The sequence below is a fragment of the Carcharodon carcharias genome, chromosome 7 (genome assembly GCF_017639515.1).
Source record: "Carcharodon carcharias isolate sCarCar2 chromosome 7, sCarCar2.pri, whole genome shotgun sequence".
In the NCBI taxonomy this organism is placed as follows: Eukaryota; Metazoa; Chordata; class Chondrichthyes; order Lamniformes; family Lamnidae; genus Carcharodon; species Carcharodon carcharias.
In genome coordinates, this window is record NC_054473.1 from 98,273,270 (window position 1) to 99,426,702 (window position 1,153,433).

At 44.8% G+C, this 1,153,433-nt stretch overlaps 1 protein-coding gene across 2 annotated transcripts; it reads right to left on the reverse strand.

The window, feature by feature from the left end:
• Positions 1 to 70,214: 70,214 nt before the first annotated feature.
• On the reverse strand, positions 70,215 to 725,600 carry ccdc102a (coiled-coil domain containing 102A). Of its 2 annotated transcripts, none has more exons than XM_041191511.1 (9): positions 725,525 to 725,600; positions 644,962 to 645,631; positions 639,638 to 639,855; positions 624,586 to 624,694; positions 316,854 to 316,970; positions 290,123 to 290,332; positions 158,320 to 158,490; positions 78,591 to 78,694; positions 70,215 to 70,611 (listed from the first exon to the last, which is right to left on the reverse strand). In XM_041191511.1, exons 2-9 carry the CDS (start codon positions 645,553 to 645,555, stop codon positions 70,485 to 70,487), a joined length of 1,650 nt encoding a protein of 549 aa, XP_041047445.1. In that variant the 5' UTR covers positions 645,556 to 645,631; positions 725,525 to 725,600; the 3' UTR covers positions 70,215 to 70,484. The 2 variants fall into 2 exon arrangements, with proteins under 2 accessions (XP_041047445.1, XP_041047444.1); XM_041191510.1 differs by lacking the exon at positions 725,525 to 725,600 and adding an exon at positions 645,768 to 645,859.
• Positions 725,601 to 1,153,433: the final 427,833 nt, after the last annotated feature.

Below are 1,153,433 nucleotides of genomic sequence, written 5' to 3' on the forward strand. Positions count from 1 at the left end.
GGGGGGGGGGGGGGGGGGGGGGGGGGGGGGGGGGGGGGGGGGGGGGGGGGGGGGGGGGGGGGGGGGGGGGGGGGGGGGGGGGGGGGGGGGGGGGGGGGGGGGGGGGGGGGGGGGGGGGGGGGGGGGGGGGGGGGGGGGGGGGGGGGGGGGGGGGGGGGGGGGGGGGGGGGGGGGGGGGGGGGGGGGGGGGGGGGGGGGGGGGGGGGGGGGGGGGGGGGGGGGGGGGGGGGGGGGGGGGGGGGGGGGGGGGGGGGGGGGGGGGGGGGGGGGGGGGGGGGGGGGGGGGGGGGGGGGGGGGGGTGGGGGGGGGGGGGGGGGGGGGGGGGGGGGGGGGGGGGGGGGGGGGGGGGGGGGGGGGGGGGGGGGGGGGGGGGGGGGGGGGGGGGGGGGGGGGGGGGGTGGGGGGGGGGGGGGGGGGGGGGGGGGGGGGGGGGGGGGGGGGGGGGGGGGGGGGGGGGGGGGGGGGGGGGGGGGGGGGGGGGGGGGGGGGGGGGGGGGGGGGGGGGGGGGGGGGGGGGGGGGGGGGGGGGGGGGGGGGGGGGGGGGGGGGGGGGGGGGGGGGGGGGGGGGGGGGGGGGGGGGGGGGGGGGGGGGGGGGGGGGGGGGGGGGGGGGGGGGGGGGGGGGGGGGGGGGGGGGGGGGGGGGGGGGGGGGGGGGGGGGGGGGGGGGGGGGGGGGGGGGGGGGGGGGGGGGGGGGGGGGGGGGGGGGGGGGGGGGGGGGGGGGGGGGGGGGGGGGGGGGGGGGGGGGGGGGGGGGGGGGGGGGGGGGGGGGGGGGGGGGGGGGGGGGGGGGGGGGGGGGGGGGGGGGGGGGGGGGGGGGGGGGGGGGGGGGGGGGGGGGGGGGGGGGGGGGGGGGGGGGGGGGGGGGGGGGGGGGGGGGGGGGGGGGGGGGGGGGGGGGGGGGGGGGGGGGGGGGGGGGGGGGGGGGGGGGGGGGGGGGGGGGGGGGGGGGGGGGGGGGGGGGGGGGGGGGGGGGGGGGGGGGGGGGGGGGGGGGGGGGGGGGGGGGGGGGGGGGGGGGGGGGGGGGGGGGGGGGGGGGGGGGGGGGGGGGGGGGGGGGGGGGGGGGGGGGGGGGGGGGGGGGGGGGGGGGGGGGGGGGGGGGGGGGGGGGGGGGGGGGGGGGGGGGGGGGGGGGGGGGGGGGGGGGGGGGGGGGGGGGGGGGGGGGGGGGGGGGGGGGGGGGGGGGGGGGGGGGGGGGGGGGGGGGGGGGGGGGGGGGGGGGGGGGGGGGGGGGGGGGGGGGGGGGGGGGGGGGGGGGGGGGGGGGGGGGGGGGGGGGGGGGGGGGGGGGGGGGGGGGGGGGGGGGGGGGGGGGGGGGGGGGGGGGGGGGGGGGGGGGGGGGGGGGGGGGGGGGGGGGGGGGGGGGGGGGGGGGGGGGGGGGGGGGGGGGGGGGGGGGGGGGGGGGGGGGGGGGGGGGGGGGGGGGGGGGGGGGGGGGGGGGGGGGGGGGGGGGGGGGGGGGGGGGGGGGGGGGGGGGGGGGGGGGGGGGGGGGGGGGGGGGGGGGGGGGGGGGGGGGGGGGGGGGGGGGGGGGGGGGGGGGGGGGGGGGGGGGGGGGGGGGGGGGGGGGGGGGGGGGGGGGGGGGGGGGGGGGGGGGGGGGGGGGGGGGGGGGGGGGGGGGGGGGGGGGGGGGGGGGGGGGGGGGGGGGGGGGGGGGGGGGGGGGGGGGGGGGGGGGGGGGGGGGGGGGGGGGGGGGGGGGGGGGGGGGGGGGGGGGGGGGGGGGGGGGGGGGGGGGGGGGGGGGGGGGGGGGGGGGGGGGGGGGGGGGGGGGGGGGGGGGGGGGGGGGGGGGGGGGGGGGGGGGGGGGGGGGGGGGGGGGGGGGGGGGGGGGGGGGGGGGGGGGGGGGGGGGGGGGGGGGGGGGGGGGGGGGGGGGGGGGGGGGGGGGGGGGGGGGGGGGGGGGGGGGGGGGGGGGGGGGGGGTGGGGGGGGGGGGGGGGGGGGGGGGGGGGGGGGGGGGGGGGGGGGGGGGGGGGGGGGGGGGGGGGGGGGGGGGGGGGGGGGGGGGGGGGGGGGGGGGGGGGGGGGGGGGGGGGGGGGGGGGGGGGGGGGGGGGGGGGGGGGGGGGGGGGGGGGGGGGGGGGGGGGGGGGGGGGGGGGGGGGGGGGGGGGGGGGGGGGGGGGGGGGGGGGGGGGGGGGGGGGGGGGGGGGGGGGGGGGGGGGGGGGGGGGGGGGGGGGGGGGGGGGGGGGGGGGGGGGGGGGGGGGGGGGGGGGGGGGGGGGGGGGGGGGGGGGGGGGGGGGGGGGGGGGGGGGGGGGGGGGGGGGGGGGGGTGGGGGGGGGGGGGGGGGGGGGGGGGGGGGGGGGGGGGGGGGGGGGGGGGGGGGGGGGGGGGGGGGGGGGGGGGGGGGGGGGGGGGGGGGGGGGGGGGGGGGGGGGGGGGGGGGGGGGGGGGGGGGGGGGGGGGGGGGGGGGGGGGGGGGGGGGGGGGGGGGGGGGGGGGGGGGGGGGGGGGGGGGGGGGGGGGGGGGGGGGGGGGGGGGGGGGGGGGGGGGGGGGGGGGTGGGGGGGGGGGGGGGGGGGGGGGGGGGGGGGGGGGGGGGGGGGGGGGGGGGGGGGGGGGGGGGGGGGGGGGGGGGGGGGGGGGGGGGGGGGGGGGGGGGGGGGGGGGGGGGGGGGGGGGGGGGGGGGGGGGGGGGGGGGGGGGGGGGGGGGGGGGGGGGGGGGGGGGGGGGGGGGGGGGGGGGGGGGGGGGGGGGGGGGGGGGGGGGGGGGGGGGGGGGGGGGGGGGGGGGGGGGGGGGGGGGGGGGGGGGGGGGGGTGGGGGGGGGGGGGGGGGGGGGGGGGGGGGGGGGGGGGGGGGGGGGGGGGGGGGGGGGGGGGGGGGGGGGGGGGGGGGGGGGGGGGGGGGGGGGGGGGGGGGGGGGGGGGGGGGGGGGGGGGGGGGGGGGGGGGGGGGGGGGGGGGGGGGGGGGGGGGGGGGGGGGGGGGGGGGGGGGGGGGGGGGGGGGGGGGGGGGGGGGGGGGGGGGGGGGGGGGGGGGGGGGGGGGGGGGGGGGGGGGGGGGGGGGGGGGGGGGGGGGGGGGGGGGGGGGGGGGGGGGGGGGGGGGGGGGTGGGGGGGGGGGGGGGGGGGGGGGGGGGGGGGGGGGGGGGGGGGGGGGGGGGGGGGGGGGGGGGGGGGGGGGGGGGGGGGGGGGGGGGGGGGGGGGGGGGGGGGGGGGGGGGGTGGGGGGGGGGGGGGGGGGGGGGGGGGGGGGGGGGGGGGGGGGGGGGGGGGGGGGGGGGGGGGGGGGGGGGGGGGGGGGGGGGGGGGGGGGGGGGGGGGGGGGGGGGGGGGGGGGGGGGGGGGGGGGGGGGGGGGGGGGGGGGGGGGGGGGGGGGGGGGGGGGGGGGGGGGGGGGGGGGGGGGGGGGGGGGTGGGGGGGGGGGGGGGGGGGGGGGGGGGGGGGGGGGGGGGGGGGGGGGGGGGGGGGGGGGGGGGGGGGGGGGGGGGGGGGGGGGGGGGGGGGGGGGGGGGGGGGGGGGGGGGGGGGGGGGGTGGGGGGGGGGGGGGGGGGGGGGGGGGGGGGGGGGGGGGGGGGGGGGGGGGGGGGGGGGGGGGGGGGGGGGGGGGGGGGGGGGGGGGGGGGGGGGGGGGGGGGGGTGGGGGGGGGGGGGGGGGGGGGGGGGGGGGGGGGGGGGGGGGGGGGGGGGGGGGGGGGGGGGGGGGGGGGGGGGGGGGGGGGGGGGGGGGGGGGGGGGGGGGGGGGGGGGGGGGGGGGGGGGGGGGGGGGGGGGGGGGGGGTGGGGGGGGGGGGGGGGGGGGGGGGGGGGGGGGGGGGGGGGGGGGGGGGGGGGGGGGGGGGGGGGGGGGGGGGGGGGGGGGGGGTGGGGGGGGGGGGGGGGGGGGGGGGGTGGGGGGGGGGGGGGGGGGGGGGGGGGGGGGGGGGGGGGGGGGGGGGGGGGGGGGGGGGGGGGGGGGGGGGGGGGGGTGGGGGGGGGGGGGGGGGGGGGGGGGGGGGGGGGGGGGGGGGGGGGGGGGGGGTGGGGGGGGGGGGGGGGGGGGGGTGGGGGGGGGGGGGGGGGGGGGGGGGGGGGGGGGGGGGGGGGGGGTGGGGGGGGGGGGGGGGGGGGGGGGGGGGGGGGGGGGGGGGGGGGGGGGGGGGGGGGGGGGGGGGGGGGGGGGGGGGGGGGGGGGGGGGGGGGGGGGGGGGGGGGGGGGGGGGGGGGGGGGGGGGGGGGGGGGGGGGGGGGGGGGGGGGGGGGGGGGGGGGTGGGGGGGGGGGGGGGGGGGGGGGGGGGGGGGGGGGGGGGGTGGGGGGGGGGGGGGGGGGGGGGGGGGGGGTGGGGGGGGGGGGGGGGGTGGGGGGGGGGGGGGGGGGGGGGGGGGGGGGTGGGGGGGGGGGGGGGGGGGGGGGGGGGGGGGGGGGGGTGGGGGGGGGGGGGTGGGGGGGGGGGGGGGGGGTGGGGGGGGGGGGGGGGGGGGGGGGGGGGGGGGGGTGGGGGGGGGGGGGGGGGGGGGGGGGGGGGGGGGGGGGGGGGGGGGGGGGGGGGGGGGGGGGGGGGGGGGGGGGGGGGGGGGGGGGGGGGGGGGGGGGGGGGTGGGGGGGGGGGGGGGGGGGGGGGGGGGGGGGGGGGGGGGGGGGGGGGGGGGGGGGGGGGGGGGGGGGGGGGGGGGGTGGGGGGGGGGGGGGGGGGGGGGGGGGGGGGGGGGGGGGGGGGGGGGGGGGGGGGGGGGGGGGGGGGGGGGGGGGGGGGGGGGGGGGGGGGGGGGGGGGGGGGGGGGGGGGGGGGGGGGGGGGGGGGGGGGGGGGGGGGGGGGGGGGGGGGGGGGGGGGGGGTGGGGGGGGGGGGGGGGGGTGGGGGGGGGGGGGGGGGGGGGGGGGGGGGGGGGGGGGGGGGGGGGGGGGGGGGGGGGGGGGGGTGGGGGGGTTGTGGGGTGGGGGGGGGGGGGGGGGGGGGGGGGGGGGGGGTGGGGGGGGGGGGGGGGGGGGTGGGGGGGGGGGGGGGGGGGGGGGGGGGTTGGGGGGGGGGGGGGGGGGGGGTGGGGGGGGGGGGGGGGGGGGGGGGGGGGGGGGGGGGGGGGGGGGGGGGGGGGGGGGGGGGGGGGGGGTGGGGGGGGTTGGGGGGGGGGGGGGGGGGGGGGGGGGGGGGGGGGGGGGGGGGGGGGGGGGGGGGGGGGGATTGGGGGGGGTTGGGGGGGGGGGGGGGGGTAGGGATTGGGGGGGGTTGGGATAGGGGGGGCTGTAGGAGCTGGGGGAAGTTCCACAGATAGGGAGGGTTGTAGGGGCTGGAGGAAGTTACACAGATAGGGAGGGTTGTAGGGGCTGGAGGAAGTTACACAGATAGGGAGGGTTGTAGGGGCTGGAGGAAGTTACACAGATAGGGAGTGCTGTAGAGATTGAAGGAAGTTACACAGATAGGGAGTGCTGTAGAGATTGAAGGAAGTTACACAGATAGGGAGGGCTGTAGGAGCTGGGGAAGTTCCACAGATAGGGAGGGTTGTAGGGGCTGGAGGAAGTTACACAGATAGGGAGGGTTGTAGGGGCTGGAGGAAGTTACACAGATAGGGAGTGCTGTAGAGATTGAAGGAAGTTACACAGATAGGGAGTGCTGTAGAGATTGAAGGAAGTTACACAGATAGGGAGGGCTGTAGGAGCTGGGGGAAGTTCCACAGATAGGGAGGGCTGTAGGACTGGAGGAAGTTACTCAGATAGGGAGGGCTGTGGGGACTGGAGGAACTTACACAGCTTGGGAGGGCTGTAGGAGCTGGACGATGTTACACAGACAGGGAGGGTTGTAGGGGCTGGAGGAATTTACACAGATAGGGTGGGCTGCAGAGTCTGGAGGAAGTTACACTGATAGGGAGGGCTGTAGGGGCTGGAGGAAGTTACACAGATAGGGAGGGTTGTAGGGGCTGGAGGAAGTTACACAGATAGGGTGGGCTGTAGGGTCTGGAGGACGTTCCACAGATAGGGAGGGTTGGAGGGACTGGCGGAAGTTACACAGATAGGGAGGGCTGTAGTGGCTATGGGAAGTTACACAGAAAGGGAGGGCTTTAGGCGCTGGGGGAAGTTCCACAGATAGGGAGGGCTGTAGGGGCAGGAGGAAGTTACACAGATCGGGAGGGCTGTAGGTGCTGTGGGAATTTACACAGATAGGGAGGGCTGTAGGAGCTGGAGGAAGTTACATAGATAGGGAGGGCTGTAAGAGCTGGAGGAAGTTACACAGATAGGGAGGGCTGTAGGAGCTGGAGGAAGTCACACAGATAGGGAGATTTGCAGTGGCTGGAGAATGTTACACAGATAGTGAGGTTTGTAGGGACTGGAGGAAGTTACACAAATAGGGAGTGATGTTGGGGCTGGAGGAGGTTATACAGATGATGAATATTGTAGGTGATGGAGGATATTACACTATAGGGAGGGCTGCAGGGTCTGGTGGAAGTTACACAGAAAGGGAGGGTTGTAGGGGCTGGCGGATTTTAAACAGATAGGGAGGTATGTAGGGGCTAGAGGAGGTTACACAGATAGGGAGGTCTGCAGGGACTGGAGAAAGTTACACAGATAGGGAGAGTTACATGGGCTGGAGGAAGTAACATAAAAAGGAAGGGCTGTAGGGGCTGCGGGAAGTTACAGAGAAAGTGAGGGCTGTAGGTGCTGGAGGATGTTACACAGATAGGGAGGGCTGTAGGGGCTGCGGGAAGTTACAAAGAAAGGGAGGGCTGTAGGTGCTGGGGGAAGTTATAGAGACAAGGAGGGCTGGTTGGTCTGGACGAAGTTACACAGATAGGGAGAATTGTAGGGCTGGATGAGTTTACATAAATAGGGAGGGTTGTAGGGGCTGGAGAATATTACACAGATTGGTAGGGTTGTAGGGGCTGGGGGAAGTTACACAAATTGGGACGGTTGTGGGAAGTTACACAGATAGGGAGTATTGTAGGGGCTCGGGGTAGTTACACAGATAGGGAGTATTGTAGGGGCTGGGGGTAGTTACACAGATAGGGAGTATTGTAGGGGCTGGGGGTAGTTACACAGATAGGGAGAGCTGTATGGGCTGGGAAAAGTTACACAGATAGGTAGTATTGTAGGGGCTGGAAGAAGTTACACAGATAGGGATGGCTGCAGAATTATGGAGGAAGTTACACAGATAGGGATAATTATGGGGCTGGAGGAAGTTACACAAATATGGAGGGCTGTTGGTTCTGGAGGAAGTAACAGTTGGGAGGGTTGCAGGGGTGGAGAATGTTACACAGATAGGGAGGGTTGTAGGGGCTGAAGGAATTTACACGGATAGGGAGGGCTGTAGGGGCTGGATGAATTTACACGGATAGGGAGGGCTGTAGGGGCTGGAGGAGCTTACACAGATAGGGAGGGTTGTAGGGTTGGAGGAAGTTACACAGATAGGGAAGGTTGTAGGGATTGGAGGAAGTTACACAGCTAGGGAGGGCTGTAAGGGCTGGAGCAGCTTACACAGATAGGGAGGGTTGTAGGGGTTGGAGGAAGTTACACAGATAGGGAGGGCTGTAGGGGCTGGAGGAAGTTACACAGATTAGGAGGGTTGTAGGTGTTGGAGGAAGTTACACAGATAGGAAGGGCTGTAGGGGCTGGAGGAGCTTACACAGATAGGGAGGGTTGTAGGGGTTGGAGGAAGTTACACAGATAGGAGGGCTGTAGGTGCTGGAGGAAGTTACACAGATAGGGAGGGCTGTAGGGGCTGGAGGAAGTTACACAGATAGGGTGGGCTGTAGGTGTTGGAGGAAGTTACACAGATAGGGAGAGTTGTAGGGGCTGGAGGAAGTTACACAGATAGGGAGGGTTGTAGGGGCTGGAGGAAGTTACACAGATAGGGAGGGTTGTAGGGGCTGGAGGAAGTTACACAGATAGGGAAGTTTGCAGGGGCTGGAGGAACTTGCACAGAAAGGGCGGGCTGTAGGAGCTGGGGGAAGATACACAGATTGGGTGGGCTGTAGGGGCTGAAGGAAGTTACACAGATAGGTATGGTTGTAGGGACTGGAGGGAGTTACACAGATAGGGAGGGCTGTAGGGGCTGTGGGAAGTTACACAGATAGGGAGAATTGTAGGGGCTGGAGCACGTTACACAGATAGGGACGTCTGTAGGGTCTGGGGGAAGTCACACAGATAGGGTGGGCTGTAGGTTCTGGAGGAAGTAACACAGATAGGGAGTGTTACAGGGGCTGGCGTAAGTTACACAGATAGTGAGGGTTGTAGGGGCTGGAGGAAGTTACACAGATAGGGAGGGTTGTAGGGGTTGGGGGAAGTTACACAGATAGGGAGTGCTGTAGAGATTGAAGGAAGTTACACAGATAGGGAGTGCTGTAGAGATTGAAGGAAGTTACACAGATAGGGAGGGTTGTAGGGGCTGGAGGAAGTTACACAGAGAGGGAAGGTTGCAGGGGCTGGAGGAACTTGCACAGAAAGGGCGGGCTGTAGGAGCTGGGGGAAGATACACAGATTGGGTGGGCTGTAGGGGCTGAAGGAAGTTACACAGATAGGTATGGTTGTAGGGGCTGGAGGAGTTTACATAGATAGGGAGGGTTGTAGGGGCTGGAGGAAATTACACAGATTGGTAGGGTTGTAGGGGCTGGGGGAAGTTACACAGATTGGGACGGTTGTGGGAATTTACACAGATAGGGAGTATTGTAGGGGCTGGGGGTAGTTACACAAATAGGGAATATTGTAGGGGCTGGAGGAAGTTACACAGATAGGGATGGCTGCAGAATTATGGAGGAAGTTACACAGATAGGGATAATTATGGGGCTGGAGGAAGTTACACAATTAGGGAGGGCTGTTGGTTCTGGAGGAAGTAACAGTTGGGCGTGTTGCAGGGGTGGAGAAAGTTACACAGATAGGGAAGGTTGAAGGGGCTGGGGAAGTTACACAGATTGGGAGAATTTTAGGGGCTGGAGGAAGTTGCACAGATAGGAAGGGCTGTAGGGGCTGGAGAAAGTTACACAGATAGGGATGTCTTTAGTGGCTGGAGGAATTTACAAAGATAGGGACAGCTGTAGGGGCTGGAGGAGCTTACACAGATAGGGAGGGTTGTAGGGGTTGGAGGAAGTTACACAGATAGTGGGGGTTGTAGGGGCTGGAGAAAGTTACACAGATAGGGATGTCTTTTGTGGCTGGAGGAACTTACAAAGATAGGGACAGCTGTAGGGGCTGGAGGAGCTTACACAGATAGGGAGGGTTGTAGGGGTTGGAGGAAGTTACACAGATAGGGAGGGCTGTAGGGGCAGGAGGAAGTTACACAGATAGGGAGGGCTGTAGGGGCTGGTGGAGCTTACACAGATAGGGAGGCTTGTAGGGGTTGGAGGAAGTTACACAGATAGGGAGTGTTGTAGGGGCTGGAGGAAGTTATACAGATAGGGTGTGTTGTAGGGGCTGGGGGAAGTTACACAAATAGGGAGGATTGTAGGGGCTGGAGGAAGTTACACAGATAGGCAGGGTTGTAGTGGTTGGAGGAAGTTACACAGATAGTGAGGGCTGCAGAGTCTGGAGGAAGGTGCACAGATAGGGAGAATTTTAGGGGCTGAAGGAAGTTACACAAATAGGGAGGGTTGAAAGGGCTGGGGGAAGTTACACTGATAGGGAGGGCTGTAGGGGCTGCGGGAAGTTACAAAGAAAGGGAGGGCTGTAGGTGCTGGGGGAAGTTATAGAGACAAGGAGGGCTGGTTGGTCTGGACGAAGTTACACAGATAGGGAGAATTGTAGGGGCTGGAGGAGTTTACATAGATAGGGAGGGTTGTAGGGGCTGGAGAATATTACACAGATTGGTAGGGTTGTAGGGGCTGGGGGAAGTTACACAAATTGGGACGGTTGTGGGAAGTTACACAGATAGGGAGTATTGTAGGGGCTGGGGGTAGTTACACAGATAGGGAGTATTGTAGGGGCTGGGGGTAGTTACACAGAATGGGAGTATTGTAGGGGCTGGGGGTAGTTACACAGATAGGGAGAGCTGTATGGGCTGGGAAAAGTTACACAGATAGGTAGTATTGTAGGGGCTGGAAGAAGTTACACAGATAGGGATGGCTGCAGAATTATGGAGGAAGTTACACAGATAGGGATGGCTGCAGAATTATGGAGGAAGTTACACAGATAGGGATAATTATGGGGCTGGAGGAAGTTACACAAATATGGAGGGCTGTTGGTTCTGGAGGAAGTAACAGTTGGGAGGGTTGCAGGGGTGGAGAATGTTACACAGATAGGGAGGGTAGTAGGGGCTGGAGGAAGTTACACAGATAGGGAGGGTTGTAGGGGCTGGAGAATGTTACAGTGATGTGGAGTGTTGTAGGAATTTACACAGATAGGGAGTACTGTAGGGGCTGGGGGAAGTTCCACAGATAGGAAGGCTGTAGATTCTGGAGGAAGTAACACCGATAGTGAGGGTTGCAGTGGCTGGAGAAAGTTACACATATAGGGAGGTTTGTAGGGCTGGACCAATTTACACGGATAGGGAGGGCTGTAGGGGCTGGAGGAGCTTACACAAATAGCGAGGGTTGTAGGGGTTGGAGGAAGTTACACAGATAGGGAGGGTTGTAGGGGTTGGAGGAAGTTACACAGATAGGGAGGGTTGTAGGGGCTGGAGGAAGTTACACAGATAGGGAGGGTTGTAAGGGCTGGAGGAAATTACACAGATAGGGAGGGCTGTAAGAGCTGGAGGAAGTTACACAGATAGGGAGGGCTGTAAGAGCTGGAGGAAGTTACACAGATAGGGAGGGCTGTAAGCGCTGGAGGAAGTTACACAGATAGGGAGGGTTGTAGGGGCTGGAGGAAGTTACACAGATAGGGAGGGTTGTAGGGGTTGGGGGAAGTTACACAGATAGGGAGGGTTGTAGGGGGTGGGGGAAGTTACACAGATAGGGAGGGTTGTAGGGGCTGGAGGAAGTTACACAGATAGGGAGGGCTGTAGGGGCTGGAGGAAGTTACACAGATAGGGAGGGTTGTAGGGGTTGGGGGAAGTTACACAGATAGGGAGAGTTGTAGGGGTTGGGGGAAGTTACACAGATAGGGAGGGTTGTAGGGGCTGGAGGAAGTTACACAGATAGGGAGGGTTGTAGAGGTAGAAGGAAGTTACACAGATAGGGAGGGCTGTAGGGGCTGTGGGAAGTTACACAGATAGAGAGGGCTGTAGAGATTGAAGGAAGTTACACAGATAGGGAGTGCTGTAGAGATTGAAGGAAGTTACACAGATAGGGAGTGCTGTAGAGATTGAAGGAAGTTACACAGATAGGGAGGGCTGTAGGAGCTGGGGGAAGTTCCACAGATAGGGAGGGCTGTAGGGACTGGAGGAAGTTACTCAGATAGGGAGGGCTGTGGGGACTGGAGGAACTTACACAGCTTGGGCGGGCTGTAGGAGCTGGACGATGTTACACAGACAGGGAGGGTTGTAGGGGCTGGAGGAATTTACACAGATAGGGAGGGCTGCAGAGTCTGGAGGAAGTTACACTGATAGGGAGGGCTGTAGGGGCTGGAGGAAGTTACACAGATAGGGAGGGTTGTAGGGGCTGGAGGAAGTTACACAGATAGGGTGGGCTGTAGGGTCTGGAGGACGTTCCACAGATAGGGAGGGTTGGAGGGACTGGCGGAAGTTACACAGATAGGGAGGGCTGTAGTGGCTATGGGAAGTTACACAGAAAGGGAGGGCTTTAGGCGCTGGGGGAAGTTCCACAGATAGGGAGGGCTGTAGGAGCTGGAGGAAGTTACACAGATAGGGAGGGCTGTAAGAGCTGGAGGAAGTTACACAGATAGGGAGGGCTGTCGGAGCTGGAGGAAGTTACACAGATAGGGAGGGCTGTAGAGGCTATGGGAAGTTACACAGAAAGGGAGGGCTGTTGGCGCTGGGGGAGGTTCCACAGATAGGGAGGGCTCTAGGGGCTGGAGGAAGTTACACAGATCGGGAGGGCTGTAGGTGCTGTGGGAATTTACACAGATAGGGAGGGCTGTAGGAGCTGGAGGAAGTTACACAGATAGGGAGGGCTGTAAGAGCTGGAGGAAGTTACACAGATAGGGAGGGCTGTAAGAGCTGGAGGAAGTTACACAGATAGGGAGGGCTGTAGGAGCTGGAGGAAGTTACACAGATAGGGAGATTTGCAGTGGCTGGAGAATGTTACACAGATAGGGAGTGTTGTAGGGACTGGAGGAAGTTACACAAATAGGGAGTGATGTTGGGGCTGGAGGAGGTTATACAGATGATGAATATTGTAGGTGATGGAGGATATTACACTATAGGGAGGGCTGCAGGGTCTGGTGGAAGTTACACAGAAAGGGAGGGTTGTAGGGGCTGGCGGATTTTAAACAGATAGGGAGGTATGTAGGGGCTAGAGGAGGTTACACAGATAGGGAGGTCTGCAAGGACTGGAGAAAGTTACACAGATAGGGAGAGTTACATGGGCTGGAGGAAGTTACATAAAAAGGGAGGGCTGTAGGGGCTGCGGGAAGTTACAGAGAAAGTGAGGGTTGTAGGGGCTGGAGGAAGTTACACAGATAGAGAGGGTTGTAGGGGCTGGAGGAAGTTACACAGATAGAGAGGGTTGTAGGGGCTGGAGGAAGTTACACAGATAGGGAGGATTGTAGGGGCTGGAGGAAGTTACACAGATAGGGAGGATTGTAGGGGCTGGAGGAAGTTACACAGATAGAGAGGGTTGTAGGGGCTGGAGGAAGTTACACAGATAGAGAGGGTTGTAGGGGCTGGAGGAAGTTACACAGATAGGGAGGATTGTAGGGGCTGGAGGAAGTTACACAGATAGGGAGGATTGTAGGGGCTGGAGGAAGTTACACAGATAGGGAGGGTTGCAGGGGCTGGAGGAAGTTGCGCAGGTAGGGCGGGCTGTAGGAGCTGGGGGAAGATACACAGATTGGGTGGGCTGTAGGGGCTGAAGGAAGTTACACAGATAGGGATGATTGTAGGGACTGGCGGAAGTTACACAGATAGGGAGGGCTGTAGGGGCTGTGGGAAGTTACACAGATAGGGAGAATTGTAGGGGCTGGAGCACGTTACACAGATAGGGATGTCTGTAGGGTCTGGGGGAAGTCACACAGATAGGGTGGGCTGTAGGTTCTGGAGGAAGTAACACAGATAGGGAGTGTTACAGGGGCTGGCGTAAGTTACACAGATAGTGAGGGTTGTAGGTGCTGGAGGAAGTTACACAGATAGGGAGGGTTGTAGGGGTTGGGGGAAGTTACACAGATAGGGAGGGTTGTAGGGGCTGGAGGAAGTTACACAGATAGGGAGTGCTGTAGAGATTGAAGGAAGTTACACAGATAGGGAGGGCTGTAGGGGCTGTGGGAAGTTACACAGATAGGGAGGGCTGTAGGAGCTGGGGGAAGTTACACAGATAGGGAGTGCTGTAGAGATTGAAGGAAGTTACACAGATAGGGAGTGCTGTAGAGATTGAAGGAAGTTACACAGATAGGGAGGGCTGTAGGAGCTGGGGGAAGTTCCACAGATAGGGAGGGTTGTAGGGGCTGGAGGAAGTTACACAGATAGGGAGGGTTGTAGGGGCTGGAGGAAGTTACACAGATAGGGAGGGTTGTAGGGGCTGGAGGAAGTTACACAGATAGGGAGTGCTGTAGAGATTGAAGGAAGTTACACAGATAGGGAGTGCTGTAGAGATTGAAGGAAGTTACACAGATAGGGAGGGCTGTAGGAGCTGGGGGAAGTTCCACAGATAGGGAGGGTTGTAGGGGCTGGAGGAAGTTACACAGATAGGGAGGGTTGTAGGGGCTGGAGGAAGTTACACAGATAGGGAGTGCTGTAGAGATTGAAGGAAGTTACACAGATAGGGAGTGCTGTAGAGATTGAAGGAAGTTACACAGATAGGGAGGGCTGTAGGAGCTGGGGGAAGTTCCACAGATAGGGAGGGCTGTAGGGACTGGAGGAAGTTACTCAGATAGGGAGGGCTGTGGGGACTGGAGGAACTTACACAGCTTGGGAGGCCTGTAGGAGCTGGACGATGTTACACAGACAGGGAGGGTTGTAGGGGCTGGAGGAATTTACACAGATAGGGAGGGCTGCAGAGTCTGGAGGAAGTTACACTGATAGGGAGGGCTGTAGGGGCTGGAGGAAGTTACACAGATAGGGAGGGTTGTAGGGGCTGGAGGAAGTTACACAGATAGGGTGGGCTGTAGGGTCTGGAGGACGTTCCACAGATAGGGAGGGTTGGAGGGACTGGCGGAAGTTACACAGATAGGGAGGGCTGTAGTGGCTATGGGAAGTTACACAGAAAGGGAGGGCTTTAGGCGCTGGGGGAAGTTCCACAGATAGGGAGGGCTGTAGGGGCTGGAGGAAGTTACACAGATCGGGAGGGCTGTAGGTGCTGTGGGAATTTACACAGATAGGGAGGGCTGTAGGAGCTGGAGGAAGTTACATAGATAGGGAGGGCTGTAAGAGCTGGAGGAAGTTACACAGATAGGGAGGGCTGTAGGAGCTGGAGGAAGTCACACAGATAGGGAGATTTGCAGTGGCTGGAGAATGTTACACAGATAGGGAGGGTTGTAGGGACTGGAGGAAGTTACACAAATAGGGAGTGATGTTGGGGCTGGAGGAGGTTATACAGATGATGAATATTGTAGGTGATGGAGGATATTACACTATAGGGAGGGCTGCAGGGTCTGGTGGAAGTTACACAGAAAGGGAGGGTTGTAGGGGCTGGCGGATTTTAAACAGATAGGGAGGTATGTAGGGGCTAGAGGAGGTTACACAGATAGGGAGGTCTGCAGGGACTGGAGAAAGTTACACAGATAGGGAGAGTTACATGGGCTGGAGGAAGTTACATAAAAAGGAAGGGCTGTAGGGGCTGCGGGAAGTTACAGAGAAAGTGAGGGCTGTAGGTGCTGGAGGATGTTACACAGATAGGGAGGGCTGTAGGGGCTGCGGGAAGTTACAAAGAAAGGGAGGGCTGTAGGTGCTGGGGGAAGTTATAGAGACAAGGAGGGCTGGTTGGTCTGGACGAAGTTACACAGATAGGGAGAATTGTAGGGGCTGGATGAGTTTACATAAATAGGGAGGGTTGTAGGGGCTGGAGAATATTACACAGATTGGTAGGGTTGTAGGGGCTGGGGGAAGTTACACAAATTGGGACGGTTGTGGGAAGTTACACAGATAGGGAGTATTGTAGGGGCTCGGGGTAGTTACACAGATAGGGAGTATTGTAGGGGCTGGGGGTAGTTACACAGATAGGGAGTATTGTAGGGGCTGGGGGTAGTTACACAGATAGGGAGAGCTGTATGGGCTGGGAAAAGTTACACAGATAGGTAGTATTGTAGGGGCTGGAAGAAGTTACACAGATAGGGATGGCTGCAGAATTATGGAGGAAGTTACACAGATAGGGATAATTATGGGGCTGGAGGAAGTTACACAAATATGGAGGGCTGTTGGTTCTGGAGGAAGTAACAGTTGGGAGGGTTGCAGGGGTGGAGAATGTTACACAGAAAGGGAGGGTTGTAGGGGCTGAAGGAATTTACACGGATAGGGAGGGCTGTAGGGGCTGGATGAATTTACACGGATAGGGAGGGCTGTAGGGGCTGGAGGAGCTTACACAGATAGGGAGGGTTGTAGGGGTTGGAGGAAGTTACACAGATAGGGAAGGTTGTAGGGATTGGAGGAAGTTACACAGCTAGGGAGGGCTGTAAGGGCTGGAGCAGCTTACACAGATAGGGAGGGTTGTAGGGGTTGGAGGAAGTTACACAGATAGGGAGGGCTGTAGGGGCTGGAGGAAGTTACACAGATTAGGAGGGTTGTAGGTGTTGGAGGAAGTTACACAGATAGGAAGGGCTGTAGGGGCTGGAGGAGCTTACACAGATAGGGAGGGTTGTAGGGGTTGGAGGAAGTTACACAGATAGGAGGGCTGTAGGTGCTGGAGGAAGTTACACAGATAGGGAGGGCTGTAGGGGCTGGAGGAAGTTACACAGATAGGGTGGGCTGTAGGTGTTGGAGGAAGTTACACAGATAGGGAGAGTTGTAGGGGCTGGAGGAAGTTACACAGATAGGGAGGGTTGTAGGGGCTGGAGGAAGTTACACAGATAGGGAGGGTTGCAGGGGCTGGAGGAACTTGCACAGAAAGGGCGGGCTGTAGGAGCTGGGGGAAGATACACAGATTGGGTGGGCTGTAGGGGCTGAAGGAAGTTACACAGATAGGTATGGTTGTAGGGACTGGAGGGAGTTACACAGATAGGGAGGGCTGTAGGGGCTGTGGGAAGTTACACAGATAGGGAGAATTGTAGGGGCTGGAGCACGTTACACAGATAGGGACGTCTGTAGGGTCTGGGGGAAGTCACACAGATAGGGTGGGCTGTAGGTTCTGGAGGAAGTAACACAGATAGGGAGTGTTACAGGGGCTGGCGTAAGTTACACAGATAGTGAGGGTTGTAGGGGCTGGAGGAAGTTACACAGATAGGGAGGGTTGTAGGGGTTGGGGGAAGTTACACAGATAGGGAGTGCTGTAGAGATTGAAGGAAGTTACACAGATAGGGAGTGCTGTAGAGATTGAAGGAAGTTACACAGATAGGGAGGGTTGTAGGGGCTGGAGGAAGTTACACAGAGAGGGAAGGTTGCAGGGGCTGGAGGAACTTGCACAGAAAGGGCGGGCTGTAGGAGCTGGGGGAAGATACACAGATTGGGTGGGCTGTAGGGGCTGAAGGAAGTTACACAGATAGGTATGGTTGTAGGGGCTGGAGGAGTTTACATAGATAGGGAGGGTTGTAGGGGCTGGAGGAAATTACACAGATTGGTAGGGTTGTAGGGGCTGGGGGAAGTTACACAGATTGGGACGGTTGTGGGAATTTACACAGATAGGGAGTATTGTAGGGGCTGGGGGTAGTTACACAAATAGGGAATATTGTAGGGGCTGGAGGAAGTTACACAGATAGGGATGGCTGCAGAATTATGGAGGAAGTTACACAGATAGGGATAATTATGGGGCTGGAGGAAGTTACACAATTAGGGAGGGCTGTTGGTTCTGGAGGAAGTAACAGTTGGGCGTGTTGCAGGGGTGGAGAAAGTTACACAGATAGGGAAGGTTGAAGGGGCTGGGGAAGTTACACAGATTGGGAGAATTTTAGGGGCTGGAGGAAGTTGCACAGATAGGAAGGGCTGTAGGGGCTGGAGAAAGTTACACAGATAGGGATGTCTTTAGTGGCTGGAGGAATTTACAAAGATAGGGACAGCTGTAGGGGCTGGAGGAGCTTACACAGATAGGGAGGGTTGTAGGGGTTGGAGGAAGTTACACAGATAGTGGGGGTTGTAGGGGCTGGAGAAAGTTACACAGATAGGGATGTCTTTTGTGGCTGGAGGAATTTACAAAGATAGGGACAGCTGTAGGGGCTGGAGGAGCTTACACAGATAGGGAGGGTTGTAGGGGTTGGAGGAAGTTACACAGATAGGGAGGGCTGTAGGGGCAGGAGGAAGTTACACAGATAGGGAGGGCTGTAGGGGCTGGTGGAGCTTACACAGATAGGGAGGCTTGTAGGGGTTGGAGGAAGTTACACAGATAGGGAGTGTTGTAGGGGCTGGAGGAAGTTATACAGATAGGGTGTGTTGTAGGGGCTGGGGGAAGTTACACAAATAGGGAGGATTGTAGGGGCTGGAGGAAGTTACACAGATAGGCAGGGTTGTAGTGGTTGGAGGAAGTTACACAGATAGTGAGGGCTGCAGAGTCTGGAGGAAGGTGCACAGATAGGGAGAATTTTAGGGGCTGAAGGAAGTTACACAAATAGGGAGGGTTGAAAGGGCTGGGGGAAGTTACACTGATAGGGAGGGCTGTAGGGGCTGCGGGAAGTTACAAAGAAAGGGAGGGCTGTAGGTGCTGGGGGAAGTTATAGAGACAAGGAGGGCTGGTTGGTCTGGACGAAGTTACACAGATAGGGAGAATTGTAGGGGCTGGAGGAGTTTACATAGATAGGGAGGGTTGTAGGGGCTGGAGAATATTACACAGATTGGTAGGGTTGTAGGGGCTGGGGGAAGTTACACAAATTGGGACGGTTGTGGGAAGTTACACAGATAGGGAGTATTGTAGGGGCTGGGGGTAGTTACACAGATAGGGAGTATTGTAGGGGCTGGGGGTAGTTACACAGAATGGGAGTATTGTAGGGGCTGGGGGTAGTTACACAGATAGGGAGAGCTGTATGGGCTGGGAAAAGTTACACAGATAGGTAGTATTGTAGGGGCTGGAAGAAGTTACACAGATAGGGATGGCTGCAGAATTATGGAGGAAGTTACACAGATAGGGATGGCTGCAGAATTATGGAGGAAGTTACACAGATAGGGATAATTATGGGGCTGGAGGAAGTTACACAAATATGGAGGGCTGTTGGTTCTGGAGGAAGTAACAGTTGGGAGGGTTGCAGGGGTGGAGAATGTTACACAGATAGGGAGGGTTGTAGGGGCTGGAGGAAGTTACACAGATAGGGAGGGTTGTAGGGGCTGGAGAATGTTACAGTGATGTGGAGTGTTGTAGGAATTTACACAGATAGGGAGTACTGTAGGGGCTGGGGGAAGTTCCACAGATAGGAAGGCTGTAGATTCTGGAGGAAGTAACACCGATAGTGAGGGTTGCAGTGGCTGGAGAAAGTTACACATATAGGGAGGTTTGTAGGGCTGGACCAATTTACACGGATAGGGAGGGCTGTAGGGGCTGGAGGAGCTTACACAAATAGCGAGGGTTGTAGGGGTTGGAGGAAGTTACACAGATAGGGAGGGTTGTAGGGGTTGGAGGAAGTTACACAGATAGGGAGGGTTGTAGGGGCTGGAGGAAGTTACACAGATAGGGAGGGTTGTAAGGGCTGGAGGAAATTACACAGATAGGGAGGGCTGTAAGAGCTGGAGGAAGTTACACAGATAGGGAGGGCTGTAAGAGCTGGAGGAAGTTACACAGATAGGGAGGGCTGTAAGCGCTGGAGGAAGTTACACAGATAGGGAGGGTTGTAGGGGCTGGAGGAAGTTACACAGATAGGGAGGGTTGTAGGGGTTGGGGGAAGTTACACAGATAGGGAGGGTTGTAGGGGGTGGGGGAAGTTACACAGATAGGGAGGGTTGTAGGGGCTGGAGGAAGTTACACAGATAGGGAGGGCTGTAGGGGCTGGAGGAAGTTACACAGATAGGGAGGGTTGTAGGGGTTGGGGGAAGTTACACAGATAGGGAGAGTTGTAGGGGTTGGGGGAAGTTACACAGATAGGGAGGGTTGTAGGGGCTGGAGGAAGTTACACAGATAGGGAGGGTTGTAGAGGTAGAAGGAAGTTACACAGATAGGGAGGGCTGTAGGGGCTGTGGGAAGTTACACAGATAGAGAGGGCTGTAGAGATTGAAGGAAGTTACACAGATAGGGAGTGCTGTAGAGATTGAAGGAAGTTACACAGATAGGGAGTGCTGTAGAGATTGAAGGAAGTTACACAGCTTGGGAGGGCTGTAGGAGCTGTGGGAAGTTACACAGATAGGGAGAATTGTAGGGGCTGGAGCACGTTACACAGATAGGGACGTCTGTAGGGTCTGGGGGAAGTCACACAGATAGGGTGGGCTGTAGGTTCTGGAGGAAGTAACACAGATAGGGAGTGTTACAGGGGCTGGCGTAAGTTACACAGATAGTGAGGGTTGTAGGGGCTGGAGGAAGTTACACAGATAGGGAGGGTTGTAGGGGTTGGGGGAAGTTACACAGATAGGGAGTGCTGTAGAGATTGAAGGAAGTTACACAGATAGGGAGTGCTGTAGAGATTGAAGGAAGTTACACAGATAGGGAGGGTTGTAGGGGCTGGAGGAAGTTACACAGAGAGGGAAGGTTGCAGGGGCTGGAGGAACTTGCACAGAAAGGGCGGGCTGTAGGAGCTGGGGGAAGATACACAGATTGGGTGGGCTGTAGGGGCTGAAGGAAGTTACACAGATAGGTATGGTTGTAGGGGCTGGAGGAGTTTACATAGATAGGGAGGGTTGTAGGGGCTGGAGGAAATTACACAGATTGGTAGGGTTGTAGGGGCTGGGGGAAGTTACACAGATTGGGACGGTTGTGGGAATTTACACAGATAGGGAGTATTGTAGGGGCTGGGGGTAGTTACACAAATAGGGAATATTGTAGGGGCTGGAGGAAGTTACACAGATAGGGATGGCTGCAGAATTATGGAGGAAGTTACACAGATAGGGATAATTATGGGGCTGGAGGAAGTTACACAATTAGGGAGGGCTGTTGGTTCTGGAGGAAGTAACAGTTGGGCGTGTTGCAGGGGTGGAGAAAGTTACACAGATAGGGAAGGTTGAAGGGGCTGGGGAAGTTACACAGATTGGGAGAATTTTAGGGGCTGGAGGAAGTTGCACAGATAGGAAGGGCTGTAGGGGCTGGAGAAAGTTACACAGATAGGGATGTCTTTAGTGGCTGGAGGAATTTACAAAGATAGGGACAGCTGTAGGGGCTGGAGGAGCTTACACAGATAGGGAGGGTTGTAGGGGTTGGAGGAAGTTACACAGATAGTGGGGGTTGTAGGGGCTGGAGAAAGTTACACAGATAGGGATGTCTTTTGTGGCTGGAGGAATTTACAAAGATAGGGACAGCTGTAGGGGCTGGAGGAGCTTACACAGATAGGGAGGGTTGTAGGGGTTGGAGGAAGTTACACAGATAGGGAGGGCTGTAGGGGCAGGAGGAAGTTACACAGATAGGGAGGGCTGTAGGGGCTGGTGGAGCTTACACAGATAGGGAGGCTTGTAGGGGTTGGAGGAAGTTACACAGATAGGGAGTGTTGTAGGGGCTGGAGGAAGTTATACAGATAGGGTGTGTTGTAGGGGCTGGGGGAAGTTACACAAATAGGGAGGATTGTAGGGGCTGGAGGAAGTTACACAGATAGGCAGGGTTGTAGTGGTTGGAGGAAGTTACACAGATAGTGAGGGCTGCAGAGTCTGGAGGAAGGTGCACAGATAGGGAGAATTTTAGGGGCTGAAGGAAGTTACACAAATAGGGAGGGTTGAAAGGGCTGGGGGAAGTTACACTGATAGGGAGGGCTGTAGGGGCTGCGGGAAGTTACAAAGAAAGGGAGGGCTGTAGGTGCTGGGGGAAGTTATAGAGACAAGGAGGGCTGGTTGGTCTGGACGAAGTTACACAGATAGGGAGAATTGTAGGGGCTGGAGGAGTTTACATAGATAGGGAGGGTTGTAGGGGCTGGAGAATATTACACAGATTGGTAGGGTTGTAGGGGCTGGGGGAAGTTACACAAATTGGGACGGTTGTGGGAAGTTACACAGATAGGGAGTATTGTAGGGGCTGGGGGTAGTTACACAGATAGGGAGTATTGTAGGGGCTGGGGGTAGTTACACAGAATGGGAGTATTGTAGGGGCTGGGGGTAGTTACACAGATAGGGAGAGCTGTATGGGCTGGGAAAAGTTACACAGATAGGTAGTATTGTAGGGGCTGGAAGAAGTTACACAGATAGGGATGGCTGCAGAATTATGGAGGAAGTTACACAGATAGGGATGGCTGCAGAATTATGGAGGAAGTTACACAGATAGGGATAATTATGGGGCTGGAGGAAGTTACACAAATATGGAGGGCTGTTGGTTCTGGAGGAAGTAACAGTTGGGAGGGTTGCAGGGGTGGAGAATGTTACACAGATAGGGAGGGTTGTAGGGGCTGGAGGAAGTTACACAGATAGGGAGGGTTGTAGGGGCTGGAGAATGTTACAGTGATGTGGAGTGTTGTAGGAATTTACACAGATAGGGAGTACTGTAGGGGCTGGGGGAAGTTCCACAGATAGGAAGGCTGTAGATTCTGGAGGAAGTAACACCGATAGTGAGGGTTGCAGTGGCTGGAGAAAGTTACACATATAGGGAGGTTTGTAGGGCTGGACCAATTTACACGGATAGGGAGGGCTGTAGGGGCTGGAGGAGCTTACACAAATAGCGAGGGTTGTAGGGGTTGGAGGAAGTTACACAGATAGGGAGGGTTGTAGGGGTTGGAGGAAGTTACACAGATAGGGAGGGTTGTAGGGGCTGGAGGAAGTTACACAGATAGGGAGGGTTGTAAGGGCTGGAGGAAATTACACAGATAGGGAGGGCTGTAAGAGCTGGAGGAAGTTACACAGATAGGGAGGGCTGTAAGAGCTGGAGGAAGTTACACAGATAGGGAGGGCTGTAAGCGCTGGAGGAAGTTACACAGATAGGGAGGGTTGTAGGGGCTGGAGGAAGTTACACAGATAGGGAGGGTTGTAGGGGTTGGGGGAAGTTACACAGATAGGGAGGGTTGTAGGGGGTGGGGGAAGTTACACAGATAGGGAGGGTTGTAGGGGCTGGAGGAAGTTACACAGATAGGGAGGGCTGTAGGGGCTGGAGGAAGTTACACAGATAGGGAGGGTTGTAGGGGTTGGGGGAAGTTACACAGATAGGGAGAGTTGTAGGGGTTGGGGGAAGTTACACAGATAGGGAGGGTTGTAGGGGCTGGAGGAAGTTACACAGATAGGGAGGGTTGTAGAGGTAGAAGGAAGTTACACAGATAGGGAGGGCTGTAGGGGCTGTGGGAAGTTACACAGATAGAGAGGGCTGTAGAGATTGAAGGAAGTTACACAGATAGGGAGTGCTGTAGAGATTGAAGGAAGTTACACAGATAGGGAGTGCTGTAGAGATTGAAGGAAGTTACACAGATAGGGAGGGCTGTAGGAGCTGGGGGAAGTTCCACAGATAGGGAGGGCTGTAGGGACTGGAGGAAGTTACTCAGATAGGGAGGGCTGTGGGGACTGGAGGAACTTACACAGCTTGGGCGGGCTGTAGGAGCTGGACGATGTTACACAGACAGGGAGGGTTGTAGGGGCTGGAGGAATTTACACAGATAGGGAGGGCTGCAGAGTCTGGAGGAAGTTACACTGATAGGGAGGGCTGTAGGGGCTGGAGGAAGTTACACAGATAGGGAGGGTTGTAGGGGCTGGAGGAAGTTACACAGATAGGGTGGGCTGTAGGGTCTGGAGGACGTTCCACAGATAGGGAGGGTTGGAGGGACTGGCGGAAGTTACACAGATAGGGAGGGCTGTAGTGGCTATGGGAAGTTACACAGAAAGGGAGGGCTTTAGGCGCTGGGGGAAGTTCCACAGATAGGGAGGGCTGTAGGAGCTGGAGGAAGTTACACAGATAGGGAGGGCTGTAAGAGCTGGAGGAAGTTACACAGATAGGGAGGGCTGTCGGAGCTGGAGGAAGTTACACAGATAGGGAGGGCTGTAGAGGCTATGGGAAGTTACACAGAAAGGGAGGGCTGTTGGCGCTGGGGGAGGTTCCACAGATAGGGAGGGCTCTAGGGGCTGGAGGAAGTTACACAGATCGGGAGGGCTGTAGGTGCTGTGGGAATTTACACAAATAGGGAGGGCTGTAGGAGCTGGAGGAAGTTACACAGATAGGGAGGGCTGTAAGAGCTGGAGGAAGTTACACAGATAGGGAGGGCTGTAGGAGCTGGAGGAAGTTACACAGATAGGGAGATTTGCAGTGGCTGGAGAATGTTACACAGATAGGGAGTGTTGTAGGGACTGGAGGAAGTTACACAAATAGGGAGTGATGTTGGGGCTGGAGGAGGTTATACAGATGATGAATATTGTAGGTGATGGAGGATATTACACTATAGGGAGGGCTGCAGGGTCTGGTGGAAGTTACACAGAAAGGGAGGGTTGTAGGGGCTGGCGGATTTTAAACAGATAGGGAGGTATGTAGGGGCTAGAGGAGGTTACACAGATAGGGAGGTCTGCAAGGACTGGAGAAAGTTACACAGATAGGGAGAGTTACATGGGCTGGAGGAAGTTACATAAAAAGGGAGGGCTGTAGGGGCTGCGGGAAGTTACAGAGAAAGTGAGGGTTGTAGGGGCTGGAGGAAGTTACACAGATAGAGAGGGTTGTAGGGGCTGGAGGAAGTTACACAGATAGAGAGGGTTGTAGGGGCTGGAGGAAGTTACACAGATAGGGAGGATTGTAGGGGCTGGAGGAAGTTACACAGATAGGGAGGATTGTAGGGGCTGGAGGAAGTTACACAGATAGAGAGGGTTGTAGGGGCTGGAGGAAGTTACACAGATAGAGAGGGTTGTAGGGGCTGGAGGAAGTTACACAGATAGGGAGGATTGTAGGGGCTGGAGGAAGTTACACAGATAGGGAGGATTGTAGGGGCTGGAGGAAGTTACACAGATAGGGAGGGTTGCAGGGGCTGGAGGAAGTTGCGCAGGTAGGGCGGGCTGTAGGAGCTGGGGGAAGATACACAGATTGGGTGGGCTGTAGGGGCTGAAGGAAGTTACACAGATAGGGATGATTGTAGGGACTGGCGGAAGTTACACAGATAGGGAGGGCTGTAGGGGCTGTGGGAAGTTACACAGATAGGGAGAATTGTAGGGGCTGGAGCACGTTACACAGATAGGGATGTCTGTAGGGTCTGGGGGAAGTCACACAGATAGGGTGGGCTGTAGGTTCTGGAGGAAGTAACACAGATAGGGAGTGTTACAGGGGCTGGCGTAAGTTACACAGATAGTGAGGGTTGTAGGTGCTGGAGGAAGTTACACAGATAGGGAGGGTTGTAGGGGTTGGGGGAAGTTACACAGATAGGGAGGGTTGTAGGGGCTGGAGGAAGTTACACAGATAGGGAGTGCTGTAGAGATTGAAGGAAGTTACACAGATAGGGAGGGCTGTAGGGGCTGTGGGAAGTTACACAGATAGGGAGGGCTGTAGGAGCTGGGGGAAGTTACACAGATAGGGAGTGCTGTAGAGATTGAAGGAAGTTACACAGATAGGGAGTGCTGTAGAGATTGAAGGAAGTTACACAGATAGGGAGGGCTGTAGGAGCTGGGGGAAGTTCCACAGATAGGGAGGGTTGTAGGGGCTGGAGGAAGTTACACAGATAGGGAGGGTTGTAGGGGCTGGAGGAAGTTACACAGATAGGGAGGGTTGTAGGGGCTGGAGGAAGTTACACAGATAGGGAGTGCTGTAGAGATTGAAGGAAGTTACACAGATAGGGAGTGCTGTAGAGATTGAAGGAAGTTACACAGATAGGGAGGGCTGTAGGAGCTGGGGGAAGTTCCACAGATAGGGAGGGTTGTAGGGGCTGGAGGAAGTTACACAGATAGGGAGGGTTGTAGGGGCTGGAGGAAGTTACACAGATAGGGAGTGCTGTAGAGATTGAAGGAAGTTACACAGATAGGGAGTGCTGTAGAGATTGAAGGAAGTTACACAGATAGGGAGGGCTGTAGGAGCTGGGGGAAGTTCCACAGATAGGGAGGGCTGTAGGGACTGGAGGAAGTTACTCAGATAGGGAGGGCTGTGGGGACTGGAGGAACTTACACAGCTTGGGAGGCCTGTAGGAGCTGGACGATGTTACACAGACAGGGAGGGTTGTAGGGGCTGGAGGAATTTACACAGATAGGGAGGGCTGCAGAGTCTGGAGGAAGTTACACTGATAGGGAGGGCTGTAGGGGCTGGAGGAAGTTACACAGATAGGGAGGGTTGTAGGGGCTGGAGGAAGTTACACAGATAGGGTGGGCTGTAGGGTCTGGAGGACGTTCCACAGATAGGGAGGGTTGGAGGGACTGGCGGAAGTTACACAGATAGGGAGGGCTGTAGTGGCTATGGGAAGTTACACAGAAAGGGAGGGCTTTAGGCGCTGGGGGAAGTTCCACAGATAGGGAGGGCTGTAGGGGCTGGAGGAAGTTACACAGATCGGGAGGGCTGTAGGTGCTGTGGGAATTTACACAGATAGGGAGGGCTGTAGGAGCTGGAGGAAGTTACATAGATAGGGAGGGCTGTAAGAGCTGGAGGAAGTTACACAGATAGGGAGGGCTGTAGGAGCTGGAGGAAGTCACACAGATAGGGAGATTTGCAGTGGCTGGAGAATGTTACACAGATAGGGAGGGTTGTAGGGACTGGAGGAAGTTACACAAATAGGGAGTGATGTTGGGGCTGGAGGAGGTTATACAGATGATGAATATTGTAGGTGATGGAGGATATTACACTATAGGGAGGGCTGCAGGGTCTGGTGGAAGTTACACAGAAAGGGAGGGTTGTAGGGGCTGGCGGATTTTAAACAGATAGGGAGGTATGTAGGGGCTAGAGGAGGTTACACAGATAGGGAGGTCTGCAGGGACTGGAGAAAGTTACACAGATAGGGAGAGTTACATGGGCTGGAGGAAGTTACATAAAAAGGAAGGGCTGTAGGGGCTGCGGGAAGTTACAGAGAAAGTGAGGGCTGTAGGTGCTGGAGGATGTTACACAGATAGGGAGGGCTGTAGGGGCTGCGGGAAGTTACAAAGAAAGGGAGGGCTGTAGGTGCTGGGGGAAGTTATAGAGACAAGGAGGGCTGGTTGGTCTGGACGAAGTTACACAGATAGGGAGAATTGTAGGGGCTGGATGAGTTTACATAAATAGGGAGGGTTGTAGGGGCTGGAGAATATTACACAGATTGGTAGGGTTGTAGGGGCTGGGGGAAGTTACACAAATTGGGACGGTTGTGGGAAGTTACACAGATAGGGAGTATTGTAGGGGCTCGGGGTAGTTACACAGATAGGGAGTATTGTAGGGGCTGGGGGTAGTTACACAGATAGGGAGTATTGTAGGGGCTGGGGGTAGTTACACAGATAGGGAGAGCTGTATGGGCTGGGAAAAGTTACACAGATAGGTAGTATTGTAGGGGCTGGAAGAAGTTACACAGATAGGGATGGCTGCAGAATTATGGAGGAAGTTACACAGATAGGGATAATTATGGGGCTGGAGGAAGTTACACAAATATGGAGGGCTGTTGGTTCTGGAGGAAGTAACAGTTGGGAGGGTTGCAGGGGTGGAGAATGTTACACAGATAGGGAGGGTTGTAGGGGCTGAAGGAATTTACACGGATAGGGAGGGCTGTAGGGGCTGGATGAATTTACACGGATAGGGAGGGCTGTAGGGGCTGGAGGAGCTTACACAGATAGGGAGGGTTGTAGGGGTTGGAGGAAGTTACACAGATAGGGAAGGTTGTAGGGATTGGAGGAAGTTACACAGCTAGGGAGGGCTGTAAGGGCTGGAGCAGCTTACACAGATAGGGAGGGTTGTAGGGGTTGGAGGAAGTTACACAGATAGGGAGGGCTGTAGGGGCTGGAGGAAGTTACACAGATTAGGAGGGTTGTAGGTGTTGGAGGAAGTTACACAGATAGGAAGGGCTGTAGGGGCTGGAGGAGCTTACACAGATAGGGAGGGTTGTAGGGGTTGGAGGAAGTTACACAGATAGGAGGGCTGTAGGTGCTGGAGGAAGTTACACAGATAGGGAGGGCTGTAGGGGCTGGAGGAAGTTACACAGATAGGGTGGGCTGTAGGTGTTGGAGGAAGTTACACAGATAGGGAGAGTTGTAGGGGCTGGAGGAAGTTACACAGATAGGGAGGGTTGTAGGGGCTGGAGGAAGTTACACAGATAGGGAGGGTTGTAGGGGCTGGAGGAAGTTACACAGATAGGGAAGTTTGCAGGGGCTGGAGGAACTTGCACAGAAAGGGCGGGCTGTAGGAGCTGGGGGAAGATACACAGATTGGGTGGGCTGTAGGGGCTGAAGGAAGTTACACAGATAGGTATGGTTGTAGGGACTGGAGGGAGTTACACAGATAGGGAGGGCTGTAGGGGCTGTGGGAAGTTACACAGATAGGGAGAATTGTAGGGGCTGGAGCACGTTACACAGATAGGGACGTCTGTAGGGTCTGGGGGAAGTCACACAGATAGGGTGGGCTGTAGGTTCTGGAGGAAGTAACACAGATAGGGAGTGTTACAGGGGCTGGCGTAAGTTACACAGATAGTGAGGGTTGTAGGGGCTGGAGGAAGTTACACAGATAGGGAGGGTTGTAGGGGTTGGGGGAAGTTACACAGATAGGGAGTGCTGTAGAGATTGAAGGAAGTTACACAGATAGGGAGTGCTGTAGAGATTGAAGGAAGTTACACAGATAGGGAGGGTTGTAGGGGCTGGAGGAAGTTACACAGAGAGGGAAGGTTGCAGGGGCTGGAGGAACTTGCACAGAAAGGGCGGGCTGTAGGAGCTGGGGGAAGATACACAGATTGGGTGGGCTGTAGGGGCTGAAGGAAGTTACACAGATAGGTATGGTTGTAGGGGCTGGAGGAGTTTACATAGATAGGGAGGGTTGTAGGGGCTGGAGGAAATTACACAGATTGGTAGGGTTGTAGGGGCTGGGGGAAGTTACACAGATTGGGACGGTTGTGGGAATTTACACAGATAGGGAGTATTGTAGGGGCTGGGGGTAGTTACACAAATAGGGAATATTGTAGGGGCTGGAGGAAGTTACACAGATAGGGATGGCTGCAGAATTATGGAGGAAGTTACACAGATAGGGATAATTATGGGGCTGGAGGAAGTTACACAATTAGGGAGGGCTGTTGGTTCTGGAGGAAGTAACAGTTGGGCGTGTTGCAGGGGTGGAGAAAGTTACACAGATAGGGAAGGTTGAAGGGGCTGGGGAAGTTACACAGATTGGGAGAATTTTAGGGGCTGGAGGAAGTTGCACAGATAGGAAGGGCTGTAGGGGCTGGAGAAAGTTACACAGATAGGGATGTCTTTAGTGGCTGGAGGAATTTACAAAGATAGGGACAGCTGTAGGGGCTGGAGGAGCTTACACAGATAGGGAGGGTTGTAGGGGTTGGAGGAAGTTACACAGATAGTGGGGGTTGTAGGGGCTGGAGAAAGTTACACAGATAGGGATGTCTTTTGTGGCTGGAGGAATTTACAAAGATAGGGACAGCTGTAGGGGCTGGAGGAGCTTACACAGATAGGGAGGGTTGTAGGGGTTGGAGGAAGTTACACAGATAGGGAGGGCTGTAGGGGCAGGAGGAAGTTACACAGATAGGGAGGGCTGTAGGGGCTGGTGGAGCTTACACAGATAGGGAGGCTTGTAGGGGTTGGAGGAAGTTACACAGATAGGGAGTGTTGTAGGGGCTGGAGGAAGTTATACAGATAGGGTGTGTTGTAGGGGCTGGGGGAAGTTACACAAATAGGGAGGATTGTAGGGGCTGGAGGAAGTTACACAGATAGGCAGGGTTGTAGTGGTTGGAGGAAGTTACACAGATAGTGAGGGCTGCAGAGTCTGGAGGAAGGTGCACAGATAGGGAGAATTTTAGGGGCTGAAGGAAGTTACACAAATAGGGAGGGTTGAAAGGGCTGGGGGAAGTTACACTGATAGGGAGGGCTGTAGGGGCTGCGGGAAGTTACAAAGAAAGGGAGGGCTGTAGGTGCTGGGGGAAGTTATAGAGACAAGGAGGGCTGGTTGGTCTGGACGAAGTTACACAGATAGGGAGAATTGTAGGGGCTGGAGGAGTTTACATAGATAGGGAGGGTTGTAGGGGCTGGAGAATATTACACAGATTGGTAGGGTTGTAGGGGCTGGGGGAAGTTACACAAATTGGGACGGTTGTGGGAAGTTACACAGATAGGGAGTATTGTAGGGGCTGGGGGTAGTTACACAGATAGGGAGTATTGTAGGGGCTGGGGGTAGTTACACAGAATGGGAGTATTGTAGGGGCTGGGGGTAGTTACACAGATAGGGAGAGCTGTATGGGCTGGGAAAAGTTACACAGATAGGTAGTATTGTAGGGGCTGGAAGAAGTTACACAGATAGGGATGGCTGCAGAATTATGGAGGAAGTTACACAGATAGGGATGGCTGCAGAATTATGGAGGAAGTTACACAGATAGGGATAATTATGGGGCTGGAGGAAGTTACACAAATATGGAGGGCTGTTGGTTCTGGAGGAAGTAACAGTTGGGAGGGTTGCAGGGGTGGAGAATGTTACACAGATAGGGAGGGTTGTAGGGGCTGGAGGAAGTTACACAGATAGGGAGGGTTGTAGGGGCTGGAGAATGTTACAGTGATGTGGAGTGTTGTAGGAATTTACACAGATAGGGAGTACTGTAGGGGCTGGGGGAAGTTCCACAGATAGGAAGGCTGTAGATTCTGGAGGAAGTAACACCGATAGTGAGGGTTGCAGTGGCTGGAGAAAGTTACACATATAGGGAGGTTTGTAGGGCTGGACCAATTTACACGGATAGGGAGGGCTGTAGGGGCTGGAGGAGCTTACACAAATAGCGAGGGTTGTAGGGGTTGGAGGAAGTTACACAGATAGGGAGGGTTGTAGGGGTTGGAGGAAGTTACACAGATAGGGAGGGTTGTAGGGGCTGGAGGAAGTTACACAGATAGGGAGGGTTGTAAGGGCTGGAGGAAATTACACAGATAGGGAGGGCTGTAAGAGCTGGAGGAAGTTACACAGATAGGGAGGGCTGTAAGAGCTGGAGGAAGTTACACAGATAGGGAGGGCTGTAAGCGCTGGAGGAAGTTACACAGATAGGGAGGGTTGTAGGGGCTGGAGGAAGTTACACAGATAGGGAGGGTTGTAGGGGTTGGGGGAAGTTACACAGATAGGGAGGGTTGTAGGGGGTGGGGGAAGTTACACAGATAGGGAGGGTTGTAGGGGCTGGAGGAAGTTACACAGATAGGGAGGGCTGTAGGGGCTGGAGGAAGTTACACAGATAGGGAGGGTTGTAGGGGTTGGGGGAAGTTACACAGATAGGGAGAGTTGTAGGGGTTGGGGGAAGTTACACAGATAGGGAGGGTTGTAGGGGCTGGAGGAAGTTACACAGATAGGGAGGGTTGTAGAGGTAGAAGGAAGTTACACAGATAGGGAGGGATGTAGGGGCTGTGGGAAGTTACACAGATAGAGAGGGCTGTAGAGATTGAAGGAAGTTACACAGATAGGGAGTGCTGTAGAGATTGAAGGAAGTTACACAGATAGGGAGTGCTGTAGAGATTGAAGGAAGTTACACAGATAGGGAGGGCTGTAGGAGCTGGGGGAAGTTCCACAGATAGGGAGGGCTGTAGGGACTGGAGGAAGTTACTCAGATAGGGAGGGCTGTGGGGACTGGAGGAACTTACACAGCTTGGGCGGGCTGTAGGAGCTGGACGATGTTACACAGACAGGGAGGGTTGTAGGGGCTGGAGGAATTTACACAGATAGGGAGGGCTGCAGAGTCTGGAGGAAGTTACACTGATAGGGAGGGCTGTAGGGGCTGGAGGAAGTTACACAGATAGGGAGGGTTGTAGGGGCTGGAGGAAGTTACACAGATAGGGTGGGCTGTAGGGTCTGGAGGACGTTCCACAGATAGGGAGGGTTGGAGGGACTGGCGGAAGTTACACAGATAGGGAGGGCTGTAGTGGCTATGGGAAGTTACACAGAAAGGGAGGGCTTTAGGCGCTGGGGGAAGTTCCACAGATAGGGAGGGCTGTAGGAGCTGGAGGAAGTTACACAGATAGGGAGGGCTGTAAGAGCTGGAGGAAGTTACACAGATAGGGAGGGCTGTCGGAGCTGGAGGAAGTTACACAGATAGGGAGGGCTGTAGAGGCTATGGGAAGTTACACAGAAAGGGAGGGCTGTTGGCGCTGGGGGAGGTTCCACAGATAGGGAGGGCTCTAGGGGCTGGAGGAAGTTACACAGATCGGGAGGGCTGTAGGTGCTGTGGGAATTTACACAGATAGGGAGGGCTGTAGGAGCTGGAGGAAGTTACACAGATAGGGAGGGCTGTAAGAGCTGGAGGAAGTTACACAGATAGGGAGGGCTGTAGGAGCTGGAGGAAGTTACACAGATAGGGAGATTTGCAGTGGCTGGAGAATGTTACACAGATAGGGAGTGTTGTAGGGACTGGAGGAAGTTACACAAATAGGGAGTGATGTTGGGGCTGGAGGAGGTTATACAGATGATGAATATTGTAGGTGATGGAGGATATTACACTATAGGGAGGGCTGCAGGGTCTGGTGGAAGTTACACAGAAAGGGAGGGTTGTAGGGGCTGGCGGATTTTAAACAGATAGGGAGGTATGTAGGGGCTAGAGGAGGTTACACAGATAGGGAGGTCTGCAAGGACTGGAGAAAGTTACACAGATAGGGAGAGTTACATGGGCTGGAGGAAGTTACATAAAAAGGGAGGGCTGTAGGGGCTGCGGGAAGTTACAGAGAAAGTGAGGGTTGTAGGGGCTGGAGGAAGTTACACAGATAGAGAGGGTTGTAGGGGCTGGAGGAAGTTACACAGATAGAGAGGGTTGTAGGGGCTGGAGGAAGTTACACAGATAGGGAGGATTGTAGGGGCTGGAGGAAGTTACACAGATAGGGAGGATTGTAGGGGCTGGAGGAAGTTACACAGATAGAGAGGGTTGTAGGGGCTGGAGGAAGTTACACAGATAGAGAGGGTTGTAGGGGCTGGAGGAAGTTACACAGATAGGGAGGATTGTAGGGGCTGGAGGAAGTTACACAGATAGGGAGGATTGTAGGGGCTGGAGGAAGTTACACAGATAGGGAGGGTTGCAGGGGCTGGAGGAAGTTGCGCAGGTAGGGCGGGCTGTAGGAGCTGGGGGAAGATACACAGATTGGGTGGGCTGTAGGGGCTGAAGGAAGTTACACAGATAGGGATGATTGTAGGGACTGGCGGAAGTTACACAGATAGGGAGGGCTGTAGGGGCTGTGGGAAGTTACACAGATAGGGAGAATTGTAGGGGCTGGAGCACGTTACACAGATAGGGATGTCTGTAGGGTCTGGGGGAAGTCACACAGATAGGGTGGGCTGTAGGTTCTGGAGGAAGTAACACAGATAGGGAGTGTTACAGGGGCTGGCGTAAGTTACACAGATAGTGAGGGTTGTAGGTGCTGGAGGAAGTTACACAGATAGGGAGGGTTGTAGGGGTTGGGGGAAGTTACACAGATAGGGAGGGTTGTAGGGGCTGGAGGAAGTTACACAGATAGGGAGTGCTGTAGAGATTGAAGGAAGTTACACAGATAGGGAGGGCTGTAGGGGCTGTGGGAAGTTACACAGATAGGGAGGGCTGTAGGAGCTGGGGGAAGTTACACAGATAGGGAGTGCTGTAGAGATTGAAGGAAGTTACACAGATAGGGAGTGCTGTAGAGATTGAAGGAAGTTACACAGATAGGGAGGGCTGTAGGAGCTGGGGGAAGTTCCACAGATAGGGAGGGTTGTAGGGGCTGGAGGAAGTTACACAGATAGGGAGGGTTGTAGGGGCTGGAGGAAGTTACACAGATAGGGAGGGTTGTAGGGGCTGGAGGAAGTTACACAGATAGGGAGTGCTGTAGAGATTGAAGGAAGTTACACAGATAGGGAGTGCTGTAGAGATTGAAGGAAGTTACACAGATAGGGAGGGCTGTAGGAGCTGGGGGAAGTCCCACAGATAGGGAGGGTTGTAGGGGCTGGAGGAAGTTACACAGATAGGGAGGGTTGTAGGGGCTGGAGGAAGTTACACAGATAGGGAGTGCTGTAGAGATTGAAGGAAGTTACACAGATAGGGAGTGCTGTAGAGATTGAAGGAAGTTACACAGATAGGGAGGGCTGTAGGAGCTGGGGGAAGTTCCACAGATAGGGAGGGCTGTAGGGACTGGAGGAAGTTACTCAGATGGGGAGGGCTGTGGGGACTGGAGGAACTTACACAGCTTGGGAGGCCTGTAGGAGCTGGACGATGTTACACAGACAGGGAGGGTTGTAGGGGCTGGAGGAATTTACACAGATAGGGAGGGCTGCAGAGTCTGGAGGAAGTTACACTGATAGGGAGGGCTGTAGGGGCTGGAGGAAGTTACACAGATAGGGAGGGTTGTAGGGGCTGGAGGAAGTTACACAGATAGGGTGGGCTGTAGGGTCTGGAGGACGTTCCACAGATAGGGAGGGTTGGAGGGACTGGCGGAAGTTACACAGATAGAGAGGGCTGTAGTGGCTATGGGAAGTTACACAGAAAGGGAGGGCTTTAGGCGCTGGGGGAAGTTCCACAGATAGGGAGGGCTGTAGGGGCTGGAGGAAGTTACACAGATCGGGAGGGCTGTAGGTGCTGTGGGAATTTACACAGATAGGGAGGGCTGTAGGAGCTGGAGGAAGTTACATAGATAGGGAGGGCTGTAAGAGCTGGAGGAAGTTACACAGATAGGGAGGGCTGTAGGAGCTGGAGGAAGTCACACAGATAGGGAGATTTGCAGTGGCTGGAGAATGTTACACAGATAGGGAGGGTTGTAGGGACTGGAGGAAGTTACACAAATAGGGAGTGATGTTGGGGCTGGAGGAGGTTATACAGATGATGAATATTGTAGGTGATGGAGGATATTACACTATAGGGAGGGCTGCAGGGTCTGGTGGAAGTTACACAGAAAGGGAGGGTTGTAGGGGCTGGCGGATTTTAAACAGATAGGGAGGTATGTAGGGGCTAGAGGAGGTTACACAGATAGGGAGGTCTGCAGGGACTGGAGAAAGTTACACAGATAGGGAGAGTTACATGGGCTGGAGGAAGTTACATAAAAAGGAAGGGCTGTAGGGGCTGCGGGAAGTTACAGAGAAAGTGAGGGCTGTAGGTGCTGGAGGATGTTACACAGATAGGGAGGGCTGTAGGGGCTGCGGGAAGTTACAAAGAAAGGGAGGGCTGTAGGTGCTGGGGGAAGTTATAGAGACAAGGAGGGCTGGTTGGTCTGGACGAAGTTACACAGATAGGGAGAATTGTAGGGGCTGGATGAGTTTACATAAATAGGGAGGGTTGTAGGGGCTGGAGAATATTACACAGATTGGTAGGGTTGTAGGGGCTGGGGGAAGTTACACAAATTGGGACGGTTGTGGGAAGTTACACAGATAGGGAGTATTGTAGGGGCTCGGGGTAGTTACACAGATAGGGAGTATTGTAGGGGCTGGGGGTAGTTACACAGATAGGGAGTATTGTAGGGGCTGGGGGTAGTTACACAGATAGGGAGAGCTGTATGGGCTGGGAAAAGTTACACAGATAGGTAGTATTGTAGGGGCTGGAAGAAGTTACACAGATAGGGATGGCTGCAGAATTATGGAGGAAGTTACACAGATAGGGATAATTATGGGGCTGGAGGAAGTTACACAAATATGGAGGGCTGTTGGTTCTGGAGGAAGTAACAGTTGGGAGGGTTGCAGGGGTGGAGAATGTTACACAGAAAGGGAGGGTTGTAGGGGCTGAAGGAATTTACACGGATAGGGAGGGCTGTAGGGGCTGGATGAATTTACACGGATAGGGAGGGCTGTAGGGGCTGGAGGAGCTTACACAGATAGGGAGGGTTGTAGGGGTTGGAGGAAGTTACACAGATAGGGAAGGTTGTAGGGATTGGAGGAAGTTACACAGCTAGGGAGGGCTGTAAGGGCTGGAGCAGCTTACACAGATAGGGAGGGTTGTAGGGGTTGGAGGAAGTTACACAGATAGGGAGGGCTGTAGGGGCTGGAGGAAGTTACACAGATTAGGAGGGTTGTAGGTGTTGGAGGAAGTTACACAGATAGGAAGGGCTGTAGGGGCTGGAGGAGCTTACACAGATAGGGAGGGTTGTAGGGGTTGGAGGAAGTTACACAGATAGGAGGGCTGTAGGTGCTGGAGGAAGTTACACAGATAGGGAGGGCTGTAGGGGCTGGAGGAAGTTACACAGATAGGGTGGGCTGTAGGTGTTGGAGGAAGTTACACAGATAGGGAGAGTTGTAGGGGCTGGAGGAAGTTACACAGATAGGGAGGGTTGTAGGGGCTGGAGGAAGTTACACAGATAGGGAGGGTTGTAGGGGCTGGAGGAAGTTACACAGATAGGGAAGTTTGCAGGGGCTGGAGGAACTTGCACAGAAAGGGCGGGCTGTAGGAGCTGGGGGAAGATACACAGATTGGGTGGGCTGTAGGGGCTGAAGGAAGTTACACAGATAGGTATGGTTGTAGGGACTGGAGGGAGTTACACAGATAGGGAGGGCTGTAGGGGCTGTGGGAAGTTACACAGATAGGGAGAATTGTAGGGGCTGGAGCACGTTACACAGATAGGGACGTCTGTAGGGTCTGGGGGAAGTCACACAGATAGGGTGGGCTGTAGGTTCTGGAGGAAGTAACACAGATAGGGAGTGTTACAGGGGCTGGCGTAAGTTACACAGATAGTGAGGGTTGTAGGGGCTGGAGGAAGTTACACAGATAGGGAGGGTTGTAGGGGTTGGGGGAAGTTACACAGATAGGGAGTGCTGTAGAGATTGAAGGAAGTTACACAGATAGGGAGTGCTGTAGAGATTGAAGGAAGTTACACAGATAGGGAGGGTTGTAGGGGCTGGAGGAAGTTACACAGAGAGGGAAGGTTGCAGGGGCTGGAGGAACTTGCACAGAAAGGGCGGGCTGTAGGAGCTGGGGGAAGATACACAGATTGGGTGGGCTGTAGGGGCTGAAGGAAGTTACACAGATAGGTATGGTTGTAGGGGCTGGAGGAGTTTACATAGATAGGGAGGGTTGTAGGGGCTGGAGGAAATTACACAGATTGGTAGGGTTGTAGGGGCTGGGGGAAGTTACACAGATTGGGACGGTTGTGGGAATTTACACAGATAGGGAGTATTGTAGGGGCTGGGGGTAGTTACACAAATAGGGAATATTGTAGGGGCTGGAGGAAGTTACACAGATAGGGATGGCTGCAGAATTATGGAGGAAGTTACACAGATAGGGATAATTATGGGGCTGGAGGAAGTTACACAATTAGGGAGGGCTGTTGGTTCTGGAGGAAGTAACAGTTGGGCGTGTTGCAGGGGTGGAGAAAGTTACACAGATAGGGAAGGTTGAAGGGGCTGGGGAAGTTACACAGATTGGGAGAATTTTAGGGGCTGGAGGAAGTTGCACAGATAGGAAGGGCTGTAGGGGCTGGAGAAAGTTACACAGATAGGGATGTCTTTAGTGGCTGGAGGAATTTACAAAGATAGGGACAGCTGTAGGGGCTGGAGGAGCTTACACAGATAGGGAGGGTTGTAGGGGTTGGAGGAAGTTACACAGATAGTGGGGGTTGTAGGGGCTGGAGAAAGTTACACAGATAGGGATGTCTTTTGTGGCTGGAGGAATTTACAAAGATAGGGACAGCTGTAGGGGCTGGAGGAGCTTACACAGATAGGGAGGGTTGTAGGGGTTGGAGGAAGTTACACAGATAGGGAGGGCTGTAGGGGCAGGAGGAAGTTACACAGATAGGGAGGGCTGTAGGGGCTGGTGGAGCTTACACAGATAGGGAGGCTTGTAGGGGTTGGAGGAAGTTACACAGATAGGGAGTGTTGTAGGGGCTGGAGGAAGTTATACAGATAGGGTGTGTTGTAGGGGCTGGGGGAAGTTACACAAATAGGGAGGATTGTAGGGGCTGGAGGAAGTTACACAGATAGGCAGGGTTGTAGTGGTTGGAGGAAGTTACACAGATAGTGAGGGCTGCAGAGTCTGGAGGAAGGTGCACAGATAGGGAGAATTTTAGGGGCTGAAGGAAGTTACACAAATAGGGAGGGTTGAAAGGGCTGGGGGAAGTTACACTGATAGGGAGGGCTGTAGGGGCTGCGGGAAGTTACAAAGAAAGGGAGGGCTGTAGGTGCTGGGGGAAGTTATAGAGACAAGGAGGGCTGGTTGGTCTGGACGAAGTTACACAGATAGGGAGAATTGTAGGGGCTGGAGGAGTTTACATAGATAGGGAGGGTTGTAGGGGCTGGAGAATATTACACAGATTGGTAGGGTTGTAGGGGCTGGGGGAAGTTACACAAATTGGGACGGTTGTGGGAAGTTACACAGATAGGGAGTATTGTAGGGGCTGGGGGTAGTTACACAGATAGGGAGTATTGTAGGGGCTGGGGGTAGTTACACAGAATGGGAGTATTGTAGGGGCTGGGGGTAGTTACACAGATAGGGAGAGCTGTATGGGCTGGGAAAAGTTACACAGATAGGTAGTATTGTAGGGGCTGGAAGAAGTTACACAGATAGGGATGGCTGCAGAATTATGGAGGAAGTTACACAGATAGGGATGGCTGCAGAATTATGGAGGAAGTTACACAGATAGGGATAATTATGGGGCTGGAGGAAGTTACACAAATATGGAGGGCTGTTGGTTCTGGAGGAAGTAACAGTTGGGAGGGTTGCAGGGGTGGAGAATGTTACACAGATAGGGAGGGTTGTAGGGGCTGGAGGAAGTTACACAGATAGGGAGGGTTGTAGGGGCTGGAGAATGTTACAGTGATGTGGAGTGTTGTAGGAATTTACACAGATAGGGAGTACTGTAGGGGCTGGGGGAAGTTCCACAGATAGGAAGGCTGTAGATTCTGGAGGAAGTAACACCGATAGTGAGGGTTGCAGTGGCTGGAGAAAGTTACACATATAGGGAGGTTTGTAGGGCTGGACCAATTTACACGGATAGGGAGGGCTGTAGGGGCTGGAGGAGCTTACACAAATAGCGAGGGTTGTAGGGGTTGGAGGAAGTTACACAGATAGGGAGGGTTGTAGGGGTTGGAGGAAGTTACACAGATAGGGAGGGTTGTAGGGGCTGGAGGAAGTTACACAGATAGGGAGGGTTGTAAGGGCTGGAGGAAATTACACAGATAGGGAGGGCTGTAAGAGCTGGAGGAAGTTACACAGATAGGGAGGGCTGTAAGAGCTGGAGGAAGTTACACAGATAGGGAGGGCTGTAAGAGCTGGAGGAAGTTACACAGATAGGGAGGGTTGTAGGGGCTGGAGGAAGTTACACAGATAGGGAGGGTTGTAGGGGTTGGGGGAAGTTACACAGATAGGGAGGGTTGTAGGGGTTGGGGGAAGTTACACAGATAGGGAGGGTTGTAGGGGCTGGAGGAAGTTACACAGATAGGGAGGGCTGTAGGGGCTGGAGGAAGTTACACAGATAGGGAGGGTTGTAGGGGTTGGGGGAAGTTACACAGATAGGGAGAGTTGTAGGGGTTGGGGGAAGTTACACAGATAGGGAGGGTTGTAGGGGCTGGAGGAAGTTACACAGATAGGGAGGGTTGTAGAGATAGAAGGAAGTTACACAGATAGGGAGGGATGTAGGGGCTGTGGGAAGTTACACAGATAGAGAGGGCTGTAGAGATTGAAGGAAGTTACACAGATAGGGAGTGCTGTAGAGATTGAAGGAAGTTACACAGATAGGGAGTGCTGTAGAGATTGAAGGAAGTTACACAGATAGGGAGGGCTGTAGGAGCTGGGGGAAGTTCCACAGATAGGGAGGGCTGTAGGGACTGGAGGAAGTTACTCAGATAGGGAGGGCTGTGGGGACTGGAGGAACTTACACAGCTTGGGAGGGCTGTAGGAGCTGGACGATGTTACACAGACAGGGAGGGTTGTAGGGGCTGGAGGAATTTACACAGATAGGGAGGGCTGCAGAGTCTGGAGGAAGTTACACTGATAGGGAGGGCTGTAGGGGCTGGAGGAAGTTACACAGATAGGGAGGGTTGTAGGGGCTGGAGGAAGTTACACAGATAGGGTGGGCTGTAGGGTCTGGAGGACGTTCCACAGATAGGGAGGGTTGGAGGGACTGGCGGAAGTTACACAGATAGGGAGGGCTGTAGTGGCTATGGGAAGTTACACAGAAAGGGAGGGCTTTAGGCGCTGGGGGAAGTTCCACAGATAGGGAGGGCTGTAGGAGCTGGAGGAAGTTACACAGATAGGGAGGGCTGTAAGAGCTGGAGGAAGTTACACAGATAGGGAGGGCTGTCGGAGCTGGAGGAAGTTACACAGATAGGGAGGGCTGTAGAGGCTATGGGAAGTTACACAGAAAGGGAGGGCTGTTGGCGCTGGGGGAGGTTCCACAGATAGGGAGGGCTCTAGGGGCTGGAGGAAGTTACACAGATCGGGAGGGCTGTAGGTGCTGTGGGAATTTACACAGATAGGGAGGGCTGTAGGAGCTGGAGGAAGTTACACAGATAGGGAGGGCTGTAAGAGCTGGAGGAAGTTACACAGATAGGGAGGGCTGTAGGAGCTGGAGGAAGTTACACAGATAGGGAGATTTGCAGTGGCTGGAGAATGTTACACAGATAGGGAGTGTTGTAGGGACTGGAGGAAGTTACACAAATAGGGAGTGATGTTGGGGCTGGAGGAGGTTATACAGATGATGAATATTGTAGGTGATGGAGGATATTACACTATAGGGAGGGCTGCAGGGTCTGGTGGAAGTTACACAGAAAGGGAGGGTTGTAGGGGCTGGCGGATTTTAAACAGATAGGGAGGTATGTAGGGGCTAGAGGAGGTTACACAGATAGGGAGGTCTGCAAGGACTGGAGAAAGTTACACAGATAGGGAGAGTTACATGGGCTGGAGGAAGTTACATAAAAAGGGAGGGCTGTAGGGGCTGCGGGAAGTTACAGAGAAAGTGAGGGTTGTAGGGGCTGGAGGAAGTTACACAGATAGAGAGGGTTGTAGGGGCTGGAGGAAGTTACACAGATAGAGAGGGTTGTAGGGGCTGGAGGAAGTTACACAGATAGGGAGGATTGTAGGGGCTGGAGGAAGTTACACAGATAGGGAGGATTGTAGGGGCTGGAGGAAGTTACACAGATAGAGAGGGTTGTAGGGGCTGGAGGAAGTTACACAGATAGAGAGGGTTGTAGGGGCTGGAGGAAGTTACACAGATAGGGAGGATTGTAGGGGCTGGAGGAAGTTACACAGATAGGGAGGATTGTAGGGGCTGGAGGAAGTTACACAGATAGGGAGGGTTGCAGGGGCTGGAGGAAGTTGCGCAGGTAGGGCGGGCTGTAGGAGCTGGGGGAAGATACACAGATTGGGTGGGCTGTAGGGGCTGAAGGAAGTTACACAGATAGGGATGATTGTAGGGACTGGCGGAAGTTACACAGATAGGGAGGGCTGTAGGGGCTGTGGGAAGTTACACAGATAGGGAGAATTGTAGGGGCTGGAGCACGTTACACAGATAGGGATGTCTGTAGGGTCTGGGGGAAGTCACACAGATAGGGTGGGCTGTAGGTTCTGGAGGAAGTAACACAGATAGGGAGTGTTACAGGGGCTGGCGTAAGTTACACAGATAGTGAGGGTTGTAGGTGCTGGAGGAAGTTACACAGATAGGGAGGGTTGTAGGGGTTGGGGGAAGTTACACAGATAGGGAGGGTTGTAGGGGCTGGAGGAAGTTACACAGATAGGGAGTGCTGTAGAGATTGAAGGAAGTTACACAGATAGGGAGGGCTGTAGGGGCTGTGGGAAGTTACACAGATAGGGAGGGCTGTAGGAGCTGGGGGAAGTTACACAGATAGGGAGTGCTGTAGAGATTGAAGGAAGTTACACAGATAGGGAGTGCTGTAGAGATTGAAGGAAGTTACACAGATAGGGAGGGCTGTAGGAGCTGGGGGAAGTTCCACAGATAGGGAGGGTTGTAGGGGCTGGAGGAAGTTACACAGATAGGGAGGGTTGTAGGGGCTGGAGGAAGTTACACAGATAGGGAGGGTTGTAGGGGCTGGAGGAAGTTACACAGATAGGGAGTGCTGTAGAGATTGAAGGAAGTTACACAGATAGGGAGTGCTGTAGAGATTGAAGGAAGTTACACAGATAGGGAGGGCTGTAGGAGCTGGGGGAAGTTCCACAGATAGGGAGGGTTGTAGGGGCTGGAGGAAGTTACACAGATAGGGAGGGTTGTAGGGGCTGGAGGAAGTTACACAGATAGGGAGTGCTGTAGAGATTGAAGGAAGTTACACAGATAGGGAGTGCTGTAGAGATTGAAGGAAGTTACACAGATAGGGAGGGCTGTAGGAGCTGGGGGAAGTTCCACAGATAGGGAGGGCTGTAGGGACTGGAGGAAGTTACTCAGATAGGGAGGGCTGTGGGGACTGGAGGAACTTACACAGCTTGGGAGGCCTGTAGGAGCTGGACGATGTTACACAGACAGGGAGGGTTGTAGGGGCTGGAGGAATTTACACAGATAGGGAGGGCTGCAGAGTCTGGAGGAAGTTACACTGATAGGGAGGGCTGTAGGGGCTGGAGGAAGTTACACAGATAGGGAGGGTTGTAGGGGCTGGAGGAAGTTACACAGATAGGGTGGGCTGTAGGGTCTGGAGGACGTTCCACAGATAGGGAGGGTTGGAGGGACTGGCGGAAGTTACACAGATAGGGAGGGCTGTAGTGGCTATGGGAAGTTACACAGAAAGGGAGGGCTTTAGGCGCTGGGGGAAGTTCCACAGATAGGGAGGGCTGTAGGGGCTGGAGGAAGTTACACAGATCGGGAGGGCTGTAGGTGCTGTGGGAATTTACACAGATAGGGAGGGCTGTAGGAGCTGGAGGAAGTTACATAGATAGGGAGGGCTGTAAGAGCTGGAGGAAGTTACACAGATAGGGAGGGCTGTAGGAGCTGGAGGAAGTCACACAGATAGGGAGATTTGCAGTGGCTGGAGAATGTTACACAGATAGGGAGGGTTGTAGGGACTGGAGGAAGTTACACAAATAGGGAGTGATGTTGGGGCTGGAGGAGGTTATACAGATGATGAATATTGTAGGTGATGGAGGATATTACACTATAGGGAGGGCTGCAGGGTCTGGTGGAAGTTACACAGAAAGGGAGGGTTGTAGGGGCTGGCGGATTTTAAACAGATAGGGAGGTATGTAGGGGCTAGAGGAGGTTACACAGATAGGGAGGTCTGCAGGGACTGGAGAAAGTTACACAGATAGGGAGAGTTACATGGGCTGGAGGAAGTTACATAAAAAGGAAGGGCTGTAGGGGCTGCGGGAAGTTACAGAGAAAGTGAGGGCTGTAGGTGCTGGAGGATGTTACACAGATAGGGAGGGCTGTAGGGGCTGCGGGAAGTTACAAAGAAAGGGAGGGCTGTAGGTGCTGGGGGAAGTTATAGAGACAAGGAGGGCTGGTTGGTCTGGACGAAGTTACACAGATAGGGAGAATTGTAGGGGCTGGATGAGTTTACATAAATAGGGAGGGTTGTAGGGGCTGGAGAATATTACACAGATTGGTAGGGTTGTAGGGGCTGGGGGAAGTTACACAAATTGGGACGGTTGTGGGAAGTTACACAGATAGGGAGTATTGTAGGGGCTCGGGGTAGTTACACAGATAGGGAGTATTGTAGGGGCTGGGGGTAGTTACACAGATAGGGAGTATTGTAGGGGCTGGGGGTAGTTACACAGATAGGGAGAGCTGTATGGGCTGGGAAAAGTTACACAGATAGGTAGTATTGTAGGGGCTGGAAGAAGTTACACAGATAGGGATGGCTGCAGAATTATGGAGGAAGTTACACAGATAGGGATAATTATGGGGCTGGAGGAAGTTACACAAATATGGAGGGCTGTTGGTTCTGGAGGAAGTAACAGTTGGGAGGGTTGCAGGGGTGGAGAATGTTACACAGAAAGGGAGGGTTGTAGGGGCTGAAGGAATTTACACGGATAGGGAGGGCTGTAGGGGCTGGATGAATTTACACGGATAGGGAGGGCTGTAGGGGCTGGAGGAGCTTACACAGATAGGGAGGGTTGTAGGGGTTGGAGGAAGTTACACAGATAGGGAAGGTTGTAGGGATTGGAGGAAGTTACACAGCTAGGGAGGGCTGTAAGGGCTGGAGCAGCTTACACAGATAGGGAGGGTTGTAGGGGTTGGAGGAAGTTACACAGATAGGGAGGGCTGTAGGGGCTGGAGGAAGTTACACAGATTAGGAGGGTTGTAGGTGTTGGAGGAAGTTACACAGATAGGAAGGGCTGTAGGGGCTGGAGGAGCTTACACAGATAGGGAGGGTTGTAGGGGTTGGAGGAAGTTACACAGATAGGAGGGCTGTAGGTGCTGGAGGAAGTTACACAGATAGGGAGGGCTGTAGGGGCTGGAGGAAGTTACACAGATAGGGTGGGCTGTAGGTGTTGGAGGAAGTTACACAGATAGGGAGAGTTGTAGGGGCTGGAGGAAGTTACACAGATAGGGAGGGTTGTAGGGGCTGGAGGAAGTTACACAGATAGGGAGGGTTGCAGGGGCTGGAGGAACTTGCACAGAAAGGGCGGGCTGTAGGAGCTGGGGGAAGATACACAGATTGGGTGGGCTGTAGGGGCTGAAGGAAGTTACACAGATAGGTATGGTTGTAGGGACTGGAGGGAGTTACACAGATAGGGAGGGCTGTAGGGGCTGTGGGAAGTTACACAGATAGGGAGAATTGTAGGGGCTGGAGCACGTTACACAGATAGGGACGTCTGTAGGGTCTGGGGGAAGTCACACAGATAGGGTGGGCTGTAGGTTCTGGAGGAAGTAACACAGATAGGGAGTGTTACAGGGGCTGGCGTAAGTTACACAGATAGTGAGGGTTGTAGGGGCTGGAGGAAGTTACACAGATAGGGAGGGTTGTAGGGGTTGGGGGAAGTTACACAGATAGGGAGTGCTGTAGAGATTGAAGGAAGTTACACAGATAGGGAGTGCTGTAGAGATTGAAGGAAGTTACACAGATAGGGAGGGTTGTAGGGGCTGGAGGAAGTTACACAGAGAGGGAAGGTTGCAGGGGCTGGAGGAACTTGCACAGAAAGGGCGGGCTGTAGGAGCTGGGGGAAGATACACAGATTGGGTGGGCTGTAGGGGCTGAAGGAAGTTACACAGATAGGTATGGTTGTAGGGGCTGGAGGAGTTTACATAGATAGGGAGGGTTGTAGGGGCTGGAGGAAATTACACAGATTGGTAGGGTTGTAGGGGCTGGGGGAAGTTACACAGATTGGGACGGTTGTGGGAATTTACACAGATAGGGAGTATTGTAGGGGCTGGGGGTAGTTACACAAATAGGGAATATTGTAGGGGCTGGAGGAAGTTACACAGATAGGGATGGCTGCAGAATTATGGAGGAAGTTACACAGATAGGGATAATTATGGGGCTGGAGGAAGTTACACAATTAGGGAGGGCTGTTGGTTCTGGAGGAAGTAACAGTTGGGCGTGTTGCAGGGGTGGAGAAAGTTACACAGATAGGGAAGGTTGAAGGGGCTGGGGAAGTTACACAGATTGGGAGAATTTTAGGGGCTGGAGGAAGTTGCACAGATAGGAAGGGCTGTAGGGGCTGGAGAAAGTTACACAGATAGGGATGTCTTTAGTGGCTGGAGGAATTTACAAAGATAGGGACAGCTGTAGGGGCTGGAGGAGCTTACACAGATAGGGAGGGTTGTAGGGGTTGGAGGAAGTTACACAGATAGTGGGGGTTGTAGGGGCTGGAGAAAGTTACACAGATAGGGATGTCTTTTGTGGCTGGAGGAATTTACAAAGATAGGGACAGCTGTAGGGGCTGGAGGAGCTTACACAGATAGGGAGGGTTGTAGGGGTTGGAGGAAGTTACACAGATAGGGAGGGCTGTAGGGGCAGGAGGAAGTTACACAGATAGGGAGGGCTGTAGGGGCTGGTGGAGCTTACACAGATAGGGAGGCTTGTAGGGGTTGGAGGAAGTTACACAGATAGGGAGTGTTGTAGGGGCTGGAGGAAGTTATACAGATAGGGTGTGTTGTAGGGGCTGGGGGAAGTTACACAAATAGGGAGGATTGTAGGGGCTGGAGGAAGTTACACAGATAGGCAGGGTTGTAGTGGTTGGAGGAAGTTACACAGATAGTGAGGGCTGCAGAGTCTGGAGGAAGGTGCACAGATAGGGAGAATTTTAGGGGCTGAAGGAAGTTACACAAATAGGGAGGGTTGAAAGGGCTGGGGGAAGTTACACTGATAGGGAGGGCTGTAGGGGCTGCGGGAAGTTACAAAGAAAGGGAGGGCTGTAGGTGCTGGGGGAAGTTATAGAGACAAGGAGGGCTGGTTGGTCTGGACGAAGTTACACAGATAGGGAGAATTGTAGGGGCTGGAGGAGTTTACATAGATAGGGAGGGTTGTAGGGGCTGGAGAATATTACACAGATTGGTAGGGTTGTAGGGGCTGGGGGAAGTTACACAAATTGGGACGGTTGTGGGAAGTTACACAGATAGGGAGTATTGTAGGGGCTGGGGGTAGTTACACAGATAGGGAGTATTGTAGGGGCTGGGGGTAGTTACACAGAATGGGAGTATTGTAGGGGCTGGGGGTAGTTACACAGATAGGGAGAGCTGTATGGGCTGGGAAAAGTTACACAGATAGGTAGTATTGTAGGGGCTGGAAGAAGTTACACAGATAGGGATGGCTGCAGAATTATGGAGGAAGTTACACAGATAGGGATGGCTGCAGAATTATGGAGGAAGTTACACAGATAGGGATAATTATGGGGCTGGAGGAAGTTACACAAATATGGAGGGCTGTTGGTTCTGGAGGAAGTAACAGTTGGGAGGGTTGCAGGGGTGGAGAATGTTACACAGATAGGGAGGGTTGTAGGGGCTGGAGGAAGTTACACAGATAGGGAGGGTTGTAGGGGCTGGAGAATGTTACAGTGATGTGGAGTGTTGTAGGAATTTACACAGATAGGGAGTACTGTAGGGGCTGGGGGAAGTTCCACAGATAGGAAGGCTGTAGATTCTGGAGGAAGTAACACCGATAGTGAGGGTTGCAGTGGCTGGAGAAAGTTACACATATAGGGAGGTTTGTAGGGCTGGACCAATTTACACGGATAGGGAGGGCTGTAGGGGCTGGAGGAGCTTACACAAATAGCGAGGGTTGTAGGGGTTGGAGGAAGTTACACAGATAGGGAGGGTTGTAGGGGTTGGAGGAAGTTACACAGATAGGGAGGGTTGTAGGGGCTGGAGGAAGTTACACAGATAGGGAGGGTTGTAAGGGCTGGAGGAAATTACACAGATAGGGAGGGCTGTAAGAGCTGGAGGAAGTTACACAGATAGGGAGGGCTGTAAGAGCTGGAGGAAGTTACACAGATAGGGAGGGCTGTAAGAGCTGGAGGAAGTTACACAGATAGGGAGGGTTGTAGGGGCTGGAGGAAGTTACACAGATAGGGAGGGTTGTAGGGGTTGGGGGAAGTTACACAGATAGGGAGGGTTGTAGGGGTTGGGGGAAGTTACACAGATAGGGAGGGTTGTAGGGGCTGGAGGAAGTTACACAGATAGGGAGGGCTGTAGGGGCTGGAGGAAGTTACACAGATAGGGAGGGTTGTAGGGGTTGGGGGAAGTTACACAGATAGGGAGAGTTGTAGGGGTTGGGGGAAGTTACACAGATAGGGAGGGTTGTAGGGGCTGGAGGAAGTTACACAGATAGGGAGGGTTGTAGAGATAGAAGGAAGTTACACAGATAGGGAGGGATGTAGGGGCTGTGGGAAGTTACACAGATAGAGAGGGCTGTAGAGATTGAAGGAAGTTACACAGATAGGGAGTGCTGTAGAGATTGAAGGAAGTTACACAGATAGGGAGTGCTGTAGAGATTGAAGGAAGTTACACAGATAGGGAGGGCTGTAGGAGCTGGGGGAAGTTCCACAGATAGGGAGGGCTGTAGGGACTGGAGGAAGTTACTCAGATAGGGAGGGCTGTGGGGACTGGAGGAACTTACACAGCTTGGGAGGGCTGTAGGAGCTGGACGATGTTACACAGACAGGGAGGGTTGTAGGGGCTGGAGGAATTTACACAGATAGGGAGGGCTGCAGAGTCTGGAGGAAGTTACACTGATAGGGAGGGCTGTAGGGGCTGGAGGAAGTTACACAGATAGGGAGGGTTGTAGGGGCTGGAGGAAGTTACACAGATAGGGTGGGCTGTAGGGTCTGGAGGACGTTCCACAGATAGGGAGGGTTGGAGGGACTGGCGGAAGTTACACAGATAGGGAGGGCTGTAGTGGCTATGGGAAGTTACACAGAAAGGGAGGGCTTTAGGCGCTGGGGGAAGTTCCACAGATAGGGAGGGCTGTAGGAGCTGGAGGAAGTTACACAGATAGGGAGGGCTGTAAGAGCTGGAGGAAGTTACACAGATAGGGAGGGCTGTCGGAGCTGGAGGAAGTTACACAGATAGGGAGGGCTGTAGAGGCTATGGGAAGTTACACAGAAAGGGAGGGCTGTTGGCGCTGGGGGAGGTTCCACAGATAGGGAGGGCTCTAGGGGCTGGAGGAAGTTACACAGATCGGGAGGGCTGTAGGTGCTGTGGGAATTTACACAGATAGGGAGGGCTGTAGGAGCTGGAGGAAGTTACACAGATAGGGAGGGCTGTAAGAGCTGGAGGAAGTTACACAGATAGGGAGGGCTGTAGGAGCTGGAGGAAGTTACACAGATAGGGAGATTTGCAGTGGCTGGAGAATGTTACACAGATAGGGAGTGTTGTAGGGACTGGAGGAAGTTACACAAATAGGGAGTGATGTTGGGGCTGGAGGAGGTTATACAGATGATGAATATTGTAGGTGATGGAGGATATTACACTATAGGGAGGGCTGCAGGGTCTGGTGGAAGTTACACAGAAAGGGAGGGTTGTAGGGGCTGGCGGATTTTAAACAGATAGGGAGGTATGTAGGGGCTAGAGGAGGTTACACAGATAGGGAGGTCTGCAAGGACTGGAGAAAGTTACACAGATAGGGAGAGTTACATGGGCTGGAGGAAGTTACATAAAAAGGGAGGTCTGTAGGGGCTGCGGGAAGTTACAGAGAAAGTGAGGGTTGTAGGGGCTGGAGGAAGTTACACAGATAGAGAGGGTTGTAGGGGCTGGAGGAAGTTACACAGATAGAGAGGGTTGTAGGGGCTGGAGGAAGTTACACAGATAGGGAGGATTGTAGGGGCTGGAGGAAGTTACACAGATAGGGAGGATTGTAGGGGCTGGAGGAAGTTACACAGATAGAGAGGGTTGTAGGGGCTGGAGGAAGTTACACAGATAGAGAGGGTTGTAGGGGCTGGAGGAAGTTACACAGATAGGGAGGATTGTAGGGGCTGGAGGAAGTTACACAGATAGGGAGGATTGTAGGGGCTGGAGGAAGTTACACAGATAGGGAGGGTTGCAGGGGCTGGAGGAAGTTGCGCAGGTAGGGCGGGCTGTAGGAGCTGGGGGAAGATACACAGATTGGGTGGGCTGTAGGGGCTGAAGGAAGTTACACAGATAGGGATGATTGTAGGGACTGGCGGAAGTTACACAGATAGGGAGGGCTGTAGGGGCTGTGGGAAGTTACACAGATAGGGAGAATTGTAGGGGCTGGAGCACGTTACACAGATAGGGATGTCTGTAGGGTCTGGGGGAAGTCACACAGATAGGGTGGGCTGTAGGTTCTGGAGGAAGTAACACAGATAGGGAGTGTTACAGGGGCTGGCGTAAGTTACACAGATAGTGAGGGTTGTAGGTGCTGGAGGAAGTTACACAGATAGGGAGGGTTGTAGGGGTTGGGGGAAGTTACACAGATAGGGAGGGTTGTAGGGGCTGGAGGAAGTTACACAGATAGGGAGTGCTGTAGAGATTGAAGGAAGTTACACAGATAGGGAGGGCTGTAGGGGCTGTGGGAAGTTACACAGATAGGGAGGGCTGTAGGAGCTGGGGGAAGTTACACAGATAGGGAGTGCTGTAGAGATTGAAGGAAGTTACACAGATAGGGAGTGCTGTAGAGATTGAAGGAAGTTACACAGATAGGGAGGGCTGTAGGAGCTGGGGGAAGTTCCACAGATAGGGAGGGTTGTAGGGGCTGGAGGAAGTTACACAGATAGGGAGGGTTGTAGGGGCTGGAGGAAGTTACACAGATAGGGAGGGTTGTAGGGGCTGGAGGAAGTTACACAGATAGGGAGTGCTGTAGAGATTGAAGGAAGTTACACAGATAGGGAGTGCTGTAGAGATTGAAGGAAGTTACACAGATAGGGAGGGCTGTAGGAGCTGGGGGAAGTTCCACAGATAGGGAGGGTTGTAGGGGCTGGAGGAAGTTACACAGATAGGGAGGGTTGTAGGGGCTGGAGGAAGTTACACAGATAGGGAGTGCTGTAGAGATTGAAGGAAGTTACACAGATAGGGAGTGCTGTAGAGATTGAAGGAAGTTACACAGATAGGGAGGGCTGTAGGAGCTGGGGGAAGTTCCACAGATAGGGAGGGCTGTAGGGACTGGAGGAAGTTACTCAGATAGGGAGGGCTGTGGGGACTGGAGGAACTTACACAGCTTGGGAGGCCTGTAGGAGCTGGACGATGTTACACAGACAGGGAGGGTTGTAGGGGCTGGAGGAATTTACACAGATAGGGAGGGCTGCAGAGTCTGGAGGAAGTTACACTGATAGGGAGGGCTGTAGGGGCTGGAGGAAGTTACACAGATAGGGAGGGTTGTAGGGGCTGGAGGAAGTTACACAGATAGGGTGGGCTGTAGGGTCTGGAGGACGTTCCACAGATAGGGAGGGTTGGAGGGACTGGCGGAAGTTACACAGATAGGGAGGGCTGTAGTGGCTATGGGAAGTTACACAGAAAGGGAGGGCTTTAGGCGCTGGGGGAAGTTCCACAGATAGGGAGGGCTGTAGGGGCTGGAGGAAGTTACACAGATCGGGAGGGCTGTAGGTGCTGTGGGAATTTACACAGATAGGGAGGGCTGTAGGAGCTGGAGGAAGTTACATAGATAGGGAGGGCTGTAAGAGCTGGAGGAAGTTACACAGATAGGGAGGGCTGTAGGAGCTGGAGGAAGTCACACAGATAGGGAGATTTGCAGTGGCTGGAGAATGTTACACAGATAGGGAGGGTTGTAGGGACTGGAGGAAGTTACACAAATAGGGAGTGATGTTGGGGCTGGAGGAGGTTATACAGATGATGAATATTGTAGGTGATGGAGGATATTACACTATAGGGAGGGCTGCAGGGTCTGGTGGAAGTTACACAGAAAGGGAGGGTTGTAGGGGCTGGCGGATTTTAAACAGATAGGGAGGTATGTAGGGGCTAGAGGAGGTTACACAGATAGGGAGGTCTGCAGGGACTGGAGAAAGTTACACAGATAGGGAGAGTTACATGGGCTGGAGGAAGTTACATAAAAAGGAAGGGCTGTAGGGGCTGCGGGAAGTTACAGAGAAAGTGAGGGCTGTAGGTGCTGGAGGATGTTACACAGATAGGGAGGGCTGTAGGGGCTGCGGGAAGTTACAAAGAAAGGGAGGGCTGTAGGTGCTGGGGGAAGTTATAGAGACAAGGAGGGCTGGTTGGTCTGGACGAAGTTACACAGATAGGGAGAATTGTAGGGGCTGGATGAGTTTACATAAATAGGGAGGGTTGTAGGGGCTGGAGAATATTACACAGATTGGTAGGGTTGTAGGGGCTGGGGGAAGTTACACAAATTGGGACGGTTGTGGGAAGTTACACAGATAGGGAGTATTGTAGGGGCTCGGGGTAGTTACACAGATAGGGAGTATTGTAGGGGCTGGGGGTAGTTACACAGATAGGGAGTATTGTAGGGGCTGGGGGTAGTTACACAGATAGGGAGAGCTGTATGGGCTGGGAAAAGTTACACAGATAGGTAGTATTGTAGGGGCTGGAAGAAGTTACACAGATAGGGATGGCTGCAGAATTATGGAGGAAGTTACACAGATAGGGATAATTATGGGGCTGGAGGAAGTTACACAAATATGGAGGGCTGTTGGTTCTGGAGGAAGTAACAGTTGGGAGGGTTGCAGGGGTGGAGAATGTTACACAGAAAGGGAGGGTTGTAGGGGCTGAAGGAATTTACACGGATAGGGAGGGCTGTAGGGGCTGGATGAATTTACACGGATAGGGAGGGCTGTAGGGGCTGGAGGAGCTTACACAGATAGGGAGGGTTGTAGGGGTTGGAGGAAGTTACACAGATAGGGAAGGTTGTAGGGATTGGAGGAAGTTACACAGCTAGGGAGGGCTGTAAGGGCTGGAGCAGCTTACACAGATAGGGAGGGTTGTAGGGGTTGGAGGAAGTTACACAGATAGGGAGGGCTGTAGGGGCTGGAGGAAGTTACACAGATTAGGAGGGTTGTAGGTGTTGGAGGAAGTTACACAGATAGGAAGGGCTGTAGGGGCTGGAGGAGCTTACACAGATAGGGAGGGTTGTAGGGGTTGGAGGAAGTTACACAGATAGGAGGGCTGTAGGTGCTGGAGGAAGTTACACAGATAGGGAGGGCTGTAGGGGCTGGAGGAAGTTACACAGATAGGGTGGGCTGTAGGTGTTGGAGGAAGTTACACAGATAGGGAGAGTTGTAGGGGCTGGAGGAAGTTACACAGATAGGGAGGGTTGTAGGGGCTGGAGGAAGTTACACAGATAGGGAGGGTTGTAGGGGCTGGAGGAAGTTACACAGATAGGGAAGTTTGCAGGGGCTGGAGGAACTTGCACAGAAAGGGCGGGCTGTAGGAGCTGGGGGAAGATACACAGATTGGGTGGGCTGTAGGGGCTGAAGGAAGTTACACAGATAGGTATGGTTGTAGGGACTGGAGGGAGTTACACAGATAGGGAGGGCTGTAGGGGCTGTGGGAAGTTACACAGATAGGGAGAATTGTAGGGGCTGGAGCACGTTACACAGATAGGGACGTCTGTAGGGTCTGGGGGAAGTCACACAGATAGGGTGGGCTGTAGGTTCTGGAGGAAGTAACACAGATAGGGAGTGTTACAGGGGCTGGCGTAAGTTACACAGATAGTGAGGGTTGTAGGGGCTGGAGGAAGTTACACAGATAGGGAGGGTTGTAGGGGTTGGGGGAAGTTACACAGATAGGGAGTGCTGTAGAGATTGAAGGAAGTTACACAGATAGGGAGTGCTGTAGAGATTGAAGGAAGTTACACAGATAGGGAGGGTTGTAGGGGCTGGAGGAAGTTACACAGAGAGGGAAGGTTGCAGGGGCTGGAGGAACTTGCACAGAAAGGGCGGGCTGTAGGAGCTGGGGGAAGATACACAGATTGGGTGGGCTGTAGGGGCTGAAGGAAGTTACACAGATAGGTATGGTTGTAGGGGCTGGAGGAGTTTACATAGATAGGGAGGGTTGTAGGGGCTGGAGGAAATTACACAGATTGGTAGGGTTGTAGGGGCTGGGGGAAGTTACACAGATTGGGACGGTTGTGGGAATTTACACAGATAGGGAGTATTGTAGGGGCTGGGGGTAGTTACACAAATAGGGAATATTGTAGGGGCTGGAGGAAGTTACACAGATAGGGATGGCTGCAGAATTATGGAGGAAGTTACACAGATAGGGATAATTATGGGGCTGGAGGAAGTTACACAATTAGGGAGGGCTGTTGGTTCTGGAGGAAGTAACAGTTGGGCGTGTTGCAGGGGTGGAGAAAGTTACACAGATAGGGAAGGTTGAAGGGGCTGGGGAAGTTACACAGATTGGGAGAATTTTAGGGGCTGGAGGAAGTTGCACAGATAGGAAGGGCTGTAGGGGCTGGAGAAAGTTACACAGATAGGGATGTCTTTAGTGGCTGGAGGAATTTACAAAGATAGGGACAGCTGTAGGGGCTGGAGGAGCTTACACAGATAGGGAGGGTTGTAGGGGTTGGAGGAAGTTACACAGATAGTGGGGGTTGTAGGGGCTGGAGAAAGTTACACAGATAGGGATGTCTTTTGTGGCTGGAGGAATTTACAAAGATAGGGACAGCTGTAGGGGCTGGAGGAGCTTACACAGATAGGGAGGGTTGTAGGGGTTGGAGGAAGTTACACAGATAGGGAGGGCTGTAGGGGCAGGAGGAAGTTACACAGATAGGGAGGGCTGTAGGGGCTGGTGGAGCTTACACAGATAGGGAGGCTTGTAGGGGTTGGAGGAAGTTACACAGATAGGGAGTGTTGTAGGGGCTGGAGGAAGTTATACAGATAGGGTGTGTTGTAGGGGCTGGGGGAAGTTACACAAATAGGGAGGATTGTAGGGGCTGGAGGAAGTTACACAGATAGGCAGGGTTGTAGTGGTTGGAGGAAGTTACACAGATAGTGAGGGCTGCAGAGTCTGGAGGAAGGTGCACAGATAGGGAGAATTTTAGGGGCTGAAGGAAGTTACACAAATAGGGAGGGTTGAAAGGGCTGGGGGAAGTTACACTGATAGGGAGGGCTGTAGGGGCTGCGGGAAGTTACAAAGAAAGGGAGGGCTGTAGGTGCTGGGGGAAGTTATAGAGACAAGGAGGGCTGGTTGGTCTGGACGAAGTTACACAGATAGGGAGAATTGTAGGGGCTGGAGGAGTTTACATAGATAGGGAGGGTTGTAGGGGCTGGAGAATATTACACAGATTGGTAGGGTTGTAGGGGCTGGGGGAAGTTACACAAATTGGGACGGTTGTGGGAAGTTACACAGATAGGGAGTATTGTAGGGGCTGGGGGTAGTTACACAGATAGGGAGTATTGTAGGGGCTGGGGGTAGTTACACAGAATGGGAGTATTGTAGGGGCTGGGGGTAGTTACACAGATAGGGAGAGCTGTATGGGCTGGGAAAAGTTACACAGATAGGTAGTATTGTAGGGGCTGGAAGAAGTTACACAGATAGGGATGGCTGCAGAATTATGGAGGAAGTTACACAGATAGGGATGGCTGCAGAATTATGGAGGAAGTTACACAGATAGGGATAATTATGGGGCTGGAGGAAGTTACACAAATATGGAGGGCTGTTGGTTCTGGAGGAAGTAACAGTTGGGAGGGTTGCAGGGGTGGAGAATGTTACACAGATAGGGAGGGTTGTAGGGGCTGGAGGAAGTTACACAGATAGGGAGGGTTGTAGGGGCTGGAGAATGTTACAGTGATGTGGAGTGTTGTAGGAATTTACACAGATAGGGAGTACTGTAGGGGCTGGGGGAAGTTCCACAGATAGGAAGGCTGTAGATTCTGGAGGAAGTAACACCGATAGTGAGGGTTGCAGTGGCTGGAGAAAGTTACACATATAGGGAGGTTTGTAGGGCTGGACCAATTTACACGGATAGGGAGGGCTGTAAGAGCTGGAGGAAGTTACACAGATAGGGAGGGCTGTAAGAGCTGGAGGAAGTTACACAGATAGGGAGGGCTGTAAGAGCTGGAGGAAGTTACACAGATAGGGAGGGTTGTAGGGGCTGGAGGAAGTTACACAGATAGGGAGGGTTGTAGGGGTTGGGGGAAGTTACACAGATAGGGAGGGTTGTAGGGGTTGGGGGAAGTTACACAGATAGGGAGGGTTGTAGGGGCTGGAGGAAGTTACACAGATAGGGAGGGCTGTAGGGGCTGGAGGAAGTTACACAGATAGGGAGGGTTGTAGTGGTTGGGGGAAGTTACACAGATAGGGAGAGTTGTAGGGGTTGGGGGAAGTTACACAGATAGGGAGGGTTGTAGGGGCTGGAGGAAGTTACACAGATAGGGAGGGTTGTAGAGATAGAAGGAAGTTACACAGATAGGGAGGGCTGTAGGGGCTGTGGGAAGTTACACAGATAGAGAGGGCTGTAGAGATTGAAGGAAGTTACACAGATAGGGAGTGCTGTAGAGATTGAAGGAAGTTACACAGATAGGGAGTGCTGTAGAGATTGAAGGAAGTTACACAGATAGGGAGGGCTGTAGGAGCTGGGGGAAGTTCCACAGATAGGGAGGGCTGTAGGGACTGGAGGAAGTTACTCAGATAGGGAGGGCTGTGGGGACTGGAGGAACTTACACAGCTTGGGAGGGCTGTAGGAGCTGGACGATGTTACACAGACAGGGAGGGTTGTAGGGGCTGGAGGAATTTACACAGATAGGGAGGGCTGCAGAGTCTGGAGGAAGTTACACTGATAGGGAGGGCTGTAGGGGCTGGAGGAAGTTACACAGATAGGGAGGGTTGTAGGGGCTGGAGGAAGTTACACAGATAGGGTGGGCTGTAGGGTCTGGAGGACGTTCCACAGATAGGGAGGGTTGGAGGGACTGGCGGAAGTTACACAGATAGGGAGGGCTGTAGTGGCTATGGGAAGTTACACAGAAAGGGAGGGCTTTAGGCGCTGGGGGAAGTTCCACAGATAGGGAGGGCTGTAGGAGCTGGAGGAAGTTACACAGATAGGGAGGGCTGTAAGAGCTGGAGGAAGTTACACAGATAGGGAGGGCTGTCGGAGCTGGAGGAAGTTACACAGATAGGGAGGGCTGTAGAGGCTATGGGAAGTTACACAGAAAGGGAGGGCTGTTGGCGCTGGGGGAGGTTCCACAGATAGGGAGGGCTCTAGGGGCTGGAGGAAGTTACACAGATCGGGAGGGCTGTAGGTGCTGTGGGAATTTACACAGATAGGGAGGGCTGTAGGAGCTGGAGGAAGTCACACAGATAGGGAGATTTGCAGTGGCTGGAGAATGTTACACAGATAGGGAGGGTTGTAGGGACTGGAGGAAGTTACACAAATAGGGAGTGATGTTGGGGCTGGAGGAGGTTATACAGATGATGAATATTGTAGGTGATGGAGGATATTACACTATAGGGAGGGCTGCAGGGTCTGGTGGAAGTTACACAGAAAGGGAGGGTTGTAGGGGCTGGCGGATTTTAAACAGATAGGGAGGTATGTAGGGGCTAGAGGAGGTTACACAGATAGGGAGGTCTGCAGGGACTGGAGAAAGTTACACAGATAGGGAGAGTTACATGGGCTGGAGGAAGTTACATAAAAAGGAAGGGCTGTAGGGGCTGCGGGAAGTTACAGAGAAAGTGAGGGCTGTAGGTGCTGGAGGATGTTACACAGATAGGGAGGGCTGTAGGGGCTGCGGGAAGTTACAAAGAAAGGGAGGGCTGTAGGTGCTGGGGGAAGTTATAGAGACAAGGAGGGCTGGTTGGTCTGGACGAAGTTACACAGATAGGGAGAATTGTAGGGGCTGGATGAGTTTACATAAATAGGGAGGGTTGTAGGGGCTGGAGAATATTACACAGATTGGTAGGGTTGTAGGGGCTGGGGGAAGTTACACAAATTGGGACGGTTGTGGGAAGTTACACAGATAGGGAGTATTGTAGGGGCTCGGGGTAGTTACACAGATAGGGAGTATTGTAGGGGCTGGGGGTAGTTACACAGATAGGGAGTATTGTAGGGGCTGGGGGTAGTTACACAGATAGGGAGAGCTGTATGGGCTGGGAAAAGTTACACAGATAGGTAGTATTGTAGGGGCTGGAAGAAGTTACACAGATAGGGATGGCTGCAGAATTATGGAGGAAGTTACACAGATAGGGATAATTATGGGGCTGGAGGAAGTTACACAAATATGGAGGGCTGTTGGTTCTGGAGGAAGTAACAGTTGGGAGGGTTGCAGGGGTGGAGAATGTTACACAGAAAGGGAGGGTTGTAGGGGCTGAAGGAATTTACACGGATAGGGAGGGCTGTAGGGGCTGGATGAATTTACACGGATAGGGAGGGCTGTAGGGGCTGGAGGAGCTTACACAGATAGGGAGGGTTGTAGGGGTTGGAGGAAGTTACACAGATAGGGAAGGTTGTAGGGATTGGAGGAAGTTACACAGCTAGGGAGGGCTGTAAGGGCTGGAGCAGCTTACACAGATAGGGAGGGTTGTAGGGGTTGGAGGAAGTTACACAGATAGGGAGGGCTGTAGGGGCTGGAGGAAGTTACACAGATTAGGAGGGTTGTAGGTGTTGGAGGAAGTTACACAGATAGGAAGGGCTGTAGGGGCTGGAGGAGCTTACACAGATAGGGAGGGTTGTAGGGGTTGGAGGAAGTTACACAGATAGGAGGGCTGTAGGTGCTGGAGGAAGTTACACAGATAGGGAGGGTTGTAGGGGTTGGGGGAAGTTACACAGATAGGGAGGGTTGTAGGGGTTGGGGGAAGTTACACAGATAGGGAGGGTTGTAGGGGCTGGAGGAAGTTACACAGATAGGGAGGGCTGTAGGGGCTGGAGGAAGTTACACAGATAGGGAGGGTTGTAGGGGTTGGGGGAAGTTACACAGATAGGGAGAGTTGTAGGGGTTGGGGGAAGTTACACAGATAGGGAGGGTTGTAGGGGCTGGAGGAAGTTACACAGATAGGGAGGGTTGTAGAGATAGAAGGAAGTTACACAGATAGGGAGGGCTGTAGGGGCTGTGGGAAGTTACACAGATAGAGAGGGCTGTAGAGATTGAAGGAAGTTACACAGATAGGGAGTGCTGTAGAGATTGAAGGAAGTTACACAGATAGGGAGTGCTGTAGAGATTGAAGGAAGTTACACAGATAGGGAGGGCTGTAGGAGCTGGGGGAAGTTCCACAGATAGGGAGGGCTGTAGGGACTGGAGGAAGTTACTCAGATAGGGAGGGCTGTGGGGACTGGAGGAACTTACACAGCTTGGGAGGGCTGTAGGAGCTGGACGATGTTACACAGACAGGGAGGGTTGTAGGGGCTGGAGGAATTTACACAGATAGGGAGGGCTGCAGAGTCTGGAGGAAGTTACACTGATAGGGAGGGCTGTAGGGGCTGGAGGAAGTTACACAGATAGGGAGGGCTGTAGGGGCTGGAGGAAGTTACACAGATAGGGAGGGTTGTAGGGGTTGGGGGAAGTTACACAGATAGGGAGAGTTGTAGGGGTTGGGGGAAGTTACACAGATAGGGAGGGTTGTAGGGGCTGGAGGAAGTTACACAGATAGGGAGGGTTGTAGAGATAGAAGGAAGTTACACAGATAGGGAGGGATGTAGGGGCTGTGGGAAGTTACACAGATAGAGAGGGCTGTAGAGATTGAAGGAAGTTACACAGATAGGGAGTGCTGTAGAGATTGAAGGAAGTTACACAGATAGGGAGTGCTGTAGAGATTGAAGGAAGTTACACAGATAGGGAGGGCTGTAGGAGCTGGGGGAAGTTCCACAGATAGGGAGGGCTGTAGGGACTGGAGGAAGTTACTCAGATAGGGAGGGCTGTGGGGACTGGAGGAACTTACACAGCTTGGGAGGGCTGTAGGAGCTGGACGATGTTACACAGACAGGGAGGGTTGTAGGGGCTGGAGGAATTTACACAGATAGGGAGGGCTGCAGAGTCTGGAGGAAGTTACACTGATAGGGAGGGCTGTAGGGGCTGGAGGAAGTTACACAGATAGGGAGGGTTGTAGGGGCTGGAGGAAGTTACACAGATAGGGTGGGCTGTAGGGTCTGGAGGACGTTCCACAGATAGGGAGGGTTGGAGGGACTGGCGGAAGTTACACAGATAGGGAGGGCTGTAGTGGCTATGGGAAGTTACACAGAAAGGGAGGGCTTTAGGCGCTGGGGGAAGTTCCACAGATAGGGAGGGCTGTAGGAGCTGGAGGAAGTTACACAGATAGGGAGGGCTGTAAGAGCTGGAGGAAGTTACACAGATAGGGAGGGCTGTCGGAGCTGGAGGAAGTTACACAGATAGGGAGGGCTGTAGAGGCTATGGGAAGTTACACAGAAAGGGAGGGCTGTTGGCGCTGGGGGAGGTTCCACAGATAGGGAGGGCTCTAGGGGCTGGAGGAAGTTACACAGATCGGGAGGGCTGTAGGTGCTGTGGGAATTTACACAGATAGGGAGGGCTGTAGGAGCTGGAGGAAGTCACACAGATAGGGAGATTTGCAGTGGCTGGAGAATGTTACACAGATAGGGAGGGTTGTAGGGACTGGAGGAAGTTACACAAATAGGGAGTGATGTTGGGGCTGGAGGAGGTTATACAGATGATGAATATTGTAGGTGATGGAGGATATTACACTATAGGGAGGGCTGCAGGGTCTGGTGGAAGTTACACAGAAAGGGAGGGTTGTAGGGGCTGGCGGATTTTAAACAGATAGGGAGGTATGTAGGGGCTAGAGGAGGTTACACAGATAGGGAGGTCTGCAGGGACTGGAGAAAGTTACACAGATAGGGAGAGTTACATGGGCTGGAGGAAGTTACATAAAAAGGAAGGGCTGTAGGGGCTGCGGGAAGTTACAGAGAAAGTGAGGGCTGTAGGTGCTGGAGGATGTTACACAGATAGGGAGGGCTGTAGGGGCTGCGGGAAGTTACAAAGAAAGGGAGGGCTGTAGGTGCTGGGGGAAGTTATAGAGACAAGGAGGGCTGGTTGGTCTGGACGAAGTTACACAGATAGGGAGAATTGTAGGGGCTGGATGAGTTTACATAAATAGGGAGGGTTGTAGGGGCTGGAGAATATTACACAGATTGGTAGGGTTGTAGGGGCTGGGGGAAGTTACACAAATTGGGACGGTTGTGGGAAGTTACACAGATAGGGAGTATTGTAGGGGCTCGGGGTAGTTACACAGATAGGGAGTATTGTAGGGGCTGGGGGTAGTTACACAGATAGGGAGTATTGTAGGGGCTGGGGGTAGTTACACAGATAGGGAGAGCTGTATGGGCTGGGAAAAGTTACACAGATAGGTAGTATTGTAGGGGCTGGAAGAAGTTACACAGATAGGGATGGCTGCAGAATTATGGAGGAAGTTACACAGATAGGGATAATTATGGGGCTGGAGGAAGTTACACAAATATGGAGGGCTGTTGGTTCTGGAGGAAGTAACAGTTGGGAGGGTTGCAGGGGTGGAGAATGTTACACAGAAAGGGAGGGTTGTAGGGGCTGAAGGAATTTACACGGATAGGGAGGGCTGTAGGGGCTGGATGAATTTACACGGATAGGGAGGGCTGTAGGGGCTGGAGGAGCTTACACAGATAGGGAGGGTTGTAGGGGTTGGAGGAAGTTACACAGATAGGGAAGGTTGTAGGGATTGGAGGAAGTTACACAGCTAGGGAGGGCTGTAAGGGCTGGAGCAGCTTACACAGATAGGGAGGGTTGTAGGGGTTGGAGGAAGTTACACAGATAGGGAGGGCTGTAGGGGCTGGAGGAAGTTACACAGATTAGGAGGGTTGTAGGTGTTGGAGGAAGTTACACAGATAGGAAGGGCTGTAGGGGCTGGAGGAGCTTACACAGATAGGGAGGGTTGTAGGGGTTGGAGGAAGTTACACAGATAGGAGGGCTGTAGGTGCTGGAGGAAGTTACACAGATAGGGAGGGCTGTAGGGGCTGGAGGAAGTTACACAGATAGGGTGGGCTGTAGGTGTTGGAGGAAGTTACACAGATAGGGAGAGTTGTAGGGGCTGGAGGAAGTTACACAGATAGGGAGGGTTGTAGGGGCTGGAGGAAGTTACACAGATAGGGAGGGTTGTAGGGGCTGGAGGAAGTTACACAGATAGGGAAGTTTGCAGGGGCTGGAGGAACTTGCACAGAAAGGGCGGGCTGTAGGAGCTGGGGGAAGATACACAGATTGGGTGGGCTGTAGGGGCTGAAGGAAGTTACACAGATAGGTATGGTTGTAGGGACTGGAGGGAGTTACACAGATAGGGAGGGCTGTAGGGGCTGTGGGAAGTTACACAGATAGGGAGAATTGTAGGGGCTGGAGCACGTTACACAGATAGGGACGTCTGTAGGGTCTGGGGGAAGTCACACAGATAGGGTGGGCTGTAGGTTCTGGAGGAAGTAACACAGATAGGGAGTGTTACAGGGGCTGGCGTAAGTTACACAGATAGTGAGGGTTGTAGGGGCTGGAGGAAGTTACACAGATAGGGAGGGTTGTAGGGGTTGGGGGAAGTTACACAGATAGGGAGTGCTGTAGAGATTGAAGGAAGTTACACAGATAGGGAGTGCTGTAGAGATTGAAGGAAGTTACACAGATAGGGAGGGTTGTAGGGGCTGGAGGAAGTTACACAGAGAGGGAAGGTTGCAGGGGCTGGAGGAACTTGCACAGAAAGGGCGGGCTGTAGGAGCTGGGGGAAGATACACAGATTGGGTGGGCTGTAGGGGCTGAAGGAAGTTACACAGATAGGTATGGTTGTAGGGGCTGGAGGAGTTTACATAGATAGGGAGGGTTGTAGGGGCTGGAGGAAATTACACAGATTGGTAGGGTTGTAGGGGCTGGGGGAAGTTACACAGATTGGGACGGTTGTGGGAATTTACACAGATAGGGAGTATTGTAGGGGCTGGGGGTAGTTACACAAATAGGGAATATTGTAGGGGCTGGAGGAAGTTACACAGATAGGGATGGCTGCAGAATTATGGAGGAAGTTACACAGATAGGGATAATTATGGGGCTGGAGGAAGTTACACAATTAGGGAGGGCTGTTGGTTCTGGAGGAAGTAACAGTTGGGCGTGTTGCAGGGGTGGAGAAAGTTACACAGATAGGGAAGGTTGAAGGGGCTGGGGAAGTTACACAGATTGGGAGAATTTTAGGGGCTGGAGGAAGTTGCACAGATAGGAAGGGCTGTAGGGGCTGGAGAAAGTTACACAGATAGGGATGTCTTTAGTGGCTGGAGGAATTTACAAAGATAGGGACAGCTGTAGGGGCTGGAGGAGCTTACACAGATAGGGAGGGTTGTAGGGGTTGGAGGAAGTTACACAGATAGTGGGGGTTGTAGGGGCTGGAGAAAGTTACACAGATAGGGATGTCTTTTGTGGCTGGAGGAATTTACAAAGATAGGGACAGCTGTAGGGGCTGGAGGAGCTTACACAGATAGGGAGGGTTGTAGGGGTTGGAGGAAGTTACACAGATAGGGAGGGCTGTAGGGGCAGGAGGAAGTTACACAGATAGGGAGGGCTGTAGGGGCTGGTGGAGCTTACACAGATAGGGAGGCTTGTAGGGGTTGGAGGAAGTTACACAGATAGGGAGTGTTGTAGGGGCTGGAGGAAGTTATACAGATAGGGTGTGTTGTAGGGGCTGGGGGAAGTTACACAAATAGGGAGGATTGTAGGGGCTGGAGGAAGTTACACAGATAGGCAGGGTTGTAGTGGTTGGAGGAAGTTACACAGATAGTGAGGGCTGCAGAGTCTGGAGGAAGGTGCACAGATAGGGAGAATTTTAGGGGCTGAAGGAAGTTACACAAATAGGGAGGGTTGAAAGGGCTGGGGGAAGTTACACTGATAGGGAGGGCTGTAGGGGCTGCGGGAAGTTACAAAGAAAGGGAGGGCTGTAGGTGCTGGGGGAAGTTATAGAGACAAGGAGGGCTGGTTGGTCTGGACGAAGTTACACAGATAGGGAGAATTGTAGGGGCTGGAGGAGTTTACATAGATAGGGAGGGTTGTAGGGGCTGGAGAATATTACACAGATTGGTAGGGTTGTAGGGGCTGGGGGAAGTTACACAAATTGGGACGGTTGTGGGAAGTTACACAGATAGGGAGTATTGTAGGGGCTGGGGGTAGTTACACAGATAGGGAGTATTGTAGGGGCTGGGGGTAGTTACACAGAATGGGAGTATTGTAGGGGCTGGGGGTAGTTACACAGATAGGGAGAGCTGTATGGGCTGGGAAAAGTTACACAGATAGGTAGTATTGTAGGGGCTGGAAGAAGTTACACAGATAGGGATGGCTGCAGAATTATGGAGGAAGTTACACAGATAGGGATGGCTGCAGAATTATGGAGGAAGTTACACAGATAGGGATAATTATGGGGCTGGAGGAAGTTACACAAATATGGAGGGCTGTTGGTTCTGGAGGAAGTAACAGTTGGGAGGGTTGCAGGGGTGGAGAATGTTACACAGATAGGGAGGGTTGTAGGGGCTGGAGGAAGTTACACAGATAGGGAGGGTTGTAGGGGCTGGAGAATGTTACAGTGATGTGGAGTGTTGTAGGAATTTACACAGATAGGGAGTACTGTAGGGGCTGGGGGAAGTTCCACAGATAGGAAGGCTGTAGATTCTGGAGGAAGTAACACCGATAGTGAGGGTTGCAGTGGCTGGAGAAAGTTACACATATAGGGAGGTTTGTAGGGCTGGACCAATTTACACGGATAGGGAGGGCTGTAAGAGCTGGAGGAAGTTACACAGATAGGGAGGGCTGTAAGAGCTGGAGGAAGTTACACAGATAGGGAGGGCTGTAAGAGCTGGAGGAAGTTACACAGATAGGGAGGGCTGTAAGAGCTGGAGGAAGTTACACAGATAGGGAGGGCTGTAAGAGCTGGAGGAAGTTACACAGATAGGGAGGGTTGTAGGGGCTGGAGGAAGTTACACAGATAGGGAGGGTTGTAGGGGTTGGGGGAAGTTACACAGATAGGGAGGGTTGTAGGGGTTGGGGGAAGTTACACAGATAGGGAGGGTTGTAGGGGCTGGAGGAAGTTACACAGATAGGGAGGGCTGTAGGGGCTGGAGGAAGTTACACAGATAGGGAGGGTTGTAGGGGTTGGGGGAAGTTACACAGATAGGGAGAGTTGTAGGGGTTGGGGGAAGTTACACAGATAGGGAGGGTTGTAGGGGCTGGAGGAAGTTACACAGATAGGGAGGGTTGTAGAGATAGAAGGAAGTTACACAGATAGGGAGGGCTGTAGGGGCTGTGGGAAGTTACACAGATAGAGAGGGCTGTAGAGATTGAAGGAAGTTACACAGATAGGGAGTGCTGTAGAGATTGAAGGAAGTTACACAGATAGGGAGTGCTGTAGAGATTGAAGGAAGTTACACAGATAGGGAGGGCTGTAGGAGCTGGGGGAAGTTCCACAGATAGGGAGGGCTGTAGGGACTGGAGGAAGTTACTCAGATAGGGAGGGCTGTGGGGACTGGAGGAACTTACACAGCTTGGGAGGGCTGTAGGAGCTGGACGATGTTACACAGACAGGGAGGGTTGTAGGGGCTGGAGGAATTTACACAGATAGGGAGGGCTGCAGAGTCTGGAGGAAGTTACACTGATAGGGAGGGCTGTAGGGGCTGGAGGAAGTTACACAGATAGGGAGGGTTGTAGGGGCTGGAGGAAGTTACACAGATAGGGTGGGCTGTAGGGTCTGGAGGACGTTCCACAGATAGGGAGGGTTGGAGGGACTGGCGGAAGTTACACAGATAGGGAGGGCTGTAGTGGCTATGGGAAGTTACACAGAAAGGGAGGGCTTTAGGCGCTGGGGGAAGTTCCACAGATAGGGAGGGCTGTAGGAGCTGGAGGAAGTTACACAGATAGGGAGGGCTGTAAGAGCTGGAGGAAGTTACACAGATAGGGAGGGCTGTCGGAGCTGGAGGAAGTTACACAGATAGGGAGGGCTGTAGAGGCTATGGGAAGTTACACAGAAAGGGAGGGCTGTTGGCGCTGGGGGAGGTTCCACAGATAGGGAGGGCTCTAGGGGCTGGAGGAAGTTACACAGATCGGGAGGGCTGTAGGTGCTGTGGGAATTTACACAGATAGGGAGGGCTGTAGGAGCTGGAGGAAGTTACACAGATAGGGAGGGCTGTAAGAGCTGGAGGAAGTTACACAGATAGGGCGGGCTGTAGGAGCTGGAGGAAGTTACACAGATAGGGAGATTTGCAGTGGCTGGAGAATGTTACACAGATAGGGAGTGTTGTAGGGACTGGAGGAAGTTACACAAATAGGGAGTGATGTTGGGGCTGGAGGAGGTTATACAGATGATGAATATTGTAGGTGATGGAGGATATTACACTATAGGGAGGGCTGCAGGTTCTGGTGGAAGTTACACAGAAAGGGAGGGTTGTAGGGGCTGGCGGATTTTAAACAGATAGGGAGGTATGTAGGGGCTAGAGGAGGTTACACAGATAGGGAGGTCTGCAAGGACTGGAGAAAGTTACACAGATAGGGAGAGTTACATGGGCTGGAGGAAGTTACATAAAAAGGGAGGGCTGTAGGGGCTGCGGGAAGTTACAGAGAAAGTGAGGGTTGTAGGGGCTGGAGGAAGTTACACAGATAGAGAGGGTTGTAGGGGCTGGAGGAAGTTACACAGATAGAGAGGGTTGTAGGGGCTGGAGGAAGTTACACAGATAGGGAGGATTGTAGGGGCTGGAGGAAGTTACACAGATAGGGAGGATTGTAGGGGCTGGAGGAAGTTACACAGATAGAGAGGGTTGTAGGGGCTGGAGGAAGTTACACAGATAGAGAGGGTTGTAGGGGCTGGAGGAAGTTACACAGATAGGGAGGATTGTAGGGGCTGGAGGAAGTTACACAGATAGGGAGGATTGTAGGGGCTGGAGGAAGTTACACAGATAGGGAGAATTGTAGGGGCTGGAGGAGTTTACATAGATAGGGAGGGTTGCAGGGGCTGGAGAATATTACACAGATTGGTAGGGTTGTAGGGGCTGGGGGAAGTTACACAAATTGGGACGGTTGTGGTAAGTTACACAGATAGGGAGTATTGTAGGGGCTCGGTGTAGTTACACAGATAGGGAGTATTGTAGGGGCTGGGGGTAGTTACACAGATAGGGAGTATTGTAGGGGCTGGGGGTAGTTACACAGATAGGGAGAGCTGTATGGGCTGGGAAAAGTTACACAGATAGGTAGTATTGTAGGGGCTGGAAGAAGTTACACAGATAGGGATGGCTGCAGAATTATGGAGGAAGTTACACAGATAGGGATAATTATGGGGCTGGAGGAAGTTACACAAATATGGAGGGCTGTTGGTTCTGGAGGAAGTAACAGTTGGGAGGGTTGCAGGGGTGGAGAATGTTACACAGATAGGGAGGGTTGTAGGGGCTGGAGGAATTTACACGGATATGGAGGGCTGTAGGGGCTGGAGGAATTTACACGGATAGGGAGGGCTGTAGGGGCTGGAGGAGCTTACACAGATAGGGAGGGTTGTAGGGGTTGGAGGAAGTTACACAGATAGGGAAGGTTGTAGGGATTGGAGGAAGTTACACAGCTAGGGAGGGCTGTAAGGGCTGGAGCAGCTTACACAGATAGGGAGGGTTGTAGGGGTTGGAGGAAGTTACACAGATAGGGAGGGCTGTAGGGGCTGGAGGAAGTTACACAGATTAGGAGGGTTGTAGGTGTTGGAGGAAGTTACACAGATAGGAAGGGCTGTAGGGGCTGGAGGAGCTTACACAGATAGGGAGGGTTGTAGGGGTTGGAGGAAGTTACACAGATAGGAGGGCTGTAGGGGCTGGAGGAGCTTACACAGATAGGGAGGGTTGTAGGGACTGGAGGGAGTTACACAGATAGGGAGGGCTGTAGGGGCTGGAGGAGCTTACACAGATAGGGAGAATTGTAGGGGCTGGAGCACGTTACACAGATAGGGATGTCTGTAGGGTCTGGGGGAAGTCACACAGATAGGGTGGGCTGTAGGGTCTGGAGGAAGTAACACAGATAGGGTGTGTTACAGGGGCTGGCGTAAGTTACACAGATAGTGAGGGTTGTAGGGGCTGGAGGAAGTTACACAGATAGGGAGGGTTGTAGGGGCTGGAGGAGTTTACATAGATAGGGAGGGTTGTAGGGGCTGGAGGAAATTACACAGATTGGTAGGGTTGTAGGGGCTGGGGGAAGTTACACAGATTGGGACGGTTGTGGGAATTTACACAGATAGGGAGTATTGTAGGGGCTGGGGGTAGTTACACAAATAGGGAATATTGTAGGGGCTGGAGGAAGTTACACAGATAGGGATGGCTGCAGAATTATGGAGGAAGTTACACAGATAGGGATAATTATGGGGCTGGAGGAAGTTACACAATTAGGGAGGGCTGTTGGTTCTGGAGAAAGTAATAGTTGGGAGCGTTGCAGGGGTGGAGAAAGTTACACAGATAGGGAGGGTTGTAGGGGCTGGAGGAGGTTACACAGATAGGGAGGGTTGTAGGGGCTGGAGGAGGTTACACAGATAGGGAGGGCTGTGGGAGCTGGAGGAAGTTACACAGATAGGGATAATTATGGGGCTGGAGGAAGTTACACAATGAGGGAGGGCTGTTGGTTCTGGAGGAAGTAACAGTTGGGAGTGTTGCAGGGGTGGAGAAAGTTACACAGATAGGGAGGGTTGAAGGGGCTGGGGAAGTTACACAGATTGGGAGAATTTTAGGGGCTGGAGGCAGTTGCACAGATAGGAAGGGCTGTAGGGGCTGGAGAAAGTTACACAGATAGGGATGTCTTTAGTGGCTGGAGGAATTTACAAAGATAGGGACAGCTGTAGGGGCTGGAGTAGCTTACACAGATAGGGAGGGTTGTAGGGGTTGGAGGAAGTTACACAGATAGTGGGGGTTGTAGGGGCTGGAGAAAGTTACACAGATAGGGATGTCTTTAGTGGCTGGAGGAATTTACAAAGATAGGGACAGCTGTAGGGGCTGGAGGAGCTTACACAGATAGGGAGGGTTGTAGGGGTTGGAGGAAGTTACACAGATAGGGAGGGCTGTAGGGGCAGGAGGAAGTTACACAGATAGGGAGGGCTGTAGGGGCTGGTGGAGCTTACACAGATAGGGAGGCTTGTAGGGGTTGGAGGAAGTTACACAGATAGGGAGTGTTTTAGGGGCTGGAGGAAGTTATACAGATAGGGTGTGTTGTAGGGGCTGGAGGAAGTTACACAAATAGGGAGGATTGTAGGGGCTGGAGGAAGTTACACAGATAGGCAGGGTTGTAGTGGTTGGAGGAAGTTACACAGATAGTGAGGGCTGCAGAGTCTGGAGGAAGGTGCACAGATAGGGAGAATTTTAGGGGCTGAAGGAAGTTACACAAATAGGGAGGGTTGAAAGGGCTGGGGGAAGTTACACTGATAGTTAGGGCTGTAGGTTCTGGAGGAATTAACAGTTAGTGAGGGTTGTAGGGGCTGGAGAATGTTACACCGATAGGGAGGGTTGTAGGGGCTGGAGGAATTTGCGCAGGTAGGGAGGGCTGTAGGAACTGGAAGAAGTTACTCAAATAGTGAGGGCTACAGAGTCTGGAGGAAGTTACACAGATTGGTAGGGTTGTAGGGGCTGGGGGAAGTTACACAGATTGGGACGCTTGTGGGAAGTTACACAGATAGGGAGTATTGTAGGGGCTGGAGGAAGTTACACAGATAGGGAGGGCTGTAGAGGCTGGGGGAAGTTACACAGATAGGGAGGGTTGTAGGGGTTGGTGGAAGTTACACAGATAGGGAGGGCTGTAGGAGCTGGAGGAAGTTACACAGATAGAGAGGGCTGTAGGGGCTGGAGGAAATTACACAGATTGGGAGGGTTGTAGGGCTGGATGAAGTTACACAGGTTGGGGATCTTGTAGTGGCTGGAGGAAGTTACAGATAGGGAGGGCTGTAGGGGCTGGCGGAAGTTACACAGATAGAGAGGGTTGTAGGGGCTGGGGGAAAGTTACACAGATTAGGAGGGTCGTAAGGCTGGATGAAGTTACACAGATAGGGAGGGTTGTCGGGGCTGGAGGAAGTTACACAGATAGAGAGGGTTGTAGTGGCGAAGTTACACAGATAGGGAGGGCTGTAGGAGCTGGAGGAAGTTACACAGATAGAGAGGGTTGTAGGGGCTGGAGGAAATTACACAGATTGGGAGGGTTGCAGGGCTGGATGAAGTTACACAGACTGGGGATGTTGTAGTGGCTGGAGGAAGTAACACAGATAGGGAGGGCTGTAGGAAGTTACACAGATAGGGAGGGCTGTAGGGGCTGGCGGAATTTACACAGATAGGGAGGGCTGTAGGGGCTGGCGGAAGTTACAGATAGAGAGGGTTGTAGGGGCTGGAGGAAGTTACGCAGATAGGGAGGGCTGTAGGGGCTGGAGGAAGTTACACAGATAGGGAGGGCTGTAGGGGCTGGCAGAAGTTACACAGATAGAGAGGGTTGTAGGGGCTGGGGGAAAGTTACACAGATTAGGAGGGTAGTAGGGGCTGGAGGAGGTTACAGAAATAGGGAGGATTGTAGGGGCTGGAGGAGGTTTGAGCAGTCTGGGCAGGTAGAGGGACAGAGTCCAGCCATTTTCCACAACATCCAGGCCCAGTCCCAGCTAAAGGAAGCAAAAAATTGTGCTGAAAGCCTAAGGAGGCCGGTCCAGCTTCCAGTGACCTGAAATGGACCTGCCACAGTAAGCAGGACCTAGAGTAGCTAAGGCTGAACATTAGATGAATTGTGGGCTAGACACTGTGCAGTTCACCTCAAACTAAGTGATTTACTAGCATTTTATTTCACTGCTCTGCAGCATTTATCTGAGAGTTCTGGATAAGGCATAAGCAGCATAGAAGACTGATATCCAGAGTGGACAGACCTGAAATGAAAAAACAAAAACAGAATTACCTGGAAAAACTCAGCAGGTCTGGCAGCATCGGCGGAGAAGAAAAGAGTTGACGTTTTGAGTCCTCATGACCCTTCGACAGAACTTGACTCGAAACGTCAACTCTTTTCTTCTCCGCCGATGCTGCCAGACCTGCTGAGTTTTTCCAGGTAATTCTGTTTTTTTTTTGGATTTCCAGCATCCGCAGTTTTTTTGTTTTTAGGCCTGAAATGAAGCCTATTCTGCTGACAATGTACTGCAAATATAAAGAGTGCACTGGGATGGCACTACACTTAATGGGCCTCTCAAAGTTTGCAACAGACCTCGATTGAAAGATATGGCAAGGAGCCCCCCAAGCTGCCCAGCCATCTGATGTACTGCTGCAGAGTAGTGTCGACTGTGTTTGATAATAGCCCTGTGGAATGAAAAGGGCTTATATCTCTAATCAGTAATGAACACACAAGCCAGGACAGGGATTCTAGTGTCAGTCTGAATCTTGTCTTTCCTGTAGTTCCCTATAAACCCTGAAATTAATTCCCAGATTCCATTTGAATGTTAGAATGCAATCCGCTTCCAACGCCTTTCACCCAGTGCAATGTGGTTCAGAACACCTGTGTGGGAGCAAGAATCCTCTTCCGATCCCCTCTGGTTCCGTTTCCGATTTCCCCTAACCGCGTGTCCCTCTGGTTCCTCACCTTCTTGTCACTGGAAACAATTTCTCCTTCCTTACCCTATCAAAACCCTTCATGATTTTCAACAACTCTATTAAATCTCTTGAAGAGCCCTCATGAGACGCTGGCTGCTCCGGTTTATAGATTACGGACATCTGAATGGAGAACACGGATGCTGCTCCTGTTGGTCTATTCCTGAAGCTTGCAATGAAATCTGGAGCTGGTGATACAGCAGCTGAAATACTTCCAAAAACTCACAAACGCACCCGATCATTCTCTAAATACACAGGTTTATAATAGGAAATTCATGTAAATATATAGTTTACAATGATCTGTTAAAATGTACACATATCTTATAAAGCATAAAGCATTTGTTAGTGACAACTGTTTTAAGAGAATCATGTTTTGAAGACGGGAGTCACTGAAGACTCTGTATTTCCACACACTATTCAAAGCTTTCCCTCCATAACCAGTTCTAACGGCCATATCCCAACCAGCACCCTGGTACATTGAGAGGCTGACCATCCGGACAAACTCTTCGTCCAGTTATGGAACCTGCAGCTGCAACTCTTCAGCATCGTCATCAAAATCACTTCCAGTCTCACTGGGGTCATCCGGACCAAAGCGACTGCTCCTTTTCCCAAACAGCACCGGGTTCTGCTGTCTCTTCAGTCTGAGTGACACAGGAGACAATTTTTAGGATTGAAAAGATTATAACAGATTACACAAACAAATAATCTACTGGCCTTCAGTGAGAACCAGGACCAGTGCACAGGGCAGACAGAGTACCACAGCAATACCAATGCATCTCCCCTGGGTTGTGGGGACTTTACCTGCACCTTGCAATTGCTCAAATGTTCACTGAAGCCAAGAAATAGAAAAAAGTTCTCAAAATTAAATACCTTTAATAAGATTAGAGCCAGCATTTCAACATTCAACACAGCTACATGGAAATATAAGAGTTACAGCACAGAGGCGGCCCATTCAGTACATCTGAACTATACTCTCCAGCCCAATCTCACTTTACAGCTCTTGGTTCAGAGCTCTGTGGGTTACTGCACCTCAAGTGCATATTCAAATTTTTTTTTTAATGTGATGAGGGTTTCTGTCTTTCCCATCCTTTCAGAAAGTGAGTTCCCATAATCATTCCACCAATTACTTTAATCTCTGCCCCATGATCGCTGGCCTCTCTGTCCTTCCCAGTCACTCTAACCAAGCCCTTCATCATTTTATAAACCTCCATAAAATCTCCCCTCAGACTACTCTGTTCCCAAGAAAACAACCCTGGTTATCATCCTGAAACATTAGGCTGGATTTTCATGGAGTTGGGGAGACTCCATGGAGGAGTGAAAATGGTGGCTGGGATCCGATTCTGGATTCCTGAACCCATTCCTGGGCTTCTGATTTTAAGGGTGCTGGCTGGTTCGGGTAGTGAGCCCACACCCTGCACTCCCGACCTGGCCAGTTCCCTTCACCCCTCCTGGTGGCATTCCGTAGGGATCGTTCCCTCCGGGACACCCTGGTCCACTCCTCCATCATCCCCTACTCCTTAACCCCTACCTATGGCACCTCCCCATGCCCACGCAAAAGATGTAACACCTGCCCCTTCACTTCCTCTCTCCTCACCGTCCAAGGGCCCAAACACTCCTTTCAAGTGAAGCAGCATTTCACTTGCATTTCCCCCAACTTAGTCTACTGCAAAGTTGTTCCCAATGGGGTCTCCTCTACATTAGAGAGACCAAACGTAAACTGGGCAACTGCTTTGCAGAACACCTGCGGTCTGCCCACAAGAAAGACCCAAACCTCCCTGTCGCTTGCCATTTTAACACTCCACCCTGCTCTCTTGCCCACATGTCTGTCCTTGGCTTGCTGCATTGTTCCAGTGAAGCCCAACGCAAACTGGAGGAACAACACCTCATCTTCCGACTAGGCACTTTACAGCCTTCCGGACTGAATATTGAATTCAACAACTTTAGATCTTGAACTCTCTCCCCACTGCCTTTCCGTTTCTTCCCCCTTTTTGTTTTTTCCAATAATTTATATAGATTTTTCTTTTCCCACCTATTTCCATTATTTTTAAATCTTTTATGCCCTGCTAGTCTTTCCACCCCACCCCCACTGGAGCTGTATCTTGAGTGCCCTGCCATCTATTCTTAATTAGCATATTCGTTTAGATAATATCACCACCTTCAACACCTCTTTGTTCTTTTGTCTGTGACATCTTTTGATTATCTGCTCCTATCACTGCTTGCTTGTCCCTACAACCACACCACCCCGCCCCACTTCTTTCCCCCCCGCACCCCCAACCTTAAACCAGCTTATATTTCACCCCTCTCCTAATATTCACTCAGTTCTGTTGAAGGGTCATGAGGACTCGAAACGTCAACTCTTTTCTTCTCCACCGATGCTGCCAGACCTGCTGAGTTTTTCCAGGTAATTCTGTTTTTGTTATGTTTAATATCACTGGTTATGCAGATTAATTCTGTGTAATGGGTTCATTCGACGATGGGAAAAGAGATACAAGCTGTAAAAGCATGAGTATTTTCATTTAGCAGTGAAACAGAGTGCTGGGTTTATTCAGAAGGTTTGTGATTTGCTTTGGAGAGGGTAGTGAGCCAGATCTGTGCAATGCCACATTTTTATTTGACTTGTTTTAGTCAATCGTCTGAACTTGCCTGGCCTTTATTTGTGTAAACTCTCTGGATGATGTGCTGCAGATTGGTCGTGGGGAACAAGTCACAACTTGGTACCCAAACAGTTCTGGATTCACCGTGGGCTTCGCCTGCTGTAATAATTATAGTTTTGATAAATGTAGGACTGCAGCTTTAAGAATAATCTTGTGTTGTAAGATCAAATGATCTGTGTAGTTAGCAGCACAGGGAACCTCTAGGAGAGAGTTCTTCTTTAAGAGTTAGGTGCACATGTGTACCTGCTGCTGCTGTCTTGTAAATAAAGCCAAATGTGTCCTCCAAGAAAAGTTGCCAAGAAAATGAACTCTATTACAAACTGGCAACGAGGATACATCAGACCAGGTGGGGTACCTCGCCCAACAATTATGAATATCTAAGTTCATTCAAAAGAAAGGAAGATATACTCATCCGAATTGCCACAGTTTCATGGAATCGATTTCTTTGAACCAACCACATATGACTGGTCTCAATATATAGAATGCCTTGCATTCTTTTTTCAAGCCAACAAAATCACGGGATAGGAAAAGAGGAGAGCGATTCTCTTGAGAATTTGTGGGAGAGCTGTCAAGCTTTGAATTAACAGTTAATTCAAAGCTTGACAGCTTTCCCCCAAGTGCCCCAGATTCGAAGACTTTCAGTGAATTTGTAGACCTCATTAAGGGACATTCTCACCCAAGTCCTCAGTCACAATGCAGAGTTTCAAGATTAATTCATGTAATAGAACCCCAGGAGAGACCATTACTACCTACATGGCAAAATTAAAACAACTAACGGGATATTATGATTTCAGTAAAACCCTGAAAAATATACTCAGGGATCGTTTGGTATATGGCATGCAGGAGGATGTTATTCAGTGAAGATTGCTGGCTGAAGTGGATCCTGATTTTAAAAAAGCATTAGAAATAGCACTTGCGATGGAAAGCACTGTAAGGGATTCTTAAGCAATTCAAATGGCGTAAATGGCGCCGTTCTCCTAGTCGGGCAGGAACAAGCAGCCAAAAGTAATGCAAAAAGCCAGGACTCCGCTGCCCCCGCTAACCAAAAACTTAGAGGAAACAGCTTAGCAACAAAGTCAGAAACTAATTTTTATCAACGTGAAAACAATCATACACCGAGCGATTGGCAATTTTAAAAAGTAGTGTTATTTTTGTCACAGAAGTGAACACATAATGAAACATAGCAAAACGAGATTTAAACGGGCTTCCAGACAACAATCGAAGTCCAATGAAGTCTATAATGTAGAAGAGCCAGAAACAACCAATTTTGATATTAATTCATTATTCAACAGGAAAGCTGGGAAGGCAGAGCCAATTGTCACATTGCAAGTGAATGGTAAACCATTAAAAATGGAAGTAGACACGGGTGCTTCTCCCACTGTAATCAGAGAACACGTATTCAGATATTTAAATAAAGATGTTCAACATTTAAATTTGCAACAAACATCTGCCAAGCTGAAAACATACACAGGTGAAGAAATCCAGGTAAATGGTATCACCAGAGCAATTGTTCCTTATAGACACCAATCAGCACAATGACTGGTGAAGGTATTAGAGGGCAGAGGACCAAGTCTCCTAGGTCAAAATTGGTTGAGGAAAATTAACCTTGATTGGCCAGTGAGATTTCAAAAGGAAACAAAAAGAGTTCCTGAGTTGGAAAAGGAACAAGGCAAGGTACTTCAGAGAGAGCCTGGAGAGCCCAAGGACCGCAACTGGTTGAAAAAGGAGTGTGTAGCCATTCAGCAAACTGAGGAATTGAAGACTGTCTTAAACAACGACATGGGAGAACAGTAGAGGAAACTCAAGGAGACTCTGCTGAATTACAGGATTCAAGATGAAGCGAGTGAGCTTTGCAAAGAAAAGGAAAACCTGTTGAGACACCTTCAAACACTACAAGGATCCCTCTGGTCAAAGTTTGTACCTCTGGAAATTAATGAAGAGAAACAGGAAGAATTGAACGTCACTCTGAACAAACTGAAGAACCAGAATCACAGAATCACAGTGCAGAAGAGGCCCTTCGGCCCATCAAGTCTGCATTGACAAATGAGAAACACCTGACCTACCTACCTAATCCCATTATCCAGCACTTGGCCCATAGCCTTGAATGTTATGATGCGCCAAATGCTCATCCAGGTATTTTTTAAAGGACGTGAGGCAACCCGCCTCCACCACCCTCCCGGGCAGTGCATTCCAGACAGTCACCACCCTCTGGGATAAAAAGTTTTTCCTCACATCCCCTCTAAACCTCCTGCCCCTCACCTTGAACTTATGCCCCCTTGTGACTAACCCTTCAACTAAGGGGAACAGCTGCTCCCTATCCACCTTGTCCATGCCCCTCTTAATCTTGTGCATCTCGATCAAGTCGCCCCTCAGTCTTCTCTGCTCCAACAGAAACAACCCAAGTCTATTCAACCTCTCTTCATAACTTAAATGTTTCATCCCAGGCAACATCCTGGTGAATCTCCTCTGCACCCCCTCCAGTGCAATCACATCCTTCCTATAATGTGGCGACCAGAACTGCACACAGTACTCCAGCTGTGGCCTCACTAAAGTTCTATACAACTTCAACATGACCTCCCTACTTTTGTAATCTATGCATCGATTGATAAAGACAAGTTTCCCATATGCCTTTATCACCACCCCACTTACATGCCAGTCCTACTTCAGAGATCTATGGACACACATGCCAAGGTCCTTTTGTTCCTCAGAACTTCCTAGTGTCATGCCGTTCATTGAATACTTCCTTGTCAAATTATTCCTTCCAAAGTGTATCACCTCACACTTTTCAGGGTTAAATTCCATCTGCCACTTATCTGCCTATTTGACCATCCCGTCTATATCTTCCTGCAGCCCAAGACACTCAACCTCACTGTTAACCACCCGACCAATCTTTGTGTCATCCGCAAACTTACTAATCCTACCCCGACATAGTCATCTATGTCGTTTATATAAATAACAAATAATAGGGGACCCAGCACAGATCCCTGTGGTACGCCACTGGACACGGGCTTCCAGTCACTAAAGCATCCTTCTGTCATCACTCTCTGTCTCTTACAACTAAGCCAATTTTGAATCCACCTTATCAAATTACCCTGTATCCCATGTGCATTTGCCTTCTTTATAAGTTTCCCATGTGGGATCTTGTCAAAGGCTTTGCTGAAATCCATATAAACTACATCAACTGCAGTACCCTCATCAACACACCTGGTCATCTCCTCAAAAAATTCAATCAAATTTGTTAGGCATGACATTCCTCTGACAAAGGCGTGCTGACTATTCCTGATAGGGGGCAGTGGTGGGGAAAAAGGATGGAAAACAGGATAAAAAAAAGGGGGTGAAACAATGAATAAATGAATAAAATGAAAATAAGTGGTAAAAAATATTTTTTTAAAAAAAGGGATTAAAAAAGAGGTGAAGTTAGAGGAGATAGTTCATCTTTGTCAATTTCTCCTTTGTCCCTGCCTAAAAGTGGCCTTCTATCCAGCTTCACCTGCTCCACTTCTCTTTAGCTCTGCAGAAGAGTCACACAGGCTCGAAATGTTAACTCTGATTCTCTCTCCACAGATGCTGTCAGACCTGCTGAGTATTTTCTGTTTTTATTGCAGCAATGTTCAAGTTTCCAGGAGGAAGCCAACAGATACAAGAAGGAGCCAGAAGAGCCGAAGAATCAGCTGAATGAAGCTAAAGAGGCTTTGAAAGCAAAAGTCATAGAACGTTCCAAGATGCGAGTGGATAATTAAATCATGTGTAGTTCAGTTATTGAACTAAGACCAGGTGGAATTTCACCTGAGAAAAGTTTGGCCAACAGTGAGGTCAAAAAGAAGGCCGAGACTAAATTCTGCGGTAAAAAGATGAAAAAGAGGATGCAGAATTACTGATAAGGCATCGACTTTTCAAAAAAATCATACTGTGCTGGATTCAGATTTCTCACAATTCCCAGTAACATGCTGCCACTGCTGAGAATATACTAGCACAACAACAAATAGCCAGAATACCTAATGATGGATTAAGTAATTGTAGAGGCCCTGACCATCTTAATCAAAACCAGCCTGTTTTATACAATGTAAGCAATAGCCAAAGTGATTCACCAAAATTTAAAAGACGTGTGATCCCCTACAGTGTACTTGAAGTGAATGGTCTGGAAGTACCAGAACCTTGCATTCAGGCTTCAGGTATCGTTGAGCCACAGCAAGGGCTGATATTAGTAAAGTTAATGGAGGTGTTGCTGGATCAATCCAAGCCCCAAGGAGGACAGCTGAGAACATCAGAATTTTCAGGGGAGCTTTGAAACACTCAATGCTTTCCACAACCTTGACAAAACATACCAAAACTTTGACGGATCAAGGCAGATTGTGTGCTTCATCAGGAGGTATTCAGATTCAACAAGAACATTTGGAAGAATTGCAGCAGCCGCTGTATAGACAGAGGGAGGATCTTGTTGCAACACGCAGGTTACTAAAAGGAATTCATCCATAGGCAAAGCTGCCTGAAAGAACTGATGCAACAACAGTGCAAAACCCTGGAGAGGAATTTTACTGAAAAATCAGGCTGCATAAAAAATCAATGGAAGAAATCAGGAAGCAATTAGAGGAGTATCAGTGAAAAAAGGATGGTCCCCTGTTTCTACTTAACAAAACACTTATCTGAGCAGCACTTGGTACCCCTGATGAGCCATTATGATAAATATGCTGGACCTGAACTCAAGGTTAATGCATCCATTAATAAGCCTGAACAGACTTTTGTCCCATTTGCTCAATATCCTGATTTTGTGAATCATTCTAGAACTCTGCATCAGAGGCAAACCTGTGACTCTGCCATTTGTTCACTTGCAGCGACCTGAATTACCATACACGAACACTAGACAATCACAAGTCAACCCAGTAATACAAGTACCAGTTCGCACCATTTACTTACCCAGGAGTTCCGAAAATGCCTCTATTTTTTTACCAAGGCAACATCTTCGGACAAGACTAAGCCTAATACTTCCTAATTTGGAGGGGAAAGTGGAGGAAGGTCAAGGGAACCAAAAAGCGACTCATGATTTGCATAGTCGTGAGTGACAATTTCCTGCTGGAGAAGCAGGAGCTGTAAGGGATTTTGGTGGAGGACCGAAGTGGTTACCTGGTAAAGTAAACTCTGTGACCGGACCATTGTCATACCATGTGGATGTGGAGGGCCGGTTCACCCGTAAGCATGTAGATCATTTAAGAAGAAGGGAGATACCCCAACAAAATGATGTTCCACCTGTAACCATTGCTGAATCTGTGGTTCATGTTGAAGTTGCTCAACCAAGTTCAGACATGCCTGATGTCTCTGTCAGAGTGGAACTGCCTGTGCCTACTGAGGTACCTGATGTTAATACAGTTCCAGAAAACGTGGTTCCTGTCAAAGAACCTGAAGTCATGGAGATGCGACGTTCCACACGGATCAGGAAACCACCTGAAACACTGAACTTCTAATTTGATGAACTGTGTAAATATTGTAATGTCATGATATAAATATCCTTGTAAATAAAAATGTCCAGAAAAGTTAAACAGGCTGGAACATACTAATTACAGCTTTGATAAACTTAGGACTATAGCTTTAAGAATACACTTGTGTTCTAAGATCACATGATCTGTGTAAACCACTGAGTTAGCAGCACGGGGAATCTCCAGGGGAGAGTTCTTCTTTAGTTATGGAGTTTGATGGACACATATAGCTGCTGCTGCTGTCTTGCAAATAAAGTTCAATGTGTCCACTAAGAAAAGTTGCCTGGAAAATCAGCTCTACAACACCTGCCACCTGCTTGATGTACCCCACATCTCATAGATGTACCTGGAGTTGCAGGTCTCAGTGAAAGATGCCATTGTCGAGGTGCCCTAGCAGATATGATAGCTCCATTGTTTAGAACCTGGACAAAGGCAGAGGACTCAGTATAAAAGCTACAGCTATCATCATAGCACTAGTTCCTCTGCTCCACATACCTGGTCTGTAGGTGCTCCAGCTGGACCTGCAGGTTCTCTGACTGCTCTGTCTGTTCATCCAGTGACCTCTGCAACCTCCGGGCCTGGTTGTGAGCTTCATCCAGCTGGAAGACAGAAGCAACCAGCGGGTTAACCTGGCCTCTCACAACTCAAACATAATTTCACAGAATGGGCACAAAGACATGTAACATTCAAGTAGAGATTCCTAACTCAGTGCAATGTGCAGCTAATCGAAGGCAGAGATACGATGTTCAGAAAAAGCAGAAAACAAAGTGGGGAATGACGCCTTTTTACCCCATTCTCGTTCCTTTTTTCTCCACCACTGCACCCTCCCCACCCCACTCCCACAAGGGCTATCTATTACTTGTTCATGTTATTCTTTTCAGACTGCTCATCCTTGCACTGCTTTTGTCACATTTTGTTTTCTTACCTTTGCCACTATCAGAACCCTTTTTTAGCCCTTACCACAACCATTAACACCCCCTTTTGTCCTGCTGTTGATGACACCTTTGTCAATCTCTCCTTTGTCCCCATCAATTGCTGACCTTCTATCCAACTTCACCTGCTCCACCCACTTAAACAGTATAAATTTCATCACATTTCTATTTCTCCTTAACTCTGAAGAAGAGTCATCTGTACTCGACACATCAACTCTGTTGCTCTCACCACAGATGCTGTCAGCCCTGCTGAGTTTATCCAGCATTTCCTGTTTTTGTTTCAGATTTCCAGCATCCGCAGTATTTTGCTGTTATCCCAAGCAATGATTAATGGGTCTGGAAAAGACATCTTGGATCAAGAGAAGTGGATTTTAGTTTACATATCAGTGCATTTGCAAAAGCACTCGGAGCCATTGTAATTCTTAAAATCACACAGCAGGTGATTCAGGCCATCTTAATAACATAAAAGCAGAAAATGCTGGAAAAATCAAGCAGGTCCAGCAGCATCTGTGGGGAGAGAAACAGAGTTAAGGTTTGGAATCCGTATGATCCTTCTTCAGGCCATCCTACCTATGCCGACACCTTAAAAGAGCTTACCACAAAGAGTCCCAGCTTCTCCATTTATTTTCCAACTGATTGAGGGGTCTAGAAAGAATAAGCATGTGGGAATAATGTACAACAGTGAGTGTACAGGACAGGGAAACCTTGTGAGAATAATATATAACAGTGAGTGTATTGGACAGGAGAACGATGTGGGAATAATAATAACACTGAGGGTACTGGACACAGGAAGCATGTGAGAATATTATATAACAGTGAATGTACTGGACAGGGGGAACAATGTGAGAATAATATATGACACTGAGAGCACATGACAGGCGAAGCTTGTAAGAATCATATATTTCATTCAGAGTATGGGACAGGAGGACCATGTCAGAATAATATAAAACAGAGTGTACAGGGCGGGGAAACCATGTGAGAATGATATATAACAGAGAGTGTACTGGACAGGGGGAGCATGTGAGAATAACTGATAACAGAGAGTGTACTGGACAGGGGAGAATGTGAGATTATATAACAGGGAGTGTACTGGTGAAGGAACCATGTGAGAATAATATTTAACAGTGAGTGTACTGAATAATGGGAAGCATGTGAGAATAATATTGAACAGTGAGTTTAGTGAACAAGGGGAAGCATGTGAGAATAATGTATATCAGTCAGGTTAGGGGACAGGAAGACCATGTGAGAATAATATACAACAGTGAGTGTACTGGGCAGGGGGAGCAGGTCAGAATAATATATAACAGTGAGTGTACTGGACAGGGGGAGCATGAGGGAATAGCATATAGCGGTGAGTGCACTGGACGGCGGAAGCATGTGAAAATAATAATTAACAAAGAATGTACTGGGCAGGGGGAGCACGTGAGAATAATATACAACAGTGAGCATACTGGATAATGGGAAGCATGTGAGAATAATATTTAACAGTGAGTGTACTGGATAATTGCAAGCATATCAGAATAATATTTAACAGTGAGTGTACTGGACAAGGGGAGCATGTGAGCCATGTGAGAAGAATATACAACAGTGAGTATACAGGACAGGAGGAGAATGTGAGAATAATATATTACAGAATGTGTACTGGGCGAGGGGATCATGTGAGAATAATATATCACAGTGAGTGTACTGGACAGGAGGAGCATGTGAGAATAATATATTACAGTGAGTGTACTGGACAGGAGAAGAATGTGAGAATAATACATTACAGTGAGTGTACTAGGTGAGGGGAGCATGTGAGAATAATATATCACAGTAAGTTTGCCAGACAAGGGGAGCATGTGAGAATTAATATACAACAGTGAGTGTACTGGACGGGGGGGGAGCATGTGAGAATAATATATAACAGTGACTGTAGTGGAGAGGGGGAGCATTTGAGAATAATATATAACAGTGAGTACAATGGACAGGGGGAGCATCTCAGAATAATATATAACAGTGAGTGTACTGGGCGAGGGGAGCATGTGAGAATAATTTATCACATTAAGTGTGCTCAGCGGGAGCATGTGAGAATAATATACAACAGTGAGTGTACTGGACAGGGGAAGCATGTGAGAATAATATATAACGGTGAGTCTACTGGGCGGAGGAGCACGTGAGAATATTATATAACAGTGAGTGTGCCGGACAAGGGAAGCATGAGAGAATAATATATCACATTGAGTGAGCTGGACAGGGGGAGCATGTGAGAATAATATACATCTGTGAGTGTACTGGACAGGGGGAGCATATGAGAATAATATATTACAGTAAGTGTACTGGGCGGTGGGAGCATGTGAGAATAATATATCACAGTGAGTGTGCTGGACAGGGGAAGCATGAGAGAATCATATATAACAGTGAGTGTACTCGACAGGGGGAGTGTGTGAGAATAATTTATTACAGTGAGTGTACAGTGCAGGATGTGCAAGTGAGAATAACCGATAACAGTGAGTGTACTGGGCAGGGGGAGCATGTGAGCATAATACTTAACAGTGAGTGTACTGCATGATGGGAAGCATGTGAGAATAATATTGAACAGTGAGTTTAGTGGACAAGGGGAAGCATGTGAGAATAATGTATATCAGTCAGGGTAGGGGACAGGAAGACCATGTGAGAATAATATACAACAGTGAGTGTACTGGACAGGGGAAGCATGTGAGAATAATATATAACAGTGAATGTACTGGACAGGGTGAGCATGTGAGAATAATATACAACAGTGATTGTACTGGACAGGAGGAGAATGTGAGAATAATATATTACAGTGATTGTACTGGGCAAGGGGAGCAGGTGAGAATAATATATCACATTGAGTGTGCCGGACAGTGGGAGCATGTGAGAATAATATACAACAGTGATTGTACTGGACAGGAGGAGAATGTGAGAATAATATATTACAGTGATTGTACTGGGCAAGGGGAGCAGGTGAGAATAATATATCACATTGAGTGAGCTGGACAAGGGGAGAATGTGAGAATAATGTACAACAGTGAGTGTACTGGACAGGGGGAGCATCTAAGAATAATATATAACAATGAGTGTACTGGACAGGGGGAGCATCTAAGAATAATCTATAACAATGAGTGTACTGGACAGGGGGAGCATGTGAGAATAATATATCACAGAGAGTGTACAGGACAGGGGGAGCATGTGAGAATGATATGTAACAGTGAGTGTACTGGAAAGGGGGAGCATATGAGAATAATATATAACAGTGAGTGTACAGGACAGGGGGTGCATGTGAGAATAATATATAACAGTGAGGGTACTGGGCGGAGGGAGCATGTGAGATTAATATATAACAGTGAATGTATTGGGCGAGGGGAGCATGTTAGTATAATATATCACATTGAGTGTTCCGGACAGCGGGAGCAAATGAGCATAAAATACAACAGTGATTGTACTGGACAGGAGGAGAATGTGAGAATAATATATTACAGTGATTGTACTGGGCAAGGGGAGCAGGTGAGAATAATATATCACATTGAGTGTGCCGGACAGCGGGAGCATGTGAGAATAATATACAACAGTGATTGTACTGGACAGGAAGACCATGTGAAAATAATATACAACAGTGAGTGTACTGGGCAGGGGGAGCAGGTCAGAATAATATATAACAGTGAGTGTACTGGGCAGAGGGAGCATGAGGGAATAACATATAGCGGTGAGTGTACTGGATGGTGGAGGAATGTGAAAATAATACTTAACAGTGAGTGTACTGGGCAGCGGGAGCACTTGAGAATAATGTATTACAGTGAGTGTACTGGATAATGGGAAGCATGTGAAAATAATATTTAACAGTGAGTGTACTGGGCGAGGGGAGCATGTGAGAATAATAGTTAACAGTGAGTGTACTGGACAAGGGGAGCATGTGAGAATAATATATCACGGTGAGTGTGCCAGGCAAAGGGACCATGTGAGAATAATAAACAACAGTGAGTATCCAGGAGAGGAGGAGAATGTGAGAATAATATATTACAGTATGTGAACTGGGCGATGGGAGCATGTGAGAATAATATACCACAGTGAGTGTACTGGACAGGAGGAGCATGTGAGAATAATGTATTACAGTGAGTGTACTGGACAGGAGAAGAATGTGAGTATAATACATTACAGTGAGTGTACTAGGCGAGGGGAGCATGTGAGAATAATACATCACAGTGAGTGTGCCAGACAAGGGGAGCATGTGAGAATAATATACAACAGTGAGTGTACTGGACAGGAGGAGCATGTGAGAATAATATATAACAGTGAGTGTAGTAGACAGGGGGAAAGGTGAGAAGAATATATAACAGTGAGTGTACTGGACAGGGAGAGCATGTGAGAATAATATATTACACTGGGTGCACTGGGCAGGGTGAGCACATGAGAATAATATATAACAGTGTGTGTACTGGACAGGGGGAGCATGTGAGAATAATATACAACAGTGAATGTACTGGACAGGAGGAGCATGTGAGAATAATATAACACAGTGAGTGTGCTGGACAGGGGAAGCATGTGAGAATAACATGTAACAGTGAGTGTACTGGAAAGGGGAGCATGTGAGAATAATATATAACAGTGAGTGTACAGGACGGGGGAGAATGTGAGAATCACATATAACATTGATTATACTGGACGGGGGAGCATCTGAGAATAATATATAACAATTTGTGTACTGGACGGGGGGAGCATGTGATAAATATATATAACAGTGTGAGAACTGGGCGGAGGGAGCGTGTGAGAATAACATATAACAGTGAGTGTAATGGGCAGGGGGAGCATCAGGGAATAATATATAACAGTGAATGTACTGGACAGGGGCAGCATGTGAGAATAATATATAACAGTGGGTGTACTGGGCAGGGGAGCATGTGAGAATAATATATAACGGTGAGTGTCTTGGGCGAGTCAGCATGTGAGAATAATATATCACACTGTGTGTGCCGGACAGCAGGAGCATGTGAGAATAATATACAACAGTGATTATACTTGATGGGAGGAGAATGTGAGAATAATATATTACAGTAAGTGTACTGGACAGGAGGCGCATGTGAGAAGAATATATAACAGTGAGTGTACTGGGCAGGGGGAGCATGTGAGAATAATATATAACAGTGAGTGTGGCGGACAAGGAGAGCATGTGAGAATAATATACAACAGTGAGTGTACTGGACAGGGGCAGCATGTGAGAATAATATATCACAGGTAGTGTACTGGCGAGGGGATCATGTGAGAATACTATATCACAGTTAGTGTGCCGGACAAGGGGAGCATGTGAGAATAAGATACAACAGTGAGTCTACTAGGCGGAGGGAGCACATGAGAATAATATATAAGAGTGAATGTACTGGACAGGGGGAGCATGTGAGAATAATTTATTACAGTGAGTGTACGGGGCAGGGGGAGCATCTGAGAATAATATATAACAGTGAATGTACTGCACGGGGGAGCATGTGCGAATAAGAATATATCACAGTGAATGTACTGCAAAGGGGGAGCATGTCAGACGAATGTATAACAGTGAGTGTACTGGATAGAGGGAGCATATGAGAATAATATATCACAGTTAGTGTGCCAGACAAGGGGAGTATGTGAGAATAACATACAACATTCAGTGTACTGGACAGCGTGAGCACCTCAGAGTAATATATAACAGTGAGTATACTGGACAAGGGGAGCATGTGAGAATAATATATAACAGTGAATGTACTGGACAGGGGGAGCATATGAAAATAATATATAACGGTGAAAGTACTGGACCAGGGAGCATGTGAGAATAATATATTCCAGTGATTGTACTGGGCGAGGGGAGCATGTCAGAATAATATACAAGAGTGAGTATACTGGACAGGAGGAGCATTGTGAGAATAATATATGACAGTGAGTGTACTGGACAGGGGGAGCATGTGAGAATAATATATAACAGTGAGTCTACTGGACAGGGGGAGCATGTGAGAATAATATAGAACAATGAGTGTACTGGACAGGTGGAGTACGTGAGAATAACATATAACAGTGAGTGTACTGGGCAGGGGGAGCATGTGAGAAAAATATATTACAGTCATTGTACTGGGCGAGGGGAGCATGTGAGAATAAGAGACAAGAGTGAGTGTACTGGACAGGAGGAGCATCTGAGAATAATATATAACAGTGAGTGTACTGGACAGGGGGAGCATGTGAGAATAATGTATTATAGTTAGTGTACTGGGCAGGGTGAGCACATGAGAATAACATATAACAGTGAGTGTACTGGACGGGGGAGCATGTGTGAATAATATATAACCTTGAGTGTACTGGATAGAGGGAGCATGTGAGAATAACATATAACAGTGAGTGTACTGGGCAGGGGGAGCAACTGAGAATGATATAGAACCGTGGGTGTACTGAACGGAGAGAGCATGTGAGAATTATATACAACAGTGAGTGTGCCGGACAGGGGGAGCATGTGAGAATAATATACAACAGTGAACAAACTGGAAAGGAGGAGAATATGAAAATAATACATTACGGTGGGTGTACTGGGCGAGGGGAGCATGTGTGAATAAAATATAACAGTGAGTGTGCCGGGCAAGGGGAGCGTGAAGGGAATAATATATCACATTGAGTGTGGCGGACGAGGGAAGCTGGAGAGAATAATATACAACAGTGAGTGTACTGGACAGGGGGAGCATCTGAGAATAATATATGACAGTGAGTGTACTTGACAGGGGGAGCACGTGAGAATAATATACATCTGTGAGTGTACTGGAAAGGGGGAGCATGTGAAAATAATATATAACAATGAGTGTACTGTACAGGGGGAGCATGTGAAAATAATATATATCTGTGAGTGTACGGACAGGGGGAGCATGTGAGAATAATATATAAAAATGAGTGTACTGGACAGGGGGAGGATGTGAAAATAATATATTACAGTGGGAGTACTGGGTGGAGGGAGCATCTGAGAATAATATATCAGAGTGAATGTGCTGGACAGGGGGAGAATGTGAGAATAATATATCACAGTGAGTGTACTGGACAGGGGGAGCATGTGAGAATAATATATAACAGTGAGTGTATTGGACAGGGGGAGCATGTGAGAATAATATATAATATTGAGTGTACTGGACAGGGGGAGCATGTGTGGGTAATATATAAGCGGGAGTGTACAGGACAGGAGGAGAATGTGAGGACAATATATTACAGTGAGTGTACTGCGCAAGGGGAGCATGTGAGAATAATGTATAACAGTGAATGTACAGTGCAGGAGGAGCATGTGAGAATAATATATAACAGAGAGTGTGCCGGACAAGGGGAGCATGTTAGAATAATATATATCATTGAGTGTACTGGACAGGGGGAGCATGTCAGAATAATATATTACAGTGAGTGTACTGGACAGGGGGGGCATGTGAGAATAATATATCACAGGTAGTGTACTGGCGAGGGGATCATGTGAGAATACTATATCACAGTTAGTGTGCCGGACAAGGGGAGCATGTGAGAATAAGATACAACAGTGAGTCTACTAGGTGGAGGGAGCACATGAGAATAATATATAAGAGTGAATGTACTGGACAGGGGGAGCATGTGAGAATAACTTATTACAGTGAGGGTACGGGGCAGGGGGAGCATCTGAGAATAATATATAACAGTGAATGTACTGCACGGGGGAGCATGTGCGAATAATAATATATCACATTGAGTGTACTGCAAAGGGGGAGCATGTCAGACGAATGTATAACAGTGAGTGTACTGGATAGAGGGAGCATATGAGAATAATATATCACAGTTAGTGTGCCGGACAAGGGGAGTATGTGAGAATAAGATACAACATTCAGTGTACTGGACAGCGTGAGCATCTCAGAGTAATATATAACAGTGAGTATACTGGATAAGGGGAGCATGTGAGAATAATATATAACAGTGAATGTACTGGACCGGGGAGCATGTGAGAATAATATATTACAGTGATTGTACTGGGCGAGGGGAGCATGTCAGAATAATATACAAGAGTGAGTGTACTGGACAGGAGGAGCATCTGAGAATAATATATAACAGTGAGTGTACTGGACAGGGGGAGCATGTGAGAATAATATATAACAGTGAGTCTACTGGACAGGGGGAGCATGTGAGAATAATATAGAACAATGAGTGTACTGGACAGGTGGAGTACGTGAGAAGAATAAATAACAGTGTGTGTACTGGACAGGGGGAGCATGTGAGAATAACATATAACAGTGAGTGTACTGGGCAGGGGGAGCATGTGAGAATAACATATAACAGTGAGTGTACTGGGCAGGGGGAGCATGTGAGAAAAATATATAACAGTGAATGTAGAGGACAGGGGGACCATGTGTGAATAATATATAAAAGTGAATGGACTGGACAGGGGAAGCAGGTGAGAAGAATATATAAAAGTGAGTGGACTGGACAGGGGAAGCAGGTGAGAAGAATATATAAAAGTGAGTGGACTGGACAGGGGAAGCAGGTGAGAAGAATATATAACAGTGTGTGTACTGGACAGGGGGAGCATGTGAGAATAACATATAACAGTGAATGTACTGGACAGGGGGAGCATGTGAGAATAACATATAAAAGTGAGTGGACTGGACAGGGGCAGCAGGTGAGAAGAATATATAACAGTGAGTGTACTGGACATGGGGAGCAGGTGAGAAGAATATATAAAAGTGAGTGTACTGGGCAGGGTGAGCAGGTGAGAATAACATATAACAATGAGTGTACTGGACGGGGGAGCATGTGTGAATAATATATAATCTTGAGTGTACTGGATAGAGGGAGCACGTGAGAATAACATATAACAGTGAGTGTACTGGGCAGGGGGAGCAACTGAGAATGATATAGAACCACGGGTGTACTGAACGGAGAGAGCATGTGAGAATTATATACAACAGTGAGTGTGCCGGACAGGGGGAGCATGTGAGAATAATATACGACAGTGAATAAACTGGAAAGGAGGAGAATATGAAAATAATACATGACAGTGGGTGTACTGGGCGAGGGGAGCATGTGTGAATAAAATATCACAGTGAGTGTGCCGGGCAAGGGGAGCATGAAGAGAATAATATATCACATTGAGTGTGGCGGACGAGGGAAGCTGGAGAGAATAATATACAACAGTGAGTGTACTGGACAGGGGGAGCACGTGAGAATAATATACATCTGTGAGTGTACTGGAAAGGGGGAGCATGTGAGAATAATATATAACAATGAGTGTACTGGACAGGGGGAGCATGTGAAAATAATATACATCTGTGAGTGTACTGGACAGGGGGAGCATGTGAGAACAATATATAAAAATGAGTGTACTGGACAGGGGGAGAATGTGAGAATAATATATCACAGTGAGTGTACTGGACAGGGGGAGCATGTGAGAATAATATATAACAGTGAGTGTATTGGACAGGGGGAGCATGTGAGAATAATATATAACAGTGAGTGTACTGGACAGGGGGAGCATGTGTGGGTAATATATAACCGGGATTGTACAGGACAGGAGGAGAATGTGAGGACAAAATATTACAGTGAGTGTACTAGGCAAGGGGAGCATGTGAGAATAATGTATTACAGTGAATGTACAGGACAACGAGAGCATGTGAGAATAATATAGAACAGAGAGTGTGCCGGACAAGGGGAGCACGTTAGAATAATATATATCATTGAGTGTGCCGGACAAGGAGAGCATGTGAGAATAATATATAACGGGGGTGTAAAGGACAGGGGGAGCATCTGAGAATAATATATCACAGTGAGTGTACTGGACAGGGGGAGCATGAGAGAATAATATACATCAGTGAGTGTACTGGACAGTGGGAGCATGTGAGAAGAATATATAACATTGAGTGTACTGGACAGGGGGAGCATATGAGAATAATATAGATCATTGAGTGTACTGGACAGGGGGACCATGTCAGAATACTATATTACAGTGAGTGTACTGGGCGAGGGGAGCATGTGAGAATAATACATCACAGTTAGTGCGCCGGAAAAGTAGAGCATGTGAGAATAAATTACAACTGGGAGTGTACCGGACAGGGGGAACATTTGAGAATAATATATAACAGTGAGTGAACTGGTCAGGGGGAGCATTATGGAAGAATATGTAACAGTGAGTGTACTGAACAGGAGGAGCATCTGAGAATAATATATTACAGTGAGTGTACTGGGCAAGGGGAGCATGTGAGAATAATGTATAACAGAGAGTGTGCCGGACAAGGGGAGCATGTTAGAATAATATATATCATTGAGTGTACTGGACAGGGGGAGCATGTCAGAATAATATATTACAGTGAGTGTACTGGACAGGGGGGGCATGTGAGAATGATATATAACAGTGAGTGTACAGGACAGTGGGAGCATGTAAGAAGAATATATAACATTGAGTGTACTGGACAGGGGGAGCATATGAGAATAATATAGATCATTGAGTGTACTGAACAGGGGGACCATGTCAGGATAATATATTACAGTGATTGTACTGGGCAGGAGGAGAATATGAGAATAAAATATTACAGTGAGTGTGCCAGAAAAGTAGAGCATGTGAGAATAAATTACAACTGTGAGTGTACTGGACAGGGGGAGCATTTGAGAATAATATATAACAGTGAGTGAACTGGTCAGGGGGAGCATGTGAGAATAATATAGAACAATGAGTGTACTGGACAGGGGGAGCATGTGGGAAGAATATATAACAGTGAGGGTACTGGACAGGAGGAGCATCTGAGAATAATATATAACAGTGAGTGCACTGGACAGGGGGAGCAAGCGAGAGTAATATATAACAGGGAGTGTACAGGACAGGAGGAGAATGTGAGGACAATATATTACAGTGAGTGTACTGGGCAAGGGGAGCATGTGAGAATAATATACAACAGGGGGTATACTGGACAGAGGGAGCATCTGAGAATAATATATAACAGTGAGGGTACTGGACAGGGGGAGCATATGAGAATAATATAGATCATTCAGTGTACTGGACAGGGGGAGCATGTCAGAATAATATATTACAGTGAGTGTACTGGACAGGGGGGGCATGTGAGAATGATATATAACAGTGAGTGTACAGGACAGGGGGAGCATTTGAGAAGAATATATTACAGTGAGTCTACTGGGCAGGGTGAGCATGTGAGAATGATATATATCAGTGAGTGTACTGGACAGGAGGAGAATGTGAGAATAATATATTACAGTGATTGTACTGGGCGAGGGGATCATGTGAGAATAATATACAAGAGTGAGTGTATTGGACATGAGGAGCATCTGAGAATAATATATAACAGTGAGTGTACTGGACAGGGGGAGCATGTGAGAATGATATATAACAGTGAGTCTACTGGGCGGAGGGAGCACGTGAGAACAATATGTAACAGTGAATGTACGGGACGGGGGAGCATGTGAGAATAATATAGAACAAAGAGTGTACTGGACAGGGGAAGCATGAGAGAATAATATATAACAAAAGTGTACTGGACGGAGGGAGCATTTGAGAATTATATACAACTGTGAGTGTGCAGGACAGGGTGAGCATGTGAGAATAATATACAACAGTGTATCGAATGGAAAGGAGTAGAATGTGAAAATAATACATTACAGTGAGTGAACTGGCTGAGGGGAGCATGTGTGAATAAAATATCACAGTGAGTATGCCGGACAAGGGGAGCATGTGAGGATAATATACAACAGTGAATGTACTGAAGAGGGGGAACATGTGAGGATAATATATAACAGTGAGTGTACTGGACAGGGGGAGCACGTGAGAATAATATACAACAGTGAATGTACTGAAGAGGGGGAGCATGTGAGATTAATATATAACAGTGAGTATACTGAACAGGGGGAGCATGTGAAAATAATATATAACAGTGAGTGTACGGGACAGGGGGAGCATGTGAGAATAATATTTCACAGTGAGCGTACTGGACAGGGGGAGAATGTGAGAAGAATATATAACAGTGAGTGTACAGGGCAAGGGTAGCATGTGAGAATAATATATCACAGTGAGTGTGCCGGAGAAAGGGATATGTGAGAATAATATACAACAGTAAGTGTACTGGACAGGGGGAGCATGTGAGAATAATATATAACAGTGCGTTTACTAGGCAGGGTGAGCACGCGAGAAGAATATATATAACATTGAGTGTACTGGACGGGGGAGCATGTGAAAATAATATACATATGTGAGCATACTGGACAGTGGGAGCATGTAAGAAGAATATATAACATTGAGTGTACTGGACAGGGGGAGCATAAGAGAATAATACATATCATTGAGTGTACTGGACAGGGGGACCATGTCAGAATAATATATTACAGTGAGTGTACTGGGCAGGAGGAGAATATGAGAATAATATATTTCAGTGAGTGTACTGGGTGAGGGGAGCATGTGAGAATAATATATCACAGTTAGTGTGCCTGGAAAGCAGAGCACGTGAGAATAATATACAACAGTGAGTGTACTGAACAGGGGGAGCATGAGAGAATAAAATAGAACAATGAGTGTACTGGACAGGGGGAGCATGTGGGAAGAAAATATAACAGTGAGTGAACTGGACAGGAGGAGCATCTGAGAATAATGTATTACAGTGAGTGTACTGGGCAGGGTGAGCACGCGAGAAGAATATATGACATTGAGTGTACTGGAAAGGGGGAGCATGTGAAAATAATTTATCACAGTGAGTGTACTGGGCCGAGGGAGCATGTGAGAATAATATACAAAAGTGAGTATACAGGACAAGAGGAGAATGTGAGAGTAATATATAACAGTGAGTGTTCTGGGCGAGGGGAGCATGAGAATAATAGATCACAGTGGGTGTGCCGGATAGGGGGAGCATGTGAGAATAATATACAACAGTGAATGTACTGCACAGGAGGAGAATGTGAAAATAATAAATTACAGTGAGTGTACTGGGCGAGGGGAGCATGTGTTAATAATATATCACAGTGAGTGTGCCGGACAAGGGGAGCATGAAGAGAATAATGTATCACATTGAGTGTGCCGGAGAGGGAAGCTTGAGAGAATAATATACAACAGTGAGTGTACTGGACAGCAGGAGCAGGTGAGAATAATATAGATCATTGAGTGTACTGGACAGGGGGACCATGTCAGAATAATATATTACAGTGAGTGTACCGGGCAGGAGGAGAATATGAGAATAATATATTACAGTGAGTGTACTGGGTGAGGGGAGCATGTGAGAATAATATATCACAGTTAGTGTGCCGGAAAAATAGAGCATGTGAGAATAATATACAACTGTGAGTGTATTGGACAGGGGGAGCATTTGAGAATAATATATAACAGTGAGTGAACTGGTCAGGGGGAGCATGTGAGAATAATATACAACTGTGAGTGTATTGGACAGGGGGAGCATTTGAGAATAATATATAACAGTGAGTGAACTTGTCAGGGGGAGCATGTGAGAATAATATACAACAATGAGTGTACTGGACAGGGGGAAGCATGTGGGAAGAATATATAACAGTGAGTGTACTGGACAGGAGGAGTATCAGAGAATAATATATTACTGTGAGCGTACTGGGCAGGGTGAGCACGCGAGAAGAATATATAACATTGAGTGTACTGGACAGGGGGCGCATGTGAAAATAATTTATCACAGTGAGTGTACTGGGCCGAGGGAGCATGTGAGAATAATATACAAAAGTGAGTGTACAGGACAAGAGGAGAATGTGAGAGTAAAATATAACAGTGAGTGTACTGCACAGGAGGAGAATGTGAAAATAATAAATTACAGTGAGTGTACTGGGCGAGGGGAGCATGTGTTAATAATATATCACAGTGAGTGTGCCGGACAAGGGGAGCATGAAGAGAATCATGTATCACATTGAGTGTGCCGGACGAGGGAAGCTTGAGAGAATAATATACAACAGTGAGTGTACTGGACAGGGGGAGCATCTGAGAATAATATATCACAGTGAGTGTAGTGGACAGGGGTGCATTTGAGAATGATATATAACAGTGAGTGTACTGGAAAGGAGGAGAATGTGAGAATAATATACAAGATTGAGTGTACTGGACAGGGGGAGCATGTGAAAATAATATATTACAGGGACAGTACTGGGTGGAGGGAGCATCTGAGAATAATATATAACAGTGAGTGAACTGGTCAGGGGGAGCATGTGAGAATAATATACAACAATGAGTGTACTGGACAGGGGGAAGCATGTGGGAAGAATATATAACAGTGAGTGTACTGGACAGGAGGAGTATCTGAGAATAATATATTACTGTGAGCGTACTGGGCAGGGTGAGCACGCGAGAAGAATATATAACATTGAGTGTTTTGGACAGGGGGCGCATGTGAAAATAATTTATCACAGTGAGTGTACTGGGCCGAGGGAGCATGTGAGAATAATATACAAAAGTGAGTGTACAGGACAAGAGGAGAATGTGAGAGTAATATATAACAGTGAGTGTACTGGGCGAGGGGAGCATGAGAATAATATATCACAGTGAGTGTGCCGGACAGGGGGAGCTTGTGAGAATAATATACAACAGTGAATGTACTGCACAGGAGGAGAATGTGAAAATAATAAATTACAGTGAGTGTACTGGGCGAGGGGAGCATGTGTTAATAATATATCACAGTGAGTGTGCCGGACAAGGGGAGCATGAAGAGAATCATATATCACATTGAGTGTGCCGGACGAGGGAAGCTTGAGAGAATAATATACAACAGTGAGTGTACTGGACAGGGGGAGCATCTGAGAATAATATATCACAGTGAGTGTAGTGGACAGGGGTAGCATGCAACAATAATATACATCTGTGAGTGTACTGCACAGGGGGAGCAGCTGAGAATAATATATAACCATGAGTGTACTGGACAGGGGGAGCATGTGAAAATAATATATAACAGTGAGTGTACGAGACAAGGGGAGCATGTGAGAATAATATATCACAGTGAGCGTACTGGACAGGGGGAGAATGTGAGAATAATATATAACAGTGAGGGTACCGGGCAAGGGTAGCATGTGAGAATAATATATCACACTGAGTGTACTGGGCAGGGTAAGCACGTGAGAAGAATATATATAACATTGAGTGTACTGGACAGGGGGAGCATGTGAAAATAATATACATCTGTGAGTGTACTGGACAGTGGGAGCATGTAAGAAGAATATATAACATTGAGTGCACTTGTCAGGGGGAGCATATGAGAATAATATAGATCATTGAGTGTACGGGACAGGGGGACCATGTCAGAATAATATATTACAGTGAGTGTACCGGGCAGGAGGAGAATATGAGAATAATATATTACAGTGAGTGTACTGGGTGAGGGGAGCACGTGAGAATAATATATCACAGTTAGTGTGCCGGAAAAGTAGAGCATGTGAGAATAATATACAACTGTGAGTGTATTGGACAGGGGGAGCATTTGAGAATAATATATAACAGTGAGTGAACTGGTCAGGGGGAGCATGTGAGAATAATATACAACGAGTGTACTGGACAGGGGGAGCACGTGAGAATAATATACATCTGTGAGTGTACTGGAAAGGGGGAGCATGTGAGAACAATATATAACAATGAGTGTACTGGACAGGGGGAGGATGTGAAAATAATATATTACAGTGGGAGTACTGGGTGGAGGGAGCATCTGAGAATAATATATCAGAGTGAGTGTACTGGACAGGGGGAGCATGTGAGAATAATATATAACAGTGAGTGTACTGGACAGGGGGAGCATGTGAGAATAATATATAACAGTGAGTGTACTGGACAGGGGGAGCATGTGTGGGTAATATATAACCGGGAGTGTACAGGACAGGAGGAGAATGTGAGGACAAAATATTACAGTGAGTGTACTGGGCAAGGGGAGCATGTGAGAATAATGTATTACAGTGAATGTACAGGACAACGAGAGCATGTGAGAATAATATAGAACAGAGAGTGTGCCGGACAAGGGGAGCACGTTAGAATAATATATATCATTGAGTGTGCCGGACAAGGAGAGCATGTGAGAATAATATATAACGGGGGTGTAAAGGACAGGGGGAGCATCTGAGAATAATATATCACAGTGAGTGTACTGGACAGGGGGAGCATGAGAGAATAATATACATCAGTCAGTGTACTGGACAGTGGGAGCATGTGAGAAGAATATATAACATTGAGTGTACTGGACAGGGGGAGCATATGAGAATAATATAGATCATTGAGTGTACTGGACAGGGGGACCATGTCACAATACTATATTACAGTGAGTGTACTGGGCGAGGGGAGCATGTGAGAATAATACATCACAGTTAGTGCGCCGGAAAAGTAGAGCATGTGAGAATAAATTACAACTGTGAGTGTACCGGACAGGGGGAGCTTTTGAGAATAATATATAACAGTGAGTGAACTGGTCAGGGGGAGCATTATGGAAGAATATGTAACAGTGAGTGTACTGAACAGGAGGAGCATCTGAGAATAATATATTACAGTGAGTGTACTGGGCAAGGGGAGCATGTGAGAATAATGTATAACAGAGAGTGTGCCGGACAAGGGGAGCATGTTAGAATAATATATATCATTGAGTGTACTGGACAGGGGGAGCATGTCAGAATAATATATTACAGTGAGTGTACTGGACAGGGGGGGCATGTGAGAATGATATATAACAGTGAGTGTACAGGACAGGGGGAGCATGTGAGAAGAATATATTACAGTGAGTGTACTGGGCAGGGTGAGCATGTGAGAATAATTTATAACAGTGAGCGTACTGGACAGGAGGAGAATGTGAGAATAATATATTATAGTGATTGTACTGGGCGAGGGGAGCATGTGAGAATAATTTACAGGAGTGAGTGTACTGGACAGGAGGCGCATCTGAGAATAATACATCACAGTTAGTGCGCCGGAAAAGTAGAGCATGTGATAATAAATTACAACTGTGAGTGTACCGGACAGGGGGAGCATTTGAGAATAATATATAACAGTGAGTGAACTGCTCAGGGGGAGCATTATGGAAGAATATGTAACAGTGAGTGTACTGAACAGGAGGAGCATCTGAGAATAATATATTACAGTGAGTGTACTGGGCAAGGGGAGCATGTGAGAATAATGTATAACAGTGAACGTACAGGACAGGAGGAGCATGTGAGAATAATATATAACAGAGAGTGTGCCGGACAAGGGGAGCATGTTGGAATAATATATATCATTGAGTGTACTGGACAGGGGGAGCATGTCAGAATAATATATTACAGTGAGTGTACTGGACAGGGGGGGCATGTGAAAATGATAAATAACAGTGAGTGTACAGGACAGGGGGAGCATGTGAGAAGAATATATTACAGTGAGTGTACTGGGCAGGGTGAGCATGTGAGAATAATATATAACAGTGAGTGTACTGGACTGGGGAAGCATGAGAGAATAACATATAACAATGAGTGTACTGGGCAAGGGGAGCATCTGAGAATAATATATAATAGTGAGTGTACTGGACGGAGGGAGCATGTGAGAATAATATACAACAATGAGTGTACTGGACAGGGGGAGTAGGTGAGAATAATTTATTAGAGTGAGGGTACTGGGCAGGGTGATCATGTGAGAATAATATATAACAGTGAGTGTACTGGACAGGGGGAGCATGTGGGAAGAATATATAACAGTGAGTGTACTGGGCAGGGTGAGCATGAAAGAAGAATATATAACATTGAGTGTACTGGACAGGGGGCGCATGTGAAAATAATTTATCACAGTGAGTGTACTGGGCCGAGGCAGCATGTGAGAATAATATACAAAAGTGAGTGTACGGGACAAGAGGAGAATGTGAGAGTAATATATAACAGTGAGTGTACTGGGCGAGGGGAGCATGAGAATAATATATCACAGTGAGTGTGCCGGACAGGGGGAGCATGTGAGAACAATATACAACAGTGAATGTACTGCACAGGAGGAGAATGTGAAAATAATAAATTACAGTGAGAGTACTGGGCGAGGGGAGCACGTGTGAATAAAATATCACAGTGAGTGTACCGGACAAGGGGAGCAAGAAGAGAATAATATATCACATTGAGTGTGCTGGATGAGGGAAGCTTGAGAGAATAATATACAACAGTGAGTTTACTGGACAGGGGGAGCACATGAGAATAATATACATCTGTGAGTGTACTGCACAGGGGGAGCATGTGAGAATAATATATTACAGTGGGAGTACTGGGCGGAGGGAGCATCTGAGAATAATATACAACAGTGTATCGACTGGAAAGGAGGAGAATGTGAAAATAACACATTACAGTGAGTGTACTGGGCGAGGGGAGCATGTGTGAATAAAATATCACAGTATTCCGGACAAGGGGAGCAGGTGAGAATAATATACAAAAGTGAATGTACTGGAGAGGGGGAGCATGTGAGAATAATATATCACAGTGAGCGTACTGGACAGGGGGAGAATGTGAGAATAATATATAACAGTGAGTGTACCGGGCAAAGGTAGCATGCGAGAATAATATATCACAGTGAGTGTGCCGGAGAAGGGGAGCATGTGAGAATAATATACAACAGTAAGTATACTGGACAGGGGGAGCATGTGAGAATAATATATAACAGTGAGTGTACTGGGCAGGGTGAGCACACGAGAAGAATATATAACATTGAGTGTGCTGGGAGGGGGAGCATGTGAAAATAATATACATCTGTGAGTGTACTAGACAGTGGGAGCATGTAAGAAGAATATATAACATTGAGTGTACTGGACAGGGGGAGCATATGAGAATAATATAGATCATTGAGTGTACTGAACAGGGGGACCATGTCAGGATAATATATTACAGTGATTGTACTGGGCAGGAGGAGAATATGAGAATAATATATTACAGTGAGTGTGCCGGAAAAGTAGAGCATGTGAGAATAAATTACAACTGTGAGTGTACTGGACAGGGGGAGCATTTGAGAATAATATATAACAGTGAGTGAACTGGTCAGGGGGAGCATGTGAGAATAATATAGAACAATGAGTGTACTGGACAGGGGGAGCATGTGGGAAGAATATATAACAGTGAGGGTACTGGACAGGAGGAGCATCTGAGAATAATATATAACAGTGAGTGCACTGGACAGGGGGAGCAAGCGAGAGTAATATATAACAGGGAGTGTACAGGACAGGAGGAGAATGTGAGGACAATATATTACAGTGAGTGTACTGGGCAAGGGGAGCATGTGAGAATAATATACAACAGGGGGTATACTGGACAGAGGGAGCATCTGAGAATAATATATAACAGTGAGGGTACTGGACAGGGGGAGCATATGAGAATAATATAGATCATTCAGTGTACTGGACAGGGGGAGCATGTCAGAATAATATATTACAGTGATTGTACTGGACAGGGGGGGCATGTGAGAATGATATATAACAGTGAGTGCACAGGACAGGTGGAGCATTTGAGAAGAATATATTACAGTGAGTCTACTGGGCAGGGTGAGCATGTGAGAATGATATATATCAGTGAGTGTACTGGACAGGAGGAGAATGTGAGAATAATATATTACAGTGATTGTACTGGGCGAGGGGAGCATGTGAGAATAATATACAAGAGTGAGTGTATTGGACATGAGGAGCATCTGAGAATAATATATAACAGTGAGTGTACTGGACAGGGGGAGCATGTGAGAATAATATATAACAGTGAAGTCTACTGGGCGGAGGGAGCACGTGAGAACAATATGTAACAGTGAATGTACGGGACGGGGGAGCATGTGAGAATAATATAGAACAAAGAGTGTACTGGACAGGGGAAGCATGAGAGAATAATATATAACAAAAGTGTACTGGACGGAGGGAGCATTTGAGAATTATATACAACTGTGAGTGTGCAGGACAGGGTGAGCATGTGAGAATAATATACAACAGTGTATCGAATGGAAAGGAGTAGAATGTGAAAATAATACATTGCAGTGAGTGAACTGGCTGAGGGGAGCATGTGTGAATAAAATATCACAGTGAGTATGCCGGACAAGGGGAGCATGTGAGGATAATATACAACAGTGAATGTACTGAAGAGGGGGAACATGTGAGAATAATACATAACAGTGAGTGTACTGGACAGGGGGAGCACGTGAGAATAATATACAACAGTGAATGTACTGAAGAGGGGGAGCATGTGAGAATAATATATAACAGTGAGTGTACTGGACAGGGGGAGCATGTGAAAATAATATATTACAGGGAGAGTACTGGGCGGATGGAGCATCTGAGAATAATATATCACAGTGAATGTGCTGGACAGGGGGAGCATGTGAGAATAATATATAACAGTGAGTGCACTGGAGAGGGGGAGCATGTGAGAATAATATACATCTATGAGTGTACTGCACAGGGGGAGCAGGTGAGAATAATATATAACAATGAGTGTACTGGACAGGGGGAGCATGTGGGAAGAATATATAACAGTGAGGGTACTGGACAGGAGGAGCATCTGAGAATAATATATAACAGTGAGTGCACTGGACAGGGGGAGCAAGCGAGAGTAATATATAACAGGGAATGTACAGGACAGGAGGAGAATGTGAGGACAATATATTACAGTGAGTGTACTGGGCAAGGGGCGCATGTGAGAATAATATACAACAGGGGGTATACTGGACAGAGGGAGCATCTGAGAATAATATATAACAGTGAGGGTACTGGACAGGGGGAGCATATGAGAATAATATAGATCATTCAGTGTACTGGACAGGGGGAGCATGTCAGAATAATATATTACAGTGAGTGTACTGGACAGGGGGGGCATGTGAGAATGATATATAACAGTGAGTGTACAGGACAGGGGGAGCATTTGAGAAGAATATATTACAGTGAGTCTACTGGGCAGGGTGAGCATGTGAGAATGATATATATCAGTGAGTGTACTGGACAGGAGGAGAATGTGAGAATAATATATTACAGTGATTGTACTGGGCGAGGGGAGCATGTGAGAATAATATACAAGAGTGAGTGTATTGGACACGAGGAGCATCTGAGAATAATATATAACAGTGAGTGTACTGGACAGGGGGAGCATGTGAGAATAATATATAACAGTGAGTCTACTGGGCGGAGGGAGCACGTGAGAACAATATGTAACAGTGAATGTACGGGACAGGGGGAGCATGTGAGAATAATATAGAACAAAGAGTGTACTGGACAGGGGAAGCATGAGAGAATAATATATAACAAAAGTGTACTGGACGGAGGGAGCATTTGAGAATTATATACAACTGTGAGTGTGCAGGACAGGGTGAGCATGTGAGAATAATATACACCAGTGTATCGAATGGAAAGGAGTAGAATGTGAAAATAATACATTACAGTGAGTGAACTGGCCGAGGGGAGCATGTGTGAATAAAATATCACAGTGAGTATGCCGGACAAGGGGAGCATGTGAGGATAATATACAACAGTGAATGTACTGAAGAGGGGGAACATGTGAGAATAATACATAACAGTGAGTGTACTGGACTGGGGGAGCACGTGAGAATAATATACAACAGTGAATGTACTGAAGAGGGGGAACATGTGAGAATAATATATAACAGTGAGTGTACTGGACAGGGGGAGCACGTGAGAATAATATACAACAGTGAATGTACTGAAGAGGGGGAGTATGTGAGAATAATATATAACAGTGAGTGTACTGGACAGGGGGAGCATGTGAAAATAATATATTACAGGGAGAGTACTGGGCGGAGGGAGCATCTGAGAATAATATATCACAGTGAATGTGCTGGACAGGGGGAGCATGTGAGAATAATATGTAACAGTGAGTGCACTGGAGAGGGGGAGCATGTGAGAATAATATACATCTATGAGTGTACTGCACAGGGGGAGCAGGTGAGAATAATATATAACAATGATTGTACTGGACAGGGGGAGCATGTGAAAATAATATATAACAGTGAGTGTACTGGAAAGGGGGAGCATGTGAGAATAATATATCAGTGAGCGTACTGGACAGGGGAAGAATGTGAGAATAATATATAACAGTGAGTGTAGCGGGCAAGGGTAGCATGTGAGAATAATATATCACAGCTAGTGTGCCGGAAAAGTAGAGCATGTGAGAATAATATACAACAGTAAGTGTACTGGACAGGGGGAGCATGTGAGGATAACATATAACAGTGTGTGTACTGAGCAGGGTGAGCACACGAGAAGAATATATAACATTGAGTGTGGACAGGGAAGCATGTGAAAATAATATACATCTGTGAGTGTACTGGACAGTGGGAGCATGTAAGAAGAATATATAACATTGAGTGTACTGGACAGGGGGAGCATCTGAGAATAATATAGATCATTGAGTGTACTAGACAGGGGGACCTTTTCAGAACAATATACTACAGTGAGTGTACTGAGCAGGAGGAGAATATGAGAATAATATATTACAGTGAGTGTACTGGGTGAGGGGGGCATGTGAGAATAATATATCACAGTTAGTGTGCCGGAAAAGTAGAGCATGTGAGAATAATATACAACTGTGAGTGTACTGGACAGGGGGAGCATTTGAGAATAATATATAACAGTGAGTGAACGGTCAGGGGGAGCATGTGAGAATAATATAGAACAATGAGTGTACAGGACAGGGGGAGCATGTGGGAAGAATATATAACAGTGAGTGTACTGGACAGGAGGAGTATCAGAGAATAATATATTACAGTGAGTGTACTGGGCAGGGTGAGCACGCAAGAAGAATATATAACATTGAGTGTACTGGACAGGGGGCGCATGTGAAAATAATTTATCACAGTGAGTGTACTGGGCCGAGGGAGCATGTGAGAATAATATACAAAAGTGAGTGTACAGGACAAGAGGAGAATGTGAGAGTAAGATATAACAGTGAGTGTAGTGGGCGAGGGGAGCATGTGTGAATAAAATATCACAGAGTGCCGGACAAGGGGAGCAAGAAGAGAATAATATATCACATTGAGTGTGCTGGACAAGGGAAGCTTGAGAGAATAATGTACAACAGTGAGTTTACTGGACAGCGGGAGCACATGAGAATAATATACATCTGTGAGTGTACTGCACAGGGGGAGCATGTGAGAATACTATATCGCAATGAGTGTCCTGGACAGGGGAAGCATGTGAAAATAACATATTACAGTGGGAGTACTGGGCGGAGGGAGCATCTGAAAATAATATATCACAATGAATGTGCTGGACAGGGGGAGCATGTGAGAATAATATATCACAGTGAGTGTACTGGACATAGGGAGCATGTGAGAATAATATACATATGTGAGTGTACTGCACAGGGGGAGCAGGTGAGAATAATATATAACTATGAGTATACTGGACAGGGGGAGCATGTGAAAATAATATATAACAGTGAGTGTACTGGACAGGGGGAACACGTGAGAATAATATATAACAGTGAGTGTACGGGACAGGGGGAGCATGTGAGAATAATATATCACAGTGAATGTGCTAGATAGGAAGAGCCTGTGAGAATAATATATCACAGTGAGTGTGCTGGACAGGGGAAGCATGTGAGATTAATATATAACATTAGTTTTACTGGACAGGGGGAGCATGTGAAAGTAATATACATCTGTGAGTGTACTGGACAGTGGGAGCACGTAAGAAGAATATATAACATTGAGTGTACTGGAAAGGGGGACCATGTCAGAATAATATATTACAGTGAGTGTACCGGGCAGGGGGAGAATATGAGAATAATGTATTACAGTGAGTGTACTGAGTGAGGGGAGCATGTGAGAATAATATATCACAGTTAGTGTGCCGGAAAAGTAGAGCATGTGAGAATAATATACAACTGTGAGTGTATTGGACAGGGGGAGCATTTGAGAATAATATACAACAATGAGTGTACTGGACAGGGGGAGCATGTGGGAAGAATATATAACAGTGAGTGTTCTGGACAGGAGGAGTATCAGAGAATAATATATTACAGTGAGTGTACTGGGCAGGGTGAGAACGCGAGAAGAATATATAACATTGAGTGTACTGGACAGGGGGCGCATGTGAAAATAATTTATCACAGTACTGGGCCGAGGGAGCACGTGAGAATAATATACAAAAGTGAGTGTACAGGACAAGAGGAGAATGTGAGAGTAATATATAACAGTGAGTGTACTGGGCGAGGGGAGCATGAGAATAATATATCACAGTGAGTGTGCCGGACAGGGGGAGCTTGTGAGAATAATATACAACAGTGAATGTACTGGACAGTGGGAGCATGTAAGAAGAATATATAACATTGAGTGTACCGGGCAGGAGGAGAATATGAGAATAATATATTACAGTGAGTGTACTGGGTGAGGGGAGCATGTGAGAATAATATATCACAGTTAGTGTGCCGGAAAAGTAGAGCATGTGAGAATAATATACAACTGTGAGTGTATTGGACAGGGGGAGCATTTGAGAATAATATATAACAGTGAGTGAACTGGTCAGGGGGAGCATGTGAGAATAATATACAACTGTGAGTGTATTGGACAGGGGGAGCATTTGAGAATAATATATAACAGTGAGTGAACTGGTCAGGGGGAGCATGTGAGAATAATATACAACAATGAGTGTACTGGACAGGGGGACCATGTGGGAAGAATATATAACAGTGAGTGTACTGGACAGGAGGAGTATCAGAGAATAATATATTACAGTGAGTGTACTGGGCAGGGTGAGCACGCGAGAAGAATATATAACATTGAGTGTACTGGACAGGGGGCGCATGTGAAAATAATTTATCACAGTGAGTGTACTGGGCCGAGGGAGCATGTGAGAATAATATACAAAAGTGAGTGTACAGGACAAGAGGAGAATGTGAGAGTAATATATAACAGTGAGTGTACTGGGCGAGGGGAGCATGAGAATAATATATCACAGTGAGTATGCCGGATAGGGGGAGCTTGTGAGAATAATATACAACAGTGAATGTACTGCACAGGAGGAGAATGTGAAAATAATAAATTACAGTGAGTGTACTGGGCGAGGGGAGCATGTGTTAATAATATATCACAGTGAGTGTGCCGGACAAGGGGAGCATGAAGAGCATAATATATCACATTGAGTGTGCCGGACGAGGGAAGCTTGAGAGAATAATATACAACAGTGAGTGTACTGGACAGGGGGAGCATCTGAGAATAATATATCACAGTGAGTGTAGTGGACAGGGGTAGCATGTAACAATAATATACATCTGTGAGTGTACTGCACAGGGGGAGCAGCTGAGAATAATATATAACCATGAGTGTACTGGACAGGGGGAGCATGTGAAAATAATATATAACAGTGAGTGTACGAGACATGGGGGGCATGTGAGAATAATATATCACAGAGAGCGTACTGGACAGGGGGAGAATGTGAGAATAATATATAACAGTGAGGGTACCGGGCAAGGGTAGCATGTGAGAATAATATATCACACTGAGTGTACTGGGCAGGGTAAGCACGTGAGAAGAATATATATAACATTGAGTGTACTGGACAGGGGGAGCATGTGAAAATAATATACATCTGTGAGTGTACTGGACAGTGGGAGCATGTAAGAAGAATATATAACATTGAGTGCACTTGTCAGGGGGAGCATATGAGAATAATATAGATCATTGAGTGTACTGGACAGGGGGACCATGTCAAAATAATATATTACAGTGAGTGTACTGGGTGAGGGGAGCATGTGAGAATAATATATCACAGTTAGTGTGCCGGAAAAGTAGAGCATGTGAGAATAATATACAACTGTGAGTGTATTGGACAGGGGGAGCATTTGAGAATAATATATAACAGTGAGTGAACTGGTCAGGTGGAGCATGTGAGAATAATATACAACGAGTGTACTGGACAGGGGGAGCATGTGGGAAGAATATATAACAGTGAGTGTACTGGACAGGAGGAGCATCTGAGAATAATATATTACAGTGAGTGTACTGGGCAGGGTGAGCACGCGAGAAGAATATCTAACATTGAGTGTACTGGACAGGGGGCGCATGTGAAAATAATTTATCACGGTGAGTGTACTAGGCCGAGGGAGCATGTGAGAATAATATACAAAAGTGAGTGTACAGGACAAGAGTAGAATGTGAGAGTAATATATAGCAGTGAGTGTACTGGGCGAGGGGAGCATGAGAATAATATATCACAGTGAGTGTGCCGGACAGGGGGTGCTTGTGAGAAAAATATACAACAGTGAATGTACTGCACAGGAGGAGAATGTGAAAAGAATACATTACAGTGATTGTGCTGGGTGAGGGGAACACGTGTGAGTAAAATATCACAGTGAGTGTACTGGGCAAGGGGAGCTTGTGAGAATAATATATAACAGTGAATGTATAGGACAGGAGGAGCATGTGAGAATAATGTATAACAGTGAATGTGCTAGACAGGAGGAGCCTGCGAGAATAATATATCACAGTGAGTGGATTGGACAGGGCGAGCATGTGAGATTAATATATAACAGTGAGTGTACTGGACAGGGGGAGCATATGAGAATAATATATAACAGTGAGTGGATTGGACAGGGGGAGCATGTGAGATTAATATATAACAGTGAGTATACTGAACAGGGGGAGCATGTGAAAATAATATATAACAGTGAGTGTACGGGACAGGGGGAGCATGTGAGAATAATATTTCACAGTGAGCGTACTGGACAGGGGGAGAATGTGAGAAGAATATATAACAGTGAGTGTACAGGGCAAGGGTAGCATGTGAGAATAATATATCACAGTGAGTGTGCCGGAGAAAGGGATATGTGAGAATAATATACAACAGTAAGTGTACTGGACAGGGGGAGCATGTGAGAATAATATATAACAGTGAGTTTACTAGGCAGGGTGAGCACGCGAGAAGAATATATATAACATTGAGTGTACTGGACGGGGGAGCATGTGAAAATAATATACATATGTGAGCATACTGGACAGTGGGAGCATGTAAGAAGAATATATAACATTGAGTGTACTGGACAGGGGGAGCATAAGAGAATAATACATATCATTGAGTGTACTGGACAGGGGGACCATGTCAGAATAATATATTACAGTGAGTGTACTGGGCAGGAGGAGAATATGAGAATAATATATTTCAGTGAGTGTACTGGGTGAGGGGAGCATGTGAGAATAATATATCACAGTGAGTGTGCTGGACAGGGGAAGCATGTGAGATTAATATATAACATTAGTTTTACTGGACAGGGGGAGCATGTGAAAGTAATATACATCTGTGAGTGTACTGGACAGTGGGAGCACGTAAGAAGAATATATAACATTGAGTGTACTGGAAAGGGGGACCATGTCAGAATAATATATTACAGTGAGTGTACCGGGCAGGGGGAGAATATGAGAATAATGTATTACAGTGAGTGTACTGAGTGAGGGGAGCATGTGAGAATAATATATCACAGTTAGTGTGCCGGAAAAGTAGAGCATGTGAGAATAATATACAACTGTGAGTGTATTGGACAGGGGGAGCATTTGAGAATAATATACAACAATGAGTGTACTGGACAGGGGGAGCATGTGGGAAGAATATATAACAGTGAGTGTTCTGGACAGGAGGAGTATCAGAGAATAATATATTACAGTGAGTGTACTGGGCAGCGTGAGAACGCGAGAAGAATATATAACATTGAGTGTACTGGACAGGGGGCGCATGTGAAAATAATTTATCACAGTACTGGGCCGAGGGAGCACGTGAGAATAATATACAAAAGTGAGTGTACAGGACAAGAGGAGAATGTGAGAGTAATATATAACAGTGAGTGTACTGGGCGAGGGGAGCATGAGAATAATATATCACAGTGAGTGTGCCGGACAGGGGGAGCTTGTGAGAATAATATACAACAGTGAATGTACTGGACAGTGGGAGCATGTAAGAAGAATATATAACATTGAGTGTACCGGGCAGGAGGAGAATATGAGAATAATATATTACAGTGAGTGTACTGGGTGAGGGGAGCATGTGAGAATAATATATCACAGTTAGTGTGCCGGAAAAGTAGAGCATGTGAGAATAATATACAACTGTGAGTGTATTGGACAGGGGGAGCATTTGAGAATAATATATAACAGTGAGTGAACTGGTCAGGGGGAGCATGTGAGAATAATATACAACTGTGAGTGTATTGGACAGGGGGAGCATTTGAGAATAATATATAACAGTGAGTGAACTGGTCAGGGGGAGCATGTGAGAATAATATACAACAATGAGTGTACTGGACAGGGGGAGCAAGTGGGAAGAATATATAACAGTGAGTGTACTGGACAGGAGGAGTATCAGAGAATAATATATTACAGTGAGTGTACTGGGCAGGGTGAGCACGCGAGAAGAATATATAACATTGAGTGTACTGGACAGGGGGCGCATGTGAAAATAATTTATCACAGTGAGTGAACTGGTCAGGGGGAGCATGTGAGAATAATATACAACAATGAGTGTACTGGACAGGGGGAGCATGTGGGAAGAATATATGACATTGAGTGTACTGGACAGGGGGAGCATGTGAAAATAATTTATCACAGTGAGTGTACTGGGCCGAGGGAGCATGTGAGAATAATATACAAAAGTGAGTGTACAGGACAAGAGGAGAATGTGAGAGTAATATATAACAGTGAGTGTACTGGGCGAGGGGAGCATGAGAATAATATATCACAGTGAGTATGCCGGATAGGGGGAGCTTGTGAGAATAATATACAACAGTGAATGTACTGCACAGGAGGAGAATGTGAAAATAATAAATTACAGTGAGTGTACTGGGCGAGGGGAGCATGTGTTAATAATATATCACAGTGAGTGTGCCGGACAAGGGGAGCATGAAGAGCATAATATATCACATTGAGTGTGCCGGACGAGGGAAGCTTGAGAGAATAATATACAACAGTGAGTGTACTGGACAGGGGGAGCATCTGAGAATAATATATCACAGTGAGTGTAGTGGACAGGGGTAGCATGTAACAATAATATACATCTGTGAGTGTACTGCACAGGGGGAGCAGCTGAGAATAATATATAACCATGAGTGTACTGGACAGGGGGAGCATGTGAAAATAATATATAACAGTGAGTGTACGAGACATGGGGGGCATGTGAGAATAATATATCACAGAGAGCGTACTGGACAGGGGGAGAATGTGAGAATAATATATAACAGTGAGGGTACCGGGCAAGGGTAGCATGTGAGAATAATATATCACACTGAGTGTACTGGGCAGGGTAAGCACGTGAGAAGAATATGTATAACATTGAGTGTACTGGACAGGGGGAGCATGTGAAAATAATATACATCTGTGAGTGTACTGGACAGTGGGAGCATGTAAGAAGAATATATAACATTGAGTGCACTTGTCAGGGGGAGCATATGAGAATAATATAGATCATTGAGTGTACTGGACAGGGGGACCATGTCAAAATAATATATTACAGTGAGTGTACTGGGTGAGGGGAGCATGTGAGAATAATATATCACAGTTAGTGTGCTGGAAAAGTAGAGCATGTGAGAATAATATACAACTGTGAGTGTATTGGACAGGGGGAGCATTTGAGAATAATATATAACAGTGAGTGAACTGGTCAGGGGGAGCATGTGAGAATAATATACAACGAGTGTACTGGACAGGGGGAGCATGTGGGAAGAATATATAACAGTGAGTGTACTGGACAGGAGGAGCATCTGAGAATAATATATTACAGTGAGTGTACTGGGCAGGGTGAGCACGCGAGAAGAATATCTAACATTGAGTGTACTGGACAGGGGGCGCATGTGAAAATAATTTATCACGGTGAGTGTACTAGGCCGAGGGAGCATGTGAGAATAATATACAAAAGTGAGTGTACAGGACAAGAGTAGAATGTGAGAGTAATATATAGCAGTGAGTGTACTGGGCGAGGGGAGCATGAGAATAATATATCACAGTGAGTGTGCCGGACAGGGGGTGCTTGTGAGAAAAATATACAACAGTGAATGTACTGCACAGGAGGAGAATGTGAAAAGAATACATTACAGTGATTGTGCTGGGTGAGGGGAACACGTGTGAGTAAAATATCACAGTGAGTGTACTGGGCAAGGGGAGCTTGTGAGAATAATATATAACAGTGAATGTATAGGACAGGAGGAGCATGTGAGAATAATGTATAACAGTGAATGTGCTAGACAGGAGGAGCCTGCGAGAATAATATATCACAGTGAGTGGATTGGACAGGGCGAGCATGTGAGATTAATATATAACAGTGAGTGTACTGGACAGGGGGAGCATATGAGAATAATATATAACAGTGAGTGGATTGGACAGGGGGAGCATGTGAGATTAATATATAACAGTGAGTATACTGAACAGGGGGAGCATGTGAAAATAATATATAACAGTGAGTGTACGGGACAGGGGGAGCATGTGAGAATAATATTTCACAGTGAGCGTACTGGACAGGGGGAGAATGTGAGAAGAATATATAACAGTGAGTGTACAGGGCAAGGGTAGCATGTGAGAATAATATATCACAGTGAGTGTGCCGGAGAAAGGGATATGTGAGAATAATATACAACAGTAAGTGTACTGGACAGGGGGAGCATGTGAGAATAATATATAACAGTGAGTTTACTAGGCAGGGTGAGCACGCGAGAAGAATATATATAACATTGAGTGTACTGGACGGGGGAGCATGTGAAAATAATATACATATGTGAGCATACTGGACAGTGGGAGCATGTAAGAAGAATATATAACATTGAGTGTACTGGACAGGGGGAGCATAAGAGAATAATACATATCATTGAGTGTACTGGACAGGGGGACCATGTCAGAATAATATATTACAGTGAGTGTACTGGGCAGGAGGAGAATATGAGAATAATATATTTCAGTGAGTGTACTGGGTGAGGGGAGCATGTGAGAATAATATATCACAGTTAGTGTGCCTGGAAAGCAGAGCACGTGAGAATAATATACAACAGTGAGTGTACTGAACAGGGGGAGCATGAGAGAATAAAATAGAACAATGAGTGTACTGGACAGGGGGAGCATGTGGGAAGAAAATATAACAGTGAGTGAACTGGACAGGAGGAGCATCTGAGAATAATGTATTACAGTGAGTGTACTGGGCAGGGTGAGCACGCGAGAAGAATATATGACATTGAGTGTACTGGAAAGGGGGAGCATGTGAAAATAATTTATCACAGTGAGTGTACTGGGCCGAGGGAGCATGTGAGAATAATATACAAAAGTGAGTATACAGGACAAGAGGAGAATGTGAGAGTAATATATAACAGTGAGTGTTCTGGGCGAGGGGAGCATGAGAATAATAGATCACAGTGGGTGTGCCGGATAGGGGGAGCATGTGAGAATAATATACAACAGTGAATGTACTGCACAGGAGGAGAATGTGAAAATAATAAATTACAGTGAGTGTACTGGGCGAGGGGAGCATGTGTTAATAATATATCACAGTGAGTGTGCCGGACAAGGGGAGCATGAAGAGAATAATGTATCACATTGAGTGTGCCGGAGAGGGAAGCTTGAGAGAATAATATACAACAGTGAGTGTACTGGACAGCAGGAGCAGGTGAGAATAATATAGATCATTGAGTGTACTGGACAGGGGGACCATGTCAGAATAATATATTACAGTGAGTGTACCGGGCAGGAGGAGAATATGAGAATAATATATTACAGTGAGTGTACTGGGTGAGGGGAGCATGTGAGAATAATATATCACAGTTAGTGTGCCGGAAAAATAGAGCATGTGAGAATAATATACAACTGTGAGTGTATTGGACAGGGGGAGCATTTGAGAATAATATATAACAGTGAGTGAACTGGTCAGGGGGAGCATGTGAGAATAATATACAACTGTGAGTGTATTGGACAGGGGGAGCATTTGAGAATAATATATAACAGTGAGTGAACTTGTCAGGGGGAGCATGTGAGAATAATATACAACAATGAGTGTACTGGACAGGGGGAAGCATGTGGGAAGAATATATAACAGTGAGTGTACTGGACAGGAGGAGTATCAGAGAATAATATATTACTGTGAGCGTACTGGGCAGGGTGAGCACGCGAGAAGAATATATAACATTGAGTGTACTGGACAGGGGGCGCATGTGAAAATAATTTATCACAGTGAGTGTACTGGGCCGAGGGAGCATGTGAGAATAATATACAAAAGTGAGTGTACAGGACAAGAGGAGAATGTGAGAGTAAAATATAACAGTGAGTGTACTGCACAGGAGGAGAATGTGAAAATAATAAATTACAGTGAGTGTACTGGGCGAGGGGAGCATGTGTTAATAATATATCACAGTGAGTGTGCCGGACAAGGGGAGCATGAAGAGAATCATGTATCACATTGAGTGTGCCGGACGAGGGAAGCTTGAGAGAATAATATACAACAGTGAGTGTACTGGACAGGGGGAGCATCTGAGAATAATATATCACAGTGAGTGTAGTGGACAGGGGTGCATTTGAGAATGATATATAACAGTGAGTGTACTGGAAAGGAGGAGAATGTGAGAATAATATACAAGATTGAGTGTACTGGACAGGGGGAGCATGTGAAAATAATATATTACAGGGACAGTACTGGGTGGAGGGAGCATCTGAGAATAATATATAACAGTGAGTGAACTGGTCAGGGGGAGCATGTGAGAATAATATACAACAATGAGTGTACTGGACAGGGGGAAGCATGTGGGAAGAATATATAACAGTGAGTGTACTGGACAGGAGGAGTATCTGAGAATAATATATTACTGTGAGCGTACTGGGCAGGGTGAGCACGCGAGAAGAATATATAACATTGAGTGTTTTGGACAGGGGGCGCATGTGAAAATAATTTATCACAGTGAGTGTACTGGGCCGAGGGAGCATGTGAGAATAATATACAAAAGTGAGTGTACAGGACAAGAGGAGAATGTGAGAGTAATATATAACAGTGAGTGTACTGGGCGAGGGGAGCATGAGAATAATATATCACAGTGAGTGTGCCGGACAGGGGGAGCTTGTGAGAATAATATACAACAGTGAATGTACTGCACAGGAGGAGAATGTGAAAATAATAAATTACAGTGAGTGTACTGGGCGAGGGGAGCATGTGTTAATAATATATCACAGTGAGTGTGCCGGACAAGGGGAGCATGAAGAGAATCATATATCACATTGAGTGTGCCGGACGAGGGAAGCTTGAGAGAATAATATACAACAGTGAGTGTACTGGACAGGGGGAGCATCTGAGAATAATATATCACAGTGAGTGTAGTGGACAGGGGTAGCATGCAACAATAATATACATCTGTGAGTGTACTGCACAGGGGGAGCAGCTGAGAATAATATATAACCATGAGTGTACTGGACAGGGGGAGCATGTGAAAATAATATATAACAGTGAGTGTACGAGACAAGGGGAGCATGTGAGAATAATATATCACAGTGAGCGTACTGGACAGGGGGAGAATGTGAGAATAATATATAACAGTGAGGGTACCGGGCAAGGGTAGCATGTGAGAATAATATATCACACTGAGTGTACTGGGCAGGGTAAGCACGTGAGAAGAATATATATAACATTGAGTGTACTGGACAGGGGGAGCATGTGAAAATAATATACATCTGTGAGTGTACTGGACAGTGGGAGCATGTAAGAAGAATATATAACATTGAGTGCACTTGTCAGGGGGAGCATATGAGAATAATATAGATCATTGAGTGTACGGGACAGGGGGACCATGTCAGAATAATATATTACAGTGAGTGTACCGGGCAGGAGGAGAATATGAGAATAATATATTACAGTGAGTGTACTGGGTGAGGGGAGCACGTGAGAATAATATATCACAGTTAGTGTGCCGGAAAAGTAGAGCATGTGAGAATAATATACAACTGTGAGTGTATTGGACAGGGGGAGCATTTGAGAATAATATATAACAGTGAGTGAACTGGTCAGGGGGAGCATGTGAGAATAATATACAACGAGTGTACTGGACAGGGGGAGCACGTGAGAATAATATACATCTGTGAGTGTACTGGAAAGGGGGAGCATGTGAGAACAATATATAACAATGAGTGTACTGGACAGGGGGAGGATGTGAAAATAATATATTACAGTGGGAGTACTGGGTGGAGGGAGCATCTGAGAATAATATATCAGAGTGAGTGTACTGGACAGGGGGAGCATGTGAGAATAATATATAACAGTGAGTGTACTGGACAGGGGGAGCATGTGAGAATAATATATAACAGTGAGTGTACTGGACAGGGGGAGCATGTGTGGGTAATATATAACCGGGAGTGTACAGGACAGGAGGAGAATGTGAGGACAAAATATTACAGTGAGTGTACTGGGCAAGGGGAGCATGTGAGAATAATGTATTACAGTGAATGTACAGGACAACGAGAGCATGTGAGAATAATATAGAACAGAGAGTGTGCCGGACAAGGGGAGCACGTTAGAATAATATATATCATTGAGTGTGCCGGACAAGGAGAGCATGTGAGAATAATATATAACGGGGGTGTAAAGGACAGGGGGAGCATCTGAGAATAATATATCACAGTGAGTGTACTGGACAGGGGGAGCATGAGAGAATAATATACATCAGTCAGTGTACTGGACAGTGGGAGCATGTGAGAAGAATATATAACATTGAGTGTACTGGACAGGGGGAGCATATGAGAATAATATAGATCATTGAGTGTACTGGACAGGGGGACCATGTCACAATACTATATTACAGTGAGTGTACTGGGCGAGGGGAGCATGTGAGAATAATACATCACAGTTAGTGCGCCGGAAAAGTAGAGCATGTGAGAATAAATTACAACTGTGAGTGTACCGGACAGGGGGAGCTTTTGAGAATAATATATAACAGTGAGTGAACTGGTCAGGGGGAGCATTATGGAAGAATATGTAACAGTGAGTGTACTGAACAGGAGGAGCATCTGAGAATAATATATTACAGTGAGTGTACTGGGCAAGGGGAGCATGTGAGAATAATGTATAACAGAGAGTGTGCCGGACAAGGGGAGCATGTTAGAATAATATATATCATTGAGTGTACTGGACAGGGGGAGCATGTCAGAATAATATATTACAGTGAGTGTACTGGACAGGGGGGGCATGTGAGAATGATATATAACAGTGAGTGTACAGGACAGGGGGAGCATGTGAGAAGAATATATTACAGTGAGTGTACTGGGCAGGGTGAGCATGTGAGAATAATTTATAACAGTGAGCGTACTGGACAGGAGGAGAATGTGAGAATAATATATTATAGTGATTGTACTGGGCGAGGGGAGCATGTGAGAATAATTTACAGGAGTGAGTGTACTGGACAGGAGGCGCATCTGAGAATAATACATCACAGTTAGTGCGCCGGAAAAGTAGAGCATGTGATAATAAATTACAACTGTGAGTGTACCGGACAGGGGGAGCATTTGAGAATAATATATAACAGTGAGTGAACTGCTCAGGGGGAGCATTATGGAAGAATATGTAACAGTGAGTGTACTGAACAGGAGGAGCATCTGAGAATAATATATTACAGTGAGTGTACTGGGCAAGGGGAGCATGTGAGAATAATGTATAACAGTGAACGTACAGGACAGGAGGAGCATGTGAGAATAATATATAACAGAGAGTGTGCCGGACAAGGGGAGCATGTTGGAATAATATATATCATTGAGTGTACTGGACAGGGGGAGCATGTCAGAATAATATATTACAGTGAGTGTACTGGACAGGGGGGGCATGTGAAAATGATAAATAACAGTGAGTGTACAGGACAGGGGGAGCATGTGAGAAGAATATATTACAGTGAGTGTACTGGGCAGGGTGAGCATGTGAGAATAATATATAACAGTGAGTGTACTGGACTGGGGAAGCATGAGAGAATAACATATAACAATGAGTGTACTGGGCAAGGGGAGCATCTGAGAATAATATATAATAGTGAGTGTACTGGACGGAGGGAGCATGTGAGAATAATATACAACAATGAGTGTACTGGACAGGGGGAGTAGGTGAGAATAATTTATTAGAGTGAGGGTACTGGGCAGGGTGATCATGTGAGAATAATATATAACAGTGAGTGTACTGGACAGGGGGAGCATGTGGGAAGAATATATAACAGTGAGTGTACTGGGCAGGGTGAGCATGAAAGAAGAATATATAACATTGAGTGTACTGGACAGGGGGCGCATGTGAAAATAATTTATCACAGTGAGTGTACTGGGCCGAGGCAGCATGTGAGAATAATATACAAAAGTGAGTGTACGGGACAAGAGGAGAATGTGAGAGTAATATATAACAGTGAGTGTACTGGGCGAGGGGAGCATGAGAATAATATATCACAGTGAGTGTGCCGGACAGGGGGAGCATGTGAGAACAATATACAACAGTGAATGTACTGCACAGGAGGAGAATGTGAAAATAATAAATTACAGTGAGAGTACTGGGCGAGGGGAGCACGTGTGAATAAAATATCACAGTGAGTGTACCGGACAAGGGGAGCAAGAAGAGAATAATATATCACATTGAGTGTGCTGGATGAGGGAAGCTTGAGAGAATAATATACAACAGTGAGTTTACTGGACAGGGGGAGCACATGAGAATAATATACATCTGTGAGTGTACTGCACAGGGGGAGCATGTGAGAATAATATATTACAGTGGGAGTACTGGGCGGAGGGAGCATCTGAGAATAATATACAACAGTGTATCGACTGGAAAGGAGGAGAATGTGAAAATAACACATTACAGTGAGTGTACTGGGCGAGGGGAGCATGTGTGAATAAAATATCACAGTATTCCGGACAAGGGGAGCAGGTGAGAATAATATACAAAAGTGAATGTACTGGAGAGGGGGAGCATGTGAGAATAATATATCACAGTGAGCGTACTGGACAGGGGGAGAATGTGAGAATAATATATAACAGTGAGTGTACCGGGCAAAGGTAGCATGCGAGAATAATATATCACAGTGAGTGTGCCGGAGAAGGGGAGCATGTGAGAATAATATACAACAGTAAGTATACTGGACAGGGGGAGCATGTGAGAATAATATATAACAGTGAGTGTACTGGGCAGGGTGAGCACACGAGAAGAATATATAACATTGAGTGTGCTGGGAGGGGGAGCATGTGAAAATAATATACATCTGTGAGTGTACTAGACAGTGGGAGCATGTAAGAAGAATATATAACATTGAGTGTACTGGACAGGGGGAGCATATGAGAATAATATAGATCATTGAGTGTACTGAACAGGGGGACCATGTCAGGATAATATATTACAGTGATTGTACTGGGCAGGAGGAGAATATGAGAATAATATATTACAGTGAGTGTGCCGGAAAAGTAGAGCATGTGAGAATAAATTACAACTGTGAGTGTACTGGACAGGGGGAGCATTTGAGAATAATATATAACAGTGAGTGAACTGGTCAGGGGGAGCATGTGAGAATAATATAGAACAATGAGTGTACTGGACAGGGGGAGCATGTGGGAAGAATATATAACAGTGAGGGTACTGGACAGGAGGAGCATCTGAGAATAATATATAACAGTGAGTGCACTGGACAGGGGGAGCAAGCGAGAGTAATATATAACAGGGAGTGTACAGGACAGGAGGAGAATGTGAGGACAATATATTACAGTGAGTGTACTGGGCAAGGGGAGCATGTGAGAATAATATACAACAGGGGGTATACTGGACAGAGGGAGCATCTGAGAATAATATATAACAGTGAGGGTACTGGACAGGGGGAGCATATGAGAATAATATAGATCATTCAGTGTACTGGACAGGGGGAGCATGTCAGAATAATATATTACAGTGATTGTACTGGACAGGGGGGGCATGTGAGAATGATATATAACAGTGAGTGCACAGGACAGGTGGAGCATTTGAGAAGAATATATTACAGTGAGTCTACTGGGCAGGGTGAGCATGTGAGAATGATATATATCAGTGAGTGTACTGGACAGGAGGAGAATGTGAGAATAATATATTACAGTGATTGTACTGGGCGAGGGGAGCATGTGAGAATAATATACAAGAGTGAGTGTATTGGACATGAGGAGCATCTGAGAATAATATATAACAGTGAGTGTACTGGACAGGGGGAGCATGTGAGAATAATATATAACAGTGAAGTCTACTGGGCGGAGGGAGCACGTGAGAACAATATGTAACAGTGAATGTACGGGACGGGGGAGCATGTGAGAATAATATAGAACAAAGAGTGTACTGGACAGGGGAAGCATGAGAGAATAATATATAACAAAAGTGTACTGGACGGAGGGAGCATTTGAGAATTATATACAACTGTGAGTGTGCAGGACAGGGTGAGCATGTGAGAATAATATACAACAGTGTATCGAATGGAAAGGAGTAGAATGTGAAAATAATACATTGCAGTGAGTGAACTGGCTGAGGGGAGCATGTGTGAATAAAATATCACAGTGAGTATGCCGGACAAGGGGAGCATGTGAGGATAATATACAACAGTGAATGTACTGAAGAGGGGGAACATGTGAGAATAATACATAACAGTGAGTGTACTGGACAGGGGGAGCACGTGAGAATAATATACAACAGTGAATGTACTGAAGAGGGGGAGCATGTGAGAATAATATATAACAGTGAGTGTACTGGACAGGGGGAGCATGTGAAAATAATATATTACAGGGAGAGTACTGGGCGGATGGAGCATCTGAGAATAATATATCACAGTGAATGTGCTGGACAGGGGGAGCATGTGAGAATAATATATAACAGTGAGTGCACTGGAGAGGGGGAGCATGTGAGAATAATATACATCTATGAGTGTACTGCACAGGGGGAGCAGGTGAGAATAATATATAACAATGAGTGTACTGGACAGGGGGAGCATGTGGGAAGAATATATAACAGTGAGGGTACTGGACAGGAGGAGCATCTGAGAATAATATATAACAGTGAGTGCACTGGACAGGGGGAGCAAGCGAGAGTAATATATAACAGGGAATGTACAGGACAGGAGGAGAATGTGAGGACAATATATTACAGTGAGTGTACTGGGCAAGGGGCGCATGTGAGAATAATATACAACAGGGGGTATACTGGACAGAGGGAGCATCTGAGAATAATATATAACAGTGAGGGTACTGGACAGGGGGAGCATATGAGAATAATATAGATCATTCAGTGTACTGGACAGGGGGAGCATGTCAGAATAATATATTACAGTGAGTGTACTGGACAGGGGGGGCATGTGAGAATGATATATAACAGTGAGTGTACAGGACAGGGGGAGCATTTGAGAAGAATATATTACAGTGAGTCTACTGGGCAGGGTGAGCATGTGAGAATGATATATATCAGTGAGTGTACTGGACAGGAGGAGAATGTGAGAATAATATATTACAGTGATTGTACTGGGCGAGGGGAGCATGTGAGAATAATATACAAGAGTGAGTGTATTGGACACGAGGAGCATCTGAGAATAATATATAACAGTGAGTGTACTGGACAGGGGGAGCATGTGAGAATAATATATAACAGTGAGTCTACTGGGCGGAGGGAGCACGTGAGAACAATATGTAACAGTGAATGTACGGGACAGGGGGAGCATGTGAGAATAATATAGAACAAAGAGTGTACTGGACAGGGGAAGCATGAGAGAATAATATATAACAAAAGTGTACTGGACGGAGGGAGCATTTGAGAATTATATACAACTGTGAGTGTGCAGGACAGGGTGAGCATGTGAGAATAATATACACCAGTGTATCGAATGGAAAGGAGTAGAATGTGAAAATAATACATTACAGTGAGTGAACTGGCCGAGGGGAGCATGTGTGAATAAAATATCACAGTGAGTATGCCGGACAAGGGGAGCATGTGAGGATAATATACAACAGTGAATGTACTGAAGAGGGGGAACATGTGAGAATAATACATAACAGTGAGTGTACTGGACTGGGGGAGCACGTGAGAATAATATACAACAGTGAATGTACTGAAGAGGGGGAACATGTGAGAATAATATATAACAGTGAGTGTACTGGACAGGGGGAGCACGTGAGAATAATATACAACAGTGAATGTACTGAAGAGGGGGAGTATGTGAGAATAATATATAACAGTGAGTGTACTGGACAGGGGGAGCATGTGAAAATAATATATTACAGGGAGAGTACTGGGCGGAGGGAGCATCTGAGAATAATATATCACAGTGAATGTGCTGGACAGGGGGAGCATGTGAGAATAATATGTAACAGTGAGTGCACTGGAGAGGGGGAGCATGTGAGAATAATATACATCTATGAGTGTACTGCACAGGGGGAGCAGGTGAGAATAATATATAACAATGATTGTACTGGACAGGGGGAGCATGTGAAAATAATATATAACAGTGAGTGTACTGGAAAGGGGGAGCATGTGAGAATAATATATCAGTGAGCGTACTGGACAGGGGGAGAATGTGAGAATAATATATAACAGTGAGTGTAGCGGGCAAGGGTAGCATGTGAGAATAATATATCACAGCTAGTGTGCCGGAAAAGTAGAGCATGTGAGAATAATATACAACAGTAAGTGTACTGGACAGGGGGAGCATGTGAGGATAACATATAACAGTGTGTGTACTGAGCAGGGTGAGCACACGAGAAGAATATATAACATTGAGTGTGGACAGGGAAGCATGTGAAAATAATATACATCTGTGAGTGTACTGGACAGTGGGAGCATGTAAGAAGAATATATAACATTGAGTGTACTGGACAGGGGGAGCATCTGAGAATAATATAGATCATTGAGTGTACTAGACAGGGGGACCTTTTCAGAACAATATACTACAGTGAGTGTACTGAGCAGGAGGAGAATATGAGAATAATATATTACAGTGAGTGTACTGGGTGAGGGGGGCATGTGAGAATAATATATCACAGTTAGTGTGCCGGAAAAGTAGAGCATGTGAGAATAATATACAACTGTGAGTGTACTGGACAGGGGGAGCATTTGAGAATAATATATAACAGTGAGTGAACGGTCAGGGGGAGCATGTGAGAATAATATAGAACAATGAGTGCACAGGACAGGGGGAGCATGTGGGAAGAATATATAACAGTGAGTGTACTGGACAGGAGGAGTATCAGAGAATAATATATTACAGTGAGTGTACTGGGCAGGGTGAGCACGCAAGAAGAATATATAACATTGAGTGTACTGGACAGGGGGCGCATGTGAAAATAATTTATCACAGTGAGTGTACTGGGCCGAGGGAGCATGTGAGAATAATATACAAAAGTGAGTGTACAGGACAAGAGGAGAATGTGAGAGTAAGATATAACAGTGAGTGTAGTGGGCGAGGGGAGCATGTGTGAATAAAATATCACAGAGTGCCGGACAAGGGGAGCAAGAAGAGAATAATATATCACATTGAGTGTGCTGGACAAGGGAAGCTTGAGAGAATAATGTACAACAGTGAGTTTACTGGACAGCGGGAGCACATGAGAATAATATACATCTGTGAGTGTACTGCACAGGGGGAGCATGTGAGAATACTATATCACAATGAGTGTCCTGGACAGGGGAAGCATGTGAAAATAACATATTACAGTGGGAGTACTGGGCGGAGGGAGCATCTGAAAATAATATATCACAATGAATGTGCTGGACAGGGGGAGCATGTGAGAATAATATATCACAGTGAGTGTACTGGACATAGGGAGCATGTGAGAATAATATACATATGTGAGTGTACTGCACAGGGGGAGCAGGTGAGAATAATATATAACTATGAGTATACTGGACAGGGGGAGCATGTGAAAATAATATATAACAGTGAGTGTACTGGACAGGGGGAACAAGTGAGAATAATATATAACAGTGAGTGTACGGGACAGGGGGAGCATGTGAGAATAATATATCACAGTGAATGTGCTAGATAGGAAGAGCCTGTGAGAATAATATATCACAGTGAGTGTGCCGGAAAAGTAGAGCATGTGAGAATAATATACAACTGTGAGTGTATTGGACAGGGGGAGCATTTGAGAATAATATATAACAGTGAGTGAACTGGTCAGGGGGAGCATGTGAGAATAATATACAACGAGTGTACTGGACAGGGGGAGCATGTGGGAAGAATATATAACAGTGAGTGTACTGGACAGGAGGAGCATCTGAGAATAATATATTACAGTGAGTGTACTGGGCAGGGTGAGCACGCGAGAAGAATATCTAACATTGAGTGTACTGGACAGGGGGCGCATGTGAAAATAATTTATCACGGTGAGTGTACTAGGCCGAGGGAGCATGTGAGAATAATATACAAAAGTGAGTGTACAGGACAAGAGGAGAATGTGAGAGTAATATATAGCAGTGAGTGTACTGGGCGAGGGGAGCATGAGAATAATATATCACAGTGAGTGTGCCGGACAGGGGGTGCTTGTGAGAAAAATATACAACAGTGAATGTACTGCACAGGAGGAGAATGTGAAAAGAATACATTACAGTGATTGTGCTGGGTGAGGGGAACACGTGTGAGTAAAATATCACAGTGAGTGTACTGGGCAAGGGGAGCTTGTGAGAATAATATATAACAGTGAATGTATAGGACAGGAGGAGCATGTGAGAATAATGTATAACAGTGAATGTGCTAGACAGGAGGAGCCTGCGAGAATAATATATCACAGTGAGTGGATTGGACAGGGCGAGCATGTGAGATTAATATATAACAGTGAGTGTACTGGACAGGGGGAGCATATGAGAATAATATATAACAGTGAGTGGATTGGACAGGGGGAGCATGTGAGATTAATATATAACAGTGAGTATACTGAACAGGGGGAGCATGTGAAAATAATATATAACAGTGAGTGTACGGGACAGGGGGAGCATGTGAGAATAATATTTCACAGTGAGCGTACTGGACAGGGGGAGAATGTGAGAAGAATATATAACAGTGAGTGTACAGGGCAAGGGTAGCATGTGAGAATAATATATCACAGTGAGTGTGCCGGAGAAAGGGATATGTGAGAATAATATACAACAGTAAGTGTACTGGACAGGGGGAGCATGTGAGAATAATATATAACAGTGAGTTTACTAGGCAGGGTGAGCACGCGAGAAGAATATATATAACATTGAGTGTACTGGACGGGGGAGCATGTGAAAATAATATACATATGTGAGCATACTGGACAGTGGGAGCATGTAAGAAGAATATATAACATTGAGTGTACTGGACAGGGGGAGCATAAGAGAATAATACATATCATTGAGTGTACTGGACAGGGGGACCATGTCAGAATAATATATTACAGTGAGTGTACTGGGCAGGAGGAGAATATGAGAATAATATATTTCAGTGAGTGTACTGGGTGAGGGGAGCATGTGAGAATAATATATCACAGTGAGTGTGCTGGACAGGGGAAGCATGTGAGATTAATATATAACATTAGTTTTACTGGACAGGGGGAGCATGTGAAAGTAATATACATCTGTGAGTGTACTGGACAGTGGGAGCACGTAAGAAGAATATATAACATTGAGTGTACTGGAAAGGGGGACCATGTCAGAATAATATATTACAGTGAGTGTACCGGGCAGGGGGAGAATATGAGAATAATGTATTACAGTGAGTGTACTGAGTGAGGGGAGCATGTGAGAATAATATATCACAGTTAGTGTGCCGGAAAAGTAGAGCATGTGAGAATAATATACAACTGTGAGTGTATTGGACAGGGGGAGCATTTGAGAATAATATACAACAATGAGTGTACTGGACAGGGGGAGCATGTGGGAAGAATATATAACAGTGAGTGTTCTGGACAGGAGGAGTATCAGAGAATAATATATTACAGTGAGTGTACTGGGCAGGGTGAGAACGCGAGAAGAATATATAACATTGAGTGTACTGGACAGGGGGCGCATGTGAAAATAATTTATCACAGTACTGGGCCGAGGGAGCACGTGAGAATAATATACAAAAGTGAGTGTACAGGACAAGAGGAGAATGTGAGAGTAATATATAACAGTGAGTGTACTGGGCGAGGGGAGCATGAGAATAATATATCACAGTGAGTGTGCCGGACAGGGGGAGCTTGTGAGAATAATATACAACAGTGAATGTACTGGACAGTGGGAGCATGTAAGAAGAATATATAACATTGAGTGTACCGGGCAGGAGGAGAATATGAGAATAATATATTACAGTGAGTGTACTGGGTGAGGGGAGCATGTGAGAATAATATATCACAGTTAGTGTGCCGGAAAAGTAGAGCATGTGAGAATAATATACAACTGTGAGTGTATTGGACAGGGGGAGCATTTGAGAATAATATATAACAGTGAGTGAACTGGTCAGGGGGAGCATGTGAGAATAATATACAACTGTGAGTGTATTGGACAGGGGGAGCATTTGAGAATAATATATAACAGTGAGTGAACTGGTCAGGGGGAGCATGTGAGAATAATATACAACAATGAGTGTACTGGACAGGGGGACCATGTGGGAAGAATATATAACAGTGAGTGTACTGGACAGGAGGAGTATCAGAGAATAATATATTACAGTGAGTGTACTGGGCAGGGTGAGCACGCGAGAAGAATATATAACATTGAGTGTACTGGACAGGGGGCGCATGTGAAAATAATTTATCACAGTGAGTGTACTGGGCCGAGGGAGCATGTGAGAATAATATACAAAAGTGAGTGTACAGGACAAGAGGAGAATGTGAGAGTAATATATAACAGTGAGTGTACTGGGCGAGGGGAGCATGAGAATAATATATCACAGTGAGTATGCCGGATAGGGGGAGCTTGTGAGAATAATATACAACAGTGAATGTACTGCACAGGAGGAGAATGTGAAAATAATAAATTACAGTGAGTGTACTGGGCGAGGGGAGCATGTGTTAATAATATATCACAGTGAGTGTGCCGGACAAGGGGAGCATGAAGAGCATAATATATCACATTGAGTGTGCCGGACGAGGGAAGCTTGAGAGAATAATATACAACAGTGAGTGTACTGGACAGGGGGAGCATCTGAGAATAATATATCACAGTGAGTGTAGTGGACAGGGGTAGCATGTAACAATAATATACATCTGTGAGTGTACTGCACAGGGGGAGCAGCTGAGAATAATATATAACCATGAGTGTACTGGACAGGGGGAGCATGTGAAAATAATATATAACAGTGAGTGTACGAGACATGGGGGGCATGTGAGAATAATATATCACAGAGAGCGTACTGGACAGGGGGAGAATGTGAGAATAATATATAACAGTGAGGGTACCGGGCAAGGGTAGCATGTGAGAATAATATATCACACTGAGTGTACTGGGCAGGGTAAGCACGTGAGAAGAATATATATAACATTGAGTGTACTGGACAGGGGGAGCATGTGAAAATAATATACATCTGTGAGTGTACTGGACAGTGGGAGCATGTAAGAAGAATATATAACATTGAGTGCACTTGTCAGGGGGAGCATATGAGAATAATATAGATCATTGAGTGTACTGGACAGGGGGACCATGTCAAAATAATATATTACAGTGAGTGTACTGGGTGAGGGGAGCATGTGAGAATAATATATCACAGTTAGTGTGCCGGAAAAGTAGAGCATGTGAGAATAATATACAACTGTGAGTGTATTGGACAGGGGGAGCATTTGAGAATAATATATAACAGTGAGTGAATTGGTCAGGGGGAGCATGTGAGAATAATATACAACGAGTGTACTGGACAGGGGGAGCATGTGGGAAGAATATATAACAGTGAGTGTACTGGACAGGAGGAGCATCTGAGAATAATATATTACAGTGAGTGTACTGGGCAGGGTGAGCACGCGAGAAGAATATCTAACATTGAGTGTACTGGACAGGGGGCGCATGTGAAAATAATTTATCACGGTGAGTGTACTAGGCCGAGGGAGCATGTGAGAATAATATACAAAAGTGAGTGTACAGGACAAGAGTAGAATGTGAGAGTAATATATAGCAGTGAGTGTACTGGGCGAGGGGAGCATGAGAATAATATATCACAGTGAGTGTGCCGGACAGGGGGTGCTTGTGAGAAAAATATACAACAGTGAATGTACTGCACAGGAGGAGAATGTGAAAAGAATACATTACAGTGATTGTGCTGGGTGAGGGGAACACGTGTGAGTAAAATATCACAGTGAGTGTACTGGGCAAGGGGAGCTTGTGAGAATAATATATAACAGTGAATGTATAGGACAGGAGGAGCATGTGAGAATAATGTATAGCAGTGAATGTGCTAGACAGGAGGAGCCTGCGAGAATAATATATCACAGTGAGTGGATTGGACAGGGCGAGCATGTGAGATTAATATATAACAATGAGTGTACTGGACAGGGGGAGCATATGAGAATATTATATAACAGTGAGTGGATTGGACAGGGGGAGCATGTGAGATTAATATATAACAGTGAGTATACTGAACAGGGGGAGCATGTGAAAATAATATATAACAGTGAGTGTACGGGACAGGGGGAGCATGTGAGAATAATATTTCACAGTGAGCGTACTGGACAGGGGGAGAATGTGAGAAGAATATATAACAGTGAGTGTACAGGGCAAGGGTAGCATGTGAGAATAATATATCACAGTGAGTGTGCCGGAGAAAGGGATATGTGAGAATAATATACAACAGTAAGTGTACTGGACAGGGGGAGCATGTGAGAATAATATATAACAGTGAGTTTACTAGGCAGGGTGAGCACGCGAGAAGAATATATATAACATTGAGTGTACTGGACGGGGGAGCATGTGAAAATAATATACATATGTGAGCATACTGGACAGTGGGAGCATGTAAGAAGAATATATAACATTGAGTGTACTGGACAGGGGGAGCATAAGAGAATAATACATATCATTGAGTGTACTGGACAGGGGGACCATGTCAGAATAATATATTACAGTGAGTGTACTGGGCAGGAGGAGAATATGAGAATAATATATTTCAGTGAGTGTACTGGGTGAGGGGAGCATGTGAGAATAATATATCACAGTTAGTGTGCCTGGAAAGCAGAGCACGTGAGAATAATATACAACAGTGAGTGTACTGAACAGGGGGAGCATGAGAGAATAAAATAGAACAATGAGTGTACTGGACAGGGGGAGCATGTGGGAAGAAAATATAACAGTGAGTGAACTGGACAGGAGGAACATCTGAGAATAATGTATTACAGTGAGTGTACTGGGCAGGGTGAGCACGCGAGAAGAATATATGACATTGAGTGTACTGGAAAGGGGGAGCATGTGAAAATAATTTATCACAGTGAGTGTACTGGGCCGAGGGAGCATGTGAGAATAATATACAAAAGTGAGTATACAGGACAAGAGGAGAATGTGAGAGTAATATATAACAGTGAGTGTTCTGGGCGAGGGGAGCATGAGAATAATAGATCACAGTGGGTGTGCCGGATAGGGGGAGCATGTGAGAATAATATACAACAGTGAATGTACTGCACAGGAGGAGAATGTGAAAATAATAAATTACAGTGAGTGTACTGGGCGAGGGGAGCATGTGTTAATAATATATCACAGTGAGTGTGCCGGACAAGGGGAGCATGAAGAGAATAATGTATCACATTGAGTGTGCCGGAGAGGGAAGCTTGAGAGAATAATATACAACAGTGAGTGTACTGGACAGCAGGAGCAGGTGAGAATAATATATAACAGTGAGTGTATGAGACAGGGAGAGTATGTGAGAATAATATATCACAGTGAGCGTACTGGACAAGGGGTGAATGTGAGAAGAATATATAACAGTGAGGGTCCGGGCAATGGTAGCATGTGAGAATAATATATCACAGTGAGTGGGCCGGAGAAGGGGAGCATGTGAGAATAATATATCACACTGAGTGTACTGGGCAGGGTGAGCACGCGAGAAGAATATATATAACATTGAGTGTACTGGACAGGGGGAGCATGTGAAAATAATATACATCTGTGAGTGTACTGGACAGTGGGAGCATGTAAGAAGAATATATAACATTGAGTGTACTGGACAGGGGGAGCATCTGAGAATAATATAGATCATTGAGTGTACTGGACAGGGGGACCATGTCAGAATAATATATTACAGTGAGTGTACCGGGCAGGAGGAGAATATGAGAATAATATATTACAGTGAGTGTACTGGGTGAGGGGAGCATGTGAGAATAATATATCACAGTTAGTGTGCCGGAAAAGTAGAGCATGTGAGAATAATATACAACTGTGAGTGTATTGGACAGGGGGAGCATTTGAGAATAATATATAACAGTGAGTGAACTGGTCAGGGGGAGCATGTGAGAATAATATACAACTGTGAGTGTACTGGACAGGGGGAGCATTTGAGAATAATATATAACAGTGAGTGAACTGGTCAGGGGGAGCATGTGAGAATAATATACAACAATGAGTGTACTGGACAGGGGGAAGCATGTGGGAAGAATATATAACAGTGAGTGTACTGGACAGGAGGAGTATCAGAGAATAACATATTACTGTGAGCGTACTGGGCAGGGTGAGCACGCGAGAAGAATATATAACATTGAGTGTACTGGACAGGGGGCGCATGTGAAAATAATTTATCACAGTGAGTGTACTGGGCCGAGGGAGCATGTGAGAATAATATACAAAAGTGAGTGTACAGGACAAGAGGAGAATGTGAGAGTAATATATAACAGTGAGTGTACTGCACAGGAGGAGAATGTGAAAATAATAAATTACAGTGAGTGTACTGGGCGAGGGGAGCATGTGTTAATAATATATCACAGTGAGTGTGCCGGACAAGGGGAGCATGAAGAGAATCATATATCACATTGAGTGTGCCGGACGAGGGAAGCTTGAGAGAATAATATACAACAGTGAGTGTACTGGACAGGGGGAGCATCTGAGAATAATATATCACAGTGAGTGTAGTGGACAGGGGTGCATTTGAGAATGATATATAACAGTGAGTGTACTGGAAAGGAGGAGAATGTGAGAATAATATACAAGATTGAGTGTACTGGACAGGGGGAGCATGTGAAAATAATATATTACAGGGACAGTACTGGGTGGAGGGAGCATCTGAGAATAATATATAACAGTGAGTGAACTGGTCAGGGGGAGCATGTGAGAATAATATACAACAATGAGTGTACTGGACAGGGGGAAGCATGTGGGAAGAATATATAACAGTGAGTGTACTGGACAGGAGGAGTATCTGAGAATAATATATTACTGTGAGCGTACTGGGCAGGGTGAGCACGCGAGAAGAATATATAACATTGAGTGTACTGGACAGGGGGCGCATGTGAAAATAATTTATCACAGTGAGTGTACTGGGCCGAGGGAGCATGTGAGAATAATATACAAAAGTGAGTGTACAGGACAAGAGGAGAATGTGAGAGTAATATATAACAGTGAGTGTACTGGGCGAGGGGAGCATGAGAATAATATATCACAGTGAGTGTGCCGGACAGGGGGAGCTTGTGAGAATAATATACAACAGTGAATGTACTGCACAGGAGGAGAATGTGAAAATAATAAATTACAGTGAGTGTACTGGGCGAGGGGAGCATGTGTTAATAATATATCACAGTGAGTGTGCCGGACAAGGGGAGCATGAAGAGAATAATATATCACATTGAGTGTGCCGGAGAGGGAAGCTTGAGAGAATAATATACAACAGTGAGTGTACTGGACAGGGGGAGCAGGTGAGAATAATTTATAACAATGAGTGTACTGGTCAGGGGGAGCATGTGAAAATAATATATAACAGTGAGTGTACGAGACAAGGGGAGCATGTGAGAATAATATATCACAGTGAGCGTACTGGACAGGGGGAGAATGTGAGAATAATATATAACAGTGAGGGTACCGGGCAAGGGTAGCATGTGAGAATAATATATCACACTGAGTGTACTGGGCAGGGTAAGCACGTGAGAAGAATATATATAACATTGAGTGTACTGGACAGGGGGAGCATGTGAAAATAATATACATCTGTGAGTGTACTGGACATAGGGAGCATGTAAGAAGAATATATAACATTGAGTGCACTTGTCAGGGGGAGCATATGAGAATAATATAGATCATTGAGTGTACTGGACAGGGGGACCATGTCAGAATAATATATTACAGTGAGTGTACCGGGCAGGAGGAGAATATGAGAATAATATATTACAGTGAGTGTACTGGGTGAGGGGAGCATGTGAGAATAATATATCACAGTTAGTGTGCCGGAAAAGTAGAGCATGTGAGAATAATATACAACTGTGAGTGTATTGGACAGGGGGAGCATTTGAGAATAATATATAACAGTGAGTGAACTGGTCAGGGGGAGCATGTGAGAATAATATACAACGAGTGTACTGGACAGGAGGAGCATCTGAGAATAATATATTACAGTGAGTGTACTGGGCAGGGTGAGCACGCGAGAAGAATATCTAACATTGAGTGTACTGGACAGGGGGCGCATGTGAAAATAATTTATCACGGTGAGTGTACTAGGCCGAGGGAGCATGTGAGAATAATATACAAAAGTGAGTGTACAGGACAAGAGTAGAATGTGAGAGTAATATATAGCAGTGAGTGTACTGGGCGAGGGGAGCATGAGAATAATATATCACAGTGTGTGTGCCGGACAGGGGGTGCTTGTGAGAAAAATATACAACAGTGAATGTACTGCACAGGAGGAGAATGTGAAAAGAATACATTACAGTGATTGTGCTGGGTGAGGGGAACACGTGTGAGTAAAATATCACAGTGAGTGTACTGGGCAAGGGGAGCTTGTGAGAATAATATATAACAGTGAATGTATAGGACAGGAGGAGCATGTGAGAATAATGTATAACAGTGAATGTGCTAGACAGGGGGAGCCTGCGAGAATAATATATCACAGTGAGTGGATTGGACAGGGCGAGCATGTGAGATTAATATAGAACAGTGAGTGTACTGGACAGGGGGAGCATGTGAGAATAATATATAACAGTGAGTGGATTGGACAGGGGGAGCATGTGAGATTAATATATAACAGTGAGTATACTGAACAGGGGGAGCATGTGAAAATAATATATAACAGTGAGTGTACTGGACAGGGGGAGCATGTGGGAATAATATATAACAGTGAGTGTACGGGACGGGTGGAGCATGTGAGAATAATATTTCACAGTGAGCGTACTGGACAGGGGGAGAATGTGAGAAGAATATATAACAGTGAGTGTACCGGGCAAGGGTAGCATGTGAGAATAATATATCACAGTGAGTGTGCCGGAGAAAGGGATATGTGAGAATAATATACAACAGTAAGTGTACTGGACAGGGGGAGCATGTGAGAATAATATATAACAGTGAGTGTACTGGGCAGGGTGAGCACGCGAGAAGAATATATATAACATTGAGTGTACCGGACGGGGGAGCATGTGAAAATAATATACATATGTGAGCATACTGGATAGTGGGAGCATGTAAGAAGAATATATAACATTGAGTGTACTGGACAGGGGGACCATGTCAGAATAATATATTACAGTGAGTGTACTGGGCAGGAGGAGAATATGAGAATAATATATTTCAGTGAGTGTACTGGGTGAGGGGAGCATGTGAGAATAATATATCACAGTTAGTGTGCCTGGAAAGTAGAGCACGTGAGAATAATATACAACAGTGAGTGTACTGGACAGGGGGAGCATGAGAGAATAAAATAGAACAATGAGTGTACTGGACAGGGGGAGCATGTAAGAAGAATATATAACATTGAGTACTGGACAGGAGGAGCATTTGAGAATAATATAGATCATTGAGTGTACTGGACAGGGGGAGCATGTAGGAAGAATATATAACATTGAGTGAACTGGACAGGAGGAGCATGTGAAAATAATTTATCACAGTGAGTGTACTGGGCCAAGGGAGCACGTGAGAATAATATACAAAAGTGAGTATACAGGACAAGAGGAGAATGTGAGAATAATATATAACAATGAGTGTACTGGACAGGGGAAGCATGTTAAAATAATATATAACAGTGAGTGTACGGGACAGGGGGAGCATGTGAGAATAATATATCACAGTGAGCGTACTGAACAGGGGGAAAATGTGAGAATAATATATAACAGTGAGTATACCGGGCAAGGATACCATGTGAGAATAATGTATCACATTGAGTGTGCCGGAGTAGGAGAGCATATGAGAATAATATACATCAGTAAGTGTACTGGACAGGGGGAGCATGTGAGAATAATATACAAGAGTAAGTGTACTGGACAGGGGGAGCATGTAAGAAGAATATATAACAGTGAGTGTACTGGGCAGGGTGAGCACGCGAGAAGAATATATAACATTGAGTGTACTGGACAAGGGGAGCATGTGAAAATAATTTATCACAGTGAGTGTACTGGGTGGAGGGAGCATGTGAGAATAATGTACAAAAGTGAGTGTACAGGACAAGGGGAGATTGTGAAAGTAATATACAACAGTAAGTGTACTGGACAGGGGGAGCATGTAAGAAGAATATATAACATTGAGTACTGGACAGGAGGAGCATTTGAGAATAATATAGATCATTGAGTGTACTGGACAGGGGGAGCATGTAGGAAGAATACATAACATTGAGTGAACTGGACAGGAGGAGCATGTGAAAATAATTTATCACAGTGAGTGTACTGGGCCAAGGGAGCACGTGAGAATAATATACAAAAGTGAGTATACAGGACAAGAGGAGAATGTGAGAGTAATATATAACAGTGAGTGTTCTGGGCGAGGGGAGCATGAGACTAATAGATCACAGTGGGTGTGCCGGACAGGGGGAGCATGTGAGAATAATATACAACAGTGAATGTACTGCACAGGAGGAGAATGTGAAAATAATAAATTACAGTGAGTGTACTGGGCGAGGGGAGCATGTGTTAATAATATATCACAGTGAGTGTGCCGGACAAGGGGAGCATGAAGAGAATAATATATCACATTGAGTGTGCCGGAGAGGGAAGCTTGAGAGAATAATATACAACAGTGAGTGTACTGGACAGGGGGAGCAGGTGAGAATAATTTATAACAATGAGTGTACTGGTCAGGGGGAGCATGTGAAAATAATATATAACAGTGAGTGTATGAGGCAGGGGGAGCATGTGAGAATAATATATCACAGTAAGCGTACTGGACAGGGGGAGAATGTGAGAAGAATATATAACAGTGAGGGTCCGGGCAATGGTAGCATGTGAGAATAATATATCACAGTGAGTGTGCCGGAGAAGGGGAGCATGTGAGAATAAAATACAACAGTAAGTGTACTGGACAGGGGGAGCATGTGAAAATAATATACATCTGTGAGTGTACTGGACAGTGGGAGCATGTAAGAAGAATATATAACATTGAGTTTACTGGACAGGGGGAGCATCTGAGAATAATATAGATCATTGACTGTACTGGACAGGGGGACCATGTCAGAATAATATATTACAGTGAGTGTACCGGGCAGGAGGAGAATATGAGAATAATATATTACAGTGAGTGTACTGGGTGAGGGGAGCATGTGAGAATAATATATCACAGTTAGTGTGCTGGAAAAGTAGAGCATGTGAGAATAATATACAACTGTGAGTGTATTGGACAGGGCAAGTATTTGAGAATAATATATAACAGTGAGTGAACTGGTCAGGGGGAGCATGTGAGAATAATATAGAACAACGAGTGTACTGGACATGGGGAGCATGTCTGAATAAAATATCATAGTGAGTGTGCCGGACAAGGGGAGCATGTGAGAATAATATATCACATTGTGTATGCCGGACGAGGGAAGCTTGAGAGAATAATATATCACAGTGAATGTGCTGGACAGGGGGAGCATGTGAGAATAATATATCACAGTGAGTGTACTGGTCAGGGGGAGCATGTAAGAATAATATACATCTGTGAGTATACTGCACAGGGGGAGCAGGTGAGAATAATATATAACAATGAGTGTACTGGACAGGGGAAGCATGTTAAAATAATATATAACAGTGAGTGTACGGGACAGGGGGAGCATGTGAGAATAATATATCACAGTGAGCGTACTGAACAGGGGGAGAATGTGAGAATAATATATAACAGTGAGTATACCGGGCAAGGATACCATGTGAGAATAATGTATCACATTGAGTGTGCCGGAGTAGGAGAGCATATGAGAATAATATACATCAGTAAGTGTACTGGACAGGGGGAGCATGTGAGAATAATATACAAGAGTAAGTGTACTGGACAGGGGGAGCATGTGAGAATAATATAGATCATTGAGTGTACTGGACAGGGGGAGCATGTAGGAAGAATATATAACATTGAGTGAACTGGACAGGAGGAGCATGTGAAAATAATTTATCACAGTGAGTGTACTGGGCCAAGGGAGCACGTGAGAATAATATACAAAAGTGAGTATACAGGACAAGAGGAGAATGTGAGAGTAATATATAACAGTGAGTGTTCTGGGCGAGGGGAGCATGAGACTAATAGATCACAGTGGGTGTGCCGGACAGGGGGAGCATGTGAGAATAATATACAACAGTGAATATACTGCACAGGAGGAGAATGTGAAAATAATATATTACAGGGAGAGTACTGGGCGGAGGGAGAATCTGAGAATAATATATCACAGTGAATGTGCTGGACAGGGGGAGCATGTGAGAATAATATATCACAGTGAGTGTGCCGGACACAGGGAGCATGTGAGAATAATATACAACAGTGAATGTACTGGAGAGGAGGAGTATGTGTAAATAATACATTACATGGATTGTACTGGGTGAGGGTAACATGAGTGAATAAAATATCACAGTGAGTGTACTGGGCAGGAGGAGAATATGATAATAATATATTACAGTGAGTGTACTGGGCGAGGGGAGCATGTGCGAATAATATAGAACAATGAGTGTACTGGACAGGGGGAGCATGTGAGAATAATATATAATAGTGAGTGTACTGGGCGGAGGGACCTTGTGGGAATAATATATCACAGTGAATGTGCTAGACAGGGGGAGCCTGTGCGAATAATATATAACAGTGAGTGTATTGGACAGGGGGAGCATGTGAGAATAATATATAACAGTGAGTGTATTGGAAAGGGGAAGCATGTGAGAATAATATATAACAGGGAGTGTACAGGACAGGAGGAGAATGTGAGGACAAAATATTACAGTGAGTGTACTGGGCAAGGGGAGCATGTGAGAATAATGTATTACAGTGAATGTACAGGACAACGAGAGCATGTGAGAATAATATATAACAGGGAGTGTACAGGACAGGAGGAGAATGTGAGGACAAAATATTACAGTGAGTGTACTGGGCAAGGGGAGCATGTGAGAATAATGTATAACAGTGAATGTACAGGACAGGAGGAGCATGTGAGAATAATATATAACAGTGAGTGTGCTGGACAAGGGGAGCATGTTAGAATAATATATATCATTGAGTGTGCCAGACAAGGGGAGCATGTGAGAATAATAATATCATTGAGTGTGCCGGACAAGGGGAGCATGTGAGAATACTATACAACAGGGGGTGTACTGGACAGGGGAATCAACTGAGAATAATATATAACAGTGAGTGTACTGGACAGGGGGAGCATGTAAGAAGAATTTATAACATTGATTGTACTGGACAGGGAAGCATATGAGAATAATATAGATCATTGAGTGTACTGGACAGGGGGTCCATGTCAGAATCATATATTACAGTGAGTGTTTCGGGCAGGAGGATAATATGATAATAATATATTACAGTGAGTGTACTGGGCGAGGGGATCATGCGGGATTAATTTATCACAGTTAGTGTGCCGGAAAAGGGGAGTATGTGAGACTAATATACAACTGTGAGTGTACTGAACAGGGGAAGCATTTGAGAATAATATATAACAGTGAGTGAACTGGACAGGGGGAGCATGTGAGAATAATATAGAACAATGAGTGTACTGGACAGGGGGAGCATGTGAAAATAATATATAACAGTGAGTGTACTGGGCAGGGGGAGCTTGAAGGAATAATATATCACTGTGAATGTGCTAGACAGGGGGAGCCTGTGAGAATAATATATCACAGTGAGTGTATTGGACAGAGGGAGCACGTGAGAATAATATATAACAGTGAGTGTACGGGACAGGGGGAGAAAGGGACGGTAATATATAACCGGGAGTGTACAGGACAGGAGGAGAGTGTGAGGACAAAATATTACAATGAGTGTACTGGGCAAGGGGAGCATGTGAGAATAATGTATAACAGTGGATGTACAGGACAGGAGGAGCATGTGAGAATAATATATAACAGTGAGTGTGCCGGACAAGGGGAGCATGTTAGAATAATATATATCATTGAGTGTGCCGGACAAGGGGAGCATGTGAGAATAATATATAACATTGAGTTTACTGGACAGGGGGTGCATATGAGAATAATATAGATCATTGAGTGTATTGGACAGGGGGACCATGTCAGAATAATATATTACAGTGAGTGTACTGGGCAGGAGGAGAATATGAGAATAATATATTACAGTGAGTGTACTGGGCGAGGGGAGCATTTGAGAATAATATATCACAGTTAGTGTGCCGGAAAAGTAGAGCATGTGAGAATAATATACAACTGTGAGTGTACTGGACAGGGGGAGCATTTGAGAATAATATACAACAGTGAGTGAAATGGTCAGCGGGAGCATGAGAGAATAATATGTTACAGTGAGTGTACTGGGCAGGGTGAGCACGCGAGAAGAATATATAGCATTGAGTGTACTGGACAGGGGGAGCATGTGAAAATAATTTATCACAGTGAGTGTACTGGGCGGAGGGAGCATGTGAGAATAATATACAAAAGTGAGTGTACAGGACAAGAGGAGAATGTGAGAGTAATATAGAACAGTGAGTGTACTGGGCGAGGGGAGCATGAGAATAATATATCACAGTGAGTGTGCTGGACAGGGGGAGCATGTGAGAATAATATACATCTGTGAGTGTACTGGACAGTGGGAGCATGTAAGAAGAATATATAACATTGAGTGAACTGGACAGGGGGAGTATATGAGAATAATATAGATTATTAAGTGTACTGGACAGGGGGACCATGTCAGAATAATATATTACAGTGAGTGTACTGGGCAGGAGGAGAATATGAGAATAATATATTACAGTGAGTGTACTGGGCGAGGGGAGCATGTGAGAATAATATATCACAGTTAGTGTGCTGGAAAAGTAGAGCATGTGAGAATAAATTACAACTGTGAGTGTACTGGACAGGGGGAGCATTTGAGAATAATATATAACAGTGAGTGAACTGGTCAGGGGGAGCATGTGAGAATAATATAGAACAATGAGTGTACTGGACAGGGGGAGCATGTGGGTAGAATATATAACGGTGAGTTTACTGGACAGGAGGAGCTTCTGAGAATAATATATAACAGTGAGTGTACTAGACAGGGGGAGCAAGTGAGAGTAATATAAAACAGGGAGTGTATAGGACAGGAGGAGAATGTGAGGACAATATATTACAGTGAGTATACTGGGCAAGGGGAGCATGTGAGAATAATGTATAACAGTGAGTGTGCCGGACATGTGGAACATGTTAGAATAATATATATCATTGAGTGTGCTGGACAATGGGAGCATGTGAGAATAATATACAACAGGGGGTGTACTGGACAGGGGGAGCATCTGAGAGTAATATATAACAGTGAGGGTACTGGACAGGGGGAGCATGTGAGAATAATATACATCTGTGAGTATACTGGACAGGGGGAGCATGTAAGAAGAATATATAACATTGAGAATACTGGACAGGGGGAGCATATGAGAATAATATAGATCATTGAGTGTACTGGACAGGGGGAGCAAATTAGAATAATATATTGCAGTGAGTGTACTGGACAGGGGTGCACTTGAGAATGATATATCACAGTGAGTGTACTGGAAAGGAGGAGAATGTGAGAATAATATACAAGATTGAGTGTACTGGACAGGGGGAGCATGTGAAAATAATATATTACAGGGACAGTACTGGGTGGAGGGAGCATCTGAGAATAATATATCACAGTGAATGTGCTGAACAGGGGGAGCATGTGAGAATGATATATCACAGTGAGTGTACTGGACAGGGTTAGCATGTGAGAATAATATACACCTGTGAATGTACTGCACAGGGGAGCAGGTGAAAAAAATATATAATAATGAGTGTACTGGACAGGGAGAGCATGTGAAAATAATATATAAAAGTGAATGTACTGGACATGGGGAGCATGTGAGAATAATATTTCACAGTGAGTGAACTGGTCAGGGGGAGCTTGTGAGAATAATATAGAATAATGAGTGTACAGGACAGGGGGAGCATGTGGGAATAATATATAACAGTGAGTGTACTGGACAGGATGAGCATCTGAGAATAATATATAACAGTGAGTGTACTGGGCAGGGTGAGCACGCAAGAAGAATATATAACTTTGAGTGAACTGGACAGGGGGAGCATGTGAAAATAATTTATCACAAAGATTGTACCGGGTTGAGGGAGCATGTGAGAATAATATACAAAAGTGAGTCTATAGTACAAGAGGAGAATGTGAGAGTAATATATAACAGTGAGTGTACTGGGCGAGGGGAGCATGAGAATAATATATCACAGTGAGTGTGCCGGACAGGGGGAGCATGTGAGAATAATATACAACAGTGAATGTACTGCACAGGAGGAGAATGTGAAAATAATAAATTACAGTGAGTGTACTGGGCGAGGGCAGCATTAGTTAATAATATATCACAGTGAGTGTGCCGGACAAGGGGAGCATGAAGAGAATAATATATCACATTGAGTGTGCTGGACGAAGGAAGCTTGAGAGAATAATATACAACAGTGAGTGTACTGGACAGGGGGAGCACATGACAATAATATACATCTGTGAGTGCACTGCACAGGGGGAGCAGGTGAGAATGATATATAACAATGAGTGCACTGGACAGGGAAAGCATGTTAAAATAATATATAACGGTGAGTGTATTGGACAGGGGGAGCATGTGAGAATAATATAACACAGTGAGCCTACAGGACAGGGGGAGAATATGAGAATAATATATAACAGTGAGTGTACTGGGCAGAGGGAGCAGGTGAGAATAATATTTTACAGGGAGAGTACTGGGCGGATGGAGCATCTGAGAATAATATATCACAGTGAATGTGTTGGACAGGGGGAGCAGGTGAGAATAATATATAACAATGAGTATACTGGACAGGGGGAGCATGTGAAAATAATATATAACAGTGAGTGTACTGGACAGGGGGAGCATGTGAGAATAATATATCACAGTGAGCGTATTGGAAAGGGGGAGAATGTGAGAATAATATATAACAGTGAGGGTACCGGGCAAGGGTACCATGTGAGAATAATATATCACAGTGAGTGTGCCGGAGAAGGAGAGCATGTGAGAATAATATACAAGAGTAAGTGTACTGGACAGGGGGAGCATGTAAGAAGAATATATAACAGTGAGTGTACTGGGCAGGGTGAGCACGCGAGAAGAATATATAAAATTGAGTGTACTGGACAGGGGGAGCATGTGAAAATAATTTATCACAGTGAGTGTACTGGGCGGAGGGAGCATGTGAGAATAATATACAAAAGTGAGCGTACAGGACAAGGGGAGAATGTGAGTAATATATAACAGTTAGTGTACTGGGTGAGGGGAGCATGTGTGAATAATATATCACAGTGAGTGTGCCGGACACAGGGAGCATGTGAGAATAATATACAACAGTGAACGTACTGGACAGGAGGAGAATGTGAAAATAATACATTACATAGATTGTACTGGGCAAGGGAACATGTGTGAATAAAATATCAGAGTGAATGTACTGGGCAAGGGGAGCATGTGAGAATAATGTATAATAATGAATGTACAGGACTGGAGGAGCATGTGAGAATAATATATAACAGCGAGTGTGCCGGACAAGGGGAGCATGTGAGAATAATATTCAACAGGGGGCGTACTGGACAGGGGGAGCATCTGAGAATAATATATAACACTGAGTGTACTGGACAGGGGAGCATGTGAGAATAATTTATCACAGTGAGTGACCTGGGCGGAGGGAGCATGTGAGAATAATATACAAAAGTGAGTGTACAGGACAAGGGGAGAACGTGAGAGTAATATATAACATTAAGTGTACTGGACAGGGGAAGCATATGAGAATAATATAGATCATTGAGTGTACTGGACAGGGGGAGCATGTGAGAATAATATATTACAGTGAATGTACTGGGCAGGAGGAGAATATGATAATAATATATTACAGTGAGTGTACTGGGCGAGGGGACCATGTGGGATTAATTTATCACAGTTAGTGTGCCGGAAAAGGGGAGCATGTGAGAATAATATACAACTGTGAGTGTACTGGACAGGTGGAGCATTTGAGAATAATATATAACAGTGAGTGAACTGGTCAGGGGGAGCATGTGAGAATAATATGTAACAGTGAGTGTAATGGACAGGGGGACCATGTGAGAATAATATATAATAGTGTGTGTACTGGGCGGAGGGAGCTTGTGGGAATAATATATCACAGTGAGTGTGCTGGACAGGGGAAGCATGTGAGAATAATATATGACAGTGAGTGTATTGGACAGGGGAAGCATGTGAGAATAATATATAACAGTGAGTGTATTGGACAGGGGAAGCATGTGAGAATAATATATAACAGGGAGTGTACAGGACAGGAGGAGAATGTGAGGACAAAATGTAACAGTGAGTGCGCTGGACAAGGGGAGCATGTTAGAATAATATATATCATTGGGTGTGCCGGACACGGGGAGCATGTGAGAATACTATACAACAGGGGGTGTACTGGACAGGGGGAGCATCTAAGAATAATATATAACAGTGAGTGTACCGGACAGGGGGAGCATGTGAGAATAATATACATCTGTGAGTGTACTGGACAGTCGGAGCATGTAAGAAGAATATATAACATTGAGTTTACTGGACAGGGGGAGCAAATGAGAATAATATAGATCATTGAGTGTATTGGACAGGGGGACCATGTCAGAATAATATATTACAGTGAGTGTACTGGGCAGGAGGAGAATATGAGAATAATATATTACCGTGAGTGTACTGGGCGAGGGGAGCATTTGAGAATAATATATCACAGTTAGTCTGCCGGAAAAGTAGAGCATGTGAGAATAATATACAACTGTGAGTGTACTGAACAGGGGGAGCATTTGAGAATAATATACAACAGTGAGTGAAATGGTCAGCGGGAGCATGAGAGAATAACATATTACAGTGAGTGTACTGGGCAGGGTGAGCACGCGAGAAGAATATATAACATTGAGTGTACTGGACAGGGGGAAAATGTGAAAATAAATTATCACAGTGTGTGTACTGGGCGGAGGGAGCATGTGAGAATAATATACATCTGTGAGTGTACTGGACAGTGGGAGCATGTAAGGAGAATATATAACATTGAGTGAACTGGACAGGGGGAGCATATGAGAATAATATAGATCATTGAGTGTACTGGACAGGGGGAGCATGTGGGAAGAATATATAACGGTGAGTTTACTGGACAGGAGGAGCTTCTGAGAATAATATATAACAGTGAGTGTACTGGACAGGGGGAGCAAGTAAGAGTAATATAAAACAGGGAGTGTATAGGACAGGAGGAGAATGTGAGGACAATATATTACAGTGAGTATACTGGGCAAGGGGACCATGTGAGAATAATGTATAACAATGAATGTGCAGGACAGGAGGAGAATTTGAGAATAATATATAACAGTGAGTGTGCCGGACACGTGGAGCATGTTAGAATAATATATATCATTGAGTGTGCCGGACAAGGGGAGCATGTGAGAATAATATACAACAGGGGGTGTACTGGTCAGAGGGAGCATCTGAGAATAATATATAACAGTGAGGGTACTGGACTGGGGGAGCATGTGAGAATAATATACATCTGTGAGTATACTGGACAGGGGGAGCATGTTAGAAGAATATGTAACATTGAGAATACTGGACAGGGGAAGCATATGAGAATAATATAGATCATTGAGTGTACTGGACAGGGGGAGCATGTCAGAATAATATATTACATTGAGTGTACTGGACAGGGGGGCATTTGAGAATGATATATAACAGTAAGTGTACTGGACAGGAGGAGAATGTGAGAATAATATATAACAGTGAATGTACGGGACAGGGGGAGCATGTGAGAATAATATATAACAGTGAGTGTACTGGACAGGGGGAGCATGTGAGAATAATTTATTACAGTGAGGGTAATGGACACGGTGAGCATGTGAGAATAATATATAACAGTGAGTGTACTGGACAGGGGAAGCAAGTGAGAATAACATATAACAATAAGTGTACAGGGCATGGGGAGCATCTGAAAATAACATAGAACAGTGAGTGTACTGGATGGACGGAGCATGTGAGAATTATAAACACATGTGAGTGTGCCGGACAGGAGGAGCATGTGAGAATAATATACAACAGTGTATCGACTGAAAAGGAGGAGGATGTGAAAATAATATATTACAGCGAGTGTACTCGGCGAGGGGAGCATGTGTGAATAAAATATCACACTGAGTATGCGGGACAAGAGGAGCATGTAAGAATAATATACAACAGTGAATGTACTGGAGAGGGGGAGCATCTGAGAATAACATATAACAATGAGTGTACTGGACAGGGGGAGCATGTGAGAACAATATATAATAGTGTGTGTACTGGGCGGAGAGAGCATGTCAGAATAATATATCACAGTGAGTGTGCTGGAAGGGGAAGCATGTGAGAATAATATATAACAGTGAGTGTACAGGACAGGGGGAGCAAGTGAGAGTAATATATAACCGGGAGTGTACAGGACAGGAGGAGAATGTGAGGACAAAATATTACAGTGAGCGTACTGGGCAAGGGGAGCATGTGAGAATAATTTATAACAGTGAATGTACAGGACAGGAGGAGCATGTGAGAATAATATATAACAGTGAGTGTGCCGGACAAGGGGAGCATATGAGGATAATATATCACAGTGAGCGTACTGGACAGAGGGAGAATGTGAGAATAATAGATAACAGTGAGTGTACTGTGCGAGGGGAGCATGTGAGAATAATATATCACAGTGAGTGTGCCGGACACAGGGAGCATGTAAGAATAATATACAACAGTGAATGTACTGGACAGGAGGAGAATGTGAAAATAATACATTACATGGATTGTACTGGGCGAGGGGAACATGTGTGCATAAAATATCACAGTGAGTGTACTGGGCAAGGGGAGCATGTGAGAATAATGTATAACAGCGAATGTACAGGACAGGAGGAGCATGTGAGAATAATATATAACAGCAAGTGTGCCAGACAAGGGGAGCATGTGAGAATAATATACAACAGGGGGAGTACTGGACAGGGGGAGCATCTGAGAATAATATATAACACTGAGTGTACTGGACAGGGGAGCATGTGAGAATAATGTACATCTGTGAGTGTACTGGACAGGAGGAGCATGTGAAAATAATTTATCACAGTGAGGGTCCAGGGCGGACGGACCATGTGAGAATAATATACAAGAGTGAGTGTACAGGACAAGGGGAGAATGTGAGAGTAATATATAACATTAAGTGTACTGGACAGGGGAAGCATATGAGAATAATATAGATCATTGAGTGTACTGGACAGGGGGAGCATGTGAAAATAATATATAACAGTGAGTGTACTGGACAGGGGGAGCATGTGAGAATAACAGATCACAGTGAGCGTACTGGACAGGGGGAGAATGTGAGAATAATATATAACAGTGAGTGTGCCGGAGAAGGGGAGCATGTGAGAATAATATATAACAGTGAGTGTTCTGGGCAGGGTGAGCACACGAGAAGAATATATATCATTGAGTGTGCTGGACAATGGGAGCACGGGAGAATAATATACAACAGGGGGTGTACTGGTCAGAGGGAGCATCTGAGAATAATATATAACAGTGAGGGTACTGGACAGGGGGAGCATGTGAAAATAATATACATCTGTGAGTATACTGGACAGGGGGAGCATGTAAGAAGAATATATAACATTGAGAATACTGGACAGGGGAAGCATTTGAGAATATTATAGATCATTGAGTGTACTGGACAGGGGGAGCATGACAGAATAATATATTACAGTGTGTGCACTGGACAGGGGGGCATTTGAGAATGATATATAAAAGTGAGTGTACTGGACAGGAGGAGAATGTAAGAATAATATATTACAGTGATTGTACTGGGCGGAGGGAGCACGTGAGAATAATATATAACAGTGAATGTACGGGACAGGGGGAGCATGTGAGAATAATATATAACAGTGAGTGTACTGGACAGGGGGAGCATGTGAGAATAATTTATTACAGTGAGGATACTGGACACGGTGAGCATGTGAGAATAATATATAACAGTGAGTGTACTGGACAGGGGAAGCAAGTGAGAATAACATATAACAATGAGTGTACTGGGCATGGGGAGCATCTGAAAATAACATATAATAGTGAGTGTACTGGACGGACGGAGCATGTGAGAATTATAAACACATGTGAGTGTGCCGGATAAGAGGAGAATGTGAGTGTAATATATAACAGTGAGTGTACTGGGCGAGGGTAGCATGTGAGAATAACATATCACAGTGAGTGTGCCGGATAGGGGGAGCAAGTGAGAATAATATACGACAGTGAATGTACTGCACAGGAAGAGAATGTGAAAATAATACATTACAGTGAGTGTACTGGGCGAGGGGAGCATGTGTGAATAAAATATCACAATGAGTGTGCCGGACAAGGGGAGCATGAAGAGAATAATATATCACATTAAGTGTGCCGGACGAGGGAAGCTTGAGAGAATAATATACAACAATGAGTGTACTGGGCAGGGGGAGCATCTGAGAATAATAAATAACAGTGAGTTTACTGGACAGGGGGAGCATGTGAGAATAGTATACATCTGTGAGAGTACGGACAGGGGGAGCATGTGAGAATAATATACAACAATGAGTGTACTGGACAGGGGGAGCACGTGAAAATAATATATTACAGGGAGAGTACTGGGCGGGGGGAGCATCTGAGAATAATATATCACAGTGAATGTGCTGCACAGGGGGAGCATGTGAGAATAATATATCACAGGGAGTGTACTGGACAGGGGGAGCATGTAAGAATAATATACATCTGTGAGTGTACTGCACAGGGGGAGCAGGTGAGAATAATATATAACAATGAGAGTACTGGACAGGGGGAGCATGCGAAAATAATATATAACAGTGAGTGTACTGGACAGGGGGAGCATGTGAGAATAATATATAACAGTGAGTGTACTGGGGGGAGGGAGCATGTGAGAATAATATAAAACAGTGAGTGTACTGAACAGGGGAAGCAAGTGAGGATAAAATATAACAGTGAGTGTACTGGACAGGGGGAGCATCTCAGAATAATATACAAAAGTGAGTGTACAGGACAAGATGAGAATGGGAGAGTAATATATAACAGTGAGTGTACTGGGCGAGGGGGGCATGTGAGAATAATATATCTCAGTGAGTGTGCCGGACAGGGGTAGCATGTGAGAATAATATACAACAGTGAATGTACTGCACAGGAGGAGAATGTGAAAATAATACATTACAGTGAGTGTACTGGGCGAGGAGAGCATGTGTGAATAAAATATCACAGTGAGTATGCCGGACAAGGGGAGCATGAAGAGAATAATATATCACATTGAGTATGCCGGACGAGGGAAGCTTGAGAGAATAATCTATAACAGTGAGTGTACTGGACAGGGGGAGCATCTGAGAATAATATATAACAGTGAATGTACTGGACAGGGGGAGCATGTGAGAATAATATACATCTGTGAGTGTACTGGACAGGGAGAGCATGTGAGAATAATATGTAACAATGGGTGTACTGGACAGGGGTAGCATGTGAAAATAATACATAACAGGGAGATTACTGGGCGGAGGGAGCATGTTAGAATAATATTTCACAGTGAATGTGCTGGACAGAGGGAGCATGTGAGAATAATTTATTACAGTGAGGGTACTGGACACGGTGAGCATGTGAGAATAATATATAACAGTGAGTGTACTGGACAGGGGAAGCAAGTGAGAATAACATATAACAATGAGTGTACTGGGCATGGGGAGCATCTGAAAATAACATATAACAGTGAGTGTGCCGGACAGGAGGAGCATGTGAGAATAATATACAACAGTGTATCGACTGGAAAGGAGGAGAATGTGAAAATAATATATTACAGTGAGCGTACTGGGCGAGGGGAGCATGTGTGAATAAAATATCACAGTGAGTATGCGGGACAAGAGGAGCATGTAAGAATAATATACAACAGTGAATGTACTGGACAGGGGGAGCATGTGAAAATAATTTATCACAGTGAGTGTACTGGGCGGAGGGAGCATGTGAGAATAATATACAAAAGTGAGTGTACAGGATAAGAGGAGAATGTGAGTGTAATATATAACAGTGAGTGTACTGGGCGAGGGTAGCATGTGAGAATAACATATCACAGTGAGTGTGCCGGATAGGGGGAGCAAGTGAGAATAATATACGACAGTCAATGTACTGCACAGGAAGAGAATGTGAAAATAATACATTACAGTGAGTGTACTGGGCGAAGGGAGCATGTGTGAATAAAATATCACAATGAGTGTGCCGGACAAGGGGAGCATGAAGAGAATAATATATCACATTAAGTGTGCCGGACGAGGGAAGCTTGAGAGAATAATATACAACAATGAGTGTACTGGACAGGGGGAGCATCTGAGAATAATAAATAACAGTGAGTTTACTGGACAGGGGGAGCATGTGAGAATAATATACATCTGTGAGTGTACGGACAGGGGGAGCATGTGAAAATAATATGTAACAGTGAGTGTACTGGACTGGGGGAGCATGTGAGAATAATATATAACAGTGAGTTTACTGGACAGGGAGCGCATGTGAGAATAATATATAACAGTGAGTGTACTGGAAAGGGGGAACATGTAAGGATAATATATAAAACTGAGTGTAATGGACAAGGGGAGCATGTGAGAATAATATATAACAAGGAGTGTACAGGACAGGAGGAGAATGTGAGAATAATATATAACAGTGAGTGAACTAGACACTGGGAGCATGTGAGAATAATATACATCTGTGAGTGTACTGGACAGAGGAAGCATGTGAGAAGAATATATAACAATGAGTGTACTGGACAGCGGGAGCATGTGAGAATATTATACAACAGTGAGTGTACTGGACAGGGGGAGCATGTGAGAATAATATATAACAGTGAGTGTACTGGAAAGGGGGAGCATGTGAGAAAAATATATAACAGTGAGAGTACTGGACAGGGGGAGCACGTAAGAATAATATATTACAGTGAGTGTACAGGACATGGGGAGCATGTGAGAATAATATATAACAATGAGTGTACTGGACAGGGGGAGCATCTGAGAATAATATATTGCAGTGTGTGTACTGGACAGGGGGAGCATGTGAGAATAATATATAACAATGAGTGTACTGGGCAGAGGGAGCATGTGAGAATAATATATAACAGTGAGTGTACTGGGCGAGGGGAGCATGTGAGAATAATACATCGCATGGAGTGTGCCGGACAGCGGGAGTAAGTGAGAATAATATACAACAGTGATTGTACTGGACAGGAGGAGCTTGTGAGAATAATATATTACAGTGAGCGTACTGGGCGAGGGGATCACATGAGAATAATATGTCACAGTTAGTGTGCCGGACAAGGGGAGCAGGTGAGAATAATGTACAACATTGAGTGTACTGGACAGCGGCAGCATCTCAGACTAATATATAACAGTGGGAGTACTGGACAGGGGGAGCATGTCAGAATAATATATAACACGGAGTGTACTGGGCGAAGGGAGCATGTGAGAATAATATATGACAGTTAGACTACTGGACAGGGGAGCAGATGAGAAGACTATATAACAGTGAGTGTACTGGACGGGGGAGCATGTGAGAATAATATATAACCTTGAGTGTACTAGATAGGGGGATCATGTGAGAATAACATATAACAGTGAGTGTACTGGGCAGGGGGAGCAACTGAGAATAATATATAACCGTGGGTGTACTGGACGGAGGGAGCATGTGAGAATTATATACAACAGTGAGTGTACTGGACACGGGGAGCATGTGAGAAAAATATAGAACAATTAGGGTACTGGACTGGGAGAGCATGTGACAATAATATATTACAGTGAATGTACTGGACAGGGGGAGCATGTGAGAATAATATATCACAGTGAGTGTACAGGGCAGGGAGAGCATGTGAGAAGAATATATTACAGTGAGGGTACTGGGCAGGGTGAGCATGTGAGAATAATATATAACAATGAGTGTACTGGACAGGGGGAGCATGTGAAAATAATTTATCACAGTGAGTGTACTGGGCGGAGGGAGCATGTGAGAATAATATACAAAAGTGAGTGTACAGGATAAGAGGAGAATGTGAGTGTAATATATAACAGTGAGTGTACTGGGCGAGGGTAGCATGTGAGAATAACATATCACAGTGAGTGTGCCGGATAGGGGGAGCAAGTGAGAATAATATACGACAGTCAATGTACTGCACAGGAAGAGAATGTGAAAATAATACATTACAGTGAGTGTACTGGGCGAGGGGAGCATGTGTGAATAAAATATCACAATGAGTGTGCCGGACAAGGGGAGCATGAAGAGAATAATATATCACATTAAGTGTGCCGGACGAGGGAAGCTTGAGAGAATAATATACAACAATGAGTGTACTGGACAGGGGGAGCATCTGAGAATAATAAATAACAGTGAGTTTACTGGACAGGGGGAGCATGTGAGAATAACATACATCTGTGAGTGTACGGACAGGGGGAGCATGTGAAAATAATATGTAACAGTGAGTGTACTGGACTGGGGGAGCATGTGAGAATAATATATAACAGTGAGTTTACTGGACAGGGAGCGCATGTGAGAATAATATATAACAGTGAGTGTACTGGAAAGGGGGAACATGTAAGGATAATATATAAAACTGAGTGTAATGGACAAGGGGAGCATGTGAGAATAATATATAACAAGGAGTGTACAGGACAGGAGGAGAATGTGAGAATAATATATAACAGTGAGTGAACTAGACACTGGGAGCATGTGAGAATAATATACATCTGTGAGTGTACTGGACAGAGGAAGCATGTGAGAAGAATATATAACAATGAGTGTACTGGACAGCGGGAGCATGTGAGAATATTATACAACAGTGAGTGTACTGGACAGGGGGAGCATGTGAGAATAATATATAACAGTGAGTGTACTGGAAAGGGGGAGCATGTGAGAAAAATATATAACAGTGAGAGTACTGGACAGGGGGAGCACGTAAGAATAATATATTACAGTGAGTGTACAGGACATGGGGAGCATGTGAGAATAATATATAACAATGAGTGTACTGGACAGGGGGAGCATGTGAGAATAATATATTGCAGTGTGTGTACTGGACAGGGGGAGCATGTGAGAATAATATATAACAATGAGTGTACTGGGCAGAGGGAGCATGTGAGAATAATATATAACAGTGAGTGTACTGGGCGAGGGGTGCATGTGAGAATAATACATCGCATTGAGTGTGCCGGACAGCGGGAGCAAGTGAGAATAATATACAACAGTGATTGTACTGGACAGGAGGAGCTTGTGAGAATAATATATTACAGTGAGCGTACTGGGCGAGGGGATCACGTGAGAATAATATGTCACAGTTAGTGTGCCGGACAAGGGGAGCAGGTGAGAATAATGTACAACATTGAGTGTACTGGACAGCGGCAGCATCTCAGACTAATATATAACAGTGGGAGTACTGGACAGGGGGAGCATGTCAGAACAATATGTAACACGGAGTGTACTGGGCGAAGGGAGCATGTGAGAATAATATATAACAGTTAGACTACTGGACAGGGGGAGCAGATGAGAAGAATATATAACAGTGAGTGTACTGGACGGGGGAGCATGTGAGAATAATATATAACCTTGAGTGTACTAGATAGGGGGATCATGTGAGAATAACATATAACAGTGAGTGTACTGGGCAGGGGGAGCAACTGAGAATAATATATAACCGTGGGTGTACTGGACGGAGGGAGCATGTGAGAATTATATACAACAGTGAACGTACTGGACACGGGGAGCATGTGAGAAAAATATAGAACAATTATAGTACTGGACTGGGAGAGCATGTGACAATAATATATTACAGTGAATGTACTGGACAGGGGGAGCATGTGAGAATAATATATAACAGTGAGTATACTGGACAGGGGGAGCATGTGAGAATAATATATAACAGTGAGTGTACAGGACACGGGGAGCATGTGATAATAATTTATTACAGTGAGGGTACTGGGCAGGGTGAGCATGTGAGAATAATATATAACCTTGAGTGTACTGGACAGGGGAAGCATGTGAGAATAACATATAACAGTGAGTGTTCTGGGCAGGGGGAGCATCTGAGAATAAAATATAACAGTGAGTGTACTGGGCAGGGTGAGCATGTGAGAATAATATACAACAGTGACTGTGCCGGACAGGGAGAGCATGTGAGAATAATATACAGCAGTGAGTGTACTGGGCGGAGGGAGCATGTGAGAATAATATATAACAGTGAGTGTACTGGACAGGGGGAGCACATAAGAATAATATATTACAGTGAGTGTACAGGACATGGGAAGCATGTGAGAATAATATATAACAGTGAGTGTACTGGACAGGGAGAACATCTGAGAATAATATGTAGCAGTGTGTGTACTGGACAGTGGGAGCATGTGAGAATAATATATAACAGTGAGTGTACTGGGCGAGGGAAGCATGTGAGAACAATATATAACAGTGAGTGTACTGGGCGAGGGGAGCATGTGAGAATAATACATCGCATTGAGTATGCCGGACCGCGGGAGCAAGTGAAAATAATATACAACAGTGATTGTACTGGACAGGAGGAGCTTGTGAGAATAATATATTACAATGAGTGTACTGGGCGAGGGGAGCATGTGAGAATAATATTAACATTTAGACTACTGAGCGGAGGGAGCAAGTGAGAACAATATATAACAGTGAATGTACTGGACAGGGGGAGCAGGTGAGAAGAATATAAAACAGAGAGTGTGCCGGATAGGGGGAGCATGTGAGAATAATATACAACAGTGAATGGACTGGAAAGGAGGAGCATGTGAGAATAATATACAACAGTGAGTGTACTGGACAGGGGGAGCATGTGAGAATAATATATTACATTGAGCGTACTGGGCGAGGGGATCACATGAGAATAATATGTCACAGTTAGTGTGCCGGACAAGGGGAGCATGTGAGAATAATATACAACATTGAGTGTACTGGACAGCGGCAGCATCTCAGACTAACATATAACAGTGAGAGTACTGGACAGGGGGAGCAAGTCAGAATAATATATAACACTGAGTGTACTGGGCGGAGGGAGCATGTGAGAATAATATATAACAGTTAGACTACTGGGCGGAGGGAGCAAGTGAGAACAATATATAACAGTGAGTGTACTGGACAGGGGGAGCAGGTGAGAAGAATATATAACAGTGAGTGTACAGGACAGGGGGAGCATGCGAGAATAATATATAACCTTGAGTGTACTGGATAGGGGGAGCATGTGAGAATAATAAATAAAACTGAGTGTACTGGACAGGGGGAGCAATTGAGAATAATATATAACCGTGGGTGTACTGGACGGAGGGAGCATGTGAGAATTATATACAACAGTGAATGTGCCGGACAGGGGGAGCATGTGAGAATAATATATCACAGGGAGTGTACTGGACAGGGGGAGCATGTGAGAATAATATAGAACAATTAGGGTACTGGACTGGGAGAGCATGTGAAAATAATATATTACAGTGAATGTACTGGACAGGAGGAGCATATGAGAATAATATATAACAGTGAGTGTACAGGGCAGGGAGAGCATGTGAGAAGAATATATTACAATGAGAGTACTGCGCAGGGTGGCATATGAGAATAATATATAACAGTGAATTTACGGGACGGGGGGAGCATGTGAGAATAATATAAAACAGTGAGTGTACTGGACAGGGGGAGCATGTGAGAATAATATATAACAATGAGTGTACAGGACAGGGGGAGCATGTGATAATAATTTATTACAGTGAGTGTACTGGGCAGGGTGAGCATGTGAGATTAATATATAACAGTGAGTGTACTGGACAGGGGGAGCATGTGAGAATAATATATAACAGTGAGTGGATTGGACAGGGGGAGCATGTGAGATTAATATATAACAGTGAGTATACTGAACAGGGGGAGCATGTGAAAATAATATATAACAGTGAGTGTACTGGACAGGGGGAGCATGTGGGAATAATATATAACAGTGAGTGTACGGGATGGGGGGAGCATGTGAGAATAATATTTCACAGTGAGCGTACTGGACAGGGGGAGAATGTGAGAAGAATATATAACAGTGAGTGTACTGGACGGAGGGAGCATGTGAGAATTATATACAACTCTGAGTGTGCCGGACAGGGAGAGCATGTGAGAATAATATACAACAGTGTATTGACTGGAAAGGAGGAGAATGTGAAAATAATACATTACAGTGAGTGTACTGGGCGAGGGGGGCTGGTGTGAATAAAATATCACAGTGAGTGTGCCGGACAAGGGGAGCATGTGAGAATAACATACAACAGTGAATGTACTGGACAGGGGAAGCCTGTGAGAAAAATATATCACAGTGAGTGTGCTGGACAGGGGGAGCATGTGAGAGTAATATATAACAGGGAGTGTACAGGACAGGAGGAGAATGTGAGGACAATATATTATAGTGAGTATACTGGGCAAGGGGGGCATGTGAGAATAACATATAACAGTGAGTGTACTGGGCAAGGGGAGCATCTGAGAATAATATATAACAGTGAGTGTACTGGACGGAGGGAGCATGTGAGAATTATATACAACGGGGAGTGTACTTGACAGGGGGAGCATCTGAGAATAATATATAACAGTGAGGGTACTGGACAGGCAGAGCAAGTGAGAATAACATACATCTGTGAGTGTACTGGACAGGGGGAGCATGTGAGTGTAATATATAACAGGGAGTGTACAGGACAGGAGGAGAATGTGAGGACAATATATTACAGTGAGTATACCGGGCAAGGGGGGCATCTGAGAATAATATATAACAGTGAGTGTACTGGACGGAGGGAGCATGTGAGAATAATATATCACAGTGAATGTGCTGGACCGGGGGAGCATGTGAGAATAGCATGTGAGAAGAATATATAACAATGAGTGTACTGAACATGGGGCGCATCTGAGAATAATATATAACAGTGAGTGTACTGGACAAGGTAACATGTGAGAATAATATACAACAGTGAGTGTACTGGGTGGAGGGAGCATGAGAGAATATTATATAACAATGAATGTACTGGACAGGTGTAGCATGTGAGAATAATACAGAACAGTGAGTGTACTGGACAGGGGGAGCATGTCAGAATAATATATTACAGTGAGTGTACTTGGCGAGGGGAGCATGTGAGAATAATATATTACAGTGACTGTACTGGGCAGGGTGAGCACGCGAGAAAAATATATAACATTGAGTGTACTGGACAGGGGGAACATGTGAGAATAATGTATCACAGTGAGTGTACAGGGTGGAGGGAGCATGAGATAATAATATATAACAGTGAATGTACTGGACAGGGGGAGCATGTGAGAATAATACAGAACAGTGAGCGTACTGGACAGGGGGAGCATGTCAGAACAATATATAACAGTGAGTGTACTGGACGGAGGGAGCATGTGAGAATTATATACAACTCTGACTGTGCCGGACAGGGAGAGCATGTGAGAATAATATACAACAGTGTATTGACTGGAAAGGAGGAGAATGTGAAAATAATACATTACAGTGAGCATACTGGGCGAGGGGGGCTGGTGTGAATAAAATATCACAGTGAGTGTGCCGGACAAGGGGAGCATGTGAGAATAACATACAACAGTGAATGTACTGGACAGGGGAAGCCTGTGAGAAAAATATATCACAGTGAGTGTGCTGGACAGGGGAAGAATGTGAGAATAATATATAAAACTGATTGTACTGGACAGGGGGAGCATGTGAGAGTAATATATAACAGGGAGTGTACAGGACAGGAGGAGAATGTGAGGACAATATATTACAGTGAGTATACTGGGCAAGGGGGGCATGTGAGAATAACATATAACAGTGAGTGTACTGGGCAGGGGGAGCATGTCAGAATAATATATTACAGTGAGTGTACTGGGCGAGGGGAGGATGTGAGAATAATATATAACGGTGAGTGTACTGGGCAGGGTGAGCACGCGAGAAGAATATAAAACATTGAGTGTACTGGACAGCGGGAGCATCTGAGAATAATATACATTTGTGAGTGTACTGGACAGGGGGAGCATGTGAGTATATTACATAACAATGAGTGTACTGGTCAGGGAGAGCATGTGAAAATAATATATGACAGGGAGTGTACTGGGCGGAGGGAGCATGTGAGAATAATATATCACAGTGAATGTGCTAGACAGGGGGATCATGTGAGAATAATATATCACGGTGAATGTGCTGGACAGGAGGAGCATGTGTGAATAAAATATCACAGTGAGTGTGCTGGACAGGGGAAGCATGTGAGAATAATGTTTAACAGTGAGTGTACTGGACAGGGGGAGCATGTGAGAATAATAAATAACAGCGAGTGTACAGGACAGGGGGAGCATGTGAGAATAACATATAACAGTGAGTGTACTGGGCAGGGGGAGCATCTGAGAATAATATATAACAGTGAGTGTACTGGACGGAGGGAGCATGTGAGAATAATATATAACAATGAGTGTACTAGACAGGGGGAGCATATGAGAATAATATATGACAGTGAGTATAGTGGGCGGAGGGAGCATGTGAGAATAATATATCACAGTGAATGTGCTGGACCGGGGGAGCATGTGAGAATAGCATGTGAGAAGAATATATAACAGTGAGTGTACTGAACATGGGGCGCATCTGAGAATGATATATAACAGTGAGTGTACTGGACAAGGTAACATGTGAGAATAATATACAACAGTGAGTGTACTGGGCGGAGGGAGCATGAGAAAATAATATATAACAGTGAATGTACTGGACAGGTGTAGCATGTGAGAATAATACAGAACAGTGAGTGTACTGGACAGGGGGAGCATGTCAGAATAATATATTACAGTGAGTGTACTTGGCGAGGGGAGCATGTGAGAATAATATATTACAGTGACGGTACTGGGCAGGGTGAGCACACGAGAAAAATATATAACATTGAGTGTACTGGACAGGGGGAACATGTGAGAATAATGTATCACAGTGAGTGTACTGGGTGGAGGGAGCATGAGAGAATAATATATAACAGTGAATGTACTGGACAGGGGGAGCATGTGAGAATAATACAGAACAGTGAGCGTACTGGACAGGGGGAGCATGTCAGAATAATATATTACAGTGAGTGTACTGGGCGAGGGGAGGATGTGAGAATAATATATAACGGTGAGTGTACTGGGCAGGGTGAGCACGCGAGAAGAATATAAAACATTGAGTGTACTGGACAGCGGGAGCATCTGAGAATAATATACATTTGTGAGTGTACTGGACAGGGGGAGCATGTGAGTATATTACATAACAATGAGTGTACTGGTCAGGGAGAGCATGTGAAAATAATATATGACAGGGAGTGTACTGGGCGGAGGGAGCATGTGAGAATAATATATCACAGTGAATGTGCTAGACAGGGGGATCATGTGAGAATAATATATCACGGTGAATGTGCTGGACAGGAGGAGCATGTGTGAATAAAATATCACAGTGAGTGTGCTGGACAGGGGAAGCATGTGAGAATAATGTTTAACAGTGAGTGTACTGGACAGGGGGAGCATGTGAGAATAATAAATAACAGCGAGTGTACAGGACAGGGGGAGCATGTGAGAATAATATATAACAGTGAGTGTACTGGACAAGGGGAGCATGTGAGAATAATATATAACAGTGAGTGTGCTGGACAGCAGGATTATGTGAGAAGAATATATAACGGTGAGTGTACTGGACAAGGGGAGCATGTGAGAATAATATATAACAGTGAGTGTACTGGACAGGGGGTGCATATGAGAATAATATACATCTGTGAGTGTACTGGAAAGGGGGAGCATGTGAGAATAATATATCACAGTGAGTGTACTGGACAGGGGGTGCATATGAGAATAATATACATCTGTGAATGTACTGGACAGGGGAGCATGTGAGAATAATATACATCTGGGAATGTACTGGACAGGGGAAGCATGTGAGAAGAATATATAACCGTGAGTGTACTGGGCGGAGGGAGCATGTGAGAATAATATATCACAGTGAATGTGCTGGACAGCGGGAGCATGTGAGAATAACATATCACAGTGAGTGTGCTGGACAGGGGAAGCATATGAGAATAATATATAACAGTGAGTGTACAGGACAGGAGGAGAGTGTGAGTATAATATATTACAGTGAGTGTACTGGGCGAGGGGAGCATGTGAGAATAATATATAATAGTGAGTGTACTGGACAGGGGGAGTATGTGAGAATAATGTATAACAGCGAATATATTGGACAGGAAGAGCATGTGAGAATAATGTATAATAGCGAATGTACAGGACAGGGGGAGCATGTGAGAATAATATATTACAGTGAGTGTACTGGAAAGGGGGAGCATGTGAGAATAATAAATAAAACTGAGTGTACTGGACAGGGGGAGCATATGAGAATAACATATAACAGTGAGTGTACTGGACAGGGGGAGCATGTGAGAATAATATATTACAGTGAGTGTACTGGGCGAGGGGAGCATGTGAGAATAATATTTAACAGTGAGCATACTGGACAGGGGGCGCATGTGAGAATAACATATATCAGTGATTGTAATGGATAAGGGAAGCATGTGAGAATAACATATAATAGTGAGTGTACTGGACAGGGTGAGCGTGTGAGAATAATATAAAACAGTGAATGTAATGTACAGTGGTAGCATGTGAGAATAATATATAACTGAGTGTACTGGACAGGAGGAGCATGTGCGAATATTATATAACAGTGAGTGCACTGGACAGGGGGAGCCTGTGTGAATAATATATAACAGTGAGTTTACTGGACAGGGGGAGCATGTGAGAATTATATATAACAGTGAGTGTACTGGACAGGGCGAGAATGTGAGAATAATATATAGCAGTGAGTGTACTGGGTAAGAACTCAGGTGATGTGATAATGAATTGACAAGTTGTTGACTTGATTTGAATGGAGCTGTGGACCTGCATCAGAAAAGCAATGACTAGGAAACATTTCTAAAACCCACCCATACCTTGGAGCAGAATTTTGCCCTTGGCGTGCGTGCTCGGCGGGTGTGGGCGAGGGCAGTCTGGAAGATGTCCGCTGTCCACCATTGGTCCCGGAAGGCAATTTCCTGCTGACTGGAAATTTCAGGTCCACCCAGGGTGAAACATAATAGGCAGCCTGTGTGTTGGGAGGAGTAGTGCGAGTTGGGCGAACGTGACCTTTGTGCATGTTTGCGATTCATTATGTCCCTGAGACAGATTGCTGCCTCAGGAAGATGAAGGCATATGAAAAAGATAATTTAAAAAAATAAAATGTAATGAATTGTGTCCCCTTATGTGGCTCTGTCACATGAGCAGGGACATGTTATTTATGAAAAATTAAAGATTTTATTTGCTTTTGGAAACCTCATCCCATCCGTGGATGAGGTTTCCAAAAAGTGCAAAGGCCGCTTGGCTATTTTGCCTGCCCACCAACCGTAAGCTTAGATAGGCAGTAAAAAAATCATTTTAATTAACTTTTTAAGGGGTTTAATAGGCTTTTTAATTGTTGGTGGGCGCGCTGCCAACTCCGGCGCACACCCACTGACCGAAATATTGCACAAGTGCGCGATGACATTGGGACGTTCCCCCGACGTCATCGTGCGTCATTTTATTCTTGGTCAGGTCGGGCCCTCGTCCACCCACCGAGCAAAAGATTTTATACATGATGTCTTTACAAGAGACCACCGATCATCTTCATCGAGTCTGGCCTTCCATGCAAGATGATGCATGCCCTCAGGGTTCCTCATATTAGACCTAAGTGCTGCTCGGACTCGCCTGAAGCAATTTCTCAAAAACAAATACAAATCAAAGCTGTAACAGTAACGACCAGGAAAAATGTCCATGATTTTAACAGGAGTAAGAGATTATCTAAATCAGGAAAATGGAACCCTTTCCAAACCATCACCGTGAATGTGTAATCTAAAAAAATGTATCCCCAAAAAAAGCAAGTAACATGAAAGAGTAAAGGAAGTGAGATATATCGTAGAACCCTGACATTCAGTAAGGAGGCTAATAGCATGAAGGAGGACATTTGCTCTGCTCTATTCTGGAGACGAGCTGATGGAATCATTAGCAGCCTCTCTGCTGGGACAAGCAACGACTCAGGATAGAGTCAAAGATTTTCCTGATCTATTTGTCTTGGCTGCTTCTTGCTCCATCAGGGGAGCCAATGAAAAGAATGCTCTTTCTGACAGATCAAACTGGATTGGTTTGAGGTCTGAGGCTGAATGGGGTTAAACTGTTTACACACGTGAAGACCTCTGACAATACATGATGGACAACTGGTATTCGAGATCGAAAATGACAATAAACAAGCTGCATTATATTGAATGATTCATTCTCAGGCTCTGGTCAGGGAACAGTGGTCTAAGGAAGTCTGATGCACAGTCAGCCACAACGCCTCTGGTGATCACTCGCTTTGGACATGGGATTGCTGCATTTCCCCTGTTTTACAGATTTTTTCCTCATTTTTGACAGCACGAGATGTGACTTACTATCAGGGAGCAGAGCCTGACTGCACACATACATCAAGTGTGTTTCAAAATCTTCTCTCCCACAAATAGTTCATTCTGGGTGTACTGCCTGACTGCTCCCACAGTTGATGGATGTCCCACGATAAGGAGACTGCTCTCCATCGTTGAACAAGTCAGGAAGTGAGGAACCCTGGCACAACAGGTCTCTGCCCAAGGGGAAATCTGATGGTTTCAGTAAGGCATCAAGGTTTGAAAAAAGATGCACAATGCAGAGGGAGTTGAAACAAGAAGTATTCTCTGAGATTGCTTCACCACTTCACTGATCTCATTGCAGATTTACAGAGCAACAGCTGAAATCTTCACAGCAGCTCCACTCCATCTAAAAACAGACAATACAAGAGGGCATACCTCATCCTCCGCCTGAGCCAGCTCTTTCTTTAACTCTTCCACTCGCAGGCGAAGTTTCTTCACTTCAGCTTCATGCTGCTCAATCCTTCTGTTTGCGTGTGCCAGCTCAGCCATCTTTTCTTGGTATTGTTTCTTTAGCTTGGCATGAATGTGTCTGAGATCTGACAACTCCTGCACCAAAAAACAATGCACAGCACAGTAAGTAACTCAAGAGCTTGAGAACAAACAAATGCCCACAACTTGGTATGGCTTACAGCTAGCCAGGGTGTTAGTGGTTCTCAAAATGTGGCCTGTGGGCAACTAGAGGTCCACAAAGGTCCAAAAACGCCAATCACTGACCCACAACACCACGGCTGAGGGTAGACCACTCACGTGGCTATGATTTGTCATTAGCGTGAGCAACAACAATGTAGTTTCTAAAGCAAGATGGATGTAACTGTCAGAACATATGACTGCAAGATCAGATTTCCAACAGTTGGGAGCTGAAAACAAGGTGGAGTAACCCACCGAGCATGGAGCCCAACCTGAGACTGAAGCTCTGCAGCTTGGAAGCACACATCACTTCACTGATGTCTGAAAAACAGCTTCATCCATCTGTTATGACACAGCAGTTGGTAAAGGCTGAGTTATTTAAAATCCCAGAGGGAAAGGTATTAAACACATACATGTCTATAAATTAGTACCATAAGAACTATTAAACAAATCCCCAAATTAATCACTCCTAAAATCTTCACCAAGGCAACAATAACACAGAGACTTAAATAGCCACCAGACAAAGCACATTTTATTTTACAAATTTAAAATGAGGTTCTTTTCAACTTGTTTCCTTGGCTGACAGTTGCAGGCATATAGGCAGCTTAGATCTCACAAACCTCTCGCTTCCACACACTTCTGTATATGCCTAGCCTTCTCTTTGAAAGTAAATTCTCATTGTATCACCAGGCCCTTTGAAATTCAACTCTTCTAACAATAAAACCCTTTCATAGTATCAATTTTATTTGTAATATAAACATATTGCTTGGTGTCTCCTAGCTAGGTGCAAGATTTCACCCCCAGTCTTTGAATGGTTTATTTAACAAAATGCAAATGCACCCTTTACCTTACTGTTTACATCTCAGAACTACTACACATCAAAACATCCAGGCTAGCTGGCTTTAATCCAATTAACACACACACATTCACAGACACAGACCCTAATACAAGTCTAATTTAAAATAATTTCCAATAACATTATGTCAATTAATACCTCTTCATGATGGGCAGAGTGCAGGAAGGTGGGATTAGAAAGGGCACCTGGGTGTCCTTGGGCTGGCATGGACAAGATGGGCCAAATGGCCTCCTTCTGTGCTGTAACTTTTCTATGGTTCTATGACATCCCCCTCCCTATCGAGAAATGAACCATCATAATTCTAAAAGACGGCTTCGTTTTGTTATAACCTAACTCACACCATCAGATGAGGCATTAACATAACAATATATAGGCACAAGTCCTTGGTATCAACATAAATCACTCTAGTTCAGTGTCCAGGTTTTTTTTTTAAATGTCCAATGCTCCTTTAAGCTTCAAACTCTTGATAACGCATCTGCAAACAGATTCTCTCTTCTAGCAATATGTATAATCCATAGATTAAATGGTTGTAATAATAGGCACCACCTGAAAAGCCTTGTAGTTTTGTCTTAAAATTTGTCCAAAAGCTTTAAAGGATTACGGTCTGTATAAATGATTGCTTCTGATGAATTATTTGCAACATAAATTTCAAAATTCTGCAATGCTAACACCAAACCCAAAGTCTCTTTTTCAATCATTGAATATGTTTTCTGTTATATATTCAGTTTCCATGAAAAATACTCTATTGGTTTTTCAATTCCAGTGTAATCTTCTTGTTACAGTACAGCCCCAATATCACTTACGGCAATGGCCAACTTGAATTGCTTGGCATAACTGGATACTGCCAAAACTGGTGTCGTAGTTGATAATACAGTTTTCAAACTATCAAATGCCTTCTGACACTCCAGTGTCCATTGAAACTTCTTGTTCTTTTTAAATAGTTCAGTCAGTAGAGCAACCAATTGGCTAAAATTTGGAACAAATTTCCGGTGAAACCCACTCATGCCCAGGAATCTCAAAACTTCTTGTTTTGTTGTAGGCACTGGGAAATCCACAATAGCCTTAACTTTTGCATCTCTCAGAGCCATCTTACCATATCCAATGGTATGACCTAGGTACATAACTTGTGCTTTTGCAAATTCACTTTTAGCCAAGTTCATCACCAAATTAGCTTCTTGTAATCGAGAAAATAATCCTTCCAGATGCTGTAAGTGCTCCTCCATTGTAGGCCTGAAAACTATTAGATCATTATTATAAACAGCGCAATTTCTTACACCTGCAATTACTCTGTTTGTCAGTCTTTGAAATGTTGCAGGTGCATTCTTCATACCAAATGGCATGACTTTAAATTGACATAATCCACTTGGCGTTACAAAAGCCGACATCACCTTTGCTCTTTCTGACAATGGTACCTGCCAATTCCTTTAAGCAAATCAGTCTTTGTGTTAAATTTTGATTGTGCCACTTTCTCAATGCAATCCTCCAGCTGTGGTATAGGATAGGAATCCACTTTTGTCACTGCAATCATCCCTCAATAGTCCTCACACAGTCTTTGTGTTCCATCTGGCTTCGGTACCAGCACAATAGGTGAACCCCAGTTACTGCAACTAGACTCAATGATATCATTTTGAAGCATGAAATCAATTTCTTTTTGGACTTGTGAAATTTTGCTTGATTTAATCTTTAAGGAAGTTGCCTTATTGAAGATGAAACCTGTATAGAGACATCATATATAAGTGCCTTTCCTAATTTATTCCCACAAAATAGGTTTGTGTGACTGCAAAAGCCTTTTAAAATCACTTGACACTTGCTTGGAAGGTAACTCATTATTTCATTTAAATTTTCAAGTACCCCCTCATTATCCAATTTGATTAGAGGAAAATCAATTTCAGAGTCCTGCGCTTCCACCTCTTTCTCATCATCCACCATCACTAATACCTCTTTTTGTTCCTCTTCCCCGTCAAAGAACATTTTAAGCATATTTACATGACACACCCTCTGCTCTTTTCTTTTATCTGGAGCATTTATTAAGTAATTTACTTCACTCAATTTCTTTTCGATCCTGTAAGTCCCACTAAATATTGCATTTAATGAATCACCTGGTACTGGTAATAAAACTAGTACTTTCTCCACAGAAACAAAGCGGCGAGTTTTAGCTTTCTTATCTGGCTTCACTTTCATTATTTGCTGTAACATCTTTAAATGTTCCCTAGCCAGCTCACATGTCTTATTCAATCTTTCCCTGAAATTTGACAGGTAATCAAAGAGATTAGCTTCTGAATCTTGACCCACCAATTTCTCATGAATTAATTTCAGTGGTCCCTGTACTTTCATGTCCATAAACTAGTTCAAAATGGCTAAAGCCGGTCGATGCATTAGGAGTGTCTCTAATAACAAATAACAAGAATGGAATTCCTGTATCCCAATCCTATGCATAATCCTGACAGTATGCTCTCATCATAGTTTTTAAAGCTTGTTGCCATCTTTCCAAAGCTCTTTGTGACTCTGGATGATAGGTTGACTCAAACTGTTTTATCCCCAAACTGTTCATTACTTCCTCAAACAGCTGTGTCATGAAATTCAACCCCGATCTGATTATATTTCCTTCGGTAAGCCATGTCTTAAGAAAAATGTAATTAACTCACCCACAATCTTCTTAGTTGTAATATTTCTGAAAGTTATCGCTTCAGGAAACCTGTTAGACACATCCATTATTGTCAGTAAGTACTGATTTCCAATATTAGTCTTTAGGGAGGGGACCTACAAAATCAATCATAACCCTGGTAAAAAGTTCTTCAAATAATGGTATTGTGATTAAAGGCGCCAGCTTAATCACTGCCGGTGGTTTTCCTGTTGCTTGATATGTATGACAGGTTCAACAGGATTTAACTGACTCATTTCACTGTCCTTACTCCAGTCCCACATCAACGTGACTGACTCACTCACTGTCCTAACTCCGGTCCCACACCAATGTGACTCACTCACTCTCTGCCCTTACTCCAGTCCCACACCAATGTGACTGACTCACTCACTGTCCTAACTCCAATCCCACAACAATGTGACTGACTCACTCGCTGCCCTTACTCCAACCCCACACGAAAGTGGGGAGGTGGTGGCATAGTGGACTAGTATTCCAGTGACCCAGGGTAATCATCTGGGGACCTGGATTCAAATCCCACCATGCAGATGGTGAAATTTGAATCTAACAATTTTACCTTGGGGCAGTGATACTATAGATAATGACTGATCTCAAGATTGTAGGCTCACATCCTACCAGGTTCATAGAAATTTAATGCAAGGAGTCTGATGAATAAGGCAGATGAGTTGAGGGCACAAATTAACATATGGAAGTATGATGTCATTGCTGTCACAGAGACATGGTTGAGAGAGGGGCAGGATTGGCAGCTCAATAATCCAGAATGTAGGGTCTTCAGGTGAGACAGGGAAGGAGATAAAAGAGGAGTGGGTATCACAATATTGATCAAGGAATCAATTACAGCAGTAAGGAGGGATTACATCTTAGAAGGCTCCTCAAATGAAGACATAGGGGTAGAAATGAAAAACAAAAAAGGAGCAATCACATTGCTGGGAGTGTACTAGAGGCCCCCAAACAGTCAGAGAGAAATAGAAGAGCAGATATATAGGCAAATTTCAGAGAAGTGTAAAAATAATAGGGTAGTAAGAGTGGGGGATTTCAACTTCCCTAACATTAACTGGGTTAATCATAATGTGATAGGTTTAGAGGGAGCGGAATTCTTAAAATGCATCCAGGAGAGTTTTTAAAGACAGTACGTAGAAGAACCTACAAGAGAGGGGGTGGTCCTGGACTTAATTTTATGGAATGAAGCCTGGCAAGTGGTAGAAGTATCAGTGGGGTAACATTTTGAAGATAGTGATCATAGCTCCGTTAGATTCAAGGTTGTTATGGAAAAGGACAAGGATGGGCCAGAAATCAGAGTTCTAAATTGGGGGAAGGCTGATTTTAATAAGATCAGATATGATTTGGCCAGAGTGGACTGGGAGAAGCGACTTTTAGGTAAATCTGTGTCACAGCTGTGGGGCTTATTCAAGAAGGAAATATGGAGAATACAGGGCCAACATATTCCAGTGAAGATAAAGGGTGGGCCAACAAATCCAGGGAAACCTGGATGTTAAGGGATATATAAGATTGGATAAGAGAAAAAGGGAGGCTTATGGCAGATACCGAAGGCTCAAAGCAGCGGAAGCCCTAGAGGAGTATAGAATGTGTAGGGGGAACTTAAAAAAGAAATTAGGAGAGCAAAAAGGGGGCATGGAAAAACATTAGCAGGTAAAATAAAGGAAAATCCAATGTTATTTTACAAGTCCATTAAGAGTAAGAGGATAACTAGGGAAAGAGTGGCGCCCATTAAGGACCATAGTGGTAATTTGTGTATGGAGCCGGGAGACGTAGGTAGGGTTTTAAATGAATACTTTGTGTTGGTGTTCACAAGTGAGAGGGACGATGTGGGTACGGAAATCAGGCAGAAGGACTGTGATATAATTAAAGAAATTAGCATAGAAAGGGAAGAGGTTCTCAGTGATCTGGCAGGCTTAAATATAGATAAATCTCCAGGCCCGGATGAAATGTATCCCAGGCTGTTGAGTGAGGAAAGGGAGGAGATAGCAGGGGCGCTGGCAATAATTTTCAATACCTCTCTGGCCACAGGAAAGGTGCCAAAGGACTGGAGGACAGCCAATGTGGTACCATTATTCAAGAAGGGAGGAAGGGATAAACCAGGGAACTACAGACCAGTTAGCCTAACCTCAGTGGTGGGGAAACTATTGGAAGCAATTCTGAGGGACAAAATTAATCTACACTTGGAAGAGGCAGGGATTAATCAAGGACAGTCAGCATTGTTTTGTTAAGGGGAGGTCATGTCTGACCAGTTTGGTTGAATTTTTCGAAGAGGTGACCAGGTGTATAGATGAGGGCAATGCATTTGACATAGTTTACTTGGACTTCAGCAAGACTTTTGATAAGGTCCTGCATGGGAGCCTGATAATGAAGGTAAGAGCCCATGGGATCCAAGACAATTTGGTGAATTGGATCCAGAATTGGCTGAGTGGTAGGAGGAGGGTGTGATGGTCGAGGGGTATTTTTGTGACTGGATGCCTGTGTCCAGTGGGGTTCCACAGGGATCAGTGTTGGGTCCCTTGCTGTTTGTGATATAGATAGACAATTTAGACTTGAATGTATAGGGTTGATCAGTAAGTTCACTGATGACACGAAAATTGGTAGGGTGGTAAATAGTGAGGAGGATAGCTTTAGATTACAGGAGGATATAGATGGGCTGGTCAGATGGGCTGGTCAGTAGCAAATGGAATTTAATCTGGATGAGTGTGAGGTGATGCACTTGGACAGGACAAACAAGGCACAGGAATACACGATGCCTGAGAAGTATCAAGGATCAGAGGGACACTGGTGTGCATGTCCACCAGTCCTTTAAGGTAGTGGGATAGGTAGATAAGGTGGTTAAGAAGGCATATGGGATACTCACCTTTATTAGCCGAGGCATAGAATATAAGAGCAAGGAGGCTATGCTGGAACTGTATAAAAACTCTGGTTAGGCCACAGCTAGAGAATTGTGGGCAGTTCTGCAATCTGCATTATAGGACGGATGTGATTGCACATGAGAGAGTGCAGAGGAGATTCAGGATGTTGCCTGGGCTGGAGAGTTTTAGTTATGAGGGGAGATTGTATAGACTGGGGTTATTTTCCCTGGAGCAGAGGAGATTGAGGGGGGACATGATTGAGGTGGATAAAATTATTAGGGGCATAGATAGGGGAGACAGGAAGGAGCTTTTCCCTTGGTGGAGGGATCAATAACCAGGGGGCATAGATTCAAGATGAGGGGCAAGAGGTCTAGAGGGGATGTGAAGAGGAATTTTTTCACACAGAGGGTGGTGGTCAACTGGAACTCACTAATGGAAAAAGTGGGAGAGGCAGAAACTCTCATAACATTTAAGAAGTATTTGGGTGTGAACTTGTGATGCAATGGCATACAAGATTGGAAAATGGGATGAGAATAGTTAGGTACTTGTAAGACTGGCGCAGATTGGATGGGCCGAAGGATGTTTCTGTGGTGGAGACCTCTATGGCTCAATTACTGACCCACTCACTGTCCTTACTCCAGTCCTACCCCAATGTGACTCACTCACTCACTGTCCTTACTCCAGTCTGAAACCGATGTGACTTACTCATTCTCTGTCCAAACTCCATTCACAAATCAATGTGACGCACTCTCTCTGTCCTTACTCCAGTACCACACCAAAGTCACTCACTCAACGACTGACCTTATTCCAGTCTGACATCTATGTGACTGACTCACCAACTGCCCTTACTCCAGTCTCACACCATTGTCACTGCCTCACTCACTGTCCTTACTCCAGTCCGACACCAATGTGACTGACTCACTCACTGTCCATTTTCTAGTTCCACAAAATGTGGCTCACTCACTCATTGTCCTTACTCCAGTCCCATACCAATGTGACTGACTCACTCATTATCCTGACTGCAGTTCCACACCAATGGGATGCCTTCACTCTCTGTCCTTACTCCAGTCTGACACCAATGTGACTGACTCACTTACTGTCCTAATTCTAATACCACAACAATGCAACTGACTCACTCACTGTTCAAGCTCCAGTCCCACAACAATGTAACTGACTCACTCAATGTCCTAACTCCAGTCTAACATGAATGTAACTGACTCAGTCACTGACTGACTCAGTCACTGACTGACTCATCAACTGTCTGACTCCAGTCCCGCACCAATGTGACTGTCTCACTCTCTGAACTTACTCCAGTCCCACACCAATGTAACTGTCTCACTCTCCGTACTAAATCCAGTCCCAAACCAAAGTGACTCACTTACTCTCTGTCCTTACTCCAATCCCACACCAATGTGACTGTCTTACTCACTGTCCTTGATCCAGACTCGCACCAGTGTGACACACTCAGGGTCTGTCCTTACCCCAGTCCCACAACAATGTGACTGACTCATGCACTGTCCTTACTCCAGTCACAAACATATGTGATTCACTCACTGTCTGTCATTACTCCAGTCCCACACCAACGCCTAACTCAATCGCTGCCCTTACTCCAGTCCCACAACAATGTGACTGACTCACTCAACGTCCTGACTCCAGTCTGAAATCAATGTGATTGACTCACACACTGTCCTAACTCCAGTCCCACACCAATGTGACTCACTGGGTCTCTGTCCATACTCCAGTCCTTCAAGAATGTGACTGACTGACTCACTGTCCTAACTCCAGTCTCACAATGTGACTGACTCACTCACTGTCCTTACACCAGTCCCACAATAATGTCACTGACTCACTCACTGTCCCAACTCCAGTCCCACACCAATGTGACTCAGTCGGTCTCTGTCCTTACTGCAGCACCACACCAATGTAACAGACTCACTCACTGTCCTAACTCCAGTCCCACAACAATGTGACTGACTCACTCACTGTCTTAACTCCAGTCCAATATCAATGTGTCTGAGTCATTCTCTGTCCTTACTCCAGTCCCACAACAATGTGGCTGACTCATTCACTGTCCTAACTCCCGTCTGACATCAATGTGGCTAACTGTAGACCCATAATAATGTCACTGACTCGTTCGCAGTCCTAATTCCAGTCCCACAACAATGTGACTGACTGACTCACTGTCCTTACTCCTGTCCCACAGCAATGTGACTGACTCACTCACTGTCCTAACTCCCATCTGACATCAATGTGGCTGACTCACCGACTGTCCTTACTCCAGTCCCACAACTGGGCGACTGCTTTGCAGATCACCTGCGGTCTGTCCGCAAGAATGACCCAAACCTCCCTGTCGCTTTCCATTTTAACACTCCACCCTGCTCTCTTGCCCACATGTCTGTCCTTGGCTTGCTGCATTGTTCCATTGAAGCCCAACGCAAACTGGAGGAACAACACCTCATCTTCTGACTAGGGACTTTACAGCCTTCCGGACTGAATATTGAATTCAACAACTTTAGGTCGTGAGCTCCCTCCCCCATCCCCACCCCCTTTCTGTTTCCCCCTTCCTTTTTTTTTTCCAATAAATTATAAAGATTTTCCTTTTCCCACCTATTTCCATTATATAAAAAAAACCCCACTACAGCTATACCTTGAGTGCCCTACCATCCATTCTTAATTAGCACATTTGTTTAGATAATATCACCAACTTTAACTTTAACACCTATGTGTTCTATTGTACTATTGTCGTTGACATCTTTTGATGATCTGCTTCTATCACTGCTTGTCTGTCCCTACAACCACACCCACACCCCCTCCACCTCTCTGTCTCTCTATCTCTCCGCCCCCCACACACACATCTTAAACCAGCTTATATTTCAACTCTTTCTTGGACTCGAACTCAAGTTCTGTCGAAGGGTCATGAGGACTCAAAACGTCAAGTCTTTTCTTCTCCGCCGATGCTGCCAGACCTGCTGAGTTTTTCCAGGTAATTCTGTTTTTGTTTTGGATTTCCAGCATCCGCAGTTTTTTTGTTTTTACCACAACAATGTGACTGACTCACTCAAGGTCCTTACTCCAGTCCCACAACAATGTGACTGACTCAATCAATGCCTTAACTCCAGTCTAACATAAACGTGACAGATTCACTCTCTGTCCTAACTCCAGTCCCACACCAATGTGATTCACTCCGTCTCTGTCCTTACTCCAGTCCCACAACAAGGTGACTGACTGACTCACTGTCCATCTACAGTCCCATAATAATGTCACTGACTCACTCGCAGTCCTAGTTCCAGTCCCACAATGTGACAGACTCACTCACTGTCCTAACTCCAGTCTTACATCAATGTGACTCTCTCACTGTCCTTACTGCAGTCCCACAGCAATGTGACTCACTCAGTCTCTATTCTTACTCCAGTTCCACACCAATGTGACTGACTCACACTTTTCCGAACTCCCGTGCCACATCAACGTGACTCACTCAGTCTCTGTCCTTACTCCAGTTCTACAACAATGTGACTGTCTCATCGACTATCCTTTCTACAGTCCCATAACAATGTGACTCACTCACTCACTGCCCATACTCCTGACCCACAGCAATGTGACTGACTCACTCACAGCCCTAATTCCAGTCCAACATCAATGTTGCTGACTCACCGACTGTCCTTACTCCAGTCCCGAAACAATGTGACTGTCTCACTCACTCTCCAAAGTCCAGTCGCACAAAAATGTGACTGACGCACTCACAGTCCTTACTCCAGTCTAACATCAACATGACTGATTCGCTCTCTGTCCTAACTCCAGTCCCACACCAATGTGATTTACTCGGTCTCTGTTCTTCCTGCACTCCCACAACGTGACTGAATGACTCACTGTCCCAACTCCAGACGAATACCAATGTGATTCACTCGGTCTCTGTCCTTCCTGCTGCCCCACACTAAAGTGACTGATGCACGCAATGTCCTAACTCCAGTCCGACATCAGCGTGACTAACTCACTGAGTGTCCTTACTCCAGCCTCACAATAATGTGACTGACTCACTCAACGTCCTGACTCCAGTCTGAAATCAATGTGATTGACTCACACACTGTCCTAACTCCAGTCCCACACCAATGTGACTCACTGGGTCTCTGTCCATACTCCAGTCCTTCAAGAATGTGACTGACTGACTCACTGTCCTAACTCCAGTCTCACAATGTGACTGACTCACTCACTGTCCTTACACCAGCCCCACAATAATGTCACTGACTCACTCACTGTCCCAACTCCAGTCCCACACCAATGTGACTCAATCGGTCTCTGTCCTTACTGCAGCACCACACCAATGTAACAGACTCACTCACTGTCCTAACTCCAGTCCCACAACAATGTGACTGACTCACTCACTGTCTTAACTCCAGTCCAACATCAACGTGTCTGAGTCATTCTCTGTCCTTACTCCAGTCCCACAACAATGTGACTGACTCATTCACTGTCCTAACTCCCGTCTGACATCAATGTGGCTAACTGTAGACCCATAATAATGTCACTGACTCGTTCGTAGTCCTAATTCCAGTCCCACAACAATGTGACTGACTCACTCACTGTCCTTACACCTGTCCCACAGCAATGTGACTGACTCACTCACTGTCCTAACTCCCATCTGACATCAATGTGGCTGACTCACCGACTGTCCTTACTCCAGTCCCACAACAACGTGAGTGACTCACTCAAGGGCCTTACTCCAGTCCCACAACAATGTGACTGATTCACTCAATGCCTTAACTCCAGTCTAACATAAACATGACAGATTCACTCTCTGTCCTAACCCCAGTCCCACACCAATGTGATTCACTCCGTCTCTGTCCTTACTCCAGTCCCACAACAAGGTGACTGACTGACTCACTGTCCATCTACAGTCCCATAATAATGTCACTGACTCACTCGCAGTCCTAGTTCCAGTCCCACAATGTGACTGACTCACTCACTGTCCTAACTGCAGTCCCACAACAATGTGACTGACTCACTCACTGTCTGAACTCCAGTCCAACATCAACGTGTCTGAGTCATTCTCTGTCCTTACTCCAGTCCAACACAACGTGACTGATTCACTCACTGTCCTAACTCCAATCCGACATCAAGGTGACTGACTCACCGACTGTCCTTACTCCAGTCCCAAAAAAATGTGACTGACTGACTCACTGTCCTAACTGCAGTCCCATAATAATGTCACTGACTCGCTCGCAGTGCTAATTCCAGTCCCACAATATGACTGACTCACTCACTGTCCTTAGTCCTGTCCCACAGCAATGTGACTGACTTACTCACTGCCCTAACTTCAGTCCCACAATAATGTAGCTAACTAACTCACTGTCCTTATTCCAGTCCCACAACAATGTGACTGACTCACTCAATGTCCTAACTCCTGTCCCACAATAATGGAGCTGACTCACTCACTGTCCTAACACCAGTCCCACAATAATGTGACTGACTCACTCACGGTCTTTACTCCAGTCCCACGATAATGTGGCTGACACCCACTGTCCTAACTTCAGTCCCACAATAATCTCACTGACTCGATAGCAGTCCTAATTCCAGTCCCACAACGTGACTGACTCACTCACTGTCCTAACTGCAGTCCCACAATAATGTGGCTGACTCACGCACCATCCTAACTCCTGCACCACAACAATGTGACTGACTCACTCACCATCCTAACTCCTGTCCCACAACAATGTGACTGACTCACTCACTGTCCTAACTCCAGTCTGACATCAACGTGACTCAATCAGTCTTTGTCCTTATTCCAGTTCTACACCAATGTGACTGATTCATTGACTATCCTTTCTCCAGTCCCACAACAATGTGACTGACTCACTCACTGTCCTAACTCCAGTCCCACAATAACGTAGCTAACTAACTCACTGTCCTTTTTCCAGTCCCACAATAATGTGACTGACTCACTCAGTGTCCTTAACTCCTGTCCCACAACAATGTGACTGACTCACTCACTGTCTTAACTCCAGTCCAACATTAACATTTCTGAGTCACTCTCTGTTCTCACACCAGTCCCACACCAACGTGACTCACTCAGTCTATATCCTTACTCCAGTCCCACACCAATGTGACTCACTCGGTCTCTGTCCTTACTCCAGTCCTTCAAGAATGTGACTGACTGACTCACTGTCCTAACTCCAGTCCCAAAACGTGACTGACTCACTCACTGTCCTTACTCCAGTCCCACAATAATGTCACTGACTCACTCGCTGGCCTAACTCCAGTCCCGCAAAAATGTGACTGACTCGGTCTCTTGTCCTTAATGCAGCATCACACCAATGTGACTGATTCATCGACTATCCTTTCTTCAGTCCCACAACAATGTGACTGACTCACTCACTGTCGTAACTCCAGTCCCACAACAATATGACTGACTCACTCACTGTCCTAACTCCAGTCTGACATCAACATTCCCGTCAGAGAATCCGTGCGTGTCTCAATCCCGGTGAGAGAATCCGCACGTGTCTACATTCGCATGCGAGAATTCACGTGTATCTCCATTCACATGAGAGAATCCACATGTGTCTACATTCCCTTGAGAGAATCCTCGTGTGTCTCCATCTCCGTGAAAGAATCCGCGCGTGTCTACATTCCCATGAGAGAATCCACGTGTATCTCCATTCCTGTGAGAGAATCCACATGTGTCTACATTTCCTTGAGAGAATCTACGTGTGTCTCCATCTCCGTGAGAGAATCCGCAAATTTCCATTCCCGTGCGAGAATCCTTGCGTGTCTCTATTCCCATGAGAACCGCATGTTTCCATCCCTTTGAGAGAACCCGTGTGTCTCCATCCCTGTGGGAGAATCCGCGAGTGTCTCCATCCCCGTGAGAGAATCTGTGTGTCTCCATCTCCGGGAGAGAATCTGAATATTTCCATTCCCATGAGAGAATCCGTGCGTGTCTCCATCTCCGTGAGAGAATCCGCGGGTGTCTCCATCTCCGTGAGAGAATCTGCACATTTCCATTCCCGTGAGAGAATCCGCACATGTCTCCATCCCTGTGACAGAATCCGCGTGTCTCCATCTCCGTGAGCAAATCCGCACGTATCTCCATCCCCATGAGAGAAACCGCATGTGTCTCCATTCCCATGAGAGAATCCGCACGTGTCTCCTTCTCCGAGGGAGAATCCGGATGTGTCTCCTTCTCCGTGAGAGAATCCGTGTGTGTGTCCATTCCCATGAGAGAAACTGTGCGTGAATCCATTCCTGTGAGAGAATCCGCAAATATCCATCTCCATGAGAGAATCCACACATTTCCATTCCCGGGAGAGAATTCACGCGTGTCTTCATCTCCATTAGAGAATCCGCGTGTGCTCCATTCCCATGAGAGAATCCGTGCGTGACTCCATCTCCGTTAGAGAATCCGCGCGTGTCCCCATCCCCGTGAGAGAATCCGCGCGTGTCTCCATCTCCGTGAGAGAAGCCATGTGTGTCTCCATCTCCGTGAGAGAAGCCATGTGTGTCTCCATCTCCATGAGAGATTACGCACATTTCCATTCCTGTGAGAGAATCAGTGCGAGTCTCCATCCCGGTGAGAGAATCCACGCGTGTCTCAATCCACGGGAGAGAATCCGCGTGTGTCTCCATCTCCGTGAAAGAATCCGCACGTATCTCCATCCCCGTGAGAGAATCCGCGCTTGTCTCCATCCCCATGAGAGAATCCGCACGTATCTCCATCCCCGTGAGAGAATCCGCGATTGTCTCCATCCCCATGAGAGAATCCGCACGTGTCTCCATCTCTGTGAGAGAATTCGCGGGTGGCTCCATCTCCGTGAGAGAATCCGCACATTTCCATTCCTGTGAGAGAGTACGCGTGTCTCCATCCCCGTAAAAGAATCCGCGCGTTTATCCATCCCTGTCAGGGAATCTGCGCGTGCCTCCATTCACGTGAGAGAATCCACGTGTCTCCATCTCCGTGAGAGAATCCGCGTGTCTCCATTCTCGTGCAAGAATCTGCGCGTGTCTCTATCTCCGTGAGAGAATCCGCACATTTCCATTCCCGTGAGAGAATCCGCGCGTCTCCATCCCGCTGAGAGAATCTGCGCGTGCCTCCATCCCCGTGAGAGAATCTTCGTGTGTCTCCATCTCCATGAAAGAATCCGCGCGTGTCTACATTCCCATGAAAGAATCCGCAAGTGTCTCCATCGCCGTGATAGAATCCACGTGTGTCTACATTCCCGTGAGAGAATCCACATATTTCCATTCCTGTGAGAGAATCGGCGTGTCTCCAATCCCGTAAGAGAATCCATGTGTCTCGATCTCCAACAGAGAATCCGCGTGTCTCCATCTCCGTGAAAGAATCCGCGTGTCTCCATCTCCGTGAAAGAATCCGCGCGTGTCTCCATCTCCTTGAGAGAATCCACATGTGTCTCCATCGCTGTGAGAGAATCCACATGTGTCTACATTCCCGTGAGAGAATCCGCATATTTCCGTTCCCGTGAGAGAATCGGCGTGTGTCTCCAATCCCGTGAGAGAATCCATATGTCTCCATCTCCAACAGAGAATCCGCGCGTGTCTCCATCTCCGTGAGAGAATACGCGCATGTCTCCATCCCCATGAGAGAATCTGTGCATGTCTCCATCTCCGTGAGAGAATCCGCGCATGTCTCCATCTCCGTGAGAGAATACGCGCATGTCTCCATCCCCATGAGAGAATCCGTGCATGTCTCCATCTCCGTGAGAGAATCCGTGCGTGTCTCCATCTCCGTGAGAGAATCCGCGCGTGTCTCCATCTCCGTGAGAGAATCCGCGCGTGCCTCCATCTCCAACAGAGAATCCGCGCGTGTCTCCATCTCCGTGAGAGAATACGCGCAAGTCTCCACCCCCATGAGAGAATCCGTGCGTGTCTCCATCTCCATGAGAGAATCCGTGCGTGTCTCCATCTCCGTGAGAGAATCCACGCGTGCCTCCATCTCCAACAGAGAATCCGCGTGTCTCCCTCTCCGTGAGAGAATCCACGCGTCTCCATCTCTGTGAGACAATCCGCGCGTGTCTCCATCTCCGTGAGAGAATACGCGCATCTCCATCTCCGTGAGAGAATCCGCGCGTCTCCATCTCCGTGAGAGAATCTGCGCGTCTCCATCTCCGTGAGACAATCCGCGCGTGTCTCCATCTCTGTGAGAGAATCTGCATATTTCCATTCCCACGGGAGAATCCGTGCGTGTCTCCATTCCTGTGAGAGAATCCGCACGTGTCTCCACCCCCGCGAGAGAATCTGCGCGTGTCTCCGTCCCCATGATAGAATCCTCGCATGCCTCCATACCTGTGCGAGAATCCATGTGTATCGCCATCACCGTGAGAGAATCCGCGTGTCTCCATCTCCGCGACAGAATCCGCTTGTGTCTCCCATCTCCGTGAGAGAATCCACGTGTCTCCATTCCCATGAGAGAATCCACATTTCTCCATCTCAGTGAGAGAATACGCACATTTCCATTCCTGCGAGAGAATCCGCGCGTGTCTCCATTCCCGTGAAAGAATCCGCTCATGGCTCCATCTCCATGAGAGAATCCACGCGTGTCTCCATTCCCGTGAGAGTATCCACGCGTGTCTCCATCTCCGTGATAGAATCCGCACGTGTCTCCATCTCCACAATAGAATCCGCGTGTCTCCATTCCCGTGAAAGAATCCGTGCATTTCTCCATCTCCGTGAGAGAATCCGCACGTGTCACCATCTCTGTGAGAGAATCCGCGCATGTCTCCATCTCTGTGAGAGAATCCGTGCGTGTCTCCATCCCCATGAGAGAATCTGTGTGTGCCTCCATCTCTGTGAGAGAATCCGAAAATTTCCGTTCCAGTGAGAGTATCAGTGCGTGTCTCCATCTCCGTGAGAGTATTCATGCGTGACTACAATCCTGTGAGAGAATCCACGTGTCTCCATCTCCGTGAGAGAATCCACACGTTTCCATCCCCGTGAGAGAATCCGCGCCTGTCCTTCTCCATGAGAGAATCCATGTGTCTCTCCATCTCCGTGGGAGAATCCGCATGATTCTCCATCCCCATGAGAGAAGCCGCACATTTCCATCCCTGTGGGAGAATCCGCATGTGCCTCCATCTCCATGAGCGAATCCGCACATTTACATTCCCGTGAGAGAATCCGCGTGTGTCTCCATCTCCGTGAGAGAATCCGCGCGTGTCTCCATCTCCGTGAGAGAATCCGCGCATGTCGCCATTCCCGTGAGAGAATCTGCACATGACACCATCTCCGTGAGAGAATCCGCGCGTGTCTCCATCTCCATGAGACGATACGGACATTTCCATTCCCGTGAGAGTATCCGTGCGTGTCTCCATCTCCGTGAGAGAATCCGCACGTGTCACCATCGCCGTGAGAGAATCCACGTGTGTCTACATTCCCATGAGAAAATTCGCACATTTCTGTTCCCGTGAGACAATCCGTGTGTCTCCATTCCTGTGAGAGAATCCACGTGTGTCTCCATCTCCGTGAGAGAATCTGCGCGTGTCTCCATCTCCGTGAGAGAATCCGCGCGTGTCTCCATCTCTGTGAGAGAATCCGTGCGTGTCTCCATCCCCATGAGAGAATCTGTGTGTGCCTCCATCTCTGTGAGAGAATCCGAAAATTTCCGTTCCAGTGAGAGTATCAGCGCGTGTCTCCATCTCCGTGAGAGTATTCATGCGTGACTGCAATCCTGTGAGAGAATCCACGTGTCTCCATCTCCGTGAGAGAATCCACACGTTTCCATCCCCGTGAGAGAATCCGCGCCTGTCCTTCTCCATGAGAGAATCCATGTGTCTCTCCTTCTCCGTGGGAGAATCCGCATGATTCTCCATCCCCATGAGAGAAGCAGCACATTTCCATCCCTGTGGGAGAATCCGCATGTGCCTCCATCTCCATGAGCGAATCCGCACATTTACATTCCCGTGAGAGAATCCGCGTGTGTCTCCATCTCCGTGAGAGAATCCGCGCGTGTCTCCATCTCCGTGAGAGAATCCGCGCGTGTCTCCATCTCCGTGAGAGAATCCGCGCGTGTCGCCATTCCCGTGAGAGAATCCGCACATGACACCATCTCCGTGAGAGAATCCGCGCGTGTCTCCATCTCCGTGAGACAATACGGACATTTCCATTCCCGTGAGAGTATCCGTGCGTGTCTCCATCTCCGTGAGAGAATCCGCACGTGTCACCATCGCCGTGAGAGAATCCACGTGTGTCTACATTCCCATGAGAAAATTCGCACATTTCTGTTCCCGTGAGACAATCCGCGTGTCTCTATTCCTGTGAGAGAATCTGCGCGTGTCTCCATCTCCGTGAGAGAATCTGCGCGTGTCTCCATCTCCGTGAGAGAATCCGCGCGTGTCTCCATCTCTGTGAGAGAATCCGCACGTGTCTCCATCTCCGTGAGGGAATCCGAGCGTCTCTCCATCTCTGTGAGAGGATCCGCGCGTCTCTCCATCTCCGTGAGAGAATCCGCGTGTCTCCATCTCCATGAGAGAATCTGCATGTCTCCATCTCCATGAGAGAATCCGCGCGTCTCCATTCCCATGAGAGAATCCGCGCATGTCTCCATTCCCGTGAGAGAATCGGCACGTGTCTCCACCTCCGTGAGAGAATCCGCGTGTGTCTCCATTCCCGTGGGAGAATCCGCGCGTGTCTCCATTCCCGTGGGAGAATCCGCGCGTGTCTCCATCTCCGTGAGACAAAACAGTCATTTCCATTCCCGTGAGAGTATCCGTGCGTGTCAACATCGCCGTGAGAGAATCGACATGTGTCTACATTCCCATGAGAAAATTCGCATATTTCTGTTCCCGTGAGACAATCCGTGTGTCTCCATTCCTGTGAGAGAATCCGCACGTGTCTCCATCTCCGTGAGAGAATCTGCGCGTATCTCCATCTCCGTGAGAGAATCCGCGCGTGTCTCCATTCCTGTGAGAGAATCCGCGCGTGTCTCCATCTCTGTGAGAGAATCTGCGCATGTCTCCATCTCTGTGAGAGAATCCGCGCGTGTCTCCATCTCCGTGAGAGAATCCGCGCGTGTCTCCATCTCCGTGAGAGAATCCGCGCGTGTCTCCATCTCCGAGAGAGTATCCGCGCGTGTCTCCATCTCCGTGAGAGAATCCGCGCGTGTCTCCATCTCCATGAGAAAATCCGCGTGTCTCCATCCCTGTGAGAGAATCCGCGCATGTCTCCATTCATGTGAGAGAATCCACACGTGTCTCCATCTCCGTGAGAGAATCCGTGTGTGTCTCCATTCCCGTGAGAGAATCCGCGCATGTCTCCATTCATGTGAGAGAATCAGCACGTGTCTCCATCTCCGTGAGAGAATTCACGCGTGTCTTCAACTCTGTGAGAGAATACGGACATTTCCATTCCTGTGAGAGTATCCGTGCGTGTCTCCATCGCTGTGAGAGAATCCACGTGTGTCTACATTCCCATGAGAAAATCCGCATATTTCTGTTCCCGTTAGAGAATCCCCGTGTCTCCATTCCTGTGAGAGAATCCGCGTGTCTCCATCTCCGTGAGAGAATCCGAGCGTGACTCCATCTCCGTGAGAGAATCCATGCGTGTCTCCATCCCCGTGAGAATATCTGCGTGTGTCCCTCTCCGTGAGAGAATCCGCACGTGTCTCCATCTCCATTAGAGAATCCGCACGTGTCTCCATCTCCGTGAGAGAATCCGCACGTGTCTCCATCTCCGTGAGAGAATCCGCACGTGTCTCCATCTCCGTGAGAGCATCTGCACGTGTCTCCATCTCCGTGAGAGAATCCGCGCATGTCTCCATTCCCGTGAGAGAATCCGCGCGTGTCTCCATTCCCGTGAGAGAATCCGCGCGTGTCTCCATCTCCGTGAGAGAATCCGTGTGTCTCCATCTCCGTGAGGGAATCCGAACGTGTCTCCATCTCCGTGAGAGAATCTGTGTGTCTCCATCTCTGTGAGAGAATCCGAACATGTCCATTCCCGTGAGAGTATCCGTGCGTGTCAACATCGCCGTGAGAGAATCTGTGTGTCTCCATCTCTGTGAGAGAATACGGATATTTCCATTCCTGTGAGAGTATCCGTGCGTGTCACCATCGCCGTGAGAGAATCCACGTGTGTCTACATTCCCATGAGAAAATTCGCATATTTCTGTTCCCGTGAGAGAATCCGTGTGTATCCATCTCCGTGAGAGAATCCGTGTGTATCCATCTCCATGAGAGAATTCACGTGTCTCCATCTCTGTGAGAGAATCCGGGCATCTCCATCTCCATGAGAGAATCCCTGCGTGTCTCCATCTCTGTGAGAGAATCCGCACGTGTCTCCATCTCCGTGAGAGAATCCGAGCGTGTCTCCATCTCCGTGAGAGAATCCGTGCATGTCTCCATCCCCGTGAGAATATCCGCGAGTGTCCATCTCCGTGAGAGAATCAGCGCATGTCTCCAACTCCGTGAGAGAATCCACATGATTCTCCATCCCCATGAGAGAATCCAAACATTTCCATCCCCGTGAGAGAATCAATGTGTGTCTCCATCTCCATGAGAGAATCCACGTGTCTCTCAATCATTGTGGGAGAATCCGCATGTGCTTCCATCTCCATGAGCGAATCCGCACGTTTACATTCCCGTGAGAGAATCCATGTGTGTCTCCATCCCCGCGAGAGAATCCGCTCGTGTCTCCATCTCCGTGAGAGAATCCGATCGTGTCTCCATCTCCGTGAGAGAATCCGTGCGTGACTCCATCTCCGTGAGAGAATCCATGCGTGTCTCCATCCCCGTGAGAATATCCGCGCGTGTCCCTCTCCATGAGAGAATCCGCACGTGTCTCCATCTCCGTGAGAGAATCCGCACGCGTCTCCATCTCCGTGAGAGAATCCGCGCGTGTCTCCATTCCCGTGAGAGAATCCGCGCGTGTTTCCATCTCCGTGAGAGAATCCGCGCGTGTCTCCATTCCCGTGAGAGAAACCGCACGTGGCTCCATCTCCATGAGAGAATCCGCGCATGTCTCCATTCCCGTGAGAGAATTCACGCGTGTCTCCATCTCCATGAGAAAATCCGCGTGTCTCCATCTCCGTGAGAGAATCCGCACGTGTCACCATCGCCGTGAGAGAATCCACGTGTGTCTACATTCCCATGAGAAAATTCGCACATTTCTGTTCCCGTGAGACAATCCACGTGTCTCCATTCCTGTGAGAGAATCCGCACGTGTCTCCATCTCTGCGAGAGAATCTGCGCGTCTCCATCTCCGTGAGAGAATCCGCGCGTGTCTCCATCTCCGTGAGAGAATCCGCGCGTGTCTCCATCTCCGTGAGGGAATCCACGCGTGTCTCCATCTCCGTGAGGGAATCCGCGCGTGTCTCCATCTCCGTGAGGGAATCCGCGCGTGTCTCCATCTCCGTGAGAGAATCCGCGCGTGTCTCCATCTCCGTGAGGGAATCCACGCGTGTCTCCATCTCCGTGAGAGAATCCGCGCGTGTCTCCATCTCCGTGAGGGAATCCGCGCGTGTCTCCATCTCCGTGAGAGAATCCGCGCGTGTCTCCATCTCCATGAGAGAATCCGCGCGTGTCTCCATCTCCGTGAGAGAATCCGCGTGTGTCTCCATCTCCGTGAGAGAATCCGCGCGTGTCTCCATCTCCGTGAGACAATACAGACATTTCCATTCCCGTGAGAGTATCCGTGCGTGTCAACATCGCCGTGAGAGTATCCGCGCGTGTCTCCATTCCTGTGAGAGTATCCGCGCGTGTCTCTATCTCCGTGAGAGAATCCGCGCATGTCTATATCTCCGTGAGAGAATCCACGCGTGTCTCCATCTCCGTGAGAGAATCCGCGCGTGTCAACATCTCCGTGAGAGAATCCGCACGTGTCTCCATCTCCATGAGAGAATTCACGCGTGTCTTCAACTCTGTGAGAGAATACGGACATTTCCATTCCTGTGAGAGTATCCGTGCGTGTCTCCATCGCTGTGAGAGAATCCACGTGTGTCTACATTCCCATGAGAAAATCCGCATATTTCTGTTCCCGTTAGAGAATCCCCGTGTCTCCATTCCTGTGAGAGAATCCGCGTGTCTCCATCTCCGTGAGAGAATCCGAGCGTGACTCCATCTCCGTGAGAGAATCCATGCGTGTCTCCATCCCCGTGAGAATATCTGCGTGTGTCCCTCTCCGTGAGAGAATCCGCACGTGTCTCCATCTCCATTAGAGAATCCGCACGTGTCTCCATCTCCGTGAGAGAATCCGCACGTGTCTCCATCTCCGTGAGAGAATCCACACGTGTCTCCATCTCCGTGAGAGCATCTGCACGTGTCTCCATCTCCGTGAGAGAATCCGCGCATGTCTCCATTCCCGTGAGAGAATCCGCACGTGTCTCCATTCCCGTGAGAGAATCCGCGCGTGTCTCCATTCCCGTGAGAGAATCCGCGCGTGTCTCCATCTCCGTGAGAGAATCCGTGTGTCTCCATCTCCGTGAGGGAATCCGAACGTGTCTCCATCTCCGTGAGAGAATCTGTGTGTCTCCATCTCTGTGAGAGAATCCGAACATGTCCATTCCCGTGAGAGTATCCGTGCGTGTCAACATCGCCGTGAGAGAATCTGTGTGTCTCCATCTCTGTGAGAGAATACGGATATTTCCATTCCTGTGAGAGTATCCGTGCGTGTCACCATCGCCGTGAGAGAATCCACGTGTGTCTACATTCCCATGAGAAAATTCGCACATTTCTGTTCCCGTGAGACAATCCACGTGTCTCCATTCCTGTGAGAGAATCCGCACGTGTCTCCATCTCTGCGAGAGAATCTGCGCGTCTCCATCTCCGTGAGAGAATCCGCGCGTGTCTCCATCTCCGTGAGAGAATCCGCGCGTGTCTCCATCTCCGTGAGGGAATCCACGCGTGTCTCCATCTCCGTGAGGGAATCCGCGCGTGTCTCCATCTCCGTGAGGGAATCCGCGCGTGTCTCCATCTCCGTGAGAGAATCCGCGCGTGTCTCCATCTCCGTGAGGGAATCCGCGCGTGTCTCCATCTCCGTGAGAGAATCCGCGCGTGTCTCCATCTCCGTGAGGGAATCCGCGCGTGTCTCCATCTCCGTGAGAGAATCCGCGCGTGTCTCCATCTCCGTGAGAGAATCCGCGCGTGTCTCCATCTCCGTGAGAGAATCCGCGCGTGTCTCCATCTCCGTGAGAGAATCCGCGCGTGTCTCCATCTCCGTGAGAGAATCCGCGCGTGTCTCCATCTCCGTGAGACAATACAGACATTTCCATTCCTGTGAGAGTATCCGTGCGTGTCAACATCGCCGTGAGAGTATCCGCGCGTGTCTCCATTCCTGTGAGAGTATCCGCGCGTGTCTCTATCTCCGTGAGAGAATCCGCGCATGTCTATATCTCCGTGAGAGAATCCACGCGTGTCTCCATCTCCGTGAGAGAATCCGCGCGTGTCAACATCTCCGTGAGAGAATCCGCACGTGTCTCCATCTCCGTGAGAGAATCCGCGTGTGTCTCCAACCCGGTGAGAGAATCCGCGCGTGTCTCCATCTCCCTGAGAGTATCTGCGCGTGTCTCCATCTCCGTGAGAGAATCTGCGCGTGTCTCCATCTCCACGAGAGAATCCGCGCATGTCTCCATTCCCGTGAGAGAATCCGCACGTGGCTCCATCTCCGTCAGAGAATCCGCGCGTGTCTCCATCTCCGTGAGACAATACGGACATTTCCATTCCCGCGAGAGTATCCGTGCGTGTCTCCATCGCCGTGAGAGAATCCACGTGTGTCTACATTCCCATGAGAAAATTCGCATATTTCTGTTCCCGTGAGAGAATCCGCATGTTTCCATTCCTGTGAGAGAATCTGCGTGTGTCTCCATCTCCATGAGAGAATCTGCGCCTGTCTCCATCTCCGTGAGAGAATCCGCGCGTGTCTCCATTCCGTGAGAGAATCCACGCGTGTCTCCATCCTGGTGAGAGAATCCGCGCGTGTCTCCATTCCCATGAGAGAATCCGCGCACGTCTCCATCTCCGTGAGAGAATCCGCGCGTGTCTCCATTCCCTTGAAAGAATTCGCGCGTGTCTACATCTCCGTGAGAGAATCCGAGCATGTCTCCATTCCCGTGAGAGAATCCGCGCGTGTCTCCATTCCCGTGAGAGAATCCGCACGTGATTCCATCTCCGAGAGTATCTGTGCGTGTCTCCATCTCCGTGAGAGAATCCGCGCGTGTCTCCATCTTCATGAGAGAAATCACGTGTTCTCAATCTCTGTGGGAGAATCCGCATGTGCCTCCATCTCCATGAGCGAATCCGCATGTCTCCATCTCCGTGAGAGAATCCGCGCGAGTCTTCATTCCCGTGAGAGAATCCGTGCATGTCTCCATTCCCTTGAGAGAATCCGTGCATGTCTCCATCTCCGTGAGAGAATCCACGCGTGTCTCCATCGCCGTGAGAGAATCCGCGCGTGTCTCCATCTCCGTGAGAGAATCCGCGTGTGTCTCCATCTCTGTGAGAGAATCCGCGTGTGTCTTCATCTCTGTGAGAGAATCCGCGCGTCTCCATCTCCGTGAGAGAATCCGCGTGTCTCCATCTCCGTGAGAGAATCCGCGCGTGTCTTCAACTCCGTGAGAGAATCCGCGTGTCTCCACCTCCGTGAGAGAATCCGCGCGTGTCTCCATCTCCGTGAGAGAATCCACGCGTGTCTCCATCCCGGTGAGAGAATCCGAGCGCCTCCATTCCCGTGAGAGAATCCGCGCACGTCTCCATCTCCGTGAGAGAATCCGCGCGTGTGTCCATTCCCGTGAAAGAATTCGCGCGTGTCTCCATTCCCGTGAGAGAATCCGCGCACGTCTCCATCTCCGTGAGAGAATCTGAGCATGTCTCCATTCCCGTGAGAGAATCCACGTGTGTCTCCATTCCCGTGAGAGAATCTGCGCGTGATTCCATCTCCGAGAGAGTATCTGTGCGTGTCTCCATCTCCGTGAGAGAATCCGCGCATGTCTCAATCTCCATGAGAGAATCCGCTTGTCTCCATCTCCGTGAGAGAATCCGCGCGTGTCTCCATCTCCATGAGAGAATTCACGTGTTCTCAATCTCTGTGGGAGAATCCGCATGTGCCTCCATCTCCATGAGCGAATCCGCACGTTTCCATTCTCGTGAGAGCATCCACGCGTGTTTCCATCCCGGTGAGAGAATCCGCGCGTGTCTCCATCCCGGTGAGAGAATCTGCGCGTGTCTCCATCTCTGTGAGAGGATCCGCGTGTGCCTCCATCTCCGTGAGAGAATCAGCATGTCTCCATCTCCGTGATAGAATCCCACGTGTGTCTCCATCTCCGTGAGAGAATCCGCGCGAGTCTTCATTCCCGTGAGAGAATCCGTGCATGTCTCCATTCCCGTGAGAGAATCCGTCCGTGGCTCCATCTCCGTGAGAGAATCCATGCGTGTCTCCATCGCCGTGAGAGAATCCGCGCGTCTCCATCTCCGTGAGAGAATCCGCGTGTCTCCATCTCCGTGAGAGAATCCGCGCGTGTCTCCCTCTCCGTGAGAGAATCCGCGTGTCTCCACCTCCGTGAGAGAATCCGCGCGTGTCTCCATCTCCGTGAGAGAATCCACGCGTGTCTCCATCCCGTTGAGAGAATCCGCGCGTGTCTCCATTCCCGTGAGAGAATCCGCGCACGTCTCCATCTCCGTGAGAGAATCCGCGTGTGTCTCCATTCCCGTGAAAGAATTCGCGCGTGTCTACATCTCCGTGAGAGAATCCGAGCATGTCTCCATTCCCGTGAGAGAATCCACGCGTGTCTCCATTCCCGTGAGAGAATCCGCACGTGATTCCATCTCCGAGAGAGTATCTGCGTACGTCTCCATCTCCGTGAGAGAATCCGCGCATGTCTCCATCTCCATGAGAGAATCCGCTTGTCTCCATCTCCGTGAGAGAATCCGCACGTGTCTCCATCTCCGTGAGAGAATCTGCGCGTGTCTCCATTCCCGTGAGAGAATCCGCGCATGTCTCCATTCATGTGAGAGAATCAGCACGTGTCTCCATCTCCGTGAGAGAATTCACGCGTGTCTCCATCTCCGTGAGAGAATCCGAGCATGTCTCCATCTCCGTGAGAATATCCGCGCGTGTACATCTCCGTGAGAGAATCCGAGCGTGTCTCCATCTCCGTGAGAGAATCCGCGCGTGTACATCTCCGTGAGAGATTCCGCGCATGTCTCCATCTCCGTGAGAGAATCCACACGTTTCCATCCCCGTGAGAGAATCCGCGCCTCTCCTTCTCCATTAGAGAATCCATGTGTCTCTGCATCTCCGTGGGAGAATCCGCATGATTCTCCATCCCCATGAGAGAAGCCGCACATTTCCATCCCCGTGAGAGAATCCACGCGTGTCACCATCCCGGTGAGAGAATCCGCGCGTGTCTCCATCCCCGTGAGAGAATCCGCGCGTGTCTCCATCTCCATGAGAGAATCCGCGCGTGTCTCCATCTCCATGAGAGAATCCGCGCGTGTCTCCTTCCCGGTGGGAGAATCCGCGCGTGTCTCCATTCCCGTGAGAGAATCCGCGCGTGTCTCCATCTCCATGAGAGAATCCGCACGTGTCTCCTTCCCGGTGGGAGAATCCACGCGTGTCTCCATTCCCGTGAGAGAATCCGCGCGTGTCTCCAACCCGGTGAGAAAATCCGCACGTGTCTCCATCTCCGTGAGAGAATCCGCGCGTGTCTCCATCTCGCTGAGAGAATCCGCGCGTGTCTCAATCCCCGTGAGAGAATCCGTGTGTCTCCATCTCCGTGAGAGAATCAGCGGGTGTCTCTATCACAGTGAGGGAATCCGCGCGTGTCTCCATCTCCGTGAGAGAATCCGCGTGTGTCTCCAACCCGGTGAGAGAATCCGCGCGTGTCTCCATCTCCCTGAGAGTATCCGCGCGTGTCTCCATCTCCGTGAGAGAATCCACGCGTGTCTCCATCCCGGTGAGAGAATCCGCGCGTGTCTCCATTCCCGTGAGAGAATCCGCGCACGTCTCCATCTCCGTGAGAGAATCCGCGCGTGTCTCCATTCCCGTGAAAGAATTTGCGCGTGTCTACATCTCCGTGAGAGAATCCGAGCATGTCTCCATTCCCGTGAGAGAATCCACGCGTGTCTCCATTCCCGTGAGAGAATCCGCATGTGATTCCATCTCCGAGAGAGTATCTGCGTACGTCTCCATCTCCGTGAGAGAATCCGCGCATGTCTCCATCTCCATGAGAGAATCCGCTTGTCTCCATCTCCGTGAGAGAATCCGCCCGTGTCTCAATCTCCGTGAGAGAATCCGCGCGTGTCTCCATTCCCGTGAGAGAATCCGCGCATGTCTCCATTCATGTGAGAGAATCAGCACGTGTCTCCATCTCCGTGAGAGAATTCACGCGGGTCTCCATCTCCGTGAGAGAATCCGAGCATGTCTCCATCTCCGTGAGAATATCCGCGCGTGTACATCTCCGTGAGAGAATCCGAGCGTGTCTCCATCTCCGTGAGAGAATCCGCGCGTGTACATCTCCGTGAGAGATTCCGCGCATGTCTCCATCTCCGTGAGAGAATCCACACGTTTCCATCCCCGTGAGCGAATCCGCGCCTCTCCTTCTCCATTAGAGAATCCATGTGTCTCTGCATCTCCGTGGGAGAATCCGCATGATTCTCCATCCCCATGAGAGAAGCCGCACATTTCCATCCCCGTGAGAGAATCCACGCGTGTCACCATCCCGGTGAGAGAATCCGCGCGTGTCTCCATCCCCGTGAGAGAATCCGCGCGTGTCTCCATCTCCATGAGAGAATCCGCGCGTGTCTCCTTCCCGGTGGGAGAATCCGCGCGTGTCTCCATTCCCGTGAGAGAATCCGCGCGTGTCTCCATCTCCATGAGAGAATCCGCGCGTGTCTCCTTCCCGGTGGGAGAATCCGCGCGTGTCTCCATTCCCGTGAGAGAATCCGCGCGTGTCTCCAACCCGGTGAGAAAATCCGCACGTGTCTCCATCTCCATGAGAGAATCCGCGCGTGTCTCCATCTCGCTGAGAGAATCCGCGCGTGTCTCCATCCCCGTGAGAGAATCCGTGTGTCTCCATCTCCGTGAGAGAATCCGCGGGTGTCTCTATCACGGTGAGGGAATCCGCGCGTGTCTCCATCTCCGTGAGAGAATCCGCGTGTGTCTCCAACCCGGTGAGAGAATCCGCGCGTGTCTCCATCTCCCTGAGAGTATCCGCGCGTGTCTCCATCTCCGTGAGAGAATCTGCGCGTGTCTCCATCTCCACGAGAGAATCCGCGCATGTCTCCATTCCCGTGAGAGAATCCGCACGTGGCTCCATCTCCGTCAGAGAATCCGCGCGTGTCTCCATCTCCGTGAGACAATACGGACATTTCCATTCCCGCGAGAGTATCCGTGCGTGTCTCCATCGCCGTGAGAGAATCCACGTGTGTCTACATTCCCATGAGAAAATTCGCATATTTCTGTTCCCGTGAGAGAATCCGCATGTTTCCATTCCTGTGAGAGAATCTGCGTGTGTCTCCATCTCCATGAGAGAATCTGCGCCTGTCTCCATCTCCGTGAGAGAATCCGCGCGTGTCTCCATTCCGTGAGAGAATCCACGCGTGTCTCCATCCTGGTGAGAGAATCCACGCGTGTCTCCATTCCCGTGAGAGAATCCGCGCACGTCTCCATCTCCGTGAGAGAATCCGCGCGTGTCTCCACTCCCTTGAAAGAATTCGCGCGTGTCTACATCTCCGTGAGAGAATCCGAGCATGTCTCCATTCCCGTGAGAGAATCCGCGCGTGTCTCCATTCCCGTGAGAGAATCCGCACGTGATTCCATCTCCGAGAGAGTATCTGTGCGTGTCTCCATCTCCGTGAGAGAATCCGCGCGTGTCTCCATCTCCATGAGAGAATTCACGTGTTCTCAATCTCTGTGGGAGAATCCGCATGTGCCTCCATCTCCATGAGCGAATCCGCACGTTTCCATTCTCGTGAGAGCATCCACGCGTGGTTCCATCCCGGTGAGAGAATCCGCGCGTGTCTCCATCCCGGTGAGAGAATCTGCGCGTGTCTCCATCTCCGTGAGAGAATCCGCATGTCTCCATCTCCGTGATAGAATCCCACGTGTGTCTCCATCTCCGTGAGAGAATCCGCGTGTGTCTCCAACCCGGTGAGAGAATCCGCGCGTGTCTCCATCTCCCTGAGAGTATCCGCGCGTGTCTCCATCTCCGTGAGAGAATCTGCGCGTGTCTCCATCTCCACGAGAGAATCCGCGTATGTCTCCATTCCCGTGAGAGAATCCGCACGTGGCTCCATCTCCGTCAGAGAATCCGCGCGTGTCTCCATCTCCGTGAGACAATACGGACATTTCCATTCCCGCGAGAGTATCCGTGCGTGTCTCCATCGCCGTGAGAGAATCCACGTGTGTCTACATTCCCATGAGAAAATTCGCATATTTCTGTTCCCGTGAGAGAATCCGCATGTTTCCATTCCTGTGAGAGAATCTGCGTGTGTCTCCATCTCCATGAGAGAATCTGCGCCTGTCTCCATCTCCGTGAGAGAATCCGCGCGTGTCTCCATTCCGTGAGAGAATCCACGCGTGTCTCCATCCTGGTGAGAGAATCCACGCGTGTCTCCATTCCCGTGAGAGAATCCGCGCACGTCTCCATCTCCGTGAGAGAATCCGCGCGTGTCTCCACTCCCTTGAAAGAATTCGCGCGTGTCTACATCTCCGTGAGAGAATCCGAGCATGTCTCCATTCCCGTGAGAGAATCCGCGCGTGTCTCCATTCCCGTGAGAGAATCCGCACGTGATTCCATCTCCGAGAGAGTATCTGTGCGTGTCTCCATCTCCGTGAGAGAATCCGCGCGTGTCTCCATCTCCATGAGAGAATTCACGTGTTCTCAATCTCTGTGGGAGAATCCGCATGTGCCTCCATCTCCATGAGCGAATCCGCACGTTTCCATTCTCGTGAGAGCATCCACGCGTGGTTCCATCCCGGTGAGAGAATCCGCGCGTGTCTCCATCCCGGTGAGAGAATCTGCGCGTGTCTCCATCTCCGTGAGAGAATCCGCATGTCTCCATCTCCGTGATAGAATCCCACGTGTGTCTCCATCTCCGTGAGAGAATCCGCGCAAGTCTTCATTCCCGTGAGAGAATCCGTGCATGTCTCCATTCCCGTGAGAGAATCCGTGCATGTCTCCATCTCCGTGAGAGAATCCGCGCGTGTCTCCATCTCCGTGAGAGAATCCGCGTGTGTCTCCATCTCTGTGAGAGAATCCGCGTGTGTCTCCATCTCTGTGAGAGAATCCGCGCGTCTCCCTCTCCGTGAGAGAATCCGCGTGTCTCCACCTCCGTGAGAGAATCCGCGCGTGTCTCCATCTCCGTGAGAGAATCCACGCGTGTCTCCATCCCGGTGAGAGAATCCGAGCGCCTCCATTCCCGTGAGAGAATCCGCGCACGTCTCCATCTCCGTGAGAGAATCCGCGCGTGTGTCCATTCCCGTGAAAGAATTCGCGCGTGTCTCCATTCCCGTGAGAGAATCCGCGCACGTCTCCATCTCCGTGAGAGAATCTGAGCATGTCTCCATTCCCGTGAGAGAATCCACGTGTGTCTCCATTCCCGTGAGAGAATCTGCGCGTGATTCCATCTCCGAGAGAGTATCTGTGCGTGTCTCCATCTCCGTGAGAGAATCCGCGCATGTCTCAATCTCCATGAGAGAATCCGCTTGTCTCCATCTCCGTGAGAGAATCCGCGCGTGTCTCCATCTCCATGAGAGAATTCACGTGTTCTCAATCTCTGTGGGAGAATCCGCATGTGCCTCCATCTCCATGAGCGAATCCGCACGTTTCCATTCTCGTGAGAGCATCCACGCGTGTTTCCATCCCGGTGAGAGAATCCGCGCGTGTCTCCATCCCGGTGAGAGAATCTGCGCGTGTCTCCATCTCTGTGAGAGGATCCGCGTGTGCCTCCATCTCCGTGAGAGAATCAGCATGTCTCCATCTCCGTGATAGAATCCCACGTGTGTCTCCATCTCCGTGAGAGAATCCGCGCGAGTCTTCATTCCCGTGAGAGAATCCGTGCATGTCTCCATTCCCGTGAGAGAATCCGTCCGTGGCTCCATCTCCGTGAGAGAATCCATGCGTGTCTCCATCGCCGTGAGAGAATCCGCGCGTCTCCATCTCCGTGAGAGAATCCGCGTGTCTCCATCTCCGTGAGAGAATCCGCGCGTGTCTCCCTCTCCGTGAGAGAATCCGCGTGTCTCCACCTCCGTGAGAGAATCCGCGCGTGTCTCCATCTCCGTGAGAGAATCCACGCGTGTCTCCATCCCGTTGAGAGAATCCGCGCGTGTCTCCATTCCCGTGAGAGAATCCGCGCACGTCTCCATCTCCGTGAGAGAATCCGCGTGTGTCTCCATTCCCGTGAAAGAATTCGCGCGTGTCTACATCTCCGTGAGAGAATCCGAGCATGTCTCCATTCCCGTGAGAGAATCCACGCGTGTCTCCATTCCCGTGAGAGAATCCGCACGTGATTCCATCTCCGAGAGAGTATCTGCGTACGTCTCCATCTCCGTGAGAGAATCCGCGCATGTCTCCATCTCCATGAGAGAATCCGCTTGTCTCCATCTCCGTGAGAGAATCCGCACGTGTCTCCATCTCCGTGAGAGAATCTGCGCGTGTCTCCATTCCCGTGAGAGAATCCGCGCATGTCTCCATTCATGTGAGAGAATCAGCACGTGTCTCCATCTCCGTGAGAGAATTCACGCGTGTCTCCATCTCCGTGAGAGAATCCGAGCATGTCTCCATCTCCGTGAGAATATCCGCGCGTGTACATCTCCGTGAGAGAATCCGAGCGTGTCTCCATCTCCGTGAGAGAATCCGCGCGTGTACATCTCCGTGAGAGATTCCGCGCATGTCTCCATCTCCGTGAGAGAATCCACACGTTTCCATCCCCGTGAGAGAATCCGCGCCTCTCCTTCTCCATTAGAGAATCCATGTGTCTCTGCATCTCCGTGGGAGAATCCGCATGATTCTCCATCCCCATGAGAGAAGCCGCACATTTCCATCCCCGTGAGAGAATCCACGCGTGTCACCATCCCGGTGAGAGAATCCGCGCGTGTCTCCATCCCCGTGAGAGAATCCGCGCGTGTCTCCATCTCCATGAGAGAATCCGCGCGTGTCTCCATCTCCATGAGAGAATCCGCGCGTGTCTCCTTCCCGGTGGGAGAATCCGCGCGTGTCTCCATTCCCGTGAGAGAATCCGCGCGTGTCTCCATCTCCATGAGAGAATCCGCACGTGTCTCCTTCCCGGTGGGAGAATCCACGCGTGTCTCCATTCCCGTGAGAGAATCCGCGCGTGTCTCCAACCCGGTGAGAAAATCCGCACGTGTCTCCATCTCCGTGAGAGAATCCGCGCGTGTCTCCATCTCGCTGAGAGAATCCGCGCGTGTCTCAATCCCCGTGAGAGAATCCGTGTGTCTCCATCTCCGTGAGAGAATCCGCAGGTGTCTCTATCACGGTGAGGGAATCCGCGCGTGTCTCCATCTCCGTGAGAGAATCCGCGTGTGTCTCCAACCCGGTGAGAGAATCCGCGCGTGTCTCCATCTCCCTGAGAGTATCCGCGCGTGTCTCCATCTCCGTGAGAGAATCCACGCGTGTCTCCATCCCGGTGAGAGAATCCGCGCGTGTCTCCATTCCCGTGAGAGAATCCGCGCACGTCTCCATCTCCGTGAGAGAATCCGCGCGTGTCTCCATTCCCGTGAAAGAATTTGCGCGTGTCTACATCTCCGTGAGAGAATCCGAGCATGTCTCCATTCCCGTGAGAGAATCCACGCGTGTCTCCATTCCCGTGAGAGAATCCGCATGTGATTCCATCTCCGAGAGAGTATCTGCGTACGTCTCCATCTCCGTGAGAGAATCCGCGCATGTCTCCATCTCCATGAGAGAATCCGCTTGTCTCCATCTCCGTGAGAGAATCCGCACGTGTCTCCATCTCCGTGAGAGAATCCGCGCGTGTCTCCATTCCCGTGAGAGAATCCGCGCATGTCTCCATTCATGTGAGAGAATCAGCACGTGTCTCCATCTCCGTGAGAGAATTCACGCGGGTCTCCATCTCCGTGAGAGAATCCGAGCATGTCTCCATCTCCGTGAGAATATCCGCGCGTGTACATCTCCGTGAGAGAATCCGAGCGTGTCTCCATCTCCGTGAGAGAATCCGCGCGTGTACATCTCCGTGAGAGATTCCGCGCATGTCTCCATCTCCGTGAGAGAATCCACACGTTTCCATCCCCGTGAGCGAATCCGCGCCTCTCCTTCTCCATTAGAGAATCCATGTGTCTCTGCATCTCCGTGGGAGAATCCGCATGATTCTCCATCCCCATGAGAGAAGCCGCACATTTCCATCCCCGTGAGAGAATCCACGCGTGTCACCATCCCGGTGAGAGAATCCGCGCGTGTCTCCATCCCCGTGAGAGAATCCGCCCGTGTCTCCATCTCCATGAGAGAATCCGCGCGTGTCTCCTTCCCGGTGGGAGAATCCGCGCGTGTCTCCATTCCCGTGAGAGAATCCGCGCGTGTCTCCATCTCCATGAGAGAATCCGCGCGTGTCTCCTTCCCGGTGGGAGAATCCGCGCGTGTCTCCATTCCCGTGAGAGAATCCGCGCGTGTCTCCAACCCGGTGAGAAAATCCGCACGTGTCTCCATCTCCATGAGAGAATCCGCGCGTGTCTCCATCTCGCTGAGAGAATCCGCGCGTGTCTCCATCCCCGTGAGAGAATCCGTGTGTCTCCATCTCCGTGAGAGAATCCGCGGGTGTCTCTATCACGGTGAGGGAATCCGCGCGTGTCTCCATCTCCGTGAGAGAATCCGCGTGTGTCTCCAACCCGGTGAGAGAATCCGCGCGTGTCTCCATTCCCGTGAGAGAATCCGCGCACGTCTCCATCTCCGTGAGAGAATCCGCGCGTGTCTCCACTCCCTTGAAAGAATTCGCGCGTGTCTACATCTCCGTGAGAGAATCCGAGCATGTCTCCATTCCCGTGAGAGAATCCGCGCGTGTCTCCATTCCCGTGAGAGAATCCGCACGTGATTCCATCTCCGAGAGAGTATCTGTGCGTGTCTCCATCTCCGTGAGAGAATCCGCGCGTGTCTCCATCTCCATGAGAGAATTCACGTGTTCTCAATCTCTGTGGGAGAATCCGCATGTGCCTCCATCTCCATGAGCGAATCCGCACGTTTCCATTCTCGTGAGAGCATCCACGCGTGGTTCCATCCCGGTGAGAGAATCCGCGCGTGTCTCCATCCCGGTGAGAGAATCTGCGCGTGTCTCCATCTCCGTGAGAGAATCCGCATGTCTCCATCTCCGTGATAGAATCCCACGTGTGTCTCCATCTCCGTGAGAGAATCCGCGTGTGTCTCCAACCCGGTGAGAGAATCCGCGCGTGTCTCCATCTCCCTGAGAGTATCCGCGCGTGTCTCCATCTCCGTGAGAGAATCTGCGCGTGTCTCCATCTCCACGAGAGAATCCGCGCATGTCTCCATTCCCGTGAGAGAATCCGCACGTGGCTCCATCTCCGTCAGAGAATCCGCGCGTGTCTCCATCTCCGTGAGACAATACGGACATTTCCATTCCCGCGAGAGTATCCGTGCGTGTCTCCATCGCCGTGAGAGAATCCACGTGTGTCTACATTCCCATGAGAAAATTCGCATATTTCTGTTCCCGTGAGAGAATCCGCATGTTTCCATTCCTGTGAGAGAATCTGCGTGTGTCTCCATCTCCATGAGAGAATCTGCGCCTGTCTCCATCTCCGTGAGAGAATCCGCGCGTGTCTCCATTCCGTGAGAGAATCCACGCGTGTCTCCATCCTGGTGAGAGAATCCACGCGTGTCTCCATTCCCGTGAGAGAATCCGCGCACGTCTCCATCTCCGTGAGAGAATCCGCGCGTGTCTCCACTCCCTTGAAAGAATTCGCGCGTGTCTACATCTCCGTGAGAGAATCCGAGCATGTCTCCATTCCCGTGAGAGAATCCGCGCGTGTCTCCATTCCCGTGAGAGAATCCGCACGTGATTCCATCTCCGAGAGAGTATCTGTGCGTGTCTCCATCTCCGTGAGAGAATCCGCGCGTGTCTCCATCTCCATGAGAGAATTCACGTGTTCTCAATCTCTGTGGGAGAATCCGCATGTGCCTCCATCTCCATGAGCGAATCCGCACGTTTCCATTCTCGTGAGAGCATCCACGCGTGGTTCCATCCCGGTGAGAGAATCCGCGCGTGTCTCCATCCCGGTGAGAGAATCTGCGCGTGTCTCCATCTCCGTGAGAGAATCCGCATGTCTCCATCTCCGTGATAGAATCCCACGTGTGTCTCCATCACCGTGAGAGAATCCGCGCAAGTCTTCATTCCCGTGAGAGAATCCGTGCATGTCTCCATTCCCGTGAGAGAATCCGTGCATGTCTCCATCTCCGTGAGAGAATCCGCGCGTGTCTCCATCTCCGTGAGAGAATCCGCGTGTGTCTCCATCTCTGTGAGAGAATCCGCGTGTGTCTCCATCTCTGTGAGAGAATCCGCGCGTCTCCATCTCCGTGAGAGAATCCGCGTGTCTCCATCTCCGTGAGAGAATCCGCGCGTGTCTCCCTCTCCGTGAGAGAATCCGCGTGTCTCCACCTCCGTGAGAGAATCCGCGCGTGTCTCCACCTCCGTGAGAGAATCCACGCGTGTCTCCATCCCTGTGAGAGAATCCACGCGTCTCCATTCCCGTGAGAGAATCCGCGCACGTCTCCATCTCCGTGAGAGAATCCGCGCGTGTCTCCATTCCCGTGAAAGAATTCGCGCGTGTCTACATCTCCTTGAGAGAATCCGAGCATGTCTCCATTCCCGTGAGAGAATCCACGCGTGTCTCCATTCCCGTGAGAGAATCTGCGCATGATTCCATCTCCAAGAGAGTATCTGTGTGTGTCTCCATCTCCGTGAGAGAATCCGCGCATGTCTCCATCTCCATGAGAGAATCTGCTTGTCTCCATCTCCGTGAGAGAATCCGCGCATGTCTCCATCTCCATGAGAGAATTCACGTGTTCTCAATCTCTGTGGGAGAATCCGCATGTGCCTCCATCTCCATGAGCGAATCCGCACGTTTCCATTCTCGTGAGAGCATCCACGCGTGTTTCCATCCCGGTGAGAGAATCCGCGCGTGTCTCCATCCCGGTGAGAGAATCTGCGCGTGTCTCCATCTCTGTGAGAGGATCCGCGTGTGTCTCCATCTCCGTGAGAGAATCCACATGTCTCCATCTCCATGAGAGAATCTGCTTGTCTCCATCTCCGTGAGAGAATCCGCGCATGTCTCCATCTCCATGAGAGAATTCACGTGTTCTCAATCTCTGTGGGAGAATCCGCATGTGCCTCCATCTCCATGAGCGAATCCGCACGTTTCCATTCTCGTGAGAGCATCCACGCGTGTTTCCATCCCGGTGAGAGAATCCGCGCGTGTCTCCATCCCGGTGAGAGAATCTGCGCGTGTCTCCATCTCTGTGAGAGGATCCGCGTGTGTCTCCATCTCCGTGAGAGAATCCACATGTCTCCATCTCTGTGATAGAATCCCACGTGTGTCTCCATCTCCGTGAGAGAATCCGCGCGAGTCTTCATTCCCGTGAGAGAATCCGTGCATGTCTCCATTCCCGTGAGAGAATCTGTCCGTGGCTCCATCTCCGTGAGAGAATCCACGCTTGTCTCCATCTCCGTGAGAGAATCCGCGCTTGTGTCCATCTCCGTGAGAGAATCCGCGTGTGTCTCCATCTCTGTGAGAGAATCCGCGCGTCTCCATCTCCGTGAGAGAATCCGCGTGTCTCCATCTCCGTGAGAGAATCCGCGCATGTCTCCCTCTCCGTGAGAGAATCCGCGTGTCTCCACCTCCGTGAGAGAATCCGCGCGTGTCTCCATCTCCGTGAGAGAATCCACGCGTGTCTCCATCCCGTTGAGAGAATCCGCGCGTGTCTCCATTCCCGTGAGAGAATCCGCGCACATCTCCATCTCCGTGAGAGAATCCGCGCGTGTCTCCATATCAGTGAAAGAATTCGCGCGTGTCTACATCTCCGTGAGAGAATCCGAGCATGTCTCCATTCCCGTGAGAGAATCCACGCGTGTCTCCATTCCCGTGAGAGAATCCGCATGTGATTCCATCTCCGAGAGAGTATCTGCGTACGTCTCCATCTCCGTGAGAGAATCCGCGCATGTCTCCATCTCAATGAGAGAATCCGCTTGTCTCCATCTCCGTGAGAGAATCCGCACGTGTCTCCATCTCCGTGAGAGAATCAGCGCGTGTCTCCATTCCCGTGAGAGAATCCGCGCATGTCTCCATTCATGTGAGAGAATCAGCACGTGTCTCCATCTCCGTGAGAGAATTCACGCGTGTCTCCATCTCCGTGAGAGAATCCGAGCATGTCTCCATCTCCGTGAGAATATCCGCGCGTGTACATCTCCGTGAGAGAATCCGAGCGTGTCTCCATCTCCGTGAGAGAATCCGCGCGTGTACATCTCCGTGAGAGATTCCGCGCATGTCTCCATCTCCGTGAGAGAATCCACACGTTTCCATCCCCGTGAGAGAATCCGCGCCTCTCCTCCATTAGAGAATCCATGTGTCTCTGCATCTCCGTGGGAGAATCCGCATGATTCTCCATCCCCATGAGAGAAGCTGCACATTTCCATCCCCGTGAGAGAATCCACGCGTGTCACCATCCCGGTGAGAGAATCCGCGCGTGTCTCCATCCCCGTGAGAGAATCCGCGCGTGTCTCCATCTCCATGAGAGAATCCGCGCGTGTCTCCTTCCCGGTGGGAGAATCCGCGCGTGTCTCCATTCCCGTGAGAGAATCCGCGCGTGTCTCCATCTCCATGAGAGAATCCGCGCGTGTCTCCTTCCCGGTGGGAGAATCCGCGCGTGTCTCCATTCCCGTGAGAGAATCCGCGCGTGTCTCCAACCCGGTGAGAAAATCCGCACGGGTCTCCATCTCCGTGAGAGAATCCACGCGTGTCTCCATCTCGCTGAGAGAATCCGCGCGTGTCTCCATCCCCGTGAGAGAATCCGTGTGTCTCCATCTCCGTGAGAGAATCCGCGGGTATCTCTATCACGGTGAGGGAATCCGCGCGTGTCTCCATCTCCGTGAGAGAATCCGCGTGTGTCTCCAACCCGGTGAGAGAATCCGCGCGTGTCTCCATCTCCCTGAGAGTATCCGCGCGTGTCTCCATCTCCGTGAGAGAATCTGCGCGTGTCTCCATCTCCACGAGAGAATCCGCGCATGTCTCCATTCCCGTGAGAGAATCCGCACGTGGCTCCATCTCCGTGAGACAATACGGACATTTCCATTCCCGCGAGAGTATCCGTGCGTGTCTCCATCGCCGTGAGAGAATCCACGTGTGTCTACATTCCCATGAGAAAATTCGCATATTTCTGTTCCCGTGAGAGAATCCGCATGTCTCCACCTCTGTGAGAGAATCTGCGTGTGTCTCCATCTCCATGAGAGAATCTGCGCGTGTCTCCATTCCATGAGAGAATCCACGCGTGTCTCCATCCTGGTGAGAGAATCCGCACGTGTCTCCATTCCCGTGAGAGAATCCGCGCGTGTCTCCATTCCCTTGAAAGAATTCGCGCGTGTCTACATATCCGTGAGAGAATCCGAGCATGTCTCCATTCCCGTGAGAGAATCCGCGCGTGTCTCCATTCCCGTGAGAGAATCCGCACGTGATTCCATCTCCGAGTATCTGTGCGTGTCTCCATCTCCGTGAGAGAATCCGCGCGTGTCTCCATCTCCGTGAGAGAATCCGCGCGTGCCTCCATCTCCGTGAGAGAATCCGCGCGTCTCCATCTCTGTGAGAGAATCCGCGCGTCTCCATCTCCGTGAGAGAATCCACGTGTCTCCATCTCCGTGAGAGAATCCGCATGTGTCTCCCTCTCCGTGAGAGAATCCGCGTGTCTCCATCCCGGTGAGAGAATCCGCGCGTGTCTCCATTCCCGTGAGGGAATCCGCGCACGTCTCCATCTCCGTGAGAGAATCCGCACGTGTCTCCATTCCCGTGAAAGGATTCGCGCGTGTCTACATCTCCGTGAGAGAATCCGAGCATGTCTCCATTCCCGTGAGAGAATCCACGCGTGTCTCCATTCCCGTGAGAGAATCCGCACGTGATTCCATCTCCGAGAGAGTATCTGCGTGTGTCTCCATCTCCGTGAGAGAATCCGCGCATGTCTCCATCTCCATGAGAGAATCCGCTTGTCTCCATCTCCGTGAGAGAATCTGCGCGTGTCTCCATCTCCATGAGAGAATCCACATGTTCTCAATCTCTGTGGGAGAATCCGCATGTGCCTCCATCTCCATGAGCGAATCCGCACGTTTCCATCCTCGTGGGAGCATCCACGCGAGTTTCCATCCCGGTGAGAGAATCCGCGCGTGTCTCCATCCTGATGAGAGAATCCGCGCGTGTCTCCATCCTGGTGAGAGAATCCGCATGTGTCTCCATCCCGGTGAGAGAATCCGCGCTTGTCTCCATTCCCGGTGAGAGAATCCGCGCGTGTCTCCATCTCCGTGAGAGAATCCGCGCACGTTTCCATCTCCATGAGAGAATCCGCGCGTGTCTCCATTCCCGTGAAAGAATTCGCGCGTGTCTACATCTCCATGCGAGAATCCGAGCATGTCTCCATTCCCGTGAGAGAATCCGCGCGTGTCTCCATCTCCGTGAGAGAATCCGCACATTTCTCCATCTCCATGAGAGAATCCGCTTGTCTCCATCTCCGTAAGAGAATCCGCGCGTGTCTCCATCTCCATGAGAGAATCCACGTGTTCTCAATCTCTGTAGGAGAATCCGCATGTGCCTCCATCTCCATGAGCGAAACCGCACGTTTCCATTCTCGTGAGAGCATCCGCGCGTGTTTCCATCCCGGTGAGAGAATCCGCACGTGTCTCCATCCCGGTGAGAGAACCCGCGCGTGTCTCCATCCCGGTGAGAGAATCCGCGCGTGTCTCCATCTCCGTGAGAGAATCCGCACGTGTCTCCATCTCCGTGAGAGAATCCGCGCGTGTCTCCATTCCCGTGTGAGCATCCGCGCGTGTCTCCATCCCGGTCAGAGAATCCGCGCGTGTCTCCATCCCGGTGAGAGAATCCGCGCGTGTCTCCATCCCGGTGAGAGAATCCGCGCGTTTCTCCATTCCGGTGAGAGAATACGCACGTGTCTCCATTCCTGTGAGAGAATCCATGTGTGTCTCCATTCCCATGAGAGAATCCACGTGTATCCATTCACGTGAGAGAATCCACACATGTCTCCATCCCCGTGAGAGAATCCGAGCATTTCTCCATCTCCCTGAGAGAATCTGCGCGTGTCTCCATTCCTGTGAGAGAATCCACAAAATTCCATCCCCGTGGGAGAATCCGCGCGTGTCTCCATCTCCGTGAGACAAAACGGACATTTCCATTCCCGCGAGAGTATCCGTGCGTGTCTCCATCGCCGTGAGAGAATCCACGTGTGTCCACATTCCCATGAGAAAATTCACATATTTCTGTTCCCATGAGAGAATCCGCGTGTCTCCATCTCCGTGAGAGAATCCGCGCATGTCCCCATCTCCGTGAGAGAATCTGCGCGTGTTTCCATCTCCGTGAGAGAATCTGCGCGTGTCTCCATTCCCGTGAGAGAATCTGCACGTGATTCCATCTCCAAGAGAGAATCCGTGCCTGTCTCCAGTCCCGTGAGAGAATCCGCGCATGTCTCCATTCATGTGAGAGAATCAGCACGTGTCTCCATCTCCGTGAGAGCATTCACGCGTGTCTTCAACTCCGTGAGAGAATACGGACATTTCCATTCCTGCGAGAGTATCCGTGCGTGTCTCCATCGCTGTGAGAGAATCCACGTGTGTCTACATTCCCATGAGAAAATCCGCATATTTCTGTTCCCGTTAGAGAATCCCCGTGTCTCCATTCCTGTGAGAGAATCCGCGTGTCTCCATCTCCGTGAGAGAATCCCCGTGCATCTCCATCTCCGTGAGAGAATCTGAGCGTGTCTCCATCTCCGTGAGAGAATCCGTGCGTGTCTCCATCCCCGTGAGAATATCCGCGCGTGTCCATCTCCGTGAGAGAATCCGCGAGTGCCTCCATCTCCGTGAGAGAATCTGCATGTGTCTCCATCTCCGTGAGAGAATCTGCACGTGTCTCCATCTCCGTGAGAGAATCCGCACGTGTCTCCATCTCCGTGAGAGAATCCGCGTGTGTCTCCATCTCCGTGAGAGGAGCCGCTCATGTCTCCATCTCCGTGAGAGAATCCACACGTTTCCATCTCCGTGAGAGAATCCGAACCTGTCCTTCTCCATGTGAGAATCCACGTGTCTCTCCATCTCCGTGGGAGAATCCACATGATTCTCCATCCCCATGACAGAATCCGATCATTTCCATCCCCGTGAGAGAATCCACGTGTGTCTCCATCTCCATGAGAGAATCCACGTATCTCTCAATCACTGTGTGAGAATCTGCATGTGCCTCCATCTCCATGAGCGAATCCGCATGTTTACTTTCCCGTGAGAGAATCCGCGCGTGTCTCCATCCCCGTGAGAGAATCTACGCGTGTCACCATCCCAGTGAGAGAATCCGCGCGTGTCTCCATCCCCGTGAGAGAATCCGTGCGTGTCTCCTTCCCGGTGCGAGAATCCGCGCGTGTCTCCACCTCCGTGAGTGAATCCACGTGTGTCTCCACCTCCGTGAGAGAATCCGCGCGTGTCTCCATTCCCGTGAGAGAATCCGCTCGTGTCTCCATCTCCATGAGAGAATCCGCGCGTGTCTCCATTCCCGTGAGAGAATCCGCGCGTGTCTCCATTCACGTGAGAGAATCCGCGCGTGTCTCCATTCCCGTGAGAGAATCCGTGCGTGTCTCCATTCCCGTGAGAGAATCCGCGCGTGTCTCCACCTCCGTGAGAGAATCCGCGCGTGTCTCCATCTCCATGAGAGAATCCACGTGTTCTCAATCTCTGTGGCAGAATCCGCATGTGCCTCCATCTCCATGAGCGAATCTGCACGTTTCCATTCTCGTGAGAGAATCCATGTGTGTCTCCATCCCCGTGAGAGAATCCGCGCGTGTCTCCATCCCGGTGAGAGAATCCGCGCGTGTCTCCATTCCCGTGAGAGAATCCGCACGTGATTCCATCTCCGAGAGAGTATCTGCGTGTGTCTCCATCTCCGTGAGAGAATCCGCGCATGTCTCCATCTCCATGAGAGAATCCGCTTGTCTCCATCTCCGTGAGAGAATCCGCGCGTGTCTCCATCTCCATGAGAGAATCCACATGTTCTCAATCTCTGTGGGAGAATCCGCATGTGCCTCCATCTCCATGAGCGAATCCGCACATTTCCATTCTCGTGGGAGCATCCACGCGAGTTTCCATCCCGGTGAGAGAATCCGCGCGTGTCTCCATCCTGATGAGAGAATCCGCGCGTGTCTCCATCCTGGTGAGAGAATCCGCATGTGTCTCCATCCCGGTGAGAGAATCCGCGCTTGTCTCCATCCCGGTGAGAGAATCCGCGCGTGTCTCCATCTCCGTGAGAGAATCCGCGCACGTTTCCATCTCCATGAGAGAATCCGCGCGTGTCTCCATTCCCGTGAAAGAATTCGCGCGTGTCTACATCTCCATGAGAGAATCCGAGCATGTCTCCATTCCCGTGAGAGAATCCGCGCGTGTCTCCATTCCCGTGAGAGAATCCGCACGTGATTCCATCTCTGAGAGAGTATCTGCGCGTGTCTCCATCTCCGTGAGAGAATCCGCACATTTCTCCATCTCCATGAGAGAATCCGCTTGTCTCCATCTCCGTAAGAGAATCCGCGCGTGTCTCCATCTCCATGAGAGAATCCACGTGTTCTCAATCTCTGTAGGAGAATCCGCATGTGCCTCCATCTCCATGAGCGAATCCGCACGTTTCCATTCTCGTGAGAGCATCCGCGCGTGTTTCCATCCCGGTGAGAGAATCCGCACGTGTCTCCATCCCGGTGAGAGAACCCGCGCGTGTCTCCATCCCGGTGAGAGAATCCGCGCGTGTCTCCATCTCCGTGAGAGAATCCGCACGTGTCTCCATCTCCGTGAGAGAATCCGCGCGTGTCTCCATTCCCGTGTGAGCATCCGCGCGTGTCTCCATCCTGGTCAGAGAATCCGCGCGTGTCTCCATCCCGGTGAGAGAATCCGCGCGTGTCTCCATCCCGGTGAGAGAATCCGCGCGTTTCTCCATTCCGGTGAGAGAATACGCACGTGTCTCCATTCCCGTGAGAGAATCCATGTGTGTCTCCATTCCCATGAGAGAATCCACGTGTATCCATTCACGTGAGAGAATCCACACATGTCTCCATCCCCATGAGAGAATCCGAGCATTTCTCCATCTCCCTGAGAGAATCTGCGCGTGTCTCCATTCCTGTGAGAGAATCCACAAAATTCCATCCCTATGGGAGAATCCGCGCGTGTCTCCATCTCCGTGAGACAAAACGGACATTTCCATTCCCGCGAGAGTATCCGTGCGTGTCTCCATCGCCGTGAGAGAATCCACGTGTGTCCACATTCCCATGAGAAAATTCACATATTTCTGTTCCCATGAGAGAATCCGCGTGTCTCCATCTCCGTGAGAGAATCCGCGCATGTCTCCATCTCCGTGAGAGAATCCGCGCGTGTCTCCACCTCCGTGAGAGAATCCGCGCGTGTCTCCATCTCCATGAGAGAATCCACGTGTTCTCAATCTCTGTGGCAGAATCCGCATGTGCCTCCATCTCCATGAGCGAATCTGCACGTTTCCATTCTCGTGAGAGAATCCATGTGTGTCTCCATCCCCGTGAGAGAATCCGCGCGTGTCTCCATCCCGGTGAGAGAATCCGCGCGTGTCTCCATTCCCGTGAGAGAATCCGCACGTGATTCCATCTCCGAGAGAGTATCTGCGTGTGTCTCCATCTCCGTGAGAGAATCCGCGCATGTCTCCATCTCCATGAGAGAATCCGCTTGTCTCCATCTCCGTGAGAGAATCCGCGCGTGTCTCCATCTCCATGAGAGAATCCACATGTTCTCAATCTCTGTGGAGAATCCGCATGTGCCTCCATCTCCATGAGCGAATCCGCACGTTTCCATTCTCGTGGGAGCATCCACGCGAGTTTCCATCCCGGTGAGAGAATCCGCGCGTGTCTCCATCCTGATGAGAGAATCCGCGCGTGTCTCCATCCTGGTGAGAGAATCCGCATGTGTCTCCATCCCGGTGAGAGAATCCGCGCTTGTCTCCATCCCGGTGAGAGAATCCGCGCGTGTCTCCATCTCCGTGAGAGAATCCGCGCACGTTTCCATCTCCATGAGAGAATCCGCGCGTGTCTCCATTCCCGTGAAAGAATTCGCGCGTGTCTACATCTCCATGAGAGAATCCGAGCATGTCTCCATTCCCGTGAGAGAATCCGCGCGTGTCTCCATTCCCGTGAGAGAATCCGCACGTGATTCCATCTCTGAGAGAGTATCTGCGCGTGTCTCCATCTCCGTGAGAGAATCCGCACATTTCTCCATCTCCATGAGAGAATCCGCTTGTCTCCATCTCCGTAAGAGAATCCGCGCGTGTCTCCATCTCCATGAGAGAATCCACGTGTTCTCAATCTCTGTAGGAGAATCCGCATGTGCCTCCATCTCCATGAGCGAATCCGCACGTTTCCATTCTCGTGAGAGCATCCGCGCGTGTTTCCATCCCGGTGAGAGAATCCGCACGTGTCTCCATCCCGGTGAGAGAACCCGCGCGTGTCTCCATCCCGGTGAGAGAATCTGCGCGTGTCTCCATCTCCGTGAGAGAATCCGCACGTGTCTCCATCTCCGTGAGAGAATCCGCGCGTGTCTCCATTCCCGTGTGAGCATCCGCGCGTGTCTCCATCCCGGTCAGAGAATCCGCGCGTGTCTCCATCCCGGTGAGAGAATCCGCGCGTGTCTCCATCCCGGTGAGAGAATCCGCGCGTTTCTCCATTCCGGTGAGAGAATACGCACGTGTCTCCATTCCTGTGAGAGAATCCATGTGTGTCTCCATTCCCATGAGAGAATCCACGTGTATCCATTCACGTGAGAGAATCCACACATGTCTCCATCCCCGTGAGAGAATCCGAGCATTTCTCCATCTCCCTGAGAGAATCTGCGCGTGTCTCCATTCCTGTGAGAGAATCCACAAAATTCCATCCCCGTGGGAGAATCCGCGCGTGTCTCCATCTCCGTGAGACAAAACGGACATTTCCATTCCCGCGAGAGTATCCGTGCGTGTCTCCATCGCCGTGAGAGAATCCACGTGTGTCCACATTCCCATGAGAAAATTCACATATTTCTGTTCCCATGAGAGAATCCGCGTGTCTCCATCTCCGTGAGAGAATCCGCGCATGTCCCCATCTCCGTGAGAGAATCTGCGCGTGTTTCCATCTCCGTGAGAGAATCTGCGCGTGTCTCCATTCCCGTGAGAGAATCTGCACGTGATTCCATCTCCAAGAGAGAATCCGTGCCTGTCTCCAGTCCCGTGAGAGAATCCGCGCATGTCTCCATTCATGTGAGAGAATCAGCACGTGTCTCCATCTCCGTGAGAGCATTCACGCGTGTCTTCAACTCCGTGAGAGAATACGGACATTTCCATTCCTGCGAGAGTATCCGTGCGTGTCTCCATCGCTGTGAGAGAATCCACGTGTGTCTACATTCCCATGAGAAAATCCGCATATTTCTGTTCCCGTTAGAGAATCCCCGTGTCTCCATTCCTGTGAGAGAATCCGCGTGTCTCCATCTCCGTGAGAGAATCCCCGTGCGTCTCCATCTCCGTGAGAGAATCTGAGCGTGTCTCCATCTCCGTGAGAGAATCCGTGCGTGTCTCCATCCCCGTGAGAATATCCGCGCGTGTCCATCTCCGTGAGAGAATCCGCGAGTGCCTCCATCTCCGTGAGAGAATCTGCATGTGTCTCCATCTCCGTGAGAGAATCTGCACGTGTCTCCATCTCCGTGAGAGAATCCGCACGTGTCTCCATCTCCGTGAGAGAATCCGCGTGTGTCTCCATCTCCGTGAGAGGAGCCGCTCATGTCTCCATCTCCGTGAGAGAATCCACACGTTTCCATCTCCGTGAGAGAATCCGAACCTGTCCTTCTCCATGTGAGAATCCACGTGTCTCTCCATCTCCGTGGGAGAATCCACATGATTCTCCATCCCCATGACAGAATCCGAACATTTCCATCCCCGTGAGAGAATCCACGTGTGTCTCCATCTCCATGAGAGAATCCACGTATCTCTCAATCACTGTGTGAGAATCTGCATGTGCCTCCATCTCCATGAGCGAATCCGCATGTTTACTTTCCCGTGAGAGAATCCGCGCGTGTCTCCATCCCCGTGAGAGAATCTACGCGTGTCACCATCCCAGTGAGAGAATCCGCGCGTGTCTCCATCCCCGTGAGAGAATCCGTGCGTGTCTCCTTCCCGGTGCGAGAATCCGCGCGTGTCTCCACCTCCGTGAGTGAATCCACGTGTGTCTCCACCTCCGTGAGAGAATCCGCGCGTGTCTCCATTCCCGTGAGAGAATCCGCTCGTGTCTCCATCTCCATGAGAGAATCCGCGCGTGTCTCCATTCCCGTGAGAGAATCCGCGCGTGTCTCCATTCACGTGAGAGAATCCGCGCGTGTCTCCATTCCCGTGAGAGAATCCGTGCGTGTCTCCATTCCCGTGAGAGAATCCGCGCGTGTCTCCACCTCCGTGAGAGAATCCGCGCGTGTCTCCATCTCCATGAGAGAATCCACGTGTTCTCAATCTCTGTGGCAGAATCCGCATGTGCCTCCATCTCCATGAGCGAATCTGCACGTTTCCATTCTCGTGAGAGAATCCATGTGTGTCTCCATCCCCGTGAGAGAATCCGCGCGTGTCTCCATCCCGGTGAGAGAATCCGCGCGTGTCTCCATTCCCGTGAGAGAATCCGCACGTGATTCCATCTCCGAGAGAGTATCTGCGTGTGTCTCCATCTCCGTGAGAGAATCCGCGCATGTCTCCATCTCCATGAGAGAATCCGCTTGTCTCCATCTCCGTGAGAGAATCCGCGCGTGTCTCCATCTCCATGAGAGAATCCACATGTTCTCAATCTCTGTGGGAGAATCCGCATGTGCCTCCATCTCCATGAGCGAATCCGCACATTTCCATTCTCGTGGGAGCATCCACGCGAGTTTCCATCCCGGTGAGAGAATCCGCGCGTGTCTCCATCCTGATGAGAGAATCCGCGCGTGTCTCCATCCTGGTGAGAGAATCCGCATGTGTCTCCATCCCGGTGAGAGAATCCGCGCTTGTCTCCATCCCGGTGAGAGAATCCGCGCGTGTCTCCATCTCCGTGAGAGAATCCGCGCACGTTTCCATCTCCATGAGAGAATCCGCGCGTGTCTCCATTCCCGTGAAAGAATTCGCGCGTGTCTACATCTCCATGAGAGAATCCGAGCATGTCTCCATTCCCGTGAGAGAATCCGCGCGTGTCTCCATTCCCGTGAGAGAATCCGCACGTGATTCCATCTCTGAGAGAGTATCTGCGCGTGTCTCCATCTCCGTGAGAGAATCCGCACATTTCTCCATCTCCATGAGAGAATCCGCTTGTCTCCATCTCCGTAAGAGAATCCGCGCGTGTCTCCATCTCCATGAGAGAATCCACGTGTTCTCAATCTCTGTAGGAGAATCCGCATGTGCCTCCATCTCCATGAGCGAATCCGCACGTTTCCATTCTCGTGAGAGCATCCGCGCGTGTTTCCATCCCGGTGAGAGAATCCGCACGTGTCTCCATCCCGGTGAGAGAACCCGCGCGTGTCTCCATCCCGGTGAGAGAATCCGCGCGTGTCTCCATCTCCGTGAGAGAATCCGCACGTGTCTCCATCTCCGTGAGAGAATCCGCGCGTGTCTCCATTCCCGTGTGAGCATCCGCGCGTGTCTCCATCCTGGTCAGAGAATCCGCGCGTGTCTCCATCCCGGTGAGAGAATCCGCGCGTGTCTCCATCCCGGTGAGAGAATCCGCGCGTTTCTCCATTCCGGTGAGAGAATACGCACGTGTCTCCATTCCCGTGAGAGAATCCATGTGTGTCTCCATTCCCATGAGAGAATCCACGTGTATCCATTCACGTGAGAGAATCCACACATGTCTCCATCCCCATGAGAGAATCCGAGCATTTCTCCATCTCCCTGAGAGAATCTGCGCGTGTCTCCATTCCTGTGAGAGAATCCACAAAATTCCATCCCTATGGGAGAATCCGCGCGTGTCTCCATCTCCGTGAGACAAAACGGACATTTCCATTCCCGCGAGAGTATCCGTGCGTGTCTCCATCGCCGTGAGAGAATCCACGTGTGTCCACATTCCCATGAGAAAATTCACATATTTCTGTTCCCATGAGAGAATCCGCGTGTCTCCATCTCCGTGAGAGAATCCGCGCATGTCTCCATCTCCGTGAGAGAATCCGCGCGTGTCTCCACCTCCGTGAGAGAATCCGCGCGTGTCTCCATCTCCATGAGAGAATCCACGTGTTCTCAATCTCTGTGGCAGAATCCGCATGTGCCTCCATCTCCATGAGCGAATCTGCACGTTTCCATTCTCGTGAGAGAATCCATGTGTGTCTCCATCCCCGTGAGAGAATCCGCGCGTGTCTCCATCCCGGTGAGAGAATCCGCGCGTGTCTCCATTCCCGTGAGAGAATCCGCACGTGATTCCATCTCCGAGAGAGTATCTGCGTGTGTCTCCATCTCCGTGAGAGAATCCGCGCATGTCTCCATCTCCATGAGAGAATCCGCTTGTCTCCATCTCCGTGAGAGAATCCGCGCGTGTCTCCATCTCCATGAGAGAATCCACATGTTCTCAATCTCTGTGGAAGAATCCGCATGTGCCTCCATCTCCATGAGCGAATCCGCACGTTTCCATTCTCGTGGGAGCATCCACGCGAGTTTCCATCCCGGTGAGAGAATCCGCGCGTGTCTCCATCCTGATGAGAGAATCCGCGCGTGTCTCCATCCTGGTGAGAGAATCCGCATGTGTCTCCATCCCGGTGAGAGAATCCGCGCTTGTCTCCATCCCGGTGAGAGAATCCGCGCGTGTCTCCATCTCCGTGAGAGAATCCGCGCACGTTTCCATCTCCATGAGAGAATCCGCGCGTGTCTCCATTCCCGTGAAAGAATTCGCGCGTGTCTACATCTCCATGAGAGAATCCGAGCATGTCTCCATTCCCGTGAGAGAATCCGCGCGTGTCTCCATTCCCGTGAGAGAATCCGCACGTGATTCCATCTCTGAGAGAGTATCTGCGCGTGTCTCCATCTCCGTGAGAGAATCCGCACATTTCTCCATCTCCATGAGAGAATCCGCTTGTCTCCATCTCCGTAAGAGAATCCGCGCGTGTCTCCATCTCCATGAGAGAATCCACGTGTTCTCAATCTCTGTAGGAGAATCCGCATGTGCCTCCATCTCCATGAGCGAATCCGCACGTTTCCATTCTCGTGAGAGCATCCGCGCGTGTTTCCATCCCGGTGAGAGAATCCGCACGTGTCTCCATCCCGGTGAGAGAACCCGCGCGTGTCTCCATCCCGGTGAGAGAATCTGCGCGTGTCTCCATCTCCGTGAGAGAATCCGCACGTGTCTCCATCTCCGTGAGAGAATCCGCGCGTGTCTCCATTCCCGTGTGAGCATCCGCGCGTGTCTCCATCCCGGTCAGAGAATCCGCGCGTGTCTCCATCCCGGTGAGAGAATCCGCGCGTGTCTCCATCCTGGTGAGAGAATCCGCGCGTTTCTCCATTCCGGTGAGAGAATACGCACGTGTCTCCATTCCCGTGAGAGAATCCATGTGTGTCTCCATTCCCATGAGAGAATCCACGTGTATCCATTCACGTGAGAGAATCCACACATGTCTCCATCCCCGTGAGAGAATCCGAGCATTTCTCCATCTCCCTGAGAGAATCTGCGCGTGTCTCCATTCCTGTGAGAGAATCCACAAAATTCCATCCCCGTGGGAGAATCCGCGCGTGTCTCCATCTCCGTGAGACAAAACGGACATTTCCATTCCCGCGAGAGTATCCGTGCGTGTCTCCATCGCCGTGAGAGAATCCACGTGTGTCCACATTCCCATGAGAAAATTCACATATTTCTGTTCCCATGAGAGAATCCGCGTGTCTCCATCTCCGTGAGAGAATCCGCGCATGTCTCCATCTCCGTGAGAGAATCCGCGCGTGTCTCCACCTCCGTGAGAGAATCCGCGCGTGTCTCCATCTCCATGAGAGAATCCACGTGTTCTCAATCTCTGTGGCAGAATCCGCATGTGCCTCCATCTCCATGAGCGAATCTGCACGTTTCCATTCTCGTGAGAGAATCCATGTGTGTCTCCATCCCCGTGAGAGAATCCGTGCGAGTCTCCATCCCGGTGAGAGAATCCGCGCGTGTCTCCATTCCCGTGAGAGAATCCGCACGTGATTCCATCTCCGAGAGAGTATCTGCGTGTGTCTCCATCTCCGTGAGAGAATCCGCGCATGTCTCCATCTCCATGAGAGAATCCGCTTGTCTCCATCTCCGTGAGAGAATCCGCGCGTGTCTCCATCTCCATGAGAGAATCCACATGTTCTCAATCTCTGTGGGAGAATCCGCATGTGCCTCCATCTCCATGAGCGAATCCGCACGTTTCCATTCTCGTGGGAGCATCCACGCGAGTTTCCATCCCGGTGAGAGAATCCGCGCGTGTCTCCATCCTGATGAGAGAATCCGCGCGTGTCTCCATCCTGGTGAGAGAATCCGCATGTGTCTCCATCCCGGTGAGAGAATCCGCGCTTGTCTCCATCCCGGTGAGAGAATCCGCGCGTGTCTCCATCTCCGTGAGAGAATCCGCGCACGTTTCCATCTCCATGAGAGAATCCGCGCGTGTCTCCATTCCCGTGAAAGAATTCGCGCGTGTCTACATCTCCATGAGAGAATCCGAGCATGTCTCCATTCCCGTGAGAGAATCCGCGCGTGTCTCCATTCCCGTGAGAGAATCCGCACGTGATTCCATCTCTGAGAGAGTATCTGCGCGTGTCTCCATCTCCGTGAGAGAATCCGCACATTTCTCCATCTCCATGAGAGAATCCGCTTGTCTCCATCTCCGTAAGAGAATCCGCGCGTGTCTCCATCTCCATGAGAGAATCCACGTGTTCTCAATCTCTGTAGGAGAATCCGCATGTGCCTCCATCTCCATGAGCGAATCCGCACGTTTCCATTCTCGTGAGAGCATCCGCGCGTGTTTCCATCCCGGTGAGAGAATCCGCACGTGTCTCCATCCCGGTGAGAGAACCCGCGCGTGTCTCCATCCCGGTGAGAGAATCCGCGCGTGTCTCCATCTCCGTGAGAGAATCCGCACGTGTCTCCATCTCCGTGAGAGAATCCGCGCGTGTCTCCATTCCCGTGTGAGCATCCGCGCGTGTCTCCATCCCGATCAGAGAATCCGCGCGTGTCTCCATCCCGGTGAGAGAATCCGCGCGTGTCTCCATCCCGGTGAGAGAATCCGCGCGTTTCTCCATTCCGGTGAGAGAATACGCACGTGTCTCCATTCCCGTGAGAGAATCCATGTGTGTCTCCATTCCCATGAGAGAATCTACGTGTATCCATTCACGTGAGAGAATCCACACGTCTCCATCCCCGTGAGAGAATCCGAGCATTTCTCCATCTCCCTGAGAGAATCTGCGTGTGTCTCCATTCCTGTGAGAGAATCCACAAAATTCCATCCCCGTGGGAGAATCTGCGCGTGTCTCCATCTCCGTGAGACAAAACGGACATTTCCATTCCCGCGAGAGTATCCGTGCGTGTCTCCATCGCCGTGAGAGAATCCACGTGTGTCCACATTCCCATGAGAAAATTCACATATTTCTGTTCCCATGAGAGAATCCGCGTGTCTCCATCTCCGTGAGAGAATCCGCGCATGTCTCCATCTCCGTGAGAGAATCTGCGCGTGTTTCCATCTCCGTGAGAGAATCTGCACGTGTCTCCATTCCCGTGAGAGAATCTGCACGTGATTCCATCTCCAAGAGAGAATCCGTGCCTGTCTCCAGTCCCGTGAGAGAATCCGCGCATGTCTCCATTCATGTGAGAGAATCAGCACGTGTCTCCATCTCCGTGAGAACATTCACGCGTGTCTTCAACTCCGTGAGAGAATACAGACATTTCCATTCCTGCGAGAGTATCCGTGCATGTCTCCATCGCTGTGAGAGAATCCACGTGTGTCTACATTCCCATGAGAAAATCCGCATATTTCTGTTCCCGTTAGAGAATCCCCGTGTCTCCATTCCTGTGAGAGAATCCGCGTGTCTCCATCTCCGTGAGAGAATCCCCGTGCGTCTCCATCTCCGTGAGAGAATCCGAGCGTGTCTCCATCTCCGTGAGAGAATCCGTGCGTGTCTCCATCCCCGTGAGAATATCCGCGCGTGTCCATCTCCGTGAGAGAATCCGCGAGTGCCTCCATCTCCGTGAGAGAATCTGCACGTGTCTCCATCTCCGTGAGAGAATCCGCACGTGTCTCCATCTCCGTGAGAGAATCCGCGTGTGTCTCCATCCCCGTGAGAGAATCTACGCGTGTCACCATCCCAGTGAGAAAATCCGCGCGTGTCTCCATCCCCGTGAGAGAATCCGTGCGTGTCTCCTTCCCGGTGCGAGAATCCGCGCGTGTCTCCACCTCCGTGAGAGAATCCACGCGTGTCTCCACCTCCGTGAGAGAATCCGCGCGTGTCTCCATTCCCGTGAGAGAATCCGCGCGTGTCTCCATCTCCATGAGAGAATCCGCGCGTGTCTCCATCTCCATGAGAGAATCCACGTGTTCTCAATCTCTGTAGGAGAATCCGCATGTGCCTCCATCTCCATGAGCGAATCCGCACGTTTCCATTCTCGTGGGAGCATCCACGCGAGTTTCCATCCCGGTGAGAGAATCCGCGCGTGTCTCCATCCTGATGAGAGAATCCGCGCGTGTCTCCATCCCGGTGAGAGAATCCGCATGTGTCTCCATCCCGGTGAGAGAATCCGCGCTTGTCTCCATCCCGGTGAGAGAATCCGCGCGTGTCTCCATCTCCGTGAGAGAATCCGCGCACGTTTCCATCTCCATGAGAGAATCCGCGCGTGTCTCCATTCCCGTGAAAGAATTCGCGCGTGTCTACATCTCCATGAGAGAATCCGAGCATGTCTCCATTCCCGTGAGAGAATCCGCGCGTGTCTCCATTCCCGTGAGAGAATCCGCACGTGATTCCATCTCTGAGAGAGTATCTGCGCGTGTCTCCATCTCCGTGAGAGAATCCGCACATTTCTCCATCTCCATGAGAGAATCCGCTTGTCTCCATCTCCGTAAGAGAATCCGCGCGTGTCTCCATCTCCATGAGAGAATCCACGTGTTCTCAATCTCTGTAGGAGAATCCGCATGTGCCTCCATCTCCATGAGCGAATCCGCACGTTTCCATTCTCGTGAGAGCATCCGCGCGTGTTTCCATCCCGGTGAGAGAATCCGCACGTGTCTCCATCCCGGTGAGAGAACCCGCGCGTGTCTCCATCCCGGTGAGAGAATCCGCGCGTGTCTCCATCTCCGTGAGAGAATCCGCACGTGTCTCCATCTCCGTGAGAGAATCCGCGCGTGTCTCCATTCCCGTGTGAGCATCCGCGCGTCTCCATCCCGGTCAGAGAATCCGTGCGTGTCTCCATCCCGGTGAGAGAATCCGCGCGTGTCTCCATCCCGGTGAGAGAATCCGCGCGTTTCTCCATTCCGGTGAGAGAATACGCACGTGTCTCCATTCCCGTGAGAGAATCCATGTGTGTCTCCATTCCCATGAGAGAATCCACGTGTATCCATTCACGTGAGAGAATCCACACATGTCTCCATCCCCGTGAGAGAATCCGAGCATTTCTCCATCTCCCTGAGAGAATCTGCGCGTGTCTCCATTCCTGTGAGAGAATCCACAAAATTCCATCCCTGTGGGAGAATCCGCGCGTGTCTCCATCTCCGTGAGACAAAACGGACATTTCCATTCCCGCGAGAGTATCCGTGCGTGTCTCCATCGCCGTGAGAGAATCCACGTGTGTCCACATTCCCATGAGAAAATTCACATATTTCTGTTCCCATGAGAGAATCCGCGTGTCTCCATCTCCGTGAGAGAATCCGCGCATGTCTCCATCTCCGTGAGAGAATCCGCGCGTGTCTCCACCTCCGTGAGAGAATCCGCGCGTGTCTCCATCTCCATGAGAGAATCCACGTGTTCTCAATCTCTGTGGCAGAATCCGCATGTGCCTCCATCTCCATGAGCGAATCTGCACGTTTCCATTCTCGTGAGAGAATCCATGTGTGTCTCCATCCCCGTGAGAGAATCCGCGCGTGTCTCCATCCCGGTGAGAGAATCCGCGCGTGTCTCCATTCCCGTGAGAGAATCCGCACGTGATTCCATCTCCGAGAGAGTATCTGCGTGTGTCTCCATCTCCGTGAGAGAATCCGCGCATGTCTCCATCTCCATGAGAGAATCCGCTTGTCTCCATCTCCGTGAGAGAATCCGCACGTGTCTCCATCTCCGTGAGAGAATCTGCGCGTGTCTCCATTCCCGTGAGAGAATCCGCGCATGTCTCCATTCATGTGAGAGAATCCGCATGTGTCTCCATCCCGGTGAGAGAATCCGCGCTTGTCTCCATCCCGGTGAGAGAATCCGCGCGTCTCCATCTCCGTGAGAGAATCCGCGCACGTTTCCATCTCCATGAGAGAATCCGCGCGTGTCTCCATTCCCGTGAAAGAATTCGCGCGTGTCTCCATCTCCGTGAGAGAATCCGCATGTCTCCATCTCCGTGATAGAATCCCACGTGTGTCTCCATCTCCGTGAGAGAATCCACGCAAGTCTTCATTCCCGTGAGAGAATCCGTGCATGTCTCCATTCCCGTGAGAGAATCCGTGCATGTCTCCATTCCCGTGAGAGAATCCGTGCATGTCTCCATCTCCGTGAGAGAATCCACGCGTGTCTCCATCTCCGTGAGAGAATCCGCGTGTGTCTCCATCTCTGTGAGAGAATCCGCGTGTGTCTCCATCTCTGTGAGAGAATCCGCGCGTCTCCATCTCCGTGAGAGAATCCGCGTGTCTCCATCTCCGTGAGAGAATCCGCGCGTCTCCCTCTCCGTGAGAGAATCCGCGTGTCTCCACCTCCGTGAGAGAATCCGCGCGTGTCTCCACCTCCGTGAGAGAATCCACGCGTGTCTCCATCCCTGTGAGAGAATCCACGCGTCTCCATTCCCGTGAGAGAATCCGCGCACGTCTCCATCTCCGTGAGAGAATCCGCGCGTGTCTCCATTCCCGTGAAAGAATTCGCGCGTGTCTACATCTCCTTGAGAGAATCCGAGCATGTCTCCATTCCCGTGAGAGAATCCACGCATGTCTCCATTCCCGTGAGAGAATCTGCGCATGATTCCATCTCCGTGAGAGTATCTGCGTGTGTCTCCATCTCCGTGAGAGAATCCGCGCATGTCTCAATCTCCATGAGAGAATCCGCTTGTCTCCATCTCCGTGAGAGAATCCGCGCATGTCTCCATCTCCATGAGAGAATTCACGTGTTCGCAATCTCTGTGGGAGAATCCGCATGTGCCTCCATCTCCATGAGCGAATCCGCACGTTTCCATTCTCGTGAGAGCATCCACGCGTGTTTCCATCCCGGTGAGAGAATCCGCGCGTGTCTCCATCCCGGTGAGAGAATCTGCGCGTGTCTCCATCTCTGTGAGAGGATCCGCGTGTGTCTCCATCTCCGTGAGAGAATCCACATGTCTCCATCTCTGTGATAGAATCCCACGTGTGTCTCCATCTCCGTGAGAGAATCCGCGCGAGTCTTCATTCCCGTGAGAGAATCCGTGCATGTCTCCATTCCCGTGAGAGAATCCGTCCGTGGCTCCATCTCCGTGAGAGAATCCACGCGTGTCTCCATCTCCGTGAGAGAATCCGCGCTTGTGTCCATCTCCGTGAGAGAATCCGCGTGTGTCTCCATCTCTGTGAGAGAATCCGCGCGTCTCCATCTCCGTGAGAGAATCCGCGTGTCTCCATCTCCGTGAGAGAATCCGCGCGTGTCTCCCTCTCCGTGAGAGAATCCGCGTGTCTCCACCTCCGTGAGAGAATCCGCGCGTGTCTCCATCTCCGTGAGAGAATCCAAGCGTGTCTCCATCCCGTTGAGAGAATCCGCGCGTGTCTCCATTCCCGTGAGAGAATCCGCGCACATCTCCATCTCCGTGAGAGAATCCGCGCGTGTCTCCATATCAGTGAAAGAATTCGCGTGTGTCTACATCTCCGTGAGAGAATCCGAGCATGTCTCCATTCCCGTGAGAGAATCCACGCGTGTCTCCATTCCCGTGAGAGAATCCGCATGTGATTCCATCTCCGAGAGAGTATCTGCGTACGTCTCCATCTCCGTGAGAGAATCCGCGCATGTCTCCATCTCAATGAGAGAATCCGCTTGTCTCCATCTCCGTGAGAGAATCCGCACGTGTCTCCATCTCTGTGAGAGAATCAGCGCGTGTCTCCATTCCCGTGAGAGAATCCGCGCATGTCTCCATTCATGTGAGAGAATCAGCACGTGTCTCCATCTCCGTGAGAGAATTCACGCGTGTCTCCATCTCCGTGAGAGAATCCGAGCATGTCTCCATCTCCGTGAGAATATCCGCGCGTGTACATCTCCGTGAGAGAATCCGAGCGTGTCTCCATCTCCGTGAGAGAATCCGCGCGTGTACATCTCCGTGAGAGATTCCGCGCATGTCTCCATCTCCGTGAGAGAATCCACACGTTTCCATCCCCGTGAGAGAATCCGCGCCTCTCCTTCTCCATTAGAGAATCCATGTGTCTCTGCATCTCCGTGGGAGAATCCGCATGATTCTCCATCCCCATGAGAGAAGCCGCACATTTCCATCCCCGTGAGAGAATCCACGCGTGTCACCATCCCGGTGAGAGAATCCGCGCGTGTCTCCATCCCCGTGAGAGAATCCGCGCGTGTCTCCATCTCCATGAGAGAATCCGCGCGTGTCTCCTTCCTGGTGGGAGAATCCGCGCGTGTCTCCATTCCCGTGAGAGAATCCGCGCGTGTCTCCATCTCCATGAGAGAATCCGCGCGTGTCTCCTTCCCGGTGGGAGAATCCGCGCGTGTTTCCATTCCCGTGAGAGAATCCGCGCGTGTCTCCAACCCGGTGAGAAAATCCGCACGGGTCTCCATCTCCGTGAGAGAATCCGCGCGTGTCTCCATCTCGCTGAGAGAATCCGCGCGTGTCTCCATCCCCGTGAGAGAATCCGTGTGTCTCCATCTCCGTGAGAGAATCCGCGGGTATCTCTATCACGGTGAGGGAATCCGCGCGTGTCTCCATCTCCGTGAGAGAATCCGCGTGTGTCTCCAACCCGGTGAGAGAATCCGCGCGTGTCTCCATCTCCCTGAGAGTATCCGCGCGTGTCTCCATCTCCGTGAGAGAATCTGCGCGTGTCTCCATCTCCACGAGAGAATCCGCGCATGTCTCCATTCCCGTGAGAGAATCCGCACGTGGCTCCATCTCCGTGAGACAATACGGACATTTCCATTCCCGCGAGAGTATCCGTGCGTGTCTCCATCGCCGTGAGAGAATCCATGTGTGTCTACATTCCCATGAGAAAATTCGCATATTTCTGTTCCCGTGAGAGAATCCGCATGTCTCCACCTCTGTGAGAGAATCTGCGTGTGTCTCCATCTCCATGAGAGAATCTGCGCGTGTCTCCATTCCATGAGAGAATCCACGCGTGTCTCCATCCTGGTGAGAGAATCCGCGCGTGTCTCCATCTCCGTGAGAGAATCCGCGTGTGTCTCCATCCCCGTGAGAGAATCCGCGCGTGTCTCCATCTCCGTGAGAGAATCCACACGTGTCTCCATCTCCATGAGAGAATCCGCGCGTGTCTCCATCTCCATGAGAGAATCCACGTGTTCTCAATCTCTGTGGCAGAATCCGCATGTGCCTCCATCTCCATGAGCGAATCTGCACGTTTCCATTCTCGTGAGAGAATCCATGTGTGTCTCCATCCCCGTGAGAGAATCCGCGCGTGTCTCCATCCCGGTGAGAGAATCCGCGCGTGTCTCCATCTCCGTGAGAGAATCCGCGTGTGTCTCCATCCCCGTGAGAGAATCCGCGCGTGTCTCCATCCCCGTGAGAGAATCCGCGCGTGTCTCCATCTCCGTGAGAGAATCCACACGTGTCTCCATCTCCATGAGAGAATCCGCGCGTGTCTCCATCTCCGTGAGAGAATCCACACGTGTCTCCATCTCCATGAGAGAATCCGCGCGTGTCTCCATCTCCATGAGAGAATCCACGTGTTCTCAATCTCTGTGGCAGAATCCGCATGTGCCTCCATCTCCATGAGCGAATCCGCACGTTTCCATTCTCGTGAGAGAATCCATGTGTGTCTCCATCCCCGTGAGAGAATCCGCGCGTGTCTCCATCCCAGTGAGAGAATCCGCGCGTGTCTCCATCTCCGTGAGAGAATCCACGCGTGTCTCCATCTCCGTGAGAGAATCCGCATGTGTCTCCATCCCCGTGAGAGAATCCGCGCATGTCTCCATCTCCGTGAGAAAATCCACGCGTGTCTCCATCTCCGTGAGAGAATCCGCGCATGTCTCCATCTCCGTGGGAGAATCCGCATGATCTCCATCCCCATGACATAATCCGCACATTTCCATCCCCGTGTGCGAATCCGTGCGTGTCTCCATCTCCGTTAGATAATCCACGCGTGTCTCCATCCCGGTGAGAGAATCTGCGCGTGTCTCCATTCCTGTGAGCGAATCCATGTGTGTCTCCATTCCTGTGAGAGAATCCGCGTGTATCCATCCCTCTGAGAGAATCTGCGCGTGCATCCATTCACGTGACAGAATCCACACGTCTCCATCCCGGTGAGAGAATACGCATGTGTCTCCATTCCCGTGAGCAAATCCACGTGTATCCATTCACGTGAGAGAATCCGAGCATTTCTCCATCTCCCTGAGAGAATCTGCGCGTGTCTCCATTCCTGTGAGAGAATCCACAAAATTCCATTCCCGTGAGAAAATCCACGTGTCTCTATTCCCGTGAGAAAATCCGTGCGTGTCTCCATCTCCGTGAGAGAATCCGCGTGTGTCTCCATCCCCGTGAGAGAATCCGCGTGCGTCTCCATCCCCGTGAGAGAATCCGCGTGCGTCTCCATCCCCGTGAGAGAATCCGCGCGTCTCCATCCCCGTGAGAGAATCCGCGTGCGTCTCCATCCCCGTGAGAGAATCCGCGTGCGTCTCCATCCCCGTGAGAGAATCCGTGCGTCTCCATCCCCGTGAGAGAACCCGCGTGCGTCTCCATCCCCGTGAGAGAATCCGCGTGCATCTCCATCCCCGTGAGAGAATCCGCGTGCGTCTCCATCCCCGTGAGAGAACCCGCGCGTGGCTCCATCCCCGTGAGAGAATCCGCGTGCGTCTCCATCCCCGTGAGAGAATCCGCGTGCGTGTCCATCCCCGTGAGAATCCGCGTGCGTCTCCATCCCTGTGAGAGAATCCGCGTGCGTCTCCATCCCTGTGAGAGAATCCGCGTGTGTCTCCATCCCCGTGAGAGAATCTGCGCGCGTCTCCAATCCTATGAGAGAATCCACACATGTCTCTATCTCCGTGAGAGAAGCCGCGCGTCTCCATCTCCATGAGAGAATCCTCGCGTGTCTCCATTTCTGTGAGGGAATCCATGCGTGTCTCCATCCCCGTGAGAGAATCCGCAAATTTCCATCCCCGTGAGAGAATCCGCGTGCGTCTCCATCCCCGTGAGAGAATCCGTGTGCGTCTCCATCCCCGTGAGAGAATCTGCGCGCGTCTCCAATCCTATGAGAGAATCCACACGTCTCTATCTCCATGAGAGAAGCCGCGCGTCTCCATCTCCGTTAGAGAATCAACGCGTCTCCATTCCCGTGAGAGAATCCGCACGTGTCTCCATCTCCGTAAGAGAATCCGCAAATTTCCATTCGTGTGGGAGAATCCGCGTGTGTCTCCATCTCCGTGACAGAATCCGCATGTGTCTCCATCCACCTGAGAGAATCCGCGTGTCTCCATCCCCGTTAGAGAATCCATGTGTCTCCATCCCCGTTAGAGAATCCATGTGTCTCCATCCCCGTTAGAGAATCCATTTGTCTACATTCCGATGAGAGAATCCGCACATTTCGGTTCCTGTGAGAGAATCTGTGCATTTCTCCATTCCCATGAGAGAACCCACATGTGTCTCCATCTCCATGAGAGAATCCGCGCGTCTCCATCTCCGTGAGAGAATCCTCGCGTGTCTCCATCCCCGTGAGAGAATCTGCAAATTTCCATTCCCATGAGAGAATCCGCATGTGTCTCCAACCCTGTGAGAGAATCCGCATGTGCCTCTATTCCTGTGATCGAATCTACGTGTCTCCATCTCCACGAGAGAATTTCCATACCCATGAGAGAATCCACGCGTGTCCTCTTTCCCGTGAGCGAATCCACGTGTTTCTCCATCTCCGTGAGAGAACCCACACATTTCCATCTCCGTGAGAGAATCCTCACATGTCTCCATCTCCGTGAGGGAATCCGCGCGTGTCTCCATCCCCGTGAGGGAATCCGCAAATTTCCATTCCCGCGAGAGAATTCGCATGTGTCTCCAACCCAGTGAGAGAATCCGCACGTGTCTCTATTCTCATGATCGAATCCACGTGTCTCCAGCTCCGTGAGAGAATCCGCAAATTTCCATTCCGATGAGAGAATCCACGCGTGTCTCCATACCCATGAGAGAATCCACGCATGTCTCCATTCCCGTGAGCAAATCCACGTGTTTCTCCATCTCCGTGAGAGAACCCGCACATTTCCATTTGGAGAATCCGCGTGTGTCTCCATCTCCCTTAGAGAATCTGCTTGTGTCTCCATCTCCATTAGAGAATCCGCTTGTGTCTCCAGTCCCGTGAGAGAATCCATGAGTGTCTCCATCTCTGTGAGAGAATCCACGAGTGTCTCCATCCCTGTGAGAGAATCCACGAGTGTCTCCATCCCCGTGAGAGAATCCGCACATTCCCGTTACAGAATCCACTTGTGTCTCCATCCCTGTGAGAGAATCCACGAGTGTCTCCATCTCCATGAGGGAATCCACACATTTCCATTCACGTGAGAGAATCCGCTTGTGCCTCCAACTCCATTACAGAATCTGCTTGTGTCTCCATCCCCATGAGAGAATCCGTGCGCATCTCCAATCCTATGAGAGAATCCACACGTGTCTCTATCTCTGTGAGAGAATCCGCATGTCTCTATCCCTGTGAGAGAATCCACGTGTGTCTCCATCTCCATGTGAGAATCCGCACATTTTAATACCCGTGAGAGAATACGCGTGCCTCCATCTCCATTACAGAATCAGCGCGAGTTCCCATTCCCATCAGAGAATCCGTGCATGTCTCCATTCCCGTGAGAGAACCCGCGCGTGTCCCCATTCCCGTGAGAGAATCCGCGTGTGTCTCCATTCCCGTGAGAGAATCCTCTCCTGTCTCCATCCCAGTGAGAGAATCCACGCCTGTCTCCATCCCCATGAGAGAATATGCACATTTCCATTCCTGTGAGAGAATCCGCGCGTCTCCATCCCCATGAGAAAATCCGCAGGTGTCTCCATTCCTATGAGAGAATCCACGTGTGTCTCCATCTCCGGGTGAGAATCCGCACATTTCAATTCCCGTGAGAGAATACGCGTGTGCCTCCATCTCCGTTACAGAATCCGTGCGAGTCCCCATTCCCACCAGAGAATCCGCGCATGTCTCCATCCCTGTGAGAGAATCCGCGTATGTCTCCATTCCCGTGAGAGAATACGCACATTTCCATTCCTATGAGAGGATCCAGGCATGTCTCTATCTCCATGAGAGAATCCGCATGTCTCCATCCCCGTGAGAGAATCCATGTGTGTCTCCAACTCCATGTGAGAATCCGCACATTTCCATTCCTGTGAGAGAATCCGCGTATGTCTCCATTCCCGTGAGAGAATACGCACATTTCCATTCCTATGAGAGGATCCAGGCATGTCTCTATCTCCATGAGAGAATCCGCATGTCTCCATCCCCGTGAGAGAATCCATGTGTGTCTCCAACTGCATGTGAGAATCCGCACATTTCCATTCCTGTGAGAGAATCCGCGTGTGTCTCCATCCCCGTTAGAGAATCCGCGTGTCTACATTCCCGTAAGAGAATCCGCACATTTCGGTTCCCATGAGAGAATCCGCGCATGTCTCCGTTCCCATGAGAGAATCCGCATGTGTGTCCATCTCCGTGAGAGAATCCACACATTTCCACTCGTGTGGGAGAATCTGCGTGTGTCTCCATCTCTGTGAGAGAATCCGCGTGTGTCTCCATGTCCATGACAGAATCCAAACATGTCTCCATCCTCGTGAGAGAATCCACGTGTTTCTACATTCCCGTGAGAGAATCCGCTCATTTCCGTTCCTGTGAGAGATCCGTGTGTGTCTCCATTCCCATTACAGAATCCGTGCGCCTCCATTCCCATGAGGGAATACGCGTGTGTCTCCATCCCCGTTAGAGAATCCGCGTGTCTACATTCAGATGAGAGAATCCGCGCATGTCTCCATCACCGTGAGAGAATCTGCATGTGTCTACATTCCCGTGAGAGAATCCACGCATGTCTCCATCCTCGTGGGAGAATCCGCGCGTGTCTCCATCTCTGTGAGAGAATCCGTGCGTGTCTTTATTCCCATGAGAGAATCCACGCGGGTCTCCATTTCCGTGGGAGAATCCACGTGTCCCCATCTCCGTGAGAGAATACGCACATTTCCATTCCCATGAGAGAATCCGTGTGTATCCATTCCCATGAGAGAATCCGCACGTGTCTCCATCTCCGTGAGAGAATTAGCGTGCATCCATTCCCGTGAGAGAATCCGCGCGTGTCTCCATTCCCGTGAGAGAACCCGCGTGTGTCTCCATCCCCGTGAGAGAATCCGCACATTTCCATTCCCGTGAGAGAATCCGCACATGTCTCCATTCCCGTGAGAGAATCCGCGTGTCTCCATCAGCATGAGAGAATCCGTGTGTCTCCATCCCCGTGAGAGAGTCCTCGCATGTCTCCATACATATGAGAGAATCCACGCGTGTCTCTATCTCCGTGAGAGAATCTGTGTGTCTCCATCCCCATGAGAGAATCCGCGTGTGTCTCCATCCGCGTGAGAGAATCCATGCCTTCTCCATCCCCATGAAAGAATCCTCGCCTGTCTCCATCCCCGTGAGAGAATCCTCGCATGTCTCCATACATATGAGAGAATCCACGCGTGTCTCTATCTCCGTGAGAGAATCCGCGTGTCTCCATCCCTGTGAGAGAATCCACATGTCTAATCTCCGTGAGAGAATCCACACATTTCCATTCCTGTGAGTGAAACCGCGTGTCTCCATTCCCGTGAGAGAATTCACGCGTGTTTCCATCTCCGTGAGAGAATCCACATGTGTCTCTATCACCATGAGAGAATCCACATGTCTACATCTCTGTGAGAGAATCCGTATGTTTCCATTCCTGTGAGAGAATCCGCACGTGTCTCCATCTCAGTGAGAGAACCTGCACATTTCCATTCCAATGGGAAAATCCGTGCGTGTCTCTCCCTCTGATAGCCTCACTTTCTGGAGTCTCTCCCTCTGATATCCTCACTCTCTGACTAAGAGTCTCTCCTCTGAAACCCTCACTCTCTGGAATCTTTTCCACTGACATCCTGACTCTTCAGAGTCTCTCCCTCTGACATCCACACTCTGACTGGAGTCTCGCCCTCTGATATCCTCATTCTCTTGAGTCTTTCCCCTGATACCATGACTCTTCGGAGTCTCCCCCTCCAACATCCTCACTCTCTGACTGGAGTCTCGACCTCTGATATCTCACTCTCTGAAGTCTCTCCCTCTGATACCCTCACTGTCTGACTGGAATCTCCCCCTCTGATACCCTCACTCTCTGGAGTCTCTCCCTCTGATATCCTCACTCTCTGACTGGAATCTCTCCCTCTGATATCCTCACTCTCTGGAGTCTCTCCCTCTGATCTCCTCACTCTCTGACTGGAGTCTCTCTCTCTGATATCCTCACTCTCTGGAGTCTCTCCCTCTGATATCTTCACTCTCTGATTGGATTCTCTCCCTCTGATATCCTCACTCTCTGACCGCTCTATACTCTCATATTCCTGAATGAAACACTCGGATATCTGAGGCAGTTCTTCCCACTGACCCGCACAGTCTGATCGTGGTACAGTTTTGAGGAACACCATACTGGGTCTTTTCCATGCACTCTATTATTTCTTCATTCAGCAGGTTACATAATTTCTAACAATATGGAACTGATCTCACCGCCTCACTCATGTGAAAACATCAACCTGCCATGACTGTCGGTCCTGTCATGATGACGAGTTATTGATATGATGTGATTTGCAGCCAAACGCGTTGGAATATTTTCACAAGAGATCGTAACTGTGGGTCGGGGTTAAGAGAAGTTTCCATGTAAGCAGCCTTGTTCTGCCAGCAGCATGTAGTTCACAATATAGAGGAAAACATGCTTTTTTAATAAACAAATGCAATCTAATGGGCAGCTTTGTTTCTCTGATGTGGTAAGCACTCTGACAGACTGTCAGAAATATTTGAAAGCACCTTTCTCCATCTGATCAAAACAAGTGAGCTGCTGTCTCCCTGTCAATCTGAGATAAACAGCCCAGCATTGGTCCAGCCCCTCTGGCTTTTGGTGTGAGATGTATTTGTTCTGGAGTTGCTCAATACTTAATGGCTTTCCTGCATCTACTTCATTTTCCATACTGCAATATCTAGATTGACATTTAGGCCACAAGTTGAAAATATAAATCGTCAGAATCCATGGATATAATATATTCCCTACATTAGCTCAATAGAGAATTCACAGCACTGAGTCCACATCGAGGAGTCCATATGGGACTGTGCTCTTCAAACAGAAATCCAGCATGAGATTTACAGAGGGTTTAGAACAGGGCAACCTTTTTGGCTTCACTGATCTCTGCTGACTGGAAGTCAGGGTTTAACCCAGAGCGCCTAGAACCAGCATCTATACAGCACATTGCGGTCTGTGCAGCTTGGGGTGGCTCCTCAGACAGGGTGTCTCCTGGAACACTGGCAGGGTGCTCAGGCTGGGGAAGACAGTCATAAATCTTTCAATCATATAAAATCCTCATGTGTATGCCCTCTTCCTGTCCGTCACCTGAAATGACTGCAGAGAAAGCATTGTAATGTGCAGATCAAGCAAACAGGATGGCCTGAAGATTATAAAACACCAGGGATCCTTTATTTCATTGGCATCAAATCTTGATCAACATTCATGGAAACGCTTCACTTGGAGGAACAGACAATGGACATTCAAGGCCAGCTGCTCCAGCTCCACAAGGAGCCTGCCCAGAGCTTCAATCCTGATCAGCTGGACAGCAGAGTCCAGAGGGCGAAGGTCTGGCTGGTAATAGTCCATCAACACCAACACCAAGACTATCCTGTCTCCCAGACAAGAAAGGTAATCTCCCTCTACTCAGGACCTCTCGAACTCAAGGGTCCTGTCGAGGTGGTCTGGCTAGGCCTTCCACATGCTCTGCTGCAATTTCCAGTGCACTAATAACCGTCAAAGGGATGTTACTCTGCTGCCGTTTCCCGGTGCTCTAGTCACCGTCAGAGGGATGTCACTCCGCTGCCGTTTCCCGGTTCTCTAGTCACCGTCAGAGGGATGTCACTCCGCTGCCGTTTCCCGGTGCTCTAGTCACCGTCAGAGGGATGTCACTCTGCTGCCGTTTCCCGGTGCTCTAGTCACCGTCAGAGGGATGTCACTCTGCTGCCGTTTCCCGGTGCTCTAGTCACCGTCAGAGGGATGTCACTCCGCTGCCGTTTCCCGGTGCTCTAGTCACCGTCAGAGGGATGTTACTCTGCTGCCGTTTCCCGGTGCTCTAGTCACCGTCAGAGGGATGTCACTCCGCTGCCATTTCCCGGTGCACTGATCACCGTCAGAGGGATGTCACTCTGCTGCAATTTCCAGTGCACTAATAACCGTCAGAGGGATGTCTGTCCACTGCCATTTCCCGGTGCTCTAGTCACCGTCAGAGGGATGTCACTCTGCTGCCGTTTCCCGGTGCTCTAGTCACCGTCAGAGGGATGTCACTCTGCTGCAATTTCCAGTGCACTAATAACCGTCAGAGGGATGTCTGTCCACTGCCATTTCCCAGTGCTCTAGTCACCCTCAGAGGGATGTCACTCTGCTGCCGTTTCCCGGTGCACTAGTCACCATCAGAGGGATGTCACTCTGCTGCCGTTTCCCAGTGCTCTAGTCACCATCAGAGGGATGTCACTCCGCTGCTGTTTCCCAGTGCTCTAGTCACCATCAGAGGGATGTCACTCCGCTGCCGTTTCCCGGTGCTCTAGTCACCATCAGAGAGATGTCACTCTGCTGCCGTTTCCCAGTGCTCTAGACACGTCAGAGGGATGTCACTCCGCTGCTGTTTCCCAGTGCACTAATCACCATCAGAAGGATGTCACTCTGCTGCAGTTTCCCAGTGCACTAATCACCATCAGAGGGATGTCACTGTGCTGCTATTTCCCAGAACACTATTCACCATCAGAGGGATGTCACTCTGCTGCTGTTTCCCGGTGCACTAATCACCGTCAGAGGGATGTCACTCTGCTGGAATTTCCAGTGCACTAATAACCGTCAAAGTGATGTCACTCCGCTGCTGTTTCCCAGTGCACTAATCACCATCAGAGGGATGTCACTCTGCTGCTATTTCCCAGAACACTATTCACCATCAGAGGGATGTCACTCTGCTGCTGTTTCCCGGTGCACTAATCACCGTCAGAGGGATGTCACTCTGCTGCAATTTCCAGTGCACTAATAACCGTCAGAGGGATGTCACTCCGCTGCTGTTTCCCAGTGCACTAATCACCATCAGAGGGATGTCACTCTGCTGCTATTTCCCAGAACACTATTCACCATCAGAGGGATGTCACTCTGCTGCTGTTTCCCGGTGCACTAATCACCGTCAGAGGGATGTCACTCTGCTGCCATTTCCCGGTGCACTGATCACCGTCAGAGGGATGTCACTCCGCTGCTGTTTCTTGGTGCTCTAGTCACCATCAGAAGGATGTCACTCCGCTGCTGTTTCTTGGTGCTCTAGTCACCATCAGAAGGATGTCACTCCGCTGCCATCTCCTGATCCTCTAGTCACCATCACGGGGAAGTCACTCCGCTGCCGTTTCCCAGTGCACTAATCACCATCAGAGGGATATCAGTCCGCTGCCATTTCCCAGTGCACTAATCACTGTCAGAGGGATGTTATTCTGCTCTTGTCTCCTGGGGCATTAATCACCATCGGAGGAATGTCACTCTGCTGCCGTTTCCCAGTGCTCTAGTCACTGTCAGAGGAATGTCACTCCACTGCAATTTCCCACTGCTCTAGTCACCTTCAGAGGAATGTCACTCCACTGCCGTTTCCCAGTGCACAAATCACCATGAGAGGGATGTCACTCTGCTGCTGTTTCCCGGTGCTCTAGTCACCATCAGAAGGATGTCACTCTGCTGCCGTTTCCCGGTGCACTAATCACCATCAGAGGGATGTCACTCCGCTGCTGTTTCCCAGTGCACTAATCACCATCAGAGAGATGTCACTCTGCTGCTGTTTCCCAGTGCACTAATCACCATCAGAGAGATGTCACTCCGCTGCTGTTTCCCAGTGCACTAATCATCATCAGACGGATGTCACTCTGCTGCTGTTTCCCAGTGCACTAATCACCATCAGAGGGATGTCACTCCGCTGCTGTTTCCCAGTGCACTAATCACCATCAGAGGGATGTCACTCCACTGCTATTTCCCAGTGCACTAATAACCATCAGAAGGATGTCACTCTGCCGCTGTTTCCCAGTGCACTAATAACCATCAGAAGGATGTCACTCTGCCGCTGTTTCCCAGTGCACTAATAACCATCAGAAGGATGTCACTCTGCCGCTGTTTCCCAGTGCACTAATCATCATCAGAGGGATGTCACTCCGCTGCTGTTTCCCAGTGCACTAATCATCATCAGAGGGATGTCACTCCGCTGCTGTTTCCCAGTGCACTAATCACCATCAGAGAGATGTCACTCTGCTGCTGTTTCCCAGTGCACTAATCACCATCAGAGAGATGTCACTCCGCTGCTGTTTCCCAGTGCACTAATCATCATCAGACGGATGTCACTCTGCTGCTGTTTCCCAGTGCACTAATCACCATCAGAGGGATGTCACTCCGCTGCTGTTTCCCAGTGCACTAATCACCATCAGAGGGATGTCACTCCACTGCTATTTCCCAGTGCACTAATAACCATCAGAAGGATGTCACTCTGCCGCTGTTTCCCAGTGCACTAATAACCATCAGAAGGATGTCACTCTGCCGCTGTTTCCCAGTGCACTAATAACCATCAGAAGGATGTCACTCTGCCGCTGTTTCCCAGTGCACTAATCATCATCAGAGGGATGTCACTCCGCTGCTGTTTCCCAGTGCACTAATCAACATCAGAGGGATTTCACTCTGCTGCCATCTCCTGGTGCAGTGATCACCGTCAGAGGGATGTCACTCTACTGCCGTTTCCCAGTGCATTAATAACCTTCAGAGGGATATCAGTCCGCTGCCATTTCCCAGTGCTCTAATCACCGTCAGAGGGATGTTATTCTGCTCTTGTTCCCTGGGGCATTAATCACCATCAGAGGAATGTCACTCAGCTGCCGTTTCCCAGTGTTCTAGTCACCGTCAGAGGAATGTCACTCCAATGCAATTTCCCACTGCTCTAGTCACCTTCAGAGGAATGTCACTCCACTGCCGTTTCCCAGTGCACAAATCACCATCAGAGGGATGCCACTCTGCTGCTGTTTCCCGGTGCACTAATCACCATCAGAGGGATGTCACTCCGCTGCTGTTTCCCAGTGCACTAATCACCATCAGAGGGATGTCACTCCACTGCTATTTCCCAGTGCACTAATAACCATCAGAAGGATGTCACTCTGCCGCTGTTTCCCAGTGCACTAATAACCATCAGAAGGATGTCACTCTGCCGCTGTTTCCCAGTGCACTAATAACCATCAGAAGGATGTCACTCTGCCGCTGTTTCCCAGTGCACTAATCATCATCAGAGGGATGTCACTCCGCTGCTGTTTCCCAGTGCACTAATCAACATCAGAGGGATTTCACTCTGCTGCCATCTCCTGGTGCAGTGATCACCGTCAGAGGGATGTCACTCTACTGCCGTTTCCCAGTGCATTAATAACCTTCAGAGGGATATCAGTCCGCTGCCATTTCCCAGTGCTCTAATCACCGTCAGAGGGATGTTATTCTGCTCTTGTTCCCTGGGGCATTAATCACCATCAGAGGAATGTCACTCAGCTGCCGTTTCCCAGTGTTCTAGTCACCGTCAGAGGAATGTCACGCCAATGCAATTTCCCACTGCTCTAGTCACCTTCAGAGGAATGTCACTCCACTGCCGTTTCCCAGTGCACAAATCACCATCAGAGGGATGCCACTCTGCTGCTGTTTCCCGGTGCACTAATCACCATCAGAGGGATGTCACTCTGCTGCTGTTTCCCTGAGCACTAATCACCATCAGAGGGATGTCACTCCGGTGCCGTTTCCCAGTGCACTCATCATCATCAGAGGGATGTCACTCTGCTGCTGTTTCCCAGTGCACTAATCACCGTCAGAGGGATGTCACTCTGCTGCTGTTTCCCAGTGCTCTAGTCACCATCAGAGGGATGTCACTCCGCTGCTGTTTCCCAGTGCACTAATAACCATCAGAAGGATGTCACTCTGCTGCTGTTTCCCAGTGCACTAATCACCATCAGAGGGATGTCACTCCGCTGCTGTTTCCCAGTGCACTAATCACCATCAGAGGGATGTCACACCGCTGCTGTTTCCCACTGCACTAATAACCATCAGAGGGATGTCACTCTGCTGCCATCTCCTGGTGCAGTGATCACCTACAGAGGGATGTCACTCTACTGCCGTTTCCCAGTGCATTAATAACCTTCAGAGGGATATCACTCCGCTGCCATTTCCCAGTGCTCTAGTCACCATCAGAGGAATGTCACTGCACAGCCGTTTCCCAGTGCATAATCACTGTCAGATGTTACTCTGCTCTTGTTTCCTTGCGCATTAGTCACCGTCAGAGGGCTGTCACTCCGCTGCCGTTTCCCAGTGCTCTAATCACCATCAGAGGGATGTTACTCCGCAGCCATTTACCAGTGCTCTAGTCATCGTCAGAGGGATGTCACTCCACTGCCATTTCCCAGTGCTCTAGTCACCATCAGAGGGCTGCCACTCTGCTGCAGTTTCCAGAGAACTAATCACCGTCAGAGGGATGTCATTCCGCTGCCATTACCCCGTGCTCTAGTCACCATTAGAGCGATGTCAGTCCACTGCCGTTTCCCAGTGCACTATTCACCATCAGAGGGATGTCACTCTGCTGCTGTTTCCCAGTGCACTGCTCACCGTCAGAGGGATGTCACTCTGCTGCTGTTTCCCAGTGCACTATTTATCATCAGAGGGATGTCACTCTGCTGTCATTTCCCAGTGCACTAATCACTGTCAGAGCGATGTCACTCCGCTGCCATTTCCCAGTGCAATATTCACCATCAGAGGGATGTCCGTCCACTGCCATTTCCCAGTGCACTATTTATCATCAGAGGGATGTCACTCTGCTGCCATTTCCCAGTGCTCTAATAACCATCAGAGAGATGTCACTCCACTGCCAATTCCTGGTGCTCTAGTCACCGTCAGAGGGATATCAACTCTACTGCCATTTCCCAGTGCAGTAATAACCATCAGAGGGATGTCACTCCGCTGCCGCTTCCCAGTGCACTAACCATCATCAGACGGATGTCACTCTGCTGCTGTTTCCCAGTGCACTAATCATCATCAGTGGGATGTCACTCCGCTGCTGTTTCCCAGTGCACTAATCGCCATCAGAGGGATGTCACTCCGCTGCCGCTTCCCAGTGCACTAATCACCATCAGAGGGATGTCACTCCGCTGCCGCTTCCCAGTGCACTAATCATCATCAGAGGGATGTCACTCTGCTGCTGTTTCCCACTGCACTAATCATCATCAGAGGGATTTCACTCTGCTGCCATCTCCTGGTGCAGTGATCACCGTCAGAGGGATGTCACTCTACTGCCGTTTCCCAGTGCATTAATAACCTTCAGAGGGATATCAGTCCGCTGCCATTTCCCAGTGCTCTAGTCACCGTCAGAGGGATGTTATTCTGCTCTTGCTTCCTGGGGCATTAATCACCATCAGAGGAATGTCACTCAGCTGCCGTTTCCCAGTGCTCTAGTCACCGTCAGAGGAATGTCACTCCAATGCAATTTCCCACTGCTCTAGTCACCTTCAGAGGAATGTCACTCAGCTGCCGTTTCCCAGTGTTCTAGTCACCGTCAGAGGAATGTCACTCCAATGCAATTTCCCACTGCTCTAGTCACCTTCAGAGGAATGTCTCTCCACTGCCGTTTCCCAGTGCACAAATCACCATCAGAGGGATGCCACTCTGCTGCGGTTTCCGGTGCACTAATCACCATCAGAGGGATGTCACTCTGCTGCTGTTTCCCTGAGCACTAATCACCATCAGAGGGATGTCACTCCGGTGCCGTTTCCCAGTGCACTCATCATCATCAGAGGGATGTCACTCTGCTGCTGTTTCCCAGTGCACTAATCACCGTCAGAGGGATGTCACTCCGCTGCTGTTTCCCACTGCTCTAGTCACCATCAGAGGGATGTCACTCCGCTGCTGTTTCCCAGTGCACTAATAACCATCAGAAGGATGTCACTCCGCTGCTGTTTCCCAGTGCACTAATCACCATCAGAGGGATGTCACTCTGCTGCTGTTTCCCAGTGCACTAATCACCATCAGAGGGATGTCACTCCGCTGCTATTTCGCAGTGCACTAATAACCATAAGAGGGATGTCACTCTGCTGCTGTTTCCAAGTGCACTAATCACCATCAGAGGGATGTCACTCCGCTGCTGTTTCCCAGTGCACTAATCACTATCAGAGGGATGTCACTCCGCTGCTGTTTCCCAGTGCACTAATCACCATTAGAGGGATGTCACTCCGCTGCTGTTTCCCACTGCACTAATCACCATCAGAGGGATGTCACTCTGCTGCTGTTTCCCAGTTCACTAATAACCATCAGAGGGATGTCAGTGCGCTGCCATTTCCCGGTGCTCTAATAACCATCAGAGGGATGTCACTCCGCTGCCGTTTGCCAGTGCACTAATCAACATCAGAGGGATGTCACTCCACTGCCATTTCCCAGTGCTCCAGTCACCATCAGGGGAATGTCACTCCACAGCAGTTTCCCAGTGCACTAATCACCATCAGAGGGATGTCACTCTGCTGCTGTTTCCCAGTGCACTAATCACCATCAGAGGAATGTCACTCTGCTGCCATCTCCTGGTGCAGTGATCACCGTCAGAGGGATGTCACTCTACTGCCGTTTCCCAGTGCACTAATAACCTTCAGAGGGATATCAGTCCGCTGCCATTTCCCAGTGTACTAATCACCGTCAGAGGGATGTTATTCTGCTCTTGTTTCCTGGGGCATTAATGACAATCAGAGGAATGTCACTCTGCTGCCGTTTCCCAGTGCTCTAGTCACCGTCAGAGGAATGTCACTCCACTGCAATTTCCCACTGCTTTAGTGACCTTTAGAGGAATGTCACACTGCTGCCGTTTCCCAGTGCACTAATCACCATCAGAGGGATGTCACACCGCTGCTGTTTCCCAGTGCACTAATCACCATCAGAGGGATGTCAGTGCGCTGCCATTTCCCGGTGCTCTAATAACCATCAGAGGGATGTCACTCCGCTGCCGTTTGCCAGTGCACTAATCAACATCAGAGGGATGTCACTCCACTGCCATTTCCCAGTGCTCTAGTCACCATCAGAGGAATGTCACTCCACAGCAGTTTCCCAGTGCACTAATCACCATCAGAGGGATGTCACTCTGCTGCCATCTCCTGATGCAGTGATCACCTTCAGAGGGATGTCACTCTACTGCCGTTTCCCAGTGCATTAATAACCTTCAGAGGGATATCACTCCGCTGCCATTTTCCAGTGCTCTAGTCACCGTCAAAGGGATGTCCGACCACTGCCATTTCCCAGTGCTCTAGTCACCATCAGAGGAATGTCACTGCACAGCCGTTTCCCAGTGCATAATCACTGTCAGATGTTACTCTGCTCTTGTTTCCTTGCGCATTAGTCACCGTCAGAGGGCTGTCTCTCCGCTGCCGTTTCCCAGTGCTCTAATCACCATCAGAGGGATGTTACTCCGCAGCCATTTACCAGTGCTCTAGTCATCGTCAGAGGGATGTCACTCCACTGCCATTTCCCTGTGCTCTAGTCACCATCAGAGAGTTGCCACTCTGCTGCAGTTTCCAGAGCACTAATCACCGTCAGAGGGATGTCATTCCGCTGCCATTTCCCGGTGCTCTAGTCACCATTAGAGCGATGTCAGTCCACTGCCGTTTCCCAGTGCACTATCCACCATCAGAGGGATGTCACTCTGCTGCTGTTTCCCAGTGCACTGCTCACCGTCAGAGGGATGTCACTCTGCTGCTGTTTCCCAGTGCACTATTTATCATCAGAGGGATGTCACTCTGCTGTCATTTCCCAGTGCACTAATCACTGTCAGAGGGATGTCACTCTGCTGCCATTTCCCAATGCAATATTCACCATCAGAGGGATGTCCGTCCACTGCCATTTCCCAGTGCACTATTTATCATCAGAGGGATGTCACTCCGCTGCCAGTTCCCAGTGCACTATTCACCATCAGAGGGATTTCACTCCGCTGACATTTCCCAGTGCTCTAATAACCATCAGAGAGATGTCACTCCACTGCCAATTCCTGGTGCTCTAGTCACCGTCAGAGGGATATCAACTCTACTGCCATTTCCCAGTGCAGTAATAACCATCAGAGGGATGTCACTCCGCTGCCGCTTCCCAGTGCACTAATCATCATCAGACGGATGTCACTCTGCTGCTGTTTCCCAGTGCACTAATCATCATCAGTGGGATGTCACTCCGCTGCTGTTTCCCAGTGCACTAATCGCCATCAGAGGGATGTCACTCCGCTGCCGCTTCCCAGTGCACTAATCACCATCAGAGGGATGTCACTCCGCTGCCGCTTCCCAGTGCACTAATCATCATCAGAGGGATGTCACTCTGCTGCTGTTTCCCACTGCACTAATCATCATCAGAGGGATTTCACTCTGCTGCCATCTCCTGGTGCAGTGATCACCGTCAGAGGGATGTCACTCTACTGCCGTTTCCCAGTGCATTAATAACCTTCAGAGGGATATCAGTCCGCTGCCATTTCCCAGTGCACTAATCACCGTCAGAGGGATGTTATTCTGCTCTTGTTTCCTGGGGCATTAATCACCATCAGAGGAATGTCACTCAGCTGCCGTTTCCCAGTGTTCTAGTCACCGTCAGAGGAATGTCACTCCAATGCAATTTCCCACTGCTCTAGTCACCTTCAGAGGAATGTCACTCCACTGCCGTTTCCCAGTGCACAAATCACCATCAGAGGAATGTCACTCAGCTGCCGTTTCCCAGTGTTCTAGTCACCGTCAGAGGAATGTCACTCCAATGCAATTTCCCACTGCTCTAGTCACCTTCAGAGGAATGTCACTCCACTGCCGTTTCCCAGTGCACAAATCACCATCAGAGGGATGCCACTCTGCTGCTGTTTCCCGGTGCACTAATCACCATCAGAGGGATGTCACTCTGCTGCTGTTTCCCTGAGCACTAATCACCATCAGAGGGATGTCACTCCGGTGCCGTTTCCCAGTGCACTCATCATCATCAGAGGAATGTCACTCTGCTGCTGTTTCCCAGTGCACAAATCACCGTCAGAGGGATGTCACTCCGCTGCTGTTTCCCAGTGCTCTAGTCACCATCAGAGGGATGTCACTCCGCTGCTGTTTCCCAGTGCACTAATAACCATCAGAAGGATGTCACTCCGCTGCTGTTTCCCAGTGCACTAATCACCATCAGAGGGATGTCACTCTGCTGCTGTTTCCCAGTGCACTAATCACCATCAGAGGGATGTCACTCCGCTGCTGTTTCCCAGTGCACTAATCACCATCAGATGGATGTCACTCCGCTGCTATTTCGCAGTGCACTAATAACCATCAGAGGGATGTCACTCTGCTGCTGTTTCCAAGTGCACTAATCACCATCAGAGGGATGTCACTCCGCTGCTGTTTCCCAGTGCACTAATCACTATCAGAGGGATGTCACTCCGCTGTTGTTTCCCAGTGCACTAATCACCATTAGAGGGATGTCACTCCGCTGCTGTTTCCCACTGCACTAATCACCATCAGAGGGATGTCACTCTGCTGCTGTTTCCCAGTGCACTAATAACCATCAGAGGGATGTCAGTGCGCTGCCATTTCCCGGTGCTCTAATAACCATCAGAGGGATGTCACTCCGCTGCCGTTTGCCAGTGCACTAATCAACATCAGAGGGATGTCACTCCACTGCCATTTCCCAGTGCTCTAGTCACCATCAGAGGAATGTCACTCCACAGCAGTTTCCCAGTGCACTAATCACCATCAGAGGAATGTCACTCTGCTGCCATCTCCTGGTGCAGTGATCACCGTCAGAGGGATGTCACTCTACTGCCGTTTCCCAGTGCACTAATAACCTTCAGAGGGATATCAGTCCGCTGCCATTTCCCAGTGTACTAATCACCGTCAGAGGGATGTTATTCTGCTCTTGTTTCCTGGGGCATTAATGACAATCAGAGGAATGTCACTCTGCTGCCGTTTCCCAGTGCTCTAGTCACCATCAGAGGAATGTCACTCCACTGCAATTTCCCACTGCTTTAGTGACCTTTAGAGGAATGTCACACTGCTGCCGTTTCCCAGTGCACTAATCACCATCAGAGGGATGTCACTCTGCTGCTGTTTCCCAGTGCACTAATAACCATCAGAGGGATGTCAGTGCGCTGCCATTTCCCGGTGCTCTAATAACCATCAGAGGGATGTCACTCTGCTGCCGTTTGCCAGTGCACTAATCAACATCAGAGGGATGTCACTCCACTGCCATTTCCCAGTGCTCTAGTCACCATCAGAGGAATGTCACTCCACTGCAATTTCCCACTGCTTTAGTGACCTTTAGAGGAATGTCACTCTGCTGCCGTTTCCCAGTGCACTAATCACCATCAGAGGGATGTCACTCTGCTGCTGTTTCCCAGTGCACTAATTACCATCAGAGGGATGTCACTCCGCTGCTGTTTCCCAGCGCACTAATCACCATCAGAAGGATGTCACACCGCTGCTGTTTCCCACTGCACTAAGCACCATCAGAGGGATGTCACTCTGCTGCTGTTTCCCAGTGCACTAATCACCATCAGAGGGATGTCACTCTGCTGCTGTTTCCCAGTGCACTAATCACCATCAGGGGGATGTCACTCTACTGCCATCTCCTGATGCAGTGATCACCTTCAGAGGGATGTCACTCTACTGCCGTTTCCCAGTGCATTAATAACCTTCAGAGGGATATCACTCCGCTGCCATTTTCCAGTGCTCTAGTCACCGTCAAAGGGATGTCCGACCACTGCCATTTCCCAGTGCTCTAGTCACCATCAGAGGAATGTCACTGCACAGCCGTTTCCCAGTGCATAATCACTGTCAGATGTTACTCTGCTCTTGTTTCCTTGCGCATTAGTCACCGTCAGAGGGCTGTCTCTCCGCTGCCGTTTCCCAGTGCTCTAATCACCATCAGAGGGATGTTACTCCGCAGCCATTTACCAGTGCTCTAGTCATCGTCAGAGGGATGTCACTCCACTGCCATTTCCCTGTGCTCTAGTCACCATCAGAGAGTTGCCACTCTGCTGCAGTTTCCAGAGCACTAATCACCGTCAGAGGGATGTCATTCCGCTGCCATTTCCCGGTGCTCTAGTCACCATTAGAGCGATGTCAGTCCACTGCCGTTTCCCAGTGCACTATCCACCATCAGAGGGATGTCACTCTGCTGCTGTTTCCCAGTGCACTGCTCACCGTCAGAGGGATGTCACTCTGCTGCTGTTTCCCAGTGCACTATTTATCATCAGAGGGATGTCACTCTGCTGTCATTTCCCAGTGCACTAATCACTGTCAGAGGGATGTCACTCTGCTGCCATTTCCCAATGCAATATTCACCATCAGAGGGATGTCCGTCCACTGCCATTTCCCAGTGCACTATTTATCATCAGAGGGATGTCACTCCGCTGCCAGTTCCCAGTGCACTATTCACCATCAGAGGGATTTCACTCCGCTGACATTTCCCAGTGCTCTAATAACCATCAGAGAGATGTCACTCCACTGCCAATTCCTGGTGCTCTAGTCACCGTCAGAGGGATATCAACTCTACTGCCATTTCCCAGTGCAGTAATAACCATCAGAGGGATGTCACTCCGCTGCCGCTTCCCAGTGCACTAATCATCATCAGACGGATGTCACTCTGCTGCTGTTTCCCAGTGCACTAATCATCATCAGTGGGATGTCACTCCGCTGCTGTTTCCCAGTGCACTAATCGCCATCAGAGGGATGTCACTCCGCTGCCGCTTCCCAGTGCACTAATCACCATCAGAGGGATGTCACTCCGCTGCCGCTTCCCAGTGCACTAATCATCATCAGAGGGATGTCACTCTGCTGCTGTTTCCCACTGCACTAATCATCATCAGAGGGATTTCACTCTGCTGCCATCTCCTGGTGCAGTGATCACCGTCAGAGGGATGTCACTCTACTGCCGTTTCCCAGTGCATTAATAACCTTCAGAGGGATATCAGTCCGCTGCCATTTCCCAGTGCACTAATCACCGTCAGAGGGATGTTATTCTGCTCTTGTTTCCTGGGGCATTAATCACCATCAGAGGAATGTCACTCAGCTGCCGTTTCCCAGTGTTCTAGTCACCGTCAGAGGAATGTCACTCCAATGCAATTTCCCACTGCTCTAGTCACCTTCAGAGGAATGTCACTCCACTGCCGTTTCCCAGTGCACAAATCACCATCAGAGGAATGTCACTCAGCTGCCGTTTCCCAGTGTTCTAGTCACCGTCAGAGGAATGTCACTCCAATGCAATTTCCCACTGCTCTAGTCACCTTCAGAGGAATGTCACTCCACTGCCGTTTCCCAGTGCACAAATCACCATCAGAGGGATGCCACTCTGCTGCTGTTTCCCGGTGCACTAATCACCATCAGAGGGATGTCACTCTGCTGCTGTTTCCCTGAGCACTAATCACCATCAGAGGGATGTCACTCCGGTGCCGTTTCCCAGTGCACTCATCATCATCAGAGGAATGTCACTCTGCTGCTGTTTCCCAGTGCACAAATCACCGTCAGAGGGATGTCACTCCGCTGCTGTTTCCCAGTGCTCTAGTCACCATCAGAGGGATGTCACTCCGCTGCTGTTTCCCAGTGCACTAATAACCATCAGAAGGATGTCACTCCGCTGCTGTTTCCCAGTGCACTAATCACCATCAGAGGGATGTCACTCTGCTGCTGTTTCCCAGTGCACTAATCACCATCAGAGGGATGTCACTCCGCTGCTGTTTCCCAGTGCACTAATCACCATCAGAGGGATGTCACTCCGCTGCTATTTCGCAGTGCACTAATAACCATCAGAGGGATGTCACTCTGCTGCTGTTTCCAAGTGCACTAATCACCATCAGAGGGATGTCACTCCGCTGCTGTTTCCCAGTGCACTAATCACTATCAGAGGGATGTCACTCCGCTGTTGTTTCCCAGTGCACTAATCACCATTAGAGGGATGTCACTCCGCTGCTGTTTCCCACTGCACTAATCACCATCAGAGGGATGTCACTCTGCTGCCATCTCCTGGTGCAGTGATCACCGTCAGAGGGATGTCACTCTACTGCCGTTTCCCAGTGCACTAATAACCTTCAGAGGGATATCAGTCCGCTGCCATTTCCCAGTGTACTAATCACCGTCAGAGGGATGTTATTCTGCTCTTGTTTCCTGGGGCATTAATGACAATCAGAGGAATGTCACTCTGCTGCCGTTTCCCAGTGCTCTAGTCACCATCAGAGGAATGTCACTCCACTGCAATTTCCCACTGCTTTAGTGACCTTTAGAGGAATGTCACACTGCTGCCGTTTCCCAGTGCACTAATCACCATCAGAGGGATGTCACTCTGCTGCTGTTTCCCAGTGCACTAATAACCATCAGAGGGATGTCAGTGCGCTGCCATTTCCCGGTGCTCTAATAACCATCAGAGGGATGTCACTCTGCTGCCGTTTGCCAGTGCACTAATCAACATCAGAGGGATGTCACTCCACTGCCATTTCCCAGTGCTCTAGTCACCATCAGAGGAATGTCACTCCACAGCAGTTTCCCAGTGCACTAATCACCATCAGAGGAATGTCACTCTGCTGCCATCTCCTGGTGCAGTGATCACCGTCAGAGGGATGTCACTCTACTGCCGTTTCCCAGTGCACTAATAACCTTCAGAGGGATATCAGTCCGCTGCCATTTCCCAGTGTACTAATCACCGTCAGAGGGATGTTATTCTGCTCTTGTTTCCTGGGGCATTAATGACAATCAGAGGAATGTCACTCTGCTGCCGTTTCCCAGTGCTCTAGTCACCGTCAGAGGAATGTCACTCCACTGCAATTTCCCACTGCTTTAGTGACCTTTAGAGGAATGTCACTCTGCTGCCGTTTCCCAGTGCACTAATCACCATCAGAGGGATGTCACTCTGCTGCTGTTTCCCAGTGCACTAATTACCATCAGAGGGATGTCACTCCGCTGCTGTTTCCCAGCGCACTAATCACCATCAGAGGGATGTCACACCGCTGCTGTTTCCCACTGCACTAAGCACCATCAGAGGGATGTCACTCTGCTGCTGTTTCCCAGTGCACTAATCACCATCAGAGGGATGTCACTCTGCTGCTGTTTCCCAGTGCACTAATCACCATCAGGGGGATGTCACTCTACTGCCATCTCCTGATGCAGTGATCACCTTCAGAGGGATGTCACTCTACTGCCGTTTCCCAGTGCATTAATAACCTTCAGAGGGATATCACTCCGCTGCCATTTCCCAGTGTACTAATCACCATCAGAGGGATGTTACTCCGCAGCCATTTACCAGTGCTCTAGTCATCGTCAGAGGGATGTCACTGCACTGCCATTTCCCAGTACTCTAGTCACCGTCAAAGGGATGTCCGACCACTGCCATTTCCCACTGCTCTAGTCACCATCAGAGGAATGTCACTGCACAGCCGTTTCCCAGTGCATAATCATTGTCAGATGTTACTCTGCTCTTGTTTCCTTGCGCATTAGTCACCGTCAGAGGGCTGTCACTCCACTGCCGTTTCCCAGTGCTCTAATCACCATCAGAGGGATGTTACTCCGCAGCCATTTACCAGTGCTCTAGTCATCGTCAGAGGGATGTCACTCCACTGCCATTTCCCTGTGCTCTAGTCACCATCAGAGGGCTGCCACTCTGCTGCAGTTTCCAGAGCACTAATCACCGTCAGAGGGATGTCATTCCGCTGCCATTTCCTGGCGCTCTAGTCACCATTAGAGCGATGTCAGTCCACTGCCGTTTCCCAGTGCACTATTCACCATCAGAGGGATGTCACTCTGCTGCTGTTTCCCAGTGCACTGCTCACCGTCAGAGGGATGTCACTCTGCTGCTGTTTCCCAGTGCACTATTTATCATCAGAGGGATGTCACTCTGCTGTCATTTCCCAGTGCACTAATCACTGTCAGAGGGATGTCACTCCGCTGCCATTTCCCAGTGCAATATTCACCATCAGAGGGATGTCCGTCCACTGCCATTTCCCAGTGCACTATTTATCATCAGAGGGATGTCACTCTGCTGCCATTTCCCAGTGCACTAATCACTGTCAGAGGGATGTCACTCTGCTGCCATTTCCCAGTGCACTATTCACCATCAGAGGGATGTCACTCCGCTGCCAGTTCCCAGTGCACTATTCACCATCAGAGGGATTTCACTCCGCTGACATTTCCCAGTGCTCTAATAACCATCAGAGAGATGTCACTCCACTGCCAATTCCTGGTGCTCTAGTCACCGTCAGAGGGATATCAACTCTACTGCCATTTCCCAGTGCAGTAATAACCATCAGAGGGATGTCACTCCGCTGCCGCTTCCCAGTGCACTAATCATCATCAGACGGATGTCACTCTGCTGCTGTTTCCCAGTGCACTAATCATCATCAGTGGGATGTCACTCCGCTGCTGTTTCCCAGTGCACTAATCGCCATCAGAGGGATGTCACTCCGCTGCCGCTTCCCAGTGCACTAATCACCATCAGAGGGATGTCACTCCGCTGCCGCTTCCCAGTGCACTAATCATCATCAGAGGGATGTCACTCTGCTGCTGTTTCCCACTGCACTAATCATCATCAGAGGGATGTCACTCTGCTGCCATTTCCCAGTTCACTAATCACTGTCAGAGGGATGTCACTCTGCTGCCATTTCCCAGTGCATTAATCACTGTCAGAGGGATGTCACTCTGCTGCCTTTTCCCAGTGCACTAATCATCATCAGAGGGATGTCACAGTGCTGCCTTTTCCCAGTGCTCTAGTCACCAGAGGAATGTCACTCTGCTGCCATCTGCTGGTGCAGTGATCACCTTCAGAGAGATGTCACTGCTCTGCTGTTTCCCAGTGCTCTAGTCACCGTCAGAGAGATGTCACTCCGCTGCCATTTCCCAATGCACTAGTCACCATCAGAGGGATGTCACTCCGCTGCCGTTTCCCAGTGCACTAATCACCATCAGAGGGATGTCACTCCGCTGCTGTTGCCCGGTGCACTACTCGCCGTCAGAGGGATGTCACTCCGCTGCTGTTTCCCAGTGCACTAATCACCATCAGAGGGATGTCACACCGCTGCTGTTTCCCAGTGCACTAATCACCATCAGAGGGATGTCACTCCGCTGCTGTTGCCCGGTGCACTAATCGCTGTCAGAGGGATGTCACTCCGCTGCCATTTCCCAGTGCACCAATCACCATCAGAGGGATGTCACTCTGCTGCTGTTTCCCAGTGCACTAATCACCATCAGAGGGATGTCACTCCGCTGCTGTTTCCCGGAGCACTAATCACCATTAGAGGGATGTCACTCTGCTGCTGTTTCGCAGTGCACTAATCACCATCAGAGGGATGTCACTCTGCTGCTGTTTCCCAGTGCACTAATCACCATCAGAGGGATGTCACTCCACTGCCATTTCCCAGTGCTCTAGTCACCATCAGAGGAATGTCACTCCACAGCTGTTTCCCAGTGCACTAATCACCATCAGAGGGATGTCACTCTGCTGCCATCTCCTGGTGCAGTGATCACCGTCAGAGGGATGTCACTCTACTGCCGTTTCCCAGTGCACTAATAACCTTCAGAGGGATGTCACTCCGCTGCCAGTTCCCAGTGCACTATTCACCATCAGAGGGATTTCACTCCGCTGACATTTCCCAGTGCTCTAATAACCATCAGAGAGATGTCACTCCACTGCCAATTCCTGGTGCTCTAGTCACCGTCAGAGGGATATCAACTCTACTGCCATTTCCCAGTGCAGTAATAACCATCAGAGGGATGTCACTCCGCTGCCGCTTCCCAGTGCACTAATCATCATCAGACGGATGTCACTCTGCTGCTGTTTCCCAGTGCACTAATCGCCATCAGAGGGATGTCACTCCGCTGCCGCTTCCCAGTGCACTAATCACCATCAGAGGGATGTCACTCCGCTGCCGCTTCCCAGTGCACTAATCATCATCAGTGGGATGTCACTCCGCTGCTGTTTCCCAGTGCACTAATCGCCATCAGAAGGATGTCACTCCGCTGCCGCTTCCCAGTGCACTAATCACCATCAGAGGGATGTCACTCCGCTGCCGCTTCCCAGTGCACTAATCATCATCAGAGGGATGTCACTCTGCTGCTGTTTCCCAGTGCACTAATCACCATCAGAGGGATGTCACTCCGCTGCTCTTTCCCAGTGCACTAATCACCATCAGAGGGATGTCACTCCGCTGCTGTTTCCCAGTGCACTAATCACCATCAGAAGGATGTCACTCCGCTACTGTTTCCCATTGCATTAATCACTGTCAGAGGGATGTCACTCTGCTGCCTTTTCCCAGTGCTCTAGTCACCAGAGGAATGTCACTCTGCTGCCATCTGCTGGTGCAGTGATCACCTTCAGAGAGATGTCACTCCGCTGCTGTTTCCCAGTGCTCTGGTCACCATCAGAGGGATGTCACTCCGCTGCTGTTTCCCGGAGCACTAATCACCATCAGAGGGATGTCACTCCGCTGCTGTTTCCCAGTGCACTAATCACCATCAGAGGGATGTCACTCCGCTGCTGTTGCCCGGTGCACTAATCGCCGTCAGAGGGATGTCACTCCGCTGCCATTTCCCAGTGCACTAATCACCATCAGAGGGATGTCACTCTGCTGCTGTTTCGCAGTGCACTAATAACCATCAGAGGGATGTCAGTCCGCTGCCATTTCCCGGTGCTCTAATAACCATCAGAGGGATGTCACTCCGCTGCCGTTTGCCAGTGCACTAATCACCATCAGAGGGATGTCACTCCACTGCCATTTCCCAGTGCTCTAGTCATCATCAGAGGAATGTCACTCCACAGCTGTTTCCCAGTGCACTAATCACCATCAGAGGGATGTCAGTCCGCTGCCATTTCCCGGTGCTCTAATAACCATCAGAGGGATGTCACTCCGCTGCCGTTTGCCAGTGCACTAATCACCATCAGAGGGATGTCACTCCACTGCCATTTCCCAGTGCTCTAGTCACCATCAGAGGAATGTCACTCCACAGCTGTTTCCCAGTGCACTAATCACCATCAGAGGAATGTCACTCTGCTGCCGTCTCCTGGTGCAGTGATCACCGTCAGAGGGATGTCACTCTACTGCCGTTTCCCAGTGCATTAATAACCTTCAGAGGGATATCAGTCCGCTGCCATTTCCCAGTGCTCTAGTCACCGTCAGAGGGATGTTATTCTGCTCTTGTTTCCTGGGGCATTAATCACCATCAGAGGAATGTCACTCTGCTGCCGTTTCCCAGTGCTCTAGTCACCTTCAGAGGCATGTCACTCCACTGCAATTTCCCACTGCTTTAGTGACCTTCAGAGGAACGTCACACTGCTGCCGTTTCCCAGTGCTCTAGTCACCATAAGAGGAATGTCACTCTGCTGCCGTTTCCCACTGCTCTAGTCACCGTCAGAGGAATGTCACTCCACTGCCGTTTCCCAGTGCACTAATCACCATCAGAGGGATGTCACTCTGCTGCTGTTTCCCAGTGCACTAATCACCATCAGAGGGATGTCACTCCGCTGCTGTTGCCTGGTGCACTAATCACCATCAGAGGGATGTCACTCCGCTGCTGTTGCCTTTTGCACTAATCGCCGTCAGAGGGATGTCACTCCGCTGCCATATCCCAGTGCTCTAGTCATCTTCAGAGGGATGTCACTCCGCTGCCATTTCCAAGTGCACTATTCACCATCAGAGGGATGTCCATCCACTGCCATTTCCCAGTGCTCTAATCACCGCCAGAGGAATGTCACTCTGCGACCATTTCCCAGTGCACTATTCCCCATCAGAGGGATATCCGTCCACTGCCATTTCCCAGTGCACTATTCACCATAGAGGGATGTCACTCCGCTGCCAGTTTCCAGTGAACTATTCACCGTCAGAGGGATGTCCGTCCACTGCCATTTCCAAGTGCTCTAGTCACCGTCAGAGGGATGTCACTCCGCTGCCAATTCCCAGTGCACTATTCACCAGAGGGATGTCACTCCACTGCCATTTCCCAGTGCTCTCGTCACCGTCAGAGGGCTGTCACTCCGCTGCTGTTTCCCGGTGCTCTAGTCACCTTCAGAGGGATGTCCGCCCGCTGCCAATTTCCAGTGCACTGATCACCATCAGAGGGATGTCACTCTGCTGCCGTTTCCTAGTGCACTAATCACTGTCAGAGGGATGTCCGTCCACTGCCATTTCCCAGTGCTCTCGTCAACGTCAGAGGGAGGTCACTCCGCTGCCGTTTCCCGGTGCACTATTCACCATCAGAGGGATGTCACTCCGCTGCCATTTCCCAGTGCTCTAATCACCATCAGAGGGATGTCACTCCGCTGCTGTTTCCCACTGCACTAATCACCATCAGAGGGATGTCACTCCACTGCCATTTCCCAGTGCTCTAGTCACCGTCAGAGGGATGTCCGTCCACTGCCAGTTCCCAGTGCACTATTCACCATCAGAGGGATGTCACTCCGCTGCCATTTCCCAGTGAACTATTCACCGTCAGAGGGATGTCCGTCCACTGCCATTTCCAAGTGCTCTAGTCACCGTCAGAGGGATGTCACTCCGCTGCCAATTCCCAGTGCACTATTCACCAGAGGGATGTCACTCCACTGCCATTTCCCAGTGCTCTAGTCACCGTCAGAGGGATGTCCGTCCACTGCCAGTTCCCAGTGCACTATTCACCATCAGAGGGATGTCACTCCGCTGCCATTTCCCAGTGAACTATTCACCGTCAGAGGGATGTCCGTCCACTGCCATTTCCAAGTGCTCTAGTCACCGTCAGAGGGATGTCACTCCGCTGCCAATTCCCAGTGCACTATTCACCAGAGGGATGTCACTCCACTGCCATTTCCCAGTGCTCTAGTCACCGTCAGAGGGCTGTCACTCCGCTGCTGTTTCCCGGTGCTCTAGTCACCGTCAGAGGGATGTCCGCCCGCTGCCAATTTCCAGTGCACTGATCACCATCAGAGGGATGTCACTCTGCTGCCGTTTCCTAGTGCACTAATCACTGTCAGAGGGATGTCCGTCCACTGCCATTTCCCAGTGCTCTCGTCAACGTCAGAGGGAGGTCACTCCGCTGCCAATTCCCAGTGCTCTAATCACCATCAGAGGGATGTCACTCCACTGCCATTTCCCAGTGCTCTAGTCACCGTCAGAGGGATGTCCGTCCACTGCCAGTTCCCAGTGCACTATTCACCATCAGAAGGATGTCACTCCTCTGCCGTTTCCCGGTGCACTATTCACCATCAGAGGGATGTCACTCCGCTGCCATTTCCCACTACTCTAGTCACCGTCAGAGGGATGTCATTCCGCTGCCATTTGCCAGTGCACTATTCACCGTCAGAGGGATGTCCGTCCACTGCCAGTTCCCAGTGCACTATTCACCATCAGAGGGATGTCACTCCGCTGCCATTTCCCAGTGAACTATTCACCGTCAGAGGGATGTCCGTCCACTGCCATTTCCCAGTGCTCTAGTCACCGTCAGAGGGATGTCATTCCGCTGCCATTTCCCAGTGCACTATTCACCGTCAGAGGGATGTCCGTCCACTGCCATTTCCCAGTGCACTATTCACCATCACAGGGATGTCACTCCGCTGCCATTTCCCAGTGCTCTCGTCACCATCAGAAGGATGTCCGTCCACTGCCATTTCCCAGTGCTCTCATCAACGTCAGAGAGATGTAACTCCGCTGCCATTTCCTGGTGCTCTAGTCACCGTCAGAGGGATGTCACTCCGCTGCCATTTCCCAGTGCACTATTCACCGTCAGAGGGATGTCCGTCCACTGCCATTTCCCAGTGCTCTAGTCACCGTCAGAGGGATGTCCGTCCACTGCCATTTCCCAGTGCGCTGATCACCATCAGAGGGATGTCACTCTGCTGCCGTTTCCCAGTGCACTAATCACTGTCAGAGGGATGTCACTCTGCTGTTGTTTCCTGGTGAATTAATCACCATCAGAGGGATGTGACTCCACTGCCGCTTCCCAGTGCACTAATCATCATCTGAGGGACGTTGCTCCGCTGCCATTTCCCAGTGCACTATTCACCAGAGGGATGTCACTCCACTGCCATTTCCCTGTGCTCTGGTCACGAGGTGTTTGCACACTAAACACAATCTCTCTGTCGGAAGCCCCACCCACATAATAAGCTTATTGGTCGCAGCACCCGTAATGGCATCACTTGATGAGTGATTGACAGGTGGGAAGGCCAATACATCTAATTACTACATACGTAGGTTGCATTGAATCTTCAGGAGGATAGACAGTGTTGTTTAAATTGCTCAAGTGCACTCAGTATTACATATGGTTGAAACCTTAACTTCTTTGAAACACAAAGTAATGCACGAGGACGGGAAAGTGAGAAGTTGTTGAAATGTTGGAGCAGTCTTCATAATTGGGTGGTGAAATGCTGGCACAGCCTTTCGGAGTGGACAATTTCAATGGGCAGTCTGCACCAGCGACTAATCTGATCCCATCTTTTCAAGTGTCCAAGATTAATCTCGCCCGTGAGCTCAGCGCACATGTTAACCAAACCCAGCCTCATCGCAGTCTTTTCCTCGTACAGTTAAAGCCTGACTCTCACTCTCATTTCCCCCAGCCTTCACATCTTCAATGTCTTCCTCATTAGCCTCCTAATTTCTGTTGCTTTACACCATCCCCACTTTCCAACACTCTCAGCTCCCTTTTCCTTAAGTGCATTCAGTTTCAAAATCCTTGCCTTCATCTGTTAATGCCTGCAGGACCTCATTCTGCCTGTTTATTGTGGGCTCTTCCATTCTTATCTTCCCTCTAAGCTCCTGGTTTCATCAGTCCTCGGCAACATTCCCTCCTTCTTTATTTGACCAATGCCTGTGTGACTCTCTGAACTCCCCTCGTGCAATTAAATCCCTTTGAAAAGCTGCTGTTCAATGGCCTTCTCTCACCGTCACACCCCCACCGACCCCCAAAAAACCCCCGGGTTCAGCACTCATTTACCTCCTCCTTAAAGTGCCTTAGATAGTTTTTCCACATGAAAGCAGCTATATAAATGTAGGTGAGCTGCTGTTGTAACAGCTCTGAGAGCACAGGTGAATGCAGATTTACAGAACATAATGCCTTAACAATATGAATGCCAATCTCCGGACTGAAAAAGTCCAATTTGCAGGAATGCACAATTTATCCATGCTCCCTCAGTATGCAGGCACTGTTGCTATGATACATGGTTTGAAGGATCCCACTCAAATCACTTATTTCCGTTTCTGTTTGCAAATATGAAACCCACAGAACAAATGACATGAAGCTCAGCCACAGCTAGTGAGCCCTGATGTCTTTTAAGAGTAAACTCTGTCCTCTCAGTCTATACTTAGCTGGAAGGTCAATGTGCCTAAAGAACATCATTAAATATTTACAAGCAATTTAACTTATATGTTTTCTTTTGCTAATGGCATGTATATGGCTTTATAAATAATGCTGCTGAAAGCATGAAGAATAGCTTAGCAAAGAACATCCAAGGCAAGAAGCTATGATAATTAACATCCACTGGCAAGCTCCTGAACAACAAACCAGTTCACAGAATCACAGAACTGTCACGGTGCCGAAGGAGGCCATTCGGCCCATTGTGTCTCTACTGGCTGAATGAGTAATTCTCACTATGTCATTCTCCTGCCTTCTCCCCGTGACCCTGCACATTCTTCCATCAGGTAACAGTCTAATTCCCAATTGAAAGCTTCATTTTGCCCTGTCTCCACCACACTCTCAAAAAGTGCATTCCAGATCCTAACCACTCGATTGACCCTGTCTCCACCACACTTTCAGACAGTGCATTCCAGATCCTAACCACTCGATTGACCCTGTCTTCACCACACTCTCAAAAAGTGCATTCCAGATCCTAACCACTCGATTGACCCTGTCTTCACCACACTCTCAAAAAGTGCATTCCAGATCCTAACCACTCGATTGACCCTGTCTCCAACACACTCTCAAAAAGTGCATTCCAGATCCTAACCACTCAATTGACCCTGTCTCCAACACACTGTGAGACAGTGCATTCCAGATCCTAACCACTCGATTGACCCTGTCTCCACCACACTCTGAGACAGTGAGTTCCAGATCGTAACCACTCGATTGACCCTGTCTCCAACACACTGTGAGACAGTGCATTCCAGATCCTAACCACTCGATTGACCCTGTCTCCAACACACTGTGAGACAGTGCATTCCAGATCCTAACCACTCGATTGACCCTGTCTTCACCACACTCTGAGACAGTGAGTTGCAGATCCTAACCACTCGATTGACCCTGTCTCCACCACACTCTGAGACAGTGAGTTCCAGATCCTAACCACTCGATTGACCCTGTCTCCAACACACTGTAAGACAGTGCATTCCAGATCCTAACCACTCGATTGACCCTGTCTCCAACACACTGTAAGACAGTGCATTCCAGATCCTAACCACTCGATTGACCCTGTCTCCACCACACTCTGAGACAGTGAGTTCCAGATCCTAACCACTCGATTGACCCTGTCTTCACCACACTCTCAAAAAGTGCATTCCAGATCCTAACCACTCGATTGACCCTGTCTCCACCACACTCTGAGACAGTGAGTTCCAGATCCTAACCACTCGATTGACCCTGTCTCCAACACACTGTGAGACAGTGCATTCCAGATCCTCACCACTCGATTGACCCTGTCTCCTCCACACTCTGAGACAGTGAGTTCCAGATCCTAACCATTTGATTGACCCTGTCTCCACCACACTCTCAAAAAGTGCATTCCAGATCCTAACCACTCGATTGACCCTGTCTCCAACACACTGTGAGACAGTGCATTCCAGATCCTCACCACTCGATTGACCCTGTCTCCAACACATTCTGAGACAATGAGTTCCAGATCCTAACCACTCGATTGACCCTGTCTCCACCACACTCTGAGACAGTGCATTCCAGACCCTAGTGACTCGCTGTGTCCTCATATCATGAATGTGTCTTTTACTAGTTACTTTAAATCTGCGCCCTCTCATTCTCGATCCTTCCACCAATGGGAACAGTTTCTCCCTATTTATTCTGTCCAGACTTTTGAACACCCCTATCAAATCTCCTCTCAGCCTTCTCCTCTCCAAGCAGAACAGTACCAACTTCTCCAATCTACGTAACTAATGTTCCTCATCCCAGGAACCATTCTCATTAATCTTTTCTGCACTCTCCCCAGTGCATTCACATCCTTCCTAAAGTGCAGCACGCAGAACTGGCCTCAATACTACAGCTGAGGCTGAACTCGTGTCTTATGCAAGTTCAACATCACCTCCTTGCTCTTGTACTCTAAGCCCCCATTAATACAGCCCAGGATACTGGATGCCACCTTCAATGACTTATGCATATATGCACGAGGTCCATCTGCTCTTGCTCTGCCCTTCAGAGCTGTATCTTTGTTTTTATAACGTCAATATTTTTACATTGCATTTTATATTGTTTCCGTGTTCTTCTTCCCAAAATGAATCACCTCACATTTCTCTGCATTGAACTTTATCTGCCACCTGTCTGTCCACTCCACCAACCTGTCTATGTCCTTTTGAAATTCTACACTGTCCTTCTCACAGTTAACAATGCTTCCAAGTTTTGTACCATCAATAATTTTTGCTCTCTATGCCAGGGTCTAGGTCATTTATATCAGGAAAAGCAAGTGGTAAAACATTGATCCTTGGGGAACTCCACTATAAACCATTCTCCAGCCTGAAAAACATCCATTAACCACTCGTCCACATTTCCTGTTACTCGACCAATTTTGTATCTAAATTCTACTTTCCCCTTTATTCCATGAGCTATAACTTTGCTTACAAGTCTGTCGTGTGGCACTGTATCAAATGCCCTTTGGAAGTCCATGTATACCACATCAACAGCATTATCCTCATTAATCCTCTCTGTGACCTCCTCAAAAAACTCCAATAACTTAGTTAAACATGATTTTCCTCTAAGAGATCCATGCAGGTTTTCCTTAATTAACCAACTTTTGTCCATGGGAATATTAATTTTGTGCCAAATTATTGTTTCTAGAAGTTTCGCCACCACTGAGGTTAAACTGACTGGCCTATGATTGCTGGGCTTATTGTTACACCCTTTTTTGATCACGGGTGCAACATTTGCAATTCTCTAGTTATAATATTTGCAAGTAAAACCTTTCATACGGTTTTGAGGATCATGTAGCTGTACAGGCAAATCAGTCCTAAGCATGGGTAATCTTAGGGGCGGAGCTTTCTAGCCTTGGTCTTGGTGCAAGCATGTAGCCTCATCAGCAGCATTGTAAATAAAGTTTACTGCTTCTAACAAGAAACCTGCCCGGTACTCCAAGTTTATTACACCACTCTTCTGGGACCACCACCGAGTCTAAGGAGGACTGAAAAATTATAGTCAGTACCTCTGCAATTTCCACTCTCGCTTCCCTCAGTATCCTTGGATGTACCCAGCCTTTTGAACTTTAAATACAGATAACCTATCCAATGACTCCTCCTTATCAATTTTAAAGCCACCTGCTGTCTGAATGACTTCATCTTTCACCAAGACCTGGGCAGCATCTTTTCCCTTGGTAAAGACACAGGCAAAATATTCATTTGATATATCAGCTATGCCCTCTGCCTCTATGCGATAATTCCCTTTTTGACCTCAATCAGCCCCACTCCTCTTTGACCATCCTTTTACTCTTTATATGCCTATAGAAGACTTTGGGATTCCTGTTTATATTCGCTGCCAGTCTCTTCTCATACTCCCTCTTCCTTTTATTTGCTTCCTTACCTCTCCTCTGAACCCTCCATATGCAGCTTAGTTTTCAATTGTATTTTCTATCTGACACCAGTGACAAGCACACTTTGTCTTCTTTATCTTAATTTCTATCTCCTTGGTCACCCAGGGAGCTCTGCATTTTTTGCCCTACCTTTACCTATAGCTTGGTATGCCTGAACCATCTTTCCTTTGAAGGCAGCCCATTGTTCAGCCACTGTTTTCCTGCCAACCTTTGACTCCAATTTATTCAGCCCAGATCTGTTCTTATCCCGTTGAAGTTGGCTTTCCCCCAGTTAATTATGCTTATTCTGGATTGTTCCTTGTCCTTTTCCACCGCCATCCTAAATCTTATGATACAATGATCACTGTCCCCTAAATATTCCCCTACTGCCACTTGATCTACTTGGCCCACCTCATTCCCAAAAAGCAGGTCTAGCAGTGCCTCCTTTCTTGTTGGACTGGACACACACTGCTGGAGGAAATTTTCCTCAACATGGTCTTGGAACTCTTGCCCCTCTCTGCCCTTTACACTACCACTACCCCAGTCTATATTTGGATAATTAAAGTCCCCCACTATAATTACCTTATAATCTTTGCACGCCTCTGCAATTTCCTAGCAAATTTGTTCCTCTACATCTTTCCCACTAGTTAGTGATCTATAGGCTACACTGAGCAATCTTATGCACCTTTTTTGAACCTGAGCTCTAGCCAAATACATTCTGACCTTGATTTTTTTTTTGATTGATTTACAGGATGTGGTCTTCGCTGGCATGGCCAGCATTAATCGCCCATCCCTAGTTACCCTTCATTCATTCATCTGCTTTATCCTCTTACTTCTTTACTCACTTGTGTGTAGCACTGGGAGTGATCCAGAGATTACTACTTTTGAGTTCCTGCTTGCTAATTCCCTAGCTCCCTAAATTCTGACTGCAGGACTACATCCCTCTTTCTGTCTATGGACCACGACTACTGGCTGTTCACCCTCCCGGACTCAGGGCGCTGTTCAGTAACATCCTTGACCCTGGCACCAGGAAGGCAAAGTACAATCCTGGATTCACGTCTGTGTTCCTGTGAATGCCTATTTATTCCCCTATTAAATATCCTATCATTATTGCTCTTCCAGTCTTCTTTGTACCCCACTGTGCAACCCAGCCACCGTGATGCCGTGGACTTGGCTCTGGCTGCACTCCCCACATGAACCATCACTCTCATCAGTATTCAGAACTGAATATTGGCTGGAAAGTGAGATGCACTCAGGGGGCTCTGGCACTACCTGCCTGCTTCTTCTTGAAGCGTTCTCTGCGCCCTTTTTAAAGTGAAGTCTCTGCCGCTCTCTGTGCCCTTTTCAAACTGAAGTCTCTTCTATTCTCCGTGCCCTTTTTAAACTGATGACTCTGCTGCACTCCCTGCCTTTTTCAACCTGATTGTCTTGTTCTGTGATTAGTTAAAAACAAAAAACTGCGGATGCTGGAAATCCAAAACATAAACAGAATTACCTGGAAAAACTCAGCAGGTCTGGCAGCATCGGCAGAGAAGAAAAGGGCTGATGTTTCGAGTCCTCATGTCTGTTGAAGGGTCATGAGGACTCGAAACATCAACCCTTTTCTTCTCCGCCGATGCTGCCAGACCTGCTGAGTTTTTCCAGGTAATTCTGTTTTTGTTCTGTGATTAGCTGTTTATGTGGGTGCAGCAGGATTAGTGGATCACTGCCCTCCTGCAAAGTGCACATTCCATGTTGCACAAACTCAGCAAAGTACATGTGTTGAAGTTTCCCAATGCCAGTGCAGTACTGAGGGATGTTAAACATGTTAAACTAAAGCACTGTCTGCCCACTCACCTAGATGGAAAATAGCCTACCACACTATTCGAAGAGGCGCAAGTGGGTGTTCTCCCCTTGCTCCTGACCAATATGTATCCCTCAATCAACATCGCAAAAACAGATTATCTGGTCAAAATCTCATTGCTGTCTGCGGGATCTTGCTGTGTGTAAACTGACCGCTGCTTTTCCTACATTACAACAGTGACTGGGTAGTAAAGGCTCTAAAGCACTTTGGGAAGCTGTGAAAACTTCCAGAGAAATGCAAGTGTCTCTACCTTCTGCAATGAATAATCCTTTTATCTTCCTGTCTGAGTGAGCCCTGCAGCTCGCTCGCAAGAGGAGCTGTTTTTTTATGAATGGCCAGCCATCTATCGAAAAGTCACTGTGAGTCTTAACTAGCCCTGGGACAATGTGCTGGGAAATGTGGATTGATCCTTGGTGTATCTCTCAGAGAATGTCTCTGTCTGACCACACGCTGTCTGCCAGCACAACAGCCAGAATAGCTTTTCAGAGACACTTTAAATTACATTCCATTGTCATCCTGTTAAGAGGGGAGGATTGCTTTCCTTAATGCATTCTTTGAAAATATAAATTAATTATCTGTTTACAGGGTAACCTTTTTATTTCCAAGTCTCCATCTCTTTCTTTGAAGTGATAAATTAAATAGGTTCCCAGAGTCTAACAGCTATGAGATCGTGACTTAATTCAGCAGAGAATGGGTACAGCCCCTAATACAAGCATGCAGATTAGGAGCAGGAGGAGGCCATTCAGCCCCTCGAGCCTGCTCCACTATCCAATAAGATCATGGCTGATCTGATTCTGGCTCAACTCTACTTTGCTGAGTACCCCCAATAACCTTTGACTTGCTTGTCAGTCAAAAATCTGTCTAGCTCAGCCTTGAATATATTCATTGGCCCAACCTCCACTGCCCTCTGGGGAAGAGAGTTGCACAGGCTAATGGCCCTCAGAAAAAAAAATCTTCTCATCTCCACCTTAAACGGCAGGCCCCTTATTTTTAAACTGTGGCCCCTAGTTCTAGTCTCTCTCATAAGAGAAACCATCCTCTCAGCATCCATCCTGTCAAATGCCCTCAGGATTTTCTATGTTTCAATAAGATCGCCCCTCATTCTTCTAAACTCCAATGGATACAGGCCCAGCCTGTCCAAACTTTCCTCATAGGATAACATCCCATCCCAAGCATCAGTCGAGTGAACCTTCTCTGAACTGCTTAAACAAGGAGGCCAAAACTGTACACAGTACTCTAGATGAGGTCTTACCAACTGTGGCAAAACTTCCCTACTTTGATACTCCATTCCCTGAAACGGAGGTGACTGTCTGCAGAGGATGTGCCCCTTTACTGCATCCAGCCCAGCTGATTTTAGCATGGGACACAGATTTTAACCAACCTCCTCTGCAAGCTGCATCCAAGAAAGTGTTCAAATTACAATATACTTTTATAGAGTAATATAAGGGCTATAAAGTTATTATTGCATTTTTAGATTGAGATGACATTAGAAAATGCTTTGAACTATGCTGGTTATGGTGCTGTCTGAACCTCTGAACTGCTCAATAGAATATTCCAGACATTGTGCTGACTCCTAATTCAGGACAAGCAGGCATTAAAATAACAGTATTTCCATTTTCTTAATCCAAACTTTCCTCATCATAAAACTCTGCACTAATGAATGCACTAATGTATTTATATCACACATTCACAACCTCAGTCAATCTCAAATGAAGGACAACCAATGGAGTGGTTTTTTGAAGAGAAGTTATTGATGTAATGTAGAAAACACAGCAGCCAATTTGTGCACAGCAAACTCCCACAGACAGCAAAGTGACAATGAGCAGATAATTTGTCTGAGTGATGTGAATTGAGGGTTAAAAGTTGCCCAGGCAAATTCACCTGCTCTCCTTGAATAGTGTCGGGAGATCTCTCAGATCCACCTCAGAAGGCAGATGGGGCATCTGTTTCACAATTTACCTGAGAGACTACAACTCCAACAGTGCAGCACTCCCTCTGGTACTCCCCGTACTATTCAGAGTGTCAGCCTAGATTACGGGACTTGGGTCTCTGAAGTGGCACTCAAATACCTAGCCTACTGACATAATAAGGTGCAAAAGTAATGAACTTTCTGGAAGCTTATGGTTCTCTTGAACATGCTACAAGAAATTGACTGACACACACAGTACACTGAAATCTGGGAAAGGTTTAGTTGGGGACACCTGTGAAACGAGAGGGGAGGAGTTTCTGATAAATGAGACCATTAATTACTACAGACACTGCTGCATCATGACTTCAACAGGCAGCTATATCAATTTTGCAACATATAAAACCAGACATATTTATTCCAGGAAATTCATTCCTTTTGCATTTTATGATGTCTTTCAAACTTGTTAATGATGTGTTCTATTAAAGCAGGAATCATATCTGGGAATGCACTGCTGACAGGAATAGATCCCAGATGCAGCATTGTGCTTGCTGACCCTCAATCAATGCTGGGAATGCTGCAGCAGCCTGAACACACTCACATTATTGGACCATTGGCCCATCTCCCACACCTTTCCACATGTCTAGGGTTAGAGGTGAAAATAAATCCCATTGCTGAACAATCTGCAGTTTGCGTGATGTACATCTTCTTGTTATCCAGTCGGACCAGGCAATCTCAGTGGTGTTCACCCTGACACACAGCAGCTTCCAGTCCATTGTCAAACACAATCAAAGATACTTCCTGGATGTGTGCCTCACCCTTCAGGAATTTGCACACATGCGGCTGAATTTAGTCAGGAAGCTGGGGCACTGATGATCAGCCAGAAAGTAAGGGGCAAACCCGCCTCAGCTGTGCGGTGTTTGGGGTGCCCCCAGCCACATCTTAGGCCCAATTAGCAACTATTTAGTTCTCATCAGGGCTCCTGGCCCTTTAAAAAATGGGAATCCACCCCCAAGCACTGCCGGCCAATTGGAGGGCCAGTTCTTCAGACTTAGTAAGAAGAAGTAGCCATTACTGGGACTGAGCCCAGCTGAAAGATGCAGCATGGGCTTCAGCCTTCCAACTGGGTGACTGAGGGCTGGGGGTACTGGAGTTAATCAAGTAAAACACAGTGTGGGGGTGGGGGTGATTGGTGAAGGCTTGGGGATAGGCGTATTGCCACAAAGTTGGCCATTGTCACTGAAGGGTTCCTCTGTGGGCCACAGAGTGCCTGATTAGCGGAGCCCCACATCCCTGAACCCTTTGGATGCTGTCAGGGTTCACCAGGCTGAATTGGCCTCTGGGTGGAAGGGCCCAGTTCCACCTTCCCCAACACTGGTAAGATGTCATGGCTCTTTAAGGCAATGGGCAATCCATCCACACTTCCCTATCGATCTCTGACTTCAATACATCGCGGCTGAGACTAAGATAGGTAAAACGAGAGAGGGTGAGGAGCAACTGGAGAGGGCGGGGAGCAACCAGAAAGAGCGGGTCGCAATCGGAGAAGGAGGGGAGCAATCGGGGAGGGCGAGGTCCAGAGAGCAGTGGTCAGAGAGGTCGAGGTCCGGGAGTGCAGCAGTCAGAGAGGTCGAGGTCCGGGAGGGCAGTGGTCAGAGAGGGCGAGGTCCGGGAGTGCAGCAGTCAGAGAGATCGAGGTCCGGGAGGGCAGTGGTCAGAGAGGGCGAGGTCCAGGAGGGCAGCGGTCAGTGAGGGCGAGGTCCAGGAGAGCAGCGGTCGGTGAGGACCAGGTCCGGGAGGGCAGCGGTCAGTGAGGACCAGGTCCGGGAGGGCAGCTGTCAGTGAGGACCAGGTCCGGGAGAGCAGCGGTCAGTGAGGACCAGGTCCGGGAGGGCAGCGGTCAGAGAGGTCGAGGTCTGGGAGGGCAGCGGTCAGTGAGGACCAGGTCCGGGAGAGCAGCGGTCAGTGAGGACCAGGTCCAGGAGAGCAGCGGTCAATGAGGACCAGGTCCGGGAGGGCAGCGGTCAGAGAGCTCGAGGTCTGGGAGGGCAGCGGTCAGTGAGGACCAGATCCGGGAGGGCAGCGGTCAGTGAGGACCAGGTCCAGGAGGGCAGCGGTCAGTGAGGACCAGATCCGGGAGGGCAGCGGTCAGTGAGGACCAGGTCCGGGAGGGCAGCGGTCAGTGAGGACCACGTCCAGGAGAGCAGCGGTCAGTGAGGACCAGGTCCGGGAGGGCAGCGGTCAGAGAGGTCGATGTCCGGGAGGGCAGCGGTCAGTGAGGACCAGGTCCGGGAGGGCAGCGGTCAGTGAGGACCAGATCCGGGAGAGCAGCGGTCAGTGAGGACCAGGTCCAGGAGGGCAGCGGACAGTGAGGACGAGGCGCGGGAGGGCAGCGGTCAGTGAGAACCAGGTCCAGGAGGGCAGCGGCCAGTGTGGACGAGGTGCGGGAGGGCAGCGGTCAGTGAGGACGAGGTGTGGGAGGGCAGCGGTCAGTGAGGACGAGGTCCGGGAGGGCAGCAGTCAGTGAGGACCAGGTCCAGGAGAGCAGCGGTCAGTGAGGACCAGGTCCGGGAGAGCAGTAGTCAGTGAGGACCAGGTCCGGGAGGGCAGCGGTCAGTGAGGGCGAGGTGCGGGAGGGCAGCGGTCAGTGAGGACGAGATCCGGGAGGGCAGCGGTCAGTGAGGACCAGGTCCGGGAGGGCAGCGGTCAGTGAGGACCAGGTCTGGGAGGGCAGGGGTCAGTGAGGACGAGGTCCGGGAGGGCAGCGGTCAGTGAGGACGAGGTGCAGGAGGGCAGTGGTCAGAGAGGGCGAGGTTCGGGAGGGCAGTGGTCAGAGAGGTCGAGGTCCGGGAGGGCAGTGGTCAGTGAGGACCAGGTCCGGGAGAGCAGCGGTCAATGAGGACCAGGTCCGGGAGGGCAGCGGTCAGAGAGGTCGAGGTCCGGGAGGGCAGCGGTCAGTGAGGACCAGGTCCGGGAGGGCAGCGGTCAGTGAGGACCAGATCCGGGAGAGCAGCGGTCAGTGAGGATGAGGTCCGGGAGGGCAGCGGTCAGTGAGGACCACGTCCGGGAGAGCAGCGGTCAGTGAGGACCAGGTCCGGGAGGGCAGCGGTCAGAGAGGTCGATGTCCGGGAGGGCAGCGGTCAGTGAGGACCAGGTCCGGGAGGGCAGCGGTCAGTGAGGACCAGATCCGGGAGAGCAGCGGTCAGTGAGGACCAGGTCCAGGAGGGCAGCGGACAGTGAGGACGAGGTGCGGGAGGGCAGCGGTCAGTGAGAACCAGGTCCAGGAGGGCAGCGGCCAGTGAGAACGAGGTGCGGGAGGGCAGCGGTCAGTGAGGACGAGGTGTGGGAGGGCAGCGGTCAGTGAGGACGAGGTCCGGGAGGGCAGCAGTCAGTGAGGACCAGGTCCAGGAGAGCAGCGGTCAGTGAGGACCAGGTCCGGGAGAGCAGTAGTCAGTGAGGACCAGGTCCGGGAGGGCAGCGGTCAGTGAGGGCGAGGTGCGGGAGGGCAGCGGTCAGTGAGGACGAGGTCCGGGAGGGCAGCGGTCAGTGAGGACCAGGTCCGGAAGGGCAGCGGTCAGTGAGGACCTGGTCCGGGAGGGCAGGAGTCAGTGAGGACGAGGTCCAGGAGGGCAGCGGTCAGTGAGGACGAGGTCCGGGAGGGCAGCGGTCAGTGAGGACGAGGTGCAGGAGGGCAGTGGTCAGAGAGGGCGAGGTTCGGGAGGGCAGTAGTCAGAGAGGTCGAGGTCCGGGAGGGCAGCGCTCAGTGAGGACCACGTCCAGGAGAGCAGCGGTCAATGAGGACCAGGTCCGGGAGGGCAGCGGTCAGAGAGGTCGAGGTCCGGGAGGGCAGCGGTCAGTGAGGACCAGGTCCGGGAGGGCAGCAGTCAGTGAGGACCAGATCCGGGAGAGCAGCGGTCAGTGAGGACCAGGTCCAGGAGGGCAGCGGTCAGTGAAGACCAGATCCGGGAGTGCAGCGGTCAGTGAGGACCAGGTCCGGGAGGGCAGCGGTCAGTGAGGACCACGTCCGGGAGAGCAGCGGTCAGTGAGGACCAGGTCCGGGAGGGCAGCGGTCAGAGAGGTCGAGGTCCGGGAGGTCGAGGTCCTGGAGGGCAGCGGTCAGTGAGGACCAGGTCCGGGAGGGCAGCGGTCAGTGAGGACCAGATCCGGGAGAGCAGCGGTCGGTGAGGACCAGGTCCGGGAGGGCTGCGGTCAGTGAGGACCAGGTCCGGGAGAGCAGCGGTCAATGAGGACCAGGTCCGGGAGGGCAGCGGTCAGAGAGGTCGAGGTCCGGGAGGGCAGCGGTCAGTGAGGACCAGGTCCGGGAGGGCAGCGGTCAGTGAGGACCAGATCCGGGAGAGCAGCGGTCAGTGAGGACCAGGTCCAGGAGGGCAGCGGTCAGTGAGGACCAGATCCGGGAGAGCAGCGGTCAGTGAGGACCAGGTCCGGGAGGGCAGCGGTCAGTGAGGACCACGTCCGGGAGAGCAGCGGTCAGTGAGGACCAGGTCCGGGAGGGCAGCGGTCGGTGAGGACGAGGTCCGGGTGGGCAGCGGTCAGTGAGGACGAGGTCCGGGAGGGCAGCGGTCAGTGAGGACCAGGTCCGGGAGGGCAGGGGTCAGTGAGGACGAGGTCCAGGAGGGCAGCGGTCAGTGAGGACGAGGTCCGGGAGGGCAGCGGTCAGTGAGGACGAGGTGCAGGAGGGCAGTGGTCAGAGAGGGCGAGGTTCAGGACGGCAGTGGTCAGAGAGGGCGAGGTTCGGGAGGGCAGTGGTCAGAGAGGGCAAGGTTCGGGAGGGCAGCGGTCAATGAGGACGAGGTCCAGGAGGGCAGTGGTCGGTGAGGACCAGGTCCAGGAGGGCAGCGGTCGGTGAGGACCAGGTCCGGGAGGGCAGCGGTCGGTGAGGGCCAGGTCCAGGAGGGCAGCGGTCGGTGAGGACCAGGTCCAGGAGGGCAGCGGTCAGTGAGGACGAGGTGCGGGAGAGCAGCGGTCGGTGAGGACGAGGTCAGGGAGGGCAGCGGTCAGTGAGGACGAGGTGCGGGAGAGCAGCTGTCGGTGAGGACGAGGTCAGGGAGGGCAGCGGTCAGTGAGGACGAGGTCAGGGAGGGCAGCAGTCGGTGAGGACCAGGTCCGGGAGGGCAGCAGTCAGTGAGGGCGAGGTCCAGGAGGGCAGCGGTCAGTGAGGACGAGGTCAGGGAGGGCAGCGGTAAGTGAGGACGAGGTCCGGGAGAGCAGTGGTCGGTGAGGACGAGGTGCGGGAGAGCAGCGGTCGGTGAGGACGAGGTCAGGGAGGGCAGCGGTCAGTGAGGACGAGGTCAGGGAGGGCAGCGGTCGGTGAGGACCAGGTCCGTCAGTGAGGGCGAGGTCCAGGAGGGCAGCGGTCAGTGAGGACGAGGTCAGGGAGGGCAGCGGTCAGTGAGGACGAGGTCCAGAAGAGCAGTGGTCAGAGAGGACGAGGTTCGGGAGGGCAGTGGTCAGTGAGGACGAGGTCCAGGAGAGCAGTGCTCAGTGAGGACGAGGTCCTGGAGAGCAGTGGTCAGTCAGGATGAGGCCCTGGAACACAGGTCTGGGAGAAGAGTGGAGTAGGCGGGAAGTGGACGAGTCAGGATCACGGGGGTTTCGGTGGTTTGCAGCCTGCGAAAGGAATATTATCGGTGGCGAGGGCGGGTTGATGATGGTTTGAGGTACGTGTGTCGATGGTCCACTTTCAAAATAATTCTTTGAATAAAAGAGAAAAATAAACAAAGTGTAACATCAAAGGAAAGCAGAAAAATGATTGTTGAGTAATTCCCTTTATTTTTCTCTAAACCAGGGCTTTGGTTTAAATTTCAATCAGGGTAAATTAAAGAGAAAGTGAATGAATGCTCAGATAATTAGCACAGAGCAGCTTCCCCTGAATGCAAATTTCACGAGAGTGCGAGGGAATTCGGGTGAGAGTGAGAATTTGTTGAGTCAGAGACAGCGAATGAGACACACCTGTCAGATATATCGCTGAAAGAGAGAGACAGAGAGACACCTGCTGGGTATATAAAAATAAAAACAAACAAAGAAGATTTAATTAGGACTGTGGGCTAAGTTGTGTTGCTACAAGAGCAGGTAAGAGGCTAGGAATCCTGCAGCGAGTAACTCACCTTCTGACTCCCCAAAGCCTGTCCACCATCTACAAGGCACAAGTCAGGAGTGTGATGGAATACTCCCCACTTGCCTGGGTGAGTACAGCTCCAACAACACACAAGATGCTTGACACCATCCAAGACAAAGCAGACCACTTGATTGACACCCAATCCACAAACATTCACTCCCTCCACCACCGATGCACAGTAGCAGCGGTGTGTACCATCTACAGGATGCACTGCAGGAACTCACCAAGGCTCCTTAGGCAGCACCTCCACGACCACTACCATCTAGAAGGACAAGGGCAACAGATGCATGGGAACACCACCACGTGGAGGTTCCCCACCAAGCCAGTCACCATCCTGACTTGGAACTATGTATACAAGTGCAAGTAACATCCTGGAAATAGCTGTAAATCTGGAAATGGAAGGAAGGGAGAAGCTCAAGAAAATTACAATCACCAGGTAAGTGGAACTGAACAAATTGTTGGGCTGTAGGCAGACAAATCCCCAGGTTCGGATGGATTACATCCTAGGGTCTTTGCAGAAGTATGTTGTTCCAAAGGTTTTAATTTTCCAAAATTCCCTAGATTCAGGTAAGGTTCCATTGGATTGGAAAATTCCAAATATAACTGCTTTATTGGAAAAGGGAGGGAGACAGAAAGCAGGAATCTATAGGCCAGTAAGCCTAAAATCTGACATTGGGAAAATGCTAGAAGCTATTAATAAAGATGTTATAGCATGGCACTTAGAAAAATTCAAGGCAATTCGGCAGAGTCAACATGGTTTTGTGAAAGGGATATCATGTTTAACTCATTTATTGGCGTTCTTTGAAAGAGTCACGTGCTGTGGATGAAGGAGAACCGGTGGATGTACTGTACTTAGATTTCCAGAAGGCATTTAATAAGATGCCACATCAAAGGTTACTGCAGAAAATAAAAGCTCATGGTATAGGGGATAACGTATTGGCATGGATTGACTAGCTAACCGGAAACAGGAAAGATAAATGTGTCTTTTTCTGGTTGGCAGGATATGACGAGTGGTGTGCCACAGGGATCACTGCAGGGGCCTCAGCTTTTTACAATTTATATAAATGACTTGGATGAAGGGATATATGTCATGGTGGCTAAATTTGCTGACGATACAATGATAGGTAGGAAAGTAAGTTGTGAGGAGGGATTAAGGCAGTTACAAAGAGGCATAGATAGGTTAAGTGAGTGGGCAGACATCTGAATAATGGACTATAATGTGGGCAAATGTGAAATTGTTCATTTTGGCAGGAAGAATAAAAAAAAAGCTTATTATCTAAATGGTGTGAAATTGCAAAGCTCTGAGATTCAGAGGGATCTGGGTGTCTTAGTGCAGTGTCCTGTACTTGTATATAGGTACAGCAGGTAATTAAGAAAGCTAACAGAATGTTATCATTTATTTTAAGGGGAAATGATTACAAAAGTAGGGAAGTTATTCTTCAGTTGTACAGGGCACTGGTGAGCTCACATCTGGAGTATTGTGTACAGTACTGGTCTCCTTAATTAATGAAAGATGTAAATGGGTTAGAAGCAGTTCAGAGAAGGATTATTGGACTATTACCTGGAACGGGCAGGTTGTCTTATGAGGAAAGGCTGGGCAGGTTAGGCTTGTATCTGCTGGAGTCCAGAAGAGTAGGAGTCGACTTGATCCTTTAAGATCCTGAGGGGTCTTGACAGGTTGGACGTGGAGAGGATGTTTCCTCTTGTGGGAGAGTCTAGAGGTAGGGGTTGCGGTTTAAGACAGAGGTTTCTGATGGTTGCAAATCTCTGGAACTCTCTTCCTCCAAAGGCGGTGGAACCAGAGTCTTTGAATATTTTTAAGGCAGAGCTAGATCGATTCTTGAGCAACAAGGGGTGAAAGGTTATCAGGGCTAGATAGGAATGAGGAGCTGAGGTTACATTCAGATCAGCCATGATCTTACTGAATAGCAGAACAAGCTTGAAGGGCCAAAAGGTCTGCTCCCGGTCCATGTTCGTATGTTTATATATTGCCGTTCCTTCACAGTTGCTGCGTCAAAATCCTGGAACTCCATCCCTAACAGCACTGTGGGTGTACCTACACCACATGAACTGCAGCGGTTCAAGAAGGCAGCTCACCATCACCTTTTCAAGCGCAAATAGGGATGGGTCATAAATGTTGACTTAGCCAGGGACACCCACATCCCACAAATGACTAAAAAAACCATTACAGTGAAGACCTAAAGCATTTAACTAAATTTAATAGATGCAACAAGGCTTTATTAAGGTTAAAAACTAGAAAAAGACAATTGAATGATATTTCAAAATTTGAAAGCACAATTAGTTAAATAAAGTTCAATAAAGATGGGAGGGCAGGTGAGGTGTTGCAGCTGTAGCATGTTAGGGCTGGTGATCCACAACAACCACATCTGTGGTAAATGACTGCAGCTCGAGAAACTACGGTTCAGAGTTGATGAGCTGGAGTCTGAACTGCAGGTACTGCGATGCTTCAAGGAAGGGTAGTTACCTGGATACATTGTTCTATTTGACAATTTTCAAGAATGCCTTTTAAGAACGTATGCTGGTTCAGGTCACAAGCCTGCATGCTGCACTCTGACTTGGCCGTCTCCTTTATGGAAATAGGTATCGTCCTACTCCTCTGCACTTTACATGGAGTCGGGCCAGGTTTTTAAAGAGTTGTGGTTCACAGCCCCTCAGAGCAGTCATGAAGCTTAGTCTATATGAGGGAAACTTTTGAAATGTAAGTTAAACTGGTCCTCTTCATGTCCTCTATGCCAAAGTATGTCCCCCACCCCTTAAGGCACCTCATTTACCTCATGCCAAGCTATGGTACTTCCATGCCCATTCATCCACTTTACACCATATGGAACCAATGAGTGTCATAGTGACAATAAGATGTGTTAAAAAAAGCTTTAAAAAAGTCTTTCATTGATAACTTTCCACTTTATTAAAAAAAATCTCCTTTTTACTATGTAGTAATAAAGGTGTGAATCAATAAAGGTGTTAATCATCCAAGCTCTTTAAAATATCAATAGCAGAAACTGAAAGCACTTGAAGCATCTTTATCTTATATAAATAAAGTGTGCAATTAACATAAGAGATCAGAGAGCCAGAGCTGTCAATCAAACAATTTTTTCACTGGTGCTCAGGTGTTTCAATAGCCTAACGGATTTCTGGGCTCTCAGCAGGATAGGTTGAGAGCACAGTTAATAAAACATAATGTATCCTTGGTATTATTAATTGTGGCATGGAGTACAACAGGGAAGTTATGTTAAACTTGTACAGAATACTAGTTCGGCCTCAGCATCTAGTTGTGTGTGTCACACTTTAGGATGGATATGAAGTCTTTGTGTACAGAAATGATTTAGGAGAATTGGTCTAAAGGTGAGGAACTTCAGTTATGTTGATAGATTGGAGAAGCTGGAGCTGTTCTCCTTGGAGAAGAGAAGTTGAGAGGAGATTTGATAGAGGTATTCAAAATCATGAGGGTTCTGGACAGAGTAGATAGGGAAAAACTGTTTCTGTTGGTGGAAGGATTGAGAACCAGAGGGAGACAAATTTAAGGTGATTGGAAAAAGAAACAATGAAGACATGAGGAGGAACTTCTTCACACAGCGAGTGGTTTGGGTTTGGAATGCATTGCCGGAGAGTGTGGTGGAAGCAGGATCAATCGAGGCATTCAAGAGAGAAATGGATTGATATCTGAAAAGAAAGAATATACAGGGTTACGGGGCGAAGGTGGGGGAATGGTACCAGGTAAAAGCCCACACCTCCCCACATGATACTCCATCTAACATACTTTTACCCTATACTTAACCTGTCAAAATCATCTACGGTGCAGAAGGAGGCCATTCAGCCCATTGTGCTGCACCAGCTCTCCGAATGAGCAATTCAATTAGTGTCATTCTTCCGCATTCTCCCCGTGACCCTGCAAATTCTTCCTTCTCAGATAACAGTCTAATTCCTGATTTGAAGCCTCGAGTGCATTCCAGATCCTAACCACTTGATTGACCCTGTCTCCACCACACTCTCAAAAAGTGCATTCCAGACCCTAACCACTGGCTTGACCCTGTCTCCATCACACTCTCAGACAATTCATTCCAAAACTTAACTTCTCGCTGCGTGAAAAAGTTTTTACTCATATCGCTTTTGTTTCTTTTACTAATTACTTTAAACCTGAGCCTTCTCGTTCTCAATACTTTCACAAGTGGGAACAGTTCCTCCCTATCTACTCTGTCCAGACCTCTCATGATTTTGAATACCCCTATCAAATCTCCTCTCAGCCTTCTCTTCTCTAAGGAACACAGTCCTAATCTCTCCTATATATCTTCATAACTGAAGTTCCTCATCCCTGGAACCATTCTCATGAATCTTTTCTGCACTCTCTCCGATGCCTTCACATCCTTCCTAAACTGCGGTGCCCAGGACTGGGTGTGATGCTCCAGCTGAGGTCGAACTGGTGACTTATACAAATTCAACATAACCTCCTTGCTCTTATCCTCTATGTCTCTATTAATAAAGCCTAGGATACTGAATGTTCTATTAACTGCTCTCAACCTGTCCTGCCACCTTCAATGACTTATGCACATTTATAGCCAGGTGCCTCTGCTCCTGCGCCCACTTTAGATTTGTAACCTTTGTCACTCCATGTTCATCCTACCAAAATGAATCACTTCACATTTCTCTGCATTGAACTTTGTCTGCCATTCCACCAACTTGTCTATGTCCTTTTGAAGTTCTAAACTGTCCTCACAGTTCACAATGTTTCCAAGTTTCGTATCATCCACAAATTTTGAAATTGTGCCCTGCACACCAAAGTCTAGATCATTAATATATATTAGGAAGAGCATTACTGACCCCTGGGGAACACCACTACAAACCTTCCTCCGGCCCGTAAAACATCAATTAACCACTACTCTTCTGTTTCCTGTCACTCAGCCAATTCCGTATCCATGTTGTTACTGTCCCTTTTATTCCATGAACTATAACTTTGTTCACAAGTCTATCATGCGGCACTGTATCAAACACCTTGTAGAAGTCCATGTGCACCACATCAACAGCATGACCCTCATCAACCCTCTCTATCCTTCAAAAAACTCCAGCAAGTTAGTCAAACATGATTTTCCCTGGAGAAATCCATGCTGGTTTTTCTAAATTAACCTACACTAGTCCATGTGACTATTAATCTGGTCCCAAATTCTTGTTACTATAAGTTTCACCGCCAGTGAGGTTAAACTGACTGACTTGTAGTTGCTGGGTTTATCTTCACATTCTTTGTTGAACATTTGCTATTCCCCAGACCTTTGGGACCACCCCTGAGTCTAAGGAAAACTGAAAAATTATGACCTGTGACTTCACAATTTCCACTCTCAATTCCCTCAGTATCCTTGGACGCATCTCAGACAGTCCCAGTACCTTATCAAACTGAAGCACAGACAGCTTATCCAAAACTTCCTCCTTATCCATTTTAAACACTTCTAATCTTGAATTACCTTCTCTTTCACCATGGCCTGGGTAATAACTTCTTCCTTGGTAAAGACAGATGAGAAGTATTAATTTAGTACCTCAGCTATGTCCTCCGTCTCCATGTGTAGACTCCCTAACCAGCCCTACTCCTCCTCTCACTATCCTTTTAATGTTTACATGCCTATAGAATACTTTGGGATTCCCTTTTATGTTGGCTGCCAGTCTCTCCTCATAATCTCTCTTTGCTTTTCTCACTTCTCTTTCACCTCCCGTCTGAACCTTCTGCGTTCAGCCTGGTTCTCAATTGTATTATCCACCTGACACCTATCATAAGCACACCGTTTTTTTTTCATTTTAATCTCTTTCCCTATCCAAGAAGCTCTGGATTTGTTTGCCTCACTTTTCCCTTTCAAGGGAATATGCCTATTATATATACCTTGAATATATCTTGTAATAAATTACATTCTTTCCCTTCATCTAAGCTATTCATGGAGATAGTAAATAGCTGAGGCCCCAGCACTGACCCTTGTGGAAATTCACTATTGTTACATGGTACCAACCTGTAAATGACCCATTTATTGCAACTCTGTTTTCTGTCTGTTATTCATGCTAAAATTGATGCTGATATTCCACTGAGTACTGAAGGAGTGTTGCACCTCTTTGCAATCACTCAACAAGCAGCCACTCTGGTGGCACCGATCCTGAACGTGTCTCTTCCACCGTACCACTCTCCTTACAGTGTCTGAGAGGGACTGAGACCTTTCCTCAGCCCAGCCTGCAAGTTGGAAGTGTAATCTTACAGCACCTTTTGTGGTGCCTTTGTTGAGTGGGAAGAACAAAACTCTGAGCAGAATAAAAGGAGATGAGAGAAGTACTTTAGGACCCTGAATCAAAGTGAAAGCAATCCATATACTCAGTGGCTGTCATCACTCACCATCCCACGGGAACTGTTAGTAAAAATGTGGCTGGAAGGTGATGGTTGTTATCTCTTTTTGACTCAAAACATAAAGACAGGAGTCTTTCTTGTCTAAACTGAGACAGACAGTCCAACTGGCATTAGATCCATACAATCTGCTCAAAGGCAACTTTAATAAACAACAGAGCAAAGATTCTTCAAACAGGCCTTTGAAGCAGGAATCGATGAAAGCTGTGGAAAGATAGGTGCAGCCTGACAAGTTGACAGCATTAATGACAAAATATGCCAGTATCTGCCAGTAACATATAGTGAGGTTCTATCCACCAGAGACACCAAACACTGCAACAACAATGGCACAACTGTGGAAAGCAGAGTGTGGGCTTTTGATGGTACAGAATGGGGAATATATAATATACAGAATTCTTCTTCAAACTGCTCAAGCCAATCACTAAACTGTCAGAAAACCAGCCAAAACAAGCGTTTAGTCATCCTAAATGAAGGCCAGCTAGAGTTTACTGCTTTCTTTGATAGAACTGAGGCTCACTGGCTGCCTCTTGTGATCAGTTACTTCCATCAGCTGGCAGCTAAACTGCTCTTTCCATTAAGAGCTGAGAAGGAAAAAGTCCCCTCATTCTGTGTTTGGTGGCTGCCAAGAGTTTCATCAATGGCAGCATTCTGTGAGTAGCCCAGGTACTGGGTTACTGTTTTAGCCTGAGTTCAAGCTGTTTATAATGAGCTAGGTTGAATTGAAATGTCAAGGAATAGGCATTAAAATGATGTATATTTTAAACAATACAAGGACAACAGTAAAACAAAGATCAGTTTGAGATTTTCACCACACCATGTACCAGAGTCAGGATGTGGAACTAGCAAAGCTTGCATCTTGCTTAAAGCCATAGTTGGTCAATGGCCTTGATGGTTCATGTGATGACCCTTGGATGGCTCTGTATGAAAGTACATCAATGACGTTTTCCATTGGCTGCATTAGTTCTAAAGGGTCTTAAAGAGGAGAAATGAAAGGAAAGAGGAAGAGGGCAGCCTGGCCTCAGGGTTTGGAATTTAGGAAGCAATGTGGCTGTGGATTAAAAATAGAGGGTTCTGATCTCATTCCTGCTAGAGGAGAAGGCAAACGTGAAGGACTCAGAGGCAGCATTCTGTCTCCTAAGACACTGGTTTACACCGTGGTGGTCAACTCTGTCTTCAGCATCACCCAGTATGACTCAGGATCCCCATTCCAGCTCGGCAGTCTCTGCTGCCTTTGCTGCAGAGGAAGTCAATGGACAGAGAAGGTGCACGTTTCTCCGGCCTCTGTTTTCCCTGGGTCCTCATCTCAGCCAGCTGAGATTTTCAATTCTGCTCATCTCTTGCAATGTCTTTCCAGTCAGCCTCCAGAGGTCATGGTCGTCATCTGTCAGGTGTCAATGTCCGCCATCTTCATATCTCACTGCCAGGTGTCCTTGTAGTGGACATATAGGCAGCCAGGAGGTTGTGACCCAGTAGTCAGCTCACTGTACAGAAGTTCTTTGGGTATCTGGCTGTTATCCATGGATGAACATGGCTGAGCCAGTGTCGAAATCATTGGTTTAGTAATGAGTGTATGCTGATGGAATTAGTGGACTCCAGGACCTCTGAATTGTGTCATTGTCCTGCCAAGAGATGCTGAGGACACGTCTGAGACAGGGAAGGTGGAAACTGTTCAGCCTTTTCTCCTGGGTAGAATTCCATTATCCAAAAGTCAGAATTCCACCAAATGGTGGAAATTTCTCACCTCTGCACCTGTACAGATGCATATGTTCTCCAGGTGTCACCACTGTGGAGGAGTGTGCTGAGGTCACAGGCTTGGTAGACTGACAGTTCAGTCTTCTCAGTCAGATTGCTGTTGTTCCACACAGTCTTACTCAGCTTGGAAAAAAGCAACCGCAGCTTTTGCGATGCGTGTGCTGATTTCAGCACCAAGTGACTTTTTGGATAAATACCTCTGTCCACCATGGCTTATCATATTCATGTGATCTCTCGTGTCATTTAACTCAAGTAAAAGTTTTGGGCTGCAGCCATTTCCCCCACCACATCGAATGTGGCATCAGGAGTGTGCAGCTGGGATTGAGTGGATTTTGTTAGCTATAAGAGAGCCAATGGCTGTGAAAACAACAGAGAATCATTAAAACTTCAGTCTGTAACTTTGTACAGGACATCGACTGCTGGGTGCAATATTCCATTGCTCACTCCTGTGGAGATAAAGGGAGATTTGAGAGAGAATTCGAAATTCTTCCAGTTCCAATGGCAGAGTGATGAGATTGCCACAGAGTTAAACAAGAAACCTGAACAAATAAGTGTGACATTAGAAGTTTTTTTTAACACAAGTGGTTCAGGTCTGGAATGCACTGCCTGGAAGTGTGGTAGAGGCAGGTCCGATCAAGGCATTCAAGAGGGCATTAGATTTTTATCTAAAATTAAGCAATGTGCAGACATGATGGGCCAAATGATCTCCTTCTGTGCCATTAAGATTCTGTGAAATAAGATTAGCAACCCTGTATTCAGAACAAAAACAGAATTACCTGGAAAAACTCAGCAGGTCTGGCAGCATCGGCGGAGAAGAAAAGAGTTGATGTTTCGAGTTCTCATGACCCTTCAACAGAAGTGAGTGAATCTAAGGAGAGGGGTGAAATATAAGCTGGTATAAGGTGGGCGGTGGGGGGGGAGTTGCTGCTGGTGTTGTGTGAGGGGAGAGAAGTGGAGGGGGGTGGTGTAGTTGTAGGGACAAGCAAGCAGTGATAGGAGCAGATAATCAAAAGATGTCACAGACAAAAGAACAAAAGAACACAGAGGCGTTGAAGGTGGTGATATTATCTAAACGAATGTGCTAATTAAGAATGGATGGTAGGGCACTTAAGGTACAGCTCTAGTGAGGGTGGGGTGGAAAGGATTTAAAAATAATGGAAATAGGTGGGAAAAGAAAAATCTATATAAATTATTGAAAAAAACGAAAGGAAGGGGGAAGAAACAGAAAGGAGGTGGGGATGGAGGAGGGAGTTCAAGATCCAAAGTTGTTGAATTCAATATTCAGTCCGGAAGGCTGTAAAGTGCCTAGTCGGAAGATGAGGTGCTATTCCTCCAGTTTGCATTTTTTAACCCTGTGTTCAGTGCTGGGGAAAGAGTGCTACAAGCTGCATTGCTGTCACCATCCTGTATACCACTTGGATAACTTACACAAAGGAAAACTGTTCCTATGAGCTAACTGCACAAGGACAGGGGAACACAGATTTAAGACCTTGAGCAAGAAATGCAGGGGAGATGTGAGAAAGGATGTTTTTATGCAGCGAGTAGTAATGACCTGGAACCCACTGCCTAAAAGGGTGGTGGAAGCGGAGACAATGAATGATTTGAAAAGGAAATTTGATGGCCACTTTAAGGAAATAGATATACTACCAAACCCAGATATATACATCAGTAAACCTGACAAAAGGTCGGAAAGAGTCATCCTTAACAAGCATGATTATATAATCAAAATGCACACTATTCTTAATGACAGTTCCAAATTCGTATCCATTGGACCAGACTGCCTTGGTTAAAAGTAAGCTAAATAAATGCTTGCTGGACTTGTGTAAGAGCGATGAGCTGCCACGTGATATATACGACAGGTTTCATCCTCACAGTTCGCTCCATCCATCTGGGCTGCCCAAGACACACAAAAGTGATGCCCCTTTACAGCCTATCTTATCTATGACTGGTTCTGCACAACATAAATTGGCCAGACGATTGGGTAAATTGTTACAACCGGTTTTGAGTAAGTTTTTCATATACACAGTGAAGGATTCCTTCACATTTGTGAAGATCATACAAGGCTTCCATATTGATAGCAATGCTGTGTCCATGTGCTTATTCAACAATGTTCCACTTAAGGAAGCCATAGATATTTGTGCTGCAGCTCCAAACCCGCCACCATTGAGTGAGTCAGTGCTCAATGAACTAATGAACTTGGCAAGGCAACTTGTGCTGTTGAGTTCAGTTTTAACCACAACATGTGTGCCCAAATAGATGGTGTTGCCATGGGATCCCCTCCAGGCCCACCTCTCACAAACATCTTTGTTGGATTCCATGAGAAACCCGTCTTCGATGGAATGACACCTACTCTCCTACCACTTGTATATTTCAAATATGTGGATGATATGTTTGCTATATTTAAATCCACAGCTGCATGTAATAATTTCCTTATATATCTTAATGGGCTCCATCCTGTGCTTGAATTCACCTTTGAAATGGAGCAGTCAAATGAACTCCCTTTCCTTGACGTACTAGGTAAGAAATCTGCCAGGGGATTCTCTACCACAGTCTACCACAAACCTACCTTCCCTGGTCAATATACTTGTTGGGATTCTCATACTATAAGATTAGCCTTATTGGCAACCTCGTAAATAGGGCCCAAGCCATTTGCTCACCTTGCAAACTTGATGCTGAAATAGGGCACATCAAAGACATCCTGAGGGATAATGGCTACCCTGATCAGATCATTTCATGCCGTATATCATGCAAACTCACGAATGGGCTTGGAAAGTGCCAAGTCTACCTCAGATTACCCTGAAAAGGCAACGTGTCTCTAATATTTGAGCAACAAGTGAAGCTAGCTGTTTCACGCTGCTCCTATGCAGTAACAATACATGTGGTATTCACCACTAACAGGATGCTGCCATCTAGCCAAAAAGACATTCTGCCTATCACACAAATGAGTGTAATGTGGTATATGAATTTTAGTTCCAGTGTGATACTAGGTATGTAGGCCGCATGTCCCAAAGACTGGCGGCTCGTATCAAACAGCATGACCCAGCCGCTGTTCGCACAGGGCAAGGTGCAGACAGTACCCAACCAGCCTGTGCTTGCAAAACTCAAAACACACTGTCCAACATTAGATGTGATTCCCTGATTGAAAAACATTTGCTAAATAATCCTCAGTGTGCTAAGAATTACACTAACAACCAATTTAAGAATGTCAGTTGGGCTTGCAGTGTGGCACCTTTGTGTGTATTGCAAGCTGCATATATTAACACACAGAGCCCCGTTCTTTACAGGCAAAAAGAACATGTTCAGTGAAACAAAATAAGTGACAGCCATTCGCTGGTCCATTCTCCAGGGCAATGTCTTGACCAGAGTCAGCTGCCTGGTTTAAATTTTAAACAATGTTTGGCAGTTAACTGTCAGTCACAATCAACTGGTGCATTCTCCATGGCAACACCTCTACCAATCAGAGTCCACTGTCAACCAATCAGCACTCTCTTCTCATGCAGTATAAATTTGTTGTTTCCCCTGACATTGTTATTCTTGTGACTGTCCTGCTGAGTGTAAGACAAAAAGCTTTGACAAAATATCTCTTTTTTCAGCAATGCTCGAGATAAACTTTCTGGGCTGTGGAGAAAGAGAGAGAGTGAGGGAATGGGACTGACTGGATTACCCTACAGAGAGATATGAACTCAATGGGCCAAATGGCCTCATTCTGTGCCTGTGGTTCAAGTGGCTGTCAAATGAAACTGTGGATACATTTTAACACTTACAATTTTAAAATTGTTTCCAAAACCTATAATAATAATTGGAAGTCATCATCTTCAAATGATGAACCAGTTCAGATTGTTGAACAATACGCTGATACTATTTTTGATCACATTCACCATTATTATGATAAGTTTTAAGTGTGAAGACTCCCTGAAGTACAATCAGGTGTGAGGGCATCTGCTGATACAGTGTTCTGATACACATGAAGACGTCCGGGTGCTTATTGACAGATTGTGTGAAATATTAACGATGTTCACCCTGTTTTATTCACCAATTTTCTAAGTGTTCATTTAGATCCAAGCCTGGTGAAGCAAGAGTTGGAACGGTCACTTTATTCAATGGCCTGCTGCACTGAACAAATGGCTGAGAGGTATTCCATGTCCACAGCCCCGTCACATGCTCAGCCTCCTCAGATGCTCTGTACTCCTGCCCCTCCTGGTTAGTCGGGTTCAATATCTAGTGAATGCCAACCTGTTCAACATCTCTATGCTTACAGCCAACAATGACATTGCACCTCACGGAAACTAAATTGAGTTTGTAGTAAATGCAACAGCTGCCTGTTTATTCCATATTAGTATCCAAATTCAGAAAATGTCACAAAAACATATCGATCAAATATATAACAAGGGAAGACAATGATGCATTGCACAAGGTTTGTTTTACAATGCAATGAGAAAGGTATTGAGAGTCAAGGTAAATTACCTGGAACAATCAAGCTGGGTTCTGACAGACTGACACACAATGGAACACACATCGGTGACAAATTCAGTACACCAGTCAGAAAGAGTATTGGGTTTACATCAAAAACAATAGCTCAAGAAGCCAAATGTAATCAGCATTGGAGGGGTTTGAAACCGCAGGTTTAAAACCGGAGTGGGCAGTCTCCACAGAGCTTTGGATTGAAGGCATACTTGTGATCTCCAGAACAGAAACCTCACTGCTCAAAGGATCCATTCCAGAGAACAGGTCACAAACAGGGTAATGAGCAACTGAGAGATGGGGTGGCATAGCAATATTGTCAATTAATTAGCAATTCAGAGACCCAGGGAAATTTCCCTGGGGACCCGGGTTTGAATTGCACCACAACAGATGATGAAATTCCTTTAAGGAAGGAGATCTGCCGTTCTTACCTGGTCTGGCCTACATGTAACTCCAAACCCACAGCAATGTGGCTGACTCTTAACTGCCCTGTGAAATGGCCTAGCAAGCCACTCAGTTGTATCAAACTAGTACAAAGTCTATAAGGAATGAAACCAGACAGACCACCCGGCATCAACCTACGCACCAGAAAAAACAACAGCAAACTCAGCCCTGTTGACCCTGCAAAGTCCTCCTTACAAACATCTGGCGGCTAGTGCCAAAATTGGGAGAGCTGTCTCACAGACTGGTCAAGCAACATTCTAACATAGTCATCATCACGGGATCATATCTTACAGATAACGTCCCAGACATTACCATCATTGTCCCTGGGTATGTCCTGTCCCACCGGCAGGACAGGCCCAGCAGAGGTAGCGCCACAGTGGTATACAGTCAGGAGGGAGTTGCCCTGGGAGTCCTCAACATTGGCTCCAGACCCCAGGAAGTTTCATGGCATCAGTTCAAACATGGACAAGGAAACCTCCTACTGATTACCATGTACCATCCTCCCTCAGCTGATGAATCAGTGCTCCTTCATGTTGAATACCACTTGGAAGAAGCATTGAGTATGGCAAGGGCACATAATGTACTCTGGGTGGGGGACTTCAATGTGCCTCACCAGGGATTGCTTGGTAGCACCACTACTGACTGAGCTGGCTGAGTACTAAAGGACATAGCTGCTAGACTGAGTCTGCGGCAGGTGGTGAGGGAACCAACAAGAAGGAAAAACATACTTGACCTCATCCTCGCCAACCTGTAGGAGAGATCACCACACTGTCATTGTGAAGACGAAGTCCCGCCTTCACATTGAGGATACCCTCCAAACAGATCTAGCAATTCAAGACTGAGCATCCATGAGGCGCTGTGGGCCATCAGCAACAGCAGAATTGTACTCAAACACAATCTGTATCCTCATGGCCCAGCATATACCCCAATCTATCATTACCACCAAGTCAGGGGATCAACCCTGGTTCAATGAAGAGTGCAGGAGGGCATGCCAGGAGCAGCACCAGGATACCTAAAAATGAGATGTCAACGTGGTGAAGCTGTACACAGGACTTGCATGCTAACCAGCATAGATAGTAAGTGATAGACAGAGCTGAGCAATTCCATAACCAACAGATCAGATCTAAGATCTAAGTTATGCAGTCCTGCCACATCCAGCCATGAATGGTGGTGGATAATTAAACAACTCACTGGAGGAGAAGGTGCCACAAATATCCACATCCTCAATGGCGAAGGAGCCCAGCACATCAGTGCAAAAGATAAGGCTGAAGCATTTGCTACAATCTTCAGCCAGAAGTGCCGAGTGGATGATCCATCTCGGCCTCCTCCGGAGGTCCCCAGCATCACAAATGCCAGTCTTCAGCCAATTCGATTCACTCCATGTGATATCAAGAAATGGCTGAAGGCACTGGATAGTGTTAAGGCTACGGATCCTGACAGTATTCCGGCAATAGTACTGAAGACTTGTGCTCTGGAACTTACCGTGCCCCAAGCCAAGCTATTCCAGTGCGGCTACAACAGTGGCATCTACCCAGCAATGTGGAAAATTGCCCAGGTATGTCCTGTACACAAAAAACAGGACAAATCCAACCCAGCCAATTACTGCCCCATCAGTCTACTTTCTATCATCAGTAAAGTGGTTAAAGGGGTCGTCAATGGTACCATCAAGCACCACTTGCTTAGCAATAACCTGTTCACTGAGGCCTAGTTTGTGTTCCGCCAGGGCCATTCAGCTCTGGACCTCATTACAGCCTTGGTTCAAACATGGACAGAAGAGCTGAACTCCTGAGGTGAGGTGAGAGTGACTGCCCTTGACATCAAGTCGCATTTGACCGAGTGTGGCATCAAGGAGCCCTTGCAAAGCTGGAGACAATGGGAAATCAGGGGGGGAAAACTCTCTGCTGGCTGGAGTCACACCTAGCACAAAGGAAGATGTTGGATGTCAATCATTTCAGCTCCAGAACATGACTGCAGGAGTTCCTCAGGGTAGTGTCCTCGGCCTAATCATCTTCAGCTGCTTCATCAATGACCCTCCTTCCATCATTAGGGCAGCAGTGGGAATGTTCGCTGATGATTGCACAATGTTCAGCACCATTTGCGACTCCTCAGATACTGAAGAAGTCTATGTCCAAATGCAGCATTCTCTGGACAATATTCAGGTTTGGGATGACAAGTGGCAAGCAACATTCGTGCCACACAAATGCCAGGCAATGACCATCTCCAACAAGAGAGACTCTAACCATCACCTCTTGACCTTCAATGGCATTACCATCACTGAATCCCCCACTATCAACATCCTGGGGTTACCATTAACCATAGATTGCACTGGACTAGCCATATAAATACTGTGGTTACAAGAGCAGGTCAGAGGCTAGGAATCCTGCAGTGAATAACTCACCTCCTGATTCCCCAAAGCCTGTTCACCATCTACAAGGCACAAGTCAGGAGTGTGATGGAATACTCCCCGCTTGCCTGGGTGAATGCTGCTCCCACAACACCATCCAGGCCAAAGCAGCCAGCTTGATTGACACCACATCCACAAACATTCGCTCCCTCCACCACCGATGCACAGTAGCAGCAGTGTGTACAGGATGCACTGCAGGAATTTACCAAGGCTCCTTGGCAGCTCCTTCCAAACCCTTGACCATTACCATCTAGGAAGACAAAGGCAGCAGATAGATAGGAACACCTGGAAGTTCCCCTCCAAGTCATCCAGTGGTCGTGGTACACATTGGTATAAATGACATAGGTAAAAAAAGGGATGAGGTCCTAAAAGCAGAATATAGGGAGTTAGGAAGTAAGTTGAAAAATAGGACCTCAAAGGATCTCAGGATTACTACCAGTGCCACGTGCCAGTCAGAGTAGAAATAGCAGGATATATCAGATGAATATGTGGCTGTAGAGATGGTGTGAAGGGGAGGGTTTCAGATTCCTGGGGCATTGGGACTGGTTCTGGGGGAGGTGGGACCAGTATAAAGTGGACGGGTTACACCTGGGCAGGACCAGGACTGATGTCCTGGGGTAACATTTGCTAGAGTGGTTGGGGAGGGTTTAAACTAAAATGGCAGGGGGATGGGAACCTATGCAAGGAGTCAGAGGAAGGGGAATCAAGGACAAGAACAAAAGACAGAAAGGGGTATCAGAAAAGTGATAGGCAGAGAAATCAAGGGCAAGAATCAAACACGGCCTCAGTGAAAAATGGTGGGAACAGGACAACTAATGTTAAAAAGACAAGCCTTGAGGCTTTGTGCCTTAACGTGAGGAGCATTTGCAATAAAGTGGATGAATTAACCGCGCAAATATATGTAAACAGGTATGATATAGTCGGGATTACGGAGACATGGCTGCAGAGTGACCAAGGATGGGAACTGAACATCCAGGGGTATTCAGTATTTAGGAAGGACAGACAAAAAGGAAAAGGCGGTGGAGTTGCATTGCTGGTTAAAGAGGAAATTAACGCAATAGTGAGGAAAGATATTAGCTCCGACGACGTGGAATCTGTGTGGGTAGAGCTGAGAAACACTAAGGGGCAAAAAATGTTAGTGGGGGTTGTATATACACCCCCAAACTGTAGTGGTGATGTTGGGAATAGTATTAAACAGGAAATTAGAGACGCATGCAATAAAGGAACATCTGTAATTATGGGTGACTTTAATTTGCATACAGATTGGACAAATCACATTAGTAACAATGCATCAAGGAGGAATTCCTGGAGTGTGTACAGGATGGTTTTCTGGAACAATACATTGAGGAACCAACTAGAGAACAGACACCCTAGACTGGGTATTGTGTAATGAGAAAGGAATAATTGGCAATCTAGTTGTGTTTGGGGATGAGCGACCATAACATGATAGAATCCTTCATTAAGATGGAGAGTGACGTAGTTGATTCTGAGACCAGGGTCCTGAATCTTAATAAAGGAAACTACGATGGTATGAGGCGCGAGTTGGCTATGATGGATTGAGAAATGTTACTTAAAGGGATGATGGTGGATAGGCAATGGCAAACATTCAAAGAGCACATGGGTGAACTGCAACAATTGTTTATTCCTGTCTGGCGCAAAAGTAAAACAGGAAAGGTGGCCAAACCATGGCTTACAAGTAAAATTAGAGATAGTATTAGATGCAAGGAAGAGGCATACAAATTGGCCAGAAAAAAACAACAGACCTGAGGATTGGGAGCAGTTTAGAATTCAGCAAAGGAGGACCAAGGGATTGATTAAGAAGGGGAAAATAGAATACAAGAGTAAGCATGCAGGGAACATGAAAAATGACTGTAAAAGTTTCTGTAGGTATGTGAAGAGAAAAAGATTGGTGAAGACAAATGTAGGTCCCTTACAGTCAGAAACAGCGGAATTTATAATGGAGAACAAAGAAATTGCCAACCAACAAAATACATACTTTGATTCTCTCTTCACAAAGGAGGGCGCTAATAACCTACCAGAAATGTTGGGGAACACAGGGTTTCATGAGAGGGAGGAACTGAAAGAAATCAGTATTAGGAAAATGGGTGTTGGGGAAATTGGTGGGATTGAAGGCCGATAAATCCCCAGGGCCTGATAATCTGCATCCCAGAGTACTTAAGGAAATAGCCCTAGAAATAGTGGATGCATTGGTGAGAATCTTCTGTGATTCTATAGACTCTGGAACAGTTCCTACAGATTGGAGGATAGCTAATGTAACCCCACTATTTAAAAAGGGAGGTGGAGAGAAAACAGGGAATTATAGACCAGTCAGCCTGACTTTGGTAGTGGGGAAAATTCTAGAGTCCATTATAAAAGATGTAATAGCTGAGCAGGTGGAAAACAGTGGCAGAATCAGACAGAGTCAGCATGGATTTGTAAAAGGGAAATCATGTTTGACAAATCTATTAGAATTTTTCAAGGATGTAACTCGTAGAGTTGATGAGGGGGAGCCAGTGGATGTGGTTTATTTGCACCTTCAGAAGGCTTTTGACAAATCCCACATAATAGATTGGCATGTAAAATTAAAGCGTATGGGACTGGGGGTAGTGTATTGAGATGGACAGAAAACTGGTTGCCACACAGAAAACAAAGAGTAGGAATAAACGTGTCTTTTTCTGAATGGCAGGCAGTGATTAGTGGGATACCGCAGGGATCGGTGCTGGGACCCTAGCTATTCACAATATTAATGATTTAGATGAGGAAACTAAATGTAATACCTCCAAATTTGCAGATGACACAAAGCTGGGTGGGAGGGTGAGCTGTGAGGAGGATGCAGAGTTGCTTCAGTGTGATTTGGACAAGCTGAGTGAGTGGGCAAATGCATGACAGGTGCAGTATAATGTGGATAAATGTGAGGTTATCCACTTTGGTAGCAAAAACAGGAAGGCAGATTATTATCTGAATGGCTATAAATTGAGAGACGGGGATTGTGCAACGAGACCTGGGTGTTCTCGTACACCAGTCGCCAGAGGTAAGCATGCAGGTGCAACAGGTAAAGAGGGCAAATGGTATGTTGGCCTTCATAGCCAGAGGATTCGAGTACAGGAACAGGGATGTCTTGCTGCAATTGGTGAGACCACACCTGGAATATTATGTGCAGTTTTGGTCTCCTTATCTGAGGAAGGATGTTCTTGCTATAGAGGGAGTGCAGCAAAGGTTTACCCGACTGATTCCTGGGATGGCGGGGCTGACATATGAGGAGAGATTGAATTAATTAGGATTATATTCGCTGAAGTTCAGAAGAACGAGGCAGATTCTCATAGAAACCTATAAAATTCTAACAGGACTAGACAGGGTAGATGCAGGAAGGATGTTCCCGATGGTGGGGGAGTCCAGAACCAGGGGTCACAATCTGAGGATATGGAGTAGACCATTTAGGACTGAGATGAGGAGAAATTTCTTCACCCAGAGAGTGGTGAGCCTGTGGAATTCGCTACCACAGAAACTAGTTGAAACCAAAACATTGTATGTTTTCAAGAAGGAGTCAGATATAGCTGTTGGGGCTAAAGGGATCAAAGGATATTTGGAGAAAGTGGGAGCAGGCTATTGAGTTGGATGATCAGCCATGAGCAGGCTTGAATGGCCAAATCACAGAATCACATAGTGCAGAAGAGGCCCCTCGGCCCATCAAATGGGCCCTCCTGCTCCTATTTTCTATGTCTATGTCTATTAACAACAGAGAGAGAGAGACAGGAGAATGAACAAGAGAGAGAAACAGGAGGATTAACAACAGAGAGAGACAGGATGATAAACAATAGTTAGAGAAAGGTGCAATAACAACAGAGAGACAGGAGCAATAACAACAGCAAGAGTGAGGAGGATTAACAACAGAGAGGGACAGGAGGATTATCAAGAGAGAGAGAAATGAGCATTAAGAATAGAGAGCATAAGAACATAAGAAATAGGAGCAGGAGTAGGCTATTTGGCTTCTTAGGCCTGCCCCATCATTCAATTAGATCATGGCTGATCTGCCCAAGGCCTCCACTCCTCTTTCGTGCCAGCTCCTCATAGCCTTCAACTCCCTGATACAATCTATCTACCTCCTCTTCAAATATGTTCAGTGATCTAGCCTCCACAACTCTCTGCGGAAGAGAATCCCAGACATTCATTACTCTCTGAGAGAAGAAATTCCTTCTCATCTCAGTTTTAAATGAGTATCCCCTTATTCTGTAATAATGTCCCCTAGTTTGAGATTCCCCCACTTGTAGAAACATCTTCTAACATCTATCCTCAGAATCTTGTACATTTCAATAAGATCACTCCACTTTCTTCTAAAGCCTAATGAATAAAGGACTAACCTGTTCAGCCGTTCATGATAAGTCAACCCCTCCATCCCAGGGATCAGCCTAGTGAATCTCTTTTGAACTGCCTCTATTGCCAGTATATCCTTTCTAAAATACGGGGACCAAAACTGCACACAGTGCTCCAGGTGTGGCCTCACCAACACGCTGTACAGTTGTAACAAGACATCCCTATTTTTAAACTCCAACCCCCCTAGCGATACAGGCCAAAATTTCATTTGCCTTCTTAATTACTTCCTGCACCTACAAGCTAACTGTTTCATGAGCAAGAACACCCAGAACCCTCTGTGCTGCACTTTTTTGCAGTCTCTCTCCATTTAAATAATAGTCTGACTTTTGATCCTTCCTACCAAAGTGCATGACCTCATGCTTTCCTACATTAAACTTAATCTGCCAAGTTTATGCCCACTCACTCAACCTATCTTTATCCCCTTGCAGATTCCTTATGTTCTCATCACAACATGCTCTCCACCTATTTTTGTATCATCAGCAAATTTGGATACATTACACTCTGTCCCCTCCTCCAAGTCATTAATGTAGATAGTAAATAATTGAGGCCCTAGAACTGATGCTTGTGGCACTCCACTAGTTACATCTTCCCAACCTGAAAAACACCCATTAGTCCCAACTCTGTCTTGTGTGTGTTAACCAATCCTCAGTCCAAGCTAATACATTACCCCCAATACCGTGAGCTCCTACCTTGTGCAATAACCTTTTATGTGGCATCTTATCAAATGTATTCTGGAAATCCAAATACACTACATCTACTGGTTCCCCTTTATCGACTCTGCTTATTATATGCTCAAAGAACTCTAGCAAATTTGTCCAACATGATTTTCCTTTCACAAAACTATGGTGACTCTGTTTGAATGCGTTAAGCTTTTCAAAATATCCTGCTATTTCTTCCATAATAATGGACTCTAGCATTTTTCCAACGACAGATGTTAGGCTGACTGGCCTATAGTTTCCTGCTTTTTGTCTCCTTCTCTTCTTGAACAGGGGCATCACATTAGCAGTCTTCCAATCCACCGGGACCTTCCCGGAATCCAGTGAGTTCTGGAATATTTTACCCAATGCCTCCACTATCTCTGCAGCCATTTCCTTTAAAACCTTGGATGCAGGCCATCAGGTCCTGGCAACTTGTCTGTCTTTAGCCCCATTAGTTTGTCAAATATTTTGTCCCTCGTGATAGAGATTGTTACAAGATTTTTCCTTCCATTAGGTCCTTGCTTATCTGATATCTTTGGGATATTTATAGTGTCCTCCACCATGAAGAATGATGCTAAATATTGTCTAAATTATCTGCCATTTCCCTATTCCCCGTTATCAATTCTCCAGTTGCATCCTCCAAGGGTCCCACACTCACTTTAGCCACTCTTTTTTTAAATATCCGTAGAGGTTCTTGCTGTTTGCTTTCACATTTCTTGGCAATTTACTTTCATAATAAATCTTCTGCCTCTTTATTAGCTTTTTAGTCATCCGCTGCTATTTGCTAAAAAATTCCCAATCCTCTGACCTAAAACTACTTTTTGCCACTTTGTATGCCTTAGTTTTTGATTGGATACTCTCCTTGACCACTTTGTTAACCATGGGTGGTCCATCCTTCTCATCGAGTCCTTCTTTTTAACTGAGATAAAGTTTTGCTGAGCGTTACAAAATATATGATTCATTGTCTGCCTCTGCTCATGCACTGACCATCCCCTTGGTGTATTTTCCCAGCCCGCTTTAGACAACTCTTTCTTCATACCTCTGTAATTGCCCTTATTTAAGTTGAGAACATTGGTTTGAGAACCAAGTTGCTCGCCCTCAAACTGAATTTGAAATTCTACCTTGTTGTGGCCCCTACCCCTAGAGGATCCTTAATTATGATATCTCTTATTAATCCCACCTCATTACATATTACTAGATCTAAAATGGCCGGTTCCTGGGTAGGTTCTGCAATGTTTTGCTCTAAGAAACAATCCCTGATGCACTCTAAAAATTCATCATCCATATTACCTCTGCTAATCTGATTTGTAGGTCAATATGCAGATTAAAATCACCCATGACAATTGTAGCATCCTTCTTACATATTTCCATTATTTCCTGATTTATACTATGTCCTACAGTGAGGCAACTCTTCAGAGACCTAGACAACTCCCACCCGTGACATCTTCCCCTTGCTATTCCTTATTTCCACCCAAACTGATTCCACATCACGATCTATTGCACCTATACCATTACTCGCCACCACACTGATACCTTCCTTTATTAACAAAGCTACCCCACCTCCTTTTTTCATTTTGTCTATTTTTCTGGAACGTCGAATATCCTTGCATATTGAGTTCCCGGTCTTGGTCACCCTGCAATCACCTCTCTGTAATAGCTATCAAGTCATACTCATTTATTTGTATTTATGCCATCAACTCATCTATCTTGTTACAAATGTTGCGTGCATTCAGATAAAGAGTCTTAAACTTTGACTTATTACCATTATTACTCATTCTGGTTCTGATTTCTGCTGTACTCTTCTGCTCATATTTTCTGTCCCTTCCTGTCACACTTTGATTATCGTTCGCCTCTTCACTACCCTGCACCTCTGCTCTCTTGTTTCTTTTTGATTTTTTAAACTTCCCTTCAATTGATCCTTCCTCCCCCACCACCAATTAGTTTAAAGTCCTATCTACAACCCTAGTTATATGATTTGCCAGGACACTGGTCCCAGCATGGTTCAAATGAATACCGTCCCAATGGAACAGATCCCTCCTTCTCCAGTGCCCCATGAATTGGAACCCATTTCTCCCACACCAATCTTTGAGCCACGCATTTACCTCTCTAATCTTATTTACCCTACGCCAATTTGCACAAAGCTCAGGTAGTAATCTGGAGATTATTACCTTTGTGGTTCTGCTTTTTAATTTAGTCCTGAGCTGCTCGTAATCCCTCAGCAGAACCTCTTCCCTCGTCCTATCTATGTCATACCTAAATGGACCATGAAAACTGGATCCTTCCCCTCCCACTCCAAGTTCCTCTCCAGCCCAGAAGAGATGTCCTTAGCCTTAGCACCAGTTAAGCAACACAGCCTTCGGCATTCTCTGTCTTTGCTGCAGAGAACAGTGTCTATTCTCCTAACTTTGCTATATGCCATTACTACTACATTTTTCTTTTCTCCACCCGCTTGAATGGTGGTCTGTACCATGGTGCTGTGGTCAGTTTGCTCATCCTCCCTGTAGTCTGCGCCCTCATCCACACTGGGAGCAAGACCCTCGTACCTATTGAACAAGGGCACTGGATGAGGGTCCTCGAAGGCTAAATTCTGGATCCCCATACCTGCCTCACTCGCAGTCACATTCTCCTATCTGTGACCACAGTCCAAATTTAAAGTCATTAATCTAAGGGGTGTGACTGTCTCCTGAAACGCAGTGTCCAGGTAACTCTCCCCCTCCCTGATGTGTCGCAGTGTCCGCAGCTCGGACTCCAGCTCACCAACTCTCAGCCAAAATTCCTCAAGCAGCCAACACTTGCTGAAGATGTGATCACTGTCGATCGCACCGGCGTGCACCAGCACCCACATACTACAGCTGCAGCACATCGCCTGCCGAGCCATCTCTATTCTATTTAATTAATTAATCTGGCTGTTAAATAGTTTAAAAGTGAATTTCTTAATGGTATTCTTCAGCTGTAATAACCTCTCCTGACTTAAACCACTTGGCCAATCAAAAGAGACATGGAAGAGATATCCACCAATCACCTACCTGTTTTCCTTTGGCATCACACTTCTGCTCTGACAGGTAGAAACAGATTGAAGGGGCTCTTTGCTGCCAGTTTTTATCTCCCTCTGCCGCTGCCCTTCTCACGCAGGTCCGCTCTCCGATGTTGGACACAGGAGGAAGTTTTAATCTGTGTGAAGTTCAGCCTACTGCCTATCACCCACAGACACAGGAATCTTTAAAGAGATACCATCAGACTCTGAAAACCATGATTAAGACCTATTGCCATGAATACCCAAAGGATTGGGACAAAGGATTCGATTTCTTACTATTTGCTACCAGAGATTCTCCCAATGAATCTACTGGATTTAGTCCATTTGAAATAAGAGGTCCGTTAAAAGTGATTAAGGAAAAGTTCCTAAAGCAGAAAGACGTATCCTCCACGTTGGATTATGTGTCCATGTCTCAAGAAAGACTAACAGAAGCAGGTAAAGTAGCACGGGAGCATTTAAAAATCTCACAGGCCAGAAAGAAAGAATGAGCAGGCAAACATGCTACAACTAGAATGTTCCAAACAGGAGATGAAGTATTGGCGAAAAGTGAAATTCAGTGGCCCCTACAAGATAGTTAGGAGGGTCAGTGCAGTGACTTGTCTGATAGATACTCCTCAGCGCAAGTAGAACAAACGGGTATGTTACATAAACATGTTAAAGCAGTATCATCACAGAGGATATGATCAAAAAGAGCAAGTGTGCCAAGTGGCAGGTGTCATGGAGGATGGCAGAGACAATAAGGGCAAAGTAGAAGGAAAAGTAGACAGTGCCCAAAGCGAACCTCCTACAATTCGACTAACCAATACGACAATACTGGAACAGTTAGACACTGTGTTCTCACATTTAGAGGAAGGACCAAGGAAAGATTTAATAAGGTTACTTCGGAAGTATAAGGGAATTTGTAGGGATACACCTGGATGTACTACGTTAGCTAAACATGGTCGTAGGAGACTCAGTGCCAATAAAATAATATCATTATCAGTTTAGCCCAGAAAAATAAGCTCAGTTAGAAACAGAGATCCAATATTTGCTAGACAATCAATTGACTGAACCTAGCCAAAGTGGCTGGAGTTCACCGGTTGTGCTGATTCCTAAGCCTAGATCCACTAGATTTTGTATGGACTACCGGAAAGGACAGATTCGTACCCGGTTCCTCGGTTAGAAGATTGCATCAATAGGGTTGTCAGTGTCTCATTTATTTCTAAAAGAGATCTGTTGAAGGGATACTGGCAAGTGCCATTAATACCAAGGGTTAAAGAAATATCTGCCTTTGTTACATTCAGTGGGTTGTATCAATGTCTAGTTATGCTGTTTGGGTTTAAAAATGCCCCAGCTGCATTCCAGAGACTTATAAATCATGTCGTAGCTGAAGTACCTAATTGTGAGGTTTATTTAGATGATGTTGTAATAGGTAGTAACACATGGGAAGAACACGTAAAGCAACTAGAAGACCTGTTTAAGCAATTGCAGTTGGCTGGCTTAGTCATAAATCTGGCCAAAAGTTAATTTGCAAAAGCAAGGGTAACTTACTGAGATTTCACCATCAGACAAGGGCAAGTGTTGCCAAGAACAGTAAAACTGAACGCTCCAATAGAATTCCCCATTCCTAAAACTAAAAGAGGAATCCTGAGGTTTTTGGGAATGTGTGGATTTTATAGGAAGTTTGTGCCTAACTTCAGCACAATAGCTGTACCTCTCACCAATTTGTTAAGAAATCAGGCAAAAGTGGTATGGTCAGCAGAATGCCAAGCAGCCTTTGAAAAGCTGAAGGCCATCTTAATAAATGAACCAGTGTTGGCCACTCCTGACTTTGTTAAACCTTTTAAAATGACAATCGTTGCTGGCAACTTGGGGATAGGTGCAGTCCTATTGCAAGATGATAAATTAGGGATAGAGAAGCCGGTGGCGTACTTGCCAAGAAGCTAAATCAATTTCAGGAGAAGTACTCTGCAATAGAAAAAGAAACTCAAGCATTGTTGTTGTCTCTTCAACACTTTTAAGTTTATTTCTGACATGATAACAAAGGAACACTAACCCACACTGACCATAATCTGCTGGTGTTCATTGAAAAGTTTAAAACTCGAAATGTGACACTGTTTAAATGGAGTCTATTGTTTCAACCATTCAGTATAAAGATTTAAAAACAAAAAACTGTGGATGCTGGAAATCTAAAACAAAAACAGAATTACCTGGAAAAACTCAGCAGGTCTGGCAGCATCGGCGGAGAAGAAAAGAGTTGAAGTTTCGAGTTTTCATGACCCTTCAACAGAACTAGGTGAATCCAAGGAAGAGGTGAAATATAAGCTGATTTAAGGTGTGTTTTGGGGGGGAGGGGTTTGGGTAGGGGGAAAGAAGTGGAGGGGGGTGGTGTGGTTGTAGGGACAAGCAAGCAATGATAGAAGCAGATCATCAAAAGATGTCACAGACAACAGAACAAAAGAACACATAGGTGTTGAAGTTGGTGATATTATCTAAACGAATGTGCTAATTAAGAACGGATGGTAGGGCACTCAAGGTATAGCTCTAGTGGGGGTGGGGGGAACAGAAAAGATTTTAAAATATTTTAAAATAATGGAAATAGGTAGGAAAAGAAATATCTATATAATTTATTGGAAAAAACAAAAGGAAGGGGGAAGAAACAGAAAGGGGGTGGGGATGGAGGAGGGAGTTCAAGACCTAAAGTTGTTGAATTCAGTATTCAGTCCGGAAGGCTGTAAAGTGCCTAGTCGGAAGATGAGGTGTTGTTCCTCCAGTTTGCGTTGGGCTTCACTGGAACAATGCAGCAAGCCAAGGACAGACATGTGGGCAAGAGAGCAGGGTGGAGTGTTAAAATGGCAAGCGACAGGGAGGTTTGGGTCATTCTTGAGGACAGGCTGCAGGTGTTCTTCAAAGCGGTCGCCCAGTTTACGTTTGGTCTCTCCAATGTAGAGGAGACCACATTGGGAGCAACGAATACAGGAGACTAAGTTGGGGAAAATGCAAGTGAAATGCTGCTTCACTTGAAAGGAGTGTTTGGGTCCTTGGACGGTGAGGAGAGAGGAAGTGAAGGGGCAGGTGTTACATCTATTGCGTGGGCATGGGGTGGTGCCATAAGAGGGGGTTGAGGAGTAGGGGGTGATGGAGGAGTGGACCAGGGTGTCCCGGAGGGAACGATCCCTACAGAATGCTGACAGGGGGTTGAAGGGAAGATCTGTTTGGTGGTGGCATCATGCTGGAGTTGGCGGAAATGGCGGAGGATGATCCTTTGAATGCGGAGGCTGGTGGGGTGATAAGAGAGGACAAGGGGGACCCTATCATGTTTCTGGGAGGGAGGAGAAGGCGTGAGGGCGGATGCGCGGGAGATGGGCCGGACATGGTTGAGGGTCCTGTCAACGACCGTGGGTGGAAAACCTCGGATAAGGAAGAAGGAGGACATGTCAGAGGAACTGCTTTTGAAGGTGGCATCATCGGAACAGATGCGACGGAGGCAAAGTAACTGAGAGAATGGGATGGAGTCCTTACAGGAAGCGGGGTGTGAGGAGCTGTAGTCGAGGTAGCTGTGAGAGTAATGGGAGTCTGTGGGAGTGGCTTGTAATGGATATTGGTGGACATTCTATCACCTGAAATTGAGACAGAGAGGTCAAGGAAGGGAAGGGAAGTGTCAGAGATGTACCATGTGAAAATGATGGAGGGGTGGAGATTGGAAGCAAAATTAATAAATTTTTCCAAGTCCCGACAAGAGCATGAAGCAGCACCGAAGTAATCATCGATGTACCGGAGAAAGAGTTGTGGAAGGGGGCCGGAGTAGGACTGCAACAAGGAATGTTCCACATACCCCATAAAGAGACAGGCATAGCTGGGGCCCATGCGGGTACCCATAGCCACACCTTTTAATTGGAGGAAGTGAGAGGAGTTGAAGGAGAAATTGTTCAGTGTGAGAACAAGTTCAGCCAGACGGAGGAGAGTAGTGGTGGATGGGGATTGTTCGGACCTCTGTTCGAGGAAGAAGCTAAGGGCCCTCAGACCATCCTGGTGGGGGATGGAGGTGTAGAGGAATTAGACGTCCATGGTGAAGAGGAAGCGGTTGGGGCCAGGGAACTGGAAATTGTTGATGTGACGTAAGGTGTCAGAGGAATCACGGATGTAGATGGGAAGGGACTGGACAAGGGGAGAGAGAAGGGAGTCAAGATAACGAGAAATGAGTTCTGTGGGGCAGGAGCAAGCTGACACGATTGGTCTACCGGGACAGTTCTGTTTGTGGATTTTGGGTAAGAGATAGAAGTGGGCCGTCCGAGGTTGGGCGACTATCAGGTTGGAAGCTGTGGGAGGAAGATCCCCAGAGGAGATGAGGTCAGTGACAGTCCTGGAAATAATGGATTGATGTTCAGTGGTGGGGTCATGGTCCAGGGAGAGGTAGGAGGAAGTGTCTGCGAGTTGATGCTCAGCCTCCGCAAGTTAGAGGTCAGTGCGCCAGACAACAACAGCACCACCCTTGTCAGCGGGTTTGATGACAATGTCAGGGTTGGACCTGAGAGAATGGAGTGCAGTAAGTTCAGAGAGAGACAGATTAGAATGGGTGAGAGGAGCAGAGAAATTGCGACGACTAATGTCGCGCCGACAGTTCTCAATGAAAAGATCAAGAGAAGGTAAGAATCCAGAGGGAGGGATCCAGGTGGAGGGAGAATATTGGAGGTGGTTAAGAGGATCCGTTGAACGGGGAGAGGACTCCTGTCCAAAGGAGTGAGCCCGAAGATGAAGACGGCAGAAGAAGAGTTCAGCATCGTGCTGAGCCCGGAATTCATTGAGGTGAGGGTGTAAGGGTATGAAACTAAGTCCTTTGCTGAGCACTGAACGTTCAGCATCGGAGAGGGGAAGGTCAGGGGGTATAGTGAATACATGGCCGGGGCTGGGAATGGAAGATGGGGTGGGGACGGAGGGACAGGCAGGGGTGGAGGGTCCTAGATGGGTGTTGGTGTCAATGAGTTGTTGGAGCTTGCGTTCCTTAGCACTTGAGAGAAAGAGAAAAAGTTTCTTGTTGAGGCGTCGGATGAGACGAAGAATAAAATGAAACTGGGGGCACGCGCAGCTTTGAAAAAGGGTACGGCAGTGCTGCTGGAGGGAGAGGTCGAGTGTGTTCATATGGCGGCGCATGGCACTGAGTGTGGATTTCAGAATGTGACGGGAACAGCAGTCCGAGAAACGTTTTATGTCCCGGAGATACCTGTAATCCTGGGTGGGTTCGAAACATGAGGGGTGGAATTTCAGTTGAAATCCACATGGGGTAAGTCGGAGACGGAGACAGTCACTGAGAAAGGAGATATGGCTGTGAAAGTGGGTTTTAGTAAACACCTTGTCAAACACCAGGAGAGAAATGGAAAGCAATGAAGGTGAGCAAGGCAAAAGAGAGATATGGAAATCTTGTAGCAGAGACGAACAGAACCTCTTCAAGGTAGGCATTTCTTGAAGAGCAGTAGCAGTCAATTAAACACAGAGATAAAAACAAAAATCTGCCGATGCTGGAAATCCAAAACAAAAACAGAATTACCTGGAAAAACTCAGCAGGTCTGGCAGCATCGGCGGAGAAGAAAAGAGTTGACATTTCGAGTCCTCATGGCCCTTCAACAGAACTAGGTGAATCCAAGGAAGGGGTGAAATATAAGCTGGTTTAAGGTGTTGGCTCGGGGGGGGGGCGAGGGCGGTTGGGTGGGGGGAGAGAAGTGGAGGGGGGTGATGCGGTTGTAGGGACAAGCAAGCAGTGATAGAAGCAGATCATCAAAAGATGTCACAGACAACAGAACAAAAGAACAAAAGTATAAAGATTGTTCACATTGCCGGCAAAGATAATGTGATCGCAGATACACTGTCCTGGGTATAAAATACTAAAATAAGGGATAAGTAATGCTGAAGATTGTATAAGATTATATAACGGGGGGTGGGTGGATGGGTGGGGAGGATGAATTAAAGTATGTCTCATGTTTTGTTGTCCATTAGTCACATGGCGTGTGACGAAACCCATTTTTAAAATGGCATTTCATCTCTTTTAAGGGTGACAGCATGTAAGGAACATAACTTTTTCTTTCTGTCAGACTGTTATAAAGAACATATCCTTTTATTTTTCTCTATTTCTGTTGGACTGTGGTTTAGAATTACAGTGGCTGCAGTTGAAAGGCATGTCTACTGGAACAGGATGAGATATATACACAATGTTGCAGTTCTGGAACAGGGTGCACCATGAAAGACAGGATGGTGCCAGAAAGGAGTCCTGGACCAAGGGACCTGCCTGACGACAGCATTTAATTGGCTTCTGACCAGGTGACAAGGGTTTGATGAGCAGGGCAGCAGAATAGCTCCTAGCCTGAAAGGAACAAAACCTAAAACCTCTCTCTCATGTGTGTGGAAGACTCCAGTAATTCCACAGTAATAGCTAGCCGGCTTTTCTCTTCATATCTCTATAACCTGTTCTCTCTGAAAACCCCTGTCAAGAGGCAAAGGGGAAAAATCACTGTTAGAGGCACTGAAAGGCAAGTGCTCAACCAGTGAACTAAATACTGAATATGCTGGAAGGCTGCCTCGTGTCATCAACAAGAACTTTCAGGAATTTGGAACACATCGATCAAAATGAGCCCATTTAATCCTGAACTCCGGATTGGTGCGATTGAACTGTTTTATCCCACCCTTAAAATCCAGGTTTTGTGTGTCTTATGTGCTGTGTGTTTGTCTGTGTTTGTGTGTGTGTGTGTGTGTGTGTGTGTGTGTGTGTGTGTGTGTGTGTGTGTGTGTGTGTGTGTGTGTGTGTGTAGGGATTTAAGAAGGGGGTAGAGTTTAAGTTATAGTGTTAGAAGTTAGCAGTTTATATTTCTTTATTTTGCCACTGGTTAACAACAGTTTGTTCAATAAACAGTTATTTACTTACCAATTTTACAAACCTGGTGCTCATATTCTGTTCACCTAAATTAAACAGTTAGGTAGATTTGGGGCAATCTGGTGGTTTGGTCAAGCCTTTCACATTTGTCGTGGCTGGGGAGCAGTGGGGATTGATATTATAGCACACTATCCCCAGTGAGTTGTGACATTGTACAACCTGCAATACTATTGTCATTGCTTCAAAACCTCTTCCCCCAATAACATCTGTGTCAGGCAACAGTTGAAGAGATATTCTCCAGCCATGAGGATATCAAACATCTGGGTCTTGGTATCCCACTGCAGGCAGAACATCAAGCTCTAAAATCCATATAATGTAAGGATTCCCTTGTGACAGTCACAACTACACGAAGAATTCAATAAATCATTCCATTACCTTATTCTTCTCAAAAAGCTCAGTCTGAATAGTCTTCAGATCAGTGTCCAGGGCACTCGCTGCCTGCTTCCTCTTTTTGGCCAACACGTCGACCAGATCCTCAATCTGTGCCCTCTGCTTTTTGTTCTCTCTTTCAAGGTTCAGCTTCTCAGTCTCTAGCCGCTCCCTCTTCCCCCACTCAGCTGTGTTCTCTGCCTGGAGTCGCTCCATCTGTGCACAGGAAGTAAAGGCACATTTAGCAGGCCAGTTCCCTGCAGCGTCTAACATCGGGTGAATACCATGGGACAACTGGGTGGAGATCTGCAATGCCATTTCCCTGCTGCATCTAACACCAGGCCCCATGTGCTCTCTCACGTGGGCATACATAACCATGACATTGTTTCAAAGATGAGCAGGGGGTTCCCCCTGGTGTCCTGGTTAATGTTTATCGCTCAAGCAAAATCACAAGAACACATTAGCTGGTCCTTATCACATTGCAGTTTGTGGGAGCCTACTGTGCACAATTTTACTGCTGTGTTTTCTACATTACAACAGTGACTACACTTCAAAATGACTCAATTGGCTGTAAAGCATTTTGAGGTGTACTGAGTTAGTGAAGGACACTATATAAATGCAAATCTTTTTTTCTAACTTACTGATGGGATTCTCTCAGGAAGTACAGCAGTCCCAGTATGTTATGCTGACAGTGACACTGCACTAAAGAACGTATGACAGGGTGGCCAACACTCAGCTTTGCTTGACTTCCTCATCCATGATTCAATCAAACATATGTGGATGCACAGTCATGCTTGTCTGGAAGCAAGCGTAATGTCCAGAAGGCAAGCTGTGTCACCCTATCTGCTTGGTCATTGAAGCTGCCATGTAGCATATAGCTGGCAGAGTCAGGGGCCTGCAGCTTGAAATGTACCTCCTTCCATACAGGCTGCAATGCTGGGCAAGGGAATGCCAAAGATGTCAGGCATCAGCTCTGCACGTGAGCCATGGGGGTCATGCTGGGTCACCCCCTCACTTGTCTGCAGCCTCACACAATCTACCTTGTACTTCAGACAAGTTTAGCAATTTACAGCAGAGAAGGAGGTCATTTGGCCCATCATGCCTGCCTTGGCTCTTTGAAAGAACAGTCATACATTCCCAATTCCCTGTTTAGTGCACTTGACTCTGTAAGTTGCTCATCTTCAAGTATCTGTCTAACCCACTGTGGAATCAGTTACTGCCAAGTTTTAAGGAAGGGCAGTCCCAACAACTCGGAATGCAAACAATTCTCCTCATCTCTCCACTCTTCACTTTCTTTCCATTCCCAACTTTCTAGCCTTCCCTTCCTACAGCCTGACAAAAGCTGGCAAAGGGTTCAAACCCTTCAAAGCCTTAGTGTCCGGCTATAAGGTCTTTGACATGTCCCTTTCATTGTTTGTATCATTTTAAATTTCATCAATTTTACTTTGTCACAATCCTGTTAATGTTTAAAGAGAAATCTGAACATCCAGCAATCAACTGACAGAACAATGCCACAAGATTTCACATTTTTAAACAAAAATAAACTTCACTGTATGTAAGAAGAATTAAACAAAGCCAGCACTACTAACTTACCAATACAGGTTATAATTACTTGTGCTATGAACTCAGTTCTACTTTTTTACTTCCCCACTAGAATTTCTTTACACATTACAACAATCTTGAAGTTTAATTCACTTCTTTAGGACCTTTTAGGATAGAGATGAGGAGAATTTTTTTTTTCGCAGAACAGTGCAACTTTGGAATTCTCTGCCTCAGAAGGCAGTGGAGACGGGTCATTGAATATTTTTAAGGTGGAGGTAGATAGATTCTTGTTAGGCAAGGGAATCAAAGGTTATCGGAGGTGGATGGGAATGTGGAATTCAAAACACAAACAGATCAGCCATGATCTTATCGCATGGCGCAGCAGGCATGTGGGGCCAAATGGTCTACTTCTGCTCCTATTTCATATGTTCATACGTATGACCAACCCACAAAGTATGCTACAGCCCTCTGGAATTCACTTTATGTTGTGAAAATATAATAATTTTCATAATATTAGTGTGATTTAAATGAATTGGAGACAGCTGGTCTGGAGCTTTTGAATTATCAAAAGGGAAGCTAGGTTTGAAATGCTAAATGCATAAACATGGCTGAAGTTTTAGAATATGAGGGGTGAGGAACATTTGCATTTTTAGATAAATTAGGTTAGTTTGAATTTCAAAGAGATGGTGAGATGTTACACCTAGCCAGGAGAAGCTAAGCACAACTGTATGTTTATTTTTCCCAAAGGTTACTGATAAAATTAATACCATGAAAGATTTATATTTTGAGGAAAGTAAAGTTGCAAACACATATTGGAACAATGAAATTTGCATTAAAAAGGGAGAAACCTGTATAAAGGAGATGAGGTGATATGTAAGGAGGAAGGCATTCTAAGATCTAACATAAGTGTGAAAAGCCTCCAGCCTCTATATGTCAAGTTACTGTCTACAGAAACCGAAGCTAAGAAAATTCACTGTGAATATCACTGACCAGGGTATTGTGTGCTTTGCCTGGGTATGTTGAAATTTATTTGTTTTTACACCTTAATGGAGGTGTAGTTAGGGGATTTAGAAGTTATTATATTAGTAATTCATAGACCTATGTATGTGCTTAAAATCATCTCTTCTATTAATAAATGTTTAATTTAGTTTTGTAAAAACCTCTAAGCCTCGGTGGACTTATTACTACTAAATTCAAGATTCACATCTCAAAATAAGATTTAATTGCAAAACAGTTGTGGCTGCTGTTTCAAGTTTCCCTCTGGGATTTGAGCAGCATGCCATTATGCTTTAATTCTCCTCAGTGTTCCAATTATGAGTAAAGTTTTATGGGGATCCTTCCATTAGCTGTTTGGCTAAGTAACCTCCAACTTTTATTTAATACTTCATGAATGTGGATGCCTCAGCTCCTTGTTATGGGTGCCAGCAGACACCCACCTGCCTTCTCATAGCTTCCAGGCTAACTCTGCTGAATGCTTTCTCCCACAAGGCTCTGTTAGGATCACAGCAGCTACAAACTAGGTAAATCTTCCAGCTGCTTTTACCCCTCACAAGATCTAGGTGAAGCTTGAACTGGCATTACTCCAGGTCTATTTGAATTGCATTTACTTCATGGTTATTTATCAGCTACACAATCGGATACTTTCATTTAACATACTTTTAACACTTTAACCTCCAACCTACAAGTTATATTCCTAAAACTGAAAGTTATCGGTGAAAACATAAGCTTGAACTGGCATTACTCCAGGTCTATTTGAATTGCATTTACTTCATGGTTATTTATCAGCTACACAATCGGATACTTTCATTTAACATACATTTAACACTTTAACCTCCAACCTACAAGTTATATTCCTAAAACTGAAAGTTATCGGTGAAAACATGAGAATTATGAATTAGATTTTCACAGCAAATTTTCCACTCCTGTCGTAAGTGTGGTCCCTGTTTTGTTCAGATCTGCACCTGAATGCTTAATGAGTTGGCCATGGAAAGTTGGGTGCAACCAGCACGCTTTATTGGGTGAAAAATTCATTTGAAGTCACTCAGGTTTTAAATAAACCACAGGATGAGAGTTTTGAAGAGCTATAAACATGCAGAAAAGAGCTCCTTTTATTAGGTTGAGAGCCATCGACTAGATGAATGCTGTTTAGTGGAATTGAAATTGGGGTGGGTTCCCTAACAGAGGGGTGAGCCAATTTGTCAGTATGCCTTCCAGGCAGTGGTGATGAAAATGACCTGACGTGTGTAGAATTTGCTTCACAGTACCCATCTTTTGCTGTGAATTAGATTCACATTTCTGCCACTTGTGATCTACAGCGCATTCCTGCTTGTGGTGTCTTGCACATTTCAGAGTTCGTCATGTTGACTGTCAATATTTTTAAACAGCAATTTCCACACAGATCACATCTACTCAGTGTCTGAGTCAGTCCCCTGAATCCACAGGGCCAACAGATAAGAACCTGAGAGCAAACACAGTTCAGCAGAGACTATTCACGAGCATCAAAGTACGGAACTCACTGACTGCACAAGCAGTGGTGCCAAAAGAAGCCCGGATTCAATTTCTCTAAAACTACTGGCTGAAAACCATTCAACTGGGTGGCACAGAACATTAAACATCTTAATTGCAAATTCAATACATTGTCTTGTATTTATATAGCCCCTTTAGCTGAATAAAATGTCCCAGGGTGCTTCACTGGAGCATTATGAAACAAAATTAGACACTGAGCCAAACAGGGTGATGTTAGGCCGGATGGTCAAAAGTTTGTTGAAGATGTATGTTGTAATGGATGAAAGAGAGGGTGAGGGCTGGAGAGATACTGCAAGGGGATTCCATAGTCAGGGCCTCAGCAACTGAAGGCACAGCCGCCAATTGGCGAAGTAATTAAACTGCAAGTGTTCAAGAGGGCAGAATTTGGGGAGTGCCGATATCTTGGAGGGTTGTGGCGCTGGAAGATATTACAGAGATGGGGAGAGGTGAGACCCTGGAGGGAGCTAATGTAGGTCTGAGTGCAGGGCTGATAGGGTAATGGGACCTGTAAGTAAGGAACACAGAGCTTGGGATGATTTCTATTTTGGTGGGTATTAGATGGCCCTTCTGCTGAAATTGCATGAAAAGGAATTTGCAATGAACCAACATGCATCATACCATCCAATACGGGAAGTGTAGAGGCAACTTCACTCAATCATAATGATGAGCTGCCTCCTATATTGAAACAGAAGCTAGTGATGAACATTTCTGACATTGTGGATCCTATCACAGGAATGCAACAGGTGCTCCCACTTTCACAATCACTGATGATTTTAATGCCACAAACAAAAAGGCAGGCACCCTTGAACATACCGATGTCACTGCACAACAGAGGCCATTCATCTAGCTCCTGATATTAAACCAATTATTTGACACACAGTGTAAAAAATACAGTAGCTGCATTGAATTGAAGAATCTTGGGCTGTATAAACCACATTTATGCACAGGCCACATTACACAGCCCCAACATTTCTCTTCTCGGGTCAGATTTCAGCACAGGGTCACTCATCACCTCGATATTGTACTGTTCCAGACCAACCAAATGAGAAAAGCAGCTACAGAGATTTGTTTTGATTGCGTAGTGACCTGGCCCCAAGCCAAAAAGGCAAATTTAAACAGAAAGGGGTCAGCACCCCAGCTAAATGAGCAGCGAGTCTGGGCTAATTGAGGCCTTCTTTAAATTTCTGTCTGAAGGGGAGGAGCTGCTCAGCCAAGCCTCCATAATTGAGGTACAGCAGGCAGATCACAAATTAAAGCCCCCAGCACAGACTGCCTGCTCGGAGTCAGAAGCTGCCCAGGTCCCTGACTGCTATTACTTATGAGATGGTGTATTTATGAGGAGGTGGAGACTGGGAGACCTACAGATGAGGTGTCGATGGCATTCCACCAGACTGTAGTGCCCCCAGAATATTCTAAGGAAATCTTACAAATTGCCAATGCTATTCTGATGGCTGGAATGTGGGTACCTGCAAAACTTCGGCCTGCGTAAGCGAGCACTTTTTCTGGCCTCACCCATGGTCCAATGTGGCCTGAAGCTGCAACACCTGTCATAATTGTCAGGTTACAGGAAAATCCCTGGCATTTGGTGAGCACTTTAACTGAAACCAGAAAGACTGTCTAGGGCTGTCACCAAAACCAGGACAGGCTGTCGGCCCCTCCTTACCATAATGGATGTGAGCCACCCGAGTCCCTGAGGCTACTCCCCTCAGCAAGATAGCAGCCAAAGCTATGATCAAGGGACTGGCCCAGTTCTTTACTACACGGTACCACATGCCAAAGGAGATCACATCGGATCAGGTGACAAATTTCAAATTCTGGGTGTTTTAGGAGGTTGTTCAGAGTCTGGGTATGACCCAGCTGAAGATGTCCCTCAAACCCAAGGGGCCTTCGGCCTTTGAGTGGTATCACCCTGAAAACTATGACTGGGAACTATTGTCCAGAATACCCCATGACTGGGGTAAGGGTTGAGGTTTCCTACTATTCATCACAAAGGACTCCCATAGCAAACCAACAGGCTTCAGTCTGCTTGAACTAATCTACAGACAAGAGGTGCGAGACCCCTGAAGCTAATAAAAGTTACTGGAGCTCAGAGAGGACACCTCACTGCTGGAATATATCCATATTCCAGGAATGGCTCTGGAAGGCCTGTGCTGTGACCAAGGAACATTTAAAAGCCTCTCAGCAAGTTATGAAAATACAGGCAGACAGGAACGCAGAGACAAACTCTCCTGCCACAGGAACAGATCCGAATGCTGCTGCCAAAGGATCTTCCCAGGGTCAAACTGAGTAGGCTGTACTTGCTGGCCCAAAGGATCAGTAAAGTAAGTTATCTGATCCACACCCGTACGGGTTATAGCAGCTTAATACATTAAAGATATATCACAGCCGACAGCGCAGTCAGCCAGTGAGTGTTTGCCAGAGGGGAGAGTTGCAGAGGGCAGCTAGGCGGTGTCAGACAAGGACAGAGTCTGGAGGACTCCCAGGTCGAACCCCCAACTGTTTGGCTGGTGAACACAGAAATTCTGGAAAATCTAATTGCCCCATTAATCTATCTGACAGAAGAGCAGCAGAAGGATAGAGTCACCCTTCTCAGGAAATTTGAAGAAATCGGAGGGGGCGGGGGGGGGCAGCTGAGACACGCCCCAATGACAGACCATGATGTGGACGTAGGGGATCACCCACTGATAAAGCCAAATCCCTACCAACTGAACCCTGACAAGCTGGCTCAGGTCAGATAAGAAATCAGATACTTTGTGTGTCTGAAAGAGTATTGCTGGAATAAAAGGAATGGTGTGAGCTTGAATCCTATTCTTGCATTTGTACTAAGATCTTAACGTGTTTTGTCTAGTGTAAGACAATTCATTTTTTCCCTGTTTAATAAATGTTTTGTTGTTTATGTTAAAAGTTTTTTTAAAAAAGATTCCTGTGAATTTGTTCAGTAACTTATCTCCATGGTTTCTAAAAAAGAGTTAGGATCTATCAAGCCAGGTTTAATTCTGGGATCTGACTTGTCCAGCATTAACATCAGCTGGGATCGCAACAATAAAGAAAAATGCCAAGATAGATAGATAAGAAAATGAGTTGTGAAGAGGACATAAGGAGGCTACAAAGAAGTATAAATAGGTTGAGTGAATGGGCAAAAATCTGACAAATGGAGTGTAATGGGGAAAATGTGAAATTGTCCATTTTGACAGGAAGAATAAAAAAGCTTATTATCTAAATGGTGAGAGATTGAAGAGCTCTGAGATTCAGAGAGATCTGGGTGTCCTAGTGCAGGAATCACAAAAGGTTAGTATGCAGGTACAGCAGGTAATTAACAAAGCTAATAGAATGTTATCATTTATTGTGAGGGGAATTGAATATAAAAGTAGGGAGGTTATGCTTCAGTTGTATAGGGCACTGGTGAGACCACATCTGGAATATTACGTACATTACTGGTCTCCTTATTTAAAGAAGGGTTTAAACGTGTTGGAAGCAGTTTAGAGAAGGTTTCCTAGACTAATACCTGGTCTGGGAGTGTTGTCTTATGAAGAAAGGCTGGACAGGTTAGGCTTGTATCCGTGGAATTTAGAAGTGTAAAAGGCGACTTAATTGAAACCTTTAAGATCCTGAGTGGTCTTGACAAGGTGGATGTGGAGAGGATGTTTCTTCTTGTGGGAGAATCTAGAACTAGGGTCACTGTTTAAAAATAATGGGTCGCTTACTTAAGACAGAGAGGAGGAGAATTTTTTCTCCCAGAGGTTGAGAGTCTTTGGAACTCTCTTCCTCAAAAGGCAGTGGAAGCAAATTCTTTGAATATTTTAAGGCAGAGCTAGATAGATTCTTGATGAACAAGGGGGTGAAAGGTTATCAGGGGTGGGCAGGAATGTGAAGTTGATTTTACAAATCAGATTTTATTTAATGGTGGAAGAGGCTTGAGGGGCCGAGTGGCCTACTCCTGCTCCTCATTCGTTTGTTCTTATGTTTGCAGTGTGCTCAGGTGATTTCAAGAAGGCTTTAGGGAAATGAAAAGTCACCCTGAGAAATTAGCCCATACCAGCTGCTCAAAACTTTTGTGAACTGTTTAGAGTAGCTATCAACGGAAGCAATATAAGGGTAAGCACAGGAAGATGACTGTAGAATTGAACATTTGACCGGTGGTTGCTCAAAAAAGCTAAATAAACATAAACAATATTTTAATAATAAAAAATAAAAAATAAACTCTACAGTCAAGAAAGAAATCTTAGGCCTTTTGTCAGCTCTCCACCATTTGAAGGTCTATGTTAGTAATGGGCACTGGCAGGCGGGGGGGGGGGGCAGATCCTGATATGCACAGACTATTAACTTTTTAAAGCTCCTAGGAAAATTTAAAGGGGCCAATGTCAGATTGTTCCAATGGACTTTACTCTTAATAATGTCATCGCTGACATGCTATCCATAAGAGAATGCAACAGACAGAGAAAACTCGCAGGACTGGATTCTTGTGCCAATGTCAGGATGTATGTAAAACAAAGTGTCATCAAAATTCTCTTTCATTTCCCGTGTGATGTAGGAGAGTCATGTCCAGTACCGGCATGCCACATTATGAACTTTCAGTCAATACCTTTAAAAATTGGGCACAATTCAAGCTGTTAAGATGGCTGCCCCAAATCATATGACTTTTGGTATTTGGATTACACACAGTATCCAAGGGCAACATTTTTAAACTCAGCAGACAGGCACGTGCCCAACTCGCTCGAGCATAAAATGACGTGATAACATCCGGCGAGCGTCACGATATCAACGTGCAATCGCACGATATTTCGTTTGGCAGGCGTGCGCCGGAATTGGCAGCATCCCGCTGACAATTAAAAGGCCTGTTAAGGCCATTAAAAGAGCAATTAAATAGAATTTTTCACTGCCCATCCAACCTTATAGTTGGTGGGCAGGCGAAAAGGCCAAGCGGCCTTTGCACTTTTTAGGAAACATCATCCACAGGCAGGGTGAGGTTTCCATTAGCAATTATTATTAAAAAATTAAATAAAAATTTTAGCATTTCATTCAAAACATGTCCCTGCTCCGGGGATGGGAAGGGAGATGGGCAGTGACAGCTGATCCACTGCCAGAGTCCACGGGGGGGGGAGGTGGGCAGTGACAGCTGATCCACTGCAAGATTCAAGGGAGTGGTCAGAGCTGATCCATTGGCAGAGTGCGGGGGTGGAGGGCGGGTGGGGGGGGGGGGGGGGCGGTGGAAGTGGGGGACAGTACAAGCCGATCCACTACCACAGTCCAGGAGGAGGGGGAGGGGGGCGCAGTGAGAGCTGATCCACTGCCAGAGTCCATAGGGCGGCCAGTGAGAGTTGATCCACTGCCATAATCCAGGGGAGTGGGCATTGACAGCTGATTCACTGCCAGATTCAAGGGAGTGGTCAGAGCTGATCCACTGGCAGAGTGCGGGGGGGGTGGGGGGGGGGGGGGACAGCTGATCCACTGCTAGAGTCCGGGGAGGGGGGGAGGTGGACAGTGACAGATGATTCACTGGCAGAGACCGTGGGGGGGGGTGGCTAGTGACAGCTGATCCACTGCCAGAGTCTGGGGGAAGCCAGTGAGAGCTAATTCACTACCAGATTCAGGGGAGTAGTCAGAGCTGATCCACTGGCAGTCAGGGGGAAGCCAGTGAGAGCTGATTCACTGCCATATTCAAGGGAGTAGTCAAAGCTGATCCACTGGCAGTGTCCAGGGGCTGGGGGAGGGGGGGGGTGCAGTGGGAACTGATCCACTGCCAGAATTCAGGGGGGAGTTGGGGGGGGAGCGGCAGTGAGAGCTGATCCACTGCCAGTGTGAAGGAGGCAGTGAGGGATCCGATGAGAGCTGAATAACTGCCAGAGTCCAAGTGTGTGTGTGGGGTGGGGGTGGGGGGGGAAGTGACAGCTGATCCACTGCCAGTTTCGGGAGGTGTAGTCAGAGCAGATCCACTGGCAGAGTCCAGGGGTGGGGGGGAGGGGGGGAAGTTAGATCAGATCCATTACCAGAGTCCAGGGTAGGGGTGGGGAGGGGCAGTGGGAGCTGATACACTGCCAGAGTCCGGGACAGGGGGGAGGGGGGGAAATTACCAGTGAGATACCAGTGAGAGTTGACCCACTGCCAAAGTTCGTGGAGATTGGTGGGGGGGAGCAGTGACAGCTGATCCACCGCCAGTTTCAGGGGGATAGTGAGAGCGGATCCACTGGCAGAGTCCGGGGCGGGAGGGGGCAGTGAGGGCTGATCCACTGCCAGAGTCCGGGTGTACCAGTGAGAGTTCATCCACTGCCAGAGTCCTTGTGGGTGGTGGGGGTGAGGACTGGGCAGTGACAGCTGATCCACTGCCAGTTTCAAAGGGGGGGCGTAATCCACTGGGGGAGTCAGGGTGGGGTTGGGGTGCCAGAGTGAGCTGATCCATTACCTCAGTCTGGGAGTCTGGGAGGGGCGGGGGTTGGCGGGGTCAGTGACAGCTAATCCACTGCCAGAGTCCGGAGGTGGGGGGGGTGGAGGGGCCAGTGGAGGTGATCCACTGACAGAGACTGGGGTGAGGGGGGGCGCGCAATGAGAGCTGATTCACTGCCAGATTCAGGGGTGTAGTCAGAGGTGATCCACTGGCAGAGTCCGGGGTGGTGGGGGGCGCGGGAAGGGGCAGTGAGAGCTGATCCACTGCCTGTTTCGGGAGGTGCGGGGGTGGTAATCAGAGCGGATCCACTGGCAGAGTCTGGGGAGTGGGGTCAGTGCAAGCTGATCGACTGCCAGAGTCCGGGGCGGGGGTGGGGGCTGTATGAGCTGCTCCATTGCTGGAGTCAGGGAGGGGCGGCGGGGTGCAGTGAGAGCTGATCCACTGCCAGAGTCCAGAAGGGGGCCAGTGAGAGCTGATCCACTGCCAGAGTCCAGAAGGGGGCCAGTGAGAGCTGATCCACTGCCAGAGTCCAGAAGGGGGCCAGTGAGAGCTGATCCACTGCCAGAGTCTGGGGTGCGGTGGGGAGCAGTGAGAGCTGACTCACTGCCAGATTCAGGGGAGTAGTCAGAGGTGATCCACTGCCAGAGTCCGGGGGGTCGGGGGGGAAAGGAGGGGCAGTGAGAGCTGATCCATTGCAAGGGTCGGGGTCGGTGGAGGGTTAGTGGGGGCTCAACCACTACCAGAGTCCGGGGGGGCGGCATGGGGGACAGTGACAGATGACCCGCTGCCAAAGTCCGTGGGGGAGGGGGTGGCGGTAGTAAGAGCTGATCTGCTGCCAGAGTCCGAGGGGGGTTCGGGGGGTGGGCAGTAAGAGCTGATCCACTGCCAGAGTTAGGCCACTGAGAGCTAAACCACTGCCTGAGTCCAGGGGTGGGATGGGTGCGGTGAGAGCTGATCCACTGCCAGAGTCTCGGGGGGCAGTGGGAGCTGATCCACTGCCAGAGTCCTGGGGGGCCAGTGAGAGTTGATCCCCTATCAGAGTCCGGGGTGGAGGAGGGGGGAGGTGGTGGGGGACAGTGACAGCTGATCCATTGCCAGTTTCAGCGGGGGTGGTCAGAGACAATCCACTGGCATGGACCGGGGGCAGGGGGCAGTGGGAGCTGATCAAATGCAAGAGTCCCAGAGTCTGGGGTTGGGGGTGGGGGCCAGCGGAGGTGATCCACTGCCAGAGTCCAGGGTTGCGGGGGGGAGCAGTGAGAGTAGATTCACTGCCAGATTCAGGGGAGTAGTCAGAGGTGATCCACTGGAAGAGTGTGGGGGCGGGGCGGGGGGGCAGTGAGAGCTGATCCATCGCAAGGGTCAGCGAGGGCAGAGACAGATGACCCGTTGCTAGAGTCCGGGTTGGGGGGGGGGTGCGGGGTTGGGAGGGGGTGTGTAGGGTGATCTGACCCACTGCCAAATTCCGGGGGGGTTGAGGGGGCAGTGGGCAGTGACAGTGATCCATTGCCAGTTTTGAGGGGGCAGGCGCAATCAGAGCAGATCCATTGGGGGAGTCAGGGTTGGGGTGGGGTGCCAGTGAGAGCTGATCCACTATCTGTGTCTGGGAGGGGCGAGGCTTAAGGGGGCAGTGAGAGCTGATCCACTGCCAGAGTCCTGGGGGTCCAGTGGGAGTTGATCCACTGCCAGAGTCCGGGGTGGTGGGGGGAGTTGGCAGTGAGACCTGATCCACTGGCAAAGTCCATGGGGGTGGGTGGGGGGGGGTGGGCAGTGACAGCTGATCCACTGCCAGTTTCAGGGGGGGAAGTCAGAGCGGATCCACTGGCGGAGACTGGGGGCGGGGGGCAGTGGGAGCTGATCGACTGCCAGAGTCCAGGGATGGGGGTGGGAGGGGCCAGCGGAGGTGATCCACTAACGGAGTCCGGGGCGAGGGGGGAGCAGTGAGAGCTGCTTCACTGCCAGATTCATTGGAGAAGCCAGAGGAGATCCACTGGCAGAGTCCGGAGGCGCGGTGGGGGGCGGCGCAATGAGAGCTGATCCTCGCAAGGATCGGGGGGGTGTGTGCGGGGAACCCAATTAAGAGCTCAACCACTACCAGAGTCTGGGGGGTGGGGGGCCAGTGAGTGCTGTCCCACTGGCAGAGTCCGGGTGGTGGGGGAGAAGGGGTAGTGAGAGCTGCTCCACTGCCAGAGTCCGGGGGGTGGGGTGGGGGGGGGGGTGCATTGACAGCTGATCCATTGCAAGGGTCGGGGAGGGGGGGCAGTGACAGATGACCTGCTGCCAGAGTCCTAGGGGGTGGGGGGGCGGTTAGGGTGATCTGACCCGCTGCCAGAGTCCGGGGGGGTGGGGGGGGAGTGGGAAGTGACAGCTGATCCACTGCCTGTTCCGAGGGGGGGGGTAATCAGAGCGGATCCACTGGGGGAGTCAGGGTGGGGGTGGGGTGCCAGTGAGATCTGATCCACTACCTGAGTCTGAGAGGGGCGGGGGTTGGGGGGGGGGAGCAGTGACAGATGACCCGCTGCCAGTGTCCGGGGTGGCGGGGGAGCAGTGAGAGCTGATTCACTGCCAGATTCAGGGGAGTAGTCAGAGGTGATCCACTGGCAGAGTCCGGGGGACCAGTGAGAGTCGATCCATTGCTAGAGTCTGGGGGCGGGAGAGGGGGCAGTGAGAGCTGATCCATCGCAAGGATCGGTGGGGGGGGGGGGGGCAGTGACAGATGACCCGCTGCCAGAGTCCAGGGGTGGGGGGGCGGGGGGGGGGGGGCGGAGATGGGTGGGTGAGTGGTGAGATCTGATCCACTGCCAGGGCCCGGGGGGGTGGGGTGGATGGGGCGGTGTGAGCTGATCCACTGCCAGAGTCTGGTGCGGGGCAGTGAGTGCTGACTCGCTGGCAGAGTCCGGGGGGAGGGGGGGTGGGCAGTGACAGCTGATCCACTGCCAGAGACCCAGGGGGGTGGGGTGTGGGCAGTGATAGCTGATCCACTGCCAGTTTTCGGGGGGCAATTACAGGTGATCCCCTGCCAGAGTCAGGGAAGGGCAGGGGTGGGCAGTAAGAGCTGATGCACTGCCAGGGTCTGGGGCGGGGGGGGGGGCGGGGGGTGGGCAGTGACAGCTGATCCACAGCCAGAGTCTGGTGGGGGTGGGGGAGTGTGGGCAGTGATAGCTGATCCACTGCCCGTTTAGGTGTGGGCAATCACAGGTGATCCCCTGCCAGAGTCAGGGAGGGGCGGGGGTGGGCAGTGAGAGCTGATCCACTGCCAGGGTCCAGGGGTTGGGGGGTGGGGGTGTGGACAGTGACAGCTGATCCACTGCCAGTTGTGTGGGGGCTAATTAGAGCGGATCAACTGGTGGAGTCAGGGTCCATGGGTGGGGCCAGTGAGAGCTGATCCACTGCCATAATCCGGGGGTGGGGGGAGCAGTAAGAGCTGATTCACTGCCAGATTCAGGGGAGTAGTCAGAGCTGATCCACTGGCAGAGTCCAGGGGCAGGGGGGCGGGGCAGTGAGAGCTGATCAACTGCAGGAGTCCGCGGGGGGGCGTTGGGGGCAGCAAGAGTTGATCAACTGCCGGAGTCCAGAAGGGTGCCAGTGAGAGCTGTTCCACTGCCAGAGTCCATCGGGGCAGTGAGAGCTGATCCACTGCCAGATTCTGGAGGGTGAGGGGGCCATGGGGCCGGTGAGAGAAGATCCATCGCCAGAGTCTGGATGGGGGGGGAGGGGGTGGGCGGGCAGCGAATGCTGATGCTCTGCCAGAGTCCAGGGGATGGGGTGGTGGGCAGTGACAGCTGATCCACTGCCAGTTTCGGGGTGGGCAATTACAGCTGGTCCACTGCCAGAGTCAGGGAGGGGAGGGGGGCAGTGAGAGCTGAACCACTGCAAGAGTCCGTGGGCGGGCCAGTGAGAGCTGATCCACTGCCAGAGTCCTGGGGGTCCAGTGGGAGTTGATCCACTGCCAGAGTCCAGGGTGGTGAGGGGAGTTGGCAGTGAGACCTGATCCACTGGCAAAGTCCGTGGTGGGGGGTGGGGGCGGTGGGCAGTGACAGCTGATCCACTGCCAGTTTCAGCGGGGGTAGTCAGAGCGGATCCACTGGCAGAGACCGGGGGCGGGGGGCAGTGGGAGCTGATCGACTGCCAGAGTCCAGGGATGGGGGTGGGAGGGGCCAGCGGAGGTGATCCACTAACGGAGTGCGGGGTGAGGGGGGAGCAGTGAGAGCTGCTTCACTGCCAGATTCATCGGAGAAGCCAGAGGAGATCCACTGGCAGAGTCCGGGGGCGCGGTGGGGGGCGGCGCAATGAGAGCTGATCCTCGCAAGGATCGGGGGGTGTGTGCGGGGAACCCAATTAAGAGCTCAACCACTACCAGAGTCTGGGGGGTGGGGGGGCCAGTGAGTGCTGTCCCACTGGCAGAGTCCGGGTGGTGGGGGAGAAGGGGTAGTGAGAGCTGCTCCACTGCCAGAGTCCGGGGGGTGGGGTGGGGGGGGTGCATTGACAGCTGATCCATTGCAAGGGTCGGGGAGGGGGGGCAGTGACAGATGACCCGCTGCCAGAGTCCTAGGGGGTGGGGGGGCGGTTAGGGTGATCTGACCCGCTGCCAGAGTCCGGGGGGGTGGGGGGGGAGTGGGAAGTGACAGCTGATCCACTGCCTGTTCCGAGGGGGGGGGGGGTAATCAGAGCGGATCCACTGGGGGAGTCAGGGTGGGGGTGGGGTGCCAGTGAGAGCTGATCCACTACCTGAGTCTGAGAGGGGCGGGGGTTCGGGGGGGGAGCAGTGACAGATGACCCGCTGCCAGTGTCCGGGGTGGTGGGGGAGCAGTGAGAGCTGATTCACTGCCAGATTCAGGGGAGTAGTCAGAGGTGATCCACTGGCAGAGTCCGGGGGACCAGTGAGAGTCGATCCATTGCTAGGGGGCGGGAGAGGGGGCAGTGAGAGCTGATCCATCGCAAGGATCGGTGGGGGGTGGGGGGCAGTGACAGATGACCCGCTGCCAGAGTCCAGGGGTGGGGGGGCGGGGTGGGGGGGGGGGGCGGAGATGGGTGGGTGAGTGGTGAGATCTGATCCACTGCCAGGGCCCGGGGGGGTGGGGTGGATGGGGCGGTGTGAGCTGATCCACTGCCAGAGTCTGGTGCGGGGCAGTGAGTGCTGACTCGCTGGCAGAGTCCGGGTGAGGGGGGGTGGGCAGTGACTGCTGATCCACTGCCAGAGACCCAGGGGGGCGGGGTGTGGGCAGTGATAGCTGATCCACTGCCAGTTTTCGGGGGGCAATTACAGGTGATCCCCTGCCAGAGTCAGGGAAGGGCAGGGGTGGGCAGTAAGAGCTGATGCACTGCCAGGGTCCGGGGCGGGGGGGGGGCAGGGGGTGGGCAGTGACAGCTGATCCACAGCCAGAGTCTGGTGGGGGTGGGGGAGTGTGGGCAGTGATAGCTGATCCACTGCCCGTTTAGGTGTGGGCAATTACAGGTGATCCCCTGCCAGAGTCAGGGAGGGGCGGGGGTGGGCAGTGAGAGCTGATCCACTGCCAGGGTCCAGGGGTTGGGGGGTGGGGGTGTGGACAGTGACAGCTGATCCACTGCCAGTTGTGTGGGGGCTAATTAGAGCGGATCAACTGGCGGAGTCAGGGTCCATGGGTGGGGCCAGTGAGAGCTGATCCACTGCCATAATCCGGGGGTGGGGGGAGCAGTAAGAGCTGATTCACTGCCAGATTCAGGGGAGTAGTCAGAGCTGATCCACTGGCAGAGTCCAGGGGCAGGGGGGCGGGGCAGTGAGAGCTGATCAACTGCAGGAGTCCGCGGGGGGGCGTTGGGGGCAGCGAGAGTTGATCAACTGCCAGAGTCCAGAAGGGTGCCAGTGAGAGCTGTTCCACTGCCAGAGTCCATCGGGGCAGTGAGAGCTGATCCACTGCCAGATTCTGGAGGGTGAGGGGGCCATGGGGCCGGTGAGAGAAGATCCATCGCCAGAGTCTGGATGGGGGGGGAGGGGGTGGGCGGGCAGTGAATGCTGATGCTCTGCCAGAGTCCAGGGGATGGGGTGGTGGGCAGTGACAGCTGATCCACTGCCAGTTTCGGGGTGGGCAATTACAGCTGGTCCACTGCCAGAGTCAGGGAGGGGCGGGGGGCAGTGAGAGCTGAACCACTGCAAGAGTCCGTGGGCGGGCCAGTGAGAGCTGATCCACTGCCAGAGTCCTGGGTGTCCAGTGGGAGTTGATCCACTGCCAGAGTCCAGGGTGGTGAGGGGAGTTGGCAGTGAGACCTGATCCACTGGCAAAGTCCGTGGTGGGGGGCGGGGGCGGTGGGCAGTGACAGCTGATCCACTGCCAGTTTCAGCGGGGGTAGTCAGAGCGGATCCACTGGCAGAGACCGGGGGCGGGGGGCAGTGGGAGCTGATCGACTGCCAGAGTCCGGGGATGGGGGTGGGAGGGGCCAGCGGAGGTGATCCACTAACAGAGTCCGGGGTGAGGGGGGAGCAGTGAGAGCTGATTCACTGCCAGATTCAGGGGAGAAGTCAGAGGTGATCCACTGGCAGAGTCCGGGGTGAGGGCGGCACAGTGAGAGCTGATCCATTGCAAAGGTTGGGGGGGGGGGGTGTACGGGGAGCCCAATTAAGAGCTCAACCACTACCAGAGTCTGGGGTGGGGGGGCCAGTGAGTGCTGTCCCACTGGCAGAGTCCGGGTGGGGGGGAGGGGGTAGTGAGAGCTGATCTGCCGACAGAGTCCGGAGGAGGTGGGGGGGTGGGAGGGGGTCAGTGAGATCTGATCCATCGCAAGGGTCGGGGGGCTGTGTGCGGGAAGCCCAATTAAGAGCTCAACCACTACCAGAGTCTGAGGGTTGGGGGGGTGGGGAGGTGCAGTGAGTGCTGTCCCACTGGCAGAGTCTGGGTGGGGTGGGAGGGGGTAGTGAGAGCTGATCTGCCGACAAAGTCCGGGGGAGGGTGCAGTGAGAGCTGATCCACTGCCAGAATTAGGCGGGGTCGGGGTGTGCAGTGAGAGTTTACCCACTGCCAGAGTACGGGTTGGTGGGGGGTAGGGTCAGTGAGAGCTGATCCATTGCCTGTTTCGGGAGGGGGGGTATAATCAAAGCGGATCCACTGCCAGAGTCCGGGGCGCGGGTGGGGGCTGTATGAGCCGCTCCAGGCAGTGTCAAGGAGGGACGGGGGCTGTGGTGAGAACTGATCCACTGCCAGAGTCGGGGCGGGGGAAGATATTGGGAGCTGATCTGCTACCAGAGTCCGGGGGGGCTGCGGAGGGTGCAGTGAGAGCTGATCATCTGCCAGGATCCGTCCAGGCAGGGGGGCCAGTGAGACCTCATCCACTGCCGGACTCCAGGGTTGAGGGTGAGGGCAGTGAGAGCTGATCCATCGCAAGGGTCGGGGGGGGAGCAGTGACACATGACCTGCTACCGGAGTCCGGGGGGGGTGGGGGGACGGTTAGGGTGATCTGACCCACTGCCAAGGTCCAGGGGGTGGCGGGTGGGCCTGGGTTCAGTGCGAGCTGATTGACTGCCAGAGTCCAGTGCGCAGGCGGGGGCTGTGTGAGCTGCTCCATTGCCAGAGTCCGGGGGGTGGGGCAGGGGGACAGTGAGAGCTGATCCACTGCCAGAGTCTGGGCGGGGTGGGCTTTGACAGCTGATCCACTGCCAGAATCCGGGGGTGCGGGGGGGGTGGGAGGGGGCCAGTGAAAGCTGATCCACTGCCAGAATCCGGGGGTGCGGGGGGGGTGGGAGGGGGCCAGTGAAAGCTGATCCACTGCCAGTTTCAGGGGGGGTAGTCAGAGCAGATCCACTGGCAGAGACCGGAGGCGGGGGGCAGTGGGAGCTGCACCACTGCCAGAGTCCGGGGGGCTGGGGGGACAGTGAGTGCTGATCTACTGCCAGAGTCCTCGGTGGAGGGGGGACCGGGTCAGTGAGAGAAGATCAATTGCCAGACTCTGGCGGGGGTGGGAGGTGTGGGGCTGGCCAGTGAGAGCTGATTCGCTGCCAGGGTCCGGGGGGACGGGGAGGGGCAGTGAAAGCTGATTCACTGCTAGAGTCGGGGGCGGGGGGGTGGGGGGGTGCGGTTGGTGGTGAGAGCTGATCCACGGCCAGAGTACGGGTTGGGGGGGCAGTGAGAGCTGGTCCACTGCCGGAATCCGGTGTGGGGCGGGGAGGGGCGTGGCGCACTGAGGGTACATCCACAGCCAGAGTCGGGGGGCTGGGGCGTGGCAGTGAGAGCTGATCCACTGCCAGAGTCCGTGGGGTGGCCAGTGAGAGCTGATCCACCGCTAGAGTCTCAGGGGAGTGGGGAGCGGGTGGTAGGCAGTGACAGCTGATCCGTTGCCAGTTTCAGGGGGGGTAGTCAGAGCTGATCGACTGCCAGAGTCCAGGGGTGTGTGGGGGGAGGGCCAGCGGAGATGATCCACTGACAAAGTCAGGTGGGAGGAAGTGAAAGCTGATCGACTGCTAGAGTCCTGGGTGCGGTGGGGAGCAGTGAGAGCTGATTCACTGCCAGATTCAGGGGAGTGGTCAGAGCTGATCCACTGGCAGAGTTTGGGGGCGGGGGGGGGGGGTTGCAGTGAGCAGTGACAGCTGATCCACTGCCAGTTTCGGGGAGGGGGGTGTAATGAGAGCGGATCCACTGGGGGAGTCAGGGTGGGGGTGGGGTGCCAGTGAGAGCTGATCCACTACCTGAGTCTGAGAGGGGCAGGGGTTGGGGGGGCAGGGAGAGCTGATCCACTGCCAGAGTCCAGGGTGGTAGGGGGAGTTGGCAGTGAGACCTGATCCACTACCAGAGTCTGGGGGCGGGGGGGAGGGCAGTGAGAGCTGATCCATCCCAAGGGTCGGCGGGGGCAGTGAGAGCTGATCCACTGCCAGAGTTCTTCTGGGCAGGGGGCGCCAGTGAGACCTGATCCACTGCCGGAGTCCGGGGGGTTGGCGGGGGGGGGGGTTGGGGGGGGGGGGGGGGGGGGGGGGGGGTTGTAGGGGGGCGGTGGCAGTGAAAGCTGATCCACTGCCTGTTTCGAGGCGGGGGCGGGGGGGGTGGGTAATCAGAGCGGATCCACTGGCAGAGTCCTTGTGGGGACCAGTGAGAGCTGATCCATTGCCATAATCCGTTGGAGGGGAGCAGTGAGAGCTGATTAACTGCCAGATTCAGGGGAGTAGTCAGAGCTGATCCACTAGCAGAGTCCGGGGGCGGGCAGTGTGAGCTGATCCACTGTAAGGGTCGGCGGGGTGGGGGGGTGGCCTGTGAGAGCTCAACCACTGCCAGAGTCCGGGGGGTGGGGGGCCAGTGAGAGTTGATCCACTGCCAGAGTCCGGGCGATGGGCAGTGACAGCTGATCTACTGGCAGTGTCCAGGGGGTGGGGGTCTGGGCAGTGACAGCTGATTCACAGCCAGTTTCGGGGTGGGCAATTACAGGTGATCCACTGCCAGAGTCAGGGAGGGGCGGTGGGAGGGGTTGGTGGGGGCGGTGGCGGTGCAGTGAGAGCTGATCCACTGTACGAGTCTGTGGGAGGCCAGTGAGAGCTGATCCACTGCCAAGGTCCAGGGGGTTGCGGGTGGGCCTGGGGTCAGGGCAAGCTGATTGACTGCCAGAGTCCGGTGCGGAGGTGGGGGCTGTGTGAGCTGCTCCATTGCCAGAGTCCGGGGGGGGAGGTGGGCAGGGGGGCAGTGAGTGCTGTTCCACTGCCAGAGTCCTGGGGGGCCAGTGAGAGCTGATCCACTGCCAGAGTCCGGGGGGTGGGGGGGGAGGGGGGGCGGGGTGAGCAGTGACAGCTAATCCACTGCCAGAGTCCGGGGGATGGGGGGTGGGCATGGGGGCAGTGTGAGCTGATCCACTGCCAGGGTCTGGGTCAGGGGGTGGGGGAGTGGGCAGTGACAGCTGATCCGTTGCCAGTTTCAGGGGGGTAGTCAGAGCTGATCGACTGCCAGAGTCCAGGGGTGGGTGGGGGGTGGGCCAGTGGAGATGATCCACTGACAAAGTCAGGTAGGGGGAAGTGAAAGCTGATCCACTGCCAGAGTTCTGGGTGCAGTGGGGAGCAGTGAGAGCTGATTCACTGCCAGATTCAGGGGAGTGGTCAGAGCTGATCCACTGGCAGAGTCCAGGGGCGGGAGCGGCGGGGTGCAGTGTGAGCTGATCCACCGTAAGGGTCGGCGGGGACGTGGAGGGGTGCCTGTGAGAGCTCAACCACTGCCAGAGTCCAGGAGGGGTTGGTGGGGTGCAGTGAGAGTTGATCCACTGCCAGAGTCTGGAGGATGGGGGTTGGGCAGTGATAGCTGATCCACTACCAGAGTCCGGGGGGCCAGTGGGAGTTGATCCACTGCCAGAGTCTGGGAGGGGGGGGTGGGCAGTGACAGCTGATCCACTGCCAGTTTCAGTGGGGGTAGTTAGAGCGGATCCACTGGCAGAGTCCGGGGTGGGGGGGGAGTGGGAACTGATTCACTGCCTGATTCAGGGGAGTAGTCAGAGCTGATCTGCTGGCAGAGTCCGGGGGCAGTGAGAGCTGATCCAGCGCAAGGGTCGGGGATGGGGGGAGGCAGTGAGAGCTCAACCATTGCCAGAGTCCAGGGGGGGCAGTGACAGCTGATCCACTGCCAGTTTCGGGCGGCGTAATCAGAGCAGATGCACTGGCGGAGTCAGGTTGCTGAGGGGAGCCAGTGAAAGATGATCCACAGCCAGAGTCGGTGGGTGGTGGGGGTTGGGGGGGCAGTGAGAGCTAAGCCACTGCCAGTGTTCGGAGAGAGGAGAGGAGGGGCAGTGAGAGCTGGTCCGCTGCCAGAGTCCGTGGGGGGCGGGGTGGGTGGGTTGCGCAGTGAGAGCTGATCTACTGCCAGATTCAGGGGGTGGGGGGTGGGGGTGCGGACAGTGATAGCTGATCCACTGCCAGTTTCATGGGGGGTAATTAGAGCAGATCAACTGGCGGAGTCAGGGTCCATGGGTGGGGCCAGTGAGAGCTGATTCACTGCCATAATCCGGGGGTGGGGGGAGCAGTGAGAGCTGATTCACTGCCAGATTCAGGGGAGTAGTCAGAGCTGATCCACTGGCAGAGTCTGGGGGCAGGGGGGGTGGTGGCAGTGAGAGCTGATCAACTGCAGGAGTCCGCGGGGGGCGTTGGGGGCAGCGAGAGCTGATCAACTGCCGGAGTCCAGAAGGGTGCCAGTGAGAGCTGTTCCACTGCCAGAGTCCATCGGGGCAGTGAGAGCTGATCCACTGCCAGATTCTGGAGGGTGAGGGGGGTATGGGGCCGGTGAGAGAAGATCCATTGCCAGAGTCTGGATGGGGTGAGGGGGTGGGCGAGCAGTGAATGCTGATGCACTGCCAGAGTCCAGGGGATGGGGCGGTGGGCAGTCTCAGCTGATCCACTGCCAGTTTCAGGGTAGGCAATTACAGCTAATCCACTGCCAGAGTCAGGGAGGGGTGGGGGGCAGTGAGAGCTGTACCTCTGCAAGAGTCCGTGGGCGGGCCAGTGAGAGCTGGGCTTGGGAATGAGGGGGGGGCAGTGAGAGCTGATCCACTGCCAGAGTCTGGGGTTGGGTATTGGGGGGGGCAATGAGAGCTGATACACTGCCAGAGTCCGCGGCGGGCGACGGGGGCAGTGAGAGCTGATCAACTGCCAGAGTCCAGAAGAGGGCCAGTGAGAGCAGTTCCACTGCCAGGGTCCGGGAGGGGGGTGGGCAGTGACAGCTGATCCACTGCCAGTTTCAGGGGGGGTAGTTTGAGCGGATCGACTGCCAGAGTCCGGGGGAGATGGGGGGCAGTGAGAGCTGATCCACTGCCGGAGTCCGGGAAGGGCGGGAGGGGCGGGGAGGGGCGTAGCGCAGTGAGGGTACATCCACAGCCAAAGTCGGGGGGGTGGGGCATGGCAGTGAGAGCTGATCCACAGCCAGAGCCGGGGGGGTGCCGGGCGGGGGGAGCAGTGAGAGCTGATTCACTGCCAGATTCAGGGATTAGTCAGAGCTGATTCACTGGCAGAGTCCGAGGGGTGGGGTGGGGAGCACTGTGAGCTGATCAATCGCAAGGGACGGTGGGGGGGGCAAGTGAGAGCTCCACTACTGCCAGAGTCCCGGGGGGGGAGGGGTGGGGAGGTGGGATAAGTGACAGTTGATCCACTGCGCGAGTCCGGGAGGGCGGTGGTTGTGAGGTCTGATCCACTGTCAGATTCCAGGAGGTGGGGCAGGGGGTGGTTGCCGGTGAGAGCTGATCCACTGCCAGGGTCCGGTGGGGCGGGGCCAGTGAGAGCTGATCCACTGCCAGAATTAGGCTGGGGGGCGGGGTGCAGTGGGCAGTGAGAGCTGATCCACTGCCAGGATTAGGCGGGGGGGTGTCCAGAGCGGTGGGGGCAGTGGGAGCTGATCTACTGCCGGAGTCAAGGTGGGGTGGTGAGGGGGGCAGTGGGAGCAGATCCATTGCCAGAGTCTGGGGGGGTGGGTGACAGTGTGTGCAGATCCACTGCCAGAATCCTGGGAGACCAGTGAGAGTTGATCAACTGCCAGAGTCCGGGGGCAGGGGGGTGGGGGGGCAGAGCTGTGAGAGCTGATCCACTGACAGAGTCTGGGGTTGGGTGGGGGTGGGGGGGGAGAGTGGGAACTGATTCACTGCCTGATTCAGGGGAGCAGTGAGAGCTGATCCGCTGGCAGAGTCCGGGGGCAGTGAGAGCTGATCCAGCGCAAAGGTCGGGGGATGGAGGGAAGCAGTGGGAGCTCAACCACTGCTAGAGTCCAGGGGGGCCAGTGAGATCTGATCCACAGCCAGACATCAGGGGCGGTGGGGGTGGGGGAGTGGGCAGTGACAGCTGATCCACTGCCAGTTTCGGGCGGCGTAATCAGAGCGGATGCCCTGGTGGAGTCAGATTGGTGAGGGGAGCCAGTGAGAGCGTGCGGGGGCCGGGGAGTAAATGCTGATCCACTGCCAGAGTCAGGGGTTGGGGGAGGGGAGGCAGTGAGCCTGCTCCGCTGCTGATAGTCCGGGGGGGTGGGGGGGGCAGTGAGAGATGATCCACTGCCAGAATCCGGAGGGGGAGGGGGGGTGAGAGCTGATCCACGGCCAGAGTCTGGGAGGGGCGGGGGGGGGAGGGTCAGTGAGAGCTGATCCACAGCCAGTGTCCGGGGGGGTGGGGCAGGGGGGCAGTGAGTGCAGATCCACTGCCAAAGACGGTGAGGGTGGGGGGACAGTGAGTGCTGATCCACTGCCAGAGTCTGGGGTGGGGAGGGCCTAGGGGCAGTGAAAGCTGATCCACTGCCAATTTCAGGGGGTGTAATCAGAGCGGATCCACTGGCGGAGCCAGGCTGGTGGTGGGGGCCGGTGAGAGCTGATCCACTGCCGGAGTCCAGGAGGGTCTGGGGAGGGTTGGTCGGGGGGGGGCACAGTGAGAGCTGATCCACTGCTGGAGTCCGGGCGGGGCGTGGGGGGGGTGGCGGTGAGGGGCGGTGTGAGCTGATCCACCGTGACGGTCGGCAGTGCGGAGGGGAGGCCTGTGAGAGCTCAACCACTGCCAGAGTCCGGGGGGGGAGGGGGGGGAGGCGGGGAAGCCAATGAGAGTTGGTCCACTGGTCCACTGCCAGAGTCCGGGAGTTGGGGGGTGGGGGGGGCAGTGACAGCTGATCGGGGGCGGGGGGGGGTGGGCAGTATGCGATGATCCACCACAAATGTCGGCGTGGGGTGGGGTGGGGTGGCCAGTGAGAGCTCCACCACTGCCAGAGTCCAGGGTAGGGAGCAGTGCAAGCTGACCCGCTGGCAGAGTCCGGGGTGTGGGGGGGCAGTGAGAGCTCAACCACTGCCAGAGTCCGGGGGGGCAGTGAGAGCTGACCCGCTGGCAGAGTCCAGCGGGGGGGGGGGTGACAGAGTTCAGGGGGGGTTGTGGGGAGGAGTCTGGATGGTGTTGGGGGGTGGGGGGGGTGCGGGCAGTGAATGCTGATCCACTGCCAGAGTCCGGTGGGTAGGGGAGAGGCAGTGAAAGCTGATCCACTGTCAGAGTCCGGGGTGGGGAGGGGGTAATCAGAGCGGATCAACTGACAGAGTCAGGGTGGGGGGTGGGAGTGAGAGCTGATCTGCTGCCGGAGTCTGTGTGGGGAAGGGCTAGGGGCAGTGAGAGCTGATCCACTGCCTGTTTTGGTGGGGCGGGTAATCGGAGCAGATCCACTGCCAGAGTCCGGTGGGTGGGGTCAGTTCGGGCTGGGGAGGGGGACGGCCAATGAGAGCTGATTCGCTGCCAGGGTCCAGGGGGGCGGGGAGAGGCAGTGAAAGCTGATCCACTGCCAGTGTCCGGGGGCTGGGGGAGGGGGGCAGTGAGTGCAGATACATTGCCAGAGTCCGTGGGGAGGTAGTTAGAGCGGATCCACTGGCAGAGCTCGGGGGCATGGGGAAGTGGGAGCTGATCGAGTACCAGAGTCCGGGAGGGGGTGGGGGGCAGTGAGAGCTGATTCGTCGCAAGGGTCGGGAGGAGCCAGTGAGAGCTCCACCACTGTCAGAGTCCGGGACTGCTGAGGGGTGGGGGTGTCAGGTTGGTGAGGGGGGCCAGTGAGAGCTGATCCACTGGCAGAGTCCAGGGGGTTGAGGAGGGGGGCAGTGGGAGCAGATCTATTGCCAGAGTCTGAGGCGGTGGGGGGCGAGGGTGCAGTGAGACCTGATTCGCTGCCAGGGTCCGGGGGGTGGAGAGTGGGGGGGGGGGTTGCGGGGCGCAGTGAGAGACTAGTGTGGGGGGGGTGCGGGGGGAGGTAGTGAGATCTGATCCATTGCCAGAGTGCAGGGGGAGGGCCAGTGAGAGCTGATCCACTGCCAGAATTAGGCGGGGTGGGGGGGGGGGGGGCGGGTGGCGCTGGTAGTGAGAGTTTACCCACTGCCAGAGTCCGGGGGGTGGGGGCAGTGACAGCTGATGCTCTGCCAGTTTCCGGCAGGGTGATCAGAGCAGATCCACTGGCAGTGGGGGGTGGGGGCAGTGGGAGCTGATCGACTGCCATAGTCCGGTGGGGGGCGGGGGTGGGGGTTGCAGTGGGAGCTGATCAACTGCCAGAGTCAGGGTAGGGGGGAGGCCAGTGAGAGCTGATCCACTGCCAGAGTCTGGGGATGGGCGGGGAGAGGGTGTCAGTGAGCGCAGATCCATTGCCAGAGTCTGGGGGTGGGTGGGGCAGTGAGAGCAGATCCATTGCCAGAGTCCGGGGCAAACACACCACAGATACAAATCTCGCCTACAGCCAACTTGTCATAACTATTCATTTCTTCAATTTGTACAAGAAAACCCTTGCAGAAGTGCATTTGGATTGACAGCTAAGAATCTTATTTTGGAGATATACTGTTTCCTTGCCCTGAATTCTCAATGGGGCACGAGCTGCATTCAAAAGCAGATATGGTCAACAGAAGGAATATGGTTAAAGTGTAATCAAAGCATGAAACAAACATTTTCTGTCATTTCTTAATTAAGCATGTTTTACTGACTAATAATGTTTAAGGTTCTGATTAATACACTGAGGCTCCACTGAATCTACAGCCCTCCTAGAATGTAGCAGCTCCTTTTTCGGAGCAAGATTAACTCCTTCAAATTAACCCTGTGAAAACATACGTGTGAATGGAACATTACAGCAAGGAACAAAAATAAGGAGAATGAATTTCAATATTTAATTTGAATCTTCTGCTATTCTTTACTTTCTGCCCTTGAATCATCCCTGCCCACAGGTGGTCACATGCCCCTCAATTCTACAATGTGCCATTATTAGACAATTAACACTTGCTGGCCTGAGTTCAATAGAATGATTCCAGGGGTGAAGGGGTTAAACTTGGCTTGTGCTCACTTGAGTTTAGAAGATTAAGATTGCATTAGGAGATCTAATAGAGGTGTTGAAGATGATGAAAGGATTTGATAGGGTTGATAGAGAGAAACTATTTCCTCCTGTTGGAGTGTCCAGAATGAGGGGACCAAACTTTAACCTGAGAGCAAGCTGTTCTGGGGTGAATTCAGGAAACACCTCTTTACACAAAGGATAGCAAACATCTGAAGCTCCCTATGAATCTGAAAAGTGGTGGATGTTGGGGTTTGGGATGGGGTGAAGTATAGCAGGGTCATGGGGCCTGGTGGACAATGGAAATTTCTCAGACAGAAATAAAGACATTTTTTAAGGTGAGGGTATCGTATCAACAGATATGGAGCAAATGTGGGTAATTGGAGTTGAGCTGCAAATCAGCCAAGATGTTGTTGAATGGTGGAACAGGCTTATTGGCCGGATGGTCCACTGCTGTTCCTAAGTTGCCCGAAACTCATGCACATGAATGATACAGAGGGCCATGCACACAGGCCGACGACAGACAGGCAGACAGACATGTGTGTATTGGTACCTCAGCTCGTAGCTCTGCAAGTTTCTTGTCCATGCTCGACCGAGCTCCCAGTTCATCTTCCAGGTCCTCTGATATCCGACCCAACTCATCTTGATGCACTTCCTTCAAAATGTTCAGCTATAATCAGAGACTACGTGTTAACAATGTGGAAACTAATTTTGCTTTGAAAAGCAAATTGCAAATGATCTATAGGAGTCTAAAAGGCTATTTTGTGTGAGTGAGTGTGAATGAGAGTGTAACAAAAATAAGAAAGAATAGGTTTATCATTTCCTTTCACATTCATCGAGGAAACCCAGCACACTCTTCTTTCAGTCCATGCTTTTGGAGATAAATTAATAAAAGATTAATAGACAGATCATAGTATAATTATTGAATTTATACAAACCTTAGTCATGACATTGTGAGCCATCACAAAACCTCACATAATAAATGATCTCAAACTGTCAGGTAGGTTTGGTACAGGGTGAAGTCGGGTTAACAATGGCAGGCTTTGTACGGAGCAGATTGTCCCATTGATAAAATACACAGCTTCCAGCTATGCCAAGTTATCATTAAGGTCAACAGAAACACTGCCTGGGAGCAATTTCAAGGTCATAATTTAATCAATAGATTCAGATGACATCATAAAGCATTAAAGCAATGCTCTAGTGGTTCATAAACCTCCACCTGAACCCTGAGATTAGATTACTGAACTAAAATGTTTCCATCATTTTACTGCCTCCAATGCATTATTATTATGCAGCAATCTTTTTCAAATGTTGCTCTATTTTTCCGCAAGCTGCAGTTATCAGTACAGATGGTCACAGTTTAGCACAAGTACCAGGGCTGACCAGTAGAAACAGATTTGCAATCATCAACAAAGATTTGAGAGATTATTGTGATATTTAATAGCAGAATATATCCTATAGATGATAATGGCTGAATTAACAGTATACAATCCAATTAAGGGTCATAAAGCATAATGGTAAGAGTGCAGATTGGGTTTTCCAATCATCAGAACCTCAACAATTATATTCCAATGTGAACTCTTTGCTTCATGGAACACAATCCATTTCAATCCATTTTACACAGCTCATTTTTCACGTGGTTGGCCCCTTCACCCAAGGTGAGTGCTATGGAGAAGATATGGTGGAGATTTGTTCCACCCTAGTTTGCAAATTGTGCATGCGTTTAGAAATACAGAAACTGAAAATATTACCGCACAGAGGAGGTTGCTTCACCTTTGTGTCTAAGATAATCAGTAAAACTCCACCTTCCAGCTAAGGGTTATGATACCTCCAGTGTAAATCCAAGTGTTTTTTAAATGTGATGAGGATTTCAGTCTGCCCTGTTCCTCCAAACAGTGAGTTGCAGACCCTCACCATCCTCTGGGTGAAATGATTTCCCCTCAACTCCCCTCTAACCTACTACCAATTACTTTAAATCTCTGCCCCATGATTACTGACCTCTCTGCTAATGGAATTTTAAAAATTCATTCAAAAGCTGGCTGGGCTAGCATTTATTGCCCATCATTTGTTGCCCTTGAGGAGGTGGTGGTGAGCTGCCTTCTTGAACCACTGTAGTCCCTGTGGTGTAGGTACACACACAGTGCTGTTAGGGAGGGGGTTCCACGGTTTTGAAGGAACGGTGATATATTTCCAAGTCAGGATGGTGAGTAACTTGGAGGGGAACTTCCAGGTGATGGTGTTCCCATCTATCTGCTGCCCTTGTCCTTCTAGATGGTAGTGGTCGCGGGTTTGGAAGGTGCTGTCAATGGAGCCTTGTGATTTCCTGCAGTGCATCTTATAGATGGTACACACTGCTGCTACTATGCATTGGTGGTGGAGGGAGTGAATGTTTGTGGATGTGGTGCCAATCAAGTGGGCTGCTTTGTCCTGGATGGTGTCAAGCTTCTTGAATGTTGTTGGAACTGCACTCATCCAGGTAAGTGGGGAGTATTCCATCACACTCCTGACTTGTGCCTTGTAGATGGCGGACGGGCTTTGGGGAGTCAGGAGGTGAGTTACTCAATGCAGGATTCCTAGCCTCTGACCTGCTCGTGTCGCCACAGTATTTATATGGCTAGTCCAGTTCAGTTTCTGATCAATGGTGACCCCCAGGATGTTGATAGTGGGGGATTTAGTGATGGTAATGCCACTGAATGTCAAGGGGCGATGGTTAGATTCTCTCTTGTTGAAGATGGTTATTGCCTGACACTTATATGGTGCGAATGTTACTTGCCACTTGTTAGCCCAAGCCTGGATATTGTCCAGGTCTTGCTGCATATGGACATGGACTGCTTCAGTATCTGAGGAGTCACGAATGATGCTGAACATTGTGCAATCATCAGTGAACATCTCCACTTCTGACTTTATGATGGAAGGAAGGTCATTGGTGAAGCAGCTGAGGATGGTTGGACCAAGGACACTACCCTGAGGACCTCCTGCAGTGACGCCCTGGAGCCGAGATGACTGACCTCCAACAACCACAACCATCTTCCTTTGTGCTAGGTGTGACTCCAACCAGCAAAGAGTTTTCCCCGATTCCCACTGACTCCAGTTTTGCTAGGGCTCCTTGATGCCACACTTGTCAAATGCGTCCTTCATGTCAAGGATATAGCTGTTGGACTAAGGTTGTGGCAGTTGGTGAGGGAACCAACAAGAGGGAAATACATACTTGGCCTCATCCTCCCCAAACTGCCTGCCGCAGATGCATCTGTCCATTACAGTATTGGTAGGAATGACCACCGCTCTCACCTCACCTCAGGAGTTCAGCTCTTTTATCCATATTTAAACCAAGGCTGTAATGAGGTCAGGAGCTGAGTGGCCCTAGCGGAACCCAAACTGGGCATCAGTGAGAGGGTTATTACTAACGAAGTGCCACTTGATAGCCTTTCCATTACTTTACTGATGATCGAAAGTAGACTGGTCATTGGCCGCTTTGGATTTGTCCTGTATTTTGTGTAAAGGGCATACCTGGGCAATTTTCCACATTGCTGGGTAGATGCTAGTGTTGTACTGGAACAGCCTGGCTAGGGGCGCAGCAAGTTCTGCAGCATAAGTCTTCAGTACTATTGCCGGAACATTGTCAGTGCCCATAACCTTTGCACCATCCAGTGCCTTCAGCCATTTCTTGATATCATGTGGAGTGAATGAAGTTGACTGAAGACTGGTACCTGTGATGCTAGGACCTCTGGAGGAGGCAAAGATGGATTATCCACTTGGCACTTCTGGCTGAAGATTGTTGCAAATGCTTCAGCCTTACCTTTCACACTGATATGCTGGGCTTCCCCATCATTGAGGATGGGGATATTTGTGGAGCCTCCTCCTCCAGTGAGTTGTTTAATTGTCCACCACCATTCACAACTGGATGTGGCAGGACTGCAGAGCATAAACCTGATCCATTGGTTGTGGGATCGCTTAGCCCAGTCTGTCAGTTGCTGCTTATGCTGTTTGGCATACAAGTAGTCCTGTTCTATAGCTTCATCAGATTGATACCTCATTTTTAAGTATTCCTGGTGTAGCTCCTGGCATGCCTCCTGCACTCTTCATTGAACCAGGGTTGATCCCCTGGCTTGATGGTAATGGTAGAGTGGGGGATATGCTGGGCCATAAGGTTACAGATTGTGTTCAAGTACAATTCTACTGTTGCTGTAGCGCCTCATGGATGCCACAAAGCTGGGTGGGAGGGTGAGCTGTAAGGAAGATGCAGAGGTACTTCAGCGTGATTTGGACAAGCTGAATGAGTGGGCAAATGCATGGCAGATGCAGTATAATGTGGATAAATTGGTAGCAAAAACAGGAAGGCAGATTATTATCTGAATGGCTATAAATTGAGAGAGGGGAATGTACAATGAGACCTGGGTGTCCTTGTACACCAGTTGCTGAAGGTAAGCATGCAGGTGCAGCAGGCGGTAAAGAAGGCAAATGGTATGTTGGCCTTCATAACGAAATGATTCAAATACAGGAACAGAGATGCCTTGCTGCATTTATACAGGGCCACACCCGGAATATTGTGTGCAGTTTTGCTCTCCTTAGCTGAGGAAGGATGTTCTTGCTATAGAGGGAGTGTAGCGAAGGTTTACCAGACTGATTCCTGGGATGGCGGGACTTACATATGAGGAGAGATTGATTATATTTGCTGGAGTTCAGAAGAATGAGGGGTGATCTCATAGAAACCTATAAAATTCCAACAGGACTAGACAGGATAGGTGCAGGAAGGATGTTCCCGATGGTTAGGGAGTCCGGAACCAGGGGTCACTGTGGAATAGAGCTTTAGTCAACTTAAGTGTCTAATGGGTTAAATGATCTAAAAGTGATTATATTGCAGTTAGGAATGATGTAAACTAATCATGTTTGAAAAGTTTGTGGTTACAACTGCAACCTGTTATCTGCTAGATATGGTAATTTATGTAATCGTTATCAACGTAGTTAAACTGTCTCCTATCTTAATGTGAAATGTACCATCTGCCTGTAATTGTATTACCACGTTCACCCTGTGTACATGCTAAACATGACATAACTGTGATTGCCTGATGTACAGACCTTATATGGTATGAACTTCCTGTTATGAGCTATATAAACAACGCTGGATTCTCTGTTCTGGGAAGTAGACTGACTAGGAACCACATGTGGTGTCCTGAGCAGCCTACTCCCAAGCATGCTTGAATAAATATAGTTTTGCTTCTAACAAGTCAATGTTCTCGTAGCTGTGTTGCGATTCAACATCACAGTCTGAGGATACAGAGTGGACCATTTAGGACTGAGGTGAGGAGAAATTTCTTCACCCAGAGAGTGGTGAGCCTGTGGAATTCGCTACCACAGAAAGTAGTTGAAACCAAAACATTGTATGTTTTCAAGAAGGAGTTAGATATAGCTCTTGGAGCGAAAGGGATCAAAGGATATGGGCAGAAAGCAGGAGCAGGCTATTGAGTTGGTTGATCAGACATGATCATAATGAATGGTGGAGCAGGCTCGAAGGGCCAAATGGCCGACTCCTGCTCCTATTATCTATGTTTCTATGCCCAGTCTTGAGATGCAAGATCTGATTGAAATCCATCCCATTTAGTATGGTGGTAGTGCCACACAACACGATGGAGGGTATCCTCAATATGAAAGTTGGGCTTCATCTCCACATGGACTGTGTGGTGGTCATTCCTACCAATACTGTCATGGACCTGGCAGCAGGCAGGTTGGGGAGGATGAGGTCAAATATGTATTTCCCTCTTGTTGGTTCCCTCACCAAATGCTGCAAACCCAGTGCAGCAGCTATGTCCTTTGTACTCAGCCAGCTCAGTCAGTAGTGGTGCTACCGAGTCACTCTTGGTGATAGATTTTGAAGTCACCCACCCATAACAAATTATGTATCCTTGCCACCCCCCCAGTGCTTCCTCCAAATGGTGTTCAGCATGGGAGGGTCAGTGATTCATCAGCTGAGTGCTGTTAGGGAGGGGGTTCCATTCTGTGTGGTGTTAGGGCACCCACAGTGCTTTGAGGGAGGAGGTTCCAGTCTGTCTGGTGTAGGGTCATCCACAATGCTGTTAGGGAGGGGCTCCTATTCTGTGTGGTGTAGAGGCACCCAGAGTGCTGTTAGGGAGGGGCTTCCATTCTGTGTGGTGTTAGGGCATCAACTGTGCTGTTAGGGAGGGGGTTCCAGTGAGTGTGGTGTAGGGGCACCCACAGTACTGTTAGGGAGGGGTTTCCATTCTGTGTGGTGCAGAGGCACTCACAGTGCTGTTAGGGAGGGGGGTACAGTCCGTGTGGCGCAGGGTCATCAACAGTGCTATTAGGGAGGGGGTTCCAGTCCGTGGGCTGTAGGGTCATCCACAGGGCTGTTCGGGAGGAAGTTCCAGTCCATACGGTGCAGAGGCACCCACAGTGCTGTTAGGGAGGGAATTCCAGTTCGTGTGGTGTAGGGTCATCCACAGTGCTGTTTGGGAGGGAGTCCCAGTCCGTATGGTGTAGAGGCGCCCACAGTGCTGGTAGGGAGGGAGTTCCAGTCCGTGTGGTGTAGGGTAATCCACAGAGCTGTTAGGGAGGGAGTTCAAGTCCATGTGGTGTAGGGTCATCCACAGTGCAGTTACGGAGGGAGGTCCAGTCCGCGGGGTATAGGGTCATCCACAATGCTGTTAGGGAGGGAGTTCCAGTCCATATAGTGTCGAGGCTGCCACATTGCTGATAGCGAGGGAGTTCCAGACCGTATGGTGTAGGGGCAACCACAGGGCTGTTAGGGAGGGAGTTACAGTCCGTGTGGTGTAGAGGCACCCACAGTGCTGTTAGGGAGGGAGTTCCACTCCGTGTGGTATAGGGTCATCCACAGTGCTGTAATGTAGGGAGTTCCAGACCGTGTGGTGTAGGGGCACCCACAGTGCTGTTAGGGAGGGAGTTACAGTCCGTGTGGTGTAGGTTCATCCACAGTGCTGTAAGGGAGGGAGTTCCAGTCTGTGTGGTGTAGGGTCATCCACAGTGATATTAGGGAGGGGCTTCCATTCTGTGAGGCATTAGGGCATCAACAGTGCTGTTAGGGAGGGGGGTCCAGTTGGTGTGGTGTAGGGGCACCCACAGTGCTGTTAGGGAGGGAGTTCCTGTACGTATGATGTGGGGGCACCCACAGTGCTGTTAGGGAGGGAGTCCCAGTCCGTGTAGTGTCGGGGCACCCACAGTGCTGTTAGGGAGGGAGTTCCAGTCCATGTGGTGTAGGGTCATTCACAGTGCTGTTAGGCAGGAGGTTCCGGTCCGTGTGGTGTAGGGGCACCCACAGTGCTGTTAGGAAGGAGGTTCCAGTCCGTGTGTCGTAGGGTCATCCACAGTGCTGTAAGGGAGGGAGTTACATACGTGTGGCATAGGGTCATCCACAGTGCTGTTCGGGAGGGGTCTCCAGTCCATGTGGTGTACGGTCATTCACAGTGCTGTTAGGGAGGGAGTTACAGTCCGTAGGATGTAGAGGCACCCACAGTGCTGTTAGGGAGGAGGTTCCAGTCTGTGTGGCGTAGGGTCATCCACAGTGCTCTTCGGGAGGGTGTACCAGTCCGCACGGTGTAGAGGCACCCACAGTCCGTGTGGTGCAGGGTCATCCACGGTGCTGTTAGCGAGGGTGTTCCAGTCCATGTGGTGTAGAATCATCCAAAGTGCTGTTGGAAGTGAGTTCCAGTCCATATGGTGCAGGGTCATCCACATTGCTGTTCGGGAGGAGGTTCCGGTCCGTGTGGTGTAGGGTCATCCACAGTACTGTTAGGGAGGGAAATCCAGTCCGTGTGGTGTAGGGTCATTAAAAGTGCTGTTAGGTAGGGAGTTCCAGTCCGTGTGGTGTAGGGTCATCCACGGTGCTTTTAGGGATGTTGTTCCAGTCCATGTGGTGTAGGGTCATCCATAGTGCTGTTGGGAGGGAGTTCCAGTCCGTGTGGTGTAGGGTCATCTACAGTGCTGTTCGGGAGGAAGCTCCGGTTTGTGTGGTGTAGGGTCATCCACAGTGCTGTTAGAGAGGGAGTTCCAGTCCGTATGATGTTGAGGCACCCACAGTGCTGTTAGGGAGGAGGTTCCAGTCTGTGTGACGTAGGGTCATCAACAGTGCTGTAAGGGACGGTGTTCCAGTCCGTTTGGTGTAGGGTCACGAACAGTGCTGTTAGTGAGGAAGTTCCAGTCCGTGTGGTGTATGGTCATCCACAGTGCTGTTCGGGAGGGGTCTCCAGTCCATGTGGTGTACGGTCATTCACAGTGCTGTTAGGGAGGGAGTTACAGTCCGTAGGATGTAGAGGCACCCACAGTGCTGTTAGGGAGGAGGTTCCAGTCTGTGTGGCGTAGGGTCATCCACAGTGCTCTTCGGGAGGGTGTACCAGTCCGTACGGTGTAGAGGCACCCACAGTGCTGTTCGAGATGGAGTTCCAGTCCGTGTGGTGTAGGGTCATCCACAGTGATGTTAGGGAGGGAGTTCCAGTCCGTGTGATGTAGGTTCATCCACAGTGCTGTTAGGGAGGGAGTTCAAGTCCGTGTGGTGTAGCGTCATCCACAGTGCTGTTAGGGAGGGAAATCCAGTCCGTGTGGTGTAGTTTCATTAACAGTGCTATTAGGTAGGCAGTTCCAGTCCATATGGTGCAGGGTCATCCACATTTCTTTTCGGGAGGAGGTTCCATTCCGTGTGGTGTAGGGTCATCCACCGTGCGGTTCGGGAAGGAGTTCCAGTCCGTGTGGTGTAGGGTCATCCACAGTGCTGTAAGGGAGGGAGTTCCAGTCTGTGTGGTGTAGGGTCATCCACAGTGATATTAGGGAGGGGCTTCCATTCTGTGAGGCATTAGGGCATCAACAGTGCTGTTAGGGAGGGGGGTCCAGTTGGTGTGGTGTAGGGGCACCAACAGTGCTGTTAGGGAGGGAGTTCCTGTATGTATGATGTGGGGGCACCCACAGTGCTGTTAGGGAGGGAGTCCCAGTCCGTGTGGTGTCGGAGCACCCACAGTGCTGTTAGGGAGGGAGTTCCAGTCCGTGTGGTGTAGGGTCATTCACAGTGCTGTTAGGCAGGAGGTTCCGGTCCGTGTGGTGTAGGGGCACCCACAGTGCTGTTAGGAAGGAGGTTCCAGTCCGTGTGTCGTAGGGTCATCCACAGTGCTGTAAGGGAGGGAGTTACAAACGTGTGGCATAGGGTCATCCACAATGCTGTTAGGGAGGGTGTTCCAGTCCGTGTGGTGTAGTGTCATCCACAGTGCTATTAGGGTAGGCGTTCCAGTCCGTGTGGTGTAGGGTCATCCACAGTGCTGTGAGGGAGGGAGTTCCACTCCGTGTGGTGTAGAAGTACCCACAGTGCTGTTAGGGAGGGATTTCCTGTCCGTATGGTGTAGAGGCACGCACAGTGCTGTTAGGCAGGAGGTTCCAGTCCGTGTGGTGTATGGGCACCCGCAGCGCTGTTAGGGAGGGAGTTCCAGACCTTGTGGTGTAGGGTCATCCACAGTGATGTTATGGAGGGAGTTCCAGTCCATGTGGTGTAGGGTCATCCACAGTGCTGTTAGGGAGGGAGTTCCAGTCCGTGTGGTGTAGGGTCATCCACAGTGCTGTTAGGGAGGGAGTTCCAGTCCGTGTGGTGTAGGGTCATTCACAGTGCTGTTAGGCAGGAGGTTCCGGTCCGTGTGGTGTAGGGGCACCCACAGTGCTGTTAGGAAGGAGGTTCCAGTCCGTGTGTCGTAGGGTCATCCACAGTGCTGTAAGGGAGGGAGTCCAGGTCCTAATGGTGTAGGGGCACCCACAGTGGTGTTCGGTAGGGAGATCCAGTCCATATGGTGTGGGGGCACCCACAGTGCTGTTAGGGAACGGGTTACAGTCCGTATGACGTAGAGGCACACACAGTGCTGTTAAGGAGGGACTTCCAGTCTGTGTGGTGTAGGGTCATCCACAGTGGTGTTAAGGAGGGTGTTCCAGTCCGTATGGTGTAGAGGCACCCACAGTGCTGGTAGAGAGGGAGTTCCAGTCCTTGTGGTGTAGGGTCATCCACAGTGCTGTTAGGGAGGGAGTTCCAGTCCGTGTGGTGTAGGGTCATCCACAGTGCTGTTAGGGAGGGATTTCCAGTCCCTGTGGTGCAGGGTCATCCACGGTGCTGTTAGCGAGGGTGTTCCAGTCCATGTGGTGTAGAATCATCCAAAGTGCTGTTGGAAGTGAGTTCCAGTCCATATGGTGCAGGGTCATCCACATTGCTGTTCGGGAGGAGGTTCCGGTCCGTGTGGTGTAGGGTCATCCACAGTACTGTTAGGGAGGGAAATCCAGTCCGTGTGGTGTAGGGTCATTAAAAGTGCTGTTAGGTAGGGAGTTCCAGTCCGTGTGGTGTAGGGTCATCCACGGTGCTTTTAGGGATGTTGTTCCAGTCATGTGGTGTAGGGTCATCCATAGTGATGCTGGGAGTGAGTTCCAGTCCATATGGTGTAGGGTCATCCATAGTGCTGTTCGGGAGGGAGTTCCAGTCTGTGTGGTGTAGGGTCATCTACAGTGCTGTTCGGGAGGAAGCTCCGGTTTGTGTGGTGTAGGGTCATCCACAGTGCTGTTAGGGAGGGAGTTCCAGTCCGTATGATGTTGAGGCACCCACAGTGCTGTTAGGGAGGAGGTTCCAGTCTGTGTGACGTAGGGTCATCAACAGTGCTGTTAGGGACGGTGTTCCAGTCCGTTTGGTGTAGGGTCACGAACAGTGCTGTTAGTGAGGAAGTTCCAGTCCGTGTGGTGTATGGTCATCCACAGTGCAGTTCGGGAGGGGACTCCAGTCCATGTGGTGTACGGTCATTCACAGTGCTGTTAGGGAGGGAGTTACAGTCCGTGTGGTGTAGTTTCATTAACAGTGCTATTAGGTAGGCAGTTCCAGTCCATATGGTGCAGGGTCATCCACATTTCTTTTCGGGAGGAGGTTCCGGTCCGTGTGGTGTAGGGTCATCCACAGTGCTGTAAGGGAGGGTGTTCCAGTCCCTGTGTTGTAGGTTCAACCACAGTGCTGTTAGGGAGGGAGTTCCAGTCCGTGTGATGTAGGGTCATCCACAGTGCTGTTAGGGAGGGAGTTCCAGTCTGTATGGTGTTGAGGTGCCCACAGTGCTGTAAGGGAGGAGGTTCCAGTCCGTGTGGCGTAGGGTCATCCAAAGTGCTGTTAGGGAGGGAATTCCAGTCCGTATGGTGTGGGGGCACCAACTGTGCTGTTAGGGAGGGAGTTCCAGTCCGTATGGTGTGGGGGAACCCACAGTGCTGTTAGGGAGGGAGTTCCAGTCTGTGTGGTGTAGGGTCATCCACAGTGCTGTTAGGGAGAGGGTTCCTGTCCGTGTGGTGCAAGGGCATCCACAGTGCGGTTAGGGACGGAGTTCAAGTCCGTGTGGTGTAGGGTCATCCACAGTGCTGTTGGGAGGGAGTTCCAGTCCATGTGGTGTAGGGTGATCCACAGTGCTGTTGGGAGGGAGTTCCAGTCCATATGGTGTAGGGTCATCCAAAATGCTGTTCGGGAGGAAGTTCCGGTCCGTGTGGTGTAGGGTCATCCACAGTGCTGTTAGGGAGGGAGTTCCAATCCTTGAGTTGTAGGGTCATCCACAATGCTGTTAGGGAGGGAGGTCCAGTCCGTGTGGTGTAGTGTCATCCAAGGTGCTGTTAGGGAGGGTGTTCCAGTCCATGAGGTGTAGGGTCATACACAGTGCTGTTGGGAGGAGGTTCCGGTCCGTGTGGTGTAGGGTCATCCACAGTGCAGTAAGGGAGGAAGTTCCGGTCCGTGTGGTGTAGGGTCATCCACAGTGCAGTAAGGGAGGGAGATCCAGGCCGTGTGTTGTAGGGTCAACCAAAGTGCTGTTAGGGAGGGAGTTCCAGTCCGTGTGGTGTAGGGTCATCCACAGTGCTGTTAGGGAGGGAGTTCCAGTAGTTATGGTGTAGTGGCACCCACAGTGCTGTTAGGGAGGAGGTTCCAGTCCATGTGGCATAGGGTCATCCACAGTGCTGTTAGGAGGGTGTTCCAGTCCGTATGGTGTAGAGGCACCCACAGTGCTGTTAGGGAGGGAGTTCCAGTCCGTGTGGTGTAGGGTCATCCACAGTGCTGTTAGGGAGAGTGCTCCAGTCCGTGTGGTGTAGGGTCATCCAAGGTGCTGTTAGGGAGGGTGTTCCAGTCCATGAGGTGTAGGGTCACCCACAGTGCTGTTGGGAGGGAGTTCCAGTAGAAATGGTGTAGTGCCATCCACAGTGCAGTTCGGGAGGATGTTTCGGTCCGTGTGGTGTAGGGTCATCCACAGTGCAGTAAGGGAGGGTGTTCCAGGCCGTGTGTTATAGGGTCAACCAAAGTGCTGTTAGGGAGGGAGTTCCAGTCCGTGTGGTGAAGGGTCATCCACAGTGCTGTTAGGGAGGGAGTTCCAGTCGTTATAGTGTAGAGGCACCCACAGTGCTGTTAGGGAGGAGGTTCCAGTCGGTGTGGTGTAGGGTCATCCACAGTGCTGTAAGGGAGGGAGTTCCAGTCCAGGAGTTGTAGCGTCATCTACAGTTCGGTTAGGGAGGAGGTTCCAGTTCGTGTGGTGTAGGGGCATCCACAGTGCTGTTAGGGAGGAAGTTCCAGTCCGTATGGTGTAGGGTCATCCACAGTGCTGTTAGGGAGGGAGTTCCAGTCCATGTGGTGTAGGGTCATCCACAGTGCTATTGGGAGGGAGTTCCAATCCTTGAGTTGTAGGGTCATCCACAATGCTGTTAGGGAGGGAGGTACAGTCCGTGTGGTGTAGGGTCATCCAAGGTGCTGTTAGGGAGGGTGTTCCAGTCCATGAGATGTAGGGTCATACACAGTGCTGCTGGGAGGGAGTTCCAGTACAAATGGTATAGGGTCATCCACAGTGCAGTTCGGGAGGAGGTTCCGGTCCGTCTGGTGTAGGGTCATCGACAGTGCAGTAAGGGAGGGAGATCCAGGCCGTGTGTTGTAGGGTCAACCAAAGTGCTGTTAGGGAGGGAGTTCCAGTCCGACTGGTGTAGGGTCATCCACAGTGCTGTTAGGGAGGGAGTTTCAGTAGTTATGGTGTAGTGGCACCCACAGTGCTGTTAGGGAGGAGGTTCCAGTCCGTGTGCCGTAGGGTCATCCACAGTGCTGTTAGGGAGGGTGTTCCAGTCCGTATGGTGTAGAGGCACCCACAGTGCTGTTAGGGAGGGAGTTCCAGTCCATGTGGTGTAGGGTCATCCACAGTGCTGTTAGGGAGGGTGTTCCAGTCCGTCTGGTGTAGGGTCATCGACAGTGCAGTAAGGGAGGGAGATCCAGGCCGTGTGTTGTAGGGTCAACCAAAGTGCTGTTAGGGAGGGAGTTCCAGTCCGACTGGTGTAGGGTCATCCACAGTGCTGTTAGGGAGGGAGTTTCAGTAGTTATGGTGTAGTGGCACCCACAGTGCTGTTAGGGAGGAGGTTCCAGTCCGTGTGCCGTAGGGTCATCCACAGTGCTGTTAGGGAGGGTGTTCCAGTCCGTATGGTGTAGAGGCACCCACAGTGCTGTTAGGGAGGGAGTTCCAGTCCATGTGGTGTAGGGTCATCCACAGTGCTGTTAGGGAGGGTGTTCCAGTCCGTCTGGTGTAGGGTCATCCAAGGTGCTGTTAGGGAGTGTGTTCCAGTCCATGAGGTGTAGGGTCATCCACAGTGCTGTTGGGAGGGAGTTCCAGTACAAATGGTGTAGGGTCATCCACAGTGCAGTTCGGGAGGAGGTTCCGGTCCGTGTGGTGTAGGGTCATCCACAGTGCAGTAAGGGAGGGAGTTCCAGGCCGTGTGTTATAGGGTCAACCAAAGTGCTGTTGGGAGGGGGTTCCAGTACAAATGGTATAGGGTCATCCACAGTGCAGTTTGGGAGGAGGTTCCGGTCCGTGTGGTGTAGGGTCATCCACAGTGCAGTAAGGGAGGGAGATCCAGGCCGTGTGTTGTAGGGTCAACCAAAGTGCTTTAAGGGAGGGAGTTCCAGACCGTGTGGTGTAGGGTCATCCACAGTGCTGTTAGGAAGGGAGGTCAAGTCCGTGTGGTGTAGGGTCATCCACAGTGCAGTTAGGGAGGGATTTCCAGTCCGTATGGTGTAGAGTCACCCACAGTGCTGTTAGGGAGGAGGTTTCAGTCCTTGTGGCGTAGGGTCATCCACAGTGCTGTTAGGAAGGGAGGTCAAGTCCGTGTGGTGTAGGGTCATCCACAGTGCAGTTAGGGAGGGAGTTCCAGACCATATGGTGTAGGGTCATCCACAGTGCTGTTCGGGAGGAAGCTCCGGACTGTGTGGTGTAGGGTCATCCACAGTGCTGTTAGGGAGGGAGTTACAGTCCGTGTGGTGTAGGGTCATCCACAGTGCTGTTGGGGAGAGAGTTCCAGTCCGTGAGTTGTAGGGTCATCTACAGTGCTGTTAGGAAGGAGGTTCCAGTTCGTGTGGTGTAGGGGCACCCACAGTGCTGTTAGGGAGGGAGTTACAGTCCATGTGGTGTAGAGGCACCCACTGTGCTGTTAGTAAGGGAGTTCCAGACTAGGTGGTGTAGGGTCATCCACAGCGCTGTTAGGGAGGGAGTTCCAGTCCGTGTGGTGTAGGGTCATCCACAGTGCTGTTAGGAAGGGAGGTCAAGTCCGTGTGGTGTAGGGTCATCCACAGTGCAGTTAGGGAGGGAGTTCTAGTCCATTTGGTGTAGGGTCATCCACAGTGCTGATCGGGAGGAAGTTCCGGACTGTGTGGTGTAGAGGCACCCACAGTGCTGTTCGGGAGGGTGTTCCATTCTGTGTGGTGTTTGGGCACCCACAGTGCTATAATGGAGTGATTTCCTGTCCATATGGTGTGGGGGCACCCACAGTGCTGTTATAGAGGAGGTTCCAGTCCGTGTGGTGTAGTATCATCCACAGTGCTGTTAGGGGGAGAGTTCCAGTCCGTCTGGTGTAGGGTCATCCATAGTGCTGTTAGGGAGGGAGTTCCAGTCCGTGTGGTGTAGGGTCAGCCACAGAGCTGTAAGGGAGGGCGTTGCAATCCGTATGGTGCAGTGTCATTCACAGTGCTGTTAGGGAGGGAGTTCCAGTCCGTGAGCTGTAGGGTCATCCACAGTGCTGTTAGGGAGGGAGCTCCAGTCCGTGTGGTGTAGTGTCATCCACAGTGCTGTTAGGGAGGGAGTTCCAATCCGTATGATGTAGAGGCACCCACAGTGCTGTAAGGGAGGGTGTTCCAGTCCGTGTGGTGTAGGGTCAACCACAGTGCTGTTAGGGAGGGAGTTCCAGTACATATGGTGTAGGGTCTTCCACAGTGCTGATCGGCAGGAGGTTCCGGTCCGTGTGGTGTAGGGTCATCCACAATGCTGTTGGGAGGGAGTTCCAGTCCATATGGTGTAAGGTCATCCACAGTGCTGTTCGGGAGGAGGTTCTGGTCCGTGTGTTGTAGGGTCAACCACAGTGCTGTTAGGGAGGGAGTTCCAGTCCATGTGGTGTAGGGTCATCCACAGTGCTGTTAGGGAGGGAGTTCCAGTCCGTTTATTGTAGAGGCACCCACAGTGCTGTTGGGGAGGAAGTTCTAGTCCGTGTGGTGTTGTGTCATCCACAGTGCTGTTAGGGAGGGAGTTCCAGTCCGCGTGGTGTAGGGTCATCCACAGTGCGATTAGGGAGGGAGTTCCTGTCCGTATGGTGTAGAGGCACCCACAGTGCAGTTAGGGAGGGAGTTCCTGTCCGTATGGTGTAGAGGCACCCACAGTGTTGTTAGGGAGGGATTTCCAGTACTTGTGGTTTACGGTCATCCACAGCGCTGTTAGGGAGGGACATCCAGTCCGTCTGGTTTACGGATATCCACAGTGCTGTTAGGGAGGGATTTCCAGTTCTTGTGGTTTACGGTCATCCACAGTGCTGTTAGGGAGGGAGTTCCAGTCCATGTGGTGTAGGGTCATCCACAGTGCTGTTAGGGAGGGAGTTCCAGTCCGTGAGGTGTAGGGCCATCCGCAGTGCTGCTAGGGAGGGAGTTCCTGCACGTAAGGTGTAGAGGCACCCACAGTGCTTTTAGGGAGGGGCTTCCATTCTGTGTGGTGTTAGGGCATCAACAGTGTTGTTAGGGAGGAGTTTCCAGTTCGTGTGGTGTTGGGGCACCCACAGTGCTGTTAGGGAGGGTGTTCAAGTCTGTGTGGTGTAGGGTCATCCACAGTGCTGTTAGTGAGGGTGTTCCAGTCCGTGTGGTGTAGGGTCATCCACAGTGCTTTTAGGGAGAGAGTTCCAGTCCGTGTGGTTTAGGGTCATCCACAGTGCTGTTAGGGAGGAGGTTCCAGTCCGTGTGGTGTAGGGTCATCCACAGTGCTGTTAGGGAGGGAGTTCCAATCCGTATGGTGTAGAGGCATCCACAGTGCTGTTAGGGAGGGAGTTCCAGTCCGTGTGGTGTAGGGTCATCCACAGTGCTGTAAGGGAGGGATTTCCAGTCCGTGTGGTGTAGGGTCATCCACAGTGCTGAAAGGGAGAGAGTTCCTGTCCGTGTGTTGTAGGGTCATCCACAGTGCTGTTAGGGAGGGAGTTCCAGACAGTGTGGTGTAGGGTCATCCACAGTGCTGTTAGGGAGGGAGTTCCGGTCCGTGTGTGTAGTGTCATCCACAGTTCTGTTAGGGAGGGATTTCCAGTCCGTGTGGTGTAGGGTCATCCACAGTGCTGTTACGGAGGGAGTTATGGTTCGTGTGGTGTAACGGCACCCACAGTGCTGCTACGGAAGGAGTTCCATTCTGTGTGATGTTAGGGCACCCACCAGTGCTGTTAGGGAGGGGGCTTCAGTTCGTGTGGTGTATGGGCAACCACAGTGCTGTTAGGAAGGGAGTTCCTGTGCGAGTGGTGTAGGGTCATCCACAGTGCTGTAAGGGAGAGAGTTCCTGGCTGTGTGTTGTAGGGTCATCCACAGTGCTGTTAGGGAGGGAGTTCCAGACAGTGTGGTGTAGGGTCATCCACAGTGCTGTTAGGGAGGGAGTTCCGGTCCGTGTGGTGTAGTGTCATCCTCAGTTCTGTTAGGGAGGGATTTCCAGTCCGTGTGGTGTAGGGTCATCCACAGTGCTGTTAGGGAGGAAGTTCCAGTCCGCGTGGTGTAGGGTCATCCACAGTGCGATTAGGGAGGGAGTTCCTGTCCGTATGGTGTAGAGGCACCCACAGTGCTGTTAGGGAGGGATTTCCAGTACTTGTGGTTTACGGTCATCCACAGCGCTGTTAGGGAGGGACATCCAGTCCGTGTGGTTTACGGTCATCCACAGTGCTGTTAGGGAGGGATTTCCAGTTCTTGTGGTTTACGGTCATCCACAGTGCTGTTAGGGAGGGAGTTCCAGTCCATGTGGTGTAGGGTCATCCACAGTGCTGTTAGGGAGGGAGTTCCAATCCGTGAGGTGTAGGGCCATCCGCAGTGCTGCTAGGGAGGGAGTTCCTGCCCGTAAGGTGTAGAGGCACCCACAGTGCTTTTAGGGAGGGGCTTCCATTCTGTGTGGTGTTAGGGCATCAACAGTGCTGTTAGGGAGGAGGTTCCAGTTCGTGTGGTGTTGGGGCACCCACAGTGCTGTTAGGGAGGGTGTTCCAGTCCGTGTGGTGTAGGGTCTTGCACAGTGCTGTTAGGTAGGATGTTCCATTTCGTGTGGTGTAGGGTCATCCACAGTGCTGTTCGGGAGGGAGTTCCAGTCCGAATGTTGTAGATGCACCCACAGTACTGTTAGGGAGGAGCTTCCTGTCCGTGTGGTGTAGAGGCACCAACAGTGCTGTTAGGGAGGAAGTTCCAGTCCATCAGGTGTAGAGGCACGCACAGTGCTGTTAGGGAGGGAGTTCCAGTCCGAGTGGTGTAGGGTCTTCCACAGTGCTGTTCGGGAGGGAGATCCAGTCCGTGTGGGGTAGGGTCATCCACAGTGCTGTTAGGTAGGGAGTTCCAGTCCGTGTGGTGTGGGGTCATCCACAGTGCTGTTAGGGAGGGAGTTATGGTTCGTGTGGAATAACGGCACCCACAGTGCTGTTAGGGAATGTGTTCCATTCTGTGTGATGTTAGGGCACCCACCAGTGCTGAAAGGGAGGGGGCTCCAGTTCGTGTGGTGTATAGGCAACCACAGTGCTGTTAGGGAGGGAGTTCCAGTCCGTGTAGTGTAGGGTCATCCACAGTGCTGTTAGGGAGGGAGTTCCAGTCCATGTGGTGTAGGGTCATCCACAGTGCTGTTAGGGAGGGAGTTCCTGTCCGTATGGTGAAGAGGCACCCACAGTGCTGTAAGGGAGGGATTTCCAGTCCTTTTGGTTTACGGTCATCCACAGTGCTGTTAGGGAGGGAGTTCCAGTCCGTGTGGTGTAGGGTCATCCACAGTTCTGTTAGGGAAGAGGTTCCAGTTGTGGTGTAGTGGCACCCACAGTGCATTTAGGGAGGATGTTCCATTCTGTGTGGTGTTAGGGCACCCACAGTACTGTTAGGGAGGGGTTTCAATTCTGTGTGGTGTTAGTGCATCAACAGTGCTGTTAGGGAGGAGGTTCCAGTTCGTTTGGTGTAGGGGCCCCCACAGTGCTGATAGGGAGGGTGTTCCAGTCCATGTGGTGTAGGGTCATCCACAGTGCCGTTAGGGAGGAGGTTCCAGTTCGTGTGGTGTAGGGTCATCCACAGTGCTGTCAGAGAGGGAGTTCCAGTCCGTATGGTGTAGAGGCACCCACAGTACTGTTAGGGAGGAGGTTCCAGTGCGTGTGGTGTAGGGTCATCCACAGTGCTGTTAGGGAGGGAGTTCCAGTCCATCTGGTGCAGAGGCACCCACAGTGCTGTTTGGGAGGGAGTTCCAGTCAATATGGTGTAGGGTCATCCACAATGCTGTTAGGGAGGGAGTTCCAGTCCGTGTGATGTAGGTTCATCCAAAGTGCTGTTAGGGAGTGAGTTCCTGTCCGTATGGTGTAGAGGCGCCCACAGTGCTGTTAGGGAGGGATTTCCAGTCCTTGTTGTTTACGGTCATCCACAGTGCTGTTAGGGAGGAGGTTCTAGTCCGTGTCGTGTAGGGTCATCCACAGTGCTGTTAGGGAGGGAGTTCCAGTCCGTGTGGTGTAGGGGCACCCACAGTGCTTTTAGGGAGGGTGTTCCATGCTGTGTGGTGTTAGGGCACCCACAGTGCTGTTACGGAGGGGCATCCATTCTGTGTGGTGTTAGGGCATCAACAGTGCGGTAAGGGAGGGATTTCCAGTCCGTGTGGTGTAGGGTCATCCACAATGCTGTTAGAGAGGGAGTTCCAGTCCGTGTGGTGTAGGGTCATCCACAGTGCTGTTAGGGAGGGAGATATGGTTCGTGTGGTGTAACGGCATCCACAGTGCTGTTAGGGAAGGTGATCCATTCTGTGTGATGTTAGGGCAACCACCAGTGCTGTTAGGGAGGGGGCTCCAGTACGTGTGGTGTATGGGCAACCACAGTGCTGTTAGGGAGGGAGTTCCAGTCCGTGTAGTGTATGGTCATCCACAGTGCTGTTAGGGAGGGAGTTCCAGTCCGTGTAGTGTAGGGTCATCCACAGTGCTGTTAGGGAGGGAGTTACAGTCCATATGGTGTGGGGGCACCCACAGTTCTGTTAGGGAGAGAGTTCCAATCCGAATGGTGTAGGGGCACCCACACAGCTGTTAGGGAGGGAGTTCCAGTCCGGGTGGTGTAGGGTCAACAAAAGTGCTGTTAGGGAGGGAGTTCCAATCCGTATGGCGTAGAGGCACCCACAGTCCTTTTTGGGAGGGAGTTCCAGTCCGTATGGGGTAGGGTCATCCACAGTGCTGTTAGGGAGGGAGTTCCAGTCCTTGTGTTGTAAGATCATCCACTATGCTGTTAGGGAGGGAGGACCAGTCCATTTGGTGTAGGGTGATCCACAGTGCTGTTAGGGAGGGAGTTCCAGTCCGTATGGTGTAGAGGCACCCACAGAGCTGTTAGGGAGGGAGTTCCAGTCCGTGTGGTGTAGGGTCATCCACAGTGCTTTTAGGGAGAGAGTTCCAGTCCGTGTGGGTGCAGGTGCACCCACAGTGCTGTTAGGGAGGGAGTTACAGTCCATATGGTGTGGGGGCACCCACAGTTCTGTTAGGGAGCGAGTTCCATTCCGAATGGTGTAGGGGCACCCACACTGCAGTTAGGGAGGGAGTTCAAGTCCAGGTGGTGTAGGGTCAACAACAGTGCTGTTAGGGAGGAAGTTCCAATCTGTATGGCGTAGAGGCACCCACAGTCCATTTAGGAAGGAGTTCCAGTCCGTATGGTGTAGGGGCACCCACAGTGCTGTTGGGAGGGAGTTCCAGTCCATATGGTGTAGCGCCATCCACAGTGCCGTCCGGGAGGAAGTTCCGGTCCGTGTGGTGTAGGGTCATCCACAGTGCAGTAAGGGACGGAGTTCCAGTCCGTGTGGTGTAGGGTCATCCACAGTGTTGTTAGGGAGGGAGTTCCAGTCCGTATGGTGTAGAGGAACCAGCAGTGCTGTTCGGGAGGAGGTTACAGTCCGTGTGGTGTAGGGTCATCCACGGTGCTGTAAGGGAGTGAGTTCCAGTCCGTATGGTGTTGGGGCACCCACAGTGCTGTTAGGGAGGGAGTTCCAGTCCGTATGGTGTTGGGGCACCCACAGTGCTGTTAGGGAGGGAGTTCCAGTCCGTATGGTGTGGGGGAACCCACAGTGCTGTAAGGGAGGGAGTTCCAATCCGTATGGTGTTGGGGCACCCACAGAGCTGTTAGGGAGGGAGCTCCAGTCCGTGTGGTGTACAGGCACCCACAGAGTTGTTAGGGAGGGAGTTCCAGTCCATGTGGTGTAGGGACATCCACAGTGCTGATCGGGAGGATGTTCCTGTCTATGTGGTGTAGGGTCATCCACAGTGTTGTTAGGGAGGGAGTTCCAGTCCGTGTGGTGTAGGGTCACCTACAGTGCTGAGAGGGAGGAGGTTCCAGTTCGTGTGGTGGAGGGGCACCCACATTGCTTTTGGGAGGGTGTTCCATTCTGTGTGGTGTTAGGGCATCAACAGTGATGTTTGGGAGGGGGCTCCTGCTCGTGTGGTGCAGGGGCACCCACAGGGCTGTTAGGGAGGGATTTCCGGTCGGAATGGGGTGGGGGCACCAACAGTGCTGTTAGGGAGGGAGTTACAGTCCGTGTGGTGTAGAGGCACCCACAGTGATGTTAGGGAGGGAGTTCCAGTCCGTGTGGTGTAGGGTCATCCACAGTGCTGTTAGGGAGGGAGTTCCAGTCCATGTGGTGTAGGGTCATCCACAGGGCTGATAGGGAAAGAGTTCCAGCCCGTATGGTGTAGAGGCACCCACAGTGCTGTTAGGGAGGTGGTTACAGTCCGTGTTGCGTAGGGTCATCCACAGGGCTGATAGGGAAAGAGTTCCAGCCCGTATGGTGTAGAGGCACCCACAGTGCTGTTAGGGAGTGTGTTCCAGTCCATGTGGTGTACGGTCATCCACAGTGCTGTTAGGGAGGGAGTTCCAGTCCGTATGGTGTCAGGGCACCCACAGTGCTGTTAGGGAGGGAGATCCAGTCCGTGTGGTAGAGGCATCCACAGTGCTGTTAGGGAGAGAGTTCCAGTCCATGTGGTGTAGGGTCATTAACAGTGCTGTTAGGGAGGGAGTTCCAGTCCGTGTGGTGTAGGGTCATCCACAGTGATGTTAGGGAGGGAATTCCAGTCCATGTGGTTTAGGGTCATCCACAGAGCTGTTGGGAGGGAGTTCCTGCCCATTTGGTGTAGGGTCATCCACAGTGCTGTTCGGGAGGAAGATCCGGTCCGTGTGGTGTAGGGTCATCCACAGTGCCGCCAGGGAGGGAGTACTATTCCGTGTGGTGTAGGGTCATCCACAGTACTGTTAGGGAGGGAGTTTCCGTCCGTGTGGTGTAGAGGCACCCACAGTGCTGTTAGGGAGGAGGTTCCTGTCCGTGTGGCGTAGGGACATCCACAGTGCTGTTAGGGAGGGTGTTCCAGTCCGTATGGTGCAGAGGCACCCACAGTGCTGTTAGGGAGGGAGTTCCAGTGCGTGTGGTGTAGTGTCATCCACAGTGCTGTTAGGGAGGGAGTTCCAGTCCGTATAGTGTGGGGGCACCCACAGTGCTGTTTGGGAGGGAGTTCCAGACCGTGTGGAGTAGAGGCACCCACAGTTCTGTTAGGGAGGGAGTTACAGTCCGTGTGGTGTAGAGGCACCCAAGGTGCTGTTAGGGAGGGAGTTCCAGTCCGTGTGGTGTAGGGTCATCCACAGTGCTGTTAGGGAGGGAGTATCAGTCCATGTGGCGTAGGGTGATCCACAGTGCTGTTGGGAGGGAGTTCCAGTCCACATGGTGTAGGGTCATCCACAGTGCTGTTCGGGAGGAAGTTCTGGTCCATGTGGTGTAGGGTCATCCACAGAGCTGTTAGGGAGGGAGTTCCAGTCCGTCTGGTGCAGAGGCACCCACAGTGCAGTTAGGGAGTGAGTTCCAGTCAATGTGGTGTAGGGTCATCCACAGTGCTGTTAGGGAGGGAATTCCAGTCCGTATGGTGCAGAGGCACCCACAGTGCTGTTAGAGTGGGAGTTCCAGTCCGTGTGATGTAGGACCGTCCACAGTGCTGTTAGGGAGGGAGTTCCATTCCGTGTGGTGTAGGGTCATGCACTGTGCTGTTCGGGAGGGAGTTCCAGTCGGTGTGGTGTAGAGTCATCCACAGTGCTGTTAGGAAGGGAGTTCCAGTTTGTGAGGTGTAGGGACATCCACAGTGCTGTTAGGGAGGAGGTTCCAGTTTGTGTGGTGTGGGGTCATCCACAGTGCTGTTAGGAAGGGAGTTCCAGTCCGTACGGTGTAGAGGCACCCAAAGTACTGTTAGGGAGGAGGTTCCAGTCCGTGAGGTGTAGGGTCATCCACAGTGCTGTTAGGGAGGGAGTTCCAGTCCGTCTGGTGCAGAGGCACACACAGTGCTGTTTGGGAGGGAGTTCCAGTCAATATGGTGTAGGGTCATCCACAGTGCTCTTAGGGAGGGAGATCCAGTCTGCATGGTGTAGAGGCACCCACAATGCTGTTAGGGAGGGAGTTCCAGTCCGTGTGGTGTAGGGTCATCCACAGTGCTGTTAGGGAGGGAGTTCCTGTCCGTATGGTGAAGAGGCACCCACAGTGCTTTAAGGGAGGGATTTCCAGTCCTTTTGGTTTACGGTCATCCACAGTGCTGTTAGGGAGGGAGTTCCGGTCCATGTGGTGTAGGGTCATCCACAGTTCTGTTAGGGAAGAGGTTCCAGTTCGTGTGGTGTAGTGGCACCCACAGTGCATTTAGGGAGGATGTTCCACTCTGTGTGGTGTTAGGGTACCCACAGTACTGTTAGGGAGGGGTTTCAATTCTGTGTGGTGTTAGCGCATCAACAGTACTGTTAGGGAGGAGGTTCCAGTTCGTTTGGTGTAGGGGCCCCCACAGTGCTGATAGGGAGGGTGTTCCAGTCCATGTGGTGTAGGGTCATCCACAGTGCTGTTAGGGAGGAGGTTCCAGTTCGTGTGGTGTAGGGTCATCCACAGTGCTGCCAGAGAGGGAGTTCCAGTCCGTATGTTGTAGAGGCACCCACAGTACTGTTAGGGAGGAGGTTCCAGTGCGTGTGGTGTAGGGTCATCCACAGTGCTGTTAGGGAGGGAGTTCCAGTCCGTCTGGTGCAGAGGCACCCACAGTGCTGTTTGGGAGGGAGTTCCAGTCAATATGGTGTAGGGTCATCCACAGTGCTGTTAGGGAGGGAGTTCCAGTCCGTGTGGTGTAGGGACATCCACAATGCTGTTAGGGAGGGAGTTCCAGTCCGTGTGATGTAGGTTCATCCAAAGTGCTGTTAGGGAGTGAGTTCCTGTCCGTATGGTGTAGAGGCACCCACAGTGCTGTTAGGGCGGGATTTCCAGTCCTTGTTGTTTACAGTCATCCACAGTGCTGTTAGGGAGGAGGTTCTAGTCCGTGTCGTGTAGGGTCATCCACAGTGCTGTTAGGGAGGGAGTTCCAGTCCGTGTGGTGTAGGGGCACCCACAGTGCTTTTAGGGAGGGTGTTCCATGCTGTGTGGTGTTAGGGCACCCACAGTGCTGTTACGGAGGGGCATCCATTCTGTGTGGTGTTAGGGCATCAACAGTGCGGTAAGGGAGGGATTTCCAGTCCGTGTGGTGTAGGGTCATCCACAATGCTGTTAGAGAGGGAGTTCCAGTCCGTGTGGTGTAGGATCATCCACAGTGCTGTTAGGGAGGGAGATATGGTTCGTGTGGTGTAACGGCACCCACAGTGCTGTTAGGGAAGGTGATCCATTCTGTGTGATGTTAGGGCACCCACCATTGCTGTTAGGGAGGGGGCTCCAGTACGTGTGGTGTATGGGCAACCACAGTGCTGTTAGGGAGGGAGTTCCAGCCGGGTAGTGTATGGTCATCCACTGTGCTGTTAGGGAGGGAGTTCCAGTCCGTGTAGTGTAGGGTCATCCACAGTGCTGTTAGGGAGGGAGTTACAGTCCATATGGTGTGGGGGCACCCAGAGTTCTGTTAGGGAGAGAGTCCCAATCCGAATGGTGTAGGGGCACCCACACAGCTGTTAGGGAGGGAGTTCCAGTCCGGGTGGTGTAGGGTCAACAAAAGTGCTGTTAGGGAGGGAGTTCCAATCCGTATGGCATAGAGGCACCCACAGTCCTTTTTGGGAGGGAGTTCCAGTCCGTATGGTGTAGGGTCATCCACAGTGCTGTTAGGGAGGGAGATCCAGTCCTTGTGTTGTAAGATCATCCACTATGCTGTTAGGGAGGGAGGACCAGTCCATGTGGTGTAGGGTCATCCACAGTGCTGTTAGGGAGGGAGTTCCAGTCCGTATGGTGTAGAGGCACCCACAGAACAGTTAGGGAGGGAGTTCAAGTCCGGGTGGTGTAGGGTCAACAACAGTGCTGTTAGGGAGGAAGTTCCAATCTGTATGGCGTAGAGGCACCCACGGTCCTTTTAGGAAGGAGTTCCAGTCCGTATGGTGTAGGGGCACCCACAGTGCTGTTGGGAGGGAGTTCCAGTCCATATGGTGTAGCGCCATCCACAGTGCTGTCCGGGAGGAAGTTCCAGTCCGTGTGGTGTAGGGTCATCCACAGTGCAGTAAGGGAGGAAGTTCCAGTCCATGTGGTGTAGGATCATCCACAGTGCTGTTAGGGAGGGAGTTCCAGTCCGTATGGTGTAGAGGAACCAGCAGTGCTGTTAGGGAGGAGGTGTAGGGTCATCCACGGTGCTGTAAGGGAGTGAGTTCCAGTCCGTATGGTGCGGGAGCACCCACAGTGCTGTTAGGGAGGGAGTTCCAGTCCATATGGTGTTGGGGCACCCACAGTGCTGTTAGGGAGGGAGTTCCAGTCCGTATGGTGCGGGGGAGCCCACAGTGCTGTAAGGGAGGGAGTTCCAATCCGTATGGTGTTGGGGCACCCACAGTGCTGTTAGTGAGGGAGCTCCAGTCCGTGTGGTGTATAGGCACCCACAGAGTTGTTAGGGAGGGAGTTCCAGTCCATGTGGTGTAGGGACATCCACAGTGCTGATCGGGAGGATGTTCCGGTCCATGTGGTGTAGGGTCATCCACAGTGTTGTTAGGGAGGGAGTTCCAGTCCGTGTGGTGTAGGGTCACCTACAGTGCTGAGAGGGAGGAGGTTCCAGTTCGTGTGGTGGAGGGGCACCCACATTGCTTTTGGGAGGGTGTTCCATTCTGTGTGGTGTTAGGGCATCAAGTGTGATGTTAGGGAGGGGGCTCCTGCTCGTGTGGTGCAGGGGCACCCACAGGGCTGTTAGGGAGGGCTTTCCAGTCGGAATGGTGTGGGGGCACGAACACTGCTGTTAGGGAGGGAGTTACAGTCCGTGTGGTGTAGAGGCACCCACAGTGATGTTAGGGAGGGAGTTCCAGTCCGTGTGGTGTAGGGTCATCCACAGTGCTGTTAGGGAGGGAGTTCCAGTCCATGTGGTGTAGGGTCATCCACAGGGCTGATAGGGAAAGAGTTCCAGCCCGTATGGTGTAGAGGCACCCACAGTGCTGTTAGGGAGGTGGTTCCAGTCCGTGTTGCGTCGGGTCATCCACAGTGCTGTTAGGGAGTGTGTTCCAGTCCGTGTGGGCTAGGGTCATTAACAGTGCTGTTAGGGAGGGAGTTCCAGTCCGTATGGTGTCAGGGCACCCACAGTGCTGTTAGGGAGGGAGATCCAGTCCGTGTGGTAGAGGCATCCACAGTGCTGTTAGGGAGAGAGTTCCAGTCCATGTGGTGTAGGGTCATTAACAGTGCTGTTAGGGAGGGAGTTCCAGTCCGTGTGGTGTAGGGTCATCCACAGTGATGTTAGGGAGGGAATTCCCGTCCATGTGGTTTAGGGTCATCCACAGAGCTGTTGGGAGGGAGTTCCTGCCCATTTGGTGTAGGGTCATCCACAGTGCTGTTCGGGAGGAAGATCCGGTCCATGTGGTGTAGGGTCATCCACAGTGCCGCCAGGGAGGGAGTACTATTCCGTGTGGTGTAGGGTCATCCACAGTACTGTAAGGGAGGGAGTTTCAGTCCGTGTGGTGTAGAGGCACCCACAGTGCTGTTAGGGAGAAGGTTCCTGTCCGTGTGGCGTAGGGACATCCACAGTGCTGTTAGGGAGGGTGTTCCAGTCCGTATGGTGCAGAGGCACCCACAGTGCTGTTAGGGAGGGAGTTCCAGTGCGTGTGGTGTAGTGTCATCCACAGTGCTGTTAGGGAGGGAGTTCCAGTCCGTATGGTGTGGGGGCACTCACAGTGCTGTTAGGGAGGGAGTTCCAGACCGTGTGGAGTAGAGGCACCCACAGTTCTGTTAGGGAGGGAGTTACAGTCCGTGTGGTGTAGAGGCACCCAAGGTGCTGTTAGGGAGGGAGTTCCAGTCCGTGTGGTGTAGGGTCATCTACAGTGCTGTAGGGAGGGAGTTCCAGTCCAAGTGGTGTAGGGTCATCCACAGTGCTGTTAGGGAGGGAGTATCAGTCCATGTGGCGTATGGTGATCCACAGTGCTGTTGGGAGGGAGTTCCAGTCCACATGGTGTAGGGTCATCCACAGTGCTGTTCGGGAGGAAGTTCCGGTCCATGTGGTGTAGGGTCATCCACAGAGCTGTTCGGGAGGGAGTTCCAGTCCGTCTGTTGCAGAGGCACCCACAGTGCAGTTAGGGAGTGAGTTCCAGTCAATGTGGTGTATGGTCATCCACAGTGCTGTTAGGGAGGGAATTCCAGTCCGTATGGTGCAGAGGCACCCACAGTGCTGTTAGAGAGGGAGTTCCAGTCCGTGTGATGTAGGACCGTCCACAGTGCTGTTAGGGAGGGAGTTCCATTCCGTGTGGTGTAGGGTCATCCACTGTGCTGTTCGGGAGGGAGTTCCAGTCGGTGTGGTGTAGGGTCATGCACAGTGCTGTTAGGGAGGGAGATTCAGTCCGTATGGTGTAGAGGCACGCACAGTGCTGTTAGGGAGGGAGTTCCAGTCCGTTTGGTGTAGGGACATCCACAGTGCTGTTAGGGAGGATGTTCCAGTTCGTGTGGTGTGGGGTCATCCACAGTGCTGTTAGGTAGGGAGTTCCAGTCCGTATGGTGTAGAGGCACCCAAAGTACTGTTAGGGAGGAGGTTCCAGTCCGTGTGGTGTAGGGTCATCCACAGTGCTGTTAGGGAGGGAGTTCCAGTCCGTCTGGTGCAGAGGCACACACAGTGCTGTTTGGGAGGGAGTTCCAGTCAATATGGTGTAGGGTCATCCACAGTGCTCTTAGGGAGGGAGATCCAGTCTGTATGGTGTAGAGGCACCCGCAGTGCTGTTAGGGAGGGAGTTCCAGTCCGTGTGGTGTAGGGTCATCCACAGTGCTGTTAGGGAGGAGGTTCCAGTTCGTGAGGTGTAGGGTCATCCACAGTGCTGTAAGGGAGGGAGTTCCAATCCGTATGGTGTAGAGGCACCCACAGTACTGTTAGGGAGGAGGTTCCAGTCCGTGTGGTGTAGAGGCACCCACAGTGCGGGAAGGGAGGGAGTTCCAGTCCGTCTGGTGTAGAGGCACCCACAGTGCTGTTAGGGAGGGAATTCCAGTCGGTGTGGTGTAGGGTCATCCACAGTGCAGTTAGGGAGGGAGTTCCATTCCGTGTGGTGTAGAGTCATGCACAGTGCTGTAAGGAAGGGAGTTCCAGACTGTGTGGTGTAGTGTCATCAACAGTGCAGTTAGGGAGGGAGTTCCAGTCCGTGTGGTGTAGGGTCATCCACAGTGCTTTTAGGAAGAGAGTTCAAGTCCGTGTGGTGCAGGTGCACCCACAGTGCTGTTAGGGAGGGTGTTATAGTCCATATGGTGTGGGGGCACCCACAGTTCTGTTAGGGAGAGAGTTCCAATCCGAATGGTGTCGGGGCACCCACACTACTGTTGGGAGGGAGTTCCAGTCCGGGTGGTGTAGGGTCAACAACAGTGCTGTTAGGGAGGGAGTTCCAATCGGTACGGCATAGAGGCACCCACAGTCCTTTTTGGGAGGGAGTTCAAGTCCGTATGGGGTAGGGTCATCCACAGTGCTGTTGGGAGGGAGTTACAGTCCATATGGTGTAGCGTCATCCACAGTGCTGTCCGGGAGGAAGTTACGGTCCGTGTGGTGTAGGGTCATCCATAGTGCAGTAAGGGAGGGAGTTCCAGTCCGTGTGGTGTAGGGTCATCCACGGTGCTGTTAGGGAGTGAGTTCCAGTCTGTATGGTGTGGGGGCACCCACAGTGCTGTTAGGGAGGTAGTTCCAGTCCGTATGGTGCGGGGGAACCCACAGTGCTGTTAGGGAGGGAGTTCCAGTCCGTATGGTGTTGGGGCACCCACAGTGCTGTTAGGGAGGAAGCTCCAGTCCATGTGGTGTACAGGCACCCACAGAGCTGTTATGGAGGGAGTTACAGTCCTTGTGGTGTAGGGTCATCCACAGTGCTGTTAGGGAGAGAGTTCCAATCCGAATGGTGTAGGGGCACCCACGCATCTGTTAGGGAGGGAGTTCCAGTCCATGTGGTGTAGGGTCAACATCAGTGCTGTTAGGGAGGAAGTTCCAATCCGTATGGTGTAGAGGCACCCACAGTCCTTTTTGGGAGGGAGTTCCAGTCCGTATGGTGTAGGTTCATCCACTGTGCTGTTAGGGAGGGAGGACCAGTCCATGTGGTGTAGGGTCATCCACAGTGCTGTTAGGGAGGGAGTTCCAGTCCGTATGGTGTAGAGGCACCCACAGTGCTGTTAGGGAGGGAGTTCCAGTCCGTGTGGTGTACGGTCATCCATAGTGCTGTTAGGGAAGGACTTCCAGTCCTTGTGGTGCAGGTGCACCCACAGTGCTGTTAGGGAGGGAGTTACAGTCCATATGGTGTGGGGGCACCCACAGTTCTGTTAGAGAGCGAGTTCCATTCCGAATGGTGTAGGGGCACCCACACTGCTGTTGGGAGGGAGTTCCAGTCCGTATGGTGTAGAGCCAACCACAGTGCTGTCCGGGAGGAAGTACCGGTCCGTGTGGTGTAGGGACATCCACAGTGCAGTAAGGGAGGGAGTTCCAGTTCGTGTGGTGTAGGGTCATCCACAGTGCTGTTAGGGAAGGAGTTCCAGTCCGTATGGTGTTGGGGCACCCACAGTGCTGTTATGGAGGGAGTTCCAGTCCGTATGGTGCGGGGAAACCCACAGTGCTGTAAGGGAGGGAGTTCCAGTCCGTATGGTGTTGGGGCACCCACAGTGCTGTTAGGGAGGGAGCTCCATTCCGTGTGGTGTACAGGCACCCACAGTTAGGGAAAGAGTTCCATCCCCTATGGTGTAGAGGCACCCACAGTGCTGTTAGGGAGGAGGTTCCAGTCCGTGTTTCGTAGGGTCATCCACAGTGCTGTTAGGGAGTGTGTTCCAGTCCGTGTGTTGTAGGGTCATTAACAGTGCTGTTAGGGAGGGAGTTCCAGTCCACGTGGTGTAGGCTCATCCACAGTGTTGTTAGGGAGGGAGTTCCAGTCCATGTGGTGTCAGTGCACCCACAGTGCTGTTAGGGAGGGAGTTCCAGTCCGTGTGGTAGAGCCATCCACAGTGCTGTTAGGGAGAGAGTTCCAGTCCATGTGGAGCAGGGTCATTAACAGTGCTGTTAGGGAGGGAGTTAAAGTCCGTGTGGTGTAGGGTCATCCACAGTGATGTTAGGGAGGGAATTCCAGTCCATGTGGTTTAGGGTCATCCACAGAGCTGTTGGGAGGGAGTTCCTGTCCATTTGGTGTAGGGTCATCCACAGTGCTGTCCGGGAGGAAGTTCCGGTCCGTGTGGTGTAGGGTCATCCACAGAGCAGTAAGGGAGGGAGTTCCAGTCCGTGTGGTGTAGGGTCATCCACAGTGCTGTTAGGGAGGGAGTTCCAGTCTGTATGGTGTAGAGGAACCCACAGTGCTGTTAGGGAGGAGGTTACAGTCCGTGTGGTGTAGGGTCATCCACGGTGCTGTTAGGGAGTGAGTTCCAGTCCGTATGGTGTTGGGGCACCCACAGTGCTGTTAGGGAGGGAGTTCCAGTCCGAATGGTGCGCGGGAACCCACAGTGCTTTTAGGGAGGGAGTATCAGTTCATGTGGCGTAGGGTGATCCACAGTGCTGTTGGGAGGGAGGTCCAGTCCATATGGTGTAGGGTCATCCACAGTGCTGTTCGGGAGGAAGTTCCGGTCCATGTGGTGTAGGGTCATCCACAGTGCTGTTCGGGAGGAAGTTCCGGTCTATGTGGTGTAGGGTCATCCACAGAGCTGTTCGGGAGGGAGTTCCAGTCCGTCTGTTGCAGAGGCACCCACAGTGCAGTTAGGGAGTGAGTTCCAGTCAATGTGGTGTATGGTCATCCACAGTGCTGTTAGGGAGGGAATTCCAGTCCGTATGGTGCAGAGGCACCCACAGTGCTGTTAGAGAGGGAGTTCCAGTCCGTGTGATGTAGGACCGTCCACAGTGCTGTTAGGGAGGGAGTTCCATTCCGTGTGGTGTAGGGTCATCCACTGTGCTGTTCGGGAGGGAGTTCCAGTCGGTGTGGTGTAGGGTCATGCACAGTGCTGTTAGGAAGGGAGTTCCAGTTTGTGAGGTGTAGGGTCATCCACAGTGCTGTTAGGGAGGGAGTTTCAGTCCGTATGGTGTAGAGGCACGCACAGTGCTGTTAGGGAGGGAGTTCCAGTCCGTTTGGTGTAGGGACATCCACAGTGCTGTTAGGGAGGATGTTCCGGTTCGTGTGGTGTGGGGTCATCCACAGTGCTGTTAGGTAGGGAGTTCCAGTCCGTATGGTGTAGAGGCACCCAAAGTACTGTTAGGGAGGAGGTTCCAGTCCGTGTGGTGTAGGGTCATCCACAGTGCTGTTAGGGAGGGAGTTCCAGTCCGTCTGGTGCAGAGGCACACACAGTGCTGTTTGGGAGGGAGTTCCAGTCAATATGGTGTAGGGTCATCCACAGTGCTCTTAGGGAGGGAGATCCAGTCTGTATGGTGTAGAGGCACCCGCAGTGCTGTTAGGGAGGGAGTTCCAGTCCGTGTGGTGTAGGGTCATCCACAGTGCTGTTAGGGAGGAGGTTCCAGTTCGTGAGGTGTAGGGTCATCCACAGTGCTGTAAGGGAGGGAGTTCCAATCCGTATGGTGTAGAGGCACCCACAGTACTGTTAGGGAGGAGGTTCCAGTCCGTGTGGTGTAGAGGCACCCACAGTGCGGGAAGGGAGGGAGTTCCAGTCCGTCTGGTGTAGAGGCACCCACAGTGCTGTTAGGGAGGGAGTTCAAGTCGGTGTGGTGTAGGGTCATCCACAGTGCAGTTAGGGAGGGAGTTCCATTCCGTGTGGTGTAGAGTCATGCACAGTGCTGTAAGGAAGGGAGTTCCAGACTGTGTGGTGTAGTGTCATCAACAGTGCAGTTAGTGAGGGAGTTCCAGTCCGTGTGGTGTAGGGTCATCCACAGTGCTTTTAGGAAGAGAGTTCAAGTCCGTGTGGTGCAGGTGCACCCACAGTGCTGTTAGGGAGGGTGTTATAGTCCATATGGTGTGGGGGCACCCACAGTTCTGTTAGGGAGAGAGTTCCAATCCGAATGGTGTCAGGGCACCCACACTACTGTTGGGAGGGAGTTCCAGTCCGGGTGGTGTAGGGTCAACAACAGTGCTGTTAGGGAGGGAGTTCCAATCGGTACGGCATAGAGGCACCCACAGTCCTTTTTGGGAGGGAGTTCAAGTCCGTATGGGGTAGGGTCATCCACAGTGCTGTTGGGAGGGAGTTACAGTCCATATGGTGTAGCGTCATCCACAGTGCTGTCCGGGAGGAAGTTACGGTCCGTGTGGTGTAGGGTCATCCATAGTGCAGTAAGGGAGGGAGTTCCAGTCCGTGTGGTGTAGGGTCATCCACGGTGCTGTTAGGGAGTGAGTTCCAGTCCGTATGGTGTGGGGGCACCCACAGTGCTGTTAGGGAGGTAGTTCCAGTCCGTATGGTGCGGGGGAACCCACAGTGCTGTTAGGGAGGGAGTTCCAGTCCGTATGGTGTTGGGGCACCCACAGTGCTGTTAGGGAGGAAGCTCCAGTCCATGTGGTGTACAGGCACCCACAGAGCTGTTATGGAGGGAGTTACAGTCCTTGTGGTGTAGGGTCATCCACATTGCTGTTAGGGAGAGAGTTCCAATCCGAATGGTGTAGGGGCACCCACACATCTGTTAGGGAGGGAGTTCCAGTCCATGTGGTGTAGGGTCAACATCAGTGCTGTTAGGGAGGAAGTTCCAATCCGTATGGTGTAGAGGCACCCACAGTCCTTTTTGGGAGGGAGTTCCAGTCCGTATGGTGTAGGGTCATCCACTGTGCTGTTAGGGAGGGAGGACCAGTCCATGTGGTGTAGGGTCATCCACAGTGCTGTTAGGGAGGGAGTTCCAGTCCGTATGGTGTAGAGGCACCCACAGTGCTGTTAGGGAGGGAGTTCCAGTCCGTGTGGTGTACGGTCATCCATAGTGCTGTTAGGGAAGGACTTCCAGTCCTTGTGGTGCAGGTGCACCCACAGTGCTGTTAGGGAGGGAGTTACAGTCCATATGGTGTGGGGGCACCCACAGTTCTGTTAGGGAGCGAGTTCCATTCCGAATGGTGTAGGGGCACCCACACTGCTGTTGGGAGGGAGTTCCAGTCCGTATGGTGTAGAGCCAACCACAGTGCTGTCCGGGAGGAAGTACCGGTCCGTGTGGTGTAGGGACATCCACAGTGCAGTAAGGGAGGGAGTTCCAGTCTGTGTGGTGTAGGGTCATCCACAGTGATGTTAGGGAGGGAGTTCCAGTCAGTGTGGAGTAGGGTCATCCACCGTGCTGTTAGGGAGGGAGCTGCAGTCCGTATGGTGTAGAGGCACGCACAGTGCTGTTAGGGAGGGAGTTCCAGTCCGTTTGGTGCAGGGACATCCACAGTGCTGTTAGGGAGGAGGTTCCAGTTCGTGTGGTGTAGGGTCATCCACAGTGCTGTTAGGGATGGAGTTCAAGTCCGTATGGTGAAGAGGCACCCACAGTACTGTTAGGGAGGAGGTTCCAGTCCGTGTGGTGTAGGGTCATCCACAGTGCTGTTAGGGAGGGAGTTCCAGTCCGTCTGGTGCAGAGGCACACACAGTGATGTTTGGGAGGGAGTTCCTGTCAATATGCTGTAGGGTCATCCACAGTGCTGTTAGGGAGGGAGATCCAGTCTATATGGTGTAGAGGCACCCACAGTGCTGTTAGGGAGGGTGTTCCAGTCCGTGTGGTGTAGGGTCATCCACAGTGCTGTTAGGGAGGAGGTTCCAGTTCGTGTGGTGTAGGATCATCCACAGTGCTGTTAGGGAGGGTGTTCCAGTCCGTATGGTGAAGAGGCACCCACAGTACTGTTAGGGAGGAGGTTCCAGTCCGTGTGGTGTAGGGTCATCCACAGTGCTGTTAGGGAGGGAGTTCCAGTCCGTCTGGTGCAAAGGCACACACAGTGATGTTTGGGAGGGAGTTCCTGTCAATATGCTGTAGGGTCATCCACAGTGCTGTTAGGGAGGGAGATCCAGTCTGTATGGTGTAGAGGCACCCACAGTGCTGTTAGGGAGGGTGTTCCAGTCCGTGTGGTGTAGGGTCATCCACAGTGCTGTTAGGGAGGAGGTTCCAGTTCGTGTGGTGTAGGATCATCCACAGTGCTGTTAGGGAGGGAGTTCCAGTCCGTATGGTGTAGAGGCACCCACAGTACTTTTAGGGTGGAGGTTCCAGTCCGTGAGGTGTAGAGGCACCCACAGTGCAGTTAGGGAGGGAGTTCCAGTCCATCTGGTGTAGAGGCACCCACAGTGCTGTTAGGGAGGGAGTTCCACTCCGTGTGGTTTAGGGTCATCCACAGTGCAGTTAGGGAGGGAGTACCATTCCGTGTGGTGTAGGGTCATGCACAGTGCTTTTAGGAAGGGAGTTCCAGTCTGTGTGGTGTAGTGTCATTAACAGTGCAGTTAGGGAGGGAGTTCCAGTCCGTGTGGTGAAGGGTCATCCACAGTGCTTTTAGGGAGAGAGTTCCAGTCCCTGTGGTGCAGGCGCACCCACAGTGCTGTTAGGGAGGGAGTTACAGTCCATATGGTGTGGGGTCACCCACAGTTCTGTTAGGGAGAGAGTTCCAATCCGAATGGTGAAGGGGCACCCACACTGCTGTTAGGGAGGGTGTTCCTGTCCGGGTGGTGTAGGGTCAACAACAGTGCTGTTAGGGAGGGAGTTCCAATCCGTATGGCGTAGAGGCACCCACAGTCCTTTTTGGGAGGGAGTTCCAGTAAGTATGTTGTAGGGTCATCCACAGTGCTGTTGGGAGGGAGTTCCAGTCCATATGGTGTAGCGTCATCCACAGTGCTGTCCGGGAGGAAGTTCCGGTCCGTGTGGTGTAGGGTCATCCACAGTGCAGTAAGGGAGGGAGTTCCAGTCCGTGTGGTGTAGGGTCATCCACAGTGCTGTTAGGGAAGGAGTTCCAGTCCGTATGGTGTTGGGGCACCCACAGTGCTGTTATGGAGGGAGTTCCAGTCCGTATGGTGCGGGGAAACCCACAGTGCTGTAAGGGAGGGAGTTCCAGTCCGTATGGTGTTGGGGCACCCACAGTGCTGTTAGGGAGGGAGCTCCATTCCGTGTGGTGTACAGGCACCCACAGAGCTGTTAGGGAAAGAGTTCCATCCCCTATGGTGTAGAGGCACCCACAGTGCTGTTAGGGAGGAGGTTCCAGTCCGTGTTTCGTAGGGTCATCCACAGTGCTGTTAGGGAGTGTGTTCCAGTCCGTGTGTTGTAGGGTCATTAACAGTGCTGTTAGGGAGGGAGTTCCAGTCCACGGGTGTAGGCTCATCCACAGTGTTGTTAGGGAGGGAGTTCCAGTCCATGTGGTGTCAGTGCACCCACAGTGCTGTTAGGGAGGGAGTTCCAGTCCGTGTGGTAGAGCCATCCACAGTGCTGTTAGGGAGAGAGTTCCAGTCCATGTGGAGCAGGGTCATTAACAGTGCTGTTAGGGAGGGAGTTAAAGTCCGTGTGGTGTAGGGTCATCCACAGTGATGTTAGGGAGGGAATTCCAGTCCATGTGGTTTAGGGTCATCCACAGAGCTGTTGGGAGGGAGTTCATGTCCATTTGGTGTAGGGTCATCCACAGTGCTGTCCGGGAGGAAGTTCCGGTCCGTGTGGTGTAGGGTCATCCACAGAGCAGTAAGGGAGGGAGTTCCAGTCCGTGTGGTGTAGGGTCATCCACAGTGCTGTTAGGGAGGGAGTTCCAGTCTGTATGGTGTAGAGGAACCCACAGTGCTGTTAGGGAGGAGGTTACAGTCCGTGTGGTGTAGGGTCATCCACGGTGCTGTTAGGGAGTGAGTTCCAGTCCGTATGGTGTTGGGGCACCCACAGTGCTGTTAGGGAGGGAGTTCCAGTCCGAATGGTGCGCGGGAACCCACAGTGCTTTTAGGGAGGGAGTATCAGTTCATGTGGCGTAGGGTGATCCACAGTGCTGTTGGGAGGGAGGTCCAGTCCATATGGTGTAGGGTCATCCACAGTGCTGTTCGGGAGGAAGTTCCGGTCCATGTGGTGTAGGGTCATCCACAGTGCTGTTAGGGAGGGAGTTCCAGTCTGTGTTTTGTAGGATCGTCCACAGTGCTGTTAGGGAGGGAGTTCCAGTCAGTGTGGTTTAGGGTCATCCACAGTGCTGTTAGGGAAAGAGTTCCAGCCCGAATGGTGGAGAGGCACCCACAGTGCTGTTAGGGAGGAGGTTCCAGTTCGTGTTGCGTAGGGTCATCCACAGTGCTGTTAGGGAGGGTGTTCCATTCTGTGTGGTGTATGGTCAATAACAGTGCTGTTAGGCAGGGAGTTCCAGACCGTGTGGTGTAGGGTCATTAACAGTGCTGTTAGGGAGGGAGTTCCAGTCCGGGTGGTGTAGGGTCATCCACAGTGCTGTTAGGGAGGGAATTCCAGTCCATATGGTGTAGGGTCATCCACAGGGCTGTTAGGGAGGGAGTTCCAATCCGTCTGGTGCAGAGGCACCCACAGTGCAGTTAGAGAGTGAGTCCCAGTCCATGTGGTGTAGGGTCATCCACAGTGCTGTTAGGGAGGGAATTCCAGTCCGTGTGTTGTAGGACCATCCACAGTGCTGTTACGGAGGGAGTTCCATTCCGTATGGTGTAGGGTCATCCACTGTGCTGTTCGGGAGGGAGTTCCAGTCCGTATGGTGAAGAGGCACCCACAGTACTGTTAGGGAGGAGGTTCCAGTCCGTGTGGTGTAGGGTCATCCACAGTGCTGTTAAGGAGGGAGTTCCAGTCCGTCTGGTGCAGAGGCACACACAATGCTGTTTGGGAGGGAGTTCCTGTCAAAATGGTGTAGGGTCATCCACAGTGCTGTAAGGGAGGGAGATCCAGTCTGTATGGTGTTGAGGCACCCACAGTGCTGTTAGGGAGGGTGTTCCAGTCTGTGTGGTGTAGGGTCATCCACAGTGCTGTTAGGGAGGAGGTTCCAGTTCGTATGGTGTTGAGGCACCCACAGTACTTTTAGGGTGGAGGTTCCAGTCCGTGTGGTGTAGAGGCACCCACCGTGCAGTTAGGGAGGGAGTTCCACTCCGTGTGGTTTAGGGTCATCCACAGTGCAGTTAGGGAGGGAGTTCCATTCCGTGTGGTGTAGGGTCATGCACAGTGCTGTTAGGAAGGGAGTTCCAGTCTGTGTGGTGTAGTGTCATCCACAGTGCAGTTAGGGAGGGAGTTCCAGTCCGTGTGGTGAAGGGTCATCCACAGTGCTTTTAGGGAGAGAGTTCCAGTCCCTGTGGTGCAGGCGCACCCACAGTGCTGTTAGGGAGGGAGTTACAGTCCATATGGTGTGGGGTCACCCACAGTTCTGTTAGGGAGAGATTTCCAATCTGAATGGTGTAGGGGCACCCACACTGCTGTTAGGGAGGGTGTTCCTGTCCGGGCGGTGTAGGGTCAACAACAGTGCTGTTAGTGAGGGAGTTCCAATCCGTATGGCATAGAGGCACCCACAGTCCTTTTTGGGAGGGAGTTCCAGTCCGTATGGTGTAGGGTCATCCACAGTGCTGTTGGGAGGGAGTTCCAGTCCATATGGTGTAGCGTCATCCACAGTGCTGTCCGGGAGGAAGTTCCGGTCCGTGTGGTGTAGGGTCAACAACAGTGCAGAAAGGGAGGGAGTTCCAGTCCGTGTGGTGTAGGGTCATCCACAGTGCTGTTAGGGAGGGAGTTCCAGTCCTTGTGTTGTAAGGTCATCCACTGTGCTGTTAGGGAGGGAGGACCAGTCCATGTGGTGTAGGGTCACCCACAGTGCTGTTAGGGAGGGAGTTCCAGTCCGTATGGTGTAGAGGCACCCACAGTGCTGTTAGGGAGGGAGTTCCAGTCCGTGTGGTGTAGGGTCATCCACAGTGCTGTTAGGGAAGGACTTCCAGTCCTTGTGGTGCAGGTGCACCCACAGTGCTGTTAGGGAGGGAGTTACAGTCCATATGGTGTGGGGTCACCCACAGTTCTGTTAGGGAGAGAGTTCCAATCCGAATGGTGTAGGGGCACCCACACTGCTGTTAGGGAGGGTGTTCCTGTCCGGGTGGTGTAGGGTCAACAACAGTGCTGTTAGGGAGGGAGTTCCAATCCGTATGGCGTAGAGGCACCCACAGTCCTTTTTGGGAGGGAGTTCCAGTCCGTATGGTGTAGGGTCATCCACAGTGCTGTTGGGAGGGAGTTGCAGTCCATATGGTGTAGCGTCATCCAAAGTGCTGTCCGGGGGGAAGTTCCGGTCCGTGTGGTGTAGGGTCAACCACAGTGCAGAAAGGGAGGGAGTTCCAGTCCGTGTGGTGTAGGGTCATCCACAGTGCTGTTAGGGTGGGAGTTCCAGTCCTTGTGTTGTAAGGTCATCCACTGTGCTGTTAGGGAGGGAGGACCAGTCCATGTGGTGTCGGGTCATCCACAATGCTGTTAGGGAGGGAGTTCCAGTCCGTATGGTGTAGAGGCACCCACAGTGCTGTTAGGGAGGGAGTTCCAGTCCGTGTGGTTTAGGGTCATCCACAGTGCTGTTAGGGAAGGACTTCCAGTCCTTGTGGTGCAGGTGCACCCACAGTGCTGTTAGGGAGGGAGTTACAGTCCATATGGTGTGGGGGCACCCACAGTTCTGTTAGGGAGCGAGCTCCATTCCGAATGGTGTAGGGGCACCCACACTGCTGTTAGGGAGGGAGTTCCAGTCCGGGTGGTGTAGGGTCAACAACAGTGCTGTTAGGGAGGAAGTTCCAATCTGTATGGCGTAGAGGCACCCACAGTCCATTTAGGAAGGATTTACAGTCCATATGGTGTAGGGGCAGCCACAGTGCTGTTGGGAGGGAGTTCCAGTCCATATGGTGTAGCGCCACCCACAGTGCTGTCTGGGAGGAAGTTCCGGTCCATGTGGTGTAGGGTCATCCACAGTGCAGTAAGGGAGGGAGTTCCAGTCCGTATGGTGTAGGGTCACCCACGGTGCTGTAAGGGAGTGAGTTCCAGTCCGTATGGTGTGGGGGCACCCACAGTGCTGTTAGGGAGGGAGTTCCAGTCCGTATGGTGTTGGGGCACCCACAGTGCTGTTAGGGAGGGAGTTCCAGGCCCTATGGTGTAGCGCCACCCACAGTGCTGTCTGGGAGGAAGTTCCGGTCCATGTGGTGTAGGGTCATCCACAGTGCAGTAACGGAGGGAGTTCCAGTCCGTGTGGTGTAGGGTCACCCACGGTGCTGTAAGGGAGTGAGTTCCAGTCCGTATGGTGTGGGGGCACCCACAGTGCTTTTAGGAAGGGAGTTCCAGTCCGTATGGTGTTGGGGCACCCATAGTGCTGTTTGGGAGGGAGTTCCAGTCCCTATGGTGCGGGGAAACCCACAGTGCTGTAAGGGAGGGACTTCCAGTCCGTATGGTGTTGTGGCACCCACAGTGCTGTTAGGGAGGGAGCTCCATTCCGTGTGGTGTACTGGCACCCACAGAGCTGTTAGGGAGGGAATTCCGGTCCGTGTGGTGTAGGGTCATCCACAGTGCTGTTAGGGAGGGAGTCCCTGTCCATGTGGTGTAGGGTCATCCACAGGGCTGTTAGGGAAAGAGTTCCAACCCGCATGGTGTAGAGGCACCCACAGTGCTGTTGGGAGGAGGTTCCAGTCCGTGTTGCGTAGGGTCATCCACAGTGCTGTTAGGGAGAGTGTTCCAGTCCGTGTGGTGTAGGGTCATTAACAGTGCTGTTAGGGAGGGAGTTCCAGTCCATGAGGTGTAGGCTGATCCACAGTGTTGTTAGGGAGGGAGTTCCAGTCCATGTGGTGTATGGTCATCCACAGTGCTGTTAGGGAGGGAGTTCCAGTCCGTATGGTGTCAGTGCACCCACAGTGCTGTTAGGGAGGGAGTTCCAGTCCGTGTGGTAGAGAGATCCACAGTGCTGTTAGGGAGAGAGTTCCAGTCCATGTGGAGTAGGGTCATTAACAGTGCTGTTAGGGAGGGAGTTCCAGTCCGTGTGGTGTAGGGTCATCCACAGTGATGTTAGGGAGGGAATTCCAGTCCATGTGGTTTAGGGTCATCCACAGAGCTGTTGGGAGGGAGTTCCTGTCCATTTGGTGTAGGGTCATTGACAGTGCTGTCCGGGAGGAAGTTCCGGTCCGTGTGGTGTAGGGTCATGCACAGAGCAGTAAGGGAGGGAGTTCCAGTCCGTGTGGTGTAGGGTCATCCACAGTGCTGTTAGGGAGGGAGATCCAGTCTGTATGGTGTAGAGGAACCCACAGTGCTGTTAGGGAGGAGGTTACAGTCCGTGTGGTGTAGGGTCATCCACGGTGCTGATAGGGATTGAGTTCCAGTCCATATGGTGTGGGGTCACCCACAGTGCTGTTACGGAGGGAGTTCCAGTCCATATGGTGCGGTGGATCCCACAGTGCTGTTAGGGAGGGAGTTCCAGTCCGTATGGTGTTGGGGCACCCACAGTGCTGTTAGGGAGGAAGCTCCAGTCCATGTGGTGTACAGGCACCCACAGAGCTGTTATGGAGAGAGTTACAGTCCTTGTTGTGTAGGGTCATTAACAGTGCTGTTAGGGAGGGAAATCCAGCATATGTTCTGTAGGGTCATCCACAGTGCTGTTAGGGAGGGAGGTCCAGTCCATGTGGTGTAGGGACATCCACAGTGCTGTTAGGGAGGGAGTATCAGTCCATGTGGCGTACGGTGATCCACAGTGCTGTTGGGAGGGAGTTCCAGTCCATATGGTGTAGGGTCATCCACAGTGCTGTTCGGGAGGAAGTTCCGGTCCATGTTGTGTAGGGACATCCACAATGCTGTTAGGGAGGGAGTTCCAGTCTGTGTTTTGTAGGATCGTCCACAGTGCTGTTAGGGAGGGAGTTCCAGTCCGTGTGGTTTAGGGTCATCCACAGTGCTGTTAGGGAAGGACTTCCAGTCCTTGTGGTGCAGGTGCACCCACAGTGCTGTTAGGGAGGGAGTTACAGTCCATATGGTGTGGGGGCACCCACAGTTCTGTTAGGGAGCGAGCTCCATTCCGAATGGTGTAGGGGCACCCACACTGCTGTTAGGGAGGGAGTTCCAGTCCGGGTGGTGTAGGGTCAACAACAGTGCTGTTAGGGAGGAAGTTCCAATCTGTATGGCGTAGAGGCACCCACAGTCCATTTAGGAAGGATTTACAGTCCATATGGTGTAGGGGCAGCCACAGTGCTGTTGGGAGGGAGTTCCAGTCCATATGGTGTAGCGCCACCCACAGTGCTGTCTGGGAGGAAGTTCCGGTCCATGTGGTGTAGGGTCATCCACAGTGCAGTAAGGGAGGGAGTTCCAGTCCGTATGGTGTAGGGTCACCCACGGTGCTGTAAGGGAGTGAGTTCCAGTCCGTATGGTGTGGGGGCACCCACAGTGCTGTTAGGGAGGGAGTTCCAGTCCGTATGGTGTTGGGGCACCCACAGTGCTGTTAGGGAGGGAGTTCCAGGCCCTATGGTGTAGCGCCACCCACAGTGCTGTCTGGGAGGAAGTTCCGGTCCATGTGGTGTAGGGTCATCCACAGTGCAGTAAGGGAGGGAGTTCCAGTCCGTGTGGTGTAGGGTCACCCACGGTGCTGTAAGGGAGTGAGTTCCAGTCCGTATGGTGTGGGGGCACCCACAGTGCTTTTAGGGAGGGAGTTCCAGTCCGTATGGTGTTGGGGCACCCATAGTGCTGTTTGGGAGGGAGTTCCAGTCCCTATGGTGCGGGGAAACCCACAGTGCTGTAAGGGAGGGACTTCCAGTCCGTATGGTGTTGTGGCACCCACAGTGCTGTTAGGGAGGGAGCTCCATTCCGTGTGGTGTACTGGCACCCACAGAGCTGTTAGGGAGGGAATTCCGGTCCGTGTGGTGTAGGGTCATCCACAGTGCTGTTAGGGAGGGAGTCCCTGTCCATGTGGTGTAGGGTCATCCACAGGGCTGTTAGGGAAAGAGTTCCAACCCGCATGGTGTAGAGGCACCCACAGTGCTGTTGGGAGGAGGTTCCAGTCCGTGTTGCGTAGGGTCATCCACAGTGCTGTTAGGGAGAGTGTTCCAGTCCGTGTGGTGTAGGGTCATTAACAGTGCTGTTAGGGAGGGAGTTCCAGTCCATGAGGTGTAGGCTGATCCACAGTGTTGTTAGGGAGGGAGTTCCAGTCCATGTGGTGTATGGTCATCCACAGTGCTGTTAGGGAGGGAGTTCCAGTCCGTATGGTGTCAGTGCACCCACAGTGCTGTTAGGGAGGGAGTTCCAGTCCGTGTGGTAGAGAGATCCACAGTGCTGTTAGGGAGAGAGTTCCAGTCCATGTGGAGTAGGGTCATTAACAGTGCTGTTAGGGAGGGAGTTCCAGTCCGTGTGGTGTAGGGTCATCCACAGTGATGTTAGGGAGGGAATTCCAGTCCATGTGGTTTAGGGTCATCCACAGAGCTGTTGGGAGGGAGTTCCTGTCCATTTGGTGTAGGGTCATTGACAGTGCTGTCCGGGAGGAAGTTCCGGTCCGTGTGGTGTAGGGTCATGCACAGAGCAGTAAGGGAGGGAGTTCCAGTCCGTGTGGTGTAGGGTCATCCACAGTGCTGTTAGGGAGGGAGATCCAGTCTGTATGGTGTAGAGGAACCCACAGTGCTGTTAGGGAGGAGGTTACAGTCCGTGTGGTGTAGGGTCATCCACGGTGCTGATAGGGATTGAGTTCCAGTCCGTATGGTGTGGGGTCACCCACAGTGCTGTTACGGAGGGAGTTCCAGTCCATATGGTGCGGGGGATCCCACAGTGCTGTTAGGGAGGGAGTTCCAGTCCGTATGGTGTTGGGGCACCCACAGTGCTGTTAGGGAGGAAGCTCCAGTCCATGTGGTGTACAGGCACCCACAGAGCTGTTATGGAGAGAGTTACAGTCCTTGTTGTGTAGGGTCATTAACAGTGCTGTTAGGGAGGGAAATCCAGCATATGTTCTGTAGGGTCATCCACAGTGCTGTTAGGGAGGGAGGTCCAGTCCATGTGGTGTAGGGACATCCACAGTGCTGTTAGGGAGGGAGTATCAGTCCATGTGGCGTACGGTGATCCACAGTGCTGTTGGGAGGGAGTTCCAGTCCATATGGTGTAGGGTCATCCACAGTGCTGTTCGGGAGGAAGTTCCGGTCCATGTTGTGTAGGGACATCCACAGTGCTGTTAGGGAGGGAGTTCCAGTCTGTGTTTTGTAGGATCGTCCACAGTGCTGTTAGGGAGGGAGTTCCAGTCCGTGTGGTTTAGGGTCATCCACAGTGCTGTTAGGGAAAGAGTTCCAGCCCGTATGGTGGAGAGGCACCCACAGTGCAGTTAGGGAGTGAGTCCCAGTCCAAGTGGTGTAGGGTCATCCACAGTGCTGTTAGGGAGGGAATTCCAGTCCGTATGGTGCAGAGGCACCCACAGTGCTGTTAGGGAGGGAGTTCCAGTCTGTGTGGTGTAGGACCATCCACAGTGCTGTTACGGAGGGAGTTCCATTCCGAGTGGTGTAGGGTCATCCACTGTGCTGTTCGGGAGGGAGTTCCAGTCGGTGTGGAGTAGGGTCATCCACAGTGCTGTTAGGAAGGGAGTTCCAGTGTGTGTGGTGTAGGGTCATCCACAGTGCTGTTAGGGAGTTCCAACCTTGTGTTGTAAGGTCATCCACTGTGCTGTTAGGGAGGGAGGACCAGTCCATGTGGTGTAGGGTCATCCACAGTGCTGTTAGGGAGGGAGTTCCAGTCCGTATGGTGTAGAGGCACCCACAGTGCTGTTAGGGAGGGAGTTCCAGTCCGTGTGGCGTAGGGTCATCCACAGTGCTGTTAGGGAAGGACTTCCAGTCCTTGTGGTGCCGGTGCACCCACAGTGCTGTTAGGGAGGGAGTTACAGTCCATATGGTGTGGGGGCACCCACAGTTCTGTTAGGGAGAGAGTTCCAATCCGAAAGGTGTAGGGGCACCCACACTGCTGTTAGGGAGGGTGTTCCTGTCCGGGTGGTGTAGGGTCTACAACAGTGCTGTTAGGGGGGGAGTTCCAATCCGTATGGCGTAGAGGCACCCACAGTCCTTTTTGGGAGGGAGTTCCAGTCCGTATGGTGTAGTGTCATCCACAGTGCTGTTGGGAGGGAGTTGCAGTCCATATGGTGTAGCGTCATCCAAAGTGCTGTCCGGGATGAAGTTCCGGTCCGTGTGGTGTAGGGTCAACCACAGTGCAGAAAGGGAGGGAGTTCCAGTCCGTGTGGTGTAGGGTCATCCACAGTGCTGTTAGGGAGGGAGTTCCAGTCCTTGTGTTGTAAGGTCATCCACTGTGCTGTTAGGGAGGGAGGACCAGTCCATGTGGTGTAGGGTCATCCACAGTGCTGTTAGGGAGGGAGTTCCAGTCCGTATGGTGTAGAGGCACCCACAGTGCTGTTAGGGAGGGAGTTCCAGTCCTTGTGGTGCAGGTGCACCCACAGTGCTGTTAGGGAGGGAGTTACAGACCATATGGTGTGGGGGCACCCACAGTTCTGTTAGGGAGCTAGCTCCATTCCGAATGGTGTAGGGTCAACAACAGTGCTGTTAGGGAGGAAGTTCCAATCTGTATGGCGTAGAGGCACCCACAGTCCATTTAGGAAGGATTTACAGTCCATATGGTGTAGGGGCAGCCACAGTGCTTTTGGGAGGGAGTTCCAGTCCATATGGTGTAGCGCCACCCATAGTGCTGTCTGGGAGGAAGTTCCGGTCCATGTGGTGTAGGGTCATCCACAGTGCAGTAAGGGAGGGAGTTCCAGTCCGTGTGGTGTAGGGTCACCCACGGTGCTGTAAGGGAGTGAGTTCCAGTCCGTATGGTGTGGGGAAACCCACAGTGCTGTAAGGGAGGGACTTCCAGTCCGTATGGTGTTGTGGCACCCACAGTGCTGTTAGGGAGGGAGTTCCAGTCCCTATGGTGCGGGGAAACCCACAGTGCTGTAAGGGAGGGACTTCCAGTCCGTATGGTGTTGTGGCACCCACAGTGCTGTTAGGGAGGGAGCTCCATTCCGTGTGGTGTACTGGCACCCACAGAGCTGTTAGGGAGGGAATTCCAGTCCGTGTGGTGTAGGGTCATCCACAGTGCTGTTAGGAAGGGAGTCCCTGTCCATGTGGTGTAGGGTCATCCACAGGGCTGTTAGGGAAAGAGTTCCATCCCGTATGGTGTAGAGGCACCCACAGTGCTGTTGGGAGGAAGTTCCAGTCCGTGTTGCGTAGGGTCATCCACAGTGCTGTTAGGGAGAGTGTTCCAGTCCGTGTGGTGTAGGGTCATTAACAGTGCTGTTAGGGAGGGAGTTCCAGTCCATGAGGTGTAGGCTGATCCACAGTGTTGTTAGGGAGGGAGTTCCAGTCCATGTGGTGTATGGTCATCCACAGTGCTGTTAGGGAGGGAGTTCCAGTCCGTATGGTGTCAGTGCACCCACAGTGCTGTTAGGGAGGGAGTTCCAGTCCGTGTGGTAGAGAGATCCACAGTGCTGTTAGGGAGAGAGTTCCAGTCCATGTGGAGTAGGGTCATTAACAGTGCTGTTAGGGAGGGAGTTCCAGTCCGTGTGGTGTAGGGTCATCCACAGTGATGTTAGGGAGGGAATTCCAGTCCATGTGGTTTAGGGTCATCCACAGAGCTGTTGGGAGAGAGTTCCTGTCCATTTGGTGTAGGGTCATCCACAGTGCTGTCCGGGAGGAAGTTCCGGTCCGTGTGGTGTAGGGTCATGCACAGAGCAGTAAGGGAGGGAGTTCCAGTCCGTGTGGTGTAGGGTCATCCACAGTGCTGTTAGGGAGGGAGTTCCAGTCTGTATGGTGTAGAGGAACCCACAGTGCTGTTAGGGAGGAGGTTACAGTCCGTGTGGTGTAGGGTCATCCACGGTGCTGATAGGGATTGAGTTCCAGTCCGTATGGTGTGGGGTCACCCACAGTGCTGTTACGGAGGGAGTTCCAGTCCGTATGGTGCGGGGGAACCCACAGTGCTGTTAGGGAGGGAGTTCCAGTCCGTATGGTGTTGGGGCACCCATAGTGCTGTTAGGGAGGAAGCTCCAGTCCATGTGGTGTACAGGCACCCACAGAGCTGTTATGGAGAGAGTTACAGTCCTTGTTGTGTAGGGTCATTAACAGTGCTGTTAGGGAGGGTAATCCAGCATATGTGCTGTAGGGTCATCCACAGTGCTGTTAGGGAGGGAGGTCCAGTCCATGTGGTGTAGGGACATCCACAGTGCTGTTAGGGAGGGAGTATCAGTCCATGTGGCGTACGGTGATCCACAGTGCTGTTGGGAGGGAGTTCCAGTCCATATGGTGTAGGGTCATCCACAGTGCTGTTCGGGAGGAAGTTCCGGTCCATGTTGTGTAGGGACATCCACAGTGCTGTTAGGGACGGAGTTCCAGTCTGTGTTTTGTAGGATCGTCCACAGTGCTGTTAGGGAGGGAGTTCCAGTCCGTGTGGTTTAGGGTCATCCACAGTGCTGTTAGGGAAAGAGTTCCAGCCCGTATGGTGGAGAGGCACCCACAGTGCAGTTAGGGAGTGAGTCCCAGTCCAAGTGGTGTAGGGTCATCCACAGTGCTGTTAGGGAGGGAATTCTAGTCCGTATGGTGCAGAGGCACCCACAGTGCTGTTAGGGAGGGAGTTCCAGTCCGTGTGGTGTAGGACCATCCACAGTGCTGTTACGGAGGGAGTTCCATTCCGAGTGGTGTAGGGTCATCCACTGTGCTGTTCGGGAGGGAGTTCCAGTCGGTGTGGAGTAGGGTCATCCACAGTGCTGTTAGGAAGGGAGTTCCAGTTTGTGTGGTGTAGGGTCATCCACAGTGCTGTAAGGGAGGGAGATCCAGTCTGTATGGTGTAGAGGCACCCACAGTGCTGTTAGGGAGGGTGTTCCAGTCCATGTGGTGTAGGGTCATCCACAGTGCTGTTAGGGAGGAGGTTCCAGTTCGTGTGGTGCAGGCGCACCAACAGTGCTGTTAGGGAGGGAGTTATAGTCCGTGTGGTGTAGGGTCATCCACAGTGCTGTTAGGGAGGGAGTTCCAGTCCGTATGGTGTAGGATCATCCACAGTGCTGTTAGGGAGGGCGTTCCAGTCCGTATGGTGTAGAGGCACCCACAGTACTTTTAGGGTGGAGGTTCCAGTCCATGTGGTGTAGAGGCACCCACAGTGCGGTTAGGGAGGGAGTTCCAGTCCGTCTTGTGTAGAGGCACCCACAGTGCTGTTAGGGAGAGAGTTCCAGTCGGTGTGGTTTAGGGTCATCCACAGTGCAGTTAGGGAGGGAGTTCAATTCCGTGTGGTGTAGGGTCATGCACAGTGCTTTTAGGGAGAGAGTTCAAGTCCCTGTGGTGCAGGCGCACCAACAGTGCTGTTAGGGAGGGAGTTATAGTCCATATGGTGTGGGGGCACCCACAGTTCTGTTAGGGAGAGAGATCCAATCCGAATGGTGTTGGGGCACCCACACTGCTGTAAGGGAGGGAGTTCCAGTCCGGGTGGTGTAGGGTCAACAACAGTGCTGTTAGGGAGGGAGTTCCAATCCGTATGGCGTAGAGGCACCCACAGTCCTTTTTGGGAGGGATTTCCAGTCCGTATGGTGTAGGGTCATCCACAGTGCTGTTGGGAGGGAGTTCCAGTCCATATGGTGTAGCATCATCCACAGTGCTGTCCGTGTGGAAGTTCCGGTCCCTGTGGTCTAGGGTCATCCACAGTGCAGTAAGGGAGGGAGTTCCAGTCCGTGTGGTGTAGGGTCATCCACAGTGCTGTTAGGGAGGGAGTTCCTGTCCGTATGGTGTAGAGGAACCCACAGTGCTGTTAGGGAGGAGGTTACAGTCCGTGTGGTGTAGGGTCATCCACGGTGCTGTTAGTGAGTGAGTTCCAGTCCGTATGGTGTGGGGGCACCCACAGTGCTGTTAGGGAGGGAGTTCCAGTCCGTATGGTGTTGGGGCACCCACAGTGTTGTTAGGGTGTGAGTTCCAGTCCGTATGGTGCGGGGGAACCCACAGTGCTGTTAGGGCGGGAGTTCCAGTCCGTATTGTGTTGGGTCACACACAGTGCTGTTAGGGAGGGAGATCCAGTCCATGTGGTGTACAGGCACCCACAGAGCTGTTAGGGAGGGAGTTACAGTCCGTGTGGTGTAGGGTCATTAACATTGCTGTTAGGAAGGGAAATCCAGTATATGTGGTGTAGGGTCATTCACAGTACTGTTAGGGAGGGAGTTCCAGTCCATGTGGTGTAGGGACATCCACAGTGTTGTTAGGGAGGGAGTTCCAGTCCGTGTGGTGTAGGGTCACCTACAGCGCTGTGATGGAGGAGGTTCCTGTTCGTGTGCTGCAGGGGCACCCACATTGCTGTTGGGAGGGTGTTCCATTCTGTGTGGTGTTAGGGCATCCAAAGTGCTGTTAGGGAGGAAGTTCCAGTCAATGTGGTGTAGGGTCATTAACAGTGCTGTTAGGGAGGGAGTTCCAGTCCGTGTGGTGTAGGGTCATCCACAGTGCTGTTAGGGAGGGAATTCCAGTCCGTATGGTGCAGTGGAACCCACAGTGCTGTTAGGGAGGGACTTCCAGTCCGTGTGGTGTAGGGTTATCCACAGTGCTGTTAGGGATGGAGTTCCAGTCCGTATGGTGTGCGGGACCCACAGTGCTGTTTGGGAGGGAGTGCCAGTCCATATGGTGTGGGGGCACCCACAGTGCTGTTAGGGAAGGAGTTCCAGTCCGTGTGGTGTAGGGTCATCCACAGTGCTGTTAGGGAGGGAGTTCCAGTCCATGTGGTGTAAGGTCATCCACAGTGCTGTTTGGGAGGGAGTATCAGTCCATGTGGTGTAGGGTGATCCACAGTGCTGTTGGGAGGGAGATCCAGTCCATATGGTGTAGGGTCATCCACAGTGCTGTTAGGGAGGAGGTTCCAGTCCATGTTGCGTAGGGACATCCACAGTGCTTTTAGGGAGTGTGTTCCATTCTGTGCGGTGTAGGGTCAATAACAGTGCTGTTAGGGAGGGAGTTCCAGTCCGTGTGGTGTAGGGTCATTAACAGTGCTGTTAGGGAGGGAGTTCCAGTCCGTGTGGTGTAGGCTCATCGACAGTGTGTTTACGGAGGGAGTTCCAGTCCATGTGGTGTAGCATCATCCACAGTGCTGCTAGGGAGGGAGTTCCAGTCCGTGTGGTGTAGGGGCACCCACAGTGCTGTTAGGGAGGGAGTTCGAGTCGGTATGTTGTGGCGGCACCAACTGTGCTGTTAGGGAGGGAGTTCCAGTCCGTATGGTGCAGTGGAACCCACAGTGCTGTTAGGGAGGGAGTTCCAGTCCGTGTGGTGTAGGGTCATGCACAGTGCTGTTAGGGAGGGAGTTCCAGTCCATGTGGTGTAGCGTCATCCACAGTGCTGTTAGGGAGGGAGTTCCATTCCATGTGGTGTAGGGTCATCCACAGTGCTGTTAGGGAGGGAGTACCAGTCCATGTGGTGTAGGGTGATCCACAGTGCTGTTGGGAGGGAGTTAAAGTCCATATGGTGTAGGGTCATCCACAGTGCCGTTCGGGAGGAAGTTCCGGTCCGTGTGGTGTAGGGTCATCCAAAGTGCTGTTAGGAAGGGAGTTCCAGTCCGTGTGATGTAGGATCATCCACAGTGCTGTTAGGGAGGGAGTTCCAGTCCGTGTGGTTTCGGGTCATCCACAGGGCTGTTAGGGAAAGAGATCCAGCCCGTATGGTGTAGAGGCACCCACAGTGCTGTTAGGGAGGAGGTTCCAGTCCATGTTGCGTAGGGACATCCACAGTGCTGTTAGGGAGTGTGTTCCATTCTGTGCGGTGTAGGGTCAATAACAGTGCTGTTTTTTGAAGGAGTTCCAGTCCGTGTGGTGTAGGGCCATTAACAGTGCTGTTAGGGAGGGAGTTCCAGTCCGTGTGGTGTAGGCTCATCCACAGTGTGTTTAGGGAGGGAGTTCCAGTCCATGTGGTGTAGCATCATCCACAGAGTTGCTAGGGAGGGAGTTCCAGTCCGTGTGGTGTAGGGGCACCCACAGTGCTGTTAGGGAGGGAGTTCGAGTCGGTATGTTGTGGCGGCACCAATAGTGCTGTTAGGGAGGGAGTTCCAGTCCGTATGGTGTCAGGGCACCCACAGTGCTGTTAGGGAGGGAGTTCCAGGCGTGTGGTGTAGAGGCATCCACAGTGCTGTTAGGGAGGAAGTTCCAGTCCATGTGGTGTAGGGTCATTAACAGTGCTGTTAGGGAGGGAGTTCCAGTCCGTGTGGTGTAGGGTCATCCACAGTGATGTTAGGGAGGGAATTCCAGTCCATGTGGTTTAGGGTCATCCACAGAGCTGTTGAGAGGGAGTTGCTGTCCATTTGGTGTAGAGACATCCACAATTCTGTTCTGGAGGAATATCCGGTCTGTGTGGTGTAGGGTCATCCACTGTGCTGTTAGGGAGGGAGTTCCAGTCCGTATGGTGCAGTGGAACCCACAGTGCTGTTAGGGAGGGAGTTCCAGTCCGTGTGGTGTAGGGTTATCCACAGTGCTGTTAGGGATGGAGTTCCAGTCCGTATGGTGTGGGGTACCCACAGTGCTGTTTGGGAGGGAGTGCCAGTCCATATGGTGCGGGGGCACCAACAGTGCTGTTAGGGATGGAGTTCCAGGCCGTATGGTGTGGGGGCACCCACAGTGTTGTTAGGGAGGGAGTTCCAGACCGTGTGGAGTAGAGGCACCCACAGTTCAGTTAGGGAGGGAGTTACAGTCCGTGTGGTGTAGAGGCACCCAAGGTGCTGTTGGGAGGGAGTTCCAGTCCATATGGTGTAGGGTCATCCACAGTGCTGTTCGGGAGGAAGTTCCAGTCCATGTGGTTCAGGGTCAACCACAGTGCTGTTAGGGAAAGAGTTCCAGCCCGAATGGTGGAGAGGCACCCGCAGTGTTGTTAGGGAGGAGGTTCCAGTCCATGTTGCGTAGGGTCATCCACAGTGCTGTTAGGGAGGGTGTTCAATTCTGTGTGGTGTAGGGTCAATAACAGTGCTGTTAGGCAGGGAGTTCCAGTCCGTGTGGTGTCGGGTCATTAACAGTGCTGTTAGGGAGGGAGATCCAGTCCGTTTGGTGTAGGGTCATCCACAGTGCTGTTAGGGAGGGAGTTCCAGTCCGTGTGGTGTAGGGTCATCCACATTGCTGTTAGGGAGGGAGTTCCAGTCCAAGTGGTGTAAGGCCATCCACAGTGCTGTTAGGGAGGGAGTACCAGTCCATGTGGTGTAGGGTGATCCACAGTGCTGTTGGGAGGGAGTTCCAGTCCATATGGTGTAGGGTCATCCACAGTGCCGTTCGGGAGGAAGTTCCAGTCCGTGTGTTGTAGGATCATCCACAGTGCTGTTAGGGAGGGAGTTCCAGTCCGTGTGGTTTCGGGTCATCCACAGTGCTGTTAGGGAAAGAGATCCAGCCCGTATGGTGTAGAGGCACCCACAGTGCTGTTAGGGAGGAGGTTCCAGTCCATGTTGCGTAGGGACATCCACAGTGCTGTTAGGGAGTGTGTTCCATTCTGTGCGGTGTAGGGTCAATAACAGTGCTGTTAGGGAGGGAGTTCCAGTCCGTGTGGTGTAGGGTCATCCACAGTGCTGTTAGGGAGGGAATTCCTGTCCATGTGCTTTAGGGTCATCCACAGAGCTGTTGGGAGTGAGTTCCTGTCCATTTGGTGTAGAGTCATCCACAGTGCTGTTCGGGAGAAAGATCCGGTCCGTGTGGTGTAGGGTCATCCACTGTGCCGTTAGGGAGGGAGTTCCAGTCCGTATGGTGCAGTGGAACCCACAGTGCTGCTAGGGAGGGAGTTCCAGTCCGTGTGGTTTAAGGTCATCCACAGTGCTGTTAGGGAGGGAGTACCAGTCTATGTGGTGTAGGGTGATCCACAGTACTGTTGGGATGGAGTTCCAGTCCATATGGTGTAGGGTCATCCACAGTGCTGTTCGGGAGGAAGTTCCGGTCCGTGTGGTGTAGGGTCATCCAAAGTGCTGTTAGGAAGGGAGTTCCAGTCCGTGTGGTGTAGGCTCATCCACAGTGTGTTTAGGGAGGGAGTTCCAGTCCATGTGGTGTAGCATCATCCACAGTGCTGCTAGGGAGGGAGTTCCAGTCCGTGTGGTGTAGGGTCATCCACAGTGCTGTTAGGGAGGGAATTCCTGTCCATGTGCTTTAGGGTCATCCACAGAGCTGTTGGGAGTGAGTTCCTGTCCATTTGGTGTAGAGTCATCCACAGTGCTGTTCGGGAGAAAGATCCGGTCCGTGTGGTGTAGGGTCATCCACAGTGCTGTAAGGGAGGGAGTTCGAGTAGGTATGTTGTGGCGGCACCAACAGTGCTGTTAGGGAGGGAGTTCCAGGCGTGTGGTGTAGAGGCATCCACAGTGCTGCTAGGGAGGGAGTTCCAGTCCGTGTGGTGTAGGGTCATCCACAGTGCTGTTAGGGAGGGAATTCCTGTCCATGTGCTTTAGGGTCATCCACAGAGCTGTTGGGAGTGAGTTCCTGTCCATTTGGTGTAGAGTCATCCACAGTGCTGCTAGGGAGGGAGTTCCAGTCCGTGTGGTGTAGGGGCACCCACAGTGCTGTAAGGGAGGGAGTTCGAGTCGGTATGTTGTGGCGGCACCAACAGTGCTGTTAGGGAGGGAGTTCCAGGCGTGTGGTGTAGAGGCATCCACAGTGCTGTAAGGGAGGAAGTTCCAGTCAATGTGGTGTAGGGTCATTAACAGTGCTGTTAGGGAGGGAGTTCCAGTCAGTGTGGTGTAGGGTCATCCACAGTGATGTTAGGGAGGGAATTCCAGTCCATGTGGTTTAGGGTCATCCACAGAGCTGTTGGGAGGGAGTTCCTGTCCATTTGGTGTAGAGTAATCCACAGTGATGTTCGGGAGGAAGATCCGGTCCGTGTTGTGTAGGGTCATCCACAGTGCTGTTAGGGAGGGAGTTCCAGTCCGTATGGTGCAGTGGAACCCACAGTGCTGTTAGGGAGGGAATTCCAGTCCGTGTGGTGTAGGGTTATCCACAGTGCTGTTAGGGATGGAGTTCCAGTCCGTATGGTGTGGGGGACCCACAGTGCTGTTTGGGAGGGAGTGCCAGTCCATATGGTGTGGGGGCACCCACAGTGCTGTTAGGGAGGGAGTTCCAGTCCGTATGGTGTGGGGGCACCCACAGTGCTGTTAGGGAGGGAGTTCCAGACCGTGTGGAGTAGAGGCACCCACAGTTCAGTTAGGGAGGGAGTTACAGTCCGTGTGGTGTAGAGGCACCCAAGGTGCTGTTGAGAGGGAGTTCCAGTCCATATGCTGTAGGGTCATCCACAGTGCTGTTCGGGAGGAAGTTCCGGTCCATGTGGTGTAGGGTCATCCACAGTGATGTTCGGGAGGGATTTCCAGTCCGTGTGTTGTAGGATCGTCCACAGTGCTGTTAGGGAGGGGGTTCCAGTCCGTGTGGTTTAGTGTCATCCACAGTGCTGTTAGGGCAAGAGTTCCAGCCCGTATGGTGGAGAGGCACCCACAGTGCTGTTAGGGAGGAGGTTCCATTCGTGTTGCGTAGGGTCATCAACAGTGCTGTTAGGGAGGGTGTTCCATTCTGTGTGGTGTAGGGTCAATAACAGTGCTGTTAGGCAGGGAGTTCCAGTCCGTGTGGTGTAGGGTCATTAACAGCGCTGTTAGGGAGGGAGTTCCAGTCCGTGTGGTGTAGGGTCATCCAAATTGCTGTTAGGGAGGGAATTCCAGTCCATGTGGTGTAGGGTCATCCACAGGGCAGTTCGGGTGGAGGTTCCAGTTCGTGTGGTGTAGGGTCATCCACAGTGCTGTAAGGGAGGGAGTTCCAGTCCGTATGGTGTAGAGGCACCCACAGTACTGTTAGGGAGGAGGTTCCAATCCGTGTGGTGTAGAGGCGCCCACAGTGCGGTTAGGGATGGGGTTCCAGTCCGTCTGGTGTAGCGGGACCCACAGTGCTGTTAGGGAGGGAGTTCCAGTCGGTGTGGTCTAGGGTCATGCACAGTGCTGTTAGGAAGGGAGTTCCAGTCTGTGTGGTGTAGGGTAATTAACAGTGCTGTTAGGGAGGGAGTTCCAGTCCGTTTGGTTAGGGTCATCCACAGTGCTGTTAGGGAGGGAGTTCCAGTCCGTGTGGTGTAGGGTCATCCACAGTGCTGTTAGGGAGGGAGTTCCAGTCCATGTGGTGTAAGGTCATCCACAGGGCTGTTAGGGAAAGAGATCCAGCCCGTATGGTGTAGAGGCACCCACAGTGCTGTTAGGGAGGAGGTTCCAGTCCATGTTGCGTAGGGACATCCACAGTGCTGTTAGGGAATGTGTTCCATTCTGTGCGGTGTAGGGTCAATAACAGTGCTGTTAGGGAGGGAGTTCCAGTCCGTGTGGTGTAGGGCCATTAACAGTGCTGTTAGGGAGTGAGTTCCAGTCCGTGTGGTGTAGGCTCATCCACAGTGTGTTTAGGGAGGGAGTTCCAGTCCATGTGGTGTAGCATCATCCACAGTGCTGCTAGGGAGGGAGTTCCAGTCCGTGTGGTGTAGGGGCACCCACAGTGCTGTAAGGGAGGGAGTTCGAGTCGGTATGTTGTGGCGGCACCAACAGTGCTGTTAGGGAGGGAGTTCCAGGCGTGTGGTGTAGAGGCATCCATAGTGCTGTAAGGGAGGAAGTTCCAGTCAATGTGGTGTAGGGTCATTAACAGTGCTGTTCGGGAGAGAGTTCCAGTCAGTGTGGTGTAGGGTCATCCACAGTGATGTTAGGGAGGGAATTCCAGTCCATGTGGTTTAGGGTCATCCACAGAGCTGTTGGGAGGGAGTTCCTGTCCATTTGGTGTAGAGTAATCCACAGTGATGTTCGGGAGGAAGATCCGGTCCGTGTGGTGTAGGGTCATCCACAGTGCTATTAGGGAGGGAGTTCCAGTCCGTATGGTGCAGTGGAACCCACAGTGCTGTTGGGGAGGGAGTTCCAGTCCGTGTGGGGTAGGGTTATCCACAGTGCTGTTAGGGATGGAGTTCCAGTCCGTATGGTGTGGGGGACCCACAGTGCTGTTTGGGAGGGAGTGCCAGTCCATATGGTGTGGGGGCACCCACAGTGCTGTTAGGGAGGGAGTTCCAGTCCGTATGGTGTGGGGGCACCCACAGTGCTGTTAGGGAGGGAGTTCCAGACCGTGTGGAGTAGAGGCACCCACAGTTCAGTTAGGGAGGGAGTTACAGTCCGTGTGGTATAGAGGCACCCAAGGTGCTGTTGAGAGGGAGTTCCAGTCCATATGCTGTAGGGTCATCCACAGTGCTGTTCGGGAGGAAGTTCCTTTCCATGTGGTGTAGGGTCATCCACAGTGCTGTTAGGGAGGGAGTTCCAGTCCGTCTGGTGCAGAGGCACACACAGTGATGTTTGGGAGGGAGTTCCTGTCAATATGCTGTAGGGTCATCCACAGTGCTGTTAGGGAGGGAGATCCAGTCTGTATGGTGTAGAGGCACCCACAGTGCTGTTAGGGAGGGTGTTCCAGTCCGTGTGGTGTAGGGTCATCCACAGTGCTGTTAGGGAGGAGGTTCCAGTTCGTGTGGTGTAGGATCATCCACAGTGCTGTTAGGGAGGGTGTTCCAGTCCGTATGGTGAAGAGGCACCCACAGTACTGTTAGGGAGGAGGTTCCAGTCCGTGTGGTGTAGGGTCATCCACAGTGCTGTTAGGGAGGGAGTTCCAGTCCGTCTGGTGCAAAGGCACACACAGTGATGTTTGGGAGGGAGTTCCTGTCAATATGCTGTAGGGTCATCCACAGTGCTGTTAGGGAGGGAGATCCAGTCTGTATGGTGTAGAGGCACCCACAGTGCTGTTAGGGAGGGTGTTCCAGTCCGTGTGGTGTAGGGTCATCCACAGTGCTGTTAGGGAGGAGGTTCCAGTTCGTGTGGTGTAGGATCATCCACAGTGCTGTTAGGGAGGGAGTTCCAGTCCGTATGGTGTAGAGGCACCCACAGTACTTTTAGGGTGGAGGTTCCAGTCCGTGAGGTGTAGAGGCACCCACAGTGCAGTTAGGGAGGGAGTTCCAGTCCATCTGGTGTAGAGGCACCCACAGTGCTGTTAGGGAGGGAGTTCCACTCCGTGTGGTTTAGGGTCATCCACAGTGCAGTTAGGGAGGGAGTACCATTCCGTGTGGTGTAGGGTCATGCACAGTGCTTTTAGGAAGGGAGTTCCAGTCTGTGTGGTGTAGTGTCATTAACAGTGCAGTTAGGGAGGGAGTTCCAGTCCGTGTGGTGAAGGGTCATCCACAGTGCTTTTAGGGAGAGAGTTCCAGTCCCTGTGGTGCAGGCGCACCCACAGTGCTGTTAGGGAGGGAGTTACAGTCCATATGGTGTGGGGTCACCCACAGTTCTGTTAGGGAGAGAGTTCCAATCCGAATGGTGAAGGGGCACCCACACTGCTGTTAGGGAGGGTGTTCCTGTCCGGGTGGTGTAGGGTCAACAACAGTGCTGTTAGGGAGGGAGTTCCAATCCGTATGGCGTAGAGGCACCCACAGTCCTTTTTGGGAGGGAGTTCCAGTAAGTATGTTGTAGGGTCATCCACAGTGCTGTTGGGAGGGAGTTCCAGTCCATATGGTGTAGCGTCATCCACAGTGCTGTCCGGGAGGAAGTTCCGGTCCGTGTGGTGTAGGGTCATCCACAGTGCAGTAAGGGAGGGAGTTCCAGTCCGTGTGGTGTAGGGTCATCCACAGTGCTGTTAGGGAAGGAGTTCCAGTCCGTATGGTGTTGGGGCACCCACAGTGCTGTTATGGAGGGAGTTCCAGTCCGTATGGTGCGGGGAAACCCACAGTGCTGTAAGGGAGGGAGTTCCAGTCCGTATGGTGTTGGGGCACCCACAGTGCTGTTAGGGAGGGAGCTCCATTCCGTGTGGTGTACAGGCACCCACAGAGCTGTTAGGGAAAGAGTTCCATCCCCTATGGTGTAGAGGCACCCACAGTGCTGTTAGGGAGGAGGTTCCAGTCCGTGTTTCGTAGGGTCATCCACAGTGCTTTTAGGGAGTGTGTTCCAGTCCGTGTGTTGTAGGGTCATTAACAGTGCTGTTAGGGAGGGAGTTCCAGTCCACGTGGTGTAGGCTCATCCACAGTGTTGTTAGGGAGGGAGTTCCAGTCCATGTGGTGTCAGTGCACCCACAGTGCTGTTAGGGAGGGAGTTCCAGTCCGTGTGGTAGAGCCATCCACAGTGCTGTTAGGGAGAGAGTTCCAGTCCATGTGGAGCAGGGTCATTAACAGTGCTGTTAGGGAGGGAGTTAAAGTCCGTGTGGTGTAGGGTCATCCACAGTGATGTTAGGGAGGGAATTCCAGTCCATGTGGTTTAGGGTCATCCACAGAGCTGTTGGGAGGGAGTTCCTGTCCATTTGGTGTAGGGTCATCCACAGTGCTGTCCGGGAGGAAGTTCCGGTCCGTGTGGTGTAGGGTCATCCACAGAGCAGTAAGGGAGGGAGTTCCAGTCCGTGTGGTGTAGGGTCATCCACAGTGCTGTTAGGGAGGGAGTTCCAGTCTGTATGGTGTAGAGGAACCCACAGTGCTGTTAGGGAGGAGGTTACAGTCCGTGTGGTGTAGGGTCATCCACGGTGCTGTTAGGGAGTGAGTTCCAGTCCGTATGGTGTTGGGGCACCCACAGTGCTGTTAGGGAGGGAGTTCCAGTCCGAATGGTGCGCGGGAACCCACAGTGCTTTTAGGGAGGGAGTATCAGTTCATGTGGCGTAGGGTGATCCACAGTGCTGTTGGGAGGGAGGTCCAGTCCATATGGTGTAGGGTCATCCACAGTGCTGTTCGGGAGGAAGTTCCGGTCCATGTGGTGTAGGGTCATCCACAGTGCTGTTAGAGAGGGAGTTCCAGTCTGTGTTTTGTAGGATCGTCCACAGTGCTGTTAGGGAGGGAGTTCCAGTCAGTGTGGTTTAGGGTCATCCACAGTGCTGTTAGGGAAAGAGTTCCAGCCCGAATGGTGGAGAGGCACCCACAGTGCTGTTAGGGAGGAGGTTCCAGTTCGTGTTGCGTAGGGTCATCCACAGTGCTGTTAGGGAGGGTGTTCCATTCTGTGTGGTGTATGGTCAATAACAGTGCTGTTAGGCAGGGAGTTCCAGACCGTGTGGTGTAGGGTCATTAACAGTGCTGTTAGGGAGGGAGTTCCAGTCCGGGTGGTGTAGGGTCATCCACAGTGCTGTTAGGGAGGGAATTCCAGTCCATATGGTGTAGGGTCATCCACAGGGCTGTTAGGGAGGGAGTTCCAATCCGTCTGGTGCAGAGGCACCCACAGTGCAGTTAGAGAGTGAGTCCCAGTCCATGTGGTGTAGGGTCATCCACAGTGCTGTTAGGGAGGGAATTCCAGTCCGTGTGTTGTAGGACCATCCACAGTGCTGTTACGGAGGGAGTTCCATTCCGTATGGTGTAGGGTCATCCACTGTGCTGTTAGGGAGGGAGTTACAGTCCATATGGTGTGGGGTCACCCACAGTTCTGTTAGGGAGAGATTTCCAATCTGAATGGTGTAGGGGCACCCACACTGCTGTTAGGGAGGGTGTTCCTGTCCGGGCGGTGTAGGGTCAACAACAGTGCTGTTAGTGAGGGAGTTCCAATCCGTATGGCATAGAGGCACCCACAGTCCTTTTTGGGAGGGAGTTCCAGTCCGTATGGTGTAGGGTCATCCACAGTGCTGTTGGGAGGGAGTTCCAGTCCATATGGTGTAGCGTCATCCACAGTGCTGTCCGGGAGGAAGTTCCGGTCCGTGTGGTGTAGGGTCAACAACAGTGCAGAAAGGGAAGGAGTTCCAGTCCGTGTGGTGTAGGGTCATCCACAGTGCTGTTAGGGAGGGAGTTCCAGTCCTTGTGTTGTAAGGTCATCCACTGTGCTGTTAGGGAGGGAGGACCAGTCCATGTGGTGTAGGGTCACCCACAGTGCTGTTAGGGAGGGAGTTCCAGTCCGTATGGTGTAGAGGCACCCACAGTGCTGTTAGGGAGGGAGATCCAGTCCGTGTGGTGTAGGGTCATCCACAGTGCTGTTAGGGAAGGACTTCCAGTCCTTGTGGTGCAGGTGCACCCACAGTGCTGTTAGGGAGGGAGTTACAGTCCATATGGTGTGGGGTCACCCACAGTTCTGTTAGGGAGAGAGTTCCAATCCGAATGGTGTAGGGGCACCCACACTGCTGTTAGGGAGGGTGTTACTGTCCGGGTGGTGTAGGGTCAACAACAGTGCTGTTAGGGAGGGAGTTCCAATCCGTATGGCGTAGAGGCACCCACAGTCCTTTTTGGGAGGGAGTTCCAGTCCGTATGGTGTAGGGTCATCCACAGTGCTGTTGGGAGGGAGTTGCAGTCCATATGGTGTAGCGTCATCCAAAGTGCTGTCCGGGAGGAAGTTCCGGTCCGTGTGGTGTAGGGTCAACCACAGTGCAGAAAGGGAGGGAGTTCCAGTCCGTGTGGTGTAGGGTCATCCACAGTGCTGTTAGGGTGGGAGTTCCAGTCCTTGTGTTGTAAGGTCATCCACTGTGCTGTTAGGGAGGGAGGACCAGTCCATGTGGTGTCGGGTCATCCACAATGCTGTTAGGGAGGGAGTTCCAGTCCGTATGGTGTAGAGGCACCCACAGTGCTGTTAGGGAGGGAGTTCCAGTCCGTGTGGTGTAGGGTCATCCACAGTGCTGTTAGGGAAGGACTTCCAGTCCTTGTGGTGCAGGTGCACCCACAGTGCTGTTAGGGAGGGAGTTACAGTCCATATGGTGTGGGGGCACCCACAGTTCTGTTAGGGAGCGAGCTCCATTCCGAATGGTGTAGGGGCACCCACACTGCTGTTAGGGAGGGAGTTCCAGTCCGGGTGGTGTAGGGTCAACAACAGTGCTGTTAGGGAGGAAGTTCCAATCTGTATGGCGTAGAGGCACCCACAGTCCATTTAGGAAGGATTTACAGTCCATATGGTGTAGGGGCAGCCACAGTGCTGTTGGGAGGGAGTTCCAGTCCATATGGTGTAGCGCCACCCACAGTGCTGTCTGGGAGGAAGTTCCGGTCCATGTGGTGTAGGGTCATCCACAGTGCAGTAAGGGAGGGAGTTCCAGTCCGTATGGTGTAGGGTCACCCACGGTGCTGTAAGGGAGTGAGTTCCAGTCCGTATGGTGTGGGGGCACCCACAGTGCTGTTAGGGAGGGAGTTCCAGTCCGTATGGTGTTGGGGCACCCACAGTGCTGTTAGGGAGGGAGTTCCAGGCCCTATGGTGTAGCGCCACCCACAGTGCTGTCTGGGAGGAAGTTCCGGTCCATGTGGTGTAGGGTCATCCACAGTGCAGTAAGGGAGGGAGTTCCAGTCCGTGTGGTGTAGGGTCACCCACGGTGCTGTAAGGGAGTGAGTTCCAGTCCGTATGGTGTGGGGGCACCCACAGTGCTTTTAGGGAGGGAGTTCCAGTCCGTATGGTGTTGGGGCACCCATAGTGCTGTTTGGGAGGGAGTTCCAGTCCCTATGGTGCGGGGAAACCCACAGTGCTGTAAGGGAGGGACTTCCAGTCCGTATGGTGTTGTGGCACCCACAGTGCTGTTAGGGAGGGAGCTCCATTCCGTGTGGTGTACTGGCACCCACAGAGCTGTTAGGGAGGGAATTCCGGTCCGTGTGGTGTAGGGTCATCCACAGTGCTGTTAGGGAGGGAGTCCCTGTCCATGTGGTGTAGGGTCATCCACAGGGCTGTTAGGGAAAGAGTTCCAACCCGCATGGTGTAGAGGCACCCACAGTGCTGTTGGGAGGAGGTTCCAGTCCGTGTTGCGTAGGGTCATCCACAGTGCTGTTAGGGAGAGTGTTCCAGTCCGTGTGGTGTAGGGTCATTAACAGTGCTGTTAGGGAGGGAGTTCCAGTCCATGAGGTGTAGGCTGATCCACAGTGTTGTTAGGGAGGGAGTTCCAGTCCATGTGGTGTATGGTCATCCACAGTGCTGTTAGGGAGGGAGTTCCAGTCCGTATGGTGTCAGTGCACCCACAGTGCTGTTAGGGAGGGCGTTCCAGTCCGTGTGGTAGAGAGATCCACAGTGCTGTTAGGGAGAGAGTTCCAGTCCATGTGGAGTAGGGTCATTAACAGTGCTGTTAGGGAGGGAGTTCCAGTCCGTGTGGTGTAGGGTCATCCACAGTGATGTTAGGGAGGGAATTCCAGTCCATGTGGTTTAGGGTCATCCACAGAGCTGTTGGGAGGGAGTTCCTGTCCATTTGGTGTAGGGTCATTGACAGTGCTGTCCGGGAGGAAGTTCCGGTCCGTGTGGTGTAGGGTCATGCACAGAGCAGTAAGGGAGGGAGTTCCAGTCCGTGTGGTGTAGGGTCATCCACAGTGCTGTTAGGGTGGGAGATCCAGTCTGTATGGTGTAGAGGAACCCACAGTGCTGTTAGGGAGGAGGTTACAGTCCGTGTGGTGTAGGGTCATCCACGGTGCTGATAGGGATTGAGTTCCAGTCCGTATGGTGTGGGGTCACCCACAGTGCTGTTACGGAGGGAGTTCCAGTCCATATGGTGCGGGGGATCCCACAGTGCTGTTAGGGAGGGAGTTCCAGTCCGTATGGTGTTGGGGCACCCACAGTGCTGTTAGGGAGGAAGCTCCAGTCCATGTGGTGTACAGGCACCCACAGAGCTGTTATGGAGAGAGTTACAGTCCTTGTTGTGTAGGGTCATTAACAGTGCTGTTAGGGAGGGAAATCCAGCATATGTTCTGTAGGGTCATCCACAGTGCTGTTAGGGAGGGAGGTCCAGTCCATGTGGTGTAGGGACATCCACAGTGCTGTTAGGGAGGGAGTATCAGTCCATGTGGCGTACGGTGATCCACAGTGCTGTTGGGAGGGAGTTCCAGTCCATATGGTGTAGGGTCATCCACAGTGCTGTTCGGGAGGAAGTTCCGGTCCATGTTGTGTAGGGACATCCACAGTGCTGTTAGGGACGGGAGTTCCAGTCTGTGTTTTGTAGGATCGTCCACAGTGCTGTTAGGGAGGGAGTTCCAGTCCGTGTGGTTTAGGGTCATCCACAGTGCTGTTAGGGAAAGAGTTCCAGCCCGTATGGTGGAGAGGCACCCACAGTGCAGTTAGGGAGTGAGTCCCAGTCCAAGTGGTGTAGGGTCATCCACAGTGCTGTTAGGGAGGGAATTCCAGTCCGTATGGTGCAGAGGCACCCACAGTGCTGTTAGGGAGGGAGTTCCAGTCTGTGTGGTGTAGGACCATCCACAGTGCTGTTACGGAGGGAGTTCCATTCCGAGTGGTGTAGGGTCATCCACTGTGCTGTTCGGGAGGGAGTTCCAGTCGGTGTGGAGTAGGGTCATCCACAGTGCTGTTAGGAAGGGAGTTCCAGTTTGTGTGGTGTAGGGTCATCCACAGTGCTGTTAGGGAGTTCCAACCTTGTGTTGTAAGGTCATCCACTGTGCTGTTAGGGAGGGAGGACCAGTCCATGTGGTGTAGGGTCATCCACAGTGCTGTTAGGGAGGGAGTTCCAGTCCGTATGGTGTAGAGGCACCCACAGTGCTGTTAGGGAGGGAGTTCCAGTCCGTGTGGCGTAGGGTCATCCACAGTGCTGTTAGGGAAGGACTTCCAGTCCTTGTGGTGCCGGTGCACCCACAGTGCTGTTAGGGAGGGAGTTACAGTCCATATGGTGTGGGGGCACCCACAGTTCTGTTAGGGAGAGAGTTCCAATCCGAATGGTGTAGGGGCACCCACACTGCTGTTAGGGAGGGTGTTCCTGTCCGGGTGGTGTAGGGTCTACAACAGTGCTGTTAGGGGGGGAGTTCCAATCCGTATGGCGTAGAGGCACCCACAGTCCTTTTTGGGAGGGAGTTCCAGTCCGTATGGTGTAGGGTCATCCACAGTGCTGTTGGGAGGGAGTTGCAGTCCATATGGTGTAGCGTCATCCAAAGTGCTGTCCGGGAGGAAGTTCCGGTCCGTGTGGTGTAGGGTCAACCACAGTGCAGAAAGGGAGGGAGTTCCAGTCCGTGTGGTGTAGGGTCATCCACAGTGCTGTTAGGGAGGGAGTTCCAGTCCTTGTGTTGTAAGGTCATCCACTGTGCTGTTAGGGAGGGAGGACCAGTCCATGTGGTGTAGGGTCATCCACAGTGCTGTTAGGGAGGGAGTTCCAGTCCGTATGGTGTAGAGGCACCCACAGTACTGTTAGGGAGGGAGTTCCAGTCCGTGTGGTGTAGGGTCATCCACAGTGCTGTTAGGGAAGGACTTCCAGTCCTTGTGGTGCAGGTGCACCCACAGTGCTGTTAGGGAGGGAGTTACAGTCCATATGGTGTGGGGGCACCCACAGTTCTGTTAGGGAGCTAGCTCCATTCCGAATGGTGTAGGGTCAACAACAGTGCTGTTAGGGAGGAAGTTCCAATCTGTATGGCGTAGAGGCACCCACAGTCCATTTAGGAAGGATTTACAGTCCATATGGTGTAGGGGCAGCCACAGTGCTTTTGGGAGGGAGTTCCAGTCCATGTGGTGTAGGGTCATCCACAGTGCAGTAAGGGAGGGAGTTCCAGTCCGTGTGGTGTAGGGTCACCCACGGTGCTGTAAGGGAGTGAGTTCCAGTCCGTATGGTGTGGGGAAACCCACAGTGCTGTAAGGTAGGGACTTCCAGTCCGTATGGTGTTGTGGCACCCACAGTGCTGTTAGGGAGGGAGTTCCAGTCCCTATGGTGCGGGGAAACCCACAGTGCTGTAAGGGAGGGACTTCCAGTCCGTATGGTGTTGTGGCACCCACAGTGCTGTTAGGGAGGGAGCTCCATTCCGTGTGGTGTACTGGCACCCACAGAGCTGTTAGGGAGGGAATTCCAGTCCGTGTGGTGTAGGGTCATCCACAGTGCTGTTAGGAAGGGAGTCCCTGTCCATGTGGTGTAGGGTCATCCACAGGGCTGTTAGGGAAAGAGTTCCATCCCGTATGGTGTAGAGGCACCCACAGTGCTGTTGGGAGGAAGTTCCAGTCCGTGTTGCGTAGGGTCATCCACAGTGCTGTTAGGGAGAGTGTTCCAGTCCGTGTGGTGTAGGGTCATTAACAGTGCTGTTAGGGAGGGAGTTCCAGTCCATGAGGTGTAGGCTGATCCACAGTGTTGTTAGGGAGGGAGTTCCAGTCCATGTGGTGTATGGTCATCCACAGTGCTGTTAGGGAGGGAGTTCCAGTCCGTATGGTGTCAGTGCACCCACAGTGCTGTTAGGGAGGGAGTTCCAGTCCGTGTGGCAGAGAGATCCACAGTGCTGTTAGGGAGAGAGTTCCAGTCCATGTGGAGTAGGGTCATTAACAGTGCTGTTAGGGAGGGAGTTCCAGTCCGTGTGGTGTAGGGTCATCCACAGTGATGTTAGGGAGGGAATTCCAGTCCATGTGGTTTAGGGTCATCCACAGAGCTGTTGGGAGGGAGTTCCTGTCCATTTGGTGTAGGGTCATCCACAGTGCTGTCCGGGAGGAAGTTCCGGTCCGTGTGGTGTAGGGTCATGCACAGAGCAGTAAGGGAGGGAGTTCCAGTCCGTGTGGTGTAGGGTCATCCACAGTGCTGTTAGGGAGGGAGTTCCAGTCTGTATGGTGTAGAGGAACCCACAGTGCTGTTAGGGAGGAGGTTACAGTCCGTGTGGTGTAGGGTCATCCACGGTGCTGATAGGGATTGAGTTCCAGTCCGTATGGTGTGGGGTCACCCACAGTGCTGTTACGGAGGGAGTTCCAGTCCGTATGGTGCGGGGGAACCCACAGTGCTGTTAGGGAGGGAGTTCCAGTCCGTATGGTGTTGGGGCACCCATAGTGCTGTTAGGGAGGAAGCTCCAGTCCATGTGGTGTACAGGCACCCACAGAGCTGTTATGGAGAGAGTTACAGTCCTTGTTGTGTAGGGTCATTAACAGTGCTGTTAGGGAGGGTAATCCAGCATATGTGCTGTAGGGTCATCCACAGTGCTGTTCGGGAGGAAGTTCCGGTCCATGTTGTGTAGGGACATCCACAGTGCTGTTAGGGAGGGAGTTCCAGTCTGTGTTTTGTAGGATCGTCCACAGTGCTGTTAGGGAAGGACTTCCAGTCCTTGTGGTGCAGGTGCACCCACAGTGCTGTTAGGGAGGGAGTTACAGTCCATATGGTGTGGGGGCACCCACAGTTCTGTTAGGGAGCGAGCTCCATTCCGAATGGTGTAGGGGCACCCACACTGCTGTTAGGGAGGGAGTTCCAGTCCGGGTGGTGTAGGGTCAACAACAGTGCTGTTAGGGAGGAAGTTCCAATCTGTATGGCGTAGAGGCACCCACAGTCCATTTAGGAAGGATTTACAGTCCATATGGTGTAGGGGAAGCCACAGTGCTGTTGGGAGGGAGTTCCAGTCCATATGGTGTAGCGCCACCCACAGTGCTGTCTGGGAGGAAGTTCCGGTCCATGTGGTGTAGGGTCATCCACAGTGCAGTAAGGGAGGGAGTTCCAGTCCGTATGGTGTAGGGTCACCCACGGTGCTGTAAGGGAGTGAGTTCCAGTCCGTATGGTGTGGGGGCACCCACAGTGCTGTTAGGGAGGGAGTTCCAGTCCGTATGGTGTTGGGGCACCCACAGTGCTGTTAGGGAGGGAGTTCCAGGCCCTATGGTGTAGCGCCACCCACAGTGCTGTCTGGGAGGAAGTTCCGGTCCATGTGGTGTAGGGTCATCCACAGTGCAGTAAGGGAGGGAGTTCCAGTCCGTGTGGTGTAGGGTCACCCACGGTGCTGTAAGGGAGTGAGTTCCAGTCCGTATGGTGTGGGGGCACCCACAGTGCTTTTAGGGAGGGAGTTCCAGTCCGTATGGTGTTGGGGCACCCATAGTGCTGTTTGGGAGGGAGTTCCAGTCCCTATGGTGCGGGGAAACCCACAGTGCTGTAAGGGAGGGACTTCCAGTCCGTATGGTGTTGTGGCACCCACAGAGCTGTTAGGGAGGGAGCTCCATTCCGTGTGGTGTACTGGCACCCACAGAGCTGTTAGGGAGGGAATTCCGGTCCGTGTGGTGTAGGGTCATCCACAGTGCTGTTAGGGAGGGAGTCCCTGTCCATGTGGTGTAGGGTCATCCACAGGGCTGTTAGGGAAAGAGTTCCAACCCGCATGGTGTAGAGGCACCCACAGTGCTGTTGGGAGGAGGTTCCAGTCCGTGTTGCGTAGGGTCATCCACAGTGCTGTTAGGGAGAGTGTTCCAGTCCGTGTGGTGTAGGGTCATTAACAGTGCTGTTAGGGAGGGAGTTCCAGTCCATGAGGTGTAGGCTGATCCACAGTGTTGTTAGGGAGGGAGTTCCAGTCCATGTGGTGTATGGTCATCCACAGTGCTGTTAGGGAGGGAGTTCCAGTCCGTATGGTGTCAGTGCACCCACAGTGCTGTTAGGGAGGGAGTTCCAGTCCGTGTGGTAGAGAGATCCACAGTGCTGTTAGGGAGAGAGTTCCAGTCCATGTGGAGTAGGGTCATTAACAGTGCTGTTAGGGAGGGAGTTCCAGTCCGTGTGGTGTAGGGTCATCCACAGTGATGTTAGGGAGGGAATTCCAGTCCATGTGGTTTAGGGTCATCCACAGAGCTGTTGGGAGGGAGTTCCTGTCCATTTGGTGTAGGGTCATTGACAGTGCTGTCCGGGAGGAAGTTCCGGTCCGTGTGGTGTAGGGTCATGCACAGAGCAGTAAGGGAGGGAGTTCCAGTCCGTGTGGTGTAGGGTCATCCACAGTGCTGTTAGGGAGGGAGATCCAGTCTGTATGGTGTAGAGGAACCCACAGTGCTGTTAGGGAGGAGGTTACAGTCCGTGTGGTGTAGGGTCATCCACGGTGCTGATAGGGATTGAGTTCCAGTCCGTATGGTGTGGGGTCACCCACAGTGCTGTTACGGAGGGAGTTCCAGTCCATATGGTGCGGGGGATCCCACAGTGCTGTTAGGGAGGGAGTTCCAGTCCGTATGGTGTTGGGGCACCCACAGTGCTGTTAGGGAGGAAGCTCCAGTCCATGTGGTGTACAGGCACCCACAGAGCTGTTATGGAGAGAGTTACAGTCCTTGTTGTGTAGGGTCATTAACAGTGCTGTTAGGGAGGGAAATCCAGCATATGTTCTGTAGGGTCATCCACAGTGCTGTTAGGGAGGGAGGTCCAGTCCATGTGGTGTAGGGACATCCACAGTGCTGTTAGGGAGGGAGTATCAGTCCATGTGGCGTACGGTGATCCACAGTGCTGTTGGGAGGGAGTTCCAGTCCATATGGTGTAGGGTCATCCACAGTGCTGTTCGGGAGGAAGTTCCGGTCCATGTTGTGTAGGGACATCCACAGTGCTGTTAGGGAGGGAGTTCCAGTCTGTGTTTTGTAGGATCGTCCACAGTGCTGTTAGGGAGGGAGTTCCAGTCCGTGTGGTGTAGGGTCATCCACAGTGCTGTTAGGGAAAGAGTTCCAGCCCGTATGGTGGAGAGGCACCCACAGTGCAGTTAGGGAGTGAGTCCCAGTCCAAGTGGTGTAGGGTCATCCACAGTGCTGTTAGGGAGGGAATTCCAGTCCGTATGGTGCAGAGGCACCCACAGTGCTGTTAGGGAGGGAGTTCCAGTCTGTGTGGTGTAGGACCATCCACAGTGCTGTTACGGAGGGAGTTCCATTCCGAGTGGTGTAGGGTCATCCACTGTGCTGTTCGGGAGGGAGTTCCAGTCGGTGTGGAGTAGGGTCATCCACAGTGCTGTTAGGAAGGGAGTTCCAGTTTGTGTGGTGTAGGGTCATCCACAGTGCTGTTAGGGAGTTCCAACCTTGTGTTGTAAGGTCATCCACTGTGCTGTTAGGGAGGGAGGACCAGTCCATGTGGTGTAGGGTCATCCACAGTGCTGTTAGGGAGGGAGTTCCAGTCCGTATGGTGTAGAGGCACCCACAGTGCTGTTAGGGAGGGAGTTCCAGTCCGTGTGGCGTAGGGTCATCCACAGTGCTGTTAGGGAAGGACTTCCAGTCCTTGTGGTGCCGGTGCACCCACAGTGCTGTTAGGGAGGGAGTTACAGTCCATATGGTGTGGGGGCACCCACAGTTCTGTTAGGGAGAGAGTTCCAATCCGAATGGTGTAGGGGCACCCACACTGCTGTTAGGGAGGGTGTTCCTGTCCGGGTGGTGTAGGGTCTACAACAGTGCTGTTAGGGGGGGAGTTCCAATCCGTATGGCGTAGAGGCACCCACAGTCCTTTTTGGGAGGGAGTTCCAGTCCGTATGGTGTAGGGTCATCCACAGTGCTGTTGGGAGGGAGTTGCAGTCCATATGGTGTAGCGTCATCCAAAGTGCTGTCCGGGAGGAAGTTCCGGTCCGTGTGGTGTAGGGTCAACCACAGTGCAGAAAGGGAGGGAGTTCCAGTCCGTGTGGTGTAGGGTCATCCACAGTGCTGTTAGGGAGGGAGTTCCAGTCCTTGTGTTGTAAGGTCATCCACTGTGCTGTTAGGGAGGGAGGACCAGTCCATGTGGTGTAGGGTCATCCACAGTGCTGTTAGGGAGGGAGTTCCAGTCCGTATGGTGTAGAGGCACCCACAGTGCTGTTAGGGAGGGAGTTCCAGTCCGTGTGGTGTAGGGTCATCCACAGTGCTGTTAGGGAAGGACTTCCAGTCCTTGTGGTGCAGGTGCACCCACAGTGCTGTTAGGGAGGGAGTTACAGTCCATATGGTGTGGGGGCACCCACAGTTCTGTTAGGGAGCTAGCTCCATTCCGAATGGTGTAGGGTCAACAACAGTGCTGTTAGGGAGGAAGTTCCAATCTGTATGGCGTAGAGGCACCCACAGTCCATTTAGGAAGGATTTACAGTCCATATGGTGTAGGGGCAGCCACAGTGCTTTTGGGAGGGAGTTCCAGTCCATATGGTGTAGCGCCACCCATAGTGCTGTCTGGGAGGAAGTTCCGGTCCATGTGGTGTAGGGTCATCCACAGTGCAGTAAGGGAGGGAGTTCCAGTCCGTGTGGTGTAGGGTCACCCACGGTGCTGTAAGGGAGTGAGTTCCAGTCCGTATGGTGTGGGGAAACCCACAGTGCTGTAAGGGAGGGACTTCCAGTCCGTATGGTGTTGTGGCACCCACAGTGCTGTTAGGGAGGGAGTTCCAGTCCCTATGGTGCGGGGAAACCCACAGTGCTGTAAGGGAGGGACTTCCAGTCCGTATGGTGTTGTGGCACCCACAGTGCTGTTAGGGAGGGAGCTCCATTCCGTGTGGTGTACTGGCACCCACAGAGCTGTTAGGGAGGGAATTCCAGTCCGTGTGGTGTAGGGTCATCCACAGTGCTGTTAGGAAGGGAGTCCCTGTCCATGTGGTGTAGGGTCATCCACAGGGCTGTTAGGGAAAGAGTTCCATCCCGTATGGTGTAGAGGCACCCACAGTGCTGTTGGGAGGAAGTTCCAGTCCGTGTTGCGTAGGGTCATCCACAGTGCTGTTAGGGAGAGTGTTCCAGTCCGTGTGGTGTAGGGTCATTAACAGTGCTGTTAGGGAGGGAGTTCCAGTCCATGAGGTGTAGGCTGATCCACAGTGTTGTTAGGGAGGGAGTTCCAGTCCATGTGGTGTATGGTCATCCACAGTGCTGTTAGGGAGGGAGTTCCAGTCCGTATGGTGTCAGTGCACCCACAGTGCTGTTAGGGAGGGAGTTCCAGTCCGTGTGGTAGAGAGATCCACAGTGCTGTTAGGGAGAGAGTTCCAGTCCATGTGGAGTAGGGTCATTAACAGTGCTGTTAGGGAGGGAGTTCCAGTCCGTGTGGTGTAGGGTCATCCACAGTGATGTTAGGGAGGGAATTCCAGTCCATGTGGTTTAGGGTCATCCACAGAGCTGTTGGGAGGGAGTTCCTGTCCATTTGGTGTAGGGTCATCCACAGTGCTGTCCGGGAGGAAGTTCCGGTCCGTGTGGTGTAGGGTCATGCACAGAGCAGTAAGGGAGGGAGTTCCAGTCCGTGTGGTGTAGGGTCATCCACAGTGCTGTTAGGGAGGGAGTTCCAGTCTGTATGGTGTAGAGGAACCCACAGTGCTGTTAGGGAGGAGGTTACAGTCCGTGTGGTGTAGGGTCATCCACGGTGCTGATAGGGATTGAGTTCCAGTCCGTATGGTGTGGGGTCACCCACAGTGCTGTTACGGAGGGAGTTCCAGTCCGTATGGTGCGGGGGAACCCACAGTGCTGTTAGGGAGGGAGTTCCAGTCCGTATGGTGTTGGGGCACCCATAGTGCTGTTAGGGAGGAAGCTCCAGTCCATGTGGTGTACAGGCACCCACAGAGCTGTTATGGAGAGAGTTACAGTCCTTGTTGTGTAGGGTCATTAACAGTGCTGTTAGGGAGGGTAATCCAGCATATGTGCTGTAGGGTCATCCACAGTGCTGTTAGGGAGGGAGGTCCAGTCCATGTGGTGTAGGGACATCCACAGTGCTGTTAGGGAGGGAGTATCAGTCCATGTGGCGTACGGTGATCCACAGTGCTGTTGGGAGGGAGTTCCAGTCCATATGGTGTAGGGTCATCCACAGTGCTGTTCGGGAGGAAGTTCCGGTCCATGTTGTGTAGGGACATCCACAGTGCTGTTAGGGACGGAGTTCCAGTCTGTGTTTTGTAGGATCGTCCACAGTGCTGTTAGGGAGGGAGTTCCAGTCCGTGTGGTTTAGGGTCATCCACAGTGCTGTTAGGGAAAGAGTTCCAGCCCGTATGGTGGAGAGGCACCCACAGTGCAGTTAGGGAGTGAGTCCCAGTCCAAGTGGTGTAGGGTCATCCACAGTGCTGTTAGGGAGGGAATTCTAGTCCGTATGGTGCAGAGGCACCCACAGTGCTGTTAGGGAGGGAGTTCCAGTCCGTGTGGTGTAGGACCATCCACAGTGCTGTTACGGAGGGAGTTCCATTCCGAGTGGTGTAGGGTCATCCACTGTGCTGTTCGGGAGGGAGTTCCAGTCGGTGTGGAGTAGGGTCATCCACAGTGCTGTTAGGAAGGGAGTTCCAGTTTGTGTGGTGTAGGGTCATCCACAGTGCTGTAAGGGAGGGAGATCCAGTCTGTATGGTGTAGAGGCACCCACAGTGCTGTTAGGGAGGGTGTTCCAGTCCATGTGGTGTAGGGTCATCCACAGTGCTGTTAGGGAGGAGGTTCCAGTTCGTGTGGTACAGGCGCACCAACAGTGCTGTTAGGGAGGGAGTTATAGTCCGTGTGGTGTAGGGTCATCCACAGTGCTGTTAGGGAGGGAGTTCCAGTCCGTATGGTGTAGGGTCATCCACAGTGCTGTTAGGGAGGGAGTTCCAGTCCGTCTGGTGCAGAGGCACACACAGTGCTGTTTGGGAGGGAGTTCCTGTCAATATGGTGTAGGGTCATCCACAGTTCTGTTAGGGAGGGAGAACCAGTCCATGTGGTGTAGGGTCATCCACAGTGCTGTTAGGGAGGAGGTTCCAGTTCGTGTGGTGTAGGATCATCCACAGTGCTGTTAGGGAGGGCGTTCCAGTCCGTATGGTGTAGAGGCACCCACAGTACTTTTAGGGTGGAGGTTCCAGTCCATGTGGTGTAGAGGCACCCACAGTGCGGTTAGGGAGGGAGTTCCAGTCCGTCTTGTGTAGAGGCACCCACAGTGCTGTTAGGGAGAGAGTTCCAGTCGGTGTGGTTTAGGGTCATCCACAGTGCAGTTAGGGAGGGAGTTCAATTCCGTGTGGTGTAGGGTCATGCACAGTGCTTTTAGGGAGAGAGTTCAAGTCCCTGTGGTGCAGGCGCACCAACAGTGCTGTTAGGGAGAGAGTTACAGTCCATATGGTGTGGGGGCACCCACAGTTCTGTTAGGGAGAGAGATCCAATCCGAATGGTGTTGGGGCACCCACACTGCTGTAAGGGAGGGAGTTCCAGTCCGGGTGGTGTAGGGTCAACAACAGTGCTGTTAGGGAGGGAGTTCCAATCCGTATGGCGTAGAGGCACCCACAGTCCTTTTTGGGAGGGATTTCCAGTCCGTATGGTGTAGGGTCATCCACAGTGCTGTTGGGAGGGAGTTCCAGTCCATATGGTGTAGCATCATCCACAGTGCTGTCCGTGAGGAAGTTCCGGTCCCTGTGGTCTAGGGTCATCCACAGTGCAGTAAGGGAGGGAGTTCCAGTCCGTGTGGTGTAGGGTCATCCACAGTGCTGTTAGGGAGGGAGTTCCTGTCCGTATGGTGTAGAGGAACCCACAGTGCTGTTAGGGAGGAGGTTACAGTCCGTGTGGTGTAGGGTCATCCACGGTGCTGTTAGTGAGTGAGTTCCAGTCCGTATGGTGTGGGGGCACCCACAGTGCTGTTAGGGAGGGAGTTCCAGTCCGTATGGTGTTGGGGCACCCACAGTGTTGTTAGGGTGTGAGTTCCAGTCCGTATGGTGCGGGGGAACCCACAGTGCTGTTAGGGAGGGAGTTCCAGTCCGTATTGTGCTGGGTCACACACAGTGCTGTTAGGGAGGGAGATCCAGTCCATGTGGTGTACAGGCACCCACAGAGCTGTTAGGGAGAGAGTTACAGTCCGTGTGGTGTAGGGTCATTAACATTGCTGTTAGGAAGGGAAATCCAGTATATGTGGTGTAGGCTCATTCACAGTACTGTTAGGGAGGGAGTTCCAGTCCATGTGGTGTAGGGACATCCACAGTGTTGTTAGGGAGGGAGTTCCAGTCCGTGTGGTGTAGGGTCACCTACAGCGCTGTGATGGAGGAGGTTCCTGTTCGTGTGCTGCAGGGGCACCCACATTGCTGTTGGGAGGGTGTTCCATTCTGTGTGGTGTTAGGGCATCCAAATGCTGTTAGGGAGGAAGTTCCAGTCAATGTGGTGTAGGGTCATTAACAGTGCTGTTAGGGAGGGAGTTCCAGTCCGTGTGGTGTAGGGTCATCCACAGTGCTGTTAGGGAGGGAATTCCAGTCCGTATGGTGCAGTGGAACCCACAGTGCTGTTAGGGAGGGACTTCCAGTCCGTGTGGTGTAGGGTTATCCACAGTGCTGTTAGGGATGGAGTTCCAGTCCGTATGGCGTGGGGGACCCACAGTGCTGTTTGGGAGGGAGTGCCAGTCCATATGGTGTGGGGGCACCCACAGTGCTGTTAGGGAAGGAGTTCCAGTCCGTGTGGTGTAGGGTCATCCACAGTGCTGTTAGGGAGGGAGTTCCAGTCCATGTGGTGTAAGGTCATCCACAGTGCTGTTAGGGAGGGAGTATCAGTCCATGTGGTGTAGGGTGATCCACAGTGCTGTTGGGAGGGAGATCCAGTCCATATGGTGTAGGGTCATCCACAGTGCTGTTAGGGAGGAGGTTCCAGTCCATGTTGCGTAGGGACATCCACAGTGCTTTTAGGGAGTGTGTTCCATTCTGTGCGGTGTAGGGTCAATAACAGTGCTGTTAGGGAGGGAGTTCCAGTCCGTGTGGTGTAGGGTCATTAACAGTGCTGTTAGGGAGGGAGTTCCAGTCCGTGTGGTGTAGGCTCATCGACAGTGTGTTTACGGAGGGAGTTCCAGTCCATGTGGTGTAGCATCATCCACAGTGCTGCTAGGGAGGGAGTTCCAGTCCGTGTGGTGTAGGGGCACCCACAGTGCTGTTAGGGAGGGAGTTCGAGTCGGTATGTTGTGGCGGCACCAACTGTGCTGTTAGGGAGGGAGTTCCAGTCCGTATGGTGCAGTGGAACCCACAGTGCTGTTAGGGAGGGAGTTCCAGTCCGTGTGGTGTAGGGTCATGCACAGTGCTGTTAGGGAGGGAGTTCCAGTCCATGTGGTGTAGCGTCATCCACAGTGCTGTTAGGGAGGGAGTTCCATTCCATGTGGTGTAAGGTCATCCACAGTGCTGTTAGGGAGGGAGTACCAGTCCATGTGGTGTAGGGTGATCCACAGTGCTGTTGGGAGGGAGTTAAAGTCCATATGGTGTAGGGTCATCCACAGTGCCGTTCGGGAGGAAGTTCCGGTCCGTGTGGTGTAGGGTCATCCAAAGTGCTGTTAGGAAGGGAGTTCCAGTCCGTGTGATGTAGGATCATCCACAGTGCTGTTAGGGAGGGAGTTCCAGTCCGTGTGGTTTCGGGTCATCCACAGGGCTGTTAGGGAAAGAGATCCAGCCCGTATGGTGTAGAGGCACCCACAGTGCTGTTAGGGAGGAGGTTCCAGTCCATGTTGCGTAGGGACATCCACAGTGCTGTTAGGGAGTGTGTTCCATTCTGTGCGGTGTAGGGTCAATAACAGTGCTGTTTTTTGAAGGAGTTCCAGTCCGTGTGGTGTAGGGCCATTAACAGTGCTGTTAGGGAGGGAGTTCCAGTCCGTGTGGTGTAGGCTCATCCACAGTGTGTTTAGGGAGGGAGTTCCAGTCCATGTGGTGTAGCATCATCCACAGTGCTGCTAGGGAGGGAGTTCCAGTCCGTGTGGTGTAGGGGCACCCACAGTGCTGTTAGGGAGGGAGTTCGAGTCGGTATGTTGTGGCGGCACCAACAGTGCTGTTAGGGAGGGAGTTCCAGTCCGTATGGTGTCAGGGCACCCACAGTGCTGTTAGGGAGGGAGTTCCAGGCGTGTGGTGTAGAGGCATCCACAGTGCTGTTAGGGAGGAAGTTCCAGTCCATGTGGTGTAGGGTCATTAACAGTGCTGTTAGGGAGGGAGTTCCAGTCCGTGTGGTGTAGGGTCATCCACAGTGATGTTAGGGAGGGAATTCCAGTCCATGTGGTTTAGGGTCATCCACAGAGCTGTTGAGAGGGAGTTGCTGTCCATTTGGTGTAGAGACATCCACAATTCTGTTCTGGAGGAATATCCGGTCTGTGTGGTGTAGGGTCATCCACTGTGCTGTTAGGGAGGGAGTTCCAGTCCGTATGGTGCAGTGGAACCCACAGTGCTGTTAGGGAGGGAGTTCCAGTCCGTGTGGTGTAGGGTTATCCACAGTGCTGTTAGGGATGGAGTTCCAGTCCGTATGGTGTGGGGTACCCACAGTGCTGTTTGGGAGGGAGTGCCAGTCCATATGGTGCGGGGGCACCAACAGTGCTGTTAGGGATGGAGTTCCAGGCCGTATGGTGTGGGGGCACCCACAGTGTTGTTAGGGAGGGAGTTCCAGACCGTGTGGAGTAGAGGCACCCACAGTTCAGTTAGGGAGGGAGTTACAGTCCGTGTGGTGTAGAGGCACCCAAGGTGCTGTTGGGAGGGAGTTCCAGTCCATATGGTGTAGGGTCATCCACAGTGCTGTTCGGGAGGAAGTTCCAGTCCATGTGGTTCAGGGTCAACCACAGTGCTGTTAGGGAAAGAGTTCCAGCCCGAATGGTGGAGAGGCACCCGCAGTGTTGTTAGGGAGGAGGTTCCAGTCCATGTTGCGTAGGGTCATCCACAGTGCTGTTAGGGAGGGTGTTCAATTCTGTGTGGTGTAGGGTCAATAACAGTGCTGTTAGGCAGGGAGTTCCAGTCCGTGTGGTGTCGGGTCATTAACAGTGCTGTTAGGGAGGGAGATCCAGTCCGTTTGGTGTAGGGTCATCCACAGTGCTGTTAGGGAGGGAGTTCCAGTCCGTGTGGTGTAGGGTCATCCACATTGCTGTTAGGGAGGGAGTTCCAGTCCAAGTGGTGTAAGGTCATCCACAGTGCTGTTAGGGAGGGAGTACCAGTCCATGTGGTGTAGGGTGATCCACAGTGCTGTTGGGAGGGAGTTCCAGTCCATATGGTGTAGGGTCATCCACAGTGCCGTTCGGGAGGAAGTTCCAGTCCGTGTGTTGTAGGATCATCCACAGTGCTGTTAGGGAGGGAGTTCCAGTCCGTGTGGTTTCGGGTCATCCACAGTGCTGTTAGGGAAAGAGATCCAGCCCGTATGGTGTAGAGGCACCCACAGTGCTGTTAGGGAGGAGGTTCCAGTCCATGTTGCGTAGGGACATCCACAGTGCTGTTAGGGAGTGTGTTCCATTCTGTGCGGTGTAGGGTCAATAACAGTGCTGTTAGGGAGGGAGTTCCAGTCCGTGTGGTGTAGGGTCATCCACAGTGCTGTTAGGGAGGGAATTCCTGTCCATGTGCTTTAGGGTCATCCACAGAGCTGTTGGGAGTGAGTTCCTGTCCATTTGGTGTAGAGTCATCCACAGTGCTGTTCGGGAGAAAGATCCGGTCCGTGTGGTGTAGGGTCATCCACTGTGCCGTTAGGGAGGGAGTTCCAGTCCGTATGGTGCAGTGGAACCCACAGTGCTGCTAGGGAGGGAGTTCCAGTCCGTGTGGTTTAAGGTCATCCACAGTGCTGTTAGGGAGGGAGTACCAGTCTATGTGGTGTAGGGTGATCCACAGTACTGTTGGGATGGAGTTCCAGTCCATATGGTGTAGGGTCATCCACAGTGCTGTTCGGGAGGAAGTTCCGGTCCGTGTGGTGTAGGGTCATCCAAAGTGCTGTTAGGAAGGGAGTTCCAGTCCGTGTGGTGTAGGCTCATCCACAGTGTGTTTAGGGAGGGAGTTCCAGTCCATGTGGTGTAGCATCATCCACAGTGCTGCTAGGGAGGGAGTTCCAGTCCGTGTGGTGTAGGGTCATCCACAGTGCTGTTAGGGAGGGAATTCCTGTCCATGTGCTTTAGGGTCATCCACAGAGCTGTTGGGAGTGAGTTCCTGTCCATTTGGTGTAGAGTCATCCACAGTGCTGTTCGGGAGAAAGATCCGGTCCGTGTGGTGTAGGGTCATCCACAGTGCTGTAAGGGAGGGAGTTCGAGTAGGTATGTTGTGGCGGCACCAACAGTGCTGTTAGGGAGGGAGTTCCAGGCGTGTGGTGTAGAGGCATCCACAGTGCTGCTAGGGAGGGAGTTCCAGTCCGTGTGGTGTAGGGTCATCCACAGTGCTGTTAGGGAGGGAATTCCTGTCCATGTGCTTTAGGGTCATCCACAGAGCTGTTGGGAGTGAGTTCCTGTCCATTTGGTGTAGAGTCATCCACAGTGCTGCTAGGGAGGGAGTTCCAGTCCGTGTGGTGTAGGGGCACCCACAGTGCTGTAAGGGAGGGAGTTCGAGTCGGTATGTTGTGGCGGCACCAACAGTGCTGTTAGGGAGGGAGTTCCAGGCGTGTGGTGTAGAGGCATCCACAGTGCTGTAAGGGAGGAAGTTCCAGTCAATGTGGTGTAGGGTCATTAACAGTGCTGTTAGGGAGAGAGTTCCAGTCAGTGTGGTGTAGGGTCATCCACAGTGATGTTAGGGAGGGAATTCCAGTCCATGTGGTTTAGGGTCATCCACAGAGCTGTTGGGAGGGAGTTCCTGTCCATTTGGTGTAGAGTAATCCACAGTGATGTTCGGGAGGAAGATCCGGTCCGTGTTGTGTAGGGTCATCCACAGTGCTGTTAGGGAGGGAGTTCCAGTCCGTATGGTGCAGTGGAACCCACAGTGCTGTTAGGGAGGGAATTCCAGTCCGTGTGGTGTAGGGTTATCCACAGTGCTGTTAGGGATGGAGTTCCAGTCCGTATGGTGTGGGGGACCCACAGTGCTGTTTGGGAGGGAGTGCCAGTCCATATGGTGTGGGGGCACCAACAGTGCTGTTAGGGAGGGAGTTCCAGTCCGTATGGTGTGGGGGCACCCACAGTGCTGTTAGGGAGGGAGTTCCAGACCGTGTGGAGTAGAGGCACCCACAGTTCAGTTAGGGAGGGAGTTACAGTCCGTGTGGTGTAGAGGCACCCAAGGTGCTGTTGAGAGGGAGTTCCAGTCCATATGCTGTAGGGTCATCCACAGTGCTGTTCGGGAGGAAGTTCCGGTCCATGTGGTGTAGGGTCATCCACAGTGATGTTCGGGAGGGATTTCCAGTCCGTGTGTTGTAGGATCGTCCACAGTGCTGTTAGGGAGGGGGTTCCAGTCCGTGTGGTTTAGTGTCATCCACAGTGCTGTTAGGGCAAGAGTTCCAGCCCGTATGGTGGAGAGGCACCCACAGTGCTGTTAGGGAGGAGGTTCCATTCCGTGTTGCGTAGGGTCATCAACAGTGCTGTTAGGGAGGGTGTTCCATTCTGTGTGGTGTAGGGTCAATAACAGTGCTGTTAGGCAGGGAGTTCCAGTCCGTGTGGTGTAGGGTCATTAACAGCGCTGTTAGGGAGGGAGTTCCAGTCCGTGTGGTGTAGGGTCATCCAAATTGCTGTTAGGGAGGGAATTCCAGTCCATGTGGTGTAGGGTCATCCACAGGGCAGTTCGGGTGGAGGTTCCAGTTCGTGTGGTGTAGGGTCATCCACAGTGCTGTAAGGGAGGGAGTTCCAGTCCGTATGGTGTAGAGGCACCCACAGTACTGTTAGGGAGGAGGTTCCAATCCGTGTGGTGTAGAGGCGCCCACAGTGCGGTTAGGGATGGGGTTCCAGTCCGTCTGGTGTAGCGGGACCCACAGTGCTGTTAGGGAGGGAGTTCCAGTCGGTGTGGTCTAGGGTCATGCACAGTGCTGTTAGGAAGGGAGTTCCAGTCTGTGTGGTGTAGGGTAATTAACAGTGCTGTTAGGGAGGGAGTTCCAGTCCGTTTGGTGTAGGGTCATCCACAGTGCTGTTAGGGAGGGAGTTCCAGTCCGTGTGGTGTAGGGTCATCCACAGTGCTGTTAGGGAGGGAGTTCCAGTCCATGTGGTGTAAGGTCATCCACAGGGCTGTTAGGGAAAGAGATCCAGCCCGTATGGTGTAGAGGCACCCACAGTGCTGTTAGGGAGGAGGTTCCAGTCCATGTTGCGTAGGGACATCCACAGTGCTGTTAGGGAATGTGTTCCATTCTGTGCGGTGTAGGGTCAATAACAGTGCTGTTAGGGACGGAGTTCCAGTCCGTGTGGTGTAGGGCCATTAACAGTGCTGTTAGGGAGGGAGTTCCAGTCCGTGTGGTGTAGGCTCATCCACAGTGTGTTTAGGGAGGGAGTTCCAGTCCATGTGGTGTAGCATCATCCACAGTGCTGCTAGGGAGGGAGTTCCAGTCCGTGTGGTGTAGGGGCACCCACAGTGCTGTAAGGGAGGGAGTTCGAGTCGGTATGTTGTGGCGGCACCAACAGTGCTGTTCGGGAGAGAGTTCCAGTCAGTGTGGTGTAGGGTCATCCACAGTGATGTTAGGGAGGGAATTCCAGTCCATGTGGTTTAGGGTCATCCACAGAGCTGTTGGGAGGGAGTTCCTGTCCATTTGGTGTAGAGTAATCCACAGTGATGTTCGGGAGGAAGATCCGGTCCGTGTGGTGTAGGGTCATCCACAGTGCTGTTAGGGAGGGAGTTCCAGTCCGTATGGTGCAGTGGAACCCACAGTGCTGTTAGGGAGGGAGTTCCAGTCCGTGTGGTGTAGGGTTATCCACAGTGCTGTTAGGGATGGAGTTCCAGTCCGTATGGTGTGGGGGACCCACAGTGCTGTTTGGGAGGGAGTGCCAGTCCATATGGTGTGGGGGCACCCACAGTGCTGTTAGGGAGGGAGTTCCAGTCCGTATGGTGTGGGGGCACCCACAGTGCTGTTAGGGAGGGAGTTCCAGACCGTGTGGAGTAGAGGCACCCACAGTTCAGTTAGGGAAGGAATTACAGTCCGTGTGGTATAGAGGCACCCAAGGTGCTGTTGAGAGGGAGTTCCAGTCCATATGCTGTAGGGTCATCCACAGTGCTGTTCGGGAGGAAGTTCCGGTCCATGTGGTGTAGGGTCATCCACAGTGCTGTTAGGGAGGGAGTTCCAGTCCGTGTGTTGTAGGATCGTCCACAGTGCTGTTAGGGAGGGAGTTCCAGCCCGTATGGTGGAGAGGCACCCACAGTGCTGCTGGGAGGAGGTTACAGTCCGTGTTGCGTACGGTCATCCACAGTGCTGTTAGGGAGGGTGTTCCATTCTGTGTGGTGTAGGGTCAATAACAGTGCTGTTAGGCAGGGAGTTCCAGTCCGTGTGGTGTAGGGTCATTAACAGTGCTGTAGGGAGGGAGTTCCAGTCCGTGTGGTGTAGGGTCATCCACAGTGCTGTTAGGGAGGGAATTCCAGTCCATGTGGTGTAGGGTCATCCACAGTGCTGTAAGGGAGGGAGTTCCAGTCCGTATGGTGTAGAGGCACCCACAGTACTGTTAGGGAGGAGGTTCCAGTCCGTGTGGTGTAGAGGCACCCACAGTGCGGTTAGGGAGGGGGTTCCAGTCCGTCTGGTGTAGAGGCACCCACAGTGCTGTTAGGGAGGGAGTTCCAGTCCATGTGGTGTAGGGTTATTAACAGTGCTGTTAGGGAGGGAGTTCCAGTCCATGTGGTGTAGGGTCATCCACAGTGATGTTAGGGAGGGAATTCCAGTCAATGTGGTTTAGGGTCATCCACAGAGCTGTTGGGAGGGAGTTCCTGTCCATTTGGTGTAGAGTCATCCACAGTGCTGTTCGGGAGGAAGATCCGGTCCGTGTGGTGTAGGGTCATCCACTGTGCCGTTAGGGAGGGAGTTCCAGTCCGTATGGTGCAGTGGAACCCACAGTGCTGTTAGGGAGGGAGTTCCAGTCCGTGTGGTGTAAGGTCGTCCACAGTGCTGTTAGGGAGGGAGTACCAGTCCATGTGGTGTAGGGTGATCCACAGTGCTGTTGAGAGGGAGTTCCAGTCCATATGGTGTAGGGTCATCCACAGTGCTGTTCGGGAGGAAGTTCCGGTCCGTGTGGTGTAGGGTCATCCAAAGTGCTGTTAGGAAGGGAGTTCCAGTCTGTGTGTTGTAGGATCATCCATAGGGCTGTTAGGGAAAGAGATCCAGCCCGTATGGTGTAGAGGCACCCACAGTGCTGTTAGGGAGGAGGTTCCAGTCCATGTTGCGTAGGGACATCCACAGTGCTGTTAGGGAGTGTGTTCCATTCTGTGCGGTGTAGTGTCAATAACAGTGCTGTTAGGGAGGGAGTTCCAGTCCGTGTGGTGTAGGGCCATTAACAGTGCTGTTAGGGAGGGAGTTCCAGTCCGTGTGGTGTAGGGTCATCCACAGTGTGTTTAGGGAGGGAGTTCCAGTCCATGTGGTGTAGCATCATCCACAGTGCTGCTAGGGAGGGAGTTCCAGTCCGTGTGGTGTAGGGGCACCCACAGTGCTGTTAGGGAGGGAGTTCGAGTCGGTATGTTGTGGCGGCACCAACAGTTCTGTTAGGGAGGGAGTTCCAGGCGTGTGGTGTAGGGTCATCCACAGTGCAGTTAGGGAGGAGGTTCCAGTTCGTGTGGTGTAGCGTCATCCACAGTGCTGTAAGGGAGGGAGTTCCAGTCCGTATGGTGTAGAGGCACCCACAGTACTGTTAGGAAGGAAGGTTCAGTCCGTGTGGTGTAGAGGCACTCACAGTGCTGTTAGGGAGGGAGTTCCAGTCGGTGTGGTGTAGGGTCATCCACAATTCTGTTAGGGAGGGAGTTCCAGTCCGTATGGTGCAGTGGAACCCACAGTGCTGTTAGGGAGGGAGTTCCAGTCCGTGTGGTGTAGGGTTATCCACAGTGCTGTAAGGGATGGAATTCCAGTCCGTATGGTGTGGGGGACCCACAGTGCTGTTTGGGAGGAAGTTCCGGTCCATGTGGTGTAGGGTCATCCACAGTGATGTTCGGGAGGGATTTCCAGTCCGTGTGTTGTAGGATCGTCCACAGTGCTGTTAGGGAGGGGGTTCCAGTCCGTGTGGTTTAGTGTCATCCACAGTGCTGTTAGGGCAAGAGTTCCAGCCCGTATGGTGGAGAGGCACCCACAGTGCTGTTAGGGAGGAGGTTCCAGTCCGTGTTGCGTAGGGTCATCAACAGTGCCGTTAGGGAGGGTGTTCCATTCTGTGTGGTGTAGGGTCAATAACAGTGCTGTTAGGCAGGGAGTTCCAGTCCGTGTTGCGTAGGGTCATCAACAGTGCTGTTAGGGAGGGTGTTCCATTCTGTGTGGTGTAGGGTCAATAACAGTGCTGTTAGGCAGGGAGTTCCAGTCCGTGTGGTGTAGGGTCATCCAAATTGCTGTTAGGGAGGGAATTCCAGTCCATGTGGTGTAGGGTCATCCACAGGGCAGTTCGGGTGGAGGTTCCAGTTCATGTGGTGTAGGGTCATCCACAGTGCTGTCAGGGAGGGAGTTCCAGTCCGTATGGTGTAGAGGCACCCACAGTACTGTTAGGGAGGAGGTTCCAATCCGTGTGGTGTAGAGGCGCCCACAGTGCGGTTAGGGATGGGGTTCCAGTCCGTCTGGTGTAGCGGGACCCACAGTGCTGTTAGGGAGGGAGTTCCAGTCGGTGTGGTCTAGGGTCATCCACAGTGCTGTTAGGGAGGGAGTCCCATTCCGTGTGGTGTAGTGTCATGCACAGTGCTGTTAGGAAGGGAGTTCCAGTCTGTGTGGTGTAGGGTAATTAACAGTGCTGTTAGGGAGGGGTTTTCCAGTCCGTTTGGTGTAGGGTCATCCACAGTGCTGTTAGGGAAGGAGTTCCAGTCCGTGTGGTGTAGGGTCATCCACAGTGCTGTTAGGCAGGGAGTTCCAGTCCATGTGGTGTAAGGTCATCCACAGGGCTGTTAGGGAAAGAGATCCAGCCCGTATGGTGTAGAGGCACCCACAGTGCTGTTAGGGAGGAGGTTCCAGTCCATGTTGCGTAGGGACATCCACAGTGCTGTTAGGGAGTGTGTTCCATTCTGTGCGGTGTAGGGTCAATAACAGTGCTGTTAGGGAGGGAGTTCCAGTCCGTGTGGTGTAGGGCCATTAACAGTGCTGTTAGGGAGGGAGTTCCAGTCCGTGTGGTGTAGGCTCATCCACAGTGTGTTTAGGGAGGGAGTTCCAGTCCATGTGGTGTAGCATCATCCACAGTGCTGCTAGGGAGGGAGTTCCAGTCCGTGTGGTGTAGGGGCACCCACAGTGCTGTAAGGGAGGGAGTTCGAGTCGGTATGTTGTGGCGGCACCAACAGTGCTGTTAGGGAGGGAGTTCCAGGCGTGTGGTGTAGAGGCATCCACAGTGCTGTAAGGGAGGAAGTTCCAGTCAATGTGGTGTAGGGTCATTAACAGTGCTGTTAGGGAGAGAGTTCCAGTCAGTGTGGTGTAGGGTCATCCACAGTGATGTTAGGGAGGGAATTCCAGTCCATGTGGTTTAGGGTCATCCACAGAGCTGTTGGGAGGGAGTTCCTGTCCATTTGGTGTAGAGTAATCCACAGTGATGTTCGGGAGGAAGATCCGGTCCGTGTGGTGTAGGGTCATCCACAGTGCTGTTAGGGAGGGAGTTCCAGTCCGTATGGTGCAGTGGAACCCACAGTGCTGTTAGGGAGGGAGTTCCAGTCCGTGTGGGGTAGGGTTATCCACAGTGCTGTTAGGGATGGAGTTCCAGTCCGTATGGTGTGGGGGACCCACAGTGCTGTTTGGGAGGGAGTGCCAGTCCATATGGTGTGGGGGCACCCACAGTGCTGTTAGGGAGGGAGTTCCAGTCCGTTTGGTGTGGGGGCACCCACAGTGCTGTTAGGGAGGGAGTTCCAGACCGTGTGGAGTAGAGGCACCCACAGTTCAGTTAGGGAGGGAGTTACAGTCCATGTGGTATAGAGGCACCCAAGGTGCTGTTGAGAGGGAGTTCCAGTCCATATGCTGTAGGGTCATCCACAGTGCTGTTCGGGAGGGAGTTCCAGTCCATGTGGTGTAGGGTTATTAACAGTGCTGTTAGGGAGGGAGTTCCAGTCCGTGTGGTGTAGGGTCATCCACAGTGATGTTAGGGAGGGAATTCCAGTCAATGTGGTTTAGGGTCATCCACAGAGCTGTTGGGAGGGAGTTCCTGTCCATTTGGTGTAGAGTCATCCACAGTGCTGTTAGGGAGGGAGTTCCAGTCCGTGTGGTGTAGGGTCATCCACAGTGCTGTTAGGGAGGGAGTTCCAGTCCATGTGGTGTAAGGTCGTCCACAGTGCTGTTAGGGAGGGAGTACCAGTCCATGTGGTGTAGGGTGATCCACAGTGCTGTTGGGAGGGAGTTCCAGTCCGTGTGGTGTAGGGTCATCCACAGTGCTGTTAGGGAGGGAGTTCCAGTCCGTGTGGTGTAGGGTCATCCACAGTGCTGTTAGGGAGGGAGTTCCAGTCCATGTGGTGTAAGGTCGTCCACAGTGCTGTTAGGGAGGGAGTACCAGTCCATGTGGTGTAGGGTGATCCACAGTGCTGTTGGGAGGCAGTTCCAGTCCATATGGCGTAGGATCATCCACAGTGCTGTTCGGGAGGAAGTTCCGGTCCGTGTGGTGTAGGGTCATCCAAAGTGCTGTTAGGAAGGGAGTTCCAGTCCGTGTGTTGTAGGATCATCCACAGTGCTGTTAGGGAGGGAGATCCAGTCCGTGTGGTTTCGGGTCATCCACAGGGCTGTTAGGGAAATAGATCCAGCCCGTATGGTGTGGAGGCACCCACAGTGCTGTTAGGGAGGAGGTTCCAGTCCATGTTGCGTAGGGACATCCACAGTGCTGTTAGGGAGTGTGTTCCATTCTGTGCGGTGTAGGGTCAATAACAGTGCTGTTAGGGAGGGAGTTCCAGTCCGTGTGGTGTAGGGCCATTAACAGTGCTGTTAGGGAGGGAGTTCCAGTCCTTGTGGTGTAGGCTCATCCACAGTGTGTTTAGGGAGGGAGTTCCAGTCCATGTGGTGTAGCATCATCCACAGTGCTGTTAGGGAGGGAGTTCGAGTCGGTATGTTGTGGCGGCACCAACAGTGCTGTTAGGGAGGGAGTTCCAGTCCGTATGGTGTCAGGGCACCCACAGTGCTGTTAGGGAGGGAGTTCCAGGCATGTGGTGTAGAGGCATCCACAGTGCTGTTAGGGAGGAAGTTCCAGTCCATGTGGTGTAGGGTCATTAACAGTGCTGTTAGGGAGGGAGTTCCAGTCCGTGTGGTGTAGGGTCATCCACAGTGATGTTAGGGAGGAAATTCCAGTCCATGTGGTTTAGGGTCATCCACAGAGCTGTTGGGAGGGAGTTCCTGTCCATTTGGTGTAGAGTCATCCACAGTGCTGTTCGGGAGGAAGATCCGGTCCGTGTGGTGTAGGGTCATCCACAGTGCTGTTAGGAAGGGAGTTCCAGTCCGTGTGGAGTAGAGGCACCCACAGTTCAGTTAGGGAGGGAGTTACAGTCCGTGTGGTGTAGAGGCACCCAAGGTGCTGTTGGGAGGGAGTTCCAGTCCATATGGTGTAGGGTCATCCACAGTGCTGTTCAGGAGGAAGTTCCAGTCCGTGTGTTGTAGGATCGTCCACAGTGCTGTTAGGGAGGGAGTTCCAGTCCGTGTGATTTAATGTCACCCACAGTGCTGTTAGGGCAAGAGTTCCAGCCCGTATGGTGGAGAGGCACCCACAGTGCTGTTAGGGAGGAGGTTCCAGTTCGTGTGGTGCAGGGTGAACCACAGTGCTGTTGGGAGGGAGTTCCAGTCCGTATTGTGTAGGGTCATCCACAGTGCTGTTCGGGAGGAAGTTCCGGTCCGTGTGGTGTAGGGTCATCCAAAGTGCTGTTAGGAAGGGAGTTCCAGTCCGTGTGTTGTAGGATCATCCACAGTGCTGTTAGGGAGGGAGTTCCAGTCCGTGTGGGGTAGGGTTATCCACAGTGCTGTTAGGGATGGAGTTCCAGTCCGTATGGTGTGGGGGACCCACAGTGCTGTTTGGGAGGGAGTGCCAGTCCATATGGTGTGGGGGCACCCACAGTGCTGTTAGGGAGGGAGTTCCAGTCCGTATGGTGTGGGGGCACCCACAGTGCTGTTAGGGAGGGAGTTCCAGACCGTGTGGAGTAGAGGCACCCACAGTTCAGTTAGGGAGGGAGTTACAGTCCATGTGGTATAGAGGCACCCAAGGTGCTGTTGAGAGGGAGTTCCAGTCCATATGCTGTAGGGTCATCCACAGTGCTGTTCGGGAGGGAGTTCCAGTCCATGTGGTGTAGGGTTATTAACAGTGCTGTTAGGGAGGGAGTTCCAGTCCGTGTGGTGTAGGGTCATCCACAGTGATGTTAGGGAGGGAATTCCAGTCAATGTGGTTTAGGGTCATCCACAGAGCTGTTGGGAGGGAGTTCCTGTCCATTTGGTGTAGAGTCATCCACAGTGCTGTTAGGGAGGGAGTTCCAGTCCGTGTGGTGTAGGGTCATCCACAGTGCTGTTAGGGAGGGAGTTCCAGTCCATGTGGTGTAAGGTCGTCCACAGTGCTGTTAGGGAGGGAGTACCAGTCCATGTGGTGTAGGGTGATCCACAGTGCTGTTGGGAGGGAGTTCCAGTCCGTGTGGTGTAGGGTCATCCACAGTGCTGTTAGGGAGGGAGTTCCAGTCCGTGTGGTGTAGGGTCATCCACAGTGCTGTTAGGGAGGGAGTTCCAGTCCATGTGGTGTAAGGTCGTCCACAGTGCTGTTAGGGAGGGAGTACCAGTCCATGTGGTGTAGGGTGATCCACAGTGCTGTTGGGAGGCAGTTCCAGTCCATATGGCGTAGGATCATCCACAGTGCTGTTCGGGAGGAAGTTCCGGTCCGTGTGGTGTAGGGTCATCCAAAGTGCTGTTAGGAAGGGAGTTCCAGTCCGTGTGTTGTAGGATCATCCACAGTGCTGTTAGGGAGGGAGATCCAGTCCGTGTGGTTTCGGGTCATCCACAGGGCTGTTAGGGAAATAGATCCAGCCCGTATGGTGTGGAGGCACCCACAGTGCTGTTAGGGAGGAGGTTCCAGTCCATGTTGCGTAGGGACATCCACAGTGCTGTTAGGGAGTGTGTTCCATTCTGTGCGGTGTAGGGTCAATAACAGTGCTGTTAGGGAGGGAGTTCCAGTCCGTGTGGTGTAGGGCCATTAACAGTGCTGTTAGGGAGGGAGTTCCAGTCCTTGTGGTGTAGGCTCATCCACAGTGTGTTTAGGGAGGGAGTTCCAGTCCATGTGGTGTAGCATCATCCACAGTGCTGTTAGGGAGGGAGTTCGAGTCGGTATGTTGTGGCGGCACCAACAGTGCTGTTAGGGAGGGAGTTCCAGTCCGTATGGTGTCAGGGCACCCACAGTGCTGTTAGGGAGGGAGTTCCAGGCATGTGGTGTAGAGGCATCCACAGTGCTGTTAGGGAGGAAGTTCCAGTCCATGTGGTGTAGGGTCATTAACAGTGCTGTTAGGGAGGGAGTTCCAGTCCGTGTGGTGTAGGGTCATCCACAGTGATGTTAGGGAGGAAATTCCAGTCCATGTGGTTTAGGGTCATCCACAGAGCTGTTGGGAGGGAGTTCCTGTCCATTTGGTGTAGAGTCATCCACAGTGCTGTTCGGGAGGAAGATCCGGTCCGTGTGGTGTAGGGTCATCCACAGTGCTGTTAGGAAGGGAGTTCCAGTCCGTGTGGAGTAGAGGCACCCACAGTTCAGTTAGGGAGGGAGTTACAGTCCGTGTGGTGTAGAGGCACCCAAGGTGCTGTTGGGAGGGAGTTCCAGTCCATATGGTGTAGGGTCATCCACAGTGCTGTTCAGGAGGAAGTTCCAGTCCGTGTGTTGTAGGATCGTCCACAGTGCTGTTAGGGAGGGAGTTCCAGTCCGTGTGATTTAATGTCACCCACAGTGCTGTTAGGGCAAGAGTTCCAGCCCGTATGGTGGAGAGGCACCCACAGTGCTGTTAGGGAGGAGGTTCCAGTTCGTGTGGTGCAGGGTGAACCACAGTGCTGTTGGGAGGGAGTTCCAGTCCGTATTGTGTAGGGTCATCCACAGTGCTGTTCGGGAGGAAGTTCCGGTCCGTGTGGTGTAGGGTCATCCAAAGTGCTGTTAGGAAGGGAGTTCCAGTCCGTGTGTTGTAGGATCATCCACAGTGCTGTTAGGGAGGGAGTTCCAGTCCGTGTGGTGTAGGGTTATCCACAGTGCTGTTAGGGTTGGAGTTCCAGTCCGTATGGTGTGTGGGACCCACAGTGCTGTTTGGGAGGGAGTGCCAGTCCATATGGTGTGGGGGCATCCACAGTGCTGTTAGCGATGGAGTTCCAGTCCGTATGGTGTGGGGGCACCCACAGTGCTGTTAGGGAGGGAGTTCCAGACCGTGTGGAGTAGAGGCACCCACAGTTCAGTTAGGGAGGGAGTTACAGTCCGTGTGGTGAAGAGGCACCCAAGGTGCTGTTGGGAGGGAGTTCCAGTCCATATGCTGTAGGGTCATCCACAGTGCTGTTCGGGAGGAAGTTCCGGTCCATGTGGTGTAGGATCATCCACAGTGCTGTTAGGGAGGGAGTTCCAGTCCGTGTGTTGTAGGACCGTCCACAGTGCTGTTAGGGAGGGAGTTCCAGTCCGTGTGGTTTAGTGTCATCCACAGTGCTGCTAGGGCAAGAGTTCCAGCCCGTATGGTGGAGAGGCGCCCACAGTGCTGTTAGGGAGGAGGTTACAGTCCGTGTTGCGTACGGTCATCCACAGTGCTGAAAGGGAGGGTGTTCCATTCTGTGTGGTGTAGGGTCAATAACAGTGCTGTTAGGCAGGGAGTTCCAGTCCGTGTGGTGTAGGGTCATTAACAGTGCTGTTAGGGAGGGAGTTCCAGTCCGTGTGGTGTAGGGTCATCCACAGTGCTGTTAGGGAGGGAATTGCAGTCCATGTGGTGTAGGGTCATCCACAGTGCTGTGAGGGAGGAGATTCCAGTTCGTGTGGTGTAGGGTCATCCACAGTGCTGTAAGGGAGGGAGTTCCAGTCCGTATGGTGTAGAGGCACCCACAGTGCGGTTAGGGAGGGGGTTCCAGTCGGTGTGGTGTAGGGTCATGCACAGTGCTGTTAGGGAGGGAGTTCCATTCCTTGTGGTGTAGGGTCATGCACAGTGCTGTTAGGAAGGGAGTTGCAGTCTGTGTGGTGTAGTGTAATCCACATAGCAGTGGGGGAGGGAATTCCAGTCCGTGTGGGTGCAGGTGCACCCACAGTGCTGTTAGGGAGGGAGTTACAGTCCATATGGTGTGGGGGCACCCACAGTTCTGTTAGGGAGAGAGTTCCAATCCGAATGGTGTAGGGGCACGGACACTGCTGAAAGGGAGGGAGTTCCAGTCCGGGTGGTGTAGGGTCAACAACAGTGCTGTTAGGGAGGGAGTTCCAATCCGTATGGCGTAGAGGCACCCACAGTCCTTTTTGGGAGGGAGTTCCAGTCCGTATGGTGTAGGGTCATCCACAGTGCTGTTGGGACGGAGTTACAGTCCATATGGTGTAGCGTCATCCACAGTGCTGTCCGGGAGGAAGTTCCGGTCCGTGTGGTGTAGGGTCATCCACAGTGCAGTAAGGGAGGGAGTTCCAGTCCATGTGGTGTAGGGTCATCCACAGTGCTGTTAGGGAGGGAGTTCCAGTCCGTCTGGTGCAGAGGCACCCACAGTGCAGTTAGGGAGTGAGTTCCAGTCCATGTGGTGTATGGTCATCGACAGTGCTGTTAGGGAGGGAATTCCAGTCCGTATGGTGCAGAGGCACCCACAGTGCTGTTAGGGAGGGAGTTCCAGTCCGTGTGGTGTAGGACAATCCACAGTGCTGTTATGGAGGGAGTTCCATTCCGTGTGGTGTACAGGCACCCACAGAGCTGTTAGGGAGGGAGTTACAGTCCGTGTGGTGTAGGGTCATTAACAGTGCTGTTAGGGAGGGAAATCCAGTATATGTGGTGTAGGGTCATCCACAGTGCTGTTAGGGAGGGAGTTCCGGTCCATGTGGTGTAGGGACATCCACAGTGCTGATCCGGAGGATATTCCATTCCGTGTGGTGTAGGGTCATCCACAGTGTTGTTAGGGAGGGAGTTCCAGTCCGTGTGGTATAGGGTCACCTACAGTGCTGTGAGGGAGGAGGTTCCAGTTCGCGTGGTGGAGGGGCACCCAAATTGCTCTTGGGAGGGTGTTCCATTCTGTGTGGTGTTAGGTCATCAACAGTGACGTAGGGATGGGGCTCCTGCTCGTGTGGTGTAGGGGCACCCACAGTGCTGTTAGCGAGGGATTTCCTGTCGGAATGGTGTGGGGGCACCCACAGTGCTGTAACGGAGGGAGTTCCAGTCCATGTGGAGTAGAGGCAACCAAAGTGCTGTGAGGGAGTGAGCTCCAGTCCGTGTGGTGCAGATGCACCCACAGTGCTGATAGGGAGGGAGTTCCATCCCGTATGGTGTGGGGGAACCCACAGTGCTGTTTGGGAGGGAGTGCCAGTACATAAGGTGTGGGGGAACCCACAGTGTTGTTAGGGAGGGAGTTCCAATCCGTATGGTGTAGGGGCACCCACAGTGCTGTTAGGGAGGAGTTCCAGACCGTGTGGTGTAGAGGAACCCACAGTTCTGTTAGGGAGGGAGTTACAGACCGTGTGGTGTAGAGGCACCCACAGTGCTGTTAGGGAGGGAGTTCCAGTCCGTGTGGTGTAGGGTCATCCACAGTGCTGTTAGGGAGGGAGTTCCAATCCATGTGGTGTAGCGTCATCCACATTGCTGTTAGGGAGGGAGTACCAGTCCATGTGGTGCAGGGTGATCCACAGTGCTGTTGGGAGGGAGTTGCAGTCCATATGGTGTAGGGTCATCCAGAGTGCTGTTCGGGAATAAGATCTGGTCCGTGTGGTGTAGGGTCATCCAAAGTGCTGTTAGGATTGGAGTTGCAATCCGTATGGTGGAGAGGCACCCACAGTGCTGTTAGGGAGGAGGTTCCATTCCGTGTTGCGTAGGGTCATCCACAGTGCTGTTAGGGAGAAAGTTACAGTCCGTATGGTGTCGAGGCACCCACAGTACTGTTAGGGAGGAGGTTCCAGTCCGTGTGGTGTAGGGCCCTCCACAGTGCTGTTAGGGAGGGAGTTCCAGTCCATGTGGTGTAGGGTCATCCACAGTGCTGTTAGGGAGGGAGTTCCAGTCCGTCTGGTGCAGAGGCACCCACAGTGCAGTTAGGGAGTGAGTTCCAGTCCATGTGGTGTAGGGTCATCCACAGTGCTGTTAGGGAGGGAATTCCAGTCCGTATGGTGCACAGGCACCCACAGTGCTGTTAGGGAGGGAGTTCCAGTCCGTGTGGTGTAGGACCACCCACTGTGCTGTTAGGGAGGGAGATCCATTCCGTGTGGTGTCGGGTCATCCACTGTGGTGTTCGGGAGGGAGTTCCAGTCGGTGTGCTGTAGGGTCATCCACAGTGCTGTTATGAAGGGAGTTCCAGTTTGTGTGGTGTAGGGTCATCCACAGTGCTGTTAGGTAGGGAGTTCCCGTCCGTATGGTGTAGAGGCACGCACAGTGCTGTTAGGGAGGGAGTTCCAGTCCGTTTGGTGTAGGGACATCCACAGTGCTGTTAGGGAGGAGGTTCCAGTTCGTGCGGAGTAGGGTCATCCACAGTGCTGTTAGGGAGGGAGTTCCAGTCCGTATGGTGTAGAGGCACCCACAGTACTGTTAGGGAGGAGGTTCCAGTCCGTGTGGTGTAGGGCCTTCCACAGTGCTGTTAGGGAGGGAGTTCCAGTCCGTATGGTGTGGGGGAACCCACAGTGCTGTTTGGGAGGGAGTGCCAGTACGTAAGGTGTGGGGGCACGCACAGTGCTGTTAGGGAGGAGTTCCAGACGGTGTGGTGTAGAGGCACCCACAGTTCTGTTAGGGAGGGAGTTACAGACCGTGTAGTGTAGAGGCACCCACAGTGCTGTTAGGGAGGGAGTTCCAGTCCGTGTGGTGTAGGGTCATCCACAGTGCTGTTACGGAGGGTGTTCCATTCTGTGTGGTGTAGGGTCAATAACAGTGCTGTTAGGCAGGGAGTTCCAGTCCGTGTGGTGTAGGGTCATTAACAGTGCTGTTAGGGAGGGAGTTCCAGTCCGTGTGGTGTAGGGTCATCCACAGTGCTGTTAGGGAGGGAATTCCAGTCCATGTGGTGTAGGGTCATCCACAGTGCAGTAAGGGAGGAGGTTCCAGTTCGTGTGGTGTAGGGTCATCCACAGTGCTGTAAGGGAGTTCCAGTCCGTATGGTGTAGAGGCACCCACAGTACTGTTAGGGAGGAGGTTCCAGTCCGTGTGGTGTAGAGGCACCCACAGTGCGGTTAGGGAGGGGGTTCCAGTCCGTCTGGTGTAGAGGCACCCACAGGGCTGTTAGGGAGGGAGTTCCAGTCGGTGTGGTGTAGGGTCATCCACAGTGCTGTTAGGGAGGGAATTCCAGTCCGTATGGTGCACAGGCACCCACAGTGCTGTTAGGGAGGGAGTTCCAGTCCGTGTGGTGTAGGACCACCCACTGTGCTGTTAGGGAGAGAGATCCATTCCGTGTGGTGTAGGGTCATCCACTGTGGTGTTCGGGAGGGAGTTCCAGTCGGTGTGGAGTAGAGGCACCCACAGTTCAGTTAGGGAGGGAGTTACAGTCCGTGTGGTGTAGAGGCACCCAAGGTGCTGTTGGGAGGGAGTTCCAGTCCATATGGTGTAGGGTCATCCACAGTGCTGTTCAGGAGGAAGTTCCAGTCCGTGTGTTGTAGGATCGTCCACAGTGCTGTTAGGGAGGGAGTTCCAGTCCGTGTGATTTAATGTCAACCACAGTGCTGTTAGGGCAAGAGTTCCAGCCCGTATGGTGGAGAGGCACCCACAGTGCTGTTAGGGAGGAGGTTCCAGTTCGTGTGGTGCAGGGTGAACCACAGTGCTGTTGGGAGGGAGTTCCAGTCCGTATTGTGTAGGGTCATCCACAGTGCTGTTCGGGAGGAAGTTCCGGTCCGTGTGGTGTAGGGTCATCCAAAGTGCTGTTAGGAAGGGAGTTCCAGTCCGTGTGTTGTAGGATCATCCACAGTGCTGTTAGGGAGGGAGTTCCAGTCCGTGTGGTGTAGGGTTATCCACAGTGCTGTTAGGGATGGAGTTCCAGTCCGTATGGTGTGGGGGACCCACAGTGCTGTTTGGGAGGGAGTGCCAGTCCATATGGTGTGGGGGCATCCACAGTGCTGTTAGCGATGGAGTTCCAGTCCGTATGGTGTGGGGGCACCCACAGTGCTGTTAGGGAGGGAGTTCCAGACCGTGTGGAGTAGAGGCACCCACAGTTCAGTTAGGGAGGGAGTTACAGTCCGTGTGGTGAAGAGGCACCCAAGGTGCTGCTGGGAGGGAGTTCCAGTCCATATGCTGTAGGACCATCCACTGTGCTGTTAGGGAGGGAGATCCATTCCGTGTGGTGCAGGGTCATCCACTGTGGTGTTCGGGAGGGAGTTCCAGTCGGTGTGCTGTAGGGTCATCCACAGTGCTGTTATGAAGGGAGTTCCAGTTTGTGTGGTGTAGGGTCATCCACAGTGCTGTTAGGGAGGGGGTTCGCGTCCGTATGGTGTTGAGGCACGCACAGTGCTGTTAGGGAGGGAGTTCCAGTCCGTTTGGTGTAGGGACATCCACAGTGCTGTTAGGGAGGAGGTTCCAGTTCGTGCGGAGTAGGGTCATCCACAGTGCTGTTAGGGAGGGAGTTCCAGTCCGTCTGGTGCAGAGGCACACACAGTGCTGTTTGGGAGGGAGTTCCAGTCAATATGGTGTAGGGTCATCCACAGTGCTGTTAGGGAGGGAGATCCAGTCTGTATGGTGTAGAGGCACCCACAGTGCTGTTAGGGAGGGTGTTCCAGTCCGTGTGGTGTAGGGTCATCCACAGTGATGTTAGTGAGGAGGTTCCAGTTCGTGTGGTGTAGGGTCATCCACAATTCTGTAAGGGAGGGAGTTCCAGTCTGTACGGTGTAGAGGCACCCACAGTACTGTTAGGGAGCAGGTTCCAGTCCGTGTGGTGTAGAGGCACCCACAGTGCTGTTAGGGAGGGAGATCCAATCGGTGTGGTGTAGGGTCATCCACAGTGCTGTTAGGGAGGGTGTTCCATTCTGTGTGGTGTAGGGTCATCCACAGTGCTGTTAGGAATGGAGTTCCAGTCTGTGTGGTGTAGTGTCATCCACAGTGCAGTTAGGGAGGGAGTTCCAGTCCCTGTGGTGAAGGGTCATCCACAGTGCTTTAAGGGAGAGAGTTCCAGTCCGTGTGGTGTGGGGGCACCCACAGTTCTGATAGGGAGGGAGTTCCCGTCCGTATGGTGCTGGGGCAGCCACAGTGCTGTTAGGGAGTGAGTTCCAGTCCGTATGGTGTTGGGGCACCCACAGTGCTTTAAGGGAGAGAGTTCCAGTCCTTGTGGTGCAGATGCACCCACAGAGCTGTTAGGGAGGGAGTTACAGTCCGTGTGGTGTAGGGTCATTAACAGTGCTGTTAGGGACGGAAATCCAGTATATGAGGAGTAGGGTCATCCACAGTGCTGTTAGGGAGGGAGATCCAATCGGTGTGGTGTAGGGTCATCCACAGTGCTGTTGGGGAGGGTGTTCCATTCTGTGTGGTGTAGGGTCATCCACAGTGCTGTTAGGAATGGAGTTCCAGTCTGTGTGGTGTAGTGTCATCCACAGTGCTGTTAGGGAGGGAGTTCCAGTCCCTGTGGTGTAGGGACATCCACAGTGCTGATCCAGAGGATGTTCCATTCCGTGTGGCGTAGGGTCATCCACAGTGTTGTTAGGGAGGGAGTTCCAGTCCGTGTGGTGTAGGGTCACCTACAGTGCTGTGAGGGAGGAGGTTCCAGTTCGTGTGGTGGAGGGGCACCCAAATTGCTGTTGGGAGGGTGTTCCATTCTGTGTGGTGTTAGGGCATCAACAGTGATGTTGGGAGGGGGCTCCTGCTCGTGTGGTGTAGGGGCACCCACAGTGCTGTTAGGGAGGGAATACCAGTCCATGTGGTGCAGGGTGATCCACAGTGCTGTTCGGGAGGAAGATCCGGTCCGTGTGGTGTAGGGTCAACAACAGTGCTGTTAGGGAGGGAGTTCCAATCCGTATGGCGTAGAGGCACCCACAGTCCTTTTTGGGAGGGAGTTCCAGTCCGTATGGTGTAGGGTCATCCACAGTGCTGTTGGGACGGAGTTACAGTCCATATGGTGTAGCGTCATCCACAGTGCTGTCCAGGAGGAAGTTCCGGTCCGTGTGGTGTAGGGTCAATCACAGTGCTGTTAGGGAGGGAGTTCCGGTCCGTGTGGTGTAGGGTCATCCAAAGTGCTGTTAGGAAGGGAGTTCCAGTCCGTGTGTTGTAGGATCATCCACAGTGCTGTTAGGGAGGGAGTTCCAGTCCGTGTGGTGTAGGGTTATCCACAGTGCTGTTAGGGATGGAGTTCCAGTCCGTATGGTGTGGGGGACCCACAGTGCTGTTTGGGAGGGAGTGCCAGTCCATATGGTGTGGGGGCATCCACAGTGCTGTTAGCGATGGAGTTCCAGTCCGTATGGTGTGGGGGCACCCACAGTGCTGTTAGGGAGGGAGTTCCAGACCGTGTGGAGTAGAGGCACCCACAGTTCAGTTAGGGAGGGAGTTACAGTCCGTGTGGTGAAGAGGCACCCAAGGTGCTGCTGGGAGGGAGTTCCAGTCCATATGCTGTAGGACCATCCACTGTGCTGTTAGGGAGGGAGATCCATTCCGTGTGGTGCAGGGTCATCCACTGTGGTGTTCGGGAGGGAGTTCCAGTCGGTGTGCTGTAGGGTCATCCACAGTGCTGTTATGAAGGGAGTTCCAGTTTGTGTGGTGTAGGGTCATCCACAGTGCTGTTAGGGAGGGGGTTCGCGTCCGTATGGTGTTGAGGCACGCACAGTGCTGTTAGGGAGGGAGTTCCAGTCCGTTTGGTGTAGGGACATCCACAGTGCTGTTAGGGAGGAGGTTCCAGTTCGTGCGGAGTAGGGTCATCCACAGTGCTGTTAGGGAGGGAGTTCCAGTCCGTCTGGTGCAGAGGCACACACAGTGCTGTTTGGGAGGGAGTTCCAGTCAATATGGTGTAGGGTCATCCACAGTGCTGTTAGGGAGGGAGATCCAGTCTGTATGGTGTAGAGGCACCCACAGTGCTGTTAGGGAGGGTGTTCCAGTCCGTGTGGTGTAGGGTCATCCACAGTGATGTTAGTGAGGAGGTTCCAGTTCGTGTGGTGTAGGGTCATCCACAATTCTGTAAGGGAGGGAGTTCCAGTCTGTACGGTGTAGAGGCACCCACAGTACTGTTAGGGAGCAGGTTCCAGTCCGTGTGGTGTAGAGGCACCCACAGTGCTGTTAGGGAGGGAGATCCAATCGGTGTGGTGTAGGGTCATCCACAGTGCTGTTAGGGAGGGTGTTCCATTCTGTGTGGTGTAGGGTCATCCACAGTGCTGTTAGGAATGGAGTTCCAGTCTGTGTGGTGTAGTGTCATCCACAGTGCAGTTAGGGAGGGAGTTCCAGTCCCTGTGGTGAAGGGTCATCCACAGTGCTTTAAGGGAGAGAGTTCCAGTCCGTGTGGTGTGGGGGCACCCACAGTTCTGATAGGGAGGGAGTTCCCGTCCGTATGGTGCTGGGGCAGCCACAGTGCTGTTAGGGAGTGAGTTCCAGTCCGTATGGTGTTGGGGCACCCACAGTGCTTTAAGGGAGAGAGTTCCAGTCCTTGTGGTGCAGATGCACCCACAGAGCTGTTAGGGAGGGAGTTACAGTCCGTGTGGTGTAGGGTCATTAACAGTGCTGTTAGGGACGGAAATCCAGTATATGAGGAGTAGGGTCATCCACAGTGCTGTTAGGGAGGGAGATCCAATCGGTGTGGTGTAGGGTCATCCACAGTGCTGTTGGGGAGGGTGTTCCATTCTGTGTGGTGTAGGGTCATCCACAGTGCTGTTAGGAATGGAGTTCCAGTCTGTGTGGTGTAGTGTCATCCACAGTGCTGTTAGGGAGGGAGTTCCAGTCCCTGTGGTGTAGGGACATCCACAGTGCTGATCCAGAGGATGTTCCATTCCGTGTGGCGTAGGGTCATCCACAGTGTTGTTAGGGAGGGAGTTCCAGTCCGTGTGGTGTAGGGTCACCTACAGTGCTGTGAGGGAGGAGGTTCCAGTTCGTGTGGTGGAGGGGCACCCAAATTGCTGTTGGGAGGGTGTTCCATTCTGTGTGGTGTTAGGGCATCAACAGTGATGTTGGGAGGGGGCTCCTGCTCGTGTGGTGTAGGGGCACCCACAGTGCTGTTAGGGAGGGAATACCAGTCCATGTGGTGCAGGGTGATCCACAGTGCTGTTCGGGAGGAAGATCCGGTCCGTGTGGTGTAGGGTCAACAACAGTGCTGTTAGGGAGGGAGTTCCAATCCGTATGGCGTAGAGGCACCCACAGTCCTTTTTGGGAGGGAGTTCCAGTCCGTATGGTGTAGGGTCATCCACAGTGCTGTTGGGACGGAGTTACAGTCCATATGGTGTAGCGTCATCCACAGTGCTGTCCAGGAGGAAGTTCCGGTCCGTGTGGTGTAGGGTCAATCACAGTGCTGTTAGGGAGGGAGTTCCAGTCCGTCTGGTGCAGAGGCACCCACAGTGCAGTTAGGGAGTGAGTTCCAGTCCATGTGGTGTATGGTCATCAACAGTGCTGTTAGGGAGGGAATTCCAGTCCGTATGGTGCAGAGGCACCCACAGTGCTGTTAGGGAGGGAGTTCCAGTCCGTGTGGTGTAGGACAATCCACAGTGCTGTTAGGGAGGGAGTTCCATTCCGTGTGGTGTAGGGTCATCCACTGTGCTGTTCGGGAGGGAGTTCCAGTCGGTGTGGTGTAGGGTCATCCACAGTGCTGTTAGGAAGTGAATTCCAGTTTGTGTGGTGCAGGGTCATCCACAGTGCTGTTAGGGAGGGAGTTCCCGTCCGTATGGTGTAGAGGCACCCACAGTGCTGTTAGGGAGGGAGTTCCAGTCCGTTTGGTGTAGGGACATCCACAGTGCTGTTAGGGAGGAGATTGCAATTCATGTGGTGTAGGGTCAACCACAGTGCTGTTAGGGAGGGAGTTCCAGTCCGTCTGGTGCAGAGGCACCCACAGTGCAGTTAGGGAGTGAGTTCCAGTCCATGTGGTGTATGGTCATCGACAGTGCTGTTAGGGAGGGAATTCCAGTCCGTATGGTGCAGAGGCACCCACAGTGCTGTTAGGGAGGGAGTTCCAGTCCGTGTGGTGTAGGACAATCCACAGTGCTGTTAGGGAGGGAGTTCCATTCCGTGTGGTGTAGTTTCATCCACTGTGCTGTTCGGGAGGGAGTTCCAGTCGGTGTGGTGTAGGGTCATCCACAGTGCTGTTAGGAAGTGAATTCCAGTTTGTGTGGTGCAGGGTCATCCACAGTGCTGTTAGGGAGGGAGTTCCCGTCCGTATGGTGTAGAGGCACCCACAGTCCTGTTTGGGAGGGAGTTCAAGTCCGTATGGTGTAGGGGCATTCACAATGCTGTTAGGGAGGAGGTTCCAGTCCGTATGGTGTAGAAGAACCCACAGTGCTGTTAGGGAGGAGGTTACAGTCCGTGTGGTGTAGGATCATCCACGGTGCTGTTAGGGAGTGAGTTCCAGTCCGTATGGTGTGGGGGCACCCACCGTGCTGTTAGGGAGGGAGTGCCCGTCCGTATGGTGCTGGGGCACCCACAGTGCTGTTAGGGAGTGAGTTCCAGTCCGTATGGTGTTGGGGCACCCACAGTGCTGTTCGGGAGGGAGCTCCAGTCCGTGTGGTGTACAGGCACCCACAGAGCTGTTAGGGAGGGAGTTACAGTCCGTGTGGTGTAGGGTCATTAACAGTGCTGTTAGGGAGGGAAATCCAGTATATGTGGTGTAGGGTAATCCACAGTGCTGTTAGGGAGCGAGTTCCGGTCCATGTGGTGTAGGGACATCCACAGTGCTGATCCGGAGGATATTCCATTCCGTGTGGTGTAGGGACATCCACAGTGTTGTTAGGGAGGGAGTTCCAGTCCGTGTGGTGTAGGGTCGCCTACTGTGCTGTGAGGGAGGAGGTTCCAGTTCGCGTGGTGGAGGGGCACCCAAATTGCTCTTGGGAGGGTGTTCCATTCTGTGTGGTGTTAGGGCATCAACAGTGATGTTGGGATGGGGCTCCTGCTCGTGTGGTGTAGGGGCACCCACAGTGCTGTTAGCGAGGGATTTCCTGTCGGAATGGTGTGGGGGCACCCACAGTGCTGTAACGGAGGGAGTTCCAGTCCATGTGGAGTAGAGGCAACCAAAGTGATGTGAGGGAGTGATCTCCAGTCCGTGTGGTGCAGATGCACCCACAGTGCTGTTAGGGAGGGAGTTCCAGTCCGTGTGGTGTAGGGTCATCCACAGTGCTGTTAGGGAGGGAGTTCCAGTCCGTATGGTGTGGGGGAACCCACAGTGCTGTTTGGGAGGGAGTGCCAGTCCGTAAGGTGTGGGGGCGCCCACACTGCTGTTAGGGAGGGAGTTCCAAACCGTATGGTGTAGAGGCACCCACAGTTCTGTTAGGGAGGGAGTTACACACCGTGTGGTGTAGAGTCACCCACAGTGCTGTTCGGGAGGGAGTTCCATTCCGTGTGGTGTAGGGTCATCCACAGTGCTGTTAGGGAGGGAGTTCGAGTCGGTATGTTGTGGAGGCACCAACAGTGCTGTTAGGGAGGGAGTTCCAGTCCGTATGGGGTCAGGGCACCCACAGTGCTGTTACGGAGGGAGATCCAGTCCGAGTGGTGTAGAGGCATCCACAGGGCTGTTAGGGAGGGAGTTCCAGTCCATGTGGTTTAGGGTCATTAACAGTGCTGTTAGGGAGGGAGTTCCAGTCCGTGTGGTGTAGGGTCATTCACAGTGACGTTAGGGAGGGAATTCCAGTCCATGTGGTTTAGGGTCATCCACAGAGCTGTTGGGAGGGAGTTCCTGTCCATTTCGTGTAGAGTCATCCACAGTGCTGTTCGGGAGGAAGATCCAGTCCGTGTGTCGTAGGGACATCCACAGTGCTGTTAGGGAGGGTGTTCCAGTCCGTATGGTGCAGAGGAACCCACAGTGCTTTTAGGGAGGGAGTTCCAGTCCGTGTCTTGTAGGGTTATCCACAGTGCTGTTTGGGAGGGAGTTCCAGTCCCTGTGGTGTGGGGGCATCCACAGTGCTGTTAGGGAGGGAGTTCCAGTCCATATGGTGTGGGGGCACCCACAGTGCTGTTAGGGAGGGAGTTCCAGACCGTGTGGAGTAGAGGCACCCATAGTTCAGTTAGGGAGGGAGTTACAGTCCGTGTGGTGTCGAGGCACCCAAGGTGCTGTTGGGAGGGACTTCCAATCCAAATGGTGTAGGGTCATCCACAGTGCAGTTCGGGAGGAAGTTCCGGTCCATGTGGTGTAGGGTCATCCACAGTGCTGTTAGAGAGGGAGTTCCAGTCCGTGTGTTGTAGGATCGTCCACAGTGCTGTTAGGGAGGGAGTTCCAGTCCGTGTGGTTTAGTGTCATCCACAGTGCTGTTAGGGAAAGAGTTCCAGCCCGTATGGTGGAGAGGCACCCACAGTGCTGTTAGGGAGGAGGTTCCATTCTGTGTGGTGTAGGGTCAATAACAGTGCTGTAAGGCAGGGAGTTCCAGTCCGTGTGGTGTAGGGTCATCCAAAGTGCTGTTTGGGAGGGAGTTCCAGTCCGTGTGGTGTAGGGTCATCCACAGTGCTGGTAGGGAGAGAGTTCCAGTCCATGTAGAGTAGAGGCAACCAAAGTGCTGTTAGGGAGGGAGCTCCAGTCCGTGTGGTGCAGATGCACCCACAGGGCTGTTAGGGAGGGAGTACCAGTCCGTGTGGTGTAGGGTCATCCACAGTGCTGTTAGGGTGGGAGTTCCAGTCCGTATGGTGTGGGGGAACCCACAGTGCTGTTAGGGAGGGAGTTCCAATCCGTATGGTGTAGAGGCACCCACAGTTCTGTTCGGGAGGGAGTTACACACCGTGTGGTGTAGAGTCACCCACAGTGCTGTTAGGGAGGGAGTTCCAGTCCGTGTGGTGTAGGGTCATCCACAGTGCTGTTAGGGAGGGAGTTCCAGTCCATGTGGTGTAGGGTCATCCACAGTGCTGTTAGGGAGGGAATACCAGTCCATGTGGTGCAGGGTGATCCACAGTACTGTTCGGGAGGATGATCCCGTCCGTGTGGTGTAGGGTCTTCCAAAGTGCTGTTAGGATTGGAGATCCAATCCGTGTGTTGTAGGATCATCCACAGTGCTGTTAGGGAGGGATTTCCAGCCCGTATGGTGTAGAGGCACCCGCAGTGCTGTTAGGGGGGAGGTTCCAGTCCATGTTGCGTAGGGTCATCCACAGTGCTGTTAGGGAGTGTGTTCCATTCTGTGCGGTGTAGGGTCAATAAAAGTGCTGTGAGGGAGGGATTTCCAGTTCGTGTGGTGTAGGGTCATTAACAGTGCTGTTAGGGAGGGAGTTACAGTCCGTGTGGAGTAGGCTCATCCACAGTGTTGTTAGGGAGGGAGTACCAGTCCATGTGGTGTAGGATCATCCACAGCGCTGCTAGGGAGGGAGTTCCAGTCCGTGTGGTGTAGGGGCACCCACAGTGCTGTTAGGGAGGGAGTTCAAGTCGGTATGTTGTGGAGGCACCAACAGTGCTGGTACAGAGGGAGTTCCAGTCCGTATGGTGTCAGGGCACCCACAGTGCTGTAAGGGAGGGAGTTCCAGTCCGTGTGGTGTAGGGTCATCCACAGTGATGTTAGGGAGGGAATTCCAGTCCATGTGGTTTAGGATCATCCACAGAGCTGTTGGGAGGGAGTTCCTGTCCATTTCGTGTAGAGTCATCCACAGTGCTGTTCGGGAGGATGATCCAGTCCGTGTGTCGTAGGGACATCCATAGTGCTGTTAGGGAGGGTGTTCCAGTCCGTATGGTGCAGAGGAACCCACAGTGCTTTTAGGGAGGGAGTTCCAGTCCATGTCTTGTAGGGTTATCCACAGTGCTGTTAGGGAGGGAGTTCCAGTCCGTATGGTGTGGGGGAACCCACAGTGCTGTTTGGGAGGGAGTGCCAGTCTCTATGGTGTGGGGGCACCCACAGTGCTGTTAGGGAGGGAGTTCCAGTCCATATGGTGTGGGGGCACCCACAGTGCTGTTAGGGAGGGAGTTCCAGACCGTGTGGAGTAGAGGCACCCATAGTTCAGTTAGGGAGGGAGTTACAGTCCGTGTGGTGTAGAGGCACCCAAGGTGCTGTTGGGAGGGAGTTCCAATCCAAATGGTGTAGGGTCATCCACAGTGCTGTTCGGGAGGAAGCTCCGGTCCATGTGGTGTAGGGTCATCCACAGTGCTGGTAGAGAGGGAGTTCCAGTCCGTGTGTTGTAGGATCGCCCACAGTGCTGTTAGGGAGGGAGTTCCAGTCCGTGTGGTTTAGTGTCATCCACAGTGCTGTTAGGGAAAGAGTTCCAGCCCGTATGGTGGAGAGGCACCCACAGTGCTGTTAGGGAGGTGGTTCCAGTCCGTGTTGCGTAGGGTCATCCACAGTGCTGTTAGGGAGGGTGTTCCATTCTGTGTGGTGTAGGGTCAATAACAGTGCTGTAAGGCAGGGAGTTCCAGTCCGTGTGGTGTAGGGTCATCCAAAGTGCTGTTTGGGAGGGAGTTCCAGTCCGTGTGGTGTAGGATCATCCACAGTGCTGGTAGGGAGAGAGTTCCAGTCCATGTGGAGTAGAGGCAACCAAAGTGCTGTTAGGGAGTGAGCTCCAGTCCGTGTGGTGCAGATGCACCCACAGGGCTGTTAGGGAGGGAGTACCAGTCCGTGTGGTGTAGGGTCATCCACAGTGCTGTTAGGGAGGGAGTTCCAGTCCGTATGGTGTGGGGGAACCCACAGTGCTGTTACGGAGGGGCTTCCATTCTGTGTGGTGTTAGGGCATCTACAGTGCTGTTAGGGAGGATGTTCCAGTTCGTGTGGTTTAGGGGCACCCACAGTGCTGTTAGGGAGGGAGTACCAGTCCGTATGGTGTTGGGGCACCCAAGTGCTGTTAGGGAGGAGGTTCCAGTCCGTGTGGTGTAGGGCCATTCACAGTGCTGTTAGGGAGGGAGTTCCAGTCCGTCAGGTGCAGAGGCACACACAGTACTGTTTGGGAGGGTGTTCCAGTCAATATGGTGTAGGGTCATCCACAGTGCTGTTAGGGAGGGAGATCCAGTCTGTATGGTGTAGAGGCACACACAGTGCTGTTAGGGAGGGTGTTCCAGTCCGTGTGGTGTAGGGTCATCCACAGTGCTGTTAGGGAGGAGGTTCCAGTTCGTGTGGTGTAGGGTCATCCACAGTGCTGTAAGGGAGGGAGTTCCAGTCCGTACGGTGTAGAGGCACCCACAGTACTGTTAGGGAGGAGGTTCCAGTCCGTGTGGTGTGGGGTCATCCACAGTGCTGTTAGGGAGGAGGTTCCAGTTCGTGTGGTGTAGGGTCATCCACAGTGCTTTTGGAGAGAGAGTTCCAGTCTGTGTGGTGCAGATGCACCCACAGTGCTGTTAGGGAGGGAGTTATAGTCCATATGGTGTGGGGGCACCCACAGTTCTGATAGGGAGAGAGTTCCAATCCGAATGGTGTAGGGGCACCCACACTGCTGTTAGGAAGGGAGTTCCAGTCCGGGTGGTGTAGGGTCAACAACAGTGCTGTTAGGGAGGGAGTTCCAATCCGTTTGGCGTAGAGGCACCCACAGTCCTTTTTGGGAGGGAGTTCCAGTCCGAATGGTGTAGAGTCATCCACATTGCTGCTGGGAGGGAGTTCCAGTCCATATGGTGTAGCGTCATCCACAGTGCTGTCCGGGAGGAAGTTCCGGTCCGTGTGGTGTAGGGTCATCCACAGTGCAGTAAGGAAGGGAGTTCCAGTCCGTGTGGTGTAGGGGCATCCACAGTGCAGTTAGGGAGGGAGTTCCAGTCCATATGGTGTAGAAGAACCCACAGTGCTGTTAGGGAGGAGGTTACAGTCCGTGTGGTGTAGGGTCATCCACGGTGCTGTTAGGGAGTGAGTTCCAGTCCGTATGGTGTGGGGGCACCCACAGTGCTGTTAGGGAGGGAGTTTCCGTCCGTATGGTGCTGGGGCACCCACAGTGCTGTTAGGGAGTGAGTTCCAGTCCGTATGGTGCTGGGGAACCCACAGTGCTGTTAAGGAGGGAGTTCCAGTCCGTATGGTGTTGGGGCACCCACAGTGCTGTTAGGGAGGGAGCTCCAGTCCGTGTGGTGTACAGGCACCCACGGAGCTGTTAGGGAGGGAGTTACAGTCCGTGTGGTGTAGGGTCATTAACAGTGCTGTTAGGGAGTGAGCTCCAGTCCGTGTGGTGCAGATGCACCCACAGGGCTGTTAGGGAGGGAGTACCAGTCCGTGTGGTGTAGGGTCATCCACAGTGCTGTTAGGGAGGGAGTTCCAGTCCGTATGGTGTGGGGGAACCCACAGTGCTGTTACGGAGGGGCTTCCATTCTGTGTGGTGTTAGGGCATCTACAGTGCTGTTAGGGAGGATGTTCCAGTTCGTGTGGTTTAGGGGCACCCACAGTGCTGTTAGGGAGGGAGTACCAGTCCGTATGGTGTTGGGGCACCCAAGTGCTGTTAGGGAGGGAGCTCCAGTCCGTGTGGTGTACAGGCACCCACAGTGATGTTAGGGAGGGAATTACAGTCTGTGTGGTGTAGGGTCATTAACAGTGCTGTTTGTGAGGGAAATGCAGTATATGTGGTGTCGGGTCATCCACAGTGCTGTTAGGGAGGGAGTTCCAGTTTGTGTGGTGCAGGGTCATCCACAGTGCTGTTAGGGAGGGAGTTCCAGTCCGTATGGTGTAGAGGCACCCACAGTACTGTTAGGGAGGAGGTTCCAGTCCGTGTGGTGTAGGGCCATTCACAGTGCTGTTAGGGAGGGAGTTCCAGTCCGTCAGGTGCAGAGGCACACACAGTACTGTTTGGGAGGGTGTTCCAGTCAATATGGTGTAGGGTCATCCACAGTGCTGTTAGGGAGGGAGATCCAGTCTGTATGGTGTAGAGGCACACACAGTGCTGTTAGGGAGGGTGTTCCAGTCCGTGTGGTGTAGGGTCATCCACAGTGCTGTTAGGGAGGAGGTTCCAGTTCGTGTGGTGTAGGGTCATCCACAGTGCTGTAAGGGAGGGAGTTCCAGTCCGTACGGTGTAGAGGCACCCACAGTACTGTTAGGGAGGAGGTTCCAGTCCGTGTGGTGTGGGGTCATCCACAGTGCTGTTAGGGAGGAGGTTCCAGTTCGTGTGGTGTAGGGTCATCCACAGTGCTTTTGGAGAGAGAGTTCCAGTCTGTGTGGTGCAGATGCACCCACAGTGCTGTTAGGGAGGGAGTTATAGTCCATATGGTGTGGGGGCACCCACAGTTCTGATAGGGAGAGAGTTCCAATCCGAATGGTGTAGGGGCACCCACACTGCTGTTAGGAAGGGAGTTCCAGTCCGGGTGGTGTAGGGTCAACAACAGTGCTGTTAGGGAGGGAGTTCCAATCCGTTTGGCGTAGAGGCACCCACAGTCCTTTTTGGGAGGGAGTTCCAGTCCGAATGGTGTAGAGTCATCCACATTGCTGCTGGGAGGGAGTTCCAGTCCATATGGTGTAGCGTCATCCACAGTGCTGTCCGGGAGGAAGTTCCGGTCCGTGTGGTGTAGGGTCATCCACAGTGCAGTAAGGAAGGGAGTTCCAGTCCGTGTGGTGTAGGGGCATCCACAGTGCAGTTAGGGAGGGAGTTCCAGTCCATATGGTGTAGAAGAACCCACAGTGCTGTTAGGGAGGAGGTTACAGTCCGTGTGGTGTAGGGTCATCCACGGTGCTGTTAGGGAGTGAGTTCCAGTCCGTATGGTGTGGGGGCACCCACAGTGCTGTTAGGGAGGGAGTTTCCGTCCGTATGGTGCTGGGGCACCCACAGTGCTGTTAGGGAGTGAGTTCCAGTCCGTATGGTGCTGGGGAACCCACAGTGCTGTTAAGGAGGGAGTTCCAGTCCGTATGGTGTTGGGGCACCCACAGTGCTGTTAGGGAGGGAGCTCCAGTCCGTGTGGTGTACAGGCACCCACGGAGCTGTTAGGGAGGGAGTTACAGTCCGTGTGGTGTAGGGTCATTAACAGTGCTGTTAGGGAGGGAGTTCCAGTCCGTGTGGTGTAGGGTCACCTACAGTGCTGTGAGGGAGAAGGTTCCAGTTCGTGTGGTGGAGGGGCACCCAAATTGCTGTTGGGAGGGTGTTCCATTCTGTGTGGTGTTAGGGCATCAACAGTGATGTTGGGATGGGGCTCCTGCTCGTGTGGTGTAGGGGCACCCACAGTGCTGTTAGCGAGGGATTTCCTGTCGGAATGGTGTGGGGGCACCCACAGTGCTGTAACGGAGGGAGTTCCAGTCCATGTGGAGTAGAGTCAACCAAAGTGCTGTTAGGGAGTGAGCTCCAGTCCGTGCGGTGCAGATGCACCCACAGTGCTGTTAGGGAGGGAGTTCCAGTCCGTGTGGTGTAGGGCCTTCCACAGTGCTGTAAGGGAGGGAGTTCCAGTCCGTATGGTGTGGGGGAACCCACAGTGCTGTTTGGGAGGGAGTGCCAGTACGTAAGGTGTGGGGGCACCCACAGTGCTGTTAGGGAGGGAGTTCCAATCCGTATGGTGTAGGGGCACCCACAGTGCTGTTAGGGAGGAGTTCCAGACCGTGTGGTGTAGAGGCACCCACAGTTCTGTTAGGGAGAGAGTTACAGACCGTGTGGTGTAGAGGCACCCACAGTGCTGTTAGGGAGGGAGTTCCAGTCCGTGTGGTGTAGGGTCATCCACAGTGCTGTTAGGGAGGGAGTTCCAGTCCATGTGGTGTAGGGTCATCCACAGTGCTGTTAGGGAGGGAGTACCAGTCCATGTGGTGCAGGGTGATCCACAGTGCTGTTGGGAGGGAGTTGCAGTCCATATGGTGTAGGGTCATCCAGAGTGCTGTTCGGGAATAAGATCTGGTCTGTGTGGTGTAGGGTCATCCAAAGTGCTGTTCGTATTGGAGTTGCAATCCGTATGGTGGAGAGGCACCCACAGTGCTGTTAGGGAGGAGGTTCCAGTCCGTGTTGCGTTGGGTCATCCACAGTGCTGTTAGGGAGAAAGTTCCAGTCCGTGTGGTGTAGGGTCATCCACAGTGCTGTTAGGGAGGAAGTTCCAGTGCATGTGGTGTAGGGTCATCCGCAGTGCTGTTAGGGAGGGAGTTCCAGTCCGTCTGGTGCAGAGGCACCCACAGTGCAGTTAGGGAGTGAGTTCCAGTCCATGTGGTGTAGGGTCATCCACAGTGCTGTTAGGGAGGGAATTCCAGTCCGTATGGTGCACAGGCACCCACAGTGCTGTTAGGGAGGGAGTTCCAGTCCGTGTGGTGTAGGACCATCCACTGTGCTGTTAGGGAGGGAGTTCCATTCCGTGTGGTGTCGGGTCATCCACTGTGGTGTTCGGGAGGGAGTTCCAGTCGGTGTGCTGTAGGGTCATCCACAGTGCTGTTATGAAGGGAGTTCCAGTTTGTGTGGTGTAGGGTCATCCACAGTGCTGTTAGGGAGGGAGTTCCCGTCCGTATGGTGTAGAGGCACGCACAGTGCTGTTAGGGAGGGAGTTCCAGTCCGTTTGGTGTAGTGACATCCACAGTGCTGTTAGGGAGGAGGTTCCAGTTCGTGTGGTGTAGGGTCATCCACAGTGCTGTTAGGGAGGGAGTTACAGTCCGTATGGTGTAGAGGCACCCACAGTACTGTTAGGGAGGAGGTTCCAGTCCGTGTGGTGTGGGGCCTTCCACAGTGCTGTTAGGGAGGGAGTTCCAGTCCGTCTGGTGCAGAGGCACACACAGTGCTTTTTGGGAGGGAGTTCCAGTCAATATGGTGTAGGGTCATCCACAGTGCTGTTAGGGAGGGAGATCCAGTCTGTATGGTGTAGAGGCACCCACAGTGCTGTTAGGGAGGGTGTTCCAGTCCGTGTGGTGTAGGGTCATCCACAGTGATGTTAGTGAGGAGGTTCCAGTTCGTGTGGGGTAGGGTCATCCACAGTGCTGTAAGGGAGGGAGTTCCAGTCCATACGTTGTAGAGGCACCCACAGTACTGTTAGGGAGGAGGTTCCAGTCCGTGTGGTGTAGAGGCACCCACAGTGCTGTTAGGGAGGGAGTTCCAATCGGTGTGGTGTAGGGTCATCCACAGTGCTGTTAGGGAGGGAGTTCCATTCCGTGTGGTGTAGGGTCATCCACAGTGCTGTTAGGAATGGAGTTCCAGTCTGTGTGGTGTAGTGTCATCCACAGTGCAGTTAGGGAGGGAGTTCCAGTCCGTGTGGTGAAGGGTCATCCACAGTGCTTTAAGGGAGAGAGTTCCAGTCCGTGTGGTGCAGATGCACCCACAGTGCTGTTAGGGAGGGAGTTACAGTAGATATGGTGTGGGGGCACCCACAGTTCTGATAGGGAGAGAGTTCCAATCCGAATGGTGTAGGGGCACCCACACTGCTGTTAGGGAGGGAGTTCCAGTCCGGGTGGTGTAGGGTCAACAACAGTGCTGTTAGGGAGGGAGTTCCAATCCGTATGGAGTAGAGGCACCCACAGTCCTTTTTGGGAGGGAGTTCCAGTCCGTATGGTGTAGGGTCATCCACATTGCTGTTGGGAGGGAGTTCCAGTCCATATGGTGTAGCGTCATCAACAGTGCTGTCGGGGAGAAAGTTCCGGTCCGTATGGGGTAGGGTCATCCACAGTGCAGTAAGGGAGGGAGTTCCAGTCCGTGTGGTGTAGGGTCATCCACAGTGCTGTTAGGGAGGGAGTTCCAGTCTGGATGGTGTAGAGGAACCCACAGTGCTGTTAGGGAGGAGGTTACAGTCCGTGTGGTGTAGGGTCATCCACGGTGCTGTTAGGGAGTGAGTTCCAGTCCGTATGGTGTGTGGGCACCCACAGTGCTGTTAGGGATGGAGTTCCCGTCCGTATGGTGCTGGGGCACCCACAGTGCTGTTAGGGAGTGAGTTCCAGTCCGGATGGTGCGGGGGAACCCACAGTGCTGTTAGGGGGGGAGTTCCAGTCCGTATGGTGTTGGGGCACCCACAGTGCTGTGAGGGAGGGAGCTCCAGTCCGTGTGGTGTACAGGCACCCACAGAGCTGTTAGGGAGGGAGTTACAGTCCGTGTGGTGTAGGGTCATTAACAGTGCTGTTAGGGACGGAAATCCAGTATATGTGGTGTAGGGTCATCCACAGTGCTGTTAGGGAGGGAGTTCTTGTCCATGTGGTGTAGGGACATCCACAGTGCTGATCCGGAGGATGTTCCATTCCGTGTGGCGTAGGGTCATCCAAAGTGCTGTTAGGATTGGAGATCCAGTCCGTGTGTTGTAGGATCATCCACAGTGCTGTTAGGGAGGGAGTTCCAGCCCGTATGGTGTAGAGGCACCCGCAGTGCTGTTAGGGAGGAGGTTCCAGTTAGTGTGGTGTTGGGTCATCCACAGTGCTGTTAGGGAGGGAGTTCCAATCCGTATGGTGTAGAGGCACCAACAGTACTGTTAGGGAGGAGGTTCCAGTCCATGTGGTGTAGGGTCATCAACAGTGCTGTTTGGGAGGGAGTTCCAGTCCGTCTGGTGCAGAGGCAGCCACAGTGCTGTTTGGGAGGGAGTTCCAGTCAATATGGTGTCGGGTCATCCACAGTGCTGTTAGGGAGGGAAATCCAGTCTGTATGGTGTAGAGGTACCCACAGTGCTGTTAGGGAGGGTGTTCCAGTCCATGTGGTGTAGGGCCATCCACAGTGCTGTTAGGGAGGAGGTTCCAGTTCGTGTGGTGTAGGGTCATCCACAGTGCTGTAAGGGAGGGAGTTCCAGTCCGTATGGGGTAGAGGCACCCACAGTACCGTTATGGAGGAGGTTCCAGTCCGTGTGGTGTAGAGGCACCCACAGTGCGCTTAGGGAGGGAGTTCCAGTCCGTCTGGTGTAGAGGCACCCACAGTGCTGTTCGGGAGGGAGTTCCAGTCCGTATGGTGTGGGGGAACCCACAGTGCTGTTAGGGAGGAGGTTACAGTCCGTGTGGTGTAGGGTCATCCACGGTGCTGTTAGGGAGTGAGTTCCAGTCCGTATGGTGTGGGGGCACCCACAGTGCTGTTAGGGATGGAGTTCCCGTCCGTATGGTGCTGGGGCACCCACAGTGCTGTTAGGGAGTGAGTTCCAGTCCGGATGGTGCGGGGGAACCCACAGTGCTGTTAGGGAGGGAATTCCAGTCCGTATGGTGTTGGGGCACCCACAGTGCTGTGAGGGAGGGAGCTCCAGTCCGTGTGGTGTACAGGCACCCACAGAGCTGTTAGGGAGGGAGTTACAGTCCGTGTGGTGTAGGGTCATTAACAGTGCTGTTAGGGACGGAAATCCAGTATATGTGGTGTAGGGTCATCCACAGTGCTGTTAGGTAGGGAGTTCTTGTCCATGTGGTGTAGGGACATCCACAGCGCTGATCCGGAGGATGTTCCATTCCGTGTGGCGTAGGGTCATCCACAGTGTTGTTAGGGAGGGAGTTCCAGTCCGTGTGGTGTAGGGTCACCTACAGTGCTGTGAGGGAGGAGGTTCCAGTTCGTGTGGTGGAGGGGCACCCAAATTGCTGTTGGGAGGGTGTTCCATTGTGTGTGGTGTTAGGGCATCAACAGTGATGTTGGGAGGGGGCTCCTGCTCGTGTGGTGTAGGGGCACCCACAGTGCTGTTAGGGAGGGAATACCAGTCCATGTGGTGCAGGGTGATCCACAGTGCTGTTCGGGAGGAAGATCCGGTCCGTGTGGTGTAGGGTCATCCAAAGTGCTGTTAGGATTGGAGATCCAGTCCGTGTGTTGTAGGATCATCCACAGTGCTGTTAGGGAGGGAGTTCCAGCCCGTATGGTGTAGAGGCACCCGCAGTGCTGTTAGGGAGGAGGTTCCAGTTAGTGTGGTGTTGGGTCATCCACAGTGCTGTTAGGGAGGGAGTTCCAATCCGTATGGTGTAGAGGCACCAACAGTACTGTTAGGGAGGGTGTTCCAGTCCATGTGGTGTAGGGCCATCCACAGTGCTGTTAGGGAGGAGGTTCCAGTTCGTGTGGTGTAGGGTCATCCACAGTGCTGTAAGGGAGGGAGTTCCAGTCCGTATGGGGTAGAGGCACCCACAGTACTGTTATGGAGGAGGTTCCAGTCCGTGTGGTGTAGAGGCACCCACAGTGCGCTTAGGGAGGGAGTTCCAGTCCGTCTGGTGTAGAGGCACCCACAGTGCTGTTCGGGAGGGAGTTCCAGTCCATGTGGTGTAGGGTCATCCACAGTGCTGTTAGGAAGCGAGTTCCAGTCTGTGTGGTGTAGTGTCATCCACAGTGCAGTTAGGGAGGGAGTTCCAGTCCGTGTGGTGTAGGGTCATCACAGTGCTTTTAGGGAGAGAGTTCCAGTCCGTGTGGTGTAGGGTCATCCACAGTGCTGTTAGGGAGGAGGTTCCATTCCGTGTGGTGTAGGGTCATCCACAGTGCTGTAAGGGAGGGAATTCCAGTCCGTGTGGTGTTGGGGCACCCACAGTGCTGTTAAGTAGGGAGTTCCAGTCCGTATGGTGCGAGGGAACCCACAGTGCTGTTAGGGAGGGAGTTCCAGTCCGTATGGTGTTGGGGCACCCACAGTGCTGTTAGGGAGGGAGCTCCAGTCCGTGTGTTGTACAGGCACCCACAGAGATGTTAGGGAGGGAATTACAGTCTGTGTGGTGTAGGGTCATTAACAGTGCTGTTAGTGACGGAAATGCAGTATATGTGGTGTCGGCTCATCCACAGTGCTGTTAGGGAGGGAGTTCCAGTCCATGTGGTGTAGGGACATCCACAGTGCTGATCGGGAGGATGTTCCAGTCCGTGTGGTGTAGGGTCATCCATAGTGTTGTTAGGGAGGGAGTTCCAGTCCGTGCGGTGTAGGGTCACCTACAGTGCTGTGAGGGAGGAGGTTCCAGTTCGTGTGGTGGAGGGGCACGCACATTGCTGTTGGGAGGGTATTCCATTCTGTGCGGTGTTAGGGCATCAACAGTGATGTTAGGGAGGGGGCTCCTGCTCGTCTGGTGTAGGGGCACCCACAGTGCTGTTAGGGAGGGATTTCCTGTCGGAATGGTATGGGGGCACCCACAGTGCTGTTAGGGAGGGAGTTCCAGTCCATGTGGAGTAGAGGCACCCAAAGTGCTATTAGGGAGTGAGCTCCAGTCCGTGTGGTGCAGAGGCATCCACAGTGCTGTTAGGGAGGGAGTAACAGTCCATGTGGTGTAGGGTCATCCAAAGTGCTGTAAGGGAGGGAGTTCCAGTCTGTATGGTGTGGGTGAACCCACAGTGCTGTTTTTGATGGAGTTCCAGTCCGTACGGAGTGGAGGCACCCACAGTGCTGTTAGGGAGGGAGTTCCAGTCTGTATGGTGTAGGGGCACCCACAGTGCTGTTAGGGAAGGAGTTCCAGACCGTGTGGTGTAGAGGCACCCACAGTGCTGTTAGGGAGGGAGTTCCGGTCCGTGTGGTGTAGGGTCATCCACAGTGCTGTGAGGGAGGGTGTACCAGTCCATGTGGTGTAGGGTGATCCACAGTGCTGTTGGGAGGGAGTTCCAGTCCATATGGTGTAGGGTCATCCACAGAGCTGTTCGGGAGAAAGTTCCGGTCCGTGTGGTGTAGGGTCATCCACAGTGCTGTTAGGAAGGGGGTTCCAGTCCGTGTGGTGTAGAGGCACCCACAGTGCAGTTAGGGAGGGAGTTCCTGTCCGTATGGTGTAGAGGCACCCACAGTGCAGTTAGGGAGGGAGTTCCTGTCCGTATGGTGCAGGTGCACCCACAGTGCTGTTAGGGAGGGAGTTACAGTCCATATGGTGTGGGGGCACCCGCAGTTCTGTTAGGGAAAGAGTTCCAATCCGAATGGTGTAGGGGCACCCACAGTGCTGTTGGGAGGGAGTTACAGTCCATATGGTGTAGCGTCATCCACAGTGCTGTCCGGGAGGAAGTTCCGGTCCGTGTGGTGTAGGGTCATCCACAGTGCAGTAAGGGAGGGAGATCCAGTCCGTGTGGTGTAGGATCATCCACAGTGCTTTTAGGGAGGGAATTCCAGTCCGTATGGTGTAGGGGAACCAGCAGTGCTGTTAGGGAGGAGGTTACAGTCCGTGTGGTGTAGGGTCATCCACGTTGCTGTTATGTAGTGAGTTCCAGTCCGTATGGTGTGGGGGTACCCACAGTGCTGTTAGGGAGGGAGTTCCAGTCCGTAAGCTGTTGGGGCACCCACGGTGCTGTTAAGGAGGGAGTTCCAGTCCGTATGGCGTGGGGGAACCCACAGTGCTGTTAGGGAGGGAGTTCCAGTCCGTATGGTATTGGGGCACCCACAGTGCTGTTAGGGAGGGAGCTCCAGTCCGTGTGGTGTACAGGCATCCACAGTGCTGTTAGGGACGGAGTTACAGTCTGTGTGGTGTAGGGTCATTAACAGTGCTGTTAGGGAGGGAAATCCAGTATATGTGGTGTAGGGTCATCCAAAGTGCTGTTAGGGAGGGAGTTCCAGTCCATGATGGTGTAGGGACATCCACAGTGCTGATCGGGAGGATGTTCCAGTCCGTGTGGTGTAGAGGCACCCACAATACTGTTAGGGAGGAGGTTCCAGTCCGTGTGTTGTAGAGGCACCCACAGTACCGTTAGGGAGGAGGTTCCAGTCCGTGTGGTGCAGAGGCACCCACAGTGCGGTTAGGGAGGGGGTTCCAGTCCGTCTGGTGTAGAGGCACCCACAGTGCTGTTAGGGAGGGAGTTCCAGTCGGTGTGGTGTAGGGTCATCCACAGTGCTGTTAGGGAGGGAGTTCCATTCCGTGTGGTGCAGGTGCACCCACAGTGCTGTTAGGGAGGGAGTTACAGTCCATATGGTGTGGGGGCACCCACAGTTCTGTTAGGGAGAGAGTTCCAATCCGAATGGTGTAGGGGCACCCACACTCTTGTTGGGAGGGAGTTCCAGTCCGGGTGGTGTAGGGTCAACAACAGTGCTGTTAGGGAGGGAGTTTCAATCCGTATGGCGTAGAGGCACCCACAGTCCTTTTTGGGAGTGAGTTCCAGTCCATATGGTGTAGGAACATCCACAGTGCTGTTTGGAGGGAGTTCCAGTCCATATGGTGTAGCGTCATCCACAGTGCTGTCCGGGAGGAAGTTCCGGTCCGTGTGGTGTAGGGTCATCCACAGTGCAGTAAGGGAGGGAGTTCCAGTCCGTGTGGTTTAGGGTCATCCACAGTGCTGTTAGGGAAAGAGTTCCAGCCCGTATGGTGGAAAGGCACCCACAGTGCTGATAGGGAGGAGGTTCCAGTCCGTGTTGCGTAGGGTCATCCACATTGCTGTTAGGGAGAAAGTTCCAGTCCGTGTGGTGTAGGGTCATCCACAGTGCTGTTAGGGAGGGAGTTCCAGTCCATGTGGTGTAGGGTCATCCACAGTGCTGTTAGGGAGGGAGTTCCAATCGGTGTGGTGTAGGGTCATCCACAGTGCTGTTAGGGAGGGAGTTCCATTCCGTGTGGTGTAGGGTCATCCACAATGCTGTTAGGAAGGGAGTTCCAGTCTCTGTGGTGTAGTGTCATCCACAGTGGAGTTAGGGAGGGAGATCCAGTCCGTGTGGTGAAGGGTCATCCGCAGTGCTTTTAGGGAGAGAGTTCCAGTCCGTGTGGTGCAGATGCACCCACAGTGCTGTTAGGGAGGGAGTTACAGTCCATATGGTGTGGGGGCACCCAAAGTTCTGATAGGGAGAGAGTTCCAATCCGAATGGTGTAGGGGCACCCACACTGCTGTTAGGGAGGGAGTTCCAGTCCGGGTGGTGTAGGGTCAACAACAGTGCTGTTAGGGAGGGAGTTCCAATCCGTATGGCGTAGAGGCACCCACAGACCTTTTTGGGAGGGGGTTCCAGTCCGTGTGGTGTAGGGGCATCCACAGTGCAGTTAGGGAGTGAGTTCCAGTCCGTATGGTGTAGAGGAACCCACAGTGCTGTTAGGGAGGAGGTTACAGTCCGTGTGGTGTAGGGTCATCCACGGTGCTGTTAGGGAGTGAGTTCCACTCCGTATGGTGTGGGGGCACCCACAGTGCTGTTAGGGAGGGAGTTCCCGTCCGTATGGTGCTGGGGCACCCACAGTGCTGTTAGGGAGAGAGTTCCAGTCCGGATGGTGCGGGGGAACCCACAGTGCTGTTAGGGAGGGAGTTCCAGTCCGTATGGTGTTGGGGCACCCACAGTGCTGTTAGGGAGGGAGCTCCAGTCCGTGTGGTGTACAGGCACCCACAGTGCTGTTAGGGAGGGAGTTCCTGTCCGTGTGTTGTAGTGTCATCCACAGTGCTGTCAGGGAGGGAGTTCCAGTCCGTGTGGTGTAGAGGCACCCACAGTGCTGTTAGGTAGGGATTTCCAGTCCTTGTGGTTTACGGTCATCCACAATGCTGTTAGGGAAGGACTTCCAGTCCTTGTGGTGCAGGTGCACCCACAATGCTGTTAGGGAGGGAGTTACAGTCCATATGGTGTGGGTCACCCGCAGTTCTGTTAGGGAAAGAGTTCCAATCCGAATGGTGTAGGGGCACCCACAGTGCTGTTGGGAGGGAGTTACAGTCCATATGGTGTAGCGTCATCCACAGTGCTGTCCGGGAGGAAGTTCCGGTCCGTGTGGTGTAGGGTCATCCACAGTGCAGTAAGGGAGGGAGTTCCAGTCCGTGTGGTTTAGGGTCATCCACAGTGCTGTTAGGGAAAGAGTTCCAGCCCGTGTGGTGGAGAGGCACCCACAGTGCTGAAAGGGAGGAGGTTCCAGTCCGTGTTGCGTAGGGTCATCCACATTGCTGTTAGGGAGAAAGTTCCAGTCCGTGTGGTGTAGGGTCATCCACAGTGCTGTTAGGGAGGGAGTTCCAGTCCGTACAGTGCAGAGGCACCCACAGTGCTGTTAGGGAGGGAGTTCCAGTCCGTGTGGTGTAGGACCATCCACAGTGCTGTTAGGGAGGGAGTTCCATTCCGTGTGGTGTAGGGTCATCCACTGTGCTGTTCGGGAGGGAGTTCCAGTCGGTGTGGTTTAGGGTCATCCACAGTGTTGTTAGGAAGGGAGTTCCAGTTTGTGTGGTGTAGGGTCATCCACAGTGCTGTTAGGGAGGGAGTTCCAGTCCGTATGGTGTAGAGGCACCCACAGTACAGTTAGGGAGGAGGTTCCAGTCCGTGTGGTGTAGGGCCATCCACAGTGCTGTTAGGGAGGCAGTTCCAGTCAATATGGTGTAGAGGCACCCACAGTGCTGTTAGGGAGGGAGTTCCAATCGGTGTGCTGTAGGGTCATCCACAGTGCTGTTAGGGAGGGAGTTCCATTCCGTGTGGTGTAGGGTCATCCACAGTGCTGTTAGGAAGGGAGTTCCAGTCTCTGTGTTGTAGTGTCATCCACAGTGCAGTTAGGGAGGGAGATCCAGTCCGTGTGGTGAAGGGTCATCCACAGTGCTTTTAGGGAGAGAGTTCCAGTCCGTGTGGTGCAGATGCACCCACGGTGCTGTTAGGGAGGGAGTTACAGTCCATATGGTGTGGGGGCACCCAAAGTTCTGATAGGGAGAGAGTTCCAATCCGAATGGTGAAGGGGCACCCACACTGCTGTTAGGGAGGGAGTAACAATCCGTATGGCGTAGAGGCACCCACAGTCCTTTTTGGGAGGGGGTTCCAGTCCGTGTGGTGTAGGGGCATCCACAGTGCAGTTAGGGAGGGAGTTCCAGTCCGTATGGTGTAGGGTCATCCACGGTGCTGTTAGGGAGTGAGTTCCACTCCGTATGGTGTGGGGGCACCCACAGTGCTGTTAGGGAGGGAGTTCCCGTCCGTATGGTGCTGGGGCACCCACAGTGCTGTTAGGGAGTGAGTTCCAGTCCGGATGGTGCGGGGGAACCCACAGTGCTGTTAGGGAGGGAGTTCCAGTCCGTATGGTGTTGGGGCACCCACAGTGCTGTTAAGGAGGGAGCTCCAGTCCGTGTGGTGTACAGGCACCCACAGAGCTGTTAGGGAGGGAGTTACAGTCCGTGTGGTGTAGGGTCATTAACAGTGCTGTTAGGGACGGAAATCCAGTATATGTGGTGTAGGGTCATCCACAGTGCTGTTAGGGAGGGAGTTCCAGTCCATGTGTGTGGTGTAGGGACATCCACAGTGCTGATCCGGAGGATGTTCCATTCCGTGTGGTGTAGGGTCATCCACAGTGTTGTTAGGGAGGGAGTTCCAGTCCGTGTGGTGTAGGGTCACCTACAGTGCTGTGAGGGAGGAGGTTCCAGTTCGTGTGGTGGAGGGTCACCCAACTTGCTGTTCGGAGGGTGTTCCATTCTGTGTGGTGTTAGGGCATCAACAGTGATGTTGGGAGGAGGCTCCTGCTAGTGTGGTGTAGGGGCACCCACAGTGCTGTTAGGGAGGGATTTCCTGTCGGAATGGTGTGGGGGAACCCACAGTCCTGTTTGGGAGGGAGTGCCAGTCCGTAAGGTGTGGGGGAACCCAAAGTGCTGTTAGGGAGGGAGTGCCAGTCCGTAAGGTGTGGGGGCACCCACAGTGCTGTTAGGGAGGGATTTCCAATCCGTATGGTGTAGGGGCACCCACAATGCTGTTAGGGAGGGAGTTACAGACCGTGTGGTGTAGAGGCACCCACAGTGCTGTTAGGGAGGGAGTTCCAGTCCGTGTAGTGTAGGGTCATCCACAGTGCTGTTAGGGAGGGAGTTCCAGTCCATGTGGTGTAGGGTCATCCACAGTGCTGTTCGGGAGGAAGATAAGGTCCGTGTGGTGTAGGGTCATCCAAAGTGCTTTTAGGGAGTGTGTTCCATTCTGTGCGGTGTAGGGTCAATAACAGTGCTGTGAGGGAGAAGGTTCCAGTTCGTGTGGTGTAGGGTCATTAACAGTGCTGTTAGGGAGGGAGTTCCAGTCCGTGTGGAGTAGGCTCATCCACAGTGTTGTTAGGGAGGGAGTTCCAGTCCATGTGGTGGAGGATCATCCAGAGTGTTGCTAGGGAGGGAGTTCCAGTCCGTGTGGTGTAGGGGCACCCACAGTGCTGTTAGGGAGGGAGTTTCTGTCCATGTGGTGTGGAGGCATCCACAGTGCTGTTAGGGAGGGAGTTCCAGTCCGTGTGGTGTAGGGTCATTAACAGTGCTGTTAGGGAGGGAGTTCCAGTCCGTGTGGTGTAGGGTCATCCACAGTGATGTAAGGGAGGGAATTCCAGTCCATGTGGTTTAGGGTCATCCACAGAGCTGTTGGGAGGGAGTTCCTGTCCATTTGGTGTAGAGTCATCCACAGTGCTGTTCGGGAGGAAGATCCGGTCCGTGTGGTGTAGAGGCACCCACAGTACTGTTAGGGAGGAGGATCCAGTCCGTATGTCGTAGGGACATCCACAGTGCTGTTAGGGAGGGTGTTCCAGTCCGTATGGTGCAGAGGAACCCACAGTGCTTTTAGGGAGGGAGTTCCAGTCCGTGTGGTGTAGGGTTATCCACAGTGCTGTTAGGGAGGGAGTTCCAGTCCGTATGGTGTGTGGGCACCCACAGTGTTGTTAGGGAGGGAGTTCCAGTCCGTACAGTGTGGGGGCACCCACAGTGCTGTTAGGGAGGGAGTTCCAGACCGTGTGAAGTAGAGGCACACTTAGTTCAATAAGGGAGTGAGTTACAGTCCGTGTGGTGTAGAGGCACCCAAGGTGCTGTTGGGAGGGAGTTCCAATCCATATGGTGTAGGGTCATCCACAGTGCTGTTCGGGAGGAAGTTCCGGTCCATGTGGTGTAGGGTCATCCACAGTGCTGTTAGGGAGGGAGTTCCAGTCCGTGTGTTGTAGGATCGTCCACAATGCTGTTAGGGAGGGAAATCCAGTCCATGTGGTTTAGTGTCATCCACAGTGCTGTTAGGGAAAGACTTCCAGCCCGTATGGTGGAGAGGCACCCAGAGTGCTGTTAGGGAGGAGGTTCCAGTCCGTATTGCGTAGGGTCATCCACAGTGCTGTTAGAGAGGGTGTTCCATTCTGTGTGGTGTAGGGTCAATAACAGTGCTGTTAGGCAGGGAGTTCCAGTCCGTGTGGTGTAGGGTCATCCAAAGTGCTGGTAGGGAGGGAGTTCCAGACCGTGTGGTGTAGGGTCATCCACAGTGCTGGTAGGGAGGGAGTTCCAGTCCGTCTGGAGCAGAGGCACGCACAGTGCAGTTAGGGAGTGAGTTCCAGTCCATGTGGTGTAGGGTCATCCACAGTGCTGTTAGGGAGAGAATTCCAGTCCGTATGGTGCAGAGGCACCCACGGTGCTGTTAGGGAGGGAGTTCCAGTCCGTTTGGTGTAGGGACATCACAGTGCTGTTAGGAAGGGAGTTCCAGTTTGTGTGGTGTAGGGTCATCCATCGTGCTGTTAGGGAGGTAGTTCCAGTCCGTATGGTGTAGAGGCACGCACAGTGCTGTTAGGGAGGGAGTTCCAGTCCGTTTGGTGTAGGGACATCCACAGCGCTGTTAGGAAGGGAGTTCCAGTTTGTGTGGTATAGGGTCATCCACCGTGCTGTTAGGGAGGGAGTTCCAGTCCGTATGGTGTAGAGGCACGCACAGTGCTGTTAGGGAGGGAGTTCCAGTCCGTTTGGTGTAGGGACATCCACAGTGCTGTTAGGGAGGAGGTTACAGTTAGTGTGGTGTAGGGTCATCCACAGTGCTATTAGGGAGGGAGTTCCAGTCCGTATGGTATTGGGGCACCCACAGTGCTGTTAGGGAGGGAGCTCCAGTCCGTGTGGTGTACAGGCACCCACAGTGCTGTTAGGGAGAGAGTTACAGTCTGTGTGGTGTAGGGTCATTAACAGTGCTGTTAGGGAGGGAAATCCAGTATATGTGGTGTAGGGTCATCCAAAGTGCTGTTAGGGAGGGAGTTCCAGTCCATGATGGTGAAGGGACATCAACAGTGCTGATCGGGAGGATGTTCCAGTCCGTGTGGTGTAGGGTCATCCACAGTGCTGTTAGGGAGGGAGTTCCAGTCCGTCTGGAGCAGAGGCACCCACAGTGCAGTTAGGGAGTGAGTTCCAGTCCATGTGGTGTAGGGTCATCCACAGTGCTGTTAGGGAGGGAGTTCCAGTCCATTTGGTGTAGAGTCATCCACAGTGCTGTTCGGGAGGAAGATCCGGTCCGTGTGGTGTAGAGGCACCCACAGTACTGTTAGGGAGGAGGTTCCAGTCCGTGTGTCGTAGGGACATCCACAGTGCTGTTAGGGAGGGTGTTCCAGTCCGTGTGGTGTAGGGTCATCCACAGTGCTGTTAGGGAGAGAATTCCAGTCCGTATGGTGCAGAGGCACCCACGGTGCTGTTAGGGAGGGAGTTCCAGTCCGTTTGGTGTAGGGACATCCACAGTGCTGTTAGGAAGGGAGTTCCAGTTTGTGTGGTGTAGGGTCATCCACCGTGCTGTTAGGGAGGTAGTTCCAGTCCGTATGGTGTAGAGGCACGCACAGTGCTGTTAGGGAGGGAGTTCCAGTCCGTTTGGTGTAGGGACATCCACAGCGCTGTTAGGAAGGGAGTTCCAGTTTGTGTGGTATAGGGTCATCCACTGTGCTGTTAGGGAGGGAGTTCCAGTCCGTATGGTGTAAAGGCACCAACAGTACTGTTCGGGAGGAGGTTCCAGTCCATGTGGTGTAGGGTCATCCACAGTGCTGTTAGGGAGGGAGTTCCAGTCCGTCTGGTGCAGAGGCACCCACAGTGCTGTTTGGGAGGGAGTTCCAGTCACTATGGTGTAGGGTCATCCACAGTGCTGTTAGGGAGGGAGATCCAGTCTGTATGGTGTAGAGGCACCCACAGTGCTGTTAGAGAGGGTGTTCCAGTCCGTGTGGTATAGGGTCATCCACAGTGCTGTTAGGGAGGAGGTTCCAGTTCGTGTGGTGTAGGGTAATCCACAGTGCTGTTAGGGAGGGAGTTCCAGTCCGTATGGTGTAAAGGCACCAACAGTACTGTTCGGGAGGAGGTTCCAGTCCATGTGGTGTAGGGTCATCTACAGTGCTGTTAGGGAGGGAGTTCCAGTCCGTATGGTGTAGAGGCACGCACAGTGCTGTTAGGGAGGGAGTTCCAGTCCGTTTGGTGTAGGGACATCCACAGTGCTGTTAGGGAGGAGGTTACAGTTAGTGTGGTGTAGGGTCATCCACAGTGCTATTAGGGAGGGAGTTCCAGTCCGTATGGTATTGGGGCACCCACAGTGCTGTTAGGGAGGGAGCTCCAGTCCGTGTGGTGTACAGGCACCCACAGTGCTGTTAGGGAGAGAGTTACAGTCTGTGTGGTGTAGGGTCATTAACAGTGCTGTTAGGGAGGGAAATCCAGTATATGTGGTGTAGGGTCATCCAAAGTGCTGTTAGGGAGGGAGTTCCAGTCCATGATGGTGAAGGGACATCAACAGTGCTGATCGGGAGGATGTTCCAGTCCGTGTGGTGTAGGGTCATCCACAGTGCTGTTAGGGAGGGAGTTCCAGTCCGTCTGGAGCAGAGGCACCCACAGTGCAGTTAGGGAGTGAGTTCCAGTCCATGTGGTGTAGGGTCATCCACAGTGCTGTTAGGGAGGGAGTTCCAGTCCATTTGGTGTAGAGTCATCCACAGTGCTGTTCGGGAGGAAGATCCGGTCCGTGTGGTGTAGAGGCACCCACAGTACTGTTAGGGAGGAGGTTCCAGTCCGTGTGTCGTAGGGACATCCACAGTGCTGTTAGGGAGGGTGTTCCAGTCCGTGTGGTGTAGGGTCATCCACAGTGCTGTTAGGGAGAGAATTCCAGTCCGTATGGTGCAGAGGCACCCACGGTGCTGTTAGGGAGGGAGTTCCAGTCCGTTTGGTGTAGGGACATCCACAGTGCTGTTAGGAAGGGAGTTCCAGTTTGTGTGGTGTAGGGTCATCCACCGTGCTGTTAGGGAGGTAGTTCCAGTCCGTATGGTGTAGAGGCACGCACAGTGCTGTTAGGGAGGGAGTTCCAGTCCGTTTGGTGTAGGGACATCCACAGCGCTGTTAGGAAGGGAGTTCCAGTTTGTGTGGTATAGGGTCATCCACTGTGCTGTTAGGGAGGGAGTTCCAGTCCGTATGGTGTAAAGGCACCAACAGTACTGTTCGGGAGGAGGTTCCAGTCCATGTGGTGTAGGGTCATCCACAGTGCTGTTAGGGAGGGAGTTCCAGTCCGTCTGGTGCAGAGGCACCCACAGTGCTGTTTGGGAGGGAGTTCCAGTCAATATGGTGTAGGGTCATCCACAGTGCTGTTAGGGAGGGAGATCCAGTCTGTATGGTGTAGAGGCACCCACAGTGCTGTTAGGGAGGGTGTTCCAGTCCGTGTGGTGTAGGGTCATCCACAGTGCTGTTAGGGAGGAGGTTCCAGTTCGTGTGGTGTAGGGTAATCCACAGTGCTGTTAGGGAGGGAGTTCCAGTCCGTATGGTGTAAAGGCACCAACAGTACTGTTCGGGAGGAGGTTCCAGTCCATGTGGTGTAGGGTCATCTACAGTGCTGTTAGGGAGGGAGTTCCAGTCCGTCTGGTGCAGAGGCACCCACAGTGCTGTTTGGGAGGAAGTTCCAGTCAATATGGTGTAGGGTCATCCACAGTGCTGTTAGGGAGGGAGATCCAGTCTGTATGGTGTAGAGGCACCCACAGTGCTGTTAGGGAGGGTGTTCCAGTCCGTGTGGTGTAGGGTCATCCACAGTGCTGTTAGGGAGGAGGTTCCAGCTCGTGTGGTGTAGGGTCATCCACAGTGCTGTAAGGGTGGGAGTTCCAGTCCGTATGGTGTAGAGGCAACCACAGTACTGTTAGGGAGGAGGTTCCAGTCCGTGTGGTGTAGAGGCACCCACAGTGAGGTTAGGGAGGGAGTTCCAGTCCGTCTGGTGTAGAGGCACCCACAGTGCTTGTTAGGGAGGGAGTTCCAGTCCATGTGGTGTAGGGTCAACCAGAGTGCTGTTAGGGAGGGAGTTCCATTCCGTGTGGTGTAGGGTCATCCATAGTGCTGTTAGGAAGCGAGTTCCAGTCTGTGTGGTGTAGTGTCACCCACAGTGCAGTTAGGGAGGGAGTTCCAGTCCGTGTGGTGTAGGGTCATCCACAGTGCCTTTAGGTAGAGAGTTCCAGTCTGTGTGGTGTAGGGCCATCCACAGTGCTGTTAGGGAGGAGGTTCCAGTCCGTGTTGTGTCGGGTCATCCACATTGCTTTTAGGGAGGGAGTTCCAGTCCGTATGGTGTAGAGGCACCCACAGTGCTGTTAGGGAGGGAGTTCCAGTCCGTGTGGTGTACGGTCATCCACAGTGCTGTTAGGGAGGGATTCCAGTCCATGTGGTGTAGGGTCATCCACAGTGCTGTTAGGGAGGGAGTTCCAGTCCATGTGGTGTAGGGACATCCACAGTGCTGATCCGGAGGATGTTCCATTCCGTGTGGTGTAGGGTCATCCACAGTGTTGTTAAGGAGGGAGTTCCAGTCCGTGTGGTGTAGGGTCACCAACAGTGCTGTGAGGGAGGAGGTTCCAGTTCGTGTGGTGGAGGGGCACACAAATTGCTGTTGGGAGGGTGTTCCATTGTGTGTGGTGTTAGGGCATCAACAGTGATGTTGGGAGGGGGCTCCTGCTCGTGTGGTGTAGGGGCACCCACAGTGCTGTTAGGGAGGGATTTCCTGTCGGAATGGTGTGGGGGCACCCACAGTGCTGTAAGGGAGGGAGTTCCAGTCCATGTGGAGTAGAGGCAACCAAAGTGCTGTTAGGGAGTGAGCTCCAGTCCGTGTGCTGCAGAGGCACCCACAGTGCTGTTAGGGAGGGAGTACCAGTCCGTGTGGTGTAGGTTCATCCACAGTGCTGTTAGGGAGGGAGTTCCAGTCCGTATGGTGTGGGGGAACCCACAGTGCTGTTTGGGAGGGAGTGCCAGTCCGTAAGGTGTGGGGGCACCCACAGTGTTGTTAGGGAGGGAGTTCCAATCCGTATGGTGTAGGGGCACCCACAGTGCTGTTAGGGAGGGAGTTACAGACCGTGTGGTGTAGAGGCACCCACAGTGCTGTTAGGGAGGGAGTTCCAGTCCGTGTAGTGTAGGGTCATCCACAGTGCTGTTAGGGAGGGAGTTCCAGTCCATGTGGTGTAGGGTCATCCACAGTGCTGTTGGGAGGGAGTTCCAGTCCATATGGTGTAGGGTCATCCACAATGCTGTACGGGAGGAAGATCCGGTCCGTGTGGTGTATTGTCATCCAAAGTGCTGTTAGGGAGTGTGTTCCATTCTGTGCGGTGTAGGGTCAATAACAGTGCTGTGAGGGAGGGAGTTCCAGTTCGTGTGGTGTAGGGTCATTAATAGTGCTGTTAGGGAGGGAGTTCCAGTCCGTGTGGAGTAGTCTCATCCACAGTGTTGTTAGGGAGGGAGTTCCAGTCCATGTGGTGGAGGATCATCCACAGTGCTGCTAGGGAGGGAGTTCCAGTCCATGTGGTGTAGGGGCACCCACAGTGCTGTTAGGGAGGGAGTTCGAGTCGGTATGTTGTGGAGGCACCAACAGTGCTGGTACAGAGGGAGTTCCAGTCCGTATGGTGTCAGGGCACCCACAGTGCTGTTAGGGAGCGAGTTTCTGTCCGTGTGGTGTGGAGGCATCCACAGTGCTGTTAGGGAGGGAGTTCAAGTCCATGTGGTGTAGGTTCATTAACAGTGCAGTTAGGGAGGGAGTTCCAGTCCGTGTGGTGTAGGGTCATCCACAGTGATGTTAGGGAGGGAATTCCAGTCCATGTGGTGTAGGGTCAACCAGAGTGCTGTTAGGGAGGGAGTTCCATTCCGTGTGGTGTAGGGTCATCCATAGTGCTGTTAGGAAGCGAGTTCCAGTCTGTGTGGTGTAGTGTCACCCACAGTGCAGTTAGGGAGGGAGTTCCAGTCCGTGTGGTGTAGGGTCATCCACAGTGCCTTTAGGTAGAGAGTTCCAGTCTGTGTGGTGTAGGGCCATCCACAGTGCTGTTAGGGAGGAGGTTCCAGTCCGTGTTGTGTCGGGTCATCCACATTGCTTTTAGGGAGGGAGTTCCAGTCCGTATGGTGTAGAGGCACCCACAGTGCTGTTAGGGAGGGAGTTCCAGTCCGTGTGGTGTACGGTCATCCACAGTGCTGTTAGGGAGGGATTCCAGTCCATGTGGTGTAGGGTCATCCACAGTGCTGTTAGGGAGGGAGTTCCAGTCCATGTGGTGTAGGGACATCCACAGTGCTGATCCGGAGGATGTTCCATTCCGTGTGGTGTAGGGTCATCCACAGTGTTGTTAGGGAGGGAGTTCCAGTCCGTGTGGTGTAGGGTCACCAACAGTGCTGTGAGGGAGGAGGTTCCAGTTCGTGTGGTGGAGGGGCACACAAATTGCTGTTGGGAGGGTGTTCCATTGTGTGTGGTGTTAGGGCATCAACAGTGATGTTGGGAGGGGGCTCCTGCTCGTGTGGTGTAGGGGCACCCACAGTGCTGTTAGGGAGGGATTTCCTGTCGGAATGGTGTGGGGGCACCCACAGTGCTGTAAGGGAGGGAGTTCCAGTCCATGTGGAGTAGAGGCAACCAAAGTGCTGTTAGGGAGTGAGCTCCAGTCCGTGTGGTGCAGAGGCACCCACAGTGCTGTTAGGGAGGGAGTACCAGTCCGTGTGGTGTAGGTTCATCCACAGTGCTGTTAGGGAGGGAGTTCCAGTCCGTATGGTGTGGGGGAACCCACAGTGCTGTTTGGGAGGGAGTGCCAGTCCGTAAGGTGTGGGGGCACCCACAGTGTTGTTAGGGAGGGAGTTCCAATCCGTATGGTGTAGGGGCACCCACAGTGCTGTTAGGGAGGGAGTTACAGACCGTGTGGTGTAGAGGCACCCACAGTGCTGTTAGGGAGGGAGTTCCAGTCCGTGTAGTGTAGGGTCATCCACAGTGCTGTTAGGGAGGGAGTTCCAGTCCATGTGGTGTAGGGTCATCCACAGTGCTGTTGGGAGGGAGTTCCAGTCCATATGGTGTAGGGTCATCCACAATGCTGTACGGGAGGAAGATCCGGTCCGTGTGGTGTATTGTCATCCAAAGTGCTGTTAGGGAGTGTGTTCCATTCTGTGCGGTGTAGGGTCAATAACAGTGCTGTGAGGGAGGGAGTTCCAGTTCGTGTGGTGTAGGGTCATTAATAGTGCTGTTAGGGAGGGAGTTCCAGTCCGTGTGGAGTAGTCTCATCCACAGTGTTGTTAGGGAGGGAGTTCCAGTCCATGTGGTGGAGGATCATCCACAGTGCTGCTAGGGAGGGAGTTCCAGTCCATGTGGTGTAGGGGCACCCACAGTGCTGTTAGGGAGGGAGTTCGAGTCGGTATGTTGTGGAGGCACCAACAGTGCTGGTACAGAGGGAGTTCCAGTCCGTATGGTGTCAGGGCACCCACAGTGCTGTTAGGGAGGGAGTTTCTGTCCGTGTGGTGTGGAGGCATCCACAGTGCTGTTAGGGAGGGAGTTCAAGTCCATGTGGTGTAGGTTCATTAACAGTGCAGTTAGGGAGGGAGTTCCAGTCCGTGTGGTGTAGGGTCATCCACAGTGATGTTAGGGAGGGAATTCCAGTCCATGTGGTTTAGGGTCATCCACAGAGCTGTTGGGAGGGAGTTCCTGTCCATTTGGTGTAGAGTCATCCACAGTGCTGTTCGGGAGGAAGATCCGGTCCGTGTGGTGTAGAGGCACCCACAGTACTGTTAGGGAGGAGGTTCCAGTCCGTGTGTCGTAGGGACATCCACAGTGCTGTTAGGGAGGGTGTTCCAGTCCGTATGGTGCAGAGGAACCCACCGTGCTTTTAGGGAGGGACTTCCAGTCCGTGTGGTGTAGGGTTATCCACAGTGCTGTTAGGGAGGGAGTTCCAGTCCGTATGGTGTGGGGGAACCCACAGTGCTGTTTGGGAGGCATTGCCAGTCTCTATGGTGTGGGGGCACCCACAGTGCTGTTAGGGAGGGAGTTCAAGTCCGTACGGTGTGGGGGCACCCACAGTGCTGTTAGGGAGGGAGTTCCAGACCGTGTGAAGTAGAGGCACACATAGTTCAATTAGGGAGGGAGTTACAATCCGTGTGGTGTAGAGGCACCCAAGGTGCTGTTGGGAGCGAGTTCCAATCCATATGGTGTAGGGTCATCCACAGTGCTGTTCGGGAGGAAGTTCCGGTCCATGTGGTGTAGGGTCATCCACAGTGCTGTTAGGGAGGGAGTTCCAGTCCGTGGGTTGTAGGATCATCCACAGTGCTGTTAGGGATGGAGTTCCAGTCCGTGTGGTATTGGGGCACCCACAGTGCTGTTAGGGAGGGAGCTCCAGTCCGTGTGGTGTACAGGCACCCACAGTGCTGTTAGGGAGGGAGTTACAGTCTGTGTAGTGTAGGGTCATTAACAGTGCTGTTAGGGAGGGAAATCCAGTATATGTGGTGTAGGGTCATCCAAAGTGCTGTTAGGGAGGGAGTTCCAGTCCATGATGGTGTAGGGACATCCACAGTGCTGATCGGGAGGATGTTCCAGTCCGTGTGGTGTAGAGGCACCCACAATACTGTTAGGGAGGAGGTTCCAGTCCGTGTGTTGTAGAGGCACCCACAGTACTGTTAGGGAGGAGGTTCCAGTCCGTGTGGTGTAGAGGCACCCACAGTGCTGTTAGGGAGGGGGTTCCAGTCCGTCTGGTGTAGAGGCACCCACAGTGCTGTTAGGGAGGGAGTTCCAGTCGGTGTGGTGTAGGGTCATCCACAGTGCTGTTAGGGAGGGAGTTCCATTCCGTGTGCTGTAGGGTCATGCACAGTGCTGTTAGGAAGGGAGTTCCAGTCCGTGTGGTGCGGGTGCACCCACAGTGCTGTTAGGGAGGGAGTTACAGTCCATATGGTGTGGGGGCACACACAGTTCTGTTAGGGAGAGAGTTCCAATCCGAATGGTGTAGGGGCACCCACACTGCTGTAAGGGAGGGAGTTCCAGTCCAGGTGGTGTAGGGTCAACAACAGTGCTGTTAGGGAGGGAGTTTCAATCCGTATGGCGTAGAGGCACCCACAGTCCTTTTTGGGAGGGAGTTCCAGTCCGTATGGTGTAGGATCATCCACAGTGCTGTTGGGAGGGAACTACAGTCCATATGGTGTAGCGTCATCCACAGTGCTGTCCGGGAGGAAGTTCCGGTCCGTGTGGTGTAGGGTCATCCACAGTGCTGTTAGGGAGGGAGTTCCAGTCCATTTGGTGTAGAGTCATCCACAGTGCTGTTCGGGAGGAAGATCCGGTCCGTGTGGTGTAGAGGCACCCACAGTACTGTTAGGGAGGAGGTTCCATTCCGTGTGTCGTAGGGACATCCACAGTGCTGTTAGGGAGGGTGTTCCAGTCCGTGTGGTGTAGGGCTATCCACAGTGCTGTTAGGGAGGGAGTTCCAGTCCGTATGGTGTGGGGGAACCCACAGTGCTGTTTGGGAGGGAGTGCCAGTCTCTATGGTGTGGGGGCACCCACAGTGCTGTTAGGGAGGGAGTTCAAGTCCGTACGGTGTGGGGGCACCCACAGTGCTGTTAGGGAGGGAGTTCCAGACCGTGTGAAGTAGAGGCACACATAGTTCAATTAGGGAGGGAGTTACAGTCCGTGTGGTGTAGAGGCACCCAAGGTGCTGTTGGGAGGGAGTTCCAATCCGTATGGTGTAGGGTCATCCACAGTGCTGTTCGGGAGGAAGTTCCGGTCCATGTGGTGTAGGGTCATCCACAGTGCTGTTAGGGAGGGAGTTCCAGTCCGTGGTTTGTAGGATCATCCACAGTGCTGTTAGGGATGGAGTTCCAGTCCGTGTGGTATTGGGGCACCCACAGTGCTGTTAGGGAGGGAGCTCCAGTCCGTGTGGTGTACAGGCACCCACAGTGCTGTTAGGGAGGGAGTTACAGTCTGTGTGGTGTAGGGTCATTAACAGTGCTGTTAGGGAGGGAAATCCAGTATATGTGGTGTAGGGTCATCCAAAGTGCTGTTAGGGAGGGAGTTCCAGTCCATGATGGTGTAGGGACATCCACAGTGCTGATCGGGAGGATGTTCCAGTCCGTGTGGTGTAGAGGCACCCACAATACTGTTAGGGAGGAGGTTCCAGTCCGTGTGTTGTAGAGGCACCCACAGTACTGTTAGGGAGGAGGTTCCAGTCCGTGTGGTGTAGAGGCACCCACAGTGCGGTTAGGGAGGGGGTTCCAGTCCGTCTGGTGTAGAGGCACCCACAGTGCTGTTAGGGAGGGAGTTCCAGTCGGTGTGGTGTAGGGTCATCCACAGTGCTGTTAGGGAGGGAGTTCCATTCCGTGTGCTGTAGGGTCATGCACAGTGCTGTTAGGAAGGGAGTTCCAGTCCGTGTGGTGCGGGTGCACCCACAGTGCTGTTAGGGAGGGAGTTACAGTCCATATGGTGTGGGGGCACACACAGTTCTGTTAGGGAGAGAGTTCCAATCCGAATGGTGTAGGGGCACCCACACTGCTGTAAGGGAGGGAGTTCCAGTCCAGGTGGTGTAGGGTCAACAACAGTGCTGTTAGGGAGGGAGTTTCAATCCGTATGGCGTAGAGGCACCCACAGTCCTTTTTGGGAGGGAGTTCCAGTCCGTATGGTGTAGGATCATCCACAGTGCTGTTGGGAGGGAACTACAGTCCATATGGTGTAGCGTCATCCACAGTGCTGTCCGGGAGGAAGTTCCGGTCCGTGTGGTGTAGGGTCATCCACAGTGCTGTTAGGGAGGGAGTTCCAGTCCATTTGGTGTAGAGTCATCCACAGTGCTGTTCGGGAGGAAGATCCGGTCCGTGTGGTGTAGAGGCACCCACAGTACTGTTAGGGAGGAGGTTCCATTCCGTGTGTCGTAGGGACATCCACAGTGCTGTTAGGGAGGGTGTTCCAGTCCGTATGGTGCAGAGGAACCCACCGTGCTTTTAGGGAGGGACTTCCAGTCCGTGTGGTGTAGGGTTATCCACAGTGCTGTTAGGGAGGGAGTTCCAGTCCGTATGGTGTGGGGGAACCCACAGTGCTGTTTGGGAGGCATTGCCAGTCTCTATGGTGTGGGGGCACCCACAGTGCTGTTAGGGAGGGAGTTCCAGACCGTGTGAAGTAGAGGCACACATAGTTCAATTAGGGAGGGAGTTACAATCCGTGTGGTGTAGAGGCACCCAAGGTGCTGTTGGGAGCGAGTTCCAATCCATATGGTGTAGGGTCATCCACAGTGCTGTTCGGGAGGAAGTTCCGGTCCATGTGGTGTAGGGTCATCCACAGTGCTGTTAGGGAGGGAGTTCCAGTCCGTGGGTTGTAGGATCATCCACAGTGCTGTTAGGGATGGAGTTCCAGTCCGTGTGGTATTGGGGCACCCACAGTGCTGTTAGGGAGGGAGCTCCAGTCCGTGTGGTGTACAGGCACCCACAGTGCTGTTAGGGAGGGAGTTACAGTCTGTGTGGTGTAGGGTCATTAACAGTGCTGTTAGGGAGGGAAATCCAGTATATGTGGTGTAGGGTCATCCAAAGTGCTGTTAGGGAGGGAGTTCCAGTCCATGATGGTGTAGGGACATCCACAGTGCTGATCGGGAGGATGTTCCAGTCCGTGTGGTGTAGAGGCACCCACAATACTGTTAGGGAGGAGGTTCCAGTCCGTGTGTTGTAGAGGCACCCACAGTACTGTTAGGGAGGAGGTTCCAGTCCGTGTGGTGTAGAGGCACCCACAGTGCGGTTAGGGAGGGGGTTCCAGTCCGTCTGGTGTAGAGGCACCCACAGTGCTGTTAGGGAGGGAGTTCCAGTCGGTGTGGTGTAGGGTCATCCACAGTGCTGTTAGGGAGGGAGTTCCATTCCGTGTGCTGTAGGGTCATGCACAGTGCTGTTAGGAAGGGAGTTCCAGTCCGTGTGGTGCGGGTGCACCCACAGTGCTGTTAGGGAGGGAGTTACAGTCCATATGGTGTGGGGGCACACACAGTTCTGTTAGGGAGAGAGTTCCAATCCGAATGGTGTAGGGGCACCCACACTGCTGTAAGGGAGGGAGTTCCAGTCCAGGTGGTGTAGGGTCAACAACAGTGCTGTTAGGGAGGGAGTTTCAATCCGTATGGCGTAGAGGCACCCACAGTCCTTTTTGGGAGGGAGTTCCAGTCCGTATGGTGTAGGATCATCCACAGTGCTGTTGGGAGGGAACTACAGTCCATATGGTGTAGCGTCATCCACAGTGCTGTCCGGGAGGAAGTTCCGGTCCGTGTGGTGTAGGGTCATCCACAGTGCTGTTAGGGAGGGAGTTCCAGTCCGTGTGGTGTAGGGTCATCCACAGTGCTGTTCGGGAGGAAGATCAGGTCCGTGTGGTGTAGAGGCACCCACAGTACTGTTAGGGAGGAGGTTCCATTCCGTGTGTCGTAGGGACATCCACAGTGCTGTTAGGGAGGGTGTTCCAGTCCGTGTGGTGTAGGGCTATCCACAGTGCTGTTAGGGAGGGAGTTCCAGTCCGTATGGTGTGGGGGAACCCACAGTGCTGTTTGGGAGGGAGTGCCAGTCTCTATGGTGTGGGGGCACCCACAGTGCTGTTAGGGAGGGAGTTCAAGTCCGTACGGTGTGGGGGCACCCACAGTGCTGTTAGGGAGGGAGTTCCAGACCGTGTGAAGTAGAGGCACACATAGTTCAATTAGGGAGGGAGTTACAATCCGTGTGGTGTAGAGGCACCCAAGGTGCTGTTGGGAGCGAGTTCCAATCCATATGGTGTAGGGTCATCCACAGTGCTGTTCGGGAGGAAGTTCCGGTCCATGTGGTGTAGGGTCATCCACAGTGCTGTTAGGGAGGGAGTTCCAGTCCGTGGGTTGTAGGATCATCCACAGTGCTGTTAGGGATGGAGTTCCAGTCCGTATGGTATTGGGGCACCCACAGTGCTGTTAGGGAGGGAGCTCCAGTCCGTGTGGTGTACAGGCACCCACAGTGCTGTTAGGGAGGGAGTTACAGTCTGTGTGGTGTAGGGTCATTAACAGTGCTGTTAGGGAGGGAAATCCAGTATATGTGGTGTAGGGTCATCCAAAGTGCTGTTAGGGAGGGAGTTCCAGTCCATGATGGTGTAGGGACATCCACAGTGCTGATCGGGAGGATGTTCCAGTCCGTGTGGTGTAGAGGCACCCACAATACTGTTAGGGAGGAGGTTCCAGTCCGTGTGTTGTAGAGGCACCCACAGTACTGTTAGGGAGGAGGTTCCAGTCCGTGTGGTGTAGAGGCACCCACAGTGCGGTTAGGGAGGGGGTTCCAGTCCGTCTGGTGTAGAGGCACCCACAGTGCTGTTAGGGAGGGAGTTCCAGTCGGTGTGGTGTAGGGTCATCCACAGTGCTGTTAGGGAGGGAGTTCCATTCCGTGTGCTGTAGGGTCATGCACAGTGCTGTTAGGAAGGGAGTTCCAGTCCGTGTGGTGCGGGTGCACCCACAGTGCTGTTAGGGAGGGAGTTACAGTCCATATGGTGTGGGGGCACACACAGTTCTGTTAGGGAGAGAGTTCCAATCCGAATGGTGTAGGGGCACCCACACTGCTGTAAGGGAGGGAGTTCCAGTCCAGGTGGTGTAGGGTCAACAACAGTGCTGTTAGGGAGGGAGTTTCAATCCGTATGGCGTAGAGGCACCCACAGTCCTTTTTGGGAGGGAGTTCCAGTCCGTATGGTGTAGGATCATCCACAGTGCTGTTGGGAGGGAACTACAGTCCATATGGTGTAGCGTCATCCACAGTGCTGTCCGGGAGGAAGTTCCGGTCCGTGTGGTGTAGGGTCATCCACAGTGCTGTTAGGGAGGGAGTTCCAGTCCATTTGGTGTAGAGTCATCCACAGTGCTGTTCGGGAGGAAGATCCGGTCCGTGTGGTGTAGAGGCACCCACAGTACTGTTAGGGAGGAGGTTCCATTCCGTGTGTCGTAGGGACATCCACAGTGCTGTTAGGGAGGGTGTTCCAGTCCGTGTGGTGTAGGGCTATCCACAGTGCTGTTAGGGAGGGAGTTCCAGTCCGTATGGTGTGGGGGAACCCACAGTGCTGTTTGGGAGGGAGTGCCAGTCACTATGGTGTGGGGGCACCCACAGTGCTGTTAGGGAGGGAGTTCAAGTCCGTACGGTGTGGGGGCACCCACAGTGCTGTTAGGGAGGGAGTTCCAGACCGTGTGAAGTAGAGGCACACATAGTTCAATTAGGGAGGGAGTTACAGTCCGTGTGGTGTAGAGGCACCCAAGGTGCTGTTGGGAGGGAGTTCCAATCCGTATGGTGTAGGGTCATCCACAGTGCTGTTCGGGAGGAAGTTCCGGTCCATGTGGTGTAGGGTCATCCACAGTGCTGTTAGGGAGGGAGTTCCAGTCCGTGGGTTGTAGGATCATCCACAGTGCTGTTAGGGATGGAGTTCCAGTCCGTGTGGTATTGGGGCACCCACAGTGCTGTTAGGGAGGGAGCTCCAGTCCGTGTGGTGTACAGGCACCCACAGTGCTGTTAGGGAGGGAGTTACAGTCTGTGTGGTGTAGGGTCATTAACAGTGCTGTTAGGGAGGGAAATCCAGTATATGTGGTGTAGGGTCATCCAAAGTGCTGTTAGGGAGGGAGTTCCAGTCCATGATGGTGTAGGGACATCCACAGTGCTGATCGGGAGGATGTTCCAGTCCGTGTGGTGTAGAGGCACCCACAATACTGTTAGGGAGGAGGTTCCAGTCCGTGTGTTGTAGAGGCACCCACAGTACTGTTAGGGAGGAGGTTCCAGTCCGTGTGGTGTAGAGGCACCCACAGTGCGGTTAGGGAGGGGGTTCCAGTCCGTCTGGTGTAGAGGCACCCACAGTGCTGTTAGGGAGGGAGTTCCAGTCGGTGTGGTGTAGGGTCATCCACAGTGCTGTTAGGGAGGGAGTTCCATTCCGTGTGCTGTAGGGTCATGCACAGTGCTGTTAGGAAGGGAGTTCCAGTCCGTGTGGTGCGGGTGCACCCACAGTGCTGTTAGGGAGGGAGTTACAGTCCATATGGTGTGGGGGCACACACAGTTCTGTTAGGGAGAGAGTTCCAATCCGAATGGTGTAGGGGCACCCACACTGCTGTAAGGGAGGGAGTTCCAGTCCAGGTGGTGTAGGGTCAACAACAGTGCTGATAGGGAGGGAGTTTCAATCCGTATGGCGTAGAGGCACCCACAGTCCTTTTTGGGAGGGAGTTCCAGTCCGTATGGTGTAGGATCATCCACAGTGCTATTGGGAGGGAACTACAGTCCATATGGTGTAGCGTCATCCACAGTGCTGTCCGGGAGGAAGTTCCGGTCCGTGTGGTGTAGGGTCATCCACAGTGCTGTTAGGGAGGGAGTTCCAGTCCATTTGGTGTAGAGTCATCCACAGTGCTGTTCGGGAGGAAGATCTGGTCCGTGTGGTGTAGAGGCACCCACAGTACTGTTAGGGAGGAGGTTCCATTCCGTGTGTCGTAGGGACATCCACAGTGCTGTTAGGGAGGGTGTTCCAGTCCGTGTGGTGTAGGGCTATCCACAGTGCTGTTAGGGAGGGAGTTCCAGTCCGTATGGTGTGGGGGAACCCACAGTGCTGTTTGGGAGGGAGTGCCAGTCTCTATGGTGTGGGGGCACCCACAGTGCTGTTAGGGAGGGAGTTCAAGTCCGTACGGTGTGGGGGCACCCACAGTGCTGTTAGGGAGGGAGTTCCAGACCGTGTGAAGTAGAGGCACACATAGTTCAATTAGGGAGGGAGTTACAGTCCGTGTGGTGTAGAGGCACCCAAGGTGCTGTTGGGAGGGAGTTCCAATCCGTATGGTGTAGGGTCATCCACAGTGCTGTTCGGGAGGAAGTTCCGGTCCATGTGGTGTAGGGTCATCCACAGTGCTGTTAGGGAGGGAGTTCCAGTCCGTGGGTTGTAGGATCGTCCACAGTGCTGTTAGGGATGGAGTTCCAGTCCGTGTGGTTTAGTGTCATCCACAGTGCTGTTAGGGAAAGAGTTCCAGCCCGTATGGTGGAGAGACACCCACAGCGCTGTTAGGGAGGAGGTTCCAGTCCGTATTGCGTAGGGTCATCCACAGTGCTGTTAGAGAGGGTGTTCCATTCTGCGTGGTGTAGGGTCAATAACAGTGCTGTTAGGCAGGGAGTTCCAGTCCCTGTGGTGTAGGGTCATCCAAAGTGCTGTTAGGGAGGGAGTTCCAGTCCGTCTGGAGCAGAGGCACCCACAGTGCAGTTAGGGAGTGAGTTCCAGTCCATGTGGTGTAGGGTCATCCACAGTGCTGTTAGGGAGAGAATTCCAGTCCATGTGGTGTAGGGTCATCCACAGTGCTGTTAGGGACGGAAATCCAGTATATGTGGTGTAGGGTCATCCACAGTGCTGTTAGGGAGGGAGTTCTTGTCCATGTGGTGTAGGGACATCCACAGTGCTGATCCGGAGGATGTTCCATTCCGTGTGGTGTAGGGTCATCCACAGTGTTGTTAGGGAGGGAGTTCCAGTCCGAGTGGTGTAGGGTCACCAACAGTGCTGTGAGGGAGGAGGTTCCTGTTCGTGTGGTGGAGGGGCACACAAATTGCTGTTGGGAGGGTGTTCCATTCTGTGTGGTGTTAGGGCATCAACAGTGATGTTGGGAGGGGGCTCCTGCTCGTGTGGTGTAGGGGCACCCACAGTGCTGTTAGGGAGGGATTTCCTGTCGGAATGGTGTGGGGGCACCCACAGTGCTGTAAGGGAGGGAGTTCCAGTCCATGTGGAGTAGAGGCAACCAAAGTGCTGTTAGGGAGTGAGGTACAGTCCGTGTGGTGCAGAGGCACCCACAGTGCTGTTAGGGAGGGAGTACCAGTCCGTGTGGTGTAGGGTCATCCACAGTGCTGTTAGGGAGGGAGTTCCAGTCCGTATAGTGTGGGGGCACCCACAGTGCTGTTAGGGAGGGAGTTCCAATCCGTATGGTGTAGGGGCACCCACAGTGCTGTTAGGGAGGGAGTTACAGACCGTGTGTTGTAGAGGCACCCACAGTGCTGTTAGGGACGGAGTTCCAGTCCGTGTAGTGTAGGGTCATCCACAGTGCTGTTAGGGAGGGAGTTCCAATCCATGTGGTGTAGGGTCATCCACAGTGCTGTTGGGAGGGAGTTCCAGTCCATATGGTGTAGGGTCATCTATAGTGCTGTTCGGGAGGAAGATCCGGTCCGTGTGGTGTAGGGTCATCCAAAGTGCTGTTAGGGAGTGTGTTCCATTCTGTGCGGTGTAGGGTCAATAACAGTGTTGTGAGGGAGGGAGTTCCAGTTCGTGTGGTGTAGGGTCATTAACAGTGCTGTTAGGGAGGGAGTTCCAGTCCGTGGGTTGTAGGATCGTCCACAGTGCTGTTAGGGATGGAGTTCCAGTCCGTGTGGTTTAGTGTCATCCACAGTGCTGTTAGGGAAAGAGTTCCAGCCCGTATGGTGGAGAGGCACCCACAGTGCTGTTAGAGAGGAGGTTCCAGTCCGTATGGCGTAGGGTCATCCACAGTGCTGTTAGAGAGGGTGTTCCATTCTGTGTGGTGTAGGGTCATCCAAAGTGCTGTTAGGGAGGGAGTTCCATTCTGTGTGGTGTAGGGTCAATAACAGTGCTGGTAGGGAGGGAGTTCCAGTCCATGTGGTGTAGGGTCATCCACAGTGCAGTTAGGGAGGGAGTTCCAGTCCGTCTGGAGCAGAGGCACCCACAGTGCAGTTAGGGAGTGAGTTCCAGTCCATGTGGTGTAGGGTCATCCACAGTGCTGTTAGGGAGAGAATTCCAGTCCGTATGGTGCAGAGGCACCCACGGTGCTGTTAGGGAGGGAGTTCCAGTCCGTTTGGTGTAGGGACATCCACAGTGCTGTTAGGAAGGGAGTTCCAGTTTGGGTGGTGTAGGGTCATCCACCGTGCTGTTAGGGAGGTAGTTCCAGTCCGTATGGTGTAGAGGCACGCACAGTGCTGTTAGGGAGGGAGTTCCAGTCCGTTTGGTGTAGGGACATCCACAGCGCTGTTAGGAAGGGAGTTCCAGTTTGTGTGGTATAGGGTCATCCACTGTGCTGTTAGGGAGGGAGTTCCATTCCGTATGGTGTAGAGGCACGCACAGTGCTGTTAGGGAGGGAGTTCCAGTCCGTTTGGTGTAGGGACATCCACAGTGCTGTTAGGGAGGAGGTTCCAGTTAGTGTGGTGTAGGGTCATCCACAGTGCTGATGGGAGGGAGTTCCAGTCCGTATGGTGTAAAGGCACCAACAGTACTGTTCGGGAGGAGGTTCCAGTCCATGTGGTGTAGGGTCATCCACAGTGCTGTTAGGGAGGGAGTTCCAGTCCGTCTGGTGCAGAGGCACCCACAGTGCTGTTTGGGAGGGAGTTCCAGTCAATATGGTGTAGGGTCATCCACATTGCTGTTAGGTAGGGAGATCCAGTCTGTATGGTGTAGAGGCACCCACAGTGCTGTTAGGGAGGGTGTTCCAGTCCGTGTGGTGTAGGGTCATCCACAGTGCTGTTAGGGAGGAGGTTCCAGTTCGTGTGGTGTAGGGTAATCCACAGTGCTGTTAGGGAGGGAGTTCCAGTCCGTATGGTGTAAAGGCACCAACAGTACTGTTCGGGAGGAGGTTCCAGTCCATGTGGTGTAGGGTCATCCACAGTGCTGTTAGGGAGGGAGTTCCAGTCCGTCTGGTGCAGAGGCACCCACAGTGCTGTTTGGGAGGAAGTTCCAGTCAATATGGTGTAGGGTCATCCACAGTGCTGTTAGGGAGGGAGATCCAGTCTGTATGGTGTAGAGGCACCCACAGTGCTGTTAGGGAGGGTGTTCCAGTCCGTGTGGTGTAGGGTCATCCACAGTGCTGTTAGGGAGGAGGTTCCAGTTCGTGTGGTGTAGGGTCATCCACAGTGCTGTAAGGGTGGGAGTTCCAGTCCGTATGGTGTAGAGGCAACCACAGTACTGTTAGGGAGGAGGTTCCAGTCCGTGTGGTGTAGAGGCACCCACAGTGAGGTTAGGGAGGGAGTTCCAGTCCGTCTGGTGTAGAGGCACCCACAGTGCTGTTAGGGAGGGAGTTCCAGTCCATGTGGTGTAGTGTCAACCACAGTGCTGTTAGGGAGGGAGTACCATTCCGTGTGGTGTAGGGTCATCCATAGTGCTGTTAGGAAGCGAGTTCCAGTCTGTGTGGTGTAGTGTCATCCACAGTGCAGTTAGGGAGGGAGTTCCAGTCCGTGTGGTGTAGGGTCATCCACAGTGCCTTTAGGTAGAGAGTTCCAGTCCGTGTGGTGTAGGGCCATCCACAGTGCTGTTAGGGAGGAGGTTCCAGTCCGTGTTGTGTCGGGTCATCCACATTGCTTTTAGGGAGGGAGTTCCAGTCCGTATGGTGTAGAGGCACCCACAGTGCTGTTAGGGAGGGAGTTCCAGTCCGTGTGGTGTACGGTCATCCACAGTGCTGTTAGGGAGGGATTCCAGTCCATGTGGTGTAGGGTCATCCACAGTGCTGTTAGGGAGGGAGTTCCAGTCCATGTGGTGTAGGGACATCCACAGTGCTGATCCGGAGGATGTTCCATTCCGTGTGGTGTAGGGTCATCCACAGTGCTGTGAGGGAGGAGGTTCCTGTTCGTGTGGTGGAGGGGCACACAAATTGCTGTTGGGAGGGTGTTCCATTGTGTGTGGTGTTAGGGCATCAACAGTGATGTTGGGAGGGGGCTCCTGCTCGTGTGGTGTAGGGGCACCCACAGTGCTGTTAGGGAGGGATTTCCTGTCGGAATGGTGTGGGGGCACCCACAGTGCTGTAAGGGAGGGAGTTCCAGTCCATGTGGAGTAGAGGCAACCAAAGTTTTGTTAGGGAGTGAGCTCCAGTCCGTGTGGTGCAGAGGCACCCACAGTGCTGTTAGGGAGGGAGTACCAGTCCGTGTGGTGTAGGTTCATCCACAGTGCTGTTAGGGAGGGAGTTCCAGTCCGTATGGTGTGGGGGAACCCACAGTGCTGTTTGGGAGGGAGTGCCAGTCCGTAAGGTGTGGGGGCACCCACAGTGTTGTTAGGGAGGGAGTTCCAATCCGTATGGTGTAGGGGCACCCACAGTGCTGTTAGGGAGGGAGTTACAGACCGTGTGGTGTAGAGGCACCCACAGTGCTGTTAGGGAGGGAGTTCCAGTCCGTGTAGTGTAGGGTCATCCACAGTGCTGTTAGGGAGGGAGTTCCAGTCCATGTGGTGTAGGGTCATCCACAGTGCTGTACGGGAGGAAGATCCGGTCCGTGTGGTGTATTGTCATCCAAAGTGCTGTTAGGGAGTGTGTTCCATTCTGTGCGGTGTAGGGTCAATAACAGTGCTGTGAGGGAGGGAGTTCCAGTTCGTGTGGTGTAGGGTCATTAATAGTGCTGTTAGGGAGGGAGTTCCAGTCCGTGTGGAGTAGTCTCATCCACAGTGCTGCTAGGGAGGGAGTTCCAGTCCATGTGGTGGAGGATCATCCACAGTGCTGCTAGGGAGGGAGTTCCAGTCCATGTGGTGTAGGGGCACCCACAGTGCTGTTAGGGAGGGAGTTCGAGTCGGTATGTTGTGGAGGCACCAACAGTGCTGGTACAGAGGGAGTTCCAGTCCGTATGGTGTCAGGGCACCCACAGTGCTGTTAGGGAGGGAGTTTCTGTCCGTGTGGTGTGGAGGCATCCACAGTGCTGTTAGGGAGGGAGTTCCAGTCCATGTGGTGTAGGGTCATTAACAGTGCTGTTAGGGAGGGAGTTCCAGTCCGTGTGGTGTAGGGTCATCCACAGTGATGTTAGGGAGGGAATTCCAGTCCATGTGGTTTAGGGTCATCCACAGAGCTGTTGGGAGGGAGTTCCTGTCCATTTGGTGTAGAGTCATCCACAGTGCTGTTCGGGAGGAAGATCCGGTCCATGTGGTGTAGAGGCACCCACAGTACTGTTAGGGAGGAGGTTCCAGTCCGTGTGTCGTAGGGACATCCACAGTGCTGTTAGGGAGGGTGTTCCAGTCCGTATGGTGCAGAGGAACCCACAGTGCTTTTAGGGAGGGACTTCCAGTCCGTGTGGTGTAGGGTTATCCACAGTGCTGTTAGGGAGGGAGTTCCAGTCCGTATGGTGTGGGGGAACCCACAGTGCTGTTTGGGAGGCATTGCCAGTCTCTATGGTGTGGGGGCACCCACAGTGCTGTTAGGGAGGGAGTTCAAGTCCGTATGGTGTGGGGGCACCCACAGCGCTGTTAGGGAGGGAGTTCCAGACCGTGTGAAGTAGAGGCACACATAGTTCAATTAGGGAGGGAGTTACAATCCGTGTGGTGTAGAGGCACCCAAGGTGCTGTTGGGAGGGAGTTCCAATCCATATGGTGTAGGGTCATCCACAGTGCTGTTCGGGAGGAAGTTCCGGTCCATGTGGTGTAGGGTCATCCACAGTGCTGTTAGGGAGGGAGTTCCAGTCCGTGGGTTGTAGGATCGTCCACAGTGCTGTTAGGGATGGAGTTCCAGTCCGTGTGGTATTGGGGCACCCACAGTGCTGTTAGGGAGGGAGCTCCAGTCCGTGTGGTGTACAGGCACCCACAGTGCTGTTAGGGAGGGAGTTACAGTCTGTGTGGTGTAGGGTCATTAACAGTGCTGTTAGGGAGGGAAATCCAGTATATGTGGTGTAGGGTCATCCAAAGTGCTGTTAGGGAGGGAGTTCCAGTCCATGATGGTGTAGGGACATCCACAGTGCTGATCGGGAGGATGTTCCAGTCCGTGTGGTGTAGAGGCACCCACAATACTGTTAGGGAGGAGGTTCCAGTCCGTGTGTTGTAGAGGCACCCACAGTACTGTTAGGGAGGAGGTTCCAGTCCGTGTGGTGTAGAGGCACCCACAGTGCGGTTAGGGAGGGGGTTCCAGTCCGTCTGGTGTAGAGGCACCCACAGTGCTGTTAGGGAGGGAGTTCCAGTCGGTGTGGTGTAGGGTTATCCACAGTGCTGTTAGGGAGGGAGTTCCATTCCGTGTGCTGTAGGGTCATGCACAGTGCTGTTAGGAAGGGAGTTCCAGTCCGTGTGGTGCAGGTGCACCCACAGTGCTGTTAGGGAGGGAGTTCCAGTCCGTTTGGTGTGGGGACATCCACAGCGCTATTAGGAAGGGAGTTCCAGTTTGTGTGGTGTAGGGTCATCCACCGTGCTGTTAGGGAGGGAGTTCCAGTCCGTATGGTGTAGAGGCACGCACAGTGCTGTTAGGGAGGGAGTTGCAGTCCGTTTGGTGTAGGGACATCCACAGTGCTGTTAGGGAGGGAGTTCCAGTCCGTATGGTGTAGAGGCACCCACAGTCCTTATCGGGAGGGAGATCCAGTCCATATGGTGTAGGGTCACCCACAGTCCTTATCGGGAGGGAGATCCAGTCCATATGGTGTAGGGTCACCCACAGTGCTGTTGGGAGGGAGTTCCAGTCCATATGGTGTAGAGGAACCAGCAGTGCTGTTAGGGAGGAGGTTACAGTCCGTGTGGTGTAGGGTCATCCACAGTGCTGTTAGGGAGTGAGTTCCAGTCCGTATAGTGTTGGGGCACCCACAGTGCTGTTAGGGAGGGAGTTCAAGTCCGTATGGTGCGGGGGAACCCACAGTGCTGTTAGGGAGGGAGTTCAAGTCCGTATGGTGCGGGGGAACCCACAGTGCTGTTAGGGAGGGAGTTCCAGTCCGTATGGTGTTGGGGCACCCACAGTGCTGTTAGGGAGGGAGCTCCTGTCCGTGTGGTGTACAGGCACCCACAGTGCTGTTAGGGAGGGAGTGACAGTCTGTGTGGTGTAGGGTCATTAACAGTGCTGTTAGGGAGGGAAATCCAGTATATGTGGTGTAGGGTCATCCACAGTGCTGTTAGGGAGGGAGTTCCAGTCCGTGTGGTGTAGGGTCACCTACAGTGCTGTGAGGGAGGAGGTTCCAGTTCGTGTGGTGGAGGGGCACCCACATTGCTGTTGGGAGGGTGTTCCATTCTGTGCGGTGTTAGGGCATCAACAGTGATATTAGGGAGGGGGCTCCTGCTCGTGTGGTTTAGGGGCACCCACAGTGCTGTTAGGGAGGGATTTCCTTTCGGAATGGTATCGGGGCTCCCACAAAGCTGTTAGGGAGGGATTTCCTTTCGGAATGGTATCGGGGCTCCCACAATGCTGTTAGGGAGGGAGTTCCAGTCCATGTGGAGTAGAGGCACCCAAAGTGCTGTTAGGGAGTGAGCTCCAGTCCGTGTGGTGCAGAGGCATCCACAGTGCTGTTAGGGAGGGAGTAACAGTCCGTGTGGTGTAGGGTCATCCACAGTGCTGTTAGGGAGGGAGTTCCAGTCCGTATGATGTGGGGGAACCCACAGTGCTGTTTGGGAGGGAGTGCCAGTCCGTATGGTGTGGGGGCACCCACAGTGCTGTTAGAAAGGGAGTTTCAGTCTGTATGGTGTAGGGGCACCCACAGTGCTGTTAGGGATGGAGTTCCAGACCGTGTGGTGTAGAGGCACCCACAGTTCTGTTAGGGAGGGAGTTATAGTCCGTGTGGTGTAGGGTCATCAAGAGTGCTGATAGGGAGGGAGTTCCAGTCCATGTGGTGTAGGGTGTTCCACAGTGCTGTTGGGAGGGAGTTCCAGTCCATATGGTGTAGGGTCATCCACAGTGCTGTTCGGGAGGAATTTCCGGTCCGTGTGGTGTAGGGTCATCCAAAGTGCTGTTAGGGAGGGAGTTCCAGTCCTTGTGTTGTAGGATCATCCACAGTGCTGTTAGGGAGGGAGTTCCAGTCCGTGTGGTTTAGGGTCATCCACAGTGCTGTTCGGGAAAGAGTTCCAGCCGTATGGTACAGAGGCACAATCAGAGCTGTTAGGGAGGAGGGTCCAGTCCGTGTTCCGTAGCATCATCCACAGTGCTGTTAGGGAGGGTGTTCCATTCTGTGCGGTGTACGGTTAATAACAGTGCTGTTAGGGAGGGAGTTCCAGTCCGTGTGGTGTAGGGTCATTAACAGTGCTGTTAGGGAGGGAGTTCCAGTCCGTGGGATGTAGGGTCATCCACAGTGATGTTAGGGAGGGAATTCCAGTCCATGTGGTTTAGGGTCATCCACAGAACTGTTGGGAGGGAGTTCCTGTCCATTTGGTGTAGGGTCATACACAGTGCTGTTCGGGAGGAAGATCCGGTCCTTGTGGTGTAGGGTCATCCACAGTGCTGTTAGGGAGGGAGTTCCAGTCCGCGTGGTGTAGGGTCATCCATAGTGCCGCCAGGGAGGGAGTACTATTCCGTGTGCTGTAGGGTCATCCACAGTCCTGTTAGGGAGGGTGTTCCAGTCCGTATGATGCAGAGGCACCCACACTGCTGTTAGGAAGAGAGTTCCAGTCCGGGTGGTGTAGGGTCAAGAACAGTGCTGTTAGGGAGGGAGTTCCAATCCGTATGGTGTAGAGGCATCCACAGTGCTGTTAGGGAGGGAGTTCCAGTCCGTGTGGTGTAGGGTCATCCACAGTGCTGTCCGGGAGGGAGTTCTAGTCCATGTGGTGTAGGGTCATCCACAGTGCTGTAAGGGAGGGAGTTCCAGTCCGTGTGGTGTAGGGTCATCCACAGTGCTGTTAGGGAGGGAGTTCCAGTCCGTATGGTGTAGAGGAACCAGCAGTGCTGTTAGGGAGGAGGTTACAGTCCGTGTGGTGTAGGGTCATCCACGGTGCTGTTAGGGAGTGAGATCCAGTCCGTATGGTGTGGGGGCACCCACAGTACTGTTAGCGATGGAGTTCCAGTCCGTATGGTGTTGGGGCACCCACAGTGCTGTTAGGGAGGGAGCTCCAGTCCGTGTGGTGTAGGGTGATCCACAGTGCTGTTAGGGAGGGAGCTCCAGTCTGTGTGGTGTAGGGTGATCCACAGTGCTGTTAGGGAGGGAGCTCCAGTCCGTGTGGTGTACACGCAGCCACAGTGCTGTTAGGGAGGGAGTTACAGTCCGTGTGGTGTAGGGTCTTCCACAGTGCTGTTAGGGAGGGAGCACCAGTCCATGTGGTGTAGGGTGATCCACAGTGCTGTTGGGAGGGAGATCCGGTCCATATGGTGTAGAGTCATCCACAGTGCTGTTCGGGAGGAAGTTCCGGTCCGTGTGATGTCGGGTCATCCAAAGTGCTGTTAGGGAGGGAGTTCCAGTCCGTGTGTTGTAGGATCATCCACAGTCCTGTTAGGGAAGGAGTTCCAGTCCGTGTGGTTTAGGGTCATCCACAGTGCTGTTAGGGAAAGGGTTCCAGCCCGTATGGTGTAGAGGCACCCACAGTGCTGTTAGGGAGGAGGTTCCAGTCCGTGTTGCGAAGGGTCATCCACAGTGCTGTTAGGGAGGATGTTCCATTCTGTGCGGTGTAGGGTCAATAACAGTGCTGTTAGGGAGGGAGTTCCAGTCCGTATGGTGTCAGGGCACCCATAGTGCTGTTAGGGAGGGAGTTCCAGTCCGTGTGGTGTAGAGGCATCCACAGTGATGTTAGGGAGGGAATTCCAGTCCATGTGGTTTAGGGTCATCCACAGAGCTGTTGGGAGGGAAATCCTGTCCATTTGGTGTAGGGTCATCCACAGTGCTGTTAGGGAGGGTGTTCCAGTCCGTGTGGTGTAGGGTCATCCACAGTGCTGTTAGGGAGGGAGTTTCAGTCCGTGTGGTGTAGAGGCACCTACAGTGCTGTTCGGGAGGAGGTTCCAGTCCGTGTGGCGTAGGGACATCCACAGTGCTGTTAGGGAGGGTGTTCCAGTCCGAATGGTGCAGAGGAATCCACAGTGCTGTTAGGGAGGGAGTTCCAGTCCGTGTTGCGTAGGGTCATCCACAGTGCTGTTAGGGAGGGTGTTCCATTCTGTGTGGTGTAGGGTCAATAACAGTGCTGTTAGGCAGGGAGTTCCAGTCCGTGTGGTGTAGGGGCAATAACAGTGCTGTTAGGGAGGGGGTTCCAGTCCGTGTGGTGTAGGGTCATCCACAGTGCTATTAACGAGGGAGTTAAAGTCTATGTGGTGTAGGGTCATCCACAGTGCTGTTAGGGAGTGAGTTCGAGTCGGTATGTTGTGGCGGCACCAACAGTGCTGTTAGGGAGGGAGTTACAGTCCGTATGGTGTCAGGGCACCCACAGTGCTGTTAGGGAGGGAGTTCGGGTCCGTGTGGTGTAGAGGCATCCACAGTGCTGTTAGGGAGGGAGTTCCAGTCCATTTGGTGTAGTGTCATTAACAGTGGTGTTAGGGAGGGAGTTGCAGTCCGTGTGGTGTAGGGTCATCCACAGTACTGTTAGGGAGGGAGTTTCAGTCGTGTTGTGTAGAGGCACCCAAGGTACTGTTAGGGAGGAGGTTACAGTTCGTGTGGCGTAGGGACATCCACATTGCTGTTAGGGAGGGTGTTCCAGTCCGTATGGCGCAGAGGCACCCACAGTGCTGTTAGGGAGGGAGTTCCAGTCCGTGTGGTTTAGGGTCATTCACAGTGCTATTAGGGAGGGAGTTCCAGTCCGTGTGGTGTAGGGTCATCCACGGTGCTGTTAGGGAGGGAGTTCCAGTTCGTGTGGTGTAGGGGAACCCACAGTGCTGTTAGGGAGGGAGTTCGAGCCGGTATGGTGTGGCGGCTCCAACAATACTGTTAGGGAGGGAGATCCAGTCCGTACGGTATCAAGGCACCCACAGTGCCGTTAGGGAGGGAGTTCCAGTCCGTGTGGTGTAGAGGCATCCACAGTGCTGTTAGGGTGGAGGTTCCAGTTCGTGTGGTGTAGGGTAATCCACGGTGCTGTTAGGGAGGGAGTTCCAGTCCGTATGGTGTAGAGGCACCCACAGTACTGTTAGGGAGGAGGTTACAGTACATGTGGTGTAGAGGCACCCACAGTGCTGTTAGGGAGGGAGTTACAGTCCGTCTGGTGCAGAGGCACCCACAGTGCTGTTAGGGAGGGAGTTCCAGTCCGTGTAGTGTAGGGTCATCCACAGTGCTGTTAGGGAGGGACTTCCATTCCGTGTGGTGTGGGGTCATCCACCGTGCTGTTCGGGAAGGAGTTCCAGTCCGTGAGGTGTTGGGTCATCCACAGTGCAGTTAGGAAGGGAGTTCCAGTCTGTGTGGTGTAGGGTCATCCACAGTGCTGTTAGGGAGGAGGTTCCAGTTCCTGTGGTGTAGGGTCATCCACAGTGCTGTTAGGAAGGGAGTTCCAGTCTGTGTGGTGTCGGGTCATCCACAGTCCTGTTCGGGAGGGAGTTCCAGTCCGTATGGTGTAGGGTCATCCACAGTGCTGTTAGGGAGGGAGTTCCTGTCCGTTTGTTCTAGGGTCATCCACAGTGCTGTTAGGGAGGGCGTTCCAGTCCGTGTGGTGTAGGGTCATCCACAGTGCTGTTTGCGAGGGAGTTCCCGTCCATGTGGTGTAGAGGAACCCACAGTGCTGTTAGGGAGGAGGTGCCAGTTCTTGTGGTGTAGGGTCATCCACAGTGCTGTTAGGGAGGGAGTACCAGTCTGTATGGGGGAGAGGCACTCACAGTGCTGTTAGGGAGGGAGTTCCAGCCAGTGTGGTGTAGGGTCATCCACAGTGCTTTTAGGGAGGGAGTTCCTCTCCGTGTGTTGTAGGGTCATCCACAGTGCTGTTATGGAGGGAGTTCCATTCCATGTGGTGCAGGGACACCCACAATGCTGTAAGGGAGGGGGTTCCAATCTGTGTGGTGTAGAGGTACCCACAGTGCTGTTAGGGAGGGAGTTCCAGTCCGTGCGGTGTACGGTCATCCACAGTTCTGTTAGGGAGGGATTTCCAGTCCGTGTGGTGTAGGGTCATCCACAGTGCTGTTAGGGAGGGAGTTCCAGTCCATGTGGTGTAGATTCATCCACAGTGCTGTTAGGGAGGGAGCTCCTGTCCGTATGGTGTAGAGGCACCCACAGTGCTGTAAGGGAGGGATTTCCAGTCCTTGTGGTTTACGGTCATCCAAAGTGCTATTAGGGAGGGAGTTACAGTCCGTGTGGTGTAGGGTCATCCACTGTGCTGTTAAGGAGGAGGTTCCAGTTCGTGTGGTGTAGTGGTACCCACAGTGCTTATAGGGATGTTGTTCCATTCTGTGTGGTGTCGGGTCATCCACAGTGCTTTTAGGGAGAGAGTTCCAGTCCGTGTGGTGTAGGGTCATCCACAGTGCTGTAAGGGTGGAGGTTCCAGTTCATGTGGTGTAGGGTCATCAACAGTGCGGTTAGGGAGGGAGTTCCAGTCCGCATGGTGTAGAGGCGCCCACAGTGCTGTTAGGGAGGGAGTTCCAGTCCGTGTTGTGTAGGGTCATCCAGAGTGCTGTTAGGGAGGGATTTCCAGTTCTTGTGGTGTAGGGTCATCCACAGTGCTGTTAGGGAGGGAGTTATGGTTCGTGTGGTGTAACGGCACCCACAGTGCTGTTAGGGAAGGTGTTCCATTTTGTGTGATGTTAGGGCACCCACCAGTGCTGTTAGGGAGGGGCATCCAGTTCATGTGGTGCATGGGCAACCATAGTGCTGTTAGGGAGGGAGTTCCAGTCCGTATGGTGTAGAGACACCCACAGTCCTGTTAGGGAGGGAGTTCCAGTCCGTGTGGTGAAGGGTCATCCACAATGCTGTTAGGGAGGGATTTCCAGTCCGTGTGGTGTAGGGTCATCCACAGTGCTGTTAGGGAGGGAGTTCCATTCCATGTGGTGCAGGGACACCCACAATGCTGTAAGGGAGGGGGTTCCAATCTGTGTGGTGTTGAGGTACCCACAGTGCTGTTCGGGAGGGAGTTCCAGTCCGTGCGGTGTACGGTCATCCACAGTGCTGTTAGGGAGGGAGTTCCAGTCCGTGTGGTGTAGGTTCATCCACAGTGCTGTTAGGGAGGGAGCTCCTGTCCGTACGGTGTAGAGGCACCCACAGTGCTGTAAGTGAGGGATTTCCAGTCCTTGTGGTTTACGGTCATCCAAAGTGCTGTTAGGGAGGGAGTTACAGTCCGTGTGGTGTAGGGTCATCAACAGTGCTGTTAAGGAGGAGGTTCCAGTTCGTGTGGTGTAGTGGTACCCACAGTGCTTATAGGGATGTTGTTCCATTCTGTGCGGTGTTAGTGCACCCACAGTGCTGTTAGGGAGGGGCTTCAATACAGTGTGGTGTTAGGGCATCAACAGTGCTGTTAGGGAGGAGGTTCCAGTTCGTTTGGTGTAGGGGCCCCCACAGTGCTGTTAGGGAGGGTGTTCCAGTCCATGTGGTGTAAGGTCATCCACAGTGCAGTTAGGGAGAAGGTTCCAGTTCGTGTGGTGCAGGGTCATCCACAGTGCTGTTCAGGAGGGAGTTCAAGTCCGTATTGTGTAGAGGCACCCACAGTACTGGTAGGGAGGAGGTTACAGTCCGCGTGGAGTAGGGACATCCATAGTGCTGTTAGGGAGGGAGTTCCAGTCCGTCTGTTGCAGAGGCACCCACAGTGCTGTTTGCGAGGGAGTTCCAGTCTGTATGGTGTAGAGGCACCCACAGTGCTGTTAGGGAGGGTGTTCCAGTCTGTGTGGTGTAGGGTCATCCACAGTGCAGTTAGGGAGGAGGTTCCAGTTCGTGTGGTGTAGGGTCATCCACAGTGCTGTTAGGGAGGGAGTTCCAGTCCGTCTGGTGTAGAGGGACCCACAGTGCTGTTAGGGAGGGAGTTCCAGTCCGTGTGGTGTAGGGTCATCCACAGTGCTGTTAGGGAGGGAGTTCCATTCCGTGTGGTGTAGGGTCATCCACAGTGCTGTTAGGGAGGAGGTTGCAGTCCGTGTGGTGTAGGGTCATCCACAGTGCTGTTAGGGAGGGAGTTCCAGTCCGTGTTGTGTAGGGTCTTCCACAGTGCTGTAAGGGAGGGATTTCCAGTCCGTGTGGTGTAGGGTCATCCACAGTGCTGTTAGGGAGGGAGTTCCAAACCGTGTGGCGTAGGGTCATCCACAGTGCTGTTAGGGAGGGAGTTATGGTTCAAGTGGTGTAACGGCACCCACAGTGCTGTTAGGGAAGGTTTTCCATTCTGTGTGTTGTTAGGGCACCCACCAGTGCTGTAAGGGAGGGGGCTCCAGTTCGTGTGGTGTATGGGAAACCACAGTGCTGTTAGGGAGGGAGTTCCAATCCGTGTGGTGTAGGGTCATCCACAGTGCTGTTAGGTAGGGAGTTCCAGTCCGTGTGGTGCAGGGTCATCCGCAGTGCTGTTAGTGAGAGTGTTCCTGTCCGTGTGGTGTAGGGTCATCAAAAGTGATGTTAGGGAGGGAGTTCCAATCCGTATGGTTTAGAGACACCCACAGTGCTGTTAGGGAGGGAGTTCAGTCCGTGTGGTGTAGGGTCATCCACAGTGCTGTTAGGGAGGGAGTTTCAGTCCGTGTGGTGTAGGTTCATCCACAGTGCTGTTAGGGAGGGAGTTCCAGTCCGTGTGGTGTAGGGGCACCCACAGTGCTTCTAGGGAGGGTGCTCCATTCTGTGTAGTGTTAGGGCACTCACAGTGCTGTTACGGTGGGGCTTCCATTCTGTGTGGTGTTAGGAAATCTACAGTGCTGTTAGGGAGGAGGTTCCAGTTCGTGTGGTGTAGGGGCTCCCACAGTGCTGTTAGAAAGGGAGATACAGTCCGTATGGTGTAGAGGCACCACAGGGGTGTTAGGGAGGGTGTTCCAATTCGTGTGGTGTAGGGTCATCCACAGTGCTGTTAGGGAGGGAATTACAGTCCGTATGGTGTAGAGGCACCCACAGTACTGTTAGGGAGGAGGTTCCAGTCCGTGTGGTGTAGGGTCACCCACAGTGCTGTTAGAAAGGGAGATACAGTCCGTATGGTGTAGAGGCACCACAGTGCTGTTAGGGTGGGAGTTCCAGTCCGTGTGGTGTAGGGACATCCACAGTGCTGTAAGGGAGGGATTTCCAGACCGTGTGGTGTAGGGTCATCCACAGTGCTGTAAGGGAGGGAGTTCCAGTCCGTATGGTGTAGCGGCAACCACAGTAATGTAAGGGAGGAGGTTACAGTCCCTGTGGTGTAGAGGCACCCACAGTGTGCTTAGGGAGGGAGTTCCAGTCCGTCTGGTGTAGAGTCATCCACAGTGCTGTTAGGGAGGGAGGTCCATTCCGTGTGGTGTAGGGTCATCCACAGTGCTGTTAGGAAGGGAGTTCCAGTCTGTGTGGAGTAGGATAATCCACAGAGCTGTTAGGGAGGGAGTTCCAGTCCGTGTGGTGTAGGGTCATCCACAGTGCTTTTAGGGAGAGAGTTCCAGTCCGTGTGTTGTAGGGATATTCACAGTGCTGTTCGGGAGGAAGTTCCAGTCCGTGTGGTGTAGGGTCATCCACAGTGCTGTTAGGGAGGGAGTTCCAGTCCGTATGGTGTAGAGGCACCCACAGTGCTGTTAGGGAGGGAGTTCCAGTCCGTGTTGTGTAGAGTCATCCACAGTGCTGTTAGGGAGGGAGTTATGGTTCGTCTGGTGTAACGGCACCCACAGTGCTGTTTGGGAAGTTGTTCCATTCTGTGTGATGTTAGGGCACCCAGCAGTGCTGTTAGGGATGGGGCTCCAGTTCGTGTGGTGTATGGGCAACCACAGTGCTTTTAGGGAGGGAGTTCCAGTCTGTGTGGTGTAGGGTCATCCACAGTGCTGTTAGGGAGGGAGTACCAGTCCATATGGTGGAGAGGCACTCACAGTGCTGTTATGGAGGGAGTTCCGGCCCGTGTGGTGTAGGGTCATCCACAGTGCTGTAAGGGAGGGAGTTCCAGTCCGTGTGGTGTAGGGTCATCCACAGTGCTGTTAGGGAGGGAGTTCCAGTCCGTGTGGTGTAGGTTCATGCACAGAGCTGTTAGGGAGGGAGTTCCTGTCCATATGGTGTAGAGGCACCCACAGTGCTGTTAGGGAGGGATTTCCAGTCCTTGTGGTTTACGGTCATCCACAGTGCTGTTAGGGAGAGAGTACCAGTCCATATGGTGGACAGGCACTCACAGTGCTGTTAGGGATGGAGTTCCAGTCCGTGTGGTGTAGGGTCATTTGCAGTGCCGTAAGGGAGGGAGTTCCAGTCCGTGTGGTGCAGGGTCATCCACAGTGCGGTTAGGGAGGGAGTTCCAGTCCGTGTGGTGTAGTTTCATCCACAGTGCTGTTAGGGAGGGAGTTTTAGTCTGTGTGGTGTAGGTACATCCACAGTGCAGTTAGGGAGGGAGTTCCAGTCTGTGTGGTGTAGGGTCATCCACAGTGCTGTTAGGGAGGGAGTTCCAGTCGTGTGGTGTACGGACATCCACAGTGCTTTTAGGGAGAGAGTTCCACTCCGTGTGGTGTAGGGTCATCCACAGTGCTGTTAGGGAGGAGGTTCCAGTCCGTGTGGTGTAGGGTCATCCACAGTGCTGTTTGGGAGGGAATTCCAGTCCGTGTGGTGTTGAGGCACCCATAGTGCTGTTCGGGAGGGAGTTCCAGTCCGTGTGGTGTAGGGTCATCCACAGTGCTGTTAGGGAGGAGGTTCCAGTTCGTGTGGTGTAGGGTCATCCACAGTGCTGTTAGGAAGGGAGTTCCAGTCGGTGTGGAGTAGGATCATCCACAGTGCTGTTAGGGAGGGAGTTCCAGTCCGTGTGGTGTAGGGTCATCCACAGTGCTTTTAGGGAGAGAGTTCCAGTCCGTGTGTTGTAGGGATATTCACAGTGCTGTTCGGGAGGGAGTTCCAGTCCGTATGGTGTAGAGGCACCCACAGTGCTGTTAGGGAGGGAGTTCCAGTCCATGTTGTGTAGAGTCATCCACAGTGCTGTTAGGGAGGGAGTTATGGTTCGTCTGGTGTAACGGCACCCACAGTGCTGTTTGGGAAGTTGTTCCATTCTGTGTGATGTTAGGGCACCCACCAGTGCTGTTAGGGAGGGGGCTCCAGTTCGTGTGGTGTATGGGCAACCACAGTGCTTTTAGGGAGGGAGTTCCAGTCTGTGTGGTGTAGGGTCATCCACAGTGCTGTTAGGGAGGGAGTACCAGTCCATATGGTGGAGAGGCACTCACAGTGCTGTTAGGGAGGGAGTTCCAGCCCGTGTGGTGTAGGGTCATCCACAGTGCTGTAAGGGAGGGATTTCCAGTCCTTGTGGTTTACGGTCATCCACAGTGCTGTTAGGGAGAGAGTACCAGTCCATATGGTGGAGAGGCACTCACAGTGCTGTTAGGGATGGAGTTCCAGTCCGTGAGGTGCAGGGTCATTTGCAGTTCCGTAAGGGAGGGAGTTCCAGTCCGTGTGGTGTAGGGGCATCCACAGTGCTGTTAGGGAGGGAGATTTAGTCTGTGTGGTGTAGGTACATCCACAGTGCAGTTAGGGAGGGAGTTCCAGTCTGTGTGGTGTAGGGTCATCCACAGTGCTGTTAGGGAGGGAGTTCCAGTCCGTGCGGTGTACGGACATCCACAGTGCTTTTAGGGAGAGAGTTCCACTCCGTGTGGTGTAGGGTCATCCACAGTGCTGTTAGGGAGGAGGTTCCAGTTCGTGTGGTGTAGGGTCATCCACAGTGCTGTTAGGAAGGGAGTTCCAGTCTGTGTGGTGTAGGCCATCCACAGTGCTGTTAGGGAGGGAGTTCCAGTCCGTATGGTGCAGAGGCACGCACAGTGCTGTTAGGGATGGAGTTCCAGTCCGTGTGGTGTAGGGTCATCCACAGTGCTGTTAGGGAGGGAGTTCCTGTCCGTGTGTCCTAGGGTCATCCACAGTGCTGTTAGGGAGGGAGTACCAGTCCGTATGGTGGAGAGGCACTCACAGTGCTGTTCGGGAGGGAGTTCCAGCCAGTGTGGTGTAGGGTCATCCACAGTGCAGTTAGGGAGGGAGTTCCTGTCCGTGTGTTGTAGGGTCATCCACAGTGCTGTTAGGGAGGGAGTTCCAGTCCATGTGGTGTAGGGTCATCCACAGTGCTGTTAGGGAGGGAGTTCCAGTCCGTATGGTGTAGAGGCACCCACAGTGCTGTTAGGGAGGGAGTTCCAGTCCGTGTGGTGTAGGGCCTTCCACAGTGCTGTTAGGAAGGGAGTTCCAGTCTGTGTGGTGTAGGGTCATCCACAGTGCTGTTAGGGAGGGAGTTCCAGTCCGTATGTTGTAGAGGCACGCACAGTGCTGTTAGGGAGGGAGTTCCAGTCCGCGTGGTGTATGGTCGTCCACAGTGCTGTTAGGGAGGGAGATCCTGTCCGTGTGTTGTAGGGTCATCCACAGTGCTGTTAGGGAGGGAGATCCAGTCCGTGTGGTGGAGGGTCATCCACAGTGCTGTTAGGGAGGGAGCTCCAGTCCGCGTGGTGTAGGGTCATCCACAGTGCAGTTAGGGAGGGAGTTCCTGTCGGGATGGTATAAAGGCACCCACAGTGCAGTTAGGGAGGGAGTTCTGTCCGTATGGTGTAGAGGCACCCACAGTGCTGTTAGGGAGGGATTTCCAGTCCTTGTGGTTTACGGTCATCCACAGTGCTGTTAGGGAGGGAGTTCCAGTCGATGTGGTGTAGGGTCATCCACAGTGCTGTTAGGGAGGGAGTTCCAGTCCGTATGGTGTAGAGGCACCCACGGTGCTGTTAGGGAGGGATTACTGGTCCGTGTGGCGTAGGGTCATCCACAGTGCTGTTAGGAAGGGAGTTCCAGTCTGTGTGGTGTAGAGTCATCCACAGTGCTGTTAGGGAGGGAGTTCCAGTCCGTATGGTGTAGAGGCACGCACAGTGCTGTTAGGGAGGGAGTTCCAGTCCGCGTGGTGTAGGGTCGTCCACAGTGCTGTTAGGGAGGGAGTTCCTGTCGGTGTGTTGTAGGGTCATCCACAGTGCTGTTAGGGAGGCAGTTCCAGTCCGTGTGGTGTAGGGTCATCCACAGGGCTGTTAGGGAGGGAGTTCCGGTCCGTGTGGTGTAGGGTCATCCACAGTTCTGTTAGGGAGGAATTTCCAGTCCGTGAGGAGTAGGGTCATCCACAGTGCTGTTAGGGAGGGAGTTCCAGTCCGCGTGGTGTAGGGTCATCCACAGTGCAGTTAGGGTGCGAGTTCCTGCCCGTATGGTGTAGAGGCAACCACAGTGCTGTTAGGGAGGGAGTTCCAGTACGTGTGGTGTATGGTCATCCACAGTGCTGTTAGGGAGGAGGTTCCAGTTCTTGTGGTGTAGGGTCATCCACAGTGCTGGTAGGAAGGGAGTTCCAGTCTGTGTGGTGTAGGGTCATCCACAGTGCTGTTACGGAGGGAGTTCCATCCCGTATGGTGCAGAGGTACGCACAGTGCTGTTCGGGAGGGAGTTCCTGTCCGTGTGTTCTAGGGTCATCCACAGTGCTGTTAGGGAGGGAAATCCAGTCCGTGTGGTGTAGGGTCATCCACAGTGCTGTTAGGGAGGGAGTTCCCGTCCGTGTGGTGTAGAGGAAAACACATTGCTGTTAGGGAGGAGGTGCCAGTCTGCGTGGTGTAGGGTCATCCACAGTGCTGTTTGGGAGGGACTACCAGTCCGTATGGTGGAGAAAAACTGACAGTGCTGTTAGGGAGGGAGTTCCAGCCAGTGTGGTTTAGGGTCATCCACAGTGCTGTTAGGGAGGGAGTTCCTGTCCGTGAGTTGTAGTGTCATCCACAGAGCTGTTAGGGAGGGAGTTCCAGTCCGTGTGTTGTAGGGTAATCCACAGTGCTGTTAGGGCGGGAGTTCCAGTCCATGTGGTGTAGGGTCATCCACAGTGCTGTTAGGGAGGGAGTTCCCGTCCGTGTGGTGTAGAGGAAAACACATTGCTGTTAGGGAGGAGGTGCCAGTCTGCGTGGTGTAGGGTCATCCACAGTGCTGTTTGGGAGGGACTACCAGTCCGTATGGTGGAGAGGCACTGACAGTGCTGTTAGGGAGGGAGTTCCAGCCAGTGTGGTTTAGGGTCATCCACAGTGCTGTTAGGGAGGGAGTTCCTGTCCGTGAGTTGTAGTGTCATCCACAGAGCTGTTAGGGAGGGAGTTCCAGTCCGTGTGTTGTAGGGTAATCCACAGTGCTGTTAGGGCGGGAGTTCCAGTCCATGTGGTGTAGGGTCATCCACAGTGATGTTAGGGAGGGAGTTCCAGTCCGTATGGTGTAGAGGCAACCACAGTGCCGTTAGGGAGGGAGTTCCAGTCTGTGCGGTGTAGGGTCATCCACAGTGCTGTTGGGGAGGGAGTTCCAGTCGGTATGTTGTAGAGGCACGCACAGTGCTGTTAGGGGAGTTCCAGTCCGCGTGTTGTAGGGTCGTCCAAAGTGCTGTTAGGGAGGGAGTTCCTGTACGTGTGTTGTAGGGTCATCCACAGTGCTGTTAGGGCGGGAGTTCCAGTCCGTATGGTGTAGGGCCATCCACAGTGCTGTTAGGGAGGCAGTTCCTGTCCGTGTGGTGTAGGGTCATCCACAGTTCTGTTGGGGAGGGATTTCCAGTCCATGTGGTGTAGGGTCATCCACAGTGCTGTTAGGGAGGGAGTTCCTGCCCGTAAGGTGTAGAGGCACCCAGAGAGCTTTAAAGGAGGGGCTTCCATTCTGTGTAGTGTTAGGGCATCAACAGTGCTGTTAGGGAGGAGGTTCCAATTCATGTGGTGTAGAGGCACCAACAGTGCTGTTAGGGAGGGTGTTCCTGTCCATGTGTTGTAGGGTCATCCACAGTGCTGTTAGGGCGGGACTTCCAGTCCATGTGGAGTAGGATCATCCATAGTGCTGTTAGGGATGGAGTTCCCGTCCATGTGGTGTAGAGGAACCCACAGTGCTGTAAGGGAGGAGGGGCCAGTCTGTGTGGTGTAGGGTCATCCACAGTGCTGTTAGGGAGGGAGTTCCAGTCCGTATGGTGTACAGGCACGCACAGTGCTGTTAGGGAGGGAGTTCCAGTCCGCGTGGTGTAGGGTCGTACACAGTGCTGTTAGGGAGGGAGTTCCTGTCCCTGTGTTGTAGGGTCATCCACAGTGCTGTTAGGGAGGGAGTTCCAGTCCGTGTGGTGTAGGGTCATCCACAGTGCTGTTTGGGAGGGAGTTCCAGTCCGTGTGGTGTAGAGGAACAGACATTGCTGTTAGGGAGGAGGTGCCAGTCTCTGTGGTGTAGGGTCATCCATAGTGCTGTTTGGGAGGGAGTACGAGTCCGTATGGTGGAGAGGCACTGACAGTGCTGTTAGGGAGGGAGTTCCAGCCAGAGTGGTGTAGGGTTATCCACAGTGCTGTTAGGGAGGGAGTTCCTGTCCGTGAGTTGTAGGGTCATCCACAGAGCTGTTAGGGAGGGAGTTCCAGTCCGTGTGTTGTAGGGTCATCCACAGTGCTGTTAGGGCGGGAGTTCCAGTCCATGTGGTGTAGGGTCATCCACAGTGCTGTTAGGGAGGGAGTTCCAGTCCGTATGCTGTAGAGGCACCCACAGTGCTGTTAGGGAGGGAGTTCCAGTCTGTGTGGTGTAGGGTCATCGACAGTGCTGTTAGAGGAGTTCCAGTCCGTATGGTGTAGAGGCACGAACAGTGCTGTTAGGGAGGGAGTTCCAGTCGCTGTGGTGTAGGGTCATACACCGTGCTGTTAGGGAGGAGGTTCCAGTTCGTGTGGTGTAGGTTCATCCACAGTGCTGTGAGGGAGGGAGTTCAAGTCCGTATGGTGTAGAGGCACCCACAGTACTGTTAGGGAGGAGGTTCCAGTCCGTGTGGTGTAGGGTCATCCACCGTGCTGTTAGGGAGGGAGTTCCAGTCCGTCTGGTGCAGAGGCACCCACAGTGCTGTTTGGGAGGGAGTTCCAGTCAATATGGTGCAGGGTCATCCACAGTGCTGTAAGGGAGGGAGTTCCAGTCTGTATGGTGTAGAGGCACCCACAGAGCTGTTAGGGAGGATGTTCCAGTCCGTGTGGTGTAGGGTCATCCACAGTGCTGTTAAGGAGGAGGTTCCAGTTCGTGTGGTGGAGGGTAATCCACAGTGCTGTAAGGGAGGGATTTCCAGTCCGTGTGGTGTAGGGTCATCCACTGTGCTGTTAGGGAGGGAGTTACAGTCCGCGTGGTGTAGAGTCATCCACAGTGCTATTAGGGAGGGAGTTATGGTTCGTGTGGTGTAACAGCACCCACAGTGCTGATAGGGAAGGAGTTCAATTCTGTGTGATGTTAGGGCACCCACCAGTGCTATGAGGAAGGGGGCTCCAGTTCGTCTGGTGTATGGGCAACCACAGTGCTGTTAGGGAGGGAATTCCAGTCCGTGTGGTGTAGGGTCATCCACAGTGCTGTTAGGGAGGGAGGTCCTGTCCGTGTGTTGTAGGGTCATCCACAGTGCTGTTAGGGAGGCTGTTCCAGTCCGTGTGGCGTAGGGTCATCCACAGTGCTGTTAGGAAGGGAGTTCCAGTCTGTGTGGTGTAGGGTCATCCACAGTGCTGTTAGGGAGGGAGTTCCAGTCCGTATGGTGTAGAGGCACCCACAGTGCTGTTAGGGAGGGAGTTCCAGTCCGTGTGGTGTAGGGCCTTCCACAGTGCGGTTAGGAAGGGAGTTCCAGTCTGTGTGGTGTTGGGTCATCCACAGTGCTGTTAGGGAGGGAGTTCCAGTCCGTATGGTGTAGAGGCACGCACAGTGCTGTTAGGGAGGGAGTTCCAGTCTGCGTGGTGTATGGTCGTCCACAGTGCTGTTAGGGAGATCCTGTCCGTGTGTTGTAGGGTCATCCACAGTGCTGTTAGGGAGGGAGTTCCAGTCCGTATGGTGCAGAGTTACGCACAGTGCTGTTAGGGAGGGAGTTCCAGTCCGTGTGGTGTAGGGTCATCCACAGAGCTGTTAGGGAGGGAGTTCCTGTCCGTGTGTTCTAGGGTCATCCACAGTGCTGTTAGGGAGGGAAATCCAGGCCGTGTGGTGTAGGGTCATCCACAGTGCTGTTAGGGAGGGAGTACCCGTCCGTGTGGTGTAGAGGAACACACATTGCTGTTAGGGAGGAAGTGCCAGTCTCTGTGGTGTAGGGTCATCCATAGTGCTGTTTGGGAGGGAGTACGAGTCCGTATGGTGGAGAGGCACTGACAGTGCTGTTAGGGAGGGAGTTCCAGCCAGTGTGGTGTAGGGTCATCCACAGTGCTGTTAGGGAGGGAGTTCCTGTCCGTGAGTTGTAGGGTCATCCACAGAGCTGTTAGGGAGGGAGTTCCAGTCCGTGTATTGTAGGGTCATCCACAGTGCTGTTAGGGCGGGAGTTCCAGTCCGTGTGGTGTAGGATCATCCACAGGGCTGTTAGGGAGGGAGTTCCGGTCCGTGTGGTGTAGGGTCATCCACAGTGCAGTTAGGGTGCGAGTTCCTGCCCGTATGGTGTAGAGGCAACCACAGTGCTGTTAGGGAGGGAGTTCCAGTCCGTGTGGTGTAGGGTCATCCACAGTGCTGTTAGGGAGGAGGTTCCAGTTCGTGTGGTGTAGGGTCATCCACAGTGCTGGTAGGAAGGGAGTTCCAGTCTGTGTGGTGTAGGGTCATCCACAGTGCTGTTACGGAGGGAGTTCCATTCCGTATGGTGCAGAGGTACGCACAGTGCTGATTGGGAGGGAGTTCCTGTCCGTGTGTTCTAGGGTCATCCACAGTGCTGTTAGGGAGGGAAATCCAGTCCGTGTGGTGTAGGGTCATCCACAGTGCTGTTAGGGAGGGAGTTCCCGTCCGTGTGGTGTAGAGGAAAACACATTGCTGTTAGGGAGGAGTTGCCAGTCTGCGTGGTGTAGGGTCATCCACAGTGCTGTTTGGGAGGGACTACCAGTCCGTATGGTGGAGAGGCACTGACAGTGCTGTTAGGGAGGGAGTTCCAGCCAGTGTGGTTTAGGGTCATCCACAGTGCTGTTAGGGAGGGAGTTCCTGTCCGTGAGTTGTAGTGTCATCCACAGAACTGTTAGGAAGGGAGTTCCAGTCCGTGTGTTGTAGGGTAATCCACAGTGCTGTTAGGGCGGGAGTTCCAGTCCATGTGGTGTAGGGTCATCCACAGTGCTGTTAGGGAGGGAGTTCCAGTCCGTATGGTGTAGAGGCAACCACAGTGCCGTTAGGGAGGGAATTCCAGTCCGTGTGGTGTAGGGCCATCCACAGTGCTGTTAGGAAGGGAGTTCCAGTCTGTGTGGTGTAGGGTCATCCACAGTGCTGTTAGGGAGGGAGTTCCAGTCGGTATGTTGTAGAGGCACGCACAGTGCTGTTAGGGGAGTTCCAGTCCGCGTGTTGTAGGGTCGTCCAAAGTGCTGTTAGGGAGGGAGTTCCTGTACGTGTGTTGTAGGGTCATCCACAGTGCTGTTAGGGAGGGAGTTCCAGTCCGTATGGTGTAGGGCCATCCACAGTGCTGTTGGGGAGGCAGTTCCGGTCCGTGTGGTGTAGGGTCATCCACAGTTCTGTTGGGGAGGGATTTCCAGTCCATGTGGTGTAGGGTCATCCACAGTGCTGTTAGGGAGGGAGTTCCTGCCCGTAAGGTGTAGAGGCACCCAGAGAGCTTTAAAGGAGGGGCTTCCATTCTGTGTAGTGTTAGGGCATCAACAGTGCTGTTAGGGAGGAGGTTCCAATTCGTATGGTGTAGAGGCACCAACAGTGCTGTTAGGGAGGGTGTTCCTGTCCATGTGTTGTAGGGTCATCCACAGTGCTGTTACGGCGGGAGTTCCAGTCCATGTGGAGTAGGGTCATCCATAGTGCTGTTAGGGAGGGAGTCCCGTCCATGTGGTGTAGAGGAACCCACAGTGCTGTAAGGGAGGAGGTGACAGTCTGTGTGGTGTAGGGTCATCCACAGTGCTGTTAGGGAGGGAGTTCCAGTCCGTATGGTGTACAGGCACGCACAGTGCTGTTAGGGAGGGAGTTCCAGTCCGTGTGGTGTAGGGTCATCCACAGTGCTGTTAGGGAGGAGGTTCCAGTTCGTGTGGTGTAGGGTCATCCACAGTGCTGGTAGGAAGGGAGTTCCAGTCTGTGTGGTGTAGGGTCATCCACAGTGCTGTTACGGAGGGAGTTCCATTCCGTATGGTGCAGAGGTACGCACAGTGCTGATTGGGAGGGAGTTCCTGTCCGTGTGTTCTAGGGTCATCCACAGTGCTGTTAGGGAGGGAAATCCAGTCCGTGTGGTGTAGGGTCATCCACAGTGCTGTTAGGGAGGGAGTTCCCGTCCGTGTGGTGTAGAGGAAAACACATTGCTGTTAGGGAGGAGGTGCCAGTCTGCGTGGTGTAGGGTCATCCACAGTGCTGTTTGGGAGGGACTACCAGTCCGTATGGTGGAGAGGCACTGACAGTGCTGTTAGGGAGGGAGTTCCAGCCAGTGTGGTTTAGGGTCATCCACAGTGCTGTTAGGGAGGGAGTTCCTGTCCGTGAGTTGTAGTGTCATCCACAGAACTGTTAGGGAGGGAGTTCCAGTCCGTGTGTTGTAGGGTAATCCACAGTGCTGTTAGGGAGGGAGTTCCAGTCCATGTGGTGTAGGGTCATCCACAGTGCTGTTAGGGAGGGAGTTCCAGTCCGTATGGTGTAGAGGCAACCACAGTGCCGTTAGGGAGGGAGTTCCAGTCCGTGTGGTGTAGGGCCATCCACAGTGCTGTTAGGAAGGGAGTTCCAGTCTGTGTGGTGTAGGGTCATCCACAGTGCTGTTAGGGAGGGAGTTCCAGTCGGTATGTTGTAGAGGCACGCACAGTGCTGTTAGGGGAGTTCCAGTCCGCGTGTTGTAGGGTCGTCCAAAGTGCTGTTAGGGAGGGAGTTCCTGTACGTGTGTTGTAGGGTCATCCACAGTGCTGTTAGGGAGGGAGTTCCAGTCCGTATGGTGTAGGGCCATCCACAGTGCTGTTGGGGAGGCAGTTCCGGTCCGTGTGGTGTAGGGTCATCCACAGTTCTGTTGGGGAGGGATTTCCAGTCCATGTGGTGTAGGGTCATCCACAGTGCTGTTAGGGAGGGATTTCCTGCCCGTAAGGTGTAGAGGCACCCAGAGAGCTTTAAAGGAGGGGCTTCCATTCTGTGTAGTGTTAGGGCATCAACAGTGCTGTTAGGGAGGAGGTTCCAATTCGTGTGGTGTAGAGGCACCAACAGTGCTGTTAGGGAGGGTGTTCCTGTCCATGTGTTGTAGGGTCATCCACAGTGCTGTTACGGCGGGAGTTCCAGTCCATGTGGAGTAGGGTCATCCATAGTGCTGTTAGGGAGGGAGTCCCGTCCATGTGGTGTAGAGGAACCCACAGTGCTGTAAGGGAGGAGGTGACAGTCTGTGTGGTGTAGGGTCATCCACAGTGCTGTTAGGGAGGGAGTTCCAGTCCGTATGGTGTACAGGCACGCACAGTGCTGTTAGGGAGGGAGTTCCAGTCCGCGTGGTGTAGGGTCGTACACAGTGCTGTTAGGGAGGGAGTTCCTGTCACTGTGTTGTAGGGTCATCCACAGTGCTGTTAGGGAGGGAGTTCCAGTCCGTGTGGTGTAGGGTCATCCACAGTGCTGTTTGGGAGGGAATTCCAGTCCGTGAGGTGTTGAGGCACCCATAGTGCTGTTCGGGAGGGAGTTCCAGTCCGTGCGGTGTAGGGTCATCCACAGTGCTGTTGGGGAGGAGGTTCCAGTTTGTGTGGTGTAGGGTCATCCACAGTGCTGTTAGGAAGGGAGTTCCAGTCTGTGTGGTGTAGGGCCATCCACAGTGCTGTTAGGGAGGGAGTTCCAGTCCGTATGGTGCAGAGGAACGCACAGTGCTGTTAGGGAGGGAGTTCCAGTCCATGTGGTGTAGGGTCATTAACAGTGCTGTTAGGGAGGGAGTTCCAGTCCGTGTGGTGTAGGGTCATCCACAGTGCTGTTAGGGAGGGAGTTCCAGTCCGTATGGTGTACAGGCACGCACAGTGCTGTTAGGGAGGGAGTTCCAGTCCGCGTGGTGTAGGGTCGTACACAGTGCTGTTAGGGAGGGAGTTCCTGTCCCTGTGTTGTAGGGTCATCCACAGTGCTGTTAGGGAGGGAGTTCCAGTCCGTGTGGTGTAGGGTCATCCACAGTGCTGTTTGGGAGGGAATTCCAGTCCGTGAGGTGTTGAGGCACCCATAGTGCTGTTCGGGAGGGAGTTCCAGTCCGTGCGGTGTAGGGTCATCCACAGTGCTGTTGGGGAGGAGGTTCCAGTTTTTGTGGTGTAGGGTCATCCACAGTGCTGTTAGGAAGGGAGTTCCAGTCTGTGTGGTGTAGGGCCATCCAAAGTGCTGTTAGGGAGGGAGTTCCAGTCCGTATGGTGCAGAGAAACGCACAGTGCTGTTAGGGAGGGAGTTCCAGTCCATGTGGTGTAGGGTCATTAACAGTGCTGTTAGGGAGGGAGTTCCAGTCCGTGTGGTATAGGGTCATCCACAGTGCTGTTAGGAAGGGAGTTCATGTCCGTGAGTTCTAGGGTCATCCACAGTGCTGTTAGGGAGGGAGTTCCAGTCCGTGTGGTGTAGGGTCATCCACAGTGCTGTTAGGGAGGGAGTTCCAGTCCATGTGGTGTAGAGGAACCCACAGTGCTGTCAGGGAGGAGGTGCCAGTCTGTGTGGTGTAGGGTCATCCACAGTGCTGTTAGGGAGGGAGAACCAGTCCGTATGGTGGAGAGGCACTCACAGTGCTGTTCAGGAGGGAGTTCCAGCCAGTGTGGTGTAGGGTCATCCACAGTGCTGTTAGGGAGGGAGTTCCTGTCCGTGTGTTGTAGGGTCATCCACAGAGCTGTTAGGGAGGGAGTTCCAGTCCGTGAGTTGTAGGGTCATCCACAGTGCTGTTAGGGAGGGAGTTCCGGTCCATGTGGTGTAGGGTCATCCACAGTGCTGTTAGGAAGTGAGTTCCAGTCCGTATGGTGTAGAGGCACCCACAGTGCTGTTAGGGAGGGAGTTCCAGTCCGTGTGGTGTAGGGCCTTCCACAGTGCGGTTAGGAAGGGAGTTCCAGTCTGTGTGGTGTAGGGTCATCCACAGTGCTGTTAGGGAGGGAGTTCCAGTCCGTATGGTGTAGAGGCACGCACAGTGCTGTTAGGGAGGGAGTTCCAGTCTGCGTGGTGTATGGTCGTCCACAGTGCTGTTAGGGAGATCCTGTCCGTGTGTTGTAGGGTCATCCACAGTGCTGTTAGGGAGGGAGTTCCAGTCCGTATGGTGCAGAGTTACGCACAGTGCTGTTAGGGAGGGAGTTCCAGTCCGTGTGGTGTAGGGTCATCCACAGAGCTGTTAGGGAGGGAGTTCCTGTCCGTGTGTTCTAGGGTCATCCACAGTGCTGTTAGGGAGGGAAATCCAGGCCGTGTGGTGTAGGGTCATCCACAGTGCTGTTAGGGAGGGAGTACCCGTCCGTGTGGTGTAGAGGAACACACATTGCTGTTAGGGAGGAGGTGCCAGTCTCTGTGGTGTAGGGTCATCCATAGTGCTGTTTGGGAGGGAGTACGAGTCCGTATGGTGGAGAGGCACTGACAGTGCTGTTAGGGAGGGAGTTCCAGCCAGTGTGGTGTAGGGTCATCCACAGTGCTGTTAGGGAGGGAGTTCCTGTCCGTGAGTTGTAGGGTCATCCACAGAGCTGTTAGGGAGGGAGTTCCAGTCCGTGTATTGTAGGGTCATCCACAGTGCTGTTAGGGCGGGAGTTCCAGTCCGTGTGGTGTAGGGTCATCCACAGGGCTGTTAGGGAGGGAGTTCCGGTCCGTGTGGTGTAGGGTCATCCACAGTGCAGTTAGGGTGCGAGTTCCTGCCCGTATGGTGTAGAGGCAACCACACTGCTGTTAGGGAGGGAGTTCCAGTCCGTGTGGTGTAGGGTCATCCACAGTGCTGTTAGGGAGGAGGTTCCAGTTCGTGTGGTGTAGGGTCATCCACAGTGCTGGTAGGAAGGGAGTTCCAGTCTGTGTGGTGTAGGGTCATCCACAGTGCTGTTACGGAGGGAGTTCCATTCCGTATGGTGCAGAGGTACGCACAGTGCTGATCGGGAGGAAGTTCCTGACCGTGTGTTCTAGGGTCATCCATAGTGCTGTTAGGGAGGGAAATCCAGTCCGTGTGGTGTAGGGTCATCCACAGTGCTGTTAGGGAGGGAGTTCCCGTCCGTGTGGTGTAGAGGAAAACACATTGCTGTTAGGGAGGAGGTGCCAGTCTGCGTGGTGTAGGGTCATCCACAGTGCTGTTTGGGAGGGACTACCAGTCCGTATGGTGGAGAGGCACTGACAGTGCTGTTAGGGAGGGAGTTCCAGCCAGTGTGGTTTAGGGTCATCCACAGTGCTGTTAGGGAGGGAGTTCCTGTCCGTGAGTTGTAGTGTCATCCACAGAGCTGTTAGGGAGGGAGTTCCAGTCCGTGTGTTGTAGGGTAATCCACAGTGCTGTTAGGGCGGGAGTTCCAGTCCATGTGGTGTAGGGTCATCCACAGTGCTGTTAGGGAGGGAGTTCCAGTCCGTATGGTGTAGAGGCAACCACAGTGCGTTAGGGAGGGAGTTCCAGTCCGTGTGGTGTAGGGCCATCCACAGTGCTGTTAGGAAGGGAGTTCCAGTCTGTGTGGTGTAGGGTCATCCACAGTGCTGTTAGGGAGGGAGTTCCAGTCGGTATGTTGTAGAGGCACGCACAGTGCTGTTAGGGGAGATCCAGTCCGCGTGTTGTAGGGTCGTCCAAAGTGCTGTTAGGGAGGGAGTTCCTGTACGTGTGTTGTTGGGTCATCCACAGTGCTGTTAGGGAGGGAGTTCCAGTCCGTATGGTGTAGGGCCATCCACAGTGCTGTTGGGGAGGCAGTTCCGGTCCGTGTGGTGTAGGGTCATCCACAGTTCTGTTGGGGAGGGATTTCCAGTCCATGTGGTGTAGGGTCATCCACAGTGCTGTTAGGGAGGGAGTTCCCGTCCATGTGGTGTAAAGGAACCCACAGTGCTGTAAGGGAGGAGGTGACAGTCTGTGTGGAGTAGGGTCATCCACAGTGCTGTTAGGGAGGGAGTTCCAGTCCGTATGGTGTACAGGCACGCACAGTGCTGTTAGGGAGGGAGTTCCAGTCCGCGTGGTGTAGGGTCGTACACAGTGCTGTTAGGGAGGGAGTTCCTGTCCCTGTGTTGTAGGGTCATCCACAGTGCTGTTAGGGGGGGAGTTCCAGTCCGTGTGGTGTAGGGTCATCCACAGTGCTGTTTGGGAGGGAATTCCAGTCCGTGAGGTGTTGAGGCACCCATAGTGCTGTTCGGTAGGGAGTTCCAGTCCGTGCGGTGTAGGGTCATCCACAGTGCTGTTGGGGAGGAGGTTCCAGTTTGTGTGGTGTAGGGTCATCCACAGTGCTGTTAGGAAGGGAGTTCCAGTCTGTGTGGTGTAGGGCCATCCACAGTGCTGTTAGGGAGGGAGTTCCAGTCCGTATGGTGCAGAGGAACGCACAGTGCTGTTAGGGAGGGAGTTCCAGTCCATGTGGTGTAGGGTCATTAACAGTGCTGTTAGGGAGGGAGTTCCAGTCCGTGTGGTGTAGGGTCATCCACAGTGCTGTTAGGGAGGGAGTTCCAGTCCGTATGGTGTACAGGCACGCACAGTGCTGTTAGGGAGGGAGTTCCAGTCCGCGTGGTGTAGGGTCGTACACAGTGCTGTTAGGGAGGGAGTTCCTGTCCCTGTGTTGTAGGGTCATCCACAGTGCTGTTAGGGAGGGAGTTCCAGTCCGTGTGGTGTAGGGTCATCCACAGTGCTGTTTGGGAGGGAATTCCAGTCCGTGAGGTGTTGAGGCACCCATAGTGCTGTTCGGGAGGGAGTTCCAGTCCGTGCGGTGTAGGGTCATCCACAGTGCTGTTGGGGAGGAGGTTCCAGTTTGTGTGGTGTAGGGTCATCCACAGTGCTGTTAGGAAGGGAGTTCCAGTCTGTGTGGTGTAGGGCCATCCAAAGTGCTGTTAGGGAGGGAGTTCCAGTCCGTATGGTGCAGAGGAACGCACAGTGCTGTTAGGGAGGGAGTTCCAGTCCATGTGGTGTAGGGTCATTAACAGTGCTGTTAGGGAGGGAGTTCCAGTCCGTGTGGTATAGGGTCATCCACAGTGCTGTTAGGAAGGGAGTTCCTGTCCGTGAGTTCTAGGGTCATCCACAGTGCTGTTAGGGAGGGAGTTCCCGTCCATGTGGTGTAGAGGAACCCACAGTGCTGTCAGGGAGGAGGTGCCAGTCTGTGTGGTGTAGGGTCATCCACAGTGCTGTTAGGGAGGGAGAACCAGTCCGTATGGTGGAGAGGCACTCACAGTGCTGTTCAGGAGGGAGTTCCAGCCAGTGTGGTGTAGGGTCATCCACAGTGCTGTTAGGGAGGGAGTTCCTGTCCGTGTGTTGTAGGGTCATCCACAGAGCTGTTAGGGAGGGAGTTCCAGTCCGTGAGTTGTAGGGTCATCCACAGTGCTGTTAGGGAGGGAGTTCCGGTCCATGTGGTGTAGGGTCATCCACAGTGCTGTTAGGAAGTGAGTTCCAGTCCGTATGGTGTAGAGGCACCCACAGTGCTGTTAGGGAGGGAGTTCCAGTCCGTGTGGTGTAGGGCCTTCCACAGTGCGGTTAGGAAGGGAGTTCCAGTCTGTGTGGTGTAGGGTCATCCACAGTGCTGTTAGGGAGGGAGTTCCAGTCCGTATGGTGTAGAGGCACGCACAGTGCTGTTAGGGAGGGAGTTCCAGTCTGCGTGGTGTATGGTCGTCCACAGTGCTGTTAGGGAGATCCTGTCCGTGTGTTGTAGGGTCATCCACAGTGCTGTTAGGGAGGGAGTTCCAGTCCGTATGGTGCAGAGTTACGCACAGTGCTGTTAGGGAGGGAGTTCCAGTCCGTGTGGTGTAGGGTCATCCACAGAGCTGTTAGGGAGGGAGTTCCTGTCCGTGTGTTCTAGGGTCATCCACAGTGCTGTTAGGGAGGGAAATCCAGGCCGTGTGGTGTAGGGTCATCCACAGTGCTGTTAGGGAGGGAGTACCCGTCCGTGTGGTGTAGAGGAACACACATTGCTGTTAGGGAGGAGGTGCCAGTCTCTGTGGTGTAGGGTCATCCATAGTGCTGTTTGGGAGGGAGTACGAGTCCGTATGGTGGAGAGGCACTGACAGTGCTGTTAGGGAGGGAGTTCCAGCCAGTGTGGTGTAGGGTCATCCACAGTGCTGTTAGGGAGGGAGTTCCTGTCCGTGAGTTGTAGGGTCATCCACAGAGCTGTTAGGGAGGGAGTTCCAGTCCGTGTATTGTAGGGTCATCCACAGTGCTGTTAGGGCGGGAGTTCCAGTCCGTGTGGTGTAGGGTCATCCACAGGGCTGTTAGGGAGGGAGTTCCGGTCCGTGTGGTGTAGGGTCATCCACAGTGCAGTTAGGGTGCGAGTTCCTGCCCGTATGGTGTAGAGGCAACCACACTGCTGTTAGGGAGGGAGTTCCAGTCCGTGTGGTGTAGGGTCATCCACAGTGCTGTTAGGGAGGAGGTTCCAGTTCGTGTGGTGTAGGGTCATCCACAGTGCTGTTAGGGAGGGAGTTCCCGTCCGTGTGGTGTAGAGGAAAACACATTGCTGTTAGGGAGGAGGTGCCAGTCTGCGTGGTGTAGGGTCATCCACAGTGCTGTTTGGGAGGGACTACCAGTCCGTATGGTGGAGAGGCACTGACAGTGCTGTTAGGGAGGGAGTTCCAGCCAGTGTGGTTTAGGGTCATCCACAGTGCTGTTAGGGAGGGAGTTCCTGTCCGTGAGTTGTAGTGTCATCCACAGAGCTGTTAGGGAGGGAGTTCCAGTCCGTGTGTTGTAGGGTAATCCACAGTGCTGTTAGGGCGGGAGTTCCAGTCCATGTGGTGTAGGGTCATCCACAGTGCTGTTAGGGAGGGAGTTCCAGTCCGTATGGTGTAGAGGCAACCACAGTGCGTTAGGGAGGGAGTTCCAGTCCGTGTGGTGTAGGGCCATCCACAGTGCTGTTAGGAAGGGAGTTCCAGTCTGTGTGGTGTAGGGTCATCCACAGTGCTGTTAGGGAGGGAGTTCCAGTCGGTATGTTGTAGAGGCACGCACAGTGCTGTTAGGGGAGATCCAGTCCGCGTGTTGTAGGGTCGTCCAAAGTGCTGTTAGGGAGGGAGTTCCTGTACGTGTGTTGTTGGGTCATCCACAGTGCTGTTAGGGAGGGAGTTCCAGTCCGTATGGTGTAGGGCCATCCACAGTGCTGTTGGGGAGGCAGTTCCGGTCCGTGTGGTGTAGGGTCATCCACAGTTCTGTTGGGGAGGGATTTCCAGTCCATGTGGTGTAGGGTCATCCACAGTGCTGTTAGGGAGGGAGTTCCTGCCCGTAAGTTGTAGAGGCACCCAGAGAGCTTTAAAGGAGGGGCTTCCATTCTGTGTAGTGTTAGGGCATCAACAGTGCTGTTAGGGAGGAGGTTCCAATTCGTGTGGTGTAGAGGCACCAACAGTGCTGTTAGGGAGGGAGTTCCTGTCCATGTGTTGTAGGGTCATCCACAGTGCTATTAGGGCGGGAGTTCCAGTCCATGTGGAGTAGGGTCATCCATAGTGCTGTTAGGGAGGGAGTTCCCGTCCATGTGGTGTAAAGGAACCCACAGTGCTGTAAGGGAGGAGGTGACAGTCTGTGTGGAGTAGGGTCATCCACAGTGCTGTTAGGGAGGGAGTTCCAGTCCGTATGGTGTACAGGCACGCACAGTGCTGTTAGGGAGGGAGTTCCAGTCCGCGTGGTGTAGGGTCGTACACAGTGCTGTTAGGGAGGGAGTTCCTGTCCCTGTGTTGTAGGGTCATCCACAGTGCTGTTAGGGGGGGAGTTCCAGTCCGTGTGGTGTAGGGTCATCCACAGTGCTGTTTGGGAGGGAATTCCAGTCCGTGAGGTGTTGAGGCACCCATAGTGCTGTTCGGTAGGGAGTTCCAGTCCGTGAGGTGTAGGGTCATCCACAGTGCTGTTGGGGAGGAGGTTCCAGTTTGTGTGGTGTAGGGTCATCCACAGTGCTGTTAGGAAGGGAGTTCCAGTCGGTGTGGTGTAGGGCCATCCACAGTGCTGTTAGGGAGGGAGTTCCAGTCCGTATGGTGCAGAGGAACGCACAGTGCTGTTAGGGAGGGAGTTCCAGTCCATGTGGTGTAGGGTCATTAACAGTGCTGTTAGGGAGGGAGTTCCAGTCCGTGTGGTGTAGGGTCATCCACAGTGCTGTTAGGGAGGGAGTTCCAGTCCGTATGGTGTACAGGCACGCACAGTGCTGTTAGGGAGGGAGTTCCAGTCCGCGTGGTGTAGGGTCGTACACAGTGCTGTTAGGGAGGGAGTTCCTGTCCCTGTGTTGTAGGGTCATCCACAGTGCTGTTAGGGAGGGAGTTCCAGTCCGTGTGGTGTAGGGTCATCCACAGTGCTGTTAGGGAGGGAGTTTCAGTCCGTGTGGTGTAGGTTCATCCACAGTGCTGTTAGGGAGGGAGTTCCAGTCCGTGTGGTGTAGGGGCACCCACAGTGCTTCTAGGGAGGGTGCTCCATTCTGTGTGGTGTTAGGGCACTCACAGTGCTGTTCAGGAGGGGCTTCCATTCTGTGTGGTGTTAGGGAATCTACAGTGCTGTTAGGGAGGAGGTTCCAGTTCGTGTGGTGTAGGGGCACCCACAGTGCTGTTAGTGAGGGTGTTCCAGTCCGCGTGGTGTAGGGTCATCCACAGTGCTGTTTGGGAGGGAATTCCAGTCCGTGAGGTGTTGAGGCACCCATAGTGCTGTTCGGGAGGGAGTTCCAGTCCGTGCGGTGTAGGGTCATCCACAGTGCTGTTGGGGAGGAGGTTCCAGTTTGTGTGGTGTAGGGTCATCCACAGTGCTGTTAGGAAGGGAGTTCCAGTCTGTGTGGTGTAGGGCCATCCAAAGTGCTGTTAGGGAGGGAGTTCCAGTCCGTATGGTGCAGAGGAACGCACAGTGCTGTTAGGGAGGGAGTTCCAGTCCATGTGGTGTAGGGTCATTAACAGTGCTGTTAGGGAGGGAGTTCCAGTCCGTGTGGTATAGGGTCATCCACAGTGCTGTTAGGAAGGGAGTTCCTGTCCGTGAGTTCTAGGGTCATCCACAGTGCTGTTAGGGAGGGAGTTCCCGTCCATGTGGTGTAGAGGAACCCACAGTGCTGTCAGGGAGGAGGTGCCAGTCTGTGTGGTGTAGGGTCATCCACAGTGCTGTTAGGGAGGGAGAACCAGTCCGTATGGTGGAGAGGCACTCACAGTGCTGTTCAGGAGGGAGTTCCAGCCAGTGTGGTGTAGGGTCATCCACAGTGCTGTTAGGGAGGGAGTTCCTGTCCGTGTGTTGTAGGGTCATCCACAGAGCTGTTAGGGAGGGAGTTCCAGTCCGTGAGTTGTAGGGTCATCCACAGTGCTGTTAGGGAGGGAGTTCCGGTCCATGTGGTGTAGGGTCATCCACAGTGCTGTTAGGAAGTGAGTTCCAGTCCGTATGGTGTAGAGGCACCCACAGTGCTGTTAGGGAGGGAGTTCCAGTCCGTGTGGTGTAGGGCCTTCCACAGTGCGGTTAGGAAGGGAGTTCCAGTCTGTGTGGTGTAGGGTCATCCACAGTGCTGTTAGGGAGGGAGTTCCAGTCCGTATGGTGTAGAGGCACGCACAGTGCTGTTAGGGAGGGAGTTCCAGTCTGCGTGGTGTATGGTCGTCCACAGTGCTGTTAGGGAGATCCTGTCCGTGTGTTGTAGGGTCATCCACAGTGCTGTTAGGGAGGGAGTTCCAGTCCGTATGGTGCAGAGTTACGCACAGTGCTGTTAGGGAGGGAGTTCCAGTCCGTGTGGTGTAGGGTCATCCACAGAGCTGTTAGGGAGGGAGTTCCGGTCCGTGTGGTGTAGGGTCATCCACAGTGCTGTTAGGGAGGGAAATCCAGGCCGTGTGGTGTAGGGTCATCCACAGTGCTGTTAGGGAGGGAGTACCCGTCCGTGTGGTGTAGAGGAACACACATTGCTGTTAGGGAGGAGGTGCCAGTCTCTGTGGTGTAGGGTCATCCATAGTGCTGTTTGGGAGGGAGTACGAGTCCGTATGGTGGAGAGGCACTGACAGTGCTGTTAGGGAGGGAGTTCCAGCCAGTGTGGTGTAGGGTCATCCACAGTGCTGTTAGGGAGGGAGTTCCTGTCCGTGAGTTGTAGGGTCATCCACAGAGCTGTTAGGGAGGGAGTTCCAGTCCGTGTATTCTAGGGTCATCCACAGTGCTGTTAGGGCGGGAGTTCCAGTCCGTGTGGTGTAGGGTCATCCACAGTGCAGTTAGGGTGCGAGTTCCTGCCCGTATGGTGTAGAGGCAACCACAGTGCTGTTAGGGAGGGAGTTCCAGTCCGTGTGGTGTAGGGTCATCCACAGTGCTGTTAGGGAGGAGGTTCCAGTTCGTGTGGTGTAGGGTCATCCACAGTGCTGGTAGGAAGGGAGTTCCAGTCTGTGTGGTGTAGGGTCATCCACAGTGCTGTTACGGAGGGAGTTCCATTCCGTATGGTGCAGAGGTACGCACAGTGCTGATTGGGAGGGAGTTCCTGTCCGTGTGTTCTAGGGTCATCCACAGTGCTGTTAGGGAGGGAAATCCAGTCCGTGTGGTGTAGGGTCATCCACAGTGCTGTTAGGGAGGGAGTTCCCGTCCGTGTGTGTAGAGGAAAACACATTGCTGTTAGGGAGGAGGTGCCAGTCTGCGTGGTGTAGGGTCATCCACAGTGCTGTTTGGGAGGGACTACCAGTCCGTATGGTGGAGAGGCACTGACAGTGCTGTTAGGGAGGGCGTTCCAGCCAGTGTGGTTTAGGGTCATCCACAGTGCTGTTAGGGAGGGAGTTCCTGTCCGTGAGTTGTAGTGTCATCCACAGAGCTGTTAGGGAGGGAGTTCCAGTACGTGTGTTGTAGGGTAATCCACAGTGCTGTTAGGGCGGGAGTTCCAGTCCGTATGGTGTAGAGGCAACCACAGTGCCGTTAGGGAGGGAGTTCCAGTCCGTGTGGTGTAGGGCCATCCACAGTGCTGTTAGGAAGGGAGTTCCAGTCTGTGTGGTGTAGGGTCATCCACAGTGCTGTTAGGGAGGGAGTTCCAGTCGGTATGTTGTAGAGGCACGCACAGTGCTGTTAGGGGAGTTCCAGTCCGCGTGTTGTAGGGTCGTCCAAAGTGCTGTTAGGGAGGGAGTTCCAGTCCGTGTATTGTAGGGTCATCCACAGTGCTGTTAGGGCAGGAGTTCCAGTCCATGTGGTGTAGGGTCACCCACAGTGCTGTTAGGGAGGGAGTTCCAGTCCGTATGGTGTAGAGGCACCCACAGTGCTGTTAGGGAGGGAGTTCCAGTCCGTGTGGTGTAGGGCCATCCACAGTGCTGTTAGGAAGGGAGTTCCAGTCTGTGTGGTGTAGGGTCATCGACAGTGCTGTTAGAGAAGGAGTTCCAGTCCGTATGGTGTAGAGGCACGAACAGTGCTGTTAGGGAGGGAGTTCCAGTCGCTGTGGTGTAGGGTCATACACCGTGCTGTCAGGGAGGAGGTTCCAGTTCGTGTGGTGTAGGGTCATCCACAGTGCTGTTAGGGAGGGAGCTCCTGTCCGTATGGTGTAGAGGCACCCACAGTGCTGTAAGGGAGGGATTTCCAGTCCTTGTGGTTTACGCTCATCCAAAGTGCTGTTAGGGAGGGAGTTACAGTCCGTGTGGTGTAGGGTCATAAACAGTGCTGTTAAGGAGGAGGTTCCAGTTCGTGTGGTGTAGTGGTACCCACAGTGCTTATAGGGATGTTGTTCCATTCTGTGTGGTGTTAGTACACCCACAGTGCTGTTAGGGAGGGGCTTCAATACAGTGTGGTGTTAGGGCATCAACAGTGCTGTTAGGGAGGAGGTTCCAGTTCGTTTGGTGTAGGGGCACCCGCAGTGCTGTTAGGGAGGGTGTTCCAGTCCGTGTGGTGTAGGGTCATCCACAGTGCAGTTAGGGAGGAGGTTCCAGTTCGTGTGGTGCAGGGTCATCCACAGTGCTGTTCGGCAGTGAGTTCAAGTCCGTATTGTGTAGAGGCACCCACAGTACTGTTGGGAGGAGGTTACAGTCCGCGTGGAGTAGGGTCATCCACAGTGCTGTTAGGGAGGGAGTTCCAGTCCGTCTGTTGCAGAGGCACCCACAGTGCTGTTTGCGAGGGAGTTCCAGTCAATATGGTGTAGGGTCATCCACAGTGCTGATAGGGAGGGAGTTCCAGTCTGTATGGTGTAGAGGCACCCACAGTGCTGTTAGGGAGGGTGTTCCAGTCTGTGTGGTGTAGGGTCATCCACAGTGCAGTTAGGGAGGAGGTTCCAGTTCGTGTGGTGTAGGGTCATCCACAGTGCTGTTAGGGAGGGAGTTCCAGTCCGAATTGTGTAGAGGCAACCACAGTACTGTAAGGGAGGAGGTTCCAGTCCCTGTGGTGTAGAGGCACCCACAGTGCGCTTAGGGAGGGAGTTCCAGTCCGTCTGGTGTAGACGGACCCACAGTGCTGTTAGGGATGGTGTTCCAGTCCGTGTGGTGTAGGGTCATCCACAGTGCTGTTAGGGAGGGAGTTCCATTCCGTGTGGTGTAGGGTCATCCACAGTGCTGATAGGGAGGAGGTTGCAGTCCGTGTGGTGTAGGGTCATCCACAGTGCTGTTAGGGAGGGAGTTCCAGTCCGTGTTGTGTAGGGTCTTCCACAGTGCTGTAAGGGAGGGATTTCCAGTCCGTGTGGTGTAGGGTCATCCACAGTGCTGTTAGGGAGGGAGTTCCAAACCGTGTGGCGTAGGGTCATCCACAGTGCTGTTAGGGAGGGAGTTATGGTTCAAGTGGTGTAACGGCACCCACAGTGCTGTTAAGGAAGGTTTTCCATTCTGTGTGTTGTTAGGGCACCCACCAGTGCTGTAAGGGAGGGGGCTCCAGTTCGTGTGGTGTATGGGAAACCACAGTGCTGTTAGGGAGGGAGTTCCAATCCGTGTGGTGTAGGGTCATCCACAGTGCTGTTAGGTAGGGAGTTCCAGTCCGTGTGGTGTAGGGTCATCCGCAGTGCTGTTAGTGTGAGTGTTCCTGTTCGTGTGGTGTAGGGTCATCAAAAGTGATGTTAGGGAGGGAGTTCCAGTCCGTATGGTGTAGGGACACCCACAGTGCTGTTAGGGAGGGAGTTCAGTCCGTGTGGTGTAGGGTCATCCACAGTGCTGTTAGGGAGGGAGTTTCAGTCCGTGTGGTGTAGGTTCATCCACAGTGCTGTTAGGGAGGGAGTTCCAGTCCGTGTGGTGTAGGGGCACCCACAGTGCTTCTAGGGAGGGTGCTCCATTCTGTGTGGTGTTAGGGCACTCACAGTGCTGTTCAGGAGGGGCTTCCATTCTGTGTGGTGTTAGGGAATCTACAGTGCTGTTAGGGAGGAGGTTCCAGTTCGTGTGGTGTAGGGGCACCCACAGTGCTGTTAGTGAGGGTGTTCCAGTCCGCGTGGTGTAGGGTCATCCACAGTGCTGTTTGGGAGGGAATTCCAGTCCGTGAGGTGTTGAGGCACCCATAGTGCTGTTCGGGAGGGAGTTCCAGTCCGTGCGGTGTAGGGTCATCCACAGTGCTGTTGGGGAGGAGGTTCCAGTTTGTGTGGTGTAGGGTCATCCACAGTGCTGTTAGGAAGGGAGTTCCAGTCTGTGTGGTGTAGGGCCATCCAAAGTGCTGTTAGGGAGGGAGTTCCAGTCCGTATGGTGCAGAGGAACGCACAGTGCTGTTAGGGAGGGAGTTCCAGTCCATGTGGTGTAGGGTCATTAACAGTGCTGTTAGGGAGGGAGTTCCAGTCCGTGTGGTATAGGGTCATCCACAGTGCTGTTAGGAAGGGAGTTCCTGTCCGTGAGTTCTAGGGTCATCCACAGTGCTGTTAGGGAGGGAGTTCCCGTCCATGTGGTGTAGAGGAACCCACAGTGCTGTCAGGGAGGAGGTGCCAGTCTGTGTGGTGTAGGGTCATCCACAGTGCTGTTAGGGAGGGAGAACCAGTCCGTATGGTGGAGAGGCACTCACAGTGCTGTTCAGGAGGGAGTTCCAGCCAGTGTGGTGTAGGGTCATCCACAGTGCTGTTAGGGAGGGAGTTCCTGTCCGTGTGTTGTAGGGTCATCCACAGAGCTGTTAGGGAGGGAGTTCCAGTCCGTGAGTTGTAGGGTCATCCACAGTGCTGTTAGGGAGGGAGTTCCGGTCCATGTGGTGTAGGGTCATCCACAGTGCTGTTAGGAAGTGAGTTCCAGTCCGTATGGTGTAGAGGCACCCACAGTGCTGTTAGGGAGGGAGTTCCAGTCCGTGTGGTGTAGGGCCTTCCACAGTGCGGTTAGGAAGGGAGTTCCAGTCTGTGTGGTGTAGGGTCATCCACAGTGCTGTTAGGGAGGGAGTTCCAGTCCGTATGGTGTAGAGGCACGCACAGTGCTGTTAGGGAGGGAGTTCCAGTCTGCGTGGTGTATGGTCGTCCACAGTGCTGTTAGGGAGATCCTGTCCGTGTGTTGTAGGGTCATCCACAGTGCTGTTAGGGAGGGAGTTCCAGTCCGTATGGTGCAGAGTTACGCACAGTGCTGTTAGGGAGGGAGTTCCAGTCCGTGTGGTGTAGGGTCATCCACAGAGCTGTTAGGGAGGGAGTTCCTGTCCGTGTGTTCTAGGGTCATCCACAGTGCTGTTAGGGAGGGAAATCCAGGCCGTGTGGTGTAGGGTCATCCACAGTGCTGTTAGGGAGGGAGTACCCGTCCGTGTGGTGTAGAGGAACACACATTGCTGTTAGGGAGGAGGTGCCAGTCTCTGTGGTGTAGGGTCATCCATAGTGCTGTTTGGGAGGGAGTACGAGTCCGTATGGTGGAGAGGCACTGACAGTGCTGTTAGGGAGGGAGTTCCAGCCAGTGTGGTGTAGGGTCATCCACAGTGCTGTTAGGGAGGGAGTTCCTGTCCGTGAGTTGTAGGGTCATCCACAGAGCTGTTAGGGAGGGAGTTCCAGTCCGTGTATTCTAGGGTCATCCACAGTGCTGTTAGGGCGGGAGTTCCAGTCCGTGTGGTGTAGGGTCATCCACAGGGCTATTAGGGAGGGAGTTCCGGTCCGTGTGGTGTAGGGTCATCCACAGTGCAGTTAGGGTGCGAGTTCCTGCCCGTATGGTGTAGAGGCAACCACAGTGCTGTTAGGGAGGGAGTTCCAGTCCGTGTGGTGTAGGGTCATCCACAGTGCTGTTAGGGAGGAGGTTCCAGTTCGTGTGGTGTAGGGTCATCCACAGTGCTGGTAGGAAGGGAGTTCCAGTCTGTGTGGTGTAGGGTCATCCACAGTGCTGTTACGGAGGGAGTTCCATTCCGTATGGTGCAGAGGTACGCACAGTGCTGATTGGGAGGGAGTTCCTGTCCGTGTGTTCTAGGGTCATCCACAGTGCTGTTAGGGAGGGAAATCCAGTCCGTGTGGTGTAGGGTCATCCACAGTGCTGTTAGGGAGGGAGTTCCCGTCCGTGTGGTGTAGAGGAAAACACATTGCTGTTAGGGAGGAGGTGCCAGTCTGCGTGGTGTAGGGTCATCCACAGTGCTGTTTGGGAGGGACTACCAGTCCGTATGGTGGAGAGGCACTGACAGTGCTGTTAGGGAGGGCGTTCCAGCCAGTGTGGTTTAGGGTCATCCACAGTGCTGTTAGGGAGGGAGTTCCTGTCCGTGAGTTGTAGTGTCATCCACAGAGCTGTTAGGGAGGGAGTTCCAGTCCGTGTGTTGTAGGGTAATCCACAGTGCTGTTAGGGCGGGAGTTCCAGTCCGTATGGTGTAGAGGCAACCACAGTGCCGTTAGGGAGGGAGTTCCAGTCCGTGTGGTGTAGGGCCATCCACAGTGCTGTTAGGAAGGGAGTTCCAGTCTGTGTGGTGTAGGGTCATCCACAGTGCTGTTAGGGAGGGAGTTCCAGTCGGTATGTTGTAGAGGCACGCACAGTGCTGTTAGGGGAGTTCCAGTCCGCGTGTTGTAGGGTCGTCCAAAGTGCTGTTAGGGAGGGAGTTCCAGTCCGTGTATTGTAGGGTCATCCACAGTGCTGTTAGGGCAGGAGTTCCAGTCCATGTGGTGTAGGGTCATCCACAGTGCTGTTAGGGAGGGAGTTCCAGTCCGTATGGTGTAGAGGCACCCACAGTGCTGTTAGGGAGGGAGTTCCAGTCCGTGTGGTGTAGGGCCATCCACAGTGCTGTTAGGAAGGGAGTTCCAGTCTGTGTGGTGTAGGGTCATCGACAGTGCTGTTAGAGAAGGAGTTCCAGTCCGTATGGTGTAGAGGCAAGAACAGTGCTGTTAGGGAGGGAGTTCCAGTCGCTGTGGTGTAGGGTCATACACCGTGCTGTCAGGGAGGAGGTTCCAGTTCGTGTGGTGTAGGGTCATCCACAGTGCTGTTAGGGAGGGAGCTCCTGTCCGTATGGTGTAGAGGCACCCACAGTGCTGTAAGGGAGGGATTTCCAGTCCTTGTGGTTTACGCTCATCCAAAGTGCTGTTAGGGAGGGAGTTACAGTCCGTGTGGTGTAGGGTCATAAACAGTGCTGTTAAGGAGGAGGTTCCAGTTCGTGTGGTGTAGTGGTACCCACAGTGCTTATAGGGATGTTGTTCCATTCTGTGTGGTGTTAGTACACCCACAGTGCTGTTAGGGAGGGGCTTCAATACAGTGTGGTGTTAGGGCATCAACAGTGCTGTTAGGGAGGACGTTCCAGTTCGTTTGGTGTAGGGGCACCCTCAGTGCTGTTAGGGAGGGTGTTCCAGTCCGTGTGGTGTAGGGTCATCCACAGTGCAGTTAGGGAGGAGGTTCCAGTTCGTGTGGTGCAGGGTCATCCACAGTGCTGTTCGGCAGTGAGTTCAAGTCCGTATTGTGTAGAGGCACCCACAGTACTGTTGGGAGGAGGTTACAGTCCGCGTGGAGTAGGGTCATCCACAGTGCTGTTAGGGAGGGAGTTCCAGTCCGTCTGTTGCAGAGGCACCCACAGTGCTGTTTGCGAGGGAGTTCCAGTCAATATGGTGTAGGGTCATCCACAGTGCTGATAGGGAGGGAGTTCCAGTCTGTATGGTGTAGAGGCACCCACAGTGCTGTTAGGGAGGGTGTTCCAGTCTGTGTGGTGTAGGGTCATCCACAGTGCAGTTAGGGAGGAGGTTCCAGTTCGTGTGGTGTAGGGTCATCCACAGTGCTGTTAGGGAGGGAGTTCCAGTCCGAATTGTGTAGAGGCAACCACAGTACTGTAAGGGAGGAGGTTCCAGTCCCTGTGGTGTAGAGGCACCCACAGTGCGCTTAGGGAGGGAGTTCCAGTCCGTCTGGTGTAGACGGACCCACAGTGCTGTTAGGGATGGTGTTCCAGTCCGTGTGGTGTAGGGTCATCCACAGTGCTGTTAGGGAGGGAGTTCCATTCCGTGTGGTGTAGGGTCATCCACAGTGCTGATAGGGAGGAGGTTGCAGTCCGTGTGGTGTAGGGTCATCCACAGTGCTGTTAGGGAGGGAGTTCCAGTCCGTGTTGTGTAGGGTCTTCCACAGTGCTGTAAGGGAGGGATTTCCAGTCCGTGTGGTGTAGGGTCATCCACAGTGCTGTTAGGGAGGGAGTTCCAAACCGTGTGGCGTAGGGTCATCCACAGTGCTGTTAGGGAGGGAGTTATGGTTCAAGTGGTGTAACGGCACCCACAGTGCTGTTAAGGAAGGTTTTCCATTCTGTGTGTTGTTAGGGCACCCACCAGTGCTGTAAGGGAGGGGGCTCCAGTTCGTGTGGTGTATGGGAAACCACAGTGCTGTTAGGGAGGGAGTTCCAATCCGTGTGGTGTAGGGTCATCCACAGTGCTGTTAGGTAGGGAGTTCCAGTCCGTGTGGTGTAGGGTCATCCGCAGTGCTGTTAGTGTGAGTGTTCCTGTTCGTGTGGTGTAGGGTCATCAAAAGTGATGTTAGGGAGGGAGTTCCAGTCCGTATGGTGTAGGGACACCCACAGTGCTGTTAGGGAGGGAGTTCAGTCCGTGTGGTGTAGGGTCATCCACAGTGCTGTTAGGGAGGGAGTTTCAGTCCGTGTGGTGTAGGTTCATCCACAGTGCTGTTAGGGAGGGAGTTCCAGTCCGTGTGGTGTAGGGGCACCCACAGTGCTTCTAGGGAGGGTGCTCCATTCTGTGTGGTGTTAGGGCACTCACAGTGCTGTTCAGGAGGGGCTTCCATTCTGTGTGGTGTTAGGGAATCTACAGTGCTGTTAGGGAGGAGGTTCCAGTTCGTGTGGTGTAGGGGCACCCACAGTGCTGTTAGTGAGGGTGTTCCAGTCCGCGTGGTGTAGGGTCATCCACAGTGCTGTAAGGGAGGAGGTTCCAATTCGTGTGGTGTAGGGTCATCCACAGTGCTGTTAGGGAGGGAGAACCAGTCCGTATGGTGGAGAGGCACTCACAGTGCTGTTCAGGAGGGAGTTCCAGCCAGTGTGGTGTAGGGTCATCCACAGTGCTGTTAGGGAGGGAGTTCCTGTCCGTGTGTTGTAGGGTCATCCACAGAGCTGTTAGGGAGGGAGTTCCAGTCCGTGAGTTGTAGGGTCATCCACAGTGCTGTTAGGGAGGGAGTTCCGGTCCATGTGGTGTAGGGTCATCCACAGTGCTGTTAGGAAGTGAGTTCCAGTCCGTATGGTGTAGAGGCACCCACAGTGCTGTTAGGGAGGGAGTTCCAGTCCGTGTGGTGTAGGGCCTTCCACAGTGCGGTTAGGAAGGGAGTTCCAGTCTGTGTGGTGTAGGGTCATCCACAGTGCTGTTAGGGAGGGAGTTCCAGTCCGTATGGTGTAGAGGCACGCACAGTGCTGTTAGGGAGGGAGTTCCAGTCTGCGTGGTGTATGGTCGTCCACAGTGCTGTTAGGGAGATCCTGTCCGTGTGTTGTAGGGTCATCCACAGTGCTGTTAGGGAGGGAGTTCCAGTCCGTATGGTGCAGAGTTACGCACAGTGCTGTTAGGGAGGGAGTTCCAGTCCGTGTGGTGTAGGGTCATCCACAGAGCTGTTAGGGAGGGAGTTCCTGTCCATGTGTTCTAGGGTCATCCACAGTGCTGTTAGGGAGGGAAATCCAGGCCGTGTGGTGTAGGGTCATCCACAGTGCTGTTAGGGAGGGAGTACCCGTCCGTGTGGTGTAGAGGAACACACATTGCTGTTAGGGAGGAGGTGCCAGTCTCTGTGGTGTAGGGTCATCCATAGTGCTGTTTGGGAGGGAGTACGAGTCCGTATGGTGGAGAGGCACTGACAGTGCTGTTAGGGAGGGAGTTCCAGCCAGTGTGGTGTAGGGTCATCCACAGTGCTGTAAGGGAGGGAGTTCCTGTCCGTGAGTTGTAGGGTCATCCACAGAGCTGTTAGGGAGGGAGTTGCAGTCCGTGTATTGTAGGGTCATCCACAGTGCTGTTAGGGCGGGAGTTCCAGTCCGTGTGGTGTAGGGTCATCCACAGGGCTATTAGGGAGGGAGTTCCGGTCCGTGTGGTGTAGGGTCATCCACAGTGCAGTTAGGGTGCGAGTTCCTGCCCGTATGGTGTAGAGGCAACCACAGTGCTGTTATGGAGGGAGTTCCAGTCCGTGTGGTGTAGGGTCATCCACAGTGCTGTTAGGGAGGAGGTTCCAGTTCGTGTGGTGTAGGGTCATCCACAGTGCTGGTAGGAAGGGAGTTCCAGTCTGTGTGGTGTAGGGTCATCCACAGTGCTGTTACGGAGGGAGTTCCATTCCGTATGGTGCAGAGGTACGCACAGTGCTGATCGGGAGGGAGTTCCTGTCCGTGTGTTCTAGGGTCATCCACAGTGCTGTTAGGGAGGGAAATCCAGTCCGTGTGGTGTAGGGTCATCCACAGTGCTGTTAGGGAGGGAGTTCCCGTCCGTGTGGTGTAGAGGAAAACACATTGCTGTTAGGGAGGAGGTGCCAGTCTGCGTGGTGTAGGGTCATCCACAGTGCTGTTTGGGAGGGACTAACAGTCCGTATGGTGGAGAGGCACTGACAGTGCTGTTAGGGAGGGCGTTCCAGCCAGTGTGGTTTAGGGTCATCCACAGTGCTGTTAGGGAGGGAGTTCCTGTCCGTGAGTTGTAGTGTCATCCACAGAGCTGTTAGGGAGGGAGTTCCAGTCCGTGTGTTGTAGGGTAATCCACAGTGCTGTTAGGGCGGGAGTTCCAGTCCATGTGGTGTAGGGTCATCCACAGTGCTGTTAGGGAGGGAGTTCCAGTCCGTATGGTGTAGAGGCAACCACAGTGCCGTTAGGGAGGGAGTTCCAGTCCGTGTGGTGTAGGGCCATCCACAGTGCTGTTAGGAAGGGAGTTCCAGTCTGTGTGGTGTAGGGTCATCCACAGTGCTGTTAGGGAGGGAGTTCCAGTCCGTATGGTGTAGAGGCAACCACAGTGCCGTTAGGGAGGGAGTTCCAGTCCGTGTGGTGTAGGGCCATCCACAGTGCTGTTAGGAAGGGAGTTCCAGTCTGTGTGGTGTAGGGTCATCCACAGTGCTGTTAGGGAGGGAGTTCCAGTCGGTATGTTGTAGAGGCACGCACAGTGCTGTTAGGGGAGTTCCAGTCCGCGTGTTGTAGGGTCGTCCAAAGTGCTGTTAGGGAGGGAGTTCCAGTCCGTGTATTGTAGGGTCATCCACAGTGCTGTTAGGGCAGGAGTTCCAGTCCATGTGGTGTAGGGTCATCCACAGTGCTGTTAGGGAGGGAGTTCTAGTCCGTATGGTGTAGAGGCACCCACAGTGCTGTTAGGGAGGGAGTTCCAGTCCGTGTGGTGTAGGGCCATCCACAGTGCTGTTAGGAAGGGAGTTACAGTCTGTGTGGTGTAGGGTCATCGACAGTGCTGTTAGAGAAGGAGTTCCAGTCCGTATGGTGTAGAGGCACGAACAGTGCTGTTAGGGAGGGAGTTCCAGTCGCTATGGTGTAGGGTCATACACCGTGCTGTCAGGGAGGAGGTTCCAGTTCGTGTGGTGTAGGGTCATCCACAGTGCTGTTAGGGAGGGAGCTCCTGTCCGTATGGTGTAGAGGCACCCACAGTGCTGTAAAGGAGGGATTTCCAGTCCTTGTGGTTTACGCTCATCCAAAGTGCTGTTAGGGAGGGAGTTACAGTCCGTGTGGTGTAGGGTCATAAACAGTGCTGTTAAGGAGGAGGTTCCAGTTCGTGTGGTGTAGTGGTACCCACAGTGCTTATAGGGATGTTGTTCCATTCTGTGTGGTGTTAGTACACCCACAGTGCTGTTAGGGAGGGGCTTCAATACAGTGTGGTGTTAGGGCATCAACAGTGCTGTTAGGGAGGAGGTTCCAGTTCGTTTGGTGTAGGGGCACCCGCAGTGCTGTTAGGGAGGGTGTTCCAGTCCGTGTGGTGTAGGGTCATCCACAGTGCAGTTAGGGAGGAGGTTCCAGTTCGTGTGGTGCAGGGTCATCCACAGTGCTGTTCGGCAGGGAGTTCAAGTCCGTATTGTGTAGAGGCACCCACAGTACTGTTGGGAGGAGGTTACAGTCCGCGTGGAGTAGGGTCATCCACAGTGCTGTTAGGGAGGGAGTTCCAGTCCGTCTGTTGCAGAGGCACCCACAGTGCTGTTTGCGAGGGAGTGCCAGTCAATATGGTGTAGGGTCATCCACAGTGCTGATAGGGAGGGAGTTCCAGTCTGTATGGTGTAGAGGCACCCACAGTGCTGTCAGGGAGGGTGTTCCAGTCTGTGTGGTGTAGGGTCATCCACAGTGCAGTTAGGGAGGAGGTTCCAGTTCGTGTGGTGTAGGGTCATCCACAGTGCTGTTAGGGAGGGAGTTCCAGTCCGAATTGTGTAGAGGCAACCACAGTACTGTAAGGGAGGAGGTTCCAGTCCCTGTGGTGTAGAGGCACCCACAGTGCGCTTAGGGAGGGAGTTCCAGTCCGTCTGGTGTAGACGGACCCACAGTGCTGTTAGGGAGGGTGTTCCAGTCCGTGTGGTGTAGGGTCATCCACAGTGCTGTTAGGGAGGGAGTTCCATTCCGTGTGGTGTAGGGTCATCCACAGTGCTGTTAGGGAGGAGGTTGCAGTCCGTGTGGTGTAGGGTCATCCACAGTGCTGTTAGGGAGGGAGTTCCAGTCCGTGTTGTGTAGGGTCATCCACAGGGCTGTAAGGGAGGGATTTCCAGTCCGTGTGGTGTAGGGTCATCCACAGTGCTGTTAGGGAGGGAGTTCCAAACCGTGTGGCGTAGGGTCATCCACAGTGCTGTTAGGGAGGGAGTTATGGTTCAAGTGGTGTAACGGCACCCACAGTGCTGTTAAGGAAGGTTTTCCATTCTGTGTGTTGTTAGGGCACCCACCAGTGCTGTAAGGGAGGGGGCTCCAGTTCGTGTGGTGTATGGGAAACCACAGTGCTGTTAGGGAGGGAGTTCCAATCCGTGTGGTGTAGGGTCATCCACAGTGCTGTTAGGTAGGGAGTTCCAGTCCGTGTGGTGTAGGGTCATCCGCAGTGCTGTTAGTGTGAGTGTTCCTGTTCGTGTGGTGTAGGGTCATCAGAAGTGATGTTAGGGAGGGAGTTCCAGTCCGTATGGTGTAGAGACACCCACAGTGCTGTTAGGGAGGGAGTTCAGTCCGTGTGGTGTAGGGTCATCCACAGTGCTGTTAGGGAGGGAGTTTCAGTCCGTGTGGTGTAGGTTCATCCACAGTGCTGTTAGGGAGGGAGTTCCAGTCCGTGTGGTGTAGGGGCACCCACAGTGCTTCTAGGGAGGGTGCTCCATTCTGTGTGGTGTTAGGGCACTCACAGTGCTGTTAAGGAGGGGCTTCCATTCTGTGTGGTGTTAGGGAATCTACAGTGCTGTTAGGGAGGAGGTTCCAGTTCGTGTGGTGTAGGGGCACCCACAGTGCTGTTAGGGAGGGTGTTCCAGTCCGCGTGGTGTAGGGTCATCCACAGTGCTGTAAGGGAGGAGGTTCCAATTCGTGTGGTGTAGGGTCATCCACAGTGCTGTTAGGGAGGGAATTACAGTCCGTATGGTGTAGAGGCACCCACAGTACTGTTAGGGAGGAGGTTCCAGTCCGTGTGGTGTAGGGTCACCCACAGTGCTGTTAGAAAGGGAGATACAGTCCGTGTGGTGTAGAGGCACCACAGTGCTGTTAGGGTGGGAGTTCCAGTCCCTGTGGTGTAGGGACATCCACAGTGCTGTAAGGGAGGGATTTCCAGACCGTGTGGTGTGGGGTCATCCACAGTGCTGTAAGGGAGGGAGTTCCAGTCCGTATGGTGTACAGGCACGCACAGTGCTGTTAGGGAGGGAGTTCCAGTCCGCGTGGTGTAGGGTCGTACACAGTGCTGTTAGGGAGGGAGTTCCTGTCCCTGTGTTGTAGGGTCATCCACAGTGCTGTTAGGGAGGGAGTTCCAGTCCGTGTGGTGTAGGGTCATCCACAGTGCTGTTAGGGAGGGAGTTCCAGTCCGTGAGGTGTTGAGGCACCCATAGTGCTGTTCGGGAGGGAGTTCCAGTCCGTGCGGTGTAGGGTCATCCACAGTGCTGTTGGGGAGGAGGTTCCAGTTTGTGTGGTGTAGGGTCATCCACAGTGCTGTTAGGAAGGGAGTTCCAGTCTGTGTGGTGTAGGGCCATCCACAGTGCTGTTAGGGAGGGAGTTCCAGTCCGTATGGTGCAGAGGAACGCACAGTGCTGTTAGGGAGGGAGTTCCAGTCCATGTGGTGTAGGGTCATTAACAGTGCTGTTAGGGAGGGAGTTCCAGTCCGTGTGGTGTAGGGTCATCCACAGTGCTGTTAGGAAGGGAGTTCCTGTCCGTGAGTTCTAGGGTCATCCACAGTGCTGTTAGGGAGGGAGTTCCAGTCCGTGTGGTGTAGGGTCATCCATAGTGCTGTTAGGGAGGGAGTTCCCGTCCATGTGGTGTAGAGGAACCCACGGTGCGGCCAGGGAGGAGGTGCCAGTCTGTGTGGTGTAGGGTCATCCACAGTGCAGTTAGGGAGGGAGAACCAGTCCGTATGGTGGAGAGGCACTCACAGTGCTGTTCAGGAGGGAGTTCCAGCCAGTGTGGTGTAGGGTCATCCACAGTGCTGTTAGGGAGGGAGTTCCTGTCCGTGTGTTGTAGGGTCATCCACAGAACTGTTAGGGAGGGAGTTCCAGTCCGTGAGTTGTAGGGTCATCCACAGTGCTGTTAGGGAGGGAGTTCCGGTCCATGTGGTGTAGGGTCATCCACAGTGCTGTTAGGAAGTGAGTTCCAGTCCGTATGGTGTAGAGGCACCCACAGTGCTGTTAGGGAGGGAGTTCCAGTCCGTGTGGTGTAGGGCCTTCCACAGTGCGGTTAGGAAGGGAGTTCCAGTCTGTGTGGTGTAGGGTCATCCACAGTGCTGTTAGGGAGGGAGTTCCAGTCCGTATGGTGTAGAGGCACGCACAGTGCTGTTAGGGAGGGAGTTCCAGTCTGCGTGGTGTATGGTCGTCCACAGTGCTGTTAGGGAGATCCTGTCCGTGTGTTGTAGGGTCATCCACAGTGCTGTTAGGGAGGGAGTTCCAGTCCGTATGGTGCAGAGGTACGTACAGTGCTGTTAGGGAGGGAGTTCCAGTCCGTGTGGTGTAGGGTCATCCACAGTGCTGTTAGGGAGGGAGTTCCCGTCCGTGTGGTGTAGAGGAACACACATTGCTGTTAGGGAGGAGGTGCCAGTCTCTGTGGTGTAGGGTCATCCATAGTGCTGTTTGGGAGGGAGTACGAGTCCGTATGGTGGAGAGGCACTGACAGTGCTGTTAGGGAGGGAGTTCCAGCCAGAGTGGTGTAGGGTTATCCACAGTGCTGTTAGGGAGGGAGTTCCTGTCCGTGAGCTGTAGGGTCATCCACAGAGCTGTTAGGGAGGGAGTTCCAGTCCGTGTGTTGTAGGGTCATCCACAGTGCTGTTAGGGCGGGAGTTCCAGTCCATGTGGTGTAGGGTCATCCACAGTGCTGTTAGGGAGGGAGTTCCAGTCCGTATGGTGTAGAGGCACCCACAGTGCTGTTAGGGAGGGAGTTCCAGTCCGTGTGGTGTAGGGCCATCCACAGTGCTGTTAGGAAGGGAGTTCCAGTCTGTGTGGTGTAGGGTCATCGACAGTGCTGTTAGAGAAGGAGTTCCAGTCCGTATGGTGTAGAGGCACGAACAGTGCTGTTAGGGAGGGAGTTCCAGTCGCTGTGGTGTAGGGTCATACACCGTGCTGTTAGGGAGGAGGTTCCAGTTCGTGTGGTGTAGGGTCATCCAGTGCTGTGAGGGAGGGAGTTCAAGTCCGTATGGTGTAGAGGCACCCACATTACTGTTAGGGAGGAGGTTCCAGTCCGTGTGGTGTAGGGTCATCCACAGTGCTGTTAGGGAGGGAGTTCCAGTCCGTCTGGTGCAGAGGCACCCACAGTGCTGTTTGGGAGGGAGTTCCAGTCAATATGGTGCAGGGTCATCCACAGTGCTGTTAGGGAGGGAGTTCCAGTCTGTATGGTGTAGAGGGACCCACAGAGCTGTTAGGGAGGATGTTCCAGTCCGTGTGGTGTAGGGTCATCCACAGTGCTGTTAAGGAGGAGGTTCCAGTTCGTGTGGTGGAGGGTAATCCACAGTGCTGTAAGGGAGGGATTTCCAGTCCGTGTGGTGTAGGGTCATCCACAGTGCTGTTAGGGAGGGAGTTACAGTCCGCGTGGTGTAGGGTCATCCACAGTGCTATTAGGGAGGGAGTTATGGTTCGTGTGGTGTAACAGCACCCACAGTGCTGATAGGGAAGGAGTTCAATTCTGTGTGATGTTAGGGCACCCACCAGTGCTATGAGGAAGGGGGCTCCAGTTCGTCTGGTGTATGGGCAACCACAGTGCTGTTAGGGAGGGAATCCCAGTCCGTGTGGTGTAGGGTCATCCACAGTGCTGTTAGGGAGGGAGGTCCTGTCCGTGTGTTGTAGGGTCATCCACAGTGCTGTTAGGGAGGCTGTTCCAGTCCGTGTGGCGTAGGGTCATCCACAGTGCTGTTAGGAAGGGAGTTCCAGTCTGTGTGGTGTAGAGTCATCCACAGTGCTGTTAGGGAGGGAGTTCCAGTCCTTATGGTGTAGAGGCACGCACAGTGCTGTTAGGGAGGGAGTTCCAGTCCGCGTGGTGTAGGGTCGTCCACAGTGCTGTTAGGGAGGCAGTTCCAGTCCGGGTGGTGTAGGGTCATCCACAGGGCTGTTAGGGAGGGAGTTCCGGTCCGTGTGGTGTAGGGTCATCCACAGTGCAGTTAGGGTGCGAGTTCCTGCCCGTATGGTGTAGAGGCAACCACAGTGCTGTTAGGGAGGGAGTTCCAGTCCGTGTGGTGTAGGGTCATCCACAGTGCTGTTAGGGAGGAGGTTCCAGTTCGTGTGGTGTAGGGTCATCCACAGTGCTGGTAGGAAGGGAGTTCCAGTCTGTGTGGTGTAGGGTCATCCACAGTGCTGTTACGGAGGGAGTTCCATTCCGTATGGTGCAGAGGTACGCACAGTGCTGTTCGGGAGGGAGTTCCTGTCCGTGTGTTCTAGGGTCATCCACAGTGCTGTTAGGGAGGGAAATCCAGTCCGTGTGGTGTAGGGTCATCCACAGTGCTATTAGGGAGGGAGTTATGGTTCGTGTGGTGTAACAGCACCCACAGTGCTGATAGGGAAGGAGTTCAATTCTGTGTGATGTTAGGGCACCCACCAGTGCTATGAGGAAGGGGGCTCCAGTTCGTCTGGTGTATGGGCAACCACAGTGCTGTTAGGGAGGGAATCCCAGTCCGTGTGGTGTAGGGTCATCCACAGTGCTGTTAGGGAGGGAGGTCCTGTCCGTGTGTTGTAGGGTCATCCACAGTGCTGTTAGGGAGGCTGTTCCAGTCCGTGTGGCGTAGGGTCATCCACAGTGCTGTTAGGAAGGGAGTTCCAGTCTGTGTGGTGTAGAGTCATCCACAGTGCTGTTAGGGAGGGAGTTCCAGTCCTTATGGTGTAGAGGCACGCACAGTGCTGTTAGGGAGGGAGTTCCAGTCCGCGTGGTGTAGGGTCGTCCACAGTGCTGTTAGGGAGGCAGTTCCAGTCCGTGTGGTGTAGGGTCATCCACAGGGCTGTTAGGGAGGGAGTTCCGGTCCGTGTGGTGTAGGGTCATCCACAGTGCAGTTAGGGTGCGAGTTCCTGCCCGTATGGTGTAGAGGCAACCACAGTGCTGTTAGGGAGGGAGTTCCAGTCCGTGTGGTGTAGGGTCATCCACAGTGCTGTTAGGGAGGAGGTTCCAGTTCGTGTGGTGTAGGGTCATCCACAGTGCTGGTAGGAAGGGAGTTCCAGTCTGTGTGGTGTAGGGTCATCCACAGTGCTGTTAGGGAGGGAGTTCCAGTCCGTATGGTGTAGAGGCAACCACAGTGCCGTTAGGGAGGGAGTTCCAGTCCGTGTGGTGTAGGGCCATCCACAGTGCTGTTAGGAAGGGAGTTCCAGTCTGTGTGGTGTAGGGTCATCCACAGTGCTGTTAGGGAGGGAGTTCCAGTCGGTATGTTGTAGAGGCACGCACAGTGCTGTTAGGGGAGTTCCAGTCCGCGTGTTGTAGGGTCGTCCAAAGTGCTGTTAGGGAGGGAGTTCCTGTACGTGTGTTGTAGGGTCATCCACAGTGCTGTTAGGGAGGGAGTTCCAGTCCGTATGGTGTAGGGCCATCCACAGTGCTGTTAGGGAGGCAGTTCCGGTCCGTGTGGTGTAGGGTCATCCACAGTTCTGTTGGGGAGGGATTTCCAGTCCATGTGGTGTAGGGTCATCCACAGTGCTGTTAGGGAGGGAGTTCCTGCCCGTAAGGTGTAGAGGCACCCAGAGAGCTTTAAAGGAGGGGCTTCCATTCTGTGTAGTGTTAGGGCATCAACAGTGCTGTTAGGGAGGAGGTTCCAATTCGTGTGGTGTAGAGGCACCAACAGTGCTGTTAGGGAGGGTGTTCCTGTCCATGTGTTGTAGGGTCATCCACAGTGCTGTTAGGGCGGGAGTTCCAGTCCATGTGGAGTAGGGTCATCCATAGTGCTGTTAGGGATGGAGTTCCCGTCCATGTGGTGTAGAGGAACCCACAGTGCTGTAAGGGAGGAGGTGACAGTCTGTGTGGTGTAGGGTCATCCACAGTGCTGTTAGGGAGGGAGTTCCTGTCCCTGTGTTGTAGGGTCATCCACAGTGCTGTTAGGGAGGGCGTTCCAGTCCGTGTGGTGTAGGGTCATCCACAGTGCTGTTTGGGAGGGAATTCCAGTCCGTGAGGTGTTGAGGCACCCATAGTGCTGTTCGGGAGGGAGTTCCAGTCCGTGCGGTGTAGGGTCATCCACAGTGCTGTTGGGGAGGAGGTTCCAGTTTGTGTGGTGTAGGGTCATCCACAGTGCTGTTAGGAAGGGAGTTCCAGTCTGTGTGGTGTAGGGCCATCCACAGTGCTGTTAGGGACGGAGTTCCAGTCCGTATGGTGCAGAGGAACGCACAGTGCTGTTAGGGAGGGAGTTCCAGTCCATGTGGTGTAGGGTCATTAACAGTGCTGTTAGGGAGGGAGTTCCAGTCCGTGTGGTGTAGGGTCATCCACAGTGCTGTTAGGGAGGGAGTTCCAGTCCGTATGGTGTACAGGCACGCACAGTGCTGTTAGGAAGGGAGTTCCTGTCCGTGAGTTCTAGGGTCATCCACAGTGCTGTTAGGGAGGGAGTTCCAGTCCGTGTGGTGTAGGGTCATCCACAGTGCTGTTAGGGAGGGAGTTCCCGTCCATGTGGTGTAGAGGAACCCACAGTGCTGTCAGGGAGGAGGTGCCAGTCTGTGTGGTGTAGGGTCATCCACAGTGCTGTTTGGGAGGGAGAACCAGTCCGTATGGTGGAGAGGCACTCACAGTGCTGTTCAGGAGGGAGTTCCAGCCAGTGTGGTGTAGGGTCATCCACAGTGCTGTTAGGGAGGGAGTTCCTGTCCGTGTGTTGTAGGGTCATCCACAGAGCTGTTAGGGAGGGAGTTCCAGTCTGTGTGGTGTAGGGTCATCCACAGTGCTGTTAGGGAGGGAGTTCCAGTCCGTATGGTGTAGAGGCACGCACAGTGCTGTTAGGGAGGGAGTTCCAGTCTGCGTGGTGTATGGTCGTCCACAGTGCTGTTAGGGAGATCCTGTCCGTGTGTTGTAGGGTCATCCACAGTGCTGTTAGGGAGGGAGTTCCAGTCCGTATGGTGCAGAGTTACGCACAGTGCTGTTAGGGAGGGAGTTCCAGTCCGTGTGGTGTAGGGTCGTCCACAGTGCTGTTAGGGAGGGAAATCCAGGCCGTGTGGTGTAGGGTCATCTACAGTGCTGTTAGGGAGGGAGTTCCAGTCCGTATGGTGCAGAGGAACGCACAGTGCTGTTAGGGAGAGAGTTCCAGTCCATGTGGTGTAGGGTCATTAACAGTGCTGTTAGGGAGGGAGTTCCAGTCCGTGTGGTGTAGGGTCATCCACAGTGCTGTTAGGGAGGGAGTTCCAGTCCGTATGGTGTACAGGCACGCACAGTGCTGTTAGGGAGGGAGTTCCAGTCCGCGTGGTGTAGGGTCATACACAGTGCTGTTAGGGAGGGAGTTCCTGTCCCTGTGTTGTAGGGTCATCCACAGTACTGTTAGGGAGGGAGTTCCAGTCCGTGTGGTGTAGGGTCATCCACAGTGCTGTTTGGGAGGGAATTCCAGTCCGTGAGGTGTTGAGGCACCCATAGTGCTGTTCGGGAGGGAGTTCCAGTCCGTGCGGTGTAGGGTCATCCACAGTGCTGTTGGGGAGGAGGTTCCAGTTTGTGTGGTGTAGGGTCATCCACAGTGCTGTTAGGAAGGGAGTTCCAGTCTGTGTGGTGTAGGGCCATCCAAAGTGCTGTTAGGGAGGGAGTTCCAGTCCGTATGGTGCAGAGGAACGCACAGTGCTGTTAGGGAGGGAGTTCCAGTCCATGTGGTGTAGGGTCATTAACAGTGCTGTTAGGGAGGGAGTTCCAGTCCGTGTGGTATAGGGTCATCCACAGTGCTGTTAGGAAGGGAGTTCCTGTCCGTGAGTTCTAGGGTCATCCACAGTGCTGTTAGGGAGGGAGTTCCAGTCCGTGTGGTGTAGGGTCATCCACAGTGCTGTTAGGGAGGGAGTTCCCGTCCATGTGGTGTAGAGGTACCCACAGTGCTGTCAGGGAGGAGGTGCCAGTCTGTGTGGTGTAGGGTCATCCACAGTGCTGTTAGGGAGGGAGAACCAGTCCGTATGGTGGAGAGGCACTCACAGTGCTGTTCAGGAGGGAGTTCCAGCCAGTGTGGTGTAGGGTCATCCACAGTGCTGTTAGGGAGGGAGTTCCTGTCCGTGTGTTGAAGGGTCATCCACAGAGCTGTTAGGGAGGGAGTTCCAGTCCGTGAGTTGTAGGGTCATCCACAGTGCTGTTAGGGAGGGAGTTCCGGTCCATGTGGTGTAGGGTCACCCACAGTGCTGTTAGGAAGTGAGTTCCAGTCTGTATGGTGTAGAGGCACGCACAATGCTGTTAGGGAGGGAGTTCCAGTCCGTATGGTGTAGAGGCACGCACAGTGCTGTTAGGGAGGGAGTTCCAGTCTGCGTGGTGTATGGTCGTCCACAGTGCTGTTAGGGAGATCCTGTCCGTGTGTTGTAGGGTCATCCACAGTGCTGTTAGGGAGGGAGTTCCAGTCCGTATGGTGCAGAGTTACACACAGTGCTGTTAGGGAGGGAGTTCCAGTCCGTGTGGTGTAGGGTCGTCCACAGTGCTGTTAGGGAGGGAGTTCCTGTCCGTGTGTTCTAGGGTCATCCACAGTTCTGTTAGGGAGGGAAATCCAGGCCGTGTGGTGTAGGGTCATCCACAGTGCTGTTAGGGAGGGAGTACCCGTCCGTGTGGTGTAGAGGAACACACATTGCTGTTAGGGAGGAGGTGCCAGTCTCTGTGGTGTAGGGTCATCCATAGTGCTGTTTGGGAGGGAGTACGAGTCCGTATGGTGGAGAGGCACTGACAGTGCTGTTAGGGAGGGAGTTCCAGCCAGTGTGGTGTAGGGTCATCCACAGTGCTGTTAGGGAGGGAGTTCCTGTCCGTGAGTTGTAGGGTCATCCACAGAGCTGTTAGGGAGGGAGTTCCAGTCCGTGTATTGTAGGGTCATCCACAGTGCTGTTAGGGCAGGAGTTCCAGTCCATGTGGTGTAGGGTCATCCACAGTGCTGTTAGGGAGGGAGTTCCAGTCCGTATTGTGTAGAGGCACCCACAGTGCTGTTAGGGAGGGAGTTCCAGTCCGTGTGGTGTAGGGCCATCCACAGTGCTGTTAGGAAGGGAGTTCCAGTCTGTGTGGTGTAGGGTCATCGACAGTGCTGTTAGAGAAGGAGTTCCAGTCCGTATGGTGTAGAGGCACGAACAGTGCTGTTAGGGAGGGAGTTCCAGTCGCTGTGGTGTAGGGTCATACACCGTGCTGTCAGGGAGGAGGTTCCAGTTCGTGTGGTGTAGGGTCATCCACAGTGCTGTTAGGGAGGGAGCTCCTGTCCGTATGGTGTAGAGGCACCCACAGTGCTGTAAGGGAGGGATTTCCAGTCCTTGTGGTTTACGCTCATCCAAAGTGCTGTTAGGGAGGGAGTTACAGTCCGTGTGGTGTAGGGTCATAAACAGTGCTGTTAAGGAGGAGGTTCCAGTTCGTGTGGTGTAGTGGTACCCACAGTGCTTATAGGGATGTTGTTCCATTCTGTGTGGTGTTAGTACACCCACAGTGCTGTTAGGGAGGGGCTTCAATACAGTGTGGTGTTAGGGCATCAACAGTGCTGTTAGGGAGGAGGTTCCAGTTCGTTTGGTGTAGGGGCACCCGCAGTGCTGTTAGGGAGGGTGTTCCAGTCCGTGTGGTGTAGGGTCATCCACAGTGCAGTTAGGGAGGAGGTTCCAGTTCGTGTGGTGCAGGGTCATCCACAGTGCTGTTCGGCAGGGAGTTCAAGTCCGTATTGTGTAGAGGCACCCACAGTACTGTTAGGGAGGAGGTTACAGTCCGCGTGGAGTAGGGTCATCCACAGTGCTGTTAGGGAGGGAGTTCCAGTCCGTCTGTTGCAGAGGCACCCACAGTGCTGTTTGCGAGGGAGTTCCAGTCAATATGGTGTAGGGTCATCCACAGTGCTGATAGGGAGGGAGTTCCAGTCTGTATGGTGTAGAGGCACCCACAGTGCTGTTAGGGAGGGTGTTCCAGTCTGTGTGGTGTAGGGTCATCCACAGTGCAGTTAGGGAGGAGGTTCCAGTTCGTGTGGTGTAGGGTCATCCACAGTGCTGTTAGGGAGGGAGTTCCAGTCCGAACTGTGTAGAGGCAACCACAGTACTGTAAGGGAGGAGGTTCCAGTCCCTGTGGTGTAGAGGCACCCACAGTGCGCTTAGGGAGGGAGTTCCAGTCCGTCTGGTGTAGACGGACCCACAGTGCTGTTAGGGAGGGTGTTCCAGTCCGTGTGGTGTAGGGTCATCCACAGTGCTGTTAGGGAGGGAGTTCCATTCCGTGTGGTGTAGGGTCATCCACAGTGCTGTTAGGGAGGAGGTTGCAGTCCGTGTGGTGTAGGGTCATCCACAGTGCTGTTAGGGAGGGAGTTCCAGTCCGTGTTGTGTAGGGTCATCCACAGGGCTGTAAGGGAGGGATTTCCAGTCCGTGTGGTGTAGGGTCATCCACAGTGCTGTTAGGGAGGGAGTTCCAAACCATGTGGCGTAGGGTCATCCACAGTGCTGTTAGGGAGGGAGTTATGGTTCAAGTGGTGTAACGGCACCCACAGTGCTGTTAAGGAAGGTTTTCCATTCTGTGTGATGTTAGGGCACCCACCAGTGCTGTAAGGGAGGGGGCTCCAGTTCGTGTGGTGCATGGGAAACCACAGTGCTGTTAGGGAGGGAGTTCCAATCCGTGTGGTGTAGGGTCATCCACAGTGCTGTTAGGGAGGGCGTTCCAGTCCGTGTGGTGTAGGGTCATCCACAGTGCTGTTAGGGAGGAAGTTATGGTTCGTGTGGTGTAAGGGCACCCACAATGCTGTTAGGGAAGGAGTTCCATTCTGTGTGATGTTAGGGCACCCACCAGTGCTGTTGGGGAGGGGGCTCCAGTTCGTGTGGTGTATGGGCAACCACAGTGCTGTTAGGGAGGGAGTTCCAGTCCGTGTGGTGTAGGTTCATCCACAGTGCTGTTAGGGAGGGAGTTCCAGTCCGTGTGGTGTAGTGGTACCCACAGTGCTTATAGGGATGTTGTTCCATTCTGTGTGGTGTTAGTACACCCACAGTGCTGTTAGGGAGGGGCTTCAATACAGTGTGGTGTTAGGGCATCAACAGTGCTGTTAGGGAGGAGGTTCCAGTTCGTTTGGTGTAGGGGCACCCGCAGTGCTGTTAGGGAGGGTGTTCCAGTCCGTGTGGTGTAGGGTCATCCACAGTGCAGTTAGGGAGGAGGTTCCAGTTCGTGTGGTGCAGGGTCATCCACAGTGCTGTTCGGCAGGGAGTTCAAGTCCGTATTGTGTAGAGGCACCCACAGTACTGTTAGGGAGGAGGTTACAGTCCGCGTGGAGTAGGGTCATCCACAGTGCTGTTAGGGAGGGAGTTCCAGTCCGTCTGTTGCAGAGGCACCCACAGTGCTGTTTGCGAGGGAGTTCCAGTCAATATGGTGTAGGGTCATCCACAGTGCTGATAGGGAGGGAGTTCCAGTCTGTATGGTGTAGAGGCACCCACAGTGCTGTTAGGGAGGGTGTTCCAGTCTGTGTGGTGTAGGGTCATCCACAGTGCAGTTAGGGAGGAGGTTCCAGTTCGTGTGGTGTAGGGTCATCCACAGTGCTGTTAGGGAGGGAGTTCCAGTCCGAACTGTGTAGAGGCAACCACAGTACTGTAAGGGAGGAGGTTCCAGTCCCTGTGGTGTAGAGGCACCCACAGTGCGCTTAGGGAGGGAGTTCCAGTCCGTCTGGTGTAGACGGACCCACAGTGCTGTTAGGGAGGGTGTTCCAGTCCGTGTGGTGTAGGGTCATCCACAGTGCTGTTAGGGAGGGAGTTCCATTCCGTGTGGTGTAGGGTCATCCACAGTGCTGTTAGGGAGGAGGTTGCAGTCCGTGTGGTGTAGGGTCATCCACAGTGCTGTTAGGGAGGGAGTTCCAGTCCGTGTTGTGTAGGGTCATCCACAGGGCTGTAAGGGAGGGATTTCCAGTCCGTGTGGTGTAGGGTCATCCACAGTGCTGTTAGGGAGGGAGTTCCAAACCATGTGGCGTAGGGTCATCCACAGTGCTGTTAGGGAGGGAGTTATGGTTCAAGTGGTGTAACGGCACCCACAGTGCTGTTAAGGAAGGTTTTCCATTCTGTGTGATGTTAGGGCACCCACCAGTGCTGTAAGGGAGGGGGCTCCAGTTCGTGTGGTGCATGGGAAACCACAGTGCTGTTAGGGAGGGAGTTCCAATCCGTGTGGTGTAGGGTCATCCACAGTGCTGTTAGGGAGGGCGTTCCAGTCCGTGTGGTGTAGGGTCATCCACAGTGCTGTTAGGGAGGAAGTTATGGTTCGTGTGGTGTAAGGGCACCCACAATGCTGTTAGGGAAGGAGTTCCATTCTGTGTGATGTTAGGGCACCCACCAGTGCTGTTGGGGAGGGGGCTCCAGTTCGTGTGGTGTATGGGCAACCACAGTGCTGTTAGGGAGGGAGTTCCAGTCCGTGTGGTGTAGGTTCATCCACAGTGCTGTTAGGGAGGGAGTTCCAGTCCGTGTGGTGTAGGGGCACCCACAGTGCTTCTAGGGAGGGTGCTCCATTCTGTGTGGTGTTAGGGCACTCACAGTGCTGTTAAGGAGGGGCTTCCATTCTGTGTGGTGTTAGGGAATCTACAGTGCTGTTAGGGAGGAGGTTCCAGTTCGTGTGGTGTAGGGGCACCCACAGTGCTGTTAGGGAGGGTGTTCCAGTCCGCGTGGTGTAGGGTGATCCACAGTGCTGTAAGGGAGGAGGTTCCAATTCGTGTGGTGTAGGGTCATCCACAGTGCTGTTAGGGAGGGAATTACAGTCCGTATGGTGTAGAGGCACCCACAGTACTGTTAGGGAGGAGGTTCCAGTCCGTGTGGTGTAGGGTCACCCACAGTGCTGTTAGAAAGGGAGATACAGTCCGTATGGTGTAGAGGCACCACAGTGCTGTTAGGGTGGGAGTTCCAGTCCCTGTGGTGTAGGGACATCCACAGTGTTGCAAGGGAGGGATTTTCAGACCGTGTGGTGTGGGGTCATCCACAGTGCTGTAAGGGAGGGAGTTCCAGTCCGTATGGTGTACAGGCACGCACAGTGCTGTTAGGGAGGGAGTTCCAGTCCGCGTGGTGTAGGGTCGTACACAGTGCTGTTAGGGAGGGAGTTCCTGTCCCTGTGTTGTAGGGTCATCCACAGTGCTGTTAGGGAGGGAGTTCCAGTCCGTGTGGTGTAGGGTCATCCACAGTGCTGTTTGGGAGGGAATTCCAGTCCGTGAGGTGTTGAGGCACCCATAGTGCTGTTCGGGAGGGAGTTCCAGTCCGTGCGGTGTAGGGTCATCCACAGTGCTGTTGGGGAGGAGGTTCCAGTTTGTGTGGTGTAGGGTCATCCACAGTGCTGTTAGGAAGGGAGTTCCAGTCTGTGTGGTGTAGGGCCATCCACAGTGCTGTTAGGGAGGGAGTTCCAGTCCGTATGGTGCAGAGGAACGCACAGTGCTGTTAGGGATGGAGTTCCAGTCCGTGTGGTGTAGGGTCATTAACAGTGCTGTTAGGGAGGGAGTTCCAGTCCGTGTGGTGTAGGGTCATCCACAGTGCTGTTAGGAAGGGAGTTCCTGTCCGTGAGTTCTAGGGTCATCCACAGTGCTGTTAGGGAGGGAGTTCCAGTCCATGTGGTGTAGGGTCATCCATAGTGCTGTTAGGGAGGGAGTTCCAGTCCGTATGGTGTAGAGGCACCCACAGTGCTGTTAGGGAGGGAGTTCCAGTCCGTGTGGTGTAGGGCCATCCACAGTGCTGTTAGGAAGGGAGTTCCAGTCTGTGTGGTGTAGGGTCATCGACAGTGCTGTTAGAGAAGGAGTTCCAGTCCGTATGGTGTAGAGGCACGAACAGTGCTGTTAGGGAGGCTAGTTCCAGTAGCTGTGGTGTAGGGTCATACACCGTGCTGTTAGGGAGGAGGTTCCAGTTCGTGTGGTGTAGGGTCATCCACAGTGCTGTGAGGGAGGGAGTTCAAGTCCGTATGGTGTAGAGGCACCCACAGTACTGTTAGGGAGGAGGTTCCAGTCCGTGTGGTGTAGGGTCATCCACAGTGCTGTTAGGGAGGGAGTTCCAGTCCGTCTGGTGCAGAGGCACCCACAGTGCTGTTTGGGAGGGAGTTCCAGTCAATATGGTGCAGGGTCATCCACAGTGCTGTTAGGGAGGGAGTTCCAGTCTGTATGGTGTAGAGGGACCCACAGAACTGTTAGGGAGGATGTTCCAGTCCGTGTGGTGTAGGGTCATCCACAGTGCTGTTAAGGAGGAGGTTCCAGTTCGTGTGGTGGAGGGTAATCCACAGTGCTGTAAGAGAGGGATTTCCAGTCCGTGTGGTGTAGGGTCATCCACAGTGCTGTTAGGGAGGGAGTTACAGTCCGCGTGGTGTAGGGTCATCCACAGTGCTATTAGGGAGGGAGTTATGGTTCGTGTGGTGTAACAGCACCCACAGTGCTGATAGGGAAGGAGTTCAATTCTGTGTGATGTTAGGGCACCCACCAGTGCTATGAGGAAGGGGGCTCCAGTTCGTCTGGTGTATGGGCAACCACAGTGCTGTTAGGGAGGGAATCCCAGTCCGTGTGGTGTAGGGTCATCCACAGTGCTGTTAGGGAGGGAGGTCCTGTCCGTGTGTTGTAGGGTCATCCACAGTGCTGTTAGGGAGGCTGTTCCAGTCCGTGTGGCGTAGGGTCATCCACAGTGCTGTTAGGAAGGGAGTTCCAGTCTGTGTGGTGTAGAGTCATCCACAGTGCTGTTAGGGAGGGAGTTCCAGTCCGCGTGGTGTAGGGTCGTCCACAGTGCTGTTAGGGAGGCAGTTCCAGTCCGTGTGGTGTAGGGTCATCCACAGGGCTGTTAGGGAGGGAGTTCCGGTCCGTGTGGTGTAGGGTCATCCACAGTGCAGTTAGGGTGCGAGTTCCTGCCCGTATGGTGTAGAGGCATCCACAGTGCTGTTAGGGAGGGAGTTCCAGTCCGTGTGGTGTAGGGTCATCCACAGTGCTGTTAGGGAGGAGGTTCCAGTTCGTGTGGTGTAGGGTCATCCACAGTGCTGGTAGGAAGGGAGTTCCAGTCTGTGTGGTGTAGGGTCATCCACAGTGCTGTTACGGAGGGAGTTCCATTCCGTATGGTGCAGAGGTACGCACAGTGCTGTTCGGGAGGGAGTTCCTGTCCGTGTGTTCTAGGGTCATCCACAGTGCTGTTAGGGAGGGAAATCCAGTCCGTGTGGTGTAGGGTCATCCACAGTGCTGTTAGGGAGGGAGTTCCCGTCCGTGTGGTGTAGAGGAAAACACATTGCTGTTAGGGAGGAGGTGCCAGTCTGCGTGGTGTAGGGTCATCCACAGTGCTGTTTGGGAGGGACTACCAGTCCGTATGGTGGAGAGGCACTGACAGTGCTGTTAGGGAGGGAGTTCCAGCCAGTGTGGTTTAGGGTCATCCACAGTGCTGTTAGGGAGGGAGTTCCTGTCCGTGAGTTGTAGTGTCATCCACAGAGCTGTTAGGGAGGGAGTTCCAGTCCGTGTGTTGTAGGGTAATCCACAGTGCTGTTAGGGCGGGAGTTCCAGTCCATGTCGTGTAGGGTCATCCACAGTGCTGTTAGGGAGGGAGTTCCAGTCCGTATGGTGTAGAGGCAACCACAGTGCCGTTAGGGAGGGAGTTCCAGTCCGTGTGGTGTAGGGCCATCCACAGTGCTGTTAGGAAGGGAGTTCCAGTCTGTGTGGTGTAGGGTCATCCACAGTGCTGTTAGGGAGGGAGTTCCAGTCGGTATGTTGTAGAGGCACGCACAGTGCTGTTAGGGGAGTTCCAGTCCGCGTGTTGTTGGGTCGTCCAAAGTGCTGTTAGGGAGGGAGTTCCTGTACGTGTGTTGTAGGGTCATCCACAGTGCTGTTAGGGAGGGAGTTCCAGTCCGTATGGTGTAGGGCCATCCACAGTGCTGTTAGGGAGGCAGTTCCGGTCCGTGTGGTGTAGGGTCATCCACAGTTCTGTTGGGGAGGGATTTCCAGTCCATGTGGTGTAGGGTCATCCACAGTGCTGTTAGGGAGGGAGTTCCTGCCCGTAAGGTGTAGAGGCACCCAGAGAGCTTTAAAGGAGGGGCTTCCATTCTGTGTAGTGTTAGGGCATCAACAGTGCTGTTAGGGAGGAGGTTCCAATTCGTGTGGTGTAGAGGCACCAACAGTGCTGTTAGGGAGGGTGTTCCTGTCCATGTGTTGTAGGGTCATCCACAGTGCTGTTAGGGCGGGAGTTCCAGTCCATGTGGAGTAGGGTCATCCATAGTGCTGTTAGGGATGGAGTTCCCGTCCATGTGGTGTAGAGGAACCCACAGTGCTGTAAGGGAGGAGGTGACAGTCTGTGTGGTGTAGGGTCATCCACAGTGCTGTTAGGGAGGGAGTTCCAGTCCGCATGGTGTACAGGCACGCACAGTGCTGTTAGGGAGGGAGTTCCAGTCCGCGTGGTGTAGGGTCGTACACAGTGCTGTTAGGGAGGGAGTTCCTGTCCCTGTGTTGTAGGGTCATCCACAGTGCTGTTAGGGAGGGCATTCCAGTCCGTGTGGTGTAGGGTCATCCACAGTGCTGTTTGGGAGGGAATTCCAGTCCGTGAGGTGTTGAGGCACCCATAGTGCTGTTCGGGAGGGAGTTCCAGTCCGTGCGGTGTAGGGTCATCCACAGTGCTGTTGGGGAGGAGGTTCCAGTTTGTGTGGTGTAGGGTCATCCACAGTGCTGTTAGGAAGGGAGTTCCAGTCTGTGTGGTGTAGGGCCATCCACAGTGCTGTTAGGGACGGAGTTCCAGTCCGTATGGTGCAGAGGAACGCACAGTGCTGTTAGGGAGGGAGTTCCAGTCCATGTGGTGTAGGGTCATTAACAGTGCTGTTAGGGAGGGAGTTCCAGTCCGTGTGGTGTAGGGTCATTAACAGTGCTGTTAGGGAGGGAGTTCCAGTCCGTATGGTGTACAGGCACGCACAGTGCTGTTAGGAAGGGAGTTCCTGTCCGTGAGTTCTAGGGTCATCCACAGTGCTGTTAGGGAGGGAGTTCCAGTCCGTGTGGTGTAGGGTCATCCACAGTGCTGTTAGGGAGGGAGTTCCCGTCCATGTGGTGTAGAGGAACCCACAGTGCTGTCAGGGAGGAGGTGCCAGTCTGTGTGGTGTAGGGTCATCCACAGTGCTGTTTGGGAGGGAGAACCAGTCCGTATGGTGGAGAGGCACTCACAGTGCTGTTCAGGAGGGAGTTCCAGCCAGTGTGGTGTAGGGTCATCCACAGTGCTGTTAGGGAGGGAGTTCCTGTCCGTGTGTTGTAGGGTCATCCACAGAGCTGTTAGGGAGGGAGTTCCAGTCCGTGAGTTGTAGGGTCATCCACAGTGCTGTTAGGGAGGGAGTTCCGGTCCATGTGGTGTAGGGTCATCCACAGTGCTGTTAGGAAGTGAGTTCCAGTCCGTACGGTGTAGAGGCACCCACAGTGCTGTTAGGGAGGGAGTTCCAGTCCGTGTGGTGTAGGGCCTTCCACAGTGCGGTTAGGAAGGGAGTTCCAGTCTGTGTGGTGTAGGGTCATCCACAGTGCTGTTAGGGAGGGAGTTCCAGTCCGTATGGTGTAGAGGCACGCACAGTGCTGTTAGGGAGGGAGTTCCAGTCCGTGTGGTGTAGGGTCGTCCACAGTGCTGTTAGGGAGGGAGTTCCTGTCCGTGTGTTCTAGGGTCATCCACAGTGCTGTTAGGGAGGGAAATCCAGGCCGTGTGGTGTAGGGTCATCTACAGTGCTGTTAGGGAGGGAGTACCCGTCCGTGTGGTGTGGAGGAACACACATTGCTGTTAGGGAGGAGGTGCCAGTCTCTGTGGTGTAGGGTCATCCATAGTGCTGTTTGGGAGGGAGTACGAGTCCGTATGGTGGAGAGGCACTGACAGTGCTGTTAGGGAGGGAGTTCCAGCCAGTGTGGTGTAGGGTCATCCACAGTGCTGTTAGGGAGGGAGTTCCTGTCCGTGAGTTGTAGGGTCATCCACAGAGCTGTTAGGGAGGGAGTTCCAGTCCGTGTATTGTAGGGTCATCCACAGTGCTGTTAGGGCGGGAGTTCCAGTCCGTGTGGTGTAGGATCATCCACAGGGCTGTTAGGGAGGGAGTTCCGGTCCGTGTGGTGTAGGGTCATCCACAGTGCAGTTAGGGTGCGAGTTCCTGCCCGTATGGTGTAGAGGCAACCACAGTGCTGTTAGGGAGGGAGTTCCAGTCCGTGTGGTGTAGGGTCATCCACAGTGCTGTTAGGGAGGAGGTTCCAGTTCGTGTGGTGTAGGGTCATCCACAGTGCTGGTAGGAAGGGAGTTCCAGTCTGTGTGGTGTAGGGTCATCCACAGTGCTGTTACGGAGGGAGTTCCATTCCGTATGGTGCAGAGGTACGCACAGTGCTGATTGGGAGGGAGTTCCTGTCCGTGTGTTCTAGGGTCATCCACAGTGCTGTTAGGGAGGGAAATCCAGTCCGTGTGGTGTAGGGTCATCCACAGTGCTGTTAGGGAGGGAGTTCCCGTCCGTGTGGTGTAGAGGAAAACACATTGCTGTTAGGGAGGAGGTGCCAGTCTGCGTGGTGTAGGGTCATCCACAGTGCTGTTTGGGAGGGACTACCAGTCCGTATGGTGGAGAGGCACTGACAGTGCTGTTAGGGAGGGAGTTCCAGCCAGTGTGGTTTAGGGTCATCCACAGTGCTGTTAGGGAGGGAGTTCCTGTCCGTGAGTTGTAGTGTCATCCACAGAGCTGTTAGGGAGGGAGTTCCAGTCCGTGTGTTGTAGGGTAATCCACAGTGCTGTTAGGGCGGGAGTTCCAGTCCATGTCGTGTAGGGTCATCCACAGTGCTGTTAGGGAGGGAGTTCCAGTCCGTATGGTGTAGAGGCAACCACAGTGCCGTTAGGGAGGGAGTTCCAGTCCGTGTGGTGTAGGGCCATCCACAGTGCTGTTAGGAAGGGAGTTCCAGTCTGTGTGGTGTAGGGTCATCCACAGTGCTGTTAGGGAGGGAGTTCCAGTCGGTATGTTGTAGAGGCACGCACAGTGCTGTTAGGGGAGTTCCAGTCCGCGTGTTGTTGGGTCGTCCAAAGTGCTGTTAGGGAGGGAGTTCCTGTACGTGTGTTGTAGGGTCATCCACAGTGCTGTTAGGGAGGGAGTTCCAGTCCGTATGGTGTAGGGCCATCCACAGTGCTGTTAGGGAGGCAGTTCCGGTCCGTGTGGTGTAGGGTCATCCACAGTTCTGTTGGGGAGGGATTTCCAGTCCATGTGGTGTAGGGTCATCCACAGTGCTGTTAGGGAGGGAGTTCCTGCCCGTAAGGTGTAGAGGCACCCAGAGAGCTTTAAAGGAGGGGCTTCCATTCTGTGTAGTGTTAGGGCATCAACAGTGCTGTTAGGGAGGAGGTTCCAATTCGTGTGGTGTAGAGGCACCAACAGTGCTGTTAGGGAGGGTGTTCCTGTCCATGTGTTGTAGGGTCATCCACAGTGCTGTTAGGGCGGGAGTTCCAGTCCATGTGGAGTAGGGTCATCCATAGTGCTGTTAGGGATGGAGTTCCCGTCCATGTGGTGTAGAGGAACCCACAGTGCTGTAAGGGAGGAGGTGACAGTCTGTGTGGTGTAGGGTCATCCACAGTGCTGTTAGGGAGGGAGTTCCAGTCCGCATGGTGTACAGGCACGCACAGTGCTGTTAGGGAGGGAGTTCCAGTCCGCGTGGTGTAGGGTCGTACACAGTGCTGTTAGGGAGGGAGTTCCTGTCCCTGTGTTGTAGGGTCATCCACAGTGCTGTTAGGGAGGGCATTCCAGTCCGTGTGGTGTAGGGTCATCCACAGTGCTGTTTGGGAGGGAATTCCAGTCCGTGAGGTGTTGAGGCACCCATAGTGCTGTTCGGGAGGGAGTTCCAGTCCGTGCGGTGTAGGGTCATCCACAGTGCTGTTGGGGAGGAGGTTCCAGTTTGTGTGGTGTAGGGTCATCCACAGTGCTGTTAGGAAGGGAGTTCCAGTCTGTGTGGTGTAGGGCCATCCACAGTGCTGTTAGGGACGGAGTTCCAGTCCGTATGGTGCAGAGGAACGCACAGTGCTGTTAGGGAGGGAGTTCCAGTCCATGTGGTGTAGGGTCATTAACAGTGCTGTTAGGGAGGGAGTTCCAGTCCGTGTGGTGTAGGGTCATTAACAGTGCTGTTAGGGAGGGAGTTCCAGTCCGTATGGTGTACAGGCACGCACAGTGCTGTTAGGAAGGGAGTTCCTGTCCGTGAGTTCTAGGGTCATCCACAGTGCTGTTAGGGAGGGAGTTCCAGTCCGTGTGGTGTAGGGTCATCCACAGTGCTGTTAGGGAGGGAGTTCCCGTCCATGTGGTGTAGAGGAACCCACAGTGCTGTCAGGGAGGAGGTGCCAGTCTGTGTGGTGTAGGGTCATCCACAGTGCTGTTTGGGAGGGAGAACCAGTCCGTATGGTGGAGAGGCACTCACAGTGCTGTTCAGGAGGGAGTTCCAGCCAGTGTGGTGTAGGGTCATCCACAGTGCTGTTAGGGAGGGAGTTCCTGTCCGTGTGTTGTAGGGTCATCCACAGAGCTGTTAGGGAGGGAGTTCCAGTCCGTGAGTTGTAGGGTCATCCACAGTGCTGTTAGGGAGGGAGTTCCGGTCCATGTGGTGTAGGGTCATCCACAGTGCTGTTAGGAAGTGAGTTCCAGTCCGTACGGTGTAGAGGCACCCACAGTGCTGTTAGGGAGGGAGTTCCAGTCCGTGTGGTGTAGGGCCTTCCACAGTGCGGTTAGGAAGGGAGTTCCAGTCTGTGTGGTGTAGGGTCATCCACAGTGCTGTTAGGGAGGGAGTTCCAGTCCGTATGGTGTAGAGGCACGCACAGTGCTGTTAGGGAGGGAGTTCCAGTCCGTGTGGTGTAGGGTCGTCCACAGTGCTGTTAGGGAGGGAGTTCCTGTCCGTGTGTTCTAGGGTCATCCACAGTGCTGTTAGGGAGGGAAATCCAGGCCGTGTGGTGTAGGGTCATCTACAGTGCTGTTAGGGAGGGAGTACCCGTCCGTGTGGTGTGGAGGAACACACATTGCTGTTAGGGAGGAGGTGCCAGTCTCTGTGGTGTAGGGTCATCCATAGTGCTGTTTGGGAGGGAGGACGAGTCCGTATGGTGGAGAGGCACTGACAGTGCTGTTAGGGAGGGAGTTCCAGCCAGTGTGGTGTAGGGTCATCCACAGTGCTGTTAGGGAGGGAGTTCCTGTCCGTGAGTTGTAGGGTCATCCACAGAGCTGTTAGGGAGGGAGTTCCAGTCTGTGTATTGTAGGGTCATCCACAGTGCTGTTAGGGCAGGAGTTCCAGTCCATGTGGTGTAGGGTCATCCACAGTGCTGTTAGGGAGGGAGTTCCCGTCCGTGTGGTGAAGGGTCATCCACAATGCTGTTAGGGAGGGATTTCCAGTCCGTGTGGTGTAGGGTCATCCACAGTGCTGTTAGGGAGGGAGTTCCATTCCATGTGGTGCAGGGACACCCACAATGCTGTAAGGGAGGGGGTTCCAATCTGTGTGGTGTAGAGGTACCCACAGTGCTGTTAGGGAGGGAGTTCCAGTCCGTGCGGTGTACGGTCATCCACAGTGCTGTTAGGGAGGGAGTTCCAGTCCGTGTGGTGTAGGTTCATCCACAGTGCTGTTAGGGAGGGAGCTCCTGTCCGTATGGTGTAGAGGCACCCACAGTGCTGTAAGGGAGGGATTTCCAGTCCATGTGGTTTACGGTCATCCAAAGTGCTGTTAGGGAGGGAGTTACAGTCCGTGTGGTGTAGGGTCATCAACAGTGCTGTTAAGGAGGAGGTTCCAGTTCGTGTGGTGTAGTGGTACCCACAGTGCTTATAGGGATGTTGTTCCATTCTGTGTGGTGTTAGTACACCCACAGTGCTGTTAGGGAGGGGCTTCAATACAGTGTGGTGTTAGGGCATCAACAGTGCTGTTAGGGAGGAGGTTCCAGTTCGTTTGGTGTAGGGGCCCCCACAGTGCTATTAGGGAGGGTGTTCCAGTCCGTGTGGTGTCGGGTCATCCACAGTGCTGTTAGGGAGGAGGTTCCCGTTCGTGTGGTGTAGGGTCATCCACAGTGCTGTTAGGGAGGGAGTTCCAGTCCGTATGGTGTAGAGGCACCCACAGTACTGTTAGGGAGGAGGGTCCAGTCCGTGTGGTGTAGGGTCACCCACAGTGCTGTTAGAAAGGGAGATCCAGTCCGTATGGTGTAGAGGCACCACAGTACTGTTAGGGTCGGAGCTCCAGTCCGTGTGGTGTAGGGACATCCACAGTGCTGTAAGGGAGGATGTTAGAGTCCCTGTGGTGTAGAGGCACCCACAGTGCGCTTAGGGAGGGAGTTCCAGTCCATCTGGTGTAGAGGCACCCACAGTGCTGTTAGGGAGGGAGTTCCAGTCCGTGTGGTGTAGGGTCATGCACAGTGCTGTTAGGGAGGGAGTTCCATTCCGTGTGGTGTAGGGTCATCCACAGTGCTTTTAGGAAGGGAGTTCCAGTCTGTGTGGTGTAGGGTCATCCACAGTGCTGTTAGGGAGGGAGTTCCAGTCCGTGTGGTGTAGGGTCATCCACAGTGATGTTAGGGAGGGAGTTCCAGTCCGTGTGGTGTAGGGTCATCCACAGTGCTGTTAGTGAGGGAGTTCCTGCCGGAAGGTGTAGAGGCACCCACAGTGCTGTTAGGGAGGGATTTCCAGTCCTTGTGGTTTACGGTCATCCACAGTGCTGTAAGAGAGGAGGTTCCAGTCCATGTCGTGTAGGGGCACCCACAGTTCTTTTAGGGAGGGTGTTCGATTCTGTGTGGTGTTCAGGCACCCACAGTGCTGTTACGGAGGGGCTTCCATTCTGTGTGGTGTTAGAGCATCTACAGTGCTGTTAGGGAGGAGGTTCCAGTTCGTGTGGTGTAGGGTCACCCACAGTGCTGTTAGAAAGGGAGATCCAGTCCGTATGGTGCAGAGGCACCACAGTGCTGTTAGGGTGGGAGTTCCAGTCCGTGTGGTGTAGGGACATCCACAGTGCTGTAAGGGAGGGAGTTCCAGTCCGTATGGTGTAGAGGCAACCACAGTACTGTAAGGGAGGAGGTTCCAGTCCCTGAGGTGTAGAGGCACCCACAGTGCGCTTAGGGAGGGAGTTCCAGTCCGTCTGGTGTAGAGGCACCCACAGTGCTGTTAGGGAGGGAGTTCCAGTCTGTGTGGTGCAGAGGTACCCACAGTGCTGTTAGGGAGGGAGTTATGCTTCGTGTGGTATAGGGGCACCCACAGTGCTGTTAGGGAAGGGGTTCCATTCTGTGTGATGTTAGGGCACCCACCAGTGCTGTTAGGGAGGGGGCTCCAGTTCGTGTGGTGTATGGGCAAGCACAGTGCTGTCAGGGAGTGAGTTCCAGTCGGTGTGGTGTAGGGTCATCCACAGTGCTGTTAGGGAGGGAGTTCCCGTCCGTACGGTTCAGAGGCACGCACAGTGCTGTTAGGGAGAGAGTTCCAGTCCGTGTGGTGTAGGGTCATCCACAGTGCTGTTAGGGAGGGAGTTCCAGTCCGTGTGGTGTTGGGTCGTCCACAGTTCTGTTAGGGATGGATTTCCAGTCCGTGAGGTTTAGGGTCATCCACAGTGCTGTTAGGGAGGGAGTTCCTGTCCGTATGGTGTAGAGGCACCCACAGTGCTTTTAGGGAGGGATTTCCAGTCCTTGTGGTTCACGGTCATCTACAGTGCTGTTAGGGAGGGAGTTCCAGTCCCTGTGGTGTAGAGGCTCCCACAGTGCTGTTAGGGAGGAGGTTCCAGTCTGTGTGGTGTAGGGCCATCGACAGTGCTGTAAGGGAGGGAGTTCCATTCCATGTGGTGCAGGGACACCCACAGCGCTGTTAGGGAGGGGGTTCCAATCTGTGTGGTGTATAGGTACCCACAGTGCTGTTAGGGAGGGAGTTCCAGTCCGTGTGGTGTAGGGTCATCCACAGTGCTGTTAAGGAGGGAGTTATGGTTCGTGTGGTGTTAGGGCACCCACAGTGCTGTAAGGAAAGGAGTTCTATTCTGTGTGATGTTAGGGCACCCACAGTGCTGTTAGGGAGGGGGCTCCAGATCGTGTGGTGTATGGGCAACCACAGTGCTGTTAGGGATGGAGTTCCTGTCCATATGGTGTAGAGGCACCCACAGTGCTGTTAGGGAGGGATTTCCAGTCCTTGTGGTTTACGGTCATCCACAGTGCTGTTAGGGAGGGAGTTCCAGTCCGTGTGGTGTAGAAGAACCCACAGTGCTTTTAGGGAGGAGGTGACAGTCTGTTTGGTGTAGGGTCTTTCACAGTGCTGTTAGGGAGGGAGTACCAGTCCATATGGTGGAGAGGAACTCACAGTGCTGTTAGGGAGGGAGTTCCAGCCCATGTGGTGTAGGGTCATCCACAGTGCTGTAATGGAGGGAGTTCCTGTCCGTATGGTGTAGAGGCACCCACAGTGCTGTTAGGGAGGGATTCCCAGTCCTTGTGGTTTACGGTCATCCACAATGCTGTTAGGGAGGGAGTACCAGTCCATATGGTGGAGAGGCACTTACAGTGCTGTTAGGGAGGGAGTTCCAGCCCGTGTCGTGTAGGGTCATACACAGTGCTGTTAGGGAGGGAGTTGAGTCCGTGTGGTGTAGGGGCACCCACAGTGCTGTTAGGGAGGGTGTTCCAGTCCGTGTGGTGTAGGGTCATCCACAGTGCTGTTAGGGAGGGAGTTCCAGTCCGTATGGTGTAGAGTCACCCACAGTACTGTTAGGGAGGAGGTTCCAGTCCGTGTGGTGTAGGGTCATCCACAGTGCTGCTAGAAAGGGAGATCCAGTCCATATCGTGTAGAGGTACCACAGTGCTGTTAGGGAGGGAGTTCCAGTCCGTGTGGCGTAGGATCATCCACAGTGCTGTTAGGGAGGGAGTTATGGTTCGTGTGGTGTAGGGGCACCCACAGTGCTGTTAGGGAAGGAGTTCCATTCTGTGTGATGTAAGGGCACCCACCAGTGCTGTTAGGGAGGGGGCTCCAGTTCGTGTGGTGTATGGGCAACCACAGTGCTGTTAGGGTGGGTGTTCCAGCCCGTGTGGTGTAGTGTCATCCACAGCGCTGTTAGGGAGGAGGTTCCAGTACTTGTGGTGTAGGGTCATCCACAGTGCTGCTACGGAGGGCGTTCCAGTCCCTATGGTGTAGAGGCACCCACAGTACTGTTAGGGACGAAGTTCCAGTCTGTGTGGTGTAGGGTCATCCACAGTGCTGTTAGGGGGGGAGTTCCAGTCCATCTGGTGCAGAGGCACCCACAGTGCAGTTAGGGAGTGAGTTCCAGTCCATGTGGTGTAGGGTCAATCACATTGCTGTTAGGGAGGGAGTTCCCGTCCGTATGGTGTAGAGGCACCCACAGTGCTGTTAGGGAGGGAGTTCCAGTCCGTGTGGTGTAGGACCATCCACAGTGCTGTTAGGGAGGAGGTTCCAGTCCGTGTCGTGTAGGGGCACCCACAGTGCTTTTAGGGAGGGTGTTCCATTCTGTGTGGTGTTAGGGCACCCACAGTGCTGTTACGGAGGGGCATCCATTCTGTGTGGTGTTAGAGAATCTACAGTGCTGTTAGGGAGGAGGTTCCAGTTCGTGTGGTGTAGGGGCACCCACAGTGCTGTTAGGGAGGGTGTTCCAGTCCGTGTGGTGTAGGGTCATCCACAGTGCTGTAAGGGAGGAGGTTCCAGTTCGTGTGGTGTAGGGTCATCCACAGTGCTGTTTGGGAGGGAGTTCCAGTCCGGACGGTGTAGAGGCACCCACAGTACTGTTAGGGAGGAGGTTCCAGTCCGTGTGGTGTAGGGTCACCCACAGTGCTGTTAGAAAGGGAGATCCAGTCCGTATGGTGTAGAGGCACCACAGTGCTGTTAGGGTGGGAGTTCCAGTCCGTGTGGTGTAGGGACTTCCACAGTGCTGTAAGGGAGGGATTTCCACTCCGTGTGGTGTAGGGTCATCCACAGTGCCGTTAGGGAGGGAGTTCCAGTCCGTCTGGTGTAGGTTCATCCACAGTGCTGTTAGGGAGGGAGTTCCAGTCTGTGTGGTGCAGAGGTACTCACAGTGCTGTTAGGGAGGGAGTTCCAGTCCGTGTGGTGTAGGCTCATCCACAGTGCTGTTAGGGAGGGAGTTATGGATCGTGTGGTGTATGGGCACCCACAGTGCTGTTAGGGAAGGAGTTCCATTCTGTGTGACCTTAGGGCACCCACCAGTGCTGTTAGGGAGGGAGTTCCAGTCCGTGTGGTGTAGAGGAACCCACAATGCTTTTAGGGAGGAGGTGACAGTCTGTGTGGTGTAGGTTCATCCACAGTGCTGTTAGGGAGGGAGTTCCTGTCCGTATGGTGTAGAGGCACCACCCACAGTGCTGTTAGGGAGGGATTCCCAGTCCTTGTGGTTTACGGTCATCCACAGTGCTGTTAGGGAGGGAGTACCAGTCCATATGGTGGAGAGGCACTTACAGTACTGTTAGGGAGGGAGTTCCAGCCCGTGTCGTGTAGGGTCATCCACAGTGCTTTTAGGGAGGGTGTTCCATTCTGTGTGGTGTTAGGGCACCAACAGTGCTGTTACGGAGGGGCTTCCATTCTGTGTGGTGTTAGGGCATCTACAGCGCTGTTTGGAAGGATGTTCCAGTTCGTGTGGTTTAGGGGCACCCACAGTGCTGTTAGGGAGGGTGTTCCAGACCGTGTGGTGTAGGGTCATCCACAGTGCTGTTAGGGAGGGACTTCCAGTCCGTATGGTGTAGGGTCATCCACAGTGCTGTTAGGGAGGGAGTTCCAGTCTGTGTGGTGCAGAGGTACCCACAGTGCTGTTAGGGAGGGAGTTCCAGTCCGTGTGGTGTAGGGTCATCCACAGTGCTGTTAGGGAGGGAGTTATGGTTAATGTGGTGTAGGGGCACCCACAGTGCTGTTAGGGAAGGAGTCCATTCTGTGTGATGTAAGGGCACCCACCAGTGCTGTTAGGGAGGGGGCTCCAGTTCGTGTGGTGTATGGGCAACCACAGTGCTGTCAGGGAGTGAGTTCCAGTCCGTGTGGTGTAGGGTCATCCAGAGTGCTGTTAGGGAGGAGGTTCCAGTTCGTGTGGTGTAGGGGCACCCACAGTGCTGTTAGGGTGGGTGTTCCAGTCCATGTGGTGTACTGTCATCCACAGAGCTGTTAGGGAGGAGGTGCCAGTTCTTGTGGTGTAGGGTCATCCACAGTGCTGTTACGGAGGGAGTACCAGTCCCTATGGTGGAGAGGCATTCACAGTGCTGTTAGGGATGGAGTTCCAGCCCGTGTGGTGTAGGGTCATCCACAGTGCTGTTAGGGAGGGAGTTCCAGTCCGTATGGTGTAGGGTCATCCACAGTGCTGTTAGGGAGGGAGTTCCTGCCCGTATGGTGTAGAGGCTCCCACAGTACTGTTAGGGAGGAGGTTCCAGTCCGTGTGGTGTAAGGGCACCCACAGTGCTTTTAGGGAAGGTGTTCCATTCTGTGTGGTGTAAGGGCACCCACAGTGCTGTTAGGGAGGGTGTTCCAGTCCATGTGGTGTAGTGTCATCCACAGAGCTGTTAGGGAGGAGGTGCCAGTTCTTGTGGTGTAGGGTCATCCACAGTGCTGTTACGGAGGGCGTTCCAGTCTGTATGGTGTAGAGGCACCCACAGTACTGTTAGGGACGAAGTTCCAGTCCGTGTGGTGTAGGGTCATCCACAGTGCTGTTAGGGAGGGAGTTCCAGTCCATCTGGTGCAAAGGCACACACAGTACAGTTAGGGAGTGAGTTCCAGTCCATGTGGTGTCGGGTCATCCACAGTGCTGTTTGGAAGGGAGTTCCAAATTGTGTGGTGTAGGGTCATCAACAGTGCCGTTAGGGAGGGAGTTCCAGTCCGCATGGTGTAGAGGCACGCCCAGTGCTGTTAGGGAGGGAGTTCCAGTCCGTGTGGTGTAGGGTCATCCACAGTGCTATTAGGGATGGAGCTCCTGACGTGTATTGTAGGGTCATCCACAGTGCTGTTAGGGAGGGAGTTCCTGTCCGTATGGTGTAGAGGCACCCACAGTGCTGTTAGGGAGGGATATCCAGTCCTTGTGGTTCACGGTCATCCACAGTGCTGTTCGGGAGGGAGTTCCAGTCCCTGTGGTGTCGGGTCATCCACTGTGCTGTTAGGGAGGGAGTTCCTGCCCGTATGTTGTAGAGGCTCCCACAGTGCTGTTAGGGAGGAAGTGCCAGTCTGTGTGGTGTAGGGTCATCCACAGTGCTGTTACGGAGGGAGTACCAGTCCCTATGGTGGAGAGGCACTCACAGTGCTGTTAGGGATGGAGTTCCAGCCCGTGTGGTGTAGGGTCATCCACAGTGCTGTTAGGGAGGGAGTTCCAGTCCGTTTGGTGTAGGGTCATCCACAGTGCTGTTAGGGAGGGAGTTCCTGCCCGTATGGTGTAGAGGCTCCCACAGTACTGTTAGGGAGGAGGTTCCAGTCCGTGTGGTGTAGGGGCACCCACAGTGCTTTTAGGGAAGGTGTTCCATTCTGTGTGGTGTAAGGGCACCCACAGTGCTGTTAGGGAGGGTGTTCCAGTCCATGTGGTGTAGTGTCATCCACAGAGCTGTTAGGGAGGAGGTGCCAGTTCTTGTGGTGTAGGGTCATCCACAGTGCTGTTACGGAGGGCGTTCCAGTCTGTATGGTGTAGAGGCACCCACAGTACTGTTAGGGCGGAGGTTCCAGTCCGTGTGGTGTAAGGTCATCCACAGGGCTTTTAGGGAGGGAGTTCCAGTCCATCTGGTGCAGAGGCACGCACATTGCAGTTAGGGAGTGAGTTCCTGTCCATGTGGTGTAGAGTCATCCACAGTGCTGTTAGGGAGGGAGTTCCCGTCCGTATGGTGTAGAGGCACCCACAGTGCTGTTAGGGAGGGAGTTCCAGTCCGTGTGGTGTAGGACCATCCACAGTGCTGTTAGGAAGGGAGTTCCATTCCGTGTGGTGTAGGGTCATCCACAGTGCTGTTAGGAAGGGATTTCCAGATTGTGAGGTGTAGGGTCATCCACAGTGCTGTTAGGGAGGGAGTTCCAGTCGGTATGGTGTAGAGGCACGCACAGTGCTGTTAGTGAGGGAGTTCCAGTCCGTGTGGTGTAGGGTCATCCACATTGCTGTTAGGGAGGGAGTTCCAGTCCGTATGGTGTAGAGGCACGCACAGTGCTGTTAGGGAGGGAGTTCCAGGCCGTGTGGTGTAGGGTCATCCACAGTTCTGTTAGGGAGGGATTTCCAGTCCGTGTGGTGTAGGGTCATCCACAGTGCAGTTAGGGAGGGAGTTCCAGTCCGTGAGGAGTAGGGTCATCGACAGTGCTGCTAGGTAGGGAGTTCCAGTCCGTGAGGTGTAGGCTCATCCACAGTGCTGTTAGGGAGGGAGTACCAGACAATATGGTGGAGAGGCAGTGACAGTGCTGGTAGGGAGGGAATTCCAGTCCATGTGGTGTAGGGTCATCCACAGTGCTGTTAGAAAGGGAGATCCAGTCCGTATGGTGTAGAGGCACCACAGTGCTGTTAGGGTGGGAGTTCCAGTCCGTGTGGTGTAAGGTCATCCACAGGGCTTTTAGGGAGGGAGTTCCAGTCCATCTGGTGCAGAGGCACGCACATTGCAGTTAGGGAGTGAGTTCCTGTCCATGTGGTGTAGAGTCATCCACAGTGCTGTTAGGGAGGGCGTTCCAGTCCGTGTGGTGCAGTGTCCTCCACAGTGCTGTTAGGGAGGGAGTTCCAGTCTGTGTGGTGCAGAGGTATCCACAGTGCTGTTAGGGAGGGAACTCCAGTCCGTGTGGTGTGGGGTCATCTACAGTGCTGTTAGGGAGGGAGATATGGATCGTGTGGTGTATGGGCACCCACAGTGCTGTTAGGGAAGGAGTTCCATTCTGTGTGACGTTAGGGCACCCACCAGTGCTGTTAGGGAGGGAGTTCCAGTCCGTGTGGTGTAGGGTCATCCACAGTGCTGTTAGGGAGGGAGTTCCTGTCCGTATGGTGTAGAGGCACCCACAGTGCTGTTAGGGAGGGATATCCAGTCCTTGTGGTTCACGGTCATCCACAGTGCTGTTCGGGAGGGAGTTCCAGTCCCTGTGGTGTCGGGTCATCCACTGTGCTGTTAGGGAGGGAGTTCCTGCCCGTATGTTGTAGAGGCTCCCACAGTGCTGTTAGGGAGGAAGTGCCAGTCTGTGTGGTGTAGGGTCATCCACAGTGCTGTTACGGAGGGAGTACCAGTCCCTATGGTGGAGAGGCACTCACAGTGCTGTTAGGGATGGAGTTCCAGCCCGTGTGGTGTAGGGTCATCCACAGTGCTGTTAGGGAGGGAGTTCCAGTCCGTATGGTGTAGGGTCATCCACAGTGCTGTTAGGGAGGGAGTTCCTGCCCGTATGGTGTAGAGGCTCCCACAGTACTGTTAGGGAGGAGGTTCCAGTCCGTGTGGTGTAGGGGCACCCACAGTGCTTTTAGGGAAGGTGTTCCATTCTGTGTGGTGTAAGGGCACCCACAGTGCTGTTAGGGAGGGTGTTCCAGTCCATGTGGTGTAGTGTCATCCACAGAGCTGTTAGGGAGGAGGTGCCAGTTCTTGTGGTGTAGGGTCATCCACAGTGCTGTTACGGAGGGCGTTCCAGTCTGTATGGTGTAGAGGCACCCACAGTACTGTTAGGGCGGAGGTTCCAGTCCGTGTGGTGTAAGGTCATCCACAGGGCTTTTAGGGAGGGAGTTCCAGTCCATCTGGTGCAGAGGCACGCACATTGCAGTTAGGGAGTGAGTTCCTGTCCATGTGGTGTAGAGTCATCCACAGTGCTGTTAGGGAGGGAGTTCCCGTCCGTATGGTGTAGAGGCACCCACAGTGCTGTTAGGGAGGGAGTTCCAGTCCGTGTGGTGTAGGACCATCCACAGTGCTGTTAGGAAGGGAGTTCCATTCCGTGTGGTGTAGGGTCATCCACAGTGCTGTTAGGAAGGGATTTCCAGATTGTGAGGTGTAGGGTCATCCACAGTGCTGTTAGGGAGGGAGTTCCAGTCGGTATGGTGTAGAGGCACGCACAGTGCTGTTAGTGAGGGAGTTCCAGTCCGTGTGGTGTAGGGTCATCCACATTGCTGTTAGGGAGGGAGTTCCAGTCCGTATGGTGTAGAGGCACGCACAGTGCTGTTAGGGAGGGAGTTCCAGGCCGTGTGGTGTAGGGTCATCCACAGTTCTGTTAGGGAGGGATTTCCAGTCCGTGTGGTGTAGGGTCATCCACAGTGCAGTTAGGGAGGGAGTTCCAGTCCGTGAGGAGTAGGGTCATCGACAGTGCTGCTAGGTAGGGAGTTCCAGTCCGTGAGGTGTAGGCTCATCCACAGTGCTGTTAGGGAGGGAGTACCAGACAATATGGTGGAGAGGCAGTGACAGTGCTGGTAGGGAGGGAATTCCAGTCCATGTGGTGTAGGGTCATCCACAGTGCTGTTAGAAAGGGAGATCCAGTCCGTATGGTGTAGAGGCACCACAGTGCTGTTAGGGTGGGAGTTCCAGTCCGTGTGGTGTAAGGTCATCCACAGGGCTTTTAGGGAGGGAGTTCCAGTCCATCTGGTGCAGAGGCACGCACATTGCAGTTAGGGAGTGAGTTCCTGTCCATGTGGTGTAGAGTCATCCACAGTGCTGTTAGGGAGGGCGTTCCAGTCCGTGTGGTGCAGTGTCCTCCACAGTGCTGTTAGGGAGGGAGTTCCAGTCTGTGTGGTGCAGAGGTATCCACAGTGCTGTTAGGGAGGGAACTCCAGTCCGTGTGGTGTGGGGTCATCCACAGTGCTGTTAGGGAGGGAGATATGGATCGTGTGGTGTATGGGCACCCACAGTGCTGTTAGGGAAGGAGTTCCATTCTGTGTGACGTTAGGGCACCCACCAGTGCTGTTAGGGAGGGAGTTCCAGTCCGTGTGGTGTAGGGTCATCCACAGTGCTGTTAGGGAGGGAGTTCCCGTCCATGTGGTGTAGAGGAACCCACAGTGCTTTTAGGGAGGAGGTGACAGTCTGTGTGGTGTAGGGTCATTCACAGTGCTGTTAGGGAGGGAGTACCAGTCCATATGGTAGAGAGGAACTCACAGTGCTGTTAGGGAGAAAGTTCCAGCCCATGTGGTGTAGGGTCATCCACAGTGCTGTAATGGAGGGAGTTCCAGTCCGTGTGGTGTAGGAATATCCACAGTGCTGTTAGGGAGGGAGTTCCAGTCCGTGTGGTGTAGGTTCATCCACAGTGCTGTTAGGGAGGGAGTTCCTGTCCGTATGGTGTAGAGGCACCCACAGTGCTGTTAGGGAGGGATTCCCAGTCCTTGTGGTTTACGGTCATCCACAATGCTGTTAGGGAGGGAGTACCAGTCCATATGGTGGAGAGGCACTTACAGTGCTGTTAGGGAGGGAGTTCCAGCCCGTGTCGTGTAGGGTCATACACAGTGGTGTTAGGGAGGGAGTTGAGTCCGTGAGGAGTAGGGGCACCCACAGTGCTGTTAGGGAGGGTGTTCCATTCTGTGTGGTGTTAGGGCACCCACAGTGCTGTTACGGAGGGGATTTCATTCTGTGTGGTGTTAGGGCATCTACAGTGCTGTTAGGGAGGGTGTTCCAGTCCGTATGGTGTAGAGGCACCCACAGTGCTGTTAGGGTGGGAGTTCCATTCCGTGTGGTGTAGGGACATCCACAGTGCTGTAAGGGAGGGATTTCCAGTCCGTGTGGTGTAGGGTCATCCACAGTGCTGTTAGGGAGGGAGTTCCAGTCTGTGTGGTGCAGAGGTACCCACAGTGCTGTTAGGGAGGGTGTTATGGTTCGTGTGGTGTAGGGGCACCCACAGTGCTGTTAGGGAAGGAGTTCCATTCTGTGTGATGTAAGGGCACCCACCAGTGCTGTTAGGGAGGGGGCTCCAGTTCGTGTGGTGTATGGGCAACCACAGTGCTGTTAGGGTGGGTGTTCCAGCCCGTGTGGTGTAGTGTCATCCACAGTGCTGTTAGGGAGGAGGTTCCAGTTCTTGTGGTGTAGGGTCATCCACAGTGCTGCTACGGAGGGCGTTCCAGTCCCTATGGTGTAGAGGCGCCCACAGTACTGTTAGGGACGAAGTTCCAGTCTGTGTGGTGTAGGGTCATCCACAGTGCTGTTAGGGAGGGAGTTCCAGTCCATCTGGTGCAGAGGCACCCACAGTGCAGTTAGGGAGTGAGTTCCAGTCCACGTGGTGTAGGGTCAATCACATTGCTGTTAGGGAGGGAGTTCCCGTCCGTATGGTGTAGAGGCACCCACAGTGCTGTTAGGGAGGGAGTTCCAGTCCGTGTGGTGTAGGACCATCCACAGTGCTGTTAGGGAGGGAGTTCCTGTCCGTATGGTGTAGAGGCACCCACAGTGCTGTTAGGGAGGGATTTCCAGTCCTTGTGGTTTACGGTCATCCACAGTGCTGTTAGGGAGGAGGTTCCAGTCCGTGTCGTGTAGGGGCACCCACAGTGCTTTTAGGGAGGGTGTTCCATTCTGTGTGGTGTTAGGGCACCCACAGTGCTGTTACGGAGGGGCATCCATTCTGTGTGGTGTTAGAGAATCTACAGTGCTGTTAGGGAGGAGGTTCCAGTTCGTGTGGTGTAGGGGCACCCACAGTCCTGTTAGGGAGGGTGTTCCAGTCCGTGTGGTGTAGGGTCATCCACAGTGCTGTAAGGGAGGAGGTTCCAGTTCGTGTGGTGTAGGGTCATCCACAGTGCTGTTTGGGAGGGAGTTCCAGTCCGGACGGTGTAGAGGCACCCACAGTACTGTTAGGGAGGAGGTTCCAGTCCGTGTGGTGTAGGGTCACCCACAGTGCTGTTAGAAAGGGAGATCCAGTCCGTATGGTGTAGAGGCACCACAGTGCTGTTAGGGTGGGAGTTCCAGTCCGTGTGGTGTAGGGACTTCCACAGTGCTGTAAGGGAGGGATTTCCACTCCGTGTGGTGTAGGGTCATCCACAGTGCCGTTAGGGAGGGAGTTCCAGTCCGTCTGGTGTAGGTTCATCCACAGTGCTGTTAGGGAGGGAGTTCCAGTCTGTGTGGTGCAGAGGTACTCACAGTGCTGTTAGGGAGGGAGTTCCAGTCCGTGTGGTGTAGGCTCATCCACAGTGCTGTTAGGGAGGGAGTTATGGATCGTGTGGTGTATGGGCACCCACAGTGCTGTTAGGGAAGGAGTTCCATTCTGTGTGACCTTAGGGCACCCACCAGTGCTGTTAGGGAGGGAGTTCCAGTCCGTGTGGTGTAGAGGAACCCACAATGCTTTTAGGGAGGAGGTGACAGTCTGTGTGGTGTAGGTTCATCCACAGTGCTGTTAGGGAGGGATTCCCAGTCCTTGTGGTTTACAGTCATCCACAGTGCTGTTAGGGAGGGAGTTCCAGTTCATGTGGCATAGGGTCATCCACACTGCTGTTGGGAGGGAGTTCCAGTCCATATGGTGTAGGGTCATCCAAAGTGCTGTTAGGGAGGGACTACCAGTCCGTATGGTGGAGAGGCACTCACAACGTTGTTAGGGAGGGAGTTCCAGTCCGTGTGGTGTACGGTCATCCACAGTGCTGTTAGGGAGGGAGTTCCAGTCCGTGTGGTGTACGGTCATCCACAGTGCTATTAGGGAGTGAGTTCCAATCCGTGTGGTATAGGGTCATCCACAGCGCTGTTAGGGAGGGAGATCCAGTCCGTGTGGTGTAGTTTCATCCACAGTGCTGATAGGGAGGGTGTTCCAGTCCATGTGGTGTAGGGTCATCCACAGTGCTGTTAGGGAGGGCGTTCCAGTCCGTGTGGTGTAGGGTCATCCACAGTGCTGTTAGGGAGGGCGTTCCAGTCCGTCTGGTACAGGGTCATCCACAGTGCTGTTCGGGAGGGAGTTCCAGTCTGTGTGGTGTAGAGGTACCCACAGTGCTGTTAGGGAGGGAGTTCCAGTCCGTGTGGTGTAGGGTCATCCGCAGTGCTGTTAGGGAGGAAGTTAGGGTTCGTGTGGTTTAAGGGCACCCACAGTGCTGTTAGGGAAGGAGTTCCATTCTGTGTGATGTTAGGGCACCCACCAGTGCTGTTGGGGAGGGGGCTCCAGTTCGTGTGGTGTATGGGCAATCACAGTGCTGTTAGGGAGGGAGTTCCAGTCCGTGTGGTGTAGGGTCATCCACAGTGCTGTTAGGGAGGGAGTTCACGTCCATGTGGTGTAGACGAACCCACAGTGCTGTTAGGGAGGAGGTGCCAGTCTGTGTGGTGTAGGGTCATCCACAGTGCTGTTAGGGATGGAGTTCCAGTCCGTGTGGTGTACGGTCATCCACAGTGCTGTTAGGGAGGGAGTTCCAATCCGTGTGGTGTAGGGTCATCCACAGTGCTGTTAGGGAGGGAGTTCCAGTCCGTGTGGTGTAGGGTCATCTACAGTTCTGTTAGGGAGGGATTTCCAGTCCGTGTGGTGTAGGGTCATCAACAGTGCTGTTAGGGAGGGACTTCCAGTCCATGTGGTGTAGGTTCATCCACAATGCTGTTAGGGAGGAAGTTCCTGTCCGTATGGTGTAGAGGCACCCACAGTGCTGTTAGGGAGGGATTTCCAGTCCTTGTGGTTTACGGTCATCCTCAGTGCTGTTAGGGAGGAGGTTCCAGTTCGTCTGGTTTAGTGGTACCCACAGTGCTTTTAGGGAGGGTGTTTCATTCTGTGTGGTGTTAGTGCACCCACAGTGCTGTTACGGAGGGGCTTCCATTCTGTGTGGTGTTAGAGCATCAACAGTGCTGTTAGGAAGGAGGTTCCAGTTCGTTTGGTGTAGAGGCACCCACAGTGCTGTTAGGGAGGGTGTTCCAGTCCGTGTGGTGTAGAGTCATCCACAGTGCTGTTAGGGAGGAGGTTCCAGTTCGTGTGGTGTAGGGTCATCCACAGTGCTGTTAGGGAGGGAGTTCCAGTCCGTATGGTGTAGAGGCACCCACAATACTGTTAGGGAGGGAGTTCCAGTCCGTGTGGTGTAGGGTTATCCAGAGTGCTGTTAGGGAGGGAGTTCCAGTCCATGTGGCGTAGGGTCATCCACAGTGCTGTTAGGGAGGGAGTTCCAGTCCATATGGTGTAGGGTCATCCAAAGTGCTGTTCGGGAGGGACTACCAGTCCGTATGGTGGAGAGGCACTCACAATGCTGTTAGGGAGGGAATTCCAGTCCGTGTGGTGTACGGTCATCCACAGTGCTGTTGGGGAGGGAGTTCCTGTCCGTGTGTTGTAGGGTCATCCACAGTGCTGTTAGGCCGGGAGTTCCAATCCGTGTGGTGTAGGGTCATCCACAGTGCTGTTAGGGAGGGAGTTCCAGTCCGTATGGTGTAGGGTCATCCACAGTGCTGTTAGGGAGTGAGTTCCAATCCGTGTGGTGTAGGGTCATCCACAGTGCTGTTAGGGAGGGAGTTCCAGTCCGTGTGGTGTAGGTCCATCCATAGTGCTGTTAGGCTGGGCGTTCCAGTCCGTGTGGTGCAGGGTCACCACAGTGCTGTTAGGGAGGGAGTTCCAGTCTGTGTTGTGTAGAGATACCCACAGTGCTGTTAGGGAGGGAGTTCCAGTCCGTGTGGTGTAGGGTCATCCACAGTGCTGTTAGGGAGGAAGTTATGGTTCGTGTGGTGCAAGGGCACCCACAGTGCTGTTAGGGAAGGGGTTCCATTCTGTGTGATGTTAGGGCACCCACCAGTGCTGTTGGGGAGGGAGTTCCAGTCCGTGTGGTGTAGGGTCATCCACAGTGCTGTTAAGGAGGGAGTTCCAGTCCGTGTGGTGTACGGTCATCCACAGTGCTATTAGGGAGTGAGTTCCAATCCGTGTGGTATAGGTCATCCACAGCGCTGTTAGGGAGGGAGATCCAGTCCGTGTGGTGTAGTTTCATCCACAGTGCTGATAGGGAGGGTGTTCCAGTCCATGTGGTGTAGGGTCATCCACAGTGCTGTTAGGGAGGGCGTTCCAGTCCGTGTGGTGTAGGGTCATCCACAGTGCTGTTAGGGAGGGAGTTCCAGTCGGTATGGTGTAGAGGCACGCACAGTGCTGTTAGTGAGGGAGTTCCAGTCCGTGTGGTGTAGGGTCATCCACATTGCTGTTAGGGAGGGAGTTCCAGTCCGTATGGTGTAGAGGCACGCACAGTGCTGTTAGGGAGGGAGTTCCAGGCCGTGTGGTGTAGGGTCATCCACAGTTCTGTTAGGGAGGGATTTCCAGTCCGTGTGGTGTAGGGTCATCCACAGTGCAGTTAGGGAGGGAGTTCCAGTCCGTGAGGAGTAGGGTCATCGACAGTGCTGCTAGGTAGGGAGTTCCAGTCCGTGAGGTGTAGGCTCATCCACAGTGCTGTTAGGGAGGGAGTACCAGACAATATGGTGGAGAGGCAGTGACAGTGCTGTTAGGGAGGGATTTCCAGTCCATGTGGTGTAGGGTCATCCACAGTGCTGTTAGAAAGGGAGATCCAGTCCGTATGGTGTAGAGGCACCACAGTGCTGTTAGGGTGGGAGTTCCAGTCCGTGTGGTGTAAGGTCATCCACAGGGCTTTTAGGGAGGGAGTTCCAGTCCATCTGGTGCAGAGGCACGCACATTGCAGTTAGGGAGTGAGTTCCTGTCCATGTGGTGTAGAGTCATCCACAGTGCTGTTAGGGAGGGCGTTCCAGTCCGTGTGGTGCAGTGTCCTCCACAGTGCTGTTAGGGAGGGAGTTCCAGTCTGTGTGGTGCAGAGGTATCCACAGTGCTGTTAGGGAGGGAACTCCAGTCCGTGTGGTGTGGGGTCATCCACAGTGCTGTTAGGGAGGGAGATATGGATCGTGTGGTGTATGGGCACCCACAGTGCTGTTAGGGAAGGAGTTCCATTCTGTGTGACGTTAGGGCACCCACCAGTGCTGTTAGGGAGGGAGTTCCAGTCCGTGTGGTGTAGGGTCATCCACAGTGCTGTTAGGGAGGGAGTTCCCGTCCATGTGGTGTAGAGGAACCCACAGTGCTTTTAGGGAGGAGGTGACAGTCTGTGTGGTGTAGGGTCATTCACAGTGCTGTTAGGGAGGGAGTACCAGTCCATATGGTAGAGAGGAACTCACAGTGCTGTTAGGGAGAAAGTTCCAGCCCATGTGGTGTAGGGTCATCCACAGTGCTGTAATGGAGGGAGTTCCAGTCCGTGTGGTGTAGGAATATCCACAGTGCTGTTAGGGAGGGAGTTCCAGTCCGTGTGGTGTAGGTTCATCCACAGTGCTGTTAGGGAGGGAGTTCCTGTCCGTATGGTGTAGAGGCACCCACAGTGCTGTTAGGGAGGGATTCCCAGTCCTTGTGGTTTACGGTCATCCACAATGCTGTTAGGGAGGGAGTACCAGTCCATATGGTGGAGAGGCACTTACAGTGCTGTTAGGGAGGGAGTTCCAGCCCGTGTCGTGTAGGGTCATACACAGTGTTGTTAGGGAGGGAGTTGAGTCCGTGAGGAGTAGGGGCACCCACAGTGCTGTTAGGGAGGGTGTTCCATTCTGTGTGGTGTTAGGGCACCCACAGTGCTGTTACGGAGGGGATTTCATTCTGTGTGGTGTTAGGGCATCTACAGTGCTGTTAGGGAGGGTGTTCCAGTCCGTATGGTGTAGAGGCACCCACAGTGCTGTTAGGGTGGGAGTTCCATTCCGTGTGGTGTAGGGACATCCACAGTGCTGTAAGGGAGGGATTTCCAGTCCGTGTGGTGTAGGGTCATCCACAGTGCTGTTAGTGAGGGAGTTCCAGTCCGTGTGGTGTAGTGTCCTCCACAGTGCTGTTAGGGAGGGAGTTCCAGTCTGTGTGGTGCAGAGGTACCCACAGTGCTGTTAGGGAGGGTGTTATGGTTCGTGTGGTGTAGGGGCACCCACAGTGCTGTTAGGGAAGGAGTTCCATTCTGTGTGATGTAAGGGCACCCACCAGTGCTGTTAGGGAGGGGGCTCCAGTTCGTGTGGTGTATGGGCAACCACAGTGCTGTTAGGGTGGGTGTTCCAGCCCGTGTGGTGTAGTGTCATCCACAGTGCTGTTAGGGAGGAGGTTCCAGTTCTTGTGGTGTAGGGTCATCCACAGTGCTGCTACGGAGGGCGTTCCAGTCCCTATGGTGTAGAGGCGCCCACAGTACTGTTAGGGACGAAGTTCCAGTCTGTGTGGTGTAGGGTCATCCACAGTGCTGTTAGGGAGGGAGTTCCAGTCCATCTGGTGCAGAGGCACCCACAGTGCAGTTAGGGAGTGAGTTCCAGTCCACGTGGTGTAGGGTCAATCACATTGCTGTTAGGGAGGGAGTTCCCGTCCGTATGGTGTAGAGGCACCCACAGTGCTGTTAGGGAGGGAGTTCCAGTCCGTGTGGTGTAGGACCATCCACAGTGCTGTTAGGGAGGGAGTTCCTGTCCGTATGGTGTAGAGGCACCCACAGTGCTGTTAGGGAGGGATTTCCTGTCCTTGTGGTTTACGGTCATCCACAGTGCTGTTAGGGAGGAGGTTCCAGTCCGTGTCGTGTAGGGGCACCCACAGTGCTTTTAGGGAGGGTGTTCCATTCTGTGTGGTGTTAGGGCACCCACAGTGCTGTTACGGAGGGGCATCCATTCTGTGTGGTGTTAGAGAATCTACAGTGCTGTTAGGGAGGAGGTTCCAGTTCGTGTGGTGTAGGGGCACCCACAGTCCTGTTAGGGAGGGTGTTCCAGTCCGTGTGGTGTAGGGTCATCCACAGTGCTGTAAGGGAGGAGGTTCCAGTTCGTGTGGTGTAGGGTCATCCACAGTGCTGTTTGGGAGGGAGTTCCAGTCCGGTCGGTGTAGTGGCACCCACAGTACTGTTAGGGAGGAGGTTCCAGTCCGTGTGGTGTAGGGTCACCCACAGTGCTGTTAGAAAGGGAGATCCAGTCCGTATGGTGTAGAGGCACCACAGTGCTGTTAGGGTGGGAGTTCCAGTCCGTGTGGTGTAGGGACTTCCACAGTGCTGTAAGGGAGGGATTTCCACTCCGTGTGGTGTAGGGTCATCCACAGTGCCGTTAGGGAGGGAGTTCCAGTCCGTCTGGTGTAGGTTCATCCACAGTGCTGTTAGGGAGGGAGTTCCAGTCTGTGTGGTGCAGAGGTACTCACAGTGCTGTTAGGGAGGGAGTTCCAGTCCGTGTGGTGTAGGCTCATCCACAGTGCTGTTAGGGAGGGAGTTATGGATCGTGTGGTGTATGGGCACCCACAGTGCTGTTAGGGAAGGAGTTCCATTCTGTGTGACCTTAGGGCACCCACCAGTGCTGTTAGGGAGGGAGTTCCAGTCCGTGTGGTGTAGAGGAACCCACAATGCTTTTAGGGAGGAGGTGACAGTCTGTGTGGTGTAGGTTCATCCACAGTGCTGTTAGGGAGGGATTCCCAGTCCTTGTGGTTTACAGTCATCCACAGTGCTGTTAGGGAGGGAGTTCCAGTTCATGTGGCATAGGGTCATCCACACTGCTGTTGGGAGGGAGTTCCAGTCCATATGGTGTAGGGTCATCCAAAGTGCTGTTAGGGAGGGACTACCAGTCCGTATGGTGGAGAGGCACTCACAACGTTGTTAGGGAGGGAGTTCCAGTCCGTGTGGTGTACGGTCATCCACAGTGCTGTTAGGGAGGGAGTTCCAGTCCGTGTGGTGTACGGTCATCCACAGTGCTATTAGGGAGTGAGTTCCAATCCGTGTGGTATAGGGTCATCCACAGCGCTGTTAGGGAGGGAGATCCAGTCCGTGTGGTGTAGTTTCATCCACAGTGCTGATAGGGAGGGTGTTCCAGTCCATGTGGTGTAGGGTCATCCACAGTGCTGTTAGGGAGGGCGTTCCAGTCCGTGTGGTGTAGGGTCATCCACAGTGCTGTTAGGGAGGGCGTTCCAGTCCGTCTGGTACAGGGTCATCCACAGTGCTGTTCGGGAGGGAGTTCCAGTCTGTGTGGTGTAGAGGTACCCACAGTGCTGTTAGGGAGGGAGTTCCAGTCCGTGTGGTGTAGGGTCATCCGCAGTGCTGTTAGGGAGGAAGTTAGGGTTCGTGTGGTTTAAGGGCACCCACAGTGCTGTTAGGGAAGGAGTTCCATTCTGTGTGATGTTAGGGCACCCACCAGTGCTGTTGGGGAGGGGGCTCCAGTTCGTGTGGTGTATGGGCAATCACAGTGCTGTTAGGGAGGGAGTTCCAGTCCGTGTGGTGTAGGGTCATCCACAGTGCTGTTAGGGAGGGAGTTCACGTCCATGTGGTGTAGACGAACCCACAGTGCTGTTAGGGAGGAGGTGCCAGTCTGTGTGGTGTAGGGTCATCCACAGTGCTGTTAGGGATGGAGTTCCAGTCCGTGTGGTGTACGGTCATCCACAGTGCTGTTAGGGAGGGAGTTCCAATCCGTGTGGTGTAGGGTCATCCACAGTGCTGTTAGGGAGGGAGTTCCAGTCCGTGTGGTGTAGGGTCATCTACAGTTCTGTTAGGGAGGGATTTCCAGTCCGTGTGGTGTAGGGTCATCAACAGTGCTGTTAGGGAGGGACTTCCAGTCCATGTGGTGTAGGTTCATCCACAATGCTGTTAGGGAGGAAGTTCCTGTCCGTATGGTGTAGAGGCACCCACAGTGCTGTTAGGGAGGGATTTCCAGTCCTTGTGGTTTACGGTCATCCTCAGTGCTGTTAGGGAGGAGGTTCCAGTTCGTCTGGTTTAGTGGTACCCACAGTGCTTTTAGGGAGGGTGTTTCATTCTGTGTGGTGTTAGTGCACCCACAGTGCTGTTACGGAGGGGCTTCCATTCTGTGTGGTGTTAGAGCATCAACAGTGCTGTTAGGAAGGAGGTTCCAGTTCGTTTGGTGTAGAGGCACCCACAGTGCTGTTAGGGAGGGTGTTCCAGTCCGTGTGGTGTAGAGTCATCCACAGTGCTGTTAGGGAGGAGGTTCCAGTTCGTGTGGTGTAGGGTCATCCACAGTGCTGTTAGGGAGGGAGTTCCAGTCCGTATGGTGTAGAGGCACCCACAATACTGTTAGGGAGGGAGTTCCAGTCCGTGTGGTGTAGGGTTATCCAGAGTGCTGTTAGGGAGGGAGTTCCAGTCCATGTGGCGTAGGGTCATCCACAGTGCTGTTAGGGAGGGAGTTCCAGTCCATATGGTGTAGGGTCATCCAAAGTGCTGTTCGGGAGGGACTACCAGTCCGTATGGTGGAGAGGCACTCACAATGCTGTTAGGGAGGGAATTCCAGTCCGTGTGGTGTACGGTCATCCACAGTGCTGTTGGGGAGGGAGTTCCTGTCCGTGTGTTGTAGGGTCATCCACAGTGCTGTTAGGCCGGGAGTTCCAATCCGTGTGGTGTAGGGTCATCCACAGTGCTGTTAGGGAGGGAGTTCCAGTCCGTATGGTGTAGGGTCATCCACAGTGCTGTTAGGGAGTGAGTTCCAATCCGTGTGGTGTAGGGTCATCCACAGTGCTGTTAGGGAGGGAGTTCCAGTCCGTGTGGTGTAGGTCCATCCATAGTGCTGTTAGGCTGGGCGTTCCAGTCCGTGTGGTGCAGGGTCACCACAGTGCTGTTAGGGAGGGAGTTCCAGTCTGTGTTGTGTAGAGATACCCACAGTGCTGTTAGGGAGGGAGTTCCAGTCCGTGTGGTGTAGGGTCATCCACAGTGCTGTTAGGGAGGAAGTTATGGTTCGTGTGGTGCAAGGGCACCCACAGTGCTGTTAGGGAAGGGGTTCCATTCTGTGTGATGTTAGGGCACCCACCAGTGCTGTTGGGGAGGGGTCTCCAGTTCGTGTGGTGTATGGGCAACCACAGTGCTGTTAGGGAGCGAGTTCCTGTCCGTGTGTTGTAGGGTCATCCACAGTGCTGTTAGGCCGGGAGTTCCAATCCGTGTGGTGGAAAGTCATCCACAGTGCTGTTAGGGAGGGAGTTCCAGTCCGTGTGGTGTAGGGTCATCCACAGTGCTATTAGGGAGTGAGTTCCAATCCGTGTGGTGTAGGGTCATCCACAGCGCTGTTAGGGAGGGAGATCCAGTCCGTGTGGTGTAGTTTCATCCACAGTGCTGATAGGGAGGGTGTTCCAGTCCGTGTGGTGTAGGGTCATCCACAGTGCTGTAAGGGAGGAGGTTCCAGTTCGTGTGGTGTAGGGTCATCCACAGTGCTGTTTGGGAGGGAGTTCCAGTCCGGACGGTGTAGAGGCACCCACAGTACTGTTAGGGAGGAGGTTCCAGTCCGTGTGGTGTAGGGTCACCCACAGTGCTGTTAGAAAGGGAGATCCAGTCCGTATGGTGTAGAGGCACCACAGTGCTGTTAGGGTGGGAGTTCCAGTCCGTGTGGTGTAGGGACTTCCACAGTGCTGTAAGGGAGGGATTTCCACTCCGTGTGGTGTAGGGTCATCCACAGTGCCGTTAGGGAGGGAGTTCCAGTCCGTCTGGTGTAGGTTCATCCACAGTGCTGTTAGGGAGGGAGTTCCAGTCTGTGTGGTGCAGAGGTACTCACAGTGCTGTTAGGGAGGGAGTTCCAGTCCGTGTGGTGTAGGCTCATCCACAGTGCTGTTAGGGAGGGAGTTATGGATCGTGTGGTGTATGGGCACCCACAGTGCTGTTAGGGAAGGAGTTCCATTCTGTGTGACCTTAGGGCACCCACCAGTGCTGTTAGGGAGGGAGTTCCAGTCCGTGTGGTGTAGAGGAACCCACAATGCTTTTAGGGAGGAGGTGACAGTCTGTGTGGTGTAGGTTCATCCACAGTGCTGTTAGGGAGGGATTCCCAGTCCTTGTGGTTTACAGTCATCCACAGTGCTGTTAGGGAGGGAGTTCCAGTTCATGTGGCATAGGGTCATCCACACTGCTGTTGGGAGGGAGTTCCAGTCCATATGGTGTAGGGTCATCCAAAGTGCTGTTAGGGAGGGACTACCAGTCCGTATGGTGGAGAGGCACTCACAACGTTGTTAGGGAGGGAGTTCCAGTCCGTGTGGTGTACGGTCATCCACAGTGCTGTTAGGGAGGGAGTTCCAGTCCGTGTGGTGTACGGTCATCCACAGTGCTATTAGGGAGTGAGTTCCAATCCGTGTGGTATAGGGTCATCCACAGCGCTGTTAGGGAGGGAGATCCAGTCCGTGTGGTGTAGTTTCATCCACAGTGCTGATAGGGAGGGTGTTCCAGTCCATGTGGTGTAGGGTCATCCACAGTGCTGTTAGGGAGGGCGTTCCAGTCCGTGTGGTGTAGGGTCATCCACAGTGCTGTTAGGGAGGGCGTTCCAGTCCGTCTGGTACAGGGTCATCCACAGTGCTGTTCGGGAGGGAGTTCCAGTCTGTGTGGTGTAGAGGTACCCACAGTGCTGTTAGGGAGGGAGTTCCAGTCCGTGTGGTGTAGGGTCATCCGCAGTGCTGTTAGGGAGGAAGTTAGGGTTCGTGTGGTTTAAGGGCACCCACAGTGCTGTTAGGGAAGGAGTTCCATTCTGTGTGATGTTAGGGCACCCACCAGTGCTGTTGGGGAGGGGGCTCCAGTTCGTGTGGTGTATGGGCAATCACAGTGCTGTTAGGGAGGGAGTTCCAGTCCGTGTGGTGTAGGGTCATCCACAGTGCTGTTAGGGAGGGAGTTCACGTCCATGTGGTGTAGACGAACCCACAGTGCTGTTAGGGAGGAGGTGCCAGTCTGTGTGGTGTAGGGTCATCCACAGTGCTGTTAGGGATGGAGTTCCAGTCCGTGTGGTGTACGGTCATCCACAGTGCTGTTAGGGAGGGAGTTCCAATCCGTGTGGTGTAGGGTCATCCACAGTGCTGTTAGGGAGGGAGTTCCAGTCCGTGTGGTGTAGGGTCATCTACAGTTCTGTTAGGGAGGGATTTCCAGTCCGTGTGGTGTAGGGTCATCAACAGTGCTGTTAGGGAGGGACTTCCAGTCCATGTGGTGTAGGTTCATCCACAATGCTGTTAGGGAGGAAGTTCCTGTCCGTATGGTGTAGAGGCACCCACAGTGCTGTTAGGGAGGGATTTCCAGTCCTTGTGGTTTACGGTCATCCTCAGTGCTGTTAGGGAGGAGGTTCCAGTTCGTCTGGTTTAGTGGTACCCACAGTGCTTTTAGGGAGGGTGTTTCATTCTGTGTGGTGTTAGTGCACCCACAGTGCTGTTACGGAGGGGCTTCCATTCTGTGTGGTGTTAGAGCATCAACAGTGCTGTTAGGAAGGAGGTTCCAGTTCGTTTGGTGTAGAGGCACCCACAGTGCTGTTAGGGAGGGTGTTCCAGTCCGTGTGGTGTAGAGTCATCCACAGTGCTGTTAGGGAGGAGGTTCCAGTTCGTGTGGTGTAGGGTCATCCACAGTGCTGTTAGGGAGGGAGTTCCAGTCCGTATGGTGTAGAGGCACCCACAATACTGTTAGGGAGGGAGTTCCAGTCCGTGTGGTGTAGGGTTATCCAGAGTGCTGTTAGGGAGGGAGTTCCAGTCCATGTGGCGTAGGGTCATCCACAGTGCTGTTAGGGAGGGAGTTCCAGTCCATATGGTGTAGGGTCATCCAAAGTGCTGTTCGGGAGGGACTACCAGTCCGTATGGTGGAGAGGCACTCACAATGCTGTTAGGGAGGGAATTCCAGTCCGTGTGGTGTACGGTCATCCACAGTGCTGTTGGGGAGGGAGTTCCTGTCCGTGTGTTGTAGGGTCATCCACAGTGCTGTTAGGCCGGGAGTTCCAATCCGTGTGGTGTAGGGTCATCCACAGTGCTGTTAGGGAGGGAGTTCCAGTCCGTATGGTGTAGGGTCATCCACAGTGCTGTTAGGGAGTGAGTTCCAATCCGTGTGGTGTAGGGTCATCCACAGTGCTGTTAGGGAGGGAGTTCCAGTCCGTGTGGTGTAGGTCCATCCATAGTGCTGTTAGGCTGGGCGTTCCAGTCCGTGTGGTGCAGGGTCACCACAGTGCTGTTAGGGAGGGAGTTCCAGTCTGTGTTGTGTAGAGATACCCACAGTGCTGTTAGGGAGGGAGTTCCAGTCCGTGTGGTGTAGGGTCATCCACAGTGCTGTTAGGGAGGAAGTTATGGTTCGTGTGGTGCAAGGGCACCCACAGTGCTGTTAGGGAAGGGGTTCCATTCTGTGTGATGTTAGGGCACCCACCAGTGCTGTTGGGGAGGGGTCTCCAGTTCGTGTGGTGTATGGGCAACCACAGTGCTGTTAGGGAGCGAGTTCCTGTCCGTGTGTTGTAGGGTCATCCACAGTGCTGTTAGGCCGGGAGTTCCAATCCGTGTGGTGGAAAGTCATCCACAGTGCTGTTAGGGAGGGAGTTCCAGTCCGTGTGGTGTAGGGTCATCCACAGTGCTATTAGGGAGTGAGTTCCAATCCGTGTGGTGTAGGGTCATCCACAGCGCTGTTAGGGAGGGAGATCCAGTCCGTGTGGTGTAGTTTCATCCACAGTGCTGATAGGGAGGGTGTTCCAGTCCGTGTGGTGTAGGGTCATCCACAGTGCTGTAAGGGAGGAGGTTCCAGTTCGTGTGGTGTAGGGTCATCCACAGTGCTGTTTGGGAGGGAGTTCCAGTCCGGACGGTGTAGAGGCACCCACAGTACTGTTAGGGAGGAGGTTCCAGTCCGTGTGGTGTAGGGTCACCCACAGTGCTGTTAGAAAGGGAGATCCAGTCCGTATGGTGTAGAGGCACCACAGTGCTGTTAGGGTGGGAGTTCCAGTCCGTGTGGTGTAGGGACTTCCACAGTGCTGTAAGGGAGGGATTTCCACTCCGTGTGGTGTAGGGTCATCCACAGTGCCGTTAGGGAGGGAGTTCCAGTCCGTCTGGTGTAGGTTCATCCACAGTGCTGTTAGGGAGGGAGTTCCAGTCTGTGTGGTGCAGAGGTACTCACAGTGCTGTTAGGGAGGGAGTTCCAGTCCGTGTGGTGTAGGCTCATCCACAGTGCTGTTAGGGAGGGAGTTATGGATCGTGTGGTGTATGGGCACCCACAGTGCTGTTAGGGAAGGAGTTCCATTCTGTGTGACCTTAGGGCACCCACCAGTGCTGTTAGGGAGGGAGTTCCAGTCCGTGTGGTGTAGAGGAACCCACAATGCTTTTAGGGAGGAGGTGACAGTCTGTGTGGTGTAGGTTCATCCACAGTGCTGTTAGGGAGGGATTCCCAGTCCTTGTGGTTTACAGTCATCCACAGTGCTGTTAGGGAGGGAGTTCCAGTTCATGTGGCATAGGGTCATCCACACTGCTGTTGGGAGGGAGTTCCAGTCCATATGGTGTAGGGTCATCCAAAGTGCTGTTAGGGAGGGACTACCAGTCCGTATGGTGGAGAGGCACTCACAACGTTGTTAGGGAGGGAGTTCCAGTCCGTGTGGTGTACGGTCATCCACAGTGCTGTTAGGGAGGGAGTTCCAGTCCGTGTGGTGTACGGTCATCCACAGTGCTATTAGGGAGTGAGTTCCAATCCGTGTGGTATAGGGTCATCCACAGCGCTGTTAGGGAGGGAGATCCAGTCCGTGTGGTGTAGTTTCATCCACAGTGCTGATAGGGAGGGTGTTCCAGTCCATGTGGTGTAGGGTCATCCACAGTGCTGTTAGGGAGGGCGTTCCAGTCCGTGTGGTGTAGGGTCATCCACAGTGCTGTTAGGGAGGGCGTTCCAGTCCGTCTGGTACAGGGTCATCCACAGTGCTGTTCGGGAGGGAGTTCCAGTCTGTGTGGTGTAGAGGTACCCACAGTGCTGTTAGGGAGGGAGTTCCAGTCCGTGTGGTGTAGGGTCATCCGCAGTGCTGTTAGGGAGGAAGTTAGGGTTCGTGTGGTTTAAGGGCACCCACAGTGCTGTTAGGGAAGGAGTTCCATTCTGTGTGATGTTAGGGCACCCACCAGTGCTGTTGGGGAGGGGGCTCCAGTTCGTGTGGTGTATGGGCAATCACAGTGCTGTTAGGGAGGGAGTTCCAGTCCGTGTGGTGTAGGGTCATCCACAGTGCTGTTAGGGAGGGAGTTCACGTCCATGTGGTGTAGACGAACCCACAGTGCTGTTAGGGAGGAGGTGCCAGTCTGTGTGGTGTAGGGTCATCCACAGTGCTGTTAGGGATGGAGTTCCAGTCCGTGTGGTGTACGGTCATCCACAGTGCTGTTAGGGAGGGAGTTCCAATCCGTGTGGTGTAGGGTCATCCACAGTGCTGTTAGGGAGGGAGTTCCAGTCCGTGTGGTGTAGGGTCATCTACAGTTCTGTTAGGGAGGGATTTCCAGTCCGTGTGGTGTAGGGTCATCAACAGTGCTGTTAGGGAGGGACTTCCAGTCCATGTGGTGTAGGTTCATCCACAATGCTGTTAGGGAGGAAGTTCCTGTCCGTATGGTGTAGAGGCACCCACAGTGCTGTTAGGGAGGGATTTCCAGTCCTTGTGGTTTACGGTCATCCTCAGTGCTGTTAGGGAGGAGGTTCCAGTTCGTCTGGTTTAGTGGTACCCACAGTGCTTTTAGGGAGGGTGTTTCATTCTGTGTGGTGTTAGTGCACCCACAGTGCTGTTACGGAGGGGCTTCCATTCTGTGTGGTGTTAGAGCATCAACAGTGCTGTTAGGAAGGAGGTTCCAGTTCGTTTGGTGTAGAGGCACCCACAGTGCTGTTAGGGAGGGTGTTCCAGTCCGTGTGGTGTAGAGTCATCCACAGTGCTGTTAGGGAGGAGGTTCCAGTTCGTGTGGTGTAGGGTCATCCACAGTGCTGTTAGGGAGGGAGTTCCAGTCCGTATGGTGTAGAGGCACCCACAATACTGTTAGGGAGGGAGTTCCAGTCCGTGTGGTGTAGGGTTATCCAGAGTGCTGTTAGGGAGGGAGTTCCAGTCCATGTGGCGTAGGGTCATCCACAGTGCTGTTAGGGAGGGAGTTCCAGTCCATATGGTGTAGGGTCATCCAAAGTGCTGTTCGGGAGGGACTACCAGTCCGTATGGTGGAGAGGCACTCACAATGCTGTTAGGGAGGGAATTCCAGTCCGTGTGGTGTACGGTCATCCACAGTGCTGTTGGGGAGGGAGTTCCTGTCCGTGTGTTGTAGGGTCATCCACAGTGCTGTTAGGCCGGGAGTTCCAATCCGTGTGGTGTAGGGTCATCCACAGTGCTGTTAGGGAGGGAGTTCCAGTCCGTATGGTGTAGGGTCATCCACAGTGCTGTTAGGGAGTGAGTTCCAATCCGTGTGGTGTAGGGTCATCCACAGTGCTGTTAGGGAGGGAGTTCCAGTCCGTGTGGTGTAGGTCCATCCATAGTGCTGTTAGGCTGGGCGTTCCAGTCCGTGTGGTGCAGGGTCACCACAGTGCTGTTAGGGAGGGAGTTCCAGTCTGTGTTGTGTAGAGATACCCACAGTGCTGTTAGGGAGGGAGTTCCAGTCCGTGTGGTGTAGGGTCATCCACAGTGCTGTTAGGGAGGAAGTTATGGTTCGTGTGGTGCAAGGGCACCCACAGTGCTGTTAGGGAAGGGGTTCCATTCTGTGTGATGTTAGGGCACCCACCAGTGCTGTTGGGGAGGGGTCTCCAGTTCGTGTGGTGTATGGGCAACCACAGTGCTGTTAGGGAGCGAGTTCCTGTCCGTGTGTTGTAGGGTCATCCACAGTGCTGTTAGGCCGGGAGTTCCAATCCGTGTGGTGGAAAGTCATCCACAGTGCTGTTAGGGAGGGAGTTCCAGTCCGTGTGGTGTAGGGTCATCCACAGTGCTATTAGGGAGTGAGTTCCAATCCGTGTGGTGTAGGGTCATCCACAGCGCTGTTAGGGAGGGAGATCCAGTCCGTGTGGTGTAGTTTCATCCACAGTGCTGATAGGGAGGGTGTTCCAGTCCGTGTGGTGTAGGGTCATCCACAGTGCTGTAAGGGAGGAGGTTCCAGTTCGTGTGGTGTAGGGTCATCCACAGTGCTGTTTGGGAGGGAGTTCCAGTCCGGACGGTGTAGAGGCACCCACAGTACTGTTAGGGAGGAGGTTCCAGTCCGTGTGGTGTAGGGTCACCCACAGTGCTGTTAGAAAGGGAGATCCAGTCCGTATGGTGTAGAGGCACCACAGTGCTGTTAGGGTGGGAGTTCCAGTCCGTGTGGTGTAGGGACTTCCACAGTGCTGTAAGGGAGGGATTTCCACTCCGTGTGGTGTAGGGTCATCCACAGTGCCGTTAGGGAGGGAGTTCCAGTCCGTCTGGTGTAGGTTCATCCACAGTGCTGTTAGGGAGGGAGTTCCAGTCTGTGTGGTGCAGAGGTACTCACAGTGCTGTTAGGGAGGGAGTTCCAGTCCGTGTGGTGTAGGCTCATCCACAGTGCTGTTAGGGAGGGAGTTATGGATCGTGTGGTGTATGGGCACCCACAGTGCTGTTAGGGAAGGAGTTCCATTCTGTGTGACCTTAGGGCACCCACCAGTGCTGTTAGGGAGGGAGTTCCAGTCCGTGTGGTGTAGAGGAACCCACAATGCTTTTAGGGAGGAGGTGACAGTCTGTGTGGTGTAGGTTCATCCACAGTGCTGTTAGGGAGGGATTCCCAGTCCTTGTGGTTTACAGTCATCCACAGTGCTGTTAGGGAGGGAGTTCCAGTTCATGTGGCATAGGGTCATCCACACTGCTGTTGGGAGGGAGTTCCAGTCCATATGGTGTAGGGTCATCCAAAGTGCTGTTAGGGAGGGACTACCAGTCCGTATGGTGGAGAGGCACTCACAACGTTGTTAGGGAGGGAGTTCCAGTCCGTGTGGTGTACGGTCATCCACAGTGCTGTTAGGGAGGGAGTTCCAGTCCGTGTGGTGTACGGTCATCCACAGTGCTATTAGGGAGTGAGTTCCAATCCGTGTGGTATAGGGTCATCCACAGCGCTGTTAGGGAGGGAGATCCAGTCCGTGTGGTGTAGTTTCATCCACAGTGCTGATAGGGAGGGTGTTCCAGTCCATGTGGTGTAGGGTCATCCACAGTGCTGTTAGGGAGGGCGTTCCAGTCCGTGTGGTGTAGGGTCATCCACAGTGCTGTTAGGGAGGGCGTTCCAGTCCGTCTGGTACAGGGTCATCCACAGTGCTGTTCGGGAGGGAGTTCCAGTCTGTGTGGTGTAGAGGTACCCACAGTGCTGTTAGGGAGGGAGTTCCAGTCCGTGTGGTGTAGGGTCATCCGCAGTGCTGTTAGGGAGGAAGTTAGGGTTCGTGTGGTTTAAGGGCACCCACAGTGCTGTTAGGGAAGGAGTTCCATTCTGTGTGATGTTAGGGCACCCACCAGTGCTGTTGGGGAGGGGGCTCCAGTTCGTGTGGTGTATGGGCAATCACAGTGCTGTTAGGGAGGGAGTTCCAGTCCGTGTGGTGTAGGGTCATCCACAGTGCTGTTAGGGAGGGAGTTCACGTCCATGTGGTGTAGACGAACCCACAGTGCTGTTAGGGAGGAGGTGCCAGTCTGTGTGGTGTAGGGTCATCCACAGTGCTGTTAGGGATGGAGTTCCAGTCCGTGTGGTGTACGGTCATCCACAGTGCTGTTAGGGAGGGAGTTCCAATCCGTGTGGTGTAGGGTCATCCACAGTGCTGTTAGGGAGGGAGTTCCAGTCCGTGTGGTGTAGGGTCATCTACAGTTCTGTTAGGGAGGGATTTCCAGTCCGTGTGGTGTAGGGTCATCAACAGTGCTGTTAGGGAGGGACTTCCAGTCCATGTGGTGTAGGTTCATCCACAATGCTGTTAGGGAGGAAGTTCCTGTCCGTATGGTGTAGAGGCACCCACAGTGCTGTTAGGGAGGGATTTCCAGTCCTTGTGGTTTACGGTCATCCTCAGTGCTGTTAGGGAGGAGGTTCCAGTTCGTCTGGTTTAGTGGTACCCACAGTGCTTTTAGGGAGGGTGTTTCATTCTGTGTGGTGTTAGTGCACCCACAGTGCTGTTACGGAGGGGCTTCCATTCTGTGTGGTGTTAGAGCATCAACAGTGCTGTTAGGAAGGAGGTTCCAGTTCGTTTGGTGTAGAGGCACCCACAGTGCTGTTAGGGAGGGTGTTCCAGTCCGTGTGGTGTAGAGTCATCCACAGTGCTGTTAGGGAGGAGGTTCCAGTTCGTGTGGTGTAGGGTCATCCACAGTGCTGTTAGGGAGGGAGTTCCAGTCCGTATGGTGTAGAGGCACCCACAATACTGTTAGGGAGGGAGTTCCAGTCCGTGTGGTGTAGGGTTATCCAGAGTGCTGTTAGGGAGGGAGTTCCAGTCCATGTGGCGTAGGGTCATCCACAGTGCTGTTAGGGAGGGAGTTCCAGTCCATATGGTGTAGGGTCATCCAAAGTGCTGTTCGGGAGGGACTACCAGTCCGTATGGTGGAGAGGCACTCACAATGCTGTTAGGGAGGGAATTCCAGTCCGTGTGGTGTACGGTCATCCACAGTGCTGTTGGGGAGGGAGTTCCTGTCCGTGTGTTGTAGGGTCATCCACAGTGCTGTTAGGCCGGGAGTTCCAATCCGTGTGGTGTAGGGTCATCCACAGTGCTGTTAGGGAGGGAGTTCCAGTCCGTATGGTGTAGGGTCATCCACAGTGCTGTTAGGGAGTGAGTTCCAATCCGTGTGGTGTAGGGTCATCCACAGTGCTGTTAGGGAGGGAGTTCCAGTCCGTGTGGTGTAGGTCCATCCATAGTGCTGTTAGGCTGGGCGTTCCAGTCCGTGTGGTGCAGGGTCACCACAGTGCTGTTAGGGAGGGAGTTCCAGTCTGTGTTGTGTAGAGATACCCACAGTGCTGTTAGGGAGGGAGTTCCAGTCCGTGTGGTGTAGGGTCATCCACAGTGCTGTTAGGGAGGAAGTTATGGTTCGTGTGGTGCAAGGGCACCCACAGTGCTGTTAGGGAAGGGGTTCCATTCTGTGTGATGTTAGGGCACCCACCAGTGCTGTTGGGGAGGGGTCTCCAGTTCGTGTGGTGTATGGGCAACCACAGTGCTGTTAGGGAGCGAGTTCCTGTCCGTGTGTTGTAGGGTCATCCACAGTGCTGTTAGGCCGGGAGTTCCAATCCGTGTGGTGGAAAGTCATCCACAGTGCTGTTAGGGAGGGAGTTCCAGTCCGTGTGGTGTAGGGTCATCCACAGTGCTATTAGGGAGTGAGTTCCAATCCGTGTGGTGTAGGGTCATCCACAGCGCTGTTAGGGAGGGAGATCCAGTCCGTGTGGTGTAGTTTCATCCACAGTGCTGATAGGGAGGGTGTTCCAGTCCGTGTGGTGTAGGGTCATCCACAGTGCTGTAAGGGAGGAGGTTCCAGTTCGTGTGGTGTAGGGTCATCCACAGTGCTGTTTGGGAGGGAGTTCCAGTCCGGACGGTGTAGAGGCACCCACAGTACTGTTAGGGAGGAGGTTCCAGTCCGTGTGGTGTAGGGTCACCCACAGTGCTGTTAGAAAGGGAGATCCAGTCCGTATGGTGTAGAGGCACCACAGTGCTGTTAGGGTGGGAGTTCCAGTCCGTGTGGTGTAGGGACTTCCACAGTGCTGTAAGGGAGGGATTTCCACTCCGTGTGGTGTAGGGTCATCCACAGTGCCGTTAGGGAGGGAGTTCCAGTCCGTCTGGTGTAGGTTCATCCACAGTGCTGTTAGGGAGGGAGTTCCAGTCTGTGTGGTGCAGAGGTACTCACAGTGCTGTTAGGGAGGGAGTTCCAGTCCGTGTGGTGTAGGCTCATCCACAGTGCTGTTAGGGAGGGAGTTATGGATCGTGTGGTGTATGGGCACCCACAGTGCTGTTAGGGAAGGAGTTCCATTCTGTGTGACCTTAGGGCACCCACCAGTGCTGTTAGGGAGGGAGTTCCAGTCCGTGTGGTGTAGAGGAACCCACAATGCTTTTAGGGAGGAGGTGACAGTCTGTGTGGTGTAGGTTCATCCACAGTGCTGTTAGGGAGGGATTCCCAGTCCTTGTGGTTTACAGTCATCCACAGTGCTGTTAGGGAGGGAGTTCCAGTTCATGTGGCATAGGGTCATCCACACTGCTGTTGGGAGGGAGTTCCAGTCCATATGGTGTAGGGTCATCCAAAGTGCTGTTAGGGAGGGACTACCAGTCCGTATGGTGGAGAGGCACTCACAACGTTGTTAGGGAGGGAGTTCCAGTCCGTGTGGTGTACGGTCATCCACAGTGCTGTTAGGGAGGGAGTTCCAGTCCGTGTGGTGTACGGTCATCCACAGTGCTATTAGGGAGTGAGTTCCAATCCGTGTGGTATAGGGTCATCCACAGCGCTGTTAGGGAGGGAGATCCAGTCCGTGTGGTGTAGTTTCATCCACAGTGCTGATAGGGAGGGTGTTCCAGTCCATGTGGTGTAGGGTCATCCACAGTGCTGTTAGGGAGGGCGTTCCAGTCCGTGTGGTGTAGGGTCATCCACAGTGCTGTTAGGGAGGGCGTTCCAGTCCGTCTGGTACAGGGTCATCCACAGTGCTGTTCGGGAGGGAGTTCCAGTCTGTGTGGTGTAGAGGTACCCACAGTGCTGTTAGGGAGGGAGTTCCAGTCCGTGTGGTGTAGGGTCATCCGCAGTGCTGTTAGGGAGGAAGTTAGGGTTCGTGTGGTTTAAGGGCACCCACAGTGCTGTTAGGGAAGGAGTTCCATTCTGTGTGATGTTAGGGCACCCACCAGTGCTGTTGGGGAGGGGGCTCCAGTTCGTGTGGTGTATGGGCAATCACAGTGCTGTTAGGGAGGGAGTTCCAGTCCGTGTGGTGTAGGGTCATCCACAGTGCTGTTAGGGAGGGAGTTCACGTCCATGTGGTGTAGACGAACCCACAGTGCTGTTAGGGAGGAGGTGCCAGTCTGTGTGGTGTAGGGTCATCCACAGTGCTGTTAGGGATGGAGTTCCAGTCCGTGTGGTGTACGGTCATCCACAGTGCTGTTAGGGAGGGAGTTCCAATCCGTGTGGTGTAGGGTCATCCACAGTGCTGTTAGGGAGGGAGTTCCAGTCCGTGTGGTGTAGGGTCATCTACAGTTCTGTTAGGGAGGGATTTCCAGTCCGTGTGGTGTAGGGTCATCAACAGTGCTGTTAGGGAGGGACTTCCAGTCCATGTGGTGTAGGTTCATCCACAATGCTGTTAGGGAGGAAGTTCCTGTCCGTATGGTGTAGAGGCACCCACAGTGCTGTTAGGGAGGGATTTCCAGTCCTTGTGGTTTACGGTCATCCTCAGTGCTGTTAGGGAGGAGGTTCCAGTTCGTCTGGTTTAGTGGTACCCACAGTGCTTTTAGGGAGGGTGTTTCATTCTGTGTGGTGTTAGTGCACCCACAGTGCTGTTACGGAGGGGCTTCCATTCTGTGTGGTGTTAGAGCATCAACAGTGCTGTTAGGAAGGAGGTTCCAGTTCGTTTGGTGTAGAGGCACCCACAGTGCTGTTAGGGAGGGTGTTCCAGTCCGTGTGGTGTAGAGTCATCCACAGTGCTGTTAGGGAGGAGGTTCCAGTTCGTGTGGTGTAGGGTCATCCACAGTGCTGTTAGGGAGGGAGTTCCAGTCCGTATGGTGTAGAGGCACCCACAATACTGTTAGGGAGGGAGTTCCAGTCCGTGTGGTGTAGGGTTATCCAGAGTGCTGTTAGGGAGGGAGTTCCAGTCCATGTGGCGTAGGGTCATCCACAGTGCTGTTAGGGAGGGAGTTCCAGTCCATATGGTGTAGGGTCATCCAAAGTGCTGTTCGGGAGGGACTACCAGTCCGTATGGTGGAGAGGCACTCACAATGCTGTTAGGGAGGGAATTCCAGTCCGTGTGGTGTACGGTCATCCACAGTGCTGTTGGGGAGGGAGTTCCTGTCCGTGTGTTGTAGGGTCATCCACAGTGCTGTTAGGCCGGGAGTTCCAATCCGTGTGGTGTAGGGTCATCCACAGTGCTGTTAGGGAGGGAGTTCCAGTCCGTATGGTGTAGGGTCATCCACAGTGCTGTTAGGGAGTGAGTTCCAATCCGTGTGGTGTAGGGTCATCCACAGTGCTGTTAGGGAGGGAGTTCCAGTCCGTGTGGTGTAGGTCCATCCATAGTGCTGTTAGGCTGGGCGTTCCAGTCCGTGTGGTGCAGGGTCACCACAGTGCTGTTAGGGAGGGAGTTCCAGTCTGTGTTGTGTAGAGATACCCACAGTGCTGTTAGGGAGGGAGTTCCAGTCCGTGTGGTGTAGGGTCATCCACAGTGCTGTTAGGGAGGAAGTTATGGTTCGTGTGGTGCAAGGGCACCCACAGTGCTGTTAGGGAAGGGGTTCCATTCTGTGTGATGTTAGGGCACCCACCAGTGCTGTTGGGGAGGGGTCTCCAGTTCGTGTGGTGTATGGGCAACCACAGTGCTGTTAGGGAGCGAGTTCCTGTCCGTGTGTTGTAGGGTCATCCACAGTGCTGTTAGGCCGGGAGTTCCAATCCGTGTGGTGGAAAGTCATCCACAGTGCTGTTAGGGAGGGAGTTCCAGTCCGTGTGGTGTAGGGTCATCCACAGTGCTATTAGGGAGTGAGTTCCAATCCGTGTGGTGTAGGGTCATCCACAGCGCTGTTAGGGAGGGAGATCCAGTCCGTGTGGTGTAGTTTCATCCACAGTGCTGATAGGGAGGGTGTTCCAGTCCGTGTGGTGTAGGGTCATCCACAGTGCTGTAAGGGAGGAGGTTCCAGTTCGTGTGGTGTAGGGTCATCCACAGTGCTGTTTGGGAGGGAGTTCCAGTCCGGACGGTGTAGAGGCACCCACAGTACTGTTAGGGAGGAGGTTCCAGTCCGTGTGGTGTAGGGTCACCCACAGTGCTGTTAGAAAGGGAGATCCAGTCCGTATGGTGTAGAGGCACCACAGTGCTGTTAGGGTGGGAGTTCCAGTCCGTGTGGTGTAGGGACTTCCACAGTGCTGTAAGGGAGGGATTTCCACTCCGTGTGGTGTAGGGTCATCCACAGTGCCGTTAGGGAGGGAGTTCCAGTCCGTCTGGTGTAGGTTCATCCACAGTGCTGTTAGGGAGGGAGTTCCAGTCTGTGTGGTGCAGAGGTACTCACAGTGCTGTTAGGGAGGGAGTTCCAGTCCGTGTGGTGTAGGCTCATCCACAGTGCTGTTAGGGAGGGAGTTATGGATCGTGTGGTGTATGGGCACCCACAGTGCTGTTAGGGAAGGAGTTCCATTCTGTGTGACCTTAGGGCACCCACCAGTGCTGTTAGGGAGGGAGTTCCAGTCCGTGTGGTGTAGAGGAACCCACAATGCTTTTAGGGAGGAGGTGACAGTCTGTGTGGTGTAGGTTCATCCACAGTGCTGTTAGGGAGGGATTCCCAGTCCTTGTGGTTTACAGTCATCCACAGTGCTGTTAGGGAGGGAGTTCCAGTTCATGTGGCATAGGGTCATCCACACTGCTGTTGGGAGGGAGTTCCAGTCCATATGGTGTAGGGTCATCCAAAGTGCTGTTAGGGAGGGACTACCAGTCCGTATGGTGGAGAGGCACTCACAACGTTGTTAGGGAGGGAGTTCCAGTCCGTGTGGTGTACGGTCATCCACAGTGCTGTTAGGGAGGGAGTTCCAGTCCGTGTGGTGTACGGTCATCCACAGTGCTATTAGGGAGTGAGTTCCAATCCGTGTGGTATAGGTCATCCACAGCGCTGTTAGGGAGGGAGATCCAGTCCGTGTGGTGTAGTTTCATCCACAGTGCTGATAGGGAGGGTGTTCCAGTCCATGTGGTGTAGGGTCATCCACAGTGCTGTTAGGGAGGGCGTTCCAGTCCGTGTGGTGTAGGGTCATCCACAGTGCTGTTAGGGAGGGCGTTCCATTCCGTCTGGTACAGGGTCATCCACAGTGCTGTTCGGGAGGGAGTTCCAGTCTGTGTGGTGTAGAGGTACCCACAGTGCTGTTAGGGAGGGAGTTCCAGTCCGTGTGGTGTAGGGTCATCCGCAGTGCTGTTAGGGAGGAAGTTAGGGTTCGTGTGGTTTAAGGGCACCCACAGTGCTGTTAGGGAAGGAGTTCCATTCTGTGTGATGTTAGGGCACCCACCAGTGCTGTTGGGGAGGGGGCTCCAGTTCGTGTGGTGTATGGGCAATCACAGTGCTGTTAGGGAGGGAGTTCCAGTCCGTGTGGTGTAGGGTCATCCACAGTGCTGTTAGGGAGGGAGTTCACGTCCATGTGGTGTAGACGAACCCACAGTGCTGTTAGGGAGGAGGTGCCAGTCTGTGTGGTGTAGGGTCATCCACAGTGCTGTTAGGGATGGAGTTCCAGTCCGTGTGGTGTACGGTCATCCACAGTGCTGTTAGGGAGGGAGTTCCAATCCGTGTGGTGTAGGGTCATCCACAGTGCTGTTAGGGAGGGAGTTCCAGTCCGTGTGGTGTAGGGTCATCTACAGTTCTGTTAGGGAGGGATTTCCAGTCCGTGTGGTGTAGGGTCATCAACAGTGCTGTTAGGGAGGGACTTCCAGTCCATGTGGTGTAGGTTCATCCACAATGCTGTTAGGGAGGAAGTTCCTGTCCGTATGGTGTAGAGGCACCCACAGTGCTGTTAGGGAGGGATTTCCAGTCCTTGTGGTTTACGGTCATCCTCAGTGCTGTTAGGGAGGGAGTTCCAATCCGTGTGGTGTAGGGTCATCCACAGTGCTGTTAGGGAGGAAGTTCCAGTTCGTCTGGTTTAGTGGTACCCACAGTGCTTTTAGGGAGGGTGTTTCATTCTGTGTGGTGTTAGTGCACCCACAGTGCTGTTACGGAGGGGCTTCCATTCTGTGTGGTGTTAGAGCATCAACAGTGCTGTTAGGAAGGAGGTTCCAGTTCGTTTGGTGTAGAGGCACCCACAGTGCTGTTAGGGAGGGTGTTCCAGTCCGTGTGGTGTAGAGTCATCCACAGTGCTGTTAGGGAGGAGGTTCCAGTTCGTGTGGTGTAGGGTCATCCACAGTGCTGTTAGGGAGGGAGTTCCAGTCCGTATGGTGTAGAGGCACCCACAATACTGTTAGGGAGGGAGTTCCAGTCCGTGTGGTGTAGGGTTATCCAGAGTGCTGTTAGGGAGGGAGTTCCAGTCCATGTGGCGTAGGGTCATCCACAGTGCTGTTAGGGAGGGAGTTCCAGTCCATATGGTGTAGGGTCATCCAAAGTGCTGTTCGGGAGGGACTACCAGTCCGTATGGTGGAGAGGCACTCACAATGCTGTTAGGGAGGGAATTCCAGTCCGTGTGGTGTACGGTCATCCACAGTGCTGTTGGGGAGGGAGTTCCTGTCCGTGTGTTGTAGGGTCATCCACAGTGCTGTTAGGCCGGGAGTTCCAATCCGTGTGGTGTAGGGTCATCCACAGTGCTGTTAGGGAGGGAGTTCCAGTCCGTATGGTGTAGGGTCATCCACAGTGCTGTTAGGGAGTGAGTTCCAATCCGTGTGGTGTAGGGTCATCCACAGTGCTGTTAGGGAGGGAGTTCCAGTCCGTGTGGTGTAGGTCCATCCATAGTGCTGTTAGGCTGGGCGTTCCAGTCCGTGTGGTGCAGGGTCACCACAGTGCTGTTAGGGAGGGAGTTCCAGTCTGTGTTGTGTAGAGATACCCACAGTGCTGTTAGGGAGGGAGTTCCAGTCCGTGTGGTGTAGGGTCATCCACAGTGCTGTTAGGGAGGAAGTTATGGTTCGTGTGGTGCAAGGGCACCCACAGTGCTGTTAGGGAAGGGGTTCCATTCTGTGTGATGTTAGGGCACCCACCAGTGCTGTTGGGGAGGGGTCTCCAGTTCGTGTGGTGTATGGGCAACCACAGTGCTGTTAGGGAGCGAGTTCCTGTCCGTGTGTTGTAGGGTCATCCACAGTGCTGTTAGGCCGGGAGTTCCAATCCGTGTGGTGGAAAGTCATCCACAGTGCTGTTAGGGAGGGAGTTCCAGTCCGTGTGGTGTAGGGTCATCCACAGTGCTATTAGGGAGTGAGTTCCAATCCGTGTGGTGTAGGGTCATCCACAGCGCTGTTAGGGAGGGAGATCCAGTCCGTGTGGTGTAGTTTCATCCACAGTGCTGATAGGGAGGGTGTTCCAGTCCGTGTGGTGTAGGGTCATCCACAGTGCTGTTAGGGAGGGCGTTCCAGTCCGTGTGGTGTAGGGTCATCCACAGTGCTGTTAGGGAGGGCGTTCCAGTCCGTCTGGTACAGGGTCATCCACAGTGCTGTTAGGGAGGGAGTTCCAGTCTGTGTGGTGTAGAGGTACCCACAGTGCTGTTAGGGAGGGAGTTCCAGTCCGTGTGGTGTAGGGTCATCCACAGTGCTGTTAGGGAGGAAGTTATGGTTCGTGTGGTTTAAGGGCACCACAGTGCTGTTAGGGAAGGAGTTCCATTCTGTGTGATGTTAGGGCACCCACCAGTGCTGTTGGGGAGGGGGCTCCAGTTCGTGTGGTGTATGGGCAATCACAGTGCTGTTAGGGAGGGAGTTCCAGTCCGTGTGGTGTAGGGTCATCCACAGTGCTGTTAGGGTGGGAGTTCAAGTCCATGTGGTGTAGACGAACCCACAGTGCTGTTAGGGAGGAGGTGCCAGTCTGTGTGGTGTAGGGTCATCCACAGTGCTGTTAGGGATGGAGTTCCAGTCCGTGTGGTGTACGGTCATCCACAGTGCTGTTAGGGAGGGAGTTCCAATCCGTGTGGTGTAGGGTCATCCACAGTGCTGTTAGGGAGGGAGTTCCAGTCCGTGTGGTGTAGGGGCATCCACAGTTCTGTTAGGGAGGGATTTCCAGTCCGTGTGGTGTAGGGTCATCCACAATGCTGTTAGGGAGGGACTTCCAGTCCATGTGGTGTAGGTTCATCCACAATGCTGTTAGGGAGGAAGTTCCTGTCCGTATGGTGTAGTGGTACCCACAGTGCTTTTAGGGAGGGTGTTCCATTCTGTGTGGTGTTAGTGCACCCACAGTGCTGTTACGGAGGGGCTTCCATTCTGTGTGGTGTTAGGGCATCAACAGTGCTGTTAGGAAGGAGGCTCCAGTTCGTTTGGTGTAGAGGCACCCACAGTGCTGTTAGGGAGGGTGTTCCAGTCCGTGTGGTGTAGGGTCATCCACAGTGCTGTTAGGGAGGAGGTTCCAGTTCGTGTGGTGTAGGGTCATCCACAGTGCTGTTAGGGAGGGAGTTCCAGTCCGTATGGTGTAGAGGCACCCACAATACTGTTAGGGAGGGAGTTCCAGTCCGTGTGGTGTAGGGTTATCCAGAGTGCTGTTAGGGAGGGAGTTCCAGTCCATGTGGCGTAGGGTCATCCACAGTGCTGTTAGGGAGGGAGTTCCAGTCCGTATGGTGGAGAGGCACTCACAATGCTGTTAGGGAGGGAATTCCAGTCCGTGTGGTGTACGGTCATCCACAGTGCTGTTGGGGAGGGAGTTCCTGTCCGTGTGTTGTAGGGTCATCCACAGTGCTGTTAGGCCGGGAGTTCCAATCCGTGTGGTGTAGGGTCATCCACAGTGCTGTTAGGGAGGGAGTTCCAGTCCGTATGGTGTAGGGTCATCCACAGTGCTGTTAGGGAGTGAGTTCCAATCCGTGTGGTGTAGGGTCATCCACAGTGCTGTTAGGGAGGGAGTTCCAGTCCGTGTGGTGTAGGTTCATCCACAGTGCTGTTAGGGAGGGCGTTCCAGTCCGTGTGGTGCAGGGTCACCACAGTGCTGTTAGGGAGGGAGTTCCAGTCTGTGTTGTGTAGAGATACCCACAGTGCTGTTAGGGAGGGAGTTCCAGTTCGTGTGGTGTAGGGTCATCCACAGTGCTGTTAGGGAGGAAGTTATGGTTCGTGTGGTGTAAGGGCACCCACAGTGCTGTTAGGGAAGGGGTTCCATTCTGTGTGATGTTAGGGCACCCACCAGTGCTGTTGGGGAGGGGTCTCCAGTTCGTGTGGTGTATGGGCAACCACAGTGCTGTTAGGGGGGGAGTTCCAGTCCATGTGGTGTAGGGTCATCCACAGTGCTGTTAGGGAGGGAGTTCACATCCATGTGGTGTAGACGAACCCACAGTGCTGTTAGGGAGGAGGTGCCAGTCTGTGTGGTGTAGGGTCATCCACAGTGCAGTTAGGGAGGGAGTTCCAGTCCGTGTGGTGTACGGTCATCCACAGTGCTGTTGGGGAGGGACTTCCAGTCCATGTGGTGTAGGTTCATCCACAGTGCTGTTAGGGAGGGAGTTCCTGTCCGCATGGTGTATAGGCACCCACAGTGCTGTTAGGGAGGAATTTCCAGTCCTTGTGGTTTACAGTCATCCACAGTGCTGTTAGGGAGGGAGTTCCTGTCCGTGTGTTGTAGGGTCATCCACAGTGCTGTTAGGCCGGGAGTTCCAATCCGTGTGGTGTAGGGTCATCCACAGTGCTGTTAGGGAGGGAGTTCCAGTCCGTATGGTGTAGGGTCATCCACAGTGCTGTTAGGGAGTGAGTTCCAATCCGTGTGGTGTAGGGTCATCCACAGTGCTGTTAGGGAGGGAGTTCCAGTCCGTGTGGTGTAGGTCCATCCATAGTGCTGTTAGGCTGGGCGTTCCAGTCCGTGTGGTGCAGGGTCACCACAGTGCTGTTAGGGAGGGAGTTCCAGTCTGTGTTGTGTAGAGATACCCACAGTGCTGTTAGGGAGGGAGTTCCAGTCCGTGTGGTGTAGGGTCATCCACAGTGCTGTTAGGGAGGAAGTTATGGTTCGTGTGGTGCAAGGGCACCCACAGTGCTGTTAGGGAAGGGGTTCCATTCTGTGTGATGTTAGGGCACCCACCAGTGCTGTTGGGGAGGGGTCTCCAGTTCGTGTGGTGTATGGGCAACCACAGTGCTGTTAGGGAGCGAGTTCCTGTCCGTGTGTTGTAGGGTCATCCACAGTGCTGTTAGGCCGGGAGTTCCAATCCGTGTGGTGGAAAGTCATCCACAGTGCTGTTAGGGAGGGAGTTCCAGTCCGTGTGGTGTAGGGTCATCCACAGTGCTATTAGGGAGTGAGTTCCAATCCGTGTGGTGTAGGGTCATCCACAGCGCTGTTAGGGAGGGAGATCCAGTCCGTGTGGTGTAGTTTCATCCACAGTGCTGATAGGGAGGGTGTTCCAGTCCGTGTGGTGTAGGGTCATCCACAGTGCTGTTAGGGAGGGCGTTCCAGTCCGTGTGGTGTAGGGTCATCCACAGTGCTGTTAGGGAGGGCGTTCCAGTCCGTCTGGTACAGGGTCATCCACAGTGCTGTTAGGGAGGGAGTTCCAGTCTGTGTGGTGTAGAGGTACCCACAGTGCTGTTAGGGAGGGAGTTCCAGTCCGTGTGGTGTAGGGTCATCCACAGTGCTGTTAGGGAGGAAGTTATGGTTCGTGTGGTTTAAGGGCACCACAGTGCTGTTAGGGAAGGAGTTCCATTCTGTGTGATGTTAGGGCACCCACCAGTGCTGTTGGGGAGGGGGCTCCAGTTCGTGTGGTGTATGGGCAATCACAGTGCTGTTAGGGAGGGAGTTCCAGTCCGTGTGGTGTAGGGTCATCCACAGTGCTGTTAGGGTGGGAGTTCACGTCCATGTGGTGTAGACGAACCCACAGTGCTGTTAGGGAGGAGGTGCCAGTCTGTGTGGTGTAGGGTCATCCACAGTGCTGTTAGGGATGGAGTTCCAGTCCGTGTGGTGTACGGTCATCCACAGTGCTGTTAGGGAGGGAGTTCCAATCCGTGTGGTGTAGGGTCATCCACAGTGCTGTTAGGGAGGGAGTTCCAGTCCGTGTGGTGTAGGGGCATCCACAGTTCTGTTAGGGAGGGATTTCCAGTCCGTGTGGTGTAGGGTCATCCACAATGCTGTTAGGGAGGGACTTCCAGTCCATGTGGTGTAGGTTCATCCACAATGCTGTTAGGGAGGAAGTTCCTGTCCGTATGGTGTAGTGGTACCCACAGTGCTTTTAGGGAGGGTGTTCCATTCTGTGTGGTGTTAGTGCACCCACAGTGCTGTTACGGAGGGGCTTCCATTCTGTGTGGTGTTAGGGCATCAACAGTGCTGTTAGGAAGGAGGCTCCAGTTCGTTTGGTGTAGAGGCACCCACAGTGCTGTTAGGGAGGGTGTTCCAGTCCGTGTGGTGTAGGGTCATCCACAGTGCTGTTAGGGAGGAGGTTCCAGTTCGTGTGGTGTAGGGTCATCCACAGTGCTGTTAGGGAGGGAGTTCCAGTCCGTATGGTGTAGAGGCACCCACAATACTGTTAGGGAGGGAGTTCCAGTCCGTGTGGTGTAGGGTTATCCAGAGTGCTGTTAGGGAGGGAGTTCCAGTCCATGTGGCGTAGGGTCATCCACAGTGCTGTTAGGGAGGGAGTTCCAGTCCGTATGGTGGAGAGGCACTCACAATGCTGTTAGGGAGGGAATTCCAGTCCGTGTGGTGTACAGTCATCCACAGTGCTGTTGGGGAGGGAGTTCCTGTCCGTGTGTTGTAGGGTCATCCACAGTGCTGTTAGGCCGGGAGTTCCAATCCGTGTGGTGTAGGGTCATCCACAGTGCTGTTAGGGAGGGAGTTCCAGTCCGTATGGTGTAGGGTCATCCACAGTGCTGTTAGGGAGTGAGTTCCAATCCGTGTGGTGTAGGGTCATCCACAGTGCTGTTAGGGAGGGAGTTCCAGTCCGTGTGGTGTAGGTTCATCCACAGTGCTGTTAGGGAGGGCGTTCCAGTCCGTGTGGTGCAGGGTCACCACAGTGCTGTTAGGGAGGGAGTTCCAGTCTGTGTTGTGTAGAGATACCCACAGTGCTGTTAGGGAGGGAGTTCCAGTTCGTGTGGTGTAGGGTCATCCACAGTGCTGTTAGGGAGGAAGTTATGGTTCGTGTGGTGTAAGGGCACCCACAGTGCTGTTAGGGAAGGGGTTCCATTCTGTGTGATGTTAGGGCACCCACCAGTGCTGTTGGGGAGGGGTCTCCAGTTCGTGTGGTGTATGGGCAACCACAGTGCTGTTAGGGGGGGAGTTCCAGTCCATGTGGTGTAGGGTCATCCACAGTGCTGTTAGGGAGGGAGTTCACATCCATGTGGTGTAGACGAACCCACAGTGCTGTTAGGGAGGAGGTGCCAGTCTGTGTGGTGTAGGGTCATCCACAGTGCAGTTAGGGAGGGAGTTCCAGTCCGTGTGGTGTACGGTCATCCACAGTGCTGTTGGGGAGGGACTTCCAGTCCATGTGGTGTAGGTTCATCCACAGTGCTGTTAGGGAGGGAGTTCCTGTCCTCATGGTGTATAGGCACCCACAGTGCTGTTAGGGAGGAATTTCCAGTCCTTGTGGTTTACAGTCATCCACAGTGCTGTTAGGGAGGGAGTTCCAGTCCGTGTGGTGTAGGGTCATCCACAGTGCTGTTAAGGAGGAGGTTCCAGTTCGTCTGGTGTAGTGGTACCCACAGTGCTTTTAGGGAGGGTGTTCCATTCTGTGCGGTGTTAGGGCACCCACAGTGCTGTTACGGAGCAGCTTCCATTCTGTGTGGTGTTAGGGCATCAACAGTGCTGTTTGGAAGGAGGTTACAGTTCGTTTGGTGTAGAGGCACCCACAGTGCTGTTAGGCCGGAAGTTCCAATCCGTGTGGTGTAGGGTCATCCACAGTGCTGTTAGGGAGTGAGTTCCAGTCCGTATGGTGTAGGGTCATCCACAGTGCTGTTAGGGAGGGAGTTCCAGTCCGTGTGGTGTAGGTTCACCCACAGTGCTGTTAGGGAGGGCGTTCCAGTCCGTGTGGTGTAGGGTCATCCACAGTGCTGTTAGGGAGGAAGTTATGGTTCGTGTGGTGTAAGGGCACCCACAATGCTGTTAGGGAAGGAGTTCCATTCTGTGTGATGTTAGGGCACCCACCAGTGCTGTTGGGGAGGGGGCTCCAGTTCGTGTGGTGTATGGGCAACCACAGTGCTGTTAGGGAGGGAGTTCCAGTCCGTGTGGTGTCGGGTCATCCACAGTGCTTTTAGGGAGGGAGTTCACGTCCATGTGGTGTTGACGAACCCACAGTGCTGTTAGGGAGGAGGTGCCAGTCTGTGTGGTGTAGGGTCATCCACAGTGCTGTTAGGGAGGGACTACCAGTCCGTGTGGTGTACGGTCATCCAGAGTGCTGTTAGGGAGGGAGTTCCAATCCGTATGGTGTAGGGTCATCCACAGTGCTGTTAGGGAGGGAGTTCCAGTCCGTGTGGTGTAGGGTCATCCACAGTTCTGTTAGGGAGGGATTTCTAGTCCGTGTGGTGTAGGGTCATCCACAGTGCTGTTAGGGAGGGAGTTCCAGTCCATGTGGTGTAGGTTCATCCACAGTGCTGTTAGGGAGGGAGTTCCTGTCCGTATGGTGTAGAGGCACCCACAGTGCTGTTAGGGAGGGATTTCCAGTCCTTGTGGTTTACGGTCATCCACAGTGCTGTTAGGGAGGGAGTTCCAGTCCGTGTGGTGTAGGGTCATCCACAGTGCTGTTAGGGAGGAGGTTCCAGTTCGTCTGGTGTAGTGGTACCCACAGTACTTTTAGGGAGGGTGTTCCATTCTGTGTGGTGTTAGGGCACCCACAGTGCTGTTAGGGAGGGACTTCCATTCTGTGTGGTGTTAGGGCATCAACAGTGCTGTTAGGGAGGAGGTTCCAGTTCGTTTGGTGTAGAGGCACCCACAGTGCTGTTAGGGAGGGTGTTCCAGTCCGTGTGGTGTAGGGTCATCCACAGTGCTGTTAGGGAGGAGGTTCCAGTTCGTGTGGTGTAGGGTCATCCACAGTGCTGTTAGGGAGGGAGTTCCAGTCCGTATGGTGTAGAGGCACCCACGGTACTGTTAGGGAGGGAGTTCCAGTCTGTGTGGTGTAGGGTCATCCAGAGTGCTGTTAGGGAGGGAGTTCTAGTCCATGTGGTGTAGGGTCATCCACAGTGCTGTTGGGAGGGAGTTCCAGTCCGTATGGTGTAGGGTCATCCAAAGTGCTGTTAGGGGGGGACTACCAGTCCGTATGGTGGAGAGGCACTCACAATGCTTTTAGGGAGCGAGTTCCAGTCCGTGTGGTGTAGGGTCATCCACAGTGCTGTTTGGAAGGGAGTTCCTGTCCGTGTGTTGTAGGGTCATCCACAGTGCTGTTAGGCAGGGAGTTCCAATCCGTGTGGTGTAGGGTCATCCACAGTGCTGTTAGGGAGGAAGTTATGGTTCGTGTGGTTTAAGGGCACCACAGTGCTGTTAGGGAAGGAGTTCCATTCTGTGTGATGTTAGGGCACCCACCAGTGCTGTTGGGGAGGGGGCTCCAGTTCGTGTGGTGTATGGGCAATCACAGTGCTGTTAGGGAGGGAGTTCCAGTCCGTGTGGTGTAGGGTCATCCACAGTGCTGTTAGGGTGGGAGTTCACGTCCATGTGGTGTAGACGAACCCACAGTGCTGTTAGGGAGGAGGTGCCAGTCTGTGTGGTGTAGGGTCATCCACAGTGCTGTTAGGGATGGAGTTCCAGTCCGTGTGGTGTACGGTCATCCACAGTGCTGTTAGGGAGGGAGTTCCAATCCGTGTGGTGTAGGGTCATCCACAGTGCTGTTAGGGAGGGAGTTCCAGTCCGTGTGGTGTAGGGGCATCCACAGTTCTGTTAGGGAGGGATTTCCAGTCCGTGTGGTGTAGGGTCATCCACAATGCTGTTAGGGAGGGACTTCCAGTCCATGTGGTGTAGGTTCATCCACAATGCTGTTAGGGAGGAAGTTCCTGTCCGTATGGTGTAGTGGTACCCACAGTGCTTTTAGGGAGGGTGTTCCATTCTGTGTGGTGTTATTGCACCCACAGTGCTGTTACGGAGGGGCTTCCATTCTGTGTGGTGTTAGGGCATCAACAGTGCTGTTAGGAAGGAGGCTCCAGTTCGTTTGGTGTAGAGGCACCCACAGTGCTGTTAGGGAGGGTGTTCCAGTCCGTGTGGTGTAGGGTCATCCACAGTGCTGTTAGGGAGGAGGTTCCAGTTCGTGTGGTGTAGGGTCATCCACAGTGCTGTTAGGGAGGGAGTTCCAGTCCGTATGGTGTAGAGGCACCCACAATACTGTTAGGGAGGGAGTTCCAGTCCGTGTGGTGTAGGGTTATCCAGAGTGCTGTTAGGGAGGGAGTTCCAGTCCATGTGGCGTAGGGTCATCCACAGTGCTGTTAGGGAGGGAGTTCCAGTCCGTATGGTGGAGAGGCACTCACAATGCTGTTAGGGAGGGAATTCCAGTCCGTGTGGTGTACGGTCATCCACAGTGCTGTTGGGGAGGGAGTTCCTGTCCGTGTGTTGTAGGGTCATCCACAGTGCTGTTAGGCCGGGAGTTCCAATCCGTGTGGTGTAGGGTCATCCACAGTGCTGTTAGGGAGGGAGTTCCAGTCCGTATGGTGTAGGGTCATCCACAGTGCTGTTAGGGAGTGAGTTCCAATCCGTGTGGTGTAGGGTCATCCACAGTGCTGTTAGGGAGGGAGTTCCAGTCCGTGTGGTGTAGGTTCATCCACAGTGCTGTTAGGGAGGGCGTTCCAGTCCGTGTGGTGCAGGGTCACCACAGTGCTGTTAGGGAGGGAGTTCCAGTCTGTGTTGTGTAGAGATACCCACAGTGCTGTTAGGGAGGGAGTTCCAGTCCGTGTGGTGTAGGGTCATCCAAATTGCTGTTAGGGAGGGAATTCCAGTCCATGTGGTGTAGGGTCATCCACAGGGCAGTTCGGGTGGAGGTTCCAGTTCGTGTGGTGTAGGGTCATCCACAGTGCTGTTAGGGAGGAAGTTATGGTTCGTGTGGTGTAAGGGCACCCACAGTGCTGTTAGGGAAGGGGTTCCATTCTGTGTGATGTTAGGGCACCCACCAGTGCTGTTGGGGAGGGGTCTCCAGTTCGTGTGGTGTATGGGCAACCACAGTGCTGTTAGGGGGGGAGTTCCAGTCCATGTGGTGTAGGGTCATCCACAGTGCTGTTAGGGAGGGAGTTCACATCCATGTGGTGTAGACGAACCCACAGTGCTGTTAGGGAGGAGGTGCCAGTCTGTGTGGTGTAGGGTCATCCACAGTGCAGTTAGGGAGGGAGTTCCAGTCCGTGTGGTGTACGGTCATCCACAGTGCTGTTGGGGAGGGACTTCCAGTCCATGTGGTGTAGGTTCATCCACAGTGCTGTTAGGGAGGGAGTTCCTGTCCGCATGGTGTATAGGCACCCACAGTGCTGTTAGGGAGGAATTTCCAGTCCTTGTGGTTTACAGTCATCCACAGTGCTGTTAGGGAGGGAGTTCCAGTCCGTGTGGTGTAGGGTCATCCACAGTGCTGTTAGGGAGGAGGTTCCAGTTCGTCTGGTGTAGTGGTACCCACAGTGCTTTTGGGGAGGGTGTTCCATTCTGTGCGGTGTTAGGGCACCCACAGTGCTGTTACGGAGCAGCTTCCATTCTGTGTGGTGTTAGGGCATCAACAGTGCTGTTTGGAAGGAGGTTACAGTTCGTTTGGTGTAGAGGCACCCACAGTGCTGTTAGGCCGGGAGTTCCAATCCGTGTGGTGTAGGGTCATCCACAGTGCTGTTAGGGAGGGAGTTCCAGTCCGTATGGTGTAGGGTCATCCACAGTGCTGTTAGGGAGTCAGTTCCAATCCGTGTGGTGTAGGGTCATCCACAGTGCTGTTAGGGAGGGAGTTCCAGTCCGTGTGGTGTAGGTTCACCCACAGTGCTGTTAGGGAGGGCGTTCCAGTCCGTGTGGTGTAGGGTCATCCACAGTGCTGTTAGGGAGGAAGTTATGGTTCGTGTGGTGTAAGGGCACCCACAATGCTGTTAGGGAAGGAGTTCCATTCTGTGTGATGTTAGGGCACCCACCAGTGCTGTTGGGGAGGGGGCTCCAGTTCGTGTGGTGTATGGGCAACCACAGTGCTGTTAGGGAGGGAGTTCCAGTCCGTGTGGTGTCGGGTCATCCACAGTGCTTTTAGGGAGGGAGTTCACGTCCATGTGGTGTTGACGAACCCACAGTGCTGTTAGGGAGGAGGTGCCAGTCTGTGTGGTGTAGGGTCATCCACAGTGCTGTTAGGGAGGGACTACCAGTCCGTGTGGTGTACGGTCATCCAGAGTGCTGTTAGGGAGGGAGTTCCAGTCCGTGTGGTGTACGGTCATCCAGAGTGCTGTTAGGGAGGGAGTTCCAATCCGTATGGTGTAGGGTCATCCACAGTGCTGTTAGGGAGGGAGTTCCAGTCCGTGTGGTGTAGGGTCATCCACAGTTCTGTTAGGGAGGGATTTCTAGTCCGTGTGGTGTAGGGTCATCCACAGTGCTGTTAGGGAGGGAGTTCCAGTCCGTGTGGTGTAGGGTCATCCACAGTTCTGTTAGGGAGGGATTTCTAGTCCGTGTGGTGTAGGGTCATCCACAGTGCTGTTAGGGAGGGAGTTCCAGTCCATGTGGTGTAGGTTCATCCACAGTGCTGTTAGGGAGGGAGTTCCTGTCCGTATGGTGTAGAGGCACCCACAGTGCTGTTAGGGAGGGATTTCCAGTCCTTGTGGTTTACGGCCATCCACAGTGCTGTTAGGGAGGGAGTTCCAGTCCGTGTGGTGTAGGGTCATCCACAGTGCTGTTAGGGAGGAGGTTCCAGTTCGTCTGGTGTAGTGGTACCCACAGTACTTTTAGGGAGGGTGTTCCATTCTGTGTGGTGTTAGGGCACCCACAGTGCTGTTAGGGAGGGACTTCCATTCTGTGTGGTGTTAGGGCATCAACAGTGCTGTTAGGGAGGAGGTTCCAGTTCGTTTGGTGTAGAGGCACCCACAGTGCTGTTAGGGAGGGTGTTCCAGTCCGTGTGGTGTAGGGTCATCCACAGTGCTGTTAGGGAGGAGGTTCCAGTTCGTGTGGTGTAGGGTCATCCACAGTGCTGTTAGGGAGGGAGTTCCAGTCCGTATGGTGTAGAGGCACCCACGGTACTGTTAGGGAGGGAGTTCCAGTCTGTGTGGTGTAGGGTCATCCAGAGTGCTGTTAGGGAGGGAGTTCTAGTCCATGTGGTGTAGGGTCATCCACAGTGCTGTTGGGAGGGAGTTCCAGTCCGTATGGTGTAGGGTCATCCAAAGTGCTGTTAGGGGGGGACTACCAGTCCGTATGGTGGAGAGGCACTCACAATGCTTTTAGGGAGCGAGTTCCAGTCCGTGTGGTGTAGGGTCATCCACAGTGCTGTTTGGAAGGGAGTTCCTGTCCGTGTGTTGTAGGGTCATCCACAGTGCTGTTAGGCAGGGAGTTCCAATCCGTGTGGTGTAGGGTCATCCACAGTGTTGTTAGGGAGGGAGTTCCAGTCCGTGTGGTGTAGGGTCATCCACAGTGCTGTTAGGGAGGGAGTTCCAGTCCGTGTGGTGTAGGGTCATCTACAGTTCTGTTAGGGAGGGATTTCCAGTCCGTGTGGTGTAGGGTCATCCACAGTGCTGTTAGGGAGGGACTTCCAGTCCATGTGGTGTAGGTTCATCCACAGTGCTGTTTGGGAGTTCCTGTCCGTATGGTGTAGAAGCACCCACAGTGCTGTTAGGGAGGGCTTTCCAGTCCTTGTGGTTTACGGTCATCCACAGTGCTGTTAGGGAGGGAGTTCCAGTCCGTGTGGTGTAGGGTCATCTACAGTTCTGTTAGGGAGGAGGTTCCAGTTCGTGTGGTGTAGTGGCACCCACAGTGCTTTTAGGGAGGGTGTTCCATTCTGTGTGGTGTTAGGGCACCCACAGTGCTGTTAGGGAGGGTCTTCCATTCTGTGTGGTGTTAGAGCATCAACAGTGCTGTTAGGGAGGAGGTTCCAGTTCGTTTGATTTAGAGGCACCCACAGTGCTGTTAGGGAGGGTGTTCCAGTCCGTGTGGTGTAGGGTCATCCACAGTGCTGTTAGGGAGGAGGTTCCAATCCGTGTGGTGTAGGGTCATCCACAGTGCTGTTAGGGAGGGAGTTCCAGTCCGTATGGTGTAGAGGCACCCACAGTACTGTTAGGGAGGGAGTTCCAGTCCGTGTGGTGTAGGGTCATCCACAGTGCTGTTAGGGAGGGAATTCCAGTCCACGTGGTGTAGGGTCATCTACAGTGCTGTTAGGGAGGGAGTTCCAGTCCATATGGTGTAGGGTAATCCAAAGTGCTGTTAGGGAGGGAGTTCCAGTCTGTATGGTGTAGAGGCACCCACAGTCCTGTTAGGGAGGGAGTTCCAGTCCATGTGCTGTAGGGTCATCCGCAGTGTTGTTAGTGAGGGAATTCCAGTCCGTGTGGTGTAGGGTCATCCACAGTGCTGTTAGGGAGTGAGTTCCAGTCCGTATGGTGTAGAGACACCCACAGTGCTGTTAGGGAGGGTGTTTTAATCCATATGTTTTAGGGACACCCACAGTGCAGTTTGGGTGGGAGTTCTAGTCCGTGTGGTGTCGGACACTCACAGTGCTGTTAGGGAGGGATTTCCAGTCCGTCTGTTTTTTTTATTCATTTATGGGATGCGGCTGCCACTGGCTTGGCCAGCATTTATTGCCCATCCCTAATTGCCATTGTTCAGAGGACATTTAAGAGTTAACCACATTGCTGTGGGCTCGGAGTCACTTGTTGGCCAGGCCAGGTGAGGACAGTGGATTTCCTTCCCTTAAGGACATTAGTGAACCAGGTGGGTTTCTACAACAATTGACAATGGTTTCATTTTCATCATTAAACTTTTAATTCTAGATTTTTATTGAATTCAAGTTCCACCATCTGCTGTGGTGGGACTCATTTCCCCGAGTCTCTGGATTACCAGTCTAGTGACAATACAACCACGTCACTGTCAACCAATCAGCACTCTCTCCACAAAGTATAAAATTGTTGCTTCTCCTGACATTGGTATTCTTGCAATTGTCCTGATGAGTGTAAGACAAAAAAGTTTGACAAAAAGTCTTTTTCAGCAATACTTTATATAGTCACTCAGTTGAATCAATTTATCTCTATTCATGTCAAGGTTCTATTCTGCCTCTAATACACAGCAATATAGGCATTTGGCTCAACCAGGTATGTGTGTTCCACTGAGCCACCTCCCGTCCTTCCTCCTCTAACTCTATCAGCTAATCCCTCCATTCCCTTCTCCCTCATATACTGAGATGCATATAAGAAATAAGAGCAGGAGTAGACCATGTAGTTCTTAAGCCTGCTCAAACATTCAATATCATGGCTGATCTTCTTCCTCAGCTCCACTTTCTTGCCTGCTCCCCATATCTCCTGATTCTGTGAGAGACCAAAAATCTGTCTATCTCAAGCCTGAATGCACTTGTCATCTCTGTCCTAAATGATCAGCCCCTTATTTTGAGACTGTGCCCCAGTGTTCTAGATTCCCCAGCCAGGGCAAACAGCCTCTCAGTTTCGACTCTGTTAAGCATCTTCAGAATCTCGTATGTTTTAATTTTTCTTAGCTCCAGGGTAATGGCCCAATTTACTCAGCCTCTCATCATAGGACAACACTCCCACCCTGGGAACTAAACTAAACTGTACTGTCTCCATATACCTTTCCTTAAATTAGACCAAATCTGCAAACTGTATTCTGGGTGTGGTCTCAGCAAAGCCCTGTACAACTGTAGCAGGATATCTTTATTCTTATTCTCCGATCCCCTTGTAATAACGGCCAGCATGCCATTTACTTCCCTAATTGCTAGCTTTACCTGCATTCTAACTTTGTGTTTCTTGTATGAGTACATCCGATTCCCTCTGAACATCAATATTTACAAATTTTACACCTTTTAAAAACTATTTTGCTTTTCTATTCTCGCGATCAAAGTGAATGAACTCACATTCCCGTACATCATACTCCATCTGCCACCTTGTTGCCCACTCACTTAAACTGTCAGTATCTCTTTGCAGCCAGTGTCCTCCTCACAGCTTCCTTTTCCACCTAGCTTTAAATCATTGACATACTTACATAAATTACTTTAAGTCATTAATATAGATGTAAATATTTGACACCCCAGCAATGATCCTTGAGGCACTCCACTTGTCACAGCCTGCTAACTTGAAAATGCATTTATCCTTATTCTTTGTTTTCTGTGCACTGATCAATCCTCTATCCATGCTACTTAATATATTACCCCACAATGCCATGAACACTTATTTTGCCTATTAACCTTTTGTGTAGCACTTTATTGAATACCTCTTGAAAATCCAGATATGCTGCATCTACTGGTTCACCTGTATCAACCCTACTAGTTACATCCTCAAAAAACCCTAATAAATTTGCCAAACATGATTTCCCTTACTTAAAACCATGGTGACTTTGTCTGACCATACTATAATTTTCCAAGGCATTAAAATTTTCTTGATGATGTCAGACTAACTGGCCTGCAGTTGCCTGTTTTCTCTCTCCCGCCTCTCTTGAATAGTAGTGCTACATTTAGCTTCCTCTTTAATACATTTATATTATTCTCCTAAACTACTCCCTCTAGTTTTGCTCTTCTCAACAAATGGAAACACTCTCTGTGTCCCCTCTATCAAAACCATTCATGAGTCTCCATTGAATCACCCTTTAACCCTCTCTTTTCAAGGGTAAAGAGACCCAGGCTGTTCATCCTTTCCAAGAATCTGGAGCATCACGGTTCTGATATCATTCCTTACAAATTTTCTTTCACCCTCTGCAGTGTCTCTAATGTGTGTCTCTTTATAACATGGTTACCAGAATTGTGCAGAGACCTTCAGGTATAGTCTAACAAAGGCTTGAGGTAAGTTTAGCCTAAGTTGAACCTCTGAATTCTATCCCTCCAGAAATAACCCCCTTTTTTGTGGCCTTACTAACATGTGGTTCTACTTTTAGAGATTTATATATTTTTACTGTTAGATTCTTATTTTCTAAGTAATATGTGAGCTCCTTATTTCTCTTATCAAAATGTAATAACTTACACTGATCTCTGTTGAAAGTTATTTGCCAGTTATATCTCCATTCTACAAGTCTTTTAATGTCTTCCCATCATCTGTTGCAGCCCTCCTCTATGTTTTCCATGAATCTGTGCTTTTGATTCCAAAGTCTAAAGCATGAACATAAATTGTAAATATATGGTCCCAGCACTTTCCACCTTCTGCCACTTTGAATAGCTGCCTTTTACCCCTAATCTGCTTTCCTTCTTGCAGCCAGCTATTCATCCATTCAATTACTTGTATCCTGTGTCTTGTTCCAGTATATTATGAACTTGCAATCAGCACTTTATATCTTAAAGCTGAACAAAAGGATGGAAAAGATGGCCATCCGAGGTCACCTGACTCCTTTAGTGAATTGAAACGACTCCCCTGACTCGAGGAAACAAAAGGAGCACTCCAGACTGATGCTGTATTAATGTCTTTCCTGAAAATATTTCAAAAGGGTGTAATCAATTGAATGGGTCATTCAAACACAAAGACACTGGCTGTCTCAAACTCTCAAGGTGTCAAATGACAACACAAATGACTTGAATCAATACACATGACACCTTTCTTTGGAAAAAGGACTTTGAGCTTGTGGAAATCACATGCTGAGGAAACCATGTTTGTTGTCTGTTTTAAAACCAGCTGCTTCCAGAAAGAGAGAGAATTCTACCAGAGGCCATCAACTAACTGCAAGTCATCCAAGCAGCCAAAATAATAAACAGCAATGCCTTGAAAGTGGGAGAAGGACTCCCCACAACCTGTTCTAACTTCGAGTACACCTGAGAATCAACCTCCTGGAAATTTGACTACAAGAAACCTCACAGCTTACTGGGAATCCTTCGCCTCACCAAACTCTCAACTAAACCTTCATTCAGGGCTGCCACAAAAGAGACTGAGGTCTTTCTAAGTTGCAACTGTGTTGCTTTTCCTTCAACCTGTATCTAGTCTTTGTGTATGAGACAGAGTGTGTGAGAGAAGTGAGTGGGGCACCATGTTTTAAAATCCGAGGCAAGTGTGTAATAATAAATAACCTTCATTTTAAAAATCAAAAAAATTTGCTGCTGGGATTATTTAATTGTGATTCTCACTCTGAAGATAAGAAAACACACATCTTTTACAAATCGACATACTGATCTCAGGCAGTCAAAACAAATAAATAAATTTATCCGTGACATCTGATTCTACATGCTCGGACTTATGTTCGGTCTTTATTCATTACTGTGTTGTGCATCACCTCATCAAGAACCTTCTGGAAATTTAGATATACTGCATCGACTATACTAACCTCATCTACTTTTTCTCTGTGAGCTCTTCAAAGAATTCAATGTGATTGGTCAAGTAAGGAATTTGAAATTCATTTGTATATTTTTGGTTGGCATTGTCCCTTTTAACCTATTTTTGTAAACCCCAACCTTGCTTTCCCTGGAGAGCTTTTTCTCTCTTCAATTTGGGAGTTGCTTGCTAAACTTCAATGTATGTTCCTTTGTGAATTCTGCATGTTCCCAGTTTAGGTTCTCCAAACATGGGAATGCTCAATGTTGTCAGACTCTGTTCATTTTTGTATTAGAATGAAGGAATCAAGTGCCACAGTACAAGTTTCTCAGTCTCAGTGATCCTTCCCAGCTCTGAACTCCTGCCTATCTATTTCATAGGGCACCCAATCTAATCTTTGTTACCAACTTATCAGACATTTTGACTTTGACTGTACTTTTCATTTCAGAAAGCAGTGAACACGAATCCTAATCCTATTGAAAACAAAAGCAGAAAATGCTAGAACTGCTCAGCAGGTCTGGAAGCATCTGTGGAGAGAGAAACAGAATTAACATTTCAGGTCTTACCCTTTCATCAGAACTGAGAAAGGTTAGACATGTAACAGCTTTTAAAAGTAAGAGAAATGTTTGCTCTTATGAGACCTGTGCTGTGACCATAGCTTGTTACCTCCCTATGCACTCTGGTCTGGTGCTAACAATAACAAAATCTTCACACCCTGTGACAGTCACAAAGCAGGCAGCTTTAACATGACTGGAAATTGAGGGCTGAATTTTCATCAAGCTGGGAGCCATTTAAAGATGGTGGGGACCGATTTCTAGCTTCCCGATCCCATTCTCAGGTTGTCTGATTTTCAGGAGTACCTTGAAAGGGTGCTGGCTGTTTCAGCTTATGAGTCCGCACCCTGCACTCCCGACCTAGCCAGCTCCATTGCAGAGATAAGTCTCTCCTGCTCCTCTGCAATTTTCATGGAGTCGGGCCAGGTTTTTAATGTGTCGCGGTTCACGGCCCCCCCAGAAGAATCATGAGGGTATCTTTTAAAAGATGACTTCAAAATGTCCTTGTGATGCTGCCCCCCATGCCAAGGTAAGCCCCCCACACCCCCCACCCACAACCCCATAGCTCCTCACGTCAAGCTATGTACTTCCATGACCATTGGCTCTATATAGTGTATAGTGGATCAATGAACCCTATAGTAACAGTAGGTGTGTTTAAAAAAAGAAGCTTCAAAAGTTGTAAGCCCTTAAAATCACTTAGCCTTGTGTAAATAAACATTATGAAATTGACTACAGAGATCAGAAAGCCAGATCTATCGATCAAACAATGGTTTCTCTGGGGCTCAGGTGTTTCAACAAGAGTAATGAATGTCAGAGCTCTAAGGCAAGCATACATTACAAGGATTGGCTGAGAGCCCAGAAATCCATGGCTCTGAAGGAATACCTGAGCCGCTACCAAAATATACTTGATTGGTAGCTCTGGCTCTCTGATTTCTGCTGTCAATTTCACAATGTTTACTTATACAAAGTTACCTGGTTTCAAGGGCTTGCTCTTGCTCTTGATACTTTTAAATGTCTGGAAGATTGACACTTCTATTGCACTGTAGTGAAATGACCTTTTTTAAATATGCTGGAAAGTAATGAATTAATGACTTTTCTTTGTAAAGCTTTTCATACACATCCTGTCACTATAAGGTTCATTAGTTCTATACTGTGTATAGTGGGTCAATGGGCATGGAACTATCATAGCTTGGCCTAGGGGGTATGGGGGAGCTATGGAGGGTGGGTGGCATGCCATAACTTGGCATGGGAGCATGAGGTGACATGGATAGGGCAGAAGCAGTGTGTGGGGGGTGAGGCAGTTGAGGGCTCACAGCACCAAGGTGGCCTTTTAATTAGCTCACCTCCACAGCTGCTCCCCTGTGGCTGCCTCCAACCTCTTTTCTGGGTTGGCTGGCCAGTTCCATCCCACACCCGCCCTGGCAATGAAATTGCCTTTGTGGGCAATTTCTCCTGAGGCGGGTGGGCCAAGTCGGGAATTTTCCCCACGCCTACTACCCACCTCAGTAATAAAAGTCCAGACCTTAAATGTTCAGTCAACATCTGGCATCTCCTTGACAACAAAGCTTGACAGTGTTGACTGGAACTGACATTTACTGGGCTATTCAAGGTCAGATTCATAACAATTTAACAGCTATCTGAGGCAGGTGTTTACCTAACTGGCCTGAGCAGTGCCACAGGTTATGTTGATGTAGATCAGTGTACAGCAGATACAAGCTCCCCGCACATTGGGTATGAGTTTCAAACAGGAAGGTTAGTGACAAAGTGGATTCATTCTAGTAGTCTGGAGTTGAAAGTTATGTTTTATTGTGCACTGGCATCTAAGCAGTCAATCAGCACAAACTGATCTGTCAGCACAACTGTAAACTATTACAGGCTATCTGCTCTCAGGAGCTAGCCATTTGTCTACAATGTCATCAGAATGCACCAGTGGCAGTAAAAAGCATGGAATCTTGTCCTTCTCTCTAGGTTTGGGGGGGGGGGGGGGGGGGGGGGGGGGGGGGGGGGGGGGGGGGGGGGGTGGGGGTGGGGGTGGGGGGGGGGGGGGGGGGGGGGCGCGCAGTGGAGCAGTTATGCTCCAAATAGGGAATCATTCAAGAATCAAAAGTGGTTCACAGAGCAGAGTATTAAGTGTTGACCTTGTGACTTCTTTGCTTATTAGTGTTAAGGTGAGAGGTGACTTGTCACTCAAACTCCTCTCCCTCGCTGGCTCATTTTTGGTCATGGATAGGAAGTGTTCATTTTAATACAAGGAATCTGCCTCAATCCTGGCACTGAAATGAGGCTTCTGCTGATGACTCAATGCTGACTATCATGCAGGATCAATCACCAGGCTCTGCGTTTAAAATGGTGTGGGGCTTTTTTTGGAAAAGTATTTCCAAACATGAGAGGATAGAGGGGATTTAGTCAGTGTAAAATGAAAGCCAAGACCAACAGAAGAAACTAACAGAACAATATGTGCTCTTTAAGGAAGAGGCACTTCAGGAATAGGTGCCACCTTCACACTTCAGGAGCAGCACCACCTGGAAGTTCCCCTCCAAGCCACTCACCACCCTGACTTGGAAATATATCACTGTTCCTTCACTGTCACTGGGTCAAAATCCTGGAACTCCCTTCCTAACAGCACTGTGGGTGTACCTACACCACATGGGCTGCAGCGGTTCAAGAAGGCAGCTCACCACCACCTTCTCATTGGCAACTAGCAATGGGCAATAAATGTTGGCCTAGTCAGCAAAGCCCACATCCTGCAAATGAATGAAAAAAGCTAGGTCCATTCCAAACAAGGGCTATAAACAGATAAAGGCAAAATAGTGTGGATGCTAGAAATCTGAAACAAAAACAAAAAAATGCTGGAAAAACTCAGCAGATCTGACAGCATCTGTGCAGCGAAAGGCAGAGTTAATGTTTCAGGTCCATATGACTCTTCTTCAGAGCTAAAGGGAAGTAGAAATGTGATGAAATATATACTGGTTAAGGGGGGCGGAATAGGTGAAGCTGGATAGAAGGCCAGCAATAGGTGGTGGCAAAGGAGAGATTGACAAAAATGTCAAACAAAAGGTCAAAGGTTTGTTAATGGTGGTGGTACTGGCTAAAGGAGGTGCTAACGGTGACATTAAGAGTAGAAAGCAGAATATGATAATGGCTGGACCCAGACTAAGCACTCTGGAAAGTGACAGATGGCCCTCATGAGGTTGGGGTGGGGGGAGGGGATGGCGGTGGTAAAAAAGATTGAAAATAAGCTAAAAATTGGGGATAAAATAATGAATAAAAATGGAAATAATTAAAAATGGTGAATAAAACAATGAAACAATTAAATTTATTTCCATTTTTATTCATTATTTCATCCCCAGCTTTTTTACCTTTTTTCCCACCACCGTTCCCTCCCCACACCCCACCCACACTAGGGCCATCTGTCACGTTCCAGAGTGCTTACCCTGGTCTGGCCATTATCACATTCTGCGTTCTACTCTTAATGTCACCATGAGCACCTCCTTTAGCCAGCACCACCACTATTAACACCCCTTTGACTTTTGTTTATGACATTTTTTGCAATCTCTCCTTTGCCTCCACCCATCGCTGGCCTTCTATCCAGTTTCATTTGTTCTGCCCCCTTTAAACAGTATATATTTCACCACATATCTACTTCCTCTTAGCTCTGAAGAGTCATACAGACTTCAAAACATTAAGGGTGAAAAACTGGTCTCTTTGGATTGATAGAGATTATAATGAAACAAAAAAAGAGGGTGTACGATTCGTGTCAGGTGAATTCTTCAAGTCAGGACCATGTCAAATTCAATTGGTGAAGTGAAGAGATGAATAAGACCATCAAAGAGAGAGTATGAGAAGAGAATGGCAGCTAACATAAAAGGGAACCCAAAATCTTCCACCGGCATCTAAACAGTAAGTGGGTAGTAAGCAATGGAGTGGGTCCAATAGGGCCAAAGAGGGTGAGAAATGCTGACAGATACAGGGCAAGGCTAGAATACTTAATGAATACTTCATATCAGCATTTACTAAAGAGGAGGAAAGCTGAAAAAATAACAATGAAGCAGAGATGGTGGAGATAATGGATTGGATGAAACTTGAGAGGCAGGATGTACTGGGAAGGCTGGCTATATTTAGAGTGGATAAGTCACCTGGTCAGGATGGTTTGCATCCCAGGTTGCTGACGCATGGAGATAATGGAAGGGCTTGCCTGAATATTCCAATCTTCCCAAGCAACAGACGGGGGAGGTGCCAGAGGACTGAGATGGCAAATGTGATCCCCTTATTCAGGAAAGGATGTAAGGACAGTCCTAGTAACTACAGGCCAGTCAGTTTAACATCAGTGATGGGTAGGGTTTTAGAAACAATAATCAACAAAAAAATCACCAGGCACTTGGAGAGGTTTAAGTCAATTAAGGAGAGCCAGCATGAATTTGCGAAAGGCAGATCATGTCTGAATAATCTAATTGATTTTTTTCATGAAGTAACAGAGAAGGTTGATGAAGGGAATGCGGTGGATGCTGCCTAAATGGATTTTAAGAAAGTGTTTGACAAAGTACCACATAAAATTGAGGCTCATGGAATAGGAGAGTCAGTGTCAACTTCAATAAAAATTGGCTTAAAGACAGAAAACAGTGAGTGGTGGTAAACAGGTGTTTTTCAGACTGGAGTATGGTAGATAGTGGTATTCCCCAACGGTCAAGGCTAGGATCACTGCTTTTCTTGATATGTGATTTGAATATTGGAATACAGCATAAAAATTTAAACTTTGCCAATAGTACCAAACTTGTAGGTGTGGCAAACAGTGAGGATGATACCAATTGCCAGCAACAGGCTAGCAGAATGGACAGACAAGTGGCAGATGGAATTTAATGCAGAGAAGTGTGAGGTGATGTATTTTGGAGAAGGGATAGAGAGAAGCAATATAGACTTATTGGCACAGTTCTAAAGAGTGTGCAGGGGCAAAGGGGGCTGAAGGTTCATGTGCGTCGATCTTTGAAGGTGGTAGGACATATTGAGAGGTTGGTTAGTAAAGCATATGGGATCTTGGGCTTTATAAATAGAGGCATCGAGTACAAAGGAAGTTATGCTGAACCTTTATAAAGCACTGGTTAGGCCACAACTAGAGTATTGTGTCCAGTTCTGGTCACCACACTTGAGGAAGAATGTGAGGGTCTTTGAGAGGGTGATGTCAGATAAAAAAACATCGTTTTAAACAAATTCAGGGCAAAAGATTGACAATACTGCCCATTTTGCTTTGCAATGAAATGAGCAGACACTGAAAAAATATCTCTTGTGCAGTTTTTCTGAAATAAACCTGGCCAAGCTGAGACAAAAATAAATGCTACCAGGGGAAAAACAGAGATTACAACAGACCAGCGAGAGACACTCATGTTTTACCTTATGTAGACTAGGCCTGAATCAAGAGAAGGTGAAGGCATGCTCCAAAGAAAAACATCAATTTTTCTGGATAATTGACTATAAGGGGCTGCACATAATAAAACATTATTGCAGAAAGCAAAAGGAAGATGGACAACCTTCTGGGTGGATTCAAATCATGGGATGAATCTTCTGTGGAGTGACAATCAGCGGCGGATTGCCACTCCATTCCTTTTCTCCTACCTTAGTTAGGAGCTGCACCATTCTCACTGGATCTGTGCGCTGAGTCCTTCTAGTGCAGGGCAGCAACATCAAGGGAAGTGATGTCACACCCCCTTTCTACGGCACCAGCTGTCATAAAGCAGCTAAGTGTAAATGTCCCTTTGTTTATATGCCACTTTGAGAATCCAGGCAGGAGGTAAGCTTATCAGGTGAGTGGGTAGGATGGGTTGGGGGGAGGGAGTCAGGTGCTCAGGGAGGGAGGTGGGGAATCAAGTGGACAGAGGGAGTCGGGGGGTGTGGAGTGCTCAGGGTGTGGTGGGGCAGGGGTCAGTCAGGGGATTGGGGTGAGGGGGAGTACTGTCCAGGATGGAGAAGGTGGTGGTGAACATTGCAGTAGGTTCTGGGGTGCTTTAACACTCCAGCTGATTTCCTTAGAGTTTCACTGGTTTTATACATGTGATGTAAATTGGTGTAAACACCAGGGTAAGTATAGGACAACCAACCCAAGTCTGCGTGGTCTTGGCCAATCAGGCAGGATAAAACCAGCAGTCGGAAATTTCAACTTCCCAGGATGTGCTTATAGCGGGACCTCTGCTGGGTCACGAGCGTATCTTTTGGTCTCTGACAATCCAGAGACTGGAAGATCTGGGCCATGGTTTAAACAAAGGCTGCAGAATACAATTTTGAAAGCAGCTTTGTAAGACGGTACTGGCTTGTCAAGTTTGGTAGATATGTGACACCAGAAGGGTTGGAAAGGAAGGCCCTGCAAGAGGGGCTCTGGCTACAATTAGATGTCGAGGAGATAGGGAAGTCCACCCCCACCCTACACAATTGGACATTAGAGGGGCATTGGAGCAGGATGGTGTCTAAAGTTGCAAGAAAAGCAAGGTTTAAATATCGGGCCCCAGTTTCATAGTGATGAACACGTGAATAGCAAACCATGTATGTGGGTATACGGGGAATAATTTCAACTTTTCAATAGAATGCACAAAACTTGGAAATGTAGTAAACAATTTGGAGGAGGGTAAGAAACTTCAGGGTAAGTAGACAGGGTGTGAAATGGGCATACCCAGGACAGATGAAATTTAATGCAAAAAGTGTGAATGAATATATTTTGACAGGAAGACTGAGGAGAGGTGATATGAAAGAACTAATATAATTTGTAAGTGTGTGCAGGAACACAGGCCTGCGAGCGTACAAACATAAATCTACAAAGGAAAAGTTGGTAGTCTGTTAAAAAGCAGACAAAATCCCAGGCTTTATACAGCAATAGATACAAAAGCAAGGAAGTTATGCAAAACCTTCAGAAAACAATGGTTGGGCCTCAGCTAAAGTATTGTAACCAATTCTGGGCAACTAACTTTAGGAAGGATTTCGGGAATTCAAGAGTGTATTGAGGAGATTAACTAGGATGGGACCAGCATTGAGGAACTTTGGTTATGTGGAGAGACTGGAGTAGCTGGGGTTGTTTTCCTTAGAACTGAAAAGGCTAACAGGAGATTTAATAAAGATGTTAAAAAGAGGAGCTGTTTTCAAAGACAGAAGGACTGGTAACCAACGGCTATATATTTACTGTAACTGGCAAAAGAACCAGACAACATTATGAAACATTTTTCACAGTAAGTTGCTTGCTTTCTATTCAATCATGAGAGTTGAGTGTCACTGGCTGATCCAGCATTTATTGCCCATCCCTATTGCCCTTGAGAAGGTGGTGGTGAACTGCCTTTTTGAACTGCTGCAGTCCATGTTGTAAAGAACATATTTTTATTTTTTCTTGGACTGTAGCTTTAAAAACTACCATGGCTGTAGTTTAAGAGAGATGTTCACTACAGCAAGAAGAAGAAAATCTGCAATGTTACTATCTCCTGGAACAGTGTGTGCCAGGTTGGACAGAATGGTGCTGGAAAGGAAACCTGGTTTAAGAGTGAACTGCCTTGCAATGGCGTTTTGATTGACTCCTGACCAAGTGGCCAGGTTCTATGTGAGGATAGTGCAGAAGATCAGCTCTTAGCCTGAAAAGAGAAAACCTCTCTCTCCTGTGTTTTGTAAGACTCCACTAATCCTGCTAGCTAGCTATTCCTCACATCGCTATAACCTGCTTTCTTTGAGAAACCTCTGTCAGGAGGGAAAGGGGAAAAATCACCAGTAGAGACATTAAAAGCAAATTTCAGCCAGAGAATCACAGACTGCAAGTGCTGAAGCACACTTCGTGTCAGCCACAACAACCTGCAAGGAATCTGGAAGAAAGCAATCAAAGTCAATCCATCTAATCCTGAACTCCAGATTAGTGCTATTGAACTGCTTTATCTCACCCTTAAATCCATATTTTGTGTGTCTTATCTGTGTCGTGTGTGTGTAGGGGTTTAAGGAGGATAGGGTTTAAGTTATAGGGTTAAATGTTAGCAGTTCATATTTCTTTATTTTGCCACTGGTTAAAGACAATTTGTTATATAAACAATTATTTATTTGTTCAGTTTACAAACCTGCTCGTATTCTGTTAACCTAAATTAAACAGTTAGGTAGAATTGGGGCATTCTGGTGGTCTAATCAAACTTTACACATTTGTCACGGCTCGGGGAGCAGAAGGGCTTGATATTACAGCGCACTATCCCCACAGTGAGTCATGACAATGTGGTGTAGGTACAATGTGCTGTAACGAAGGGAGCTCCAGGATTGTGACCCAGTGACAATGAAGAACGGCGATATATTTCCAAGTCAGGATGGTGAGTGGTTTGGAGGGGAACTTCCAGGTGGTGGTATTCCCATTTATCTTCTGCCCTTGTCATTCTAGATGGTGGTGGTCGTGGCTTTGGAAGGTGTTGCTGAAGGAGCCTTGGTGAGTTCCTACAGTGCATCTTGTAGATGGTACACACTGCTGCTACTGTGCGTCGGTGGTGGAGGGAGCGAATGTTTGTGAATGTAAATCAAGCTGGCTGCTTTGTCCTGGATAGTGTCAAGCTTCCTGAGTGTTGTTGGAGCTGCACTCATCCAGGCAAGTGGAGAGTATCCCATCACACTCCTGACTTGTGCCTTGTAAATGGTGCCTTAACATATGAGGAACATTTGAGGACTCTGGGTCTATACTCGATGGAGTTTAGAAGGATGAGGGGGATCTGATTGAAACTTACAGAAAACTGAAAGGCCTGGATAGAGTGGACGTGGCGAAGATGTTTCCATTAGTAGGAAAGACTAGGACCCGAGGGCACAGCCTCAGAGTAAAGGGAAGACCTTTTAGAACAGAGGTGAGGAGAAACTTCTTTAGCCAGAGAGTGGTGAATCTATGGAAGTCATTGCCACAGAAGGCCTGTGGAGGCCAGGTCATTGAGTGTATTTAAGACCGAGATAGATAGGTTCTTGATTGGTAATGGGATTATAGGTTATGGGGAGAATGGGGTTGAGAAACTTATCAGCCATGATTGAATGGTGGAGCAGACTCGATGGGCCGATTGGCCTAATTTCTGCTCCTATGTCTTATGGTCTTATGGTGAACAGGCTTTGGGGAGTCAGGAGGTGGGTTACTCATCACAGGATTCCTAGCCTCTGACCTGCTCTTGTAGCCACAGTTTATATATGGCTAGTACAGTTTAGTTTCTGGTCAATGGTAAACCCCAGGATTATGGGGGATTCAGTGATGGTAATGCCATTGAATGTCAAGGGGTGATGATTAGATTAAATCTCATTCGAGATGGTCATTGCCTGGCACTTGTGTGACCTGAGTGTTACTTGCCACTTTGCACCCAAGTCTGAATTTAGTTCAGGTCTTGTTGCCTGCAGGTATGGACTGCTTCAGTACCAATTGGGTGGTTATTGGCCAAATTCAATTTGCCCTGCTTTTTGTGGACAGGGCATGCCTGGGCAATTTCTACGTTGTCGGCTAGATGCCAGTGTTGTAACTGCACTGGAACAGCTGTTTGGGAGCACATGTTTGTTAACTGTAATTGTTAAGCACCATAAACATTATTTCAAGTTGCCATTGCCCAGTCATCTCCATTGTTGCCTCCTGCCTGCCATGCTGCTATCGGCTTTAAGGTAAATGGTATGACAAGAGTAAAGAACGAGCAGTGGGGTCAGAGAATGGAAGGGTTACTGATGGTTCAAATGTTTTGTGTTCGGAGAGTACAATGGGATCATCATTTGTGTGTCATGTAGTTGCACAGTCACATGCTAGGTCAATGATACTTACATGAGGCTGTCCTGGACATCTCTGGCAGCTCAAGGTTTGGCTGTAGGAATCCTTCCCACGAGGCTCATCATCCTCCTCCTCGGTAAATGCAGCACAGTTGTCACCTTCACCCCTGCAGCTCTAGGCCCCTCTGCTGGGCTACATTGCACAAGGCACATTAGACTGCTATCAATTCTGGAAACCCGCACAGGGACATACTGACGGGTGGCCCCAGATCTGTTGAGACTCCTCAATAGTCCAATATATTACTCCCCTTGCTTATCGTTCCTGAGCATCAGTGGTGGGGCTCCAAATGGCTATCATTAACCATGTCCTTAGGGAGTATCCCTTGTCTCCAAGGAGCCATCCACTCAGTCAGCTTGGAGTTTGGAAAATCTGTGGTGTACTTGACCAGTGCAGAATGAAGGCATCATGGCAGCTTCCTAGAGATTTGCACAGACATGCAGGGATATCTTCTGGTGGTTACATACAAGCTGCACATGAATGCAGCAGAATGCTTTTCGATTGATGAATACTTCCAGTTTATCTGAGAGTTGGTTACCACATGGGTCCAGCTGATAACTCCCTAAACATGTGGAAATCTGGCCATTGCAATAATTCCAGGGCCCTCCTGTTCTGACTGGTCTCATGAGTAACAAGGTTGTTGTTGGAGGCAGCACCGGCAAACATGGCAACCGTCACCTGGGAGATGCAGATTCTGAAATCCCGTATGTTTCAGCAGTGGTTTCTCGGAAGGTGTGGAGGGGAAAAAATTCAGGGCTATCGTGACCTTGCTGCATGCTCACTGGCAAACGAGGATTTGACCCAGGAAGCAGAAGATGTCAGCAACAAGCTGCTGAGAAAGTGTCAGTCTCCTGAGGCACTGGAGCTCAGTTCTGCTGCTGGTGATGTTGTTCCTGCTGCTGGAGACATTGCTCCTACTGCTGGTGTTGCTAATCCTGCTGGTGACACAGCCCCTGCCACTGGTGACGCTGGTTGTGCTGCTCCTGCCGCTTGGTGTTGCTCCTGCCGCTGGTGGTGTTGCTCCTGCCGCTGGTGGTGTTGCTCCTGCCGCTGGTGGTGTTGCTCCTGCCGCTGGTGGTGTTGCTCCTGCCGCTGGTGGTGTTGCTCCTGCCGCTGGTGGTGTTGCTCCTGCCGCTGGTGGTGTTGCTCCTGCCGCTGGTGACGCTGCTCCTGCCGCTGGTGGCATAGCTCCTGCTGCTGGTGGCATAGCTCCCATTTAACATGGAGATGAGGAAGAATTTCTTCTCTCAGAGGGTTGTAAATCTTTAGAACTCATCTCCCCATACTGCAGTGGGGGCTGGGTCACTGGATATATTCAATACAGAAACAGAATTACCTGGAAAAACTCAGCAGGTCTGGCAGCATCGGCGGAGAAGAAAAGAGTTGACGTTTCGAGTCCTCATGGTCATGAGGACTCGAAACGTCAACTTTTTTCTTCTCCGCCGATGCTGCCAGACCTGCTGAGTTTTTCCAGGCAATTCTGTTTTTGTTTTGGATTTCCAGCATCCGCAGTTTTTTGTTTTTATCTCTGGATATAACTATAGGAGGGGGCATGTTTTAGAGACCAGGGAAGAGGGAGGCATAACGGAGGAGTACAATCTTGGCCCAAAAGGGAAAAAAACAGTTGGGACCAGTACTCTTATTTCCCAGTTTTTACTGGTGCTTCATTTTAAGGTATTAAAGACCAGCTCAAGCCAGTATTTTTATTTCCCAGTTTTTACTGTTTTTTCTTTCTGGAGGGCGTGTGCCTCTGATGGATCTGAAGGAGGTAAGCCCCCTTCCTGCCTGACAGCAGGTCACGCAGTGAAAGCAAGACCCTTAAGCGGCCATGGATTGGCCACTTAAGGCCCTCCAGTAGGCCCAAGTATTGGCAGGTTGCCTGCACCTCCCCCACCCATTCTAACATGGGAGACAGGTTGGGGCTCGTTAGGAAGGCAGCAGGCAGGTCACCCGTTTAATTTCAAATATACTGGCCACTGAGAGAGGCGGTGGTGGAATCCAGCCCTATGATTCTATAAATCTGTGCTCATCCAATTCTGTCCTTTTAAGCTGGGGGTGGTGAACCTTTATCCATTCGCATATAATCAATTTAATTTAGTTTTTTTTAAAAGATGAATACAGAAATGCTTCAACTCGCGCTGTTTTAATGTGATGGCTGAATTTGAATACGATCTTGTTAAATATTATTATAGCAATTTAGCTGATGCTTTTATCCAAAGCAAATTCATAACGATGATGATAGATGCTATTTTGAAGGCGCGACTGTCACAGGTCTATATTTTTAGAAAGCTTGCTGCAGGCCAGAGAAATTGAGCAACGGGCTAGATCCCCACCTTTGTCTCAAGCTTTCCTGATTTTAATCACTATCATTGCCATCTATGCTTTCTGCCACCAAGACCCTAAAGCTCTGGAAGTCCCCCTCACAAATCTCGCTGTCTCTCTCTTTTCCCTTTCTGACGCTCCTTAAAACCTTACCCCCTCGAGCAAGCTTTCAGCCATTTGCTCTCATATTGTCTAATTTTACTTCAGAATGCTCCTGTGAAACACCTTGGGATGTGTTATTGAAAATCTAAGTTGTTTTTATATAACTGGTAAGACAGCCTCATTTCCTGGTCCTGCTCTTCACAGATACAGGGAGTGCATATCTAAGGAAAGGCCATTGACTCAAAATAATGTTAAAAATTTCCAGCCATGCTTGACTGTGTTCAAAAGCCACAACCTGTGCAACTCCTGCCCAAATCACTCTCCTGGGTGGGCAGATGTTGCTACAAAAGGGGCAAGACTCAGTCTCTAACTGGTGGGAAACTTCACTTCAAAAACTCCACCCAACAGAGGATGAGACACAAATTCCATTTAAAAACAAAATCTCAAGGTAAAGAATTAGCATTCTAAGACTCTGTAAATCTCTCCACTAAGTCCGCTTTCATCTTGATGGATCCTCCCACCACTATGATGGATGAGTGTTCAGCATTGAAACCAGTTGTTCACCATGGAGGTTGGTGTCATCTCAGATGTAATATTAAACTTAATCTTCGCTTGCCGATCTGATTGCAAACATTACATATGAAGTCACTGAACTGACTTGCTTCTCCTCAAGTGTTGAGGTTGCTCGATGACACGGACTTCTCCATTTGGATCTTCCAGCATTGTTTCTTTCCCATGTAGTGGAGACACAACTTAAAGGTTCTGAGATTGACTTTCAGAATGTCTCTTACCTAAGTGTGATGAGTTTTGAGCCGGGAGCAGAAGTATAGAAATTTTATAATTTCTGTAAAAGGTGGGGGGAATCTGTAATTATCTTTAAGAATGTTTGAAAAGGGCTTTTAAGAATTTGCATCAATTATAACAGGATTAATTGTAACTTTCCTGGATAAGAAGAAATACTGGTCCATGCGACCTGGTGATCCTTGACCAGGAAGCAGTACCAATAGGAAGGAAGCTAAGATAGAAGCTGTGTGACTGGTAGGCACAAAGGAGAGCTACAAGCAGAGGGGCTGGAAAGTAAAAGGTGATCAACACACAGATACAGATACAAAGAGAAAACAGACAGAGGCAGAAAGAGGAACACAGAATTTGTGTGAGGAGAATCGAGCAAAACTCAACAAAAAGGTCAGTTTCTGTTTGGCAGTAAGAAGAAAAGTAGAATTCCAAATGCTCTTGAGGAAGCAACAAACAAGTGAGCTAAAAGGGACTGAATCATAAAAACTGGTGCGAATTTCTTAGGCGTGCAAAAGAGCCGAAAGCTTGTATCAAAGAACCAGATTGTGAACCGGGTGTTATCGGTTAGTCGGTTGAAAAGGAACTTTGGAAAGTTACAGCATCAGGGCTGTTGTGACCTGGGGGAGAGAGGGTCTGTAGAATGTGCCTTGCTGACAATAACCCCATACCTGTGAAACTCAAAGGCGAAAGCTGTTGTTGGATAGGACTCCTGATCTACCTTGTGTGAATAAAGAACGTCATTTCGTGGAACAATGTAGCGACACATTGCCACGCTTGGCAGAGAGAGATACGGGTGCTTTTTAAAAATTCTTTCATGGGATGTGGGCATCACTGGCTGGGCCATCATTTAGTGCCCATCCTTAATTAGTCTTGAGAAAGTGGTGGTGAGCTGCCTTCTTGAACCGCTGCAGTCCCTGGGGTGTAGATACACCCACAGTGCTGTTAGGGAGTACATTCCAGGATTTTGACACAGCGACAGTGAAGGAACTGATATCTTTCCAAGTCAGGATGGTGAGGGGCTTCCAGCTGGTGGCGTTCCCATGTGTCTGCTGCCCTTGTCCTTCAAGGTGGTAGAGGTCATGGGTTTGGAAGGTGCTATCAAAGGAGCCTTGGTGAGTTCCTGCAGTGCAACTTGTAGATTGTTCACAGTGTTGTGACGTTGCATTTGTGGTGGAGGGAGTGAATGTTGAAGGTGGTGCTTGGAGTGCCAATCAGGCAGGCTGCTTTGTCCTGGATGATGTCAAGCTTCTTGAATGTTATAGGAGCTGCACTAACCCAGGCAAGTGGGGAGTATTCCTTGTCGATGGTGGACAGGCTTTGAAGAGTCAGGAGGTGAGTTACTTGCCACAGGATTCCTAGCCTCTGACCTGCTCTTGTAGCCGAGCTATTTATATGGCTGGTCCAGTTCAGTTTCTGGTCAATGGTAACCCCCAGGATGTTGATAGTGGGGGATTCAGTGATGGTAATGCCATTTGTCAAGGAGTGATGGTTGGATTCTCTCTTGTTGGAAATGGTCATTGTCTGACACTTGTGTGGCGTGAATGTTACTTGCCACTTGTCAGCCCAAACCTGGATATTGTCCAGGTCTTGCTGCATTTGGACATGGGCTGCTTCAGTATCTCGAATGGTGAACATTGTGCAATCATCAGCAAACGCCCCCACTTCTGACCTTATGATGGAAGGAAGGTCATTGATGAAGCAGCTGAAGATGGTTGGACCTAGGCTTGTGGTTTTTGTAAGGTGTATCTTTATTGCAGTGACTAGATAACATGAACAAAGAAAAGTACAGCACAGGAACAGGTCCTTCGGCCCTCTAAACCTGCGTCGATCATATTGCCTGTCAAACTAAAACATTTTGTACTTCTGGGGTCCATATCCCTCTATTCCCATCCTATTCATGTATGTGTCAAGCTGCCTCTTAAACACCACTATCGTACCTGCTTCCACCACCTCCTCTGGCAGCAAATTCCAGACACTCAGTACCCTTGGCGTAAAAAACTTGCCTCGCTCATCTCCTCTACAGTTTTCTCCTCTCACCTTAAATCTATGTCCCCTAGTAATTGACTCTTCCACCCTGGGTAAAAGCTTATGACTATCTACTCTGTCCATGCCACTCATAATTTTGTAACTTCTATCAAGTCGCCCATCAATCTCTGTCGCTATAGTGAGAACAATCCGAGTTTCTCCAACCTCTCCTCACAGCTAATAACCTCCAGACCAGGCAGCATCCTAGTAAACATCCTCTGCACGCTCTCCAATGCCTCCAGATCCTGCTGGTAATGTGGCGACCAGAATTGCACGCAATATTCCAAGTGTGGCACAATCAAGGTTCTATACAGCTGCAGCATGATTTCCCAACTGTTATACTCAATACCACTGCCGATGAAGGTAAGCATGCCATATGCCTTCCTGACCACCTTATCCACCTGCGTTGCTACTTTCAGTGACCTGTGGACCTGTACACCCAGATCCCTCTGCCCGTCAATGCACTTAAGGGTTCTGCCATTTACTGTATAATTCTGGCCTGTATTAGACCTTCCAAAATGCATTACCTCGCATTTGTCCAGATTAAACTCCATCTGCCATTTCTCCGTCCAAGTCTCCAACCGATCTATATCCCGTTGTATCCTTTGACAATCCTCTTCACTATCTGCAACTCCTCCAACCTTGGTGTCGTCTGCAAACTTACTAATTAGCCCAGTTACATTTTCTTCCAAATCATTTATGTATACTACAAACAGCAAAGATCCCAGCACTGATCCCTGCGGAACTCCTTAGTCACAGCTCTCCATTCAGAAAAGCACCCTTCCACTGCTACCCTCTGTCTTCTATGACCAAGCCAATTCTGTATCCATCTTGCCAGCTCACCTCTGATCCCGTGCGACTTTACCTTCTGTACCAGTCTGCCATGAGGGACATTGTCAAAGGCCTTACTGAAATCTATGTAGATAACATCCACTGCCCTTCCACTGAAATTTACCTTTTTATTTGAGGTATTATTTGCCAGTTAATTCATGTTTATTTAGTACTGGATCTGATTCATGTTAAAGGAAAAGCTACAAAAAGTGCAATCTTGTTGGTAATTTCTTCATTTGTGGGTCACTCAGTAAATTTGGTTATTTTGGTTTAAGGTTTCTCCTCAGGGATTGTAACTTTGTTTGGGATGTCCTATGGTACAGGTTCCTCTACACTGCAGGCTGTAGAATACTGCCTTTTGTATGTGGGAGTCCTCCAAGTGAAGCACATGCTGACCAGTGAAGCTGAGCTCTGATGAGCATGTTCTCAATACCAGGTATACAGCATCTTGAAAGAACTTTGGTGTCAGGGATTTTGTCCTACCACTTGAGGCTACAGAAGGTGGAATACATCTAGTTGCTTTATGTGACACTTGTAGGCTGTCCATGTCTCACAGCCAGAGAAAAGTGATTTGAGTTTCACTGCCTGGTAAACTTTGATCTTTACTTTGAGACAAACTCCATGCTCTGTCCAAAATCTGTAAGTGAGCCTGCCAAATTCTGAGCTTCCTTTTGCCAAGTTATGGGTATAGCATCATCCTATGTGATATTGTTGGAAAGGACACTCCCAAGATAGCAGAACTTCTGAACTGAGTTGAGGGATCTACTGTTGATTGTGAAGTTTGTGAGCAGAGACAGGTTGGTACAAGTTCTGTTGAAGGGTCATGAGGACTCGGAACGTCAACTGTACCAAACTCTGCCAATGCTGCCAGACCTGCTGAGTTTTTCCAGGTATTTCTGTTTCTGTTTTTGTTTTGGATTTCCAGCATCCGCAGTTTTTTGTTTTTATCTCTGGTACAAGATGTCTGTCTGCTTCAGACTTATGATAAAGCTGAAGTGTTCTGAGGCTTGAGCAATGCAGTCAACAAGCAGTTGAATGCTCTCCAGAAAAGAAAGCACAGTCGCTGATGAACAAAACTTCACCGAGCTGCTGCTTTGTGATCTTTGTGCATGCAATCCCCCAGCCTCTACAAATTGAAGGGCTGACTGCAGTCAACCTGCTTTAATAACCAGGATCCAATTCACAGAAATATTATCATCAATTGATTTTCAAGACTGCAAGAAAGGATAATGAAAATAAGATACTTGGTGCTTTCAGCCCACTCATTTGGTCATAGCTTAGAGGACAGTTCTGCACAAACACATCACATTCTTAAGGCAGGCAGGACATTTATTTACCATCCAGCTGGGATAATTCAGCCCCACCCAGTGTTTTCTAAAGACATCAGTTCACAATCCCAAAAACCCAGAGTTTGTCGGGTCCTGTGGCTTCTTCATTTCTGTTTGCTCATTTGAGGAATGACAAACATTTCCGAAGGATGGAAACTCCTCGGGTACCTACGAGCTGAAGTTAAATTCTGAGCGAGTGGAGGGAAATCCAAGCTCTGCCGTGTTTTTGACAATGACTTGTTCCACCTCTGTCTCAAAAGATTTTCACAAGCATGGAATTTCTTCCATCAGTCAAAGCCCAAAACTAAGTTATAGCACTTATGCTGGGTTTAACAGTTAAAATAACTTGCATATTTGACTGACAGCTATTAACAGCAACAACATAGGTGAACAACAGCAGGGACCAGTGGGTTCAGGTCCTTCCCTATAGCAATGGCTCTCTCTGCTGACTGTCTCCACAATACTGCACCATGATTCTTGCAGCTCACTCACCTTAACTGCATTTCAAACCTCTTCATTTACAAGGATTTCCAGGGTTTCACTAAGAAGAGTCCATTACCACATTGCATGAAATATGCTGCACATGTCAACTATTACTGAAAACAAAATCCTTTTATTTAATCCTTTTGTTCATGCGGACTGATCTTTGTGAGGGTAACAGAGTGATATTGGATATGTTCAGACAGAAAGCTGATCTAATGGATCACGGTATTTGTTTCAGTCCTCTTTCACTTGTTTCTTTGGGTCTGTGATAAGAAGTATTGCTTGCCATAAAACTACCTGGTTCACAGTGCCATGAATCTGGCCAGTCCACACCATGTGGCTACAGTGTCCTAAGGAGTGATCTACAAAGAACAAAGAACAAACAAAAACAGAAGCTCTGTGTGCTTATTTCCGTATCTATTAATGTGTGTGTTTCCTTCAGTACCTATTACTGTGTGCGTTTACATAAAGCAATATCTATTACTGTGTGCATTACGTACCGCAATATCTATTACTGTGTGTGTTTGCATCAGTATCTATCACTGTGTGTTTGCGTACAGCAATATCTATTACTGTATATTTATGGTCAGCAATATCTATTACTGTGTATGTTTATGTGCAGCAATATCTATTTCTGTGTGTTTATGTACAGCAATATCTATTACTGTGTGTGTACGCACAGCAATATCTATTACTGTGTGTTCACGCACAGCAATATCTATTACTGTGTGTTCACTTACAGCAATATCTATTACTGTGTGTTCACGTACAGCAATATCTATTACTGTGTGTTCACGTACAGCAATATCTATTACGGTGTGTTCACGTACAGCAATATCTATTACTGTGTGTTTACGCACAGCAACATCTATTACTGTGTGTTAACGTACAGCAGTATCTATTACTGTGTGTTTTCGTACAGCAGTATCTATTACTGTGTGTTTTCGTACAGCAGTATCTATTACTGTGTTTACGTACAGCAGTATCTATTACTGTGTGTTTACGTACAGCAGTATCTTTTACTGTGAGTTTCCGTACAGCAGTATCTTTTACTGTGTACGTTTACGTACAGCAATATCTATTACTGTGTGTTTACGTACAGCAGTATCTATTACTGTGAGTTTACGTATAGCAGTATCTATTACTGTGTGTTTACGTACAGCAGTATCTTTTACCGTGTGTTTACGTACAGCAGTATCTATTACTGTGTGTTTACGTACAGCAGTATCTATTACTGTGTGCTTACGTACAGCAGTATCTTTACTGTGTACGTTTACGTACAGCAGTATCTATTACTGTGTGTTTACGTACAGCAGTATCTTTTACTGTGTACGTTTACGTACAGCAGTATCTATTACTGTGTGTTTACGTACAGCAGTATCTTTTACTGTGTACGTTTACGTACAGCAGTATCTATTACTGTGTGTTTACATACAGCAGTATCTATTACTGTGTGCTTATGTACAGCAATGAAAGCAAAACCCATTACCATGTGTTTTTATATCCATCAGTGTTCATTACTCTGTGTTTACATACAGCAGCATCTGCTACGCTGTGTGTTTACATACAGCCTTGTCCATTACTCCAATATTGTACTCACATACCCACGTGTAATTATATTTCATCACCTGCAAAGGTAGTTCAGGCAGAACATCTTCGATGTACCGATGTCTCTGCATCCCGTCCATTGTTCCTTCCTATCTGCATGTCTGCATTATCATATCAGTTTGAAGGATAGAGGGAAAAAGACAGAGATAAAAACAAAAAAACTGCGGATGCTGGAAATCCAAAACAAAAACAGAATTACCTGGAAAAACCCAGCAGGTCTGGCAGCATCGGCGGAGAAGAAAAGAGTTGACGCTTCGAGTCCTCATGACCCTTCGACAGAACTTGAGTTCGAGTCCAAGAAAGAGTTGAAATATAAGCTGGTTTAAGGTGTGTGTGTGGGGGGCGGAGAGATAGAGAGACAGAGAAGTGGGGGGGGGGTGTGGTTGTAGGGACAAACAAGCAGTGATAGAAGCAAATCATCAAAAGATGTCAACGACAATAGTACAATAGAACACATAGGTGTTAAAGTTAAAGTTGGTGATATTATCTAAACGAATGTGCTAATTAAGAATGGATGGTAGGGCACTCAAGGTATAGCTCTAGTGGGGTTTTTTTTATATAATGGAAATAGGTGGGAAAAGGAAAATCTTTATAATTTATTGGAAAAAAAAGGAAGGGGGAAACAGAAAGGGGGTGGGGATGGGGGAGGGAGCTCACGACCTAAAGTTGTTGAATTCAATATTCAGTCCGGAAGGCTGTAAAGTGCCTAGTCGGAAGATGAGGTGTTGTTCCTCCAGTTTGCGTTGGGCTTCACTGGAACAATGCAGCAAGCCAAGGACAGACATGTGGGCAAGAGAGCAGGGTGGAGTGTTAAAATGGCAAGCGACAGGGAGGTTTGGGTCATTCTTGCGGACAGACCGCAGGTGTTCTGCAAAGCGGTCGCCCAGTTTACGTTTGGTCTCTCCAATGTAGAGGAGACCACATTGGGAGCAACGAATGCAGTAGACTAAGTTGGGGGAAATGCAAGTGAAATGCTGCTTCACTTGAAAGGAGTGTTTGGGTCCTTGGACGGTGAGGAGAGAGGAAGTGAAGGGGCAGGTGTTGCATCTTTTGCGTGGGCATGGTGTGGTGCCATAGGAGGGGGTTGAGGAGTAGGGTGTGATGGAGGAGTGGACCAGGGTGTCCCGGAGGGAGCGATCCCTACGGAATGCCGATGAGGGGGGTGAAGGGAAGATGTGTTTGGTGGTGGCATCATGCTGGAGTTGGCGGAAATTGTGGAGGATGATCCTTTGAATGCGGAGGCTGGTGGGGTGATAAGTGAGGACAAGGGGGACCCTATCATGTTTCTGGGAGGGAGGCATGGCATGATACTGAACTCTTCTTCCGCCGTCTTCGTCTCCGGGCTCACTTCTTTGGGCAGGAGTCCTCTGCCAGTTCATCGGATCCTTTTACCCATCTCCAATATTCTCCCTCCACCTGGACACCTCCCTCTGGATTCTTACCTTCTCTCGATCTTTTCATTGAGAACTGTCGGCGCGACATCAGTCGTCTCAATTTCTCTGCTCCTCTCACCCATTCTAACCTGTCTCTCTCTGAACTTACTGCACTCCATTCTCTCAGGTCCAACCCTGACATTGTCATCAAACCCGCTGACAAGGGTGGTGCTGTTGTTGTCTGGCGCACTGACCTCTACCTCGTGGAGGCTGAGCATCAACTCGCAGACACTTCCTCCTACCTCTCCCTGGACCATGACCCCACTACTGAACATCAAGCCATTGTTTCCAGGACTGTCACTGACCTCATCTCCTCTGGGGATCTCCCTCCCACAGCTTCCAACCTGATAGTCGCCCAACCTCGGACGGCCCACTTCTGTCTCCTACCCAAAATCCACAAACAGAACTGCCCCGGTAGACCGATCATCCCAGCTTGCTCCTGCCCCACAGAACTCATTTCTCGTTATCTTGACTCCCTTCTCTCTCCCCTTGTCCAGTCCCTTCCCACCTACATCCGTGATTCCTCTGACACCTTACGTCACATCAACAATTTCCAGTTCCCTGGCCCCAACCGCTTCCTCTTCACCATGGACGTCCAATCCCTCTACACCTCCATCCCCCACCAGGATGGTCTGAGGGCCCTTAGCTTCTTCCTCGAACAGAGGCCCGAACAATCCCCATCCACCACTACTCTCCTCCGTCTGGCTGAACTTGTTCTCACGCTGAACAATTTCTCCTTCAACTCCTCTCACTTCCTCCAAATAAAAGGTGTGGCTATGGGTACCCGCATGGGCCCCAGCTATGCCTGTCTCTTTATGGGGTATGTGGAACATTCCTTGTTCCAGTCCTACTCCGACCCCCTTCCACAACTCTTTCTCCGGTACATCGATGATTACTTCGGTGCTGCTTCATGCTCTCGTCAGGACTTGGAAAAATTTATTAATTTTGCTTCTAATCTCCACCCCTCCATCATTTTCACGTGGTCCATCTCTGACACTTCCCTTCCCTTCCTTGACCTCTCTGTCTCAATCTCTGGTGATAGACTGTCCACCAATATCCATTACAAACCCACCGACTCCCACAGCTATCTCGACTACTGCTCCTCACACCCCGCTTCCTGTAAGGACTCCATCCCATTCTATCAGTTCCTTCGCCTCCGTCGCATCTGTTCCGATGATGCTACATTCAAAAACTGTTCCTCTGACATGTCCTCCTTCTTCCTTAACCGAGGTTTTCCACCCACGGTCGTTGACAGGGCCCTCAACCGTGTCCGGCCCATCTCCCGCGCATCCGCCCTCACGCCTTCTCCTCCCTCCCAGAAACATGATAGGGTCCCCCTTGTCCTCACTCATCACCCCACCAGCCTCCGCATTCAAAGGATCATCCTCCGCCATTTCCACCAACTCTAGCATGATGCCACCACCAAACACATCTTCCCTTCACCCCACTTATCGGCATTCCGTAGGGATCGCTCCCTCCGGGACACCCTGGTCCACTCCTCCATCACCCCCTACTCCTCAACCCCCTCCTATGGCACCACCCCATGCCCACGCAAAAGATGCAACACCTGCCCCTTCAATTCCTCTCTCCTCACCGTCCAAGGACCCAAACACTCCTTTCAAGTGAAGCAGCATTTCACTTGCATTTCCCCCAACTTAGTCTACTGCATTCGTTGCTCCCAATATGGTCTCTTCTACATTGGAGAGACCAAACGTAAACTGGGCGACCGCTTTGCAGAACACCTGCGGTCTGTCCGCAAGAATGACCCAAACCTCCCTGTCGCTTGCCATTTTAACACTCCACTCTGCTCTCTTGCCCACATGTCTGTCCTTGGCTTGCTGCGTTGTTCCAGTGAAGCCCAACGCAAACTGGAGGAACAACACCTCATCTTCCGACTAGGGACTTTACAGCCTTCCGGACTGAATATTGAATTCAACAACTTTAGGTCGTGAGCTCCCTCCCCCATCCCTACCCCCTTTCTGTTTCCCCCTTCCTTTTTTTTCCAATAAGTTATAAAGATTTTCCTTTTCCCACCTATTTCCATTATAAAAAAAAACCCACTAGAGCTATACCTTGAGTGCCCTACCATCCATTCTTAATTAGCACATTCGTTTAGATAATATCACCAACTTTAACTTTAACACCTATGTGTTCTTTTGTACTATTGTCGTTGACATCTTTTGATGATCTGCTTCTATCACTGCTTGTTTGTCCGTACAACCACACCCACCCCCCTCCACCTCTCTGTCTCCCTATCTCTCCGCCCCCCACACACACACCTTAAACCAGCTTATATTTCAACTCTTTCTTGGACTCGAACTCAAGTTCTGTCGAAGGGTCATGAGGACTCGAAACGTCAACTCTTTTCTTCTCCGCCGATGCTGCCAGACCTGCTGAGTTTTTCCAGGTAATTCTGTTTTTGTGAAGGATAGAGGGAGTCATTTAAGCCGTTCTCGCTGTTGCTGAATTTAAACCTGGTTATGGAGCTGATTTGTTCACCCTCCAACCATTTTACCTTCTATCTATGAGCTATCCCCCCAACCACCCACCCCCTTGGTATTGTATAGCTGAGCAATATCTCAAAACTCTAAGTTTGTATATCATCTGTTCAAGCCCCACTCAAGACATAACCACAAAATCCAAGCTGACTCTTAGTGATGCACCATCAGATTATTCCTGAGTTTCAGCATGATTACAAGAACATCTATCCATAGAAGGATCTCCATTTCTTGCTACCTGATGGGGTCAGAATGGCTGCATCTTACACTGCTGCTTAGGAAAGACAAGAATGGAAACGAGACCAGGAATGGCTGCCATCCTGGTTCACTTGACTTTTCCCTGGAGGTCATGCTGCAGGCTGTGAAGACATGGAGAGAAGCTCTGTTTCCTGCAAATGAGAGGAAGAGGCCGGCCTCACTGAACAAGCGGGCAAGTGATGGACGCAGTGAACCGGAAGGCTGTGGTCCCTAGAACCTGACTTCAGCTGAAATGAGTGGCAGCCCACTGTCAGGTCCTATCCCCCACACTGTGGCTTACCAGTCTCCTCCACAGCACCCCTCAGACTAACACACCTCATTCCTCTCTTACTCGAAGCACCTTCTCACATCCTCATCTGAGCAGCCAGTTAGTAGCATCTCTTCTCTGATGCACAAGGTTGTGGGTTCCAGATATACTCCGGTGCTTGAGCCACAAAAAATCAAGGCTGACACTCCAGTGCAGAGCTGAGTGAGTGCTGCACTGTTGGAAGTGCCATCTTTCAGAAGAGACAAAAACTGAGGACCCATTTTCCCCCTCAGGTGAATGTAAAAGATCCCATGGAACCCCTTTATTAATTCACAGGCTGTGGGCGTCACTGGCAAGGCCAGCATTTGTTGCCCATCCATAATTGCCCTTGAACTGATTGGCTTGCTCAGCCATTTCAGAGGGCAGTTAATAATCAAGCTGTCGGTCAGGAGTCACATGTAGGCCAGACTGTGTAAGTACAGCAGATTTCCTTTCCTAAAGGACATTAGTAAATCAGATGGCTTTTTAAAACAATTGATGATAGTTTCATGGTCACCATTACTGAGACTAGCTTTATATTCCTAATTTATTAATTGAATTTAAACCCCACCAGCTGCCTTGGTGGGATTCGAACCCGTGTCCCCAGAGCATTCGCCTGGACCTCTGGATTTTAAAAAAAATATTCATTCATGGAATTCTCGCCCAGCATTTGTTGCCCATCCCTAGTTGCCCTTGTTCAGAGAGCATTTTAAGAATCAACCAGATTCCTGTGGGTCTGGAGTCACATGTAGGCCAGACCAGGTAAGGACGACAGATTCCGGAGCCTTCCCTAAAAGACATTGGTGAACCAGATGGGTTTTTACAACAATCGACGACAGTTTCATGGTCGTCATCAGACTTTTAATTCTGGATTTTTATTGAATTCAAATTTCACCATTTAGTGTGGTGAAATTCAAACCCAGGTCTCCAGAGCATTACCCTGGGTCTCTGGAATATTAGCCCAGTGACAATACCACTACACCACCGCCTTTCCCTTTTGATGAAGAGTGGAAGAGTTCTCCCTGATGCCCTGGCCAATATCAATCCCTCAAAAAAAAATCACAAATGCAGCTTATCTGGGTCACTTTCACATTGCTGTTTGTGGGATCTTGCTGTGTGTAAATTGGCTGTCGTGTTTCCAACATTACAACAGCGCCTACACTTCAGAAGTACTTCATTGGCTGGAAACTGCTTTGGGATGTCCGCGGTCATGAAAGGTGCTATCTAAGTCTCAACATCCTCACTCATCTTTGTGCAATCTCACATCTATTTCCACAGTCATGCTGCACCAATGTTGTCAGTTTATCCTCTCAAAACATCCTATTTTGTATAGTATATGCCATAAAGCAAAACTTTCTTATTGTCATTCATCAGTGAGTTCAGCATTGGTGTCCCATATGGCTTCACACACTCAGGTTATCTGAATCATTGCCTCCATGGGACTATCATTTGACAGCTCAGTGAATGGCTGCGGGCACTCTGACGACATCAGCCTCCTCCTCCTTGTCTAAAGATGTTGACTGGTTACCACTGTCATCCTACAGCTCCATTCCTCTCTGCAGTGCTATGTTGTGCAACGCCACTCAGGAACACTGGTGTGTACTGAAGGGCACATGCCAACTCTCTCCACTACCTGAATTACATCTCCAGCAGCCCAGTGGCTTGCTTACTAAGTGCCCATGTATTCATGGTGGCTCCTGCTGTACCTTTCCTGGGTGTGGTAGGGCTGCTCACAGATATCATCAACCATATCCTCAGAGGGTAGCTACTGAGTGACTGTTTGAAAAGTTGTGGGCAATGTGACTGGTGCAGAGTGAAGCCATCTTGGCAAATTCCAGGATATCTTGCGCAGATATGTATGAGCAGCTGAGCATTGATGGAATGTAATCCTTTCTGGTTGATACAGACTGCTGGTGGATGTGAGGGCACCACATGTGGGCAGTCTATGGGAATTAAGCCATTGCAGAAAATACGAGAACCCTCTCATTCTGACTGGCTTTGTCAGCATTAAAGTGAATATAAGTGACGGCCCTGCACTTGTGGGAGGGAGATTCTGAAATCCTGCAGATGCCATCAGGAGCTGGAAGTGAAGAAATTGAGAGCAGTGGTGACCTTGATCCTTCAGCTGCTGTTTCCTCGGTGTTGCTCTTGCTCTTCCTAGTGCTTTGATGTTGGTGTTAGCTGCTTCTCTTGTTTCTCATCAGTAGTTCAATGTAGAGATAACAGAAGCTGCTGCCATGCTGCAGTGGGCAAGTGCAAATCAAACACCAGATAGGAGAAATAACTCCCAAAATGTTGGAGATCGCCTTGAAAGCAGTGAAAGCATGCTCTCAGAACAAGTTTCTCATTCAGGAACATGGCAATGCCTTTCACTCTATCAATTTCACAGAGCAATCCCTCGCTGCTGAGCCTCTACATCTTGAGCGGCTGAGCTCTACACTTATGACTGTGAAAGCCAGAATGCTGGGTTAAAGTATGTAGTAATTGGCTTCTTATATACTTAAGTCAAAGACCTGGCATCTCTATGGAGCTTCCTGCACATTCTCAAAAGTGGCTCACTTAAAGGACACCTCGGTGGGCTCAAGCAGCGAGGCAATTTGGGTAGAGCTCCGGAATAGGAAGGGTGCAGTCACAATGTTGGGGGTTTACTATAGGCCTCCCAATTGCTGGTGGGAGATTGAGGAACAGTGATGTAGACAGATTTTGGAAAGATATACAAGCAATAGGGTTGCTGTGGTAGGTGATTTTAACTTTCCCTATATTGACTGGGAATCACTTAGTGCTAGGGGTTTGGATGGTGCAGAATTTGTAAGGTGTATCCAGGAGGGCTTCCTGAGACAATATGTAGATAGTCCAACTAGGGAAGGGGCAATACTGGACCTAGTATTAGGGAATGAACCCGGCCAGGTGGTCGAAGTTTCAGTAGGGGAGCATTTCAGGAAAAGTGACCATAATTCAGTAAGTTTCAAGGTACTGGTGGATAAGGATAACAGGAGTCCTTGGGTTAAGGTGCTTAATTGGGGGAAGGTTAGTTACAACAATATTAGGCAGGAACTGAGGAATCCAGACTGGAGGCGGATGTTTGAGGGCAAATTAACAACTGACATATGGGGGGCTTTCAAACGTCAGTTGATAAGAATTCAGGACTGGCATGTTCCTGCTAGGATGAAGGATAAGCATGGCAAGTTTCAGGAACCTTGGATAACGAAGGATATTGTGAGATTAGTCAAAAAGAAAAGGGAAGCATTTGTAAGGGCTAGAAGGCTGGGAACAGATGAAGCCCGTGGAGAATATAAAAAAAGTAGGAAGAAACATAAGCAAGGAGTCAGGAGGGCTAAAAGGGGTCATGAAAAGTCGCTGGCAACTAGGATTAAGGAAAATCCCAAGGCCTTTTATACATATGTAAAAAGCAAGAGGGTAGCCAGGGAAAGGGTAGGCCCACTCAGGGACAGAAGTGGGAATCTGTATGTGGAGCCAGAAGAAATGGGAGAGATACTAAATGAATACTTCTCATCAGTATTCACCAAAGAGAAGGACTTAGCGGTTGATTTGTCTAGGGAAGAGTGTGTAGATAGCCTGGATCATGTTGAGATCAAAAAAGAGGTGTAAGGCGTCTTGAAGAACATTAAGGTGGATAAATCCCCAGGGCCAGATGGGATCTACCCCAGAGTACTGAGGGAGGCCAGGGAGGAGATTGTTGGGGCCTTGGCAGAAATCTTTGTATCCTCACTGGCTATGGGTGAGGTCCCAGAGGACTGGAGAATGGCCAATGTTGTTCCATTGTTTAAGAAGGGTAGCAGGGATAATCCAGGAAATTACAGGCCGGTGAACCTTACGTCAGTGGCAGGGAAATTATTGGAGAAGATTCTTCGTGACAGGATTTACTACCATTTGGAAGCAAATGGGCGTATTAGTGAGAGGCAGCATAGTTTGTGAAGGGGAGGCTGTGTCTCAATAACTTGATTGAGTTTTTGGAGGAAGTGACACAAATGATCGATGATGGCAGGCAGTGGATGTTATATACATGGATTTCAGTAAGGACTTTGACAAGGTCCCTCATGGCAGACTGGTACAGAAGGTAAAGTTGCATGGGATCAGAGGTGAGCTGGCAAGATGGATACAGAATTGGCTTGGTCATAGAAGACAAAGGGTAGCAGTGGAAGGTTGCTTTTCTGAATGGAGAGCTGTGACTAGTGGAGTTCTGTAGGGATCAGTGCTGGGATCTTTGCTGTTTGTAGTATACGTAAATGATTTGGAGGAAAACGTAACTGGGCTAATTAGTAAGTTTGCAGACGACACTAAGGTTGGAGAAGTTGCAGATAGTGAAGAGGATTGTCAAAGGATACAACGGGATATAGGTCGGTTGGAGACTTGGGCGGAGAAATGGCAGATGGAGTTTAATCTGGACAAATGCGAGGTAATGCATTTTGGAAGGTCTAATACAGGCAGGAATTATACAGTATATGGCAGAACCCTTAAATGCATTGACGGGCAGAGGGATCTGGGTGTACAGGTCCACAGGTCACTGAAAGTGGCAACGCAGGTGGATAAGGTAGTCAGGAAGGCATATGGCATGTTTGCCTTCATCAGCAGGGGTATTGAGTATAAAAGCTGGGAAGTCATGCTGCAGCTGTATAGAACCTTGGTTAGGCCACACTTGGAATATTGCGTGCAATTCTGGTCGCTACATTACCAGAAGGATCTGGAGGCATTGGAGAGGGTGCAGAGGAGGTTTATCAGGATGCTGCCTGGTCTGGAGGTTATTAGCTATGAGGAGAGGTTGGAGAAACTTGGATTGTTCTCACTATAGCGACGAAGATTGATGGGCGACTTGATAGAAGTTACAAAATTATGAGTGGCATGGACAGAGTAGATAGTCATAAGCTTTTTCCCAGGGTGGAAGAGTCAATTACTAGGGGACATAGATTTAAAGTGAGAGGAGAAAACTATAGAGGAGATGTGCAGGGCAAGTTTTTTACTCCGAGGGTAGTGAGTGTCTGGAATTTGCTGCCAGAGGAGGTGGTGGAAGCAGGTACGATAGTGGTGTTTAAGAGGCAGCTTGACAAGTACATGAATAGGATGGGAATAGAGGGATACGGACACCAGAAGTGCAAAATATTTTAGTTGACGGGCAATATGATCGACGCAGGCTTGGAGGGCCGAAGGGCCTGTTCTTGTGCTGTACTTTTATTTGTTCTTTGTTCTAAAGCTGGAAATGTGCATGATCATGATAGGCTTCTGACATGCTGCTGTTTTTGGGGATTTAACCCCATGCCAGTTCCCCTCCCCTACCCCAATGTGACCTTGCAAGTTAAAATTTTGCCTGATAATACAGGACAAAACGAATGGCACTTGGGAAAAAATGGGTTAATAAATAGAAGCCAACATGGATTTGTTGAAGGTAAATTGTGGTGGACCAGTTTGACGGGGTTCTTTAATGAAGTAATGGAGAGGCTTGATGAAGACAGTGTGTTTGTTGTGTGTATGGACTTTCAAAAGGCATTTGACAAAGCGACACATGAAAGACAAGAGGGCGTATACCATACTGTTCCCCAGGACTCAGTATTGGGACCACTGCTCTTTGATATTCATGAATGATCAGGATACTGTGGATGCTGGAAATCTGAAATGAGAACTGAAAGTGCTGGAAAGACTGAGTACTGAGTTCCAAAGAAGAGTCAGTCACGTTGATCTCACAATATGAGCTGTTTCTCGCTCCATACAAGCTACCAGACCTGTTGAATATTTCAAACCTTGTTTCTATTACTAATAATCAGGACTTGGATGTACGGGACATAATTTCAATTCATGAGGACTGGAAGAAACCTCAGGAGGACATACCCAGGCTGGTGAAATGAGCAGAGAAACCTGGAGTCATTCATTTGCCAGGAAGCAAATGCTCCTGTGCCATAACTTTCTCTGATTCCAGAATTTAGCTGTCCTTTGGCTCCTGTCCTCCTGCTTCCACCTCCAAGGTAAGTGTTGTTGTAACACGATCCTCAGTCCTTCTATTCCTTGTCAGCAAACTAAAGAACATCCTGGTGATCACCCTCAGCACCATTCCTGCTTGTGGTTAACCCAAGTTTTCCCTCTTTACTATCCTTGGAAACACACGATCAGAGGCAATAAATTTTGTCACTTTAAAAGAAAGATTTACATTTATATAGTGCCTTTCACGACCACTGGCCAGCCCAAAGCACTTTCTAGCCAATGAGGTAGTTTTGAGATGCAGTCACTGTTGTCATGTAGGAAACTCAGCAGCCAATTTGCACAAAGCAATATCCCACAAACAGCAATGTGATAATCACCAAATAGTCTGTTTTTGTGATATTGTTTGAGGGATGAATATTGTTAATATATAAACATTAGTGCATTCAAAAATGTTAAAGATGAATGCCGGACTAGGCTGACACCACTGTAGCACTGTTGGAGGTGCTGATCTTTTGCAGATTTTGAACTGAGGATCTGTCTGTCCTTCTGAGCAGATGCAAAATTTCCCCTGACACTATTTGAAATGTGTCCAGTGCCTAAGTGAAAATTTATTTTTCAACACAAACAACACCAACACCAGTCAATTTGTCTCAGTTTGTTTGGTGGGATGTTGCCACATGTTAATTGCTGAATTTGTGCACAAAACATCAGTGACTGTTCTCCAAAATTACTAATTGGCTGTGAATTGGGATATCCTGAGAATGTGAAAGACATTATGCAAATATCAACTTCCTTCTCTTTCACAACAGGAATTGGCTTCTTGTATGTCAGGAAAAACCGTTTGCCATCTCTCTCCTGTCAAGAATCAGAGCCCCCACATCTTACACATCCCACTCCCACTCGGCAAAACCTCAGCCACGTGGTGCAGTGCTGGTCCTGGGTACCTAGAACTGTGCTATCACCTTGTGAGCTGGAAGCAGGAACCATCTCTTTACATTGGAAAGTTGTGCATATCACTCTGCTATTTATGGAAGGTGGGAGAGTGGAGCCAGAGAATTATGCATTAGTTAGCCTCACAACTGTTGTCGGGATATATAGGCGAGAATCTAGAATTAAAGACAGCGACTAAAAGCCCTGAACATTTTCAGTTGATTAGAGAGAACAAACGTGGATTTGTAAAGGGGACGTCATTCCTGACAGTGATTTTCTGAAGTGGTTACTGAAATAATGGCCCCGAGAATGTCTATGGATGGACTTCCAGGAGGCATTTGATAAAACCCCTCAGAACAAGCTGAGCTAAAGGTGAAACTCGTGGGGTTGAAGGAAAAGTGTTGACTTGGTTCTGACTTGACCTTCACATTTTAACTGGAAGATTTTGACCCACTGTTGTAATAGAGGAAACATGACAGCTAATTTAATCACTGCAAATCCCACAAAGAGCAAGTATAGTGACCACATAATCTGTTTTAATGATATTAATTGAGGGATCAGTATTGGCCAGACACCAGGATAACTTTACTGCTCCTCTTCAAAAAATGCCATAGGGTCTTTTACATTCACCTGAGAGAGCAGATAGGGCCGCGGTTTAATGTTTTACTTGAAAGTTGGCACCTCCAAGAATGAAACATTCCCTCAGTGCTGCATTGTTGTGTCTGCTGGATTTTTTAAGTTCTTTTATGGGATGTGGGTGTCACTGGCTAGGCCAGCATTTATTGCCCTTCTCTAATTGCCCTTGAAAAGGTAGGGGTGAGCTGCCTTATTGAACCGCTGCAGTCCATGTGGTGTAGGTACACCCACAGTGCTGTTAGGGAGGAAGTTCCAGGATTTTGACCCAGTGACAGTGAAGGAACGGTGATATATTTCCAAGTCAGGGTGGTGAGTGACTTGGAGGGGAACTTCCAGGTGATGGTGTTCCCATCTCTCTGCTGCCCGTGTCCTTCTAGATGGTAATGATCGTGGGATTGGAAGGTGCTGCCTAAGGAGCCTTGGTGAGTTCCTATTGTGCATTTTGTAGACGGTATACACTGCTGCTACTGTGCGTTGATGGTGGAGGGAGTGAATGTTTGTGGATGTGGTGCCAATCAAGCAGGGCTGCTTTGTCCTGGACAGTATCGAGCTTCTGGAGTGTTGTTGGAGCTGCACTCATCGAGGGAAGTGGAGAATATTCCATCACGCTCCGACTTGTGCCTTGTCGATGGTGGACAGACTTTGGGGAGTCAGGAGGTGAGTTACTCTCAGCAGAGTTTCCAGCTTAAGACATGCTCTTGGAGCCATAATATTTATTAGGTTTGTCCAGTTCAGTTTCTGGTCAATGGTGACCCCCAGGATGTTGATAGAGAAGGATTCAGTGATGGTAATGCCATTGAACATCAAGGGGCGGTGGTTGGATTCTCTCTTGTTAGTGATGGTCATTGCCTGACACTTGTGTGGCGTGAATGTTACTTGCCACTTTTGGCCCAGGCCTGGATATTGTCGAAGTCTTGCTGTATATGGCCACGGGCTGCTTCAGTATCTGTGGAGTCACAAATGATGCTGAACATTGTGCAATCTTCAGCAAACATTCCCACTTCTGACCTAATGATGGAAGGAAGGTCATTGATGAAGCAGCTGAAGATGGTTGGGCTGGGGACACTACCCTGAGGAACTCCTGCAGTGGTGTCCTGGAGCTTAAGAAAGGTTGTAGCGAGAAGCCAGGGAACTACAGGCCAGTGAGTCTCATGTCAGTGGTAGGGAAACTATTGGAGAAAATTCTGAAGGAGAGAATCTACCTCCACTTGGAGAGGCAAGGTTTGATCAGGGATAGTCAGCATGGCTTTGTCAGAGGGAGGTCATGCCTAACAAATTTGATTGAATTTTTTGAGGAGATGACCAGGTGTGTAGATGAGGGAAGTTGATGTAATTTATATGGATTTCAGCAAATGTACCACATGGGAGACTTATAAAGAAGGCAAATGCACATGGGATACAGGGTAATTTGATAAGGTGAATTCAAAATTGGCTTAGTTGTAAGAGGCAGAGGATGATGACAGAAGGATGCTTTAGTGACTGGAAGCCAGTGTCCAGTGATGTACCACAGGAATCTGTGCTGGGTCCCCTATTATTTGTCATTTATATAAACAACATAGATGACTGTGGGGGGTAGGATTAGTAAGTTTGCAGATGACACAAAGATTGGCCGGGTGGTTAACAGTGAGGTTGAGTGTCTTGGCCTGCAGGAAGATATAGATGGGATGGTCAGATGGGCAGATAAGTGACAGATGGAATTTAACCCTGAAAAGTGTGAGGTGATACACTTTGGAAGGAGTAATTTGACAAGGAAGTATTCAATGAACGAAGTTCTGAGGAAAAAAGAGACCTTGGTGTGTGTGTCCCTAGATCTATGAAGGAGGAGGGGCATGTTGGTGGGGAGGTGTAAAAGGCATATGGGACACTTGTCTTTATCAATGGAGGCATAGATTACAAAAGTAGGGAGGTCATGTTGGAGTTGTATGGAACCTTGGTGAGGCCACAGCTGGAGTACTGTGTGCAGTTCTGGTCACCATATTACAGGAAGGATGTGATTGCACTGGAGGGGGTGCAGAGGAGATTCATCAGGATGTTGCCTGGGATGAAACATTTAAGTTATGAAGAGAGGTTGGATAGACTTGGGTTGTTTTTGTTGTAGCAGAGAAGACTGAGGGGCGACCTGATCGAGGTGTACAAGATTATGAGGGGCATGGACAGGGTGGATAGGGAGCAGCTGTTCCCGTTAGTTGAAGGGTCAGTCACGAGGGGACACAGGTTCAAGGTGAGGGGCAGGAGGTTTAGGGGGGATGTGAGGAAAAACGTTTTTACCCAGAGGGTGGTGACGGTCTGGAATGCGCTGCCTGGATGAGCACTTGGCATGTCATAACATTCAAGGCTATGGGCCAAGTGCTGGTAAATGGGATTAGGTAGGTAGGTCAGGTGTTTCTCACGTGTCGGTGCAGACTCGATGGGCTGAAGGGCCTCTTCTGCACTGGGAAATTCTGTGATTCAGATTCTCTGAGATGACTGACCTCCAACAGCCACAACCATCTTCCTTTGTGCTAGGTATGACTCCAACCAGCAGCGAGTTTCCCCCCGATTCCCATTGACTCCAGTTTTGCTAGGGGTCCTTGATGCCACACTCGGTCAAATGCTGCCTTGATGTCAAGGGCAGTCACTTTCACCTCACCTCTGGGGTTTCGCTCTTTTGTCAATGCTTGAACCAAGGCTGTAATGAGGTCAGCAGCTCAGTGGCCCTGGCAGAGCCTAAACTGGGTTTCAACGAGATGGTTGTTTCTGAATAAGTGTCACTTAATAACACTGTTGATGACCCCTTCCATTAGTTTATTGATGATGAAGAGTAGACTGATAATTGGCCATTGGCCAGATTGGATTTGTGCTGCTTTTTGTGTACAGGACATACCTGGGCAATTTCCCGCATTGCCTGGTATATGCCAGTGTTGTAGCTGTATTGGAATAGCTTGGCTAGGGGCATGACAAGTTCTGCAGCACAAGTCTTCAGTACTATTGCTGGAATATTGTCAGGGGCCATAGCCTTTGCAGTATCCAATGCCTTCAGTCATTTCTTGATATCATGGGAAATCGAATTGGCCAAAGACTGGCATCTGTGATGCTGGGGACCTCCGGAGGAGGCCGAGATGGCACTTCTGGCTGAAGATTGTTGCAAATGCTTCAGCCTTACTTGTTGCACTGATGTGCTGGGCTTCCCTCATTATTGAGTATTTGTGGAGTTTCCTCCTCCAGTGAGTTGTTTATTGTCCACCACTATTCATGGCTGGATGTGGCAGGATTGCAGAGCTTAAATCTGATCCATTGGTTGTGGAATTGCTTAGCTTTGACTTTCACTTGCTGCTTATGCTGTTTAGCATGCAAGTCGTCCTGTGTTATAGCTTCACCAGGTTGCCACCTCATTTTTAGGTATGTCTAGCACTGCTCCTGGCATGCCCTCCTGTGCTCTTCATTGAATCAGGGTTGATCCCCTGGCTTGTTGGTAATGGTGGGGTTGGGGACATGCCGGGCCACGAGGTTGTGGATTGTGTTCGAGTACAATTCTGCTGCTGCTGATGGCCCACAGCACCTCATGGATGCCCAGCCTTGAGTTGCTAGATCTGTTTGAAATCTATCTCATTTAGCATGGTGGTAATGCCACACAACTTGATAGAGGGTATTCTCAAAGTGAAGCAGCTATGTCCTTTAGGACTCAGCCAGCTCGGTCAGTAGTGGTGCTACCAAGCCACCTTGGTGATGGACATTGGAGTCCCCCACCCAGATTACATTCTGCTCCCTTGCCACTGTCAGTGCTTCTTCCAAGTGATGTTCAACATGGAGGAGCACTGATTTCATCAGCTGAGGGAGGGCGGTATTTGGTAATCAGCAGGAGGTTTCCTTGCCCATGTTTAACCTGATGCAATGAGGCTTCTTGAGGCCCGGAGTCAATGTTGAGGACTCCCAGGGCAACTCCCTCCTGACTGTGGCGCTACCCCTGCTGGGTCTGTCCAGGACATACCCAGGGATGGTGATGGTGGAGTCTCGGACATGATCTGTAAGGTATGATTCCCTGAGGATGACTATGTCATGCTGTTGCTTCACTAGTCTGTGAGACAGCTCTCCCAATTTTGGCCCAACCCCCAGATGTTAGTCAGGAGGACTTTGCAGGGTCGACAGGGCTGATTTTGCCTTTATCTAGATTGCTGGGTGGTCCATCCAGTTTTATTCTTTTTTGTGACTTTGTAGCAGTTTCACACAACTGAGTAGCTTGTTCGGTCATTTTAGAGGGTAGTTAAGAGCCAACCACATTGCTGTCGATCTGGAGTCACATGTAGGCCAGACCAGGTAAGGACAGCAGATTTCCTTGCCTAAAGGATATTAGTGAACCAGATGGGTCTTTATGATAATCAACAATGATTTCACGATCTTTATAACTGAGAATGAGATGAGCTTTTTAATTCCAGATTTTTTAATGGAATTTACATTTCACGAGCTGCTGTGGTGGGATTTGAACCTGTCCTCAGTCTATTAGTCTGGGGATCTACGTTACTAGTTCAGTGACAGTCTCACTGGAGTGGGACTCAAACTAACAACCTTCTGACTCAGAGGTGTGAATGCTACTAACTGGGCCTTGGCTGACTGGACTTCAATGGGTAATGTGTAAGATCTGTATGAAAGCAAGGATTTAAATTTTAACTTTTATGACTTGGCTCCTCTTTTACATACTTCTATATCTCAAATTTAAATTTTGGTCTTAAGGATGTTCCAAAGTGTCAATAAAACAAGCTTAAAGTTTTAAAGTTCCCAGGCAACATTCTGACACTTGAGTGATTTAAAGCAATTCTGTCTGGTTTAAGTATCGTATTTACTCTTAATATGTGGCAGCTGTGTGCATCTTCCTGACACACATGGAGCAGATTTAAAATGCCACAGACAGATTTGATTTTGATATTTCTAGATAAAACAATGTATTAACTCCAGGGCACACTGCAGAAAATTGCTCAGCTGAGTACTTTCTCGGACATTTGGTGCCCTCTGTTTCTGCCCTGTAGGTCTAACCTCAAGGCAGGTGCAGGATCCCATCCATAGGTACGTGGGGAATGGAGTGAAGGGGAGGTGGGCCCAGTGCAGCTTGGCTAGTTACGTGGATTGTTTTGAAGACTGGATGTTTTCTTAAACTGGGCTTCAATCAGGAAAAGTCCAGGCATCTCCCTACTGTATCAGAGGAGCTGTGGATCATTAAGCTGTCGACAGATGTTGCCAATTTGGAAAATGATCAATGAAGAGGGCTAAAAAACTGCTCAGTGTGGAAGCTATTAGCACTGAGGAGTTGTCTTGAAAATAAACCAACTTCAACCAAAAGACCAGCCTGGATTAATTCTTCCACCATGACCTCTTATTGTGGGTAACATGGTAGCAGAGGATGAACATTAAGCTTTGCTGATTGATTGCTGTATACGAAGATTTCTGCCTCAGTTCTCTCAGGGAAAATAAGTGTACTGTAGCTAACAATTTAAGTTACGGAATGGCGGAAGGATGGTGTCACAGCCAGTGTCCAGCCCATTGCTTTGCTTCAGTTTTCAGATATGTTTTTGTCCAGCTGCATGTTCTTACAAATTGGAAGCTGTTATTGGACATTCCAGGATGTAAAGTATAGAGGGATAAATTACAACAATCCATGTTCTGAGAGAAGAATTTGAGAATGGATATTTAATTTGTTCAAGTTTCCTAAAGTGTGTGGTTTAATCACAAAGAGTTAAAGATTTAACTAACTTGGGCTGCCGGGAAGCTTATCACCCTGTGCTAGACAGGGACAGGGGGTACAGGCAGGGGAAGTGTGTGGGGCACTTGGGTGTTGGGGTTAGTGGAATGCAAAGGTTTTATTTTTCTAAGTTTACAACGGGTTATCTATTAATCCCTGTTTGACCATCCAAGTAGGAAATGTTCAATGCTTTTTAGAGGTAGAAATCTTTTGCTTCTTTGCATTGAAACGCACCATTGTTTTTGATTTGTACTTGGAATGTAGGCATTGTTTATCCCTTAAGATAAAAGCAAAACACTGCAGATGTTGGAAATCTGAAACAAAAACAGACAATGCTGGAAAAACGCAGCAGGCCTGGCAACATCTGTGGAGAGAGAAACCAAGTTAACGTGTCGAGGCTGTGTGACCCTTCTTCATACAGACTCGAAACATTAACTCTGTTTCTCTCTCCACATTTGCTGCCAAGTCTGCTGAGTTTTTCCAGCATAATGGATACTGATGTAAACACACACAGTAATAGATACTGAAGTAAACACACAGAGGAATAGATACTGGTGTAAACACACAAATTAATAGATACTGATGTAACAACACACAGTAATAGATAGTGATGTAAACACACACACAGTAATAGATACTGATGTAAACACACACAGTAATAGATACTGATATAAACACACTCAGCAATAGATACTAACGTAAACACACACAGTAATAGATACTGATGTAAACACACACAGTAATAGATACTAATGTAAACACACACAGTAATAGATACTGAAGTAAAAACACACACAGTACTGATGTAAATATACACAGTAATAAATACTGATGTCAATACACACAGTAATACATATTGATGTAAATACACACAGTAATAGATTCTGATGTAAAAACACACAGTAATAGATACTGATGTAAATACACACAGTAACAGATACTGATATAAATACACATAGTAATAGATACTGATGTAAATAAGCACAGTAATAGATATTGCTGGATAAAACACACACAGTAATAGATACTGATGTAAAAACACACAGTAAGACATATTGCTCAATGTAAACACAGAGTAATAGATACTCTTGTAAACACACACAGCAATAGATATTGCAGAATGTAAACACACACAGTAATAGGTACTAATGGAAACACAAACAGTAGTAGATATTACCTGGAAAAACTCAGCAGGTCTGGCAGCATCGGTGGAGAAGAAAAGAGTTGACGTTTCAAGTCCTCATGACCCTTCAACAGAACTTGAGTTCGAGTCCAAGAATGAGTTGAAATATAAGCTGGTTTAAGGTGTGTATATGGGGGGCGGAGAGAGAGAGGTGGAGTGGGGGTGTGGTTGTAGGGACAAACAAGTAGTGATAGAAGCAGATCATCAAAAGATGTCAACAACAATAGTATAAAAGAACAAATAGGTGTTAAAGTTAAAGTTGGTGATATTATCTAAACGAATGTGCTAATTAAGAATGGATGGTAGGGCACTCAAGGTACAGCTCTAGTGGGGGTGGGGAGAGCATAAAAGATGTAAAAAAATGTAAAAAAAAAATTTATTTATTTTTTTTTATAATGGAAATAGGTGGGAAAAGGAAAATCTATATAATTTATTGGAAAAAAAAGAAAAGGAAGGGGGAAACAGAAAGGGGGTGGGGATGGGGGAAGGAGCTCACGACCTAAAGTTGTTGAATTCAATATTCAGTCCGGATGGCTGTAAAGTGCCTAGTCGGAAGATGAGGTGTTGTTCCTCTAGTTTGCATTGGGCTTCACTGGAACAATGCAGCAAGCCAAGGACAGACATGTGGGCAAGAGAGCAGGGTGGAGTGTTAAAATGGCAAGCGACAGGGAGGTTTGGGTCATTCTTGCGGACAGACCGCAGGTGTTCTGCAAAGCGGTCGCCCAGTTTACGTTTGGTCTCTCCAATGTAGAGGAGACCACATTGGGAGCAACGAATGCAGTAGACTAAGTTGGGGGAAATGCAAGTGAAATGCCCCTTCACTTCCTCTCTCCTCACCGTCCAAGGACCCAAACACTCCTTTCAAGTGAAGCAGCATTTCACTTGCATTTCCCCCAACTTAGTCTACTGCATTCGTTGCTCCCAATGTGGTCTCCTCTACATTGGAGAGACCAAACGTAAACTGGGCGACCACTTTGCAGAATACCTGCGATCTGTCCGCAAGAATGACCCAAACCTCCCTGTCGCTTGCCATTTTAACACTCCACCCTGCTCCCTTGCCCACATGTCTGTCCTTGGCTTGCTGCATTGTTCCAGTGAAGCCCAACGCAAACTGGAGGAACAACATCTCATCTTCCGACTAGGCACTTTACAGCCATCCGGACTGAATATTGAATTCAACAACTTTAGGTCATGAGCTCCCTCCCCCATCCCCACCCCCTTTCTGTTTCCCCCTTCCTTTTCTTTTTTTTCCAATAAATTATATAGATTTTCCTTTTCCCACCTAGTTCCATTATAAAAAAAAAAATTTTTTTTTTTTACATTTTTTTTTACATCTTTTATGCTCTCCCCACCCCCACTAGAGCTATACCTTGAGTGCCCTACCATCCATTCTTAATTAGCACATTCGTTTAGATAATATCACCAACTTTAACTTTAACACCTATGTGTTCTTTTGTACTATTGTTGTTGACATCTTTTGATGATCTGCTTCTATCACTACTTGTTTGTCCCTACAACCACACCCCCACTCCACCTCTCTCTCTCTCTCTCTCTCTCCGCCCCCCACACACACACCTTAAACCAGCTTATATTTCAACTCTTTCTTGGAAACGAACTCAAGTTCTGTCGAAGGGTCATGAGGACTCGAAACGTCAACTCTTTTCTTCTCCGCCGATGCTGCCAGACCTGCTGAGTTTTTCCAGGTAATTCTGTTTTTGTTTTTGTTTTTGGATTTCCAGCATCCGCAGTTTTTTTGTTTTTATCAGTAGTAGATATTGCTGAATGTAGACACACACAATAACAGATACTGATGTAAACACACACAGAAATAGATACTGACATAAACACACAATAGATACTGATATAAACACACACAGTAAGAGGTACTGCTAAATGTAAACACACACAGTAATAGAAACTGATTAAACACACACAGTAATAGATATTGCTGAATGTAAACACACTCAGTAATAGATAATGACGTAAACACACACAGTAATAGATACTGACATAAACAGACAAATTAAAGCTACTGATGTAAACACACACAAATAGATACTGATGTAAACACACACAATAATAGATATTGCTGAATGTAAACACAGACAGTGATAGATACCGATGTAAACACACAGTAATAGATACTGAAGTAAAAACACACACAGTACTGATGTAAATATACACAGTAATAAATACTGATGTCAATACACACAGTAATACATATTGATATAAATATACACAGTAATAGATTCTGATGTAAAAACACACAGAAATAGATACTGATGTAAATACACACAGTAACAGATACTGATATAAATACACATAGTAATAGATATTGCTGAATGTAAACACACTCAGTAATAGATACTGATGTAAATACACACAGTAATAGATACTGATGTAAACACACTCAGTAATAGATACTGATGTAAACACACACAGTAATAAATATTGCTGACTGTAAACACACACAGTAACAGATACTGATTTAAACACACACAGTAATAGCTACTGATGTAAACACACACAGAAATAGATACTGATGTAAACACACACGGTAATAGATACTGATGTAAACACACACGGTAATAGATACTGATGTAAACACACACGGTAATAGATACTGATGTAAACACACATAGTAAGAGATACTGATGTATACACACACAGTAATGGATACTGATGTATACACCCACAGTAACAGATACTGATGTAAATACACACGGTAATAGATACTGATGTAAATACACACAGTAATAGATACTGACGTAAACACACACAGTAATAGGTACTGATGAAAGAAAACATACACAGTAATAGATACTGATATAAACACACACATTAATAGATACTGATGTAAACACACACAGTAATAGATACTGATGTAAACACATACAGTAAAGGATACTGATGTAAGCACATACCGTAGTACATACTGCTGAATGAAAACACACACAGCAAAAGATACTGGTGTAAACACACACAGTATTAGATACTAATGTAAACACACACAGTATGAGATACTGATATAAACACAAACAGTAATAGATACTGCTGTAAACACAGAGTAATAGATACTAATGTAAACACAGAGTAATAGATACTAATGTAAACACACAAATTAATAGAAACTGATGGAAACACACACTGTAGTAGATCTGGCTGGATGTAAACAGACACAGTAATAGATACTGATGTAAACACACATAGTAAGAGATATTGCTGAATGTGAACACACACAGTAATAGATACTGGTGTAAACACACACTGTAGTAGATATTGCTGGATGTAAACAGACACAGTAAAAGAAATGATGTAAACACACACAGTAATACATATTGCTGAATGTAAACACACACAGTAATAGATATTGAAATAAACACACAGTAATAGATACTGATGTAAACACACACAATAATAGATATTGCTGAATGTAAACACAGACAGTGATAGATACCGATGTAAACACACATAGTAATAGAAACTGATGTAAACACACACAGTAATGGATACTGATGTAAACACACACTATAGTAGATATTGACGGATGTAAACAGACACAGTAATAGAAATGATGTAAATACACACAGTAATACATATTGCTGAATGTAAACACACACAGTAATAGATATTGAAATAAAGACACACAGTAAAACTTTTGCTGAATGTAAACACAGAAAATAATAGACTTTGCTGAAGGTAAACACAAACAGTAATAGATTTTGCTGACAGTATGCACACACAATAATAGATACTGTTGTAAACACACACAGAAATAGCTTCTGATGTAAACAAACACAGTAATCGATACTGATGTAAACACATAGTAATGAATACTGATGCAAACACACACAGTAATAGATACTGATCTAAACACACAGTAATAGATACTGATCTAAACACACACAGTATTAGATACTGACATAAATACACACAGTAATGGATACTGACATAAATACACACAGTAATGGATACTGGTGTAAACACACACAGTAATAGATACAGATGTAGACACACATAGTAATGGATACTGATGTAAACACACACAGTAATAGATATTGCTGAACGTAAACACACACAGTAATAGATACTGATGTAAATATACACTGTAATAGATACTGATGTAAACACACACAGTAATGGATACTGGTGTAAACACATAATAATAGATATTGCTGAATGTAAACACACACAGTAATGGATACTGATGTAAACACACACAGTAATGGATACTGATGTAAACACACACATCAATGGATACTGATGTAAACACACACAGTAATGGATACTGATGTAAACACACACAGTAATGGATATTGCTGAATGTAAACACACAATAATAGATATTGCTGAATGTAAACACACGCAGTATTAGATACTGACATAAATACACACAGTAATAGATACTGGTGTAAACACACACAGTAATAGATACAGATGTAGACACACATAGTAATGGATACTGATGTAAACACACACAGTAATAGATATTGCTGAATGTAAACACACACAGTAATAGATACTGATATAAATATACACTGTAATAGATACTGATGTAAACACACACAGTAATGGATACTGGTGTAAACACACACAGTAATGGATACTGATGTAAACACACACAGTAATGGATACTGATGTAAACACACACATCAATGGATACTGATGTAAACACACACAGTAATGGATATTGCTGAATGTAAACACACAATAATAGATATTGCTGAATGTAAACACACACAGTAATAGATACTGATGTAAACACACACACTAATAAATATTGATGTAAACACACACACTAATAAATATTGATGTAAACACACACACTAATAAATATTGATGTAAACACACACAGTAATGGATACTGATGTAAACACACACAGTAATGGATACTGATGTAAACACACACAGTAATGGATATTGCTGAATGTAAACACACAGAGTATTAGATACTGATCTAAACACACACAGTACTAGCTTTTGCTGAATGTAAACACAGACAGTAATAGATTTTGCTGAATGTAAGCACGCACAGTAATAGATACTGATGTAAACACACACGGTAATCGATACTGATGTTAACACACACAGTAATCGATACTGATGTAAACACACACAGTAATAGGTCCTGATGTAAACATATACAGTAATATATACTGCTGAATGAAAACACACACAGCAATAGATACTGATGTAAACACACACAGTAATAAAAACTGATGTAACACACACAGTAATAGACATTGCTGAATGTAAACACACACAGTAATAGATACTGATGTCAACACACACAGCAATAGATGTTGCTGAATGTAAACACACACAGTTATAGATACTGATGTAAGCACACAAAGTAATAGGTACTGCTGAATGTAAACACAAAGAGTGATAGAGACTGATGGAAACACACACCGTAATAGAAACTGATGTGAACACACAAAGTAATAGGAACTGATGTAAACACACATAGTAATAGATAATGCTGAATGTAAACACACACAGTAATAGATACTGATGGAAACACACTCAGTAATAGACACTGATGTAAGCACACACAGTAATAGATATTGCTGACTGTAAACACACACAGTAATAGATTTTGCTGAATGTAAACACACATAATAGATACTGATGTAAACACACACAGCAATACATATTGCTGATTGTAAACACATACAGTAATAGATACAGATATAAACACACAGTAATAGATACAGATGTAAACACACAATAATAGATATTGCTGAATGTAAACACACACAGTAATAGATACTGATGTAAAGACACACAGTAAAACTTTTGCTGAACGTAAACACAGAAAGTAATAGATTTTGCTGAATGTAAACACAGACAGTAATAGATTTTGCTGACTGTAAACACAAACAGTCATAGATTTTGCTGACTGTATGCACACACAGTAATAGATACTGGTGTAAACACACACAGAAACAGCTTCTGATGTAAGCGCACACAGTAATCGATACTGATGTAAGCACATACAGTAATCGATACTGATGTAAACACACAGTAATGAATACTAATGCAAACACCCAGTAATAGATACTGATCTAAACACACCCAGTAATAGATACTGATCTAGACACACACAGTAATAGATACTGATATAAACACACACAGTATTAGATACTGACATAAATACACACAGTTATAGATACTGATGTAAACACACACAGGAATAGATACAGATGTAGACACACATAGTAATGGATACTGATGTAAACACACACAGTAACAGATATTGCTGATTGTAAACACACACAGTAACAGATACTGACGTAAACACACACAGTAATAGACACTGACATAAACACACACAGTATTAGATACTGATGTAAACACACACAGTAATAGATATTGATGAATGTAAACACACACAGTAATAGATACTGATGTAAACACACACAGTAATGGATACTGATGTAAACACACACAGTATGGATATTGCTGAATGTAAACACACAATAATAGATATTGCTGAATGTAAACACACACAGTAATAGATACTGATGTAAACACACACAATAATAAATATTGATGTAAACACACACAGTAATCGATACTGATGTAAGCACACACAGTAATCGATACTGATGTAAACACACAGTAATGAATACTGATGCAAACACCCAGTAATAGATACTGATCTAAACACACACAGTAATAGATACTGATATAAACACACACAGTATTAGATACTGACATAAATACACACAGTAATAGATACTGATGTAAACACACACAGGAATAGATACAGATGTAGACACACATAGTAATGGATACTGATGTAAACACACAGTAACAGATACTGACGTAAACACACACAGTAATAGACACTGACATAAACACACACAGTATTAGATACTGATGTAAACACACACAGTAATAGATATTGATGAATGTAAACACACACAGTAATAGATACTGATGTAAACACACACAGTAATGGATACCGATGTAAACACACACAGTATGGATATTGCTGAATGTAAACACACAATAATAGATATTGCTGAATGTAAACACACACAGTAATAGATACTGATGTAAACACACACAATAATAAATATTGATGTAAACACACACAGTAATCGATAATGATGTAAGCACACACAGTAATCGATACTGATGTAAACACACAGTAATGAATACTGATGCAAACACCCAGTAATAGATACTGATCTAAACACACATAGTAATAGATACTGATATAAACACACACAGTATTAGATACTGACATAAATACACACAGTAATAGATACTGATGTAAACACACACAGGAATAGATACAGATGTAGACACACATAGTAATGGATACTGATGTAAACACACACAGTAACAGATATTGCTGATTGTAAACACACACAGTAACAGATACTGACATAAACACACACAGTAATGGATACTGATGTAAACACACACAGTATGGATATTGCTGAATGTAAACACACAATAATAGATATTGCTGAATGTAAGCACACACAGTAATAGATACTGATGTAAACACACACGGTATTAGATACTGATGTAAACACACACGGTAATCGATACTGATGTAAACACACACGGTAATCGATACTGATGTAAACACGCACAGTAATAGATACTGATGTAAACACACACAGTAATAGATTTTGCTGAATGTAAACACACAGTAATAGATACTGATGTAAACACACACAGCAATACATATTGCTGATTGTAAACACATACAGTAATAGATACAGATATAAACACACAGTAATAGATACAGATGTAAACACACAATAATAGATATTGCTGAATGTAAACACACACAGTAATAGATACTGATGTAAAGACACACAGTAAAACTTTTGCTGAATGTAAACACAGAAAGTGATAGATTTTGCTGAATGTAAACACAGACAGTAATAGATTTTGCTGACTGTATGCACACACGTTAATAGATACTGGTGTAAACACACACAGAAATAGCTTCTGATGTAAACAAACACAGTAATAGCTTCTGATGTAAGCACACACAGTAATCGATACTGATGTAAGCACACACAGTAATCGATACTGATGTAAACACACAGTAATGAATACTGATGCAAACACACAGTAATAGATACTGATCTAAACACACACAGTAATAGATACTGATGTAAACACACACAGGAATAGATACAGATGTAGACACACATAGTAATGGATACTGATGTAAACACACACAGTAACAGATACTGACGTAAACACACACAGTAATAGACACTGACATAAACACACACAGTATCAGATACTGATGTAAACACACACAGTAATAGATATTGATGAATGTAAACACACACAGTAATAGATACTGATGTAAACACACACAGTAATGGATACCGATGTAAACACACACAGTATGGATATTGCTGAATGTAAACACACAATAATAGATATTGCTGAATGTAAACACACACAGTAATAGATACTGATGTAAACACACACAATAATAAATATTGATGTAAACACACACAGTAATCGATAATGATGTAAGCACACACAGTAATCGATACTGATGTAAACACACAGTAATGAATACTGATGCAAACACCCAGTAATAGATACTGATCTAAACACACATAGTAATAGATACTGATATAAACACACACAGTATTAGATACTGACATAAATACACACAGTAATAGATACTGATGTAAACACACACAGGAATAGATACAGATGTAGACACACATAGTAATGGATACTGATGTAAACACACACAGTAACAGATATTGCTGATTGTAAACACACACAGTAACAAATACTGACATAAACACACACAGTAATGGATACTGATGTAAACACACACAGTATGGATATTGCTGAATGTAAACACAATAATAGATATTGCTGAATGTAAACACACACAGTAATAGATACTGATGTAAACACACACGGTATTAGATACTGATGTAAACACACACGGTAATCGATACTGATGTAAACACACATGGTAATCGATACTGATGTAAACACGCACAGTAATAGATACTGATGTAAACACACACAGTAATAGATTTTGCTGAATGTAAACACACAGTAATAGATACTGATGTAAACACACACAGCAATACATATTGCTGATTGTAAACACATACAGTAATAGATACAGATATAAACACACAGTAATAGATACAGATGTAAACACATAATAATAGATATTGCTGAATGTAAACACACACAGTAATAGATACTGATGTAAAGACACACAGTAAAACTTTTGCTGAATGTAAACACAGAAAGTGATAGATTTTGCTGAATGTAAACACAGACAGTAATAGATTTTGCTGACTGCACACACGTTAATAGATACTGGTGTAAACACACACAGAAATAGCTTCTGATGTAAACAAACACAGTAATAGCTTCTGATGTAAGCACACACAGTAATCGATACTGATGTAAACACACAGTAATGAATACTGATGCAAACACACAGTAATAGATACTGATCTAAACACACACAGTAATAGATACTGATATTAACACACACAGTATTAGATACTGACATAAATACACACAGTAATAGATACTGATGTAAACACACACGGTAATAGATACAGATGTAGACACACATAGTAATGGATACTGATGTAAACACAAACAGTAATAGATATTGCTGAATGTAAACACACACAGTAATAGATACTGATGTAAATACACACTGTAATAGATACTGATGAAAACACACACAGTAATGGATACTGATGTAAACACACACAGTAATGGATATTGCTGTATGTAAACACACAATAATAGATATTGCTGAATGTAAACACACACAGTAATAGATACTGATGTAAACACACAATAATAAATATTGATGTAAACACACACAGTAATCGATACTGATGTAAGCACACACAGTAATCGATACTGATGTAAACACACTGTAATGAATACTGATGCAAACACACAGTAACAGATACTGATCTAAACACACACAGTAATAGATACTGATCTAAACACACACAGTATTAGATACTGACATAAATACACACAGTAATAGATACTGACATAAATACACACAGTAATAGATACTGATGTAAACACACACACTAATAAATATTGATGTAAACACACACAGTAATGGATACTGATGTAAACACACACAGTAATGGATATTGCTGAATGTAAACACAGACAGTAATAGATACTGATCTAAATACACACAGTACTAGCTTTTGCTGAATGTAAACACACACAGTAATAGATTTTGCTGAATGTAAGCACGCACAGTAATAGATACTGATGTAAACACACACAGAAATAGATACTGATGTAAACACACACGGTAATCGATACTGATGTAAACACACACGGTAATCGATACTGATGTAAACACACACGGTAATCGATACTGATGTAAACACACACGGTAATCGATACTGATGTAAACACACACGGTAATCGATACTGATGTAAACACACACAGTAATAGGTCCTGATGTAAACACATACAGTAATATATACTGCTAAATGAAAGCACACACAGCAATAGATACTGATGTAAACACACACAGTAATAGAAACTGATGTAAACACACAGTAATAGATGTTGCTGAATGTAAACACACACAGTAATAGATACTGATGTCAACACACAATGTAATAGGTACTGCTGAATGTAAACACAAAGAGTGATAGAGACTGATGGAAACACACACCGTAATAGAAACTGATGTGAACACACAAAGTAATAGGAACTGATGTAAACACACACAGTAATAGATAATGCTGAATGTAAACACACACAGTAATAGATACTGATGGAAACACACTCAGTAATAGACACTGATGTAAGCACACACAGTAATAGATACTGACGTAAACACACACAGAAATAGATACTGGTGTAAACACACACTGTAATAGATACTGACATAAACACACACAGTAATAGATACTGACATAAACACACACAGTCACAGATACTGACGTAAACACACACAGTATTAGATATTGCTGAATGTAAACACATACAGTAATAGGTACTGATGTAAACACACACAGTAATAGATATTGATGTAAACACACACAGAAATAGCTTTTGCTGAATGTAAATACAGACAGTAATAGATTTTGCTGAATGTAAGACACATAGTAATAGATACTGATGTAAACACACATGGTATTAGATACTGATGTAAACACACACATTGTTAGATACTGATGTAAACACACACGTTAATCAATACTGATGTAAACACACACGTTAATCAATACTGATGTAAACACACACGTTAATCGATACTGATGTAAACACACACGGTAATCGATACTGATGTAAAACACGCACAGTAATAGATACGGATGTAAACACACACAGTAATACCTTTTGCTGAATGTAAATACACACTAATAGATACTGATGTAAACATACTCAGTAATAGACACTAATGTAAACACACACGGTAATAGATACTGATGTAAACACACACTGTAATCGAAACTGATGTAAACACATGGTAATCGATACTGATGTAAACACGCACAGTAATAGATACTGACGTAAACACACAGTAATAAATTTTGCTGAATGTAAATACACACAGTAATAGATTTTGCTGAATGTAAACACACACAGTAATAGATATTGATGTAAACACACACTAATAGATACTGATGTAAACACTCACTAGTAATACATTTTGCTGAATGTAAATACACACACTAATAGATACTGATGTAAACACATTCAGTAATAGTCTTTGCTGAATGTAAACACCGAGTCCCAGAATGTCGCCGAGTTGGGACATCTGGGCGACATTTTAAAATAGCAGGTGGTACTCAATTCCAGGGTTCCATACCCACCCATTCCCATTTCCAGCAAGTTTACAGGCATAAGGGCGCAGATAGTTCGTGCGCATGCACACACACACACCCTCGCCATTTCCATTGTGGGTCTAGAGAGTTCCATCCCCATTCCACATGCATATTTGTGGCGTGATGCCCCTTCCTAAGTCGATAGCTCCTCAGGAGAGTCATAAGCCATGGAGGGTGAAATCCCAGTCCCAAGTGGGTATACCAAAAAAAAACAGCCACCTGATCATGTAATTATTTGATTGACAGGTCATTTGCTTTATAATTCAAAAAAAATGTTATTTCCATTTCAGTATGCTCCTTTGCAGTTGTGATTGTTTTCACAAGTCAGCCCCTTATGCTTGGCTGACAGAGTCCCTATAGGGCCATCATCTTAGCTAGGGGTTATGTGGAGAGTTGAATTGACAGTCTTGGGAGGTCATTAAAGAATTATCTGTGTTTGATATGGTTACTGAACAGGTGTTTGTGTTTACAACTAAATGACTTCTGAAATTTACGTTTTTCTCACTGGGTATAGTATTTTTTTTCAGTATTGAGTGAGTTTGTATTGCAGCTCTTTTAGACTGTTAGACGTTTAATTTCTCCATGTCCATTTCAAAACCTTCCCTTGACCATTAAATGGCTCCTCAGGTCTGCCCATAGCAGATGCTGGGTGAATGGATATGAAGGGTGCACAGGGTGCATGGAGGGGCCATGGTGAGGGGGCTTGGATAGGGTATAAGGGGTGTATGGAGTGGGCATGATTATGAAGGGGTATCAAAGTATCAAGTGGCATGGTGTATGTAACAGCATGAGGGGGAATGGGGGGTATGTGGAGGGGAATGGGGCCGCATGTGGCGTGGGTGAGGGTGGTGAGGGTTTGAGGGCCTGACATTCATCATCATAACTGGGCCATTGTCTGGCCTCACCATCTGCCCACCTCCATTGCAGCCTTGGGCCTGCCTCAGAAGCCAGCGGGCTTGATTCCATCCCAGCGCCGCCTTCTTGGAACAAAAATATGACAGGCAGAAGCCTCCGTTACAGAGACAGTTTTGCAGGGTTGGGAACTTTCCCGGTACATGCTTCCCATCTCCTTCATGAAAATCCATCCCAGAGTATCTGATACTACTGGCTGTAATCATACAAGTGGAATAGCATGCAAACCAGATCAACAGATGAAAAACTGTGTACTAGGTTGAATATTGAAAGTGAGCAGCTAATTTTAGACAGATTTTAGCTCGGAAGATGTATACATAAATGAATGCCTGTACCTATAGGTGGCTCCTTACTGCTCTTCATCTTACCTGTTTAACTACCTCTTGTTTGGATTTATTGAGCTCTTCATACTTGATTTTCCATTGGGTAACATCTGCCTCCAGCTTCTCAATGTGTTTACCGAGCATACTCTTGTCCCTAAGGAGGTTAAAAAAAAAGCACCCATAAGGAAATTGCTGCAAATCAGTCATTTCAATTCAAACTTATTTGAGTATTGCTAAAAAAAGAGACATGCTGTTGAAGCTTTTCATCTTGCACTCATCAGGACAGATGCAAGAATCCCAAATTTCAAAGGGAACAACAATTCATAGTACATGAGAATACCCATTTGCAGGATAACAACACTTAGATTTTGAAACTAGTGAAAAACATGGTGATCTCAGTGAAAATTTGAAACTTACAAAATTCTAAAGGGTGTACGCAGAAAGGATGTTTCCCGACTTGGTGGGGAGTGTCAGTGGCTGTAGAATAAGGGGCAGGCCATTTAGGGCTGAGATGAAGAAGAATTTCTTAACTCAGAGGGCAGTGAATCATTGAAATTCTCTATCCCAGAGGGCTGTGGAAGCTCAATCATTGAAAACGTTCACGACAGATATTGATTTCTAGACACTAATGACAACAGTGGGTATGGGGGTAGCGTGAGATAATAATGCTGAGATGGACAATCAGCCTTGATCTACTTGAGTGGCAAATCAGACTCGGGGGCACTGAATGGCCTACTCCTGCTCCGATGTTTATTCCTAACTGCTTCAACCTTCCCAATTCTGTCCAAGTAATTAAGTTAGAAAAGGTTCTGCAGCTCATACAGCTCACTCCTTCAGATAAGTTCAGGACTCACTCCTCAGATCCCCTCTGTTGGGATTACACATGCATTCAAGCAAAGATCAGAATAAATACAGTACACACCACACAAGGTCAATATTCTCACCACAAGTGTAAAATCATTCTTCCTGAAAGATCTTCACAGAATCATAGAACAGTCCAGCACAGAGGAGGCCACTTGGCCCATCATACACGTGTTGAATACCTGATTCTGCTGAAAGGTCATTGGCCTGAAACATTAACCCTGTTTTTCTCTCTCTTCAGATGCTGCCTGGTCAGCTGAGTATTTCCAGCATTTTCTGTTTTTGCTATTATATCATGTTCATTTATTTCTACTTGTGCCATCAATTCATCCATCTTGTTATGAACGCTGCATGCATTAAGGTAAACAGGCAATAATTCTGAATTTTTACAGTTTTAGCTTACTCCGAACTTATTTGCTGGTCCACACAGATCTTTGTGCACTCTGACGCTTACTGTCACACTCTGGTTCCGATCCCTCCCTACACCACATGGGCTGCAGCGGTTCAAGGCAGCTCATCACCACCTTCTCAAGGTGGCGGTAAGCTAGTGACGTCCACATCCCATAAACGAATAAATAAAAAATGATCTGTAACATTATCTTTCACTGTTGCCTTGTCCTTTCTGATTAAGCACTCTCTACAGTCCGAATTATAGGGCTTGCCAGAACACCGATTGCTATGACCAATACAGCTGAGTTATTTAAAAATCCCAGAGGGAAACTTTAAACAACTGTCATAACCTATAACAAAAACAGAATTACCTGGAAAAACTCAGCAGGTCTGGCAGCATCGGCGGAGAAGACAAGAGTTGACGTTTCGAGTCCTCATGACCTTTCAACAGAACTAGGTGAATCCAAGGAAAGGGTGAAATATAAGCTGGTTTAAGGTGTGTGTGTGTGTATGTATGTGTGTGTGTGGGGGTGGGGGGTGGGGGGAGAGAAGTGGAGGGGGTTGGTGTGGTTGTAGGGACAATCAAGCAGTGATAGAAGCAGATCATCAAAAGATGTCACAGACAAAGGAACAAAAGAACACATAGTTATTGAAGTTGGTGATATATATCTAAACGAATGTGCTAATTAAGAATGGATGGTAAGGCACTCAAGGTATAGCTCTAGTGGGGGTGGGGGGAGCGGAAAAGATTTAAAAATATTTAAAAATAATGGAAATAGGTGGGAAAAAAAAATCTATATAATTTATTGGAAAAAACAAAAGGAAGGGGGAAGAAACAGAAAGGGGGTGGGGATGGAGGAGGGAGTTCAAGACCTCAAGTTGTTGAATTCAATATTCAGTCCAGATGGCTGTAAAGTGCCTAGTCGGAAGATGAGGTGTTGTTCCTCCAGTTTGCGTTGGGCTTCACTGGAACAATGCAGCAAGCCAAGGACAGACATGTGGGCAAGAGAGCAGGGTGGAGTGTTAAAATGGCAAGCGACAGGGAGGCTTGGCTCATTCTTGCGGACAGACCGCAGGTGTTCTGCAAAGCGGTCGCCCAGTTTACGTTTGGTCTCTCCAATGGAGAGGAGACCACATTGGAAGCAACGAATGCAGTAGACTAAGTTGGGGGAAATGCAAGTGAAATGCTGCTTCACTTTAAAGGAGTGTTTGGGCCCTTGGACGGTGAGGAGAGAGGAAGTGAAGGGGCAGGTGTTACATCTTTTGCGTGGGCATGGGGAGGTGCCATAGGCGGGGGTTGAGGAGTAGGGGGTGATGGAGGAATGGACCAGGGTGTCCCGGAGGGAACGATCCCTACGGAATGCCGACAGGGGGGGTGAAGGGAAGATGTGTTTGGTGGTGACATCATGCTGGAGTTGGAGGAAATGGCGGAGGATGATCCTTTGAATGCGGAGGCTGGTGGGGTGATAAGTGAGGACAAGGGGGACCCTATCATGTTTCTGGGAGGGAGGAGAAGGCGTGAGGGCGGATGCGCGGGAGATGGGCCGGACACGGTTGAGGGACCTGTCAACGACCGTGCGTGGAAAACCTTGGTTAAGGAAGAAGGAGGACATGTCAGAGGAACTGTTTTTGAAGGTAGCAACATCGGAACAGATGCGACGGAGGCGAAGGAACTGAGAGAATGGGATGGAGTCCTTACAGGAAGCGGGGTGTAAGGAACTGTAGTCAAGGTAGCTGTGGGAGTCGGTAGGCTTGTAATGGATATGGTGGACAGTCTATCACCAGAGATTGAGACAGAGAGGTCAAGGAAGAGAAGGGAAGTGTCAGAGATGGACCACGTGAAAATGATGGAGGGGTGGAGATTGGAAGCAAAATTAATAAATTTTTCCAAGTCCCGACGAGAGCATGAAGCAGCACCGAAGTAATCATCGATGTAACGGAGAAAGAGTTGTGGAAGGGGGCCAGAGTAGGACTGGAACAAGGAATGTTCTACATACCCCATAAAGAGACAGGCATGGCTGGGGCCCATGCAGGTACCCATAGCCACACATTTTATTTGGAGGAAGTGAAAGGAGTTGAAGGAGAAATTGTTCAGTGTGAGAACAAGTTCAGCCAGACGGAGGAGAGTAGTGGTGGATGGGGATTGTTCAGGCCTCTGTTCGAGGAAGAAGCTAAGGGCCCTCAGACCATCCTGGTGGGGGATGGAGGTGTAGAGGGATTGGACGTCCATGGTGAAGAGGAAGCGGTTGGGGCCAGGGAACTGGAAATTGTTGATGTGACGTAAGGTGTCAGAGGAATCACGGATGTAGATGGGAAGGGACTGGACAAGGGGAGAGAGAAGGGAGTCAAGATAACGAGAAATGAGTTCTGTGGGGCAGGAGCAAGCTGACACGATCAGTCTACCGGGACAGTTCCGTTTGTGGATTTTGGGTAGGAGGTAGAAGTGGGCCATCCGAGGTTGGGCGACTATCAGGTTGGAAGCTGTGGGAGGAAGATTCCCAGAGGAGATGAGGTCAGTGACAGTCCTGGAAACAATGGCTTGATGTTCAGTGGTGGGGTCATGGTCCAGGGAGAGGTAGGAGGAAGTGTCTGCGAGTTGACGCTCAGCCTCCGTGAGGTACTGGTCAGTGTGCCAGACAACAACAGCACCACCCTTGTCAGCGGGTTTGATGACAATGTCAGGGTTGGACCTGAGAGAATGGAGTGCAGTAAGTTCAGAGAGAGAGAGAGATTAGAATGGGTGAGAGGAGCAGAGAAATTGAGACGACTAATGTCGCGCCGACAGTTCTCAATGAAAAGATCAAGAGAAGGTAAGAATCCAGAGGGAGGGGTCCAGGTGAAGGGAGAATATTGGAGGTGGGTGAAAGGGTCCGTTGAACGGGGAGAGGACTCCTGCCCAAAGAAGTGAGCCCGGAGACGAAGACGGCGGAAGAAGAGTTCAGCATCGTGCCGAGCCCGAAATTCATTGAGGCGAGGGCGTAGGGGAATGAAACTAAGTCCTTTGCTGAGCACTGAGCGTTCAGCATCGGAGAGGGGAAGGTCAGGGGGTATAGTGAATATACGGTTGGGGCTGGGATTGGAAGATGGGGTGGGGATGGAGGCACAGGCAGGGGTGGAGGGTCCTAGATGGGTGTTGGTGTCGATGAGTTGTTGGAGCTTGCATTCCTTAGCACTTGAGAGAAAGAGAAAAAGTTTCTTGTTGAGACGTCGGATGAGATGAAGAATAAAATGAAACTGGGGGCATGCGCAGCTTTGAAAAAGGGTACGGCGGTGCTAATGGAGGGAGAGGTCCAGTGTATTTTCAAGTCCCTGCCTGTCCCTCCGTCCCCACCCCATCTTCCAATCCCAGCCCCAACCGTGTATTCACTATACCCCCTGACCTTCCCCTCTCCGATGCTGAACGCTCAGTGCTCAGCAAAGGACTTAGTTTCATACCCATACGCCCTCACCTCAATGAATTTCGGGCTCGGCACGATGCTGAACTCTTCTTCCGCCGTCTTCGTCTCCGGGCTCACTTCTTTGGGCAGGAGTCCTCTCCCCGTTCAACGGATCCTTTCACCCACCTCTAATATTCTCCCTTCACCTGGACCCCTCCCTCTGGATTCTTACCTTCTCTTGATCTTTTCATTGAGAACTGTCGGCGCGACATTAGTCGTCTCAATTTCTCTGCTCCTCTCACCCAATCTAATCTCTCTCTCTCTCTGAACTTACTGCACTCCATTCTCTCAGGTCCAACCCTGACATTGTCATCAAACCCGCTGACAAGGGTGGTGCTGTTGTTGTCTGGCGCACTTACCTCTACCTCGTGGAGGCTGAGCGTCAACTCGCAGACACTTCCTCCTACCTCTCCCTGGACCATGACCCCACCACTGAACATCAAGCCATTGTTTCCAGGACTGTTACTGACCTCATCTCCTTTGGGGATCTTCCTCCCACAGCTTCCAACCTGATAGTCGCCCAACCTCGGACGGCCCACTTCTACCTCCTACCCAAAATCCACAAACAGAACTGTCCCGGTAGACCGATCGTGTCAGCTTGCTCCTGCCCCACAGAACTGATTTCTCGGTATCGTGACTCACTTCCCTCTCCCATTGTCCAGTCCCTTCCCACCTACATCCGTGATTCCTCTGACACCTTACGTCACATCAACAATTTCCAGTTCCCTGGCCCCAACCGCTTCCTCTTCACCATGGACGTCCAATCCCTCTACACCTCCATCCCCCACCAGGGTGGTCTGAGGGCCCTTAGCTTCTTCCTCGAACAGAGGCCCGAACAATCCCCATCCACCACTACTCTCCTCCGTCTGGCTGAACTTGTTCTCACACTGAACAATTTCTCCTTCAACTCCTCTCACTTCCTCCAAATAAAAGGTGTGGCTATGGGTACCCGCATGGGCCCCAGCTATGCCTGTCTCTTTATGGGGTATGTGGAACATTCCTTGTTCCAGTCCTACTCCGGCCCCCTTCCACAACTCTTTCTCCGGTACATCGATGATTACTTCGGTGCTGCTTCATGCTCTCGTCGGGACTTGGAAAAATTTATTAATTTTGCTTCCAATCTCCACCCCTCCATCATTTTCACGTGGTCCATCTCTGACACTTCCCATCCCTTCCTTGACCTCTCTGTCTCAATCTCTGGTGATAGACTGTCCACCAATACCCATTACAAGCCTACCGACTCCCACAGCTACCTTGACTACAGCTCCTCACACCCCGCTTCCTGTAAGGACTCCATCCCATTCTCTCAGTTCCTTCACCTCCGTCGCGTCTGTTCCGATGATGCTACCTTCAAAAACAGTTCCTCTGACATGTCCTCCTTCTTCCTTAACTGAGGTTTTCCACCCACAGTCGTTGACAGGTCCCTCAACCGTGTCCGGCCCATCTCCCGCGCATCCACCCTCACGCCTTCTCCTCCCTCCCAGAAACATGATAGGGTCCCCCTTGTCCTCACTTATCACCCCACCAGCCTCCGCATTCAAAGGATCATCCTCCGCCATTTCCGCCAACTCCAGCATGATGCCACCAACAAACACATCTTCCCTTCACCCCCCCTGTCGGCATTCCGTAGGGATCGTTCCCTCCAGGACACCCTGGTCCACTCCTCCATCACCCCCTACTCCTCAACCCCCGCCTATGGCACCTCCCCATGCCCACGCAAAAGATGTAACACCTGCCCCTTCACTTGTCCCTCCTCACCGTCCAAGGGCCCAAACACTCCTTTCAAGTGAAGCAGCATTTCACTTGCATTTCCCCCAACTTAGTCTACTGTATTCGTTGCTCCCAATGTGGTCTCCTCTCCATTGGAGAGACCAAACGTAAACTGGGCGACCGCTATGCAGAACACCTGCGGTCTGTCCGCAAGAATGAGCCAAGCCTCCCTGTCGCTTGCCATTTTAACACTCCACCCTGCTCTCTTGCCCATTGGCTTGTTGCATTGTTCCAGTGAAGCCCAACGCAAACTGGAGGAACAACACCTCATCTTCCGACTAGGCACTTTACGGCCTTCCGGACTGAATATTGAATTCAACAACTTTAGGTCTTGAACTCCCTCCTCCATCCCCACCCCCTTTCTGTTTCTTCCCCCTTCCTTTTTGTTTTTTCCAATAAATTATATAGATTTTTCTTTTCCCACCTATTTCCATTATTTTTAAATATTTTTAAATATTTTCTGCTCCCCCACCTCCTCTAGAGCTATACCTTGAGTGCCCTACCATCCATTCTTAATTAGCACATTCGTTTAGATATACATCACCAACTTCAACACCTATGTGTTCTTTTGTTCTTTTGTCTGTGACATCTTTTGATGATCTGCTTCTATCACTGCTTGATTGTCCCTACAACTGCTTGATTGTCCCTACAACCACACCACCCCCCCTCCACTTCTCTCCCCCCCACCCCCACATACACACACACACCTTAAACCAGCTTATATTTCACCCCTTCCTTGGATTCACCTAGTTCTGTTGAAGGGTCATGAGGACTCGAAACGTCAACTCTTGTCTTCTCCGCCGATGCTGCCAGACATGCTGAGTTTTTCCAGGTAATTCTGTTTTTGTTTTGGATTTCCAGCATCCACAGTTTTTTGTTTTTATCTCTGTCATAACCTATAATGTTTGAGATGCGACTCTAAATTCAGGAATCAGACCATCAGTTCTCAAGGTTTTACACTAAACCAAATGAAACATTTTATTAATTTACACAGGTTAAAATACATATATACATGGCTTCAAATTACTACTATTATAACTTTTAACAAATTTGCAAACTAATCTCCATTAAAGCAGCAGCAACCCATAGGCTTAACCAAGCACCAGGCAAAGCATGTTTGCTGAAATTAAATGAGGTTCTTTTCACTTTGGTTCCAATGGAGACAATAAATCCCCTTTCATAGTACCAATTTTATTTGTATAATAAACATATTGTTTGGTACATGCTAGACAGGTGTCAGTTCTCACCCCACTTCCTGAATGCTCTATTCAAAAAATGCAAATGCACCCTACCTCTCTGCTTACATCTTAAAACTAGTACATATCAAAGCCAGACTAGCTGGCTTTAATCCAATTAAGACACACCCACAGACTAAACCTCTAATTTAAAAGAAAAATATTTTCCAATAATATTATATACATTAATAGCTTTGTGACACCAATCACAGCATTGTTCAGGTGTAGACTGTACAAACGGTACAGCTCCCAGTTCTAGTGCCATTGTGCCATGAATCAAAACTCATTTCTCTCACACCAATCTTTGAGCCATGCATTTAACTCTCCAATCTGATTTACTCTACACCAATTTCCTTGTGGCTTAGGCAGTAGTCCAGAGATGATTACTCTTACTGTTCTGCTTTTTAATTTAGTCCCCAGCTGTTCATACCACCCCACCAGACTCATCCCATATGATATCAAGAAATGGCTGAAGGCACTGGATAGTGCAAAGGCTATGGGCCCTGACAATATTCCAGCCATAGTACTGAACACTTATGCTCCAGAACTTGCCGTGCCCCTGGCCAACCTGTTCCGGTGCAGCTAAAACACTGGTATTTAACCAGCAATGTAGAAAATTGCCCAAAGATGTCCTGCACATAAAAAGCAGGATAAATCCAACCCTTTCAATTACCGCCCCATCAGTCCACTTTTCATAAAAAGCAAAATACTGCAGATGCTGGAAATCTGGAAATCAAGTCCACTTTTGATCATCAGTAAAGCGCTGGAAGGGTCATCAACAATGCTATCAAAGCAGCACCTGCTTAGCAATAACCTGCTCACTGACGCCCAGTTTGGGTTCCGCCAGGGCCACTCAGCTCCTGACCTCATTACAGTCTTGGTTCAAGCATGGACAAAAGAGCTGAACTCCAGAGGTGAGGTGAGAGTGACTGCCCTTGACATCAAGGAACCCTAGCAAAACTGGAGTCAAAGGGAATCAGGGGAAAAAGTTTCTGCTGGTTGGAGTCACACCTAGCAAAAAGGAAGATGGTTGTGGTTGTTGGAGGTCAATCATCTCAGCTCCAGGACATCACTGCAGGAGTTCCTCAGGGTACTTTCTACCTTTCTTGCACCCGGCCCATAGCCCTGCAGCTTACAGCACTTAAGGTGCAGATCCAGGTACTTTTTAAAAGAGTTTAGGGTTTTTGCCTCTACCACCAACAGTGGGCAGTGAATTCCAGACACCCACTACCCTCTCCGTAAAAAAGTTCTTCCTCATGTCCCCCCTACATCTTCTGCCACTTATCTTGAATCTATGTCCCCTGGTTCTAGAATTCTCCACCAAGGGAAGGTTATACTGGAACTGCATAAAACACTGGTTAGGCTACAACTTGAGTACTGTGTGCAGTTCTGGTCACCTCATTACAGAAAGGGTGTAAATGCATTAGAGGGTACAGTGGAGATTTACGAAGATAAAAACAAAAACGAAAAACTGCGGACGCTGGAAATCCAAAACAAAAACAGAATTACCTGGAAAAACTCAGCAGGTCTGGCAGCATCGGCGGAGAAGAAAAGAGTTGACGTTTCGAGTCCTCATAAGGACTCGAAACGTCAACTCTTTTCTTTTCCGCCGATGCTGCCAGACCTGCTGAGTTTTTCCAGATTTACGAAGATGTTGTCAGGGCTGGAAAATTGCAGTTATGAGGAAAGATTGGATAGTCTGGGGTTGTTTTCCTTGGAACAGAGGAGGCTGAGGGGAGATTTTATTGAGATATACTAGATTGTGAGGGGTCTGGATACAATGGATGGGAAGGGCCTATTTACTTTAGCAGAGAGGTCAATGACTAAGGGGCATAAAATTAGTGATTGGTAGAAAGATTAATATATAACACAAGCAGCAAGGGTCCTAATACTGAGCCCTGTGGAACACCACTTGAGACAACTTTCCATTCGCAAGGGCATCCATCGACCATTACCCTTTGTTTCCTGTTACAAAGCCAACCTTTTATCCAGTTTGCCACATTACCCTGAATCCCATGGGCTTTTACTTTCCTGACCAATCTGCCATGTGGGACCTTGTCAAATGCCTTGCTAAAATCCATGTAGACGACATCCACTGCACTACCTTCATCAACCCTTCTTGTCACTTCCTCGAAGAATTCAATCAAATTTGTGAGGCAAGACCTTCCTTTAACAAATCCATGCTGACCATCCCTGACTAGTCCATGCCTTTCCACATGACAGTTAATCCTATCTCTCAGGATTGATTCTATTAATTTGCTCACCACTGATGTAAGAGTAATAGGCCTATAATTGTTTGGCATTTCCTTTGATCCCTTTTTCAACAATGAAACTATGTTTGCATTTCTTTAGTCCTCCAGTACCTCCTCTGTATCTAGTGAAGATTGGAAAACCATCCTCAGAACATCTGCTATCTCCTCCCTGACTTCCTTCAGCAACCTCAGAAACAATCCATCTGGCCCTGGTGACTTATCAACTTTCAAGGATTTCAACCCTGAGTACTTCCTCTCTCTTTATGACTATCCCGTCCAATATCTCGCAGTGTTCTTCCTGGACTACGATATCTACATCTCCCTTTCCTTTGTAAACACGGAGACGAAATATTCATTCAAAACCCTTCCCCCAGTCTCTGCATCTACACACAAGGTTCCGTCTTCATCTCTGATAGGTCCCACTTTTTCCTTAATTAACCTTTTAGTATTAATGTATAGGTAAAACATCTTTGGGTTATCTTTAACTTTACTTGCTAATGTCATACCCCTATACTCCCCCCTCACATAGCCCTACACTCCCCCCTCACATAGCCCTACACTCCCCCCTCACATAGCCCTACACTCCCCCCCTCACACACTCCTATACTGCCCTCTCACACACCCCCTCACATATCCCTACCCTCCTCCCTCTCATAGCTCTACCCTCCCCGCTCTCAAAGCCCTAACTGCCCCCCTTACAAAACCCCCTCATATACCCCAACACATTCCCCTCACATGCCCCCTCACTCTATTGCAAGATGCTCCCTTGAGGAATATAGGAACAAGAGGACCCATTTCGCCACTTACATGTTTTGCTCCATTCGCTGAGATGCTGACTGATCTTTGAACTAACTGTATTTACCTGCCTTGTCCCCTATCCTATATTTCTCAAAATTAAAACGCAACCATCTTGGGTTGAAAATTAAGATTAGTTGCCATTTTAAACTTCTGCCACCCTTAGCGTGTAGAATTGTTTCCAATTTTCAGTCATGCAAGTTCTGGCTTTAACTTCTAGATTATCCTTAGAAACATAGAAAGTTTACAGCACAGAAAGAGGCGCTTGGCCCATCTTGTCTGAACTGGCTGTATAGCCCAGCCCAATCTCTGTTTCCAGCATTTGGTCCATAGCCCTGAAGGCTATGGCACCTTGTGCATATCCAAGCACCTTTTAAATGAGTTGAAGGTTTCTGCCTCTACTACCCTTTCAGGCAGTGAGTTCCAGACCCCACAACCCTCTAGGTTAAAAAAAATACTCATCTCCCCTCTAATCTTTCTACCAATCACTAACTCTATGCCTCCTAGTCATTGACCTCTCTGCTAAAGTAAATAGGCTCTTCCCATCCACTGTATCCAGACCCCTCACAATCTAGTATATCTCAATAAAATCTCCCCTCAGCCTCCTCTGTTCCAAGGAAAACAACCCCAGACTATCCAATCTTTCCTCATAACTGCAATTTTCCAGTCCTAACAACATCTTTGTAAATCTCCTCTGTACTCTCTAATGCATTTACACCCTTTCTGTAATGAGGTGATCAGAACTGCACACAGTACTCAAGTTGTAGCCTAGCCAGTGTTTTATACAGTTCCAGTATAACCTCCCTGCTCTTACATTTTATGCCTCGGCTAATAATGGAAAGGATTCCATGTGCCTTCTTCACCACCTTATCAACCTGTCCCGCTACCCTCAGGGATCTGTGGACATTCACTCTAAGGTCCCTCACTTCCTCTACTCCTCTCAGTGTCCTCCCATTTTTTTATATATTCCCTTGCCTTGTTTAACCTCCACAAATACATCACCGCACACATCTCTGGGTTGAATTCCATTTCCGCTTTTCTGCCCATCTGATCAGTCCATTGATATCTTCCTGCAGTCTACAGCAATCCTCCTTGCTATCAACCACGTGGCCAATTTTTATGTTGTCTGCAAACTTCTTGATCATTCCCCCACTACACTTACATCTAAATCATTAATATATACCACAAAAAGCAGGGGACCGAGTACTGAGACGTGCGGAACCCTACTGGAAACAGCATTCCAGTCAACAAAACAACTCTAAACCATTACATAAATAAAAACAAAAAAACTGCGGATGCTGGAAATCCAAAACAAAAACAAAAACAGAATTACCTGGAGAAACTCAGCAGGTCTGGCAGCATCGGTGGAGAAGAAAAGAGTTGACGTTTCGAGTCCTCATGACCCTTCGACAGAACTTGAGTTCGAGTCCAAGAAAGAGCTGGTTTAAGGTGTGTGTGTGGGGGGCGGAGAGAGAGAGAGAGAGAGAGGTGGAGTGGGGGTGTGGTTGTAGGGACAAACAAGCAGCGATAGAAGCAGATCATCAAAAGATGTCAACAACAATAGTACAAAAGAACAAATAGGTGTTAAAGTTAAAGTTGGTGATATTATCTAAACGAATGTGCTAATTAAGAATGGATGGTAGGGCACTCAAGGTATAGCTCTAGTGGGGGTGGGGAGAGCATAAAAGATGTAAAAAAAAAAATTTTTTTTTTCCTTTTATAATGGAAATAGGTGGGAAAAGGAAAATCTATATAATTTATTGGAAAAAAAAGAAAAGGAAGGGGGAAACAGAAAGGGGGTGGGGATGGGGGAGGGAGCTCACGACATAAAGTTGTTGAATTCAGTATTCAGTCCGGATGGCTGTAAAGTGCCTAGTCGGAAGATGAGGTGTTGTTCCTCCAGTTTGCGTTGGGCTTCACTGGAACAATGCAGCAAGCCAAGGACAGACATGTGGGCAAGAGAGCAGGGTGGAGTGTTAAAATGGCAAGCGACAGGGAGGTTTGGGTCATTCTTGCGGACAGACTGCAGGTATTCTGCAAAGCGGTCACCCAGTTTACGTTTGGTCTCTCCAATGTAGAGGAGACCACATTGGGAGCAACGAATGCAGTAGACTAAGTTGGGGGAAATGCAAGTGAAATGCTGCTTCACTTGAAAGGAGTGTTTGGGTCCTTGGACGGTGAGGAGAGAGGAAGTGAAGGGGCAGGTGTTGCATCTTTTGCGTGGGCATGGGGTGGTGCCATAGGAGGGGGTTCAGGAGTAGAGGGTGATGGAGGAGTGGACCAGGGTGTCCTGGAGGGAGCGATCCCTACGGAATGCCGATAGTGGGGGTGAAGGGAAGATGTGTTTGGTGGTGGCATCATGCTGGAGTTGGCGGAAATGGCGGAGGATGATCCTTTGAATGCGGAGGCTGGTGGGGTGATAAGTGAGGACAAGGGGGACCCTATCATGTTTCTGGGAGGGAGGAGAAGGCGTGAGGGCGGATGCGCGGGAGATGGGCCGGACACGGTTGAGGGACCTGTCAACGACTGTGGGTGGAAAACCTTGGTTAAGGAAGAAGGAGGACATGTCAGAGGAACTGTTTTTGAAGGTAGCATCATCGGAACAGATGCGACGGAGGCGAAGGAACTGAGAGAATGGGATGGAGTCCTTACAGGAAGCGGGGTGTGAGGAGCTGTAGTCGAGATAGCTGTGGGAGTCGGTGGGTTTGTAATGGATATTGGTGGACAGTCTATCACCAGAGATTGAGACAGAGAGGTCAAGGAAGGGAAGAGAAGTGTCAGAGATGGACCACGTGAAAATGATGGAGGGGTGGAGATTGGAAGCAAAATTAATAAATTTTTCCAAGACCCGACGAGAGCATGAAGCGGCACCGAAGTAATCATCGATGTACCGGAGAAAGAGTTGTGGAAGGGGGCCGGAGTAGGACTGGAACAAGGAATGTTCCACATACCCCGTAAAGAGACAGGCATAGCTGGGGCCCATGCAGGTACCCATAGCCACATCTTTTATTTGGAGGAAGTGAGAGGAGTTGAAGGAGAAATTGTTCAGTGTGAGAACAAGTTCAGCCAGACGGAGGAGAGTAGTGGTGGATGGGGATTGTTCGGGCCTCTGTTCGAGGAAGAAGCTAAGGGCCCTCAGACCATCCTGGTGGGGGATGGAGGTATACAGGGATTGGACGTCCATGGTGAAGACGATGCGGTTGGGGCCAGGGAACTGGAAATTGTTTATGTGACGTAAGGTGTCAGAGGAATCACGGATGTAGGTGGGAAGGGACTGGACAAGGGGAGAGAGAAGGGAGTCAAGATAACGAGAAATGAGTTCTGTGGGGCAGGAGCAAGCTGAGACGATCGGTCTACCGGGGCAGTTCTGTTTGTGGATTTTGGGTAGGAGATAGAAGCGGGCCGTCCGAGGTTGGGTGACTATCAGGTTGGAAGCTGTGGGAGGGAGATCCCCAGAGGAGATGAGGTCAGTGACAGTCCTGGAAACAATGGCTTGATGTTCAGTGGTGGGGTCATGGTCCAGGGAGAGGTAGGAGGAAGTGTCTGCGAGTTGATGCTCAGCCTCCACGAGGTAGAGGTCAGTGCGCCAGACAACAACAGCACCACCCTTGTCAGCGGGTTTGATGACAATGTCAGGGTTGGACAGGGTTCTAAACCATTAAGCGTTGTCTCCTGCCATTGAGCCCATTTTGTACCCAGCTGGCTATGTTCCCCTAGAATCCCATGGGCTTCTATTTTTTTTAACGTATTCTTCTTCATATCCAGCTCCCTAAATAGTGAAAATGTTTTCTCTTTATCGGGCCCATCTACTCCCCTAAATATCTTGAAAATGTTTATCAGATCATCCCTTAACTTTCTAAACTCCAGCTATTACAACCCTGGTTTGATTAATCTCTCCTCGTACTTTAACCTTAGAATTCTGGTATCATTCTGGTAAATCTACACTGCACTCCCTCCAAGGCCAATATATCCTTCCTCAGGCATGGGCCCAGAACCGCTCAGGCACGGCCAAATAAACTGTTTCCATGATTTTGGTTGAGGAATACATATTGGGGTGAAGTCTCCTACTCTTCTTCAAAATGTTGCTGTGGGATGTTTTACATGCACCCGAGATGGCAGACAAAGCCCAGTTTTTACATCACATGCAAAATGCACCCTTCTGACAATGTGATAGTCCCCAAATACCACACTGGATTGTTAGCCTGGATTATTGGCTCAATCAAATCTTTAGAATGGGACTTAAACCTGCTGACACTTTAATAATGGACAGCCCAGCAAACAACATGCTTCTTAGAAAGATGGAGAGGCACTGACTACTGAAAAGGTACTTTGGGAGGTTTGGACCTACTGCACTTACTCCCTCTCTTTCTGCAGGGTTTTCTGAGACTCATCCAAACGCAGCTGTAATGCAGTGACTTTGGTGGCATCCTCTTCAATTACAGTCACCTCTTCCCACAGGATGCGGTTCCTCTCGTGGCGGCTGAGTGAAGTACGCGCACTCTGAGTACTGCGCTGGTCCCATGTCTCTGTGTTCTCCTGCTTGTTTTTCATAATGGCTTCCATTAACTCAACCTCCTGCAGAATAAATTAACAAATGATAGCCCAAGGAATAGGTACTCCTACCATAGTAGCTCACTGCTCCTTTAAGCTGCAGACTCAATCCACTCAATATTACTATGGCTCTGAATTAAAGACGTCAAACTCACATTATTTTAGTATAAAAGCAAAATACTGCAGATGCTGGAAATCTGAAACAAAAACAAAAATAGCTGGAAAAACTCAGCAGGTCTGACAGCATCTGCGGAGAGGAGCACAGTTAACGTTTTGAGTCCGTATGACTCTTCAGTCTGTTGTTGGCACATTACTTTCGGTTTCCATTTATTAGAGATGAATACAATACCATCTGCTTCTTCATCTAACACTTTAAGTGCAATAAAGAAGAACTCTTATTTATATCACACCTTTCACAACATGAGGATATCCCAAAGTGCTTTATAGGCATGGAGTTCTTACTGACATATTACAGAAATTAGCATGGACAAAGGGCTGGTTTGCTGACAGGACGGAGAGTATACATAAATGGGTCATATGTGAAGGTGAGAGAAGAGTGGAAATTGGAAGGCAAGCTGATGAACTTTTCCAGTTTCGGGCGAGAGCAGGAGATGGAACCGATACAGTCATCGATGTATCAGGAAAAGAAATGGGGGAGAGGCTCAAAGTACATTTGGAACAAGGAATGTTCTACATACCCTACAAAAAGACAGACAGAGCTAGGACCCAAACGGAGACCCAAAAGCATTGCTTTTTATTTGGAGGAAGTGAGTGGAATTGAAGGAAAAATTCTTCAGGTTGAGAACTAGTTCAGCCAAGCAGATGGTGGAGGGTGGTGGGAGACTGGTCGGGCTTCCATTCAAGGAAGAAGTGGAGAGCCCTCAGAATGTCCTGGTGAGGGATGGAGATGTAAAGGGATTGGGGGTCCATGGTGAAGAGGCAGCTGTTAGGGCCAGGGAACTGGAAATTGTTGAAATGACGTAGGGCATCAGAAGAATCATGAATGTATGTGGGAAGAGTCTGCACAAAGGAAGAGAAAATAAAGTCAAGATAGGAAGAAATCAGTTCGGTGGGGCAGTAACTGGCTGACACAATGGTTCTACCGGGACAGTCCTGTTTGTGGGCTTTGGGAAGGAGGCAGAAGTGAGTTGTGTGGGGTTGGGAGACTATGAGGTTGGAAGCTGTGGAGTGAAAATCTCTAGAGGAAATGAGGTCAGTGACAGTCCTGGAGACAATGGTTTGATGTTCAGTGGTGGGGTCATGGTCCAGGGAGAGGTAGGAGGAAGTGTCTGAGAGTTGGTGCTCAGCCTCTGCAAGGTAGAGGTAAGTATGCCACCATCCTAATTGGCAGGTTTGATAATGAAGTCAGGGTTGGACCTGAGAGAACGGAGTGCAGCAAGTTCAGATGGAGACGGGATAAAGTGAGTGAGGACAGCAGAGAAATTAAGACAGCCAATATCACACAGTTCTCAATGAAAAGATCAAGAGTGGGTAAGAGGCCAGAAGGATGGATTCAGGTGGAGGGAGAATGAATACTGGAGATGGACGAAATTGTCTAATGGTCGGGAGGGTGGGTGACAAACAAGTAAGCAGGAACGCAAAGGTCTTTTGTTAAGTACAGGTCATTCAGAGAGGGGAAGATCAATGAGGTGGGATTAGAAGAAGAGATGGGATCAGAGGGAAGTGAAGAGAAAGATTTGGAGGGGTGCTGGCATCCATGAGTTGTTGGAGGTTGCATTCCTTAACACCTGAAAGGAAAGAGAATAGGGTGTAAAGATGGGACATCATATATCCAACTCAACGGAGACATTCAGAAGTCTAGTTCAAGTCTGCAGTTTGAGAAGTACTCTTGATCTGGACTCGAGCATACAGGAATAATTTCAAAGTTTGCTGTGAATACAAAATTCTGAATTGTAGTAAACAGTGAATAAGATAGTAACAGACTTGAGGAGAGCACAGGCTGACTGTTAAAATGGGTAGACAGGTGATAGATGAAAGCTAACACACAGAAGAGTAAAGTGATACATTCTGGTAGAATAAGGAGAAGAGGCAATATGAACTAACTCGTGCAATTTTTAAAAGGATACAGAAACAGAGTGACTGGGGATTGTGTACACAAATCATTGAAGGTGGCAGGAGAAGCTGAGAAAGCAATTCAAAACATACCGGAGCCTTAGCTCTGTAAGTAGAGACATTGAGGATAAAAACAATGAAGTTATGATAAACCTTGAAGAAACCATTGCTTGTGCCTCGGCTGGAGCATCACGTCCAATTCTGACAACATTTTTGGAAGGATGTGAAGGCATTAGAGGGGGTCCGGAAAAGTTTTATTAGAATAATACCAGGGATGAGGGCCTTCAGTTTCTTTCGAGAGTGGAGATGTTCGGAATGTTTGATATAAAGAGCAGAAAAGTTGAAGAACAGATTTGATCAAGGTGTTCAAAATCATGTAAATCATGATTGAGTAAATAAGAAGAAACCGTTTCCTGTGGCAGAAAGGTTAGTAACCAGAAAACACAGAATGAAAGTAAAACATCAGCTGCAAAAGGACCAGAGGCTGCATAAGAAAGGATTTATTTACATAGTGGGTTACAATATGGAACGTCTGAAAGGGTGATGGAAGACAATTAAATAGTAACATTGAAAAGCAAAATGGATAAATACAAAGAAGGGAAATAATTTACAGAGATAAGGGAAAAGGGCAAGGGAATCAGATTAATTAAACGCAAAAGAGCTACCACAGGCACATTGGGCCGGATAGCCTCCTTCTGGGTTGTAACATTCTATGATGTTGTGTCAAAGACACAAGGACATGTGAGAAAGTAAACCAAACATTGAAGGAGCAGATTCCTATGGTTCCAAACAGTGCCGTGTGGCAATGTTTTCTGATGAACTCTGAATGCTAGAGTGAAGAACTTTAATGCTTAGAGTACTAGAGAGATTAACTTCATTAGTTAGAGTATTAAAGAGATGGAGCTCGATACTTCAACCACTAAAGAGATGAATTTCGACTGAGTATTGGAGATGAACTCAGATAGTTGGAGGATTAGAGAGATGAACTTCAATGGTTAGACTGCTAGAGATGAACTTCGATAGTTAGGGTACTGAGAGAGAAACTTTGATAATCAGAGTAATAGAGATGAACTTCGATAGTTAGGGTACTAGACAGATGAACTCTAATAGGGGAGTCACAGTCTGAGCAAGATGAGCTGTGACTGGGGGAATTCCTGATTTGATGCTTATTATTTTGTTCCAATGAGCGGGTTTATAAGATTGCTATGTTTTTGGAATGTGTCTTTAAATTTAAGGTAAAGTGAGGGGATCACGTGATCTGTTCTGAAGTCTGCCTGTCAGTAAGACAGGATTGCTAGAGATCAAAGAAAGGATTAGATTGTTTTACTGGGAAGAAGTTAAAAAAGATATTTACAGTTGGAGAGAATGGCAAGGGTTTGTGTATTAATATTGAAGACTGAGAGCCTCCAAAGTCCCAGAAAAGTGCTGAGAATACCAGGTTGTAAACAGTTGTGACTTAACCTACCCGTCCACTTGTTTTCAAGATGAAAGAGGGTTCGGCTTTCAAGGATACAAGGCCCATGTGATTCACGTTGCCATAAGGAAGGATGCAAAGGAAGCCATTGTAAAGATCAGGTTACAGGCTCTCCTAGCCCATTAGTGGATATCACAGGTTTTTTTTGAGAGTCTGACTGGATCTGGGAGGGAGGAGCAACTTGAGGCCAAAAAAGTCTCTATCGTTCACTGCTCAGGAATGCAGATAGAAGCTCGCACTCGGATTCAAAAGGTTAAATTTGTGGGGAGTTAAAAGGTGGCTGGGAGAGCTGCCTAGCTTAAGCTGGAGGGAGAGTCTCCAGAAAAAAGTTACCAGACTGAAAAAAGAAAAGAATAAGAGTAAACCCTCGCGAGCGAAGAATCATCTTGGATTGATTCTCGGAAAATAGAATGTCTGCATAAAGGTCAGTGAAAAGTATATCTGTGAAGTGTTTTTTCGGCTGGGAAAGAAGTAAATAGGGGGTATTCCATTCTGTGGTTTAAATTATAAGTTGCCCACAAAGGTAGTGCTTGGTTAATAGTGTCTTAGTCATTTGTTACTGTAAACATCTTAAAATGTGAATTCTTTCAGTTATTAGCTGAGGTTTAAATATCTTTTTCCACAGTTATTGGTCTCCATCGAGATCATAATTTTCTTTGCACTTCCGCTGGAAATCTGTATTGTAATGCTTTCTGCAGCCACATGGTGTCAGTAAATTACATCTTTAGTATTGAAGTTTGTAATATTTTGCAAGTTGATAAGGAAAAGTATTTTTTGAGCCAGAAGGTAGGAACAAATGTGGGAAAATTTTGTGTATTTTCCAAGCATGATTAACTATTTGTACAATGACTTCATTGATGCTACACTGGATAGATAGGAGTGGAACCAGGTAAGAGCAGTCCCACCCAGCTGGACGACAGTAGAGAGGGGTTGGAGGAGGATGGTGTGGTCACTGTGTCAAAGGCTGCAGACAGGTTGAGAAGGACCAGGGAAAGTTTCTTTCTCACAGTCACACAGGATGTCATTAGTGACTTTGATAAGAGCTGTTTCAGTTCTGTAACAGAGGGAGAAACCTGATTGGTCAGATTCAAACATGGAATTCCGGGAAAGATGGGAACAGTTTTGGGAGGCAACAACACATTCAAGGACATCAAGAGGGAAGCGAGGGTAGAGATTGGGCGGGGATTCGCAAAGGCAGAGAGGTCAAGAGTGGGTTTCTGAGAAGGGGAATAGTGGGTGCAGATTTGACAGGATGGGCGACAGTACCTGTAAGAAAAGGGAATTGTTAACAACATCAGCGAACATTGTGGGCTCAGAAGAGACATGGATGGGCAGCAGTTTAGTGCAAATAGGTGTGAGGGAACAGGAGGTGGGTCTCATGGACAAGATGAGATTGGAGAGGGCATGTGGGGAAATAGGAGAGAAACTGGAGAAAGATGCGAGTTCAGGCAGTGGCAGTGACGGCTGATTGGTAAAAAGACGTAAACATTAACACTGGAAACTTCAGGTAAATAAGTGACAAGCCCTTATTAAGCAGTCACAAGCTGCACAAACTGCACCATCACAATGTTTTGAGAACTGACCTTGTTTCTGGAAGTTTTCTCGGTTCCCAGGTCTCGTACTGGTTCCTGCTCTGGATTTAAACTCTCACTCTCCTTCTCAGAGACCAGTTTATTATCCAATGTTTCTTCACCATGCTGACTGCTCTTTGTCCGCTCAGCCTCCAGCCTCAGCTGCTCATTTTCGTTGGACAGTTCCTGTTTTTCACGTTTCACCGTAGTCAGCTCTTTGGTGAGTGCCTCCAGCTTCTGTCTCAGCTGCCTCACTTCCTCCCTGGATTTATTCCTCTCCGCCCGTACCTTGCTCCATTTCTCACGCCAGTTGGCTGTGCAGTCTGACCACCAGCGCATCGTCTTCTCCATCTGGGCTGCCCGCGCCCGAGCTTCCTCCAGCTCTCGCAGTCGTAGCTCCTCACGGCTCTCCCAGTCACCGTCAATGCACAGAGCAAGCTGTGGACTTGGAGTCTGCCCTCCCATCTTGGGAGCTGCTGCCACAGTCTCTGGGCTGCACATCCTTTCAGGCTGCAGGCTGAGGCTTTGCTGGCTGTGGCTGCTCAGTGGTGGTGACTTGTTACACTGTCCCGTCTCCACCACCCGGGAGCCACCACTCTGACTCATCTCAAGGAGAAAATGCTTTCACTCTTAGACAGGCATTACACTCTGCTACTCTCGGAATTGCATTCCCACAGGCAGCCTAGGGAGGGAATAAAGAGACATATTTAAATAATGCACCTTCAGGAAAGGAAACAATCAATTGCTGAACATTGGAGGCTGTTTCTCCAGCAATCTGTGTAGAATAGACTATGTAGATTTGCATTCAAACTACTTACACAATACAATGAGGCCATTCGGACCCTCCAGTCTGTCCTGTTGTTCAATTTGATCATGGTTGATTCGTATCTTAACTTCTTCTATCCACTTTGATTCCATTATTGTTAATACCCTGTAAATTAAAATCTATCCCATTTTCAAAGTTCAGGTGCCCCCTGCTCTGCCCAGCCTCAGCAATCTTGTGTGTATAGGAGTGGAAATTGTTATAGATATTCTAGTTTTTTACAATTCTTTTACTGTGAAGTAATTTATGTCCCGAGGAGCTGAATGATGCTGCATAAATGCAAATTCTTTACTTCTTTTCTCCCTCTAACAACAGGTTACTGTGTATTGAATGTGCAGGCCCTTCGGCAATCAGCTTCCTGTCAGCTCTGGGGAAAATTCTGATAACACAATGAGATCCAAAATGTTCTGTTATGATGTGCATGTACCTTTAAGGAAGTGTATTTAAGTGCTGTCAATCACTACCACTAAGATAGGATGTGATGTCATCATCCTATGACTTTGTACTCGGAATACAGCAGCAGATGTCGAAGTCAGACATGTTAATACAACCTTGTAGCTAACATTGTGTGTATAATAATCTTATCTGCAAATAAAGAACCCACTTCATTGTTTCACCAATCCTTGGTCATATGATTGGTGCACTTACATCAAAGAGAAGAACGTAACACTAAACTGAACAACTCCCTGAAACTTGAAAACACAGCACAATGATGTACCAGACTTTGAGAGTATGGGAAAGTTTTAAAATTATTGTTTCTCTCCAAATTTGCACCAATGTTGCAACTCAGGATATTGGCAGATGCAAACCTGTTAATAGCAAAAAGGGACATGGTACAACAATAGTCTGTTTAATGGAGACAATCCCAAGCACAAGATAGACTGATCTACATTTCCTGATGAATAAGCTGATCTTTCCCCTTCCCTGATGAAGTCTGACAGTACACCAATCCAGCATGTTATCTATAGCACCAGAGAACATGAAAAGGAAGACATTATGATTTAGTCAATGATAATAATCTCACTCAGCAGCATCTCACACTCCTAACAATGCCAACTCCAGGTGAGCGCAAAAAGACCCAGAAAAAATAATGTGGTCAATTTAGAAAGAAATCTCAGACAAATTCTCCTCAACTCCTTAAAATAGACTACCTCAGATACATCACTTATGTACGGCGCTTACTAGGATTACTAAACGAAAACTCCAGTTCTCCTCCCCACCCTCCCAGAGGGGCCCAGTAAAGGCTGCTTCTGTTTATCAAGTGGATCATAAAGGGCACAAACTTCATTCACTGCTTTATGTCTCTCACTTTATTTTCATTCTTTCTCTGATCCAGCCTCCTGTAATCTTGGTCTTACAGTATGCTTTAAAAAGGAGGAAATTACCTCTTCGCATTGCACAGGTAGATAACTTACCCGACAGCAGGTCAAACTGAGGAGGAAGAACAATAATGGAGAGTGTTAGGGATGAATTGCCCCCTCCACAATTTGTAGGTTTCTGTTTCTCACGTGTCGGTGCAGACTCGATGGGCAGAAGGGCCTCTTCTGCACTGTGAGATTCTGTGATTTTGCGAATGAATACACACACTTTATATTCCCCTAATGCAGAAGCTCCTCTGCGCCTTAGTCTGCTTGCTGTTCAATGATTTTCAAATGGAGACAGTGCACACTAAACCACTCGTGCTGTACAGTGCAGTGATATCCTTTGCACCTCACAAGTGTCAGGCAATGACCATCTCCAACAAGACAAAATCTAACCATCGCCCCTTGACATTCAACGGCATTGCTATCACTGAATCCCCACTATCAACATCCTGGGGGTCACCATTGACCAGAAACTGAACTGGACTAGCCATATAAATATTGCGACTACAAGAGCAGGTCAGAGGCTAGGAATCCTGCAGTGAGTAACTCACCTCCTGACTCCCCAAAGCCCATCCACCATCTACAAGGAACAAGTCAGGAGTGTGATGGAATACTCCCCACTTACCTGGATAAGTGCAGTTCCAACAACATTCAAGAAGCTTGACACCAACCAGGACAAAGCAGCCTGCTTGATTGCCACCACATCCACAAATATTCACTCCGTCCACCACTGACGCACAGTGACAGCAGTGTGCACCATCTACGAGATGCACTGCAGGAACTCATCAAGGCTCCTTCGACAGCATCTTCCAAACCCATGACCACTACCATCTAGAAGGACAAGGGCAACAGATACATGGAAACACCACCAGCTGGAAGTTCCCCTCCAAACCACTCACCATCCTGACTTGGAAATATATCGCTGTTCCTTCACTGTCGCTGGGTCAAAATCCTGGAACTCCCTCCCTGACAGCACTGTGGGTGTACCTACACCATGTGGACTGTAGTGGTTCAAGAAGGCAGCTCACCACCACCTTCTCAAGGGCAACTAGGGATGGGCAATAAATGCTGGCCTTAAAGCTCAGATCCCACGAAAGAATTTTAAAAATTGTATAGTATGACCGTAGTTATAAATTCTCTCCATATCACAGCTTTAATGCCTGCATTGTTGTAGTAATTAAAGAGTCTTACATTACACTACATTCTTTAACACTGGTGTGTGATAATTTTAACAGTCAGGTTCCATATGTGTACTGACAACACTCAGATCTACCTCACCAACACTCTCGTCCCCTCCACTGCCTCAGTGCTGTGCTTCCAGCTTGATGTAGCTGAGATGTTTTCCTCTGGGAAGACCAAAGCCATTGCCTTCAGTCCCCATAATTACTTTTGTTCTCTAGCCACTGACTTCATCCCTCTCCCTCTCAGATGGTAACCATCTGAGGCTGAACTAGGCTATTTACAAACTTGGAGTTCTATCTGACCCCAAGATAATCTGTTATACCTAATCCATCAGCATCGCCTAACTTTGTCCCAGCTTCAACTCGTCTGCTGTTAAAACCTGCATTCAGGCTTTTGGTACCTTTAGAATTGACCATCTGTACCCACTCCTTGCCAGTGTCCTACCTTCCACCTGCCGTAAACTTCAGCTCATCCAAAACTCACTAATTCAGATCAAGTCCCATTCTCCCAAAACTCCCACACAGTTTGACCTCTCAGCCCAACACTACTCCAATTTTAAAATTCACAACCTAGCATTTAAATCCCTCCATGTCCTTACTCCTCCCTATCTCTGAAACCTCCTCAAGCCCCACAACCCTCCGAGATCTCTGTACTCCTCGAGCTCTGGCATCCTGTGGATCCTCCACTTCCTTCATCCCACCACAGCTGGCTATGCCTTCAGCCACTCAGACCTGAAACTGTGGAATTCCTTTCCTAAACCACACTACCTCTCCACTTCTCTCTTCTCCTTGAAGGTGCCCTCTAAAGCAAACTTCTTTCACCACTAACATCTCCTTATGTAGCTCAGCGTCAAATTTCAGTTGATTACACTCCAAAACTCTTGGGACAGCTCAGTACAAACAGTCACTTGGTCATACAGGACATGAATCTTGCCAAAAAGAGAGACATGTTGTTGAAGTTTTTTGTCTTGCACTCATCAGGACAAACACAAGAATGCCAAATTTCAAATAATCATAATTTATATGACAGGATAAAAGGGTGCTGATGTGGGGTGACCATCTCGAATGAATTAAGATGAGGGTCACTTGTATTTTGTGGGGGTGGGGAATGCCTGTGACTATGAGAGCAGGGGAAGTGTGGGGGGTGGGGGTGGGGGGGGGGTGGTGGGCAGAGAACCTGCTGGTGACAAAAAGGGTGGGGGCAGGGAGTGGCAGAGAAATAGTTAGAGTGCTGGTATGGCTTCTACAAATGATACTTAATTCATTGAATAATTAAGGAATGCCAGCACAGATTTAAGGGAAAATTGAGTTTAACTAACTTCCTTGAATTTTTTGATGAGGTGATAAGAGAGCAGTAGAAGGACTTGGAGGTATATGTGTAAACATGCCATTGAATGTGGCAGGACAGGTTGAGATAGTGGTTAATAAGGCCTACTGGATTCTGGGCTGTGTTAATAGGGGCTGAGAGTACAAATGCAATGAGATTATGGTCACCCTGTATAAAACACTGGTTCAGCCTCAGCTGGGGTACTCTGTCCAGTTCTGGGCACCACACTTTAGAAAAGATGTAAAGACATTGGAGAGAGTGCAGAAAAGTTTCCTGAGAATGGTTCCAGGGATGAGGAACTTCAGTTACATTGATAGATTGGAGAAGGTGAGACTGTTTTGTTTGGAGAAGGGAAGTTGAGAGGAGATTTGATAGAGGTATTCAAAATCATGAGGGTTCTAGACAGAGTAGATAGGGAGAAACTATTCCCATTCCCAGAGGACACAGATTTAAGGTGATTGACAAGAAGCGACAGCAACATGAGGAGAAACTTCTTCACACAGCGAATGGTGAGGGTCTGGAATGCGCTGCCTGAGAGTGTTGGGGAGACAGGATCAATCAAGGCATTGAAAAAGGAATGAGATTATTATCTGAAAAGGGGAACATACAGGACAATGGGAAAAACATGGTGCAGTGACACTTTTCTTTCAGGAAGCCAGCACAGACGTGATGAGCTGAATGGCCTTGTTCTGCACTGCACCCATTCTCTGATTCTAAGTGGCATGGGGAGAATCACATTATTCAAGCAGCTTGAGATCAGCAGATTTTATTCTGTTCAGAATTATTCCCAAATGACACTGCATGTCCACAACAGTTTGAAATGTTACAGTTTTACAGGCAATTGGACACATCATCTTTTAGAGTACTGTTTAATGTGTCAGCCACAGGGAGGCGCTGATCCTTGGAAAAGACCAAAGCTCCTCAGCTGATCTGGGCATTCTCACTCCTCCTCCCCCCATGTCCCGTCAGATCTTCTCCCAGAACGAGAGAAAGATAACATTCACATAATGGCTCGTCTTTTATTCACACAGTCCTCCAGATAGTTTAAAATATTAATTTGCAATAGATGGGGCGAACTATACAATACTCTCCCGCAGCAGCCTTTTAAATATATTTTCTATATATTGCCTTAAACACAAGTCATCAGGGTCAATCCTTCTAGTATTTCTCTCCATTAACCCAAACCCCTCCCTCCCTCCCAAACACACTTTGCTCATTAACATGAACAGTGACAACAACCAAAATACAATTTGTGTTTGTCAGCTTTCTGGGCCTGCCAACATCTAGTTTACTCTCACTCCGCAGTGGGATAGATGCTCTGACATTTATAGTCACTTTCTCAGAGGGTGTGTGTTTTGCAGCTACAGTGCCGTCCCTTTAAGCTCAGTTTTGTTGGATTCAAAGAATCCATTCAAAGTTTCAAGCCAGCAAGTTTCCAATTCAGGCTTGCTTAACAAATTCACTTCAGATGGAGCAGTCTAATGTGCTTTCCTCGACATGCCAGTTGAGAAATCTGCTAACAGGTTCTCCACTGCTGTCTACTACAGGCCTATTTTCACCAGTCAATATACACGTTGGGATTCATATAGCTCCATAGGCTAAAAGATCAGCCTTATCAACAATTTTGCAAATAGGTTCCTGACCATTTGGTCACCCTGCAGCTTGACGCAGGAATACAGCACACCAATGGCTATCCTGCAGGACAATGGCTATCCTGATCAGATAACTGTTCACTGTGTATTGTGCTAACTTGCAAAGGGGCTAAAGGCCACCATGTTCAAACCTGAAAAGTGCCAGGTCCACCTCAGATAAACTGGAAAAGCAAAGTATTTGAAAAAATTGAACAACAGGTTAAATAAACCATTTCACACTGCTACCATGCAGTGGCTACACAAGTGATAGTTACTACTAGCAGTATGCTGTTGTCAGTCCAGAAAGATGTTCTGCCTACCACATGATTGAGCAACGTTGCGTGTGAATGTCAGTGCCTGTGTGATGCCAGGCTGTACATCACAATGATTGACTGATCAAATCAAACAAGCCAGAGGGGCTGGACTATAGGGCCCAGGCCACTGGAAGCTCCTTCTGAAGTAGAGGTTGTAACAAGTCTAAAAGAAAAGGGACATAGATTCAAGATAAGTGGCAGAAGGTGTAGGGGGACATGAGGAAGAACTTTTTTACGCAGAGGATAGTGGGTGTCTGGAATTCACTGCCAAGTTGGTGGTAGAAGTAGAAACCCTAAACTCTTTTAAAAAGTACCTGGATCTGCACCTTAAGTGCTGTAAGCTGCAGGGCTATGGGCCGGGTGCAGGAAGGTGGGATTAGAAAAGGCACCTAGGTGTCCTCGGGCTGGCATGGACAAGATGGGCCAAATAGTCTCCTTCTGTGCTGTAAATTTTCTATGGTTCTATGGAAGGGTGGGTGCAGAAGAGGCCAGAGAGAGAGAAAGCAGGCTTTGAGCTCACGTTTAGAGTTAGAAGAGGTTGCAGAGGTAGAAATAACCTTTTAATCGTAAAAACTGTTCTCAATCTCCTCTCTGCTTGCATAAATGAAAAATCAGAAGACCACACATTACTACATTATGCTGATTGAGAACACCATTACTGAACTGTTATTACAGCATACCAAAAATATCGTACAGTGATAACACCATCACTAGACAGCAGAGAGCACTGGGAGTCTCTGAACATGACCACAACAAAGTCATGAAGCAGCAAGAGGAAATCTCTTCATTCCAGCTTCACTAATTAGAATTGCCCCGACTTTACAGCAGAGCGCAAGAGGATACAGTGCTACTATCACACCAACTTCAATACAGTACATTACAAACAAGCAATACTATTACATTCATAAAACACTGTGCCCTCGGGCTGTACAGCTCAAAATGAATATATGCATTGAATACTAATTGTATTATAATTGTATTGAAGCACCTCAGAATGCAACATGATGTATGTTGATCATTCCAATACCATTGTCTGATTGTCTGCACTAACCATATTGAAATGATGTAATATTCATTGATTGTATTGATGCACCTTGTGATACATGTGTAAAAGTTGAATCTGATTGTACTTTTGTAATGGTGATTTTGAAATGGTTTGGAATGTTCTTCCAGATATGAATAAAGTATATTTTAAAAAAAACACTGTGCAAAGTGGAATCAAACTGTTTTCATCAAACAGCACAAGGAAGGCAGACTAAACAGAAACATGATTTCTCATTACCCGAGCTGAGTGTGACATCGTTGCTGTTATTCACTGGGAGTGCTGCTTCTTCAGGGTCCTGGAGCGAGCTTTCAATATAGATGTAATACACCACAGTAACTGGAAACTACTGCAAAGATTTCTAAGAATTTTCATGCATCATCGTTACCATGCTGTACTGACAGGCAACTGCATCTTCAAAGTCACTGTTTGCATTCCTTCAATATGACTCACTTAGCAATATGCTTTCTGCTTATAAAGCTGATTATTCAATCCTTTCTCTCCCCCTTAATATCAGACAACACATGGGCATCAGCAGCATTTCATGTTAAAAAGTGCTTCCAGTAAGGTGACAGGTTTGTAAAATACTCAGTTCCATATATATGATAAATATGGGGAGTCGGTGGGGAGGGAGCAGGCATGGTAAAGCTTTGAGATGTATAAAAGATATAGAAAGAAAATTTAGAGAGATAAATTAGGAAAGCAAGGAGGGCTATGAGAAATGACTGGTGGTCAATATAAAGAGAAACATTAAGGAGTTTTTATTAGCACATAAGAAGTGTTTAAGGAGAGAAACGAACGTGGTTGTGCTGCCAAATTCTTAACCACAAGGCCAGAAAATGGCAAAAAGGAAAGACTTGCATGACCACTGGACATCCCGAAACACTTTCCAACTGAAGAAGTACTTCCAAAGTGTCATCACTGTAATGTAAGAAACAGGGCACAGTTCGTGCACAGCAAGCCCCCAACGTTATACATAACCATTTGTGATGTTGATTGAGGGATAAACATTGGCCAGGGCATCAGGGATAACTCCACTGCTCTTCTTCGAAATATTACCATGAGATCATTTCGATCAATCTGAGATCAGGTTTAAACCTTGGTTTAAAGTTGCATCTGAAAGATGGCACCTCTGACAATGCAGCACACCCTCAGTACTACACTGGAGTGTAGCCTAGATTCCTCTACTCACATCCTGGAGGGGGACTCAAACCCATGACCTTCGGAGTCACAGACGAGGGCACCACCCACTGAGCCAGAGCTGTCACACCAATGTCACAACCTCCAGACCATGAACTCTGTCCTGCATTTTGATTTTTTTTGCCAAGAGCCAGAGTGTATCTTGTTTTCATGCTTTTGCTTATTCTGCCATTAACACTTAATCTGGACCAATGTTTTGTTTCTTTACAACAACCATTCCCACTCCTTTTGCTCCAAAGCACCTTTGTTCTTTAATCTTTCCTGCCCTCTAACCTATCCCTGATCTTCCCATTTGTTCCACTTCCCCTCCCCCCATTTTCAACAAGAAAACCCATCACATTTCTACTTCAGCCTGAAGAAGTCAGGCATATTCGAAACGTTAACTCTGTTTCTCTCTCCACAGATGCTGCCAGAACTGCTGAGTTTGTCCAGCATTTTCTGTTTTTATTTCAGATTTCCAGCATCTGCAGCATTGTTTTTATCTTAATGTTTAATTCACTGCCACTCCTCTTCCAGGAATGCCTACCTTGAAGAACTACTGCTCTTCTCTCTGACAGGATTTTCATTTGTCTCTTTCACCCTGTTCACCTTCATTGCTTTCCATTTCTCTCCTGGTGTTTGATAAGGTGTTCACCAAAACTCGCTTTCACAGCCATATTTCCTTCCTCAGTTACTGTCTCCGTCTCTGACTTACCCCATGTGGATTCCAACTGAAGTTCCATCCCTCGTGTTTCGAATCCACCCAGGATTACAGGTTCTTGCCGCATCCTGAAGTCCACACTCAGTGCCATGTGCCGCCATATCAACACACTCGATTTCTCCCTCCAGCAGCACCACCTCACCCTATCTCAAAGCTGTCCTTGTCCCCAGTTTCATTTAATTCTTTGCTCCCTGATGTCTGAACAAGAAACTTTCTCTCTGGGAAATGGGGAGGGTACAGGCTCAACATGTTCCCTCTTGGGTAATAGGAAGGAGTAACAAGCCCAGAGAACCATGGATGACCACAGATATCCAGGTTACGATGAGAAGGAAAAGAGAGGCTTTTAGCAAGTACAAGGGAAGCAAATCAGCAGAGGCATTGGTGGAGTACAGACAGTGCAGGGTGGAGCTTAAGAAAGCAATTAGGAGAGCAAAGAGGGGATATGAGAAGTTTCTGGCTGGTAAAAGTTGGGAAAATCCCCAAGATATTCGAGAAGTTATATCAATGGGAAGAGGATAACCAGGGAAAGAGTAGGGCCCATAAGGGGCCAATCTATGGGTGGAGCCAGAGGACATCGCTAGATAGTTGAATGAATACTTCACATCCGTCTTCACCCAAGAGAATGAGGATGAAGGTATCGAACTCGGGGAGAGAGACTGCAAGGTTCTTATGCAATGACAAAGTATTGGATGTGTTGGCAGGCTTAAAAGTGGACAAATCTCCAGGTCCGGATGATTTGTGTCCCTGACTGCTGAGGGAGGCAAGGGAGGAGATTGCAGGGGCTCTGACCCAAATTTTTAATTCCTCTCTGGCCACGGTGGAGGTGCCAGAGAATTGGAGAACAGCTAATGTGGTTCCGCTATTTAAGAAGGGTTTTGGAGATAAGCCAGGGAACTACAGGCCAGTGAGTCTCACGTCAGTGGTAGGGAAATTATTGGAGAAATTTCTGAAGGAGAGTATCTATCTCCACCTGGAGAGGCAAGGTTTGATCATGGATAGTCAGTATGGCTTTGTCAGAGGGAGGTCATGCCTAACAAATTTAATTGACTTTTTTGAGGTGACCAGGTGTGTAGATGAGGGTACTGCAGTTTATATGGATTTCAGCAAAGCCTTTGACAAGGTCCCACATGGGAGACTTATAAAGAAGGCAAATGCACATGGGATACAGAGTAATTTGATAAGGTGGATTCAGAATTGGCTTTGTTGTAGGAGGCAGAGGGTGATGACAGAAGGATGCTTTAGTGACTGGAAGCCCGTGTCCAATGGCGTACCACAGGGATCTGTGCTGGGTCCCCTATTATTTGTTATTTATATAAGCGACATAGATGACTATTTGGGGCGTAGGATTAGTAAGTTTGCAGATGATACAAAGATTGGCCGAGTGGTTAACAGAGAGGTTGAGTGTCTTGGGCTACAGGAAGATATAGAAGGGATGGTCAAATGGGCAGATAAGAGGCAGATGGAATTTAACCCTGAAAAGTGTGAGGTGATATACTTTGGAAGGAGTAATTTGACAAGGAAGTATTCAATGAACGGCATGGCACTAGGAAGCTCTGAGGAACAAAGGGACCTTGGTGTGTGTGTCCATAGATCTCTGAAGGCAGAGGGGCACATTAGTGGGGTGGTGAAAAAGTCATATGGGACACATGCCTCTATCAGTCGAGGCATAGATTACAAAAGTAGGGAGGTCATGTTGTAGTTGTATAGAACCTTGGTGAGGCCACAGCTGGAGTACTGTGTGCAGTTCTGGTCGCCACATTATAGGAAGGATGTGATTGCACTGGAGGGGGTGCAGAGGAGATTCACCAGGATGTTGCCTGGGATGAAACATTTAAGTTATGAAGAGAGGTTGGATAGACTTGGGTTGTTTTCGTTGGAGCGGAGAAGACTGCGGGGCGACCTGATCGAGGTATACAAGATTATGAGGGGCATGGACAGGGTGGATAGGGAGCAGCTGTTCCCCTTAGTTGAAGGGTCAGTCACGAGGGGACACAGGTTCAAGGTGAGGGGCAGGAGGTCTAGGGGGGATGTGAGGAAAAACGTTTTTACCCAGAGGGTGGTGACGGTCTGGAATGCGCTACCTGAGAGGGTGGAGAAGGTGGGTTGCCTCACATCCTTTAAAAAGTACCTGGATAAGCACTTGGCATGTCATAACATTCAAGGCTATGGGCCAAGTGCTGGAAATGCGATTAGGTAGGTACGTCAGGTGTTTTTCACATGTCGGTGCAGACTTGATGGGCCGAAGGGCCTCTTCTGCACTGTGATTCTGTGTGACTGATTCCTTTCAGATGTGAAGGAACGCAAGCTCCAACTTATTGATACCAATGTCTCCCTGGATTCTTCTTTCCCTTCCCTCTGACCCCAGCCCTTGTTCTAATCCCAGCCTTTGCCGTGGATTCACTATGCCCCCTGACTTTCCCCTCTCTGACACTGAACAATCTGTGCTCAGCAAAGGACTCCATTTTATCCCGTCATACCCCCACCTCAATGAATTTCGGGCTCGGCATGATGTTGAACTCTTCTTCTGCCACATTTGCCGCAGTCCTCTCCACAACCATAGGACCCTTTCACCTGTCTCCACCTGGACCCCTCCCTTTGGCCTCTTACCCACTCTTAATCTTTTCACTTTCGGTGAGATATCAACTGTCTGAATTTCTCTGCTCCCCTCACTCACTCAAAACTTGCTGCACTCAGTTCTCTCAGGTCCAACCCTCACATGGTTATCAAACGTGCCGACGAGAGTGGTGCTGTTGTTGTCTGGTGTACCGACCTCCGCCTTGCAGAGGCTGAGCACCAACTCTGAGACATTTCTTCCTACCTCCCTCTGGACCAGGATCTTCCTTCCACAGCTTCCAACCTCATCTCCAAACCCTGCACAACACACTTCTACCTACTTCCCAAAATCCACAAACCGGGCTGTCCCGGTAGACCCATCATCAGAACTGACTTCTTCCTATCTGACTATATTTTTTCTTGTCTTGTCCAGACTCCAAAAAATAAAAGCTCATGGTATTGGGGTAACATATTGGCATGGATAGAACATTGACTAGCTAACAGGAAGCAGAGAGTAGACATAAATGGGTCTTTTTCAGGTTGGCAAGATATAATGAGTGGCATGCCAGAGGGATCAGTGCTGGGACCTCAACTCTTTACAATTTATATAAATGACTTGGATGAAGGGGTTGAAGGGTTGGTTGCTAAATTTGCTGATGACACAAAGTTAAGTAGAAAAGTAAGTTGTGAAGAGGACATAAGGAGGCTACAAAAAGATATAGATAGGTTCAGTGAGTGGGCAAAGACTTCGCAATTGGAGTATATGTGAAATTGTCCATTTTGACAGGAATAATAAAAGAGAGGCATATTATCTAAATGGTGAGAGATTGCAGCACTCTGAGGTGCAGAGGGATCTGGGTGTCCTAGTGCAGGAATCATAAAAGGTTAGTATGCAGGTACAGCAGATAATTAGGAAAGGTAATAGAATGTTATCATTTATAGCCAGAGAAATTGAATACAAAGTAGGGAGGTTATGCTTCAGGGCACTAGTGAGACCACATTAAGAGTACTGTGCACAGTATTGGTCACCTTATTTAAGGGAGGATGTAAATGCGTTCGAAGCAGTTCAGAGAAGGTTTACCAAACTAATACCTGGAATGGGTGGGCCGTCTAATGAGGAAAGATTGGACAGACTTGTACCTGCTGGAGTTTAGGAGCGTAAGAGGCAACTTGATCGAAAAATATAGGATTCTGAGGGGCCTTGACAGGGTGGGTGTGGAGAGAATGTTCCCTCTTGTGGAAAAATCTAGAACTAGGGTTCACTGTTTAAAATTAAGGGGTCACCCATTTAAAACAGAGAGGAGGAGAATTTTTATTATCAGAGTTGAGTGTCTTTGGAACACTCTTCCCAAAAAGGCGGTAGAAGCAGAATCTTTGAATGTTTTTAAGGCAGAGCTGGATAAATTCTTGGTAGGCAAGGGGGTGAGAGGTTATTGGGGGTAGGTGGGATGCAGATTTCAGGTTACTATCAGATCAGCCATTAAATCTGATCAGCCATGATCTTATGAAATGACAGAGCAGGCTCGAGGGGCTGAATGGCTTACTCCTGCTCCTTATTCATATGTTCTTCTCACCTACATTCATGATTCTACGGATGCCCTCTGTCATTGCAACAATTTCCAGTTTCCTGGCCCTAAACATCTGCTCTTCACTGTGGATGTCCAATCTCTCTACACCTCCATCCCCCACCAGGATAGTCAGAGGGCTCTCCACTTCATCCTTGAACAGAGGCACAAACAGTACCCAGAAGCTCTCACCAGAAGCTGTAAAAAATAATCACTTTTGCTTCCAGTTTCCTCTCCCACCTTTACATGATCCATCTCCAACACATCCCTTTCTTGACTTCTTGGTCTCCATTTCCGGGGATAAGCTGTCTACTGTAACAACTCACTGGGGATAGTGCGCTGTAATATCAAGCCCTACTGCTCCCTGAGCCGTGACAAGTGTGAAAAGTTTGATTAGACCACCAAATTGCCCAATTCTACCTAACTGTTTAATCTAGGTTAACAGAGTACGAGCAAGTTTGTAAACTTAACAAGTAAATAACTGTATTAAACAAATAGTCTTTAACTAGTGGCAAAAGAGAGAAATATTTACTGCTAACTTTTAACTCTGTAATCTAAACTTTATCCTTTTTAGCCCCTGTACACACACACACACACACACACACACACACACACACACACACACACACACACACACACACACACACACACACACACACACACACACACACACACACACACACACAAAACATAGATTTTAAATTCAATTGCACCAATCCAGAGTACAGGATTAGATAGGTTGATTCTGATTGATGTTTTCCCAAATTCCTTGCAGTTCATTGTTAATGATGGTCAAGATGGTCTTCCAGCACTTTCAGTCTGTAGTTCACTGGTTGAAAGCTTTCTTCTCAATGTCTCTACTGGTGATTTTCCCCTTTTCCTCTTGACAGGGGGTTTTTCAGAGAGAGCAGATTACAGAGATATGAAGAAAAAGTCAGCTAGCTAGCCTTGTAGATTTACTGGAATCTTACACACACAGGAGAGAGGTTTGTTCTCTTTGTAGACTAGGATCTCTCTGCTCACTGATATCACACAAACCTTGGTCACCTGATTAGGAGCCAGTTAAAATGTTGCTCGGTAGTTCCCCTTAGTTCAGGACCCCTTTCCGGCACCATTTTGCCCAACCTGACATACACTGTTCCAGAAGGTAGCAACATTGTATATTCCTCATCCTGTTCCAGCTAACAGATCTTTCAACTGCAGTCATGGTAGTTTTTAAAGCCACCGTCCAATTTTTAAAACCACATTCCCACAGAAATACAGAAAAATAAAAAGATATGTTCCTTACAATACTAATATTCATAATAATCCCACCAACTCCCACAGCTACCTCGACTATACCTCATCACACCCTGCTTCCTGTAAGGACTCCATCCCATTCTCCATATTTCTCCATCTCCCTGTATCTGTTCTGATTATACAATCATACACAACAGCGCTTCCAATATGTCTTACTATTTCCTCAGCCTAAGATTCCCACCACCACCCCCTCTAGTTGACTGGGCCCTTGAGTGTGTCTGACCCATTTCCCACACTTCTGCCCTAAATCAGGGCCAGGGAGAGAAATCATGGGCCCCATGTCTTCTCCTGTTTCTGGGCCCTCTGGTGTGTCTGTGCAAAAGAGACCAGAGAACAAAGACTGAATGGTTCACAATTGTATCTATGTTTCCTTGATCAACATGTCTGAAGACACTGCTGATTGCTGCTTCTCACTACAATATATTTTCAATATCTATTACACAATACAATTTTAACACTTCAATACTTCAAAAAACTCAAAAGCACTAAAATAGTGTGGGATAATAGGTAAATAGACAAAAGGACAAGATTGAAGTCAATGGAAATGACTCTTGAAAATCAAGTTCAGTGTAAAACAGATTGCTGATTCACTATGAGCCTACTGCACACTCCCGTCCTGGCAATCTCACCCCACAAAGCCCGCTCACAGTAAACTTCCATTAGCAACAAAATAAACAGAATGCCAGCCATGATTCCACCCTTTGTTCACAAGGTAATTATGGATGACAAAGGCAATCTAGTCTAGCTCATCTCATCCATCTCAGAATGACACATGAATTTACGTATTATGAGCCAGGAGTAGGCCATTCGGCCCTCCAAGCCTGTACCACCATTTGATAACATTGCCTACATTATACCAGAGACTACAACTCAGGAGTATTTAATTAGCTGAAAAGTGATTTGGGACATAGTGAAAGGTATTGTATAAACATAGGTTTTGTCTTTCTTTTATTACACCTGTATACAGTAGGCAGAGTGAGCATAACAATGGTGAAATGGGAGGCCCAATGCGGATTCTCTCAGGATAATTCATCACAGAGTGATCAACTAATGTTAGGAAAATGGCTGCAAAGAACTCACTACATTTACTAAACAAGTCAACTCTGTAGCTAAACTCCTCCCAACCACCCCCCTCCAACCTCCTTGCCCACAACAACCCCGCCAACTTCCTCCCCTAAACATAACCCCAGCCTTCCCCACAACAACCTCACCAACTTCCTCCCCTAAACATCGCCCTCAACCTCCTTCCAACCTTACCCCCATCACCCCCTCGGACCTTCCCCCCCACCCCCTCCGATCTGCCCCCCCAACACCCCCGCCCACCCTCCCACCCACACCCTCTCCCACCCTCCCCACCACACCCTCTCCAGCCTCCCCACCACACCCCACCCAGCCTTCCCCCAAACCTGCCTCCAACCTTCCTCCATGCCCCACACAGCGTTGGTTGTACAATTACAGGGGTGTGACTGCCCATTTTCAAGCAGGAACTCTCTCAGTTGCTGCCGCTGCTTCTCACCTTCAGACAGCTTCATGGTTTCCTGGCAGGCTTTTCAAAAAATAGTTGGCGTCATGAAGCTGTGCAAAGGTCGGAAACATCAGCAGCAACCTGGCACTGACATGTTGGCTTAGAAAATATGGCAACTCACAACCTGACAGATCTGCTTCTTTTTAAGCCAGTCTTCCAGGGCTGCAGCTCTGGCTGCTGAGAGTGGACAACAAGAAACTGCTTGAAGCACCAAGCCTGGGACCCCACCACACCACCACCGCACCCCCCCCCACCCCCCTCACTGTCTGCAAGCCCCTCTCTCTCTCCCTGCCCTCAATGCTTCCACTTCTCCCCCAGGACCCCAAGAGGGTTCTCCTTTCCAACCCAGCAGCCTCCATATTCAAAGTATCATCTTCTGAATTTTCGCCACATCTAGCGTGAAGCCACCACCAAACGCACCTTCCCGTCTCCCATAAGCATTCCAAAGGGGCTGTTCCCTCCATGACACCCTTCACTCCTCTCTCCCCTCCAAACATTGGTCCCTTCCCACAGCACCATCCCATGCGATTGCAGAAGATACAACACCTGCCCCTTTACATCGCCTCTCCTCACTGTCCGAAGCCCCAAACACTCCTTCCAGGTGAAGCAGTGATTTACTTGTATTTCTTTCAATTGAGTTTACTGCACTCAATGCTCACAGTGTTTCAGTGAAGCCCAACCCAGGCTGGCGGAACAGCAGATCATCTTTCGAGTAGGCGCTTTAAAGCCTTCGGAACTCAATATTTGAGTTCAGCATCTTCAGACTGTTAACTCTGTCCTCTATTTTGATTTTTTTTTGCCAAGTGCCAGTCTGTATCCTGCTTTCATCTTATTGCTTTCACACAGAGCTGTACCTTATTCTACCATTAACACTTACTCTAGACCAATGTTTCATTTCTTTACCCAACCACTCTCAATCCCTTTGCCTTTTGTTCCATGACATCTTTGTTATTTAATCTCTCTCGTCCTCTAAGCTGTCCCTGATCTTCCCTTTTCTTCTCCTGCTCCTCCCCACTTTTTCAACAGCGTAAAACCCACATTTGTACCTCTCTTCAGTTGCAAGAAAGTCATGTTGGTCTCAAAACGTTAACTCTGCTTCTCTCCCCACAAATGCTGCCAGACCTGCTGAGTCTTTCCAGCACTTTCCAGCATCCACAGGATTTTGCCCTTATTTTAATATTACAATCTTGTTCATGGAAGCAGATAAGGGCAAGCAGTGATATTATGGACCAATAGCTCTTGCCTGACTTATGGATAAATGTGCAACAGAAATGTTTATGAGACTCATCCTCTCACTCCCCAACAGCAAACTTTACAACAGCCAGTGAAGACTCAAAAACACAGGTCAGGCTTTCACATGCTTTCATCCACTGAACACAATGTGTCAAAAACTAAGGGCAGCTCATCTACAAGTGTGGAAGTGGTGGAGACACTTATCAAGCATGTTGTTCTAGAGGGGTACTTGAGGAAAATGATGGAATAGCCATAGCCTGAGAAAGATATACATACATACAAATTAGGAGCAGGAGGCTATTCAGCCCTTCGAGCCTGCTACACCATTCAATAAAATCATGTCTGATCCGAATGTAACCTCAACCCCACCTTCCTGCCGACCCCTGATAACTTTTCTTAATGAAGAATCTATCTTTGTAGCCTCCTTGTATCCTCTTCACTGAAGATCACATTCCTGCCTATCTTTGTGTCATCAGCAAATTTTGCAACCATTCATTTGGTCCCTTCATCCAAGTCATTTATATGAATTATAAAAAGCAATTCTCCAGCTGAGGTCCCAACACTGATCTCTGTGGCACATCACTTGTCACAACCTATCAACCAGAAAAAGACCATATGGCAACTCTCTGCTTCCTGTTAGCTCGCCAATCTTCTATCCATGCAAAAGGAATTACTTTGAGTTATATTAAAGATATCACTCGGACTAAGTCACCAAGTCGCCATGACCGGATCATGTGTACCTGAGAATACTGAAGGAAGCTGGTGAGGAAATGGTGCACAAACAAATTCACAATTGGTCTTGGGCAGTTGCATGAAATGAGGATAAGACCAGCCCAATATTCAAATCCATGGATGTCAAAAAAACTAAACACTGGGTGGGGTGTAAATCAGGAATGCTATACCACTCAGAGGAATGTAAAACAGTAGTTAAAGCTATACTGTTCAAGGGGAGGTGTTGTGAAACCAGGCCATGTCATACTGCTTGGCGGGAGAGCAGGTGAGGGGTAGGGAGTTCTGCTCCTTTGTGCTAGTTTCTCACAAGACTAATTTCTAACTCACCGAATATTCTCGAGCCCCTCACCCCAAAACAGTGCAAACAAGCCAATAAAATTTCATCACTCCAAGAACTCCTAAGCATACAGGACTCCATTATTTCACAAAAATACCAAAATGTGCAACGAAAGACCACAAAACCCTATTCAGGATGGAAGAAGGGCCACTACTGGGATCTATCAGCCATTTTTCCTTCATGTTTGGGAGTGGCATAAATTTGAGTGAAAGGAGGCCACTGTGAGCTAAGTGGGTGTGATAAGAGTAGGGACAATGACAGAACAATCTGCAATGCTGTAAAGTGGCAGTGCACAACGCTGGAACCAGATGGGGTTAGAACCTGAATATGTTTATTTCTGTGAGAAATGCTGTATTCTCACTGAAGAAAAATGAGGGAGAAAGCAGCAACAGGAGCAGCTAGTAATACAGCAGACCTCAACATCTGTTCTCTTTCCTCTCTTGGCTGCAGTCCCATTTGTACAGACTTAGATCCGGTGAACTGGTGTTAGTGTAATCCAGTTTCCTAAAAATCTACTTGGCAATGGTCACAATACTCAGAGTCAAAAATGCTCATAGTGTCTGAAGAAGATTGATGGAGATACAATTCTTCAACAATTCTTCAACTTATTCTGCAACTTATTCTGGAGGTTTGAATGAATCCAAAACAAATTCAAGTCTGCAAGCTTTCTCTTTCAAAAGCATGGTGGAAGCAGATTCAATAGTATTTTTCGAAAGGGAATTCGATAAATACTTGAAAGGCAAAATGATTCAGGACTCTGGGGAAAAAGCTAAGGAGTGCAAGTGTAGAATTACATAATCCTAGAAATTTACAGGATTGAAGGAGTCCATTCAGCCAATAAATGAACAGCTTTACCAATGGATCAGCACAATTCTAATGAAAGGTCATTGACTTGAAACGTTAACTGTTTCTCTCTTGACGGATGCTGCCAGATTTGTTGAGCATTTCCAGCATTTTCTGTTTTTATTTAATTATTAATCCTAGTATTACAAGCCAGGCCCAGGGATGGAGACAGGTAGAACAATTATCCATAATATCCGACAACCAGGACCACTAACCACTAATAAAGACCGCTAGGATATTGTAAGAATATTGTTTAGTCTGAGTATCACCTCTCACACAGGTTTGGGCAGTTAGCAGAGAGGGTGGTGTGCTGGGAGCTTTCTGTCTCTTTGCTAACAAAACAAGATGGGGTTTGAGAATTAGAAAAACATGCGGGGCTGGATTTTCGTGTTGCAAAATGAGAGTTGGACCAATTCCCACCTCCTCACCTGATTACCGTCACATTTTCATCTCAGAGAAATGGGTGGGTAAGGGTGGGTGTTTGCTACTCCCAATTCGGTGCAGGCTCAGCTGCAGGCCAGGAAGAGTTCGGGCGGTCAGTCCAGGGTGCGCAAAGAGACATGTGACTCCGCTGGAGCGAGACAGAGACGGAGGAAGTGAGAGGTGATTCATTTTGGTAGGAAGAACATGAAGAGACAATATGAAATAAGGGGTACAGCTCTGAAGGGGGTGCAGGAGCAGAGGAGCCTGGGTGTAAATGTGCATAAGTTATCAAAGGTGACAGGACAGGCGGCGAGAGCAATTAGTAAAGCATACAGTATCCTGGGCATTATTAATAGGGGCATAGAGTACCAGAGCAAGCAGGTTATGCTGAACTTGTTTTGGATACCAGTTAGACCTCAGCTGGAGTATTGTGTACAGTTCAGGGCATCACACAGTAGGAAGGATGGGATCACACTGGAGAGAGTGCAGAAGAGTTTTACATAATGGTTCCTGTGCACAAAAAAGTGCACAAAAAACAGTTGAATGCTTACATTTAATCACATCATTGTAAAGAATGTAATCTTTGCTTTAGTTTAAACATTAGAAATTAGTTACTGAGGAAAAAGTAAGACAACAATTTCCAAACAAAAGATTTCCAGGGTTCATACTGAATCTTTTGTAAGGAAGAGTTAACACAGCACTACATGGTGATCAGAGTTTACATTGTAGGGTGACAAGCTTACATCTCCAGTTTCCATCCTAAATATAGATACAGGAATTTAGTGTCATGGTAAAAGTTAGCTTAAGATTGTGATAAAAAGGAGGCAGCAACATTAGACAGAATGTGAGTACAGATGTAAGATTTTAAGATCATTTTTCAGGAATACTCAGGTCAAATTTCCAGAACTAAAGATGCATGTGTATGAAAATAGGAGCCAATTGTCCATCAATGAGACAAGAACCACAATATATATCGCACATTTAAAATTGGTGGATTCACTTGTGAATTGAACATGCTTTATCCATCAACTACAATTCCCAATAGAAGAGATTTTCCACACACAAATCCAGACATTCCACTCCCTCCCACGAGGAAAGAAAAGCATAGCTTGCATGGTTCATCCTCCACTTCTCATGGTTAGGCAACTGGATAGGGAGAGGGCAAAGGTGGAGAGAATTATGAAGCAGCCAGCTGGTTAAAACGAATCACAATCTCCATCCAGAAGGGGAAAGAGAATTTCACTTTGTTGCTCTCCAGTCCCCGTCCCATTAATTTATGATATTGAGCATACTTGCAGCTAAATTGGGTGTAATATAGGCATCTAATTGTAGACTGGTACATTGCACACTATTGCCTCAAATTCATGGTGTGTTGGCTATGATACAACATTAGGAGCCAACACACATAGAACAAACAAAGAAAAGTACAGCACAGGAACAGGCCCTTCGGCCCTCCAAGCCTGCGCCGATCATATTGCCCGCCAACTAAAACATTTTGCACTTCCGAGGTCCGTATCCCTCTGTTCCCATCCTATTCATGTATTTGTCAAACTGCCTCTTAAACACCACTATTGTACCTGCTTCCACCACCTCCTCTGGCAGCAAATTCCAGACACTCACTACCCTCGGCGTAAAAAACTTGCCCCACACATCTGCTCTATAGTTTTCTCCTCTCACCTTAAATCTATGTCCCCTAGTAATTGACTCTTCCACCCTGGGAAAAAGCTTATATCTAGTCTGTCCATGCCACTCATAATTTTGTAAACTTCTATCAAGTCGCCCCTCAATCTCCGTCACTCTAGTCAGAACAATCCGAGTTTCTCCAACCTCTCCTCATAGACCTCCAGACCAGGCCGCATCCTGGTAAACCTCCTCTGCACCCTCTCCAACACCTCCAGATCCTTCTGGTAATGTGGCGACCAGAATTGTACGCAATATTCCAAGTGTGGCCTAACCAAGGCTCTATACAGCTGCAGCATGGCTTCCAGCTTTTATACTCAATACCACTGCCAATGAAGGCAAGCATGCCATATGCCTTCCTGATCACCTTATCCACCTGCGCTGCCACTTTCAGTGACCTGTGGACCTGTATACCCAGATCCCTCTGCCCGTCAATGCACCTAAGTGATCTGCCATTTACTGTATAATTCCTGCCTGTATTAGACCTTCCAAAATGCATTACCTCGCATTTGTCTGGATTAAACTCCATCTGCCATTTCTCTGCCCAAGTCTCCAACCGATCTATATCCCGTTGTATCCTTTGACAATCCTCTTCACTATCTGCAACTCCTCCAACCTTCGTGTCATCTGCAAACTTACTAATTAGCCCAGTTACATTTTCCTCCAAATCATTTATGTATTCTACAAACAGCAAAGGTCCCAGCACTGATCCCTGCAGAATTCCACTAGTCACAGCTCTCTATTCAGAAAAGCACCCTTCCACTGCTACCCTCTGTCTTCTATGCCCAAGCCAATTCTGTATCCATCTTGTTAGCTCACCTCTGATCCGGTGCGGCTCTACTTTCTATACCAGTCTGCCAAGAGGGACATTGTCAAAGGCCTTACTGAAATCCATGTACATAACATCCACTGCCCTTCCATCATCGATCATCTTTGTCACTTCCTCGAAAATCTTGATCAAGTTAGTGAGACACGACCTCCCCTTAACAAAACCAGGCTTCCTCTCACTAATATGCCCATTTGCTTCCAAATGGTAGTAAATCCTGTCACAAAGAATCTTCTCCAATAATTTCCCTACCACTGACATAAGGCTCCCCGGCCTGTAATTTCCTGGATTATCCCTGCTACCCTTCTTAAACAATGAGACAACATTGGCCATTCTCCAGTCCTCTGGGACCTCACTGGTAGCCAGTGAGGATACAAAGATTTCTGTCAAGGCCCCAGCAATCTCCTCCCTTGCCTCCCTCAGTACTCTGGGGTAGATCCCATCTGGCCCTGGGGACTTATCCACTTTAATATTCTTCAAGACGCCTAACACCTCTTTTTTGATCTCAACACGATCCAGGCTATCTACACACACTTCCCTAGACAAATCGACTGCTGAGTCCTTCTCTTTGGTGAATACTGATGAGAAGTACTCATTTAGTATCTCTCCCATTTCTTCTGGCTCCACACACAGATTCCCAACACATTGCTACATCTCCTAGGACTCGAGTATGTTTCAGTGCATGTGGCGGGTGCAATGCTTTGGCTTTTCTCCAAAACTAGAATATCCCTTTGCACATGCAGACCTGGGTAGTAGCTGCATAGCCTACTAAAGAATTTAAAACAGATTGCCTGATCATTATCAAATTGTAGTTAGTAGGATCCTGCTGCACAGAATTTGGCTGTCATGTTTCCAACAGTAAAACAGTAAATACCTCAAAAGTACTATGACAATTTGAAAGTGCTTTGCAATGTCCTGAGGTTGTAAATGACACTGTGTAAATACAAATATTCCTTTCAAATCAACAAGGGCAGCAGTGCTCTGGGCAGGTACAATGCCATTGACCTGAGTGCTTAGTCACATTTGATGCTGTTCTAGAGCCCATACTAACAATATAGATAGGCACAATCTTCCGAGAACAAGCTGTTGAGCGTAATCAATACCTCTAGAGAAGCAATGTTGGAAGAAATTAAAAGGAAGATTTTTTGAAAAATCAATTTATCATGTTAAAGTCAGTAACGTTATCAGGCAAGTGCTCAAAGCACTCAGTGAAAAATAATAGCCAAAATGGAACCCTTTATCTTTTAAACTAAATTAGTTAATAATTCTATTGAGACCTTGGAGAGAGGATTAAGACATATGTATTTTGAGTGTGCAATAACATCACAAATAGCAATTTCTGCCCATCTGTACAAGTGCAGGTCAGGCAGCATCTGTGGAGAGAGAAACAGAGTTAACGTTTTATCAGAACCAGTGCAGGAAACTGAAATGCTGACTTGGATTTTTATCTCAGGTTTCCGAAACACAAGTTGGGCCCTGTCCTGACTTTTGAAATGCGAGCCCATCTCCAAACTCACTTTGTGCCGTATTTGTATTTCTTGGAGTGGTTTCCAAGCGCAGTTTGAGACTTGTGGTAGTACAAGAGTCTGGCGCATAAAGGATTAACGTTGGACTGAGTACAGTACTACCTACACAGTGATGTAAGAGAACACATGACCCACACCTAAGGGTCAGTACAGTATTGGACAGAGCCATAGAGACAGCTCCTAGTTCGCACCTTTACTGTACCCATGTGTATAGTTTCTAGGAGTTAATAAATACTTTGTTGAACTACCTAAGACTACAAATACCTTAATAAGACCCACTGAACTACACCCAACACCTTACAACAGTGATTGGGTTCGGGCTCAGGTTCAGATCAGGAAGAGGTCGGGGGCAGAGGTGGGTTCTTCTCAAGTCCTCTGCCCAATAAAAGTTAAAGGCGCCAATCTGAATGATCTACCCTGAGGCAAGTGTGAGAGGTCACTGCAGGTGAACTGTGAGCGTTGCACTGTAAGTACTGTTGAGTTAGATGTTGGCTGAAACATTGTTGCTCTGTGTGAGCTGGCCCACTGACTGCATATGCTTAGAAAAACCAGCAGCTATTGCTGTGTCCACTGTTTGAAGCCAATGCTGCCACTCTAGCCTATCCTCTGAGCACTCTGCTGCACCAGTCTTCTGTTGTTCATCGCTGAAAGTCACAGAGTATCTCACACAGCAGCACAGGTCACCTGCTGCAGTCCTCACTCCAACTCTGACCCTCACACCTGTAACACCCATCTCAAGACATTCCCTTTCAGAGGATGCAGTAACACGGAGCACTCCCAGCTTTACCCCCAGAAACACCACAACTAGGCCATGAATGTCCCTGGAACCCCTTGGGATCTCACTGCAGTTACAGCCTGGGACGCGGCTTGCCACTCTTCACTTGTAACGCAATGTTTCGGTCACCAAGTCTGCGCTAGGCAAACCCTTCCCTCCCATCCACACACACAGCAGCTTTTTCCCCTCATCAGCATTACATCCATGAAGCTCATGGCAAGGAAGGTCATGACCGCCTCACATGTTAACTCACATGCCTCCTCTTCCCTTACATTCAGAGTAGCCAGGAGCCCAGGGAGGGAGCAACAGCCAGGTTCTCAGGGAACCATTTAGAGATCCTGCTACAGTGATGGAGGCCCACAGGGAAGTCCCGTTTCCCATGGGCCCAGGCTGTCTCCCATCAAGGTAGCTTAGCGCAAAGTAGCTGAGACGGTCAGCATCTCGGGGCAACACCAGCGAAGCTGGATAAAGAGCAGTTCAGTGCTTCAGTTGGATACAGGGTTCAGAAATGCTGCAGCAGCATTTGTCCATAGCCACAGCATGGCAAATAATGTAGTTGTTAATGGAGGACATTGAAGAAGATAAATTGGAAACATCATGGAGGAATCTCCAAGCACCCTGTCTCGATGAAGCTACTCCTCACCCTTACCCTCGTTTCCTTTCAGCAGAAGAGGGCCCACAACATGACACAAGTGACTACTCTGGATGTCAGCCATCCTGGTGTAAGAGAAGAGGAGGCACATGAGTTAACATGTGAGGTTGTCATGATCTTCCTTGCCATGAGCTTCATGGATGTAATGCTGATGAGGGGAATATGCTGCTGTGTGTGCGAATGGGAGGGAAAGGTTTGCATAGAACAGGCTTAGTGACCTAAGTATTGCGTTACAAGTGACACAGTGGCAAGCCGTGTCCCATCTCTAAAGAGGGCAATGACCACAGCTTGGTTGCAGCAACCAGAACATGTGATATGACGGCAAGTCTCCCCTCAAAGGTGCAAATAGCAGTGGTGTTGATGGAACTATGCCGGTGGTGCCAAAGGCTGACACGAGAGGGGAAGGAATGGACTTTGGGAATGCAATCTCAGGAACCAATGGTGATGGGTGGCTCCAAGCTATTCTACTTGAGCTCTGAAGAAGAGCCATACTTGACTCGAAACATTAACTTGTTTTCTCTCTCCACAGATGCTGACAGAACTGCTGAATATTTCCAGAGTTTTCTGTTTTTATTTCAGATCTCCAGCATCCACTGTATTTTGCTTATATTAAGGAGGTACGTGGTTGTTGACATCCAATCATCCTGGGCCATCACTGCAGGAGTTCCTCAGCGTAGTGTCCTCGGCCCAAGCACCTTCAGCTGCTTCATCAATGACCTTCCCTTCATCATAAGGTCAGAAGCAGGGATGGTCACTGATGATTGCACCATGTTGAGTGCCAATTGTGACTCCTCAGATACTGAAGCATTCCATGCCCATACGCAGCAAGACCTGGACAACATTCAGACTTGAGCCGATGCGTGCAAAGTAACATTTACATCACACTAGTGCAAGCACGATCTCCAACAAGAATCTAACCCTCTCCCCTTGACACTCGACGGCATTACCATCATTGAATCTCCTACCCTTAACATCCTGGGAGTTACCATTGACCAGAAACTGAACTGGACTAGCCATATAAATGTTGTGGCTACAAGAGCAGATCAGAGGCTGGGAATCCTGCAACCAGTAACTCACCTCCTCTCCAAAACCTGTCCACCATCTACAAGGCACAAGTCAGAAATGTGATCGAATGCTCTCCACTTGCCTGGATGAGTGCAGCTCCCACAACAATCAAGCAGCTTGACACTGTCCAAGGCAAAGCAGCCCGCTTGATTGGCATTCCATCCACCACCTTAAACGTTCAGTCCCTCCACCACCGACAAACAGTAGCAGCAGTGTGTACCATCTACAAGATGCACTGCAGCAACTTGCCAAGGCTCCTTCAACAGTACCAAACCCACGACCACTACCATCTAGAAGGACAAGGGCAGCAGTTGGATGGGAACACCATCACCTGGAAGTTCCCCTGCCAGCCAGTCACCATCCTGACTTGGAAATATATCGCCGTTCCTTCACTGTCGCTGGGTCAAAGTCCTGGAACTCCCTCCCTAATAGCACTGTGGGTGCACCTACGCCACAAGGACTGCAGCAGTTCAAGAAGGCAGCTCACCACCACCTTCTCAAGGGCTATTAGGGATGGGCAATAAATGCTAGCCTAGCCAGTGATGCCCACATCCCATGAAAGGATTAAAGAAAACCTTTCTTTCCTAAAAAACCTTTCCTCTGGTGGCCAGAGCTAGACACAATACCCCCATTGAGGCTAAACTAGTGTTTTATATAGGTTTATCATAACTTCCTTGCTTTTGTACTCTATGTGCCTCTTTACAAAGCCCACGATCCTGCGTGCCTTATTGACCACTCTCTCAAACAGTCCTGCCACCTTCAATCATAGAATCACAGAACAACTCAATCTTTACCATCAGCTGTGTCATAATACTGTCCTCACTCTTCCCACCACAACTTCACACTTCTCTCCATTAAATTTCATCTGCCACTTGTCCACCCATTCCACCAGCGTATGTCCTCTGGAAGTTTCAAACTACCTGTCTCACGCATCACAATACTTCCAAGTTTTATGTCATCTGTGTTAAGCTCCAATAGCTGTTTAGAAATGAAGGCCGAAACCAAGACTCTTCAGGAGAGAGTTTTATTGCTGTTCATAAAACTCTCGTGGACAGAATTTGTCTCACCTGTTATCCCTTTTATATAACCAAATGGATAGTTAGGTTCTTAATGAATAATTAGAAATTGAACTCTGCTAAATGTTTCCTTCCCCAACAATCTGCATATTTTGAAATTGTGCCCCGTGCACCCAAGTCTAGGTCATTAATGTATATCAAGAAAAGCAAGGGTCCCACCACTGCCTTCCCGGGGAACTCAATTATAAACCTTCCTCCAGTCCGGAAAACTACCATTCACCAATCTATGGTCAGGATGGACCCAGGAGCAGCTGGGAAATGACCGCCAATTAACATCCAGCCAGTGTGAAGCACGCGCTGATATGATCAGCGCTGCCTGGGTTGGGGACAGGAGGAGGGCAGGTGCTAAAGTCAGCGCAAGCATGGGGAACCACTCACAGGAAGCTCCCTGAGGGCAGAGAGCTGCCTCAGGCAGCTGAAGACTTCAAAAGTATCAGGTAAAGATTTGGCCAATTCGCCCACCCACCAACCGTAACATTGGACAGGCAACAAAAAGTCCCAGTTAATTGCGCCGTTAATGGGCTTAATAGCCCTCTTAATTGTTGGTGGGCGCTTCTGAATTTAGCATGTGCCCACCGACTGAAATATCACACAAGTGCACGATGACATGGGGACGCTCACCCAATGCCATCATGTGCTATTTTATGCTCGGGCATGTCAGGCACGCACTCGCGCGCTGAGCAAAAAATTCTGCCCTATGTTTCATATCACTCAGCCAAGTTGGTATACATGCTGCCAATGACCCTTTCATTCCGCCGGCTCAAACTTTGCTGACAACCCTGTTAACTGGCATGTTATCAAACGCCTTTTGGAATTCCATGTACACCACAGCAACAGTATTCCCCTCATCAACACTCTGTTACCTCATCAAAAAGGTCCAACCAGTTAGTTGTGCACAATTTGCCCTTAACAAATCCAGGCTGGCTTTCTTTAATTAATCCATTGATTACTTGGGGGTAGAGGAGAAATCTTTTCACCCAGAGGATGACGGGGATCTGGAACTCATTGCCTGAAAGGGTGGTAGAGGCAGAAACCCTAATGCATTTAAAAAATAAACACTTAAACCCGAGCCCATCACTCTATTTCCACTTTTGCTCTTTTTATTTACTTCTAATCTCTGCAAGGCCCCTCTCCATCGTCAAGCTTCCTCCCACTTCTCTACTTGTAGATCCTTTGCCTTCCCAATTCCCTATCCCAGCTCTTCAGAACACTTCAACCCTCCTGCTGTCTGCCGCCATCCCAGGCTTGACTCCATGTTAGATAAACAAACAGCTTCTCTCTCTGTCTTGCTTGGCATTCTCCATGGGCTCATCAGGCAGTGGTTCACGACAAGGAGCAATCACAATTGGCCTATCCCACTCTCATTGCATTTAGTCTAAGTCCCCACCTATGGGATACCTTCCTATATTAAGAAATATAAGTTTTGTCATTGCTGTTTAACATCTATTGACAGGAGATGATATGGGATCAGAAGCTCTGTCTCAAAAATGGCATTGATGTTTAGAACAGTCTGGTTCAGCAGAAGACAATGGCTAAGTGAGGGGGGTGCACACAGTGACTAGGCAATGCAGCTTGTGGCAAGGCTTGTTAATCAACATCTGGAATTGCTGATATATTTGCTCATGCTGAAGGAGGTGCAGGCTTAGAGAAGGCATGCATTACAAAACAACCTGGATAACAAGATAACTGGCATCAAATGTATTATACAAGTTTGCACTACAGGGGGCCACTGGCACAGAACAGGTGGGAATGAAGAGAACCTAGCTCAACTCATCCCAGAAGTGAACACTGTTCACGTATGAGTTTGTGAATATAGTCTACATGTGCCTTGTGCTGGCTGTAGTGTTTGTATTTTGCTACAGTTCTTAATTCATATAGCGCTACGGGTGCACATAGCAGCCAAGAAAGGAGCCCTCGCGACCAATGAGAGACTGTAACATGAGCTGGAACTTGGAAATCAACATTCAAAACACATCGATCTGTTGGTTAATATTGCTGCTGATATTAGACAAATGTGCATCGGCACAGTTACTGTCAAACTACAATGGTTTGCAAGAAGACAGCTAGCACCAATCACAAAAAGTGATGAGAATGTTTCTTCTCCATCCAACGTCTAGGCTGACATATGCTAAACATCATCATCAATAGGGGGCTGAGTGGCACCAGTAACAGGCTGAGACAATTAGAAACTTTGAAAAAAATCTCAAGCTAATGAACATATGCTAAACATTGCTCATTGAAGCAGAGGTTGATTTTATTAAAATTTTGTTCAGCTAACAAGTAACCCAAAAATTTCGAGCTGTAGTTTATTTTCACGAACATTACTAATGCAGCTGGGTTTATTCAAAGGCTTCAGCCTAGTCCATGAATGCTCTTCCCTCTGAAAACAATGAGAATCAGCTGGCAGCCTGGCTGCAATCCAGTCCATCTCAGTAAAGATTTACAGGCTGTGTGGCCTGACTGTTTTAATCCGACCACAATCTCACTTACTGCTGCAAATGAAACATAGTTTGGTCTCAAGTCTTTTTGTTACATTTCTCATCCATAAATTGAAGCAGTTTGTGGCATTTGAGATAACGAGGCCCCCAGGAGCTTCTCCCTAATTTCCTTCTTTGGTAAAATCAGTAAAACTAACAAAGTGCAAGCTGAAGCTGTTTCAGGCCAATTAAAGGGAAACATGGTGTAAATTCCTTGGACATTCCATAGTTAAGCATACATCACCTGTCCAAAACTAATCTCAGAACAGGAAAAGGAATGGGAAAGAGTGAAGGAGAACTGTAACCACAAAAAGACTACAATAATTCCTCACTTAACATCCTAGTTGCATTCTTTAAGCAAATCTAAGCAAAACAATGTTAAGCAAATCAGATTCTCTCAAAAGACTTAATGTATAAATAAATTAGTTGCTCGAGCAACTCTCTCCCCCACTCTCCAGCGACCCGATCCCCAAGTCTTTCCCCCAATCCCCAGCGACCTGATCCCCAGCAACTCTCTCCCCACCTCCCCAGCGACTCTCTCGCCCTATCCCCGGCGACTCTCTCGCCCCATCCCCGGCGACTCTCTCGCCCCATCCCCGGCAACTCTCTCGCCCCATCCCCAGCGACTCTCTCGCCCCATCCCCAGCGACTCTCTTCCCTGATCATCAGTGAGTAGGCTATTGTAGAATAAGTGCAATTGAGAGAGAGAGCAAGCAAGAGAGAGAGGGAAAGAGAAAAAGAGAGAGAGAAAGAAAGAAAGAAAGAAAGGGAGGGAGAAAGGGAGGGAGGTTTTGTTATTTGGCTTCTAGGACAGGGGCCCAGAATATAAGGTATTCCTTAGATTGTTGCTGGAGATTGAATACCACTCAATGTGACACCCCTTACAACAAATAATAAAAACAGGAAATGCTGCCATAACTCAACAGGTCAGGCAGCATCTGTGGAGCGAGAAACAGGAGCTGGTATTTCAGCTCAATGACCTTTCATACAATAAGTACTAATGAATGCTACTACATCACACTAGTCAGAGATTCCGTTCTTAATATACAAAAAATAACTTTCACAGAAAATTTGCTTCTTTACAATAACCTTCATACAAGAAAACACATGGTTTGTAACATCACAAGGCTCCCAGTGAATACGGCTTCCAAGCTAAAGCTTGTAATTTAGCCACTAATATCTCAGCAGCCTGTTTTTAAAAATTGGTTTAGCTTAAAGTCGGAAAGAAATGCATCACAAATGGTCAAAGCTTTCCATTCATTCTATATAATTGAGTAATGCAGCTTTACACCCTCCCTTTAATCACTTTTTGATGAAGTTCTCAATCAGAAACACAGTACTTAGGACAATTGCTGGGTCAAAATCCTGGAACTCGCTCACTGACACCACATGGACTGCAGCGGTTCAAGGTGACAGCTCATCACCAGCTTCTCAAGGGCAATGCGGGAAGACAGTGGTGTAGTGCTTATGTCACTAAACTAGTAATCCAGAAGCCCAGGCTAATGCTCTAGGGGTGTGAGCTCAAATCCCATAATGGCAGCTGCTGGAATTTAAATTCAATGAATGAATCTGGAATTGAAAGCTAGTCTCAGTAATAGTGACCATGAAACTATCGATTGTCATAAAAATCCATCTGCTTTAGACCCACAGCAAAGTGTTTGATTCTTAACTGCCCTCTGAAATGGCCTAGCAAGCCACTCAGTTCAAGGGCAATTATGGATGGGCAACAAATGCTGGCCTTGCCAGTGACGCTCACATCCTGTGAATGAATATAAAAGAAAATTAGGGATGAGCAACAAATGCTAGTTTCGCCTAGCATGCTGACATCCCAAGGCAGAATCTAAAAAGGAAAGTTAATATTCAATCATGAATACACCCACCTTAGCAGCTCTAAGAGAAAATCAGCAAGAAATATAAAAAGAGACAGCAAAAGTGTCAACAAGTTTATAAAAAGGAAAATTGTAACTAAAGTGAGCACTGGTCCCTTAGAGGCTGAGACTGGTAATTTATAATGGGGAACAAGGAAATGGAGGAGGCTTTGAATGGGTGTTTTGTATCTGTATTCACAGTAGAAGACACACAAAAAATCCCAAGAATAGCAGAAAATCAAGGGGTAAAAGCGAGGGAGGAACTGGAACAATCACAATCACAAGAGAAAAAGTAATGGGAAAACTCATGGGACTTAAGGCTGACAAGTTCCCTCGACCTGATGGCCTGCATTCTCAGGTCTTAAAAGAAAAGGCTGCAGAGATAGTGGATGCATTGGTTGTAATCTTCCAAAATTTACTAGATTCTAGAAAGTTCTGAGCAAATTGGAAAACTACAAATACAATAGCTCTATTCAAGAAAAAGTGGAGACAGGAAGCTGGAATCTCAAGGCCAGTTAGTCTATGATCTGTCATTGAGAAAATGTTGGAATTCATTGTTAAGGAAATTGTAGCAGAACATTTAGAAAATCATAATGTAATCAGGGAGAGTCAACATTGTTTTGCGAAAGGGAAATTGTGTTTGACAAATTTATTACAATTCTTTAAGTAACAACAGAGTGAATAAAGGGGAGCCAGCAGATGTGTACTTAGATTTTCAGAAGGAATTTGATAAAGGTGCTGTATTCAGATGAGAGCATATGATGTTGGGTGTGATATATTAGCATGGATAGAGGACTGGCTGATTAACAGAAAACTGAGTTGATATAAATGGGTCATTTTCAGGTTGGCTAACTATAACTAGTGCAGTGCCACAGGGATCAATGCTGGAGCTTCAACTATTTATAATCTATATTAATAACTTGGATAAAGGGACTGACTGTATTGTAGCCACATTTGCTGACGATACGAAGATAGGTGGGAAAGCAAGTTGTGAGAACAGAAAGAATGTGCAAAGAGATATAGATAGGTTCAGTGAGTGGGTGAAAATTGTGGGAAAATGTGAGGTTGTCTGCTTTGTTAAGAAGAATAGAAAAACAGAGTATAATGTAAATGGAGAGACAATGTTGCAGTGCAGTGGAATCTGGGTGTCCTTGTACACAGACCACAAAAACTTCGCATGCAAGTACAGCAAGTAATTAAGAAGGCAAATAGAATGTTGGTCTTTATTGCAAGGAAAATGGAATATTAAAGTAATGAAGTGGATATATTCTATGACCCAGCCTCCACTGCTCTCTGGGGAAGAGAATTCCAAAGACCAACAACCCCCTGGGTGAAGAAATTCCTCCTCATTTCTGTCTTAGTCTTTGGAATTCTCTTCCCCAGATAGCAGTGGAGGCTGGGTCATAGAATATATCCCAGGTTGAGTTAGAAAGATCTTTGATTAGCAAGGGAATCGTGGGTTCTGCGGGGTAGGCAGGAAAGTGGAATTAAGGCCAGGTCAGTTAATGATCTTAATAACTGGCAGAGCAGGCTTGAGGGGCCAAATTTCTTAAGTTCTTATGTTCTTCACGTCACTGTCAAAAACACAACACATTCTCTGCATATCCTCTAGCAAAATTGTTGGACTTGACTTTCTCTCTATAATACAAGCTAAAGCTTCAGATTCACTGAGGAGCAGAACAAGACACCATATCATATGTGGTGAAGTACCACTGTTTCTGAATAACAAGATGGCCACGTTGTACTTCAACACTGCAGCTAACACACAGGAGTTTGGGAGGTTTCTGTGGAGGCTCTACCTCTGGCATGACAGAAATCAATAAAACTGGCCACATGCTGAGGTTTTATCACATGCCGACTACAGGTTACACAGAGCAATGTGGCCCATTAGAAAGAGCTCAATCGACTTTTATCTATCAAGGGACAGATGACAGAGGAAAAGAATTGATCGAGATGAAAATGTAGCAATGTTATTTAGTACCTTACAATATGCCCCCAATCAATTCAGTGTCAAAATGGATCAGTGTTACATCACATAACATCAGCATCTCAAATTCAAAGCACCAGTCATACTATGTTGTGCAATACTTTGCAAATTGGCTGTAAATATGCCAAATGTATTTAGACATATCTACAATGCCAACTTTCCTGATTGAATTCAATCCTGTTGAGTGTGAACAAATCACCCAAGGATACAAGTAAATCCATAGAAAGTATGGTGAGTGTAACACCTCTGTAATTGCCCATCAGACCCTATTAGTTTTCTCACATGCTCTAACAAAGCATGTGTGGGCTCACTGCCATCATTGGCATGCAATGGGGAGTTCAAAAGCCAGGTTAGAACAAAATTGCAATCTTCCATTTTCTGATGCAACCTGAATCTATACAAGATTATCTGAAAACTACTATTAGGTAACAGCAAGATCCCTTCACAACACTCTAGACTGCTGTTCTTTTAGGAAATTCCAGTACCTCAGCACTGTCTATTTTTCACACAGGAAAATTCTACTTTGCCTGTCTCTCACATAGATCATTGAGATAAGCGGTATTTTGTGAAGGATGTTGTGAATTAATTTATCTGCGGTTCCCCACCATCACCCTTCTTCATGCCAACCTTCAGTGACTTGAATCAATAGATGTCCTCTCCCACTGTCTATTTCAGGTTGAACTGTTTTTATTACAAGGCCCTTGAAACAATATTTAGAAGCAGATGCATAACAATACTTGAAGTTTTCTGCTCCAGGATGCATAAATCATTCAAGCTGCACAGATTTAAACCAAAATTATAGCCCAGAACATCTCCTGAGGTTTTTCACAATTGCAATGAGCAACAAGTAAAGGGGGAATGGACAATGATGCACTATAGTATGATAGATTTATTTAGTCTATTCTGCGAATGCTGGGGAGATAAAGACATAAGGTTTTTATCAGTTTGAAAATCATTCTCCAAAATTTCTCAATTGCAAGAGATCCTTAATGACTTTTCTATGTTAAAAAGTCTGGAAGATCAAAAATCTATAAGCTACAAAATCTAACCACTGGCCTCGGTCTGCATGGATTTCTTGGAATTGGTCATGTTTCTATTTAAATACTCTTAACCAATATTCTTTAAAGACTGTTTACTCCTTGTCCTTTAAACTCTCCATAAAAATTATTATAATAAGATCAAATTTCAAGTTTCAGAGTTTTAAACCTAAGTCCGAAGCTAGTGTGTTAAATTAAAAAAAGCATGAAGGAAGTGTTGAATAAGGTAGTTTGAAAGATTACATTAAAAGATTTGGCAGTAGATAAGCAATGCCAAACACTAAAGGAAATAATTCATAATACAGATTAGATATACAAATAAAAAAGCAAAATACTGCGGTTGCTGGAAATCTAGAACAAAAACAAAAACACCTGGAAAAACTCAGCAGGTCTGACAGCATCTGCAGAGAGGAACACAGTTAACATTTCGAATCCGAATGACCCTTCGTCAGAACTAAGGAAAAATAGAAAAGAGGTGAAATATAAGCTGGTTTAAGGTGGGGGGGGTGGTGGGACAGTTTAGAGCTGGATAGAGGGCCAGCGATAGGTGGAGATTGCCAAAAGATGTCATAGACAAAAGGACAAAGAGGTGTTGACGATGGTGATACTAGCTAAGAAATGTGCTAATGGGGACATTAAGGGTAGAAAGCAGGACGAGCAAGGGACAGGTAGCCCTAGTGGGGGTGGGGGTGGGGGGGTGATCGAAATAGACCAAAAAGATAGAAATAAAACAATGGATGGAAATACATTTAAAAGTAATGGAAATAGGTGGGAAAAGAAAATATATAAATTATTGGAAAAGGGCGGGGGAATCGGAAAGGGGGTGGGGATGGAAGAGAGAGTTCATGATCTAAAGTTGTTGAACTCAATATTCAGTCCGGAAGGCTGTAAAGTACCTAGTTGGAAGATGAGATGCTGTTCCTCCAGTTTGCATTGAACTTATATAGATATAGAATACCTTGAGGAATGAAACCTCACTGGAAACGTGCCAAGTTTAGTGGTACTTCTAGAAGCAGAGATGTGAGAAATTATAATGAGGAATGAGGAACTGCTGAGATATTAAAAAAATATTTTGTGTCTGTCCTTAGAACAGAGCACAACAAAAACACATGAAAAATTATGGGGAACTGAAGGTCTAATGAAAATGAGGCACTTAAAATAATTAATATTAGTAAATATAAAATATTGGAAAAATTAATGACACTACAAGCCAAAAATTCCCCTTGGCCTATACCCTAAGATTTTAAAAGAGGTGGCTGCAGAGACAATGGATGTATTAGTTTTGATCTTCTAGAACTCTTTTGACTCCGGAACTGATTGGAAGATAATAAATGTAACCCCAAGCTGTTCAAAAAAGGGAGAGAGCAAACAGAGAAAGATACGCCAGTTAGCCTGACATCGGCATTAGGGAAAATGTTAGAATCTCTTATTAAAGGCTTGCTAACAGGCTAACAGGGCACAGTCAACACAGTTTTGTGGAAAGGAAAATGTGTTTGACAAATTTATCAGGTGTTTTTTTGAGGGTGTAGCTAGTAGAGTAGATGAGGAGAAAACAATGTATGTGGTATGTTTGGATTTTCAGAAGGCATTTGATAAGGTTCTTACACAAGATTAGGGTTTATGAGATTGGGGGTAGTAGGCATGGATTGAGGACCTAGTTAAAGGGACAGAAAACAAAATAGTAATAAATGAGCAATTTCCAAGGTGGCAGATTGCATTGTAAGTGAGGATTAATTGTATTCACGTGCTGTTTCGAGGAGCAGACTGAAACTGTGGTGTTGCAATTAAAAGTGCGTGTTCGTAGTGTCTGTCTCTGGGGATAAAAGTTCATAAATGTGTCAAGATTAGTCTCCAGTTCTATGCTCCACTGCCTGGTTACCTGGATTAAAACAATTCAATGGCATGCTTGAGCCTCAGCTATTTACAATCTATAATCTTAGACTTGGATGAGGGGAGCAAATGTAATATAACAATGCAAAGCTAGGTGGAAAAGTAAATGTAATTAACTTAGAATGCAGGGCTGGTTTCTTGTAAGAAATAGTGAACTTTCCTTACAGAATCCTGATAAGGCTACATGCTCGTTCCAAGACCAAGGCTAAAAAGCTCCGCTCCTAAGATTCCCTGCGCTTAAGGCTGATTCGTCTGTACAGTCACATGATCCATAACAGTAAGAAATGGTTTATCTCACAATTACTACAGTAAATGTGTGAGGGGGACATAAAGAGTGTGCAAAAGGATTATAGACCAGTTAAGTGATTGAGAAAGGTGGAGTATGATTTGATGAAATGTGAAATTATCTACTTTGGTCTGAGGAATGAAAAAATAGTTATTTTTTAAAAATACAGGATGAGAGGCTAGTAAATGTTGGTATGCAGAGAAGTGTGGGTGTCCTCATAAACAAATCACAGAAAGCTAATATACTCTAGCAAAGCAAGAAATTAGGAAGGCAAATGTTAGCTTTTATTGCGAGTGGGAGTGGAAGAGTAAGCACATCTTGCTGCAATTATCTAGAACCTAGCTGAGACCACAGCTAGAGTGCCGTGAACAGTTTTATCTAAGAAAGAATATATTTGCCTTAAAAAGCTTGCAACAAATGTCCATTGCTTTGATTTTGGAGCTGAGGAGACATCAAGTAGAATGGACCTATATTCCTTGGAGAAGAATGAGAGGTAATCTCTTTGAAACGTATAAAGTGTTTAGAGGGCTTGACAGGGTTGTTGCTGTTTCCCCCGGCTGAAGAGTCTGGAAGGATGAGCCATTGTCTCAAGCTAAGGGATTGACCATTTAGGACTGATTACATTGTAAAAGTGACTGTGCATCAAAAAGTACTTCATTGGCTGCAAACTGCTTTAGGATGTGCTGAGGAGTTGGAGAACTGCAAGTTTGTTTCTCTTTAGATGAGGAGAAGTTTCTTCACTGATGAGGGTATGGGGATAGGACAGCTGATGTAGAAATTCAGCTATGATCTTAGTGAGGCTCAAGTATTTATGTAAGCAACAGGTGCGCTATGATTTTCCCACATCCCTCATTGTAGGTAAGCACCTGGACTGGTCAGCAATGAAAAGGCAATGGAATTCCAAGTTTTAATTAGAAAACATAAAAGTGAATGACGACACAGGGCAGAACTCTTCTTCTAAATAATGCCATGGAACCTTTCACTTGAGACCAACTCCAGATGTAGCAAAAAAAATACATTTCAGCTTTGCATCTGACAGGAAATGAGATCATGGCCTTGTTATTCTTTTGCATCAAGGAATGTATTTCTTGAGACTAAGACTAAGTTTTGTCTAAGTTTTGTCTCTGTGGCAAGTTACATTTCAAAAAGAGTTCAAGAGAAGTATGAAGAGCATGAATACTTTGAGGGCATTGGGTACCTCATAAATGTGAGTTTGTTTTTTTCTCTCTCCACAATTCCAGTGGAATATTAATGCTGTCCAGCAGCTGGTTGGATTTCTTTATCTCTGTAATGAAATGAAAGCCCTTTAACTGTCGTGTTCCAGTGTAACAGTTTCTTGTTCCGACATGCTCCCCACCTGCTCTTGGAAATCCTCATACCTGAACTGATGAACTCCTGCTTTCACTCTTGTCTAAAACTTCATCAAATAACTCTTATGCATTCTTCAACCTAATCTTTGATCACCTGAGTCTGCCTAAACTAATACAAAATAGAATGCATGTGCAGGATTTGAGCAGAATCTCCATCTTACAGTTACAAAAACACAGATGATGTCAAACAGGCATAAAGACAAAAACAGTATACATTGCAATTCTAATGCATTCTTACCTAAACTACTTATATTTGACTTTCAAGTGCTAATTAATCTGCAAGGTATTACTACTCCTGAAATTTTAATTTGTACATGTATAGCAGTCCGTCTGCATGCTCCCCAATGTCCTTGCACTCTAGCACTGAAAGCCCAGTGCTGTCACACTCCATGCTAGCCCTCCCACCATTGTCACACCATCACCCCCTCCCAGAGCTCTCATACACTAATATCCCACCACCCACTCCATCAGAGCTGGATAACCTCTTTTAAATGCTCATACATACCATAAGCCGGTTTCTCATCCCTCCCCGGAGATTACATGGTTCCAGATGGATAGAGGTTTATCTGTATTGTGAAGCAAGAAGCTTCATATTGTTTGGGTTAGGCTGGCCAGACCAGTCAGACTATCCCTGCTGTCATTTTCATGCACTCATATATACGCAGTTCTCCCATCATCAACTGCATTTGTACCCACTTTCTGACATATTGTATATTGCTTCAAATATTACAGTCTCTTCATATATTGCAGACTGGATTGGCAGCATGGTAGCAGTGAAGCAACTTGGAAAGCTCCAGAGGACCTCAATAAAGTTTTGGAGATCTCACTACTCCATGCCAACCATTGAAGAAATTTTGCTTCAACTTGTCAAGGCAAAGATCTTTACTACCTTAGATACGAAGAATGGATACTGGCAAGTGAAGTTAGATGAAAGCAGCTGTTTCTGACTGGGGTTGTGCATGCCGATTGGCATTTCTACTGCTCTGGAAGAATAGCAATGCAGACACCATGAGATTGGGAGTGCAGGTAATTGTGGGTGATCTGCCTGTCTTTGGATGTGGAGATACGGTGGAAGAAGCCATCGCAGACCATGATCAGAGTCTCGTGAGACTGCTAGAGAGAGCTCGCCAGATGAACTTGAAGCTGAGCAAGAAAAAAAAATGCAACTGAAGATGACTGAAGTCAAGTACATAGGCCATGGACTGACATCAAAAGGAGTCCGCCTTAATCTGAGGAGATGAAAGCTATAGCAGAGATGCAGCAACCAACAGATGTGAAGGTGGTGCAATGATTTTTTTGGATTTGTGAACTACATAGCAAACCTCTTGCCCAGTTTGTTGTCAGATTGTGAATCCAGATCATTAACACAAACTGAACAATGCCAGTTACAGACAGGCACAGAGGGTACCTGGTTATTGTCTTGGCTTGTGAGTATTTTAACCAGTACCTGTTTGGGAGAGAGAAAGTGATGGTCGGGTCTGCTCACAAGCCATATCAAAGCATCTTTCTCAAATCACCTCTATCTGTTCCAAAGTGTCTGCAAAGGGATGTTACCCCATTTTCAGAGATATTATTTGGAAGTGAAGTACAAGCAGGGGAAGCAGATGCACATAGTCAACAGCTGCACTGCACTCCCTTTGAAGGAAGTTAATGATGCTGATACAATATTCCAGATTCAACGATGAGTAACATCACCACATGCTCCAGAAGTCATCAACCCAGTAAAGGCATTGGGCAGGGTTTACACACACCCTACCTCTCGCCGCCTTCCAAAAGGGCATGTTTTCAGCAGGGGGCACATAAAGTATGATAGGTGACACCCACAGGCATCCTGCCCACCCCCAACCCAGTCCCCATAAAAAGATATATGGCAGGCACTGAGAATGGCAGCCCGCCTGCCATTTTAAAAAAAGTAATTTTTTAAGAAGTAATTAATGGGCAATTGAGCTTGTTAACAAGCCAAGTGACCCGAATATTATGTTGCCCATGCCATAATATGATTGCCTTGGGTAGGCGGGCAAGATCCAGAAAGCCATTTTTTAAATTATTTTGTTGAAAATGGGGAATTGTGGTGGTTTTCCTGTGCCCATCGGAGCACCCCCAACCCCCCCAAGATGATACTCCCCTCATCCGTGTACCATCACAGCTGGCCTACAAAATCCTTCCCATCTCACCTCCCCAATCCCTCCCTGCTCGGCACTTACTGAAGTCATGGATCCATTGCTCTTCTTCCCAGGGACTGTCCACTATGGAGTTCTGGTGCCAGACAATTCAGCCCATTGAATCTGACAGACTTGCTTGGATCAAGCCAATTTCACAAAAAGCTGCAACTTTTCAAGTGTTGCAGGACATCGTGCTCTCTAGCTGTCTCACTAGATTCTGATCATGGTCTGCGATGGCTTCTTCCATCGTATTTCCACATCCATAGACGGGCAGGTCACCCACTATTAACTGCACTCCCAATCTCATGCTGTCTGCATTGATATTCTTCCACAACAGTAGAAATGCCAAACCCCAGTCAGAACCTGCTGCTTTCATCTAGGAAACCATCAAGGACACACTGAGTGCTGTAAGAGAACACTGGACTTAAGAGAGATGGCGTGATCTCCCAAAATAGTATAGTATACAAAGTTGCTAGAGTCATTATCCCTAAGAGATAATGAAGCACATCCACACAAGCCATCAAGGGACTGAGTCTAGTCTGAAGGCGGCAGAGAAGTGCTCTACCGGTGAACATGAACAATCAGATTAAGAGTGACATCAGCCAGTGCAGTGCTTGTAATGAACATCGAGCTAAGCAAGCTAAATAGCCGCTTATGACATCCCAGATAGACCATGAGTGAAGCTTGGAGTAGATCTCTTCATTCTCACTGCAACTGATGATTTCATTGTAGTCGACTACAATTCAGACTACTGGGAGTTCAGCAAGCTGATGTCAATGAACACCAGTGAGATTGTAGGATGCCTGAAATCACCCTTCAATTGTCATGTCATTCCTGACAAGCCACAATGGCCTTCAGTTCACAAGTGAAGAATTCAGGCACTTCATATGTGATTGAGAAATTCAGCACCACATGTCATCTCCACTCTATCGCCAGTCAAGTGGAAAGGCTGAAGGAGCAGTGAAAATTGCTAAAGGATTAGCCCACGTCACAGTCCTGGCACTCACAACAAGTCCATGGCCCGCCTTTCTGCTTAGCCTTTGACCCGTCCTCAACACCATCCATAAAAACACACAAGTCTGAGTAATATCATCAAACAATGTTTATATAACTACAGAACTCAAAGAAAACACAGAGCAAACATCACCCAGGTGAGCCATGAAGTGAAAGTAATGGCGTATCACCTTGACTCCTGCCCACTCTGATGCAGTGATCTCCCTGTGGCTGAGGTGGTGGTGAAGGCAGCCTGCTCTATTGTACATGCATCCAGCTAAGGTGCCCGTGGCTTCTGTCCTCATCTTGGGAGATACCCACATAGGCTCCTCCGTCTATTGCTGAGCCTGTGACAGAGACAACCCTCTTCCTGAACCGTAGGGGCCAAGGAGATGAAGGATGATGTCAGTGACCACTGGGTGGTGGGGATGGGGGGGGGGGGCTTCACCTCATCAGCAGCTTTGACTGCCTCAGTCCTTCCATGATGCCATTGACAGCTGGACGAGGCCACTGGCTGGGAAGCAACTGGCAGCCACTTCGGATATCTCTGCAGTGTCAGTGACCAGTGGTCCATGTCTCACTTTTTCTATGAACATCAGCTCATGCACCTGCTCAGAATGGTGCTGCATAAAGCTGTCCAAGAGTTTGGTCAGTCTCTCAGTGGAGAAGCTTATGTCACTCACATCACTGAATCATGATGTGCTGCATGGACTCCACCAATTTCACAATGCCTTGGGAATCCATCTCCCTCTGATGCTCCAGAATGACCCTCCTTGTCTGTGACTTGAGGCCCAACACTCCTGCAGAGTATCACTATGTCTGTCCTCCATCGTCCAAAGGGGATTTCCCACAGTTGACTCTGCCTCACTTTCCTCCTGCTGCTCACTTATGTTGTGTTGCTCACCCAGTGCTCCCGGTTATTTGTGTATGCTTCTCTAACGAGACATGGGGAAAATGATTTTTGGAAAGCTATCCTCCTTCAATTCTCACAGTATAACATTGACTGGAGCACTCCTCAGTGAAGCCCCTTCTCATTTCCACCTCACATGTGAGAATAGTTGACTTCATAGTGATGTGACTGGGCACTCATTCTTCCAATGAAGCCTATGGGCGCTCAGTCACTGAGCTCGTCTTCATGCTGCTGTGTACAGAGTTAAGAGATCTGACACCAAAGTGTCGCTTGCCACTCACCTTTCTTGAGGTCACTGAAGCCCTTGTAGCACTAGATCACGTCTTCCTGATGACCCTACAACTGCTCACTGCCTCTGCTGACTCCAGCCATGCCACGTTGGTAAATTGTAGCTTTCCCAGAGGTACCAATCGCTTGTCTATTTTCCCAGATAGTCAATCCAGTGCCCTGGAATTTTTCCTCTGCTGCTGAGACTATAGGTGAGCCCCCCTGAACTTCCAAGAAGCATTTCAGAACTTGCCTTTGATACACAACAGAAGCCTTTTCTGGACCTCCAAAAGAACACAAGCAGAACTTACAGCAATCTACTTCCTCATGATAGATAAAGCACTCCTTCAGAAATATTCAACACCGTGTTGCTTCAGAGTGAAACAAGCTTGCTTATCTCCCTATGACACCACTAACGAATGAACTTCCAATGCAATGGAAACTGTTTGTGTCACCCAGTTCTATAATTGCATAGATTAGGATGTAGTTACATAAAATGTACAGCACAGAAACAGGGCTTGGCTGGTATTTATGCTTAACACAAGCCTCCTTCCACCCTCTTTCATTGATCAGCATTTGCCTTCCTATTCCATTGTCCCTCATGTGCATATCTAGCTTCCCCTCATGTGCAATCCCATATTCACCTCCCTTTAGTACTGAGTTCTACATTCTATCCACTCTTTGGGTAAAAAAAAATTCTCCTGCATTCCCCTATTGGAATTATTGGTGGCCTCCAGTTCTGGTCTCTGCAGCAAGAAGCATCCATTTTTCTGTGATATGTCCACCTGTACTCCCAGATCCCTTTACTCTTCCACCCTATTTACATCTTATTTTCCAAACATTATGTGCCTCCTTATTCTTCCTACGAAAATGCAACACCTCAGATCAACTGTAATGACATTTGTTTGCCTATTCTATATATGTCCATTCTGCAAATTCATTGCTGAAAAAAGAGACATGCTATTGAAGCTTGCACTCATCAGGATAACTCGCAAGAAATTACCAACAAATTAATAGTGCATGAGGAGAGAGAGTGCTGCTTGGTTGGCAAGTGGACTCTGATTGGTGGAGGTGTTGCCATGAAGAATGCAGCATGGAACAGTTAGCTGCCCAGCTTTGTTCAAATTTAAACAGGGCAGGTCGACTCTAATTGGTCAAAGTACCAATGCCTCCACCAATTATCTTGTGAGCTATCCCAATGAGCGCAAGATTAAAAGCTTCGACAGCATGTCTCTATTTTCAGCAATACTCAAGTTCTATAATACCAAACAACTACAAGTTTATTAATGTTGTCTTTTATTTTAGCACAGTTTTCATATTAACTACAGCCAATTTGGTTCCATCATAAGTTTTGAAATTGCACTTCGATCTTCGAGTCTAACTCATTTATGCAAATAGTGACAAATGGTCCTGCCACCAATTCTTGAGGAGCAGCACTTCCTACACTCTTCCTGTTTCAGTAACTGCCCTTTAACCTCTACTTTCATTTCTGTTTTGCAGCCAACTTCACTAAGCATTCTGCTTCATATGACCTAATTCTACATGTTCTGATCTTAATCATCAATCTACCATATGTTACCTTTTCAAAGGCAGTTTGAAAACAAACACTTTCTGTTACTTCTTCAAAGATTTAAAATCAGGTTGGTCATGCACAAAACTTCCCTTTTGAAATTCATGCTGAATATCCTTTATTATACTTTCAATTACCAGCCGTTTTCTGTTACATCTTTTAGTAAAGAGTTTATTTTCTGTCCGACCACTGACTGGTATGTAGTTCCATGGACTTGTTCCATCTCTCTTTTTAAATCTAAGAATAGCATCCACTGTCCACTGGTCCTCTGGCACAATTCTCTTCTTTAATAAAATTGATTAAAATTCTATGTACGTGATAGTGCCTCTGTTATCTTCTCCCAAATTTAATTTCTGCATGGACATAATCCATCTAGACCTGGGGTTTTACCCTCTCTGAATTTGATTAGTTTCTTCCATTTCGATCTTCAATTTATCAATATCGTTTTTTTCTCTCTTCTTCTAATCCCATGCTTAACTTGTTGGACTACCCTGGTCAATAGCGAGGCAAAAATAACAAGTCAACATTTCTGACATTTCGCTGTCATTTCCTGCAAGCTTATCTTGTGTATCTCTTTGTTATTCAATCCCAATCCAGATTTTACTTTTGTTAATTTTGTGCCTGTAGTTTACTTAACTATTCAACTATTTAATATCTAACTATTTAACATTTAACTATGCCTTTTTATGTTCTTCATTCATTGAATTTCATAACTCCTCTTCGCTTCTCTAATGGGTTTTTGATTTTTTCCCCCCCCAACCTCTTTATGTTTCTAAAAGATGATTTTATGTTAACTTGAACTCAGCAAGATGAAGATGAGAGTTCAGGAAAACAGTGGGTTGAACTTTGCAAGGTCTAACGATCACTGTAGGATTGCCACTCCGCTCCTATTTTCTAACCTTGCACTGGAGCTCCATGTTTCTTGTCTGGACTTCCGAGCCAGACCTCCTGAGAAATGTAGAGCCTGCCTGTTCTGGGAATCCTTCCTGCACTAGGGCAGGCTCATCGGAGGAAGCCAAACTACCCTTTCTTTTTACAGCGCCAGCTGCTATATTCCTGTAAATTTATATGTCCCAAAGCCACTTTGAGAAGCTACCTAGAGAAGAATGTGTATACAATAAGTGGGTGAGGGAGTAGGGTGGCAGATAAATGGGCGAGAGGTTAAGATACTGCCAGGGGGCTCAAGGGGGTGGGGAGGGGGTGGAGGAGATTGTGGTCAGTAGCATATTACCCAGGGGTTAGAATTGGTTTTAAACATTCTAACTTTTCCTGCTCAATGAGTAACAACCAACCAAAGCCTTTGATTTTAAATCCAAGTTTCAGAGGGTTCCAAGTGCAGGGCATTCCCAATAGAAAATCGAACTTCTGGGGCAACCCCTGCATTGTCAGTGCATGGGGGTTTCCAAGGCATCTCCCAGCACCTCTAGGGGGTAACCTCTGGGGTACAATCATCTGTAGATCAGAAGTTCTTGGCTAGTATTTTTGCCATTTTGCAAACCCAGTCTAAAGTGCGACAGGATACATCACTAGGATAAATGACTACCTTATTGCCTTCATATAAACATAGAACAAGACTTGGTCAAAAGTGTTATTTCTGCAATCAAGTTAGCTGTTTCTTCCAACAATAGTAACATGCTATGACAACACTATCCCCTCACCACAGACTCCAGAATCACATCGATCTGGCAGACTCCCAATTGAACGTCATCTTGTGGCTAAGCCTCAATTTCCTATAATTGAACTGTGGAAAGATCAAAAGCCTTTTTAGCCAGTGCTTGTCAAAAACTCTGTACAACTGCCCGTCAATCCATTCCTCCCCTCGGATGCTAACTCCAACTGAACAGATGGTGCTTGGGGGAGGTAGTGGTGCAATGGCAATGTCACTGGATTAGAAATCCAGAGGCCTGGGCTAATGCTCTGTGGACATGGGTTCAAATCCCTCCATGGCAGCTGGTGGAATTTAAATTCAGCTTAAAAAAATAAAATCTGGAATTAAAAGCGTGTCTCAGTAATGGTGGCCATGAAACCATCACAGGTTGTTGTAAAAACCCATCTGGCTCATGAGCGTCCTTTAGGGAAGGAAATCTGCCACCCATACCTAGCCTGGCCTACATGTGACTCCAGACCCACAGCAATGTGGTTGACTCTTAGCTGCCCTTTGAAATGGCCGAGCAAACTGGCCTCAGTTCAAGGGCATTTAGGGATGGGCAACAAGTACTGGCCTTGCCAGTGATGCCCACATCCCATGAAAGAATATATTTTAATCTCAGCATCCTGTTTTATCTGAGATGGTCTCCAAACTCCATATGCTGCAGCTCTTTTTTCTACTTCTGCAACAATACTTGCCTCAGTCTTTGCCCCACTCCTTGCTGAAATTCTCAGCTAGATTTTCAATGGCAGCAACACTAGACTTCTCCAACAAACTCTTGGCTGATCTTCTAGGTTCCACTCTACACAAACTCCACAGCCACATTTTAGCCTGTTTGCCCATCTGTCATGAAGAGATATTAATGTAAATAATGTTTTTGGAAATAATTTTAAATTGGAGTTGCAGTAGGGTCTGTGTCTGCGAATGTATGTGTGTTAATTGGATTAAAGCCAGGTAGCCTGGTTGCTTTGATGTGTAGCAGTTTTGAGATGTAAACAGTAAGGCAAAGGATGCATTTGCATTTTGTTGAATAAACCATTCAAAGACTGGGGGTGAAATCTTCCACCTAGCTAGGAGACACCAAGCAATATTACTAACAAAATTGGTACCATGAAAGGGGTTTTATTGTTGGAAGAGTTGGATTTCAAAGGCTCTGGTGACACAATGAGAATTTACATTCAAAGGGAAGGCTAGGTGTATACAGAAGAGTTGTGTGTGTGGAAGCAAGAGGTACGTGAGATCTAAGCCACCTGTAAGCCTACAACTGTCAGCCAAAGAAACGAACTGAAAGAAATCTAATTTTGAATTCCTAAGATAAAACGTGCTTTGCCTGATGTCTGTTTAAGTTTAAGCGTTATTGTTGCCTCGGTGAAGATTTTAGGAGTGTTTAATCTGGGGGTTTGTTTAATAGTTCTTATGGTAGTAATTTGTAGATGTGTATGTGTTTAATACCTTATAAAATTAATAAATGTTTAGTTTATATAAAAAAACCTCTGGAGGCTTTGTGGTTTCATTTCTGAATTCAGAGTTGCATCTCAATCGTACCAATTCAAAATATAGGTTATTTCAGTTGTTTAAAGTTTCGCTCTGGAATTTTAAATAACTCAGCCTTTATCAACTGCTGTGTCATAACACCGTCATTCCAATCTCCTTAATAATTATTCATAATCCTCAAAGCCTGATCTTAGTCCAGTTTACCTCCAGAGCCTTCACCTCCTCAACATACCTGGCCATGGCTTTTGGACCTCTGAATTCAGTCCACCGTGTATTCCGCATGCCCCTTATTTGGTATGCTCTCAAGACACCTCAGCCCAACTCCCTTCCTAAACCCAACATCTTGTTACTTCTCTCTGCATTTTTAAAACATACCCTTATTAAATCATGGTTTTGATCATGTTTCCTAACTTTTCCATCTAACACTTTCCTCTCTGAAGTGCCCTGGGATGATCATCCCAAAGGCTCTACATAAAGCAAGTTAATCATTGTAGTTCGAATGGGTTTACTTTCAAAAATTGTTAGCAGTAACTGTTTTCATACATTTAAGACAGATAAAATGTACAGCTGTGGTCTGGAAAATGACCTAAATGCATACTTCACTGACTGAAAATCAAGTTCTTCAAGTTTTGGAGCCATTTAACAAACAAATGGGATCAATTAAATTTCTAGTTAATGACAGCACATAGGAAAAGAGTGGGGGAGATGTTTCACATTCCAGTGCAGGTTTCATTGTCAGTAAACGACAGAACCAGCAAGGAGGTCGCATCACACCATGGTGACGACCTTTGACCCGGAAGTAGTACAGAATGGACAATTTGAAATTTCTTCAAAATGTTTGTGGAATCTGTAATTGTGTTTAAGAATACTTGAAAAGAGCTTTTAGGAGTTTGCATCAATTGTAAAGGGGTCAATTATAATTTTCTTGAAAAGAAAGAAATACTGATTCCTGAGACCTGGTGATTCTTGATCTGGAAGCAATGCCAACAGGAAGTTAAGGTAAATGAAGCCATGCAGGCAGAAACAAAGAGGAGCTGCAATAGGGGAAGAACAGAGAAGCCACATTTCCAAAGACCTTTAGAAGTCTGTAATATGGTTAAAAAGGACAAAAACCTGAATACAGGGTTAGAACAGAGATCATGAATTAGACAATTCTATGGCTCAGCTTCAGTTTTGCCTGAATCAACCAGACCAGTTCACAAGAGGGAATAAAGGAGTCTCTGGGGAATCTGTGCCATCTAGACTGTTGTGAACATAGCAAAGCAGAAATGTGCCATTTAGATGACAACTGTCTCCAGGGGACTTGGATGGAGTACAGCTACTGTCGCAGGTGACTCGAGACCGAATCCACTGAGTAAGAAAAGTGAAAGCACCAATGTTCCAGAGGCCAAGTTGAAAAGACTGAGAGATTGCACGTTGTGTCACATTTGTGCAGGGAGTGACGCAAATGCTTACAATTTAATGAGAGAATAGTAGATACAATAAAGGCTGTGTGTAATTTATAGTTTGTACTGACCATAATTTGGTTATTAACTCATGTTTAGTTAATATGAGTCAGAATCCATGTAAAAGTAAAACATATAAAATGTGTAATCTTCATAGTAATTTCTTCATTTGGGGATCTTTCAGTACATTTCATTATTTTGGTTTATGGTTTCCCCAAGGGGATTGTAACACAATAGGGTGATGTCTTGCATTGCAATTTACATTATCCAGTGACACGGGACAACTCCAGAGTCAAGTCTCAAACTAACATCAATTACACCACCTGGAGAAGGCAGCATCAGATCATTTTGATTTGAAATGGCTGGACTACAATTCCACTTATTGTGCTGGTCCTAGTTTAGACAGGTCCTTTGGTTCTCCTAAGCACTTTGTAAACTATTCCAGGGATGCTTTAAATGTTTTGCAGAGTGTGACTTTGCTGCACACCTTTGTGAATCATTTATCTTTCTGTTCAGTGTGGGGTTGTGCATGTGCATACCAGCATACAGCCTTTTTCAGATTGCAAGAATTCAATTTGTAGCCAAGCAACATAAACAATGTACTAACTGCTAAACTGGAATCATCCCAGACAGCAGGTTGCTAGTTATGTTATAAAAACAGTCTGAAAGCAGACTTATTATCCCTTAAAGGAAATTTATGTTGTTGCTCATATCATTGCTATGCTGTAAAATCAGCCAAATGTTGATGTATTTTTTAAATGTCAAGTAGCTCTGGGTTTATTCTGCTTTGATTTAAGACTTATCCACTGAAACAAGAGAGCTCAGAACAGCCATTTCCAAATCTCCAGTCCCACGGATTATATAACTGCTAGTGAGTAAAAGGTTTGTGAATCATCTTGCTCAAGTTACATCAATGCCATTCATTCTCCCCTCACCCTGGGTTTCAAGGCTCTGTATGCTCAGTCTCATGGACTATGTACTGCTTCATGGACGGCGGACAGCCTCAAGCTTGGATTCTCCTTCGCATTCCTATAGATTGGAGGAGCCGGGACTCTTCTCCTTAGGGGAGAAAAGATTAAGTGGAGAATATTCAAAATCATGAGGATTCTGGACAGAGTCAACAAAGAGAAATTGTTCCTGTTGGTGGAAATGTTGAGAACCAGAGAACATAGATATCAGGTACAAAAACAGAATTACCTGGAAAAATTCAGCAGGTCTGGCAGCATCGGCAGAGAAGAACAAAGATGACGTTTCGAGTCCTCATGACCCTTCAACAGAACTGAGTGGATATTAGGAAAGGGTTGAAATATAAGCTGGTTTAAGGTTGGTGGTGTGGTTGTAGGTGATAGGAGCAGTGATAGGAGCAGATAATTAAAAGATGTCAGAGACAAAGGAACAAAGAGGTGTTGAAGGTGGTGATATTATCTAAACAAATGTGCTAATTAAGAATGGATGGCAGGGCACTCAAGTTACAGCTCTAGTGGGGGTGGGGTGGAAAGACTAGCAGGGCATACAAGATTTAAAAATAATGGAAAAAGGTGGGAAAAGAAAAATCTATCTAAATTAATGGAAAAAACAAAAGGAAAGGGGAAGAAACGGAAAGGGGGTGGGGATGGAGGAGGGAGTTCAAGATTTAAAGTTGTTGAATTTAATATTCAGTCCGGAAGGCTGTAAAGTGCCTGTCGGAAGATGAGGTGTTGTTCCTCCAATTTGCGTTGGGCTTCACTGGAACAATGCAGCAAGCCAAGAACAGACATGTGGGCAAGAGAGCAGGGTGGAGTGTTAAAATGGCAAGCGACAGGGAGGTTTGGGTCTTTCTTGCGGACAGACCACAGGTGTTCTGCAAAGCAGTCGCCCAGTTTACGTTTGGTCTTTCCAATCTAGAGGAGACCGCATTGGGAGCAACAAATGCAGTAGACTAAGTTGGGGGAAATGCAAGTGAAATGCTGCTTCACTTGAAAGGAGTGTTTGGGCCCTTGGACGGTGAGGAGAGAGGAAGTGAAGGGGCAGGTGTTGCATCTTTTGCGTGGGCATGGGGAGGTGCCATAGGTAGGGGGTGATGGAGGAGTGGACCAGGGTGTCCCGGAGGGAACGATCCCTACGGAATGCCACTGGGGGCGAGGGTGTGAAGAGAAGATTTATTCGTTGGTGGCATCATGCTGGAAGTGGCGGAAATGGCAGAGGATGATCCTTTGAATGCGGAGGCTGGTGGGGTGATAAGTGAGGACAAGGGGGACTCTATCATGTTTCTGGGAGGGAGGAGAAGGCGTGAGGGCGGATGCGCGGGAGATGGGCCGGACACGGTTGAGGGCCCTGTCAACGACCATGGGTGGAAAACCTCGGTTAAGGAAGAAGGAGGACATGTCAGAGGAACTGTTTTTGAATGTAGCATCATCGGAACAGATGCGACGGAGGCGAAGGAACTGAGAGAATGGGATGGAGTCCTTACAGGAAGCGGGGTGTGAGGAGCTGTAGTCGAGGTAGCTGTGGGAGTCAGTAGGCTTGTAATGGATATTGGTGGACAGTCTATCACCTGAAATTGAGACAGAGAGGTCAAGGAAGGGAAGGGAAGTGTCAGAGATGTACCATGTGAAAATGATGGAGGGGTGGAGATTGGAAGCAAAATTAATAAATTTTTCCAAGTCCCGACAAGAGCATAAAGCAGCACCGAAGTAATCATCGATGTACCGGAGAAAGAGTTGTGGGAGGGGGCCGGAGTAGGACTGGAACACGGAATGTTCCACATATCCCATAAAGAGACAGGCAAAGCTGGGGCCCAGCTTTGGAGGAAGTGAGAGGAGTTAAAGGAGAAATTGTTCACCGTGAGAACAAGTTCAGCCAGACGGAGGAGAGTAGTGGTGGATGGGGATTGTTCGGGCCTCTGTTCAAGGAAGAAGCTAAGGGCCCTCAGACCATCCTGGTGGGGGATGGAGGTGTACAGGGATTGGGCGTCCATGGTGAAGAGGAAGCGGTTGGGGCCAGGGAACTGGAAATTGTTGATGTGACGTAAGGTGTCAGAGGAATCACGGATATAGGTGGGACGGGACTGGACAAGGGGAGAGAGAAGGGAGACAAGATAACAAGAAATGAGTTCCGTGGGGCAGGAACAGGCTGACATGATCGGTCTACCAGGACAGTTCTGTTTGTGGATTTTGGGTAGGAGGTAGAAGCGGGCCGTCCGAGGTTGGGCGACTATCAGGTTGGAAGCTGTGGAAGGAAGATCTCCAGAGGAGATGAGGTCAGTGACAGTCCTGGAAACAATGGCTTGATGTTCAGTGGTGGGGTCATAGTGTCTGCGAGTTGACACTCAGCCTTCGCGAGGTAGAGGTCAGTGTGCCAGACAACAACAGCACCCTTGTCAGCGGGTTTGATGACAATATTGGGGTTGGACCTGAGAGAACGGAGTACAGTAAGTTCAGAGAGAGACAGATTAGAATGGGTGAGAGGAGCAGAGAAATTGAGACGACTAATGTCACGCTGACAGTTCTCAATGAAAAGATCAAGAGAAGGTAAGAATCCAGAGGGAGGTGTCCAATTGGAGGGAGAATATTGGAGGTGGGTAAAAGGATCTGTTGAACGGGGAGAGGACTCCTGCCCAAAGAAGTGAGCACAGGGACGAAGACGGCGGAAGAAGAGTTCAGCATCGTGCCAAGCCCGAAATTCATTAAGATAAGGGCATAAGGGTATGAAGCTAAGTCCTTTGCTGAGCACTGAACGTTCAGCGTCGGAGAGGGGAAGGTCAGGGGGTATAGTGAATACATGGCCGGGGCTGGGATTAGAAGATGGGGTGGGGACGGAGGTACAGGCAGGGGTGGAGCGTCCTAGATGGGTGCTGGTGTCGATGAGTTGTTGGAGCTTGCGTTCCTTAGCACTTGAGAGAAAGACAAAAAGTTTCTTGTTGAGGCGTCAAACGAGGCAAAGAATGAAATGAAACTGGGGGGACGAGCAGCTTTGAAAAAGGGTGCGGCGGTGCTGCTGGAGGGAGAGGTCGAGTGTGTTCATATGGCGGCGCATGGCACTGAGTGTGGATTTCAGAATGTGACGGGAAGAGCAGTCTGAGAAACATTTTATGTCCCGGAGATACCTGTAATCCTGTGTGGGTTCGAAACAAGAGGGATGGAATTTCAATTGAAATCCACATGGGTAAGTCGGAGACGGAAACAGTCACTGAGGAAGGAAATATGGCTGTGAAAGCAGGTTTTAGTAAACACCTTGTCAAACACCAGGAGAGAAATGGAAAGTAATGAAGGTGAACAAGGCAAAAGAGAGATAAGGAAATCTTGTCGCAGAGAGGAGCAAAACTTTTATTTGACACGGTGTTTACATGGATTTCAACTGAAATTCCATCCCTCTTGTTTCGAACCCACACAGGATTACAGGTATCTCCGGGACATAAAGCGTTTCTCGGACTGCTGTTCCCGTCACATTCTGAGATCCACACTCAGTGCCATGCGCCGCCATATGAACACACTCGACCTCTCCCTCCAGCAGCACCGCCGTACCCTTTTTCAAAGCTGCGCGTGCCCCCAGTTTCATTTTATTTTTCGTCTCATCCGATGCCTCAACAAGAAACTTTTTCTCTTTCTCTCAAGTGCTAATGAACGCAAGCTCCAACAACTCATCGACACCAACACCCATCTAGGACCCTCCACCCCTGCCTGTCCCTCCGTCCCCACCCCATCTTCCAATCCCAGCCCCGGCCATGTATTCACTATACCCCCTGACCTCCCATCTCCGACGCTGAACGTTCAGTGCTCAGCAAAGGACTTAGTTTCATACCCTTACGCCCTCACCTCAATGAATTTCGGGCTCGGCACAATGCTGAACTCTTCTTCCGCCGTCTTCGTCTCCGGGCTCACTTCTTTGGGCAGGAGTCTTCTCCCCGTTCAACGGATCCTTTTACCCACCTCCAATATTCTCCCTCCACCTGGACACCTCCCTCTGGATTCTTACCTTCTCTTGATCTTTTCATTGAGAACTGTCAGCGTGACATTAGTCATCTCGATTTCTCTGCTCCTCTCACCCATTCTAATCTGTCTCTCTCTGAATTTACTGCACTCCGTTCTCTCAGGTGCAACCCTGACATTGTCATCAAACCCGCTGACAAGGGTGGTGCTGTTGTTGTCTGGCACACTGAACTCTACCTCGCGGAGGCTGAGCATCAACTCGCAGACACTTCCTCCTACCTCTCCCTGGACCATGACCCCACCACTGAACATCAAGCCATTGTTTCCAGGACTGTCATTGACCTCATCTCCTCTGGAGATCTTCCTCCCACAGCTTCCAACCTGATAGTCGCCCAACCTCAGATGGCCCGCTTCTACCTCCTACCCAAAATCCACAAACAGAACTGTCCCGATTGTGTCAGCCTGTTCCTGCCCCACGGAACTCATTTCTCGTCATCTTGACTCCCTTCTCTCTCCTTGTCCAGTCCCTTCCCACCTACATCTGTGATTCCTCTGACACCTTACATCACATCAACAATTTCCAGTTCCCTGGCTCCAACCGCTTCCTCTTCAGCATGGACGTCCAATCCCTCTACACCTCCATCCCCCACCAGGATGCTCTGAGGGCCTTTAGCTTCTTCCTCGAACAGAGGCCCGAACAATCCCCATCCACTACTACTCTCCTCCGTCTGGCTGAACTTGTTCTCACGCTGAACAATTTCTCCTTCAACTCCTCTCACTTCCTCCAAATAAAAGGTGTGGCTATGGGTACCCGCACGGGCCCCAGCTATGCCTGTCTCTTTATGGGGTATGTGGAACATTCCTTGTTGCAGTCCTACTCCGGCCCCCTCCCACAACTCTTTCTCCGGTACATCGATGATTACTTCGGTGTTGCTTTATGCTCTCGTCAGGACTTGGAAAAATTTATTAACTTTGCTTCCAATCTCCATCATTTTCACATGGTACATCTCTGACACTTCACTTCCCTTCCTTGACCTCTCTGTCTCAATTTCAGGTGATAGACTATCCACCAATATCCATTACAAGCCTACCGACTCCCACAGCTACCTTGACTACAGCTCCTCACACCCCACTTCCTGTAAGGGCTCCATCCCATTCTCTCAGTTCCTTTGCCTCCGTCGCATCTGTTCTGATGATGCTACCTCCAAAAACAGTTCCTCTGACATGTCCTCCTTCTTCCTTAACCGAGGTTTTCCACCCATGGTCGTTGACAGGGCCCTCAACCGTATCCGGCCCATCTCCCGCGCATCCACCTTCATGCCTTCTCCTCCCTCCCAGAAACATGATAGGGTCCCCCTTGTACTCACTTACCACCCCACCAGCCTCTGTATTCAAAGGATCATCCTCCGCCATTTCCGCCAACTCCAGCATGATGCCACCACCAACCACATCTTCCCTTCACACCCCCGACCCCGGTGGCATTCCGTAGGGATCATTCCCTCCGGGACACCCTGGTCCACTGCTCCATCACCCCCTACTCCTCAACCCCTACCTATGGCACCTCCCCATGCCCACGCAAAAGATGCAACACCTGCGCCTTCATTTCCTCTCTCCTCACCGTCCAAGGGCCCAAACACTCCTTTCAAGTGAAGCAGCATTTTACTTGCATTTCCCCCAACTTCGGCGACTGCATTTGTTGCTCCCAATGCGGTCTCCTCTACATTGGAGGGACCAAACGTAAACTCGGCGACCGCTTTGCAGAACACCTGCAGTCTGTCCGCAAGAAAGACCCAAACCTCCCTGTCGCTTGCCATTTTAACATTCCACCCTGCTCTCTTGCCCACATGTCTGTCCTTAGCTTGCTGCACTGTTCCAGTGAAGCCCAACGCAAACTGGAGGAACAGCACCTCATCTTCCGATAGGCACTTTACAGCCTTCCGGACTGAATATTGAATTCAACAACTTTAGATCTTGAACTCCCTCCTCCATCCCCACCCCCTTTCCATTTCTTCCCCTTTCCTTTTGTTTTTTCCAATAATTTAAATAGATTTTTCTTTTCCCACCTATTTCCATTATTTTTAAATCTTGTATGCCCTGCTAGTCTTTCCAACCCACCCCCACTAGAGCTGTACCTTGAGTGCCCTGCCATCCATTCTTAATTAGCACATTCGTTTAGATAATATCACCACCTTCACCACCTCTTTGTTCCTTTGTCTGTGACAGCTTTTGATTATCTGCTCCTATCACTGCTTGCTTGTGCCTACAACCACACCACCATCCCCCCACTTCTCTGCTCCCACCCCTCCCCCCCAACCTTAAACCAGCTTATATTTCACTCCTCTCCTACTATTCACTCAGTTCTGTTGAAGGGTCATGAGGACTCGAAACGTCAACTCTTTTCTTCTCCGCCGATGCTGCCAGACCTACTGAGTTTTTCCAGGTAATTCTGTTTTTGTTTTGGGTTTCCAGCATCTGCAGTTTTTTGTTTTTAATCACAGATATCAGGTAATTGGGAAAAGAAGCAGTGGTGATATGAGGAAAACCTTATTCTTTACACAACAAGTGGTTAGAATCTGGAATGCACTACTGAAGGATCTGGTGAAGGTAGATTCAGTCATGGCTTTCAAAAGAGAATTGGATAATTATCCGAAGAAAAAGCAATTGTACAACCAGAGAAAAGACGAGGTTGTGGGTTCTAGATGAAATGGACAAGACAGTCCAGGAATGGCCTCCTTTTGTGCTGTAACCATTCTAATATTTTATCACTCTGACTCATCAAAACCTCTCCATCAAACTGACTTATGCTTTGTAAGTGATAGAGACACTCCCCACAAGACTGGAAATGTGCATGTGCAACACTTAAGAAGCTCAACGCTACCCAGGCTAAAGCAGTCTGTTTGATCAGCACCTCATCTGGTCAATTACAACTGGTAATGTGATTGGAAATCAGGAAATAGTAGATTTATGTTGTATCTGTTTAAACAGTAAAGGATGTGGAAAAAGTACCAGTAATAAAAGAAAAAAATAAATCAAGGGGAATATCTTATTAGACCCGATATTAATAATAAAAAAGGTGATGGAGAAAGAGACTAAAGACAGATAAGTCTCCACAACCTGATGGATTCCATCCAGGGTATTGAATGAATATTGAAAGTGAGGGATTCAGTATATTCGATCGTCCAAAGTTGTCTTTATTCAGGGATTAACTCCTTGGATTGGAAAATTGACAATGTCACTCTATCATTTATGAGGGGTAAAGGAGATAAGTAAGGAAACTATATGCCTTTCAGATGAACATCAGTTGTGGGGACATTACTAGAATCAGTTATTAGGGTCAGAGTGACTAAGCAATTGGAGATGATCAGAGAGAGGCAGCATAGATGAGGAAATGCAAAGTCATGCATAACAAACCCAGTTGAATTTTTTTCAGGAGCTAACTAATACGGTAAATATGGGTGTCACTGGAAGTGGTTTTTATGGAATTCTGAAAGGCTTCTGAAACAGTTCCACAGACTTTCAACAAAACTGAGAACACATGGGCTGAATGCAACCAATGAGCCTGGATAGGGAATGGGTTAGGAGGGAGGAGACAAGAAGCTTGTAATTTACTGGGAGGCGAGGAAGGAGTGGAATTGAATGTTAGTGAACACAAATAGGAAAACGTCTTGCCAGATTGAATAGAAAGCCACGATCTGATTTTTAAAACTCAGTTAGTTTAGTGCGTAGCAGCCAGCCAGAACATGAGGCTGATGGGAAAACTTGCTGTATAAGACTGGAGAGGAAGGAGGAGAAGAGATTCAGGCAGAAACAGAGTTTCGGGGGCAGGAGATTCCAAAGGAGAAAGACCAAGAGGCTGTAAGCCAATCCTCCATCCATGCTAATATATTACACCCACACCATAAGCTCTTACATTGTGTAATAAGCTTTTATGTGGCAACTTATCAAATGCCTTGTGGAAATCCAAATACACTAGTTATTCTGATTCCCCTTTATCCACCCAGCTCATTATGCCTTCTAAAAATTCTAATATATTGATAACACAGTTTCCCTTTTGGAAAAACCATGTTGTATTACAATTAATTGTATTAGGATTTTCAAAATAATTTGCTACCACTTCCTTAATAATGGATTTCAATATCGCTCAAAGAGGAGACATGCTGTCAAAGCATTTTGTCTCGAACTCATCAGGACAGATCGGCAAGAATACCAATTGTAAAGGGAACAATAATTTATACTGCATGAGAAGAGAGTGATGATTGGGTGGCAAGTGAACCCAGAAGGAGCATGTCCACGCGTTGCACCTTTTCAACTAACCAAAAGCTTGGGGGACAGGCATTCCCTGCTCCATTCCCTAGGGCAATGCCTAGACCGATCAGAGTCGACCTATCTGGTTTGAATTTAAACAAAAGCTTAGCAATTAACTATTCTCTGGTGCATTCTCTACGGCAACACCTCTACCAATCAGAGTCCACTTGCGAACCAATCAGCATACTCTTCTAATGCAGCATAAATTGTTGTTTTCTTTACAGTGGCATCCTTGAGAATCTGTCCTGATGAGTGCAAGATGAAAAACTTCAACAGCGTGTCTCTTTTTTTCAGCAATACTCAAGTTCTGTACTACCAAACGACTATTTAATGCTAGATTCCAGCATTTTCCCAATGACAGATGTTAGGCTAACTGACCTTAAAATTTCCAGCTTTCTGTCAGGCTCATTTCTTGAATAGTAGTATTACGTTTGTGGTTTTCCAATCTGCTTGGACCTTTCCATGATCTTGGGAATTGTGGAAGATTACAACCAATGGGCCCGCTATCTCTGCAGCCACTTTTTTAAAGACCCTGGGACGCAGGTCATCAGGTCCTGGGAACTTGTCAGGTTTGGTCCTTTTAGATTGCTGATTGATTTAAGTTCCTTTTATTCTTTTAGTGTCTCAACTGTGAAGACCACTACAAAATATTTGTTCAAGTCTCTGTCATTTTGTTGTTACCTGTCAGTTATTCCTTAGTCTCGTCTGCTAAGGGACAATTGTTTACTTTAACTGCCTTCTTGCTTTTTTATACACTTATAGAAACTGACTGTCTTTTTCTTAATTTCTTGTTCGTTTACTCAATCTATTTTCTTCTTTTTTAAAAAATTCTCCTTTGCTTTCTAAAAATTTCCCAATCTTAACCTACCACTAATCTTCACAGCACTGTACACCTTTCTCTTCGATTTGTTAATATCCTTAACTTCCTTAATTGGTCACAGATGGTGTATACTTCATGTGGACTCTTTCTTTCTCTATCAAATATATCTTTGTTAAGAATTATAAAACGTTTCCTGAAATGTCAGCCATACTTATCTACCATATTACTCTTTAATCTATTTTCCTAGTCCACTTTAGCTCATTCTACCTTCGTTCCTTTGTAATTGCCTTCACTGAAATTTAGTTGCAGACCCTCAAACTGAATGTGAAATTCTATTATGTTATGATCAGTCTTTCCAAAGGATCCTTTGTATGAGATTATTAATTAATCCTGTCCCATTATACCTTACGAATCTAAAACAGCCTGTTCTCCAATTAGTTCCAGGACATATTAACCTAAGAAACTGCCTCAAACACAGTCTATGAACTTTGTTCTCAAGCTTCCTTTTGCCAATTTGATTTGCTCAAACTATGAAGCTTAAAGTCACCCAAGATTATCACAACACCTTTCTTACAAGCCATTATTTTTTGATTTCTAATTGGTCCTACAGTATAGCTACTGTCCTAGGGCCCATAAACTGCTACAATCAGTGACTTCTTCCATTGCTATTTCTTAACTCCAATCAAACTGACTAAGTCTTGAGCTTCTGAGCTAACATCATTTCTCCCCTACTATACTCATCTCATCCTACATTAAAAAAGCTATTCCTTTTCCTCCCTATCCTTCTGAAACGTCTGGTGCCTCTGAATATTCAACTCCCAGCCTCAGTCGCAACCAAGTCACTGTAACGGCAGTCAGATCATTACCACTTATTTCCATTTGTGCCATCAATACATCGGCAATATTATGAATGCTACATACATTCAGATAAAGCGTCTTTCATTTTATCTTGGTTCTGTTTTCCCCTACTCTGACCCTATTTAACTTGTTTGCATGGTCTGTCCCTTTAAGTCACATTCTGGTTCGCATTACCCAGATCACTATCTTGCACTATTGCCTTCTTCTTTCACTTTAACTATCTAAATTTCCTCTCACTTGAAACCCTCCCCCCATAGAGTTTAACACCCTCTCTGCAGCCCTAGTTATTCGATTTGTCAGGACAATGGACCCAGCTCAGTTCAAGTGAAGCCAATCCCAATGGAAGCCTGTACTAGTGCCTTTGCCCATGAATTGAAACCCACTTCTCCCAGGCCAAAGATTTGAGCCACACTTTCAACCCTCTGACTTTCTACTTTACTGTATGTCAATTTGCTTGTGGCTCTACTTTATGTTTCTGCTTTTTAATTTAGTCTTTAGCTACTCAAACTCCCTCAGCTACCCCCTCCACCTTTACCTAGCTTCCTATTCTTCTTAAACGTCATGTACCCCTCAATATTAAGGACCCAATCTTTGTCATCCTGCAGCCACGTCTCTGTAATTGCCATCAGGTCATACTTATTTACTTCAATGTGGGCCATTCATTTACTTTGTTATGAGTGCTATGTGATTCAGATGGAGAGCCTTCAGTTTTGTCTTTTTGTTATCTTTGTAACAGCTGGTCTTGACTGTTGATGCATTCTTAAGTTTTTTCCTCTCTGTCCCTTCCTGCCATTCGCTGAACCTCATTTCTCATATTACTGTTTTGCTTTCCTGTCAAAATTGCTACATCTACGCAAGCATGATCCTCACCCCTCTTGTTTAATTTAAAGCCCTCTGTCCTAGTCATGCAATTTGCAAGGACACTCATTCCAGCACAATTCAGGAGTGGACCATCCCAACAGCACAGCCCCCATTTTCCCCAGTACTGATGCCAGTGCCCCACAAACTGGAACCCACTTCTCCCACCACAATCTGATCAACCATGATCTTATCAAATGGCACAGCAGGCTCGAGGGCTCAAATGGCCTACTCCCGCTCCTAATTTATATAAACATCATCATTCAAATACATGTACCTTCAAACATATATAATTAATCTCTTCAAGCCACGGACGCCCCCAGCCCAGGTGCCCTGAGCCGCAGACCATGGCAGTTAGGCTATTTCCACAAATACTTGGCCAGGCATGTCAATAATAGGAAAATAGTAATTTAGTCACTAGGCTGAAAATACCTAGGCTGATGCTCGAGTATACAGCTGATGGAGTGCTACATTATCTGAAATAAAGCCCTACAAATAAGGTATTCAGCATCTGCTTTTTCAAGCGGATGTTCAAGATCCCACATCTCAAAGTAGAGCCAAGAGGTCTGTCGAACAGTGTTCTCTCAAGCACCAAGAACCAGTCACTCGTTACTGCTTTTTGTACAACACTAGTTATGCAAAAAGGCCATCGCATTGACCACATAACAATGTGTGAGAGAATTGGAGATGATAATATGCTGTGGAAATGCAACAATGTTTTCAAATTGAAAGACAAATTCTAGGGCATTATAGACCCTCAAGGAATCAAGGATGAAGATGGTCTTTGAAGCTCTCCCATCATGACATCGCCAGTAATAGTAATTTGAATAACCCCAATTTTTTGCCTGGAAAGTTGTTGCAAGAATTTATCAATGAGCTGCTTTTCCTGATGGAGATATTAGGAGGAGACAGTGGCGAAGTGGCAATGTCAGTGGATTAGCAATCCAGAAGCCCAAGTTAATGTTCTGGGGACATGGGGACATGGCAGCTGCTGGAATCTAAATACAATTAATAAATCTGGGATTGAAAGCTAGGCTCAATAATGGTGATAAAAACAAAAAACTGCGGATGCTGGAAATCCTAAACAAAAACAGAATTACCTGGAAAAACTCAACAGCTCTGGCAGCATCGGCGGAGAAGAAAAGAGTTGACGTTTCGAGTCCTCATGACCCTTCGACAGAACCAGTTCTAAATAGTGGGGCAAGGGACCAAATTTGGGAATAAGTGGTAAATCAAAGAGCAGAGGCAAGACAAAAGAAAAAGGTTATTATGGAAAATGAAAAACAGACTGTGACAGAAAGGGATAGAGAGTACAAAATCTAACAGTAAATCAACAGATAAAGCTAGAGGTTATAAAAAGAATAAAAGGATAAAGCTAAACGCTCTGTGTCTGAATGCACATAGCATTCGAAATTAAACAGATGAACCGACAGCGCACTTAGCAATAAATAATTATGATTTGATAGCCATTACAGAGACATGGCTGCAGGTGGACATGGATTGGGACTTGAATGTTGAAATGTACAGGATATTTAAGAAGGGCAGGAAGCGAGGAAAAGGTAAAAACAAAAAAACTGCGGATGCTGGAAATCCAAAACAAAAACAGAATTACCTGGAAAAACTCAGCAGGTCTGGCGGCAACGGCGGAGAAGAAAAGAGTTGACGTTTAGAGTCCTCATGACCCTTCGACAGAACTCGAGTGAATCCAAGAAAGGGGTGAAATATAAGCTGGTTTAAGGTGTGTTGGGGGGGTTGGTGTTTGGGTCGGGGGAGAGAAGTGGAGGGGGTTGGTGTGGTTGTAGGGACAAACAAGCAGAGATAGAAGCAGATCATCAAAAGATGTCACAGACAACAGAACAAAAGAACACATAGGTGTTAAAGTGATATTATCTAATTGAATGTGCTAATTAAGAATGGATGGTAGGGCACTCAAGGTATAGCTCTAGTGGGGGTGGGGGGAGCATAAAAGATTTTAAAATATTTAAAAATAATGGAAATAGGTGGGAAAAGAAAAATCCATAATTTATTGGAAAAAACAAAAGGAAGGGAGAAGAAACAGAAAAGGGGTGGGGATGGAGGAGGGAGCTCAAGACCTCAAGTTGTTGAATTCAATATTCAGTCTGGAAGGCTGTAAAGTGCCTAGTCGGAAGATGAGGTGTTGTTCCTCCAGTTTGTGTTGGGCTTCACTGGAACAATGCAGCAAGCCAAGGACAGACATGTGGACAAGAGAGCAGGGTGGAGTGTTAAAATGGCAAGCGACAGGGAGGTTTGGGTCATTCTTGCGGACAGACCGCAGGTGTTCTGCAAAGCGGTCACCCAGTTTACGTTTGGTCTCTCTAATGTAGAGGAGACCACATTGGGAGCAATGAATACAGTAGACTAAGTTGGGGGAAATGCAAGTGAAATGCTGCTTCACTTGAAAAGAGTGTTTGGGCCCTTGGACAGTGAGGATAGAGGAAGTGAAGGGGCAGGTGTTACATCTTTTGCGTGGGCATGGAATGGTGCCATAGGAGGGGGTTGAGGAGTAGGGGGTGATGGAGGAGTGGACCAGGGTATCCTGGAGGGAACGATCCCTACGGAATGCCGATAGGGGGGAAGGGAAGATGTGTTTGGTGGTGGCATCATGCTGGAGTTTGCGGAAATGGCGGAGGATGATCCTTTGAATGCGGAGGCTGGTGGGGTGATAAGTGAGGACAGGGGGGACCCTATCATGTTTCTGGGAGGGAGGAGAAGGCGTGAGGGCGGATGCGCGGGAGATGGGCCGGACACAGTTGAGGGCCCTGTCAACGACCGTGGGTGGAAAACCTCGGTTAAGGAGGAAGGAGGACATGTCAGAGGAACTGTTTTTGAAGGTAGTATCATCGGAACAGATGCGACGGAGGCGAAGGAACTGAGAGAATGGGATGGAGTCCTTACAGGAAGCGGGGTGTGAGGAGCTGTACTCGAGGTAGCTGTGGGAGTCGATAGGTTTGTAATGGATATTGGTGGACAGTCTATCACCAGAGATTGAGACAGAGAGGTCAAGGAAGGGAAGGGAAGTGTCAGAGATGGACCACGTGAAAATGATGGAGGGATGGAGATTGGAAGCAAAATTAATAAATTTTTCCAAGTCCCGATGAGAGCATGAAGCAGCACCGAAGTAATCATCGATGTACCGGAGAAAGAGTTGTGGAGGATAGCTCTGTTAGTTAATGATGGTATTAGCATAATAGAGAGAGATGGCCGAAGTTCAGGGAACCAGGATGTGGAAACAGTTTGGTTATGGTGAGAAATGGTAAAGGCAAAAAATCACTTGTGGGAGTTGTGTACAGGCCCTCGAACAGTAACCACCTGGTAGGGTTCAGCATAAAGGAAGAAATAAATGCAGCTTGTCAGGAAGGCATGGCGATAATCATGGGAGATTTTAATTTACATATAGAGCAGAAAAGTCAGATGGGCAAAGATAGCTTAGCTGAGAAGTAGATTGAATGTTTTTGGGATAGTTTCTTAGGAAAGCACATTCTGGAGCCAACCAGAGAGTAGGCTATACTAGATCTGGTATTATGCAATGGGATGGGAGTAATTATTGATCTCATAGTGAAGGCACCCTGAGGTAGCAACAGCCATAATGAATTTTACATTCAGTTTGAAGGAGAGAGGAGTGGGTCTGAGACTAAATTTTTAAACTTAAATAAGGGTAATTATGAGGGCATGACAGCTGAGCTAGCTAAAGGGAATTGGCAAATTAGGTTAAGGGATAGGTCAATAGAGATGCAGTGACAAATATTTACGGGGATATTTCAGAATGCACAGAACAGATACATTCCAATGGATAAGAAAAAGTCCAAGGGATGGATGCACCATCTGTGGTTATCTAGAAAGTTAAAGATAGTGTCAAGCTTAAAGAAAAAGCAAAACAAAAACAGAATTACCTGGAAAAACTCAGCAGGTCTGGCAGCATCAGCGGAGAAGAAAAGAGTTGACGTTTCAAGTCCTCATGACCCTTCGACAGAACTTGAGTGAGTCCAAGAAAGGGGTTGTGGTAAGTGTTTGCAACTCGAGGAACTTCGGATCCAAGTTAAGGAGCTGGAGTCCGAACTGCAGACATGGCTCCACATCAGGGAGGAGGAAAGATACCTGGGCACTTTGGTGGTCACACCCCTCAGATTAGGTAATTCAAATTTGGTCTGTGATCAGGTACCGGAGGATGTGACTGCAGATGAGGTAGGTATGGGGACCCAGGAAGTCATGTTCGAGGAGCCTCGGCCCCTGCAACTGTCCAGCAGTTATGAGGTTCTTGCAAGCTGTGTAGGTGAGCGTGGGGACTGCAGGGAAGATGAGCAAACTGGCCATGGAATACAGCAGTGCTGGGGGAGAGTATAATTAGGAGGATAGATACTATTCTTTGCAGCCGTGAGCATGAGCCCTGAAGGCTGTGTTGCCTGTCCGGTGCCAGGGTTAAGGACATTTCCTCAGGGCCAGAGAGGAATCTAGTTGTCATCGTCCACATTGGTACCAATTACATTGATGGTACAGGAATGGAGGTTCTGCTGAAAGAATTTGAACAGTTAGGAGCCAAATTAAAAAGCAGGACCTCCATGGTAATAATCTCATGCAAATGTTCCCTGCTACCTGAGCCATGGGCAAACTGGCTTAGAGTAAATAAAGTCAAGGAGTTAAATGCGTGGCTCAAAGATTGGTTAGGAGGAATGGATTTCAGTTCATGGGGCACTGGCATCAGTACTGGGGTAGAAAAGAGCTGTTCCGGTGGAGTGGGCTTTCACTTGAACCATGCTGGGACCAGTGTCCTAGCGAACCAAATAACTAGGGCTTTAGAGAGGGCTTTAAACTAAATAGAGAGGAGAAGGGTTCTGGAGAAGGGATACATAGGCTTACAAAGCTAAAGGATGTGGCAGCCTTGCACAGCAGCTGTTTAGGTAATGTTATCCAGAGTGGGTTAGGAAGGGACAGAGTGTACAAATATTAAAAAAAAGCAAATAGGGTCAAAGGGGGGAGAAATGGTAAAAAGGCAAAATTAAATGATCTTTACCTAAATACATGCCATATTCAGAAAAAAATAAATGAATTAACGACACAAATAGATGTTAATGGGTGTGATCTTATAGCCATTACAGAGACGTGATTACAAGGAGATCAAAACTGGGAACTAAATATTCAGGGGTATGTGAATTTTCAAAAATCAGGAAGGAAAGGGTGGTGAAGTAGCTTTTTTAGTCGAGTTGGAATAAGTACAATAGCAAGAAATGATCTTGGATCGGAAGACGTAGAATCCATATGGGTGGAGGTAAGAAAGGGCAAGGTGATGAAGTCACTGGTGGGAGCAGGCCTTAGGCCTCCGAACACTAGCCATATTGTACGGTAGAGAATAAATCAGTAGATAATCAGGGCATGTAAAAAAGGTAGCACATTAATCATGGGTGAATTTGATCTTCATGTAGATTGGGAAAATCAAATTGGCAGGGATAACTACAGGGAAGAATTCATACAGTGTATTTGGGACAGTTTCCTGCAACAATATGTTGTGGATCCAACCAGGGGTCAGGTTATTTTTGGATCTGGTAATATGTAATGAGGCATGTTTAATAAATGATCTCAGAGTAAAAGATCCCCTAGGAAACAGTGACATGGTGGAACTTAGCATTCAGTTTGAGAGTGAGAAACTTTGGTCAGAAACAAATGTGCGAAACTTAAATAAGGGTAATTACAAAAGCACAGGGGCAAAGTTGGCTGGAGTGGACTGGGAAAGGAGCTTAGCAGAAAAGACAGTTGATGAACAATGGCAGATGTTTAATAGTTCATGACTCACAACAAAGATATATCCTAGTGTCAGGAAGATATAATAATTCTCAATATTATTGGAATTTATTGTAAAATAGTGGTACCTGTATCTGTACGTGTGAGAAACTTAATTGGATTAAAGGCAGCTAGACTCAAGGCTTTGATGTGGTAGAAGATGAGCTAGGTTTAAAATGTTAAGTAGGTAAACATAGGTGTCAAGGGAACATTTGCATTTTTAAATAAACCTGTTTAGATTGTTTTCAAAGGAGGGGTTAAGGCATCTGCCCTCACACCTTCTCCTCCCTCCCAGAAACATGATAGGGTCCCCCTTGTCCTCACTTAACACCCCACCAGCCTCCGCATTCAAAGGGTCATCCTCCGCCATTTCCGCCAACTCCAGCATGATGCCACCACCAAACACATCTTCCCTTCACCATCCCTGGTGGCATTCCGCAGGGATCATTCCCTCCGGCACACCCTGGTCCACTCCTCCATCACCCCCTACTCCTGAACCCCCTCCCACGGCACCTTCCCATGCAACCACAGAAGATGTAACACCTACCCCTTCACTTCCCCTCTCCTCACCATCCAGGGGCCCAAACACTCCTTTCAAGTGAAGCCGCATTTCACTTGCACTTCCCTCAACTTAGTCTACTGCATTTGTTGCTCCAAATGCGGTTTCCTCTACATTGAAGAGACCAAACGCAGACTGGGTGACTGCTTTGAGGAACACCTTTGGTCTGTCCGCAAGCATTATCCAGACCTCCCTGTCACTTACCATTTCAACACTCCACCCTGCTCTCATGCCCACATGTCCGTCCTTGGCCTGCTGCATTGTTCCAGTGAAGCTCAAAGCAAACTGGAGGAACAGCACCTCATCTTCCGACTAGGCACTTTACAGCCTTCCGGACTGAATATTGAGTTCAACAATTTTAGATCATGCACTCTCTCCTCCATCCCCACCCCCTTTCCATTTCTTCCCCCTCCTTTTTATTTTTTCAATAATTTATATAGATTTTTCTTTTCCCACCTATTTCCAATATTTTTAAATGTATTTCTATCCATTGTTTTATCTCTACCTTTTAGCCTTTTTAGTATTCCTTCACCCCACCCCACCCCCACTAGAGCTATCTGTACCTTGTTTGTCCTGCTTTCTACCTTTAATTAGCACATTCCTTTAGATAATATCACCACCTTCAACAACTCTTTGTCCTTTTGTCTGTGACATCTTTTGGTTGTCTCCACCTATCACTGGCTCTTCACCTAGCTCTTCTTGTCCAACTCTCCCCCTTAAACCAGCTTATGTTTCACCCCTTTCCTATCTTTACTTAGCTTTGTTGAAGGGTCGTGAGGACTCGAAACGTCAACTGTACTCTTCTCCACCGATGCTGCCAGACCTGCTGAGCTTTTCCAGGTATTTTTATTTTTGTTTTTGTGTGAGGGGGTTAAGTGTGTCATATAGCCAGGTGAAGTTCAGAAACAGTGTGTTTATTTTTCACAAAGATTCCTGGTAAACATAGTGCCAAGAGAGGTTTTTATTATCAAAAAGGTAAAGTCTAAAGACATAGTGCAACAACGGTAAGTTTGCATTCAAAGGGAAAAATATGTATAAAGGAGGGAAGGTTGTGTGTAATGGTAGGCATTTTAAGATTTAACAAGTGTGAAAAGCCTTCAGCACCTATGCCTCAAGCTGCTTTCTACAAAGAACTGAAGTTCAGGAGACTCATTTTGAATTGGATTGTCAGGGTAACATATTTCTTTGCCTGGGTCTTTTAAAATCTGTGTGTCTTGCTATTGTCTTAACAAAAGTGTAACTGGGATTCAGATTAATTGATGGATTAGAAGTTATTACAATCGTAATTTGTAGATCTATGTATGTGTTTAAAATCATTTCTCTTATTAATGAATGTTTAACTTAGTTTTGAAAAAGCCTATAAGTCTTGATGGTCCGATTACTACTGAATTCAAAGATAACATCTCTAAACATACAAATTGAAAAAATAGTTGTGGCAGTTGTCTCAAATTTCTCTCTGAGATTTGAACAATTCAACATTTACCATCAGCTGTCCCATAACATCCAGTGAGGAAGAAGGATTCTAGGAAGGATCTAAACCAACCATGGTTAACCAAATAAGTTAAGGATAGTATCAAATTGAAAGAAAAAAAACACACCATGTGGCAAAGATTAGTGGTAAACCAGAGGATTGGGAAAGTTTTAAAAGCCAACAAAAGATGACCAAAAAAAGAGGGAGATAATAAACTTTGAGGGTAAACTAGCAAGTAATATGAAAACAGGCATTTATCGCTTCTTTAAATATATGAAACGGAAGAGAGAGGCCAAAGAGAATATAGGCCCCTTAGAGAATGAGGCTGGAGAAATAATAATGGGGAGCCACGAAATGGCAGAGGAGTTGAATAAATACTTTGCATGGCAGAAGGCACTAATAGCATTCCAAAAATACTAAATAATCAAGGGGCAAAAGGGGGGGGGAGGAAATAAATACAGTAACTATCACTAGAGAAAAAGTACTAGGGCAACTAATGGAGCTGAAGGCCTTTAAGGCCCCTGGACCTGATGGGTTGCATCCTAGGATATTAAAGGAAGTAGCTACAGAAATATTGGATGCACTGGTAGGAATCTTCCAAGAATGCTTAGATTCTGGAGAAGTGCCAGAGGATTGGAAGACTGCCGATATAACACCCTTATATAAAAAGGGAGAAAAAAAACAGGTAGCTATAGGCCAGTTAGCTTAACATCCGTCATTGGGAAAATATTAGAGACTATTATGAAGGATGAAATAGCAGGGCGTTTAGAAATACATAATATAACCAAGCAGAGCCAGCGTAACGGAGAAATCATGCCTGACAAATTTATCAGAATTCTTTAAGGAGGTAACAAGCAGGGTAGATAAAGGGGAACCAGTAAATGTAATATATTTGGATTTCCAAAAGGCATTTGTTAAGGTGCCGCACATAAGACTACCTAATAAGATAAAAGCCCGTGGTGTTGGGGGTGGTATATTTGCATGGATTGAGGATTAGCTAACTAATAGAAGACAAAGAGTTGGGATAATGGAGGCATTTTCAGGATGGCAACCTGTAACTAGCGAGTGCCACAGGGATCAGTGCTGGGGCCACAATTATTTACAATATATATTAATGACTTGGATGAGGGAAGTGAATGCACCATCACCAAGTTTATGGATGACACAAAAATAGATGAGAAGGCAAGTGGTCAGGGTGAAACAAGGAGTCTACAGAGACAGGTTAAGTGAGTGTGCAAAAACTTGGCAGATGGAATATAATGTGGGAAAATGTGAGGTTATGCACTTTGGCAAGAAAGATAGAGGAGCTGAACATTATTTAAATGGAGAAAGACTGCAGAAAGCTGCAGCACAGAGGGATTTGGGGGTCCTCATGCATGATTCACAAAAAGCTAACATACAAATTCACCATGTAATAGGGAAGTCTTATTTCAAAGGGAATGGAGTATAAAAATAGGGAAGTCTTGGTAAAACTATACAAGGCACTAGTTAGACCACATTTAGGATACTGTGAATAGTTTTCATCCCTGTATCTAAGGAAAGATATACTGCCATTGGAGACAGTCCAGGGAAGGTTCACTCGGTTGAGCCCGGGTATGGAGGGATTTTCTTATGAGAAGAGGTTGAGTAGGTTGGGCCTGTACTCATTGGAATTTATTAAAACATATAAAATTCTGAGGGGGTTTGACAGGTTAAATGCTGAGAGGTTGTTTCCCCTTGTGCGGGAGTCTAGGACCAGAGGGCATAATCTCAGAGTAAGGGGTCGCCCATTTAAAACAGAGATGAGGAGGGATTTCTCCTCTGAGAGAATAGTCAATCTGTGGAATTCTTTACCGCAGAGGGCTATAGAGGTTGGGTTGTTGAGTGTATTCAAGGCTGAGATAGACAGATTTTTGATCAGTTAATGGACCAAAGGTTATGGGGAGAAGGCAAGAAAGTGGAGTTGAGAATTATCAGATCAGCCACGATCTCATTGAATGGCAGAGCAGACTAGATGGGCTGAAACATCTGCTCCTATGTCTTATGGTTTTATGGAAAGCCAGGAGATTGGACAGAATATAAGGAGCAGCGAAGAATGACTAAGACTAATAAGGAGAGAAATATTACAGCATGAGACAAAACTAGCCAGAAATATAAAAACTAATGGTGAGGGTTTTTATAAATATTTTAAAAAGAAAAGAATTAACAAAGTGAGTGCTGGTCCCATAGAAAGTGAGTCTGGAGAATTGATAATGGAAAACATGGAAATGGCAAATGAATTGAAGAGGTATTTTGCATCAGTTTTCACTATAGAGGATACAAGTAACATCCCAGAAGCAGCCATAAACCAGGAAATGGAAATGGTGGAGGAAGTCAGGAAAATTACAGTCACCAGAGAAATGATACTGAGTAAATTGTTGGAGCTGTGGGCTGACAAGTACCCAGGTCCTGATGGGCTTCATCCTAGGGTCTTAAAAGAAGTGGCCAGTGAGACAGTTGAAGCATTGGTTTTAATTTTCCAAAACTCCCTCAATTCGGGGAAGGTCCCATTAAATTGTAAGGTAGCAAATGTAACTCCATTATTCAAAAAGAGAGGGAGACAGAAAGCGTGAAACTATAGGCAAGTTAGCTTAACATCTGTCATTGGGTAAATAAGCTCAAGATCATCAGGCAGAGTCAACATGGTTTTGTGAGAGGGAAATCACGATTAACCAACTTATTGGAGTTCTTTGAGGAAGTAACATGTGCTGTGGATAAAGGGGCATGTACTGTACTTCGATTTCCAGAAGGCATTTGATAAAGTGCTACATCAAAAATTATTGCAGAAAATAAAAGCTCATGGTGTAGGGGCTAACATATTGGCATGGATAGAACATGGGCTAGCTTACAGGAAGCAGAGAGTTGGCATAAATGGGTCTTTTTCAGGTTGGCAGGATGTGACAAGCGGTGTGCCACAGGCATCAGTGCTGGGACCTCAACTGTTTACAATTTATATAAATGACTTGGATGAAGGGATTGAAGTGCTGGTTGCCAAATTTGCTGATGACACAAAGATAGGTAGGAAAGTAAGTTGTGAAGAGGACATAAGGAGGCTACAAACAGATATAGAAAGGTTAAGTGAGTGGGCAAAGATCTGGGAAATGGAATGTAAAGTGGAAAATGTGAAATTGTCCATTTTGGCAGGAAGAATAAAAGAGAAGCATGTTATCTAAATGGTGAGAGATTGCAGCTCTGAGGTGCAGGGGGAACCTAGGTGTCCGAGTGCATGGATCACAGAAGGCTAGTACACAAGTACAGCAAGGAGAAAAAGTAATAGAAAGATATCATTCATTGCAAGGAGAATGGAATAAAAAGTAGGGAGGTTATGCTTCAGTTGTACAGGGCACTAGTGAGACCACATTTGGATTACTGTGTACAATATTGGACTCCTTATTTAAGGAAGGATGTAAATGCGTTGGAAGCAGTTCAGAGGTTTATCAGACGAATATCTGGAGTGGGTGAGTTGTCTTATGAGGAAAGGTTGGGCAGAGAAGGCTTGTTATTACTGGAACTGAGAAGAGTAAGAGGCAACTTAATTTCTTTTTTTAATTCGTTCATGTGTTATGGGCGCCAATGGCTGGGCCAGCATTTATTGCCCAACCCCTACACAGTCTCCCTGGTACCCCCTGCGATAAGAACACACTCCCTGGTACCTACCAATATTAACACACACCCTGGTTCCCCATGCAATATTAACACACATGCTGGCACCCCATGTGATATTAACACACTTGCAGGCATCCCCTACGATATTAACATACTCCCTGGTAACTTGTGAGATATTAAGACAACCATACGACATAGGAGCAGAAATTAGGCATTCAGCCCATCGAGTCTGCTCTGCCATTCAATCATGGCTGATAAGTTTCTCAACCCCATTTTCCAGCCTTCTCCCCATAACCTTTGATCCCCTTACCAATCAACAACCTATCTATTTCGGTCTTAAATACACTCAATGACCTAGCCTCCACAGCCTTCTGTGGCAATGAATTCCATAGATTCACCACTCTCTGGCTAAAGAAGTTTCTCCTCATCTCTGTTCTTCCCTTTACTCTGAGGCTGTGCCCTCGGGTCCTGGTCTCTCCTACTAATGGAAACACCTTCCCCACACCCACTCTATCCAGGCCTTTTATTATTCTGTAAGTTTCAATCAGATCCCCCCTCATCCTTCTAAACTCCATTGAGTATAGACCCAGAGTCCTCAAATGTTCCTCATATGTTAAGCCTTTCATTCCTGGGATCATTCTCATGAACCTCCTCTGGACCTTCTCCAGGGCCAGCACATCCTTCCTGAGATACGGGGCCCAAACTTGCTCACAATATTCTAAATGTGGTCTGACCACAGCCTCATAAAGCCTCAGCAGCACATCCCTGCTTTTATATTCTAGTCCTCTCGAAATAAATGCCAACATTGCATTTGCCTTCCTAACTACTGACTCAACCTGCAAGTTAACTCTAACAGAATCCTGGACTAGGACTCCCAAGTCCCTTTGCGCTTCAGATTCCTGAATTCTCTCCCCATTTAGAAAATAGTCTTTGCCTCTATTCTTCCTACTAAAGTGCATGACCTCACACTTCCCCACGTTGTATTCCATCTGCCATTTCTTTGCCCATTCTCCTAACCTGTCTAATTCCTTCTGCAGCCTCCCCACCTCCTCAATACTACCTGCCCCTCCACCTATCTTTGTATCATCTGCAAACTTAGCCAGGATGCCCTCAGTTCCTTCATCTAGATCATTAACGTATAAAAAGTGAAAAGTTGTGGTCCCAACACTGACCCTTGCAGAACTCCACTAGTTACTGGCCGCCATCCTGAAAAGGATCCCCTTACCCCCACTCTCTGCCTCCTGCCAGACAGCCAATCTTCTACCCATGGTAGTACCTTGCCTCTAACACCATGGGGTCTTAGCTCCGTAGAGCTCCTGTGCGGCTTGTCAAAGGCCTTCTGGAAGTCCAAGTAGATAACATCCATTGGCTCTCCTTTGTCTAACCTGCTCATTACTACTACAAAGAATTGTAACAGATTTGTCAGGCACGACCTCCCCTTGATGAAACCATGCTGACTTTGCCCTATTTTACCATGCACTTCCAAGTATTCTGAAATCTCATCCTTAATAATGGACTCTAAAATCTTACCAACGACCGAGGTCAGGCTAATCGGCCTGTAATTTCCCGTCTTTTGCCTCACTCCCTTCTTAAGCATGCGATATTAACACACTTGCTGGCACCCCATGCAATATTAACACTCTCCCTGGAACCTTGTGCGATATTAACACATTCGCTGGCACCCCATGCAAAATTAAGACACTCTGTGGTACCCACCGATATTAACACACTCCTTGGTTCCCCATGCGATATTAACACAGGCCTATGTACCCTCTGATTATAACACACTCCCTGGTCCACCCCGATATGAACACACTCGCTGGCACCCCATGCAATATTAACGCACTCCCTGCTACCTTGTACGATATTAACACACTTGCTGGCACCCCATGCGATATAAACACACTGCCTGGTAACTTGTGTGATATTAGGTACCCCAGGTACACCATGCAATATTAACACACTCCGTCGTGCACCATGTGATATTAACACACTTTCGGGTATCGCCGATAGTAACACACTCGCTGGTACTCCCAATATTAACACACTTGCTGGCACCCCCTGCAATAAGAACACACTCCCTGGTATCCCCCAATATTAATACACTCGCTGGTACCCCATGCAACGTGAACACACTCCCTGGTATCCCCTGATATGAACACACTCGCTAGCACCTCCTGCAATAAGAACACACTACCTGGTACGCCCCAATATTAACATACTTGCTGGTACCCCCATATTAGCAAATTCACTGGCACCCCTCAATATTAACACACTCCCTGGTACCCACCGACGTTAACACACTTCATGGTACCCCTGATATTAACACACTCCCTGGTACCTCCCAATATTAAAACACGCCCGGGTACCCCCAATATGAACACACTCTATGGTACCCCCTGCAACAAGAACACACTCCCTGGTACCGCCCGATATTAAAACACTCGCTAGCACCCCTACAAAAAGAACACACTCCCTGGTATCCCCCGATATTAACACACTCGCTGGTACCCCTAATATTAACACACTCGCTGGTACCCCCAATATTAACACACTCGCTGGTACCCCCAATATTAACACACTCGCTGGTACCCCCAATATTAACACACTCGCTGGTACCCCCGATATTAACACACTCGCTGGTATCCCCGATATTAACACACTCGCTGGTATCCCCGATATTAACACACTCGCTGGTATCCCCCGATGTTAACACACTGGCTATTTTCCCCCAACATAAACACACGCGCTGGTATCTCCTGACATTAACACACTCCCTGGTACCCCTCCCATCCCCCGATATTAAGAAACTCGCTGGCACCCCCTGCAATAAGATCACACTCCCTGGTATCCCCCAATATTAACACAATCCCTGATGTCCCCTGACATTAAAAGACACCTTGGTACCCCTGATAACACCACAAACTCTGGTCTCCATTGCAATATTAACACACATCTTGATATCCCCAGATATTTACACACTCACTGGTACCCCACATATTAACAAACTCGCTGGCACATCCTGCAATAAGAACACTCCCTGGTATGCCCCAATACTAACACACTCACTGGCACCCCCTGCAATAAGAAAACACTCCCAGGTATCCTGCGATATTAACACACTCGCTGGTACCCCCGATATTAACACACTCGCTGGTACCCCCGATATTAACACACTCGCTGGTACCCCCAATATTAACACATTCCCTTGTACCCCCAATATTAACACATTCCCTTGTACCCCTTGCAATAAGAACACACTCCCTGGTACCCCCCAGCATTAACACACTCGCTGGTACACGCTGCAATAAGAACACACTCGCTGGTACACGCTACAATAAGAACACACTCGCTGGTACACGCTGCAATAAGAACACACTCGCTGGTACACGCTGCAATAAGAACACACTCGCTGGTACACGCTGCAATAAGAACACACTCGCTGGTACACGCTGCAATAAGAACACACTCGCTGGTACACGCTGCAATAAGAACACACTCGCTGGTACACGCTGCAATAAGAACACACTCGCTGGTACACGCTGCAATAAGAACACACTCGCTGGTACACGCTGCAATAAGAACACACTCGCTGGTACACGCTGCAATAAGAACACACTCGCTGGTACACGCTGCAATAAGAACACACTCGCTGGTACACGCTGCAATAAGAACACACTCGCTGGTACACGCTGCAATAAGAACACACTCGCTGGTACACGCTGCAATGAGAACACACTCGCTGGTACCACCCAATATTAACACACTCGCTGGTACTCCCCAATATTAACATACTCGCTGGTACCCCCTGCAATACCTAGTACCCCCCCCCGATATTAACACATTCACTGGTACCCCCTAATATTAACACACTCGCTGGTACACGCTGCAATAAGAACACACTCACTGGCACCACCCAATATTAACATACTCGCTGGTACCCGCTGCAATACCTAGTACGCCCCCCCGATATTAACACACTCACTGGTACATCCTGCAATAAGAACACATTCGCTGGTACCCCCTAATATTAACACACTCGCTGGTACACCTTGCAATAAGAACACACTCGCTGGTACATCCTGCAATAAGAACACACTCGCTGGTACATCCTGCAATAAGAACACAATCGCTGGTACATCCTGCAATAAGAACACACTCGCTGGTACCCCCCAATATTAACACACTCGCTGGTACACGCTGCAATAAGAACACACTCACTGGCACCACCCAATATTAACACACTCGCTGGTACTCCCTGATATTAACATACTCGCTGGTACCCCCTGCAATACCTGGTACCCCCCCCCCACCCCCGATATTAACACACTGGCTGGTACACCCTGCAATAAGAACACACTCGCTGGTACAAGCTGCAATAAGAACACACTCGCTGGTACCCCCCAATATTAACACACTCGCTGTTACTCCCTGATATTAACATACTCGCTGGTACCCCCTGCAATACCTGGTACCCCCCCCCCCCCGATATTAACACACTCGCTGGCACACCCTGCAATAAGAACACACTCGCTGGTACACGCTGCAATAAGAACACACTCGCTGGTACCACCCAATATTAACACACTCGCTGGTACTCCCCGATATTAACACACTCACTGGTACACCCTGCAATAAGAACACACTCGCTGGTACGCCATGCAATAAGAACACACTCACTGGTACCCCCTGCAATAAGAACACACTCACTGGTACCCCCTGCAATAAGAACACACTCACTGGTACCCCCTGCAATAAGAACACACTTGCTGGTACCCCCTGCAATAAGAACACACTCGCTGGTACCCCCCAATATTAACACACTCGCTGGTACCCCCCAATATTAACATACTCGCTGGTACCCCTCAATATTAACACACTCGCTGGTACAGCCCAATATTAACACACTCGCTGGTAGACCCCAATATTAACACACTTGCTGGTACCCCCCAATATTAACACACTCGCTGGTACCCCCCAATATTAACACACTCGCTGGTACCCCCAGCAATAAGAACAGCCTCCCTGGTAACCCCTGATATAAACACACTCGCTGGCAACCCCTGCAATAAGGACACACTCACTGTTGCTGCCCGATATTAATACACCCGCTGGTGCCCCGATATTAACACACTCCCTGGTAACCCTGACGTTAACACACTTACTGGTACCCCCCAATATTAACACACTCGCTAGTACCCCCTGCAATAAGAACACACTCGCTGGTACCTGCCCACCCCCCTATATTAACACACTCACTGGTACCCCCTGCAATAAGAACACACTCCCTGGTATACTCCGTTAGTAACACACTCGCTGGTACTCCCCGATATTAACACACTTGCTGGTACCCACCCAATATTAACACACTCGCTGGCACCCTCTGCAATAAGAACACACTCCCTGCTCCCCCCTGGCATTAACACACTCACCGGTAACCCCTGCAATACGAACACACTCCCTGGTATTCCCCGATATTAACACACTCCCTGGTAACGCCTGATATTAACATACTCACTGGTACTCCCTGCAATACCTGGTACCCCTCCCCCACCCCGATATAAACACACGCGCTGGCACCACCTGCAATAAGGACACACTCACTGGTGCCCCCCGATATTAACACACTCGCGGGTGCCCCTGATATTAACACACTCCCTGGCAACCCCGACGTTAACACACTCGCTGGTACACCCTGCAATAAGAACACACTTTCTGGTACCACCAAATATTAACACAGTCGCTGATGCCCCATGTAACAAGAACACACTCGCTGGTATCCCCCAATATTAACACACTCGCTGGTACCCCATGCAATACAAACACACTCCCTGGTATTCCCCGATATTAACACACTCGCTGGTACTCCCCGATATTAACACACTCGCTAGTGCCCCCTTTAATAAGAACAGCCTCCCTGGTAACCCCTGATATTAACATACTCGCTGGTACCCCCTGCAATACCTGGTAAACCCCTGTCCCCGATATAAACACACATGCTGGCACCCCCTGCAATAAGGACACACCCACTGGTGCCCCCCAATATTAACACACTCGCTAGTACCCCCTGCATTAAGAACACACACCCTGGTACCCCCGATATTAACACACTCGCTGGCACCCCCTGCAATAAGAACACACTCCCTGGAACCCCCGATAATAACACACTCGCTGGCACCCCCTGCAACAAGAACACACTTCCTGGTAACCCCGAATTTAACACACTCCCTGGTACCCCATGCAAAAAGAACACACTCCCTGGTATCTGCCCGCTCCCCCATATTATCACACTCGCTGGCACCCCCTGCAATAAGAACACACTCCCTGGTATCCCCCATTATTAACACACTCGCTGGTACTCCCCGATATTAACATATTCGCTGGTACCTCATGCAATAAGAACACACTCCTTGGTATCCCACAATATTAACACACTCCTTGGATGCCCTGAAATTAAGACACTCACTGGTGCCCCATGCGATATTAACACACTCGCCAGTATCCTTGGTGATATTAACACATGGTTGGTACTCCCAATATTAGCGAACTCCCTGCTAATATTAACACCCTCCCTGCTAGCTTCCAAAATTAACACAGGGCCTGGTACAGCGCAATGTCAGCACCCTCCCCGGTGGCCCCGCGTCAGCACCCTCCCCGGTGGCCCCGCATCAGCACCCTCCCCGGTGGCCCTGGCAACAGCACCCTTCCCGGTGGCCCCGGCGACAGCACCCTCCCCGGTGGCCCTGGCGACAGCATGCTCCCCGGCGGCCCCGGCATCAGCACACTCTCCGGTGGCTCCGGCATCAGCATGCTCCCCGGTGGCCCCGGCATCAGCACGCTCCCTAGTGGCCTCGATATGAACACGCTCCCTGGTGGTCCCCGATGTTAACACACTTCCTGGTGCCCCCGACGTTAACACACTGCCTGGTGCACACCCGAAACTAACACACTCCTCTGTCCCGGAGTTGCTCTATTCCGGCTGCCCCTCCCTTACCTTCTCACCAGATTATTCCCGATTAACACACTTCCTGGCGGCTCCGTCGTCCACACCTTACCCGGCGCCAACACACTCCCCTGCACCAACACACTCCCTGGCGGCACTGGCCGGCACCAACACACTCCCCGGCATCAACACACTCCCCGGTGCCCCTGATATTCACGCACTGCCTGGTCCACCCAATATTCACACACTGCCTGGTGCCCCCGCACCCCCCGAAAGAAACATGCTCCCTGTCCCGGAGCTGCTCTATTCCGGCTCCCCCTCCCTTACATTCTCACCAGGTTATTCCCAATCAACACACTCCCTGGTGGCCCCGTTATCCACACGCTCCCTGATGGCCCCGATATCCACACGCACCCCGGCGCCCCCGACGTTAACACGATCCCCGGCGCCCACGACGTTAACGCGATCCCCGGCGCCCCCGACATTAACACACTCGCCGGCGCCCCCGACGTTAACACGCTCCCCGGCGCCCCCGACGTTAACACAGTCCCCAGCGCCCCCGACGTTAACACACTCCCCGACCCCCCCCGACGTTAACACGATCCCCGGCCCCCCCGACGTTAACACGATCCCCGGCCCCCCCGACGTTAACACGATCCCCGGCCCCCCCGACGTTAACACGATCCCCGGCCCCCCCCGACGGTAACACGCTCCCCGGCGCCCCCGACGTTAACACGATCCCCGGCGCCCCCGACGTTAACACGATCCCGGCGCCCCCGACGTTAACACGCTCGCCGGCCCCCCGACGTTAACACGCTCACCACAGCCCCCGACGTTAACACGGTCCCCGGCGCCCCCGACGTTAACACGATCCCCGGCGCCCCCGACGTTAACACGATCCCCGGCGCCCCCGACGTTAACACGATCCCCGGCGCCCCCGACGTTAACACAATCCCTGGTGCCCCCGACATTAACATTCTCCCCGGCGCCCCCGACGTTAACATTCTCCCCGGCGCCCCCGACGTTAACACACTCCCTGGTGCCCCCGACGTTAACATTCTCCCCGGCACCCCCGACGTTAACATTCTCCCCGGCGCCCCCGACGTTAACACACTCCCTGGTGCCCCCGACATTAACATTCTCCCCGGCACCCCCGACGTTAACACGATCCCCGGCGCCCCGGACGTTAACACGATCCCCGGCACCCCCGACGTCAACATTCTCCCCGGCGCCCCCGACGTTAACACACTCCCCGGTGCCCCCGATATTAACAAACTCGCCGCTGCCCCCGGAGACACTCCCTGTCCCGGAGTTACTCTATGCCGGCTCCCCCTCCCTTACCTTCTCGCCAGGTTCTTTCCGATTCCCGGCCGCCGGAATAAGACTGAAACTGAAGGCCCAGGCCCCGCCTCATGACCTTGTACCACGCCCAGTCACCCTGAGATCCCACCCCTCGCCCAGGGGCCACTCCATTTCTCCCTGCTACCCCGCCCCCTCACCCTGAATACCCCGCCTCCTACCCCTTATACCCCGCCCCCTCACCGAGGCCCCGCCCCCTCACCCTGCGTACCCCGCCCCTATCCCTTATACCACGCCCCCTCACCGAGGCCCCGCCCCCTCACCCTGAGAGCCAGCACCATGAGAAACCCGAACCCCGAGACCCCCGCACCCCTCACCCTGAGACCCTGCACCCTGAGATCCCTCATCCTAAGACCCCACACCCTGAGACCCCACACCCTAAGATACCTCACCATGAGACCCCGCACGCTGAGACCACTCACATGAGACCCTGCACCCTTCACCCTTCACCCTGGAACCCCGCACCACTCACCACTCACCCTGAGACCCCGCACCCCTCAGCCCGATAGCCCTCACCCAGAGACCCTGCCCCTCTCGCCCTGGGACCCCACACCCTTTGCCCTGAGATCCCACGCCCCTCACCCTGAGACCACGCACGCCTCACGCTGGGACCCCACTCCCTTCGTTATGGGACCCCGCAGCCCACATCCTGGGACCTCGCACCCCTCGCCAACTGACGCCGCACCCCTCACCCTGGGACCACGCATCCATCGCTCTGGGAGCCCGCAGCCCTTGCCCTGGGACTTCGAGCGCCTCACCCTGAGACCCACACCCCTCACCTTGAGATCTGAAGCATACTGAGCCTGCATATCCATTTCAAACTGATGTGTACAGCACTCTGAACCTGCATTCTCCTTTCCCTCTGAGATAAGCTGCAGTTTGAACCTGCATTAACCTTTCACACTGGGATCTGCAGCAGTCTGAAACTGCATTGCACTTCCACACTGAGATCTGCAGCAAGCTGAACATGCATTCCCCTTTCACACTGAGATCTGGAGCAGGCTGAACCTGCATTCCCCTTTCACACTGAGATCTGCAGCAGTCAGAACCTGCATTCCCCTTTCAGACTGAGATCTGCAGCAGTCAGAACGAGCATTCCTCTTTCACAATCACATCTGCAGCAGTCTGAACCTGCATTCCCCTTTCACACTGAGATCTGCAGCAGTGTGAACCTGCATTCCCCTTTCACACTGAAATCTGCTGCAGGCTGAAGCTGCATTCTCCTTTCACACTGAGATACGCAGCAGTCAGAACCTGCATTCCCATTTTGCACTGAGATCTGCAGCCATCTGAACCCACATTCCCCATTCACCCTGAGATCTGCAGCTGTACGAAACTGCATTCCCCTTTCACAATGAGATCCACAGCAACCTAAACCTGCATTCCCCTTTCACACTGCGAACTGCAGCACTCTGCTGCTTATCTCAGTGTGAAAGGGGAATGCAGGATCAAACTGCTGCAGATCTGAGTGTGAAAGGAAAATGCTGGTTCTGATTGCTGCTTATCTCAGTGTGTAAGGGGAATGCAGGTTCAATCAGAACCAGCATTTTCCTTTCACACTCAGATCTGTAGCTGTCTGAAACTGCATTTCCCTTTCACACTAAGATCTGCAGCGGTTTGATCCTGCATTCCCCTTTCACACTGAGACCTGCCGCAGTGTGAACCTGCATTCCCCTTTCACAGTGAGATCTGCAAAGCAGCCTGAACCTCCATTCCCCATTCACAATCACATCAGCTGCTGTGTGAACCTGTATTCCCCTTACACCCTGAGATCTGCAGCAGTACGAAGCTGCATTCCCCTTTCACAATGAGATCAACAGCAAACTGAACCCTCATTCCCCTTACACAGTGAGATAAGCAGCAATCAGAATCTGCATTCCCCATTCAAATTGAGGTCTGCAGCAGCCCAAACCTGCATTCCCCTTTCATAATGAGATCTACAGCAACCTGAAACTGCATTCCCCTTACACACTAAGATCTGCAGCAGTCTGAACCTGTAATCCCTTTCACACTGAGATCTCCAGCAGTCTGAACCTGCATTTCCCTTTCACACTAAGATCTGCAGCAGTCTGAACCTGCTTTTCCATTTAACACTGAGCTCTGCTGCAGTTTGAACCTGCATTCCCATTTAACACTGAGATTTCCAACAGTCTGAACCTGTATTTCCCTTTCACACTGAGATTTGCTGCAGTCTGAGCCTGCATTCCCATTTCACACGGAGATCTACAGCAGTCTGATCCTCCATTCCCCTTTCACACCGTGATTGGCAGCGCTCTGAACAGCATTCCCTTTTCATACTGAGGTGTGCAGCCTTCTGAACCTGCATTCCCCTTTGACACAGAGATCTGCAGCAGTCTGAACCTGCATTCTGCTTTCACAGTGAGACCTGCTGCAGTCTGAACCTGCATTCCCTTCACACTGAGATCTGCTGCATATGTACCTGCATTCCCCTTTCACACTGAGATCTGCAGCATTCTGAGCCTGCATTCCCCATTCACACTGAGATCTGCAGCAGTCTGAAGCTACAATATCCTTTCGCTCTGCAATCTGCTGCATTCCCCTTTCACACTGCAGTCTGCAATGCTCTGAACCTGCATTGCCCTTTTTCACTGAGACCTGCAGCAGTCGGAAGCTGCATTGCCCTTTCTCAATGAGATCTGTAGCTGTTTGAAGCTGCATTTCCCTTTCACACTGAGATTTGCAGCAGTCTGAACCTGCATTCCATTTTCGCACTGAGATCTGCTGCAGTCTGAAGCTGTATTTTCCTTTCACACTGCTAGCTGCTGCAGACTGAGCCTGCATGCCCCTTTCACACTCAGAGCTGCAGCAGTCTGTATCTGCATTCTTCTTTCACTCTGAGATCTACAGCAGTCCGAGCCTGCAGTCCCCTTTCGCAATGAGATGTACAGCAATATGAACCTGTATTCCACCTTTACACTGTGGTTGGCAGCACTATGCACCTGCATTCCCCTATCACACTGAGATCTGCAGCAGTCCAAATCTGCATTCCCCTTTCACACTGAGATGTACAGCAGATTGCTACTTATCACAGTGTGTAAGGGGAATTCAGGTTCAGACTACAGCAGATCTCAGTGTGAAAGCGGAATGCAGGTCATCACTGCTGCAGACCTCAGTGTGAAAGCGGAATGCAGGTTCAGACTGCTGCAAATCTCAGTGTGAAAGAGGAATGCAGGTTCAGACTGCTGCAAATCTCAGTGTGAAAGGGGAATGCATGTTCAAACTGCTGCAGATCTCAGTGTCAAAGGGGAATGCGTGTTCAGAGCTCTTCCAATCACAGTGTGAAAGGAGAATGCAGATTCAGATTGCTGTAAATCTCATTGTGAAAGGGGACTGCAGGCTTGGACTGCTGCAGAACTCAGGGTGAAAGGGGAATGCAGGATCAGTCTGCTGGAGATCGTCGTGTGAAATGGGAATGCAGGCTCAGAGTGCAGCAGATATCAGTGTGAAAGGGGAATGCAGGTTCAGACTGCAGCAGATCTTAGTGTGAAACAGAAATGCTGGTTCAGACTGCTGCAGATCAGTGTGAAAGGGATATGCTGGTTCAGAGTGCTGCAGTTCACATTATGTAAGGGGAATGCAGTTTCAGGGTGCTGTAGATCTCATTGTGAAAGGGGAATGCAGATTTGGACTGCTGCAGACTTCAATTTGAAAGGTAAATGCGGTTTCAATCTGCTGCAGATCTCAGTTTGAAAGGGGAATGCAGGTTCAGAGTCTGCCAATCACAAGTGTGAAGGGGGAATGCAGGTTCATATTGCTGTAAATCTCATTGTGAAACGGGACTGCAGGCTCGGACTGCTGCAGATGTCATTGTGAAAGGGAATACAGGTTCAGATTGCTGCAGCTCTGAGTGTGAAAGGGGCATGCAGGCTCAGACTGCAGCAGCTAGCAGTGTGAAAGGAAAATACAGCTTCAGACTGCAGCAGATCTCAGTGTGAAAAGGGAATGCAGGTTCGCACTGCTGCAAACTGTGTGAAAGCGGAATGATGATTCAGACTGCGGCAGATCTCAGTGTGAAAGGGAATGCTGCTTCAGAGTGTTGCAGATCACTGTGTAAGGGAATGCAGTTTCAGGTTGCTGTAGATCTCATTGTGAAAGGGGAATGCAGGTTTGGACTGCTGCTTATCTCAGTAAGTGGAATGCAGTTTCACAGTGCTGCTTATCTCAGTGTGTAAGGGGAATGCAGTTTCAGAGTGCTGCAGTTCACAGTGTGAAAGGGGAATGGTGGTTCAGGTTGCTGTTGATGTCATTGTGAAAGGGGAATGCAGCTTCGTACTGCTGCAGATCTCAGGGCGAAAGGGGAATACAGGTTCACACAGCAGCCGATGTCCGTGTGAATGGGGAGTGCTTGTTCAGGCTGCTGCAGGTCTCAGTGTGAAAGGGCAATGCAGGTTCAGATTGCAGCAGATATCAGTGTGAAAGGGGAATGCAGTTTGAAACTGCTGTAGATCTCAGTGTGAAAGGGGAATGCAGGTTCAGACTGCGGCAGGTCTCAGTGTGAAAGGGGAATGCAAGATCAAACTGCTGCAGATCTTAGTGTGAAATTGAAATGCAGGTTCAGACAGCTACAGATCTCAGTGTGAAAGGGAAATGCTGGTTCTGATTGCTGCTTATCTCAGTGTGTAAGGGGAATGCAGGTTCAGAATGCTGCGAACTGCAGTGTGAAAGCTGAATACAGGTTCAGATTGCTTTGAATCTCATTGTGAAAGGGGAATGCAGTTTCGTACAGCTGCAGATCTCAGGTTGAAAGGGGAATTCAGGTTCATACTGCAGCGGATCTCAGGGTGAAAGGGGAATACAAGTTCACACAGCAGCCGGTGACAGTGTGAATGGGGAATGCAGGTTCAGGCTGCTGCACATCTCAGAGTGAAAGGGGAATGGCTGGTTCATAATGCAGCAGGTCTCAGCGTGAAAGGGGAATACAGGCTCAGAATGCTGCAGGTTTCAGTGTGAAAGGGGAATGCAGGATCAAACTGCTGCAGGTCTCAGTGTGAAAGGGAAATGCTGTTCTGATTGCTGCTTATCTTGGTGTGTAAGGGGAATGCAGGTTCAGAGTGCTGCAGTTCACAGTGTGAAAGGGAAATGCAGGTTCAGGTTGCTGTGGATCTCATTGTGAAAGGGGAATGCAGTTTCGAATTGCTGTAGATCTCAGGGTGAAAGGGGAATACAGGTTCACAGAGCAGCCGATGTCAGTGTGAATGGGGAATGCAGGTTCAGGCTGCTGCACATCTTTCACACTGTCATCGGCTGCTGTGTGAACCTGCATTCCCCTTACACCCTGAGATCTGCAGCAGTACGAAGTTGCATTCCCCTTTCATACTGTGGCTGCTGCAATCTGAACCTGCGTTCCCCGTTCACACTGCGATCTGGTGCAGTCTGAACCTGCAATTCCCTTTCACGTTGAGGTCTGCAGCAGTCAGAACCCGCATTCCCCGTTCACCCTGAGATCTACAGCAGTACGAAGCTGCGTTCCCCTTTCACAATGAGATCTACAGCAATCTGAACCTGCATTCCCCTTTAACATTGAGGTCTGCAGCAGTATCAGCCTGTATTCCCCTTTCACGCTGAGACCTGCTGCATTATGAACCAGCCATTCCCCTTTCACACTGAGATCTGCTGCAGTCTGAAGCTGTATTTTCCTTTCACAGTGCAATCTACTGCAGTCTGAACCAGCGTTCCCCTTTCACACTGAGATCTGCAGCAGTCTGAACCTGCATTCCAATTTCACACTGAGATCTGCAGCAGTCTGAACCTGCATTCCAATTTCACACTAGATCTGCAGCAGTCTGAACCTGCATTTCCCTTTCACACTGAGATCTGCAGCAGTTTGAACCTGCATTCCCCTTTCACACTGAGATCTGCTGCAGTCTGAACCAGCATTCCACTTTCACACTGAGATCTGCTGCAGTCTGAACCTGCATTCCACTTTCACACTGAGATCTGCAGCAGTCTGTACTTGCATTCCTCTTTCATATTGAGACCTGCAGCAGTCTGAACCTATATTCCTCTTTCACACTGAGATCTGCAGCAATCTGAACCAGTATTCCCCTTGCACACTGCTATCTGCTGCAGTCTGGAACGGGAATGCAGGTTGGGACTACTGCAGACCTCAGTTTGAAAGGGGAATGCAGGTTCAGATCGCTTTTGATCTCTTTGTGAAAGGGGAATGCAGGTTCCATAGCAGCCGACGTCAGTGTGAATGGGGAATGCAGGTTCCGTCTGCTGCAGGTCTCAGTGTGAAAGGGAAATGCAGGTTCAGACTGCAGCAGATCTCAGTGTGAAAGGGGAATGCAGTTTCAGGCTGCTGTAGATCTCATTGTGAAAGGGGAATGCGGGTTCAGAATGCAGCAGGTATCAGTGTGAGAGGGGCATGCAGGTTCAGATGGCTGCCGGTCTCATTGTGAAACGGGAATGCAGGTTCGGACTGCTGCAGAACTCAATTTGAAAGAAGAATGCAGGTTCTGTTTGCAGCTAATCTCCGTGTGAAAGGGGAATGCAGGCTCAGACTGCTGCAGATCTCAGTATGAAAGGGGAATGCAAGTACGGCCTGCTGCAGATCTCAGTGTGAAAGGGGAATGCAGTTTGGACTGCTGCAGACCTCAATTTGAAAGGGGAATGCAGGTTCAGATTGCAGCAGATCATAGTGTGAACGGAAATGTTGGTTCAGATTGCTGCAGATCTCAGTGTGACAGGGATCTGCTGGTTCAGAGTACTGCAGATCACAGTGTGAAAGGGGAATGCAGGTTCAGACTGCAACAGATCTCACTGTGAAAGGAGAATGTAGCTTCAGACTGCAGAAGATCACAGTTTCAAAGGGAAATGCAGGTTCAAACTGCTGCAGATTTCAGTGTGAAAGGGGGATGCAGGTTGAGATTGCTCCAGATCTCATTGTGAAAGGGGAATGCAAGTTTGGACTGCTGCAGATCTCAGTGTGAAAGGGGGATGCAGGTTCTGATTGCTACTTATCACAGTGTGTAAGGGGAATTCAGGTTCAGACTACAGCAGATCTCAGTGTGAAAGCAGAATGCAGGTCATCACTGCTGCAGACCTCAGTGTGAAAGCGGAATGCAGGTCATCACTGCTGCAGACCTCAGTGTGAAAGGGAATGAACGTTCAGACTGCTGCAGATTTCAGTGTGAAAGAGGAATGCAGGTTCAGACTGCTGCAAATCTCAGTGTGAAAGGGGAATGCATGTTCATACTGCTGCAGATCTCAGTGTCAAAGGGGAATGCCTGTTCAGAGCTCTTCCAATCACAGTGTGAAAGGAGAATGCAGGTTCAGATTGCTGTAAATCTCATTGTGAAAGGGGACTGCAGGCTCAGACTGCTGCAGAACTCAGGGTGAAAGGGGAATGCAGGATCAGTCTGCTGGAGATCGTCGTGTGAAATGGGAATGCAGGCTCAGAATGCAGCAGATATCAGTGTGAAAGGGGAATGCAGTTTCAGACTGCAGCAGAGACCAGTGTGAAAGGGGAATGCAGGTTCAGACTGCAGCAGATCTTAGTGTGAAACAGAAATGCTGGTTCAGACTGCTGCAGTTCACATTGTGTAAGGTTCACAGAGCAGCCGATGTCAGTGTGAATGGGGAATGCAGTTTCAGAGATCTGCAGCTGTGCGAAACTGCATTCCCCTTTCACAATGAGATCTACAGCAACCTGAACCCGCATTCCCCTTTGACACTGGGAACTGCAGCATTCTGAACCTGCATACAACATACACACTGAGATAAGCAGCAATCAGAACGTGCATTCGCCTTTCAAATTGAGGTCTGCAGCATTCCGAACCGGCATTCCCCTTTCACAATGAGATCTACAGCAATATGAACCTGCATTCCCCTTTCACACTGTGAACTGCAGCACTCTTAACCTGCATTCCCCTTACACACCGAGATAAGCAGCAATCAGAACCTGCATTCCCCTTTCACAATATGATTTACAGCAACCTGAAACTACATTCCCCTAAAACACTGTGATCTGCAGCACTCTGAAACAGCATGCCCCATTCACACTGAGATATGCAGCATTCTGAACCTGCATTCCACATTCACACTGCGATCTGCTGCTGTCTGAAACTGCATTTGCCTTTCACACTGAGATCTGCAGCACTCGGAACCTGCATTCCACTTTCACACTGAAATCTGCTGTAGTCAAATCTGCATTCCTCTTTCACACTGAAATCTACAGCAGTCTGAACCTGCATTCCCCTTGCATATGGCGATCTACTGCAGTTTGATCCTGCATTCCCCTTTCACACTGAGATGTGCATTAGCCTGAACCTGCATTCCCCATTCACAATGACATCGGCTACAGTGTGAACCTGCATTCCCCTTTCACCCTGAGATCTACAGCAGGACCAAGCTGCATTCCCCTTTCACAATGAGATGAGCAGCAATCTGAACCTGCAATCCCCTTTCACAATGTGAACTGCAGCACTATGAACCTGCATACCCCTTACACACTGAGATGAGCAGAAATCAGAACCTGCATTCCCCTTTCAAATTGAGGTCTGCAGCAGTCCATATCTGCGTTCCCCTTTCACAATGAGATCAACAGCATTCTGAACCTGCATTCACCTTTCACACTGAATGCAGTCTGAACCCGCATTCCCCTTGCACACGGAGATGTACCGCAGTTTGAAACTGCATTCCCCTTTCAAACTGAGATCTCCAGAAATGTGGACCTGCATTCCCCACTCACACTGAGATCTGCAGCAGTCTGAACCTGCATTTTGCTTTCACAATAAGGTCTGATGCAATCTGAACCTGCATTCCCGTTTCACACTGAGATCGGCAGTACTCGGAACCTGCATTCCCCTTTCACAATATGATTAACAGCAACCTGAAACTACATTCCCCTAAAACACTGTGATCTGCAGCACTCTGAAACAGCATGCCCCATTCACATTGAGATATGCAGCATTCTGAACCTGCATTCCACATTCACACTGCGATCTGCTGCTGTCTGAAACTGCATTTGCCTTTCACACTGAGATCTGCAGTACTCGGAACCTGCATTCCACTTTCACACTGAAATCTGCTGTAGTCAAATCTGCATTCCTCTTTCACACTGAAATCTACAGTAGTCTGAACCCGCATTCCCCTTGCATATGGCGATCTACCGCAGTTTGATCCTGCATTCCCCTTTCACACTGAGATGTGCATTAGCCTGAACCTGCATTCCCCATTCACAATGAGATGAGCAGCAATCTGAACCTGCATTCCCCTTTCACAATGTGAACTGCAGCACTATGAACCTGCATACCCCTTACACACTGAGATGAGCAGAAATCAGAACCTGCATTCCCCTTTCAAATTGAGGTCTGCAGCAGTCCATATCTGCGTTCCTCTTTCACAATGAGATCAACAGCATTCTGAATCTGCATTCACCTTTCACACTGAAATCTGCAGTAGTCTGAATCTGCATTCCTCTTTCACACTGAAATCTGCAGCAGTCTGAACCCGCATTCCCCTTGCACACGGAGATGTACCGCAGTTTGAAACTGCATTGCCCTTTCAAACTGAGATCTCCAGAAATGTGGACCTGCATTCCCCACTCACACTGAGATCTGCTGCAGTCTGAACCTGCATTTTACTTTCACAATAAGGTCTGATGCAATCTGAACCTGCATTCCCCTTACACACCGAGATAAGCAGCAACTTGAACTGGCATTCCCCTTTCACAATGAGATTTACAGCAACCTGAAACTACATTCCCCTTAAACACTGTGACCTGCAGCACTCTGAACCAGCATTCCTGTTTTACACTGAGATCTGCAGCAGTCTGAATCTGCATTGCCCTTTCACACTGAGATCTGCAGCAGTCTGAACCTGCATTCCACTTTCACACTGAGACCTGCAGCAGTCTGAACTTGCATTCCCCTTTCACACTGAGATCTGCACCATGCTGAGCCAGCATTCTCCATTCACACTGAGATCTGCGGCAGTCTGAAGCTGCATTCCCCTTTCACTCTGAGATGTACAGCAGCCTGAACCTGCAGTCCTCATTCACACTGACATCAGCTGCTGTGTGAACCTGTATTTCCCTTTCACCCTGAGATCTGGCGCATTCTGAAGCTGCATTCTCCTTTCACACTGCGATCTTCTGTAGCCTGAACCTGCATTCTGCTTTTACAATAAGATCTGCAGCAGTCTGAACCTGCATTCCCCATTCACAATGTGATCTGCAGCATTCTGAACCTGCATTCCCCTTTTACACTGAAATCTGCTGTAGTCCGAATCTGCATTCCTCTTTCACACTGAAATCTAGAGCAGTCTGAACCCGCATTCCGCTTGCATACTGACATCTACCGCAGTTTGATCCTGCATTCTCGTTTCACTCTGAGATGTGCAGCAGCCTGAACCTGCATTCCCCATTCACAATGACATCGGCTACTTTGTGAACCTGCACTCCCCTTTCACTCTGAGATCTGCTGGAGTGTGAACCTGCATTCCCCTTTCCCACTGAGATCTGCTGCAAACTGAACTGATTTGCCCTTTCACACTGAGACCTGCTGCAGTCTGAACCTGCACTCCCCTTCCACAATGAGATCTGCAGCAGTCTGAGCCTGCACTCCCCTTTAACACCGATCTACAGCAGTTTGTAACTGCATTCCCCTTTCACACTGAGATCTACTCCAGTGTGGACCTGGATACCCCTTTCACACTGAGATCTGCAGCATTCCGAGCCTGCATTCCCCTTTCACACTGAGATCTGCAGCATTCTGAGCCTGTATTCCCCTTTTACACCGAGATCTGCTGCAGTCTGAAGCTGCAATCTCCTTTCGCATTGCAATCTGCTGCAGTCTGAACCAGCCTTCCTCTTTCAGAATGAGATCCGATGCAGTCTGAAGCTGCATTCCCATTTCACACTGAGATCTGCCGCTCTGTGAACCTGCATTCCCCATTCTCCCTGAGTTCTGCTGCAGTCTGAACCTGCATTCATCTTTCACCCTGATATCTGCTGCAAACTGAACCTGATTTGCCTTTTCACACTGAGACCTGCAGCAGTCTGAACCTGCATTGACCTTTCAGACAGAGATCTGCAGCAGTCTGAACCTGCACTCCCCTTTCACACTGAGATCTGCAACATTCGGTACCTGTACTCCCCTTTCACACTGTGATCTACTGCAGTCCGAAGCTACATTCTCCTTTCACAATGCGTTCTGCTGCAGTCTGAACAGGCATTCGGCATTCACAATGAGATTTACAGCAATCTGAACCTGCATTCCCCTTCCACAATGAGATCTGCAACATTCGGAAGCTGCACTCCCCTTTAACACCGAGATCTGCAGCAGTTTGAACCTGCATTCCCCTTTCACACTGTGATCTACTGCAGTCAGAAGCTGCATTCTCCTTTCACAGTCCATTCTGCTGCAGTCTGAACCTGCATGCCCCATTCACAATGAGATTTACAGCAATCTGAACCTGCATTCCCCTTTCACATTGTGAGCTGTAGCAGTCTGAACCTACGATTCCCTTTCACACTGAGATCTGCAACATTTGGAACCTGCATTCCCCTTTCACACTGTGATCTACTGCAGTCCGAAGCTACATTCTCCTTTCACAGTGCGTTCTGCTGCAGTCTGAACAGGCATTCACCTTTCACCCTGATATCTGCTGCAAACTCAATCTAATTTGCCATTTCACACTGAGACCTGCAGCAGTCTGAACCTGCATTGACCTTTCACACTGAAATCTGCAGCAGTCTGAACCTGCACTCCCCTTTCACACTGAGATCTGCAACATTCGGAACATGCACTCCCCTTTCACACTCTGATCTACTGCAGTCCGAAGCTATGTTCTCCTTTCACAGTGCGTTCTGCTGCAGTCTGAACAGGCATTCGCCATTCACAATGAGATTTACAGCAATCTAAACCTGCATTCTCCTTTCACACTGAGATCTGCAATATTCAGAACCCAAACTCCCTTTTCACACTGCGATCTGTAGCAGTTTGAACCTGCATTCCCCTTTCACAATGTGATCTACTGCAGTCCGAAGCTACATTCTCCTTTCACAGTGCATTCTGCTTCAGTCTGAACATGCATTCACCTTTCACACTGTGATCTGCAGCAGTCTGAACCTGCATTCCCCTTTCACACTGAGATCTGCTGCAGTCTGAGCCTGCATTCCCCTTTCGCAAGGAGATCTACAGCTGTCTAATACTGCATTCCCCTTTCACACAGATCTACAGCAGATTGTAACTGCATTCCCCTTTCACACTGAGATCTGCTCCAATGTGGACCTGGATTCCCCTTTCACACTGAGATCTGTAGCATTCTGAGCCTGCATTCCCCTTTCACACTGAGATCTACTGCAGTCTGAAGTTGCAATCTCCTTTCGCATTGCAATCTGCTGCAGTCTGAACCAGCCTTCCTCTTTCAGAATGAGATCTGATGCAGTCTGAAGCTGCATTCCCGTTTCACACTGAGATCTGCAGCTCTGTGAACCTTCATTCCCATTTCACCCTGAGATCTGCTCCAGTGTGTACCTGCCTTCCCCTTTCACACTGAGATCTGCTCCAGTGTGGACCTGGATTCCCCTTTCACACTGAGATCTTCTGAAGCGCGGACCTGCATTCCCCTTTCACACGGAGATCTACTGCAGTCTGAAGCTGCAATCTCCTTTCGCATTGCAATCTGCTGCATTCTGAACCAGCCTTCTTCTTTCAGAATGAGATCTGATGCAGTCTGAAATTGCATTTCCCTTTCACACGGTGATCTGTGATACTCTGAACCAACATTCCCCATTCATACTGAGATCTCCAGCCGTCTGAACGTGCATGCCCCATTCACACTGAGATCTGCAGCAGTCTGAACCTGTATTCGCCTTTCACACATAGATATGCAGCAGTCTGAACATGCATTCCCCTTTAACACAGATCTGCAGCAGTTTGACCATGCATTCCCCTTTCACACTGTGATCTACTGCAGTGCAAAAGCTACATTCCCCTTTCACACTGAGATCTGCTGCAGTCTGAACCTGCACTCACCTTTCACCCTGATATCTGCTGCAAACTGAACCTGATATGCCATTTCACACTGAGACCTGCAGCAGTCTGAACCTACACTCCCCTTTCACACTGAGACCTCCAGCAGTCTGAACCTGCATTCGCCTTCCACAATGAGATCTGCAACATTCGGAAGCTGCACTCCCCTTTAACACTGAGATCTGCAGCAGTTTGAACCTGCATTCCCCTTCCACACTGTGATCTACTGCAGTCAGAAGCGGCATTCTCCTTTCACAGTGCATTCTGCTGCAGCCTGAACCTGCAGGCCCCATTCACAATGAGATTTACAGCAATCTGAACCTGCATTCCCCTTTCACACTGAGATCTGAAACATTCAGAACCCGAACTCCCTCTTAAAACTGCGATCTGTAGCAGTTTGAACCTGCATTCCCCTTTCACAACGTGATCTACTGCAGTCCGAAGCTACATTCTCCTTTCACAGTGCATTCTGCTGCAGTCTGAACATGCATTTACCTTTCGCAAGGAGATCTACAGCAGTCGAATACTGCATTCACCTTCCACACTGAGATCTGCAGCAGTTAAAGCCTGCAGCCCCCTTTCAGAATGAGATTTACACCAATCTGAACCTGCATTCCCCTTTCACACTGAGATCTGCAGCAGTTAAAGCCTCCAGCCCCCTTTCAGAATGAGATTTACACCAATCTGAACCTGCATTCCCCTTTCACACTGAGATCTGCTGCAGTCTGAAGCTGCAATCTCCTTTCATTGTGCAATCTGCTGCAGTCTGAAACTGCATTCCCCTTTCACACGGTGATCTGTGATGCTCTGAACCCACATTCCCCTTTCACACTGAGATCTCCAGCCGTCTGAACGTGGATGCCCCTTTCACACTGAGATCTGCAGCAGTCTGAACCTGCATTCGCCTTTCACACTGAGATATGCAGCAGTATGAACCTGCATTCCCCTTTAACACAGATCTACAGCAGATTGTAACTGCATTCCCCTTTCACACTGAGTTCTGCTCCAGTGTGGACCTGCAATCCCTTTTCACACTGAGACCTGCAGCAGTCTGAACCTGCAATCCCCTTTCACACTGAGATCTGCAGCATTCTGAGCCTGCATTCCCCTTTCACACAGATCTATAGCAGATTGTAACTGCATTCCCCTTTCACACTGAGATCTGCTCCAATGTGGACCTAGATTCCCCTTTCACACTGAGATCTGCAGCATTCTGAGCCTGCATTCCCCTTTCACACTGAGATCTACTGCAGTCTGAAGTTGCAATCTCCTTTCGCATTGCAATCTGCTGCAGTCTGAACCAGCCTTCCTCTTTCAGAATGAGATCTGATGCAGTCTGAAGCTGCATTCCTGTTTCACACTGAGATCTGCAGCTCTGTGAACCTGCATTCCCCTTTCACCCTGAGATCTTCTGAAGCGTGGACCTGCATTCCCCTTTCACACTGAGATCTACTGCAGTCTGAAGCTGCGATCTCCTTTTACATTGCAATCTGCTGCAGTCTGAACCAGCCTTCCCCTTTCACAATGAGATCTGCTGCAGTCTGAACCTGCATTCCCCTTTCACACTGTGATGTGCAGCAGCCTGAACCTGCATTCCCCATTCACAATGATATCGGCTACTCTGTGAACCTGCATTCCCCTTTCACCCTGAGATCTGTGGCAGTCTGAAATGACATTCTCCTTTCACACTGCGCTCTGCTGAAGTCTGAACCTGCAGTCCCCTTTCACATGGCGATCTGCAGCAGTCTGAACTTTCATTCCGCCATCACACAGAGATTTGCAGAAGTCTGAACCTGCATCCCCTTTCACACTGAGATTTGCTGCAGTCTGAGCCTGCATTCCCCTTTCGCAAGGAGATCTGCAGCAGTCTAATATTGCATTCACCTTTCACACTGAGATCTGCAGCAGGTAACGCCTGCAGCCCCCTTTCAGAATGAGATTTACAGCAATCTGAACTTGCATTCCCCTTTCACACTGAGATCTGCTGCAGTCTGAAGCTGCAATCTCCTTTCGTCGTGCAATCAGCTGCTGTCTGAACTTGCATTTCCCTTTCACATGGTGATCTGTGATGCTCTGAACCAACATTCCCCATTCATATGGATAAAAACAAAAAAACTGCGGATGCTGGAAATCCAAAACAAAAACAAAAACAGAATTACCTGGAAAAACTCAGCAGGTCTGGCAGCATCGGCGGAGAAGAAAAGAGTTGACGTTTCGAGTCCTCATGACCCTTCGACAGAACTTGAGTTCAAGTCCAAGAAAGAGTGGAAATATAAGCTGGTTTAAGGTGCGTGTGTGGGGGGCGGAGAGAGAGAGAAGTGGAGAGGGGGGGGTGTGGTTGTAGGGACAAACAAGCAGTGATAGTCTGAACCTGAAGTCTGCTCTGCTGAAGTCTGAACCTGCACTCCCCTTTAACACTGAGATCTGCAGCAGTTTGAACCTGCATTCACCTTTCACACTGTGATCTACTGCAGTCCGAAGCTACATTCTCTTTCACAGTGCGTTCTGCTGCAGTCTGAACCTGCATTCCCCATTCACAATGAGATCGACAGTAACCTGAAACTGCATTCCGCTTGCACACTGTGATCTGCAACAGTCTGAACATTCATTCCGCTATCACACTGAGATTTGCAGCAGGCTGAACCTCCATTCCCTTTCACACTGAGATTTGCAGCAGTCTGAACCTGCGTTCCCCTTTCATCTTGAGATCTGCAGCAGTACGAAGCTGCATTCCCCTTACACACTGAGATAAGTAGCAATCTGTACGTGCATTCCTCTTTCACAATGAGATTGACAGTAACCTGAAACTGCATTCCCCTTGTACACTGTGATCTGTAACAGTTTGAACTTTTATTCCACTATCACACTGAGATGTGCAGGAGGCTGAATCTGCATTCCCTTTCACACTGAGATCTGCAGCATTATGAACCTGGATTCCCATTTCACACTGTGAACTGCAGCACTCTGAAAATGCATTCCCCTTACACTGAGATAAGTAGCAATCAGTACGTGTATTCCTCTTTCACAATGAGATCGACAGTAACCTGAAACTGCATTCCCCTTTCACACGGTGATCTGTGATGCTCTGAACCCACATTCCCCTTTCATACTGAGATCTCCAGCCGTCTGAACGTGGATGCCCCATTCACACTGAGATCTGCAGCAGTCTGAACCTGCATTCGCCTTTCACACTGAGATATGCAGCAGTCTGAACCTGCATTCCCCTTTAACACAGATCTGCAGCAGCTTGATCATGCATTCCCCTTTCACACTGTGATCTATTGTAGTGCAAAAGCCACTGTCCCCTTTCACACTGAGATCTGCAGCAGTCTGAGCCTGCAATCCCCTTTAGCACGGATCTACAGCAGATTGTAACTGCATTCCCCTTTCACACTGAGCTCTGCTCCAGTGTGGACCTGGATTCCCCTTTCACACTGAGATCTGCAGCATTCTGAGCCTGCATTCCCCTTTCACACTGAGATCTACTGCAGTCTGAAGCTGCAATCTCCTTTCGCATTGCAATCTGCTGCATTCTGAACCAGCCTTCTTCTTTCAGAATGAGATCTGATGCAGTCTGAAATTGCATTTCCCTTTCACACGGTGATCTGTGATACTCTGAACCAACATTCCCCATTCATACTGAGATCTCCAGCTGTCTGAACGTGCATGCCCCATTCACACTGAGATCTGCAGCAGTCTGAACCTGTATTCGCCTTTCACACATAGATATGCAGCAGTCTGAACATGCATTCCCCTTTAACACAGATCTGCAGCAGTTTGACCATGCATTCCCCTTTCACACTGTGATCTACTGCATTGCAAAAGCTACATTCCCCTTTCACACTGAGATCTGCTGCAGTCTGAACCTGCACTCACCTTTCACCCTGATATCTGCTGCAAACTGAACCTGATTTGCCATTTCACACTGAGACCTGCAGCAGTCTGAACCTGCACTCCCCTTTCACACTGAGGCATGCAGCAGTCTGAACCTGCATTCGTCTTTCACACTGAGATCTGCAACTTTCGGAACCTGCATTCCCCTTTCACACTGAGACCTGCAGCAGTCTGAACCTGCACTCCCCTTTAACACTGAGATCTGCAGCAGTTTGATCCTGCATTCACCTTTCACACTGATCTACTGCAGTCCGAAGCTACATTCTCTTTCACAGTGCGTTCTGCTGCAATCTGAACCTGCATTCCCCATTCACAATGAGATTGACAGTAACCTGAAACTGCATTCCGCTTGCACACTGTGATCTGCAAAAGTCTGAACATTCATTCCGCTATCACACTGAGATTTGCAGCAGTCTGAATCTGCATTCCCTTTCACACTGAGATTTGCAGCAGTCTGAACCTGTATTCCCCTTTTTCACTGTGATCTACTGCAGTCCGAAGCTACATTCTCTTTCACAGTGTGTTCTGCTGCAGTCTGAACCTGCATTCCCCATTCACATTGTGATCTGCAGCAGTCTGAACCACCGTTCCCCTTTCACACTGAGACCTGCAGCAGTACGAAGCTGCATTCCCATTTCACAATGAGATCAACAGCAATCTGAACCTGCATTTACCTTTCACAATGTGAACTGCAGCACTCTGAAACTGCATTCCCCTTACACACTGAGATAAGTAGCAATCAGAACCTGCATTCCTCTTTCACAATGAGATCGATAGTAACCTGAAACTGCATTCCCCTTGCACACTGTGATCTGCAACAGTCTGAACATTTATTCCGCTATCCCACTGAGATGTGCAGGAGGCTGAATCTGCATTCGCTTTCACACTGAGATCTGCAGCATTATGAATCTGTATTCCTATTTCACACAGTGATCGACTGCAGACTGAAGCAACATTCTCCTTTCACACTGCGCTCTGCTGCAGTCTGAACCTGCAGTCCCCATTCACACTGCGATCTGCAACAGTCTGAACATCCATTCCGGTATCACACTGAGATTTGCAGCAGTCTGAATCTGCATTCCCTTTCACACTGAGATTTGCAGCAGTCTGAACCTGTATTCCCCTTTTTCACTGTGATCTACTACAGTCCGAGGCCACATTCTCTTTCACAGTGCGTTCTGCTGTAGTCTGAACCTGCATTCCCCATTCAAAATGAGATCTGCAGCAGTGTGAACCACCATTCTCCTTTCACACTGAGACCTGCAGCAGTACGAAGCTGCATTCCCATTTCACAATGAGATCAACAGCAATCTGAACCTGCATTCCCCTTTCACACTGTGAACTGCAGCACTCTGAAACTGCATTCCCCTTACACACTGAGATAAGTAGCAATCAGAACCTGCATTCCTCTTTCACAATGAGATCGACAATAACCTGAAACTGCATTCCCCTTGCACACTGTGATCTGCAACAGTCTGAACATTCATTCCGCTATCATACTGATATTTGCAGCAGGCTGAACTTGCATTCACTTTCACACTGATATTTGCAGCAGGCTGAACCTCCATTCCCTTTCACACTGAGATTTGCAGCAGTCTGAACCTGCATTCCCCTTTCATCCTGAGATCTGCAGCAGTACAAATCGGCATTCCCCTTTCACAATGAGATCAACAGCAATCTGAACCTGCATTCCCCTTTCACACTGAGATCTACTGCAGTGTGTACCTGAATTCCCCTTACACACTGAGATAAGTAGCAATCAGAACCTGTATTCCTTTCACAATGAGATCGAAGGTAACCTGAAACTGGATTCCCCTTGCACACTGATCTGTAACAGTCTGAACTTTTATTCCGCTATCACACTGAGATTTGCAAGAGATTGAATCTGCATTCCCTTTCACACTGAGATTTGCAGCCGTCTGAACTTGTGTTCCCATTTTTCACTGTGATCTACTGCAATGCAAAATCTAGAGTCCCCTTTCACACTGAGGACCGCTGCAGTATGAACCAGCATTTAGCTTTCACCCTGATATCTGCTGCAAACTGAACCTGATTTGCCACTTCACACTGAGACCTGCAACAGTCTGAACCTGCACTCCCCTTTCACACTGATACCTATAGCAGTCTGAACCTGCTTTCGCCTTCCACAATGAGATCTGCAACATTCGGAAGCTGCACTCCGCTTTAACACAGATCTGCAGCAGTTTGAATCTGCGTTCCCCTTTCACACTGTGATCTACTGCAATCTGAAGCTACATTCTCCACTCACAGTGCGTTCTGCTGCAGTCTGAACCTGCATTCCCCATTCACAATGAGATTTACAGCAGTCTGAACTTGCATCCCCCTTTCAACTGAGATCTGCGGCAGTTTGAAGCTGCGTTCCCCTTTTTCAAACTGAGATCTGATGCAGTCCAAGCCTGCATCCCCTTTCACTCTGAGATGTGCTGCAGTCTGAACCTGCATTCCCGTTCCAAAAGAGATCGGCAGCATTCTATGCCTGAATTCGCCATTTACACTGAGATCTGCGGCAGTCTGAAGCTGCATTCACCTTTCACCTTGATATCTGCTGCAAACTGAACCTGATATGCCATTTCACACTGAGACCTGCAGCTGTCTGAACCTGCATTGCTCTTTCACACTGAAAGCTGCAGCAGTCTGAACCTGCATTCGCCTTTCACACTGAGATCTTCAACAATCGGAACCTGCACTCCCCTTCCTCACTGAGATCTGCAGCATTTTGAACCTGCGTTCCCCTTCCACACTGTGAACTACTGCAGTCTGAAGCTACATTCTCCTCTCACAGTGCGTTCTGCTGCAGTCTGAATCTGACATTCGCCATTCACACTGAGATCTGCAACATTCAGAACCTGCACTCCCCTTTAACACTGAGATCAGTAGCAGTTTGAACCTGCATTCCCCTTTCACACTGTGATCTACTGCAGTCTGAAGCTACATTCTCCTCTCATAGTGCGTTCTGCTGCAGTCTGAACCTGCATTCCCCATTCACAATGAGATTTACAGCAGTCTGAACCTACATTCCCTTTTCACACTGAGATCTGCGGCAGTTTGAAGCTGCGTTCCCCTTTTTCAAACTGAGATCTGATGCAGCCCAAGCCTGCATCCCCATTCACACTGAGATCTGCTGCAGTCTGAATCCGCATTTCGCATTCGCAATGAGATCTGATGCGGTTTGAACCTGCATTCCCCTTTCACTCTGAGATGTGCTGCAGTCAGAAACGGCATTCCCCTTTCACACTGTGATCTACAGCAGTGCAAAAGCTACATTCTCCTTTCACACTGTGATCTGCTGCAGTCTGAACCTGCATTCCCGTTCCAAAAGAGATCGGCAGCATTCTATGCCTGAATTCGCCATTTACACTGAGATCTGCGGCAGTCTGAAGCTGCGTTCCCCTTTCAAACTGAGATCTGCTGCTGTCCGAGCCTGCATTCCCATTCACACTGAGACCTGCAGCTGTCTGAACCTGCATTGCTCTTTCACACTGAAAGCTGCAGCAGTCGGAACCTGCATTCCCCTTTCACACTGAGATCTTCTGCAGTCTGAACCTACATTCACCTTTCACAATGAGATCTGCTGCAGTCTGAGCCTACATTCCCGATTCACACTGAGATCTGCGGCAGTCTGAAGCTGCGTTCTCTTTTTTCAAACTGAGATCTGCTGCAGTCCAAGCTTGCATCCCCATTCACACTGAGATATGCTGCAGTTTGAACTTGCATTTCGCTTTTGCAATGAGATGAGATGCAGTCTGAAACTGCATTCCCCTTTCACACAGAGATCTGCTGCAACATGAACCTGCATTTCGCTTTCACAACGAGATCTGATGTAGTTTGAGCCTGCATCCCCATTCACACTGAGATCTGACACAGTCTGAATCTGCATTTTGGTCTCGCAATGCGATCTGCTGCAGTCTGAACCTGCATTCGCCTCTCACACTGAGATCTGCAGCAAACTGAACAGATTTGCCCTTTCACATTGAGATCTGCTGCAGTCTGAACCTGCAATACCCTTTCACACTGAGATCTGCTGCAAACTGAACAAATTTGCACTTTCACACTGAGACCTGTTGCAGTCTGAACCTGCATTCCCCATTCACACTGAGAGCTGCAGCACTCTGAAGCTGCGTTCCCCTTTCACACTGAGATCTGCTGCAGCCTGAAGCTGCAATCTCCTTTCATTGTGCAATCTGCTGCAGTCTGAAACTGTATTCCACTTTCACACTGTGATCTGTGATGCTCTGAAACAACATTCCCCTTCCATACGAGATCTCCAGCCATCTGAACCTGCATGCCGGATTCACACTGAGATCCACAACAGTTTGAACCTGCATTCAACTTTCACAATGAGATCTGCTGCAGTCTGAGCCTGCATTCCCCTTTAACACAGATCTACAGCAGATTTAAACTGCATTCCCCTTTCACACTGAGATCTGCAGCATTCTGAGCCTGCATTCCCCTTTCACACTGAGATCTACTGCAGTATGAAGCTGCAATCTCATTTCGCATTGCAATTTGCTGCAGTCTGAACCAGCCTTCCTCTTTCAGAATGAGATCTGATGCAGTCTGAAGCTGCATTCCCATTACACACTGAGATCTGCAGCTCTGTGAACCTGCATTCCCCTTTCACTCTGAGATCTACTGCAGTGTGTACCTACATTCCCCTTTCACACTGAGATCTTCTGAAGTGTGGACCTGGATTCCCCTTTCACACTGAGATCTACTGCAGTCTGAAGCTGCAATCTCCTTTTGCATTGCAACCTGCTGCAGTCTGAACCAGCCTTCCTCTTTCACAATGAGATCTGCTGCAGTCTGAACCTGCATTCCTCTTTCACACTGTGATGTGCAGCAGCCTGAACCTGCATTCCCCTTTCACACTGAGACCTGTAGCATTCTGAGCCTACATTACCCATTCACACTGAGATCTGCTGCATTCTGAAGCTGAGTTCCCCTTTTTCAAACTGAGATCTGCTGCTGTCTGAACCAGCCTTCCCCTTTCACACTGAAATCTGCTGCAGCCTGAACCTGCATTCCACTCTCACAATGAGGTTCACAGCAAACTGAATCTGCATTCCCCTTTCACACTGTGATCTGCAGCAATCTGAACCTGCTTTGCCCTTTCACACTGACACCTGCAGCAGTCTGATCCTGCATTCCCCTTTCACACTGAGATATGCAGCAGTCTGAACTTGCATTCTCCTTTAATACAGATCTTCAGCAGTTTGACCATGCATTCCGCTTTCACACTGTGATCTACTGCAGTGCAAAACCTACATTCTCCTTTAACAGTGCGATCTGCTGCAGTCTGAACCTGCATTCCATTTTCACACTGAGATCTGCAGCAGTCTGAACCTGCGTTCCACTTTCACACAGTGACCAGCTGCAGCCTGAAGCTGCATTTCACTTTCACAATGAGATCTGATGCAGTCTGAACCTGCATTCCCCTTTCCCACTCAGATCTGCTGCAGTCTCAACCTGCATTCTCCTTTCACACTGAGATCTGCAGCAGTCTCAACCTGCATTCTCCTTTCACACTGAGACCTGCAGCTGTGTGAACCTGCATTCCCCTTTCACTCCGCTATCTGCTGCAGTCTGAACCTGCATTCCCCTTTCACACTGAGATCTGCTGCAGTCTGAACCTGCATTCATCTTTTACCCTGATATCTGCGGTAAATTGAATCTGATTTGCCCTTTTACACTGAGAACTGCAGCAGTCTGAACCTGCATTCCCCTTTCACACAGAGACCAGCAGCATTCTGAACCAACATTTCCCTTTCACACTGAGATCTGCTGTAGTCTGAAGCTGTAATCTCCTTTCATTGTGCAATCTGCTGCAGTCTGAAACTGCATTCCACTTTCACACTGTGATCTGTGATGCTCTGAACCAACATTCCCCTTTCACACGAGATCTCCAGCTGTCTGAACCTGCACGCCCCATTCATACTGAGATCCGCAGCAGTCTGAACCTGCTTTCCCCTTTGACACTGAGATCTGCAGCATTCTGAGCCTGCATTCCCCTGTCACACTGAGATCTGCTGCAGTCTGAACCTGCATTCGCCTTTCACACTGAGATCTGCTGCAGTCTGAACCTGCATTCGCCTTTCACACTGAGATCTGCTGCAGTCTGAACCTGCATTCCCCATTCCCTCAGATCTGCAGCATTGTGAACCAGCCTTCCCCTTTCACAGAGATCTGCTGCAGTCTGAACCTGCATTCCCCTTTCACACTTAGATCTGCTGCAGGCTGAACCTGCATTGCCTTTTAACACTGAGATCTGCAGCAGTTTGAACCTGCATTCCCCTTTCAGACTGTGATCTACTGCAGTCTGAAGCTACATTCTCCTTTTACAGTGCGTTCTGCTGCAGTCTGAACCTGCATTCCCCTTTCAATCTGTGATCTACTGCAGTCTGAAGCTGCAATCGCCTTTTGCATTGCAATCTGATGCAGTCTGAACCAGCCTTCCCCTTTCACACTGAGATCTGCTGCAGTCTGAACCAGCCTTCCCCTTTCACACTGAGATCTGAAGCAGTCTAAAGCTGCATTCCCGTTTCACACTGAGATCTGCAACTCTGTGAACCTGCATTCCCCTTTTCCACTGAGATCTGCTGCAGTCTGAAGCTGCATTCCCCTTTCACACTGAGATCTGCTGCAGTCTGAACCTGCATTCACCTTTCACCCTGATATCTGCTGCAAACTAAACCTGTTTTTCCATTTCATACTGAGACCTGCAGCAGTCTGAACCTGTATTGCCCTTTCACACTGAGATCTGCAACATTCAGAACCTGCACTCCCCTTTAACACTGAGATCAGTAGTAGTTTGAACCTGCATTCCCCTTTCACACTGCGATTTACTGCAGTCTGAAGCTACATTCTCCTCTCACAGTGTGTTCTGCTGCAGTCTGAACCAGCATTCCCCATTCACAATGAGATTTACAGCAATCTGAACCTACATTCCCCTTTCACACTGAGATCTGCGGCAGTTTGAAGCTGCGTTCCCCTTTTTCAAACTGAGATCTGATGCAGCCCAAGCCTGCATCCCCATTCACACTGAGATCTGCTGCAGTCTGAATCTGCATTTCGCTTTCGCAATGAGATCTGATGCGGTTTGAACCTGCATTCCCCTTTCACTCTGAGATGTGCTGCAGTCAGAAACGGCATTCCCCTTTCACACTGTGATCTACAGCAGTGCAAAAGCTACATTCTCCTTTCACACTGTGATCTGCTGCAGTCTGAACCTGCATTCCCATTCCAAAAGAGATCGGCAGCATTCTATGCCTGAATTCGCCATTTACACTGAGATCTGCGGCAGTCTGAAGCTGCGTTCCCCTTTCAAACTGAGATCTGCTGCTGTCCGAGCCTGCATTCCCATTTACACTGAGACCTGCAGCAGTCTGACCTGATTTGCCCTTTCACACTGTGATCTGTGATGCTCTGAACCAACATTCCCCTTTCATACGACATCTCCAGCCATCTGTATCTGCATGCCCCATTCACACTGAGATCCGCAGCAGTCTGAACCTGGATTCCTCTTTCACACTGAGATCTGCAGCAGTTTGAACCTGCATTTCCCTTTCACACTGAGATCCACTGCAATCTGAAGCTGCAATCTCTTTTTGCATTGCAATTTGCTGCAGTGTAAACCAGCATTCCCCTTTCACAATGAGATCTGATGCAGTCTGAAGCTGCATTCCCGTTTCACACTGAGATCTGCAGCTCTCTGAACCATCTTTCCCTTTTAAAGTGACACCTGCTGCAGTTTGAACCTGCATTGCCCTTTCACACTGAGACCTGCAGCAGTCTGAACCTGCATTCCCGTTTCACACTGAGACCTGCTGCAGTCGGAAACTGCATTCACCTTTCACCTTGATATCTGCTGCAAACTGAACCTGATATGCCATTTCACACTGAGACCTGCAGCTGTCTGAACCTGCATTGCTCTTTCACACTGAAACCTGCAGCAGTCTGAACCTGCATTCGCCTTTCACACTGAGATCTTCAACAATCAGAACCTGCACTCCCCTTCCTCACTGAGATCTGCAGCATTTTGAACCTCCGTTCCCCTTCCACACTGTGATCTACTGCAGTCTGAAGCTACATTCTACTTTCACAGTGCGTTCTGCTACAGTCTGAAACTGCATTCCCCATTCACAATGAGATTTACAGCAGTCTGAACATACATTCCACTTTCACACTTTGATCTGCAGCAGTCTGAACCTACATTCCCCTCTCACACTAAGACCTGAAGCATTCTGAGCTTGCATTCCCCTTTCACACTGAGATCTGCGGCAGTCCGAATCTGCATTCCCCTTTTTCAAACAGAGATCTGATGCAGTCCGAGCCTGAATCCCCATTCATACTGAGATCTGCTGCAGTCTGAATCTGCATTTCGCTTTCACACTGTGATCTACAGCAGTGCAAAAGCTACATTCTCCTTTCACACTGTGATCTGCTGCAGTCTGAACCTGCATTCCCATTCCAAAAGAGATCGGCAACATTCTATTCCTGAATTCGCCATTTAAACTGATATCTGCGGCAGTCTGAAGCTGCGTTCCCCTTTCAAACTGAGATCTGCTGCTGTCCGAGCCTGCATTCCCATTCACACTGAGATCTGCAGCAGTCTGACCTGATTTGCCCTTTTACACTGAGACCTGCAGCAGTCTGAAACTGCATTGCCCTTTCACACTGTGATCTGTGATGCTCTGAACCAACATTCCCCTTTCATACGACATCTCCAGCCATCTGAACCTGCATGCCCCATTCACATTGAGATCCGCAGCATTCTGAACCTGCATTCCTCTTTCACACTGAGATCTGCAGTATTCTCAGCCTGCCTTCCCCTTTCACATTGAGATCTGCAGCAGTTTGAACCTGCGTTCCCCTTTCACACTGAGATCTGCAGCAGTTTGAATCTGCGTTCCCCTTTCACACTGAGATCCACTGCAATCTGAAGCTACATTCTCCTCTCACAGTGCGTTCTGCTGCAGTCTGAACCTGCATTCCCCGTTCACAATGAGATTTACAGCAGTCTGAACTTGCATCCCCCTTTCAACTGAGATCTGCGGCAGTTTGAAGCTGCGTTCCCCTTTTTCAAACTGAGATCTGATGCAGTCCAAGCCTGCATCCCCATTCACACTGTGATCTGCTGCAGTCTGAACCTGCATTCCCGTTCCAAAAGAGATCGGCAGCATTCTATGCCTGAATTCGCCATTTACACTGAGATCTGCGGCAGTCTGAAGCTGCGTTCCCCTTTCAAACTGAGATCTGCTGCTGTCCGAGCCTGCATTCCCATTCACACTGAGACCTGCAGCTGTCTGACCTGATTTGCCCTTTCACACTGTGATCTGTGATGCTCTGAACCAACATTCCCCTTTCATACGACATCTCCAGCCATCTGTATCTGCATGCCCCATTCACATTGAGATCCGCAGCAGTCTGAACCTGGATTCCTCTTTCACATTGAGATCTGCGGCAGTTTGAACCTACGTTTCCCTTTCACACTGAGATCTGATGCAGTCTGAACCTACATTCCCCTTTCACACTGAGATCTGTAGCATTGTGAGGCTGCAGTCTCCTTTCACACTGAGATCTACTGTAGTCTGAAGCTGCAATCTCCTTTTGCATTGCAATCTGCTGCAGTCTGAACCTGCATTTCGCTTTCAGAATGAGATCTGCTGCAGCCTGAACCTGCATTTCGCTTTCACAATGAGATCTGATGCAGTCTGAACCTGCATCCCCCTTTCCCATTGAGATGTGCTGCAGTCTGAACCTGCCTTCCACATTCACACTGATACCTGCAGCAGTCTCAATCTGCATTCTCCTTTCACATTGAGATCTGCAGCAATCTGAACCTGCATTTCCCTTACACACTGAGACCTGCAGGATTCTAAGCCTGCATTCCCCATTCGCACTGAGATCGGCAGCAGTCTGAATCTGTATTTCGCTTTCATACTGTGTTCTGTGATGCTCTGAACCAACGTTCCCCTTTCATACTAGATCTCCAGCTGTCTGAACCTGCATTCCCCTTTCACACTGAGACCTGACCTGTCTGAACCTGCATTTCCCTTTCACACTGAGATCCACTGCAATCTGAAGCTGCAATCTCTTTTTGCATTGCAATCTGCTGCAGTGTAAACCAGCATTCCCCTTTCACAATGAGATCTGATGCAGTCTGAAGCTGCATTCCCGTTTCACACTGAGATCTGCAGCTCTCTGAACCATCTTTCCCTTTTAAAGTGGCACCTGCTGCAGTTTGAACCTGCATTGCCCTTTCACACTGAGACCTGCAGCAGTCTGAACCTGCATTCCCGTTTCACACTGAGACCTGCTGCAGTCGGAAACTGCATTCCCGTTTCACACTGAGACCTGCTGCAGTCTGAACCTGCATTCCCGTTTCACACTGAGACCTGCTGCAGTCGGAATCTGCATTCCCGTTTCACACTGAGACCTGCTGCAGTCGGAAACTGCATTTCCCTTTCACACTGAGACATGCTGCAGTCTGAACCTGCATTCCCGTTTCACACTGAGACCTGCTGCAGTCGGAAACTACATTCACCTTTCACCTTGATATCTGCTGCAAACTGAACCTGATATGCCATTTCACACTGAGACCTGCACCTGTCTGAACCTGCATTGCCCTTTCACACTGAAACCTGCAGCAGTCTGAACCTGAGAACCTGAACCTTTCACACTGAGATCTTCAACAATTGGAACCTGCACTTCCCTTTAACACTGAGATCTGCAGCAGTTTGAACCTGATGGAAATAGAGAAACTTGTACATTTGTATAAGATGCTGATGCTGCATGCAAAACATTTCAAGAAAATGTGAGATTTCTCAAATATGGGGAATGGGACATATCTGCAGACAGAGAAAATGCAAGAAGTTGACCAATTGTTTCAAATTGATGTTTTGCTAGATACAGAGAGCCAGCGTTGCAGAATTTGAAGTTTATGGAGGAATTGAATGGGGAGAACCTGCAAATTAGTTGAAACTAAATATTTTCTGCTAACTGAGATTTTGAAGGATAGAAAGAACTCGATTTGCTGATAAAGGTAGAAATTGAGAATAATAGCTTCAGTTGAATGAGGGGTAGTTGGATATGAGGAGAGTTTTAGATCTGAAGACATTTATATAGATAGGCAAAATAATTTTTAGAGTTGCGATGTTGATTGGCAATAGAGAAATTTGTAAATTTGGATAAGGAGCTGCAAGCAACAATTTCAAGTGCAGATTTGAAGCTTGTGGAGGTATTGAATGTGGAGAACCAGCAAATTAGTTGAAACTAACTAATTTTCTGCCAACTGAGATTTTGATGGATAGAGAGAACTAGATTTGCTGATAAAGTTAGAAATTGAGAAATAATAGATTCAGTTGAATGAGGGGTAGTTGGAAATGAGTTATTTTTAGTACTGACGACAATTATCTAGATAGGCAAAAGAAATTAATAGAGATAGCGAGGTTGGTGGCAATAGAGGAACATATACAGTTGGATAAAGAGCAGATGCTGCAAGCAACAAATTTCAAGAAATGTGAGATTTCTCAAATATGGGGAATGGGAACATATCTGCAGGTGGAGAAAATGCAAAAGTTGACCAATCGTTTGAAATTGATATATTTCTAGGTACAATGAGCCAGCATTGCAGAATTTGAAGTTTATGGAGGAATTGAAAGTGGAGAACCTGCAAATCAGTTGAAGCTAACTATTTTCTGCAACTGAGATTTTGATGGATAGAGAGATCAAGATCTGCTGATAAAGGTAGAAATCGGGGAAATAATAGCTTCAGTTGAATGAGGGGTGGTTATAAATGAGGAGATTTTAGAACTAAAGACATTTACCTGGATAGGCAAAATAAATTAATAGAGATAGCGAGGTTGATGGAAATAGAGGAACTTGTACATTTGGATAGGGGTGCCGATGCTGCCAGCAAAACATTTCAAGAAATTGTGAGATTTCTCAAATATGGGGAATGGGACATATATGAAGATGCAGAAAATGCAAGAAGGTGACCAATTATTTGAAATTGATATTTTGCTAGGTACACAGAGCCAGCATTGCAAAATTTGAAGTTCATGGAGGAATTGAATGTGGAGAACCTGCAAATTAGTTGAAACTAATTATTTTCTACTAACTAAGAATTTGATGGATAGAGAGAACTAGATTTGCTGATAAGGAGAAATTGAGAAATAATAGATTCAGTTGAATGTGGGGTAGTTGGAAATGAAGAGATTTTTAGAGCTAAAGACATTTATCTAGATAGGACAAAAGAAATTAATAGAGATAGCGAGTTTGATGGCAATAGAGGAACATTTACAGTTGGATAAGAAGCAGATGCTGTAAGCAACAAATTTCAAAAAAATGTGAGATTTCACAAATATGGGGAATGGGACATAAACGCAGATGCGGAAAATGCAGGAAGTTGACCAATGGTTTGAAATTGATATTTTGCTAGGTACACAGAGCCAGCATTGCAGAATTTGAAGTTTATGGGGGAATTGAATGTGGATAACCCGCAAATTAGTTGAAACTAACTAATTTCTACTACCTGAGATTTTGATGGATAGAGAGAACTCGATTTGCTATTCAAGGTAGAAATTGAGAAATAATAGCTTCAGTTGCTTGAGGGGAAGTTGGAAATGAATTATTTTTAGAACGGAAGACATTTAACTAGGTGGGAAAAGAAATTAATAGAGATAGCGAGGTTGATTGTAATAGAGAAATTTTTACATTCGGCTAAGGAGCAGATGCTGCAGGCAACAAATTTCAAGAAAATGTGAGATTTCTCAAATATGGGGAATGGGACATATCTGCAGGTGGAGACAATGCAAGCAGTTGGCAAATCGTTTGAAATTGATATTTTGCTAGGTATACAGAGCCAGCATTGCAAAATTTGAAGTTTATGCAGGAATTGAATGTGGAGAACCTGCAAATTAGTTGAAACTATTTTCTGCTAACTGAGAATTTGATGGATAGAGATAACTAGATTGGCTGATAAAGGTAGAAATTGAGAAACAATAGATTCAGATGAATGAGGCGTAGTTGCAAATGAGGAGATTTGTAGAACGAAAGACACTTATCTAGATAGGCAAAAGAAATTAATAGAGATAGCGAGGTTGATGGTAATAGAGAAATTTTTACATTTGGATAAGGAGCAGTTACTGCAAGCAACAAATTTCAAGAAAATGTGAGATTTCACAAATATGGGGAATGTGACATATCTGCAGATGCAGACAATGCAAATAGTTGGCAAATCGTTTGAAATTGATATTTTGCTAGGTATACAGAGCCAGCATTGCAAAATTTGAAGTTTATGCAGGAATTGAATGTGGAGAACCTGCAAATTAGTTGAAACTATTTTCTGCTAACTGAGAATTTGATGGATAGAGATAACTAGATTGGCTGATAAAGGTAGAAATTGAGAAACAATAGATTCAGATGAATGAGGCGTAGTTGCAAATGAGGGAGATTTGTAGAACGGAAAGACACTTATCTAGATAGGCAAAAGAAATTAATAGAGATAGCGAGGTTGATGGTAATAGAGAAATTTTTACATTTGGATAAGGAGCAGTTACTGCAGACAACAATTTCAAGAAAATGTGAGATTTCACAAATATGGGGAATGTGACATATCTGCATAGCAGACAATGCAAATAGTTGGCAAATCGTTTGAAATTGATATTTTGCTAGGTACACAGGAGCAGCGATTGCAGAAATTTGGAAATTATGGAGCGAATTGAACGTGGAGAACCTGCATCTTGGTTGAAACTAACTATTTTCTGCTAACTGAGAATTTCATGATAGTGATAACTAGATTTGCTGATAAAGGTAGAAATCTCGGGAATAATAGCTCCAGTTGAATGAGGGATAGTTGGAAATGAGGAAGATTTTAGCACTAAAGACATTTATCTAGATATGCAAAAAGAAATTAAGAGATAGCCAGGTTGATAGCTAAAAGAGAAACTTCTATTACTTGGATAAGGAGCAGATGCTGCAAGCAACAAATTTCAAGAAAATGTGAGATTTCTCAATTATGGGGAATGGGACATATCTGCAGGTGAAGACAATGCAAGCAGTTGGCAAATCGTTTGAAATTGATATTTTGCTAGGTACACAGATCCAGCATTGCAAAGTTTCAAGTTTATGGAGGAATTGAATGTGTAGAAACACGCAAATTAGTTGAAACTAATTAATTTCTGCTACCTGAGATTCTGATGGATAGAGAGAACTAGATTTGCTATTCAAGGTAGAAATTGAGAAATAATAGCTTCAGTTGTTTGAGGGGTAGTTGGCAATGAATTATTTTTAGAACTGAAGACATTTAACTAGATAGGCAAAAGAAATTAATAGAGATAGCGAGGTTGATGGTAATAGAGAAATATTTACATTTGGCTAAGGAGTGGATGCTGCAAGCAACAAATTTCAAGAAATGCGAGTTTTCTCAAATATGGGGAATGGGACAGATCTGCAGATGGAGAAAATGCAAGAAGTTGACCAATTGCTTGAAATTGATATTTTGCTGGGTGCAGAAAGCCAGCTGTGAACAATTTGAACCTTAAGGAAGCATTAAATGTGGAGAACCTGCAAATTATTTGAAACTAACTATTTTCTGCTAACTGAGAATTTGATGGATAGAGAGAACTAGATTTGCTGATAAAGGTAGAAATCAGGAAATATTAGCTTCAGTTGAATGAGGGGTAGTTGGAAATGCAGAGATTTTTTAGAACTAAAGACATTTATCTAGAGAGGCAAAAGAAATTAAGAGATAGCGAGGTTGATGGCAGAAGTGAAACTTATAAATTTGGATGAGGAGCAGATGCTGCAAGCAACAAATTTCAAGAAACTGTGAGATTTCTCAAATATGGGGAATGGGACATATCTGCAGGTGGAGACACTGCAAGCAGTTGGCAAATCGTTTGAAATTGATATTTTGCTAGGTACACAGAGCCAGCATTGCAAAATTTGAAGTTTATGGAGGAATTGAATGGGGAGAACCTGCAAATTAGTTGAAACTAAATATTTTCTGCTAACTGAGATTTTGAAGGATAGAAAGAACTCGATTTCCTGATAAAGGTAGAAATTGAGAAATAATAGCTTCAGTTGAATGATGGGCATTTGTAAATGAGGAGATTTTTAAAAAAGACATTTATCTGGATATGCAAAAGAAATTAAAAGAGATAGCGAGGTTGATGGCAATAGAGAAACTTGTAAATTTGGATAAGGAGCAGATGCTGCAAGCAACAAATTTCAAGAAAATGGGAGATTTCTCAAATATGGGGAATGGGACAGATCTGCAGATGGAGAAAATGCAAGAAGTTGACCAATTGCTTGAAATTGATATTTTGCTAGGTACACAGAGCCAGAGTTGCAGAATTTGAAGTTTATGAAGGAATTGAATGTGAACCTGCAAAATAGTTGAAACTAACTAATTTCTGCTAACTGAGATTTTGATGGATAGCGAGAACTAGACTTGCTGATAAAGGTAGAAATTGAGAAATAATAGCTTCAGTTGAATGAGGGGTAGATAGAAATGAGGAGAATTTTAGAACTAAAGACATTTATCTAGATAGGCAAAAGTAATTAATAGAGATTGCGAGGTTGATGGAAATTGAGAAACATGTACATTTGGATAAGGTGCCAATGTTGCAAGTAAAACATTTCAATAAATTTGAGATTTCTCAAATATGGGGAACAGGACATATCTGCAGATGGTGAAAATGCAAGAAGTTGACCAATTGTTTCAAATTGATATTTCGCTAGGTCCAGAGAGCGAGCATTGCAGAATTTGAAGGTTATGGAGGAATTGAATGTGGAGAAGCTGCAAATTAGTTGAAACTAACTAATTTCTGCTAACTGCGATTTTGATGGATAGAGAGAACTAGATTTGCTGATAAAGGTAGAAATCGGGAAATAATAGATTCAGTTGAATGAGGGGTAGTTGGAAATGTGGAGTTTTTAGAACTAAAGACATTTATCTGGATAAGCAAAAGAAATTAATAGAGATAGCAAGGTTGATGGCAATAGAGAAACTTGGACATTTGGATAAGTAGACAATGCTGCAAGCAACAAATTTCAAGAAAATGTGAGATTTCTCAAATATGTGGAATGGGACATAGCTGTAGAAACAGAAAATGCAAGAAGTTGACAAATTGTTTGAAATCGATAATTTTCTAGATACAGAGAGCCAGCATTGCAGAATTTGAAGTTTATGGAGGAATTGAAAGTGGAGAACCTGCAAATTAGTTGAAACTAACTATTTTCTGTTAATTGAGATTTTGATGGATAGAGAGAACTAGATTTGCTGATAAAGGTAGAAATCGGGAAATAATAGCTTCAGTTGAATGAGGGGTAGTTGTAAATGAGGAGATTTTTAGAACTAAAGACATTTATCTGGATAGGCAAAATAAATTAGCAGAGATAGCGAGGTTGATGGAAACAGAGAAACTTGTACATTTGGATAGGGTGCCAATGCTGCCAGCAAAACAGTTCAAGAAATTGTGAGATTTCTCAAATATGGGGAATGGGACATATATGCAGATGCAGAAAATGCAAGATGGTGACCAATTGTTTGAAATTGATATTTTGCTAGGTACACAGAGCCAGCATTGCAGAATTTGAAGTTCATGGAGGAATTGAATGTGGAGAACCTGCAAATTAGTTGAAACGAATTATTTTCTACTAACTGAGAATTTGATGGATAGAGAGAACTAGATTTGCTGATAAGGGAGAAATTGAGAAATAATAGATTCAGTTGAATGTGGGGTAGTTGGAATGGAGGAGATTTTTAGAGCTAAAGACATTTATCTAGACAGGCAAAATAAATTAATAGAGATAGCGAGTTTGATGGCAATAGAGGAACATTTACAGTTGGATAAGAAGCAGATGCTGCAAGCAACAAATTTCAAAAAAATGTGAGATTTCTCAAATATGGGGAATGGGCCATATGTGCTGGTGGAGAAAATGCAAGAAGTTGACCAATCGTTTGAAATTGATATTTTGCTAGGTACACAGAGCCAGCATTGCAGAATTTGAAGTTTATGGAAGAATTGAATGTGGAGAACATGCAAATTAGTTGAAACTAACTATTTTCTGCTAACTGAGAATTTGATGGATAGAGAGACCTAGATTTGCTGATAAAGGTAGAAATGGAGAAATAATATCTTCAGTTGAATGAGGGGTAGTTGGAAATGAGGAGTTTTTAGAACTAAAGACATTTATCTGAATAAGCAAAAGAAACTAATAGAGATAGCGAGGTTGATGGCAATAGAGAAACTTGTACATTTGGATAAGTAGACAATGCTGCAAGCAACAAATTTCAAGAAAATGTGAGATTTCTCAAATATGTGGAATGGGACATAGCTGTAGAAACAGAAAATGCAAGAAGTTGACAAATTGTTTGAAATTGATAATTTTCTAGATACAGAGAGCCAGCATTGCAGAATTTGAAGTTTATGTAGGAATTGAATGTGGAGAACCTGCAAATTAGTTGAAACTAACTATTTTCTGCCAACTGAGATTTTGATGGATAGAGAGAACGAGATTTGCTCATAAAGGTAGAAATTGAGATATAATAGCATCAGTTGAATGAGGGATATTTGTAAATGAGGAGATTTTTAGAACTAAAGACATTTATCTGCATAGGCAAAAGAAATTAATAGAGATAGCGAGGTTGATGGAAACAGAGAAACATATACGTTTAGATATGGTGCCAATGCTGCAAGCAAAACATTTCAAGAAATTGTGAGATTTCTCAAATATGGGGAATGGGACATATCTGCAGGTGGAGAAAATGCAAGAAGTTGACCAATCGTTTGAAATTGATATTTTGCTAGGTACACAGAGCCAGCATTGCTGAATTTGCAGGTTATGGAGGAATTGAATGTGGAGAACCTGCAAATTAGTTGAAATTAACTATTATCTGCTAACTGAGATGTTGATGGATAGAGAGAACTAGATTTGCTGATAAAGGTTGAAACTGAGAAATAATACCTTCAGTTGAATGAAGGGTAGTTGGAAATTAGGAGATTTTTAGAACTGACGACATTTATCTAGATAGGCAAAAGAAATTAATAGCGATAGCGAGGTTGATGGCAATAGAGAAATTTGTAAATTTGGATAAGGAGCTGCAAGCAACAAATTACAAGTGCAGAATTTGAAGTTTATGGAGGAATTGAATGTGGAGAACCTGCAAATTTGTTGAAACTAACTATTTTCTGCTAACTGAGATTTTGATGGATAGAGAGAACTAGATTTGCTATTCAAGGTAGGAATTGAGAAATAATAGCTTCAGTTGTATGAGGGGTAGTTGAAAATGAATTATTTTTAGAACTGAAGACATTTAACTAGACAGGCAAAAGAAATTAATAGAGATAGCGAGGTTGATGGCAATAGAGAAATTTGTAAATTTGGATAAGGAGCAGATGCTGCAAGCAACAAATTTCAAGAATATGTGAGATTTCTCAAATATGGGGAATGGGACATATCTGCAGGTGGAGAAAATGCAAGAAGTTGTCCATCGTTTGAAATTGATATTTTGCTAGGTACAGTGAGCCAGCATTGCAGAATTTGAAGTTTATGGAGGAATTGAACGTGGAGAAGTTGCAAATTAGTTGAAACTAACTATTATCGGCTAACGGAGATTTTGATGGATAGAGAGAACTAGATTTGCAGATAAAGGTAGAAATCGGGAAATAATAGCATCAGTTGAATGAGGGGTAGTTGTAAATGAGGAGTTTTTAGAACTAAAGACATTTATCTGGATAAGCAAAAGAAATTAATAGAGATAGCGAGGTTGATGGCAATAGAGAAACTTGTACATTTGGATAAGTAGACAATGCTGCAAGCAACAAATTTCAAGAATATGTGAGATTTCTCAAATATGTGGAATGGGACATAGCTGTAGAAACAGAAAATGCAAGAAGTTGATAAATTGTTTGAAATTGATAATTTTCTAGATACAGAGAGCCAGCATTGCAGAATTTGAAGTTTACGGAGGAATTGAAAGTGGAGAACCTGCAAATTAGTTGAAACTAACTATTTTCTGCTAACTGAGATTTTGATGGATAGAGAGAACTAGATTTGCTGATAAAGGTAGAAATCGGGAAATAATAGCTTCAGTTGAATGAGGGGTAGTTGGAAATGAGGAGATTTTTAGAACTAAAGACATTAATCTGGATAGGCAAAATAAATTAATAGAGATAGCGAGGTTGATGGAAATAGAGAAACTTGTACATTTGGATAAGGTGCCGAAGCTGCCAGCAAAACATTTCAAGAAATTGTGAGATTTCTCAAATATGGGAAATGGGACATATATGCAGATGCAGAAAATGCAAGAAGGTGGCCAATTGTTTGAAATTGATATTTTGCTAGGTACACAGAGCCAGCATTGCAGAATTTGAAGTTTATGGAGGAATTGAATGTGGAGAACCTGCAAATTAGTTGAAGCGAATTATTTTCTGCTAACTGAGAATTTGATGGATAGAGAGAACTAGATTTGCCGATAAGGGAGAAATTGAGAAATAATAGATTCAGTTGAATGTGGGGTAGTTGGAAATGAGGGGATTTTTAGAACTAAAGACATTTATCTAGATAGGCAAAAGAAATTAATAGAGATAGCGAGTTTGATGGCAAAAGAGGAACATTTACAGTTGGAAAAGAAGCAGATGCTGTAAGCAACAAATTTCAAAAAAATGTGAGATTTCTCAAATACGGGGAATGGGACATATGTGCTGGTGGAGAAAATGCAAGAAGTTGACCAATCGTATGAAATTGATATTTTGCTAGGTACACAGAGCCAGCATTGCAGAATTTGAAGTTTATGGTAGAATTGAATGTGGAGAACATGCAAATTAGTTGAAACTAACTATTTTCTGCTAACTGAGAATTTGTTGGATAGAGAGACCTAGATTTGCTGATAAAGGTAGAAATTGAGAAATAATAGCTTCAGTTGAATGAGGGGTAGTTGGATATGAGGAGAGTTTTAGATCTGAAGACATTTATATAGATAGGCAAAAATAATTTTTAGAGATTGCGATGTTGATGGCAATAGAGAAATTTGTAAATTTGGATAAGGAGCTGCAAGCAACAAATTTCAAGTGCAGAATTTGAAGCTTGTGGAGGTATTGAATGTGGAGAACCAGCAAATTAGTTGAAACTAACTATTTTCTGCCAACTGAGATTTTGATGGATAGAGAGAACTAGATTTGCTGATAAAGTTAGAAATTGAGAAATAATAGATTCAGTTGAATGAGGGGTAGTTGGAAATGAGTTATTTTTAGTACTGACGACAATTATCTAGATAGGCAAAAGAAATTAATAGAGATAGCGAGGTTGGTGGCAATAGAGGAACATATACAGTTGGATAAAGAGCAGATGCTGCAAGCAACAAATTTCAAGAAAATGTGAGATTTCTCAAATATGGGGAATGGGACATATCTGCAGGTGGAGAAAATGCAAAAGTTGACCAATCGTTTGAAATTGATATATTTCTAGGTACAATGAGCCAGCATTGCAGAATTTGAAGTTTATGGAGGAATTGAAAGTGGAGAACCTGCAAATCAGTTGAAGCTAACTATTTTCTGCCAACTGAGATTTTGATGGATAGAGAGATCAAGATCTGCTGATAAAGGTAGAAATCGGGAAATAATAGCTTCAGTTGAATGAGGGGTGGTTATAAATGAGGAGATTTTTAGAACTAAAGACATTTACCTGGATAGGCAAAATAAATTAATAGAGATAGCGAGGTTGATGGAAATAGAGGAACTTGTACATTTGGATAGGGTGCCGATGCTGCCAGCAAAACATTTCAAGAAATTGTGAGATTTCTCAAATATGGGGAATGGGACATATATGAAGATGCAGAAAATGCAAGAAGGTGACCAATTATTTGAAATTGATATTTTGCTAGGTACACAGAGCCAGCATTGCAAAATTTGAAGTTCATGGAGGAATTGAATGTGGAGAACCTGCAAATTAGTTGAAACTAATTATTTTCTACTAACTAAGAATTTGATGGATAGAGAGAACTAGATTTGCTGATAAGGAGAAATTGAGAAATAATAGATTCAGTTGAATGTGGGGTAGTTGGAAATGAAGAGATTTTTAGAGCTAAAGACATTTATCTAGATAGACAAAAGAAATTAATAGAGATAGCGAGTTTGATGGCAATAGAGGAACATTTACAGTTGGATAAGAAGCAGATGCTGTAAGCAACAAATTTCAAAAAAATGTGAGATTTCACAAATATGGGGAATGGGACATAAACGCAGATGCGGAAAATGCAGGAAGTTGACCAATGGTTTGAAATTGATATTTTGCTAGGTACACAGAGCCAGCATTGCAGAATTTGAAGTTTATGGGGGAATTGAATGTGGATAACCCGCAAATTAGTTGAAACTAACTAATTTCTACTACCTGAGATTTTGATGGATAGAGAGAACTCGATTTGCTATTCAAGGTAGAAATTGAGAAATAATAGCTTCAGTTGCTTGAGGGGAAGTTGGAAATGAATTATTTTTAGAACGGAAGACATTTAACTAGGTGGGAAAAGAAATTAATAGAGATAGCGAGGTTGATTGTAATAGAGAAATTTTTACATTCGGCTAAGGAGCAGATGCTGCAGGCAACAAATTTCAAGAAAATGTGAGATTTCTCAAATATGGGGAATGGGACATATCTGCAGGTGGAGACAATGCAAGCAGTTGGCAAATCGTTTGAAATTGATATTTTGCTAGGTATACAGAGCCAGCATTGCAAAATTTGAAGTTTATGCAGGAATTGAATGTGGAGAACCTGCAAATTAGTTGAAACTATTTTCTGCTAACTGAGAATTTGATGGATAGAGATAACTAGATTGGCTGATAAAGGTAGAAATTGAGAAACAATAGATTCAGATGAATGAGGCGTAGTTGCAAATGAGGAGATTTGTAGAACGAAAGACACTTATCTAGATAGGCAAAAGAAATTAATAGAGATAGCGAGGTTGATGGTAATAGAGAAATTTTTACATTTGGATAAGGAGCAGTTACTGCAAGCAACAAATTTCAAGAAAATGTGAGATTTCACAAATATGGGGAATGTGACATATCTGCAGATGCAGACAATGCAAATAGTTGGCAAATCGTTTGAAATTGATATTTTGCTAGGTACACAGAAGCAGCATTGCAGAATTTGAAATTTATGGAGGAATTGAACGTGGAGAACCTGCAACTTGGTTGAAACTAACTATTTTCTGCTAACTGAGAATTTCATGGATAGAGATAACTAGATTTGCTGATAAAGGTAGAAATCCGGGAATAATAGCTCCAGTTGAATGAGGGATAGTTGGAAATGAGGAGATTTTTAGCACTAAAGACATTTATCTAGATATGCAAAAGAAATTAAGAGATAGCCAGGTTGATAGCAAAAGAGAAACTTCTATACTTGGATAAGGAGCAGATGCAGCAAGCAACAAATTTCAAGAAAATGTGAGATTTCTCAATTATGGGGAATGGGACATATCTGCAGGTGAAGACAATGCAAGCAGTTGGCAAATCGTTTGAAATTGATATTTTGCTAGGTACACAGATCCAGCATTGCAAAGTTTCAAGTTTATGGAGGAATTGAATGTGTAGAAACACGCAAATTAGTTGAAACTAATTAATTTCTGCTACCTGAGATTCTGATGGATAGAGAGAACTAGATTTGCTATTCAAGGTAGAAATTGAGAAATAATAGCTCAGTTGTTTGAGGGGTAGTTGGCAATGAATTATTTTTAGAACTGAAGACATTTAACTAGATAGGCAAAAGAAATTAATAGAGATAGCGAGGTTGATGGTAATAGAGAAATATTTACATTTGGCTAAGGAGTGGATGCTGCAAGCAACAAATTTCAAGAAAATGCGAGTTTTCTCAAATATGGGGAATGGGACAGATCTGCAGATGGAGAAAATGCAAGAAGTTGACCAATTGCTTGAAATTGATATTTTGCTGGGTGCAGAAAGCCAGCTGTGAACAATTTGAACCTTAAGGAAGCATTAAATGTGGAGAACCTGCAAATTATTTGAAACTAACTATTTTCTGCTAACTGAGAATTTGATGGATAGAGAGAACTAGATTTGCTGATAAAGGTAGAAATCGGGAAATATTAGCTTCAGTTGAATGAGGGGTAGTTGGAAATGCAGAGATTTTTTAGAACTAAAGACATTTATCTAGAGAGGCAAAAGAAATTAAGAGATAGCGAGGTTGATGGCAGAAGTGAAACTTATAAATTTGGATGAGGAGCAGATGCTGCAAGCAACAAATTTCAAGAAACTGTGAGATTTCTCAAATATGGGGAATGGGACATATCTGCAGGTGGAGACACTGCAAGCAGTTGGCAAATCGTTTGAAATTGATATTTTGCTAGGTACACAGAGCCAGCATTGCAAAATTTGAATTTTATGGAGGAATTGAATGGGGAGAACCCGCAAATTAGTTGAAACTAACTAATTTCTACTACCTGAGATTTTGATGGATAGAGAGAACTAGATTTGCTGATAAACTTAAAAATTGAGAAACAATAGATTCAGCTGAATGAAGCGCAGTTGCAAATGAGGAGATTTGTAGAACTAAAGACATTTATCTAGATAGGCAAAATAAATTAATAAAGATAGCGAGGTTGATGGTAATAGAGAAATTTTTACATCTGGCTAAGTAGCAGATGCTGAAAGCAACAAATTTCAAGAAAATGTGAGATTTCACAAAAATGCGGAATGGGACATATCTGCCGATGGAGAAAAAGCAAGAAGTTGTACAATCGTTTGAAATTGATATTTTGCTAGAGACAGAGCTAGCATTGCAGAATTTGAAGTTTAAGGAGGAATTGAATGTGGAGAACCCACAAATTAGTTGAAACTAACTAATTTCTACTACCTGAGATTTTGATGGATAGAGAGAACTAGATTTGCTGATAAAGTTAGAAATTGAGAAACAATAGATTCAGCTGAATGAGGCGTAGTTGCAAATGAATAGATTTTTAGAACTAAAGACATTTATCTAGATAGGGAAAGGAAATTATTAGAGGTAGCGAGGATGATGGTAATAGAGATATTTTTACATTTGGATAAGGAGCAGATACTGCAAGCAACAAATTTCAAGTTAATGTGAGATTTCTCAAATATGGGGAATGGGTCATATCTGCAGGAGGAGACAATGCAAGCAGTTGGCAAATCGTTTGAAATTGATATTTTGCTAGGTACAAAGAGCCAGCATTGAAAAATTTGAAGTTTATGCAGGAATTGAATGTGGAGAACCGGCAAATTCGTTGAAACTAACTAATTTCTACTTCCTGAGATTTTGATGGATAGAGAGAACTAGATTTGCTGATAAAGTTAGAAATTGAGAAACAATAGATTCAGCTGAATGAGGCATAGTTGCAAATGAGAAGATTTTAAGAACTAAAGAAATTTATCCAGATAGGCAAAAGAAATTAAAAGAGATAGCGAGGTTGATGGTAATAGCGAAATGTTTACATTTGGCTAAGGAGCAGATGCTGCAAGCAACAAATTTCAAGATAATGTGAGATTTCTCAAATATGGGGAATGGGACAGATCTGCAGATTGAGAAAATGCAAGAAGTTGACCAATTGCTTGAAATTGATATTTTGCTGGGTGCAGAAAGCCATCTGTGAACAATTTGAATCTTAAGGTGGGTTTGAATGTGGAGAACCTGCAAATTAGTTGAAACTAACAATTTTCTGCTAACTGAGAATTTGATGGATAGAGATAACTAGATTTTCTGATAAAGGTAGAAATCGGGAAATATTAGCTTCAGTTGAATGAGGGGTAGTTGGAAATGAAGAGATTTTTTAGAACTAAAGACATTTATCTAGATAGGCAAAAGAAATTAAGAGATAGCGAGGTTGATGGTAATAGAGAAACTTGTACATTTGGATAAGGTGCCGATGCGGCCAGCAAAACATTTCAAGAAATTGTGAGATTTCTCAAATATGGGGAATGGGACATATATGCAGATGCAGAAAATGCAAGAAGGTGGCCAATTGTTTGAAATTGATATTTTGCTATGTACACAGAGCCAGCATTGCGGAATTTGATGTTTATTTAGGAATTGAATGTGGAGAACCCGCAAATTAGTTGAAACTAAATAATTTCTGCTGACTGAGATTTTGATGGATAGAGAGAACTAGATTTGCTGATAAAGTTAGAAATTGAGAAACAATAGATTCAGTTGAATGAGGCGTAGTTGCAATTGAAGAGATTTTTAGAACTAAAGACATTTATCTAGATAGGCAAAAGAAATTAAGAGATAGCGAGGTTGATGGCAGAAGAAAAACTTATACATTCGGAAAAGGAGCAGATGCTGCAAGCAACAAATTTCAAGAAAATGTGAGATTTCACAAATAAGTGGAATGGGACATATTAGCAGATGGAGAAAAAGTAAGAATTTGAAAAATCGTTTGAAATTGATATTTTGCTAGTTACACAGAGCCAGCATTGCAGAATTTGAAGTTTATGGAGGAAATGAATGTGGAGAACCTGCAAATTAGTTGAAACAAACTAATTTCTACTCCCTGAGATTTTGATGGATAGAGAGAAGTAGGTTTGCTATTCAAGGTAGAAATTCAGAACTAATCGCTTCAGTTGTATGAGGGGTAGTTGGAAATGAATATTTTTAGCACTGAAGAATTTATCCAGATAGGCAAAAGAAATTAATTGAGATAGCGAGGTTGATGGTAATAGCGAAATTTGTACATTTGGCAAAGGAGCAGATGCTGCAAGCAACAAATTTCAAGAAAATGTGAGTTTTAACAAATATGGGGAATCGGCCATATCTGCAGATGGAGGAAAAGCAAGAATTTGACCAATCGTGTGAAATTGATATTTTGCTAGGTACGCAGTTCCAGCATTGCAGAATTTGAAGTTTATGGAGAATTGAATGTGGAGAACCTGCAAATTATTTGAAACAAACTATTTTCTGCTAACTGAGAATTTGATGGATAGAGAGAATTAAATTTGCTGATAAAGGTAGAAATTGATAAATAATAGCTCTGGTTGAATGAGGTGTAGTTGCAAATGAGGAGATTTTTAGAACTAAAGACATTTATCAAGATAGGCAAAAGAAATTAATAGAGATTGCGAGGTTGATGGCAATAGAGAAACTTTTACGTTTGGATAAGGAGCAGATGCGGCAAGCAACAAAATGCAAGAAAATGTGAGATTGCTCAACTATGGGGAATGGGAAATATCTGCAGATGGAGAAAATGCAAGAAGTTGACCAATCATTTGAAATTGATATTTTGCTAGGTACACAGAGCCAGCATTGCTGAATTTGCAGGTTATGGAGGAATTGAATGTGGAGAACCTGCAAATTAGTTGAAATTAACTATTATCTGCTAACTGAGATGTTGATGGATAGAGAGAACTAGATTTGCTGATAAAGGTTGAAACTGAGAAATAATACCTTCAGTTGAATGAAGGGTAGTTGGAAATTAGGAGATTTTTAGAACTGACGACATTTATCTAGATAGGCAAAAGAAATTAATAGCGATAGCGAGGTTGATGGCAATAGAGAAATTTGTAAATTTGGATAAGGAGCTGCAAGCAATAAATTACAAGTGCAGAATTTGAAGTTTATGGAGGAATTGAATGTGGAGAACCTGCAAATTTGTTGAAACTAACTATTTTCTGCTAACTGAGATTTTGATGGATAGAGAGAACTAGATTTGCTATTCAAGGTAGGAATTGAGAAATAATAGCTTCAGTTGTATGAGGGGTAGTTGAAAATGAATTATTTTTAGAACTGAAGACATTTAACTAGACAGGCAAAAGAAATTAATAGAGATAGCGAGGTTGATGGCAATAGAGAAATTTGTAAATTTGGATAAGGAGCAGATGCTGCAAGCAACAAATTTCAAGAATATGTGAGATTTCTCAAATATGGGGAATGGGACATATCTGCAGGTGGAGAAAATGCAAGAAGTTGTCCATCGTTTGAAATTGATATTTTGCTAGGTACAGTGAGCCAGCATTGCAGAATTTGAAGTTTATGGAGGAATTGAACGTGGAGAAGTTGCAAATTAGTTGAAACTAACTATTATCGGCTAACGGAGATTTTGATGGATAGAGAGAACTAGATTTGCAGATAAAGGTAGAAATCGGGAAATAATAGCATCAGTTGAATGAGGGGTAGTTGTAAATGAGGAGTTTTTAGAACTAAAGACATTTATCTGGATAAGCAAAAGAAATTAATAGAGATAGCGAGGTTGATGGCAATAGAGAAACTTGTACATTTGGATAAGTAGACAATGCTGCAAGCAACAAATTTCAAGAATATGTGAGATTTCTCAAATATGTGGAATGGGACATAGCTGTAGAAACAGAAAATGCAAGAAGTTGATAAATTGTTTGAAATTGATAATTTTCTAGATACAGAGAGCCAGCATTGCAGAATTTGAAGTTTATGGAGGAATTGAAAGTGGAGAACCTGCAAATTAGTTGAAACTAACTATTTTCTGCTAACTGAGATTTTGATGGATAGAGAGAACTAGATTTGCTGATAAAGGTAGAAATCGGGAAATAATAGCTTCAGTTGAATGAGGGGTAGTTGGAAATGAGGAGATTTTTAGAACTAAAGACATTAATCTGGATAGGCAAAATAAATTAATAGAGATAGCGAGGTTGATGGAAATAGAGAAACTTGTACATTTGGATAAGGTGCCGAAGCTGCCAGCAAAACATTTCAAGAAATTGTGAGATTTCTCAAATATGGGAAATGGGACATATATGCAGATGCAGAAAATGCAAGAAGGTGGCCAATTGTTTGAAATTGATATTTTGCTAGGTACACAGAGCCAGCATTGCAGAATTTGAAGTTTATGGAGGAATTGAATGTGGAGAACCTGCAAATTAGTTGAAGCGAATTATTTTCTGCTAACTGAGAATTTGATGGATAGAGAGAACTAGATTTGCCGATAAGGGAGAAATTGAGAAATAATAGATTCAGTTGAATGTGGGGTAGTTGGAAATGAGGGGATTTTTAGAACTAAAGACATTTATCTAGATAGGCAAAAGAAATTAATAGAGATAGCGAGTTTGATGGCAAAAGAGGAACATTTACAGTTGGAAAAGAAGCAGATGCTGTAAGCAACAAATTTCAAAAAAATGTGAGATTTCTCAAATACGGGGAATGGGACATATGTGCTGGTGGAGAAAATGCAAGAAGTTGACCAATCGTATGAAATTGATATTTTGCTAGGTACACAGAGCCAGCATTGCAGAATTTGAAGTTTATGGTAGAATTGAATGTGGAGAACATGCAAATTAGTTGAAACTAACTATTTTCTGCTAACTGAGAATTTGATGGATAGAGAGACCTAGATTTGCTGATAAAGGTAGAAATTGAGAAATAATAGCTTCAGTTGAATGAGGGGTAGTTGGATATGAGGAGAGTTTTAGATCTGAAGATATTTATATAGATAGGCAAAAATAATTTTTAGAGATTGCGATGTTGATGGCAATAGAGAAATTTGTAAATTTGGATAAGGAGCTGCAAGCAACAAATTTCAAGTGCAGAATTTGAAGCTTGTGGAGGTATTGAATGTGGAGAACCAGCAAATTAGTTGAAACTAACTATTTTCTGCCAACTGAGATTTTGATGGATAGAGAGAACTAGATTTGCTGATAAAGTTAGAAATTGAGAAATAATAGATTCAGTTGAATGAGGGGTAGTTGGAAATGAGTTATTTTTAGTACTGACGACAATTATCTAGATAGGCAAAAGAAATTAATAGAGATAGCGAGGTTGGTGGCAATAGAGGAACATATACAGTTGGATAAAGAGCAGATGCTGCAAGCAACAAATTTCAAGAAAATGTGAGATTTCTCAAATATGGGGAATGGGACATATCTGCAGGTGGAGAAAATGCAAAAGTTGACCAATCGTTTGAAATTGATATATTTCTAGGTACAATGAGCCAGCATTGCAGAATTTGAAGTTTATGGAGGAATTGAAAGTGGAGAACCTGCAAATCAGTTGAAGCTAACTATTTTCTGCCAACTGAGATTTTGATGGATAGAGAGATCAAGATCTGCTGATAAAGGTAGAAATCGGGAAATAATAGCTTCAGTTGAATGAGGGGTGGTTATAAATGAGGAGATTTTTAGAACTAAAGACATTTACCTGGATAGGCAAAATAAATTAATAGAGATAGCGAGGTTGATGGAAATAGAGGAACTTGTACATTTGGATAGGGTGCCGATGCTGCCAGCAAAACATTTCAAGAAATTGTGAGATTTCTCAAATATGGGGAATGGGACATATATGAAGATGCAGAAAATGCAAGAAGGTGACCAATTATTTGAAATTGATATTTTGCTAGGTACACAGAGCCAGCATTGCAAAATTTGAAGTTCATGGAGGAATTGAATGTGGAGAACCTGCAAATTAGTTGAAACTAATTATTTTCTACTAACTAAGAATTTGATGGATAGAGAGAACTAGATTTGCTGATAAGGAGAAATTGAGAAATAATAGATTCAGTTGAATGTGGGGTAGTTGGAAATGAAGAGATTTTTAGAGCTAAAGACATTTATCTAGATAGACAAAAGAAATTAATAGAGATAGCGAGTTTGATGGCAATAGAGGAACATTTACAGTTGGATAAGAAGCAGATGCTGTAAGCAACAAATTTCAAAAAAATGTGAGATTTCACAAATATGGGGAATGGGACATAAACGCAGATGCGGAAAATGCAGGAAGTTGACCAATGGTTTGAAATTGATATTTTGCTAGGTACACAGAGCCAGCATTGCAGAATTTGAAGTTTATGGGGGAATTGAATGTGGATAACCCGCAAATTAGTTGAAACTAACTAATTTCTACTACCTGAGATTTTGATGGATAGAGAGAACTCGATTTGCTATTCAAGGTAGAAATTGAGAAATAATAGCTTCAGTTGCTTGAGGGGAAGTTGGAAATGAATTATTTTTAGAACGGAAGACATTTAACTAGGTGGGAAAAGAAATTAATAGAGATAGCGAGGTTGATTGTAATAGAGAAATTTTTACATTCGGCTAAGGAGCAGATGCTGCAGGCAACAAATTTCAAGAAAATGTGAGATTTCTCAAATATGGGGAATGGGACATATCTGCAGGTGGAGACAATGCAAGCAGTTGGCAAATCGTTTGAAATTGATATTTTGCTAGGTATACAGAGCCAGCATTGCAAAATTTGAAGTTTATGCAGGAATTGAATGTGGAGAACCTGCAAATTAGTTGAAACTATTTTCTGCTAACTGAGAATTTGATGGATAGAGATAACTAGATTGGCTGATAAAGGTAGAAATTGAGAAACAATAGATTCAGATGAATGAGGCGTAGTTGCAAATGAGGAGATTTGTAGAACGAAAGACACTTATCTAGATAGGCAAAAGAAATTAATAGAGATAGCGAGGTTGATGGTAATAGAGAAATTTTTACATTTGGATAAGGAGCAGTTACTGCAAGCAACAAATTTCAAGAAAATGTGAGATTTCACAAATATGGGGAATGTGACATATCTGCAGATGCAGACAATGCAAATAGTTGGCAAATCGTTTGAAATTGATATTTTGCTAGGTACACAGAAGCAGCATTGCAGAATTTGAAATTTATGGAGGAATTGAACGTGGAGAACCTGCAACTTGGTTGAAACTAACTATTTTCTGCTAACTGAGAATTTCATGGATAGAGATAACTAGATTTGCTGATAAAGGTAGAAATCCGGGAATAATAGCTCCAGTTGAATGAGGGATAGTTGGAAATGAGGAGATTTTTAGCACTAAAGACATTTATCTAGATATGCAAAAGAAATTAAGAGATAGCCAGGTTGATAGCAAAAGAGAAACTTCTATACTTGGATAAGGAGCAGATGCAGCAAGCAACAAATTTCAAGAAAATGTGAGATTTCTCAATTATGGGGAATGGGACATATCTGCAGGTGAAGACAATGCAAGCAGTTGGCAAATCGTTTGAAATTGATATTTTGCTAGGTACACAGATCCAGCATTGCAAAGTTTCAAGTTTATGGAGGAATTGAATGTGTAGAAACACGCAAATTAGTTGAAACTAATTAATTTCTGCTACCTGAGATTCTGATGGATAGAGAGAACTAGATTTGCTATTCAAGGTAGAAATTGAGAAATAATAGCTCCAGTTGTTTGAGGGGTAGTTGGCAATGAATTATTTTTAGAACTGAAGACATTTAACTAGATAGGCAAAAGAAATTAATAGAGATAGCGAGGTTGATGGTAATAGAGAAATATTTACATTTGGCTAAGGAGTGGATGCTGCAAGCAACAAATTTCAAGAAAATGCGAGTTTTCTCAAATATGGGGAATGGGACAGATCTGCAGATGGAGAAAATGCAAGAAGTTGACCAATTGCTTGAAATTGATATTTTGCTGGGTGCAGAAAGCCAGCTGTGAACAATTTGAACCTTAAGGAAGCATTAAATGTGGAGAACCTGCAAATTATTTGAAACTAACTATTTTCTGCTAACTGAGAATTTGATGGATAGAGAGAACTAGATTTGCTGATAAAGGTAGAAATCGGGAAATATTAGCTTCAGTTGAATGAGGGGTAGTTGGAAATGCAGAGATTTTTTAGAACTAAAGACATTTATCTAGAGAGGCAAAAGAAATTAAGAGATAGCGAGGTTGATGGCAGAAGTGAAACTTATAAATTTGGATGAGGAGCAGATGCTGCAAGCAACAAATTTCAAGAAACTGTGAGATTTCTCAAATATGGGGAATGGGACATATCTGCAGGTGGAGACACTGCAAGCAGTTGGCAAATCGTTTGAAATTGATATTTTGCTAGGTACACAGAGCCAGCATTGCAAAATTTGAATTTTATGGAGGAATTGAATGGGGAGAACCCGCAAATTAGTTGAAACTAACTAATTTCTACTACCTGAGATTTTGATGGATAGAGAGAACTAGATTTGCTGATAAACTTAAAAATTGAGAAACAATAGATTCAGCTGAATGAAGCGCAGTTGCAAATGAGGAGATTTGTAGAACTAAAGACATTTATCTAGATAGGCAAAATAAATTAATAAAGATAGCGAGGTTGATGGTAATAGAGAAATTTTTACATCTGGCTAAGTAGCAGATGCTGAAAGCAACAAATTTCAAGAAAATGTGAGATTTCACAAAAATGCGGAATGGGACATATCTGCCGATGGAGAAAAAGCAAGAAGTTGTACAATCGTTTGAAATTGATATTTTGCTAGAGACAGAGCTAGCATTGCAGAATTTGAAGTTTAAGGAGGAATTGAATGTGGAGAACCCACAAATTAGTTGAAACTAACTAATTTCTACTACCTGAGATTTTGATGGATAGAGAGAACTAGATTTGCTGATAAAGTTAGAAATTGAGAAACAATAGATTCAGCTGAATGAGGCGTAGTTGCAAATGAATAGATTTTTAGAACTAAAGACATTTATCTAGATAGGGAAAGGAAATTATTAGAGGTAGCGAGGATGATGGTAATAGAGATATTTTTACATTTGGATAAGGAGCAGATACTGCAAGCAACAAATTTCAAGTTAATGTGAGATTTCTCAAATATGGGGAATGGGTCATATCTGCAGGAGGAGACAATGCAAGCAGTTGGCAAATCGTTTGAAATTGATATTTTGCTAGGTACAAAGAGCCAGCATTGAAAAATTTGAAGTTTATGCAGGAATTGAATGTGGAGAACCGGCAAATTCGTTGAAACTAACTAATTTCTACTTCCTGAGATTTTGATGGATAGAGAGAACTAGATTTGCTGATAAAGTTAGAAATTGAGAAACAATAGATTCAGCTGAATGAGGCATAGTTGCAAATGAGAAGATTTTAAGAACTAAAGAAATTTATCCAGATAGGCAAAAGAAATTAAAAGAGATAGCGAGGTTGATGGTAATAGCGAAATGTTTACATTTGGCTAAGGAGCAGATGCTGCAAGCAACAAATTTCAAGATAATGTGAGATTTCTCAAATATGGGGAATGGGACAGATCTGCAGATTGAGAAAATGCAAGAAGTTGACCAATTGCTTGAAATTGATATTTTGCTGGGTGCAGAAAGCCATCTGTGAACAATTTGAATCTTAAGGTGGGTTTGAATGTGGAGAACCTGCAAATTAGTTGAAACTAACAATTTTCTGCTAACTGAGAATTTGATGGATAGAGATAACTAGATTTTCTGATAAAGGTAGAAATCGGGAAATATTAGCTTCAGTTGAATGAGGGGTAGTTGGAAATGAAGAGATTTTTTAGAACTAAAGACATTTATCTAGATAGGCAAAAGAAATTAAGAGATAGCGAGGTTGATGGTAATAGAGAAACTTGTACATTTGGATAAGGTGCCGATGCGGCCAGCAAAACATTTCAAGAAATTGTGAGATTTCTCAAATATGGGGAATGGGACATATATGCAGATGCAGAAAATGCAAGAAGGTGGCCAATTGTTTGAAATTGATATTTTGCTATGTACACAGAGCCAGCATTGCGGAATTTGATGTTTATTTAGGAATTGAATGTGGAGAACCCGCAAATTAGTTGAAACTAAATAATTTCTGCTGACTGAGATTTTGATGGATAGAGAGAACTAGATTTGCTGATAAAGTTAGAAATTGAGAAACAATAGATTCAGTTGAATGAGGCGTAGTTGCAATTGAAGAGATTTTTAGAACTAAAGACATTTATCTAGATAGGCAAAAGAAATTAAGAGATAGCGAGGTTGATGGCAGAAGAAAAACTTATACATTCGGAAAAGGAGCAGATGCTGCAAGCAACAAATTTCAAGAAAATGTGAGATTTCACAAATAAGTGGAATGGGACATATTAGCAGATGGAGAAAAAGTAAGAATTTGAAAAATCGTTTGAAATTGATATTTTGCTAGTTACACAGAGCCAGCATTGCAGAATTTGAAGTTTATGGAGGAAATGAATGTGGAGAACCTGCAAATTAGTTGAAACAAACTAATTTCTACTCCCTGAGATTTTGATGGATAGAGAGAAGTAGGTTTGCTATTCAAGGTAGAAATTCAGAACTAATCGCTTCAGTTGTATGAGGGGTAGTTGGAAATGAATATTTTTAGCACTGAAGAATTTATCCAGATAGGCAAAAGAAATTAATTGAGATAGCGAGGTTGATGGTAATAGCGAAATTTGTACATTTGGCAAAGGAGCAGATGCTGCAAGCAACAAATTTCAAGAAAATGTGAGTTTTAACAAATATGGGGAATCGGCCATATCTGCAGATGGAGGAAAAGCAAGAATTTGACCAATCGTGTGAAATTGATATTTTGCTAGGTACGCAGTTCCAGCATTGCAGAATTTGAAGTTTATGGAGAATTGAATGTGGAGAACCTGCAAATTATTTGAAACAAACTATTTTCTGCTAACTGAGAATTTGATGGATAGAGAGAATTAAATTTGCTGATAAAGGTAGAAATTGATAAATAATAGCTCTGGTTGAATGAGGTGTAGTTGCAAATGAGGAGATTTTTAGAACTAAAGACATTTATCAAGATAGGCAAAAGAAATTAATAGAGATTGCGAGGTTGATGGCAATAGAGAAACTTTTACGTTTGGATAAGGAGCAGATGCGGCAAGCAACAAAATGCAAGAAAATGTGAGATTGCTCAACTATGGGGAATGGGAAATATCTGCAGATGGAGAAAATGCAAGAAGTTGACCAATCATTTGAAATTGATATTTTGCTAGGTACACAGAGCCAGCATTGCTGAATTTGCAGGTTATGGAGGAATTGAATGTGGAGAACCTGCAAATTAGTTGAAATTAACTATTATCTGCTAACTGAGATGTTGATGGATAGAGAGAACTAGATTTGCTGATAAAGGTTGAAACTGAGAAATAATACCTTCAGTTGAATGAAGGGTAGTTGGAAATTAGGAGATTTTTAGAACTGACGACATTTATCTAGATAGGCAAAAGAAATTAATAGCGATAGCGAGGTTGATGGCAATAGAGAAATTTGTAAATTTGGATAAGGAGCTGCAAGCAATAAATTACAAGTGCAGAATTTGAAGTTTATGGAGGAATTGAATGTGGAGAACCTGCAAATTTGTTGAAACTAACTATTTTCTGCTAACTGAGATTTTGATGGATAGAGAGAACTAGATTTGCTATTCAAGGTAGGAATTGAGAAATAATAGCTTCAGTTGTATGAGGGGTAGTTGAAAATGAATTATTTTTAGAACTGAAGACATTTAACTAGACAGGCAAAAGAAATTAATAGAGATAGCGAGGTTGATGGCAATAGAGAAATTTGTAAATTTGGATAAGGAGCAGATGCTGCAAGCAACAAATTTCAAGAATATGTGAGATTTCTCAAATATGGGGAATGGGACATATCTGCAGGTGGAGAAAATGCAAGAAGTTGTCCATCGTTTGAAATTGATATTTTGCTAGGTACAGTGAGCCAGCATTGCAGAATTTGAAGTTTATGGAGGAATTGAACGTGGAGAAGTTGCAAATTAGTTGAAACTAACTATTATCGGCTAACGGAGATTTTGATGGATAGAGAGAACTAGATTTGCAGATAAAGGTAGAAATCGGGAAATAATAGCATCAGTTGAATGAGGGGTAGTTGTAAATGAGGAGTTTTTAGAACTAAAGACATTTATCTGGATAAGCAAAAGAAATTAATAGAGATAGCGAGGTTGATGGCAATAGAGAAACTTGTACATTTGGATAAGTAGACAATGCTGCAAGCAACAAATTTCAAGAATATGTGAGATTTCTCAAATATGTGGAATGGGACATAGCTGTAGAAACAGAAAATGCAAGAAGTTGATAAATTGTTTGAAATTGATAATTTCTAGATACAGAGAGCCAGCATTGCAGAATTTGAAGTTTATGGAGGAATTGAAAGTGGAGAACCTGCAAATTAGTTGAAACTAACTATTTTCTGCTAACTGAGATTTTGATGGATAGAGAGAACTAGATTTGCTGATAAAGGTAGAAATCGGGAAATAATAGCTTCAGTTGAATGAGGGGTAGTTGGAAATGAGGAGATTTTTAGAACTAAAGACATTAATCTGGATAGGCAAAATAAATTAATAGAGATAGCGAGGTTGATGGAAATAGAGAAACTTGTACATTTGGATAAGGTGCCGAAGCTGCCAGCAAAACATTTCAAGAAATTGTGAGATTTCTCAAATATGGGAAATGGGACATATATGCAGATGCAGAAAATGCAAGAAGGTGGCCAATTGTTTGAAATTGATATTTTGCTAGGTACACAGAGCCAGCATTGCAGAATTTGAAGTTTATGGAGGAATTGAATGTGGAGAACCTGCAAATTAGTTGAAGCGAATTATTTTCTGCTAACTGAGAATTTGATGGATAGAGAGAACTAGATTTGCCGATAAGGGAGAAATTGAGAAATAATAGATTCAGTTGAATGTGGGGTAGTTGGAAATGAGGGGATTTTAGAACTAAAGACATTTATCTAGATAGGCAAAAGAAATTAATAGAGATAGCGAGTTTGATGGCAAAAGAGGAACATTTACAGTTGGAAAAGAAGCAGATGCTGTAAGCAACAAATTTCAAAAAAATGTGAGATTTCTCAAATACGGGGAATGGGACATATGTGCTGGTGGAGAAAATGCAAGAAGTTGACCAATCGTATGAAATTGATATTTTGCTAGGTACACAGAGCCAGCATTGCAGAATTTGAAGTTTATGGTAGAATTGAATGTGGAGAACATGCAAATTAGTTGAAACTAACTATTTTCTGCTAACTGAGAATTTGATGGATAGAGAGACCTAGATTTGCTGATAAAGGTAGAAATTGAGAAATAATAGCTTCAGTTGAATGAGGGGTAGTTGGATATGAGGAGAGTTTTAGATCTGAAGATATTTATATAGATAGGCAAAAATAATTTTTAGAGATTGCGATGTTGATGGCAATAGAGAAATTTGTAAATTTGGATAAGGAGCTGCAAGCAACAAATTTCAAGTGCAGAATTTGAAGCTTGTGGAGGTATTGAATGTGGAGAACCAGCAAATTAGTTGAAACTAACTATTTTCTGCCAACTGAGATTTTGATGGATAGAGAGAACTAGATTTGCTGATAAAGTTAGAAATTGAGAAATAATAGATTCAGTTGAATGAGGGGTAGTTGGAAATGAGTTATTTTTAGTACTGACGACAATTATCTAGATAGGCAAAAGAAATTAATAGAGATAGCGAGGTTGGTGGCAATAGAGGAACATATACAGTTGGATAAAGAGCAGATGCTGCAAGCAACAAATTTCAAGAAAATGTGAGATTTCTCAAATATGGGGAATGGGACATATCTGCAGGTGGAGAAAATGCAAAAGTTGACCAATCGTTTGAAATTGATATATTTCTAGGTACAATGAGCCAGCATTGCAGAATTTGAAGTTTATGGAGGAATTGAAAGTGGAGAACCTGCAAATCAGTTGAAGCTAACTATTTTCTGCCAACTGAGATTTTGATGGATAGAGAGATCAAGATCTGCTGATAAAGGTAGAAATCGGGAAATAATAGCTTCAGTTGAATGAGGGGTGGTTATAAATGAGGAGATTTTTAGAACTAAAGACATTTACCTGGATAGGCAAAATAAATTAATAGAGATAGCGAGGTTGATGGAAATAGAGGAACTTGTACATTTGGATAGGGTGCCGATGCTGCCAGCAAAACATTTCAAGAAATTGTGAGATTTCTCAAATATGGGGAATGGGACATATATGAAGATGCAGAAAATGCAAGAAGGTGACCAATTATTTGAAATTGATATTTTGCTAGGTACACAGAGCCAGCATTGCAAAATTTGAAGTTCATGGAGGAATTGAATGTGGAGAACCTGCAAATTAGTTGAAACTAATTATTTTCTACTAACTAAGAATTTGATGGATAGAGAGAACTAGATTTGCTGATAAGGAGAAATTGAGAAATAATAGATTCAGTTGAATGTGGGGTAGTTGGAAATGAAGAGATTTTTAGAGCTAAAGACATTTATCTAGATAGACAAAAGAAATTAATAGAGATAGCGAGTTTGATGGCAATAGAGGAACATTTACAGTTGGATAAGAAGCAGATGCTGTAAGCAACAAATTTCAAAAAAATGTGAGATTTCACAAATATGGGGAATGGGACATAAACGCAGATGCGGAAAATGCAGGAAGTTGACCAATGGTTTGAAATTGATATTTTGCTAGGTACACAGAGCCAGCATTGCAGAATTTGAAGTTTATGGGGGAATTGAATGTGGATAACCCGCAAATTAGTTGAAACTAACTAATTTCTACTACCTGAGATTTTGATGGATAGAGAGAACTCGATTTGCTATTCAAGGTAGAAATTGAGAAATAATAGCTTCAGTTGCTTGAGGGGAAGTTGGAAATGAATTATTTTTAGAACGGAAGACATTTAACTAGGTGGGAAAAGAAATTAATAGAGAAAGCGAGGTTGATGGCAGAAGAGAAACTTATACATTTGGATAAGGAGCAGATGCTGCAAGCAACAAATTTCAAGAAAATGTGAGATTTCTCAAATATGGGGAATGGGGCATATCTGCAGGTGGAGACAATGCAAGCAGTTGGCAAATCGTTTGAAATTGATATTTTGCTAGGTACGCAGTTCCAGCATTGCAGAATTTGAAGTTTATGGAGAATTGAATGTGGAGAACCTGCAAATTATTTGAAACAAACTATTTTCTGCTAACTGAGAATTTGATGGATAGAGATAACTAGATTGGCTGATAAAGGTAGAAATTGAGAAACAATAGATTCAGATGAATGAGGTGTAGTTGCAAATGAGGAGATTTTTAGAACTAAAGACACTTATCAAGATAGGCAAAAGAAATTAATAGAGATTGCGAGGTTGATGGTAATAGAGAAACTTTTACATTTGGATAAGGAGCAGTTACGGCAAGCAACAAAATGCAAGAAAATGTGAGATTGCTCAACTATGGGGAATGTGACATATCTGCAGATGCAGACAATGCAAATAGTTGGCAAATCGTTTGAAATTGATATTTTGCTAGGTACACAGAAGCAGCATTGCAGAATTTGAAATTTATGGAGGAATTGAACGTGGAGAACCTGCAACTTGGTTGAAACTAACTATTTTCTGCTAACTGAGAATTTCATGGATAGAGATAACTAGATTTGCTGATAAAGGTAGAAATCCGGGAATAATAGCTCCAGTTGAATGAGGGATAGTTGGAAATGAGGAGATTTTTAGCACTAAAGACATTTATCTAGATATGCAAAAGAAATTAAGAGATAGCCAGGTTGATAGCAAAAGAGAAACTTCTATACTTGGATAAGGAGCAGATGCAGCAAGCAACAAATTTCAAGAAAATGTGAGATTTCTCAATTATGGGGAATGGGACATATCTGCAGGTGAAGACAATGCAAGCAGTTGGCAAATCGTTTGAAATTGATATTTTGCTAGGTACACAGATCCAGCATTGCAAAGTTTCAAGTTTATGGAGGAATTGAATGTGTAGAAACACGCAAATTAGTTGAAACTAATTAATTTCTGCTACCTGAGATTCTGATGGATAGAGAGAACTAGATTTGCTATTCAAGGTAGAAATTGAGAAATAATAGCTCCAGTTGTTTGAGGGGTAGTTGGCAATGAATTATTTTTAGAACTGAAGACATTTAACTAGATAGGCAAAAGAAATTAATAGAGATAGCGAGGTTGATGGTAATAGAGAAATATTTACATTTGGCTAAGGAGTGGATGCTGCAAGCAACAAATTTCAAGAAAATGCGAGTTTTCTCAAATATGGGGAATGGGACAGATCTGCAGATGGAGAAAATGCAAGAAGTTGACCAATTGCTTGAAATTGATATTTTGCTGGGTGCAGAAAGCCAGCTGTGAACAATTTGAACCTTAAGGAAGCATTAAATGTGGAGAACCTGCAAATTATTTGAAACTAACTATTTTCTGCTAACTGAGAATTTGATGGATAGAGAGAACTAGATTTGCTGATAAAGGTAGAAATCGGGAAATATTAGCTTCAGTTGAATGAGGGGTAGTTGGAAATGCAGAGATTTTTTAGAACTAAAGACATTTATCTAGAGAGGCAAAAGAAATTAAGAGATAGCGAGGTTGATGGCAGAAGTGAAACTTATAAATTTGGATGAGGAGCAGATGCTGCAAGCAACAAATTTCAAGAAACTGTGAGATTTCTCAAATATGGGGAATGGGACATATCTGCAGGTGGAGACACTGCAAGCAGTTGGCAAATCGTTTGAAATTGATATTTTGCTAGGTACACAGAGCCAGCATTGCAAAATTTGAATTTTATGGAGGAATTGAATGGGGAGAACCCGCAAATTAGTTGAAACTAACTAATTTCTACTACCTGAGATTTTGATGGATAGAGAGAACTAGATTTGCTGATAAACTTAAAAATTGAGAAACAATAGATTCAGCTGAATGAAGCGCAGTTGCAAATGAGGAGATTTGTAGAACTAAAGACATTTATCTAGATAGGCAAAATAAATTAATAAAGATAGCGAGGTTGATGGTAATAGAGAAATTTTTACATCTGGCTAAGTAGCAGATGCTGAAAGCAACAAATTTCAAGAAAATGTGAGATTTCACAAAAATGCGGAATGGGACATATCTGCCGATGGAGAAAAAGCAAGAAGTTGTACAATCGTTTGAAATTGATATTTTGCTAGAGACAGAGCTAGCATTGCAGAATTTGAAGTTTAAGGAGGAATTGAATGTGGAGAACCCACAAATTAGTTGAAACTAACTAATTTCTACTACCTGAGATTTTGATGGATAGAGAGAACTAGATTTGCTGATAAAGTTAGAAATTGAGAAACAATAGATTCAGCTGAATGAGGCGTAGTTGCAAATGAATAGATTTTTAGAACTAAAGACATTTATCTAGATAGGGAAAGGAAATTATTAGAGGTAGCGAGGATGATGGTAATAGAGATATTTTTACATTTGGATAAGGAGCAGATACTGCAAGCAACAAATTTCAAGTTAATGTGAGATTTCTCAAATATGGGGAATGGGTCATATCTGCAGGAGGAGACAATGCAAGCAGTTGGCAAATCGTTTGAAATTGATATTTTGCTAGGTACAAAGAGCCAGCATTGAAAAATTTGAAGTTTATGCAGGAATTGAATGTGGAGAACCGGCAAATTCGTTGAAACTAACTAATTTCTACTTCCTGAGATTTTGATGGATAGAGAGAACTAGATTTGCTGATAAAGTTAGAAATTGAGAAACAATAGATTCAGCTGAATGAGGCATAGTTGCAAATGAGAAGATTTTAAGAACTAAAGAAATTTATCCAGATAGGCAAAAGAAATTAAAAGAGATAGCGAGGTTGATGGTAATAGCGAAATGTTTACATTTGGCTAAGGAGCAGATGCTGCAAGCAACAAATTTCAAGATAATGTGAGATTTCTCAAATATGGGGAATGGGACAGATCTGCAGATTGAGAAAATGCAAGAAGTTGACCAATTGCTTGAAATTGATATTTTGCTGGGTGCAGAAAGCCATCTGTGAACAATTTGAATCTTAAGGTGGGATTGAATGTGGAGAACCTGCAAATTAGTTGAAACTAACAATTTTCTGCTAACTGAGAATTTGATGGATAGAGATAACTAGATTTTCTGATAAAGGTAGAAATCGGGAAATATTAGCTTCAGTTGAATGAGGGGTAGTTGGAAATGAAGAGATTTTTTAGAACTAAAGACATTTATCTAGATAGGCAAAAGAAATTAAGAGATAGCGAGGTTGATGGTAATAGAGAAACTTGTACATTTGGATAAGGTGCCGATGCGGCCAGCAAAACATTTCAAGAAATTGTGAGATTTCTCAAATATGGGGAATGGGACATATATGCAGATGCAGAAAATGCAAGAAGGTGGCCAATCGTTTGAAATTGATATTTTGCTAGGTACACAGAACCAGCCTTGCAGAATTTGATGTTTATGGAGGAACTGAATTTGGAGAACCTGCAAATTGTTTTAAACTAACTATTTTCTGCTAACTGAGAATTTTATGGATAGAGAAAACTAGATTTGCTGATAAAGGAGGAAATCGGAAAATAATAGCTCCGGTTGAATGAGGTGTATTTGCAAATGAGGAGATTTTTAGAAGTAAAGACATTAATCTAGATAGGCAAAAGAAATTAATAGAAATAGCGAGATTGATGGAAATTGAGAAAGTTGTACATTTGGATAAGGAGCACATGCTGCAAGCAACAAAATTCAAGTAAATGTGAGATTTCTCAAATATGGAGAATGGGACATATCTGCCAATGGAGAAAATGCGAGAAATTGACCAATCGTTTGAAATTGATATTTTGCTAGGTAACCAGAGCCAGCATTGCAGAATTTGAAGTTGATGGAGGAATTGAATGTGGAGAACCTGCAAATTAGTTGAAACTAACTATTTTCTGCTAACTGAGAATTTGATGGATAGAGATAACTAGAATTACTGATAAAGGTAGAAATCCGGAAATAATAGCTTCAGTTGAATGAGGGGTAGTTGGAAATGAGGAGATTTTTAGAACTAATGACATTTATCTAGATAGGCAAAAGAAATTAATAGAGATATCCAGGTTGATGGCAGAAGAGAAACCTGCACATTTGGCAAAGGACCAGATGCTGCAAGCAACAAATTTCAAGAAAATGTGAGATTTCGCAATTAAGTGGAATGGGACATACCTGCAAATGGAGAAAAAGCAAGAAGTTGACCAATCGTTTGAAATTGATATTTTGCTATGGTCACAGAGCGAGCATTGCAGAATTTGAAGTTTATGGATGAATAGAATGTGGAGAACCCGCAAATTAGTTGAAACTAACTAATTTCTGCTACCTGAGATTTTGCTGGAAAGAGAGAAGTAGGTTTGCTATTCAAGATATAAATTCAGAAATAATAGCTTCAGTTGTATGAGGGATATTTGGAAATCAATATTTATAGAACTGAAGACATTTATCTAGATAGGCAAAAGAAATTAATAGTGATAGCAAGGTTGATGGTAATAGAGAATTATGTACATTTGGCAAAGGAGCAGATGCTGAAAGCAACAAATTTCAAAAAATGTGAGATTTCTCAAAAATGGGGAATGGGACAGATCTGCAGATCGAGAAAAAGCAACAAGTTGACCAATTGCTTGAAATTGATATTGTGCTGGGTGCAGAAATCCAGCTGTCAACAATTTGAATCTTAAGGAGGCATTGATAGTGGAGAACCTGCAAATTATTTGAAACTATCTATTTTCTGCTAACTGAGAATTTGATGGATAGAGAGAACTAGATTTGCTGATAAAGGTAGAAATCGGAAAATAATAGCTCCGGTTGAGTGAGGTGTAGTTGCAAATGAGGAGATTTTTAGAACTAATGACATTTATCTGGATAGGCAAAAGAAATTAATAGAAATAGCGAGATTGATGGCAATAGAGATACTTGTACATTTGGATAAGGAGCCGATGCTGGAAGCAACAAATTTCAAGAAAATGTGAGATTTCACAAATAAGTGGAATGGGACATATCTGCAGAGGAAAAAAAGCGACAAGTTGACCAATCGCTTGAAAGTGATATTTTGCAAGGGTCACAGAGCGAGCATTGCAGAATTTGAATTTTATGGAGGAATTGAATGTGGAGAATCCGCAAATTAGTTGAAACTAACTAATTTCTGCTACCTGAGATATTGATGGAAAGAGAGAAGTAGGTTTGCTATTCAAGATATAAATTCAGAAATAATAGCTTCAGTTGTATGAGGGCTAGTTGGAAATGAATATTTTTAGAACTGAAGACATTTATCTAGATAGGCAAAAGAAATTAATAGAGATAGCTAGGTTGATGGCAAAAGAGAAACTTATATATTTGGATAAGGAGCAGATGCTGCATGCAACAAATTTCAAGAAAATCTGAGATATCTCAAATATGGGGAATGGGAAATATCTGCAGGTGGAGACAATGCAAGCAGTTGGCAAATCGTCTGAAATTGACGTTTTCCTAGGTACTCAGAGTCAGCATTGCAAAGTTTGAAGTTTATGGAGGAATTGAAAGGGAAAACCCGCAAATTAGTTGACACTAACTAATTTCTGCTACCTGAGATTTTGATGGATAGAGAGAACTAGATTTGCTATTCAAGGTAGCAATTGAGAAATAATAGCTTCAGTTGTTTGAGGGGTAGTTGGAAATGAATTATTTTTAGACCTGAAGACATTTAACTAGATAGGCAAAAGCAATTAATAGAGATAACAAGGTTGATGGTAATAGAGTAGTTTTTACATTTGGATAAGGAGCAGATGCTGCAAGCAACAAATTTCAAGAAAATGTGAGATTTCTCAAGTATGGGGAATGGGACAGATCTGCAGATGGAGAAAAAGCAAGAAGTTGACCAATTGCTTGATATTGATATTGTGCTGGGTGCAGAAAGCCAGCTGTCAACAATTTGAATCTTAAGGAGGCGTTGATACTGGAGAACCTGCAAATTATTTGAAACTATCTATTTTCTGATAACTGAGAATTTGATGGATAGAGAGAACTAGATTTGCTGTTAAAGTAGAAATCGGAAAATAATACCTCCGTTTGAGTGAAGTGTAGTTGCAAATGAGGAGATTTTTAGAACTAAAGACATTTATCTAGATAGGCAAAAGAAATTAATAGAAATAGCGAGATTGATGGCAATAGAGATACTTGTAGATTTGGATAAAGAGCCGATGCTGGAAGCAACAAATTTCAAGAAAATGTGAGATTTCACAAATAAGTGGAATGGGACATATCTGCAGATGGAGAAAAAGCAAGAAGTTGACCAATCGTTTGAAATTGATATTCTGCTAGGGTCACAGAGCGAGCATTGCAGAATTTGAAGTTTATGAAGGAATTGAATGTGGAGAACCCGCAAATAAGTTGAAACTAACTAATTTCCGCTAAGTGAGAATTTGATGGATAGAGATGACTAGATTTGGTGATACAGGTAGAAATCCGGAAATAATAGCTTTAGTTGATTGAGGGGTAGTTGGAAATGAGGAGATTTTTAGAACTATGGACATTTATCTAGATAGGCACAAGAAATTAATAGAGATAGCGAGGTTGATGGCAAAAGCGAAACTTATATATTTGGATAAGGAGCTGATGATGCCAGCAACAAATTTGAAGAAAATTTGAGATTTCACAAATAAGTGGAATGGGACATATCAGCAGATGGAGAAAAAGCAACAAGTTGACGAATCGTTTGAAATTGATATTTTGCTAGGTACACAGAACCAGCCTTGCAGAATTTGATGTTTATGGAGGAATTGAATTTGGAGAACCTGCAAATTGTTTTAAACTAACTATTTTCTGCTAACTGAGAATTTTATGGATAGAGAAAACTAGATTTGCTGATAAAGGAGGAAATCGGAAAATAATAGCTCCGGTTGAATGAGGTGTATTTGCAAATGAGGAGATTTTTAGAAGTAAAGACATTAATCTAGATAGGCAAAAGAAATTAATAGAAATAGCGAGATTGATGGAAATTGAGAAAGTTGTACATTTGGATAAGGAGCACATGCTGCAAGCAACAAAATTCAAGTAAATGTGAGATTTCTCAAATATGGAGAATGGGACATATCTGCCAATGGAGAAAATGCGAGAAATTGACCAATCGTTTGAAATTGATATTTTGCTAGGTAACCAGAGCCAGCATTGCAGAATTTGAAGTTTATGGAGGAATTGAATGTGGAGAATCCGCAAATTAGTTGAAACTAACTAATTTCTGCTACATGAGATATTGATGGAAAGAGAGAAGTAGGTTTGCTATTCAAGATATAAATTCAGAAATAATAGCTTCAGTTGTATGAGGGCTAGTTGGAAATGAATATTTTTAGAACTGAAGACATTTATCTAGATAGGCAAAAGAAATTAATAGAGATAGCTAGGTTGATGGCAAAAGAGAAACTTATATATTTGGATAAGGAGCAGATGCTGCATGCAACAAATTTCAAGAAAATCTGAGATTTCTCAAATATGGGGAATGGGAAATATCTGCAGGTGGAGACAATGCAAGCTGTTGGCAAATCGTTTGAAATTGATATTTTCCTAGGTACTCAGAGTCAGCATTGCAAAGTTTGAAGTTTATGGAGGAATTGAAAGGGAAAACCCGCAAATTAGTTGACACTAACTAATTTCTGCTACCTGAGATTTTGATGGATAGAGAGAACTAGATTTGCTATTCAAGGTAGGAATTGAGAAATAATAGCTTCAGGTGTTTGAGGGGTAGTTGGAAATGAATTATTTTTAGAACTGAAGACATTTAACTAGATAGGCAAAAGAAATTAATAGAGATAGCAAGGTTGATGGTAATAGAGTAGTTTTTACATTTGGATAAGGAGCAGATGCTGCAAGCAACAAATTTCAAGAAAATGTGAGATTTCTCAAATATGGGGAATGGGACAGATCTGCAGATGGAGAAAAAGCAACAAGTTGACCAATTGCTTGAAATTGATATTGTGCTGGGTGCAGAAATCCAGCTGTCAACAATTTGAATCTTAAGGAGGCATTGATTGTGGAGAACGTGCAAATTATTTGTAACTATCTATTTTCTGCTAACTGAGAATTTGATGGATAGAGGGAACTAGATCTGCTGATAAAGGTAGAAATCGTTAAATAATAGCTCCGGTTGAATGAGGTGTAGTTGCAAATGAGGAGATTTTTAGAACTAAAGACATTTATCTAGAGAGGCAAATGAAATTAATAGAGATAGCGAGATTGATGGCAATTGAGAAACTTGTACATGTGGATAATGAGCACATGCTGCAAGCAACAAAATTCAAGAAAATTTTTGATTTCTCAAATATGGAGAATGGGACATATCTGCAAATGGAGAAAATGCGAGAAATTGACCAATCGTTTGAAATTGATATTTTCCTAGGTAACCAGGGCCAGCATTGCAGAATTTGAAGCTTATGGAGGAATTGAATGTGTCGAACCTGGAAATTAGTAGAAACTAACTATTTTCTGCTAACTGAGAATTTGATGGATAGAGAGAACTAGATTTGCTGATAAAGGGAGAAATCGGAAAATAATAGCTCCGGTTGAATGAGGTGTAGTTGCAAATGAGGAGATTTTTAGAACTAAAGACATTTATCTAGATAGGCAAAAGAAATTAATAGAAATAGCGAGATTGCTGGCAATAGTGATACTTGTACATCTGGATAAGGAGCCGATGCTGCAAGCAACAAATTTCAAGAAACTGTGAGATTTCACAAGTAAGTGGAATGGGACATATCCGCAGAAGGAAAAAAAGCAGGAACTTGACCAATCGTTTGAAATTGATATTTTGCTAGGGTCACAGAGCGAGCATTGCAGAATTTGAAGTTTATGGAGGAATTGAATGTGGAGAATCCGCAAATTAGTTGAAACTAACTAATTTCTGCTACCTGAGATTTTGATGAAAAGAGAGAAGTAGTTTTGCTATTCAAGATATAAATTCAGAAATAATAGCTTCAGTTGTATGAGGGCTAGTTGGAAATGAATATTTTTAGAACTGAAGACATTTATCTAGATAGGCAAAAGAAATTAATAGAGATAGCTAGGTTGATGGCAAAAGAGAAACTTATATATTTGGATAAAGAGCAGATGCTGCAAGCAACAAATTTCAAGAAATTCTGAGATTTCTCAAATATGGGGAATGGGAAATATCGGCAGGTGGAGACATTGCAAGCAGTTGGCAAATCGTTTGAAATTGATATTTTCCTAGGTACTCAGAGTCAGCATTGCAAAGTTTGAAGTTTATGGAGGAATTGAATTGGAAAACCCACAAATTAGTTGAAACTAACTAATTTCTGCTACCTGAGATTTTGATGGATAGAGAGAACTAGATTTGCTATTCAAGGTAGGAATTGAGAAATAATAGCTTCAGTTGTTTGAGGGGTAGTTGGAAATGAATTATTTTTAGAACTGAAGACATTTAACTGGATAGGCAAAAGAAATTAATAGAGATAGCAAGGTTGATGGTAATAGAGTAGTTTTTACATTTGGATAAGGAGCAGATGCTGCAAGCAACAAATTTCAAGAAAATGTGAGATTTCTCAAATATGGGGAATGGGACAGATCTGCAGATGGAGAAAAAGCAACAGGTTGACCAATTGCTTGAAATTGATATTGTGCTGGGTGCAGAAATCCAGCTGTCAACAATTTGAATCATAAGGAGGCATTGATAGTGGAGAACCTTCAACTTATTTGAAACTATCTATTTTCTGATAACTGAGAATTTGATGGATAGAGAGAACTAGATTTGCTGATAAAGGTAGAAATCGGAAAATAATAGCTCCGGTTGAGTGAGGTGTAGTTGCAAATGAGGAGAATTTTAGAACTAAAGACATTTATCTAGATAGGAAAAAGAAATGAATAGAAATAGCGAGATTGATGCCAATAGAGATACTTGTACGTTTGGATAAGGAGCCAATGCTGGAAGCAACAAATTTCAAGAAAATGTGAGATTTCACAAATAAGTGGAATGGGACATATCTGCACTTGGAGAAAAAGCAAGAAATTGACCAATCGTTTGAAATTGATATTCTGCTAGGGTCACAGAGTGAGCATTGCAGAATTTGAAGTTTATGGAGGAATTGAATGTGGAGAACCCGCAAATTAGTTGAAACTAACTAATTTCTGCTACCTGAGATTTTGATGGAAAGAGAGAAGTAGGTTTGCTATTCAAGGTATAAATTCAGAAATAATAGCTTCAGTTGTATGAGGGCTAGTTGGAAATGAATATTTTTAGAACTGAATACATATATCTAGATAGGCAAAAGAAATTAATGCAGATAGCAAGGTTGATGGTAATAGAGAATTTTGTACATTTGGCAAAGGACCAGATGCTGCAAGCAACAAATTTCAAGAAAATGTGAGATTTCGCAATTAAGTGGAATGGGACATACCTGCAAATGGAGAAAAAGCAAGAAGTTGACCAATCGTTTGAAATTGATATTTTGCTATGGTCACAGAGCGAGCATTGCAGAATTTGAAGTTTATGGAGGAATTGAATTTGGAGAACCCGCAAATTAGTTGAAACTAACTAATTTCTGCTACCTGAGATTTTGCTGGAAAGAGAGAAGTAGGTTTGCTATTCAAGATATAAATTCAGAAATAATAGCTTCAGTTGTATGAGGGCTAGTTGGAAATGAATATTTATAGAACTGAAGACATTTATCTAGATAGGGAAAAGAAATTAATAGAGATAGCAAGGTTGATGGTAATAGAGAATTATGTACATTTGGCAAAGGAGCAGATGCTGAAAGCAACAAATTTCAAGAAAATGTGAGATTTCTCAAATATGGGGAATGGGACAGATCTGCAGATGGAGAAAAAGCAACAAGTTGACCAATTGCTTGAAATTGATATTGTGCTGGGTGCAGAAATCCAGCTGTCAACAATTTGAATCTTAAGGAGGCATTGATAGTGTTGAACCTGCAAATTATTTGAAACTATCCATTTTCTGAAAACAGAGAATTTGATGGATAGAGAGAACTAGATTTGCTGGTAAAGGTAAAAATCGGAAAATAATAGCTCCGGTTGAGTGAGGTTTAGTTGCAAATGAGGAGATTTTTAGAACTAATGACATTTATCTAGATAGGCAAAAGAAATTAATAGAAATAGCGAGATTGATGGCAATAGAGATACCTGTACATTTGGATAAGGAGCCGATGCTGGAAGCAACAAATTTCAAGAAAATGTGAGATTTCACAAATAAGTGGAATGGGACAGATCTGCAGATGGGGAAAAAGCGACAAGTTGACCAATTGCTTGAAATTGATATTGTGCTGGGTGCAGAAATCCAGCTGTCAACAATTTGAATCTTAAGGAGCCATTGATTGTGGAGAACGTGCAAATTATTTGTAACTATCTATTTTCTGCTAACTGAGAATTTGCTGGATAGAGAGAACTAGATCTGCTGATAAAGGTAGAAATCGGAAAATAATAGCTCCGGTTGAATGAGGTGTAGTTGCAAATGAGGAGATTTTTAGAACTAAAGACATTTATGTAGATAGGCAAATGAAATTAATAGAGATAGCGAGATTGATGGCAATTGAGAAACTTGTGCATGTGGATAATGAGCACATGCTGCAAGCAACAAAAATCAAGAAAATTTTTGATTTCTCAAATATGGAGAATGGGACATATCTGCAAATGGAGAAAATGCGAGAAATTGACCAATCGTTTGCAATTGATATTTTCCTAGGTAACCAGGGCCAGCATTGCAGAATTTGAAGCTTATGGAGGAATTGAATGTGTCGAACCTGGAAATTAGTAGAAACTAACTATCTTCTGCTAACTGAGAATTTGATGGATAGAGAGAACTAGATTTGCTGATAAAGGGAGAAATCGGAAAATAATAGCTCCGGTTGAATGAGGTGTAGTTGCAAATGAGGAGATTTTTAGAACTAAAGACATTTATCTAGATAGGCAAAAGAAATTAATAGAAATAGCGAGATTGCTGGCAATAGAGATACTTGTACATCTGGATAAGGAGCCGATGCTGCAAGCAACAAATTTCAAGAAACTGTGAGATTTCACAATTAAGTGGAATGGGACATATCTGCAGATGGAGAAAAAGCAAGAAGTTGACCAGTCGTTTGAAATTGATATTTTGCTAGGTACACAGAGCCAGCATTGCAGAATTTGAAGTTATGGGGGAATTGAATGTGGAAAACCCGCAAATTACTTGAAACTAACTAATTTCTGCTACCTGAGATTTTGTTGGAAAGAGAAAGTAGGTTTTTTATTCAAGGTATAAATTCAGAAATAATAGCTCCGGTTGATTGAGGTGTATTTGCAAATGAGGAGATTTTTAGAAGTAAAGACATTTATCTAGATAGGCAAAAGAAATTAATAGAAATAGCGTGATTGATGGCAATAGAGATACTTGTAGATTTGGATAAAGAGCCGATGCTGGAAGCAACAAATTTCAAGAAAATGTGAGATTTCACAAATAATTGGAAAGGGACATATCTGCAGATGGAGAAAAAGCAAGAAGTTGACCAATCGTTTGAAATTGATATTCTGCTAGGGTCACAGAGCGAGCATTGCAGAATTTGAAGTTTATGAAGGAATTGAATGTGGAGAACCCGCAAATTAGTTGAAAATAACTAATTTCAGCTAAGTGAGAATTTGATGGATAGAGATGACTAGATTTGGTGATACAGGTAGAAATCCGGAAATAATAGCTTTAGTTGATTGAGGGGTAGTTGGAAATGCGGAGATTTTTAGAACTATGGACATTTATCTAGATAGGCACAAGAAATTAATAGAGATAGCGAGGTTGATGGCAAAAGCGAAACTTATATATTTGGATAAGGAGCTGATGATGCCAGCAACAAATTTGAAGAAAATTTGAGATTTCACAAATAAGTGGAATGGGACATATCAGCAGATGGAGAAAAAGCAACAAGTTGACGAATCGTTTGAAATTGATATTTTGCTAGGTACACAGAACCAGCCTTGCAGAATTTGATGTTTATGGAGGAATTGAATTTGGAGAACCTGCAAATTAATTTAAACTAACTATTTTCTGCTAACTGAGAATTTGATGGATAGAGAGAAATAGATTTGCTGATAAAGGAGGAAATCAGAAAATAATAGCTCCGGTTGAATGAGGTGTATTTGCAAATGAGGAGATTTTTAGAAGTAAAGACATTTATCTAGATAGGCAAAAGAAATTAATAGAAATAGCGAGATTGATGGAAATTGAGAAAGTTGAATATTTGGATAAGGAGCACATGCTGCAAGCAACAAAATTCAAGTAAATGTGAGATTTCTCAAATATGGAGAATGGGACATATCTGCCAATGGAGAAAATGCGAGAAATTGACCAATCGTTTGAAATTGATATTTTGCTAGGTAACCAGAGCCAGCATTGCAGAATTTGAAGTTTATGGAGGAATTGAATGTGCAGAATCTGCAAATTAGTTGAAACTAACTATTTTCTACTAACTGAGAATTTGATGGATAGAGATAACTAGATTTACTGATAAAGGTAGAAATCCGGAAATAATAGCTTCAGTTGAATGAGGGGTAGTTGGAAATGAGGAGATTTTTAGAACTAATGACATTTATCTAGATAGGCAAAAGAAATTAATAGAGATATCCAGGTTGATGGCAGAAGAGAAATTTGTACATTTGGATAAGGAGCCAATGCTGGAAGCAACAAATTTCAAGAAAATGTGAGATTTCACAAATAAGTGGAATGGGACATATCTGCAGATGGAGAAAAAGCAAGAAGTTGACCAATCGTTTGAAATTGATATTCTGCTAGGGTCACAGATCGAGCATTGCAGAATTTGAAGTTTATGGAGGAATTGAATGTGGTGAACCCGCAAATTAGTTGAAACTAACTAATTTCTGCTTCCTGAGATTTTGATGGAAAGAGAGAAGTAGGTTTGCTATTCAAGATATAAATTCAGAAATAATTCCTTCAACTGTATGAGGGCTAGTTGGAAATGAATATTTTTAGAACTGAAGACATTTATCTAGATAGGCAAAAGAAATTAATAAAGATAGCAAGGTTGATGGTAATAGAGAATTTTGTACATTTGGAAAAGGGGCAGATGCTGAAAGCAACAAATTTCAAGAAAATGTGAGATTTCACAAATTAGTGGAATGGGACATATCTGCAGATGGTGAAAAAGCAAGAAGTTGACCATTGGTTTGAAATTGATATTTTGCTAAGTTCACAGAGTGAGCATTGCAGAACTTGAAGTTTATGGAGGAATTGAATGTGGAGAACCCGCAAATTACTTGAAACGAACTAATTTCTGCTACCTGAGATTTTGATGGAAAGAGAAAAGTAGGTTTGCTATTCAAGGTATAAATTCAGAAATAATAGCTTCAGTTGTATGAAGGCTAGTTGGAAATGAATATTTTTAGAACTGAAGACATTTATCTAGATAGGCAAAAGAAATTAATAGAGATAGCAAGGTTGATGGTAATAGAGAATTTTGTACATTTGGCAAAGGAGCAGATGCTGCAAGCAACAAATTTCAAGAAAATGTGAGATTTCACAAATATGGAGAATGTGAAATATCTGCAGATGGAGGAATAGCAAGAAGTTGACCAATCGATTGATTTCAATATTTTGCTAGAAACACAGAGCCAGCTTTGCAGAATTTGAAGTTTATGGAGGAATTCAATGTGGAGAACCTGCAAATTAGTTGAAACTAACTACTTTCCGCTAAGTGAGAATTTGATGGTTAGAGATGACTAGATTTGGTGATAAAGGTAGAAATTCGGAAATAATAGCTTCAGTTGATTGAGGGGTAGTTGGAAATGAAGAGATTTTTAGAAGTAAGGGCATTTATCGAAATAGGCACAAGAAATTAATAGAGATAGCGAGGTTGATGGCAAAAGCGAAACTTATATATTGGATAAGGAGCTGATGATGCCAGCAACAAATTTCAAGAAAATTTGAGATTTCACAAATAAGTGGAATGGGAAAGATCTGCAGGTGGAGACAATGCAAGCAGTTGGCAATTCGTTTGAAATTGATATTTTCCAAGGTACTCAGAGTCAACATTGCAAAGTTTGAAGTTTATGGAGGAATTGAATGGGAAAACCCGCAAATTAGTTGAAACTAACTAATTTCTGCTACCTGAGATTTTGATGGATAGAGATGACTAGATTTGCTGATAAAGGTAGAAATCCAGAAATAATAGCTTCAGTTGAATGAGGGGTAGTTGGAAATGAGGAGATTTTTAGAACTAATGAAATTTATCTAGATAGGCAAAAGAAATTAATAGAGATAGCCAGGTTGATGGCAAACGAGAAACTTATATATTTGGATCAGGAGCAGATGCTGCCAGCAACAAATTTCAAGAAAATGTGCGATTTCACAAATAAGTGGAATGGGACATATCAGCAGATATAGAAAAAGCAAGAAGTTGACCAATCGTTTGAAATTGATATTTTGCTAGGTACACAGAACCAGCCTTGCAGAATTTGAAGTTAATGGAGGAATTAAATTTGGAGAACATGCAAACTATTTGAAACTAACTATTTTCAAGCTAACTGAGAATTTGATAGATAGAGAGAACTAGATTTGCTGATAAAGGTAGAAATCGGAAAATAATAGCTCCGGTTGAATGAGGTGTAGTTGCAAATGAGGAGATTTTTAGAAGTAAAGACATTTATCTAGAGAGGCAAAAGAAATTAATAGAAAGAGCGAGATTGATGGCAATTGAGAAACTTGTACATTTGGATAAGGAGCACATGCTGGAAGCAACAAAATTCAAGAAAATGTGAGATTTCTCAAATATGGAGAATGGGACATATCTGCAAATGGAGAAAAAGCGAGAAATTGACCAATCGTTTGAAATTGATATTTTGCTAGGTATCCAGAGCCAGCATTGCAGAATTTGAAGTTGATGGAGGAATTGAATGTGCAGAACCTGCAAATTAGATGAAACTAACCATTTTCTGCTAACTGAGAATTTGATGGATAGAGATAACTAGATTTGCTGATAAAGGTAGAAATCCGGAAATAATAGCTTCAATTGAATGAGGGGTAGTTGGAAATGAGGAGATTTTTAGAACTAATGACATTTATCTAGATGGGCAAAAGAAATTAATAGAGATAGCTAGGTTGATGGCAAAATAGAAACTTATATATTTGGATAAGGAGCAGATGCTGCATGCAACAAATTTCAAGAAAATGTGCGATTTCAAAAATAAGTGGAAATGGAAAAATATCAGCAGATATAGAAAAAGCAAGAAGTTGACCAATCGTTTGAAATTGATATTTTGCTAGGTACACAGAACCAGCCTTGTAGAATTTGAAGTTAATGGAGGAATTAAATTTGGAGAACCTGCAAATTATTTGAAACTAACTATTTTCTGCTAACTGAGAATTTTATGGATAGAGATAACGAGATTTGCTGATAAAGGTAGAAATCCGAAAATAATAGCTTCAGTTGAATGAGGGGTAGTTGGAAATGAGGAGATTTTTAGAACTAATGACATTTATCTAGATAGGCAAAAGAAATTAATAGAGATAGCTAGGTTGATGGCAAAAGAGAACCTTATATATTTGGATAAGGAGCAGATCCTGTATGCAACAAATTTCAAGAAAATCTGAGATTTCTCAAATATGGGGAATGGGAAATATCTGCAGGTGGAGACAATGAAAGCAGTTGGCAAATTGTTTGAAATTGATATTTTCCTAGTTACCCAGAGTCAGCATTGCAAAGTTTGAAGTTTATGGAGGAATTGAATGGGAAATCCCGCAAATTAGTTGAAAATAACTAATTGCTACTACCTGAGATTTTGATGGATAGAGAGAATTAGATTTGCTATTCAAGGTATGAATTGAGTAATAATAGCTTCAGTTGTTTGAGGGGTAGTTGGAAATGAATTATTTTTAGAACTGAAGACATTTAACTAAATAGGCAAAAGAAATTATTAGAAATAGCAAGGTTGATGGTAATAGAGAAATTTTTACATTTGGATAAGGAGCAGATGCTGCAAGCAACAAATATCAAGAAAATGTGAGATTTCTCAAATATGGGGAATGGGACAGATCTGCAGATGGAGAAAAAGCAACAAGTTGACCAATTGCTTGAAATTGATATTGTGCTGGGTGCAGAAATCCAGCTGTCAACAATTTGAATCTTAAGGAGGCATTGATTGTGGAGAACCTGCAAATTACTTGTAACTATCTATTTTCTGCTAACTGAGAATTTGATGGATAGAGGGAACTAGATCTGCTGATAAAGGTAGAAATCGGAAAATAATAGCTCCGGTTGAATGAGGTGTAGTTGCAAATGAGGAGATTTTTAGAACTAAAGACATTTATCTGGATAGGCAAAAGAAATTAATAGAGATAGCGAGATTGATGGCAATAGAGATACTTGTACATTTGGATAAGGAGCCGATTCTGGAAGCAACAAATTTCAAGAAAATGTGAGATTTCACAAATTAGTGGAATGGGACATATCTGCAGATGGTGAAAAAGCAAGAAGTTGACCAATGGTTTGAAATTGATATTTTGCTAAGTTCACAGAGTGAGCATTGCAGAACTTGAATTTTATGGAGGAATTGAATGTGGAGAACCCGCAAATTACTTGAAACGAACTAATTTCTGCTACATGAGATTTTGATGGAAAGAGAAAAGTAGGTTTGCTATTCAAGGTATAAATTCAGAAATAATAGCTTCAGTTGTATGAAGGCTAGTTGGAAATGAATATTTTTAGAACTGAAGACATTTATCTAGATAGGCAAAAGAAATTAATAGAGATAGCAAGGTTGATGGTAATAGAGAATTTTGTACATTTGCCAAAGGACCAGAGGCTGCAAGCAACAAATTTCAAGAAAATGTGAGATTTCACAATTAAGTGGAATGGGACATATCTGCAGATGGAGAAAAAGCAAGAAGTTGACCAACTTTTTGAAATTGATATTTTGCTAAGTGCACAGAGCCAGCATTGCAGAATTTGAAGTTTATGGAGGAATTGAATGTGGACAAACCACAAATTAGTTGAAACTAACTAATTTCTGCTACCTGAGTTTTTGATGGAAAGTGAGAAGTAGGTTTGCTATTCAAGTTATAAATTCAGAAATAATAGCTTCAGTTGTATGAGGGCTAGTTGGAAATGAATATTTTTAGAACTGAAGACATTTATCTAGATAGGCAAAATAAATTAATAGAGGTAGCAAGGTTGATGGTAATAGAGAAATGTTTACATTTGGCTAAGGAGCAGATGCTGCAAGCAACAAATTTCAAGAAAATGTGAGATTTCACAAATATGGAGAATGTGAAATATCTGCAGATGGAGGAAAAGCAAGAAGTTGACCAATCGATTGATTTCAATATTTTGCTAGAAACACAGAGCCAGCATTGCAGAATTTGAAGTTTATGGAGGAATTCAATGTGGAGAACCTGCAAATTAGTTGAAACTAACTACTTTCCGCTAAGTGAGAATTTGATGGTTAGAGATGACTAGATTTGGTGATAAAGGTAGAAATCTTGAAATAATAGCTTCAGTTGATTGAGGGGTAGTTGGAAATGAGGAGATTTTTAGAACTAATGAAATTTATCTAGATAGGCAAAAGAAATTAATAGAGATCGCCAGGTTGATGGCAAACGAGAAACTTTTATATTTGGATAAGGAGCAGATGCTGCCAGCAACAAATTTCAAGAAAATGTGCGATTTCACAAATAAGTGGAATGGGACATATCAGCAGATATAGAAAAAGCAAGAAGTTGACCAATCGTTTGAAATTGATATTTTGCTAGGTACACAGAACCAGCCTTGCAGAATTTGAAGTTAATGGAGGAATTAAATTTGGAGAACATGCAAACTATTTGAAACTAACTATTTTCAAGCTAACTGAGAATTTGATAGATAGAGAGAACTAGATTTGCTGATAAAGGTAGAAATCGGAAAATAATAGCTCCGGTTGAATGAGGTGTAGTTGCAAATGAGGAGATTTTTAGAAGTAAAGACATTTATCTAGATAGGCAAAAGAAATTAATAGAAATAGCGAGATTGATGGCAATTGAGAAACTTGTACATTTGGATAAGGAGCACATGCTGGAAGCAGCAAAATTCAAGAAAATGTGAGATTTCTCAAATATGGAGAATGGGACATATCTGCAAATGTAGAAACTGCGAGAAATTGACCAATCGTTTGAAATTGATATTTTGCTAGCTATCCAGAGCCAGCATTGCAGAATTTGAAGTTGATGGAGGAATTGAATGTGCAGAACCTGCAAATTAGTTGAAACTAACCATTTTCTGCTAACTGAGAATTTGATGGATAGAGATAACTAGATTTGCTGATAAAGGTAGAAATCCGGAAATAATAGCTTCAATTGAATGAGGGGTAGTTGGAAATGAGGAGATTTTTAGAACTAATGACATTTATCTAGATAGGCAAAAGAAATTAATAGAGAGAGCTAGGTTGATGGCAAAATAGAAACTTATATATTTGGATAAGGAGCAGATGCTGCATGCAACAAATTTCAAGAAAATGTTCGATTTCACAAATAAGTGGAAATAGAAAAATATCAGCAGATATAGAAAAAGCAAGAAGTTAACCAATCGTTTGAAATTGATATGTTGCTAGGTACACAGAACCAGCCTTGCAGAATTTGAAGTTTATGGAGGAATTAAATTTGGAGAACCTGCAAATTATTTGAAATTAACTATTTACTGCTAACTGAGAATTTGATGGATAGAGATAACTACATTTGCTGATAAAGGTAGAAATCCGGAAATAATAGCTTCAGTTCAATGAAGGGTAGTTGGAAATGAGGAGATTTTTAGAACTAATGACATTTATCTAGATAGGCAAAAGAAATTAATAGAGATAGCCAGGTTGATGGCAAAAGAGTAACTTATATATTTGGATAAGGAGCAGATGCTGCAAGCAACAAATTTCAAGAAAATCTGAGATTTCTCAAATATGGGGAATGGGAAATATCTGCAGGTGGAGACATTGAAAGCAGTTGGCAAATTGTTTGAAATTGATATTTTCCCAGTTACTCAGAGTCAGCATTGCAAAGTTTGAAGTTTATGGAGGAATTGAATGGGAAATCCCGCAAATTAGTTGAAAATAACTAATTTCTGCTTCCTGAGATTTTGATGGATAGAGAGAATTAGATTTGCTATTCAAGGTAGGAATTGAGAAATAATAGCTTCAGTTGTTTGAGGGATATTTGGAAATGAATTATTTTTAGAACTGAAGACATTTAACTAGATAGGCAAAAGAAATTATTAGAAATAGCAAGGTTGATGGTAATAGAGACGTTTTTACATTTGGATAAGGAGCAGATGCTGCAAGCAACAAATATCAAGAAAATGTGAGATTTCTCAAATATGGGGAATGGGACAGATCTGCAGATGGAGAAAAAGCAACAAGTTGACCAATTGCTTGAAATTGATATTGTGCTGGGTGCAGAAATCCAGCTGTCAACAATTTGAATCTTAAGGAGGCATTGATTGTGGAGAACCTGCAAATTATTTGTAACTATCTATTTTGTGCTAACTGAGAATTTGATGGATAGAGAGAACTAGATCTGCTGATAAAGGTAGAAGTTGGAAAATATTAGCTCCGGTTGAATGAGGTGTAGCTGCAAATGAGGAGATTTTTAGAACTAAAGACATTTATCTAGATAGGCAAAAGAAATTAATAGAAATAGCGAGTTTGATGGCAATAGAGATACTTGTACATTTGGATAAGGAGCTGATGCTGGAAGCAACAAATTTCAAGAAAATGTGAGATTTCACAAATAAGTGGATGGGACATATCTGCAGATGGTGAAAAAGCAAGAAGTTGACCAATGGTTTGAAAGTGATATTTTGCTAAGTTCACAGAGTGAGCATTGCAGAACTTGAAGTTTATTGAGGAATTGAATGTGGAGAACCCGCAAATTACTTGAAACGAACTAATTTCTGCTACCTGAGATTTTGATGGAAAGAGAGATGTAGGTTTGCCATTCAAGGTATAAATTCAGAAATAATAGCTTCAGTTGTATGAAGGCTAGTTGGAAATGAATATTTTTAGAACTGAAGACATTTATCTAGATAGGCAAAAGAAATTAATAGAGATAGCAAGGTTGATGGTAATAGAGAATTTTGTACATTTGCCAAAGGACCAGAGGCTGCAAGCAACAAATTTCAAGAAAATGTGAGATTTCACAATTAAGTGGAATGGGACATATCTGCAGATGGAGAAAAAGCAAGAAGTTGACCAATCGTTTGAAATTGATATTTTGCTAAGTGCACAGAGCCAGCATTGCAGAATTTGAAGTTTATGGAGGAATTGAATGTGGACAAACCACAAATTAGTTGAAACTAACTAATTTCTGCTACCTGAGCTTTTGATGGATAGAGAGAAGTAGGTTTGCTATTCAAGTTATAAATTCAGAAATAATAGCTTCAGTTGTATGAGGGCTAGTTGGAAATGAATATTTTTAGACCTGAAGACATTTATCTAGATTGGCAAAATAAATTAATAGAGGTAGCAAGGTTGATGGTAATAGAGAAATGTTTACATTTGGCTAAGGAGCAGATGCTGCAAGCAACAAATTTCAAGAAAATGTGAGATTTCACAAATATGGAGAATGTGAAATATCTGCAGATGGAGGAAAAGCAAGAAGTTGACCAATCGATTGATTTCGATATTTTGCTAGAAACACAGAGCCAGCATTGCAGAATTTGAAGTTTATGGAGGAATTCAATGTGGAGAACCTGCAAATTAGTTGAAACTAACTACTTTCCGCTAAGTGAGAATTTGATGGTTAGAGATGACTAGATTTGGTGATAAAGGTAGAAATCCGGAAATAATAGCTTCAGTTGATTGAGGGGTAGTTGGAAATGAGGAGATTTTTAGAACTAATGAAATTTATCTAGATAGGCAAAAGAAATTAATAGAGATAGCCAGGTTGATGGCAAACAAGAAACTTTTATATTTGGATAAGGAGCAGATGTTGCCAGCAACAAATTTCAAGAAAATGTGCGATTTCACAAATAAGTGGAATGGGACATATCAGCAGATATAGAAAAAGCAAGAAGTTGACCAATCGTTTGAAATTGATATTTTGCTAGGTACACAGAACCAGCCTTGCAGAATTTGAAGTTAATGGAGGAATTAAATTTGGAGAACATGCAAACTATTTGAAACTAACTATTTTCAAGCTAACTGAGAATTTGATAGATAGAGAGAACTAGATTTGCTGATAAAGGTAGAAATCGGAAAATAATAGCTCCGGTTGAATGAGGTGTAGTTGCAAATGAGGAGATTTTTAGAAGTAAAGACATTTATCTAGATAGGCAAAAGAAATTAATAGAAATAGCGAGATTGATGGCAATTGAGAAACTTGTACATTTGGATAAGGAGCACATGCTGGAAGCAGCAAAATTCAAGAAAATGTGAGATTTCTCAAATATGGAGAATGGGACATATCTGCAAATGTAGAAACTGCGAGAAATTGACCAATCGTTTGAAATTGATATTTTGCTAGCTATCCAGAGCCAGCATTGCAGAATTTGAAGTTGATGGAGGAATTGAATGTGCAGAACCTGCAAATTAGTTGAAACTAACCAATTTCTGCTAACTGAGAATTTGATGAATAGAGATAACTAGATTTGCTGATAAAGGTAGAAATCCGGAAATAATAGCTTCAATTGAATGAGGGGTAGTTGGAAATGAGGAGATTTTTAGAACTAATGACATTTATCTAGATAGGCAAAAGAAATTAATAGAGAGAGCTAGGTTGATGGCAAAATAGAAACTTATATATTTGGATAAGGAGCAGATGCTGCATGCAACAAATTTCAAGAAAATGTTCGATTTCACAAATAAGTGGAAATAGAAAAATATCAGCAGATATAGAAAAAGCAAGAAGTTAACCAATCGTTTGAAATTGATATGTTGCTAGGTACACAGAACCAGCCTTGCAGAATTTGAAGTTTATGGAGGAATTAAATTTGGAGAACCTGCAAATTATTTGAAATTAACTATTTACTGCTAACGGAGAATTTGATGGATAGAGATAACTACATTTGCTGATAAAGGTAGAAATCCGGAAATAATAGCTTCAGTTCAATGAAGGGTAGTTGGAAATGAGGAGATTTTTAGAACTAATGACATTTATCTAGATAGGCAAAAGAAATTAATAGAGATAGCCAGGTTGATGGCAAAAGAGAAACTTATATATTTGGATAAGGAGCAGATGCTGCAAGCAACAAATTTCAAGAAAATCTGAGATTTCTCAAATATGGGGAATGGGAAATATCTGCAGGTGGAGACATTGAAAGCAGTTGGCAAATTGTTTGAAATTGATATTTTCCCAGTCACTCAGAGTCAGCATTGCAAAGTTTGAAGTTTATGGAGGAATTGAATGGGAAAACCCGCAAATTAGTTGAAAATAACTAATTTCTGCTTCCTGAGATTTTGATGGATAGAGAGAATTAGATTTGCTATTCAAGGTAGGAATTGAGAAATAATAGCTTCAGTTGTTTGAGGGGTATTTGGAAATGAATTATTTTTAGAACTGAAGACATTTAACTAGATAGGCAAAAGAAATTATTAGAAATAGCAAGGTTGATGGTAATAGAGAAATTTTTACATTTGGATAAGGAGCAGATGCTGCAAGCAACAAATATCAAGAAAATGTGAGAATTCTCAAATATGGGGAATGGGACAGATCTGCAGATGGAGAAAAAGCAACAAGTTGACCAATTGCTTGAAATTGATATTGTGCTGGGTGCAGAAATCCAGCTGTCAACAATTTGAATCTTAAGGAGGCATTGATTGTGGAGAACCTGCAAATTATTTGTAACTATCTATTTTCTGCTAACTGAGAATTTGATGGATAGAGAGAACTAGATCTGCTGATAAAGGTAGAAGTTGGAAAATATTAGCTCCGGTTGAATGAGGTGTAGCTGCAAATGAGGAGATTTTTAGAACTAAAGACATTTATCTAGATAGGCAGAAGAAATTAATAGAAATAGCGAGTTTGATGGCAATAGAGATACTTGTACATTTGGATAAGGAGCCGATGCTGGAAGCAACAAATTTCAAGAAAATGTGAGATTTCACAAATAAGTGGGATGGGACATATCTGCAGATGGTGAAAAAGCAAGAAGTTGACCAATGGTTTGAAATTGATATTATGCTAAGTTCACAGAGTGAGCATTGCAGAACTTGAAGTTTATGGAGGAATTGAATGTGGAGAACCCGCAAATTACTTGAAATGAACTAATTTCTGCTACCTGAGATTTTGATGGAAAGAGAGATGTAGGTTTGCCATTCAAGGTATAAATTCAGAAATAATAGCTTCAGTTGTATGAAGGCTAGTTGGAAATGAATATTTTTAGAACTGAAGACATTTATCTAGATAGGCAAAAGAAATTAATAGAGATAGCAAGGTTGATGGTAATAGAGAATTTTGTACATTTGGCAAAGGACCAGAGGCTGCAAGCAACAAATTTCAAGAAAATGTGAGATTTCACAATTAAGTGGAATGGGACATATCTGCAGATGGAGAAAAAGCAAGAAGTTGACCAATCGTTTGAAATTGATATTTTGCTAAGTGCACAGAGCCAGCATTGCAGAATTTGAAGTTTATGGAGGAATTGAATGTGGACAAACCACAAATTAGTTGAAACTAACTAATTTCTGCTACCTGAGCTTTTGATGGATAGAGAGAAGTAGGTTTGCTATTCAAGTTATAAATTCAGAAATAATAGCTTCAGTTGTATGAGGGCTAGTTGGAAATGAATATTTTTAGACCTGAAGACATTTATCTAGATTGGCAAAATAAATTAATAGAGGTAGCAAGGTTGATGGTAATAGAGAAATGTTTACATTTGGCTAAGGAGCAGATGCTGCAAGCAACAAATTTCAAGAAAATGTGAGATTTCACAAATATGGAGAATGTGAAATATCTGCAGATGGAGGAAAAGCAAGAAGTTGACCAATCGATTGATTTCGATATTTTGCTAGAAACACAGAGCCAGCATTGCAGAATTTGAAGTTTATGGAGGAATTCAATGTGGAGAACCTGCAAATTAGTTGAAACTAACTACTTTCCGCTAAGTGAGAATTTGATGGTTAGAGATGACTAGATTTGGTGATAAAGGTAGAAATCCGGAAATAATAGCTTCAGTTGATTGAGGGGTAGTTGGAAATGAGGAGATTTTTAGAACTAATGAAATTTATCTAGATAGGCAAAAGAAATTAATAGAGATAGCCAGGTTGATGGCAAACAAGAAACTTTTATATTTGGATAAGGAGCAGATGTTGCCAGCAACAAATTTCAAGAAAATGTGCGATTTCACAAATAAGTGGAATGGGACATATCAGCAGATATAGAAAAAGCAAGAAGTTGACCAATCGTTTGAAATTGATATTTTGCTAGGTACACAGAACCAGCCTTGCAGAATTTGAAGTTAATGGAGGAATTAAATTTGGAGAACATGCAAACTATTTGAAACTAACTATTTTCAAGCTAACTGAGAATTTGATAGATAGAGAGAACTAGATTTGCTGATAAAGGTAGAAATCGGAAAATAATAGCTCCGGTTGAATGAGGTGTAGTTGCAAATGAGGAGATTTTTAGAAGTAAAGACATTTATCTAGATAGGCAAAAGAAATTAATAGAAATAGCGAGATTGATGGCAATTGAGAAACTTGTACATTTGGATAAGGAGCACATGCTGGAAGCAGCAAAATTCAAGAAAATGTGAGATTTCTCAAATATGGAGAATGGGACATATCTGCAAATGTAGAAACTGCGAGAAATTGACCAATCGTTTGAAATTGATATTTTGCTAGCTATCCAGAGCCAGCATTGCAGAATTTGAAGTTGATGGAGGAATTGAATGTGCAGAACCTGCAAATTAGTTGAAACTAACCAATTTCTGCTAACTGAGAATTTGATGAATAGAGATAACTAGATTTGCTGATAAAGGTAGAAATCCGGAAATAATAGCTTCAATTGAATGAGGGGTAGTTGGAAATGAGGAGATTTTTAGAACTAATGACATTTATCTAGATAGGCAAAAGAAATTAATAGAGAGAGCTAGGTTGATGGCAAAATAGAAACTTATATATTTGGATAAGGAGCAGATGCTGCATGCAACAAATTTCAAGAAAATGTTCGATTTCACAAATAAGTGGAAATAGAAAAATATCAGCAGATATAGAAAAAGCAAGAAGTTAACCAATCGTTTGAAATTGATATGTTGCTAGGTACACAGAACCAGCCTTGCAGAATTTGAAGTTTATGGAGGAATTAAATTTGGAGAACCTGCAAATTATTTGAAATTAACTATTTACTGCTAACGGAGAATTTGATGGATAGAGATAACTACATTTGCTGATAAAGGTAGAAATCCGGAAATAATAGCTTCAGTTCAATGAAGGGTAGTTGGAAATGAGGAGATTTTTAGAACTAATGACATTTATCTAGATAGGCAAAAGAAATTAATAGAGATAGCCAGGTTGATGGCAAAAGAGAAACTTATATATTTGGATAAGGAGCAGATGCTGCAAGCAACAAATTTCAAGAAAATCTGAGATTTCTCAAATATGGGGAATGGGAAATATCTGCAGGTGGAGACATTGAAAGCAGTTGGCAAATTGTTTGAAATTGATATTTTCCCAGTCACTCAGAGTCAGCATTGCAAAGTTTGAAGTTTATGGAGGAATTGAATGGGAAAACCCGCAAATTAGTTGAAAATAACTAATTTCTGCTTCCTGAGATTTTGATGGATAGAGAGAATTAGATTTGCTATTCAAGGTAGGAATTGAGAAATAATAGCTTCAGTTGTTTGAGGGGTATTTGGAAATGAATTATTTTTAGAACTGAAGACATTTAACTAGATAGGCAAAAGAAATTATTAGAAATAGCAAGGTTGATGGTAATAGAGACGTTTTTACATTTGGATAAGGAGCAGATGCTGCAAGCAACAAATATCAAGAAAATGTGAGAATTCTCAAATATGGGGAATGGGACAGATCTGCAGATGGAGAAAAAGCAACAAGTTGACCAATTGCTTGAAATTGATATTGTGCTGGGTGCAGAAATCCAGCTGTCAACAATTTGAATCTTAAGGAGGCATTGATTGTGGAGAACCTGCAAATTATTTGTAACTATCTATTTTCTGCTAACTGAGAATTTGATGGATAGAGAGAACTAGATCTGTTGATAAAGGTAGAAGTTGGAAAATATTAGCTCCGGTTGAATGAGGTGTAGCTGCAAATGAGGAGATTTTTAGAACTAAAGACATTTATCTAGATAGGCAAAAGAAATTAATAGAAATAGCGAGTTTGATGGCAATAGAGATACTTGTACATTTGGATAAGGAGCCGATGCTGGAAGCAACAAATTTCAAGAAAATGTGAGATTTCACAAATAAGTGGAATGGGACATATCTGCAGATGGTGAAAAAGCAAGAAGTTGACCAATGGTTTGAAATTGATATTTTGCTAAGTTCACAGAGTGAGCATTGCAGAACTTGAAGTTTATGGAGGAATTGAATGTGGAGAACCCGCAAATTACTTGAAACGAACTAATTTCTGCTACCTGAGATTTTGATGGAAAGAGAGATGTAGGTTTGCCATCCAAGGTATAAATTCAGAAATAATAGCTTCAGTTGTATGAAGGCTAGTTGGAAATGAATATTTTTAGAACTGAAGACATTTATCTAGATAGGCAAAAGAAATTAATAGAGATAGCAAGGTTGATGGTAATAGAGAATTTTGTACATTTGGCAAAGGACCAGAGGCTGCAAGCAACAAATTTCAAGAAAATGTGAGATTTCACAATTAAGTGGAATGGGACATATCTGCAGATGGAGAAAAAGCAAGAAGTTGACCAATCGTTTGAAATTGATATTTTGCTAAGTGCACAGAGCCAGCATTGCAGAATTTGAAGTTTATGGAGGAATTGAATGTGGACAAACCACAAATTAGTTGAAACTAACTAATTTCTGCTACCTGAGCTTTTGATGGATAGAGAGAAGTAGGTTTGCTATTCAAGTTATAAATTCAGAAATAATAGCTTCAGTTGTATGAGGGCTAGTTGGAAATGAATATTTTTAGAACTGAAGACATTTATCTAGATTGGCAAAATAAATTAATAGAGGTAGCAAGGTTGATGGTAATAGAGAAATGTTTACATTTGGCTAAGGAGCAGATGCTGCAAGCAACAAATTTCAAGAAAATGTGAGATTTCACAAATATGGAGAATGTGAAATATCTGCAGATGGAGGAAAAGCAAGAAGTTGACCAATCGATTGATTTCAATATTTTGCTAGAAACACAGAGCCAGCATTGCAGAATTTGAAGTTTATGGAGGAATTCAATGTGGAGAACCTGCAAATTAGTTGAAAGTAACTACTTTCCGCTAAGTGAGAATTTGATGGTTAGAGATGACTAGATTTGGTGATAAAGGTAGAAATCCGGAAATAATAGCTTCAGTTGATTGAGGGGTAGTTGGAAATGAGGAGATTTTTAGAACTAATGAAATTTATCTAGATAGGCAAAAGAAATTAATAGAGATAGCCAGGTTGATGGCAAACAAGAAACTTTTATATTTGGATAAGGAGCAGATGTTGCCAGCAACAAATTTCAAGAAAATGTGCGATTTCACAAATAAGTGGAATGGGACATATCAGCAGATATAGAAAAAGCAAGAAGTTGACCAATCGTTTGAAATTGATATTTTGCTAGGTACACAGAACCAGCCTTGCAGAATTTGAAGTTAATGGAGGAATTAAATTTGGAGAACATGCAAACTATTTGAAACTAACTATTTTCAAGCTAACTGAGAATTTGATAGATAGAGAGAACTAGATTTGCTGATAAAGGTAGAAATCGGAAAATAATAGCTCCGGTTGAATGAGGTGTAGTTGCAAATGAGGAGATTTTTAGAAGTAAAGACATTTATCTAGATAGGCAAAAGAAATTAATAGAAATAGCGAGATTGATGGCAATTGAGAAACTTGTACATTTGGATAAGGAGCACATGCTGGAAGCAGCAAAATTCAAGAAAATGTGAGATTTCTCAAATATGGAGAATGGGACATATCTGCAAATGTAGAAACTGCGAGAAATTGACCAATCGTTTGAAATTGATATTTTGCTAGCTATCCAGAGCCAGCATTGCAGAATTTGAAGTTGATGGAGGAATTGAATGTGCAGAACCTGCAAATTAGTTGAAACTAACCAATTTCTGCTAACTGAGAATTTGATGAATAGAGATAACTAGATTTGCTGATAAAGGTAGAAATCCGGAAATAATAGCTTCAATTGAATGAGGGGTAGTTGGAAATGAGGAGATTTTAGAACTAATGACATTTATCTAGATAGGCAAAAGAAATTAATAGAGAGAGCTAGGTTGATGGCAAAATAGAAACTTATATATTTGGATAAGGAGCAGATGCTGCATGCAACAAATTTCAAGAAAATGTTCGATTTCACAAATAAGTGGAAATAGAAAAATATCAGCAGATATAGAAAAAGCAAGAAGTTAACCAATCGTTTGAAATTGATATGTTGCTAGGTACACAGAACCAGCCTTGCAGAATTTGAAGTTTATGGAGGAATTAAATTTGGAGAACCTGCAAATTATTTGAAATTAACTATTTACTGCTAACGGAGAATTTGATGGATAGAGATAACTACATTTGCTGATAAAGGTAGAAATCCGGAAATAATAGCTTCAGTTCAATGAAGGGTAGTTGGAAATGAGGAGATTTTTAGAACTAATGACATTTATCTAGATAGGCAAAAGAAATTAATAGAGATAGCCAGGTTGATGGCAAAAGAGAAACTTATATATTTGGATAAGGAGCAGATGCTGCAAGCAACAAATTTCAAGAAAATCTGAGATTTCTCAAATATGGGGAATGGGAAATATCTGCAGGTGGAGACATTGAAAGCAGTTGGCAAATTGTTTGAAATTGATATTTTCCCAGTCACTCAGAGTCAGCATTGCAAAGTTTGAAGTTTATGGAGGAATTGAATGGGAAAACCCGCAAATTAGTTGAAAATAACTAATTTCTGCTTCCTGAGATTTTGATGGATAGAGAGAATTAGATTTGCTATTCAAGGTAGGAATTGAGAAATAATAGCTTCAGTTGTTTGAGGGGTATTTGGAAATGAATTATTTTTAGAACTGAAGACATTTAACTAGATAGGCAAAAGAAATTATTAGAAATAGCAAGGTTGATGGTAATAGAGACGTTTTTACATTTGGATAAGGAGCAGATGCTGCAAGCAACAAATATCAAGAAAATGTGAGAATTCTCAAATATGGGGAATGGGACAGATCTGCAGATGGAGAAAAAGCAACAAGTTGACCAATTGCTTGAAATTGATATTGTGCTGGGTGCAGAAATCCAGCTGTCAACAATTTGAATCTTAAGGAGGCATTGATTGTGGAGAACCTGCAAATTATTTGTAACTATCTATTTTCTGCTAACTGAGAATTTGATGGATAGAGAGAACTAGATCTGTTGATAAAGGTAGAAGTTGGAAAATATTAGCTCCGGTTGAATGAGGTGTAGCTGCAAATGAGGAGATTTTTAGAACTAAAGACATTTATCTAGATAGGCAAAAGAAATTAATAGAAATAGCGAGTTTGATGGCAATAGAGATACTTGTACATTTGGATAAGGAGCCGATGCTGGAAGCAACAAATTTCAAGAAAATGTGAGATTTCACAAATAAGTGGAATGGGACATATCTGCAGATGGTGAAAAAGCAAGAAGTTGACCAATGGTTTGAAATTGATATTTTGCTAAGTTCACAGAGTGAGCATTGCAGAACTTGAAGTTTATGGAGGAATTGAATGTGGAGAACCCGCAAATTACTTGAAACGAACTAATTTCTGCTACCTGAGATTTTGATGGAAAGAGAGATGTAGGTTTGCCATCCAAGGTATAAATTCAGAAATAATAGCTTCAGTTGTATGAAGGCTAGTTGGAAATGAATATTTTTAGAACTGAAGACATTTATCTAGATAGGCAAAAGAAATTAATAGAGATAGCAAGGTTGATGGTAATAGAGAATTTTGTACATTTGGCAAAGGACCAGAGGCTGCAAGCAACAAATTTCAAGAAAATGTGAGATTTCACAATTAAGTGGAATGGGACATATCTGCAGATGGAGAAAAAGCAAGAAGTTGACCAATCGTTTGAAATTGATATTTTGCTAAGTGCACAGAGCCAGCATTGCAGAATTTGAAGTTTATGGAGGAATTGAATGTGGACAAACCACAAATTAGTTGAAACTAACTAATTTCTGCTACCTGAGCTTTTGATGGATAGAGAGAAGTAGGTTTGCTATTCAAGTTATAAATTCAGAAATAATAGCTTCAGTTGTATGAGGGCTAGTTGGAAATGAATATTTTTAGAACTGAAGACATTTATCTAGATTGGCAAAATAAATTAATAGAGGTAGCAAGGTTGATGGTAATAGAGAAATGTTTACATTTGGCTAAGGAGCAGATGCTGCAAGCAACAAATTTCAAGAAAATGTGAGATTTCACAAATATGGAGAATGTGAAATATCTGCAGATGGAGGAAAAGCAAGAAGTTGACCAATCGATTGATTTCAATATTTTGCTAGAAACACAGAGCCAGCATTGCAGAATTTGAAGTTTATGGAGGAATTCAATGTGGAGAACCTGCAAATTAGTTGAAAGTAACTACTTTCCGCTAAGTGAGAATTTGATGGTTAGAGATGACTAGATTTGGTGATAAAGGTAGAAATCCTGAAATAATAGCTTCAGTTGATTGAGGGGTAGTTGGAAATGAGGAGATTTTTAGAACTAATGAAATTTATCTAGATAGGCAAAAGAAATTAATAGAGATAGCCAGGTTGATGGCAAACGAGAAACTTTTATATTTGGATAAGGAGCAGATGCTGCCAGCAACAAATTTCAAGAAAATGTGCGATTTCACAAATAAGTGGAATGGGACATATCAGCAGATATAGAAAAAGCAAGAAGTTGACCAATCGTTTGAAATTGATATTTTGCTAGGTACACAGAACCAGCCTTGCAGAATTTGAAGTTAATGGAGGAATTAAATTTGGAGAACATGCAAACTATTTGAAACTAACTATTTTCAAGCTAACTGAGAATTTGATAGATAGAGAGAACTAGATTTGCTGATAAAGGTAGAAATCGGAAAATAATAGCTCCGGTTGAATGAGGTGTAGTTGCAAATGAGGAGATTTTTAGAAGTAAAGACATTTATCTAGATAGGCAAAAGAAATTAATAGAAATAGCGAGATTGATGGCAATTGAGAAACTTGTACATTTGGATAAGGAGCACATGCTGGAAGCAGCAAAATTCAAGAAAATGTGAGATTTCTCAAATATGGAGAATGGGACATATCTGCAAATGTAGAAACTGCGAGAAATTGACCAATCGTTTGAAATTGATATTTTGCTAGCTATCCAGAGCCAGCATTGCAGAATTTGAAGTTGATGGAGGAATTGAATGTGCAGAACCTGCAAATTATTTGAAATTAACTATTTACTGCTAACTGAGAATTTGATGGATAGAGATAACTACATTTGCTGATAAAGGTAGAAATCCGGAAATAATAGCTTCAGTTCAATGAAGGGTAGTTGGAAATGAGGAGATTTTTAGAACTAATGACATTTATCTAGATAGGCAAAAGAAATTAATAGAGATAGCCAGGTTGATGGCAAAAGAGTAACTTATATATTTGGATAAGGAGCAGATGCTGCAAGCAACAAATTTCAAGAAAATCTGAGATTTCTCAAATATGGGGAATGGGAAATATCTGCAGGTGGAGACATTGAAAGCAGTTGGCAAATTGTTTGAAATTGATATTTTCCCAGTTACTCAGAGTCAGCATTGCAAAGTTTGAAGTTTATGGAGGAATTGAATGGGAAATCCCGCAAATTAGTTGAAAATAACTAATTTCTGCTTCCTGAGATTTTGATGGATAGAGAGAATTAGATTTGCTATTCAAGGTAGGAATTGAGAAATAATAGCTTCAGTTGTTTGAGGGGTATTTGGAAATGAATTATTTTTAGAACTGAAGACATTTAACTAGATAGGCAAAAGAAATTATTAGAAATAGCAAGGTTGATGGTAATAGAGACATTTTTACATTTGGATAAGGAGCAGATGCTGCAAGCAACAAATATCAAGAAAATGTGAGAATTCTCAAATATGGGGAATGGGACAGATCTGCAGATGGAGAAAAAGCAACAAGTTGACCAATTGCTTGAAATTGATATTGTGCTGGGGGCAGAAATCCAGCTGTCAACAATTTGAATCTTAAGGAGGCATTGATTGTGGAGAACCTGCAAATTATTTGTAACTATCTATTTTGTGCTAACTGAGAATTTGATGGATAGAGAGAACTAGATCTGCTGATAAAGGTAGAAGTTTAAAATATTAGCTAGTCTGCTGATAAAGGTAGAAGTTGGAAAATATTAGCTCCGGTTGAATGAGGTGTAGCTGCAAATGAGGAGATTTTTAGAACTAAAGACATTTATCTAGATAGGCAAAAGAAATTAATAGAAATAGCGAGTTTGATGGCAATAGAGATACTTGTACATTTGGATAAGGAGCTGATGCTGGAAGCAACAAATTTCAAGAAAATGTGAGATTTCACAAATAAGTGGGATGGGACATATCTGCAGATGGTGAAAAAGCAAGAAGTTGACCAATGGTTTGAAAGTGATATTTTGCTAAGTTCACAGAGTGAGCATTGCAGAACTTGAAGTTTATTGAGGAATTGAATGTGGAGAACCCGCAAATTACTTGAAACGAACTAATTTCTGCTACCTGAGATTTTGATGGAAAGAGAGATGTAGGTTTGCCATTCAAGGTATAAATTCAGAAATAATAGCTTCAGTTGTATGAAGGCTAGTTGGAAATGAATATTTTTAGAACTGAAGACATTTATCTAGATAGGCAAAAGAAATTAATAGAGATAGCAAGGTTGATGGTAATAGAGAATTTTGTACATTTGCCAAAGGACCAGAGGCTGCAAGCAACAAATTTCAAGAAAATGTGAGATTTCACAATTAAGTGGTATGGGACATATCTGCAGATGGAGAAAAAGCAAGAAGTTGACCAATCGTTTGAAATTGATATTTTGCTAAGTGCACAGAGCCAGCATTGCAGAATTTGAAGTTTATGGAGGAATTGAATGTGGACAAACCACAAATTAGTTGAAACTAACTAATTTCTGCTACCTGAGCTTTTGATGGATAGAGAGAAGTAGGTTTGCTATTCAAGTTATAAATTCAGAAATAATAGCTTCAGTTGTATGAGGGCTAGTTGGAAATGAATATTTTTAGACCTGAAGACATTTATCTAGATTGGCAAAATAAATTAATAGAGGTAGCAAGGTTGATGGTAATAGAGAAATGTTTACATTTGGCTAAGGAGCAGATGCTGCAAGCAACAAATTTCAAGAAAATGTGAGATTTCACAAATATGGAGAATGTGAAATATCTGCAGATGGAGGAAAAGCAAGAAGTTGACCAATCGATTGATTTCAATATTTTGCTAGAAACACAGAGCCAGCATTGCAGAATTTGAAGTTTATGGAGGAATTCAATGTGGAGAACCTGCAAATTAGTTGAAACTAACTACTTTCCGCTAAGTGAGAATTTGATGGTTAGAGATGACTAGATTTGGTGATAAAGGTAGAAATCCGGAAATAATAGCTTCAGTTGATTGAGGGGTAGTTGGAAATGAGGAGATTTTTAGAACTAATGAAATTTATCTAGATAGGCAAAAGAAATTAATAGAGATAGCCAGGTTGATGGCAAACAAGAAACTTTTATATTTGGATAAGGAGCAGATGTTGCCAGCAACAAATTTCAAGAAAATGTGCGATTTCACAAATAAGTGGAATGGGACATATCAGCAGATATAGAAAAAGCAAGAAGTTGACCAATCGTTTGAAATTGATATTTTGCTAGGTACACAGAACCAGCCTTGCAGAATTTGAAGTTAATGGAGGAATTAAATTTGGAGAACATGCAAACTATTTGAAACTAACTATTTTCAAGCTAACTGAGAATTTGATAGATAGAGAGAACTAGATTTGCTGATAAAGGTAGAAATCGGAAAATAATAGCTCCGGTTGAATGAGGTGTAGTTGCAAATGAGGAGATTTTTAGAAGTAAAGACATTTATCTAGATAGGCAAAAGAAATTAATAGAAATAGCGAGATTGATGGCAATTGAGAAACTTGTACATTTGGATAAGGAGCACATGCTGGAAGCAGCAAAATTCAAGAAAATGTGAGATTTCTCAAATATGGAGAATGGGACATATCTGCAAATGTAGAAACTGCGAGAAATTGACCAATCGTTTGAAATTGATATTTTGCTAGCTATCCAGAGCCAGCATTGCAGAATTTGAAGTTGATGGAGGAATTGAATGTGCAGAACCTGCAAATTAGTTGAAACTAACCAATTTCTGCTAACTGAGAATTTGATGAATAGAGATAACTAGATTTGCTGATAAAGGTAGAAATCCGGAAATAATAGCTTCAATTGAATGAGGGGTAGTTGGAAATGAGGAGATTTTTAGAACTAATGACATTTATCTAGATAGGCAAAAGAAATTAATAGAGAGAGCTAGGTTGATGGCAAAATAGAAACTTATATATTTGGATAAGGAGCAGATGCTGCATGCAACAAATTTCAAGAAAATGTTCGATTTCACAAATAAGTGGAAATAGAAAAATATCAGCAGATATAGAAAAAGCAAGAAGTTAACCAATCGTTTGAAATTGATATGTTGCTAGGTACACAGAACCAGCCTTGCAGAATTTGAAGTTTATGGAGGAATTAAATTTGGAGAACCTGCAAATTATTTGAAATTAACTATTTACTGCTAACGGAGAATTTGATGGATAGAGATAACTACATTTGCTGATAAAGGTAGAAATCCGGAAATAATAGCTTCAGTTCAATGAAGGGTAGTTGGAAATGAGGAGATTTTTAGAACTAATGACATTTATCTAGATAGGCAAAAGAAATTAATAGAGATAGCCAGGTTGATGGCAAAAGAGAAACTTATATATTTGGATAAGGAGCAGATGCTGCAAGCAACAAATTTCAAGAAAATCTGAGATTTCTCAAATATGGGGAATGGGAAATATCTGCAGGTGGAGACATTGAAAGCAGTTGGCAAATTGTTTGAAATTGATATTTTCCCAGTCACTCAGAGTCAGCATTGCAAAGTTTGAAGTTTATGGAGGAATTGAATGGGAAAACCCGCAAATTAGTTGAAAATAACTAATTTCTGCTTCCTGAGATTTTGATGGATAGAGAGAATTAGATTTGCTATTCAAGGTAGGAATTGAGAAATAATAGCTTCAGTTGTTTGAGGGGTATTTGGAAATGAATTATTTTTAGAACTGAAGACATTTAACTAGATAGGCAAAAGAAATTATTAGAAATAGCAAGGTTGATGGTAATAGAGAAATTTTTACATTTGGATAAGGAGCAGATGCTGCAAGCAACAAATATCAAGAAAATGTGAGAATTCTCAAATATGGGGAATGGGACAGATCTGCAGATGGAGAAAAAGCAACAAGTTGACCAATTGCTTGAAATTGATATTGTGCTGGGTGCAGAAATCCAGCTGTCAACAATTTGAATCTTAAGGAGGCATTGATTGTGGAGAACCTGCAAATTATTTGTAACTATCTATTTTCTGCTAACTGAGAATTTGATGGATAGAGAGAACTAGATCTGCTGATAAAGGTAGAAGTTGGAAAATATTAGCTCCGGTTGAATGAGGTGTAGCTGCAAATGAGGAGATTTTTAGAACTAAAGACATTTATCTAGATAGGCAGAAGAAATTAATAGAAATAGCGAGTTTGATGGCAATAGAGATACTTGTACATTTGGATAAGGAGCCGATGCTGGAAGCAACAAATTTCAAGAAAATGTGAGATTTCACAAATAAGTGGGATGGGACATATCTGCAGATGGTGAAAAAGCAAGAAGTTGACCAATGGTTTGAAATTGATATTATGCTAAGTTCACAGAGTGAGCATTGCAGAACTTGAATTTTATGGAGGAATTGAATGTGGAGAACCCGCAAATTACTTGAAATGAACTAATTTCTGCTACCTGAGATTTTGATGGAAAGAGAGATGTAGGTTTGCCATTCAAGGTATAAATTCAGAAATAATAGCTTCAGTTGTATGAAGGCTAGTTGGAAATGAATATTTTTAGAACTGAAGACATTTATCTAGATAGGCAAAAGAAATTAATAGAGATAGCAAGGTTGATGGTAATAGAGAATTTTGTACATTTGGCAAAGGACCAGAGGCTGCAAGCAACAAATTTCAAGAAAATGTGAGATTTCACAATTAAGTGGAATGGGACATATCTGCAGATGGAGAAAAAGCAAGAAGTTGACCAATCGTTTGAAATTGATATTTTGCTAAGTTCACAGAGCCAGCATTGCAGAATTTGAAGTTTATGGAGGAATTGAATGTGGACAAACCACAAATTAGTTGAAACTAACTAATTTCTGCTACCTGAGCTTTTGATGGATAGAGAGAAGTAGGTTTGCTATTCAAGTTATAAATTCAGAAATAATAGCTTCAGTTGTATGAGGGCTAGTTGGAAATGAATATTTTTAGAACTGAAGACATTTATCTAGATTGGCAAAATAAATTAATAGAGGTAGCAAGGTTGATGGTAATAGAGAAATGTTTACATTTGGCTAAGGAGCAGATGCTGCAAGCAACAAATTTCAAGAAAATGTGAGATTTCACAAATATGGAGAATGTGAAATATCTGCAGATGGAGGAAAAGCAAGAAGTTGACCAATCGATTGATTTCAATATTTTGCTAGAAACACAGAGCCAGCATTGCAGAATTTGAAGTTTATGGAGGAATTCAATGTGGAGAACCTGCAAATTAGTTGAAAGTAACTACTTTCCGCTAAGTGAGAATTTGATGGTTAGAGATGACTAGATTTGGTGATAAAGGTAGAAATCCGGAAATAATAGCTTCAGTTGATTGAGGGGTAGTTGGAAATGAGGAGATTTTTAGAACTAATGAAATTTATCTAGATAGGCAAAAGAAATTAATAGAGATAGCCAGGTTGATGGCAAACGAGAAACTTTTATATTTGGATAAGGAGCAGATGTTGCCAGCAACAAATTTCAAGAAAATGTGCGATTTCACAAATAAGTGGAATGGGACATATCAGCAGATATAGAAAAAGCAAGAAGTTGACCAATCGTTTGAAATTGATATTTTGCTAGGTACACAGAACCAGCCTTGCAGAATTTGAAGTTAATGGAGGAATTAAATTTGGAGAACATGCAAACTATTTGAAACTAACTATTTTCAAGCTAACTGAGAATTTGATAGATAGAGAGAACTAGATTTGCTGATAAAGGTAGAAATTGGAAAATAATAGCTCCGGTTGAATGAGGTGTAGTTGCAAATGAGGAGATTTTTAGAAGTAAAGACATTTATCTAGATAGGCAAAAGAAATTAATAGAAATAGCGAGATTGATGGCAATTGAGAAACTTGTACATTTGGATAAGGAGCACATGCTGGAAGCATCAAAATTCAAGAAAATGTGAGATTTCTCAAATATGGAGAATGGGACATATCTGCAAATGTAGAAACTGCGAGAAATTGACCAATCGTTTGAAATTGATATTTTGCTAGCTATCCAGAGCCAGCATTGCAGAATTTGAAGTTGATGGAGGAATTGAATGTGCAGAACCTGCAAATTAGTTGAAACTAACCATTTTCTGCTAACTGAGAATTTGATGGATAGAGATAACTAGATTTGCTGATAAAGGTAGAAATCCGGAAATAATAGCTTCAGTTCAATGAAGGGTAGTTGGAAATGAGGAGATTTTTAGAACTAATGACATTTATCTAGATAGGCAAAAGAAATTAATAGAGATAGCCAGGTTGATGGCAAAAGAGAAACTTATATATTTGGATAAGGAGCAGATGCTGCAAGCAACAAATTTCAAGAAAATCTGAGATTTCTCAAATATGGGGAAAGGGAAATATCTGCAGGTGGAGACAATGAAAGCAGTTGGCAAATTGTTTGAAATTGATATTTTCCAAGTTACTCAGAGTCAGCATTGCGAAGTTTGAAGTTTATGGAGGAATTGAATGGGAAAAGCCCGCAAATTAGTTGAAAATAACTAATTTCTGCTACCTGAGATTTTGATGGATAGAGAGAATTAGATTTGCTATTCAAGGTAGGAATTGAGAAATAATAGCTTCAGTTGTTTGAGGGGTAGTTGGAAATGAATTATTTTTAGAACTGAAGACATTTAACTAGATAGGCAAAAGAAATTATTAGAAATAGCAAGGTTGATGGTAATAGAGAAATTTTTACATTTGGATAAGGAGCAGATGCTGCAAGCAACAAATATCAAGAAAATGTGAGAATTCTCAAATATGGGGAATGGGACAGATCTGCAGATGGAGAAAAAGCAACAAGTTGACCAATTGCTTGAAATTGATATTGTGCTGGGTGCAGAAATCCAGCTGTCAACAATTTGAATCTTAAGGAGGCATTGATTGTGGAGAACCTGCAAATTATTTGTAACTATCTATTTTCTGCTAACTGAGAATTTGATGGATAGAGAGAACTAGATCTGCTGATAAAGGTAGAAGTTGGAAAATATTAGCTCCGGTTGAATGAGGTGTAGCTGCAAATGAGGAGATTTTTAGAACTAAAGACATTTATCTAGATAGGCAAAAGAAATTAATAGAGATAGCCAGGTTGATGGCAAAAGAGAACTTATATATTTGGATAAGGAGCAGATGCTGCCAGCAACAAATTTCAAGAAAATGTGCGATTTCACAAATAAGTGGAATGGCACATATCAGCGATATAGAAAAAGCAAGAAGTTGACCAATCGTTTGAAATTCAGAAATAATAGCTTCAGTTGCATGAGGACTAGTTGGAAATGAATATCTTTAGAACTGAAGACATTTATCTAGGTAGGCAAAATAAATTAATTGAGGTAGCAAGGTTGATGGTAAATAGAGAAATATTTACATTTGGCTAAGGAGCAGATGCTGCACGCAACAAATTTCAAGAAAATGTGAGATTTCACAAATATGGAGAATGTGAAATATCTGCAGATGGAGAAAAGCAAGAAGTTGACCAATCGATTGTATTTGATATTTTGCTAGAAACACAGAGCCAGCATTGCAGAATTTGAAGTTTATGGAGGAATTCAATGTGGAGAACCTGCAAATTATTTGAAACTAACTAATTTCCGCTAACTGAGAATTTGATGGTTAGAGATGACTAGATTTGGTGATAAAGGTAGAAATCCGGAAATAATAGCTTCAGTTGATTGAGGGGTAGTTGGAAATGAGGAGATTTTTAGAACTAATGACATTTATCTAGATAGGCAAAAGAAATTAATAGAGATAGCCAGGTTGATGGCAAAAGAGAAACTTTTATATTTGGATAAGGAGCAGATGCTGCCAGCAACAAATTTCAAGAAAATGTGCGATTTCACAAATAAGTGGAATGGGACATATCAGCAGATATAGAAAAAGCAAGAAGTTGACCAATCGTTTGAAATTGATATTTTGCTAGGTACACAGAACCAGCCTTGCAGAATTTGAAGTTTATGGAGGAATTAAATTTGGAGAACATGCAAACTATTTGAAACTAACTATTTTCAAGCTAACTGAGAATTTGATGGATAGAGAGAACTAGATTTGCTGATAAAGGTAGAAATCGGAAAATAATAGCTCCGTTGAATGAGGTGTAGTTGCAAATGAGGAGATTTTTAGAAGGAAAGACATTTATCTAGATAGGCAAAAGAAATTAATAGAGATAGCGAGATTGATGGCAATTGAGAAACGTGTACATTTGGATAAGGAGCACATGCTGGAAGCAACAAAATTCAAGAAAATGTGAGATTTCTCAAATATGGAGAATGGGACATATCTGCAAATGGAGAAAATGCGAGAAATTGACCAATCGTTTGAAATTGATATTTTGCTAGGTAACCAGAGCCAGCATTGCAGAATTTGAAGTTGATGGAGGAATTGAATGTGCAGAACCTGCAAATTAGTTGAAACTAAACATTTTCTGCTAACTGAGAACTTGATGGATAGAGTGAACTAGATTTGCTGATAAAGGTAGAAATCCGGAAATAATAGCTTCAGTTGAATGAGGGGTAGTTGGAAATGAGGAGATTTTCAGAACTAATGACATTTATCTAGATAGGCAAAAGAAATTAATAGAGATAGCTAGGTTGATGGCAAAAGAGAAACTTATATATTTGGATAAGGAGCAGATGCTGATGCAACAAATTTCAAGAAAATCTGAGATTTCTCAAATATGAGGAAAGGGAAATATCTGCAGGTGGAGACAATGAAAGCAGTTGGCAAATTGTTTGAAATTGATATTTTCCAAGGTACTCAGAGGCAGCATTGCAAAGTTTGACAGTTTATGGAGGAATTGAATGGGAAAAGCCGCAAATTAGTTGAAAATAACTAATTTCTGCTACCTGAGATTTTGATGGATAGAGAGAATTAGATTTGCTATTCAAGGTAGGAATTGAGAAATAATAGCTTCAGTTGTTTGAGGGGTAGTTGGAAATGAATTATTTTTAGAACTGATGACATTTAACTAGAAAGGCAAAAGAAATTATTAGAAATAGCAAGGTTGATGGTAATAGAGACATTTTTACATTTGGATAAGGAGCAGATGCTGCAAGCAACAAATATCAAGAAAATGTGAGAATTCTCAAATATGGGGAATGGATCTGCAGATGGAGAAAAAGCAACAAGTTGACCAATTGCTTGAAATTGATATTGTGCTGGGTGCAGAAATCCAGCTGTCAACAATTTGAATCTTAAGGAGGCATTGATTGTGGAGAACCTGCAAATTATTTGTAACTATCTATTTTCTGCTAACTGAGAATTTGATGGATAGAGGGAAGTGGGTCTGCTGATAAAGGTAGAAATTGGAAAATAATAGCTCCGGTTGAATGAGGTGTAGTTGCAAATGAGGAGTTTTTTAGAACTAAAGACATTTACCTAGATAGGCAAAAGAAATTAATAGAGATAGCCAGGTTGATGGCAAAAGAGAAACTTATACATTTGGATAAGGAGCAGATGCTGCCAGCAACAAATTTCAAGAAAATGTGCGATTTCACAAATAAGTGGAATGGCACATATCAGCAGATATAGAAAAAGCAAGAAGTTGACCAATCGTTTGAAATTCAGAAATAATAGCTTCAGTTGCATGAGGACTAGTTGGAAATGAATATCTTTAGAACTGAAGACATTTATCTAGGATAGGCAAAATAAATTAATTGAGGTAGCAAGGTTGATGGTAATAGAGAAATATTTACATTTGGCTAAGGAGCAGATGCTGCAAGCAACAAATTTCAAGAAAATGTGAGATTTCACAAATATGGAGAATGTGAAATATCTGCAGATGGAGGAAAAGCAAGAAGTTGACCAATCGATTGTATTTCGATATTTTGCTAGAAACACAGAGCCAGCATTGCAGAATTTGAAGTTTATGGAGGAATTCAATGTGGAGAACCTGCAAATTAGTTGAAACTAACTACTTTCCACTAAGTGAGAATTTGATGGTTAGAGATGACTAGATTTGGTGATAAAGGTAGAAATCCGGAAATAATAGCTTCAGTTGATTGAGGGGTAGTTGCAGATGAGGAGATTTTTAGAAGTAATGACATTTATCTAGATAGGCAAAAGAAATTAATAGAGATAGGCAGGTTGATGGCAAACGAGAAACTTATATATTTGGATAAGGAGCAGATGTTGCCAGCAACAAATTTCAAGAAAATGTGCGATTTCACAAATAAGTGGAATGGGACATATCAGCAGATATAGAAAAAGCAAGAAGTTGACCAATCGTTTGAAATTGATATTTTGCTAGGTACACAGAACCAGCCTTGCAGAATTTGAAGTTTATGGAGGAATTAAATTTGGAGAACATGCAAACTATTTGAAACTAACTATTTTCAAGCTAACTGAGAATTTGATAGATAGAGAGAACTAGATTTGCTGATAAAGGTAGAAATCGGAAAATAATAGCTCCGTTTGAATGAGGTGTAGTTGCAAATGAGGAGATTTTTAGAAGTAAAGACATTTATCTAGATAGGCAAAAGAAATTAATAGAAATAGCGAGATTGATGGCAATTGAGAAACGTGTACATTTGGATAAGGAGCACATGCTGGAAGCAACAAAATTCAAGAAAATGTGAGATTTCTCAAATATGGAGAATGGGACATATCTGCAAATGGAGAAAATGCGAGAAATTGACCAATCGTTTGAAATTGATATTTTGCTAGGTAACCAGAGCCAGCATTGCAGAATTTGAAGTTGATGGAGGAATTGAATGTGCAGAACCTGCAAATTAGTTGAAACTAACCATTTTCTGCTAACTGAGAACTTGATGGATAGAGTGAACTAGATTTGCTGATAAAGGTAGAAATCGGAAATAATAGCTTCAGTTGAATGAGGGGTAGTTGGAAATGAGGAGATTTTTAGAACTAATGACATTTATCTAGATAGGCAAAAGAAATTAATAGAGATAGCTAGGTTGATGGCAAAATAGAAACTTATACATTTGGATGAGGAGCAGATGCTGCATGCAACAAATTTCAAGAAAATGTGAGATTTCACAAATATGGGGAATGGAAAATATCTGCAGATGTAGAAAAAGCAAGAAGTTGACCAATCGTTTGAAATTGATATTTTGCTAGGTACACAGAGCCAGCATTGCAGAACTTGAAGTTTATGGAGGAATTCAATGTGGAGAACCTGCAAATTAGTTGAAACTAACTACTTTCCAGCAAACTGAGAATGTGATGGTTAGAGATGGCTAGATTTGGTGAAATCCGGAAATAACAGCTTCAGTTGATTGAGGGGTAGTTGGAAATGAGGAGATTTTTAGAACTAATGACATTTATCTAGATAGGCAAAAGAAATTAATAGAGATAGCCAGGTTGATGGCAAAAGAGAAACTTATATATTTGGATAAGGAGCAGATGCTGCCAGCAACATATTTCAAGAAAACGTGCGATTTCACAAATAAGTGGAATGGGACATATCAGCAGATATAGAAAAAGCAAGAAGTTGACCAATCGTTTGAAATTGATATTTTGCTAGGTTCACAGAACCAGCCTTGCAGAATTTGAAGTTTATGGAGGAATTAAATTTGGAGAACATGCAAACTATTTGAAACTAACTATTTTCAAGCTAACTGAGATTTGATGGATAGAGAAAACTAGATTTGCTGATAAAGGTAGAATTCGGAAAATAATAGCTCCGGTTGAATGAGGTGTAGTTGCAAATGAGGAGATTTTTAGAAGTAAAGACATTTATCTAGATAGGCAAAAGAAATTAATAGAAATAGTGAGATTGATGGCAAATGAGAAACTTGTACATTTGGATAAGGAGCACATGCTGGAAGCTACAAAATTCAAGAAAATGTGAGATTTCTCAAATATGGGGAATGGGACATATCTGCAGATGGTGAAAAAGCAAGAAGTTGACCACCGGTTTGAAATTGATATTTTGCTAGGTACACAGAGCCAGCATTGCAGAACGTGAAGTTTATGGAGGAATTGAATGTGGAGAACCCGCAAATTACTTGAAACGAACTAATTTCTGCTACCTGAGATTTTGATGGAAAGAGAGAAGTAGGTTTGCTATTCAAGGTATAAATTCAGAAATAATAGCTTCAGTTGTATGAAGGCCAGTTGGAAATGAATATTTTAGAACTGAAGACATTTATCTAGATAGGCAAAAGAAATTAATAGAGATAGCAAGTTTGATGGTAATAGAGAATTTTGTATATTTGGCAAAGGACCAGAGGCTGCGTCAACAAATTTCAAGAAAATGTGAGATTTCACAATTAAGTGGAATGGGACATATCTGCAGATGGAGAAAAAGCAAGAAGTTGACCAATCGTTTGAAATTGATATTTTGCTAGGTACACAGAGCCAGCATTGCAGAATTTGAAGTTTATGGGGCAATTGAATGTGTACAAACCACAAATTAGTTGAAACTAACTAGTTTCTGCTACCTGAGATTTTGATGGAAAGAGAAAAGTAGGTTTGCTATTCAAGTTATAAATTCAGAAATAATAGCTTCAGTTGTATGAGGACTAGTTGGAAATGAATATCTTTAGAACTGCTGACATTTATCTAGATAGGCAAAATAAATTAATAGAGGTAGCAAGGTTGATGGTAATAGAGAAATTTTTACATTTGGCTAAGGAGCAGATGCTGCAAGCAACAAATTTCAAGAAAATGTGAGATTTCAAAAATATGGAGAATGTGAAATATCTGCAGATGGAGGAAAAGCAAGAAGTTGACCAATCGATTGTATTTGATATTTTGCTAGAAACACAGAGCCAGCATTGCAGAATTTGAAGTTTATGGAGGAATTCAATGTGGAGAACCTGCAAATTAGTTGAAACTAACTACTTTCCGCTAACTGAGAATTTGATGGTTAGAGATGACTAGATTTGGTGATAAAGGTAGAAATCCGGAAATAACAGCTTCAGTTGATTGAGGGGTAGTTGGAAATGAGGAGATTTTTAGAACTAATGACATTTATCTAGATAGGCAAAAGAAATTAATAGAGATAGCCAGGTTGATGGCAAAAGAGAAACTTATATATTTGGATAAGGAGCAGATGCTGCCAGCAACAAATTTCAAGAAAATGTGCGATTTCACAAATAAGTGGAATGGGACATATCAGCAGATATAGAAAAAGCAAGAAGTTGACCAATCGTTTGAAATTGATATTTTGCTAGGTAACCAGAGCCAGCATTGCAGAATTTGAAGTTGATGCAGGAATTGAATGTGCAGAACCTGCAAATTAGTTGAAACTAACCATTTTCTGCTAACTGAGAATTTGATGGATAGAGAGAACTAGATTTGCTGATAAAGGTAGAAATCGGAAAATAATAGCTCCGGTTGAATGAGGTGTAGTTGCAAATGAGGAGATTTTTAGAAGTAAAGACATTTATCTAGATAGGCAAAAGAAATTAATAGAAATAGCGAGATTGATGGCAATTGAGAAACTTGTACATGTGGATAAGGAGCACATGCTGGAAGCAACAAAATTCAAGAAAATGTGAGATTTCTCAAATATGGAGAATGGGACATATCTACAAATGGAGAAAATGCGAGAAATTGACCAATCGTTTGAAATTGATATTTTGCTAGGTAACCAGATTCAGCATTGCAGAATTTGAATTTGATGCAGGAATTGAATGTGCAGAACCTGCAAATTAGTTGAAACTAACCATTTTCTGCTAACTGAGAATTTGATGGATAGAGATAACTAGATTTGCTGATAAAGGTAGAAATCCGGAAATAATAGCTTCAATTGAATGAGGGGTAGTTGGAAATGAGGAGATTTTTAGAACTAATGACATTTATCTAGATAGGCAAAAGAAATTAATAGAGATAGCTAGGTTGATGGCAAAAGAGAAACTTATATATTTGGATAAGGAGCAGATGCTGCATGCAACAAATTTCAAGAAAATCTGAGATTTCTCAAATATGGGGAAAGGGATATATCTGCAGGTGGAGACAATGAAAGCAGTTGGCAAATTGTTTGAAATTGATATTTTCCAAGGTACTCAGAGTCAGCATTGCAAAGTTTCACATTTATGGAGGAATTGAATGGGAAAAGCCACAACTTAGTTGAAAATAACTCATTTCTGCTACCTGAGATTTTGATGGATAGAGAGAATTAGATTTGCTATTCAAGGTAGGAATTGAGAAATAATAGCTTCAGTTGTTTGAGGGGTAGTTGGAAATGAATTATTTTTAGAACTGAAGACATTTAACTAGAAAGGCAAAAGAAATTATTAGAAATAGCAAGGTTGATGGTAATGGAGACATTTTTATATTTGGATAAGGAGCAGATGCTGCAAGCAACAAATATCAAGAAAATGTGAGAATTCTCAAATATGGGGAATGGGACAGATCTGCAGATGGAGAAAAAGCAACAAGTTGACCAATTGCTTGAAATTGATATTGTGCTGGGTGCAGAAATACTGCTGTCAACAATTTGAATCTTAAGGAGGCATTGAATGTGGAGAACATGCAAACTATTTGAAACTAACTATTTTCAAGCTAACTGAGAATTTGATGGATAGAGAGAACTAGATTTGCTGATAAAGGTAGAAATCGGAAAATACTAGCTCCGGTTGAATGAGGTGTAGTTGCTAATGAGGAGATTTTTAGAAGTAAAGACATTTATCTAGATAGGCAAAAGAAATGAATAGAAATAGCGAGATTGATGGCAATAGAGATGCTTGTACATTTGGATAAGGAGCCGATGCTGGAAGCAACAAATTTCAAGAAAACGTGAGATTTCACAAATTAATGGAATGGGACATATCTGCAGATGGTGAAAAAGCAAGAAGTTGACCAACCGTTTGAAATTGATATTTTGCTAGGTACACAGAGCCAGCATTGCAGAACTTGAAGTTTATGGAGGAATTGAGTGTGGAGAACCAGCAAATTACTTGAAACGATTTAATTTCTGCTACCTGAGATTTTGATGGAAAGAGAGAAGTAGGTTTGCTATTCAAGTTATAAATGCAGAAATAAGAGCTTCAGTTGTATGAGGGCTAGTTGGAAATGAATATTTTTAGAACTGAAGACATTATCTAGATAGGCAAAATAAATTAATAGAGGTAGCAAGGTTGATGGTAATAGAGAAATTTTTACATTTGGCAAAGGAGCAGATGCTGCAAGCAACAAATTTCAAGAAAATGTGAGATTTCACAAATATGGAGGAAAAGCAAGAAGTTGACCAATCGATTGAATTTGATATTTTGCTAGTAACACAGAGCCAGCATTGCAGAATTTGAAGTTTATGGAGGAATTCAATGTGGAGAACTTGCAAATTAGTTGAAACTAACTACTTTCCGCTCACTGAGAAATTGATGGATAGAGATGACTAGATTTGGTGATAAGGTAGAAATCCGGAAATAATAGCTTCAGTTGATTGAGGGGTAGTTGGAAATGAGGAGATTTTTAGAACTAATGACATTTATCTAGATAGGCAAAAGAAATTAATAGAGATAGCCAGGTTGATGGCAAAAGAGAAACTTATATATTTGGATAAGGAGCAGATGCTGCCAGCAACAAATTTCAAGAAAATGTGTGATTTCACAAATAAGTGGAATGGGACATATCAGCAGATATAGAAAAAGCAAGAAGTTGACCAATCGTTTGAAATTGATATTTAGCTTGGTACACAGAACCAGTCTTGCAGAATTTGAAGTTTATGGAGGAATTAAATTTGGAGACCATGCAAATTATTTGAAACTAACTAATTTCTTCTACCTGAGAAATTGATGGTAGAGAGAACTAAATTTGCTATTCAAGTTAGGAATTGTGAAATAATAGCGTCAGTGGTTTGAGGGGTAGTTGGAAATGAATTATTTTTAGAACTGAAGACATTTAACTAGATAGGCAAAAGAAATTAATAGAGATAGCAAGGTTGATGGTAATAGAGACATTTTTACATTTGGATAAGGAGCAGATGCTGCAAGCAACAAATTTCAAGAAACTGTGAGATTTCTCAAATATGGGGAATGGGACAGATCTGCAGATGGAGAAAAAGCAACAAGTTGACCAATTGCTTGTAATTGATATTGTGCTGGGTGCAGAAATCCAGCTGTCAACAATTTGAATCTTAAGGAGTCATTGATTGTGGATAACCTGCAAACTATTTGTAACTATCTACTTTCTGCTAACTGAGAATTTGATGGATAGAGGGAACTAGATCTGCTGATAAAGGTAGAAATTGGAAAATAATAGCTCCGGTTGAATGAGGTGCAGTTGCAAATGAGGAGATTTTTAGAACTAAAGACATTTATCTAGATAGGCAAAAGAAATTAATAGAAATAGCGAGATGATGGCAATAGAGATATTTATACATTTGGATAAGAAGCCGATGCTGGAAGCAACAAATTTCAAGAAAATGTGAGATTTCACAAATAAGTGGAATGGGACATATCTGCAGATGGAGAAAAAGTAAGAAGTTGACCAATCGTTTGAAATTGATATTTTGCTAAGTTCACAGAGTGAGCATTGCAGAACTTGAACTTTATGGAGGAATTGTACGTGGAGTACCGGCAAGTTACTTGAAACGAACTAATTTCTGCTACCTGAGATTTTGATGGAAAGAGGGAAGTAGGTTTGCTATTCAAGGTACAAATTCAGAAATAACAGTTTCAGTTGTATGAAGGCTAGTTGGAAATGAATATTTTTAGAACTGAAGACATTTATCTAGATAGGCAAAAGAAATTAAATGAGATAGCAAGGTTGATGGTAATAGAGAATTTTGTACATTTGGCAAAGGACCAGAGGCTGCAAGCAACAAATTTCAAGAAAATGTGAGATTTCACAATTAAGTGGAATGGGACATATCTGCAGATTGAGAAAAAGCAAAAAGTTGACCAATCGTTTGAAATTGATATTTTGCTAGGTACACAGAACCAGCCTTGCAGAATTTGAAGTTTATGGAGGAATTAAATTTGGAGAACATGCAAACTATTTGAAAAAAACTATTTTCAAGCTAACTGAGAATTTGATGGATAGAGAGAACTAGATTTGCTGATAAAGGTAGAAATCGGAAAATAATAGCTCCGGTTGAATGAGGTGTAGTTGCAAATGAGGAGATTTTTAGAAGTAAAGACATGTATCTAGATAGGCAAAAGAAATTAATAGAAATAGCGAGATTGATGGCAATTGAGAAACTTGTACATTTGGATAAGGAGCACATGCTGGAAGCAACAAAATTCAAGAAAATGTGAGATTTCTCAAATATGGAGAATGGGACATATCTGCAAATGGAGAAAATGCGAGAAATTGACGAATCGTTTGAAATTGATATTTTGCTAGGTACACAGAGACAGCATTGCAGAATTTGAAGTTTATGGGGGAATTGAATGTGGACAAACCACAAATTAGTTGAAACTAACTAATTTCTGCTACCTGAGATTTTGATGGAAAGAGAGAAGAAGGTTTGCTATTCAAGTTATAAATTCAGAAATAATAGCTTCAGTTGTATGAGGGCTAGTTGGAAATGAATATCTTTAGAACTGAAGACATTTATCTAGATAGGCAAAATAAATTATTAGAGGTAGCAAGGTTGAACGTAATAGAGAAATTTTTACATTTGGCTAAGGAGCAGATGCTGCAAGCAACAAATTTCAAGAAAATGTGAGATTTCACAAATATGGAGAATGTGATATATCTGCAGATGCAGGAAGAGCAAGAAGTTGACCAATCGATTGTATTTGATATTTTGCTAGAAAAACAGAGCCAGCATTGCAGAATTTGAAGTTTATGGAGGAATTCAATGTGGAGAACCTGCAAATTAGTTGAAACTAACTACTTTCCGCTAACTGAGAATTTGATGGTTAGAGATGACTAGATTTGGTAATAAAGGTAGAAATCCGGAAATAACAGCTTCAGTTGATTGAGGGGTAGTTGGAAATGAGGAGATTTTTAGAACTAATGACATTTATCTAGATAGGCAAAAGAAATTAATAGAGATAGCCAGGTTGATGGCAAAAGAGAAACTTATATATTTGGATAAGGAGCAGATGCTGCCAGCAACAAATTTCAAGAAAATGTGCGATTTCACAAATAAGTGGAATGGGACATATCAGAAGATATGGAAAAAGCAAGAAGTTGACCAATCGTTTGAAATTGATATTTTGCTAGGTACACAGAACCAGCCTTGCAGAATTTGAAGTTTATGGAGGAATTAAATTTGGAGAACATGCAAACTATTTGAAACTAACTATTTTCAAGCTAACTGAGAATTTGATGGATAGAGAGAACTAGATTTGCTGATAAAGGTAGAAATCCGGAAATAATAGTTTCAGTTGAATGAGGGGTAGTTGGAAATGAGGAGATTTTTAGAACTAATGACATTTATCTAGATAGGTAAAAGAAATTAATAGAGATAGCTAGGTTGATGGCAAAATAGAAGCTTATATATTTGGATAAGGAGCAGATGCTGCATGCAACAAATTTCAAGTAAATGTGCGATTTCACAAATAAGTGGAAATGGAAAAATATCAGCAGATATAGAAAAAGCAAGAAGTTGACCAATCGTTTGAAATTGATATTTTGCCAGGTACACAGAACCAGCCTTGCAGAATTTGAAGTTTATGGAGGAATTAAAATTGGAGAACCTGCAAATTATTTGAAACTAACTATTTTCTGCTAACTGAGAATTTGATGGATAGAGATATATAGATTTGCTGATAGATTTGCTGTGAAAGGTAGAAATCCGGAAATAATAGCTTCAGTTGAATGAGGGGTAGTTGGAAATGAGGAGATTTTTAGAACTAATGACATTTATCTAGATAGGCAAAAGAAATTAATAGAGATAGCCAGGTTGATGGCAAAAGAGAAACTTATATATTTGGATAAGGAGCAGATGCTGCATGCAACTAATTTCAGGAAAATCTGAGATTTCTCAAATATGGGGAAAGGGAAATATCTGCAGGTGGAGACAATGAAAGCAGTTGGCAAATTGTTTGAAATTGATATTTTCCAAGGTACTCAGAGTCAGCATTGCAAAGTTTGAAGTTTATGGAGGAATTGAATGGGAAAACTTGCAAATTAGTTGAAAATAACTAATTTCTGCTACCTGAGATTTTGATGGATAGAGAGAATTAGATTTGCTATTCAAGGTAGGAATTGAGAAATAATAGCTTCAGTTGTTTGAGGGGTAGTTGGAAATGAATTATTTTTAGAACTGAAGACATTTAACTAGAAAGGCAAAAGAAATTATTAGAAATAGCAAGGTTGATGGTAATAGAGACATTTTTACATTTGGATAAGGAGCAGATGCTGCAAGCAACAAATATCAAGAAAATGTGAGAATTCTCAAATATGGGGAATGGGACAGATCTGCAGATGGCGAAAAAGCAACAAGTTGACCAATTGCTTGAAATTGATATTGTGCTGGGTGCAGAAATCCAGCTGTCAACAATTTGAATCCTAAGGAGGCATTGATTGTGGAGAACCTGCAAATTATTTGTAACTATTTATTTTCTGCTAACTGAGAATTTGATGGATAGAGGGAACTAGATCTGCTGATAAAGGTAGAAATCCGGAAAATACTAGCTCCGGTTGAATGAGGTGTAGTTGCAAATGAGGAGATCTTTAGAACTAAAGACATTTATCTAGATAGGCAAAAGAAATTAATAGAGATAGCAAGGTTGATGGTAATAGAGAATTTTGTACATTTGGCAAAGGACCAGAGGCTGCATCAACAAATTTCAAGAAAATGTGAGATTTCACAATTAAGTGGAATGGGACATATCTGCAGATGGAGAAAAAGCAAGAAGTTGACCAATCGTTTGAAATTGATATTTTGCTAGGTACACAGAGCCAGCATTGCAGAATTTGAAGTTTATGGGGGAATTGAATGTGGACAAACCACAAATTAGTTGAAACTAACTAATTTCTGCTACCTGAGATTTTGATGGAAAGAGAGAAGTAGGTTTGCTATTCAAGTTATAAATTCAGAAATAATAGCTTCAGTTGTATGAGGACTAGTTGGAAATGAATATCTTTAGAACTGAAGACATTTATCTAGATAGGCAAAATAAATTAATAGAGGTAGCAAGGTTGATGGTAATAGAGAAATTTTTACATTTGGCTAAGGAGCAGATGCTGCAAGCAACAAATTTCAAGAAAATGTGAGATTTCTCAAATATGGAGAATGGGACATATCTGCAAATGGAGAAAATGCGAGAAATTGACCAATCGTTTGAAATTGATATTTTGCTAGGTAACCAGAGCCAGCATTGCAGAATTTGAAGTTGATGGAGGAATTGAATGTGCAGAACCTGCAAATTAGTTGAAACTAAACATTTTCTGCTAACTGAGAATTTGATGGATAGAGTGAACTAGATTTGCTGATAAAGGTAGAAATCCGGAAATAATAGCTTCAGTTGAATGAGGGGTAGTTGGAAATGAGGAGATTTTTTAGAACTAATGACATTTATCTAGATAGGCAAAAGAAATTAATAGAGATAGCTAGGTTGATGGCAAAAGAGAAACTTATATATTTGGATAAGGAGCAGATGCAACAAATTTCAAGAAAATCTGAGATTTCTCAAATATGGGGAAAGGGAAATATCTGCAGGTGGAGACAATGAAAGCAGTTGGCAAATTGTTTGAAATTGATATTTTCCAAGGTACTCAGAGGCAGCATTGCAAAGTTTGACGTTTATGGAGGAATTGAATGGGAAAAGCCGCAAATTAGTTGAAAATAACTAATTTCTGCTACCTGAGATTTTGATGGATAGAGAGAATTAGATTTGCTATTCAAGGTAGGAATTGAGAAATAATAGCTTCAGTTGTTTGAGGGGTAGTTGGAAATGAATTATTTTTAGAACTGAAGACATTTAACTAGATAGGCAAAAGAAATTATCAGAAATAGCAAGGTTGATGGTAATAGAGACATTTTTACATTTGGATAAGGAGCAGATGCTGCAAGCAACAAATATCAAGAAAATGTGAGAATTCTCAAATATGGGGAATGGGACAGATCTGCAGATGGAGAAAAAGCAACAAGTTGACCAATTGCTTGAAATTGATATTGTGCTGGGTGCAGAAATCCAGCTGTCTACAATTTGAATCTTAAGGAGGCATTGATTGTGGAGACCTGCAAATTATTTGTAACTATCTATTTTCTGCTAACTGAGAATTTATGGATAGAGGGAACTAGATCTGCTGATAAAGGTACAAATCGGAAAATAATAGCTCCAGTTGTGTGAGGTGTAGTTGCAAATGAGGAGATTTTTAGAACTAAAGACATTTATCTAGATCGGCAAAAGAAATTAATAGAGATAGCCAGGTTGATGGCAAAAGAGAAACTTATATATATGGATAAGGAGCAGATGTTGCCAGCAACAAATTTCAAGAAAATGTGCGATTTCACAAATAAGTGGAATGGGACATATCAGAAGATATGGAAAAAGCAAGAAGTTGACCAATCGTTTGAAATTGATATTTTGCTAGGTACACTGAACCAGCCTTGCAGAATTTGAAGTTTATGGAGGAATTAAATTTGGAGAACATGCAAACTATTTGAAACTAACTATTTTCAAGCTAACTGAGAATTTGATGGATAGAGAGAACTAGATTTGCTGATAAATGTAGAAATCCGGAAATAATAGTTTCAGTTGAATGAGGGGTAGTTGGAAATGAGGAGATTTTTAGAACTAATGACATTTATCTAGATAGGCAAAAGAAATTAATAGAGATAGCTAGGTTGATGGCAAAAGAGAAACTTATATATTTGGATAAGGAGCAGATGCTGCCAGTAACAAATTTCAAGAAAATTTGCGATTTCACAAATATGGAGAATGTGAAATATCTGCAGATGGAGGAAAAGCAAGAAGTTGACCAATCAATTGTATTTGATATTTTGCTAGAAACACAGAGCCAGCATTGCAGATTTTGAAGCTTATGGAGGAATTCAATGTGGAAAACCTGCAAATTAGTTGAAACTAACTATTTTCCGCTAACTGAGAATTTGATGGTTAGAGATGACTAGATTTGGTGATAAAGGTAGAAATCTTGAAATAACAGCTTCAGTTGATTGAGGGGTAGTTGGAAATGAGGAGATTTTTAGAACTAATGACATTTATCTAGATAGGCAAAAGAAATTAATAGAGATAGCCAGGTTGATGGCAAAAGAGAAACTTATATATTTGGATAAGGAGCAGATGCTACCAGCAACAAATTTCAAGAAAATGTGCGACTTCACAAATAAGTGGAATGGGACATATCAGCAGATATAGAAAAAGCAAGAAGTTGACCAATCGTTTGAAATTGATATTTTGCTAGGTTCACAGAACCAGCCTTGCAGAATTTGAAGTTTATGGAGGAATTAAATTTGGAGAACATGCAAACTATTTGAAACTAACTATTTTCAAACTAACTGAGAATTTGATGGATAGAGAGAACTAGATTTGCTGATAAAGGTAGAAATTGGAAAATAATAGCTCCGGTTGAATGAGGTGTAGTTGCAAATGAGGAGATTTTTTAGAAGTAAAGACATTTATCTAGATAGGCAAAAGAAATTAATAGAAATAGCGAGATTGATGGCTATTGAGAAACTTGTACATTTGGGTAAGGAGCACATGCTGGAAGCAACAAAATTCAAGAAAATGTGAGATTTTCAAATATGGGGAATGGGACATATCTGCAAATGGAGAAAATGCGAGAAATTGACCAATCGTTTGAAATTGATATTTTGCTAGGTAACCAGAGCCAGCATTGCAGAATTTGAAATTGATGGAGGAATTGAATGTGCAGAACCTGCAAATTAGTTGAAACTGAACATTTTCTGCTAACTGAGAATTTGATGGATAGAGTGAACTAGATTTGCTGATAAAGGTAGAAATCCGGAAATAATAGCTTCAGTTGAATGAGGGGTAGTTGGAAATGAGGAGATTTTTAGAACTAATGAAATTTATCTAGATAGGCAAAAGAAATTAATAGAGATAGCTAGGTTGATGGCAAAAGAGAAACTTATATATTTGGATAAGGAGCAGATGCAACAAATTTCAAGAAAATCTGAGATTTCTCAAATATGAGGAAAGGGAAATATCTGCAGGTGGAGACAATGAAAGCAGTTGGCAAATTGTTTGAAATTGATATTTTCCAAGGTACTCAGAGGCAGCATTGCAAAGTTTGACGTTTATGGAGGAATTGAATGGGAAAAGCCGCAAATTAGTTGAAAATAACTAATTTCTGCTACCTGAGATTTTGATGGATAGAGAGAATTAGATTTGCTATTCAAGGTAGGAATTGAGAAATAATAGCTACAGTTGTTTGAGGGGTAGTTGGAAATGAATTATTTTTAGAACTGAAGACATTTAACAAGATAGGCAAATGAAATTATTAGAAATAGCAAGGTTGATGGTAATAGAGACATTTTTACATTTGGATAAGGAGCAGATGCTGCAAGCAACAAATATCAAGAAAATGTGAGAATTCTCAAATATGGGGAAAGGGACAGATCTGCAGATGGAGAAAAAGCAACAAGTTGACAAATTGCTTGAAATTGATATTGTGCTGGGTGCAGAAATCCAGCTGTCAACAATTTGAATCTTAAGGAGGCATTGATTGTGGAGAACCTGCAAATTATTTGTAACTATCTATTTTCTTCTAACTGAGAATTTGATGGATAGAGGGAACTAGATCTGCTGATAAAGATAGAAATCTGAAAATAATAGCTCCAGTTGAATGAGGTGTAGTTGGAAAAGAGGGGATTTTTAGAACTAATGACATTTATCTAGATAGGCAAAAGAAATTAATAGAGATAGCTAGGTTGATGGCAAAAGAGAAACTTATATATTTGGATAAGGAGCAGATGCTGCCATCAACAAATTTCAAGAAAATGTGCGATTTCACAAATAAGTGGAATGGGACATATCAGCAGATATAGCAAAAGCAAGAAGTTGACCAATCATTTCAAATTGATATTCTGCTAGGTACACAGAACCAGCCTTGCAGAATTTGAAGTTTATGGAGGAATTAAATTTGGAGAACATGCAAACTATTTGAAACTAACTATTTTCAAGCTAACTGAGAATTTGATGGATAGAGAGAACTAGATTTGCTGATAAAGGTAGAAATCGGAAAATAATACCTCCGGTTGAATGAGGTGTAGTTGCAAATGAGGAGATTTTTAGAAGTAAAGACATTTATCTAGATAGGCAAAAGAAATTAATAGAAATAGCGAGATTGATGGCAATAGAGATACTTGTACATTTGGATACGGAGCCGATGCTGGAAGCAACAAATTACAAGAAAACGTGAGAGATCACAAATAAGTGGAATGGGACATATCTGCAGATGGTGAAAAAGCAAGAAGTTGACCAATGGTTTGAAATTGATATTTTGCTAGGTACACAGAGCCAGCATTGCAGAACTTGAAGTTTATGGAGGAATTGAATGTGGAGAACCCGCAAATTACTTGAAACGAACTAATTTCTGCTACCTGAGATTTTGATGGAAAGAGAGAATTAGGTTTGCTATTCAAGGTTTAAATTCAGAAATAATAGCTTCAGTTGTATGAAGGCTAGTTGGAAATGAATATTTTTAGAACTGAAGACATTTATCTAGATAGGCAAAAGAAATTAATAGAGATAGCAAGGTTGATGGTAATAGAGAATTTTGTACATTTGGCAAAGGACCAGAGGCTGCATCAACAAATTTCAAGAAAATGTGAGATTTCACAATTAAGTGGAATGGGACATATCTGCAGATGGAGAAAAAGCAAGAAGTTGACCAATCGTTTGAAATTGATATTTTGCTAGGTACACAGAGCCAACATTGCAGAATTTGAAGTTTATGGGGGAATTGAATGTGTACAAACCACAAATTAGTTGAAACTAACTAATTTCTGCTACCTGAGATTTTGATGGAAAGAGAGAAGTAGGTTTGCTATTCAAGTTATGAATGCAGAAATAATAGCTTCAGTTGTATGAGGACTAGTTGGAAATGAATATCTTTAGAACTGAAGACATTTATCTAGATAGGCAAAATAAATTAATAGAGGTAGCAAGGTTGATGGTAATAGAGAAATTTTTACATTTGGCTAAGGAGCAGATGCTGCAAGCAACAAATTTCAAGAAAATGTGAGATTTCACAAATATGGAGAATGTGAAATATCTGCAGATGGAGGAAAAGCATAAAGTTGACCAATCGATTGTATTTGATATTTTGCTAGAAACACAGAGCCAGCATTGCAGAATTTGAAGTTTATGGAGGAATTCAATGTGGAGAACCTGCAAATTAGTTGAAACTAACTAGTTTCCGCTAACTGAGAATGTGATGGTTAGAGATGGCTAGATTTGGTGATGAAGGTACAAATCCGGAAATAACAGCTTCAGTTGATTGAGGGGTAGTTGGAAATGAGGAGATTTTTAGAACTAATGACATTTATCTAGATAGGCAAAAGAAATTAATAGAGATAGCCAGGTTGATGGCAAAAGAGAAACTTATATATTTGGATAAGGAGCAGATGCTGCCAGCAACAAATTTCAAGAAAATGTGCGATTTCACAAAGTGGAATGGGACATATCAGCAGGTATAGAAAAAGCAAGAAGTTGACCTATCGTTTGAAATTGATATTTTGCTAGGTCCACAGAACCAGCCTTGCAGAATTTGAAGTTTATGGAGGAATTAAATTTGGAGAACATGCAAACTATTTGAAACTAACTATTTTCAAGCTAACTGAGAATTTGATGGATAGAGAGAACTAGATTTGCTGATAAAGGTAGAAATCGGAAAATAATAGCTCCTTTTGAATGAGGTGTAGTTGCAAATGAGGAGATTTTTTAGAAGGAAAGACATTTATCTAGATAGGCAAAAGAAATTAATAGAAATAGCGAGATTGATGGCAATTGAGAGACGTGTACATTTGGATAAGGAGCACATGCTGGAAGCAACAAAATTCAAGAAAATGTGAGATTTCTCAAATATGGAGAATGGGACATATCTGCAAATGGAGAAAATGCGAGAAATTGACCAATCGTTTGAAATTGATATTTTGCTAGGTAACCAGAGCCAGCATTGCAGAATTTGAAGTTGATGGAGGAATTGAATGTGCAGAACCTGCAAATTAGTTGAAACTAAACATTTTCTGCTAACTGAGAACTTGGTGGATAGAGTGAACTAGATTTGCTGATAAAGGTAGAAATCCGGAAATAATAGCTTCAGTTGAATGAGGGGTAGTTGGAAATGAGGAGAATTTCAGAACTAATGACATTTATCTAGATAGGCAAAAGAAATTAATAGAGATAGCTAGGTTGATGGCAAAAGAGAAACTTATATATTTGGATAAGGAGCAGATGCAACAAATTTCAAGAAAATCTGAGATTTCTCAAATATGAGGAAAGGGAAATATCTGCAGGTGGAGACAATGAAAGCAGTTGGCAAATTGTTTGAAATTGATATTTTCCAAGGTACTCAGAGGCAGCATTGCAAAATTTTACGTTTATGGAGGAATTGAATGGGAAAAGCCATAAATTACTTGAAAATAACTAATTTCTGCTACCTGAGATTTTGATGGATAGAGAGAATTAGATTTGCTATTCAAGGTAGGAATTGAGAAATAATAGCTACAGTTGTTTGAGGGGTAGTTGGAAATGAATTATTTTTAGAACTGAAGACATTTAACAAGATAGGCAAAAGAAATTATTAGAAATAGCAAGGTTGATGGTAATAGAGACATTTTGACATTTGGATAAGGAGCAGATGCTGCAAGCAACAAATATCAAGAAAATGTGAGAATTCTCAAATATGGGGAATGGGACAGATCTGCAGATGGAGAAAAAGCAACAAGTTGACAAATTGCTTGAAATTGATATTGTGCTGGGTGCAGAAATCCAGCTGTCAACAATTTGAATCTTAAGGAGGCATTGATTGTGGAGAACCTGCAAATTATTTGTAACTATCTATTTTCTTCTAACTGAGAATTTGATGGATAGAGGGAACTAGATCTGCTGATAAAGATAGAAATCTGAAAATAATAGCTCCAGTTGAATGAGGTGTAGTTGGAAAAGAGGGGCTTTTTAGAACTAATGACATTTATCTAGATAGGCAAAAGAAATTAATAGAGATAGCTAGGTTGATGGCAAAAGAGAAACTTATATATTTGGATAAGGAGCAGATGCTGCCAGCAACAAATTTCAAGAAAATGTGCGATTTCACAAATAAGTGGAATGGGACATATCAGCAGATATAGCAAAAGCAAGAAGTTGACCAATCATTTCAAATTGATATTCTGCTAGGTACACAGAACCAGCCTTGCAGAATTTGAAGTTTATGGAGGAATTAAATTTGGAGAACATGCAAACTATTTGAAACTAACTATTTTCAAGCTAACTGAGAATTTGATGGATAGAGAGAACTAGATTTGCTGATAAAGGTAGAAATCGGAAAATAATACCTCCGGTTGAATGAGGTGTAGTTGCAAATGAGGAGATTTTTAGAAGTAAAGACATTTATCTAGATAGGCAAAAGAAATTAATAGAAATAGCGAGATTGATGGCAATAGAGATACTTGTACATTTGGATAAGGAGCCGATGCTGGAAGCAACAAATTACAAGAAAACGTGAGAGATCACAAATAAGTGGAATGGGACATATCTGCAGATGGTGAAAAAGCAAGAAGTTGACCAATGGTTTGAAATTGATATTTTGCTAGGTACACAGAGCCAGCATTGCAGAACTTGAAGTTTATGGAGGAATTGAATGTGGAGAACCCGCAAATTACTTGAAACGAACTAATTTCTGCTACCTGAGATTTTGATGGAAAGAGAGAATTAGGTTTGCTATTCAAGGTTTAAATTCAGAAATAATAGCTTCAGTTGTATGAAGGCTAGTTGGAAATGAATATTTTTAGAACTGAAGACATTTATCTAGATAGGCAAAAGAAATTAATAGAGATAGCAAGGTTGATGGTAATAGAGAATTTTGTACATTTGGCAAAGGACCAGAGGCTGCATCAACAAATTTCAAGAAAATGTGAGATTTCACAATTAAGTGGAATGGGACATATCTGCAGATGGAGAAAAAGCAAGAAGTTGACCAATCGTTTGAAATTGATATTTTGCTAGGTACACAGAGCCAACATTGCAGAATTTGAAGTTTATGGGGGAATTGAATGTGTACAAACCACAAATTAGTTGAAACTAACTAATTTCTGCTACCTGAGATTTTGATGGAAAGAGAGAAGTAGGTTTGCTATTCAAGTTATGAATGCAGAAATAATAGCTTCAGTTGTATGAGGACTAGTTGGAAATGAATATCTTTAGAACTGAAGACATTTATCTAGATAGGCAAAATAAATTAATAGAGGTAGCAAGGTTGATGGTAATAGAGAAATTTTTACATTTGGCTAAGGAGCAGATGCTGCAAGCAACAAATTTCAAGAAAATGTGAGATTTCACAAATATGGAGAATGTGAAATATCTGCAGATGGAGGAAAAGCATAAAGTTGACCAATCGATTGTATTTGATATTTTGCTAGAAACACAGAGCCAGCATTGCAGAATTTGAAGTTTATGGAGGAATTCAATGTGGAGAACCTGCAAATTAGTTGAAACTAACTAGTTTCCGCTAACTGAGAATGTGATGGTTAGAGATGGCTAGATTTGGTGATGAAGGTACAAATCCGGAAATAACAGCTTCAGTTGATTGAGGGGTAGTTGGAAATGAGGAGATTTTTAGAACTAATGACATTTATCTAGATAGGCAAAAGAAATTAATAGAGATAGCCAGGTTGATGGCAAAAGAGAAACTTATATATTTGGATAAGGAGCAGATGCTGCCAGCAACAAATTTCAAGAAAATGTGCGATTTCACAAAGTGGAATGGGACATATCAGCAGGTATAGAAAAAGCAAGAAGTTGACCTATCGTTTGAAATTGATATTTTGCTAGGTCCACAGAACCAGCCTTGCAGAATTTGAAGTTTATGGAGGAATTAAATTTGGAGAACATGCAAACTATTTGAAACTAACTATTTTCAAGCTAACTGAGAATTTGATGGATAGAGAGAACTAGATTTGCTGATAAAGGTAGAAATCGGAAAATAATAGCTCCTTTTGAATGAGGTGTAGTTGCAAATGAGGAGATTTTTTAGAAGGAAAGACATTTATCTAGATAGGCAAAAGAAATTAATAGAAATAGCGAGATTGATGGCAATTGAGAGACGTGTACATTTGGATAAGGAGCACATGCTGGAAGCAACAAAATTCAAGAAAATGTGAGATTTCTCAAATATGGAGAATGGGACATATCTGCAAATGGAGAAAATGCGAGAAATTGACCAATCGTTTGAAATTGATATTTTGCTAGGTAACCAGAGCCAGCATTGCAGAATTTGAAGTTGATGGAGGAATTGAATGTGCAGAACCTGCAAATTAGTTGAAACTAAACATTTTCTGCTAACTGAGAACTTGGTGGATAGAGTGAACTAGATTTGCTGATAAAGGTAGAAATCCGGAAATAATAGCTTCAGTTGAATGAGGGGTAGTTGGAAATGAGGAGATTTTCAGAACTAATGACATTTATCTAGATAGGCAAAAGAAATTAATAGAGATAGCTAGGTTGATGGCAAAAGAGAAACTTATATATTTGGATAAGGAGCAGATGCAACAAATTTCAAGAAAATCTGAGATTTCTCAAATATGAGGAAAGGGAAATATCTGCAGGTGGAGACAATGAAAGCAGTTGGCAAATTGTTTGAAATTGATATTTTCCAAGGTACTCAGAGGCAGCATTGCAAAATTTTACGTTTATGGAGGAATTGAATGGGAAAAGCCATAAATTACTTGAAAATAACTAATTTCTGCTACCTGAGATTTTGATGGATAGAGAGAATTAGATTTGCTATTCAAGGTAGGAATTGAGAAATAATAGCTACAGTTGTTTGAGGGGTAGTTGGAAATGAATTATTTTTAGAACTGAAGACATTTAACAAGATAGGCAAAAGAAATTATTAGAAATAGCAAGGTTGATGGTAATAGAGACATTTTGACATTTGGATAAGGAGCAGATGCTGCAAGCAACAAATATCAAGAAAATGTGAGAATTCTCAAATATGGGGAATGGGACAGATCTGCAGATGGAGAAAAAGCAACAAGTTGACAAATTGCTTGAAATTGATATTGTGCTGGGTGCAGAAATCCAGCTGTCAACAATTTGAATCTTAAGGAGGCATTGATTGTGGAGAACCTGCAAATTATTTGTAACTATCTATTTTCTTCTAACTGAGAATTTGATGGATAGAGGGAACTAGATCTGCTGATAAAGATAGAAATCTGAAAATAATAGCTCCAGTTGAATGAGGTGTAGTTGGAAAAGAGGGGCTTTTTAGAACTAATGACATTTATCTAGATAGGCAAAAGAAATTAATAGAGATAGCTAGGTTGATGGCAAAAGAGAAACTTATATATTTGGATAAGGAGCAGATGCTGCCAGCAACAAATTTCAAGAAAATGTGCGATTTCACAAATAAGTGGAATGGGACATATCAGCAGATATAGCAAAAGCAAGAAGTTGACCAATCGTTTCAAATTGATATTCTGCTAGGTACACAGAACCAGCCTTGCAGAATTTGAAGTTTATGGAGGAATTAAATTTGGAGAACATGCAAACTATTTGAAACTAACTATTTTCAAGCTAACTGAGAATTTGATGGATAGAGAGAACTAGATTTGCTGATAAAGGTAGAAATCGGAAAATAATACCTCCGGTTGAATGAGGTGTAGTTGCAAATGAGGAGATTTTTAGAAGTAAAGACATTTATCTAGATTGGCAAAAGAAATTAATAGAAATAGCGAGATTGATGGCAATAGAGATACTTGTACATTTGGATACGGAGCCGATGCTGGAAGCAACAAATTACAAGAAAACGTGAGAGATCACAAATAAGTGGAATGGGACATATCTGCAGATGGTGAAAAAGCAAGAAGTTGACCAATCGTTTGAAATTGATATTTTGCTAGGTACACAGAGCCAGCATTGCAGAACTTGAAGTTTATGGAGGAATTGAATGTGGAGAACCCGCAAATTACTTGAAACGAACTAATTTCTGCTACCTGAGATTTTGATGGAAAGAGAGAATTAGGTTTGCTATTCAAGGTTTAAATTCAGAAATAATAGCTTCAGTTGTATGAAGGCTAGTTGGAAATGAATATTTTTAGAACTGAAGACATTTATCTAGATAGGCAAAAGAAATTAATAGAGATAGCAAGGTTGATGGTAATAGAGAATTTTGTACATTTGGCAAAGGACCAGAGGCTGCATCAACAAATTTCAAGAACATGTGAGATTTCACAATTAAGTGGAATGGGACATATCTGCAGATGGAGAAAAAGCAAGAAGTTGACCAATCGTTTGAAATTGATATTTTGCTAGGTACACAGAGCCAACATTGCAGAATTTGAAGTTTATGGGGGAATTGAATGTGTACAAACCACAAATTAGTTGAAACTAACTAATTTCTGCTACCTGAGATTTTGATGGAAAGAGAGAAGTAGGTTTGCTATTCAAGTTATAAATGCAGAAATAATAGCTTCAGTTGTATGAGGACTAGTTGGAAATGAATATCTTTAGAACTGAAGACATTTATCTAGATAGGCAAAATAAATTAATAGAGGTAGCAAGGTTGATGGTAATAGAGAAATTTTTACATTTGGCTAAGGAGCAGATGCTGCAAGCAACAAATTTCAAGAAAATGTGAGATTTCACAAATATGGAGAATGTGAAATATCTGCAGATGGAGGAAAAGCATAAAGTTGACCAATCGATTGTATTTGATATTTTGCTAGAAACACAGAGCCAGCATTGCAGAATTTGAAGTTTATGGAGGAATTCAATGTGGAGAACCTGCAAATTAGTTGAAACTAACTAGTTTCCGCTAACTGAGAATGTGATGGTTAGAGATGGCTAGATTTGGTGATGAAGGTACAAATCCGGAAATAACAGCTTCAGTTGATTGAGGGGTAGTTGGAAATGAGGAGATTTTTAGAACTAATGACATTTATCTAGATATGCAAAAGAAATTAATAGAGATAGCCAGGTTGATGGCAAAAGAGAAACTTATATATTTGGATAAGGAGCAGATGCTGCCAGCAACAAATTTCAAGAAAATGTGCGATTTCACAAAGTGGAATGGGACATATCAGCAGGTATAGAAAAAGCAAGAAGTTGACCTATCGTTTGAAATTGATATTTTGCTAGGTCCACAGAACCAGCCTTGCAGAATTTGAAGTTTATGGAGGAATTAAATTTGGAGAACATGCAAACTATTTGAAACTAACTATTTTCAAGCTAACTGAGAATTTGATGGATAGAGAGAACTAGATTTGCTGATAAAGGTAGAAATCGGAAAATAATAGCTCCTTTTGAATGAGGTGTAGTTGCAAATGAGGAGATTTTTTAGAAGGAAAGACATTTATCTAGATAGGCAAAAGAAATTAATAGAAATAGCGAGATTGATGGCAATTGAGAAACGTGTACATTTGGATAAGGAGCACATGCTGGAAGCAACAAAATTCAAGAAAATGTGAGATTTCTCAAATATGGAGAATGGGACATATCTGCAAATGGAGAAAATGCGAGAAATTGACCAATCGTTTGAAATTGATATTTTGCTAGGTAACCAGAGCCAGCATTGCAGAATTTGAAGTTGATGGAGGAATTGAATGTGCAGAACCTGCAAATTAGTTGAAACTAAACATTTTCTGCTAACTGAGAACTTGATGGATAGAGTGAACTAGATTTGCTGATAAAGGTAGAAATCCGGAAATAATAGCTTCAGTTGAATGAGGGGTAGTTGGAAATGAGGAGATTTTCAGAACTAATGACATTTATCTAGATAGGCAAAAGAAATTAATAGAGATAGCTAGGTTGATGGCAAAAGAGAAACTTATATATTTGGATAAGGAGCAGATGCAACAAATTTCAAGAAAATCTGAGATTTCTCAAATATGAGGAAAGGGAAATATCTGCAGGTGGAGACAATGAAAGCAGTTGGCAAATTGTTTGAAATTGATATTTTCCAAGGTACTCAGAGGCAGCATTGCAAAATTTTACGTTTATGGAGGAATTGAATGGGAAAAGCCATAAATTACTTGAAAATAACTAATTTCTGCTACCTGAGATTTTGATGGATAGAGAGAATTAGATTTGCTATTCAAGGTAGGAATTGAGAAATAATAGCTACAGTTGTTTGAGGGGTAGTTGGAAATGAATTATTTTTAGAACTGAAGACATTTAACAAGATAGGCAAAAGAAATTATTAGAAATAGCAAGGTTGATGGTAATAGAGACATTTTGACATTTGGATAAGGAGCAGATGCTGCAAGCAACAAATATCAAGAAAATGTGAGAATTCTCAAATATGGGGAATGGGACAGATCTGCAGATGGAGAAAAAGCAACAAGTTGACAAATTGCTTGAAATTGATATTGTGCTGGGTGCAGAAATCCAGCTGTCAACAATTTGAATCTTAAGGAGGCATTGATTGTGGAGAACCTGCAAATTATTTGTAACTATCTATTTTCTTCTAACTGAGAATTTGATGGATAGAGGGAACTAGATCTGCTGATAAAGATAGAAATCTGAAAATAATAGCTCCAGTTGAATGAGGTGTAGTTGGAAAAGAGGGGCTTTTTAGAACTAATGACATTTATCTAGATAGGCAAAAGAAATTAATAGAGATAGCTAGGTTGATGGCAAAAGAGAAACTTATATATTTGGATAAGGAGCAGATGCTGCCAGCAACAAATTTCAAGAAAATGTGCGATTTCACAAATAAGTGGAATGGGACATATCAGCAGATATAGCAAAAGCAAGAAGTTGACCAATCGTTTCAAATTGATATTCTGCTAGGTACACAGAACCAGCCTTGCAGAATTTGAAGTTTATGGAGGAATTAAATTTGGAGAACATGCAAACTATTTGAAACTAACTATTTTCAAGCTAACTGAGAATTTGATGGATAGAGAGAACTAGATTTGCTGATAAAGGTAGAAATCGGAAAATAATACCTCCGGTTGAATGAGGTGTAGTTGCAAATGAGGAGATTTTTAGAAGTAAAGACATTTATCTAGATTGGCAAAAGAAATTAATAGAAATAGCGAGATTGATGGCAATAGAGATACTTGTACATTTGGATACGGAGCCGATGCTGGAAGCAACAAATTACAAGAAAACGTGAGAGATCACAAATAAGTGGAATGGGACATATCTGCAGATGGTGAAAAAGCAAGAAGTTGACCAATCGTTTGAAATTGATATTTTGCTAGGTACACAGAGCCAGCATTGCAGAACTTGAAGTTTATGGAGGAATTGAATGTGGAGAACCCGCAAATTACTTGAAACGAACTAATTTCTGCTACCTGAGATTTTGATGGAAAGAGAGAATTAGGTTTGCTATTCAAGGTTTAAATTCAGAAATAATAGCTTCAGTTGTATGAAGGCTAGTTGGAAATGAATATTTTTAGAACTGAAGACATTTATCTAGATAGGCAAAAGAAATTAATAGAGATAGCAAGGTTGATGGTAATAGAGAATTTTGTACATTTGGCAAAGGACCAGAGGCTGCATCAACAAATTTCAAGAACATGTGAGATTTCACAATTAAGTGGAATGGGACATATCTGCAGATGGAGAAAAAGCAAGAAGTTGACCAATCGTTTGAAATTGATATTTTGCTAGGTACACAGAGCCAACATTGCAGAATTTGAAGTTTATGGGGGAATTGAATGTGTACAAACCACAAATTAGTTGAAACTAACTAATTTCTGCTACCTGAGATTTTGATGGAAAGAGAGAAGTAGGTTTGCTATTCAAGTTATAAATGCAGAAATAATAGCTTCAGTTGTATGAGGACTAGTTGGAAATGAATATCTTTAGAACTGAAGACATTTATCTAGATAGGCAAAATAAATTAATAGAGGTAGCAAGGTTGATGGTAATAGAGAAATTTTTACATTTGGCTAAGGAGCAGATGCTGCAAGCAACAAATTTCAAGAAAATGTGAGATTTCACAAATATGGAGAATGTGAAATATCTGCAGATGGAGGAAAAGCATAAAGTTGACCAATCGATTGTATTTGATATTTTGCTAGAAACACAGAGCCAGCATTGCAGAATTTGAAGTTTATGGAGGAATTCAATGTGGAGAACCTGCAAATTAGTTGAAACTAACTAGTTTCCGCTAACTGAGAATGTGATGGTTAGAGATGGCTAGATTTGGTGATGAAGGTACAAATCCGGAAATAACAGCTTCAGTTGATTGAGGGGTAGTTGGAAATGAGGAGATTTTTAGAACTAATGACATTTATCTAGATAGGCAAAAGAAATTAATAGAGATAGCCAGGTTGATGGCAAAAGAGAAACTTATATATTTGGATAAGGAGCAGATGCTGCCAGCAACAAATTTCAAGAAAATGTGCGATTTCACAAAGTGGAATGGGACATATCAGCAGGTATAGAAAAAGCAAGAAGTTGACCTATCGTTTGAAATTGATATTTTGCTAGGTCCACAGAACCAGCCTTGCAGAATTTGAAGTTTATGGAGGAATTAAATTTGGAGAACATGCAAACTATTTGAAACTAACTATTTTCAAGCTAACTGAGAATTTGATGGATAGAGAGAACTAGATTTGCTGATAAAGGTAGAAATCGGAAAATAATAGCTCCTTTTGAATGAGGTGTAGTTGCAAATGAGGAGATTTTTTAGAAGGAAAGACATTTATCTAGATAGGCAAAAGAAATTAATAGAAATAGCGAGATTGATGGCAATTGAGAAACGTGTACATTTGGATAAGGAGCACATGCTGGAAGCAACAAAATTCAAGAAAATGTGAGATTTCTCAAATATGGAGAATGGGACATATCTGCAAATGGAGAAAATGCGAGAAATTGACCAATCGTTTGAAATTGATATTTTGCTAGGTAACCAGAGCCAGCATTGCAGAATTTGAAGTTGATGGAGGAATTGAATGTGCAGAACCTGCAAATTAGTTGAAACTAAACATTTTCTGCTAACTGAGAACTTGATGGATAGAGTGAACTAGATTTGCTGATAAAGGTAGAAATCCGGAAATAATAGCTTCAGTTGAATGAGGGGTAGTTGGAAATGAGGAGATTTTCAGAACTAATGACATTTATCTAGATAGGCAAAAGAAATTAATAGAGATAGCTAGGTTGATGGCAAAAGAGAAACTTATATATTTGGATAAGGAGCAGATGCAACAAATTTCAAGAAAATCTGAGATTTCTCAAATATGAGGAAAGGGAAATATCTGCAGGTGGAGACAATGAAAGCAGTTGGCAAATTGTTTGAAATTGATATTTTCCAAGGTACTCAGAGGCAGCATTGCAAAGTTTCACATTTATGGAGGAATTGAATGGGAAAAGCCGCAACTTAGTTGAAAATAACTAATTTCTGCTACCTGAGATTTTGATGGATAGAGAGAATTAGATTTGCTATTCAAGGTAGGAATTGAGAAATAATAGCTTCAGTTGTTTGAGGGGTAGTTGGAAATGAATTATTTTTAGAACTGCTGACATTTAACTAGAAAGGCAAAAGAAATTATTAGAAATAGCAAGGTTGATGGTAATAGAGACATTTTTACATTTGGATAAGGAGCAGATGCTGCAAGCAACAAATATCAAGAAAATGTGAGAATTCTCAAATATGGGGAATGGATCTGCAGATGGAGAAAAAGCAACAAGTTGACCAATTGCTTGAAATTGATATTGTGCTGGGTGCAGAAATCCAGCTGTCAACAATTTGAATCTTAAGGAGGCATTGATTGTGGAGAACCTGCAAATTATTTGTAACTATCTATTTTCTGCTAACTGAGAATTTGATGGATAGAGGGAAGTGGGTCTGCTGATAAAGGTAGAAATTGGAAAATAATAGCTCCGGTTGAATGAGGTGTAGTTGCAAATGAGGAGTTTTTTAGAACTAAAGACATTTACCTAGATAGGCAAAAGAAATTAATAGAGATAGCCAGGTTGATGGCAAAAGAGAAACTTATATATTTGGATAAGGAGCAGATGCTGCCAGCAACAAATTTCAAGAAAATGTGCGATTTCACAAATAAGTGGAATGGCACATATCAGCAGATATAGAAAAAGCAAGAAGTTGACCAATCGTTTGAAATTCAGAAATAATAGCTTCAGTTGCATGAGGACTAGTTGGAAATGAATATCTTTAGAACTGAAGACATTTATCTAGGTAGGCAAAATAAATTAATTGAGGTAGCAAGGTTGATGGTAATAGAGAAATATTTACATTTGGCTAAGGAGCAGATGCTGCACGCAACAAATTTCAAGAAAATGTGAGATTTCACAAATATGGAGAATGTGAAATATCTGCAGATGGAGAAAAGCAAGAAGTTCACCAATCGATTGTATTTGATATTTTGCTAGAAACAAAGAGCCAGCATTGCAGAATTTGAAGTTTATGGAGGAATTCAATGTGGAGAACCTGCAAATTAGTTGAAACTAACTACTTTCCACTAACTGAGAATGTGATGGTTTGAGATGGCTAGATTTGGTGAAATCCGGAAATAACAGCTTCAGTTGATTGAGGTGTAGTTGCAGATGAGGAGATTTTTAGAAGTAATGACATTTATCTAGATAGGCAAAAGAAATTAATAGAGATAGGCAGGTTGATGGCAAAAGAGAAACTTATATATTTGGATAAGGAGCAGATGCTGCCAACAACATATTTCAAGAAAATGTGCGATTTCACAAATAAGTGGAATGGGACATATCAGCAGATATAGAAAAAGCAAGAAGTTGACCAATCGTTTGAAATTGATATTTTGCTAGGTACACAGAACCAGCCTTGCAGAATTTGAAGTTTATGGAGGAATTAAATTTGGAGAACATGCAAACTATTTGAAACTAACTATTTTCAAGCTAACTGAGAATTTGATGGATAGAGAGAACTAGATTTGCTGATAAAGGTAGAAATCGGAAAATAATAGCTCCTTTTGAATGAGGTGTAGTTGCAAATGAGGAGATTTTTTAGAAGGAAAGACATTTATCTAGATAGGCAAAAGAAATTAATAGAAATAGCGAGATTGATGGCAATTGAGAAACGTGTACATTTGGATAAGGAGCACATGCTGGAAGCAACAAAATTCAAGAAAATGTGAGATTTCTCAAATATGGAGAATGGGACATATCTGCAAATGGAGAAAATGCGAGAAATTGACCAATCGTTTGAAATTGATATTTTGCTAGGTAACCAGAGCCAGCATTGCAGAATTTGAAGTTGATGGAGGAATTGAATGTGCAGAACCTGCAAATTAGTTGAAACTAAACATTTTCTGCTAACTGAGAACTTGATGGATAGAGTGAACTAGATTTGCTGATAAAGGTAGAAATCCGGAAATAATAGCTTCAGTTGAATGAGGGGTAGTTGGAAATGAGGAGATTTTCAGAACTAATGACATTTATCTAGATAGGCAAAAGAAATTAATAGAGATAGCTAGGTTGATGGCAAAAGAGAAACTTATATATTTGGATAAGGAGCAGATGCAACAAATTTCAAGAAAATCTGAGATTTCTCAAATATGAGGAAAGGGAAATATCTGCAGGTGGAGACAATGAAAGCAGTTGGCAAATTGTTTGAAATTGATATTTTCCAAGGTACTCAGAGGCAGCATTGCAAAGTTTCACATTTATGGAGGAATTGAATGGGAAAAGCCGCAACTTAGTTGAAAATAACTAATTTCTGCTACCTGAGATTTTGATGGATAGAGAGAATTAGATTTGCTATTCAAGGTAGGAATTGAGAAATAATAGCTTCAGTTGTTTGAGGGGTAGTTGGAAATGAATTATTTTTAGAACTGCTGACATTTAACTAGAAAGGCAAAAGAAATTATTAGAAATAGCAAGGTTGATGGTAATAGAGACATTTTTACATTTGGATAAGGAGCAGATGCTGCAAGCAACAAATATCAAGAAAATGTGAGAATTCTCAAATATGGGGAATGGATCTGCAGATGGAGAAAAAGCAACAAGTTGACCAATTGCTTGAAATTGATATTGTGCTGGGTGCAGAAATCCAGCTGTCAACAATTTGAATCTTAAGGAGGCATTGATTGTGGAGAACCTGCAAATTATTTGTAACTATCTATTTTCTGCTAACTGAGAATTTGATGGATAGAGGGAAGTGGGTCTGCTGATAAAGGTAGAAATTGGAAAATAATAGCTCCGGTTGAATGAGGTGTAGTTGCAAATGAGGAGTTTTTTAGAACTAAAGACATTTACCTAGATAGGCAAAAGAAATTAATAGAGATAGCCAGGTTGATGGCAAAAGAGAAACTTATACATTTGGATAAGGAGCAGATGCTGCCAGCAACAAATTTCAAGAAAATGTGCGATTTCACAAATAAGTGGAATGGCACATATCAGCAGATATAGAAAAAGCAAGAAGTTGACCAATCGTTTGAAATTCAGAAATAATAGCTTCAGTTGCATGAGGACTAGTTGGAAATGAATATCTTTAGAACTGAAGACATTTATCTAGGTAGGCAAAATAAATTAATTGAGGTAGCAAGGTTGATGGTAATAGAGAAATATTTACATTTGGCTAAGGAGCAGATGCTGCACGCAACAAATTTCAAGAAAATGTGAGATTTCACAAATATGGAGAATGTGAAATATCTGCAGATGGAGAAAAGCAAGAAGTTCACCAATCGATTGTATTTGATATTTTGCTAGAAACAAAGAGCCAGCATTGCAGAATTTGAAGTTTATGGAGGAATTCAATGTGGAGAACCTGCAAATTAGTTGAAACTAACTACTTTCCACTAACTGAGAATGTGATGGTTTGAGATGGCTAGATTTGGTGAAATCCGGAAATAACAGCTTCAGTTGATTGAGGTGTAGTTGCAGATGAGGAGATTTTTAGAAGTAATGACATTTATCTAGATAGGCAAAAGAAATTAATAGAGATAGGCAGGTTGATGGCAAAAGAGAAACTTATATATTTGGATAAGGAGCAGATGCTGCCAACAACATATTTCAAGAAAATGTGCGATTTCACAAATAAGTGGAATGGGACATATCAGCAGATATAGAAAAAGCAAGAAGTTGACCAATCGTTTGAAATTGATATTTTGCTAGGTACACAGAACCAGCCTTGCAGAATTTGAAGTTTATGGAGGAATTAAATTTGGAGAACATGCAAACTATTTGAAACTAACTATTTTCAAGCTAACTGAGAATTTGATGGATAGAGAGAACTAGATTTGCTGATAAAGGTAGAAATCGGAAAATAATAGCTCCTTTTGAATGAGGTGTAGTTGCAAATGAGGAGATTTTTTAGAAGGAAAGACATTTATCTAGATAGGCAAAAGAAATTAATAGAAATAGCGAGATTGATGGCAATTGAGAAACGTGTACATTTGGATAAGGAGCACATGCTGGAAGCAACAAAATTCAAGAAAATGTGAGATTTCTCAAATATGGAGAATGGGACATATCTGCAAATGGAGAAAATGCGAGAAATTGACCAATCGTTTGAAATTGATATTTTGCTAGGTAACCAGAGCCAGCATTGCAGAATTTGAAGTTGATGGAGGAATTGAATGTGCAGAACCTGCAAATTAGTTGAAACTAAACATTTTCTGCTAACTGAGAACTTGATGGATAGAGTGAACTAGATTTGCTGATAAAGGTAGAAATCGGAAAATAATAGCTCCGGTTGAATGAGGTGTAGTTGCAGATGAGGAGATTTTCAGAAGTAAAGACATTTATCTAGATAGGCAAAAGAAATTAATAGAAATAGCGAGATTGATGGCAAATGAGAAACTTGTACATTTGGATAAGGAGCACATGCTGGAAGCAACAAAATTCAAGAAAATGTGAGATTTCTCAAATATGGGGAATGGGACATATCTGCAGATGGTGAAAAAGCAAGAAGTTGTCCAATCGTTTGAAATTGATATTTTGCTAGGTAACCAGAGCCAGCATTGCAGAACTTGAAGTTTATGGAGGAATTCAATGTGGAGAACCTGCAAATTAGTTGAAACTAACTACTTTCCACAAACTGAGAATGTGATGGTTAGAGATGGCTAGATTTGGTGAAATCCGGAAATAACAGCTTCAGTTGATTGAGGGGTAGTTGGAAATGAGGAGATTTTTAGAACTAATGACATTTATCTAGATAGGCAAAAGAAATTAATAGAGATAGCCAGGTTGATGGCAAAAGAGAAACTTATATATTTGGATAAGGAGCAGATGCTGCCAGCAACATATTTCAAGAAAACGTGCGATTTCACAAATAAGTGGAATGGGACATATCAGCAGATATAGAAAAAGCAAGAAGTTGACCAATCGTTTGAAATTGATATTTTGCTAGGTTCACAGAACCAGCCTTGCAGAATTTGAAGTTTATGGAGGAATTAAATTTGGAGAACATGCAAACTATTTGAAACTAACTATTTTCAAGCTAACTGAGAATTTGATGGATAGAGAAAACTAGATTTGCTGATAAAGGTAGAATTCGGAAAATAATAGCTCCGGTTGAATGAGGTGTAGTTGCAAATGAGGAGATTTTTAGAAGTAAAGACATTTATCTAGATAGGCAAAAGAAATTAATAGAAATAGTGAGATTGATGGCAAATGAGAAACTTGTACATTTGGATAAGGAGCACATGCTGGAAGCTACAAAATTCAAGAAAATGTGAGATTTCTCAAATATGGGGAATGGGACATATCTGCAGATGGTGAAAAAGCAAGAAGTTGACCACCCGTTTGAAATTGATATTTTGCTAGGTACACAGAGCCAGCATTGCAGAACGTGAAGTTTATGGAGGAATTGAATGTGGAGAACCCGCAAATTACTTGAAACGAACTAATTTCTGCTACCTGAGATTTTGATGGAAAGAGAGAAGTAGGTTTGCTATTCAAGGTATAAATTCAGAAATAATAGCTTCAGTTGTATGAAGGCCAGTTGGAAATGAATATTTTTAGAACTGAAGACATTTATCTAGATAGGCAAAAGAAATTAATAGAGATAGCAAGTTTGATGGTAATAGAGAATTTTGTATATTTGGCAAAGGACCAGAGGCTGCGTCAACAAATTTCAAGAAAATGTGAGATTTCACAATTAAGTGGAATGGGACATATCTGCAGATGGAGAAAAAGCAAGAAGTTGACCAATCGTTTGAAATTGATATTTTGCTAGGTACACAGAGCCAGCATTGCAGAATTTGAAGTTTATGGGGCAATTGAATGTGTACAAACCACAAATTAGTTGAAACTAACTAATTTCTGCTACCTGAGATTTTCATTGAAAGAGAGAAGTAGGTTTGCTATTCAAGTTATAAATTCAGAAATAATAGCTTCAGTTGTATGAGGACTAGTTGGAAATGAATATCTTTAGAACTGAAGACATTTATCTAGATAGGCAAAATAAATTAATAGAGGTAGCAAGGTTGATGATAATAGAGAAATTTTTACATTTGGCTAAGGAGCAGATGCTGCAAGCAACAAATTTCAAGAAAATGTGAGATTTCACAAATATGGAGAATGTGAAATATCTGCAGATGGAGGAAAAGCAAGAAGTTGAGCAATCTATTGTATTTGATATTTTGCTAGAAACACAGAGCCAGCATTGCAGAATTTGAAGTTTATGGAGGAATTCAATGTGGAGAACCTGCAAATTAGTTGAAACTAACTACTTTCCGCTAACTGAGAATGTGATGGTTAGAGATGGCTAGATTTGGTGATAATGGTAGAAATCCGGAAATAACAGGTTCAGTTGACTGAGGGGTAGTTGGAAATGAGGAGATTTTTAGAACTAATGACATTTATCTAGATAGGCAAAAGAAATTAATAGAGATAGCCAGGTTGATGGCAAAAGAGAAACTTATATATTTGGATAAGGAGCAGAAGCTGCCAGCAACATATTTCAAGAAAATGTGCGATTTCACAAATAAGTGGAATGGGACATATCAGAAGATATAGAAAAAGCAAGAAGTTGACCAATCGTTTGAAATTGATATTTTGCTAGGTAACCAGAGCCAGCATTGCAGAATTTGAAGTTGATGCAGGAATTGAATGTGCAGAACCTGCAAATTAGTTGAAACTAACCATTTTCTGCTAACTGAGAATTTGATGGATAGAGAGAACTAGATTTGCTGATAAAGGTAGAAATCGGAAAATAATAGCTCCGGTTGAATGAGGTGTAGTTGCAAATGAGGAGATTTTTAGAAGTAAAGACATTTATCTAGATAGGCAAAAGAAATTAATAGAAATAGCGAGATTGATGGCAAATGAGAAACTTGTACATGTGGATAAGGAGCACATGCTGGAAGCAACAAAATTCAAGAAAATGTGAGATTTCTCAAATATGGAGAATGGGACATATCTACAAATGGAGAAAATGCGAGAAATTGACCAATCGTTTGAAATTGATATTTTGCTAGGTAACCAGATTCAGCATTGCAGAATTTGAATTTGATGCAGGAATTGAATGTGCAGAACCTGCAAATTAGTTGAAACTAACCATTTTCTGCTAACTGAGAATTTGATGGATAGAGATAACTAGATTTGCTGATAAAGGTAGAAATCCGGAAATAATAGCTTCAATTGAATGAGGGGTAGTTGGAAATGAGGAGATTTTTAGAACTAATGACATTTATCTAGATAGGCAAAAGAAATTAATAGAGATAGCTAGGTTGATGGCAAAAGAGAAACTTATATATTTGGATAAGGAGCAGATGCTGCATGCAACAAATTTCAAGAAAATCTGAGATTTCTCAAATATGGGGAAAGGGATATATCTGCAGGTGGAGACAATGAAAGCAGTTGGCAAATTGTTTGAAATTGATATTTTCCAAGGTACTCAGAGTCAGCATTGCAAAGTTTCACATTTATGGAGGAATTGAATGGGAAAAGCCACAACTTAGTTGAAAATAACTCATTTCTGCTACCTGAGATTTTGATGGATAGAGAGAATTAGATTTGCTATTCAAGGTAGGAATTGAGAAATAATAGCTTCAGTTGTTTGAGGGGTAGTTGGAAATGAATTATTTTTAGAACTGAAGACATTTAACTAGAAAGGCAAAAGAAATTATTAGAAATAGCAAGGTTGATGGTAATGGAGACATTTTTATATTTGGATAAGGAGCAGATGCTGCAAGCAACAAATATCAAGAAAATGTGAGAATTCTCAAATATGGGGAATGGGACAGATCTGCAGATGGAGAAAAAGCAACAAGTTGACCAATTGCTTGAAATTGATATTGTGCTGGGTGCAGAAATACTGCTGTCAACAATTTGAATCTTAAGGAGGCATTGAATGTGGAGAACATGCAAACTATTTGAAACTAACTATTTTCAAGCTAACTGAGAATTTGATGGATAGAGAGAACTAGATTTGCTGATAAAGGTAGAAATCGGAAAATACTAGCTCCGGTTGAATGAGGTGTAGTTGCTAATGAGGAGATTTTTAGAAGTAAAGACATTTATCTAGATAGGCAAAAGAAATGAATAGAAATAGCGAGATTGATGGCAATAGAGATGCTTGTACATTTGGATAAGGAGCCGATGCTGGAAGCAACAAATTTCAAGAAAACGTGAGATTTCACAAATTAATGGAATGGGACATATCTGCAGATGGTGAAAAAGCAAGAAGTTGACCAACCGTTTGAAATTGATATTTTGCTAGGTACACAGAGCCAGCATTGCAGAACTTGAAGTTTATGGAGGAATTGAGTGTGGAGAACCAGCAAATTACTTGAAACGATTTAATTTCTGCTACCTGAGATTTTGATGGAAAGAGAGAAGTAGGTTTGCTATTCAAGTTATAAATGCAGAAATAAGAGCTTCAGTTGTATGAGGGCTAGTTGGAAATGAATATTTTTAGAACTGAAGACATTATCTAGATAGGCAAAATAAATTAATAGAGGTAGCAAGGTTGATGGTAATAGAGAAATTTTTACATTTGGCAAAGGAGCAGATGCTGCAAGCAACAAATTTCAAGAAAATGTGAGATTTCACAAATATGGAGGAAAAGCAAGAAGTTGACCAATCGATTGAATTTGATATTTTGCTAGTAACACAGAGCCAGCATTGCAGAATTTGAAGTTTATGGAGGAATTCAATGTGGAGAACTTGCAAATTAGTTGAAACTAACTACTTTCCGCTCACTGAGAAATTGATGGATAGAGATGACTAGATTTGGTGATAAGGTAGAAATCCGGAAATAATAGCTTCAGTTGATTGAGGGGTAGTTGGAAATGAGGAGATTTTTAGAACTAATGACATTTATCTAGATAGGCAAAAGAAATTAATAGAGATAGCCAGGTTGATGGCAAAAGAGAAACTTATATATTTGGATAAGGAGCAGATGCTGCCAGCAACAAATTTCAAGAAAATGTGTGATTTCACAAATAAGTGGAATGGGACATATCAGCAGATATAGAAAAAGCAAGAAGTTGACCAATCGTTTGAAATTGATATTTAGCTTGGTACACAGAACCAGTCTTGCAGAATTTGAAGTTTATGGAGGAATTAAATTTGGAGACCATGCAAATTATTTGAAACTAACTAATTTCTTCTACCTGAGAAATTGATGGTAGAGAGAACTAAATTTGCTATTCAAGTTAGGAATTGTGAAATAATAGCGTCAGTGGTTTGAGGGGTAGTTGGAAATGAATTATTTTTAGAACTGAAGACATTTAACTAGATAGGCAAAAGAAATTAATAGAGATAGCAAGGTTGATGGTAATAGAGACATTTTTACATTTGGATAAGGAGCAGATGCTGCAAGCAACAAATTTCAAGAAACTGTGAGATTTCTCAAATATGGGGAATGGGACAGATCTGCAGATGGAGAAAAAGCAACAAGTTGACCAATTGCTTGTAATTGATATTGTGCTGGGTGCAGAAATCCAGCTGTCAACAATTTGAATCTTAAGGAGTCATTGATTGTGGATAACCTGCAAACTATTTGTAACTATCTACTTTCTGCTAACTGAGAATTTGATGGATAGAGGGAACTAGATCTGCTGATAAAGGTAGAAATTGGAAAATAATAGCTCCGGTTGAATGAGGTGCAGTTGCAAATGAGGAGATTTTTAGAACTAAAGACATTTATCTAGATAGGCAAAAGAAATTAATAGAAATAGCGAGATGATGGCAATAGAGATATTTATACATTTGGATAAGAAGCCGATGCTGGAAGCAACAAATTTCAAGAAAATGTGAGATTTCACAAATAAGTGGAATGGGACATATCTGCAGATGGAGAAAAAGTAAGAAGTTGACCAATCGTTTGAAATTGATATTTTGCTAAGTTCACAGAGTGAGCATTGCAGAACTTGAACTTTATGGAGGAATTGTACGTGGAGTACCGGCAAGTTACTTGAAACGAACTAATTTCTGCTACCTGAGATTTTGATGGAAAGAGGGAAGTAGGTTTGCTATTCAAGGTACAAATTCAGAAATAACAGTTTCAGTTGTATGAAGGCTAGTTGGAAATGAATATTTTTAGAACTGAAGACATTTATCTAGATAGGCAAAAGAAATTAAATGAGATAGCAAGGTTGATGGTAATAGAGAATTTTGTACATTTGGCAAAGGACCAGAGGCTGCAAGCAACAAATTTCAAGAAAATGTGAGATTTCACAATTAAGTGGAATGGGACATATCTGCAGATTGAGAAAAAGCAAAAAGTTGACCAATCGTTTGAAATTGATATTTTGCTAGGTACACAGAACCAGCCTTGCAGAATTTGAAGTTTATGGAGGAATTAAATTTGGAGAACATGCAAACTATTTGAAAAAAACTATTTTCAAGCTAACTGAGAATTTGATGGATAGAGAGAACTAGATTTGCTGATAAAGGTAGAAATCGGAAAATAATAGCTCCGGTTGAATGAGGTGTAGTTGCAAATGAGGAGATTTTTAGAAGTAAAGACATGTATCTAGATAGGCAAAAGAAATTAATAGAAATAGCGAGATTGATGGCAATTGAGAAACTTGTACATTTGGATAAGGAGCACATGCTGGAAGCAACAAAATTCAAGAAAATGTGAGATTTCTCAAATATGGAGAATGGGACATATCTGCAAATGGAGAAAATGCGAGAAATTGACGAATCGTTTGAAATTGATATTTTGCTAGGTACACAGAGACAGCATTGCAGAATTTGAAGTTTATGGGGGAATTGAATGTGGACAAACCACAAATTAGTTGAAACTAACTAATTTCTGCTACCTGAGATTTTGATGGAAAGAGAGAAGAAGGTTTGCTATTCAAGTTATAAATTCAGAAATAATAGCTTCAGTTGTATGAGGGCTAGTTGGAAATGAATATCTTTAGAACTGAAGACATTTATCTAGATAGGCAAAATAAATTATTAGAGGTAGCAAGGTTGAACGTAATAGAGAAATTTTTACATTTGGCTAAGGAGCAGATGCTGCAAGCAACAAATTTCAAGAAAATGTGAGATTTCACAAATATGGAGAATGTGATATATCTGCAGATGCAGGAAGAGCAAGAAGTTGACCAATCGATTGTATTTGATATTTTGCTAGAAAAACAGAGCCAGCATTGCAGAATTTGAAGTTTATGGAGGAATTCAATGTGGAGAACCTGCAAATTAGTTGAAACTAACTACTTTCCGCTAACTGAGAATTTGATGGTTAGAGATGACTAGATTTGGTAATAAAGGTAGAAATCCGGAAATAACAGCTTCAGTTGATTGAGGGGTAGTTGGAAATGAGGAGATTTTTAGAACTAATGACATTTATCTAGATAGGCAAAAGAAATTAATAGAGATAGCCAGGTTGATGGCAAAAGAGAAACTTATATATTTGGATAAGGAGCAGATGCTGCCAGCAACAAATTTCAAGAAAATGTGCGATTTCACAAATAAGTGGAATGGGACATATCAGAAGATATGGAAAAAGCAAGAAGTTGACCAATCGTTTGAAATTGATATTTTGCTAGGTACACAGAACCAGCCTTGCAGAATTTGAAGTTTATGGAGGAATTAAATTTGGAGAACATGCAAACTATTTGAAACTAACTATTTTCAAGCTAACTGAGAATTTGATGGATAGAGAGAACTAGATTTGCTGATAAAGGTAGAAATCCGGAAATAATAGTTTCAGTTGAATGAGGGGTAGTTGGAAATGAGGAGATTTTTAGAACTAATGACATTTATCTAGATAGGTAAAAGAAATTAATAGAGATAGCTAGGTTGATGGCAAAATAGAAGCTTATATATTTGGATAAGGAGCAGATGCTGCATGCAACAAATTTCAAGTAAATGTGCGATTTCACAAATAAGTGGAAATGGAAAAATATCAGCAGATATAGAAAAAGCAAGAAGTTGACCAATCGTTTGAAATTGATATTTTGCCAGGTACACAGAACCAGCCTTGCAGAATTTGAAGTTTATGGAGGAATTAAAATTGGAGAACCTGCAAATTATTTGAAACTAACTATTTTCTGCTAACTGAGAATTTGATGGATAGAGATATATAGATTTGCTGATAGATTTGCTGTGAAAGGTAGAAATCCGGAAATAATAGTTTCAGTTGAATGAGGGGTAGTTGGAAATGAGGAGATTTTTAGAACTAATGACATTTATCTAGATAGGCAAAAGAAATTAATAGAGATAGCCAGGTTGATGGCAAAAGAGAAACTTATATATTTGGATAAGGAGCAGAAGCTGCCAGCAACATATTTCAAGAAAATGTGCGATTTCACAAATAAGTGGAATGGGACATATCAGAAGATATAGAAAAAGCAAGAAGTTGACCAATCGTTTGAAATTGATATTTTGCTAGGTACACAGAACCAGCCTTGCAGAATTTGAAGTTTATGGAGGAATTAAATTTGGAGAACATGCAAACTATTTGAAACTAACTATTTTCAAGCTAACTGAGAATTTGATGGATAGAGAGAACAAGATTTGCTGATAAAGGTAGAAATCGGAAAATAATAGCTCCGGTTGAATGAGGTGTAGTTGCAAATGAGGAGATTTTTAGAAGTAAAGACATTTATCTAGATAGGCAAAAGAAATTAATAGAAATAGCGAGATTGATGGCAAATGAGAAACTTGTACATTTGGATAAGGAGCACATGCTGGAAGCAACAAAATTCAAGAAAATGTGAGATTTCTCAAATATGGAGAATGGGACATATCTACAAATGGAGAAAATGCGAGAAATTGACCAATCGTTTGAAATTGATATTTTGCTAGGTAACCAGAGCCAGCATTGCAGAATTTGAAGTTGATGCAGGAATTGAATGTGCAGAACCTGCAAATTAGTTGAAACTAACCATTTTCTGCTAACTGAGAATTTGATGGATAGAGATAACTAGATTTGCTGATAAAGGTAGAAATCCGGAAATAATAGCTTCAATTGAATGAGGGGTAATTGGAAATGAGGAGATTTTTAGAACTAATGACATTTATCTAGATAGGCAAAAGAAATTAATAGAGATAGCTAGGTTGATGGCAAAAGAGAAACTTATATATTTGGATAAGGAGCAGATGCTGCATGCAACAAATTTCAAGAAAATCTGAGATTTCTCAAATATGGGGAAAGGGATATATCTGCAGGTGGAGACAATGAAAGCAGTTGGGAAATTGTTTGAAATTGATATTTTCCAAGGTACTCAGAGTCAGCATTGCAAAGTTTCACATTTATGGAGGAATTGAATGGGAAAAGCCGCAACTTAGTTGAAAATAACTAATTTCTGCTACCTGAGATTTTGATGGATAGAGAGAATTAGATTTGCTATTCAAGGTAGGAATTGAGAAATAATAGCTTCAGTTGTTTGAGGGGTAGTTGGAAATGAATTATTTTTAGAACTGCTGACATTTAACTAGAAAGGCAAAAGAAATTATTAGAAATAGCAAGGTTGATGGTAATAGAGACATTTTTACATTTGGATAAGGAGCAGATGCTGCAAGCAACAAATATCAAGAAAATGTGAGAATTCTCAAATATGGGGAATGGGACAGATCTGCAGATGGAGAAAAAGCAACAAGTTGACCAATTGCTTGAAATTGATATTGTGCTGGGTGCAGAAATCCTGCTGTCAACAATTTGAATCTTAAGGAGGCATTGATTGTGGAGAACATGAAAACTATTTGAAACTAACTATTTTCAAGCTAACTGAGAATTTGATGGATAGAGAGAACTAGATTTGCTGATAAAGGTAGAAATCGGAAAATAACAGCTCCGTTTGAATGAGGTGTAGTTGCTAATGAGGAGATTTTTAGAAGTAAAGACATTTATCTAGATAGGCAAAAGAAATTAATAGAAATAGCGAGATTGATGGCAATAGAGATGCTTGTACATTTGGATAAGGAACCGATGCTGGAAGCAACAAATTTCAAGAAAACGTGAGATTTCACAAATAAGTGGAATGGGCCATATCTGCAGATGGAGAAAACGCAAGAAGTTGACCAACCGTTTGAAATTGATATTTTGCTAGGTACTCAGAGCCAGCATTGCAGAACTTTAGGTTTATGGAGGAATTGAATGTGGAGAACCCGCAAATTACTTGAAACGAACTAATTTCTGCTACCTGAGATTTTGATGGAAAGAGAGAAGTAGGTTTGCTATTCAAGGTATAAATTCAGAAATAATAGCTTCAGTTGTATGAAGGCTAGTTGGAAATGAATATTTTTAGAACTGAAGACATTTATCTAGATAGGCAAAAGAAATTAATAGAGATAGCAAGGTTGATGGTAATAGAGAATTTTGTCCATTTGGCAAAGGACCAGAGGCTGCATCAACAAATTTCAAGAAAATGTGAGATTTCACAAATAAGTGGAATGGGACATATCTGCATATGGAGAAAAAGCAAGAAGTTGACCAATCGTTTGAATTTGATATTTTGCTTGGTACACAGAGCCAGCCTTGCAGAATTTGAAGTTTATGGGGGAATTGAATGTGGACAAACCACAAATTAGTTGAAACTAACTAATTTCTGCTACCTGAGATTTTGATGGAAATTGAGAAGTAGGTTTGCTATTCAAGTTATAAATTCAGAAATAATAGCTTCAGTTGTATTGTGACTGGTTGGAAATGAATATCTTTAGAACTGAAGACATTTATCTTGATAGGCAAAATAAATTAATAGAGGTAGCAAGGATGATGGTAATAGAGAAATTTTTACATTTGGCTAAGGAGCAGATGCTGCAAGCAACAAATTTCAAGAAAATGTGAGATTTCACAAATATGGAGAATGTGAAATATCTGCAGATGTAGGAAAAGCAAGAAGTTGACCAATCGATTGTATTTGATATTTTGCTAGAAACACAGAGCCAGCATTGCAGAATTTGAAGTTTATGGAGGAATTCAATGTGGAGAACCTGCAAATTAGTTGAAACTAACTACTTTCAGCTAACTGAGAATGAGATGGTTAGAAATGGCTAGATTTGGCGATAAATGTTGAAATCCGGAAATAACAGCTTCAGTTGATTGAGGGGTAGTTGGAAATGAGGAGATTTTTAGAACTAATGACATTTATCTAGATAGGCAAAAGAAATTAATAGAGATAGCCAGGTTGATGGCAAAAGAGAAACTTATATATTTGGATAAGGAGCAGAAGCTGCCAGCAACATATTTCAAGAAAATGTGCGATTTCACAAATAAGTGGAATGGGACATATCAGCAGATATAGAAAAAGCAAGAAGTTGACCAATCGTTTGAAATTGATATTTTGCTAGGTACACAAAACCAGCCTTGCAGAATTTGAAGTTTATGGAGGAATTAAATTTGGAGAACATGCAAACTATTTGAAACTAACTATTTTCAAGCTAACTGAGAATTTGATGGATAGAGAGAACTAGATTTGCTGATAAAGGTAGAAATCGGAAAATAATAGCTCCGGTTGAATGAGGTGTAGTTGCAAATGAGGAGATTTTTAGAAGTAAAGACATTTATCTAGATAGGCAAAAGAAATTAATAGAAATAGCGAGATTGATGGCAAATGAGAAACTTGTACATGTGGATAGGAGCACATGCTGGAAGCAACAAAATTCAAGAAAATGTGAGATTTCTCAAATATGGAGAATGGGACATATCTAGAAATGGAGAAAATGCGAGAAATTGACCAATCGTTTGAAATTGATATTTTGCTAGGTAACCAGATTCAGCATTGCAGAATTTGAATTTGATGCAGGAATTGAATGTGCAGAACCTGCAAATTAGTTGAAACTAACCATTTTCTGCTAACTGAGAATTTGATGGATAGAGATAACTAGATTTGCTGATAAAGGTAGAAATCCGGAAATAATAGCTTCAATTGAATGAGGGGTAGTTGGAAATGAGGAGATTTTTAGAACTAATGACATTTATCTAGATAGGCAAAAGAAATTAATAGAGATAGCTAGGTTGATGGCAAAAGAGAAACTTATATATTTGGATAAGGAGCAGATGCTGCATGCAACAAATTTCAAGAAAATCTGAGATTTCTCAAATATGGGGAAAGGGATATATCTGCAGGTGGAGACAATGAAAGCAGTTGGCAAATTGTTTGAAATTGATATTTTCCAAGGTACTCAGAGTCAGCATTGCAAAGTTTCACATTTATGGAGGAATTGAATGGGAAAAGCCACAACTTAGTTGAAAATAACTAATTTCTGCTACCTGAGATTTTGATGGATAGAGAGAATTAGATTTGCTATTCAAGGTAGGAATTGAGAAATAATAGCTTCAGTTGTTTGAGGGGTAGTTGGAAATGAATTATTTTTAGAACTGAAGACATTTAACTAGAAAGGCAAAAGAAATTATTAGAAATAGCAAGGTTGATGGTAATAGAGACATTTTTATATTTGGATAAGGAGCAGATGCTGCAAGCAACAAATATCAAGAAAATGTGAGAATTCTCAAATATGGGGAATGGGACAGATCTGCAGATGGAGAAAAAGCAACAAGTTGACCAATTGCTTGAAATTGATATTGTGCTGGGTGCAGAAATACTGCTGTCAACAATTTGAATCTTAAGGAGGCATTGAATGTGGAGAACATGCAAACTATTTGAAACTAACTATTTTCAAGCTAACTGAGAATTTGATGGATAGAGAGAACTAGATTTGCTGATAAAGGTAGAAATCGGAAAATAATAGCTCCGGTTGAATGAGGTGTAGTTGCTAATGAGGAGATTTTTAGAAGTAAAGACATTTATCTAGATAGGCAAAAGAAATGAATAGAAATAGCGAGATTGATGGCAATAGAGATGCTTGTACATTTGGATAAGGCGCCGATGCTGGAAGCAACAAATTTCAAGAAAACGTGAGATTTCACAAATTAATGGAATGGGACATATCTGCAGATGGTGAAAAAGCAAGAAGTTGACCAACCGTTTGAAATTGATATTTTGCTAGGTACACAGAGCCAGCATTGCAGAACTTGAAGTTTATGGAGGAATTGAGTGTGGAGAACCCGCAAATTACTTGAAACGATTTAATTTCTGCTACCTGAGATTTTGATGGAAAGAGAGAAGTAGGTTTGCTCTTCAAGTTATAAATGCAGAAATAATAGCTTCAGTTGTATGAGGGCTAGTTGGAAATGAATATTTTTAGAACTGAAGACATTATCTAGATAGGCAAAATAAATTAATAGAGGTAGCAAGGTTGATGGTAATAGAGAAATTTTTACATTTGGCAAAGGAGCAGATGCTGCAAGCAACAAATTTCAAGAAAATGTGAGATTTCACAAATATGGAGGAAAAGCAAGAAGTTGACCAATCGATTGAATTTGATATTTTGCTAGTAACACAGAGCCAGCATTGCAGAATTTGAAGTTTATGGAGGAATTCAATGTGGAGAACTTGCAAATTAGTTGAAACTAACTACTTTCCGCTCACTGAGAAATTGATTGTTAGAGATGACTAGATTTGGTGATAAGGTAGAAATCCGGAAATAATAGCTTCAGTTGATTGAGGGGTAGTTGGAAATGAGGAGATTTTTAGAACTAATGACATTTATCTAGATAGGCAAAAGAAATTAATAGAGATAGCCAGGTTGATGGCAAAAGAGAAACTTATATATTTGGATAAGGAGCAGATGCTGCCAGCAACAAATTTCAAGAAAATGTGTGATTTCACAAATAAGTGGAATGGGACATATCAGCAGATATAGAAAAAGCAAGAAGTTGACCAATCGTTTGAAATTGATATTTAGCTTGGTACACAGAACCAGTCTTGCAGAATTTGAAGTTTATGGAGGAATTAAATTTGGAGACCATGCAAATTATTTGAAACTAACTAATTTCTTCTACCTGAGAAATTGATGGTAGAGAGAACTAAATTTGCTATTCAAGTTAGGAATTGTGAAATAATAGCTTCAGTGGTTTGAGGGGTAGTTGGAAATGAATTATTTTTAGAACTGAAGACATTTAACTAGATAGGCAAAAGAAATTAATAGAGATAGCAAGGTTGATGGTAATAGAGACATTTTTACATTTGGATAAGGAGCAGATGCTGCAAGCAACAAATTTCAAGAAACTGTGAGATTTCTCAAATATGGGGAATGGGACAGATCTGCAGATGGAGAAAAAGCAACAAGTTGACCAATTGCTTGTAATTGATATTGTGCTGGGTGCAGAAATCCAGCTGTCAACAATTTGAATCTTAAGGAGTCATTGATTGTGGATAACCTGCAAATTATTTGTAACTATCTACTTTCTGCTAACTGAGAATTTGATGGATAGAGGGAACTAGATCTGCTGATAAAGGTAGAAATTGGAAAATAATAGCTCCGGTTGAATGAGGTGCAGTTGCAAATGAGGAGATTTTTAGAACTAAAGACATTTATCTAGATAGGCAAAAGAAATTAATAGAAATAGCGAGATGATGGCAATAGAGATATTTATACATTTGGATAAGAAGCCGATGCTGGAAGCAACAAATTTCAAGAAAATGTGAGATTTCACAAATAAGTGGAATGGGACATATCTGCAGATGGAGAAAAAGTAAGAAGTTGACCAATCGTTTGAAATTGATATTTTGCTAAGTTCACAGAGTGAGCATTGCAGAACTTGAACTTTATGGAGGAATTGTATGTGGAGTACCGGCAAGTTACTTGAAACGAACTAATTTCTGCTACCTGAGATTTTGATGGAAAGAGGGAAGTAGGTTTGCTATTCAAGGTACAAATTCAGAAATAACAGTTTCAGTTGTATGAAGGCTAGTTGGAAATGAATATTTTTAGAACTGAAGACATTTATCTAGATAGGCAAAAGAAATTAAATGAGATAGCAAGGTTGATGGTAATAGAGAATTTTGTACATTTGGCAAAGGACCAGAGGCTGCAAGCAACAAATTTCAAGAAAATGTGAGATTTCACAATTAAGTGGAATGGGACATATCTGCAGATTGAGAAAAAGCAAAAAGTTGACCAATCGTTTGAAATTGATATTTTGCTAGGTACACAGAACCAGCCTTGCAGAATTTGAAGTTTATGGGGGAATTGAATGTGGACAAACCACAAATTAGTTGAAACTAACTAATTTCTGCTACCTGAGATTTTGATGGAAAGAGAGAAGTAGGTTTGCTATTCAAGTTATAAATTCAGAAATAATAGCTTCAGTTGTATGAGGACTAGTTGGAAATGAATATCTTTAGAACTGAAGACATTTATCTAGATAGGCAAAATAAATTAATAGAGGTAGCAAGGTTGATGGTAATAGAGAAATTTTTACATTTGGCTAAGGAGCAGATGCTGCAAGCAACAAATTTCAAGAAAATGTGAGATTTCTCAAATATGGAGAATGGGACATATCTGCAAATGGAGAAAATGCGAGAAATTGACCAATCGTTTGAAATTGATATTTTGCTAGGTAACCAGAGCCAGCATTGCAGAATTTGAAGTTGATGGAGGAATTGAATGTGCAGAACCTGCAAATAAGTTGAAACTAAACATTTTCTGCTAACTGAGAATTTGATGGATAGAGTGAACTTGATTTGCTGATAAAGGTCGAAATCCGGAAATAATAGCTTCAGTTGAATGAGGGGTAGTTGGAAATGAGGAGATTTTTAGAACTAATGACATTTATCTAGATAGGCAAAAGAAATTAATAGAGATAGCTAGGTTGATGGCAAAAGAGAAACTTATATATTTGGATAAGGAGCAGATGCAACAAATTTCAAGAAAATCTGAGATTTCTCAAATATGAGGAAAGGGAAATATCTGCAGGTGGAGACAATGAAAGCAGTTGGCAAATTGTTTGAAATTGATATTTTCCAAGGTACTCAGAGGCAGCATTGCAAAGTTTGACGTTTATGGAGGAATTGAATGGGAAAAGCCGCAAATTAGTTGAAAATAACTAATTTCTGCTACCTGAGATTTTGATGGATAGAGAGAATTAGATTTGCTATTCAAGGTAGGAATTGAGAAATAATAGCTACAGTTGTTTGAGGGGTAGTTGGAAATGAATTATTTTTAGAACTGAAGACATTTAACTAGATAGGCAAAAGAAATTATCAGAAATAGCAAGCTTGATGGTAATAGAGACATTTTGACATTTGGATAAGGAGCAGATGCTGCAAGCAACAAATATCAAGAAAATGTGAGAATTCTCAAATATGGGGAATGGGACAGATCTGCAGATGGCGAAAAAGCAACAAGTTGACCAATTGCTTGAAATTGATATTGTGCTGGGTGCAGAAATCCAGCTGTCTACAATTTGAATCTTAAGGAGGCATTGATTGTGGAGAACCTGCAAATTATTTGTAACTATCTATTTTCTGCTAACTGAGAATTTATGGATAGAGGGAACTAGATCTGCTGATAAAGGTAGAAATTGGAAAATAATAGCTCCAGTTGTATGAGGTGTAGTTGCAAATGAGGAGATTTTTAGAACTAAAGACATTTATCTAGATAGGCAGAAGAAATTAATAGAGATAGCCAGGTTGATGGCAAAAGAGAAACTTATATATTTGGATAAGGAGCAGATGCTGCCAGTAACAAATTTCAAGAAAATGTGCGATTTCACAAATAAGTGGAATGGGACATATCAGCAGATATAGAAAAAGCAAGAAGTTGACCAATCATTTGAAATTGATATTTTGCTAGGTACACAGAACCAGCCTTGCAGAATTTGAAGATTATGGGGGAATTAAATTTGGAGAACATGCAAACTATTTGAAACTAACTATTTTCAAGCTAACTGAGAATTTGATGGATAGAGAGAACTAGATTTGCTGATAAAGGTAGAAATCCGGAAATAATAGTTTCAGTTGAATGAGGGGTAGTTGGAAATGAGGAGATTTTTAGAACTAATGACATTTATCTAGATAGGCAAAAGAAATTAATAGAGAAATCTAGGTTGATGGCAAAATAGAAGCTTATATATTTGGATAAGGAGCAGATGCTGCATGCAACAAATTTCAAGAAAATGTGCGATTTCACAAATAAGTGGAAATGGAAAAATATCAGCAGATATAGAAAAAGCAAGAAGTTGACCAATCGTTTGAAACTGATATTTTGCTAGGTACACAGAACCAGCCTTGCAGAATTTGAAGTTTATGGAGGAATTAAATTTGGAGAACCTGCAAATTATTTGAAACTAACTATTTTCTGCTAACTGAGAATTTGATGGATAGAGATATATAGATTTGCTGATAGATTTGCTGTTAAAGGTAGAAATCCGGAAATAATAGCTTCAGTTGAATGAGGGGTAGTTGGAAATGAGGAGATTTTTAGAAATAATGACATTTATCTAGATAGGCAAAAGAAATTAATAGAGATAGCTAGGTTGATGGCAAAAGAGAAACTTATATATTTGGATAAGGAGCAGATGCTGCATGCAACTAATTTCAGGAAAATCTGAGATTTCTCAAATATGGGGAAAGGGAAATATCTGCAGGTGGAGACAATGAAAGCAGTTGGCAAATTGTTTGAAATTGATATTTTCCAAGGTACTCAGTCAGCATTGCAAAGTTTGAAGTTTATGGAGGAATTGAATGGGAAAACTCGCAAATTAGTTGAAAATACCTAATTTCTGCTACCTGAGATTTTGATGGATAGAGAGAATTAGATTTGCTATTCAAGGTAGGAATTGAGAAATAATAGCTTCAGTTGTTTGAGGGGTAGTTGGAAATGAATTATTTTTAGAACTGAAGACATTTAACTAGAAAGGCAAAAGAAATTATTAGAAATAGCAAGGTTGATGGTAATAGAGACATTTTTACATTTGGATAAGGAGCAGATGCTGCAAGCAACAAATATCAAGAAAATGTGAGAATTCTCAAATATGGGGAATGGGACAGATCTGCAGATGGCGAAAAAGCAACAAGTTGACCAATTGCTTGAAATTGATATTGTGCTGGGTGCAGAAATCCAGCTGTCAACAATTTGAATCCTAAGGAGGCATTGATTGTGGAGAACCTGTAAATTATTTGTAACTATCTATTTTCTGCTAACTGAGAATTTGATGGATAGGGGGAACTAGATCTGCTGATAAAGGTAGAAATCCGGAAAATACTAGCTCCGGTTGAATGAGGTGTAGTTGCAAATGAGGAGATTTTTAGAACTAAAGACATTTATCTAGATAGGCAAAAGAAATTAATAGAGATAGCAAGGTTGATGGTAATAGAGAATTTTGTACATTTGGCAAAGGACCAGAGGCTGCATCAACAAATTTCAAGAAAATGTGAGATTTCACAATTAAGTGGAATGGGACATATCTGCAGATGGAGAAAAAGCAAGAAGTTGACCAATCGTTTGAAATTGATATTTTGCTAGGTACACAGAGCCAGCATTGCAGAATTTGAAGTTTATGGGGGAATTGAATGTGGACAAACCACAAATTAGTTGAAACTAACTAATTTCTGCTACCTGAGATTTTGATGGAAAGAGAGAAGTAGGTTTGCTATTCAAGTTATAAATTCAGAAATAATAGCTTCAGTTGTATGAGGACTAGTTGGAAATGAATATCTTTAGAACTGAAGACATTTATCTAGATAGGCAAAATAAATTAATAGAGGTAGCAAGGTTGATGGTAATAGAGAAATTTTTACATTTGGCTAAGGAGCAGATGCTGCAAGCAACAAATTTCAAGAAAATGTGAGATTTCTCAAATATGGAGAATGGGACATATCTGCAAATGGAGAAAATGCGAGAAATTGACCAATCGTTTGAAATTGATATTTTGCTAGGTAACCAGAGCCAGCATTGCAGAATTTGAAGTTGATGGAGGAATTGAATGTGCAGAACCTGCAAATAAGTTGAAACTAAACATTTTTTGCTAACTGAGAATTTGATGGATAGAGTGAACTAGATTTGCTGATAAAGGTAGAAATCCGGAAATAATAGCTTCAGTTGAATGAGGGGTAGTTGGAAATGAGGAGATTTTTAGAACTAATGACATTTATCTAGATAGGCAAAAGAAATTAATAGAGATAGCTAGGTTGATGGCAAAAGAGAAACTTATATATTTGGATAAGGAGCAGATGCAACAAATTTCAAGAAAATCTGAGATTTCTCAAATATGAGGAAAGGGAAATATCTGCAGGTGGAGACAATGAAAGCAGTTGGCAAATTGTTTGAAATTGATATTTTCCAAGGTACTCAGAGGCAGCATTGCAAAGTTTGACGTTTATGGAGGAATTGAATGGGAAAAGCCGCAAATTAGTTGAAAATAACTAATTTCTGCTACCTGAGATTTTGATGGATAGAGAGAATTAGATTTGCTATTCAAGGTAGGAATTGAGAAATAATAGCTTCAGTTGTTTGAGGGGTAGTTGGAAATGAATTATTTTTAGAACTGAAGACATTTAACTAGATAGGCAAAAGAAATTATCAGAAATAGCAAGCTTGATGGTAATAGAGACATTTTGACATTTGGATAAGGAGCAGATGCTGCAAGCAACAAATATCAAGAAAATGTGAGAATTCTCAAATATGGGGAATGGGACAGATCTGCAGATGGAGAAAAAGCAACAAGTTGACCAATTGCTTGAAATTGATATTGTGCTGGGTGCAGAAATCCAGCTGTCTACAATTTCAATCTTAAGGAGGCATTGATTGTGGAGACCTGCAAATTATTTGTAACTATCTATTTTCTGCTAACTGAGAATTTATGGATAGAGGGAACTAGATCTGCTGATAAAGGTAGAAATCGGAAAATAATAGCTCCAGTTGTGTGAGGTGTAGTTGCAAATGAGGAGATTTTTAGAACTAAAGACATTTATCTAGATCGGCAAAAGAAATTAATAGAGATAGCCAGGTTGATGGCAAAAGAGAAACTTATATATATGGATAAGGAGCAGATGCTGCCAGCAACAAATTTCAAGAAAATGTGCGATTTCACAAATAAGTGGAATGGGACATATCAGAAGATATGGAAAAAGCAAGAAGTTGACCAATCGTTTGAAATTGATATTTTGCTAGGTACACAGAACCAGCCTTGCAGAATTTGAAGTTTATGGAGGAATTAAATTTGGAGAACATGCAAACTATTTGAAACTAACTATTTTCAAGCTAACTGAGAATTTGATGGATAGAGAGAACTAGATTTGCTGATAAAGGTAGAAATCCGGAAATAATAGTTTCAGTTGAATGAGGGGTAGTTGGAAATGAGGAGATTTTTAGAACTAATGACATTTATCTAGATAGGCAAAAGAAATTAATCGAGATAGCTAGGTTGATGGCAAAATAGAAGCTTATATATTTGGATAAGGAGCAGATGCTGCATGCAACAAATTTCAAGAAAATGTGCGATTTCACAAATAAGTGGAAATGGAAAAATATCAGCAGATATAGAAAAAGCAAGAATTTGACCAATCGTTTGAAATTGATATTTTGCCAGGTACAAAGAACCAGCCTTGCAGAATTTGAAGTTTATGGAGGAATTAAATTTGGAGAACCTGCAAATTATTTGAAACTAACTATTTTCTGCTAACTGAGAATTTGATGGATAGAGATATATAGATTTGCTGATAGATTTGCTGTTAAAGGTAGAAATCCGGAAATAATAGCTTCAGTTGAATGAGGGGTAGTTGGAAATGAGGAGATTTTTAGAACTAATGACATTTATCTAGATAGGCAAAAGAAATTAATCGAGATAGCTAGGTTGATGGCAAAATAGAAGCTTATATATTTGGATAAGGAGCAGATGCTGCATGCAACAAATTTCAAGAAAATGTGCGATTTCACAAATAAGTGGAAATGGAAAAATATCAGCAGATATAGAAAAAGCAAGAATTTGACCAATCGTTTGAAATTGATATTTTGCCAGGTACAAAGAACCAGCCTTGCAGAATTTGAAGTTTATGGAGGAATTAAATTTGGAGAACCTGCAAATTATTTGAAACTAACTATTTTCTGCTAACTGAGAATTTGATGGATAGAGATATATAGATTTGCTGATAGATTTGCTGTTAAAGGTAGAAATCCGGAAATAATAGCTTCAGTTGAATGAGGGGTAGTTGGAAATGAGGAGATTTTTAGAACTAATGACATTTATCTAGATAGGCAAAAGAAATTAATAGAGATAGCTAGGTTGATGGCAAAAGAGAAACTTATATATTTGGATAAGGAGCAGATGCTGCATGCAACAAATTTCAAGAAAATGTGCGATTTCACAAATAAGTGGAAATGGAAAAATATCAGCAGATATAGAAAAAGCAAGAATTTGACCAATCGTTTGAAATTGATATTTTGCCAGGTACAAAGAACCAGCCTTGCAGAATTTGAAGTTTATGGAGGAATTAAATTTGGAGAACCTGCAAATTATTTGAAACTAACTATTTTCTGCTAACTGAGAATTTGATGGATAGAGATATATAGATTTGCTGATAGATTTGCTGTTAAAGGTAGAAATCCGGAAATAATAGCTTCAGTTGAATGAGGGGTAGTTGGAAATGAGGAGATTTTTAGAACTAATGACATTTATCTAGATAGGCAAAAGAAATTAATCGAGATAGCTAGGTTGATGGCAAAATAGAAGCTTATATATTTGGATAAGGAGCAGATGCTGCATGCAACAAATTTCAAGAAAATGTGCGATTTCACAAATAAGTGGAAATGGAAAAATATCAGCAGATATAGAAAAAGCAAGAATTTGACCAATCGTTTGAAATTGATATTTTGCCAGGTACAAAGAACCAGCCTTGCAGAATTTGAAGTTTATGGAGGAATTAAATTTGGAGAACCTGCAAATTATTTGAAACTAACTATTTTCTGCTAACTGAGAATTTGATGGATAGAGATATATAGATTTGCTGATAGATTTGCTGTTAAAGGTAGAAATCCGGAAATAATAGCTTCAGTTGAATGAGGGGTAGTTGGAAATGAGGAGATTTTTAGAACTAATGACATTTATCTAGATAGGCAAAAGAAATTAATAGAGATAGCTAGGTTGATGGCAAAAGAGAAACTTATATATTTGGATAAGGAGCAGATGCTGCATGCAACAAATTTCAAGAAAATCTGAGATTTCTCAAATATGGGGAAAGGGAAATATCTGCAGGTGGAGACAATGAAAGCAGTTGGCAAATTGTTTGAAATTGATATTTTCCAAGGTACTCAGAGTCAGCATTGCAAAGTTTGACGTTTATGGAGGAATTGAATGGGAAAAGCCGCAAATTAGTTGAAAATAACTAATTTCTGCTACCTGAGATTTTGATGGATAGAGAGAATTAGATTTGCTATTCAAGGTAGGAATTGAGAAATAATAGCTTCAGTTGTTTGAGGGGTAGTTGGAAATGAATTATTTTTAGAACTGAAGAGTTTTAACGAGAAAGGCAAAAGAAATTATTAGAAATAGCAAGGTTGATGGTAATAGAGACATTTTTACATTTGGATAAGGAGCAGATGCTGCAAGCAACAAATATCAAGAAAATGTGAGAATTCTCAAATATGGGGAATGGGACAGATCTGCAGATGGAGAAAAAGCAACAAGTTGACCAATTGCTTGAAATTGATATTGCGCTGGGTGCAGAAATCCAGCTGTCAACAATTTGAATCTTAAGGAGGCATTGATTGTGGAGAACCTGCAAATTATTTGTAACTATCTATTTTCTGCTAACTGAGAATTTGATGGATAGAGGGAACTAGATCTGCTGATAAAGGTAGAAATTGGAAAATAATAGCTCCGGTTGAATGAGGTGTAGTTGCAAATGAGGAGATTTTTAGAACTAAAGACATTTATCTAGATAGGCAGAAGAAATTAGTACATATAGCCAGGTTGATGGCAAAAGAGAAACTTATATATTTGGATAAGGAGCAGATGCTGCCAGTAACAAATTTCAAGAAAATGTGCGATTTCACAAATATGGAGAATGTGAAATATCTGCAGATGGAGGAAAAGCAAGAAGTTGACCAATCAATTGTATTTGATATTTTGCTAGAAACACAGAGCCAGCATTGCAGATTTTGAAGCTTATGGAGGAATTCAATGTGGAAAAGCTGCAAATTAGTTGAAACTAACTATTTTCCGCTAACTGAGAATTTGATGGTTAGAGATGACTAGATTTGGTGATAAAGGTAGAAATCTTGAAATAACAGCTTCAGTTGATTGAGGGGTAGTTGGAAATGAGGAGATTTTTAGAACTAATGACATTTATCTAGATAGGCAAAAGAAATTAATAGAGATAGCCAGGTTGATGGCAAAAGAGAAACTTATATATTTGGATAAGGAGCAGATGCTACCAGCAACAAATTTCAAGAAAATGTGCGACTTCACAAATAAGTGGAATGGGACATATCAGCAGATATAGAAAAAGCAAGAAGTTGACCAATCGTTTGAAATTGATATTTTGCTAGGTTCACAGAACCAGCCTTGCAGAATTTGAAGTTTATGGAGGAATTAAATTTGGAGAACATGCAAACTATTTGAAACTAACTATTTTCAAGCTAACTGAGAATTTGATGGATAGAGAGAACTAGATTTGCTGATAAAGGTAGAAATTGGAAAATAATAGCTCCGGTTGAATGAGGTGTAGTTGCAAATGAGGAGATTTTTTAGAAGTAAAGACATTTATCTAGATAGGCAAAAGAAATTAATAGAAATAGCGAGATTGATGGCTATTGAGAAACTTGTACATTTGGGTAAGGAGCACATGCTGGAAGCAACAAAATTCAAGAAAATGTGAGATTTTCAAATATGGGGAATGGGACATATCTGCAAATGGAGAAAATGCGAGAAATTGACCAATCGTTTGAAATTGATATTTTGCTAGGTAACCAGAGCCAGCATTGCAGAATTTGAAGTTGATGGAGGAATTGAATGTGCAGAACCTGCAAATTAGTTGAAACTAAACATTTTCTGCTAACTGAGAATTTGATGGATAGAGTGAACTAGATTTGCTGATAAAGGTAGAAATCCGGAAATAATAGCTTCAGTTGAATGAGGGGTAGTTGGAAATGAGGAGATTTTTAGAACTAATGACATTTATCTAGATAGGCAAAAGAAATTAATAGAGATAGCTAGGTTGATGGCAAAAGAGAAACTTATATATTTGGATAAGGAGCAGATGCAACAAATTTCAAGAAAATCTGAGATTTCTCAAATATGAGGAAAGGGAAATATCTGCAGGTGGAGACAATGAAAGCAGTTGGCAAATTGTTTGAAATTGATATTTTCCAAGGTACTCAGAGGCAGCATTGCAAAGTTTGACGTTTATGGAGGAATTGAATGGGAAAAGCCACAAATTAGTTGAAAATAACTAATTTCTGCTACCTGAGATTTTGATGGATAGAGAGAATTAGATTTGCTATTCAAGGTAGGAATTGAGAAATAATAGCTACAGTTGTTTGAGGGGTAGTTGGAAATGAATTATTTTTAGAACTGAAGACATTTAACTAGATAGGCAAAAGAAATTATCAGAAATAGCAAGCTTGATGGTAATAGAGACATTTTGACATTTGGATAAGGAGCAGATGCTGCAAGCAACAAATATCAAGAAAATGTGAGAATTCTCAAATATGGGGAATGGGACAGATCTGCAGATGGCGAAAAAGCAACAAGTTGACCAATTGCTTGAAATTGATATTGTGCTGGGTGCAGAAATCCAGCTGTCTACAATTTGAATCTTAAGGAGGCATTGATTGTGGAGAACCTGCAAATTATTTGTAACTATCTATTTTCTGCTAACTGAGAATTTATGGATAGAGGGAACTAGATCTGCTGATAAAGGTAGAAATTGGAAAATAATAGCTCCAGTTGTATGAGGTGTAGTTGCAAATGAGGAGATTTTTAGAACTAAAGACATTTATCTAGATAGGCAGAAGAAATTAATAGAGATAGCCAGGTTGATGGCAAAAGAGAAACTTATATATTTGGATAAGGAGCAGATGCTGCCAGTAACAAATTTCAAGAAAATGTGCGATTTCACAAATAAGTGGAATGGGACATATCAGCAGATATAGAAAAAGCAAGAAGTTGACCAATCATTTGAAATTGATATTTTGCTAGGTACACAGAACCAGCCTTGCAGAATTTGAAGATTATGGGGGAATTAAATTTGGAGAACATGCAAACTATTTGAAACTAACTATTTTCAAGCGAACTGAGAATTTGATGGATAGAGAGAACTAGATTTGCTGATAAAGGTAGATATCCGGAAATAATAGTTTTAGTTGAATGAGGGGTAGTTGGAAATGAGGAGATTTTTAGAACTAATGACATTTATCTAGATAGGCAAAAGAAATTAATAGAGAAATCTAGGTTGATGGCAAAATAGAAGCTTATATATTTGGATAAGGAGCAGATGCTGCATGCAACAAATTTCAAGAAAATGTGCGATTTCACAAATAAGTGGAAATGGAAAAATATCAGCAGATATAGAAAAAGCAAGAAGTTGACCAATCGTTTGAAACTGATATTTTGCTAGGTACACAGAACCAGCCTTGCAGAATTTGAAGTTTATGGAGGAATTAAATTTGGAGAACCTGCAAATTATTTGAAACTAACTATTTTCTGCTAACTGAGAATTTGATGGATAGAGATATATAGATTTGCTGATAGATTTGCTGTTAAAGGTAGAAATCCGGAAATAATAGCTTCAGTTGAATGAGGGGTAGTTGGAAATGAGGAGATTTTTAGAAATAATGACATTTATCTAGATAGGCAAAAGAAATTAATAGAGATAGCTAGGTTGATGGCAAAAGAGAAACTTATATATTTGGATAAGGAGCAGATGCTGCATGCAACTAATTTCAGGAAAATCTGAGATTTCTCAAATATGGGGAAAGGGAAATATCTGCAGGTGGAGACAATGAAAGCAGTTGGCAAATTGTTTGAAATTGATATTTTCCAAGGTACTCAGAGTCAGCATTGCAAAGTTTGACGTTTATGGAGGAATTGAATGGGAAAACTCGCAAATTAGTTGAAAATAACTAATTTCTGCTACCTGAGATTTTGATGGATAGAGAGAATTAGATTTGCTATTCAAGGTAGGAATTGAGAAATAATAGCTTCAGTTGTTTGAGGGGTAGTTGGAAATGAATTATTTTTAGAACTAAAGACATTTATCTAGATAGGCAGAAGAAATTAATAGAGATAGCCAGGTTGATGGCAAAAGAGAAACTTATATATTTGGATAAGGAGCAGATGCTGCCAGTAACAAATTTCAAGAAAATGTGCGATTTCACAAATAAGTGGAATGGGACATATCAGCAGATATAGAAAAAGCAAGAAGTTGACCAATCATTTGAAATTGATATTTTGCTAGGTACACAGAACCAGCCTTGCAGAATTTGAAGATTATGGGGGAATTAAATTTGGAGAACATGCAAACTATTTGAAACTAACTATTTTCAAGCTAACTGAGAATTTGATGGATAGAGAGAACTAGATTTGCTGATAAAGGTAGAAATCCGGAAATAATAGTTTTAGTTGAATGAGGTGTAGTTGGAAATGAGGAGATTTTTAGAACTAATGACATTTATCTAGATAGGCAAAAGAAATTAATAGAGAAATCTAGGTTGATGGCAAAATAGAAGCTTATATATTTGGATAAGGAGCAGATGCTGCATGCAACAAATTTCAAGAAAATGTGCGATTTCACAAATAAGTGGAAATGGAAAAATATCAGCAGATATAGAAAAAGCAAGAAGTTGACCAATCGTTTGAAACTGATACTTTGCTAGGTACACAGAACCAGCCTTGCAGAATTTGAAGTTTATGGAGGAATTAAATTTGGAGAACCTGCAAATTATTTGAAACTAACTATTTTCTGCTAACTGAGAATTTGATGGATAGAGATATATAGATTTGCTGATAGATTTGCTGTTAAAGGTAGAAATCCGGAAATAATAGCTTCAGTTGAATGAGGGGTAGTTGGAAATGAGGAGATTTTTAGAAATAATGACATTTATCTAGATAGGCAAAAGAAATTAATAGAGATAGCTAGGTTGATGGCAAAAGAGAAACTTATATATTTGGATAAGGAGCAGATGCTGCATGCAACTAATTTCAGGAAAATCTGAGATTTCTCAAATATGGGGAAAGGGAAATATCTGCAGGTGGAGGCAATGAAAGCAGTTGGCAAATTGTTTGAAATTGATATTTTCCAAGGTACTCAGTCAGCATTGCAAAGTTTGAAGTTTATGGAGGAATTGAATGGGAAAACTCGCAAATTAGTTGAAAATAACTAATTTCTGCTACCTGAGATTTTGATGGATAGAGAGAATTAGATTTGCTATTCAAGGTAGGAATTGAGAAATAATAGCTTCAGTTGTTTGAGGGGTAGTTGGAAATGAATTATTTTTAGAACTGAAGACATTTAACTAGAAAGGCAAAAGAAATTATTAGAAATAGCAAGGTTGATGGTAATAGAGACATTTTTACATTTGGATAAGGAGCAGATGCTGCAAGCAACAAATATCAAGAAAATGTGAGAATTCTCAAATATGGGGAATGGGACAGATCTGCAGATGGCGAAAAAGCAACAAGTTGACCAATTGCTTGAAATTGATATTGTGCTGGGTGCAGAAATCCAGCTGTCAACAATTTGAATCCTAAGGAGGCATTGATTGTGGAGAACCTGCAAATTATTTGTAACTATCTATTTTCTGCTAACTGAGAATTTGATGGATAGGGGGAACTAGATCTGCTGATAAAGGTAGAAATCCGGAAAATACTAGCTCCGGTTGAATGAGGTGTAGTTGCAAATGAGGAGATTTTTAGAACTAAAGACATTTATCTAGATAGGCAAAAGAAATTAATAGAGATAGCAAGGTTGATGGTAATAGAGAATTTTGTACATTTGGCAAAGGACCAGAGGCTGCATCAACAAATTTCAAGAAAATGTGAGATTTCACAATTAAGTGGAATGGGACATATCTGCAGATGGAGAAAAAGCAAGAAGTTGACCAATCGTTTGAAATTGATATTTTGCTAGGTACACAGAGCCAGCATTGCAGAATTTGAAGTTTATGGGGGAATTGAATGTGGACAAACCACAAATTAGTTGAAACTAACTAATTTCTGCTACCTGAGATTTTGATGGAAAGAGAGAAGTAGGTTTGCTATTCAAGTTATAAATTCAGAAATAATAGCTTCAGTTGTATGAGGACTAGTTGGAAATGAATATCTTTAGAACTGAAGACATTTATCTAGATAGGCAAAATAAATTAATAGAGGTAGCAAGGTTGATGGTAATAGAGAATTTTGTACATTTGGCAAAGGACCAGAGGCTGCATCAACAAATTTCAAGAAAATGTGAGATTTCACAATTAAGTGGAATGGGACATATCTGCAGATGGAGAAAAAGCAAGAAGTTGACCAATCGTTTGAAATTGATATTTTGCTAGGTACACAGAGCCAGCATTGCAGAATTTGAAGTTTATGGGGGAATTGAATGTGGACAAACCACAAATTAGTTGAAACTAACTAATTTCTGCTACCTGAGATTTTGATGGAAAGAGAGAAGTAGGTTTGCTATTCAAGTTATAAATTCAGAAATAATAGCTTCAGTTGTATGAGGACTAGTTGGAAATGAATATCTTTAGAACTGAAGACATTTATCTAGATAGGCAAAATAAATTAATAGAGGTAGCAAGGTTGATGGTAATAGAGAAATTTTTACATTTGGCTAAGGAGTAGATGCTGCAAGCAACAAATTTCAAGAAAATGTGAGATTTCTCAAATATGGAGAATGGGACATATCTGCAAATGGAGAAAATGCGAGAAATTGACCAATCGTTTGAAATTGATATTTTGCTAGGTAACCAGAGCCAGCATTGCAGAATTTGAAGTTGATGGAGGAATTGAATGTGCAGAACCTGCAAATAAGTTGAAACTAAACATTTTCTGCTAACTGAGAATTTGATGGATAGAGTGAACTAGATTTGCTGATAAAGGTAGAAATCCGGAAATAATAGTTTCAGTTGAATGAGGGGTAGTTGGAAATGAGGAGATTTTTAGAACTAATGACATTTATCTAGATAGGCAAAAGAAATTAATAGAGAAATCTAGGTTGATGGCAAAATAGAAGCTTATATATTTGGATAAGGAGCAGATGCTGCATGCAACAAATTTCAAGAAAATGTGCGATTTCACAAATAAGTGGAAATGGAAAAATATCAGCAGATATAGAAAAAGCAAGAAGTTGACCAATCGTTTGAAACTGATACTTTGCTAGGTACACAGAACCAGCCTTGCAGAATTTGAAGTTTATGGAGGAATTAAATTTGGAGAACCTGCAAATTATTTGAAACTAACTATTTTCTGCTAACTGAGAATTTGATGGATAGAGATATATAGATTTGCTGATAGATTTGCTGTTAAAGGTAGAAATCCGGAAATAATAGCTTCAGTTGAATGAGGGGTAGTTGGAAATGAGGAGATTTTTAGAAATAATGACATTTATCTAGATAGGCAAAAGAAATTAATAGAGATAGCTAGGTTGATGGCAAAAGAGAAACTTATATATTTGGATAAGGAGCAGATGCTGCATGCAACTAATTTCAGGAAAATCTGAGATTTCTCAAATATGGGGAAAGGGAAATATCTGCAGGTGGAGGCAATGAAAGCAGTTGGCAAATTGTTTGAAATTGATATTTTCCAAGGTACTCAGTCAGCATTGCAAAGTTTGAAGTTTATGGAGGAATTGAATGGGAAAACTCGCAAATTAGTTGAAAATAACTAATTTCTGCTACCTGAGATTTTGATGGATAGAGAGAATTAGATTTGCTATTCAAGGTAGGAATTGAGAAATAATAGCTTCAGTTGTTTGAGGGGTAGTTGGAAATGAATTATTTTTAGAACTGAAGACATTTAACTAGAAAGGCAAAAGAAATTATTAGAAATAGCAAGGTTGATGGTAATAGAGACATTTTTACATTTGGATAAGGAGCAGATGCTGCAAGCAACAAATATCAAGAAAATGTGAGAATTCTCAAATATGGGGAATGGGACAGATCTGCAGATGGCGAAAAAGCAACAAGTTGACCAATTGCTTGAAATTGATATTGTGCTGGGTGCAGAAATCCAGCTGTCAACAATTTGAATCCTAAGGAGGCATTGATTGTGGAGAACCTGCAAATTATTTGTAACTATCTATTTTCTGCTAACTGAGAATTTGATGGATAGGGGGAACTAGATCTGCTGATAAAGGTAGAAATCCGGAAAATACTAGCTCCGGTTGAATGAGGTGTAGTTGCAAATGAGGAGATTTTTAGAACTAAAGACATTTATCTAGATAGGCAAAAGAAATTAATAGAGATAGCAAGGTTGATGGTAATAGAGAATTTTGTACATTTGGCAAAGGACCAGAGGCTGCATCAACAAATTTCAAGAAAATGTGAGATTTCACAATTAAGTGGAATGGGACATATCTGCAGATGGAGAAAAAGCAAGAAGTTGACCAATCGTTTGAAATTGATATTTTGCTAGGTACACAGAGCCAGCATTGCAGAATTTGAAGTTTATGGGGGAATTGAATGTGGACAAACCACAAATTAGTTGAAACTAACTAATTTCTGCTACCTGAGATTTTGATGGAAAGAGAGAAGTAGGTTTGCTATTCAAGTTATAAATTCAGAAATAATAGCTTCAGTTGTATGAGGACTAGTTGGAAATGAATATCTTTAGAACTGAAGACATTTATCTAGATAGGCAAAATAAATTAATAGAGGTAGCAAGGTTGATGGTAATAGAGAATTTTGTACATTTGGCAAAGGACCAGAGGCTGCATCAACAAATTTCAAGAAAATGTGAGATTTCACAATTAAGTGGAATGGGACATATCTGCAGATGGAGAAAAAGCAAGAAGTTGACCAATCGTTTGAAATTGATATTTTGCTAGGTACACAGAGCCAGCATTGCAGAATTTGAAGTTTATGGGGGAATTGAATGTGGACAAACCACAAATTAGTTGAAACTAACTAATTTCTGCTACCTGAGATTTTGATGGAAAGAGAGAAGTAGGTTTGCTATTCAAGTTATAAATTCAGAAATAATAGCTTCAGTTGTATGAGGACTAGTTGGAAATGAATATCTTTAGAACTGAAGACATTTATCTAGATAGGCAAAATAAATTAATAGAGGTAGCAAGGTTGATGGTAATAGAGAAATTTTTACATTTGGCTAAGGAGCAGATGCTGCAAGCAACAAATTTCAAGAAAATGTGAGATTTCTCAAATATGGAGAATGGGACATATCTGCAAATGGAGAAAATGCGAGAAATTGACCAATCGTTTGAAATTGATATTTTGCTAGGTAACCAGAGCCAGCATTGCAGAATTTGAAGTTGATGGAGGAATTGAATGTGCAGAACCTGCAAATAAGTTGAAACTAAACATTTTCTGCTAACTGAGAATTTGATGGATAGAGTGAACTAGATTTGCTGATAAAGGTAGAAATCCGGAAATAATAGTTTCAGTTGAATGAGGGGTAGTTGGAAATGAGGAGATTTTTAGAACTAATGACATTTATCTAGATAGGCAAAAGAAATTAATAGAGAAATCTAGGTTGATGGCAAAATAGAAGCTTATATATTTGGATAAGGAGCAGATGCTGCATGCAACAAATTTCAAGAAAATGTGCGATTTCACAAATAAGTGGAAATGGAAAAATATCAGCAGATATAGAAAAAGCAAGAAGTTGACCAATCGTTTGAAACTGATACTTTGCTAGGTACACAGAACCAGCCTTGCAGAATTTGAAGTTTATGGAGGAATTAAATTTGGAGAACCTGCAAATTATTTGAAACTAACTATTTTCTGCTAACTGAGAATTTGATGGATAGAGATATATAGATTTGCTGATAGATTTGCTGTTAAAGGTAGAAATCCGGAAATAATAGCTTCAGTTGAATGAGGGGTAGTTGGAAATGAGGAGATTTTTAGAAATAATGACATTTATCTAGATAGGCAAAAGAAATTAATAGAGATAGCTAGGTTGATGGCAAAAGAGAAACTTATATATTTGGATAAGGAGCAGATGCTGCATGCAACTAATTTCAGGAAAATCTGAGATTTCTCAAATATGGGGAAAGGGAAATATCTGCAGGTGGAGGCAATGAAAGCAGTTGGCAAATTGTTTGAAATTGATATTTTCCAAGGTACTCAGTCAGCATTGCAAAGTTTGAAGTTTATGGAGGAATTGAATGGGAAAACTCGCAAATTAGTTGAAAATAACTAATTTCTGCTACCTGAGATTTTGATGGATAGAGAGAATTAGATTTGCTATTCAAGGTAGGAATTGAGAAATAATAGCTTCAGTTGTTTGAGGGGTAGTTGGAAATGAATTATTTTTAGAACTGAAGACATTTAACTAGAAAGGCAAAAGAAATTATTAGAAATAGCAAGGTTGATGGTAATAGAGACATTTTTACATTTGGATAAGGAGCAGATGCTGCAAGCAACAAATATCAAGAAAATGTGAGAATTCTCAAATATGGGGAATGGGACAGATCTGCAGATGGCGAAAAAGCAACAAGTTGACCAATTGCTTGAAATTGATATTGTGCTGGGTGCAGAAATCCAGCTGTCAACAATTTGAATCCTAAGGAGGCATTGATTGTGGAGAACCTGCAAATTATTTGTAACTATCTATTTTCTGCTAACTGAGAATTTGATGGATAGGGGGAACTAGATCTGCTGATAAAGGTAGAAATCCGGAAAATACTAGCTCCGGTTGAATGAGGTGTAGTTGCAAATGAGGAGATTTTTAGAACTAAAGACATTTATCTAGATAGGCAAAAGAAATTAATAGAGATAGCAAGGTTGATGGTAATAGAGAATTTTGTACATTTGGCAAAGGACCAGAGGCTGCATCAACAAATTTCAAGAAAATGTGAGATTTCACAATTAAGTGGAATGGGACATATCTGCAGATGGAGAAAAAGCAAGAAGTTGACCAATCGTTTGAAATTGATATTTTGCTAGGTACACAGAGCCAGCATTGCAGAATTTGAAGTTTATGGGGGAATTGAATGTGGACAAACCACAAATTAGTTGAAACTAACTAATTTCTGCTACCTGAGATTTTGATGGAAAGAGAGAAGTAGGTTTGCTATTCAAGTTATAAATTCAGAAATAATAGCTTCAGTTGTATGAGGACTAGTTGGAAATGAATATCTTTAGAACTGAAGACATTTATCTAGATAGGCAAAATAAATTAATAGAGGTAGCAAGGTTGATGGTAATAGAGAAATTTTTACATTTGGCTAAGGAGCAGATGCTGCAAGCAACAAATTTCAAGAAAATGTGAGATTTCTCAAATATGGAGAATGGGACATATCTGCAAATGGAGAAAATGCGAGAAATTGACCAATCGTTTGAAATTGATATTTTGCTAGGTAACCAGAGCCAGCATTGCAGAATTTGAAGTTGATGGAGGAATTGAATGTGCAGAACCTGCAAATAAGTTGAAACTAAACATTTTCTGCTAACTGAGAATTTGATGGATAGAGTGAACTAGATTTGCTGATAAAGGTAGAAATCCGGAAATAATAGCTTCAGTTGAATGAGGGGTAGTTGGAAATGAGGAGATTTTTAGAACTAATGACATTTATCTAGATAGGCAAAAGAAATTAATAGAGATAGCTAGGTTGATGGCAAAAGAGAAACTTATATATTTGGATAAGGAGCAGATGCAACAAATTTCAAGAAAATCTGAGATTTCTCAAATATGAGGAAAGGGAAATATCTGCAGGTGGAGACAATGAAAGCAGTTGGCAAATTGTTTGAAATTGATATTTTCCAAGGTACTCAGAGGCAGCATTGCAAAGTTTGACGTTTATGGAGGAATTGAATGGGAAAAGCCGCAAATTAGTTGAAAATAACTAATTTCTGCTACCTGAGATTTTGATGGATAGAGAGAATTAGATTTGCTATTCAAGGTAGGAATTGAGAAATAATAGCTACAGTTGTTTGAGGGGTAGTTGGAAATGAATTATTTTTAGAACTGAAGACATTTAACTAGATAGGCAAAAGAAATTATCAGAAATAGCAAGCTTGATGGTAATAGAGACATTTTGACATTTGGATAAGGAGCAGATGCTGCAAGCAACAAATATCAAGAAAATGTGAGAATTCTCAAATATGGGGAATGGGACAGATCTGCAGATGGCGAAAAAGCAACAAGTTGACCAATTGCTTGAAATTGATATTGTGCTGGGTGCAGAAATCCAGCTGTCTACAATTTGAATCTTAAGGAGGCATTGATTGTGGAGAACCTGCAAATTATTTGTAACTATCTATTTTCTGCTAACTGAGAATTTATGGATAGAGGGAACTAGATCTGCTGATAAAGGTAGGAAATTGAGAAATAATAGCTCCAGTTGTATGAGGTGTAGTTGCAAATGAGGAGATTTTTAGAACTAAAGACATTTATCTAGATAGGCAGAAGAAATTAATAGAGATAGCCAGGTTGATGGCAAAAGAGAAACTTATATATTTGGATAAGGAGCAGATGCTGCCAGTAACAAATTTCAAGAAAATGTGCGATTTCACAAATAAGTGGAATGGGACATATCAGCAGATATAGAAAAAGCAAGAAGTTGACCAATCATTTGAAATTGATATTTTGCTAGGTACACAGAACCAGCCTTGCAGAATTTGAAGATTATGGGGGAATTAAATTTGGAGAACATGCAAACTATTTGAAACTAACTATTTTCAAGCTAACTGAGAATTTGATGGATAGAGAGAACTAGATTTGCTGATAAAGGTAGAAATCCGGAAATAATAGTTTTAGTTGAATGAGGGGTAGTTGGAAATGAGGAGATTTTTAGAACTAATGACATTTATCTAGATAGGCAAAAGAAATAATAGAGAAATCTAGGTTGATGGCAAAATAGAAGCTTATATATTTGGATAAGGAGCAGATGCTGCATGCAACAAATTTCAAGAAAATGTGCGATTTCACAAATAAGTGGAAATGGAAAAATATCAGCAGATATAGAAAAAGCAAGAAGTTGACCAATCGTTTGAAACTGATATTTTGCTAGGTACACAGAACCAGCCTTGCAGAATTTGAAGTTTATGGAGGAATTAAATTTGGAGAACCTGCAAATTATTTGAAACTAACTATTTTCTGCTAACTGAGAATTTGATGGATAGAGATATATAGATTTGCTGATAGATTTGCTGTTAAAGGTAGAAATCCGGAAATAATAGCTTCAGTTGAATGAGGGGTAGTTGGAAATGAGGAGATTTTTAGAAATAATGACATTTATCTAGATAGGCAAAAGAAATTAATAGAGATAGCTAGGTTGATGGCAAAAGAGAAACTTATATATTTGGATAAGGAGCAGATGCTGCATGCAACTAATTTCAGGAAAATGTGAGATTTCTCAAATATGGGGAAAGGGAAATATCTGCAGGTGGAGACAATGAAAGCAGTTGGCAAATTGTTTGAAATTGATATTTTCCAAGGTACTCAGAGTCAGCATTGCAAAGTTTGAAGTTTATGGAGGAATTGAATGGGAAAACTCGCAAATTAGTTGAAAATAACTAATTTCTGCTACCTGAGATTTTGATGGATAGAGAGAATTAGATTTGCTATTCAAGGTAGGAATTGAGAAATAATAGCTTCAGTTGTTTGAGGGGTAGTTGGAAATGAATTATTTTTAGAACTGAAGACATTTAACTAGAAAGGCAAAAGAAATTATTAGAGATAGCAAGGTTGATGGTAATAGAGACATTTTACATTTGGATAAGGAGCAGATGCTGCAAGCAACAAATATCAAGAAAATGTGAGAATTCTCAAATATGTGGAATGGGACAGATCTGCAGATGGCGAAAAAGCAACAAGTTGACCAATTGCTTGAAATTGATATTGTGCTGGGTGCAGAAATCCAGCTGTCAACAATTTGAATCCTAAGGAGGCATTGATTGTGGAGAACCTGCAAATTATTTGTAACTATCTATTTTCTGCTAACTGAGAATTTGATGGATAGGGGGAACTAGATCTGCTGATAAAGGTAGAAATCCGGAAAATACTAGCTCCGGTTGAATGAGGTGGAGTTGCAAATGAGGAGATTTTTAGAACTAAAGACATTTATCTAGATAGGCAAAAGAAATTAATAGAGATAGCAAGGTTGATGGTAATAGAGAATTTTGTACATTTGGCAAAGGACCAGAGGCTGCATCAACAAATTTCAAGAAAATGTGAGATTTCACAATTAAGTGGAATGGGACATATCTGCAGATGGAGAAAAAGCAAGAAGTTGACCAATCGTTTGAAATTGATATTTTGCTAGGTACACAGAGCCAGCATTGCAGAATTTGAAGTCTATGGAGGCATTGATTGTGGAGAACCTGCAAATTATTTGTAACTATCTATTTTCTGCTAACTGAGAATTTGATGGATAGGGGAGAACTAGATCTGCTGATTAAAGGTAGAAATCCGGAAATACTAGCTCCGGTTGAATGAGGTGTAGTTGCAAATGAGGAGATTTTTAGAACTAAAGACATTTATCTAGATAGGCAAAAGAAATTAATAGAGATAGCAAGGTTGATGGTAATAGAGAATTTTGTACATTTGGCAAAGGACCAGAGGCTGCATCAACAAATTTCAAGAAAATGTGAGATTTCACAATTAAGTGGAATGGGACATATCTGCAGATGGAGAAAAAGCAAGAAGTTGACCAATCGTTTGAAATTGATATTTTGCTAGGTACACAGAGCCAGCATTGCAGAATTTGAAGTTTATGGGTGAATTGAATGTGGACAAACCACAAATTAGTTGAAAATAACTAATTTCTGCTACCTGAGATTTTGATGGAAAGAGAGAAGTAGGTTTGCTATTCAAGTTATAAATTCAGAAATAATAGCTTCAGTTGTATGAGGACTAGTTGGAAATGAATATCTTTAGAACTGAAGACATTTATCTAGATAGGCAAAATAAATTAATAGAGGTAGCAAGGTTGATGGTAATAGAGAAATTTTTACATTTGGCTAAGGAGCAGATGCTGCAAGCAACAAATTTCAAGAAAATGTGAGATTTCTCAAATATGGAGAATGGGACATATCTGCAAATGGAGAAAATGCGAGAAATTGACCAATCGTTTGAAATTGATATTTTGCTAGGTAACCAGAGCCAGCATTGCAGAATTTGAAGTTGATGGAGGAATTGAATGTGCAGAACCTGCAAATAAGTTGAAACTAAACATTTTTTGCTAACTGAGAATTTGATGGATAGAGTGAACTAGATTTGCTGATAAAGGTAGAAATCCGGAAATAATAGCTTCAGTTGAATGAGGGGTAGTTGGAAATGAGGAGATTTTTAGAACTAATGACATTTATCTAGATAGGCAAAAGAAATTAATAGAGATAGCTAGGTTGATGGCAAAAGAGAAACTTATATATTTGGATAAGGAGCAGATGCAACAAATTTCAAGAAAATCTGAGATTTCTCAAATATGAGGAAAGGGAAATATCTGCAGGTGGAGACAATGAAAGCAGTTGGCAAATTGTTTGAAATTGATATTTTCCAAGGTACTCAGAGGCAGCATTGCAAAGTTTGACGTTTATGGAGGAATTGAATGGGAAAAGCCGCAAATTAGTTGAAAATAACTAATTTCTGCTACCTGAGATTTTGATGGATAGAGAGAATTAGATTTGCTATTCAAGGTAGGAATTGAGAAATAATAGCTACAGTTGTTTGAGGGGTAGTTGGAAATGAATTATTTTTAGAACTGAAGACATTTAACTAGATAGGCAAAAGAAATTATCAGAAATAGCAAGCTTGATGGTAATAGAGACATTTTGACATTTGGATAAGGAGCAGATGCTGCAAGCAACAAATATCAAGAAAATGTGAGAATTCTCAAATATGGGGAATGGGACAGATCTGCAGATGGAGAAAAAGCAACAAGTTGACCAATTGCTTGAAATTGATATTGTGCTGGGTGCAGAAATCCAGCTGTCTACAATTTGAATCTTAAGGAGGCATTGATTGTGGAGACCTGCAAATTATTTGTAACTATCTATTTTCTGCTAACTGAGAATTTATGGATAGAGGGAACTAGATCTGCTGATAAAGGTAGAAATCGGAAAATAATAGCTCCAGTTGTGTGAGGTGTAGTTGCAAATGAGGAGATTTTTAGAACTAAAGACATTTATCTAGATCGGCAAAAGAAATTAATAGAGATAGCCAGGTTGATGGCAAAAGAGAAACTTATATATATGGATAAGGAGCAGATGCTGCCAGCAACAAATTTCAAGAAAATGTGCGATTTCACAAATAAGTGGAATGGGACATATCAGAAGATATGGAAAAAGCAAGAAGTTGACCAATCGTTTGAAATTGATATTTTGCTAGGTACACAGAACCAGCCTTGCAGAATTTGAAGTTTATGGAGGAATTAAATTTGGAGAACATGCAAACTATTTGAAACTAACTATTTTCAAGCTAACTGAGAATTTGATGGATAGAGAGAACTAGATTTGCTGATAAAGGTAGAAATCCGGAAATAATAGTTTCAGTTGAATGAGGGGTAGTTGGAAATGAGGAGATTTTTAGAACTAATGACATTTATCTAGATAGGCAAAAGAAATTAATAGAGATAGCTAGGTTGATGGCAAAATAGGAGCTTATATATTTGGATAAGGAGCAGATGCTGCATGCAACAAATTTCAAGAAAATGTGCGATTTCACAAATAAGTGGAAATGGAAAAATATCAGCAGATATAGAGAAAGCAAGAAGTTGACCAATCGTTTGAAATTGATATTTTGCTAGGTACACAGAACCAGCCTTGCAGAATTTAAAGTTTATGGAGGAATTAAATTTGGAGAACCTGCAAATTATTTGAAACTAACTATTTTCTGCTAACTGAGAATTTGATGGATAGAGATATTTAGATTTGCTGATAGATTTGCTGTTAAAGGTAGAAATCCGGAAATAATAGCTTCAGTTGAATGAGGGGTAGTTGGAAATGAGGAGATTTTTAGAACTAATGACATTTATCTAGATAGGCAAAAGAAATTAATAGAGATAGCTAGGTTGATGGCAAAAGAGAAACTTATATATTTGGATAAGGAGCAGATGCTGCATGCAACAAATTTCAAGAAAATCTGAGATTTCTCAAATATGGGGAAAGGGAAATATCTGCAGGTGGAGACAATGAAAGCAGTTGGCAAATTGTTTGAAATTGATATTTTCCAAGGTACTCAGAGTCAGCATTGCAAAGTTTGACGTTTATGGAGGAATTGAATGGGAAAAGCTGCAAATTAGTTGAAAATAACTAATTTCTGCTACCTGAGATTTTGATGGATAGAGAGAATTAGATTTGCTATTCAAGGTAGGAATTGAGAAATAATAGCTTCAGTTGTTTGAGGGGTAGTTGGAAATGAATTATTTTTAGAACTGAAGAGTTTTAACTAGAAAGGCAAAAGAAATTATTAGAAATAGCAAGGTTGATGGTAATAGAGACATTTTTACATTTGGATAAGGAGCAGATGCTGCAAGCAACAAATATCAAGAAAATGTGAGAATTCTCAAATATGGGGAATGGGACAGATCTGCAGATGGAGAAAAAGCAACAAGTTGACCAATTGCTTGAAATTGATATTGCGCTGGGTGCAGAAATCCAGCTGTCAACAATTTGAATCTTAAGGAGGCATTGATTGTGGAGAACCTGCAAATTATTTGTAACTATCTATTTTCTGCTAACTGAGAATTTATGGATAGAGGGAACTAGATCTGCTGATAAAGGTAGAAATTGGAAAATAATAGCTCCGGTTGAATGAGGTGTAGTTGCAAATGAGGAGATTTTTAGAACTAAAGACATTTATCTAGATAGGCAGAAGAAATTAGTACATATAGCCAGGTTGATGGCAAAAGAGAAACTTATATATTTGGATAAGGAGCAGATGCTGCCAGTAACAAATTTCAAGAAAATGTGCGATTTCACAAATATGGAGAATGTGAAATATCTGCAGATGGAGGAAAAGCAAGAAGTTGACCAATCAATTGTATTTGATATTTTGCTAGAAACACAGAGCCAGCATTGCAGATTTTGAAGCTTTTGGAGGAATTCAATGTGGAAAAGCTGCAAATTAGTTGAAACTAACTATTTTCCGCTAACTGAGAATTTGATGGTTAGAGATGACTAGATTTGGTGATAAAGGTAGAAATCTTGAAATAACAGCTTCAGTTGATTGAGGGGTAGTTGGAAATGAGGAGATTTTTAGAACTAATGACATTTATCTAGATAGGCAAAAGAAATTAATAGAGATAGCCAGGTTGATGGCAAAAGAGAAACTTATATATTTGGATAAGGAGCAGATGCTACCAGCAACAAATTTCAAGAAAATGTGCGACTTCACAAATAAGTGGAATGGGACATATCAGCAGATATAGAAAAAGCAAGAAGTTGACCAATCGTTTGAAATTGATATTTTGCTAGGTTCACAGAACCAGCCTTGCAGAATTTGAAGTTTATGGAGGAATTAAATTTGGAGAACATGCAAACTATTTGAAACTAACTATTTTCTGCTAACTGAGAATTTGATGGATAGAGATATATAGATTTGCTGATAGATTTGCTGTTAAAGGTAGAAATCCGGAAATAATAGCTTCAGTTGAATGAGGGGTAGTTGGAAATGAGGAGATTTTTAGAACTAATGACATTTATCTAGATAGGCAAAAGAAATTAATAGAGATAGCTAGGTTGATGGCAAAAGAGAAACTTATATATTTGGATAAGGAGCAGATGCTGCATGCAACAAATTTCAAGAAAATCTGAGATTTCTCAAATATGGGGAAAGGGAAATATCTGCAGGTGGAGACAATGAAAGCAGTTGGCAAATTGTTTGAAATTGATATTTTCCAAGGTACTCAGAGTCAGCATTGCAAAGTTTGACGTTTATGGAGGAATTGAATGGGAAAAGCTGCAAATTAGTTGAAAATAACTAATTTCTGCTACCTGAGATTTTGATGGATAGAGAGAATTAGATTTGCTATTCAAGGTAGGAATTGAGAAATAATAGCTTCAGTTGTTTGAGGGGTAGTTGGAAATGAATTATTTTTAGATCTGAAGAGTTTTAACGAGAAAGGCAAAAGAAATTATTAGAAATAGCAAGGTTGATGGTAATAGAGACATTTTTACATTTGGATAAGGAGCAGATGCTGCAAGCAACAAATATCAAGAAAATGTGAGAATTCTCAAATATGGGGAATGGGACAGATCTGCAGATGGAGAAAAAGCAACAAGTTGACCAATTGCTTGAAATTGATATTGCGCTGGGTGCAGAAATCCAGCTGTCAACAATTTGAATCTTAAGGAGGCATTGATTGTGGAGAACCTGCAAATTATTTGTAACTATCTATTTTCTGCTAACTGAGAATTTGATGGATAGAGGGAACTAGATCTGCTGATAAAGGTAGAAATTGGAAAATAATAGCTCCGGTTGAATGAGGTGTAGTTGCAAATGAGGAGATTTTTAGAACTAAAGACATTTATCTAGATAGGCAGAAGAAATTAGTACATATAGCCAGGTTGATGGCAAAAGAGAAACTTATATATTTGGATAAGGAGCAGATGCTGCCAGTAACAAATTTCAAGAAAATGTGCGATTTCACAAATATGGAGAATGTGAAATATCTGCAGATGGAGGAAAAGCAAGAAGTTGACCAATCAATTGTATTTGATATTTTGCTAGAAACACAGAGCCAGCATTGCAGATTTTGAAGCTTATGGAGGAATTCAATGTGGAAAAGCTGCAAATTAGTTGAAACTAACTATTTTCCGCTAACTGAGAATTTGATGGTTAGAGATGACTAGATTTGGTGATAAAGGTAGAAATCTTGAAATAACAGCTTCAGTTGATTGAGGGGTAGTTGGAAATGAGGAGATTTTTAGAACTAATGACATTTATCTAGATAGGCAAAAGAAATTAATAGAGATAGCCAGGTTGATGGCAAAAGAGAAACTTATATATTTGGATAAGGAGCAGATGCTACCAGCAACAAATTTCAAGAAAATGTGTGACTTCACAAATAAGTGGAATGGGACATATCAGCAGATATAGAAAAAGCAAGAAGTTGACCAATCGTTTGAAATTGATATTTGGCTAGGTTCACAGAACCAGCCTTGCAGAATTTGAAGTTTATGGAGGAATTAAATTTGGAGAACATGCAAACTATTTGAAACTAACTATTTTCTGCTAACTGAGAATTTGATGGATAGAGATATATAGATTTGCTGATAGATTTGCTGTTAAAGGTAGAAATCCGGAAATAATAGCTTCAGTTGAATGAGGGGTAGTTGGAAATGAGGAGATTTTTAGAACTAATGACATTTATCTAGATAGGCAAAAGAAATTAATAGAGATAGCTAGGTTGATGGCAAAAGAGAAACTTATATATTTGGATAAGGAGCAGATGCAACAAATTTCAAGAAAATCTGAGATTTCTCAAATATGAGGAAAGGGAAATATCTGCAGGAGGAGACAATGAAAGCAGTTGGCAAATTGTTTGAAATTGATATTTTCCAAGGTACTCAGAGGCAGCATTGCAAAGTTTGACGTTTATGGAGGAATTGAATGGGAAAAGCCACAAATTAGTTGAAAATAACTAATTTCTGCTACCTGAGATTTTGATGGATAGAGAGAATTAGATTTGCTATTCAAGGTAGGAATTGAGAAATAATAGCTTCAGTTGTTTGAGGGGTAGTTGGAAATGAATTATTTTTAGAACTGAAGACATTTAACTAGATAGGCAAAAGAAATTATTAGAAATAGCAAGGTTGATGGTAATAGAGACTTTTTTACATTTGGATAAGGAGCAGATGCTGCAAGCAACAAATATCAAGAAAATGTGAGAATTCTCAAATATGGGGAATGGGACAGATCTGCAGATGGCGAAAAAGCAACAAGTTGACCAATTGCTTGAAATTGATATTGTGCTGGGTGCAGAAATCCAGCTGTCTACAATTTGAATCTTAAGGAGGCATTGATTGTGGAGAACCTGCAAATTATTTGTAACTATCTATTTTCTGCTAACTGAGAATTTATGGATAGAGGGAACTAGATCTGCTGATAAAGGTAGAAATTGGAAAATAATAGCTCCAGTTGTATGAGGTGTAGTTGCAAATGAGGAGATTTTTAGAACTAAAGACATTTATCTAGATAGGCAGAAGAAATTAATAGAGATAGCCAGGTTGATGGCAAAAGAGAAACTTATATATTTGGATAAGGAGCAGATGCTACCAGCAACAAATTTCAAGAAAATGTGCGACTTCACAAATAAGTGGAATGGGACATATCAGCAGATATAGAAAAAGCAAGAAGTTGACCAATCGTTTGAAATTGATATTTTGCTAGGTTCACAGAACCAGCCTTGCAGAATTTGAAGTTTATGGAGGAATTAAATTTGGAGAACATGCAAACTATTTGAAACTAACTATTTTCAAGCTAACTGAGAATTTGATGGATAGAGAGAACTAGATTTGCTGATAAAGGTAGAAATTGGAAAATAATAGCTCCGGTTGAATGAGGTGTAGTTGCAAATGAGGAGATTTTTTAGAAGTAAAGACATTTATCTAGATAGGCAAAAGAAATTAATAGAAATAGCGAGATTGATGGCTATTGAGAAACCTGTACATTTGGGTAAGGAGCACATGCTGGAAGCAACAAAATTCAAGAAAATGTGAGATTTTCAAATATGGGGAATGGGACATATCTGCAAATGGAGAAAATGCGAGAAATTGACCAATCGTTTGAAATTGATATTTTGCTAGGTAACCAGAGCCAGCATTGCAGAATTTGAAGTTGATGGAGGAATTGAATGTGCAGAACCTGCAAATTAGTTGAAACTAAACATTTTCTGCTAACTGATAATTTGATGGATAGAGTGAACTAGATTTGCTGATAAAGGTAGAAATCCGGAAATAATAGCTTCAGTTGAATGAGGGGTAGTTGGAAATGAGGAGATTTTTAGAACTAATGACATTTATCTAGATAGGCAAAAGAAATTAATAGAGATAGCTAGGTTGATGGCAAAAGAGAAACTTATATATTTGGATAAGGAGCAGATGCAACAAATTTCAAGAAAATCTGAGATTTCTCAAATATGAGGAAAGGGAAATATCTGCAGGTGGAGACAATGAAAGCAGTTGGCAAATTGTTTGAAATTGATATTTTCCAAGGTACTCAGAGGCAGCATTGCAAAGTTTGACGTTTATGGAGGAATTGAATGGGAAAAGCCGCAAATTAGTTGAAAATAACTAATTTCTGCTACCTGAGATTTTGATGGATAGAGAGAATTAGATTTGCTATTCAAGGTAGGAATTGAGAAATAATAGCTTCAGTTGTTTGAGGGGTAGTTGGAAATGAATTATTTTTAGAACTGAAGACATTTAACTAGATAGGCAAAAGAAATTATCAGAAATAGCAAGCTTGATGGTAATAGAGACATTTTGACATTTGGATAAGGAGCAGATGCTGCAAGCAACAAATATCAAGAAAATGTGAGAATTCTCAAATATGGGGAATGGGACAGATCTGCAGATGGAGAAAAAGCAACAAGTTGACCAATTGCTTGAAATTGATATTGTGCTGGGTGCAGAAATCCAGCTGTCTACAATTTCAATCTTAAGGAGGCATTGATTGTGGAGACCTGCAAATTATTTGTAACTATCTATTTTCTGCTAACTGAGAATTTATGGATAGAGGGAACTAGATCTGCTGATAAAGGTAGAAATCGGAAAATAATAGCTCCAGTTGTGTGAGGTGTAGTTGCAAATGAGGAGATTTTTAGAACTAAAGACATTTATCTAGATCGGCAAAAGAAATTAATAGAGATAGCCAGGTTGATGGCAAAAGAGAAACTTATATATATGGATAAGGAGCAGATGCTGCCAGCAACAAATTTCAAGAAAATGTGCGATTTCACAAATAAGTGGAATGGGACATATCAGAAGATATGGAAAAAGCAAGAAGTTGACCAATCGTTTGAAATTGATATTTTGCTAGGTACACAGAACCAGCCTTGCAGAATTTGAAGTTTATGGAGGAATTAAATTTGGAGAACATGCAAACTATTTGAAACTAACTATTTTCAAGCTAACTGAGAATTTGATGGATAGAGAGAACTAGATTTGCTGATAAAGGTAGAAATCCGGAAATAATAGTTTCAGTTGAATGAGGGGTAGTTGGAAATGAGGAGATTTTTAGAACTAATGACATTTATCTAGATAGGTAAAAGAAATTAATCGAGATAGCTAGGTTTGATGGCAAAATAGAAGCTTATATATTTGGATAAGGAGCAGATGCTGCATGCAACAAATTTCAAGAAAATGTGCGATTTCACAAATAAGTGGAAATGGAAAAATATCAGCAGATATAGAAAAAGCAAGAAGTTGACCAATCGTTTGAAATTGATATTTGGCTAGGTTCACAGAACCAGCCTTGCAGAATTTGAAGTTTATGGAGGAATTAAATTTGGAGAACATGCAAACTATTTGAAACTAACTATTTTCTGCTAACTGAGAATTTGATGGATAGAGATATATAGATTTGCTGATAGATTTGCTGTTAAAGGTAGAAATCCGGAAATAATAGCTTCAGTTGAATGAGGGGTAGTTGGAAATGAGGAGATTTTTAGAACTAATGACATTTATCTAGATAGGCAAAAGAAATTAATAGAGATAGCTAGGTTGATGGCAAAAGAGAAACTTATATATTTGGATAAGGAGCAGATGCAACAAATTTCAAGAAAATCTGAGATTTCTCAAATATGAGGAAAGGGAAATATCTGCAGGAGGAGACAATGAAAGCAGTTGGCAAATTGTTTGAAATTGATATTTTCCAAGGTACTCAGAGGCAGCATTGCAAAGTTTGACGTTTATGGAGGAATTGAATGGGAAAAGCCACAAATTAGTTGAAAATAACTAATTTCTGCTACCTGAGATTTTGATGGATAGAGAGAATTAGATTTGCTATTCAAGGTAGGAATTGAGAAATAATAGCTTCAGTTGTTTGAGGGGTAGTTGGAAATGAATTATTTTTAGAACTGAAGACATTTAACTAGATAGGCAAAAGAAATTATTAGAAATAGCAAGGTTGATGGTAATAGAGACTTTTTTACATTTGGATAAGGAGCAGATGCTGCAAGCAACAAATATCAAGAAAATGTGAGAATTCTCAAATATGGGGAATGGGACAGATCTGCAGATGGCGAAAAAGCAACAAGTTGACCAATTGCTTGAAATTGATATTGTGCTGGGTGCAGAAATCCAGCTGTCTACAATTTGAATCTTAAGGAGGCATTGATTGTGGAGAACCTGCAAATTATTTGTAACTATCTATTTTCTGCTAACTGAGAATTTATGGATAGAGGGAACTAGATCTGCTGATAAAGGTAGAAATTGGAAAATAATAGCTCCAGTTGTATGAGGTGTAGTTGCAAATGAGGAGATTTTTAGAACTAAAGACATTTATCTAGATAGGCAGAAGAAATTAATAGAGATAGCCAGGTTGATGGCAAAAGAGAAACTTATATATTTGGATAAGGAGCAGATGCTACCAGCAACAAATTTCAAGAAAATGTGCGACTTCACAAATAAGTGGAATGGGACATATCAGCAGATATAGAAAAAGCAAGAAGTTGACCAATCGTTTGAAATTGATATTTTGCTAGGTTCACAGAACCAGCCTTGCAGAATTTGAAGTTTATGGAGGAATTAAATTTGGAGAACATGCAAACTATTTGAAACTAACTATTTTCAAGCTAACTGAGAATTTGATGGATAGAGAGAACTAGATTTGCTGATAAAGGTAGAAATTGGAAAATAATAGCTCCGGTTGAATGAGGTGTAGTTGCAAATGAGGAGATTTTTTAGAAGTAAAGACATTTATCTAGATAGGCAAAAGAAATTAATAGAAATAGCGAGATTGATGGCTATTGAGAAACTTGTACATTTGGGTAAGGAGCACATGCTGGAAGCAACAAAATTCAAGAAAATGTGAGATTTTCAAATATGGGGAATGGGACATATCTGCAAATGGAGAAAATGCGAGAAATTGACCAATCGTTTGAAATTGATATTTTGCTAGGTAACCAGAGCCAGCATTGCAGAATTTGAAGTTGATGGAGGAATTGAATGTGCAGAACCTGCAAATTAGTTGAAACTAAACATTTTCTGCTAACTGATAATTTGATGGATAGAGTGAACTAGATTTGCTGATAAAGGTAGAAATCCGGAAATAATAGCTTCAGTTGAATGAGGGGTAGTTGGAAATGAGGAGATTTTTAGAACTAATGACATTTATCTAGATAGGCAAAAGAAATTAATAGAGATAGCTAGGTTGATGGCAAAAGAGAAACTTATATATTTGGATAAGGAGCAGATGCAACAAATTTCAAGAAAATCTGAGATTTCTCAAATATGAGGAAAGGGAAATATCTGCAGGTGGAGACAATGAAAGCAGTTGGCAAATTGTTTGAAATTGATATTTTCCAAGGTACTCAGAGGCAGCATTGCAAAGTTTGACGTTTATGGAGGAATTGAATGGGAAAAGCCGCAAATTAGTTGAAAATAACTAATTTCTGCTACCTGAGATTTTGATGGATAGAGAGAATTAGATTTGCTATTCAAGGTAGGAATTGAGAAATAATAGCTTCAGTTGTTTGAGGGGTAGTTGGAAATGAATTATTTTTAGAACTGAAGACATTTAACTAGATAGGCAAAAGAAATTATCAGAAATAGCAAGCTTGATGGTAATAGAGACATTTTGACATTTGGATAAGGAGCAGATGCTGCAAGCAACAAATATCAAGAAAATGTGAGAATTCTCAAATATGGGGAATGGGACAGATCTGCAGATGGAGAAAAAGCAACAAGTTGACCAATTGCTTGAAATTGATATTGTGCTGGGTGCAGAAATCCAGCTGTCTACAATTTCAATCTTAAGGAGGCATTGATTGTGGAGACCTGCAAATTATTTGTAACTATCTATTTTCTGCTAACTGAGAATTTATGGATAGAGGGAACTAGATCTGCTGATAAAGGTAGAAATCGGAAAATAATAGCTCCAGTTGTGTGAGGTGTAGTTGCAAATGAGGAGATTTTTAGAACTAAAGACATTTATCTAGATCGGCAAAAGAAATTAATAGAGATAGCCAGGTTGATGGCAAAAGAGAAACTTATATATATGGATAAGGAGCAGATGCTGCCAGCAACAAATTTCAAGAAAATGTGCGATTTCACAAATAAGTGGAATGGGACATATCAGAAGATATGGAAAAAGCAAGAAGTTGACCAATCGTTTGAAATTGATATTTTGCTAGGTACACAGAACCAGCCTTGCAGAATTTGAAGTTTATGGAGGAATTAAATTTGGAGAACATGCAAACTATTTGAAACTAACTATTTTCAAGCTAACTGAGAATTTGATGGATAGAGAGAACTAGATTTGCTGATAAAGGTAGAAATCCGGAAATAATAGTTTCAGTTGAATGAGGGGTAGTTGGAAATGAGGAGATTTTTAGAACTAATGACATTTATCTAGATAGGTAAAAGAAATTAATCGAGATAGCTAGGTTTGATGGCAAAATAGAAGCTTATATATTTGGATAAGGAGCAGATGCTGCATGCAACAAATTTCAAGAAAATGTGCGATTTCACAAATAAGTGGAAATGGAAAAATATCAGCAGATATAGAAAAAGCAAGAAGTTGACCAATCGTTTGAAATTGATATTTTGCCAGGTACAAAGAACCAGCCTTGCAGAATTTGAAGTTTATGGAGGAATTAAATTTGGAGAACCTGCAAATTATTTGAAACTAACTATTTTCTGCTAACTGAGAATTTGATGGATAGAGATATGTAGATTTGCTGATAGATTTGCTGTTAAAGGTAGAAATCCGGACATAATAGCTTCAGTTGAATGAGGGGTAGTTGGAAATGAGGAGATTTTTAGAACTAATGACATTTATCTAGATAGGCAAAAGAAATTAATAGAGATAGCTAGGTTGATGGCAAAAGAGAAACTTATATATTTGGATAAGGAGCAGATGCTGCATGCAACAAATTTCAAGAAAATCTGAGATTTCTCAAATATGGGGAAAGGGAAATATCTGCAGGTGGAGACAATGAAAGCAGTTGGCAAATTGTTTGAAATTGATATTTTCCAAGGTACTCAGAGTCAGCATTGCAAAGTTTGAAGTTTATGGAGGAATTGAATGGGAAAAGCTGCAAATTAGTTGAAAATAACTAATTTCTGCTACCTGAGATTTTGATGGATAGAGAGAATTAGATTTGCTATTCAAGGTAGGAATTGAGAAATAATAGCTTCAGTTGTTTGAGGGGTAGTTGGAAATGAATTATTTTTAGAACTGAAGAGTTTTAACTAGAAAGGCAAAAGAAATTATTAGAAATAGCAAGGTTGATGGTAATAGAGACATTTTTACATTTGGATAAGGAGCAGATGCTGCAAGCAACAAATATCAAGAAAATGTGAGAATTCTCAAATATGGGGAATGGGACAGATCTGCAGATGGAGAAAAAGCAACAAGTTGACCAATTGCTTGAAATTGATATTGCGCTGGGTGCAGAAATCCAGCTGTCAACAATTTGAATCTTAAGGAGGCATTGATTGTGGAGAACCTGCAAATTATTTGTAACTATCTATTTTCTGCTAACTGAGAATTTGATGGATAGAGGGAACTAGATCTGCTGATAAAGGTAGAAATTGGAAAATAATAGCTCCGGTTGAATGAGGTGTAGTTGCAAATGAGGAGATTTTTAGAACTAAAGACATTTATCTAGATAGGCAGAAGAAATTAGTACATATAGCCAGGTTGATGGCAAAAGAGAAACTTATATATTTGGATAAGGAGCAGATGCTGCCAGTAACAAATTTCAAGAAAATGTGCGATTTCACAAATATGGAGAATGTGAAATATCTGCAGATGGAGGAAAAGCAAGAAGTTGACCAATCAATTGTATTTGATATTTTGCTAGAAACACAGAGCCAGCATTGCAGATTTTGAAGCTTATGGAGGAATTCAATGTGGAAAAGCTGCAAATTAGTTGAAACTAACTATTTTCCGCTAACTGAGAATTTGATGGTTAGAGATGACTAGATTTGGTGATAAAGGTAGAAATCTTGAAATAACAGCTTCAGTTGATTGAGGGGTAGTTGGAAATGAGGAGATTTTTAGAACTAATGACATTTATCTAGATAGGCAAAAGAAATTAATAGAGATAGCCAGGTTGATGGCAAAAGAGAAACTTATATATTTGGATAAGGAGCAGATGCTACCAGCAACAAATTTCAAGAAAATGTGCGACTTCACAAATAAGTGGAATGGGACATATCAGCAGATATAGAAAAAGCAAGAAGTTGACCAATCGTTTGAAATTGATATTTTGCTAGGTTCACAGAACCAGCCTTGCAGAATTTGAAGTTTATGGAGGAATTAAATTTGGAGAACATGCAAACTATTTGAAACTAACTATTTTCAAGCTAACTGAGAATTTGATGGATAGAGAGAACTAGATTTGCTGATAAAGGTAGAAAGTGGAAAATAATAGCTCCGGTTGAATGAGGTGTAGTTGAAAATGAGGAGATTTTTTAGAAGTAAAGACATTTATCTAGATAGGCAAAAGAAATTAATAGAAATAGCGAGATTGATGGCTATTGAGAAACTTGTACATTTGGGTAAGGAGCTCATGCTGGAAGCAACAAAATTCAAGAAAATGTGAGATTTTCAAATATGGGGAATGGGACATATCTGCAAATAGAGAAAATGCGAGAAATTGACCAATCGTTTGAAATTGATATTTTGCTAGGTAACCAGAGCCAGCGTTGCAGAATTTGAAGTTGATGGAGGAATTGAATGTGCAGAACCTGCAAATTAGTTGAAACTAAACATTTTCTGCTAACTGAGAATTTGATGGATAGAGTGAACTAGATTTGCTGATAAAGGTAGAAATCCGGAAATAATAGCTTCAGTTGAATGAGGGGTAGTTGGAAATGAGGAGATTTTTAGAACTAATGACATTTATCTAGATAGGCAAAAGAAATTAATAGAGATAGCTAGGTTGATGGCAAAAGAGAAACTTATATATTTGGATAAGGAGCAGATGCAACAAATTTCAAGAAAATCTGAGATTTCTCAAATATGAGGAAAGGGAAATATCTGCAGGTGGAGACAATGAAAGCAGTTGGCAAATTGTTTGAAATTGATATTTTCCAAGGTACTCAGAGGCAGCATTGCAAAGTTTGACGTTTATGGAGGAATTGAATGGGAAAAGCCGCAAATTAGTTGAAAATAACTAATTTCTGCTACCTGAGATTTTGATGGATAGAGAGAATTAGATTTGCTATTCAAGGTAGGAATTGAGAAATAATAGCTACAGTTGTTTGAGGGGTAGTTGGAAATGAATTATTTTTAGAACTGAAGACATTTAACTAGATAGGCAAAAGAAATTATCAGAAATAGCAAGCTTGATGGTAATAGAGACATTTTGACATTTGGATAAGGAGCAGATGCTGCAAGCAACAAATATCAAGAAAATGTGAGAATTCTCAAATATGGGGAATGGGACAGATCTGCAGATGGAGAAAAAGCAACAAGTTGACCAATTGCTTGAAATTGATATTGTGCTGGGTGCAGAAATCCAGCTGTCTACAATTTCAATCTTAAGGAGGCATTGATTGTGGAGACCTGCAAATTATTTGTAACTATCTATTTTCTGCTAACTGAGAATTTATGGATAGAGGGAACTAGATCTGCTGATAAAGGTAGAAATCAGAAAATAATAGCTCCAGTTGTGTGAGGTGTAGTTGCAAATGAGGCGATTTTTAGAACTAAAGACATTTATCTAGATCGGCAAAAGAAATTAATAGAGATAGCCAGGTTGATGGCAAAAGAGAAACTTATATATATGGATAAGGAGCAGATGCTGCCAGCAACAAATTTCAAGAAAATGTGCGATTTCACAAATAAGTGGAATGGGACATATCAGAAGATATGGAAAAAGCAAGAAGTTGACCAATCGTTTGAAATTGATATTTTGCTAGGTACACAGAACCAGCCTTGCAGAATTTGAAGTTTATGGAGGAATTAAATTTGGAGAACATGCAAACTATTTGAAACTAACTATTTTCAAGCTAACTGAGAATTTGATGGATAGAGAGAACTAGATTTGCTGATAAAGGTAGAAATCCGGAAATAATAGTTTCAGTTGAATGAGGGGTAGTTGGAAATGAGGAGATTTTTAGAACTAATGACATTTATCTAGATAGGTAAAAGAAATTAATCGAGATAGCTAGGTTTGATGGCAAAATAGAAGCTTATATATTTGGATAAGGAGCAGATGCTGCATGCAACAAATTTCAAGAAAATGTGCAATTTCACAAATAAGTGGAAATGGAAAAATATCAGCAGATATAGAAAAAGCAAGAAGTTGACCAATCGTTTGAAATTGATATTTTGCCAGGTACACAGAACCAGCCTTGCAGAATTTGAAGTTTATGGAGGAATTAAATTTGGAGAACCTGCAAATTATTTGAAACTAACTATTTTCAAGCTAACTGAGAATTTGATGGATAGAGATATATAGATTTGCTGATAGATTTGCTGTTAAAGGTAGAAATCCGGAAATAATAGCTTCAGTTGAATGAGGGGTAGTTGGAAATGAGGAGATTTTTAGAACTAATGACATTTATCTAGATAGGCAAAAGAAATTAATAGAGATAGCTAGGTTGATGGCAAAAGAGAAACTTATATATTTGGATAAGGAGCAGATGCTGCATGCAACAAATTTCAAGAAAATCTGAGATTTCTCAAATATGGGGAAAGGGAAATATCTGCAGGTGGAGACAATGAAAGCAGTTGGCAAATTGTTTGAAATTGATATTTTCCAAGGTACTCAGAGTCAGCATTGCAAAGTTTGAAGTTTATGGAGGAATTGAATGGGAAAAGCTGCAAATTAGTTGAAAATAACTAATTTCTGCTACCTGAGATTTTGATGGATAGAGAGAATTAGATTTGCTATTCAAGGTAGGAATTGAGAAATAATAGCTTCAGTTGTTTGAGGGGTAGTTGGAAATGAATTATTTTTAGAACTGAAGAGTTTTAACTAGAAAGGCAAAAGAAATTATTAGAAATAGCAAGCTTGATGGTAATAGAGACATTTTTACATTTGGATAAGGAGCAGATGCTGCAAGCAACAAATATCAAGAAAATGTGAGAATTCTCAAATATGGGGAATGGGACAGATCTGCAGATGGAGAAAAAGCAACAAGTTGACCAATTGCTTGAAATTGATATTGTGCTGGGTGCAGAAATCCAGCTGTCAACAATTTGAATCTTAAGGAGGCATTGATTGTGGAGAACCTGCAAATTATTTGTAACTATCTATTTTCTGCTAACTGAGAATTTGATGGATAGGGGGAAATAGATCTGCTGATAAAGGTAGAAATTGGAAAATAATAGCTCCGGTTGAATGAGGTGTAGTTGCAAATGAGGAGATTTTTAGAACTAAAGACATTTATCTAGATAGGCAGAAGAAATTAGTACATATAGCCAGGTTGATGGCAAAAGAGAAACTTATATATATGGATAAGGAGCAGATGCTGCCAGTAACAAATTTCAAGAAAATGTGCGATTTCACAAATATGGAGAATGTGAAATATCAGCAGATGGAGGAAAAGCAAGAAGTTGACCAATCAATTGTATTTGATATTTTGCTAGAAACACAGAGCCAGCATTGCAGATTTTGAAGCTTATGGAGGAATTCAATGTGGAAAAGCTGCAAATTAGTTGAAACTAACTATTTTCCGCTAACTGAGAATTTGATGGTTAGAGATGACTAGATTTGGTGATAAAGGTAGAAATCTTGAAATAACAGCTTCAGTTGATTGAGGGGTAGTTGGAAATGAGGAGATTTTTAGAACTAATGACATTTATCTAGATAGGCAAAAGAAATTAATAGAGATAGCCAGGTTGATGGCAAAAGAGAAACTTATATATTTGGATAAGGAGCAGATGCTACCAGCAACAAATTTCAAGAAAATGTGCGACTTCACAAATAAGTGGAATGGGACATATCAGCAGATATAGAAAAAGCAAGAAGTTGACCAATCGTTTGAAATTGATATTTTGCTAGGTTCACAGAACCAGCCTTGCAGAATTTGAAGTTTATGGAGGAATTAAATTTGGAGAACATGCAAACTATTTGAAACTAACTATTTTCAAGCTAACTGAGAATTTGATGGATAGAGAGAACTAGATTTGCTGATAAAGGTAGAAATTGGAAAATAATAGCTCCGGTTGAATGAGGTGTAGTTGCAAATGAGGAGATTTTTTAGAAGTAAAGACATTTATCTAGATAGGCAAAAGAAATTAATAGAAATAGCGAGATTGATGGCTATTGAGAAACTTGTACATTTGGGTAAGGAGCACATGCTGGAAGCAACAAAATTCAAGAAAATGTGAGATTTTCAAATATGGGGAATGGGACATATCTGCAAATGGAGAAAATGCGAGAAATTGACCAATCGTTTGAAATTGATATTTTGCTAGGTAACCAGAGCCAGCATTGCAGAATTTGAAGTTGATGGAGGAATTGAATGTGCAGAACCTGCAAATTAGTTGAAACTAAACATTTTCTGCTAACTGATAATTTGATGGATAGAGTGAACTAGATTTGCTGATAAAGGTAGAAATCCGGAAATAATAGCTTCAGTTGAATGAGGGGTAGTTGGAAATGAGGAGATTTTTAGAACTAATGACATTTATCTAGATAGGCAAAAGAAATTAATAGAGATAGCTAGGTTGATGGCAAAAGAGAAACTTATATATTTGGATAAGGAGCAGATGCAACAAATTTCAAGAAAATCTGAGATTTCTCAAATATGAGGAAAGGGAAATATCTGCAGGTGGAGACAATGAAAGCAGTTGGCAAATTGTTTGAAATTGATATTTTCCAAGGTACTCAGAGGCAGCATTGCAAAGTTTGACGTTTATGGAGGAATTGAATGGGAAAAGCCGCAAATTAGTTGAAAATAACTAATTTCTGCTACCTGAGATTTTGATGGATAGAGAGAATTAGATTTGCTATTCAAGGTAGGAATTGAGAAATAATAGCTTCAGTTGTTTGAGGGGTAGTTGGAAATGAATTATTTTTAGAACTGAAGACATTTAACTAGATAGGCAAAAGAAATTATCAGAAATAGCAAGCTTGATGGTAATAGAGACATTTTGACATTTGGATAAGGAGCAGATGCTGCAAGCAACAAATATCAAGAAAATGTGAGAATTCTCAAATATGGGGAATGGGACAGATCTGCAGATGGAGAAAAAGCAACAAGTTGACCAATTGCTTGAAATTGATATTGTGCTGGGTGCAGAAATCCAGCTGTCTACAATTTCAATCTTAAGGAGGCATTGATTGTGGAGACCTGCAAATTATTTGTAACTATCTATTTTCTGCTAACTGAGAATTTATGGATAGAGGGAACTAGATCTGCTGATAAAGGTAGAAATCGGAAAATAATAGCTCCAGTTGTGTGAGGTGTAGTTGCAAATGAGGAGATTTTTAGAACTAAAGACATTTATCTAGATCGGCAAAAGAAATTAATAGAGATAGCCAGGTTGATGGCAAAAGAGAAACTTATATATATGGATAAGGAGCAGATGCTGCCAGCAACAAATTTCAAGAAAATGTGCGATTTCACAAATAAGTGGAATGGGACATATCAGAAGATATGGAAAAAGCAAGAAGTTGACCAATCGTTTGAAATTGATATTTTGCTAGGTACACAGAACCAGCCTTGCAGAATTTGAAGTTTATGGAGGAATTAAATTTGGAGAACATGCAAACTATTTGAAACTAACTATTTTCAAGCTAACTGAGAATTTGATGGATAGAGAGAACTAGATTTGCTGATAAAGGTAGAAATCCGGAAATAATAGTTTCAGTTGAATGAGGGGTAGTTGGAAATGAGGAGATTTTTAGAACTAATGACATTTATCTAGATAGGTAAAAGAAATTAATCGAGATAGCTAGGTTTGATGGCAAAATAGAAGCTTATATATTTGGATAAGGAGCAGATGCTGCATGCAACAAATTTCAAGAAAATGTGCGATTTCACAAATAAGTGGAAATGGAAAAATATCAGCAGATATAGAAAAAGCAAGAAGTTGACCAATCGTTTGAAATTGATATTTTGCCAGGTACAAAGAACCAGCCTTGCAGAATTTGAAGTTTATGGAGGAATTAAATTTGGAGAACCTGCAAATTATTTGAAACTAACTATTTTCTGCTAACTGAGAATTTGATGGATAGAGATATGTAGATTTGCTGATAGATTTGCTGTTAAAGGTAGAAATCCGGACATAATAGCTTCAGTTGAATGAGGGGTAGTTGGAAATGAGGAGATTTTTAGAACTAATGACATTTATCTAGATAGGCAAAAGAAATTAATAGAGATAGCTAGGTTGATGGCAAAAGAGAAACTTATATATTTGGATAAGGAGCAGATGCTGCATGCAACAAATTTCAAGAAAATCTGAGATTTCTCAAATATGGGGAAAGGGAAATATCTGCAGGTGGAGACAATGAAAGCAGTTGGCAAATTGTTTGAAATTGATATTTTCCAAGGTACTCAGAGTCAGCATTGCAAAGTTTGAAGTTTATGGAGGAATTGAATGGGAAAAGCTGCAAATTAGTTGAAAATAACTAATTTCTGCTACCTGAGATTTTGATGGATAGAGAGAATTAGATTTGCTATTCAAGGTAGGAATTGAGAAATAATAGCTTCAGTTGTTTGAGGGGTAGTTGGAAATGAATTATTTTTAGAACTGAAGAGTTTTAACTAGAAAGGCAAAAGAAATTATTAGAAATAGCAAGGTTGATGGTAATAGAGACATTTTTACATTTGGATAAGGAGCAGATGCTGCAAGCAACAAATATCAAGAAAATGTGAGAATTCTCAAATATGGGGAATGGGACAGATCTGCAGATGGAGAAAAAGCAACAAGTTGACCAATTGCTTGAAATTGATATTGCGCTGGGTGCAGAAATCCAGCTGTCAACAATTTGAATCTTAAGGAGGCATTGATTGTGGAGAACCTGCAAATTATTTGTAACTATCTATTTTCTGCTAACTGAGAATTTGATGGATAGAGGGAACTAGATCTGCTGATAAAGGTAGAAATTGGAAAATAATAGCTCCGGTTGAATGAGGTGTAGTTGCAAATGAGGAGATTTTTAGAACTAAAGACATTTATCTAGATAGGCAGAAGAAATTAGTACATATAGCCAGGTTGATGGCAAAAGAGAAACTTATATATTTGGATAAGGAGCAGATGCTGCCAGTAACAAATTTCAAGAAAATGTGCGATTTCACAAATATGGAGAATGTGAAATATCTGCAGATGGAGGAAAAGCAAGAAGTTGACCAATCAATTGTATTTGATATTTTGCTAGAAACACAGAGCCAGCATTGCAGATTTTGAAGCTTATGGAGGAATTCAATGTGGAAAAGCTGCAAATTAGTTGAAACTAACTATTTTCCGCTAACTGAGAATTTGATGGTTAGAGATGACTAGATTTGGTGATAAAGGTAGAAATCTTGAAATAACAGCTTCAGTTGATTGAGGGGTAGTTGGAAATGAGGAGATTTTTAGAACTAATGACATTTATCTAGATAGGCAAAAGAAATTAATAGAGATAGCCAGGTTGATGGCAAAAGAGAAACTTATATATTTGGATAAGGAGCAGATGCTACCAGCAACAAATTTCAAGAAAATGTGCGACTTCACAAATAAGTGGAATGGGACATATCAGCAGATATAGAAAAAGCAAGAAGTTGACCAATCGTTTGAAATTGATATTTTGCTAGGTTCACAGAACCAGCCTTGCAGAATTTGAAGTTTATGGAGGAATTAAATTTGGAGAACATGCAAACTATTTGAAACTAACTATTTTCAAGCTAACTGAGAATTTGATGGATAGAGAGAACTAGATTTGCTGATAAAGGTAGAAAGTGGAAAATAATAGCTCCGGTTGAATGAGGTGTAGTTGAAAATGAGGAGATTTTTTAGAAGTAAAGACATTTATCTAGATAGGCAAAAGAAATTAATAGAAATAGCGAGATTGATGGCTATTGAGAAACTTGTACATTTGGGTAAGGAGCTCATGCTGGAAGCAACAAAATTCAAGAAAATGTGAGATTTTCAAATATGGGGAATGGGACATATCTGCAAATGGAGAAAATGCGAGAAATTGACCAATCGTTTGAAATTGATATTTTGCTAGGTAACCAGAGCCAGCGTTGCAGAATTTGAAGTTGATGGAGGAATTGAATGTGCAGAACCTGCAAATTAGTTGAAACTAAACATTTTCTGCTAACTGAGAATTTGATGGATAGAGTGAACTAGATTTGCTGATAAAGGTAGAAATCCGGAAATAATAGCTTCAGTTGAATGAGGGGCAGTTGGAAATGAGGAGATTTTTAGAACTAATGACATTTATCTAGATAGGCAAAAGAAATTAATAGAGATAGCTAGGTTGATGGCAAAAGAGAAACTTATATATTTGGATAAGGAGCAGATGCAACAAATTTCAAGAAAATCTGAGATTTCTCAAATATGAGGAAAGGGAAATATCTGCAGGTGGAGACAATGAAAGCAGTTGGCAAATTGTTTGAAATTGATATTTTCCAAGGTACTCAGAGGCAGCATTGCAAAGTTTGACGTTTATGGAGGAATTGAATGGGAAAAGCCGCAAATTAGTTGAAAATAACTAATTTCTGCTACCTGAGATTTTGATGGATAGAGAGAATTAGATTTGCTATTCAAGGTAGGAATTGAGAAATAATAGCTACAGTTGTTTGAGGGGTAGTTGGAAATGAATTATTTTTAGAACTGAAGACATTTAACTAGATAGGCAAAAGAAATTATCAGAAATAGCAAGCTTGATGGTAATAGAGACATTTTGACATTTGGATAAGGAGCAGATGCTGCAAGCAACAAATATCAAGAAAATGTGAGAATTCTCAAATATGGGGAATGGGACAGATCTGCAGATGGAGAAAAAGCAACAAGTTGACCAATTGCTTGAAATTGATATTGTGCTGGGTGCAGAAATCCAGCTGTCTACAATTTCAATCTTAAGGAGGCATTGATTGTGGAGACCTGCAAATTATTTGTAACTATCTATTTTCTGCTAACTGAGAATTTATGGATAGAGGGAACTAGATCTGCTGATAAAGGTAGAAATCAGAAAATAATAGCTCCAGTTGTGTGAGGTGTAGTTGCAAATGAGGCGATTTTTAGAACTAAAGACATTTATCTAGATCGGCAAAAGAAATTAATAGAGATAGCCAGGTTGATGGCAAAAGAGAAACTTATATATATGGATAAGGAGCAGATGCTGCCAGCAACAAATTTCAAGAAAATGTGCGATTTCACAAATAAGTGGAATGGGACATATCAGAAGATATGGAAAAAGCAAGAAGTTGACCAATCGTTTGAAATTGATATTTTGCTAGGTACACAGAACCAGCCTTGCAGAATTTGAAGTTTATGGAGGAATTAAATTTGGAGAACATGCAAACTATTTGAAACTAACTATTTTCAAGCTAACTGAGAATTTGATGGATAGAGAGAACTAGATTTGCTGATAAAGGTAGAAATCCGGAAATAATAGTTTCAGTTGAATGAGGGGTAGTTGGAAATGAGGAGATTTTTAGAACTAATGACATTTATCTAGATAGGTAAAAGAAATTAATCGAGATAGCTAGGTTTGATGGCAAAATAGAAGCTTATATATTTGGATAAGGAGCAGATGCTGCATGCAACAAATTTCAAGAAAATGTGCGATTTCACAAATAAGTGGAAATGGAAAAATATCAGCAGATATAGAAAAAGCAAGAAGTTGACCAATCGTTTGAAATTGATATTTTGCCAGGTACACAGAACCAGCCTTGCAGAATTTGAAGTTTATGGAGGAATTAAATTTGGAGAACCTGCAAATTATTTGAAACTAACTATTTTCTGCTAACTGAGAATTTGATGGATAGAGATATATAGATTTGCTGATAGATTTGCTGTTAAAGGTAGAAATCCGGAAATAATAGCTTCAGTTGAATGAGGGGTAGTTGGAAATGAGGAGATTTTTAGAACTAATGACATTTATCTAGATAGGCAAAAGAAATTAATAGAGATAGCTAGGTTGATGGCAAAAGAGAAACTTATATATTTGGATAAGGAGCAGATGCTGCATGCAACAAATTTCAAGAAAATCTGAGATTTCTCAAATATGGGGAAAGGGAAATATCTGCAGGTGGAGACAATGAAAGCAGTTGGCAAATTGTTTGAAATTGATATTTTCCAAGGTACTCAGAGTCAGCATTGCAAAGTTTGAAGTTTATGGAGGAATTGAATGGGAAAAGCTGCAAATTAGTTGAAAATAACTAATTTCTGCTACCTGAGATTTTGATGGATAGAGAGAATTAGATTTGCTATTCAAGGTAGGAATTGAGAAATAATAGCTTCAGTTGTTTGAGGGGTAGTTGGAAATGAATTATTTTTAGAACTGAAGAGTTTTAACTAGAAAGGCAAAAGAAATTATTAGAAATAGCAAGCTTGATGGTAATAGAGACATTTTTACATTTGGATAAGGAGCAGATGCTGCAAGCAACAAATATCAAGAAAATGTGAGAATTCTCAAATATGGGGAATGGGACAGATCTGCAGATGGAGAAAAAGCAACAAGTTGACCAATTGCTTGAAATTGATATTGTGCTGGGTGCAGAAATCCAGCTGTCAACAATTTGAATCTTAAGGAGGCATTGATTGTGGAGAACCTGCAAATTATTTGTAACTATCTATTTTCTGCTAACTGAGAATTTGATGGATAGGGGGAAATAGATCTGCTGATAAAGGTAGAAATTGGAAAATAATAGCTCCGGTTGAATGAGGTGTAGTTGCAAATGAGGAGATTTTTAGAACTAAAGACATTTATCTAGATAGGCAGAAGAAATTAGTACATATAGCCAGGTTGATGGCAAAAGAGAAACTTATATATATGGATAAGGAGCAGATGCTGCCAGTAACAAATTTCAAGAAAATGTGCGATTTCACAAATATGGAGAATGTGAAATATCAGCAGATGGAGGAAAAGCAAGAAGTTGACCAATCAATTGTATTTGATATTTTGCTAGAAACACAGAGCCAGCATTGCAGATTTTGAAGCTTATGGAGGAATTCAATGTGGAAAAGCTGCAAATTAGTTGAAACTAACTATTTTCCGCTAACTGAGAATTTGATGGTTAGAGATGACTAGATTTGGTGATAAAGGTAGAAATCTTGAAATAACAGCTTCAGTTGATTGAGGGGTAGTTGGAAATGAGGAGATTTTTAGAACTAATGACATTTATCTAGATAGGCAAAAGAAATTAATAGAGATAGCCAGGTTGATGGCAAAAGAGAAACTTATATATTTGGATAAGGAGCAGATGCTACCAGCAACAAATTTCAAGAAAATGTGCGACTTCACAAATAAGTGGAATGGGACATATCAGCAGATATAGAAAAAGCAAGAAGTTGACCAATCGTTTGAAATTGATATTTTGCTAGGTTCACAGAACCAGCCTTGCAGAATTTGAAGTTTATGGAGGAATTAAATTTGGAGAACATGCAAACTATTTGAAACTAACTATTTTCAAGCTAACTGAGAATTTGATGGATAGAGAGAACTAGATTTGCTGATAAAGGTAGAAATTGGAAAATAATAGCTCCGGTTGAATGAGGTGTAGTTGCAAATGAGGAGATTTTTTAGAAGTAAAGACATTTATCTAGATAGGCAAAAGAAATTAATAGAAATAGCGAGATTGATGGCTATTGAGAAACTTGTACATTTGGGTAAGGAGCACATGCTGGAAGCAACAAAATTCAAGAAAATGTGAGATTTTCAAATATGGGGAATGGGACATATCTGCAAATGGAGAAAATGCGAGAAATTGACCAATCGTTTGAAATTGATATTTTGCTAGGTAACCAGAGCCAGCATTGCAGAATTTGAAGTTGATGGAGGAATTGAATGTGCAGAACCTGCAAATTAGTTGAAACTAAACATTTTCTGCTAACTGATAATTTGATGGATAGAGTGAACTAGATTTGCTGATAAAGGTAGAAATCCGGAAATAATAGCTTCAGTTGAATGAGGGGTAGTTGGAAATGAGGAGATTTTTAGAACTAATGACATTTATCTAGATAGGCAAAAGAAATTAATAGAGATAGCTAGGTTGATGGCAAAAGAGAAACTTATATATTTGGATAAGGAGCAGATGCAACAAATTTCAAGAAAATCTGAGATTTCTCAAATATGAGGAAAGGGAAATATCTGCAGGTGGAGACAATGAAAGCAGTTGGCAAATTGTTTGAAATTGATATTTTCCAAGGTACTCAGAGGCAGCATTGCAAAGTTTGACGTTTATGGAGGAATTGAATGGGAAAAGCCGCAAATTAGTTGAAAATAACTAATTTCTGCTACCTGAGATTTTGATGGATAGAGAGAATTAGATTTGCTATTCAAGGTAGGAATTGAGAAATAATAGCTTCAGTTGTTTGAGGGGTAGTTGGAAATGAATTATTTTTAGAACTGAAGACATTTAACTAGATAGGCAAAAGAAATTATCAGAAATAGCAAGCTTGATGGTAATAGAGACATTTTGACATTTGGATAAGGAGCAGATGCTGCAAGCAACAAATATCAAGAAAATGTGAGAATTCTCAAATATGGGGAATGGGACAGATCTGCAGATGGAGAAAAAGCAACAAGTTGACCAATTGCTTGAAATTGATATTGTGCTGGGTGCAGAAATCCAGCTGTCTACAATTTCAATCTTAAGGAGGCATTGATTGTGGAGACCTGCAAATTATTTGTAACTATCTATTTTCTGCTAACTGAGAATTTATGGATAGAGGGAACTAGATCTGCTGATAAAGGTAGAAATCGGAAAATAATAGCTCCAGTTGTGTGAGGTGTAGTTGCAAATGAGGAGATTTTTAGAACTAAAGACATTTATCTAGATCGGCAAAAGAAATTAATAGAGATAGCCAGGTTGATGGCAAAAGAGAAACTTATATATATGGATAAGGAGCAGATGCTGCCAGCAACAAATTTCAAGAAAATGTGCGATTTCACAAATAAGTGGAATGGGACATATCAGAAGATATGGAAAAAGCAAGAAGTTGACCAATCGTTTGAAATTGATATTTTGCTAGGTACACAGAACCAGCCTTGCAGAATTTGAAGTTTATGGAGGAATTAAATTTGGAGAACATGCAAACTATTTGAAACTAACTATTTTCAAGCTAACTGAGAATTTGATGGATAGAGAGAACTAGATTTGCTGATAAAGGTAGAAATCCGGAAATAATAGTTTCAGTTGAATGAGGGGTAGTTGGAAATGAGGAGATTTTTAGAACTAATGACATTTATCTAGATAGGTAAAAGAAATTAATCGAGATAGCTAGGTTTGATGGCAAAATAGAAGCTTATATATTTGGATAAGGAGCAGATGCTGCATGCAACAAATTTCAAGAAAATGTGCGATTTCACAAATAAGTGGAAATGGAAAAATATCAGCAGATATAGAAAAAGCAAGAAGTTGACCAATCGTTTGAAATTGATATTTTGCCAGGTACAAAGAACCAGCCTTGCAGAATTTGAAGTTTATGGAGGAATTAAATTTGGAGAACCTGCAAATTATTTGAAACTAACTATTTTCTGCTAACTGAGAATTTGATGGATAGAGATATGTAGATTTGCTGATAGATTTGCTGTTAAAGGTAGAAATCCGGACATAATAGCTTCAGTTGAATGAGGGGTAGTTGGAAATGAGGAGATTTTTAGAACTAATGACATTTATCTAGATAGGCAAAAGAAATTAATAGAGATAGCTAGGTTGATGGCAAAAGAGAAACTTATATATTTGGATAAGGAGCAGATGCTGCATGCAACAAATTTCAAGAAAATCTGAGATTTCTCAAATATGGGGAAAGGGAAATATCTGCAGGTGGAGACAATGAAAGCAGTTGGCAAATTGTTTGAAATTGATATTTTCCAAGGTACTCAGAGTCAGCATTGCAAAGTTTGAAGTTTATGGAGGAATTGAATGGGAAAAGCTGCAAATTAGTTGAAAATAACTAATTTCTGCTACCTGAGATTTTGATGGATAGAGAGAATTAGATTTGCTATTCAAGGTAGGAATTGAGAAATAATAGCTTCAGTTGTTTGAGGGGTAGTTGGAAATGAATTATTTTTAGAACTGAAGAGTTTTAACTAGAAAGGCAAAAGAAATTATTAGAAATAGCAAGGTTGATGGTAATAGAGACATTTTTACATTTGGATAAGGAGCAGATGCTGCAAGCAACAAATATCAAGAAAATGTGAGAATTCTCAAATATGGGGAATGGGACAGATCTGCAGATGGAGAAAAAGCAACAAGTTGACCAATTGCTTGAAATTGATATTGCGCTGGGTGCAGAAATCCAGCTGTCAACAATTTGAATCTTAAGGAGGCATTGATTGTGGAGAACCTGCAAATTATTTGTAACTATCTATTTTCTGCTAACTGAGAATTTGATGGATAGAGGGAACTAGATCTGCTGATAAAGGTAGAAATTGGAAAATAATAGCTCCGGTTGAATGAGGTGTAGTTGCAAATGAGGAGATTTTTAGAACTAAAGACATTTATCTAGATAGGCAGAAGAAATTAGTACATATAGCCAGGTTGATGGCAAAAGAGAAACTTATATATTTGGATAAGGAGCAGATGCTGCCAGTAACAAATTTCAAGAAAATGTGCGATTTCACAAATATGGAGAATGTGAAATATCTGCAGATGGAGGAAAAGCAAGAAGTTGACCAATCAATTGTATTTGATATTTTGCTAGAAACACAGAGCCAGCATTGCAGATTTTGAAGCTTATGGAGGAATTCAATGTGGAAAAGCTGCAAATTAGTTGAAACTAACTATTTTCCGCTAACTGAGAATTTGATGGTTAGAGATGACTAGATTTGGTGATAAAGGTAGAAATCTTGAAATAACAGCTTCAGTTGATTGAGGGGTAGTTGGAAATGAGGAGATTTTTAGAACTAATGACATTTATCTAGATAGGCAAAAGAAATTAATAGAGATAGCCAGGTTGATGGCAAAAGAGAAACTTATATATTTGGATAAGGAGCAGATGCTACCAGCAACAAATTTCAAGAAAATGTGCGACTTCACAAATAAGTGGAATGGGACATATCAGCAGATATAGAAAAAGCAAGAAGTTGACCAATCGTTTGAAATTGATATTTTGCTAGGTTCACAGAACCAGCCTTGCAGAATTTGAAGTTTATGGAGGAATTAAATTTGGAGAACATGCAAACTATTTGAAACTAACTATTTTCAAGCTAACTGAGAATTTGATGGATAGAGAGAACTAGATTTGCTGATAAAGGTAGAAAGTGGAAAATAATAGCTCCGGTTGAATGAGGTGTAGTTGAAAATGAGGAGATTTTTTAGAAGTAAAGACATTTATCTAGATAGGCAAAAGAAATTAATAGAAATAGCGAGATTGATGGCTATTGAGAAACTTGTACATTTGGGTAAGGAGCTCATGCTGGAAGCAACAAAATTCAAGAAAATGTGAGATTTTCAAATATGGGGAATGGGACATATCTGCAAATGGAGAAAATGCGAGAAATTGACCAATCGTTTGAAATTGATATTTTGCTAGGTAACCAGAGCCAGCGTTGCAGAATTTGAAGTTGATGGAGGAATTGAATGTGCAGAACCTGCAAATTAGTTGAAACTAAACATTTTCTGCTAACTGAGAATTTGATGGATAGAGTGAACTAGATTTGCTGATAAAGGTAGAAATCCGGAAATAATAGCTTCAGTTGAATGAGGGGTAGTTGGAAATGAGGAGATTTTTAGAACTAATGACATTTATCTAGATAGGCAAAAGAAATTAATAGAGATAGCTAGGTTGATGGCAAAAGAGAAACTTATATATTTGGATAAGGAGCAGATGCAACAAATTTCAAGAAAATCTGAGATTTCTCAAATATGAGGAAAGGGAAATATCTGCAGGTGGAGACAATGAAAGCAGTTGGCAAATTGTTTGAAATTGATATTTTCCAAGGTACTCAGAGGCAGCATTGCAAAGTTTGACGTTTATGGAGGAATTGAATGGGAAAAGCCGCAAATTAGTTGAAAATAACTAATTTCTGCTACCTGAGATTTTGATGGATAGAGAGAATTAGATTTGCTATTCAAGGTAGGAATTGAGAAATAATAGCTACAGTTGTTTGAGGGGTAGTTGGAAATGAATTATTTTTAGAACTGAAGACATTTAACTAGATAGGCAAAAGAAATTATCAGAAATAGCAAGCTTGATGGTAATAGAGACATTTTGACATTTGGATAAGGAGCAGATGCTGCAAGCAACAAATATCAAGAAAATGTGAGAATTCTCAAATATGGGGAATGGGACAGATCTGCAGATGGAGAAAAAGCAACAAGTTGACCAATTGCTTGAAATTGATATTGTGCTGGGTGCAGAAATCCAGCTGTCTACAATTTCAATCTTAAGGAGGCATTGATTGTGGAGACCTGCAAATTATTTGTAACTATCTATTTTCTGCTAACTGAGAATTTATGGATAGAGGGAACTAGATCTGCTGATAAAGGTAGAAATCAGAAAATAATAGCTCCAGTTGTGTGAGGTGTAGTTGCAAATGAGGCGATTTTTAGAACTAAAGACATTTATCTAGATCGGCAAAAGAAATTAATAGAGATAGCCAGGTTGATGGCAAAAGAGAAACTTATATATATGGATAAGGAGCAGATGCTGCCAGCAACAAATTTCAAGAAAATGTGCGATTTCACAAATAAGTGGAATGGGACATATCAGAAGATATGGAAAAAGCAAGAAGTTGACCAATCGTTTGAAATTGATATTTTGCTAGGTACACAGAACCAGCCTTGCAGAATTTGAAGTTTATGGAGGAATTAAATTTGGAGAACATGCAAACTATTTGAAACTAACTATTTTCAAGCTAACTGAGAATTTGATGGATAGAGAGAACTAGATTTGCTGATAAAGGTAGAAATCCGGAAATAATAGTTTCAGTTGAATGAGGGGTAGTTGGAAATGAGGAGATTTTTAGAACTAATGACATTTATCTAGATAGGTAAAAGAAATTAATCGAGATAGCTAGGTTTGATGGCAAAATAGAAGCTTATATATTTGGATAAGGAGCAGATGCTGCATGCAACAAATTTCAAGAAAATGTGCGATTTCACAAATAAGTGGAAATGGAAAAATATCAGCAGATATAGAAAAAGCAAGAAGTTGACCAATCGTTTGAAATTGATATTTTGCCAGGTACACAGAACCAGCCTTGCAGAATTTGAAGTTTATGGAGGAATTAAATTTGGAGAACCTGCAAATTATTTGAAACTAACTATTTTCTGCTAACTGAGAATTTGATGGATAGAGATATATAGATTTGCTGATAGATTTGCTGTTAAAGGTAGAAATCCGGAAATAATAGCTTCAGTTGAATGAGGGGTAGTTGGAAATGAGGAGATTTTTAGAACTAATGACATTTATCTAGATAGGCAAAAGAAATTAATAGAGATAGCTAGGTTGATGGCAAAAGAGAAACTTATATATTTGGATAAGGAGCAGATGCTGCATGCAACAAATTTCAAGAAAATCTGAGATTTCTCAAATATGGGGAAAGGGAAATATCTGCAGGTGGAGACAATGAAAGCAGTTGGCAAATTGTTTGAAATTGATATTTTCCAAGGTACTCAGAGTCAGCATTGCAAAGTTTGAAGTTTATGGAGGAATTGAATGGGAAAAGCTGCAAATTAGTTGAAAATAACTAATTTCTGCTACCTGAGATTTTGATGGATAGAGAGAATTAGATTTGCTATTCAAGGTAGGAATTGAGAAATAATAGCTTCAGTTGTTTGAGGGGTAGTTGGAAATGAATTATTTTTAGAACTGAAGAGTTTTAACTAGAAAGGCAAAAGAAATTATTAGAAATAGCAAGCTTGATGGTAATAGAGACATTTTTACATTTGGATAAGGAGCAGATGCTGCAAGCAACAAATATCAAGAAAATGTGAGAATTCTCAAATATGGGGAATGGGACAGATCTGCAGATGGAGAAAAAGCAACAAGTTGACCAATTGCTTGAAATTGATATTGTGCTGGGTGCAGAAATCCAGCTGTCAACAATTTGAATCTTAAGGAGGCATTGATTGTGGAGAACCTGCAAATTATTTGTAACTATCTATTTTCTGCTAACTGAGAATTTGATGGATAGGGGGAAATAGATCTGCTGATAAAGGTAGAAATTGGAAAATAATAGCTCCGGTTGAATGAGGTGTAGTTGCAAATGAGGAGATTTTTAGAACTAAAGACATTTATCTAGATAGGCAGAAGAAATTAGTACATATAGCCAGGTTGATGGCAAAAGAGAAACTTATATATATGGATAAGGAGCAGATGCTGCCAGTAACAAATTTCAAGAAAATGTGCGATTTCACAAATATGGAGAATGTGAAATATCAGCAGATGGAGGAAAAGCAAGAAGTTGACCAATCAATTGTATTTGATATTTTGCTAGAAACACAGAGCCAGCATTGCAGATTTTGAAGCTTATGGAGGAATTCAATGTGGAAAAGCTGCAAATTAGTTGAAACTAACTATTTTCCGCTAACTGAGAATTTGATGGTTAGAGATGACTAGATTTGGTGATAAAGGTAGAAATCTTGAAATAACAGCTTCAGTTGATTGAGGGGTAGTTGGAAATGAGGAGATTTTTAGAACTAATGACATTTATCTAGATAGGCAAAAGAAATTAATAGAGATAGCCAGGTTGATGGCAAAAGAGAAACTTATATATTTGGATAAGGAGCAGATGCTACCAGCAACAAATTTCAAGAAAATGTGCGACTTCACAAATAAGTGGAATGGGACATATCAGCAGATATAGAAAAAGCAAGAAGTTGACCAATCGTTTGAAATTGATATTTTGCTAGGTTCACAGAACCAGCCTTGCAGAATTTGAAGTTTATGGAGGAATTAAATTTGGAGAACATGCAAACTATTTGAAACTAACTATTTTCAAGCTAACTGAGAATTTGATGGATAGAGAGAACTAGATTTGCTGATAAAGGTAGAAATTGGAAAATAATAGCTCCGGTTGAATGAGGTGTAGTTGCAAATGAGGAGATTTTTTAGAAGTAAAGACATTTATCTAGATAGGCAAAAGAAATTAATAGAAATAGCGAGATTGATGGCTATTGAGAAACTTGTACATTTGGGTAAGGAGCACATGCTGGAAGCAACAAAATTCAAGAAAATGTGAGATTTTCAAATATGGGGAATGGGACATATCTGCAAATGGAGAAAATGCGAGAAATTGACCAATCGTTTGAAATTGATATTTTGCTAGGTAACCAGAGCCAGCATTGCAGAATTTGAAGTTGATGGAGGAATTGAATGTGCAGAACCTGCAAATTAGTTGAAACTAAACATTTTCTGCTAACTGATAATTTGATGGATAGAGTGAACTAGATTTGCTGATAAAGGTAGAAATCCGGAAATAATAGCTTCAGTTGAATGAGGGGTAGTTGGAAATGAGGAGATTTTTAGAACTAATGACATTTATCTAGATAGGCAAAAGAAATTAATAGAGATAGCTAGGTTGATGGCAAAAGAGAAACTTATATATTTGGATAAGGAGCAGATGCAACAAATTTCAAGAAAATCTGAGATTTCTCAAATATGAGGAAAGGGAAATATCTGCAGGTGGAGACAATGAAAGCAGTTGGCAAATTGTTTGAAATTGATATTTTCCAAGGTACTCAGAGGCAGCATTGCAAAGTTTGACGTTTATGGAGGAATTGAATGGGAAAAGCCGCAAATTAGTTGAAAATAACTAATTTCTGCTACCTGAGATTTTGATGGATAGAGAGAATTAGATTTGCTATTCAAGGTAGGAATTGAGAAATAATAGCTTCAGTTGTTTGAGGGGTAGTTGGAAATGAATTATTTTTAGAACTGAAGACATTTAACTAGATAGGCAAAAGAAATTATCAGAAATAGCAAGCTTGATGGTAATAGAGACATTTTGACATTTGGATAAGGAGCAGATGCTGCAAGCAACAAATATCAAGAAAATGTGAGAATTCTCAAATATGGGGAATGGGACAGATCTGCAGATGGAGAAAAAGCAACAAGTTGACCAATTGCTTGAAATTGATATTGTGCTGGGTGCAGAAATCCAGCTGTCTACAATTTGAATCTTAAGGAGGCATTGATTGTGGAGACCTGCAAATTATTTGTAACTATCTATTTTCTGCTAACTGAGAATTTATGGATAGAGGGAACTAGATCTGCTGATAAAGGTAGAAATCGGAAAATAATAGCTCCAGTTGTGTGAGGTGTAGTTGCAAATGAGGAGATTTTTAGAACTAAAGACATTTATCTAGATCGGCAAAAGAAATTAATAGAGATAGCCAGGTTGATGGCAAAAGAGAAACTTATATATATGGATAAGGAGCAGATGCTGCCAGCAACAAATTTCAAGAAAATGTGCGATTTCACAAATAAGTGGAATGGGACATATCAGAAGATATGGAAAAAGCAAGAAGTTGACCAATCGTTTGAAATTGATATTTTGCTAGGTACACAGAACCAGCCTTGCAGAATTTGAAGTTTATGGAGGAATTAAATTTGGAGAACATGCAAACTATTTGAAACTAACTATTTTCAAGCTAACTGAGAATTTGATGGATAGAGAGAACTAGATTTGCTGATAAAGGTAGAAATCCGGAAATAATAGTTTCAGTTGAATGAGGGGTAGTTGGAAATGAGGAGATTTTTAGAACTAATGACATTTATCTAGATAGGTAAAAGAAATTAATCGAGATAGCTAGGTTTGATGGCAAAATAGAAGCTTATATATTTGGATAAGGAGCAGATGCTGCATGCAACAAATTTCAAGAAAATGTGCGATTTCACAAATAAGTGGAAATGGAAAAATATCAGCAGATATAGAAAAAGCAAGAAGTTGACCAATCGTTTGAAATTGATATTTTGCCAGGTACAAAGAACCAGCCTTGCAGAATTTGAAGTTTATGGAGGAATTAAATTTGGAGAACCTGCAAATTATTTGAAACTAACTATTTTCTGCTAACTGAGAATTTGATGGATAGAGATATGTAGATTTGCTGATAGATTTGCTGTTAAAGGTAGAAATCCGGACATAATAGCTTCAGTTGAATGAGGGGTAGTTGGAAATGAGGAGATTTTTAGAACTAATGACATTTATCTAGATAGGCAAAAGAAATTAATAGAGATAGCTAGGTTGATGGCAAAAGAGAAACTTATATATTTGGATAAGGAGCAGATGCTGCATGCAACAAATTTCAAGAAAATCTGAGATTTCTCAAATATGGGGAAAGGGAAATATCTGCAGGTGGAGACAATGAAAGCAGTTGGCAAATTGTTTGAAATTGATATTTTCCAAGGTACTCAGAGTCAGCATTGCAAAGTTTGAAGTTTATGGAGGAATTGAATGGGAAAAGCTGCAAATTAGTTGAAAATAACTAATTTCTGCTACCTGAGATTTTGATGGATAGAGAGAATTAGATTTGCTATTCAAGGTAGGAATTGAGAAATAATAGCTTCAGTTGTTTGAGGGGTAGTTGGAAATGAATTATTTTTAGAACTGAAGAGTTTTAACTAGAAAGGCAAAAGAAATTATTAGAAATAGCAAGGTTGATGGTAATAGAGACATTTTTACATTTGGATAAGGAGCAGATGCTGCAAGCAACAAATATCAAGAAAATGTGAGAATTCTCAAATATGGGGAATGGGACAGATCTGCAGATGGAGAAAAAGCAACAAGTTGACCAATTGCTTGAAATTGATATTGCGCTGGGTGCAGAAATCCAGCTGTCAACAATTTGAATCTTAAGGAGGCATTGATTGTGGAGAACCTGCAAATTATTTGTAACTATCTATTTTCTGCTAACTGAGAATTTGATGGATAGAGGGAACTAGATCTGCTGATAAAGGTAGAAATTGGAAAATAATAGCTCCGGTTGAATGAGGTGTAGTTGCAAATGAGGAGATTTTTAGAACTAAAGACATTTATCTAGATAGGCAGAAGAAATTAGTACATATAGCCAGGTTGATGGCAAAAGAGAAACTTATATATTTGGATAAGGAGCAGATGCTGCCAGTAACAAATTTCAAGAAAATGTGCGATTTCACAAATATGGAGAATGTGAAATATCTGCAGATGGAGGAAAAGCAAGAAGTTGACCAATCAATTGTATTTGATATTTTGCTAGAAACACAGAGCCAGCATTGCAGATTTTGAAGCTTATGGAGGAATTCAATGTGGAAAAGCTGCAAATTAGTTGAAACTAACTATTTTCCGCTAACTGAGAATTTGATGGTTAGAGATGACTAGATTTGGTGATAAAGGTAGAAATCTTGAAATAACAGCTTCAGTTGATTGAGGGGTAGTTGGAAATGAGGAGATTTTTAGAACTAATGACATTTATCTAGATAGGCAAAAGAAATTAATAGAGATAGCCAGGTTGATGGCAAAAGAGAAACTTATATATTTGGATAAGGAGCAGATGCTACCAGCAACAAATTTCAAGAAAATGTGCGACTTCACAAATAAGTGGAATGGGACATATCAGCAGATATAGAAAAAGCAAGAAGTTGACCAATCGTTTGAAATTGATATTTTGCTAGGTTCACAGAACCAGCCTTGCAGAATTTGAAGTTTATGGAGGAATTAAATTTGGAGAACATGCAAACTATTTGAAACTAACTATTTTCAAGCTAACTGAGAATTTGATGGATAGAGAGAACTAGATTTGCTGATAAAGGTAGAAAGTGGAAAATAATAGCTCCGGTTGAATGAGGTGTAGTTGAAAATGAGGAGATTTTTTAGAAGTAAAGACATTTATCTAGATAGGCAAAAGAAATTAATAGAAATAGCGAGATTGATGGCTATTGAGAAACTTGTACATTTGGGTAAGGAGCTCATGCTGGAAGCAACAAAATTCAAGAAAATGTGAGATTTTCAAATATGGGGAATGGGACATATCTGCAAATGGAGAAAATGCGAGAAATTGACCAATCGTTTGAAATTGATATTTTGCTAGGTAACCAGAGCCAGCGTTGCAGAATTTGAAGTTGATGGAGGAATTGAATGTGCAGAACCTGCAAATTAGTTGAAACTAAACATTTTCTGCTAACTGAGAATTTGATGGATAGAGTGAACTAGATTTGCTGATAAAGGTAGAAATCCGGAAATAATAGCTTCAGTTGAATGAGGGGTAGTTGGAAATGAGGAGATTTTTAGAACTAATGACATTTATCTAGATAGGCAAAAGAAATTAATAGAGATAGCTAGGTTGATGGCAAAAGAGAAACTTATATATTTGGATAAGGAGCAGATGCAACAAATTTCAAGAAAATCTGAGATTTCTCAAATATGAGGAAAGGGAAATATCTGCAGGTGGAGACAATGAAAGCAGTTGGCAAATTGTTTGAAATTGATATTTTCCAAGGTACTCAGAGGCAGCATTGCAAAGTTTGACGTTTATGGAGGAATTGAATGGGAAAAGCCGCAAATTAGTTGAAAATAACTAATTTCTGCTACCTGAGATTTTGATGGATAGAGAGAATTAGATTTGCTATTCAAGGTAGGAATTGAGAAATAATAGCTACAGTTGTTTGAGGGGTAGTTGGAAATGAATTATTTTTAGAACTGAAGACATTTAACTAGATAGGCAAAAGAAATTATCAGAAATAGCAAGCTTGATGGTAATAGAGACATTTTGACATTTGGATAAGGAGCAGATGCTGCAAGCAACAAATATCAAGAAAATGTGAGAATTCTCAAATATGGGGAATGGGACAGATCTGCAGATGGAGAAAAAGCAACAAGTTGACCAATTGCTTGAAATTGATATTGTGCTGGGTGCAGAAATCCAGCTGTCTACAATTTCAATCTTAAGGAGGCATTGATTGTGGAGACCTGCAAATTATTTGTAACTATCTATTTTCTGCTAACTGAGAATTTATGGATAGAGGGAACTAGATCTGCTGATAAAGGTAGAAATCAGAAAATAATAGCTCCAGTTGTGTGAGGTGTAGTTGCAAATGAGGCGATTTTTAGAACTAAAGACATTTATCTAGATCGGCAAAAGAAATTAATAGAGATAGCCAGGTTGATGGCAAAAGAGAAACTTATATATATGGATAAGGAGCAGATGCTGCCAGCAACAAATTTCAAGAAAATGTGCGATTTCACAAATAAGTGGAATGGGACATATCAGAAGATATGGAAAAAGCAAGAAGTTGACCAATCGTTTGAAATTGATATTTTGCTAGGTACACAGAACCAGCCTTGCAGAATTTGAAGTTTATGGAGGAATTAAATTTGGAGAACATGCAAACTATTTGAAACTAACTATTTTCAAGCTAACTGAGAATTTGATGGATAGAGAGAACTAGATTTGCTGATAAAGGTAGAAATCCGGAAATAATAGTTTCAGTTGAATGAGGGGTAGTTGGAAATGAGGAGATTTTTAGAACTAATGACATTTATCTAGATAGGTAAAAGAAATTAATCGAGATAGCTAGGTTTGATGGCAAAATAGAAGCTTATATATTTGGATAAGGAGCAGATGCTGCATGCAACAAATTTCAAGAAAATGTGCGATTTCACAAATAAGTGGAAATGGAAAAATATCAGCAGATATAGAAAAAGCAAGAAGTTGACCAATCGTTTGAAATTGATATTTTGCCAGGTACACAGAACCAGCCTTGCAGAATTTGAAGTTTATGGAGGAATTAAATTTGGAGAACCTGCAAATTATTTGAAACTAACTATTTTCTGCTAACTGAGAATTTGATGGATAGAGATATATAGATTTGCTGATAGATTTGCTGTTAAAGGTAGAAATCCGGAAATAATAGCTTCAGTTGAATGAGGGGTAGTTGGAAATGAGGAGATTTTTAGAACTAATGACATTTATCTAGATAGGCAAAAGAAATTAATAGAGATAGCTAGGTTGATGGCAAAAGAGAAACTTATATATTTGGATAAGGAGCAGATGCTGCATGCAACAAATTTCAAGAAAATCTGAGATTTCTCAAATATGGGGAAAGGGAAATATCTGCAGGTGGAGACAATGAAAGCAGTTGGCAAATTGTTTGAAATTGATATTTTCCAAGGTACTCAGAGTCAGCATTGCAAAGTTTGAAGTTTATGGAGGAATTGAATGGGAAAAGCTGCAAATTAGTTGAAAATAACTAATTTCTGCTACCTGAGATTTTGATGGATAGAGAGAATTAGATTTGCTATTCAAGGTAGGAATTGAGAAATAATAGCTTCAGTTGTTTGAGGGGTAGTTGGAAATGAATTATTTTTAGAACTGAAGAGTTTTAACTAGAAAGGCAAAAGAAATTATTAGAAATAGCAAGCTTGATGGTAATAGAGACATTTTTACATTTGGATAAGGAGCAGATGCTGCAAGCAACAAATATCAAGAAAATGTGAGAATTCTCAAATATGGGGAATGGGACAGATCTGCAGATGGAGAAAAAGCAACAAGTTGACCAATTGCTTGAAATTGATATTGTGCTGGGTGCAGAAATCCAGCTGTCAACAATTTGAATCTTAAGGAGGCATTGATTGTGGAGAACCTGCAAATTATTTGTAACTATCTATTTTCTGCTAACTGAGAATTTGATGGATAGGGGGAAATAGATCTGCTGATAAAGGTAGAAATTGGAAAATAATAGCTCCGGTTGAATGAGGTGTAGTTGCAAATGAGGAGATTTTTAGAACTAAAGACATTTATCTAGATAGGCAGAAGAAATTAGTACATATAGCCAGGTTGATGGCAAAAGAGAAACTTATATATATGGATAAGGAGCAGATGCTGCCAGTAACAAATTTCAAGAAAATGTGCGATTTCACAAATATGGAGAATGTGAAATATCAGCAGATGGAGGAAAAGCAAGAAGTTGACCAATCAATTGTATTTGATATTTTGCTAGAAACACAGAGCCAGCATTGCAGATTTTGAAGCTTATGGAGGAATTCAATGTGGAAAAGCTGCAAATTAGTTGAAACTAACTATTTTCCGCTAACTGAGAATTTGATGGTTAGAGATGACTAGATTTGGTGATAAAGGTAGAAATCTTGAAATAACAGCTTCAGTTGATTGAGGGGTAGTTGGAAATGAGGAGATTTTTAGAACTAATGACATTTATCTAGATAGGCAAAAGAAATTAATAGAGATAGCCAGGTTGATGGCAAAAGAGAAACTTATATATTTGGATAAGGAGCAGATGCTACCAGCAACAAATTTCAAGAAAATGTGCGACTTCACAAATAAGTGGAATGGGACATATCAGCAGATATAGAAAAAGCAAGAAGTTGACCAATCGTTTGAAATTGATATTTTGCTAGGTTCACAGAACCAGCCTTGCAGAATTTGAAGTTTATGGAGGAATTAAATTTGGAGAACATGCAAACTATTTGAAACTAACTATTTTCAAGCTAACTGAGAATTTGATGGATAGAGAGAACTAGATTTGCTGATAAAGGTAGAAATTGGAAAATAATAGCTCCGGTTGAATGAGGTGTAGTTGCAAATGAGGAGATTTTTTAGAAGTAAAGACATTTATCTAGATAGACAAAAGAAATTAATAGAAATAGCGAGATTGATGGCTATTGAGAAACTTGTACATTTGGGTAAGGAGCACATGCTGGAAGCAACAAAATTCAAGAAAATGTGAGATTTTCAAATATGGGGAATGGGACATATCTGCAAATGGAGAAAATGCGAGAAATTGACCAATCGTTTGAAATTGATATTTTGCTAGGTAACCAGAGCCAGCATTGCAGAATTTGAAGTTGATGGAGGAATTGAATGTGCAGAACCTGCAAATTAGTTGAAACTAAACATTTTCTGCTAACTGATAATTTGATGGATAGAGTGAACTAGATTTGCTGATAAAGGTAGAAATCCGGAAATAATAGCTTCAGTTGAATGAGGGGTAGTTGGAAATGAGGAGATTTTTAGAACTAATGACATTTATCTAGATAGGCAAAAGAAATTAATAGAGATAGCTAGGTTGATGGCAAAAGAGAAACTTATATATTTGGATAAGGAGCAGATGCAACAAATTTCAAGAAAATCTGAGATTTCTCAAATATGAGGAAAGGGAAATATCTGCAGGTGGAGACAATGAAAGCAGTTGGCAAATTGTTTGAAATTGATATTTTCCAAGGTACTCAGAGGCAGCATTGCAAAGTTTGACGTTTATGGAGGAATTGAATGGGAAAAGCCGCAAATTAGTTGAAAATAACTAATTTCTGCTACCTGAGATTTTGATGGATAGAGAGAATTAGATTTGCTATTCAAGGTAGGAATTGAGAAATAATAGCTTCAGTTGTTTGAGGGGTAGTTGGAAATGAATTATTTTTAGAACTGAAGACATTTAACTAGATAGGCAAAAGAAATTATTAGAAATAGCAAGGTTGATGGTAATAGAGACTTTTTTACATTTGGATAAGGAGCGGATGCTGCAAGCAACAAATATCAAGAAAATGTGAGAATTCTCAAATATGGGGAATGGGACAGATCTGCAGATGGCGAAAAAGCAACAAGTTGACCAATTGCTTGAAATTGATATTGTGCTGGGTGCAGAAATCCAGCTGTCTACAATTTGAATCTTAAGGAGGCATTGATTGTGGAGAACCTGCAAATTATTTGTAACTATCTATTTTCTGCTAACTGAGAATTTATGGATAGAGGGAACTAGATCTGCTGATAAAGGTAGAAATTGGAAAATAATAGCTCCAGTTGTATGAGGTGTAGTTGCAAATGAGGAGATTTTTAGAACTAAAGACATTTATCTAGATAGGCAGAAGAAATTAATAGAGATAGCCAGGTTGATGGCAAAAGAGAAACTTATATATTTGGATAAGGAGCAGATGCTGCCAGTAACAAATTTCAAGAAAATGTGCGATTTCACAAATAAGTGGAATGGGACATATCAGCAGATATAGAAAAAGCAAGAAGTTGACCAATCATTTGAAATTGATATTTTGCTAGGTACACAGAACCAGCCTTGCAGAATTTGAAGATTATGGGGGAATTAAATTTGGAGAACATGCAAACTATTTGAAACTAACTATTTTCAAGCTAACTGAGAATTTGATGGATAGAGAGAACTAGATTTGCTGATAAAGGTAGAAATCCGGAAATAATAGCTTCAGTTGAATGAGGGGTAGTTGGAAATGAGGAGATTTTTAGAACTAATGACATTTATCTAGATAGGCAAAAGAAATTAATAGAGAAATCTAGGTTGATGGCAAAATAGAAGCTTATATATTTGGATAAGGAGCAGATGCTGCATGCAACAAATTTCAAGAAAATGTGCGATTTCACAAATAAGTGGAAATGGAAAAATATCAGCAGATATAGAAAAAGCAAGAAGTTGACCAATCGTTTGAAACTGATATTTTGCTAGGTACACAGAACCAGCCTTGCAGAATTTGATGTTTATGGAGGAATTAAATTTGGAGAACCTGCAAATTATTTGAAACTAACTATTTTCTGCTAACTGAGAATTTGATGGAAAGAGATATATAGATTTGCTGATAGATTTGCTGTTAAAGGTAGAAATCCGGAAATAATAGCTTCAGTTGAATGAGGGGTAGTTGGAAATGAGGAGATTTTTAGAAATAATGACATTTATCTAGATAGGCAAAAGAAATTAATAGAGATAGCTAGGTTGATGGCAAAAGAGAAACTTATATATTTGGATAAGGACCAGATGCTGCATGCAACTAATTTCAGGAAAATCTGAGATTTCTCAAATATGGGGAAAGGGAAATATCTGCAGGTGGAGACAATGAAAGCAGTTGGCAAATTGTTTGAAATTGATATTTTCCAAGGTACTCAGAGTCAGCATTGCAAAGTTTGAAGTTTATGGAGGAATTGAATGGGAAAACTCGCAAATTAGTTGAAAATAACTAATTTCTGCTACCTGAGGTTTTGATGGATAGAGAGAATTAGATTTGCTATTCAAGGTAGGAATTGAGAAATAATAGCTTCAGTTGTTTGAGGGGTAGTTGGAAATGAATTATTTTTAGAACTGAAGACATTTAACTAGAAAGGCAAAAGAAATTATTAGAAATAGCAAGGTTGATGGTAATAGAGACATTTTTACATTTGGATAAGGAGCAGATGCTGCAAGCAACAAATATCAAGAAAATGTGAGAATTCTCAAATATGGGGAATGGGACAGATCTGCAGATGGCGAAAAAGCAACAAGTTGACCAATTGCTTGAAATTGATATTGTGCTGGGTGCAGAAATCCAGCTGTCAACAATTTGAATCCTAAGGAGGCATTGATTGTGGAGAACCTGCAAATTATTTGTAACTATCTATTTTCTGCTAACTGAGAATTTGATGGATAGGGGGAACTAGATCTGCTGATAAAGGTAGAAATCCGGAAAATACTAGCTCCGGTTGAATGAGGTGTAGTTGCAAATGAGGAGATTTTTAGAACTAAAGACATTTATCTAGATAGGCAAAAGAAATTAATAGAGATAGCAAGGTTGATGGTAATAGAGAATTTTGTACATTTGGCAAAGGACCAGAGGCTGCATCAACAAATTTCAAGAAAATGTGAGATTTCACAATTAAGTGGAATGGGACATATCTGCAGATGGAGAAAAAGCAAGAAGTTGACCAATCGTTTGAAATTGATATTTTGCTAGGTACACAGAGCCAGCATTGCAGAATTTGAAGTTTATGGGGGAATTGAATGTGGACAAACCACAAATTAGTTGAAACTAACTAATTTCTGCTACCTGAGATTTTGATGGAAAGAGAGAAGTCGGTTTGCTATTTAAGTTATAAATTCAGAAATAATAGCTTCAGTTGTATGAGGACTAGTTGGAAATGAATATCTTTAGAACTGAAGACATTTATCTAGATAGGCAAAATAAATTAATAGAGGTAGCAAGGTTGATGGTAATAGAGAAATTTTTACATTTGGCTAAGGAGCAGATGCTGCAAGCAACAAATTTCAAGAAAATGTGAGATTTCTCAAATATGGAGAATGGGACATATCTGCAAATGGAGAAAATGCGAGAAATTGACCAATCGTTTGAAATTGATATTTTGCTAGGTAACCAGAGCCAGCATTGCAGAATTTGAAGTTGATGGAGGAATTGAATGTGCAGAACCTGCAAATTAGTTGAAACTAAACATTTTCTGCTAACTGAGAATTTGATGGATAGAGTGAACTAGATTTGCTGATAAAGGTAGAAATCCGGAAATAATAGCTTCAGTTGAATGAGGGGTAGTTGGAAATGAGGAGATTTTTAGAACTAATGACATTTATCTAGATAGGCAAAAGAAATTAATAGAGATAGCTAGGTTGATGGCAAAAGAGAAACTTATATATTTGGATAAGGAGCAGATGCAACAAATTTCAAGAAAATCTGAGATTTCTCAAATATGAGGAAAGGTAAATATCTGCAGGTGGAGACAATGAAAGCAGTTGGCAAATTGTTTGAAATTGAAATTTTCCAAGGTACTCAGAGGCAGCATTGCAAAGTGTGACGTTTATGGAGGAATTGAATGGGAAAAGCCGAAAATTAGTTGAAAATAACTAATTTCTGCTACCTGAGATTTTGATGGATAGAGAGAATTAGATTTGCTATTCAAGGTAGGAATTGAGAAATAATAGCTTCAGTTGTTTGAGGGGTAGTTGGAAATGAATTATTTTTAGAACTGAAGACATTTAACTAGATCGGCAAAAGAAATTATTAGAAATAGCAATGTTGATGGTCATAGAGACATTTTTACATTTGGATAAGGAGCAGATGCTGCAAGCAACAAATATCAAGAAAATGTGAGAATTCTCAAATATGGGGAATGGGACAGATCTGCAGATGGAGAAAAATCAACAAGCTGACCAATTGCTTGAAATTGATATTGTGCTGGGTGCAGAAATCCAGCTGTCAACAATTTGAATCTTAAGGAGGCATTGATTGTGGAGAACCTGCAAATTATTTGTAACTATCTATTTTCTGCTAACTGAGAATTTGATGGATAGATGGAAGTGGGTCTGCTGATAAAGGTAGAAATCGGAAAATAATAGCTCCGGTTGAATGAGGTGTAGTTGCAAATGAGGAGTTTTTTAGAACTAAAGACATTTACCTAGATAGGCAAAAGAAATTAATAGAGATAGCCAGGTTGATGGCAAAAGAGAAACTTATATATTTGGATAAGGAGCAGATGCTGCCAGCAACAAATTTCAAGAAAATGTGCGATTTCACAAATAAGTGGAATGGGACATATCAGCAGATATAGAAAAAGCAAGAAGTTGACCAATCGTTTGAAATTCAGAAATAATAGCTTCAGTTGCATGAGGACTAGTTGGAAATGAATATCTTTAGAACTGAAGACATTTATCTAGGTAGGCAAAATAAATTAATTGAGGTAGCAAGGTTGATGGTAATAGAGAAATATTTACATTTGGCTAAGGAGCAGATGCTGCACGCAACAAATTTCAAGAAAATGTGAGATTTCACAAATATGGAGAATGTGAAATATCTGCAGATGGAGAAAAGCAAGAAGTTCACCAATCTATTGTATTTGATATTTTGCTAGAAACAAAGAGCCAGCATTGCAGAATTTGAAGTTTATGGAGGAATTCAATGTGGAGAACCTGCAAATTAGTTGAAACTAACTACTTTCCACTAACTGAGAATGTGATGGTTTGAGATGGCTAGATTTGGTGAAATCCGGAAATAACAGCTTCAGTTGATTGAGGGGTAGTTGGAAATGAGGAGATTTTTAGAACTAATGACATTTATCTAGATAGGCAAAAGAAATTAATAGAGATAGCCAGGTTGATGGCAAAAGAGAAACTTATATATTTGGATAAGGAGCAGATGCTGCCAGAAACATATTTCAAGAAAATGTGCGATTTCACAAATAAGTGGAATGGGACATATCAGCAGATATAGAAAAAGCAAGAAGTTGACCAATCGTTTGAAATTGATATTTTGCTAGGTACACTGAACCAGCCTTGCAGAATTTGATGTTTATGGAGGAATTAAATTTGGAGAACATGCAAACTATTTGAAACTAACTATTTTGAAGCTAACTGAGAATTTGATGGATAGAGAAAACTAGATTTGCTGATAAAGGTAGAAATCGGAAAATAATAGCTCCGGTTGAATGAGGTGTAGTTGCAAATGAGGAGATTTTTAGAAGTAAAGACATTTATCTAGATAGGCAAAAGAAATTAATAGAAATAGCGAGATTGATGGCAAATGAGAAACTTGTACATTTGGATAAGGAGCACATGCTGGAAGCAACAAAATTCAAGAAAATGTGAGATTTCTCAAATATGGGGAATGGGACATATCTGCAGATGGTGAAAAAGCAAGAAGTTGTCCAATCGTTTGAAATTGATATTTTGCTAGGTAACCAGAGCCAGCATTGCAGAACTTGAAGGTTATGGAGGAATTGAATGTGGAGAACCCGCAAATTACTTGAAATGAACTAATTTCTGCTACCTCAGATTTTGATGGAAAGAGAGAAGTAGGTTTGCTATTCAAGGTATAAATTCAGAAATAATAGCTTCAGTTGTATGAAGGCTAGTTGGAAATGAATATTTTTAGAACTGAAGACATTTATCTAGATAGGCAAAAGAAATTAATAGAGATAGCAAGTTTGATGGTAATAGAGAATTTTGTACATTTGGCAAAGGACCAGAGGCTGCATTAACAAATTTCAAGAAAATGTGAGATTTCACAATTAAGTGGAATGGGACTTATCTGCAGATGGAGAAAAAGCAAGAAGTTGACCAATCGTTTGAAATTGATATTTTGCTAGGTACACAGAGCCAGCATTGCAGAATTTGAAGTTTATGGGGGAATTGAATGTGGACAAACCACAAATTAGTTGAAACTAACTAATTTCTGCTACCTGAGATTTTGATGGAAAGAGAGAAGTAGGTTTGCTATTCAAGCTATAAATTCAGAAATAATAGCTTCAGTTGTATGAGGACTAGTTGGAAATGAATATCTTTAGAACTGAAGACATTTATCTAGATAGGCAAAATAAATTAATAGAGGTAGCAAGGCTGATGGTAATAGAGAAATATTTACATTTGGCTAAGGAGCAGATGCTGCAAGCAACAAATTTCAAGAAAATGTGAGATTTCACAAATATGGAGAATGTGAAATATCTGCAGATGGAGAAAAGCAAGAAGTTGACCAATCGATTGTATTTGATATTTTGCTAGAAACAAAGAGCCAGCATTGCAGAATTTGAAGTTTATGGAGGAATTCAATGTGGAGAACCTGCAAATTAGTTGAAACTAACTACTTTCCACAAACTGAGAATGTGATGGTTAGAGATGGCTAGATTTGGTGAAATCCGGAAATAACAGCTTCAGTTGATTGAGGGGTAGTTGGAAATGAGGAGATTTTTAGAACTAATGACATTTATCTAGATAGGCAAAAGAAATTAATAGAGATAGCCAGGTTGATGGCAAAAGAGAAACTTATATATTTGGATAAGGAGCAGATGCTGCCAGCAACATATTTCAAGAAAATGTGCGATTTCACAAATAAGTGGAATGGGACATATCAGCAGATATAGAAAAAGCAAGAAGTTGACCAATCGTTTGAAATTGATATTTTGCTAGGTACACAGAACCAGCCTTGCAGAATTTGATGTTTATGGAGGAATTAAATTTGGCGAACATGCAAACTATTTGAAACTAACTATTTTGAAGCTAACTGAGAATTTGATGGATAGAGAAAACTAGATTTGCTGATAAAGGTAGAAATCGGAAAATAATAGCTCCGGTTGAATGAGGTGTAGTTGCAAATGAGGAGATTTTTAGAAGTAAAGACATTTATCTAGATAGGCAAAAGAAATTAATAGAAATAGCGAGATTGATGGCAAATCAGAAACTTGTACGTTTGGATAAGGAGCACATGCTGGAAGCAACAAAATTCAAGAAAATGTGAGATTTCTCAAATATGGGGAATGGGACATATCTGCAGATGGTGAAAAAGCAAGAAGTTGTCCAATCGTTTGAAATTGATATTTTGCTAGGTAAGCAGAGCCAGCATTGCAGAACTTGAAGGTTATGGAGGAATTGAATGTGGAGAACCCGCAAATTACTTGAAACGAACTAATTGCTGCTACCTCAGATTTTGATGGAAAGAGAGAAGTAGGTTTGCTATTCAAGGTATAAATTCAGAAATAATAGCTTCAGTTGTATGAAGGCTAGTTGGAAATGAATATTTTTAGAACTGAAGACATTTATCTAGATAGGCAAAAGAAATTAATAGAGATAGCAAGTTTGATGGTAATAGAGAATTTTGTACATTTGGCAAAGGACCAGAGGCTGCATTAACAAATTTCAAGAAAATGTGAGATTTCACAATTAAGTGGAATGGGACTTATCTGCAGACGGAGAAAAAGCAAGAAGTTGACCAATCGTTTGAAATTGATATTTTGCTAGGTACACAGAGCCAGCATTGCAGAATTTGAAGTTTATGGGGGAATTGAATGTGGACAAACCACAAATTAGTTGAAACTAACTAATTTCTGCTACCTGAGATTTTGATGGAAAGAGAGAAGTAGGTTTGCTATTCAAGCTATAAATTCAGAAATAATAGCTTCAGTTGTATGACTACTAGTTGGAAATGAATATCTTTAGAACTGAAGACATTTATCTAGATAGGCAAAATAAATTAATAGAGGTAGCAAGGCTGATGGTAATAGAGAAATATTTACATTTGGCTAAGGAGCAGATGCTGCAAGCAACAAATTTCAAGAAAATGTGAGATTTCACAAATATGGAGAATGTGAAATATCTGCAGATGGAGAAAAGCAAGAAGTTGACCAATCGATTGTATTTGATATTTTGCTAGAAACAAAGAGCCAGCATTGCAGAATTTGAAGTTTATGGAGGAATTCAATGTGGAGAACCTGCAAATTAGTTGAAACTAACTACTTTCCACAAACTGAGAATGTGATGGTTAGAGATGGCTAGATTTGGTGAAATCCGGAAATAACAGCTTCAGTTGATTGAGGTGTAGTTGGAAATGAGGAGATTTTTAGAACTAATGACATTTATCTAGATAGGCAAAAGAAATTAATAGAGATAGCCAGGTTGATGGCAAAAGAGAAACTTATATATTTGGATAAGGAGCAGATGCTGCCAGAAACATATTTCAAGAAAATGTGCGATTTCACAAATAAGTGGAATGGGACATATCAGCAGATATAGAAAAAGCAAGAAGTTGACCAATCGTTTGAAATTGATATTTTGCTAGGTTCACAGAACCAGCCTTGCAGAATTTGAAGTTTATGGAGGAATTAAATTTGGAGAACATGCAAACTATTTGAAACTAACTATTTTCAAGCTAACTGAGAATTTGATGGATAGAGAAAACTAGATTTGCTGATAAAGGTAGAATTCGGAAAATAATAGCTCCGGTTGAATGAGGTGTAGTTGCAAATGAGGAGATTTTTTAGAAGTAAAGACATTTATCTAGATAGGCAAAAGAAATTAATAGAAATAGTGATATTGATGGCAAATGAGAAACTTGTACATTTGGATAAGGAGCACATGCTGGAAGCAACAAAATTCAAGAAAATGTGAGATTTCTCAAATATGGGGAATGGGACATATCTGCAGATGGTGAAAAAGCAAGAAGTTGACCAACCGTTTGAAATTGATATTTTGCTAGGTACACAGAGCCAGCATTGCAGAACTTGAAGTTTATGGAGGAATTGAATGTGGAGAACCCGCAAATTACTTGAAACGAACTAATTTCTGCTACCTGAGATTTTGATGGAAAGAGAGAAGTAGGTTTGCTATTCAAGGTATAAATTCAGAAATAATAGCTTCAGTTGTATGAAGGCCAGTTGGAAATGAATATTTTTAGAACTGAAGACATTTATCTAGATAGGCAAAAGAAATTAATAGAGATAGCAAGTTTGATGGTAATAGAGAATTTTGTACATTTGGCAAAGGACCAGAGGCTGCATCAACAAATTTCAAGAAAATGTGAGAATTCACAATTAAGTGGAATGGGACATATCTGCAGATGGAGAAAAAGCAAGAAGTTGACCAATCGTTTGAAATTGATATTTTGCTAGGTACACAGAGCCAGCGTTGCAGAATTTGAAGTTTATGGGGCAATTGAATGTGTACAAACCACAAATTAGTTGAAACTAACTAATTTCTGCTACCTGAGATTTTCATTGAAAGAGAGAAGTAGGTTTGCTATTCAAGTTATAAATTCAGAAATAATAGCTTCAGTTGTATGAGGACTAGTTGGAAATGAATATCTTTAGAACTGAAGACATTTATCTAGATAGGCAAAATAAATTAATAGAGGTAGCAAGGTTGATGATAATAGAGAAATTTTTACATTTGGCTAAGGAGCAGATGCTGCAAGCAACAAATTTCAAGAAAATGTGAGATTTCACAAATATGGAGAATGTGAAATATCTGCAGATGGAGGAAAAGCAAGAAGTTGAGCAATCTATTGTATTTGATATTTTGCTAGAAACACAGAGCCAGCATTGCAGAATTTGAAGTTTATGGAGGAACTCAATGTGGGGAACCTGCAAATTAGTTGAAACTAACTACTTTCAGCTAACTGAGAATTTGATGGTTAGAGATGACTAGATTTGGTGATACATGTAGAAATCCGGAAATAATAGCTTCAGTTGATTGAGGGGTAGTTGGAAATGAGATGATTTTTTGAACTAATGACATTTATCTAGATAGGCAAAAGAAATTAATAGAGATAGCCAGGTTGATGGCAAAAGAGAAACTTATATATTTGGATAAGGAGCAGATGCAGCCAGCAACAAATTTCAAGAAAATGTGCGATTTCACAAATAATTGGAATGGGACATATCAGCAGATATAGAAAAAGCAAGAAGTTGACCAATCGTTTGAAATTGATATTTTGCTAGGTTCACAGAACCAGCCTTGCAGAATTTGAAGTCTATGGAGGAATTAAATTTGGAGAACATGCAAACTATTTGAAACTAACTATTTTCAAGCTAACTGAGAATTTGATGGATAGAGAGAACTAGATTTGCTGATAAAGGTAGAAATCGGAAAATAATAGCTCCGGTTGAATGAGGTGTATTTGCAAATGAGGAGATTTTTTAGAAGTAAAGACATTTATCTAGATAGGCAAAAGAAATTAATAGAAATAGCGAGATTGAGGGCAATTGAGAAACGTGTACATTTGGATAAGGAGCACATGCTGGAAGCAACAAAATTCAAGAAAATGTGAGATTTCTCAAATATGGAGAATGGGACACATCTGCAATTGGAGAAAATGCGAGAAATTGACCAATCGTTTGAAATTGATATTTTGCTAGGTAACCAGAGCCAGCATTGCAGAATTTGAAGTTGATGGAGGAATTGAATGTGCAGAACCTGCAAATTAGTTGAAACTAAACATTTTCTGCTAACTGAGAATTTGATGGATAGAGTGAACTAGATTTGCTGATAAAGGTAGAAATCCGGAAATAATAGCTTCAGTTGAATGAGGGGTAGTTGGAAATGAGGAGATTTTCAGAACTAATGACATTTATCTAGATAGGCAAAAGAAATTAATAGAGATAGCTAGGTTGATGGCAAAAGAGAAACTTATATATTTGGATAAGGAGCAGATGCAACAAATTTCAAGAAAATCTGAGATTTCTCAAATATGAGGAAAGGGAAATATCTGCAGGTGGAGACAATGAAAGCAGTTGACAAATTGTTTGAAATTGATATTTTCCAAGGTACTCAGAGGCAGCATTGCAAAGTTTGACGTTTATGGAGGAATTGAATGGGAAAAGCCGCAAATTAGTTGAAAATAACTAATTTCTGCTACCTGAGATTTTGATGGATAGAGAGAATTAGATTTGCTATTCAAGGTAGGAATTGAGAAATAATAGCTTCAGTTGTTTGAGGGGTAGTTGGAAATGAATTATTTTTAGAACTGAAGACATTTAACTAGATAGGCAAAAGAAATTATCAGAAATAGCAAGCTTGATGGTAATAGAGACATTTTGACATTTGGATAGGAGCAGATGCTGCAAGCAACAAATATCAAGAAAATGTGAGAATTCTCAAATATGGGGAATGGGACAGATCTGCAGATGGAGAAAAAGCAACAAGTTGACCAATTGCTTGAAATTGATATTGTGCTGGGTGCAGAAATCCAGCTGTCAACAATTTGGATCTTAAGGAGGCATTGATTGTGGAGAACCTGCAAATTATTTGTAACTATCTATTTTCTGCTAACTGAGAATTTGATGGATAGAGGGAACTCGATCTGCTGATAAAGGTAGAAATCGGAAAATAATAGCTCCGGTTGAATGAGGTGTAGTTGCAAATGAGGAGATTTTTAGAAGTAAAGACATTTATATAGATAGGCAAAAGAAATTAATAGAAATAGCGAGATTGATGGCAATAGAGATACTTGTACATTTGGATAAGGAGCCGATGCTGGAAGCAACAAATTTCAAGAAAACGTGAGATTTCACCAATAAGTGGAATGGGACATATCTGCAAATGGTGAATAAGCAAGAAGTTGACCAATCGTTTGAAATTGATATTTTGCTAAGTTCACAGAGTGAGCATTGCAGAACTTGAAGTTTATGGAGGAATTGAATGTGGAGAACCCGCAAATTACTTGAAACGAACTAATATCTGCTACCTGAGATTTTGATGGAAAGAGAGAAGTAGGTTTGCTATTCAAGTTATAAATGCAGAAATAATAGCTTCAGGTGTATGAGGGCTAGTTGGAAATGAATATTTTTAGAACTGAAGACATTTATCTAGATAGGCAAAATAAATTAATAGAGGTAGCAAGGTTGATGGTAATAGAGAAATTTTTACATTTGGCAAAGGAGCAGATGCTGCAAGCAACAAATTTCAAGAAAATGTGAGATTTCACAAATATGGAGGAAAAGCAAGAAGTTGACCAATCGATTGAATTTGATATTTTGCTAGTAACACAGAGCCAGCATTTCAGAATTTGAAGTTTATGGAGGAATTCAATGTGGAGAACCTGCAAATTAGTTGAAACTAACTACTTTCCGCTAACTGAGAATTTGATGGTTAGAGATGACTAGATTTGGTGATAAAAGTAGAAATCCGGAAATAATAGCTTCAGTTGATTGAGGGGTAGTTGGAAATGAGGAGATTTTTAGAACTAATGACATTTATCTAGATAGGCAAAAGAAATTAATAGAGATAGCCAGGTTGATGGCAAAAGAGAAACTTATATATTTGGATAAGGAGCAGATGCTGCCAGCAACAAATTTCAAGAAAATGTGTGATTTCACAGATAAGTGGAATGGAACATATCAGCAGATATAGAAAAAGCAAGAAGTTGACCAATCGTTTGAAATTGATATTTAGCTTGGTACACAGAACCAGTCTTGCAGAATTTTAAGTTTATGGAGGTATTAAATTTGGAGACCATGCAAATTATTTGAAACTAACTAATTTCTGCTACCTGAGAATTTGATGGTAGAGAGAACTAGATTTGCTATTCAAGTTAGGAATTGAGAAATAATAGCTTCAGTTGTTTGATGGGTAGTTGGAAATGAATTATTTTTAGAACTGAAGACATTTAACTAGGTAGGCAAAAGAAATTAATAGAGATAGCAAGGTTGATGGTAATAGAGACATTTTTACATTTGGATAAGGAGCAGATGCTGCAAGCAACAAATTTCAAGAAAATGTGAGATTTCTCAAATATGGGGAATGGGACAGATCTGCAGGTGGAGAAAAAGGAACAAGTTGACCATTTGCTTGTAATTGATAGTGTGCTGGGTGCAGAAATCCAGCTGTCAACAATTTGAATCTTAAGGAGCCATTGATTGTGGAGAACCTGCAAATTATTTGTAACTATCTACTTTCTGCTAACTGAGAATTTGATGGATAGAGGGAACTAGATCTGCTGATAAAGGTAGAAATCGGAAAATAATAGCTCCGGTTGAATGAGGTGTAGTTGCAAATGAGGAGGTTTTTAGAACTAAAGACATTTATCTAGATAGGCAAAAGAAATTAATTGAAATAGCGAGATGATGGCAATAGAGATATTTATACATTTGGATAAGGAGCCGATGCTGGAAGCAACAAATTTCAAGAAAATGTGAGATTTCACAAATAAGTGGAATGGGACATATCTGCAGATGGAGAAAAAGTAAGAAGTTGACCAATCGTTTGAAATTGATATTTTGCTAGGTTCACAGAGCCAGCATTGCAGAACTTGGAGTTTATGGCGGAATTGAATGTGGAGAATCCGCAAATTACTTGAAACGAACTAATTTCTGCTACCTGAGATTTTGATGGAAAGAGAGAAGTAGGTTTGCTATTCAAGGTATAAGTTCAGAAATAATACCTTCAGTTGTATGAAGGCTAGTTGGAAATGAATATTTTTAGAACTGAAGACATTTATCTAGATAGGCAAAAGAAATTAATAGAGATAGCAAGGTTGATGGTAATAGAGAATTTTGTACATTTGGCAAAGGAGCAGATGCTGCAAGCAACAAATTTCAAGAAAATGTGAGATTTCACAAATATGGAGAATGTGAAATATCTGCAGATGGAGGAAAAGCAAGAAGTTGACCAATCGATTGTATTTGATATTTTGCTAGAAACACAGAGCCAGCATTGCAGAATTTGAAGTTTATGGAGGAATTCAATGTGGAGAACCTGCAAATTAGTTGAAACTAACTACTTTCAGCTAACTGAGAATGTGATGGTTAGAAATGGCTAGATTTGGCGATAAATGTTGAAATCCGGAAATAACAGCTTCAGTTGATTGAGGGGTAGTTGGAAATGAGGAGATTTTTAGAACTAATGACATTTATCTAGATAGGCAAAAGAAATTAATAGAGATAGCAAGGTTGATGGCAAAAGAGAAACTTATATATTTGGATAAGGAGCAGAAGCTGCCAGCAACATATTTCAAGAAAATGTGCGATTTCACAAATAAGTGGAATGGGACATATCAGCAGATATAGAAAAAGCAAGAAGTTGACCAATCGTTTGAAATTGATATTTTGCTAGGTACACAGAACCAGCCTTGCAGAATTTGAAGTTTATGGAGGAATTAAATTTGGAGAACATGCAAACTATTTGAAACTAACTATTTTCAAGCTAACTGAGAATTTGATGGATAGAGAGAACTAGATTTGCTGATAAAGGTAGAAATCAGAAAATAATAGCTCCGGTTGAATGAGGTGTAGTTGCAAATGAGGAGATTTTTAGAAGTAAAGACATTTATCTAGATAGGCAAAAGAAATAAATAGAAATAGCGAGATTGATGGCAAATGAGAAACTTGTACATTTGGATAAGGAGCACATGCTGGAAGCAACAAAATTCAAGAAAATGTGAGATTTCTCAAATATGGAGAATGGGACATATCTACAAATGGAGAAAATGCGAGAAATTGACCGATCGTTTGAAATTGATATTTTGCTAGGTAACCAGAGCCAGCATTGCAGAATTTGAATTTGATGCAGGAATTGAATGTGCAGAACCTGCAAATTAGTTGAAACTAACCATTTTCTGCTAACTGAGAATTTGATGGATAGAGATAACTAGATTTGCTGATAAAGGTAGAAATCCGGAAATAATAGCTTCAATTGAATGAGGGGTAGTTGGAAATGAGGAGATTTTTAGAACTAATGACATTTATCTAGATAGGCAAAAGAAATTAATAGAGATAGCTAGGTTGATGGCAAAAGAGAAACTTATATATTTGGATAAGGAGCAGATGCTGCATGCAACAAATTTCAAGAAAGTCTGAGATTTCTCAAATATGGGGGAAGGGATATATCTGCAGGTGGAGACAATGAAAGCAGTTGGCAAATTGTTTGAAATTGATATTTTCCAAGGTACTCAGAGTCAGCATTGCAAAGTTTCACATTTATGGAGGAATTGAATGGGAAAAGCCGCAACTTAGTTGAAAATAACTAATTTCTGCTACCTGAGATTTTGATGGATAGAGAGAATTAGATTTGCTATTCAAGGTAGGAATTGAGAAATAATAGCTTCAGTTGTTTGAGGGGTAGTTGGAAATGAATTATTTTTAGAACTGAAGACATTTAACTAGAAAGGCAAAAGAAATTATTAGAAATAGCAAGGTTGATGGTAATAGAGACATTTTTATATTTGGATAAGGAGCAGATGCTGCAAGCAACAAATATCAAGAAAATGTGAGAATTCTCAAATATGGGGAATGGGACAGATCTGCAGATGGAGAAAAAGCAACAAGTTGACCAATTGCTTGAAATTGATATTGTGCTGGGTGCAGAAATCCTGCTGTCAACAATTTGAATCTTAAGGAGGCATTGAATGTGGAGAACATGCAAACTATTTGAAACTAACTATTTTCAAGCTAACTGAGAATTTGATGGATAGAGAGAACTAGATTTGCTGATAAAGGTAGAAATCGGAAAATAATAGCTCCGGTTGAATGAGGTGTAGTTGCTAATGAGGAGATTTTTAGAAGTAAAGACATTTATCTAGATAGGCAAAAGAAATGAATAGAAATAGCGAGATTGATGGCAATAGAGATACTTGTACATTTGGATAAGGAGCCGATGCTGGAAGCAACAAATTTCAAGAAAACGTGAGATTTCACAAATTAATGGAATGGGACATATCTGCAGATGGTGAAAAAGCAAGAAGTTGACCAACCGTTTGAAATTGATATTTTGCTAGGTACACAGAGCCAGCATTGCAGAACTTGAAGTTTATGGAGGAATTGAGTGTGGAGAATCCGCAAATTACTTGAAACGAACTAATTTCTGCTACCTGAGATTTTGATGGAAAGAGAGAAGTAAGTTTGCTATTCAAGCTATAAATTCAGAAATAACAGCTTCAGTTGTATGAGGGCTAGTTGGAAATGAATATTTTTAGAACTGAAGACATTTATCTAGATAGGCAAAAGAAATTAATAGAGATAGCAAGGTTGATGGTAATAGTGAATTTTGTACATTTGGCAAAGGACCAGAGGCTGCATCAACAAATTTCAAGAAAATGTGAGATTTCACAATTAAGTGGAATGGGACATATCTGCAGATGGAGAAAAAGCAAGAAGTTGACCAATCGTTTGAAATTGATATTTTGCTAGGTACACAGAGCCAGCCTTGCAGAATTTGAAGTTTATGGGTGAATTGAATGTGGACAAACCACAAATTAGTTGAAAATAACTAATTTCTGCTACCTGAGATTTTGATGGAAAGAGAGAAGTAGGTTTGCTATTCAAGTTATAAATTCAGAAATAATAGCTTCAGTTGTATTGTGACTGGTTGGAAATGAATATCTTTAGAACTGAAGACTTTATCTTGATCGGCAAAATAAATTAATAGAGGTAGCAAGGTTGATGGTAATAGAGAAATTTTTACATTTGGCTAAGGACGAGATGCTGCAAGCAACAAGTTTCAAGAAAATGTGAGATTTCACAAATATGGAGAATGTGAAATATCTGCAGATGGAGGAAAAGCAAGAAGTTGACCAATCGATTGTATTTGATATTTTGCTAGAAACACTGAGCCAGCATTGCAGAATTTGAAGTTTATGGAGGAATTCAATGTGGTGAACCTGCAAATTAGTTGAAACTAACTACTTTCAGTTAACTGAGAATGTGATGGATAGAAATGGCTAGTTTTAGTGATAAATGTTGAAATCCGGAAATAACAGCTTCAGTTGATTGAGGGGTAGTTGGAAATGAGGAGATTTTTAGAACTAATGACATTTATCTAGATAGGCAAAAGAAATTAATAGAGATAGCCAGGTTGATGGCAAAAGAGAAACTTATACATTTGGATAAGGAGCAGATGCTGCCAGCAACATATTTCAAGAAAATGTGCGATTTCACAAATAAGTGGAATGGGACTTATCAGCAGATATAGAAAAAGCAAGAAGTTGACCAATCGTTTGAAATTGATATTTTGCTAGGTACACAGAACCAGCCTTGCAGAATTTGAAGTTTATGGAGGAATTAAATTTGGAGAACATGCAAACTATTTGAAACTAACTATTTTCAAGCTAACTGAGAATTTGATGGATAGAGAGAACAAGATTTGCTGATTAAGGTAGAAATCGGAAAATAATAGCACCGGTTGAATGAGGTGTAGTTGCAAATGAGGAGATTTTTAGAAGTAAAGACATTTATCTAGATAGGCAAAAGAAATTAATAGAAATAGCGAGGTTGATGGCAATAGAGATACTTGTACATTTGGACATGGAGCCGATGCTGGAAGCAACAAATTTCAAGAAAACGTGAGATTTCACCAATAAGTGGAATGGGACATATCTGCATTTGCTGAATAAGCAAGAAGTTGACCAATCGTTTGAAATTGATATTTTGCTAAGTTCACAGAGTGAGCATTGCAGAACTTGAAGTTTATGGAGGAATTGAATGTGGAGAACCCGCAAATTACTTGGAACGATTTAATTTCTGCTACCTGAGATTTTGATGGAAAGAGAGAAGTAGGTTTGCTATTCAAGTTATAAATGCAGAAATAATAGCTTCAGTTGTATGAGGGCTAGTTGGAAATGAATATTTTTACAACTGAAGACATTATCTAGATAGGCAAAATAAATTAATAGAGGTAGCAAGGTTGATGGTAATAGAGAAATTTTTACATTTGGCAAAGGAGCAGATGCTGCAAGCAACAAATTTCAAGAAAATGTGAGATTTCACAAATATGGAGGAAAAGCAAGAAGTTGACCAATCGATTGAATTTGATATTTTGCTAGTAACACAGAGCCAGCATTGCAGAATTTGAAGTTTATGGAGGAATTCAATGTGGAGAACTTGCAAATTAGTTGAAACTGACTACTTTCCGCTCACTGAGAAATTGATGGTTAGAGATGACTAGATTTGGTGATAAGGTAGAAATCCAGAAATAATAGCTTCAGTTGATTGAGGGGTAGTTGGAAATGAGGAGATTTTTAGAACTAATGACATTTATCTAGATAGGCAAAAGAAATTAATAGAGATAGCCAGGTTGATGGCAAAAGAGAAACTTATATATTTGGATAAGGAGCAGATGCTGCCAGCAACAAATTTCAAGAAAATGTGTGATTTCACAAATAAGTGGAATGGGACATGTCAGCAGATATAGAAAAAGCAAGAAGTTGACCAATCGTTTGAAATTGATATTTAGCTTGGTACACAGAACCAGTCTTGCAGAATTTGAAGTTTATGGAGGAATTAAATTTGGAGACCATGCAAATTATTTGAAACTAACTAATTTCTTCTACCTGAGAAATTGATGGTAGAGAGAACTAAATTTGCTATTCAAGTTAGGAATTGTGAAATAATAGCTTCAGTTGTTTGAGAGGTAGTTGGAAATGAATTATTTTTAGAACTGAAGACATTTAACTAGATAGGCAAAAGAAATTAATAGAGATAGCAAGGTTGATGGTAATAGAGACATTTTTACATTTGGATAAGGAGCAGATGCTGCAAGCAACAAATTTCAAGAAAATGTGAGATTTCTCAAATATGGGGAATGGGACAGATCTGCAGGTGGAGAAAAAGGAACAAGTTGACCATTTGCTTGTAATTGATAGTGTGCTGGGTGCAGAAATCCAGCTGTCAACAATTTGAATCTTAAGGAGCCATTGATTGTGGAGAACCTGCAAATTATTTGTAACTATCTACTTTCTGCTAACTGAGAATTTGATGGATAGAGGGAACTAGATCTGCTGATAAAGGTAGAAATCGGAAAATAATAGCTCCGGTTGAATGAGGTGTAGTTGCAAATGAGGAGGTTTTTAGAACTAAAGACATTTATCTAGATAGGCAAAAGAAATTAATTGAAATAGCGAGATGATGGCAATAGAGATATTTATACATTTGGATAAGGAGCCGATGCTGGAAGCAACAAATTTCAAGAAAATGTGAGATTTCACAAATAAGTGGAATGGGACATATCTGCAGATGGAGAAAAAGTAAGAAGTTGACCAATCGTTTGAAATTGATATTTTGCTAGGTTCACAGAGCCAGCATTGCAGAACTTGGAGTTTATGGCGGAATTGAATGTGGAGAATCCGCAAATTACTTGAAACGAACTAATTTCTGCTACCTGAGATTTTGATGGAAAGAGAGAAGTAGGTTTGCTATTCAAGGTATAAGTTCAGAAATAATACCTTCAGTTGTATGAAGGCTAGTTGGAAATGAATATTTTTAGAACTGAAGACATTTATCTAGATAGGCAAAAGAAATTAATAGAGATAGCAAGGTTGATGGTAATAGAGAATTTTGTACATTTGGCAAAGGAGCAGATGCTGCAAGCAACAAATTTCAAGAAAATGTGAGATTTCACAAATATGGAGAATGTGAAATATCTGCAGATGGAGGAAAAGCAAGAAGTTGACCAATCGATTGTATTTGATATTTTGCTAGAAACACAGAGCCAGCATTGCAGAATTTGAAGTTTATGGAGGAATTCAATGTGGAGAACCTGCAAATTAGTTGAAACTAACTACTTTCAGCTAACTGAGAATGTGATGGTTAGAAATGGCTAGATTTGGCGATAAATGTTGAAATCCGGAAATAACAGCTTCAGTTGATTGAGGGGTAGTTGGAAATGAGGAGATTTTTAGAACTAATGACATTTATCTAGATAGGCAAAAGAAATTAATAGAGATAGCAAGGTTGATGGCAAAAGAGAAACTTATATATTTGGATAAGGAGCAGAAGCTGCCAGCAACATATTTCAAGAAAATGTGCGATTTCACAAATAAGTGGAATGGGACATATCAGCAGATATAGAAAAAGCAAGAAGTTGACCAATCGTTTGAAATTGATATTTTGCTAGGTACACAGAACCAGCCTTGCAGAATTTGAAGTTTATGGAGGAATTAAATTTGGAGAACATGCAAACTATTTGAAACTAACTATTTTCAAGCTAACTGAGAATTTGATGGATAGAGAGAACTAGATTTGCTGATAAAGGTAGAAATCAGAAAATAATAGCTCCGGTTGAATGAGGTGTAGTTGCAAATGAGGAGATTTTTAGAAGTAAAGACATTTATCTAGATAGGCAAAAGAAATAAATAGAAATAGCGAGATTGATGGCAAATGAGAAACTTGTACATTTGGATAAGGAGCACATGCTGGAAGCAACAAAATTCAAGAAAATGTGAGATTTCTCAAATATGGAGAATGGGACATATCTACAAATGGAGAAAATGCGAGAAATTGACCGATCGTTTGAAATTGATATTTTGCTAGGTAACCAGAGCCAGCATTGCAGAATTTGAATTTGATGCAGGAATTGAATGTGCAGAACCTGCAAATTAGTTGAAACTAACCATTTTCTGCTAACTGAGAATTTGATGGATAGAGATAACTAGATTTGCTGATAAAGGTAGAAATCCGGAAATAATAGCTTCAATTGAATGAGGGGTAGTTGGAAATGAGGAGATTTTTAGAACTAATGACATTTATCTAGATAGGCAAAAGAAATTAATAGAGATAGCTAGGTTGATGGCAAAAGAGAAACTTATATATTTGGATAAGGAGCAGATGCTGCATGCAACAAATTTCAAGAAAGTCTGAGATTTCTCAAATATGGGGGAAGGGATATATCTGCAGGTGGAGACAATGAAAGCAGTTGGCAAATTGTTTGAAATTGATATTTTCCAAGGTACTCAGAGTCAGCATTGCAAAGTTTCACATTTATGGAGGAATTGAATGGGAAAAGCCGCAACTTAGTTGAAAATAACTAATTTCTGCTACCTGAGATTTTGATGGATAGAGAGAATTAGATTTGCTATTCAAGGTAGGAATTGAGAAATAATAGCTTCAGTTGTTTGAGGGGTAGTTGGAAATGAATTATTTTTAGAACTGAAGACATTTAACTAGAAAGGCAAAAGAAATTATTAGAAATAGCAAGGTTGATGGTAATAGAGACATTTTTATATTTGGATAAGGAGCAGATGCTGCAAGCAACAAATATCAAGAAAATGTGAGAATTCTCAAATATGGGGAATGGGACAGATCTGCAGATGGAGAAAAAGCAACAAGTTGACCAATTGCTTGAAATTGATATTGTGCTGGGTGCAGAAATCCTGCTGTCAACAATTTGAATCTTAAGGAGGCATTGAATGTGGAGAACATGCAAACTATTTGAAACTAACTATTTTCAAGCTAACTGAGAATTTGATGGATAGAGAGAACTAGATTTGCTGATAAAGGTAGAAATCGGAAAATAATAGCTCCGGTTGAATGAGGTGTAGTTGCTAATGAGGAGATTTTTAGAAGTAAAGACATTTATCTAGATAGGCAAAAGAAATGAATAGAAATAGCGAGATTGATGGCAATAGAGATACTTGTACATTTGGATAAGGAGCCGATGCTGGAAGCAACAAATTTCAAGAAAACGTGAGATTTCACAAATTAATGGAATGGGACATATCTGCAGATGGTGAAAAAGCAAGAAGTTGACCAACCGTTTGAAATTGATATTTTGCTAGGTACACAGAGCCAGCATTGCAGAACTTGAAGTTTATGGAGGAATTGAGTGTGGAGAATCCGCAAATTACTTGAAACGAACTAATTTCTGCTACCTGAGATTTTGATGGAAAGAGAGAAGTAAGTTTGCTATTCAAGCTATAAATTCAGAAATAACAGCTTCAGTTGTATGAGGGCTAGTTGGAAATGAATATTTTTAGAACTGAAGACATTTATCTAGATAGGCAAAAGAAATTAATAGAGATAGCAAGGTTGATGGTAATAGTGAATTTTGTACATTTGGCAAAGGACCAGAGGCTGCATCAACAAATTTCAAGAAAATGTGAGATTTCACAATTAAGTGGAATGGGACATATCTGCAGATGGAGAAAAAGCAAGAAGTTGACCAATCGTTTGAAATTGATATTTTGCTAGGTACACAGAGCCAGCCTTGCAGAATTTGAAGTTTATGGGTGAATTGAATGTGGACAAACCACAAATTAGTTGAAAATAACTAATTTCTGCTACCTGAGATTTTGATGGAAAGAGAGAAGTAGGTTTGCTATTCAAGTTATAAATTCAGAAATAATAGCTTCAGTTGTATTGTGACTGGTTGGAAATGAATATCTTTAGAACTGAAGACTTTATCTTGATCGGCAAAATAAATTAATAGAGGTAGCAAGGTTGATGGTAATAGAGAAATTTTTACATTTGGCTAAGGACGAGATGCTGCAAGCAACAAGTTTCAAGAAAATGTGAGATTTCACAAATATGGAGAATGTGAAATATCTGCAGATGGAGGAAAAGCAAGAAGTTGACCAATCGATTGTATTTGATATTTTGCTAGAAACACTGAGCCAGCATTGCAGAATTTGAAGTTTATGGAGGAATTCAATGTGGTGAACCTGCAAATTAGTTGAAACTAACTACTTTCAGTTAACTGAGAATGTGATGGATAGAAATGGCTAGTTTTAGTGATAAATGTTGAAATCCGGAAATAACAGCTTCAGTTGATTGAGGGGTAGTTGGAAATGAGGAGATTTTTAGAACTAATGACATTTATCTAGATAGGCAAAAGAAATTAATAGAGATAGCCAGGTTGATGGCAAAAGAGAAACTTATACATTTGGATAAGGAGCAGATGCTGCCAGCAACATATTTCAAGAAAATGTGCGATTTCACAAATAAGTGGAATGGGACTTATCAGCAGATATAGAAAAAGCAAGAAGTTGACCAATCGTTTGAAATTGATATTTTGCTAGGTACACAGAACCAGCCTTGCAGAATTTGAAGTTTATGGAGGAATTAAATTTGGAGAACATGCAAACTATTTGAAACTAACTATTTTCAAGCTAACTGAGAATTTGATGGATAGAGAGAACAAGATTTGCTGATTAAGGTAGAAATCGGAAAATAATAGCACCGGTTGAATGAGGTGTAGTTGCAAATGAGGAGATTTTTAGAAGTAAAGACATTTATCTAGATAGGCAAAAGAAATTAATAGAAATAGCGAGGTTGATGGCAATAGAGATACTTGTACATTTGGACATGGAGCCGATGCTGGAAGCAACAAATTTCAAGAAAACGTGAGATTTCACCAATAAGTGGAATGGGACATATCTGCATTTGCTGAATAAGCAAGAAGTTGACCAATCGTTTGAAATTGATATTTTGCTAAGTTCACAGAGTGAGCATTGCAGAACTTGAAGTTTATGGAGGAATTGAATGTGGAGTACCGGCAAGTTACTTGAAACGAACTAATTTCTGCTACCTGAGATTTTGATGGAAAGAGGGAAGTAGGTTTGCTATTCAAGGTACAATTTCAGAAATAACAGGTTCAGTTGTATGAAGGCTAGTTGGAAATGAATATTTTTAGAACTGAAGACATTTATCTAGATAGGCAAAAGAAATTAAATGAGATAGCAAGGTTGATGGTAATAGAGAATTTTGTACATTTGGCAAAGGACCAGAGGCTGCAAGCAACAAATTTCAAGAAAATGTGAGATTTCACAATTAAGTGGAATGGGACATATCTGCAGATTGAGAAAAAGCAAAAAGTTGACCAATCGTTTGAAATTGACATTTTGCTAGGTACACAGAACCAGCCTTGCAGAATTTGAAGTTTATGGAGGAATTAAATTTGGAGAACATGCAAACTATTTGAAACTAACTATTTTCAAGCTAACTGAGAATTTGATGGATAGAGAGAACTAGATTTGCTGATAATGGTAGAAATCGGAAAATAATAGCTCCGGTTGAATGAGGTGTAGTTGCAAATTAGGAGATTTTTAGAAGTAAAGACATGTATCTAGATAGGCAAAAGAAATTAATAGAAATAGCGAGATTGATGGCAATTGAGAAACTTGTACATTTGGATAAGGAGCACATGCTGGAAGCAACAAAATTCAAGAAAATGTGAGATTTCTCAAATATGGAGAATGGGACATATCTGCAAATGGAGAAAATGCGAGAAATTGAAGAATCGTTTGAAATTGATATTTTGCTAGGTACACAGAGCCAGCATTGCAGAATTTGAAGTTTATGGGGGAATTGAATGTGGACAAACCACAAATTAGTTGAAACTAACTAATTTCTGCTACCTGAGATTTTGATGGAAAGAGAGAAGAAGGTTTGCTATTCAAGTTATAAATTCAGAAATAATAACTTCAGTTGTATGAGGGCTAGTTGGAAATGAATATCTTTAGAACTGAAGACATTTATCTAGATAGGCAAAATAAATTATTAGAGGTAGCAAGGTTGAACGTAATAGAGAAATTTTTACATTTGGCTAAGGAGCAGATGCTGCAAGCAACAAATTTCAAGAAAATGTGAGATTTCACAAATATGGAGAATGTGATATATCTGCAGATGCAGGAAGAGAAAGAAGTTGACCAATCGATTGTATTTGATATTTTGCTAGAAAAGCAGAGCCAGCATTGCAGAATTTGAAGTTTATGGAGGAATTCAATGTGGAGAACCTGCAAATTAGTTGAAACTAACTACTTTCCGCTAACTGAGAATTTGATGGTTAGAGATGACTAGATTTGGTAATAAAGGTAGAAATCCGGAAATAACAGCTTCAGTTGATTGAGGGGTAGTTGGAAATGAGGAGATTTTTAGAACTAATGACATTTATCTAGATAGGCAAAAGAAATTAATAGAGATAGCCAGGTTGATTGCAAAAGAGAAACTTATATATTTGGATAAGGAGCAGATGCTGCCAGCAACATATTTCAAGAAAATGTGCGATTTCACAAATAAGTGGAATGGGACATATCAGCAGATATAGAAAAAGCAAGAAGTTGACCAATCGTTTGAAATTGATATTTTGCTAGGTACACAGAACCAGCCTTGCAGAATTTGAAGTTTATGGAGGAATTAAATTTGGAGAACATGCAAACTATTTGACATTAACTATTTTCAAGCTAACTGAGAATTTGATGGATAGAGAGAACAAGATTTGCTGATTAAGGTAGAAATCGGAAAATAATAGCTCCGGTTGAATGAGGTGTAGTTGCAAATGAGGAGATTTTTAGAAGTAAAGACATTTATCTAGATAGGCAAAAGAAATTAATAGAAATAGCGAGATTGATGGCAATAGAGATACTTGTACATTTGGACATGGAGCCGATGCTGGAAGCAACAAATTTCAAGAAAACGTGAGATTTCACCAATAAGTGGAATGGGACATATCTGCATTTGGTGAATAAGCAAGAAGTTGACCAATCGTTTGAAATTGATATTTTGCTAAGTTCACAGAGTGAGCATTGCAGAACTTGAAGTTTATGGAGGAATTGAATGTGGAGAACCCGCAAATTACTTGGAACGATTTAATTTCTGCTACCTGAGATTTTGATGGAAAGAGAGAAGTAGGTTTGCTATTCAAGTTATAAATGCAGAAATAATAGCTTCAGTTGTATGAGGGCTAGTTGGAAATGAATATTTTTACAACTGAAGACATTATCTAGATAGGCAAAATAAATTAATAGAGGTAGCAAGGTTGATGGTAATAGAGAAATTTTTACATTTGGCAAAGGAGCAGATGCTGCAAGCAACAAATTTCAAGAAAATGTGAGATTTCACAAATATGGAGGAAAAGCAAGAAGTTGACCAATCGATTGAATTTGATATTTTGCTAGTAACACAGAGCCAGCATTGCAGAATTTGAAGTTTATGGAGGAATTCAATGTGGAGAACTTGCAAATTAGTTGAAACTGACTACTTTCCGCTCACTGAGAAATTGATGGTTAGAGATGACTAGATTTGGTGATAAGGTAGAAATCCGGAAATAATAGCTTCAGTTGATTGAGGGGTAGTTGGAAATGAGGAGATTTTTAGAACTAATGACATTTATCTAGATAGGCAAAAGAAATTAATAGAGATAGCCAGGTTGATGGCAAAAGAGAAACTTATATATTTGGATAAGGAGCAGATGCTGCCAGCAACAAATTTCAAGAAAATGTGTGATTTCACAAATAAGTGGAATGGGACATGTCAGCAGATATAGAAAAAGCAAGAAGTTGACCAATCGTTTGAAATTGATATTTAGCTTGGTACACAGAACCAGTCTTGCAGAATTTGAAGTTTATGGAGGAATTAAATTTGGAGACCATGCAAATTATTTGAAACTAACTAATTTCTTCTACCTGAGAAATTGATGGTAGAGAGAACTAAATTTGCTATTCAAGTTAGGAATTGTGAAATAATAGCTTCAGTTGTTTGAGAGGTAGTTGGAAATGAATTATTTTTAGAACTGAAGACATTTAACTAGATAGGCAAAAGAAATTAATAGAGATAGCAAGGTTGATGGTAATAGAGACATTTTTACATTTGGATAAGGAGCAGATGCTGCAAGCAACAAATTTCAAGAAAATGTGAGATTTCTCAAATATGGGGAATGGGACAGATCTGCAGATGGAGAAAAAGCAACAAGTTGACCAATTGCTTGTAATTGATATTGTGCTGGGTGCAGAAATCCAGCTGTCAACAATTTGAATCTTAAGGAGTCATTGATTGTGGATAACCTGCAAATTATTTGTAAAAATCTACTTTCTGCTAACTGAGAATTTGATGGATAGAGGGAACTAGATCTGCTGATAAAGGTAGAAATTGGAAAATAATAGCTCCGGTTGAATGAGGTGCAGTTGCAAATGAGGAGATTTTTAGAACTAAAGACATTTATCTAGATAGGCAAAAGAAATTAATAGAAATAGCGAGATGATGGCAATAGAGATATTTATACATTTGGATAAGGAGCCGATGCTGGAAGCAACAAATTTCAAGAAAATGTGAGATTTCACAAATAAGTGGAATGGGACATATCTGCAGATGGAGAAAAAGTAAGAAGTTGACCAATCGTTTGAAATTGATATTTTGCTAGGTACACATAGCCAGCATTGCAGAATTTGAAGTTTATGGGGAAATTGAATGTGGACAAACCACAAATTAGTTGAAACTAATCTGCTACCTGAGATTTTGATGGAAAGAGAGAAGTAGGTTTGCTATTCAAGTTATAAATTATAAGTTATAAATACATTTGGATAAGGAGCCGATGCTGGAAGCAACAAATTTCAAGAAAATGTGAGATTTCACAAATATGGAGACTGTGATATATCTGCAGATGCAGGAAGAGAAAGAAGTTGACCAATCAATTGTATTTGATATTTTGCTAGAAAAGCAGAGCCAGCATTGCAGAATTTGAAGTTTATGGAGGAATTCAATGTGGAGAACCTGCAAATTAGTTGAAACTAACTACTTTCCGCTAACTGAGAATTTGATGGTTAGAGATGACTAGATTTGGTAATAAAGGTAGAAATCCGGAAATAACAGCAATAATAGCAATAACAGTAATAATAGCTTCAGTTGCTTGAGGTGTAGTTGGAAATGAATTATTTTTAGAACTGAAGACATTTAACTAGATAGGCAAAAGAAATTATTAGAAATAGCAAGGTTGATGGTAATAGAGACATTTTGACATTTGGATAAGGAGCAGATGCTGCAAGCAACAAATATCAAGAAAATGTGAGAATTCTCAAATATGGGGAATGGAACAGATCTGCAGATGGAGAAAAAGCAACAAGTTGACCAATTGCTTGAAATTGATATTGTGCTGGGTGCAGAAATACAGCTGTCAACAATTTGAACCTTATGGAGGCATTGATTGTGGAGAACCTGCAAATTATTTGTAACTATCTATTTTCTGCTAACTGAGAATGTGATGGATAGAGGGCACTAGATCTGCTGATAAAGGTAGAAATCAGGAAATAATAGCTCCGATTGAATGAGGTGTAGTTGCAAATGAGGAGATTTTTAGAACTAAAGACATTTATCTAGATAGGCTGAAGAAATTAATAGAGATAGCCACGTTGATGGCAAAAGAGAAACTTATATATTTGCATAAGGAGCTGATGCTGTCAGCAACAAATTTCAAGAAAATGTGCGATTTCACAAATAAGTGGAATGGGACATATCAGCAGATATAGAAAAAGCAAGAAGTTGACCAATCGTTTGAAATTGATATTTTGCTAGGTACACAGATCCAGCCTTGCAGAATTTGAAGTTTATGGAGGAATTAAATTTGGAGAACATGCAAACTATTTGAAACTAACTATTTTCAAGCTAACTGAGAATTTGATGGATAGAGATAACTAGATTTGCTGATAAAGTTAGAAATCGGAAAATAATAGCTCCGGTTGAGTGAGGTGTAGTTGCAAATGAGGAGATTTTTAGAAGTAAAGACATTTATCTAGATTGTCAAAAGAAATTAATAGAAATAGCGAGATTGATGGCAATCGAGATACTTGTACATTTGGATAAGGAGCCGATGCTGGAAGCAACAAATTTCAAGAAAACTTGAGATTTCACAAATAAGTGGAATGGGACATATCTGCAGATGGTAAAAAGCAAGAAGTTGACCAATCATTTGAAATTGATATTTTGCTAGGTACACAGAGCCAGCATTGCAGAACTTGAAGTTTATGGAGGAATTGAATGTGGAGAACCCGCAAATTACTTGAAACGAAGTAATTTCTGCTACCTGAGATTTTGATGGAAAGAGAGAAGTAGGTTTGCTATTCAAGGTATAAATTCAGAAATAATAGCTTCAGTTGTATGAAGGCTAGTAGGAAATGAATATTTTTAGAACTGAAGACATTTATCTAGATAGGCAAAAGAAATTAATAGAGATAGCAAGTTTGATGGTAATAGAGAATTTTGTACATTTGGCAAAGGAGCAGGTGCTGCAAACAACAAATTTCAAGAAAATGTGAGATTTCACAATTAAGTGGAATGGGACATATCTGCAGATGGAGAAAAAGCAAGAAGTTGACCAATCGTTTGAAATTGATATTTTGCTAGGTACACAGAGCCAGCATTGCCGAATTTGAAGATTATGGGGGAATTGAATGTGGACAAACCACAAATTAGTTGAAACTAACTAATTTCTGCCACCTGAGATTTTGATGGAAAGAGAGAAGTAGGTTTGCTATTCCAGTTATAAATTCAGAAATAATAGCTTCAGTTGTATGAGGGCTAGTTGGAAATGAATATCTTTAGAACTGAAGACATTTATCTAGATAGGCAAAATAAATTAATAGAGGTAGCAAGGTTGATGGTAATAGAGAAATTTTTACATTTGGCTAAGGAGCAGATGCTGCAAGCAACAAATTTCAAGATAATGTTAGATTTCACAGATATGGAGAATGTGAAATATCTGCAGATGGAGGAAAAGCAAGAAGTTGACCAATCGATTGTATTTGTTATTTTGCTAGAAACACAGAGCCAGCATTGCAGAATTTGAAGTTTATGGAGGAATTCAATGTGGAGAACCTGCAAATTAGTTGAAACTAACTACTTTCCGCTAACTGAGAATTTGATGGTTAGAGATGACTAGATTTGGTGATAAAGGTACAAATCCGGAAATAACAGCTTCAGCTGATTGATGGGTAGTTGGAAATGAGGAGATTTTTAGAACTAATGACAATTATCTAGATAGGCAAAAGAAATTAATAGAGATAGCCAGGTTGATGGCAAAATAGAAGCTTATATATTTGGATAAGGAGCAGATGCTGCCAGCAACAAATTTCAAGAAAATGTGCGATTTCACAAATAATTGGAATGGGACATATCAGAAGATATAGAAAAAGCAAGAAGTTGACCAATCGTTTGAAATTGATATTTTGCTGGTACACAGAACTAGCCTTGCACAATTTGAAGTTTATGGAGGAATTAAATTTGGAGAACATGCAAACTATTTGAAACTAACTATTTGCAAGCTAACTGAGAATTTGATGGATAGAGAGAACTAGATTTGCTGATAAATGTATTAGAGAATTTTGTACATTTGGCAAAGGACCAGAGGCTGCAAGCAACAAATTTCAAGAAAATGTGAGATTTCACAATTAAGTGGAATGGGACATATCTGCAGATGATGAAAAAGCAAGAAGTTGACAAATCGTTTGAAATTGATATTTTGCTAGGTACACAGAGCCAGCATTGCAGAATTTGAAGTTTATGGGGGAATTGAATGTGGACAAACCACAAATTAGTTGAAACTAACTAATTTCTGCTACCTGAGATTTTGATGGAAAGAGAGAAGTAGGTTTGCTATTCAAGTTATAAATTCAGAAATAGTAACTTCTGTTGTATGAGGGCTAGTTGGAAATGAATATCTTTAGAACTGAAGACATTTATCTAGATAGGCAAAATAAATTAATAGAGGTAGCAAGGTTGATGGTAATAGAGAAATTTTTACATTTGGCTAAGGAGCAGATGCTGCAAGCAACAAATTTCAAGAAAATGTGAGATTTCACAAATATGGAGAATGTGAAATATCTGCAGATGGAGGATAAGCAAGAAGTTGACCAATCGTTTGTATTTGATATTTTGCTAGAAACACAGAGCCAGCATTGCAGAATTTGAAGTTTATGGGGGAATTGAATGTGGACAAACCACAAATTAGTTGAAACCAACTAATTTCTGCTACCTGAGATTTTGATGGAAAGAGAGAAGTAGGTTTGCTATTCGAGTTATAAATTCAGAAATAGTAACTTCAGTTGTATGAGGGCTAGTTGGAAATGAATATCTTTAGAACTGAAGACATTTATTTAGATAGGCAAAAGAAATTAAGAGAGATAGCAAGGTTGATGGTAATAGAGAATTTTGTACATTTGGCAAAGGAGCAGATGCTGCAAGCAACAAAATTCAAGAAAATGTGAGATTTCACAATTAAGTGGAATGGGACATATCTGCAGATGGAGAAAAAGCAAGAAGTTGACTAATCGTTTGAAATTGATATTTTGCTAGGTACACATAGCCAGCATTGCAGAATTTGAAGTTTATGGGGGAATTGAATGTGGACAAACCACAAATTAGTTGAAACTAACTAATTTCTGCTACCTGAGATTTTGATGGAAAGAGAGAAGTAGGTTTGCTATTCAAGTTATAAATTCAGAAATATTAGCTTCAGTTGTATGAGGGTTATTCGGAAATGAATATCTTTAGAACTGAAGACATTTATCTAGATAGGCAAAATAAATTAATAGAGGTAGCAAGGTTGATGGTAATAGAGAAATTTTTACATTTGGCTAAGGAGCAGATGCTGCAAGCAACAAATTTCAAGAAAATGTGAGATTTCACAAATATGGAGAATGTGAAATATCTGCAGATGGAGGAAAAGCAAGAAGTTGACCAATTGATTATATTTGATATTTTGCTAGAAAAACAGAGCCAGCATTGCAGAATTTGAAGTTTATGGAGGAATTCAATGTGGAGAATCTGCAAATTAGTTGAAACTAACTACTTTCCGCTAACTGAGAATTTGATGGTTAGAGATGACTAGATTTGGTGATAAATGTTGAAATCCGGAAATAACAGCTTCAGTTGATTGAGGGGTAGTTGGAAATGAGGAGATTTTTAGAACTAATGACATTTATCTAGATAGGCAAAAGAAATTAATAGAGATAGCCAGGTTGATGGCAATGGGAAACTTATATATTGGGATAAGGAGCAGATGCTGCCAGCAACAAATTTCAAGAAAATGTGCGATTTTACAAATAAGTGGAATGGGACATATCAGAAGATATAGAAAAAGCAAGAAGTTGACCAATCGTTTGAAATTGATATTTAGCTAGGTACACAGAACCAGCCTTGCAGAATTTGAAGTTTATGGAGGAATTAAATTTGGAGAACATGCAAACTATTTGAAACTAACTATTTTCAAGCTAACTGAGAATTTGATGGATAGAGAGAACTAGATTTGCTGATAAAGGGTAGAAATCGGAAAATAATAGCTCCTTTTGAATGAGGTGTAGTTGTAAATGAGGAGATTTTTAGTAGTAAAGACATTAATCTAGATAGGCAAAAGAAATTAATAGAAATAGCGAGATTGATGGCAATAGAGATACTTGCACATTTGGATAAGGTGCCGATGCTGGAAGGAACAAATTTCAAGAAAACGTGAGATTTCACAAATAAGTGGAATGGGACATATCTGCAGATGGTGAAAATGCAAGAAGTTGACCAATTGTTTGAAATTGATATTTTGCTAAGTTCACAGAGTGAGCATTGTAGAACTTGAAGTTTATGGAGGAATTGAATGTGGAGAACCCGCAAATTACCTGAAACAAACTAATTTCTGCTACCTGAGATTATGATGGAAAGAGAGAAGTAGGTTTGCTATTCAAGGTATAAATTCAGAAATAATAGCTTCAGTTGTATGAAGGCTAGTTGGAAATGAATATTTTTAGAACTGAAGACATTTATCTAGATATGCAAAAGAAATTAATACAGATAGCAAGGTTGATGGTAATAGAGAATTTTGTACATTTGGCAAAGGAGCAGATGCTGCAAGCAACAAATTTCAAGAAAATGTGAGATTTCACAAATATGGAGAATGTGAAATACCTGCAGATGGAGGAAAAGCAAGAAGTTGACAAATCGATTGTATTTGATATTTTGCTAAAAACACAGAGCCAGCGTTGCAGAATTTGAAGTTTATGGAGGAATTCAATGTGGAGAACCTGCAAATTATTTGAAACTAACTACTTTCCGCTAACTGAGAATTTGATGATTAGAGATGACTAGATTTGGTGATAAAGGTAGAAATCCGGAAATAACAGCTTCAGTTGATTGAGGGGTAGTTGGAAATGAGGAGATTTTTAGAACTAATGACATTTATCTAGATAGGCAAAAGAAATTAATAGAGATAGCCAGGTTGATGGCAAAAGAGCAACTTATATATTGGGATAAGGAGCAGATGCTGCCAGCGATAAATTTCAAGAAAATGTGCGATTTCACAAATAAGTGGAATGGGACATATCAGAAGATATAGAAAAAGCAAGAAGTTGACCAATCGTTTGAAATTGATATTTTGCTAGGTACACAGAGCCAGCATTGCAGAATTTGAAGTTTATGGGGGAATTGAATGTGGACAAACCACAAATTAGTTGAAACTAACTAATTTCTGCTACGTGAGATTTTGATGGAAAGAGAGAAGTAGGTTTGCTATTCAAGTTATAAATTCAGAAATAATAGCTTCAGTTGTATGAGGGCTAGTTGGAAATGAATATCTTTAGAACTGAAGACATTTATCTAGATAGGCAAAATAAATTAATAGAGGTAGCAAGGTTGATGGTAATAGAAAAATTTTTACATTTGGCTAAGGAGCAGATGCTGCATGCAACAGATTTCAAGAAAATGTGAGATTTCACAAATATGGAGAATGTGAAATATCTGCTAACGGAGGAAAAGCAAGAAGTTGACCAATTGATTATAATTGATATTTTGCTAGAAAAACAGAGCCAGTATTGCAGAAATTGAAGTTTATGGAGGAATTCAATGTGGAGAACCTGCAAATTAGTTGAAACTAACTACTTTCCGCTAACTGAGAATTTGATGGTTAGAGATGACTAGATTTGGTGATAAAGGTAGAAATCCGGAAATAACAGGTTCAGTTGATTGAGGGGGAGTTGGAAATGAGTAGATTTTTAGAACTAATGACATTTATCTAGATAGGCAAAAGAAATTATTAGAGATAGCCAGGTTGATGGCAAAAGAGAAACTTATATATTGGGATAAGGAGCAGATGCTGCCAGCGATAAATTTCAAGAAAATGTGCGATTTCACAAATAAGTGGAATGGGACATAGCAGAAGATATAGAAAAAGCAAGAAGTTGACCAATCGTTTGCAATTGATATTTTGCTAGGTACACAGAACCAGCCTTGCAGAATTTGAAGTTTATGGAGGAATTAAATTTGGAGAACATGCAAACTATTTGAAACTAAATATTTTCAAGCTAACTGAGAATTTGATGGATAGAGAGAACCAGATTTGCTGATAAAGGTAGAAATCGGAAAATAATATCTCCGGATGAATGAGTTGTAGTTGCAAATGAGGAGATTTTTAGAAGTAAAGACATTTATCTAGATAGGCAAAAGAAATTAATAGAAATAGCGAGATTGATGGCAATAGAGATGCTTCTACATTTGGATTAGGAGCCAATGCTGGATGCAACAAATTTCAAGAAAACATGAGATTTCACAAATAAGTGGAATGGGACATATCTGCAGATGGTGAAAAAGCAAGAAGTTGACCAATGGTTTGAAATTGATATTTTGCTAAGTTTTCAGAGTGAGCATTGCAGAACTTGAAGTTCATGGAGGAATTGAATGTGGAGAACCCGCAAATTACTTGAAACGAACTAATTTCTGCTACCTGAGATTTTGATGGAAAGAGAGAAGTAGGTTTGCTATTCAAGGTATAAATTCAGAAATAATAGCTTCAGTTGTATGAAGGCTAGTTGGAAATGAATATTTTTAGAACTGAAGACATTTATCTAGATAGGCAAAAGAAATTAATAGAGATAGCAAGGTTGATGGAAATAGAGAATTTTGACATTTGGCAAAGGACCAGAGGCTGCAAGCAACAAATTTCAAGAAAATGTGAGATTTCACAATTAAGTGGAATGGGACATATCTGCAGATGGAGAAAAAGCAAGAAGTTGACCAATCGTTTCAAATTGATATTTTGCTAGGTACACAGAACCAGCATTGCCGAATTTGAAGTTTATGGGGGAATTGAATGCGGACAAACCACAAATTCCTTGAAACTAACTAATTTCTGCTACCTGAGATTTTGATGGTTAGAGATGACTAGATTTGGTGATAAAGGTAGAAATCCGGAAATATTAGCTCTGGTTGAATGAGGTGTAATTGCAAATGTGGAGATTTTTAGAAGTAAAGACATTTATCTAGATAGGCAAAAGAAATTAATAGAAATAGCGAGATTGATGGCAATTGAGAAACTTGTACATTTAGATAAGGAACACATGCTGGAAGCAACAAAATTCAAGAAAATGTGAGATTTCTCAAATATGGAGAATGGGACATATCTGCAAATGGAGAAAATGCGAGAAATTGACCAATCATTTGAAATTGATATTTTGCTAGGTAACCAGAGCCAGCATTGCAGAATTTGAAGTTGATGGAGGAATTGAATGTGCAGAACCTGCAAATTAGTTGAAACTAACCATTTTCTGCTAACTGAGAATTTGATGGATAGAGATAACTAGATTTGCTGATAAAGGTAGAAATCTGGAAATAATAGCTTCAATTGAATGAGGGGTAGTTGGAAATGAGGAGATTTTTAGAACTAATGACATTTATCTAGATAGGCAAAAGAAATTAATAGAGATAGCTAGGTTGATGGCAAAAGAGAAACTTATATATTTGGATAAGGAGCAGATGCTGCATGCAACAAATTTCAAGAAAATGTGCGATTTCACAAATAAGTGGAAATGGAAAAATATCAGCAGATATAGAAAAAGCAAGAAGTTGACCAATCGTTTGAAATTGATATTTTGCTAGGTACACAGAACCAGCCTTGCAGAATTTGAAGTTTATGGAGGAATTAAATTTGGAGAACCTGCAAATTATTTGAAACTAACTATTTTCTGCTAACTGAGAATTTGATGAATAGAGATATATAGATTTGCTGATAGATTTGCTGATAAAGGTAGAAATCCGGAAATAATAGCTTCCGTTGAATGAGGGGTAGTTGGAAATGAGGAGATTTTTAGAACTAGATCTAGTTAGGCAAAAGAAATTAATAGAGATAGCTAGGTTGATGGCAAAAGAGAAACGTATATATTTGTCAAGGAGCAGATGCTGCATGCAACAAATTTCAAGAAAATCTGAGATTTCTCAAATATGGGGAATTGGAAATATCTGCAGGTGGAGACAATGAAAGCAGTTGGCAAATTGTTTGAAATTGTTATTTTCCAAGGTACTCAGAGTCAGCATTGCAAAGTTTGATGTTTATGGAGGAATTGAATGGGAAAAGCCGCAAATTAGTTGAAAATAACTAATTCCTGCTACCTGAGATTTTGATGGATAGAGAGAATTAGATTTGCTATTCAAGGTAGGAATTGAGAAATAATAGCTTCAGTTGTTTGAGGGGTAGTTGGAAATGCATTATTTTTAGAACTGAAGACATTTAACTAGATAGGCAAAAGAAATTATTAGAAATAGCAAGGTTGATGGTAATAGAGACATTTTGACATTTGGATAAGGAGCTGATGCTGCAAGCAACAAATATCAAGAAAATGTGAGAATTCTCAAATATGGGGAATGGGACAGATCTGCAGATGGAGAAAAAGCAACAAATTGACCAATTGCTTGAAATTGATATTGTGCTGGGTGCAGAAATCCAGCTGTCAACAATTTGAATCTTAAGGAAGCATTGATTGTGGAGAACCTGCAAATTATTTGTAACTATCTATTTTCTGCTAACTGAGAATTTGATGGATAGAGGGAACTAGATCTGCTGATAAAGGTAGAAATCGGAAAATAATAGTTCCGGTTGAATGAGGTGTAGTTGCAAATGAGGAGATTTTTAGAACTAAAGACATTTATCTAGATAGGCAAAAGAAATTAATAGAAATAGCGAGATTGATGGCAATAGAGATACTTGTACATTGGGATAACGAACCGATGCTGGAAGCAACAAATTTCAAGAAAATGTGAGATTTCACAAATAAGTGGAATGGGACATATCTGCAGATGGAGAAAACGCAAGAAGTTGACCAATCGTTTGAAATTGATATTTTGCTTAGTTAACAGAGTGAGCATTGCAGAACTTGAAGTTTATGGAGGAATTGAATGTGGAGAACCCGCAAATTACTTGAAACGAAGTAATTTCTGCTACCTGAGATTTTGATGGAAAGAGAGAAGTAGGTTTGCTATTGAAGGTATAAATTCAGAAATAATAGCTTCAGTTGTATGAAGGCTAGTTGGAAATGGATATTTTTGGAACTGAAGACATTTATCTAGATAGGCAAAATAAATTAATAGAGATAGCAAGGTTGATGGTAATAGAGAATTTTATACATTTGGCAAAGGACCAGAGGCTGCAAGCAACAAATTTCAAGAAAATGTGAGATTTCACAATTAAGTGGAATGGGACATATCTGCAGATGGAGAAAAAGCAAAAAGTTGACCAATCGTTTGAAATTGATATTTTGCTAGGTACACAGAGCCAGCATTTCCGAATTTGAAGTTTATGGGGGAATTGAATGTGGACAAACCAGAAATTCTTTGAAACTAACTAATTTCTGCTACCTGAGATTTTGATGGTTAGAGATGACTAGATTTGGTGATAAAGGTAGAAATCCGGAAATATTAGCTCCGGTTGAATGAGGTGTATTTGCAAATGAGGAGATTTTTAGAAGTAAAGACATTTATCTAGATAGGCAAAAGAAATTAATAGAAATAGCGAGATTGATGGCAATTGAGAAACTTGTACATTTGGATAAGGAGCACATGCTGGAAGCAACAAAATTCAAGAAAATGTGAGATTTCTCAAATATGGAGAATGGGACATATCTGCAATTGGAGAAAATGCGAGAAATTGACCAATCGTTTGAAATTGATATTTTGCTAGGTAACCAGAGCGAGTATTGCAGAATTTGAAGTTGATGGAGGAATTGAATGTGCAGAACCTGCAAATTAGTTGAAACTAACCATTTTCTGCTAACTGAGAATTTGATGGATAAAGATAACTAGATTTGCTGATAAAGGTAGAAATCCGGAAATAATAGCTTCAATTGAATGAGGGGTAGTTGGAAATGAGGAGATTTTTAGAACTAATGACATTTATCGAGATAGGCAAAAGAAATTAATAGAGATAGCTAGGTTGATGGCAAAATAGAAGCTTATATATTTGGATAAGGAGCAGATGCTGCATGCAACAAAGTTCAAGAAAATCTGAGATTTCTCAAATATGGGGAATGGGAAATATCTGCAGGTGGAGACAATGAAAGCAGTTGGCAAATTGTTTGAAATTGATATTTTCCAAGGTACTCAGAGTCAGCATTGCAAAGTTTGACGTTTATGGAGGAATTGAATGGGAAAAGCCGCAAATTAGTTGAAAATAACTAATTTCTGCTACCTGAGATTTTGATGGATAGAGAGAATTAGATTTGCTATTCAAGGTAGGAATTGAGAAATAATAGCTTCAGTTGTTTGAGGGGTAGTTGGAAATGAATTATTTTTAGAACTGAAGACCTTTAACTCGATAGGCAAAAGAAATTTTTAGAAATAGCAAGGTTGATGGTAATAGAGACATTTTTACATTTGGATAAGGAGCAGATGCTGCAAGCAACAAATATCAAGAAAATGTGAGAATTCTCAAATATGGGGAATGGGACAGATCTGCAGATGGAGAAAAAGCAACAAGTTGACAAATTGCTTGAAATTGATATTGTGCTGGGTGCAGAAATCCAGCTGTCAACAATTTGAATCTTAAGGAGGCATTGATTGTGGAGAACCTGCAAATTATTTGTAACTATCTATTTTCTGCTAACTGAGAATTGAATGGATAGAGGGAACTAGATCTGCTGATAAATTTAGAAATCGGAAAATAATAGCTCCGGTTGAATGAGGTGTAGTTGCAAATGAGGAGATTTTTAGAACTAATGACATTTATGTAGATAGGCAAAAGAAATTAATGGAAATTGCGAGATGATGGCAATAGAGATACTTGTACATTTGGATAACGAACCGATGCTGGAAGCAACAAATTTCAAGAAAATGTGAGATTTCACAAATAATTGGAATGGGAAATATCTGCAGATGGAGAAAAAGCAAGAAGTTGACCAATCGTTTGAAATTGATATTTTGCTAAGTTAACAGAGTGAGCATTGCAGAACTTGAATTTTATGGAGGAATTGAATGTGGAGAACCCACAAATTACTTGAAACGAACTAATTTCTGCTACCTGAGATTTTGATGGAAAGAGAGATGTAGGTTTGCTATTCAAGGTATAAGTTCAGAAATAATAGCTTCAGTTGTTTGAAGGCTAGTTGGAAATGAATATTTTTAGAACTGAAGACATTTATCTAGATAGGCAAAAGAAATTAATAGAGATAGCAAGTTTGATGGTAATAGAGAATTTTGTACATTTGGCAAAGGACCAGAGGCTGCAAGCAACAAATTTCAAGAAAATGTGCGATTTCACAAATATGGAGAATGTGAAATATCTGCAGATGGAGGAAAAGCAAGAAGTTCACCAATCGTTTGAAATTGATATTTTGCAAGGTTCACAGAGCTAACATTGCAAAATTTAAAGTTTATGGAGGAATTGAATGTGGCGAACCTGCAAATTACTTGAAATAACTATTTTCTGCTAACTGAGAATTTGATGGATAGAGAGAGCTAGATTTGCTGATCAAAGTAGAAATTGAGAAATAAAAGCTTCAGTTGTATGAAGGGTAGCTAGAAATTCGGCGATTTTTAGAAGTAAAGACATTTATCTAGATAGGCAAAATAAATTAATAGAGGTAGCAAGGTTGATGGTAATAGAGACATTTTCACATATCGCTAAGGAGCAGATGCTGCAAGCAACAAATTTCAAGAAAATGTGCGATATCACAAATATGGAGAATGTGAAATATCTTCAGAAGGAGAAAAAGCAAGAAGTTGACCAATCGTTTGAAATTGATATTTTGCTAGGTACACAGAGCCAGCATTGCAGAATTTGAAGTTTATGGGGGAATTGAATGTGGACAAATCACAAATTAGTTGAAACTAACTAATTTCTGCTACCTGAGATTTTGATGGAAAGTGAGAAGTAGGTTTGCTATTCAAGGTATAAATTCAGAAATAATAGCTTCAGTTGTATGAAGGCTAGTTGGAAATGAATATTTTTAGAACTGAAGACATTTATCTAGATAGGCAAAATAAATTAATAGAGATAGCAAGGTTGATGGTAATAGAGAATTTTGTACATTTGGCAAAGGACCAGAGGCTGAAAGCAACAAATTTCAAGAAAATGTGAGATTTCACAATTAAGTGGAATGGGACATATCTGCAGATGGAGAAAAAGCAAGAAGTTGACCAATCGGTTGAAATTGATATTTTGCTAGGTACTCAGAGCAAGCATTGCAGAATTTGAAGTTTATGGGGGAATTGAATGTGGACAAACCACAAATTAGTTGAAACTAACTAATTTCTGCTACCTGAGATTTTGATGGAAAGAGAGAAATAGGTTTGCTATTCAAGTTATAAATTCAGAAATAATAGCTTCAGTTGTATGAAGGCTAGTTGGAAATGAATATTTTTAGAACTGAAGACATTTATCTAGATAGGCAAAAGAAATTAATAGAGATAGCAAGGTTGATGGTAATAGAGAATTTTGTACATTTGGCAAAGGAGCAGATGCTGCAGCAACAAATTTCAAGAAAATGTGAGATTTCACAAATATGGAGGAAAAGCAAGAAGTTGACCAATCGATTGAATTTGATATTTCGCTAGAAACACAGAGCCAGCATTGCAGAATTTGAAGTTTATGGAGGAATTCAATGTGGAGAACCTGCAAATTAGTTGAAACTAATTACTTTCCGCTAAGTGAGAATTTGATGGTTAGAGATGACTAGATTTGGTGATAAAGTTAGAAATCCGGAAATAATAGCTTCAGTTGATTGAGGGGTAGTTGGAAATGAGGAGATTTTTAGAACTAATGACATTTATCTAGATAGGCAAAAGATATTAATAGAGATAGCCAGGTTGATGTCAAAAGAGAAACTTACATATTTGGATAAGGAGCAGATGCTGCCAGCAACAAATTTCAAGAAAATGTGCGATTTCACAAATAATTGGAATGGGACATATCAGCAGATATAGAAAAAGCAAGAAGTTGACCAATCGTTTGAAATTGATATTTTGCTAGGTACACAGAACCAGCCTTGCAGAATTTGAAGTTTATGCAGGAATTAAATTTAGAGAACCTGCAAATTATTTGAAACTAACTATTTTCTGCTAACTGAGAATTTGATGCATAGAGATATATAGATTTGCTGATAGATTTGCTGATAAAGGTAGAAATCCGGAAATAATAGCTTCAGTTGAATGCGGGGTAGTTGGAAATGAGGAGATTTTTAGAACTAGATCTAGATAGGCAAAAGAAATTAATAGAGATAGCTAGGTTGATGGCAAAAGAGAAACTTATATATTTGGATAAGGAGCAGATGCTGCATGCTACAAATTTCAAGAAAATCTGAGATTTCTCAAATACGGGGAATGGCAAATATCTGCAGAAGGAGACAATGAAAGCAGTTGGCAAATTGTTTGAAATTGATATTTTCCAAGGTACTCAGAGTCAGCAATGCAAAGTTTGACGTTTATGGAGGAAATGAATGGGAAAACCCGCAAATTAGTTGAAAATAACTAATTTCTGCTACCTGAGATTTTGATGGATAGAGAGAATTAGATTTGCTATTCAAGGTAGGAATTGAGAAATAATAGCTTCAGTTGTTTGAGGGGTAGTTGGAAATGAATTATTTTTAGAACTGAAGACATTTAACTAGATAGGCAAAAGAAATTATTAGAAATAGCAAGGTTGATGGTAATAGAGACATTTTGACATTTGGATAAGGAGCAGATGCTGCAAGCAACAAATATCAAGAAAATGTGAGAATTCTCAAATATGGGGAATGGGACAGATCTGCAGATGGAGAAAAAGCAACAAGTTGACCAATTGCTTGAAATTGATATTGTGCTGGGTGCAGAAATCCAGCTGTCAACAATTTGAATCTTAAGGAGGCATTGATTGTGGAGAACCTGCAAATTATTTGTAACTATCTATTTTCTGGTAACTGAGAATTTGATGGATAGAGGGAACTAGATCTGCTGATAAAGGTAGAAATCGGAAAATAATAGCTCCGGTTGAATGAGGTGTAGTTGCAAATGAGGAGATTTTTAGAACTAAAGACATTAATGTAGATAGGCAAAAGAAATTAATAGAAATAGCGAGATGATGGCAATAGAGATACTTGTACATTTGGATAACGAACCGATGCTGGAAGCAACAAATTTCAAGAAAATGTGAGATTTCACAAATAATTGGAATGGGACATATCTGCAGATGGAGAAAAAACAAGAAGTTGACCAATCGTTTGAAATTGATATTTTGCTAAGTTAACAGAGTGAGCATTGCAGAACTTGAAGTTTATGGAGGAATTGAATGTGGAGAACCCACAAATTACTTGAAACGAACTAATTTCTGCTACCTGAGATTTTGATGGAAAGAGAGAAGTAGGTTTGCTATTCAAGGTATAAGTTCAGAAATAATAGCTTCAGTTGTATGAAGGCTAGTTGGAAATGAATATTTTTAGAACTGAAGACATTTATCTAGATAGGCAAAAGAAATTAATAGAGATAGCAAGGTTGATGGTAATAGAGAATTTTGTACATTTGGCAAAGGACCAGAGGCTGCAAGCAACAAATTTCAAGAAAATGTGAGATTTCACAAATATGGAGAAAGTGAAATACCTGCAGATGGAGGAAAAGCAAGAAGTTGACCAATCGATTGTATTTGATATTTTGCTAGAAACACAGAGCCAGCATTGCAGAATTTGAAGTTTATTGAGGAATTCAATGTGGAGAACCTGCAAATTAGTTCAAACTAACTACTTTCCGCTAACTGAGAATTTGATGGTTAGAGATGACTAGATTTGGTGATAAAGGTAGAAATCCGGAAATAACAGCTTCAGTTGATTGAGGGGGAGATGGAAATGAGGAGATTTTTAGAAATAATGACACTTATCTAGATAGGCAAAAGAAATTAATAGAGATAGCCAGGTTGATGGCAAAAGAGAAACTTATATATTTGGATAAGGAGCAGATGCTGCCAGCAACAAATTTCAAGAAAATGTGCGATTTCACAAATAATTGGAATGGGACATATCAGCAGATATAGAAAAAGCAAGAAGTTGACCAATCATTTGAAATTGATATTTTGCTAGGTACACAGAACCAGCCTTGCAGAATTTGAAGTTTATGGAGGAATTAAATTTGGAGAACATGCAAACTATTTGAAACTAAATATTTTCAAGCTAACTGGGAATTTGATGGATAGAGAGAACTAGATTTGCTGATAAAGGTAGAATTCGGAAAATAATAGCTCCGGTTGAATGACGTGTAGTTGCAAATGAGGAGATTTTTAGAAATAATGACATTTATCTAGATAGGCAAAAGAAATTAATAGAAATAGCAAGATTGATGGCAATTGAGATACTTGTACATTTGGATAAGGAGCCGATGCTTGAAGCAACAAATTTCAAGAAAACGTGAGATTTCACAAATAAGTGGAATGGGACATATCTGCAGATTGTGAAAAAGCAAGAAGTTGACCAATCGTTTGAAATTGATATTTTGCTAAGTTCACAGAGTGAGCATTGCAGAACTTGAAGTTTATGGAGGAATTGAATGTGGAGAACCCGCAAGTTACTTGAAACGAACTAATTTCTGCTACCTGAGATTTTGATGGAAAGAGAGAAGCAGGTTTGCTATTCAAGGTATAAATTGAGAAATAATAGCTTCAGTTGTATGAAGGCTAGTTGGAAATGAATATTTTTAGAACTGAAGACATTTATCTAGATAGGCAAAAGAAATTAATAGAGATAGCAAGGTTGATGGTAATAGAGAATTTTGTACATTTGGCAAAGGACCAGATGCTGCAAGCAACAAATTTCAAGAAAATGTGAGATTTCACAATTAAGTGGAATGGGACATATCTGCAGATGGAGAAAAAGCAAGAAGTTGACCAATCGTTTGAAATTGATATTTTGCTAAGTTCACAGAGTGAGCATTGCATAACTTGAAGTTTATGGAGGAATTGAATGTGGAGAACCAGCAAATTACTTGAAACGAACTAATTTCTGCTACCTGAGATTTTGATGGAAAGAGAGAAGTAGGTTTGCTATTCAATGTATAAGTTCAGAAATAATAGCTTCAGTTGTATGAAGGCTAGTTGGAAATGAATATTTTTAGAACTGAAGACATTTATCTAGATAGGCAAAAGAAATTAATAGAGATAGCAAGGTTGATGGTAATAGAGAATTTTGTACATTTGGCAAAGGACCAGAGGCTGCAAGCAACAAATTTCAAGAAAATGTGAGATTTCACAAATATGGAGAATGTGAAATATCTGCAGATGGAGGAAAAGCAAGAAGTTGACCAATCGATTGTATTCGATATTTTGCTAGAAACACAGAGCCAGCATTGCAGAATTTGAAGTTTATGGAGGAATTCAATGTGGAGAACCTGCAAATTAGTTGAAATAACTAATTTCCGCTAACTGAGAATTTGATGGTCAGAGATGACTAGATTTGGTGATAAAGGTAGAAATCCGGAAATAACAGCTTCAGTTGATTGAGGGGTAGTTGGAATTGAGGAGATTTTTTGAACTAATGACATTTATCTAGATAGGCAAAAGAAATTAATAGAGATAGCCAGGTTGATGGCAAAAGAGAAACTTATATATTTGGATAAGGAGCGGATGCTGCCAGCAACATATTTCAAGGAAATGTGCGATTTCACAAATAAGTGGAATGGGACATATCAGCAGATATAGAAAAAGCAAGAAGTTGACCAATCGTTTGAAATTGATATTTTGCTAGGTACACAGAACCAGCCTTGCAGAATTTGAAGTTTATGGAGGAATTAAATTTGGAGAACATGCAAACTATTTGAAACTAACTATTTTCAAGCTAACTAAGAATTTGATGGATAGAGAGAACTTGATTTGCTGATAAAGGTAGAAATCGGAAAATAATAGCTCCGGTTGAATGAGGTGTAGTTGTAAATGAGGTGATTTTTAGTAGTGAAGACCTTTATCTAGATAGGCAAAAGAAATTAATAGAAATAGCGAGATTGATGGCAATAGAGATGCTTGTACATTTGGATAAAGAGCCGATGCTGGAAGGAACAAATTTCAAGAAAACGTGAGATTTCACAAATAAGTGGAATGGGACATATCTGCAGATGGTGAAAAAGCAAGAAGTTGACCAATCGTTTGAAATTGATATTTTGCTAAGTTCACAGAGTGAGCATTGCAGAACTTGAAGTTTATGGAGGAATTGAATGTGGAGAACCCGCAAATTACCTGAAACGAACTAATTTCTGCTACCTGAGATTTTGATGGAAAGAGAGAAGTAGGTTTGCTATTCAAGGTATGAATTCAGAAATAATAGCTTCAGTTGTATGAAGGCTAGTTGGAAATGAATATTTTTAGAACTGAAGACATTTATCTAGATAGGCAAAAGAAATTAATAGAGATAGCAAGGTTGATGGTAATAGAGAATTTTGTACATTTGGCAAAGGACCAGAGGCTGCAAGCAACAAATTTCAAGAAAATGTGAGATTTCACAAATATGGAGAATGTGAAATATCTGCAGATGGAGGAAAAGCAAGAAGTTGACCAATCGATTGAATTTGATATTTTGCTAGAAACACAGAGCCAGCATTGCAGAATTTGAAGTTTATGGAGGAATTCAATGTGGAGAACCTGCAAATTAGTTGAAATAACTAATTTCCGCTAACTGAGAATTTGATGGTCAGAGATGACTAGATTTGGTGATAAAGGTAGAAATCCGGAAATAACAGCTTCAGTTGATTGAGGAGTAGTTGGAAATGAGGAGATTTTTTGAACTAATGACATTTATCTAGATAGGCAAAAGAAATTAATAGAGATAGCCAGGTTGATGGCAAAAGAGAAACTTATATATTTGGATAAGGAGCGGATGCTGCCAGCAACATATTTCAAGAAAATGTGCGATTTCACAAATAAGTGGAATGGGACATATCAGCAGATATAGAAAAAGCAAGAAGTTGACCAATCGTTTGAAATTGATATTTTGCTAGGTACACAGAAACAGCCTTGCAGAATTTGAAGTTTATGGAGGAATTAAATTTGGAGAACATGCAAACTATTTGAAACTAACTATTTTCAAGCTAACTGAGAATTTGATGGATAGAGAGAACTAGATTTGCTGATAAAGGTAGAAATCGGAAAATAATAGCTCCGGTTGAATGAGGTGTAGTTGTAAATGAGGAGATTTTTAGTAGTGAAGACATTTATCTAGATAGGCAAAAGAAATGAATAGAAATAGCGAGATTGATGGAAATAGAGATGCTTGTACGTTTGGATAAGGGGCCGATGCTGGAAGGAACAAATTTCAAGAAAACGTGAGATTTCACAAATAAGTGGAATGGGACATATCTGCAGATGGTGAAAAAGCAAGAAGTTGACCAATCGTTTGAAATTGATATTTTGCTAAGTTCACAGAGTGAGCATTGCAGAACTTGAAGTTTATGGAGGAATTGAATGTGGAGAACCCGCAAATTACTGGAAACGAACTAATTTCTGCTACCTGAGATTTTGATGGAAAGAGAGAAGTAGGTTTGCTATTCAAGGTATGAAATCAGAAATAATAGCTTCAGTTGTATGAAGGCTAGTTGGAAATGAATATTTTTAGAACTGAAGACATTTATCTAGATAGGCAAAAGAAATTAATAGAGATAGCAAGGTTGATGGTAATAGAGAATTTTGTACATTTGGCAAAGGACCAGAGGCTGAAAGCAACAAATTTCAAGAAAATGTGAGATTTCACAATTAAGTGGAATGGGACATATCTGCAGATGGAGAAAAAGCAAGAAGTTGACCAATCGTTTGAAATTGATATTTTGCTAGGTACACAGAGCCAGCATTGCCGAATTTGAAGTTTATGGGGGAATTGAATGTGGACAAACCACAAATTAGTTGAAACTAACTAATTTCTGCTACCTGAGATTTTGATGGAAAGAGAGAAGTAGGTTTGCCATTCAAGGTATAAATTCAGAAATAATAGCTTCAGTTGTATGAGGGCTAGTTGGAAATGAATACCTTTAGAACTGAAGACATTTATCTAGATAGGCAAAATAAATTAATAGAGGTAGCAAGGTTGATGGTAATAGAGAAATTTTTACATTTGGCTAAGGAGCAGATGCTGCAAGCAACAAATTTCAAGAAAATGTTAGATTTCACAGATATGGAGAATGTGAAATATCTGCAGATGGAGGAAAAGCTAGAAGTTGACCGAACGATTGTATTTGATATTTTGCTAGAAACACAGAGCCAGCATTGCAGAATTTGAAGTTTATGGAGGAATTCAATGTGGAGAACCTGCAAATTAGTTGAAACTAACTACTTTCCGCTAACTGAGAATTTGATGGTTAGAGATGACTAGATTTGGTGATAAAGGTAGAAATCCGGAAATAACAGCTTCAGTTGATTGAGGGGTAGTTGGAAATGAGGAGATTTTTAGAACTAATGAAATTTACCTAGATAGGCAAAAGAAATTATTAGAGATAGGCAGGTTGATGGCAAAAGAGAAACTTATATATTTGGATAAGGAGCAGAAGCTGCCAGCAACAAATTTCAAGAAAATGCGCGATTTCACAAATAAGTGGAATGGGACATATCAGAAGATATAGAAAAAGCAAGAAGTTGACCAATCGTTTGAAATTGATATTTTGCTAGGTACACAGAACCAGCCTTGCAGAATTTGAAGTTTATGGAGGAATTAAATTTGGAGAACATGCAAACTATTTGAAACTAACTATTTTCAAGCTAACTGAGAATTTGATGGATAGAGAGAACTAGATTTGCTGATAAAGGTAGAAATCGGAAAATAATAGCTCTGGTTGAATGAGGTGTAGTTGCAAATGAGGAGATTTTTAGAACTAAAGACATTTATATAGATAGGCAAAAGAAATTAATAGAAATAGCGAGATTGATGGCAATAGAGATACTTGCACATTTGGATAAGGAGCCGATGCTGGAAGCAACAAATTTCAAGAAAACTTGAGATTTCACAAATAAGTGGAATGGGACATATATGCAGATGGTGAAAAAGGAAGAAGTTGACCAATCGTTTGAAATTGATATTTTGCTAAGTTCACAGAGTGAGCATTGCAGAACTTGAAGTTTATGCAGGAATTGAACTTGAAACGAACTAATTTCTGCTACCTGAGACTTTGATGGAAAGAGAGAAGTAGGTTTGCTATTCAAGGTATAAATTCAGAAATAATAGCTTCAGTTGTATGAAGGCTAGTTGGAAATGAATATTTTCAGAACTGAAGACATTTATCTAGATAGGCAAAAGAAATTAATAGAGATAGCAAGGTTGATGGTAATAGAGAATTTTGTCCATTTGGCAAAGGACCAGAGGCTGCAAGCAACAGATTTCAAGAAAATGTGAGATTTCACAATTAAGTGGAATGGGACATATCTGCAGATGGAGAAAAAGCAAGAAGTTGACCAATCGTTTGAAATTGATATTTTGCTAGGTACACAGAGCCAGCATTGCAGAATTTGAAGTTTATGGGTGAATTGAATGTGGACAAACCACAAATTAGTTGAAACTAACTAATTTCTGCTACCTGAGATTTTGATGGAAAGAGAGAAGTAGGTTTGCTATTCAAATTATAAATTCAGAAATAATACCTTCAGTTTGATGAGGGCTAGTTGGAAATGAATATCTTTAGAACTGAAGACATTTATCTAGATAGGCAAAATAAAGTAATAGAGGTAGCAAGGTTGATGGTAATAGAGAAATTTTTACATTTGGCTAAGGAGCAGATGCTGCAAGCAACAAATTTCAAGAAAATGTGAGATTTCACAAATATGGAGAATGTGAAATATCTGCAGATGGAGGAAAAGCAAGAAGTTGACCAATTGATTATATTTGATATTTTGCTAGAAAAACGGAGCCAGCATTGCAGAATTTGAAGTTTATGGAGGAATTCAATGTGGAGAACGTGCAAATTAGTTGAAACTAACTGCTTTCCGCTAACTGAGAATTTGATGGTTAGAGATGACTAGATTTGGTGATAAAGGTAGAAATCCGGATATAACAGCTTCAGTTGATTGAGGGGTAGTTGGAAATGAGGAGATTTTTAGAACTAATGACATTTATCTAGATAGGCAAAAGAAATTAATAGAGATAGCCAGGTTGATGGCAAAAGAGGAACATATATATTGGGATAAGGAGCAGATGCTGCCAGCAACAAATTTGAAGAAAATGTGCGATTTCACAAATAATTGGAATGGGACATATCTGCAGATGGTGAAAAAGCAAGAAGTTGACCAATCGTTTGAAATTGATATTTTGCTAAGTTCACAGAGTGAGCATTGCAGAACTTGAAGTTTATGGAGGAATTGAATGTGGAGAACCCGCAAATTACTTGAAACGAATTAATTTCTGCTACCTGAGATTTTGATGGAAAGGGAGAAGTAGGTTTGCTATTCAAGGTATAAATTCAGAAATAATAGCTTCAGTTGTATGAAGGCTAGTTGGAAATGAATATTTTTAGAACTGAAGACATTTATCTAGATAGGCAAAAGAAATTAATAGAGATAGTAAGGTTGATGGTAATAGAGAATTTTGTACATTTGGCAAAGGACCAGAGGCTGCAAGCAACAGATTTCAAGAAAATGTGAGATTTCACAATTAAGTGGAATGGGACATATCTGCTGATTGAGAAAAAGCAAGAAGTTGACCAATCGTTTGAAATTGATATTTTGCTAGGTACACAGAGCCAGCATTGCAGAATTTGAAGTTTATGGGGGAATTGAATGTGGACAAACCACAAATTAGTAGAAACTAACTAATTTCTGCTACCTGAGATTTTGATGGTTAGAGATGACTAGATTTGTTGATAAAGGTAGAAATCCGGAAATAATAGCTTCAGTTGATTGGGGGGTAGTTGGAAATGAGGAGATTTTTAGAACTAATGACATTTATCTAGATAGGCAATAGAAATTAATAGAGATAGCGAGGTTGATGGCAAAAGAGAAACTTATATATTTGGATAAGGAGCAGATGCTGCATGCAACAAATTTCAAGAAAATGTGCGATTTCACAAATAAGTGGAAAGGGACGTATCAGCAGATATAGAAAAAGCAAGATGTTGACCAATCGTTTGAAATTGATATTTTGCTAGGTACACAGAACCAGCCTTGCAGAATTTGAAGTTTATGGAGGAATTAAATTTGGAGAACATGCTAACTATTTGAAACTAACTATTTTCAAGCTAACTGAGAATTTGATGGATAGAGAGAACTAGATTTGCTGATAAAGTTAGAAATCGCAAAATAATAGCTCCGGTTGAATGAGGTGTAGTTGCAAATGAAGAGATTTTTAGAAGTAAAGACATTTATCTAGATAGGCAAAAGAAATTAATAGAGATAGCCAGGTTGATGGCAAAAGAGAAACTTATATATTTGGATAAGGAGCAGTTGCTGCATGCAACAAATTTCAAGAAAATGTGCGATTTCACAATTAAGTGGAAATGGAAAAATATCAGCAGATATAGAAAAAGCAACAATTTGACCAATCGTTTGAAATTGATATTTTGCTAGGTACACGGAACCAGCCTTGCAGAATTTGAAGCTTATGGAGGAATTAAATTTGGAGAACCTGCAAATTATTTGAAACTAACTATTTTCTGCTAACTGAGAATTTGATGCATAGAGATATATAGATTTGCTGATAGATTTGCTGATAAAGGTTAAATCCGGAAATAATAGCTTGAGTTGAATGAGGGGTAGTTGGAAATGAGGAGATGTTTGGAACTAGATCTAGATAGGCAAAAGAAATTAATAGAGATAGCTAGGTTGATGGCAAAAGAGAAACTTATTTATTTGGATAAGGAGCAGATGCTGTATGCAACAAATTTCAAGAAAATCTGAGATTTCTCAAATATGGGGAATGGGAAATATCTGCAGAAGGAGACAATGAAAGCAGTTGGCAAATTGTTTGAAATTGTTATTTTTCAAGGTACTCAGAGTCAGCATTGCAAAGTTTGACGTTTATGGAGGCATTGAATGGGAAAACCCGCAAATTAGTTGAAAATAACTAATTTCTGCTACCTGAGATTTTGATGAATAGAGAGAATTAGATTTGCTAGTCAAGGTAGGAATTGAGAAATAATAGCTTCAGTTGTTTGAGGAGTAGTTGGAAATGAATTATTTTTAGAACTGAAGACATTTAACTAGATAGGCAAAAAAAATTATTAGAAATAGCAATGTTGATGGTAATAGAGACATTTTGACATTTGGATAAGGAGCAGATGCTGCAAGCAACAAATATCAAGAAAATGTGAGAATTCACAAATATGGGGAATGGGACAGATCTGCAGATGGAGAAAAAGCAACAAGTTGACCAATTGCTTGAAATTGATATTGTGCTGGGTGCAGAAATCCAGCTGTCAACAATTTGAATCTTAAGGAGGCATTGATTGTGGAGAACCTGCAAATTATTTGTAACTATCTATTTTCTGCTAACTGAGAATTTGATGGCTAGAGGGAACTAGATCTGCTGATAAAGGTAGAAATTGGAAAATAATAGCTCCGGTTGAATGAGGTGTAGTTGCAAATGAGGAGATTTTTAGAACTAAAGACATTTATCTAGATAGGCAAAAGAAATTAATAGAAATAGCGAGATGATGGCAATAGAGATACTTGTACATTTGGATAACGAACCGATGCTGGAAGCAACAAATTTCAAGAAAATGTGAGATTTCACAAATAAGTGGAATGGGACATATCTGCAGATGGTGAATAAGCAAGAAGTTGACCAATCGTTTGAAATTGATATTTTGCTAAGTTCACAGAGTGATCATTGCAGAACTTGAAGTTTATGGAGGAATTGAATGTGGAGAACCCGCAAATTACTTGAAACGAACTAATTTCACTACCTGAGATTTTGATGGAAAGAGAGAAGTAGGTTTGCTATTCAAGGTATAAATTCAGAAATAATATCTTCAGTTGTATGAAGGCTAGTTGGAAATGAATATTTTTAGAACTGAAGACATTTATCTAGATAGGCAAAAGAAATTAATAGAGATAGCAAGGTTGATGGTAATAGAGAATTTTGTACATTTGGCAAAGGACCAGAGGCTGCAAGCAACAGATTTCAAGAAAATGTGAGATTTCACAATTAAGTGGAATGGGACATATCTGCAGATGGAGAAAAAGCAAGAAGTTGACCAATCGTTTGAAATTGATATTTTGCTAGGTACACAGAGCCAGCATTGCAGAATTTGAAGTTTATGGAGGAATTGAATGTGGACAAACCACAAATTAATAGAAACTAACTAATTTCTGCTACCTGAGATTTTGATGGTTTGAGATGACTAGATTTGGTGATAAAGGTCGAAATTCGGAAATAATAGCTTCTGTTGATTGTGGGGTAGTTGGAAATGAGGAGATTTTTAGAACTAATGAGATTTATCTGGATAGGCAATAGAACTTAATAGAGATAGCGAGGTTGATGGCAAAAGAGATACTTATATATTTGGATAAGGAGCAGATGCTGCATGCAACAAATTTCAAGAAAATGTGCGATTTCACAAATAAGTGGAAAGGGACATACCAGCAGATATAGAAAAAGCAAGAAGTTGACCAATCGTTTGAAATTGATATTTTGCTAGGTACACAGAACCAGCCTTGCAGAATTTAAGGTTTATGGAGGAATTAAATTTGGAGAACATGCAAACTATTTGAAACTAACTATTTTCAAGCTAACTGAGAATTTGATGGATAGAGAGAACTAGATTTGCTGATAAAGGTAGAAATCGGAAAATAATAGCTCCGGTTGAATGAGGTGTAGTTGCAAATGAGGATATTTTTAGAAGTAAAGACAAGTATCTAGATAGGCAATAGAAATTAATAGAAATATCGAGATTGATGGCAATTGAGAAACTTGTACATTTGGATAAGGAGCACATGCTGGAGCAACAAAATTCAAGAAAATGTGAGATTCTCAAGTAAGGAGAATGGGACATATCTGCAAATGGAGAAAATGCGAGAAATTGACCAATCGTTTGAAATTGATATTTTGCTAGGTTACCAGAGCCAGCATTGCAGAATTTGAAGTTGATGGAGGAATTGAATGTGCAGAACCTGCAAATTAGTTGAAACTAACCAGCTTCTGCTAACTGAGAATTTGATGGATAGAGATAACTAGATTTGCTGATAAAGGTAGAAATCCGGAAATAATAGCTTCAATTGAATGAGGGGTAGTTGGAAATGCGGAGATTTTTAGAACTAATGACATTTATCTAGATAGGCAAAAGAAAGTAATAGAGATAGCTAGGTTGATGGCAAAATAGACACTTATATATTTGGATAAGGAGCAGATGCTGCCAGCAACAAATTTCAAGAAAATGGCGATTTCACAAATAAGTGGAATGGGAAATATCAGCAGATATAGAAAAAGCAAGAAGTTGACCAATCGTTTGAAATTGATATTTTGCTAGGTACACGGAACCAGCCTTGCAGAATTTGAAGTTTATGGAGCAATTAAATTTGGAGAACATGCAAACTATTTGAAACTAACTACTTTCAAGCTAACTGAGAATTTGATGGATAGAGAGAACTAGATTTGCTGATAAAGGTAGAAATCCGGAAATAATAGCTTCAGTTGAATGAGGGGTAGTTGGAAATGAGGAGATTTTTAGAACTAATGACATTTATCTAGATAGGCAAAAGAAATTAATAGAGATAGCCAGGTTGATGGCAAAAGAGGAACATATATATTGGGATAAGGAGCAGATGCTGCCAGCAACAAATTTGAAGAAAATGTGCGATTTCACAAATAATTGGAATGGGACATATCTGCAGATGGTGAAAAAGCAAGAAGTTGACCAATCGTTTGAAATTGATATTTTGCTAAGTTCACAGAGTGAGCATTGCAGAACTTGAAGTTTATGGAGGAATTGAATGTGGAGAACCCGCAAATTACTTGAAACGAATTAATTTCTGCTACCTGAGATTTTGATGGAAAGGGAGAAGTAGGTTTGCTATTCAAGGTATAAATTCAGAAATAATAGCTTCAGTTGTATGAAGGCTAGTTGGAAATGAATATTTTTAGAACTGAAGACATTTATCTAGATAGGCAAAAGAAATTAATAGAGATAGTAAGGTTGATGGTAATAGAGAATTTTGTACATTTGGCAAAGGACCAGAGGCTGCAAGCAACAGATTTCAAGAAAATGTGAGATTTCACAATTAAGTGGAATGGGACATATCTGCTGATTGAGAAAAAGCAAGAAGTTGACCAATCGTTTGAAATTGATATTTTGCTAGGTACACAGAGCCAGCATTGCAGAATTTGAAGTTTATGGGGGAATTGAATGTGGACAAACCACAAATTAGTAGAAACTAACTAATTTCTGCTACCTGAGATTTTGATGGTTAGAGATGACTAGATTTGTTGATAAAGGTAGAAATCCGGAAATAATAGCTTCAGTTGATTGGGGGGTAGTTGGAAATGAGGAGATTTTTAGAACTAATGACATTTATCTAGATAGGCAATAGAAATTAATAGAGATAGCGAGGTTGATGGCAAAAGAGAAACTTATATATTTGGATAAGGAGCAGATGCTGCATGCAACAAATTTCAAGAAAATGTGCGATTTCACAAATAAGTGGAAAGGGACGTATCAGCAGATATAGAAAAAGCAAGATGTTGACCAATCGTTTGAAATTGATATTTTGCTAGGTACACAGAACCAGCCTTGCAGAATTTGAAGTTTATGGAGGAATTAAATTTGGAGAACATGCTAACTATTTGAAACTAACTATTTTCAAGCTAACTGAGAATTTGATGGATAGAGAGAACTAGATTTGCTGATAAAGTTAGAAATCGCAAAATAATAGCTCCGGTTGAATGAGGTGTAGTTGCAAATGAAGAGATTTTTAGAAGTAAAGACATTTATCTAGATAGGCAAAAGAAATTAATAGAGATAGCCAGGTTGATGGCAAAAGAGAAACTTATATATTTGGATAAGGAGCAGTTGCTGCATGCAACAAATTTCAAGAAAATGTGCGATTTCACAATTAAGTGGAAATGGAAAAATATCAGCAGATATAGAAAAAGCAACAATTTGACCAATCGTTTGAAATTGATATTTTGCTAGGTACACGGAACCAGCCTTGCAGAATTTGAAGCTTATGGAGGAATTAAATTTGGAGAACCTGCAAATTATTTGAAACTAACTATTTTCTGCTAACTGAGAATTTGATGCATAGAGATATATAGATTTGCTGATAGATTTGCTGATAAAGGTTAAATCCGGAAATAATAGCTTGAGTTGAATGAGGGGTAGTTGGAAATGAGGAGATGTTTGGAACTAGATCTAGATAGGCAAAAGAAATTAATAGAGATAGCTAGGTTGATGGCAAAAGAGAAACTTATTTATTTGGATAAGGAGCAGATGCTGTATGCAACAAATTTCAAGAAAATCTGAGATTTCTCAAATATGGGGAATGGGAAATATCTGCAGAAGGAGACAATGAAAGCAGTTGGCAAATTGTTTGAAATTGTTATTTTTCAAGGTACTCAGAGTCAGCATTGCAAAGTTTGACGTTTATGGAGGCATTGAATGGGAAAACCCGCAAATTAGTTGAAAATAACTAATTTCTGCTACCTGAGATTTTGATGAATAGAGAGAATTAGATTTGCTAGTCAAGGTAGGAATTGAGAAATAATAGCTTCAGTTGTTTGAGGAGTAGTTGGAAATGAATTATTTTTAGAACTGAAGACATTTAACTAGATAGGCAAAAAAAATTATTAGAAATAGCAATGTTGATGGTAATAGAGACATTTTGACATTTGGATAAGGAGCAGATGCTGCAAGCAACAAATATCAAGAAAATGTGAGAATTCACAAATATGGGGAATGGGACAGATCTGCAGATGGAGAAAAAGCAACAAGTTGACCAATTGCTTGAAATTGATATTGTGCTGGGTGCAGAAATCCAGCTGTCAACAATTTGAATCTTAAGGAGGCATTGATTGTGGAGAACCTGCAAATTATTTGTAACTATCTATTTTCTGCTAACTGAGAATTTGATGGCTAGAGGGAACTAGATCTGCTGATAAAGGTAGAAATTGGAAAATAATAGCTCCGGTTGAATGAGGTGTAGTTGCAAATGAGGAGATTTTTAGAACTAAAGACATTTATCTAGATAGGCAAAAGAAATTAATAGAAATAGCGAGATGATGGCAATAGAGATACTTGTACATTTGGATAACGAACCGATGCTGGAAGCAACAAATTTCAAGAAAATGTGAGATTTCACAAATAAGTGGAATGGGACATATCTGCAGATGGTGAATAAGCAAGAAGTTGACCAATCGTTTGAAATTGATATTTTGCTAAGTTCACAGAGTGATCATTGCAGAACTTGAAGTTTATGGAGGAATTGAATGTGGAGAACCCGCAAATTACTTGAAACGAACTAATTTCACTACCTGAGATTTTGATGGAAAGAGAGAAGTAGGTTTGCTATTCAAGGTATAAATTCAGAAATAATATCTTCAGTTGTATGAAGGCTAGTTGGAAATGAATATTTTTAGAACTGAAGACATTTATCTAGATAGGCAAAAGAAATTAATAGAGATAGCAAGGTTGATGGTAATAGAGAATTTTGTACATTTGGCAAAGGACCAGAGGCTGCAAGCAACAGATTTCAAGAAAATGTGAGATTTCACAATTAAGTGGAATGGGACATATCTGCAGATGGAGAAAAAGCAAGAAGTTGACCAATCGTTTGAAATTGATATTTTGCTAGGTACACAGAGCCAGCATTGCAGAATTTGAAGTTTATGGAGGAATTGAATGTGGACAAACCACAAATTAATAGAAACTAACTAATTTCTGCTACCTGAGATTTTGATGGTTTGAGATGACTAGATTTGGTGATAAAGGTCGAAATTCGGAAATAATAGCTTCTGTTGATTGTGGGGTAGTTGGAAATGAGGAGATTTTTAGAACTAATGAGATTTATCTGGATAGGCAATAGAACTTAATAGAGATAGCGAGGTTGATGGCAAAAGAGATACTTATATATTTGGATAAGGAGCAGATGCTGCATGCAACAAATTTCAAGAAAATGTGCGATTTCACAAATAAGTGGAAAGGGACATACCAGCAGATATAGAAAAAGCAAGAAGTTGACCAATCGTTTGAAATTGATATTTTGCTAGGTACACAGAACCAGCCTTGCAGAATTTAAGGTTTATGGAGGAATTAAATTTGGAGAACATGCAAACTATTTGAAACTAACTATTTTCAAGCTAACTGAGAATTTGATGGATAGAGAGAACTAGATTTGCTGATAAAGGTAGAAATCGGAAAATAATAGCTCCGGTTGAATGAGGTGTAGTTGCAAATGAGGATATTTTTAGAAGTAAAGACAAGTATCTAGATAGGCAATAGAAATTAATAGAAATATCGAGATTGATGGCAATTGAGAAACTTGTACATTTGGATAAGGAGCACATGCTGGAGCAACAAAATTCAAGAAAATGTGAGATTCTCAAGTAAGGAGAATGGGACATATCTGCAAATGGAGAAAATGCGAGAAATTGACCAATCGTTTGAAATTGATATTTTGCTAGGTTACCAGAGCCAGCATTGCAGAATTTGAAGTTGATGGAGGAATTGAATGTGCAGAACCTGCAAATTAGTTGAAACTAACCAGCTTCTGCTAACTGAGAATTTGATGGATAGAGATAACTAGATTTGCTGATAAAGGTAGAAATCCGGAAATAATAGCTTCAATTGAATGAGGGGTAGTTGGAAATGCGGAGATTTTTAGAACTAATGACATTTATCTAGATAGGCAAAAGAAAGTAATAGAGATAGCTAGGTTGATGGCAAAATAGACACTTATATATTTGGATAAGGAGCAGATGCTGCCAGCAACAAATTTCAAGAAAATGGCGATTTCACAAATAAGTGGAATGGGAAATATCAGCAGATATAGAAAAAGCAAGAAGTTGACCAATCGTTTGAAATTGATATTTTGCTAGGTACACGGAACCAGCCTTGCAGAATTTGAAGTTTATGGAGCAATTAAATTTGGAGAACATGCAAACTATTTGAAACTAACTACTTTCAAGCTAACTGAGAATTTGATGGATAGAGAGAACTAGATTTGCTGATAAAGGTAGAAATCGGAAAATAATAGCTCTGGTTGAATGAGGTGTAGTTGCAAATGAGGAGATTTTTAGAAGTAAAGACATTTATCTAGATAGGCAAAAGAAATTAATAGAAATAGCGAGATTGATGGCAATAGAGATACTTGTACAATCGGATAAGGAGCCGATGCTGGAAGCAACAAATTTCAAGAAAACTTGAGATTTCACAAATAAGTGGAATGGGACATATCTGCAGATGGTGAAAAAGCAAGAAGTTGACCAATCGTTTGAAATTGATATTTTGCTAAGTTCACAGAGTGAGCATTGCAGAACTTGAAGTTTATGGAGGAATTGAATGTGGAGAACCCGCAAATTACTTGAAACGAACTAATTTCTGCTACCTGAGATTTTGATGGAAAGAGAGAAGTAGGTTTGCTATTCAAGTTATAAATTCAGAAATAATAGCTTCAGTTTAATGAGGGCTAGTTGGAAATGAATATTTTTTGAACTGAAGACATTTATCTAGATAGGCAAAATAAATTAATAGAGGTAGCAAGGTTGATGGTAATAGAGAAATTTTTACATTTGGCTAAGGAGCAGATGCTGCAAGCAACAAATTTCAAGAAAATGTGCGATTTCACAAATATGGAGAATGTGAAATATCTTCAGATGGAGAAAAAGCAAGAAGTTGACCAATCGATTGTATTTGATATTTTGCTAGAAACACAGAGCCAGCATTGCAGAATTTGAAGTTTATGGGGGAATTGAATGTGGACAAACCACAAATTAGTTGAATCTAACTAATTTCTGCTACCTGAGATTTTGATGGAAAGAGAGAAGTAGGTTTGCTATTCAAGGTATAAATTCAGAAATAATATCTTCAGTTGTATGAAGGCTAGTTGTAAAATGAATATTTTTAGAACTGAAGACATTTATCTAGATAGGCAAAAGAAATTAATAGAGATATCAAGGTTGATGGTAATAGAGAATTTTGTACATTTGGCAAAGGACCAGAGGCTGCAAGCAACAAATTTCAAGAAAATGTGAGATTTCAAAATTAAGTGGAATGGGACATATCTGCAGATGGAGAAAAAGCAAGAAGTTGACCAATCGGTTGAAATTGATATTTTGCTAGGTACTCAGAGCAAGCATTGCAGAATTTGAAGTTTATGGGGGAATTGAATGTGGACAAACCACAAATTAGTTGAAACTAACTAATTTCTGCTACCTGAGATTTTGATGGAAAGAGAGAAGTAGGTTTGCTATTCAAGTTATAAATTCAGAAATAATAGCTTCAGTTTAATGAGGGCTAGTTGGAAATGAATATTTTTTGAACTGAAGACATTTATCTAGATAGGCAAAATAAATTAATAGAGGTAGCAAGGTTGATGGTAATAGAGAAATTTTTACATTTGGCTAAGGAGCAGATGCTGCAAGCAACAAATTTCAAGAAAATGTGCGATTTCACAAATATGGAGAATGTGAAATATCTTCAGATGGAGAAAAAGCAAGAAGTTGACCAATCGATTGTATTTGATAAATTTCTTATAACACAGAGCCAGCATTGCAGAATTTGAAGTTTATGGGGGAATTGAATGTGGACAAACCACAAATTAGTTGAATCTAACTAATTTCTGCTACCTGAGATTTTGATGGAAAGAGAGAAGTAGGTTTGCTATTCAAGGTATAAATTCAGAAATAATAGCTTCAGTTGTATGAAGGCTAGTTGTAAAATGAATATTTTTAGAACTGAAGACATTTATCTAGATAGGCAAAAGAAAGTAATAGAGATATCAAGGTTGATGGTAATAGAGAATTTTGTACATTTGGCAAAGGACCAGATGCTGCAAGCAACAAATTTCAAGAAAATGTGAGATTTCACAATTAAGTGGAATGGGACATATCTGCAGATGGAGAAAAAGCAAGAAGTTGACCAATCGGTTGAAATTGATATTTTGCTAGGTACTCAGAGCAAGCATTGCAGAATTTGAAGTTTATGGGGGAATTGAATGTGGACAAACCACAAATTAGTAGAAACTAACTAATTTCTGCTACCTGAGATTTTGATGGAAAGAGAGAAGTAGGTTTGCTATTCAAGTTATAAATTCAGAAATAATAGCTTCAGTTTAATGAGGGCTAGTTGGAAATGAATATTTTTTGAACTGAAGACATTTATCTAGATAGGCAAAATAAATTAATAGAGGTAGCAAGGTTGATGGTAATAGAGAAATTTGTACATTTGGCAAAGGACCAGAGGCTGCAAGCAACAAATTTCAAGAAAATGTGAGATTTCACAATTAAGTGGAATGGGACATATCTGCAGATGGAGAAAAAGCAAGAAGTTGACCAATCGGTTGAAATTGATATTTTGCTAGGTACTCAGAGCAAGCATTGCAGAATTTGAAGTTTATGGGAGAATTGAATGTGGACAAACCACAAATTAGTTGAAACTAACTAATTTCTGCTACCTGATATTTTGATGGAAAGAGAGAAATAGGTTTGCTATTCAAGTTATAAATTCAGAAATAATAGCTTCAGTTGTATGAGGGCTCGTTGGAAATGAATTATTTTTAGAACTGAAGACATTTAACTAGATAGGCAAAAGAAATTATTAGAAATAGCAAGGTTGATGGTAATAGAGACATTTTTACATTTCGATAAGGAGCAGAAGCTGCAAGCAACAAATATCAAGAAAATGTGATATTTCTCAAATATGGGGATTGAGACAGATCTGCAGATGGAGAAAAAGCAACAAGTTGACCAATTGCTTGAAATTGATATTGTGCTGGGTGCAGAAAGCCAGCTGTCAGCAATTTGAATCTTAAGGAGGCATTGATTGTGGAGAACCTGCAAATTATTTGTAACTATCTATTTTCTGGTAACTGAGAATTTGATGGATAGAGGGAACTAGATCTGCTGATAACGGTAGAAATCGGAAAATAATAGCTCCGGTTGAATGAGGTGTAGTTGCAAATGAGGAGATTTTAGAACTAAAGACATTTATCTAGATAGGCAAAAGAAATTAATAGAAAAAGCGAGATTGATGGCAATAGAGATACTTGTACATTTGGATAAGTAGCCGATGTTGGAAGCAACAAATTTCAAGAAAATGTGAGATTTCACAAATAAGTGGAATGGGACATATCTGCAGATGGAGTAAAAGCAAGAAGTTGACCAATCGTTTGAAATTGATCTTTTGCTAGGTTCACAGAGCGAGCATTGCAGAATTTGATGTTTATGGAGGAATTGAATGTGGAGAACCCGCAAAATACTTGAAACTTACTAATTTCTGCTACCTGAGATTTTGATGGAAAGAGGGAAGTAGGTTTGCTATTCAAGGTATAAATTCAGAAATAATAGCTTCAGTTGTATGAGGGCTGGTTGGAAATGTATATTTTTAGAACTGAAGACATTTGTCTAGATAGGCAAAAGAAATTAATAGAGATAGCAAGGTTGATGGCAATAGAGAATTTTGTACATTTGGCAAAGGACGAGATGCTGCAAGCAACAAATTTCAAGAAAATGCCAGATTACACATTTAAGTGGAAAGGGACATATCTGCAGATGGAGAAAAAGCAACAAGTTGACGAATCGTTTGAAATTGATATTTTGCTAGGTACACAGAGCCAGCATTGCAGAATTTGAAGTTTATGGGGGAATTGAATGTGGACAACCCGCAAATTAGTTGAAACTAACTAATTTCTGCTACCTGAGATTTTGATGGAAAGAAGGAAGTTGGTTTGCTATTCAAGGTATAAATTCAGACATAATAGCTTCCGTTGTATGAGGGCTAGTTGGAATGAATATTTTTAGAACTGAAGACTTTTATCTAGATAGGCTAAGTAAATTAATAGAGATTGCAAGGTTGATGGTAATAGAGAAATTTTTACATTTTGCTAAGGAGCAGATGCTGCAAGCAACAAATATCAAGAAAATGTGAGATTTCACAAATATGGAGGAAAAGCAAGAAGTTGACCAATCGATTGAATTTGATATTTTGCTAGAAACACAGAGCAAGCATTGCAGAATTTGAAGTTTATGGAGGAATTCAATGTGGAGAACCTGCAAATTAGTTGAAACTAACTACTTTCCGCTAAGAAGAATTTGATGGTTAGAGATGACTAGATTTGGTGATAAAGGTAGAAATCCGGAAATAATCGCTTCAGTTGTATGAGGGCTAGTTGGAAATGAATATTTTTAGAACTGAAGACGTTTATCTAGATAGGCAAAAGAAATTAATAGAAATAGCAAGGTTGATGGTAATAGAGAATTTTGTACTTTTGGCAAGGGACGAGATGCTGCAAGCAACAAATTTCAAGAAAATGTGAGATTTCTCAAATATGGGGAATGGGACAGATCTGCAGATGGAGAAAAAGCAACAAGTTGAGCAATTGCTTGAAATTGATATTGTGCTGGGTGCAGAAATCCAGCTGTCAACAATTTGAATCTTAAGTAGGCATTGATTGTGGAGAACCTGCAAATTATTTGTAACTATCTATTTTCTGCTAACTGAGAATTTGATGGATAGAGGGAACTAGATCTGCTGATAAAGGTAGAAATCGGAAAATAATAGCTCCGGTTGAATGAGGTGTAGTTGCAAATGAGGAGATTTTAGAACTAAAGACATTTATCTAGATAGGCAAAAGAAATTAATAGAAATAGGGAGGTGATGCTAATAGAGATACGTGTACATTTGGATAAGGAGCAGATGCTGCAAGCTACAAATTTCAAGAAAACGTGAGATTTCACAATTAAGTGCAATGGGACATATCTGCAGATGGAGAAAAAGCAAGAAGTTGACCAATCGTTTCAAAATGATTTTTTGCTAGGTTCACAGAGCGAGCATTCCAGAATTTGATGTTTATGGAGTAATTGAATGTGGAGAACCCGCAAAATACTTGAAACTAACTAATTTCTGCTACCTGAGATTTTGATGGAAAAAGGGAAGTAGGTTTACTATTCAAGGTATAAATTCAGAAATAATAGCTTCAGTTGTATGAGGGCTGGTTGGAAATGAATATTTTTAGAACTGAAGACATTTGTCTAGATAGGCAAAAGAAATTAATAGAGATAGCAAGGTTCATGGCAATAGAGAATTTTGTACATTTGGCAAAGGACGAGATGCTGCAAGCAACAAATTTCAAGAAAATGCGAGATTTCACATTTAAGTGGAATGGGACATATCTGCAGATGGAGAAAAAGCAACAAGTTGACGAATCGTTTGAAATTGATATTTTGCTAGGTACACAGAGCCAGCATTGCAGAATTTGAAGTTTATGGGGGAATTGAATGTGGACAACCCGCAAATTACTTGAAATGAACTAATTTCTGCTCATGAGATTTTGATGGAAAGAAAGAAGTAGGTTTGCTATTCAAGGTATAAATTCAGAAATAATAGCTTCAGTTGTATGAGGGCTAGTTGGAAATGAATATTTTTAGAACTGAAGACTTTTATCTAGATAGGCTAAGTATATTAATAGAGATTGCAAGGTTGATGGTAATAGAGAAATTTTTACATTTGGCTAAGGAGCAGATGCTGCAAGCAACAAATTTCAAGAAAATGTGATATTTCACAAATATGGAGGAAAAGCAAGAAGTTGACCAATCGATTGTTTTTGATATTTTGCTAGAAACACAGAGCCAGCATTGCAGAATTTGAAGTTTATGGAGGAATTCAATGTGGAGAACCTGCAAATTAGTTGAAACTAAGTACTTTCCGCTAAGAAGAATTTGATGGTTAGAGATGACTAGATTTGGTGATAAAGGTAGAAATCCGGAAATAATAGCTTCAATTGATTGAGGGGTAGTTGGAAATGAGGAGATTTTTAGAACTAATGACATTTATCTAGATAGGCAAAAGAAATTAATAGAGATAGCCAGGTTGATGGCAAAAGAGAAACTTATATATTTGGATAAGGAGCAGATGCTGCCAGCAACAAATTTCAAGAAAATGTGCGATTTCACAAATAAGTGGAATGGGACATATCAGCAGATATAGAAAAAGCAAGAAGTTGACCAATCGTTTGAAATTGATAATTTGCTAGGTACACAGAACCAGTCTTGCAGAATTTGAAGTTTATGGAGGAATTAAATTTGCAGACCCTGCAAATTATTTGAAACTAACTAATTTCTGCTACCTGAGATTTTGATGGTAGAGAGAACTAGATTTGCTATTTAAGTTAGGAATTGCGAAATAATAGCTTCAGTTGTTTGAGGGGTAGTTGGAAATGAATTATTTTTAGAACTGAAGACATTTAACTAGATAGGCAAAAGAAATTAATAGAGATAGCAAGGTTGATGGCAATAAAGAATTTTGTACATTTGGCATTGGACGAGGTGCTGCAAGCAACAAATTTCAAACAAATGCGAGATTTCACATTTAAGTGGAATGGGACATATCTGCAGATGGAGAAAAAGCAAGAAGTTGACCAATCATTTGAAATTGATATTTTGCTAAGTTCACAGAGTGAGCTTTGCAGAACGTGAAGTTTATGGAGGAATTGAATGTGGAGAACACGCAAATTAGTTGAAACTAACTAATTTCTGCTACCTGAGATTTTGGTGGAAGGAGGGAAGTAGGTTTGCTATTCAAGGTATAAATTCAGAACTAATAGAATCAGTTGTATGAGGTCTAGTTGGAAATGAATATTTTTAGAACTGAAGACATTTATCTAGATAGGCAAAAGAAATTAATAGAGATAGCAAGGTTGATGGTAATAGAGAATTTTGTACATCTGGCAAAGGACCAGAGGCTGCAAGCAACAAATTTCAAGAAAAGGTGAGATTTCAAAATTAAGTGGAATGGGACATATCTGCAGATGGAGAAAAAGCAAGAAGTTGGCCAATCATTTGAAATTGATATTTTGTTAGGTACACAGAGCCAGCATTGCAGAATTTGAAGTTTATGGGTGAATTGAATGTGGACTACCCGCAAATTAGTTGAAACTAACTAATTTCTGCTACCTGAGATTTTGATGGAAAGAAAGAAGTAGCTTTGCTATTCAAGGTATAAATTCAGAAATAATGGCTTCCGTTGTATGAGGGCTAGTTGGAAATGAATATTTTTAGAACTGAAGACATTTATCTAGATAGGCAAAATAAATTAATAGAGGTAGCAAGGTTGATGGTAATAGAGAAATTTTTACATTTGGCTAAGGAGCAGATGCTGCAAGCAACAAATTTCAAGAAAATGTGAGATTTCACAAATATGGAGGAAAAGCAAGAAGTTGACCAATCGATTGAATTTGATATTTTGCTAGAAACACAGAGTCAGCATTGCAGAATTTGAAGTTTATGGAGGAATTCAATGTGGAGAACCTGCAAATTATTTGAAACTAACTACTTTCCGCTAACTGAGAATTTGATGGTTAGAGATGACTAGATTTGGTGATAAAGGAAGAAATCCGGAAATAATAGCTTCAGTTGATTGAGGGGTAGTTGGAAATGAGGAGATTTTTAGAACTAATGACATTTATCTAGATAGCCAAAAGAAATTAATAGAGATAGCCAGGTTGATGGCGAAAGAGAAACTTATATATTTGGATAAGGAGCATGTGCTGCCAGCAACAAATTTCAAGAAAATTTGCGATTTCACAAAGAAGTTGAATGGGACATATCAGCAGATATAGAAAAAGCAAGAAGTTGACCAATCGTTTGAAATTGATATTTTGCTAGGTACACAGAACCAGTCTTGCAGAATTTGAAGTTTATGAAGGAATTAAATTTGGAGACACTGCAAATTATTTGAAACTAACTAATTTCTGCTACCTGAGATTTTGATGGTAGAGAGAACTAGATTTGCTATTCAAGTTAGGAATTGAGATGTAATAGCTTCAGTTGTCTGAGGGGTAGTTGGAAATGAATTATTTTTAGAACTGAAGACATTTAACTAGATAGGCAAAAGAAATTAATAGAGATAGCAAGGTTGAAGGTAATAGAGAAATTTTAACATTTGGATAAGGAGCAGGTGCTGCAAGCAACAAATTTCAAGAAAATGTGAGATTTCTCGAATATGGGGAATGGGACAGATCTGCAGATGGAGAAAAAGCAGTAAGTTGACCAATTGCTTGAAATTGATATTGTGCTGGGTGCAGAAATCCAGCTGTCAGCAATTTGAATCTTAAGGAGGCATTGATTGTGGAGAACCTGCAAATTATTTGAAACTATCTATTTTCTGCTAACTGAGAATTTGATGGATAGAGAGAACTAGATTTGCTGATAAAGTAGAAATCGGAAAATAATAGCTCCGGTTGAATGAGATTTAGTTGCAGATGAGGAGATTTTTAGAACTGAAGACATTTATCTAGATAGGCAAAAGAAATTAATAGAAATAGCGAGATTGATGGCAATAGAGATACTTGTACATTTGGATAAGGAGCGGATGCTGCAAGCAACAAATTTCAAGAAAACGTGAGATTTCACAACTAAGTGGAATGGGACATATCTGCAGATGGAGAAAAAGCAAGAAGTTGACCAATCGTTTGAAATTGATATTTTGCTAGGTTCACAGAGCCAGCATTGCAGAACTTGAAGTTCATGGAGGAATTGAATGTGGAGAACCCGCAAATTAGTTGAAACTTACTAATTTCTGCTACCTGAGATTTTGATGGATAGAGAGAACTAGATTTGCTATTCAAGTTAGGAATTGAGAAAAAATAGCTTCAGTTGTTTGAGGGGTAGTTGGAAATGAATTATTTTTAGAACTGAAGACATTTAACTAGATAGGCAAAAGAAATTAAGAGAGATAGCAAGGTTGATGGTAATAGAGAAATTTTTACATTTGTATAAGGAGCAGATGCGGCAAGCATCAAATTTCAAGAAAATGTGAGATTTCTCAAATATGGGGAATGGGACAGATCTGCAGATGGAGAAAAAGCAACAAGTTGACCAATTGCTTGAAATTGATATTGTGCTGGGTGCAGACATCCAGCTGTCAACAACTTGAATCTTAAGGAGGCATTGATTGTGGAGAACCTGCAAATTATTTGAAACTAACTATTTTCTGCTAACTGAGAATTTTATGGATAGCGAGAACTAGATAAGCTGATAAAGTAGAAAGCGGAAAATAATAGCTCCGGTTGAATGAGGTGTAGTTGCAAATGAGGAGATTTTTAGAACTGAAGACATTTATCTAGATAGGCAAAAGAAATTAATAGAATTAGCGAGACTGATGGCAATAGAGATACTTTTACATTTGAATAAGGAGCCGATGCTGTAATCAACAAATTTCAAGAAAACGTGAGATTTCATAAGCAAGTGGAATGGGACATATCTGCAGATGGAGTAAAAGGAAGAAGTTGACCAATCGTTTGAAAATGATATTTTGCTAGGTTCACAGAGTGAGCATTGCAGAACTTGAAGTTTATGGAGGAATTGAATGTGGAGAACCCGCAAATTTGTTGAAACTAACTAATTTCTGCTACCTGAGATTTTGATGGTAGAGAGAACTAGATTTGCTATTCAAGTTAGGAATTGAGAAAAAATAGCTTCAGTTGTTTGAGGGGTCGTTGGAAATGAATTATTTTTAGAACTGAAGACATTTAACTAGATAGGCAAAAGAAATGAAGAGAGATAGCAAGGTTGATGGTAATAGAGAAATTTTTACATTTGGATAAGGAGCAGATGCTGCAAGCACCAAATTTCAAGAAAATGTGAGATTTCTCGAATATGGGGAATGGGACAGATCTGCAGATGGAGAAAAAGCAAGAAGTTGACCAATTGCTTGAAATTGATATTGTGCTGGGTGCAGAAATCCAGCTGTCAGCAATTTGAATCTTAAGGAGGCATTGATTGTGGAGAACCTGCAAATTATTTGAAACTATCTATTTTCTGCTAACTGAGAATTTGATGGATAGAGAGAACTAGATTTGCTGATAAAGTAGAAATCGGAAAATAATAGCTCCGGTTGAATGAGGTGTAGTTGCAAATGAGGAGAGTTTTAGAACTGAAGACATTTATCTAGATAGGCAAAAGAAATTAATAGAAATAGCGAGATTGTTGGCAGTAGAGATACTTGTACATTTGGATAAGGAGCGGATGCTGCAAGCAACAAATTTCAAGAAAACGTGAGATTTCACAATTAAGTGGAATGGGACATATCTGCAGATGGAGAAAAAGCAAGAAGTTGACCAATCGTTTGAAATTGATATTTTGCTAGGTTCACAGAGCCAGCATTGCAGAATTTGATGTTTACGGAGGAATTGAATGTGGAGAACCCGCAAATTAGTTCAAACTAACTAATTTCTGCTACCTGAGCTTTTGATGGAAAGAGGGAAGTAGGTTTGCTATTCAAGGTATAAATTCAGAAATAATAGCTTCAGTTGTATGAGGGCTAGTTGGAAATGAATATTTTTAGAACTGAAGACATTTATCCAGATAGGCAAAAGAAATTAATAGAGATAGCAAGGTTGATGGTAATAGAGAATTTTGTACATTTGGCAAAGGAGGAGATGCTGCAAGGAACAAATTTCAAGAACATGCGAGATTTCACATTTAAGTGGAATGGGCCATATCTGCAGATGGAGAAAAAGCAACAAGTTTACGAATCGTTTGACATTGATATTTTGCTAGGTACACAGATCCAGCATTGCAGAATTTGAAGTTTATGGGGGAATTGAATGTGGACAACCCACAAATTAGTAGAAACTAACTAATTTCTGCTACCTGAGATTTTGATGGAAAGAAAGAAGTAGGTTTGCTATTCAAGGTATAAATTCAGAAATAATAGCTTCCATTGTATGAGGGCTAGTTGGAAATGAATATTTTTAGAACTGAAGACATTTATCTAGATAGGCTAAGTAAATTAATAGAGATAGCAAGGTTGATGGTAATAGAGAAATTTTTACATTTGGCTAAGGAGCAGATGCTGCAAGCAACAAATTTCAAGAAAATGTGAGATTTCACAAATAAAGAGGAAAAGCAAGAAGTTGACCAATCGATTGAATTTGATATTTTGCTAGAAACACAGAGCCAGCATTGCAGAATTTGAAGTTTATGGAGGAATTCAATGTGGAGAACCTGCAAATTAGTTAACTACTTTCCGCTAAGTGAGAATTTGATGGTTAGAGATGACTAGATTTGGTGATAAAGGTAGTAATCCGGAAATAATAGCTTCAGTTGATTGAGGGGTAGTTGGAAATGAGGAGATTTTTAGAACTAATGACATTTATCTAGATAGGCAAAAGAAATTAATAGAGATAGCCAGGTTGATGGCAAAAGAGAAACTTATATATCTGGATAAGGAGCAGATGCTGCAAGCAACAAATTTCAAGAACATGTGAGATTTCTCAAATATGGGGAATGGGACAGATCTGCAGATGGAGAAAAAGCAACAAGTTGACCAATTGCTTGAAATTGATATTGTGCTGGGTGCAGAAATCCAGCTGTCAACAACTTGAATCTTAAGGAGGTATTGATTGTGGAGAACCTGCAAATTATTTGAAACGAACTATTTTCTGCTAACTGAGAATTTTATGGATAGCGAGAACTGGATTTGCTGATAAAGTAGAAAGCGGAAAATAATAGCTCCGGTTGAATGAGGAGTAGTTGCAAGTGAGGAGATTTTTAGAACTCAAGACGTTTATCTAGATAGGCAAAAGAAATTAATAGAAATAGCGAGATTGAAGGCAATAGAGATACTTTTACATTTGGATAAGGAGCCGATGCTGTAATCAACAAATTTCAAGAAAACGTGCGATTTCACAAGTAAGTGGAATGGGACATATCTGCAGATGGAGTAAAAGGAAGAAGTTGACCCATCGTTTGAAAATGATATTTTGCTAGGTTCTCAGAGTGAGCATTGCGGAACTTGAAGTTTATGGAGGAATTGAATGTGGAGAACCCGCACATTAGTTGAAACTAACTAATTTCTTCTACCTGAGATTTTGATGGAAAGAGAGAAGTAGGTTTGCTAATCAAGGTATAAATTCAGAAATAATAGCTTCCGTTGTATGAGGGCTAGTTGGAAATGAATATTTTTAGAACTGAAGACATTTATCTAGATAGGCAAAAGAAATTAATAGAGATAGCAAGGTTGATGGTAATAGAGACATTTTTACATTTGGATAAGGAGCAGATGCTGCAAGCAACAAATTTCAACAAAATGTGAGATTTCTCAAATATGGGGAATGGGACAGATCTGCAGATGCAGAAAAAGCAACAAGTTGACCAATTGCTTGAAATTGATATTGTGCTGGGTGCAGAAATCCAGTTGTGAACAATTTGAATCTTAAGGAGGCATTGATTGTGGAGAACCTGCAAATTATTTGTAACTATCTATTTTCTGCTAACTGAGAATTTGATGGATAGAGGGAACTAGATCTGCTGATAAAGGTAGAAATTGGAAAATAATAGCTCCGGTTGAATGAGGTGTAGTTGCAAATGAGTAGATTTTTAGAACTGAAGACATTTATCAAGATAGCCAAAAGAAATTAATAGAAATAGCGAGATTGTTGGCAATAGATTTACTTGTACATTTGGATAAGGAGCGGATGCTGCAAGCACCAAATTTCAAGAAAACGTGAGATTTCACAATTAAGTGGAATGGGACGTATCTGCAGATGGAGAAAAAGCAAGAAGTTGACCAATCGTTTGAAATTTTTATTTTGCTAGGTTCACAGAGCCAGCATTGCAGAATTTGATGTTTATGGAGTAATTGAATGTGGAGAAGCCGCAAATGACTTGAAACTAACTAATTTCTGCTACCTGAGATTTTGATGGAAAGAGGGAAGTAGGTTTGCTATTCAAGGTATAAATTCAGAAATAATAGCTTCAGTTGTATGAGGGCTAGTTGGAAATGAATATTTTTAGAACTGTAGACAGTTATCTAGATAGGCAAAAGAAATTAATAGAGATAGCAAGGTTGATGGTAATAGAGAATTTTGTACATTTGGCAAAGGACGAGATGCTGCAAGCAACAAATTTCAAGAAAATGCGAGATTTCACATTTAGTTGGAATGGGACAGATCTGCAGATGGAGAAAAAGCAACAAGTTGACGCAGCGTTTGAAATTGATATTTGCTAGGTACAAAGAGCCAGCATTGCAGAATTTGAAGTTTATGGGGGAATTCAATGTGGACAACCCACAAATTAGTTGAAACTAACTAATTTCTGCTACCTGAGATTTTGACGGAAAGAAAGAAGTAGGTTTGCTATTCAAGGTATAAATTCAGAAATAATAGCTTCCGTTGCATGAGGGCTAGTTGGAAATGAATATTTTTAGAACTGAAGACATTTATCTAGATAGGCAAAATAAATTAATAGAGATAGCAAGGTTGATGGTAATAGAGAAATTTTTACATTTGGCTAAGGAGCAGATGCTGCAAGCAACAAATTTCAAGAAAATGTGAGATTTCACAAATATGGAGGAAAAGCAAGAAGTTGCCCAATCGATTGAATTTGATATTTTGCTAGAAACACAGAGCCAGCATTGCAGAATTTGAAGTTAATGGAGGAATTCAATGTGGAGAACCTGCAAATTAGTTGAAACTAACTAATTTCCGCTAAGTGAGAATTTGATGGTTAGAGATGACTAGATTTGGTGATAAAGGTAGAAATCCGGAAATAATAGCTTCAGTTGATTGAGGGGTAGTTGGAAATGAGGAGATTTTTAGAACTAATGACATTTATCTAGATAGGCAAAAGAAATTAATAGAGATAGCCAGGTTGATGGCAAAAGAGAAACTTATATATTTGGATAAGGAGCAGATGCTGCCAGCAACAAATGTCAAGAAAATGTGCGATTTCACAAATAAGTGAAATGGGACATATCAGCAGATATAGAAAAAGTAAGAAGTTGACCAATCGTTTGAAACTGATACTTTGCTAGGTACACAGAACCAGTCTTGCAGAATTTGAAGTTTATGGAGGAATTAAATTTGGAGACCCTGCAAATTATTTGAAACTAACTAATTTCTGCTACCTGAGATTTTGATGGTAGAGAGAACTAGATTTGCTATTCAAGTTAGGAATTGAGAAATAATAGCTTCAGTTGTTTGAGGGCTAGTTGGAAATGAATTATTTTTAGAACTGAAGACATTTAACTAGATAGGCAAAAGAAATTAATAGAGATAGCAAGGTTGATGGTAATAGAGAAATTTTTACATTTGGATAAGGAGCGTATGCTGCAAGCAACAAATTTCAAGAAAACGTGAGATTTCACAATTAAGTGGAATGGGACATATCTGCAGATGGAGAAAAAGCAAAAAGTTGACCAATCGTTTGAAATTGATATTTTGCTAGGTTCACAGAGCCAGCATTGCAGAACTTGAAGTTCATGGAGGAATTGAATGTGGAGAACCCGCAAGTTAGTTGAAACTTACTAATTTCTGCTACCTGAGATTTTGATGGATAGAGAGAACTAGATTTGCTATTCAAGTTAGGAATTGAGATATAATAGCTTCAGTTGTTTGAGGGGTAGTTGGAAATGAATTATTTTTAGAACTGAAGACATTTAACTAGATAGGGAAAAGAAATTAAGAGAGATAGCAAGGTTGATGGTAATAGAGAAATTTTTACATTTGGATAAGGAGCAGAGGCTGCAAGCAATAAATTACAAGAAAATGTGAGATTTCTGAAATATGGGGAATGGGACAGATCTGCAGATGGAGAAAAAGCAACAAGTTGACCATTTGCTTGAAATTGATATTGTGCTGGGTGCAGAAATCCAGCTGTCAACAACTTGAATTTTAAGGAGGCATTGATTGTGGAGAACCTGCAAATTATTTGAAACTAACTATTTTCTGCTAACTGATAATTTTATGGATAGAGAGAACTAGATTTGCTGATAAAGTAGAAATCGGAAAATAATAGCTCCGTTTGAATGAGGTGTAGTTGCAAATGAGGAGATTTTTACAGCTGAAGACATTTATCTAGATAGGCAAAAGAAATTAATAGAATTAGCGAGATTGTTGGCAATAGAGATACTTGTACATTTGGATAAGGAGCGGATGCTGCAAGCAACAAATTTCAAAAAAACGAGATATTTCACAATTAAGTGGAATGGGACATATCTGCAGATGGAGAAAAAGCAAGAAGTTGACCAGTTGTTTGAAATTGATATTTTGCTAGGTTCACAGAGCCAGCATTGCAGAACTTGAAGTTCATGGAGGAATTGAATGTGGAGAACCCGCAAGTTAGTTGAAACTTACAAATTTCTGCTACCTGAGATTTTGATGGATAGAGAGAACTAGATTTGCTATTCAAGTTAGGAATTGAGAAATAATAGCTTCAGTTGTTTGAGGGGTAGTTGGAAATGAATTATTTTTAGAACTGAAGACATTTAACTAGATAGGCAAAAGAAATTAATAGAGATAGCAAGGTTGATGGTAATAGAGAAATTTTTACATTTGGATAAGGAGCGGATGCTGCAAGCAACAAATTTCAAGAAAACGTGAGATTTCACAATTAAGTGGAATGGGACATATCTGCAGATGGAGAAAAAGCAAGAAGTTGGCCAATCGTTTGAAATTGATATTTTGCTGGGTTCACAGAGCCAGCATTGCAGTATTTGATGTTTATGGAGGAATTGAATGTGGACAACCCGCAAATTAGTTGAAACTAACTAATTTCTGCTACCTGAGATTTTGATGGAAAGAGGGAAGTAGGTTTGCTATTCAAGGTATAAATTCAGAAATAATAGCATCAGTTGTATGAGGGCTAGTTGGAAATGAATATTTTTGGAACTGAATACATTTATCTAGATAGGCAAAAGAAATTAATAGAGATAGCAAGGTTGATGGTAATAGAGAGTTTTGTACATTTGGCAAAGGACGAGATGCTGCAAGCAACAAATTTCAAGAAAATGCGAGATTTCACATTTAATTGGAATGGGCCATATCTGCAGATGGAGAAAAAGCAACAAGTTTACGAATCGTTTGAAATTGATATTTTGCTACGTACACAGACCCAGCATTGCAGAATTTGAAGTTTATGGGGGAATTGAATGTGGACAACCCGCAAATTTGTTGAAACTAACTAATTTCTGCTACCTGAGATTTTGACGGAAAGAAAGAAGTAGGTTTGCTATTCAAGGTATAAATTCAGAAATAATAGCTTCCGTTGTATGAGGGCAAGTTGGAAATGAATATTTTTAGAACTGAAGACATTTATCTAGATAGGCTAAGTAAATTAGTAGAGGTAGCAAGGTTGATGGTAATAGAGACATTTTTACATTTGGATAAGGAGCAGATGCTGGAAGCAACAAATTTCAAGAAAATGTGAGATTTCTGAAATATGGGGAATGGGACAGATCTGCAGATGGAGAAAAAGCAACAAGTTGACCAATTGCTTGAAATTGATATTGTGCTGGGTGCAGAAATCCAGCTGTCAACAGCTTGAATCTAAAGGAGGCATTGATTGTGGAGAACCTGCAAATTATTTGAAACTATCTATTTTCTGCTAACTGAGAATTTGATGGATAGAGAGAACTAGATTTGCTGATAAAGGTAGAAATCATGAAATAATAGCTTCAGTTGAAAAAGGGGTTGTTGGAAATGAGGAGATTTTTAGAACTAATGACGTTTATCTAGATAGGCAAAAGAAATTAATAGAGATAACTAGGTTGATGGCAAAAGAGACACTTATATATTTGGATAAGGAGCAGATGCTGCATGCGACAAATTTCAAGAAAGTCTGAGATTTCTCAAATATTGGGAATGGGAAATATCTGCAGGTGGAGACAATGCAAGCAGTTGGCAATTCTTTGGAAATTGATATTTTCCTAGGTACTCAGAGTCAGCATTGCAAAGATTGATGTTTATGGAGGAATTGAATGGGAAAACCTGCAAATTAGTTGAAACTTACTAGTTTCTGCCACCTGAGACTTTGATGGATAGAGAGAACTAGATTTGCTATTCAAGTTAGGAATTGAGAAATAATAGCTTCAGTTGTTTGAGGGGTAGTTGGAAATGAATGATTTTTAGAACTGAAGACATTTAACTAGATAGGCAAAAGAAATTAAGAGAGATAGCAAGGTTGATGGTAATAGAGAATTTTTTACATTTGGATAAGGAGCAGATGCGGCAAGCAACAAATTTCAAGAAAATGTGAGATTTCTCAAATATGGGGAATGGGACAGATCTGCAGATGGAGAAAAAGCAACAAGTTGACCAATTGCTTGAAATTGATATTGTGCTGGGTGCAGAAATCCAGCTGTCAACAATTTGAATCTAAAGGAGGCATTGATTGTGGAGAACCTGCAAATTATTTGAAACTATCTATTTTCTGCTAACTGAGAATTTGATGGATAGAGGGAACTAGATCTGCTGATAAAGGTAGAAATCGGAAAATAATAGCTCCGGTTGAATGAGGTGTAGTTGCAAATGAGGAGATTTTTAGAACTAAAGACATTTATCTAGATAGGCAAAAGAAATTAATAGAAATAGCGAGATTGATGGCAATAGAGATACTTGTACATTTGGATAAGGAGCCGATGCTGGAAGCAACAAATTTCAAGAAAATGTGAGTTTTCACAAATAAGTGGAATGGGACATATCTGCAGATGGAGAAAAAGCAAGAAGTTGACCAATCGTTTGAAATTGATATTTTGCTATGTTCACAGAGTATTTTCCTAGGTTCACAGAGTGAGCATTGCAGAACTTGAAGTTTATGGAGGAATCGAATGTGGAGAACCCGCAAATTAGTTGAAACTAACTAATTTCTGCTACCTGAGATTTTGATGGAAAGAGAGAAGTAGGTTTGCTATTCAAGGTACAAATTCAGAAATAATAGCTTCAGATGTATGAGGGCTATTTGGAAATGAATATTTTTAAATTGAAGACATTTATCTAGATAGGCAAAATAAATTAATAGAGGTAGCAAGGTTGATGGTAATAGAGAAATTTTTACATTTGGCTAATGAGCAGATGCTGCAAGCAACAAATTTCAAGAAAATGTGAGATTTCACAAATATGGAGGAAAAGCAAGAAGTTGACCAATCGATTGAATTTGATATTTTGCTAGAAACACAGAGCCAGCATTACAGAATTTGAAGTTTATGGAGCAATTCAATGTGGAGAACCTGCAAATTAGTTGAAACTAACTACTTTCCGCTAAGTGAGAATTTGATGGTTAGAGATGACTAGATTTGGTGATAAAGGTAGAAATCCGGAAATAATAGCTTCAGTTGATTGAGGGGTAGTTGGAAATGCGGAGATTTTTAGAACTAATGACATTTATCTAGATAGGCAAAAGAAATTAATAGAGATAGCCAGGTTGATGGCAAAAGAGAAACTTATATATTTGGATAAGGAGCAGATGCTGCATGCAACATATGTCAAGAAAATGTGCGATTTCACAAATAAGTGGAATGGGACATATCAGCATATATAGAAAAAGCAAGAAGTTGACCAATCGTTTGAAATTGATATTTTGCTAGGTACACAGAACCAGTCTTGCAGAATTTGAAGTTTATGGAGGAATTAAATTTGGAGACCTGCAAATTATTTGAAACTATCTAATTTCTGCTACCTGAGATTTTGATGGTAGAGAAAACTAGATTTGCTATTCAAGTTAGGAATTGAGAAATAATAGCTTCAGTTGTTTGAGGGGTAGTTGGAAATGGATTATTTTTAGAACTGAAGACATTTAACTAGATAGGCAAAAGAAATTAAGAGAGGTAGCAAGGTTGATGGTAATAGAGAAATTTTTACATTTGGATAAGGAGCAGATGCGGCAAGCAACAAATTTCAAGAAAATGTGAGATTTCTGAAATATGGGGTATGGGACAGATCTGCAGATGGAGAAAAAGCAACAAGTTGACCAATTGCTTGAAATTGATATTGTGCTGGGTGCAGAAATCCAGCTGTCAACAGCTTGAATCTAAAGGAGGCATTGATTGTGGAGAACCTGCAAAGTATTTGAAACTATCTATTTTCTGCTAACTGAGAATTTGATGGATAGAGAGAACTAGATTTGCTGATACAGTAGAAATCGGAAAATAATAGCTCCGGTTGAATGAGGTGTAGGTGCAAATGAGGAGATTTTTAGAACTGAAGACATTTATCTAGATAGGCAAAAGAAATTAATAGAAATAGCGAGTTTGTTGGCAATAGAGATACTTGTACATTTGGATAAGGAGCAGATGCTGCAAGCAACAAATTTCAAGAAAACGTGAGATTTCACAATTAAGTGGAATGGGACATATCTGCAGATGGAGAAAAAGCAAGAAGTTGACCAATCGTTTGAAATTTATATTTTGCTAGGTTCACTTAGCCAGCATTGCAGAACTTGAAGTTCATGGATGAATTGAATGGGGAGAAGCCGTAAATTAGTTGAAACTTACTAATTTCTGCTACCTGAGATTTTGATGGATAGAGAGAACTAGATTTGCTATTCTAGTTAGGAATTGAGAAATAATAGCTTCAGTTGTTTGAGGGGTAGTTGGAAATGAATTATTTTTAGAACTGAAGACATTTAACTAGATAGGCAAAAGAAATTAAGAGAGATAGCAAGGTTGATGGTAATAGATAAATTTTTACATTTGGATAAGGAGCAGATGCTGCAAGCAACAAATTTCAAGAAAACATGAGATTTCACAAGTAAGTGTAATGGGACATATCTGCAGATGGATAAAAGGATGAAGTTGACCAATCGTTTCAAATTGATATTTTGCTCGGTTCACAGAACCAGCATTGCAGAACTTGATGTTTATGAAGGAATTGAATGTGGAGAACCCGGAAATTAGTTGAAACTAACTAATTTCTGCTACCTGAGATTTTGATGGAAAGAGGGAAGTAGGTTTGCTATTCAAGGTATAAATTCAGAAATAATAGCTTCAGTTGTATGAGGGCGATTTGGAAATGAATATTTTTAGAACTGAAGACATTTATCTAGATAGGCAAAATAAATTAATAGAGGTAGCAAGGTTGATGGTAATAGAGAAATTTTTACATTTGGCTAAGGAGCAGATGCTGCAAGCAACAAATTTCAAGAAAATGTGAGATTTCACAAATATGGAGGAAAAGCAAGAAGTTGACCAATCGATTGAATTTGATATTTTGCTAGAAACACAGAGCCAGCATTGCAGAATTTGAAGTTTATGGAGCAATTCAATGTGGAGAACCCGCAAATTAGTTGAAACTAACTACTTTCCGCTAAGTGAGAATTTGATGGTTAGAGATGACTAGATTTGGTGATAAAGGTAGAAATCTGGAAATAATAGCTTCAGTTGATTGAGGGTTAGTTGGAAATGAGGAGATTTTTAGAACTAATGACATTTATCTAGATAGGCAAAAGAAATTAATAGAGATAGCCAGGTTGATGGCAAAAGAGAAACTTATATATTTGGATAAGGAGTAGATGCTGCCAGCAACAAATTTCAAGAAAGTGTGCGATTTCACAAATAAGTGGAATGGGACATATCAGCAGATATAGAAAAAGCAAGAAGTTGACCGATCGTTTGAAATTGATATTTTGCTAGGTACACAGAACCAGTCTTGCAGAATTTGAAGTTAATGGAGGAATTAAATTTGGAGACCTTGCAAATTATTTGAAACTAACTAATTTCTGCTACCTGAGATTTTGATGGTAGAGAGAACTAGATTTGCTATTCAAGTTAGGAATTGTGAAATAATAGCTTCAGTCGTTTGAGGGGTAGTTGGAAATGAATTATTTTTAGAACTGAAGACATTTAACTAGATAGGCAAAAGAAATTAATAGAGATAGCAAGGTTGATGGTAATAGAGAAATTTTTACATTTGGATAAGGAGCAGCTGCTGCAAGCAACAAATTTCAAGAAAATGTGAGATTTGTCAAATATGCGGAATGGGACAGATCTGCAGATGGAGAAAAAGCAACAAGTTGACCAAATGCTTGAAATTGATATTGTTCTGGGTGCAGAAATCCAGATGTCAACAACTTGAATCTAAAGGAGGCATTGATTGTGGAGAACCTGCAAATTATTTGAAACTATCTATTTTCTGCTAACTGAGAATTTGATGGATAGCGAGAACTAGATTTGCTGATAAAGTAGAAATCGGAAAATAATAGCTCCGGTTGAATGAGGTGTAGTTGCAAATGAGGAGATTTTGAGAACTAAAGACATTTATCTAGATAGGCAAAAGAAATTAATAGAAATAGCGAGATTGATGGCAATAGAAATACTTGTACATTTGGATAAGGAGCCGATGCTGCAAGCAACAAATTTCTAGAAAACGTGAAATTTCACAAAGAAGTGGAATGGGACATAATTGCAGATGGAGAAAAAGCAAGAAGTTGACCAATCGTTTGAAATTGATATTTTGCTAGGTTCACAGAGTGAGCATTGCAGAACTTGAAGTTTATGGAGGAATTGAATGTGGTGAACCCGCACATTAGTTGAAACTAACTAATTTCTGCTACCTGAGATTTTGATGGAAAGAGAGAAGTAGGTGTGCTATTCAAGGTATAAATTCAGAAATAATAGCTTCAGTTGTATGAGGGGTAGTTGGAAATGAATATTTTTAGAATTGAAGACATTTATCTAGATAGGCAAAACAAATTAATAGAGATAGCAAGGTTGATGGTAATAGAGACATTTTTACATTTGCATAAGGAGCAGATGCTGCAAGCAACAAATTTTAAGAAAATGTGAGATTTCTCAAATATGGGGAATGGGACAGATCTGCAGATGGAGAAAAGGCAACAAGTTGACCAATTGCTTGAAATTGATATTGTGCTGGGTGCAGAAATCCAGCTGTCAACAATTTGAATCTTAAGGAGGCATTGATTGTGGAGAACCTGCAAATTATTTGTAACTATCTATTTTCTGCTAACTGAGAATTTGATGGATAGAGGGAACTAGATCTGCTGATAAAGGCAGAAATCGGAAAATAATAGCTCCGGTTGAATGAGGTGTAGTTGCAAATGAGGAGATTTTTAGAACTAAAGACATTTATCTAGATAGGCAAAAGAAATTAATAGAAATAGCGAGATTGATGGCAATAGAGATACTTGTACATTTGGATAAGGAGCCGATGCTGGAAGGAACAAATTTCAAGAAAATGTGAGATTTCACAAATAAGTGTAATGGGACATATCTGCAGATGGAGAAAAAGCAAGAAGTTCACCAATCGTTTGAAATTGATATTTTGCTAGGTTCACAGAGCCAGCATTGCAGACTTTGATGTTTATGGAGGAATTGAATGTGGACAACCCGCAAATTAGTTGAAACTAACTAATTTCTGCTACCTGAGATTTTGATGGAAAGAAAGAAGTAGGTTTGCTATACAAGGTATAAATTCAGAAATAATAGCTTCCGTTGTGTGAGGGCTAGTTGGAAATGAATATTTTTAGAACTGAAGACATTTATCTAGATAGGCTAAGTAAAATAATAGAGATAGCAAGGTTGATGGTAATAGAGAAATTTTTACATTTGGCTAAGGAGCAGGTGCTGCAAACAACAAATTTCAAGAAAATGTGAGATTTCACAAATATGGAGGAAAAGCAAGAAGTTGACCAATCGATTGAATTTCATATTTTGCTAGAAACACAGAACCAGTCTTGCAGAATTTGAAGTCTATGGAGGAATTAAATTTGGAGACACTGCAAATTATTTGAAACTAACTAATTTCTGCTACCTGAGATTTTGATGGTAGAGAGAACTAGATTTGCTATTCAAGTTAGGAATTGAGAAATAATATCTCCAGTTGTTTGAGGGGTAGTTGGAAATGAATTATTTTTAGAACTGAAGACATTTAACTAGATAGGCAAAAGAAATTAATAGAGATAGCAAGGTTGATGGTAATAGAGCAATTTTTACACTGCAGAATTTGAAGTTTATGGAGGAATTCAATGTTGAGAACCTGCAAATTAGTTGAAACTAACTACTTTCCGCTAAGTGAGAATTTGATGGTTAGAGGTGACTAGATTTGGTGATAACGGTAGAAATCCGGAAATAATAGCGTCAGTTGATTGAGGTGTAGTTGGAAATGAAGAGATGTTTAGAACTAATGACATTTATCTAGATAGGCAAAAGAAATTAATAGAGATAGCCAGGTTGATGGCAAAAGAGAAACTTATATATTTGGATAAGGAGCAGATGCTGCCAGCAACAAATTTCAAGAAAATGTGCGATTTCACAAATAAGTGGAATGGGACATATCAGCAGATATAGAAAAAGCAAGAAGTTGACCAATCGTTTGAAATTGATATTTTGCTCGGCGCACAGAACCAGTCTTGCAGAATTTGAAGTTTATGGAGGAATTAAATTTGGAGACCCTGCAAATTATTTGAAACTAACTAATTTCTGCTACCTGAGATTTTGCTGGTAGAGAGAACTAGATTTGCTATTCAAGTTAGGAATTGAGAAATAATAGCTTCAGTTGTTTGAGGGGTAGTTGGAAAAGAATTATTTTTAGAACTGAAGACATTTAACTAGATAGGCAAAAGAAATTAATAGAGATAGCAAGGTTGATGGTAATAGAGAAATTTTTAAATTTGCATAAGGAGCAGATGCTGCAAGCAACAAATTTCAAGAAAATGTGTGATTTCACAAATAAGTGTAATGGGACATATCTGCAGATGGAGAAAAAGCAAGAAGTTGACCAATCGTTTGAAATTGATATTTTGCTAGGTTCACAGAGCCAGCATTGCAGACTTTGATGTTTATGGAGGAATTGAATGTGGAGAACCCGCAAATTAGTTGAAACTAACTAATTTCTGCTACCTGAGATTTTGATGGAAAGAGGGAAGTAGGTTTGCTATTCAAGGTATAAATTCAGAAATAATAGCTTCAGTTGTATGAGGGCTATTTGGAAATGAATATATTAAGAACTGAAGACATTTATCTAGATAGGCAAAAGAAATTAATAGAGATAGCAAGGTTGATGGTAATAGAGAATTTTGTACATTTGGCAAAGGACGAGTTGCTGCCAGCAACATATTTCAAGAAAATGTGAGATTTCACATTTAAGTGGAATGGAACAAATCTTCAGATGGAGAAAAAGCAACAAGTTGACGAATCGTTTGAAATTGATATTTTGCTAGGTCCACAGAGCCAGCATTGCAGAAATTGAAATTTATGGGGGAATTGAATGTGGACAACCCGCAAATTAGTTGAAACTAACGAACTTCTGCTACCTGAGATTTTGATGGAAAGAAAGAAGTAGGTTTGCTATACAAGGTATAAATTCAGAAATAATAGCTTCCGTTGTATGAGGGCTAGTTGGAAATGAATATTTTTAGAACTGAAGACATTTATCTAGATAGGCTAAGTAAAATAATAGAGATAGCAAGGTTGATGGTAATAGAGAAATTTTTACATTTGGCTAAGGAGCAGATGCTGCAAGCAACAAATTTCAAGAAAATGTGAGATTTCACAAATATGGAGGAAAAGCAAGAAGTTGACCAATCGATTGAATTTGATATTTTGCTAGAAACACAGAACCAGTCTTGCAGATTTTGAAGTTTATGGAGGAATTAAATTTGGAGACCCTGCAAATTATTTGAAACTAACTAATTTCTGCTACCTGAGATTTTGATGGTAGAGAGAACTAGATTTGCTATTCAAGTTAGGAATTGCGAAATAATAGCTTCAGTTGATTGAGGGGTAGTTGGAAATGAATTATTTTTAGAACTGAAGACATTTAACTAGATCGGCAAAAGAAATTAATAGAGATAGCAAGGATGATGGTAATAGAGCAATTTTTACACTGCAGAATTTGAAGTTTATGGATGAATTCAATGTGGAGAACCTGCAAATTAGTTGAAACTAAGTACTTTCCGCTAAGTGAGAATTTGATGGTTAGAGGTGACAAGATTTGGTGATAACGGTAGAAATCCGGAAATAATAGCGTCAGTTGATTGAGGTGCAGTTGGAAATGAAGAGATGTTTAGAACTAATGACATTTATCTAGATAGGCAAAAGAAATTAATAGAGATAACCAGGTTGATGGCAAAAGAGAAACTTATATATTTGGATAAGGAGCAGATGCTGCCAGCAACAAATTTCAAGAAAATGTGCGATTTCACAAATAAGTGGAATGGGACATATCAGCAGATATAGAAAAAGCAAGAAGTTGACCAATCGTTTGAAATTGATATTTTGCTAGGCACACAGAACCAGTCTTGCAGAATTTGAAGTTTATGGAGGAATTAAATTTGGAGACCCTGCAAATTATTTGAAACTAACTAATTTCTGCTACCTGAGATTTTGATGGTAGAGAGAACTAGCTTTGCTATTCAAGTTAGGAATTGAGAAATGATAGCTTCAGTTGTTTGAGGGGTACTTGGAAATGAATTATTTTTAGAACTGAAGACATTTAACTAGATAGGTAAAAGAAATTAATAGAGATAGCAAGGTTGATGGTAATAGAGAAATTTTTAAATTTGCATAAGGAGCAGATGCTGCAAGCAACAAATTTCAAGAAAATGTGTGATTTCTCAAATATGGGGAATGGGACAGATCTGCAGATGGAGAAAAAGCAACAAGTTGACCAACTGCTTGAAATTGATATTGTTCTGGGTGCAGAAATCCAGCAGTCAACAACTTGAATCTAAAGGAGGCATTGATTGTGGAGAACCTGCAAATTATTTGAAACTATCTATTTTCTGCTAACTGAGAATTTGATGGATAGCGAGAACTAGATTTGCTGATAAAATGGAAAGCGGAAAATAATAGCTCCGGTTGAATGAGGTGTAGTTGCAAATGAGGAGATTTTTCGAACTGAAGACATTTATCTAGATAGGCAAAATAAATTAATAGAAATAGAGAGATTGATGGCAATAGAGATACTTGTACATTTGGATAAGGAGCCGATGCTGCAAGCAACAAATTTCAAGAAAACGTGAAATTTCACAAAGAAGTGGAATGGGACATATTTGCAGATGGAGAAAAAGCAAGAAGTTGACCAATCGTTTGAAATTGATATTTTGCTAGGTTCACAGAGTGAGCATTGCAGAACTTGAAGTTTATGGAGGAATTGAATGTGGTGAACCCGCACATTAGTTGAAACTAACTAATTTCTGCTACCTGAGATTTTGATGGAAAGAGAGAAGTAGGTTTGCTATTCAAGGTATAAATTCAGAAAAAATAGCTTCAGTTGTATGAGGGGTAGTTGGAAATGAATATTTTTAGAATTGAAGACATTTATCTAGATAGGCAAAACAAATTAATAGAGATAGCAAGGTTGATGGTAATAGAGACATTTTTACATTTGCATAAGGAGCAGATGCTGCAAGCAACAAATTTCAAGAAAATGTGAGATTTCTCAAATATGGGGAATGGGACAGATCTGCAGATGGAGAAAAAGCATCAAGTTGACCAATTGCTTGAAATTGATATTGTGCTGGGTGCAGAAATCCAGCTGTCAACAATTTGAATCTAAAGGAGGCATTGATTGTGGAGAACCTGCAAATTATTTGTAACTACCTATTTTCTGCTAACTGAGAATTTGATGGATAGAGGGAACTAGATCTGCTGATAAAGGTAGAAATTGGAAAATAATAGCTCCGGTTGAATGAGGTGTAGTTGCAAATGAGGAGATTTTTAGAACTAAAGACATTTATCTAGAAAGGCAAAAGAAATTAATAGAAATAGCGAGATTGATGGCAATAGAGATATTTGTACATTTGGATAAGGAGCCGATGCTGGAAGGAACAAATTTCAAGAAAATGTGAGATTTCACAAATAAGTGTAAAGGGACATATCTGCAGATGGAGAAAAAGCAAGAAGTTCACCAATCGTTTGAAATTGATATTTTGCTAGGTTCACAGAGCCAGCATTGCAGAATTTGATGTTTATGGAGGAATTGAATGTGGACAACCCGCAAATTAGTTGAAACTAACTAATTTCTGCTACCTGAGATTTTGATGGAAAGAGGGAAGTAGGTTTGCTATTCAAGGTATAAATTCAGAAATAATAGCTTCAGTTGTATGAGGGCTATTTGGAAATGAATATATTAAGAACTGAAGACATTTATCTAGATAGGCAAAAGAAATTAATAGAGATAGCAAGGTTGATGGTAATAGAGAATTTTGTACATTTGGCAAAGGACGAGATGCTGCCAGCAACATATTTCAAGAAAATGCGAGATTTCACATTTAAGTGGAATGGGACATATCTGCAGATGGAGAAAAAGCAACAAGTTGACGAATCGTTTGAAATTGATATTTTGCTAGGTCCACAGAGCCAGCATTGCAGAAATTGAAATTTATGGGGGAATTGAATGTGGACAACCCGCAAATTAGTTGAAACTAACTAATTTCTGCTACCTGAGATTTTGATGGAAAGAAAGAAGTAGGTTTGCTATACAAGGTATAAATTCAGAAATAATAGCTTCCGTTGTATGAGGGCTAGTTGGAAATGAATATTTTTAGAACTGAAGACATTTATCTAGATAGGCTAAGTAAAATAATAGAGATAGCAAGGTTGATGGTAATAGAGAAATTTTTACATTTGTCTAAGGAGCAGATGCTGCAAGCAACAAATTTCAAGAAAATGTAAGATTTCACAAATATGGAGGAAAAGCAAGAAGTTGACCAATCGATTGAATTTGATATTTTGCGAGAAAGACTGAACCAGTCTTGCAGAATTTGAAGTTTATGGAGGAATTAAATTTGGAGACCCTGCAAATTATTTGAAACTAACTAATTTCTGCTACCTGAGATTTTGATGGTAGAGAGAACTAGATTTGCTATTCAAGTTAGGAATTGAGAAATAATAGCTTCAGTTGTTTGAGGGGTAGTTGGAAATGAATTATTTTTAGAACTGAAGACATTTAACTAGATAGGCAAAAGAAAGTAATAGAGATAGCAAGGTTGAAGGTAATAGAGAAATTTTAACATTTGGATAAGGAGCAGATGCTGCAAGCAACAAATTTCAAGAAAATGTGAGATTTCTCAAATATGGGGAATGGGACAGATCTGCAGATGGAGAAAAAGCAACAAGTTGACCAATTGCTTGAAATTGATATTGTGCTGGGTGCAGAAATCCAGCTTGAATCTAAAGGAGGAATTGATTGTGGAGAACCTGCAAATTATTTGAAACTATCTATTTTCTGCTAACTGAGGATTTGATGGATAGAGAGAACTAGATATGCTGATAAAGTAGAAATCGGAAAATAATAGCTCCGGTTGAATGAGGTGTAGTTGCAAATGAGGAGATTTTTAGAACTGAAGACATTTATCTAGATAGGCAAAAGAAATTAATAGAAATAGCGAGATTGTTGGCAATAGAGATACTTGTACATTTGGATAAGGAGCTGATGCTGCAAGCAACAAATTTCAAGAAAACGTGAGATTTCACAATTAAGTGGAATGGGACATAACTGCAGATGGAGAAAAAGCAAGAAGTTGACCAATCGTTTGAAATTTATATTTTGCTAGGTTCAATGAGCAGCATTGCAGAACTTGAAGTTCATGGAGGAATTGAATGTGGAGAACCCGCAAATTAGTTGAAACTTACTAATTTCTGCTACCTGAGATTTTGATGGATAGAGAGAACTAGATTTGCTATTCAAGTTAGGAATTGAGAAATAATAGCTTCAGTTGTTTGAGGGGTAGTTGGAAATGAATTATTTTTAGAACTGAAGACATTTAACTAGATAGGCAAAAGAAATTAAGAGAGATAGCAAGGTTCATGGTAATAGATAAATTTTTACATTTGGGTAAGGAGCAGAGGCTGCAAGCAACAAATTTCAAGAAAACGTGAGTTTTCACAAGTAAGTGTAATGGGACATATCTGCAGATGGAGTAAAAGGAACAAGTTGACCAATCGTTTGCAATTGATATTTTGCTAGGTTCACAGAGTGAGCATTGCAGAACTTGAAGTTTATGGAGGAATTGAATGTGGAGAACCCGCAAATTAGTTGAAACTAACTAATTTCTGCTACATGAGATTTTGATGGAAGGAGAGAAGTTGGTTTGCTATTCAAGGTATAAATTCAGAAATAATAGCTTCAGTAGTATGAGGGCTAGTTGGAAATGAATATTTTTAGAACTGAAGACATTTATCTAGATAGGCAAAAGAAATGAATAGAGATAGCAAGGTTGATGGTAATAGAGACATTTTTACATTTGGATAAGGAGCAGTTGATGCAAGCAACAAATTTCAAGAAAATGTGAGATTTCTGAAATATGGGGAATGGGACAGATCTGCAGATGGAGAAAAAGCAACAAGTTGACCAATTGCTTGAAATTGATATTGTGCTGGGTGCAGAAATCCAGCTGTCAACAATTTGAATCTTAAGGAGGCATTGATTGTGGAGAACCTGCAAATTATTTGTAACTATCTATTTTCTGCTAACTGAGAATTTGATGGATAGAGGGAACTAGATCTGCTGATAAAGGTAGAAATCGGAAAATAATAGCTCCGGTTGAATGAGGTGTAGTTGCAAATGAGGAGATTTTTAGAACTAAAGACAGTTAGCTAGAGAGGCAAAAGAAATTAATAGAAATAGCGAGATTGATGGCAATAGAGATACTTGTACATTTGGATAAGGAGCCGATGCTGGAAGCAACAAATTTCAAGAAAATTTCACAAATAAGTGGAATGGGATAGATCTGCAGATGGAGAAAAAGCAAGAAGTTGACCAATCGTTTGAAATTGATATTTTGCTAGGTTCACAGAGCGACCATTGCAGAATTTGATGTTTATGGAGGAATTGAATGTGGAGAACCCGCAAATTAGTTGAAACTAACTAATTTCTGCTCCCTGAGCTTTTGATGGAAAGAGGGAAGTAGGTTTGCTATTCAAGGTATAAATTCAGAAATAATAGCTTCAGTTGTATGAGGGCCATTTGGAATTGAATATTTTTAGAACTGAAGACATTTATCTAGATAGGCTAAATAAATTAATAGAGGTAGCAAGGTTGATGGTAATAGAGAAATTTTTACATTTGGCTAAGGAGCAGATGCTGTAAGCAACAAATTTCAAGAAAATGTGAGATTTCACAAATATGGAGGAAAAGCAACAAGTTGACCAATCGATTGAATTTGATATTTTGCTAGGTACACAGAGCCAGCATTGCAGAATTTGAAGTTTATGGCGGAATTCAATGTGGAGAACCCGCAAATTAGTTGAAACTAACTACTTTCCGCTAAGTGAGAATTTGATGGTTAGAGATGACTAGATTTGGTGATAAAGGTAGAAATCTGGAAATAATAGCTTCAGTTGATTGAGGGTTAGTTGGAAATGAGGAGATTGTTAGAACTAACGACATTTATCTAGATAGGCAAAAGAAATTAATAGAGATAGCCAGGTTGATGGCAAAAGAGAAACTTATATATTTGGATAAGGAGCAGATGCTGCCAGCAACAAATTTCAAGAAAATGTGCGATTTCACAAATAAGTGGAATGGGACATATCAGCAGATATAGAAACAGCAAGAAGTTAACAAATCGTTTCAAATTGATATTTTGCTAGGTACACAGAACCAGTATTGCAGAATTTGAAGTTTATGGAGGAATTAAATTTGGAGACCCTGCAAATTATTTGAAACTAACTAATTTCTGCTACCTGAGATTTTGATGGTAGAGAGAACTAGATTTGCTATTCAAGTTAGGAATTGAGAAATAATAGCTTCAGTTGTTTGAGGGGTAGTTGGAAATGAATTATTTTTAGAACTGAAGACATCTAACTAGACAGGCAAAAGAAATTAATAGAGATAGCAAGGTTGATGGTAATAGAGAAATTTTTACAATTGGATAAGGAGCAGATGCTGCAAGCAACAAATTTCAAGAAAATGTGAGATTTCTCAAATATGGGGAATGGGACAGATCTGCAGATGGAGAAAAAGCAACAAGTTGACCAATTGCTTGAAATTGATATTGCGCTGGGTGCAGAAATCCAGCTTGAATCTAAAGGAGGCATTGATTGTGGAGAACCTGCAAATTATTTGAAACTATCTATTTTCTGCTAACTGAGTTTTTGATGGATAAAGAGAACTAGATATGCTGATAAAGTAGAAATCGGAAAATAATAGCTCCGGTTGAATGAGGTGTAGTTGCAAATGAGGAGATTTTTAGAACTGAAGACATTTATCTAGATAGGCAAAAGAAATTAATAGATATAGCGAGATTGTTGGCAATACAGATACCTGTACATTTGGATAAGGAGCGGATGCTGCAAGCAACAAATTTCAAGAAAACGAGAGATTTCACAAGTGTATTGAATGTGAACTATCTGCAGATGGAGGAAAAGCAAGAAGTTGACCAATCGATTGAATTTGATATTTTGCTAGGTACTCAGAGCCAGCATTGCAGAATTTGAAGTTAATGGCGGTATTCAATGTGGAGAACCTGCGAATTAGTTGATACTAACTACTTTCCGCGAACTGACAATTTGATGGTTAGAGAGGACTGGATTTGGTGATAAAGGTAGAAATCCGGAATTAATAGCTTCAGTTGATTGAGGGGTAATTGGAAATGAGGAGATTTTTCGAACTATTGACATTTATCTAAATAGGCAAAAGAAATTAATAGAGATAGCCAGGTTGATGGCAAAAGAGAAACTTATATATTTGGATAAGGAGCAGATGCTGCCAGCAACAAATGTCAAGAAAATGTGCGATTTCACAAATAAGTGGAATGGGACATATCAGCAGATATAGAAAAAGCAAGAAGTTGACCAATCGTTTGAAATTGATATTATGCTAGGTACACAGAACCAGTCTTGCAAAATTTGAAGTTTATGGAGGTATTAAATTTGGAGACCCTGCAAATTATTTGAAACTAACTATTTTCTGCAAACTGAGAATTTGATGGATAGAGAGAACTAGATTTGCTGATAAAGGTAGAAATCTTGAAATAATAGCTTCAATTGAATGAGGGGTAGTTGGAAATGAGGAGATTTTTTAGAACTAATGACATTTATCTAGATAGGCAAAAGAAATTAATAGAGATAACTAGGTTGATGGCAAAAGAGAAACTTATATATTTGGATAAGGAGCAGATGCTGCATGCAACAAATTTCAAGAAAATCTGAGATTTCTCAAATATGGGGAATGGGAAATATCTGCAGGTGGAGAAAATGCAAGCAGTTGGCAAATCCTTTGAAATTGATATTTTCCTAGGTACTCAGAGTCAGCATTGCAAAGATTCAAGTTTATGGAGGAATTGAATGGGAAAACCTGCAAATTAGTTGAAACTAACTAATTTCTGCTACCTGAGATTTTGATGGTAGAGAGAACTAGATTTGCTATTCAAGTTAGGAATTGAGAAATAATAGCTTCAGTTGTTTGAGGGGTAGTTGGAAATGAATTATTTTTAGAACTGAAGACATTTATCTAGATAGGCAAAAGAAATTAATAGAAATAGCGAGATTGATGGCAATAGAGATACTTTTACATTTGGATAAGGAGACGATGCTGCAAGCAACAAATTTCAAGAAAACGTGAGATTTCACAAGTAAGTGGAATGGGACATATCGACAGATGGAGTAAAAGGAAGAAGTTGACCAATCGTTTGCAATTGATATTTTGCTCGGTTCACAGAGTGAGCATTGCAGAACTTGAAGGTTATGGAGGAACTGAATGTGGAGAACCCGCAAATTAGTTGAAACTAACTAATTTCTGCTACCTGAGATTTTGATGGAAAGAGAGAAGTAGGTTTGCTATTCAAGGTATAAATTCAGAAATAATAGCTTCAGTTCTTTGAGGGCTAGTTGGAAATGAATATTTTTAGAACTGAAGACACTTATCTAGATAGGCAAAAGACATGATAGAGATAGCAAGGTTGATGGTAATAGAGACATTTTTACATTTGGATAAGCAGCAGATGCTGCAAGCAACAAATTTCAAGAAAATGTGAGATATCTCAAATATGGGGAATGGGACAGATCTGCAGATGGAGAAAAAGCAAAAAGTTGACCAATTGCTTGAAATTGATATTGTGCTGGGTGCAGAAATCCAGCTGTCAACAATTTGAATCTTAAGGAGGCATTGATTGTGGAGAAGCTGCAAATTATTGGTAACTATCTATTTTCTGCTAACTGAGAATTTGATGGATAGAGGGAACTAGATCTGCTGATAAAGGTAGAAATCGGAAAATAATAGCTCCGGTTGAATGAGGTGTAGTTGCAAATGAGGAGATTTTTAGAACTAAAGACATCTATCTAGATAGGCAAAAGAAATTAATAGAAATAGCGAGATTGATGGCAATAGAGATACTTGTACATTTGGATAAGGAGCCGATGCTGGAAGCAACAAATTTCAAGAAAATATGATATTTCACAAATAAGTGGAAAGGGACATATCTGCAGATGGAAAAAAAGCAAGAAGTTGACCAATCGTTTGAAATTGATATTTTGCTAGGTTCACAGAGCGAGCATTGCAGAATTTGATGTTTATGGAGGAATTGAATGTGGAGAAGCCGCAAATTAGTTGAAACTAACTAATTTCTGCTACCTGAGATTTTGATGGAAAGAGTGAAGTAGGTTTGCTATTCAAGGTATAAATTCAGAAATAATAGCTTCAGTTGTATGAGGGCTATTTGGAAATGAATATTTTTAGAACTGAAGACATTTAGGCAAAATAAATTAATAGAGATAGCAACGTTGATGGTAATAGAGAATTTTTTACATTTGGCTAAGGAGCAGATTCTGCAAGCAACAAATTTCAATAAAATGTGAGATTTTACGAATATGGAGGAAAATCAAGAAGTTGACAAATCGATTGCATTTGATATTTTGCTAGAAACACAGAGCCAGCATTGCAGAATTTGAAGTTTATGGAGGAATTCAATGTGGAGAACCTGCAAATTAGTTGAAACTAACTACTTTCCGCTAAGTGAGAATTTGATTGTTAGAGATGACTAGATTTGGTGATAAAGGTAGAAATCTGGAAATAATAGCGTCAGTTGATTGAGGGGTAGTTGGAAATGAGGAGATTTTTAGAACTAATGACATATATCTAGATAGGTAAAAGAAATTAATAGAGATAGCCAGGTTGATGGCAAAAGAGAAACTTATATATTTGGATAAGGAGCAGATGCTGCCAGCAACAAATTTCAAGAAAATGTGAGATTTCACAAATAAGTGGAATGGGACATATCAGCAGATATAGAAAAAGCAAGAAGTTGACCAATCGTTTGAAATTGATATTTTGCTAGGTAAACAGAACGAGTCTTGCAGAATTTGAAGCTTTTGCAGGAATTAAATTTGGAGACCCTGCAAATTATTTGAAACCAACTAATTTCTGCTACCTGAGATTTTGATGGTAGAGAGAACTAGATTTGCTATTCAAGTTAGGAATTGAGAAATAATAGCTTCAGTTGTTTGAGGGGTAGGTGGAAATGAATTATTTTTAGAACTGAAGACATTTAACTAGATAGGCAAAAGAAATTAATAGAGATAGCAAGTTTGATGGTAATAGAGAAATTTTTACATTTGGATAAGGAGCAGATGCTGCAAGCAACAAATTTCAAGAAAATGTGAGATTTCTCAAATATGGGGAATGGGACAGATCTGCAGATGGAGAAAAAGCAACAATTTGACCAATTGCTTGTAATTGATATTGTGCTGGGTGCAGAAATCCAGCTTGAATCTAAAGGAGGCATTGATTGTGGAGAACCTGCAAATTATTTGAAACGATCTATTTTCTGCTAACTGAGAATTTGATGGATTGAGAGAACTAGATTTGCTGATAAAGTAGAAATCGGAAAATAATAGCTCCGGTTGAATGAGGTGTAGTTGCAAATGAGGAGATTTTTAGAACTGAAGACATTTATCTAGATAGGCAAAAGAAATTAATAGAAATAGCGAGATTGTTGGCAATAGAGATACTTGTACATCTGGATAAGGAGCGGATGCTGCAAGCAACAAATTTCAAGAAAACATGAGATTTCACAATTAAGTGGAATGGGACATATCTGCAGATGGAGAAAAAGCAAGAAGTTGACCAATCGTTTGAAATTGATATTTTGCTAGGTTCACAGAACCAGCATTGCAGAACTTGAAGTTAATGTCAGAATTCAATGTGGAGAACCCGCAAATTAGTTGAAACTAACTACTTTCCGTGAACTGAGAATGTGATGGTTAGAGAGGACTAGATTTGGTGATAAAGGTAGAAATCCGGAATTAATAGCTTCAGTTGATTGAGGGGTAGTTGGTAATGAGGAGATTTTTAGAACTAATGACATTTATCTAGATAGGCAAAAGAAATTAATAGAGATAGCCAGGTTGATGGCAAAAGAGAAACTTATATATTTGGATAAGGAGCAGATGCTGCCAGCAACAAATGTCAAGAAAATGTGCGACTTCACAAATAAGTGGAATGGGACATATCAGCAGATATAGAAATAGCAAGAAGTTGACCAATCGTTTGAAATTGATATTTTGCTAGGTACACAGAACCAGTCTTGTAAAATTTGAAGTTTATGGAGGTATTAAATTTGGAGAACCTGCAAATTAGTTGAAACTCACTATTTTCTGCTAACTGAGAATTTGATGGATAGAGATAACAAGATTTGCTGATAAAGGTAGAAATCTTGAAATAATAGCTTCAGTTGAATGAGGGGTAGTTGGAAATGAGGAGATTTTTTAGAACTAATGACATTTATCTAGATAGGCAAAATAAATTAATAGAGATAACTAGGTTGATGGCAAAAGAGAAACTTATATATTTGGATAAGGAGCAGATGCTGCATGCAACAAATTTCAAGAAAATCTGAGATTTCTCAAATATGGGGAATGGGAAATATCTGCAGGTGGAGACAATGCACGCAGTTGGCAAATCGTTTGAAATTGATATTTTCCTAGGTACTCATAGTCAGCATTGCAAAGATTCAAGTTTATGGAGGAATTGAATGGGAAAGCCTGCAAATTAGTTGAAACTTACTAATTTCTGCTACCTGAGATTTTGATGGATAGAGAGAACTAGATTTGCTATTCAAGTTAGGAATTGAGAAATAATAGCTTCAGTTGTTTGAGGGGTAGTTGGAAATGAATTATTTTTAGAACTGAAGACATTTAACTAGATAGGCAAAAGAAATTAAGAGAGATAGCAAGGTTGATGTTAATAGATAAATTTTTACATTTGGATAAGGAGCAGAGGCTGCAAGCAACAAATTTCAAGAAAATGTGAGATTTTTGAAATATGGGGAATGGGACAGATCTGCAGATGGAGAAAAAGCAAAAAGTTGACCAATTGCTTGAAATTGATATTGTGCTGGGTGCAGAAATCCAGCTGTCAACAACTTGAATCTTAAGGAGGCATTGATTGTGGAGAACCTGCAAATTATTTGAAACTATCTATTTTCTGCTAACTGAGAATTTGATGGATAGCGAGAACTAGATTTGCTGATAAAATAGAAAGCGGAAAATAATAGCTCCGGTTGAATGAGGTGTAGTTGCAAATGAGGAGATTTTTAGAACTGAAGACATTTATCTAGATAGGCAAAAGAAATTAAGAGAAATAGCGAGATTGATGGCAATAGAGATACTTTTACTTTTGGATAAGGAGCGGATGCTGCAAGCAACAAATTTCAAGAAAATGTGAGATTTCTCAAATATGGGGAATGGGACAGATCTGCAGATGGAGAAAAAGCAACAAGTTGACCAATTGCTTGAAATTGATATTGTGATGGGTGCAGAAATCCAGCTTGAATCTAAAGGAGGCATTGATTGTGGAGAACCTGCAAATTATTTGAAACTATCTATTTTCTGCTAACTGAGAATTTGATGGATAGAGAGAACTAGATTTGCTGATAAAGTAGAAATCGGAAAATAACAGCTCCGGTTGAATGAGGTGTAGTTGCAAATGAGGAGATTTTTAGAACTGAAGACATTTATATAGATAGGCAAAAGAAATGAATAGAGATAGCAAGGTTGATGGTAATAGAGACATTTTTACATTTGGATAAGGAGCAGATGATGCAAGCAACAAATTTCAAGAAAATGTGAGATTTCTCAAATATGGGGAATGGGACAGATCTGCAGATGGAGAAAAAGCAACAAGTTGACCAATTGCTTGAAATTGATATTGTGCTGGGTGCAGAAATCCAGCTGTCAACAATTTGAATCTTAAGGAGGCATTGATTGTGGAGAACCTGCAAATTATTTGTAACTATCTTTTTTCTGCTAACTGAGAATTTGATGGATAGAGGGAACTAGATCTGCTGATATAGGTAGAAATCGGAAAATAATAGCTCCGGTTGAATGAGGTGTAGTTGCAAATGAGGAGATTTTTAGAACTAAAGACAATTATCTAGATAGGCGAAAGAAATTAATAGAAATAGCGAAATTGATGGCAATAGAGATACTTGTACATTTGGATAAGGAGCCGATGCTGGAAGCAACAAATTTCAAGAAAATGTGAGATTTCACAAATAAGTGGAATGGGACATATCTGCAGATGGAGAAAAAGCAAGAAGTTGACCAATCGTTTGAAATTGATATTTTGCTAGGTTCACAGAGCGAGCATTGCAGAATTTGATGTTTATGGAGGAATTGAAAATGGAGAAGCCGCAAATTAGTTGAAACTAACTAATTTCTGCTACCTGAGATTTTGATGGATAGAGAGAACTAGATTTGCTATTCAAGTTAGGAATTGAGAAATAATAGCTTCAGTTGTTTGAGGGGTAGTAGGAAACGAATTATTTTTAGATCTGAAGACATTTAACTAGATAGGCAAAAGAAATTAATAGAGATAGCAAGGTTGATGGTAATAGAGAAATTTTTACATTTGGATAAGGAGCAGATGCTGCAAGCAACAAATTTCAAGAAAATGTGAGATGTCTCAAAAATGGGGAATGGGACAGATCTGCAGATGGAGAAAAAGCAACAATTTGACCAATTGCTTGAAATTGATATTGTGATGGGTGCAGAAATCCAGCTTGAATCTAAAGGAGGCATTGATTGTGGAGAACCTGCAAATTATTTGAAACTATCTATTTACTGCTAACTGAGAATTTGATGGATAGAGAGAACTAGATTTGCTGATAAAGTAGAATTCGGAAAATAATAGCTCCGGTTGAATGAGGAGTAGTTGCAAATGAGGAGATTTTTAGAACTGACGAATGTATCTAGATAGGCAAAAGAAATTAATCGAAATAGCGAGATTGTTGGCAATAGAGATACTTGTACATTTGGATAAGGAGCGGATGCTGCAAGCAACAAATTTCAAGAAAACGTGAGATTTCACAATTAAGTGGAATGGGACATATCAGCAGATGGAGAAAAAGCAAGAATTTGACCAATCGTTTGAAATTGATATTTTGCTAGGTTCACAGAACCGGCATTGCAGAACTTGAAGTTAATGGCGGAATTCAATGTGGAGAACCCGCAAATTAGTTGAAACTAACTACTTTCTGCGAACTGAGAATTTGATGTTTAGAGAGGACTAGAATTGGTGATAAAGGTAGAAATCCGGAATTAATCGCTTCAGTTGATTGAGGGGTAGTTGGAAATGAGGTGATTTTTCGAACTAAAGGCATTTATCTAGATAGGCAAAAGAAATTAATAGAGATAGCCAGGTTGATGGCAAAAGAGAAACTTATATATTTGGATAAGGAGCAGATGCTGCCAGCAACAAATGTCAAGAAAATGTGCGATTTCACAAATAAGTGGAATGGGACCTATCAGCAGATATAGAAAAAGTAAGAAGTTGACCGATCGTTTGAAATTGATATTTTGCTTGGTACACAGAACCAGTCTTGCAAAATTTGAAGTTTATGGAGGTATTAAATTTGGAGAACCTGCAAATTAGTTGAAACTCACTATTTTCTGCTAACTGAGAATTTGATGGATAGAGATAACAAGATTTGCTGATAAAGGTAGAAATCTTGAAATAATAGCTTCAGTTGAATGAGGGGTAGTTGGAAATGAGGAGATTTTTTTGAACTAATGACATTTATCTAGATAGGCAAAAGAAATTAATAGAGATAACTAGGTTGATGGCAAAAGAGAAACTTATATATTTGGATAAGGAGCAGATGCTGCATGCAACAAATTTCAAGAAAATCTGAGATTTCTCAAATATGGGGAATGGGAAATATCTGCAGGTGGAGACAATGCAAGCAGTTGGCAAATCATTTGAAATTGATATTTTCCTAGGTACTCATAGTCAGCATTGCAAAGATTCAAGTTTATGGAGGAATTGAATGGGAAAGCCTGCAAATTAGTTGAAACTTACTAATTTCTGCTACCTGAGATTTTGATGGATAGAGAGAACTAGATTTGCTATTCAAGTTAGGAATTGAGAAATAATAGCTTCAGTTGTTTGAGGGGTAGTTGGAAATGAATTATTTTTAGATCTGAAGACATTTAACTAGATAGGCAAAAGAAATTAAGAGAGATAGCAAGGTTGATGTTAATAGATAAATTTTTACATTTCGATAAGGAGCAGAGGCTGCAAGCAACAAATTTCAAGAAAATGTGAGATTTCTGAAATATGGGGAATGGGACAGATCTGCAGATGGAGAAAAAGCAACAAGTTGACCAATTGCTTGAAATTGATATTGTGCTGGGTGCAGAAATCCAGCTGTCAACAACTTGAATCTTAAGGAGGCATTGATTGTGGAGAACCTGCAAATTATTTGAAACTATCTATTTTCTGCTAACTGAGAATTTGATGGATAGCGAGAACTAGATTGGCTGATAAAGTAGAAATCGGAAAATAATAGCTCCGGTTGAATGAGGTGTAGTTGCAAATGAGGTGATTTTTAGAACTGAAGACATGTATCTAGATAGGCAAAAGAAATTAAGAGAAATAGCGAGATTGATGGCAATAGAGATACTTTTACTTTTGGATAAGGAGCGGATGCTGCAAGCAACAAATTTCAAGAAAATGTGAGATTTCTCAAATATGGGGAATGGGACAGATCTGCAGATGGAGAAAAAGCAACAAGTTGACCAATTGCTTGAAATTGATATTGTGCTGGGTGCAGAAATCCAGCTGTCAACAACTTGAATCTTAAGGAGGCATTGATTGTGGAGAACCTGCAAATTATTTGAAACTATCTATTTTCTGCTAACTGAGAATTTGATGGATAGCGAGAACTAGATTGGCTGATAAAGTAGAAAGCGGAAAATAATAGCTCCGGTTGAATGAGGTGTAGTTGCAAATGAGGTGATTTTTAGAACTGAAGACATGTATCTAGATAGGCAAAAGAAATTAAGAGAAATAGCGAGATTGATGGCAATAGAGATACTTTTACTTTTGGATAAGGAGCGGATGCTGCAAGCAACAAATTTCAAGAAAATGTGAGATTTCTCAAATATGGGGAATGGGACAGATCTGCAGATGGAGAAAAAGCAACAAGTTGACCAATTGCTTGAAATTGATATTGTGATGGGTGCAGAAATCCAGCTTGAATCTAAAGGAGGCATTGATTGTGGAGAACCTGCAAATTATTTGAAACTATCTATTTTCTGCTAACTGAGAATTTGATGGATAGAGAGAACTAGATTTGCTGATAAAGTAGAAATCGGAAAATAATAGCTCCGGTTGAATGACTGCTATTTGGAAATGAATATTTTTAGAACTGAAGACTTTTATCTAGATAGGCAAAAGAAATTAATAGAGATAGCAAGGTTGATGGTAGTAGAGAATTTTGTACATTTGGCAAAGGACGAGATGCTGCAAGCAACAAATTTCAAGAAAATGCGAAATTTCACATTTAAGTGGAATGGGACATATCTGCAGATGGAGAAAAAGCAACAAGTTGACGATTCGTTTGAAATTGATATTTTGCTAGGTACACACATTGCAGAATTTGAAGTTTATGGGGGAATTGAATGTGGACAACCCGCAAATTAGTTGAAACTAACTAATTTCAGCTACCTGAGATTTTGATGGAAAGAAAGAAGTAGGTTTGCTATTCAAGGTATAAATTCAGAAATAATAGCTTCCGTTGTATGAGGGCTATTTGGAATTGAATATTATTAGAACTGAAGACATTTATCTAGATAGGCTAAATAAATTAATAGAGGTAGCAAGGTTGATGGTAATAGTGAAATTTTTACATTTGGCTAAGGAGCAGATGCTGCAAGCAACAAATTTCAAGAAAATGTAAGATTTCACAAATATGGAGGAAAAGCAAGAAGTTGACCAATCGATTGAATTTGAAATTTTGCTAGAAACACAGAGCCAGCATTGCAGAATTTGAAGTTTATGGAGGAATTCAATGTGGATAACCTGCAAATTAGTTGAAACTAACTACTTTCCGCTAAGTGAGAATTTGATTGTTAGAGATGACTAGATTTGGTGATAAAGGTAGAAATCTGGAAATAATAGCTTCAGTTGATTGAGGGTTAGTTGGAAATGAGGAGACTTTTAGAACTAATGACATTTATCTTGATAGGCAAAAGAAATTAATAGAGATAGCCAGGTTGATGGCAAAAGAGAAACTTATATATTTGGATAAGGAGCAGATGCTGCCAGCAACAAATTTCAAGAAAATGTGCGATTTCACAAATAAGTGGAATGGGACATATCAGCAGATATAGAAAAAGCAACAAGTTGACCAATCGTTTGAAATTGATATTTTGCTAGGTACACAGAACCAGTCTTGCAGAATTTGAAGCTTATGGAGGAATTAAATTTGGAGACCCTGCAAATTATTTGAAACTAACTAATTTCTGCTACCTGAGATTTTGATGGTAGAGAGAACTAGATTTGCTATTCAAGTTAGGAATTGAGAAATAATAGCTTCAGTTGTTTGAGGGGTAGTTGGAAATGAATTATTTTTAGAACTGAAGGCATTTAACTAGATAGGCAAAAGAAATTAATAGAGATAGCAAGGTTGATGGTAATAGAGACATTTTTACATTTGGATAAGGAGCAGATGCTGCAAGCAACAAATTTCAAGAAAATGTGAGATTTCTGAAATATGGGGAATGGGACAGATCTGCAGATGGAGAAAAAGCAACAAGTTGACCAATTGCTTGAAATTGATATTGTGCTGGGTGCAGAAATCCAGCTGTCAACAGCTTGAATCTTAAGGAGGCATTGATTGTGGAGAACCTGCAAATTATTTGAAACTATCTATTTTCTGCTAACTGAGAATTTGATGGATAGAGGGAACTAGATCTGCTGATAAAGGTAGAAATCGGAAAATAATTGCTCCGGTTGAATGAGGTGTAGTTGCAAATGAGGAGATTTTTAGAACTGAAGACATTGATCTAGATAGGCAAAAGAAATTAATAGAAATAGCGAGATTGTTGGCAATAGGGATACATGTACTTTTGGATAAGGAGCGCATGCTGCAAGCAACAAATTTCAAGAAAACGTGAGGTTTCACAGATGTATTGAATGTGAACTATCTGCAGATGGAGGAAAAGCAAGAAGTTGACCAATCGATTGAATTTGATATTTTGCTAGGTACACAGAGCCAGCATTGCAGAATTTGAAGTTTATGGCGCAATTCAATGTGGAGAACCCGCAAATTAGTTGAAACTAACTACTTTCCGCGAACTGAGAATTTGATGGTTAGAGAGGACTAGATTTGGTGATAAAGGTAGAAATCCGGAATTAATAGCTTCAGTTGATTGAGGGGTAGTTGGAAATGAGGAGATTTTTCGAACTAATGGCATTTATCTAGATAGGCAAAAGAAATTAATAGAGATAGCCAGGTTGATGGCAAAAGAGAAACTTATATATTTGGATAAGGAGCAGATGCTGCCAGCAACAAATGTCAAGAAAATGTGCGATTTCACAAATAAGTGGAATGGGACATATCAGCAGATATAGAAAAAGCAAGAAGTTGACCAATCGTTTGAAATTGATATTTTGCTAGGTACACAGAACCAGTCTTGCAAAATTTGAAGTTTATGGAGGAATTAAATTTGGAGAACCTGCAAATTATTTGAAACTAACTATTTTCTGCTAACTGAGAATTTGATGGATAGAGAGAACTAGATTTGGTGATAAAGGTAGGAATCGGAAAATAATTGCTCCGGTTGAATGAGGTGTAGTTGCAAATGAGAAATTTTTAGAAGTAAAGACATTTATCTAGATAGGCAAAAGAAATTAATAGAAATAGCGAGATTGATGGCAATTGAGAAACTTGTAAATTTGGATAAGGAGCACATGCTTGCAAGCAACAAAATTTAAGCAAATGTGAGATTTCTCAAATATGGAGAATGGGACATATCTGCAAATGGAGAAAATGCGAGAAATTGACCTATCGTTTGAAATTGATATTTTGCTAGGTAACCAGAGCCAGCATTGCAGAATTTGAAGTTTATGGAGGAATTGAATGTGTAGAAGCTGCAAATTAGTTGAAACTAACTATTTTCTGCTAACTGAGAATTTGATGGATAGAGATAACTAGATTTGCTGATAAAGGTAGAAATCTTGAAATAATAGCTTCAGTTGAATGAGGGGTAGTTGGAAATGAGGAGATTTTTAGAACTAATGACATTTATCTAGATAGGCAAAAGAAATTAATAGAGATAGCCAGGTTGATGGCAAAAGAGAAACTTATATATTTGGATAAGGAGCAGATGCTGCCAGCAACAAATGTCAAGAAAATGTGCGATTTCACAAATAAGTGGAATGGGACATATCAGCAGATATAGAAAAAGCAAGAAGTGGACCAATCGTTTGAAATTGATATTTTGCTAGGTACACAGAACCAGTCTTGCAGAATTTGAAGCTTATGGAGGAATTAAATTTGGAGACCCTGCAAATTATTTGAAACTAACTAATTTCTGCTACCTGAGATTTTGATGGTAGAGAGAACTAGATTTGCTATTCAAGTTAGGAATTGAGAAATAATAGCTTCAGTTGTTTGAGGGGTAGTTGGAAATGAATTATTTTTAGAACTGAAGACATTTAACTAGATAGGCAAAAGAAATTAATAGAGATAGCAAGGTTGATGGTAATAGAGAAATTTTTACATTTGGATAAGGAGCAGATGCTGCAAGCAACAAATTTCAAGAAAATGTGAGATTTCTGAAATATGGGGAATGGGACAGATCTGCAGATGGAGAAAAAGCAACAAGTTGACCAATTGCTTGAAATTGATATTGTGCTGGGTGCAGAAATCCAGCTGTCAACAGCTTGAATCTAAAGGAGGCATTGATTGTGGAGAACCTGCAAATTATTTGAAACTATCTATTTTCTGCTAACTGAGAATTTGATGGATAGAGAGAACTAGATTTGCTGATAAAGTAGAAATCGGAAAATAATAGCTCCGGTTGAATGAGGTGTAGTTGCAAATGAGGAGATTTTTCGAACTGAGGACATTTATCTAGATAGGCAAAAGAAATGAATAGAGATAGCAAGGTTGATGGTAATAGAGACATTTTTACATTTGGATAAGGAGCAGATGCTGCAAGCAACAAATTTCAAGAAAATGTGAGATTTCTCAAATATGGGGAATGGGACAGATCTGCAGATGGAGAAAAAGCAACAAGTTGACCAATTGCTTGAAATTGATATTGTGCTGGGTGCAGAAATCCAGCTGTCAACAATATGAATCTTAAGGAGGCATTGATTGTTGAAAACCTGTTAATTATTTGTAACTATCTATTTTCTGCTAACTGAGAATTTGATGGATAGAGGGAACTAGATCTGCTGATAAAGGTAGAAATCGGAAAATAATTGCTCCGGTTGAATGAGGTGTAGTTGCAAATGAGGAGATTTTTAGAACTGAAGACATTTATCTAGATAGGCAAAAGAAATTAATAGAAATAGCGAAATTGTTGGCAATAGAGATACTTGTACATTTGGATAAGGAGCCGATGCTGGAAGCAACAACTTTCAAGAAAATGTGAGATTTCACAAATAAGTGGAATGGGACATATCTGCAGATGGAGAAAAAGCAAGAAGTTGACCAATTGTTTGAAATTGATATTTTGCTAGGTTCACAGAGCCAACATGGCAGAATTTGATGTTTATGGAGGAATTGAATGTGGAGAACCCGCAAATTAGTTGAAACTAACTAATTTCTGCTACCTGAGATTTTGATGGAAAGAGGGAAGTAGGTTTGCTATTCAAGGTATAAATTCAGAAATAATAGTTTCAGTTGTATGAGGGCTATTTGGAAATGAATATTTTTAGAACTGAAGACATTTATCTAGATAGGCAAAATAAATTAATGGAGATAGAAAGGTTGATGGTAATAGAGAATTTTGTACATTTGGCAAAGGACGAGATGCTGCAAGCAACAAATTTCAAGAAAATGCGAGATTTCACATTTAATTGGAATGGGACATATCTGCAGATGGAGAAAAAGCAACAAGTTGACGATTCGTTTGAAATTGATATTTTGCTAGGTACACACATTGCAGAATTTGAAGTTTATGGGGGAATTGAATGTGGACAACCCGCAAATTAGTTGAAACTAACTAATTTCTGCTACCTGAGATTTTCATGGAAAGAAAGAAGTAGGTTTGCTATTCAAGGTATAAATTCAGAAATAATAGCTTCCGTTGTATGAGGCCTATTTGGAATTGAATATTTTTAGAACTGAAGACATTTATCTAGATAGGCTAAATAAATTAATAGAGGTAGCAAGGTTGATGGTAATAGAGAAATTTTTACATTTGGCTAAGGAGCAGATGCTGCAAGCAACAAATTTCAAGAAAATGTAAGATTTCACAAATATGGAGGAAAAGCAACAAGTTGCCCAATCGATTGAATTTGATATTTTGCTAGAAACACAGAGCCAGCATTGCAGAATTTGAAGTTTATGGAGGAATTCAATGTGGAGAACCTGCAAATTAGTTGAAACTAACTACTTTCCGCTAAGTGAGAATTTGATTGTTAGAGATGACTAGATTTGGTGATAAAGGTAGAAATCTGGAAATAATAGCTTCAGTTGATTGAGGGGTAGTTGGAAATGAGGAGATTTTTAGAACTAATGACATTTATCTAGATAGGCAAAAGAAATTAATAGAAATAGCGAGATTGATGGCAATAGAGATACTTGTACATTTGGATAAGGAGCCGATGCTGGAAGCAACAAATTTCAAGAAAATGTGAGATTTCACAAATAAGTGGAATGGGACATATCTGCAGATGGAGAAAAAGCAAGAAGTTGACTAATCGTTTGAAATTGATTTTTTGCTAGGTTCACAGAGCGAGCATTGCAGAATTTGATGTTTATGGAGGAATTGAATGTGGAGAAGCCGCAAATTAGTTGAAACTAACTAATTTCTGCTACCTGAGATTTTGATGGGAAGAGAGAAGTAGGTTTGCTATTCAAGGTATAAATTCAGAAATAATAGCTTCAGTTGTATGAGGGCTATTTGGAAATGAATATTTTTAGAACTGAAGACATTTATCTAGATAGGCAAAAGAAATTAATAGCGATAGCAAGGTTGATGGTAGTAGAGAATTTTGTACATTTGGCAAAGGACGATATGCTGCAAGCAACAAATTTCAAGAAAATGCGAGATTTCACATTTAAGTGGAATGGGACATATCTGCAGATGGAGAAAAAGCAACAAGTTGACGATTCGTTTGAAATTGATATTTTGCTAGGTACACAGAACCAGTCTTGCAGAATTTGAAGCTTATGGAGGTATTAAATTTGGAGGCCCTGCAAATTATTTGAAACTAACTAATTTCTGCTACCTAAGATTTTGATGGTAGAGAGAACTAGATTTGCTATTCAAGTTAGGAATTGAGAAATAATAGCTGCAGTTGTTTGAGGGGTAGTTGGAAATGAATTATTTTTAGAACTGAAGACATTTAACTAGATAGGCAAAAGAAATTAATAGAGATAGCAAGGTTGATGGTAATAGAGAAATTTTTACATTTGGATAAGGAGCAGATGCTGCAAGCAACAAATTTCAAGAAAATGTGAGATTTCTGAAATATGGGGAATGGGACAGATCTGCAGATGGAGAAAAAGCAACAAGTTGACCAATTGCTTGAAATTGATATTGTGCTGGGTGCAGAAATCCAGCTGTCAACAGCTTGAATCTAAAGGAGGCATTGATTGTGGAGAACCTGCAAATTATTTGAAACTATCTATTTTCTGCTAACTGAGAATTTGATGGATAGAGAGAACTAGATTTGCTGATAAAGTAGAAATCGGAAAATAATAGCTCCGGTTGAATGAGGTGTAGTTGCAAATGAGGAGATTTTTAGAACTGAAGACATTTATCTAGATAGGCAAAAGAAATGAATATAGATAGCAAGGTTGATGGTAATAGAGACATTTTTCATTTGGATAAGGAGCAGATGCTGCAAGCAACAAATTTCAAGAAAATGTGAGATTTCTGAAATATGGGGAATGGGACAGATCTGCAGATGGAGAAAAAGCAACAAGTTGACCAATTGCTTGAAATTGATATTGTGCTGGGTGCAGAAATCCAGCTGTCAACAATTTGAATCTTAAGGAGGCATTGATTGTGGAGAACCTGTTAATTATTTGTAACTATCTATTTTCTGCTAACTGAGAATTTGATGGATAGAGGGAACTAGATCTGCTGATAAAGGTAGAAATCGGAAAATAATTGCTCCGGTTGAATGAGGTGTAGTTGCAAATCAGGAGATTTTTAGAACTAAAGACATTTATCTAGATAGGCAAAAGAAATTAATAGAAATAGCGAAATTGATGGCAATAGAGATACGTGTACATTTGGATAAGTAGCCGATGCTGGAAGCAACAAATTTCAAGAAAATGTGAGATTTCACAAATAAGTGGAATGGGACATATCTGCAGATGGAGAAAAAGCAAGAAGTTGACCAATCGTTTGAAATTGATATTTTGCTAGGTTCACAGAGCCAGCATGGCAGAATTTGATGTTTATGGAGGAATTGAATGTGGAGAAGCCGCAAATTAGTTGAAACTAACTAATTTCTGCTACCTGAGATTTTGATGGAAAGAGGGAAGTAGGTTTGCTATTCAAGGTATAAATTCAGAAATAATAGCTTCAGTTGTATGAGGGCTATTTGGAAATGAATATTTTTAGAACTGAAGACATTTATCTAGATAGGCAAAAGAAATTAATAGAGACAGCAACGTTGATGGTAATAGAGAATTTTGTACATTTGGCAAAGGACGAGATGCTGCAAGCAACAAATTTCAAGAAAATGCGAGATTTCACATTTAATTGGAATGGGACATATCTGCAGATGGAGAAAAAGCAACAAGTTGACGATTCGTTTGAAATTGATATTTTGCTAGGTACACACATTGCAGAATTTGAAGTTTATGGGGAATTGAATGTGGACAACCCGCAAATTAGTTGAAACTAACTAATTTCTGCTACCTGAGATTTTGATTGAAGGAAAGAAGTAGGTTTGCTATTCAAGGTATAAATTCAGAAATAATAGCTTCCGTTCTATGAGGGCTATTTGGAATTGAATATTTTTAGAACTGAAGACATTTATCTAGATAGGCTAAATAAATTAATAGAGGTAGCAAGGTTGATGGTAATAGAGAAATTTTTACATTTGGCTAAGGAGCAGATGCTGCAAGCAACAAATTTCAAGAAAATGTAAGATTTCACAAATATGGAGGAAAAGCAACAAGTTGCCCAATCGATTGAATTTGATATTTTGCTAGAAACACAGAGCCAGCATTGCAGAATTTGAAGTTTATGGAGGAATTCAATGTGGAGAACCTGCAAATTAGTTGAAACTAACTACTTTCCGCTAAGTGAGAATTTGATTGTTAGAGATGACTAGATTTGGTTATAAAGGTAGAAATCTGGAAATAATAGCTTCAGTTGATTGAGGGGTAGTTGGAAATGAGGAGATTTTTAGAACTAATGACATTTATCTAGATAGGCAAAAGAAATTAATAGAAATAGCGAGATTGATGGCAATAGAGATACTTGTACATTTGGATAAGGAGCCGATGCTGGAAGCAACAAATTTCAAGAAAATGTGAGATTTCACAAATAAGTGGAATGGGACATATCTGCAGATGGAGAAAAAGCAAGAAGTTGACCAATCGTTTGAAATTGATTTTTTGCTAGGTTCACAGAGCGAGCATTGCAGAATTTGATGTTTATGGAGGAATTGAATGTGGAGAACCCGCAAATTAGTTGAAACTAACTAATTTCTGCTACCTGAGATTTTGATGGGAAGAGGGAAGTAGGTTTGCTATTCAAGGTATAAATTCAGAAATAATAGCTTCAGTTGTATGAGGGCTATTTGGAAATGAATATTTTTAGAACTGAAGACATTTATCTAGATAGGCAAAAGAAATTAATAGCGATGGCAAGGTTGATGGTAGTAGAGAATTTTGTACATTTGGCAAAGGACGATATGCTGCAAGCAACAAATTTCAAGAAAATGCGAGATTTCACATTTAAGTGGAATGGGACATATCTGCAGATGGAGAAAAAGCAACAAGTTGACGATTCGTTTGAAATTGATATTTTGCTAGGTACACACATTGCAGAATTTGAAGTTTATGGGGGAATTGAATGTGGACAACCCGCAAATTAGTTGAAACTAACTAATTTCAGCTACTTGAGATTTTGATGTAAAGAAAGAAGTAGGTTTGCTATTCAAGGTATAAATTCAGAAATAATAGCTTCCGTTGTATGAGGCCTATTTGGAATTGAATATTTTTAGAACTGAAGACATTTATCTAGATAGGCTAAATAAATTAATAGAGGTAGCAAGGTTGATGGTAATAGAGAAATTTTTACATTTGGCTAAGGAGCAGATGCTGCAAGCAACAAATTTCAAGAAAATGTAAGATTTCACAAATATGGAGGAAAAGCAAGAAGTTGCCCAATCGATTGAATTCGAAATTTTGCTAGAAACACGGAGCCAGCATTGCAGAATTTGAAGTTTATGGAGGAATTCAATGCGGAGAACCTGCAAATTAGTTGAAACTAACTACTTTCCGCTCAGTGAGAATTTGATTGTTAGAGATGACTAGATTTGGTGATAAAGGTAGAAATCTGGAAATAATAGCTTCAGTTGATTGAGGGGTAGTTGGAAATGAGGAGATTTTTAGAACTAATGACATTTATCTAGATAGGCAAAAGAAATTAATAGAGATAGCCAGGTTGATGGCAAAAGAGAAACTTATATATTTGGATAAGGAGCAGATGCTGCCAGCAACAAATTTCAAGAAAATGTGAGATTTCACAAATAAGTGGAATGGGACATATCAGCAGATATAGAAAAAGCAAGAAGTTGACCAATCGTTTGAAATTGATATTTTGCTAGGTACACAGAACCAGTCTTGCAGAATTTGAAGCTTATGGAGGTATTAAATTTGGAGACCCTGCAAATTATTTGAAACTAACTAATTTCTGCTACCTGAGATTTTGATGGTAGAGAGAACTAGATTTGCTATTCAAGTTAGGAATTGAGAAATAATAGCTGCAGTTGTTTGAGGTGTAGTTGGAAATGAATTATTTTTAGAACTGAAGACATTTAACTAGATAGGCAAAAGAAATTAATAGAGATAGCAAGGTTGATGGTAATAGAGAAATTTTTACATTTGGATAAGGAGCAGATGCTGCAAGCAACAAATTTCAAGAAAATGTGAGATTTCTGAAATATGGGGAATGGGACAGATCTGCAGATGGAGAAAAAGCAACAAGTTGACCAATTGCTTGAAATTGATATTGTGCTGGGTGCAGAAATCCAGCTGTCAACAGCTTGAATCTAAAGGAGGCATTGATTGTGGAGAACCTGCAAATTATTTGAAACTATCTATTTTCTGCTAACTGAGAATTTGATGGATAGAGAGAACTAGATTTGCTGATAAAGTAGAAATCGGAAAATAATAGCTCCGGTTGAATGAGGTGTAGTTGCAAATGAGGAGATTTTTCGAACTGAAGACATTTATCTAGATAGGCAAAAGAAATTAATAGAAATAGCGAGATTGTTGGCAATAGAGATACTTGTACATTTGGATAAGGAGCGGATGCTGCAAGCAACAAATTTCAAGAAAACGTGAGATTTCACAGATGTATTGAATGTGAACTATCTGCAGATGGAGGAAAAGCAAGAAGTTGACCAATCGATTGAATTTGATATTTTGCTAGGTACACAGAGCCAGCACTGCAGAATTTGAATTTTATGGCGGAATTCAATGTGAAGAACCCGCAAATTAGTTGAAACTAACTACTTTCCGCGAACTGAGAATTTGATGGTTAGAGAGGACTAGATTTGGTGATAAAGGTAGAAATCCGGAATTAATCGCTTCAGTTGATTGAGGGGTAGTTGGAAATGAGGAGATTTTTCGAACTAAAGGCATTTATCTAGATAGGCAAAAGAAATTAATAGAGATAGCCAGGTTGATGGCAAAAGAGAAACTTATATATTTGGATAAGGAGCAGATGCTGCCAGCAACAAATGTCAAGAAAATGTGCGATTTCACAAATAAGTGGAATGGGACATATCAGCAGATATGGAAAAAGCAAGAAGTTGACCAATCGTTTGAAATTGATATTTTGCTAGGTACACAGAAGCAGTCTTGCAAAATTTGAAGTTTATGGAGGAATTAAATTTGGAGAACCTGCAAATTATTTGAAACTAACTATTTTCTGCTAACTGAGAATTTGATGGATAGAGAGAACTAGATTTGCTGATAAAGGTAGGAATCGGAAAATAATAGCTCCGGTTGAATGAGGTGTAGTTGCAAATGAGAAATTTTTAGAAGTAAAGACATTTATCTAGATAGGCAAAAGAAATTAATAGAAATAGCGAGATTGATGGCAATAGAGATACTTGTACATTTGGATAAGGAGCCGATGCTGGAAGCAACAAATTTCAAGAAAATGTGAGATTTCACAAATAAGTGGAATGGGACATATCTGCAGATGGAGAAAAACCAAGAAGTTGACCAATCGTTTGAAATTGATATTTTGCTAGGTTCACAGAGCCAGCATGGCAGAATTTGATGTTTATGGAGGAATTGAATGTGGAGAACCCGCAAGTTAGTCGAAACTAACTAATTTCTGCTACCTGAGATTTTGATGGAAAGAGGGAAGTAGGTTTGCTATTCAAGGTATAAATTCAGAAATAATAGTTTCAGTTGTATGAGGGCTATTTGGAAATGAATATTTTTAGAACTGAAGACATTTATCTAGATAGGCAAAAGAAATTAATAGAGATAGCAAGGTTGATGGTAATAGAGAATTTTGTGCATTTGGCAAAGGACGAGATGCTGCAAGCAACATTTTTCAAGAAAATGCGAGATTTCACATTTAAGTGGAATGGGACATATCTGCAGATGGAGAAAAAGCAACAAGTTGACGATTCGTTTGAAATTGATATTTTGCTAGGTACACACATTGCAGAATTTGAAGTTTATGGGGGAATTGAATGCGGACAACCCGCAAATTAGTTGAAACTAACTAATTTCAGCTACCTGAGATTTTGATGGTAAGAAAGAAGTAGGTTTGCTATTCAAGGTATAAATTCAGAAATAATAGCTTCCGTTGTATGAGGGCTATTTGGAATTGAATATTTTTAGAACTGAAGACATTGATCTAGATAGGCTAAATAAATTAATAGAGATAGCAAGGTTGATGGTAATAGTGAAATTTTTGCATTTAGCTAAGGAGCAGATGCTGCAAGCAACAAATTTCAAGAAAATGTAAGATTTCACAAATATGGAGGAAAAGCAAGAAGTTGCCCAATCGATTGAATTTGAAATTTTGCTAGAAACACAGAGCCAGCATTGCAGAATTTGAAGTTTATGGAGGAATTCAATGTGGAGAACCTGCAAATTAGTTGAAACTAACTACTTTCCGCGAACTGAGAATTTGATGGTTAGAGAGGACTAGATTTGGTGATAAAGGTAGAAATCTGGAAATAATAGCGTCAGTTGATTGAGGGGAAGTTGGAAATGAGGAGATTTTTAGAACTAATGACATTTATCTAGATAGGCAAAAGAAATTAATAGAGATAGCCAGGTTGATGGCAAAAGAGAAACTTATATATTTGGATAAGGAGCAGATGCTGCCAGCAACAAATTTCAAGAAAATGTGCGATTTCACAAATAAGTGGAATGGGACATATCAGCAGATATAGAAAAAGCAAGAAGTTGACCAATCGTTTGAAATTGATATTTTGCTAGGTACACAGAACCAGTCTTGCAGAATTTGAAGCTTATGGAGGTATTAAATTTGGAGACCCTGCAAATTATTTGAAACTAACTAATTTCTGCTACCTGAGATTTTGATGGTAGAGAGAACTAGATTTGCTATTCAAATTAGGAATTGAGAAATAATAGCTTCAGTTGTTTGAGGGGTAGTTGGAAATGAATTATTTTTAGAACTGAAGACATTTAACTAGATAGGCAAAAGAAATTAATAGAGGTAGCAAGGTTGATGGTAATAGAGAAATTTTTACATTTGGATAAGGAGCAGATGCTGCAAGCAACAAATTTCAAGAAAATGTGAGATTTCTGAAATATGGGGAATGGGACAGATCTGCAGATGGAGAAAAAGCAACAAGTTGACCAATTGCTTGAAATTGATATTGTGCTGGGTGCAGAAATCCAGCTGTCAACAGCTTGAATCTAAAGGAGGCATTGATTGTGGAGAACCTGCAAATTATTTGAAACTAACTATTTTCTGCTAACTGAGAATTTGATGGATAGAGAGAACTAGATTTGCTGATAAAGTAGAAATCGGAAAATAATAGCTCTGGTTGAATGAGGTGTAGTTGCAAATGAGGAGATTTTTAGAACTGAAGACATTTATCTAGATAGGCAAAAGAAATGAATAGAGATAGCAAGGTTGATGGTAATAGAGACATTTTTACATTTGGATAAAGAGCAGATGCTGCAAGCAACAAATTTCAAGAAAATGTGAGATTTCTGAAATATGGGGAATGGGACAGATCTGCAGATGGAGAAAAAGCAACAAGTTGACCAATTGCTTGAAATTGATATTGTGCTGGGTGCAGAAATCCAGCTGTCAACAATTTGAATCTTAAGGAGGCATTGATTGTGGAGAACCTGCAAATTATTTGTAACTATCTATTTTCTGCTAACTGAGAATTTGATGGATAGAGGGAACTAGATCTGCTGATAAAGGTTGAAATTGGAAAATAATTGCTCCGGTTGATTGAGGTGTAGTTGCAAATGAGGAGATTTTTAGAACTGAAGACATTGATCTTGATAGGCAAAAGAAATTAATACAAATAGCGAGATTGTTGGCAATAGAGATACTTGTACATTTGGATAAGGAGCGGATGCTGCAAGCAACAAATTTCAAGAAAACGTGAGATTTCACAGATGTATTGAATGTGAACTATCTGCAGATGGAGGAAAAGCAAGAAGTTGACCAATCGATTGAATTTGATATTTTGCTAGGTACACAGAGCCAGCATTGCAGAATTTGAAGTTTATGGCGTTTTTCAATGTGGAGAACCCGCAAATTAGTTGAAACTAACTACTTTCCGCGAACTGAGAATTTGATGGTTAGAGAGGACTAGATTTGGTGATAAAGGTAGAAATCCAGAATTAATAGCTTCAGTTGATTGAGGGGTAGTTGGAAATGAGGAGATTTTTCGAACTAATGGCATTTATCTAGATAGGCAAAAGAAATTAATAGAGATAGCCAGGTTGATGGCAAAAGAGAAACTTATATATTTGGATAAGGAGCAGATGCTGCCAGCAACAAATGTCAAGAAAATGTGCGATTTCACAAATAAGTGGAATGGGACATATCAGCAGATATAGAAAAAGCAAAAAGTTGACCAATCATTTGAAATTGATATTTTGCTAGGTACACAGAAGCAGTCTTGCAAAATTTGAAGTTTATGGAGGAATTAAATTTGGAGAACCTGCAAATTATTTGAAACTAACTATTTTCTGCTAACTGAGAATTTGATGGATAGAGAGAACTAGATTTGCTGATAAAGGTAGGAATCGGAAAATAATAGCTCCGGTTGAATGAGGTGTAGTTGCAAATGAGAAATTTTTAGAAGTAAAGACATTTATCTAGATAGGCAAAAGAAATTAATAGAAATAGCGAGATTGATGGCAATTGAGAAACTTGTAAATTTGGATAAGGAGCACATGCTTGCAAGCAAAAAAATTTATGCAAATGTGAGATTTCTCAAATATGGAGAATGGGACATATCTGCAAATGGAGAAAATGCGAGAAATTGACCTATCGTTTGAAATTGATATTTGGCTAGGTAACCAGAGCCAGAATTGCAGAATTTGAAGTTTATGGAGGAATTGAATGTGTAGAAGCTGCAAATTAGTTGAAACTAACTATTTTCTGCTAACTGAGAATTTGATGGATAGAGATAACTAGATTTGCTGATAAAGGTAGAAATCCGGAAATAATAGCTTCAGTTGAATGAGGGGTAGTTGGAAATGAGGAGATTTTTAGAACTAATGACATTTATCTAGATAGGCAAAAGAAATTAATAGAGATAGCCAGGTTGATGGCAAAAGAGAAACTTATATATTTGGATAAGGAGCAGATGCTGCCAGCAACAAATGTCAAGAAAATGTGCGATTTCACAAATAAGTGGAATGGGACATATCAGCAGATATAGAAAAAGCAAGAAGTTGACCAAGCATTTGAAATTGATATTTTGCTAGGTACACAGAGCTAGCATTGCAAAGTTTGAAGTTTATGGAGGAATTAAATGTGGAGAACCCGCAAATTAGTTGAAAATAACTAATTTCTTCTACCTGAGATTTTGATGGATAGAGAGAACTAGATTAGCTGAACAAGGTAGAAATTAAAAATAATAGCTTCAGTTGTATGAGGGGTAGTTGGAAATGAATTATTTTTATAACTGAAGACATTAATCCAGATAGGCGAAAGAAATTAATAGAGATAGCGCGGTTGATGGTAATAGGGAAGTTTTTACATTTGGCTAAGGAGCAGAGGCTGCAAGCAACAAATCTCAAGAAAATGTGAGATTTCTCAAATATGGGGAATGGGACAAATCTGCAGATGGAGATTAACCCGCAAATTAGTTGAAGATAACTAATTTCTGCTACCTGAGATTTTGATGGATAGATAGAACTAGATTTGCTATTCAAGGTAGAAATTGCAAAATAATAGCTTCAGTTGTATGAGGGGTTGTTGGAAATGAATTATTTTTAGAACTGAAGACATCTAACTAGAACGGCAAAAGAAATTATTGGAGATAGGGAGGTTGATGGCAATAGAGAAACTTTTACATTTGGATAAGGAGCAGATGCTGCAAGCAGCATATTTCAAGAAAATGTGAGATTTCTCAAATATGGGGAATGGGAAATATCTACAGATGGAGAACTTGGAAGAAGTTGACCAATTGTTTGAAATTGATATTTTGCAGTGGTACAAAGAGCTAGTTTTGCAGAATTTGATGTTTTGTGAGGAAATGAATGTGGAGAACCAGCAAAAAGTTGAAACTAACTAATTTCTGCTAATTGAGAATTTTTGGATAGAGAGAAAATGATTTGCTGATCATGGTTGAAATCGGAAAATAATAGCTTCAGTTGAATCAGGGGTAGCTATAAATTATGGGATTTTCAGAACGAAAGACGTTTATCTAGATAGGCAAAATAAATGAATTCAGATAGCGAGGTTGATGGAAATGCAGAAACTTGTACATTTGGATAAGGAACAGATGCTGCAAGCAACAAATTTCCAGAAAATGTGAGATTTCACAAATATGGGGAATGGGACAAATCTGCAGATGGAGATTACGCCGCAAATTAGTTGAAACTAACTAATTTCTGCTACCTGAGATTTTGATGGATAGATAGAACTAGATTTGCTATTCAAGGTAGAAATTGCGAAATAATAGCTTCAGTTGTATGAGGGGTAGTTGGAAATGAATTATTTTTAGAACTGAAGACATCTAACTAGATTGGCAAAAGAAATTAATAGAGATAGCGAGGTTGATGGTAATAGAGAAATTTTTACATGTGGCTAAGGAGCAGATGCTGCAAACAACAAATTTCAAGAAAATGTGAGTTTTCACAAATATGGAGAATGGGACATATCTGCAGATGGAGGAAAAGCAAGAAGTTCACCAATCGTTTGAAATTGATATTTTGCCACGTTCACAGAGCTAACATTGCAGAAATTAAAGTTTATGGAGGAATTGAACGTGGAGAACCTGCAAAATTACTTGAAATAACTAATTTCTGCTACCTGAGATTTTGATGGATAGAGAGAACTAGATTTGCTATTCAAGGTAGAAATGGAGAAATAATAGCTTCAGTTGTTTGAGGGGTTGTTGGAAATGAATTATTTTTAGAACTGAAGACATCTAACTAGAACGGCAAAAGAAATTATTGGAGATAGGGAGGTTGATGGCAATAGAGAAACTTTTACATTTGGATAAGGAGCAGATGCTGCAAGCAGCAAATTTCAAGAAAATGTGAGATTTCTCAAATATGGGGAATGGGAAATATCTACATATGGAGAACTTGGAAGAAGTTGACCAATCGTTTGAAATTGATATTTTGCAGTGGTACAAAGAGCCAGTTTTGCAGAATTTGATGTTTCGGGAGGAAATGAATGTGGAGAACCAGCAAAAAGTTGAAACTAACTAATTTCTGCTAATTGAGAATTTGATGGATAGAGAGAAAATGATTTGCTGATCATGGTTGAAATCGGAAAATAATAGCTTCAGTTGAATCAGGGGTAGCTATAAATTATGGGATTTTCAGAACTAAAGACGTTTATCTAGATAGGCAAAATAAATGAATTCAGATAGCGAGGTTGATGGAAATGCAGAAACTTGTACATTTGGTGAAGGAACAGATGCTGCAAGCAACAAATTTCCAGAAAATGTGAGATTTCACAAATATGGGGAATGGGACATATCTGCCGATGGAGAAAATGCAAGAAGTTGACCAATCATTTGAAATTGATATTTCGCTAAGCGCACAGAGCCAGCATTGCAGATTTTGAAGTTTATGGAGAGAATTGAAAGTGGAGAACCTGCAAAATAGTTGAGACTAACTATTTTCTGCTAACTGAGAATTTGATGGATAGAGAGAACTAGATTTGCTGATAAAGGTAGAAATCGGAAAATAATAGCTCCGGTTGATTGAGATCTATTTGCAGATGAGGAGATTTTTAGAACTAGAGACATTTAACTAGATAGGCAAAAGAAATTAATAGAGATAGCGAGGTTGATGGAAATGAAGAAACTTTAATATTTGGATAAGGAGCAGATGCTGTGAGCCACAAATTTCAAGAAAATGTGAGATTTGACAAATATGGGGCAAGGGACATATCTGCAGATGGAGAAAATGCAAGAAGTTGACCAATCATTTGAAATTGATATTTTGCTAGGTACACAGAGCCAGCTTTGCAGAATTTGATGTTACGGGAGGAATTGAATGTAGAAAACCCGGAAATAAGTTGAAACTAACTAATTTCTGCTAACTGTGAATTTGATGGATAGAGAGAACTAGATTTGCTATTCAAGGTAGAAATTGAGAAATAATAGCTTCAGTTGTATGAGGGGTTGTTGGAAATGAATTATTTTTAGAACTGAAGAAATCTAACTAGAACGGCAAAAGAAATTATTGGAGATAGGGAGGTTGATGGCAATAGAGAAACTTTTACATTTGGATAAGGAGCAGATGCTGCAAGCAGCATATTTCAAGAAAATGTGAGATTTCTCAAATATGGGGAATGGGAAATATCTACAGATGGAGAACTTGGAAGAAGTTGACCAATCGTTTGAAATTGATATTTTGCAGTGGTACAAAGAGCCAGTTTTGCAGAATTTGATGTTTCGGGAGGAAATGAATGTGGAGAACCAGCAAAAAGTTGAAACTAACTAATTTCTGCTAATTGAGAATTTGATGGATAGAGAGAAAATGATTTGCTGATCATGGTTGAAATCAGAAAATAATAGCTTCAGTTGAATCAGGGGTAGCTATAAATTATGGGATTTTCAGAACTAAAGACGTTTATCTAGATAGGCAAAATAAATGAATTCAGATAGCGAGGTTGATGGAAATGCAGAAACTTGTACATTTGGTTAAGGAACAGATGCTGCAAGCAACAAATTTCCAGAAAATGTGAGATTTCACAAATATGGGGAATGGGACAAATCTGCAGATGGAGATTAAGCCGCAAATTAGTTGAAACGAACTAATTTCTGCTACCTGAGATTTTGATGGATAGATAGAACTAGATTTGCTATTCAAGGTAGAAATTGAGAAATAATAGCTTCAGTTGTATGAGGGGTAGTTGGAAATGAATTATTTTTAGAACTGAAGACATCTAACTAGATTGGCAAAAGAAATTAATAGAGATAGCGAGGTTGATGGCAATAGAGAAATTTTTACATGTGGCTAAGGAGCAGATGCTGCAAACAACAAATTTCAAGAAAATGTGAGTTTTCACAAATATGGAGAATGGGACATATCTGCAGATGGAGGAAAAGCAAGAAGTTCACCAATCGTTTGAAATTGATATTTTGCAAGGTTCACAGAGCTAACATTGCAGAATTTAAAGTTTATGGAGGAATTGAATGTGGAGAAACTGCAAAAGTACTTGAAATAACTATTTTCTGCTAACAGAATTTGATGGATAGAGAGAGCTAGATTTGCTGATCAAAGTAGAAATTGGAAAATAATAGCTTCAGTTGAATGAGGGGTAGCTATAAATTCGGCGATTTTTAGAACTAAAGACATTTATCTAGATAGGCAAAAGAAATTCATAGAGATAGCGAGATTGATGGCAATAGAGAAACTTTTCAATTTGGATAAGGAGCAGATGCTGCAAACAACAAATTTCAAGAAAATATGAGATTTCTCAAATATGGGGAATGGGACATATCTACAGATGGAGAACATGGAAGAAGGTGACCAACTGTTTGAAATTGATATTTTGCTAGGTACACAGAGCCAGCTTTGCAGAATTTGATGTTACGGGAGGAATTGAATGTAGAGAACCCGAAAATAAGTGGAAGCTAACTAATTTCTGCTACCTGAGATTTTGATGGATAGAGAGAACTAGATTTGCTATTCAAGGTAGAAATTGAGAAATAATAGCTTCAGTTGTATGAGGGGTTGTTGGAAATGAATTATTTTTAGAACTGAAGACATCTAACTAGAACGGCAAAAGAAATTATTGGAGATAGGGAGGTTGATGGCAATAGAGAAACTTTTACATTTGGATAAGGAGCAGATGCTGCAAGCAGCAAATTTCAAGAAAATGTGAGATTTCTCAAATATGGGGAATGGGAAATATCTACAGATGGAGAACTTGGAAGAAGTTGACCAATCATTTGAAATTGATATTTTGCAGTCGTACAAAGAGCCAGTTTTGCAGAATTTGATGTTTCGGGAAGAAATGAATGTGGAGAACCAGCAAAAAGTTGAAACTAACTAATTTCTGCTAATTGAGAATTTGATGGATAGAGAGAAAATGATTTGCTGATCATGGTTGAAATCGGAAAATAATAGCTTCAGTTGAATCAGGGGTAGCTATAAATTATGGGATTTTCAGAACTAAAGACGTTTATCTAGATAGGCAAAATAAATGAATTCAGATAGCGAGGTTGATGGAAATGCAGAAAGTTGTACATTTGGATAAGGAACAGATGCTGCAAGCAACAAATTTCCAGAAAATGTGAGATTTCACAAATATGGGGAATGGGACAAATCTGCAGATGGAGAAAATGCAAGAAGTTGACCAATCATTTGAAATTGATATTTCGCTAAGCGCCCAGAGCCAGCATTGCAGATTTTGAAGTTTATAGAGAGAATTGAATGTGGAGAACCTGCAAAATAGTTGAGACTAACTATTTTCTGCTAACTGAGAATTTGATGGATAGAGAGAACTAGATTTGCTGATAAAGGTAGAAATCGGAAAATAATAGCTCCGTTTGAATGAGATCTATTTGCAAATGAGGAGATTTTTAGAACTAAAGACATTTAACTAGATAGGCAAAAGAAATTAATAGAGATAGCGAGGTTGATGGTAATAGAGAAATTTTTACATGTGGCTAAGGAGCAGATGCTGCAAACAACAAATTTCAAGAAAATGTGAGTTTTCACAAATGTGGAGAATGGGACATATCTGCAGATGGAGGAAAAGCAAGAAGTTCACCAATCGTTTGAAATTGATATTTTGCAAGGTTCACAGAGCTAACATTGCAAAATTTAAATTTTAAAGAGGAATTGAATGTGGAGAAACTGCAAATTACTTGAAATAACTATTTTCTGCTAACTGAGAATTTGATGGATAGAGAGAGCTAGATTTGCTGATCAAAGTAGAAATTGGAAAATAATAGCTTCAGTTGAATGAGGGGTAGCTATAAATTCGGCGATTTTTAGAACTAAAGACATTTATCTAGATAGGCAAAAGAAATTCATAGAGATAGCGAGATTGATGGCAATAGAGAAACTTTTAAATTTGGATAAGGAGCAGATGCTGCAACCAACAAATTTCAAGAAAATGTGAGATTTCTCAAATATGGGGAATGGGACATATCTACAGACGGAGAACATGGAAGAAGGTGACCAACTGTTGGAAATTGATATTTTGCTAGGTACACAGAGCCAGCTTTGCAGAATTTGATGTTACGGTAGGAATTGAATGTAGAGAGCCCGGAAATAAGTTGAAACTAACTAATTTCTGCTAACTGTGAATTTGATGGATAGAGAGAACTAGATTTGCTATTCAAGGTAGAAATTGAGAAATAATAGCTTCAGTTGTATGAGGGGTTGTTGGAAATGAATTATTTTTAGAACTGAAGACATCTAACTAGATCGGCAAAAGAAATTATTGGAGATAGGGAGGTTGATGGCAATAGAGAAACTTTTACATTTGGATAAGGAGCAGATGCTGCAAGCAGCAAATTTCAAGAAAATGTGAGATTTCTCAAATATGGGGAATGGGAAATATCTACAGATGGAGAACTTGGAAGAAGTTGACCAATCGTTTGAAATTGATATTTTGCAGTGGTACAAAGAGCCATTTTTGCAGAATTTGATGTTTCGGGAGGAAATGAATGTGGAGAACCAGCAAAAAGTTGAAACTAACTAATTTCTGCTAATTGAGAATTTGATGGATAGAGAGAAAATGATTTGCTGATCATGGTTGAAATCGGAAAATAATAGCTTCAGTTGAATCAGGGGTAGCTATAAATTATGGGATTTTCAGAACTAAAGACGTTTATCTAGATAGGCAAAATAAATGAATTCAGATAGCGAGGTTGATGGAAATGCAGAAACTTGTACATTTGGATAAGGAACAGATGCTGCAAGCAACAAATTTCCAGAAAATGTGAGATTTCACAAATATGGGGAATGGGACAAATCTGCAGATGGAGAAAATGCAAGAAGTTGACCAATCATTTGAAATTGATATTTCGCTGAGCGCACAGAGCCAACATTGCAGAATTTGAAGTTTATGGAGAGAATTGAATGTGGAGAACCTGCAAAATAGTTGAGACTAACTATTTTCTGCTAACTGAGAGTTTGATGGATGCAGAGAACTAGATTTGCTGATAAAGGTAGAAATCGGAAAATAATAGCTCCGGTTGAATGAGATCTATTTGCAAATGAGGAGATTTTTAGAACTAAAGACATTTAACTAGATAGGCAAAAGAAATTAATAGAGATAGCGAGGTTGATGGAAATGAAGAAACTTTTATATTTGCATAAGGAACAGATGCTGTGAGCCACAAATTTCAAGAAAATGTGAGATTTCACAAATATGGGGCAAGGGACCTATCTGCAGATGGGGAAAATGCAAGAAGTTGACCAATCATTTGAAATTGATATTTTGCTGAGCACACAGAGCCAGCATTGCAGAATTTGAAGTTTATGGAGGAATTGAATGTGGAGAACCAGCAAAATAGTTGAAACTAACTATCTTCTGCTAACTGAGAATTTGATGGATAGAGATAACAAGATTTGCTGATAAAGGAAGAAATCAGGAAATAATAGATTCACTTGAATGAGGTAGTTGGAAATGAGGAGAATTTTAGAACTAAAGAAATTTATCTAGACAGGCAAAAGAAATAAATAGAAATTGTGAGGTTGATGGCAATAGAGAAACTTGTACATTTGCATAAGGAGCACATGTTGCCAGCAACAAATATCAGGAAAATGTGAGATTTCTCAAATATGGGTAATGGGACATCTCTGCAGCTGGAGACATTGCAAGCAGTTGGCACATCATTTGAAATTGATATTTTGCTAGTTACACATTGCAAAGTTTGAAGTTTATGGAGGAATTGAATGTGGAGAACCCGCAAATTAGTTGAAACTAATTAATTTCTTCTACCTGAGATTTTGATGGATAGAGAGAACTAGATTAGCTGATCAAGGTAGAAATTAAAAATAATAGCTTCAGTTGCATGAGGGGAAGTTGGAAATGAATTATTTTTATAACTGAAGACATTAATCCAGATAGGCGAAATAAATTAATAGAGATAGCGCGGTTGATGGTATTAGGGAAGTTTTTACATTTGGCTATGGAGCAGAGGCTGCAAGCAACAAATCTCAAGAAAATGTGAGATTTCTCAAATATGGGGAATGGGACTTATCTCCAGATGGAGAACATGGAAGAAGGTGACCAACTGTTGGAAATTGATATTTTGCTAGGTACACAGAGCCAGCTTTGCAGAATTTGATGTTACGGGAGGAATTGAATGTAGAGAACCCGGAAATAAGTTGAAACTAACTAATTTCTGCTAACTGAGAATTTGATGGATAGAGAGAACTAGATTTGCTATTCAAGGTAGAAATTGAGAAATAATAGCTTCAGTTGTATGAGGGGTTGTTGGAAATGAATTATTTTTAGAACTGAAGACATCTAACTAGATCGGCAAAAGAAATTATTGGAGATAGGGAGGTTGATGGCAATAGAGAAACTTTTACATTTGGATAAGGAGCAGATGCTGCAAGCAGCAAATTTTAAGAAAATGTGAGATTTCTCAAATATGGGGAATGGGAAATATCTACAGATGGAGAACTTGGAAGAAGTTGACCAATCGTTTGAAATTGATATTTTACAGTGGTACAAAGAGCCAGTTTTGCAGAATTTGATGTTTCGGGAGGAAATGAATGTGGAGAACCAGCAAAAAGTTGAAACTAACTAATTTCTGCTAATTGAGAATTTGATGGATAGAAAGAAAATGATTTGCTGATCATGGTTGAAATGGGAAAATAATAGCTTCAGTTGAATCAGGGGTAGCTATAAATTATGGGATTTTCAGAACTAAAGACGTTTATCTAGATAGGCAAAATAAATGAATTCAGATAGCGATGTTGATGGAAATGCAGAAACTTGTACATTTGGATAAGGAACAGATGCTGCAAGCAACAAATTTCCAGAAAATGTGAGATTTCACAAATATGGGGAATGGGACAAATCTGCAGATGGAGAAAATGCAAGAAGTTGACCAATCATTTGAAATTGATATTTCGCTAAGCGCACAGAGCCAGCATTGCAGATTTTGCAGTTTATGGAGAGAATTGAATGTGGAGAACCTGCAAAATAGTTGAGACTAACTATTTTCTGCTAACTGAGAATTTGATGGATAGAGAGAACTAGATTTGCTGATAAAGGTTGAAATCGGAAAATAATAGCTCCGGTTGAACGAGATCTATTTGCAAATGAGAAGATTTTTAGAACTAAAGACATTTAACCAGATAGGCAAAAGAAATTAATAGAGATAGCCAGGTTGATGGTAATAGAGAAATTTTTAATGTCGATAAGGAGCAGATGCTGCAAACAACAAATTTCAAGAAAATGTGAGTTTTCACAAATATGGAGAATGGGACATATCTGCAGATGGAGGAACAGCAAGAAGTTCACCAATCGTTTCAAATTGATATTTTGCAACGTTCACAGAGCTAACATTGCAAAATTTAAAGTTTATGGAGGAATTGAATGTGGAGAACCTGCAAATTACTTGAAATAACTATTTTCTGCTAACTGAGAATTTGATGGATAGAGAGAGCTAGATTTGCTGATCAAAGTAGAAATTGGAAAATAATAGCTTCAGTTGAATGAGGGGTAGCTGTAAATTCGGCAATTTTTAGAACTAAAGACATTTATCTAGATAGGCAAAAGAAATTCATAGAGATAGCGAGATTGATGGCAATGGAGAAACTTTTAAATTTGGATAAGGAGCAGATGCTGCAACCAACAAATTTCAAGAAAATGTGAGATTTCTCAAATATGGGGAATGGGACATATCTACAGACGGAGAACATGGAAGAAGGTGACCAACTGTTGGAAATTGATATTTTGCTAGGTACACAGAGCCAGCTTTGCAGAATTTGATGTTACGGGAGGAATTGAATGTAGAGAACCCAGAAATAAGTTGAAACTAACTAATTTCTGCTAACTGAGAATTTGATGGATAGAGAGAACTAGATTTGCTATTCAAGGTAGAAATTGAGAAATAATAGCTTCAGTTGTATGAGGGGTTGTTGGAAATGAATTATTTTTAGAACTGAAGACATCTAACTAGATCGGCAAAAGAAATTATTGGAGATAGGGAGGTTGATGGCAATAGAGAAACTTTTACATTTGGATAAGGAGCAGATGCTGCAAGCAGCAAATTTTAAGAAAATGTGAGATTTCTCAAATATGGGGAATGGGAAATATCTACAGATGGAGAACTTGGAAGAAGTTGACCAATCGTTTGAAATTGATATTTTGCAGTGGTACAAAGAGCCAGTTTTGCAGAATGTGATGTTTCGGGAGGAAATGAATGTGGAGAACCAGCAAAAAGTTGAAACTAACTAATTTCTGCTAATTGAGAATTTGATGGATAGAGAGAAAATGATTTGCTGATCATGGTTGAAATGGGAAAATAATAGCTTCAGTTGAATCAGGGGTAGCTATAAATTATGGGATTTTCAGAACTAAAGACGTTTATCTAGATAGGCAAAAGAAATGAATTCAGATAGCGAGGTTGATGGAAATGCAGAAACTTGTACATTTGGATAAGGAACAGATGCTGCAAGCAACAAATTTCCAGAAAATGTGAGATTTCACAAATATGGGGAATGAGACAAATCTGCAGATGGAGAAAATGCAAGAAGTTGACCAATCATTTGAAATTGATATTTCGCTGAGCGCACAGAGCCAACATTGCAGAATTTGAAGTTTATGGAGGAATTGAATGTGGAGAACCTGCAAAATAGTTGAGACTAACTATTTTCTGCTAACTGAGAATTTGATGGATAGAGAGAACTAGATTTGCTGATAAAGGTAGAAATCGGAAAATAATAGCTCCGGTTGAATGAGATCTATTTGCAAATGAGGAGATTTTTAGAACTAAAGACATTTAACTAGATAGGCAAAAGAAATTTATAGAGATAGCGAGGTTGATGGAAATGAAGAAACTTTTATATTTGCATAAGGAACAGATGCTGTGAGCCACAAATTTCAAGAAAATGTGAGATTTCACAAATATGGGGCAAGGGACATATCTGCAGATGGAGAAAATGCAAGAAGTTGACCAATCATTTGAAATTGATATTTTGCTGAGCACACAGAGCCAGCATTGCAGAATTTGAAGTTTATGGAGGAATTGAATGTGGAGAACCAGCAAAATAGTTGAAACTAACTATCTTCTGCTAACTGAGAATTTGATGGATAGAGATAACAAGATTTGCTGATAAAGGAAGAAATCAGGAAATAATAGATTCACTTGAATGAGGTAGTTGGAAATGAGGAGAATTTTAGAACTAAAGAAATTTATCTAGACAGGCAAAAGAAATAAATAGAAATTGTGAGGTTGATGGCAATAGAGAAACTTGTACATTTGCATAAGGAGCACATGTTGCCAGCAACAAATATCAGGAAAATGTGAGATTTCTCAAATATGGGTAATGGGACATCTCTGCAGCTGGAGACATTGCAAGCAGTTGGCACATCATTTGAAATTGATATTTTGCTAGTTACACATTGCAAAGTTTGAAGTTTATGGAGGAATTGAATGTGGAGAACCCGCAAATTAGTTGAAACTAATTAATTTCTTCTACCTGAGATTTTGATGGATAGAGAGAACTAGATTAGCTGATCAAGGTAGAAATTAAAAATAATAGCTTCAGTTGCATGAGGGGAAGTTGGAAATGAATTATTTTTATAACTGAAGACATTAATCCAGATAGGCGAAATAAATTAATAGAGATAGCGCGGTTGATGGTATTAGGGAAGTTTTTACATTTGGCTATGGAGCAGAGGCTGCAAGCAACAAATCTCAAGAAAATGTGAGATTTCTCAAATATGGGGAATGGGACTTATCTCCAGATGGAGAACATGGAAGAAGGTGACCAACTGTTGGAAATTGATATTTTGCTAGGTACACAGAGCCAGCTTTGCAGAATTTGATGTTACGGGAGGAATTGAATGTAGAGAACCCGGAAATAAGTTGAAACTAACTAATTTCTGCTAACTGAGAATTTGATGGATAGAGAGAACTAGATTTGCTATTCAAGGTAGAAATTGAGAAATAATAGCTTCAGTTGTATGAGGGGTTGTTGGAAATGAATTATTTTTAGAACTGAAGACATCTAACTAGATCGGCAAAAGAAATTATTGGAGATAGGGAGGTTGATGGCAATAGAGAAACTTTTACATTTGGATAAGGAGCAGATGCTGCAAGCAGCAAATTTTAAGAAAATGTGAGATTTCTCAAATATGGGGAATGGGAAATATCTACAGATGGAGAACTTGGAAGAAGTTGACCAATCGTTTGAAATTGATATTTTGCAGTGGTACAAAGAGCCAGTTTTGCAGAATTTGATGTTTCGGGAGGAAATGAATGTGGAGAACCAGCAAAAAGTTGAAACTAACTAATTTCTGCTAATTGAGAATTTGATGGATAGAAAGAAAATGATTTGCTGATCATGGTTGAAATGGGAAAATAATAGCTTCAGTTGAATCAGGGGTAGCTATAAATTATGGGATTTTCAGAACTAAAGACGTTTATCTAGATAGGCAAAATAAATGAATTCAGATAGCGATGTTGATGGAAATGCAGAAACTTGTACATTTGGATAAGGAACAGATGCTGCAAGCAACAAATTTCCAGAAAATGTGAGATTTCACAAATATGGGGAATGGGACAAATCTGCAGATGGAGAAAATGCAAGAAGTTGACCAATCATTTGAAATTGATATTTCGCTAAGCGCACAGAGCCAGCATTGCAGATTTTGCAGTTTATGGAGAGAATTGAATGTGGAGAACCTGCAAAATAGTTGAGACTAACTATTTTCTGCTAACTGAGAATTTGATGGATAGAGAGAACTAGATTTGCTGATAAAGGTTGAAATCGGAAAATAATAGCTCCGGTTGAACGAGATCTATTTGCAAATGAGAAGATTTTTAGAACTAAAGACATTTAACCAGATAGGCAAAAGAAATTAATAGAGATAGCCAGGTTGATGGTAATAGAGAAATTTTTAATGTCGATAAGGAGCAGATGCTGCAAACAACAAATTTCAAGAAAATGTGAGTTTTCACAAATATGGAGAATGGGACATATCTGCAGATGGAGGAAAAGCAAGAAGTTCACCAATCGTTTCAAATTGATATTTTGCAACGTTCACAGAGCTAACATTGCAAAATTTAAAGTTTATGGAGGAATTGAATGTGGAGAACCTGCAAATTACTTGAAATAACTATTTTCTGCTAACTGAGAATTTGATGGATAGAGAGAGCTAGATTTGCTGATCAAAGTAGAAATTGGAAAATAATAGCTTCAGTTGAATGAGGGGTAGCTGTAAATTCGGCAATTTTTAGAACTAAAGACATTTATCTAGATAGGCAAAAGAAATTCATAGAGATAGCGAGATTGATGGCAATAGAGAAACTTTTAAATTTGGATAAGGAGCAGATGCTGCAACCAACAAATTTCAAGAAAATGTGAGATTTCTCAAATATGGGGAATGGGACATATCTACAGACGGAGAACATGGAAGAAGGTGACCAACTGTTGGAAATTGATATTTTGCTAGGTACACAGAGCCAGCTTTGCAGAATTTGATGTTACGGGAGGAATTGAATGTAGAGAACCCAGAAATAAGTTGAAACTAACTAATTTCTGCTAACTGAGAATTTGATGGATAGAGAGAACTAGATTTGCTATTCAAGGTAGAAATTGAGAAATAATAGCTTCAGTTGTATGAGGGGTTGTTGGAAATGAATTATTTTTAGAACTGAAGACATCTAACTAGATCGGCAAAAGAAATTATTGGAGATAGGGAGGTTGATGGCAATAGAGAAACTTTTACATTTGGATAAGGAGCAGATGCTGCAAGCAGCAAATTTTAAGAAAATGTGAGATTTCTCAAATATGGGGAATGGGAAATATCTACAGATGGAGAACTTGGAAGAAGTTGACCAATCGTTTGAAATTGATATTTTGCAGTGGTACAAAGAGCCAGTTTTGCAGAATGTGATGTTTCGGGAGGAAATGAATGTGGAGAACCAGCAAAAAGTTGAAACTAACTAATTTCTGCTAATTGAGAATTTGATGGATAGAGAGAAAATGATTTGCTGATCATGGTTGAAATGGGAAAATAATAGCTTCAGTTGAATCAGGGGTAGCTATAAATTATGGGATTTTCAGAACTAAAGACGTTTATCTAGATAGGCAAAATAAATGAATTCAGATAGCGAGGTTGATGGAAATGCAGAAACTTGTACATTTGGATAAGGAACAGATGCTGCAAGCAACAAATTTCCAGAAAATGTGAGATTTCACAAATATGGGGAATGAGACAAATCTGCAGATGGAGAAAATGCAAGAAGTTGACCAATCATTTGAAATTGATATTTCGCTGAGCGCACAGAGCCAACATTGCAGAATTTGAAGTTTATGGAGGAATTGAATGTGGAGAACCTGCAAAATAGTTGAGACTAACTATTTTCTGCTAACTGAGAATTTGATGGATAGAGAGAACTAGATTTGCTGATAAAGGTAGAAATCGGAAAATAATAGCTCCGGTTGAATGAGATCTATTTGCAAATGAGGAGATTTTTAGAACTAAAGACATTTAACTAGATAGGCAAAAGAAATTTATAGAGATTGCGAGGTTGTTGGAAATGAAGAAACATTTATATTTGGATAAGGAGCAGATGCTGTGAGCCACAAATTTCAAGAAAATGTGAGATTTCACAAATATGGGGCAAGGGACATATCTGCAGATGGAGAAAATGCAAGAAGTTGACCAATCATTTGAAATTGATATTTTGCTGAGCACACAGAGCCAGCATTGCCGAATTTGAAGTTTATGGAGGAATTGAATGTGGAGAACCAGCAAAATAGTTGAAACTAACTATCTTCTGCTAACTGAGAATTTGATGGATAGAGATAACAAGATTTGCTGATAAAGGAAGAAATCAGGAAATAATAGATTCACTTGAATGAGGTAGTTGGAAATGAGGAAAATTTTAGAACTAAAGACATTTATCTAGACAGGCAAAAGAAATAAATAGAAATTGCGAGGTTGATGGCAAAGGAGAAACTTGTACATTTGCATAAGGAGCACATGTTGCAAGCAACAAATTTCAGGAAAATGTGAGATTTCTCAAATATGGGTAATGGGACATCTCTGCAGGTGGAGACATGGCAAGCAGTTGGCACATCATTTGAAATTGATATTTTGCTAGGTACACAGAGCTTTGCAAAGTTTGAAGTTTATGGAGGAATTGAATGTGGAGAACCCGCAAATTAGTTGAAACTAACTAATTTCTTCTACCTGAGATTTTGATGGATAGAGAGAACTAGATTAGCTGATCAAGGTAGAAATTAAAAATAATAGCTTCAGTTGTATGAGGGGTAGTGGGAAATGAATTATTTTTATAACTGAAGACATTAATCCAGATAGGCGAAAGAAATTAAGAGAGATAGCGTGGTTAATGGTAATAGGGAAGTTTTTACATTTGGCTAAGGAGCAGAGGCTGCAAGCAACAAATCTCAAGAAAATGTGAGCTTTCTCAAATAGGGGGAATGGGACAGATCTGCAGATGGAGAAAATGCAAGAACTTGACCTATTGCTTGAAATTGATATTTTGCTGGGTGCAGTAAGCCAGCTGTGAACAATTTGAATCTTAAGGAGGAATTCAACGTGGAGAACTTGCAGATGAGTTGAAACTAAATCTTTTCTGCTAACTGAGAATTTGATTAAGAGTACCAGATTTGCTGATCAAGGTAGAAAAAGGAAAATGATAGCTTCAGTTGTATGAGGGGTAGCTATAAATTAGGAGATTTTTAGAACTGAAGACATTTATCTAGACAGGCAAAAGAAATTAATAGAGTTAGCGAGGTTGATGGAAATGGAGAAACCTGCACCTTTGAATAAGGAACAGATGCTGCAAGCAACAAATTTCCAGAAAATGTGAGATTTCTCAAATATAGGGAATGGGAAATATCTACAGATGGAGAACTTGGAAGAAGTTGACCAATCGTTTGAAATTGATATTTTGCAGTGGTACAAAGAGCCAGTTTTGCAGAATTTGATGTTTCGAGAGGAAATGAATGTGGAGAACCAGCAAAAAGTTGAAACTAACTAATTTCTTCTATTTGAGAATTTGATGGATAGAGAGAAAATGATTTGCTGATCATGGTTGAAATCGGAAAATAATAGCTTCAGTTGAATCAGGGGTAGCTATAAATTATGGGATTTTCAGAACTAAAGACATTTATCTAGATAGACAAAATAAATGAATTCAGATAGCGAGGTTGATGGAAATGCAGAAACTTGTACATTTGGATAAGGATCAAATGCTGCAAGGAACAAATTTCCAGAAAATGTGAGATTTCACAAATATGGGGAATGGGACAAATCTGCAGATGGAGATTCGGCCGCAAATTAGTTGAAACTAACTAATTTCTGCTACCTGAGATCTTGATGGATAGATAGAACTAGATTTGCTATTCAAGGTAGAAATTGCGAAATAATAGCTTCAGTTGTATGAGGGGTAGTTGGAAATGAATTATTTTTAGAACTAAAGACATCTAACTAGATTGGCAAAAGAAATTAATAGAGATAGCGAGGTTGATGGTAATAGAGAAATTTTTACATGTGGCTAAGGAGCAGATGCTGCAAACAACAAATTTCAAGAAAATGTGAGTTTTCACAAATATGGAGAATGGGACATATCTGCAGATGGAGGAAAAGGAAGTTCACCAATCGTTTGAAATTCATATTTTGCAAGGTTCACAGAGCTAACATTGCAAAATTTAAAGTTTATGGAGGAATTGAATGTGGAGAACCTGCAAATTACTTGAAATAACTATTTTCTGCTAACTGAGATTTTGATGGATAGAGAGAGCTAGATTTGCTGATCAAAGTAGAAATTGAGAAATAATAGCTTCAGTTGTATGAGGGGATGTTGGAAATGAATTATTTTTAGAACTGAAGACATCTAACTAGATCGGCAAAAGAAATTATTGGAGATAGGGAGGTTGATGGCTATAGAGAAACTTGTACTTTTGGATAAGGAGCAGATGCTGCAAGGAACAAATTTCAAGAAAATGTGAGATTTCTCAAATATGGGGAATGGGAAATATCTACAGATGGAGAACTTGGAAGAAGTTGACCAATCGTTTGAAATTGATATTTTGCAGTGGTACAAAGAGCCAGTTTTGCAGAATTTGATGTTTCGAGAGGAAATGAATGTGGAGAACCAGCAAAATGTTGAAACTAACTAATTTCTTCTATTTGAGAATTTGATGGATAGAGAGAAAATGATTTGCTGATCATGGTTGAAATCGGAAAATAATAGCTTCAGTTGAATCAGGGGTAGCTATAAATTATGGGATTTTCAGAACTAAAGACGTTTATCTAGATAGGCAAAACAAATGAATTCAGATAGCGAGGTTGATGGAAATGCAGAAACTTGTACATTTGGAAAAGGAACAGATGCTGCAAGCAACAAATTTCCAGAAAATGTGAGATTTCACAAATATGGGGAATGGGACAAATCTGCAGATGGAGAAAATGCAAGAAGTTGACCAATCATTTGAAATTGATATTTCGCTAAGCGCACAGAGCCAGCATTGCAGATTTTGAAGTTTATGGAGAGAATTGAATGTGGAGAACCTGCAAAATAGTTGAGACTAACTAGTTTCTGCTAACTGAGAATTTGATGGATAGAGAGAACTAGATTTGCTGATAAAGGTAGAGATCGGAAAATAATAGCTCCGGTTGAATGAGATCTATTGGCAAATGAGGAGATTTTTGGAACTAAAGACATTTAACTAGATAGGCAAAACAAATTAATAGAGATAGCGAGGTTGATGGTAATAGAGAAATTTTTACGTGTGGCTAAGGAGCAGATGCTGCAAACAACAAATTTCAAGAAAATGTGAGTTTTCACAAATATGGAGAATGGGACATATCGGCAGATGGAAAAAAGCAAGAAGTTCACCAATCGTTTGAAATTGATATTTTGCAAGGTTCACAGAGCTAACATTGCAAAATTTAAAGTTTATGGAGGAATTGAATGTGGAGAACCTGCAAATTACTTGAAATAACTATTTGCTGCTAACTGAGAATTTGATGGATAGAGAGAGCTAGATTTGCTGATCAAAGTAGAAATTGGAAAATAATAGCTTCAGTTGAATGAGGGGTAGCTATGAATTAGGCGATTTTTAGAACTAAAGACATTTATCTAGTTAGGCAAAAGAAATTAAAGAGATAGCGAGATTGATGGCAATAGAGAAACTTCTAAATTTGGATAAGGAGCAGATGCTGCAAGCAGCAAACTTCAAGAAAATGTGAGATTTCTCAAATATGGGGAATGGGAAATATCTACAGATGGAGAACTTGGAAGAAGTTGACCAATCGTTTGAAATTGATATTTTGCAGTGGTACAAAGAGCCGGTTTTGCAGAATTTGATGTTTCGGGAGGAAATGAATGTGGAGAAACAGCAAAAAGTTGAAACTAACTAATTTCTGCTAATTGAGAATTTGATGGATAGAGAGAAAATGATTTGCTGATCATGGTTGAAATCGGAAAATAATAGCTTCAGTTGAATGAGATCTATTTGCATTTGAGGAGATTTTTAGAACTAAAGACATTTAACTAGATAGGCAAAAGAAATTAATAGAGATAGCGAGGTTGATGGAAATGAAGAAACTTTTATATTTGCATAAGGAACAGATGCTGTGTGCCACAAATTTCAAGAAACTGTGAGATTTCACAAATATGGGGCAAGGGACATATCTGCAGATGGAGAAAATGCAAGAAGTTGACCAATCATTTGAAATTGATATTTTGCTGAGCACACAGAGCCAGCATTGCAGAATTTGAAGTTTATGGAGGAATTGAATGTGGAGAACCAGCAAAATAGTTGAAACTAACTATCTTCTGCTAACTGAGAATTTGATGGATAGAGATAACAACATTTGCTGATAAAGGAAGAAATCAGGAAATAATAGATTCACTTGAATGAGGTAGTTGGAAATGAGGAGAATTTTAGAACTAAAGACATTTATCTAGACAGGCAAAAGAAATAAATAGAAATTGCGAGGTTGATGGCAATAGAGAAACTTGTACATTTGCATAAGGAGCACATGTTGCAAGCAACAAATTTCAGGAAAATGTGAGATTTCTCAAATATGGGTAATGGGACATCTCTGCAGGTGGAGACATTGCAAGCAGTTGGCACATCTTTTGAAATTGATATTTTGCTAGGTACACAGAGCTAGCATTGCAAAGTTTGAAGTTTATGGAGGAATTGAATGTGGAGAACCTGCAAATTAGTTGAAACTAACTAATTTCTTCTACCTGAGATTTTGATGGATAGAGAGAACTAGATTAGCTGATCAAGGTAGAAATTAAAAATAATAGCTTCAGTTGTATGAGGGGTAGTTGGAAATGAATTATTTTTATAACTGAAGACATTAATCCAGAGAGGCGAATAAATTAGTAGAGATAGCACGGTTGATGGTAATAGGGAAGTTTTTACATTTGGCTAAGGAGCAGAGGCTGCAAGCAACAAATCTCAAGAAAATGTGAGATTTCTCAAATATGGGGAATGGGACAGATCTGCAGATGGAGAAAATGCAAGAACTTGACCTATTGCTTGAAATTGATATTTTGCTGGGTGCAGTAAGCCAGCTGTGAACAATTTGAATCTTAAGGAGGAATTCAACGTGGAGAACTTGCAGATGAGTTGAAACTAAATCTTTTCTGCTAACTGAGAATTTGATTAAGAGAACCAGATTTGCTGATCAAGGTAGAAAAAGGAAAATAATAGCTTCAGTTGAATGAGGGGTAGCTATAAATTAGGAGATTTTTAGAACTAAAGACTTTTATCTAGACAGGCAAAAGAAATTAATAGAGTTAGCGAGGTTGATGGAAATGGAGAAACCTGTACCTTTGGATAAGGAACAGATGCTGCAGGCAACAAAATTCCAGAAAATGTGAGATTTCACAAATATGGGGAATGGGACAAATCTGCAGATGGAGATTAAGCTGCAAATTACTTGAAACTAACTAATTTCTGCTACCTGAGATTTTGATGGATAGATAGAACTAGATTTGCTATTCAAGGTAGAAATTGCGAAATAATAGCTTCAGTTGTATGAGGGGTAGTTGGAAATGAATTATTTTTAGAACTGAAGACATCTAACTAGATTGGCAAAAGAAATTAATAGAGATAGCGAGGTTGATGGTAATAGAGAAATTTTTACATGTGGCTAAGGAGCAGATGCTGCAAACAACAAATTTCAAGAAAATGTGAGTTTTCACAAATATGGAGAATGGGACATATCTGCAGATGGAGGAAAAGCAAGAAGTTCACCAATCGTTTGAAATTGATATTTTGCAAGGTTCACAGAACTAACATTGCAGAATTTAAAGTTTATGGAGAAATTGAATGTGGAGAACCTGCAAAATTACTTGAAATAACTATTTTCTGCTAACTGAGAATTTGATGGATAAAGAGAGCTAGATTTGCTGATCAAAGTAGAAATTGGAAAATAATAGCTTCAGTTGAATGAGGGGTAGCTATAAATTCGGCGATTATTAGAACTAAAGACATTTATCTAGATAGGCAAAAGAAATTAATAGAGATAGCGAGATTGATGGCAATAGAGAAACTTCTAAATTTGGATAAGGAGCAGATGCTGCAACCAACAAATTTCAAGAAAATGTGAGATTTCTCAAATATGGGGAATGGGACATATCTACAGATGGAGAACATGGAAGAAGGTGACCAACTGTTTGAAATTGATATTTTGCTAGGTACACAGAGCCAGCTTTGCAGAATTTGATGTTACGGGAGGAATTGAATGTAGAGAACCCGGAAATAATTTGAAACTAACTAATTTCTGCTAACTGAGATTTTGATGGACAGAGAGAACTAGATTTGCTATTCAAGGTAGAAATTGAGAAATAATAGCTTCAGTTGTATGAGTTGGAAATGAATTATTTTTAGGACTGAAGAGGTTGTTGGAAATGAATTATTTTTAGAACTGAAGACATCTAACTAGAACGGCAAAAGAAATTATTGGCGATAGGGAGGTTGATGGCAATAGAGAAACTTTTACATTTGGATAAGGAACAGATGCTGCAAGCAACAAATTTCCAGAAAATGTGAGATTTCACAAATATGGGGAATGGGAAATATCTACATATGGAGAACTTGGAAGAAGTTGACCAATCGTTTGAAATTGATATTTTGCACTGGTACAAAGAGCCGGTTTTGCAGAATTTGATGTTTCGGGAGGAAATGAATGTGGAGAACCAGCAAAAAGTTGAAACTAACTAATTTCTGCTAATTGAGAATTTGATGGATAGAGAGAAAATGATTTGATGATCATGGCTGAAATCGGAAAATAATAGCTTCAGTTGAATCAGGGGTAGCTATAAATTATGGGATTTTCAGAACTTAAGACGTTTATCTAGATAGGCAAAATAAATGAATTCAGATAGCGAGGTTGATGGCAATAGAGAAACTTTTACATTTGGATAAGGAGCAGATGCTACAAGCAGCAAATTTCAAGAAAATGTGAGATTTCTCAAATATGGGGAATGGGAAATATCTACAGATGGAGAAAATGCAAGAAGTTGACCAATCATTTGAAATTGATATTTCGCTAAGCGCAAAGAGCCAGCATTGCAGATTTTGAAGTTTATGGAGAGACTTGAATGTGGAGAACCATCAAAATAGTTGAGACTAACTATTTTCTGCTAACTGAGAATTTGATGGATAGAGAGAACTAGATTTGCTGATAAAGGTAGAAAGCGGAAAATAATATCTCCGGTTGAATGAGATCCATTTGCAAATGAGGAGATTTTTAGAACTAAGGACATTTAACTAGATAGGCAAAAGAATTTAATAGAGATAGCGAGGTTGATGGAAATGAAGAAACGTTTATATTTGGATAAGGAACAGATGCTGCAAGCAACAAATTTCCAGAAAATGTGAGATTTCACAAATATGGGGAATGGGACAAATCTGCAGATGGAGAAAATGCAAGAAGTTGACCAATCATTTGAAATTGATAATTCGCTGAGCGCTCAGAGCCAGCATTGCAGAATTTGAAGTTTATGGAGGAATTGAATGTGGATAACCTGCAATATAGTTGAGACTAACTATTTTCTGCTAACTGAGAATTTGATGGATAGAGAGAACTAGATTTGCTGATAAAGGTAGAAATCAGAAAATAATAGCTCCAGTTGAATGAGATCTATTTGGAAATCTTTAGAACTAAAGACATTTAACTAGTTAGGCAAAAGAAATTAATAGAGATAGCGAGGTTGATGGTAATAGAGAAATTTTTACGTGTGGCTAAGGAGCAGATGCTGTGAGCCACAAATTTCAAGAAAATGTGAGATTTCACAAATATGGGGCAAGGGACATATCTGCAGATGGAGAAAATGCAAGAAGTTGACCAATCATTTGAAATTGATATTTTGCTGAGCACACAGAGCCAGCATTGCAGAATTTGAAGTTTATGGAGGAATTGAATGTGGAGAACCAGCAAAATAGTTGAAACTAACTATCTTCTGCTAACTGAGAATTTGATGGATAGAGATAACAAGATTTGCTGATAAAGGAAGAAATCAGGAAATAATAGATTCACTTGAATGAGGTAGTTGGAAATGGGTGGAATTTTAGAACTAAAGACATTTATCTAGACAGGCAAAAGAAATAAATAGAAATTGCGAGGTTGATGGCAATAGAGAAACTTGTACATTTGCATAAGGAGCACATGTTGCAAGCAACAAATTTCAGGAAAATGTGAGATTTCTCAAATATGGGTAATGGGACATCTCTGCAGGTGGAGACATTGCAAGCAGTTGGCACATCGTTTGAAATTGATATTTTGCTAGGTACACAGAGCTAGCATTGCAAAGTTTGAAGTTTATGGAGGAATTGAATGTGGAGAACCCGCAAATTAGTTGAAACTAACTAATTTCTTCTACCTGAGATTTTGATGGATAGAGAGAACTAGATTAGCTGATCAAGGTAGAAATTAAAAATAATAGCTTCAGTTGTATGAGGGGTAGTTGGAAATGAATTATTTTTATAACTGAAGACATAAATCCAGATAGGCGAAAGAAATTAATAGAGATAGCGCGGTTGATGGTAATAGGGAAGTTTTTACATTTGGCTAAGGAGCAGAGGCTGCAAGCAACAAATCTCAAGAAAATGTGAGATTTCTCAAATATTGGGAATGGGACAGATCTGCAGATGGAGAAAATGCAAGAACTTGACCTATTGCTTGAAATTGATATTTTGCTGGGTGCAGTAAGCCAGCTGTGAACAATTTGAATCTTAAGGAGGAATTCAACGTGGAGAACTTGCAGATTAGTTGAAACTAAATCTTTTCTGCTAACTGAGAATTTGATTAAGAGAACCAGATTTGCTGATCAAGGTAGAAAAAGGAAAATAATAGCTTCAGTTGAATGAGGGGTAGCTATAAATTAGGAGATTTTTAGAACTAAAGACTTTTATCTAGACAGGCAAAAGAAATTAATAGAGTTAGCGAGGTTGATGGAAATGGAGAAACCTGTACCTTTGGATAAGGAACAGATGCTGCAAGCAACAAAATTCCAGAAAATGTGAGGTTTCACAAATATGGGGAATGGGACAAATCTGCAGATGGAGATTAAGCTGCAAATTAGTTCAAACTAACTAATTTCTGCTACCTGAGATTTTGATGGATAGATAGAACTAGATTTGCTATTCAAGGTAGAAATTGCGAAATAATAGCTTCAGTTGTATGAGGGGTAGTTGGAAATGAATTATTTTTAGAACTGAAGACATCTAACTAGATTGGCAAAAGAAATTAATAGAGATAGCGAGGTTGATGGTAATAGAGAAATTTTTACATGTGGCTAAGGAGCAGATGCTGCAAACAACAAATTTCAAGAAAATGTGAGTTTTCACAAATATGGAGAATGGGACATATCTGCAGATGGAGGAAAAGCAAGAAGTTCACCAATCGTATCAAATTGATATTTTGAAGGTTCACAGAGCTAACATTGCAGAATTTAAAGTTTATGGAGGAATTGAATGTGGCGAACCTGCAAAGTTACTTGAAATAACTATTTTCTGCTAACTGAGATTTTGATGCATAGAGAGAGCTAGATTTGCTGATCAAAGTAGAAATTGGAAAATAATAGCTTCAGTTGAATGAGGGGTTGTTGGAAATGAATTATTTTTAGAACAGAAGACATCTAACTAGAACGGCAAAAGAAATTATTGGAGATAGGGCGATTGATGGCAATAGAGAAACTTTTAAATTTGGATAAGGAGCAGATGCTGCAACCAACAAATTTCAAGAAAATGTGAGATTTCTCAAATATGGGGAATGGGACATATCTACAGATGGAGAACATGGAAGAAGGTGACCAACTGTTGGAAACTGATATTTTTCTAGGTACACAGAGCCAGCTTTGCAGAATTTGATGTTACGGGAGGAATTGAATGTAGAAAAGCCGGAAATAAGTTGAAACTAACTAATTTCTGCTAACTGAGAATTTGATGGATAGAGAGAACTAGATTTGCTATTCAAGGTAAAAATTGAGAAATAATAGCTTCAGTTGTATGAGGGGTTGTTGGAAATGAATTATTTTTCGAACTGAAGACATCTAACTAGATCGGCAAAAGAAATTATTGGAGATAGGGAGTTTGATGGCAATAGAGAAACTTTTACATTTGGATAAGGAGCAGATGCTGCAAGCAGCAAATTTCAAGAAAATGTGAGATTTCTCAAATATGGGGAATGGGAAATATCTACAGATGGAGAACTTGGAAGAAGTTGACCAATCGTTTGCAATTGATATTTTGCAGTGGTACAAAGAGCCAGTTTTGCAGAATTTGATGTTTCGGGAGGAAATGAATGTGGAGAACCAGCAAAAAGTTGAAACTAACTAATTTCTGCTAATTGAGAATTTGATGGATAGAAAGAAAATGATTTGCTGATCATGGTTGAAATCGGAAAATAATAGCATCAGTTGAATCAGGGGTAGCTATAAATTATGGGATTTTCAGAACTAAAGACGTTTATCTAGATAGGCAAAATAAATGAATTCAGATAGCGAGGTTGATGGAAATGCAGAAACTTGTACATTTGGATAAGGAACAAATGCTGCAAGCAACAAATTTCCAGAAAATGTGAGATTTCACAAATATGGGGAATGGGACAAATCTGCAGATGGAGAAAATGCAAGAAGTTGACCAATCATTTGAAATTGATATTTCGCTGAGCGCACAGAGCCAACATTGCAGAATTTGAAGTTTATGGAGGAATTGAATGTGGAGAACCTGCAAAATAGTTGAGAATAACTATTTTCTGCTAACTGAGAATTTGATGGATAGAGAGAACTAGATTTGCTGATAAAGGTAGAAATCGGAAAATAATATCTCCGGTTGAATGAGATCTATTTGCAAATGAGGAGATTTTTAGAACTAAAGACATTTAACTAGATAGGCAAAAGAAATTAATAGAGATGGCGAGGTTGTTGGAAATGAAGAAACTTTTATATTTGGATAAGGAGCAGATGCTGTGAGCCACAAATTTCAAGAAAATGTGAGATTTCACAAATATGGGGCAAGGGACATATCTGGAGAAAATGCAAGAAGCTGACCAAACATTTGAAATTGATATTTTGCTGAGCACACAGAGCCAGCATTGCAGAATTTGAAGTTTATGGAGGAATTGAATGTGGAGAACCAGCACAATAGTTGAAACTAACTATCTTCTGCTAACTGAGAATTTGATGGATAGAGATAACAAGATTTGCTGATAAAGGAAGGAATCAGGAAATAATAGATTCACTTGAATGAGGTAGTTGGAAATGAGGTGAATTTTAGAACTAAAGACATTTATCTAGACAGGCAAAAGAAATAAATAGAAATTGCGAGGTTGATGGCAAAAGAGAAACTTGTACATTTGCATAAGGAGCACATGTTGCAAGCAACAAATTTCAGGAAAATGTGAGATTTCTCAAATATGGGTAATGGGACATCTCTGCAGGTGGAGACATTGCAAGCAGTTGGCACATCGTTTGAAATTGATATTTTGCTAGGTACACAGAGCTAGCATTGCAAAGTTTGAAGTTTATGGAGGAATTGAATGTGGAGAAACCGCATATTAGTTGAAACTAACTAATTTCTTCTACCTGAGATTTTGATGGATAGAGAGAACTAGATTAGCTGATCAAGGTAGAAATTAAAAATAATAGCTTCAGTTGCATGAGGGGTAGTTGGAAATGAATTATTTTTATAACTGAAGACATTAATCCAGATAGGCGAAAGAAATTAATAGAGATAGCGCGGTTGATGTTATTAGGGAAGTTTTTACATTTGGCTAAGGAGCAGAGGCTGCAAGCAACAAATCTCAAGACAATGTGAGATTTCTCAAATATGGGGAATGGGACAGATCTGCAGATGGAGAAAATGCAAGAACTTGACCTATTGCTTGAAATTGATATTTTGCTGGGTGCAGTAAGCCAGCTGTGAACAATTTGAATCTTAAGCAGGAATTCAACGTGGAGAACTTGCAGATGAGTTGAAACTAAATCTTTTCTGCTAACTGAGAATTTGATTAAGAGAACCAGATTTGCTGATCAAGGTAGAAAAAGGAAAAAAATAGCTTCAGTTGAATGAGGGGTAGCTATAAATTAGGAGATTTTTAGAACTAAAGACATTTATCTAGTTAGGCAAAATAAATGAATTCAGATAGCGAGGTTGATGGAAATGCAGAAACTTGTACATTTGGATAAGGAACAGATGCTGCAAGCAACAAATTTCCAGAAAATGTGAGATGTCACAAATATGGGGAATGGGACAGATCTGCAGATGGAGAAAATGCAAGAACTTGACCTATTGCTTGAAATTGATATTTTGCTGGGTGCAGTAAGCCAGCTGTGAACAATTTGAATCTTAAGGAGGAATTCAACGTGGAGAACTTGCAGATTAGTTGAAACTAAATCTTTTCTGCTAACTGAGAATTTGATTAAGAGAACCAGATTTGCTGATCAAGGTAGAAAAAGGAAAATAATAGCTTCAGTTGAATGAGGGGTAGCTATAAATTAGGAGATTTTTAGAACTAAAGACTTTTATCTAGACAGGCAAAAGAAATTAATAGAGTTAGCGAGGTTGATGGAAATGGAGAAACCTGTACCTTTGGATAAGGAACAGATGCTGCAAGCAACAAAATTCCAGAAAATGTGAGGTTTCACAAATATGGGGAATGGGACAAATCTGCAGATGGAGATTAAGCTGCAAATTAGTTCAAACTAACTAATTTCTGCTACCTGAGATTTTGATGGATAGATAGAACTAGATTTGCTATTCAAGGTAGAAATTGCGAAATAATAGCTTCAGTTGTATGAGGGGTAGTTGGAAATGAATTATTTTTAGAACTGAAGATATCTAACTAGATTGGCAAAAGAAATTAATAGAGATAGCGAGGTTGATGGTAATAGAGAAATTTTTACATGTGGCTAAGGAGCAGATGCTGCAAACAACAAATTTCAAGAAAATGTGAGTTTTCACAAATATGGAGAATGGGACATATCTGCAGATGGAGGAAAAGCAAGAAGTTCACCAATCGTATCAAATTGATATTTTGAAGGTTCACAGAGCTAACATTGCAGAATTTAAAGTTTATGGAGGAATTGAATGTGGCGAACCTGCAAAATTACTTGAAATAACTATTTTCTGCTAACTGAGATTTTGATGGATAGAGAGAGCTAGATTTGCTGATCAAAGTAGAAATTGGAAAATAATAGCTTCAGTTGAATGAGGGGTTGTTGGAAATGAATTATTTTTAGAACAGAAGACATCTAACTAGAACGGCAAAAGAAATTATTGGAGATAGGGCGATTGATGGCAATAGAGAAACTTTTAAATTTGGATAAGGAGCAGATGCTGCAACCAACAAATTTCAAGAAAATGTGAGATTTCTCAAATATGGGGAATGGGACATATCTACAGATGGAGAACATGGAAGAAGGTGACCAACTGTTGGAAACTGATATTTTTCTAGGTACACAGAGCCAGCTTTGCAGAATTTGATGTTACGGGAGGAATTGAATGTAGAAAAGCCGGAAATAAGTTGAAACTAACTAATTTCTGCTAACTGAGAATTTGATGGATAGAGAGAACTAGATTTGCTATTCAAGGTAAAAATTGAGAAATAATAGCTTCAGTTGTATGAGGGGTTGTTGGAAATGAATTATTTTTCGAACTGAAGACATCTAACTAGATCGGCAAAAGAAATTATTGGAGATAGGGAGTTTGATGGCAATAGAGAAACTTTTACATTTGGATAAGGAGCAGATGCTGCAAGCAGCAAATTTCAAGAAAATGTGAGATTTCTCAAATATGGGGAATGGGAAATATCTACAGATGGAGAACTTGGAAGAAGTTGACCAATCGTTTGCAATTGATATTTTGCAGTGGTACAAAGAGCCAGTTTTGCAGAATTTGATGTTTCGGGAGGAAATGAATGTGGAGAACCAGCAAAAAGTTGAAACTAACTAATTTCTGCTAATTGAGAATTTGATGGATAGAAAGAAAATGATTTGCTGATCATGGTTGAAATCGGAAAATAATAGCATCAGTTGAATCAGGGGTAGCTATAAATTATGGGATTTTCAGAACTAAAGACGTTTATCTAGATAGGCAAAATAAATGAATTCAGATAGCGAGGTTGATGGAAATGCAGAAACTTGTACATTTGGATAAGGAACAAATGCTGCAAGCAACAAATTTCCAGAAAATGTGAGATTTCACAAATATGGGGAATGGGACAAATCTGCAGATGGAGAAAATGCAAGAAGTTGACCAATCATTTGAAATTGATATTTCGCTGAGCGCACAGAGCCAACATTGCAGAATTTGAAGTTTATGGAGGAATTGAATGTGGAGAACCTGCAAAATAGTTGAGAATAACTATTTTCTGCTAACTGAGAATTTGATGGATAGAGAGAACTAGATTTGCTGATAAAGGTAGAAATCGGAAAATAATATCTCCGGTTGAATGAGATCTATTTGCAAATGAGGAGATTTTTAGAACTAAAGACATTTAACTAGATAGGCAAAAGAAATTAATAGAGATGGCGAGGTTGTTGGAAATGAAGAAACCTTTATATTTGGATAAGGAACAGATGCTGTGAGCCACAAATTTCAAGAAAATGTGAGATTTCACAAATATGGGGCAAGGGACATATCTGGAGAAAATGCAAGAAGCTGACCAAACATTTGAAATTGATATTTTGCTGAGCACACAGAGCCAGCATTGCAGAATTTGAAGTTTATGGAGGAATTGAATGTGGAGAACCAGCACAATAGTTGAAACTAACTATCTTCTGCTAACTGAGAATTTGATGGATAGAGATAACAAGATTTGCTGATAAAGGAAGAAATCAGGAAATAATAGATTCACTTGAATGAGGTACTTGGAAATGAGGTGAATTTTAGAACTAAAGGCATTTATCTAGACAGGCAAAAGAAATAAATAGAAATTGCGAGGTTGATGGCAAAAGAGAAACTTGTACATTTGCATAAGGAGCACATGTTGCAAGCAACAAATTTCAGGAAAATGTGAGATTTCTCAAATATGGGTAATGGGACATCTCTGCAGGTGGAGACATTGCAAGCAGTTGGCACATCGTTTGAAATTGATATTTTGCTAGGTACACAGAGCTAGCATTGCAAAGTTTGAAGTTTATGGAGGAATTGAATGTGGAGAAACCGCATATTAGTTGAAACTAACTAATTTCTTCTACCTGAGATTTTGATGGATAGAGAGAACTAGATTAGCTGATCAAGGTAGAAATTAAAAATAATAGCTTCAGTTGCATGAGGGGTAGTTGGAAATGAATTATTTTTATAACTGAAGACATTAATCCAGATAGGTGAAAGAAATTAATAGAGATAGCGCGGTTGATGGTATTAGGGAAGTTTTTACATTTGGCTAAGGAGCAGAGGCTGCAAGCAACAAATCTCAAGACAATGTGAGATTTCTCAAATATGGGGAATGGGACAGATCTGCAGATGGAGAAAATGCAAGAACTTGACCTATTGCTTGAAATTGATATTTTGCTGGGTGCAGTAAGCCAGCTGTGAACAATTTGAATCTTAAGCAGGAATTCAACGTGGAGAACTTGCAGATGAGTTGAAACTAAATCTTTTCTGCTAACTGAGAATTTGATTAAGAGAACCAGATTTGCTGATCAAGGTAGAAAAAGGAAAAAAATAGCTTCAGTTGAATGAGGGGTAGCTATAAATTAGGAGATTTTTAGAACTAAAGACATTTATCTAGTTAGGCAAAATAAATGAATTCAGATAGCGAGGTTGATGGAAATGGAGAAACTTGTACATTTGGAAAAGGAACAGATGCTGCAAGCAACAAATTTCCAGAAAATGTGAGATGTCACAAATATGGGGAATGGGACAGATCTGCAGATGGAGAAAATGCAAGAACTTGACCTATTGCTTGAAATTGATATTTTGCTGGGTGCAGTAAGCCAGCTGTGAACAATTTGAATCTTAAGGAGGAATTCAACGTGGAGAACTTGCAGATGAGTTGAAACTAAATCTTTTCTGCTAACTGAGAATTTGATTAAGAGAACCAGATTTGCTGATCAAGGTAGAAAAAGGAAAATAATAGCTTCAGTTGAATGAGGGGTAGCTATAAATTAGGAGATTTTTAGAACTAAAGACTTTTATCTAGACAGGCAAAAGAAATTAATAGAGTTAGCGAGGTTGATGGAAATGGAGAAACCTGTACCTTTGGATAAGGAACAGATGCTGCAAGCAACAAAATTCCAGAAAATGTGAGGTTTCACAAATATGGGGAATGGGACAAATCTGCAGATGGAGATTAAGCTGCAAATTAGTTCAAACTAACTAATTTCTGCTACCTGAGATTTTGATGGATAGATAGAACTAGATTTGCTATTCAAGGTAGAAATTGCGAAATAATAGCTTCAGTTGTATGAGGGGTAGTTGGAAATGAATTATTTTTAGAACTGAAGACATCTAACTAGATTGGCAAAAGAAATTAATAGAGATAGCGAGGTTGATGGTAATAGAGAAATTTTTACATGTGGCTAAGGAGCAGATGCTGCAAACAACAAATTTCAAGAAAATGTGAGTTTTCACAAATATGGAGAATGGGACATATCTGCAGATGGAGGAAAAGCAAGAAGTTCACCAATCGTATCAAATTGATATTTTGAAGGTTCACAGAGCTAACATTGCAGAATTTAAAGTTTATGGAGGAATTGAATGTGGCGAACCTGCAAAATTACTTGAAATAACTATTTTCTGCTAACTGAGATTTTGATGGATAGAGAGAGCTAGATTTGCTGATCAAAGTAGAAATTGGAAAATAATAGCTTCAGTTGAATGAGGGGTTGTTGGAAATGAATTATTTTTAGAACAGAAGACATCTAACTAGAACGGCAAAAGAAATTATTGGAGATAGGGCGATTGATGGCAATAGAGAAACTTTTAAATTTGGATAAGGAGCAGATGCTGCAACCAACAAATTTCAAGAAAATGTGAGATTTCTCAAATATGGGGAATGGGACATATCTACAGACGGAGAACATGGAAGAAGGTGACCAACTGTTGGAAACTGATATTTTTCTAGGTACACAGAGCCAGCTTTGCAGAATTTGATGTTACGGGAGGAATTGAATGTAGAAAAGCCGGAAATAAGTTGAAACTAACTAATTTCTGCTAACTGAGAATTTGATGGATAGAGAGAACTAGATTTGCTATTCAAGGTAAAAATTGAGAAATAATAGCTTCAGTTGTATGAGGGGTTGTTGGAAATGAATTATTTTTCGAACTGAAGACATCTAACTAGATCGGCAAAAGAAATTATTGGAGATAGGGAGTTTGATGGCAATAGAGAAACTTTTACATTTGGATAAGGAGCAGATGCTGCAAGCAGCAAATTTCAAGAAAATGTGAGATTTCTCAAATATGGGGAATGGGAAATATCTACAGATGGAGAACTTGGAAGAAGTTGACCAATCGTTTGCAATTGATATTTTGCAGTGGTACAAAGAGCCAGTTTTGCAGAATTTGATGTTTCGGGAGGAAATGAATGTGGAGAACCAGCAAAAAGTTGAAACTAACTAATTTCTGCTAATTGAGAATTTGATGGATAGAAAGAAAATGATTTGCTGATCATGGTTGAAATCGGAAAATAATAGCATCAGTTGAATCAGGGGTAGCTATAAATTATGGGATTTTCAGAACTAAAGACGTTTATCTAGATAGGCAAAATAAATGAATTCAGATAGCGAGGTTGATGGAAATGCAGAAACTTGTACATTTGGATAAGGAACAAATGCTGCAAGCAACAAATTTCCAGAAAATGTGAGATTTCACAAATATGGGGAATGGGACAAATCTGCAGATGGAGAAAATGCAAGAAGTTGACCAATCATTTGAAATTGATATTTCGCTGAGCGCACAGAGCCAACATTGCAGAATTTGAAGTTTATGGAGGAATTGAATGTGGAGAACCTGCAAAATAGTTGAGAATAACTATTTTCTGCTAACTGAGAATTTGATGGATAGAGAGAACTAGATTTGCTGATAAAGGTAGAAATCGGAAAATAATATCTCCGGTTGAATGAGATCTATTTGCAAATGAGGAGATTTTTAGAACTAAAGACATTTAACTAGATAGGCAAAAGAAATTAATAGAGATGGCGAGGTTGTTGGAAATGAAGAAACTTTTATATTTGGATAAGGAGCAGATGCTGTGAGCCACAAATTTCAAGAAAATGTGAGATTTCACAAATATGGGGCAAGGGACATATCTGGAGAAAATGCAAGAAGCTGACCAAACATTTGAAATTGATATTTTGCTGAGCACACAGAGCCAGCATTGCAGAATTTGAAGTTTATGGAGGAATTGAATGTGGAGAACCAGCACAATAGTTGAAACTAACTATCTTCTGCTAACTGAGAATTTGATGGATAGAGATAACAAGATTTGCTGATAAAGGAAGGAATCAGGAAATAATAGATTCACTTGAATGAGGTAGTTGGAAATGAGGTGAATTTTAGAACTAAAGACATTTATCTAGACAGGCAAAAGAAATAAATAGAAATTGCGAGGTTGATGGCAAAAGAGAAACTTGTACATTTGCATAAGGAGCACATGTTGCAAGCAACAAATTTCAGGAAAATGTGAGATTTCTCAAATATGGGTAATGGGACATCTCTGCAGGTGGAGACATTGCAAGCAGTTGGCACATCGTTTGAAATTGATATTTTGCTAGGTACACAGAGCTAGCATTGCAAAGTTTGAAGTTTATGGAGGAATTGAATGTGGAGAAACCGCATATTAGTTGAAACTAACTAATTTCTTCTACCTGAGATTTTGATGGATAGAGAGAACTAGATTAGCTGATCAAGGTAGAAATTAAAAATAATAGCTTCAGTTGCATGAGGGGTAGATGGAAATGAATTATTTTTATAACTGAAGACATTAATCCAGATAGGCGAAAGAAATTAATAGAGATAGCGCGGTTGATGGTATTAGGGAAGTTTTTACATTTGGCTAAGGAGCAGAGGCTGCAAGCAACAAATCTCAAGACAATGTGAGATTTCTCAAATATGGGGAATGGGACAGATCTGCAGATGGAGAAAATGCAAGACCTTGACCTATTGCTTGAAATTGATATTTTGCTGGGTGCAGTAAGCCAGCTGTGAACAATTTGAATCTTAAGCAGGAATTCAACGTGGAGAACTTGCAGATTAGTTGAAACTAAATCTTTTCTGCTAACTGAGAATTTGATTAAGAGAACCAGATTTGCTGATCAAGGTAGAAAAAGGAAAAAAATAGCTTCAGTTGAATGAGGGGTAGCTATAAATTAGGAGATTTTTAGAACTAAAGACATTTATCTAGTTAGGCAAAATAAATGAATTCAGATAGCGAGGTTGATGGAAATGCAGAAACTTGTACATTTGGATAAGGAACAGATGCTGCAAGCAACAAATTTCCAGAAAATGTGAGATGTCACAAATATGGGAATGGGACAGATCTGCAGATGGAGAAAATGCAAGAACTTGACCTATTGCTTGAAATTGATATTTTGCTGGGTGCAGTAAGCCAGCTGTGAACAATTTGAATCTTAAGGAGGAATTCAACGTGGAGAACTTGCAGATTAGTTGAAACTAAATCTTTACTGCTAACTGAGAATTTGATTAAGAGAACCAGATTTGCTGATCAAGGTAGAAAAAGGAAAATAATAGCTTCAGTTGAATGAGGGGTAGCTATAAATTAGGAGATTTTTAGAACTAAAGACTTTTATCTAGACAGGCAAAAGAAATTAATAGAGTTAGCGAGGTTGATGGAAATGGAGAAACCTGTACCTTTGGATAAGGAACAGATGCTGCAAGCAACAAAATTCCAGAAAATGTGAGGTTTCACAAATATGGGGAATGGGACAAATCTGCAGATGGAGATTAAGCTGCAAATTAGTTCAAACTAACTAATTTCTGCTACCTGAGATTTTGATGGATAGATAGAACTAGATTTGCTATTCAAGGTAGAAATTGCGAAATAATAGCTTCAGTTGTATGAGGGGTAGTTGGAAATGAATTATTTTTAGAACTGAAGACATCTAACTAGATTGGCAAAAGAAATTAATAGAGATAGCGAGGTTGATGGTAATAGAGAAATTTTTACATGTGGCTAAGGAGCAGATGCTGCAAACAACAAATTTCAAGAAAATGTGAGTTTTCACAAATATGGAGAATGGGACATATCTGCAGATGGAGGAAAAGCAAGAAGTTCACCAATCGTATCAAATTGATATTTTGAAGGTTCACAGAGCTAACATTGCAGAATTTAAAGTTTATGGAGGAATTGAATGTGGCGAACCTGCAAAATTACTTGAAATAACTATTTTCTGCTAACTGAGATTTTGATGGATAGAGAGAGCTAGATTTGCTGATCAAAGTAGAAATTGGAAAATAATAGCTTCAGTTGAATGAGGGGTTGTTGGAAATGAATTATTTTTAGAACAGAAGACATCTAACTAGAACGGCAAAAGAAATTATTGGAGATAGGGCGATTGATGGCAATAGAGAAACTTTTAAATTTGGATAAGGAGCAGATGCTGCAACCAACAAATTTCAAGAAAATGTGAGATTTCTCAAATATGGGGAATGGGACATATCTACAGATGGAGAACATGGAAGAAGGTGACCAACTGTTGGAAACTGATATTTTTCTAGGTACACAGAGCCAGCTTTGCAGAATTTGATGTTACGGGAGGAATTGAATGTAGAAAAGCCGGAAATAAGTTGAAACTAACTAATTTCTGCTAACTGAGAATTTGATGGATAGAGAGAACTAGATTTGCTATTCAAGGTAAAAATTGAGAAATAATAGCTTCAGTTGTATGAGGGGTTGTTGGAAATGAATTATTTTTCGAACTGAAGACATCTAACTAGATCGGCAAAAGAAATTATTGGAGATAGGGAGTTTGATGGCAATAGAGAAACTTTTACATTTGGATAAGGAGCAGATGCTGCAAGCAGCAAATTTCAAGAAAATGTGAGATTTCTCAAATATGGGGAATGGGAAATATCTACAGATGGAGAACTTGGAAGAAGTTGACCAATCGTTTGCAATTGATATTTTGCAGTGGTACAAAGAGCCAGTTTTGCAGAATTTGATGTTTCGGGAGGAAATGAATGTGGAGAACCAGCAAAAAGTTGAAACTAACTAATTTCTGCTAATTGAGAATTTGATGGATAGAAAGAAAATGATTTGCTGATCATGGTTGAAATCGGAAAATAATAGCGTCAGTTGAATCAGGGGTAGCTATAAATTATGGGATTTTCAGAACTAAAGACGTTTATCTAGATAGGCAAAATAAATGAATTCAGATAGCGAGGTTGATGGAAATGCAGAAACTTGTACATTTGGATAAGGAACAAATGCTGCAAGCAACAAATTTCCAGAAAATGTGAGATTTCACAAATATGGGGAATGGGACAAATCTGCAAATGGAGAAAATGCAAGAAGTTGACCAATCATTTGAAATTGATTTTTCGCTGAGCGCACAGAGCCAACATTGCAGAATTTGAAGTTTTTGGAGGAATTGAATGTGGAGAACCTGCAAAATAGTTGAGAATAACTATTTTCTGCTAACTGAGAATTTGATGGATAGAGAGAACTAGATTTGCTGATAAAGGTAGAAATTGGAAAATAATATCTCCGGTTGAATGAGATCTATTTGCAAATGAGGAGATTTTTAGAACTAAAGACATTTAACTAGATAGGCAAAAGAAATTAATAGAGATGGCGAGGTTGTTGGAAATGAAGAAACTTTTATATTTGGATAAGGAGCAGATGCTGTGAGCCACAAATTTCAAGAAAATGTGAGATTTCACAAATATGGGGCAAGGGACATATCTGGAGAAAATGCAAGAAGCTGACCAAACATTTGAAATTGATATTTTGCTGAGCACACAGAGCCAGCATTGCAGAATTTGAAGTTTATGGAGGAATTGAATGTGGAGAACCAGCACAATAGTTGAAACTAACTATCTTCTGCTAACTGAGAATTTGATGGATAGAGATAACAAGATTTGCTGATAAAGGAAGAAATCAGGAAATAATAGATTCACTTGAATGAGGTACTTGGAAATGAGGTGAATTTTAGAACTAAAGGCATTTATCTAGACAGGCAAAAGAAATAAATAGAAATTGCGAGGTTGATGGCAAAAGAGAAACTTGTACATTTGCATAAGGAGCACATGTTGCAAGCAACAAATTTCAGGAAAATGTGAGATTTCTCAAATATGGGTAATGGGACATCTCTGCAGGTGGAGACATTGCAAGCAGTTGGCACATCGTTTGAAATTGATATTTTGCTAGGTACACAGAGCTAGCATTGCAAAGTTTGAAGTTTATGGAGGAATTGAATGTGGAGAAACCGCATATTAGTTGAAACTAACTAATTTCTTCTACCTGAGATTTTGATGGATAGAGAGAACTAGATTAGCTGATCAAGGTAGAAATTAAAAATAATAGATTCAGTTGCATGAGGGGTAGTTGGAAATGAATTATTTTTATAACTGAAGACATTAATCCAGATAGGCGAAAGAAATTAATAGAGATAGCGCGGTTGATGGTATTAGGGAAGTTTTTACATTTGGCTAAGGAGCAGAGGCTGCAAGCAACAAATCTCAAGACAATGTGAGATTTCTCAAATATGGGGAATGGGACAGATCTGCAGATGGAGAAAATGCAAGAACTTGACCTATTGCTTGAAATTGATATTTTGCAGGATGCAGTAAGCCAGCTGTGAACAATTTGAATCTTAAGCAGGAATTCAACGTGGAGAACTTGCAGATGAGTTGAAACTAAATCTTTTCTGCTAACTGAGAATTTGATTAAGAGAACCAGATTTGCTGATCAAGGTAGAAAAAGGAAAAAAATAGCTTCAGTTGAATGAGGGGTAGCTATAAATTAGGAGATTTTTAGAACTAAAGACATTTATCTAGTTAGGCAAAATAAATGAATTCAGATAGCGAGGTTGATGGAAATGCAGAAACTTGTACATTTGGATAAGGAACAGATGCTGCAAGCAACAAATTTCCAGAAAATGTGAGATGTCACAAATATGCGAATGGGACAGATCTGCAGATGGAGAAAATGCAAGAACTTGACCTATTGCTTGAAATTGATATTTTGCTGGGTGCAGTAAGCCAGCTGTGAACAATTTGAATCTTAAGGAGGAATTCAACGTGGAGAACTTGCAGATTAGTTGAAACTAAATCTTTTCTGCTAACTGAGAATTTGATTAAGAGAACCAGATTTGCTGATCAAGGTAGAAAAAGGAAAATAATAGCTTCAGTTGAATGAGGGGTAGCTATAAATTAGGAGATTTTTAGAACTAAAGACTTTTATCTAGACAGGCAAAAGAAATTAATAGAGTTAGCGAGGTTGATGGAAATGGAGAAACCTGTACCTTTGGATAAGGAACAGATGCTGCAAGCAACAAATTTCCAGAAAATGTGAGGTTTCACAAATATGGGGAATGGGACAAATCTGCAGATGGAGATTAAGCTGCAAATTAGTTCAAACTAACTAATTTCTGCTACCTGAGATTTTGATGGATAGATAGAACTAGATTTGCTATTCAAGGTAGAAATTGCGAAATAATAGCTTCAGTTGTATGAGGGATAGTTGGAAATGAATTATTTTTAGAACTGAAGACATCTAACTAGATTGGCAAAAGAAATTAATAGAGATAGCGAGGTTGATGGTAATAGAGAAATTTTTACATGTGGCTAAGGAGCAGATGCTGCAAACAACAAATTTCAAGAAAATGTGAGTTTTCACAAATATGGAGAATGGGACATATCTGCAGATGGAGGAAAAGCAAGAAGTTCACCAATCGTATCAAATTGATATTTTGAAGGTTCACAGAGCTAACATTGCAGAATTTAAAGTTTATGGAGGAATTGAATGTGGCGAACCTGCAAAATTACTTGAAATAACTATTTTCTGCTAACTGAGATTTTGATGGATAGAGAGAGCTAGATTTGCTGATCAAAGTAGAAATTGGAAAATAATAGCTTCAGTTGAATGAGGGGTTGTTGGAAATGAATTATTTTTAGAACAGAAGACATCTAACTAGAACGGCAAAAGAAATTATTGGAGATAGGGCGATTGATGGCAATAGAGAAACTTTTAAATTTGGATAAGGAGCAGATGCTGCAACCAACAAATTTCAAGAAAATGTGAGATTTCTCAAATATGGGGAATGGGACATATCTACAGATGGAGAACATGGAAGAAGGTGACCAACTGTTGGAAACTGATATTTTTCTAGGTACACAGAGCCAGCTTTGCAGAATTTGATGTTACGGGAGGAATTGAATGTAGAAAAGCCGGAAATAAGTTGAAACTAACTAATTTCTGCTAACTGAGAATTTGATGGATAGAGAGAACTAGATTTGCTATTCAAGGTAAAAATTGAGAAATAATAGCTTCAGTTGTATGAGGGGTTGTTGGAAATGAATTATTTTTCGAACTGAAGACATCTAACTAGATCGGCAAAAGAAATTATTGGAGATAGGGAGTTTGATGGCAATAGAGAAACTTTTACATTTGGATAAGGAGCAGATGCTGCAAGCAGCAAATTTCAAGAAAATGTGAGATTTCTCAAATATGGGGAATGGGAAATATCTACAGATGGAGAACTTGGAAGAAGTTGACCAATCGTTTGAAATTGATATTTTGCAGTGGTACAAAGAGCCAGTTTTGCAGAATTTGATGTTTCGGGAGGAAATGAATGTGGAGAACCAGCAAAAAGTTGAAACTAACTAATTTCTGCTAATTGAGAATTTGATGGATAGAAAGAAAATGATTTGCTGATCATGGTTGAAATCGGAAAATAATAGCATCAGTTGAATCAGGGGTAGCTATAAATTATGGGATTTTCAGAACTAAAGACGTTTATCTAGATAGGCAAAATAAATGAATTCAGATAGCGAGGTTGATGGAAATGCAGAAACTTGTACATTTGGATAAGGAACAAATGCTGCAAGCAACAAATTTCCAGAAAATGTGAGATTTCACAAATATGGGGAATGGGACAAATCTGCAGATGGAGAAAACGCAAGAAGTTGACCAATCATTTGAAATTGATATTTCGCTGAGCGCACAGAGCCAACATTGCAGAATTTGAAGTTTATGGAGGAATTGAATGTGGAGAACCTGCAAAATAGTTGAGAATAACTATTTTCTGCTAACTGAGAATTTGATGGATAGAGAGAACTAGATTTGCTGATAAAGGTAGAAATCGGAAAATAATATCTCCGGTTGAATGAGATCTATTTGCAAATGAGGAGATTTTTAGAACTAAAGACATTTAACTAGATAGGCAAAAGAAATTAATAGAGATGGCGAGGTTGTTGGAAATGAAGAAACTTTTATATTTGGATAAGGAGCAGATGCTGTGAGCCACAAATTTCAAGAAAATGTGAGATTTCACAAATATGGGGCAAGGGACATATCTGGAGAAAATGCAAGAAGCTGACCAAACATTTGAAATTGATATTTTGCTGAGCACACAGAGCCAGCATTGCAGAATTTGAAGTTTATGGAGGAATTGAATGTGGAGAACCAGCACAATAGTTGAAACTAATTATCTTCTGCTAACTGAGAATTTGATGGATAGAGATAACAAGATTTGCTGATAAAGGAAGAAATCAGGAAATAATAGATTCACTTGAATGAGGTACTTGGAAATGAGGTGAATTTTAGAACTAAAGGCATTTATCTAGACAGGCAAAAGAAATAAATAGAAATTGCGAGGTTGATGGCAAAAGAGAAACTTGTACATTTGCATAAGGAGCACATGTTGCAAGCAACAAATTTCAGGAAAATGTGAGATTTCTCAAATATGGGTAATGGGACATCTCTGCAGGTGGAGACATTGCAAGCAGTTGGCACATCGTTTGAAATTGATATTTTGCTAGGTACACAGAGCTAGCATTGCAAAGTTTGAAGTTTATGGAGGAATTGAATGTGGAAAAACCGCATATTAGTTGAAACTAACTAATTTCTTCTACCTGAGATTTTGATGGATAGAGAGAACTAGATTAGCTGATCAAGGTAGAAATTAAAAATAATAGCTTCAGTTGCATGAGGGGTAGTTGGAAATGAATTATTTTTATAACTGAAGACATTAATCCAGATAGGCGAAAGAAATTAATAGAGATAGCGCGGTTGATGGTATTAGGGAAGTTTTTACATTTGGCTAAGGAGCAGAGGCTGCAAGCAACAAATCTCAAGACAATGTGAGATTTCTCAAATATGGGGAATGGGACAGATCTGCAGATGGAGAAAATGCAAGAACTTGACCTATTGCTTGAAATTGATATTTTGCTGGGTGCAGTAAGCCAGCTGTGAACAATTTGAATCTTAAGCAGGAATTCAACGTGGAGAACTTGCAGATGAGTTGAAACTAAATATTTTCTGCTAACTGAGAATTTGATTAAGAGAACCAGATTTGCTGATCAAGGTAGAAAAAGGAAAAAAATAGCTTCAGTTGAATGAGGGGTAGCTATAAATTAGGAGATTTTTAGAACTAAAGACATTTATCTAGTTAGGCAAAATAAATGAATTCAGATAGCGAGGTTGATGGAAATGCAGAAACTTGTACATTTGGATAAGGAACAGATGCTGCAAGCAACAAATTTCCAGAAAATGTGAGATGTCACAAATATGGGGAATGGGACAGATCTGCAGATGGAGAAAATGCAAGAACTTGACCTATTGCTTGAAATTGATATTTTGCTGGGTGCAGTAAGCCAGCTGTGAACAATTTGAATCTTAAGGAGGAATTCAACGTGGAGAACTTGCAGATTAGTTGAAACTAAATCTTTTCTGCTAACTGAGAATTTGATTAAGAGAACCAGATTTGCTGATCAAGGTAGAAAAAGGAAAAAAATAGCTTCAGTTGAATGAGGAGTAGCTATAAATTAGGAGATTTTTAGAACTAAAGACATTTATCTAGTTAGGCAAAATAAATGAATTCAGATAGCGAGGTTGATGGAAATGCAGAAACTTGTACATTTGGATAAGGAACAGATGCTGCAAGCAACAAATTTCCAGAAAATGTGAGATGTCACAAATATGGGGAATGGGACAAATCTGCAGATGTAGAAAATGCAAGAAGTTGACCAATCATTTGAAATTGATAATTCGCTAAGCGCACAGAGCCAGCATTGCAGATTTTGAAGTTTATGGAGAGAATTGAATGTGCAGAACCTGCAAAATAGTTGAGAATAACTATTTTCTGCTAACTGAGAATTTGATGGATAGAGAGAACTAGATTTGCTGATAAAGGTAGAAATCGGAAAATAAAAGCTCCGGTTGAATGAGATCTATTTGCAAATGAGGAGATTTTTAGAACTAAAGACATTTAACTAGATAGGCAAAAGAAATTAATAGAGATAGCGAGGTTGATGGAAATAGAGAAATTTTTACATGTGGCTAAGGAGAAGATGCTGCGAACAACAAATTTCACGAAAATGTGTGTTTTCACAAATATGGAGAATGGGACATATCTGCAGATGGAGGAAAAGCAAGAAGTTCACCAATCATTTGAAATTGATATTTTGCAAGGTTCACAGAGCTAACATTGCAGAATTTAAAGTTTATGGAGGAATTGAATGTGGAGAACCTGCAAATTACTTGAAATAACTATTTTCTGCTAACTGAGAATTTGATGGATAGAGAGAGCTAGATTTGCTGATCAAAGTAGAAATTGGAAAATAATAGCTTCAGTTGAATGAGGGGTAGCTATATATTCGGCCATTTTTAGAACTAAAGACATTTATCTAGATAGGCAAAAGAAATTAATAGAGATAGCGAGATTGATGGCAATAGAGAAACATTTAAATTTGGATAAGGAGCAGATGCTGCAACCAACAAATTTCAAGAAAATGTGAGATTTCTCAAATATGGGGAATGGGACTTATCTACAGATGGAGAACATGGAAGAAGGTGACCAACTGTTGGAAATTGATATTTTGCTAGGTACACAGAGCCAGCTTTGCAGAATTTGATGTTACGGGAGGAATTGAATGTAGAAAAGCCGGAAATAAGTTGAAACTAACTAATTTCTGCTAACTGAGAATTTGATGGATAGAGAGAACTAGATTTGCTATTCAAGGTAGAAATTGAGAAATAATAGCTTCAGTTGTATGAGGGGTTGTTGGAAATGAATTATTTTTAGAACTGAAGACATCTAACTAGATCGGCAAAAGAAATTATTGGAGATAGGGAGGTTGATGGCAATAGAGAAACTTTTACATTTGGATAAGGAGCAGATGCTGCAAAGAGCAAATTTCAAGCAAATGTGAGATTTCTCAAATATGGGGAATGGGAAATATCTACAGATGGAGAACTTGGAAGAAGTTGACCAATCGTTTGAAATTGATATTTTGCAGTGGTACAAAGAGCCAGTTTTGCAGAATTTGATGTTTCGGGAGGAAATGAATGTGGAGAACCAGCAAAAAGTTGAAACTAACTAATTTCTGCTAATTGAGAATTTGATGGATAGAAAGAAAATGATTTGCTGATCATGGTTGAAATCGGAAAATAATAGCATCAGTTGAATCAGGGGTAGCTATAAATTATGGGATTTTCAGAACTAAAGACGTTTATCTAGATAGGCAAAATAAATGAATTCAGATAGCGAGGTTGATGGAAATGCAGAAACTTGTACATTTGGATAAGGAACAAATGCTGCAAGCAACAAATTTCCAGAAAATGTGAGATTTCACAAATATGGGGAATGGGACAATCTGCAGATGGAGAAAATGCAAGAAGTTGACCAATCTTTTGAAATTGATATTTCGCTGAGCGCACAGAGCCAACATTGCAGAATTTGAAGTTTATGGAGGAATTGAATGTGGAGAACCTGCAAAATAGTTGAGACTAACTATTTTCTGCTAACTGAGAATTTGATGGATAGAGAGAACTAGATTTGCTGATAAAGGTAGAAATCGGAAAATAATAGCTCCGGTTGAATGAGATCTATTTGCAAATGAGGAGATTTTTAGAACTAAAGACATTTAACTAGATAGGCAAAAGAAATTAATAGAGATAGCGAGGTTGTTGGAAATGAAGAAACTTTTATATTTGGATAAGGAGCAGATGCTGTGAGCCACAAATTTCAAGAAAATGTGAGATTTCACAAATATGGGGCAAGGGACATATCTGCAGATGGAGAAAATGCAAGAAGTTGACCAATCATTTGAAATTGATATTTTGCTGAGCACACAGAGCCAGCATTGCAGAATTTGAAGTTTATGGAGGAATTGAATGTGGAGAACCAGCAAAATAGTTGAAACTAACTATCTTCTGCTAACTGAGAAGTTGATGGATAAGATAACAAGATTTGCTGATAAAGGAAGAAATCAGGAAATAATAGATTCACTTGAATGAGGTAGTTGGAAATGAGGTGAATTTTAGAACTAAAGACATTTATCTAGACAGGCAAAAGAAATAAATAGAAATTGCGAGGTTGATGGCAAAAGAGAAACTTGTACATTTGCATAAGGAGCACATGTTGCAAGCAACAAATTTCAGGAAAATGTGAGATTTCTCAAATATGGGTAATGGGACATCTCTGCAGGTGGAGGCATTGCAAGCAGTTGGCACATCGTTTGAAATTGATATTTTGCTAGGTACACAGAGCTAGCATTGCAAAGTTTGAAGTTTATGGAGGAATTGAATGTGGAGAAACCGCATATCAGTTGAAACTAACTAATTTCTTCTACCTGAGATTTTGATGGATAGAGAGAACTAGATTAGCTGATCAAGGTAGAAATTAAAAATAATAGCTTCAGTTGCATGAGGGGTATTTGGAAATGAATTATTTTTATAACTGAAGACATTAATCCAGATAGGCGAAAGAAATTAATAGAGATAGCGCGGTTGATGGTATTAGGGAAGTTTTTACATTTGGCTAAGGAGCAGAGGCTGCAAGCAACAAATCTCAAGACAATGTGAGATTTCTCAAATATGGGGAATGGGACAGATCTGCAGATGGAGAAAATGCAAGAACTTGACCTATTGCTTGAAATTGATATTTTGCTGGGTGCAGTAAGCCAGCTGTGAACAATTTGAATCTTAAGCAGGAATTCAACGTGGAGAACTTGCAGATTAGTTGAAACTAAATCTTTTCTGCTAACTGAGAATTTGATTAAGAGAACCAGATTTGCTGATCAAGGTAGAAAAAGGAAAAAAATAGCTTCAGTTGAATGAGGGGTAGCTATAAATTAGGAGATTTTTAGAACTAAAGACATTTATCTAGTTAGGCAAAATAAATGAATTCAGATAGCGAGGTTGATGGAAATGCAGAAACTTGTACATTTGGATAAGGAACAGATGCTGCAAGCAACAAATTTCCAGAAAATGTGAGATGTCACAAATATGGGGAATGGGACAAATCTGCAGATGGAGAAAATGCAAGAAGTTGACCAATCATTTGAAATTGATAATTCGCTAAGCGCACAGAGCCAGCATTGCAGATTTTGAAGTTTATGGAAAGAATTGAATGTGGAGAAACTGCAAAATAGTTGAGAATAACTATTTTCTGCTAACTGAGAATTTGATGGATAGAGAGAACTAGATTTGCTGATAAAGGTAGAAATCGGAAAATAATAGCTCCGGTTGAATGAGATCTATTTGCAAATGAGGAGATTTTTAGAACTAAAGACATTTAACTAGATAGGCAAAAGAAATTAATAGAGATAGCGAGGTTGATGGAAATAGAGAAATTTTTACATGTGGCTAAGGAGAAGATGCTGCGAACAGCAAATTTCACGAAAATGTGTGTTTTCACAAATATGGAGAATGGGACATATCTGCAGATGGAGGAAAAGCAAGAAGTTCACCAATCATTTGAAATTGATATTTTGCAAGGTTCACAGAGCTAACATTGCAGAATTTGAAGTTTATGGAGGAATTGAATGTGGAGAACCTGCAAATTACTTGAAATAACTATTTTCTGCTAACTGAGAATTTGATGGATAGAGAGAGCTAGATTTGCTGATCAAAGTAGAAATTGGAAAATAATAGCTTCAGTTGAATGAGGGGTAGCTATAAATTCGGCCATTTTTAGAACTAAAGACATTTATCTAGATAGGCAAAAGAAATTAATAGAGATAGCGAGATTGATGGCAATAGAGAAACTTTTAAATTTGGATAAGGAGCAGATGCTGCAACCAACAAATTTCAAGAAAATGTGAGATTTCTCAAATATGGGGAATGGGACTTATCTACAGATGGAGAACATGGAAGAAGGTGACCAACTGTTGGAAATTGATATTTTGCTAGGTACACAGAGCCAGCTTTGCAGAATTTGATGTTACGGGAGGAATTGAATGTAGAAAAGCCGGAAATAAGTTGAAACTAACTAATTTCTGCTAACTGAGAATTTGATGGATAGAGAGAACTAGATTTGCTATTCAAGGTAGAAATTGAGAAATAATAGCTTCAGTTGTATGAGGGGTTGTTGGAAATGAATTATTTTTAGAACTGAAGACATCTAACTAGATCGGCAAAAGAAATTATTGGAGATAGGGAGGTTGATGGCAATAGAGAATCTTTTACATTTGGATAAGGAGCAGATGCTGCAAAGAGCAAATTTCAAGCAAATGTGAGATTTCTCAAATATGGGGAATGGGAAATATCTACAGATGGAGAACTTGGAAGAAGTTGACCAATCGTTTGAAATTGATATTTTGCAGTGGTACAAAGAGCCAGTTTTGCAGAATTTGATGTTTCGGGAGGAAATGAATGTGGAGAACCAGCAAAAAGTTGAAACTAACTAATTTCTGCTAATTGAGAATTTGATGGATAGAAAGAAAATGATTTGCTGATCATGGTTGAAATCGGAAAATAATAGCATCAGTTGAATCAGGGGTAGCTATAAATTATGGGATTTTCAGAACTAAAGACGTTTATCTAGATAGGCAAAATAAATGAATTCAGATAGCGAGGTTGATGGAAATGCAGAAACTTGTACATTTGGATAAGGAACAAATGCTGCAAGCAACAAATTTCCAGAAAATGTGAGATTTCACAAATATGGGGAATGGGACAAATCTGCAGATGGAGAAAATGCAAGAAGTTGACCAATCATTTGAAATTGATATTTCGCTAAGCGCACAGAGCCAGCATTGCAGATTTTGAAGTTTATGGAGAGAATTGAATGTGGAGAACCTGCAAAATAGTTGAGACTAACTATTTTCTGCTAACTGAGAATTTGATGGATAGAGAGAACTAGATTTGCTGATAAAGGTAGAGATCGGAAAATAATAGCTCCGGTTGAATGAGATCTATTTGCAAATGAGGAGATTTTTAGAACTAAAGACATTTAACTAGATAGGCAAAAGAAATTAATAGAGATAGCGAGGTTGATGGAAATAGAGAAATTTTTACATGTGGCTAAGGAGCAGATGCTGCAAACAACAAATTTCACAAAAATGTGAGTTTTCACAAATATGGAGAATGGGACATATCTGCAGATGGAGGAAAAGCAAGAAGTTCACCAATCATTTGAAATTGATATTTTGCAAGGTTCACAGAGCTAACATTGCAGAATTTAAAGTTTATGGAGGAATTGAATGTGGAGAACCTGCAAATTACTTGAAATAACTATTTTCTGCTAACTGAGAATTTGATGGATAGAGAGAGCTAGATTTGCTGATCAAAGTAGAAATTGGAAAATAATAGCTTCAGTTGAATGAGGGGTAGCTATAAATTCGGCCATTTTTAGAACTAAAGACATTTATCTAGATAGGCAAAAGAAATTAATAGAGATAGCGAGATTGATGGCAATAGAGAAACTTTTAAATTTGGATAAGGAGCAGATGCTGCAACCAACAAATTTCAAGAAAATGTGAGATTTCTCAAATATGGGGAATGGGACTTATCTACAGATGGAGAACATGGAAGAAGGTGACCAACTGTTGGAAAATGATATTTTGCTAGGTACACAGAGCCAGCTTTGCAGAATTTGATGTTACGGGAGGAATTGAATGTGGAAAAGCCGGAAATAAGTTGAAACTAACTAATTTCTGCTAACTGCGAATTTGATGGATAGAGAGAACTAGATTTGCTATTCAAGGTAGAAATTGAGAAATAATAGCTTCAGTTGTATGAGGGGGTTGTTGGAAATGAATTATTTTTAGAACTGAAGACATCTAACTAGATCGGCAAAAGAAATTATTGGAGATAGGGAGGTTGATGGCAATAGAGAATCTTTTACATTTGGATAAGGAGCAGATGCTGCAAAGAGCAAATTTCAAGAAAATGTGAGATTTCTCAAATATGGGGAATGGGAAATATCTACAGATGGAGAACTTGGAAGAAGTTGACCAATCGTTTGAAATTGATATTTTGCAGTGGTACAAAGAGCCGGTTTTGCAGAATTTGATGTTTCGGGAGGAAATGAATGTGGAGAACCAGCAAAAAGTTGAAACTAACTAATTTCTGCTAATTGAGAATTTGATGGATAGAAAGAAAATGATTTGCTGATCATGGTTGAAATCGGAAAATAATAGCATCAGTTGAATGAGGGGTAGCTATAAATTATGGGATTTTCACAACTAAAGACGTTTATCTAGATAGGCAAAATAAATGAATTCAGAAAGCGAGGTTGATGGAAATGCAGAAACTTGTACATTTGGATAAGGAACAAATGCTGCAAGCAACAAATTTCCAGAAAATGTGAGATTTCACAAATATGGGGAATGGGACAAATCTGCAGATGGAGAAAATGCAAGAAGTTGACCAATCATTTGAAATTGATATTTCGCTGAGCGCACAGAGCCAACATTGCAGAATTTGAAGTTTATGGAGGAATTGAATGTGGAGAACCTGCAAAATAGTTGAGACTAACTATTTTCTGCTAACTGAGAATTTGATGGATAGAGAAAACTAGATTTGCTGATAAAGGTAGAAATCGGTAAATAATAGCTCCGGTTGAATGAGATCAATTTGCAAATGACGAGATTTTTAGAACTAAAGACATTTAACTAGATAGGCAAAAGAAATTAATAGAGATAGCGAGGTTGTTGGAAATGAAGAAACTTTTATATTTGGATAAGGAGCAGATGCTGTGAGCCACAAATTTCAAGAAAATGTGAGATTTCACAAATATGGGGCAAGGGACATATCTGCAGATGAAGAAAATGCAAGAAGTTGACCAATCATTTGAAATTGATATTTTGCTGAGCACCCCGAGCCAGCATTGCAGAATTTGAAGTTTATGGAGGAATTGAATGTGGAGAACCAGCAAAATAGTTGAAACTAACTATCTTCTGCTAACTGAGAATTTGATGGATAGAGATAACAAGATTTGCTGATAAAGGAAGAAATCAGGAAATAATAGATTCACTTGAATGAGGTAGTTGGAAATGAGGAGAATTTTAGAACTAAAGACATTTATCTAGACAGGCAAAAGAAATAAATAGAAATTGCGAGGTTGATGGCAAAAGAGAAACTTGTACATTTGCATAAGGAGCACATGTTGCAAGCAACAAATTTCAGGAAAATGTGAGATTTCTCAAATATGGGTAATGGGACATCTCTGCAGGTGGAGACATTGCAAGCAGTTGGCACATCGTTTGAAATTGATATTTTGCTAGGTACACAGAGCTTTGCAAAGTTTGAAGTTTATGGAGGAATTGAATGTGGAGAACCCGCAAATTAGTTGAAACTAACTAATTTCTTCTACCTGAGATTTTGATGGATAGAGAGAACTAGATTAGCTGATCAAGGTAGAAATTAAAAATAATAGCTTCAGTTGTATGAGGGGTAGTGGGAAATGAATTATTTTTATAACTGAAGACATTAATCCTGATAGGCGAAAGAAATTAATAGAGATAGCGCGGTTGATGGTAATAGGGAAGTTTTTACATTTGGCTAAGGAGCAGAGGCTGCAAGCAACAAATCTCAAGAAAATGTGAGATTTCTCAAATAGGGGGAATGGGACAGATCTGCAGATGGAGAAAATGCAAGAACTTGACCTATTGCTTGAAATTGATATTTTGCTGGGTGCAGTAAGCCAGCTGTGAACAATTTGAATCTTAAGGAGGAATTCAACGTGGAGAACTTTCAGATTAGTTGAAACTAAATCTTTTCTGCGAACTGAGAATTTGATTAAGAGTACCAGATTTGCTGATCAAGGTAGAAAAAGGAAAAAAATAGCTTCAGTTGTATGAGGGGTAGCTATAAATTAGGAGATTTTTAGAACTGAAGACATTTATCTAGACAGGCAAAAGAAATTAATAGAGTTAGCGAGGTTGATGGAAATGGAGAAACCTGTACCTTTGAATAAGGAACAGATGCTGCAAGCAACAAAATTCCAGAAAATGTGAGATTTCACAAATATGGGGAATGGGACAAATCTGCAGATGGAGATTAAGCCGCAAATTAGTTGAAACTAACTAATTTCTGCTACCTGAGATTTTGATGGATAGATAGAACTAGATTTGCTATTCAAGGTAGAAATTGCGAAATAATAGCTTCAGTTGTATGAGGGGTAGTTGGAAATGAATTATTTTTCGAACTAAAGACATCTAACTAGATTGGCAAAAGAAATTAATAGAGATAGCGAGGTTGATGGTAATAGAGAAATTTTTACATGTGGCTAAGGAGCAGATGCTGCAAACAACAAATTTCAAGAAAATGTGAGTTTTCACAAATATGGAGAATGGGACATATCTGCAGATGGAGGAAAAGCAAGTTCACCAATCGTTTGAAATTGATATTTTGCAAAGTTCACAGAGCTAACATTGCAAAATTTAAAGTTTATGGAGGAATTGAATGTGGAGAACCTGCAAATTACTTGAAATAACTATTTTCTGCTAACTGAGAATTTGATGGATAGAGAGAGCTAGATTTGCTGATCAAAGTAGAAATTGAGAAATAATAGCTTCAGTTGTATGAGGGGTTGTTGGAAACGAATTATTTTTAGAACTGAAGACATCTAACTAGATCGGCAAAAGAAATTATTGGAGATAGGGAGGTTGATGGCAATAGAGAAACTTATACTTTTGGATAAGGAGCAGATGCTGCAAGCAGCAAATTTCAAGAAAATGTGAGATTTCTCAAATATAGGGAATGGGAAATATCTACAGATGGAGAACTTGGAAGAAGTTGACCAATCGTTTGAAATTGATATTTTGCAGTGGTACAAAGAGCCAGTTTTGCAGAATTTGATGTTTCGAGAGGAAATGAATGTGGAGAACCAGCAAAAAGTTGAAACTAACTAATTTCTTCTATTTGAGAATTTGTTGGATAGAGAGAAAATGATTTGCTGATCATGTTTGAAATCGGAAAATAATAGCTTCAGTTGAATCAGGGGTAGCTATAAATTATGGGATTTTCAGAACTATAGATGTTTATCTAGATAGGCAAAATAAATGAATTCAGATAGCGAGGTTGATGGAAATGCAGAAACTTGTACATTTGGATAAGGAACAGATGCTGCAAGCAACAAATTTCCAGAAAATGTGAGATTTCACAAATATGGGGAATGGGACAAATCTGCAGATGGAGAAAATGCAAGAAGTTGACCAATCATTTGAAATTGATATTTCGCTAAGCGCACAGAGCCAGCATTGCAGATTTTGAAGTTTATGGAGAGAATTGAATGTGGAGAACCTGCAAAATAGTTGAGACTAACTATTTTCTGCTAACTGAGAATTTGATGGATAGAGAGAACTAGATTTGCTGATAAAGGTAGAGATCGGAAAATAATAGCTCCGGTTGAATGAGATCTATTTGCAAATGAGGAGATTTTTAGAACTAAAGACATTTAACTAGATAGGCAAAAGAAATTAATAGAGATAGCGAGGTTGATGGAAATAGAGAAATTTTTACATGTGGCTAAGGAGCAGATGCTGCAAACAACAAATTTCAAGAAAATGTGAGTTTTCACAAATATGGAGAATGGGACATATCTGCAGATGGAGGAAAAGCAAGAAGTTCACCAATCGTTTCAAATTGATATTTTGCAAGGTTCACAGAGCTAACATTGCAAAATTTAAAGTTTATGGAGGAATTGAATGTGGAGAACCTGCAAATTACTTGAAATAACTATTTTCTGCTAACTGAGAATTTGATGGATAGAGAGAGCTAGATTTGCTGATCAAAGTAGAAATTGGAAAATAATAGCTTCAGTTGAATGAGGGGTAGCTATAAATTAGGAGATTTTTAGAACTAAAGACTTTTATCTAGTTAGGCAAAATAAATGAATTCAGATAGCGAGGTTGATGGAAATGCAGAAACTTGTACATTTGGATAAGGAACAGATGCGGCAAGCAACAAATTTCTAGAAAATGTGAGATGTCACAAATACGGGGAATGGGACAAATCTGCAGATGTAGAAAATGCAAGAAGTTGACCAATCATTTGAAATTGATAATTCGCTAAGCGCACAGAGCCAGCATTGCAGATTTTGAAGTTTATGGAGAGAATTGAATGTGGAGAACCTGCAAAATAGTTGAGAATAACTATTTTCTGCTAACTGAGAATTTGATGGATAGAGAGAACTAGATTTGCTGATAAAGGTAGAAATCGGAAAATAATAGCTCCGGTTGAATGAGATCTATTTGCAAATGAGGAGATTTTTAGAACTAAAGACATTTAACCAGATAGGCAAAAAAAATTAATAGAGATATCGAGGTTGATGGAAATAGAGAAATTTTTACATGTGGCTAAGGAGAAGATGCTGCGAACAACAAATTTCACAAAAATGTGAGTTTTCACAAATATGGAGAATGGGACATATCTGCAGATGGAGGAAAAGCAAGAAGTTCACCAAGCGTTTGAACTTGATATTTTGCAAGGTTCACAGAGCTAACATTGCAGAATTTAAAGTTTATGGAGGAATTGATTGTGGAGAACCAGCAAATTACTTGAAATACCTATTTTCCGCTAACTGAGAATTTGATGGATAGAGAGAGCTAGATTTGCTGATCAAAGTAGAAATAGAGAAATAATAGCTTCAGTTGTATGAGGGGTTGTTGGAAATGAATTATTTTTAGAACTGAAGACATCTAACCAGATCGGCAAAAGAAATTATTGGAGATAGGGAGGTTGATGGCTATAGAGAAACTTGTACTTTTGGATAAGGAGCAGATGCTGCAAGCAGCAAATTTCAAGAAAATGTGAGATTTCTCAAATATAGGGAATGGGAAATATCTACAGATGGAGAACTTGGAAGAAGTTGACCAATCGTTTGAAATTGATATTTTGCAGTGGTACAAAGAGCCAGTTTTGCAGAATTTGATGTTTCGAGAGGAAATGAATGTGGAGAACCAGCAGAAAGTTGAAACTAACTAATTTCTTCTATTTGAGAATTTGATGGATAGAGAGAAAATGATTTGCTGATCATGCTTGAAATCGGAAAATAATAGCTTCAGTTGAATCAGGGGTAGCTATAAATTATGGGATTTTCAGAACTAAAGACGTTTATCTGGATAGGCAAAATAAATGAATTCAGATAGCGAGGTTGATGGAAATGCAGAAACTTGTACATTTGGATAAGGAACAGATGCTGCAAGCAACAAATTTCCAGAAAATGTGAGATTTCACAAATATGGGGAATGGGACAAATATGCAGATGGAGAAAATGCAAGAAGTTGACCAATCATTTGAAATTGATATTTCGCTGAGCGCACAGAGCCAGCATTGCAGATTTTGAAGTTTATGGAGAGAATTGAATGTGGAGAACCTGCAAAATAGTTGAGACTAACTATTTTCTGCTAACTGAGAATTTGATGGATAGAGAGAACTAGATTTGCTGATAAAGGTAGAGATCGCAAAATAATAGCTCCGGTTGAATGAGATCTATTTGCAAATGAGGAGATTTTTAGAACTAAAGACATTTAACTAGATAGGCAAAACAAATTAATAGAGATAGCGAGGTTGATGGTAATAGAGAAATTTTTACGTGTGGCTAAGGAGCAGATGCTGCAAACAACAAATTTCAAGAAAATGTGAGTTTTCACCAATATGGAGAATGGGACATATCGGCAGATGGAGGAAAGGCAAGAAGTTCACCAATCGTTTGAAATTGATATTTTGCAAGGTTCACAGAGCAAACATTGCAAAATTTAAAGTTTATGGAGGAATTGAATGTGGAGAACCTGCAAATTACTTGAAATAACTATTTTCTGCTAACTGAGAATTTGATGGATAGAGAGAGCGAGATTTGCTGATCAAAGTAGAAATTGGAAAATAATAGCTTCAGTTGAATGAGGTGTAGCTATAAATTATGGGATTTTCAGAACTATAGATGTTTATCTAGATAGGCAAAATAAATGAATTCAGATAGCGAGGTTGATGGAAATGCAGAAACTTGTACATTTGGATAAGGAACAGATGCTGCAAGCAACAAATTTCCAGAAAATGTGAGATTTCACAATTATGGGGAATGGGACAAATCTGCAGATGGAGAAAATGCAAGAAGTTGACCAATCATTTGAAATTGATATTTCGCTAAGCGCACAGAGCCAGCATTGCAGATTTTGAAGTTTATGGAGAGAATTGAATGTGGAGAACCTGCAAAATAGTTGAGACTAACTATTTTCTGCTAACTGAGAATTTGATGGATAGAGAGAACTAGATTTGCTGATAAAGGTAGAGATCGGAAAATAATAGCTCCGGTTGAATGAGATCTATTTGCAAATGAGGAGATTTTTAGAACTAAAGACATTTAACTAGATAGGCAAAAGAAATTAATAGAGATAGCGAGGTTGATGGAAATAGAGAAATTTTTACATGTGGCTAAGGAGCAGATGCTGCAAACAACAAATTTCAAGAAAATGTGAGTTTTCACAAATATGGAGAATGGGACATATCTGCAGATGGAGGAAAAGCAAGAAGTTCACCAATCGTTTCAAATTGATATTTTGCAAGGTTCACAGAGCTAACATTGCAAAATTTAAAGTTTATGGAGGAATTGAATGTGGAGAACCTGCAAATTACTTGAAATAACTATTTTCTGCTAACTGAGAATTTGATGGATAGAGAGAGCTAGATTTGCTGATCAAAGTAGAAATTGGAAAATAATAGCTTCAGTTGAATGAGGGGTAGCTATAAATTAGGAGATTTTTAGAACTAAAGACTTTTATCTAGTTAGGCAAAATAAATGAATTCAGATAGTGAGGTTGATGGAAATGCAGAAATTTGTACATTTGGATAAGGAACAGATGCGGCAAGCAACAAATTTCTAGAAAATGTGAGATGTCACAAATATGGGGAATGGGACAAATCTGCAGATGTAGAAAATGCAAGAAGTTGACCAATCATTTGAAATTGATAATTCGCTAAGCGCACAGAGCCAGCATTGCAGATTTTGAAGTTTATGGAGAGAATTGAATGTGGAGAACCTGCAAAATAGTTGAGAATAACTATTTTCTGCTAACTGAGAATTTGATGGATAGAGAGAACTAGATTTGCTGATAAAGGTAGAAATCGGAAAATAATAGCTCCGGTTGAATGAGATCTATTTGCAAATGAGGAGATTTTTAGAACTAAAGACATTTAACCAGATAGGCAAAAAAAATTAATAGAGATATCGAGGTTGATGGAAATAGAGAAATTTTTACATGTGGCTAAGGAGAAGATGCTGCGAACAACAAATTTCACAAAAATGTGAGTTTTCACAAATATGGAGAATGGGACATATCTGCAGATGGAGGAAAAGCAAGAAGTTCACCAAGCGTTTGAACTTGATATTTTGCAAGGTTCACAGAGCTAACATTGCAGAATTTAAAGTTTATGGAGGAATTGAATGTGGAGAACCAGCAAATTACTTGAAATACCTATTTTCCGCTAACTGAGAATTTGATGGATAGAGAGAGCTAGATTTGCTGATCAAAGTAGAAATAGAGAAATAATAGCTTCAGTTGTATGAGGGGTTGTTGGAAATGAATTATTTTTAGAACTGAAGACATCTAACCAGATCGGCAAAAGAAATTATTGGAGATAGGGAGGTTGATGGCTATAGAGAAACTTGTACTTTTGGATAAGGAGCAGATGCTGCAAGCAGCAAATTTCAAGAAAATGTGAGATTTCTCAAATATAGGGAATGGGAAATATCTACAGATGGAGAACTTGGAAGAAGTTGACCAATCGTTTGAAATTGATATTTTGCAGTGGTACAAAGAGCCAGTTTTGCTGAATTTGATGTTTCGAGAGGAAATGAATGTGGAGAACCAGCAGAAAGTTGAAACTAACTAATTTCTTCTATTTGAGAATTTGAAGGATAGAGAGAAAATGATTTGCTGATCATGCTTGAAATCGGAAAATAATAGCTTCAGTTGAATCAGGGGTAGCTATAAATTATGGGATTTTCAGAACTAAAGACGTTTATCTGGATAGGCAAAATAAAACAATTCAGATAGCGAGGTTGATGGAAATGCAGAAACTTGTACATTTGGATAAGGAACAGATGCTGCAAGCAACAAATTTCCAGAAAATGTGAGATTTCACAAATATGGGGAATGGGACAAATATGCAGATGGAGAAAATGCAAGAAGTTGACCAATCATTTGAAATTGATATTTCGCTGAGCGCACAGAGCCAGCATTGCAGATTTTGAAGTTTATGGAGAGAATTGAATGTGGAGAACCTGCAAAATAGTTGAGACTAACTATTTTCTGCTAACTGAGAATTTGATGGATAGAGAGAACTAGATTTGCTGATAAAGGTAGAGATCGCAAAATAATAGCTCCGGTTGAATGAGATCTATTTGCAAATGAGGAGATTTTTAGAACTAAAGACATTTAACTAGATAGGCAAAACAAATTAATAGAGATAGCGAGGTTGATGGTAATAGAGAAATTTTTACGTGTGGCTAAGGAGCAGATGCTGCAAACAACAAATTTCAAGAAAATGTGAGTTTTCACCAATATGGAGAATGGGACATATCTGCAGATGGAGGAAAGGCAAGAAGTTCACCAATCGTTTGAAATTGATATTTTGCAAGGTTCACAGAGCAAACATTGCAAAATTTAAAGTTTATGGAGGAATTGAATGTGGAGAACCTGCAAATTACTTGAAATAACTATTTTCTGCTAACTGAGAATTTGATGGAAAGAGAGAGCGAGATTTGCTGATCAAAGTAGAAATTGGAAAATAATAGCTTCAGTTGAATGAGGTGTAGCTATAAATTAGGAGATTTTTAGAACTAAAGACTTTTATCTAGTTAGGCAAAATAAATGAATTCAGATAGCGAGGTTGATGGAAATGCAGAAACTTGTACATTTGGATAAGGAACAGATGCTGCAAGCAACAAATTTCCAGAAAATGTGAGATGTCACAAATATGGGGAATGGGACAAATCTGCAGATGTAGAAAATGCAAGAAGTTGACCAATCATTTGAAATTGATAATTCGCTAAGCGCACAGAGCCAGCATTGCAGATTTTGAAGTTTATGGAGAGAATTGAATGTGGAGAACCTGCAAAATAGTTGAGAATAACTATTTTCTGCTAACTGAGAATTTGATGGATAGAGAGAACTAGATTTGCTGATAAAGGTAGAAATCGGAAAATAATAGCTCCGGTTGAATGAGATCTATTTGCAAATGAGGAGATTTTTAGAACTAAAGACATTTAACCAGAAAGGCAAAAGAAATTAATAGAGATAGCGAGGTTGATGGAAATAGAGAAATTTTTACATGTGGCTAAGGAGAAGATGCTGCGAACAACAAATTTCACGAAAATGTGAGTTTTCACAAATATGGAGAATGGGACATATCTGCAGATGGAGGAAAAGCAAGAAGTTCACCAATCGTTTGAACTTGATATTTTGCAAGGTTCACAGAGCTAACATTGCAGAATTTAAAGTTTATGGAGGAATTGAATGTGGAGAACCTGCAAATTACTTGAAATAACTATTTTCTGCTAACTGAGAATTTGATGGATAGAGAGAGCTAGATTTGCTGATCAAAGTAGAAATTGGAAAATAATAGCTTCAGTTGAATGAGGGGTAGCTATAAATTCGGCGATTTTTAGAACTAAAGACATTTATCTAGATAGGCAAAAGAAATTCATAGAGATAGCGAGATTGATGGCAATAGAGAAACTTTTAAATTTGGATAAGGAGCAGATGCTGCAACCAACAAATTTCAAGAAAATGTGAGATTTCTCAAATATGGGGAATGGGACTTATCTACAGATGGAGAACATGGAAGAAGGTGACCAACTGTTGGAAAATGATATTTTGCTAGGTACACAGAGCCAGCTTTGCAGAATTTGATGTTACGGGAGGAATTGAATGTGGAAAAGCCGGAAATAAGTTGAAACTAACTAATTTCTGCTAACTGCGAATTTGATGGATAGAGAGATCTAGATTTGCTATTCAAGGTAGAAATTGAGAAATAATAGCTTCAGTTGTATGAGGGGTTGTTGGAAATGAATTATTTTTAGAACTGAAGACATCTAACTAGATCGGCAAAAGAAATTATTGGAGATAGGGAGGTTGATGGCAATAGAGAATCTTTTACATTTGGATAAGGAGCAGATGCTGCAAAGAGCAAATTTCAAGAAAATGTGAGATTTCTCAAATATGGGGAATGGGAAATATCTACAGATGGAGAACTTGGAAGAAGTTGACCAATCGTTTGAAATTGATATTTTGCAGTGGTACAAAGAGCCGGTTTTGCAGAATGTGATGTTTCGGGAGGAAATGAATGTGGAGAACCAGCAAAAAGTTGAAACTAACTAATTTCTGCTAATTGAGAATTTGATGGATAGAAAGAAAATGATTTGCTGATCATGGTTGAAATCGGAAAATAATAGCTTCAGTTGAATCAGGGGTAGCTATAAATTATGGGATTTTCAGAACTAAAGACGTTTATCTAGATAGGCAAAATAAATGAATTCAGATAGCGAGGTTGATGGATATGCAGAAACTTGTACATTTGGATGAGGAACAGATGCTGCAAACAACAAATTTCCAGAAAATGTGAGATTTCACAAATATGGGGAATGGGACAAATCTGCAGATGGAGAAAATGCAAGAAGTTGACCAATCATTTGAAATTGATATTTCGCTGAGCGCACTGAGCCAACATTGCAGAATTTGAAGTTTATGGAGGAATTGAATTTGGAGAACCTGCAAAATAGTTGAGACTAACTATTTTCTGCTAACTGAGAATTTGATGGATAGAGAGAACTAGATTTGCTGATAAAGGTAGAAATCGGAAAATAATAGCTCCGGTTGAATGAGATCTATTTGCAAATGAGGAGATTTTTAGAACTAAAGACATTTAACTAGATAGGCAAAAGAAATTAATAGAGATAGCGAGGTTGTTGGAAATGAAGTAACTTTTATATTTGGATAACGAGCAGATGCTGTGAGCCACAAATTTCAAGAAAATGTGAGATTTCACAAATATGGGGCAAGGGACATATCTGCAGATGGAGAAAATGCAAGAAGTTGACCAATCATTTGAAATTGATATTTTGCTGAGCACACCGAGCCAGCATTGCAGAATTTGAAGTTTATGGAGGAATTGAATGTGGAGAACCAGCAAAATAGTTGAAACTAACTATCTTCTGCTAACTGAGAATTTGATGGATAGAGATAACAAGATTTGCTGATAAAGGAAGAAATCAGGAAATAATAGATTCACTTGAATGAGGTAGTTGGAAATGAGGAGAATTTTAGAACTAAAGACATTTATCTAGACAGGCAAAAGAAATAAATAGAAATTGCGAGGTTGATGGCAAAAGAGAAACTTGTACATTTGCATAAGGAGCACATGTTGCAAGCAACAAATTTCAGGAAAATGTGAGATTTCTCAAATATGGGTAATGGGACATCTCTGCAGGTGGAGACATTGCAAGCAGTTGGCACATCGTTTGAAATTGATATTTTGCTAGGTACACAGAGCTAGCATTGCAAAGTTTGAAGTTTATGGAGGAATTGAATGTGGAGAAACCGCATATTAGTTGAAACTAACTAATTTCTTCTACCTGAGATTTTGATGGATAGAGAGAACTAGATTAGCTGATCAAGGTAGAAATTAAAAATAATAGCTTCAGTTGCATGAGGGGTAGTTGGAAATGAATTATTTTTATAACTGAAGACATTAATCCAGATAGGCGAAAGAAATTAATAGAGATAGCGCGGTTGATGGTATTAGGGAAGTTTTTACATTTGGCTAAGGAGCAGAGGCTGCAAGCAACAAATCTCAAGAAAATGTGAGATTTCTCAAATATGGGGAATGGGACAGATCTGCAGATGGAGAAAATGCAAGAACTTGACCTATTGCTTGAAATTGATATTTTGCTGGGTGCAGTAAGCCAGCTGTGAACAATTTGAATCTTAAGCAGGAATTCAACGTGGAGAACTTGCAGATTAGTTGAAACTCAATCTTTTCAGCTAACTGAGAATTTGATTAAGAGAACCAGATTTGCTGATCAAGGTAGAAAAAGGAAAAAGTAGCTTCAGTTGAATGAGGGGTAGCTATAAATTAGGAGATTTTTAGAACTAAAGACATTTATCTAGTTAGACAAAATAAATGAATTCAGATAGCGAGGTTGATGGAAATGCAGAAACTTGTACATTTGGATAAGGAACAGATGCTGCAAGCAACAAATTTCCAGAAAATGTGAGATGTCACAAATATGGGGAATGGGACAAATCTGCAGATGTAGAAAATGCAAGAAGTTGACCAATCATTTGAAATTGATAATTCGCTAAGCGCACAGAGCCAGCATTGCAGATTTTGAAGTTTATGGAGAGAATTGAATGTGGAGAACCTGCAAAATAGTTGAGACTAACTATTTTCTGCTAACTGAGAATTTGATGGATAGAGAGAACTAGATTTGCTGATAAAGGTAGAAATCGGAAAATAATAGCTCCGGTTGAATGAGATCTATTTGCAAATGAGGAGATTTTTAGAACTAAAGACATTTAACTAGATAGGCAAAAGAAATTAATAGAGATAGCGAGGTTGTTGGAAATGAAGTAACTTTTATATTTGGATAACGAGCAGATGCTGTGAGCCACAAATTTCAAGAAAATGTGAGATTTCACAAATATGGGGCAAGGGACATATCTGCAGATGGAGAAAATGCAAGAAGTTGACCAATCATTTGAAATTGATATTTTGCTGAGCACACCGAGCCAGCATTGCAGAATTTGAAGTTTATGGAGGAATTGAATGTGGAGAACCAGCAAAATAGTTGAAACTAACTATCTTCTGCTAACTGAGAATTTGATGGATAGAGATAACAAGATTTGCTGATAAAGGAAGAAATCAGGAAATAATAGATTCACTTGAATGAGGTAGTTGGAAATGAGGAGAATTTTAGAACTAAAGACATTTATCTAGACAGGCAAAAGAAATAAATAGAAATTGCGAGGTTGATGGCAAAAGAGAAACTTGTACATTTGCATAAGGAGCACATGTTGCAAGCAACAAATTTCAGGAAAATGTGAGATTTCTCAAATATGGGTAATGGGACATCTCTGCAGGTGGAGACATTGCAAGCAGTTGGCACATCGTTTGAAATTGATATTTTGCTAGGTACACAGAGCTAGCATTGCAAAGTTTGAAGTTTATGGAGGAATTGAATGTGGAGAAACCGCATATTAGTTGAAACTAACTAATTTCTTCTACCTGAGATTTTGATGGATAGAGAGAACTAGATTAGCTGATCAAGGTAGAAATTAAAAATAATAGCTTCAGTTGCATGAGGGGTAGTTGGAAATGAATTATTTTTATAACTGAAGACATTAATCCAGATAGGCGAAAGAAATTAATAGAGATAGCGCGGTTGATGGTATTAGGGAAGTTTTTACATTTGGCTAAGGAGCAGAGGCTGCAAGCAACAAATCTCAAGAAAATGTGAGATTTCTCAAATATGGGGAATGGGACAGATCTGCAGATGGAGAAAATGCAAGAACTTGACCTATTGCTTGAAATTGATATTTTGCTGGGTGCAGTAAGCCAGCTGTGAACAATTTGAATCTTAAGCAGGAATTCAACGTGGAGAACTTGCAGATTAGTTGAAACTCAATCTTTTCAGCTAACTGAGAATTTGATTAAGAGAACCAGATTTGCTGATCAAGGTAGAAAAAGGAAAAAGTAGCTTCAGTTGAATGAGGGGTAGCTATAAATTAGGAGATTTTTAGAACTAAAGACATTTATCTAGTTAGACAAAATAAATGAATTCAGATAGCGAGGTTGATGGAAATGCAGAAACTTGTACATTTGGATAAGGAACAGATGCTGCAAGCAACAAATTTCCAGAAAATGTGAGATGTCACAAATATGGGGAATGGGACAAATCTGCAGATGTAGAAAATGCAAGAAGTTGACCAATCATTTGAAATTGATAATTCGCTAAGCGCACAGAGCCAGCATTGCAGATTTTGAAGTTTATGGAGAGAATTGAATGTGGAGAACCTGCAAAATAGTTGAGACTAACTATTTTCTGCTAACTGAGAATTTGATGGATAGAGAGAACTAGATTTGCTGATAAAGGTAGAAATCGGAAAATAATAGCTCCGGTTGAATGAGATCTATTTGCAAATGAGGAGATTTTTAGAACTAAAGACATTTAACTAGATAGGCAAAAGAAATTAATAGAGATAGCGAGGTTGATGGAAATAGAGAAATTTTTACATGTGGCTAAGGAGAAGATGCTGCGAACAACAAATTTCACGAAAATGTGAGTTTTCACAAATATGGAGAATGGGACATATCTGCAGATGGAGGAAAAGCAAGAAGTTCATCAATCGTTTGAAATTGATATTTTGCAAGGTTCACAGAGCTAACATTGCAGAATTTAAAGTTTATGGAGGAATTGAATGTGGAGAACCTGCAAATTACTTGAAATAACTATTTTCTGCTAACTGAGAATTTGATGGATAGAGAGAGCTAAATTTGCTGATCAAAGTTGAAATTGGAAAATAACAGCTTCAGTTGAATGAGGGGTAGCTATAAATTCGGCGATTTTTAGAACTAAAGACAATTATCTAGATAGGCAAAAGAAATTAATAGAGATAGCGAGATTGATGGCAATAGAGAAACTTTTAAATTTGGATAAGGAGCTGCAACCAACAAATTTCAAGAAAATGTGAGATTTCTCAAATATGGGGAATGGGACTTATCTACAGATGGAGAACATGGAAGAAGGTGACCAACTGTTGGAAATTGATATTTTGCTAGGTACACAGAGCCAGCTTTGAGGAATTTGATGTTACGGGAGGAATTGAACGTAGAAAAGCCGGAAATAAGTTGAAACTAACTAATTTCTGCTAACTGAGAATTTGATGGATAGAGAGAACTAGATTTGCTATTCAAGGTAGAAATTGAGAAATAATAGCTTCAGTTGTATGAGGGGTTGTTGGAAATGAATTATTTTTAGAACTGAAGACATCTAACTAGATCGGCAAAAGAAATTATTGGAGATAGGGAGGTTGATGGCAATAGAGAAACTTTTACATTTGGTTAAGGAGCAGATGCTGCAAGCAGCAAATTTCAAGAAAATGTGAGACTTCTCAAATATGGGGAATGGGAAATATCTACAGATGGAGAACTTGGAAGAAGTTTGAAATTGATATTTTGCAGTGGTACAAAGAGCCAGTTTTGCAGAATTTGATGTTTTGGGAGGAAATGAATGTGGAGAACCAGCAAAAAGTTGAAACTAACTAATTTCTGCTAATTGAGAATTTGATGGATAGAAAGAAAATGATTTGCTGATCATGGTTGAAATCGGAAAATAATAGCTTCAGTTGAATCAGGGGTAGCTATAAATTATGGGATTTTCAGAACTAAAGACGTTTATCTTGATAGGCAAAATAAATGAATTCAGATAGCGAGGTTGATGGAAATGTAGAAACTTGTACATTTGGATAAGGAACAGATGCTGCAAGCAACAAGTTTCCAGAAAATGTGAGATTTCACAAATATGGGGAATGGGACAAATCTGCAGATGGAGAAAATGCAAGAAGTTGACCAATCATTTGAAATTGATATTTCGCTGAGCGCACAGAGCCAACATTGCAGAATTTGAAGTTTATGGAGGAATTGAATGTGGAGAACCTGCAAAATAGTTGAGACTAACTATTTTCTGCTAACTGAGAATTTGATGGATAGAGAGAACTAGATTTGCTGATAAAGGTAGAAATCGGAAAATAATAGCTCCGGTTGAATGAGATCTATTTGCAAATGAGGAGATTTTTAGAACTAAAGACATTTAACTAGATAGGCAAAAGAAATTAATAGAGATAGCGAGGTTGTTGGAAATGAAGAAACTTTTATATTTGGATAAGGAGCAGATGCTGTGAGCCACAAATTTCAAGAAAATGTGAGATTTCACAAATATGGGGCAAGGGACATATCTGCAGATGGAGAAAATGCAAGAAGTTGACCAATCATTTGAAATTGATATTTTGCTGAGCACACAGGGCCAGCATTGCAGAATTTGAAGTTTATGGAGGAATTGAATGTGGAGAACCAGCAAAATAGTTGAAACTTCTGCTAACTGAGAATTTGATGGATAGAGATAACAAGATTTGCTGATAAAGGAAGAAATCAGGAAATAATCGATTCACTTGAATGAGGTAGTTGGAAATGAGGAGAATTTGAGAACTAAAGATATTTATCTAGACAGGCAAAAGAAATAAATAGAAATTGCGAGGTTGATGGCCAAAGAGAAACTTATACATTTGCATAAGGAGCACATGTTGCAAGCAACAAATTTCAGGAAATTGTGAGATTTCTCAAATATGGGTAATGGGACATCTCTGCAGGTGGAGACATTGCAAGCAGTTGGCACATCGTTTGAAATTGATATTTTGCTAGGTACACAGAGCTAGCATTGCAAAGTTTGAAGTTTATGGAGGAATTGAATGTGGAGAAACCGCATATTAGTTGAAACTAACTAATTTCTTCTACCTGAGATTTTGATGGATAGAGAGAACTAGATTAGCTGATCAAGGTAGAAATTAAAAATAATAGCTTCAGTTGCATGAGGGGTAGTTGGAAACGAATTATTTTTTAACTGAAGACATTAATCCAGATAGGCGAAAGAAATTAATAGAGATAGCGCGGTTGATGGTATTAGGGAAGTTTTTACATTTGGCTAAGGAGCAGAGGCTGCAAGCAACAAATCTCAAGAAAATGTGAGATTTCTCAAATATGGGGAATGGGACTTATCTACAGATGGAGAAAATGGAAGAAGGTGACCAACTGTTGGAAATTGATATTTTGCTAGGCACACAGAGCCAGCTTTGCAGAATTTGATGTTACGGGAGGAATTGAATGTAGAAATGCCGGAAATAAGTTGAAACTAACTAATTTCTGCTAACTGAGAATTTGATGGATAGAGAGAACTAGATTTGCTATTCAAGGTAGAAATTGAGAAATAATAGCTTCAGTTGTATGAGGTGTTGTTGGAAATGAATTATTTTTAGTACTGAAGACATCTAACTTGCAGATGGAGGAAAAGCAAGAAGTTCACCAATCGTTTGAAATTGATATTTTGCAAGGTTCACAGAGCTAACATGCAAAATTTAAAGTTTATGGAGGAATTGAATGTGGAGAACCTGCAAATTACTTGAAATAACTATTTTCTGCTAACTGAGAATTTGATGGATAGAGAGAGCTAGATTTGCTGATCAAAGTAGAAATTGAGAAATAATAGCTTCAGTTGTATGAGGGGTAGCTATAAAGTCGGCGATTTTTAGAACTAAAGACATTTATCTAGAAATGCAAAAGAAATTAGTAGAGATAGCGAGATAGATGGCAATAGAGAAACTTTTAAATTTGGATAAGGAGCAGATGCTGCAACCAACAAATTTCAAGAAAATGTGAGATTTCTCAAATATGGGGAATGGGACATATCTACAGATGGAGAACATGGAAGAAGATGACCAACTGTTTGAAATTGATATTTTGCTAGGTACACAGAGCCAGTTTTGCAGAATTTGATGTTTCGGGAGGAAATGAATGTGGAGAACCAGCAAAAAGTTGAGACTAACTATTTTCTGCTAACTGAGAATTTGATGGATAGAGAGAACTAGATTTGCTGATAAAGGTAGAAATCGGAAAATAATAGCTCCGGTTGAATGAGATCTATTTGCAAATGAGGAGATTTTTAGAACTAAAGACATTTAACTAGATAGGCAAAAGAAATTAATAGAGATAGCGAGGTTGATGGAAATGAAGAAACTTTTATATTTGCATAAGGAGCAGATGCTGTGAGCCACAAATTTCAAGAAAATGTGAGATTTCACAAATATGGGGCAAGGGACATATCTGCAGATGAAGATTAACCCGTAAATTAGTTGAAACTAACTAATTTCTGCTACCTGAGATTTTGATGGATAGATAGAAGTAGATTTGCTATTCAAGGTAGAAATTGCGAAATAATAGCTTCAGTTGTATGAGGGGTAGTTGGAAATGAATTATTTTTAGAACTGAAGACATCTAACTAGATTGGCAAAAGAAATTAATAGAGATAGCGAGGTTGATGGTATTAGAGAAATTTTTACATGCTGCAAACAACAAATTTCAAGAAAATGTGAGTTTCACAAATATGGAGAATGGGACATATTTGCAGATGGAGGAAAAGCAAGAAGTTCACCAATCGTTTGAAATTGATATTTTGCAAGGTTCACAGAGCTAACATGCAAAATTTAAAGTTTATGGAGGAATTGAATGTGGAGAACCTGCAAATTACTTGAAATAACTATTTTCTGCTAACTGAGAATTTGATGGATAGAGAGAGCTAGATTTGCTGATCAAAGTAGAAATTGAGAAATAATAGCTTCAGTTGTATGAGGGGTAGCTATAAAGTCGGCGATTTTTAGAACTAAAGACATTTATCTAGAAATTCAAAAGAAATTAGTAGAGATAGCGAGAATGATGGCAATAGAGAAACTTTTAAATTTGGATAAGGAGCAGATGCTGCAACCAACAAATTTCAAGAAAATGTGAGATTTCTCAAATATGGGGAATGGGACATATCTACAGATGGAGAACATGGAAGAAGATGACCAACTGTTTGAAATTGATATTTTGCTAGGTACACAGAGCCAGTTTTGCAGAATTTGATGTTTCGGGAGGAAATGAATGTGGAGAACCAGCAAAAAGTTGTGACTAACTATTTTCTGCTAACTGAGAATTTGATGGATAGAGAGAACTAGATTTGCTGATAAAGGTAGAAATCGGAAAATAATAGCTCCGGTTGAATGAGATCTATTTGCAAATGAGGAGATTTTTAGAACTAAAGACATTTAACTAGATAGGCAAAAGAAATTAATAGAGATAGCGAGGTTGATGGAAATGAAGAAACTTTTATATTTGCATAAGGAGCAGATGCCGTGAGCCACAAATTTCAAGAAAATGTGAGATTTCACAAATATGGGGCAAGGGACATATCTGCAGATGAAGATTAACCCGCAAATTAGTTGAAACTAACTAATTTCTGCTACCTGAGATTTTGATGGATAGATAGAAGTAGATTTGCTATTCAAGGTAGAAATTGCGAAATAATAGCTTCAGTTGTATGAGGGGTAGTTGGAAATGAATTATTTTTAGAACTGAAGACATCTAACTAGATTGGCAAAAGAAATTAATAGAGATAGCGAGGTTGATGGTAATAGAGAAATTTTTACATGCTGCAAACAACAAATTTCAAGAAAATGTGAGTTTTCACAAATATGGAGAATGGGACATATTTGCAGATGGAGGAAAAGCAAGAAGTTCACCAATCGTTTGAAATTGATATTTTGCAAGGTTCACAGAGCTAACATTGCAAAATTTAAAGTTTATGGAGGAATTGAATGTGGCGAACCTGCAAATTACTTGAAATAACTATTTTCTGCTAACTGAGAATTTGATGGATAGAGAGAGCTAGATTTGCTGATCAAAGTAGAAATTGAGAAATAATAGCTTCAGTTGTATGAGGGGTAGCTATAAAGTCGGCGATTTTTAGAACTAAAGACATTTATCTAGAAATGCAAAAGAAATTAGTAGAGATAGCGAGAATGATGGCAATAGAGAAACTTTTAAATTTGGATAAGGAGCAGATGCTGCAACCAACAAATTTCAAGAAAATGTGAGATTTCTCAAATATGGGGAATGGGACATATCTACAGATGGAGAACATGGAAGAAGATGACCAACTGTTTGAAATTGATATTTTGCTAGGTACACAGAGCCAGTTTTGCAGAATTTGATGTTTCGGGAGGAAATGAATGTGGAGAACCAGCAAAAAGTTGAGACTAACTATTTTCTGCTAACTGAGAATTTGATGGATAGAGAGAACTAGATTTGCTGATAAAGGTAGAAATCGGAAAATAATAGCTCCGGTTGAATGAGATCTATTTGCAAATGAGGAGATTTTTAGAACTAAAGACATTTAACTAGATAGGCAAAAGAAATTAATACGAGATAGAGAGGTTGATGGAAATGAAGAAACTTTTATATTTGCATAAGGAGCAGATGCTGTGAGCCACAAATTTCAAGAAAATGTGAGATTTCACAAATATGGGGCAAGGGACATATCTGCAGATGGAGAAAATGCAAGAAGTTGACCAATCATTTGAAATTGATATTTTGCTGAGCACACAGAGCCAGCATTGCAGAATTTGAAGTTTATGGAGGAATTGAATGTGGAGAACCTGCAAAATAGTTGAGACTAACAATTTTCTGCTAACTGAGAATTTGATGGATAGAGAGAACTAGATTTGCTGATAAAGGTAGAAATCGGAAAATAATAGCTCCGGTTGAATGAGATCTATTTGCAAATGAGGAGATTTTTAGAACTAAACTAGATAGGCAAAAGAAATTAATAGAGATAGCGAGGTTGATGGAAATGAAGAAACTTTTATATTTGCATAAGGAGCAGATGCTGTGAGCCACAAATTTCAAGAAAATGTGAGATTTCACAAACATGGGGCAAGGGACATATCTGCAGATGGAGATTAACCCACAAATTAGTTGAAACCAACTAATTTCTGCTACCTGAGATTTTGATGGATAGATAGAACTAGATTTGCTATTCAAGGTAGAAATTGTGAAATAATAGCTTCAGTTGTATGAGGGGTAGTTGGAAATGAATTATTTTTAGAACATAAGATATCTAACTAGATTGGCAAAAGAAATTAATAGAGATAGCGAGGTTGATGGTAAGGGAGAAATTTTTACATGTGGCTAAGGAGCAGATGCTACAAACAACAAATTTCAAGAAAATGTGAGTTTTCACAAATATGGAGAATGGGACATATCTGCAGATGGAGGAAAAGCAAGAAGTTCACCAATCGTTTGAAATTGATATTTTGCAAGGTTCACAGAGCTAACATTGCAAAATTTAAAGTTTATGGAGGAATTGAATGTGGAGAACCTGCAAATTACTTGAAGTAACTATTTTCTGCTAACTGAGAATTTGATAGATAGAGAGAGCTAGATTTGCTGATCAAAGTAGAAATTGAGAAATAATAGCTTCAGTTGTATGAAGGGTAGCTATAAATTCGGCGCGTTTCAGAACTAAAGACATAAATCTAGAAATGCAAAAGAAATTAATAGAGATAGCGAGATTGATGGCAATAGAGAAACTTTTAAATTTGGATAAGGAGCAGATGCTGCAACCAACAAATTTCAAGAAAATGTGAGATTTCTCAAATATGGGGAATGGGACATATCTACAAATGGAGAACATGGAAGAAGATGACCAACTGTTTGTAATTGATATTTTGCTAGGTACACAGAGCCAGTTTTGCAGAATTTGATGTTTCGGGAGGAAATGAATGTGGCGAATCTGCAAATTACTTGAAATGACTATTTTCTGCTAACTGAGAATTTGATGGATAGAGAGAGCTAGATTTGCTGATCAAAGTAGAAATTGAGAAATAATAGCTTCAGTTGTATGAAGGGTAGCCATAAATTCGGCGATTTTTAGAAGTAAAGACATTTATCTAGAAAGGCAAAAGAAATTAATAGAGATAGCGAGATTGATGGCAATAGAGAAACTTTTAAATTTGGATAAGGAGCAGATGCTGCAACCAACAAATTTCAAGAAAATGTGAGATTTCTCAAATATGGGGAATGGGACATATCTGCAGATGGAGAAAATGCAAGAAGTTGAGCAATCATTTGAAATTGATATTTTGCTGAGCACACAGAGCCAGCTTTGTAGAATTTGAAGTTTATGGAGGAATTGAATGTGGAGAACCTGCAAAATAGTTGAGACTAACTATTTTCTGCTAACTGAGAATTTGATGGATAGAGAGAACTAGATTTGCTGATAAAGGTAGAAATCGGAAAATAATAGCTCCGGTTGAATGAGATCTATTTGCAAATGAGGAGATTTTTAGAACTAAAGACATGTAACTAGATAGGCAAAAGAAATTAATAGAGATAGCGAGGTTGATGGAAATGAAGAAACTTTTATATTTGCATAAGGAGCAGATGCTGTGAGCCACAAATTTCAAGAAAATGTGAGATTTCACAAATATGGGGCAAGGGACATATCTGCAGATGGAGATTAACCCGCAAATCAGTTGAAACCAACTAATTTCTGCTACCTGAGATTTTGATGGATAGATAGAACTAGATTTGCTATTCATGGTAGAAATTGTGAAATAATAGCTTCAGTTGTATGAGGGGTAGTTGGAAAAGAATTATTTTTAGAACTGAAGACATCTAACTAGATTGGCAAAAGAAATTAATAGAGATAGCGAGGTTGATGGTATTAGAGAAATTTTTACATGCTGCAAACAACAAATTTCAAGAAAATGTGAGTTTTCACAAATATGGAGAATGGGACATATTTGCAGATGGAGGAAAAGCAAGAAGTTCACCAATCGTTTGAAATTGATATTTTGCAAGGTTCACAGAGCTAACATGCAAAATTTAAAGTTTATGGAGGAATTGAATGTGGCGAACCTGCAAATTACTTGAAATAACTATTTTCTGCTAACTGAGAATTTGATGGATAGAGAGAGCTAGATTTGCTGATCAAAGTAGAAATTGAGAAATAATAGCTTCAGTTGTATGAGGGGTAGCTATAAAGTCGGCGATTTTTAGAACTAAAGACATTTATCTAGAAATTCAAAAGAAATTAGTAGAGATAGCGAGAATGATGGCAATAGAGAAACTTTTAAATTTGGATAAGGAGCAGATGCTGCAACCAACAAATTTCAAGAAAATGTGAGATTTCTCAAATATGGGGAATGGGACATATCTACAGATGGAGAACATGGAAGAAGATGACCAACTGTTTGAAATTGATATTTTGCTAGGTACACAGAGCCAGTTTTGCAGAATTTGATGTTTCGGGAGGAAATGAATGTGGAGAACCAGCAAAAAGTTGAGACTAACTATTTTCTGCTAACTGAGAATTTGATGGATAGAGAGAACTAGATTTGCTGATAAAGGTAGAAATCGGAAAATAATAGCTCCGGTTGAATGAGATCTATTTGCAAATGAGGAGATTTTTAGAACTAAAGACATTTAACTAGATAGGCAAAAGAAATTAATAGAGATAGCGAGGTTGATGGAAATGAAGAAACTTTTATATTTGCATAAGGAGCAGATGCTGTGAGCCACAAATTTCAAGAAAATGTGAGATTTCACAAATATGGGGCAAGGGACATATCTGCAGATGAAGATTAACCCGTAAATTAGTTGAAACTAACTAATTTCTGCTACCTGAGATTTTGATGGATAGATAGAAGTAGATTTGCTATTCAAGGTAGAAATTGCGAAATAATAGCTTCAGTTGTATGAGGGGTAGTTGGAAAAGAATTATTTTTAGAACTGAAGCCATCTAACTAGATTGGCAAAAGAAATTAATAGAGATAGCGAGGTTGATGGTAATAGAGAAATTTTTACATGCTGCAAACAACAAATTTCAAGAAAATGTGAGTTTTCACAAATATGGAGAATGGGACATATTTGCAGATGGAGGATAAGCAAGAAGTTCACCAATCGTTTGAAATTGATATTTTGCAAGGTTCACAGAGCTAACATGCAAAATTTAAAGTTTATGGAGGAATTGAATGTGGAGAACCTGCAAATTACTTGAAATAACTATTTTCTGCTAACTGAGAATTTGATGGATAGAGAGAGCTAGATTTGCTGATCAAAGTAGAAATTGAGAAATAATAGCTTCAGTTGTATGAGGGGTAGCTATAAAGTCGGCGATTTTTAGAACTAAAGACATTTATCTAGAAATGCAAAAGAAATTAGTAGAGATAGCGAGAATGATGGCAATAGAGAAACTTTTAAATTTGGATAAGGAGCAGATGCTGCAACCAACAAATTTCAAGAAAATGTGAGATTTCTCAAATATGGGGAATGGGACATATCTACAGATGGAGAACATGGAAGAAGATGACCAACTGTTTGAAATTGATATTTTGCTAGGTACACAGAGCCAGTTTTGCAGAATTTGATGTTTCGGGAGGAAATGAATGTGGAGAACCAGCAAAAAGTTGAGACTAACTATTTTCTGCTAACTGAGAATTTGATGGATAGAGAGAACTAGATTTGCTGATAAAGGTAGAAATCGGAAAATAATAGCTCCGGTTGAATGAGATCTATTTGCAAATGAGGAGATTTTTAGAACTAAAGACATTTAACTAGATAGGCAAAAGAAATTAATAGAGATAGCGAGGTTGATGGAAATGAAGAAACTTTTATATTTGCATAAGGAGCAGATGCTGTGAGCCACAAATTTCAAGAAAATGTGAGATTTCACAAATATGGGGCAAGGGACATATCTGCAGATGAAGATTAACCCGTAAATTAGTTGAAACTAACTAATTTCTGCTACCTGAGATTTTGATGGATAGATAGAAGTAGATTTGCTATTCAAGGTAGAAATTGCGAAATAATAGCTTCAGTTGTATGAGGGGTAGTTGGAAAAGAATTATTTTTAGAACTGAAGCCATCTAACTAGATTGGCAAAAGAAATTAATAGAGATAGCGAGGTTGATGGTAATAGAGAAATTTTTACATGCTGCAAACAACAAATTTCAAGAAAATGTGAGTTTTCACAAATATGGAGAATGGGACATATTTGCAGATGGAGGATAAGCAAGAAGTTCACCAATCGTTTGAAATTGATATTTTGCAAGGTTCACAGAGCTAACATGCAAAATTTAAAGTTTATGGAGGAATTGAATGTGGAGAACCTGCAAATTACTTGAAATAACTATTTTCTGCTAACTGAGAATTTGATGGATAGAGAGAGCTAGATTTGCTGATCAAAGTAGAAATTGAGAAATAATAGCTTCAGTTGTATGAGGGGTAGCTATAAAGTCGGCGATTTTTAGAACTAAAGACATTTATCTAGAAATGCAAAAGAAATTAGTAGAGATAGCGAGATAGATGGCAATAGAGAAACTTTTAAATTTGGATAAGGAGCAGATGCTGCAACCAACAAATTTCAAGAAAATGTGAGATTTCTCAAATATGGGGAATGGGACATATCTACAGATGGAGAACATGGAAGAAGATGACCAACTGTTTGAAATTGATATTTTGCTAGGTACACAGAGCCAGTTTTGCAGAATTTGATGTTTCGGGAGGAAATGAATGTGGAGAACCAGCAAAAAGTTGAGACTAACTATTTTCTGCTAACTGAGAATTTGATGGATAGAGAGAACTAGATTTGCTGATAAAGGTAGAAATCGGAAAATAATAGCTCCGGTTGAATGAGATCTATTTGCAAATGAGGAGATTTTTAGAACTAAAGACATTTAACTAGATAGGCAAAAGAAATTAATAGAGATAGCGAGGTTGATGGAAATGAAGAAACTTTTATATTTGCATAAGGAGCAGATGCTGTGAGCCACAAATTTCAAGAAAATGTGAGATTTCACAAATATGGGGCAAGGGACATATCTGCAGATGAAGATTAACCCGTAAATTAGTTGAAACTAACTAATTTCTGCTACCTGAGATTTTGATGGATAGATAGAAGTAGATTTGCTATTCAAGGTAGAAATTGCGAAATAATAGCTTCAGTTGTATGAGGGGTAGTTGGAAAAGAATTATTTTTAGAACTGAAGACATCTAACTAGATTGGCAAAAGAAATTAATAGAGATAGCGAGGTTGATGGTAATAGAGAAATTTTTACATGCTGCAAACAACAAATTTCAAGAAAATGTGAGTTTTCACAAATATGGAGAATGGGACATATTTGCAGATGGAGGAAAAGCAAGAAGTTCACCAATCGTTTGAAATTGATATTTTGCAAGGTTCACAGAGCTAACATGCAAAATTTAAAGTTTATGGAGGAATTGAATGTGGAGAACCTGCAAATTACTTGAAATAACTATTTTCTGCTAACTGAGAATTTGATGGATAGAGAGAGCTAGATTTGCTGATCAAAGTAGAAATTGAGAAATAATAGCTTCAGTTGTATGAGGGGTAGCTCTAAAGTCGGCGATTTTTAGAACTAAAGACATTTATCTAGAAATTCAAAAGAAATTAGTAGAGATAGCGAGAATGATGGCAATAGAGAAACTTTTAAATTTGGATAAGGAGCAGATGCTGCAACCAACAAATTTCAAGAAAATGTGAGATTTCTCAAATATGGGGAATGGGACATATCTACAGATGGAGAACATGGAAGAAGATGACCAACTGTTTGAAATTGATATTTTGCTAGGTACACAGAGCCAGTTTTGCAGAATTTGATGTTGCGGGAGGAAATGAATGTGGAGAACCAGCAAAAAGTTGAGACTAACTATTTTCTGCTAACTGAGAATTTGATGGATAGAGAGAACTAGATTTGCTGATAAAGGTAGAAATCGGAAAATAATAGCTCCGGTTGAATGAGATCTATTTGCAAATGAGGAGATTTTTAGAACTAAAGACATTTAACTAGATAGGCAAAAGAAATTAATAGAGATAGCGAGGTTGATGGAAATGAAGAAACTTTTATATTTGCATAAGGAGCAGATGCTGTGAGCCACAAATTTCAAGAAAATGTGAGATTTCACAAATATGGGGCAAGGGACATATCTGCAGATGGAGATTAACCCGCAAATTAGTTGAAACTAACTAATTTCTGCTACCTGAGATTTTGATGGATAGATAGAAGTAGATTTGCTATTCAAGGTAGAAATTGCGAAATAATAGCTTCAGTTGTATGAGGGGTAGTTGGAAATGAATTATTTTTAGAACTGAAGACATCTAACTAGATTGGCAAAAGAAATTAATAGAGATAGCGAGGTTGATGGTAATAGAGAAATTTTTACATGCTGCAAACAACAAATTTCAAGAAAATGTGAGTTTTCACAAATATGGAGAATGGGACATATTTGCAGATGGAGGAAAAGCAAGAAGTTCACCAATCGTTTGAAATTGATATTTTGCAAGGTTCACAGAGCTAACATTGCAAAATTTAAAGTTTATGGAGGAATTGAATGTGGCGAACCTGCAAATTACTTGAAATAACTATTTTCTGCTAACTGAGAATTTGATGGATAGAGAGAGCTAGATTTGCTGATCAAAGTAGAAATTGAGAAATAATAGCTTCAGTTGTATGAGGGGTAGCTATAAAGTCGGCGATTTTTAGAACTAAAGACATTTATCTAGAAATGCAAAAGAAATTAGTAGAGATAGCGAGATAGATGGCAATAGAGAAACTTTTAAATTTGGATAAGGAGCAGATGCTGCAACCAACAAATTTCAAGAAAATGTGAGATTTCTCAAATATGGGGAATGGGACATATCTACAGATGGAGAACATGGAAGAAGATGACCAACTGTTTGAAATTGATATTTTGCTAGGTACACAGAGCCAGTTTTGCAGAATTTGATGTTTCGGGAGGAAATGAATGTGGAGAACCAGCAAAAAGTTGAGACTAACTATTTTCTGCTAACTGAGAATTTGATGGATAGAGAGAACTAGATTTGCTGATAAAGGTAGAAATCGGAAAATAATAGCTCCGGTTGAATGAGATCTATTTGCAAATGAGGAGATTTTTAGAACTAAAGACATTTAACTAGATAGGCAAAAGAAATTAATACGAGATAGAGAGGTTGATGGAAATGAAGAAACTTTTATATTTGCATAAGGAGCAGATGCTGTGAGCCACAAATTTCAAGAAAATGTGAGATTTCACAAATATGGGGCAAGGGACATATCTGCAGATGGAGAAAATGCAAGAAGTTGACCAATCATTTGAAATTGATATTTTGCTGAGCACACAGAGCCAGCATTGCAGAATTTGAAGTTTATGGAGGAATTGAATGTGGAGAACCTGCAAAATAGTTGAGACTAACAATTTTCTGCTAACTGAGAATTTGATGGATAGAGAGAACTAGATTTGCTGATAAAGGTAGAAATCGGAAAATAATAGCTCCGGTTGAATGAGATCTATTTGCAAATGAGGAGATTTTTAGAACTAAACTAGATAGGCAAAAGAAATTAATAGAGATAGCGAGGTTGATGGAAATGAAGAAACTTTTATATTTGCATAAGGAGCAGATGCTGTGAGCCACAAGTTTCAAGAAAATGTGAGATTTCACAAACATGGGGCAAGGGACATATCTGCAGATGGAGATTAACCCACAAATTAGTTGAAACCAACTAATTTCTGCTACCTGAGATTTTGATGGATAGATAGAACTAGATTTGCTATTCAAGGTAGAAATTGCGAAATAATAGCTTCAGTTGTATGAGGGGTAGTTGGAAATGTATTATTTTTAGAACATAAGATATCTAACTAGATTGGCAAAAGAAATTAATAGAGATAGCGAGGTTGATGGTAATGGAGAAATTTTTACATGTGGCTAAGGAGCAGATGCTACAAACAACAAATTTCAAGAAAATGTGAGTTTTCACAAATATGGAGAATGGGACATATCTGCAGATGGAGGAAAAGCAAGAAGTTCACCAATCGTTTGAAATTGATATTTTGCAAGGTTCACAGAGCTAACATTGCAAAATTTAAAGTTTATGGAGGAATTGAATGTGGAGAACCTGCAAATTACTTGAAGTAACTATTTTCTGCTAACTGAGAATTTGATAGATAGAGAGAGCTAGATTTGCTGATCAAAGTAGAAATTGAGAAATAATAGCTTCAGTTGTATGAAGGGTAGCTATAAATTCGGCGCGTTTCAGAACTAAAGACATAAATCTAGAAATGCAAAAGAAATTAATAGAGATAGCGAGATTGATGGCAATAGAGAAACTTTTAAATTTGGATAAGGAGCAGATGCTGCAACCAACAAATTTCAAGAAAATGTGAGATTTCTCAAATATGGGGAATGGGACATATCTACAAATGGAGAACATGGAAGAAGATGACCAACTGTTTGTAATTGATATTTTGCTAGGTACACAGAGCCAGTTTTGCAGAATTTGATGTTTCGGGAGGAAATGAATGTGGCGAATCTGCAAATTACTTGAAATGACTATTTTCTGCTAACTGAGAATTTGATGGATAGAGAGAGCTAGATTTGCTGATCAAAGTAGAAATTGAGAAATAATAGCTTCAGTTGTATGAAGGGTAGGCATAAATTCGGCGATTTTTAGAAGTAAAGACATTTATCTAGAAAGGCAAAAGAAATTAATAGAGATAGCGAGATTGATGGCAATAGAGAAACTTTTAAATTTGGATAAGGAGCAGATGCTGCAACCAACAAATTTCAAGAAAATGTGAGATTTCTCAAATATGGGGAATGGGACATATCTGCAGATGGAGAAAATGCAAGAAGTTGAGCAATCATTTGAAATTGATATTTTGCTGAGCACACAGAGCCAGCTTTGTAGAATTTGAAGTTTATGGAGGAATTGAATGTGGAGAACCTGCAAAATAGTTGAGACTAACTATTTTCTGCTAACTGAGAATTTGATGGATAGAGAGAACTAGATTTGCTGATAAAGGTAGAAATCGGAAAATAATAGCTCCGGTTGAATGAGATCTATTTGCAAATGAGGAGATTTTTAGAACTAAAGACATGTAACTAGATAGGCAAAAGAAATTAATAGAGATAGCGAGGTTGATGGAAATGAAGAAACTTTTATATTTGCATAAGGAGCAGATGCTGTGAGCCACAAATTTCAAGAAAATGTGAGATTTCACAAATATGGGGCAAGGGACATATCTGCAGATGGAGATTAACCCGCAAATCAGTTGAAACCAACTAATTTCTGCTACCTGAGATTTTGATGGATAGATAGAACTAGATTTGCTATTCATGGTAGAAATTGTGAAATAATAGCTTCAGTTGTATGAGGGGTAGTTGGAAATGAATTATATTTAGAACTGAAGATATCTAACTAGATTGGCAAAAGAAATTAATAGAGATAGCGAGGTTGATGCTAATAGAGAAATTTTAACATGTGGCTTAGGAGCAGATGCTGCAAACAACAAATTTCAAGAAAATGTGAGTTTTCACAAATATGGAGAATGGGACATATCTGCAGATGGAGGAAAAGCATGAAGTTCACCAATCGTTTGAAATTGATATTTTGCAAGGTTCACAGAGCTAACATAGCAAAATTTAAAGTTTATGGAGGAATTGAATGTGGCGAACCTGCAAATTACTTGAAATAACTATTTTGTGCTAACTGAGAATTCGATGGATAGAGAGAGCTAGATTTGCTGATCAAAGTAGAAATTGAGAAATAATAGCTTCAGTTGTATGAAGGGTAGCTATAAATTCGGCGATTTTTAGAAGTAAAGACATTTATCTAGAAAGGCAAAAGAAATTAATAGAGATAGCGAGATTGATGGCAATAGAGAAACATTTAAATTTGGATAAGGAGCAGATGCTGCAACCAACAAATTTCAAGAAAATGTGAGATTTCTCAAATATGGGGAATGGGACATATCTACAGATGGAGAACATGGAAGAAGATGACTAACTGTTTGAAATTGATATTTTGCTAGGTACACAGAACCAGTTTTGCAGAATTTGATGTTTCGGGAGGAAATGAATGTGGAGAACCAGCAAAAAGTTGAGACTAACTATTTTCTGCTAACTGAGAATTTGATGGATAGATAGAACTAGATTTGCTGATAAAGGTAGAAATCGGAAAATAATAGCTCTGGTTGAATGAGATCTTTTTGCAAATGAGGAGATTTTTAGAACAAAAGACATTTAACTAGATAGGCAAAAGAAATTAATAGAGATAGCGAGGTTGATGGAAATGAAGAAACTTTTATATTTGCATAAGGAGCAGATGCTGTGAGCCACAAATTTCAAGAAAATGTGAGATTTCACAAACATGGGGCAAGGGACATATCTGCAGATGGAGATTAACCCACAAATTAGTTGAAACCTACTAATTTCTGCTACCTGAGATTTTGATGGATAGATAGAACTAGATTTGCTATTCAAGGTAGAAATTGCGAAATAATAGCTTCAGTTGTATGAGGGGTAGTTGGAAATGAATTATTTTTAGAACATAAGATATCTAACTAGATTGGCAAAAGAAATTAATAGAGATAGCGAGGTTGATGGTAATGGAGAAATTTTTACATGTGGCTAAGGAGCAGATGCTACAAACAACAAATTTCAAGAAAATGTGAGTTTTCACAAATATGGAGAATGGGACATATCTGCAGATGGAGGAAAAGCAAGAAGTTCACCAATCGTTTGAAATTGATATTTTGCAAGGTTCACAGAGCTAACATTGCAAAATTTAAAGTTTATGGAGGAATTGAATGTGGAGAACCTGCAAATTACTTGAAGTAACTATTTTCTGCTAACTGAGAATTTGATAGATAGAGAGAGCTAGATTTGCTGATCAAAGTAGAAATTGAGAAATAATAGCTTCAGTTGTATGAAGGGTAGCTATAAATTCGGCGCGTTTCAGAACTAAAGACATAAATCTAGAAATGCAAAAGAAATTAATAGAGATAGCGAGATTGATGGCAATAGAGAAACTTTTAAATTTGGATAAGGAGCAGATGCTGCAACCAACAAATTTCAAGAAAATGTGAGATTTCTCAAATATGGGGAATGGGACATATCTACAAATGGAGAACATGGAAGAAGATGACCAACTGTTTGTAATTGATATTTTGCTAGGTACACAGAGCCAGTTTTGCAGAATTTGATGTTTCGGGAGGAAATGAATGTGGCGAATCTGCAAATTACTTGAAATGACTATTTTCTGCTAACTGAGAATTTGATAGATAGAGAGAGTTAGATTTGCTGATCAAAGTAGAAATTGAGAAATAATAGCTTCAGTTGTATGAAGGGTAGCCATAAATTCGGCGATTTTTAGAAGTAAAGACATTTATCTAGAAAGGCAAAAGAAATTAATAGAGATAGCGAGATTGATGGCAATAGAGAAACTTTTAAATTTGGATAAGGAGCAGATGCTGCAACCAACAAATTTCAAGAAAATGTGAGATTTCTCAAATATGGGGAATGGGACATATCTGCAGATGGAGAAAATGCAAGAAGTTGAGCAATCATTTGAAATTGATATTTTGCTGAGCACACAGAGCCAGCTTTGTAGAATTTGAAGTTTATGGAGGAATTGAATGTGGAGAACCTGCAAAATAGTTGAGACTAACTATTTTCTGCTAACTGAGAATTTGATGGATAGAGAGAACTAGATTTGCTGATAAAGGTAGAAATCGGAAAATAATAGCTCCGGTTGAATGAGATCTATTTGCAAATGAGGAGATTTTTAGAACTAAAGACATGTAACTAGATAGGCAAAAGAAATTAATAGAGATAGCGAGGTTGATGGAAATGAAGTAACTTTTATATTTGCATAAGGAGCAGATGCTGTGAGCCACAAATTTCAAGAAAATGTGAGATTTCACAAATATGGGGCAAGGGACATATCTGCAGATGGAGATTAACCCGCAAATCAGTTGAAACCAACTAATTTCTGCTACCTGAGATTTTGATGGATAGATAGAACTAGATTTGCTATTCATGGTAGAAATTGTGAAATAATAGCTTCAGTTGTATGAGGGGTAGTTGGAAATGAATTATATTTAGAACTGAAGATATCTAACTAGATTGGCAAAAGAAATTAATAGAGATAGCGAGGTTGATGCTAATAGAGAAATTTTAACATGTGGCTTAGGAGCAGATGCTGCAAACAACAAATTTCAAGAAAATGTGAGTTTTCACAAATATGGAGAATGGGCCATATCTGCAGATGGAGGAAAAGCATGAAGTTCACCAATCTTTGAAATTGATATTTTGCAAGGTTCACAGAGCTAACAGAGCAAAATTTAAAGTTTATGGAGGAATTGAATGTGGCGAACCTGCAAATTACTTGAAATAACTATTTTGTGCTAACTGAGAATTCGATGGATAGAGAGAGCTAGATTTGCTGATCAAAGTAGAAATTGAGAAATAATAGCTTCAGTTGTATGAAGGGTAGCTATAAATTCGGCGATTTTTAGAAGTAAAGACATTTATCTAGAAAGGCAAAAGAAATTAATAGAGATAGCGAGATTGATGGCAATAGAGAAACATTTAAATTTGGATAAGGAGCAGATGCTGCAACCAACAAATTTCAAGAAAATGTGAGATTTCTCAAATATGGGGAATGGGACATATCTACAGATGGAGAACATGGAAGAAGATGACTAACTGTTTGAAATTGATATTTTGCTAGGTACACAGAACCAGTTTTGCAGAATTTGATGTTTCGGGAGGAAATGAATGTGGAGAACCAGCAAAAAGATGAGACTAACTATTTTCTGCTCACTGAGAATTTGATGGATAGAGAGAACTAGATTTGCTGATAAAGGTAGAAATCGGAAAATAATAGCTCTGGTTGAATGAGATCTTTTTGCAAATGAGGAGATTTTTAGAACTAAAGACATTTAACTAGATAGGCAAAAGAAATTAATAGAGATAGCGAGGTTGATGGAAATGAAGAAACTTTTATATTTGCATAAGGAGCAGATGCTGTGAGCCACAAATTTCAAGAAAATGTGAGAATTCACAAATATGGGGCAAGGGACATATCTGCAGATGGAGATTAACCCGCAAATCAGTTGAAACCAACTAATTTCTGCTACCTGAGATTTTGATGGATAGATAGAACTAGATTTGCTATTCATGGTAGAAATTGCGAAATAATAGCTTCAGTTGTATGAGGGGTAGTTGGAAATGAATTATTTTTAGAAGTGAAGACATCTAACTAGATTGGCAAAAGAAATTAATAGAGATAGCGAGGTTGATGGTAATAGAGAAATTTTTACATGTGGCTAAGGAGCAGATGCTGCAAACAACAAATTTCAAGAAAATGTGAGTTTTCACAAATATGGAGAATGGGACATATCTGCAGATGGAGGAAAAGCAAGAAGTTCACCAATCGTTTGAAATTGATATTTTGCAAGGTTCACAGAGCTAACATTGGAAAATTTAAAGTTTATGGAGGAATTGAATGTGGCGAACCTGCAAATTACTTGAAATAACTATTTTCTGCTAACTGAGAATTTGATGGATAGAGAGAGCTAGATTTGCTGATCAAAGTAGAAATTGAGAAATAATAGCTTCAGTTGTATGAAGGGTAGCTATAAATTCGGCAATTTTTAGAACTAAAGACATTTATCTAGAAAGGCAAAAGAAATTAATAGCGATAGCGAGATTGATGGCAATAGAGAAACTTTTAAATTTGGATAAGGAGCAGATGCTGCAACCAACAAATTTCAAGAAAATGTGAGATTTCTCAAATATGGGGAATGGGACATATCTACAGATGGAGAACATGGAAGAAGATGACCAACTGTTTGAAATTGATATTTTGCTAGGTACTCAGAGCCAGTTTTGCAGAATTTGATGTTTCGGGAGGAAATGAATGTGGAGAACCAGCATAAAGTTGAGACTAACTATTTTCTGCTAACTGAGAATTTGATGGATAGAGAGAACTAGATTTGCTGATAAAGGTAGAAATCGGAAAATAATAGCTCTGGTTGAATGAGATCTATTTGCAAATGAGGAGATTTTTAGAACTAAAGACATTTAACTAGATAGGCAAAAGAAATTAATAGAGATAGCGAGGTTGATGGAAATGAAGAAACTTTGATATTTGCATAAGGAGCAGATGCTGTGAGCCACAAATTTCAAGAAAATGTGAGATTTCACAAATATGGGGCAAGCGACATATCGGCAGATGGAGAAAATGCAAGAAGTTGACCAATCATTTGAAGTTGATATTTTGCTGAGCACACAGAGCCAGCATTGCAGAATTTGAAGTTTATGGAGGAATTGAATGTGGAGAAACTGCAAAATAGTTGAGACTAACTATTTTCTGCTAACTGAGAATTTGATGGATAGAGAGAACTGATAAAGGTAGAAATCGGAAAATAATAGCTCCGGTTGAATGAGATCTATTTGCAAATGAGGAGATTTTTAGAACTAAAGACATTTAACTAGATAGGCAAAAGAAATTAATAGAGATAGCGAGGTTGATGGAAATGAAGAAACTTTTATATTTGCATAAGGAGCAGATGCTGTGAGCCACAAATTTCAAGAAAATGTGAGATTTCACAAATATGGGGCAAGGGACATATCTGCAGATGGATATTAACCCGCAAATCAGTTGAAACCAACTAATTTCTGCTACCTGAGATTTTGATGGATAGATAGAACTAGATTTGCTATTCATGTTAGAAATTGCGAAATAATAGCTTCAGTTGCATGAGGGTCAGTTGGAAATGCATTATATTTAGAACTGAAGACATCTAACTAGATTGGCAAAAGAAATTAATAGAGATAGCGAGGTTGATGGTAATAGAGAAATTTTTACATGTGGCTAAGGAGCAGATGCTGCAAACAACAAATTTCAAGAAAATGTGAGTTTTCACAAATATGGAGAATGGGACATATCTGCAGATGGAGGAAAAGCAAGAAGTTCACTAATCGTTTCAAATTGATATTTTGCAAAGTTCACAGAGCAAACATAGCAAAATTTAAAGTTTATGGAGGAATTGAATGTGGCGACCCTGCAAATTACTTGAAATAATTATTTTCTGCTAACTGAGAATTTGGTGGATAGAGAGAGCTAGATTTGCTGATCAAAGTAGAAATTGAGAAATAATAGCTTCAGTTGTATGAAGGGTAGCTATAAATTCGGCGATTTTTAGAAGTAAAGACGTTTATCTAGAAAGGCAAAAGAAATTAATAGAGATAGCGAGATTGATGGCAATAGAGAAACTTTTAAATTGGGAAAAGGAGAAGATGCTGCAACCAACAAATTTCAAGAAAATGTGAGATTTCTCAAATATGGGGAATGGGACATATCTGCAGATGGAGAAAATGCAAGAAGTTGACCAATCATTTGAAATTGATATTTTGCTGAGCACACAGAGCCAGCTTTGTAGAATTTGAAGTTTATGGAGGAATTGAATGTGGAGAACCTGCAAAATAGTTGAGACTAACTATTTTCTGCTAACTGAGAATTTGATGGATAGAGAGAACTAGATTTGCTGATAAAGGTAGAAATCGGAAAATAATAGCTCCGGTTGAATGAGATCTATTTGCAAATGAGGAGATTTTTAGAACTAAAGACATGTAACTAGATAGGCAAAAGAAATTAATAGAGATAGCGAGGTTGATGGAAATGAAGAAACTTTTATATTTGCATAAGGAGCAGATGCTGTGAGCCACAAATTTCAAGAAAATGTGAGATTTCACAAATATGGGGCAAGGGACATATCTACAGATGGAGAAAATGCAAGAAGTTGACCAATCATTTGAAATTGATATTTTGCTGAGCACACAGAGCCAGCATTGCAGAATTTGAAGTTTATGGAGGAATTGAATGTGGAGAACCTGCAAAATAGTTGAGACTAACTATTTTCTGCTAACTGAGAATTTGATGGATAGAGAGAACTAGATTTGCTGATAAAGGTAGAAATCGGAAAATAATAGCTCCGGTTGAATGAGATCTATTTGCAAATGAGGAGATTTTTAGAACTAAAGACATTTAACTAGATAGGCAAAAGAAATTAATAGAGATAGCGAGGTTGATGGAAATGAAGAAACTTTTATATTTGCATAAGGAGCAGATGCTGTGAGCCACAAATTTCAAGAAAATGTGAGATTTCACAAATATGGGGCAAGGGACATATCTGCAGATGGAGAAAATGCAAGAAGTTGACCAATCATTTGAAATTGATATTTTGCTGATCACACAGAGCCAGCATTGCAGAATTTGAAGTTTATGGAGGAATTGAATGTGGAGAACCTGCAAAATAGTTGAGACTAACTATTTTCTGCTAACTGAGAATTTGATGGATAGAGAGAACTAGATTTGCTGATAAAGGTACAAATCGGAAAATAATAGCTCCGGTTGAATGAGATCTATTTGCAAATGAGGAGATTTTTAGAACTAAAGACATTTAACTAGATAGGCAAAAGAAATTAATAGAGATAGCGAGGTTGATGGAAATGAAGAAACTTTTATATTTGCATAAGGAGCAGATGCTGTGAGCCACAAATTTCAAGAAAATGTGAGATTTCACAAATATGGGGCAAGGGACATATCTGCAGATGGATATTAACCCGCAAATCAGTTGAAACCAACTAATTTCTGCTACCTGAGATTTTGATGGATAGATAGAACTAGATTTGCTATTCATGTTAGAAATTGCGAAATAATAGCTTCAGTTGCATGAGGGGCAGTTGGAAATGCATTATATTTAGAACTGAAGACATCTAACTAGAATGGCAAAAGAAATTAATAGAGATAGCGAGGTTGATGGTAACAGAGAAATTTTTACATGTGGCTAAGGAGCAGATGCTGCAAACAACAAATTTCAAGAAAATGTGAGTTTTCACAAATATGGAGAATGGGACATATCTGCAGATGGAGGAAAAGCAAGAAGTTCACTAATCGTTTCAAATTGATATTTTGCAAAGTTCACAGAGCAAACATAGCAAAATTTAAAGTTTATGGAGGAATTGAATGTGGCGACCCTGCAAATTACTTGAAATAATTATTTTCTGCTAACTGAGAATTTGATGGATAGAGAGAGCTAGATTTGCTGATCAAAGTAGAAATTGAGAAATAATAGCTTCAGTTGTATGAAGGGTAGCTATAAATTCGGCGATTTTTAGAAGTAAGACGTTTATCTAGAAAGGCAAAAGAAATTAATAGAGATAGCGAGATTGATGGCAATAGAGAAACATTTAAATTTGGATAAGGAGCAGATGCTGCAACCAACAAATTTCAAGAAAATGTGAGATTTCTCAAATATGGGGAATGGGACATATCTGCAGATGGAGAAAATGCAAGAAGTTGACCAATCATTTGAAATTGATATTTTGCTGAGCACACAGAGCCAGCTTTGTAGAATTTGAAGTTTATGGAGGAATTGAATGTGGAGAACCTGCAAAATAGTTGAGACTAACTATTTTCTGCTAACTGAGAATTTGATGGATAGAGAGAACTAGATTTGCTGATAAAGGTAGAAATCGGAAAATAATAGCTCCGGTTGAATGAGATCTATTTGCAAATGAGGAGATTTTTAGAACTAAAGACATTTAACTAGATAGGCAAAAGAAATTAATAGAGATAGCGAGGTTGATGGAAATGAAGAAACTTTTATATTTGCATAAGGAGCAGATGCTGTGAGCCACAAATTTCAAGAAAATGTGAGATTTCACAAATATGGGGCAAGGGACATATCTGCAGATGGAGATTAACCCGCAAATCAGTTGAAACCAACTAATTTCTGCTACCTGAGATTTTGATGGATAGATAGAACTAGATTTGCTATTCATGGTAGAAATTGCGAAATAATAGCTTCAGTTGTATGAGGGGTAGTTGGAAATGAATTATTTTTAGAACTGAAGACATCTAACTAGATTGGCAAAAGAAATTAATAGAGATAGCGAGGTTGATGGTAATAGAGAAATTTTTACATGTGGCTAAGGAGCAGATGCTGCAAACAACAAATTTCAAGAAAATGTGAGTTTTCACAAATATGGAGAATGGGACATATCTGCAGATGGAGGAAAAGCAAGAAGTTCACCAATCGTTTGAAATTGATATTTTGCAAGGTTCACAGAGCTAACATTGCAAAATTTAAAGTTTATGGAGGAATTGAATGTGGCGAACCTGCAAATTACTTGAAATAACTATTTTCTGCTAACTGAGAATTTGATGGATAGAGAGAGCTAGATTTGCTGATCAAAGTAGAAATTGAGAAATAATAGCTTCAGTTGTATGAAGGGTAGCTATAAATTCGGCGATTTTTAGAAGTAAAGACATTTATCTAGAAAGGCAAAAGAAATTAATAGAGATAGCGAGATTGATGGCAATAGAGAAACTTTTAAATTTGGATAAGGAGCAGATGCTGCAACCAACAAATTTCAAGAAAATGTGAGATTTCTCAAATATGGGGAATGGGACATATCTACAGATGGAGAACATGGAAGAAGATGACCAACTGTTTGAAATTGATATTTTGCTAGGTACACAGAGCCAGTTTTGCAGAATTTGATGTTTCGGGAGGAAATGAATGTGGAGAACCAGCAAAAAGTTGAGACTAACTATTTTCTGCTAACTGAGAATTTGATGGATAGAGAGAACTAGATTTGCTGATAAAGGTAGAAATCGGAAAATAATAGCTCCGGTTGAATGAGATCTATTTGCAAATGAGGAGATTTTTAGAACTAAAGACATTTAACTAGATAGGCAAAAGAAATTAATAGAGATAGCGAGGTTGATGGAAATGAAGAAACTTTTATATTTGCATAAGGAGCAGATGCTGTGAGCCACAAATTTCAAGAAAATGTGAGATTTCACAAATATGGGGCAAGGGACATATCTGCAGATGGAGAAAATGCAAGAAGTTGACCAATCATTTGAAATTGATATTTTGCTGAGCACACAGAGCCAGCATTGCAGAATTTGAAGTTTATGGAGGAATTGAATGTGGAGAACCTGCAAAATAGTTGAGACTAACTATTTTCTGCTAACTGAGAATTTGATGGATCGAGAGAACTAGATTTGCTGATAAAGGTAGAAATCGGAAAATAATAGCTCCGGTTGAATGAGATCTATTTGCAAATGAGGAGATTTTTAGAACTAAAGACATTTAACTAGATAGGCAAAAGAAATTAATAGAGATAGCGAGGTTGATGGAAATGAAGAAACTTTTATATTTGCATAAGGAGCAGATGCTGTGAGCCACAAATTTCAAGAAAATGTGAGATTTCACAAATATGGGGCAAGGGACATATCTGCAGATGGAGATTAACCCGCAAATCAGTTGAAACCAACTAATTTCTGCTACCTGAGATTTTGATGGATAGATAGAACTAGATTTGCTATTCATGGTAGAAATTGCGAAATAATAGCTTCAGTTGTATGAGGGGTAGTTGGAAATGAATTATATTTAGAACTGAAGACATCTAACTAGATTGGCAAAAGAAATTAATAGAGATAGCGAGGTTGATGGTAATAGAGAAATTTTTACATGTGGCTAAGGAGCAGATGCTGCAAACAACAAATTTCAAGAAAATGTGAGTTTTCACAAATATGGAGAATGGGACATATCTGCAGATGGAGGAAAAGCAAGAAGTTCACCAATCGTTTGAAATTGATATTTTGCAAGGTTCACAGAGCTAACATAGCAAAATTTAAAGTTTATGGAGGAATTGAATGTGGCGAACCTGCAAATTACTTGAAATAACTATTTTCTGCTAACTGAGAATTTGATGGATAGAGAGAGCTAGATTTGCTGATCAAAGTAGAAATTGAGAAATAATAGCTTCAGTTGTATGAAGGGTAGCTATAAATTCGGCGATTTTTAGAAGTAAAGACATTTATCTAGAAAGGCAAAAGAAATTAATAGAGATAGCGAGATTGATGGCAATAGAGAAACTTTTAAATTTGGATAAGGAGCAGATGCTGCAACCAACAAATTTCAAGAAAATGTGAGATTTCTCAAATATGGGGAATGGGACATATCTACAGATGGAGAACATGGAAGAAGATGACCAACTGTTTGAAATTGATATTTTGCTGAGCACACAGAGCCAGTTTTGCAGAATTTGATGTTTCGGGAGGAAATGAATGTGGAGAACCTGCAAAAAGTTGAGACTAACTATTTTCTGCTAACTGAGAATTTGATGGATAGAGAGAACTAGATTTGCTGATAAAGGTAGAAATCGGAAAATAATAGCTCCGGTTGAATGAGATCTATTTGCAAATGAGGAGATTTTTAGAACTAAAGACATTTAACTAGATAGGCAAAAGAAATTAATAGAGATAGCGAGGTTGATGGAAATGAAGAAACTTTTATATTTGCATAAGGAGCAGATGCTGTGAGCCACAAATTTCAAGAAAATGTGAGATTTCACAAATATGGGGCAAGGGACATATCTGCAGATGGAGAAAATGCAAGAAGTTGACCAATCATTTGAAATTGATATTTTGCTGAGCACACAGAGCCAGCATTGCAGAATTTGAAGTTTATGGAGGAATTGAATGTGGAGAACCTGCAAAATAGTTGAGACTAACTATTTTCTGCTAACTGAGAATTTGATGGATCGAGAGAACTAGATTTGCTGATAAAGGTAGAAATCGGAAAATAATAGCTCCGGTTGAATGAGATCTATTTGCAAATGAGGAGATTTTTAGAACTAAAGACATTTAACTAGATAGGCAAAAGAAATTAATAGAGATAGCGAGGTTGATGGAAATGAAGAAACTTTTATATTTGCATAAGGAGCAGATGCTGTGAGCCACAAATTTCAAGAAAATGTGAGATTTCACAAATATGGGGCAAGGGACATATCTGCAGATGGAGATTAACCCGCAAATCAGTTGAAACCAACTAATTTCTGCTACCTGAGATTTTGATGGATAGATAGAACTAGATTTGCTATTCATGGTAGAAATTGTGAAATAATAGCTTCAGTTGTATGAAGGGGTAGTTGGAAATGAATTATTTTTAGAACTGAAGACATCTAACTAGATTGGCAAAAGAAATTAATAGAGATAGCGAGGTTGATGGTAATAGAGAAATTTTTACATGTGGCTAAGGAGCAGATGCTGCAAACAACAAATTTCAAGAAAATGTGAGTTTTCACAAATATGGAGAATGGGACATATCTGCAGATGGAGGAAAAGCAAGAAGTTCACCAATCGTTTGAAATTGATATTTTGCAAGGTTCACAGAGCTAACATTGCAAAATTTAAAGTTTATGGAGGAATTGAATGTGGCGAACCTGCAAATTACTTGAAATAACTATTTTCTGCTAACTGAGAATTTGATGGATAGAGAGAGCTAGATTTGCTGATCAAAGTAGAAATTGAGAAATAATAGCTTCAGTTGTATGAAGGGTAGCTATAAATTCGGCGATTTTTAGAAGTAAAGACATTTATCTAGAAAGGCAAAAGAAATTAATAGAGATAGCGAGATTGATGGCAATAGAGAAACTTTTAAATTTGGATAAGGAGCAGATGCTGCAACCAACAAATTTCAAGAAAATGTGAGATTTCTCAAATATGGGGAATGGGACATATCTACAGATGGAGAACATGGAAGAAGATGACCAACTGTTTGAAATTGATATTTTGCTGAGCACACAGAGCCAGTTTTGCAGAATTTGATGTTTCGGGAGGAAATGAATGTGGAGAACCAGCAAAAAGTTGAGACTAACTATTTTCTGCTAACTGAGAATTTGATGGATGGAGAGAACTAGATTTGCTGATAAAGGTAGAAATCGGAAAATAATAGCTCCGGTTGAATGAGATCTATTTGCAAATGAGGAGATTTTTAGAACTAAAGACATTTAACTAGATAGGCAAAAGAAATTAATAGAGAGAGCGAGGTTGATGGAAATGAAGAAACTTTTATATTTGCATAAGGAGCAGATGCTGTGAGCCACAAATTTCAAGAAAATGTGAGATTTCACAAATATGGGGCAAGGGACATATCTGCAGATGGAGAAAATGCAAGAAGTTGACCAATCATTTGAAATTGATATTTTGCTGAGCACACAGAGCCAGCATTGCAGAATTTGAAGTTTATGGAGGAATTGAATGTGGAGAACCTGCAAAATAGTTGAGACTAACTATTTTTTGCTAACTGAGAATTTGATGGATCGAGAGAACTAGATTTGCTGATAAAGGTAGAAATCGGAAAATAATAGCTCCGGTTGAATGAGATCTATTTGCAAATGAGGAGATTTTTAGAACTAAAGACATTTAACTAGATAGGCAAAAGAAATTAATAGAGATAGCGAGGTTGATGGAAATGAAGAAACTTTTATATTTGCATAAGGAGCAGATGCTGTGAGCCACAAATTTCAAGAAAATGTGAGATTTCACAAATATGGGGCAAGAGACATATCTGCAGATGGAGATTAACCCGCAAATCAGTTGAAACCAACTAATTTCTGCTACCTGAGATTTTGATGGATAGATAGAACTAGATTTGCTATTCATGGTAGAAATTGCGAAATAATAGCTTCAGTTGTATGAGGGGTAGTTGGAAATGAATTATATTTAGAACTGAAGACATGTAACTAGATTGGCAAAAGAAATTAATAGAGATAGCGAGGTTGATGGTAATAGAGAAATTTTTACATGTGGCTAAGGAGCAGATGCTGCAAACAACAAATTTCAAGAAAATGTGAGTTTTCACAAATATGGAGAATGGGACATATCTGCAGATGGAGGAAAAGCAAGAAGTTCACCAATCGTTTGAAATTGATATTTTGCAAGGTTCACAGAGCTAACATAGCAAAATTTAAAGTTTATGGAGGAATTGAATGTGGCGAACCTGCAAATTACTTGAAATAACTATTTTCTGCTAACTGAGAATTTGATGGATAGAGAGAGCTAGATTTGCTGATCAAAGTAGAAATTGAGAAATAATAGCTTCAGAAGTATGAAGGGTAGCTATAAATTCGGCGATTTTTAGAAGTAAAGACATTTATCTAGAAAGGCAAAAGAAATTAATAGAGATAGCGAGATTGATGGCAATAGAGAAACATTTAAATTTGGATAAGGAGCAGATGCTGCAACCAACAAATTTCAAGAAAATGTGAAAATTCTCAAATATGGGGAATGGGACATATCTGCAGACGGAGAAAATGCAAGAAGTTGACCAATCGTTTGAAATTGATATTTTGCTGAGCACACAGAGCCAGCTTTGCAGAATTTGAAGTTTATGGAGGAATTGAATGTGGAGAACCTGCAAAATAGTTGAGACTAACTATTTTCTGCTAACTGAGAATTTGATGGATAGAGAGAGCTAGATTTGCTGATCAAAGTAGAAATTGAGAAATAATAGCTTCAGTTGTATGAAGGGTAGCTATAAATTCGGCGATTTTTAAAAGTAAAGACATTTATCTAGAAAGGCAAAAGAAATTAATAGAGATAGCGAGATTGTTGGCAATAGAGAAACTTTTAAATTGGGAAACGGAGCAGATGCTGCAACCAACAAATTTCAAGAAAATGTGAGATTTCTCAAATATGGGGAATGGGACATATCTACAGATGGAGAACATGGAAGAAGATGACCAACTGTTTGAAATTGATATTTTGCTAGGTACACAGAGCCAGTTTTGCAGAATTTGATGTTTCGGGAGGAAATGAATGTGGAGAACCAGCAAAAAGTTGAGACTAACTATTTTCTGCTAACTGAGAATTTGATGGATAGAGAGAACTAGATTTGCTGATAAAGGTAGAAATCGGAAAATAATAGCTCCGGTTGAATGAGATCTATTTGCAAATGAGGAGATTTTTAGAACTAAAGACATTTAACTAGATAGGCAAAAGAAATTAATAGAGATAGCGAGGTTGATGGAAATGAAGAAACTTTTATATTTGCATGAGGAGCAGATGCTGTGAGCCACAAATTTCAAGAAAATGTGAGATTTCACAAATATGGGGCAAGGGACATATCTGCAGATGGAGAAAATGCAAGAAGTTGACCAATCATTTGAAATTGATATTTTGCTGAGCACACAGAGCCAGCATTGCAGAATTTGAAGTTTATGGAGGAATTGAATGTGGAGAACCTGCAAAATAGTTGAGACTAACTATTTTCTGCTAACTGAGAATTTGATGGATAGAGAGAACTGATAAAGGTAAAAATCGGAAAATAATAGCTCCGGTTGAATGAGATCTATTTGCAAATGAGGAGATTTTTAGAACTAAAGACATTTAACTAGATAGGCAAAAGAAATTAATAGAGATAGCGAGGTTGATGGAAATGAAGAAACTTTTATATTTGCATAAGGAGCAGATGCTGTGAGCCACAAATTTCAAGAAAATGTGAGATTTCACAAATATGGGGCAAGGGACATATCTGCAGATCGAGATTAACCCGCAAATCAGTTGAAACCATCTAATTTCTGCTACCTGAGATTTTGATGGATAGATAGAACTAGATTTGCTATTCATGGTAGAAATTGCGAAATAATAGCTTCAGTTGTATGAGGGGTAGTTGGAAATGAATTATTTTTAGAACTGAAGACATCTAACTAGATTGGCAAAAGAAATTAATAGAGATAGCGAGGTTGATGGTAATAGAGAAATTTTTACATGTGGCTAAGGAGCAGATGCTGCAAACAACAAATTTCAAGAAAATGTGAGTTTTCACAAATATGGAGAATGGGACATATCTGCAGATGGAGGAAAAGCAAGAAGTTCACCAATCGTTTGAAATTGATATTTTGCAAGGTTCACAGAGCTAACATAGCAAAATTTAAAGTTTATGGAGGAATTGAATGTGGCGAACCTGCAAATTACTTGAAATAACTATTTTCTGCTAACTGAGAATTTGATGGATAGAGAGAGCTAGATTTGCTGATCAAAGTAGAAATTGAGAAATAATAGCTTCAGTTGTATGAAGGGTAGCTATAAATTCGGCGATTTTTAGAAGTAAAGACATTTATCTAGAAAGGCAAAAGAAATTAATAGAGATAGCGAGATTGATGGCAATAGAGAAACTTTTAAATATGGATAAGGAGCAGATGCTGCAACCAACAAATTTCAAGAAAATGTGAGATTTCTCAAATATGGGGAATGGGACATATCTACAGATGGAGAACATGGAAGAAGATGACCAACTGTTTGAAATTGATATTTTGCTAGGTACACAGAGCCAGTTTTGCAGAATTTGATGTTTCGGGAGGAAATGAATGTGGAGAACCAGCAAAAAGTTGAGACTAACTATTTTCTGCTAACTGAGAATTTGATGGATAGAGAGAACTAGATTTGCTGATAAAGGTGGAAATCGGAAAATAATAGCTCCGGTTGAATGAGATCTATTTGCAAATGAGGAGATTTTTAGAACTAAAGACATTTAACTAGATAGGCAAAAGAAATTAATAGAGATAGCGAGGTTGATGGAAATGAAGAAACTTTTATATTTGCATAAGGAGCAGATGCTGTGAGCCACAAATTTCAAGAAAATGTGAGATTTCACAAATATGGGGCAAGGGACATATCTGCAGATGGAGATTAACCCGCAAATTAGTTGAAACCAACTAATTTCTGCTACCTGAGATTTTGATGGATAGATAGAACTAGATTTGCTATTCATGGTAGAAATTGCAAAATAATAGCTTCAGTTGCATGAGGGGTAGTTGGAAATGAATTATTTTTAGAACTGAAGATATCTAACTAGATTGGCAAAAGAAATTAATAGAGATAGCGAGGTTGATGGTAATAGAGAAATTTTAACATGTGGCTAAGGAGCAGATGCTGCAAACAACAAATTTCAAGAAAATGTGAGTTTTCACAAATATGGAGAATGGGACATATCTGCAGATGGAGGAAAAGCAAGAAGTTCACCAATCGTTTGAAATTGATATTTTGCAAGGTTCACAGAGCTAACATAGCAAAATTTAAAGTTTATGGAGGAATTGAATGTGGAGAACCTGCAAATTACTTGAAATAACTATTTTCTGCTAACTGAGATTTTGATAGATAGAGAGAGCTAGATTTGCTGATCAAAGTAGAAATTGAGCAATAATAGCTTCAGTTGTATGAAGGGTAGCTATAAATTCGGCGATTTTTAGAAGTAAAGACATTTATCTAGAAAGGCAAAAGAAATTAATAGAGATAGCGAGATTGATGGCAATAGAGAAACTTTTAAATTTGGATAAGGAGCAGATGCTGCAACCAACAAATTTCAAGAAAATGTGAGATTTCTCAAATATGGGGAATGGGACATATCTACAGATGGAGAACATGGAAGAAGATGACCAACTGTTTGAAATTGATATTTTGCTAGGTACACAGAGCCAGTTTTGCAGAATTTGATGTTTCGCGAGGAAATGAATGTGGAGAACCAGCAAAAAGTTGAGACTAACTATTTTCTGCTAACTGAGAATTTGATGGATAGAGAGAACTAGATTTGCTGATAAAGGTAGACATCGGAAAATAATAGCTCCGGTTGAATGAGATCTATTTGCAAATGAGGAGATTTTTAGAACTAAAGACATTTAACTAGATAGGCAAAAGAAATTAATAGAGATAGCGAGGTTGATGGAAATGAAGAAACTTTTATATTTGCATAAGGAGCAGATGCTGTGAGCCACAAATTTCAAGAAAATGTGAGATTTCACAAATATGGGGCAAGGGACATATCTGCAGATGGAGAAAATGCAAGAAGTTGACCAATCATTTGAAATTGATATTTTGCTGAGCACACAGAGCCAGCATTGCAGAATTTGAAGTTTATGGAGGAATTGAATGTGGAGAACCTGCAAAATAGTTGAGACTAACTATTTTCTGCTAACTGAGAATTTGATGGATAGAGAGAACTGATAAAGGTAGAAATCGGAAAATAATAGCTCCGGTTGAATGAGATCTATTTGCAAATGAGGAGATTTTTAGAACTAAAGACATTTAACTAGATAGGCAAAAGAAATTAATAGAGATAGCGAGGTTGATGGAAATGAAGAAACTTTTATATTTGCATAAGGAGCAGATGCTGTGAGCCACAAATTTCAAGAAAATGTGAGATTTCACAAATATGGGGCAAGGGACATATCTGCAGATGGAGATTAACCCGCAAATCAGTTGAAACCAACTAATTTCTGCTACCTGAGATTTTGATGGATCGATAGAACTAGATTTGCTATTCATGGTAGAAATTGCGAAATAATAGCTTCAGTTGTATGAGGGGTAGTTGGAAATGAATTATTTTTAGAACTGAAGACATCTAACTAGATTGGCAAAAGAAATTAATAGAGATAGCGAGGTTGATGGTAATAGAGAAATTTTTACATGTGGCTAAGGAGCAGATGCTGCAAACAACAAATTTCAAGAAAATGTGAGTTTTCACAAATATGGAGAATGCACATATCTGCAGATGGAGGAAAAGCAAGAAGTTCACCAATCTTTGAAATTGATATTTTGCAAGGTTCACAGAGCTTACATAGCAAAATTTAAAGTTTATGGAGGAATTGAATGTGGAGAACCTGCAAATTACTTGAAATAACTATTTTCTGCTAACTGAGAATTTGATGGATAGAGAGAGCTAGATTTGCTGATCCAAGTAGAAATTGAGAAATAATAGCTTCAGATGTATGAAGGGTAGCTATAAATTCGGCGATTTTTAGATGTAAAGACATTTATCTAGAAAGGCAAAAGAAATTAATAGAGATAGCGAGATTGATGGCAATAGAGAAACTTTTAAATTTGGATAAGGAGCAGATGCTGCAACCAACAAATTTCAAGAAAATGTGAGATTTCTCAAATATGGGGAATGGGACATATCTACAGATGGAGAACATGGAAGAAGATGACCAACTGTTTGAAATTGATATTTTGCTAGGTACACAGAGCCAGTTTTGCAGAATTTGATGTTTCGGGAGGAAATGAATGTGGAGAACCTGCAAAATAGTTGAGACTAACTATTTTCTGCTAACTGAGAATTTGATGGATAGAGAGAACTAGATATGCTGATAAAGGTAGAGATCGGAAAATAATAGCTCCGGTTGAATGAGATCTATTTGCAAATGAGGAGATTTTTAGAACTAAAGACATTTAACTAGAAAGGCAAAAGAAATTAATAGAGATAGCGAGACTGATGGCAATAGAGAAACTTTTAAATGTGGATAAGGAGCAGATGCTGCAACCAACAAATTTCAAGAAAATGTGAGATTTCTCAAATATGGGGAATGGGACATATCTGCAGATGGAGAAATTGCAACAAGTTGACCAATCATTTGAAATTGATATTTTGCTGAGCACACAGAGCCAGCATTGCAGAATTTGAAGTTTATGGAGGAATTGAATGTGGAGAACCTGCAAAATAGTTGAGACTAACTATTTTCTGCTAACTGAGAATTTGATGGATAGAGAGAACTAGATTTGCTGATAAAGGTAGAAATCGGAAAATAATAGCTCCGGTTGAATGAGATCTATTTGCAAATGAGGAGATTTTTAGAACTAAAGACATTTAACTAGATAGGCAAAAGAAATTAATAGAGATAGCGAGGTTGATGGAAATGAAGAAACTTTTATATTTGCATAAGGAGCAGATGCTGTGAGCCACAAATTTCAAGAAAATGTGAGATTTCACAATAATGGGGCAAGGGACATATCTGCAGATGGAGATTAACCCGCAAATCAGTTGAAACCAACTAATTTCTGCTACCTGAGATTTTGATGGATAGATAGAACTAGATTTGCTATTCATGGTAGAAATTGCGAAATAATAGCTTCAGTTGTATGAGGGGTAGTTGGAAATGAATTATTTTTAGAACTGAAGACATCTAACTAGATTGGCAAAAGAAATTAATAGAGATAGCGAGGTTGATGGTAATAGAGAAATTTTTACATGTGGCTAAGGAGCAGATGCTGCAAACAACAAATTTCAAGAAAATGTGAGTTTTCACAAATATGGAGAATGGGACATATCTGCAGATGGAGGAAAAGCAAGAAGTTCACCAATCGTTTGAAATTGATATTTTGCAAGGTTCACAGAGCTAACATTGCAAAATTTAAAGTTTATGGAGGAATTGAAGGTGGCGAACCTGCAAATTACTTGAAATAACTATTTTCTGCTAACTGAGAATTTGATGGATAGAGAGATCTAGATTTGCTGATCAAAGTAGAAATTGAGAAATAATAGCTTCAGTTGTATGAAGGGTAGCTATAAATTCGGCGATTTTTAGAAGTAAAGACATTTATCTAGAAAGGCAAAAGAAATTAATAGAGATAGCGAGATTGATGGCAATAGAGAAACTTTTAAATTTGGATAAGGAGCAGATGCTGCAACCAACAAATTTCAAGAAATGTGAGATTTCTCAAATATGGGGAATGGGACATATCTACAGATGGAGAACATGGAAGAAGATGACCAACTGTTTGAAATTGATATTTTGCTAGCTACACAGAGCCAGTTTTGCAGAATTTGATGCTTTGGGAGGAAATGAATGTGGAGAACCAGCAAAAAGTTGAGACTAACTATTTTCTGCTAAATTAGAATTTGATGAATAGAGAGAACTACATTTGCTGATAAAGGTAGAAATCGGAAAATAATAGCTCCGGTTGAATGAGATCTATTTGCAAATGAGGAGATTTTTAGAACTAAAGACATTTAACTAGATAGGCAAAAGAAATTAATAGAGATAGCGAGGTTGATGGAAATGAAGAAACTTTTATATTTGCATAAGGAGCAGATGCTGTGAGCCACAAATTTCAAGAAAATGTGAGATTTCACAAATATGGGGAATGGGACATATCTACAGATGGAGAACATGGAAGAAGATGACCAACTGTTTGAAATTGATATTTTGCTAGGTACACAGAGCCAGCTTTGCAGAATTTGATGTTACGGGATGAATTGAATGTGGAGAACCCGGAAATAAGTTGAAACTAACTAATTTCTGCTAACTGAGAATTTGATGGATAGAGAGAACTAGATTTGCTATTCAAGGTAGAAATTGAGAAATAATAGCTTCAGTTGTATGAGGGGTTGCTGGAAATGAATTATTTTTAGAACTGAAGACATCTAACTAGATCGGCAAAAGAAATTATTGGAGATAGGGAGGTTGATGGCAATAGAGAAACATTTACATTTGGATAAGGAGCAGATGCTGCAAGCAGCAAATTTCAAGAAAATGTGAGATTTCTCAAATATGGGGAATGGGAAATATCTACAGATGGAGAACTTGGAAGAAGTTGACCAATCATTTGAAATTGATATTTTGCAGTGGTACAAGAGCCAGTTTTGCAGAATTTGATGTTTCGGGAGGAAATGAATGTGGAGAACCAGCAAAAAGTTGAAACTAACTAATTTCTGCTAATTGAGAATTTGATGGATAGAGAGAAAATGATTTGCTGATCATGGTTGAAATCGGAAAATAATAGCTTCAGTTGAATCAGGGGTAGCTATAAATTATGGGATTTTCAGAACTAAAGACGTTTATCTAGATAGGCAAAATAAATGAATTCAGATAGCGAGGTTGATGGAAATGCAGAAACTTGTACATTTGGATAAGGAACAGATGCTGCAAGCAACAAATTTCCAGAAAATGTGAGATTTCACAAATATGGGGAATGGGACAAATCTGCAGATGGAGATTAACCCGCAAATTAGTTGAAACTAACTAATTTCTGCTACCTGAGATTTTGATGGGTAGATAGAACTAGATTTGCTATTCATGGTAGAAATTGCGAAATAATAGCTTCAGTTGTAAGAGGGGTAGTTGGAAATGAATTATTTTTAGAACTGAAGACATCTAACTAGATTGGCAAAAGAAATTAATAGAGATAGCGAGGTTGATGGCAATAGAGAAATTTTTACATGTGGCTAAGGAGCAGATGCTGCAAACAACAAATTTCAAGAAAATGTGAGTTTTCACAAATATGGAGAATGGGACATATCTGCAGATGGAGAAAAAGCAAGAAGTTCACCAATCGTTTGAAATTGATATTTTGAAAGGTTCACAGAGCTAACATTGCAAAATTTAAAGTTTATGGAGGAATTGAATGTGGAGAACCTGCAAATTACTTGAAATAACTATTTTCTGCTAACTGAAAATTTGTTGGATAGAGAGAGCTAGATTTGCTGATCAAAGTAGAAATTGAGAAATAATAGCTTCAGTTGTATGAAGGGTAGCTATAAATTCGGCGATTTTTAGAACTAAAGACATTTATCTAGAAAGGCAAAAGAAATTAATAGAGATAGCGAGATTGATGGCAATAGAGAAACTTTTAAATTTGGATAAGGAGCAGATGCTGCAACCAGCAAATTTCAAGAAAATGTGAGATTTCTCAAATATGGGGAATGGGAAATATCTACAGATGGAGAACATGGAAGAAGATGACCAACTGTTTGAAATTGATATTTTGCTCAGTACACAGAGCCAGCTTTGCAGAATTTGATGTTTCGGGAGGAAATGAATGTGGAGAACCAGCAAAAAGTTGAAACTAACTAATTTCTGCTAATTGAGAATTTGATGGATAGAGAGACTATGATTTGCTGATCATGGTTGAAATCGGGAAATAATAGCTTCAGTTGAATCAGGGGTAGCTATAAATTATGGGATTTTCAGAACTAAAGACGTTTATCTAGATAGGCAAAATAAATGAATTCAGATAGCGAGGTTGATGGAAATGCAGAAACTTGTACATTTGGATAAGGAACAGATGCTGCAAGCAACAAATATCCAGAAAATGTGAGATTTCACAAATATGGGGAATGGGACAAATCTGCAGATGGAGATTAACCCGCAAATTAGTTGAAACTAACTAATTTCTGCTACCTGAGATTTTGATGGGTAGATAGAACTAGATTTGCTATTCATGGTAGAAATTGCGAAATAATAGCTTCAGTTGTAAGAGGGGTAGTTGGAAATGAATTATTTTTAGAACTGAAGACATCTAACTAGATTGGCAAAAGAAATTAATAGAGATAGCGAGGTTGATGGCAATAGAGAAATTTTTACATGTGGCTAAGGAGCAGATGCTGCAAACAACAAATTTCAAGAAAATGTGAGTTTTCACAAATATGGAGATTGGGACATATCTGCAGATGGAGGAAAAGCAAGAAGTTCACCAATCGTTTGAAATTGATATTTTGAAAGGTTCACAGAGCTAACATTGCAAAATTTAAAGTTTATGGAGGAATTGAATGTGGCGAACCTGCAAATTACTTGAAATAACTATTTTCTGCTAACTGAGAATTTGTTGGATAGAGAGAGCTAGATTTGCTTATCAAAGTAGAAATTGAGAAATAATAGCTTCAGTTGAATGAAGGGTAGCTATAAATTCGGCGATTTTTAGAAGTAAAGACATTTATCTAGAAAGGCAAAAGAAATTAATAGAGATAGCGAGATTGATGGCAATAGAGAAATTTTTAAACTGGGATGAGGAGCAGATGCTGTGAGCCACAAATTTCAAGAAAATGTGAGATTTCACAAATATGGGGAATGGGACATATCTGCAGATGGAGAAAATGCAAGAAGTTGACCAATCATTTGAAATTGATATTTTGCTGAGCACACAGAGCCAGCATTGCAGAATTTGAAGTTTATGGAGGAATTGAATGTGGAGAACCTGCAAAATAGTTGAGACTAACTATTTTCTGCTAACTGAGAATTTGATGGATAGAGAGAACTAGATTTGCTGATAAAGGTAGAAATCGGAAAATAATAGCTCCGGTTGAATGAGATCTATTTGCAAATGAGGAGATTTTTAGAACTAAAGACATTTAACTAGATAGGCAAAAGAAATTAATAGAGATAGCGAGGTTGATGGAAATGAAGAAACTTTTATATTTGCATAAGGAGCAGATGCTGTGAGCCACAAATTTCAAGAAAATGTGAGATTTCACAAATATGGGGCAAGGGACATATCTGCAGATGGAGATTAACCCGCAAATCAGTTGAAACCAAGTAATTTCTGCTACCTGAGATTTTGATGGATAGATAGAACAAGATTTGCTATTCATGGTAGAAATTGCGAAATAATAGCTTCAGTTGTATGAGGGGTAGTTGGAAATGAATTATATTTAGAACTGAAGACATCTAACTAGATTGGCAAAAGAAATTAATAGAGATAGCGAGGTTGATGGTAATAGAGAAATTTTAACATGTGGCTTAGGAGCAGATGCTGCAAACAACAAATTTCAAGAAAATGTGAGTTTTCACAAATATGGAGAATGGGACATATCTGCAGATGGAGGAAAAGCAAGAAGGTCACCAATCGTTTGAAATTGATATTTTGCAAGGTTCACAGAGCTAACATAGCAAAATTTAAAGTTTATGGAGGAATTGAATGTGGCGAAGCTGCAAATTACTTGAAATAACTATTTTCTGCTAACTGAGAATTTGATGGATAGAGAGAGCTAGATTTGCTGATCAAAGTAGAAATTGAGAAATAATAGCTTCAGTTGTATGAAGGGTAGCTATAAATTCGGCGATTTTTAGAAGTAAAGACATTTATCTAGAAAGGCAAAAGAAATTAATAGAGATAGCGAGGTTGATGGAAATGAAGAAACTTTTATATTTGCATAAGGAGCAGATGCTGTGAGCCACAAATTTCAAGAAAATGTGAGATTTCACAAATATGGGGAATGGGACATATCTGCAGATGGAGAAAATGCAAGAAGTTGACCAATCATTTGAAATTGATATTTTGCTGAGCACACAGAGCCAGCATTGCAGAATTTGAAGTTTATGGAGGAATTGAATGTGGAGAACCTGCAAAATAGTTGAGACTAACTATTTTCTGCTAACTGAGAATTTGATGGATAGAGAGAACTAGATTTGCTGATAAAGGTAGAATCGGAAAATAATAGCTCCGGTTGAATGAGATCTATTTGCAAATGAGGAGATTTTTAGAACTAAAGACATTTAACTAGATAGGCAAAAGAAATTAATAGAGATAGCGAGGTTGATGGAAATGAAGAAACTTTTATATTTGCATAAGGAGCAGATGCTGTGAGCCACAAATTTCAAGAAAATGTGAGATTTCACAAATATGGGGCAAGGGACATATCTGCAGATGGAGATTAACCCGCAAATCAGTTGAAACCAACTAATTTCTGCTACCTGAGATTTTGATGGATAGATAGAACTAGATTTGCTATTCATGGTAGAAATTGCGAAATAATAGCTTCAGTTGTATGAGGGGTAGTTGGAAATGAATTATATTTAGAACTGAAGACATCTAACTAGATTGGCAAAAGAAATTAATAGAGATAGCGAGGTTGATGGTAATAGAGAAATTTTTACATGTGGCTTAGGAGCAGATGCTGCAAACAACAAATTTCAAGAAAATGTGAGTTTTCACAAATATGGAGAATGGGACATATCTGCAGATGGAGGAAAAGCAAGAAGTTCACCAATCGTTTGAAATTGATATTTTGCAAGGTTCACAGAGCTAACATTGCAAAATTTAAAGTTTATGGAGGAATTGAATGTGGCGAAGCTGCAAATTACTTGAAATAACTATTTTCTGCTAACTGAGAATTTGATGGATAGAGAGAGCTAGATTTGCTGATCAAAGTAGAAATTGAGAAATAATAGCTTCAGTTGTATGAAGGGTAGCTATAAATTCGGCGATTTTTAGAAGTAAAGACATTTATCTAGAAAGGCAAAAGAAATTAATAGAGATAGCGAGGTTGATGGCAATAGAGAAACTTTTATATTTGCATAAGGAGCAGATGCTGTGAGCCACAAATTTCAAGAAAATGTGAGATTTCACAAATATGGGGCAAGGGACATATCTGCAGATGGAGAAAATGCAAGAAGTTGACCAATCATTTGAAATTGATATTTTGCTGAGCACACAGAGCCAGCATTGCAGAATTTGAAGTTTATGGAGGAATTGAATGTGGAGAACCTGCAAAATAGTTGAGACTAACTATTTTCTGCTAACTGAGAATTTGATGGATAGAGAGAACTAGATTTGCTGATAAAGGTAGAAATCGGAAAATAATAGCTCCGGTTGAATGAGATCTATTTGCAAATGAGGAGATTTTTAGAACTAAAGACATTTAACTAGATAGGCAAAAGAAATTAATAGAGATAGCGAGGTTGATGGAAATGAAGAAACTTTTATATTTGCATAAGGAGCAGATGCTGTGAGCCACAAATTTCAAGAAAATGTGAGATTTCACAAATATGGGGCAAGGGACATATCTGCAGATGGAGATTAACCCGCAAATCAGTTGAAACCAACTAATTTCTGCTACCTGAGATTTTGATGGATAGATAGAACTAGATTTGCTATTCATGGTAGAAATTGCGAAATAATAGCTTCAGTTGTATGAGGGGTAGTTGGAAATGAATTATATTTAGAACTGAAGACATCTAACTAGATTGGCAAAAGAAATTAATAGAGATAGCGAGGTTGATGGTAATAGAGAAATTTTTACATGTGGCTAAGGAGCAGATGCTGCAAACAACAAATTTCAAGAAAATGTGAGTTTTCACAAATATGGAGAATGGGACATATCTGCAGATGGAGGAAAAGCAAGAAGGTCACCAATCGTTTGAAATTGATATTTTGCAAGGTTCACAGAGCTAACATTGCAAAATTTAAAGTTTATGGAGGAATTGAATGTGGCGAAGCTGCAAATTACTTGAAATAACTATTTTCTGCTAACTGAGAATTTGATGGATAGAGAGAGCTAGATTTGCTGATCAAAGTAGAAATTGAGAAATAATAGCTTCAGTTGTATGAAGGGTAGCTATAAATTCGGCGATTTTTAGAAGTAAAGACATTTATCTAGAAAGGCAAAAGAAATTAATAGAGATAGCGAGATTGATGGCAATAGAGAAACTTTTAAATTTGGATAAGGAGCAGATGCTGCAACCAACAAATTTCAAGAAAATGTGAGATTTCTCAAATATGGGGAATGGGACATATCTACAGATGGAGAAAATGCAAGAAGTTGACCAATCATTTGAAATTGATATTTTGCTGAGCACACAGAGCCAGCATTGCAGAATTTGAAGTTTATGGAGGAATTGAATGTGGAGAACCAGCAAAATAGTTGAGACTAACTATTTTCTGCTAACTGAGAATTTGATGGATAGAGAGAACTAGATTTGCTGATAAAGGTAGAAATCGGAAAATAATAGCTCCGGTTGAATGAGATCTATTTGCAAATGAGGAGATTTTTAGAACTAAAGACATTTAACTAGATAGGCAAAAGAAATTAATAGAGATAGCGAGGTTGATGGAAATGAAGAAACTTTTATATTTGCATAAGGAGCAGATGCTGTGAGCCACAAATTTCAAGAAAATGTGAGATTTCACAAATATGGGGCAAGGGACATATCTGCAGATGGAGATTAACCCGCAAATCAGTTGAAACCAACTAATTTCTGCTACCTGAGATTTTGATGGATAGATAGAACAAGATTTGCTATTCATGGTAGAAATTGCGAAATAATAGCTTCAGTTGTATGAGGGGTAGTTGGAAATGAATTATATTTAGAACTGAAGACATCTAACTAGATTGGCAAAAGAAATTAATAGAGATAGCGAGGTTGATGGTAATAGAGAAATTTTAACATGTGGCTTAGGAGCAGATGCTGCAAACAACAAATTTCAAGAAAATGTGAGTTTTCACAAATATGGAGAATGGGACATATCTGCAGATGGAGGAAAAGCAAGAAGGTCACCAATCGTTTGAAATTGATATTTTGCAAGGTTCACAGAGCTAACATAGCAAAATTTAAAGTTTATGGAGGAATTGAATGTGGCGAAGCTGCAAATTACTTGAAATAACTATTTTCTGCTAACTGAGAATTTGATGGATAGAGAGAGCTAGATTTGCTGATCAAAGTAGAAATTGAGAAATAATAGCTTCAGTTGTACGAAGGGTAGCTATAAATTCGGCGATTTTTAGAAGTAAAGACATTTATCTAGAAAGGCAAAAGAAATTAATAGAGATAGCGAGGTTGATGGAAATGAAGAAACTTTTATATTTGCATAAGGAGCAGATGCTGTGAGCCACAAATTTCAAGAAAATGTGAGATTTCACAAATATGGGGCAAGCGACATATCTGCAGATGGAGAAAATGCAAGAAGTTGACCAATCATTTGAAATTGATATTTTGCTGAGCACACAGAGCCAGCATTGCAGAATTTGAAGTTTATGGAGGAATTGAATGTGGAGAACCTGCAAAATAGTTGAGACTAACTATTTTCTGCTAACTGAGAATTTGATGGATAGAGAGAACTAGATTTGCTGATAAAGGTAGAAATCGGAAAATAATAGCTCCGGTTGAATGAGATCTATTTGCAAATGAGGAGATTTTTAGAACTAAAGACATTTAACTAGATAGGCAAAAGAAATTAATAGAGATAGCGAGGTTGATGGAAATGAAGAAACTTTTATATTTGCATAAGGAGCAGATGCTGTGAGCCACAAATTTCAAGAAAATGTGAGATTTCACAAATATGGGGCAAGGGACATATCTGCAGATGGAGATTAACCCGCAAATCAGTTGAAACCAACTAATTTCTGCTACCTGAGATTTTGATGGATAGATAGAACTAGATTTGCTATTCATGGTAGAAATTGCGAAATAATAGCTTCAGTTGTATGAGGGGTAGTTGGAAATGAATTATATTTAGAACTGAAGACATCTAACTAGATTGGCAAAAGAAATTAATAGAGATAGCGAGGTTGATGGTAATAGAGAAATTTTTACATGTGGCTAAGGAGCAGATGCTGCAAACAACAAATTTCAAGAAAATGTGAGTTTTCACAAATATGGAGAATGGGACATATCTGCAGATGGAGGAAAAGCAAGAAGTTCACCAATCGTTTGAAATTGATATTTTGCAAGGTTCACAGAGCTAACATTGCAAAATTTAAAGTTTATGGAGGAATTGAATGTGGCGAACCTGCAAATTACTTGAAATAACTATTTTCTGCTAACTGAGAATTTGATGGATAGAGAGAGCTAGATTTGCTGATCAAAGTAGAAATTGAGAAATAATAGCTTCAGTTGTATGAAGGGTAGCTATAAATTCGGCGATTTTTAGAAGTAAAGACATTTATCTAGAAAGGCAAAAGAAATTAATAGAGATAGCGAGATTGATGGCAATAGAGAAACTTTTAAATTTGGATAAGGAGCAGATGCTGCAACCAACAAATTTCAAGAAAATGTGAGATTTCTCAAATATGGGGAATGGGACATATCTACAGATGGAGAACATGGAAGAAGATGACCAACTGTTTGAAATTGATATTTTGCTAGGTACACAGAGCCAGTTTTGCAGAATTTGATGTTTCGGGAGGAAATGAATGTGGAGAACCAGCAAAAAGTTGAGACTAACTATTTTCTGCTAACTGAGAATTTGATGGATAGAGAGAACTAGATTTGCTGATAAAGGTAGAAATCGGAAAATAATAGCTCCGGTTGAATGAGATCTATTTGCAAATGAGGAGATTTTTAGAACTAAAGACATTTAACTAGATAGGCAAAAGAAATTAATAGAGATAGCGAGGTTGATGGAAATGAAGAAACTTTTATATTTGCATAAGGAGCAGATGCTGTGAGCCACAAATTTCAAGAAAATGTGAGATTTCACAAATATGGGGCAAGGGACATATCTGCAGATGGAGAAAATGCAAGAAGTTGACCAATCATTTGAAATTGATATTTTGCTGAGCACACAGAGCCAGCATTGCAGAATTTGAAGTTTATGGAGGAATTGAATGTGGAGAACCTGCAAAATAGTTGAGACTAACTATTTTCTGCTAACTGAGAATTTGATGGATAGAGAGAACTAGATTTGCTGATAAAGGTAGAAATCGGAAAATAATAGCTCCGGTTGAATGAGATCTATTTGCAAATGAGGAGATTTTTAGAACTAAAGACATTTAACTAGATAGGCAAAAGAAATTAATAGAGATAGCGAGGTTGATGGAAATGAAGAAACTTTTATATTTGCATAAGGAGCAGATGCTGTGAGCCACAAATTTCAAGAAAATGTGAGATTTCACAAATATGGGGCAAGGGACATATCTGCAGATGGAGATTAACCCGCAAATCAGTTGAAACCAACTAATTTCTGCTACCTGAGATTTTGATGGATAGATAGAACTAGATTTGCTATTCATGGTAGAAATTGCGAAATAATAGCTTCAGTTGTATGAGGGGTAGTTGGAAATGAATTATATTTAGAACTGAAGACATCTAACTAGATTGGCAAAAGAAATTAATAGAGATAGCGAGGTTGATGGTAATAGAGAAATTTTTACATGTGGCTAAGGAGCAGATGCTGCAAACAACAAATTTCAAGAAAATGTGAGTTTTCACAAATATGGAGAATGGGACATATCTGCAGATGGAGGAAAAGCAAGAAGTTCACCAATCGTTTGAAATTGATATTTTGCAAGGTTCACAGAGCTAACATTGCAAAATTTAAAGTTTATGGAGGAATTGAATGTGGCGAACCTGCAAATTACTTGAAATAACTATTTTCTGCTAACTGAGAATTTGATGGATAGAGAGAGCTAGATTTGCTGATCAAAGTAGAAATTGAGAAATAATAGCTTCAGTTGTATGAAGGGTAGCTATAAATTCGGCGATTTTTAGAAGTAAAGACATTTATCTAGAAAGGCAAAAGAAATTAATAGAGATAGCGAGATTGATGGCAATAGAGAAACTTTTAAATTTGGATAAGGAGCAGATGCTGCAACCAACAAATTTCAAGAAAATGTGAGATTTCTCAAATATGGGGAATGGGACATATCTGCAGATGGAGAAAATGCAAGAAGTTGACCAATCATTTGAAATTGATATTTTGCTGAGCACACAGAGCCAGCATTGCAGAATTTGAAGTTTATGGAGGAATTGAATGTGGAGAACCTGCAAAATAGTTGAGACTAACTATTTTCTGCTAACTGAGAATTTGATGGATAGAGAGAACTAGATTTGCTGATAAAGGTAGAAATCGGAAAATAATAGCTCCGGTTGAATGAGATCTATTTGCAAATGAGGAGATTTTTAGAACTAAAGACATTTAACTAGATAGGCAAAAGAAATTAATAGAGATAGCGAGGTTGATGGAAATGAAGAAACTTTTATATTTGCATAAGGAGCAGATGCTGTGAGCCACAAATTTCAAGAAAATGTGAGATTTCACAAATATGGGGCAAGGGACATATCTGCAGATGGAGATTAACCCGCAAATCAGTTGAAACCAACTAATTTCTGCTACCTGAGATTTTGATGGATAGATAGAACTAGATTTGCTATTCATGGTAGAAATTGCGAAATAATAGCTTCAGTTGTATGAGGGGTAGTTGGAAATGAATTATATTTAGAACTGAAGACATCTAACTAGATTGGCAAAAGAAATTAATAGAGATAGCGAGGTTGATGGTAATAGAGAAATTTTTACATGTGGCTAAGGAGCAGATGCTGCAAACAACAAATTTCAAGAAAATGTGAGTTTTCACAAATATGGAGAATGGGACATATCTGCAGATGGAGGAAAAGCAAGAAGTTCACCAATCGTTTGAAATTGATATTTTGCAAGGTTCACAGAGCTAACATTGCAAAATTTAAAGTTTATGGAGGAATTGAATGTGGCGAACCTGCAAATTACTTGAAATAACTATTTTCTGCTAACTGAGAATTTGATGGATAGAGAGAGCTAGATTTGCTGATCAAAGTAGAAATTGAGAAATAATAGCTTCAGTTGTATGAAGGGTAGCTATAAATTCGGCGATTTTTAGAAGTAAAGACATTTATCTAGAAAGGCAAAAGAAATTAATAGAGATAGCGAGATTGATGGCAATAGAGAAACTTTTAAATTGGGATAAGGAGCAGATGCTGCAACCAACAAATTTCAAGAAAATG

Excerpts from the sequence above, each read along its gene's own strand:
- ccdc102a (XM_041191511.1), bottom strand. The coding sequence starts at position 645,555 with ATGAGTCAGAGTGGTGGCTCCCGGGTGGTGGAGACGGGACAGTGTAAC. Across the intron at positions 624,695-639,637 it reads ACCCTGCAGAAAGAGAGGGA|GGACAAGAGTATGCTCGGTA; the intron begins GTAAGTGCAGTA and ends TAACCTCCTTAG. Across the intron at positions 290,333-316,853 it reads TTGCAGAGCTACGAGCTGAG|ATGGAGCGACTCCAGGCAGA; the intron begins GTACCAATACAC and ends TCCTGTGCACAG.